Source organism: Crocodylus siamensis, chromosome 7 (genome assembly GCF_052110815.1).
Source record: "Crocodylus siamensis isolate JL-2025a chromosome 7, ASM5211081v1, whole genome shotgun sequence".
Taxonomy (NCBI): Eukaryota; Metazoa; Chordata; order Crocodylia; family Crocodylidae; genus Crocodylus; species Crocodylus siamensis.
The window spans coordinates 56,104,305-57,214,344 of record NC_143401.1 but is presented as its reverse complement, the minus strand read 5'-3'; the positions used below and the strand labels follow the sequence as shown (position 1 = coordinate 57,214,344).

General features: G+C 45.3%; 15 protein-coding genes, 3 long non-coding RNA genes and 1 pseudogene across 39 annotated transcripts; 8 read left to right on the top strand and 11 right to left on the bottom strand.

Moving 5' to 3' along the window:
• The first annotated feature begins 5,407 nt into the window (after positions 1-5,407).
• On the top strand, positions 5,408-60,199 carry SPOCK2 (SPARC (osteonectin), cwcv and kazal like domains proteoglycan 2). The gene is made up of 10 exons (XM_090058716.1): positions 5,408-5,413; positions 37,016-37,061; positions 39,759-39,873; positions 41,554-41,668; positions 42,415-42,529; positions 43,550-43,669; positions 48,445-48,663; positions 49,595-49,657; positions 50,185-50,322; positions 51,151-60,199. The coding sequence occupies exons 1-10, from the start codon at positions 5,408-5,410 to the stop codon at positions 51,294-51,296; spliced, it is 1,083 nt and encodes a 360-aa protein (XP_089914842.1). The 3' UTR covers positions 51,297-60,199.
• Positions 60,200-65,083: 4,884 nt separating this feature from the next.
• TYSND1 (trypsin like peroxisomal matrix peptidase 1) lies at positions 65,084-91,577 on the bottom strand. Of its 5 annotated transcripts, none has more exons than XM_090056797.1 (5): positions 90,475-91,577; positions 87,586-87,716; positions 85,568-85,753; positions 83,741-83,984; positions 72,236-72,371 (listed from the first exon to the last, which is right to left on the bottom strand). In XM_090056797.1, exons 1-4 carry the CDS (start codon positions 91,515-91,517, stop codon positions 83,767-83,769), a joined length of 1,578 nt encoding a protein of 525 aa, XP_089912923.1. In that variant the 5' UTR covers positions 91,518-91,577; the 3' UTR covers positions 72,236-72,371; positions 83,741-83,766. The 5 variants fall into 5 exon arrangements, with proteins under 5 accessions (XP_089912926.1, XP_089912923.1, XP_089912924.1 ...); XM_090056798.1 differs by lacking the exon at positions 72,236-72,371 and adding an exon at positions 76,610-77,713; XM_090056799.1 differs by lacking the exon at positions 72,236-72,371 and adding an exon at positions 80,058-82,377.
• A 3,775-nt stretch (positions 91,578-95,352) lies between these two features.
• Positions 95,353-105,548, bottom strand: SAR1A (secretion associated Ras related GTPase 1A). Of its 2 annotated transcripts, none has more exons than XM_090057964.1 (7): positions 105,420-105,548; positions 104,338-104,412; positions 100,108-100,227; positions 99,735-99,800; positions 98,425-98,528; positions 97,709-97,840; positions 95,353-96,524 (listed from the first exon to the last, which is right to left on the bottom strand). In XM_090057964.1, the coding sequence occupies exons 2-7, from the start codon at positions 104,393-104,395 to the stop codon at positions 96,408-96,410; spliced, it is 597 nt and encodes a 198-aa protein (XP_089914090.1). In that variant the 5' UTR covers positions 104,396-104,412; positions 105,420-105,548; the 3' UTR covers positions 95,353-96,407. The 2 variants fall into 2 exon arrangements, with proteins under 2 accessions (XP_089914090.1, XP_089914091.1); XM_090057965.1 differs by having other exon boundaries at positions 104,338-104,408; positions 105,420-105,474.
• Positions 105,549-106,616: 1,068 nt separating this feature from the next.
• PPA1 (inorganic pyrophosphatase 1) lies at positions 106,617-125,377 on the bottom strand. Its single transcript, XM_090057818.1, has 11 exons — positions 125,165-125,377; positions 122,719-122,783; positions 117,080-117,133; positions 116,040-116,159; positions 114,007-114,093; positions 113,561-113,687; positions 112,652-112,779; positions 110,906-110,991; positions 110,588-110,657; positions 108,563-108,602; positions 106,617-107,001 (listed from the first exon to the last, which is right to left on the bottom strand). The coding sequence occupies exons 1-11, from the start codon at positions 125,226-125,228 to the stop codon at positions 106,970-106,972; spliced, it is 873 nt and encodes a 290-aa protein (XP_089913944.1). The 5' UTR covers positions 125,229-125,377; the 3' UTR covers positions 106,617-106,969.
• Positions 125,378-128,260: 2,883 nt separating this feature from the next.
• NPFFR1 (neuropeptide FF receptor 1) lies at positions 128,261-160,544 on the bottom strand. The gene is made up of 4 exons (XM_090057188.1): positions 159,946-160,544; positions 151,433-151,744; positions 135,001-135,100; positions 128,261-131,738 (listed from the first exon to the last, which is right to left on the bottom strand). Exons 1-4 carry the CDS (start codon positions 159,950-159,952, stop codon positions 130,847-130,849), a joined length of 1,311 nt encoding a protein of 436 aa, XP_089913314.1. The 5' UTR covers positions 159,953-160,544; the 3' UTR covers positions 128,261-130,846.
• A 66,485-nt stretch (positions 160,545-227,029) lies between these two features.
• On the bottom strand, positions 227,030-427,833 carry LRRC20 (leucine rich repeat containing 20). Of its 2 annotated transcripts, XR_016443514.1 has the most exons (6): positions 427,544-427,833; positions 404,287-404,417; positions 391,756-391,905; positions 309,274-309,441; positions 248,943-249,135; positions 229,534-229,667 (listed from the first exon to the last, which is right to left on the bottom strand). XR_016443514.1 is itself a non-coding variant. In XM_090057598.1 (5 exons), the coding sequence occupies exons 2-5, from the start codon at positions 404,366-404,368 to the stop codon at positions 229,510-229,512; spliced, it is 558 nt and encodes a 185-aa protein (XP_089913724.1). In that variant the 5' UTR covers positions 404,369-404,417; positions 427,544-427,775; the 3' UTR covers positions 227,030-229,509. The 2 variants fall into 2 exon arrangements, 1 of the variants encoding a protein (XP_089913724.1); XM_090057598.1 differs by lacking the exon at positions 248,943-249,135 and having other exon boundaries at positions 227,030-229,667; positions 427,544-427,775.
• On the top strand, positions 247,551-309,184 carry LOC149859842 (uncharacterized). Its single transcript, XR_016443516.1, has 3 exons — positions 247,551-247,673; positions 255,558-255,623; positions 309,099-309,184. It is a non-coding gene; the product is annotated as an uncharacterized LOC149859842 (long non-coding RNA).
• LOC149859840 (uncharacterized) lies at positions 427,724-438,692 on the top strand. The gene is made up of 3 exons (XR_016443515.1): positions 427,724-427,863; positions 428,630-428,809; positions 433,521-438,692. It is a non-coding gene; the product is annotated as an uncharacterized LOC149859840 (long non-coding RNA).
• Positions 438,693-439,908: 1,216 nt separating this feature from the next.
• On the top strand, positions 439,909-463,515 carry EIF4EBP2 (eukaryotic translation initiation factor 4E binding protein 2). Its single transcript, XM_090056692.1, has 3 exons — positions 439,909-440,275; positions 453,909-454,085; positions 455,366-463,515. The coding sequence occupies exons 1-3, from the start codon at positions 440,137-440,139 to the stop codon at positions 455,395-455,397; spliced, it is 348 nt and encodes a 115-aa protein (XP_089912818.1). The 5' UTR covers positions 439,909-440,136; the 3' UTR covers positions 455,398-463,515.
• LOC149859839 (uncharacterized) lies at positions 448,104-453,356 on the bottom strand. 4 transcript variants are annotated; one of them, XR_016443434.1, is made up of 4 exons: positions 451,247-453,356; positions 451,086-451,155; positions 450,669-450,827; positions 448,104-448,741 (listed from the first exon to the last, which is right to left on the bottom strand). XR_016443434.1 is itself a non-coding variant. In XM_090056690.1 (4 exons), the coding sequence occupies exons 1-4, from the start codon at positions 451,675-451,677 to the stop codon at positions 448,674-448,676; spliced, it is 696 nt and encodes a 231-aa protein (XP_089912816.1). In that variant the 5' UTR covers positions 451,678-453,347; the 3' UTR covers positions 448,632-448,673. The 4 variants fall into 4 exon arrangements, 1 of the variants encoding a protein (XP_089912816.1); XM_090056690.1 differs by having other exon boundaries at positions 448,632-448,741; positions 451,279-453,347; XR_016443433.1 differs by having other exon boundaries at positions 448,633-448,741; positions 451,000-451,155; positions 451,279-453,326.
• A 20,130-nt stretch (positions 463,516-483,645) lies between the features above and the next one.
• On the top strand, positions 483,646-682,713 carry PALD1 (phosphatase domain containing paladin 1). Of its 3 annotated transcripts, none has more exons than XM_090057409.1 (21): positions 483,646-483,897; positions 501,040-501,086; positions 553,987-554,181; positions 554,864-554,966; positions 555,817-555,996; positions 558,668-558,832; positions 562,376-562,536; positions 563,168-563,243; positions 568,367-568,518; positions 570,476-570,572; positions 572,657-572,761; positions 580,803-580,898; positions 581,460-581,594; positions 582,072-582,188; positions 582,332-582,511; positions 584,411-584,608; positions 588,557-588,697; positions 589,967-590,038; positions 592,845-592,985; positions 642,679-642,834; positions 671,739-682,713. In XM_090057409.1, exons 3-21 carry the CDS (start codon positions 554,000-554,002, stop codon positions 671,886-671,888), a joined length of 2,607 nt encoding a protein of 868 aa, XP_089913535.1. In that variant the 5' UTR covers positions 483,646-483,897; positions 501,040-501,086; positions 553,987-553,999; the 3' UTR covers positions 671,889-682,713. The 3 variants fall into 3 exon arrangements, with proteins under 3 accessions (XP_089913535.1, XP_089913536.1, XP_089913534.1); XM_090057410.1 differs by lacking the exon at positions 483,646-483,897 and adding an exon at positions 484,024-484,395; XM_090057408.1 differs by lacking the exons at positions 483,646-483,897; positions 501,040-501,086 and adding an exon at positions 544,437-544,562.
• On the bottom strand, positions 605,252-707,491 carry LOC149859836 (uncharacterized). Its single transcript, XR_016443495.1, has 3 exons — positions 707,442-707,491; positions 682,697-682,757; positions 605,252-605,448 (listed from the first exon to the last, which is right to left on the bottom strand). It is a non-coding gene; the product is annotated as an uncharacterized LOC149859836 (long non-coding RNA).
• A 21,350-nt stretch (positions 707,492-728,841) lies between these two features.
• ADAMTS14 (ADAM metallopeptidase with thrombospondin type 1 motif 14) lies at positions 728,842-941,038 on the top strand. Of its 8 annotated transcripts, XR_016443452.1 has the most exons (25): positions 728,917-729,135; positions 730,505-730,926; positions 758,591-758,747; positions 762,844-763,040; positions 806,349-806,432; positions 810,824-810,980; positions 818,641-818,746; positions 822,732-822,875; positions 824,660-824,792; positions 825,412-825,525; positions 839,373-839,521; positions 840,768-840,943; positions 841,985-842,118; positions 842,750-842,873; positions 846,997-847,080; positions 852,947-853,110; positions 854,913-855,078; positions 857,104-857,236; positions 858,773-858,980; positions 860,402-860,531; positions 861,506-861,616; positions 918,185-918,273; positions 937,585-937,641; positions 938,384-938,478; positions 940,910-941,038. XR_016443452.1 is itself a non-coding variant. In XM_090057045.1 (22 exons), the coding sequence occupies exons 1-22, from the start codon at positions 728,894-728,896 to the stop codon at positions 865,552-865,554; spliced, it is 3,915 nt and encodes a 1,304-aa protein (XP_089913171.1). In that variant the 5' UTR covers positions 728,842-728,893; the 3' UTR covers positions 865,555-873,339. The 8 variants fall into 8 exon arrangements, 5 of the variants coding, with proteins under 5 accessions (XP_089913171.1, XP_089913169.1, XP_089913170.1 ...); XM_090057045.1 differs by lacking the exons at positions 918,185-918,273; positions 937,585-937,641; positions 938,384-938,478; positions 940,910-941,038 and adding an exon at positions 864,923-873,339 and having other exon boundaries at positions 728,842-729,135; positions 730,557-730,926; XR_016443454.1 differs by lacking the exons at positions 937,585-937,641; positions 938,384-938,478; positions 940,910-941,038 and having other exon boundaries at positions 860,402-860,521; positions 918,185-918,199.
• Positions 819,292-819,508, top strand: LOC149859835 (U2 spliceosomal RNA; annotated as a pseudogene).
• LOC149859834 (steroidogenic acute regulatory protein, mitochondrial-like) lies at positions 870,299-892,728 on the bottom strand. The gene is made up of 7 exons (XM_090057049.1): positions 885,727-892,728; positions 883,357-883,479; positions 882,003-882,148; positions 880,945-881,103; positions 877,978-878,162; positions 876,994-877,087; positions 870,299-876,299 (listed from the first exon to the last, which is right to left on the bottom strand). Exons 1-7 carry the CDS (start codon positions 885,788-885,790, stop codon positions 876,198-876,200), a joined length of 873 nt encoding a protein of 290 aa, XP_089913175.1. The 5' UTR covers positions 885,791-892,728; the 3' UTR covers positions 870,299-876,197.
• Positions 896,459-935,672, bottom strand: LOC149859833 (microsomal triglyceride transfer protein-like). Of its 2 annotated transcripts, XM_090057046.1 has the most exons (19): positions 935,150-935,672; positions 932,555-932,736; positions 931,951-932,094; positions 929,229-929,336; positions 928,594-928,710; positions 924,657-924,796; positions 924,121-924,274; positions 921,292-921,449; positions 920,159-920,327; positions 918,706-918,813; positions 918,381-918,593; positions 916,920-917,134; positions 916,655-916,723; positions 912,603-912,700; positions 910,202-910,323; positions 901,946-902,170; positions 901,111-901,235; positions 900,862-901,032; positions 896,459-898,064 (listed from the first exon to the last, which is right to left on the bottom strand). In XM_090057046.1, exons 1-19 carry the CDS (start codon positions 935,214-935,216, stop codon positions 897,914-897,916), a joined length of 2,736 nt encoding a protein of 911 aa, XP_089913172.1. In that variant the 5' UTR covers positions 935,217-935,672; the 3' UTR covers positions 896,459-897,913. The 2 variants fall into 2 exon arrangements, with proteins under 2 accessions (XP_089913172.1, XP_089913173.1); XM_090057047.1 differs by lacking the exon at positions 916,655-916,723 and having other exon boundaries at positions 935,150-935,670.
• Positions 939,529-960,430, bottom strand: TBATA (thymus, brain and testes associated). Its single transcript, XM_090057048.1, has 10 exons — positions 960,342-960,430; positions 955,654-955,710; positions 952,590-952,837; positions 951,759-951,929; positions 948,891-948,991; positions 947,419-947,583; positions 945,142-945,223; positions 943,324-943,489; positions 942,251-942,300; positions 939,529-941,010 (listed from the first exon to the last, which is right to left on the bottom strand). The coding sequence occupies exons 2-10, from the start codon at positions 955,707-955,709 to the stop codon at positions 940,931-940,933; spliced, it is 1,119 nt and encodes a 372-aa protein (XP_089913174.1). The 5' UTR covers position 955,710; positions 960,342-960,430; the 3' UTR covers positions 939,529-940,930.
• A 38,374-nt stretch (positions 960,431-998,804) lies between these two features.
• On the top strand, positions 998,805-1,043,419 carry SGPL1 (sphingosine-1-phosphate lyase 1). Its single transcript, XM_090056737.1, has 14 exons — positions 998,805-998,935; positions 1,009,848-1,010,010; positions 1,013,518-1,013,585; positions 1,016,132-1,016,279; positions 1,021,088-1,021,167; positions 1,024,143-1,024,271; positions 1,032,291-1,032,379; positions 1,034,000-1,034,105; positions 1,034,534-1,034,632; positions 1,035,823-1,035,972; positions 1,037,122-1,037,360; positions 1,038,790-1,038,936; positions 1,040,363-1,040,483; positions 1,040,607-1,043,419. The coding sequence occupies exons 1-14, from the start codon at positions 998,933-998,935 to the stop codon at positions 1,040,745-1,040,747; spliced, it is 1,683 nt and encodes a 560-aa protein (XP_089912863.1). The 5' UTR covers positions 998,805-998,932; the 3' UTR covers positions 1,040,748-1,043,419.
• Positions 1,043,420-1,043,560: 141 nt separating this feature from the next.
• PCBD1 (pterin-4 alpha-carbinolamine dehydratase 1) lies at positions 1,043,561-1,057,751 on the bottom strand. Of its 3 annotated transcripts, XM_090056740.1 has the most exons (5): positions 1,057,629-1,057,734; positions 1,053,484-1,053,535; positions 1,046,610-1,046,741; positions 1,046,109-1,046,189; positions 1,043,561-1,045,488 (listed from the first exon to the last, which is right to left on the bottom strand). In XM_090056740.1, exons 4-5 carry the CDS (start codon positions 1,046,175-1,046,177, stop codon positions 1,045,390-1,045,392), a joined length of 168 nt encoding a protein of 55 aa, XP_089912866.1. In that variant the 5' UTR covers positions 1,046,178-1,046,189; positions 1,046,610-1,046,741; positions 1,053,484-1,053,535; positions 1,057,629-1,057,734; the 3' UTR covers positions 1,043,561-1,045,389. The 3 variants fall into 3 exon arrangements, with proteins under 3 accessions (XP_089912866.1, XP_089912864.1, XP_089912865.1); XM_090056738.1 differs by lacking the exon at positions 1,053,484-1,053,535 and having other exon boundaries at positions 1,057,629-1,057,751; XM_090056739.1 differs by lacking the exons at positions 1,046,610-1,046,741; positions 1,053,484-1,053,535 and having other exon boundaries at positions 1,057,629-1,057,744.
• Between the last annotated feature and the right edge of the window lie 52,289 nt (positions 1,057,752-1,110,040).

The window sequence follows — 1,110,040 nt, the reverse complement described above, 5'->3', positions numbered from 1 at the left end:
GCCTACTTCAAAATGCAGAAATAATATCTATTGTCTCCATCTCTGACTATAGATATGCAAATGTGTTTTTAGTTCTGTTTCAGTTTGCATTCGGGGGAGTTAGGAGAATGCTAATCTGTTTTTCCTCTTCTACAGATTGGCATCAGCATTATGAATTTCTGGGACTGAAAGGCAGGCTTTTGTGTGAAAATTGAATCTCCTTCTATGTGATCAACATGTTTTGTGTCTCCAGATTTTTTTTGGCTCCTCTGCTTTCCTACTGATGTAAACATCATCTATTATTCCTCTCTCATCGAGGAAAAAATTTAAATTCCCATCAGCACTTGGGAAAGCATTAACCCTTGAGAAGGAAGATGTCTCTAAAATGACATTTGCGGAGGTGGAACCTACTGCGTTAGAAGTCACAATGTCCTGTTACTAAGGCTGGCAGAGGTTACCAAAAACAAATAGGCTATCTTTTCTGTGCTATCCCATTGGGCTTTCAGCAGCGGTTTGTATTTGCCAGCCCCAGGTAGACAAGGTGCTCTGTCTATATGGACCCCTACAAAGTTGTGCAGCCATGTGCAGGAAGGAGGTCTGCTGGGCCAGAGCTGCTGGCAGGGCCTGGCTTAGGCTCCCAATGCTGAACTCTTTAATTCCCGAAGTTGTGAGGAGGGAGGTTCTCAGAATGTAATTAAAGTTTTAAAAGAGGGGAACAGCTTTGGAAATAAGAGCAAACACCATCTCTTCCCCAGAGCTTCACCTCATGGCAAGTCAGTTGCAGCTGAAGGGAGCAGACAAAGCTTCAAGGGTTGCCTTTTCCTAGCCCTAAATACAGCACCTTACAGAGCAAGTGGCGAGTCCTGACCCTGGGCGCCCGCGGTCTGTCCTACGCAGGCCGGGGCTGGTTGGAGGCCCTGCGCTCTTCTCACGGGGGGCTGCAAACGAAGGACCCTGCCTGTGTGCGACCGGGGCTACTAGATGAGGGCGGCAGCGGCCAGGCTCGAGCTGCCTTCATCGTCCTTCCTCACCCGCGGGAGGCGTTCAGAGGCGCGGAGCTGAGCCGGGCCCCGGGCGTTTGCCAGCGCCTCAGCGCCAAGCGAGGCTGCCCGTCCCGCCGGGGGCTCGCGGAGGGGGGAGGCTCCCGCTCGCAGGTGCGATGATGTCAAGGCCGCCGCTGCCCCCGTGACGGCGCCGCCTCTCGGCGCAGGCTCGGGCAGCTGCAGCGGCGCATCTCGCAGGCGGCCACATCTCGCGGCGGAGCCCCCGGCGTCTGGTCCCCGGGCAGGAGCGGCGCGGCGCTTGGCGGGAGCGGGCCGAGGAGCGGAGCGGGCCGAGGATGCGAGCCGCGGGGCGGCCGCTGCTGGCGCTGGCGCTGGGGCTGGCGCTGGCGGCCGTGGCGCGGGCGGACGGAGACGGCAGGGCGGCCAAGGACGGCGACAGCCCGGGCAACTTCATGGAGGACGAGCAGTGGCTCTCGTCTATCTCCCAGTACAGCGGCAAGATCAAGCACTGGAACCGCTTCCGAGACGTGAGTGCGGGGTGCCCTCCCGGGGAGACGCGGGGGCCGCGGGTCTGCGCTGCGCGGCGGCGGGGCGGCAGCTTCCTCTCCCCGGGCCCGGCCTGGGCGACCTCCCCGCCCCTGCTGGCGGGCTCCCCGGGCCGGGGCCGGGGCCGGGGCCTCCAGGCTTTGCAGCCCCGCCCGAGGGCGCGCCCAGCTCCCCGCCCGCCGGCGGCTGCCACCAGCCCTCGGGCCGCTGCCGGGCCTGCGTGTGGCGGCACCCACGGGGCTGCGGCCCGGCTCTGCTCCTGCCAGGATGAAAGGGTAGCAGACCCTTGGCTACAGCTAAGGGAGACTGAGTCCCGTCTTAAGCCAGAAATGCAGCCTCAAAATACAACCCGAATTCGGGCAGATGTTTCCCTTGATGGCCATTTCATAGCTAGATGCTGCCTTGCCGGGCTAAGTGCAGTGAATTGAACGGTCTCGGGTAATCTCTGGGTGTGTTGCCAGGAGCTGATCAGTTTACCTTTGAGAGTGGTCACCCCATGCTGCCCAGCTGAGGTTTTTTTGGCAGGCATCCGTGAGGACGCTGGCATTGCAGCAAATGCACTTGAACTATGAGTCATTGGGTACCTTGAATTCAGGAGGCTGCTAATTTAGTAACTTTCACAATTACATGTAGCCCTTAATCATAAGGAGATGTACTTAGTTCCAGATCTTAATTTGATTTTGCTGCTATCCACAGCAAATTGGAATTGTTACTGTCTCTTGTTATTCTACTCATGCTGCAGTAATAGACACCGATACTGCCTGCTGAAGTCAGGTGGTAGCACTCTTGTTAGAGGCATATAAACCGGTTAGTAGTTATCGCTGCAATGAGCTTGCTGAATCTCATTCCAAACTGCAGTCATGTTTTAACACTGATGCAGAGCGTAGGATTCACAGCCATTTCTTATCTGCTGAAGAATCCTGCTCTTGATCTCTAAGTTAAGGCTATTATTGAGTTGCCCTCTCTCCTGTTTTAATGGGTTGGTATTGGCAGGTTGCTATTTAAAATTATTTAATGCTTCTGAAAAGCGAAGAACATTTCTACCAGTTGTTAGTGCTAGGCATGATGTGGGTGGGGTACAGGCAAGCTTTTCTCAATGGAACTGCCAGTATATTTCTGTTCTGATCTTCAAGGCTTGATTCTCTTCCATTCTTGAAAAAATGTCCCCTGAAGGCTAGGGTGTCACTTATGACCTGAGCTGAAACTGAACACAGTTTTTAAAATTAAGAGCTAGTGAAGGTTCTCTGATGGCTGAATCCATTGCTTCAATAACAAAGATTTAGGAAACTGCCTATTGCTCCTTGTGCTTGAGGATTAATTTATTGTAAAAGCTGGGAATTAATGGACTGACCTTTCACCTCTTGATATTTTGATTCAAATCCCCAAGAGGTTATATGTAAAAAGCAAGGTGAGGGAGGAGGATGGGTTTACCTTTGTATCCTGTGGATATTTGTCCATATCATAGAGCAGTGGTTCTCAGCTTTTTCAGATTTAAGATGCTTGGAAAATGCCAGCTCTTAGTTTTCACTTGTTTTTTTACTACAAAAAATACTAGAGCAATTCTTCTGTTGCAGAGAACTCAGAGAGCCCACAACAGGGCAGAATGTTTTTAACAATATGGATTCCTATTTGAAACCTCTGGGTTTATCTTTGTGAATCATGTTTGCACACCTAACAGTGCTAACATTGAGTGGCATCCCATGGCACACTTGAAAGCATGTCAGGGCACCCAACAATGCCCTGGTGCCCTGATTGGGAATCACTGTCACAAAGCTACGACACGGTGGGGCACAATTCAGTGAGATGGTCCATCTGTATTTAGGAGACACAGAGGACTACAATAGGTTGGATATTGCAGAGGCGCATGGGGGGGAAGCTTGCAAAGAGCCTACCTTTGCTTTCTTGGATCTTTAAGTGCGACTAGTCTTTCATCAAAACCTGAGCCCCTAAACTCATCTACCTATTTATCTTACCAAAGGGGGATTCTGCATTCATGAGAAAAGCCAGCGCCCTGCAGCTTTGAGCTAAAATGTGTGATCATGAATATGGATCAGTGCTGGGGATAGGCTCTGGCTCTCCCTGTTAAATAAACCAATTAGTTTAATAGATAAAGGGTATGGATAAAAGAAGAGGGGTGTTTCCCTCTTAAATACTTGCCAGTAGAGACCTGCTCTGAATACAGCATAGTGCAGAACTGATGAATCCCAATTGCAGTAACTTGTTAAGACTGTGTGTAAGGCTTTTAAATATTTTCAGCTTTGTTGCTGGTGGAAGTAGGATCTACCAGATATTAGCAAAGAAAGCAGCATGTGAGAACAGGCCCACTTTGGCTTGACGTATTTGGGGGTCTTCAGGGAAATCAGAAAGACAGGACGAGGAGGGGGAGTTATTACATTAGGCTTTAAATAAAGACTGAATGATTCTTCAGTTTGGGGCAATACAGGGCACTTCAGGGTTGATGAGATGGAAAACCTGTTTTTGTGGGTTGTGGTCTTTGGCAGAAGTACAGTTTATCTGTGGTTCACGTATACAAAGTAAAGAAAGCTAATTAGTAGATAAGGAATGGCATGGTATTTTTGCTGTGTGGGTAAGGGATGGGTTTTTTTGCCAGTGTGCCAGTGCCTGCAGGTCTGGGTTGCCATATACTGTACACATCTTTGCACATGCTTCTTGTACACCTGGGAGTACATACAGGTGCATGAGTATCTTTTTTGCTGCCAGACAGCTGGTTGAAATGGTATTGTGGTATGGCCAGGGCCTAAATGAAAACAGTTTCAATAATGCTGGTAGTTTGCCTAGATTAATAAGCAAATCCTTTGGAATTCATTTTTTTTGCTGAGAAATGCTCTGCCCTATGAGTTGCCAGTAACTGTGTCACAGCTCTGTTTAAATGGCAGAGAAATGGCAGGCTGGTCAGTGTGCTGTGCTCTTGTCCTCTGCAGTGTAGGATGTGAACTGAAGAGGAGAATGAGATTTGTAATGAGGACTAGCAAGTGTCTGGCAGCAGGAAAGCTTTCCTCCCTGCATCATGGTTAGAACAAACTCAATTGTTTCTGCAGTTGTTTGGGAAGTTGTTTGTGCTGTATTTGTTCTTGTGCTTCTGAGTGGCAGCCCTGCTCTAGTCTCATTCTCAGAGGCTGTGCATCATCAGAAAGCCACACCTGCATGAAGCTGCCAAACACTGCAGTATTACTAATCGACATGAAAATGAAAGCTATTGATTACAATGAAAATACCCTTTTGTCAGACCAAGATAAATTCCAGTCGGCTGCTCAAAATCAGGCTGCTCATTCCTCCACCATTGTTCCTTTCTTCTTTGGTTAGACTTAGCAACAGAAACCTCGCCATCCAACCAGGATGCATTTCTGAACAGAATGATATCTCTGGATTGTGGAGAAGTAGTATGTCTTGTCAGTGGAGACTTTCACTGCACCAAGATGCATATTTTCTGTTACTAGAAATACTGAATTGGGAAGAAAAAATATCACTGCAGTATGAGTCTCCTGGTTTAACGTGCAATTTCACAGCATTGGTTCCTAATGGAATTACAAGCCAAGTGATACCCACATCAGTGTTGAGCATAATGGAGTTTTGGAGTAATGCCAGACCTGTGTCCCTAGAGCTCCTGCAGGAGCTCCCATCCAAGTACATCTTATGGCAGGTTGTCTCCTCAGTGTAAACTCCATCGCTGTCCATGCAGACCCTCAACCATGGTAGCAAAACCTTCGTTTAATCTTATCTGAATGTCCCATAGATTAGAGTATGCCAGTCATGCTGGTACTGGCTAAGACTAGAAAGTTTCACATGTGCACAAGCATAGAAGCAGCCATAAATGTACAGTCTGATTTCTCTTCCCTTCTAAACTGGGATACGTAAGTATGCTGGTAAGTATGCTGGTCTGATGTGAGGGCATTGGAGCTATTACAGTCATCATGGGGCAAAATGACAAAGCCTGTGAAGACAGTAAGTCATGCCCAGAAGCCATCCAGTATCCATTCGGAAGTCTCTACTGATATAAGCTGTGAAGCTGTACTATGTGCAAGTTGGTTGCACAGCACTGGATTCCTCCTGCTCTCTCTCCACCAAGATACCAATAATTCCCAGTAATCTTAAGGGCAGTCACGTGTTTAAGAGCAGTTACATTCTAGAAGTCAAATTTTTCTCTAGCTACGACATCCCATCTGGCTGCTGATCTAATGTTAAGGTTTATCCTTCAACTATATTGGATTTCATAGCTTTGCAACCAACATATACTATTAATAGTAGTTATTTTGCTTTCATTGTAATTATAGTTTATGAGAGGATGACTTCCGTGCATAAAAGTTTCTGCATAGAAAACTGTCTGCTGAAGTCTTTGGGCCAGATCCTCAGCTGGTTTAAACCTGAACAGCATTATTGGACTTGATGGCGCTAGGTTGGTTTACCATAGCTTCAGAATGCACAAAAACCCAAGTGTTTAAAGGAACTCAGGTGAGAACTTGAATTTAGGTGTGGAGCCATATCTCAAAGGCAAATGAGAGGAAATACAACCAACTCTTCTTGAACATGTTGGAAAAGTCTGTGCTGTCCAACACCAAGTTTTTTTCCCCCCAGGATGATGAATATCAGTGGCAGTGTCAGACCCAGACTAATGCCCTTTCTGTTTTCACTCTTACCTGCTTAGTGCTATTTATTGGGTGAACGATTTTTAACAAGGCAAATTGTATCAGTAGATGGATAGATCAGTTTGTATAAATTTGTTACATAACTTCTTATATGATAGTCTGAATAATTTATGTGCTAAAATAACATTAATGAGAGATAGAAATTGCAGAGTTAAATATCGGAGAAAGTGAGCTGACATAAATCGAGGTGCTACAGTTTACCGTGTTTTATGGTATTAACTTAGTGATACAAAGTGTAATATACTGAAGCTACACCTCTTGCTAGAAACTAATATGAATTTTTATATACAAGTATGTGAAGTGTGGCCACTTCAGCTTTCCCCAAGGGTCATTCCCTTTTGTGTTTCTTGGCTGTTTATTTTAATGCGACCAAGCCCTAATGTAGCATTAATGCCAATGTTTCTCTTTAATAATAAATCCCATCCCTTCTCTGAGTGTGCCACTCAGGCCTCCCTGACTTCCATTTTTATGCAGGTCCTGGGCTATTACCTTGTGTATCAGTCACTTATCCCTTGCAGTGCTGACCTGATTTAGGCATGAAGAGCCTTTTCCTTCAGGAATCTGGGATCAGTGACGTATAGCATACTAAAACAACCTGCTTAAAACAAGTATGCTGTTGCCTTTCAGTAGTATGGCAAAGCATGATATAAAATAAGAGGACTTAAAAAACAACCAAGTGTCTACATGCATGTGTGTTACCTAAAGGTTTGACATTGCTTGGTAGAAACTCTAGGTAAATTTAACTTCAGGAGTTTTAACCCACCGCATCTCTCCATCTCCATTCAACGCTGTCTTTGAGGGACTCTCAGCTCTAAGCTAAGGATCTGAGTTGGAACATCTAGGAAAATGGTTCTTCTGTTGCATTTTGATGTCATGAAATAAGTATCAGGAAAGCTTTTCTTTCCTGGGTGTACTTTCTGGCAACTAAGCTAATTAATTTTCTTTGTATGCACCGAGTGAATAGCAAATAGTTTGGTCACAATAACTGCAGCATCATTAGAGGAAGCTTCCAGCATATAGCATCAATATGTTTATATAGTTTATGCATTCTGCTGTGCTTGTGCCTAGAGCACTGCTAGGCATCAAATGGACAACAAAAAGTCAGTCCCTTCCTCAGAGACAGTTGGGTCCTAAAGCCCTGATTGGGTAAAGAGTATTACCTGGGGGGTCCTTTTCAGTTCTGGTGACTTGTGCAGGCTGGTCCTCACTCTTGTGTTTGCCTCTCTAAGATCAGGCTGTATATACCGAAAGAGCCTGTCTAATTAAAGCACCGCCACATCTTGTATCAGCATCCCCACACTTAAACTAATAAGCTCATTTGATGAACTTTAGACAAAGTCGCCATTTTTAAGCATGGGGATGCTGATATATAAGATGCAGGAGGCTGCTGGAGTGTGGGAATTACCACGCACCGGCAGACTTAATTGAGTCTGCTCCGACATGCTGGAATTCCAGCCTCTGTGCTCATGTATAGGCGCCCCCTTGGTCTCATGCCAGTTCCACCATGTCATGTCTGAGGCATCGTACTAGGCACTTTCTGCCACTGCTGAATGCCTGTGCCCATTCTCTGGATAAGTCCCTCGTGTTTTCTACCTGGGCCCTTTCTTCAACACTAAATTGCCTTTGAAGAGCCTGAAATCATGGTGACTCCCTTTCAATGTGAACCATTTTAATGCCCAGATTAGTAGCAGTCAGCTGGTAGTTGGAAAGAAGGCTGTCAGCAGGGAAAAAAACGCCTCTGGTGCAGAGGAATCCAATTTTATAAAATGTTTTTACCTTATGAATGTAATTTACAAAAACAAACAAACAGCCCACTCCTGGGAGCCAGCGCCTGATCAGCACATTCATGCCTCAAGTGTGAAAGAAAAAGATTTTTTTTTTCTTCTCCCCTGCCCCTCCTCCCCACCCTGCTTTCCTTTTCCTTTTTGTGTCTGTAGAATGCTCTAGACTCTAGGGCAGCATTATATTTTCCCAGTCATTGATTTCCATCTTCTTCCACTCCCTTGCTAAGAATAAACTAAATATTTAATAGTTTGCTGGAACAAAGCCCTGTCAATCATGTGGCCTAGGAATGGGTAGTAAGAATGTGGGTGGGTCTGAGTCCTTCAGCTCAAGGCTGCAAGGAGACACTTTTCCTTTTTTTGAGTAATGCATCAGTTTGTCCTTGCTTATGAAACCTGTCCAGGAGTACTGTAGGACAGGAACTGACCCACTGTTATATAGTTAGATTCAGAGGGAGCAAAGGGAGCAATATCCAGCCATGTTCACATGTGACCTGGTCACTGCTTATGAAAGAATCAAGGTCTAAGAAAGATTTTGTCTGGTCACTACCTGGCTGGGAGGCTTTTGAAATGGACCCAGGAGCTATAGAAAGGGGTGTTTGGGATTTGCTATATGGGTCTTCCTTTTTGGTTCTTACTGAGTTACTAGCTCAGACTATTGTTGATGCCGTCGAAGTTCAGAATGGGAGTAGATAGTACCAGGCTTCTACATTTCCTTTCATTAGGATGGCACATACATCTGTGAACCTAGCCATTCCTTGGTTCTGATGTATTGGCAGCCTCTAGTGTATTATTGGCGTGGATGTTAATTCTGCCCTTCTCATAGAATCATAGAAGTAGGGTCTGAAGGGACCTTGTAATCTTCAAGTCTGACCCCCTGCCAGGGCAGGAGAAAAACTGGGCTCAAATGACTCCAGCCAGGTAGGTATCACGCCTCTTCTTAAAGACCCCCAGGGTGGGAGCCAGCACCACTTCCCTTGGAAGTTGATTCCAGAGCCTAGCTGCCCTGACTGTGAAGTAGTTCTTAGGGATGTCTAATCTAAACCTACTCTCCAACAACTTATGGCCATTATTCCTTGTTATGCCAGGGGGCGCTAGGGGAAACAAGGTTTCTCCCAAACCCTTCTGGTCCCCCCCCAGTGAGTTTATAGATGGTCACCAGGTCCCCCCTCAGCCTTCTGTTGTGAGGGCTGAACAGGTTCAGGTTCTCACCAAATTCCAGTAGGGTAATTATATTGGTTCTACCTAAATTCCCTTTGCTTCGTGTCCTAAACTAGGAGTCAGCTACTTATAACCCCTGGAGCCATTTTAACTGGCCCATGGAGCTGGGGAGGGGGCTTTGCTGGTGGGTGGGGAGAAGAGGTTTTGCCTGGGTGGCAACTGGATGTCAGAGAGAAGCAGTGGTGGCATGATGGGGTGAAGCAAGGAGAGCAGTGGTGTTAATTGAGTTGGAAGTGTCCTGTGCTTGGAGCTAAGCTCCATTAAAATGGCCTTCTTTTCCAAAACATTGCAGCCCGCTGTCCTAAACTGTTGTGTGGAATTGCTGTGAATTGCTAACCTGTGACCATATATATTCTCAGTTGCATTTCACTGGTAGCAGTTTCATCCCAAAACTGTAGGAATATATAGCCATTGCTCTCAGAGCTTGGTGAGACAGTATGATATAGATTTGCAAACTGATATTCTATCAATTCTTTCAGAAAACTGGTTGCACTCCCTGCACTACTTTGTTTGCTTTTTAGTTTTTAAAATCTGGTGACCTCTGTCTGAATCTGCCTCTGTTCCCTGGTTCTTTTTGCAAATAGAGAACCTCAGGAGCAGTACTGGAGTGAGGTCTCTTGCACTGCTCTTTGCCTTCCCCAGAGCTCAGACTAGAATGGTAGAAGAGCTCTTGGGTCCTTGCCACCCACTTACTTAATTCTGGGGTTTTTGTTCTTCCCTTCCTAGTTTCATACTGTGATGGTCCTTTTCCAGCTATAATTGAAGAACAAGACAAAACTGCCTGACATCAGAGAGACTCTGGGCCAAAGTAGATTAAGTGTGGTGGGTTAATGCAAGATGCTTGCTAATCCGGATGGGATAACATGGGAAGCAGAAGATAAAGTTGTTCCTGCCCAGTACTCAATGATGACAAAACAGACTATGTACAAACGCCCTCTAGGTTGAGGTTGCTGACAAGAATTCCCCAATCTCAGAATGTGCATAGTGGGTGCGTCTATATGTGATGCCACCACTATGTTGCTATGGTGACGAGCTCCCTCGCTATAGTGCGTCACTATGGTGATGTAGCAGCTAAAAATAACAGTGCACCTTCAGGACGGCGCAGTGATGGCTGTTACTGTGCTGTCATTTAGTACTTCCAAAAGGAAGTGTACAGGCAGTCCTTGACTTATAACGTTTGGCACTTACAACATTTATAAATTGATACCCTGCTTCAACTTTCTGACGTCAGTTTTGGCTTTGCAACACTTGATCCAATGTGACGCCACGCCAGCAAACAAGTTTGCTGTGTCACTCATCTCCCTGGAGAACATCTGTCCAAACTGCCTTGGATACTTTCTTTAAGAAAGCAGACAAGAGTCCAGAAAGACCGGCAGCCAAGACTCCTGAGAAAACTCAAGCCAAGAACCCTTCAAAAAGTCCAACCAGGAGCCTTTCAAAAACTCCAGCAGAGTCACCTCAAAGAAGTCCTTCCAAATCATTGTGATTGCTATTTACAATATAAATATATTAATGTAGCAATATTACTCATCTATAATCGATCAAGTACAAAATTCTGGGGTATTTTTGGTGTAAATAGGGTATCAGGCCTTGGTTCAGGAATCAATCCCCCATTTATTGTTTCTTACAAGAAAATTGGTTCTGAGTTTCAATTTCAACTTAAGACCCGGTGTTCAGGAACCAATTGTATCATAAATCTGAGGACTGCGTATACTAAATGACAGCGCAGTAACAACTGTGTAGGGTAGATGCATACAGTGTGGAGAATTGACTACTTATGTCTTGGGCAGCTCCCTTCCCAACTTTTATTTAAATTCATGTATTCCCCAGCATTTATATTCATTGCTGTTGGACTGTGCTGGACTTGTGCACACTGAGGTGTTTGGTTTCTATGGTGAAGTTTGAACATATGGTTTCTCTGGCCTGAGAGATTGTGTGGGAATGGGAAATTTTCTAGGGATTTCATACCTTGGGGACTGTGCTATTTAGATTCCCAGGCACTGTTGGAAAAGTATGAAATTAGCTATGCTATAGAGGCCAGGGGGCCTAGCAGAGACCCAGACATGTCTAAAACTGGGATGTGTAGTTATAGGAAAGATAGGAAGCGGGGTGAGGAGGTAGGTTCTTGATCTGATTGGGCCAGTGTTTTGGGCCTGGAGTCAGGAGAGGAGACTCATTAGGAACAGGTTACGAGGTAGTGGTTGTCCAAGAATCCAGAGACCTTTCAGTCTGAGTCCATCCTCCATCAGAAGATGTAAGTGATGCTAAATTACTTTTCATCAAAGTAGCAGCAATGGTCTTTTCTCTGTTTACAACCCCTCCCAGCTCGGTATGGCCTACAAATTTAATTAGTATGTTGTTACTCCCCACTTCCAGATCATTAGCAGTGATGATAAGAGCAGACTTAACTCTGACCCCCTTGGCATCTCTCTGTCCCTCCCCCAGCTCAACAGATTGCCATATGTCATCATCATCACTAATTCTTATTCACAGTCCTTCAGCTGCCTGCCCACACACACTTCTTTCCAAGCACACATCCCCTCAACCACCCCAGACCTTGCATGAGGCTGGAGAGAAAGAAGGGGTGAAGGAAACCTTCCTGCTTGACTAGCTGCTGGAGTAGATGGAGTGCTTGAAGCACGATGGGTTTCAGCCAAAGTTCCCTCTAAGGTGTAGTGGTCCATGAGTGCGCCGCTTCGGTCCCACCTCCCCCTTTCACTAAGCTTGGATCCAGACTATGCTAAGCGTAATAGACTAGAATCCTCATGTAATGGATCCTCATGCAGTGGATTTTACAATAATCCTCCAAGCACAAAACTGGGGGCTCAGGAGCGGAGCAGTTCCCCGGAGCCGGTAATGGGGACTCCCCGTTCATGATGCAGAAATCTTATGTCATGGTTAGACAAAGTAGTTTGGGTAAATGTGATATAACGTACCCAAAGCACCTTGTCTGTCTGTGTCCCTAGACCAACACAGCTGTAACCAGCACCCCCAAACTACATCATGGTTAGGAATGATTCCTTGTGCCTGCTTCTTTTCCTCTGATGCAGACCCAGGTTCTGCATCATCCTGCTCTGCCCCACGCACCTGAGATCTGGGAAAGCCAAGCTCCACACATGTCCCTGCTCCAGGAGTGAGGAGGCACATGGCCTCGGCCTGGGGGGTGAAGCAGTTTCCTGGCACCAGCCCCCGCCTCCAGGAGTGAGAAGAGACTGCACCAGGCCCCACCTTGCTTTGCTGTGCTGCAGCCCAGCTCCTCTCCGGGTGGGTGCACGGTGTTAATAAGTTGGTGCACGGCACTGTACTAAATTGTGCACAGCTGTGCACGCGCACACCTTGAAAGGAACTTTTGTTTCAGCTTCCCTGCTGAGGTGCCATCCCAGTTGCACTGCATCGCTTCCCCTCCATTCCCACCATGAACATTATTGTCTAGAATTCATGGAGAGGTTTTTACCATGGTTCTTTCCATTGAGTTTTACTGCTTCACAATGAACTCTCTATTCAGTGAAACAGCCTGGCTCAGAAATGCTGTTAACATGATGGGTTTTTAATGGGACCCATCCTATGCCTGTTATTTCCAACAGTGTCCAATGTGTTGCTTGCTCCCTGAAATGGCTCCTGCTTTGGCACATCCTATTTGAGGTTCCTGTTTCATGCCATTGCTCCTCACCCTGTTCCCAAGGAATATGCCTTTTGTGCCTTTCCTATTTTTTCCCTGCCCTGCATCCCACTCGCTTTTGAGGCCTTGTCACAGTTGCTGTCTTTGTCACTAGGACAGACTACCCATGACTCTCAACTGAGATTGTCTGTATCACCCTGTGACTGGTTAGGGCAAGTTACTGTTGGCCAATGTGAGGTGCTTCCTCAGTCCAGAAACTAAGGTGTCTGCCTCCATAGTGCAAACAGAACCTGGTCTCCTATTCTACAGTGGAGAAAATAGGAACAGTACACCTCTAACCTGCGCAGCGGAAGGCCCATCCAGGCACCCAGCAGTGAGCATGGTGGCTTGCAGAAAACTGAAAGTGTTTTATTTATTATTTATCGTACAGTAGTAGCAAGTAAACTAAAATCAGGGGGCCAATTTTGGTAGGCACTGTTAAGCTAGACAAACTAAGAATGGGAAGTGGAAGTCTTGTTATCCCTATTTTATAAAGACAGCTAAGGCAGAGAAAAGTGTTGTCTGCCCACAGTCAGGGGGAAAATCTCCCAGGAAATTGAAGTCAGGGTGCTCAGGTCTCAGTTCTGCATCTTGTTACAAGACCATTCTTGTTAAGTTAGAGAAGCAAAAAGCTACAAAATAAAACATTTTCTAATGCAAATCAGTGAGAGGGCAGATAAAAAAAAAAAAAAAAGTTTAAACAAACAAAACCCACATCTTACAACTGGCAATTTTTCCATTTGTTTTTTACACTTAGCTTTTCTAATTACTGTCTACTAAGGTTTGTGCACAACAGAATAATTATTTCTTCATTTTTTTTCCTTGTTACTACAGAGAAGCCGTAATTCTCTGTTTATGGTATCTTAGCTCATTTCCATAGCAACAGTTTGAAGCCACAAACACCAGATCATCAGTGAATTGTCTCAAAAACCCCTCTCAATTTTAAGGAAAAATGGAGGGATTGTTGAAAACTCATTGAGCCTAGTGATTAGTAGACCACTGAATAACTTGTTTCTGAATCTACCTTACCGACATTGTTTGTGTTGGACTTCCCATTCTTTTTTGTGCTAGTGTGGTTCATGGGCACACACAATTAACTTGCAAGACATTAATTAGGTGAATCAAACTGAGAACAGAACATGAGTCTGGGACTGGGGGAAACCTGGGTTCTATCCCTCACTTCTGGAAACAAAGTCAAAGGTTAAAAAAAAAAAAAGGTGGCAGTTTCTTAAAGGATACAATGATTAGGGCACAAGCTTGAACTATATCAATACAAAAAGAAAGATAGAAAGTGTAGCAAGAAACCAGTTTGGCTAAATCCTCAGTGCTTCAGTGACCTGAAACTCAAAAAATCTGACAAAAAATGGAAACTAGGTCAGATTACTGAAGATGACTATAAAAGAACAGCATGAGCATGTAGGGACAAAATCAGAGATCAAGGCACAAAATCAGATACCACTAGCAAGGGACACAGAATGTTTTCTTGTTATACATTAAGTACATTGGGAGTAAAAGGAAGACCAAGGAGAGAGCTGGTCTACTTCTGAGTAGGAAGGGAAACCTAACAATAGATGACACCGAAAAGTTTGGAGTGTTTAATATCTTTTTTTTTTCGCTTCTGTTATCACTAAAAGGTTAACTGTGAACAGTTGGCTAACACTATTAGCATCCTTGACAAGACCCTATGAACTCAGGCTAGAATAGTAAAGAAACAAGTTACTCTGCCTAGAGAAGTAGATATTTTCAAATGAGCTGGGCCTGATGAAATTCACCTGAGCATTGAGACTTGGCTGAGCAATCTCAGAGCTATTAACTGTTGTCTTTGAGAACTCCTAGAGGATGGGTAAGGTTCTAGAAATCTGGAAACGTGCATACATAGTACCTTACAAAAATAGAACTCTTGGTCTCAAAACTATACCTCTTATTAGACCAGCTAGGAAATCACAGGGAAGTTGTCCTTTTCTGCAAGCTTTTGGAATCGGAGTCCCTTCGTCAGGCTCTGGGAAATGTATAGACAGTACAAAATGGTAAAAAGTCCCCTTAGGTAGGAAATAAACTTCATTTTTGCACAGAGGGAGCTGAAGATGGACGGCTGTCCCTCTGTGTCCACGGCTACCAAGTACACCCCTGATACATAGTACCTTTTCTGTGTAGAGATGGAAAAGGCAGTTACAGACCAATTGGTCTAACTGGAGTCCTGGAAAGATCCTGGAATAAAGAATCTAACATCATTATGTAAGGAATTAGAAGATTACAAGGTGATGTGTTACAGCCAGCTTGTTAAGAACAAAGCTGGCATTTTTACATGTGCTTGGGGAGGGAGGGGTTTAATTAGTGAGCTGTGCTAATTAAAAGCACCTGAGTGTCACATGTATCAGCGTCCCCCACGCTGAAAAATGGCGGTGGGGCACTTTGAATTAAAGCTCATTGAACAAGCTTTATTTCAAAGTGCCCAGTTGCCATTTTTCAGCATGGGAATGCTGATACACATGACGCCAGAGTCAGCCGGAGCGCGTTTTATTTCCATGCTCCAGCAGACTTGATTATTCGAGTCTGCTCTGATGCGCTGGATTTCCAGCACACTGGAGCTGGCTCCCTGCACATCTCTAGGAGCCCAAATTGTCTAAGTCAGGGCTGTCCAAATAGCAGCAAGTGGGCGGGGGCTGCATACCCCTTGGGCCACACCAGTGGGCCGTACATGCCCCCATGCTGCCACACATCGCCATACTCCCTGCACCTTCCTGCTACACTGTGCTTCCTGCTGCACTCTGTGCTCCCCACCCCCTTGCATTCTGCACTCCCTGCTACTGCTTCCTTGCTGCACTCTGGGTCCCTCCTGTTATTGCTTGGGCACCCTGACTCACCCTTAGTTTCCAGTCACCCTGGGCTGCAGGCTCCCTTGGCACTGCTGGCAAAGCTGTAGTGAACCACCCTGTCACCTGGGGCAGGGACAGAAAAGGAAAACCAGAGCGAGGGGGAGTCTGGAGCTCCTGGCTGATGCTGAGCTGGAGCAGTTGTGGGGAGCAGCAGCCAAATGGGAGCCTGGCAGCTGCAATGTAACCCCTTCGGGGCTGCATACAGCCCACATGCTGCTATTTGGACAGCCCTCATATAAGTAACCCAATTTCCTTTTATGACAGGGCAGCAGGTCTGGTGTGTAGGGAAGGAGAACTAGAGAGATTGCACCTTAAGTAAGAATTTAGGTACTTTCACAATGCTTTCTTATAAGCAAGCTAGGGAAATATGGTTTAGATTTTGCTACTGTATGGTGTGGATACAACTGGTTGGAAGATATTCTTTGAGCATTGAACATGGTACCTTGGTGACCTAGTCTCAGACTGGAAGGATATACTCAGTGGAGTTCTGCAGGGGTCTCTCTTGGGTGCACTTCTATTCAATATTTTCATTAATGTTTTGGATGATGGAGTAGAAAATGCACTTTATTAAATTTGCAGGTGGAGGGATCAAGCATTTCAGAGAACAGGATTAGAATTCAAAATGATTTTGACAAGTTGGGGAAATGATATGAAATGAAAGGGATACAATTCAATAAGGATTAATACACAGTACTACATTTAGGCATAAGCAACTATATAAACAGAAAATGGAGAATAATTGGCTAGGCAGCAGTTCTGCAGGAAGAGGATGGGGGGTAATAGTGGTTCATAAATTGCATGAGTTCCATACTGTTGTAAGACAGCCTAACACGGTACTGGCAGGAATGCTGCATCTAAGACATGGGCAGTGATCTTTCCATGCTACTCAGCACTGGCAGGGTCTCAGCTGGAGTAGTGTCTAGCTTTGGGCACCACACTACAACTGATCAACAATTGTGGATCAATTGGAGAGAGTCGAGAGGAGAGCAACAAAATGATGAAAGGCCTAGAAAGCATGATCTCTGAGGAAAGACTGAAAGAATTTGGTATGAAGAAGACAGGGTAGACTTAACAGTGTTCAAGTATTGAATGACTTCTGTAAAGGCAGTTTATAATATGTTTCTCATGTCCTGTGGCGATAGATCAAGAAGTAACAGGCTTAAGCTGCAGCAAGGGATCTTAAGATAAGACACTGAAAAACCCTTTCTACCTGTATGGATAGTTAAACACGAGTACATTTCCTAGAGAGTTTGTGGAATCTATCATTGGTGGAATTTGAGAACAAGTTAGACAAACTTCTGTCAAGAATGGTTTAATCTGTTGATCCTGACTTAGGGCAGGGGTTTAGACTAAATGAGCTCTTGAGGTGCCTTTCAGCCCTATTTCTATCATTCTATAAGTACCGAGTTTTAGGCATCAATATCCTGTAGTGCAGAGGTGCTCAACCTATGGTCTGCACACCAAATGAGGCCCACAGAGTCATCGTATCAGGGTTCTCCACAGGTATGGAAATTTGGTAGCAGGGGAGCAGTGGCCATTAATATGGCTACCCTTCCCCATGCCATATTCCCTTTGTCAAAGCCCCGCTTACGTGGCCAGAAGCAGGCAATGCCTCCTGGCCTTGGGGCTGGGTTGGGGCTGAACTGTACCCCCTTCCCCTCCACAGAGCCAGGCTGGGGACAAGCCATGCCCCCTTCTTCCTTTGAAGACTGGGTCACATCCCTTCTCTTCTCATGCTGCCCCCCCCATGGGGCTTGATGAAGTCCCCTTTTTCCCCTGTGGGGCTGGGCTCAGGCTAGGTTGCCCTATGCCCTGCTCCACCTGGCCAGGTAGTGGCTGCTGTACCAGCCCCAGGCACTGGATCAGAACCACCATTTGGATTGTAGTCAGACCAGGCACTGCCCATCCGGCCCACCTATGAAAAAGTTTGAGCACCACTGCTGTAGTGTGAAGCTGTTAAGACAGCTGACACCTGTGGGACAACACTGGAAACATTCTGCACAGAAATAGCTTTTATTATTTGTTTAACAGTAGACCCTACAAATCCCTCCTTTCCCATGATGCCAGAGTTGTATACACACCTAAAAAGAGACAGTCCATGCTCTGAAGAGCTTGCAATCGGATGCCATCTGTTTGGAGGGAGCCTTGAGGTATGTGACTTTCCACACCCCAGCAGGGAGATGTAGCTGTGTTGCTACCAGAGAGAAGACCTCAGGCAAGGATCCCAGGCTGGTTGGATATAGCTGGTTTTCTTAGGAGAATGAGGGTTCGTGTCCACTCCTGAATTATGCCCAGCATGAATTGGCAAACAAGGTTCTTTGGGTAAATGTGATACCTTTTATTAGACCAACTAAATAGGGAGTGTCTGATGGTGTCTTGTTCTCCTGGGTAGATCCAACATGCAAAATGTAGGCCTGTGAAAATGCAGATGTGTGGCAGAGTGGATGGGAGACCTGGTAACCCCAAGTAACCTCTCTACATTTTGCTAGCTACATTCTATCACCAGGTCAACATTTCCCCCTCACCCCCCACTCCCCATCTATCTCGCACCTATTGTTTCCCTTGGCCTCTGCTCCTCACTGCCACATATTTGCATTTCATAGACCTGCATTTTGCATATTGGCTTCTGTTCCACCCAGGAAAACACAAAACACCAGCAGACCCTCTTTCTGCCTGAAGAAGGGTGTGTGCGCCCGAAAACTTGCAAAGAACAATTTTTCCAACTATTTAGTTGGTCTAATAATAGGCAGACAAAGTTCTTTGGGTATATGTGCTATCTGTCCTTGGATCAGAGGCAGGCAAAATACGGCCCATGGGTAGATTGGGCCCACCAGGCACTTTCATCTGGCCTGTGGTGCCCACCAACTAATTGTACCCCACCCAGCCCTTCTGCTCACAAGGGTGGGAATGAGGTGCCCACTATACACCCCCCTCACCATAAACGCCACGTGCCCCTGGATACTGGGGGGGGCATGGCAACTGCCCGCAGGCAGCAGTGGCAGTGGCAGTATTGGCAGCAGGGGTGTGGCGATGGTGAGCAGGGAGTTCCCACAAGCGGCCGTGGTGGGGTGGGGAGGAGGGGTGGCGAGCAGCAACCAGCCACAGATGCTGTCGGCAGTGGCCAGCAGCGATCAGGGACCACCCGCAGGCATCACTGGCAGTGCTTTTTGCAGGGGGTGCACATGCACTTGCATGCACCCCCTACTTGTTGCCAATGCCCCCCACCAACATACCCACCTCATGGGTGGAAAGGCCTGGCCCACTCCCACCTCATGGGTGGAAAGGCCTGGCCCAGCCAGCATGCAGCTTTTGTGCGGGGCTGCTGCTGTCACTGCTGCAACTGCCAGGGGACCTGCTTGGCTTATCTGGTGTCCCACTCACTCTGGGCAGCAGGTAGGGAAGGTGGGGGGGCGGAGGCAGGGGCCGCAGGGAAGCTGTAGCTTTGCAGGAGCATGGAGCATGGGGCTAGTGGTAGCGCAGGGTGTGCGCTCAGGTGGGCGATGGTAGTGCGGAGCTCAGGTAGGAAGGTGTGGGTGTGAGGGAGGGTGGGGAGAACATGGGGGCCCCCCTTCATAATCTCCCCATGGTGCGCAGCCTCCACAGGCAGCTGCAGCAGGCGGGGCACTCAGGGTGCTTGTGCCCAGTGTAGGCACTGCTTCCTGGCAGCGTGCAGCTCTAGCCAGTGCTGCGCATGGGGGTGAAGTGCGCAGCCCAGCTGGGCCACCTCTATTGCCGGGGCTCCCCGCCATGCATGTACAACTCCCACACTCATACGCCACCAGAGGGCAGCTCCATGTACTGAAGCCAGCTGCCTTCACCACTCTCTGCTGCACAGGTCCCAAGACTCCAGTGAAAGTGGAGGGGAGCCCCCGGCCCCTGGCTCCCCTCCCCACACACTCGCACCCTGCCCCCACAACCTGCCCACATATACACCTCTCCAACATAGCCTATTGCCCCCCCACACCCAACCATACATACACCCTCCACACACAATATACAGAACTAAGACTTTATTTTTTTAGTTATCGTGCAGTCAGCTCTATATACAGTATGCAAACACAAATCATCACAAAAATATTTTTTGTAATAAAATGTTATAGTAGGTGTTTGACTTCTAGTGTATGGTTTGTTTTTTTCTGGTTCTAACATGGCAATCCCCCACCCCTCTCCCAAAAGGAGTATTTCCAAGGAACAAGGGGAGGGACCTAAGGTGGCAAAGGTCAGGGTTTAGAAACAGGACTTCAGGTCCCAAGATGGTGACCATGGGGCAGCTGTCAAAGGGTGGAGCTACTGATGTGACTGTTTGAAGCTCAACTAATTTCATTAAGCGGCTCTCCAGCCACAATAATTGCCTTCTCCTGCCTTAGACCAACATAGCTACAACCAACACCCCCAACACAAATTAAGTTTCTTTAGCTCCTTCCCTTCACCAAGGCCCCGCTAAGCCTTGCACTCTAAGTGCCAGGTGCCCATGTTTTACACCTGGCAGGTCCTTGTGCTGATCCTTGAACAGCTGCTGTTAAAAGAGATATGGTTTGTGGGGAGATCATATAGAGGGACCCCAGCCAGAGAGCTGGGAGTCCATTGGGCTTGATTTCCATAGACCTGGTGGGGACCTCTCTTCCCCCCTGCCACCTCCAGTAGAAACAAATGGGAGCTGTAGCTGCTCGGGCCCTCTGCAGTTGGGCCCGTTGGCAACGCTAAATGTTTTTCGCCAGCTTGAAGATGAAGCACGTGATGTGTCAGCACAGCCCACTGCACTGCTGAGAGTCTCATTTTAAAAGATATTGCTGTCGTCTCTTCTCCATTTGGGAAGACGGGTCCTATTCTCAGGCAGCGCATGGTGACATTTACTGTATGTTAGAGCCATTAGCAAGTGCTCTGCTTGAGCTGAAATTTCTGCTTCTCTCTCCTGTTTCCATTTCTACTTGCCTCTAATGGGAAAAGAGGAGGGGGTTCGATGTGTCTGGGGATCACAGAGTAATGAGACTGCACAGGGCACCTTGCTTCTCATCAGTGTAGTCCTATTTCAGCTAATGGGCCTGAGTCCTGCTGTTATGGATATGCACAGCTGAGTGACCTCTGTCTGGCAGAGAGCACAGCTCAGGCTGCACCCCAGGGAATGGCTGTCCTCCATGAGAGGGAGTGTGGAGCTCTGGCTTCTGTGCTTGGTTTGCACTGGGTCTCCAGAAACAGGGTGGCTTGCTTTATCTGCATTTGTTTTTTACTCTGGTACCAGAGAAAGGTAGAGCAGACAAGTAGGTGTTTTCCTCATTTTCTCTTCTTCCCTTTTCCCTCCTCTCTTCATTTTCCTTACTCTCTTTTCTCCTCACCTTTCCTTTGCTCCTCTCTTTCCAAATATCCCTTTCACTGAGGCGCTCAGGTGGAATGTGCTGTTCCAGGAGCACTCTGCATGTCAGAGTTAATAAGCTGTCAGCTCTCCTCCTACACAGAGCTTGACAGAACTTCTGAAAGGTCTTTTCCTGAACATGCCAGCAGGAGTCAGCCTGAAAACAGCATCTCCTCTGGCTGCTCAGAGCCCTACCCATTCCACATTGCATGTTACTGTACCTCACTGTCCTCTCCCTTACCATTGACAAAATTTTCTCGTTCTTTTGAGGGTAAGTCATTGGTCCATCAAGGAGATTTCTGCCATAGCTCCTCCAAGAGGTCAGAATAACCGAGTGCTTTCTTAGCCACGAGCTCAGTAATGGAGAGCATGGATGACCAGATGCCACTGTACCAGCCCTGTCAGTCAAGAAAGTTGTCAGTTGTACCAGTTTAGAGAGGTATGGCACCTTAGACTGAGACTTAAGGAACCTGACCTGAAAAGAGCCCCGTGTTGACTTATGGAGTAGATTTAGGGATTTAAATCTACTCTAATTTTGACAGCCCCTGTTTTATACAAAATGAGCCCTCCCATGGAGTGACTGCAAAAGCAAACTTTATTAGAATTCTCCAATTATGAATATTGCTGGCAAGTAAAGAAGAACACAGTACCTATCTAGATATACATTTATGACCCAAGCATAAATATGCAGCCTTACATCTTAAAATCTTAAGAATTTCTAACAGGTGGTCTAGCTCTAGGGAGGTATTACCCAGTTTTGGAGAGTAAAGTTTTAAGGGGCATTGGAAACTCAGTGAAGGATGCCAAGGAAACCATAGGAACCCATCTCAGATTACTGAGCCCCTTCTTATCCCCCTCAAACAGTTTTACATCATTACTCAATAGAAGTGTCACCAAATACAATTAGAAAGGTGACTTCTTTGTGTAATGATGGTTGAGCTGGAACACAGTGACTTCAACCTTTAATCAGGATTTGATATCCTAAGACTGGCTAGTCTTTTAAAGAAATTTCTCTTGCCTGGGATTCAGTTCCTTTTACCATACTTCCCTTGGTTTCACTTAAGCTAACTTAAAGTTAACACAGTAAAAGTTATACTAAAGCTACTATAATGCAGCTAAAAGGTTTACACCAGGGTTTATCAGTGCCTTTTGGAGCCTGCACAGTATATCAGCATTGTTAGCTAATGTAGGGTGGAGCTAGGGATAGAGGTTAATGAAATAAATAGAATGTACCTATTATCGCCTTTGTCCTGCTCTCTCTTGACTTCTTTTCATAGTGCATACAAGTCACTAGGCCATCAGATGCCCTTATTCACTGAACCTGTCAATACTATCAAGCCCTGCATAATCAGTAGCTTGTTCTAATGTGTGCATGGGTTTAAAGTGAATCTTGTTTGTTTGAAGGTGCTGGATTGATAGTAGATGTGTCCTAACAGAACTGGTAACTTGAGTTTTCTGTGAATGGTGCTCCTGAGTCCCAACCTGAATGATGACCTGTGCTGGGACTTGCATTGCTACTGATTTCATCCCATCAGCCCTGTGCATTCAGATCCTTAAGGGACTGGTACAAACCTTATTTTGCCATGATGCATCTGGCTGGGAGCAGCCCAGCATCCAGTAAAGGGTGCAGTGCACATAACCAGTTGACAGGCATCGGCAGTTATTGCTGGGTATGGCAGAGGTCTGAGACTAAATCAGTTGTTGGGACCCCTGCGTTCTTTACTGATGAAGTTGGAATGCAGGTTGCAGTAGTACAGGTAGCCCTCACACATCCTCATATTCCCAGTGTGCCTCAGACCTGTGCTGGAAATGTTACCTGCAGTCCTTCTGAGTCTGAAGCATCTGTTTTGAGCCTACAGAAAAGGTACCAATTAGGGCCTGTTGTGATCTCATCTAATGAGTACACTTGTCCATCAGAAACTGGACTGAATCAACCAGCCTAGTTCCAATAGGCTACTAACAAATCTAAGTGGGTAATGACTTTCAGCCCAGACTGAACTGTCATGACTGGAAACTGGCCTGAGCCAGAAAAATGGTCCCATTGCTGACTGCACCCTTCAGTCTCCAGCTGTTCCCTTGTTACTTTTGTGACAGGGAGGGTCTGAAACTGTTTGAGTGGAGAAGCAGTAAAGCACATGCAGGAGTGGTAGTGTTCAGGACTGCTGGTATGAGATGCTGCACCCAAATTTTAAGCTCTTCTAAGAGGTCTCTGGCTAACTATCTAATAGGAACTCATTGGCTGGCAAACTCTCAGTTTTCTTGGGGTTAACTAGCTCGCGATCTGATTTCTAAGCTGACTCTTTCAGTCTGCTGCATTGAGGATTTGGTACAGTTTAGTCACTCGGTGCCTGTGCCAGCTGCCTTCATCCCACCCTTATGAACACCTGGAGAGGAGATGCATTTAGTTGGGATGCAGCCAGGTACTGTAGTCAGTCACCAGCAAAGACTTTTGGATATGCCCAGACTCCCATCCAGTCAGACCGGGTATGAACTGGTCTGAATTTCTCTCCTGTGAAAAATCTGTGTTAGTTTACTACATTTCTGAATTCCTTTGAGTCTCCAGCAATTAGCTGACACTTAAGATCAACAGCCAGGCATTTTTCTCTTGTAAAAGTAAAGGGAAGGGTGCTGAACAGACTCCACTACATTTTGCCAGCCCTCCCTTTCTCCTCTGCAGCATTTTCCTTCTGTCCGTCTCATAGGCCCCAGTGAGATGGTGACAGCAGGTTTGGTTTTAGGAATGTTTGTTTCGACTTGAGAACATGAGAAATGAGTACATCAAAGGCAGGCAGCTCCTTGTGACTGAGCAGTGGTGTGTTGATACAGAGCTGTTCTTTACTGGCACACTGCAGCAGCTGATTTCTCTGCAGTCTTAGTCAGCATCATAATAAATAAATCTTTGATTTCAACTTAAAACATAAATGTTCCACTTCAGCTCTGGACCATTTATCCTGACAGGGACTGGGGTTAGCCCCCCTGTTTCTGCAGGATCACTTTTTGCCTCCTCAGAACTGTAAATCATCAGGAATTAAAATAAAAAGCTCAACAACTTCCTTAAACAAGAATATCATGAGAACACCATGACTCCACTGCAGATTCTAGTGCCCTGGTTTCAGGTCTTACACAGGTGTTTAGACTGCACCTACTGCCATTTCTTTTCCATCCTCTCTTCCCATTTCTGATAGAGCAAGAAAAGCAGCTAAAAGTATAAATACTTGTGTGGTGCTGCTCAAGCAGTATGGCTGGCATAGATTCACAGATGTTTGGGTAGGAAGGGACCTCGGATCATCGAGTCTGATCCCCTGCCCTGGGCAGGAAAGAGCGCTGGGGTCAGACAGCCCCAGACAAGTGCATGTCTAGCCTCTTCTTCAAGACCCCTAAGGTAGGGGAGAGCATCACCACTACTCAGATGGCAAATTTCCATCTGAGTGGAGGCTGCATTTCAGTGGTGGGTGAAGACATCTCCTTGTATGTGATCTATGAAGCACTTTAAGGTCCTGTGGGATGAAAGGTGCTCTAGCAATGTCAGGTGTAGCATGAAAGGCCTTGGCATCTACAAAGAGCTGTGTTTCCATATCAGCTCCACCAGCCCATTGGCTTCCGAGCAAGGGGAAATTGCTTTGCTGCCAGGCACTTATCCATCTCGGGAATTTTGACAGCAAAAGTCCAGAGTAGCAGCTACCAAATGTGAATGCTGCTACTGCTGGGATTGTCAGCCATCCCCATCCTCTTGCGGATGTTATATAACCAGAGGCTAATAATGCCTCATGGAGGCTCGCAGTGCTGCATGATAACCTTGTCTATATTAGGCTACATCAAGGGGTTGGCATCCTCTCCAGAAAGGAGGTCTGCAATGTCAGCAAGAGCAGAAACAGAATTATAGCAGGAGACACCAAAAGGGCTGTAGGAAGAACAGTAAAAATCTGGGAAAATGAGATCCATAGTCAGAGCAAGGCCAGTGAGACTGCAGACCAGTGTCCTCTGCACCTGTAGGTATCCAAGTCATAAAACCAGTAACTGCATGAGTCGTTTTAAAGCCAAGCCTTTTGGGGTTGAAAATGAGGCAGCAAGGGGCTGTGCTTCTCTGCTTCTCTAATTGTCATTACTCATTGTTTTTGGAAATGGCAATAACTGTCTTATGAAATGCAAAGAATCCCAAGAAGTCCGGCATTTGCTTGATTTTAAAATGAGGATAATGGAAATAGTCATTTGACCTTAAGAAGTGGGAGTATGCGTGGGAGCATGAATTGTGTGTGGGTTTTCTTGTTATGTTAAATCAAGGCACAAACCAGCAGATGGGTGACTTGGAAAAAAACGGCATTGTTATCTGCAACGAGGCAAGGAAGTATTAGAAATGGACCTTTTTTGGGGTGGAGTGCAGGGGGGTTTTGGATGTTCCTGTTCACACATATCAAGCTTTATCCAAAAACTTGGTCAAATCTCCCCTTTTCTGAGCAAGTCTCAACCAGTAGCAATGGGTTGGAAGAAGAAAGGAGAGTGGTGCCTGTGTTTTTCCAGGAAAAAATGAGACCCAGGTAGAAGCAGCTGAATAGTCCTGCATGCTGCTCTCTTTCTTTATCTATTCTTGCTCCTTTAAACGTTTTGATATTGACTGATCCTTTTTTAACATTTTATTTCCATTATGAGAAGAGCATAAACTTGGAGAGTGGGCATAAAACTTGCTTCCCTGCTCCTTCTCAGTGCACTCGCCCCCAAGACTCTTTTAAACAAAATCCAAGCTGATGTAGATACAGACCTTCTGTTCCTCCACAGACTAGGCAAGGCAAGCCACCCACACTGGTCATACTGAGTCACCCACTCCTACCCCCGGCTGAGAGCCAGGGACCGCTGCTACCTGAGGTTCCATCTTGCTGCTGAGGATGCCAGCTTCAGATGTGGAGGGCTGAATCTGAAGCTTGAGTGGGGCCACAAGGTCATTTCAGTCAAGCCATTAATCATCACTGGGCAGCAGCTGCTCACCTCTGCATACTGCTGATCTGGGTTGGATTTAAAGTAGTGACTGGGAAATGACAGGGTCTGTCTTGACCCTGCTACTTGGTTTGACTGAACTTTTGTCTTAAGGACTCTGGGAATCTTAAGTGCATGTTCTGGCACCAAGTGGCCCAAATTTAAGACCACTGGAAAGGCAATACAAGGCATCTTTGGGAAGTACAATCAGGCAGTTAATTACCCATCAGGGCTCAAGACAGCTAATATACTGATAGATGCTCATGAAGTGCTGAACTAGTGAGTGTAGTCCACCCCTGTCACTGGGCAGCTGTAGAGAGAAGTAGCAGTGATGGAGAGATGGTCTTGGATCAATACTACAAAATGGAATGGATGGGAGCAAGTAGCTGCTTTCATGTGATGCTCCAGCACTGGCTCTCATCACCTGCTCTGTCTGCTGCTTGCTTCTGCTGAATAGCAAAACACAACTCATCTTGGGGGAGTAAAGAGTCTGTTGCAGTCAGCTACAGCAGTGGGCATCTGCTAGGAACCATTCCATTCCCTCTTTCTGTTGCCAGGCCTGCGCCTTTCTGACCAGAGGACAGTGTCTGCAAACTCAGCCTCCAGAAATCTCCCGTTCTGCCCTGGTGCTGCTCTTCAGCAGGTATCCAGCTGGACAGCTCCTTAGCTGTGCTGGACAGGGGAAAGCTGGTAGTCACTCTGGTTGGAAGAGATGCAGGGATCAACACAAAAGCTTACTGAGCACTTAGGGAAAGGGATGCTCCAAATAGCCAGAGCCTTTAGCTTCTGCTCTGGGGCCTTTCCCCCTATCAGCAAACTTTAAGATTGGAACTTCTGGTTTGAGCTGGCTCTGTCACATGTGCTAGTAAAGGAGATGCTTCGAGAGAGGAAGCAAAAGGCCAGTTTACCCCAGGTCCTGATAGGGCAGGAGTCACAGCAATATTTTTGGGCAGAGTGCCAAAAACTCCTACAAGCTTGACTGGTAAGAAGTTGGCATGCTGGGGCAGGTGGCAGGGGAGCCGGGAGGGGCCCGATCCTTGTTGTGGCAGTGCAGCCCTAGCCCCTTCCCTGAGGTGCAAGTGCAAAGCAAAATGCATTCACGTGCCATGCTCTAGCATGCATGCTGGGGGTTGCCTACCCCCTGTGCTAGGGGTTCTCTTTCTCAAAGGCTCTCCCATTACCCCATGAAAGCGTGGCAGCTGCTGCTATTGCTGTGTCCAAAACCACCAGGAAAATGCCTAGCAGTGCAGGTCCTGAAGAGCAGCCCCTTGTCCTGTCCATGGCAGGACAGGGGTAAGGAATGAGGGAGTGAGGGACAGCTAATGGGTGTTTACCTACCTGCATCCATATGTTAATACTGGTAGATAAATTGCATACCATAAAATCTGTCCCCACTTGGAAGCTGGTACATGGGGATAGCAACTGTTCTGTGCCAGATGTGGAGACAGGATGCCCCACCCAACTGGCTAGGAAGATGTATGCCCTGCCCTGGGCTACTGAGGAGGGACATCCACCTTTTCCCAGTGAAGAACTTGTTTATTCTCCTTCCTGCTTCTCTTTTTTGGTCTCTTCCCCTTCTCTCTCTTCACCTCTAGGTCTTAGCCTAACAGCATCCTTCTTCCCACACTGAGGGGCATCATTCTCTTGGCCCCGCTTTATTTACAGTAGAGAGAGCATGGGTAGGGTATCTTCTTGCTGTATTCAAACATGTCTAGTGGAGAAATCCAGTTTGGTTTCCCTGGAGTTGCGATAAGAGGCTTCAGCTGCAGAGCAGTCAAGGAGGTTATTTTTAAGGCCTAGACATTCACAGTGTTTCTCTAAATATCACCCTTCTGGTCTTTTCTCTGCCTGCCTCCTGGCAATATTCTGTGGCCTGAGGGGGGAAACTGGCAGACTTCAGGCTTGGAGAAATGTTGAGCACTCCCAGCATCCTTCCCCTAGCCTTTATGCTGGTGCTACACTTCCCTGTGATAATGCAAGGTCAGGCACAGTCTCCTCTCCATGCATTTTAGCTCCTGAGGGAGCTGCTGTCTCCAGTGTCCTACACTGTCAACAATCTTCTCATTTTCTCCGCTCTCTCCTCCTGTCTACAGAACGTGACACGCATAAAAGTGCTGACACATCTGTTTTGTTTAAATAAACTCAAATGGTCTGAAAATAAACCCCCACAAGCACCAGGCAGGGACTGATTAAATTCCCTGCAGCCAGGAGCTTAGTGGTGGTTTGAAAGAGACTGGGTTTGGGGACTCTCTAATGTGCATGTATAGTACATTACTGCTTTATTGTGTATTTATAGCATCTTCCATGCAAAATGCTTCTCCAAGCTGTTTGCAGAGTTAAATAGCAGACCTGCAAAGAGAAGCAATTGCTATAGCAAATGGAGAGAGTTATGTTGAAGTGGAGAGGGGGGGAAGGGATGGAGAAATGGGTGAAGATGGAGAATCAGTGACCAAGGGAAGTGCTGGAGGGCCCCTCAGCGTGTGGCAGTGTCTGGAAGAAGGCACTTGCAGCAGGGGTGCAGCAGCTTAAGTGGAGAAAGATATAAGGGGGAGGGAATCATAGAAGTAGGGTTGGAAGGGACCTTGTAGATCTTCAAGCCTGACCCCCCGCCTGGGTGGGAGAAAAAGACTGGACTCAAATGAGTCCAGCCAGGTAGGCATCAGGCCTCTTCTTAAAGACCCCCAGGGTAGAAGCCAGCACCACTTCCCTTGGAAGTTGGTTCCAGCTCCTAGCCGCCCTGACTGTGAAGTAGTTCTTGCGGATGTCTAATCTAAACCTACTCTCTAATAACTTGTGTCCATTGTTCCTTGTCATGCCAGAGGGCGCTAGGGGAACAGTGTCTCCCCTAAACCCTTCTGGTCCCCCCTAGTGAGTTTGTAGACAGTCACCAGGTCCCCCCTCAGCCTTCTCTTGTGGAGGCTGAACAGGTTTAGGTCCCGCAGTCTCTCAACGTAGGGTCTACCCTGCAGTCCCCCGATCATGTGTGTGGCCCTCCGCTGGACCCTTTCAGTGTTGTCCACATCCCTCCTGAAATGGGGTGCACAGAACTGGACACAGTACTCCAGCTGTGGCCTGATCAGTGTCGCATAGAGGGGGAGGATCACCTCCCTGGCTCTACTTGAGATGCACATGTGGATGCATGACAAGGTGTGGTTAGCCCTGCCAACCGAGACCTCGCATTGTCGGCCCATGTTCATCTTGGAGTCAATAATGACTCCAAGATCCCTTTCTGCCTCCATGCTCTCAAGAAGGGAGTTTCCCATTCTATAAGTGTGCTGCTGGTTACTACTGCCTAAGTGCAGCACCCTGTACTTGTCAGTATTGAAACGCATCCTGTTTATGTCAGCCCACTCCTGTAACCTATCCAGGTCTTGTTGCAGTCTTTCCCTCCCTACTAGCGTGCTCACCTCACCCCAAATTTTGGTATCATCAGCGAATTTAAACAGGCTGCATTTCACCCCGTCGTCCAAATTGCTGATGAAGAAATTGAACAGTGCAGGCCCCAGGACCGAGCCCTGGGGGACTCCGCTGCCCACTTCCCCCCATGTTGAATATGACCCATCCACCACCACCCTCTGAGTACGACCCTTCAGCCAATCTGCAATCCATCTGACTGTGTAGGCATCAATGCCACAGTCACCTAGTTTTGTAATGAGGATGGGGTGGGAGACGGTGTCAAAGGCCTTGCTGAAGTCTAGAAAGACTACAACCATGGCAACACCTGCATCCATTGCCTTTGTGACCTGATCATAAAAGGCTGGATCAGGTTGGTCTGACAAGACCTGCCCCTAGTGAAACCGTGCTGGTTCCCCTTGAGCATCATCTCTGAGGCCAGCCCATCACAGATGTGCTCCTTGAGGATCTTCTCAAAGAGTTTCCCAAGGATAGAGGTAAGACTGACAGGCCTATAGTTGCCCAGGTCCTCCCTCTTCCCTTTTTTGAAGATGGGGACCACATTAGCTATCTTCCAGTCATCTGGCACCTGGCCCAAGCACCACGAGCGCTCGTAAAGCCGTGCCAAGGGCCCTGCAATAACCCTAGCTAGCTCCCTTAACGCCCTGGGGTGGAGAGCATCTGGCTCCGCTGACTTGAACACGTCCAGCCCCTCCAGAAGCTCTCTAACCTGGTCCTCCCCAACCTGAGGTCTGGAGGCGCCCCCCTCGAGTCCGTCTGGCATCCCAGCAGGGAAGTCCTGGTCCCTGCACAAGAAAACGGAGGTGAAGCATTGGTTAAAGAGTTCCGCTTTCTCCTCTGGCACAATCACCAGATTGCCCAGCATACCTTGCAGGGGCCCCACGTTACCTGGTGCCTTCTTTATCCTCCCTATGTATTTGAAAAAGGACTTTTTATTATCCTTGATCTTGGATGCTAGTCCTAGCTCTATGTCTGCCTAAGCTTTCCTGACAGCCCCCCTACAGGCCTGAGCAGAGGAGGTATACTCCTCTTTGGAGATAGCACCCCCCTTCCGCTGGGTGTACGCTGCCTTTTGGTAAGCAGGCATTCCTGGACACCCTTCGTGAGCCAGGGGGGCTTCCAGGCACTCTTGCCCCCCTTGCTTCTTGTTGGGATGGACTCCCCCTGGGCCCTGAGTATCGTTTCCTTAAGGAATGACCACTCGCCCTGGACGCTGAGTTCCCCTGCCCTCAAGGACCCCAGCGCCTCCCCCACTAGTCTCCTCAACTTGTTGAAGTTGGCCCTCCTGAAGTCTAGGGCTACCGTCTTGCTGCAGGCCCTTGACACCCTGCGCTGGATGGTGAATTCCAGCAAGCGATGATCACTATCGCCCAGGTGATCAAGAACCTGGAGGCCCCTTACCAGGTCATCCATCGCCTGTGGCCAGGACCAGGTCCAACAGGGTGTTACCTCTGGTGGGACTGTGCACCTCCTGGATTAAGTGGAGGTCCTGTATCTCAGCCAGGAACCTCCTGGAACGGTCCGTCCTGGCTGACTGTTCCTCCCAGCAGATGTCTGGGTAATTAAAATCACCCATGACAACTACATCCCTTGCCCTCAGTGCCTCCGCAAGCTGGCCCGAAAATTCCCGGTCCAGCTCCTCCTCTTGGTTGGGCGGTCTGTAGTAGACCCCCACTGTCAAATCACTCTCCCCACGGTCCCCTTGAATCTTAACCCAGAGCACTTCAACCTGCCCTTCCTCTGATCCCATCCTGCTGGTAGAGGATGTGTAGTGCTCCTTGACATAGAGTGCTACACCCCCACCTTTCCTTCCTTCTATCCCGCCTATAAAGCCTATAGCCCCTAATGCTAACTGCCCAGTCATGGGACAAATCCCACCATGTTTCTATTAGCCCTATGACATCTGGGTTTGAACTAGCTATTCTGAGGGCGAGTTCCTCCTGTTTATTCCCCATACTGCGAGCATTGGTTTATAGGCATTGGGGATAACACCACTGAAATCCATAGAAGTGCCCCTGTATAACTTGTGTCCAAGCACAAGGGGTTGTGAGGTAGGTTGGACATTTGTTAATGTCCAGCCTACCTCACAGAAGAAACTTGCCACCCCACAGTGCCCATCCAGAGGGTACTTCAGCAAGTCTGGTGCAGAACAAGGTTTGACAGGCAGGGGTGTTTGTGGTTTCTTACAGAAGTCCATGCAGGGTTGGCCCTGCTGGTCCATCAGAATCCATTGAATTTCACAGGAAAGGAAAACCTCCTCCCAAGCTGTGGGCAACCCCTTGTATGAAGCTGCAGGGAGCAATGGGACCTTCTTGTCCCATGCCCTGATTGGCTTGTTTTCAGGGGAGCAAAGGTGCTTTCCTGGGTTGGGAGAGTACGTTCTTGCTAGCTTTGAATCCTCTGACTTGACGATCGAATGGCCTAAGAGAGTTTTCTGAGCATTTTCCCCATGGTAACACACTGCACTGACACCAGTCTTGAGGTCAGCTTTTGCCTTGCATCGCCCATACAGTGTGGCAGCCCATACAGTGGCACAGATAACCCCAGCTTGCCCTTTGCTGCATCTTCCTCCCTTTCTGTGTCCAGTGTAGGGGAATGCTCATCCCCAGCCTAGAGACACACTCCCTTTCCTCAATGGGAGTCTTTCCAAGAGCTGTTACACATCCCGCTTCAGCCAATAACTCTCAAGTGGCTTTTGGCTCCGTAGTGCAGCGAGCCACTGCCACTGCGGAAGCCCCCATTGGTGGGACTGGCAGAGCCGCTGCAGGGTGGCAGCGTGCCAGGTTGGACGACGTGCCGTTTCCTTCAGGGAGAGGGAGCTTGTTTGTTCTGCTTTGTGTGCTTGGCTGATTGGGGCCATTGAAAGCGATGGTGGTGGGAGTGGACAGGGCTGGAAGTCTTGAGTGGGTGTTCAATAGAAAATACATTTGTTTTGTTCTGGCCTTGCTCTGAATCGCTGTCCACACAAAGAGCACCAGTGCCAGATGGGACACACAATGCCTTTGAGCCTGGCTGGGGCATGGCAGCGTCAGCCCATTTCTCTTATTCTGAAGCTCCAGCTGTACTGAAACCTGCCAGCACCAGGAGGAAGTGGTTTGAGACTCAGCCAGGAAGGGAAAGGAACAGAATTGAGTCATCAGAGGTGCTTGCAGACTTGTGAGGGAGTCCCACAAGAAGGAACAGAGAGGTTCTGTTAGATACTGAGCAGAAAGAGCGATTGCCCTGAGAAGTGGCATTTCCCTGCTTGTGAAATTGGACAGACACTACTGTTGTTAAGACTTTCCTGATATGGGACCCCTCCACCCACTCATCCAGAAGACAGCATGCTGATGTCCTTACAGGGACACCTTCCTTGCATGGATGTCCCTGTAATCCGCTGTTTGACTCGTTCAGAAAATAAAAGTTCTGTCATCTCAGGGCTGGGGCCTAGACTGAGAAACAGTACCTGTGTCAGCAAGGCTGGCTGAACCAACAGCTCAGGTCTCATTAGAAAGATTAGGGAAGGAGCATTGTGACAGATAGCATGTGCTTCTGTGCGACTGTGCACGTTCACTCAGAACTGTGTGTGAGCTTGTGTGGGAGAGGGAGGGTTACAGGAGTAGGCCTGTGAGGCACAGGGAAGGGGGGATGTTCATGTTTGTTAGACACTGAGATGGCCTTAATTTCAGTGTATAACCTATTGAGAAATGAAAAGGGAGCCAATGTGAATATGCAGATACTCTGCTAGCAGAGTAATAGCCAGAGGGTTCAGTTAACTGAAAGGTCTCTAATACAGGCATTTAGTGCATTTGCAAAGCACAACACCTGAATTTGATGTTGGGTCCTGTCAGATCCAACCACAATGTACTGACTTTCTAAGAGCAGGAAATGCATGTGGAGAACAGGGCAGCAGCAGAACGTAGGGAAAGCAAAGCACTTGTTGGCTGCAGGCTGGCAGGGATAAAAGATGGCCTGGGGCACTCAGAGCTCTGGTGCTGGCCCCTGGAAACAGCAGTGAGAAGCCCCCATTGATACTGCAGTATTATTGTGTGGTGCTGTTGGTTCCTTCAAGATAAGGCCTATCTAGGAAGCTTTTATGTGATGTCCCTATAAAATGAGCCCAGTGTTCACTAAGAATATAGCTGTGTCAAGGTGGGTCAGACTGGCAAACCCCTGATTTCTTTTACAAACTGCATTCAGACATCTATACCTAGAGAACAAGATGGAGGTGCAGAAGGGAATTGGTGAGGCTCTTCTCACCAAGGCGTCCCTGGGGGTTACAAGAAATAACAGCCATAAGCTAGCAGAGAGCAGATTTAGACTGGACATTAGGAGGAACTTCTTCACAGTTAGAGAGGCCAAACCCTGAAATGGGCTCCCAAGGGAGGTGGTGCTCTTCCCTACTCTGGGGGTCTTCAAGAGGAGGTTAGATAGCCATCTGGCTGGGGTCATCTGAACCCAGCACTCTTTCCTGCCTATGCAGGGGATTGGACTTGATCTATTGAGGTTCCTTCCGACCCTAACATCTATGAATCTATGTTGCCAATTAGTGGCTTTCAAAGACTGCTGTCTCATCACAGCTCCCCCCCCTCCCCCTCCCCCCCCACTCAGATGCATTTGTGGAAGCTCTTCTAGCACAAGTCCCTTACCTGGATGCTATCAGAGTATGTGGTATTCCCCAAATCCATTGCGCAGAAATAAAGGCTTTGTCATGGCAAGAGTCCATTTAGTATAACTGGGAAACCTGAATAGGACACAGCTCTTCTCCTGAACTGCAGCTGCTGCTGCTGCTGCTGATACAGCATGTGGTGTGGCTGATAAACACCCACAAGGCTTTTGGATGTGTCAGACAGGAAGATTAACACTGGATGTGGACATTGAGCTGAAGAGAATAGCTGAGACCAAAGGAATGGGGACATTCATTTTACCAGGAGCCAAGTAACACTATGGTGGCAGTAGTTTGGTTTAAATCCCTGACAGAGCAACTTAGAATAGGTTACTGGTCATTCCTAAATATAATGTCCCCTTTCCTAGAGTCTAAAATATTTGCCTCTAGGGTGTGTTAGGAAGTTGGCAGAACAGGAAGGAAGTCAAGATTCTATTGTCAGCAAGGGCCTTAAATTTGGTTTGTTGAATGTTACTTATTACAGCCCAGTTGAAAGCTGTATAAGAATTACTGTGAATTCAAGTGCACCAAACATGACACAGACCTGCCAAGACACAGTTGCTTCTGCTCCCAGAGGTAACCAGCATGTCTTGGAAGAGGTGCTGCTGCTTAAATAAAGCACTGAATGATCAGCATTCATCTTGAGTTTTGTCCCCGCAATCTAATTTCATTGTTGCCATTGTGACAGTAGTATGATTTAATGAATGCAAATTGGGAAAGCAGGAAAGATGCATTGGGGGAGTCTTTATAAAAACACATCACTTAGAGGAAATTAATTCTGACATTTCAGGGAATTTAAACAAAGAAATAGTCTGTTTGATCACAAATCTGGCTCACTTCTGCAGCCAGAGCCCTAGCTGTGTCTTTATTTCATGTGTGTTCTCTTTTCTCTCTTCCCCCCCCTTTTTTTTTTTTATCTACTCTTCTGCTGTGGTCTGCATTCCCAGGAGGTGGAGGTGAGTGAATATTGATTTTTGAATCTGGTTCCATTTAATTTTTACAAGGCATCTGTGTTATCCTTTCTGTTCTTTCATCCTTGACCGCTTCCCCTGGCTTAGCAGGAGTTGACTTGAACAGTTGCATGCTGCATAAAGCATGGCCAAGAGGAGCAGGTATGTGACTGTGGTTGCTTTTGCGTATGTATCTGTGCCCATACACACATGCCTTTGTTCATGCACAAAGGGAAAATTTATCCTTATGCAAAGGACCACTGAAGTGGAATTGCAGTGCTGTATAGGCCTTGTGCTAGCCCTGCGTACAATTTCTCCCCAGGAAATTGCCTATGCAACTGTCAGCAAAAAGAAGGTACCACTGAAGGACTTAGCAAATTCCTGTCAGGGAGGTGGTTGTTATATAATGATACACATGGAGTAGTACTGGTAGTAGTATTCTGATTGATATGCACATGATACTATTATCTGTTGATGTCACTTACATATTGACACCGTGCTTGGCACTGTACAAAAAGCAAGGAAGACCCTATTCTTCTTACATCAGCACTATTCTTAATAGGCCTAAGCAGCAAGTGACAAACCATAAAGGTGCATCCCAGAGCATAGCAACAGTGTTTGTTTGCGGGTAGCACAGGTAAGAGAGCCACAAGGAGAAACCTGAACAGATCCAGCACTGGCACTGCACAGCAATGGTGGCCGCTTTCCCTATAGCATGGAACTGTTGAACCCCTCCCTCTGCTTCTGCTCTTTGTTGTTGTTTCCTGCATTTGATTCTGCCTTGAAAAACATTTTCAAGGAGAGCAGCGTCACTGATTATGCTAGTGCTGCTAACTTGGTAGCTTTCCAAATCTGGCGACTCCACAAACAAAGGAGGCTTGTGGGTTTAAGTCCTGCACAGTGTGACAGCGGAAGTGGTTGTCAGGCTGCCTGAGCAGGGGGCAGGGACTTGGACTCCCTGTTTTGACTTGGGCAAGTGAGCTCAGTTTCCCACCTGCAACATGTAAATTTTGGGCCCACCAAGAAAGTCGCAGCTCTTACACTTCCGTGTTTTTACTGCACCTGTAGTTGTATCCTTCACTCACTGCTGCTTTGCCTTTAAAAAGAGCAGCACTGGCTAGAGTAGTATCCTGCTTTAGCCTTGTTGCTTGGAGCAGGCAAAGGCGGGCATCAGGGGCTGGAGTGGCTTGAGGGACTTCAGTGCTGAGTCACCAGGAATGATCAATTGCTTTTCAAGATCAGGGAGTCGGAGACAAAAGACATGTGTTTTTCCTTTTCCAAGAAATGTAATTTGCTCAGCACCTTTAATAATGTGGGTAGGTACTGACTGAGCAGCGCACTGACATTTACGATAAATAACCAGACCCATCCCCTCTAAGCCAGGACTTATATGCACCAGAGGCCCCAGCTGGGGTATATCTACACAGCACAATGCTGTGTCATGCAGAGAGACCTAAGCTACGTCTGAATGAGCTAGCATGGGTACTGGAAGCCGATAGCATGGTGCTTCACCTAGGCAGATCTCTGTGTAACAGCTGTTTACTGCTCCTGGTGCCCAAGTTAGGTCACTGAAGACTACTGGGGGTGTATCAGTCTGGGACTACACCATGCCCTATAGACGTATCCCAAGGTGAAGGTACACTGCTACAGCTGTGCTGGGCAAAGGGAATTCCCCATAGGGCCTGCTTGAACAATGATTGGCTGTTTTTACTTTTCTAGCAATCCTGAAGGAAATAATAAATAAGTATAATAGGAACCTTTAAATTGTCTTTGCAAGTGTCAGTGTGACTGTCCTCCAAGCCCCAGTTGTCAGTGAGACATTATTGTTACCTCTTCAGGCCAGTGTTGTCTTTAATCACTGATCATCAGGCTTGTAGTTCTGAACATGGATTCTCACATTTGGTATTTCCATTGACTAAGCCGTTCTCCCTCTCTCCCCCTCTCTTTCTTGTTCCCCAGGATGACTATATCAAGAGCTGGGAGGATAATCAGCCAGTTGATGAAGGTAACTCTTGTTTCTTGCTTATGCTCATTGTTTGCAGAGTTGCTGACACTTCCAGGAATGTGTCTCTAGACAGTCCTGCTGCCATCCACTCCAGTTACCTGATACTGAACTTTAGCACTGGCGAGGAACACCAGCATCCTGCGTCAAGTGGAGCTAGGGATTAAGTGCCTCCTTTTTTTCTGAGCCAGTGCCTCACCAGCAAGTCATGTGCAATGTGCCTCTAGAGCTGCCATCCAATGGGTAGAATTTAAACAAAGATCTTGACCAGTGCTTTGGTAATTAAACTAAGGTGATTAAAGGTCTCCTCCCACAGCAGTGTGCGTGACTGTCCTAGCTAAATTCCAGCTTGAGTAGATTCCACATCATCCCAGCAAATTCACTGTTCTCCATTTCCTGTCCTGACAGGTTGGGCAAGGTCCCATGTGCTGTTAAAGAGCAGCTGTTGTTCAGCCCAGTACTGATTCTGCTTCAGTGGTGGATTAAATTGTTTTGCCCAGTAATGCTTATAGAGGTGCTGCATGAGTGTTGGGGGCTATTCTGATGTTAGCCTCTTGTGCTTATTTTCCACTTGGAAATAGTAATCCTTTTACGTTGACATCACAGTGGAATTGCTGTGGGAACAGAATGGGGCTGTGATGTCACAGGTTTCTTACTATGGGTGTTTGGAGGAGCTACAGTTTTGTTTCTACGTAGATACAGTACAAATGAAGGAAGAAAGCTACTCTGGGAATCTGACACAGGCCAGTGTGACTTCACCACATTTAGTATGAATATTGATGATCTTAAAATGCTGATTCTCCCCTGCCTCCCCCACCCTCTTCTCACTTTCCAAATTTTGCCTGCTACCCTAGCAAATAGCTGAACATCATTTCTATTTGGGCATGATCTGTGCATTAACTGTCAGAGATACTGGCCCGTCCTGCTGGAGCCAATCTGCAACAGACTCTGCCACTGCTGGCCTATTGCCATGCCTAGTGCTGGGCCCTGATTTCCTGTCAGCCAGGGTTGGGGCAGTTGCATTCTCCACTGGAACGCTGTCTACATGCAGTTGTGAAGGGCTGTGAAATACAAGGCATCTGTTGGTGTCAAGGGCAGCTTGATAGAAGTTCTGGTCGGCAGCCAGGGCTGTCTGCTGCAGCTGGTGATCTGCCCTTGAGGAGGCTCTCTGCAGGCAGGGGGAGAGCATTAGCAGAAGATTGGACAACACCTGAGACCCGGGAAGTAGTACATCAAATACATTTTTTTTGCAAGTTCCTTTACAATGTGTGAATTGGCCCCATAAGCTTAGTGCTATCAGACTGACAAGACAGAAGTATGATCAGAGCATTCTGATTCTGTGCTGCATTTGCTTTTGTTGAGTTCTTTCATCCTGGTTTGGATGGGTCAGGTCTCAACATAGTTGGTTTTCTGTCTGCGTGAGCCCCTGGCTGCAGTGACTCAAGTTGGCCTAACAGTATGCAGCATTCATGAGCTCCAGAAGATGGGCCTTGTTAGTGACCAGCATCTGTTTGTGTCAAGCTGACTTTGCCCTCCCTACAGACAGGGCCCTAGTCACTGAAGATTTTTCGCAGTTCAGGTGAGGAGGCAGTATGAGAAGTGTTGTTTAGCTGTTAACTTATAGCTATGTTGTTATTTATAATTATTACTTTACAGATAGGAACTAACCCTCTTGCAGTGCTTCTTCATGAATACTCCCACGCTATAGAGGAAGAAACTGAAGATGATGATGATGATATTTGTGTTGCAGCAGTGCCTAGGAGCTCTAGCCATGGACCATTATGTTGGGTGCTGTACAAACACAGAACATAAAAATGGTCTTTTTTCCCCCAAGGAACATGTCTGCTATGATATACTTAGATGATAACAGATGGATGCCGGCCAGCAGATGAAGGAATACAAGAAAGTAAGAAGACATTGTTGGTCTCCTAACACCTGCTGCACAACCTTTGGCAAGGTGTCTATAGGCATCACAAAAATAAGTTTTAAGGAGGACCCTGAGGCAAATTTTAAAGGGATTTACCAAAGGTCACTTGCTTAAAGGTCTTCAGGAGATCTGGGGTTACAACTGGGGAAGGAATGCTGGCTCCCAGCTTCATGCTCAGACCACTAGATCAGTCCTACCTCTAAGCTGCTGTACATGTAGTACTTTGGAGATAGGATGTGGCAGGCATCACCCTTACAGAAAAGAGTGAGAGACAGCTCTCTTATAGCAAGATGCAGTTTAGGAAAACAGGCATTTTACAGAAAGCTCACACAGCCTGTGTAGTGCACAGTCCTGGGTTTTCCAAATTTTGGTTTGTAAATAAAATCCTTTGTTGACCTTTCAGTGCAAAAAGAGCTGGACACATTTGCAGAAATGTTCTTAATACACAAGTGCTGGTTTTTGACCAGGTACTGGGCAGAAAATGAAATTTCAGTTGACAAAAAGGGAAAGTTCAAAGTTGTCCTTGGTTTTCCTATTATCACTGTGCTCTAGTCCTGGGCTATCGCCAGCAACAGAAGCTAACTACCAGAGTGCAGTTGCCTTAAAGGGACGAGTTTAGATGACATTCTTGTGCTGTGTGGCCTAGGTGACCGTTACCACACGAGGCTCTTTTTGAGACTATCATGATGAAGACCGTGTTGCCATTTGCAGGATGGGTTGCAAATGACAGAGGGGACATTTAGTTCACCAGCATTCTCTTTTTCTATCTTCAGCTTTGGACACAACCAAAGACCCCTGCCAGAAAGTGAAATGTAGCCGGCACAAGGTTTGCATTGCCCAGGGCTACCAGAGGGCCATGTGCATTAGCCGCAAAAAGCTAGAACACAGGTAAGAGGGAGCCTGGAATCTGTGCGGGGGTTTCGAATGGCATTGTTCCTGTCACAGCTTATCATGTTGAAGAGGTTGGAACTGTTCTTATCTTTCCTTGTTTGCCTCCTTTGTAATACTCCACTTGTCCATCAGGATAGATGATATGCCAACTTCCTGTGCCTATTCCTATACTCCTAAAACACAGTGATGTATGAATAATATCACTTAGCAAACAGTGCTATAGAGGGGCAAGGCCATGGCACGTCAAGCAAGGAGATGTCATCTGTTTTGACAGGAACAGACTCAGACAGATGCTGCCATGCTATTAGTCCATCAGTTTGAACTCAGTTCCTGAGCTGATTGTTCTTTGTAATAGCCTTCTTGACTTCTAAAATAGAAGAAACTTTTTAGTGGTTTCCTAATTCTTTCCTCTCTGTGTGTGCTTCTTTGCGGCACATACATGTGTTTATTATTGTAGGGTTGTCTATAAATGGGTAGTAGCTGGGAATGTTTTTGTTCTAGAAACACATGGGAACAAAGCCATATCATTGCCACAGCTGGCACTAGCTAGTTGCCCTGGACTCAGGAATCCAGGTCAGGTTCTTCTCAGCCTTACTCGTGAGACAGACAGACTGCAGAAGCCTGGCACTAGTGAAGATGTTAATTAACACAGCTGCAGCTTGGACAGGATTTATCACTTGAACTTCACCTTGTAACAGGTGGATTCTTACATGAGCCTGCAATGTCAGAGATGAAGGAAGAGCACACAAAGGGCTCCAGATTCCCTGTGGACAGGATGGGCTGATGAGCAGATGTTTCCTAACCTCCCTACACCCCATACTTTAAAGTTCCTGGTTGATTCTGTTGCAGCCAGCAGTGTGTTCTGGGTGCAGTTGTTTTAGCTGCTGCTGGGTCACAGTGATGGAGCCCTCCCTGGGATGGGAACTTGCACTAGTAGAGGCACAACAATGTGTGGGAGCTACCAACTATAATAATGTAAAATCCTCACTGCCAGCAAAGCAGTGGCACGGGACCAGCCTCTTCAGCCCACAACTAAACAGGAAAACAAAAAGTGTTGAGCCTAGGCTGGAATAATGCTTCAGGCATTCGTTGGAGCACAGAGAGCAGAAGTGTTCTGGAGTCAGGAGCTCTCAGTGGAGTAACGTCCTCTCTCTTGAACTTGCATCATGCTGTGGGCTGGTCAGTACTTTTAGCTGCACCAGCCGAGCACAGGTCAGGAGAGAGGCCCCACTGCAGACTGGCTCTTCCAGAACCCTGTGCAGCTACAGCCGCTAATATCGTGTCTTTCCCTACTTATTTTCCAATGTTCTTTAGAAATGACCCAATTCTTGTACACATTGTTCCTTTGGGGATTGCTGGGCCACCTCCCACTTGCTTCCCCTTGCACCCTGAAAACCCAGGTGTGCAAAACCAGCTCCAGGATCACTTGGGCTTTGATTATAAACCTGTTGCTTCAAAGGTCACTTCTGTTCCTCCCACACCCTGTCCCTGGTCCCAGTGTGGCAGGCAGGTGGACAGCTGCCTGCCAAATGCGGATGATTTGCCCCAGAGTGATAGGAGTGGCTGACTTCTTTAGGGAGCTGAAAAGCGGACACCTTCATCCCACCCTGTCAGGGAGTAGACAGCTTGGGTTGCCTGCCTAACACATCTCCATGTCTCTCTCTTTCCCATGTTTAGAATCAAGCAGCCTGCCCTGAAACTCCATGGAAACAAAGAGAGCTTTTGCAAGCCCTGTCACATGACCCAGCTCGCATCTGTCTGTGGCTCTGATGGACACACTTACAGCTCTGTGGTGAGAGAGGAAACAAGACTTGTGTTAAGCGGGGTGTGTAGGTGGGTGTACCAGGGTAGCCCGTGAGGAGCTGCAGCCTGGCATGGTTTCTAGTGTAGAACAAAGTCCTGCTGTGCAGCTTGGGTCTGTGCTGGCAGTTGGTTGATGGTGCTCAAGACTCTAGCTCTGACAATTCTCTAGCGGCATGGAGGCACAGGAGCAATTGATGAATTTGGCTTTGTTGTGGGAGGGGTGACATGTGCTCCTGAGAAGGCATTGGGTATCACAGGCCAGTTCCCTGCACTGTGACTGCAGTTTATTCAAAGGAATACACAAAATCATCTGTATCCTCCCCCTCAACACACCCACACCTGTGCCACACCACAGCCACAAAGCACCCTCTTGAACATAAAATCCTCACAATGTGCCACAAGGAAAGAGCAGCAGAAAAAAGGTGCCATCAATGGTTTGCTACTGCAATAGGAGGGAATTTGTTAGGTTAATGTATGTTCAGACGATCCTAGGGAGAGGACTATGCCACGTGCTACAGAGGAAGGCAGAAATCCCCAAGTCTTTGAATATAGCAATCTGATCTTTGTGTTCCTATGTAGATAGTGAGTTGCTTTCATCTGGGGTCATGCTTGCTCCCTGGTGAGTCACGGGAGCTTCTCTGTTTAGCATCATGTGTGGTTTGGGTAGCATGACCTGCCAAATGCTCAGAGCAGGATCTGGCCTCCTGCACTCACTCTTCCTTCTCTGTCTCTCAGTGCAAACTGGAACAACAAGCCTGCCTGACCAGCAAGCAGCTGACGGTGAAGTGTGAGGGCCAGTGCCCCTGCCCCACTGAGCACAGCCCCACTTCAGCCACAGATACTAAGCAAGGTAGGAGGGAGGCTTTGGGTAGTGATGGCTTTGCCTTAGCTGTGGGTACCAGAATGAACAAGAAAAGCACATGCCCCTTGGAGCAGGGAGCAATAGGAGAATGAAGGTGCCAGCACTGCTGGCCTTCAGTAAGACAGTGGGGTAGGGCAGGCTACCGCCCGCAGACAGGAGCATAGCTGGGTGTGTGTATGCAGGCACCCCCAGCCTTCTACGTCAGGGGGAGTGGAGCCCAGCTGCTGGACCTGGAGTTGGCATCAGTGGTAGCATTTGAATTTTTGTTTCCCAGGGACAAGTCTCCAAAGAAGCAGGCAGCACTAGAGCATGTAGGGCCTATCAGAGCTTGGTCTGCTGTCCTGGCCCTGCATGTTAGGTGGCTGGGCTAGTGCCTGATAAATGATCAGTAACAAGAGTCTGAGGCTGAGAAGTAGCACAAAGGAGAAATATGTGGCTGGCTGTCACTCATTGCCTTCACTGGAGCTGGACTAGGGCTGGGGACTGAGTCAGCAACGTCAGTGCAGGGTGTTAATGGAGACCGTGAAGAAAAGGAAGTGAAGGAGAGGAGAAGGGGGAGTGCAAGAGATGGGTGTGGGAGGAAAGATGAGCATAAAAAGGACTACACATGCAGGAGCCAGATGAGGTAGGAGTCACTGAGGAAAGGGACCCATTGAGAGGGAAGTTGCCGAAGAGCAGGCTGGATCTCCAGCCCGGATGCCTATGAGAAGGAGCAGGGCTTGGAAGTGGGCAAGGACACAGAGCAAAGTGCATTGTCTGCTGATAAGGTCTCCAGGAGGAGTGGGCTAGAAAGACATTTAGAGACCACTGGCAGGCTTCTGGGCCTGGCTGTTGGGCCTGCTCAAGGATAGGATGACCTGCTTCCCACTCTCCCAGTACCATGGTTTTGTCTCATCTTGCATGGGGTAAATTGGCCACTTCCCATCCAGTCTCAGCCTCCACTTCCATCCTTCCTTCCCTCACCATTGGCTTGGACACTTGCTTAATGTTTTACTTGTTAATTTTCAGATACCTGCACTGGGCAGGATTTGGCTGACCTGGGGGACCGTCTGCGGGACTGGTTCCAGCTCCTGCACGAGAACTCCAAGCAGAATGGTTCTGGAAGCCCAGGGACCAATCCAGTCAATGGTATGGAAACAGCAGACTGTCCATTCACGAGTGCACATGTGTCTAACTCCTGCTGGTTGTGTGGAGGGAGGAGCAGTGGTCTGCAGTGAATAGAGTCAGATTCTCAGCTGGTGTAAATCAGTGCAGTGGTTTGGATGTGAGCAGAGCTTGCTGACTTGCAGCAGCTGGGGAGCTGGGACTTTGGCCCCAGTTCCTCTATTCAGAGAATAATAGAAAATTAGGGTTGGAAGGGACCTCAGGAAATTATCTAGTCCAACTCCCTATCCAAAGCAGGACTGTCCCAAACTATATCATCCCAGTCAAGGCTTCCAAGGATGGAGATTTTACAACCTATCTGGGTAACCTGTTCCAGTGCTTTCCCACCCTCCTCATGAGAAAGTTCTTTCTAATATCTAACCTAAACTTCCCTTGCTTCAACTTGAGCCCATTGCTCCTTGTTCTGTCATCTGTCACCACTGAGAACAGTCAAGCTCCATCCTCTTTGGAACCCCGCTTCAGGAAGCTGAAGACGGCTATTAAATCCCCGCTCAGTTTTCTCTTCTCCAGACTAAACAAGCCCAGTTCCCTCAGCCTCTCCTCAGAGTCATGTCCCCCAGTCCCCTCACCATTTTTGTCAGCCAATGCTGGACTCTCTCCAATTTGTTCACATCCTTTCTGTAGTGGGGGGCCCACAATTGGACACAGTACTCCAGATGTGGCCGTACCAGTGTTGAATAGAGGGGAAGAATCACTTCCTTTGATCTGCTGACAACACTCCTACTAATACAGCCCAGTATGCCATTAGCCTTCTTCACAGTAAGGGCACACTGTTGGCTCATATTCAGTTTATTGTCCACTGTAACCCCCAGGTCCATTTTAGCCAATTGGTCTCCAGCCTGTACCAGTGCATGGGATTATTCCATCCTAACTACAGGACCTTGCACCACTTCTTATTGAACCTCATGAGATTTCTTTTGATCCAATCCTTCAATTTGTTGAAGTCTCTCTGAAGCCTAGCCCTACCCTCCAGCATATCCACTGCTCCCCCCAGCTTGGTGTCATTCACAAGCTTGCTGAGCGTGAACTCTATCTCCTTCTCCTTCCCTTTCTTAAAGATGGACATTATATTTGCCCTTTTCTAATTGTCCAGGACCTCTCCCAATCACCATGAGTTTTCAAAGATGATGGCCAGTGGCTCTGCAATCACATTGGCCCTCTAACACTCTTTGGGTGCATCCTGTCCATCACATGTATTTGTACATGTCCAGCTTTTCTAAATAGTTCTTAACCTGTTCTTTTGCCACTGTTGGCTGCTCCCCTCCTGCTCAAAATGAGCTGCCAGGTGCAGTAGTCTGGGAGGTGACCTTGTGAAGACTGAGGTGAAAAAGGCACTGAGTAATTCAGCCTTTTCCATCTCATTTGTCAATAGGTTGCCTCCCCCATTTAGTGAGACTTACACTTTCCCTGATCTTCCTCTTGTGCTGAAATACTTGTAGAAACCTTTCTTATTACCCTTCATGTACTTTGCTAGCTGGAACTCCAGCTATGCTTTGGCCTTCCTGATGTCATGCCTGCATGCCTGAGCAGTGCTCTTATACTCCTTCCTAGTCATTTGTCCAAGCTTCCACTTCTTGTAAAGTTCCCTGCTAAGCCAAGCTGGTCTTCTGCCATACTTGCTAGTCTTCCTGTGCATCAAGATGATTCCTACCTGCGCCCTCAGTAAGGTTTCTTTAACGTACAGGTAGCTCTCCTGGACTACTTTTCCCCCTCAGATTTGCCTCCCCAGGGATCATGCCCATCAGTTCCCTGAAGGAGTCAAAGTCTGCTTTTCTGAACTCCAGGGTCTGTACTCTGGTGCTCTCCTTTTTTCCTTTCCTCAGGATCCTGAACTCAGTCATCTCATGGTCACTGCTGCCCAAGTTGCCATCCACTACTACATTCCCCACCAATTCCTTTCTGTTTGTGAGCAGCAGGTCAAAAAGAGCATGGCTGCTAGTTGGCCTCCAACACATGTACAGGAAGTTGTCCCCAACACTCTCCAAAAACTTCCTGGATTCAAGATGCAAACTAGAAATGGATCAGTGTCTCCTCTTCAATGGTAGCTGCAAATCATTGGGCTGGACAGGAAGCATGCCAGTACCCTCCCTGAGAGAGAAACTGAGCTTTTTGTGCAGGCCTGGACAGTGTGTGCTGGCAGACATGCCTAAGAGTCTTCTCTGTGGGAGCTCTGCTGTTGGAAGACTTATTCACTAACATCAGTGGCTTGAATTTCCAGTGGACTATCCCATTCATCAGCATGAGCTGTGCTTGATTGGTTTGTTTGACATGCTTGGTACCTTGTTCAGCACCTATGCCCTTTATTTAGATAAGCCAAGTGCAAATAAGGCCTATGGATGTCACATGTGTTGTGTTAGCAACAGAAGGTAGAAGCAAGGAGGGGGCCTGTGGTGGAGATCAGTGTCCTTGGGAGAGGATGGGAAAGCAATGTACAATAGAGCACAGTCACAGTGTTGCATCTCCATGACATCAGCCTCGCAGCTGGCATCCCAGAGGTGCTGCCCAGGCCTAGCAGGAGTTCCCCCCCCTAAATCTTTAACTTATCGCATTGATTTGAAGTCCCCCAGAGACTGTGCACACTTGGAGAATCAGATATAATGTATCGTTGCTCTGCTACCCGCTTGATCCTCCGGTGCTGGAATTGGAGTTTCCAGTGCAAGAAACTCTGTGCAGGTGCTTCCACTTACTTTGCTGGATTAGAGATTCACCTAAGCAGGGGAAATTCTCCAAGCATTTTTGCTTTCCACACAGTTGATGTGAACCTGGTGGCCAAAGAAGTTGGTCCATAATCTGAGCAGGAGAGAACATTGTTCTGGGGTATAGTTTCATAGATGTCAGGGTGAATAGTACATACTTAAATGGGACTTGTTTATCCCATTGTTGGCAGAGTTTGTACTGTGGCACTGCCAGCTCTTTTGACCTAAGCAGGGTTGGATCAGGACATTATTTGGAAAGAAGACATCTGTGCATGGACTGGGGCTGGTGATTCAGGAGGTGGCCTTCTTCCATCTTGGGGTTAGTTGTTATGGGATGGCTTGAGGCATTCTTCCTATGACCTCCCACTGTGCTCCTGACTCTTGATCCCTGATGGTCCTTTTAATACAAATAGGCATGTGAACCCAGGAATCCTGGTCAATGCTATCTCAGATAATTTCTTTCTGCTTTGTAACCCCTTCCCCCTGGAGTTTCAGTTGGATGCATTGGAAGCTAACCTGCTATGTAGCAGTGCTGTATTTTGCTCATTGGGTTTTGTGTTCTACCTCATTTCACAGTGATTGAGTGATTATTTTTATATATAGATAGATAGATATAGATAGATATCTATATATATATGTGCATAATTATATATATAAATCTCTGGTGACAATGTTTGGTGGCAGTATCTTTGCTTAGACTTTTCTCAACAATTCCTGTAATTGGTGGAGCTCGAATCAGTGTATCCAGTGGAGTGTATCTTAATGCATGTGCCATTATTAACCTGCTGCCATTTGACTGGTTTGGAAAACACCCCAGGGGTATGTTATGGTCACTTAGAGAACCTTTGATATAGGGAAGGAATAGTTTTCAATGGAAGCAGGGCTTTTCTTAGTGGCTGAAGTCTCCTTTGTATAAAAGTCAATTTTTGAGAGCCCTAATCGTGTGGTTAGAGTTAGATACATTGGTGCTAGACCCACCTTGCTGGGTGGGACACACAAGAGAGGTCTCCCAGAGTGGGCATTTGTGAGTGAGCACATACAAAGGGAGGCAGACACTGCACTCTGTTTATTCAAACCAAGTCCCTTGTCTCCTGACTGGTGTCTGAAGTTGGTCCCAGAGCACATGTGGAGTGTGAAGTGAGTGTGGCTAGGAGGAATGTAGGTAGTTTAAATGTCAGCGAGCAGGGCTGTCTGAGCTGAGTGCTCCCCCAGGGCACTGCATACGATGCAGTCGACAGCTGGAGCTGAGTTTGAGGCAGACGCTCCTGCCAGCTTCCTCTATGAGCTTTCCTCCTTCAGCTTTGCTAATCGGAACAGCAGGCTGTGTTTGTTTTTTCCCTGCTGCTAGAAAGCCCATCCAGAGCCAGGCTGGCAGTTGCTTCATACCCTCTGTGACTGGGGAAAGAGAAGTAGGATTCAGAGCATGTGCTGCCTGGGGACCCAGACCTGGCTTCCTTAGAGCTCCATGGATTGGTGTGTGTCTGGCAGGGATTACAGCAAGCGCAGCAGGGTGGCACCTGCCGGAAAGTACTTGCATTTTCCACTCCTACTTTGTCCAGTTTTTGTGCTCTGCATCCCACCTCCTTGTGTTCATTTCATCAGGGTGGTATGATTCCCCAGGCCATTGTCATGTGAGGACAATGTATCAACCTGAGACCCCTTCAGCAAAGGTGTCTCAGAAATGCCAGTGACAAAATCTGGCCAGGGTACAAAAATAAAGGGTGGTTGCCGACTTGGCTCTCCCTGTGTGGTGCTTTCTGAAAGAGAGCCTGACCTGCGGATGGAAAAGCTTAGCTCGGGGAAAGCAGCTGATGGTTTTGAAAACTGCTCCTCAGAAGGCCCCGTCCTTTGTATTTTTCCCCCCCATTAATTTTTTTATCTTGAATCTACTGATTGTACGTGAAGAGCAGTATGAGTGTGAACACTGGTGACATGCCCCCTACCGGGAGGCTAGGCTGTCTAAGAGGACCTGTGCATGATGCTGAAGGCATATTTGATTTGTATCTCACCCTTCTCTCTGCCCTTCCTTGTGTGTCCTCACAGTACTGGACAAGAGCCTGGTAGCCAGCTGCAAGGATTCTATCGGCTGGATGTTTTCCAAGCTGGACACAAACAGTGACCTCTTCCTGGACCAGACAGAGCTGGCAGCTATCAACCTGGACAAGTATGAGATCTGCATCCGGCCCTTCTTCAACTCCTGCGACACTTACAAGGATGGACATGTTTCCACAGCAGAGTGGTGCTTCTGCTTCTGGAGAGAGAGTGCGTCCCCACCAGGTTTCCTTGAGAGAGAATAATGTGCTGTAATGGGCTTTCAGTCAGCTCATTCAAGTAATTGGGGACCCCACAAAATGTTGGCCCTTTTCTGTGAACCCCCAAGGGCCCACCTTGCTTAAGAAATGTACAGCAAGGACATTTCTATCTAGGACTCGTCTCTGCAGCACAGTTGTGGTTTAGAAATATCTGAGGCATTGTGAGTAAAGGCTTCTCGCCACTCCTGCTGTATTCCTCACTCCCTCTCACCTGAGCCAGGATTGGTGATCTTGAGGGTACCGTGTAAACCGCACATGTTCAGGCAGGCTGTTAATGGAGTTGTGGGATGACAGCATAGAGCAGCTACCAGGCAGCAATAGTAGCAATAGTTTCCCTAAGAACAATTGTCATTTGACTACCCTGTGTAGGTTACATTTTAAAATGTGAGGCAGCTAGATGCTGTGGCAAAGGTGTGCAGTCACATACACACTGCTATAAATAAACAGAGTGAGCAGCAGAGAGCTGAGTGTAGGCAAGAGGATACACCTAAAAGTAACACTTCTATTGAAGTCTAATGTGAGGGCAGTTGTTGTACCGTGAAGTGCGTGAGGTGGTGGGAAGGCCATGAGAGAAGAGAAGCTGTCTTTTGGACCATCCCTCCAGCAGGGGAGAAAGGCTAAGGGAAAGTTAGCAAAGAGTCTGATTGTCCAGGGCTCTAGATTTTGGGTGGGTAGGGAGCTCCACACACGCTGGCATCTAGGATGATCAGGATTGGAGGGAAAAATGGTTAGGCAGACCTTGGCCCTCTGAGTAATTTAGTGCAGTCTTCATCGCCAGTATCATTTGCTGGCAACCTCTGAAGAAGTCATCAGAAATCTGAAGTGGTCCAGGCAGCCTGAAAGGTACTCATTTCTAAGAGGGTTTGTTTTGTATATTACAGAGCCCCCCTGTCTCACTGAGCTGGAGAGGATTCAGATCCAGGAAGCAGCAAAAAAGAAACCTGGTGAGTCAAAAGCTGTGTGACAGCTGAGATGTCAGGTGCTGGTTACTCGTACAACTTGGGGTAGCAAGGCTTGGCATCACTAACAGCTTGGGGCCAATTCTGGTTGGGAAGCCCTCTCACCCTTTGCATCCCTTGTGAAGCAGAGTTGAATGTGCACATGCCCTTTTCCTTCCCTGAAGTCAAGACATGACGCACCTCATGACAGCCATGTGTGACTCTGTGATGCAGACAGGGCTATTCCTGAGTTAGTAGGAGCCTTGTCTGATGCTTTATCATCATGCATTTGAAGCTGTGATGCTCCTGCTTCATGACATCTTCCCCATATCATGACCCACCACTGTTACAGCCTCTTGAGAGGCAGGTTCAGGTGCAAGATGCTGGATTTCTGAGACGGTTGCTCAGTAACTCTTTTTGGAGTGGCCAAGTCCCACTCCCTTTGTATCAAATGAAACAGTGGCAGTTGAACTGTATGTATCCTGTCCTTGCACTGGCCCCTGAGTCCCAGGAACATATTGCTGTTTTTTTAGGTGTTTTCATCCCTAGCTGTGATGAAGATGGATACTACCGGAAAATGCAGTGTGACCAAAGCAGTGGGGAGTGCTGGTGTGTCGACCAGCTTGGCATGGAGCTAACAGGGACACGGATACATGGAAACCCAGACTGCGGTAAGGAAACTAGAGGGAAGGGAAGAAAGGATTTATGACTCTCATGGTAATGAGTAAGCCTTGCTTCACAAAGGATAAGGTTTCACTGCACCACTGCTTCAGGAAAAGGCAAGTGAATGTGACAGGAAAAACAAAGAGCAAGATGCAACAAGAGTCTGGGCCTCGGTGTTCAGCCAACTCCAGGTTTGTAGGCTCAGAATTCAGAAGACTGGGCTTCAGATTAATAGGTTTTTTTTAAGGACAGAAAGACCTTGTGATCATCTAGTCTGACATCCTGCCTAACGCTGGTCACAGCACTTCACCCAGCAGTTTGTGCATCAGACCTAGCAGATTAGAAGTTACTAAATAAACATGGACCTCCTTTTAGTCTCTCCTGGGTAGTCAATTACTGTCCTATTAGGCACTATTTGCCCCAGTTAGAGGGCTGTACTCCATCTGGGAGAGCAGGGACATTGCAGGTAAAGATGGGTCTATGTTGGCAGGACTGACAGGGCTGAGAGCTAGACGGGAAGGAAGGGAGCCTCACAGAGGAAAGTGAGGTGCATTGCTAGCATGGGGCAGGGCTGAGTTGGCCCTTACTCAGTGGTGCCATGCATGGTTCTGGTCAGTATTATGAGAGCTCTAGATAAAAGCAGGAACCAGAGGGGATGGGGAGAGAATGGATAGTGCTGTTACTGGAGGGTGAAATGTGTGCAAGAGCTGTTTAAGCGGGCCTGGTCCTGCTTCACAGTTTGCTCCACTGCTTAAGTCCTGGGCAGAATATTGGAGGGGTACACGGGCATGTTCCCAAGAGAGCCATTTCCTTAACTCGCTCCCTTCTTATTGTAGATGACATAGTCGGGTTCTCGGGGGATTTTGGGAGCGGCGTTGGATGGGAGGATGAAGAAGAGAAAGAGACTGAGGAAGCTGGAGAGGAGGCTGAAGAAGAGGAGGGAGAAGCTGGCGAGGCAGATGATGGAGGCTACATCTGGTAGAAGCAGAGAAGAGCACAGTTTGGTCAGGATGCTGGCAGCAAGGCTGGGAGGCAGCAGTCAAGTTCAAGGAGAGGAGCAGCTTAATGAGATGATCAGGAAACACAGTTGAATGTAACTTACTATGGTAGAAAAAGTGTGTGCGCATGCATGTGTGTGTGGGTGTGTGTGACAGGGAGCCTGTGTGTGTGGGTGTTGTGAATGCTGTTTTCAGTGCCACAGGGATGCCCAGTATGGCAGAACCTAGCATTGTAGCAAAGCAAAAGAATACAAGATGTCTGCAGTGCTGGCTTCGCTGGGGTTTTTGTCACGTTTTTAGGTCTGTCTTGAGTATTACAGCCCATGAACACAAAGACATGCATGCAGTAATATGCACAAGCTTACACATACCCACTTGCAGCCATGTTAATACTGAATTAATACCTTGTTAGATAAATCCAGCTGCTGAAACGTTTCCCCAGGCAGATATCTGGGCATGTCACGGGCATGTTCCCTAGTCTGCTTTACCATGGTTGGAATGACAGGCAGGAGTTAGCACAGCACGTGCTTGCCCACAGTTTAGATGGAGGGTGGCATCACCAAGGTCCAATTGCAGGACTCTACCTAGTGTGGTAGAGAGGTGAGATGAAACTGGCATTTATTTTTGTCTGAGAGTCTTGCTGCTTCTGGGTCTCAGCCTAGACAGGCTTGTATTATGCACCTTGAAAACAGTGGTCTTATAACAGGTGAAAAGCTTCTGTGGCTTGCTCAACCCCCCTTAGCATGAAAGGGAGAGTCCTTTGCTAAACAGATTGCCTATGGATTTGTCCCCTGCCTGCTGATGGCACAACTGAGAGGAACTAGGCATGCTCTCCAGTTTGTCAGGCATTTTGCTCATGGGAGACATCAAGGACTTTTTAAATAATAGTGACCTGGGGATGATTTAAAAAAAAACAAAGCATGAACAGCCTCCTAGCAAGGAGAACCCACAGAGAGCTGTTCTATCACCATGTCCTTTCTGGTGGCAGTGCAGGATTGTTCCCTGCAATCAGCTCACCAACAGCAAGATCGTGTCTCAGAATATAGTAAAAACCAGGATTTCTTCAGGTGAAATAATACTCCACACCTGTCCTGGATAGCACAAGCTTGAACCAGTGGCATCAGTGAAAAACAGCTCTGATCTCATCCTGTTCTATGAAAACTTGGCTGGAAGCTGACTCAGATTGGTAGCACTCAAAATTCATCACTATCTTAGTAATGTGCAAGTGGCTCCTGCATGTTCGTTTGATGAGGGAAGGAAGAGGAGCATTTTAGTGACAAGAACATCATGACACAGACTGTGATTTTGTCTTCGTAAAGTATTGGCTGAAGAATAGTTTCTCTGGGTGCTTTTGTGTAAGCTAAAGATATGTGGTGGGATTCAGTATATCCCTCAGCAAGCTGGAGTGATAGCCTTGATGACCTCCTAGGGCTTTTCAGACTTGAACTTCTTGTGATTTTTTGTCACTCTTTGCAAAAATTGGCAACTGCTCAGGTCAGTAGAGATGGCCATAAAGCTGCCCATTGTGTTCTGTGAATCTGGTATACAATTCCAGCCCTACCTTACCTGGAAGCTTTGTGGGATGGATAATGGAAAGGAAGAAAAGATAAGGGACTAGTGATAGACTTCAGTTTTCTACTTTCCCTTTTCCTGGGAGCATCCTTCCTCCTCTTTCCCCCTCCCCCCTTATGCAGGAGAAGGGAAAGCAAAGTCTGAAAGCTCAGGGGCTTTGTGAGATTCAAGCCATTTTCCTTTCTTCTTCAGTAGACAAGCCCACTGACTGAGTATGGGACACAGAGGTAAGCAGAGTGCTGTTTTCCCACTCTGTCTGGTCTTTTCTCCATCTGGAACACACCCAGGCTGTCTTGTTTGGTCCTTGTGCCACCTAGTCTTAGGATTGGAATATGTTTGGTCATTTCTGAATATTGGGGTGGTCACTGGAGGATTGACAAGCTTTGATGAAAAGCCAAATACTTTAGGCTTTAAGAAACCAAAACAGCCTGGTCAAAAACAGTTTAAGAAAGAAGCAGTGTGGGGTGTGGAAAGCAGTCACTAAAAGGTGTTGGGAGACACCCGAAAATGACATTTCTGCAATGAAAGAGAAGTTATCTGTGTCCTCCTTTTCCTGTCACCTGTCCTCTGTCCATCTTCATGTCAGTCCCTCTGATCCCAGACTTGAGATCTGTTATTGGCTTCAAAAGATATAATTGGTTGGTTGGTTTAGTTTTATTTTTAATGGAAAAATTGGCAATGATAAGTAGCTCAGTTTTGTTCCTGTTAATTCTGTAAGGTTCACCAGTGACTTAACTCAAGGCTGGACTGGGCCCAAAGTGTATGTACATTTCAGTTTCCTAGAATAGTCCCAGTCGTCAAATGCTAATAATATTTGTGTGTGTCCTTATGGGCATGTGGATGAATGCATTGAAAGGTGATGTATGTGTACATGTGCTGTGTAAATGGGTATATCCTAGGACAGTGTGAGTTTGTGTGTGTGTGAGTGCCACAGAAGTAGCCAGCTTGGCTTATACTGAGCATTCCAGAGCTTATGCAAAATTGAGCTTCCGGTAGAGCCTTTTAGGCTTAGTGTGCTACTGCATATTCTTAAAAAAAATTAAATAAAAAAGCTAAAGTCCCAGTAAACCTCAGTAACATGCTTGCAATGATGCCATATTAGAGAACAATATTCTGTAGCCAGATGTGATGATAAATGCGCCTTGCTGTGTTGAACCTTCTACATTCCTTTCCTTCCAGTTTCCTGCTCTTTTTTTTCTCTCTATTATATATACATGTATATTGTGTAGCCCCCTTGATTCAGCTATTTCTCCTGATCTTCTGAGGAAAGAGTACTTAGCTATGACTGAGGACACTGTACTGAAATGTGCCGCTCCCAAAGGGGCTGACCTTCTTAGTCAATGCGCTACTTGAACTGCTCTGTTTTTTCTTGGGGCTTGCTTTTGTATTGGGTTATTTCTTCCCCACCAGTCACCTCGCGCAGACCATGACGCATACTTGAACTTTCATTCCTAAAAAATCCATTGTTGTATTCCCTCCCCTGAATCCTAATTTGTCATTGCCTTTTGGGACTTTTCTCTTATTTTGTGTGCTTCATGCCTGCCTATGTCTGGTTCTGGATTTGTTTCTGGTCATGCATGTTTAATAACCTGTAAATATGTTTTTCAGTCAATCAACAAAGTGATTTTTCTAACCCTGTAGGGCTTTAGCCGTGTAGAGGCTTCCTTCTTTGGAGAGGAAAAAGACTGTCTTTTCAGTTCTGGATTAGTTACTAAGGCATAGGATTTCTTCAGTCTCGACCAGTTCCAACGTGGCAGTGGTTAGTCTAGGATTCAGTTTAGCAGTTGAATGATCCACTGGATGTGTTAGACCCTGTGAACAAGGCCCTGTGGCTTAAGAGTTCAGCTTCTTCATTATATAGAGAGAGAATCCAAAATGTAAACAGGGGAATGAACACTGGAGTCACTTGAAGTCCCTTGCTCTCCAGCTTGCCTGCCCCCCCCCAAATGCTTTTCAGTGTTAAGATATTTTACCAACAGGAACTCCTTCCTTAGCATAACTTTTCCTGTTGGCAAATGGATCAAGTTTGTGTGTTTTGAGTGTGTGTGCTGACTTGAAAACATAACAGTTCCCAGAGCAACCTCCCATGGTGTCATCTTCCTATCAAGCAGCTCTTCCATCAGTACTGCCCACATATCTTCCATCAGGTGTGACACCATGTAATGGTGTCTCTGCATCGGTAGAGAAGTGATGAAGAAGGAAAAGCAATGTCTTGACAAACAATACGGGTTTTTGTTTGGTTGGGGGTTTTTTTGGGGGGGGGGTGTTGTTCAGAGTGAACTAATTTATTGCAGTATCTGTGACTGGTCCACTGATCTTGTGCGTCATGCTCTTTACTGCAGTGTGGAAGATCTGCTTTCCATTCCCTATCCCCTTCTTACCCCCTAAAATGGCAGGACCTGGGTGGGCCATGGAGGCAATATGTGCAGACTCCAAGAAAGGAGGAAGTCTCTTGGACTGTACAGCAGGGTCCCCTCTCAAATAATGTATATGGATTTGACAGATAGTCTTGTCTTGTTCACTTTGACCATGAGGCTGAGAGATGGGATCTGGAAGGATGTAGGTAGGCAAGCAGAATCCTACAGTTCATAAAGGAAAACAGCCAGTTGGCTCAGCTGGTTGGTTGGCTTTAAGCAGTGGCTGATCGTTCTCTTTCTCCTTCTCTATTTTTGCATTCCAGCCTCATGTGGATCTTTCCCATACACTTCTCTCTCTAGTATGGACTGCCCTGTGTATACAAAATGTAGCTCCATGTATTAAACCGTTTACTAATCCCTTTCTCTCCTCCTCCAAACTGGATCTCAGCTCAGTGTTGATGGAGATGATGTGTATTAAAAACACTAATAGATAAATATTTTGAAGGTGTTGAAAAACGTTTTTGGTTTTGTTCTGTTTTTTATTTTTAAAATGATATGCTTACTGAAAGAAAACTAACAACAAGATTGAGAGGAACAAACTGCTTAGTCTGAAACATATTAAAATGTCTTATGTGCAATAACTTTGAACTTAGAGTTAAGAATCGTGTTCAAGTGCTTGGATTTCAGTTAATATATTTAAGTGCTGAAACTGTATCTCTCTCTCAGTAATTTTAGATGTTAATCAAAAACAAGTGTTAGAATGTGCGTGTGCATTTGACGGGCACTAGAGCACCGAGTGTTTCAGGCGTAGGGTCCCTTCTCCCAGTTGTTACACTCCCGTTCTGCTTCATTGAGGCCCCCTGGGAAAGCTGTTTCACATTGTCTGTCTCTGCCTAATACTTAACCTAAGGAAACAAGTACACACACACCAGGAAATTAAATACATTATTTTTAAAAAAAAGAAATAAAAATTTATAAACACTCATCTTTGCTGGGATGTTGATGTGTCTCTCTGCTTCAAGACTGGGGCTGTAGCATGGCTTCAGAGTGGTGGCAGAAGCCTTGCAGGGGAGACTTCTGCTGGAAAGGCAGCATGCTGAGCTCCTGGGGAATGGAAGGGAGGAAGTGTCTTATGTTCCCCCTGCTCCAGCCACTTGGCAGACGCCATTCTTGCTAGTGCTGCAATGGTGTTTCTCAGGGTACATCTGCACAGCAACAGAAGACTCTCTCTCTCTCTGTGTGTGTGTGTGTGTGTGTGTGTGTGTGTGTGTGTGTGTGTGTGTGTGTGTGTGTGTGTGTGTGTGCGCGCGATGCGATGCAATCACACCCTCCCTTTGCTGTGCTGACATTCCCTTGGCCAGGAAGATTTTGGCCACTTGGAAAGGGCTTGAAAGCAGAAACTACAAAGAGGAGGAAGGGGAAATCATCTTCAAGGCTGCAACAAAGTGAAGGAGGAGACTTTAAGCTAAAAAAATACTTGCAGGTGGACTGTTCCTTGTCAGCATCTGACCCTGATTACCACAGGCCCCTTTCACCAGGCCTTCCTCCTGTGAAAGACTAAAAAAGTGCCAATGAAAGCTGGGCCTACCTCTTCAAAGGTACTTAGGCTCTTAACTCAATTCCCATTGATTTAAGGCTTCTGCCCTAGCTCTCTAGTTTGACTATCTTGCTATGTGCAACAGGTAAAGGACAGGCAGAACGCAGGGCCTGGTGGCACCTTGGTGATGTACTGATTCAGAAAGGCATGAGCTTTTGTAGGTGACAAGTTTCAGAAAAAGCATAAGTCTAAACAGTAGCTATTTGACCTCATGCAGTCCCCCCAAATCCATGAATAAGAGAAACTAAAGTGTTAATGTGGAGCAATAGGCAACTTCTGTAGGCTCTTGGTCTGTCTCGCTAACTAACTAGCTACTTGTAGAAGAACATCTCCCAACTACCAGCCTCTTCAGTCTCTTTGGGGAGTATCTTTAAATTACAGCTCATAATAGCCAACAGAACTGCAAAAGATAAGGGCTGGACACAATGTGTTTACACTGGAGTAACTAGGATACTCAGGGTCCAGCCTTATAATGGTATAATTTACTGGCGCCTAGTGTGGCGTTAGCCTGGGAATACCAGGGCTAAAAACAGCATGCATCACCGTCGTGTTAACGTGCCATATGTGTCCATGTCCACAGTTAGCATTACATGCTAATGACTACTCAGAACTGGTCAGTGAAGATGCCATAAATAGCATCACTGTAAAGCACTACAGAAATCAGCTTTCATGACGCTAATGGAGCTATGCCACTATGCCAACAATAGCAGCAGCTCTGGTGCAGGAAGGCATGTTCTCATTTTCTCTGCCAGCATGAGGTGTATTCAGCTGAGTGCTGTGTCTGCCTAGCTGGGGGGTGAACGTTCCTGTTTTCCTGGCTGCAGTTTAGGAAGCAAATCCAAACCAAAGGGCAGTCTAATGCATGTCAATTGTTCCTTCACATTTTGCTAATGAGAACTCCCCTCATTTACCAACCTGTAACTCAGGTTCATGCTAAATATAGCCTCTGAACTGTAGTCTGATGTTATGCAACCTGGTTTAACTTGCAGGACATGCAGAAGAAGACAGGGAAACAAGCCAACAAAAACGCAACTAATGGCAGAATGTGCAGTAATAAAGTGTAAATTGAAGTAGCTGTATTACGTAACACACATCCTTCCTCTTCCTCCCACCTCCCACCAGGTACCCAGTGCAGCACATCTAGGGAATCTGTCTAAGGGCATTCATATACTGCTCCAGTGCTTGCTCAGTGCTGGCACAAGTGTTGCTACTCTCTGAGCACGTTTACATATGCATTAACACACTTTAGTTAATGCACATTTAAATCTAGTACTTCCGGGCATTTTTACATGTGCTCTGGGGGTGGTGGGGACACTTTAATTAGAGTGGCTCCAAGAGCCGCTCTAATTAAAATGCCTACAGCACCTCGTGTATCAGCATCCCGTGCTTCAAAATGGTGGTGGGGCACTTTAAAGCTTGTCACGTTTAGCATCTACATCAATGATGTGGACATTGGTGTCAGAAGTGGACTGGTCAAGTTTGCCGATGACACCAAACTCTGGGGTATAGCATCCACACCTGAGGAAAGGAGGGTGTGATCCAGGCAGATCTGGACAGACTCATGAAATGGGCGGATGAGAACCTGATGGTGTTCAACACTGAAAAATGCAAGGTTCCTTGGGAGGAAAAACCTGCACCGTGCTTATAGGCTTGATAGTGCTATGCTAGTTAGCACTACAGATGAAAGGGACTTGGGGGTCATGGTTGACCACAAGATGAACGTGAGCCTTCAGTGTGATGCTGCAGGTAGATGCTTCTCAAGCAGATCCCGGGACGTCATTCTCCTGCTGTACTCGGCCTTGGTGAGGCCGCAGCTGGAGTACTGCGTTCAGTTTTGGGCTCCACAATTCAAAAAGGAGGTAGAGAAGCTTGAGAGGGTGCAGAGGAGAGCCACGTGCATGATCAGAGGTCAGGAAAACAGACCTTATAAAGAGAGACTGAGAGCAATGGGGCTATTCAGCCTGGAAAAGTGCAGGCCCAGGGGTGATCTGGTGGCCACCTATAAGTTTATCAGGGGTGCTCATCAGGATCTGGGGGAACAACTGTTCACCAGAGCCCCACAAGGGATGACGAGATCGAGCAGTCACAAACTCCACTGTGATCGGTTCAGGCTGGACATAAGAAAGAGCTTCTTCACTGTCCAAGCCCCCGAGGTTTAGAACAGACTGCCATCTGAGGCGGTTCAAGTGCCCACTTTGAACTCCTTCAAGACGTATTTAAATGCCTATCTTGCTGGGATCCTATGATCCCTGCTGACTTCCTGCCCCTGGGGCAGTGGCCTGGACTCAATGATCCTCCGGGGTCCCTTCCAGCCCTAATGGCTATGAAATCTATGAAATGGACTTTAGTTAAAACGCCTTCTCCCACCCACCATTTTGAAGCATGGGGACTCTGATACATGAGATATAGAGACAGGATGGAGCAGGCTAATTAGCAGACTCAATTAATCAAGTCTGCTTCAACTCACTGCAATAACAACACATCGGAGCAGCCTCCAAGCATGTGTACAGGCATCCTCCATTGTGAGGTACTAAGAAAATAGCCTGTCCTAATGCACATTAACTAAAGAGCATTTTTAAGTGATGCGTAATGTGTATTAGCCTATTTTAATGCACATTAACTAAATAGCAGTTTTTTCATGACACTTTTATGCACATTAAAATAAGCCAATGCACATTAAAGTGCATGTGTAGACACATCCTCTGAGCTTTACTTTTAAGCTGCAGTCTCTTGTGGCTACTGGTCTAGTTGGCATGGTTTCCTTGTCCCCCAGATTACAGGTAACCCTGTAGACAGGCTACTGATAAAAGTGGCAGGTCTACAGCCCAACCTTTTATTTGCTTCCACTTTAAAACAAAAACAAACATTTATCCCAAAATCTAGCTGGCTGTCCATGACAGCACAACACAGATTATCACCTATACTGGCTGGGGAGACTCTGGAGGTAGCAGGTTGGTGCAGAGATTGGCAGTAGGTCTTCTTGAATTTGCTGAGTTTTCCAAATTTCCCTTCAGCCTATGTCCAGTATTTATAGAAGGCTGATTCTAATAGTGTAATTAAATTATCTCTGATTGGTTTTATTTAAATGTATTTGTTCCACTGAAACTTCTGGAACTAGGCCCACCCAGATGTCTTGTGAACTTAGAAGGCATCAATTAGTTGGAGCTGCTATCCTTAGGAAAGTAGAAGGGAGAGTTTCTGATTTCCTTTCCTACCCCATTGTGGAATGCTGTTCAGCACTGGCCTGTTTCTTCTTTATCTTAGTTTATGGTCTTCTTTGGCAAGTCTGTTTTGTTTTACAAAATATGTAAGCATCTTAACAAAAATATATCTATTTGTGTGAAATAAAAATATATCTATTCATGTGAAATAACATCTACACATTTGTTTACATCAATTACTATTACAAATATTTTAAGATCATTAGAATACATTAAATAATCTTAAAACACTGCATGGCCTTCCCTTGCAATACTCCTTTCAGGCCTTGTGCATTGTTTAATGGTATCTGATTACTGGTTTAGTTAGACATGTGGATGGCTTCCTTTACTTCGCTGACCAAGCTAGTTGTCACAGCTGCAGAGGTTCACACTATGGTCATACAGAAACAGGCTTTGAAGCCTTCTGCTTAACTGCTTCTGAAGCTTGGCCTAGGCCGCTTGAAAATGTCCAAGGCTGGCAGCACCCCCTGCAATCCCCAAAATACCACTCACTTGTGCAATTAATAGTTGTGGCCATTCTCTGCCCACATACTGCTGTGCGTGACCTTTAGCTGACTGCCCTGCTTAACTATAGCCGTTATCTCATTGATCAGTCCAATGCTTCAGGACACAGAGAACGGAAGAGATTCTGTAGAAAATGAATTTAGTTTCACGGTGGTATTGTGGGTGTGGGGGAAGGGGCGGTACAGCAAAGTACAGTGACTCAGTCAAGGTCACAGAAGTTTAACAGTGGTGGGGCCAGGATGTGAATCCAGATCTCTTGGCTGTTCAGCCTATTCTTTACTCACATCTGCTCTTCTACAAGCACAGGGCACTTTTACACGTGCTCTGGAGGGGGGGTGCTTTAATCAGAGTGGCTCCGAGAACTGCTTTAATTAAACCACTGCAGCGTCTTGTGTATCAGCATCCCCGTGCTTCAAAATGGAGGTTGGGGTGCTTGACCTAGAGCTTGTTCAAGTGCTCCCACCACCATTTTGAAGTGCAGGGATGCTGATACACATGACATGGGAGGCTACTGGAGCACAGTAATTTACCAACTGACTTGATTAATTGGTTACTCAATTACAGCACACTGGAGCAGGCTCTGCACTTGTGTACAGGAGCCCACAGTGCCCTCAAGCCAAGCGGAGTGGGCAGTGGACAGACCATCCTCCCATTCCTCGTGCTTTAGCCAGTTTCATGCCCTATGTTAATTATCCAATGCCCACTCCCACTCTTTGGATTCCTGTTTTTGTTGCAGTTGTATTAGTGAATCAAAAGATCTCCCCAAAGCTGCTTTCCTCTCTGTGAGCTCTGCGCTGTTGGCAGATCTGTAAGGTAGCCACAGACCCCAGATGAGTTTGTTGTCTCATGTCTCTTAACAATTCTTTCCAATGGGGCAGCACTAGACATAAAGAGCTTAACAGCAAACAAGCACAGTGGATGGGAACTGCTGACCAGGCACCTGCTTTGGCATTCTGGGGCTGCTGTCCTGTTCAGTTCATAGCTCAAAGGCTTCTGTTACAAAGCAGACCAGCTCTGATCCTCTGGAAAAGGTTCCACTAGGCTAATTTTTTTGCCTGGTCATGACATGCACCAGAGGCTCTGGGCAAGACCTAACAAAACAGAGTAAAGAGCTCAGGTATCACATGGACTCAATGGGTCAAATGCTGCACACAGGTAAACCTGTCACCCAGAACTCTTGCTCTACATGAGAGCAGAACTTAGCCCAAGACACTTAAGAGAAATGGGAGGTGGGCTTTGCTGCATGAACAGGCCCTGACAAAGAGTAAAGCAGGGACTGAGGTGGCAAGGGGCAGCCAAGGCAAACATTAGTGCACACCAGAAAGCCCAACTAGTCTGGGATATCCTGACATTGGCATCCCAAGAGCACCGATAGGTGGCTGTGGTCGACAACCCCAGGCAGAATCTCAAGCTGAGCTTTAGGGGTTGGAAATATTTTCAGATTCTGAAAACCCCAGCCCAGTGGAAGTGACTTTAGGCTTTTAACACATCTCTGCATGTCACAACAGTAAGACTGCACTGGGGTAACCTCCCACCAGATGCTGCTTTCCAAGCATGACCATCACTTGTGTCCTCAGCTTGCATCTTCCCAAGATAGATGCACTAGGTTCTATGAAGGTTGCCTTTCAGGAGGCCAGAGGGAATGAGGCCTGTGCACTATGATGCTACTGATTCATATGACATGAGCCCTCCTTTTCTGTTTTAGGAGCTCTGGGCCTACATGTCACAGGTGATGAGCAGTTCTGCTTATCCTTGCAAGACTAGCCACCGCTACCTGATGGACCAATGTTTGGCTCATAGTTGAAGAACAATTGCTTGCAGCTAATTCTGGGCCAGGAACAGGTCGTGCTGGTGGGCAGAGGAAAGCATTTTGCAGTTGCAGACCCATGGTCAGTCAATTGGATGCACAGCTCAGGAGTACTGGTGTTGAGTTCTCACACTGCAGTTTCTGCAAGTAATACCTTCCTTTGTACGGGCTGGCCACGAAACTCCATCCCATCTCAGTGGATGGTGACCTAAATAAATGTTATCCATACCTTTGTCACCTTTTCTGTGGACTACAGTTATGTAATATAGCCAGACACAAAGCGTTTGGCCCTTAAGAAACGTCAGCTAGTATACGAAGCTGCAGAACAGCTCTATAGCAACACAGGCTCCTGAAAACACATCACGCTGCTCCCTCTTTTCCAGTTGCCCTTAGAATATTGAGTCATGTTCAAGGTTTTGGTTCTTATCTTCAAAACACTCAGTAGTCATGTTGGCTACAAATGTCCAACTCAGGATTCTTAAAATTCTGGTTTATTAGGTGGATTGAAACACTGTCATGAAGTCAAATCATAAACCTTGGAGCTGATCCCCACATACACAAAAAATCAATTAAGCACACATACACTCACTAGGTACATACACCCCCTACTAGGCATACACACTCACACTACCAGCTCAGGCACATACACATCCAAACCAGCCTAGGCACATTCATACCTATTACCAATTTAAGTCCATACATGCTACATATACCAATTTGTACAGAATCAGTTACCAGTTACCAACACCTGCATATCCAATACACATACATGGATTACTTATTTATATACCCCCCCACACACAATGATATCTCTGTGTGTGTGTGTGTGTGTGTGTGTGTGTGTATTCACTAATTTACACACATACCACCCACCTACACATACACAGATGAGTTCCTAAGTTGGGTGTTATGATATGTATGCATGTATGTATGTGCTTGATGTACTTGAGATACCTGGGGAAAGGTTAAGGTAAGAAAGTAGAAGTGTAGGGAGTTAAAGGTACCAGGACCAGGATTAGAACTGGTAGACTACAGGGGCCTGGGCTGAACAACTGAGGCTTGGGGATAACTTTAGGTTAATTGATCTTAATTGATTAAAAGACAATGCCCAAAAGCCTGCAGAACAGAGAAGCATGCTGGCACAGTCTTGGACTGGAGCCAGAACTATGGGGGAGCTGAAAAGGTAGATGTGGAACTAAGGGAAAGTGTGGGTGTTAAAGAGGGGCTCTGGGTGTGGGGAGCCAGAGCAGTTGCAGAGAGCAGGAGTAGGTGCTGGAAGCTGGAGAGAACTGCAGGACAGCTAATAGGATCTGGGAAGCTGTGAGGGTGGGGGGGATTACAGAAGGGGGTGGGAGGGAGCCTGAAAACAGAGAGGGGCAGCAGAACATCACAGGAAAAGCAGCAGGGACAGCAGGAAAACAAGGAGAGGCTGAGAGGTGGCAGAAAAGGGGAGATAGAATTGGGAGGAGATCAGGAAACTAGCAGAGAGGATGGGAACTGGAGCTGAGAGAGAGAATGAGGCTGGAATTTAAGATTGGGAAGGGACTGGGATTCAGTAAAACATGACCCAACTCGGGCTTGCAAATGACAGTGGTTTTATTGAACAGGCAAGATGGTGACACAATGTCTTATTGGTTCCCTTGCACCCACACACAATGGCAGTAGGGGTTAGAGAGGCTTGGTGCAGGGGCTGAAGTCCACTGAAGTCCAGGAGGAGAAGGAGAGAGAGTCCAAATTGCAGGAGGAGGGGTGCAGGTAATATCTACCTATCCAGGCTGGAAAGGGGTTCTTGTCCAGTAGATGTTGTCCAGAGGGGGGTTGCTGGCAGGACCTCTGGGTGGATAGCTGGTATGGCATGGTGTTGGTCCAGATGGAGAGGGCGTCTTCCTGGGTCTGTCTTCACTGCCCCTTTTTATAGGGACAGACCTTGTTTCATAGTTTCTAGGGTCGGAGGGGACCTGAGCAGATCATCGAGTCTGACCCCCTGCCATGGCAGGAAAGAGTACTGGGGTCAAATGACCCCAGCAAGGTGTAGCCTTCTCTTAAAGACCCCCCAGGGTAGGAGCCAGCACCACGTCTCTTGGAAGATGGTTCCAGATCCTAGCCACCCTGACCATGAAGTAGCTCCTCCTGATCTCTAGCCTAAATCTACCCTCTGCCAGCTTGTGACCATTATTTCTAGTCACTCCTGGTAGTGCTCGGGGGAACAGAGACTCCCCCAGTGCCTGCTGGTCCCCTCTGACTAGTTTATAACAGGCCACTAAATCCCCCCTCAGCCTTCTCTTGTGGAGGCTGAACAGGTTCAGGTCCCGCAGCCTCTCCTCGTAGGACCTGTCCTGCTGCCCCGATCATGCAAGTGGCCCTCCTCGGGACCCTCTCAATGCTGTCCACATCCCTCCTGAAGCGCGGTGCCCAGAACTGGACGCAGTACTCCAGCTGTGGCCTGGCTAGTACCACACAGAGGGGGAGGATCACCTCCTTGGACCTGCTTGAGCAGCCCTGGTTCTGGAGGTGACTGTCTGCCACTCTGCAGTGGAGGGCACCTCCCAGGGTGCTTCTTCCTTGGGTGCGTAGCCCTGCAGGGAAAGACCCTAGTGACAGGAGGCATGCCCAGGCAAGGGTCAGCCCCTGGCATACTGAGCATGTGTGCTCCATGCAGGGATGTGCAGTTTCTGGTGTCTGTAATGGTGAGAGTTGCTGGTTTTCCAGGGTCTTTTGTTTTTCAAATGCTGGTCTTGTCTCTATTCCTGGTTCGGCCCAGTCATTACAGCCCATTCAGTAGAGGCCTGCTACCATTGTATTTCAATCATGCCCAATCATTCTCATTCATCGGGGAAACAGCTTACATGGGAGGGGTACAATGAATCATCATACTGTTGCAACATGGGATGCCCAGGCAGAGAACAGAAGATGGAGGCTTGACATACAAAATGGAAACTTGACATGACTTTCGTTCACTTACAAACACAGGCCTAAACTATACAATATCCATATGAAACAATAAAAAAAAAAAATCAATACAAAAATGATGATAATACATATACAATAGTAAACATCAATATAAACCTAATGATTATACAATATAAAACAGTGGATATCCAAAACCAAAAACTTGCTACCAAAATAAGAATGTTTAAAGCTTATCCTAAGTTTGAGCTCACTTATACTTATCTGTAGGGAATACAGAGGGAGAGAAAAAGTCAGAAATGGTTGGGGAAGGGGAGGGAATCGAATAAGAAAAATAAAAGAAAAGAACTGGGGGTTTTGCTACCGTCAGAGCCTAGTGTGGCTGAAAGATCATCATGAAGACCAGGGTCTGCTCCTCAATGGAGCTTTCTACAAGGATGACTCTTGTTTGTTCAAGAAACAGCTCCTTCAGGGGCTGAGCCAAGACTACAGAATGAACCTCCAAAATAAGAGCCATCACACCAAGCTTACCTGCTTCTCTTTCATAACAGACACACTTACCTGCTTATTCTAACCTAAGCACACATGTAATCAGACTCCCCCAAAATCCCATATCTAACTCAAAACCCACTATACACATTATTCCCTCTTTGGGAAAAGGGTGAGAGAACAAACCACAAGAGAGATGGCACTTAATGCATTACTGGAAGGCACTCAGATATCATAGGAATGAGCACAGCAGAACCTACTGTTCTCTACTATTGCATTATTGTTTGCTACTGCAGAACAGAACAGCCAAAACTCTTTTCCAATATGAAAAAGATTTCTAAAATGGTGGGTTCATTCTACCAAGCTCTCTGCTTTGCTGCCTATGCCTGGGCTTCCCTGTGTCTATTACAATGTTACCATCCTGATAGTCTTTGTGGAGTCTACAAATGTTACCAACCAGTGATCTTATTTTTGCATCACTACTTAAAACATTGGGTCGTACTGAGGCCAACTACACAGCCCTTTGGAATACCACTGGGAACATCCCAGTTCAGTGATAATGAGTCCCCCTTGACTGTTCCTTTCTGACACTGGGCAGCTAGCCAGCTCTTAATCCATCCACTGAAAGGGGATATTGCTGTGTTTTTTCACTCACCATGTCATGTGGTACAAATGTTTCACAAAAGTCTATGGACATTAAATTCCTTTATTAGCCAAATTTGTGCTCCCTTCAGAGAGAGAAATCAGGTTTGTTTGGCAGCCTATTTCCCATAAAAAAACAATGCTGATGAGTATTAATCTTTTTCAAGTGCTTTAATTCCTTCTTAACTAAATCCTGTCTCAGAGTTTTTATTGTTTTACCCAGGATTGATGGGCAAGTAGAATTACTCAGGCCATCACACTGCTGTTTTGAATACTGGGCAATGTTAGCACTTCAGTCTCCTGTAACTTGTCCCATATTCCAAGTTTTATTTAAAATGAGCATTAGTGAGCCAGAGGCCTCCTCAGTCAGCTTGTTTTACATTTTGGGATACAAGTTACTCAGGCTTACTGGTATAAAAATGACTACCATAACTAGATATTGTCTAACATCTACTTAGGAGCAGGAGAATCCCTGCTCACCATCTTCATGTAATTTCAACACATCATCCTACGTCTAACTATAGAAAATATTTCAAAACACTTTTGTCTTTTCTTCATCTTATTAAAAATGTTACTATCATCATTCAGAATAATATTTCTTATTGTCTTTGGCCACACCAGACAAGGATTCCCCCTCTCAATATCTTTAGCTTCCCTTATCAATGTTACACATTTCATAAACTTCTAATTTAGAGGGATTGATGTCTATTGTCCTTTTCCCATATATAGATGGGAAAAGAACAACACACACACACACACACAAAACACATTTATAGTATAATTCTCATGTATATAATTTTTATACTATATAAAAGGGCTGTGCAAAGCTTTAGGTGGTGATTCAATTTGGAGGAGATTTGGCCCGATTCAGTGCCCGAATCTCCGAATCCAAATTGAATCAGGGGATCAATTAAAAGGTCTGAATCGGGCAGTCCCCAGCCAACTCTGAGCTGGTAAGTACTAGGGGTGGGGGAGGGGAGCTGGGGGAGGGGACCATGGAGGGACCCCTGCTGGCCCCCATCCCCTGCCTGCTCAGCCAGCCCCTCTGCCCTCCCCCGCTCCCCCAGCCCCCACCCCACAGTTGCTCCGCCCACCCCAGCTCCTGGCCCTTTGAAGAAAAGCCCTGGTGCTCACTGGGTGCTGCTGGTAAGGGGGGTGATCTCTGCATGAGTCCCCCAATCCCCCAGCCCCACTATGGGTGCCCAGCCCACCATGGCTCCAGCCCTTTAAGAAAAAAAAAATGGAGAAAACCCCCAGGAGTCACCACTCCTGCAGCGGCCTTGGGGCTTTGGGGGGCTCATCCAGAGCCCCCCACATGGTGTGGGGCAGTGGAGGGCAGTGGAGATCACCCCCCATCAGCAGGGGGGTTTCATTTTTTTTTCCCAAAGGGCTGGAGCCGCAGCGGCCAAGGCAGCCCTGGAGGCAGGGCTGGGACAGTGGGGGTGGGTAGGCAGCTCATGCAGAGCCCCCCATGCAGCATGGGGCAGTGGGGATTGCCTTCCCGCCCAGCAGCACCTGCTGAGTCAGGGCTTTTTGTTTTTAACAAGTGCCGGGAGCTGGGTCTGGGCAAGGCAGCCATTGCATGGCTGGGGGGATGGGCCTGGCTGATTCAGAGATTCAGCCAAATCGATTTGGGACAGTTATTTGAATCACTGAATTGAATCACTGTCCCCTGAATCCAAAGCAAATACTAGCCACTTCGCACAGGCCTACTATATAAACTGTCATCATCAGACATTGTTACTGAAATGGTAGGTTTGTAGTCTAAATTTTAGTCTTTCATATATGCTTTTAACATTACTTTTTAGCAAACTAATAAACTCTTCTTTAAGAACTCAGAGTTTTCAAGGAGAGTTTGTTTTCATCTCAGCCTTGCTCCTGGTAAACAAGAATTGTCTGTAAACTAGTTTGGACACTGACTCACATCAAATCTTATGTGTTGAATTTTCTTTAGCGTGCATGTGAACAAATACACCTGGGTTAACAGGACAGAGAGGTGCAGCAATAAATGGAGCAGTGCCCGCCAGTCAGCATGAAACAATGACTGCAAATTATATCTCTCTCTACTTCCTTTTTTACAAAAAATCTCACGCCCCCAAAAGCATTGTTAAGTCAGGAAGGAAGAGCCTGCCCTCCCATCTTATGCCAATGCAAACACAATTTTCAGAAACAAAAATATACTGTGGTTCTGCAATGCTTGGGAGAATGTTGCTGGAAAAAAAAAATCACTGTGTAATTAGCCAAAGCAGCCTCTCCTGGTGTTGTACTGGCAGCACTATAGGAGGCCACATGAGACTAATCAGAAAAAGCTTGCGGTAATTTGTGCATTTGGTCTGTTTGTGAGCATGCAGCCATGTCCTACCAGCTTCCCACTGCATGCAGACTAGTCAATATGCTCACCAGAAAATGGAAAACCAGCAGGGAGAGAGGGAAGGCAGCTAGTAACAGCTTCTGTGTCCCTGGAGCAATGACAGGCTGTCACTGTGAGGTTTCCATCCAACTGATATGAGACCAACCCCTCCAGCACTGCAAGACAGCCTAGTACCAGACCAGCAAGGAGAAAGCCAGGGAAGCCACAAATAGCTCTTCTCAGTTACAACTGAATCTCAGGACCTGTCTCCCACTTCCCTGTTACTAGCTGGGCAGCTGTACCCTTTCCAGGTGGATTCCTTTGGATACTGAAGATACAAGAGGACATAGCTGATATCATCATCTGGACCAGACATCCCTGGCACCAAGGTTGTCAGGAGCAGATGGATGGGGATTTGGGATCAGGCTGATACATTTTCCATCACAGCTCTTGACAGTGGGCAGTAAAATGCAGTAACATAGAGCCTGAACCTGATCCCAGTTGGACCAGTGGCAAAGCTTCCATTTGGTATGATGGAGGATGAAGCACTTAGTGAATTGTCTGTTCAGCCCTGGAAATTCAGGTGATAAAAGGGGAAATTTTTAGCCTATTTATGGCCACAGGAAGTCATGGAGGCCAAGGGTTACAGTTACACAAACAAGAAAGGGAGAAAGGAGGACCCAGGTAACTATAGGTCTGTCAGTCTTACCTTGGTCCTGGGGAAGATCTTTGAGAAAATTATCAAGGAGCACATCTGCAAGGGACCAGCAGGGGAGATTATGCTCAGGGGGAACCAACATGAGTTCATTAACGGAGGATCCTGTCAGACTAACCTTATTTCCTTTTACAATCAGGTCACAAAGTCCTTGGATAAAGGCGTGGGGGTGGATATTGTCTTCCTGGACTTCAAGATTGCCTTCGACACTGTCTCTCACCCCATTCTCATTAAGAAATTAGGCAACTCTGGTGTCCATGCCTACACAGTCAGATGGGTGGCTAATTGGCTAGATGGCTGCACACAGAGAGTGGTGGTGGATGGGTCGTTTTCGACCTGGAGGGATGTGGGCAGTGGGGTTCCCCAGGGCTCAGTCTTTGGGCTTGTACGTTTCAACATCTTTATCAACAACTTGGATGAGGGTGTGGAAAGCATGTTGTCCAAGTTTGCTGATGACACCAAGATGTGGGGCGAGGCAGCACGCCAGAAGGGAGGAACAGAATCCAGCTAGATCTGGACAGGTTGCAGAGGTGTGCGGATGAGAATAGGATGGAATTCAACACAGACAAGAGCAGGGTGCTGCACTGAGGGAGAAGGAACCAGCAACACACCTATAGGTTGGGGAACAGCCTTCTTGTCAACACAGAGGCGGAAAGGGATCTTGGGAATCATTGTTGACTTCAGGTTGAACATGACCCACCAATGCGAGGAAGCTGTCGGGAAGGCCAACCACACCTTGTTGTGCATCCACAGATGTATCACAAGCAGGTCCAGGGAGGTCATACTCCCCCTCTATACAGCATTGGTCAGGCCACAGTTGAAGTACTGTGTCCAGTTTTGGGTGCCGCACTTCAAGAGAGACGTGGCTAGCATTGAGAGGGTCCAGAGGAGGGCCACTTGCATGATCAGGGGACAGCAGGGCAGGCCATATGAGAGACTAGAAGGCCTGAACCTATTCAGCCTCCACAACAGAAGGCTGAGGGGGATCTGGTGGCTGTCTACAAATTCACCAGGGGGGGATCAGCAGAGAATAGGAGATGCCCTGTTCCCCTGGGCACCACATGGGGTAACGGAATAATTGCCACAAGCTGATAGACAGCAGGTTCAGGTTAGACATCAGGAGGCATTACTTTATGGTCAGGGTGGTTAGGACCTGGAACCAACTAAAAATAATATCCACAATAATAAGCAGAGAATTCACTCAAGATTAAACAATAGCCCCAACAAGCTTAAGTGATTGACAGCCTCTCTCTACTCTGAATCTAATTCCAGCTCCTGCCTGCTGCTGTGTGAGGGGCTGACACCTGAAATATGACTTGGGAGTATGAGAAAGGCAAACACAAAGTGGAGCTGGCAGCGCAGCAAATCCCATCAACTAAATAAATCATGGGAGGTGCGAGAAGGATGGACACGGGTTTTACAGCAACAGGAGTGCAAGTCAGTGTCAGCTCCTTGGGGAGACAACGGGGAAGGAAACGGGCTTTGACAGGCTGGAATGGCAGAAGACAGCTTTGTGGAAATGCAGGGTAGGTAGAGCTGCACACAGGCCCCTGCAGCATGACAGCGGGCAGTTTGCTTAGTGGCCTGGCATGATTTCATGCACTCGCTGCAGCTAGTTCATAGCAGTAGATTTGCTACTTGTTTCCGTGGTAACTCATTCTCATTAATGAAGTGGTCAAAGACTAAACTGAGGTTTCCATTTCTGTCAGTCCCTCTGACTCTACCCCAGGGCTGTCACAGCAATAAGGGATGCTTCAAGTCCTCTCCTTATGCCTGTAGGTCTCACTCATATCCTCAGTCTGTGCTGGATTTCTGCCTTAGATATTTTTGCACTCTCAACCTCATGAAGTGGTGGCATCCTCATAACCAAGGTGGCTATGTGATCCCTGGAAAGTCATTTTACTAACCAGTGCCTTACCATTGCCTAGCTCCACAAAGGGAGATGATAACATCAAAGGTTTGTTTGTAAAGTGCTAGAAATGCAGCGGTATAAACGAGCTGAACATTATCCACTGATACCATTTAGTCTATAGAAAGGGCTGAGGGAATAGCTGAGGCTCCAATATATTTTTTCTTAAAACTTGCCTGGGGCACCTCGGAATGTCTAGATCAGTGGTTCTCAACCCATGGCCCGCAGGCTAGATGTAGCCCAACCAGCACACTGCTGTGGCCCATGTGACATCCTGTTAAAATATTTCTTAAATGCATACACAGGAAGTAAGTAATACATTGAGTTCTGCAAGTGTGGCCCACTGTGGCAAATTGATTGAGAGCCACTGGTCTAGATGCTACTCATTTCCTGCTCACTTCTCTATGTGCCTTAGAGTGCACAAGGTCTGTGAGCACCACTAAGTTGTCTTATACCTTGAAGTATCCAGAATCCTGGTGCTGTCACAAACCAGCCTGTGCTTGTGCCCACTCCCTACCCCACAGGGAAGGTCTGGCTTTGATTTTCCTACAAGACAAGTTATTGTAAAACAAAAAGCCCCTCCCATTTTAATAACATCCCATCCACACACCACAATAGGCACTGGTGGCTCCCAGCTTATTGTAAGAAGCCCTTTCGACCTGGGCCTCAAATTGCAGGTTTGAATATTACAACTTGATTCCTTTATAAATCAAAAGGAAAGATGGTAAGTGAGATGCTAGGGCACACTGTGTTGCTCTAGCAGGAGTGAAAGAATAAGCCCTCTTACTCTAGTTTTCCTGAAAGACTGAAAGGCTCCTCTTCCAGTCCTTCCTGAGAATCCAGTTCTTTGCTGTGGTCTCCCAGTGCCATCACCTCATTCCACTCTCTTGGGTCTCCCAGCATCCAATTTGGACTTGGGAGTGTCTTGGAGATGTTAGTTGCCTGTATTTCCACCTGAGGACAATGGGAGCTGCAGGTCACCAGCACCCCTGAAAGTGAAGCATATAGGACCATCTTCAAAAAGGGGCCCAGTAGTGGGACTTAGGCAGAATTTCAGTTCAAAGTTGCAAACCTGAAACTCCTTCATTCAGCTGTAGCCTGACCCTATGGGCACCTCAGCTGCCAAGGCATTGCTGTGTTTGACTTTAAATTCCTAGGGCCTTCAAGCTCTGCCTTTGCACATGGTCACCCCAGTGTTACCAGGGCTGAGCAGGTCAGTGACTACCTCCTACCCATGCATACTAAAATCAAGAACCTAAATGGTCCTTTACCCAAGCCCCCTGTGGGGATCCACCTGGTAGACTGACAGGACAGGACACTGACGAACAGGCTCCCAACAAAAGTCAATGGAGTTTGTTTTTGAGAGAGGTGATGGTGCTACTCATGTTCATATAATGCCCAATGATTTGAGTGTTCACCCAGAAAGTGGAAGCCTGGGTTCAGATCTCTCCTTCTGCATTCTGCACAACAACCCTAAGCCCCAGGACACCCTGGGATGGGTACATGCTCTCTCTCAAGCTCTACCACTATTTAAAAAAAACCAAACAGATTCTTAGCATTTGATGCCTACTTTGCACAGGTGTAAAAAGCTATAAATAATGCAAGACAATGGTGAGAGCAGGGCCTTGCATCAGCAGTTAAAGCATTACATAGCTCCCAGATGCCTACTCTCCAGCCTTTGTTCCCTGTGGCTTGCTGTTGGGCCTTTCCCTTGCCGCCTCTGCTGAATCCCTCTCTATAGCTTTGTGCTTTTTCTTTCAATCTTCTCCCCCTTTGTCTTGTCCAAGTAGCTCTCTAAAAGCTACTACCTGTGACTCCCTCTTGTGCGCTGCTTCCTTTGTTCATAGCACTAGTCCCATGAACACTGTTTTTGGATACTTTCAGGCATGAACAATGTGTGCCCCTAGCAGGTGGGGGTGAGGCACGGAAGCAGTGGGAGCGCGGCAGCAGTGGGAACATGGCAGCAGTAAACAGGCGCTCCCACAGGTGCTGCTGGCACTGCTGGCAGCGGGGGGTGGTGGTGGTGGTGAGAGCTGACTAGGGGTCAGCGACCACCCACAGACGCTGCCAGCAGTGGCAGCAGCAGCAACTAGAGACCACCCGCAGATACCACCAGGGTGGCAAGCGGTGATCGCCCACTGGCTCTGCCAACACTTTTTGTAGGGGGTGCATGTGCACCCCCCTATGCATTGCCCTTGCTTTCAGAGCAAAGACGACAGGTAACATTGCACCTGGGAGGAATCCTTCCATGCTCAACGATCTGAGAATCAAACACTGGCCTTTTGCATAGGGACCAAGGAGAATGTTATTATAGAAGGGCATATCCACTGTTCAAAGTGGCATGTGTTGGGGAACAGGAGGTACATGGGTGAACACAGGTTTGTGTGTACAAACATGTATGCTTGTGTGACATATGCTTATTAATAACGTAATTCACTCCTGCTATGCAATCTGCTTCTGAACCCTGCCCATAGCTTCGCCATTGATTGTAGAACAGTGATTCTCCTGCAGGGTGTTGCAGCATCCTGGGGTGCCATCAGATCCTTTTAAGGGTGTCATATCATAAGGTGCCACACAATGCTAGCATTGCTAGGTGTGAAAACACATGCATGATTCACATAATAAACACAGGGAACACGTCCATACATGCAGGTACATGTGCTTGCAACAGCTCAAATAGCAGTGGCACAAATTTGTGCCAGAGATTTGTGCTGCAACACGTGCCTGAACATGCACTTTGGTGTGAGGCAAATAGTGCTATTTGCAGCAAACTGACCCTGCCCAGGTCCTCCTGAATCTTCAGCCAGGTGGAAGCTAGTGGGCAACTGGTATCTGGGGACACTAGCCCCTTGTGTCAGCTGAACAGCCCTAACCTAGAGTGGCCCCTGTACCCTTTACCCACTGCAACAGTCTGGCAGTGGGGGCTGCTGCCTGGTTGTGACCTGCTGCCAACTGCGACAGCATCCAACCCCTTGGACCTGCGACCCCATGGCTGCATGCCTGCCAGACCCAGACACGGACCACCCAGTCACCTGGGTTGTGGCATGGGCACTGCAGCAGGGCCTCCTGTACCCCTGTAGCACTGCAGCAGAGCCTCCTGCACCTCTGGGCCAGCTGCCAGTGTGACCTGGCTGAACAGCTGGCCTTCATACAGCACTGCTGTTGTGTATCCTAGTGCCCCGCTCTGCCATCTGGGCAGCTATGTGCATTTTGGTGACCGGCTTTGAACTGAAGAAGCATATCCTCCTGGCCTCCAAATGGCCAGGAGGTCAGCCAACTTGTCCATCCTCCATCTGAGTCCCCAGTGCCAGCCCTGTGCAGGCTCCTCTGCCCAGGTCCCACCACTTGGCTCAGCAGCAGGGATCCTGATGTTCTCTGTTTAAAAATAGCAAATTCTCTGATAAAAACCCCCAAATTATCTGATTATAATACCAAAAATCCACATCCTTCCATGATTAGAATGAAATACCACTATGCAGAGAGAGAGATCAGTTGGGCAATGTTTTGATATATTTACAATTTTAAAGCAATTTGGAAGCCTACCAGTGCCTCTATCATCATTATAAAATAAATTTTAAATATCTATACACTTTGGCATTTGCATTTGACTAATCACAGAAAAATCAGAGCTACCCCTTCTCCCTTCATTCACCAGGATGTAGGGACAGCTGCAGCTGGATCCACAGCTACTCTGTGGTGCTTAGCAACTGATATGCCAGTGCCCTGCCCTTGCTCCTCAGTCCCAACCCACAGCACCGCCAGTCCCCCCACTCCTGACCTGCAGCCCCTGCCTGCCCCACACTAGCTTCCACTTGGCAGCAGTTCCATCCCAGCACCGGGATATGAGTCCAGCTGCAGCTTTCCCACCCGTTGCTTTGTGGCTCTGAGCAGGGCTACAGGGAGGCAATTTCCCCTGCAGCAGTGGCTCTCACCAGCTGATCTCATCCTGTCTGGCAGCTGGGCAGGCAGGGTGTGAGATTTGCTGGGGGGATGTGGGGTTTGGGTGCAGAAGAGGTGTGGGGTGGTGTATGTGGGGTTTGTGGGTGTGGGGGGTTTGGATTTTATGGGTGGATTGTGGGAGGGTTCATGGGTGTGTGGGTTGTATGTGGGTTTGCGGGGGAGGGGCTGTGAGGTGTCTGACAGTTCATGGAGGGATTGTGGAGGGCCTGCCACATGTTTGCCCACCCCCTGCCGCAGCATGCAGCAGCAGCCAGCAGCAGGCCCTCATGGCTTATTGCAGGCAGAGCCCCCAGCAGCATGAGGCACTGTTGAAGACCTGGGGGCTACACGACATACAGAGCCAGGCTGGCTCCTGCTGCCATCCATGGCTCCTGGCACTGCCATGGAGCCAACCCAGCCCAATGGTGCGTGGCTCCTGCATGCAGTACTGGGAGCCCCAGGTGGTAGCAGGAGCCAGCCTGGTCCTGCTTAAAGGCGTGCACCAGCTCTGTGCACCATGTGTAGCCCCTGGGTCTCAGGCACTGCTGTGCACTGCTGCGGGCTCTGCCTACAGTGGGCCACAAGCGCCCCGAGGGCCTCCTGCTAGTGGGGGGCGACAAAGTCCTCCCCACCCCCATGTCTTTACTTACTGGGGACAGAGCCTGGGTCTGAGCCACTGGTGCCAGCCTTGCCCTGCTTATATTACCTCCAGCATGCTGGAGCAGCAGGGACATGTGGCAGTCAGAGATGCTCTGGCCATGTGCTAGAGTATCTCTTTGGAGGATCCAGCCTTTGGTTATTTCAGGGCACACTCCAGGAGCATGCCTTGTGCTGCTTTTTTCCAGCATGTTTTTTTGATACTGGGATTTCCTGGTATCAAATGTAGAGTCTGTGGTGCAAATATGCAGCGCAGGGAACATTTTTCCATTCCTAGCGTGCCTCCTGCGATGTCTCTCACTGCTTTGAGATGCTGCAACAGGCATGTGCTCACGCATTTGGATGCGGCCAGGGATTTCAAATAGAAATCCATAGCGTCAAAAGAATTCTGTCCTACTGAGATCTGAGTTCTCTGCAACAGAAGACTTGATTATTTTTTCTGTAGTCAAAAAATGAGTAAAAGCAAAGAGCTGGCATTTTCTGAGGGGTACCTCAAGTCTAACGAGGCTGAAAACCACTGCTGTAGAGGAATACGCTGGTAATGCTACAGAGAGTGGATTCTGATTCCAGAAGCAGGAGCAGATGGATTCAGGAAACACAGAGGCTGTTTTCATGCAAATAGCCCTAGCAATTACAAAATAAGAAAAGAGATGAAAAGCAAGTGATGTCCTTGTCAGTGAACAAAGTGATCCACAAATTTTGCATGAGGCACTGTTTTTTACATAGAGAAAAGCTGCTCATTTTCTTTGAGAACAGGGACCCAGGCAACAAAAACATACAAAATAATTAATTTCTAAAGGAAATGGTACCTGACAATGAAAACAGTTCCTTCTGTAATTATGCTCTCACCAACCTGTGGTGCTTTGAAATATAAATATTTAGCTAAGAGTTTCTCCATCAGGGTGTGGAGCCATGCCTGCAAAATTACAATGCAGCTTCCTCTGGCCCTGACAGAGGCATCCACACTCAGAGGAGCTAATGAGCTGTTTGTATCTCTTTTGTTACTTATAATGTAAGGGTACATTTCCAATCCAGTTACTTGGTTCTCTTACTCAGGTTTTAGCATTTACCCCCTATCAGCCCAGAAAAGGCTCTGGCCAAGGTTTGGAAGTGTTTCAAGCCTGCGCCAGCTGACCCAAATATAGGTTAGAGCATGGACTCTACTTCAGTTGCTACTGGACATTACCTACTGTGTACTGAGGATGCAAGTGAAACAACCCTAATACTGACAGTTCTCTATTCCCCCACCCCAAAATGTATTCCTTAAGTGCAGACCGCTCTTACATATCTGATAAAAGTGACTGGGAAATCATCTTTGGAGCATTTTAGCACAAAGACTCATAGATTACAACTACAGACATGCATAGGTGAGTGGAGAAAGCGCTGCTCAGTTGTAAAGACAAGGTTTTGCTGTGGGGGTGCTCACCTTGGGACTAGGCCAAGTGCAGTACTCAAACAATCTGACAGGCTAACTGTGTATAGAAGGCAATATTTTCTGAGGGACCCTACTGATTTTTTTGTCCCCAATATTGCCTTCCATTCCAGTTCTTGTTCTGTCTCAGTATCTGTCCCTGCTCATCTGAGCCCCTTCAGACTCCCTTGGGACTCCAGCTGTGTCCTTAAGACCAACCCCATGCAGTATAGTCCAGTGGAGAGTTGGGTTCTAAGCCTGGTCTGTGATGGCTTTTCTTTCAAAGTGATCAGTCACTTAATCTCCATCCCTCAGTTTCAGCAACTGTAAAACAAAACCATGGTTGAGGGAAAACTTTGTGAAACAGTGACACTCACAAAACCTTATGCACTGGCTGACCAGTGCTGCTGAAGCAGTGGTACGTGAGGCAGGAGTCTGGCATAAGCAACGTACTTTGGGAGAGCACAGCTTTGGCTTGCTCAGCATATGCTGCTGCTTGTGTCACTTGGTTATCAGTTCGTTAGAAACAGCTTACAACAGCCATCTGGAAAGCACTGTAAACAAGAATGCCTGGTACTATCCATAAGCCTTGCTGTCAGTGCTAAAATGGCAGCACTGATGATACAGCCAGCTTCGCAAGGGCAGATCCACTGGGGCATCAGCTACCATAGTGACAAGTCAGGGTTGAAAAAGGCCAGTGGAAAATGTGGTCCTTGTTTGAATTTGAAAGCAGTCTCCAAAGAATGTTGCTTGTTTCTACTCCTACCTCTCCAAATAACAGGAGCTCAGCAGGGTAAGGCTGGCTGCAATTATCTCTTTAGGGCTAGCCCTTCAGCCTACATGAAAGTGGGGAATGAGGCTTGGGTCAAAGGAGGCAACCTATTCAAAAGAAAAGGCCAAACACTGATGTAACTTTGCTAGGAGGAGCACTTGGGAACCTATGGAACCTTGATGTTAGACATGCAGACCATGAATGATATTAGACATGCAGATATAAGCAAGGAATGTGTAGAAGAGAGCAACATATGCATCTCCGCTAGAGGATTTTCAGTCACAGTTCTCTCACGAGTGCAGAGTCCAGCTGCCAGCATGCTGGCAAAAGTCATTGCACAGCTTCTGTCATAGGTTACCATCTGCTCATCCTCTCTCATGGGCCTTGGCCTCTCTTCCGTTCTGAGGGATTCTGTGGAGATTAATTCATAAGGGAGCTGAGCTCCCTTTGAGAAAAAGTGGCTTATATCTGCACCTGCGTCTGTAACCTGCTCCCCGCCAGGACACGATGTTTCAGATGCTCACAGGCTGGCATGCCCCTTTGTTTTGGAGGGACAGGTTTAGAAGCTGCACTGCTTTGGTCACGCCATTCAAAATTATGCATAGGGCCCTGCAATGTTCTGAGCAAGTGCATTGCAGAGAGGAGGGTTAAATGCCCATTTTACTCCTTACCAACACTGAGCCCAGCACAAGGACAAGAAGTAGCAACTGTGTGTGTATGTATGTGCGCGTGTGTGTGTATGTATGAACCTGCACACAATTCAGCGCCCAGTTACAGATTAGAGGCATCCAAGGGCTAGTGTACTACAGGGGAGTAGGATATCCCTCAGCCACGCTTTACCCTGACCCAGGCACATAATCCCTGCGTCAAGACTCCTGCTGGGGAGGGCTATTACGCTGCGCTTTTCTGGGCTTCAGACAAGTCACTTGCACGTAAACTGCTACTGGATAGAAGCAACAGGCTAACTCGTACCCCCTTCACATTATGGAGAGGGAACACTGTGGAAACCAAAGAGGAGGAAACTGGAATAAGATAAGGAGCTTTCCCACCTGCACCTGCGAGGAAAAGCACAGAAGCTGGGAAGCATAGGGGTGCAGAAGCTCAACAGAAAATCGAGTCTACAGAAACAGGATAGATATTGATACTCTCTAGTCCTGTAACAGACCAAAGGCAATCTGCAAAGTAACCTGACAGCGACAGCTGAATTCATAGCTCATGGTGATAGGGATAATGCCAGATGTTAAAGCCTCCACCTCTCAAAAGAGCTCCCTCTTTAAAAAGAAAATCACTCCAGCTTGCACTTAAAAATCCCTTCTTAATTAAGAGGAGCCAAATGGCACTGTTGATTATGCACCTGTACAGATGAGCATGCAAAAGCAAATCACCCTCCTTGGGGAGGGAAGAGGGAAGGCCATGCAAGAATTCCTCTCTACAGCCAGACCTTTCTTTCAAAGAAACACAGGGAATTGGGGTAGATCTACGAGACAATGCAATGCTGTATTGTAAGCTTAGTCATGTACCTCTGCACAGCCTCTCTGTGAAGACATACTATTGATCTACAAGACATTACAGCTACGTTGCAATTAGAAACAGTTCTGTACCCAGGAAGAGCACACACCAACTGCAGATGCTTCCTCACCCTGACGAAGTGCATTTAAACCTGACCGCTTGCTAAGAATTTGTCCAACTATCTGAGTTGGTCTAATAAAAGATATCAGATTTACCCAAATAACCTTGTCTGCCTTCCATACCTAACTGCATCTTAGTCATGCAGCATTGAGGAGAAAACCCACCTAAAGCCTCTGTTGCATTTTTTAGAAACTTTGGAAAGGGAAGGAATCAAGGGCCAGAAAAAGGAGGAGGACGTTTGTTCCTGAAACAAAAGACAGATGCTGATTGACTTTAAATGGTTTTAGTTTACAGAATCAGATGGGACTACAACAGCAGTGAGGAAAAAACAGAGTTCTACTGCAGAATAGCACCAGCAGCCCAGTTCTCATTCACATGATACACTCATGCAACAGCCTGTCATACATGCCTATGTTTGCAGTGGCACAGCTGACACAAATGGCTAGATGCATTTGCTTGCACAGCCACCCAGTCTGCTCAAGAGACTGTTAGATGTGCACATCAGAGGCAGTTACATACCTACATTGCAACAATTAGGGCCCAGCTGTCCCAGCCCAGAGACCATTTTATAAACAGTATGCTGAATGGGTGAGAGTTGAGGCTTATTAAATTGAAAAGGACTCATTTTAAACACTGGGATTTCATTTTCAGGCAGGCAAAGCTCTCTGCAGCCCATTGTCTGGAGAATACCCACCTCTCCCTGCTGATGCAGGCTGTAAAGGACTGCAAAGACCATTTGTGTGGTGCAGACACTTTTCCTTTGAGGCAGAGATCTCATTCACAAACACTTGCATTAATTTAATGTGTAAAACAGTTCCGTTGAAACTGACTCTCCATTACAGAGACCGCATCTGATCAAAGGCATCTGTACCTGACTGTTCTGCTGAGACCACACCCGGGTGGGCTTTAAGGGGAGTTGTCAGATGGCAGCATGAGAGATTTCTTAGGCTGCTGCTATGAACTCAGTAGGGACATTAGCAGTTTCTTATCTCCTGCGTGCCAGTAAGGAAGAATTCATATTTCTTTCACAACCTTTGTTTAAATAAACTCATTTCTCTTTTGTATGACAGAGGAAGAATGGGCTGAAGTCACAGAGATTTTATTGTCTAAGCGATAGGAAAACCAAATAATTTATGAGCTGGCCATTCCCCCACCCTACTAAAAAAATATCTACCCTGGCAGGTCATTTCTTCTATGGCTATCAACCTCACTATAGACATGTCTCAAGGTGACTGCAAGAAGCTGGGAGATGAATGGAGAACCAAGCCATTGGACCTACCCGCATAAAACCAGCTAGGTCCCGTCACCCACAAAGTGATGAATCCCGCATTTTTCACAGGTATTTGTCAACAGCTTTACAAGCAGCCAAATCAAGAGTAAAGTGGAGCACACTGGCATGAAGAGCATGCTCTTAGGAAGTTCTGTTTCCTTCAGACAGGTGATCTATGATTCACAACCTAGATGAGCACAGGATGAATCCTACAGCAAGAAGCTGTGTATTCAGTGGTGCCTTAAGCCAAGGTCTGCTCCCTTACACCTGCACAGCCAGTTAGTAGAGCTGCACAGACATAAGGGCTGGTGGGATTCATTGTGCTCTGCACATGGCATGCAGAGTCAGCAGGAACCTGGCAGGATCTAGCTTCACATCAGCCCAAGTTGAGAAGCTATCTCCTTCCAAGCAACTTCTTGGCTGCATAACTCCCCCCCACCTGCCTAGGAGATGAGTTAAATGATTCAGATGGCAAGAGGTGCTCTCCTGTGAAAGCAGCAGGACCTTCTGACAGAGCCAGTTTTTCTGCTCTAAACTCTCAGTAATTCAAACACAGCAGATGCTAAAGTTGGTGATTCTTCAGGCAGTCACCACAGCAGGCACATTAACTCACTCTCTCACAGGTATATGCACAGTTTTAATTAAAGGCACAAATCCTGGATCTAAGAATCTCTGAACTCTATATCCAGAATCAAATTAAGCCTCCCTGACCTATCTCCAATTTCAAGGTCCATAATAGGTCCACTCCAGTGCCTCTGAATGGTATGCTTTGGTGCTTTGCCCTGCTCCTCTCTAGAGCCATTTGATGGTTAGAAGCTGCCAAATGGCTAATGGACAAGCTTAGGGTCTTTTATGTTTAAGCAAGAGACTTGCCATCAAACAGAGATCAAGCAGCTGTTTCAATCCAAGGCAGGATATTTTATGAGCACTGGGGGACCAAGAAAACCCAAACAAACAAACAAAAGATGCATGGCCAGCAACAGCAACAGGAGAAACTGCTCATAGCCATCCTGCCCAAAACACCAGAGCAAGAGCAGCACCCAGTGGTCATAAGAGGCATTTGATCCCTGGCCAAGGCCCTCTTGAACAGCAAAATGAAACTCCGAGGGTATTTTTCCTGCATTTGGAGCTGGGGCACTTATGTAAACCTTTTTTTGCATATTATACAGCACAAACTTGATGTGGATCAGGGTTTCTTTCTTCTGCATTACACAGCACAACCAGCTTGATCCGACAGCATGTTTAAAACAGTTCCTTTTGCCAGCATGCTGCGAGTCCCACCTGCTCCTTGTGAAATCTGTTCTTCTGCATTCTCCCCTAGGAAAGATCCATCTTTACTGCTACAAATACTTCCCATTGCATTCAGCTCCCCAGGTATAGGCCCAGCAGCACAAACTGTGTAGCTGTAGTTCTTCTTGAAGTGGGTATGCCGTTAAAACTTGAGAGGCAAGGATGTCTCTGAATGGTGATATCTTTTATTGGACCAACTGCATGGTTGGGAGAGATTTTAGACAAGCTATTGGCCATGAAGTGCTCTTCTACTGGGCTCAACAGCTTTTCTAAAACCTCTCCCAATCCAGTAAGACATTGCTCCTCTTCACAAAAAAGTATACTAACCTCTCACATATTTCCCAGACCATCACAGGTACATCATCACTCCAATACCACCACAATATCCAATTCTAGTATTAGGAAATCATGACAGGAACTGCAATTGAAAATTCTTGTCTGACTGTGCAAATCTTTTGCTAGAGACTAAGGAACAAGGGAGGCGAGGAAGACAGCAGTAATGTGTGTTCACGTTTACACCTTTTGTACAGGGCAATAACTCAGCTTCACAGATCTCCTCAAGCTCTCCAGTCTGCAATCAAAGCTCAAGCTGGGATACCTGGATAGACCTCTAATAACAAACTTGCAGTCCACTGAAATGATAAGTGGCACAGGCTCAGCCAAAACTTCAGACATGAGGGATCTCTTCAGTACATGCAGTCTCTCAGAGTATGTCTTGGTCACCTTTTCTGAAGGAAATGTCCCATTAGACTATCCTCCGATCTGGGTAGGGTTGTTACAATCTGTTAGGGCCAGGTGGGATTTTACTGGTCTCAGACAATTCTCTTATGGCTGTCCACCCTAGGACATTTCCCCTGAATGCCTTTTCATTGTTTTTGGCCCATTGCTTAGTTATGTTCCTTGTGCTATCAGCACCCTGAACAGTTCATCACCCTCCTCCTGCTATTCTAAGTAGGAGTACAGAGTTCTTTCAGTGATTGGCTACCTATGCATATTAGCTTATCTTGTCTCAAAAGCACTCCAGATAATGAACAGTCAGTCAGCATCTGCAAGCTGAAGGAGACTGTGCTCCTGAGGACAACATTCCCAGGAATCAAAAGCATGGTGATGTCCAGGGAAATTGCTGTTAATGCAACAGTTTGCAGCCCATGGGACTCTGTGGAATCACTCCAACAGATCTTTATGATTTCAGTGCTTCTGCTCATTGTAGCAGCTGGCAATTATCTTTTGCTTTGGTCCACATTCAATGGGTTCTCATCACTACTTTCAAGCCAGCTGGTCAGCCCCAAAGACACCATGACTTTTAGTATATTTGGGAAAATTTATGATTAATTAGAAACAAAAACATAAATTCCCATACCCTCAGCTACCCTGCTCACAGGAGCTCTACCTTTTTTCTGTCTAGGATGTCCAACCTCAGAGCTTGCTATGCAGCATGCCTGTGGGTTTCCTTTGGAGCCGCCACACTACTTTGATGCTTTCACAGGCCCTGTTTAGCTCCTGGAAGCCACTCAAGTCTCCAGTTTGGCTGTACTCAGATACCATTGGCTGCAGGATAGTGATGGGGATGCTGAAATTCAGGTGGGGATATATAGTTCCGATGCTGTTGTCCTTTGTGTTGCTGGCAACAATCCCTGCATGTGGAGGGGAGCAGCAGGAGACAAACATTGAGTTTACAAACTTGGTGGCTGTTTAAGAAATTAAGAATGAACTTCCCCCACAATCCCTCCCTCCAAAAGGGTTTTGGCTGTAGGATCTGTGTCCTCTGCAACTTCATATGAAGCACAGTAACTCTGTTTTCCAGGTCTACGAGACCAACAGAAACAAAAGGCCAAATTAAGACATCAAACTCCAGATGCACATAAAAATATAACAGTGTTGCTGCAAACTGAAATACCCAAAGAACTTTGAAAAAGGTGGAAAAGATTAAATTATTTTTTTCAGATGATGGAACCAAGACAAGAATTAAATAACTTAGTCTCAATGCAGCTGACTATGGACAGGAGCGGGCTCATAACTTCTACTGCAGCATCCCAATAAAGGAAGATTACCATGCTGAAGATGACCTAACTGATAAGGAAAGTAAAGTAGTTACATACTTTCAAGCCTCCAGAAGGAAATTGCTAACAGGGCTCTAATAGCTATACATGACAGAAATCCTGACACATGCTTTCTAGTTAGGAAACTTTCATGTTAAAAAAGAAACTAGGGACACAAAGCAGAAAAAGTCTGCTATGGAGCCTAGTGGCCATGCAAGAATATAGGGAAGAATCCCTCAGCTCTATCTCTGCTCACTGTCTGACACATGCCTGCATGTTAGTTGTCCCATTATGGGCAGAGTGCAAGCCCTTTCCTGTGGAACTCTATAAGGGTTTATGTTTGATGCATAAGAGATATCTACAAAATCAATTGATTTATTTTGGGAAAAGACAGGTCAGCAACTTAGATCCTGCTCCTACTAAGGATTTAAACACATGAACAGTCTCACTTATTTCAATGGAGAAGCTCACTTTAGTCAAGCATGTCCTTTTCTAGATTACGGCCTTTGTATCTGGATGACGATGAAAGGAGTAGACAGGATTATGAATAATGCAGTGAGGAGCCAGGTAGTTCTACATGACTCCATCAGTGCTCCACAATGGCAGCCTCCAACACCAATAGCATTCGTAAGTCCGGGACTCTTCCCCCTCCCCTCCAACCTATCCAGTGTTTTGCGTCTTTTAGCTCACACATAGGACACCAAAAATGGAACTTCCCCAGTTACCAGAGCCTCAGTAGAGTGAAAAAGAGAGGAACTAAGTTGGACCTTTGCCAAGGTTCCAGGTGGTCAAAATGAAAAGGGAATGACAAGTAACCTACTGGTCAGAGCACAGGTCTGAGAGTTAGGAGTTTTGTATTGTTCTGTATTGGATGTATGGCTGTGTATCACTTATACCATGCCTGAGTTTTTCCATCTGTAATAAGGGAATAGCCATAATCTAAACCTGAAAGGAACATCATATGGGTTGATATTCTTTAACTGGGATGGAAAACATAATAGTACTATATAGTGTTGGGCAACTGTCTTGCTTTCCACGGAATGGTGGCCATTTAACAACTTCAAGGGCATGGGCCTGTGCACTGTGTGGACATCCAGCAATGATTTAGTACATGACTGGCAACTTCCCTGAGAATGAGAAAGACAAGGAGATAAAGCAAGCAAAGTACATTTGTTTACCAAGAAGTTCTCCACTGTGGGTAGAAAAAAGGGGACCCCCACTTGAGCCACCATGAACCGCACAGGTTGTCTGAAGCATCACAGGCTTGTTAGCCACAGTGATTACAGCTGACAAGATTCCCGATGTCACTGAAGGGCCACAAGCCTGGCCAAAGACGCCAAAGCCAACAACATTTACTTCTTCTCCTGCACAAATGAGAAAACAAGTCGGGGGGAGGGAAAGTAAAGAGAATTCACACAGCAAACAAACAACAGGAGCAGATGAGCGAGTCCAGAGGCAGATGTCACCTGTAATGGAAAAGGGTAGGAAAAAAGGATGCAGAATGTGACAAAGAAGTGGAAGCAGAATGTTAGTTCTCTGATGAAATACTGGCAACACTTACGACACTGCTTAAGATTTCAAAAGCACAGGCCCTGGGCCTCTCCCAGCCTCCCCCACCAGTCACTTCAAGAAAGTCTATCAGTTGAACTCTCCCCTTCTCACTTGTTCTCCATCCACATTTAAAACATTCCTGGATCTTACTTTATTAGTGGTCTACTCATGCTTGTTTTCACAGCTCTTTCCAACTCAGCATCATCCGTGTGGGTTGCCAACTTTCTGTTCACACCCTACATTAGACTGCTTCCAGTGATGTACCATGGTTTGCTGTATTGTAGACAACACAGAGGGTGGTGTACCTGCTTGAAACCTATAACAACCTATGAAGAAATAACCTCTCTACAACTAGATACACTGCTGTTTACCACACATTGCTGTTTGCAGGCCTTCATATGAGTTTTCAGTACATAACCCAGCATATGAAAACTAAATTTGGGTTCAAACATTTGCTATAATATATTACAAGATCTTTAATAAAGATCAGCTATATTACACCTGAGGGGGTAGGGGGAGAAGAAAGCTGCAGGCAATACCCCACTTCATGCTGCACATGCGGTTCCTGGGGCTCTGCCTGGGAGCTGCAGGGAGCAGTGCACCATCAGGTCAGGCTGGCTCTGTGCCTTCACCTCTGGCTCCTGGCTAGAGAGTTGGGAGCCACAGAACCCATGTGCAATTGGGCCAGGTCAACTCTGTGCCACCACATGCAACACCCAGAGCTGAAGTTGGGAGCCACACACTGCAGGGCCAAGCCAGGCTGGCTCTGTGCCTCCATATGCAGCTCCCTGCTGGAGTTCCGGGAACCTCATATGGAGGCATGGAGCTGGCCCACCCAATAGCACACAGTTCCTGGCACTCCAGTGGGGAGTTGTGCTTGATCAGGTTGTCTCCATGCCACCAGCTAGGGCTCCTGGTACTACAGCAAGGCCTGCTGCTGCCAGCCACAGGGTCTGTCTGTCCAGGAGGGGGACCTCCCACACACACACCTCCCCATACCCACATACACCCCACAACCTCACACACATATCCACACCTCCCCATAAACCTCTTACATCCCCCACACACACTGTACAAGAGTAAGATTTTATTGTGAGCTATTCTGCAATCGCCTCTATATTCACTATGCAAACACACAAATCAGGACAAAAATATTTTCTAAACTAAAATGTTACAGATGTTTGATTTAGTATATGATTTTTTTTCTGGTTCCAAGATGGCAAAGCCCCCTGTCAAAAGGACTACTTCCAGGAACAAGGAGAGGGACTTCTGGTGGCAAAGTTCAGGGGTTTGGGGTGGGACTTCTGGTCCCAAGATGGTAACCAGGGGGCAAGGCACATATCAAGTCATGGGGATACCCTTGTGGCCCTCAACAGATGACCAAAATGCATTAAAGCAACCCTCCAGCTGAAATAATTGCCTACCCCTGCTTTAGTACCACAATCTTAGTCCCACTCTTGGAGATGCTGTTCTGCAGGGAAGCATTGCCAAACTGATATGACCAGATGACTCTGAGCTTTCATTCTGCCTTCAGTTTATAACACAGACCCAGAGAGTTCACATTAGAAGTCAAATGTCCCAGGTATAACTGGTCAGGCTGCAAGGAGACAGAGTGTGGGAGGAGAGAAAAGAAGGTACCTCTTACCTTCACAAAACTTGGAAGCTAAAACTGGCTCTGCAAAAGAGAGTAAACTTTCCTGTAGTTCCACCACTGCTATGTCAAAGGGAGAATCATCTTGTGTAGCAAACACCACTCTCCCATTAATGACAGAGCTCCTAGAAACAAACACAGACAAGTTCCCCAGCGTTAAGTCTGAAAATGCTTGTTTTAGAAAATGAAAGAAGTCGTACCAAGAGACATGCTGTACATCAGGCTCAGGGTTTAGCGCTTGCAATGGAACAGATGAAGATAGCTCAGGTTACATCCCAGGAGGCAGAACATATCTCTCCAGCACCCTGTGGCTGCACACTATTCCACATAGCTCCCATGGGTCATTATGGGGTAGGTAAAGCAAAGGTGGTGCCAAGGATGCTGCACACACTCTACATGACTTGCAACCATTCCCCTTGCTCAGCAAACCACCTGCTTCTTCAGGTGTCTCAGTTTCACAACCTGGAGGGCACTGCTGTCTCCTGCCCACTACTCTCATATCTGAGGATGACCTCCAGTGCCCTATATTTCCATAGCATGTCTGCTCCTTTGGACACACTCAGACAGGCCCCAGTACCTGTTTGATGGGGCAGAGCCTGTTTCATGGTGTCAATGAGAAGACAGCTGTCAACCTGACAGTGCTGGTGCTACCCAGAGCTAAGGCTGCATCACAGCACAGCAAGAAAATCTCAGAACTCAGGGAGAAGGGCAGCATCATTTCCTGACATCAGGCCAAACCAGTTGAAAACAGTCACACAGATAGACTGCCTTCTACAATTAACACCAGTGCCAGAAAGGGGTCAGACATGGGTATGGTCATAAGAGCAGCCTGGTTGGAGAAAGGGCACTCCTCCAGATGGGCTAGAGATCTAAACCCCTTCAAAGCTGTTAAAAATCCTAGGATTGGTCATTATTATTGACACACAATAGCAGGAGCAGCAGTTCACTATGGTGTCCTCACTAGTGGCCAATTCTTCAGTTAAGCAGAGAAGCCCCTTTTGCACAGATGCTCTAAATGAAGGATGCCATACTTAGTCTGTGGAGCCTCATGATTCAGCCCGTGGGTCTCTGACTGACCACGTATATGCAGGATACAGAGCACAGAGCTGCTCTAGTAGGGGAGCTGGACCTGGTGCTGCTGATGCAGCACAGGGAGTTGGTCTGGGGTGCACTGTGTGTTGGCTCCAGGGCCAGTCTGAACTGGGTCACAGTAGAGCCAGTGCATACCTATTTGTTCACCTTTAAAAGTATTGGCCCTGCATGCAGCTTGTGCCCTGCACCGTGTCCCACATACACTGCTGGTCCAGCCTCACATGCCTTGTGTATCATGTGTTGGCCTTGCTCCAGGCCTCACTCTGCATGTGGTGCGCAAGACCAGCAGGGGGTGCATGCTGCATGTGGTGCCCTAGCAGGCCTGCCCTGCATGCTAGCTCTGGCGCAGTTCATCCAGCCCACAGACTGGCCCATGACCGTCATCCAGCCAGTGGGGCCAGATAAGTTTGACACCTGTTCTAAATACTCCTTGTCCACCAGAGGAGTAAGACTGCAGAAGCACCTTGCAGCTTTGAAGATCTCACCCTCATTCTTCGCCATTGTTGATTCAAACTCATCTCCAAGCTTCCAGCAACACTGGAAGGTGGATCCCAAAACAGTCTTATGTTACTCCCAGTTTGGCTGCTGGGTGCCACTTGAGATGGAGAGATGTGCACTTTCTTTTGTAATACTTGGTTTGCGGCCTAGAAGCTAGTCAAACTCATCTATTTAGAACCCTTCCAAACTTACATTCTGTCAAACTTGTAAGTTTCCTTTTAATCCAAAGTGCAATGAGAGAACATCTGGGCACATGAAGTTGTTTACAGAATACTGAAATCCTTTAATTCCCAAGGCTGAAGTCTTGCTCATTTAGTAAGTCTATAGGGCTTGAAGTGCAAATGTTGCCTTGTGTGTATCTCTGCAATTTGCATAGATTAGTTAGTGTCTTTTTCAGAGGTACTTTACCTGTTTGTGACTGCTTGCTACACAGTTGAATTACCTTCATGAGCCCCAGAGTGAAAAAGTGACTAGAAATGCACAACAGTGTACTCTCACGGCCTCAAAACTAACAAAGGTTACGAACTTACTGGGAGTCAGCACTCCCTCAAACCAAAAGTAAAGTCCAGTCTGTGCTGCAATATTTGCATCCTCAAAACTCCTTATTAGAGGGTTTGAAAAGGAAGGAAGCTAGTCAACAGCAGAGCACCTCCAGCAGCATAAGCAATGTACGCAGCACTGTCAGGCCTATTTTTTTAGCAGCCCCAAGCTGACTTGTTTCTGCCAAATGGCAGTGGCTGACAGTAGCTTCCCCTCTGCACTTTGTGGTGCAGAAATATAGAGACAACAATCAGTTACAAAGTCTATGGTTACAGTTACAGATATATCACAGCTAGCCAGAGTACAAAGTAATCAGTGCTGGGCATCAGGCATTTAAGCAGTTCATGCTGCAAGCAGATAACCAGTTTGCTACAATTAATGCAACAGGGAATAGCAGCCCTGGCTGAGTTTTGCAGTTATGGAAACCAAGCTCTTCTCTGCTATGCATATACATGTAATACAGTCACTGTACCTCATTCCTTCTAATTTATTAGAATAAATACATTATTATTTATATGTGACCAGAAAAGAACCTCACTGCCAAAAACTGGCAACTGCCTGACTCCTGTCTCATATCTGACTGCAGCAAAAAAGGCACGAGAAAGATGCAAAAAACAATGGTGAGACTGTGATGTGGAGCCAACTAAAGTGCCTATATCTGCCTGGTTGTCCCCAGAGGTTTTGGTGCAGTCACTGTAAGAGGATGATGCAAGTTATACGAGAAATCTTAAAGGGACTGGTGTGGAGGCTTACATTTCCGGGCCGGGCTGAATCCTTACGCAGACGCCCGAGTCCTGGCTCACCACGTGTCGGCAGGTCAGCACCAGCCTCGGCTTCACTGCGACGCCTGAGCCCCAGACGGCGCCACACTCCACCAACACCGTGGGGGGCCGGAGCTGCCATCCCGACTCCAGCACCTCCCCCAGGGGCTCCACAACCAACTGTGGCCACCAGGCCAGCTGTGAGTCACCCAGACCCGCCAAGGCGCTCCCTAGGCTGTCCAGGATGTGGGCAAGGGAACACACCAGCGTCAGCCCCACCCACTGGCCGGCCTTGCAGCACAGAGGCGCCGCCACAACGCCCACCAGGCGCGGCCCATCGGGGCAGGCGGCGAAGATGCCCGCACCCTCAGTGCCGGGCAGGCAGCGGGCATCGGTGAGGACCAGGGCATTGCCAGGCCCAGCCAGGTTGCTCACCACACCGCGGCTCAGCGTGTTGAGGAAGATGTCGGGGCAGAGGGTGCCAAATGGGGACCCGCAGGCCCACAGCGCCTGGCCTAGCCTCAGCCCCGCAGCCGCTCCCAGTCGCGCCAGGCCCGGCCTCGGCCCCGGCCCCTCGGCCAGGCCCGGCACAGCCAGCACCGCGAACCAGGGAAGGCGGCGCAGCGCGGCCTCGCCCTCGGCCTCCGGCTCCTCCTCGTCGCCAGCCGGGAAGCGCCAGGGCTCGGCCGGACCCAGGGCTGCGGCCAGCGCGTCGCGGAAGGCGGCGCAGCACGCGAGCAGCAGCAGCCGCGCCTCCAGCGCCGGCCCCGGCCCCGGGCGCAACACGCGCAGGCGGGCGCCGGGGGGGAGGCTGCGCGGCAGCACGGCGCCGCCCCGGGGCCAGGCCCAGTTCCGCGCGCGCCGCCCCGCGCCCGCCGCCAGCAGAGGCGCGAAGACAGCGCCGTGGCACAGCACGAGGCCTGGGCAGCGGCTCAGCACGACGCCGCTGCAGCTCCGCGCGTCCCCGCCCGCCGCGTCGCTCGCGCTAACCGCGCAGCCCGGCCCCGCCGCGCCCCGCACCGCCGGCGCCCACATAGCGGCTCTCCTCCGCTCCCGCTCCGCAGCCCGCCCGCCAGGGGGAGCTCGCTTCGCGTCGCGTCGCCCCACCTCACGTCACATGGGAGGAGGAGCGTCGCTCTATTGGCCGCTCGGCTGCGCTGGCGAACGGTGATTGGCTGGAGCAGCTCAGACGGCCGTCGGCGATTGGCGGCCGCGGGGCGCTGGGCTGCAGGTGAGGGAGGACCTATGCCCGGTGCATCAGCGAGTTCCGCGCATTGGGGGCGGGGCCAGTGCAGCCACGTGGCGGGGGGTGGGAGGTGAAAGTGTCAGCGCCCTGCGGAGGGGGAGGAGTGTCCGTGTCTAGCGGCTGCGCGGGAGGAGCACTGGGAAGCCCTGCCCCCTGAGGGAGGCAGCCGACGTGGCAGGCTCGGTGGAGCTCTCGCGGACCTGCGAGCCCGGCCCCGTGGACGAGTCCCGCCCGCCGCACCCAGAGTAGGGCCCGGGCCTTCAAAAGCGCCTGAGGGCTCGGGAAGGGGCTGAGCTATGGCACCGATTTAGAAAAAAAAGCACAATACCGTTCCCGGTGGCCTGTGCCTGGCCCGTTTTCAAAACAAACCCACACGGATTTTAAGCCCAGTACATTTTTTAAAGCTTTTAGCTTCCAATTTTTCCCCGGAGAACTGGCTGGTACAGACAGTTTCGCACTACTCGCCCTCTTTTGGCTAAGTGAGGTTTGATCCTAAACACCAAACACGGCAATTCCACCCCCAACAGCAGTCAAATATGAAACCAGGTTATAATCTAGGACCAAGAGAAAAGGGACTGAGGCAACCAGCCACCTCTCTTCAATACAAGCTACTGGGTCACCTGCATTTTCTGTATGTAAAAGTACCTTGTACCAGACCAGGAGCAGAGCTGAATGCTGGTGCATGAGGGACAAAAGTCATGTATGGTGGGAAACCAGAAACCCCAGAGACTTAAGGATATTCAGTAAACTAAGCTCAAGTTTTCAACACAAGTGGAAACAGAAGGTATGAATGCTGTACTTTACCTAAAAATTTGCAAAATCAAACCAAAGGTTAACAAGACTATCAGGACTAGGACCAAGCTTTCTTCCTCTTCAGAAGGGATTTTTTCCTGCCTAAACCTCTGTTCTTGGAGGCTCATCTAGATAGGAAGAAAGTGAAATACATTAGCATGAGTCTACAAAAACAAATACTTCAAGAAAAATCCACATGCCAAGGATAGAGCTACCTGTAATTAAATAGCCTCAGAAAGAAAATAAAGTCCTACTATGTAAGTCTTAACCCCAAAACACCCAACCCCCCCAAAACACACACACACACACACACACACACACACACACACACACACGAAAACCCCAAACACAAAAACAACCTCCTCCTTACGAAGAAAAAAAAGCAACGGTATGTCACGCACAAGATGTACCATCGGAGCCCTACACTGGAAAGGAGCTACAGCAGGCATCACCTCCCACCCCCCATCCAATTTATTTCTATCACTTACACTTTTAACAGTCTTCTTCAAAAGACTTTACACTTCAGCATATTTCTGAAATTTTGTAAGTGCAGTTTGTCTGCCACAGACTCATGCGCACACAGGCTACCTGCACAGTTCTCACTCTTGCATTGTTTTTAAGGTATATTGGAGTTAGTTCAGTAGCTTCAGTTCAGATCTCCCCATCTTAGATTCAACTTCATTCTGTTTTCATTCCTCATTCTAAGCTTCATTCTTACTAGGTCCCCATGCATCTCCCACTCCCTGTACGTTTTCAAGCCACCTGAACTGGGGGAACTGTCCCTACATGGCACCCACTGTTTTACCATTTTTCTCCTGTACACATTTCAAAGCATTATTTCCAGCTGAATTTGATCTACACACAGTACCTTCTGTCCAAATTCAATTTTACACTTCAGAGGCTTTTTGCATTCTGCACAGCATTGTTTCTACCTTCATTCTAGATGCATCCTTTCTATATCCGAAACCAAGGTATTTGCATACATGATTTGCTCTACTTCTACTGATAAAAGTATAAGCTACAGAGCCACCTGTTCCCCAAGCAATTTTTGCATACACCTCATGTATTGTTTAACTTTTGAAATCACATGCTTCCATTTAAGCCTTACAGCTTGTTCCCCAGATCCAATTTTATATTATCACATCCAATCTCCTTCTGCTACTTATATACAACATACCAGAACCCATTCACCAAGTCTGGACTGATTTTTTTTTTTAAAAATTTTATTAAAATGCTTTGGATACAGATGATTTTTTGCAAAAATATGTATAGTTCTCCCATTTCTGGAAATTAAAGCAAGCACTTTTCTATGACAGACTTAAGAGTTACCTAGGTTTACTATAACTTATCTGTACCCCAGTTCCTAAAGTATATATTAAAACTTTACAGCAAAACATTTTAGCAAGTATTTGTATATAGGGAATGTACCCTATAGGTGTACAGAGTAAAAGATCAGGAGTTATTTACTACTGTCTTCTCTTTCTCCAGTGGTAGAGACACCACCTTCACAGAAGGATGTGCTATGTCAGGGCACCAGCTTTCTAGACACTACAAGTGCAGAGCCATAGTACATTTAGATAATTGGAACTACTGGGCTTTCTGTTTATTAACAGGAATTAGGAGACCTACCACCCTGATGCACTGCGAGTCACAGCAAATTGTCTAAGGAATCTAAATGTAATACTGTAGTGTTTCTGACTGAGCAAGAGATTGGCAGTCTTCTTCAGCTGGTAACTGGAACCACTATGATGAAGGTCAGGTTCACAGCAGCATCTTTGTACTAAATCCACAAACAATCTTGGCTCCACAGACGCTCTTAGAACCCTTATACACGTTTTGAAGTGACAAAAGACCCAACGGAGACCACTTCTGTGACCTTGGCTTGCATACAAACTCCAATGGGGACACATTGCAGGCGATTAGAACATAAAACGACTGAAATTCTAGAGGCAGGCAGGCTCTCTATATATCCCAGGGTGAGTCAGAGTCAGATTTCTGCTACTGAAAGGGGGCGGGTGGGAGGGGGAACAAAATCAGCCATCCATTCAAATTTTGCCCCACGGAAGGCTCAGTTCAACTTAGTGAAATGTGAAGGATAAAATATTTCTAAATAAAGTAACAGCGTTGGACTCTAGGCCAGAATAAAAAAGAGTAAACACCATTATTGCAGCACATTAACCCATTTCTGATTGCAAAAACTGACCTGTACCCAACACTACACTATAACCCGTTACTGCAGGCTGCTTTTCAGTTGTGCTTCTGTAGAGAATGGATGGCAATGCTAATCATAACAAAAAAATTCAAAATGTCACAAGCTGGGTTGAGTACACAAAACTAGTTCACTGTAAGAGTATTACTTTTTCAAGTGGATGATCTTAAACGTTTGGTAAAACCACTTGCAGAAGTGACAACTCTCAGAAAGGCTGGGAAATACATTACTGAATATATTTTTAAAAGGGTGTTTCACTTCCCCTTACTAGGAATAACAAATGTTTGTGAAGGGAATAAAGTGCTAGGTCATCTTAGAGTTGAATCTATTTCCCACGTTACAGCAGTATAATCCCCACAGTAAACAGAATGAATGAGAGCACATTTTGATAGTATAGAACACACACAGCTGGGATTATTCTTGTTTCCATTCGTAGCAGTTCATGATAGAACCAATAAGTGGGCTAGGCAAGGGCGAGGGAGACATATGGTAGACAAGTTTTTACAAGATTCTCTCAGACACCTTTCACTACAACATATCAGAGTTCAAATCCTTCCCCTAATAAAGGGTGCTTGCCAGTTACTAGAGCTTTGATCAGTTTAAACTAAGGATCACCAACCCTCGAAGAGAAAGGCATGTCTTTATTTAACTGCAAAAGAGGCGCTCTAGACAGCAACGAAACTTTAGACAAAATCTGCCAAGTATAAAATAAACTGCTTTAGTCTACATTAATAAACTTAAGATATGCAAGTGTTGAACACTTTTCATGCTACAATAACCCCACACAACCACCTCATGATTTTTACTGTTATAGCACACTGCAACATTCCACACTGTAGAGTGAGCCCAGTAAACAGAACCTGCCACAGTAGAAAGACTGCTGATGGGCCATCACTTTAAGGACCAGAGGTTGGTAATTTAATTCAAAACACCTAAACATGAGGCAGCAACAAAAACAGGTGTGCTTGTGTGCCCTTTCCCTCCCCCCACCCCCACAAATAAAATCCCTGTGAATTTAAAAAAAAAAAAAAAAGCTTGATTGCACAAGTCAGTCAACAGCACCCTCTTTACGATCAGACAATGTGACACAGCACAACCATCCTACAGATCAGTTAAGCCCAAATCTGTGTTTATTGAGGACTTCCATATCATGATACTTTGTTCAGTAATTTGGGAAATATCTAATACCATTAAATATGTTTTAAAAAACCCTAAACAGACTCTGGACCAAATACGACAAATGTTAAATTAAAAAGTTAGAAGGGACACTGCTTACATTAACACTTCCTTTAAAAAATAGAATTGCTTTCTTATTAAGTCAATTAGCCACAGTGGTGAGACGTGTTCTTTTTCAGCTGCTACAGTGCAGTGTGCTGAATTTTGCACCCCAGCCCCATTGTAACTGAAAGCCATCGTTTCCATGGGAAACAATGGCAACTAAAAGGGACAATTTGCACCTGTGTGCAGACTGTGTTCTCTCCCAGTCATGTGGGGGAAGAAAAAAGAAAAAAAGAAAAGAGTTGTGTCACCACTGTGCAATAGGATAGCTGAAAACCAGGAGTCTCTTGGTCAATGCCAGTATGTGGTTGGAAAACCTTCCATGTTCTAATAGAAAAGTCCATAGGAAGCTGTGAACAGGATCAGTCCAGAGGAGTAAGACTCTATGTCTGTCCATTTATCAGTCAATGTATTGAGATAGCCAACGAAAGCCTTCACCATAACCTTGCCTTTTCAGCACGCTGCACATGAACACTTCCATGGGACGTGTATTCAGGTCTTTCAGTGGCACATTACCCTGAAATCAAGATAAAGTAGTCAGAATTCAAGCACTAAATTCACAGGTGCCAACCTCAACCTACCATGAGGAGGTGCCAGACTGAGTAGGAGGGCAGGGTCTCCATGGGGACCTGCCTGGGACCCCTGTGGAGAGCACACTCTGCTAGGCAGACAGGATGGGGCTGTGGGTGAGCATGGAGCAGTGTCTAGGAGCAAAATGGGCAGGGCTGAGATCTTGGGGCAGGGGCAGTGACAGTACAGTCCACGGCCTAGTCATGATCCACTTCCTGCACATGGAACCACCACTCATTGCAGGGTCCAGTGGGGAGTGGACTGCAGCCCTGCCCTGCAATCCCCATCCCCACCTTGCTGCTGCCCCATCTCATCTGCCCAGCCATGTGCACCCTGCCTGTGGGGGTCCCAGAGACCCTGCCTGCATGCCTGCCCACTCCATCTGGCACCCCTAGCAGTGGGTGCAAGGCAGAAATACCCAAGGCTGGATAAAAAACAATCCTGCTTACCCCCACCTTGGCCTACAACAGCTCACTGAACCTCCTTTAATAACCCACCAGCCAAAATAAACTGCCCACCCTTTAGAAGGTCCTACAAGTCCCAATATTAATAGCAAAGATATCAACCTAGACACCTAACTGCCCAAATGCAGAGCGCTAAAACTCTGGCAGTTGAGCAACAGGACCACTTAAGCAAAAACCTTAAAGGAGATAAATCAGTGCAAGCATTTCTCTATAAAGAGAATATAAACTGGTGCTTTAAAACTGCAGTACATAGAGTATATAGGTTGTGCACATTCTACAGGAACTGGATGCAGTTTTCTGCCCTATGTGTTTAAGCATTTGTAATAAGTTACCTTTCAACACTGCTGTTCATAACTGCATAAAAGCTTTTAATTAAATACTTGTACCCTTCATTTAAGTTGGATGAATAGTTCAAAAAAAAAAAAAAAAAAAAAAGCTTCCAAGCTGAAACATTATTGTAATCTCAAATACCCACTCTCTACATTTAGCAAGTCTTAGCTCCCTAGAATTCCCACTAGCATTATTGTTTTAGAGCCTATCCTGATGTTATTTGAAGTGGTAATCTGGTCACCAATTCTTGACTTGCACTCCTGCTGAATTTTTTAAAGAAGCTTTCATTGTGTAATATAGAACCCAAGTTTTACTAACAGCTCAAGCTCTTCTTTACCTTTCCTGTGGTCTGTCCATAAAGCCCAAAGATCTCCCGCAGTCTCTCCTCACTGATGGCCTCTGGTCTGTCAATTTTATTACCCAAGATAAGGATTGGCACATTTGATATCGTTTCATCTGTCATTAGTGCCTGTAGGAAAGACAGAAGTGTTAACCTCACGGATTAAAAAAAGTCATCTATAAAAATATATTTCTCTGCTCCAATGTCAGAAGACGGTCATAAACAGTTGTCAGTTGAATTATGCTACTTTAAAGAAAACTCCTCTCATAAGAGAAATGTCACCGTAACAGCCTCTTCAAGACAGCCATCATCTAAAATGTGTGGATTATTTAAAAATCCTCAGGACATTCTAAAAATAGCTGACTAGAGCCCCTTGCAATGTATAAAGATTTAGTCATTTAAAAAATATTTATCATGCAAACATAATAAGAAATGCAACATCTTCCTGTGACCCTCCAATAGCTCATCTATCAACACCTTACTGGTTTAGTTACCTATTGCAAAAACACCTACATATTAGGAAATCAGGACGAACCTGAGAAAACGCAAGCCAAAATTTTAAGGGAGGGAAAAGAATGTAGATTTGAGGCCTAGACTTTGTTGTACACTAAGGTTCAGCCCAAAGAAGGGGAAGAGGAATTGTACCATCAACGGCTCAGACATAAGGGGGAAGGACCAAAAAAAAAAAACCAACTATGAAATGGAAGATTTACATTAAGCTCAACTTTGGACTCCATGAGACGTGAATGATCCGCACAGTCCACCAGAAAGACAATACCATTAATCGCTGGCAAGTAATTCTTCCAAACCCGACGAGCTAGAATAAAAAAGGACAAACATCCCTGTGAAAATGCTATTTTGAAGAGATTCAATACCTACACCCCGAAGAAACAGCAGGAATCATTTCCCCACAATTCAAAGAGGCAGTTTAAAAGTTTCAGATGAACAGAACAAATCAAAGCTGCAAGGCTGCATGGGAGAAGTGTCAATTCTACCTTTCCCTTTCATTTTCTAATGTAAGGAGATTTTTGCCTCATACTCACTATTCTAAGAGTGCAGAAAGCAGGACAGGGTAGCGCCCTGGAGACTAACTGGTCCAGAGAGGCAAAAGCTTTCACAGACTCAATTGTCAATGAGCCAGAGCAGCAGTTAACTATTTTATGTAAATTTATTCTATCCAGGTTCTTATACCCAGCCCCTATAATTTATGCCTCTGAATCAAGAGGCACAATACCTAGAAAGCTTCTCTAAGCATTACAGTTCAAGGCTAGTCTAATTTGGAATGTTGGCTATAATGATGTTTAAAGGATTTAGAAAAAGTGCTGAACAACTAAGAAGGAAGGGATTTTTAGTTTAAAACAAGCACTACTAAAAGCCTGTTTTATTTCAACGACTGCCATTTTCATAGATTTCATAGACATTAGGGCTGGAAGGGACCTCGGAAGATCATGGAGTCCAGCCCCCCACCTGAAGGGCAGGAAGTCAGTTGGAGAGAAATTTTAACTAAGCATCTCATTCTTTCAATTGAGACATAAGTTCCATCAACACAAAGGACCCAGAGAAGACCCTGCACAACAGCAGACAGTCCAAACCTGGCATTAAGATTAAGGAAAAAAGCAGAAAAACTTTTCAGATCATCTTTAGGCATTCTAAAGAAACAGAGTAAGGTCTATGATTAAAATCCATTGCAACCACCTTCAGATTGCAATAGTCTAGTTCCATGAACAAATATGGTAAAAGGTGAGATTTAAGACAAAAGAGAACCAACTGAAAGTGTTTTTTTCTTTTTGCAAGCTGCCAGAACTGTATACTAAGATGCACCTGATACAGTAAATGGAACTGTAGAAAAATAAAGAGTTAACTTTGCACATCAAGGACATGTACAATTCTAAATGCTGGAATTGAGATTAAAAAAAATAAATTAAAAAAATCTGATCTGTCTAGACTAAACTTTAAGTCACTCAAACAAGTCATCATGAAACACTTTTGCTTCTTTTGTAACCCATGCCAAGTACATTCTTACCTTGTTCATGCCCACCCAGATCAAAAGTCGTGAAAGTCATTCCAGCAATCGTCAGCTCTTCTGATGCTAAGAAAAAGACATCTTCATTTAGCTCAGATGCAGCTATAAGCACCCCTACCTTTTTTAATGTGCATGCAAAAGATCAGATACAGAATGTATAAGTAATCTACTACCCAAAGAATTACTGATGACCTCAGTTTCCACAGGTCAGTTTTAAAAGTCTAAGTCTTTCTACATTATAAGCACAAGACTGAGGCATCTTTCAAGTCTACAAGTCAGTATTTCCTTGTACAAAACATTTAGAAGATGAAAAAAACCCCCCAAAACCTGTTTACAATGGACCCAGTTAAACTAGATCATTAGGTAAACTCACTTGGATGTAGTGTAGGGACATGCTGACCCAATCTGTCATCCTTGAGCATGTGCAGAAGAGTGGTTTTTCCTGCATTATCCAATCCTAAAAACACTAGTTTTCCAGATTTCTTGTACAATCCTGTATGGCGAGGGAAGGAAAGGTAGAAAAATCAGATTTTTGTTTTGTTTCAGATAGAAGTGTGATCCATATGGCTGTATTATATGCCAACCAATAACAACACAATCCACCAACTCCTAAGAATAATATTGTAAAATACTGTATTCCAAAATGTTCCAAGCACAGAGCATGAGATACACAACTGATGCTATGGTTATATCAGGACTGTACAAAATAGAGCTACTACACTAGACATTTTCTATAAGCCGACTTTTCCCCCTCACCATGAACTTAAACACATTTCTATAAAGAATGTAATCTCTCAAAAAAACAACCCTCCCCCCAAAAAACCCCAACAAACCTATGAAAGAGATGGCAGCCTGAGAAGAGTGATGCTACATCACATCTACGCTTAACTAGATCCATTTTAAAATAGGTGGAAAAAAAATTCTTAAGTGTAATGGGTTAAAATTAATCTGCCATCCAAGATGGACACTTAAAAATGAAATTATGATACCATTATTTAGCAGAAGATAGCACTGTGACTTGGCTTACCTAGGGAAGAATGTGAAACAAAATGATGTGAACATAGATAGTTCCATCAGTTTCTGTAGATCCTAACCTTTCATTAAAAAAATGAAACGAACAGAAACATCCTACTTTGTGACGATAAGTCATCCAAACATGAATGGATTTAGTGGGACTTCAGATCTGCAGAGACCAATACTGCCAGCACCATTTAAGAAGAGGGCTTGATCATCAGGAAACCCTGGCTACCACGTAAGAATTAGAAAATCCCACTGTGGCTGAGTGGAACAGGTGACTTCTGAGATTTCACAGGGAAGGGACTCATCAATATTATCACGACCCCTTATGTAGGCACTCTATGCATAGCAAAACCTGGTACAGTAGTGACTAGAGCACTCCATTGGTTGGCAACACTGGCTTGCCACTCCCCAGATATCCCTGCTGGGATCTCACTACAGAATCTTTTGCTTGGTGGGATGGTGCTGGCAGGACAGTCCTAGTAAAACAGTCTATTACACAGTGCTGAAATTAGGGCCAGAAGGTGACTTAGCTTTTGACAAGTTCTTTTGCTCCATTAAAACCTACTATATTTACTCAAATATAAGACATGTCCCCCTTCCCTGATCAGAATGGGGAAAAAGCACCTTGCTTTATATTCACATACAAAGTATAGGGGGATGAGCAGGCAGCTGCTTTGGCTCCAATTCTGGCCCTGACCCCAGGTCAGGGCCAGAAGCAGACCCACAGCAGCCTACTAACCTCCCCTCTGCAGCTTCTGCTTCCCACTGCACACCCATCTCTCCCCCCCTTGCTGTCAGGGTCCTTCCCCTGCCCAGCCAATCAGCAGCACCAACACTGCCGCTAGGCCAGGCAAGGGCTGGGCTTCTGTGCTGTGCTCCAGGAAGGAGCAGGCTCCCAAGCAGTGTATGGTGGGGGGAGAGGGAGAAGGAGCAGAGGAGTGGGTGGAGCAGAAGGCAAGGGGGCCCACCTCCTCCCCTAGCTATTACTTTCCCTGCTGTAGCGAGGGCGAAGAAAGATTCAAGATGGCCTTCCAATATTTAAATTCAATACATGGACAATATTAACAAATTTATACATTTTGATATGCAAGGTGCTTTATGCAGGGGATTACCCATCATTAATACCTTGGGGAAGATGGGGAGAACATGACATCTTACTTCCACCATAGAGTATTCTGAACTTTATTAACAAAAGCTGTAAAAGCCTAGGTTTTATGGGGACTAACTCACCATTGATTTGATGCCTCTGACATGGTCTTAAGGTAACTGACAACTCTGATCAACTAGCAATCAGCTTACACCTTGGTCCCAAGGAGTTAGGCAACCCAAGCAGAATAAAAAACTGGACAGTAGAGTCTAAAACAGGGGTGGGCAAGTACTTTGGCTGGTGGGCTGCTTACTGAATTCTGGAGCTGTCAAGGGCTGCACATATTAAATTTTTTAGAAGATATAATTTTAACAAATCATATACTAAAAATCAAACATCAACTATAGCAGTTAACATTGTATTTCAAAAAATTTTTTTGAATAATGTATATAGGCAATTGCATAACCGCTCAAAATTAAATCTTATTCTCATATATTGTACATGTGCGTGTGTGCATGTGCGTCTCTGTGTGTAAGGTGCTGCCTGTGTGCCAAGTCCCAGGAGCTGGGGGGTGAGGGGCAGAGGGCCCAGGGAGCATGTGCAACACAGCTTACCCGGGTAGTATGGTGCAGGCATGGCCCACCCCGACCCCTGTCTGGCCTGTGTTTATATAACACATCTGTACCTTCATTTTTCCTAACGATAAGAATTCAGATAGCTACTCAATATGGATGTGGAAGATTAGACTCAATTTTTAGAGGTAGCGGGGAAAGACAAACTGCAGTAATTTGATACAATATGCAGTCAAATAGTACAGAATGAAGCAGTGCATGCCCAAATAAGGAAAACAAATATCATAATTTGTACACATTTTAAGCTAATTATAACCTTGCCTTCTCCTACCACAAAAAACTTTTAAATGAGAATACAAACATACCAACTGTAATACCATATTTTAGAGGTGCACTGATACATTGGTCCGATATCCAATTGGTACTGATATAAAGAAAATTATCTATATTGGATATCGGCCTTAAGAGGCTGATAATTGGGCCGATAACTGCCCGTGTTGCACACAGCCGCAGCACAGCACGTAGGCAGCAAAGAGACAGCCTGCAGCATGGAGAGCTACCTCCAGCTGGTAAGTTGGGGGGGGAGGGGGTGCATGCAAGGGCACAGATCAAGGCCTTGCCAGGAGGGAGGCAGGCAGGCAGGGGGTCGGAGCTGAGGCAGTGGAGCCTGGCTCAGCCACTGGGAATAGGCCCCAGATCTGTGCGGGGCAGACTGGAGCCAGGGCAGTTCCCAGCAAAGCCTGGGCTGGGTGGGGTGTGGTGTCACTGGGAGGGGTCTACAGAGGGGGAATGCAGCCATCCCGAAATTCACCCTAATGCCCTCATAACCCCCGCTCCTAGCAGCGCTGGCACCCACCTTGTGGCCAGGGTACATGGGAAATAGCCCTGGCCCTAGCCTGCCCTGCCTGGCGCAGATCCGGGAGTACAATTCCCCTTGCGCCCTCCCAGACAAGTGATAGCAGCAGGAGCTGATGGACCAGCCATGTGGCAGCAGCAGGAATCTCCTTCTGTCCCCAGATGAGCCCTGCTCCATCCCACACCTCCCAGATGAGCTGCTACGTCATCCCCCCCCCCCCAACACACTGAGCACTGGTGAACTGCGGGATCACTATGGCTTGAAATGCTGTCGACAGTGGTGGGGCCCAGCCCAATGAGCTACATAGTAAGCCATGAGCTTCTTGTCTTTAGATTAATGTCATACATAGCTTGTACTACATACAAGCAGGTGACAAAATGCTACTCAAGAGTGTTTCTGGAGTACCTGTGCTAAAACTTGCAGCAGTTTAGAAAATGAGATGCATCAGTTCTGACTGAACTAACTCTGTGGGTACTATATGCAAGTTCCTATACCTATGTTTAATTTCAAGGTCAGTTTTCAAAATTGCTTCTCACTTCTATGTACTCAGGGAGAACAGGATATGACAGTAAGGAATGGGGGGGTGTTTAGGACTGCAGGGAGAAGTTGGGAAGAAGGCACAGAGCAAGGGGGCTACCACCCCAGATTTATTTCTTCTACTGTAGCAGTGGGAAGGGAACAAGTTCAAGACAAACTTCTAATAATTTGGTTCTATACCTGGAAAATTTATAATTTTCTTATAATTTTTTAGGTATGATATCCAATTACTGGGAGGGTCATCTTATAATCAGGGTTGTTTTATATTCCAGTGAATACTGTAAGTTTAGTAAGCATGTCTGCAAGAGGGATTGCAAACTGACTTTCAGCGAGATTGAGTTGCTCACCTTAGAACCGATGGAATCAAGCCTGCTTAGCCCTTAAATATGTGTTCTAGTTGTATCAGTAAGTTAGTAAATTAATCTAAACTCTTGCTTAATTCAGTTTGAAAGTCTGCTTGGCATCTGCAACAGCTTAACAAGATTCAAAACTATGTAGGTAAACCCATGTAAACCAGGCTTGCAAAATTACCTAGGAATTGCAGCACACTGCTGAAGCCATTGTAGATCCATTCAAAAATGAAAGACATTGCTGAAGATTAACTGCCTGGAAGAAAACACACACAAGACATTTATGGCTAAGGTGGCCAATGACACTTATGTGGCAGCCAAACAAAGCTGGTAGAGCACTCTCCTCTGCACTGGAAAGTTATTGACTGAAAGTGGAAGCTCAGGTACTAATGAAGCAAAAACAGGCTAAGTGTTCGACCCTGGCACCCCCGGAACGGGGTGAACGTTAAGAATCTGTGGTAGCTTTCACACATGTAATGCTGAGCCAACAATCCCTTTCCACAACCAGGGCCTCAGCCTGAATGTGCTACCAACAGCCTGTACAACAACAGGGTGGTTCTGTCCCATTGGTGTATTAGCATTAGTCGCTGTTAAATGGTTGGCAGGACAATGCTCCACTGCATTTGGCATCACACTGCTGGCGCAAGCAACAGCTCTTTTCTGCTGTGCCTGCCAGCATCACACTCAACACCACGCTGCCTTTGGCAGTGTCGTCTCCTGCACCTGTTTCAATCATGTGCTGGGGGAAAGCAGGGCCCTATGATCCCATACAGCCCATGGCCCAGCTCCAGGAGATGCACCTTGGAGCCTCTTCTAGTTTCAGCATCACCAAAATAAACGAACAGCAGGGCTGCAGACAGGGGCAGCTGGTACACTCTGGGGTCGCCCGTTCTCCTTCCTCGCAAGCAGGACCCCGACAGCTTTACCCGCAAACTGCGGGGGGGAGGGGAGGGGGGAGCGACCGGGGGGACAAGCCGCTACCAGGCGGCCCCAGGGTTGAGCCGGGCAAACAAGCCCCTTCATTTGGGGAAGCAAAACCAGCCCCCTCCCCGCGGGCCGCCGCCATCGTCGCGCGGTCAGGCGTCCCCCGCTACCCCAGGGCCGCGGCCGAGCTCGGCCCCCGCGGCGGCGGCGCCAATGGGGCGCCAGGCCCAGATCCCGCCTGCGCCCGCGGTCACGGACGGACAATAGCGGCCCCTCCCCGACCACCTACGCTTTCCCCGGCCCGGCCCGGCCTGGCCCCCAGCGACCCACGGCCCTCACCGCTCCGCTCCCTGCGGCGCCCCCGGGCTGCGGCCGCGACTCGGTCGCTCACTTGCTCGACAGCCACCTACACGCCGGAAATACGTAGCATCGTCCCCCGGCCGCTTCCGGGGCGGGCCCGCCGCGCTGGCTGGGGCAGGGCGGGGCCGGACGCGCGGCCGCTGAGCGGTGACGTGTCCCGCCCGCGGGCGGGGCCCGGAGAGCGTCGCCCCTCACTCCCGCCGCGCTGCTCAGAGCCGGCGCCGGGGGAGCACAGGCTCTGCCGCACGTCCCGGGGCAGATCTGTACCGGGAGCAGCCGTAGGGACCCCCCCCGGTGGTCGCGCGGGTCGGTCCGCTGCCCCCTCCCGCCCGCGCTCGGAAGCGGGCTGCACCTGAGGCAGCGGCCAGGGAAACCTGGCGGCAAAGCAGGGTCGAGCTCCCATCCAGCGCCTCAAGCTCCGAGGGCGAACTGTTAGTATGCCCCCCTTCGCCAGAGATGATGATGATAATCAGTAAAACTACTATTTTCGAGCCCCCTTTCTGTGCAAGCCCCAGGTAGCCACCTGGCTGGCCCAGGCCTGTGTCTAGCCCTAGCCCTGCACAGAGGGCTGTCCCCTGAAATGTGCAAAACTTTCCACAGGGCCATCATCTTACACCCCAGCTAATACAAGTCAGAGCCTCTTAAGGGAGCTCTGCTTCTGAAACTCGGGCAGATTGAAGACTGTTTGCAAACTACTGGGGCAGAGCTTGCAAGTGACGCAGTGCAAAGCACCCCTGTCAAAAGCTGACCAACACCAGGCAGGCTGTGTAGTTCATGGGCAAGATTTTTGGCAATTGCTTTATTTAGAGCACTTGCAAGAAGGGTTGGTGAATTTCTGCAAGCTGCAGCATTATTCAAGCAAAACCTTTCTGCATTTTGACTCTAGTTAGTGTGCTAGAGCTTCTTAATCAACTGCCTGTCACACAAACCAGGCCTGCTGCCATCCATGCACGTTTCTCCAGGCCTAAGCACTTCTCCAAGCAGAATTACAATGACTTTTCAATCACTGACTGAAAATACCACAATCCCTCCTGTGAAAAGGTGCAGTGAATCACAAGGCAAACACAGCTTTTGGCTCCTCTTGAGAAGTTTGTTTAAGGCTTACACAATTTAGACTGGCATTGTGTATGGATGGCAGAAGAGAGGCTAAAAAAGGAGGCTGGAATCCACAGAATGTTTCTGAGCAACATTATTTTATTCTTTACTAACAGAGTAAACATACATCAAGTATTTCTACACCCATTTAGACACACCTGTGCACAGAAACAGCTACTGTTTGATGTACAAGGCTATTTTAAGACTCTGCCTAGCTAGGTTCCCCCTCCCCTCCAGACAAATAATTCCTTTCCGTCACTTTATGACCTTGGTACATCACGATCAAGCTGCATCATTGACAGATATGCAATTAGAATAAGTTACATATGTAAGACCTTCCCCCCACCATGGAACATGAAACTACTGCTCATCTATTTTTGCAGGCATGATTTCTGATGGAAGAGTGCAGTCATTTTAAGATTCATCTTTGGGTCTTAGTTTCTCTGGTAATAGAACCATTTGTCCACTATGAGAGAGAGAGAGAGAGAACACACATCATTACTACGCATTGGAGTCAAGTTGAGCTGCACACTTGCATAATACCTCAGTGTTACAGAAGCTACTACACCAAGGTGGCTACTAGGAATGAATTTCTTACAGCTGTGCTCTCTAATATCTGATTTCCATGGGGTTGCATCCCCACCAAAGTGCACACTATGTTGGCAAGAAGCTGCATGACACGACCCCCACGCAGCACTGAACAGGCCTTCCTCTTCTGGTGTGGCATGGCATAGCAGCAGCCCACAGACAGACGGGCATTAGTCCCTGAACCCATTTATAAACTAGTAACTGAATATTCTTTATGAAGATACATGTCCAAGCATGCTCAAAATTAAACAAATATTTTAAACAAACAGAGCAGGCAACAATTGGAAAAAAAAGCATTAGAAGCTCTCTAGAGAGAGGAGTAATGCTTTTCTGATTAACTGTCATATTTACTACTTCCTTCTTTCTTTCACTTCCTTGGCCTAGCTTCACTTCTTTAGCTGACTTGCATTTTACTTTGGTACTGGTATTAGGTACACTGCTACTAAAAGCCTTCCCCTACATCAGTTTTGATTAAAGGAAAGGAGTGTTCTGCTACCATCAGCTCCCTTCAGAGCTTCTCCCAAAGCTCAAGAAACCTGCTAAAGCAGACATTTCCTTTGCTTCTAAATAGAGCTGTGACATTCCATTTTTCATTTTCACAGCACCAGCGCATGTACCAATTAGGAGTTCAAGGCAGGGGGACAGCTATTCAGATGTCCAAGATCAGTAGTCCTCAATGAGGGGGGCTGTAGCTGGAACCTGCATTCTTCCTGCATCTGTTCCCAGTCCATATGCTCCTCCTAGAAACAGGCACTATGGGGAGATGGGACTATCCCACACCCCTGTTCCTGGGGGAAGCATGCAGAGTTAGACTGGGAAGGGCTATGGCAAGAGTGCTCTGGCTGCAGCCCTTTCCATTGCCCAGCCAGAAAAGTGAGGCTGTGCTGTGGAGCAGCCTTTACACCGCTCTGCTGGAGGGGGTCAGGCCAAGCTAGAGCAGCTCTTTACACAGCCCGGCAGAAGAATCTGCCTAGGGTGTCCCCACACCCAGTTAAGACCACCCCATCCTTCCCCCACCCCACCCTATCACAGGAGCAGGGTTTTTCCCCAAGGTCCAAAACTTATGTTTCTGGTTCTGTCTGCCTTATGTTTATCAGAAAACACTAACACAGGCAGGAACACCCTGGCTAAGAACCACTGAGATAAGCAGAGGCAGTACAATGGTAGTGTCTCTCAACCAGGGGTTGAGAAATTTGGTTAAATTTAAAAAAATTTGGAGGGGTGCCCTAACTGAAATATTTAAGACTCCCTGGTCCTAGACAAAGCGTAGCTATAAACAAGGCCTTGAGTTCTAATAAGCATAAACTTGCTTTGGCTTCAGTTTAGCACCATATTTAATGTTCAGCTCTGCTATCAAGTCCATATTATTTTCCTACTTACAACTGCCTAAAGGAACTGTCAAATTGGATTCAGAATGAGATGGGCATCTCAAACCTTACCTTCAGGTGGTATTGGGTTGGCAACTCCGCAAGGTGGTACCTGTAATGACAATTGTGTTCAGGGGTGTCACTTATGGAAGGTATTACGGTTCAGACTGCATTAAGATCTGAGACCAGTAGTTTAAGAACACAAAAGCAATTACTTTATGAAACAAACTTTAAAATCCAAGTTCATTAACTGTGAAGGGATCCACACCAGCCAATACTGTTCTTTTTTTCTCTTCTGTTCTTACTTTGTTAAACACTGTGAACCTTTGGTAGTCTGTACTTCAAATTCCAGTTAAAGCAATAGAACTAGCTCCATGCAAGACAAAGGCTTAGCTGTGTGAAAAAGTGATTCATTTCCCCCTATACTTTGGTTAAGTTGTGTTCTCAAGAGGCATCATTACCATGCTAGTGTGTATGCTGTTTTCTTTTTCTGTAGCTTAGGAAAAAAAACAACAACCTCTGTGTGTTGGAATAGACCCTTAAAATGAGTGTTGGGTTCAAGGCTCAATACTCATGAGAGTTTTCTACTTACTCGGTTAAAGGCAAGACAAAAAGGTATTCTAGCTGGTGACATCTCCAATTCAGATTCTAATAAAAAATGCTTCTCTCACACTATTCCAGGCAATTCACACTTGTAACAACTTCTGGTTTTTAGAAATGTTGTAAACCTTTCTTTGCATTTATAATGGCTTATGCTTCCACTCCAAACTTGTGGAAAGATTATCTCTCTTCAGATAAGGACAAAGGTACATTTGGAACCGTTTCATAATAGGAGGGGACTGCACAGCAGCTGGTACCTTGTAACAGTTACAGGTGCAGGAACAGGGTGCAATACCAATGTAGGAACACCGCTTCAACTTTAATCCTGTATGAAGCAAGGTTAAAGTTGGAACAGTTTAGTTTACATTTATATCACTCCCATTTTGTGCCACTGTAACTGTTACAGTGTAAAATCTACTGCACGCTGTACAGCACCAGCTTCTCTTCTCCTTTAAAAATCACTGTAAGTGTACATTTGCCCATGCCCTTGAGGTTGTTCCTACACACCAGGCATGTTTATGCAAGATGCTTACTGCAGAGTTGCCTAATTAGCTCCACAGTAAATGTCTCAGCATCTACACATGTGGCCCTATTAGGCCACAGGAAACTAATAAATTCCATAGCAGGTTAGTACTTGTAAATATAAGTACCACCCTGTGGCAGGGTTTTTTCCATATGCAGCAATGCACATGTAGACACTGATGGGGCTGCCTGGTGGCTAGCCCTGCAATGGAGTACCCTCATGCCCCAGCCAGCCTCTCTGCAGCACACTGAACCAGGTCAGAGCAGCCCCAGGCTGGCAGGCTAACCCACTGGTCCCCCTGCCAACCATGGCTGCTCTGATTTGGCTCAACATGCTGTGGTCCCAGGCACGTGTATAAACACAGCACCCGTGAGCAATGAACTCTGATGCAATACGCCCCAAAGTTTATTGCTGCACATTAATATGCATGTGTAGATGCACCCACCTTTAGTACCACTTTAACAGAAGTTCCTGGATAGCATGTTACTTCACAGACTTAGGATGTCTCAGTGAAACTTCAGGACTAGGATTCCTCCCTTGCTTAAAAGCTTGGATTAACAGAGCAAATTAGAAATGCCAAACAATACATTTGACATGAGGCACTTCAGGCATCAGAAGTATGCTTTTTGGCAGTGGTTCCATCTCCAATGTCTCCAAAAGTGCTTATCATGTCAATTTTAAAGAGAGATCCTTAAGAGTTTCAGTCAGCTAAGGAATGGAATCTCTTCTGAAAGATTAACAAGGCAAAAATGACTCTGAAATTAGAAGGGCAAACAGTACTTGTGTTTCTGTGTACAGATTTTTATACAGCAAGTTCGTGCTCAGATTAGTCATCCAGAATAACTTCAGGAAGTTTAATGGGCTGTTCCTAATAGCAAAACAGTTTCTTCAGCCACCACCCAACCCAAGGCATTTTCATTTTCTCTTTAATGTCACTGAAGCAGTGTTAGACATCCAGCTCAACTTGTACTCACCACTTCTACAGTAGCTTTTGCACATTCTTGGGTACAACAGAAAGGACTGTCTGACACGGTTGTATTTGTACTAGAAGAGAGGTCAGTTTCAACAATGTTAAAACACATTTTGTCCCAAATGTATTGGTCAATGGAAAAATTAAGAAACAATATAAATGTTGCTAAATTTAAAAAGAAAAACACCCCACACCCAATGCTTTCATCACAGTTTTGATTTATCTGTAAAAGAGTAATACAAAGTTCTACAGTTGTGAAGGCAAATTTTACCATCATTACCTTAAACTTAAAAAAGTCTGTAACACAGCAGTAGTAACCTACCAGTTGATTTCTCCTCCATCTGTTTTTTTAGTTACTAGAGCTTTCCAGTATTCATGAGTGCTTTGGATTACCTTAATTGCAAAATCCTAGGATTTAAAAGTAAAATTTTCACATTACACATAAAAGAAAAAAAAATTAAATCAGAGTCAGACAGATTTACAAGTAGATCTTTTTGAAGATATTTAAAAAAAAGGGGTGGGGTTCCCCTCCCCACAGTATTTTTGTCTTCTGTCAGTATTAGAGAGGCAACTAGAGTTTTTAGGAAGATTAGGGTGATACAGTGCTGGTTACTGTAAAGAAACAAACAAACCCCTAGTCATTAACTGTGCTTGCTCCAAGCAATTTATAAAACTGAAGGATTATGCAACTGTCTTGTCTATTTTAAAGATGGGGACATACCATGTAAACTTAGGTAAGTAACTTGTAATGTGGCTAAAAAACTGAATCCAGATCTTTCAAATCTCAGACTAGGACTCTTAGAACACAAATCTATCTTTCCTCTCCCCTCAGTTTCCTAGGTAGGGGGGAGGTCGAAGTTTGCCAACATGTGTTGGTCGATTCTAACTTAATCTTGATTTTTTCCCCAACAGCCATGATAAATCTTTATACAAGAGTGGTCTAAAAGCCTAAAGGGCTAGAGAACAGGATAGAAGAGCTAATCACCTGTTAAATTTTAGAGACTAATGTTAAAAAGTGTTTAAACCTAAAGCAAAGGAAATTACCAGTTAAGCCAAAGTTGCTTTAAGCACTTTTGTGTTTAAAGAAACTTGACACTCAAAATACCTGAATTCAAGGTTTTTCTTTCCTCTTTTAAGCATCAGTCTAATACACAGAAGCCCTTCAGTAACAAGAGATCCATAAAAGGAGTACTAGTAGTGTGATGAGATTACAGTCAAAGCCAGATGAAACATGGCGTGACTATGGTTAAAAAATATATATTTAACATTTTACTGATGTAGGAAATAAGTGAAAATGAAGGAATGATGCCTAGACAAAATCTTTACCTCAAGCAAGTCAACAGGCAGCTTGAGACACAGGAATAACAAAGTTCCAGTAACCAGTAAGAGCTAAGGTCAGCTGCTTGATTACTGCCAGTTAGCACAACACAAAGTCTAAAGGGAAGAAGTGCACACAAAGGTGACAAAACTTAAGTCATAATGAGTTGGCTGGGTGCAAGTCAGATTCCCAGGCATAAATTATAGTAGCCTTAAGCATTCTTTATATTACTTCCTTTTCCAACAGGCTCTACTGGCACAAGAGCATGGCACAGAAGAGGGGAAGGAAAGGGCTGGCAGGACAGAGAGAAACCAAATTATACACCCCTGTGTTCTAGTTATGGTGCAAGACAGTCACTGCTAGAAGCCTGGGATTTACTATGCTGAATCTATGCCAGAGACTCCCAATACTGAAAAGACCCATGTAGGTGGCAAAGGCAAAGTGGGGGGTGGATACACCTAATCCAGTTCCAACAGCTGTGTAACGATAAGCAATTGCACTGCCTTTGAGCTTTTGATTCCTATTTTGTCAACATACAAATTCACGCTAGGAGAAACAAGGCCTGTTGTTAGAGTAGCGGGAAAAGAATACAATGAGTAATGTCCAGCCCTGTGAATGAAAAGAAAAACCATTAACTCTCTTATCCAATTTCATTTAAGTATATAATACTTCCCGGCAACCACCTATACATCCTCATCAAGCTCCACTGTGATGAACAATCAGAATGTGCCTTACAGATGAGGCATTTACCTTGTCTTTAAATTCTTCATTGAATGCAAACTGGTTTTCTGGCTTTCCATCAGGTACCTTGTACCTTCTAAACCAGTCTATAGTAGCTTCTAGGTATCCAGGTTTCATCCTTCTGACATCATCAATATCTAACAAAATAAACACCCTCATATAAATCACATAAATAGGGACCATCTAAAAGTGCTACAGGCAATTATTTTGTCCATTTATCTAGTGGATGTGAAGATAAAATCAACTTTTCGCAGGTTTACTATAGTGCAATAAGAAAAATTTTAGGCTACCTGCAGCATTTCCTTTTTAGTGTTATGCTTAGCCATCATGAAAAGTCATCTGACTCTCCTAAATAAGCTCAGGAATACTGACAAGACTCATTATCTCTCTTTTCCAGTTGAGAGGAAAATTCAAGAGACACAAGCTTGGACTCTGAATGTCCAGCAACTGACAGAACATTCCTTAACGAGAGTGCTCAGGAAGAAAGTGAAAACTGTGCCTTGTGCCAGCAAAAGTTTATGAATTTCAGGCATGCAATTCACTAGTGGAGGAAACAGTTACCATCTTTTCCCTCCTCTCAGGTTGTGGCTGTGCAAGGACAACTATAGCACTATGCTAAAGCAAAGCAACCTCTAACTGGTCTGGTCAGCACCATCCATTTCTAGGGATATGCTGATCCTGGAGTACATGAAAAATCAAGGAAGGGATGTGCTCAACTTACTCTGCAAAGGCCACCTCGAAGTAGATTGCCACATTTTTTACCTATGGATTTTAAATGCAGATTTTTCCAGCCTAAAGGATAATGCTCTTGAAGATACTCAAGCAGAAGAAGGGGGGGGGGAGGGGGGGGGAGGTACACCCCACAATACCAAAGAAACCCCAACAAAATATGTATCTGTTCCCTCCTGTTATACTTACTATTATACTTGGCTGCTTCAGGATCTTCAACATTGATTGCGATTATTTTCCAGTCTGTCTCCCCCTCATCAATAAGCGCAAGTGTACCCAGGACTTTCACACTGATTACTTCTCCTCTTGAGCATACCTATGACATTATCAGTTATGTGCACCAAGGTGCTCAGAGATGGCCAAAAAGAACTCACAAATCAATAGTTAAACACCCTAAAATAGGGTAAGGGGATACAACACTAAAGAGATTAGTTCCATCTTATCAATGATTCAAAGCCACACTACCTGGTGACCATTAGCTTAATTCACAGATTCATACAATTCAAGTTAGTGTTTAAGATAACACATTTTGGTATCCAATCATTAACTGAAGCATTAAAGACAGAAATACAGCAGTCTTTGAGGTCAGATCGTTATGATTACAGTTCTAAAAGAGATAAATATTATGCAGTTACCTTACTTCCAATTTCACACACATCAATTGGATCATTATCTCCACAACAGCCAGTATTTTCATCTTTATGACCTGGATCCTCCCATGTCTACAAGGCAAGAGAGAGCCATAACCCCATCCCCCAAAAGAAAATTTAGTGAATGGATGGTTCAAGGTTTAATTCAGGCAAGAAGCAATAATCTTGTGAAGAGGCTTACTTAAGATGGACTGCTGCACCTATTGGACTTCAGTGAGAAGAGTCAGTTTTGGTGCTGCTGAAGTGGTAGCTACATATGCTTCCTCTTATATTTAACCAGTTTCTGTAAATTAAGGACTCTGGGTTCAGAAAACCACATTCCTACATCCACTTTCTCTCTCTGGTCCCTTTCTTCACACTCCCTCCCCCGCCCCTTTTTTGGACTCCTTTCATAATTTCCTCTTGGATAGAGAAAGGGTACAGAAAATTAGCTTTAATACAGAATGCTTATTTTTTTTGGCTGACAGCCAGCATAACCTCTGTCCTCAATCCCTCCTTCAGAGTGTAAAAGGCTTCTGAATTTACAGCAATAGCCAGACACAACTCAGAGAAACCCATGATACATAGCATACTGCTGCCTTTAAGTAGGTTACTTGGTTAGCTAGAAGGCATAGTTCCTCTTTTCATAGATTTCATAGACATTAGAGCTGGAAGGGACCTTGGAAGATCATCGAGTCCAGCCTCCCACCCAAAGGGAAGGAAGTCAGCTGGGGTCATAGGATCCCAGCAAGATAAGCATCCAATTTGCTCTTGAAGGTGTTCAATGTAGGTGCTTGAACCACTTTTAGGGTGGGGTATCCCTTCTAAACTCTAAATTCATCCTAGAGGCCAAATATCAAGTCTAGTTTCTAGATGTTTCTTTTGTTGTAGGAGTTGCATAAGCCTGTTTACACTGTAAACTGCATACCTACTTCTCTCTTGAGATTTCTATTGGTAATCATCTGTGCTGCATCTAAAAATTCCTCATTAGCTACTGCAACTACAGTCTGAATGGATCTACAGTATGGGGTTCATAGATGTAGGGTCAGTAGGGACCTATTAGATCATCAAGTCCAACTCCCTGCCCTGGGCAGGAGTAAGTGCTGGGGTCTGATGACCCGCCAGGTGTCTGTCCAATCTCCTTTTAAATACCTCCAAGGAAGGGGACAGCACCACCTCCCTTGGAAGTTTATACCATATTTTGGCAACTCTCATTGTAAATTTTTTCCTGATGTCCAATCTGAATTTGTTCTCTTCCAGTTTGTGGCCATTATTTCTAGTTACTTCAACAGGTTCCCTGGTAAACACTGCATCCCCTATTTCTTTCTGGCCTCCCTGATAAGTTTGTAGGCGGCCATAAGATCACCTTTCAGCCTCCTCTTGTGAAGGCTGAAGAGGTTCAGGTCTCCCAATCAGTCCACATAGGGTTTTCTCTGCATGCTTTTAATCAGACTAGTGACCGTCCTCTGAACTCTCTCCAGGCCATCCACATCCCTCCTGAAGTGTGGTGCCCAAAACTGGATGCAGTACTTCAGCTGCAGCCTGACCAATGCTGCATAGAGGGGAAATATCACCTCCCTAGATGTACCTACTTGGCAATGTTTTGGAGTGGAGGCCGCTTTAATGCTTCCAACCTGATCCCTGTACCACTGCAATCCCTCTCCCCTGTGCCACTACTACTCCCTACCATGCAGTTGCCATGTTGGTAAAGCCCTCTCAAAGAATCCCCCCAGCTCTGCAGGCTAAATCTGGCCCACAGGCCACAGATTGTTGACCTCTGCTTTAGAAGATCTTCATAGATGTTAGGGCTAGAAGGGACCTTGTGAGATTATCAGGTCCAGCCCCCTGCCCAAGGGGCAGAAGTCAGGTGGGGTCACATCACCCCAGTAAGATGAGCATCCATGCGTTTCTTAAAGGTATCTTATTCATTTGGTAGCATTTAGACATTACATAAATACATTCCAAATGGTGGTTGATGAATACCTAGCTCCTCCTCACCACTAAGAAAAATTCCAAACCATACATGTACATTACAATACCTGCGGGACTGCACCATAGTTCCAGATATATCCCTTGTAGGGAAATACGTTAGCAACATAACGCAGCTTCCCTTTCTTCACATCTTGTTTAATTGGGTTTAAAGGATCCTTTGTTGCAATCTAAAAAAAGAGGCAAGAGTTGCATGCAAGTATTTTTATTGAACTAGGTGAAGATTTTCAGAAGACAGCAGGACCTAAGAAACCATCTATTTATTAATGGCTGCTGAAGACGGAGCAACTCTCACTGAGGTCAGTCGGATCAACTGGGTTCTTAGTGCCCTTCCAAGTCTGGCCATAGGCAGATGCCAAAACATGGCTTAAGACTTCATTAGTGGCTTGGGTTCCCTAGTACAAGATAAGTATTTTCCACAATAGATCACTTTTGCCTCTTGAAGTTGCTTAATACAAACTGTCTTGGTACTCTATGACAAGACTTTAGTTGCAGATTCAGATGCAGTCTGTGAATTGTGGCTCTCATACTTTGTGGGAACTAGTCAGGAACCATAGGGGAGACTACTCCCCGAACACCTGCCCTTCTCACGAGGCATTACAGTACTGGTTCTTCCTTACATCTAAATGTGCCTGTAGCAATTCCAACAACCTAGCAGGTAGGTGGAAGTTAATCCCTTTCCCAGAAAATCCTCTTACAAGGGATGTCAGAGGCTGAGGCAAGGGGATCACAGCTCCATCCAAGATCTTGGTGATGGAACATAGCTGCACCCCCAGGAGTAACCTAGGCTCATTCAGCGCATCATTCCAACATTCAAAAAAATTAAGAACTGCCCACGCACTGGGATTAACTGGCAGTCTGCCACAGTTATTGGGCCAGTCCTGTCTGCTTACGGAGCTTTAATTTCCATGATATTTGCTTACTCCGTTATCAGTAAAGCTTGTGATAATTCTAGATTTATAACTTACATTTCTAGGTTTTAGAATCTAGAGTGTTTAACAACATAAATCTAAAAGATCACTGAAGCAATGAGACTTCCCAATTCTTTGCTGAATTTCACTTTAAAGGAAAAAAAAAGTAGTCTAATTACCTCCATCTTTGCATTCGTCCATCGAGGTACTTCCACAACCATGTTGAACAAATTCTGAAGGCAAAAAACAGATCAGTAAGTCCAGAATGATAAGTAAACCCTATATACTAAAAAGACTTGTAACTAGTTCACTGCAGATTGTGAGAGAGTGCTTATGCTAAGCAAGGCCTAGCATTTAAAAAAATGCACTAAAACTCCCAGAATGCTTCAAGGAGGTTGAGGAGTCAGCGACTGACATTCTGGTAATCACTTTCTGACCCTTAGATGAAAATACTGAACTTCTGACCTTTAAACAAATGATAAAAATAGCAGACATGCCGCTTACATTGTTAAGAATAGGAAACTGCATGGCTAAACTGCAGTGACGAAAAAACAACCGCATATTATGTCAGTTTTGACATTTTAACCCTGCAAAACCCAGCAAAACATATAGATGAATAATGTATTTAGGTTATAGAAAATTAGCATAAGAAATATAAAGGTCATTAAGGACTAACATAAGAAGTGTAATGATTATAATACAAAGCGTATCACCTGATATTATAATATAGATAAGTTAACTAAATAACCAATAGAAGTAAGAATTAGAAAATCCATATGTATAAGTGTTATCATATATAACTAATAGTAAAGTTATGTTAGATGCCTCACTTCCACCATGGGGACAGTTTTGTATCTTTTGCCTAAAAAAAGATAAGGGACTCCTTTTAAATGAGCTGTTGACCAGTTCTGGGACTACTGAATCAGGCAGCCGCACATAGCCTCCGGGTTAGAGAGCAAGGGCTTGATTTGGGAACCTTGTGAACCAACAGACCTCCTTTAGTTTATGACTTTGTGAAACAATAAAGTTTTAAATTGAACAGGTCTGAGCCTGTGCTTAATTCAGTCCTATATAATTCGGCATCGAGCTCCCACACAGATGAGTTTGTTTGAAAGGCTATAACTTTTTGCTATGTTCTGTAGAAGTTTGATAAAACCCCACAGCCTGGAGATTTCCAAGACAATACCTACACTAGAATAATTCCTTCATTCATAACTACTCTTTTAAGGGATTTTATAGCCTGACAATGGTTTTTACATAACTGGTGGAACAAGAATCTTTCCTTAAAAATTACCCATGCCTCTGGCAGATCCTGAAATGCTTTTTAGTTTAAAGGTTTATACATAGCAACTAGTATCTCATGATAGACATCAATTTGTTTAGCACTAACAAGAAAGAATTAGTTTAGACACCTGAAGATATCAGAATGGTTCATTTATATAATTGTCCCAATAACTATACAGATTAATTAAAACCTGAATATTTAATAAGAGCATTTAAACTTCAAAAAACTAAAATCATCCAATTAAGAGCCAGATATTTATATGGTGTTCTTGATGCACCAAAACCCCAGTACTAAGGGATCTAGTTTAAGATAGCCCAAATAGTAGAAAGATACCCTGTATTTTTGTCTGTAAGGCAGTTTCCTATATAGAAAGAACACGTTCATTAGAGCACACACAAGTAGTATGAGTGATTAACAACTGTCTCCTCAAGTACTGAAACTACAGGTGGGATCTGATGACTCCCATTGATGTAAACTGTACTGACACTGGAGTCCCTCTCCCTCTAGAGGCTCTCTCCCCTAAAAATAAGACTGACAAAAAGTTAAGTAAAAACTTGAGCACCTGGAGCTTCTGGCTGCATAGCATCCAGCAATCCTTCTAAGCCCTCAGACAAGCAGCACTAACAGTTCAGGAAAAAAATTATACAGGTGAAAGGGACTTATACTGGTATATGTCAGAGTCAGTTAACTGCGTTAACACAGCAGTTACCATACAGACTTTGTTCAAGCCCTCCAGCAGTGGGAATTTGCTACTGAGGCTCTCTGTAAGTTCCTGGTGCTTCATTAGTAGCAGAACAATACAAGAACAGGCAGAAGAGAAGGATTAGATCTGCTGATGGGGAAATTACATTAATCAGAGCAAGGCAAAAATGCAGCTGCTCAGTGTTTATGTGGACAGAATTAAAAGCTTGCTTGGTGCAAAAGGGAACTGGAGTATGCAACTGTCTTCCCTTGAAGGTAGACAGTTTCTGAAAGCTTGCTTGCTTAACAAAAACCACTGATATTTGGGAAGAAAGTGGGAAAGTTTGCTATCATGTAGGATACACAATTAATATACCAACATACTGCAAGGCCACATTAACTGCTATGAGAGCAGGAATCCTGGTCCAGACAAGGTCAGGGTCTCTCAGACCCTAGACTGAGGGACACACTATAATCCTTCCAAGATCTTAAATACCAGGATTAAAAGCACAAGACTCTTAAGTGAGTAGACGGTACTTTAACCTTTTGCCCTAAGCTGGGCTCCCTAACTGAGCTGTTACTTGACCTGCATAGTGACCAGGAAAGTTCCCTGGAGAAGTATTCCTGCAATAGAGAGAGAAAATAGTCCAATATGATCAGCACTTTACTGCATAGTTTAGACCCTACAATATGCATCACTAACAACTTCTCACCCCACAGACATGCTGGCAGTGTGCCAAGTGCTTATCCAAGCTTGACTATCATGGGAAATGTACCCAGCCCGGAAGCAGCTAGTCACCTTTCCATGAATACACTTCCCAGTTCATCTTCAACCCAATTCCATGAACACTGAGGCAGTGAAGCACTACCTTTTTGCATTTCATTACTTTCCAGATACTTGCTTTTGAAGTTAGTACAATAGGCAAAACCCTACTTTTCACCCAGTTTAGCATATACTGCTTCACAAGTGGTCTTAACTTACAAAATGCATCTTATCATTTAGTACACTAACATCCTCACATCATGCTTGTTATTTGTTCTGGGATGCATGGTGGTTACACGTAGAACATGGTTCATGTACATGAAATCTTGCTTTCTACAGATGAGAGGGCTTTTTCCCCCTGCTCATCCTCCCCTTATATGTATGACACCATCTCCAAGTATATGGAAAACTGCCATCTGCATCAGAATGATAATAGTGCAAGTAAATACTAGTCAGATATTCTGACTAAGAGTCTTTACTGTAATAAATGAAAGACAGCCAGTGAACTCTGTATCCATATCTTTCTTCTGTTTCTAGCTGTTTCCTTCTCTTATGTGCACATAAATTAATGATAGTGATATAAAATAACCCCCTGTATGTACTACCTCACCATCAAACCATATAATAGAGGAAGGAGGAAAAGTACCAACAGATATTAGGAGTTTGTTTAACACAACCAGTCCAAAGAGAGGTTGGGAGGCTTTCACTTCATATATTCAGGAAGAGTGTCTGCAAGTCCACCCAACTTGGTATCGTCTGCAAGTCTACTAAGTGTACACTCAATCCTATCATACAAATCACCACTAAATTAACAGATTCTCTCTGTAAACTTAAGCCATACAAGTTACTTTGTACAATGGGAATGAGAGTCATTTAACTCATGATGGGTGGGAAAAGTGAAAAAATGACAACAATTCTTACTTAAATCCAACATCTTCACTAATCAGTACTGGGTATGGCCATTGCCTAGTTTGACGGGATTTTATGGTTTGTTAAATCCTTACGAAATGCAGAATCAATTTTTCCTCTCGATTCTGTTATGATCCGACCTATGTGGTTCTCCCATGAGCATCAGCAAGTACTACAGCAGCAGAAGTGGTTTAAGGTCAGATTGTTTCACTTCCATCTCTACAGTAATACTAGACTTTTTTAATCCTGTCAAAATATAGTTCTATAAATCTTGGGAGCAATTCACACATGAAAGATTGTTTGGAGATGTATCATTCCTAGATTCCAAACCACCACTGAGGAATGCTCAGTGCAGGTGCAGGAAGGAGGAAAGGTGCAGCAAGACCAACTTAAAACCCCCTTGTTTTTGACCAGACCACAAACATAAATTAGAGCAGCCACATAACCAGAGCAGACTCTAACAGCCTTAAGGGCTTATTACACACTTAGCATTACAGGGCAGAAAGTCATCCTACACACCCTGAGGATCTCCAGTAGCTGGTTATACTGACATTAGAATGGATTTGTATTGGGTGACTGACACAAAGCTAACTTTACACAGCTGAAAATTTAGCCTGAACTGTTTGATCACAGTACTAAAGGACAATGCAGCAAGAATATCAAGATCCAGCAGAAAAGGACTGTATAGGACATTTACAAAACCAGTGGATTAGTATTTCCCCCCACACAGTTCTCCCCACCCCCAAGATAAAAATCCTATTCCAAGAGAACAAACTATTTAAACATTACATGGATGGAAAGGAATCCAATACAATTCCTTTTCACACAATGGTACAAGATTGGCTGTCTTAAATCTCTTCCTCCACACCCATTTAAGGGTTTTTTCACCTGTGGTTCACAGTGGCTCACTAAAAAAAGGGCCTTAGTTTTGTGTGTGGCTCACATGATGTTGGTGAAACTACAGAGGCATTCAGATCACCAGGGACAGTTTACAGGACACAGGGCTTTAACCTCACTTCTGAATCACATTTTGCATTAAACACTCAAAGACTGTGATCTTAATATACTGTGTCCATAAAGCAAAACAATTATCATAAGACTGCAATCAAAACTGGTTGCGCATTTAAGAAAAATCAGCCAATGGCTTGTTAACAGAACAGTGCCTCTTCCCCTTCTCCACACACACACCAAAACTAATGCCAAACTTGTTCTAGGGTAAACATATTATAATTCAATTTGAAGCTACATTTACACAAGTGTTTATTTGCCACTGCAGAGAATGGATAAAGTTCACTGAAGTCAGGTTGCTCAATAAACAAATGGAAACTGCACAGATTGTTAAGTGCTCAGCTATCTTCAGTTCTCTCCCCACTCCCAACCTGTCTCACTCACTGACTCTTCAATTTACATCTTCATTGACTGGCTTTCTTGCATTTATACCAGCCTCTGACTTCTTTACTATGCATTCCATCCAGGAAGAGCACACACCACCTGCAGATGCTTCCTCAGCCTTAAGAGCTTGCTAAGAAGAATTTTTCCAACTATCTGAGTTGGTCTAATAAAAAAAAAATATCAGATTTACCCAAAGAACCCGGCTACCATCAGCTTCTGTTGCGTAATCACTCAACTCAGACATCAAGACCACATGCCTTCCCCACTGAGCCCTTCCAGGAAAGAGAAACTATATGCGTCTTGCCTTAAGCAGGTCATGATTAAAGCACCCACGGCATCTTGTCAAACAAGCTTTAGTTAAAGCCACTGGCAATGTGTAAGGGGTGCACATGCACTCCCTGAGTTTGGCTAATGGTAGCACCTGTGGGCAGTCACTGCTTGCCACCCCATCACCCTGAACTGCATCTGTGGGCAGTCACCAATCACTCACCACCATCCCCCCTCGCTGCTGAGGCCACCTTCAGGGGCTCCCTGTTGCCACACCTCCTCTGGCCTTGGGAGGCACGTGATCTTTATGGTTGAAGGCCCCCACCTTCAATGGGTGGGATGCTGACACATGAGATGCAGAGACTGCTGGAGCACGCTAATTAGCATGCTCCAGTAGACTCAATTAATTGAGTCTGCTCCAACACACTGTAATTACAGTGCATCGGAGCAACCTCCTTGCATGTCTACAGGCACCCTAAATGACTAGAGTTTGCAGGTCTCAATGTAGCCATATACATTACCTTGCCAGCATCTGCATATATTGGAATGTCATGGAATGGTGAAATGTATTGTCCGTTATCATTCTCTGGGGAGGGAAAAAAAAGAAGAAATTCATTACTACTTTGGCATTAGATAGCTTACTATGGCTTTGGAGTTAGTTGAGTGCATAGCTTAGGTTCAACATTTTGACATAGTAACAGTGAAGTTAGTGTCAGATTAAAAAAAAAATATATATATCAGTCTACTGTTATAACTAGTGCTGCAACCAGGAGTCTAAAACTCTATATTGCATTCAATACAAAACAAGATGACTTCAAGATCCCAATCACTTCTTTGCAGAGGGTCTCCATAATAGCTGCACATTTTCAAATAAGTTTTGTACATGTACATAGGAAGTAAATGAATGCATCTTTTCCAAGTACTTGTTTATGCTTCTATTCCTGCCTCACTAGCTACAGTAGCGTTTAGTGATGCCGTAGCCATAACAGTGTATGGAATATACAATAGTTATTTAGATAATGGAGTTAAGCAAAAATAAATAGTTCTACCTGGTATTTATCCAAGACAGTATGTGCTTCTTTACCAGACCTATGGAAGAGCATCTTGGCTGCTTGCTTGCAGACTTTAAAAAACAAAACCAGACTAAAAAAACTGTGCTTTACTTTAAACTCAGTGCATTCTCATGCTGAGCTCTGTGCAAGCCCAGAAGAGGCAGTACCTTGAATGGACTCAGCTTGCATGACATCTGTCTAGATTAGGTGCTTTAGTAGAGCTTTTTTGGTGCTTTTATCCAACAGCTGATTGAATCAGTTTTAGCTAAACACAGCAAAAAGCCCTGCTGAAGCACCCAAACTTCAGATGCTGCAAAGCCAGGTCAAAGTAACATGCTGCTTCTTCTGATGAAGTGTGTTATTTTTTTTTTTAATCTCTGTAAGCAGCCTTTGTTCCTGAAAGCTTGTTAACTTTTCCAGCTACATAGTTAGTCCAATAAGAAACGTTATTACCAAACAACACCTGCTTCTCACCAGCTACAGTGCAGTGAAACAAAACAAAGAAACAGAATTCACATGTGTTGTTCAAACACTTAAAGAAGCTGGTAGTACAGGTGTATAACATTCTGTATAAATATGACAGTTTCCTCACTTTTTTCCCCATAAATGCTCTAGACCTCCCAGCAAGTAAATGTTTTTAAGATGTAGAAGAGTACTTTAGCTATGAAGATACCTTTCCATAGGTTTGAGCTACCTATTGAAGACTAACCACGATCACAAGCCAAGATTAATAGACCTAACTCCCTCCTACTTCCTCTCGCTCTGCAGTAGCAGTTCTCCAAAATGGCAACAACCCTCAGTTCAGGCCTGTTGTGCAGGTGAGGTTCTGAAGGCAGTTCCAGACTACTCTGCAGGTAGAATGGCAGGATCTTCTCAACACTGTGTGTTCCCCATGATTGCGTATCTTGTTTAAAGCTAAAAATACTCAGTGAAAGTGACTATTTGTCTGCTACATGATATCATATCTGGTTTTGAGGTAAGACAGGCTACTACTAAAAGCTTTGTGGCCAGAACCATCAGTAAACAGAATACTGACGAGGATTAAAATATTAGTTTACTCTGGAGTCACGTCCACTTTGTCTCATGCACTACTGCAGGTTGAGTTTGGAGTCCACAGTAGGGACTTTAAGCCGCAACAGAAAGAGCATTGCTGTTAACAGTCTATATGGAATAGACAGGGGGGAGGGGACAGGGAGGGCAGCTTTTTCCCCAGATGCCTCCTACTTGCTTCACAATACAGGAACAATGTTATTAGCTAGCCTCTAGGCAAAGGCCAACATAAAAGTCACCAGAAGTCACAAAAGTCACTTGGTAAAAGTCCAGTAAACTAACAGAACAAAGTTCAAAAGTCTCATTTTATTAATACGGTCTCTTTATTGTTACTGTTAATATCAGCACTCACTCACCATATTTACCCAAATGCAAGATTACACCGAATTTAAGATGCTCCCCCAATAATTAGATTTTATACATAAAGAATTTATAAGTTTGTTACGATCTTCCACGCACAGAACCTGATTATTGGAGGATTGTCTTAGATTTGTATGCACCCCCCATACACATTTCTACAACTGCTGCAGCAGGGCAAGAGGCCTGGGGGGCAGCTGAGGTTACAGTAGAGGGAACAAGTGGAAAAATCGAGCAGCTGGCCCATGCCCCTTGCCCCTCCACAGCTCCCCTCTACCAGTCCCACCACTTACCCCCCACCCAGCACCTGCTCCCTCCAGCCCCGCCCGGCTGCTACAGTTCCCCCATGGCAGCCGCCTGGCCGCCCCCGCCACACGCTCAAATCCAAGCCGGGGCCCCCCTCTTGTTAGATGGGGACGACACACCCTGGTCCTGGATCCGAGGCCAGGAGGCCCGGCGGGGACGCCGCTGCTGTCTCGTGCCCTGCTCTGCAGCCGGCCGCACTCACTTAAGAAGAGGCGGTAGTCGAGGCTGTTGGCGGCGCCGCGCTGCTCCACACTGTAGCCGCTCATGATGCTGCCAACCCTGCTCCTGCTCCCGCTCCGCCGCGCGCACGCCAACAACCCTCTCCCCACGCGGCGGGCACTGCGCAGGCGCCGGGCTGCCGCCCTCCAGGCCCGCCCGCAGTACAGTACCACGCAGGCTCGGAACGCGGCGAGGAAAACCTCCCTCCTGCCAGGAGTAGCGTGGCGCAGGCGCACTCCCCTTCAATGCGTCAAGGCGCCGGGCGCGCGCATGCGCACCGAATCTGGCTTTTGCCGGGCGCCCACGTGGCCCTTCCTGCCGCGCCTCCGCTGGCAGGATTTGGGGGCAAGTGCGGGCGTAAGGCGCGGAGTAGGCGCTGCGAGGCTGCTTCAAGGAATGGGCGAACCCGGGAAGGCTGCACCTCGGGCCCGGGGTGCGTCTGTCCTTCTGCTTGGAAGCAGATCTCGCAGGCCGCGCTGCCAGCGGCAGCTGCGGGACAGCTCCGACCCTGCCCGCCCGGGGGAGCCGCGCTCCCTGCCGCCCTCTGGCCGCCGCGGGGTTTGTGGGCCTGCGTGATGCGGCAGCCGCTCTAGAAAAGGACAAACCCGAGGGAGGTTAGCAGGGTGGGTGGTTTATTACTCAGTGCCAGTGATCTGTTGAAGTTAGGAAAGCGTTTGGAACAGTACTAGCAGACTCACTACACACCAAGCACATCTGGCACAGGACAGCCTTGCTCACGGTGTTACTAGAGCCAGGGAGGTGGTGAACATCATGCCATGAACGGCATTCAGGGTCCGTTTCCCTTTTTAGCCTGAGGGGGCAGAAGCTAAGGCGCTACACAATTACTCCTGCTGTCTGGTCCTGGAAGGAAGGAGCAGCTTCCGCTTCTTTCTTCCAGCTAATTTAGGAACCGCATTCCCCCATTCTGAAAGTTATCTCACTAGTTATTAAGCAAAGGGTGGACCTGTTGGCAGACTGCCTCTAGCATGAAGCAAGAACATGCTGAGATTATTCAGGGCCCTGTGAGGGACATAGCAGCTCTCCACCGTACTGGGATCAAGTCTTAGTTTGCTATCTCTGCAATATTAGACTAATAAGCTACCAAAGTTCATCCTGCTGCATGAGTCAAAATGTATCCCACCCCCACTGTGAGCCTAGGAAAGGTGAATTTATAATGGCTCATCCAGTGCTTGTGATGTTACATTGCAGTGATACAGTTAAATGATGAGTGGCTGTGCCAGGCTCAGTGTTCTGCTTGCCTCATGTAACTGCCCATTCCCAACCCAGGCTGGAATGTCATTGGCTCCAAACTCCAGTCCTGAAGTCATGTCAACTAAACCTTTATTTTTAAAGCCATGTGTGATACTTGTCCAACTGGCATTAATAAAACAGGTGCAGCTGATGTCTTAGGGCAGCAGGAGCCATCTTTTTTGGCAGAGGTGCCACAAATAAAGCACCATGCCCTTCCCAAGTGCAATCTTCTTCCCCTGTCCAATGTGCTGCTCTGCTTCCTGCTGCCTCCCCAATATGGCAGGAGCCACCCACACCCTGTGCCACTTGTGGCATACTTGCTGCAGGTTGGCTGCCTTGTTTTAGGGCGTTGGCCAAACATTACTCCCATTGAAGTGAATGGCAACATTCATTGACTTAAAAGGAAACAAGGCTAGAGTAATGCTAATACTTTTGAAAATCCCATCCTTAATCTGATAAACTTAACTTTTGTAGGTGACCAAACAGGTTAAAGAACCATTAGAAAAAGATTTTTGGGGAGGACAGTAGAAGCACTGGACTAATACTTTTAAAAATAGCCTTTAATTTTAAGTGCCTCACTTCTGGTGTGTTTAATTTGAGACCAAAGTAATTTCTCAGAAGAGTGGAGCCCCAGTGCTCTACTTGAAGTCAAAGGGAGCTATAAATTTCAGCACCCCCAGAAAATCAGGTCTAAGTGTAGGCACTCACAATTCAGTATTTTTAAAAACATGACTATCATAGGTTTATTCAGGAACAGATCCTTGTACCTTATTGTATGCACAGAAAAGGTGCATGGTTTTGACTAGTGATGTTATTTTGAAAAACCTGACAACTCTGATAGAAAAGTATGACCTGTACATGGGCTTGGACTTACTAATTTCCAATAGCAGTTTTCTGCTGACCTCCCTATGAACTTGAGCACTTGCTCCTTTGTTTTACAATCACTGAAATGGAGATTTACTTCAGTTTCACGTGTGGACTTGGGAGGATCATTTGGTGACTGTAGACCCACTTACAAATAAAAAGTGCTAAGTATTATTATGGAATTGCCTATGAGATACATATTAACAGTGTAAGGCAAGAATGCAATGAGGCTGTGGAGAGAGATAATAATAAGCCATTGTAAAAGGATGGGAAGGACTTACTACTCTGGAGCTTGTATCAGCTGAACTGATATAACTGTTTTGTCTGTCTGCTCCTGTGGAGCTAAACCTCGTACTTTTAACCTGAATGAAACAGATTTAAAGTTACAGCTTTTCAGCCTCCACTCAGAGTGGACAGAAAAAGCAGTTCCAATGTATCAGCTATAAGACACTATAGGGCACTTTTATACTTGCTCTGATTCATTCTGATTAGAACACGTTGAAGCAAACTCAGTGCTCCAGTGTGCTGCAGTGTCTCACATATTCAGTGTACCTGCATTTCAAAATAGTGGTGGGGATGCTTTAACTAAAGCTCACTGAACAAACTTTAACTAAAGTGCCCCTGCTGCCATTTTGAAATGCGGGACACTGAATACATGAGATGCTGCTGGCACTTTAATTAGAGCAGCTCTTGATTGCCACTCAAATTAAAAAGCTCACCCCCCACCCCATAGCTTGTGTATAAGTGCCCTATAATTTTACAGATTTTTACCTGTTATTCATCTCTTCACGTCCTGAGCTAGGTCATATACAATTGGATGTCACAGTTCAAGGCTCTACTCAGCAATAGTTTACGATGTTTGGTTTGGGGGGTTTTTTATGGTAAGCATGCAGTCTTGGAGTTAATATTATGCAAAAATAGGATTTTTATTAGAGAAGCAATGTGCGTAACCAAGTAAATTAACTGAACTACCCCTTCACCTTTATGGATTTAGGTTCAGATTTTAGAAGTGAAAATGAATTTGGCAGGCCTCTTAGATTTGTGTATGTACATCACAGGACCACAATATGCTCAGGTATAAATCACAGCTGGCAGTCTCTGCCAGCATCAGGACTGGAATCACAGTGTCACAGGTGAGAACATAAATGAGAACGAAGAGCAAACATACACATGCTTATACTCTGCCTGGCCCAGGCCAGTACCACAAGCCAATTGCTTTGATGAAAACTGAAGTCATTCACAACTTAAAATTAACTATAAATAACCAAGAGACTATTCTAGCTAGTTTTCACTAAACAATGAAACACATAGGACTGGCTATTGAGGGTAAGCAGGGCCTGGCTTTTCTAAAGCCATATTCCATCCCACAGACTTGTAAGTGTGGGTTACTAGTGCTTACACAGCTTCTCTTACTCTGGTAAATTCAGAGGAAAAGCTCTCCCTTTCCCCTGTACTAATGAAAGAGACATCAGATCATAATCAGCTGATGAAGTGAGGAGCAGTTTGAGAAATTTGTGTGGTGCCCTCCTGTGCTGTTTCTGAGGTGCTCAGCTTCTCTTGCTAGTGAGTAGCATAGTGGCAGCAGTTGGTAGTACTATAGGTGTCCCAGCAGCGAGTCCCAGATCCAGTTTCTTCTAGGAGGCAATATATGTCTTTGCTTCTTCCACTTACTCCTCATGGAGGGAAAGAAGTTCCCTCACTGCCACCTCTTTCTGTTTGGGAGAGGAAATACATTTCACATTTCACATGAAACCTCTTGAATTGTCTTCATCTACTGAAATGGAACAGCTTATTTCATAGGTTTGAGAGGAAGAAGGTCTGAACAGAGGCTCTGGATGTTCATTTCATTTCAACAGAGGTTCTCCATTCTACTCAAATCACAATGACAATTTATATAAAAACAGGTGTGAGAAGCACCAGGGACTGGGCCTGTGCATAGGTCACTTGGTGGGCTATGTCCTGCCGGGGACATTAATTTTCAAATACCTGTTCCTATTCCTTCCCTCTTTCTGCATTCTGTCAGTATGAGGCAGTGTAATCTCATAACATCATACAACATCATGACTTGGTTCTCCAGATTAGGCATGTGAGATAAGTCTATTAATTTTTATCTGGAATACAAAGAGAAAATAGGGTAGATTTGCACCTTATAAACTAACCAAAAGTGTGTGTGTGTGTACACGTGCAATACAAAGTCAATGCACATTGGGTGCTGTTGAGGTTTAACTCTACTGAACCTCTGTTGACTCTGTAACAGGATTTGTCTTGATGGCCGGAAAGGAGGGTAGCAGGCAAAAGTACTGATTATTACCACCAGCTGAAGAAGAGCCTTGGAGCTCAAGGGGCAAAGATCAGTTTCCTACAGCTGAAGAATTGAGGTTCTAGGAATTGGGTGGGGTATATGAGTTATTCTGCATTTATCTGTTATATATTGATTATTCTTCCCAGTCATTCCCCTGCTCCCTGGATGAATTTTTTTCTTTCTCCCACTACTGAGTCTTTGTTCTTTCTTCGAAGTGAAGTAACCCAACGAATCTGAATCCACCACATAAGGTAACATACTGGAATAATTAGTACCCTGATACTGTATTTCTACCTCCACATCTCTGTCTGTGGTATGAGCTACCACTACATGCATGTCCCTTCTGATAATGGGCCAAGATCCCAAATGCATTCTCAGGCCACTCTTAAATTCCATGAAGTTATAAGAAAGTAATACACTGGGAAATTTGAACATAAATTGCTCTGGTTTGTTTTGTAACTATAATAATGTATTACCATCAAAACCTATTGTGATCTTATCCCCCAAATGTAATATCAGCAGTCCTCGACTTGCAATGTTTCTACTTACAATGTTTTGAACTTACAACATTTATAAATTGACACCCTGCTTCAACTTTTTGACATTAGTTTTGACTTTACAGTGCTTGATCTAATCTAATTCCATGGCAGTGAACAAGTTCGCTGCATTGCTCATCTCCCTGGAGAACATCTGTCCAAACTTCCTTGGACACTTTCTTTAAAAAAAGCAGCCAAGACTCCAGAAAAACCGGCAGCCAAGACTCCTGAGAAGACTTGAGCCAAGAACCCTTCAAAATGTCCAACCAGGAGCCTTTCAAAAAATCCAGCAAAGTCACTTCAAAAAAGTCCTTCCAAATCAATATGATTGCTATTTACAATATAATTACATTAATGTAGCTATACTACTCATCTATAATTGATCGAGTACAAAATTCTGGGGTATTTTTGGTGAAAATAGGGTATCGGGCCTTGGTTCAAGAACCAATCCCTCATTTTTAACATTGTTTCTTATGAGAAAAATTGGTTCCAAGTTACAATGTTTCAACTTAAGACATGGTTTTCAGGAACCAATTGTGTCATAAGTCTGAGGACTGCCTGTAGTTTTTTGTCTAGATGCCCATCACTACAAAAACTTCCCTTGGGGGCAACATCCTCTCAAAATGAAATATTTGGTTGCAAACATCATAGTTCACAGATCTGTGTCATTACTGGGCAAGATCTATCAACCACTGGTATCCTGTATGCAGTATTAGATATCCCAAGCTGGGATGCTGACACAGTTGTGAGAAGAACCTTTACTGTCCAAATCCTCAACCAACAGCCCATGGTGAGCAACCCGCCCATTCTTCAATGGAAATAACCCAGTTTTTGGGGGGTTACTTTGTCCAGATTCAGATGGTTGCACTGAATCACTGCCTTGCACTTCAACAAAGATTCGATTGCGTATTCCAAAAAGGAACCCATTATTGTTCCTCTCAGAATAGGTGCCCTTATGTTCTCTTTCCATGGAGCAGAGTTGGACCTTGAAAGCCTCCTGGAACCCTCTTCGGAAGTTCTCGTTGAAATACCCATAGATGATGGGGTTGATGCTGCTGTTGAAGAATGCCAGCCAATGGGCAAATGGGAAAATATAAACTGTAATCAGGTTGAGTTGGTACTCTGTTAGATTTCCATAATCTGTCAGCAGCATTAAAGTCCACAGAGGCAACCAGGAGAGGGTAAAAAACAATGCCACTATGATTAACATGTTGATTACCTTGACTTTTCTCTTGGAGACTCTTCTCCCCTCATTTTCCTCTGACTGGGAGCCCCGGATGGGTGCAGAGGACTTAAAAAGTTTGAAAGCAATCCGGGCATACATGATGACAATTAAAGTGAGTGGAGCCAGGTAAATGTGAGAAAAGAGTACAGTTGTATAGATCTTTCGCATCCCCTTGTCAGGCCATGCCTCCCAGCAGGAGTAGAGTGGGTAGGAATTGTTGTAAGCATCTACCATGAAGTGATATTCCTCTCTGGTGACAGTTAAGGTGACTGCTGAGGGACACATGATTATTAAAGCCAAGACCCAAATGATTACAATGGTGATCAGGGCTTTCCTCAGGGTGAGTTTCTGTCTAAAGGGGTAAACAATACATCGGAACCTAAAAGAGGAAGAAAAAGAAACAAGCATTGTTTTCACATTCTCCTGAGGCTCTAACTACATGTTCCAAGATGCAGTGAGCTTACATTTACAAAGGCCCTTTTTTGAAAACAACTGTCATTATATGAATTATGTCATGCAGAAGATCCAGTTTTGAGTCCTACCGTCTTAACTACATGCGTATACATGTATGTGCATCAAGGCTGCTCTGATGTGTTGTAATTACAGTGCATCAGAGCAGACTCAATTAATCAACTCCAGCGTCATGTGTACCAGCATCCCCCTGCCCCTACCACCATTTTTCAGCATGGGGATGCTGATACATGTGCACATTAATTATAGCAGCTCTCAGAGCCACTCTATTTACAGCCACTTGAAGCCACCCCCATCCCATCCCCCACCTCTCAAAGCATGTGCATAAACACCCTGTGCTTTTAAACAGGGGTCCTGTAACAGGGAACCATGACCCTGTTACTGGAGAGTGGCTTGGCCCCTTTCAGAGCAGCGTCTTTATAGCACAGCCAGCCAGCAGAGCAGGGGTTAAAGGACAGCTTTGTAGTCAGGTCAGCTGTAATAAGCCCAAGCAGGGCAGAGACAGTGGCTGGGGGCCCAGAGCCTGAAAGGGGTAAGAGCAGGGCTGGGGCCCAGAGGCGAGGCCTAAAACAGTGGGCCTCGGCTGGGATGAGCCAGTGTAGAGGGGTGGAAGTGGGGAAGGCTAAAACCCCAACAAACGAAGGAAGACCTGAAGTGGCCTGGAGATGTAGGGACAAGTGTCCCACCCAGTTGGTGACTTATTACATCTGCGAGGCATGGGGTGTGGTATAGGGGAGGAATGGAGCCACACAATTAGCACTTAAGGCTTGGATCCCCAACACCTGGGGATCATTAGTGTAAGATAAGGACAGAAGGGTGGACTGCCATGGCAGAAAAAAGAACAGGGTGTAAGAAATTTGCTCAGCCTTCAGGGGCTTCATGGTCACCCCTGGTCCATTCATCCTGGAGCAAAAATTATTAAAAAAGAATAGTTATATAAAATAAAAATTATTGCAGCACTCATTCTTCTCTTCATCTGGCATTAGCCTGTATTCTGGAACTAAATCATTACATACAACATAATGATTAAAACAGAGCTACTCAACTTCTGGCCTGTAGCCAGCTCTGGCCCACGGAATCATTTAATCTAGCCTGCAAGGCTCCCCCAGGTCCAAAAACTTGACAGTGGGAGTGGTGGCAGTGTTAATTGCCACTGAGCTGTTTCCAAATTTCTGGGCCTGTAGGGAGCCCTGTAGGCTGGACAGCATTGCTCTCTATGCTATATTGGCTGCACAGGCCAACATGGGGATTGATACTGGCATGTGGGCCCCAACCCAGCCCATGGTACCAAAAGACTGAGCACCACTGGGTCAGAACTTCAGCAGAGGGATGCTGTAGTGATTGGGTCTTGTAACCAAAGCTGATTTCATACTGCATCTAAATGCACTAAACAGGAACATCAAACTCATTTAGCCCCATGGGCCAGATGGGTGGTGTGGGGTTAGTTCATGGGCTAGATTGGAACCATAGACTGGCTCCATGTTCCAGACCTGGAGTGGGCACTGCATGTGGTGCAATCCTGCTCTGGCTGCCATGGGGCTGTTCTCCTTGGTCCCAAAGCTGCTACTGTGGGGTTGTGCTCCATGACCCTAAAACCCTGAAGTGGCCACTGCATACAGCACAGTATGCAGAATGGCACATGAGCAGTCTGGGGCTGTGCTGCACCCCACCCAGTGTATCCCACATGCTGCCGACCCACAGGCAGTACCAGGGGCCAGATGAAATGACTTTGAGGGACAAATCATTGGCTCCCCTGCACTACACAGACCATATATTCAAGTGAGACTGTAAAGAAGACTACAAACTCAAGAAAAAGGTAAAGACATTGTGGCAAAATTAGTTAATACATTAATTATTCAATAAATCCCTAGGAACTCATGGTTTTATCTGTCTCTGTAACATTTACAAGTGCAAACTACTAATGGAATCTCATGACAGCAAAAATGCTGTAGGACAACTCATGTCAAACTAAAGGAAGTGATTTTTTAAAGTAAGCAACATTCACATTTCATTTCTTTCCAGGGAGAAAGCACCATACAGTGACATTTTAAATGGCCACTGCTGTGTTAGGAATCCTCGTATGGAATATTAAGTGAACTCCCAAGACCCCCTGGGCCACCACCTACACTCAGCAGTGTATTTTCCATTATATGGGTGACTTTGAAACACTAAAATCTCTTTGGGCCTGATACTCCATTGCCTTGCTTATGTCATAGTCATCCTCAGTGATAGAAAATGAGTAGCAAGCACTGATGATTCAGACTTCTTTACTCACACTGGTTTGGGCAGAAGAATGCTGCAGTTATGGGGTAATGCAAAGACATAGTCATAGCATAACTATCTCTGCTTTTTCATGCATGTGCTGACTTGGAAAGGGAGAACTGGGAAATTCTTTAACTTTTTTATTTACAAAATGTTATTAGAAAATGTGGTGACACCACAGAGGAACATCATACCAACATTACAAGTGATGTATGAGGATATCAACTTACTGAAGGCTTTAGGGGAAAAAAAATCCTGGTGATGAGCAGCTGGATTTTCTCATGTTCTTTTGAGACAAGTCTCTTCATTAGGAGGACTGATAGGATACTATTGCATATGTATGTCTAGGATTCAGAAGCCTAAATCTCTTTTCTTTTATTATCTCTGCAGTTCTCTTTCTCCATCATGCACATTTTGGATTTCATCTGTCAGACTGCATCAGGTAAGCATAGGGATTGATGGGGTACAAACAGCACTTAGCCCTTATGTTCTAGAGCAGAGGTTGGCAACCTTTGGGCTGAGGGAAGGGTTTGGCCTGCCTAGTGATTTAATCTGGTTCATGAAAGCTTCATATCTGCTGCAAATCAGAGGCAGGAGAATTCAGTGGTAATTCTGTGGCATTTGGGGGAAACTGTTGTGCACAAGTATTGGCAGTAATTTGACAGGAGAGAAGCAGCAATTGTGGTAGTCAGGTTGGAAGTGCTGGCCTGCCTCAGCCTAAGCTGTGCATTTCAGCCCACCACTCCACAAAGGTTGCTGACTCCTTTGGAATACTGAAATGAAGAGTTACTGTGTGGTTGCAGTATAAGTCCACCCAATGGGCACCACTGAGAAAATCAACTGAAATGATTTATGACCATAGTCTATTTGTTGCAGGGGCTAGAAAGAGATTACTGATGCCAACCTACCTTTCCACAGCAATAGCCACCAGTGTGAAAACTGAAGCTGAGACAGACATCCCTTGCACCAGTCCGCTCATTTTACACATGGTGTTGTTAAATGGCCAACCTAAAATGACACGAAGAACATCACAGGAATTTGCGCATACATAAACTCATATACAGAACAATTTACATTTGACTAGGGTTTATATCTGCAGAACTGGTGAAAATAAGCCTTGTGAAAAGGCTGCATGTCTTTTGAGGTTTTGTGAGTTGTCTTGTCTAAATTGCATTGAGCTGATAATTTGCAAAGAAATCATAAATCTAGTCACATATTTTTTGTTTCTTGCAAAAAAAGGAAGATACCACATGTTTGCCCAGGGAAATCGGGTGTTACCTAATCCATGTGCCTTACAGAGCCCCCTTGTTTGCCTTTTACTTTCCATACCATCCTTCTGGTTGAGGCCTAGGTAAAACTACAGAACCCACTAAACCTCTCAGGCTGCAGCCAGAGATGCAGTTTTTAAATCTATTAGAGATTTTTAGCAATCCTTTTGAGGTGTGTTATAAAGACTTAAAATACACTAGATTTAAATTTGATTTCTGCTTTCCATCAACAATTTCCTCTAGATGTCCCCATTTACCATGAATGGGCATTAGGGTGGGATCTTGTAGGCTGGCTGTGTATTTGGTTTCTTACTACGCCTAGCATGTCCTTTGGTGATGCAGTGACTTTAAAAAATGTAAGTAGATTGCAGTGCAAGTCAGTGGGAGGCAAGGATGGTCTGTACTTTAACCTGTATGATTCTGAAAAATTGCCAAAGACTGTACTTTGAAGCCATAATGGACAAGCAAACAAAATAAATACCATCCTGTTATCTTTTTTAGATTTATATTGAAGGTTTCCAATACTAATCACCAGATTTGCTTTGGGTACAAAACTGTCACCTATTCAGCTAAAAGCTCAAGTTAATATTGATTACTATGTAGTTGTGCTCTCAAACAAGGCTCTAAAAGTCTGTCTCTAGTTTTCACTTCAAATTTCCTCAATGCACAAAATATAGCTTTTTGTAACTGGCAGCCTGGCAGATTCAACATGGGAGATGTACAGTAGCGTACAGTTGAATCACTCCTGTTGGCCTCTTACCACATTATTGCCAGGGAGTTAGTTAGGGGATCCCTGGATGTTTCAGGCATCTGGAGTCTGAACAGGCATTGCCCTTCAGTCCTGGTTCCCTGGGCACACTCCTGGGATTCAGACCTGTTCAGGACCCTCCTGAACAGGTCTGGTTGGGAATATGCAACCAAATGGCACGTACCCAGGTTCCACTACTGACTCTTCTTTCTCCAGAATCTCAGCAAAGGTTCTATGTTTTAACCAATCGGAAGTCACAAGGTAAACGGCATATACAAAGAGTTTTTACACAGTTTCTAAGTAAAAGCAATGGTGTATTCAGAGGACAAAGTACAAGTGAACATTTATCATTAAAAAACAATTGCCTTTCTGAATGCACCGCCTCTCGGGTCAGCTAACCCTTCCCTCCACCTGGAGGGGCCCATCCGGTTTTAGGAAGGTAAGTTTTCTCTCCACATCTTCAGGATCCTGCAATAGCTCCATTAATCTTGAGCTAGCTAGCGCAAGATGGCTGACAAAAGTGAACAGGCTAATTTCCTGCTCTTTTATAACTTTCCAGTCCTTCAGATGTGAGCAACCTATTCAGGGAATCACTTGATGGATGTCTTAGGGGGGCAGGAAGCTTTGGCAAATGACAAAACCAGTTCTCTTAGAGCAGCAATTCTCAATTTTTTATATTAAAGGCACTTACTGGAAAATGCCAGCTCTTAGATTTTACTCTCTTTGACTATGGAAAAATAATACAGAATTTTTTCTGTTTCAAAGAATTCTGAAAGAACAGGGCAGAATATCACTATGGATCCTATTTGAAATCTCTGGGTTTATCTTGTGAATCATGTTTGCATACATAACAGTGTTAACATTGTGTGGTGCCTCACAGTACCCGTGAAAGCATCCCTGGTTGAGAATCACCATCTTAAAGAGAAGCATAATGTCTAAGATGTTTGTATTTGAACAAGAGCCCTCTACCATAAGAGTCCAGAAAGTCCTTGGATTTCAGCCCATGCTGGAGGTGAAAAGATAACAGTGTAGTTAAAATGGAGCTGGCAGCTTTCTAAAGATGTATGCAGAGTTTATCACCTTCCACAGAACTTATAAGCTGTACGAACGGATTCCTTGGACATTGTGCTGTCCAAGTCAAGTTGGGCTCTTTCTGGCCCATGCAATATAAATAATAAAGGTTCTGCAATCAGCACTTAGTTAACAGTTCCATATACTTTACACAACATTATCCAGTTTATTAAACCTTAGCTGCACTTGCTTGGAAGGCTGAGCAGGTGTAAAAAGTAGTAAGATAAAATTTTAGTCATCAAAAAGGTCAGCAGCCACAACTGAACAAACACAGGGAGTAAACTGGTTAGGAAAGATGATGTCTTTATACAGATGCTTGTCAAGGTAAAATTGTGCCTTAATACAAAGAACATCAATGCAAAGTTATAGCTGCATTTTAATACAAATGTCCAGAAGGATTTTTTTATTCTGAGATGTGGCTGTATAAAAAATGGCACTTTATGAAAGAGTTCCAATCCTTTCCACATTCAGAGTCAGATAAACTCACCTGAATGACGAACATAATTTTATTGTTTTTCTTCCTGTTGGCATTACAAAGATAAGGAACTAATGAATGCTGAGTGAGCTGGACTTTATTTCAGTGTACATGTTATAAACAAATTCGTTTGCAAGGCAACAGGGTTGTACTGGGACAAGTAGGAGTATCATTTGAGCAGAACTGTGTTGCATGAAAATGAGGGCTTAGTCTGGCCTGCAAGAATCTGTGTTACTGAGTACAGTGCTGCAAACGGAAAGAACCCAGGTTTATCGTCAAGTCCCAAACCCTATTTGCTGGAGTGGCAAATAGAAAAACATGTTTTCACTTGAGCACTTTTTGGTAATTGCTGAGAGAAATTCAAGTGCTATTTTTACAGGTTCATTTTTCAAATTAGAACACTACTTTGAGGTATTCATATTAACATTAATCGACCCACACTGAGGAACCTGACTTAATCTAATGGAGTTGTGTTTGCTCACCCCAACATTCACTTTAAATATTTATATGTATTTAACAGCCTAACTCATATTCAAAATATTGCATATGTTGAATATAAGCAAGGTAATATTCCTCTAAGAACCTCAGCTTTTCCTTTCCCTGACTTTTTAATGACATCAGCTTTATCTTGCAGTAGCATATTTTCATTTCCCATAATAGACCCAGGTGAGTTTCCAACTTCAATTTCATTTCCTGGGCAAACCAGAGCTGAGAAAGGCCTGTGGTACTAAAGCTGCTTCTTCAGGCCTAATGTAAAGATGATTTCTTGCATCTCCTTTGCAGGAACACGTCAGTGAATCTAAACAGAAGTACCAATGTAAGGCTCTGGAAGAACTCCTCTCCAGCTGTGTGAGGGATGAGGGGCCTGGACACATTACCAAGGATGAGATAGTGCAGATTGGGGAAAACAGAATTTTAGGAATAAGAAGTGGCAGATTCCAGCAGTGTGAATTCCAAAGGTTACTCCCAGTTGGCTCACTCATAAATTCGTACCTGGTTATTCAGGCTGAGGAGTTAGAGATGGCCAAATGTTATGTTAAGTGCAGCTTTCCTGACTGTGCCATCAGCAATAGAAATTGGTATGTTTTAATTATGCTCACCCAACAGGCCATGTAAGCTGAAGCAGACACTTGACCTTGACAAGGATGTTACGAATATCAAGGGTCAGCACCCAGTTCAAGTTTGCCTAATTTATGCTTTCCAAATTGCTAAGCCTTTTTGATTAGGGTCTAAACAAATATTGTTGTTCAGCACTTACAAAATTAGGAAAAAAGGTTGATTGTACCTGGTTGGAAAAAATGGAAAGGAGGAGCTCTGAGAACCCTCCAAAACAGAAGGAGGATTGGTAACATTCATTGTCATAGCACCCATCTGTACTATAATGTGGTAATGTTGCAAAGTGAGTGGGGGGAAGAACAAGGGTATATTGGTTTAAAACATACCCTTGTTTTACTGTTTGCTTTTGCAAACAGAAATAATAGTTCTTCATTCCAATTCAAATCCCAGTGGCTCCAACTGAGATCACTGCTTACCTACGGATTTCTGACATACTACCCAGCCACTTTTTGCCCTAATTACATGCTCTGTTGGGAGTGGTATTGATGGATACTTCTGACATTTGTTGGAAAACATCTAGTACATTTCCATTTACAACCCACAGCTCTTCATAAGTAGGTTTTGCATTCTAACCTTTCTACTGCACTTATCCTCTTAGTTATGGGGTTAGATGAAATAAAACAAATCATTTGTTACTCAGCTATCATCCATTTTCATTTCAAAGGGGTAGCAATGCTCATGAAGTGTGTTTAGAAACAGTGGACTGCTATTTCTAGGCTGCAGGGCACTAAAATACAGGGAATAACTGATGCAGAGAAGCAGTAGGAAGCCATGACCATGGCATTGATGTCAGGTGCCACACATGTAACAGGTCTTAACCTACACATGTAACAACAACAACACATGTAATAACACCATTAATAGGTCTTAACAAACCACACTAAATTCCAGAACTTGTGTGATTATTTCATCCCACTGATACTATGAAAAATCAGCCCTCCACTGCAACACTTTATGCTGAGAACAGGTATGAGGAAGAAGTGGTTTAGGCTATTATTTATTGTTCTAAAATGTTGCAGGCTGAAGATGTTGTCTTACAAAGATGATATCATGTTTATAATAGTATGGAAAGGGCTATGGGATCAAATTCTTGGTATAAGACCTTGAGTAAAGTTGCACCAGGAATGCATTTGGATTGTGTTCTTTATCATGCACAGTTTATGAGAAAACAAAAGACAAAGATATTCTGATCTTTAGAAAATGTCATTCTTTATCACCTACCATATGTCTCCTTTGCCTTTCATTCTCCACAGGGAGATCACTGGAATTGCTAAGCAAAATTCAGTAATCCTAAATACAACAACAGCAACCCCATCTTCCCTCTCTGATTCATCTGTCAGACTGATGACCCAACTGTCTAGGCAAATGTCTGGATTTCTTCTCTTCTCATTCCATCACAGGCCCTCTCCAGTCTGGCTTCCAGTCTGCTGAATCTGTAGTTGTCAAACTCTCTCATAACTTCTTTGCCATACCACAGTACAGAACCAGTGGTCCATCCTCATTCTCCTTGATCTATCAGCTACCTTCAGTATAATTGGTCATGTCCCTCTTAAAATATTCCCCTTCCTTGGCTTCCATGACCCTAATTAATCTCATAACCAGGAGTGAATTTTGGGGGAGAGGGTACAGTGGTATAGATGCTCCCTGCATTGGCTATGCACCGCATACCCACCAAGCTTTCTAAGCTGACCAGCTGACCAGCATGAGCTCCTGCCAAAACTACTGCTTTTGAATTGCTCTGGAGCCCAGGTGGTGAGTGCTGCTATCATTTACATCCCCTTTTTCACTTTCTCCCAAATTCAGCAGGAGGGAAGAGAGTATGGAGGTGAAGAGTGGTAGTGCTCACCTCCTGAGCTCTGGAGCTGTGGAAAAGCAGTGGCTCTAGCAAGAACCTGCATAAACCAGCTGGTGAACTTAAGAGAGCTCCAGTAGCTGCCTGCACTGACCAGTCATGAGCTCAAAGAGCTCAGCGTGAATGAACTGCACCACCATAGGGGGTCTGGCCACACACCCATCACTCCTTTCCCAGATCCGCCCATGTCCTTATCTCTCTTCCCCTCCTATTTCCTGGGGGTGGGGTTGAGGACACTTCTTTGATCCTTTTTTTTTTCCCTTTACACCTTAGATTTGTGTTATGTCACTTGCAGAACAAATTTAGGCATCGTATCTTTGTGGATGACTAACACATCTGCGTCTACTGCTGACTTGTCTCCTTGCCTCCCTTTCATAGATTTCATAGACATTTGGGCTGGAAGGGACCCCGGAGGATCATTGAGTCCAGCCCCCTACCCAAAGGCAGGAAGTCAGCAGGGATCATAGGATCCCAGCAAGATAAACCTCCAAAAGTGTCTTGAAGGCATTTAAAGTGGGTGCTTGAACCACCTCTGGCAGCAGTCTATTCCAAACCTTGGGGGCTTGGACAGTAAAGAAGTTCTTCCTTATGTCCAGCCTGAAACAGTCGCGGAAGAGTTTGTGACCATTTGATCTCGTCATCCCTTGGGGGGCTCTGGTGAACAGATGTTCTTCCAGATCCTGGTGAACACCTCTAAAAACTTATAGGTGGCCACCAGAACGCCCCTGAGCCTGCACTTTTCCAGGCTGAAGAGTCCCATGGCTCTCAGCCTCTCGTCATAACGTCTGTTATCCTGAGCTCTGATCATGCGTGTGGCTCTCCTTTGCAACCTCTCAAGCTTCTCCACATCCTTTTTGAATTGTGGAGCTCAAAACTGGATGCAGTACTCCAGCTGTGGTCTCACCAAGGCTGAGTACAAAGGGAGAATGATGTCCCAGGATTTGCTTGAGAAGCATCTATGAATGCAAGACAGCGTTTTGCTCGCCTTACTAGCTGCAGAATCACATTGAAGGCTCATGTTCATCTTGTGGTCAGTCATGACCCCCAAGTCTCTTTCTTCCATAGTGCTAGTCCCTTTCATCCGTAGGGATAACCAGCATAGCACTGCTGAGCCTATAAGCATGGTGCAGGTTTTTCCTCCCAAGGTGGAGAACCTTGCATTTTTCAGTGTTAAACACCATCAGGTTCTTGTCCACCCATTTCATGAGACTGTCAAGATCTGCCTGAATCACCCTCCTGTCCTCAGGTGTGGAAGCTTTACCTCAGAGTTTTGCCAAAAGTAGAATCTTGGCTATGCATTCTGACATCTCCTGGTGGATATTTAACTATCAATTCAGGTTTAATGCAGTTAAAAGTACTCTTCATAGTTTTCCCCTAAATTCCCCTTACCTCCTTTCTGAATCACTTGGGACAACATGGCTATTTTTGCTATCACTTAGACCTATCACCTGGGCATCATCTTTGATTTGGACCTCTCTTACATCCTCATGTCTAAGTTATCTGAATCTTGGTGATTTTTTTCTATAGATGGTAAGAATTCTATAACATTTGTATCCATCAGCACAGCTAAAACTCTCATCCAGGCTCTCACCATCTTGCATCCTTATTATTATAGAAGCATTTTCTCTGACATTGATCAACATAGCCTCTCATCTCCCATCTCATATCCATTCAGAATGCTGTTGCAAAGATCATTTTCTGAGCCCATTACTTGGATTGTACCAATCTCCCTTTGACTCCCTTCACTGTCTTCCCCTTCTCTGTTACATCCAATGAAATTTGATGTCAAGGTCTTTCCTGACTATTATTTCTCATTCACTGTTGAAACATCAACTCCTACCTCCCATAAGTCAGTGATGTCAGTCTCTATCACCTACTCATTACATTTCCAAACAAGGACTTTTGCGCTTTCTTCCATGCTGCTCCTCATGCTTGGAATGAGTTCCCTGAAAACATCTTCAAAGCTACCACATTACCTTCTTTCAAATCCCCCCTTTAAATTCACCTTGGCTGTTATGCTTACTAAAAGCGTGACAACAGGCCCCTGATGTTCTGATACTACAGCCAATCTCACTAACCAGTACTGTCTGATGGTTTCCTGGTACTTTTTCATACACTTGTCTGTATCCCTTATTTTATCTTGCCTTATGACTGGGATGTAAGATGTTTGGGCCAAGGATTTTTTTTTTTCTCTGTTCATACTACATGCAGCACTAAGGGCCTAAAAGGCCCGAACCCAATACTAGGACTTCTAGGCATTACTGTAATGGAAATGGCAAAGGAGAGGAAGGAAAAAACCTAAATACTGAAATCATAGAAATACAGAAGAGATGGAGAAAATGCTAATGTTCTCTCCTCATCTAGGCAAGGGAGCTGCTCAAAATCATTAAATGAAAGAACAGACGGCTGCAGCTTATTTTAATTCCTTGCTAGTCTCAAGCAAAAAATTGCATCTCCCATTCTTGTGCCATGACATCCTAAAATCAAGCCAGGTTTTCTTTGGAGTTTAAACTGATTAGAGACATCATAAATGTGCATACAGGGAGAGGATGGGTGTGGGGGAGGGAGAGAGAGATCATAGAAAAGTAGGGCTGGAAGGGATTTCATGAGCCTATGTATTCCAGCCCCTTGCTCAAGGCAGAATCATACCTTACTAAACCATCCTGGCCAAGTGTCTGTCCAACCTGTTCTTGAAAATTTTCAGGGATGGAGATTCCACAACTTCTCTAGGTAGCCTGTTCCAGTACTTGACCACCCTCATAAAATTCCTCCTAATCTCCAACCTAAATTTCTCCTGATGCAGTTTGAGGTCATTGCTCCTTGTGAGGAGTTGGTGTACAGCCACACAAGTATATAGACAGCCAGGCAGATATGAAACAATATATTTAGCAGTATAGAACAGTTCTGTAGTAGGCCTGTGCAAAATTTCACCAGGTTTTTTGTTTTGAAGCTGCTTCGAGCTCAAAACAGAGAAATCGAAATGAAACAAAAGGCTTCAAAACAGCTTCAAAACGAAATGAGGGCACTCAAAACATTTTGAAACTTTCTAAATGTTTTGAGTTTTGAAGCTGGGCTTACTTGGCTTCAGCACTGGTCCAAGGAGGCAGCAGCAGCTTCCTGTCATCTGTCATGCAGATCCAGGGGCTTGCACCCCCAGGAGGGCTAGAGGGCTATGCCAGACTCCTCCTAGGGGTGTGAGCCCCCGATCTGTGTGCCGGATGAGAGGAGGCTGCTGCTGCTGCTGCCTGGGACAGGCGGCAGCAGCATACCTTTCCAGTGCTGGGCATACCAGAGCCCAGCGCCGGTCCCAGGTGGCAGAGGCAGCCTTCTCTCATCCAGCGCACAGATCTGGGGGGTTTGCACCCCCAGGAGGGTTGCGCCGGACTCCTCCTGGGGGTGTGAGCCCCCTGATCTGTGCACCAGATGAGAGGAGGCTGCTGCCTGGGACAGGTGGCAGCAGCAACCTCCCCCGGTGTTGAGCACAGCCTGTGCCCAGCACTGGTCCCAGGTGGCAGAGACAACCACCTCTCATCTGGTGCACAGATCCAGGGGCTCGCACCTGTGGGAGGGCTGCTGGGCTGTGCCAGCCTCCTCATGGGGGTACAAGCCCTTGGATCTGCATGTCGAATGAGAGGAGGCTGCTGCTGCCACCTGGGACCAGTGGCAGCAGCAATCTTCCCTGGCACTGGATGCAGACTGTGCCCAGCACTGGTCCCAGGTGGCAGCAGCAGCAGCCTCCTCTCATCTGGTATGCAGATCCAGGGGCCCACACCCCTGGGAGGAGTCTGGCACAGCCCCACAACCCTCCCAGGGGTGCAGGCCCCTGGATCTGCATGCTGGATGAGAGGAGGCTGCTGCTGCCACCAGCAAGTGTCAAGAGTTGTGCTTTGAACAGTTTGAGGTGCAGTTTCCCAGAAACCTCTGCACCTATATCTTTGAAACTTGGCAGGCTTCATGCTCCCTGAAGGAGATACCATCCCGGCACTTTTCATCCAAATCAGGCAAGAAATGGTGAAGTTTTAGGCATTTTCATGATTACCCATTATAGCCTATGGGTAAAATGTCAAAACGTGGAGGGCAACAGAAATAGTTAGGGGGATGGACCACATGATGTCTGAGGAGAACCTGAGGGAACTGGGCCTCTTTAGTCTGTAGAAGAGAAGATTGAGAGGGGATGTAATAGCAGCCTTCAGCTACCTGAAGGGTGGTTCCAAAGAGGCTGGAGCTTGACTGTTTTCAGTGGTAGCAGATGACAACAAGGAGCAATGGGCTCAAGTTGTAGCAATGGAAGTTTAGGTTAGATATTAGGAAAAAAACTCTCACTAGGAGGGTGGTAAAGCACTGGAATGGGTTACCTTGGAGGTTTTTAAGGCCCAACTTGACAAAGCCCTGGCTGGGATGATCGTGTTGGGGATGGTCCTGCTTTATGTCATTGCTGCTCAGAGTACGAAACTGCCCTGCTAAGTCTCTGTTATTGGGAGATACCATCTAACATGCTTGACAAAGTTTGGCATTCCAGGTGTGGTGGTGATACCTGCATACAAGAGCTGTAACACTTCAGACAATCTCCAGTAGTTTAGGGAGATAGAAAGTAGGAACAGGATCCACATTTCCAGCTGTATATTCCAGGACACTAAATACTAGATTGTCACTAGGGATGCTGATGCTTAATATTTGGTATGAGATTTTCTATTAGAATATTCTTTGTTGTCCTTTTAAACTGGAATTGCAGCAGGCTACTGAGTGTGTTTGTTGTTCCTTCTATTAAATGAATACTAGCATACTTGGTAGTCAAACTATTTCAGTGAAAGTTTCCTATCTTAATAAGATCCAGACTTTGTGTCTGGAGATGGTGTGGATGACAGAGCGAGCAGAGATGTGCAAGATGGTATCACATGACAAAAAGGAAATTACATATTGTATGGAAGCCAAGAGAAGAAAAAATACTTGATAAAATACTTGCTATCTTTTCCTAGACATAGAGATTCCAATATTTATATTCAGGGGCACTCTGAAGAGTAGTTCTGTGAAAGTGATATGAGAATAAGATGCTTCTTTTAATTGGCAGGAGTGAAAACACCTGGTGTCTGAAAAAATCAAGCTGAGATCCTTCTGTTCTTCACATTATTAGAAATAAAGATTCCTAGACTTGACCAGCACTGCTGATGATGAGCAGAAGCATGAAAGAGTAAAGAGGCTTCTTCACCTCCTTGCCTAATTTGTATCAGGACAAAGCAGAAGAGCAGCCACTGAGCTTGGGGAATAATTCCTCTACAACAGCGGGGGCAGGCATGCCACAAATTAAGCCCCATGCCTTGTACACCTGCCATTTTGATTCCCTTCCTCTGCCTGATACACTGCTCTGCTTTCTGCTACCTGCCACACACAGGTGGCCCATGCTATTTGTGGTGTGTGCCCCACAGGTTGGCCACCCATGCTCCAGCAGCTCACAGACCAGAATAGACTAGGTGGAGCCATGACTAGCTCCAGGAGCCCCTTTGGAGTGGTGCTGTTCTGTAGTGTAACCTTCTGCAATCAGAACTGTGTATTTTGTTGATGATGCCCTGTGAGCAGCATAACAGCATACAGACCATCCTTATTTAGCTGTGCTTGCTTTGCAGTACTAGCAGGAGTAAAATGCTTGGCTTGACAGGAAGGTTGCAAGCAGATGTCACCTCTGTGCCACCATAACAGTGTTTTTACAACTTGTTTTTACAGGTACAAGTTGCGAGTGAACAGACGTCCTTGCTCCTTGTTGTGCTCCAAGTGCCCAGAAATAGTTGTATGATGATGATACCTGTTCACACTTTGTTGGTCCTTATCCCTGAGGATGTCTCTTTGCTTATGGTGTGATTCCTGCAATCTAGGGCTGCCTGCACTCTCCAGCCACCCTGGGCAGGTGACTCCCTTGGGGTCCCCTGTCCTGCAGCATGAATTTCTGGGACACACACCTGTAAGCACAGAGCAGGAAACCCTGGTCATCTCACAGGATTGGGCCCCTGAAGCCTGCATGACTGACAAGTGGAACACTGGCCCCGGGTAATGTCTGTACCTGCCAACCAACTGGATCAGCTGAGCCAAGGCACATTTTGGCACAGCTGATCCCATGACAAAAATGATGTCTGTTTGTAGATTAGGAAAGTGCATTCTGTGAGCTGGGATGATTCATGGGAAGGGGCCGAATAAAGAGGAAGTGCTGTTTCTGCATAAGCAGTCACTTTTCTAATCAAAGCAGCACTTTGAGATAAGAAAAATAAGTGGTTTACACTTTCTTCACTCCTGCATCAAACATTGCTGCATCACTGTACAGCTTGTTTTCTTTTTACCAGAGGAGCAGCCACTAGAAAGAAAAAAGGGAGTGTCAAAGGAGCATCCAAGTAACAAAAAGGGATAGGGTGGCAGTCAGGATGATCAGAAAGGAGACAGATTGCTGTTAGGAGGCTGGAGAAGACTCCAAAAGCTGGGAAGAACTGCTGAGAGGCCCTGGTTGAAGAAGAGTACAAATGAGAGGAGGATCTGAGAAGTACAGGAAATACAGGAAAGTACAGGCTGCAGTCAAAGATGTTGGACAGGGGTCAAAAGAGCAACAGCAAGAGGGATGGGAGAAGCAGAAAATATTTGGTCTGTTTTGGCCCAAGATGGTGATCTAGCCTCATGATTGGTCATCTTCCCTGTTTGCTATGATTGTTTCTATGCGTGGGGTTCCCAACATTTCTGGTAACTGTGAGATCAGTGTGACGGTACCCAGCTAGACTTGCCTCTCCTTACCCATGTTGCACAAAAGCTTCTACATCTTTAAATGAGTTAGTGTTTAAGATGCCACCTTGCCCCCTGCCTGCTTTGCATTGTTAGAAATGAGAGTTCAGTCTCCAGCCCACGGCTAGATCCAGCCTTGAAGCCATGTCATATGGCCCCTGGAGTGCCTCATGGCTCAGAAATTTAGCACAGCAACATTAATTGCTGGTGCTTTCCTGCAACTAAATTTCCCAACCCAAGGGAAGCTCTGTGGGCTGGATAATGTGGTTTTGCATGCTAGATTATACCATCACTTGGCTGTATCCAGGCTGGCATGGGGTCAGATCTAGTGTATGGGTCACGCTGGTGCAGGGTTGGCTCCAGCATGTGGGATCACATTGTTGACCAACCCACACAGATTCCAGTCCCAGGGCTGACTCCACTCTACACATCTAGCCTGTGGGGTAGACCAACTGATCTAGCCTGTCATCTCATCCAATGCCTCCAGTGCATTCAGCTTGTTACTTTGATCAGATCTCCCTGCTGCAAAAGAATGCAATTATGCAGAGCTTGCTTATATTTTGCCATAAACAGTGACTGTAGGAAAAAGAGTCTTGAATAATGTAGGATGTTAAAGGAACTGGAGAAGAAACAAACAGCTGGGTGCACTGAGAAAGAAATGAGATGAAATTAAAAGCAATAGCAATGATAAATTCACCAAATTAAAGAGCTTTTTCCCCATGTCACCATGGTACATGGGAAAGAGGGATTTTGTAACCACATAAGTTGAAAACATCTTGGCTTCTTGCTATGTTAATTTCAGACATCTCATCACATGATTTGCCCTTTAAAAATCTTGTAGTGCATAAAGGAAGAAAAGCAAATTGCTTTCTTTTTTTTTTCCCAAGCAAATTACATCAGCTTCAGACACACAGGGAGCTAACACAGCAGGCAAAGCTGAGCCCATAAAAAAGATCAAAGAGGGAGGGAGATAAATTGTACTAATAACTGCTTTCTGTCAATAGGACTGCCTGGGATTTGTGATTTAATGGCACTCATTGCTCAAGGTTGCAACCTGATGCAGGTCACTGGATGGTGTTTCCCTTCTAAATTGAATGACATTATTTTTCCCCTCGTCACAGGTAGAACCTGGACATGAGGAAATTAGGATTCTTCCTCAGGAGTACAGGCTCTACAATATGGGAAGTCCAGGAGCCAGAGGCAGGGGTCAGAGTACCGGATATCAATCTGAGTCTGAAGTATTACACTGAGGGCTCAAGATGATTCTGTGGTCAAGGCCAGGCCAGAGGTCAGGAGCCAGGCTAGGCAGGAATGAGGTACTGGGGTCTAGGGTGGAGCAAGAAAGGAACAAGGCTGGAAGGTCCCATATAACCAAGCTACCAACACTGTTACCAGGACAAGGCCCCAGGGCAAATGGTAGGGTTTTTATAGCCCTCCCGTCAAGGGCTTTTGCCTGCCATCGGCTCCCCTGGGTCCCATGGTTCTCCAGGCCAAACTGCACAGAAAGGCCAAGGTTGGGCTGAGTCCAGTGCCCAGTCTGTTATTTGGTGGCACTGTATCCTGGCCTCCACCCGTAAGCCCAGAAGAACTGGGTTCAAGCACTAGGGAACCTGATGCCCGCTGTTATTGTAAATTTGCCAGGTTGCCAAGGGAACCTTTCTAATTCTTATAGGAGTGGTGCTCAACCTTCTGGCCCCATTGGCTGGATGAGTAGTGCGGGGCTGGTCCATGTGCCAGATCCTGTGGGAAAGGTCAGTTTGCAGGCTGGACCCAACATATGATTGGTATGTGGGGTTGGTCTATGAGTGCAATGCTCTGCAAGCCAGATTGGGCTGTGGACCTACTTCATGCACTGAACTGACCCACACACCAGATCTGACCATGGCCTGATCCCATGTCAACATAATCCAGCACATGAGGCCACATCAGCCCAGGAGCTGGAGGTTGATCACCACTGTTACTGCATGAGGAAGAAAATACTGGGAAGTTGGCAAATACTAACTGCTTAAGACCAAACCCAATGGATCTGAATGACTAGTTGCCTAACCCCAAGTTTCAGGAGGAAATCACACGTGACAATTTATCAGCTGCTTAGAATAGCTCTCCCTCAGGTATCAAAACAGCACTAGCTGGTGCTGTGACTGGCAAATGAATTGAAAAGCTGCTGGAACTGGAAATAAATTGGCCCAGTCTTGATGAGGTGACTGACAGGTATGAGAGTAAGAGTGTGAGGAAGAGGAATCAAAGAGAAGATTGGAGTGCTCATCTGACCTTTGGGTCGTATAAAATCCACTGCATGATGCTACTTATGACCTTGCCAATGGTATTCCATATTCAGCAAAGCTTTACAGCAATTTTTCCAAGTATAGCTACACACTGAATTATAATAGCTTTTGGCTTATCATCTCCTGGAAGTCAGCAATATAAGCACAGTGAGGAGCGACAAGTTACAAAATAACAATAATCAAATACAACGAGAAAATACCAGCACTTCTCAAAAGAACTTCCTGTGAGAAAGAATACCCTCATTGGCAAGCAAAGTCTGCTCTTGAAGCTCCTGTTGTTGTGTCCTCTTATGAATTGATACAATTCAGCCTCTTGTGTGGAAAGTATAAATCTGCCCCGATCCTCTGCATTATTGGCATGGTTTGTTTAATGCCAGATATTAACTTCCTTTTCTTTTTGCTCTCTAGGCAGCAAAGTGTTAGATTATCTGAATGACTATTGGTTGGCTTCATGGATTTGCATTCCCTAATAAATAGATAAAATCAGAAGGGACTTTTGGCCCTTCTCTGTGATGCTCTGGGGAGGTGAAATTTCAGGAAGGCTTAAAATGTGTCTAAATCTTTCTTTCCCTATGCCTGAAAGCTTACAAAGAACAATTTTTCCAAATATTTAGTTGGTATAATAAAAGATATCACCCAAAGAACCTTGTTTGCCTATGTCCTTAGACCAACATGGCTATAACCAACAACACTAAATCTTGTTGCATTTGATGCTCTGGCTCCTCTATTTTTAAAAATTATGTAAGAATCTCACTTTTATTAAAAAAAGATAGTTCCTACTTACTTTAGCACTCATAGTTGCAGAGATAATTTTAAAAACGTGACCTGAGTATGACCTAAAAGCTCAGAAAACTAGGAGAGCAAAAAAAGAACCCCCCAGTTTAAATAAAATTTTATAATGTTTAAGCCAGTGTCATGATTTTTGGAGGTCTGACTCATGATTTTTAATTGGTCTCAGTTGGCCATACAGAATTTCATGTCCTGCCTTTCTCATTTCAACTGTAAGACTTCAGGAAAGACAACTACCATCTAATGGGTGAAATATAGCGGCAAAGCACGGGAGAAAAGCCTGGGGTTGGGAAATTTCACTGGGGTAGTAGAAGAGGAGTACATGAACTGGAGGAGGGAAGCCTTTGTGAAACAACTCTGTGGAAAGAGGCTGTAGTGCAGTGGGAGTGCTGCAACACTTGGTCTTCATGTAGTTTTTCACATGCCTCCTTTCAGTAGCCTGGAGGGCATAGCCAGCAGATCTTTACTGTACTAAAGTACAAGGGATTAGCAGGGAAAACTTCATGATTCTTATGCTGCCAACATAGACACTGTGGGTGGAATACCACCAAAGGGAGAGAAACACTGTTTTGGAGAGCTTCATCTTTAGAAACAAAATCAAGCTATAATGAGAGATGTTCCCTCCTTCCTCCACCTGCAGTTACTATGTTTCCATCAGATTTAATTCTGAAAGACTAACGTCCTCTTTGCTCTTCTGAAATGGACACTCCAGACAGGATGCAAGAAATTTACTAATCCAAGGGTGCATGAGCACAAAAGTAAAAAATTCTGCTTGAAGATTCAAGGCTTCTATTCTAGGAAGTTACTGCACAAATATTCTATATTACTTCCCCTTCCACTGACGCATTAGCTTGCAGCTCACATCTGCAAGACCCAACAATTATAAATAAATCCCTCCTTCAGTTCCCTCAGTTTCTTTTGGCTCTCCTCCTTCAGCCTTGGCTTTTGCAATCTGGGTTACCATTCATTCCCTTGCTCACCTGTGATAAGGTTGTCCACTAGGGTGGTTGGCATACAAAAGATCCCCACCAGCAGGTCACTGATGGCCAAGTTGAGGATGAACATGTTGGTGACGGTTCGCATCTGCCGATTCTTCAGCACAATGAAGCATACCAGCATGTTGCCAATCATGCACATGAGGAAAATGAAGATATAGGCTAGTATGAACATAGCAGCGATGGGGGAGGAGTGTTGGTAATAAGATGAAAAAATGTAGTTGTCCTTGAACACATGGCTGCTGCTTTCATTCTTGGAAAAGGGTAAACTGGTGTTGGAAGGAAGAAAAGTACTACCTAAAGAAAAGAAGAGAGAATAATAAACTCATGAAGGCTCAGTATGATAAAGCTATTGTTTGCTTAACTTCAACCTTTTATAAGGCTCTTGGGGGAGTTTATTTATAATATTTTTTACTCAAGTTTTTATGTTGAATAAAATTAATTAAAAATACCCCAGCAAGGGTGAAAAGAATGACAATGTAGAGTAAATATTTTTGGCAGAAAAAATGAGTTAGCAAGGTTTTTTTCCCCAAGGATCAATGTTTATGAAGCAAGTATAATGTGCTAGAGGTTCACTTGAATCTAGAAGCTCACCAAGGCAAGCTGCACGTGAAACCAAACAATGCAAAAAAAAAATCAAAGAAAGGGACAGATAGATTAGGAAATTATGAATGATAAACTGCTTTTTTTGCAGTTTGTCTCAAACTGGGAGAGACAAAAATCAAAGTAAGGTGCCTTGTATTTTTTTCAAATAGAAGTCTTGGAATACATAGTTGTAATATCCTGCAGCGAATATTAATTTCTTACTGGCTTAAGATTGGGAAGTTTAGCAAATATAGTTAAATGTCTGCTTAGCCTACTTGGCAGAAGCTGAAGGCCAGGATATCATTATAGAGAGGCTCAGAATTTCCATTTTTATATTAGCAGCTCAGGTACCAAAGAGTTGAGGAAAGAAAGGGAAGGAAGGCATCAGGATACAACTCTTTCTAAAGATCTTCCCCAGGACAGTTAGGAGCCCCATACCTATCACTCACCAGTCTCTGCAGCACCCCTCTACTCAAAAGAGCCTCTGCTACAGTTCCATTATGCATATAAGACCCCTAAGGCACACCAGAGGGGAGACCTATCATTGGTAGTTTGTGGAGAATCAGATTCAAGTGCCATCAAGCTTTTCCTTGCTAACCCCAGCTCAAAGGAACTGGTAGGTAGGAGATGGAGCTATGTCCTGGGGACCTCAAAGCCAGAACCAGGATCTGAATTCCACTACACTGTTTGACATACATTAAACACTGTGGTGTTGAGACCTCAATGGAGAACCTGTTTTGAAAGCTGTTTCTTGCTCTGCACAGCCCTTGAGGTGCCTCTGGGCTGTGAACATTCAGGAATTAGGTATTTCAAGGGGCCTTTCCTTTCCTCAGTGTCATCCCCTTCATTTTGTTTTGACCTACATTTTGGTAGTATTTTCATTTCCCAAAGAGTGGTACTGCAAGTGGTAGTGCAACCCATAGAGCTAAACCAACAATTTCTTCTAACATGCCCAATGGTGCTTCTTCCATAACAACAAAAACATTCATGTTATTTTCTTTTTGAAGCCTACAATATGCTTTTAAAGCAATTAAGCGGTAGGGGACCCTGCAAGAATTCTTTCCTTTGAGGTCAGAGAAACAGATCACCCATTTTTTGGCATCCCCTGGAGTGCACTTCTGATAATGGCCACCCAGACTCCCTACTGCCTTTATTTAATTAGGGTTGTTTGAAAAACAAGAGGGACCCTGGAGGGAAATGTAACCCCACAACAATGATGGAGAGCTCTTTTTCCCCCCAGCTAGTTTGTGTTCTCCACACTCCACAGAAGGGTCTACAGTGTAATGCAAGCTATGTCACAGGAACACTACAGCAGGCTTCAGCCACAGCCACAACATCGAACTCAATCACAGCATTCATATTTAAAAATAGAAAGTGTATTCCTCCTGAACTGTTTAATGCTCAGAGCTCCAGGTAGGGTATGTGGGGTGATAGTGTGGGCTGGCAGGCTTTGAGAAAGACATGATACTGATCCGTTCATCCCCAGCTGCATTTTGATGTTGCTCAGTTTTTTTCCCTTTCAGATGATAAACAAAGCAGCTGCATGGGCTGAGCATGGGGCCCAGTATAAGTAATGGAAGGGTGCCCACTGACCTCTCTGGACACTAGCTCAGGCCCAGCCTGTGCCTTTGTCTCTGCTTATTCCCTTCTCATGCCTCCCATCTCCTGGATGTGTTGTACTTCATTGGCACTGCTTCCAGGCCACATACTGGAAGCTGATGAGAGGTACCATGAACAAAGATATGTCCTTTGCGACTGCATGAGGTAATTCCTCATGACTAGCACTGTTTTTTTGGCAAGCCTTCAGGCTAACACAGGGGTCTGAATTGAGAACAGGTCGATTCTTATGGTCACTGCTAGAGAGAAAAGATTTCTGAACCCATAAGAAAAATAAAACTATTAAGTGTCTCTTCTAAAACAAATTTCTCACAGGGATGTTTTCAATACAGAAAGGAACACTGTCCATACAAAATGTGGAGCTCATTCTCAAGCAAATATTTGCTCAAAATCTGTTAGAACTTGACACCATCACTGATGACAGTGCACCTGTTTCAGCCACTACAAACATAACCGCTCTCAGGGATTCCTGGCAAGGATATTGGCTCTAGTGTGTCATTGGTCGCTTAACTACCTTGAGTTTATTTTAATTTTTTAGACTCCCAACTAAGCAGTCTAGGAAAGAGAAGGTGCTGTAGTACGTCTCAAGTGAGGTCATGGGCAACTGGTGCCTCCTGAATCCGGGGGGGGCACTCACAGAAGCTGCCGGCAATGGTGGCCCTGTCAGAGGGGGCACCGGCCCTGCCAACAGCATCGGTGTCAGCTGTCCGAGGGGCACCGGCCCCGTCGGGGGGCACGTGCACCTCCGTGCACCCTCTACCAGTCACCTATGGCTGAGGTGGACAAGGAAGAACTATAGGCTCCATGGACATGGTTTTGATTATCAGGTAACATTTCCCAGCAATACCACCCCACCTCCCCTTACACATTTATCAGATTTTTTCTAAAATACAGAGGGCCTGATTATGGGCTGCAAAGACCTCTACCTGAAATTCTCAACAATGCCGTCTCCTCCTTTTGTGGAAATTAGCAGGAGGTCTCTTTTTATCGATACCGTCTCATTCTGCATTGACATTCTTTGTATTTACATCCATTCTGTCCATCCCCTGATGTTCTTGTCAGCACAGGGAGTATGTCTCTGTGTCAGTGTGCTGCCTCTCTCTCCTGAGAATTGCTTTTGGTCTTGTACTGCGCTACCACTACCCCCTACCTTGCAGTTCTATATATACCTGTACAAAAATGAGAAGTGTATGAGGCCCCTGAAAGGCTTGGTCTCATCAAGGATATTCTTCAGTTTGCAAACCATGTGCCTGCAAGGTCTTCTTAAAGAACAGGCTTCCAATTAAGCAACTGCTCTACCTGTACTGGATTAATGATATCCTTTTATCCCTGGACTAGTCTATTCTTTCTGGGCTTTCTCCAGGCTCCTTCACCCACTTATAACTGTGAGCCAATTAGGCACCAAACACCTGGTTCCCTGCTGCCTCACACATTGTGTTGCCATTTACACCTGTACCAAAGGTATACAAATGGCAACACAATCTCATTTAGGAGTGTTTTACACCCACACTTTTAAATAAGAAAATCAGCTACTCAGAACATTGCCTAGAAAGAATCTTTTCTTTGTGGTGGATGGAGCAGCTGCTGCAAAACAGACAGGGAAACTAAGAACCTGAGGGCAACTCAGTAATACAATCCATTTCTAAGCCCTAGCCTAAGCTTTAACTAGAGTTGTCACAGGTAAAAATGTCTTCTAGCAAATTCTCCCCAGAAAACAGGGTGTGGACTAGAAGATTTCTCTCCCTGTCTGGCACTAGTTCACACTTCAGTAGAAGGCAGTTTTCAGCAGGAAAATCCTAGGTGAGTCCCAGATTATGGATTCTTTAGTCCAGTAGGTTGGGTGTAAGTTAGGTAGGTAGCTTGTTTTCTTTCCTTTGTTACTCTTGGGAGCTTTGGGAGTTCCAGAAGGAATAGGCTCTTGCAAGACTCAGCTAGGAGGCTGTATCTCCCATTCCTGAATCTGCACTGATGGTTCAGGTACCAGGGACTCAAGGCTGAGTGAGTGCAGAGCCTTGTCACACCCCAAAATGGCACCAGGTGCCTCCACTAAATTTTCCCCATTTGGGCTCCCTAGAGAAAAAAAATCTTGGGTTATCTTAGACTTCCTGCAAGCATGCCTGAAGGAAAAGAGCCCAAGGCCATTCCCTGTGTGCTCCAAAAGGGGGCTGTTCACCTGGCTAGAGGCCCGTGGAGCATGGAGAAGACAACAGACTATGTAAAATTAGCCCTGAACAGGCAAGGGATCTCCTGCAACACTTGTATGTTTTCAAGTCAGCTGGGCCTGATGACCTGCACCCAAGAGTCCTGAAAGAACTGACTGAGCTTATAGCAGTGCCTCTGGCCAAGCTGTTTGCAGAGTTGTGGAACTTGGGAGTGGTCCCGGATGACTGGAAGGCAGCCAATGTGGTGCCCATCTTCAAGAAAGGAAAAGGAGATGACCCTGCAAACTACAGACTAGTCAATATGACCTCAGTATAATCTCTGAAAAATTTATTAGGGAGGCCATCAATCACAAGCTGGTAACTGACAAGGTGTTAAGAAGCAACCAGCATGACTTTGTTGAGGGTAGATTATGCCTAACAAACCTTGTGCCTAACAAACCTTCTACAACCTGGTAATTAGCCATCTGGATGAAGGACATGAGACTGACGTAATGTACTAAGAGTTCAGTAAAGCTTTTGATTCTGTTCCCCACAGGATACTCTCAAGCAAACTGGAGGTTACTGGGCTAGATCAATCTACAGTGAGTTGGGTGGACCATTGGCTTAGAGGTCGCTCCCAGTGGGTTGGAAATTGATGGGATGGCCTCATCCTGTAGTGCCATCTCCAGTGGTGTCCCCCAGGGATTGGTGCTTGGACCTGTTATCTTCAATATATTCATTAATGACTTGGATGAAGGGCTGGAGAGCTCAGTGATTAAATTCATGGATGATACCAAGCAATGGGACAATGTGGACACATTGGAGAATAGGACCAGGATCCAGAACAACCTTGACAGACTGGAGTCATGCACAGAATGAAATCAGATGAAGTTTAACGGAGAAGTGCAAGGTCCTTCACCTGGGTACGAGGAACCTCACCACAACTACACAATGGGTGGAGGTCCATTGGCTTGCACAGTATCTGAATGAGACCTGAGGGGGTCACGATCAACCAGAAGATGAATATGAGCAGCACTGTGATGAGGTTGCCAGCAGGGCAAATAGAACTCTGGCGTGTATCAGCCATTGTGTGTTTGGTCGATCCAGGGGAGGTGCTCTTCTGTCTATTCGGCACTGGCAAGGCCTCAGCTGAAGTATTGTGTCCAGTTCTGGGCACCGTGCTTCAAGACGGACATGGATAAGCTTGTATGGGTACAAAGGGCCACCCGTATTTATTGTTATTTAAATCAAAATAGCACCTAAAACTCCCAGCTGTATTCAGAGCCCCATAATTCTTGCCACTTGATTTACCAATGAAAAGTAAAAAAGTCCTATATCAGCTTACAGTCTAAAGCAATAAGACATCAGATAAATGGTGAAAGGGGAAACTGAGGAACACGGAGGGGAAGTGACTTGCCCAAAATGGCCAAGACACCACTAAGAGAAATTGGTGACCTGGATCTATTCTAGAGTCCTAGCCCCATATCCTGTAAATGGCATTGTTCCTGTTCCAGTGTTTTGCTGGTCCTCAGTGTCAGATTAACTCTTTAGTGTGTCTTAGGCAAACAAACTCATGGGCCCCAAGCCAGTCAAGACCCCCCTCCCCATTCCAGTGTTGCTGCCTATGGGGAGCAGAGCTTGGAACTGCTGTGGTGATGAGGCCAGCAGAGGGGAAGGGAAGAGAAGAGAGATGGACAGGGCCATTTGTGCCACCACTGCAGGGGGAAGGACTGGGCCCCCTTCAGCTTGGGGCCCTAGGCATGTGCCTAGTTTGCCTTGCATTAATCTGGCCCTGCTGGTCCTACTGAGATATCAGGAGTGTAAACAGTTGTAATCAGCATACATAGACATGACCCAGGGCTCAGACAGATGACACATTTATATCAGAATAATTTACAGTGGTTTTGTAAATTACTCAGAGATCCAAAGCAGACAGAAGAACATATATTCCAAGATAGCTGCTCACACTGGGTGCTGTTTTAGCAGGTGACAGTCTGCATTGAGAAAATAGCTACTTTGGGATGTAAGCAGACAGATGAAATGTATGCTGGTAAAGTTCTACCCGGATTGTCTTGGACATAATTCTAGACCAGATTTGAGTAAACTACACTGATGTAGGTGAGTTTATATTGCCCATCTGTCCTTTCTTAGACCAGTGAAAAGCTGATTACATTGGTCAAAACATGTCTGTCCACCTAATCAGAATGTACTCATGAGTAATACTCCTTTTGAGTAAGAAACCATCTTTTCTATGTATTTGGTTTCCCCAGTGGACTGCAGTAGCTCTAATCTGTTTGTTTTTCGTGTGTGAATTAAGGATGTGCTCTTGGTAACAGCAGGAATTGGATACTTGCATTCCCATTGTATGAACAGTGGGCTCAGGAAGGAGTGTAAACTTTAGGACTGCATGTCCAGATATGCAGAGAATGTACAGCAGTGTTACAGAATGGAAAGCAACATCTCCAAAGCTACTTTTGGATTTGGTCCAAGTTGCCTGTAGTCAAGCAGCTCCAGTGGTACCTCAATATTTCTCACATTAATCAGCTTGGTTCTCATAGGTAGCACAGACAAAAACAACCATTGTTAGAAATGCCTGATGCCTTCCATGAAAAGCTTGGCAATACTATAAGCTTTTAATTGTTTAAGCTGAAGTGTCCCATGCTGGGGGTCTGCTTACATTTAGGAAAGTTTTAGATCAAAATGTCTAGCTGTTTGTGAGAACACGATTGCAGGAAAATACAAGCTAACATTTCCACAGTATTTTTTATTGAGCAACTCTAGGCTTTCCATGTTTTGCAACAGAGACTTGAACTGTGGTGGAGGACTCACCTAGTGACAGGGATGTCCTTTGCCATCCCTGGGAAAATGTCTCCAGATCACAAGCCTGAAACATCTTGGTTGCCATATGCCCAATAAAGATTTGTTTTAACATTTGGCAACTAAATGCCCTGAAGAGTCTGTCTTCACTAAGCATGCTCAACCCTAGAGCTGCAGGGCTTGTTTGGGACTTCCCTTGCAACTGCTCCTCATAGATGGCAGGGCCATTGTGACATTTAGCATTGGGGCTGAGAACTCTCAATAACTTTCTTGCCTCTACTGATAGCCCAGCATTGAAGGGGGAAGAACAGGGAGCTGCCTAGCACAAAATGCAGTGGAAGGCACGAGGTCAGGAACCTGGGGAAAAGTGGGGAGTGAAGAGCAGGAGCCTTGAGGAGGGAACAGGGAAGGGAGAGAGTGGAAGAAGAAACCAGGATGGTCAGAAAGACTGTGATTCTGTTCACCATGCAACTTCCATCAGAAGAAAATTATTATGAAGAAAAGGACTGCACTTTAAGAAAGCTTAGCCTAGGGTGCTTGCTGAATACATGGTGTCACAAAGGCATTACAACTTCCAGTGGCAAGGATTACTAGAGGTCTTTCATTTAATTTACTTCCTTTCTTCTAAATAACATTCTGAGTAAAAAGAAACACTCCTTGTTACATTATTGCAGGGTCAGCCCACAACTTTTTGGGACCCCTGCAAGAAATAGTTTCTGCCCTGAAGAAGCCGGCGGCAGTGGGGGGCGAAGGGAAGAGTGAGCAGCTGGATGTGAAGCCACTGGCATCAGCACAGTGCCGGTGGGGAACAGATGAATGCAGGGGGCCCCTTAGCTGTGGTGCCCCCTGCAGCTGCAGGTTTTGCAGTATAGGATGGGCCAGCCCTGCATTATTGCAAGCTATAAAATCAAATTTTAAACTCACAGTTGTCAGGAAATACAAGATTATGGCTCCCACAACCACTATAACTTGACTAAATTTAAATTACATTGCACATTAAGGCACTGAAACTAGCAAAATGTATTAATTCAAAGTGCTACATATGCATACATACACAGAAAAACAGATAAGCAGCAGTTGTTTTGGAAGCTCCAAAATTAACAGTTCTCTCTCCTCTTTCCTTTATTCTTATCTGCATGTGCAAGGTGAAATAGCTTTCCCACACTGATAACAGCAAATAAATATACTGCAGTAAAACATATGCGATATAAAAGACTAATCTAAAACCCACTCAAGTTAATGAAAAAGTTCCCACTGACCTTGGATTAGACTCTAAGGGAATGAATTAAACCCATGCAAAATGCATTTCTTAAGGACTTAAGAAATGTAGGTCCTCACCTTCCATGATACAGCTTGACCCTGGTTCTTGCTCCCCGACCAAGTTGTATCAGTTGCAAGTGGGCTGGAGACCTGAGATCAAACCTGCTTCTAAATTTTTCTTCTTCTTTGGCTGCAGCCTCTTGCTGTCAGAGAAGCAGCAGCAACTCTGCTTGTGGTGATGAATGCTATCTTGGACCACAGCTGGTTTTTCAGTCCTCCTACATTGAATTATTCATTCCTGAGATCTCAAAGCTTTGGGATGATGAAAGGTACCTGGAGAACTGGAGCTGGCTTTTTTCAAACTCCCCCAGAAAGTTCAGGTTTCTTATTCCACAGGGTCCCTGGGGCAATCCACTCCCATTCTAAGAATGAAACCGAGGGAAAGCAATATTTTTGTTCAATTCCAAGTTGAAGCTGAAGTGGTAGAATCTGATGAAATCAATTAATTAAGTGGGGAGGGGTCCAGTTTGGGGCTTCAGTCAAACAAATTCACAGGCTTTGCCTTTGTCTGAAAAAAATACTTTGCAGGAAAACACAAAACCAAAACACAAACTCCAGTCCCCAAGCTCTCTTACAGATACCTCTTGAAATGCTTGCCAGTTCCCACTCCCTTTGGTTTGGTCCTTGCGACAGGATTAAGTCCTGTAAAAATGCTCAAGCCCTTCACTCAAGCAGATCCAAAAGTGTCTTACTACAAGCAATGTTGCAAGAGGAGCACTCAGATCTGCTTGCAAGCCAACTGGAAAATAAAGCATGTACTGTTAACTCTTTCTTGTACTGTTAACTCTTTCTCTGTGCATGACTTCTGTCTCCCTTTAGCTTCTGTTCCTCTCAGTACCTACTGAGCAGAAAAAAGGCTGCTTCCATCACTCAAAAGGACAAAGTCTGGGGGGGGGGGTCACATCTGCCCATTTCCATGGTTACTGGAACACCTGTTGGATGCACAGGTGAATGGCAGGAAAAGTACTTACAGTATCTGCAGGCTCTTTCATTTATCAATAGAACAAAGTGGAAGGTTTAGTCACTACATTAAATTACAAATAAAATCAAATTAATTTTTGGCAGGTATTTCTTATTGTTGGTGCTACTTTGTTTCATCCAAGGAACATTGCTTAATGGTAGGGTACAACACAAATTGTTATCACTAGCCAGAGGGCACCAAGCAACAGTTTTTGCCTTTTTCTCTCGGATATAGTCAGACGGAGACTGGATCCTAAATGGCTCCTTCACTTTCTGCTGGTGAATGGGAGATAAAAATGCAGTCCTGAGGAAGAAATAACTGGGAAAACAGATCTATTGTGCCAAGACCACAGAGTGGTCAATGATGTGTAATGGCTTCATTTCAGGGTTTGGGGTAATCCTCAGCAGATCCAGCCCAGAGAATAGTTACCTGTAACAGAGAACTAAATTCCAGCTCTGTGTGTTACAGCTTTTTGCTGATTTAGCTGAGTTTTATGCAATGCTATGAACTATAGTTGCTACAGTGAAAGACCCAATCCAAAATCCATTAAAATCAATGGAGAGACCCCCATTGTTTTAAATGGTTTTGGATTAAGCCTTCTTTAAAATGTTCCAGCCCCCTCACTTAAATGGTTCCAGGAAAAAAAAAAATCTTCCTCCCAGGAATCTCTTTTCTATGGGTGTATCTGGAACTATTAATTAGAAATCAGTGAGCATAGCCAACTTGAACTGCCTTTCTTGCTGGAAGTAACAATTAGCAATTGAAAACTAGCTTTTTGAATGAGGGGAGATGGTGTTCTCTCAAAGCAGTGCTGTATTTCTAGTTGAATTGGCCATTCCATTCTGTGCCCTTTGGTGTGTAAACAGTAATTTGGGGGCTGAAATCCTTCATCTTTTGTCTCAGAGTAAAAGAAGCTTTCTGGAGAGAAAAAGTAGAGATAAGGAAAGATACAACAGGTATTGGCTAAATTATTCACTGTAAATGTAGCAGATTGCTTCCAAACTAGTCCTAATTTCTAGAAATGTGTCTGTTATATGCAAATATCCACCAAATGGTATGGGCAAATACATTTCAGTGATGGGCGAGTTGCAAACTGTTCCCTTTGCCTGCTCATTAGCCATGTGGTATGAGAGGAAGGCTGATCAATGGTTATAGTACTAGTCTGCAATAAAAAAAGACCCACACTGAATTCCCTGTCGTGTCCCTGGATTATCATGCACAGGTCACCTGTGCAGGGGAATTTACCAGCATAATTATATCAACATGGCTATACTAGGGTAACTCCCAGATATAGCACTACCTTTTAACAGGTTTTTTTTATATTGCTTTGGACAGAGCTGACCTGAGCAGGGTGTGGGGCTCAGGGCAAATCAGCCCATGAGGGGCCCCACCCCCAGTCCGATCCCACCGGCCCTGAACCCGAAGAAGCTGCCACAGTGGCATTAGTGGCAGGGGACACGGGGGGTGGGGGGTGGAGAAGGAAGAGGGTAGTAAGCACCTGGATGCAGAGCCACTGCTCCACCCAGCTTTGCATTGCTGCTACTCCACGGGGCCCAGGGTGGTCACCCTGATTCTCCACCCCCTGGGATGGCCCTGACTTTGGAATTAGTACAAGCTAAACTTAGAAATGCTACTCTTATCCCTAATAAGAGCCTTCACACTGGGAGTTGTACTAGTACAATTATAGCAGAATTATTATGCGGGTAAATTTCCCCATGTAGGCAAGTGCTAAATCTCCCTGTGCCTCAGATCCCCAGGGTTCCTGAAAGTTTAAAACAGGAAATTAATGAACAACAAAATAATGTCCAGGGAACATTTTAAAAAACAAAAAGTGTCAGTGTTAAAAGTTGTGAAACTTTTGGGATTCACAAACAGTGCCACCAATACAGGGCAAATATATAAGAACTGGCAAATAATTTGACCCCAGAAACCAGTGTACAGCAAACACAAGTCTCCTAATTATAAACACATTAGTGGATCTGCGTGTCTGCTGTTTGACCAACTCACATCAACATAGTAGTTGCATGTTTTTTCATAGATGCAGGAGTTTCAAGAGCAAAACAAGTAACTCTGCTGCCGTCTTTAAAGAGATTATGTAGTGATGGGAGTGCGATTTAGAATTCAAAGTGTTTTGATCCTTGAAGAAGAGCTGACACGTTTATAAATCTTTGACAATGCTGGGAACTGTCCTCTAGGAGCTGTTTGGTTTATTTATTGATTGATCGATGTGGCTTTTTACACTGAAGGAATTGGATTGAGTCACCTTTCTTTTCTCAATTGTGGCAACATTGTCTCCAAGTGAATTGCTACCACCAGATGTCTCACTTCTACAGAGCACAATGCTGCCGAAATGCTGCTGCTCTTGTATTAAGCATATGCTTACGCACAATGGCTTGCTATAGGGTTGTGGTATTGCTTCCAGAGGAGAGATGCAAGATCTTTTCTAGCTTCTGCACCTTCATGATGCTCACAGCAGACATGCTGTTTATTCCTAGTAGAACAGGAAAAAAAGTAAAAGGAAGGAGGAGAGGCAAGAATGTGTCATGTCTCTGCCAGCGCTCTCTCAGCAGAAGCTGGGTCGGGGCAAGGTTTCTGCATAAGCCTTTGACTGGGGCAATTCCCCAGGGCACATTTACACTACACACCAGATCAAGCTCAGGAGCGCTGCCATGAAAATATGCTACACCCCAGAGGTGCCAAATACGTGGGGGCCTGATAGCCCTGGCCCCCACTAAGGAAGAAGGCTGTCACCTGAAATGCATAAAACTTTCCATATGTTCATCATCTTAGCCCCCACCCCAGCAAAAATAAAAAGTCAGCACCTATACTACACCCACTTGATTTTGCTCTTTGAACACCAACAACGTACAATGCAACTGCCATTGGAGTGGCACTGTGCATGATCACTGCTTCTCATATGGCACTTATCACATGCTAACTGTTACAGTCAGAGTATTCAGGCAGTGAAGCATGTGGTTCAAAGCTCCAGTGTGGTTCAGGGGGCCAGGACTGGTTCCTATGCTGTGCCAGTGTTGCTCTCAGCCCTGAACTGGCTCCTGTGAGATGGAAGAGCTGGGTGAGTCCTAGTGTTGCTCCCAGCCTTGTACCACCCCAGACCCTTGAACCAGCTCTGATGTTATCCTAGTGGTGAGACCAAAATCTGCTGATTTTTGGTCAGAGCCTGAGATTGCCCCAGAGCTGGTGCAAGACTGCGGTGTGGTACTATGATCCATATTCAGCTCATAGTAAACATTAATGTGCAACTCAGAAAAAATTTAGTTGTATCAATATTTACTATGATCTAAATATAACATGTGCCAAGTGTAACAACCCTTTTATACAATAAGCACACCCCTGAGACTTGCTGGACTTGGGCCAAAACACAGCTACATCACAGTTTTCTGGCCCTTCGCATATGCAGGACATGAGCAGCAAGTTGTGTAGGTTTCCAGAGTTATGCTTCCCAGTGTGGTCTGACCAGGAGGTGTCTTCACAAGGCTCTCTCTCAAGTCCAGCAGGGGAGGGTTTCAAGTCTTCTGACATTATCCTGGCCTGAACCTATTGTGGAGAATATAAATGGCAAAATAAAGGACAACATGTTCCTTCACCTTGAACATACCTGGGGACTAGGACTTCAGACTACCTAAGAATGAAGTAGAAAGTTGGTCAAAAGGAAGTAGCTTTCCTGGTGCACTGACAGGGCCAGAGAAAGAAGGATTGTGGATCTGATCAAAACCAATCTGCTTTGGGACTTCTGGTGAACCAAAGAGTCCAATATTTTGTTTCAGGCCACACTAAAATGAAACACAGCTGAAGAGTTCCATTCTTAGCATTTCCAAATAATTTTTAGCTTTAAAAAAAAGAAGCTAAACTAAAAGAAACTTTGTTTTTCAAAACAACTTTTTGTTCCAATTAAACAAACATTTTGATTTCTTTCCTCAGGTTTCCTGGTTGGTTCCCAAAGTCTTAGTTTGAACAAACAAATCAGCAGGAATGTGTGAAGTGTTTTGGTGTGGTCAGATGTGCACTTTTTTGGGGAATGTGACAGTTAGAAACAGCCTCCCTGCCTAATCTGAATCCCAGCCACAGAATTAAAGTGCACCAAGTTCAGGCTCAAGTATGGAGAAGTGTGGTGGAACTCTGCTGCTCCTTTTGTTTTCCCTTCTTGCTATTTTCTGGGCTATGGCAAGCTCAGGAACTAAGGACTCCTGCCTCTTCACTGCTTACCAGGCAAGAGAATCAGAAGTGGCTCCAGCAGGACGAGCAAGTGCCTGTCTGGAGTTAACCAAAAGGAGCACAAATACCTGTGGGGAAGGAATTCTCCAAGCTGAGGGTCCTCAAGTTGCTCAGTACTTTCCGACTCCCTTAAAATACCAAATTCTTTCCATGAAGGGTGCAAGGAACAAAGATTCCACCTCTTCCAGAGAAAGAGACACTGACACCGTCTTCCCCGTAACCAGAATCCAGGAGAGCAGAAGAATTCAGTCAGTGCCCTCTTTCCTCCTGGCTCTCCACAGAGGTGGGGAGTAGGCCAGTGTGAAGTGGCTAGCATTAGCTTCAGATTCAGCCGATTCGGGGGACAGTGATTCGAATCACCGAATCAATTCAATTTGGCCAAATCTGATTCAGCTGCTGCTGAAATCACCCAGGCCCACCCCCTGCCCACTCTCAAAGCCCAGCAATGGCTGCCCTGCCCCACCCCAGCTCCCACCACTTAGAAAAAAAAGCCCCGACTCGCTGGGTGCTGCAGGGCAAGGGGTGATCCCCTCCCACACATGCTGCTCTTGTGGTCCCCCCCCCCCCCCCCCCAACCAACCCCCCCCCCTAGTACTTACCAGCTCAGAGTCCTGCTGCAGTCACCAGGGACTGCCCAAATCAAAGCTCTCAATCTTTTCCAAAGATTTGGAGAGCTTTGAATTGATTCAGAGGTTTAAGTTGGTCCCCTGATTTGATTCAGAGATTTGGCTGCTGAATCTCCTCCAAACCAAATCACCAAAGCTTCACATAGCCCTAGTGCAGAGATGTTTGAGAGCAAGACACTATCTTTCTGTAACAGGGTCCCTGCCCCATTGCTGAGAAGGGAAGAAGAGCCCAGGCCCACTGGCCAGCCCAGCCCCTGTGAACAGACTTAATGGTAAAAAGGATCTAAATAAGATGGCCATCTCCCACAGGTATAGGCAGTAATTGGCTGGGGGCAGAGTAGGGGGGGTAGCAGTAGAGGCTCAGGTGACCCAGAGAGGCTCAAAAAGCTTGGGACTTAGCCCAGAAAAAGGCAGTCTGGCTCTGGGAGCTGCTAGAGGTAGAGCTAGTTTGGATGGCCTGCAGGTAAGGACTGTGTCACAGAAGGGTGGAGAGACTCTACAGTTGCAAGAGACAAGTATTTTGCACTTTTGGCATTTATTACCCTAGGGTGAGAATTAACACCCCCCACAGAGAAGCTTGCATTTGGCAAGCTCGGTGCTTGAGAATGGATGCTCATAGACTGACTTATGTTTGAACTGGAGGACCAGGATGGCTGTAAGGGATGCATTGGAGGCAATTGGGGTGCAGCAAAGGCACCCAGGTTATAGCACTCCTAGGGTGCTGAAGCCCTAGGGTGTTGCGTGTGGGTAGCAGCCCAAATACGTTGCAACAGTAATGACTGTCCCATAGGACTCAGAGGACTGGGAATCTGGCTGCAAGACTGGGGGTGGGGAGTGTAAGCCCTATGCCTAGAAGGGGTTAGGTACAGAGTCAAAAATCCCAAGGCTAAATAGATTCAGTCTTTGCAGGTTAGTCTAAGCTGCACAGATTAAAACTGAAAACAGAACTGAACAGACATTTACCTTTGGATCAGGAAATGCAGCCACATGCTTGCAGTGGTTCAGGCCAGAAACCAGCTGGGGGGGAGGGGGGCACTACAGCATGACTCTCTGGCTGTGTGATCACTTCCTCCTCCTGCTGCCCCCAAGGTTGGATTTGCAGTCCAGAATTACAGCAGCAGGACTCTGCAGGGTTGCTTATCACTTCCTGTTCCTGCTTCCAGGTGCCTCTGAGCTTTGTAGTCTACAGTTGCAGCCAGCAGTATGGTTGAATGGGGGGGGGGGGGGGAGGGAGGGAAAGGGGTGTTTAACTCCCCTCCCTGGCCCCAGACAGGGTTGGTCTGGGGGAGGGGTTGTGCAGCATAGGACTGGGCTGCATCCCCAGCTGGGCTAGTTTCCCTGATCTCCACCCCTTGTCAGCCAGTCCTCACTGGTCCAGCTAGAACAAAGAGGGGTGGGACCAGCCCTGTTCTCTGAAGCCCAGACCAAACCAGGGCTGCAAAATGTTGGGGGACTAGGATTTAACTTGAACCAGGAAGGGGTCTGGGACAGAAGTTTCATAAACCAGTTTGACCCAAATCAGTTAAGTCTGATACTACATTTAGTCAAGTTCATCTTAAACAAGTTTCAGTCATTTTGAAACTGATTTATGTGCACTGAGCTTCTGTTCTGTTACAGGTTTAAATCAGTTTCTGATCACTTACACAAACTGGCTTAACTTCCGTCCCTAGCCAGGGACAGGGTGTACCTAGGGGCTGAGTGGCCCAGAGCCCACAGAGGGCTTAGTGGGAGCTGCAGTCTAAGAACCTAAGGTCCTTGTGTGGTGGACCCTGGGTTGCAGGACCCAGCCAAATAGAAGCAAGCCAAGGCTTGGAAGGCCTGAGTTCAGACAAGGACCCACCCCAAACACTGCATCTGCCTCCTGGTGCAGCCTCCCAACAACCACATCACATTAAGTCATAGGAGAGGAGAACTGTGAGGGGGGCAGGATCCTGGAGGCAAAAGTGAGGAAGCTAGAGCCTGGTAACAAGCTGGGTCAAAAACCTTGTGGCTTCAGCCCAGAACCATCCAAGTTACACCTTCTTGTTTCATAGACATTAGGGCTGGAAGGGACCTCGGGAGATCGAGTCCAGCCCCCTGCCCAAAGGGCAGGAAGTCAGCTGGGGTCATAGGATCCCAGCAAGATAAGCATCCAGTTTACTCTTGAAGGTGTTCAATGTAGGTGCTTGAACCACCTCCACTGGAAGACTGTTCCAGACCTTGGGGGCTCAGACAGTAAAGAAATTCTTCCTTATGTCCAGCCTGAAACAGTCTTGCAGGAGTTTGTGACCGTTCGACCTCGTCATCCCTTGGGGCGCTCTGGTGAACAAACGTTCCCCCAGATCCTGGTGGTCACCCTTGATAAACTTATAGGTGGCCATCAGATCACCCCTGAGCCTACGCTTTTCCAGGCTAAAGAGTCCCATGTCTCTCAGACTGTCATCGTAAAATCTGTTTTCCTGACCTCTGAGTTTGAGTTCTACAATGAGTAAATGCACTTACTCTTCTGTTTGGGTGATTAGGGGCCTGCTTGGGGACATGGACTCACTTCAGGTATGCTTGGTGAGTTGTCTTCATTCTCTTCAATGCACTCTATCCCATCCTGCAAGATCATGAAATGTCTTCACACCCTAGTGACCCCTCCCCCCCCCCCCAAGAGTCAAGGACAGGGGCTCTCCCTGCTGTTGAGACTACTATGAGTGGAAATGCAGCTCCTGAAAGATTTTCACTTTTAATAATTTTGCATTCAAACCTGCCAAAAGATTTACTCTGATTTTAGCCAGCATTTATTTCCTCTGCCTTAAAAATGTATGTACTCTTTCCCATATTCAGCTGTGATGCATATCTACATGAATAATACAATCAAATTGCTAGTGTGATTGTGGCATCTTCCAAATTCAATATTTATCATTAGATTCCGTTCTTCTTTTCTAGGAATAATTTTGCAGGCCCCATCCTCTCCGATTCAAAATCCCATAACTTCCATGTAACAACAGCAGAAGAGAAACACGAGGGAAGTAATTATAGTTCTGATGCCACAAGTGTACTGTTCATTGTGTAAGTAAGTCAGTCGGGCTGCCTGCTTTGCTTTGAAATTTTGTATCCTTTCTAGTTTTCCTGACTAACTCTGCATCTTCCATTCAATTTGCAAGCCACCTTATACAATGAGCAATCAGACCCCTTCATTTTAGATTAAAAGAACAAGAAAAGTAAAGTAAAATAGTATTGTGGTAATGCAGCTGTGATGGTCCAGGAAAAAAAGGAGAGGCACAATAAAGCCCTTAAAGAAAAACTGAATCACAGTACATGGGAAGAAACAGTATAGTTGCACAGATCGAGTAAATGCTGTGTTGATGACCTGTTCTCCCTACAGTGCAACAGTATACCACCTTAGAACAAGTCTTCCAAAGACATCCTTTATTATGAGGGCTAATTAGTGCAGTATTCTGGACATGCAGGTCCTATAGACTTCAGAGAGAACAGAGTACATTCAAGATGTTGCAAGAGGAACTTTAAGGACCAGCACCTAAGCCAGTTTGGCTTGTGATATCATTGTGGGTGAGCAAAAAAGGAATTCAGATTTCTTAGGTGATTAGGTTTACTTTATAATATAGTATGAATTCTATTTTTAAGACCGCTATCTACATTCTGTTTCCCTCTGAGATCTTAGAAATTAGATTAAATTTTAGCAATGGCTTTGAAATTCCAGTTTTATTAATTGTAGCATTTTCCTTAGCACCAGCTCCTGTCAATGTTACAGAGTGTTGATGACTTCAGCAATCCAACCCAAAGGTGGGAGAAAATTATACAGGACAGGGAATCCAACCTGAGCATGCTGCTTCAGGAACATGAACAACAGTTTTGAAATAATATTGTTCACACTGTACCCAGAAGTTAGTGTCTGGGAATTCAAACAAGTGACAGTTAAGTAAAATGGAAGTGTTTTGGTCAGTGAGACACCCAGTAGTAAAAGAGACATAGGGCATAGCTGTAGACAAAGCTGCTCATCTCTAAAACTGTAACTGGCCCTAGGACAGCCCCCTGTCTCAGTACTTGTCCAGGGCAGTCTGCCCTGCCTTTCCTGCCATGCCTTGATGCAACAAAACCAGATAGAAGAGTGCAGGAGGTTGCCCATTTAATGCCCTAATGCCAAGGGCATAATACACTGCTCTGACCTCCCCTTTACTATGTCCCATGCCTTATAGATGGTATCTAAATCACTCCCAGTTCCCCCAGCCCCATTACTGGGCTGCACTCAGCCTCTGGCCCAAACCTGGCTTCAGGCAACTGGAGACTTACCTTGGCCATATGCCCCTTCACTGGGGCATCTGCTCTCACACACCCTGTGGGGCCTTTGCCTCTCATTAGGCTTCTAACAGCTTTGCACTCTGCCCCCTCACTGAGACTGCAGGGCCTTATGCCCCTTAGGCCTCAGGGATCTGTTGACATAGCTGGACCTTAGTCCTTCAGGCCTCCCACTAGGCCCCATTCTCATTTAGGCCTTGGGCCTCAGGCCTTTCTGGCCCCTGCATTCTTGCCCAAGCCTCATTTCTCAGGCATTGGGCCTCAAGCCCTCCTGGCCTTTTTTGTTGTTGCCCAAGCCTCATGCTTTTCTCTCAGGGTGAGCTTCCCTAGCCTGTCTCCTCTGCAAGGTCACCCACAAGTCAGCAGGGCCCTAGGCTTTTCAGTGCCTTATACTTGCTACACCAGTGCCTCCCTAGTGAATGGCATTTCCTGAGGACTGCCCCACCACGCCATCCAACCCCAGCAGGGTGTAGTTTTCGGTCATTACCCAGGACCAATGCAGGCCCACCTGCCCTAGTCTTACTTCTTACTGAGCTGCTTGCTCCTGGGCACTCTAGTGAACCCTCCATCTCAGACTGCACTCATCCACTGGCCTCTCTCTGATCCTCTTATAGGATGCCTCCCCTTGGGAGATTGGGCCTCTGTCACTGCAGCCTGCATGCTGGCTGACCCCTACCCTGTTTTGGCTGTGATATCACCCCTCAAAAGTGGGGGCTTTCAGCCTCTTCTAGTCTCTGGCCTTGCTGTTAGAAATATTATTAAAAATGCATTATCAGTAGTGTTGTTAGAACAGCACAGCTGCCAGCTCTCGCTCTCCCTGGTGGGAGAAGGAGGGGGGGAGATTGAAGAAAAAGCTACTAAGGGCTCTTTGTATTAAGGTATCACTCTCTCTTTGTTCTGCAAATTTACTATCTCTTTGTTACACTAAAATCACACTTCCTTTCATGCCCCCTACATTTCTCAGGCTAGATAAGAGTAATTGCCATCTTGTCCTTGGGTTTGAACTTTTTGTAACCTAAAGTACTTGCTGAGCAAGCGCAATTAGCTAATACATATAAGCCTATCCGCCCCGCATACTTAAGTAGTTCATTATAATGCACATGCGATGCATGACATGACGTCATTTCATATATGTTTGTATGAACCGGAAATGAGTTGTAAGAGTTCCTGCTTCTGTACACGTGCTCAGGAGAGAGGTGATAAAAGCCTGCTGAGAAGTGTTCCCCGCGGGCAGAGAGTGTGGTCTTTTGTCTTCTCTCTCTGACCCTATTTGCAAATATATACCTTTTGTATTACCAACAATGTGTGCCTAATGATTATTATTCATGAGCCTCCAAAGAAACGAACCGTGATTTTTACATCGTCTCCAGGCTAGTTGGGGTGCTAGATAGCTCTTCTCAGCCCTGCCCTTTAGCCTTTCAGCCCTGGCCCCCTTGCATTGACCAGTTGAGGGTTTAGAGTCATTCTGGCAGCAGGTAACCACTCTATTCCACAGGGGTCCCCTCTGAGCCTGTAACAGGTCTCCCTTCCCAGCACCATCTTCCTAGTCATCCATGCCTTACATAGAGCACCCTTGGAATTCTTTTGTCCCGCCCTAATCTCTCCTGCCACATCTTGATGGAAATTTCTATGCAAGAGGGAGACTGCCTGTTCTATAGGGTATGTTGGGGTCTCTCCTAGGATGGCCTGACCCCTTTTTTCTCTAGCTAGGCCTCCGTGTCCAAACCCACCAAACAGGGTTTAACTTCAAGATTCTAGTCTCTCCTTCTAGTTCTTGGACGCTCATGGCCCCCTTCTCTGCTCTCTTCTGGAGTACAACCCTCCCTGGCTCAGCAACATAGGCATCAGCCCCACAATAAGGGGGTTGCAAGTTCAAAACCAGGGTGCGACCCCACCAGTTCAAATAAGACAACAAAATATATATATTTGTGCCTCCAGGTGCACCAGGCCTCCCTGGCTTTTTTAAGATCATTCTAAACTGCCCTCTTACTGGCACTCAGGCTCCCTGCGCCTCACTGGCACTGGGGTCTGTACCCCTAAAAGCTATACCCTCACTGGTGCCAGGGTTCCCACTCTAGAGTGGATCCCCAAAAATGAGGCCTTCTCCATCCCCTAATAGCCCCACCCAAACCTCCAGTCAAACAGCAAACAAAAAAAGCCCCTGGGCTATAACATAAATTCATGCTGCTCAGCTAAAACATCATTCAAGCCATCCCAAGGGTGCTCCATCTCTTACCAGTATCAGGAACTACTCATACAGTCAGGCCTCTCCCCTTTGCTCACACAGGCAGAGCTCCTTTCCCCTTGGCTGCCAACAGGGAACTGCCCACCTAGCTTCAGCCCTGGGGTTTAAATGCAAGCCAGGCCCTGCCCCTTCTGGTCAGCTGACCACTGGCAGGTGTGGGTCATTAGTGCCCTCTGGTTGCCTTAGCAACCTGCACCTGGGTAGCCTTAGTGCCCTACTACATACCTCCCCACTTAAGACCCAGACTCGCTATGATGGGTCACAGTTCTTGTCCACTGCACATCCTTTGACTTAGCTCTCTTAGGTTCTCATTCTTTGACAATTCAGGTATGCAGAGGCAGAAGTTTTCAGGTGCCTCCTGCTCACCTTTTCCCCAAAGCACACCATGTGGGATTTTGTGGGAGTTAACCTACCACAGGCAGTCCCCCCACACTAATCAACCTTGGTAAACCACTCTCTCCATCAGTTGAGCTCCTGGCCTACATTTTGGGGTTTTTTCATCCTTCTCACTTCTGACTCATCCATACTCATCCCCATATACCCTGGTGTCCTTCCTAGGGCCAATTGTGGAGTTTCTCACTTTGCTATGACTCTCTGGAGATCCTGAAGTGAGCCCTCCATGCCCAGAAGGTTCTGGACTTAAAGGGGCACGCCTGCTTCCTCATGACAGGGTTAGAGTTCCTGGTCACAGGGCCCCACCATAAACCCATCAGCTTTTCTAGGCCAGCCTAGAGCCCCAGAGACCTTGTATGAGGCAAGCTGGGCTCACCTGAGCCCTTGCCTCACCTCTGCCAGTTGTAATAAGGGGCTTGCTTAGCATAGGCCCACAAATCTAAGACCCTTTTGCAAAGCTAGCCTCACTCTTCCCTAGGCCCAAAAACCTTCTCCCCAGGGCTTGGCACCCCACTGGGTCCCTAGGAACCTTCTCCTTCCCCATAGCTTCTGCTCTGAATGTCCAAAACATTCCCAGGAACAGTAGTGCTGTAGCTAAGACATGTTACCCCAACAGCAACTTCTGACTCTGCTCCTCAGGGGCTGCTCTTATGGCAAGGCTGCACAGCCCTGCTCCAATCAGTCAGACTGCCGGCTGTCATGTGACCACCTGATCGGCTCTGCAGTCACCTGCAAGCTGCCTCACAGCCTGCACAGGCCCTTAAAGTGACAAGTGTCCACAGATGCACCACCACATCCTTCAAAGCATGATGAAGAGACCCAGAAGAGCCCAGCCAGACCTTTATCTATCTCATTTTCCCTAGTGATTATGTGAACTACTGAAAACATGCCTGAGCATTTTTCCTAGCTAGCTATTACTCTTAACAAGATGTCAGCTTCTAAGCTCAGAGTGTCAGCACAAAAAACATGAGGGGGACATTGCCAGGAGAGGTTATAACCTGACTTAGGAATGACAGTGCTTGTTCAGAAAAGTGAAAGGTTCCCACATTGTTATGCTACAGTTATATGTCAAAGATAAGCTTAGAGCAACATTTTACACAAATTCATGCTGAAATTAATACAACATATCCCATCAGATCCATTTTGTAATTTAATGTGAAACCCCAAAGGTCACCCTGTTGGCTTAGCCATTCCTTTTAGCAAAAAAAGAACTGAGGAATTGAAATCAATGGTGAAGCCTTCAAATAAACTCTCTCTACTGCTATGGTACTTGAGAAGAAAAGACTTTTTCCAGACAATGAGGCAATAGTGAAGGAAGACCTGTCATTCTGGCTGCATGTTGAGGCAATTAAAAGAAACTCAGTGATTGGTTGCTGGAATTATGCTTTTATGAAAGGCAGGGATGAGAAGGATGGAGGATGTGTGCGCTGACATACCATCAGATATTAAATTTTCAACTATAATTTTCATTCACTATTGGTGGAGGCTGTGATGCCTCTGACTCTCTGCACAGTACAATGTTGTAGTTTGGCATGTGAACAAAAGCATTGATATAGCTAAGGAATTGCTCTGTCTGGTCTTTTTTCCTGCCACACTAGCTCAAGCTCATTTGAAAGTGAGTGTCACAGGCACTGAAGTGCTTGCTCCTAGAGAAGGACAGGTATGGGTTGCTGGGGCAACCACTGAGGTCAGCTGACCAGGAGGGGGCAGGGCCTGGCCTATATAAACAGCCTAGGCTGAGGCAGTTCCCCTCTGGCAGTTGTGGAAGATGGAGCTCTTTGGGAGCAGGCTGAGTTGAGGAGCCTGAGGGCCTTATTGTGGGACAAGCTGGGGCTAGAACTGCTTTCACAAGAATGTACCAAAGAAGCACCTGCAACTTGATTTTCCGTTTTGTTGCGAGAGACTGCAAACCACAAGCTAACGGCTAGAAAGTCCCAAACTTTGCAACCAATTTCACAACTATGTAACCCGAAGTACGCCTGCGCTAATGGAATTTTCCAATACCTTGTAATCGAGTATACAAGCAATGGAGAATAGGCACTCGGGGTCAGCTTTGATCTGAGTCTCACGACTCCAGGCCGACCTGCTTGCAAGCAATAAAGGCTTTGTCTCTGTGGCTTGTGGTGTGACTCACTTCTGGGGACCAAATTGGAACTTAGCCTCCAGGAGCTCAAACGGCCCCTTGTGCAACATTATGAGCGAGGATACCAGGCAGAGGAGTCCTGGTAGGGATTTGGGGAAGATAAAGAGTATGACAGTTTAGGGTTTATGTTTAGCCAGGAGGCCTGAGTTTGAGTTGGGGCCAAATGGCCGATGGCTTTGTTTGTTGTTACACTGGAGGACCGGGTGAGGCTGTAGGGGTTGGAGGAGGCCTCATGGGAGCTCCCTAGTAGTGGTGGGGTTCCTGGTGCCACAGAGGGTGCCACGTTTTGTCGGTTTGTATAGATCCTGGCCCCAGTGGGGCAGTGTCGTGTGGGGTGAGGAGTCCCAGTGTGGGTGAGTGACCCAAGAAGGCGGGTCTGGGGGCTGGGTACGGCTACGGCCACCTGAGCCCCGATCATGGGAGTCGCAAGCAAGGCCCCAGTGCGGGCGTGGCTGCGAGTACAGCCCCAGGGAGGCCGATCGCATCGTGTCGGGATAAGGCCCAGGGAGGGCGAGCGTACAGGTAGAGGCCTCAGAGAGGGCCGCTAAGGAAAGACCATAGACGCAACATCCAGGACAACTGAGGCTTGGGGCGTGGTATTAGGGGTGGTAGGAGCCATGCATAGCCCTGTGGCGAGAGTGCACAGAACCAGCAGTAGGTGGGGTACCGGCAGGAGTACGCCAAAGGGTACCATGTTCAAGGGGGTAAAAGGCAGCCTCCCTTACAATACTTTCACTATCAAAGATGTGGCAGGCGAGATAACGAGGGTGCAAAAACACCCACTTGGCACGGTAGGGGGCGCCAGGAGAGATCACAGCTGCTCATGGGTCCCCGCCCCGTGACAGTGAGCAATGGAAATGTTAAGGTTGATTGGTCCAAAGCAGACTGTATTTGCATAAATGAGGCATCTACCATAACTAGCGAGAAGAATGGTTGTGTTGCTTTGCTGGGGGATGGGGTAAACTAATCAAATATTATTGAAATTGCATTGCACTTATCACTAAGAGGCTCTGTATGCCAAAGATACAGGATTCTTGCACATTCTAAATTATGTTGTCCTGCTATAGCAACAAAGTTGGTGCATGCTACAGAGTTTCATAATTAATTTTAGGCAAAAGAAAAATTGGAGAATCGGTACCCTCTTGCAATTTTGATCTCAAGACGTTTTGGAAACACTGAGAAGCAGTGTCCCAGTTCTCAGAAGAGAAAAAGAAACTCATTGAACACTGGAAGCTGCTAAAAGAGAAACAAACTGGCTCTCTTGAACATTACCATGTTTCATATCAGCAATCTCAGTACACTCCTGAAGGGAAAGGATTGTCTTGCTGGAACATTGTCTAATTCAGTTGCCTCATTCATCAAAATGCTGAATCTTTCAAAACTGTTTGTCTTTTAATACTTTGGAGCCCTCTGCAATCTCTCAATTTAGATCCAAATCATTATTGGCTTGTAGTTATTGGGAATGAACAATGTCTGCATTCTTGGACTCACTTGATTATAAAGGTATGTAAAAACACTGGATCTTTCTGCTAATCTTCTCATTTAGACACGGATGCTGAAAATTTCTAGCCGTAAATTTATCCAGGACTTAAAAAGTAAATACAAAGAACAGTGCAGACCTTCAGCAAACCAGGATTTAACACCATTCTGATAACTTACTCCTAAAAGTGACTTTCCTCGGATATACGACCTTGCCTTCTATGCACATGAAGATTTAGATTAACACATTAGTTAGCTATTACTTTTTCCTTATGAATTTGTTAAGAAATCAAGTCTTATTCCAAGGGCATTGATTCTCACTTCTTCTGTTACAGAAGACTAGTGTCTTTCTTTCAAACACCTTCCCACCCTTGTGGAGAGCCAGGAGGAGAGAGGGCATGACTGAGTTCTTCTGCTCCCCCTGGATTCTGGTTATGGGGAAGATGGTACCAGTGTTTCGTTCTCAGGAAGAGCTGGAAGCAGCAGACACTCATGTAAGGCTGAGGACTGATGGTCTAATGGACAAGGTATTGCACTGCATTCATGACACCCTGCTCAGTTGCACTTATTTTGCACTACCAGTAATTACATTACACTGAATAAATAAAATGTCATCATCTTTTTGGCCATCTTGATAATAGCCTGTGACAATCAACTGGTGCTTTCTAATGCTTTAAGTCAATATTGTCACACACATTTAAGCTAGGGACTCTGGGTGTCCTCTTCCTCATATCAGGGTCTCCCTGACAGGGGCTCTGTGTCTTTCCATTCCCTCATGATGTTCATTCCTTCCCTCTCCTTATGTATAGGGCTCCGTGTTCTACTCGTGCCTTTCATTGTTTGTCCCCCTCCCCCATGCAAGGGTACCATAATTTCTCCCTCCTCTAGTGGTCTGACGTGCCTCATAATTTCCGTTGCTGACATACCAGGTTACCTGTTTTCTCCTGCCCAGGCTAAGGCTATTTGTCTAGTCCCAGGTCTTCCCTTTCTCCTTTCTTCCCACCACCCTTGCCTACCCCAGTTATTGTTTGTCTTGGGAAGAAATCAGACAGAGTGTTCCCTAGTGGGAAGATGAGTAGAGATGATGTGGAGTGCCATGCTGGAAGGAATTAATTACTGCAATCAACAAGCAGGGCATGTTGTAGACAACTGCTCTGCTACTTGCAGATTAATTTTGGTGGTCTGATATTCCCCCCCCCCAAAACCAACTGATGCATACAACTTCCCCAGATATTTTGGAGTATGTCAGATGTAGTATTAAAAAATTATCATATTAATCATCAACAGAGAAACCATATAATTAGAGTGGCTGGCCTCACAGGCTGGGACAGCCACTAAGCAATATAGAACTAAGAATTCTGTAACGTGTTTCTGTACACATAATGGTATTACATGAATCTACATCAATATATCTTGCACGACTTTTCTAATTGATTATACGAACAGTAGATTTTTCAGGAGAAGCTTTAATACTTGGTAGATCTCCATGAGCTTTCCAGAAGAGATTAGCATCATTAATCCCATTTTAGAGACTGGAAGCTGAGGTCACTAGGCCAACTGGATCAGTGGCAGAACTTTAGTAGCCTGAGTCCCAACCCAGTGCTTTGTTCACAAGAATGCTGCCTCTGATTATTTTTAAGCTCTACCCAGATGTGTTCAGTTAAGGTAGTCCATCTATTCGGCTGCTCAGATTGTTTTGCATGTATAATTGTGTGCAAGATAAGCCTCCAATTAGGTAGCCTCTCACAGGAAGATAGAAAATAGGCTGGGACCATGACAATTTTCATTACTGACAAATAGCTCACTTATTTCCCTGGCAACTCACCCAGAAGGCTAATTGTAAAGTGCTGGCAATTCACAGATGTTTGTAGGTAGTGAGGCGGCTTTTGGAATTGATGCTGAAGTTCCAGGTGTATCCCCGGACAACTCTGGTCTTTCCATTACATTTCTTCTCTTCTCCACCACTCATTCAAAGTCATATTTCCATGAGGAGCAGAAACAGCCAACTTAACAGATTTGTTTTCCTTGTATTGCATGCCAATACGGCACCATCACTATTTTAGCTTTGTATAATATAGCAAAGCTAACTGAATACCACGAATTACATGGACAGAAGAGAAGGGGACAAAGCAAAAACATGTGAGAGAAAGAGCACAGCATTTTTCATAAAGCCATTGCTACAGGACAACACTGGTGAGTGACTCTGGGCTACAGTCTGCTGCTGGTTTGCACTCCCCCCTTCTTTACTCACCTGCCATCCCTTGTTGTTGAAATGAATCTAAGAGATTGCACCCAAGAGATTGTCATCTCACCAAAGGGGGAAAAAGCATAGGAAGGTAAGGCAAGGCATTACCATCTCTGTCAGCTGTGTTTCAGTTATAAGCTGGTTAAGTCTATTTTCCCCCCCACCGCCCAGCCTTTTCAGTGCTCTGACCTCCCTAACCCCAGGGTCTCTCTTTTTTCCCCTGGCTAACAGTCCTGTGTCAGCCCTTCTTGGGTCTTGAAGCCAGAAAGTGTGGCTCAGTTAACCAATGGATTAACCCTGCCTTCACTGTTGTGTCAGAGCCTAGGCCTTGGAGTGAGTCTACTATACTTTGATGTGGTCTCGGAGTCCTTCCAGAGTCAATCGCCACAGAGCCTAGTTCCTTCAAACGCTACCACGTGGCTTCCTCTTCTCCCCTTACAGCAGCAACTAGTTCATCAGTTATCAACAAAAGGTCAACAGCATTGCCTTTCCATTCTAGGTCATAAATAAAGCCCAGAATGCAAAGCTTCACCCACTTGAGCTCAAAAAAGAAAACATAAAAAAAATTTAAAAATCCATCTTACTGCAACAGAGATCCCTGCATCTTTGGGTCCACTCCTCATCTGTTGAGGGACCCTGCTTTCTTGCCACTGGGATGTCTCCCCATTCCCTCACAAGGATAGTTAGTCCTGGTTCCCACAGCCCAACTTCTCTTCTCTCCCTCACTTGCTGTCTGAGGCCAATCTTTATACCCACTCACCCTTCCCCTTTGTTCGTTACCTACCTTGACTGGTCAGGCTAGCACAGGAGCCTGTGGTCACAGGCTTGCAGTCTCTAAGAGTCTCTGTCTCTCAGTCTCTTCCCAGTAGCAGGTGCAACCCCCTGGTACAGGCATCTGTAAATTTTCATCACATCCAAAGATTGAGTTGCCTTCCGCTGGGTAGCTGCAAAACAAGTACTTATCTACCATGTCCAGATAATAGAAGAATTTTCTCAGGCTTGATTCCTACTCTCTTTACACTTTCTTCCACAACACTTGAAGAGTGCGTCTCTTGTAACAACAAAACTGATTAATCATGTCAGTCATGGAATAATCAGCCCACTGGGGATTTGTAGCACTGAGCTGCATCTCCTGCTTTCCAATACACCTTGAAGGGTTCATTTTCTCACAGTGACAGCTTCCTGCACCTGCTTATCTTATGGTTTGCACTGTAGAGATGTTTGACACCTGCCAGAATCCATTAAGGAATAGTTTCTTTCAAAGATATTCCAAAATCTTTTTCCATTTGGTTACCCACATGTACCTGTGTGACAGGTGACAATTCTTTAGTGCTAACCTCTGAAACTGTCCTTTTTAGACTCTGCGGCTTTCTTTGACGAAAAACACCAGCTCAGATATTACCTAAACCAGAATTTTTTTCCAGAACACAGTGATCCCTTGGACCCTCTACTGCTTGTGTTTTTTGCATGTTAACCTGGTACAATACTAGAGAGATCAGCTCTTTGAATCTCCTTCCTTGTGGTCCCTCGCTGGTCTCTCCCTGAGTCAGCTTTTATCCCCCTCCTGGTGACCCAAGGGGCCAATCAGGGGACATGGAGGGTGAGTCTCTGGGGCCTGATTGGTGAGGAAAGGGAATCCCAAGTCCTCTAGTCATCTTTTACCCCTTCAAAACCCCTGGGCTAAGGCACTGCCAGTTAGCCCATCACATGAGTATGCCCTCTTCTCCTGCCTCTCTACTTCTCCTCCACACCAAAGCAATGACCAGGCTCATAAGCCACATAGAGGTCTTCCAGGAAGGCAAGATTTGGGGCTTTAGGCTTCTGCCTTCTGAAAAAACACAGATAGGAGCAGCTGTCCTCTGAATAATCTATTAGCCCTGAGATCATCAACCACCCCTGGTAAGTGGCACTTAAAATCCAAAACACTAAGGGGACAAAACTCAGTGCCTAACCAGTATTCTCCTCTCCATCAAACAAAAGGGAAGCTGTTGACTGTTGCTGTATAAACTCACATGGTCACTGTGTCACAAGGACCAGGAATCACCATCTCAGGAAGACAACAGAATGGAACAGTGCAAAGACTTGATGGTGAAAGAAAAATGTAGACGACTGGATGCAGTAAAAAAAGGTTTTGCCAGGAAGAGGAGCAATGTCCTTAAAGAGTTAATAACATGGAGGTATCCTTGTTCATCTAGTTTACTAAATGCCCCTTTGGTATGTATGGGACCAAATGAGAAATTGTTTATCTCTCTTCTCTGCACCTTTCCATCTTCCTGTATTGGTCAGCCCTTTCTTTAGGACTTTTCCAAGTGCTGAAAAGACTTTCAGAGGTGCCTGAAGTTTTGCCTGTGCTAATAAGGTGGCAGGGGTCCCTTGTGTCAGATCCATCTCTTTGGTTTTCCACTAAATGTCACTCAGTTCAGGCCATTGTCCCAAACATCTCCTGAAATTCTGGAACTGATCAGATGTAGTATTCAAAAGTTCTCATTTCACAGATGGGTGAAGAAAGGCCAGAGAGCAGGAGTTACTAAGCCTCCTATGAGAAATGATAATGTAAGACAGGGATCTGGGGAGGGAAGGGCTTCTCCCCATCTGGATAAAATCACCAGTGTTTTGCTGGCACAGTTATTTTAAAAAAAAGAAATGGAGTCTTTGGAAGTAGAAACATTTTGGAGATGGCCTTCTAACTCCCGCTTATTTCAGGATGTGAATAATAAAGAAAGATTAATTTCCATGATACAAGCCTTGCTTTTGAATTGGAAAAAAAAAATTGGTGCCTGAAATAATGAATCAAGCAAAACCAAATTTTAGCTTCCCTCCACCCCCACCCCACCCCCGTCCTGCAATAAACGGAATTAAATAGCTTTGCTTTGCCTGAAAATCATCTAGAAGGATTGTTATGCTTTTAAGTCTTTTTAAAAGCCTTTGCTAAGCTGCAGTTAATGAAAACAATGTAGTAGCCAGGAATAAGTTATTCCACTCAAGTATGTGGCCAAGAAGTCAAAATATATAGAACATAAAGGGGAGAAAAATATGACAATGGGGAATTAATGGTAGTACTCAGTCCATAATGCTCAGCCCAGGGCACATTATTGAATAAATATTCTGCTCATTTTGTTGTTGGATATATTAAATATGTATGACGATAAAGGACTAATGGGCTGGGATATGAAAGACAGGCTGCAGGCAAGTACTGTGCAAACTGTCCCTAACCCAGTTTGCCAGTGAATCTCAGGTATTTTTGGTCTCTGCTCATCCCTACCTGGTTTCCTTGCACCTCAGCTCCTGATTGAGCAGTGCCTCCTGCTATGACAGTTCCGGGCTCTTCATTACAATGCTGCAATGGGCTCTGGCTTTGCATTACAGACGAATTACGTCCAAAGCCCTAAACTCCTTTAGATTTTAAAATAGAATCAGCTATTGTAAATGTGGTTAAGAGAGGATGGAGACAAAGGTTCGAAAGAGCCACCCAACCTTTTTTATACCATTCTGGCAATCCAAAGGAGCATTAGGGTCTTGTCGCCCATTCCACCCAGGGCATGTGGTCTCTTATGGTAAAGGGCAAAGGCAATTCCTATGGCCATGAGTAACAGAACTGATCTGGGGATTTTGTTTTTTCAGCTTGCTGTTTGACAATTCTGTTTTCATCTTCCATGCCATAGCAGTGACTAGCCCTTTGTATCAACACCACTTGGACTGACCACAAAGCTTTACCTGATGATGTTATTGCCATAGGCTTAAACTAAATCTGGGTATTTTCTGCTGGGTCTTGCTGTTTTGATATACATCTTGAAATCCTACTGCAGGCCTCATCAGTGTCCATCCCACTAGTTCCATAGGCTTCCCTTTACTGCCTGGGGAACAGTTGAAGATCAGTTGACACCTTTTTTCTGTTAGCCAGGCTTTACTGCTCAATCATTCTTGATAAGACTATCAAGGATCCCAACACCCATTCCACCCAGGGCATGTTCGGTACTGGGGTTTCTGGTCCCAAGAATGCAATATCTGTTCTAGACTAGACCAGAGGCAGTGGTATGAGAGTGGCTGTACTATTTATGAACTGTGGTTAAAAAAGAAAAAAAAAGATGCTAGGAAGGAAATTGCACTGGGATAGGTACCTGTCCATCAATTAATAGCCAGAATGGTTTAATGAAGGGCTTCATCACTTCCTTGCGCTGTGACCAAGCAGCCAATCAGAAGCAGTTGCAGTCCAGGCAGGGAAGGGAAAATGTAAGCAGAAAGGAGCTGTATGAAAACTAGTACGGGGAAAGTCCAGGGCTGGACACAGGCATGGGCAAATGGGGCAGCCACCCAGGGCCTGGACAGAAAGGAGAACTGAAAATGATATTTTTTTTATTATCATCATCATTATCTCTGGTGAAGGGGTCCCCAATACTAAAAGCTCACCCATGGCCACCAGGAGTCTAGGTATGGTGCTGGGAAAGACAAGCAACCTGGGGAAATGTTGCAGAATAGGAAGAAATAGTCCTCAGCTGCTCCATGGGCTGGAACTCAGAGGAAAAGACCCCTATGGAAAGGAAATTATGGCCCTAGTAATAAAGGGGCCAGGGACTGACTAATGAATTCCAAGTTAGAAAATGGCCCAAGTCTGGGCATACACCTCTCTGTAGTCTGAACATGAGTTTGAACTCTCTTCCTAAGAGGTGTGAAACCTGGATTTACACAGGCAGAAAAGGCTGAGGCAGTGATTCCCAACCAGCACACTGGCTTTCTAAGGCGTCTTGAGTTCTTTTCAAAGGTGTTGTGGGGCAGCATGCAATATTAGCACTACCGGGTGTGCAAACACAATTCACTTCACAAGATAAAACCAGATTGATTCTAAATAGGAATCCACGGTGTTAAAAACATTCTGATCTGTTGTGGTCTGAGTACTTTGCAACAGAAGACTTACTCCATTATTTTTCTGTAGTAAAAAGTAAGTGAAAACTAAGAGCTGGCACTTTCTAAGCAGGGCCTTGAGCCTAACAAGGTTGAGAATCACTAAGTCAGGGTGACAATACAGCTGCTAGACTTGGCTACAAGGAGAGTGCTATATTCCCTCCTAGGGCATGTCCACATATGCAAGCACGTATGCTTGCAGCAGCTCAAATAGAAGCAGTAACAATTTGAGCCAGGGCTTTTTGCTTCAGTGCACATGCCCAGACATGCACTTTGGTGTGGGGCAAACTGCACTAAGGGCAAAATAACCCTGCCTGGCTCTTCCTAGATCTGCAGCCAGGGGGGGTTAGAGCCTGGGGCCAGCACCTGTGCTGTCCCCAGCAGTATAAAAAGCTGCCCTGTCCTGGCCCATCAGTACAAAAGCTGCCCTATAAAGTAGCTCAGGGCTACCCATTCTCAGGAGCTTCTGAGGGAGGAGCCTTTAGGAGGAAGTTGACCACACCCCTACCTGTCCCAGGGTGCTGCTGCTGTGGCTGGCTACTCCAAGCTTGGTCTCAGGAGTTTCTGGAGAGAAGATGGCCAGGCCCTTTCCTGCCTCTGGCTACTATTAGCTGCTGGCTTGATCTCCGGGCTTTTGAAGTAAGTTGGCCACACCCCTTCCTGCCTTGGGCTGCTGCTGCTTTTGCTGCCCTCCCCTCTGGGGGGGGGGGGGTCCTCTGCTACACACTGCTGCCTCCCCTTGAGGGAGGGGCCCACTGTACTGCACCCCAGCTTCTGCACCCCTGTTTTGGCCTGCTGCCCAGCCCACTGCCAAGCCGCAGGTGGAGGACAGCCTGGGGAGGGAGCCTGCACTGCCTGTGGGCCCCTCTCCCCACCATCACTGCCAGAGCCCAAAGGTACCTTGCCTGCCCTAGCTCCTTGGCAGGCCAACCCTCACCTTCACCTCCACTTTCACAAGAAGCACAACCTGAGTGGCTGAACTGGATGGCTCCTACCATCACTGCTGTTGCTGCTGCTGCCCCCTCTCAGGAGAGAGGGAGATTCCCTGCTGCACCACCTGATGCCACACCTACACTGGATTACTTCCTAACTGACTGACTGCTTCTACCATCCCCCACAGTTACCTCACTGCATCTGATCATGATTTGTCTTCCTGATGACTGCTCTGCTGCTGAGGGACTGGCTGGAGGCCTGAGGGCCTTCTGGACAGATCTTCCACAAACAAAGCCTCTCCACTGCTCCAGCCATCTTTTACACCTACCTCAGCAACCTTCCCTGTTTGTTTTTTGCCCTTGTGTGGTAAGTCCTGTGGTCCACTCTCACTGACCTGGTGTTTGTTGTGTCACTCAGCAAGTCAGCTTGGGATTCCCCAGTGTGTGCATGTTTTCCCCCCTCCCCCCCATAGTCTCAAAGCATAGGCCTCCCGATTGTTGTTTGTTCCTGTGGGGCTGTAGGTCAGTGAGATTCAGCCCCCTTCTGTTCCACAATCCCAGCCTGCCCCTAGTAGATTCACCAGCCCCATAAGAATAAAGAAAAACAAAATGTCTTCCCTGCCTGTCACAGAGCGGGTCCCAGGAGTGGCCGTGATCTCTCCTAGCACCCCCTACCGTGCCAAGTTGGTATAAATGCACCCTTGTTCTCGCCTACCATGTCTTTGATGGTATTAGTGTTATGGGAGGCTGCCTTGTCAACCCCTTGGACACAGTACCCCTGATGTATCCCAGTCAGTGCCCTGTCTCAGCTGACCCCGTACACTAAAGCCTTAAGATGTACCAGCCCTTGTCTAGGCAAATCCCTTGCTGCGCCCTCACGGCAGCCCCTTGCTTGCCTCGCTATAGCCTGCGTCCTCATGGACGTCCTCTGGGCTTGTCTTAGTTGCCTGCACCCTCGTGCGTTCCCTGGCCTCTCTCACAAATGCTCCCTGGTCTCTCTCCTCTCACCGATGCCCACATTCCCCACGGATGCTCTCTGGCCTCTCCTGTGGCCGTGCCCCACCAGGGCACTCTCCCAATCCCGCCCATACTGGGGCCCTGCCTCATGAACAGGGCTCAGGTGGGCATAGCTGTGCCTGGCCCCCAAATCCCCTCCCTGGGGCTCCTATTCCCATGCACCCTCCCTGGGGCTCAGATGGCCATGGCCAGGCCTGGCCCCCAATGCACTGTGCCCCTTCTCAGGGCTGGGGTCAGTGCACCTCTAAAATGCAGTGCCCTTTCTGGCACCAGGGTCCCCACACCACTGTGGAGCCCCTATGAGGCCTCCTCCTACCCCTACAGCCTCACCCAGTCCTCCGGTGCAACAACAAAGCAAAACCATAAGTCAATCAGCTACAACTCAAAACCAAGCCTCCTGGCTAAAATGCAAACTCTAGCCCTCTGGCTAAACCTCACTCAAATCCCTAACGGAGTTTTCTCCTCCCAGTCTTCATGAACTGAAGCTGTTCAGGCCACTAGGCTGCAGAGCTCCTTCCCCTGGGATGTTAGTGGGGGAACTGCCTGCTTGGCCTCAGCCTAGGCTGTTTACATAGGCCAGACCCTACCCCCTTCTGGTCAGCTGACTGACTGTGGTTGCCCCGGCAACCGGCACCTGTACCTTTCCTTAGGCGCAGGGCACTTCAGTGCCCTGCAACACTGCCCTCATGTGAAACAATGGCAGGGCAGGAACCTTCTGGGGGGGCCAGATGCCCCCACAACTTCCTTCATCCCCCTCTATGGGAGTGGATCCCAGCCAAGCCCCCAAAGGGATGCATGCTTCTGCAGCCTCCACCCTGGAGGCAGAGTTCTTCCCCCTTGGAAGAGGTTGGTTGGAGCCTGCAACTTCCACTGCAGGGACAGGTGGGACTCCAGCAGGGAGCCAACAGGGCTGGGGGTCACCCCTCCCTAGGCCCCCCCCTGCCAGAGAAGTTTGCAAGCCCCCTCTCCCATCATTAGGGACCAAGGGCAAGGTCAGTGGGAAGGGCTCCTCTTCAGCGTCCTCCACAGCTGGGGGTGGGAAAGGCAAGGGCCCTGCCCTGAAGCCTAGACCACCAGCACCTGAGGGGAGTGGGTGCACTACACCAGCCAGCGCACCCACTTAGCCTGTCTCTGGCCCCACCAACGTGGCCCCCTGGCGGGGAAGTGCAGCTATGCACAGGCAGCTGCAGGGAGACCTGAGGCCAGAGGGCTTGGACCTTCCACCACTGGCTGTTCCAGCTCAGGCAGTGGGACCCCCTTTCTGGCACTTGCCCACAGGCATGGGGTGAAGTGCCAGCTGCCCAAGTGGGAGAACCTACACTTTGAGACCTGGCTGTAGGCTCAGGCTTGGGTAGTGGGGGCCCCCAAGATCATGGCAGCCTCCCACTTGCATGACAAGGGGGTCTTTTTCCTTGCCTTGGAGGCTGCTGTGCAAAAGGCAGTGGAGAGAGGGCTCATGGTGGAGGGTGAGTAAGTCCCCCTTCAAGCCTCTAGAAGAGCTGGGGACCAGGGTGGTCCTCAGCTTCATCCCTCCCTATATCCACAGTTGGGCCCTGCTCTCCCAGCTCCAAGCCCTGAGGAGAGTTATCTCCCTGGCGGTGGCCCTCTCGCTGGGGTGCTGAGACCCTGGCCCTCCACCACGTGTACTCTTTCCATCACCAGGTTTTCAGATGGTGCCGAAGGAGCGCTCTGATCTCCAGGACCAGAAGGAGGACATCTGAGAACCAGCAGGCCCCATGGACCCTGCAGACGTCTCGGTCCTAGCGGTCCCCAGGAATGAGCTACTTTCATTTCTTGACTGTGACTATACCTGCTGGTTCAACAGCAGGGTACAGCTAGCCTTGGACCACTGGGGAGATTTTGACAGCATCCTCACCACTGCAAGGGTGCTGGCAGGGGAAGGCAAGGGGCCCAAAAGCTGCAGTGCCCAGATCTATAGGCAGGCCTGCAGTTCTATAGATGCTCTCAATGCATATGGGAGGGTGCTACATGAACCAGCAGGCCCCACACCAGGCCTTGAGATGTGTGAGGCCCCTGCTGAACCCATCTACTCCACCTCTCCAGTTCTGAGGTCACTTAAGATTATGACCCTCAACATCCTTGGCTGCAGGAAGGGTCTCCAGAGGTGCCAGGTGCTCTCCTTCCTTCAGGAGGGAGGGTACCTCATGGTATTCTTGCAAGAGACCCTGATGACTCCAGCCAACTAACCAAATTGGCAACTGGAGTGGGGAGGCGGGGTCTTTTTTAGTCACCTCTCAGCCACCTCCATGTTGGGTGGCCACCCTGTTCTCCACAGGCCTGCAGCCGGAGGTTCTCCAGGACACTGAGGTGGTGCCAGGCTGCCAGATGCAGGGGCTGGTCCTGAACCTTCTGAACATGTACACCCCTGTGAAGGACCTGGATTTGGTGGATTTCTTCCACCAGGCAATAACATACATCAGCATGCTCAACCCTCAGGAGTGCCTGGTCCTTGGCGGGGATTTTAACATCGCCCTAGATGCAAGAGACTGGTCAGGCAAGGAGCAAACCAGGCCACCGTGGGCATCCACAGGGAGATCCTGATGGACTACTCCCTGGTGGATGTCTGGCATGCCTTTCACCCCGCTGAACCCCCTGCCTTCCCTTATGTGAGGGTGAGGGAGGAGCAGGTATACCACTCCCAGTTAGACCAGGTGTATATCTCTTGCCCAGGCCCACTCCTCTGGCATCTGGCTGACCCCTTTCAGTGATCACCACCCTGTCTGGGCCCAGGCCACGTTGGGGCCTGGACAGGCTCAGCAAATGGGCAGACAAGAACCTGATGGTGTTTAACACTGAAGAATGCAAGGTTCTCCACCTTGGGAAGAAAAACCTGCAGCATCTTTATAGGCTCAGCAGTGCTACGCTGGCTAGCACTACAGAAGAAAGAGACTCGGGGGGGGGGGGGTCATCATTGACCAAAAGATGAACGTGAGCCTGCAATGTGATGCTGTGGCTAGTAAAGCGACCAAAATGCTGGCTTGCATCCATAGATGCTTCTCAAGCAAATCCTGGGACGTCATTCTCCCCTTGTACTCAGCTGGAGTACTGCGTCCAGTTTTGGGCTCCGCAATTCAAAAAGGATGTGGAGAAGTTTGAGAGAGTTCAGAGAAGAGCCACGTGCATGATCAGAATGTTTGGCCAAGCTTAACTGGACCCTAATGGAGCCCATCCTGTTCAGGAGAGGGGTGCATCAAGGCTGCCCACTGTCAGGGCAGCTGTGCGCCTCAGCCCTGGAGCTCTTCCTTATTCTCCTGCAGAAGTGGGTGGTGGGGTTGATGCTCTGGGAGCCAGTGGTGCAGCTGGCCCTGTCAGCTTATGCTGATGACGTACTCCTCGTGTTCTAGGACTCGGGCAACCTGGCAGAGGTGGAGGCCTGCCAAGCATTGTACTTGGCGGCCTCCTCTGCCTGGGTCAACTGGATCAAGAGCTTTGGCCTGGCGGTGGGTGATTGGGGGGGCAGATGGGCTCACTCCCACCGACACTCTGTGGGATCCACTGGAGTATGGGGTCACTGCTCTACTTGGGGGAGGTCTACCTGTCCCCTACAGACCGCTCCCTGCCAGAGAACTGGTACCAGCTGGAGGCAAGGGTGGTAGAGCGATTCTGGGCATGGGCAGGGTTCCTGAGATGGCTCTCCCTGTGTGGGAGAGTGCTGCTGCTGAACCAGCTTGTCCTGTCCAGGCTGTGGTCCACTTACATGCCCTGCCTGTACCCCCTGAGGTCCTGGCAGGACTCCAGAAATGGGCGCTGGAGCTTTTCTGGCTGAGACAGCCACTGTAGAGGTCCTGAGCCTCCCCTTGTGGGAGGGCAGCCAGGGCCTGGTTTGCCTGTGCAGCCAGGTCTTGGCATTCCGCCTTCAGGCCCTGCAGTGACAGGTATACGATTTTTGCAGCCATGCAGCATGGCTGGGGCATGCTTTCCTCCACCACTTCCAGGGGCTCTGATATGACTGGCAGCTTCTCAGCCTGAAGGACCTGTGAGGGCTGCCAGATTTCTACCAAGACCACCTCCGGGCCTGGAGGCTGGTCTGCCTCCAGATCCCCCACAACAGTCGGCCAGGGTGCCAACCTGCTCATCGAGCCCCTCCTCTGGAACCCTCAGCTGGAGGTGCTGATAGCAAAGGCACCCCAGTTGCAACAGAGGTTGATCTTGGCTAGTATCACCCATATTGGAGACCTTCTGGACTATGATAGGCAGGAGTGGGTGGACCCTGCTGTGCTGGCCCGGTGCATGGGTCTACCCACAACACGTGCAACCTGCTGTCTGGTCCAGGAGGTGAAATCTGCCCTACCTTCCAATGCCCCTGCCTTCGTTGGCCAGGTCCTGTGTGGCAGCAGTCCCTGCCTCCCATGTCCTCCAGCCCACCAGAATTTGTCAAGGGGCTGGTGCCTCACCCAGTTTCGGGGTGCTCCCTGCTCCACTGCCTGAGCCAGCTGGCAGACACCAGACTGGTCCACTTTTCCAATTTCCATTGCCACTGCCTCGACATGCTCATGCACTGCACTGTCCATCATGCCACCCTTGCGTCCTGTCCAGACACCAAGTAGCAGGACCTGCTTGGTGAGGGTGTGGCTGGCACACCCCAGTGGCTGAGTGTGTACTTCATCCTCATTCCACGAGCCACTGGGGACCTCAGCTTGTGGCTCCTCCATGGAGCCATTGCTATGGGCTGCAGCCCCTCCACCTGCACCTCCAGAGATTCCTCTTGAGGTTCTGGTTGAATGTCACCCCCCACCTTTTTGTTTTTGGTCACCCCATCCATGGCCCCACCAAGTCCTGGGACCTCCTGGTCAACGTCTTCCTGGCCCTGGCCAAGTGGGCCCTGTATTTGACCAGGAAGGAGGCTCTGGCTGGGAAGGTGCCTGGAAACTGTGGGGCTGCTTTCCTCTCACTTGTTCATGCACACCTCCAGGTGGAGCACCAGTGGATGGTGTCCACCAGCTCCTTGGATGCCTTTGAGGACTGATGGGTGCAGCCCGGGGGGCTCTGTTTAGTGTCCCCATTGGGTGCACTTATTTTCATGTTTTGACCCTTTGACCCACATGACATTCCTATCCTGTTTTTTGCCTTTGTTGTCCCAAGAACTTTGTTGCATCTTTCACCCTTTGGAACCATAGAGTAGGGGCTATTAGTTAACCAGATGGGCCTTAGAGCCCACAATACCACAAACAGGGAAAAAAAGCTCAGTTAGGCTCCGGAGTGACAAGAGATGCGCGGGTGAAGCCCGCTGCGCCCCCGCTCCCCCGAAGCCCCCCAGACACCCCCTCAGCAGCCGCAGAGCCCCCTGCTGACCCCCAGCACAGCCGGAGGTAAGAGGGCTCATGGTGGGAAGGGTTTAACTCCTCGCTCCCTGGGAGGAGGCCGCTGCCTGGAGCTGGGCCGGGTCAAGCCCCTACTTGGCCCAGCCCCCCAGGGAGCCACGCAACCGGAGCCGCGCGACCAGGCTGCATAAACAGGTGCTCGAGTTAGCACGGAGTTCGCGCAGGAGAGGGCGTGGGAGGGCACGAGACCCTGCCTGCGACCCCACCAGAATAGTCAGCCCCAGCCATAGCCAGCCTACCAGAGGCATGACACAGATGGGCACGCGCTGCACCCCGAGGGTCCCCTCGGGCTCTGTGGCCCCCCCATTGGGCACCTCAGAGACGGCCACCCAGATGGAGCCCATGGTCCCGGGCTCCATGCAGACGGAGCCCCTGGATCTTGGCTGTGGGGGCTGCCTGTCCCTTTTTCAGGCTCTGGGGCCTGGGAGCATGGCCACCTCCCCTTGCGGGGTCTGCTCCCTACTGGGGTCTCTGGTGTGCCAGCTGGAGGAGCTCCAGGCCACAGTCCAGAGACTGCGTGCCATCAGGGACTGCAAGCAGGAGATAGACTCCTACTGCCAGGCCCTTCTCCCCCAGGAGCTGCAGGGTAGAGCACCGTCTCCCTCCGTGACTAAGGAGGACTCTGGGACCTCCCGCTCTGCCCAGTCAGGGGCACGGACCAAGGTGGTCAAGGGCCCGAAGGCCCACTGCACCAAGGCCCCTCCCTCGCCGGAGCTTAGCAACAGGTTCACACCTCTTGCATCCCCAGCAGAGCCTGCTCAGTTGCCAGCTCCCGCAGGCAACCCAGGCTCAACCGCAGCTACTGCCCCCACTCTCCCCAAGACAAAGCGAAAGGTGTTTGTTGCGGGAGACTCCATCCTGCGGGGGACTGAGGGGGCAATCTGCTGCCCCGACCCCTTAGCCCAGGAAGTCTGCTGCTTCCCGGGGGCCCGCATTCGAGACATTGCGGAGAGGATCGCACAGCTCCTCCGGCCCACAGACCACTACCCCATGCTCCTTATTCACGTGGGCACCAATGACACGGCTCGGAGCACCCCCAGCCAGGTCATGAGGCGCTACAGGGAGTTGGGAGCGGGGCTTAGGGGTCTGGGAGCTCAGGTGGTGTTTTCGTTGATCCTCCCAGTCTTGGGCTATGGGCTGAGGAGTGAGAGGAGGTTCCATGCAGTGAACAAAAGACTGCGGAGCTGGTGTCATCGGGAAGGCTTTAGCTTCCATGACCACAGCCCGCTCTTTGGCGAGAGAGGCAGCGAGCTGCTGGGAAGAGATGGCCTCCACCTCTCCCCCCTGGGGAGGAGGCTCTTCTCAGCCAGGCTGGCTGACCTGCTCCACCAGGCTTTAAACTAAGCCCCCTGGGGGATGGGGGGACTACTGCCACTGCTGGCCCGCTGAGCAACCCTTGCAAAGCCAGCAGACCAAGGCACTCAAGGGAGTCCACCCCTGCTCCAGCCCTGGCACAATCTGTGGGCAAGGCAAAAGCCCCCAAGGGGACACTTGCCTGCCTGTACACTAATGGCAGGAGCCTGGGCAACAAGCAGGAGGAGCTCGTCCTCCTGCTCAGTGCAAAGAATTATGACTTCACTGGGATAACGGAGACCTGGTGGGACTCCACCCATGACTGGACCACAGGTATAGAGGGCTATACCCTGTACAGGAGGGATCGTGTTGACAAAAGGGGCGGGGGTATAGCTCTCTATGTGAAGGAAAGCTACATGTCCCTGCAAGCTGATGTTGGCAACCAGCATGGACAGCTAGAGACCCTCTGGGTAAAAATTCGTGGGGAATACGGCACAGGGGACACAACGGTGGGAGTCTATTACAGACCTCCCACTCAAAGTCCTGAGCTTGACCAGGAGTTCGCCTGGGAACTGACTGAAGCCGCTTGCTCCAGGATCTTGGTTGTCATGGGTGACTTCAATTACCCAGACATCTCGTGGGAAGATCACTCAGCAAAATCCTAGCGGTCGCAAAGCTTTCTCTCGTGCATGGATGACCTCTACCTGCCTCAAGAAGTCTATGGGCCAACGAGAGGCAAAGCGCTGCTCGACCTGGTACTGGCTACGGGGGATGACCTAATCGGCGACCTAGTGATCGATGGGAAGCTGGGTGACAGTGACCACGAGCTGATCACCTTCACCATCCGCCGTAAAGCTGGCAAGTCAGTCAGCAACACAGAAGTCCTTGACTTCAGAAAAGCCAACTTTGACAAGCTCAAGAGGCTTGTCAGTCAGGCCTTTAGGGACCATGACCCCAGGGAGATGGGAGTTCAAGAAGAGTGGTTGCTTCTCAAGGAAGTGATCCTCAATGCACAAGCCAAATCTATTCCAACACGGAGGAAAGGCAGCAAGAAGGCACAGCAGCCCTCCTGGCTCTCCATGGACCTAGCGGACCTCCTGCGGCTAAAAAGGAAAGCCTACAAAGGATGGAGGATGGGATTCACCTCCAAGGAGGATTATTCTGCGCTGGTCCGGTCCTGCAGGGAGCAAACCAGGAAAGCCAAGGCTGCAACTGAACTCCAGCTAGCTTCAAGCATCAAGGACAACAAAAAGTCCTTTTTCAGATATGTGGGGAGCCGGAAGAAAAGCAAGGGCAATATTGGACCCCTGCTAAACCAGATGGGGCAACTGACAACTGACACCCAGGAAAAAGCCAACCTATTAAATAGGTACTTTGCGTCAGTCTTTCATCAGTCCTATGGGACGCCCATGCCTGCTATGGGACAGGGAGATCCGGGTGATGGGGATCCCCTAGCCTCCATAAATGATGACCTCATGAAGGAACACCTTGAGAAGCTGGATACCTTCAAGTCAGCCAGCCCTGATAATCTGCACCCCAGGGTACTCAAGGAGCTGGCAAGCGTCATAGCCCAGCCTCTGGAATGGATCTTTGAAAACTCCTGGCGCTCTGGTGTAGTGCCCGAAGACTGGAAGAAGGCCAATGTGGTGCCGATCTTCAAGAAAGGGAGGAGAGTGGATCCGGCTAACTATAGGCCCATTAGCCTGACTTCTATCCTGGGGAAGATCTTAGAAAAGTTTATGAAGGAGGCCATCCTTGATGGACTAGCCCAGGCTGACATCCTAAGGGATAGCCAGCACGGGTTTGTTGCAGGTAGGTCTTGTTTGACCAATCTCATTTCCTTCTATGACCAGGTGACCTATCACCTGGACAAGGGAGAAGAGATTGATGTCATATATCTTGACTTCAAAAAAGCTTTTGATCTGGTATCCCATGATCACCTCTTGGCCAAACTGGCCAGTTGTGGCCTTGGCTCCACCATGATCCGCTAGCTGGGAAACTGGCTCCGTGGTCAGACCCAGAGGGTTGTAATTGATGGCAGTCACTCATCATGGTGCCCTGTGACCAGTGGGGTCCTTCAAGGCTCTGTCCTTACATCTTCATTAATGATGTGGACATTGGAGTCAGAAGTGGACTGGCCAAGTTCGCCAATGACACCAAACTTTGGGGCAAAGCATCCACGCCAGAAGACAGGTGGGTGATCCAAGCTGACCTGGACAAGCTCCGCAAATGGGCAGACGAGAACCTGATGGTGTTTAACACCGAAAAATGCAAGGTTCTCCACCTTGGGAGGAAAAACCTGCAGCTTCCTTATAGGCTCGGCAGTGCTACATTGGATAGCACTACAGAAGAAAGAGACTTGGGGGTCATCATTGACCACAAGATGAACATGAGCCTGCAATGCGATGCTGCGGCTGGCAAAGCGACCAAAACGCTGGCTTGCATCCATAGATGCTTCTCGAGCAAATCCCAGGACGTCATTCTCCCCTTGTACTCGGCCTTGGTGAGGCTGCAGCTGGAGTACTGCGTCCAGTTTTGGGCTCCACAATTCAAAAAGGCTGTGGAGAAGCTTGAGAGAGTCCAGAGGAGAGCCACGCGCATGATCAGAGGTCAGGAAAACAGATCTTATGATGATAGGCTGAGAGACATGGGACTCTTTAGCCTGGAAAAGCGTAAGCTCAGGGGTGATCTGATGGCCACCTATAAGTTTATCAGGGGTGACCACCAGGATCTGGAGGAACGTCTGTTCACCAGAGCGCCCCAAGGGATGACTAGGTCAAACGGTCACAAACTCCTGCAAGACCGTTTCAGGCTGGACATAAGGAAGAATTTCTTTACTGTCTGAGCCCCCAAGGTCTGGAACAGCCTGCCATCAGAGGTGGTTCAAGCACCTACACTGAACACCTTCAAGAGTAAATTGGATGCTTATCTTGCTGGGATCCTATGACCCCAGCTGACTTCCTGCCCTTTGGGCAGGGGGCTGGACTCCCCAGTGGCTGTGCTACCCCCCCCAACCCCAGCCTCTGGCACTTAAAAAAAAGCCTCTACTCACCACAGTAGCAGGGGCTGTTGGTGTCCAGGGCCTCTTGGCAGAGCCCCCGCCCCCCCCTCAGATTGCGGGGCCTGGGCTGGGCCACTGGGGCTGTCACCGGGCCCTGCGTGGAGGAAGGTAGGCCCCAGTGACCCAATGGCACCTGCTACAGCTGGGTTTTTTTGTTTCTGTTTAAATTGACAGGATGTTGGGGTGGGCAGGGATTACAGGGCTCAGGGGGCAGGTGGGGGGTGGGACTGGGCAGGGCAGTGATCCAGAGGGCTTGGGGAGTGGGCGGGGCCAGCAGGGGTCCCCCCACCATGGTCCCCTGGTCTGCCTCCAGCCTCCCCTCCCCCTACTTACCTGCACTGGAGCCCAAGTCCGGCAGCAGGGTGAGCGCCGGTCATAGAGACACTCTGGCTGCTACCAGAGTGTCTCTGTGGAGGACCCAGCATCTGGTTGCCTCAGGGCATGGCCTAGGACTGTGCCCTGCCATGTTTTTTTCCACAGCGGTTTTTTTGACCAGGGGGTCTAATTTTGCCCAAATGTGCCTCTTGCAGCAGCTCAGAGGTCTTTGCATGATCGTGCATGATCGTGTGGATGCACCCGTAGAGCTAGATAGGGATGATCATAGGAAAATTCCCATCTTCAGCCTGTTCTCTTGCTGCTCCAAAGGATTGGTGGTTTGCTAATGTTCCAGCATTCTCAGGATAGTAGGGATGGAAAGTTCAGCTTACTGCAGACACCGCACAGATAGCTGCAAAATATACCCAAGCCCTAACTTTGTCTTGATTCCCAGTAGCTAAACGTGACAGAATTTTAAAAGAAAGATTAGAAAAGCGTGTCTCTCCTGAATCTCCCAGACAGTGGGATATTTAAATCAATAATGCTAATAGTTGCTGAAGCCTCATGAGAGGAAGAATTGCTCTGTATGCAGCCAGGTTTTGCGGGCTTGCTTTTTGATTAGTTTCTGGATGCTATTGCCATGGCAGCTATGCATACATACTAAATTAAAATGAGAAAATAAACATGTATTAACTCATTAAATCAGCTCCTCTCAATGATGGTACTCCGTCCATTAGTGCCTATTTTAATATTACAAAGCCATTCCTCTAAGCTTCTTTATGCCCTGCACCCTTAGGGACTCAACAGCTGTTAAGGATGCTCAGCAGCTGGCAATTCGGGAACTTTTTGCAGAGCTGGCTGTCACTTGCCAACAGTGTCCTGTCCAGTGATAGTTGCAACACTACATGGTATCACCTCTGCCATTTTGCACTTACAGCATTGGGTGCAATTATTCCTCACATCCTTTAGCTTGTGAGTCTGATTTCTGATTATCTGAAGAAACACCTTCCTCCCCTTTCCCTTCACTTCGGAATAAAAAGCTTGCTCTCTCTCTTTTCTTTGTAATCCGTCATGCTCTTGCTCTCATTTTCAGCTCTAATTTATGGTTGCTGATTTAGAGATTTCAGTGTTAGACTCACATTAACCATCAAAACTCAGAAAAATCTAACACAAAACAAATCCAGTGCAAACTCAAATAGCAATAGAATGTTAAATAAATGCAAACTCAAAGTGGCCAAATGCTAAAGATGAACCCCCCACTCTCATGTAAATCTTCCTTCATGTTGCAAAATGCCTTATCCTTCTGCCTGATTTCAGACTAACTTCCTTTCCCTTTAAGAATCAATTAAAAAAACTATGAATAAATAGGCTGCATTGAAACAATTCTATTGAACTGGTGTCTTAGATGAGGCGGTTACATCGAAAAGAATCATTGTCACAAATCAAGATCTTTATTTTCCCCAGAGAAATGATAATTTTTTTGTTCATTAAAAAACTGTCTTGGCCAAGACTTTAGGAGAAAAGAATAGATCCACCAAAGACTGGAGTGTCTATAAAGATTTCTTTTTGCTATAATAATAAAGTGAACATGTTAGGACAGTCCTTGGTGAATTTGAAACTCCGGTAGTCAGCTTTGAATTTAGTGCAGGCAGGACTAGATTTCTTAGACATTTTTAATAGACTTGAGAGTCTTTATCTTTTAGATTATCTGTTATAATCTGGGCAGAATGTTATTACTTGAACAATAGTTTTGTCACAACTGTTGTTTAGTTAAACCCCATGACAGTTTATGACATCAGTGGCTGGAACAAGCTGAGTGCATGTTTCCAAAAGATGCAGTTGATTGACTGCTGAGTGCATTGGCTGAGCCATTTGAAATTGGCTTGGAGGTTCTATAACTTTTAAAATATTTTTTCTGGGAAAGATTCTACTCACGGATGCCCAAAAGTTATTTGTTGCTTCCAGTGCTGAATTTCAGGATTACACCAACAACTTCCAAAAATATCAGCATCCACTGGGGTAAGGGAAAGGGCTCCCTGCAACAAGGTTAGGCTTGGGGCTTGTTGGGTTTGTCAGTGCAGCAAATCCAAAGAGCTAGAATGAAACGGCTATGTGAAGAGATTGGGAAACCATAGGGTTGTAATAGCTTTAGGTCAACTTGCCTGTACATTTCTGGCATGACAATCTTTCATACAGTTGGCTTTCTTGCTAGTATAGTATTAAAAGCAAGTGCAGATGTCCTGTAAAACTGTAGTGTTGAAGTAAAGAAGTATGTGGGGCTTCTTAATTATGGAACAATTCTCTCTGCTGGTTGGCTGGGATTCAGCCAGTTTTCTCAATATATAGCCAAGTAAGCAACACATTGTGAGTCTGTTGAAGAAGGGATGTTTGTTTCTCACAGTGAGTCTTGAGTGTGTCTTCTGACTGCTGAAGTCCTATTGGCACCAAGGCTGTGCAGCAGAGAAGTAGGAAGGGAGAGACAATGAAAGGAATTAGGAATACATCAAGAATAATGTATTTGTGAAGAGCTTGCTACTCCATTACTGCCACATAATGACTCCAAATAATTCAGCTGTGATTTTTTTTTGTACACATATAGCTTGCATAACCGCATTCAGTAGCTACTCGGAATAATTTTGCAGGGCTCATTTCACCTGCCTGATAGAAGCTGTACTTTCACTTAATGGCTTCCCACAGTTACCACAAATGAGGAATTAATAATAAATGTTTAAATAAAAGGACCAGTAAGCAAAGATAGCTAGATCCGAGAGTGCAGAACAGCAGAGCCTATTAAGAACAAACTCAGACAGGCCTGATTAGCATGGCTGGGATGGGCAGTGAGAACAGCAGAATACAAAAGTTCCAGGTCTTGGATAAATGAAGTAAATGTGGGGGGAGGAAAGGCTCAGTGTTTTCTCTGGGCCAAAAAAAAAAAAATAGCAACAATTTTCCTATCTAACCTCTTTTTCTCTCTTTCGATTCATCTCTAGTTTACCTGGACCAACCTTAACATTTGGTAAATGGAATCGATAACCCTGAGAGATTGGAACACACTTGGACTTGCTTATTTTTTTAGTGTTGAAATGAGTAATATAAATGGCATCATAGCAATTTTTGACCTATTCAGCAGGGCACAGGGAGGCGGCAGTTGAGAAGATAAATCAATGCAGCCCTGAGTTGGATTCAAGGGAAAGCTTTGGCTTCCCTAGATGTTATAAGGGGATGAAAAGCTCTGCACACTTCCTTACTCTGATCATTTGCTCCATCTTTGGCTCTTTGTCTGTTGGATTCCAATAAATGCGTAGCAGTGGATGTTTTCTGAAGATATCTTTTATGGAATGTAGCAGGGGCCCTTAATACTTGCTGCTTATTAAATAAGAAGGCAGAATCAGAAGCCTTCAATTTGAAGTAGGCATCTGAGGTATGGATAGCCACAGGAGAGTAAAGCAATCAAGGGTAGCCAGAAGATAAGGGCCATAGGGCTGCAAGCTGCCTACCTAAGACAGTAAAGTAGAGGTCCAGACAAGTAGGAAGAAAAACTGCAGAAGATGAAGGCAAGCTGCTCTTTACATTGAGGGGAAACACCTGTAGCTGGTCAGGGGATCTCCTAACCAGAAGAGGTAGAACCCAGGGAAATCTCAGCTCAGCCCTGGAACCAGAGTAGGTAGTCTCTAGTCTGGCCCTGTGTACTGTAGGGGGAAGAGCTCCTAGAGAAGATGTTTGCAGGAGACAAACCAGCAGGCAACCAAACCACTCAGTAGAGCTTGGAGGAGAAAACTAAGGCAGGGAGACTAGCTTGTGGTGTGGTAGTGACCCATGGTTGGGAGGAACTTTAATTTGGAAGAGATTTGTTTGTATGTATGTTACATTTAAGTTTGAGACTAGAGGACTGGCTTGTGGCTGTAGGGAAGGATTGGGGACCAGGATACCTGGGGACACTCGGGGTTTTATGCCCTGTGAAGGGCAAGGGAGAGCATAAGCAAGACAAGGTAGGTCAGAACCAAGAGGGCCAGAGCCTGCACCCCAAGGGGATGGGGGAGAGTTGGAGCTAAGAAGACCAGACCCCATGCCCCAAAAGCAAGAGAGGGGAAAGTCAGCCAAAAGGGCCAGAGCCAGTAGAGAGAGAGAGAGAGAGAGAGAAATGAGGGTCAAGTCAGAGTTAAGAGTGCCCGAGCCTGTACCCCAAGAGAGTGAGGCTGGGACTTAGAAGCCAGACCAGAGTAAGCGGTGTAGGCCTAGGAGTCACCTAGAGCAACCAGGGGGCCAAAGCCAAGAGGAATGAAGCTTGTACAGGCTGGTGCTTAGTTTGAGTGCATCACCTGCAAGACATAGGTGTGGCTACAGGGAAGGATTTAAACCATGAAAACAACCAATAAAGCAACTAGTGCCTTGAGGCACTGGTAGGGCAAGACAGGGACCTGGGCATGGGGAAGACCAGCTGGCTGAAGAACTGAGGCTCACTTTGGGGCCCTGGGGCAGCCTACCTATACACTATAAGTAACATCAAGGTATGGCAGGAAAGGTAAAAAGGGAGGGTACCCCAAGGAGCCAGAGTGAGCCAGGAGTTGCTTGGTCATCTGGGGATGTCATAGCTGCCCTCAGGGCCAGATGTTGCTGTTGGCTACAAAGCACCAACTCTCAGAGCTCTGGAAGTGGTTGATCAGGGGGGTATTTCAGCCCCAAGGGTCTGTTTCCAGCATTGATTAGTTCAAACGGGGGTTTCCATACCTTTAACAATGAAGTTTCCAGGAATTCCTGGCTCTTTATTGATTCTTTCTTCTCCTTGGTCTCTGATTTTGTAGGTGTTAATTGCTGCACATTAACATACTTATCCAGACTAGCTACTGTGTTTACCATGGTTAATTCAGGGACTTGCTCCATACAGAGATTTCTGCTCTTGCTAACGTTGTTACATGGTACAACTTACTTTTAAACTTAAAGTACCTTTGTAGAAGCATCTACAAGCTCTACTTTCACTACAAATACACCTTATATAAAAATAATAATGATATGATAAAAGAAAGAGAGAGAGGAAGGAAGAAAAGGTAGAAAAGAGAAAGCATCCCCAAAAGGGGGCAAATACTAAAAGAGGGAGTTTTGCCATATGGAGGAGCTTCACATTTGAAGGGAGGGGGGGCAGACAAAAGGGTTTCTTTCTACATTCCTACAGGAAGAAGACAGAGCACAGTGTGAGCTTGAAATATACCAGAAAAAGACACTGAACTCAGGCCCTGTTCACTAAGTGGCAGGGATCTGGAGACAGTTTACATTCCTCCTTTGTGAACACTTTTTTTTTTGTTTCCAAGAACAACTCTCTTTAGCTAATTTACTCGAGATGGGGTGTTTACCTCTCACAAGTCTAAACAAACTCCTTACAGGCTTTAGACCAGTGGCAGTGGGCAAAAGATCTCTTACTGTATTGGACCACTGTATCATTAACAATTTTCCACTCACAGCAGCATCTGATAAGTGGCGTTAAAGTGCCTCAGTGAGTCAAGAAACCTGAGTTACCTTAAGGAGGCCTACTAAATATTGAACACTGTGTAAGATAAATTCACCTGGGTTTGTCTCTTTCTGAAGTGCCTAAGAGCTTTCTCCTTTAAAGCCACTTGCTGCTGGCTCACTGGAAGGTTGAGACTAAAATGTACATTTGCTATTGAGATGTTTCTCAGAGGACCAGAAGGCAGCTGGTTCCAGCCTGCCCCAGTTCAGCAAGACATTTCAACAAACCAGACCCAGAATAAGGAATCCTCTTTGGGGTGATTTGCAAAGTCATTAGCAGTTACTCCAGACTGACTGAAGGTGCAGGGAAGTAACAATATACCAACTTCCTGCTGTTTCCCAAAGGTTTTTTTCTAACCTAGAGATAACCCCTGGGTTATTGAAATTATTGTTAAACTGGCTGCATTTCTGATGTCTGCCTTCTCTTCCTGCTGACTCTGTGGAGAAGGAAGGAACACTTGGAGCAGTAAAGCAGCCATGCTGTGGGATAAACTGCTTTGGGCCAGAAAACCAACTCTACAAGGGAAGGGAAAGAAAAGGCTAACAGAGGAAGTACAAAGGCATAGAAGGGAATAAACAAAAAACCACAGGAAAAAGAAAAGCAAAGAATAGATTTGGCTATGGATGGCAGGTGAGAGAGAATGGTTAAAATACAATATGACCAGGGATCTGGGTTTTCAGTTTCTCGTGCAAAAAAGGGAAAAAACCCTGCAGATTTCCACCTTTACCTGAGAAAAACACAGATTTTATATTTTAATAGAGAAACGTGGATCTTGCTGTTTTGCAAAGACCTCTCTGCAGGCTGATAGAGTTCCAGCCTGCAAGGGGCTGGGGGGAGTGGTCAGGCAGGGGGAGAGAAGCCCCCATAGGGAAGGAGGGAGGCAGTTGTGGCTGGGGCTGTTGCCCAGCCCAGGCCGTGCCTGTGGCAGGATGCATACCCACAGGGCCCCAGTGGGGAGTGGGACAGGGCCATAGGCAACTCCTCCGGGGGGGGAAGAAGGAGGGCCCAGCTCCTCACTGCTATGCGCACTCCCCCAGGGGGTGGGGGGTAGGAGGGGCAAGTTTCTCCCAGATGTGTGTGTGTGTGAGGCTGGTGTGGGCTGCCCACTGTGGCCTTGGGCTCTCTACCTTGCTGCCCTCCCTCTGGAGCTTCCACAGCCCAGCGGGAGGAACCCTGCATGGCAGTGTTGCAAAAAATTGCGGTCCGTTTCTTGGAGGCCACTAAAATCACAGACACACATACATCAGATGGCACAAAAGGTGTATTTGCAAATAGGGTCAGAGCAGAGTCAAAGACTCAGATTACTCTGAATCCACCAAGGAATTTTTGCAGGCTGTATTTATCTTTTTCCTCCTGGGCACGTGTGCAGAAACAGGAACTCTTACAGCTCATTTCCGTTTCATACAAACATATATATGGTTACATCACTACATCCATCGCATGTACATTATAATTAACTACTTAAGTATGCAGGGTGGAGAAGTAAATATGCATCAGCTAATCAAGCATGCTCAGAGAATACTATAGGTCACCAAGAGTTTAAACCCCCCCCCCCCTTTCAAGGACACAGTCAGTTGAATTCCAGCTTCTGTAATCTGCATGAGAAAGGCTAGGAGAAGCTGGGGGAGAGTCTGTGATTTAGTATAAGAAGAGCTGTGGCAAGGCTGGGCAAGGAGAAAAGTCCTTGGCAGTGATTCTTTCTTATCAGGCGCAAGATGCAAACTGCGCAAGATGCAAACTGTGCATTTCTAACAATACTCCATTTCTAACAGCAGGACAGAGTGGGGCCGTGTGGGGAAGCTCCTTGCTGCTGTGAGCCCTGTGCCATCCTGGCAAGGCACCCCCTGCCCGCCTAGGAGCAGCAGAGATGGTGGCATGGAGTTGTATCCTTCGCTGCAGCCAGGTGGACACAGGGCACCTCGCCAGGGTGGCATGGGGCTCTCAGTGGCAAAGAGCTTCCTTGCCTCACCCTGCCCTGCTGTGCCAGGCCCCATCTACTGGGCTGCTGAGGCCTTGTGGGGGGGGAGGACAGCAGGGCAGAGAGCCCAAACTTACAGCTGGCAGCCTGCACCCACCCCCACGCCGCACACAGATCTGGGGGGCACATGGAGTCTACCCCCTGGAGTCTGCACAGCTGCAGGAAGCCAGTCCCCACCTCACCTGGGCCCACAGCAGGCAGCCCCCCACCCTGGGCTCCCTTCTGGCTGTGCCACCCACAAGAGAGGGGTAGCCAGGCTCCACGCTCTTTTTTGCCACAGTAGCTGCTGCCTCCTGTGGGTGGCAGCTGGGAGTTGGGCGCTGCAGACCCTGGTCCCTAGCCCCATAGCCCTGGGAGCTGGCGGCCCCCCTTCAGCAGGGCTGGGGGGTGGGGCAAGGAGCACCAGCAGGGCTGAGGGTAGGGAGTGAGGGGCACAGGCAGGGCCCAGGGGTCCACGTGTGTGGAGTGAGGGGCCTAGACCTGCATCCTAGTGAGGTAAGAGGGCAGAGGGAGCTCTGATTTTCCATGATAAAAAACCCAAAATCAAATACCAAAATATATAGGTACTTATATATAGGTATTTAGAATTGATTTTATTATACTGATTGAGGCACTGGTCGGTTTCCAAATTGCTTTAAAATTGTAAATATATCAATAAAACATTGTGTTCAGTTGATCTCTCTCTCTGAAAATTGCAAATTCTCTGATAAAAAACACATTTGCTGATTAAACCCTCCCAAATCCACAATTAAAATGAAATGCCTCTATATTTATATCTGTGTTTTACTTTAATCATGGATTTGGATGTTCTTAATCAGAAAATGTGTTTTTACTAGAGAATTTGCATACTTTTATAAGAGAAAACCAGGATCCCTGAATATGACAAAAGAACAGGAAGAAGAGAATCAGGAATGAAGGAAGGAAAAAATAAGACCAGAAGATATTATTACATCACAGTCCCATAATGCAGGCAAACTCTCCCCTGGTCCTTACTGACATGTGGCTTTCTTTCCTGATCCTTGAATTCAGCATTTTCTTACTTTCACCCACTGCTCTCGATTCAGTGTAGAGTGCTGTTTATGCCAGAAACTCTCAGAGGCGGGGGAGGCTAGCACAGTCTTCAGCTAAAGCATGGAACAAATTGTACTCTCTTTTCAGCCAGTGCCAGTTCCCTTTGATCAATCTCTCTCTCAAGATCTATACTTACAAACCCAAAGGGATAAGTGGTAGGTTTAATTACCAACAAAAAAATGAAATACCCCACTTAATTTTTCCTCTAAAGCATAGCTATTTTATTTCACTGCTCTTTTTTTTTATTAGAATCCCAAAAAGTGAAGTGAGCACTTGACAACAGTTCAGTTTTCTTCTGCAGGCCTGACAGTTCTGGCTTCCTGTCATCACAGGACACACTGAAATGTCTCTATGCTTCTATCTGTACAATGGGATAATATTTCCTTTTTCTTGCCTATGTAAACTGATACTTTGTGTTACTGGAGCTCAGTCTTCTGCTCCGGAGACCATCTGAGAGGTGTAGGGGAGGATCTTGAGGGTGGGGTGTCAGTCAGCAGGCTGGATCCAGTGGGTGGGGTTGGTCTGTGGGAACATGCAGGGTGGATTCATTATGCAAGAGTCAGTCTATGGGTGCAGTCTGGCATGCTGGTCCAGCTCCATGCACTAGATTCAGCTACAGAGCAAGCCCAGATGCCAGCATGATCTGGTGTGCAGGGCTGTGTTATCTAGCCAGCACGACTCCCCACAGGTCTGGAAATTTGGCAGCAGGGGAGAGGTAGCAGTGGCTTCCAGAGCTGCAGCAATTAATGCTGCCACCTCTCAATTTTTTGGACTCCCCTTAATTTAGCTCATCTCTAGGTCAGATCATTTTAGTGTCATCCATTTCTGTTCCACTTCCAAGTGCTGCAGCTGCCCGCTTCTGGCATTTCACCTTTTTAAATGTCCAGATGGTCCACTCCCCTGAGCTGTTAATCTTGTTTTCATTTTGATTTTTTAAAATGACAACAGAACAGTGGATCAAATAACTCATTACTGAAAGGATGGTCCAGAACCTCCCATTTACTTCTCGTTGCTCTGATACATCAACTAAATCCTGGAGAAAGAACCCTCCAAAACACCCCTAAGCCCTAAGGAGGCATTGATTCTATGATGAAGAAGAGTTAACATCTCTTGTTTCCCTGGGGAGGAGCTCATCCATAAAATGAGCTAATGCCCAAGACCCAGCTGATCTCAAGTTGACTGGAAGAGTCTTTTTTTAAGTCATTATTTACCTCCAACAATCACCATCATCAGAGGAGAGTGCAAACTTCATTACTGCTTAATGCTTTGAAGAGCATCAGCAGGCAGGATCAGAATGGAGATTAGTCAGCACAATTTTCACAGCTAAGGGAGGTGTGAGACCTTTTATAACAAATTCTTTCAGATATACAAAGTACTATTGTAGCTTTTTGATTATATATGCAATCACTTCCACCTCAAACTTCCCCCAAATGCTTTAGAGTGCATGTGGCAGACAAGGTTCTTTGGGCAAATCTGATATTTCTTATTAGACCAGCTCAAATAGTTGGAAAAATTCTTCTTAGCAAGCTTTCAGGTTTAAATACCCCTAGTTAGGCTGAAGAAGCATCTGCAGTTGATGTGTGCTCTTCTTGGATTTAATGAATAGTAAGTAAAGAAGCCAGAGGCTGGGCTGGTATGCATGCAAGACAGGCAGTCAGTGAGGACATAAATTGAGGAGTCAGTGGGTGAGAGACAGGCTTGGGGGAGGGGAGGGGGAGTGGAATGAATGTAGCTGGTAGATAGTGGAGAGGTACCTAGGGACTCGGGTGTCAGGCAGGTTATATAATATGTCATAAATCCATTGTCTATATTTAGTCCATAATTTTTTGGATCTAGGATGTTAATGAAGTAAAGTTCATGGGCTCATTTGTGAAAAGTGTTTTGTAAATTCCCTTTGAGGATTAGAACTGAGAAATCACTATTGATGCCAAGATGAACATGGGCCAGCAGTGTGGGGATGCAGTCAGGAAAGCCATTCCTACCTTGTCAAGCATCCACAGATGCATCTCAAGCAGGTCCAAGGAGGTGATTCTCCCCCTCTACGTGACACTGGTCAGGCCGCAGCTGGAGTACTGCGTCCAGTTCTGGGCGCCACACTTCAAGAGGGATGTGGACAGCATGGAGAGGGTCCAGAGGAGGGCCACTCGCATGATCAGGGGGCAGCAGGGCAGGCCCTACAAGAAGAGGCTAAGGGACCTGATCCTGTTCAGCCTCCACAAGAGAAGGCTGAGGGGGGATCTAGTGGCCTGTTACAAACTAGTCAGAAGGGACCAGCAGGCACTGGGGGAGTCCCTGTTCCCCTGAGCACTCCCAGGAGTGATTAGAAATAACGGTCGCAAGCTGGCAGAGGGTAGATTCAGACTAGACATCAGGAGGCGCTACTTCACTGTCAGGGCAGCTAGGATCTGGAACCAACTTCCAAGAGAAGTGGTGCAGGCTCCTACCCTGGGGGTCTTTAAGAGGAGGCTAGATGAACACCTTGCTGGGGTCGTTTGATCCCTGTACTTTTTCCTGCTATGGCAGGGGGTCGGACTTGATGATCTGCTCAGGTCCCTTCTGACCCTACCAACTATGAAACTAAGATTGGAGTGAGTGGTTTTCTTGTGACAAATTTGCCCCTACAGGTAATTGGGTATTTTTGTCTTTAATAGATTGCCGGTATGTGTTCATTCTGGTGCGCAGTTGTTGTTTGGTCTCTCTCATGCATTTTCCATCAGGGCATTTGGTGCATTGGATGAGATGTATTACATTTCTGGAGATGCAGGTGTAAGATCCAGGAATGCTGATGGTTCTGTTGCACATGTAGAATCCCAACAAACCTGTGATGGGGGCATGACTGCCCCAACAATTCAGGAGAGGAAAAAAGTGCTGAGATGCCAAGTGACTTGTCCAAGCTCTCACCAGATGGATAAGCTGGAGGAGAAACAGAGTTTCTTGACTCTCAGTCCATCATGCCAGTGTCTTAAATACAAGATCCTCCCTTCTGCTTGTACTAACTCTTCTTCAGCTGTGAAACTCTTTGCCCATGCCTAGAAACTTCCCTTCAGAAAATGTTTTCCACTCATCCCAGCGTGAAGTGGTCAGACAGGCACCCAAATGCCTCTGGCAAGGGCATGATAGCCAGGGCAGAGTTGGTGCTAAGGCATCTCAGTCCCTCTTTTAACAGCCACAAATGGCCTAGACATGTCTGTTCCTTATCTTTTGCAATTTTTGAGCATCAAGATGTGCCAGCTGCCAACCAGATGGCTCTGGTTTCAGAATCTAATAAAAGGCAAAGTCTTTTAGCTGATAGTTTCCTAGGCAGGTCTCAAAGGGGGACTCAGTGCCCAAGATGAGTGGTCATTCCTTAAGAAGACGATACTCAGGGCCCAAGGGGTGACCATCCCAACAAGAAGCAAGGGGGGCAGGAGTGCCCAAAATCCCCCCTGGCTCACCAAGGGTGTCCGGGAATGCCTGATTGCCAAAAGGCAGTGTACAACCAGTAGAAGGGTGGTGCTACCTCCAAAGAGGAGTATATCTCTTCTGCTCAGGCCTGTAGGGGGGCTGTCAGGAAAGCTAAGGCAGACATAGAGCTAGGACTAGCATCCAAAATCAAAGATAATAAAAAGTCCTTTTTCAAATATATAGGGAGGATGAAGAAAGCACTAGGAAATGTGGGGCCCCTGCAAGATCTTCTGGGCAATCTGGCGGTTGCACCAGAGGAGAAAGCAGACCTCTTTAACCAATTCTTCACCTCCATTTTCTTGGGCAGGGACCGGGACTTCCCCACCATGATGCAAGACGGACTCGAGGGGAACACCTCCAGACCTCAGGTTGGGGAGGACCGGGTTAGAGAGCTTCTGGAGGCACTGGACGTGTTCAAGTCAGTGGGGCCAGATGCTCTCTACCCCAGGGTGTTGAGGGAGCTAGCAGGGGTTATTGCAGGGCCTTCGGCACAACTTTACGAGCGCGTGTGGTGCTTGGGCCAGGTGCCAGATGATTGGAAGGTAGCCAACGTGGTCCCCATCTTTAAAAAAGGGAGGAGGGAGGACCCGGGCAACTATAGGCCCATCAGTCTTACCTCAATCCTAGGGAAACTCTTTGAGAAGATCATCATGGAGAACATCTGCGATGGACTGGCCTCAGAGATGATGCTCAAGGGCAACCAGCACAGTTTCATTAGGGGCATGTCATGTCAGACCAACCTGATTGCCTTTTATGGTCAGGTCACAAAAGCATTGGATGCAGGTGTTGCCATGGATGTAGTCTTTCTGGACTTCAGCAAGGCCTTTGACACCATCTCCCACCCCATCCTCATTAAAGAACTAGGTGACTGTGGCATTGATGCCTACATACTCAGATGGATTGCAGATTGGCTGAAGGGTCGTACTCAGAGGGTGGTGGTGGATGAGTCATATTCGACCTGGGGAGAAGTGGGCAGCGGAGTCCTGCAGGGCTCGGTCCTTGGGCCTATGCTGTTCAATCTCTTTATCAGCAATTTGGACGACGGGATGAAAAGCACCCTGTTTAAATTTGCTGATGATACCAAAATTTGTGGTGAGGTGAACACGCTAGTAGGGAGGGAAAGACTGCAGCAAGACCTGGATAGGTTGCTGGGGTGGGCTAGCAAAAACAGAATGCATTTCAATACTGACAAGTACAGGGTGCTGCACTTAGGCAGTAGTAACCAGCAGCACACTTATAAGATGGGAAACTCCCTTCTTGAGAGCACAGAGGCAGAAGGGGATCTTGGAGTCATTAATGACTCCAAGATGAACATGGGCCAGCAATGTGAAGTCACGGTTGGCAGGGCTAACCGGACCTTGTCATGCATCCATAGATGCATCTCAAGTAGGGCCAAGGAGGTGATCCTCCCCCTCTGTGCAACACTGATCAGGCCACAGCTGGAGTACTGTGTCCAGTTCTGCACACCCCACTTCAGGAGGGATGGGGACAACATGGAGAGGGTTCAGGGGCCACCCGCATGATCCAGGGACAACAGGGCAGACTCTACAATGAGAGACTGCAGGACCTGAACCTGTTCAGCCTTCACAAGTGAAGGTTTATAGACCTGGAGACTGTCTATAAACTCACTAAGGGGGACCAGAAGGGTTTGGGAGAGACCTTGTTTCCCCTAGCGCCCCCTGGCATATCAAGGAATAACAGCCACAAGTTGTTGGAGAGTAGGTTTAGATTAGACATCCATAAGAACTACTTCACAGTCAGGGAGGCTAGGATCTGGAACCAACTTCCAAGGGAAGTGGTGCTGGCTCCCACCCTGGGGGTCTTTAAGAAGAGGCTTGATGCCTACCTGGCTGGAGTCATTTGAGCCCAGTCTTTCTCCTGCCCAGGCAGGGGGTCAGACTTGAAGATCTACAAGGTCCCTTCGGACCCTACTTCTATGATTCTATGAAAGCTTAAGGTCTTGATTGGAAGCAGCTGCAGAGAAGGCAGCATGATTGGCTTTTGAAATGGGACAGTCCCTTCACTTATGCAGAGCAGAAGCTCAGGTGAAAGTCTATGTAATGAATATAAGCATGTGGGAGAATGCTGTCCTGTGTCCCCTACTGCCTATTCCATCAGCACAGCGGCTTTTCTTGCTCTTCTTCCCCTGCTTTGCTGTGCCATTGTGGGCAACTGGCAGAACCACCCTTCAGTTAGCTGAAGGCTGCTATTAAATCCCCTCTCAGTCTTCTCTTCTCCAGACTAAATAAGCCCAGTTCCCTCAGCCTCTCCTCAGATGTCATGTGCCCCAACCCCTAACCATTCTCATTGCCTTCTGCTGGACTCTCTTCAACTTGTCCACATCCTTTCTGTAGTGCGGGGCCCAAAACTGGACACAGTACTCCAGATGTGGCCTCACCAGGGCTGAATAAGGGGCAATAATCACGTCCTTCAATCTTCTGGCAACACTCCTACTAATGCAGCCTTGTTTGCCATTAGCTCTTTTTGCAACAAGGGCACTGTAGTGGGTTGCCAGCTAGCCTGTCTCAAAGCAGTCCTTGAGACCTTTAATCTGGTCCCAGCAACAAACTATGATGTCCTGAGTTCTTCTGCTTTCCAGGCACAGGCAACATATGCCTCCTGAGGCTGAGGGTGGGGCACAGCAACCACCCACAGGTGGCAATGCAGGTGTTGGCAGCAAGGGCAGGCTGAGTGGGGACTGTCCAGAGGCAGCCACATACTTCTTGGGGGCCAGGCAGCAGGGAAAGGGGACACCAGCACTCTCAGGGGGTGTATGTGCACCCCCCTATGCATTGCCACTGTTCCCAAGGCTCAGGCAAAAGCAAACAATCCACATGAACACACTTGTAGCATCTGCCTAGCAACACAAGCTTCAAGACCCTGGATGAATCTACACTACAGAACCCAGTTGCTAATACAAAACAACTCCAAAATAAATACTTCCAGCCAAGCTCAAGTCTCACCCTCTGATCTTCCCTTGAGGAATGGTCCCTCTCTGTACAAACACTCCCCCCCCCCCCCCAGAAGTCATCTTCCTGCCTCCTTTTACTTCTAAGTCATTACTGATTAACTGACCCAGCTGCAGCCCCTTAGGCTGGTGGTATATTGGCTAATTGCTCTAGGCTGCCAGCCTGCAGCCTGTTAAAGGCACACTGTTGGCTGATATTCAGCTTATTGTCCACTGTAACCCCCAGGCAGGGCCATCCCTGTGGGGAGGCAAATCGGGGTGACTGCCCCAGGCCCCATGCTTTGGGAGCCCCCGTGGTCAGTGCTGTATAGGCCCCACTGTGGCTGCCATGTACTGCCGCTGCCGAGCGCTGCTGGCTCTGGCCACTCACTGCTCTCCCCCCCGGGCCCCACACAGGCTGATATGCCCTGGGCCCTGCACACCCCTAGGGATGGCTCTGCCCCCAGGTCCTTTTGTACAGAGTTGCTACTTAGCCTATCCGTCCCCAGTGCATGTGATTGTTGTGTCCTAAGTGCTGGACTTTGTACTTCTCCTTTTTAAACTTCATGAGATTTCTTTTGCTTCAATCCTCCAATTTGTCCAGACCTCTCTGAATCCTAGCCCTACCCTGCCGTGTATCCACTACTCCCAGCTTAGTGTCACCTGCAAACTTGCTGAGGGTGCACTCCATCCCATCTTTCAGATCACTGATGAAAATATTGAACAAAACTGGCTGCAGGACTGACCCCCAGGGCACTCCACTTGATACCGGCTGCCAGCTAGACATCAAGCCATTGACTACTACCCTCTGAGCTGGATGATACAGCCAGCATCCACTTTACAGTCCATTCATCCAACCTGTACTTCCTTACCTTGCTGGCAATAATGTTGTGGGAGACTATATCAAAAGCCTTACTCAAGTCAAGGTACAGCACATCCACTGGTCTCCCTGCATCCACAGAGCCAGTCAACTCCTCGTTGAAGGGAATCAGGTTGGTCAAGCATGACTTGCTCCTGGTGAATTCATGCTGACTGTTCCTAGTCACCTTCTTCTCCTCCAAGTGCTTAGAAATGGATTCCCTGAGGATCTGCTCCATGACTATTCCAGAAACTGAGATGAGGCTGACTGGTCTACAGTTCTCTGGATCCTCCTCCTCCTCTTTCTTAAAGCTTGGCACTGTATTTGCCCTTTTCCAATCATCTGGGACCTCTCCCAATTGCCACGAGTTTTCAAAGATGATGGCCAGCAGCTCTACAATCACATTCTGTCAGCACCCTTGGGTGCATCTTGTCCAGCTTTTCTAAATCATTCCTAACATGTTCTTTTGCCACTGTTGGCCGCTCACCTCCTCCCCAAACTGTGCTGCCAGGTGCAGTAGTCTGGGAGCTGACCTTGCCTGTGAAGACTGAGGTGAAAAAGGCATTGAGCACTTCAGACTTTTCTGCATCCTCTGTCATTAGGTTGCCTTCCCCATTTAGTAAAGAACCTACACTTTTCCTGATCTTCCTCTTGTTGCTAACATATTTATAGAAACCCTTCATTACTCTTCACGTCCCTTGGTAGCTGCAACTCAAATTGTGCTTTGGCCTTCCTGATTTCATCTTTGCATGCCCCAGCAATACTCTTATACTCCTCCCTAGTTGTTTGTCCAAATTTCCACTTTTTATAAGCTTCCTTCCTTTAGCTCACTGAAGAGCTCCTTACTCAGTCATGCTGGTCTTCCGCCATACGTGTTAGTCTTCCTGCACTCTCAGTAAGGTCTCTTTTAAGTACAGCCAATTCTCCCCCTCAGACTGGCTTCCCAGGGGATCCTGCCCATCAGTTCCCTGAGTGAGTCAAAGTCTGCTTTTCTGAAGTCCAGGGTCTTTACTCTGCTGCTCTCTTTCCTTTCCATCCTTAGGATCCTGAACTCAGTCATCTTGTGGTCGCTACTGCCCAAGTTTTCATTCACTTTTACATTCTCCACCAAGCCTTCCCTGTTTGTGAGCAGCAAGTCAAGAAGAGCACAGCCCCTAGCTGGCCTCTTCAGCACTTGCACTAGGAAGTTATTCCCAACACTCTCCAGAAACTTCCTGGATTGCCTGTGCACTGCTGCATTGCTCTCTCAGGAGATGTCAGGTTGACTGAAGTCCCCCTGGAGAACTGGGGCCTGTGATCAGGAAACTTCCGTTAGTTGTTTGGAGAAAGTCTCATCTAGCACTTCCTCCTGGTCTGGTGGTCTACAGCAGATACCCACCACAACTTCACCATTGTTACTCTCCCCTCTTACCCTAACCCAGAGACTTTCAACAGACCTATATCCAGTTTCACACTGGAGCTGAGCAATCATACGGCTTTTTACATGAAGCACAATCCTCCTCCTCTTCTCCCTGCCTGTCTTTCCTGAACAGTTTATTTCCATCTATCACAAGTGCTCCAGTCATCCAGTCTCAACAAGTCTCTGTTATTCCAATCACATCATAGTTTTGTGACTGTGCACCTCCAGCTTGTGCTTTCTTCAGGTCACCCACTTCCCCACGTACCTCAGGGCTTTAATCTCCATCCCCTGGTGAAATTAATTTAAAGCTCTCTTTACTAGGTTAGCAAGCCTGTCTGCAAAGATGCTCTTCCCTCTCTTTATCAGGTAGATTCTGTCTCTTCCTAGCAACCCTTTTTCTTGGAACACCCCCCCATGGTCAAAGGAGCCAAATCCCTGTGATGACACCATCTGCTCAGCCATGCATGGATCCACAGGATGTGTCTGGTCCTGCCTGAACCCTTCCCCTTGACTAGAAAGATCGAGAATACCACCTAAGCCCTTGTCCCCTTCACCTTTGCATCCAGAGACCTGTAGTTACTTTGGATCTGCTCAGGGTCTCCCCTGGCAGTATCATTGGTGCCCACATGGATGAACAGCATGGGATAGTCGGAGGGCTGGATATTTTTTGTCTTGATTTATGTTTTTTTGAGTAGTGTGTATATAGGGGCAATTGGATAATACCTCAAAATAAAGTCTTACCCCTGTATATTGGTGTCATCATTGACTCCAGGGGTCATCATTGACTCCAAGATGAACATGGGCCGGCAGTGTGGGGAGGCAGTCAGGAAGGCCAAGCGCACCTTGTCATGCATCCACAGATGCATCTCGAGCAGGTCCAAAGAGGTGATCCTCCCCCTCTATGCGGCACTGGTCAGGCCGCAGTTGGAGTACTGTGTCCAGTTCTGGGCACTGCACTTCAAGAGGGATGTGGACAGCATGGAGAGGGTCCAGAGGAGGGCCACTCATATGATCAGGGGACAACAGGGCAGGCCCTATGAGGAGAGGCTACGGGACCTGAACCTGTTCAGCCTCCAAAAGAGATGGCTGAGGGGGGATCTTGTGGCCTGTTATAAACTAGTCAGGGGGGATCAGCAGGCATTGGGGGAGTCACTGTTCCCCCGAGCACTGCCAGGAGTGACCAGGAATAACGGTCACAAGCTGGCAGAGGGTAGGTTTAGGTTAGTTATCAGGAGGCGCTACTTCACAGTCAGGGTGGCTAGGGTCTGGAACCAGCTTCCAAGAGAAGTGGTGCTGGCTCCTACCCTAGGGGTGTTTAAGAGGAGGTTAGATGAACACCTTGCTGGGGTCATTTGACCCCAGTACTTTTTCCTGCCATGGCAGGGGGTCGGACTAGATGATCTGCTCAGGTCCCTTCCGACCCTAGAAACTATGAAACTATATTGTGTGTGGGATGTATGTGTGTGTGTGGAGGTGTAGGCGTATGTGTGTGGAGGACGGGGGTGCACGTGTGGGGGGGGCTGCCTATGCGCTAGGTCCCTAGGGAAGCCAGCCAGGGGTAGGGAGAGGAGTAGGAGGGGGCATAGGCACGTGCAGCAGAGCTGCTCACCCACACGGTACAGTGTAGTGTGGTCCACCCCACCCCCCATCCAGCCTCACCCATTCCTGCCTGGGGCAGCCCGCATCATGCTCCCACCTGCACCTGCCCCGCAGCCACCAGACAAAACTGTCCCAACCCTGGCCAGCAAGCACAACTTCCTAGTGGGGCTGCTCCTGCTGTGGCTGCTGTCACCTGGGTACTGCTCATTTCCACCTCCAGCAGCTCCTCCTCCTCCTGCCCCTGCTGCACTACTCCAGGCAGCAGGTAGTGTGGCAAAGTGACAGACGCTGTGGAGATACGTGTCAGGCACCATATGCCCAGCCAGATAGGGGAGAAGCTGCAGCCAGGTGGCTTGTGCCCCAGCATGTGGGCTCCATGTCCTGTCCACCTTCCACCCACTCTGCCTGCCCAGCATGATAAGAAGCTACCTGTGGGTGGCTGCGTGGGTGGAAAGCAACTGGGAGTTGGAGCCCCACACGTTGGGGCAGGAGCTGCCTGGCTGCAGCTTCCCTCCAACCTGGCACACGTCCTCATTGCTTCCCCTTGTTACCTGCTTCCTGCAGTGGCACAGCAAGGGCAGAAGAAAGAGGAGGAGCTGCTGGAGGTGGAGGGAGCTGAGCAGTAGGGGTGTGCAAAGTGGGCTTTATTCGATTTGGATTCAGCCTGAACCAGGAACAGTGATTTGATTCGTTGATTTGCTCACTGTCCCTGATTTGATTCAGCCAGGTCTGAATCTGAAGATTCAATGCTGATTCAGAGAATCAGTGATTCTGACACAGACACAGCTTTAAAAGTTTTTTCTGCATACCTCGAGGTACCTGTGCGGCTCGTGATTGCTGCGATTCTGGGGCGGATGGAGCATCCCACAGGAGTGCGGGGGGGCCCTCCATGTGCTCAGCGGTGAACCAAAAGTAGACTTCTGATCCACTTCCAGGTCCACCGGGAAGTGCGCTGGGGGGCCCCCTCATGACTTCTGGCTCAGCAATCAGCCATGGGGGGACCCTGGGTACCTCCCCTCAGACCCAGGAGGCACCAGTTGCCATGCCGGGTGGGGGGCATGGGAAGGCCCCCCAGCGTGTTCCCCGGTGGAGCCGGAAGTGGCCTGGAAGTGCTTCTGGTTCACTTTTGGGTCTGCTGCCAAGCACGTTGGGGACCCCCCCCCCCCGTGTTTCTGTGGGACACTCCATGTGTCTGAGCATCACAGCACTCATGAGCCCCTGCTATCTAGAGTTATGTAGAAAAAACACGTAAAGCTGTGTCTATGTCTGAACCTCCAAATCTTTCCAAATCTCTCGGAATCGATTCAGAGAGATTAAAGGGTCCTCTGATTTGATTCGGATTTGGAGATTTGGCCACCAAATTGGGCCCAATCTCTGACAATTCGAATCAGGGACCAAAGCTTCACACAGCCCTACTGAGCAGTACCCTGCTGGTAGCCAGGGCCAGGACGGTGCTGTCTGGTGGGCATAGAGCGGGTGGGGGTGTCTGTGGGAGCATGGCATGGGCTGCCCTGGGTGGGATTGGGTGGGGTTTAGCCCCAGGCAGAGTGCCATGGGAGCTGCTTCAGGCTATGAATAATCAATTGGCAGGTGTCCACTCACGGGCCAGATCTAGCCCATGAGCTGTATTTTGCCCACCCTGAGCTATTACGTGCTCAGCAGGAACTCCATACAGCAGAAGCAGCTCAATCAGCTGGCCAGAGCGCCAGTCCTAACCCACTTACTCTTTTAATACATGTTTACACTGGAAACCTTTACTAGGGTAGGTAGGCTGGCAAGGCACTACCTGGGGGACCCAGGCATAGCAACAAATTATAGTTTTGCCAGTCTCCAATTCTTTTGATCAACATGCTGTTTTGCTGGCTATTGCTCCCTGCTCTGGACACTAGCCCAGCAGCTGGTTTAGACCACGCTCAGAATTTTTTGGCTTCTAAGTTCCCAAGGATCTGGGCAGACTCTTAGTACATTTTGGGCACCTATACACATGCAGTAATTACAGGGTGTCAAATAATCGAGTCTGAGGGAGAGTGGTAATTACTGTGCTCCGGCAGACTCTAGTGTCTCATGTATCAGTGTCCTCGCACTGAAAAATGGTGGCGGGTGATTTAAAGTGTCCCCACTGCCATCTATCAGCATAGATATGCTGATACATGAGGCACTTTGGTCACTTTAGAATGGCTCTCACAGCTGCCCTAAAGCACCCCTGCACTCCTGGAGCACATGTATAAACTCCTCTTGAGCTCTGGCCTCAGGCAATGTGCCTGGTCCCTTTGAAGCTGGCTGAGTCAGGGGCAACGTGTAGGGGGTGCACAGCAGCATCTGCAAGTAGTCCATGATCACCCGTGGCTGCCACTGCCGCTTCTGGCAATGCCTGTGGGTGGTCACCAACCCCTGGTCGGTGTTCTCCACCCCCCTGCCACCAACTGTGCCAGCAGCATCTGTGGGAGGTCCCCACTGCCACTATCCCACTGGTGGCGCTGTGCTCCCGTCGGCACTGGCACAGCCATGCCCCATCTAGCCACCAGGGACATGTGCCATTCATGGCCTGAGGACCCCAAAACCAGTACTGAAAACCACATCTCTCTCTCGTAGCATAAGCCAACTTATTCTCAGAGCTACACCTGAGCAGTTTTCCTAAACGGACATACCAGTAAAAACACAGGTTTGCTGGTACCACTGTATCTACACTAGGTACTTTCTGCTTGCCTGCCAGTAAAAATTATCCCCCAACATATAGAGGATAGTAACGATGGTCGCTAGCTCACATATAGGTAGCTATAGTAACAAAAGCCTTCTAGAGCTGAAAGCCTTCAAAAGATGTGAGGGACTTCTGACTTTAGCCTGAACAGCTGTCACAGAGGACAGAGAAGACTGGCACTGACTGTCTAGCCTAAAGGCAGCACCTTTGCTTACTTCTACTGCAGACATACTTAGAGGTCCATTGTGCTATACACTGTATGGACACTTCGGCCAATCCCTCCCCACCTCCTCTGTGAGTTTACACTCTAACTGCACAAGGCACTTAAAGGGAAAACTGGGACAGGAAGATGAAGTGACTTGTCTATGGTTCTAGGGCAGGATGGTGGCAGCGCTGGAACTCGAATACAAATTTGTTGATCTGTGTTTCACTGCCCTCCCCACTGGACCATGCTTGTAATTTTCTATTAGCTCAAGTCTTGTGCTCTGGTATGTCAGTACTAGATGTTAAAGCAAATATTGGAGCCTGGGACTTGAACCAAAGGACCTACTTTTTCATGGGCATTTTTTCTTACATTTTTCGTTAGATTTTTGACCGTGAAGCACTTTTTGGCCTAAAGCTTCTCTGCAGTTTATGTTATCCTACAGTGGAACTAAGCCACAGATTTTTCCCTCAGTAGAGATCTACAGCCATAAGAATGGCATAAAAGTCCTGAATTCCAAGTTTTCTGCAATCAATCCCTGTTGTATTCACAATGCACTTTGGAGCTTGGCAGCTTGCTATTAAATTAGCCAGAGAACTCACTCTAATGCAGCACACTGCTTCTTTCTGGCCTTCCAGCAACACATATTGCTTCTTTGCCCTGCCAGCCTGGGCAGCACATGACAGGAACCAACCCCACTTCCCACTTGGTAGTGCAGACTGAAGAACCTCGGCAATCCAGCTGCCCCAGAAGAGATGACATTATGACATGCTAATGCTCCTGCTGGGACTTAAACCCAGAGGTTTTTGGCTAGAAGGTCTTGCCTCTCCACTTAGGGTCAGACTAACTGCCATATTTGGGATCAGGAAGGAATTTTACCCCATGGTCAGATTGGTATGGACTGTGGGGGCTTTTCCCTTCCTCTGTAGTGGGAAGCATGGCTGTCTTTCTGGGATCTCTTGGGTATTGTAACAACTTTTGCAGCAGCAGGACATTGGCTGCCATGGTTCCCCGACTTTACTTGTGGTAGGTTAGGTTGTTATGTCTTATGTTGTGTTTGGATTGGCTGTGTAGTTTTTCTAGGAGGTTAGGCAATGCATTTCTACAGGATGGTTTGGACAGAGATGATCCTGCCTCTGCCAGGGGGTTGGATTAGATGACTCCTGGAGATCCATTCCATCCCTATATTTCTATGACTTTATGACATACAGGAGGAGCAATAAGACACAAGGCACTCAGATGAAGGGTTCTTTATCATAACTGTGCTATCTTTCCACTATGATACCAATACCAAACCCCACTGCAAAGTACAGATTAACCACTGCCTCCCGAACTGTCTGTCTTTCCAGGATCTCACAATCTCCAACTCCTCTTGCTATCATTCATGTCCTGCTCTCAGATTCTGAGAGTAAGCCTGGTGAGTGCTGTTTGCCTTCAAATCCCAGCTCCTTCACTTCGTCTTCAAATCCCAGCCCTGTCAGATTTTCAGCTGGAACATAAAAGACAGTGCTTCCTTTTGCACATCCCAAGCTTTACTGTGGTGTACCTTTCCAGAGCACATGCCCACTAACCACAGCAATGGAACCCAATCTGTTCCCTGGCTATATATCTCCTGTGATTACTGAAGCTGTCCTGTGCTAGGTGATGATCTTGTTCAGTGGTGTGTTCCCTTTCCAACTGGACTTTGGGAGGTTGTGGAGGGTGGGGTCTTTCATTTCAGGTTCATTGAAGCTCCTGGTGTTCCTGTTCTCTAGACTCCAGAAAGGCTTGGTGCTGGTCAGTGCTCAAGCTGACAACAGTCTGTGGAAGGGCAGAGCTGGGGCAATGGTTAGTTTCAAGTAACTTCAAGTAATTTCTGCTACACACAGCAGAAAGGGTCTTTCCTTATAAGTCGCATTGTAGTTTCATAGTTTCATAGTTTCTAGGGTCGGAAGGGACCTGAGCAGATCATCTAGTCCGACCCCCTGCCATGGCAGGAAAGAATACTGGGGTCATATGACCCCAGCAAGATTATAAAGGGTTGTTGTATATAAGTCTCAGGTGAGGAGCAGGTAGTGGACAGATTTAATTGAAGACCCTACAGCAGAGTGCTGTTGCCCTCTACTGCTGAGTAATATATCATGGACACTGGTGATTCAAGGTATGCTGGGAGTGATTTAGATCAGCCTAAACTTATCTGACTGTTTGAAATAAAAGCTTTGCTTCCACCAGACACATTTGTAACTTCCACTGCTGAAATGTTACTGAATGCAGATAACTGAGCAGAAATAGCTAGAAATTAGTACATTTGTTTAGTTCAATTTATATTCTCGCTTCTCTCAATAGCTTAACAAAAAGCTAACAGATTTTCCTGCCTAAGCATAGGGACTGACTGTTCTTGTTGGTTTATACCACTCCATGCTCATAGCTGCGATGCTTTGAGGCCAGAAGCAAGCCTTTCTAATGGTAGTCATAATAAGAACAATGCATTCCTGGGGTATGGTGTTGCTATAGCAGAACCGGGTGCTAGTGAGACAAAGGTAGGTGTAATGTTGAAGGCTAAGTGCTGTTGTCATAACAACAGACACAACAACAATCCATGGATTGATTTTTCACCTGAGAAACCTGGCTGGTTTTTTTTCTAATGCTAGTTATGATAGGGTATGGCACATGTTCAGTTTATGGCACCATACAAACCAGCTACAAAGATGTTATACACTTTTTGAGTAACATCTTGATGGTTGGTTGGCCCTTTTATGGCACCATAAATCAAAGGAAAGTGTGACCAGTAACTATTTATGGCAATTAACATGTTAGTTGCACCAGAAATATAATGTGTGCCGGAGCCTAAAACTCCGTGGTAGTTCCAAACTCTGCAGAGGGTATAATCCTAGCTATTCCTTCAGGTAAAATGCATGTAGGAGAGAAACAATGTTTCTAGTGTGTAGGGAGTAAAAACACTGCACAATCAGGAATGACTTACAGGGACGAAAATACAAAACAGGAAGAGAAACAACGCTGCTGTTACTTTTATTCTTCTGCCTCTGTCTTGAAGTGTTAAAAACCTACTTGAATTTCAATGGGATTTAGACTCAGCTGTATTCCGTCTGTGGTTGAAAGAAATCCTACACCAGTTGGCATTTTTTTTCTAAAATTCTGGAAGGAAATAAAATGTAAACCAAAAGGGGGAAGGTTTATAAATGAGACAGGCAAGTAGTTGAGATCCCAAAACTTCCCTCTCTCAAGATAGAAGCAGAATACAGGCAGTCCTTGGACTTACAACACAATTGGTTCCTGAAAACTGCAACTTAAGTTGAAATGTTGTAACTCAGAACCAATTTTCTCATAAGAAACAGTGTTATAAATGGGGGATTGGTTCCTGAACCAAGGCCTGATACCCTATATTCACCAAAAATATCCCAGAATTTTGTACTTGATCAATTATAGATGAGTAATATAGCTACATTAATGTGTTTATATTGTAAATAGCAATCATAATGATTTGGAAGGACTTCTTTGAGGTGACTTTGCTGGACTTTTTGAAAGGTTCTTGGCTAGAGTCTTCTCAGGAGACTTGGCTGCAGGTTTTTCTGGAGTCTTGTCTGCTTTCTTAAAGAAAGTGCCCAAGGAAGTTTGGACAAATGTTCTCCAGGGAGATGAGTGACACAGCAAACTTGTTCACTGGTGTGGTATCATGTCAGGTCAAGCGTTGTAAAGTTGAAACTGACGTCAGAAAGTTGAAACAGGGTGTCAATTTATAAATGTTGTAACTCAAAAGGTAAGTCAAGGACTGCCTGTACTCACTGCATAGAGGCTTCATTTCAAGAATAAAAAGCATAATCATTTCTTCACAAAACAAACCCCAAAATCCATTAAGCATAAAAATAAAACTCACCTCCACTACTTTTTCAGGCTTTGAAGTTTGCTGTGTCACCCCAGAGCCAGGTAGCTAAGGAAACACGCATTAATTCTTCACAGACCCGCATTATTTATATGGTTTAATAAACCATGAACCAGGATAAGTCAACTGGCTGCTACAGCATGTTTTTGATACAGTGCAAGAACCCCACAGCTCCGCTGCCTGAATGCCATGGCCCCTGCTTCTGCGGTACCAAAGATCCAGTACAGCTTCACTTCTCCTCAAACTTCTTCATGGCATAATATACATTTCTTTAATTAGACAAGGGGACAAGAAGTCAGAGGTGAAAAAAAGACCTGAACTCAAATTACATTCTTTCACTACAAGCTTTCTCTTCACCCCCACCCATTAGTACCTTTGCTTTGGAAGTCATCACTGCAGTCACATCCTTTCAGCCAAGGAACATCTAATGCCCTTTGAAGCTGATCAGTTCTGTGCAACTGTACAGGCTGAGGGAATACCAGTGAATGACAAAAGCTGCTGTCTCAGAGACTAAGGGAAAGAATATGCTGCTCATGCTCTGTTTTAGCACAGCCACCATTCACCAGGTTGTGCACAGAGAAAAAAACTGAACCCAGCCCAAAGTACTTCCACTAGGGCTCCCCAAGAGAATGGACATACAGGCAAACAGATGATAAAGAGTATGAAATATTAAGCAAAGAAGTCTGCAGTGAAAGTCTCCCTCTATATTTAAACAAAGCACCCTCTGAATTCCATTCTCATTGGGACTCCTTGGCTGGATTCAAATGTGCAGGCACGTGTGTGGTTTGTGGCTCTGCAAACCTCTTTGTGGTGCCACAAACTACACCTGCTGCACATTAAACAGTGCTCCATGCTGCTAATTTGCAGTGCTGGGGCAAAATTTGCTATCAGGATTTCCTGGTAGCAAACCTCCCCACCCCTGGAAAAAAAGCAGTGCAAAGCATGCCAAAGTGCCATGTGCTGGGAGAAACATGGAGCTCCTGTGCCTTAGCCAGCTGGAGAGTACCACATGGAGATAGGGGAGCAGGTAGCCTCCTCTCTCTATGCTGCAGAGACCCCACACTGAGGCACCCTGAGCCCAGCTAGCCCCCCCTGCAGCACATGGAGCAGCGGGACAATGTGTCCCGCTGCAAACCACATGAATGGGGTGTGCACTGCAGTACAAAGTAGTGGTGCAAATTTGTGCTGCTACTATTTGTGCTGCTGCAAATGCATGTCCCTGCTCATGTGGATGCGCCCTTCAAATGTCTTTTTTTTGCGGCAGTTGGCTGAAATATTAATGCATCTTTCATTTTTTCTACAATGGTATGGCCAAGGAATTCTTTAGCTCTGATTCCAAGAAGAGACAAGCAGTTCAGCTGCAAGAAACAATGATAAAGGGGGGATATCACTGTAAAATATCCACATACAGAAAACAAACCAACATTCCCTTATTTAAAGGGATTAAAGTTTGTGATTTCATACAAACAAGCCTCTCTCCTGGGTAATGTTGTGCCCTGTCCTTTTGTAAAGCTATGCATTGTACAGCCTCTGCACAGATCAATTTTTCATTTTCTACAGAGCAAATGCATTTTCCACCTTAGTTAAAAACTGAAAATGTTCCTTGGAAGCTGGAAATTCTTTTCTTGTTCTAGTTGCACCTGCCATCAGTCAGCAGAGGCAGCCTTAGTGGGCACGTCTACATGTGCATAGTAATGTGCAGCAATAGACTATGATGCATACTGTGCTGGAGTTTATTGCTCCTGGGTGCCACATTTACATGTGCACCTCGGACCACAGCACATTGCTCTGAGTTGGAACAGCTCCAACTGGTAGGGGGGTCAGCCTTCCAGTATGGGGCTGCTCTGACCCAGCTCAATGTGGTGTGGAAGAGCTGACTGGGCATGAGGGTGCTCCAGTGTGGGGCTAGCTAGCAGGCAGCCCTTTCACTGTACTACGTTCATGCCCCAGCCAGTCCTGTCAGCATCTACATATGCACTGCTGCGGAGTAAAAAACTCTGCCTTAGGTTAATACTTACATTTGCAATACTAACTTGCAGTGGAATGTATTATTTTACTCCAGTCTAATAGCCCTGCACATGTAGATGCTATGACATCTACTGCGGAACTTATTAAGCAACTGCAGTAAATATCTCGTGTAGATACGCCAAGTGACTGCTAAAGACACAACGACCAAAGGAAAAGGACAGGTTGCACAGATGTCTTTCATTGCCCAGATGGCCCAGCAAGTCCACAACCATCTCCTACTTTAATTCCTAGTGTCTTGCAAACATGCATCTGTTCGCAAAAAACCAGCTAAACTACTGTATTAAGCATGGAATTCCTACTTCTTAATAAGCACCTATCTCGGGTCCCCATTAGATTTGGCATCATTCAGTTCCAAGATCAACTTGCTTTCAACTGTAGAAAAAGCAAGAAAAAACCACAAAGGTTGATTTTCATATCTGATTATCCAAGGCGCTGGTAGGACAGTCATGTTGCTTTCTTAACATTAAGCAAACAGGTATATATTTTCAAAATGACAAAAGTTATCATCCCTAATGCTGGTTTGCTTCTTTCACTGTAGAACTTCTGCCTGGAAATGAGCTTCCTTCTGTATGAATTGTCATGACAGTTTTAAACAACTTCTTCACATCATTTTGAGTCCCTAGCACCACAGCTCATCTGGATCCAACTTTCTGGACTTAAAAAACATTTTTCCAGTTTAGTTACTTAGCTTATCAAATTCCAAAGGTGCAGGTCCAACAGATTTAGGACTCTTCAACAAGATCCTCTGCCTTCACTTACGTTGTGGGGCAAATGCCACTGTCACAGCAGCCAACTAATTCAGAGATCTTGAGGTCAAAATCAACTGTAATCTTCATCTACCATGACTTCTTGCAGAAAACACAGGGCATGGAATTCCACCTAGTTATTTAACCATTAACAAAACCAAACTGAATTTAAAAACTGCTAAATATTTTGCCTCAGTCTACCAGGTTGAATGCCAGAATCTGTCTTAATAACATAGACACAGTTGTTGTAGAGCAATGGTCTCCAATCTTTTTATGGTGAAGATCACTTTTTGGCACCCCAGGATCTACTGCGCACCCTGCCATGCCCCCTGGACAAGCTGCCTGGGCTCTGACCCCACTCACCCAGCCCAGTCTGGGCCGCAGGAGGCATGGCTCAGCCCAGCCGCGTACTTCCTGCTGCTCCCGATTGTGGAGCCTCTGACAGACTGAGATCGATTGTCAGGGGCCCCATGATTGACCACTGTTGTAGAGTCTTTGAGCTCAACTATACCCAATGACAATAGTTGCTCTTGTCCATTTCTCCTCATCCAGTTTCATCAGGACCAGGTGTCCTGGGTTAAATTTTGGGCTGCATTTCAGCAACCATGTTTCACAAGATAAACCCAGAGATTTCAAACAGGAATCCAAGATATAAACAACACGCTGATGTGTTGTGATTTTTCTGAGTTTTTTGCAACATAACAATTGCTTTATTATTTTCCCATAGTCAAAAGACGGCTGAAAACTAAGAGCTAGCATTTTCTGAGACGTTCTCCTCAAGTCTAACAAGATGTGCCTTGAGCCTAAAATAGTTGGGAACCCCTGTTCTAAGTTTAACGTCCTTTATGAACAACCGTGTAAGACAAGGACATACTATAGAGGCTGGCAGCATCAATCTGCTCTGTTTACCCATAAGAAGCTAAGCTGGGTTTACTCAGGTAACTCTTGTGACAATGTTGAGGGCATGGCGTCGCAGTCTAGCAGAACTAACATGGAATTCTACTGTACCACTCTGTCAGCAACCTGCACCGTTCCCTCAGCCATTGTATTCTCTTGTTGGGATGATTAATGTACTCCAAGGCATCCTGTGTCCCAACAGGTCGGGATGCAGAATCAGCAAACCAATGGCCATTGCCAGTCATCATTTCTTCTACATGTCAACACAGAAAATCCCACAAGTTCTCTCTAAACTGTTTCGCCTGTGTCTAGTTATAGATACAGTGCTACAAATTTAGAAACATAGATAATAGCTACTAGTGAGCCACTGTTTCTTTTTATCTTGGATGCAAGAGTTTCTTTTGGTGGAGTCTTTCTGGTTTGCATGGTTTCACCTTAGGTTCTAGGTGTTGCCCTACACAGGACAACTGCTCACACATTTGGATCTACTCTTGGTGCTTTCAGAGACTCAATGTCTCTCCTGTAACTTTTTCATTGTTGTCCAGCATAGATTTTGGGACTACGACACAGTCACCAAGCATCATTGCCTCTTAAGAGTTCTCAGATTACACAGATGTCAAGGGCTAGATCTAGAAATCACACAGGCATATCAGATAAACTTGGATTCAATTTGCAGTTATTATTCAACACTAGTAGCTATATTTCCCTTTATGGATGTACCAGGTCTGAGTCTGAAAGTCATCTAAAAAAACATGTTAGAGACTTACAATCAACTCTGTAATTGTAGTGATCCAGTGTTGACTTCTTTCTCACATATGCATGGTCATAAAAGGATCCTGAATTCATAGATAGTATTATGCAGGGTTTGAATTACATTTTGATTCAGAGGGGTAGGGTGGAGGGGGGGCAGTCTGCAAAAAAAAGTGGGCTGCCCATCATGATGTCTTAATAAAATCAGACCCCCCCCAGTTATGATTTTCAAATCTTACAGGGGGGTTCCCATCTCTTATGGGAGGTCAGCCCCCACAAACTCCTCCATAATTTGAACCCTGGTACAGGTTTCCTTCAATTAATGCGGGTTCTGTATATGCAAATTGCTCTTACACGATAATCCTTTTTATACCCCAAATTAATTATATGCGAGGTAAATTCACTCATATGCGGTTGGCATAGGCACCCCCCCAGCAGGTAAGTCTGTGTGGGGAGGGGAAAGGGCCATGGGGCCGGGGCCCCAATCACCCCAGCCCCTGCCGCAGCTGCTCTGGGAGTGACCGACACCAACTGCCTGCAGCCGCTGGGCTGCACCATGCCCTGAACCTCCCCACCCCCCCGGTTCTGCTTGTCCTCCCTCACCCCAGCTCTTAGAGGTGCACCATGCCATGGTGCAGGCAGGTGGTGTTGGCTTCTCCTGGGTCTGCTGAAGCAGGAGCTGGGGTGAGTGAGGACAAGCCGAGCCCTGGGGGTTCGGTGCACGGTTCAGCCCAGAGGCTGCAGGCAGCTGGCGTCCACTGCTCCTGGGGCCACTGCAGCAGGGGCCGGGGTGAGTGGGGAGAAGCAAAGCCCAGGGCTGCAGCAGGGAGCAAAGCAGAGGGAACTGTAAGTGGGTGTGGGGCACGGGACGGGGTGGGGGGGAATGCGACTCTTGCTGCTATGTGCACTCCAGGAGGCCTGCAGGCTGGGAGGCTGCGCTGGGCTCTTCCTGGGGGCACGTGCCCTTGGATCTGTGCACATGATGAGATCAGGCCGATGCTGCAGGCTGCGGCCAGTGTCAGCACTGGGCTTTTCTTGGCAGTAGCATTGGAAGGGCAGGTTGGAAGGGCTATGGCAAATTTTGGGGTGGCAGCAGCCCCCCTCCCAGTGCCACCGTCCACCCTGAGAGCCAAGAAGAGCTTGGTGCCACCACCAGCCCCAGCCTGCAGTTGCAGCCTGCTCTCGTCCTGCTCACAGATCCAGGGGCACATGCCCCCCGGGAAGAGCCCAGCACAGCCTGCAGCCCTCCTGGGGTGCGCGTAGCAGCAAGAGCCACACCCCCTCCCACCCCGCACCCACTTACAGTTCCCTCTGCTTTTCTCCCTGCTACAGCCCTGGGAGAGGCTGAAGGGCTGCGCTGCATCCCTCCCCTGCCCCTTCCCTAGTCCCAGCCTTACTCCCTCCCTCCCTCACCACCGTGGGAACATATCCCTATTTCTTACATTATAAACTGGGTTCCCTTTATGCAAATTCAATTTATGCACGGTTTTCCAGGAATGCATGTACCGCATAAATCAAGGGAAACCTGTATTATGCACATATATGCACACACACAGATGCACACCCCTCTCAAGCCAGAAAATTGAAATCAAGATTATACCTTCTAAAAAAAAAGAAAGGACAGACAGTATTAATTTCAAGGTTTAGAGCAAAAAGAATACCCAGCTCAGAATTTAATCAACTGGTTAAAAGAAACATCTTCAGAAACAAAAAGTCAGAAGAGGACAACAAAACTGCTTTCCAGGTGTACACATAGGATGAATATCACTGGGATACATTTCATTTGGCACATCATATTTCACTTGCTGATTAAATGAAGGTCACTTCCTGTCAGCACTTTCTGATTTCAGGAAACTGTTCCCCTAAATCTTTCATTGTTAGAGAAAACCACCACCAAGATTATTGTAAAGGAAAATTTCATTGTCAAAAAAAAAAAAAAAGGAAAAAAAGAGGGGCTTGAAGAAAAGAACCTTGTACCTGACTTGCTATAGATACCAAAATTTGAAAGCAGCAAACATTTTAACATTAAGGTTAGAAATAGCAAGGAGCTACAATATGCACTGAAAAATGACTGCTTCCACACTTACACATTAGGTACCTTCAGCAAATTTATATTCTGTTGGAAATAACATTATTTAAGTGCCAGATGACATATAGGTGTATTTATTTATTGCCCTTTAAAACAGAAACACAACAGCCACTTCACGGCAATTTCTCACTAGCAAGTTATAATTTCCTCTGGCCACCCAGTTCTCTTGATCCTCAATATCAGGAAACCAGATAATTCTGCTCAAACAAAATGTATCTAATGTGAAGGCTTTCTGAGATAAGCAGTGAGCAGCTTTGGACAAAACAAACTCAGAGATCACTGAAATTTGAATTAACACATAGTGGTGCAGAAACCAGCTTTTCCACATATACTCTAACATACCTTTATTCCTTCTGTTGATGATATCAGTGCATTAGCAGTCAGTAAACTTATATAGTCAACCAGTACATTAATAGTCAGCCATATGATATGTCTTCACTATCAAGTTAACTCAAGTTAGGCCTCTTAGTCTAACTCAAGAGACAGTAATCACACTGAGCCTGGTTCAGCATTCATTTGTATTTGGCACTTGGATCTCTTGGGGTAGAAGTTGTGGCTCTTACTACTACAGTAAATTGAGCCACTTTTATGACTTCTGGAGAACTTACCTGATCACATGGTAAAACATAGGAGGACTAGTAGCATTCAGAAGTCCTGAGCGCTCATGTTATAGGCTAATAATTTGTTCTTACTTGAGTTTTAGCTTACACCCCCTCTTTGGCCAGCCAAACCAAGCAGAGAGTGCTTTCACATTTAAGATAATGGATTTTTGCAGGGAGGAAGGTGAGGCTTGAATTAAGACAATGACAAGGTGGAGTTATAACACCAGTTAACTTTGCACTGAAGACAAGTCTTCCAAGGCTAACAAAGAACTAATTATCTGGAAGCAAATTAATAAAACTGTCAAAAAGGATCATTTTGCCCAGTCAATAAAATACTGAATGGAATATGGGAGAAAGGCAAAGAATTGTCTTAAGTACAGAGAATCTGTTGCAAATGAACATTTCTCTACATCAAGTGTTACCATCTTGTGTTGCCAATCAGAGGTGCCCATTCGGTATATTCTGTAGAACAGTGGTTCCCAGTGGGTTTTTTTTGTGGACCACTTGAAAATTGCTGAGGGTCTTGGCAGACCACTTAGTAAACTTTTTTTTGTTCTACAAACTGAAGCAAATAACTCATATTTTAATATCAGTAGTCTTACAAGTAGATATTCTTGATTGTTCCTGCACCTTTCTGCAGACCACCTGAATGGAGCTCGCGGACCAGTGGTGGTCTGCGGACCACAGTTTGAGAACCTCTGCTGTAGAACAAGAGCTGGATCTTATCCTACAGGAAAGCCACTAAGATCAAACTGATCAAAATTAAAAATAAATTAGCTTTGGAAGATTTCAATTTTCCTTAAAAGGATTATAAGCTTGGAGTTGCAACAGTTGTAAATGGATGCTTGGCCGTTTCCTGCAGGACTAATGTCTACTCAGTAGTCCTCCACTCTAATATTTTGCTTTGACCTGCACAATAAGACCTGCACCTGCAGGAGTGGTGCAGGTATTAAACTGATCTCTGTTGCAGTAGGTGTGATTCTTTTAGAAGGTGTCTACTTCCAGAGATTCATTGCTGTGCAAACAAATATTTATTTTGTGTAGAAAATGTATTCCGTTAAGCAAGATTCCTTATCTGGCCTATTCCTGCACTACATGTTCCTTTCTGAGCCCTGAAAGTTTGATCTTTTCACAGATTTCTTCCTTTATCATGTCATGTCAGAGGGTCTCTCTGCATTTCAGTGTGCTGTGTATTTTAGACAGTTGCAAGGAAAGAACTAACAGGAGTTCCTTTAAGCAGGATCCACTCTATCAATGAAATATCAGTTCTGAAAAACCTGATTCCTCCCACTGCCCAAACTACTCTTCGTATCTAAACACCCGCAGAAGTCATGCAGTTTGGGGAAGTCCCTCATTCCCCTTTTTAAAAAACAATTTTCAAACAAAGCCACACCAACTCCATTCATCCAAGTCAGTGCTTCAGACTTGAGGGGCAGCTTGTGCACCCTCTGGAGATACCAGGAGGTCAAATTTTATCAGTGGCCTAGCAATCGCCCGGACCTCCTCGTTCAGAGGGTTTAACTTCAGGTTCACACTCCGCAAGGACTCCATTGAGGCAAGCTTTTCAACAGGGACATCTGGAACAAGAAGAGCACATAGAACACAAACATAAGGATTAGAGGGCATTACCATACAGCAGCTAACCAGGTGCTTTGGAATTTAAACAACATTATAATTCATATTTTTTTAGGTACTTCCAGCCTGTGAGGTAAAAGATGAAGCTAATATGAGCAAACAAGAGCACTGCACAAGTCATTGAAGCTGTAGGGCTGAGTCTCGGGAAGATCTGGTAGCACTTCACTTCCCATTTCTATTGCTTGTTCATAAGAAAAGGATTTAGTTGTATCAAAAATATAAAAGACACTCATTATGGGTACAGGAAGTGGCCCAGGTTTCTGTACCTGGTGTGCAAAATGGACCGATTGTAAGGCCCTAGTCAGGCTTTCATTGTAAGCATTTGCTCTCTCACATTTGTTACATTCAGAAAAACATTTCTTCTATGCTCATTTCTTGGCACACAGGTGAATTATGTATGGAAAGTCTGAGGAAGACCATGTTAAGTTATGAGAGAAAAAACAGTTTATCAACTTCAAATGTATTGGCTGCTCATTAAACTACTCAGCAATTTCTCAGTCTGCATCAGGGGATTCTGCATGCTGCACTGGAGTACACACAGAACATATCCCTTTCTTCCCCTCCTGAAATAAAGGAAAGTTAATAGCTCAAATAGGAGAAAACTTTTCAGGATGGGAAATTATGGATCTTGCCATTCTGACATCTATTCACAGTTTGCACTTTCTAAGCTTTCATTAAAAAATAAAGAAATAATATTTCTATCTTTTCAATTACGAATAGTTCAGATTCAAGATTCAACATCAATATGTGTCAAAAGCCTGTCTGGTCATAACAGTTCAAAGCAGAACTCAAAAGAATGAAACACATTTTTTTTTCTGTTTCAAGCCTCAGATTCTTTGGATCACACTTACCAGGTGAAGCTCGGGGGAAGTGTAAACTATTGTTGTATTGCTTTTCCTTCACTTACCATATAATTCAGATACATGTTTTTATGAATTCTGTTTTTCCAAGACTTCCCAACCTTCAGTATTGTGGCACTGTAATACCTAATCTCATTTGATTCTAAGAAATCCTAAATAAGAATTGTGGCCTGAAGAGAGAGCAGAGAAGTGGCAGACACTGCTATATTCCATGTCCCCCCGTATTTACGAAAGAAGCTCTGAATTACTATTGGATATACGTTACTACCTCGGCAGTCTTTGTCCCTATGCTCACAGATTCCTTTTCTTATCTCTTTAGAGCATCAGCCTACTTAAACTGTAATTTACTGATGACAGATCACAGTCCCATGCAACATGCCAGGAGCAGCATCAATAATTCCAGCTGACTGTACTGGTTGTGAGAGAGAGTTAGCCATATTAATCTGAAGTCAAGCAGAAGGTAGGGTACATTTGCACCTTATAGACTAACTAAATTGCATCCCTGCCTTAGTATAGTTGCCCCAGTAGAAGGTAATGAACGGCAGCTCTGGGATGTGTGGTCAACATAGCTGATCTCCCAGGAGGCCAGTTAGTGAAAGTAGTTTGCTTGAGGCAGGGTCTTGAATGTGGCACCTGGTGTACTCATAGCAGGGATTTTCTACTGGGGCATGTTGGAAACACCTATTAAAATGCTGTACATTCAGCAAACAGAGGAGCCAGGAAATATAGATGTGCGTATGCACCTGTAATAGTGAAGTGGGGAAAAGGTTACACACAATCAAGTAGCTGCAGAATAAGTTTTAAGTGGCTGCCAGTGCCTGTGCTCTCATTTCAGGTTCCCAGGGCTCAAGATCCTCCTCTGAGTGCAGCCACCCACATGGAAGTTCACATGAACACTGTCATTTTCTTGGGCTGTGATGTACTGCACTATTAAGGTATTAAGAGTCCCATATTGGGTTTGTGCGTCATCCCACAATAAGGCTGTGATTTTCTCTTGTCACGAGCCATGCAAATGAGGTAGCATGTAATAAGTCATTTGTACCAAACCAAATATTACAGCTTTCACACTAGTAAACCTCTGACTTCTGAGTTCTCATAACTGTGCTGATTCTCAGGCAATTGAAAAGAAAATGAACTGCAGTGCAGACTCTAAGAAGTAAAAAATCTCACTCCCTGGAGCCAGCAGGAACTAGAAATGATGCAAAAACAAAAAAATCAGACTCATGCAAGATGGAGCATTTCATATTACTCAACAGTGGGCGCATCTACACAAGACACTTTACCGCACAGTTGACTGACTCTGCAGTAAAGCACCAAAGTCTACACGTGCAGGCACTTACTGTGCAGTCAATTAGTCTATTGCACAGTAACAAATTAACCATGCCATAGTAACTGCACAGAAGCACACATGTAGATGTTGACTAGGAGCAAATTTGCTTCTGGTAAGCCCCATCAACAAGGGGCCACCCTTAGGCTAGCCCCAGGGCCACAGGGACCAGAGATTCTTCAGCCCCTGGGCTGGGGCAGCTCATTGCCTGGCCCAGCCAGATCTTTAAAACTCTGTGGTGACCCCAAGGGCGTGTGCCACCTGCTGCCTGCCTCTGGCCACTGGGTCCTGTAGCAGTGACCCTTGGCCAGCCACAACAACCTGCCCAAACCCCAGCACTGGACCCGCTGCATTGTGCATAGCAGGCACTTGCCCAGGCCCGGATTCTCACCCACAGCCCCTAATGGCCATCAAGGAAGCCACGCTGGGGTTGTTCCCAATGCCACATGCTGCTTCTTGAGGGCCTAACTTGGTCCTAGGATGAGACTGTGGACCTCATAGTACTGTGGGGTGAGGATGAGGTCCAGAGCCAGTTCACCTGGGGCAGCCCCTCCAACACTCGTATCTGTGAGGGCCTGGAGTGTGGGCATGATCACTCAGCATGCCAGTGCCTCATAAAGGTCAAGGCCCTGCAGGTAGTCTGGGTTCACGTCACCAACGACAACTGCCAGTCAGGGGCTGCCTGCAGGACCATGCCGTTTATGTGGCAACTTGACTATACCCTTGTGCCCCAGGACCTTGGGGGGAGCTGTGCTGTGTTCTCCAGCATGGGTGGCCTGCTGGAGCCTCCACCTAGGCCTGGCAGCAGCGATGAGACATCCCACCATGGCCCCCACTCCTACTTCCCCCACCCCACATTGTCCAGCAGCTCTGGCACCCTGGCCCAGCACCTGCCCCACCAACTCCAGGTATGCAGCCCCACCCGGGAGGCCAGCCCAGGGATGGCACCACCTACCCTTGTGAGCTCCAGCTTCTCCCCAGAGGGGGCCTCTGCCTAGCCAGCCAGGCACTGCACCCCTGCACCCCAGGACACTGTCAGGAGCTACATGACATTGCCGCCAGCAGGGCAGACTTGGGCCACCAGGCATTCCTGCTACGCCTCCCCTCCCTGTCTGCCTTGGCCTAGCTTCTCCTGGTCCCTGGAGTTTCCCCCCACAGCATGCAAGAAAGTAGGAGGCAGTGCAAAACTTAACTGAGCAATCTGTGCCCCCTGAGCTAGGAGTGGCCTGCAGGGCAAAGGCAACCCTGCAGATGGAGAGAATAAAGTGCTTTCCAGAAAACTCTCCACAGTAAGCATGGTGCTGGGGGTGTGCAGTGAGGCTCAGATCCGTGGCTGGCCATTCAGGTGGCCTACAGCAGGGAGTACAGGAGCAGGTGGTCTGCCAGCACCTCTCACAGCTGTTGACCTGGTCACCACTGCTGGGTATGCCTGTGGCTCACTTGGGACCTTGGTGGTGGAGGCCTGTCACTGCCACTGGTGCTCCTGGTGCCAGGTGTCCTCTGCCCACTGTGCCTCCTCAGCCTAAGCCTTGTGAAAGAGCTCCGCCCGGGTATCACAGATGTTAAGCAGCACACAGGCTGCAAGGATGACCTGAAGGATGTTGGCTTCCAAGACCACGAGGCAGGCAGTGAGGGTGCACCAGCATCCCTTAAGGTGGCCAAAGGCACACTCCACCAGCTCATGTCTGGTCCAGGCACCTGTTGAAATGTGTCTGGAGGGGGTCCAGCTGGCTGGTGTAGCGCTACATGAGCCAGGGGAGGACTAGATAGGTGGGGTCGCCAGTGAGGACTGGCAGGACTGCCACCTTGCCCAGCTGGAGGTCCAGCACCTGTGGTATGTAGTGTCTGTTCTCCACCAAGGCTGGGAGGGTGGAGTTCTGCAAGATATGGACATTGTGGGCATTGCCAGCTGAGCCAGTGCTCACACTGGTGAAGGTGCCATGGTGGTCAACAATGGCCTGCAGCTTGACCGAATGAAAGCCCTGCCACTTGTGGTAAGGGCAGTTGGTGCAGGGCAGGCAGCTGACAGGGATATGGTTCCCACCCAGGGCCCCAGTGCACTGGGAACCCCACCACCACCTCCAGGGGGTCATGTACCCAGAGCAAGGTGTGCCCCAGCACGTCCTGGAGGGTGCCACAGACCTCCAGGGCAGCCTTCCTGGTGGCTGCCTTGCCCATTTTGAAAAAATGGCTAATGTAGCACAGGCTGGCAGGTGTGGCCAGCTTGAGCAGAGCAACAGCCAGCTGGATCTCCGCATAGAGGAGCAGCTGCATGGTGATGGCCTGCCTTTCCAGGTGTGCGTGGAGCTGATCAAGGAGCTCCTGGAAGGTGGCCCGGGTCATCTGAAAGGACTCCAGCCACTGCTCATCATTCCAGGTGTGCTGGATGACATGCAGCACCAGACTTGCCTGGCCAGGCAGGCCCACAGGCAGCGGGGCTGGAGCGCCAAGAGCTCATAGATGGCACTGGTGGCAGCGTCCACATGTGCATCATCACTGTTCCTGCTGGGGTCTGGGTAGGAGCCCAGGAGCTGGGTGGTGTCAGCATGGCAGGGGGCCTCAGACACCGCAATGAGCCTGGTCACACAACTACACACCATAGGGGGAAAGGCAGGGGGCTGAGACCAACCTGGGCCAGGCAGCAAAGCATGGCAAGCAGGGTGCCCAGGGTGTGTGCTGTTGCTCCTGGGGCCTGGGGTGGAGCAGCCATCGCACAGTGGGCCTAGGATCTGCAGACAGAGTTGGAGGGGGCTGTACCAGCATGCTGCAAACTGCTCTGGGCCAGAAACACAGGTGGCCAGGGAGCACCATACAGGGCTGGCTTTTAAAGAGGCCCCAGGCAGCTGTGGCTGGAGCCTCTGGCTCCCCTTGGCTGCTGCAGGGGAGTGGCAGGAGGCTGGGAGCAGGCTAGTGCCATGAGGAGCAGATCTGCTTCCAAACGGCCGCACATGTGGACACTTGTCCAGAGTGGGTTTACTGTACAGTAAATTACTGCACAGTAAACCCATACAGTACAAATTTCATGTATAGATACTGACAGGCTCTTGAATGAGTTGCGTTGATCATTTTTCCTTACCCAAAGCAATGGCCTGAAAAATGAGGTCACTGCAAGTGCTGGGACTAAAATCCTAAAGACCAATCCTCAATGGACATGTCTACACGTGCATTAATGTGCCTCAATTACAGTACATTAAGTTAGTACCTGTAATCAGTGCTACTGTGCAGTAAACTTTTAATAAAGTTTAGAGCATTAGTGCATTACCACGACTTTTGCCATGATGCACTAATGCGCAGTAGCATTAATTTACTGTGCTTCTAGTGTCTCATGCGGACACGCCCACTGTGATTAAAGGCCCAATGTGTGATAATTTAGTTGAGAAAAGCAGCTATACTTTTTAAATATTTCACAATAATAATAAGGCAAAGGTCACCCAAAATATTCAGACAACATTACTGTTTAATTAACAGAGATGTCAACTATGGATGTATATGCTAAATAACATATGGAAGGCGCTTGGTAAAATAAAATCACATGGTGGAACTGAATTCATTGCTCGGCATTCTATCAGGTTACAGAACACAACCAATCAGTGTACTGCATACTGTGGCAGGGCACTGGTGGTACCTTCTACTTTAAAGACTGGGCCAGGGAGGGGCAGGTGCCTGATGAGGGTGCCCATTTTAAGGCCCACCTCTCTGAGCTGAGGGTAGTTTGTGGTCAGCCTGCAGAGGAGAAACACTGCTTTGCTGACCTCTGTCAGGAACACCTTGGAGGTAAGGGTGAGACTATGGGGGTGGCTTGGAGGCCTCACTGGTCCTGGGCATGACCTAAAACTGCACCCTGCTGGGGCAGGAAGGCCTGATACGGTTGCAGGTGGTGCAGTAGTCCCCACGTAAATGCCAGGAGTACACACCTCCCTGGTATAAAGTGGGTCGGAGTGCCTTAACCTCAGCCCCCAACTTTGGGTGGGTTATATAATGCAGGGAAGGCCAGGTAAGCTTCCCGAAGTGCCTGAGCCTGCTGGGGTGAATAAGCCTGTGGGGCCAGGCATGCTTTGTGAAGCACCTGAGCCAGGAATGGGGGACCTCGATCTCTGAAAGCCAGGCAAGCAACTTAGACCTGACCCGAGGGACCCAGCTGGCCCATGCTGGGGCCAGGATACAGAGAGGGGTAAAAAAGGCTATGGGCCCACTGTGAGGGATTCCCACAGAGCAAAGAAGCTCAGGATCCCAACTGGCCTGAGATGGGGCCAAGGCCTAAGGGGGAGCCAAAGGTCCCAGAGAGGGGACCACAGCTAATGGGTGAAGGGTATGGCTGAGTTTAGCTGCCTGGGAAGCCATCTGTGAGGACTGGGTTGCAGTGTAGGGGTGGAACAGAACTGCAGATACCCCCCGCAACATAGGGGTTCAAAATGGGCAGCCTCCTGCCTAATCAGCATCTCAATACCATTATATCAAGGTATGACAGGCAAGTGAGGTGGGTGGCTGGCCCATAGACAGAAGGCAAGCTGCTGCTTGCACCAGGTGTGAAAGCTTGCCCCATCACACATACAGACCAGAAAGTCTATGACTATGTTGAGCTTTTTCTTTAAATCTCCTATTACCACTCCACTCACTGGTAACATCACCAATGGAAGCCACCCTTTGAGTGACTTTTGGTATTTTAACATCACGCAGTTTAGATTTGCTTTAACAGAACTAGATAGCAGTGTATATTTATGTTGTGTTATCATTGGTGGGTAGGCCTATGCAAAACATTGCTTTTTCAGGAGGCCTGCTGAAAGCAAAACATTTTTAAAAAATCAAATCACTTTGATTTGATTTTTAATTTTTTTTTAAATTTAACTCCCTCCTTCAGATTACTCTTTGTGTTTGAGCACTTTCAATAAAGCCAAAAAAGTGGCAAATGAAAAAAACAGGCAAATGAAATAATAAATCTGGCAGCAAGGATTGTAATGGCACTGTCAAAACAAAGGCAGTATTTTATGGCTGGAGAAGAGAAAATGAAGTGCCTATATTTAAGGAAGGGAAAAGAAAGTAATCTGATCAGTTACAAGCTCATTAATCTGATCTCAATAGCATACAGGGCCTTGGAACAAATTCTGAAAGGAAGAATGATTAGCATGATTAAGAAGATGGAGGCAAACAGAAATAAAATGAAAAATGCATTTAACAAAAATGGATTATACCAGACCAACCCAATCTCTTCGACAAGTTAACCATTTCTCTTTTAGAGAAGGGAAGTGTAACATATTGAATTAAACTTCCTATTTGGCACCATTTCAGTTGGAAAAGATCAGAATTAGTACAAGAATAGTAAGATGGGTAAGAAACTGGCTCGTATGGGTCTGAAAGCAGAACTACTGGTATAGATGGAGCTTACTGGAGGAAGCTGGTCTGGAGCAGTCTTATTCAAATTATTCATTAATAATCTGAGTACAAAATGTAGGATTATGTTTATGAAGTTTTCAAACAGCACAAAGTACGAAGCACTGCCAAATGGAGTAGGATAAAAATATTATATATGAAGAAAAGATTCATCTTGACAAATGAAATAGTAGAAAAGGTGTAAAGTTTGAAAGTCCAAAATTATGCATTTGGGACTAACAACAATAGTATTTTAAACAGCTGGGAGCTCATGAGCTGGAAGTGACTCAGAAGGAGAAAAATCAATGAACCTGGCAAGTATCATGTATCTGGAATGTAACAGGCACAGTATTTCCAGCAGAGATAGGAAGTATTAAGAGAGCATCTCTCTCTCTCTCTCTCTCTCCCCCATCCCTCATCTATTATATTCTAATTTCTTTCTCCATCTTATACTCTGCTTTCTGCATGTCCTTTCACAGCATCTGATGATGTGAACTTGGGCTTACGAAAGCCTGTGCTCTCTCTCTCTATTATTTGATTAGTTTACAAAGGGGCATATCTACCCTGCCTTCAGGAAGTATTAAGACCACTTTACAATGCACTGTTAAGACTCTGTCTGGCATATAGTGTACAACTTTAATAAATTATATCCAAGATAGGTAAATTCAAATTGGAACAGATATAGAGAAGGGTTACCAGAAAGACTGGAGGGGGATGAGAAGCTATCATGTGAAAGGAACCAGAACTTTGGTTTTTGGCCATCCAAAATGAAGGCCAAGTTCTCTATAACTGCACCATGGATTGGACACCAAGTACGGAGACAGGCTCTTAAACTTAGGGATAATACTAGCACAAGAACAAAAAGGTATAAAACTACCTAAGAATGAATTTAGGTAGGGCATTATAAGAAGACTCCTAATTGGAGTCAGTTTCTGAACAGCCATCCAGGATGAGGAGTGGAGGCAAGAAACCTAACTGGTTTCAAGATGGAGGCAAGTTTGTAAAAGATTACATGACAAGATAGCAAGCAACTGAACCTGATGACTTGGTAAGTCCCTTTCAGTCCTGTTTCCTAGATTCCCACTCAGGCCTGCATTCACATGCAGTGCTGCTACCCCTTTTGCCCAAAACCCAGGGTTTGGGCACATGCATGGATGTGGAAGATGCAATTCAATTTCTCCTCTGTCTGGGCTGACTTGAACCTGCACCACCCACAGAATCAAACAAGTTTTCTACCTCTCAAAGACAGTGACCCAATCACTAGGCTATAGAGTCACTCAGGCCTCATACAGACATTGAATTTCTCCTGGGAGAGTCAGATTTCCCAGGAAAAACCTCAAGTGTACAGATGTTCAGGTATTTTCTCCCATGGTAAACATGACCATTTGAGGATAAAAATGGGAACAACTAGGGTTAAATCACTCCCAGGAGAGTTTTTCCTGGGAAAGTGAATATCTGTACATGCAGTGGCTTGTCTAAGAGAACCTAGCCCTTCAACATTCCCCCTCACTCCCAGGAAGACAGCATGCCCCTTACTGGTTGGTCTCTGCTGCTCTAACACAGAGCAGAACATGCCCCCTTCACAATCCTTACCATGTATTGCAGGGAAACACAAGTTGACAATGGGCAGTCTGGGTCAGCCAACTGGAGCTGCCTTATGCACTACTGCCACCTGTTGCCAGGCAAACTAAGTGTGCGGCGCGCGAGCCAGGTAGCGACTGTTGCCCCGGTGGGTTCTATCCCGTTGTTAGTTTGCGAGAGGGAGAGGTGGACTCGTAACGGTTCCAGAACATTTTTATTTGCTCTTTTACTTACGCACCACTGGTGTGGATGTGGCTGCGCAGGCGGTTACACTTGGAACAGAACGATGGATCCGAGATCGAAAACGACGATGGACGAACGGATACGATCGAGTGCACAAACGATTGCCTATGGTTCCGGAGGCAGGAGAAGCCGTGGGAAGCTGGCCAGGCCTACCCACTGAGCGGTGGATGCTCTGGCTTCTCTCCGGGCGGAAACTCAACCCTAGCTTTTATAGGCCAGATGACAAGCCCAGTTTCAAGCCCTGATTGGTCACATATTCGCGCCAAAATGTTCACGCATTTTTTTCCACAGGGGACGGGGTTTCCCCAGCACATGGCCACGGCCATGCAGCAAGCCAAATAGGGGCTTTCCAAATTGTGAGGAGAGTGCTGACGGCATCTGTTGCTGGGCAAAGCTGGCAGAGTCCAGCCGGAGCGTGACACTAAGGAAGACTGCAAAGCATGATGAGATGCTCCCCATGGCTACAGTGTCAGCACTGCAAGCTCTTCACTCTTCTGAACCTCAGCAGTTGAATGTCTGTACATGCAATTCTGGGTAAGTTCCTCTGCCAGAACAAACTTTGGATAATGCTCCCAGATTACTTGACTGTGTGTATGCAGCCTCAGTCTCACCACAGCTAAATTAATGTTTAAGGAGTCTATGCAAAATGTAAGTGTTGGCAAAAGAGATTCAGAGCAACCCAACACAGGCTCCCCCATAGTCTGCTTGGTCACAGCACTGTTCTGGGGTCAGTGATGTTCTTTCTGTTCCTGTCACTGCAAGGGTTGAATGTTGGTCTTCCAAGTCAGTGCTCTAACCCACATCACTAAAGGAGGTTGTGGCTCTTCCTCCAAGGACTCTGGGACTTGTGTGAATCTGGCTGCTTGTTTCCTTGGCTTTTATTAAATGCTTAAAAAGTAAAATGTTTTGGAAATGTCAAGAAGATTTCAGTACTTCCAGAATACTGACATTTTGAAAGAAATGCTGACCTTTCCAAAATGTTTTGTAAATTTTATTGTAGCTGCAATATTTCATAAAATTCATCCTGAAACCTCATGGTTTTTAGGGGACAACTGATTTACTTGCTGGAATGAATGACTATTTTTTCTATTTAAAAGGAGAGGATAGAGGTCAAATAAATTGTTTGTTCTTTTGGTTTTGATCAACTTCTTAAAAATGCAAGGAAAAGCCCAGTAGATATTTTAAGGATATGTGCTCTGGTTCTTTAAAATGGAAGCTGGAAGCAGGCTGGTTGGGCTGAGAAGTTTCTATACCCTTCTGCCTCTTCATAGGGAAGGCTTATAAAATCTTTCACTTGGCTTTATACCCTTGATACAGCCATGCCTATTTGTACAATTCCATTTGTGATATGAATGTTTGTACCCCAAAAAGTAATACTTTTGTGTTTGTGAGGGTAGTCAGTGTTTCCAATGTCCCTTCAACAGGGAAAGATATGGTTTCAGTGTCTGATGGACAGGACCTTATGGCCTTACTGCAGATGCATCAAAATCCATAACATGATGCAGCTGGCTGGGATTCACAGCTAATTCTCTGGGTTTCAATTTCTTAGAAGAATAATAAATCTAAATCAGAAGATGGCCATCAAGGCAGAGAACCATGTAAATCATTAAGGGTCAAATACAGCTGCAAAAACAAAATAACATGGAACTTTTCTACTTTGCTTTAATCCACAGTAAAACTCCCAGTTCTGTTTGTCAAAGTGTTACAGTCTCACACAGCAAGTTTTGAAAGGTTCTGAATCTCATTTAATTGAAGTCAGCATCTCTAGCTACAGCTACCTGCTTCACCGTGATTGATTATTCTCAATGAGAGATACTCCATCCATAGACCATTCCAGTCTTTATCAAGATAATATAGAAATCTAATGCTCTTTCCAGACATCTCCACAAATGCTGACTTCCAGTCAACTCCCAAAGTCAAACTAGTGACCTTTCTCATTTATTCCACAATTCTGATGCATGTGCACTTCACTTTGGCAGAGTTCAGTTTGCCCAAGCACAAAAATTTGGTGCAAAAGAGAATTAAAAATCAAAGATAATATTATTTTGCATTTAATTTTTGTTGACAGTAAGTCTTAAAGGCTGTCAGGCTCTACAATGTTAACTTACATTGAGTTTTGATTGTGCATAACTGGTTGGTTAACTTTATTTTTCTTTTATAAAAGATCTACTATAACTACACATGAACAGGTTCAGTTTTTTGGCCTAGGACTTTAAGCTTTTAGGGATTTTTTTACATTTTAAGAACTACTCCAAAAATCTCAAGACTCTCAGCACAGCTGCAGGTGCTATGATCTCAGGCAGCCCAAACACACAATTTCCTTCCCTTTTAGCAAAATATTATTTTGGGTAACAATGTAATGGCTACAGTCTAGGAAACCTGGTTAACTTAATAAGAGCAACACTATAATGCCAGATATTTATGTTGTTTAATTTAATACAAAGCACCAAGAGACAACAAGGAACATTTTCTTGCCTCCTGCAGCAATCTAAAATGGTTTTATTGAAACTGGAGGCTGGCAACCAACTTTGTTACTATTCTGTTACAAGTTGTACAGCAGCTACCTGCTTCTAATGCAGGATGATTGGCAAAAGTGTTGTTCCCAAAACTGCTGTGGAGAGGGTTGCATCCTAAAGCTGTACAAGACAAACATGGAAGTCATTTAACTGAAAATAGAAACGTGCTAGAGAAGCAGAATGACAAAAGCAAAACTTCCTGAGCTACCATATTGCAATAAAAAAAAAAATCTGTATTCCATCCAAGACAGATAAAACTGCCAGTATTTTTAAAATGTCACCAAAAGGATCATGACACAAATCTGGGAGAACAAAGACATAAGAAGAATAGAAGATTGTTATTGAAGTCGTTACCCTCATCACCAGGGAAACCTTCCTTATATCAAATATAAGTAGAAATACTTTTCAGTAGGCGTGTCTACATGTAGTAGTAGCCTATTCTACAGCATATTAAAATGTCACATCAAAAACAGTGCTAACATGCTAATACACAATAGAATTAGTCTACTGCGCATTAAGTGTCAATAAAAAGACATTCAAGGCATTCACTTTTGCCACTGCACATTAGGGTAGCCTAATGCACCTTGATGTAGGACCTCATATTAGAGGTATGAAAATGCACAGTAGCAAAAGCACATTAGTGAACGTGTAGATGTGTTCAGCTGGACTAACTTTAATGCACTGGAAACAAATATCAAAAAGCCTACATTTGTTTTCCAATGTTGACTCATAAGACCCAAAGCACACATTTATCAAATGCAGAAAAAGGCTAATAAAGATGGACTATAACACTGCATTGTTCTCTATCCCTTTCACAACCTAGCAGGCCTGGTTATCTATTAAAATCAATGACTTCTAATGTGGATTTTTGAACCCAAACATACAGTAAGTTGCAGTTTTAAGAGCATCGCTTAAGAGTGAAAATGAAACAGAACATTTTGTTTCAGTTAAAATAAATATTTGCTTTTATAACTGACAAACTGAAGCATTTTTTTCACCTGAATAGAATTTGTCCCTCTCGATATTTTCTGTTTGGTCACCCCTCTCCTATTTGCCCAATTCCATGAATGACTCTAAAAAGAGCCCCTGTAGGTTGGGGACTCTGCACTTTTGCTTCCTTTGCTCTGGGATAAATGAGAAAGTTCTGGTTTCCAGAGCTGTTGGTTGATTACTTTTTAGCAGCACTGTAGTCACATTTAGAAAAATATTTATCCAAAACAAAAGCTTGTTTTTCTAGCAGACTGACACGCTCAAAGCTGTAATTATAATTGAAGAAATAGGTCCAAATAGCAGACTGAAGGCAGCTGGAAACCAGAGTCACCAAAATCAAAACATTATTTATTAACAAGCTGAGAGGGAAGCATGGGAGTCACAAAGAAGTTCATGGATGTGACATCTGAGTTATAAACATTTTTAATAATGGGACGCCATCCCAACTCCAGCCTGAACAACCCACTACTGAGGATTTTGGAACAGGAGATAACTAGCTCTGAGGATCTGCCCTATTGGGTCTTCTTGGGATTTAGTGGAAGCTTGCAGGCATTACAAAAACATTTTCATAGACATTAGGGCTGGAAGGGACCTCAGAAGATCATCGAATCCAGCCCCCCACCCAAAGGGCAGGAAGTCAGCTGGGGTCATAGGATCCCAGCAAGATAAGCATCCGATTTACTCTTGAAGGTGTTCGATGTAGATCAACCAAATGCTCTATCTACTCAATGTGCCCTAAAATGTTGCGTACTTGAGACTGGGTGTAAACAGCTTTCAGACTAATCCTGCAGACAAAGATGGAACCTACAGGTGCAACCACATGAGTACTCTTCCACACATGCACTCCCATGAAAAAATGTGTTTGTCTCCATATACATGGCACAGTGCCATAACCTGCACACAACAGTCCAGTTTTATAGTTACGGCTTACTCTAAAAACCTATCCAGCTGCAAGACAGAAAACATGCTCACATGATATATGCAAGCTTTCTTCCATATATCCACCCTGGCCAGTCTCCTTCCCTAGGTAGGTCAGCTGTGCTGTAGCCGTCTCCTTTTTTGTCTAGATGCAAGGGTGTTACTGTGTGCTTTTACATTGGCATACTATATGGTATATGCTCTTCCTTTAAGAGTATGTGAATGTGTGAGGGATACAGATGATGGCCCACAGTCTCCTTCTGGATCTCCCCTTAAATTTGACAGTTTTGACTTCTTAAGCAAGCAGGTGTTAGCCCAAGCAAAAAGAATGGGGTTTTTTTTAAGTGCCAAGGAATGAAAAGGGAAGTTGCATGCCCAGTACAAACTTCTGCGAAAACCCCAGAGGCTTCTCTAACTGGTGACAAGACTTGTGAGAAGAGTTATTGATGATTTAAATCCCTTTTTCAACTCCCTATGTGAAATCTCTGCATTGTAAAGGAGGTAGAATTTCATTTCTCAATCATGATAATAGTAGCAGTGAGGGAAGGAAAACAGATAAGTAAGATCCTGTGTATTCTTGATAGCAAATTGATTCCTATGGTCAGGCTGCAATTGCTTTGTCTTCAGTTAATCATCATGATCGAAAGGATATCAGTGATAGCTCATTCTTTTTCATGGCACACATCTTACTTAACTGCTCTGCAAATACTCTTTAAAAATTTGCTGTATTTACAATGGAAACATGACAAAGCTACCACCGTGAATCCCTCAGCTGTGACAGATAATGATAAATGTTAAGGTTTTCTGTTATTTAACTGCAGAAGGTTCCCAGGAGAGCACCTTAGGTCTTCAAGCCACATTTTTCTATATGCACATTTGCTATGCCCAGCATCCCTAAGACTTAGCACTACCTGACCTGGAGTGTTCAGCTGTGGTTACGCACCCCACAATGCCCTTTCTGGCACATCAGCCTGTCAAGGGGTATACCGCATAACATGCTGTAGGACCCTCTACATGAGTTAGACCAGTGGTTCTCAGTGTTTTTTAGATTCAAGAAATCTCTTGTTAGACTTGAGGCACGTCACAGGAAATGCCACCTCTTAGTTTTTACCTTTTTTGACTGCAGAAAAATACTAGAGCAAATCTTTGGTTGCTAAGAACTCAGGAAGATCACAACAGGTCAGAATATTTATAATATGTTGGATTCCTGTTTCAAATACCTGGGTTTATCTTGTAAATCATGTTTGCATACCTAACAGTGCTAACATTGGGTGGCACCTTGCAGCACCCTTGAAAGGCTCTCAAGGAATCCTGGGGTGCTGTGGCACCTTGGCTGAGAATTGCTGGATTAGACAGCAAGGGGGAGGAAGCAAAGGGGTGTTGCATTCAGAGCAGTGGACTACACAGCTAAAATGATAATACAAATCTCAGGAGGGTTTGCAAGTATCACCCAAACCATAAATCTCTTCATATTGTTCTCCTCTGCTCACAAAGACCAAACCTGCATTAAAAAGCACGACAGAATATTATGCTTTTGTAATCCTGACCCATGCCATGTGAGTGAGGCCAGGAAATCAAACTTAGTTGCTACCGGTACTTGTTACACTGGCTGTAAGCAGAGAAAGGGAGTGTATATGTTGTTGAGCAGGAGTGATGCAAAATTTGCAATGAGAATATACAACTACAAGTCTCAGTTGTATATTGTACTATGTTTGCAGTCTGCTACCTATACTCATTCAGCTGCATTTTGTCTCTGAAAGCGACTACAGAGATAAATAAAAGCTTTAACACATTATGACTCAAAAAAGTAAGCCTTCTAGTAGGCCTGTGCGAATAGGGAAGTATTTGATTTGGATTTGGCCAATTCAGAGGACAGTGATTTGATGTGGAGATTTGGATCACTGTCTCAAATCAATTCAGCCAAATCGACTTCAGAAGATTCGGGGCTAATTTGGAGGAATTCGGCGATTCAGATTGGCTGGGAAGAGGCAGTCACAGCTGGGTGGCTGCAGCATCTCTGGCTGTGTCTGCCCCTCCCTGGGTGGGGGGAGCTGTGGGAGAAGCTCCCACGGCTGCCCTGCTTGGCCCCAGCCTAGTCCTGGCACTAAAAAAAAAAAAAAAGGTCTTGTACTTACCGGCTGCAGCAGCAGCAATTGGGGCCTCAGGGCATTTGAGGCAGAACCCCCCCTGCGCAGCGTGGGGCAGCAGGGATCACTGCCTCCCCCCAGGCACCCGTGCGGCAGCTGTCACATCACGCGGGTGCAGCATGGCTCAGCAGGGCGCTGTGCACTGTCTGGGACCTGGGGCTGCTGGGGCTGAGAGCAGTACCAGGCTCCAGCTGACATGTGGAAATGTCCCAGCTCCCAGACAGCATGTGGCATCCTGCCAAGCCATGCTGCACTAACACCATGGGGCAGCTGCTGCATGGGTGCCAAGTGGGGGGGTGGTGATCCCTGCTGCTGCTCACTGTGCAGGGTACCACAAGCACCCAGAGGCCCCAATTGCTATTTTTGCAGCCTGTGAGTGTAGGGCTTTTTAAAGTCCTGGGAGGCTAGGCCCAGTTGGGGATGGGGCCAGGCAGGGCAGTCATAGTGGCTTCTCCCGTGGCTCCTCTGGCTGTGCCTGCCTCTGCCTTGGTGGGGGGGAGCCGCGGGGGCTATGCCCTGCTGCTGTTTGCCCAACTGGCATGGGGGGGGTGCGATGCAGGCACGGCTCGCCCTGGGCGGCAGCAGGGCATAGCCCCCATTCCCAGTGCTGCCACACCTGCATCAGTGGTAGGAGTGGGGACTCTGCCCTGCTGCTGCTTACCCCCTACTGCCTAGAGCAGGGGTGGGCAATTATTTTGGGCCGAGGGCCACTTACCCAGTTTTGGCAGGCTGTCAAGGGCTGCATGGGTAGCCCTGCCTCTTGACAGGTGCCCCACCCCCTGGTCACCATCTTGGGACCAATGTCCCAGGGCCAGCACTGGTGGGGCCCAGGCTGGCAGAGGTCTGTGGAGCCAGGCTGGGCTGCACCAGCAGGGAGGGGGGAGCTGGCTCAGTTCCATAGAGCCCCTGCCAGCTGGGACCCCACGCTCCTGCCCCTCTGCTCTGGGCCCACTGGCACTGGCCCCGGGACACCAGTGCAGGCCCGTGCTCCCACTGGCTCCTCGCCTGCTCACACCCAGTGCCCCCCAGCCCCACAGTACAGGCAGGGGACAGCGCACAGCCCTGATCCCCTGCTCACCAGCAGGGAAGAAGCTGCTGCTGAGCATGGGGAAAAGTGGCCCCTCACCTGCCCCATAGCCAGTGTAGCATGAATTGAACTAATATAGCTGATGTTAAAATACAGTGTAATAATAGTGAAATGTAACCATGTTAGTCTTGTCCTGTAAGCAACTTGAAAACTCCATTTTGCATCCTTCTGTTTGACGTAAGTGAATGAACTTTGCATAGCCTTTATGTATGAGTGTGTGTAAAAGGGTGAATGGTAAGAGAATGGCAGAGAGATGGAAGAAGATTCAACTGCTTATGTAAGCAACAAGGCACCAAATGTAAGTTACCAACCACTAACTAAGGTTGCTGAGTAGCTGCTTGTATTTACTAAGTCAGTGTACATCAATGCTTACGTAAGAATGGCTCATCACCCTCACAGGTACAGACTGAGAATCAAGGATATGGTCTGTGTTTTGTTCCTTCCATCCACTGCCCCTGATTAACTGATCTCTCTGGAAAAGTGGTCCCTCTCTGTTTGTACTGAGGAGCTTATATAAGGCACTGCCTGATCTTTGTTGAGACCATCTAAGTGACAGGCAGCTGCTGTCTGGAAGCTGCTGGCAGGAAATACATTTTGGCAAGTAGTTCCTAAGTCTGCTTTACCCCGATAGGAAGGTTGCCCAGGATCCTCTCAGAAGAGATTCCTGTCTGAAGAGATGGAAAGATATATTTAGAAGTTAGGGCTATGTGAAGCTTCATTAGCTGATTCAATTTGGAGGAAGTTCGGCCTGATTCAGGTACCGAATCTCCAAATCAAATCAGGAGCCCAATTAAAAGCTCTGAATCAATTCGAAGCATCCAAATTGATTCAGAAACACTTTGGAAAAGATTTGGCTGCTTCAGAGATTCAGCCACAGACTAAACAGGCAGCTGATGCAGCTGCCTCCAGCTGGTAAGTCTGTTGGGAAGTGGAGAGGGACTGGGGCTGGGACTGGGCCAAGGTGCCCAGCTGGGGTGGGGGGGCATGTTACTCAGGGAGGGGGGCAGAGAGGTGCGGGATGCGGGCGTGGCAGCGGGGACTTTGCCCTGCTGCCGCTTGCCCAGCTGGGGAGGGCTGTGGGGCAGGATGCAGACACGGCTCACTCTAGGCCAGGGGTGAGCAAAATATGGCCCGCGAGGCCATTCTATCCAACCCGCAGGGCCCCTAAAAAAATGTAGAAAATTAATATTTCTCTGCCCTTGGTTCCTGTCAAAAATGATAGGAACCAAGGGCAGTAGGACCCAGGGGAAGCCCGGCGGACTCCAACAACAGCAGGCCTGCTTGGCCCCACCCCCAGCCAGGGTTTCTGGGCTGGGAGCAGGTGGCTGCCCTGGTACAGGAAGCTCAGATAAGCGGGGGTGGGGGGACTTCAGGCAAGGAGAAGGGGAAGTGGCCCCTCTCCACCCCACACCCGGTTCCCCGCATTGCAGCTGCTTGCAGCCTGCATGGAGCTGTCTGTGCCTGCTCTGGACAGCCTCGTATGGGCTGCGAGTGCCTGCAGCATGGGGTACCAGGCGTGGGGCGGGGGAGGTGCCGCTTCCTCCCCTGCGCTCAGCTCTTCCCTGGGCTCCTTCCCTGTGCGGAGAAAAGTGGCTCCTCACCACCCCACGGCCAGCACCCAGCACTGCAGGCACTTGCAACCCACGCAGGGTTGTCCGGAGTAGACACAGGCAGCCCCACACAGGCTGTGCTGAGCATGGCGAAAAGTGGCCCCTCGCCTGCCCCATGGCGTGCTGCAGCCACTTGCAGCCTGCATGAGGCTGCCTGTGCCTACTCCAGGCAGCCGTGTGTGGGCTATGAACACCTGTAGCAGGGAACACCGGTGTTACACAAATTGCCAATTGCTCAAATCACGAGTGAGACTTTATAAAGGGGGATAAGGCAAGGTGCCGCATGAGCTAGACACAGAGGTTCAGGAACTCTGTTCATACAAACACACACAAATCATCATACACATCATTACACACAGGCATACACATACACAAAACAACCATTTCATTCACACATACACCAGATATAGTTACCAGCAATAGTTGCTCAATATCAGCCCACGGTGGCCAACCCAGGCTTATTGAATAGATGATGATGATTTGAAGATAGCAGATTTAAAGATAACAGCTGGAGTGGGGTTAACACATGCATCTGTGCTCCAATGAAACATCAGTAGAGAAACAGACTTACCCAACTTGGCATTTTCAAAGTGTTCTTTTATAGGGATTGGCATTCCTTGTTTCAGTGCTTTGGGGTTTTTCCATACCAAGCTTCTGTTTTTGTGGTTGTTCTTCTTTTGTCTTCAGCTTATCTTAGCCTTGGAGTGTTTTTGTTGCCCGTCTGGCAGAATTTCGTCTTCTGTTATCTCCTTTGTGCCTTCGAGCTTCAAAGGGATTAGTTAGTTAGTGTATCACTAACAGTTGCTGTGATACTGTCACCTCTGGTTTGTTATCTGAATAACAGCATATTGCAAATGCTACCCTAGGAGCAGACTGGGTTTCCAAGTGCAAATTTGCTGTGCTCAACATCCCCAAGACTTAGCACTACCTGACCTGGGATGATCAGGTTAGAGGCTGGGGGGTGCTAGAGCAACCCTCCCTCCCCTTTGCAGCAGCCACAAGGCCAGGCCCCAGCAGGGGTTAAGTATGATTGTGGAGGGGCTTAAACTCCCACCCTAGCCTGGAGGGACCCCAGCTGGGGTGTGCCTAAAGCGGGGGGGAAGCAGCCAGGCTTGTCCCCAAGGCCAGACATCAGCTGGGGAAGCGCCTCAGGCAAAGAGGGGCAAGGGCTGAGAATTAAACTCCTGTCTCCAGGCAGGCATGGGACCCCAGTTGGGATCTGCTCAGCTTTCCCCCCTGCTCTTGCTCAGGTGACAGGGAACCTGGGCATGGCCCTGCCATCTGCCAAGGGCTGGTGCTGTTGCTGCAGGTGGGCTGCGGGGCAGAGCTGAGTCAGCCTGTGAGAGCTACTGAGGATGAAAACAGAGAGGCCAGCCCAGGCTGAGGCCATGGGGGCTGTGGGGCCAGATTGCTCCTGGCTCCCCACACCCAAGTTGGGTGGGGTATCGTGGTGCCCCAGCCAGCTGGGAAGGGCCCCATGGGGCTGGCCCATGGGGGCAGGGTCCTTTCCAGCCTGCTGTGGCTGTGTAACAGCCTGGCTTGGCAGTATGGGCGGGGTCTGGCTGGAAAGCAGGCTTCCTGAGCCAGTTCAGAGGTGCCGATGGGCTCTGAGCCCAGCAGCCACTGCGCCCCCAGTCCTGTGAAGTACCCAGGGTTCCAGGTGCATAACCAGCTGCGGGCTGGCCAGGGTTGGGGGGGGCTCTTCTGCCCCCTCGCCTCCAGCTGCTGCTGCCACAGCCATGCTGTACCACCCTGGGTGGGGGGCAAGAACCTTCAACCCTGTGGCTTCTGCCCAGTGTGTGGAGCTCTGGCTCTAGCTCCCAAATGCCTTGGAAGGTGGAAGACATCCAGGTGGAAGGCATCTGGGAGCTGCAGAGTGATGTGGCTATGTCCGGGAGCTGCTGAGTGTGTCCAGCCCAGAGGGGTGTGACTGCAGCAGCAGCAGCTGGAGGCAAAGTGGGGCAGAACAGCCCCTCCAGCCTTGGCCACCTCACAACTGGTTGTGTGCCTGCAGCCCTGGGTGCTGCATGAGACAAGGAGTGCAACGATGGCTGCCGGGCTTGGGGCCCACCGGCACCTTCCCGGCCTGGGAAGCCCGCTCTCCAGCCAGCCCCCACTTGTGCTGCTGGGCTGGGCTGTCACACAGTTGCAGCAGGCTGGGATGGCCCTGCCCCCACAGGGCCCTTCCCGGCTGGATGGGGCTCTATGACAGCTGTACCTGGCTTGGGCGTAGGGAGCCACGCAGCCTCCTTGGCCCTAGCCTGACGTGCAGCCCACTGGGAAGGGCCCAGCCCCAGCAACCCAGCTCAGCTCAGCTGGACCCTCTGCCTGTGCCCTCAGCAGCACTTGTGGGCTGGCTTGGCTCAGCCCCTCAGCCCTAGCCACTGGCAAGGCAGGTAGATAGTGGGGCTCTGGCCATGCTCCCTCCCCTGCTGCTGAAGTGGGGAGGGGGAAGAATGGCTGACAGGGGCCACAGTCACCAGTGGGGGGGAATAAACCCCCTCCCTGCTCCCTTTGCCTTGGGGCCACCATTTGGCCAGCCCTGCTTGGGCTAGAGAACAGAGGGAAGGGGCCAGCCCAGCTCTCTGGAGCAGACAGCACATCCCAGGGCGGGGATGCTGGAGGACTCTGGTTTAACTTAAACCAGGAAGGGGTCTGGGACAGAAGTTGCATAAACCAGTTTGACCCAACTCAGTTAAGCCTGATACTACATTCTACCAGTTTTGGCCATTTTGAAACTGGTTTATGTGCACTGAACTTATGTTCTGTTACAGGTTTAAACCAGTTTCTGATCACTTAAACAGGTTTATATGTAATTTTTGTCCCTAGTCCAGGTCTCCTGCCATGCTGTCCTGCCCCAGAGACCCTGGTTGCTGCAGCAGCTGGAGGAATGGCAGACAGGTGGAAGCCCAGGGAGATATATATTAACCCAGTACAGGCTGGATGCAGCTCACAGACTGACATTTGGACAACCCTGCTCTAGGAAGAGGCACCAAATGCCTGGCAAATCACATCACACTATAAAAATCTTGGTCGTCTTTGTCTGGATGGGGCTCTATGACAGCTTTACCTGCCCATATGGGAAATGAAATCAGAATAGAAAAATTTTGTTCTAGTGGATCCAGATCCATATTAGCACAGTTATACTGCTTTAATTGATGCAGAAGAGCTAAAGTAGTACAACTCCATAGCAGAGACAAGGCAGGTCAGAGACCGATAGGAGCAATATATCTACCTGCAGCAAATCTGAAGCCCATGAAAGAGGCAGTGATAGCTGAGTAAGAAGCTACTACTCAAAAAAAAAAGCTAAGTAATAGCTAGCTGTCATCCCATTTGTTTACTGGCAAAAGTAATAACTTGTAGCTTCCAAATTGTACCCTTAGGACTCCTGACAGAAAATATTTGCATGATTTTGCTTTATGCTTGCATTTACTTTGTTCAATGAAGCATTAGTTAAATTCTCTCTGGCTCAAGGAATGATATGTATTATCGCTGATATCGATGAACTATGAAATATCAGGTCCCCAGCCTTGCATAGTTACTGTTGTTTACTAAAGAATCATTTTGTTTTTAAGACTCAAATTTGCCAGGCAAAAGTAATGCCCCTGTTAAAAGAAAATGTGATTATTTCCTTCTTCCCCAAACCCAGGATCTTTCTACATCTCCTTATGTCATGACTTGTCTGTATGGGGAAAGGGATTAGCATACCTATGGCAGAATCCCATATTTAACCTGCGAAAAAAGGCCCCTCATCATGGATTTGAAGGTGGACCTGTGGCCTCTACCCCATCTTCCTGCGCCACTGCCACCTCTCCCTCTCCCTGCTGCCTACTTTCTGTCACTGCTTCCCCCTTCTTCTGCAGCTCCACCACTGCAACCACTGCTGAGTGGCTAGGTAGGGCCAAAGCAACAATGTGCTCCCTGCCTTGGGCTAGAGTGTGTCTGGAGCTGGACTGTGTCTGGCTTAGTACACCTAACTCCCTCCCCCCCTCCATCCCCGTCCCTACTACCACTGCTTGCCCCACTGCAGCACTGGGGTGGGGGGTAAATGTAAGACAACCTCTGATAATTAGATTCCAGACATGGAAAATTATAACAAATTTATACATTTTCCAGGTATAGAATCTAGTAATTATGGGCACTGTCTTAAATTCAAAGTGTTTTTGGATTCACGTAAAGACAGTATATGTCTACTGTACCCATATGCTATTCAACTTACATGGGTAGACAAGGCCTTCAGCAGCCTGTTCAGAACCAACCTTCAGGAAAAAAAAATTTTTGTTCTCAGTTTCTTTGATTCAAATGGGGATGCTAGGAGAAGAACCTGGAGTTGCATATAGTACAGCACCTGCAAAAATACACGTTCTCAATCATTCTTATCCTACTGACTTCAGCTGGACAAACTTCTTAAGCAAACCTGGGAGGGTCTGATTCTACTTGTGCAAGCTGCATCACTGGCAATACACATGCTGTTAGAAGCTTAGTGGGATAACGGCAGCTCTATCTCCCATTGTAATCCATAGAAATATTCATGCTAACTTCCACATGCATGTGGTTTGGTTCTTGGAAGAACACTGCCCCAATTGGAAGCTGCAGGTGAGCTGAGTAAAAATGGGACTCAACACTGATACTACAAAAAAACCAACCAGTTACTTTTCCCCCAGACAAACTGGCAGGGGTCTTCAAGAACTGGATAAAGGAGAAAACCTGACAGTATTAGAACATTTCCTTTAACAAAAATGCAAAATGCATCATTTCTGTGCTGAATGTAGCTAATGTCATGTTGCACACAATATTTTACTAATTATTGTTAACTCTAGGAGAGATTTAAGGATTAACCATGACCACCTAGCTGCATGCTGTTAAATAAAGGTTCTCATCTACCCTGAGTAGCTGATATTGCGCCAGCTAACACTTATTTCAACAGGATGCATTTTCTCAGAGTATTCTGTGTTAATGGAATAACTAGCCACTAAGACTGTGCAAAGCAGCTAGTATTCGCTTCAGATTTGGATTCTGCTGATTTGGGGGGACAGTGATTCGATTCAGTGATTTGAATCACTGTCCTGAATCAACTTAGCCGAATGTCTGAATCAGTCAGGCCCATCCCCCCAGCCCAGCAATGGCTGTCCTGCCCACCCCAGCCCCCAGCACTTGGAAAAAAAGAAGCCCTGACTCAGTGGGTGCTGCCGGGCACTGGGGCAATCCCATGCACTGTCCCCTGCTGCATGAGGGGCTCTGCACAAGCCCCCCCGACCCCACACCCTGTTCCCCTAGTCCCTCCCCATGGCTGCCCTGCCAGCTGCGGCTCCGGCCCTTTAAGACAAAAATAACTGAGAAAACCCCCCGGACTCACTGCTCCTGCCAGTGGGGAGTGATGCCTGCTGCCCCCCACTGCCCCACACCACATGGTGGGCTCTGTACAAGCCCCCCAAAGCCCCAAGGCTGCTGCAAGAGTGGCGAGTCCTGGGGTTTTTCTGCATTTTTCTCCATGGCAGGCCGGGGGGTGTTGGGGGGCTTGTGATGGAGTCCCCCACACAGCACGGGGCAGTGGGGAACAGCAGAGATTTCCCCCCTGCCCAGCAGCACCCAGGGAGTGGGGATTTTTTTAAAGGGCTGGGAGCTGGGGTGGGCAGGGCAGGTATGGGGGGTCTGGGGGAGTGGGTGGATGTTGGGGGGGGCTGGGGGAGCAGGCAGGGGTTGGTGGCTAGCAGGAGTCTCCCAACGGTCCCCTCCCGCCTCCTCCAGTCCCTCCTTACTACTTATCAGCTCTGAGTCTGGCTCCAGCTCCCTGCTGCAGTCACCAAGGACTGCCTGAATCATCAAAACTCCCTGAATCAATTTGGACCTTTTAACTGATCCCCTGATTTGATTTGGATTTGGAGATTCAGCCACCGAATCGGGTCGAATCTCCTCCGAATCAAATCACCACCCAAAGCTTCCCACAGCCCTACTAACCACACCTGTTTCAGGCATGACAAATATCCTCAAACCGCAATGCTGGCTGTAAGTAAAGTGCTGAAGTACCACCCAGCTAATGGGGGGAACTGGGAAGAAAGCTTCCAGAGAAAGCAAGCAAGTGCAGAGGGAAATGAAGCAAGCAGAAAGGTGCTCTGCTGGCAGATTTGGAAAAGCCTATGTTCAATGTTCAGGACCAATCTAATATGGCATTAAAGGTGCCACACACTCCTGCCTTCTGACTAAAAGTACGTAGAGGAATCAAGGAGACAGCCAGGAGCAGCCTGACAACCTAACTTTGAGAAGTGTCATTTTTAGTGTCTGTAACAGGAGACCCTACCTCTGTTACTGGACAGAAGTAAGAAGCTGGGTAGGGAAAGCAAAGCCAATGCAGCTTGTCAAAAATATGGCTCCAAGAGGCAGCAAATATGAGTAGGCTGGTTAAACTGAGCTGCAGGCCCTAGCCTGCAGACTGTAGGCAGCATAATGCCAGACCACTGATTAAAGGGAGTCAGCAGCACCTGGGCTCTGTTGGCAAACAGCTGGATCACATGATGGGAAGGGGGCAGGACTCAGGTGCATATAAGCCTGTGGACAGGGACAGGGACAGGAGCTGTGGGAAGATTTAGGAGTTGGAGAATAAGGGTGGGATCTTGGAGGCTGGGGGAACAAGCCAGCATTAGGAAAGAAGTAAGGCAGGGTGTGGGTCTGAGCTGAAGCCAGGTTTGTGTTACAATTGTTTTGCACTTGGCGCTCAAGCTCTGATCAGGTTGTGGCTATTGGGGGATGTATGGAGGCCACACAACAGGGTGCCTAGATGTCTTTTGAGAGCTGCTCTGCGTGGGGATGCAAGGGGCTGAGACAGTAGGCCGGGGCTGAGGGCCTCAGCCAGAGGAACAAGCCAAAGCTGGGAAGGCTGAACTCTGAACAAGGATTTGAGGTCTGAAGGGCCCAGTTTGTTGGTTGAGCCATCTTGTCTCCAGTTTGAAAGAAATACACAAAACTCTAAATGGATCCCGCTTCTGAAAATAATCCTGGGCAGTCCTTGATTTAGGGCAATAGGGTCACCTTGAATTCATGATGTCAAACTACAGGGCTATCAACCAGTAACTAAAACACTGCATTACAGATGACCTATCTAAAGGCTACAAGCACTTCCTGCCCTTGTGTTTTTATATTTAGCTTCCAGCTTTAATCTGTCTCAACCAATTTATTTTTGAATTCACAGTTGAATGATTCCCGTATTTCATGTATCAAAGGATGAAATGTTAGGATACTGGCTGAAAAAAAGACCGTGAGTAGACAATATACTTCTTTTCATTTTGTATTTGGTTTGCAGAAGTGCTCCCACAGAGGAGATGAAGTGCAAAAGGAAAATAGGAGGGGTGAAAATAAAACAAAAATTCTATCTGTAAGTAGAGCTAAGATCCAGCCTTCTGTTAGTTAAGCTGTGGACAGACCTAACTATATGACTACCATTAGTCCAGTTACAAGTTACATCTATCTGATATAAATTATTTTGTTAAACTGTAGCAAAACTCCCAGTTTTTTTAATTTTTATTTTAAAAATGCATTCCTCCCCCTTCCCTAACCACCTCTGACTTTCCCTCTGCCCTCTCTATCCCCTATAAGTGATTACAAGTAGTACTAAGTAAGCTAAGTTCTTGTATACTATTATTGTAAGAAGCCCCTTTTTCATATATTGTAAATAGTGTTCTGTTATGTTTGTATTGGTTTTTACTGGTTTATATTGTATTATATTGTATTGCTATCATTTGGGCATTGATTTTTATTGTTGCATATTAATATTGTACGGTTTAGGCCTGTGTCTGTAAATTGATGTCAAATATCCATTTCCATCTTGTCCCCATGCCCTGTTGTGCAAGTATGTTGCAATTCTGTAACCTCTCCCATGTAAATTGGTTTTCCTTGAATGCCTGAAGCAAAGTAGTGAATGGATAAGCGAAACACAATGATAGCAGGACCCCTTAGTAAATCACCCCACCATCAAAACCAATACCTGGACCAATGACCCAGCCCTTGGAACCACCCTCAGGATTCAAGAAACAAAAGATGAGGCAACCCACCATTGTGCCAAGGCTGCACACGCTCAGTATGAACATCTGGAGCCCTCTGTAACAGGGCTCACATTGCCTGGACATTCCCTCCCCATAGGATAGGGGTAGGCAATGTTTTTGGCCAGAGTGCCAAAACCCCCACCATGTCTACCTTGGGAGATGCCAGAGTGCCGACATGCCGGAGCTCAGAGCAGCTGTTTGCAGCCTCCTGGCTGCAGCCAGCCTACAGACCCTGGTCTGTTTGCAGCAGGTCTTGCAGCCTCGCAGCTGCCTGCTAGGAGCAGCCTGGGCTCTGTGGCTGGCAGCAGCTGCTTAGAGCCTGGGTTGGCGGTGGTGTGCTGAGCAAAATGGCCTTGCATACCATACCTGGCATGCGTGCCAGTGGTTGCTGACCCATACCATATGAGATCATAGGTAGTCTGCCCCAAAGAAAGGGGTAGTGAAGACTGACTCCTTGGGATGCCATCTTCACCTGGACCAGATCTGCTCCATGTCACGCTGCCTATCAAACCAGAGGCCCTGCTGACAACCCCCCTCTAGACAACACCTGCTGGACAAAGACCCCGACTGGCCATCGAGGACCCCCTCCCAGCCTGGATAGGTAGCTATCACCCCCATCCTCTCTTCAACCAAGGACTTGGACTCTGTTTCTCTTCCCTACCTGGATTCCAACCCTTCCATTGAGTCTCTTTCTCCTGCTACCATTGTGAGTGCTTGTGTGTGTGGGAATGCTTGTGTGAGTGTGTGTGGGAACCAAGCTGTACAGTACAGTGTCCATTTAATAAAACTGTTATTTGGAACCCTGAGTCAGGTTTTGCTTTACTACGGTTCGGCCCTGCTCCAATCTCTGCTCCTTGCCCTTCTAACTTATGTCTCATGTCTCCCTCTCCTGCTTCTGGCTCACCACCACCTCCAACACCTGAGCTCCTCTCTGCCTGCAAACCGCTGTTTCTTTGCTATCGCCCCATTCCCACTTCTGTTCCCCCCTCTGCCACTGCTATTTAGTTACCAAGCACCCCAAGCATAGGTACCACAGGCACCAACACATACGCACACTGTCACCTGAGTCAGTGTTTAACCTGTGTGTATGTGTATGTATGTGTGTATTGTGTATAATTTCATGTCATTATCATTAGAGCGTGTATGTGCTTGAATTGGTGATAGGTATGCATGTGCGTAGGCTGGTAATTTTGGATGTGTATGTGCCTGAGTTGGTAGTGTGTGTGTGTGTGTGTGTGTGTGTGCGCGCGTGTGTGCATGTGCACATGCACGCACCTGGTGGGGGTATATACACCTAGAGTGTATGTGTGTGCACGCCTAATTGATTTGTGTGTCTGTGCAATTGTATATCACGCCCTCCTGTCTAACAGTGCAATATTAAGATCCTGAGCATTGGCCTGAACCCACAGGACAACAAAACATACTAGGTCAGAGGTGCTCAACTGTCTGGTCCCGTAGGTGGGTGAATGGTGCTGGGTCAATCCACGGGCCTGATCCAGCATGGGGTCAGTCCACAGGTGCAATCCTGCACACTGGCTCCATCCTGTGCATGCTCCAACCCTCTCTGTCATATCCAGCCATGTGCTGGCCCAACTCCATGATCCAGCATGATGTACGATGCAGGGTCACATTATCCATCTCTTGAGTCTAGAAATTTAGCAGCTGGGGAGCACTGACCCATGCTGTCACTGCTCCTTCACTGCAAAATTTCCAGACTCAGAGGGGGACCCATGGGTTGGATGACATGGTCTCACGGGCTGGGGGTTGAGCACCACTGTAATAAGTAGAGCTAAGACCAACAGGACTTAGGATAAACAGCCTGTTTCCCCCACCCCCTCTCCATACACACACACACAAGCATGCAGGGAGGTAATGGATGAGGAAAATGAAAATATTATGTTTGCCAAATGGGAAAGGACACTGTTACAGGAAAAGGAGTTGTGAATTTTCAGAGAGTCGATGCCATAGCATTACCATGTCTACCTGAGAGTGGAAGTTATTGGCAGTGTCTGTATAGCTCTTTGAACATGCAAAGCACCAATTTACACTGTATTTAAGCATCCAAAATGATTAAAAACAACTCTTGAGAAATTATATTCTCTTTAGGTGTCAGCCTAACTTTTCATAAGATAAATTATCTTCTAGACCAGGCAAATGAGATAGCTCTTACCTAGGTTTTAGTAATGCATTTGATACAGTACTAATAGGAATATCTAAAAACACTGGGGAACACGGAAATTAATACAAGTGAAGAAGGAACTGGTTAGTTGAGATTATGGCAGAGTCTGTTGACATGGCAAGTCTCAGGCTAGAAGACCTTTCAACATTTACAACAGAGCTTTGGGTATCCAGCATCTCCCAAAGCTCTATTCCAAATGTTTAGAGCATAGCACTTTACAGAAGGCATTCAGCATCTTCCTGGATTAGTCTTGAAACTCCTGGCCAGACACCGAGCCCTTATAGAGTTAAAATAAACACAGCACTGTTCTCAGGGGAGAAGGGATCTCCTGGGCCACTAAGTCAGCACCCTGCTATTGCACTTCAGATAATCCATTCATAAGCCTGCCAGACCCCATCTCAGACTCAGCTAGGTATTTTGTCCCAATATTGTTCCTCTAAGGCCAATAGTTTTTAACCTAAGCTTAGTTATAGCTAGTTCATAGCCATTTGTTGTTGTTACCTATCTGTTAGGATTGCCTCTCCATTTTCCTGATCATCATCCTAGTGGCCACTCTCTGTACTTGTTCTAGTCTGAATTCATTTCCCTTGAACGTAGGCTGACCAGAAACATACACAGTATTTTGGAGGACATTTCATGAGTCCTGTGTATAGCAGCATTGATATTTCCTAACTATTGCAACTGCTTTACATGGTACATCTTAGAATCTCATTGCCTTTTTCATGGCTACATGATACTGGTGGCCCCGTTTCAGGCAAGCATAAGGTTCAACAGCTCAGGACCACTCCAACAAGGATATCGCCATCAGCATGGCTATATTCCCTGCATCTTCAGGGCTATGAAGTTATGTTAGTTGCTTCCACCTCCACTGGCTAGCATTTTGAAATTTTCTGGGTGGAGACAGATGTAACATTTGAAGCATGTTTAAAGTGCACCTTAGAAAAGGGAGCAGAGGAGTACAGGGCCTCCAGTCTCCTGGTTCTGGGTGCTCCTGGTTTCACTAGTGGGGAGCTGCAGGAAAGCAAAGGCAGATTGGAGAAGAGGGTATTCACTGACACAGTGCCCTGACTTGTCCCCTACCCTTCCTCAGGGGAGAGAGCAGAGTACTGTGGGACGCTGAAGGACTCAGGGGTTCCCTGTTATACTGCCTTTCCATATGCTGAGCAAGCTTACCAGGCTCTGAACCACTGTGCTGGCCCGCCCCAGACACCACTGCAGCAGTAGGAGCAATCCGGGGAGTGGCAGTCAGGTGGAAACCCACGGGCTGCCAGTGAGACAGGCCTGAAATAGTGTACAACTGGAGCTCTGTCTTCCCTTTCTAGATTATAATGTCCTTTGCCAGTTCTCTGACATCAAATGTCTCATATATTATCCTCTGGCTTTTCTTATTTATTCCCCCCCATTTACTTTGGGAAATAAAACTGTTTTGAAATGCTGCCTTTCAGTTTCAAATCTATTCTCGTGAATTGACTTAACTGTAACTAGTAAATTGGGTAACTTTTACTGTCTCTAATCCCTGATTTAAGAATGACTAGTGGCTAGTGACTGAGCCATTAAATATAATGGAATTCTCATACATTTTCTATACTTCAGCTATATAGCTGCAGCACTGGGGCTAAGGAGCAAGAAGAAATAGACCGATTCTTTGAGTGACATTTGTAAAGATTTTCATTTGGACTTCAAAGAAAATCTTTATAGTAAAATATGAAAGAAGCTGCTCTCTTAGCCTCTGCTCTAAAAGGTGCTAAAAATAAATGTTTTTTTCTCCAACCCATTTTTGAATGTCAGCCTGAAAGTGGGATTAAAAAACAAATGTCCTCTTTAGTGTTGAAGGATCTTTGAAAGAAGCGTAGATATGAATAAAACCTTTTCTTCAGCTGAGAGACAGTTCTGTAATATCCACAGTTGTGCCTTTGCACCTTGTTCTGCTCTAACTCAGAGGGTGTTCCTAGATGAAGCAGACTCTCCTTCAATGTTTAGCTTTTCTGTGCAAATTAAAAATAAATAATGCACAAGCTACACAACTTCCCACTTGTGGGGTTCCCCCATGGAAATTCAGTGCATTTGTGTGCTGGACAAATCCCTTATTTAACCATAATCTGTTTTTGGCCATTAAGCCACAAAAGCTATTCCATAAGCAGGTGATGACACATATGAAGCTGCTAGAAGTGTAGGTGAATGAATCTCAGATGTTGTAATCCATGTTATTTTGCCCAAAAAAAACCTCAAACAAAGCCAACAGGAAAACAAGCTCTAACTTACTGGAACTGATGATAAATACGTTTTTATTCATGTCAATACCTGACTAACTCTGAATAGGCAATTAGCAAAAAACTGTTCTTAGACTGAATTCTTTTTTTCAGTTGAGAAGATGGATAACTAAGTCTCTGTGTCTATTTATATTTGCGTGCAGTTCGTGTGGTTGTTATGTTAAACTGAAATCTAATGAAGCCCTGGAGCAAAGCAGCACATTTTACATACAAAAGTCAAACCAGAAAATGGGAACCCCCCACAGGCAGGTCTGCTGACTGAGGTGTCCTGCAGAGAGGCGTGTCCTTCATCCTCACTGCCCAAGAATTTACTTTAAGTCCAATAAACAAATGGGTTTCTTTATTATACACAACTATATACAGAAAAGAAATGATTAATCAAAAGAAGAAATATATCTATCAACAGTTAATAGTAAAACCAACAATTTGAATAGAATTTACAAATGCAACAATAGCTGAATAATTCCGCCACAGTGGGTGGTCCCACTGCATCAAACAACCTCAATGATTACATTCACCTGGTTATAACACTTTAAGACAGTTTCACTCCAGTCACATGCCCCTTCCCATAACAAAAAAAGGCAATACAGCTGTAACTATGATCCACCACTAGGTGGCAGAGACAAGGCTTCTGCTGCTCTGGGGAAGGTGGACTCTTGCTCTTTCTTGGTAACTCAGCAAAAACAAGCCTCTGACCGGCCACTGCAGATAATAGGCTTTTCTTAGTTTCCTTCTGAAAAATACGCCTATAATGATGCTGCAGGTTTTTCCTCCCAAGGTGGAGAACCTTGCATTTTTTGGTGTTAAACACCATCAGGTTCTCATCTGCTCATTTGCTGAGCCTGTCCAGGTCAACCTGGATCACCCGCCTATCTTCTGGTGTGGATGCTTTGCCCCAAAGTTTGGTGTCATCGGCGAACTTGGCCAGTCCGCTTCTGACTCCAATGTCCATATCATTAATGAAGATGTTGAACAATATGGGTCCAAGGACAGAACCTTGGGGGACCCCACTGGTCACAGGACACCATGATGAATGACTGCCATCAATTACAACCCTCTGGGTCCGACCACGGAGCCAATTTCCCAGCCAGTGGTGGATCATGGTGGACCCAAGGCCACAACTGGCCAGTTTTGCCAAGAGGTGATCATGGGATACCAGATCAAAAGCTTTTCTGAAGTCAAGCTAAATGACATCAATCTCTTCTCCTTTGTCCAGGTGATAGGTCACCTGGTCATAGAAGGAAATGAGATTGGTCAGGCAAGACCTACCCGCAACAAACCCATGCTGGCTATCCCTCAGGATGTTGGCGTCAGCCAGTCCATTAAGGATGGCCTCTTTAATAAACTTTTCTAAGCTCTGCCCCGGGACAGAAGTCAGGCTGATGGGCCTATAGTTGGCCGGATCCACTTTCCTCCCTTTCTTGAAGATAGGCACCACATTGGCCTTCTTCCAGTCTTCGGGCACTACACCAGAGCGCCAGGAGTTTTCAAAGATCCATGCCAGAGGCTGGGCTATGATACTCGCCAGCTCCTTGAGTACCCTGGGGTATAGACAGTCAGAGCCAGCAGACTTGAAGGTATCCAGCTTCTCAAGGTGTTCCTTCACGAGGTCAGCATTAATGGAGGGCAGGGGATCTCCCTCACCTGGACCTCCCTGTCCCATAGCGGGCATGGGTGTCCCATGGGACTGATGAAAGACTGACGCAAAGTACGCATTTAATAAATTGGCTTTTTCTTGGGCGTCAGTTGCCCCATCTGGTTCAGCAGGGGTCCAATGTTGTTCTTGCTTTTCCTCCAGCTCCCCTCATATCTGAAAAAGGACTTTTTATTGTCCTTGATGCTCGAAGCTAGTTGGAGTTCAGTTGCATCCTTGGGTTTCCTGGTTTGTTCCCTGCAGGATTGGACCAGTGCAGAATAATCCTCCTTGGAGGTGAATCCCATCCTCCATCCTTTGTAGGCCTTTCTTTTTAGCCGCAGGAGGTCTGCTAGGTCCCTGGAGAGCCGGGGGGCTGCTGTGCCCTCTTGCTGCCTTTCCTCTGAGATGGAATAGGATTAGCTTGTGCACTAAGGATCAGTCCCTTAAGGAGCAACCACTCTTCTTGAACTCCCCTCTCCCTGTGGTCATGGTCCCTTAGGGCCTCACTGACAAGTCTCCTGAGCCTGTCAAAGTCGGCTTTTCTGAAGTCAAGGACTTCCATGTTGCTGACTGACTTGCCAGCTTTACGGCGGATGGTGAAGGTGATCAGCTCGTGGTCGCTGTCACCCAGCTTCCCATCGATCACTAGGTTGCCAATTAGGTCATCCCCAGCAGTCAGCACCAGGTCGAGCAGCACTTTGCCTCTTGTTGGCCCATAGACTTCTTGAGTCAGGTAGAGGTCATCCACGCACGAGAGGAAGCTTTGCAACCGCTCGGATTTTGCTGAGTGATCCTCCCATGAGATGTCCGGGTTGTCACCCATGACAACCATGGTCCTGGAGCATGTGGCCTCAGCCAGTTCCCGGGCGAACTCCTGGTCAGGCTCAGGACTCTGGGTGGGAGGTCTGTAGTAGACTCTCACCGTTGTGTCCCCTGTGCCATGTTCCCCATGGATTTTAACCCAGAGGGTCTCCAGTCATCCACCCTGGTCACCAACATCAGCTTGCAGGGACATGTAGCTTTCCTTAACATAGAGAGCTACACCCCCGCCCCTTTTATCTACACGATCCCTCCTGTACAGGGTATAGCCATCTATACCTGTGGTCCAGTCATGCGTGGAGTCCCACCAGATCTTTGTTATCCCTATGACATCATAATTATTTGCACTGAGCAGGAGGACGAGCTCCTCCTGCTTATTCCCCAAGCTCCTAGCATTTGTGTACAGGCAGGCAAGTGTCCCCTTGGGGGGCTCTTGCCTTGCCCACAGATTGTACCAGGACTGGGGCAGGGGTGGGCTCCCTTAAGTGCCTTGGCCTGCTGGTTTTGCAAGGGTTGCTCAGTGGGCCAGCAGTGGCAGTAGTCCCCCCATCTCTCAGGGGGATGACAGGCTGTCTGTCCTGAAGTCTGTTCCCTAGCAAGTCTCAGCTCCATTTCCTTTGCCTGGGGAGAAGGGGGAGTCTAGTCTCTGCCCCTCTCTCCAGGCTGGTGTTACTCTCCTCTGGCTTCTCCCCACTGCTTTTCCCTCCCTAAACTTTTTATGGCTCCACAGTAGCCAATCAGAACCCTGGGTTTGCAATCAGGGCTCTGGTCACAGTTCAAATATTCCAATAAAAAGCATACATTGTTCACAGCATACCCTCTGTTTGGAAAAGCTAGTTTACCCTCTGCAAACTTTTTGCTGCCTTCCTTGCAAAAGTTCCTAGGCACAGCTCACCCACTCAGCTTGCAGCCAAGCAAACCTTTGCAACTGTTACATATATGTGCACAACATTAATATGGTTTTCATAATTTAGATGTATTCACCATAATCTGTTAGTCAATTTTAAACACATTACCACTGCAATCTGGTGAGGAATTTCTTTTAGATTCTATTATTCCTAAAGCCTATTAATTGTTACAATATTATAGGAATCTTCTAATAATTCTTTCTGCATGAGCCTGCAAACTTCTGTGCTATTTAAAGAAAAGGAAGGTTAATTTAGCAAAACTTATTTCTATCATTTAGTGGCATCAAAACCAGATTAGCCTGTATTCTACAAACAATATGAAGAGAAGAACAAAATCCTTATGTGAGGCTAAAGCATTGCAGCATTGTTAGCTCAAAGCACCCAAGTAGTGACTCTCCCCAAAGTCATGGTCAATTATAATAATTAAATCTTAATTTAAAACATATATCATTTGAAATATTAAATTTAAATGAAACCCTAGGTTCTTCTGTTATCACAGAACTCCAGAAAATGAGGCTTAGCAAAAGACACCAAAGACACTGCATTTACTCAAATCCAAGAAGGTTTTTATCCCCATTCAACCTAGGGGGGAGGTAGCAGGAAGGAGGGTAGCCACTTATCTTGGATTTCAGTAGAAAGTGGTGGGGATGGCTGCTGTGACTCCAGCTCCAGCCCTAAGCCCAGCTCAGAGCCAGAGTTGCAACAATCACCTGCTCCCAACAGGTTCTGCTCCTCTTCCCCTCCCCTCCCACTAATTATCAGGTGCGGCTCTGACTCCATTCCCTCCCGGGCACAGAGCACGGGGAAGCTCCATCCCCTGCCCAGCCATGCAGCAGGGTCCTGGGGCTGGAGCTGCTGCCACTGCTGTTGCATGGCTAGATAGAGGCCGGAGCTTCCATGTGCTCCATGCCCAGGGAGGAATGGAGCAGGAGCTGCACCTGACAATAAGTAGCAGGGGGGAGTTGGGCACAGAATCAGGGGGATGGGCAGATGCTGCAGGGCACCCCCAGGCACCACTGGGGAAGGTAGGGGGCAAGGGGGCTGATTGCTTCCCCCCACTGTATGGCCCCCTACTGCTTCTGCTGCTTTCTCTGCTATAGCAGTGGGGACCACAATGATGACAGTGACAAATTTAAGATGGCCCTCTGACAATTAATTTTATGCATAAAAAATAATAAGTTTATAATTTTTCCTTATATAAAATCTAATTATTCGGGAGTCATCAGTTTTGTTTCACCTTACTAGAAGACCACATTTGTTACACAATGCGTTTTTATTGGTCTCGTTTGGCTTTGGAGAAGTTAGATTTAATTGTACAAGCAATCCTAAGCTTCATTTGAAGGCTTTATAATAAAAAATGCACTGAGCCTTACTAGCTTAGAAGCAGAGCAATTAACTTTTCCTAAAATTCTCCAAAGCGAATTCTCCTCTGCAGTGACCGTGGTAACCAAATTGTCAGATTGGTCATCCGCCTAATAGCAGAGTTTGGGGAGAGACAAAGATGGTGTTCTGCCACAGAGGCTGACTGTACAAAGGAAACTGGCTCTTTTGACTAAGCTTCTCTGCCTGCCTTATCTATCATGGACAAGACTAGACTGTCTTGGATGAACAACTTCTAAGATGATTATGATTGATGAGTCTATTAAAATTAGAAGGAAACATTGTATTGATTACTTTATGAATCATTATGTTAGAAACTGAGGCTCCTTTGGTGGTTATGTAGTGGCCTCAAATAAGCCACTGTCTTTTGCTCTGCTTCATCAGAGCTTTTATCATATGCTGGATCATCTTAAGTCTGATCATTTCAAACACTGAATATTCAACTAGTCAGAATCAAAGTGTGTCATTTTATCTAGTTACTGACTAATGATCATTTTTTCAAAGTTCTTAAACTCTTAAATCACTAAGGCATCTTTTAAGTTTTACTCTCAATCCCATAATAATCTGATTGTCCCTTCCTGACTCTCTCAGATGTTCCTACCATAGTATTTTGATAGAGACCCAACACCAGGCAACACCCACCTACAAGAAGTAGTAAAACCCAAGAGCTTTTGGCTTGGTGCGCGCCAGAAGCAGGGTAATACAGTATTTTGATGGGAGCCAAGAATAAAGCCACTAGACTGTGAAAGTCAAGCTAGGGTCTTTATGTTTTATGGTGTTATCAGTAATGGAGGTTTTCCTAGATAAATGCAGTCCTCAGTTATAGCTGTGTAGCTTGACCGCTCTCCATGATAACTGTAGTGGCACTCATGCCAGCCTACTGCTGTCAGTGTTTCCACAGGTGCAATCAATTACTGTTGGGCTTGGAATTTAATCGTCTGTTTTGCTTCTGATGCAACATCTGGGATAGAATTCAGTCTGATCTTTCTCAGCTGCTTCAGCTCTGGAGGATTAATGGAGTATAAAATAGTGAAAAGAAAAAATATATTTTAGTTACTAAAATCAGAAAAATTATTCCTAACACGTATAGGGAGTGAAGTCATAATGTGCCTCTTAAACTCTCAGAATAGGGTCTAAGTTGAATCAGAAGAAAAAAGAAATGGGAAAGAAAAGCTAATCATTAAACATCCATTTAATCTAAGATAGGACCATAAAAATGACTCAAATGCAATCATACAGCTATTATATTACATCTGTACAGTTACTTTAACCATGCATTTCTATCTCCCTTTTAAATTTATCTTTTGCTCTGAATACCCCAAGTTTGTAATGCCTATTTTGGAGATAACTGCCTGATTCTTGAAATGTTTATCATGTTCTCTCAACCTTAACTCTATGTTAACATAACAGCTTACAAATATATCAGGGGAGAGCAGTTAAGTGCCTGCAGTTGGTCCTGGTTGGAAGGAATAGTAAAGAATCCAGAGGTGGCCTGGCATGCAAGGCAAGTAAGAAAAGTCAGTCGGTGAAAATGGAAATGGAGGTGTCAGGAGATGAGGGACAGGCTGGGGTGTGGGGTGGGAAAGGGGGATGTAGCAGCACAGGTAAAAGTTCAGAGGTGCCTGGGGAGTCAGATGTCCAGCAGGTCTCAATGTGCCAGAATTCCACTGTCTAATCTATATTGAGTCCATGAGTTTCTGTACCTACCTAGGAGTCTGATGAAGTGCAGTTCATAGGCTCAACTCTGAAAAGCGGTTTGTACATTCAAACAAGCACCTCACCTCATCACCAGAACTGAAGCCAAATTCCTACAGCTTAAAACACAAAACCTGCCAATTATCTCCAGTACCCCCCCCAAACCGCACACCAGAATTTATCAAAGATAGCAATACCCAACTACCTGTGGGGACACATTCCTCACCAAAAAACCACTCTGCCTCCAGTCTCTCAGGCCTGATCCTGAGAGGGAACAACTTACAATGCAAACCACTTTTCAGAGCTGGGCCTATGAACTGCACTTCATCAGCCTCCTAGGTAGGTACAGAAACTCATGGACTCAATATAGATCAGGCCAGTGGTCTCCAAAGTGGGGTGCGTGCACCCCAGAGGGTGCACAAGACGACCCATTGGGGTGCGGGAAGAAAATATTAGAACTTCTATTTATATAAATATACATATATTGGGGGTGCGTGCTCAAAAATTTTTTACTGATAGGGTTGCGCAATCAGAAAAGTTTGGAGACCACTGGATTAGACAGTGGAATTCTGATACACTGCAGCCTGCTGGACATCTGACTCCCTAGGTACCTCTGCACTTTTACCTGTGCTGCTACATCCCCCCACCCCACTCAACTCCCCACCCCAGCCTGTCCCTTACCCCCTGATGCCTCCACTTCCATTTTCACTAACTGGCTTTCTTGCCTGCATTGTGGGCCAGGCCAGCCTCTGGCTTCTTTACTATTCCTTCCATTCAGGACCAATTGCAGGTACTTCCTCAGCCTGACAAAGGGTTTTTCAACCCTAAAGCTGGCATCCCAGGCAGCTAAGTTGAGCTTACTGGGAGCCACACAACTGCACTGCAACCAGCAAGCATCAGGCATGTCAAAGACATGACAGGTCTGGGCGTTCCCCAGCCAGGACTTTGTGCATGCATGTGTTAGCTGGAGATTATGGTGCCTCCTACCCGCCTTTCACCAGAGGATCGTTGGTCCTGGCATTTAAGGGGCTGCTGTGCTACCACCAGTCCCACCCTGGCAGGGTGCAGTTATAGTGGTCATGCCCAGGACTTGGGGCCTTCTCCTTCCCCAGAGCCCCAATCCTGTACCTCCAAGTTCGTCCTGGCAGGGGAATGAGCTCAGCAGGGACACGTTCTTCCCCTGCTGGCTGGTGATGCAGTTAGTGTCCCCTCCAGCTGAGAGTGGGGCATTACTTGGCTTTTAAAAAACTCAAAAAAGGAAATTGGTGCAGATGGAGTGAGGAGTGTGGCACTCAGTCCATCTGCAGGTGGAGCTCGGGGAACCCCAGCAGCAGGAGGTTCCCCTTTAGGAACACCAGCTGCTCCACCAACGTAAGATCCAAGCAGCTGCAGTGGGGTGTCACAACATCACCAGACAGCAGCACACATTTTATTACTGAATCAAACAGTCAAAGAAGACTCCAATGCATACACACAATATAGATGGAATAAAACACACAACACAAAAGGAGTGACACACACACACAACTTTTGTAGCACAGGAAAGATTAATATGAAGCGTGCTGGAAAGGCAGGTGCCAGGTCTTCTGGCAGGAGAGGGAGACAGGGTAGGGGGAGAGCTAGAGCTACAAGTCGTCGTCCCCCCCAACATAGATGCATTCTCTTCCCAAGCAGCCATGACACTTGTGCTGCCAGTAAAAGGAAGAAGGTGGGAGCAGTGTCTGCACCTGACGTCCCTGCTCCTGCACCACCTCTCTTCAGTCCAGAAATAGGCACCAGCAGCAGAATCACTGTCTCCTCCACCCCAATGTCATCTCTCAGCGTGAGCCTCCCACTGCCAGAGGAGGAGCTGGAGCTGGAACCAGGGATGCTGAGCGCGCCAGCTCAAACAGTTCTGGAGACTGAGGGGGAATCAGAGTTTGTGCTCTATACCCCTCATATTTCCCCTACACCCTGGTCTCCTCCAGAGAGCAGCACCTCGGAGGAAGTTGAGATTGCGGAGGCAAGTGGCTCAGCTGAGGCAGCTCCTCCTGCTGTTAAGCCTCAGTCTGCTGAGGAGTGGGATAAGGCAGAATCCTCACCCTCAACCCAGAAGCTGGGGAGTAGCATAGTGTAGGAGCATCTTGAGCTGGCAGATGATCCCAGGTTTGCCATCTGCCAGCACTGCCGAAGGCAAATCAGCCATGGCAAGGATATGAAACACTTTTCCACCATGGCAGTTCTGCTGCATCTGAGGAGGCAGCACCGCCTTGCCCTTCTTGCTGCTCAGCATGGCACCAATGTGAATATGCCGAAAGGGAAGTCCCCCACTCGCTCCAAAGCCCCCTTCCCCCCAAAGCAGCAGCAGGCTACCATGGACAGCGAGATCACCAAGACCACTGGGGACATGCTTGCTCTGGATAGCTAGCCCTTCTTCCTCGTAGAGCGGCCAGGGTTCAGGTGGCTCGTAGCACTTCTGACCCCATCTTACAAAGTGCCTGCACGCACCATCTTTAGCAGGACAGTGGTGCCTTCCCTGTATGAGGCATGCAGGGAGTACTTGAGGGAGGAGCTGCGCAAGGCAGGGCCGCAGGTAGCTTTGCACTTCACCTCCAACATCTGGAGCAGCCAGGGTGGTGATCACACCTACCTCTCCCTCACAGAGCATTGGTGCATTCAGTTCAGGCCACCGGTGAGCTGTACTGCAAGCCGAGGTGCTGGATGAGTCCCACACAGCAAGGGAGATCATGGGGGCCATGAACCACACGGTGCAGGGGTGGCTCACTGGGCAGGCTGAGTTCACCCGCGGGTTCATGGTCACCGACAATGGGGTCAATATAGTGAAAGCTGTCCGTGATGCCAACTTTGTTGGCATCCACTGTGTGGCACAGAGGCTGCACCTCATAGTGAGGGATGCCTTAGAAGGGGACAGGGCTGCCAGTGATGACGCTGCCACCACTACTGCTACAAGCCAAGTGATTTTGAAATGCAGGAAGGTGGCGGGCTACTTCCATCACAGCATCAAGTGGGGCAAGATGCTGCAGGACAAACAGACAGAGCTGAGCATACTGCAGCACAGAATCATGCAGAATGTTAAGACTCGGTGGAAATCCATATACCTGATGCTTGAGAGGCTGGTGGAGCAACATAAAGCCATCCATGAGATGGCCTTGCTTGGGGAGATTGGGATCAGCGGCCCCCTGAACAGAGCTGAGTGGGGTACCATCTCCCAGATCTTGGTGGTCCTCAAGCCCTTTCTCAAGGCCACCAAGACCCTTAGTGCTGGCAATGCCCTCCTCAGCCAGGTGATCCCCCTAGTGGAGAACCAAACGGAGAAGTTCCAGGGGATCAGTGTTCCTGGCTGGGGCAGGCCGCTGTCATCAGCCATGCAGGCACTGGTGAGGCGGCTGAAGGAGGGCATCAGGAAACTGCTGGATCCCTTGCGATCCATTATGGTGCACATGCTGGTGGGCATGTATGACCTGAGGGTGAAGGGGAGCATGTGCACTGGCAGCACCAAAACCCTCAATCGCTGGATGCAGGGAGGCTGAAGTGCAGAGGCGAGGGGATGTGGAAAAAGCAGATCCACTTTCCCATGCCACCACTCCCGGCACCAGCACCAGCCAGTCTCTTCCACACCAGCCACTGCCAATGTGGGCCATGGGCATGGCTTCAATGCTGGGGTCCAAACGCACCAGACCCCAGCCTCGGGCAGGTAGCACTGAGATTTCAGTGGGTACCTATCTCGCTGAGGATGTGGAGCCACTGGACTGCAACCCCTTGGCCTACTGGGCAAGCCACAGCCAGATGTGGCAGGATTTGGCCATGGTTGCCCGGCAACACCTATCCTGTCCACCGACCAGTGTTCCAAGTGAGAGGTGTTCAGCATTGCTGGGGAGGTAGTGACACCCCACCGCATCTCTTTGGATCCTGGTTTGGTGGAGCAGCTGGTGTTCCTGAAGGTGAACTTCTCGCTCCTGGGGTTCCCGAAGCTCTACGTGCAGACAGAGTGAGTGCCACCCTCCCCACTCTGTTGGCACTTCCTTCACAACCATTTAATTCCCTGCTCCTAGAGCTGGAGGGGGCACTCACTGTATCACCTGCTACATCCTGCTTAAACAGCTTGATGCCTCCATTTCCATTTCTACTGACTGGCTTTCTTGCCTGCATTGCATGCTGGCCTCTGGCTTCTTTATTAGTCCTTCCATCCAGGAACAGCACACACATGAACTGCAGGTGCTTCCTCAGCCTGACAAAGGGTTTTCAACCCAAAACCTTGCTGAGATGTATTTCTCCAATTATTCAGTTGGTCTACTAAAAGATATCAACTTGACCCAAAGAACCTTATCTGCCATGTCCTTAGACTAACACAGCTATAACTTACACCCCTAGCACCTGTCCCCAGTCAGCTCACCGGAAGGATGCAGGGCCCTGGGCATATCTAAGCCCCAGGGCTGGGGCTGGCAGGGAGAGTTCTCTAGAAGCTGCTGGAGAAGAAGCTCCTGCAGGAAAGGAAAGAAAGTGTTTGTGACAGTTTGGCTGCCTGAGATGCTAGTCTACTGTACTGCTTACCTGTTGTTATTTAAAGCGGTGGACTGCCTGAGGCTGTAGGGGAGGAGGAAACCTCATTGGGGCACGCTACCATATTGTGTAGAGGCCCCAGCACCTGTGAGAGTGCAGCGACAAAGGCATACAGAGCCCAGCGACAACAGAACGTAGAGTGAGATCAAGACCTCATTACAGGACGATATCAATATACTATCTGTGAGGCATGGGGCATGGTATAAGGCTTAGGATGTCCCCTTGAAGCACCTACTTTAAGCAGGTCCCAGCAGGGGGTCCAAGAACCTACAGGTTTTAGTGGGGTCAATTAGGGCTGTGACTGAGCTGAAGCTCAAGGGCAGCCTCTCTATTATCTTTTCCAACAAGATGTGGCAGCAGGCGAGAAGAGAAGGCGCCTGCAGGGTGGAGCTGGCATGGTCACAGGGCCCTAGGGGTATCACAACCATCTCTAGGGACCCTACTTCTTGACAAAGTGCAGTTTCCCAGAAACCCCTGCTCCTATCTCCTTGAAACCTGGCAGGGTTCATGGCCTCAGCAGGGGCTACCATGCCTGCTGTTTTAATTTGAATCAGGAAAGAAATGACAAAGTTATAGGCATTTTTGTGATTCCCCATTATAGCCTATGGCCCAGAATGAGCTTTTCATAGATTGATAGATTGTTAGGGGCTGGAAGAGACTCTGCAGATCATCGGGTCCAGCTGTTCTGCTCTAGGGAGGAAGACAACTTGGGTTAGGTGACCCCAGCATGGTGACTGTCTAGTCTCTTCTTGAAAACCTTCAGGGTAGGTGAGTTTACTCCACAGTCTGGACACTCTAACTATGAAGGAACTTTCCTTGATATTAAGCCTGAAGTGGCCTTCCAGAAATTTGTATCCATTGGTCCTGGTCTTCCCCAGGGGTGTCCTAGTGGATAGTTGTTCACCGAGCTCCTGATGCACTCCTCTGATATAGCAATAAACTGCTATCAAGAACCCTCTCAACCTTCTTTTCTTTAGGTTAACGAGGCCCAGGTTCCTCAGGCTTTCCTTGTATGGCTTCCCTTTCAAGTCCCTGATCATGCGGGTAGCTCTTTTCTGGATCCTCCCAAGGTTTTCCATGTCCTTATTGAAGTGCGGCTCCCAGAACTGAACACAGTACTCCAACTGTGGTCTGACCAGTGATGAGTACAGGGGGAATATCACTTCCTTAGTTTAACACAAGATGCATCAGTTGATGCATGCCAGAGTGTTGTTTGCCTTGCTGACCACCGCCTTGCACTGATGGCTCATATTCATGCAATGGTCGATCATTACTCCTAGGTCCCTTTCAGCCATGGTGCAAGTCTAGCTGTCACCACCAAGCCTGTATGTATGTTGAGGGTTGTTTGCTGCCAGATGGAGCACCTTACACTTGGAAGTGTTAAACTTCATCTGGCTCCGGTCTGCCCAACTCTTGAACCTGTCTAGGTCCACCTGTATCTGCAACCTATCTTCTGGCATGGCCACACTGCTCCATAACTTGGTGGCATCCATGAACTTGGCCAGCGGGCTTTTCACTCCCCCATCCTAATCATTGATAAAGATGTTGAAAAGCACTGGTCCAAGCATGGATCCCAGGGAACACCACTAGCCACTTCAGGACAACAGATCCGTTCATGAAAACTCTCTCTTTCACCAGTGACAGTTTGCTTTGGCAGACACACAGCAGCAGCATGGACTCAGTTTGCAGATACCTGATCCCAGTGCAGCTTCCCATTGGCTGGCAGCTGCATTTATGCAACAGCTAGACAGTAGGAGGAGGAGATCCAGCCCAATTCAGGGACTGAATCTCCAAATCAAATCAGGAGACCAATTAAAAGCTCTGAATCAATTCAAGGCATCCAAATCAATTCAGAAAAGCTTTGGAAAAGATTTGGCCACTTCAGAGATTTGGCCATAGACTAAACAGCAGCTGACACAGCTGCCTCCAGCTGGTAAGTCTGTTTGGGTTGGGACAGAATGGGGGCTATGCCCTGCTGCTGCTTGCCCAGTCAGCATGGAAGGGGTGTGCGATGCAGGCACGGCTCGCTCTGGGTGGCAGCCATAGCCCCCACTCCCAGCACTACTGCACCCGTGCTGCAGTCACTTGCCAGCCAGTGTGGGGGTGCACAGGAGATGGGTGCAGTAGCACTTGGAGCCGGGCCTCTCCCCTGCCATCGCTTGTCAGCCAGCACAGGGAACTGTGGGGTGTGGGTGCAGCAGTGCTGGGAGTGGGGACTATGCCCTGCTGCCCCTTGCTCCCTTCCGCATGGAGTGAGCTGCACCCACATCCCAACCCCCACCCAGCTGGGCAAGTGGCAGCAGGGCAGAGCCCCCACTCCCAGCACTGCCGCACCCGCATCCCATGTCCTCATGACCCTCTCCCTGAGTAATGTGGCCCCCCACCCTGGCTGGGGAGCTTGTCCTAGCTCCAGCCCCAATCCCCCCCTCCCTCCCTCCGCACCCCCCAACCCCAACAGACTTGTCAGCTGCCTGTTTAGTCTATGGCTGAATCTCCAAAATGGCACCAAATCTTTCAGATCTGATTCAGTTGAACCAAATTGGGATGGTACTTCAAATCTCCAAATTCAATCACTATCCTCTGAGTCAGCTGAATCCAAATCTGAAGCGAATACTTGCCTCTTTGCGCAGGCCTACTGGGGAGCACAGGGGTTGGGGAAAGCAGCAGTGGCAGTCAAGGCACAGGTCCCAGCTGCCTGGCTCCATCATGGACATAGAGAAAGCCCCCAGTCATGCATGCGCCACTTAAGACACCCACCCCACACTGAACCAGAACTTGGTTGTTCTGGTCTGTGTATTGTAAAAGGTTTCACAGTTTCATAGTTTCTAGGGTCGGAAGGGACCTGAATAGATCATCTAGTTCGACCCCCTGCCATGGCAGGAAAGAGTACTGGGGTCAAATGACCCCAGCACGGTGTTCATCTAACCTCTTCTTAAAAACCCCCAGGGTAGGAGCCTGCACCACTTCTCTTGGAAGTTGGTTCCAGATCCTAGCCGCCCTGACAGTGAAGTAGCGCCTCCTGATATCTAACTTAAACCCTCTGCCAGCTTGTGACCATTACTCCTGGTCACTCCTGGCCGTGCTCGGGGGAACAGGGACTCCCCCAGTGCCTGCTGATCCCCCCTGACTAGTTTATAACAGGCCACTAAATCCCCCCTCAGCCTTCTCTTGTGGAGGCTGAACAGGTTCAGGTCCCATAGCCTCTTCTCATAAGGCCTGCCCTGCTGTCCCCATATCATGCGAGTGGCCCTCCGCTGGACCCTCTCCATGCTGTCCACATCCCTCTTGAAGTGCGGCGCCCAGAACTGGACACAATACTCCAGCTGCGGCCTGACCAGTGCCGCATAGAGGGGGAGGATCACCTCCTTGGACCTGCTCGAGATGCATCTGTGGATGCATGCCAAGGTGCAGTTGGCCTTCCTGACTGCCTCCCCACACTGCCGGCCCATGTTCATCTTGGCATCAATGATGACTCCAAGATCCTTTTCCGCCTCTGTGCTGACAAGAGTGGAGTTCCCCAGCCTGTAGGTATGGTGCCGGTTGTTCCTCCCCAGGTGCATCACTTTGCACTTGTCTGTGTTGAATCCCATCCTATTCTCATTTGCCCACCCTTGTAACCTGTCTAGGTCTGATTGCAGCCTGTTGCTTCCTTCTATTGTGCCCACATCCCCCCACATCTTAGTGTCATCAGCAAATACGAACAGGGTGTTTTTTACCCCCTCGTCCAAGTCACTAATGAAGATGTTGAACAGTTCGGGCCCGAGGACCGAGCCCTGCGGAACCCCACTGCCCACATCCTTCCAGGTTGAGAAGGACCCATCCACTACCACCCTCTGGGTGCGGCCCTCCAGCCAGTTGGCAACCCATTTGACTGTGTGGGTGTCGACACCACAGTCCCCCAGTTTCTTAATAAGAACGGGGTGAGAGACAGTGTCGAAAGCCTTCCGGAAGTCCAGGAAGATTATGTCCACTGCTACCCCTGCATCTAATGATCAGGTTGCCAGCCGGTTCTACTGCAACAGACTGAAATATCTTAGGCTCCTACATAACCACCCAAGAAACCTTCCATCCCTAACAATCAAGAATATTCAACATAATATTGCCTCCTATGTCAACAGGCTCTTATTTGAAAAGAAAAACGGGGGGGGGGAAGGGGAGGCAAGAAAGGGAGTTTGGAGGCATGCAGGGGAAAAACTGAAGCTTTTGGACTTGAGAAATTTGGGTTTAGGGGATACACACATTAGCTTGACATTAAAATAACCATCAGGAAGAAAGTTAATATAGTGTGACATTAAAATTTGCATAATTAAATTTCAAGGTTAACACTCCATTGATATGAAAACGGCAGTTTACACTTCTGAATATGATGGTTTCAATAAGTCTGTAACATCAAGCGTGTAGCAATGGATCCACTTCGCTTCCAACTAGCAGCTTTAAGTTTCAGCATTTTGTTTTGTTTGTGTGTTTGTTTAAGTGAAAGTCACTTTCTGCAACCCTGGACAAATTTCGGCTGCAAAATCATAGAATACATGCAGCTTATTCTTGCATTAAAAGCTGCAGCACAGGTCAACTTTACTGTAGTGAAGACACGACAGCACAGCCTTTGCTAGCAAATGCCATAGCCTGTATCACCAGTTTTCCACTGCTGCAGTTAAACATGCAACAAGAGATATCTTACAATCTACTGCTCATTTCCTGCACAGAGACCATTTTTGTTTTGATGTAGTTTAACACAAATCTAAATACTTTGCTATTTGTCAAACTGGGAGAAACAAAAATGGTTTCAGTCAGCTCTGGGTCAGCCTGTGTTTGCTTGAGGTGTCATGGTGCCTCAAGGACCCTGTAGTTTGAATGTTCACCCCCCCAACCCCATTCACCTTTTAGGACAGGATGCATCAAATTCTGAAATGCACAGTAGTCTCTCCCCTAGCTGAACTGACATGGTGCATCATAAGAGTCAAGTGGCTATAGTACATAATATCCCAAGAGTCTGAAATAGGGAAGATGAAACATTGGCCAGAACAACAAGGATTCTCCTCTGCTCTCACAAATCCTTCATGAGTTTTAACAGTCACCTGGACATTGGAGACAGGCAGAAGGGACTTGGTCTAGGATCCCCTTTTAATAACAGTACTCTCTTCTTACCTCCCAGGTTGCACTGTCATGATAAAATGTAATTTACATTCCTCAGTCAGAATCAAATTGATTCTCTTGATGGCATTTTAAACCCTCCTTAGATTTGATTTCTTTCTATGTGCTGTGATGCTGGCACACAGCTGAAGTAAGCTTTCACTGAATTTCTTATGAGGTGTTCTGCTGTTCCCTAAAAGGATGCCCTTTATGCTTAGGACTGAATGGTGCAGGTGACTCAGAGAACCTTGAGAAATGGTGATTTTTTGAACTAGATAATGTTATGCATTCTATAATTTTCTTCCCTGGTTACTGAAACATTCAGTTGGAAAGGGATAATTTTTTTACTCTCATACTTCATCTGACAGCCTGTAGTTCCTCACCTCTACTTGGAGAGCAGAAGCAGCACAGTAAATAATTAAGGGTTACAGTTTCCCAGCTACCAAGAGAGGAAATTGTTTCTTAAGATTGCATCTGTCAGAGTAGTAAGCCAGGGTTAATATCCTAATATATGAGGTTCCCAAAAGGCCACATTAATCCTCAGGAAGGTCTTCAGTCTCTCTTTCAGTTCCATTGGTTTCTGTACCAAACCACATGGCCAAAACACTCCAGCCCTATCTTCTGGTATCCTGGGTACGTCTACATGAGATGCTTTACTGAACAGTAGACCAATCTGCTGTGCAGTAAAGCATCACACTCTACATGTGCATGGCAATTAGGGCACAATAAACTACACTGCTGGATAGTTCCATCAGATACAAGTGGTATCCGGCAGCTTAAACACATGTGTAGATGGTGACATCAGGATTAGTTTACTCTGGCTCAAATTGAGCTGGAGTATATTCAGACACATTAATTGTGTAGCTGTGACTCCCACACTTCAGAGATACAGGGAGAAAGGCACGAGTGCTACAGCGCAAATCCTTCCATCTATGTTTACTCCCACTATTTTTTTCTGAGGATTGGAAGAGAAAAAATCCAGAAATGCCCATCTGACTTCTGTTTCCTTTGAGCCGCTCAATGCTGTGAATTAAGCTGTAACATTGCAAGTGATGGTTGCAGGTTTGAGGTGAATGAGGAGTGTGCCACAAAGGTAACACAAGTCCTACACCTACACACACACACTAATTGCTTTCTAACTTCTCTCACATTGAACTCATGCAGAGCTTGGTTATTCAATGCCATGCTTTTCTACCTTAGTCGAGATAGGATGAGGGAAGCCAAGTCTAACACCATAGCAAGAACACCACAGTATCCATACAGTACAGCAATCACTACTAAAACCTTCACTTCTCCACACTTTTCTCGATCAGTGATGCCAAAGCAATGCCAATTGCTTGGAAACCCCTCAAGACAGTGAGAGAAAAACACTCAGAGTTGCAGTGAATGGACAGCTCTAGCTAAATCAAGAACAAAAGTTAAACATGTCTAGGCCAGACAAGACACAGTGCAACCAAACATATAGCAAAATTTCAATAGAAGTGAATGAAAAATTGGGGGGTTTTTTTGGTGTCCGTCTACCCTGATCCCTCACAGTTAGGCAAGGTACTATGCTTTTTTCCCTTTAAGTGGATTTTTTAACCAAGTCCAGTTATGCATCTATTTATTAAGGAGCCCCCCCACTTCAGACAGGGCTTAATTAATTGAAAAGTCAATGTCACAAGGACAACCTGCACTCGAGTGTCTTAGCAAGGAAGGATATGACACCTAAATATCTCAGTTTTGCCATCAGTCCTTTCAATTCTTTCCCTAACATCTGAACCTACTTGCCAATGATAACTCTTCCCCATGCAGCGCCAAGCTTCCTGCAATCATCTAGAATGTTTCTTTGAAGTTTCTCTCTCTGAGGTTCTCCTGCTTCTGCATCTGGATCACCTTTTCATCACAACCCCATCATGACTACAGTATCTTATGTTACCACCCTCTTTCCAGCACCTCCACTCTGAGATTTACAGTTCACTTGTCCAGGGACATGCAATTATAAAGCAAACAAACAAACAAATACTTTTTAAGGGTCTCTAAATACAACAGCTATGGACCCAAAACAATAAACCTACAGGTTTTTCCCTACTCCAGTCTCCTCACTGGTCTCCACTGTTGCCTGAGCTTAGGAGCCTAAGATTCTAGTCCAGCTCACAGCTTCTCTTCTGAGTCAAAAGCCACTCTTCCACTCCACCCAGGCTACTCTGACCTTGATTTCACATTAAGATGGAATAAAATGAATACATTTAAAATTCACCATCTCACTTCCTTTTAATTTCATTTCATTTTGCACAGCTCTGTGTATCACTTTATCTTACATGTATAGTTTGGGAATTTGATTCTCTGCATTAGTAGAGGATACACTGCATGGCACAATGAGTTACAAGATGAGTTTTTGTTTTTCTACTACTAAAACAGAGTTTTCAGCCATTTTTCCAAGAACACATAATTCAAGGATACTATTCTGCTGAACAAATCGTAATTTTCATGAAGATCCTACAGAATCTCCTATTGAAATAACTGTTGAGAAATTTTATTTTAACCCCTCCTGGCTCAAATCCTATTATGATTTTGTATGCGAGAAAAGAAAACTTACACTCAAAGCTGACATGCTAGGCTTATCCTTAACTCCCTGTAACAGGGAACCCTAGCCCTGTTACTAAGAGACTGGTGGTCCTTTTAAATCCAGGACCTTCCAGTCACGGCCAGCTGGTCAAGTAGGGGTTAAGGCTCAAGCTCTGCCAGCCGGTCAGGTGACAGGAAGAGGAAGGCCAGGATCTTATAAATGGCAAGTGGAGAAGGCCACAGGGGCAGCAGAGAGGGGGACTCCCAGTGACTGTGGTGCTGCAGCTGCAGTCTCTGCTGGAAGAATACGCTACTTTGTAAGCCAGATGCATGAGAAGATAAAGTAAGCAGGCATGTTGCCAATCTTATTTCTTTATTATCCCTTTTCCATTCTATGGCTATAGAAGCTTATGTTTTGCATGGGATGTTAATACCTGGAGGATTGGGCTCAGGCTATTTGGGGAGGAGGAGGCCTCATTTGGGGACCCACTTTAATGAGTGGACCCCAGTGCCAGAGGGGGCGCAGTATTTGGAGGTGATGGACCCCAGCGCCAGACGGGGCGCTGAAGCCCAAGTGAATCTTTAAGAGCTAGAGCCTTGGAGTCAAGCCCTGATTAGTTGGTTTTTGTCTGACAGGTCTAGCTAGAGAGAGAAAGGGTAAGCCCACAGCAGCCAAGACCCCAACAAAGAGAGGAATCTATAAATACCATCTGCAAGGCTTGGGCTGCAGTGTAGGGGAGGAACGGAGCCACAGATAATGCCCCCAGGCATTGGGGCAAGAAATAGGCAGCTTCATGCTTAATTAACAACTATTAATTAATTAACATCAAGGCATGGCAGACGAAGGTGGGTGGTTGACCCAGAAACAGGCGGGTGCCCTGGGAAGCCCCCCTGTTACACTCCCTTTTCCTTGTTGCACCCACCCACTGCAGGATGAGGTGTGTTTACAATATACATGTACACATGAAAATACATCTTCAGACAGTTCATTTAGTTTTTTTAATTATCTACTCAGACTACATAACTACCTTTTGCCTTGTGTTTTCATATAAGGTGATGGTGATGCAGTATCTATCATTCCTTTAAGTCAGACCACAGTTGTTGGATTTGCCCAACTGGACCAAGAAGAACTTAAGCATTAAACAGCTGTATATATTTGGTGGTAATTCAGCTTATTAAAATCTGTGATCTACAGAGGACCGGACAGCAATAATGTTATGCTTATTTTTAAAAAAGGCTTGTGGGCAAAGTTGTGAATTAGACTGGATAAAACTGAGCTTCATGTCAATACTAGAAAATTAGTTGAAATAATAATGAAAATTAGAATTTTAAGATATATGATGGGCTGGAGTTTAAAGGGGTACTAAGGAGACCTGAGAAAAAACAGTTTATGTCTTTCCCAACTATACAGTTGGTCCAATAAAAGATATCATCCAAAAACTCTTGCCTCTTGTATATTTCCTAAACCATCACAGGTACAACATGACTTTAACTCCACTGCCAGGGTACCGAGAATAGCCAGCTTCTGTTGATTTTTCTGACACTTCTGGACATTTTGTTTGATATCAAAAGACAAACCAGCACATCAGAAAAATCGTCCCTCTACAGTCCTCTGTACACTTAAAAAACATGGTGGATAAAAGAGAACTAGTTGTTGCAGTTTATTTGGTCTTAGAAAAACCTTTCACTAAGCCCCTAAATGAAAATCAGAAGGGAGTAATCATGGAGTGGGAGTGCAAGCACGCTCAGAGATTAGAAACTGGCTAATTTTGCATAATGAGATAAAAATTACTGAAATTTAAGACAAGCCCTGAATTTAAGAAGACCCCACAATAATTAGATTCTATACATGGAAAATTTATAAATTTGTTATAATTTTCCATGTATAGGTACTAATTATTGCAGGGTCATCTTTAATTCATCCCTCCCACTGCTGTAGGGGGCAGGCAGTGGGGAGGCAGATAGGTTTCTCCTGCTTGTCCCTGCCCCCTTGTCACCTCTGCCACTTGCTTGTCACCCCATGTAGCCTCAGGTCTCTGCTTCCCCCTCCACTCTGTGTCTCCCCCCAGCCTCCCACTTCTAGCCTGAAGCACTGAGCATGGCCCCAAACCAAGGCCTCGTAACAGCTGTGTGGGCTGCGTGCTGCAGCTATGGAGCCAGGATGGGGCTGTGCTCAGTGCCTGGGGTTGATAAGATGTGGCCCAATCCAGCCATCTTAGGGCATGGCCTCGCCCCAGCCCAGCCTCACAGGAGGAAGGGGGTCTAGCCTGGCCTTGACATAGCTGTGTGGGGGAGGGGGCTCTGACCCATCATATTGGGCTTAGGAATTTGCCAACGTGGGGGAGGGTGGCACTACTAATGGCCACTGCCCCCCTGCTGTCACATTTCCCAGCCTGGGACGAACCCTGCAGGCTAGATGCAATGACTTTGTATGCCTCATTTGGGCTGTGGGCCAGAGGTTGAGCACTTCTAACAGATGATAAGGAACTTCGGAAAGAAATAATAAACCCTGATGTTGCTAAATGCATGGTAAGTTACACTGTAAAGAATATACTGAAATATTTCTACATGTCCTAGACTAACTGAAACAACTCTGGAAAAAACCTGCACATAACTTGTTGAGATTTGCTTTGTTAACAAGCAAACAATATCAGAATAAAATAAAATATTATCAAAAGGCACAGCAATGCTGAAAGTGTTACAACACTGTTGTAGACAGTGACAGCATGCTCTCAACTGCTATATGGGTTTAGCCTCTAGAGAGAGAACAAAAATTAAAGGGGTACAGAGATAGGCATGGAAAGATTCTGCATAAGTAGAATTACGTAAATAGTGTAAATAGCGTAAAAGAGGCGATGAAGAAGAGGCACATACCAGAAAAATGAGTGATAAAGAGGAGTTAAGCAAGCTGGTTCATGTACTCATTCTCACAGTACATGGACAAAAGAAATTTCAGTGAAAAAGAGGGGCAAAAAAGTCTGTAATAGATTCAAGGAAAACCTGAAACTCACTGCCAACAAAACAGTGCTGAACTAAGAGTTTAAGGTTAAGAAAAGAGATAGAAATATATGTGGATAATGAAAATATCCACCGATACAGATGCAGTTCAGTAATTTCCACTGTGTGCAGATTATTTTATAAAATTGTCTCTCACTAGGTTTCTTCCATCTTTTTTCTGAAACATCTAGTACTGATTGGAACCTGGATGACAATACTGCTGTTCCTAAATTCAGTGTGAAGCCTACATCATGCTCTGCCATTAACCAGTTTCTCAACTGAGAAGTGAGCCAAGTTGTGGAAACTATGGGTGGCAGCAATGAATGTTATGGTCAGAAAAGCATGGAGATATTCAGCCTTGCATTAAACAAGCTGACTCAGATACCGGTAGCACTACAGCTGTGACAGCACTGGACTCAGGCTGAGCTAGTTTACTTTGCTTCTCCAGCTCCATGTAGCCACAGCAAGGCTGCTTATGAGTCCCAAACTCAGTTAAAGCTGGCATGGGCATCCGTACATATCTCTATCACACAGAACTACCTAGAGAGCTCATGGATCTGGGGTTGGGGGTGAGGGAGAGTGCCAGGTATGAGAGTGTGTGATAAATGATAGGGCTGTGTGAAATTTCACCACCAGTTTTGTTTAGACCTGTTTCAAGGTTGAAACAGCAAAATCAAAATGAAACAGATATGGTCGAAACAGCCTCAAAACAAAATGAGGCAAGTCAAAACGTTTTGGCATTTCAACGCTATTTCGACCTTTTGCCCATAGGCTATAATGGGGAAGGAGGAAACAGCCTATAACATTATCATTTCTGGCTAGATCTGGATAAAACTTGCAGAAATGGCAGCCCCTTCTGAGGGCATAAAGGTTCAGGGGGTTCAGAGAAACTGCACCCCAAAGTCTTAAGAGCCAAACTTGTGTCATGTGTATATGTTAAGCCACAGCAGGGTCAAAACTACAGGAATGCTAGCCCCTACTGAGGCCACAGAGCCTGCTGCGCTTCAAGGAGATAGGTGCAGGGGGTTGGAGAAACCACACCCCAAAATCCTGAAAGCAAAACTCATGTTACGTGTATGTGTTAAGCCACAGCAGGATCAAAACTGCAGGCATGCTAGTCCCTGCTGAGGCCACGAAGCCTGCCAGCTGTCGAGAAGATGGGTGCAGGAGTTCTGGGGCCCTGCACTTCTAGCTGCTGACAGACAAAACTCGTGACATGGGTGCTTGGGCAACTGTGTCTGTCTTAGTGTACAGGGGAGGGGAAACTACTGCAGGCCTGGCTGCTAGGCCCTGCTGCGGCCACAAAGCCTGCCAGCTGTCAAGGAGATCAATGCCGGAGGGCTCTGGGGCCTTGCACCCCTAGCTGCTGACAGGCAAAACTCGTGACATGGATGCTTATGCAACTGCTGCCTCTCATTAGGCAGCAGGACTGAAAATCCCCCATCACCTGCCACCACAGACCTGGGGGTAATAACTGACCACAATATGAACATGAGCTGGCAGTGCGATGCTGTACCCAGCAGGGCCAACAATACACTGGCATGCATCAATTGATGCATCTCCAACAAAACCATTGCAAAGAAGTGATTCTCCTGCTCGACTCGGCTCTTCTCAGCACTGGTGAGACCACAGCTGGAGTACTGCGTCCAGTTCTGGGCTCTGCATCTTAACAAGGACATGGTAAACTTGAGAGAGTTCAGAGAAGGACTAACCATATGATCAGAGACTTGCATGGCAAGCCATATGAGAAAAGGCTGAGGGACCTGGGACTCTTCAGCCTGAAAACGAGAAGGCTGAGAGGGGACTTGATAGCAGCTTACCACTACATCTGAGGCTCAGTGAACAGCTGTTCACCACAGCACCCTCGGGGAAAGCTAGGAGTAATGGACACCCTAGTTGTGAAGTAGTTTTTCGTAATGTTGAGCCTGAAGCTATCTTCCAGGAGTTTGTGACCATTACTCCTGGTACCCCCAAGGGTGCCCTGCTGGACGGGGCCCCCAGCTGCCAGGGCAATGAAGCCAGGGACCCAGGTCTGCAGCTCCTTGCCCCTGCAGCAGCACCTGAGCCCTGGCTGCTGCCTGCAGGAGGCAGCGGATGCTGCAGCAGTGGAGTGCAGCACCTGGCTCCCCATTCCCTGCAGACTGCACAGCTGGAGTGGAGCCTGTGGGGGGGGGGCAGGTGCAGGCTTCCTGCTGCGGCTTGGGTTGGGGAGGAGCAGCCCTCCACCACTGTATGCACTCCTGGGGCGGGGGGCAGAGGGGTCATGGGCCCCCCAGATCTGTGCATGGGGTGGGGGCAGGAATGAGCTGCCCACTGTGAGCTCAGGCTCCCTGCCCTGCTGCTGTTCCTTGGGGCCTCCACAGCCCAGCAGGCAGGACCCAGCATGGCAAGGCAGAGTGGGGCTGGGTAGGGAAGCTCCTTGCCACTGCAAGCTTCACACTGCCCTGGTGACACACCCCCTGCCCACCCCACAGCAGCAAGGGGCACAACCCATGCCACTGCCCCCACTGCTGCTGGATGAACAGGAGATGCCTCACAGAGTGACACAGGGCTTACAGTGGCAAGGAGCTTCTCTTCCTGGCCTTGCTTGCCCTGCCACACAGGGTCCCACCTGCTAAGCTGCAGAGACCCCAGGGGAGGGCAGCAGGATGAGGAGCCCAAGCCTGCAGCAGGCAGTTTGCACCAACCCCTACCCTGTGCACAGATCTGGGGAACACAGGTCCCCACTGCCCTCCTGGGAGCGCGGAGTGGCAGGAAGCCAGCCCCCTGCCCTCTGGCTGAGCTGCCCGCAGCCCTGTCCCTGTCCCGCTTCCCACCCATGCCCTGCAGCTGCACAGTCCAGCATTGGGCCCCATGCCCCACACAACGCCCAGCTGTGCAACAGCCTCAGTCCCAGCCCCAGCCCTCCCCAACTCCCTCCCTCTGGCAGCCTCCATCCCTGCTCCAACCTTCCCTGCCAGATTTACCTGCAGGGAGCTGCTCTCCAGGCTGCCTGGTGGCCATGTGCACATGTATATGCATATGCACATGGTGCCCCCTGTCTGACCGCCCTCCTCCCACTCCCCCCCAGCCCTTTGCAGAATGGAACTCTGCCAGCCTGCAGAGCTCTTTGCAAAAGTCTGCATGTTTCCCTATTAAAAAGGGAAATCCACACTTTTCTGTTTTTCTGTGGGAAACAGAAAACCCGGATCCCTGCTGATAACCATAACAAAGGCAGGAAGAGGATTCTGAAAAGTTACATCTTGATGCTGTGACTTCGGTCACTTTCAGAAATATAGTTTAAAACAAGACCTTTGTAACTGTAATCAACACTAGGGTTTCAGTACGGTACACAAACATCAGGCTGCATTCTTTCCTCTCATGATCATCATCAATAATATAGTACTAGAATAGAACTGTTAGCATTGCTGATTTGTATCTATATACAGGCTCTGTGACACAGTGGGCACATCTACACATGCCCCGCAAGGTGCAGTTATTACTCCGCCGTCATTTAACACTTGCTTTTAGTGACATGCTACAGCGACATAGCTTTGGCATCACAATTTGTGCCTGCTGACGCTATGTTGCCATAGTGACATGCTACATCATTTACATCATTGTAGCGTGTCAATATGGTGATGCAGCGTCACATGCAGATGCACCCAATGAGGTAAGAAAGCTGGCAGTAAATTAGCCAAGCAAGGTTCTTTGGGTGAATCTGATATCTTTTATTAGACCAACTTAAATAGTTGGAAAACAATCATTAAGCAAGCTTTTGGGTTCAAAAACCCTTTGTCAGGCTAAGGAAGTTTCAGCAGTTGGTGTGTGTTCTTCCTGGATGGAATGAAAAGTAAAGCAGCCAGAGGCTGGGCTGGTATGCATACAAGACAGGTAGTCAGTGAAAATGTAGACTGAGGAGTCAATGGGTGAGAAACAGGCTGGGGTGGGGGGTAGAGAGAGAGAAGGGGGATGAATAGTGAAGAGATACCTAGGGAGTCAGATGTCAGGCAGGTTATAATGTGTCATAAATCCAATGTCTATATTTAGTCCATGATTTTTAGTGTCCAGGAGGTTGATGAAGTGGAGTTCATAGGCTTGTCTCTGGGAAGTTTTTTGAAAATTCCCTTTGAGGATCAAGACTAAGAGACTGGAGAGAGAGTGGTTTTCTTGTGAGAAATGTGCCCCCACAGGTAATTGGGTATTGCTGTCTTTGATGGATTTCCGGTGTGCGTTCGTTCTGGTGCGCAGTTGTTGTTTGGTCTCCCCTACGTATTGTCCATCTGAGCATTTGGTGCATTGAATGAGATATATTACATTTCTGGAGGTGCAGTTGTAAGATCCAGGAATACTGATGGCTTTGTTGTGGGGTGTAGTAATTGTGGGGGGGTGTGGAGACGTGTTGTCAGGTTTTGCATTTCTTGTCATGGCACGGTCTGGATCCTTTTGATGTGTTCTGGGCTTGAGGAAGTTTGCTTCTGGTGATGAGGTTAGCGAGGTTCGGTGCTTGTTTGAAGGCTAGGATGGGTGGCTCTGGGAAAATCTTTTTAAGAATAGGGTCTCTTTCTAATATGGGTTGCAATTTGAGGATTTTCCGTACAGGTTCAAGGGAGGGGTGATATGTCATAACCAGCGGTGTGCAATTTGTGGGGGTTTTTGTTCTGTACTGCAGCAGTTCTTCCCGTGGTATCCAGGTGGCTCTTTCAAACATGTGATCTATCTCTCTGGAGGAGTGTCCTTGTTGGGTGAAAGCCTTTTTAAGATTGGTGAGGCGGTAATCCCAGGTGCTTTCTTCAGTGCAAATTTGGTGGTATCTGAGGGCTTGCCTGTATATCACAGCTTTCTTGGTGTGTTTAGGGTGATTGCTGGTTCTGTGCAGATATGTATGTTGGCCTGTGGGTTTCTTGTATAACGTGGTCTGTATTTTATCATTCTGAATACTGAATTTACCGGCAGTAAATTAGTACATATCTATCCTGATGTCATCAGCTTTTGGCTGATGGCAGCCAAAAGCTCCCTTCTGTAATGATCCCAACCTAATCTCCTAAAAAACCTAGGCTGACAACTGAACCTGAAATTCTCTCTTAGCATCCAGTCAACAGCTTATAACTGTTGGAGCCATCCCATTGCTGGCATACTTAAAAGCCTGCTACTTTTCCTTCTTCCCCTGAGTTTCCTATCCGGTTTTGTGCAATCATGTATTTTGTCAGTGTAATAGCCTATCATTTAAAAAGCAACACCTGACAATATGAAGCATGGGAAAAATAATTTGCCCATCACCCGGTAGTGATGTTGACAATATTGCTGCAGGAGCAGCTGCTGGTTGTCGCTGTTCTTCAAGATAGCACAAATCACACCAGTTTTGTTATCTCACAATACAAAATACGTGGCTAGGCATGCTGTGCTCACAGCTTCGTCAGGAATTCAGTGTGTCACAATTCATGCTTGATGACTGGCCTCTGGGATACCTTGCACCAAAGGAAAAAATGAAGTGTATTAAACCCTTGGGTTGAACTTAGATCAGGGCTAGGAATCTGCAGAGTGCCTATGGAGTATTTTATTAAACCAGCAGTTTCTTACTTTAGCCCATGTGCACCCAAGTCTAACAAGAAGCCTCTTATGACACTGAACTGAAGTAATGGCTTTTTAGCCAGCCTGCCTGTCTAAGACCAGTGTAGAGATGATGGCTGCTTTGCTCCTAGGCCTGGTAAATGTCTCCTAGTGACCACTGGCAACCAGTGTAACAGTTGAAGATGCAGGCACAATCTGGCTCTAAGTGTTTTAGGTATCCCACAAGCAGCTTCTTGCTTTCAAAATCCTTTTAAAGAGAAAAATCTTTGAAGTAGCATAGGACTAATTCTGAAGACCCGTTGATATTCTGGCCCAGAGAGATGAAGTACTGCCTTGCCTCGCTGATGGAGGAACACTGCAGACTGTTCCTCTTCACTTTTTTCCTCTCTGGTGAGTATGTAACACTTTCTTTTCTATGTACATCAAAGGCTGCCACCAAATGCTACAGTGGTAATCCTCTGGAATTCCACAGCAGAAACAGCCCTGGGATTTCAACCGTAAACTACCTTTCCCTCTAAGCACCTCCATGGATTAGCTGCATTAATTATGAAGATTAAGGCTCTTATAGGCTGTTCTTTCTCCACTCTACCAAAGTCCCCTTGAACTTAAGTCTATCCACTGATCAGTATTATTGAAATGTCACAGTCTGAACACTATAGTCATTAGCATTCAAAAGGAACTTACAAGAATGATATTTATCTGACCCTAACTGAATCGCACATTTTCTCCCTTTGTTAAATTTTAAGACTAGGAAATGTGATATCAAGTTGCTCTTGTCAACTACCTTCTGAACCCAATGATACAGTTAAAACTGTAATTTGGTTTCTATTCTAGCCCATGTTTTCAATTTATAGTTTAAAATCTGCCTTGTTTCAGGTTGAATTTCTCATTCTTAGCTGTAACATGTTTGTGAAAGTTCAGATAAAAAATCAAGTCCGTTGGTTGGGATACCCAAAGGATAGGAAAAAGAGTGATGTTCATACATTTTAAGAAAAATGTTCCAACACCCTTTTGTTTTCCAATAACTCAAAAATAGGTCCATTTCAAAAGTTCAAATATGGTCCACACACAGTTCCATGAGGAAACTGGGAATGTATCTGGCAAAGTTTGAAATAAAAACTGTATTTGCAGGCATTTCAGTGTGATCAATATCCTTATAAAAGGTGAAATAAGCATTTGGATAACAGTTAACCATTTGTGCCTGAAAGGTTACAATTAATTTTTTTTTTGCAAAAATCTAGTTAGTTTAATAAAAGATATCATCCCCACCACGAGTCTGGATTGCTTTTTCCTCTAGACCTGGATATCTACAACCTGGATACCTGACCTTTTGTAGTTTGACACTTCTGTACATTTTTAGTCTTCATAGAATAGGAGCTCACTGAGGCATTTTTAAATGCCTCCTTTCTAGCACATGTTGAGCCCATACCTGTAAATTTCACCTCACTTCCTGAATAGAGGGCCTGTACAGACAACTAAGGCTATAGAACAACAGCTGCTGCAGGGATCCTGCTAAAAGACCCCATTTCTCCTCTTTCCTTCCATTCTCCCTTCTGCTACAGGCATCTCTACTTATATCCACACAGTGGCATTGACCCCGAGGGTACCTACCAAATCTATGAGAGAAAAGATGGTCTGGTGGCGAAGGTACCACACAGACTTGGAGAGCAAAACTGTCTCAAAGAATCTCTCAAAGCCCAGCACAACAGTGCAACCTAGACATGGGGAGCAAAAGTAGGTTGAAACTGTTCTTTGCACCTTTTGGAAACAAGATTCCTTTGGAAGTTGGCAAGACTGTTCTAACTTAAGGAAGCCCTTGCCTTCTTGCTGCCTAAATTACAGATGTGTTGACTAGACCAGCATTCCCCCTTCTGCTTTATTCTGTCCCTACACAGGTGGCTGCTAGTAAGGGCAGCATAGGGCTTAATATTCTAGTTCTATATTAGCATTGGGAAAAGTCCCTTGGGGACCATTCAGTCCTTTTTTATGGAATTCAGGGCAGTGGAGCTATATATAGGGGTTATTAGGGAGCCAAAAGCCTAGTCTCTAGGTCTCCATTTAGCTCTGACATTTGGCTTCTGAGACCTTTAGCAGGGCAATGGATTTCCCAATGCTTTGTTTTGTCATTAATTAGAAATAGCATTTTCTTTCTTAACAGGGATGGTAGGAGGATATAATCATGAATATGGCCAAAGCACACAGAGCTAGTTAAATGGATGGTGCTGCAGAGATAGCCAGGTCAGTGTTTTGGCAGGGAGCTAAGTGAGATAGCTTTTACAGACTAGCAGACTCTGCTGTTTGTTTTTTCACAGCCTCGGGATTGGATAAATTCTTCTCCTTTTCAGGATAAGCCCAGTGCAAATTCAGTGCATCATTTCAGGTTGTTGTCAATCAGTAATGGCTCTCAGAGACAGACAGTTCTGCCTCACTAAGTCACTGAACGCGTCTCTTTGTGAATTCATTTTCTTATACTTTATTTTTCCTGGTACCTACCTGAAAACCTCCTTGTCTCCACTCCAGACAAGAAAAACCACTTACTACGTGCTCAGTAGAACATAACTGATAATTCTGAGGTTGATTACAAGTAAGAGTTTTTTTGCACAGATTGTATACTCTCTTCACTCTGTGTTCTGTAGTGTCCTCTTGAATAACACATTAGTGTAATGAGGGAAAGGGGGGGTTGACAGGAGCACCATTGTCAGACACCAATCTGAGGGAGAGATGGAGGGTGCAAAAATAGCAGCAGCTGTGCTGCTGGACCTGCCAGCACCATGGCACTAGCAGCACAGTACAGCACAGCACAGGCAAAGATGCTGCCCCTTGCACCACTGCCATTTGGTCATCCCATTATGCCTCTAGTACCGCATTTCTGTTCTACCGTGGGTCACAGTGTATCCCATGTACGATATTCATGTGAGGTATAAAAGTAACTGTGTTGGGCCACTTTAGGGAGTTCTATTTATTTTATGTATTTGTTTATTTAGCATTGGATTGCTTCATATCCATTTGTCTGAAGGCTACAAGTATGTATAAGTGACCTGATGGCAGGGAAGACAAGTAGCACAATACCCAGAGCACTTACGAGAGGTAACAAAAGCTATATAACCGTTTCAGTACATATAACATGTCAAAAGTCCATCAAGATGCAGGAAAAAAAATACTGCACTTCCCCTACCATTGACTTTTAGAAAAAATATTATAGTGAGAAATGCCTGGAGTGCCTGTGGAACACCCTTCTTACATGATCTTAGAACACACTAAGATTTGGTCTTATCAACATAGGTACTGGCTCCTTTTCCCCTCCACCCTCCCATCAATATCCCTTGCCCATATATCCTCATCACCAGAAGCCTGAGGACCCTTGAGGCACCCCTTAAGAAGGAAGCTCATTGGACCCAAATCTCTACTGCCTTGTATCCCAAGTTTTTAAACATTTGCAAAGAGTATAAAACACCACCACAAATAGAAACGCCTGACTTAGTAGAATTATATACCTTCTCTGCACAAGGTTCATGCTAGATAGAGCCAAATTCACAGTCTCTTTATTTGTTCTACACAATATACCACAGACTGACTGATCTCAGCTGTTTAGCCAGTGGTGGTCATGTATGAGTACTCTGTACACTGCTGTCCTATGTAGTACAGCACCACATTTGTGATCGCTGTGCTCTAGCTTGTGGTAAATCATTAGTAGGTGCTTATTGCTTAATGAAAGAACACTGTATAAGCCCCATGCACTATTTCACTCCATATGAATTACAGTATAATGGAATAATGACTTTTAAAAGTGGCAAAAACAATCTTTTAAAAAAGACAGTTTTTTCTTGACTGGGAAAGCAAAGAGAAGAGCAAGTAGGTCACCTCCACCTTGAATTACATGCAGCTGAGGTTAGTTGTGACCTTTAATAAGCTTTAAAAAAAAAAAAAAAAGAAGAAAGAAAAAAAGTGTACTACCCTAAGGAGCTAAAAGATCAAACCCTGTCACAGGGAAAAAGTCCCACTCAATTATTAAAGCAGAACACTGACTCACAGCTAATTAGTAAATCTTCAGGATTCCCACTATGAATTAGCTTCTCCATGTGTTAACGCCATCTTGTAAGAAGGTAATTTGTACCCTCATCAGGGCTACTCTCCTTCAGAGTGACACCAGTAGCAAAGAGTAGGCTCATTGACCGTAGAATGGCCTGGGATTTTTAGATAAACCCAGGCCCTTCGTTTGGGCTTTGGCTGCTCAATGTTTGACAACCTGCAGCAGCTGTACTTGTCTCCTCCCAGCCTGGCTCCTTATTTCTACATACCTAGTTTTGGGAAGTTTTGGATTTTTTGGCTCCTGGCATTGCTTTGACCCTTGATATAGATCCTGCTTACTTGCTAGCACTTTGATTTAAGACTCTGATTTTGATGCTCTTAAGCAGCCCAAGCTCCTGGTCTACATCAGAGGTTCCCAACCTCTCAGGCCGTGGCCCAGTACTGGGCTGCAAAGGGTTGGCTGCCAGTCTTCAGGAGGGCTGGCTGCTGGACTGGAAGTCCAGAAGTGATTGGCATAGCACGGAGAGGCAGCCAACCCTTTTTTATAGTCATGGTAGAGGTAATAACTTTTATTAGACCAACTAGATTTTTGCAAAAAAAATTATTTAATTGCAAACTTTTGGGCACAAGCACCCTTCTTCAGGCATAAGAGCAAAGACTGTAAAAGTTCTGGGTAGAAACTAAAGTTCATATTTCATAGGAGAGTTGAAGGTGTGGTAAAAATCTCCAGTTTCCAACTGTTCCAAACAGGAGTTTTTCACCACATCTCCAACTCTCCTACGAAATATGAGTTTTCATTTCTATCCAGAAGAACTTTTACAAACTTTTCTCCCATGCCTGAAAAAGGGTGCTTGTGCCCAAAAGCTTGCAATTATTTTTTTTTTTGCAAAAAATCTAGTTGGTCTAATAAAAGATATCATGTCTACCATGAGTTCTGAAAACTCTGAAGCGGCATTGCAGCACACAACATGCAGCCAGAGTTCAACCTTGGAACAGTTTTTACAACCCTTCTTGGTATAGGTTTGGCAGAATTTGATTTTTTTTTTAATATATATATATAATTTTAACGGATAATATCAATGTTTATTTTCAAGCATTTATTTTGATTGTTATTGATTTAAATTAACAACATAAAAATCTTCCACACCCATGATGGCAAAAAAATAATAAGAGGCCAAGAAAACATCAACACTTATATCCTTTCTAATTGAAGTCTCTCTCCATGTAGCAGTCTGACCAGTAGGCTGCTTCGCCACAGTCTCTTCCCAATTCTCTGCAGCTGAGATGTCCTCAGTGTGACAGGGGCAAGCTTTCACGCTCAGTGCAAGCACCAGCCTGCCTCCTGTCTATGGCCAGCTGCCCACCTCACTCACCTGCCATGCCTTGATGTAATAATATTAGGATATTAATCAGGCGAGAGGCTGCCCATTTTGAACTCCAATGTTTAGGAAGTTATCCACAGCTCCATTCCACCTCTACACTTGCCACCCAAGCCTCACAGATAGCATCCCAGGTAGCTAAACTCAGCCACATCCTTCACCCATTACCTGTGATCCCTTCTCTGAGATCTTCAGCTCCCCCTTAGGCCCTGGACCCATCTCAGGCCAGCTGGGATCCTGAGCCTCTTGCTCTCTGAGTATCCCTAATGGTGGGCCCCTGGCCCTTTTAATCCCTCCAGTCGGGTACCTCGGGTTAGGTGTAAGCTGCTTGCCTGCTCACAGGGTTCAGGGGTCCCACATTCCCAACTCAGATGCTTCGCAAAGCATGCCTGGCCCCATGGGATCCCTCACCCTAGCAGGCTCAGATTCTTCAGGAAGCTCACCTGGCCTTCCCTGCATTTTATAACCCACCCGAAGGTGGGGACTGAAGTTAAGGTGCCCCGACCCACCTTCCACCATGGTGGTGATCACTCCTGGTATTTACATGAGGACTGCCACGCCACCAGCAGCCCCACTAGACCTTCCTGCTAGGGTTGTGAGAAATTTTGGCAGCCATTTCATTTCAGAGGTGTTTCGGGCCATTTTGGTGCCCAAAACACTGAATCAGAACCAAAACGGAAGGCACAGAAACATCTCCAAAATGAAACAAGGCATCCAAAACATTTCAGAAATGTTTCATAAAATTTTAGTTTTAGAACTGGGCTTGCAGGGAAACAGCTGTAAGCTGCTGCCCTACCACGCAACCTGGCTCCACAGGGAGCAAAGATCTGCACTGGGGGTCTCCTAGCCGCCACTGCCTGCCCCATGTAGCCCTGGATCTCTGCTCCCTGTAGAGCCAGGTCGCACGGCAGGGACCAGCAGTGCCCTGCTGCGAGACCTGGCTCCACAGGGAGCAGGGATCTGGAGCACTGTAGGGCAGGCAGTGGTGGTGAGGAGATCCCCCAGTGCAGATCTCTGCCCCCTGTGGAGCCAAGTCATGCAGAAGGGACCAGCAGTCTTGCTCACCGCTCTATGCTGCTTCCCTGTCCTACAACCCAGTGTTACAGGGATCAGAGATCTGCGCACAGAGGGCAGCAGCACTCTCCTTCCCCCAGATAAACCACCCACAGCCCTGTCCTGCTCCCTGCTAGGGGCCTGCTGCTCCCAGCCTCCAGCCCTGCCCCGCTGGGCAGTGGGGTTGTGCAAAGCTTGCCTTGTAGCCCATTCAAAACAGGTTCAGAAGAGATTCAGCAGAGATGAACCTCTGAAACAGATTCAGCCAAAACGAAACAGGACAATGATCTGAAATGAATCACTGTCCTCTAAAACAGCTGAATCTGAAACCAAATCAAAACACAGCCATTTTGCACAGCCCCATGTCCTGCCTTGGCAGGCTGCAGTTTTAGGTCATGCCCAGGATCAATGAGGCCTCCAAGCCATCCCCATAGCCTCACCCTTACCTCCAAGGTATTCCTGGCAGAGCTCAGCAGAGAGGGGCTTCTCCCTTGCTAGCTGATCACAAACTACCCTCAGCTTAGGGAGGTGGGCCTTAAAATGGCCGCCCTCATCAGGCACCTGCCCCTCCCTGGCCCAGTCTTTAAAGTGGCAGCACTTCCAGCACTTCCCACCACTGTTTCACATGCCTTCCTCCAATACTGCAGGTTCCAGTCCAGTTCAAATACTCTCACCTCCCCTCTGGACTTCAGGTAGGTGTTTAAGTAGCCTGTCATCTCCCTCCCACCTGCTTCTGGGCACCTGTGAACTAGCAGCTAATTGCTTAACTGACAAATTATTAGGCCACCTGCTGTTTTCCTGTTCAGAGAGACCAACCCTCTATACTCTGTCCTGCAATTCCCTTCTGTTCTTTCCTTCTTCTCTTTTTGACTATTAATGATGGAAATATTTTTTGTTGGTCTATGAGTATGAGATGACATTGACATTTATCAATGTTTACCAATTAAACCAAATCTTGCTAAGTCTACTTACTCATCATACCCTGGAGGAATAATACAGGGGAAAGTAAGAGTACAAGAACACTTTTTCTTCTCATTACTTACTCAGTAATGTAGTCCTGTCCAATGAACAAACAGTTACTTGCCAAAGATAGGGCTATCAACAATGCAGCCAGTTCTCTCCTGTTGTTTCATCTTCAGATTCAACTATGCAAAGTCCAGTAATATTTCCTGATAACAATGAGGAAACAGGAATATTTTCTCCTAGCCTGCTGTAGATAATTGTTGTAATCTACATCTGTAGATTGAATGCCCCATCCAATTAGCCTCTTTTGGAGTTCCGATTCTATTGGCTTGTTCTAATTGGCATCCCTTGGATGATTCCTCTTTGTATTAGTTTCAACATTCAATACATTTTGTGTGGGCTGCTCACCTAGAAAGAGAATGCCAGAATAAGTCAGTCTACTTTGAAAAAGAGAGCTTTTCTTGAGAGTCAGAGGATTCAGTGAGATTGAGTCTACTACAAAGCCTAGTAAGTACCTACATAAATATTTGTAATAATGACTTCAAAATTAATGCTTAGTCAAAGGGACTGGAATGACAGCTCTTGGAATGAAGCCTCTATGAACAGGTTTATACTGCAGCAGTAACAAACTTCGGTCATGGCTACACCTTCTGCTACTTGAATGCTCCAAAACAGACATGCACGGAGGCCACTCCAAGGTCTCTCTTTGCAGCCAGTTGTGAAGTCTCAGTCTTTAGCCTACTTGAGAGCACCCACTAAGAATAGTCCTGGCACAGCCTCACATGGGCATTTTTGAGTTTGTAAAATGCAAGTGGAAACAGGTTGTTTTGGGGCTGTGCAGGCTAAATCACTCTGCTGTAGTGATGTAGACACACTCATAATGTCTGATTTAATGCTCCATCTATTCTGCTATTCAGTCTACAACAGTAGAAACTACCAAATATTTTTCAGAGGATGCTAAAATAAGCTTCCATGATGGGCAAGTATGCAACAACATGTCTATCTGAGAGAGCCTGTCCTTCCAGGAAATTTTCAAGTGGCTTATATCCAGAAGCACAAGAGTTAGATGTCATAACACTGCACCTTATTATCATTTCTCTGTTAGTTCATTCAGCTCTGACAGGCTTTACACTTTCTATTTTTCAATTAAAAAAATGTTTTTAACTCCTGTGGCAACAAAAATTATCTGAATTGATGCAGTGCTGAGTGTAAACAAACAACAGTTCTTTGTTGCTGCTATAAATGCATTCAGGGCCCAATATAAAAATTTGATCAGATCATTTTGTGTGGACCTTTGTACCACTTTAATAATAATGGGAAAATGCTGGAATGTCCTAGTTTTTTCTTTAGAAATTCATTACTGACAGTTGCAAGACAGCACTTGTTTGCTTATGACATTTTCTTCCCCCAAGAAGGTCAGACAACTCAGTTCCCTGGATAATGTGTTTGATGTTGGTGTCCTGATTAATGCACTGCTAGAAAACAAACTGTAAAAATGGAAATGCAAACCTGTTAGAAACACTTCAGAAGAGGATCAAACAAATTCTATTTACCTTCCAGAAACATAATGTTCTGAACAACACTCAAAAATAAAACTGTAAGGTCTCAGAGGTCTTCTGTGTAAGACATTATCCTGCAAATCTCACACAAGAGGTTGTGGGTCACAAATTATAATCTATGCTCTTACATTTCTATCAACCAGTTCCCCAACAAAGATACAAAACCCAAAAATGCCACTCAAAACAACTCCCCCAAGTCCTACAAGGTCACATTTCCTAGGGTACTCAAGGAACTGGCCATAGAAATTGCAAAGTCATTGGTTATTATTTCTAAGAACTCATGGAAGTTATGAGATTTCCAATAACTATACTCAGATAGTTCCCATCTTTAAAAGAGGGAACAATGATACATTAGAGAATTACAGACATGTCAGTCTAACCTTGATACCCATAGAAATACTGGAGTGTATTATGAAGGAACCTGTTAGTCTCAGGAAATTTAGAACAAGATAAGGAGTGGGCATCTTGGATTTGTCAAGACCAAGTCATGCTCAGTCAACCTGACTTCTTTCTATGACAGGGTGATGGTCCTTGTGCAATGGCGGGGAAGCAGTAGATGTTATATATCTTGACTTTAGCAAGCCTTTAGAAACTATCTCCCATGACTTTTTTTTTTTTTTTTTATAGGTAAGAAAAGGAAACTAATGTAAGGTGGTGCACAGCTGGTGGATCATTAATGCGTTTGTGTCTAACTGGGAAGAACTATCAATTGGGGCTGTCTAAGGTCTGCTAATGTTCAGTTTCTTCATCAAGGATTTGGAGAAGGGCACCAGATACACACTTTGTATATTTGTAGATGATTGTAGAAATCCCAGGTCCCAGGGATAGCTGTGGTACACCTTGGGGACCTGGCAGTTGCTGCCCCTCTGGTTCCTGCTCTCCCTGCTCACCAGCCATGCCTTTGAAGCTGTTTTAAATAAAAAGACTTGGGAGACTGCCCAAAAATTCCCAAGGAACACTGGACTAGCTCTTCTAGAAATCAGGGGCTAGGGAAAGACATTACACATAAACCGGTTTAAGTGACCAGAAACTTGTTTAAACCTGTAACAGAACAGATGTTCAGTGCACATAAACCAGTTTGAGAAACTACATTCAACCAGGTTTATTAAATTTAACTGGTTTGGCTCAAACCAGTTTATGCAATGTCTATCTCAGACCCCTTGCTGGTTTAAGATAAACCAGACACCCCCAGCATGCTCACTTGGCTGGGTGGGGCTCTATGCTCCACAGCAGGGCTAGTCCTTCCCTTCTGCTCCCTGGCTGCAGCTCCCCACCCCACACCTCCTGCTGAGCAGGAATTCCCCCCTCCCCTGTGCTTTGCTGAAGAGGTGTCTGTTTATTAGCTAGCAGACCACATGATTCTACCTGTTGATTCAGCATGGAACTGTAGTCATCAACAAGTAGCCATGTCCCTCTGTTGTTTTCTTAATTAGGTGATAAACATTGTTATCAATTCCCTACTGGGCTAATCGGGGTTCCTGCCCACACCTCCCTCAGCTCCATGCTCCAGAAGGAAGGGAGGGCTGCTCTATTGCCCCCCCCCCCAACTTCTAGCCTGAGCCACTGCAGGCATGTGCCTCCATTTCTGGGACATCTGTCTGATTACAAGACTGATTTAGCTTAGCCAGGTTAGACTAACCTGCAAAGAATGAATCAATTCAGGGTCAGGCTTTTTGATGTCTGTCCCTAGCCCTGATATCAGGCAGATCCCAGTAAGTCACTCAGCTCCAGTCCTCTTAGTGTAGATCTCCTTCTCTGGCAGCCTTCTGGGCCAGACTGCCTCCCTAGTTCTAGTCCTGGGTTTATATGCTACCCAAGCCCTGCCTCTTTTGGTCAGTACCTTCCCCACCACCCACAGGTGTTTCTACTTAGACTGACTGCCTTCCAGAACAGCTTATAGCTGCTAGGCTAGAAGCTTTTGCCATACCCCACCTATCCAAGCCTGGATGTGCCCCATGATACTATTGCATAGAAGCTAGCTCTGCAATAGATGCTCTGCAGCCCCAATCTGGCTCAGCCCTATTATACTACTGCAGAGCAGCTTACTTTGCAATAAGTGCTCACAACCTCTAAGATCCTGGCAGTCTGTCCTTCTCCTGTAACCCATAATGAGCAACCTAGGCCACCTGGGGCTCTCCCTACTGTTGATTTTCCCTTATAGTAATGAGGAGTCTCTGCCTCTCTGTTACAATGATACCAAGCTGGGTGAGGTAGTAGGCAGTTTGGAAGATAGATTAGTAATCAAAATTACTTTGAAAATCTTTTTGAATAAGAAATTCAATAACAAACTGAACAATCGAATGCAGAAATACAAATTGGGAAAATGATTAGTTCGACCACTATACTACAAAAGAGGATCACAAGCTAAATGCAAATCAGTGTACTATTTTTGCAAAAAAAAAAAAATCAATAGCATGCTAGAATGTATGAAAAGGCACGCCAAAAGTTATTAACAGTGATTCTTTCAGTCCCTCCAGCACTGGTGTAGCCTTAACAGCAGTACAGTGCCCAATTCTGGGCACCAAATTTCAAGACATGGACAAGTTGGAAAGTATCCAGACAAGAGCAACAAAAACAATTAGAGATTTAGCCAGGCACAGACCTGGCTCAATGCCCACCTCCACCCATGCACCAGGAAGAGCCAGGGAGAGGACTGGGGGGGAGGGGCAGGGTATGGTGAAATTTAGGGTGGCAGCAACGCCCCCCGTAGCCTCCTCCCAGCACCACCACCGCCTGCCCTAAGCCCAGCCCCTGCCAAGAAGAGCCTGGTGTAGCCCTGGCTCCAGCCAGCAGCTGCAGCCTGTCCTTTCCACCTTGCGCAGATCCGAGGGACGTATACCACCCCCCCATGCCCTCCCAGAGTACGCACAGCAGCAGGATCTGCCCCCTCAGTCCATGCCTCCTGGATAAGCTGCAGCTCCATGTCTACTAGCTCCACTCCCTCCTATACTGTGGGGAGTATTGATCTGCCCCCCATGCCCATTCCCGCCCACCCTCCGCCCCTTCCACCACAACAGACTTACCAGCTGGATGCAGCTGTATCACAAATCAGATTGGAATTGGCCAATATGCCTCCTTAAAAATCAGCTATCAGCATCAGCCCCAAAACTCTCTATCGGTGCACCCCTACTTGTAAAGACTTGGAACTATTTAGTCTGAAGAAGAGAAGACTTGGGGGGGAGGGATTTGGTAACAATCTTCAAATTCATGAAGGATTATGAAGAAGATGGGGACAGATTAATCTCTGTAGCTACAAAGGACAGGATGAGAAGTTATGGTCTTAAACTTCAACAAAGTTGGATTATTAGAAAATCTAGCTATAAGGATGGTTAAGCACTGGAAAAGATTGCCTTGAAAGGCAGTGGAATCACCATTACTGGAAGTACAAGTGCAGGTTAGACAAACACTTGACTAGGATGGTTTAGATAGGTATGATCCTGCTGTGAGCATGGAATTGGACTTTTGAGGCCCCTTCCAGCCTTATTTTGCTATGATTAAAAATACCATGTAACAGTGATCGTATACAGGAAGCATCTTTCTTTGTGCATCACCAGCTGAATTCCTTTCACCAAATATGTACCATTTTAACTACACAGGCTCCATGTATGCCCGTGATTCCTAGTTCTGATTTATGCAGGTGAGAACAGAATTATATCCCTTTATTTACTTTATTTGTTTAGACATATGAAAGAGCTTATTCTGCCTGCATAAACTAGTTACTCCACCCAAACTAGCTTTAGCAATCTGTTCTGATCACATTCTGTTCTGTGATCAGCTAGCAGGATACAAGGATTTATAAAAATCCTGTTTACAGTATTTCAAGGAGTAGGGGAGTAGAAGGAGATCATTAAATGTGCTCATGTGTCTGTGCCTCAAAACATAAGCAGAAAAAACAGTCACCAATAACTTGGCAGGCCAATGCCCATTTAAGAAAGGGAGAACATGTTAATTTGGCAATTTAATAATCACAATGTCCCGGGATGCACCGTAAGGACGAATACTTAACCAGCAGCTCGGAGTGCAGCACACGAGGGGCAGAAGGCAAAGCCCATGCAGCTCGTCAGCTGCCTGTTTATCCAGCTGCGGCCAGCCGGTGACATCAGCACCAAACGCTGGCCGGTGAAGATAAAAATGGTGGTGCACGCTGTGGAGCCAGCGGGGAATCAGGGAGCAGAGCTGTGGCTAACCCTGACAGCAGAGGCGTCCCAGGCTGTGGAACCTGGGGAGCAGGACCAGCTGGGACAAATGCAGGCAGGAAGAGGAGGATCACCTTGACGGCGCCTCAGATGGGACGACAAAGGGACGCCAGGAGCATCACTCGAAGGCAGTGGTGGAACAAGCCGGGGAGATGGAATGAACTGCAGGTGGAAGCACAGGGACAGTGGGACACCTGAAGAAGCCTGACCCAGGAAAGGAGGACTACGGGGAAACCCCAGAAGGATTGCTGTCAGGGTGGATATCACCGCCGGACCTGGAGGTGCCTTGGAGTAGGCAGGGAGCCAGACAATCTAAGGGATAAGGCACTCTGTGACCCTTAGACCCAGGAGGGGTAGAAGGGAAGTTAAAGGGGCAGGGAGCCCAGGGATTGTGTTGGAGCATTTTCTTTTTTTTCTTCTTTGATTTGTCTTCCCGGGCTCCAAAGATATCAGAAGGAAGCGGGTCCTTAAGTTAGGTAGACAGTACCGGAGCCCCTGGGGTGGCCCTGTCTTAAGGGGTCCCAGGAGAAAGGCGTTGGCCATTTGGACACCTCTCCACAGGAGGCATGAGGCCAGGGTGTAGGGGTGGCAGATCCCCGTGAGTAACTGCCAGGAGAACTGCGAGTCAACGAGCACGCCCGGTGAACAACCCCGGACACTGAGGTCCAACAAATCGTGGCAAGCAAGCATGGGGTTGAAGACTCAGCTGGAAAAAAACAGCTCAGGCAGAGATATGAACCCGTGAGGCGCTTAACACCAATTACTCGAGCGAGAGCTGCACAAGAGTGGCTGGTCGAGGCCCAGCGGCTACACACAATCAGTCTGAATCAGATGTATTTTTAACTTCCAAGGATGGGGGAAGAGCCAGATAAATTTTCTGCCTTAAGCAGTATTGCAGTGCACTGAAGTGCCTGCTCCTAGAGGGAAGGACAGGTGCCGGTTGCTGGGGCAATGGCAGTTGGTCAGCTGACCGGAATGGGGCAGGGCCCAGCTTATATAAACAGCCTAAGCTGAGGCCAAGCAGGCAGTTCTCCTCTGACAGTCGCGGAAGATGGAGCTCTGTGGGAGCAGGCTGAGGTGAGGAGCCTGATGGCCCAGGCAGCTTATGGGTGAGGATACCAGGCAGAGGAGCCCCTGGCAGGGATGGAAATGCTGATTAGCCAGAGGGCTTAGGGTTTACGTTTTAGCCAGGAGGCTTGAGTTTGAGTTGGGGCCAATTGGCTGATGGTTTTGTTTGTTGTTATACTGGAGGACTGGGTGAGGCTGTAGGGATTGGAGGAGGCCTCATGGGAGCTCCCCAGTAGCGTGGGGGTTCCTGGCACCGGAGAGGGTGCTGCGTTTTGGGGGTTGTATAGATCCCGGCCCCAGTGGGGCAGTGCGGGCAGCGGGATCGCGGAGACAGGCCCCAGTGTGGGCGGTGGGAACCATGGGGAAAAGGCCCAGGGCGGGCAGCAGCCGCGGGAGAAGCTAGGGAGTGCCCGTGAGGGTGCATAGGTGAATAGCCAAGGGGGCGCACAAGAATAGAAGCCCCGGAGAGGGCGTGAGCTCAGGGAGAAGCCCCGGAGAGGGCGAGCGTACAGAGGCGAGACTGGAGGACGTCTGCAAGGGCACGGGCTATAGAAACTGACTCAACAACGTCCGGTACATCTAAAAGGCTTGGGGTGTGGTATAAGGGGTGGTAGGAGCCATGCATAGCCCATAGGGCTGGGTGCACCAAATCACTCTACACAGAACAGGGACCAGGATAAATAAGAGCACCGTGTCCAAGGGGACAAGAAGGCAGCCTCCCTTAGAATACAGATACCATCTAAGACGTGGTGGGCGAGAACGAGGGTGCTTGACAGACAACTTGGCACAGTAGGGGGCGCCAGGAGAGATCACGGCCACTCCTGGGTCCCTGCCCTGTGACAAGCAAAAACACTGCTTGGATGGGAGACCTCCATATAGCTGCTGAAGGAAGAACAGGAGTTGAGTCAGTACTGATCAGTAAACATCAAAAGGGTAAATTTGCCATAGGGACTTCTTGGCCCTTGTAGAATTAACCTATGCAGATACCACTGGAAAATAAACAGTGCCATTTTTATGATAGCACTGGCAAGGCCATTTTATTTAATGCATTCAGAGGGGATGGGAAGCCCAACACTGAAAGTGAGAAAACAAAGTATTTTCTGTAAGAAACAGACCTTGTATGTTCCCAATATTTCTTTCAACTTAAAAGCATGCCAGGCCTTTGTGAAGGTGAAACCTGTCAAGCTGAGGCTTAAAATCTACAAACCTCTGCAAAGCATCATAGGGTTTAACCATGCATTATGCAGGTGCTGCTACACCTGACTGCCTAAATCAATGGCACAGCTTTAAATCTTCCTCTACTCTGCATTTTTTCTGAAACATCCACACCATGAAAGACCCTTCCAAGCATTTGAAAAGTCAAGTCAAGCCAAGCTAAGCCAAGCCAAGAGAATAAGGAAGAAAAAGCTAAGAATTCTTTTGTTTCTTTATTTATCCTTGAGGAAATTCAAGGGCTCCATGGCTTTTGGTCATAATTTTTTTTCTACCAGCAGAATAGACTCATATCCTTGATGTACAAATGAAAAACCAATTGCATTTAACTGAATTCAGAAACAGGCTCATTTTCTACACTAAGCAAAGTGGTAGAGAAGACTTGCTCTTTTGCGTAATCTTAATACCTTATTGCAAAGTATCTCATTTCCTCCAGACAGTGCAACTCCAAGTCTACACTAGAAAATTTTACTGCTAATACTGTTGGCTGAGTCATGTGGTTTTTACTGATATTCTTATATTGGCAAAAGCCGTAATATAAAAACAATATAAGTATTAGAGTCCTTTTGCCAATACATCTTATTTTACTTGGGGAATTGGTATGACTTCTGACTTCACAAACTGTACAAATTGTGGTTAATATATTGTCCCCCCAAACAGCCTCTTTTAAACTATTGCTTTATTGCAACAGCAAGAATAAAAAAAGAGAACAAGATTTTTTTAAACATAATGTTTGTTTTACTACGAATCCTAAGCAGGCCAATCCGATCCTGGAAACACAACTGGTGGAGCAGTGTTTCATTTTAAATGGAGTGGTGTTTCATCTAAGATCTAAACCATCTCTAGTCCTTTCACAGAGCCTACCTCTTACTAAATCCTGCCTAAATTCTTTCATTGTCTATGTTCTTTGAGTTTAGTTAAGCTGATTCCAATGGCTCAGAAGAGAAGAGGTGCACTTTGAAGTGGATTGTTCCTCTGCTTGTTATTGTCCTTGAAGCACATACCAGTAGATGTCACTAATGGAATCCATACTCTCCCCGACCACATCTGGGTGCATTTCCTGACAAACCCTGCTAACATATTAACTCAATTTATGCATACAATAAAGATCACTTTTGTTCAGTCAAGAAACAGTGAAGCATAACGTCCCAAGTTCTTCAAGGAGGGTAATGATAAGATCATGCCGTTGTTTCTGGACTAATTGCTTCTGGACAATTTGCAGGTTCATTGCTATGACAGAATCTGTTTCCCGATGACACTGACCTTGCAATACAGTAAAGGGTTATATCACTCATTTTACAGATGAGACAGAGCAGTGGCTGCACAGTGATTGAGTGGCAAAACAGGAGCAAAAATGCAGGGCTCCCTGACCTGTAATTAGATTTCATTCTTTTAGACTACACTACTTTCCCTATATGCAATGTTATGATTTAAGGTAATTTCTCCACTTAGAGGCCCAGTGCCAGGAAAGAAGGGGCAGCAGGAGAGCTGTATGGTAGCCCAGGAAAGGGTAGTATGTGATGTTGCAGGATGGGACAATAACTAATAGCATCACCAATGATGTAAGCTGCTTCACTTCAATCATTTTTAATGACAGCTCCTGTTGGAACTTGATTGTGCTTCCTCTGCATACCAACCCTCTGTCATACTCAACAATGAGAGACAAGGTTTAAGATCATTCCAGTTCCAGAAAAATGGTTTCTTTTATCTGATAGAATTTGAAAGGAAAACATCTAATACAATCAGGTTCAAACCTGTATCTTTGTATTTTCTTTTTGTTTGATAATTTAAAATTTTGAAGAGGTAAAATCCAAGTGTTGATATAAAAGTTAGCCTCATATTTAGTGCAGTACTTTTGTCCTTTTGATCTCTTCTTGAAAGCAGCGTAGGAAGGAAAGGAGAAAGAGCCAAAGAACTTATGAGAGCCGACTAGAGGAATTAGTGTCTGACAGTTCCTTTCACCTCAGTGACAAATTGCTGGATATAGGCCTAACATAAGAAAACAGGCATGGAAAATTAATATAACCCTTATAAATATTCTTGATCTGCATTGAACATGTAGCCCTGGAAGGATATCTGGCACATTCAGGGCTAGATTGTGAGCCCCTTACTCAACTGATGAGCAACAACTGATGTTAAAAATGGATGTCCAGAGAACTTCAATGGAACTACTCTTTCCTGTGATTAATGCTCACCAGTGGGAAAAGGTCACAATCTGACCAAGCTAGCAGAAAACTTCAGGTTTAGGAGTTAAAACATGACAATACAAAAACCAGACTAATATGCCAAAGCAGAGTTGGCATTGTATTTCAATACATCAGGTTCTCTTTTTGAAACTATATCTGATACTGCCAAATGTATTACTAAGGCCATACACAGTTTTCTTTAAAATGAGCAGTCTCTGGCTTTAGTTACTTTAGTTATTATAACAAAGCAATTGTACACATATGGAAGCTCCTGATACCAATCTGTGTTTGCAATTTCTAAGGTGAGAAATATGAGGAATAACCCTAAAGGCATTCATGACTCTGTGCACCATTATCATTTTGAATCTGGCCAAACAAACAACCAGGGAAAAATTCTGCAACTATTTTTGCCTTTGTATAATTGGGGGAAGGAGAAAAAACAGGAATATATTCCTTCTTTCTCATTAAATAAATAAAAAAAACCAGACCATCTCCAATGAACCCTTTTCAAAACATGCTTCTAACAGCTCTTTGTGTAACAGCACAAGAATCTAATTTGCCAGCTGGCCGGCAAGCAACCTTAAAAATCTAATTCACATATAAGAACTATGCAATTTAAAATTCATCTTTCCTTCCCAAAGACCTTGTTCAGAGCCAAAGAGGGAAAAGATAATATGCACTCCACACATCCCTTGTTGAGGGAAGTCTCTGTAGAACTAATATAGCCATTAGCTTCCCCATTTTACTCCTCAACTAAGTCATATAGAAGCTGTCTATCTGACAAGGGAGGGATGGAGATGGCTTATTCCAGAGGCCATTAAAACTCTTTTTTAACTAAAAGGGCGTAGGGACAGAGCAAAGCCGCAGTTTCCCCTTCTAGTACCAAAAGAAAAGTGTGAATCCTCCAAAATCCTGGTAAAGCCAAAAGTAAGGAAAAACATTAAGGCTGTATGTCATAGACCCCTTGGGAGACCTGTATGACAATGAGGGGTTGAATGTCCAGTTATCTTGGATAGCTTTGAAAAAAATCAGCCTAAAAATTTCAACAGCACAATTCTGGAAGAATGCTGGTTAGATAAAACAGGTTCTAGCAAGAAAAAAAAGGGGAAGAGGGAGTGAGTGAGTTGGTGGAAGTAAAGGGAAAAGCCACTGTGTAGAAAGGGGAAAACAGCCCGGCCAAAGAGGTAAGAGAAGTGCCAAAAAATAATACTGGCCAGCAGGAGAACCAGTCTGAAGAAAGAATTCTGCCCAGCCACTTGAAAGCACTGGAAATCAAACTCCAAAACATGTTGTACAGTATAATTCCCTAATGTTGATTTATTTTAAATGAATTTAATAGCTGGTTTAACCACTATTATAAGTAGGGATCCTGGTTTTCTCTGTTTAAATCACAAATTCTCTGATTTAAAAAAAAAAGTCACAAATCAGCATTTTTCCACGTATATGTATCAGTTGAGCACAATATTTTAGTGATGTATTTCTAATTTAAAGCAGGGGTTCCCAACCCCCAGGCCATAGCCCGGTGCCAGGCTGTGAGGGGCTGGCTGCCAAACTGGAAGTGACTGTGGACCGGCAAACAGCAGACTAGAAGTGACTGGCATACTGCGAACTCACAGCCAGCCTTTTTTTATACTAAGTATGCCAGTCACTGCTGGTCTGCAGTCTGCTGGTTCATGGTCCTCACCTAAAAAGGTGAAAGGTTGGGGTTTAAAGCAACCTGGAAACCTATCAGTGCCTCAGTCATTATAATAAAATAAATTATAAGTACCTGTAAATTCTGGCATTTGATTTGGGGTTTTTTCTAACCATGGAAAAATCAGAGCTCCCCCTACTCTCTTTGCTCACCAGAATGTGAGGTCCAGCTGCAGCTGTTGTCCCATCCCCCCCCGTTTTGTGGCACTGAGCAGCCCTGATATGCCAGTGCCCTACCCATCCACAGCACCCCCAGCCCTGCTGGTGCCCTTCACTCCAAACCCATGGCCCCCTCTGCACCCCCTGGTGAGGGAGCCCTGCCTGCCCAGCAGCAGCGAGGGGCAGAACTCTGTACTGCCAGCCTGTGTTGCTGGGTGTGAAGGGAGTAGGGCTGCATGGCAGCATGGGGCTTATGGTGGCAGTACCAAGGTTCCCCATCCCACTCTGCCCTGCCATGCTGGGTCCCGCCTGCTGGGCCACAGAGGCCCAGGGAGAGGGCAGAAGGGCAGGAGCCTAAACCCACAGCAGGCAGCCTGTCCCTGCTCTGTGCACAAATCTTGGGGCATGTGCCCCCTATATCCCCCCTAGAGCGTGCACAGCCACCCTGCTGCCCCCAGATGACCCACTTGGGCCCCCACACAACTCACCTGGGGCTCTGTCCCACTCCCCACCTGGGCCCTGTGGCCAAGCATTCTGGCCCCAGGCCCCAAGCCCCATGCACAGCACGGGCTGAGCAGCAGCCCCAGCCCCAGCCCTGTCTGACTCCCTCCCTCCTTCCCTATGGGGGCCACAATCCCCTTTCCCTGACTAACCTGTGGGAGCTGTTCTCCACACTGCCTGGCAGCCAAGTGCAGGCACATGCAAATGGCACCCCCTGCCTGACCACCCTCCTCCTGATCCCCACAGCCCCTTGCAGGATGGAATTGCCTGCAAAGCAAAACTCACTGTTTCCCACGTTTTGCTCCTTAAAGTGAGAAAATCTGGGTGTTACCACATTTTTTCATAGCAAATGGAAAACCAAGATCCCTGATTATAAGTAAGATTTACCACTATTATAAGTAAGGCTAACTTTGAAAGCTTGTCATTTCCTTTGCTTGCAAAACCTTCTTAATTTGTGGCTGTAACTTTTTTTTTGTGGCAATATAGGGGACACAGTAGGAAAAAATCTGAGAGCCAGTGCTACAAAGAATATGAAACTGGTAGATCAAATTTTCAGGTACTCTCTATTATCTGTTTAATGCTCATGGTCTTTAGTTTTCCATATTTGAAGGACTGCTGTGTACACATAACAAATGTGAAACAAAATATTATATTGATAATCCCGTTGCATTATCAGTAATATAGATTGTGATGAAAATCATGCCATTCCAGCCAGTTGAGCCATTCAGCTTTTAAAGGAGTCACATTTGAGTGGCAATGCTATGTTTGTATTTTCTTATGAGCCTCTCTTCAGGTAAACCAGATCTGTTTTAAAGCTTTCTTTTTCTTGTGCTGCTTACATCTAGAATACTTGCATTTAATTTAAACACAACGTAAGCAGGAACAGCTCTATTACTAATTTCAGTACATAGCATGCTTGTTTTGTACATGTCCCACACTCCTTAGCATGTGGTATCACAGTTAGTTGATTTGGAGAAAATTATGATGAAATAAAATGAGAATTGTGACTTTTTTTTAAAACAGAGACAAACTGCCAGAATAGATTTCAACCTCCCTTAACAGAAACCAGAATGCTGCTTTGAACCCAAGAAACAAGATTACTGGTAAAGTAAGTGCTCTCCATGACATTTGAGTGCTTCATTGTTGTTTAATGTAAAGGCATTTGATCCTTATACACTCTCCTGCTGGAATCTGTTACCTGAAATCTCATTTTCTTCAAGGTTGATGGTCTCCAGAGTTTTCAAGGCAGTAAGTTGCTCAGGGAAGTGTCGAAACTTGTTTTTAGACAAGTTGATAGCTTTGAGATGTAACAGGGTTTTGATCTCGTCTGGCAGGCGATGCAGGTAATTCCCTTCCAGGTTAAGTTCTGCAATTTTGGGGGTGGGGAGTAAGGAAAAGGCAAAGAGACATCACAAAGTTAAAAAAATAACTGCAAAAAGCCCACCAGGGAAACCACAACAGCTCTGAGGTCATGTCTCCAGGGAGACGCTCAGAAAAGTCAAGATAAGTCAACTGCAGGTGTGACACCAATATACACAAATTAAAAAATATTAAAATCCTCTCCCCTTGCAGATGTGTTCTTTAGGAATAAAGTAGCCTTAGAGCACAATAGCTTTATCCTCAAGGTGCCTAAAATTCCTATTTCACAACATGAAAATATTTTTCACCCTTATCCTTCCTGCTGCTGAGAACAGGTGAAGTGGTAAAAAAAAAAACAAACCAAACAACTTTGTAAGTTATTTAAAGTCATTTTATATTCCGGGTCATTTAAAAAGAAAAAATTACAAAAAATTCAGGCAGCAATGCTTATAGTAAAGGTTGACCAACCCTTTCCATTATAAAACCCTGTTTTTAATTGCCTATATCTTGCAGAACAATCTGTTCCATGGTTTGAATTTGTCAGAATTTTTTGAAAAATTTAAACAGAAATGAGCTACCTATTACTCAGAAGAATATTTTCTTTATCTTACTAGATACAGTCACACCTATTTTGATGAGACACTAATAGGAATGATGAAATATACTTTATGTAATAGATGACGGGATGTTTTATCACATCAGGTACCATGGGCGACTAGTGCCTCCTGAGTCTGGGGAGGCAGAGCACACTGGGGGCAGTGGGGGAGGAACTACCCCCCTGGGCTGCCCCTCCCTGTGCCAGCCTCCTCCTCCCCCCGCAAAAGCCCCATGCTTACCTTCCTCCCAGCAGCAGGAACCGCAACTCTGCTGGTGGATCGGAGCATGCTCTTTACAGGTAGGGAGGGGGACGGAGGGGCTGCATGGAGGAGGGAGGTGGGGCAATGCTTTGGTTGGCCAGAGTGCTCTCTGACACTGCGGGCTCTAGAGTGCTGGGTTGGGTACAGAAATAGAGTGCAGTCCCCAGCCATACAACCAGGCCGGTGGGAATCCACTCCATGCCTGGCTCAGTCCCGAGTGGTGCTGAATTGGGGTGTATCAGTGGACTCCCCAGCACTTTCAGGGGCCAATCTCAGGGGGGGCATGTGCCCCCCCACGCCCTCCTTACTAGTCGCCTGTGTCAGGTACAAACATGACAATCTTTCAGGAATCCATGATTTCAGAAAAAGATGGAGCGAGACAGACAAATGTACAGACAGTCAAGATACAAACGTTGTCAGGATGGAGTATGATGAACCATACATATATTAATGTAGGAGCAAAGTGGGTGAAACTCATCAAAACAGGACAGCAAAAGTAAAAAGAGGTTTCACTGTTCTGGGGCAATAAGACACTTATGTAGGGAAGTTTGGGTCTAGATGGGCACTGACAGATACGCAGATCCCTGCTGTAACTCCCCCTCCCACCCCCACCCCCAGGCCCAACAGACATTTGTTGGTTATGGAGAGGGGGGCGCAGGGGGAGAGGTTGAGCTCCATTCTGGAGCCGATCCAGGAGGAACTGTATGTCTACAGCCTCTCCCCTCTAGCCCTACCTCTCCCCTTCCCAACTCCAGTGCTCTCTGATGGGAGGGGGAGAAGCAAAGGGAGGGAGCTCTGGTCTGGGGTTTGTCTAGCCTGGGCTGAGGGTGGGGGGGATGGTGGATTGGAGCCCCCTGCCTCAGAGGGGGCTCCAATCCCCACCCCACCACCCCAGCACAGGCTGAAAAAACTCCAGCTTGGAGCTGTCTCCCCTCCAATTCTGCAGATAGCACCAGAGGCAAGCCTTGGCTACATCAGCTCAGCCCCGTTCAGACATAATTTAATGAAAATACTTGGCTTTGGAGTGCCTTCATCTGAAACCCCATTACATAAGGGTTAATCTGTTGCACTGGGACACTTTTAAAGTGCTCTGGAGCTGTGCACTTCTGCCATGAGACAGCTGTAGAGCATTTTTAAGGGGTCAATTGCATGTTAAATGTCACTTCTCTTAGTGCCCAATATGATTAGTTTCTGGAACTTAGAAGGAAATGAGATAATGGGAAATCTAGAGGGATAAAACTGGGGCAGGCAATTATTTCAGCTAGAGGGCTGCTTAGCGAGTTTTGGTGAGCTCTCAAGGGCTGCAAGAGTAGCCCTGCCCCCTGACAGGTGCCCTGCCTGCGGTTGCCATCTTGGCACTGGAAACCCCGTCCCCGAACCCCTGACCTTTGCCACTGGAAGTCCCTCCCCTTGTCCTTTTGGGAAGGGGGTTTGCTATCTTAGAACCAGAAAAAAACTAAATCATATACTAAAAATCAAACATTTACAATAACATATTTTAATTTTATTTTTAAAAGATATTTTTGTCCTGATTTATGTGTGTGTTTGCATCATGTATATAGAGGTGATTACATAATAGCTCAAAATGTATATTGTATATTAGAGAGGTGTGGAGGGCTGGGGGGGTATGGGGCTTGTGGGGGAACTGTGGGTGTGTGTGGAGGATGGCATTTTGCTACAATAACCTCATCTGCTAAAGCCAGCCAGCATGAGACAGCTATAATCTCTCTCACTTATTCTGATCAAGTGCTTGCCACTGTAATTATACAGTCATTAATAAGTATTGTAACATTGTCATCTAATATATATAGTTGGTATTTTATTACAGTACTTTAAGACATTCACTTAATATAACCATACCACTCCTATTACCCTTTGGATTCAATAAACAGATTTCAGCTAAATTAGTAACATGGGCAATCAGATTCCAACAAAGGATATGCTTTACAGAAGGAATCTGAAATCTGGAAGGGAGACCGTTCCAATGACAGGCATGTGCCTTTTACCATGAGTTAACATTCTCAGCTATCCATCTCACCCCCACAAGCTCAGTAGAGACTTTTCAGAATTTGGCAGCTGAATTTGATGAAGATACTATTTGCACTGAGTCTGCTGCATTACATAGAAGTGCCTAAGTACCACATGACTGCACACATGTCATCCCAACTGCCCAGGACTGCAGTGACTGAATGGACCTTATCTAAAATTGCTGTGTCTGTCTTTCAGGGGCTACTGCTATGCAGTTTATAAGAACTGAGAACAAAAGAGATCTCCCCTATACTGAAACAATGCAGAAGAGAAGGGTGAAATAATCTGACAAGATTACAGAAGGATGAGGAAAGAGCTGTATTCTCTGGAAATGAATTGCTTGTAATCATTTAATTAAAGAATGTGCAGACAACCTTAATTCTGGCATTTCTACCTTCAGAAGGCTTGACTGAAACCTTATCTTCTTTGAACATGCAACATCCTCTTAAATACCTATATTATGCATATAAGACATAAGTGAGACAAGAAGATCTTTAACCCAACTGAAGTTGTTTTGCACTGCAGAGCAGCTATAAGCCACCTCAAAGGATTCTTTGACCAGTCTCTGAATCTGGGGAAATCTCAGAGCAACTTTAACACCAAACTTTGCTGTGCCCTCCACCCCGCCCCCCCATGGAGGATATGACCAAAGTTAAAGAGCATGGGTAAAAGAGCCATAGATGCCAAAATGCCCCATGGGCTACAAGGTGCCCAGTAGCCCCAATCTTAGGGTCAGTAAATGTGACTTAATGTGCAACCCACTCCTGAGCTGTTCTGTGTATACAAATGCCAGATTCTAGGGTGACTCATGATATAAAGAACCTTCTCCAAACCCTCAGTGGTGTGGCAGGGTGAGGATGGTAGAAGATGGTGTGCCTACCATTGGGGTGCATCTATACAAGACACACTAATTGTGCAGTAGCCTAATAACACTGTGTAGTAGCATGCTGGGCAAAACCTGTGTAATTATGCTACTGTGCTGTAGTATTAGGCTACTCTGCAGTTAGCATCTGTAGACACTTGCGTGCCAGTGGTACTGTGCAGTGGTGCCAGTTACTGCACATTGATTTAGTACTTGGTTATCCAAATACTAAAGTGAATACACTGTAACTATGGCACATTAACAAATGTGTAGATGCACCTGCAGTTTCTCAAACCCTGGTCCCCATAAGTAGAGCTATTTTAGCTGGTGTTGCATGTCTTCTTTTTAGATAGACAAACCAACCATACTATACTGCTATAAACCATGTGCTCAAAATGTGCCACAGTTACCCAGGTGATGGCAGGAGAACTTTGTAAAAATTGGCATCTCCTACCTGGAATTAAACTCATCATTAAGCTGCTATGTTGGAGGGCATTAAAACTGTGGGTAGAAAAGAAGCAAAATTAAATGTCCGCTTTTATAGTTATCAGGATTCAGCTAGGGGACATTTCCAATAGTTTTCTAATTTTAAGAGCTTCATTCCTGCAGTGAAATCTTGGCTTTTTGACACACTACTTACAGAGGGGACTACTTTCATTTAGTATTCTTACTAATGAGAAACCCACTGAAGTCTCAGGAAGCTAATTTGATGGCAAGGACTGCTTGCTATGATGCGATGCTTCCAGCATTCATCATTAAGCAGTACTTTTAGAAATATTTAAAAGTTTAAGAAAGACATCAAGGCTTATCCTGAAGCAGATACCTGAATATTGTATTTGTATAGATAAAAACCTAAGTTTACTGAAGTCAGAGGGAGTTTTTCTGTTGACTTCAGCCCAAGATTTTATCATGCCTTAGTAAGTGCAGTATCCAATGCTAAAGAAGTGATCATAAAACAGATCAAAGACTGAAATTCAAGCAAAATGGAGTTACCATGCTGTGATCAGTGATTTTCTCCACTCCCAAAATTAGCGATTCATTCAGAAATCATGGCAATAGAGTTAAAAAACAAAACACCCTTTCTTCAGTTAGAGACTTCTGATTTTTATGGACCTGAAGAAGGGTACTTTGTACCCTTGCCTAACATCTCTTCCAACTATACAGTTGGTTCAGTAAAAGATTGCCAATAAAAGATTACCAAGACTTACAGCATGAGCCATTGCATTATTAGAATTAATTTTCTCAGTACATATGTGAGTCAGATAAACATGTTGGCTGAAAGGGACAGTTAGAGATGTCCATAAGAACATTTCTGACTGCTAATGAAATAAGCTAAAACCTTCTGCCCTTCCCCAACCCGTGCAGTTCAACGTTAAGTGTTTTATACAGACACCTATTCCTGAAGCATCCAAAGATATTCTACATAAAACAAATAGCAACAGTGACATCCTATTAAAAAAAAACCCAATGGCTTCAGGTTTTGTACAAAATGTCTGTTCATTTGTTTGCTTACACCTATCAGGTATTTTCCTGAAGAGTTAATCTGTCAAGAATAATGCACTTTCTGCAAGATTTTTGGAATGAGATTTTGGGTCTGCAATTGCTTTCATTCACAGTAGTTAATAACAAGAACAATGTTGCTTATGCTTTTGATTATGATTTTATAAAACATTCAGGCTAAAGAACCATAAGAAAGGGATCTGCTTTCCGTCACCCAGGGACAAGTCACAAAGGAAAATTTTCTCTCAGTATGAAAACCACCCCCAGCGTGTTTATATGTATTCTGAATTACAGCTTTTAGAACTCTTATTGAGCTTCACTTCATGTATACTACCTTTTTCTAGACCTTATTTTGAAACATGAACCACAGTGTTAGTTATAGTGATTTGTGTTTTGTATAGAAAGATCTGATTAGAGCTTTATCCATAAGTTGAGAACGTACTGCAAGTAGTAGATGATAGATATAAGGGCCATTTGGGTAAATACTGTCCAAGCACACACAAACTCATACTAGAATAGTTCACTCATCCATTGGGATGGATAGGACTTTACTATAAAGGACACCTGTTAACTTTGCAGAATACTTCTGTTTTGGAAGATGACTTGCATTCTTAAAAGGAAGGATGCAAAAAAGAAGCATGAAAAAGAGGTTGCCAGAACAAAGGGGACATTTGTCAATTTTATTTAAAAAACAAAACAAAAATAAAACAACCTTCTAGGTTAAAACCTTACTTTTTAATAGAAGTATTTCTTGTACAAGTCAAACTATTTCCTTCAGTCTTTACAAAAACCTTTAACAGTAAGAAAATGTTCTATAAAGCTGTTGGCTTTTCCCATTGTTATGATTCCTGAAGGTTAGTAAGTTGAAGAGAAAAGAAGAGTTCAGAGAACCGGGTCAATTTATCCTTTTGTTAGAAAAAATGTAGGTATCACATGACATCACCATAGTGGATGGTTACCTGGAACTAGTCTGCCAAGAGAGCATCTTCTAAAAACATCTCTGATCCTTGACCCTCTTAACTCCCCAGAAGGATTTTCCCCTGTGTGTAGAATGCATAACCTACTTAAGGGAACTGATCCGAGAAGCAGCTTCCTCAGAAGAAACTCGCTAAAAGATACTAACTCAGAAGGATCTGCAAAGTCAAAAATAGCTGCTGTATGGGGAAACAGAACAGGAAGAATAGAGAAGACAGACAAAACAACCCCTCTGACCTGAAAGAATTTTGGTGAGTTAATCTCAGAAATCAGAGCTTTATAATCCTATATGGAGGCATAATTTGATAATATCAAAGCAGAAATAAAAGAAATTGGGGCAGGGTCACAGACCCAGTGACAAAGGTGGAGAGAAACCTGCAATTAGAAGTAAATCTGCATAATATAATTAAGATGGTTAAAATGAAAGAAAAGGAGTTTGCAGAGAAAATTGAAGAGTTAGAGAACTGCAGCAGAAGAAATAACATAAAAATAAGAGAACTCCCAGAAGCTGTGAAAAAGAGAAAGGGTTACAAACAACAACAGTCCATAAAAGAGGACTGAAAACCCTTGTCTGTAAAGTCTGCAAAACAACAGAGCTGTCCATAAAAACTAAGAAAATGAGAGTTTGATTGAAGAAGCTGGATGTGGAAGGACAGAGAAGAACTGAGCCATCCTGGGCATGTCTATACATGCAATTAATGCACCTGAATTTTCTGCAGAGAAAATTCAGGCTCATTAAAGCACTCCCTGGTGCATGTCTACCCGTGCACCCCCACTGGCAACAAACAGTCCTACAGGAGCAGCGCAGGCCAGGGCTGTTCCTGCCTTGCTCTGCTGCCCTGCAGCACCTGGGGAAGCTCGACTCCCTTGGAGCCAGGCCTGGGCTGGCAGGGGCACAGAGGCTTAGCCCCAAGCTCTGGAGGGTGTGGGGAAGCTGTCCTGGCTTAGCAGCCAGCTCCATCCCAGCCGGGGTTGGGGTGGATCAGGCTGGCTCCCAGCATGGGGAGGAGAGGGGGGAGCTGTCCCAGCTGGGCAGGCACTTGGAGATCAGGGTCCATCCCAATCTCCACACGACTGGCAGGCAACATGCTGCTGAGCTGGGACAGGTCTCCCTGCCCCCTCCCCGTGGCCCTCTGCTGCCTAGACTGACCAGGAGCAATTTGTTCCCAGTCAGCGTCTACATGTGCAGTATGGTTCACTGTTTTTCTAGTACCTGTATTTACAGATACTAGAAAATGACTCAAACTAACATATTGTGCAGAATTGTTATAAAAGGTATGTCAGTAAAAAAGCTTGGTTGTCAGTAAAAAGTCTGCAGATTGTCAATAAAACTGGGTTGGCAACCCTGAAAAGGGAGGTCCAACAGAATACCTAAAGCAGGAATTCCTTTCTTTCCTCTAGCTAAAAACAAAAGCAACCATCCTTGTAAACAGAGCACATATTGCTTGCTACACTCTCCTAACTCAAACAAGCCAAGGGATATAGTACTACATTTGCATGGTTTTGAGAAAGAGCAGCAGATTTTGAAGGAGGCTAGAGAGAGATTTATAATCCTACTCTGGGAGGATATAAAATACAAGTGTTTCCATTTGTCCCCAGGCAAATTAAAGAAAAGGAAAGAACTGAGTGAAATTACAGCATCTCTCAGCACAAGATGCTACTGCACAGTCATTACTGCACATTTATTCAGTACTTTTATGAGCAAGTACTAAATAAATGCACAGTAACTGGAGTTACTGCGCAGTGGCATCAGCAAATGCCTTTTAAGTGAGGCAGTATCAGGCTACTGCACAGTTAGATGCACCCCCCAGAGATGTAAATATAAGATACAGATGGGATTCTCCTTTTAAACTTATATTCATGCATCAAGAATAGCAGTACATTATAAAGGAGAAAAAAGACCTTAAAATCCTTGAGAAACTAAACTTAATGGAAAGAACCCTGAAATCTCGGCCTGAGACTGACAGAGGGTGAGAAGCAACACCATAATATTGAATGGTAAACTGTTATGGGCTGTAGAAAGAAGATACCAAAGTACAAACATAAGGGAAGGAGAAGTCACAAAACTAGAAATATGCAAGTGGATTTGCGTGGGACTCAATAATATTTAGAGTGAGATAAAAAGGAAAGATGGAAGAGATAATATCATGAGGAAAGAAAAAAGGCAAAAACAGTAATGATGAGAACTGAAATATTTAGGAAAATGGAAAAGTGAAGATAAATTCAAAGGCTAAAAAGCAAAGTATAAAGTGTGGAGGAGAGGTATAAATATAGCATGACATGGGGAAAAAACTGGAAGGTGGCTTGAAATATGGTGGCACAACTTCCTCTAGAAAACAGTACCTGAACTAATACAGGGAAGCCTTGTTAATTCAAAATGCAGTTGACCAAAATATACTGACTTTGAAATAACTGATTTAAAATAAATGTACCCACAGTCATTTACATATTGACAAATTACTATGACCTACTGGATGCAGTAGCTCATGCAGATATTAAACAGGATGTTAACAGAAAAACTCAATGTTATAATTATTGCTTCAGTTAAAAAAACAAAAAAACCCATCAATCGTGGGCTGCCTAGCTTCACCTGCCAGGAGAGGGTCCTGCAGTGCCTCTGGGGTGCTTGTGGGGTAAAGAATGTCTCTGATTACCCCAGACTTCCTGGCCCCAATGAAGGCAGCTGTTTTACCCCTCTGCCACAGGGAGAGTAGCAGGTTGCTTACCTGCCGCTAGGAGGATATCCGGCACCTCTCTCTGGTCTCCTGCAGTAGGGAGAACATCCAGTTCTTCCCTGGGAACTCTGGCAGGGGTGAGAACAGCCAGGCTCACTTCCAGTGTGCCCAGCTTACATTCCCCCTGCCTCTGCTTGTGGCATGCTTATGGCCTGGTGCCCTGGGGTTCCCGGCCAATTGGTTGCACACTTCCAGTTGTTGCGAGGCAGGCCAGCTCAGGTGCAGCCTGGCCACCTGGGCCACTGTGGGCATGTGAGTTGGGTCTGAGATTTATATTGGTATAGAATTTAATTATTAAAGGTTTGCCTTTAATTTGTTCCTCTTCTACTGCTACAGCAGGGGAAACAAATTTTGGGGGTCAGGTAGCTCTTAGCTCTTTGCTTCCCCCAAACTTTTTACCGCTTTTTACCAACAGCCCTTTCTCCCTCTCCTTACTGCCAGATCCTGCTGTCCCTGAGCACATAGAAGTGAGGAGCAAATTTAAAAACAATAACCTTGAAATTAAACATGGCTACAGCAATTTGCATGTAGTACCCATGCATCCAGAACTGATGCAGCTTACCTCTTTTGAAACTTCTCCAGTTTTAGCATAGGTACTCCATAAACACACTTTTGAGGAGCACTTTGATACCAACTTATATGTAGCATGCTTGATCTGAGCCTTCAAGAGGCTTGATATTAGTCCAGTGCCAAAGGCTTGTGATTTACCACATAGTTCATTGGGCTGGAGCCCACCAGAGTCAATAGCATTTTAAGTCATGATGACCCCACAACACTCAGCACTGCTCAGTATGTGAGTGTACTCCAGATACCCCCTGCCAAAGGATCTTTGTGCTAATTACCTCCCCCCCACCCCATGTCTGGAAGCAGGTGTTCTTGTCATGAGTCCTGGGAAGCTTGACAAATTCATATGCAGATAAGGTGCAGGGCAACCTGGTCCAGCTTCACGTCATAGAGGGCAGGACCACACAAATCTTATGTGACAGGTTGAGAGGGGATAAAGAGGGATTCTGGGTGAACATGAGCTGCCAATGTGAGGACACAGTCAGTAAGGCTACCCAGACCTTGTCATGCATTCACAGATGCATCACAAGCAGGTCCAAGGAGGAGATCCTCCCCCTCTATGTGACATTGGTCAGGCCGCAGTTGGAGTACTGCATCCAGTTCTGGGCGCCGCATTTTAGGAGGGATGTGGACAGCATTGAGAGGGTCCAGAGAAGGGTCACTCACATGGTCAGGGGGCAGCAGCAGGCCCTATGAGGAAAGGCTATGGGACCTGAACTTGTTCAGCCTCCATAAGAGAAGGCTGAGAGGGGATCTGGTGGCCATCTATAAACTTACCAGGGGGGACCAATGGGAAATCGGAGAGGCCCTGTTCCCCCGAGTACTACTCGAAGTAACTAGGAATAACGGCCACAGGTTCATTGAGGGTAGGTTCAGGCTAGACATCAGGAGGCACTACTTCAACGTCAGGACAGCTAGGATCTGGAACCAGCTTCCAAGGGAAGTGGTGCTCGCTTCTACCCTGGGGTTCTTCAAAAGGAGGCTAGATAATCACCTAGCTAGAGTCATTTGATCCCAGCATTCTTTCCTGTTCATGGCAGGGGGTCAGACTCTATCTGCTCAGGTCCCTTCCAATCCTATCAACTATGAAACTGTTTGAGTCCCCGTTTGGTGATGCTTACCAGACATTTAAGGCTGGTGAAAAAACAGGAATCATTAAAAATGGAAAAGAAAGGCACAGCTCAGCTGTGGGAGTGAAGAGGAAGTAAAAATGTATGCAATGTAGTGGCTCACCATGACTTGAAAGAGCTGGCACTGAGTGGGACTGTGCTTAATGGGCACTACCATATATCTTGTTCAGATGGGTTGCACTAACCTACCATTGTGGTAGGTTCTCATCAGCAGCACTCAGCCAAGCCAAGGCAAGCCAAGTGTATTGATTGGGTAGAAGCCCAGTTTTACTGCTTTGATTGATGCCAGGAGCATGGGGGGTGCGGTGTGGGGCCAGTTACTGACAGAGCCTTGAGATGGAGAAGGAGAAGGGAGTTCTTGAAACCTAGAACAGCATCAGTGGTGGTTTAAGAGAGAAGAGTGGACATTATGGAAGACAAAATAAAACAAGAGATAAGGAGCAAATCAGGAAGCAGAAGCAAAAATCAAGAGTCGGATGAAGGATGCACAAAGGTAGTAGTAAAGAGGGGATGAAATAGAAGGGAAGGAGAGGAGGTCAGGAGAGATAAATGAGGAAGGAAGCAGTGCATCAGTCTTTCATCAGTCCCATGGGATGCCCATGCCTGCTACGGGACAGGGAGATCTGGGTGATGGGGATCCCCTACCCTCCATAAATGCTGACCTCATAAAGGAACATCTTGAGAACCTGGATACCTTCAAGTCAGCCGGCCCTGACAATCTGCACCCCAGGGTACTCAAGGAGTTGGCGAGCATCATAGCCCAGCCCCTGGCACGGATCTTTGAAAACTCCTGGCACTCTGGTGCAGTGCCCGAAGACTGGAAGAAGGCCAATGTGGTGCCGATCTTCAAGAAAGGGAGGAGAGTGGATCCGGCTAACTACAGGCCCATTAGCCTGACTTCTATCCTGGGGCAGATCTTAGAAAAGTTTATTAAGGAGGCCATCCTTGATGGACTGGCCCAGGCTAACATCCTAAAGGATAGCCAGCACAGGTTTGTTGTGGGTAGGTCTTGTTTGACCAATCTCATTTCCTTCTATGACCAGGTGACCTATCACCTGGACAAGGGAGAAGAGATTGATGTCATATATCTTGACTTCAAAAAAGCTTTTGATCTGGTATCCCATGATCACCTCTTGGCCAAACTGCCCAGTTGTGGCCTTGGCTCCACCATGATCCACTGGCTGGGAAATTGGCTCCGTGGTTGGACCCAGAGGGTTGTGATTGATGGCAGTCGCTCATCATGGTGCCCTGTGACCAGTGGGGTCCCTCAAGGCTCTGTCCTTGGACCCATCCTGTTCAACATCTTCATTAATGATGTGGACATTGGAGTCAGGAGTGGACTGGCCAAGTTCGCCGATGACACCAAACTTTGGGGCAAAACATCCACGCCAGAAGATAGGCGGGTGATCCAGGCTGACCTGGACAAGCTCTGCAAATGGGCAGACAAGAACCTGATGGTGTTTAACACCGAAAAATGCACGGTTCTCCACCTTGGGAGGAAAAACCTGCAGCATCCTTATAGGCTCGGCAGTGCCACGTTGGATAGCACTACAGAAGAAAGAGACTTGGGTGTCATCAATGACCACAAGATGAACATGAGCCTGCAATGCGATGCTGTGGCTAATAAAGCGACCAAAATGCTGGCTTGCATCCATAGATGCTTCTCGAGCAAATCCCGGGACATCGTTCTCCCCTTGTACTCGGCCTTGGTGAGGCCACAGCTGGAGTATTGCGTCCAGTTTTGGGCTCCACAATTCAAAAAGGATGTGGAGAAGCTTGAGAGAGTCCAGAGGAGAGCTACGTGCATGATCAGAAGTCAGGAAAACAGATATTACGATGATAAGCTGAGAGACATAGGACTCTTTAGCCTGGAAAAGCGTAGGCTCAGGGGTGATCTGATGGCCCCCTATAAGTTTATCGGGGTGACCACCAGGATCTGGGAGAACATTTGTTCACCAGAGCGCCCCAAGGGATGACTAGGTCGAATGGTCACAAACTCCTGCAAGACCGTTTCAGGCTGGACATAAGGAAGAATTTCTTTACTGTCCAAGCCCCCAAGGTCTGGAACAGTCTGCCAGCGGAGGTGGTTCAAGCACCTACATTGAACACCTTCAAGAGCAAATTGGATGCTTATCTTGCTGGGATCCTATGACCCCAGCTGACTTCCTGCCCTTTGGGCAGGGGGCTGGACTCGATGATCTCCTGAGGTCCCTTCCAGCCCTGATGTCTATGAAATCTATGATTGAAGGGAAGAAGATGACTAATGGGAGGAATAAACCAGACCCACAAAGAGAAAGGAGGTTGGGAGGAAGCAAGAGATGGAATGGCAGATAATCTATGCCTGACAAGAAAAGCAGTATTAGGGGAAGGAGAAAAGAGAAGTTGGACAATGAATGAGTATGAATTTATAGAAAAAATATTGTTTGAACTTTTAGATGTTAAAATAGAGCATCTCCATTTCCTAACTGGAAGCCTTGGGAATTCTTGTATTGGAGCTGAGAAGGTTATGAGGAGTTTTGGAAGATGTATGTGGCAGTAGGTGAGAGAGAAGAACCTGAGAGGATAAGACTGATTGCAAGAGAAAAGATATCAGAATGGACAATAATTATTTAAATGGATATGGATATGTTTGACATGAGGGAAATAGAAAAGTGGTTGAAGAATTATCTTAAAACAGTTATGAATGTTGAGAACAAATGTGATAAATATGGTATATGAACAGGATCATGGAGAGCTTGAGTAGTAACAAGGGTGGTTGAGAGGAGTCCTGGTAGGATAATGTACTTAGCATCAACAATCCACGTAGGGCCACACCAAGGGTTTACAGCGTATTCTGGACAGCCTAAACTCCGTAGGAAGTGTAGGTAGGAAGGACATCTGGCCGCATACTACCAGTATACAACATGTTACAAATGTAAAGAGAAAGAGCACAGGGCAGCAGAATGCCAAGTAATATGTTATTTGCAAGAAGGATGGACACTTACAGTGCTGATGTCCAAGGTTCTTCTTAAATAAAGCTAGAGCTACAGAGGAGCAGCAAAGACAGGAAAGGGAAAGTGGGCAACAAGGTAGACAATGAAAGAGAAGGAGAAGGATACAAGTTGATGAAAAATCCAGTGGAGTTAATTTGGTCTGCAACTAACAGTGAGGGGAAAGTGGGAGGAGGGGAGCGGAAAGGTTGGGGAGAAGGGAAAAAGAAACCTTTCCTGAATATCAGAGCAATAAAACAACTGGCAAAGACTATGGGGATGCAAAGAGGGGGAGGATTAGAGCCAACTGTATCAAGCTGAAGCACGGAAGACTCATAAAAGTAGTAGAGGTGTGTAATTTAAATGGACAAGCATGACTTCGTGTATTGCATAGGTAAATGTCACAAATGTTTTATAGAATAAGAGTGGGACAAGTTTATGCCAATATTGAGTGGGGTCAGGTGGACATAATATGTTTACAGGAGTGTGAAGTCCCATGGGAAAGGGATTACAAGCATTTTGTAAAGATGTGGGGATGGGGCCCATCATGGTGGGCTGGGTCAGATGTAAACAAAGCAGGTGGAGTCACAATTTTGCTCAAGAGTGAGGAAGTAGAAGTGAGGCTAGTGCAAATGATTGCAAAGGGAGACTGCAATGGATGGCGGTGGAGTTTGAAAAGAAAGTGTTAGAGACTTTTAATATATACACACCGACTGAAAGAGAAGAGTGGATCACCCTGTTTAAGAAATTAGAGGTGTATGTAGGCAGCAAATTCCAGTGGAGGATTTTAATTGCATTATTGAGGAGAGGGATAAGAGAGGGGACAGAAAGGTGGGGGGAGCTAGATAGCTCATCAAAAGTACTGATTAATATAATGATAGAAGGAGACTTAAAAGCTGTATGGACCAGCGAGGTGATTACAAGGATGGAATCGAGTGGAAGACAATAGAAGGTCACATCTACAATTAGAAATAGCTGTGCAAAAGGAGTGGATGGAAGAAAAATGAAGGTCTTCTTTGAGGGGTAAAAAAAGGAATAGAGGATGGAAAGAAACACTGGAGAAGTTACATATGAGAGAGGTAGAGGACTGCTTAAAAGCATGCAAGACAGGAAGGCATTGGGAAGAGACAAAACTCTGGTGGAATTTATGAAAAATTTCAGCAATAGCTGGGGACAGATATAATAGAGACATACAAGGAAATAATGGAGGGTGGGGAGATGAGAGGATTTTGTGGAATGTGGGGTAATTTTGATATTCAAGAAGTGAAAGTAAGATGCATTAGGCAACAGGAGGCCAATAACCCTTTTAAAGGGTTACAGATTGATTAAACTTAATCTTTTAAAGGGCAGATAACAGACTGATGGAAAAGTACTGGCCAAAAGAATGCATGACTACTTGGCAGATGTGATACAAGAAGAACAAACATGAGCCGTTCTTGAGAGAAGGATATCCCAGACCCTATAGTTAATGAGAGATGTCGTACTGGACGTGCAAGAGAGGAAAAGAAACATGGTAATAATGAATTTAGACCCAGAAAAGCTTGTGATAGGGTTGAACATGATTTCATGTTTGAAGTATTGTGGAGAATGGGGTTTCCTGCGAAAATGATCAGATGGATTAAAGTGTCTTACAGTAAGACAGGAAGCTGGGTACTGGTGAATGATTCCCCACACAAACAAGGGTAATACAGGGATGCCCGCTGTACCCCTATCTTTTTGTGTGCATGCTGGAGCCATTGGCACAGAGAATTTGGGATGATAAGCTGTTAAGTTCTGTGAAGATACCAGGAGATGTTAAATGTACATTATATACGAATGATGTGAACATAGTGAACATAGAACAATATTAGTTAGTATTGAAATACCGAGAAGTAAATTTAAAAAGGCTTCCTACATAAAATCAGGCTGTTTGAACATATTTTAAAGGAGATTTTCAACTCTAATTAAATCTTCATGAAACAAACAAACAAAAAATTCCAGAAAAGGGACTAAAGAAAAGTTAAAACAAAGGACACAAAAACAATGTACAGTAAAATCTCTGTTATCTGGTACTTCACCAAACAGAATACTCTATTAACCAGAATTTCTGGCTGGCCAGCCGTGCAGGTGGGGTGGCGAAGCTCACATGCAGCTGCCATTACCACCCCCCATGCACTGTCGCTGCTCTGTGTGAGCGTGTTGCCCTCCCCTCCCTGTCCCCCCCCTGCTGGCCAGACACGGGGAAGAAGCTCACACATGGCAGCAGCTACCGCCACCCACCACCTTCTGCTGATGCCACTCCATGTTATCTGTTAACCCTTACATAACCAGAAATCCCCTTACCCCAGGGATGCCAGATAACAGAGATTTTACTGTACATAACCTGAAAAGGGAAAACAGTTTGTCACCCTACTGCAAACATTGTAACAAATAACCTATGAATTTAAAATGTCACTACAAAGGTGAGAAGCCAGTGAAAGGATGAAAACAGTCAACTTCGAGTCCTGCCATGATGTAAAATTGTGTTTTCTTCCTTCCATGGAAGTCTAGGAAAGACAGGACCTAAGGTCTTTTCTTAGCTCAGTAAAAAGTAGCATACTCTGCTACCATTTTCAAATTGACCATATTCATCATAGTTCATCCTTAACTCCTGCACCTCTGCAAGGAAGCAGAAAGAACAAAAAGGCTAAGAGCCAAGAACAAAGAGGAACTACAACCTAAAGTACAACATAATCCATAAGAAGCAAATACTAAGAAGAGCTGAACTGGACAGCTGCTCCTGTTTCTACAAGATGGCTACATCACTATTAATGCTACATTGTGGCTGAGACAAAGCTGTGAAGCACTGCCAAGGAATTAGATTACAATTAAATTAATTTAGTTCAAATTAAATTAACTTTTCCTTGTAATGATTCTCATGGAATATTAAAATACTATTTTGCTGAATAGCTTTTCCTATCAAAGAGAAGAATACTTAGAATATATATTTCTGCAAAGGAGGCATGAGCCAATATTGGTACACAGATGTCTGTGACAAACTTACCATGCCAGGCTGCTCCATATGCACTAACTCCTGACCTGGAAGTACTACAGTTTTGCTGATTAACCCAGCCATAGCAGCATAGCATGAATGCTGCTGATCTGTTTCCAGGTCAGGATGTAGTGTGTTTGGCATGTTTGTGTGCTGTTTGGCATAATAAAACTGTGGCATATAAGTGCCCAGAGAGAGAGTGATATTTACTATGTATGTTAGCTTCTTAATATTTACTGAATAAGTAACTTGAATACTGGCACCGATGTCAGAGGACTGAAAACTATTCAGCTACTCATTTAAAAAGTGTTCATGTTATGCATGAAATAATAAATGGCAATTTGGGTCAGGGAGCGGCAAGAGATGCATGGGTATAAGCCCATCGTGCCCCTGCACCCCAAAGACCTCCAGCAGCCACAGTGGATCCCGCCTAACCCACAGCAGAGCCAGAGGTAAGCCGGGCCCATGGTGAGAGGGACTAGCCAGCTGTAGGGAGGCAGCTGAGAGGAGCCAAGGAGGGGCTTGCCTCACCCCAGGTCCTACTTGGCCGAGCCCCCCAGGGAGAGAGAGGAGGGGAGAGGGTACTCACCAGTCCCTCTCCAGTGGGGTAGGGTCCCCCCTAGCCTGGGAACACTGCAGTGCCAGTGGCGGGCCCACAGCGCATGCGTGCAGTTTGAAAGGGCCCGCCAACAAAAAAAAGCCACAGTTCAGGCCAGGGAGTGGCAGAAGATGAACAGCTGTACGCCCATCACGCCCCCACATCTCGAAGACCCCCAGCAGCTGCAGCAGACCCCACCTGACCCCCAGCAAAACTGGAGGTGAGTGGGGCCCATGGTGGGAGGCAATAGCCCGCTGCGGGGAGGCAGCTGAGAGGAGCCAAGGAGGGCCTTGCCCCACCCTGGCTCCTACTTAGCCCAGGCCCAGGGAGCTGCGTGACTGGAGCCATGCAAACAGGATGCACAAACAGGCATGCCTGTCTGCCTGGCACATGAGTTAGCACGGAAGTTTGTGCAGGAAGGTCTGAGGCTCCAGGCACTGAACCGTAGCCAGAGGGTCTGCACAGTAGTAGCCAGACTACTACAAGGACCATGGTGGGTGGGACATGTCGCACCTCAAGGTTTTCCCTGCACCTGGACTCCCCTGCTGACACCACTGAGGTCTCCACCCAAACGGAGTTCATGGTTCTGGCCTCTACCCAAACAGAGCCTGTGGTCCCTGCCCCCAGCTGGGCAGGACCCTTGGCCCCAGCCTCCACTCAGACAGAGCCCCTCGCTCTATATGAAGGCTGCCTAGCAACACTGCAGGCAGCTGGGTTTGAGGGCACTGATACCTCCCCTTGTGGGGTATGCTCGATGGTGGAGGCCTGGAGTGCCAGAGTAATGGCCCTGGAACTCCAGGCAACAGTCCAGCAGCTGCGCTCCACTACAGACATGGAGCAGGAGCTGGACTCTTACCTTCAGGTTCTCCATCTGATGGCTGATGACAGCATAGTGAAACCAAGGAACCACCATGAAGTCCAGCCTGGAGTTGCCTGAAATACGGTTGTCTCTGGCCCAAAGAGGTGCAGCACCAGGATTACCACTCCCCTGGAGCTGCACAACCATTTTGCACCCCTCACTTTAACTGAGCCAGCCATGCCACCAGCTCCAGCATGTGAGGACGGGGGGCCACCAGCACCTGCGCCCAGAAGAAGGCGCAAGCTTATCGTGGTGGGTGACTCCCTCCTTAGGGGGACAGAGGGAGCAATCTATCACCCTCACCCCTAAGCCCGTGAGGTCTGCTGCCTGCCTGGAGCTCATCTCTGTGATGTGACAGAGAGGATCCCCAGACTTGTCCGGCCCTCCAACCACCATCCCATACTACTCATTCACATGGGCACAAATGATACAGCACAGAGCAGTCTGGGCTGGGTCATGCGTGACAACAGGGCTCTGGGGGCTGGGGGCACAGATAGTTTTTTCACTGATCCTCCAAGTCACAGGACATGGGCTCCAGAGGGAAAAGTGCATTGGTGAGGTGAATAGAAGACTCCAGTGATGGTGCCATTGCGAGGGGTTTGGCTTCTTTGACCATGGCCTGCACTTAACAGTTCTAGCCCAGGTCATGTCAGCTGCATTACCAATAACTTGGGCAGTGCAAGGGAACCTGCTCTGATGACAGCCCAAGGAAAGGTCCCACCTCACCCCATAGGGAAGCATGGGGCTTCTCATGGCAAACTCAACTGCATATACACAAATGTCAGGAGCTTGAGAAACAAGCAAGAGGAACTGGCCCTTCTCTTATGTAAAAATGACTATTACCTTGTAAAGATAACAGAGACCTGGTGGGACTCTACCCATGATTGGTCTGTTGCTTTGGAGGGTTATACCTTATACAGGAGAGACTGGCTTGGGAAGAGGGGTGGGGTTGTTGCTCTCTACAACAAGGATCAGTTCACTTCCCTGCAAATTGAGTTTTCTAACCAGGAAGGGCAGCATCTTAAGACCCTCTGAGTCAAAATATGGGTAGAACATAGGGAGGGTGACATACCTGTGGGAGTCTACTATAGACCTCCCCACCAAGAATTCAATCGGGAATTCAATAGGGAACTGGTCAAGGCCATGTGCTCTCGATGTCATGGGGGACTTCAACTTCCCCGACATCTCTTGGGATGAGCACACGGCCGAATCAGACAGGTCACACAGCTGTCCTGCTTGCAATGATGACCTCAATATAGGAAATATATGGGCCAACTAGGGGAGAGGCATTGCTCAATCTGGTCCTGGCCAAAGGGGAGGACCTGGTGAGCAATCTGAGGATCAAGGGGAAGCTTCATGACAGCAACCATGATTTGGTCACCTTCACAGTTCACCAAAGAGCAGGCAAATCCTTCAGTAAAACTGAAATCCTTAACTTTGGGAAAGCTGACTTTCACAAACTCAGAGATTTGGTAAGTCAGGCAATTAGGGGCGACAGATTGCTCCCTCTGTCCCCCTAGATCAGGGAGTACATGAGGAATGGTCATCTCTCAAGAACATAACTTTTGAGGCAGAAGAGAAAGACATTTCATCTCACATGAAATGTAATCAATGGGCAAGAAAACCCCCTTGGCTGAACAAGGAACTGCTGGACCTCATTAAACTCAAAAGAGAAGCCTACTCCAGTTGGAAAATGAGAAGCATCACCAAAGAGGACTACTTAGCACTCGCCCACACCTGTAGGGAGTGGTCCAGAAACACCAAGGCACAGAACAAACTCAGGTTAGCTTCGGGGATCAAGGACAACAAAAAGTCCTTCAGATATGTGGGAAGTTGAAACAATAATAAAGATAGCATCGGGCCCCTGTGGGATCAAATGGGGCAACTGACATCCAACACCCAAGAAAAGGCCAATCTCCTAAATGGTTTTTTTGCATCAGTTTTTCACCCTCCCAAGGGTATCACACTGTTAGACAGGACACAAACCAGCCTGGGAGCAGGTGGCAGGCCCAAAATTGATGTGGATCAGGTAAAGGAACACCTTGAGAATATGAACATTCACAAGTCCGTGGGTCCTGACAGAATGCACCCGAGAGTCTTGAAGGAGCTGGCAGACATCATTGCACCCCCCTTGGCAAAGATATAGTGAAAATTCATGGTGCTCTGGTGAGGTCCCAGAAGACTGGAAAAGGTTCAACATGGTCCCTATCTTCAAGAAAGGGAGGAGGAATGACCCAGAGAATTATAGACCAATCAGTCTGACATCCATCCCTGGAAAAATCCTAAAGAAAATTATCAAGGGATCCATCAACACCAGACTAACAGAAGGCAAGCTTCTGAAGGCCAGCCAACATGGCTTTGTGGCTGGCAGGTCTTGCCTGTCCAACCTCATCTCCTTCTATGACCAGGTGACACAAGCCCTGGACCAGGGAAATGACATGGATGTCATATATCTGGATTTCAAGAAAGCCTTTGATCTACTTCCCCATGATGTCCTCATAGCTAAGCTGGGGAACTGTGGCCTCGATCATCTTATGGTCTGATGGCTAGGTAACTGGCTACAGGGTCAGACCCAAAGAGTACTAGGTGACGGGACCAAATCAGCATGGCACAGGGTGAGCAGTGAAGTCCCTCAGAGTTTGGTACTTGGGCCGGAACTCTTTAACATCTTCATTAACAATCTGGAATCAGGAGTCAGATACAAACTGGCAAAGTTTGCAGATGACACTAAATTATGGGGGAGGGCGGTCACACTGCAGGACAGGCTGGGGATACAGGCTGACTTGGACACGCTGTAAAGGTGGACTGACCAAAACCGAATGGCCTTCAATGTTGAGAAGTGTAAGGTGCTTCACTTTGGTAGGAAGAACCCTCAACACACTTAGAAGCTCAGCAGTGCTACACTTGCTAGCACCATGACTGAAAGAGACTTGGGGGTCCTCACTGACCACAAAATGAATATGAGTCACCAATGCGATGCTGAGGCTAGCAAAGCAAACAAAACTCTGGTGTGCATCTACCGATGCATCTCAAGCAAAACCATGGATGTCATCCTCCTGCTTTACTCAGCCTTGGTGAGGCTGCAGCTGGAGTACTGCACCCAGTTTTGGGCCCCCCACTTCAGGAGAGATGTGGAAAAGCTTGAAAGAGTCTAGAGGAGAGCCACTCGTATGATCCAATACCTGGATGGCAGACCATATGAGGAGAGGCTGAGGGATTTGGGACTCTTCAGTCTGGAAAAGAGAAGACTCAAAGGTGACTTGATAGCAGCCTACAAGTATATAAGAGGGATACATCAGGACCTGGGAGAACACCTGTTCACCAAAGCTCCCCAAGGGATAACAAGGTCTAATGGCCGCAAACTCCAGGAAGGCCGATTTAGACTAGACATAAGGAAAAAGTTCTTTACGGTACATGTGTCCAGGGTCTGGAACAGACTCCCCCCAGAGGTGGTGCAAGCAGCTGGACTACTCTGGACTCTTTCAGAAAACATCTGGATATTTTTCTTGCTGGGATCACCTGATCCCAGCTGACTTCCTGCCTGAGGCAGGGGGACTGGACTCGATGATCTCACGAGGACCCTTCTAGCCCCTAATGTCTATGAAATCTATGAAATGACATCCGTCAACCTTTGAACACAGTTCTACTGTTCATCTATAAAAAGGACTTTCATTATCCATGAAAAAAAGTCTCACTAACAATTGGGCTGACTAGAATGAGCTTTAGAAAATTTAATTATTAAATTCCTTTACATTGCATGAATGTTGCTTGGGAAAGGCATGGTTTTGATTTTATTTTTCTCGGAGTATTTATTATTTTAGCTGTGATAGTATTTTCAAGCTCTGCCTCCAGAAATTAAACAAGAGACCACGTGAGATTTTGGTGCAATAGTCAGGTGGTTTTTCCAGTCCCTTTTCTAACAGTCTTTGTTTCTCTGTACACTTTTCTTTTCCAGTGATGCTGGTTTAATTCTAGAGACAGTTGAAAAAGGGAGGCATCTTCATCTCCCTACATGGAAAAAGATGGATCCATTCATACCAGCCACGACTGCCATTGCTTCTGTTAAAAATCCAGCATATTTTCTTAACTGTATCAACCCACGATGCAGCATAAACTCTTGACTAATCCAATCTGTTACAATGCACTCTTAAGAGAGTTGAATTGCTGTCACTTCAAACAAAAGAAACAATGATCTAGATCACTGGCTCTCAGCCTTTTTAAATGAAATTTTCCTCTCTGAAAGTGCCAGCTGCAGGTTTTCACTATTTTTTTTACTATGAAAAAATAATAGAGCAATTCTTCTGTTGCAAAGAATTCAGAAAGATCACAACAGGTTAGAATGTTTTTGAGTCCATGGATTCCTATATTGGCACACTGGTTGAGAATCACTGCTCTAGATTAATCCAGAGACATGAATGCAGTGCCTTTATATATCAGAAATTAATTATGTATGACCCATATTCCCGCACAAGAAAAAATAGCAGAAACTCATAAGCAGGCCAATGTTATATGGAGATAGGTACAACATGCATCATTTGGTATATAAACTAATACAACTTCAGTTCATTCAATTACTGCTAAGATGATCCAGACATTTTCTTTTTAGCCTCTTCTGCCTACTTTCCAGCTGAAAGACTGTGTATAATCTGATGGGAAGGATTTATCTTAGTTTGTTGGATACTGTCCTGACACAGCAAGCTAGCCTTTAGTTCCAGGCTTATTTCTCCGAGGCAGCTTCTTGTGTTGCTATCAAGAGCTTTTGATCTGTTATGGCTTTATTGTTGCAATTGGTCATACAGATTATCCATACTCCAGAACACTATCGGCTATACTTGATAGACAATTACTGCTTGAATATAAAGGCTCAGTCTGGAACCATTTCAAAAGGGTTTTCATTCAGGTGGCCCATTTGTATGTTCATTGGAGGACTTTTTCTTTTCTACATCAAAGGGACGAACACTGGCACCAGTCTGCTTTGCCTATCAACTTTGATTTTTTTAGTTTTCTGCACTCCTTAGGCAACTGCTGGCATGTCCCTGGCAACTGATATTGTATAGGGCAAATACCTTCCCTAGCTGCGCTAGTCAAAGAAAGAGGTCTAGGTGCTGTCTCTCACAGAGAAGCAAATGTTCAGAAGACCTGAGGAAGGGTGGTGGTACAGCTCTTGCTATAGAACTCTGTCTCAGGGCCATATGGGGTTTGCTGAATATATGCCTACTGTTGCATACAGAATGCTTAAACTGGCAGTGGAAATGGCCTCTCTTCTAAGAATCAGCTGCATATTGATAGTGAAAGTGTTCAGTCAGAGCCACCCTAACCTGAAATATGGCCCCTTATCAGAACCAAACCCAGCACTAACGAGTTGTCTCCCTTTCTCTCATGCTTTTCCTAAGTACCTGCCTGCATAAACACATACCCCTTCAATAAGACTCGAATGTTCGCATTTGCATACAGTAAGAAACAAACAGTGCTTCTTTATGGTGCTGTATACATGACATACTTTGGAGTGAAAGAAAGGATGCAAACACAGTTTCATAGTTTCTAGGATCAGAAGGGACCTGAGTAGATCATCTAGTCCGACCTCCTGCCATGGCAGGAAAGAGTACTGGGATCAAACGACCCCAGCAAGGTGTTCATCTAACCTCTTCTTAAAAACCCCCATGGTAGGAGCCAGCACCACTTCTCTTGGAAGTTGGTTCCAGATCCTAGCTGCCCTGACCGTGAAGTAGCGCCTCCTGGTATCTAGCCTAAATCTACCCTCTGCCAGCCTGTGACCGTTATTCCTGGTCACTCCTGGTAGTGCTCAGGGGAACAGGGACTCCCCCAGTGCCTGCTGATCCCCCCTGACTAGTTTATAACAGGCCACAAGATCCCCCCTCAGCCTTCTCTTGTGGAGGCTGAACAGGTTCAGGTCCCTGAGACTCTCCTCATAGGGCTTGCCTTGTTGCCCCCTGATCATACGAGTGGCCCTCCTCTGGACCCTCTCCATGCTGTCCACATCCCTCTTGAAGTGCAGCGCTCAGAACTGGACGCAATACTCCAGCTGCGGCCTGACCAGTGCCGCACAGAGGGGGAGGATCACCTCTTTGGACCTGCTCGAGATGCATCTGTGGATGCATGACACGATACGGTTGGCCTTCCTGACTGCCTCCCCACACTGCTGGCCCATGTTCATCCTGGAGTCAATGATGACTCCAAGATCCTTTTCTGCCTCTGTGCTGACAAGAGGGGAGTTCCCCAGCCTGTAGGTATGGTGCCGGTTGTTCCTCCCCAGATGCATCACTTTGCACTTGTCTGTGTTGAATCCCATCCTATTCTCATCCACCCACCCCTGTAACCTGTCTAGGTCTGATTGCAGCCTATTGCTTCCTTCTAGTGTGCCCACATCCCCCACATCTTAGTGTCATCAGCAAATCTGAACAGGGTGTTTTTTACCCCCTGGTCCAGGTCACTGATGAAGATGTTGAACAGTTCGGGCCCGAGGACCAAGCCCTGCAGAAACCCACTGCCCACGTCCTTCCAGGCTGAGAAGGACCCATCCACTACCACCCTCTGGGTGCGGCCCTCCAGCCAGTTGGCGACCCATTTGTCTGTGTGGGTGTCGACACCACAGTCCCCCAGTTGCTTAATGAGAACGGGGTGAGAGACGGTGTCGAAAGCCTTCTGGAAGTCCAGGAAGACTATATCCACTGCTACCCCTGCATCTAATGATCTGGTGATCTGATCTTAAAAGGCCACCAGGTTGGTCTGACAGGACCTGCCACTGATGAACCCGTGTTGGTTGCCCCTAAGCATGCAGTCCCCTGCTGGCCCCTCCTGGATGTGTGCCAGAATAATTTTCTCAAACAGCTTGCCTAGGATTGAGGTAAGACTAACTGGCCTATAGCTTCCTGAGTCCTCCTTCTTCCCCTTTTTGAAGATGGAAATCACGTTGGCCCTCTTCCAGTCCTCCGGCACCACACCAGAGCACCACGAGTGCTTGTTAAGCTGTGCCAGGGGTCCTGCAATGACCTCAGCCAATTCCTTTAAAACTCTAGGGTGGAGATCGTCTGGACTGGCTGACTTGAAGACGTCCAGTCCCTCCAGAAGTTCCCTAACTGGTTCCTCACTAACCCTTGGCCCAGGTGTGCCTCCCCTGGAGCCCGAGGGGGGCCCAGCAGGGAGGTGACTGTTCTGGTCCCTACTTAGGAAGACAGAGGCAAAGAAATCGTTAAACATGTTAGCTTTATCGTCTGGTGTGATGATCAAATTTCCCAAAGCGCCCCGCAGGGGCCCCATATTACCCGGAACCTTCTTTTTACCCCCTATGTATTTAAAGAAGGACTTCTTATTGTCCTTAATCTGGGAAGCTAGTCCTAATTCCATCTCTGCCTTGGCCTTCCTGACTGCTCCCCTATATCCCCAAGTGACTGCAGTATAGTCATCCCTGGTGATGTCCCTTTCTTTCCATTGGGTGTACGCCTCCCTTTTAGCAAGAAGACATTCCCGGATGCTTTTGGTGAGCCATCCTTTGATCCTCGTTGGGATTACCTTCCTTTGGGCTTGGAGGATCGTCTCCTTGAGAAGCGACCACTCTCCTTGGACACCTGGCTCCCCTCCCCTCCGGGACTTCAGCGCTTCTCCAACTATCCTCCTTAGCTTGTTGAAGTCTGCCCTCCTAAAATCTAGGGCCGCTGCCTTACTGCATGCCTTTGCCACCTTGCGCTGGATGGTGAATTCCAGCAGGCGATGATCGCTGTCACCCAGGTGGTCGAGCACTCGCAGCCCCCTCACTAGGTCATCACCTGTGGCCAGCACGAGGTCCAACAAGGTGTCCCCCCTGGTGGGGCTGTGCACCTCCTGGGTTAGATGGAGGTCCTGCACTCTGTCTAAGAACCTACGTGAGTGGTCAGACCTGGCTGACTGCTTTTCCCTGGAGATGTCTGGGAAGTTCAGGTCCCCCATGACTACCACATCCTTAGACTTCACTACCTCTGTGAGCTGACCTAAGAATTCCTGGTGAAGCTCTTCCCCCTGGTTGGGAGGTCTGCAGTAGATCCCCACCGTTAAGTCTCTTTCCCCTCAGCTGCCTTGTACTCTAACCCAAAGCACTTCAGAGTGCCCTTCCTCTGACTCCTTGCTAATTGACGAGGATGTGTATTCCTCCTTAATATAGAGTGCCACGCCCCCACCTCTCCTTCACCCTTCTTGTGTTCCTCGACAGAAACTGAGAACAACTGCAGTTCTCATGTATTAAGGAGACAGGGGCTGCACACATTCTATTTGTGCCCATACAAAACTGGCTGAAAATCAAACAATCCCCCACAAACCAATGAACTCTAATGCCAAAAGCTGTATTCTCTGTCCCTTGAGGAGGTGCATTAGTAAGTGTGTTGTTCCTTCTTGTAAGATACCTTCCATGCCTCAGGGCTTTTGCTGCCTCCTGATCAACTGCGATCCACTGCCTAGGCAGGGACATGCAGGCAGCAGATTGTGGCTCTGCCCCAGCTATGGACTATGCTGTCACTGCCACAAAATCCCAAGCTCCCCACCCAACTGTATACCCTGCCAGAGTTGCTGGGGCCAGTTCTCCATGGATATCTTGACTCCATGCTGTCACAGCCCCACCACTGCTGAGGTCTCCAGCTGCAGCAACATGGGCAGGGGCTTCTGGGAAATGGAATTTGGCCATTGGCTGGATCCACCATTTTGCCCATCCTTGTTTTAGACTCATGGTACCCCTCAATAGACTTCATAGTTTCATAGTAGCTAGGGTCAGGAGGGATCCGATCAGATCATCTAGCCTGACCCTCTGCCACAGACAGGAATGAATGCTGGGTTCACAAGACCCCAGACAGGTGATCATCCAATCTCCTCTTGAATTTGCCCAAGGGAGGGGCGAAGACCACTTCCCTGGGAAGTTGGTTCCAGATTTTGGCCACCCTAACTGTAAAATATTGCCTTCTTATATCTAACCTAAACCTATTCTCCATCATCTTATTACCATTGTTTATCGTCACCCCAGGTGGTGCTGGGGAGAATGGGGCTCTTCCTATTTGCTGATGATCTCCCCCGATGAATTTGTAGGCAGCCACCAGGTCCCCCCTTGGCCTCCTCTTGCCGAGGCTGAATAGGTTCAGGTTCCTCAGTCTCTCCTCACAGGGCCTGTCCTGCTGCCCTCTCACCAAGCAGGTGGCCCTCCTCTGAACTCTCTCCAGGCTGGCCAAATCCTTTAACTCCGGCCTAACCAATGTCGCATAGAGGGGGAGTATCACCTCACTGGACCAGCTTGAGATGCATCTTTGGATGCATGACAAGGTATGGCTGGCCTTGCTGGCTGCAGTGTGGCATTGGCAGCTCATGTTCATCTTGAGTCAATGACTCCAAGATCTCTTTCCACCTCTGTACTTTCAAGAAAGGAATTCCCCAGCCTGTATGTATGCTGTGGATTCCTTCTCCCAAGGTGCAGCATCCTGCATTTGTCTCCACTGAACCCCATCCTATTCTTGTCTGCCCACTTTTGTAGTCTAAATCTAGTTGCAGCCTCTCTCTCCCTTCAAGTGTGCCCACCTCGCCCCACATCTTAGTGTCATCAGCAAACTTGGACAACGTGCTTCAACCCCCTCGTCCAAATCGCTGATGAAGATGTTAAACAGTGCAGGCCTGAGGACAGAGTCCTTGGGGACCCCACTGCTCACATCTCACCAGGTTGAGTACAACCCGTCCACTACTACTCTCTGGGTGCACCTCATCAGCCAATTTTTTACCCATCCAACTGTGTAGGCATCAATGCCACAGTCACTTAATTTATTGATGAGGATGGGGTGAGAGACAGTGTGAAAGGCCTTCTTAAAGTCCAGAAAGGCTAATCCATGGCGACACCATCATCCAAGGATTTAGTTACTTGATCATAAAAGGCAATCAGGTTGGTCAGGCAGGACCTGCCTTTAGTGACCCCATGCTGGTTGCCCCTAAGCATGATCTCCCCTGCTGGCCCCCACAGATGTGCTCCTTGATGATTCTCTCCAAGATCTTCCCGAGCACTGAGGTGAGGCTTACGGGCCTATAGTTACTTGGGTCCTCCTTCCTCCCTTTCTTAAAAATTGGGACCACATTAGCTAGTTTCCAATCCTTTGGCACCTGGCCAGATGACCACAAATCCTCATACACCCAGGCCAAGGGCTCCGCGATAACCCCTGCCAGCTACCTCAACACCCTTGGGTGGAGGGCATCTGGACCTGCAGATTTAAAAACGTCTGGCCCTTCCAGAAGATCCCTAAATAAATCTTCGCTGACCGAAGGCCTGACAGAGCTATCCCCAAGATTGTCCCTACCTCTGGTAGGAGAAAACAGAGGCAAAGAAACCATTAAAAATATCAGCTTTCTCATCTGGTGTAGCCACAGGATTACCATTTGAGTCTTGCAAGGGCCTTACATTGCCTGGTGCTCTCTTATTGTTCCCAATGTACTTGAAAAAGAACTATTTGTTGTCCTTAATCACCTCTGTTAAGGCAAACTTAAGGCATCCCTGTTAGTTTTCACTTGTTTTTTGACTACAGAAAAATATTAGAGCAATTTTTCTGTTGCAAAGGACTCAGATCACAATAGGGCAGAATGACTACTATTTGAAATCACTGGGTTTATTTTTTAATTCATGATAATCCCACTAAACAGCAGTAACATTGTGTGGTAACCCACAGCATGCTTGAAAGGATCTCAAAGCACAAGAGGGTATCATAGCATCCTGCTTGAGACTCATTGGCCTAGAGGATCTTCCTCTTCTGCTCAGGGTCACACTGATCACCAGACGAGATCAGAAAAGATCCTAGGTAAGACTGGCAGAGACTATGGAGGATTCTGCCCTCTTCTGCAGCACAGTGCATGGTTCTTGTCTCAAGATCTTCTGACCATATATCAACCAACTACCTCCCTGTCACTGCAGTGATAGGGCATTGAGAGTGCCATTGTTCCCCTTGCTTTTCTACCTGTGGCATTTCATAGAGAGTTTTGGTGTTTCATGTTTTGTTCCTTGTTGTAGCTAAGGGTTCAAAGTGGCAATTTTGGGAAGTCCTTCTGTTAACAAGTGCCTGGAAAGGCACGGGGGTTATACTTAATGGCTCAGAAAGTCCAGGAATCTTATATTCCTACAGTTCCCCTATAGGTAATCTGGGCACTATTTTGTATGCACTAAGGCATGGTAGAGACATTAATGTGTTCTGAAAAGGGCAGGCTGAAGCCTATATATTTTTCTGAATCCCAGGTTAGCAGCAGAGATGTCGGCACTGCCCACGTTCCAAGTCTGTGTCAGAAAAGAGGAAATGATACACCTGGTACACACATAAAGAATTTTTCTCCCTGTTAGGTCAGGTAGAGGTTCATTTTTAAGTTCTAACCTGCCTGAGGCCTACATGTTGCTATTTACTCCATCCATCTTGGCAAGAATGAAGAGAACCAGATTAATATCTGTACTTCTTATACGGATGTATGTTAAAAAAAAGAAGCCAACAGCTTAATAACATTTGATAAGAAACACTCTCAATAAACCCAGCCCCTGAAGCTACTGTACATGCTGTGGATGTCTATGAGCCTATGGCTGCTGTAACTGAGACATGCCAGGTCTTACTATACCATTTCTGCAATTTGGGGACAGGGACCCCTCCTGGCAATTCACAAAGAAGACTAGAGTAATAGTGGCTTAAAGCAGGAATTCTACTGGATAGGTCCTATCCTACAGCTATACTTTTTACCCACATCAGATGTACCATATTCTCTCACATACAAAACATCCTAGAATAATGCATACCTTGTTCCTGAAAGGCAGAATAATATATTTCCTTGTAGTCAGTAATCAAGTAGGCAGCTAAGAAGCAGAGCCTGCTCACTGTAAGAGTCAGGGACAGATTTTACTTTCACTTTTACCCATAACTTGCCAAGACGATTCTTACAGTATCTCTCACATATAGTGTGTGCTTCAATCTCCAGTAGCTGGTTTCTGTCTGTTTTTTGGGGTGGGGGAGGGGGGAAAGTGTGTGCTATATGAGAGAGATAATGGTACTTCATTAGCAATGAAATCCCCATATGGCCCTAGAAATTCCCTTTCTTGAGCTCTCTTGTACAATTCCACTACCACAGACCACAGTAGAAGATACACACTGCCAACCAAGAGCAAGACTACAGCCAAAGAAATATTTTGACTTATGATTTTCAACTGTGTCCAGACCGCCAATGAAAGTGGTTATTAATTGGAACAGGCTACTCAGAAGAGCTACAGAATCTCCATCCTTGGAAATTTTTAAGAGCAGGTTAAACAATTGACTAGGATGGTATAGCCACCTGGATCCTGCCTTGAGCAAAGGGCTGGATTAGATGACAGTTCCCTCCAGCCCTACTTTTTTATGATTTTAAAATCCTCTGGAATACATTTTTAAGCAAATCTTTGAAGCATGAAGAATAATTTTTACCATTGCATTATTGTAAAGTTATAGTAATTTGCAAGTTCTTTTTAAATTTGTAATCCCTGTCCACCTCCATTTAAGAACTGATGACTCATAAGAAAAAATGAGCAAATTCCATGAACAAATTCAGCCATGTATAGCTCTTGTATTTCTTTTTCCCTGTTTTTTTGATTCCTGTAAAATATAATTACTTACACAGCAGCCACTGTGACAGGAGAAAAAGTGGATTGTACTTCAAGTGTAGAAAGGCCAGTAAAAGCCAGATAACTTTATAGATAAAAATTCTGTTTCCATATGAATGTCTGAAAGTGACAAAGGAGAACTATAGACATTAGAGACAGAACCTTTCTTAACAACTTGAGTTTTCTACCTGACACTCAGCAGTTCTTTGAAAGCATTATATTAAGCCATGCCTGATGTTTCTTATATTCTCTTGTAATAAATTCCATAAATAACAGTATTTTAGGTCAACATAGGAGTGTACTAATAACAAGCTCAGCCTGGAATCTAAAAAAAACCCAAACAACTCACCAGTTTCCTTTCTGTTCTGTAGAATATCACCACATATAAAGGTCCTGAAGTATGCTTGACATTGCTCAAAGCAAAACTGAATATAGCTTGCTATTTGTAGATCAGCGGTATTAGGTATACTGGGTAGTCCTGAGAGATGTTGAGTACCTCCAATAGGAGCAGATGTTTGACACTGCTGAGAAACTGGCCTTTAACGGGAATGCATTTTCAACACAGGGGAACCAGATATATGCAGAACACCAATGTTTCCTTTTAGCAATCTCTGTACAACACCAGGTCATCTTTTGCTAAACTCTTCCTAAATTACACCTGTAACCAAGTACATGGCTTAGGGGTGGAAGCCCATCTGTGGGTGGTTAATAAGTAATAGCCTACCTGTTCAGGGGCACACGGTCAGCTGAGAGGGATGATTGCCTGGCCCCAGAGAAAGTTAAAAGCTCCCAGGGAGGTAGCTGAGGAAGAGAGGGAACTGAGGAGGCAGCAGAGAGCCGGAGTTACCCTCTCCAGATCTGAGGAAGGACCACAAATTTTGAGATAACCCTTTGTTGTTTGTATGTTTGTTTATTTTATTGATCTTGATTCCTGTGGGGCTAAGTTTGCCCTGAGAAAATAAAAGCTGAATGACAACCCACTACAGTATGTTAGTACAATTCACATAGAAAAAAAAAGATATTATGCTTCACTTATCACTCCAGTCAGCATCTATCTTTACTGTCCTGAGTGATAACAGTAAAATAATCATGTCACTTCACCCTGTTTAGAAGCTGGTGGCTAGACTGACACCTGTACCCTGGAGACCAACCATAAGCTGTGATTATACCTGGCTGACACCTCAGATTCAGCTCCAATTATGGCACTCCTACCAGACTATTTTTATTCATAGACTTTTAAGAGGACGCATCTTACAGAAAGTAAGCTAGCTTTAGGTAGATAGTTGAAGAATGCAGCACCTGGATTTGACTGCCCACACATACTGGTGACACATGACACTCGTGTGTCAATACAGTTCTGCTCTATTCTAGGAATGACAGTGTTAATTCTACGTATTATTAAGGGGACGCATTTCTATGCAGTGTGAAAGAATATGTTTCTCTATTAGACTTATAATAAATGCTGCTCAAATAGATAAGTCTTACAGTGCTTTCAGAAGATGTCCAGGCTTGTGCTTTGCAAGGCTACAAAGGGGAGGGAGTTCCAGATCTGAAAGTTGTTGGGTGCTGGTGTAGATTCTGGAGCACTGGAGTTATATGCTTTGGCAACCCACTCATATCAAAAGGCAGGTTACCACATTCTGCACCAGCTGCAACTTCCAGATGGTTTACAAGGGCAGCACTATGTAGAGCACATTACAGTAGTCTAGCCTTCAGGTTACAAAGACATGGATGATGGTGGCCAGATCAGAGCCTGAAAGAAAGGACTGCAAATGGATCTGGTAAAAGTCACTTGTAGCCACTGCTGCCACTTGGAGATTCAGGTGCAGCAGAAGATCCAGAAGCACTGCAGACGATGAACTTAAATGATAACATGGGAATTAATCCCATTAATGATAGGTAGTTACCCACCCTCCTCCAGGTCCAGTTGTCTGCCCACCACTGTCACCTCTGTCTTCTCTGGTTTCAGCTTTAGTTAATTCTCCCACATCCAGTCCCTGACTCATTGGGAAAAGACTGCCTATGTGTGGTCAGGGTCAAAAGAGAAAGAGAGGTAGAGTTGGGTGTCATCAACATACTGATGGCACCTCACTCCAAATCTCCACATGATCTCACCCAGAGGCCCTATACACATATTAAGCAGGAGGGGCAACAAAATGGAGCCCTCAAGGATCCCACAGAAAAGGTCCCAAGAGGTGACGGACAACTGCCTATTGCCACCCTCTGACACCACGCTGCTAGGAAAAAAACCCAATTACAAATGGGCCTGTGAATACATGCATCAAAAACAATTTATCAGCACTTCATGGTCTCTTGTATCACATACCACTGAAAGATCTAGTAAGTTCAGCAGGGCAGAATTTCCCCTGTTGATCTCCAAGTGAAGACTGCTGACCTAGGCCACAATTGCATTTTCTGTGCTATATCCAGGAAGAAAACTAGATTGACAAGGGTCCAGGAATATGATGGGATCCAGATGCATTAGAACTGTCTGAGGACCAACCATCAGTGTCCTTCCCTAAAAAGAGGAGGTTGAAGACAAAGTAATAACTAGCTGGGAAGTCAGCATCAAGTAATGGTTTCTTGAGCATGAGACAGACATTTGCAGACTTATGAACACCCAGCATCCTGCCACCCAAAATGAAGCATTGATACTCCTGCCAGCAGTGGTCCCACTTCCCTCCAGCAGGCTTTTATCAGCCAGGACAGGCAGGGGACCAGTTCAAAACTGCCTGCCTGCACAAACACTCTCACACAAACACACTGTTTTCATCAGTGAGCAAGTTATTTCAACAGCAGTTGAAAGCAATCCATATAAACAGGACAAGACCAAACTTCTTCAAACTCAAACTCAAACTCTGACTGCAGAAAAAGTGGCAGTCTGAAGCCATATTAAATAAAGGTCATTTTATCTGCAAAGTAGGTAGCAAACTGGTCACAGACGATGTAGAAGACACTATTTCCAGAATAAGGCAAGATAGATTAACCTGGCCACTCATCAGTCAGAACAGTTCTGCCAGGCAGCACTTTTCCAGATGCATAAGCAGTGAAGAAGAAAAGCTTCTTCAGTGCTGTAACTGACACACCACTGTCCTTTAAGAAAGATCTGTGCTGCAGTCAGTTGCCTTTAATACAGGTCAAGAGTTATCTGGATTTCCCTGCTTCAGGTGTCTCAGCTCCCTTATATACCACGAAGACCTGTGCTGCTGCCACGATGGGAGCAGGCACCTAGCTACCACCGTTTCTACAGCCAAGGTCAGTGTGCTATTTCACAAACTGACCAGGCCATCAGCAGAGTAGCTGTCCATGTCAGTACGAATATCCTCCAGAGTTTTGGAATCCCACTGGCTCCATGAGTCTATGGGGGTGGACCAGCCTAGCTGGTCTACCACCCCTATCAGGACATTGGAGGACAGGGATCTACAACTCTAGAAGGTAGTGATCCAACCGTAAGAGAATGATCCTATTTACCCTCAAGTTTGCCATATGTGGCTGCACAAATATATTTTCATGTGACATAAAATTCAGAAGATATTTTGACCTAGACCCCCGTGTAAACAAAATGTTAATGTTTTCCTCTGTCTGTGGGTAAGGTTGCATCTCAGGTCTGACAGAGTTGCATCTCTTACAAATCTGATGAAGAGTCCTAAATTCCATATCCAAGTTCAACTTCAAGGACCTGCTGATTAGGAAAATGTCTCTTCTATTTCAGTGAGATTACCTGTGGCAATGAATAATTTCTCTGGCTATTTAATATATGCAGAAATAACAAGGAAGTGTACAGCATAAGGATGGGTGGGATCTTTCATAGTAGGAGGTGTCTTTCCTTTAAATGTTTGTGCGCTTTGATGGCTCACTAATGGGTTGTATTGAATCAGAGACATACAAAAATGGAGCTGTTGCAGGAAAAGAAAAATGAGCAGGTGTATTCTTTCAGAAGGGATACACTGCAAAGCAGCTTCAACTGTCTCTTACAAAATACATTTTTGTAAGGATAAAAAACAAAGGATCAGATCCTCAGGTTGGCTGAGGTGTATCTGGGCACATCCAGAGATAGAGGACAGGTAGTTTTCTAACACCTTTTCATCCCCTTTAATCCTGGAGGAGGTCAGAACAGTTTGGTCCTGCATGTCTTCTTCTTCAGCAGTCTCTTGCAGACAAGGATGATTGTTTTGCATGACTGTCTTATGTGTACATCCAAAGATGGTTGATGACGCCTACCTGAGATTGACAGACTCCACTGCAACTTGGACATGTGTTTCCATGTGGGGTAGGTGGCGCTTGATTTGTTCTGTGACATGCTGTTTCTGCCATTTCTGCTTTTCCATCTCCTGTTGTTGTCATGAGGTTTCAAAGTACTGAGATCCCTGAAGCAGACTCTTCCTCCATTTGGAACAGTCCTGGGCACTGAAGTTGATATCAATGTTGTAATTTTTTAAAGCTGGACTTGAGGATGTCCCTGAAGCATTTTCTTTGCCCTCCTGAGTGTACCTTAGCTGAAATGGGAAAATAAAACTTGCATCAGGAAACTGGAGTTGGACATCTGGATGACACAGCCAGCCCAACAAAATTGATATTGAACGATCATCACTTCAGTACTCGTAGTGTTCACTTACAGGAGGATGCTAACTTTGGTGCACTTAAGGATCTTCTGCAGACAGTGCTGGAGGTACTTCTCCAACAGCTTTAGATGTCTCCTGTATGTTGTCTATGTCTCAGCTCCATAAAGCAAGGTGGGGATCATGATTGCTTGATAAACCATGGGCTTGGTTTCAGATCTGATGTCGTGATCTTTGAACACCCATTTCTTCAGGCATCCAAAGGCTGCACTTGCACATTTGAGGTGATGTTGGATTTCTTCGGTGTCAGCCTTCTGTGAGAGATGGTTGCCAATGCATGGAAAATATTCAACATTCTCCAGTCTCACCATGGATCTGGGTTACCACTGCTGAGGACCGTTTATTAGGAGCTTGTTGGCATAGTCTTCTGAATGTTAAGCGTCAGACCCATTTTCTCGTATGCCTTTTCTCAGTCAGCAATTGTGTGAAGGTCTGCTTCTGAGTAGGCACACACTACAGTATCATCAGCGTATTGGAGCTCACTGATTGAGATCAGAGTGGTCTTGGCTTTGACTCAGTCAGCCGAGGTTAAACAGCTTAACATTCATTCAGTAGTTTAAGCTCCACTTCAGCTGGAAGCTTGTTGGTAGTCAAATGTAGCACTGTGACAAGGAATATTGAGAACAGTGTTGGAGCCATGACACAGCCTGGCATAAGTCCTAAGTTAACCTCAAATAGATCTGTGATAGATCAATTACTGAGAAGCACCACTGGCATACCATCATAGAGCAGGCAGAGAATGGTGACAAATTTTGGTGGGCATCCATCCACAACACTTCTCAGGTGACAGAGTCTAAAGCTTTTGTAAGGTCAGAGAAGGCCATGTAGAAAGGCTTATATTATTCCTGGCATTTCTTCTGCAGCTGGTGAACTGTGAAGGACATGTCAGTTGTGCCTCTTGATGACCTAAACCAGGGGTGGGCAATTATTTCAGGTAGAGGCCTGCTTACCGAGTTTTGGCAAGCTGTCAAGGGCCTCATGGATAGCCCCACCCCTTGACAGGTACCTTTCCCTGTCACCATCTTGTGAGTGGAAGTTCTGCCCCTAACCTCTGGCCTTTGCCACCATAAGTCCCTCCTTTTGCCCCCAAAAATACTCCCTTCAGCAAGGGACTTTGCTATCTCAGAATCAGAAAAATAATAAATTATATTCTAAAAAGCAAACACTTATAACATTCATTAATTTGATTTCAAAAATATTTTTGTCCTGATTTACATGTGTTTGTATAGTATACATAGAGGTGATTGCACAATAGCTACAAATAAAGTCTTATGCTTGTATATTGTGTGGAGGTGAGGGCCATGGTGGGTGGGTATAGGTTTGTGGGGGGTTGTGGCTGAGTGGGTATGTGGGGGAGGGTGTCTGTGGGGTGGATAGGTGTGGGTATGGGGTGAGGAATCATGTGGGTGTGTGTGGTTATGTGGGGTGTGGGTGGGTATGGGGTTTGTGGAGGGCTGTGTGGGGGGAGGGTGGCTGGGGTGTGTGAGAGGGTATGGGTGCATATGTATGGTGGGGTGTGCATGTGAGACTCACCCTATAAACACATACACACACCCTTCTCTCTGTTCCTCTCATTCCTGGTCCCAGAGTACCAGCGCGCGCCCCGTGCTCCCGTGGTCTGGCAATGCAGCTGGGAGCCACATGGTGTTGGATGCAGATGGCAGCAGGCAGCAAAGCAGGGAAATGGCAGCTACAGGCGGCATTCTTATCTGAGTTTCTGTCTCAGGTGGAGGGAGGTGGGAATAGCCCCACAGACCCAGGCCAGAAGCCTCTGGTAGGCAGAGGTTTCTGGTTGGTGGCCGGGCAGGCCTTCCTACTAAGCTGCTTACTCCTGCTCCTGGCTTCCCCTGAGTCCTATGCCCCCTGGCTCCTGTCATCTTTGACAAGCAGCCAGGAGCTAACAAATATTAACTTTCTACATTTTTTAGGGGCCCTGTGGGCCGCATAGAATGGCCTTGCAGGCCGTATTTTGCCCACTCTTACCCTAAACCCACACTGAGATTCTGGGAGGAGCTCTTCAGCAAGAGGAAGGGGACAGTGCAGGAGGGTTCTTGCAATGATCTTTCCCGTGGTAAACAGCAAGGCAATCCCTCTGTAGTTTCCAGAGTCAGACTTGTCTCCTTTCTTCCTTGTCTCCTGCATGTACAGAAGTTGTCTATATTATGGGGTTGCTGCTGCCCCATCTCTGCCAGCACAAGGTTGGCTCACAGGCCCCTACTGGAGATGTTGCATATGGCAGCAGAAAGGTTTTTTCCTCATTGCTTACCTATTCCACATCCCCAAATAACAGAACCTCTCCTGACAGAACCCTCTTTGGTCAGCATAAATGCATCTGGATGAGTGTTCAGGGTTGTTGAAAGCAGAACTGTAGATAGAGTTTGCAATCTTTTCAAACATCACCTGTATCAACCTGTAATGGCTCCCAAGAGCTATTATACAGATCAAGGAGGATGGGGGATTCAAAGCAGTTTCTGAAATTTCCAAAACTGCCTCCCACACCATTCCCTCATGGGAAAATATACAACTATCTACTAAAGGCATTCTCAAGTTGTTTTTGTGCCTACAGGGTAGTATAGATTCAATGGCCAAGGTAACTAAGAAGACTGGCTCTAACTGTGACTCTGTACCTACCTGTAAGTTTCCACAGAAAATATTCCAGTGTATTTAATCTATTTTTAATGCATGTTCCTCTCCTGAAAATTACTATTGTGCCCATCTCCATGGGTTTCTTAATTCTCTGTCTGCTGTAAACAATTTCTGAGAAGGTATTTATGAGTAATGTATTCTTGGCCTTTCACACATTTTTATGACAAACAAGCTATTATTTTGCAAGCAATAACCATAATAAGCATTCTTTCTGTGGCTTCAGTCCCATAAATGTATATGTATACTATAGCTAAATGCTAGTTTTCTAATCTCACATACGCCAAACTACCCTGATGTATAAACAAGGTCACAGAACAAAAATATTATGACCTCTTTCTACTTGTGAAACGATCTTTAAATTACTTCCAAAGGTCTGGTTCTATACTCAGGCTAATTAGCCTGCATACAGCACCATACTAACAAGGCTGAACTGCTTCTGGCTCTGGAGCTAGTAAATTTTGTGCTAGTTCCAGTTACTTCTACACAACACTGCCTAATGTGACTCACTATGACCTCAGCCATTCCAAGGTCACAACAAACCAATCAGAGATGAGAGGAAAGAGTTTATCTTTGCACTGCCAATCAGGGAAGAGGAGATTAGGTTATCAGAGACTAAGCTGCTGCCTCTCCCCACCCTGATGCAGAAAAGGATAATCTTGATAGTGGCTCTAGTTTCCATCAAGGATGCAAGGACTCCAACAGGTCAATGACATCCTGCAATCCCTTTTCCTGTTAGATCCAGGTAGAATAGAGAATTAGGCGTAAGGACACCCAGGACCTCCCAATCCAGAGGCTGAACAGTGCTAAAGGGGTAGCCGCACCAGACCTAACACCTATTACCAAATGCATATCTCCTGGTTTACGTCCTACCTCATCCTGGGGTTACTTTGTTTCTGCTTAGGCTGATACCATGGCCTCTTATCTCTCAGGACCTATAAGATGGTTTCTTGTCCTTGGAAACATCCTTTCCCCCACTGGGAGTTGCCCAGTGCTACTTGAGGCCCAATTCATGAGCTTCATCTTCTTCAGCTGTCCATGCTCACCAAACCATTCTGCCCACTTCACAGCCCTTATTTCCCCATAAAGAGACACAGCCAGAAGTCTCAAAGCCAGAAGTCTTATAAAGGGCTTTACACCAGGACTACCATGGTTCTAGCCTTTGTACTTTCAATGCTTTGTGCTTCATAGCACAAGTACCTATGAATTCCTGTAAGAATGGTTAATGTTTTGTTGATGTTCATTTTTGTCATAGATGATCATTCCAATTCTAAAATATATCTGTGTACAGACTCATGAGGTTACTAGCATAACCATCAAATGTAATGTCTGGAATAACGTAAGACTGAATGGAAACGTCTTTAGGCCTAATTAAGTGCATGGCAGCACCTCTCTTTGTTGCTGCACTTAAATATTTTGACATTGTTCATAAAAATCAACTCCATCTGGTGGGTCTTAGTCATTACCGAGACCATATGCTATGAGGAACATGTAAATAAGTAGCAATTAATCTGGGGATGAACAGAAGCGGGGATCACAAGAGATTTAGAGGAGGTTACTGCTTTTGTGACCCATGGGACTCTAAGAATACACGTTTCTATTAACATTTAGAAAAATGTGCATGCAACTCTTAGACTATAGTTTAGTGTGTACTAGCCGATAGTCCAGGGACAACTGGCACATCACATAGTGCTAACTATGCTCCTTGGTCTTACTTACTAATTCATATTAAAAGAATGGTGTGCCTTTAAATAATGCTATTTTTCCTACGAGATGAGAGAGAGAGAGGATGGTCCATAAAATCATGAATAGGAGAAAGAACACCTACAAAAGAACAGTTTTTTAGGATGCAGTCCCCATCAAGAGTAAGTTCTAGGACATCTCTTCCATCCTATTTAAAATTCCAAAAAAGTCTCTTTTCAACAGGTGATGTTATCCCTCAGAGTCTACTTCAAAACCATGTCCAAATTTTGCCCATAAGAAATTCCAGGGGAAGATTTACAAGGCTTTCTTCTTAGTTAGAGGTGCAAAATTTCCAGAAATGTTGAAGTCATGGGGGAAAAATCCCCAAAAACATTTCCTCATTCCCCCCCCCCCAAAAATGGAATTTTTGGGGAAAATATATGCAATACTTATTTTCTTAGCATGCTTTGCAGATCTAAATTCCCTTTGCTACTTTAAGAACATAACATGTATTATGTAGAACTTGATTTGCTCATAAAATTATCATGTTTGGTATATTTCTTAAATTTAAAAGTACAGTTTATTCAGACAATAATTACAAATTTACTAATTGAATGCACTTTAAAATGTTTTTATTTTTTGTTACAAATGGAGCTACAAGCTGCTGACTTCTTTTAGTTTTTGCCAGTTTATGAGAAGCAGGCAAAAATTAAATTGAAAATAGAAGAAACCATCAACATTATAGTAAAACAAAGAAAGTTATTATGTATTCTGGATTTAGTCTCCTCCACCGTGCCAAGCAGATACAGAAAGCACTCATTTTTAGAAAAAAGAGCTGAGAAAAAACAAAGGGAAAAAACCCCCAAGACTCATTGAATACAAATTTTGCTACATGAAACTTGTCTAATCAGTCTCATTTTCTGAGCTACCACTATCAGCAGTTTTTGCTTCCTCTGATCCTTCATTTTTATCCTTTTCATGGACTTCTGAAAACTGAAGGTTTGCCTGGATTGAGATAAGCTTCTCTACTCTTTCATATGTTAGTTTATTTCTTGATTTGGTGTATTTCAAAATACAGACCACTTTCTCTCACATGCTGCAGAAGATGGAGGAAGCTGAAGCTGGCGAGAAGCAAGAGGAGTCAGAGGCTGTGTCATGCAAAGGCCTTGCCACCATGTTGTAGAAGGGATATTCTTGGCAGAGCCCCAGACTGCATTCCTGGACCAACTACCTGAAGATGTTCTGTATTCTGCAACATTTGAAAGCACCTTTCCAACATCAAGTCCTATGTGTGTTGCTTGCTTGTAATCCAGTCAAATATAGTAGCGCTGCTATCATCACTAACATTTCTACCTTTGAATCTTCGATCCAAGAGACTTGCAGCAGCATGAACTGATTGGCAACAAAATTCTTCCCATCTGTTAATAAAGTCTTTCACTTTTCTTTCTTCTGTACTTATAAGCAGAGATGCACTTAGATTCTCAAAAACAGTTAATTTTATCTAGGCCATTTAGTAAGGAATGTCTGACAAAAGTGCACTGTCTGATTCAGATGCAGTGATTGCTGAAGAAATTGGCTTTAGAATCTTCACAGAGTTCTGCAGCTGAACCCAGAAGACGTCCCCATCAAGTACAGTGTTCCTCACACTTCTGGATACTTTAAGATCCCCGATTATTACTGTTTCTTGAACAGCTTCCTTGTATTTTAGTAAACTTTCAAATGAGATCACCACTCCACCCCATCTAGTTTTATTATAGAGTTTGAGTGTCACTATTTTATTCTTTGCATTCTTTTCTTCCTGCTTCTTCTTAAAGATTGCTGCTATAATACAAGTAGCTTTTACATGTTTTATTTCTTGTTTTGCTCTTCTATAGATCTTATGCAGAGTATCCAACTTCATGACATCATTAAGAAGCAAGTTTAGCCCACTGGATGCACATCCTATTGCAGTAATATGTGGATATTTATCCAATATGATCTCCCATGCTGCTTTCATGTTACTTGCATTGTCAGTCAACAAAACAAATACTTTTCCAGTCCCAATCTTCTTTAGGACTTCACATATTTGACTACGGATATACTCTGCAGTATGCCTGGTCTCTCCTGTTTCAATGCTTCTGTAAAAAACTGGCTGAGTTGTTATCACAAAGTTTATGATTCCTTCTTCCCGCACATTTATCCATCCATTTGTAAGTATTGCAAGACACAGTGCTTCATTGATTTTTCCTTGCACAGATTGCATTATACGTTCATATTCTGACTCTAAAAAAGGCTTGCTCAAAGAATGTCTGCTGAGCAAACGGTATGATGGTCTTAGTCATTTAAAAGCTTCCTGCCCGTATGCGTTTTCAGTTATTGACAATGGCATCCCAAAAGAATATACTGCTCTTGCAAGAGCTTGGTCAATTTTTTCCTGATCTTCATGAGGCATCTTCTCTACAAATGAACCTATTCAGAGTCTTTTGTATACAGCTGGTTGCAATATTTGGCTACTTGAGGGTGTTGACTGGACAACCCTTTGTGATGCTGATGTTATAGAAGCAGAAGCAGCAGGAGGAGGAGGACTTCTCGATCAAGAACACTGGAAAGAGCTACTTGCACTTCCATCATCATGATCTACCTCCTCCTCACTTACACCCATGAAGGATTTTTTAAATGTCTGCAGGACACTTCTCACATACATGTTTGGTCATCCTAGTAGCATTTGGAAATGCGTATTTCATTTGCCACTATTTGCAAATCACATTTTTTCTCAGAATAACTTGCAGTGTGGAAATGCTTCCATATGATAGAAGTTGGTTGCACCATTTTGCTGAGGGAGAAAAAGTAAAAATGTAATTTAGTGGCTAGCTTGCATATATAAACACTAAGCTACAGCATGTACAAATTTAGTAATGGATGTAGGAGAGGCCTCCTCAGAGTTAACTGTGAACAATTTCCCTGCTCTGCAGGCCTTGCCTCACTGCTAAGGTTGGATAATTTGTCACAAAACTTCAGATTAGCAGGAATTCAATAATGAATTACATAGGTTATGAAAATATACTAATGCAGCTAAAATATAGTTTAATATACTGAATTCAGAGAAATTTAAACTCTTACCTTTCAGTAAAGAAGTATATGTTCTTTCAGCTCCTTTGTGCTGCTTCTGTACTTCTGCAGATCTCAAAGTTACAGGGCCAGGAGGAGGCAGGTTCCTTCCAAATCCAAAACCTTTAGACTTGCTCTGTCTCCTCTCCTAAGGCTTTTGAACAAGCAGGACAATACGCTCCTTGTTTCTAATCTCTACAGGAACGAACAGATGTTGCTACCAGCATTGACTCCCAGTCCTTTGGGGTCTAGTCAAGAGGACAGGAGCAGATCCACCAAGCTCTAGATCAAAAAGCATCAATAGAGGAAGTCCACAAGCAAAGAAGGCACTGAATCCTTCTTCCTTCTCTTGTGAAAGCGGCAGTATCCCCTGAGGGCAGAAATGCATCTTGCTCTTGCATTTGAGAGTTGCATTGTACTGCTTGTCCTTGGTGTACAGGAATTATAATGATCTGATACTGTAGATAGTCTTACATAAAAGTCTTCCTATTACATGGTTATTAGAAAACATTTTGGGGGAATAAAGGGTAGCAATATATGAACACCTTGTCTTAAACATTTTATTCATCATTCTAAAAGAAAGTATTTCATAAGATGTTTTGACAGGGACAAGCTTTCATGCCTAGCGCAAGCACCGCCCTGCCTCCTGTCTATGGGCCAGCCGCTCACGTCACTCGCCTGCTATGCCTTGATGCAATAGTATTGATGTATTAACTAGGCGAGACTGCCCATTTTGAACCCCAATGCTTAGGGGAGTATCCGCAGCTCCGTTCCACCCCTACACTGTGGCCCAAGTCTCTCAGTTGGCATCCCAGGCAGCTAACTCAGCCGTACCTGTCACCCATTAGCTATGATCCCTTCTCTGGGACCTTCAGCTCCCCCTTGGGCCCTGGCCCCATCTCAAGACCCCCAGCTTCTTTGCTATGTGGGTGTCCCTTGTGGTAGGTTCCTGGCCCTTTTGACCCCTCTCTGGGTCCTGACCCTAGCATGGGCCAGTCAGGTACCTCAGGTCAGGTCTAAGTGCATGCCGGTGTATAGGGTTCGGGGGTCTCCCATTCCCAGCTCAGGTGCTTCACAACGTTTGCCTTGCCCTGCGGGCTCAAAAAGCTTACCTGGCCTTCCCTGCATTATATAACCCACCCAAAGGTTGGGGCTGAGGTTAAGATGCCCTGACCCACCTTCTCCTGGGGAGGTGATCACTCCTGGTATTTACATGCCATGCCACCAGCAGCCCCACCAAGCCTTCCTGCCCCAGCAGGGTGCAGTTGTAGGTCATGCCCAGGACCAATGAGGCCTCCAATCCACCCCCATAGCCTCACCCTTACCTCCAAGATGTTCCTGGCAGAACTCAGCAGAAAGGTGTTTCTTTTCTGCTGGCTGATCACAAACTGCCCTTGAGCCTTAAAATGGCCACCCTCATCAGGCACCTGCCACGCCCTGGCCCAGCCCTTAAATTGGTAGGCAGTACGAGTGCCCTGCCACAAAGGTTTTTTAAATTTTTTAAGGGGAAAAAAAGCAGCCCTTGGAAAAAAACCTTCCCCCACTCCTGAAAGTTTCTGGGGGTTTTTCCCTGGGCCTTCACATCTGTACTCTTACTATATTTTTAAATTCCTATGTATTAGGAAGTGCAGCATTTTGGAGAATATGTGCCCTTCCTCCCTACCAATCCTCACTTGTAAACTCTTTTGGAGTGACTCATTTCAAGATTTACTAATTAAAAAATGTCCTCCCTCAGAAGAAAAGTCATCTCCATGCCTATTATGGGGGAAAGAATAATCTGATTCTCCCCTCACCCCAAAATCATGGTTTAGGTTTGATACCTCTGCTCACAGCCTGGACAAATGTTTATTTCAGGAATAGCCCCACTTTTCCAATGGCACCACTCCTGAAGGAGGTAACACAGGTATCAGAGCCCAGATATCTGTTAATAACTAAAAGCTCTTTCCTAGGTGGTGCTGGTAGCATTTCATTTCATATTGGAGTCTATATGAGTTAAGCACCTGAAAGGAGACACTCAGTGCCCTGCAGAACCAAGCTGTTGCTCTTTACCTGACAGCACTTTCTCAACTTGAGGACTGATCAGATGTGCAATGAGACCTGCCTGTCTTTTTTTTCCTTTCAAAAACTCAACAAAGCAAGTAAAGAAATTCTGCATTATTTGACAGAAAGAGCTTGGCTCTTCTTTCCCCACCTCCACTATTGATGCTGTTTAAGAGTTCTTCTACAGCAGGAATAAATATCTCCATTTCCTCAAAGGTGAACGAAATCATTCTTTTCACCATAGAGTCATAGATTCATAGATGCTAGGGTCGGAAGGGACCTCAATAGATCATCGAGTCCGACCCCCTGCATAAGCAGGAAAGAGTGCTGGGCCTACATTACCCCAGCTAGATACACATCTAGCCTTCGCTTGAAGACCCCCAGGCTAGGGGAGAGCACCACCTCCCTTGGGAGCCCGTTCCAGACCTTGGCCACTCGAACTGTGAAGAAGTTCCTCCTAATATCCAATCTAAATCTGCTCTCTTCTAGCTTGTGGCCATTATTTCTTGTAACCCCCGGGGGGGCCTTGGTGAATAAATACTCACCAATTCCCTTCTGTACCCCCCTGATGAACTTATAGGCAGCCACCAGGTCGCCTCTCAACCTTCTCTTGCGGAGGCTGAAAAGGTCCAGTTTCTCTAGTCTCTCCTCGTAGGGCTTGGCCTGCAGGCCCTTAACTATATGAGTGGCCCTTCTCTGGACCCTCTCCAGATTATACGCATCCTTCATGAAGTGCGGCGCCCAGAATTGCACGCAGTACTCCAGTTGCGGTCTGACCAGCGCCCGATAGAGGGGAAGTATCACCTCCTTGGACCTATTTGTCATGCATCTGCTAATGCACGATAAAGTGCCATTGGCTTTTCTGATGGTTTCGTCACACTGCTGACTCATGTTCATCTTGGAGTCCACTAGGACTCCAAGATCCCTTTCCACTTCCGTGCCACCCAGCAGGTCATTTCCTAGGCTGTAGGTGTGCTGGACATTTTTCCTCCCTAGATGCAGCACTTTGCATTTCTCCTTGTTGAACTGCATTCTGTTGTTCGTTGAGATTACCAGTTCGTTGAGATTACAGAAGTCTGCATTAGTTAGATTAATTGTTTCACGTGTTTGATGTTAAGTCAAAAGATGTGTCTGCCCTGACACAGAAGCTGGAGGGGATACAATCAAAGTATCTCGTTAATGTGCCCATAGATTTTTCACTTTGTTGCCAAACAGGCTGCTGCTGACAGAAACTGCCTGACTTCACAGGAGGTTGAATCACGAGATGATGAAAAACTGATTTCACTCCCTGCCACCTTAGAAAGTTTTTATCTGTTTTTTGCAGGCTGAGTTCCTCAGGAAGTGAGAAACTCAGGTCTCCACTGGAGATTCCTTATCACTGCTCCATATGCAATCTCTATTCCTTCTACTCTCTGCCTGCTTGAGTTGCTCTTGAGATGGAGGGTATGGATATTAACTTGCAGTGTGGGAAATTTGCAGCACCATGAAAATGTGGCAGGAAGGGGAACAGAGAGACATCCCAGCCCCCTGGCTAAAAAGCTACAAAGCTACCTCAACAGTGAGCTCTCTAGCCAGGGTGCAAAAGTAGAGTGCTTCTGGACTGCCCTTTCACCCTCAGGGAAGCCCAATCACTGACAGTCTGCCCTCTCCCCTGCCAGGGAAGGGGGCAGGCCATCAGTGATCAGTTGGCAGCTACTGAAAAGCAGCAGCCATCAAGGACAGACCCCTGCCCTGTAATGATGGCAGGGCTGAGGAGTACTGCTCTCCATCCTGCCACTCCCAGCAGTGCTGCTCCCAGAGCCCCAGCTCTTGTCAGGACTCGGCAGTGGCAGAGCGAGGTCCCAAACTCTTGCAGTGACAGAATTCCCAAAGCTGCTCCACGGCTGGTTGGCAGAGTAGCCAGGCAGCAGGAGAGGATGAGGAGGGAGTTAAAGCCCGGGTGAGTAATCTACGCTGTGCTTTGAACTGAGGCTCCCCGGTGTTGTTCAAAGTGTGGTGGGAAATGATGTCATTGTTTGAACAGTCCCAGAATGAGCCAAGACTGTTCACATGGCCGTGGCTCCCTGGCAGCTCTGGCTACTGGGTGGGCTATCAGAGAACCAGGCACTCTCCTTTCCTCCCCTGCTTGGAGGGTCTAGGGAGAGCAGAGTACAGTGGGATACCAAGGGACCTGGGACCCTCCATCTTGCTGCATGTAACTGAACAGCCATGAGAAAACAGCAAAGCTGTTGTTTCAAAAGCAAGCAGTTTGTAGCTAAATTACTAGGGTTTTTTTTCCTGTTACAAACTGCTTGAATGCCTCTCTGTTAATTTTTTATGCTAAGAAAAAGGCAGTTTTCCTGGCACAAATGTTAGGGCCTGTCCTGCAACTGTACTTCTTTTAAAGGTGAAAAGTGGTTTCTGCTCTCAAAATATGAAGATCTTTTTTGCCACCTAATTTGAAAGCAAAACACTCTGTCCACAGAGGAACACTGGCATTTCACTGTCTGTTTCAACAGGTGCTTTCATGGTGTCCCCAGCCCATGGACAAGCCATGTTTAACAAGTGCCCCCCCCCACCGCCTTTGGGCCAGAGCTTAGCAATAGCATCTGGCCACCATTCTGCACCCCTTACTGTTGGTCCACTTTCCAGGAACAACTCCAAGCTATGATGGCCACTGTTTTCTGATACCAACAATACTTTCACTGCCTGAAGTCTTTAATTTTTGATATGTTACCATCTAAAAACAACCAGGTATTATTATAAACATGGATTAAAACTTACAGCTTTATTTAGCAGGTATGATTACATTCTGTACAATTATACAAAAATAAAACACATTTTGAAATGTGGAAATTAAACCAAATCACTTTGACTTATGGCTTGAGTTAACCCATGCCCTCCTCTTGTTGCATTAGGGTGCAGTCAATGTATCGCTTACCATAATAAACAAATTTGTTTTTCCTGTCTTTGATTCGAGTTAGCCCTGCAGAGGCAACACAACTACCAATAAGAGACAGTGAGATGCACTTTGTTGCTTGTTGTGCATTGTCAACTAACCTGTTTATTGAGTTCCAATTGGCAACACTTGTGCTAACAGGGTGACAGCTACACGTGGTGCTGGTGTCACTGAGGGCAGAATTTGACCATGCGGTGCAGAACTGCTACAGTGAGTGCAATTTTTCTCAGAGCTGTTTTTGTTCGTGATGATGCATGAGAGAGAGGACCCACACTGACTCAGCACAGAAAGGTTGCAGAGTTAGCCAAGACAATACTTGTAATTGTAAAGTGCACCTATCTGATATTCCAATTATTCAGAGAAAACAGTCTCATGGAACATGAGATTTTTATATAATTTTTTTTCAGAGAAAAACTACACTTGATAGGATCATCCCTCTGCCTCCTTGCTTAAACTGCCTAATGTCTCAAAACTCAATCCTACTACATATACAGTACAACATTTAATTAATACATATACAAGGCAAATTGGAATGCACACAGGAGCTGAGACAATCACTCTTTCACTGGTGGCTTTTTTATGGGAGCCTGGTGGGCTCCTGAAAACGTCTCCCATGTTTTCTTGTAGCTCTTGTAGTTTGGTGCTAGTTCTTGACTGACCGTTCAGAATGGACGATAGCATATTTTTTGTGTCACCCCTATATGAAGAGAGGGAAGTCTCATCACTGATGCTCCACACAGACAGGACAGTCTCAGTCATTTTAATTGTCTGGGGAGTTGATAATTGCTAGATGGAAAAGGACTGAAAAAGTATTGCAATGTAAATTATGAGAAAGTAGCTGGCAGAGTTCTTTATAAAACTAATACAAGGTGGATAGATAACTGGCTCAACAGCTGCAAGTAAAGGGTAATTATTAATGAGTCCATGTCAGAATGGCAGGAGGTTTCAAGTGGAGTCCCACATGGGTCTGTCCTGGACCCAGTGCTGTTCAACATGTTTATTAACAATTTGGATGCTGGCACGGAAAACTTCTTGAGCAAATTTACAGACAACACAAAACTGGCGGTGAGGGGGCCTAAGTTTAATTGGCCACTAATATATAATTTCATAGTTTCATAGCTAGTAGGGTTGGAAAGGACCTGAGCAGATCATCAAGTCCAACCCCCTGCCATGGCAGGAAAGAGTACTGGGGTCAAATGACCCCAGCAAGGTGATTGTCAAGCCTTGTTTTAACGGCCTCCAGGGTAGGAGCCTGCACCACTTCGCTTGGAAGTTGGTTCCAGATCCTAGCCACCCTGACTGTGAAGTAGCGCCTCCTGATGTTTAATCTGAATTTACCCTCTGCTAGCTTGTGACCATTATTTCTAGTCACTCCTGGCAGTGCTTGGGGAAACAGGGACTCCCCCAATGCCTGCTGGTCCCCCCTGACTAATTTGTAACAGGCCACTAGATCCCCCCTCAGCCTTCTCTTGTGGAGGCTAAACAGGTTCAGGTCCTGTAGCCTCTCCTCGTAGGGCCTGCCCTGCTGACCTCTGACCATGCAAGTGGTCCTCCTCTGAACCCTCTCCATGTTGTCCACATCCCTCCTGAAGTGTGGACACACTTGTGTCCAGAAGTGGACACAGTACTCCAGCTGCAGCCTGACCAGTGCCGCATAGAGGGGGAGTATCACCTCCTTGGATCTGCTAGAGATGCATCTGTGGATGCATGACAAGATACGGCTGGCCTTCCTGATTGCACCCCCACACTGCCGGCCCATGTTCATCTTGGAGTCAATGATGACTCCAAGTTCCTTTTCTGCCTCTGCACTGACGAGAAGGGAGTTCCCCAGTAGGTATGCTGCTGGTTCTTCCTCCCCAGGTGCAGCACCTTGCACTTGTCAGTGTTGAATCCCATCCTATTCTTGTCCAGACACCCCTGTAACCTGTCTAGGTCTGATTGTAGCCTATTCCTCCCTTCTAGCATGCCCGCATCCCCCCCACATCTTAGTGTCATCAGCAAATTTGAACAGGGTGCTTTTTACCCCCTTGTCCAAGTCACTGATGAAAATGTTGAACAGTACGGGCCTGAGGACCAAGCCTTGCAGAACCCCACTGCCCACATCCCTCCAGGTCGAAAATGACCCATCCACCACCACTCTCTGGGTGCGGCCCTCCAGCCAGTTGGCGACCCATTTGAATGTGTGGGTGTCGACACCACAGTCCCCCAGTTCCTTAATGAGAACGGGGTGAGAGACAGTGTCCAGAAAGTCCAGAAAGACTATGTCCACTGCTACCTCTGCATCTAAGGATTTGGTGACCTGGTCGTAGAAGGCCACCAGGTTGGTTTGACAGGACCTGCCTCTAATAAACCCATGTTGGTTGCCCCTAAGCATAATCTCCCTTGCTGGCCCCTCGTGGATATGTGCCAGAATAATTCTCTCAAAAAGCTTACCCAAGATCGAGGTAAGACTAACTGATCTATAGTTCCCCAGGTCATCCTGTTTCCTTTTTTGAAGACAGGAACCACACTGGCCCTCTTCCAGTCCTCTGGCACCACACCAGAGCACCATGAGTGCTCGTAAAGCCATGCCAGGGGTCCCGCAATGACCTCAGCTAATTCCCTCAGCACTCTGGGGTGGAGATCATCTGGACCAGCTGATTTAAATACATCCAGTCCCTCCAGAAGTTTCCTGACTAGATCCTCCCTGACCCATGGCCTAGCTGTGCCTCCCCTGGGGCCTGAGGGGGGCCGATTCAGTCCCTGCTCAGGAAAATGGAGGCAAAGAAGTCATTAAATAGGTTAGCTTTGTCGTCTGGTGTGACAACCAAATTTCCTAGTGTGTTTGCAGGGGCCCCACATTACCCGATACCTCCTTTTTGCCCCCTATGTATTTAAAAAAGGACTTCTTCTTGTCCTTGATCCGGGAAGCTAGTTCTAGTTCCATCTCTGCCTTGGCCTTCCTGACTGCCCCCCCACATCGCCGAGCAACCGCAGTATAGTCCTTCCTGGTGATGGCCCCTCCCTTCCATTGGGTGTGCGCCTCCCTTTTAGCTAGAAGACATTCCCAGATGCTTTTGGTGAGCCATGGGGGCTTTTGTGCCCTCCTGCTCCCTTTGATCCGTGTTGGAATTATCTCCCTTTGGGCTTAGAGGATCATCTCCTTAAGGAGCAACCATACTTCTTGGACACCTGGCTCCCCTCCCCTCCGGGACCTCAGTGCTTCCCCGACTATTCTCCTTAGCTCATTGAAATCCACCCTCCTGAAATCTAGGGCTACTGCATTGCTGCAGGCCTTTGCCACCTTGCGCTGGATGGTGAATTCCAGCAAGCAACGATCACTGTTGCCCAGGTGGTCGAGCACCCGCAGCCCCCTCACCAGGTCAGCACTCATGGCCAGCACCAGGTCCAACAAGGCATCTCCCCTGGCGGGGCTATGCACTTCCTGGGTTAGATATATATTACTTCGCTGGGCTTCACTAATCTATACTGGAGAGGATGCGGCCAAAGCCACCTGGCATACAGACATGTGGCATTGTAGTGTGAATTTTTGCTTTATTTATTATGTTTAAATGATAATAGTATTGAATTAATAAACCTCTAGAATTGTACGAACAACTAAAACTCACATTTTGTGCTTGTTCCCTCCTTGACATGAGTAGATGAACTTTGTATGCCCTGTGTACATGTCTGTGAGAGAGGGTGAATGGTGAAAGAATGGTAATTATTTGCATGAAAACAGAAGAAGACTTAACTGATTGTATAAGCACCAATGTATAAGTTACCAGACGGTAAACTAATTAAGCTAATTAACGGATGGCTGAAGAACTCGTCTGGAATCGAGTTCTAAGAAGATAGTGAGAAGAAGGAATTCTGCATATCTTGCCTGCCATCTGAACTACACAATACTTTAAGGTCATAATGCTTCAATGCAAAAATACCAACTACACAATGACTGGAATAACCTCATCGAAGATACACTAGAATGCTCTAAAGACTGAGCATGGAAAAACCCCAATGCCGAAAAAGACTTGAAATCCCTATAAAAGTAGGTTGCAGACAAGACAAGATGAGGAATCCACTCTCTGCAACCTCATGGAGCACAGGCATGCATGTCTGTATACCCCCGCTCATATCCTCAATAAGCTTGGACCCGGCCATTCAGTGCTAATATTAAATAACATCTGCTGGTAACTATAATATCTTACTGGAGTGGTTTTGCCTGTATGTCTGTCTATGTCTGTTTGTATGTATGCTTGTGTATGTCTGTTTGTATAAGTGGTGTGTCCAAGCTTATATATCTGCGTCATATAACCAATAAACATGGCATTTTGCCGTATCCCCTTTTTAAGGTCTCACTCTTAATTTGAGCTACTGGCAATTTTAAGTAACAGCACAGAATCATCCAACTCCCCCCTGAGTGGAAAAGGGGGCAGTGACAGCGAGAAAGAGGAAGGGACAAGTGGAAGTGAAGACAGCGACAGTAGCAGCAAGTCCTTGTGAGGCCCAACCTGAAGAGGTTTTTGGGAGGAGGCCAATCTGACACCCTGAAGGGGGCGCTAGTTTCATGGAACCCGGAGATGGTGAGGTGATGACCTAATGCATCTGCTGCAGTTTGCTGATATCTTAAAAAAAAAAAAAAAAAGAGGGAGCCGCCCTAGTCTGACCAAGTTTTTGGAAAGTCCCGGGCCTAGCGAAGTGCAAAGGTAGTAATTTGAATTTAGAAAATAACAGCTTTCAAAATGAGATAACAGCTTGGCTTTAATCCCAGAAAAGGCAGTGAGGCTAAAAGTGAACCCCACTTCTGGGGGAGATAACTGATAGGAGGAAAGGTATATAGTTTCATAGTTTCTAGGGTTGGAAGGGACCTGAGCAGATCATCGAGTCCGACCCCCTGCCATGACAGGAAAGAGTACTGGGGTCAAACAACCCCAGCAAGGTGTTCCATAGAAAGTGGAAAAGGTCAGGTCCCGGGTGGAACTGCTTTGGGGAGGACAAGGCTGAGGACCCAAAAAAGGAGGTAGTCTCACCACCCTGGATGCAGGGTGGGGTTCCCAAGACTTATCAGGTAATAACTTGGGGTAGGGTGTGGAGTGCCTTTCCTCCAGCCTGATGCACTTGCAGCTCTGAAGCTTATTATAGTATTATCCATGTGTGTTGATTTTTTTCCTTTGCAATAAAAAGTGACATTTGGGTTTTACCTGGCATGTGACTTGTGGATTACTCACTTACCCCTGCTGGAAAGGGAGGGAGGCCCTACAAGTGGTGGAGAATGTAGGAGTGAGAGACCCCTCCTCAGAATGGCCTGGCCAGCTGTGTCAGAGGAGCGGTAAACATGTTCACACACCGGGGAAAAACCATGAGTCTCTCCGAACTTAGTAAGAGAGCACATCCATGGTCCCCCTCTGGAGTAAGGGACCTCAAGTCCCTTGCCGCAGTGGAGGGAATTTTCGTCCAGTGGCAGGCAGGCAGAAAACAAGGGAAGATGGCATTGCTACAAGGCGCCATCTCTTTGTTGTGGGAAATGGTGGGGATCTTGTTGCCCTTAGAGGATCCAAAGTCAGAGGAGGGTCGAGAGGTAGCAGCAACCGATCTGGTTGGGGATCAGAGCAACCAACCCACCCCCTCCTCTTTGGGAACAGAATCGCTTTGGAAAGAGAAGAAACTTGGGGAGAAGGATAAAGACTGTCGTGCAGTTGCAGCTATCCCCTCAGCTCCCCCTGCTGAAGAGCCCGATACTCCGACCGGGCTCTACCCCGATTTGAAGAACCTGCACCTAGACTAGGGGGCCCTAGGGAGGGGAGGCAAGGGACACCCCCTCCCTCACTTTTGATTAAGCGAGTCCCCGGGGATTTTAGGGGGTACCTATTTGCACAAATTACAATCCAAGGGGGGCAGGTGGCCGGGTGGTTCCTTATGGACATCGAGGCAGAGGTTATGATTTTCCAATGGGAGCATCCCCCCGGGGGGGGTGCGCCACGTGGTACTAAAAGGGGTAGTGGGTGCAATCTGGGGAAGAGAAATTGAAGCACTAGTGAGGTTAGGAAGGTGAGAGATCTCCACAGTAGTGACAGTTACTCGCCATCCGCTATGGATATTGGGAACCAATGTCCTAAGTCACTGTATTATAGATGGCCCTCATCAGAGGGTGATGGCTGTTGAAAAGGTGGACCCCATGCCCAAAACTGGGCCTTGGGTCCAATTGGAATGGGATGTGGGAAATATGAAAAAGTTGAGATGGAGAAGGAAGTAAAACCATGTTTTGTGTGCCCCTACCCCTTGATGCCTAAAGCCAAACAGGGAGCAAGTGAAATGCTTCAGGGACTTTTGCAGGCCGGGTTGGTGGAGCCCACTATCTTCCAGTGGAACACCCCCTTATGGCCCGTGCGTAAGGCTAGTGGAAAATGGAGAATGGTGATAGATTATTGAGAAGTGAATAAAGGAACAAAGGAATTAAGCCCAGTAGTTAGCACCCTGCCCGAAATGTGGGACGCGACCCAAAAAGCAAGCGCCTCCCATTTCACAGTAACTGACATTTCAAATTGTTTCTGGGTGATTCCCATATAGGAGGGTGATTGGGATATTTTTGCTTTCATGTTCATGGGAAAACAGTACCAGCCATTGCGCCTACCCCAAGGTTGGCACAGTTCGCTGATCTTAGCACATCAAAAGGTGCGAGAGGCACTTGAGTCACAGCCACAAGTTCAAAGCTATGTGGATGATATACTGATCTGGTCAAACACTCCTGAAGAGTATGCAGCTATTTCTCACAGGGTACTGCAGACTTTGGGAGCAGCTGGGTTCTGAGTGGGTCCAAAGAAGGTTCAAGGAGTACAACGCTTGGTAAGATACCTGGGGATGCAACTAGATGCCCAGGGTTTGGGAAACCTGGAGCAAACTAAGGAGGTGTTAGCTTAACTCCCCCCACCCTGCTCTCAGAAGGAGCTACAGTCCCAATTGGGATTGATGGGATGGTGCCAGGTGGTGGTCCCCAATTTCGCAGCCTTGGCTCACCCGCTGTATCAAGCACTGAAGGTCAAAGGTGAGCAGTGGGAGTGGGGGGAGGAAGAAGAGGGACTTCGTTAGGAAATGCTGCAGGCCATATTAGAGAGCCCTTCTCTGTTCCCTCCAGACCCCAGCACTCCTAAGTATTTGGAGGTGGGAGTCCGGGGGGACACCATCAGTGCGGTGCTATACCAGTGAAGCCGACAAGGATGGGAGAAGTGGGAGTTGTTGGGGGCCTGGAGTCGAGTGCTATCCAATGTAGAGACTCACTACGAACCACTGCAGAAAGAAATGTTGGCAGTGGTCTTTGGGTTAGAGACGGGAGAGAGATTGGTGGGAGATGTCCCCTTACGGATTCGAGCATGGCCTGGGATTTTAACTGCCTTAAAGAAGGGCCTACCTGTGGGATCTCCGCACCAAACACAGTGGCTGAAGTGGAGTTTGCAATTGGCAGGGTACTCACATTGGGAGGTGGGGAGCATGCTGGGGAAGCCAGTACTCCCATGATTGGAGACCCCTGCAGAGGGGAAGACTATAAGCCTCATAACACGTGCTGACAGCTTCGACCTGGCCAACCCCTATGCCCTGTTTACTGATGGGGCAGCTGATGGACCAGTAGCAACTTGGACCTGGTACCGCCCTTTCTCAGAGGAACATGGGAAAGGGGACATCAGGGGGAGCTCCCAGCTAGCTGAATTGAAAGCAGTAGAAGAAGCAATTGGCAATGGGATCAAACAGGGGCGGAAGGAAGTGAGGGTGTATTCCAATAGTTTGGCTAGTGAATGGATCCCTTATTGGGAAAAGGTCGGGTGGCATTTAAAGGGTAGGCCAGTTTGGGGAATGGAAATTTGGCAGCGTATTTGGGAAATGACAGATCAAATCAAAGTGGCCGTCCAGCATGTGGCCAGACATCAAAAGAATGATTCACCAGAGGTGTGTGCAAAAGCCTGGGTGGACTCCTTAACTCCCCCTTCCAGCATTAGCTCTCTGGAGGAGGCTCAGGCAGCACACACATTCGTCCATGAAGGGGAAAAAGGGATGCAGAGAAGGCTCTGGCAAGAGGGAAAGAGTGTTACCGAGTCAGAGGTGTGGCAGGCCACAGAGGAATGCCTGGCCTGCAGTACCCTCCGACAGTCCCCATATCCTGGGAAAGGGCAAGTGGATGTTCAGGTGTTAGAGCCAGGGGAGAAGGACTAGAGGCTGGAGGTCTAAAAGATCCTCCAGAGTTTAAAGAACAAGAAGACTCCTAGGTCGGATGGGCTCCCCAAGGAGTATTACGTGGCCTTCTGGGACCTGGTGGGTTCCAACCTGTTAGAGCTCTTTCAAGAGCAACTGCAGTAGGGTTGCCTGGGGTCAAAGATGGACTGGGGCCTCATAACCCTCTTGTACAAGAACAGTCCAAGGGAAGAGTTGAAGAACTGAAGGCCTATTACCCTCCTGAACTTTGACTATAAGCTGCTGGCCAAAGTTTTGGCCAAGCAATTTAAATCCATCCTAGGTTCCATCATCCATGAGGACCAATTGTGCGTGGTGCTAAGATGTCAGATCCACAGAGTCCTGTTGCAAATGAGGGATGTGCTCCATCTGGTACAGAAGAGAGGGCAGAAGGTCGCTGTGTTAAACCTGAACCTGGAAAGAATATCACACCAGTTTCTCTTCAAGATGCTGAGGCAAATTCATAGAGTCATAGACTCTAAGGCCAGAAGGGACCTTGGAAGATCACCAGGTCCAGCACCCTGCGCCAAGCAGCAAAGATAACTGGGGGTCATGCAACCCCAGCAAGGTGACCATCTAGTCTCCTGTTGAAGATTTCCAGGGTAGGTGATTGCACCACCTCTGGAGGTAGCTTATTCCAGACACCCTGACTGTGAAGTTTTTCCTAATGTTGAGCCCGAATTGGTCTTCCAGGAGTTTATGGCCATTACTCCTAGTTTTCCCCAGTGGTGCCCTGGTGAACAGTTGTTCACTGACCCCTTGATGTACTCCCCTAGTATAGTGGTAAGCTGCTACCAGGTCCCCTCAGCCTTTTTTTTCTTCAAGCTAAAGAGTCCCAGATTCCTCAGCTTTTCTCGTATGGCTTGCCATGTAAGACTCTGATCATATGTGTGGCTCTTCTTTGGACTCTCTCAAGCTTGTCCATGTCCTTGTTACAGTGTCGTGCCCAGAACTGGACACAGTACTCCAGCTGCAGTCTCACCAGTGCTGAGTAGAGCAGAAGAATCACGTCCTTGGTTTTGCTGGAGATTCATCCATTGATGCATACCAGTGTTAATTTGCCCTACTGGCTACAGCATTGCATTGCAGGCTCATATTCATACTGTGGTCTATTATTACCAGCAAGTCCCTTTCATCTGTGGTGCTAGTCAGTTTGGTGTCGCCAAGCCTGTAGGTGTGCTGGGGGTTGCTCATCCCAAGGTGGAGCACTTTACATTGCTCGATGTTGAACTTCATCAGATTCTGATCCACCCAACTTGCTGGCCTGTTTAGATCCGCCTGTATCTGTAGCCCATCTTTAAGCATGAGCACACTTCCCCATAGCTGGGTGTCATCTGAGAACTTGGCGAGTGAGCTCTTCACCCCCACATCCAAATCAACAATAAAGATATTGAAAAGTGCTAGACCAAGCACCAACCCCCATGGGACACTGCTGTCCTCTTCTTGCCAACATGACACAGATCCATTCACTACGACTCTCTGGGACCTATCCTGCAGCCAGTTTCTCACCCACCTGTCTTGGTGTTAAGCCCACAATCCTTCAACTTTCTCACAAGGACATTGTGGGATACTAGATCAAAAGCCTTTTGAAAGTCAAGGTATACAATGTCAACGTGCTGTCTCGTGTCCAGGTGGTGAGTTACCTGGTCATAGAAGGAGATGAGGTTGGTAAGGCAAGTCCTGCCTGTGATGAAGCCATGCTGGCTGTCATTCAGAATCTTACCTTCTGCAAGCTTATTGCAGATAGACTCCTTGATAAACTTTTCTAGGATTTTCCCTAGGATGGAAGTTAAGCTGGTTGGCCTATAGTTACCTGGGTCTTCCTTCCTGCCCTTCTTGTGGGTGGGCACAACATTGGCCCTTTTCCAGTCCTCAGGGACTTCTCCAGAGCACCACAAGTTGTGGAAAAGTTTTGCCAGGGGTTCCACAATGACTTCAGCCAGCTCCTTCAGCACTCTTGGATGAAGATCATTTGGTCCCGCTGATTTGTACATGGGCATCTTTCCAGCCTTCATCAGCTGGATAAGGAAGCTGTACATGGATGTGAGCAGTGAGGTGCTGGTCAATGGGTTCCTGAGCATGCAGATCATGATAGCATCGTTCCATCAGGGCTGCCTGCTCTCCCTGATCCGTTTCATCTGCACCACTGAACCCCTGGCCCAGTGCAGGACTCCATGATGAGCAGAGTCCAGATCTCTGGCGGAAGCAAGGAAGAGACCGGGGTCCTGGCCTATATGGTTGACCTGAAGCATGTCACCCACAGAATTCAGAGAGCCATGTGTGTCTTCTTCTGGGAATCAAGAGGAGAGAAGCTTGCAAGGGACACCCTGTACAAGAAGAAATAAACTGGGGGCAAGGGGATACCAGACTTCTTCCTGTTCCTGCGAGCAAGGTACATGAGCCAGATCTGTAAGCTGGCAACCAGTGCACAGACCAAAACATCCTGTCTCATCAGGTATTTTGCAGGTTGCCTCCTGAGACTATGGCAGGTGTATGCACCAACCAGTGGGAGACTGTGGACCCCTGGTTCTACAGCATCCTGAATGAGTTCCTGAGTGAGTACAGGCTACAGAATAAAGGCCCAGTGAATATGTCAAACCATAGGAGGATACAGAAGGCAGTCAGAGCCAAAGACACGCTATCAACAGTGGAGCTGCTCCCTGATGATGACTGCCAGGCCGTCTGGGAGTGGATCTCCCACAAGGACTTACAAAAGTAACACACAGACCTGAACTAGCTAATAGCATGCTGCACACTCCCAGCAATGGCGTGTAGACACAGAGAAGGACAAGGGTCTTGACCCAACTGCCCCAGGGAAATCTGCCAAGGCACAACAGAGACCATTGGCCACCTCCTATGGCTCTGCTCATACGCCAAGGGTGTGTGGAAAAAGGCAAACCAGCTCTGCAAAGAGGTGAGAGGGGTCAGGCTAATGACGAGGGAGGTGGTGCTGTACAGACACCTTACTAAACATCAGGGGACCCCGAAAACCTGCTTCAACCAGTTCATGTCCTGAGTCAGGAGCGCCCTATGGAAGTCCAGGAAACTCCTGATATACAGACACATGAACCTCAAGGAAACAGACTGTGTTAAAATGTTTATGACTGAACTCCAGTTCTACTACCAGAACCCAGTGGGAGAGGACAGAGAAGATGCAGCCAACTCCACCTGGAAAAGGGACACTTGGCACATGCTCTTCAAAGACCTAGACTCTAGAGGGGAAGTGGACAAGGATAGTGAAGAGGACAAGATAACCGGACCTGGAGACTGTGAAGATGACAGCAGCAGAGTCAGCAGCAATGGAAGCAACAGCAACAGTGACAGCAACAGCAATGATGACAGTGAATGAACTGAGAAAGTCCTAGCCCCAATTCTGGGGTTTACAAAGAGACAGTGTGACTGGGTTAAGGAAAGAACTATGGATGGGTACACAGGGGTGTAGGTCTGTTTATTGTAACAGGTGCACAGGCTTTAAATGTGGTCTAAGGTGTGTGAAGAAAACATTTTGCTAGATGATTTTATATATTTTCCCCCCAAAAAATGCTCGTGGTAGGTTCCCATCAGCATGTTTGCCAAATATGGGCCACATATTTTATAGTTATGCTCAGTGTTAGCTGCATTCAATCAATTTCAGAGTTGATAAGTAAGCACAAGCTGCTTTTGGAAGCAGTTTAATGATAAACAATACACTTAATGACGTTTCCTTGTATATGAATGTAAGATGAGGGATTGATAAGGGGAAAAAAAAACTAACTGATGTTGCATTTGAGCAAATATGGTATTCTACCAAACAAACAAGGGGCTGAATATGACTAATGTAGCAAATGCAATGCAAAGACCTAGAAAGGTATCAGAACATACATCAAAACTTGCCTTATAGGCCTTTACTGTTGGGAAGCAGATAGCTGAGGAATTCAGTTCTAGAAAGCAGGAAACCCCCACACCCGTATCATGGGGTGCATCTACACAAGACACTATAAGTATAGTAGACTAATTCACATTAGTGCATTGTGGCAAAAGCCATGCTAATACGTTAACACTCAGTACAATTAGTCTGCTGCATAGTAGCGCTGGTTATGTCACATTAAGTTAGCATCTGTTATTACAGATACTAAACTTAATGCACTATAATTACAACACATTAATGCACATGTAGACATGCCCAATGTGAAGCAACTACCACATTTGTTTGTCTCTTACTGTGATGTTTCTCTCAATAGGGGGGAAGGCGAATAATGAGGGAGTTTAGAGGTTGGTTTAAACCAACCCCCATTGCCAAACTTGGGAATCACCAGGAGGAAAGCTAACATCGGTGCAGTGGTCTATGCACTACTCCAATCTTATTTCTGATAACTTAAATGAGACTCAAGTGATTTATAAGACTTGTGCTAGCTCTGTGAGCAGGAATTAATTTATCCCTGTCTTCTTCAAATTTGGAACAGATACCCACCCTATGGCTGTGATTTTACTTCTTGCCCATGAGAGATTAGGCTGATATATTGTTTGGAAATGTAGATGAATATTGGAGTGGTTCTACAAGGCCTCATCTCTCAGTGAAGTCAACAGTAGTCTCTCCTTTCATTTCAGGGGCTTGAAATATTTGTTTTCTTTTGCATCCAAGATGAGGATAGCACCTGCCCTGTGCAAAAAAAAGAGTACAAAGTTCGGCTATCTTTCCCTCCCTAACATGATAATTGATGAATTAAGGCAGGGGGCTGTAATACAACAAAACAAACAGACAATTCTTCAGAATAGGGGCAGTCTTTCTTGTGTTACTGTGTACTGCGTAGCACAATGCAGCCCTAACCCAAGATCAGCTCTTATGTAAGTACTGCTACAATAAGAGAGTTTAGAATTTAAGAGAATTTAGTTTTCTGGAGGAGAAGGAAGTGGCTTCAAAAGGTAAATTAGCTGGCTTTTGGGAGAAACAAAAATAATTAAATTATAATAGAATCAATTCTATCATTTTCCTTATAGCATGGCTTTAGTTAGAAGCTATTAAAAATAAGCCAGCACCTGTTTCAGCTTTCTCCAGCTTTCCAGATGAATTGAAGCTTTTCTCTTTTAATTTGTCCTGAAGTGTGTTTATTCAGAATGGTAAAAAGGACAGAAAAGAACAAAAGAGAATCCCTTACTTGTGTAGCTTTCATACACATGCAAAAAAAAATAGCAACAATAACCAGAGGTGCCCCTGAATTTTACTCCAATTGGGAAAGAAAAACACCCCTATTTAATCAGTGCCTGTGGTTATTAGCTTCATGAATTTGGCAATTATGCCTATTTTCTTAATTGTTGTTATTTTTTTTAAGAAGGTGCTTTGTTTTTGTCTTAGCTGAATCACAGCCATTCACCACTTATGAGATACATGTTACTTTCAGGGCTGGGCACAAACATTTTGAAGCTTCTCATGTTCTCATTATTTGTAAGAGATGGAATTGTGGAAATGAGGCAGTGAGATCAGTTTAGCAAGGTAACTGCTTTTTTCTTATTGATTTTTAAAAACTGAAAAGCCCAACAGGGAGTCCTTTTCTAGAAGGGTAAGCACAACAGGAATCTGCAGCATTTACTAACAAGAAAACCGATTTGATGCAAGACTGAGAACTTCCTTGGCCTCATCCCTGGAAAGAATATAGGTGTACACAGACTGCAACATAAGGGTAAGCATAGTATGGGTTTACTGTACGTGTGCTGTAAAGATAAGTTATTTAAGCTATATCTAACAGTCCTCTCCTTATTACCTAGGTCATAACTGAATTATATAAAACAAACAAGCAAAAACACCTTTTTTCTGTAGTCTTCTCAGGCAGAATGGAAATATTATGAAAAATAATGCATGTCTTGGGCAGATTCAAGGCCACATCTGACATTAGCACAAGGCAATTGAACATAAATATACTGATATTTTACAGCAGGAATTGGCAACCTAGGACCCATAGGCCACAGTTGGCTTTCAAAGGTCTGCATTCTACTAAGGGCACACTGTACTGCAGCCATTTAAATCTCATCTAGGTTTTGCTAATAGTGCATTAATTGCCTCTAGATCAGGGGTGGGCAAAATACAGCCTGCCAGCTGGAGCTGGCCTGATAGGCCGTTCAGGCCCCTATAAAAAAATTAGAAAATTAATATTTATCTGTTCTTGGTTCTGGTCAAAGATGACAGGAACCAGGGGCAGTAGGACCCAGGCAAGTCTGGCCCCACCCCACCCCGGCTGGAAGCACCAGTACCGGCTTCTGGCTTGGGACTTCGGGCTTGGGACCGTGTGGCTCCTCAGCTGTACCAGTACGGGAAAGTCAGGTAATGGGGGCGGGGGGGGCAGGCAGCAGCAGCAAACACTGCCCAGAGTAACAAGAAGGGGGGCCACTTTCCTTCATGCCAAGCAGCTGCTGCTGCCATGGTGCAGCCCCGATGGCGAGCCCCAAGCTGGTGCAGGGCCCAGGATGGCAGTGGGGGCGGGTTACAAGCTGGTGCTAAATGTGGGGGGGCAAGAAGCGGCCCCACCCCATGGCCGACGCCCTGCACTGCAGCAGCTCACAGCTTGCACGGGGCTGCGTGTCTGCCCAGGACAGCCCTGCATGGGCTGTGAGCTGCTGCAGCACAGGGTGCCAGCCACAAGGCAGGGGAGGGGCCGCTTTTCCCGTGCACTCAGCACCAGCTTGTTCCCTGCTGGCGAGCGCAGGGTCAGGGCTGTGTGCTGCCCCCTGCCTGTACCGCGGGGCTGAGGAGGGCACTGAGAGTGAGAGTGGGCACAGGAGCCAGTGGGAGCGTGGGGCCCATACTGGTGTCCTGGGACCAGCGCCAACAGGGCCTAGAGCAGGGCAGCAGGAGTACAGCGTCGCGACTCGCAAGGGCTCTACGGAGCCTGGCCAGCTTCCCCCTCTCCCTGCTGGTGCAGCCCAGCCGGGTTCCACAGACCCCTGCCAGCCAGCCCTACTCTGGGCTCTGCCAGCACTGGCCCTGGGACATTGGTCCCAAGATGGTGAACAGGGGGCGGGGCACCTATCAAGGGGTGGGGCTACCCATGCAGCCCTCAACAGCTTGCTGAAACTGGGTAAGCAGCCTTATGCCCAAAATAATTCCCCGCCCCTGCTCTAGACCCTCCAGCCAAATGCTAAAGCCTTTGTGAAGGACTGCTCTTCCTCACTGCAACCTCTGCTCAGCAACCCTGGAATGGCTGGCAGGGAACAATGACTCACAACACCAGCTAGGTTGGAAGCTTCAGCTCACACAAGTAAAAGATTGCCATCCCCTGTCTTACAGAATGTGGCACTAATGCAGTACCTACCAATTTTAATAAAATGTGGCTAGAATCTTTTCAACAGGGCACCAAAATAATTTTGAAAGTGGATAATAATTGACATATAGCTACTTTTTCAACCCCCATCACCAGAACTTTTGAGTGCTTCCCAAAAACTAGTAGTAATCTCTCTCTTACTTCTACCTCTGTCAGTAGGAGAAATAAGTTATACGGTTTTTCTAGCTTTGTTTATACTGTCCTACTCATAGGAAGCTGGGCAGTGTTCTCAATGCCTTGCTTCAACAGGCCAGGAGGGTATTTACTGTTCAAAGAATGACAACAAGAAGAAACAGAGAGAATCCCAAGTAAGTAGTCACCCTTGGTTGAAAGGAAGAAGGAAAATTGAGAGTGGCAGGGAGAGATGTCTATAGTTTCATGGTCCAATGACAGCAAATCAGTGGTGTTCTTCTCCCTCCATCCCAAGAGCAGAAGGCTTAGATATTGTAGCCAAGATGTCCAGGAAATATATAAAAGGCAAGGTTTTTTTGACAATATCTTTTATTGGGCCATATATAGCTGGAAGAGATGTTAGATAAGCTTTCAGGCAAAGTGAGGAAGGGCACGTTGTGCCCAAAAGCTTGTCTAAAATCTCTTCTGAACTGTACAGTTGGTTCAATAAAAATGTAACTGAAAAAAGCAAACCCTTGGCAAGAGTTGATGATATTCAGCATCTTGAAGAACAGTTAGGGATTACTTAGAGAAACTAGATACTTTCCAGCAGTCAGTAGGACCAGAAAAACTGCACCCCAGGGTACTGAAGGAATTGGCTGAGGTAATTCCAGAGCCATTGGCTTATATCCCTTTGAGAACTCATGGAGGCCTGGTGATGTTCTGGATGATTGAAAAGGGCAAATGGAGTGCCCCTTTTTAAGAAAGGGAAAAACAAGGATCCAGGGAGGTCAGTCTTACCTTGATACCTGGGAAGATCATGAAGCAGGGTTCTGGATGGGGAAAAAAACTATGGATATGATATACTATGATTTTAGCATTTTTTTTACACCATCTCCCATGATATTCTCATTCACAAACTAAGGAAATACAGACTAAATGGAAGTACTGCAAGATGGACTCATAATTGGCTACATCATCATGCTCAATGAGTACTCTTATCAATGGCTCAATGTCTAGCTGGGACAAGTATCAAGAAGGGTTCGCAGGGAGTCTGTCCTGGATCTTGTATGGTTTAATTCTGCCTTGAGCAGGGGGTTGAATCCTTTGAACAGGGGGCTGGACTAGATGACCAAGTGAGGTCACTTCTAGCCCTACTTTCTATGATCCTATGAATATCTTCATTAATGATTTGGATGACTGGATTGAGTACACAATTAGAAATGTGCTGATGATGCCACGTTCAATGGAGTTGCAGACAATCTGGAAGATAGGACTAGAATCCAGAATGACAAGGATAGACTGGAGAAATGGTCTGCATTCAACCAGATGAAATTCAACAAAGACAAATGCACTTCTCCACTTAGGATGGAATAATTGCAGGCGTAAATACGGACTAAGGAATGACTGGTTAGGCCATCGTATTGCAGAGGAGGACCTGAGAGTCACAGTGGATAAGGAACTGAATATGAGTCAGCACTCTGCTCTTGTTGCAAAAAAAGCAAATAGCATCCTGGGTTGTATTAAAAAGGAGTGTCACTTGCAAGTCAAGGGAGCTGAATCTTTCTGTTCAGCACTGGTAAGGCCTTACCTAGAATACTGTGTCTAATTTGGGGCTCCACCTTCAAAAAAAGATGTGGGCAGTATGACGGGCCAGCAGGGGTTGCTCCTGCATTGAGCCACCTGCCTCACTGCATCTGACCACCTTCCAGGCTCCAAGTGCCTCCCTGGGGGTGCCTCACACCTGGCTGACCCCCTTCCTGAAGCACACCTGTAAGCCTGGGCTTAACGCCGCCATCACCCAGGATCTGGATTGAACTTGGCCCTGTGGCCCCTGGGAAACACAGGCCTAGTAGTCCTTGAGGGGTATTCGACCCACTGCAAGAACTTGGGGTGCTTCCCTCAGTCTGAAGCACAAAGAGTGGTCTCCCTTAGTCAGAACCAAGGGGACCCCAAGACATAATCTAGACCCTCTCCTAATAAGTCTCCCGTGCTAGGTACAGAGGAGAACTTTATTGGTTACAAGGGGTAGGTTTGGAATAGGGTACAAGGTAGAGCAGTATCAGAGAAATACCTTAGAGCAAACAGTGGCATGGTATCCTTTGATCACACATCTGAGTTAGTGCAAGTTATATATTTAGTGAGATCTCAAATAGTTTACTCACCAAAGTATCATCCAGAGGCAGGTGGAGATTCCCTCCGCAGGCAAGCAGTTCATTGCATATGAGTTTCAAGAGAGAGAGTGAGTTTCAGATGGTCCAGCTTCTCTGAGAGTTCTCATCATGGCTGCTGCCCCCGCCTCCTGGGCAGTCCTCAACTTATATGGCCTTTATGACCTCATTTACCTGATCCAGTGAAGGCCAGCAACTATTGGCTACCAGCCACCCAATTTGAAATGCATCATTGGCTCCCAGGTAGACTAGCAGGGTCTCTAGTCCCCTCCCAGTCATGATGACATTGCTTAGAACAATAGGGAGTTTAAGCCCCACCCACATGTGTGAGGCCAGGCATCTAGGCAGGGGGAGCAGATTTCCCCTTCCCTCTGGAATGTATCCAGCTCAGGTCACAACTCAGGTTTACCTGAAGCTGATAGGGCCAGGGTGTTTGCCCTCTGCAGTGACCACGGTAACCAAATTGTCAGATTAGGCATCCCCTTGATAGCAGAGTTTGAGGAGAGACAGGGAAGGCATTCTGCCACAGGCAGCCTAGAAAGAGATCATTAGGGAATGACAAAAATTATTAGAGGCATGACTTATGAGGAAAGGCTGAGAAAACTAGGGTTATTTAGTCTGGAGAAGAAAAGGCAGAAGGAGATTCGATAATTGTCTTCAAACACCTGAAGGGCAATTACAGAGAGAAGTGAAATAGCCTTTTTCTCTGTGGCTGTAGCGGACTGGACTAGGAACAATGGTCTCAAACTGCAGCAGAGAAAATTTAGGCTGGAGTTTAGAGAGCATTTTCTGGCTATAAGGGTAATCAAAGGTGGAACAGGTTACCTAGAGAAGATGTGGAATCTCCATCCTTGCAAATTGTTAAGATCACATTAAACACTTGAGTGTTTAATCCCTACAGTTTAGTCAGGGATGATCCTGCTTTGAGCAGTGAGCTGGACTAGATCACCATATAAGGTCTCTTTCAGCCCTATATTCCTACAATCCTATGAATACTTACCCGTATGCAAGTATTTTTCTTTCTTAACCTTAAATGTACACATTCTGTCCTACTTGGGCTGCTGCTCCAACGAAGTACCCCAAGGATTTTTTCTCCTTGATAAGTCAACGTAACACCCATTACTGCTAAATCCTTGAGGGTGAGAACTTTTCATTTCTTTGACTATTTATACCAATTTAAGGTGTCTTTGTGTTGTATGGGAGATCTTTTTAGTGAGGTAACTAAGGTGCCTGCTCCTATAAGAGCAGAAACTGCCTAGGGAGAGAGTCCTAAAAGCCAGACAGAAGCCCATAGGTGCAGTTTACTACGGCAACAGGCTAATGAGTAAATTAGCCTGCACCTGCACCCGGTCAGCTGACCAGAAGAGGCAGGGCCCTGGGCAAATATAAACCCCAGGGCTGGGAGCAGAGTTTGAGTTCTCTGTCAGCAGCCAGGGGGGAAGGAGCTCTTGGAGAAGAAGCTCACCAGAGAGGCTTGGCTGCCTGTTCTACTCTGGGTAGGATTAAGGGGTTCCAGGAACTCACCAGAGACCCTGGCTTCTAAGGCACTTGGTGCTGGGAGAAGTTTTATGTTTTAATGGGACAGAGCACACCCAGAACCGCTTATGTTATGTTATAGCCCAGGGGCTCAGATTTTAGTTGCTGTTTGACCGGTGGATTGGTTTGAGACTACTGGGGAAGGAGGAGGCCTCACTGGGGGGCTCACGGCAGTGTGGGGACCCCAGTGCTAAAGAAGGGCGCAGCAATGAGGGGGTGAGCAGACCCCAGCGCAGACAGAACTGTGGAGAGCCTGGCACCAGTGTGGGGTGCAGAGACAGGGCTACAGAGAGCCCAGTGAGGGCAAAGGGCCAAGCTATAGCAAGGCCTAGGAGAGACAACATCAATACCATCTGCAAGGCTGGGGGCATGGTAAAGGGGTGGTTTTGGAGCCATGCATCTGGCCCATAATGCTGGGGGTGTTCTGTGAGTCACCCATTTTGAACTGGGATGCCAAAAGGTGTCTAAGAACCCACAAGGTTCAGCGGGGTCCAGCAAGACTGTGTCCAGAATACAAACTCAAGGGCAGACTCCCAATTTACTAAAATAACCAGCAAGACATGGCAGGCAGGAAAGAGGGTGCCTGTTGGGCAAGATTGGTATTGTGAAGGTGCCCTAGGGGTATCATGGCCATCCCTGGGGACCCCATCCGTGACACTCATTTTTTCAGTTACTTTGAAACTGAAGCCATGAACCTGCCCGCCTTTTTCAGAGAATGACTTAAGCAACAGTAGAGGTGGTCAATAATATACAGTCTTGCATTAAAGCAGCGGCCCTGTCTATTATTATGGAGTGATAGTGGGGGGAGGTTAAGAGAGATGGACCTATCTGCTGGATAATTATTTGAAGGAATAAAATCTCTCTCTTTTTGGTGCCCTCTTTCTCCAGGGCACTGATAAAGCCAAGGCACATGCAGGAGTGTGTGGCATAAATAAAGCCTCTTTTCACTATAACTAAAGAGCAATTGTTGGCAAGGGTTTACAAGTTTCTACTGCTTTTCTTTTATAATGTTATTAGTTCCGACAAGTAAATTCATCTTTCTCGTTCAATATTAATTAAATGTTATACCTTCTCTGAAAAATGAGAACTTTAATAAGTGGATTGAAGGACTGTTTAGTTTTACTGAATCACCTCAATCCTCAGATGAAATGTTGTAATATGAGATTTTCTATAGCAAGGTAAGTCATGACAAAAAAAAAATCTATCTCCATATGTCCTATAACAACAGTATGCTGAGGGGCTTTCTTTTTCTTGTGCCACAGTCTAAAGAACATGGATTCCTCCAAAGTGCACTGAAAACAGGCAACTTCATTCTGTTTGCTAATGATCATCTTGCAGAAAAAAATACCACAATTCCTTAATTACACAGTTCAAAAATATATCAGAGTTCACCAATACATTATGAAAGAGGGAGGAAGGAAGGGAGGGAGGTTTGGGTGTGTAGACAGGAGGACATAATGTATGTTTAGGCAAATTTGAAAGTGAAATGCAGATTTAATAAAGCAGGGAGAAAAAGGAGGGCTATTCCAGATGGCAGTAGCTGCATTATCCAATTCACTGCTGATCTCCTTCCTATCCCATTGCACTGGGAAGGGAGAAGCATCACAAAGCAGGTTAGTTCATGTTCATAAAATGCAATGCAATCCAATCCCAAAATGGATTGGGGAAACAGTATGGTTGACTGAGAAATAGGGTGATGTTAGACTTTAGGATGGAATAATGCTATCAGGATGGAAACTGCAGCAACCGAGAAAAGATGAATCAGAAATGGAGAGCTGGAAGGATACTTCATGACCGTGGATGGTCATAAGACACCCAAAAGCATGAGTTAATGGAGGGCCTGTGTTGAGATTAAGGCAAAGGAAGAAGACTGTGATTAAGCATGCTTCCCTTGCTCAGAAAAGAGACACTGTCAAATAGCTACTCCCATTGGAAAGCCCATAGTGGTGAGATCCCTAAAAAGAAGTTAACACTTCTGAAATGAGTCAAACTGAACCAAATTGAAGACCACCAACTCAGACTGAGAGCTCACACAGGGATTAAATGCATGAATTGCATTACACAACTTTAGTTTATTTGGATTAATTTGTCTGAGTGCCCCACATAAACAAGCTCTTAGAATCTATTATACAAGTATGTACAACTTCACTGCCATTGAAAGAGTTAAATTAATTGAACATACTTTATGATTGTTGTATTTTTGCCTCTTTTCCTATATCTATTATTGCAATTAACATTCATTTTCACAAGAGGCAGACAATAATTCAAATAGCTCAGGATTTCACATGACCAGATCAGCAGTTGTGCAAGGGGAAGCTGGGGAAGAAAGCAAGAAAAAGCAAGCAAGATCCCAATGAAGCCTGTCAGTAATGAGGCGGCACTACACTTAAGCTTTAAATTCCATTATCTGCATTTTACTATTAAAGATGTGCAAGGTAAATTAAACAGCACTCTGAGCTGAGCACCTAGAGGTTTAGAACACCAAGTCCTTGCCACTTTTACAACTTAATGTTAAGCTGACTTATGAGCTCAAACTTCTAGTCCCACAGTTAAACTGTGTGGGGCAGTCATCAGCTGACCTGAAGCAGCACAAGCCACCATGGATGGAGCTCACTTTGTGCTTATCTCCTTGGACTGGATGGCACCTATTAAACATAACTCTGTACTACCTGTGGCAGGGTCCTGTGCAAGAGAAACCAGAAGCGGCGGTACCTAGGAACAGCCCTGGCTTCTTCACCGCTGCACACAGAGGGAAAGCACGTATATTTGTGTACTTCAGCACACAGTTAGCCTATTCATCAATGCTGAAGGCACAGGGCTATGAACTGCTGAGATTACAGGACTTCCTACATTAGTGAGCACCTCACTGAAATTCAGTGAAGCTTATCCAAGTGAGGGTGACTGGGTCATGGGTTTCAAAGTATTCCCTGATTAAATTTCATGAGGGGTCTTGCTAAACAAGTACAACATGGAGAGACAATGGAGTCTTAATAAGCAGGGAAAGGATGCTGCACAGGACAGCCTCCAGCACATAATATATTCCATCTCACCTCAGCCAGGAGGAGAAAAAGCTCAAAGCAGCAAACAACGTGAGCTAAATCAACAACACACTTTGAAAGCTTTCTTCTTGGCCTTTACGTTATGGTATCTTTAACACTACCTCAGTCCATTACATGAGTAAAATTCCCTCCTCATACACAGTTTTCCACTCAAAACCTTTTACTACACTGCAGGAAACAAAGTTCCTAAATAGAGTTTCAGAGATACCAGCTTAAAGCGGCCTCTAGAAATTTCCTCTAGCCTCAGCTGTTTACATTTAATCACAGCTGTTTACTGGCATTTCTCAGGGCTGCCGTACGAATCTCTCTCCAGTGTTCTTGTAGAAGGAAAACCTGAAGCAGAAACTAATGTCCATTAAGTCTCAAAGCGACATTAATAACAGCAGCACAGAGAAAAAGTATGATAATTGTTAAATATTTATGCAGCAGAATTTTAACAAATGGACATTTCATTGACATTTTTCAGCACTTTTGAAGTTGGGTCTTTTACCTGAATACAGTCAGTGAAATTAAAAGCCTGAGCTCCATTGGGAATACAGCAATTAAGAACACGTCTCCATTTTCCTTTCCCTTCATTGCACTTCTTGCTACTCCTTTTGTTTCCGTCTTCATACCCACTTGGTCAGTGCGAACTTCAGCATCTCTCCCTCTGAAATATGCTTACAATTGACTGGAGACTGTGCCCCATCTTCTTAATAATGATAAAAAATGCAGACACAGAATGCTGTAAACCCACAGAATTAGATGGGTGGGAAACTGGCTGCAGGGTCAGACACAGAGTACTAATAGATGGATCCGTCTCAACCTGGCAGAAGGTAGCCAGTGGGGTCCCCCAGGGTTTAGTACTTGTACTGATGCTTTCTAACATCTACATAAATGATCTGGCTGTGGGGGTGAAAAGCACACTAGAAGAGTTTGCAGATGACACTAAGCTTTGCGGAAGTGTGGACACACCTCACGGCAGGCTGAATATCCAGAAGGACCTAGGCCAATTAGTTGGATGGGCGGACCAGAACCAGATACGGTTCAACACTGAGAAGTGTAAAGTGCTCCACCTGGGGAGGAAAAATCTGTAACAAACTTACAGGGTCAGTGGTACTACGCTAGTCCGACCATAAAATGAATACCAGGCACCAGTGTGATTCTACATTTAGCAAAGCAAACAACACCCTAGCATGCATCAACCGATGCATCTCAAGCAAAACTAAGGAAGTTATTCTGCCGCTCTGCTAGATATTGGTGAGGCCACAGCTGGAGTACTGCATCCAGTTCTGGGTGCCACACTTCAAGAAAGGTGTGAAGAAGCTTGAGTGAGTCCAGAGAAGAGCCATTTATATGATTAGAGGCCTGAAAAGCAAGCCATACAAGGAAAGGTATGGGACTGTTCAGCCTAGAAAAGAGAAGACTTCGGGGGGATTTGGTGACAGCTTACAAATATATCAGGGGAGAGCATCAGGGGCTAGGCGAACAACTATTCACCAGGTGCCCCAGGGGAAAACCAGAAGCAACCCCTAGAATATTTCAGACTGATTGTAAGGAAAAATTTCTTCATGGTTTGCGTGACCAGACTCTGGAATAGATTCCCGGTGGGTGTGGTGCAGGCACCTACCCTGGACATCTTCAAAAGGAGACTAGATGCACACCTTGATGAGGTTATTTGACCCTACCAGTCTTTTCTGCCTAGAATAGGAGGGGCTGCACCTGATGCTCTCACAACGTCCCTTCCAACCCTAAACTTGTGTGAGTCTATGAATGCACATAATGGAACAGGGGAATAGATTTAACATCCCTCTGATCTAAATGTCCCAGCTGCTATGAGGCCAATTGTTTCATGCTATAAAGAAATATTTTCTTTCCATAGCATTAGTGGTTATATTCTAATGACCTGCCCAAAACATTAAGGAGCTTTAACACTTGGTATAAAGAAGCCATGTGTGAAGAACTATGTACAAGTGCTAGATGGAGGAAGCTAATTAGTAAAGAACATTTTTCAAAGGAATACTCACTCTGGATTCTGAAACATCACATCATCCTTTGCTTCTTGCTCTTCCATATTCTATATTTAATTGTATCCAGATGCCTTTCCCTTCTTTTAAACTTGTATATCAACCCTTTTTGCAAACACAGTCCTCATTAAAGAGTAGTGTGCATAATTATGTCCCTAGCACTAAGCAGACAGTTACTTAGTACAAAGGTCCCTGCCTGCCTACCATGAAACCTATGCCTGTCAAGAATCAAAGGAAACTGCCTCTTTCAGAGACAGGTGAATCTGTGGTTCACCTGTCAGAACAAAGTTACTTATAATTGAGGCAATCAACTGACAACTAAGGGCCAAAGTCAACTCTCAGCTAAACCAATAAAAACATCACTGGAGTTGCTCTGGATTTACAAAAATATAATTAGCTCTGAATTCGGAAAATAAATCCACTTGGGTCAGAACACATCCAAAGCATCCAAAACTTTTGTTTTATGTTCATTGCCCTTTGAAATTCTTCCGATTCTCTTATTGTAAGCTGCCCTGAGCCTTTGTTGGGAAGGGCAGTATATGAAATGCATAAATAAATAAATAAAATAATTATTTTATCAATATCAGTAGTACTATCCAGAGTATGCCATTACATCATACCAGCCCTCTTTGTTTGTTTGGCAAAAATCAGTCTTCAGATTCATGTCTTGCATCATATCCAGAAGTTCCATTATGGCACTGGATCAGAAATAACGGTAAACCTCTTCCTATTTTGCACCTGCTCTGTCTATCAAAAATAAAACATCTGCCAAAAAATAGAATCATACATTTGCCAATCATTAGGGAGAAGTAATTACAGGTTTCCCTCGCCAACCACGTTTTTACTAACCATGGTTTTGAGTATCCACACTTCAGAGAAGGGGGGGGGGCAAATACAGTTGGAAAATACCCCCCACAGCTCCCCTGGCCCTGCTCATGCCTCTCACTCCCCACCCACAGCCCTGCTGGTGCCCTTACCCTCCACCCACAGCCCCTGCTCCCCCCAGCCCTGCCAGTTTTGCCAACCGCGGTTTTGCCAACCACGGGAGCTTTCAGGAATCTAACCCCTGCGGTTGGAGAGGAAAAACCTTTATGGACCAGTTTGGAGGGGTGGGAAGGTTGCTTGTTTTTGGAGACCTCTTCTGGGCAACCAGCCAAATTCAGTCTCATAAAAAGGGAAAGGAACAGGGATACTTTTTTCCTAAGTTTAAATATAAAGGAAACAATTTTTTTTAAAAGATGAAAGCATAACACCCTGAAAGCTCTGTTGGATTTCTACAGCAACTCTGGGCTTGGCTGCTAGGAATACCGGCAGCAGCACAGGGGAGCAGGACTCAGTTCCTCTAACTGATGACAAAGAGATGAATTTATATTTGGAAGGGGCAAAGGGCAGGGCAAACCAACTGTGATGCCAGCACTGTCTTGTGACCAGCTTGTGTTTGGAGCATCATGGATAAAGGAGAATAGTAAGATCTATGATAGAGCATTGGGACTGGGAAGAGTTGGGGTGTGAATCTGAACACTCTCCGAGTTCAGGCATAACTGGATGTGGATAACTGGTCCAGTTTCATCTAAAGCAGAAGGCTTCAATCCATACAGCACTCCACCTGGGACCCAAGAGACAGTCTGTTGTTACTAAGGCAAGCACACAGCAAACTTCAGCCCTACCAGAAGCCTTTTCTCCTTTCAACCTTGTGCACAAGCTGGCTAGCAGGAGACACTCTCTCACTTCACTACACTCCAGCCCAAGAAAGTTTTAATTCCGTCTGACCTGGGACTTTTCATTCCACGACCTCTATATCAGACAGTTTTTCCAGTGGGTGTTACTGACAGCCGATCAGATCTTTACTCTGAGTTTGGGTCTATGACTACCTTTCAGAAAGACAGCTTCCAGATCAGACAATATAGTCTGGATCCCAACCAAAGAGTTTGACTTGGCGAGACCTAGAATGAAAATTGATAGGATGGACAGAATTTTCCTCCTCTCAGTTCTTTACTGTCAGACATTCCTTTTTAGTGGGATATGGAAAGCAGTATGTCAGACATAGGATTTCATAGACATTAAGGCTGAAAGGGACCTCGGAAGATCATCAAGTCCAGCCCCCTGCCGCAGGGGCAGGAGAGGTGGCAGAGTCAGTTTTTCTGGGAATGAAAAGGAACTTTAGGGTTATGGGGCAACCTTCTCTGTAAAATCCATCCATCAGACTCCAGAGTGTAAGAGGTCCTCTCTCCAATGTTTAAGAAAGTGTGGATAGAAGACGCCATAGTAGTCTTATGGGCCTCCTTATAAAATGTGTGAGACCCTTTCTGCCCACAGCATAGCCGTTCCTTTCATGGAGTGAATGACAATGAGAGCTGTTGTACTAGAGGCTTTGAATACTTTGGCTCTATTCACCTTCATGTCTCTATTGTTTTGCTCACAGATTCATAGATGTAGGGTCAGAGGGGACCTGAGCAGATCATCAAGTCTGACCCCCAGCACTGGACAGGAACGAATACTGGGCTCATACAACCCCCACTAAGTTAAGCTCATATGACCCTAGTCAGGTAGTTATCAAGTCTCCTTTGAAAGACCCCTAAGGTAGGAGCCAGCACCATTTCCCTTGGAAGCTGGTTCCAGATCCTGGCCAACCTGACTGTAAAGTAGTGCCTCCTGATGTCTAGCCTGAACCTACTCTCAATCAACTTGTGGCCGTTATTCCTTGTTACTCTGGGAGGTGCTTGGGGCAATAGGGTCTCACCAAATCCCCTCTGGTCCCCCCTGGTAAATTTATAGACACCCACAAGGTCCGCTCTCAGCCTTCTCTTGTGCAAGCTGAACAGGTCCACGTCCCTTAGCCTCTCCTTGTAGGGTCTGCCCTGCTGACCCCTGATTATGCGAGTGGCCCTCCTCTGGACCCTCTCCATGCTGGCCTCATCCCTCCTGAAGTGCAATGCCCAGAAGGACGCACTACTCCAACTGTGGCCCGACCAGTGTAACAGAGAGGGGGAGGATCACCTCCTTGGACCTGCTTGTGATGCATCTGTGGATACATGACAAGGTGCGGTTAGCTTTGCTTACCACATCCTCACATTGGCGGCCCATGTTCATATTGGAATCAATAATGACTCCAAGATCTCTTTCTGCCACTGTGCTTTCAAGAAGGCAGTTCCCCAGCCTATAGGTATGCTGCTGGTTCTTCCTGCCCAAGTGCAGTACCCTGCACTTGTCAGTATTGAATTGCTGGACACAGAGCTTGTCTGGACCTACATGTGAAATTTACGTAATTAAATGATAATATCTGTGCCTTTTTGCACAAGAATATAAACTCATGACTGGGACCACCTAAAGCATAACAACACAGTTAATCTCATCTCTGATTCTAGTATCAAGTACAACTCATGACCAACTACTCTAATTTGGTAATGAACAGGCTCCCTTTTCAAAGTGATTACATCTCCCTTGCTATCACATTCCTTGCCAATCTAAGTGTCTCTGCCAGTTGGAAAATGTTTGGAGTGCCGCCCTGCTATCACAATACCTTTACAATTTATAGCAATACCTTTACAATTATAAAATACCTTTAAAATTTATACCAATACCTTACAATTTAAGGTCTAAGGTGATCAATTCAGGAAACCAAGTCCTACTGAAATTAAATCAAGTAGTGTGCCTCTGGTTAGGGTGTTGGGCTAAAGCAATCAAACCATACTATAGGTATGCAAATGATAAACCTCTGGAGCAATCAAGAGTTTTATGTATGACAGTTGCACAACCAGAGATGAATCTAAAAGGCTAACATTCACATCACAACCAAAGAACAAGAACCCTCCACCCTATCAGCTTTGTCTGGACCCTGATCAACCCATTAAGAGAAATATGCTTTGAAGAAGGTGTATAAGAGAAGATGAGAGCTTGGTAGCAAGCAGCACTCAGAGAAGGGAAACAACACACTGACCCACCATAACCTGCACTCAGCTGACCACCCTCGGCAACAGATCCACGCCTGGTAAGAAGCTGCAAAGACCAGAACTGCTTTCTTGCCCATGTTGCTGAGAAAACCACTATTACAGCTAATAAGTACTGGACTTGATTATAGCTTGTTTTGTCTGTATGTTGCAATAAGCCTACCTGTCATTTTCCTGTAAGAACTTATTATTTAATTAGTAAAGCCCTTCTGTTAACTATCAATGGAATTGTCATGTCAGTCTTTCTAAGCACTAAGCATCCCATTTTCTGTGCAACAGAATTCCATCCTATTCACATTCGCCCACCCCTGTAACCTGTCCAGGTTCAGTTGTAACCCGTCCCACCCTTCTAGCATGCCCACCTCGCCCCAAATCTTGGTGTCATCAGCAAATTTGAACAGGGTGCTTTTCACCCCCTTGTCCAAGTTGCTGATAAAGAAATTTAAACCTATCAGCCCAAGGACCGAGCCCTGAGAGACTCCACTGCCCACCACCCTCTAGGTCGAATATGACCCATCCACCACTACTCTCTGGGTGTGTGGCCCCCTAGCCAATTTGTAACCTATCTGACTGTGTAGGCATCAATGCCACAGTCACCTAGCTTTTTGATGAGAATGGGGTGGGAGACAGTGTCAAAGGCCTTCCTGAAGTCCAGAAAGATTACATCCACCACAACACCTGCGTCCAATGATTTTTATGACCTGATCGTAGAAGGCAACTGGGTTGGTCTGACAGGACCTGCCCTTAGTGAACCCATGCTGGCTGCCCTTGAGCATCCTCTCCCCTGCTGGTCCCTCTCAGATGTGCTCCTGGATAATCTTCTCAAAGAGCTTCCCCAGGACCAAAGTAACACTAATGGATCTACAGTTGCCTGAGTCCTCCCTCCTCCCTCTTCTGAAAATGGGGATCACATTGGCCTTCTTCCAGTCTTCTAGCACCTGAGTAGAGCACCATGAGTGCTCGTAAAGCTGTGCTAGGGGCCCTGCAATGACCCCTGCCAATTCCCTCAGCACCCTAGGGTAAAGAGCGTCTGGACCTGAACACATCCAGCCCCTCCAGAAGTTCCCTAACTCAGTCCTCCCTTGCCCTAGGCCTGGCGCAGTCACTCTTGAGTCCGACCTGAATCTCAGTGGGGGATAAGTCATGGTCCCTGCTCAGAAAAATGTTGGCAAAGAATTTGTTAAAAAGGTCTGTTTTTTTTCATCTGATGCAACCACCAGATTGCCAAGTGTATCCTGCAGGGGCCCCATGTTGCCTGGTGCCTTCTTTTTACTCTCTATTATTTAAAAAAGGACTTTTTGTGCTAGCCCTAGTTCTGTCTCCACTTTGGCCTTCCTAACAGCCTCCCTATAGCCTCTTGCTATGGAGGTATAATCCTCTTTAGTGATAGCCCTATGCTTCCATTGGATGTATGCCTCCTTTTTGGCTTTCAGATGTTCCTGAATGCCTTTGGTCAGCCAAGGGGCCTTTGAGCACTCTTGCCCCCTTTGACTCATGTCGGGACTCTCACCCCTTGGGCTTAGAGATCGTCTCCTTAAGGAACGACCACTTGTCTTGGACACCTAGCTGTCCTGTTCTCCGGGACCTCAGTGCCTCTCCTACCAATCTCCTTAACTCATTTAAGTTGACCCTCCTAAAGTTGAGGGCTACTGCCTTGCTGCAGGACCTTGACACCTTGCGCTGGATGGTAAATTCCAGTAAGCAATAGTTGCTATCACTTCTTATTCATCTCATTCATCTTACTCTTGCATTTTTGGAGTTAACCAAAAGGACAGTATTACCCCTCCCTGCTACATGAGGACCTTGGGGAGGGAAGCTTTGTTAGTGTTCAAAACGACTCTGTTGTAGGGGAAATGGGAGAGGGGAAGAGGGAGGGAGATGTAACTGAGGTTTCAACAATAGCACACCATACTCCAAAACCCCTTGCAAAGAGTTAACGTGTAGGCAAGCCACTTTCAGATAAAAGAAGAGACCTAGTAATTAAAAAGGTGTTTTATCACGATTCACAGTCCACAGATCCAGGTCATGACAGGTATCTGTACACTGCCAGAGAACTGGGAAGAGTGGTGATCTCGAGCACTTTTAGGCAGCAGTGATGAGGGATTTTATGGCTTTCTTGCAGTGAAACCTGCCTGAATTTGATAACTGATCCATAAAAAAAGGAGTTGGCTTTGTTTCCTATTTTAAGGTCAACTCACAATTGCACTACCACCTGAATACCCTTTTGCTTCAGCTGACTTTACACTGACATGGATGCTTTGTGAAGCACTGTTACAATAACAGTGTAACACCCTTAGCTAACCCTCAAGTGAACCACGGATATTATCTGTGAACGTCCCGTGTGATAGTAGGAGGGCATCTGTCACCTTCTGAGAATACATGGCCATCATCCCGTCCTCCCAGCTTCCCAGATAATGCATCAGGCAGCACTGGCCACTGGTTCAGTACAGGTTGCTGTTGCACCATGCTACATGTGCAAGTGTCAGAGTTTGAGAGAAATTTCCAGTTACATTTAACTCGAGTCTGAGAACCAAGGCTTGAGGGATAATGTGAAGATTATAATAATCATGAGAGCACAGTCCTTCATCACAACCTTCTTTACCATCTTTATTTTCAGGGGCCGGGAAGGGGCACAAAGGAGGCCTTTTACTTGGCTTGAGATAAATGGATGACAACCCCTACTTCTGAGCATCTCTTCCTCATACAGTACCTGCTTTTGGTTTTCCAGCGAGAGGTACATGCAAAAATGATTATCAAGAAGCTTCTGTCATCTCACTGCAGAACACCAAAACATCAAAATTTGTGAACTGAATTATATGAGCCATTTTTCTGAAAGCCTCAAAATTTCTTCTCCTCCTTATGAGACATGGAAGTCAGACTCACTCATGAGAGTTTCCAACCTGGTACTATGCATTTATGAGCTTCCTACAAGCATCCTTTGCCAGTCCCCAGAAAAGACAAAAGGGCTTTTGGAGGGGAAAGAGTCCTCAACCAAGAACACTGAAAGGACTGTGTATGCCATCACATATTCTGCGTATTTCACTAAGACATGGCATGTTGTTGGGCCGCTGCAGGCTAAAGAGAAGAGGTAAATTCATTTCCAAATGAAAAGGTCTTGAATCATTTCACCCCCTGCTTCCCACTGTGACTTGCTCAGCCACCTCAGTATAGTGCTTTTCTTCTACACCAGCTCAGAGCAGAGTTCCTACCACCAGCTGCTGTCATTACTGGGGAGGGTAGGAAGAGACATGCTGTCCTTCAACCCCTCCTCAGAAAGACAATGTTTTCTGAGCTTAGCAAGGCTGAGAAAAAGATGACACAAAGAAACAGTTGTTAAAAAGAAAGACCCTTTGCTGTAAAAAACAGACATACAACTTGCCACTTGGAGGGAGAACATTTTCCAGAGTTCTTCTCTAAGGCTGCTTGCTACTAAGCCCAGGCTCAGAGCAAGGATGTGATCTACCTCTCAATACTGTGAAGCCTGGAACACTTTGCTGTAAAGACTGTCCGATATGGAGGGGACCGCAAATTAAACTGTAATATTGAGTTCCTTTAGCTTCAGATAAACAAGGGAAGTAGGTGACAGGTCAGCACTAAGTCTTTATCTGTTTTATGTAGTATGGTCCTGTGACTACAGATGAATTTTATGAACCTTCTTTGAAAATTGAGTTCCTCATACAAAATAACGTTACGCCTGTCTGATTTCCCTTTCTTCTGTACGTGCCCCTGTGTCCTCTATTGAAAAGCTGCTTTGTTATTTCCTACCTACAGCAATTTTCCTCAGCAAGTCCCAACAACTCCCACTGCCCACAACCCAGTACATTACAGAAATTAAGGGTAAAGAATATTTTCACCTTGTGTGTGGCTGGAACTCTCCAATGGCAACCACCCTGTTCCATTAAACCCCTAATTGCCTTCATTCTAAAACCAATTAGCCCCACACTTGAACTGCAAACTGAAAAAAGGGGAAAGGGTAAAACAGTGCTCTTAGACATTGAGACAGATGCCATGTGTATTTAAAGCTATCATTAGAATGAATGTCTAAGGCATGTGGTTTAGGTGAGAAAGTTGCAATGATTTATACTGCTCTTAAGATTATTAAACAGAAAGCCAAGACTGACAATTTGTGCACCACAAGACAACAGATAACTGACAAAATGGCTCAAGTTCTGGTTACTCTATTTTGTTTTTCTAGATCTTTTTATGCATGCATGTCCTGATTCAGTAAAGCAGTTGAGCGTATACTTACTTGCATTGCTGAATTGGGGCCATCTCCATCTTATGAAGTACGAGCTGTACATTGTTGGTTACTTATGTTGCATTACAGACACCCATGACTAAAAGTTTTCACGTGGATATAATTGGAAAGACTGGCTAATAGGATTTGAGAATGAAAATGCATCTTTTCAGGTAGTGTTTCCCACGTGCTTAGAGGTTACTGGACAGAGGAGATTTGAAGAGAAGTGTCTCTACTGCCATTGTGTATTTTTATATATATATTATTCACACAATATTTTTAACTGTGTGAATCTAGAAAAAAAGTCCTTTTCCAGAAATGCAAAAAAAACTTGGATTTTTTTTCTCTGACCAGTATTGGAAGATCATTTTTACATCATCCATACCTGGTGACCAGTGCTACTTTGTTTAATTTTCAGTTAGTAAAGGAAATGTAACCACACACACAATATTCAGAAGGAAGAAAGGAAAAAAGGGACAGCAGTGGGCACCCATGTAGAGTAAGAGTCCCATTATATAACTGAATCATCATCAAGGGCAAAGAGCTGTGAAATAAAACTTGAAATTGGGGCAGCTGAGATTGGGCTGGCTGAGAAAGACAGAGGCTGAGATAGAGGCATGGAATATATCTAGGTTATTGATGCTATAACCGGGGCATCTTATTCATAGTCATCTGAGCGGATAGATGATAACAAAGTCAAAACTGGCATCAGTGAAAAGGTATGCATACCCAGATTGGCACAGAACTTACTGCCAAAACATGCAAAGAATCAGCCATCTAACTGTGTCACCAAGTTAGTGTCCTCTGCTCATGACTTTGCTGTATTCGGGTACAAACCATATTTAGCATCAACCAGGGCATGAGCTGGCTACATACCACTTTAAAAGTTGTTGTGTAAATGAACAAGGGGTTGAGTTGCAAAGAGATAACTGAGCCTAACATCAAAGAGAAGAGAGACCATGGTGTGGCCTGTAGAAAGGATAGGTTAAACAGATGTCAGAGGAGCAAATGTTGACACCCCCCCCCCCAAAAAAAATATCCTGCATCAGAGACATTCAATCTGCAAAGGAAAGTCAATTTGCAGAGGAAAGACAGCTGGCAGAAAGTGGCTTTGAGACATATCGGAAGGAGAATGCAGTCTCTGCAGGTAGGAGACAACCTTCATCATGGTCTGATCCAAAGAGCGTATACCTTTGATTTCTATGGGCTTTGGATCAGGCCCCTTATCAGCACGTTGCAAGAAACTCAGATCTAGTTTTCAGGTATAAGTGGCATAGCCTCTAAAGGCAACTCTCCTTCGTTTTTCACAGCATAATGAAAAAAAGAGCGATGAAATGATCCATGCTCTCAAGAAAAGGAAAGCAAGTTTTGAATACAGAGTTTCTTGCTGCTAAAAGAAGCGTAGGTTATACGAGAATCGCATTAAGAGAAAAATATTTTTGCTACAGTTCTCCTGTGTTGTCATGGATATGTTGCCCTAAACGTTAAATATCACATCAAAAAAGGATATGAATTTAAGCAGACTAACGAAAGCTAGGCATGTTCAGGTTGCAAATTTCTGTAGCTCTGTCAGCAAACCCCATTTCTGATCTAACATACCCTACTTTCACAAGCCTGTGGCAGTGGATTGTTGCCCCAGCACTTCAGTTCTGATGTACAGTACAGTATCTATAGTATTGTATTGTGCTACAGCATCTGTGTTTAAGACTCGACTTTAATTTCACCTACACTAGTGTATATTAGGAGTCACTCCACTCAAGTCAGAGTGTAAAACGACTTTAAATGAATTGGAATTCAGCCCACAGAATTGTGTCTGATGAGGGGGACAGCTGGAGGTCAAATTCTTTTCAGAAAGAACAGTTTTCAAAACACAGCACGGAGAACAGCATGATAAGAAATACTGTGTTCTACCTCTGCCAGTTTGGAACAGTGTATCCCATTACTTAAGTGCACCAACCACAAAACCAGCTGTGGGCACCTGTGTCAAAAACAGTCACAAGATGACCCCAATCTCCCTCTTTACATGGTTACTTCAGGGACTCACTCCTACCTCGTAGCTGGTTGAAAGTGATGATAAACTTGCCAGTCAGAGACTTCAGTTCGTTATTGGCCAGAGTTATGAGATGTATCCCTTCCGTGACGTTCCTCATGACTTTGTAAATGCCAATTGGAAAGGTCATCAACTTGCAGTCAGCCAAATCTGCAGCAAAACAGCAAGTCAAAAAAGGGCATGTGAACTTTGCAGAGGAAAGTATCTATGCACAGAATGCACCCAGTTACTACCAGAATATTTACATTTTGTTCTGTCCATGGGGATTAGAGGAGAGTGAAGGAGAAAAGCAGCAACTATAACAAACCACCCAGGTTATAACTTATAATATATTTACAGAGAGACAAATATTCCTTCCAGGAACATGAGTGCAGAGAAAACTCTCTAGGGTTAGACAATAACCCGAATGGTTAACTAGAGATACAGCATATGAAAGAATCAGTTCTCACTTCGTGGATATAAGTTTTCCTTGCTTCTAATTTTTCACTACAAAAACAGCAATACATCAACCTAGGACCATTTTTTCAATCCTGCTGCAATGACTCATGCCCTTTTACAGTGGCGTAATAGCGGGGCCCTTAAGAACTCCACAGTTACTTCCCATGCTTCCCAGGAGGGTGGGCACAGAGCCAGCCTCGTAAAGTACTTTGTGGCTACTGCGCAAGGGTACAAATGGACAGCAAGGAACCAGGATTCAGGCCCAGGGTGGAGAAAGACAGTAGGTTCTTGGGAGACATAGGGAGTATACACAAGCTATGATAGAGCTGTCTGGTTTGTACAATCAAATACTAATCTTTTGCTGAAAGAGCTTGGTGGTCTACAATGAAGCATTTGCCACTTTACCTTAAGGCAGACAAAACAGAAAAGGGGCTAGTGCTGAGAGATTGTAGCCCTTAACATGACTACTATTGTAAGGGCAAGACTCACTGCCCTCAGAGGCCAGGTGGATACACTGCACCTTGTTCTATCAGAAGGATGGCTGTACCACATGGGAAAAGGGTATACTGCCCCTGAGCAGGGCACATGTTTCTGCACCTAGGTGTCTCTAGGAACCCTGGTTGTAGAGGCTGTAATGGGTATGCACCAAGTCAGAACATCCTCAGTCAGCTTGTCCACACTCCTCTTATCAAACTTTAGAGTTGCACTGACTGCCTCTACGTCCATTGGAGAAGGCAATACTGCTAACCCAGTATACAGCTGCAACCTCCCACTGGTCTATACCAGCAGAAGTCTAAAGCAGAAGCAATCATTTTAATTTCTATTGACACAGTGGTCTTTGCAGTCAGTCGGATGTCATTATTTTGGACAGATCCTCAGTGGAACTTGTTCCTCCTTTCACCCTCAAGGAAAAATTTCTTCTGAGCCTTTTATTAAAAATCAAGAATAGTGTCTCTGTGTCCTTTTCATCCTCTCATACTCTGTGGAGAGAAGGAGGAAAGAGATCAGTTTTACCTCTGTAACTGATTGTAGCGTAAACCCTAAAAGACCTTTACAATTTACAGAAGTAAAAACCTTCTCTCTAATTAAAAGCTATTAGAGACACTTAAACTGAAAAATGGAACTGAGTGGCTGCTTTCCTTTTAGGGTGCAAGGGAGAGGATTATTTTGCAGTGCCAACAAATTGACCATAACATTTTGCAAGCACATTAACATCCACCCACCAGGACTTTACTGTTCATTACACTTCTCTCAACAGCTTCTCTAGGGCCCTACACTCACCCCACTGCCAGTGTGTTAATCTGCACTGCAAAATTATACAGTAACTCTACATATAGTTTCCCAGTTGCATTCAGCTCAACAAAGCATAGCAGGAGAGAAGCAGAGCCACTTCAGAGAAACCTGAATTCTTATAAACAATTGCAAGCTAATCCCAGGCGAGGAGCAGTCTACCTCAATTTACAGCATAAGTATTGGGCAATTAATAACCTGATTAAGCTCCTATTTACTGCATACTTTGGGCTTTTAAGCATGGAGATAAACAATTACCTCAATCATTTTACCTTTTCTTTACTTCTCCTGCCCTCCCCTGTGATGTAACAGGACATTATAAATATCAGAAGACATGAACGACTGGTGCCTCCCAAGACTTGGGGGGGGCACCATTTGTAGGTGGCAGTGTCGGCAGCAAGCAGGAACACCCCACAGACACCAGTGCTGGCAGAGAGGGGGGCCAGTGGTGAGTGGCGACTGCTCACAGAAGCCAGAGGCGGCCAATCTCGGGGGGGCATGTGCCCCCCGTGCTCCTTTTACGAGTCGCCTATGTAGAAAATAAAAAGAATCTGTTTTGGATTAACAAAATTGTAACGGTGCAAAGGACCTTAAATCTGCTCTCAGCAAGCTTCATATAAACCACATTCAAAGGACAGTTCTGCTCTGAAGCAGATCTGTGTATAAGCAGTCCCTCATACAGCAAATCCATTCTCCATACATATTCAGTGACCTCTGCTGACTTTCGTAGCAAAAGTAGAATTTTGCGGATTTTCCTGCAGTCAAAACAGCTAGCAGACAGTGAGCTCACACCTCATCAACTTCATGAAGCAGAACAGTCTGTGTGACTCAGTCCTCTTCCAGCAATGCAGGCAGTTACTGGATGGAAACCAACTTGAACAGGTGCAGCTGAGCACAGAGTTTCTCTCGCTGGTAATGCAAGAGCCTGAAAGACTTTCACCTTCCAGACAGAATCAGCAGGGTAGGCAAACACAAAACAAGGACAGAGTTTTAGTTATGAATTGCACAAGCCTGATGAGACCCAACAGACCCACCTGAAACCCATCTTCATTCTTAAAAGCACTGAGGATGAAGGTATGCCAGAATAGCACCTTAAAAACTAACTGGTTCAGAGAGGAATGAGCTTCTGTAGGTGATAAGCTCTGTCAGATGCTACAAATGGACAGTCAGCCTTATCTCTAGACTGCAACCCTCCCATTTTGCTAGCAGACTGCATCATTGGACTGGCAACAAAATGCAGATCAGATCCCAGGCTATGCCTAGATCCACACTCATGGGGCATACAACAACCTGGTAGGAGCTGCGTTCTCCTCCACACTGGGTCTAATGAAACATGCAACCCAACCAAGGTGGTTCCTTATACGTCATACTACCCTGAAGGCAACAGCAGCCCATAACCAAACAATCAAAAAACACCATTATGTATTGTTGAATATTCTCTTAGAAAATTATCCCCTTCGGCTCAAAGCAGCTGTCAAACCTCTGTAAGAAGCTAGAGTTTTACAACACAATTCGCCACAGACTTACATAAAAGCCTTTTAAAAGTTTATAAAGGGTTACTACTTAGTTTCCAAGTTTAAATACTACAGTTTATAAACACAAGGAGCATCCCTCAGGGTTAAGCATCTTTAGGAAACACCTCTCCTACGGAAAATTCCAGTGCCAGCTCTCCCAGCATCTCTCAGAGAATCACTGTGGCAGTAACTCCCCCCACTGGTCAGTCTCATTCCTTCCACGTTTCTTCACTCCCTGTTCACAAAATGCAGACACTCTAATCCTATCAAAGCCATACAAGAGTTAACACAATATCAAATCTACTAAAACACATTATTATCATGCAGTTCAGACTAACTGCAACTTTAATCATTTTACACAAACTTGATCACCCACATTCATTTGCAAAATCACTGTCTCCTTGCTGTGCTGCTGCACATGCATTGTTCATGGGGCAAGTATATCATACAGTTTATTCCAATGCTCTGTTGTCATTTTACTCCTAGATGTGTCACAGAAATTAGTGAAGAAAAAAACCAAACAAACAACAAAAACAAATTACCACTAGCAGGTCATCCTCCCTACATCTCTGACCATGCTGGGCACTTCCCTATGGTATATTCTCTTTTGCTTTTTTCAAGTGATTCAGGCAGTAAGTCTGCTATCCCCTCCCTTGGGAGGTCATTCCACAGACTAATTAGCCTTGCCCTGCTTTTTTGACTTTCCACCTACATCTTCCTTGTCTTCATTTCATCCCATTACTTACCTGCCCTGGGACTGTCCAACACACAATTCCTTGCCCTCCCAAGCATTTAACCCTTCAAGTGTTGCCTCACCATCACTTTAATGACTAAACTACACACATTTAGCTCTTTAAATTTAGTCATAAAGAGTGCTTAAAGATATGCTCGGAGGTGGTGGGGGGAGCATGTTTTAATTAGAGCATTTCCTGGAGAGCTACTCTAATTAAAACGCTTCACCGTCACATGTATTAAGCACCCTGAATTTCAAAATGGCCATGGGGACACTGACTAAAGCTCATTCAACAAGTTTTAGTTGAATTAGAATGCTCCAGCAGACTCTATTAATTGCGTCAGAGCATGTCTATAGGTACCCAAACTCTCTTTAGGGTCAAATTGCTTTACTAAGAGCTAAAAATCACACTGGGGTGATGTATCAGGGGCCAAGGGTACTTCAGGGGCCAAGCCTCTTAAGCTTCCTAGTGCACAGGCTGAGTGTCCACCCTTCCTAGAGTATTCAGTAAAATTTGGGGAACCTCATTTGCTCACCAGGACAAACCTCATTTGCTCACCAGGACAAAGTCGTGGAAAGGGAGAGGCACAGCCTATACCCTTGCTTCTTTACCATCCCATCTGGTGGGTTAGGTAAACCCACCTAACCCTACACCAGACACGTAACAATCAGGAGTGATAAGGCTGCATTAGAACCCAGTCTGAGAATATCCTCATTCATTTTTCCCCCTCTATAAAAAGAGGTGGGAGGGGGGGTGACAAGTATGATGCAATCCAGAACCCTTTTGGTTTATCCATTGTTTAGTAGTAATGAAGATGTGCCACCTGCTGGACTTCTATCCAAACTGAATACAGTATATTACAGAATTGATTAACATCAACATTTCTATCTTGTCTTTTTGTTTTATTTCAGGGGTGTCAAACTCATCTGGCCCTGTAGATAAGTGATGCAAGGATGGTCCTTGAGACAGATGAATGGCATGTGGCTGGCCCCGCAGGCCAGACTGGGCCCATGAACCTGCTCCCACCCCACATATCAGAACCAGTGCACATGGTGTTTTCTCCAGCTAGCCTGGAACTGCATAGTACATGGTATCTGTGGAGGGGTGGTCCAAGTCACATGCTGCATGTGGCGCCCACTCCAACTAGTCTAGGATCCCCACTCCCTGTCCTGGAGCAGCCATGGTGTGCACCTGCTATCTGTAGTGCAGGTCCTGGAGCAGCCAGGGTGGGCACCACATATCACACACATCACAGACTGGCTGGGGTAGGTGCAGCGTGCAATGGGTTGCGCCTCAGTAACCGGCGTACCCTTGACCTGCAAGCCTGGATCGGCACGACCGGCTTGGCACGGAAGGGATGGATGACCATACAGGTGGGGACTAGCGGCGAGTAGGAGTCAGGAGGCTTGGAGCGTATTGGTTATATGAAAAGTTTATTGTATTTACGCTACCAATGGTCGCAGCGTAGGCAGGAGAGCTGACTTGTTCAGTTACAGTGCATAAAACAGAACAGTCTAAAGGAGCCTGTTGGTTCACGGGGTTCCCAAGCCGAGCCCTTGCTTTCTAACCCAAAGGCTAGGTGCGGCTGCCTGACTTGGTAGTCCAAGAACTGGTCAACAGTTCATACACAGGGAAAAATCTATAATGCACTTTCGATCAGTAAACTTCCGAGAGCTCTCTGACAAGAAGGATGAATGAACCGGTACGAATACGCCGAAATGAAGGTCGATGGTGGGGAGATGTCTGCAAGTGGCCAATCCGCTGACTGTGTCTCCTTGGTGTGCACGGAGTTCTCTGCCTTTTGGCGGGAGTCTGTTCTTAGTTATAGTCAGCAGTGACCAATCGCTACATGCCAATTGTGAATATTTACTAACCGCCAATTACGTTCCTACACTAGTGACCTAAATACATCATTCATCTGACCTAGATACATTATTCATTTGACCTACTTTACTGCCCTCAGAGGGTTCAAAAGGTTAAACATGCGATGTGCACCTGCAATCTTTATCATTACAGTCAACAAGCCTCTAAAACATGGAGAACAGAACTTTTAACAAACTCCAACTGCAATACATCTTTCTGCAAAGAAATAAAGGCCACTAGTGCTAAGGGGTTTTTATGGCCGACGTCCTTACTAAGTTATTATAGTCTTTTGCTTTGCTGGCATCGGCACTTCAACTGACAGGCTGAATTCAGACATGACACAATGTACGTTCTGGGTCCTGCATACAAGGCCAGTCCAGTGTATACCACATGTGGTGTGTGAGTCAACTCTGTACCAAATCACAGCATCAGGGTTTGGATGATGGGGCTCCATGGGCTGGTCTGTATTTTTGACACCCTGGATTTATAATATTTCAATATGTACTCAGCCCCAACAAGTAGCTTCTCATACCCGTTTTCCTCTTATGGGCCCCTGAAGGGGGATACATTACAGGACAGTATCCACTGTTGGACATCTCCTTATATTTGAATTCACCTATAATTTTTGACTTAGCAACAATCTACAAAAGAAAAATGTAGAAATCTGCTCCCTTTTTGTTTCTCTAGGATGTAAAGAGAGTGTTTTTGGTTGGCTGACTTTTTACAAGACAGAGAAGCATTTTCTTATTTATTTAAACGGTTGAAAACTGAAATTCTGTCCAGTCTAGAAGAGTTTACAATGGCTGGAGAATTAGTTAAATTATGACATCGTAAGAGGAAAGCAGCTAAGTAGCTGAGAACAGATGGAATTACATGCATTTTGTTAATACCTATTATACATCAATGACTGACTTACATTTTGGAGAAAAGGCCTCAACGGGACATGAGAAAAATAAAGTATATGCCTAAATGTTTTCAGGATAGTGTCTCAAAGTTGCTTTTGTACACACATTTATTCAAAGACTCTTAAAAATGAAAAAGTACTAGCATTTAATTCACATCATACTTCTGTATTCTTTAAAAATGTCCACAAAACCATAAATTTTAAAGCCAGGAAAGGAAGCATTATGATCATCTAGGGGTCCAACCTTTTTGGCAGGCTTCCCGCAAATTATTTCCATGCCTTTCCTAAGTGCCACACCAAGCCCCTTCCCCTGCCTGATGTGCTGCTCCCAGCCCTGTGTTCCCCATCTGATCTGCTGCTCTGCTTTTCGCCCCTTGTGGCAGGACAGGAGGGGTTGCTACTATGCTGAGCCATCCGCCTCACTGTGCCAAGCCAAAAACCACACTTTGGGTGCTTCCCCAGGGGCGCCTACTTCCTGGGGCACACTCACAAGCCTGTGGTAACGCTGCTGCCACCCAGGCCTTGGTCTCCATTAAGGCTCTGTGCCACCTGGGGTATGCAGACCCTGCTGACCTGGGGGGGGTGCTTTGCCTACAAGTAATATTTCTGGGTGCTTCTTATAGCTTGAAGCCTCCCAGGCTAATCTTAGGTGTGTCTGAGATAGTTAATAAACAGCCAAGCTCTTCTGGGAGCAAAAAAGCATCTCACACATACATCCTAATTTCTGGTTAGATTCCAAGTTTTTACTTACGTATCAGCTTAGCTACCTGAGGTACAATGCTTGTCCATGTTTCAAGATGCCTGCTTGAAGAGGGAGTACCCCCAAGACAAGGTGACCTGACCTTTAGATAACTTTTCTGAACTCATCACCTGGTTCCAATCAGAAACAAGCTTTATTTGATGCAAACCAATCCTTTTAAAAGTCATCAGCATCTCCAGGTGGAGGGCCCAGGGCCCTACAGGCATCCTGGCGGGAACCCAGGACAAAGGACCTGGACACAGGAAGGTGGGATGGGAGGAGGTCTTCTCCAGCCCAGTTGCCCAGGTGACTATAATGACCTAACAACACACAGTTAGAAAGCAGGAGGGGGTGAGCAGACTGTCCCACTGAGGGCAGGGAGAGTTACCGTCAAACCCTTACTCTGTGATCACCGCCTGATCTCTTCCTCTGCTTTCTGCCCTATTGGCTGCCATGCTGCTTTGTGTCCTCCCTGATCTGCTGCATGCCACACACAGGGGCTGTCCATGCCACTTGTGGCCATGTGATTTCTCCTCTAGAAAAAACACATTTTCACCCAACAATTCCTGAATCAGCCCTAAAACGTTTGACTGAACTACAACATATATTTAGAATAGCCAGTCTAGGCTGAAAGGGGCCATTTCCCCATCAAGTGACTGAGAATCCACCACCTCCCTAGCTAAGCCATTCCAGCACTTTGTCAAGTCATAGAAAAAAGGGCTGGAAGGGACCTCAGGAGGTCATCTAATCCAACCCTATGCTCAAACCTAAACCTGTCTAAACTCTCTCAGCCAAGCATGTCTACCATGCACTTAAAACTTCTACTGATGGATATTCCACAGCCTCTCTAGATAATCTCACTGTTAAAACTTGCTGTTTGGTTTGGGTCTGCATTTGCCAAGATACAGACATTGTGTCTTGTTATTCCTTTGTCTGCTGGACTAAAGAACAATCTGTCTGTTATCAGAAATCTTCCACTATAATAGGGACCCAACCTTTGTAACTGAGAATGGTGCCAAGCATCAGTCTGAAAGTCCAGAGCTCCAGTGGGACACAACTAGCAGCTAAACAGGTAACGACTGTAGCAGAACTGAGCACCCTACTGGTGTAGTTGTCGCAGGGGCACTCTGGTGCCCTGCTCCTGTGAAGGCATACAGGTGCCGGTTGCTGGGGCAACCGCAGTTGGTCAGCTGACCAGGAGGGGGCAGGGCCTGGAATATAAACAGCCCAGGCTGAAGCCTAGCAGGCAGTTCCCCTCTGGCAGCCTAGGCAGTAGGAGCTCTGCTGCAGAGCAGAGCAGAGCAGCCTGACCACCCGAGCATCGGTATGAGGGTATGGGGTAGAGAGAACCCTGACAGGGAGGTACTGAAAGAGGGCCAGGGTTGCGTAGAATTTATGTTATAGCCAGGAGGCTTATTTTGGGTTACAGCCGGTTGGCTCATGGCTTTGGTTTGGTTGTTTGTGTAACACCAGAGGACCGGGAGAGGCTGTAGGGGTTGGAGGAGGCCTCAGGGGAGCTCCCCAGTAGCGTGGGGGTTCCTGGTGCCCTGGGAGGGCGCAGTAATTTGGTGCCAGGAAAGGCACAGCCATTTGTGCGCTGGAGAGTAGTGCTGCGTTTTGGGGTGTCCCGACCCCAGCCCAGTGTGGGCAACGTCGGGAGGAGCTAGTGGGGTGTCCCAATCCCAGCCCAGAGGGGCAGCATCGGGAGTAAAGCCCAGTGGGCATAAGGCCCGTGAGGTGGGTCAAGGGGCCAGGTACGGCTATGGCCACCTGAGCCCCGACCGCAGGAAGCATGGGAGACGAGGCCCCAGTGCGGGCAACTGGACCGCGGGAAGCACAAGAGACGAAGCCCCAGTGCGGGCAAGAGCACGTGAGCGCGGGGAGACAGGCCCCAGTGGGGGCACTGTCTCTGCGGGAGAGGCCCCAGAAAGGGGGCAGACCTATTGAGAGGCCCCAGAAAGGGGGTGAACCTTAGCGAGAAGCCCGGAGAAGGGCAAGCGCGTGAGTAGAAGCTAGAGGCCCCGGGAGAGGGCGCATACACAGACAGGCCCCGGGAGAGGGCAAGCGTATGACTAGAGAGCCCGGTGAGGGCAAGTACCAGACTAAGGAGCCCGGTGAGGGCGAGCGTATGACTATCGCCCAGTGAGGGCAAGTATGAGAGGAAGGAGCCTGGTGAGGGCAGGCATATGGTCAGAGGCCTCAGAGAGGCCCAGCGAGGAAAGAGCATAGACGAGATAACGTCCGGAACAACTGAGAGGCTTGGGGCGTGGTATTGGGGGTGGAAGGAGCCACATGACGCCCATAGGGCTGGGGCACCAGAACCTATTTGTAGAGAGCAGGGACCTAAAGGGCAAGAGCACCGGCCCAAAGGGGCCAAGTAAAGGCAGTCTCCCATTAATATTAGAGAACCATCGAAGTCGTGGCGGGTGAGAACAAGGGTGCTAGACGGGCAACTTGGCACAGTAGGGGTGCCAGGAGAGATCACGGCCGCTCCTAGGGTCCCACGCTGTGACAGTGGTCAAAAGAAAATCCCTGCCACTGCTGAGAGAGGGGCAGGGCAGGTGACCAAAAGGGGAAGGAGTAAAGGACCACATACACCTGGCTCCTGGGATGGAACCTCAAACTGGTCCTTGTAAGCTCAGAAAAGGGACTCTGTAGATGCTGGAGAGAAGGAAGCTCTGCAGGAAATCTCACAGAAAAGCAAAGTGATTTCTATTTCATGTTTATTTAAGCTGCTGTTTAGGCCAAGAGGCATGGGAGTGGTTGAAAGGGAGCTGGGAGGCCACTGAAGATGCCCAGTGAATAGGCGTGGATTATGTTACTGACTTTGAGAGAGGGCTGCCAGGGCCCAAGACATTGACAGTGGTCCGCCACAGGCCCAGAAGCTTGGGATGCTGGGCAGAGTGAGGCACCTACACACACACTCTGTTTTTTGGAGACAGCTTTTTAAATGCATGCCAATTTACCACCAAGGTGTGGCAGGTAAGGACAGGGTAACATCCCAGAAAAGCAGAATGAGATAGGACTAGTGTGGCTACAAAAAGGGGGCAGGTCCTGTTATACCAGCCACGTAGGTACTCTGAATTGACTGATTTGCCTGTTAATTTTTTTTCCTGGAAAAACTAAATAAATAGAACTTCTTTATACATCATATACATATTCAAATAAACTAACATAAAAGTGTTGAATGGATTGCTAAGTCCATCCATTCCAAGACACCATGAATTTAGCTAATTTCCTACACAGACACTTGGCTAGGATGACGTAGTTAGGGATGAATCTGCCTAGAGCAGGTGGCTGGACTAAACCTCATGAGTTCTTTTCCAGCCCTACTTTCTTATGATCTTGTAAGAACTGATCAGCCACCATCACTTCAAACAACTTCTAATTATTGTTCAACACATACTGTTGAATCTGTTATATTTTTAAGAGATGCTACAGACGGAGTGAGCTAACATTTTTGCTGAAATGTAGTCATTTGCAGCTAAAAACATTTATTGGATGGAATTTAAACTCATCAGCTCCAAGTCCACCACCACTCATGCAAAATGGATTTTGCTTTCAGTGTACCTCATGCCCAATAGGATTGCCAGTATACAGTCCTTATCCAGGCAAGTCTATATGACTACAGTGAGCACACCTGCACAAGAGGCCTTAATGCGCAGTGGACTGTTCTATACCGCATTACTGCATCACAGCAAAAACCGTGCTAATGTGCAGTTGAAGTAGCCTAGTACGCATTAAGCATCACAAAAAAGTTCTCCTTTGTTACTGCACATTACAGCAGCTACTGTACCTTTATCTAGTACCTCATATTATATTTTATGTGCAGTAGCAAAGGTGCATTAATGAACATGCAGACGTGCCCAGTATTGCCAATGCTGCACATTCATAAATTGTGAATCAAGCCCCCAAAATCATCAGATCCTTTAAAAATATTCTTGTCATTTTAAGCCAAAATGAAGGCAACCAGAGAGGCCACTAATTTATGCTCTACTACAATTCCTTCTGAAGTCACCAATTAGAAGAGCAAGGGGACATTGTGGACTGGCCATGTTTCCCCACCCCACTAGCATACCAGGTGGCTATGGGATAGAAAGAAAGCCAGCATAAGGCCACTGGCTCTGTGCTGTGTGAACCCTCTCCTATGACAGATTCAGTCAAGGCTGTTTCTGTCCTCTTTTCTTCCTTTACATCACACCTGAGCAGTGCAGTCAGAGTCTAACTTGGTGATTACAGGAGGGTCTGGTGTTTTCGGAGAGAATACTACCCCCATCCCCTGTGAAGGAGCTCAGGGCATAGTACTGACAAGGCAACTAATTATTCCAGATATTCCAGAACAATCCTGAACTTCAAGGCTGTCTCTGAAAACTCCTGAAAATTAGACATTCCTCCCAGACTTGAAAAATTGGTCCGACTGGTGTCAGGAAGCATCCTGGTCAGTTAGTTAGCAAACTGTGAGATTGCCCCAAAATTCACTATCCTCAGTCATTTTCAAAGCTGCAATCAGCCCTCTGTGGCACTTCAAGGGCCATATCCCAGACTTTGCTTCTGAAAGTTACTCTCACTTTTAAGCAGTGAACATTTCAGAATAGGGGTAGAAAAGGCTGCAGTCTCTACTCTACTCCAAATAAGTGCCACAGAAGGACTAGTTTACCAGAGAGCTAACCAACCTAGCAACAACAAGCATACTTCAAAACAAAGTTCAAAATGCACACTAAAAGTTGAATTTTGGCATAATACAAAACTGCTCCACAGAGTTGATTAACACTATCTTTAGGACTTCTGACACAATCACCATGCTACTATGCACATGCCAATGTTAAACAAAGGCAGCCACATAGATGGGGTGGGGGGAGAAGGAAACTAACATTTTCAACAATGTAAAAGGAACAAATTGGCAACAAAACAGTCTTCATCCATCATAGGTAACATCCTACCAAGCGAACAAGTCCAAGACAACAGAAACAGTACTAGTGTTTCCTTTCAAAAGGACCCATAATAAATGACCTACTCAAATAAACGAACAAGGTCAAAGTCTTAACTTACCTAGGGAGTCTGTTTTATTTTCTACCGTTTCGTTCACCTTTCTTGCAACTCTGGCTACAGCTTCTCCCATTCTTTTCTGCATGCAGACGACTTGTCCCAAACGGGAAGCTCTTCCACAGGAGAAACTGTGACTGAAGAGATAAGAACAGTAAGGTTCCAGAATTCTAACAGTTCACAAAAAGTCAATGCCAGGACAAGTGCTCCCAAAATTTGAGAAAGTAGTAAGATACTTACTTTAAAAGAATGAGGGCTCCCAACTGATAAAGCAGAAGCTATGTTAGTAGTATATAGGCTCTCCGCCCTTCAATGCAAAATGTGACAGGTGGGCGGGACTTCCGGTCCTTGGCCACGCCCCCTTCCTCCTGTATGGTGTGAGACTTCACCAGTCCCACCCCTAGCCCCGGTCACATGATGCCAGTCACGTGGCATATGACATCAGCAACTCCGCCCCCACCTCCAGTCACGTGGTGTCTTACATCAGCAACTCTGCCCCCACCTTCAGTCACATGGTGTGGACATCAGCAACTCTGCCCTCATACCCCAATCACATGCTGTGTGACACCAGCACCACATGATCCATGACATCAGAAGGACAGCCCATGCAGACCCCCAAAGCCCAACCCCTCAGCCTACAAGAACCGCCCTAGACCATGTGGTATAGTTATGGCCTATCAGATCCCAGACTAATCTAGCCCCCCGCTGGAGCACAGGCGTGGTCTATGGGGTGGCAGGGTGGTGGTATGACCACTCTAACAACCTGCCCCACCACCCACCAGGTCTATCTGCTTTCCCAAACAACCACTCTGTTTATCTGAGACTGTGCTAAGCCAAGCGGGGCAGATATGGATTCTTTCACAACGCCTGTAGGCCCACTCACTACAACCCCAAGACGGCTTTATAGAAAGCATTACCGTAGAAATAGTTTTGAGGAGGAGACACGGCCCCTTGCCCAAAGACTCTTTGAGATGCCTGACCCTGTTCAGGAAGATCCAATGAACAGGCAAATGGAGGAGGCCCAGACCCTCGAAGCAGATGTTGAGAATTTGGAAGAGGGTATCTTTGTGCCAGAGCCTGCATGCCAAGTAGAGGTCATCGCAGAGGAGAGACCGGTAAGAGATTTGGAGCATGTTTGTGGGGGCACTTGGGTTTTCAGTGTGGGTTCACTCCATGACATGTGTGTGTTTGGAAGTACTGATTAAACAGCAGCTAACTAACCAAGTCCTTTATTTGAACTCCTCTACAGTTAGATGAAGCCTTTTTAATAACTCCAGAAAACCTACTCACCAGTACACAAGAAGGAGGTGTACGCTTTTGCAGAGAACAAAGACCAGATGAGCCTGAGGAGTTCAGAAGACATCTAGCCATTGAATCAACACAAGCTATTACATCATGCAAACCTAAAGTCTTTATGAAGTCTCTTGTTTGCGTTTTATTTTATGGCATAATTAAATACTGCTTGAGGAAGAGACTTTTTGACCTATGCTGGGGGAGCACATTTGACCTAGAGGGTCAAGAAGCCCATGAATGTCTTACTTGGTTAGATGAAGACATAAACAAAAGAATTCAGGAACTTTGCCAGGAAATATGTCTTGATAGCATTTTCAATGCTGTTATAATCATTGGATTTGCCAGGAACATTCTCAGAATTACTGTGAAACATTTAATTCAGGTTAGAGAGCTTCTAAACACTGTGTATTCTGCAGAAGATCCTAATGCTGCCCTTCATGATTTGATCACTGAGGAAGATAAAACACTCATACCCATATTGAACGTTTAATTGGTACTAGAGATTATAAAACCCTGCTTAAGAGATGGGCTTAGCAAAAACTGTTTAAAATGGGGGCTGGGGAGTTATATCTTTTGCTGATCTTGGTGGGAGGGTAAGGGATGTGAGGTTGTAAAGCACATCAACAGTTTTCTACAGCTAATGTACATTAGCATTTGCTTTAGTGTCTTGGATCTCTAATCACATACAGATAGGATTTTTTGTAAAGATAAAACCAATGAGACTTAATGACCACTAGAAATGATAAAAAAAACCTTCAGAGCTCTTCTTGTTTTAAGACTAAAGTAGTTATCTTTTACCAAAAGGCCAGCTGTAAAGATAAGGCCAACAAGGCTTAATGGTCACAGGAAATGAAAAACACTTCTTAGAAGAAGGTTTAACAAAAGAAATCACTAAATATTATACCAGTTTTTGATGGAAATAAAGACTGAATTTAAAAATATATTCTCACAGATTGTGTATGGTATGGAGTGGCAGGTGTGTATCATAAAGATAAACCAGATCAAAATAAATAAATATATAAAAGCTGATCAGATCTCCACATATTTTAAGACTAAAGGGGTGGAGTTGTTGTTTAGTGGTGACTATTTTAATACAGTTAGATTTTACATTATACATACACTATTTTCCTTAATCTGTTATTTAATTTTTTAATACAGAGGACTTACTTATTGTATCATTTCATTTATATTACAAAGAGCTTATCAGGTGGGGAAGTCCCATGCAATTTTACCACAGCAAGGTAAAAATTATTTTAAAATGGTAGGTTATTTGTGGCTGTGTTACTGTAATCATACTAAGTTGTAACAGCTGTTTATTTTCAAACAGTACCTCTTCTTCTAAAACAGAAAAGCAGAACAAGCACATACAGTTGTGTTTTTATCCAGTAGTAAAAGGTAATTTTTCTGAAATCAGCTTCTGAAACTTTGTTTCTTGTGGGAGGAGAAGCAGTGTGTGTGTGGGGGGGTGTTAAGCAAATTTTAAATTTGTAGTGTGCGAGGAAAGTGAATTCTCAATGCTGAGATGTCAATTTTATATTTCCTAATTGATCACATGCAACACTCCTGAAGAAGAGTGGGAGTCTCTAAAAGCACAAGCAAAACCCCCCAGAAATGCTCACCCTGCAGATCATAATACGCAAGGATCAGAAGACCACCAAGACAGAACAGAAGGGTATGATTCCTCAGAGGAAAACAAGCCACGTACCTCTTAGAAAACCACATGTAAAAAGACTAGGATTCATACCCCCAAAACAGGTGATCTGGACCCCTTGAATAAGAAACCGAGGACTGATTACTCACACAATTTAGAGAAAGAGGAGGTCTCTCTCCTTTTCTGAAAGATCATGATTATTGTGAAAAAAAAGGATGTATTTTCAGGGTGCGTATAACCATCTTGCCTTGAAAGATAATGATTATTGTGAAAAAAAAGAGGGTGGGTTTTCAGGGTGGGTATAAATCTTGAAAGATCATGATTATTGTGAAAAAAAGAAGGGGGTTTGGGGTGGTACTGGTAGGCGTATACATCTCAGAAAGAGTGTGCAGAGAGCCTTGAAAGATCGTGATTACTACCAGAGCAAAAGGGTAAATTTTACTCAGAGAGGAGGTAGTCTGTGCAACTCGGACAGCAGGCATGGTCTGTATCATAAGAGGGGGAGTCATGGTAAACACGGGGGTAAAAATGGGTGGCAAACCAGCAAGCGGCTCATGGGGCGAAAAGTAAGGGCCTGGTTAAAGAGGAATGTGGGGAAGGCTAAACACTTGTTGAGGAAAAAAAAAAACCAAAAAGAGATCCCCTAGGGATCCCTCAAACACTTCTCCTCCTTCCAGTCCTGACCCTTCACCAGAACCCCCGGAGCCAGAGAAAGGGGGTGGAAAATATGGTTTAGGAAGCCCATTAGAGAGTCCCTGACATGTACCCCAGCCTCCCAGACCTGACTTTTCACCAGGACCCACAGAGGGGAGATGGTGACTATGACTTAGGAAGACTGTTAGAGGGTCCCTCAAATGTTCCCAGACCACCTAGGCCTCCCCCACCACCAAGACCTGGAGGGTCAGAGGGTCGGGATAACGAATCTGGTGTAGAAGATAGTTTAGAGGATCCCTTAAGCGCCCCTGGGTCTTCTGAGTCATCAGAGGATGTTTTACTGGATGTACATATGGTGCGGGTGAGAAGGCAAGAGTGGTCTGTAGCCAGGTTTGGTGGCACGAGGTACACAGAGGAGCTCCGTTTGTGAATTTGGAGTGTGTGCCATTACAGGTGGCACACGAAGCCATAATCCGAGGGGTGGAAGAAATTGTAGCAGAACTCCGACAGAGATTCACAGGCAATGACTAAGCACAGTTACGTATTCAGGCAGATAGCATGGCAAACTGTTTATACTCACGAGCTATTAATTTAAACAATTTGACCCCAGAGCTGTTTTTAGAGTGGTTCAGTAACCTGTTAGAGAGATATATTGCTCGATTCGACATTTCAGCTGTTTGTGATTGTTGTGAAGGGCCGTGGATGTGAAAAAGGTGTCTGGCACGAGAAATTATTGCAATCTTTCTCAGACGTTGTACAGCCACAGCCACAGGTGCAGGTTCCGATGTCGTCTTTGCCTGAGCCCAAACTGCTCTGAAAACATGGGCAGGACACAGAGGTGCCCTAACTGTAACCTGTTCTGTCATTCCAAAGAGTGCTTAGAAAGGCACGTGGCCCTGGCCTCTGAAAAACAGATTGAATGTCTGACTAAAACTCTGCGCGATAAGTGTAAATCTTATGTGGACAAAAAGCACGAGTGCAAGGGGCGGCAGTGCAAACAGTGTTATGGGAAAAATCACAGATGTAAACAAACACTGGTGCTTTATGCATCAGATTAAAGAGCTTGAAGAAGGCAAGGGGTACATTTTTTATGACTTTGAATGTGTGCAGGAGACGGGGATGCATGTGCCCAACTACATTTTTCCAACAGAGCTAAAGACAGGGGAAAAAAAACCGCAGAAAGCCAAAACCCCAAAAAGGCTTGTAAAGCTAAGCCCAAAAAGACAGAAAGCACTTGGGAGTTTAAGGGCAAAGAGTGCCTATCTGATTTTATTAAGGTCTTTATGGATAAAAAGTTCAAGGACTACACCTTCATAGCTCACAACACCAAAGGCTATGATGGTTACTTCGTTGTCAGCCAGTTACTGAAGGAAAAAATGGACATGAAACTAATCACTCAGGGTGGTAAACTCATGTGTATTGAAGTGACCAGGCTAGGCATCCATTTCATAGATTCTTTAAACTTTTTGCCAATGAAACTTAGCAGGCTTCCACAGGCGATGGATGCAAAGGTTATTTCCCACATTTTTTTTAACACAGCAGAAACCAGAATTATGTGGGGCCTCTCCCAAAGATGGAGTATTACAGCAATGAAAATATGATGGCTGGTGAGAAAGGACAGTTTTTAGAATGGTATCAGAATAACCGCAATAAGACCTTTGACATGCAAAAGGGGCTGGCCTATTATTGCCAGCAGGACATAAAAATTTTGAAAGAGGCCTGCTGCCTCTAAAGGGATGAGATTATGAAAATGACACGGCAGGTAGACCAAGTGAAAGTAGATGGTGAACTCCAAAATGTAGAACGCTGCATAGATCCTTTCCGATACATCACGCTGGCCTCCATCTGCATGGCCATGTACGGGTTTATGTTTTTGGAACCGCAGACCATAGCGCTTCTCCCCCTGGACAACTATCACAGACAGAAAAAGAGATTTTCAACCCCATCTATTCAGTGGCTAATGTACACTTTGGAGAAAGAACACATTCAAATCTGACATGCTTTACAGGGTGGGGAATTTCAGGTAGGCCCCTATTTTTTAGACGACTGTGCCAACATTGATGGGGCACCTATGGCGTTTGAATTTAACGGATGCTTTTTCCACGGTTGTGTCACTTGCTACAATGAGACAGAACAGAACCCATTGATGGGGACCACCTTTGGGTTTCTGAATTATTAGGCATTGCACAAGACCAATTATCTCATGAGAGAGGGGTTTATCATTAGGACCATTTGGGAGCACGAGTGGAGGGCTCTGTTAGAAACAGATAGGGACCTGGCAGATTTTTTAAACAGAACCCCGCTGCCTTCTCCACTGGTGCCTAGGGATGCTCTTTTGGGGGGGAGAATTAATGCCATCTGTCTATATTACCAAACTAAACCTGGCGAACAAATACACTATTAGGATTTTACCAGTCTTTACCCCTTTATATACAAAACAAAGGAATACCCAGCCAGACACCCTGAAGTCATTTGTGACAATTTCCAACCCCTGTCAAGCTATTTTGGAATAGCCAGGGTGAAACAGTACCCACCACAAAACCCTTTTTTTCCTGTGCTACCCACCAGGGTGAATGGGAAACTTATGTTCACGCTGTGCCACCTCTGCGTGGAAACAAGACAGCAAAAGTGCTACCACACTGATGAAGAGAGGGCCCTCCTGGGTACGTGATGCACACCAGAATTGAATAAAGCTAATCGCCAAGGGGTACAGAATAGCTCAATTCTATTAAGTCTGGCATTTTGCCAAGAAGTCTAGCACCCTTTTTTCACAGTACATAAAAATGCACCTCCGACAGAAGCAGGAAGCCTCAGGGTACCCCGCCTGGTATACTGACCAAGAAAAACGAGAGATACATGGCCAATTTCTTGCAAAAAGAAGGCATAACGTTATGCCCAGAGCATATCAAACCCAACCCTGCAAAGCGCCAAATACCAAAATTGTTTCTAAATTCTTTGTGAGGTAAATTCGGTCAGAGAACCAACTTGCCCAACACCAGCATTGTTAGAGACCCCGAAGAACTCTTTGGCTACCTCTTTTCTCCCACTTATGAAATTTCATCTTGCGCCTTTATTGATGATGAGGCAGCTTGCATGTTTTGGAAACACGCCAAAGAGCGTTACACTGGCTCTGGTAACACAAACATCTTTATAGCCTGTTTCACCACCGCTTATGTACGCTTAAAGTTGTACTAGCCGTTACACAGCTTGCAAGACTGGTGTCTGTACCACGACACAGATTCTGTGATATTTGTGAGCCACGAGAGAGATTGGAACCCCCCGCTAGGTGATTATTTAGGCGAGCTCACCAGCGAAATCCCACCAGATGAACACATCACAGAGTTTGTGTCGGCCGGTCTGAAAACCTACGGGTACAAGTTGTCCGGGGGAAAGGTTTGCTTGAAGGTCAAAGGGATTACCCTGAATGTGGCCAACAGTGAAAAAGTCAACTTTGAAACCTTCAGAGATCTTGTTCTAGATTACGGGGCAAACCCTGCTGTGGACACCCCTAAAACAATTGTGATACAACAGCGCTCTATCGTCAAGAACAAAAGCAAGTGGACAATAGAAACCAAAACCTTGAGAAAAATGCAGAAAGTTGTTTATGACAAAAGGGCCCTCACAGAAAACTTTAACAGCCTCCCCTATGGTTTTTAAAGATGGATATGCGTTGGAAGCACCCTTTTCTGTGATTATGGCAGGCCCTAGCAACTGTGGTAAAAATTACTTTATAAAAAACCTTTTGCATCACACTGATAAAATGTTATGCCTGAGAATATTGTGTGGTGCTATAGCTGTTGGCAGCCTTTGTATAAAGAACTGCTTTGTAAATATCCTTTTATCAAGTTTGTGGAGGGTCTACCGGACAGTCTCAGTGATGACTGTTTGCTTCTTCCTAATAAAATATATCTGGTTGTAGTAGATGATTTGATGGACTCTGCCTGTCACAGCAGCAAAATCGAGAAAACTTTTACCAAGTACGTGCACCACCGGAGTCTGAGCATTATGTATATAGTTCAGAATGTTTTCTGGCAAGGGAAAAGGAACCGCACCATTGCCCATAACACAAAATACATGGTCTTGTTTAAAAACCCCAGGGATAAGCTACCAATAGTGTCCCTGGTGCGGCGGATGTACCCAGGTAAGGCCCAGTTCTTTCTAGAAGCTTTTGAGGATGCCACTAAAACACCTTACGGGTATCTGGTGGTTGATTTAACCCCGGATACTTTTAGATTAAGAACTGGGCTTTTTCCTCCCAAACAACCGGCTACTTACACTTTTAAAAAAACAGCGGGTGGGAATAAAAAGAGATGATGTAGTGGCGGCCTCTTCTTAGCTCTCGAGACGGTGGAAGGGGAACATGTCTAGCTGCGTAAAAAGAAATTTGGCTCTCTTAAAACTGCTTCTTCGATCCCCCCCACAGCAGAGAAAAGCTATACTCTGCCCGGCCTCTGATGATTTAGTAGTGGCCATTTCAGAAATTGCTCTGAACACCTTAAAAGGAAACATCCCTTTGACACCACATCAAATTCACGTGCTGAAAGAGATGCGGGATCATAAAAAACCTAAGTAACAAAAGATTGCATCTTAAAAAAAAGAAACAGCTGGTGAAACAGTCTGGGGGATTTATTGGACCTCTGCTAAGTCTTGCTCTTCCTCCGATTACGGGGCTTTTGGCTAGCCGGTGATGGAGCACGCAGAAGAAATGTACCTGGTGCCCAAACACAAGCTGGAACAATTAAGAGCTCCCCCACCACCTCAGGAAAATATCAGAACTGAGGCAACCCACTTATTGGATGTTGAAATGAGGGATATTCTCCAAAGACCGGGTTTAGCAGAATATGATAAGGCTATATTGTATGCATCCATGCTTCAGAAATACCTGACCTACATAAAGCAGGGTGATCTGGACAGAGGGAAATTAACCCTATTTCTGCTGGAACAGACCCTCCTAGAAGCTGGATACCCCCTAGAAACCCCCACAAAACCCGACACAGTTGTTCAGGAAGTATTGGATAATGTGCATGCCCAATACAGGAAACATGCTAAAGTACTGCTCACTAAGCTGAGCCAGCACAAGGATATTTCTTCTTGGGATGATCAAGGGGGTTTTGTCTACAAACGGATGCTCGTCAAGGCGTCTAACATGCTCGACTTGGTCCGGAGAACCCTTCAGACTCACGCCGGGACATCTTTATGAAAGCCATAGCCAAGCTGAACGTACCATCTTCTGTTATGGGCAACGTCATGAATCGTGATCATCTGGAACGCCTGAAAGTATCTGACTCAGACCAAGAAACACCAACAACACTGCCTAAGAAGCAAAAAACTGTCTCTAAAAGCCATTGGCATTTAGACATGTAAAGTTTTACGCTTTGAAATAAACTATTCTATACTGCTATAAAGTTTTTGTTTACAGAGGATTTTTTGAATGAAAACATGCACACACATTTAAATAACAACAGCTTTATTTACACAACATCAGCTGAGTGTTTTATTTAGACAAAGCATTCATAAAAGTCATAGCAAGAAATACATGTCTGGGCATGTTAAAACATGTTTTGAGCAGGCCTGGCCATGTGGAAATTTTTATATTTACTTCTTACAAAACGCATCACCACTCTATCATTTTGTGCTAAATCGCCAGAATAATACAAATTTAAAATCTGTTCAGATGATAGCTCCTTGCTACAGTGGTGCAGGAAAAACACACAATGGTATTCACAGGCAACAGACTGGGGGGTCTTCTAACTGTTTCGTCTGGAAAACAGTGTCGGTAGTGTTCTCATTTAAAAACAACATAATGCTTTGAGGAAAGACAGCGCTGTTTGGGGGTGACCATACGAGTCGAAAAATTCTCCACGGTTCCAATCCTCCAAGTAAACAGCCGACCACTGTTCTCCGGGTTGATTATGCAGGTGCATGTTGACCACCAAGCTCAGGGGCCTTCTGGGCAGTCGAGTCTTAGGAAGCTAGTCACAGGGGAAAACATCTAAGAAAGTTTCTTTGGCATAAGGGTCTGAGGATAAAACCCTGACGAGCTGTTCGGTGTCCATCTTCACATATAGTCAAACAGGACATTTCTCCTCTCATTTATTTCTATGACGTTGTCAAAGACCCCATACACAATCATGTTAACCGTGGTGGGCAAAGCCGCAGCAAAGCGTATTTCTGCTCTCCAGTTCCCGGTTTTAATCAGTGAATAATGATCAGCACACTCCTGGTCAGGGGACAGGTCAAAGGCAAATAAGGTCCACCCCAGAGCAAACTCCTCACGGTTGATTATCAGGGCCTGGTCTTTCGTATGTTTACCAGCTGTCTGTACCAGCTGCATGTATTCTCTCACACAGTTACCGTTCTCAAAATCTGGTTGTAGGGGCGTTGTTGGGGTTTGTTCTCCATCGATGTAGAGGGCCACAAAATTAATATTGTAAGGTTTCAAGTTAAAGGGGTTCTTAGCATAATTCTTGTTAAGGCATCATTATCCACGAATCCGATGACGATGAGTTTGGGCAGCTGCCCCAGAAACAGATTCTCCTGGTTGCTGACGTGGCTGCCAGCAGGAATGCTAAACACTTTCATACCCACGTGGTCTACAGGGTACTTAGCACTGGTCATAAGCAAGGCCTCCGCGTGGCCCAGTTGGATGCCCGGTGCTACCTTCACTTTTTTCACAAAAAGTGAGGCAGATGTGAATTTTAGTTTACAGGGGCCAGCTGCTGCAGTACCCATCAAGCAGAAGGCATCTTTGCTGTGTGTCAGCTTAATTTTCACATCCACGCCATTCAGCAAGTTTTTCTTGAAAAAATAAATTGCTATGGAGATGACTGAGCAACTCTATCTTTTTGCTCCAGTCTGTCAGGTTTGCCTGTCTCTGAAACCCCTGATTATTGCTATCCCGTGCAACCGTTTCATGATGGCCGGGGGTATTTTTGTAAAACAGGCCAGTAGAAAATTGTGTGGTGAGGGTGTCATCGCTGTAGTTGAGAACTGATTCGATGAAAGCTCAGTAGGGGTAACAGTCGTTGCTCTGACTTATCAGACGGTCTCCCAGAGTGACATCCAGCTGACTGAAGACAGAGGCTAGTGGGTAATTCGCCAAACCCACTGCTGTCCCAGCATCAAGATCAGTTCCATCGCCTTTTACAATTTTGCAGCAAAGGTACAGCAGCGTATTGTTCAAATCCATGTAATCTTCACGATTCCCAGCTATGAAAAAGTCAAAGGGCCTGGACTCGGTAATAGCTGAGTGCAGGGGGATCTCAACATACAGGCTTTTCTCAATTCAGGTCTGCGTAGAGGCTATTTGAAACACATCCAGTTCAGATTTGGTGCATTCTGCAGACCCGCAGTGAACAAAGGCCATGGCAGTTAAAATATATTTCTGTTTCCTCCAGGAGAGTGCCCCTTCTTTCTCCCAGGCTGCTGCTTGGTTTTTCGTGTCCGGCTGCCCCGTCAACTTACCCCCTTCTTTTTAAGGGGTTGAGGAGGTACTGCACATCCAGAGTCTGTTGCATCTCTCTTTCTTTTAAGGCTTTCTTTGAATATACATGAGACCAGACCCCTTCTGCTTTGCCGGCTTGACCACCTTATCTAGGGCAGCTTGGGAGATATGACCAATCACATCTTTGGCTATGTTTTGTGCTGCATTTTTAGCGTGAGGCTTAATAATCTCCAGACCCCTTCTCAAAAGCGGAACGGCTTTTCTAAAGAGGCTGTGAAATATGCCTCCCATACCTGCCCCATATATCACTGGCACCCCCCGATATCCAGGAAGACCATACCGAGCCTGGGCTTTATAATAATTTCTGTACAAATTAGGGTGCCCATAGTTTTTTACCATCGCCATTGTGCTTTTACTTATTTTAAAATCTCAAAGTCTTCCGGGGGCGTACGTGAAGCTTAACGATCACCTTGCCAAAGCGAAATGAGACGTGTTTGTTCTGATCCATCTTTATTTCAATGCTGATTGTGTCAGTGTGGTGCTGGTTGATGGGGACATAATGCGGGTTGTCGTATGTGATGGTGACAAACCCGTTGTTGCTCCCACGGACAGGGATGCAACGTAGCAAAGATACTGAAACTCCCCGACAAGCTAATGTTCCACAATGCTCATGTAGACATACAGCCAATTGAACCCACCGGTAATATCAGCAGCGAAAGGTGTTTTTTTTAGCAGAGACTCTGGGTAGCATTCCCAAAATATAGGTTAGCTCACCATGCATATAAAAACCATAAGAGTTCTCTTTGGATTTAAGTCTCACTTTCCCGAATGCTCGGTCATAGTGCATAACTAGTTTGGGCGGAGCAGGATGGGTGGTAATTGTATTGTTTATAAGATCCAGTAATTCTGTGATGGTTGTATAATACCCCCAAGGCAGGCTGTACCCCCATTTTTCAGTCCCAGAAATTATTCTGAAAGGCGTGTCTTCGTTGATGTTGTTCCAGCTGTGCAGGTATTGTATTTCTGCTAACCCTATCTCCCAATTCCCCAGCAGATCCAGAGGTTTAACCAGTTGTATGGTAAAGCTTGAGCTGGTGTTCTGCAGAAAAATGCTGGCGCATGCATTGCTGGGCAAAGTAATGTAAAAGTGTAAAAGTTGCCATCACACATCTCGGTCTTCTGTCTGAGGTACCCCTACGTGCTACAAACTTGGTTGGCTTCCACACAACTGTTAAATTTAGACGGCCACCCCAACCATTTCACCAACAACCGCTTCTTTCTTCCCTTTCCTTTCGTTGCTAGAACGTTTTCAACTCTGTAAACTCTGTCCTGTTTGGGGTTCACTTTTTGTAGTTCTTCAGGGTACAAAGAACTCTCGGTAGGTTCATCTTCATAATCTTTTAGGCAGTATACAGGAGTCTGCACGTGTCTAAGGACTTCATAGACAGATTTCATAGACATTAGGGCTGGAAGGGACCTCGCAAGATCATCGAGTCCAGCCCCCGCCCCAGGGGCAGGAAGTCAGCGGGGGTCAGATCACCCCAGCAAGATAGACGTCCAAATGTTTGTTAAAGGAGTCCAGAATAGGTGCCTACACCACGTCTGTGGGGAGTCTATTCCTGACTCTGGAGACTTGGAGCTACTCATCAAGGACTGCCCAGCTTTCACTCCATTTGTCAACAGGCCTCCCTCTTAATAAAGCCTTAAAATGTATTGAATGAAGAAAATTGAAATGTTCTACTGCACAAAATTGCTTGTTTAATTTTTCATAGCGTTTAAATACGTTATTAGCAGGGACCCGGGTTTTCCATTTGTCATGGAAAAATGTGGACATTCTCCTTTAAAGGAGAAAGGGGGCAGGGGGAGCTCTGATTTTCCATGATGAAAAAAAACAAAATCAAATGCCAAAATATATAGGTATTTAGAATTTATTTTATTATAATGATTGAGGCACTGGTAGGACTTCATCCACTATAAAATCTCATCGGTGAATGTTTGTTCATAACCTTTTTCAAACCTCCCTTTGGTCCTAGACAGTCTCACGTGGTCTCCTTTTCTAAACACAGGTGCTGCTGGTTTTATTTTGAAATAGTCCCCGTACACGGTGTTCCACACCCTTTGAGAGTTTGAGAAGTTCATCTCAACCGGCCTGGTGAACATAGTTCTGTTAAAACTGTGGTTGTAGCTCTTTATAAACTGTGGTAACACATCAATGTAGCGAAAGGTGTTGCAGGCTATAAAATACTTCCACATCTTTGATTTTAATGTTCTATTAAACCCCTCTACCACCTGCTGCTTTCACATCACTATTAGTCATGAAATGGTGAATATTATACTGTTTTAACAGCTTGCTTAAAGACTTATTTAAAAATTCTTTTCCCCGATCAGTCTGTAATTTTTGAGGTACACGGCCCTCTGTAAAAATGGTTTTAAAGGCCAGAGCTATTTCACCACCTGACTTGTCTCTTAGACCACAGCCCAGGCATACTTTGATAATATGTCTATAGCTGTTAAGATTGAACACCTTCAAGAGTAAATTGGATGCTTATCTTGCTGGGATCCTATGACCCCAGCTGACTTCCTGCCCTTTGGGCAGGGGGCTGGACTCGATGATCTCCCGAGGTCCCTTCCAGCCCTAATGTCTATGAAATAAGATGAACTTAACCCCACCACTGTGCTTGGAAAACTGCTGCATATCCACCAAATCTGCCTGCAATTGCGCATCACTATCTGAAACAACTGTCTTGTTTCTTTTAAAACGCCTTCTTGCCGGTTTGTGTAGGGTGTAAGTATGCTGATCTGAAAGCCAAGCGGCCACCCCCTTCTGTTCAGAACCTTATTCTGTCTTTTGGTGGCTTCAAAAAGTGTGTTCACCCCACCAAAACTGCCAGCTTCACCAGGAGAGTAATAAACTTCCTTTAACATAGCCTCCTGTGTAGACATGTCTGGTAACCGCTTCCCCCAACACACACCCACGCTAACACCCTTGTGGTGCATTCAAATGCTTGAGGACAAATTTAAACCATGGCACAAAGATACCCTCTTCCAAATTCTCAATGTCTGCTTTGAGGGTCTGGGCTCCTCCATTTGCCTGTTCATTGGATCTTCCTGAACAGGGTCAGGCGTCTCAAAGAGTCTTTGGGCAAGGGGCCGTGTCTCCTCCTCAAAACTATTTCTATGGTAACGCTTTCTATAAAGCCATCTCGGGGTTGTAGTGAGTGGCCCTACAGTGGTTGTGAAAGAATCCATATCCGCCCCTGCTTGCCTTAGCACAGTCTCAGACAAACAGCGTGGTCGCTTGGGAAAGCAGATCGACCTGGTGCGGTTGCCACCCAAATCCCACCCCCTCTACTCATTCCAATTGGCTCAGCATCACTCTTTGGAGGTCTGAGGCCTCTGAAACCTCTGCCAATTGGTTGGGGGTGGTGGGGCAGGTTGTTAAAGGGGTCACACCACCACCCAGCCACCCCACAGACACCTGTCTGGGACCTGATAGGCCATAACTACACCATGTGACCTAGGGAGGTTCTTGCAGCCTGAGGGGTTGGGCTTTGGGGGTCTGCATGGGCTGTTCTTCTGATGACATGGACCATGTGGTGCTGGTGTCACACACCACGTGACTGGGGTGTGAGGGTGGAGTTGCTGATGTTACACACCACATGACTGGGGGTAGGGGTGGAGTTGCTAATGTCACATACCATGTGACTGGAGGTGGGGGCGGAGTTGCTAATGTCACACACCACATGACTGGGGGCAGGGGCAGGGCTGGTGACGTCACACACCATACAAGGGGAAGGGGGCATGGCTAAGGGGGTGGGGCTTCCGGTCCCACCCACCTGTTACATTTGCATCGAAGGGCGGAGAGCCTATATACACTACTTAGGTTCATTACAGCAGCCTGCCCTCACTGGTACAAAATGTAGAAACTGCTAGGATGTGAACTGCTACAAAGGCTGACACTGCAATCAAGAGTTCATTTAAATTGCATGGGCTAGATTCATCTTGAGATACAGGCATTGGCTATGAGCAGCATCTGTGAGACCACGGTGTACAGTGATGGCTCTGGTGTTGGACCTAGCCATGGAACCTAAGATTTTAATCAAGAAATAGGTTCAGATGGAGGCTAGCCATTTCTGTCTCTCCTGGATACTTACATAGTAGCCTTTACCACCATACCCCTCTCCCCTGGTGCCTCAATCTTTAACACAGTTACTCTCACAACGTATCTGTGAGACAGAGAAGCAAAGTAACTTGTACATGGTCAGTCATTCAATTTAAGAAAGAACAGAGATGTAGAAACCAGCTCTATCACTGTAAGAAGAAATGTTCAGTGTCTGTTTTTAGATTCATAGAGTCGGAAGGGACCTCAGGGGGCCTTGGCAGTCAAGAAAAGAGTCACCAACCCTGGGGTCATGTGATCCCAGCCAGGTGTCTGTCCAGTCTCTTCTTGAAGACCCCCAAGGATGGGGCGAGCACCACCTCCCTTGGGAGCCCATTCCAGATTCTGGCAACCCTGACTGTGAAGAACTTTTTCCTAATGTCCAGCCTAAGCCTTCTCTCTAGTAGCTTATTATGGTCATTGATCCTTGTCATTCCAGGAGATGCCCCGGTGAACAGATCATTGCCTACTTCATGTTGCTCTCCCCTTATGAATCTGTCTATCACCACAAGGTCTCCTCTCAGCCTTCTCTTGGAGAGGCTGAAGAGGTTAAGGTCCCTTAGCCTTTCCTCATAGGGCCTTCCCTGAAGGCCTTTAATCAGACAAGAGTCTCTTCTTTGGACCCTCTCCATGTTGTCCGCCTCCCGCTTGCACTACAGCACCCAGAACTGAACACACTACTCCAGCTGTGGTCTGACCAGTGCCACATAGAGGGGGAGAATCATTTCCCTGGACCTGTTTGTGAAGCACCTACGGATGAAAACAAGGTGCAATTGGCTCTGCCAACTGTGTCATCACATTGGCGACTCATGTTCATCCTGGAGTCAACAGTGACTCCAAGATCTTTTTCTGCCTCAGTGGAGCTGAGAAGGTCGCCCCCTAGCCTCTAGGTATGATGGCCGTTCTTCCTCCCTAGATGCAACACCTTGCACTTGTTCTTATTGAACTGCATCCTGTTGCTCTCTGCCCACTTCCCTAACCTGTCTAGGTCAGCCTGGATCCGGTTCCTCCACTCCAGCGTGTTAGCTGCACCCCATAATTTTGTGTCATCTGCAAATTTGGACAGGATACTTCCCACCCCCTCATCCAGATCACTGATGAACATGTTGAACAGCACCAGCCCCAGAACTGAGCCCTGAGGAACTCCACTGCCCACATCTTTCCAAGTTGACATCGACCCATCCACTACCACCCTCTGAGTGCGACCCTTGAGCCAATTTGCTACCCAATCTACTATGTAATCATCCAAGGCAAATCCCCTCAGTTTATTTATAAGGATGGTACGGGATACCTTGTCAAAGGCATTCTTGAAATCCAGATAGATAACATCCACCTGGACTCCTGCATCTAAACAACTGGTGGCCTTGTCATAAAAGGAAACTAGGTTAGTCAGGCAGGACCTGCCTGCTAAAAGCCCACGTTGGTTACCCCTCTGCACATTAGCCAGCGGGCTCCCACAGATGTGCTCCTTGATCATTTTTTCTACGATTTTCCCAGGAATAGAGGTAAGGCTGAATGGTCTATAGTTCCCCGGGTTCTCCTTCCTCCCCTTCGTAAAGATTGAGATGACATTAGCCCTCTTCCAATCCTCCGGAACCTGACCCAAGCACCATGAGCGCTCATATGTCCTTGCCAGTGGATCAGCTATGACCCTTTCATTACCCATGGGGGGAGTCCCTCTGGTCCCAGTGATTTGAATACATCCAGTCCCTCCAAGTGCCTTTTTACCCTGTTGACACTGACCGTCGGTCGACTGATGTTCCCTTTGTTGGTGTCCATGATGTATGTTGAGGATTTGTCTAGATTCCCATTTAAGACAGGGACAAAAAACTCATTGAAGAGCTCTGCCTTTTCCCTGCTTTCTGTCACTAAGCCCCCCTGCCTGTCCTGTATGGGTCCTATGCTACCCTGCACCCACTTTTTGCTCCCAACATACCTAAAGAAGGGCTTTTTATTGTCCTTAATTCCTGACGCTAGCCTGAGTTCTAGAGTTGCCTTGGCCTTCCAGACTGACTCCCTCCAGGGGCAGGCCAAATAAGTATACTCTTCTTTGCTAGCTACCGCCTGCTTCCACTTCCTGTACGCCTCTTTTTTTGCCCTTAAGGTATCTTGGATGCCCCTGGTTAGCTAAACGGGCTTGCTGGCCCCCTTGTCCCCTTTCCTCAGCCATGGGATTGACTCACTCTGAGCCAAAGAATGATTTCCATGAGGAATGTCCACCCATCCTGGACCCTCAACACATCTAAGTTCTTAGCTCCTAGCACCTGCTAACCCATCCCCTGAGTCTATTAAAGTCAGCTTTTTTAAAGTTTAACACCCGTGCCACGCTGGGTATAATGCCCACCCTTCGCTGGATAGTGAATGTTATCATTTGGTGATCGCTGTTCCCTAAGTTGCCTTGAATTCACAGGTCCCCACCAGGTCATCCCCTGTGGCCAACACCAAGCTGAGCAAGGCGTTGCCCCTGGTGGGACACCTTACCTCCTATGCTAGGCAGAGGTCTGAATACAGGTTAAGAACCTGCGAGAGCAGTTAGATCTAGCAGACTTCTCCTCCCAGTATATGTCTGGGTAGTTAAGGTCCCCCATGACTACCATATCTCTAGACCTCACATGGTCTAGAGATATGGTAGTTTTGTTACAGATCAGGATACAATACACTCTCCTTCCAAAACCTGCTGCTACCTAACTAGAGACTTGAACCCTGGACCCTCAGATTAAAAGTCTGATGCTCAACTAACTGGGTAGCTACTCAGGCTCCTTCATTCTGTAACCACAATACACTGTACTCTCTTCAACAGCATAGCCTCGAGACTGAAAAAAATGTTCTTCCTTATCCAAATGTAATATAAACAATGACAGTTAAGTGCATGACACTGTCAGCACTGTGATGTTCACAACCACAAAATTGACTGGCTTCTTCATCTTACAAGGCTTCAGAAAGACCCCCTATGACAGCCGCATCCCATTCATCTTTTCTATGAAGTTAACCAGGATATTACATTTATTACTTTACAAAATACTGTGGATGAAGGTTGCTTTGCACTTAATCAACATTAAGTGACATTTGTTACAATGTAAGGTCATAAATTGGGACTAGCCTTGTTTATGCATGTCTGCAAGTACACTGGGACATCTGTAAGTACATGTACTTAAGAGTTGTAGGCTTGATGTAGAAATTCCTGGGGAGTATCTACAGCAGTGGTTCCCAACCTTTGTTACCTTGAGGCACCCCCCAGTTGCCTCAAGTCCCTCCTCAGAAAATGCCACTTCTTCATTTTCGTTTGTTTTTTGGACTACAGTAAAATACTAGAGCAATTCTTCTGTTACAAAGAACTCAGAAGGACCACAACAGGCAAGAATGTTTTTCACAGAAAAGTAGGGCTGGAAGAGACCTTCACCTAATCCAACCCCCTGCCTGAGGCAGGATCAGCCCTATCCAAACCATCCCATACAAACCATAATCTGAATTCTACATAAGACCACTCTCAATTCTGAAACAACACAGACCTTACACCTTAACCTGCCACAGGCAAAGCAGGAGACCCACAGCTGCCAATGTCCTGCTTCTATTAAATGTCCTCAATAGAGGCTCAAGAGATCCTGGGTAGAGCTCCCCGACTCCGATACAGAAGAAGGCAACCTCCCACCCACTGTCCCAACCAATCTGACCAGGGGGTAAAATTATTTCCTAACCCCAAATGTGTGATCACTTAAGTCAGACCCTGAGGGGAGTGGCAAGACTCTCTACCCAGAAGCCTCTGGCTTTTTTTCCCAGCAGGCACATCAGCACAGCCCAAACCAAGTCCCCACCCTTGGCAGTAGCCAACACCCAATGCTTCTGAGGAAGGCTTAAAATACCCTGACATATGTAGTGGAAAGGGGGGCGGAGGAGGACTACTAGCAAAGCCCAGAGCCATATGAAAAACATATAGTAGAACACAGGCATAGGTACACATACATCAGGGGTGGGCACAATACAGCTTGTAGGCCAGATCCGGCCTGCAGAGCAATTTTGGACAGCCCACAGTGGGGCCCTTGGCTCTGCCTGGCCCAGGCACGGGGGCAGGCCATGGCATGTGCCTGATATGCAGCAGGGCTGGGGTGGTACAGCTGCCAGACTCCATTTCCTGGCAGTGGCTCTATCAGTTGCCACCAGATCCAGCCCTGATGCTCAGGCACCCTAGCCATTCTTCCTGCACCCACCACCAAGGGTGGGACCCACATGGGGAGGACACTTGGGATGGGGCCATGGGCTGGGAGAAAATGGTGTTTGGGAGCAGGACACGTGAGTGGGGCCAGGGGGATCCTGGGATCTTGAGCCGGTGACAATGCGGGACTGCGATAGAGCCACAATGGACTCAGTGCATGTCCCTGCCCACAGAATGAGGGCTCTGCCCTAGCCCTGCACTGCCTCTGCCCCAAGATCCCAGGGTCTCCACAGAGACCAGCCAGGAGCTATGCAGGCAGGGTGCTTCGCTGGTTGGATGTAATTGGAGCATGCAGCTCCCAGCTGGCTTCCATGGAGACCCCAGGATCTTGGGGTGGTGACAGTGTAGGGCAGGGGCAGAGCCCTGGTTCTGCGGGCAGGATTCTCCACCAAGCGCATCACAGCACTGCCCTGGCTCTGGCCCTGACCTTGCATTGTCACCATCCCGGGGTCTCCATGGAGCCTGGCCAGGAGCCATGCAGGCAGGGTAGGCAGCTGGGTGGGCAGGGAGTCATATCCAGAGCTGGGATTTTGGCATGGTGAAAGCACAGAGCCCCAGCCAGGGCAGAACCACCATTTGTTCCCTGTACATCCGTGCCAATGGAACCCATGCCCATCACAGGGGCGTGTGAGCAGCAGATCGCAGCTGTGCCCCAAGCCCTGGCCCCACACTGTCACTGCCCCACATCCACACTCCATGATCCGGGCCTCACCTGCTCCCCCGCTCCTGAACACTGGTCCTAGTCTGCCTGCGGCCCCATCCCACATAAGGAGTTTCGGTGAGTTGTTGTGCAGGCGAGAGAGGCGGGGGTGCTGACCCAGCCTCAACAAATTCCCTGTGGCCCATGGGCCCAAATAATTGCACACCTCTGATCTACGTCATTCCCAAGCAGTGGCTATCCAACCTCTTCTTAAAAGCCTCAGTGATGGAGAGTCCACAGCTCCCCTAGGCAGTCTGCTCCCCTGCCTCGCTGTTCTAATAGGCTAGGGACAGACATTACACATAAACCAGTTTAAGTGGTCAGAAACTGGTTTAAACCTGTAACAGAACAGATGTTCAGTGCACATAAACTCGTTTGAAGATGGCTAAAACTGGCTTGAGATAAACCTGGTTGAATGTAGTACCAGACTGATCTGTCTTAAACTGGTTAATGCAACGTCTGTCCCAGACCCCTTGCTGGTTTCAGATAAACCAGAGTCCCCCAGCATGCTCTCTGGGCTGGGTGGAGCTCTCTGCTCCACAGCAGGGCTGGCCCCTCTCCTCTGCTCCCTAGCTGCAGCTCCAGCAGAGACTGCAGGCGTCTGCCTGCTCCCCCTCCCAGTCCCGTCTGCCTTTACAGACACCTCTCAGCATTAGCTAGCAGACCACATGCTGGCTACGGTCCATCTGTCCTGTAGCAGATGGGACAAAAGCAGAATCAACAGGTAGCTGATTATGTCCCTCTGTTGTTTTCTTAATGGAGTGATAAACACTGTTATAAATTCTCTGCTGCCTGTTCAGAAGGGGGAAGGGAACCCTAATCAGTGTCCTGCTGGGTCCTGGCCATGCCCCCCTCAGCTCAGCACTGAAAATGAAGGGAGGGCTGCTCTAGTGCCCCCCAGCTTCTGGCCTGAGCCACTGCAGGCATGTGCCTGCATGTCTGGGATGTCTTTGCACTTACAAACTGATTTTGCCAACCAGGTTAGACTAACCTGCAAAGATTGAATCAATTCAGACTCAGGCTTTTGTAATGTGGTCCCCATTCACAAGAAGGGGAGTTATAGGCCAGTCAGTCTTACCTTGGTCCTTGGGAAGACCCTTGAGAAAATTATCAAGGAGCATATCTCCAAGGGCCAAGCAGGGGAGGTAATGCTCAGGGGCAACCAACATGGGTTTATTGAGGGCAGGTCCAGCCTGACTAACCTGGTTTCTTTTTATGATCAGGTCACAAAGTCCCTGGACAAGGGTGCTGGGGTAGATGTCGTCCACCTGGACTTCAAGAAGTCCTTTGACAGTTTCCCACCACATTCTCTTAAAAAAAAATGTGGTGACTTGGCATTGATGCCTACAGCCAGATGGGTGGCTAATTGACTAGATGGTAGCACCCAGACACTGGTAGGGGTCATTTTCGACCTGGAGGGATGTGGGCAGTGGAGTCCCCCAGGGCTTGGTCCTGGCACCTGTACTGTTCAACATCTTCATCAGTGATCTGGATGTGGGTCTGGAAAGCACACTGTCCAAATTCACTGATAACACCAAGTTGTGGGGCAAGGTGGGCATGCTGGAGGGGAGAGACAAAATCCAACTAGATCTAGACAGGTTGCAGAGGTGGGCGAATGAGAATAGGATGGAATTCAACACACACAAGTGCAAGGTGCTGCATCTAGGGGGAAGGAACCAGCAACACACCTATAGGCTGGGGAACACCCTTGTCAACACGTGGCAGAAAGGGATCTTGGCGGCTCATGTTCATCCTGGAGCCAACAATAACTCCAATTGGAGGAAGGTGTCAGGTAGGCCCACCGCACCTTGTCATGTATCTACAGCTGCATCACAAGCAGGTCCAGGGAAGTGATCCTTCCTCTCTATGCCACATTGGTCAGGCCACAGTTGGAGTACTGCATCCACTTCTGGGCACCGCACTTCAAAAGGGATGTGGCTAGCACTGAGAGGGTCCAGAGGAGGGCCACTCGCATAATCAAGGGGCAGCAGGGCAGGCCCTACGAAGAGAGGCTAAATGGCCTGAACCTATTCAGCCTCCACAAGAGAAAGGTGAGAGGGGATCTGGTGGACTTTTACAAGCTCACCAGGGGGAGCATCAGGAATTGGGGAAGGCTCTGTTCCCCGGGGCAGCACCCAGGGTTACTAGGAATAACGGCCACAAATTGTTAGAGAGAAGGTTCAGGCTGGACATCAGGAGACTACTTTACAGTTAGGGCTGCCAGGCTCTGGAATAGGCTCCCAGGCTCTGGAATGGGCTCCCAAGCGAAGTGGTGCTCTCTCCTACCTTGGGGGTCTTCAAGAGGAGGCTGGACAGATATTTGGCTGGGGTGATATGACCCTGACACCTGTTCCTGCCCGAGGCAGGGGGTCGGACCTGATGATCTGTTTACATCTCTTCTATATACTAAGTACTATAATACTATGAATGTCTGTCCCTAGCCTTAGTGAAGAAGTTTACCAGATATCCACCCTAAACCGACTTGGCTTCAACTTCAAGCCCTTGGTCTCCCTGCAGCAAGAGAAAAGGTGCTTTCCCTCTTCTCTAGACTGCGAACATACACTCAAGAGATCCCAGCAGAGGCCCACACTCCCAGTTACAGAGAAAGACAGAACCCCACAGTCCGCATCAATCGTGCAATGGGGTAAAATCCCATCCCAACCCCAAATCCGGTGACCCGGCTGACCCCAAGCAGAGGGGCAAGACCCTTTAGGCAGGAACATCCCGCTCGGGCCCCAGCAGGGGCCCTGCTACAGCCCAGCTGCCATTTCTTATTTGAAATTTGGCTTTAACTTGTGAATGACGCTGGTCCCTTAACAGCGCGGGGCAGCCCGCAGCGCCCTTGGCGGCATCGGGAGGCACGAGGAGCTCGGCCCTCCGGCCTGACCTGGCCCGAGGCTGCCGGCTGGGCACGGCCGGGTCCGAGCGGCCGCAGGGCCGGGACACGCCGCAGAGGCCCTTTGCCCCGAAGCAGCCGCAGCGCCCGGCGGGGCGGGCTGCGGAAGCCGAGAGGCCGGGCCGGCACAGGCGCTGGCTCCGCCCGGCACAGGCGCGGCGGGAGGGAAGGCGCGCGCGGCCGGGGCTGCAACCCGACCGGGCCCGGGCCGCTCCCATCCCAGTGCGCGGCGGGGGACACGGAAGGGGCTGCTTACCCGGCGCCGGATCCGCGCTGCTGCTGCTGCTGCTGCTGCTGCCGCCACCGCCGCTCAGGCTGCGCACCCGACCCCCGCTGGCCGCCTGCCCCCGACCATGCTGAAGAGCAGCAGCAGCTGCCTCCGCGGGCGATGCAGGGAGCCGGAGCCGGAGCCGGAGCCAGGGCCCGGCCGGGAGCCAATCAGCGCGGCGCGGCGCGGCGCGGCCCGGCCCCGGGGCTCTGCGCCGGCAGGCGGCGCTCTCTCTCCCGGCCCCGGCCGGCGGCCGCTCGGAGCCCCTGGCAGGGTCAAGGAGCCGAGCGCGGAGTCGCCTCCCGCAGGTCGGTTGCTCGTTCCCGGTTCCTTTTTCAAAGCTGATCCTAACACAAATAACGCGTGGGAGTCGGGAGTTAGAAAGAGTCAGAAAGTTAGAAATGTGTATTGGTGAATAAAGAGGTAATATAACATATCACCTAGCAGGTCCATTGCCCGGAATAAGAAGCTGGTTGTTTTCTGTTCCCCAGGTGACCCTGGATGGCCCCTTCTCTGAACCGGTTCCTGAAGGCAAGAACCTCTTAGGGTGATCTCTCTTACTAGACCAACTACCTCGTTGGGATAACGTTATCCAAGCTTTCCAGTGCAAGACTTTGTCTCTCCCGTGGTGTGATCAGACCTGAGGGAAGATGTCTTGCATTGAAAAGCTTGTTTCATTTATTCCAGCTGCACAGTTGGTCCAACAAGAGATCACCCTACAAAATTTTTGCCTCTCCTGTCATTTCTGGACCATCACAGCTACATGGCTCTTACACTACCGCTTTTTAAACATTTCTCAAACATGGATGGGTAGAAGTGCAACCAGTTTTCCAGATGACAACTCACCAGTGCCTTGAACACTATTTCCTCCTTTCTGTTGGAATTATCCTGCCCAATCCATTTACCTCTCTAATAACTGCATGACACTGATTACTCATAGTTACCTTATGACCAATTAATGAACCCACATCTTTCTCCTTCTCTGTCATTTCTGCCTGGTGGGCTCCCAACTTACAGCAGAATTTTTTTGTTACTGCTTCCTAAATGCATGACTTTCCATTTCTATTATTCCAGTCACTGGGATCATTCAGTTTCTCCTGTGATGAGCAAGGTGTCAAGGATCCAGCATATCTGCGTGACCACATCCCCTAGCATAAGACTTACCATGTGTCCACGGCTGGCGAGGCTGGTGGTTCAGCATGAGGCTCCCTGTCAGCAGTGGTGTCTGGCTGTGCCTGGTGTCCATGGCCTGAGGTGAGTGGCAGGCCACTGCCTGGCCAGTGGCCCCCCCCAGGGAGGAGCTGGTGCTGCTGGCAGCCAGTGGTGGCATGGCCAGCCACTCCTCATGGTAGGGTGTGGGGCTTGGCCAAGGGCAAGGCAGCTGCTGGGCACGGCTCTCCAAGCTGCCAGTGGATACAGCAGCTGGGGAGGTGGGCGAGGTGGGGCACTGAAGGCCTGAGGTCTCCTCCTCCGGTGACATGTCACCAGAGGCGTCAGGGCAGAGTCTGAGCAAGGGCAGGCTGCCCCTTCTGGTGGCACTCGCAGGGGTGCAGCTTGTGTCCAGAGTGCCAAAAAGCAGGTCAGCTTCCTCACGAAGGGCATGGTCTTCTGGGCACAATCGGACCAATGATTGAAGTTGGTCACAGCCACCCATGGTGCCTGCAAAACCTTGGCCTTCACACAGTACTGCCGTGCTGTCTGGGAGTGGCCTTGCACATGTGTCCTAGCTGAAATGGGCTCATAAATGTGGGTATTTGAGTGCCTTCCCCAAATGAACTGCCGCTGGACATTAGCTCGATCCATAGTTTCATAGTTTCATAGTAGCTAGAGTCGGAAGGGACCTAGGTAGATCATCTAGTCCGACCCCCTGCCTTAGCAGGAAAGAGCACCGGGGTCAGATGACCCCGGCAAGGTGCTCATCTAACTTCCTTTTAAAAATCCCCAGGCTAGGAGCCTGCACCACTTCCCCTGGAAGCCGGTTCCAGGCCCTAGCCGCCCTGACTGTGAAGTAGCGCCTCCTAATATCTAATCTAAACTTACCCTCCGCCAGTTTGTGACCGTTATTCCTGGTCACTCCTGGCAGCGCACGGGGGAACAGGGACTCCCCCAATACCTGCTGATCCCCCCTGACCAGTTTGTAGCAGGCCACAAGGTCCCCCCTTAGCCTTCTCTTGTGGAGGCTAAACAGGTTCAGGTCCCGTAGCCTATCCTCATAAGGCCTGCCCTGCTGACCCCTGATCATACGAGTGGCCCTCCTCTGAACTCTTTCCATATCATCCACGTCCCTCTTGAAGTGTGGCGCCCAGAACTGGACGCAGTACTCCAGCTGTGGCCTGACCAGTGCCGCATAGAGGGGGAGGATCACCTCCTTGGACCTGCTCGAGATGCATCTGTGGATGCATGACAGGGTACGATTGGCCTTCTTGACTGCCTCCCCACACTGCCGGCCCATGTTCATCGTGGAGTCAATGACGACTCCAAGATCCTTTTCCGTCTCCGTGCTGGCAAGAGGGGAGTTCCCCAACCTGTAAGTGTGGTGCCGGTTCTTCCTCCCCATGTGCAACACCTTGCACTTATCAGTGTTAAACCCCATCCTATTCTCATCCGCCCACCGTTGCAACCTGTCAAGGTCAGCTTGTAGCCTATTGCACCCTTCTAGTGCACCCACATCCCCCCACATCTTAGTGTCATCAGCAAACTTAAACAGGGTGCTTTCTACCCCCTCATCCAAGTCACTGATGAAGATGTTGAACAGTGCAGGCCCGAGGACCGAGCCCTGCGGAACCCCACTGCCCACGTCCTTCCAGGTCGAGAAGAACCCATCCACTACCACCCTCTGGGTGCGGCCCTCCAACCAGTTGGCGACCCATTTGACCGTGTGGGCATCGACACCACAGTCTCCCAGCTTTTTGATGAGGACAGGGTGAGAGACAGTGTCGAAAGCCTTCCGGAAGTCCAAAAAGACTACATCCACAGCAACCCCTGCGTCTAATGATTTGGTGACCTGATCGTAAAAGGCCACCAGGTTGGTCTGACAAGACCTGCCACTGATAAACCCATGTTGGTTGCCCCTGAGCATGCATTCCCCCGCAAGGCCCTCCTGGATGTGTGCCAGGATAATTTTTTCAAAGAGCTTACCCGGGATTGAGGTCAGACTAACTGGCCTGTAATTTCCCGGGTCCTCTTTTTTTCCCTTTTTGAAGATAGGGACCACATTGGCCCTCTTCCAGTCCTCCGGCACCTCGCCAGAGCACCACGAGTGCTCATAGAGCCGTGCCAGGGGTCCCGCAATGACCTCAGCCAGTTCCTGTAGAACCCTAGGGTGAAGATCGTCCGGACCAGCGGACTTGAACACATCCAGCCTCTCCAGAAGTACCCTAACTAACTCCTCGCTAACCCTTGGCCCAGGCGTGTCTCTCTCGGGGCCCGAGGGGGGCCCAGCAGGGAGGTGGCTGAACTGGTCCCTACTTAGGAAGACAGAGGCAAAGAAATCGTTAAATATGTTAGCTTTGTCATCTGGCGTGATGACTAAGTTGCCCATCGTGTCCTGCAGGGGCCCCACATTACCCGGGACCCTCTTTTTACCCCCTATGTATTTGAAGAAGGACTTCTTATTGTCCTTAATCCGGGAAGCTAGTCCTATCTCCAACTCTGCCTTGGCCCTCCTGACTGCCCCCCTACATCCTCGGGCGACTATAACATAGTCCTTCTTGGCGATGACCCCATCTCTCCATTGGGTATATGCCTCCCTTTTAGCAAGGAGACATTCCCGGATGCTCTTAGTGAGCCATGGGGGTTTATGTGCCCTCCTGCTCCCTTTGACCCTTGTTGGGATTACCTCCCTTTGGGCATGGAGGATCGTCTCCTTAAGGAGCAACCACTCACCTTCGACATCTGGCTCCCTTCCCCTCTGGGTCCTCAGCGCTTCCCCAACGATCCTCCTTAGCTTGTTGAAGTCAGCCCTCCTAAAGTCTAGGGCTGTTGCCTTGCTGCAACAAGAGCACAGCAAGGTCATGCACTTCTTCACAGGTCCAATTGGGGCCCTGAGCACCTGGGGTGGGCATGGGCATGTGGGTGGGGCTCGGGCTCGACAGAGACAATGTGCTGGACATGCTCCTCACCCTGGTTCTCTGGGCCCCCACATGGCTGTCCCTGCAATGCTAGCCCTGGTTGGCTGCCAGCAGCACCCACGACAGGAGCACAGCCAAGGATGGGGAGTTGCACAGCAGAAGCGCTTCACCACAGTGCCTGCAAAGAGACAGAGCTGGGGTTGAGCAGAAGCAGGGAGCAGGTGCTGGCCCTGCTGCCATAGAGAGCAGGGCTGGCAGCCCTGGGAGGAATCTCAGGGCTGAGCAAGGGATGCAACAGATTGCAGGCCTTTGCAACATTCTCCTATGGCCAAGGAGCAGCTCCAGATAGGGGACAGGACAGGCAGAAGCTATTTGAGTCCTGTCCAGTTTGGCACAAGGGGGCCTGGTGGGCTCCTGCAGAGAGCACTGGCTCCTCTAGGTTCCCTGTGTTGTGTGTCCCAAGGCACAAAGTGGCTGGAGGCTTTTATAGTCTGCAGCGAGGGGCTGCCAGAAAGCAGTCCAGCCCTTGGGGAGGAGAGGCAGCCAGCCAGGAGCTCTGGGACTGGGCTCTGGCCGGCCCCTGAGTGGTTAGGTAGACAGAGCACTGAAGCCTCTGTGTTAATGTGTATTAATGTGTCTACACATGCGTTAATGCGCTTTAACTAATCGTGCCTATATTTGATACTTGCTTTATGCAGGTGTCAAATTTAGGCACTATTAACCTAAAATCACTATTTTTAAGGCACATTAGGGGCACACACATGTAGGTGTGCACCCTTAATGCACCTTTAATCGAGCTAATACACATTAAATGCCCATGGGTAAACATGCCCATAGACAAGCAAAACAGCTCTTCACCTTTAAAGTAGGCATAATTTTTGTGTCCCTAGCCTGAATCATGTCCTTGTTGTTTATAAGGGATATTGAACTGTTCTGAACCTGGACAAGCACAATCTCCCTCTGATTAGGGTTTGGATCTTTGCCTGCTTGTTCTCCGTGGTTTTATGCCCCTTTAGTCATGTAATCCTAATGAAAACCCTCTTCCCAAGGGCATAGGGCTGCCTGAGGCAGCCATGTACATCTAAGGGAAGTTATTTTCCCCTTCACTGGAGCATCTTCCCCTTTGGCTTTAATTAGCAGTATTTTTTTAATTAAACCAACAGTCTAGTTAAGAAAGAGCAGTTAATAGAGGGCAGTCCTTCTCAAAAGGCTCTTTCCACAGTGTCTTTTGTATTCTATTTATTTGTGTTACTGATTTTATAGTATTTTCCAGGCTGTCTCTACAGTTTGTACACATTCATATTTTTGGAAACTGAAGATATATGAAATCAACTTTGCTTTGCTTTTAAATTATTTTCTAATGTACTCTCTCAAATAAGGAATCAAGATTCTTTAGGCTTCTTATTTTAAGTGCTGTCCCTGAAAATGCTGGAAGGTTAGAAGACATTTAAATAAAGAAGTGCTTGAAAAATCCAGTTGCCATGTTAGCTCCAGTAACTAGGAAGCTTTCCCTGGCAAGATCCACAAATCTTGCCAAAACTAAACTTTTGTTCATAAAAGAAAACAAACTTCTAACTATTATGATTGTAAAGCTCATCTTTAATCCCAACCAAAAAGCAGAATATTGCAGAATTGTTTTCTTAAATCTGCAGACAGAGAGCTTCAGTGCCTCCACTGCTACTCGTTAACTTTCCCAACAACCAGACAAAATAAAATGCAACAGTCCCGCTTTCTGCCCACAATATTTTGAGCAGCACCTGTGAAAAGCAGCAGATTTAGGCATTGATACTCTTCACTGATGCTCATATAGGGGTAAGGATTAAAAAACAGAGGGTGGGTATGGAGTCTTAATGGAATGTGAATGCTCTTTTCTTTTCTTTTCTTTTCTCTTGCAGTATTTCATAGGCACCGAGGACATTGGGGCCTGAGAGCCCTGGACCCCCTCGGGAACCTGTCCCTAATTGGGTGGAACAGTCTCAAAATGGGAGCATCAAGTCCTGGTCCCAAGCTGCATGACTGAGGGACAGCATTTGTCTTGGGTTCCTAATATAGGGCACGGATGCAGCATTTCCGTTCACCGTGGAAAAAACATGGAAACAGCAGGTTTCCCTTTGCAGGCTGGCAGGGGTCCAGTCTGCAAGGGGCTGCAGGGAGCATGGTGCAGGGGGTGTCACGTGCATGTGGCCATGAATACAACCCAGACAATGGTGGAGAGCAGCCCCCCCACCCCAGCTGCCTGCAGGTAAGTGCATATAGGGGGGCAGATTGAGGCCTCCACAGTGAGGAAGGGAGCTGGGCTGGGGGTGCTGCCCAGCCAGGACAGTGCATCAGGGTCAAGGCAGGGAGTGGGACAGAGCCAAATGTGGCTCATTGTGGGGAGATGCCTCCTTGCTACTGTGCACACTCCCAGGGAGGAGGGTATGGTGGGGCATGAGCCCCACAGATTTGTGAGTAAGGTGGGCATGGATGCAGGCTGCCTGCTGCAAGTCTGGGGCTCCTTGCCCTGCTGGCCTCCCCCAGGAGCCCTGCACCACCCGTGCCACCATGGCAAGGCACCCCCCTACCTGCCTGGCAACAGTGGGGGTGGCAGTGTGGAGTTGTGCCCCTTGCTGCTGCCCGGCAAGTGGGGGCAGCTTGCCATGGTGGTGCAGGACTCCCATGGGGAGGGCAGTAGGGCAGGGAGGCCCAAGTCCGCAGCGGGCAACCCACATCTGTCTCCACCCCCCATGCGCTCTGCTCAGCTCTGCTCTGCTCTGGCTGTGTACCCCTACCCCATCCCCCCGGCAAAAATAAAAATCAGCACCTATGGATGGAATTGCTAAACAGGATTCAAAGACAGATTCCTGCTGGGAAGCTCTATATCCTTCTCCTCCTCCTCCCTCCCCCTAGATGAGACTTGGCTTCTTACCAGGACACCACTGGACAGCAAGATCCCCTACTCTTCCCTTCAGTCTTTGATTTAATTCAGTGCCTCAGGACATTCAAGGTCCTTGCATAGGATGAATGAAGAAATATATACGGTTGCATATGGCAGACAAACTTACATATGAAGCTGGAAGATCAAAATATGATGGAGGAAAATATGAAACTAAAGGAGTGAATGTAGGGAGAAAACGATACGATGAGACAGAAAGGAAATAGGGAATGGAGGATAGTTCAGAAAAAATATATATTATGATGTCTAATGCCAAAGGAATTCTTAGCCATAGGCAGGATTGTCAAACAGTTAAAACAAAAGCAAAGTGATGCAGTATGAAGTTTTTAAACATGTATTACAAAGAAAGATGATTGATGTTTTGTAATAAAACACAATACACAAACAGGAAATACTGTATTCTTCTAATTTATAAAGGTTTGGTTTATGAACAAGGAAGCAGTTATTTTCATCCCAGCTAATAAGCTTAAATATCAGGGCTTTTAGTGTATTTTTTTTGTGGAGCAAAAGTTACTGCAAGAAATTGCTGAACTGTTTAGCAAGTTATGTAGTATTTGAGCCTATCTATCTAACTGAACTTTCATACTGTCGGGGTAAAGCAGATGAATATAGGGCAAAAAAAGTAAACAAAGCACCATTGTTGAAAATAAATGTGAGGAAAAAGTAGGTAAGTAAAGGAGAGGAAAGTAGGGATGAGGAAGGTATGAGCATGAAAGACAAGGGATCCATTCTTATTGCAGTCCTAAAAAGAGATCAGCTCATGCTAAAGTAATTTTTCTGTGGGACTCTTCCTTTAATACAGACTCTATGTGCCCACAGGTTTCTAATCTAGCATCAGGAATTCAGTCCTATGTTACTTACACTTAGCATTCAGTGGAAGATTTGGTTTATGGAAATGCCAGATTGAACAACTGCTGTATAGACTTGAAGTTTAGTTACTGTTGAAACTTCCACTCATTAACTTCTCCTATATTAAAAATAAAAAATGAAATTGACTGTTATTCCATTAAAAAAATTAGGTAAACATAACATTTCACAATAGAAAGAAAGTATTATTTGGTCAGTAGGACCAATAAATAAAACCTGGGCACCCATTAACTTTTTTGCTTTGGGTACATGTTTTCAGCAGCTTCTCAAAATGTATAACTCCCATGCACCCAACAACAGCAGCTCTTGCAGCTGCCACTGTTACTTCTGCTGCTGTTCATGTGTTAGCTGCTGGTCTCCTGGGGTTAATTTGTTTTGCTCTGTCTTCAGATCTGTTGCTATTTAGCTTTGAGTTTGCCTAGGCCAAGCAGTTGCAGTTGTTATCACATTGTAGCTTTGAAGGTTGGTTTTTTTGCCCTAGAAGACTCTGAAGGCCTGTCTCATTTGTATAGGAAGACTTTAGCTGTTCTCCAATTTCTAAAGGAACATTTTAGGTTTTGGCATGTATATCAATTTGGTGTGACATGGAATAAGGCCCACATTCCTGAGGAGAAAACTTTTACTGTAGAAAATATTGTATGTGATGCCTGTAGGGGACTGATGCTTTCATGCCTGTGGTGCTTGTCCAAATCTCACCCAGGACAGCAGGAATTAAAAGATAGTAACCATCTCCTGGTTGCTCAGTGAGAAATGGGTTGCCCTCATTCCCAAGTGGATTAGTATCCACATCACAAAAAACTTCCTTACAGTTAGCTTGCAGCCTCATCAAAGCTAAAAACTAAGCGTAGAAGATGACTTTCTTATTTACTATAGACTTTGTCTGTACTCAAAGTCCCTGATCATCCTTTGTGCCAGAGTTTTAAGCTACCTTTGTGTTGCCTCAACCCAGGGCTGCCGGAAGCTGAGATGGCCTGAGCATTGTTTAAAAGCACTCTGTGACCTACTGTAAATTTCATGGGCTGCGATGGCCTTCAGGGAATCCACCCCAGCAGCTGGCACCCATTGGAGCACAGAAGCACTCTGACTGTGCTCCTTTCTCTGGCATGGCTTTTGTGGCCAGTCCTTTGCTGCTCAGGGATTCTCTTATGCTAAAGAATCTCTGAGTAGCTGAATCCTAGGCTTCCAGCTAACTTGCACTGGTGCAAGTAAAGAACATGGGGGAGTTTAAGAGGGATCCACGGCCCCTGTTAAGAGGCTTTAAGAGGAGAAGAGAGAACAGCAGGCTAGAGCTGTATTCTGGTAGGGATGGCTGAATTTAGGCCAGTTGCATTAGAGGAGGAAGCTCAGCTGTGCAAGCTGCAGCAGAGAAAATGAGGCAGCTTATTGAGCTAAAGGGAGTCACCTAGGCCAAGGGAATGGCATGTGATCAAAACTGGGTGGAGCCCAGGGAGATGCATTCTCAGCTCTGAGGTAGAGCAGGAGTTAGGTCCTGTCTTAAGGCTCTGTAGGGAACATAGAAACAGAAACATAGGGTAGAGAAGTGTTTGTAATGTGCAGAGACCTAAGGTAGAGCAGATTATGTTAGATGTTGGTGAGTTTATGGTTGTGTTTTGTGGTTCAGCTTAACCAGAGGTTTGGGTTGCACCTGAAAGGGTGGGTAGAAATTAGAGGGGTACCTGGAAGGACATGCTGTAAAAGCAGCTTGGTTTGGGGTCAGAGACCTGGAGGGCTGTTATGGAGCAATACTGGGCTGGCATGGGATCAGGGGCCTACAGAGTTGGTTAAGTTAGGCCAAGGCTATGAGGGCTAAGGCTAGGCAGTGGTGCTGAAGCCTGGTAAGAGGGGCTGAAACTGAAGCAGGGGCACAGACACAAGGTAATGGGAGAGCCTTGTTAGGTATAGGTGCCTAACAGGCTAAGTTCAGGCTAAACAAAGCTAGAGGGCACAATGAATAAACCTAGAGTAATCTATGTGAGGCAGCAGTAGGTGGCTGGAGGCCATGATTAGAGAGCTCTTAAGGTACAATTGGGCCAAGTTGAGTCATGACCAGTATCATGGAGGCACAGGTGCCAATAGCATAAGCAGTGCTTTTCAGTAAACTGTTGGCATGAGGAGGACTGGGGTGTCCTGTTAAACAGAGCTAAGATGAGAACAAAATCCCAACAGCTCACTCAACGACTCCAGGAGACAGTCTCAAAATACAAATTACCTAAAAATGTGGCAGGAATGGGGGTGGAGGGTACCCTGAGGAGCCAGGGATGGGGATAGGATTAGTTCAACCACCAGGGAGCACCACAGCTGACTCCAAGCTGTCCTGTTTCAGGGAGACCAGAATCTGGCCCAAGACGGTTAGGAAGGATTCCTAGCAGTTTGGTGCTAGGTCAGCTACAACGCTGAGTTGGACCACATTGGAGAGAGAGCAAGCCCTAACAGTTTCCAGAGTCTACTGCTGTGTCAATTAAACTGCAAAACCCAGTGGTAGGAGCCTAGAAGCCTCTGGAACTGTCTGCATTGGATCTACTAACAGCAGATGTGAATGGGTGGGAAATCACTGGTAAAATTTGCTATTGTAGACAATAGTCCCCTGAGAGAGGAAAGCCCCTGTGTCAGGGCTAAAACAGAATATCAAGGCTATATGGAAGATGACTGCTCTGCCAGTGCTTATGTTGTACCTGTGCTGTGGATGGAGAAGACCTCAACCACCACATCTGCAAACCTGCCACATCACCCCACAGTATCCTGTTATTGGCTCCCAGTCCCAACTCTGTATTTCTAAAGAGTCCATATTTAGTTGATTTCTGCTGCCCTGTGGACCCTCTGCTTTCTTGGGTGTGAAGTCACTGTTGTTCCAGGGTTGAGTTCTCCTTGGAGGTTGCATCCCTCCTGAAGTCAAAATGACTGCTACTTTTCACCAGTATTAAATTCAATGTATCTTTTAAATCAAGTATGAATTTTCTCCTATAATATGTATTTAAAGGTCAATGATGGATGTGTTGAGCTGGTAATTTGCAAGTCAAAACAATTCTTGTAATAAAGTAAAGTGTTACTGGTATTGTGCTTATAACTATAACTATAACTATAACTATAACTATATATATATATATTTTGCCACTCATTCTTTACCTATTACAATCAATTATTAGATTGGAAAAGGAACAGATGTCAGCATTCCCTTGTTGCACCTATAAGCTAATACGCGTCTATTCACGATGCCAAAATGTGGTTTAACTCAGAAGAGTCTTATCTTCTTTCCATAGCTACCCATCTCCTTTCTTGTGTGGTTTGAGCAGCGGCAAAATATTAGAAAATGGTGGTATGTGGCTGATCATTACTGACTTCAGAATAAACACAGGTTAACACAGGCAATTTGTACCACACTTAGTTGTCCCTTTTCAGGATGTCTGGACACTCAGGATCATATCGTCAAATCAACTTATGATCCGTGCATATTTTGACATTGTCTTTCCCATAGTAACAAGCTATATTTTTTTTAATGTATAGTTTTAATTGTGGAAAAGAGCAGAGTTGGTAAAAGGAAAAAAAAAGTGAACTGCATCACTGTAAACAACTACAGTAGTATTACATGGTTACTGCCGCCCTCTCTTGCCTTAAGATGTTGGATTCTGATACTGGTTAGTGGTCTAAAGCAGGGGACTCTAACTCCCAAGTGGGCAGAGACCAGGCTAGTGGGGGCTGCCCACACCACGGTCAGCCACAGCCACCTGTGCTGCTGCACCATGTGCTGGTGTGTACTGGCCTCCCACAGCTGCACTTCCGAACTTCACTGAGTGACCAGATGGGGAAAGTGTAAGAGAAAAGTTGTAGCAAAGGCCCAGAGGCAAGGATTTCTTAGGGTGATTGGTATCTTACCCCACAACTGTGTAGTAAAATTAGGCAAGCTGTTGAACGCAATATGCCTTTTGACAAATGAAGAATGTCAGAAATTCAAAAGCTTGTCTAACTATTGTGCAGTTGGCCTAATAAAAGATCCTTCTCTCTCAGGTGATGCAAGTCGTCTTTCCTGTCCCCTGCGGCAGCCTCTTCTGCCTTCTGGATGTTGCAGATTAATTCTGGGGCACAACGACCAGCCTGTGCTGCCTGTTCAGGGTTTGGGGGTTTTGCCAGTAACTTGTCCCGAGGCGCTTTACTGGCCCAACCAGCTTTTTGTGTGTGCTAGATGAACCTGGCCCCGCTACCCCCAAGCAGCGCTGCAATTACAGCCCCAGGGCAGGAATACGAGCGGCGTGTCGGGGCGTCGGGTCATGGAAGAGCCCGGGGGAGAAAGGAAAGCCCGGCCTGGCTGCAGACCCGGGAAGGCTGGCGGCCGCGCGACAGAAACCGAGCGAGCGCGACACGGCCGAGCCACGTGGCGGGCCGCCGCGCCCCTCGTTTCTCCTGTGTTTCAGTGCGGACAAGGAGGGGGCTTCCAGGAGGCGGAGGCGGAGGCAGGGCCGGGCCGGGCAGTCCCGCGGGTGCTCCTCCCCGCCCCGCCCTTCCTGCTGCTCGCCGAGACCGCGGGAGAAGGTGGCGGAGGAGGCGGGGGAGCGCGAGCCAGTGGCCCGGAGCGGAGCGGAGGCTGCTGCCACCCCCTGGTCCGCGCAGCGAAGCCGGCTCCGCCGCCCGCACCACCTCCCCCTCCTCCTGCTCCACTGCCCCGCCCCGCCCGTCGCCGCCGCCTCCCCCTGCAGCCGGGACAATAGAGCAGGGCGATGTCTTCCTCCGGCGCCCACCAGCACAGCCAGAGCCGCGCTATCCCCACGCGGACGGTGCCCATCAGCGACTCCGCGCAGCTACCTCACGACTACTGCACCACGCCCGGGGGCACCCTCTTCTCCACCACGCCCGGAGGTAACGCGTGGCCGGGCCCCTTGCGCGGGCAGGGGCGGCGGGGACGTGCCGCGGGCTCCCACGCCTTCCCCCGGAGCTGGGGAGGCCCGCCCGCCGCGGGCATGTTGGGTGTTGCCCTGTTGGAGAGGCCGGGGCCCAGCCCTCCTGCGCCGCTCTGGTGCGGGACGGGCAGGCAGATATTTGTAAACAAGGCCTCGGAGCCCGGGACGAGCCGGGACTGTTGCCCAGCAGGCCGGGGGGAGCAGGGGGAAGTCTCCCAGCAGCTGCAGCAGGGAGAGAAACGCGAACGGGGCCGGGAATGCGGGCGGCCCTGGGGCCTGCTCTGGGGTCGGGAGAAGGCTGCCCTCGGCCCTTCCCGCCTGAGACGTGCAGAGGAGCGTGGAGGGCTGCGTGCGAGGAAGTGCTAACTTTGCAGCCTAACACGGATGTAGTTGTGCAGCCCAGTTGTTTACCGTGCACAGGGCAGTGGCCTCCCCTGAGGCAGGTTCTTGGCAAACTAGGCCCCTCTAGCTTTATTGTCAGGCACAGGTTTTCTCTCTGTTTTTATTAGCAGAAGGGGTCCGTAGGAGCTAAGATGTAGGTGCACCAGAGATCACATTTGTATTTGAAAGCTTGACCAGTCCCCTCCCACCAGAGATCAGGCCAAATCACAAAATACAGTAGTTCCTTCCCCAGTAAAATCCATGCCATGTTATGTGACTTTAATAGAGGCTGACGTGTACATGGGATTCCTGAGCTAAATATTAGCTGTGTTTCTTTGGGGGTCCCCAGAAAGGCATTCGCATACATGCTTTGGGCAACAAAGACACTTTTGCTATTAAATAATTAAGTAGGAATTTTACAGTAGTTTTCAATGTCACTTTAAAAATAGCGCCCTAGTTCATGGCCTAGATCCTTGGTAAAGCTACAGGGAAAGAAAGTAGGGAAAGGTTCCTAGAAGATCTTGATCTTCTTTGAGATTAATCAGGACCAAAACAAAAATATTCGGGGTCATAAACTTACAGCTTTTGTATGTAGTTTTTCCCCAAGTCTCCTGAGACTTGTGCTTGTTTTCTATGCCACTGAAGCTGGATATTGTTCTGTTTTCAGTGTTGTCAGTGAGGTAGATCATAATTGTTGAATTACCATAGTTTGGATATGATAAATTGTAGTTGCGTTAATTACAGGCATTCCCTATCATTTTAATCTCATGCGTTGTTCCTCTTGTGCCTAACCGGGTTTTTGCTGTGGTAGGTTTTGGTAGGTATCTTTCTGTGAGTGTATAAGTTATTAACAGAACATCTTCCTGTTGCCTCTTCATTTGGTCAGCTGTGCTTGCATATTAATAGAGATCTAAAAGAAGTGCAAGTGTTCCTTCTTTGAGAATGTTATTCAGCTACAGATTGAGTGGTATGCATGAATTTTACAGGCTGTGTATAATACTGCCTGTTCTCCATCATGTCCCCTGTTTCTCATGTAGGGCACTTTTTCTGTAGTATCTATTCTTTAACTCCAGGGAATGCTATTAAGTGAGATGTTGAGTTTAAGTTTTTTGTGGTGGTTGGAGGCAGCTTATCATCAGTGGTCTGAACAGGTTGCTGTAAACTTTTAACAAAATACTGGGTAAATCCAGCCATGTTACCATAAGTAATGGCCACAAACTCCTGGAAGATCGATTCAGGCTTAACATTAAGATAAACTTCTTCACAATCAGGGTGTCCAGACTGTGGAATAAGCTCCAGAGGTGGTGCAATCACCTACCTGGGAAATCTTCAAGAGGAGACTAGACAGTGACTTGCTGGGGTCATCTGACCCCAGCTGTCTTTTCTGCTTAGTGCAGTGATCTAGTAGCCATAATATTCAGTACTTAATAAAGATCAGCTGGTAAGTGGGCCAGAGTATCCTTGTTTGCATGCAATTTAAATGCATTACTGTAAAAACTACAATGGGTTGTGAAATTCCCACTTGTTGTGACACTGCAGCATGTATTGTGATGATGATACCGCATCTTCAGAGAAACAAGAGATGGCAATAACTGTGAAAATTAAAACATGCATTTTGAGGAGACGGAGGAGGAGTGTCAGACCCAACAGGACCCCACCCCCAGTTGGTCTGCTGTGGGTTTCCCACTAAAGACAACGTAACAGGAAATTCCTATTGGTATGTGTTGTTTCATACTAAAAATTTATTTGGGAAGATAATATCCCTTGGGAATCCTTCATGTGTGCTGTGGCTGACGCAGTGAAACTGCCGTAGCTGTCAGAGTGATCATGCTGCAAAATACCTTTAATTGGAAGTAAGAGCAAAAAGTACAGGGGCTGTTTGAACCTGTGTAACTTAACATGCAGAGAGATGATGAGAGTGTTTCCCCTGCCCCCCATTGCCAATCTTTCCAGAATTGTCACTTGCAGCTTTTACCCAACAGAGTACACGAGTCTGGAGTTGTTGATTTGGCTTTTTTTTTTTTTTTTTTAGACTTGTATCTTGATGGGGTTGAAGTGGAAACAAAGTTCAGCTTGAGAAGGGCGTGCTGGAGAATTGGTAGCAGTCAATAGGTGCACTCAGATCACTGAATTCTTCAACAAGGAAAAGATGCATTAACTAAAGAAATTCAGGGGAGAGACGTGGAAATGATGGGAACAAGAATGATGAAAGTAAAGACAGGGCTGAGGAGAAATGTAGGTAGAATGAGGGAGAAATGAAGCGCTGGACCTCAGAAACAACCCTCTTCAAACCTAAAGTGTTTCAAATCTTATAACCTTACAGAATAGGAAAGTATTAAGAGTGACTCTCCCCCTCTCCCTGTTCCTCTCCAACAAACCATTTTACAGTGCCTCTGGGCTGTAGTAGCTCTAGCAGTTCAGAGAGTGGTTTAGACTGATACTACTTCTTTTACAAGTTTCCAGCTTCATATCAGTAACTCCCAGTCAGTAATAGAAATGTAAGCATTTCATTAATACTTTACAGGTTTGGATCCTAGAACATTGGACCCAAGTCTAATGTTAGGTGTATTTTTTTTTCTTTTTCTTTTTTTGCCACCTCACACTGGAAGGTTTTTTTTCCCCACCACCTCCCACCCATTCCTGATGCTTCTTATGGCCACATTTGAAAGCAGTGATTGAGTAGAAAGGTTATGAAAAGGAAGCATGTGCCCATAAAGCAGTGATAGGTACCCATTCGTGTCTTTTATTATTTTAAATTAATGGATAAATGTACCACAGAGGAAGTGAAGGACTTATGGAGCTAGCCTGAGCCAATGTACTGCATGCAGATATTCCTGCAAAGCAAGATTCTTCTTTCCAAGTGCTCAGGCCAGGACAGTCCAATCCCACCTTCAAGTACCTCTATCTGTGCTTTGTGCTATGTGGATATTCAACATGGTGGGTAGGTCTGTCAGTTAATCCAGCTCTGCATTATTAGGGGTCCCTGTGCTGGCCTTATCATTGGCCATCTCTAATCATGTTGTATACTTTGTGAAAACATGTCTGGTGTTGAGAACAATAGAGAGCCCCTCTCCTCTGCACTTTACACCCTTCATCAAAGGGTCTTGTTGTATGTTACAAAGCTGGAAGACATTTCTGTATTATTTATCCCTGTTCCACACATTGAAGCCCAGTCTTCCTTCGAGATTAACTGCTTTGCTTCAGTCTGCAGCAAGGAAGTGGCAGTGCTGAGCACAAAACGGATCAACTCTGCCTGCTACTGTAATCATCAGAATTGTTGTTTTTCAGAAATGTGCCCAGTTCAGAGGGCTGCTTCCAAATAATGTCACACTTTTGTCTGAATATTTTTCTGGTATAGTGACTGAATAGGAATTACCTAAAATAACTGAGTTTACAGACTGCAAATAATCTTTATTTTTAGTTTGTTTATTTTGCACATTATGATAGCACTCTGTATATGGTCATTTTCAGTGTTTCCTCTTTTATTCTGTACTTATTGGCATAGATTCATAAGTTGTAAGGCTGGAAGATCATCGGGTCCAGCCCCCTGCACCAAGAAGGAGAGAGAACTGGGGGTCAGGTGATCCCAACAAAGTGACTGTCCAGTCTCCTCTTGAAGATTTCCAGGGTAGGTGATTGGACCACCTCTGGAGGGAGCTTATTCCACAGTCTGGACACCCTGACTGTGAAGAAGTTTTCTTAATGTTGAGCCTGAATCGATTTTCCAGGAGTTTGTGGGCATTACTCCTGGTTTTCCCTAAGGGAGCCCTGGTGAAGAGTTGCTCACAGAGCCTTTGACTTACTCCCCTAGTGTAGCAGTAAGCTGCTTCCAGGTCCCCTCTCAGCCTTCCTTCCTCAGGCTGAAGAGTCCCAGATCCCTCAGCCTTTCCTCGTATGGCTTGCTTTTTAAGACTGATCCTACAGGTGGCTCTTCTTTGGACCCTCTCAAGCTTGTCCATGGCCTTGTACAAGACCAGCAAAGCATTTATCAAGAAAATAGAAACATAACTGTAAACACCTGCCTCTGGCATGAGGATTGTCAGCTACGTTAACTTTTTTAATTGAAAATTAGACTTCAGGCAAATAGTATCCTCTCTGTGTGTGGCACAGGCAAGATTAAACCTGGCTTTTCTGGAAAATAAGAGCTAGAACAGAGCCCTCAGGAACATAACCTTAGAATAGCAGAGACCCTGTGTAGAAGGGAGGGACTTCAGTGGGACAGAATCCTAGTTCAGAGCTTACGGGGGAACAAAAGTCCCAGAAGAGCCAGAGTATGGCCAGCGGAGAGTTCTGAATAAAGTTCAGAGACTATGGCTAGGATAGGTTGCCCCAATTTGTATAGTCTCTTTGGCCTTTGAAAAACAAATAGCACTCCTGTCCTTTTTAAGCCATGATAGTGTTTTCATTTTAATTTTAAATCACTGAATGTGATTTATCAGCTGTCAGGGTCCTTGAACATTTTTCTGGGGTAATTGAAATAGTTTTATAATATAAAAAATCCTGTCTTCAAGGACTTTTTCCTGCACAGTCGCTGGGAGTCTTTAAAAACCAGCTCAGTTCAAACTTTTCTGGCTCCAGGGCACCTTTATATATCTGAAGCTTCTGGTGGAGGATCCTTCTGAAAAGGCCAAGGTGAAAAGCAGGAGAAGAGCTTCTCAACTGCATGGCTTGTTTCTGTGAGGCTTCCTTGGAACATCTTTATCATTAGGTTAGACAATATCTATTGTTGTTATTATTACATTTCTCCCTGGCCTAGAGCCATTACTTTGGGAGGTTCATTTGCTAAACTTGTCTTCAGTTCCTGCTCCTAATTGGAGTTCTTTCTCAATGCAGTTCTCAAACAGAAGGTTAGTCTTAAGGCAGTATGTTTCTCCTATCTCTGTTCAAGGGAAACATCATGTAGATGTCTGTTGTCACCTAAAGTACACAAACATGCACAGATAGGTACCTGCTTAGATAGAAAACATTCCAAAGGAAATGGAGGGGAAAGGGAGAACTTCAGATGCCTTATTTCCTTATTGTTGATCTGAAATTGCTCTGATTTTTCCAGTCTGATATTTGCCCTGCAATTCAAATATGGAAGAGCTTTGTACAGGATACAAAGTAGCTTGTTCCTGAGCAGCTGCCTATGGGTGAGAAATATCACATGAACAAATAAAACAGGATAAAATTGCATAATGCTGGCAGGCACACCCTGTTTTTGGTGCCCAGCTGAGATGTGGCCTGTGCAAGGCCCATTGCTAAGAATAACAGTTTGGAGAGAGGCAAATATACAACTCTGTGTTAAAGTAACAAGGTGGGGGTTGTGTTTTGAGCCATTTAAACATTTATTTTTCAAGGGAACAGACCGGTGGTAAGACAAAATAATAAGCCTAACGTGAATAATAACTTTGGATTCTCCACTCCCCCCAAAATCCTATTCAGATAGCACTTAGTGATGAGTGTGTCGTCCCCTGCCCCAGGTAATGCATGTTTGTCAAGAGCATGAGGCTGGGGCACTGTCACAGAACTGTAACTTGCTGTTGTGAATCATAAATGGGTGCATGTAATTTTTAAATGTTTCTACTTAGCTTGCTTTTGACCATTAACCATACTGAAATATTGACACAGATGTGGGACTACAGAGATGTCTCAGGCTCATGTTTGTACCTATTCCCAGCGTGTCTTCTGAATTATTTGCTCAGTGTATAGTCAGCAAGCTGATTCCTGTCAGTGCTGCAGAGCTGCCTTCTGTCACCAAAATCCAATTCAGTTCTATCTCTAGGCCCTCTGTTGTGATGGATGAGGTGGGAATCTTCTCTAGTTTTTAAATACCCAGCTGATTCTGCAGCATTGACAGCTTTCAGAACAAGTTTTTTCCCCCAACTAAGCAGACCTGGTGGTAGAAGCTATCGACAGAAACTGAAAATGGGACCTGAAAATGACATTTCTCTGACCACTTAAAACTAAAAACAGCGTATGGTATTTTTTTGTACTTCTTACCTTGGAGTGCAGTCCTTGCATTTTTTTTAATTCTTGCCCTTGGCAATGCTGTTTCTGCTTTGGAATAAATTCTCCCTCCTCTAATGGACATTTGTAGGATAATTTAGCCCTGTTATTATGTCTAAAATATTCCCAGAGCTGCCTTGCCCCTTGGGTGATGGGAACTGATGTGCCCAAGTGATGATAAATGTTTTCTCCTTGAGGTAGAAGAGAGGGATTTGTTTGTGATGTCCTGGTGGAAGGTGAGTTATCTCTCTGAGCCCCAGGAAATGAATTGCTAGGTGTCTGGTATTGAATAGTTCCTCAGTGCTAACGAGTGTGTCCCTGCCACTGGAATAGGAAATCATGTCAATTCTGCCCCAACCTCTTCAGCCTAGGCAGAAAGCTCCAAGTTCACAAGATCCCAGTTAGTGACCTGCTGAACACTGCTGCAGTATTTCTTGCATTATATCAAGCTAAGTGTATTCAGAAATATGTTTCTGAACTGAATCATGTTAACTTCTCTCACCTGAATAAGAGAAGGTCATTGTCACTACTGCCAGTGACTCTCCTTTCTCTTTGCTTAACTGAACTCACCATAGTTCATCACAATTCTTCCTGTGGCCTACTGTTCTCTCCCTTCTCCTCTTGCAAAGAACAGATTTATTCTGGCTCTAGGGTTTCCATCCTCTCTCCCTTCTGTTTGTTCTTTGTTCCCTTTTCTTGCTACTCTGTCCTCCTCCCCAGTTCCCTGTGGTGGCCCTCCCCCCATTTCCTTTTCCTTTCTTCCTACCACCTTGTTGCTGAGTGCCTCTGGAAAACCCCCAAGAATCATCCTGACTTCCTCCCCTACAAATCAGTCTCTGCTGCCTTCAGATTCATAGATTCATAGATTCATAGATGCTAGGGTCGGAAGGGACCTCAATAGATCATCGAGTCCGACCCCCTGCATAAGCAGGAAAGAGTGCTGGGCCTACATTACCCCAGCTAGATACACATCCAACCTTCTCTTGAATACCCCCAGGGTAGGGGAGAGCACCACCTCCCTTGGGAGCCCGTTCCAGAGCTTGGCCACTCGAACTGTGAAGAAGTTCCTCCTAATATCTAATCTAAATCTGCTCTCCTCCAGCTTGTGGCCATTATTTCTTGTAACCCCCGGGGGCGCCTTGGTGAATAAATACTCACCAATTCCCTTCTGTGCCCCCCTGACGAACTTATAGGCAGCCACCAGGTCGCCTCTCAACCTTCTCTTGCGGAGGCTGAAAAGGTCCAGTTTCTCTAATCTCTCCTCATAGGGCTTGGCCTGCAGGCCCTTAACCATACGAGTGGCCCTTCTCTGGACCCTCTCCAGGTTATCCGCATCTTTCTTGAAGTGCGGCGCCCAGAATTGCACGCAGTACTCCAGCTGCGGTCTGACCAGCGCCCGATAGAGGGGAAGTATCACCTCCTTGGACTTATTTGTCATGCATCTGCTGATGCACGATAAAGTGCCATTGGCTTTTCTGATGGTTTCATCACACTGCCGACTCATGTTAATCTTGGAGTCTACTTGGACTCCAAGATCCCTTTCCACTTCCGTGCCACCCAGCAGGTCATTTCCTAGGCTGTAGGTGTGCTGGACATTTTTCCTCCCTAGATGCAGCACTTTGCATTTCTCCTTGTTGAACTGCATTCTGTTGTTTTCTGCCCACTTGTCTAACCTGTCCAGGTCTGCTTGCAGCTGTTCCCTGCCCTCCGGCGTGTCCACTTCGCCCCATAGCTTAGTGTCATCTGCAAACTTGGACAGAGTACATTTCACCCCCTCGTCCAAGTCGCTGATGAAGACATTAAAGAGTATCGGTCCAAGCACCGAGCCCTGCGGGACCCCACTGCCCACACTCTTCCAGGTCGAAACCGACCCATCCACCACAACTCTCTGGGTGCGACCCTCCAGCCAATTCTCCACCCACCGGACTGTGCAGTCATCCAAGTCACAGCCCCTTAACTTGTTCACCAGTATGGGGTGGGATACCGTGTCAAAGGCCTTCCTGAAGTCCAAGTATACGACATCCACCCCTCCTCCTGCGTCGAGGCGTTTTGTGACCTGGTCATAAAAAGAGACTAGATTGGTCAGGCACGATCTACCTGCCACGAACCCGTGCTGGTTTCCCCTCAGCATAATTTGTCCTGCCAGGCTCTCACAAATGTGAGCCTTGATGATTTTCTCAAAGATTTTGCCAAGGATGGAGGTGAGACTGACTGGCCTATAGTTACCCGGGTCCTCCTTCCTCCCCTTCTTGAAAATGGGAACCACATTGGCCCTTTTCCAGTCCTCCGGGACTTGACCCGTGCGCCACGAGCGTTCAAATATTCCCGCCAGTGGCTCTGCAATGATGTCGGCCAGTGCCTTCAGTACCCTCGGATGGAGCTCATCCGGGCCTGCCGACTTAAAGGCATCCAGTTCCTCCAAGTGACCCTGCACCACCTCAGGGTCCACGCATGGAAGTCTGGTGCCTTGCTGCTGCCTCCCTACACTCCCAGTGAGAGACTTGTCATGCCTCTCACTTAGGAACACTGAGGCGAAGAACTCGTTGAGTTCAGCCTTGTCCCCTCTGTCCGTCACCAATTGTTTCTGCCCATTTAGCAGGGGTCCTATTCCTCCCTGGGCCTTCCTTTTACTCCCTATATATCTAAAAAACAATTTCTTATTGTCTTTTACTTGGGTTGCCATCCTCAGCTCCATGGTAGCTTTGGCCTGTCTAACTGCCTCCCTACAAGCACGAGCAGAAGAGGTATATTCCTCTTTGGTGATCTCTCCCTGTTTCCACTTTTTATGTGCTCCCCTTTTGGCCCTTAGTCTCCCCAGGATTTCTCTGGTCAGCCAGGGAAGCCTCCTGGCCCCTTTCCCTCTTTTACCTCGCACGGGGATCGTCTCGCTTTGTGCGAGAAGGATAGCTTCCTTAAGGCACAGTCACCCTTCTTGGGCTCCCATCGTTTCAAAACTACTACTCTGCAGTGCATCCTTCACTAATCGCCTGAGTTTGCTGAAATCAGCTTTCCTAAAGTCCAGCACGTTCACCCTACTGGTTACCTTACCCACTCGACGCCTTATGTTGAATTGTACTTTTAGGTGATCACTGTCCTCCAGATGGCTACCGATCTGTAGGTCCCCTACTATGTCATCCCCCGTTGCCAATACCAGATCCAGTAAGGCATTCCCCCTAGTGGGACCATGTACCTCCTGCGTCAGGTGGAGGTCCTGTACACAGGTTAGAAACCTGCGTGAGCGGTGGGACTTTGCTGTCTGTGTCTCCCAGCAGATGTCCGGGTAGTTTAGGTCCCCCATGACCACCGCCTCTTTAGCTTTTATGGTCTCTGAGAGTTGCCTCAGGAGCCCCAAATCTATTTCTTCCCCTTGATGTGGGGGTCTGTAGCAGACCCCTACCACCAAATCCTTTTCTCCTTGACCCCCATGTAGCCTAACCCACAGTCCTTCTACTTCCTCATCCTTTGATTCTGTCTTGATGAGGGTTGATGTATATTGCTCCTTAACATAGAGCACAACCCCTCCCCCCCTTTTCCCCACTCTGTCCTTTCTGTACAATCTATAGCCCTCAATATGTACCGCCCAGTCGTGGGATGGATCCCACCAGGTTTCCGTCAGCCCCACTAAGTCGTAGTCGTTTAGTGCAACCAGGAGCGCTAGTTCATCCTGCTTGTTCCCCATGCTCCTAGCATTAGTATATAGGCACTTGAGCCCTGTGACTGGTGCTTTTGCTACCCCCTCGCTCCAAGTCCTAAAGGGCTTTTTGTCCCTAACCTTCCCGTTCCTTACCTGTGCCGTATTGCTGTCCACCCCCTGCCTTTCACGTTCCCAAAGCTCTCTTTCTTCAGGCTGGGCTGTCCTTGTGGGTGCCACCTGGTTTGGTGGTCCACAGCCTCCCCCACCCTCATCTTCCCCTCCCCCCGACGAGCCTAGTTTAAAGCCCGCCGGAGGAGATCCGCCAACCTGGAAGAAAACACACGCTTACCTTTGGGGGACAGGTGAAGCCCATCCCAGCTGAGCATGTCCCTCGTTGTAATGTGTGGGTCATTGTCCAGGAAGCCGAAGCCTGCCTCGAGACACCACTGCCGAAGCCGCCAGTTGGTCTCTCGGATGCAGTTCTCATGCCGTCTTCCACGTCCGTTCACTGGTAGGATGGAAGAGAATACCACCTGTGCACCAAATTCCCTCAGCACGCTGCCGAGAGCCTGGTAGTCCGCCATCAGGTGATCGGGGGTTCTCCTGGCCGCATCATTAGTACCCACATGGACAAGGACCATGGGGTAGTAATCGGTGGGCTTGATCCTGGCCTGGATTACCTCCGTCACATCCTGAATCTTAGCTCCAGGCAGGCAGTAGACCTCTCGTGCTGAAGGGTCCTGGCGACAAATGGGCCCTTCCATACCTCTCAGGATGGAATCGCCTATGACGAGCACGCGTCTCCTCCTCTTCTGGGTCCTCTCAGATCTCTTGATCTGTTTGGAATGTGAAGAATGTGGCATTTCTTCCTGCCCAAGGGTTTCCTCCTCCCTTTCCATCTCCTGCAGAGTCGCCAAGGCCTCGTACCTGTTCTCCAGTCGGACTGGAGAAGCTTGTACCTGCTCGCTGCGAGCCGCTCCGGTCCTGGCTGTGACCGTCTGCCACTCTGCCGTGGAGGTCCTTCCCTGGGCTGCTTCTTCCTTGGGTGCCTGGTCCTGCAGGGAAAGGAAATAACTGTCAATTTCCTCCTCCGCCTCCCTGATCCCCCTCAGCCTGCTAACCTCCTCCCGGAGCTCCCTCACCTGTGCCTCCAGAGCCCTAAGCCGGGCACCTGCCGGACAGGTGTGGGGGCTCCCAATCTCTGCCCCCCCCGGCCCTGCTGGGGATCCCCCGCAAGCCGGGAGGTAGGGGGACATCAGCTTCCCCATGGGCTCGGTCTGGGTGGAGGCCTCAGACCAGCCCCGGTTAGCCTTGTCCCCCTGGGCAGAGGCCCTAGCAGCACTCCTCGTAGACACCATTCTAAGCTGCTGTTTGTAGACCTGTGTGGTGTCTACGTCCTACCCGTACAGGAGTCCCACTCCTGGCCCTCCCAGCCCGCCCACCGGCGCGAACGCCTGCGCAAACGCAGCTCTATTACTTTTTCCTCCCTCACTTGCATGCCTATGGCCCTCACCATTTTTGGTGTCTCCTTATACCCATGCCATCACCACTTTTCAGCCCAGGATTTTACCAATTTTTTTTCCATCTGATATGAGCTCTCTGTTTATTCCCGCCCTTCATTCTTGGGACCAGCTCTGAGCTTTTTGGGGTAGAGGCCATCTTTTTGTTCTGTTATGAGCACACTTTGGCCTGGCTCTTATGACAGAAGCCCTAGATGCTACCACGTGCTATTACTACTCCTGAGTTGTCTTCATGCTGTTCATCTCTAACCTCTTGACTGTATCTTTGCAAGTATTTCTCCACTCTTGCTCCTTGGTCTTAATCAGACTCTCATTCTGCTGTTCATGTATAACTGAACATGCCACTATCTCATTTATCGTACAAAAATACTTTTTCCTCTGTGCTTCCTGCTTTTCTAGCTTTCAACCTGGCTGTCATCCCTGATCTTCCTCTCCCATTTGCAGAAGGGTGCACTGTTTCCAAAACTCATTACCTTTGTAATCTCCCATTTTAGAATTGCCAGGACTTTACCCTCCTTGCTCGCTTGCGTGACGGCCATCTTGTTCTCCTGTGTTCAAAGATGCTACAAAAGCCTATCTTCTTCATCTACTTTATCACATCCCTCTGAGTCCTTTCTTGGGCCTTGTCACACATCATTTCCTGTTCAAACTCTTCATACTTACATTAAGATATGTACAAGTGCTGACACTTTGGGAATTTTTTTATTTTCAGTTTTTTGTTTATTGGATAGTCTGTGTATTTGATTCCTTTAATTTTAAATAATACATTGTAGTACAGTGGTCTTAGTTCAGCTTGTGATCTCAGCTGGCAGGTGTCTACGTTTTAAATCATCATCCTGATTAGAACTAATGGGCACAGATGTTAACAGAGGTGATGATTAGTAGTTAACTATAATTGGATGCAACTATATATTGTCCTCACCCAGTAACAGTGGCCCCTTTAAATTTCAGTGGGGGCGCTTCCATGAAGAAGCTTGCATTATTTCTGGCTTGTTATCGTATATTACAGATAGGTGCCTGGACATTTGAAACCTTCCATTTTTCTCAGACACTGCCCTAAAAAGAAGGTATTTTAAGGGATCTGCTTCTGGATTTCCCAATGTTTTCAATGTTACATGGTAGTGAATCTGCTTGCCTTAACTGTTTGGGAAAATGGGGAGTATGTGTTTGTGGTATGTTAAAGAGAGCATTGAACAATTTGCAGTGAAGTTGTCCAGTGGTCCCTTTCTTTTATTATTTTGTTTGTTAAGAGGAAAATATTAAAATGTGGAGTGGAAGAGTGACAGTTATTGTGAAATAAGATTTATCTTTGGCATCCCAAAGCAGCTAAGCCTGTTTATTTTCCTCTATCACATTGAGATTGCAGTGAAGTGGTTCTTGGTTTTGGATTCTTCCAACATAGATTAATAGATGTTAGACTAGAAGAGACCTCTTGAGATCATCAGGTCCAGCCCCCCTGCACTTGGGCAGGAAAGAGTTTGGGGGTCATATGACCCCAGCAAGGTGAACATCCAGACTTTTTTTTTTTTTTTAAGGTATCCAGAATAGGTGATTGTACCACTTCTGGGGAATTGAGACAATCAAACAAATATTAAGATGAGATGGTTTCCAAATGCTGATATTGGCTCTCAATGTCACAAGGAGAGTCCTTTCTTATAAGGTAAGATGGATGTCAGCATGAGGCCTCCAAAAGCCCGTTTATCATTAACATTCTTCAGTTCTGAAAGCTGCCTATTGTGCCTTTCCTTCTTGTAGGGTCTGATGAAAAGCAGTGGTAGAGTAGGCCCTTCTAACCCCTCCCTATAAGAGTGGAAGGGAAAAAAAAGGCCTCTGAATTAAGAGAGAAAAAGCAGTGCTGCTCAGTAAAATATAGGGTAGCAAGGAATGCTTGGAGTCTTTATGACAGCTCTTAAGTGGAAATGCCTCTCATCACAAACAGCACCAGTCTGGGGGCGAGATTCCAAGTGCCTCTTCTCCTGAACCCTGCTAACATAGGCATAGCGTTATCAATTCCAGCCCTATGTGCATTCTTACACACTGATTTCTCTTTTTGTCTAACTGTGTTCTAGGTACCCGAATCATCTATGACCGCAAATTTCTGTTGGATCGCCGCAACTCTCCTATGGCTCAGACCCCACCGTGTCATCTCCCAAATATTCCAGGAGTCACCAGTCCTGGCACTGTGGTTGAGGATTCCAAAGTGGAAGTAAACAATCTGAACAATCATGATGGGAAACCTGCAATGGGTAAGAGTGTGGATGGTGGCAATGGTTGTTACTGCATTTAACTTCCAGTATAGCTTTACCAGATCTTAAGCTGAGAGATGATGATGATGGTGAGTTTATTGCAAATAGCTACAGCATGAAATTAACATGTTGATTTCCTTCCTCTGAGTCACCAGTGTAACCAGTATAACCACACTGCTGAACTATATTACAATGACTGTAAGTTATAGAGACTGCAAAATAAACTGGTTTAGTTTCAGTTTCAGAAATATTTAACTTGTGCATGGCTTTACTCTTCCCCTAATGAAACATTTTCGTCCTGAAGCTATGAAATTAAAGAATTATGTTTTAGATATTTGCATCCAGTCTGTTTATGTACAGCAGTCTGTCACTTGCATATTAGCAGTTTCCACACACCATCACCGGTCATCATGAAATGGATCTGACCTGTGCAGAGAGACCCTGAGCTAACTCTGTATATACTAGCCATGATAGCTGCACTTTCAGTGAAACAGCAGCACTGCTGCTGCTCGACAGTTAACATGTTCAGAGCTAGTTGATGTCTGCAGTATACATTACAAACAGGCTACAAAGAAACTAAGCTGCAGGACTGCCCGTGAGGGAAAAGGGTTGTGTAGTAGAGCTGTGGGACTGCATGTGCTGGGGGAGCCATGAAACTGCCCATGGGGGTGGGGAGATGGGAGGACTGTGGATCTGCAGTGTGTAGAGCAGAGCAGATGTAGCAGCAGCTTCAGGCAGAAGCAGGTCCCACAGCCCACCTTCCACCCTGCCGTAGACAATGGGTCACTCAAGTAATCTTTTTTTTTTTCCCCCCCTTCTTCTTTCCTCCTTAATGAGCTATGGACTAGCAAAATTAATTAGCATGCATGTTGCTGTAAACATATGTAGGGAATCATTAATCTAAGCAGTAACAAGCACTCTTGTATTAAAATTGGGGCCATTAATGACTTCTACAAATGAAAAAAATTGACCAAAAGCCATGAGTCTGGTGGTTTTATAGCTAGGAACTTAAACGAGCTGTCATTTTTAACACACTTGCACTTGCATTCAGAGTGACTGCTGCATGTCCACAGCCTGGCTTTCTACAGCAGATAATCTGTTTTTGTTCCAGCTACCATGCTGAGTTAATTACTGGGCATATCTGATGACAATATGTATGTAAAAATAAAAACAAAGTATGGTTAGGAAGTGGGTGGGGAAGTGGAGGGAGTTTCTCCTTCCTCTTGAGGACTTATAGAGATCTCTATCCAGCACTGCTCTCATTATTCTTCTTTTTCCAGGGGATGATGCTCAGTTTGAAATGGACATCTGATCACCACAGAGGGTAACCATGGAGAAGCAGCAACTCCTGATACCTGTGCATATGTGATTTTGGCTAATAGGATCAGTAATCAAAAGCTGGAAGAAGCAGCAGCAGTTTCCATTAGAATCCCCACCTCGCCTTCCAGGTGCCAAAGGATAAGACCAGGTCCCCAGTCCTGTTCCCCCTTTTTCCTCCCTCTACATTGCCTGTGACTGGATGGAAGCCCTTGTCAAATTTAACTGAGCTGAGGAACATGCCGAGTGCAACCTTGGCTTCTCGCACTTTAAAGGCAACCTGTCAAACCATGCACAAGCGAGAACATACCTCCAGCACCAATTGGATATTTATTGTAAACAACAAAGGGGCCAGGGAGCAGTAAGTTTATGCTGAGTGAATATGGCATTGTTTCTGCTCTCTTCCTTCAGCGTGATCCCAGTTCACAAATGGCTTGTGTGTGCACAGTAAGTAACTGTGTCTCAGATGCTTTCAGTCACTCAAGTTTTAGAAATCGCAAGGAGTAGTGGGAGATAGTAAAGGGTCTGCTCAGTCTGAGCTCCTTCACCTCAGTGGGCAGCACACTCATTTCACCTGCGTTCTAGCCCTTCCTCTCTCCATGACTCTGTTTGTAATGTGTCTTGCAGCGGTAACGTGCATTCTCTCTTCAGATGAGAGAGCCTTTTAATTCATTGTTTTGCACCTCCTTGGTTCCCCCTGCCCCAACTTCCTGTTGAATAATGCTTTTTAATATTAAGTGTATTTAGAGAGAGGCATCAACTTGGTATGCTGCTGCTTCTTCCTTTGCCCACCTCATCCCAAAGGAAAACCACCCACAAACTCCAGTTTGCAAAAGCTTAACTCCTCTGCCTCCTGAGTGTTTTTGATGAATAAGTCCATCGACACTAAATCAAAACAGGAGTTTTTGGAGATATAACACAGGGGAGGAGGAGAGGGGGGCAGATTATCAGATCTCCTCTATGCTGTTTATCCTCAGCACTTTTTCTCTGTTTTTTGCCCCTTGGTAGTTTATCCTGCTTTCTCTTCTAGTCCACGTTGTAGACTATTATATTAAAGGTACTTCAGCAGTTGTTTATTTTTGACACCTCCCGTCCTATGTGCATTAGGAGCAGTATTTTTTCCCAGTACTGGTTTTAATAAATATGTTTAATATTAGCCCTTTCAGAACCCCTCCCATCAAAAGGAAAAAAATGCCAAGTGGCTTCTGAGCAACAGCAGGTCTGATCCAAACTTACACCCTCCTTCTCCATTCAAAGTTCACGGTGCTGCTTTAGTTTACTAGCTCCAAGCCTCTCTTAGTTAATGTTTTTTGGGTTTGCTGCCTAAGAGTTTTACAAGTCAGCCAATATAAATGAGCTTCTGCGAATGGGCAATTTTTTTTAGTCCCATGATCTCCAGTACTTACTCCTGTCTCTGTTTTACAAAAGGGGTTGGTAGGAAACCAAACCCACAGTGATTGGCTAGTGGATTTTACCAAGAGGGTGGTACTCCAGGCCAAGTCCTCTCTGGTGAGAGCCACTTAAAGGGTCTGTTTTAGTTGCTGATGGCATCAGTTGGACCTTTGCTGAATGCGTTCCATTGACTTGCTAATTGGCAGACTTTCTAACACCTTGGTTGGAAATCTACGCAACTCCATTATAAATTGGAAAAGACCCTTCTTTTCTCTTTGGGTCTGTTAAAGGGGCACTTTACTAGTAAAATACTTCTTGGTGGGGGAGGAACATCTGAAAAGCTGTAATTTTCCCTATTCTCCTTCAAAATGTGAATAACACAGGAGCAAAAGCCCTTTGTAATGTTTGATCTCTCAGGAATAGGCTCTGTCTGTAGTGTAGCTAGGAAATGCAGGGTCTCTTAAGTTTGGTGATGGTCAGAAAAGTGACTAAAATAACATCTCTAGTCCTATGTTTATTCTGGCATGATTCACCTATGTATAGCATGAAGGACACTAGAGAAAACTGCTGTACTATATGATTCCCATGTTGAGTCTGTTCAGCTCAGTTATCTCTAAAGGGCACTGCAAGTTCAGCCTGGTGCTAGCCCATGGGTTATTTTTTCATTCTGCTTCATGCATCATCACCAGCAGTAGTCTCAAGCGTTTAGCTAGCTGTTTTAGAGATGAGGCAGAATACAGTGCAACTTGATTTTTGCAGTGCTAATAGTAATAAAAACTTGGGTTTGTCCATGTATTAAGCAGGCTTGACATGGGAAACGCAAGAAGGAAGTGTCAATGCCATGGGCATTGTTAGTCACTTTTCCCATCAGAGTGATTCTCCTTATTTTGGTGAAGGGGTAACTCTTCCAACCATTGCACAGGGTTTCAGCTGTTTTGGCTTTTATAATAACTGTTGTGCAGCTGACGCACTCACAACAAGGAAAACATTTTTCTACGAGTGCAGTACAACAAGAGCTTCCTTTCTACCACAGTCATGTTAACGTGTATTGGCAGAGGCCATTTTGACTTCTTGCTGCATTTTTTTTAAATACCTAAATAAGAAACAAATATCCAGAGGGAAGGATGATCTTGTGTGTAAAGCTGGGCTAGGAATATGGGTAATTCTGGGTGTTCCTGGCTATGACACAGATTTCCTGTTTAACTTTAGGCAAGTCACTTAATCTCTTTGTGCTTCAATTCCCTATATGTAAAATGGGGATAATAGTACTTCCCTACCTCACAGGGGTGTTGTGAGGACAAATTTAATTGATCTATGAGATGCTCAGATGAGGTTTTAGAAAAGCCTAAAAATATTTTCAAAAGTGCAGGAGGTTGGTTCAGTCTTGTCACAAATGCAGCAATGGTATTCAAACACCAGCATTTGCCATGACAAGTCTCCACTCTCTTGTGCTTTATTTCTTCCCCACAACTCCTCTGGCCATGGTGTGGTGCCAGGGAAAGTGGCAACGGAATAAAAATAGTGCACTCAACCCTTCTAGCTTTGCTGGGCGGCTTTGAAAAAGGTGTTCTTACCTGTTTTGCTCAGTTCTGTGTCTATAACCTTAATGTCCTCTAAGAAGTTATTCGTTCTGCACATAAACTTTCAATTTCATTTTTGTGCCTCCTGCTGCTGATCACAGTGATCAGTGACATGTGACACCAGCAATGTGGGGTGGATCCCAGCATTGGAGACTAAACTAGTTTCCATTCTGGTGTTGTAATGGTTGAATCAAGCAAAATCTGAACATCATTGCTTGTGGTTTAAAATGACACTGTCAGGTTAAAGATGGTATTTTTAAAACATGTTGTTTTCTGTAACTAATAAAACTGATAAAAAAACTAATCTAATCTATTTTCACCCTCTATAACACTTGTTTACTACTTTCACTATGCCTAGCTTCCACAAAGAAAACAGTGTGTTCACTTTCTCTCTGGATTTTAACCAGCATGTGCAGATACACTTAGATACAGACACAGTCCTCTGCTCATTAAAATGAAGGGAAGGTAATGGAAACATTCCCATTTGTTAATTCTGATTTTATGTAATAGCCTCAAGTGTTTGTGCCCCAGACCTTGCAGAGCAGATTCTTCCTTATTACCATTGCTTTGCACTACCCAAGCAGTGCCCTTTAAAGCTGCTTACTTTACTACTGGAGGGATCTCCTTGGGTGTTGCAGAACCACAAGAGCAGTTCCTACATCCACCCTCTCCTTGCATCCAGCAAGGCCAGGAGAGAGAGTGCCCGAGGTCAGGGAAGTCCTCAACTGCTGTATTGGCCTCTTGGCCTACTCTAACTTGCGCTTTGAGGGAGTACCTGTAAGACTGAGGAGCACAAAGGTAGCTTACAACCATCTTTCCCTTGCATCATCTCTCTCTCTCTCTCTCTAGCCCTTACTTTTAATCATTAAAACAGGTCTTGGATAACACATTGCATTAGGGAAGGATTCTGTTCACATGCAGGGACCTGGGCTCACATTATAAACCTAACCATAATGGAAAATCAGTCCAACAACCTTCTCCTAATGCCTGCTGCTGCAGTTAAATTGATCTGTTGTAGGGGATTCCACCCCATCATCTTTAGGGCCAAAGTCTTCATGTAGACCAGGATTTGGGAAACCTAAAACACTCCTACTGAACTAAGTTCAAAAGCATGTTCTGCTCCTGGTTTGGAAAAGCAGCATTTCCAACTGTCTATGGCCTCAGTGGTTTTCAAAATTGATAAGGTAAACTGGTTTTAAAACCAGTTATGTGAGTTTTAGGAAAATTTACTTGTGTACACCAGGCCAGTCTGAGAGGATTGGGCAGTTCAGGAAGACATGGGGATGAGATTACCAAGGGAGGTGAGGTGTAGGTCAGGATGGAGGTGTCTCGCTATGGCTGCTGGAAGATAAATTTGTTTAACACAGTCTCATTCTGGCTGGCTGTAGCCAAGAAGTCTTTGCCTCCATGAAACACCAAACTCTGACATATAAAAAGAAGTTTAAAATAGATCTCTTTAAACTATTGCATCCTTCTTTTCAATACTGCTGTGGGTTCCAGTGACTTGTGATAGACACTGATACAGGAAGGCATCTGTTTTGGTCTCAGCCTCTGCCATTATCCCTTTCAGCTTCTCTCCACTGCCCTATGCTCAGGGACTCTCCCTGCCTCCAACACTTGGTGGGGAGAGGGGGAAGCTTGTTTAAAAATAACTAATTTTTGTCTTTCAAATGACCTGCTTGCCTGATCCCAGTTTTCCCATACTTAGTTTGGATTTATTTTTTATTTTGTTGCCTTGAGTGGATTAAAATGTTATGGTTTTTCCTTTTTAAAAAAGAAACTAATAGAACAATAACAGAGAACTCAAAAGATGCAATATTGCTTATTCATGAGTACTTTGGGTTTAAATAAATGTTTTGCCATTCCTGCCCTTTCTGCTCCCTCATACTTGTGCTGAGGGAGGTTTGCATAGCTTTGAAAGAGCAACTAGACTAATATAAGCAAGTGACTGCATATTTATGTTGAGCAACAGTCACCTATGTTGTAGAAATAAACTTTTAAGGAGACTTCAGATCTGAGTGCCACCCATCTCCCCATCATTGTTCATCTAACCATTGTCAATTTGTTTCATTATTTTGAATGTGGTACTCTTTGATTAAAAGATGAGTCTTAGTCCTGCTATGAAGTTAGAAGAAAGGATCTCTGACAGTGAGGCTCCCTGAAAGCGAAGAGCCGTGGCACAGGTGGAGGGGTCCATGCTAGTGGAACTGATTGTAGAAGCAGTGCTGAGGGTGGAAGAAGTGAGGGACTGAGTACCTTTGGGGAAAGAGTTTCTTTAATGGGTTTTATTTCGTGGGGATATGCCAGGGAATGAGATTCCACCCAAAGCAAATCTCTTGGACTTGTAAATAGTATTGCATCAACTACTGTTAAGCTCTTTCCAGCTTCTGCTGAATTGGTTGCACTGGAAGCATTGTTTCCTTTTCTTATCTGAAAGGAAAGTATGCTTCTGGAAATACTTGTCAGCTGCTTTGTAGTGCTGAGAGAGAGTGGCAGAACAATTAGCAATAAGTCTATTTGTGACAGTCCCAAGACTCCAGAGTGTTCACAGTTCCAAAAACACGCTTGTTTTCTTTTCAAGCTTTGGTAATAGATACAACTCGGTGACAGCTCAAATGTGCATTTCCATTGTGAATTACTCTGTTCTATGATCTAGTTAAGATGCCTGTGTGCTCTGGACCTGTTACCACCTAGATCAGCTTCCAAGGGAAGGATAAAACAATTTCCATTTACACCTGCTCTGAACGGTGAGCATCCCTTTTGCAATTACCCTTTCATCTCTGGGCACTAGGAGTAAAATACCAATTACCAGTAAACAAGTTTGATCTGGCGGCTTATCTAGGCTCCTACACTTCATTGCGACTGGTAGCATGTCAGGGGAGGCCTGAGGAATGGCTAGCAGTACTGTTAGTCACTGTTGCTATAAATTAGATGTGTTTGGAATTATTTGTAAAAAATCTTCCTGACTGTTGCTTTTGTCTCTCTCACGCCTGCCTGGTGTTATCAACTCTCTGAAAGTGGCTGTCAAATTTTCCGTATCTGTGTTCTCCTTCCTACCACAAGGCAGAAAAGATGCCAGGAAGCAAGAGTGAAGCTGTCCTTTCTTCCCCAGCTGTGGCAAACTTAAAATGCCCCCCAGTTTTAGGAACCTCAGCAGTTTGCAGTCAGACTCAATAAACTGGATGCGCTAGGCTTGGTTCCATACCAGTAAACTAACGTATGTAATTAATTCTTTTTGCATGTGTATCTTCTAGTATAGTATTTTCAGTTCCCCATTTTAATCTTCAGGGGGCAGGGTGATCCAGCATGGAATTGGCTCATGCTTAAAGAAACCACACCTCATAACTGGCTTACAGGCTGGTCTGATAATTCCCTGGTTCCATAGTTTTGTAGGAAACTTATAAATGATCCTGGAAAATGTGGACCTTGTGTCCATATGCAGAATTCAGTCATCAAGAGATGAAAAAATTCAAACACTTTGGTTAAAGAAAGGACTACTACATCTTTGGGAAGAGAGCATGGTATCCAGATAACGTTCATTCAATTTCGCTTGCATCCATGACTGAATTAGCTTTATCAACTTCAACTGGTAGCTTTTCTCATTAGTCCCCAAACCTTCCCCATTCAAAGGAGGTGCTTAGGGGTTTTGTTGGTACATATCAGCATGAGGTGCCTAACTGTTCTTTTGTTCACTGTCCTGTCTTCCTGAGCCTTCCCTTTAGGATCTAGTATTTCTGTCCCAGAACCCTTAGTGCCTATTATCTGTAACAATTCTGCTCCTAACTAAATTTTTTAAAATCAGTCATTGACAAAGTGATGATTAACCTTATCTGCCTACTCTGTATTAATTTTCCATGAATCATGATCTCAACACAGTGTTAAAATACTAGATTACTTTTGTGGTGGGACTCAAATGGCATCACAGACACAGGGCTTGTGCACTTTCTTCTAGTAACCTACAAGGCCCTAGGAATATATACTGAATCCTCTAGCTGTCAGTGCCTATCTCTGCTTCCCTCTCTTTTCCATGTTATGAAAGGAGTCCCTTATGAACTGCTGGAGGTCTCCATTATGGTTTGGTAGGGGATGCTCTGATGTGGTAAAGTTGAGATTTCTTGAAGGCTTTATAGCACACCTCTCACAATGTCCTGTACTTCAGACTAATCCCTCTGCCCTGCTTCCTTTGCACATGGATTGGCATGACTTTTCATTTATGTTGTAAAATTACATATAACACTGGCAGCAGTTGAGAGGTATGCTTTCATCTTCATTAAATAAGAAATCTCTGCCTCAGATACTGAAAGCGTGTGTGAGTGAGTGCAAATATAAATATGTATATGTGTGTGGGCGGGTCGTTATAACACACACAAATAGAGAGATACAAAATAAATATATTTTACTTAATCCAAGGAAGTCTGTTAGATTCTTGGATAGAAGCACCACAGGGAAGACTTGCTTTGCTAAGCAAGAAGAGCCAGCCGCTGCTGTGCACAGCATCTGTTTTAGCGGTGACTCTTCGCAAGGCCTGCTCTAAAAGCCAAAATCCAAGGATAACTAACTTAAAACAGGAGCCATGTGGAACATGCACCAGGAATGAGCTTTAACTGTTGTTCTAATCATACAAGGAGTGAAAACTCGAGGGCAGTGAGAACCTAGGCCCAATTGCTGCTGGGGATAGCACAGGAATTCCCCACCCTTTTTCCCAGGGCAGTGCTGTGAGATGGTGATCCAGTGCCTTTCTTTACCTCAGACAGGAAGACAACTTTTGCAGCAATGTGAAACAGCTGTTTCTTGGTCTGTGAAGGTGTCTTTGGAGAGCAAGGCCAATAATATGATTTATAGGTATCCTTGATACATTTTAAAATTCAGTGATTTAAAAACAAATAACTTTTTCAAAATGCCCTGCTCCCAGCTCCTCCTCTTCACCCTTTCCTGTCCTACCCCATCAGTCCTCTTCAGGTTTTTTTTTTAAATGTGGTTCTGGGTGAAAAGCAGAAACTGCCTGAGAAGTCTTTGGGCAACCTCTGTACAATTCAGTTTTTTTAAAATGTCCTTTGAAACAGGTATTTGGAAAAAAAACCAAAAGCTCTCACCGATGGTTGCTGTTACGATGAGATCAATAAAGATCTAGATTATATTAAGCTGTATTGTTGAGTTTTCTTTTAGCTGTGGTAAGTTTCTAGTCTGTGAAAGAACAGCCTGGGTTACAGTTATATGGACGCACCACTTTAAACTGATCCTAAACTTACTTTGGTTTGAAAGTCCACATGAAAACCTTTAAGGTATTATGGGGCCAGTATTATACATTTCCCTGGCCCCATAATACCAGCAGGGAGATTCATACCTGCCCATTTTGCCCTCTTATTTCCTGGACCTTCTAGCTACCTCCTTAACACACCCACATTCATTCTAATCAGGTAGGGGAGGCTGCTCTTGGGCAGAATTTACCTTAAAAGGTTCATAACACAACAGGCTGAAATGCATCTCAGAGCTTCCCAGCCCTTTCTTCCTTAGCTTCTCTTTGTTTCCTACAAAAGAAGTTGATCAGTCAATCACCCGTGCCAGTCAGACTGCATAGCAAATGGTGCAGGGCACAGTGATTCAAAATAATTTTTGGGCTCCAAAATGTAGGTTAGGAGTATAGCACTAGAGCTTACCTTGCACTCCAATTACTTATTAGCAGCACTACATTTAAGAAACAGCTTGTTTAGTTTTGCTGTGTTCAGTGAGACTTTCATACAAGTCTGTTTCTTGATTAATGCATTCTCAGAGTTCCTTGTGGTGTTGTATGCCTCGGTTAACTTGGCATCTTCTAGTTCTCTCCACTTGGTATCACCGCAAATGTGTGATAGGGACACCAGGGATCTATTTTGTAGCATGTTGATCTGAGACTAAAAGAAATACAAAACTCTAAAACACTTGGTTCAGAGGTGATATCTTTATTAAACTAACTAAAAAATAGCAAAAAAAAAATCTGTCTTTGCAAACTTTCAGGCACATGCCCTTCTTCTGGCAGAGGAGAAATCAAAGATGTAAAAATGCTCTTAGCTAGAAAATAAACTTCATTTTGCATGGGGGAACCTGAGGCTGGATGTATGTTCCCCTGAGTCCCTGAGAGTCTCTGTGTGAATTGCTCTTTGCTATGCAGATGAGGCTGATCTTCTCTGGAGGTGTCAAATCTCAGAAGCAGGCAGGGAGGTACAGAAATCTTTCTATCTGTTTAGCAATGAAGTTGATTTTCCCTGAAGTGACTAAAATATGGTATCTTCCATGTTTTGGGGATCTATTTGGTAATCAAGTTGGTCTGAGACTAAAAGAAATACAAAACTCTTGTTTCAGAGGTGATCATGAGCTTTCTGTCGTCTCCTTAGCCTGTGTGTATATGCACACAGTTGATGATATAGCAATGATTCACACCAACTACACTATAGTAAATATAGTGATACAATGTAAGGTAATGCATTACATTTCTGAAAATTCCTCTTTATCCTCAGGCTCTTAACAGTTACATGTACACTGTCATGGATGGCTCTAGTCGAAAAGGGTATCAGTAAGTTCTCCCCATGCTGTGCATTATATCAAGGGGGGAAGAAATATTGGCCAGTGAATCAGAGCATGCTGGCAGATGAACTCTTTGAGTAGAAGTGATATCTTTTATTAGACCACTTAAATAGTTGCAAAAAAGTTGTTCATGCATGTCCTTCATCAGGCAAAAAAATTGAAAATGGTAAGAGAAATTTAATATGGACAGAAATCTCTCAGATATGAAAAAAGTCAGTCTTTGGAAAGCTGTTCCCACAAATTCAAATTTAGAGGAGTTGCAGGGAACAAAAGAGCATGCTAATAATCTTATAGAAAGTTCTTTGGGACCTTTATTATTCTTTAAGTTCAGATGACTTGGGCGTTGAGTGGCCTCAGGTGAAAAGTTGAGAATCTCATCCTGATATGGCCTGACAAGGGTCCAAAGGATTACATTACATTTTACGATGGAACTTGTTAGGTTTAGAAAGTAAGAGCAAAGGTGTTGTCTTGTCCCTTTATAACTTCCCTTGCAGATGCTGAATGATCTCCAGACCCTATCTTTGGGGGACTGATAGTCACAGAGAGCTCCAAAGTTTCCTCAGTTGGTAGCCATAGCCTCCTATAACCATGTCTTCCTCATGGTGGCCTCCTGTTGTAAAACCTGTCTTTTCTTATAATAGAGAATCTTAGTGGACTCGTTCTGACTGGACTGGAGCAGGAGGTAGGAGCTTGATTATCCTGTTGTTATTTCAGCAAACTGGAAGGGGAAAAAATTCAAATGTTGTGCAAAGGGATTTCTTCTAGTTGACTTCTGGTTGTAGTTCTCTACAGGACTTTTGTACTGTATAAGATTTTTGCTTGTTTAGGCACTGAAGGAAGAATGCTGATACATTATTTGGATGGGGGAGAAGAGGTGGGAGGGGAGGATGGGCTGCAGTGTGGTTCACCAAACTTTTGTAGGACATGAAATTTAGCCAATAGAAAATGCACTATACAGCCTTTGAAATCAATAACATTGTTCCAGTGGAATATGTGATGATAGTGTACAATGTAACATACTGCTTATTATTTTGCTAAGAAACTTTTTCCTCAGATTGGGATAACAGTATTCACAAGCTGAAGTTGTTATGCAGACTGAAAGAGCTATATGACTGCTAACCTGAGAAGTGATTGAATTTTCAGCTATAACTATTCAAGGAAGTTCATTTCTACTCAAGTCACAACTTCTTCAAGTAAGTAGCATTTAAAAATTAGTCCTTGTATTTCTACTTTTCCTTCCTTCACTATTTACCCCTGGGAGCCTGAAATACTTTTCCTCTAATCAGGTTATAGGCATGTCCATATGGTGTCAGGAATTGTTATGTGGATGCAGCAGCCAGGGAAGAATAGTCATGAATGTTTGAACAGGGCTCATAAAGTCTGCAGGTCTTCTATCTATAATGTTAACCCATGGAAAATACACGAAGCAACTTAACCTGTAATTATTTCAGAATTTTAAGAGGGATCTACAAATAAAATATGAAAATTCCATCTACTTCAGCAATAGCTGATGGTGTCCCTAAGGAGGAGCCTTGCTCATCATCATAGGTTTCATAGACGTTAGGGGCCAGAAAAGACCTCATGAGATCATCAGGTTCAGCCGCTCTGCTGTAGGCGGGAAGTGACCCCAGCAAGAAATAAATCCATCTGTTTTTTGAAGGAGTCCAGAGTAGGTGCTTGCACCACATCTTGGGGGAGTTTGTCCAGATCCTGGTTACATGGAGGGGTTAGTGCCAAGGAGGTCCTCTCCTAGTGCCAGGGATAGAGCAGAAGGGTTTGGTTGGCTTGCTTGGTACTTAAAGACTGTTTTAGTTGTGGGGACTGGCTGAGAAGGTCTCTTGGGAGCAAAACCTGCCTGAAGAAGCCAGCAGGCTAGGCAACCTGCTTGGAGCCTTGGACTCTTCCTAATTATCGGAGGTCCTCCATTAATAACTCAAAAGGAATCCATAGTCTTACTATCCAGTTAGCCAGGCAGTCAGTCTGTATTGTAGCAAACAATAAAATATGCAGCTCAGATGACCGAAGGGAAGAAGCACTGCATTATAATCATTTTTGTGTTGGTTTACTATCCTTTGAACTAACAGGAAAAACCTGTAAGGATGTAAATGTAATCTTTAATCTTCAAAAAAGTCGTGTGCTAATTGCAGAACCACTAGCACAGTAAATGCTAGGACATTACTTCACATTTAGGCTGTTGGGAGCCAACAGGCCAAGTGGAGGGGAGGCTGTAGTAGAAACTTGAAAGGAAATACAAAACAAAATATTTAGATAATGATTCACCTTTTAGCTTAACTAAAAGAGGCACTTAGCCGGTATTCGTTAAAGTAGTTGGAATGTTATATTGTATTTGCAGTCCACCTCTACTGGCAGTATGAGATTCCCCAGCATATTATTCTGGTTGAGTACCTATTAAAACCACTTACAAGACTGAGCAGTTGTAAGGAAGGAAGTGTTCTAGCTCTGCATGACTACAGTTAAGTAGTTGCTTTTTTTTTAAAAGCATTTTTCAGTGAAGGTTACATTTAGAGGGGCTATTCCAGTACTCGCTTAACACTGATGTAACTCCATTGACTGAAAAGGAATAGCAGAATCAAGCAATGAAGTTTTAACAGGCTCTTAAGTTTTATTTTGTTTTAATAAGGGAGGTTTTTTTCTAAACACGATTCTTCTCAGAAGACAAGAAAGAGGATGATAATATTATGAGCTATGCAAGATAAATTACAGGAGACTGAAAAAACTACTACTGAGACCAAGGAAGATACATTTATCTTTAAAGATAAATGTATTCTCATGTGCTGTACTATATAATGTATTATATGATCAGGTTTTTTTTTCACTTCCCTAGTTCTGTATTGAAATCATGCTCTAAAAATAGCATTTACTGCATTTTACACTGATGAACTATTTTATTCCTAGTTTCAGCAGACTGTGCAGTACAAATCTAAGATGATATAACAAGCATGATTCACATAGCTGAACTGCAGCACAGCCATTGTTCTCTGATACCTAATTTTGTCAGCTGGGAAAGGGTAACGCATGGGAATTTTCTGATTTCCCCCCCCCCCCCGCACAGCTGGTCAAAAATAGCAGGGGAAAGCACAAAACCTTTTTTCCTAAAGTTTCTATTTCCTCCACAATTTTCAGATTTCAAAATTCCAGCAACATCTGGCAAAGTCATAACCCCACTGTTCACTCCCTACTTCCAAAATGTCAACATCTTGAAATTAGCCACATTTCAAGCGCTCTGCTGTCTCTGGGAGAAACGCTGTAGGATTACACCGGAATGCACCTCTGGGCAGCTGCAGGTTGTATAGCTTGCGCTACTATTGGACAACAAAGCAGTATCAGCTAGGGAAAGGATAAAAGCCTGGGTCTACACTGGGCAATGGAGACAGAGACTAGCACAAATCTCTCTGGGATTTTCCATAGAAAATTGCTAGTAGCCACCTGAGATTTCTTGGAGGACTGTGTGAGAAAATGTACTTAAAGACCTCACCCTACCTACCCAGTCCCAACTTTAGAAAGGAAATGACAGAACCTCCTTTAAGCCATGTTTCAACAAGCTTTATATTATCTCTGTATTTCCATACACACACTATGGGAAAAACGATGAAAGACTATATATTAGCAGTGGTGGGTACAGTTCACACTACAGAAAGCTATGCAAAACAGATTAAGATTAAATCTATGGATGTATGAACAGGTTAACCCACAGAAACCCAGGCTGGCTGAGTTCAAAAAAAAATCATGACTACATGGTTTATGTCTTTAGGGTTAACAGCTGAGTTGTCAAAGCTCAGTGCTGAAGTGAGCAGCCAAGCCAGGATTCACAACAACAGGTTGCTCTTGCAAACCATGTGCCACTACAGCCCAACTCTGCAAGCAGAGCAGAGCAACGTCTTTGTTGCCCAGCTGGCCAACCACCTATTCTGGCTGCCAGGGGCTAAGCTGGAAGAAGCTTCACCATTAGTATGCATCTCCCATGAGTGGAAAGAGAAACTGGGGAGAGGTAAAGGCTTTATCTAATGACAGCCCCAGCTGCCTACAGGTCCATTCATATGCTTTTTTTCTAAGTGGTACCTAGTATCCCCTAAAAGAGATGTCTCTGTTGGTTGTCACTGCACACCAGTCAGAACTTTGGCTGCTTGAACTGGTATGCTAGTCTTTCTGGGCACATCCATACATGTAGGCACATGTGGTTACAGCAGCTCAAATAAGAGCAGCATAAATTTGAGCTGGGGATTTTTGCCTCAGCGCACATGCCCAGACATGCACTTTGATGTGGGACAAATTGTGCCACTTGGGGCAAAATAACCCTGCTCAGCTCCTCCTGGATTTGCAGTCAGGGGGAGCTAGAGCCTGGGGCCAGTATAAAACCTGCCCTGTGCTGCCCCCAGTAGTATAAAAAAAACTGGCCTGGCAAACAGCTCAGGGTTACTTGCTCTCAGGAGCTTCCGGGGCTCTTTTTTCACATTTTGACATTTAACCCTCATGTCACTCATATCCTGTTTTTTCCTTAGTTGGCCTCCCAAAAAAGTTAGTTGCATCATTCACCCTTTGGCCCCACACAGTGGGGACTATTAGTTAGATAGGTGAGCCTTAAGGCCCGTGTTAACTGGAAGATACAAATAGACAGGAGCTTCTGGGGCCCAGCCAATTGGTATCTGGGAACACTACCCCTTGTGCCAGCTGGGCTGCTGAAGCAGCCCTAGAGTCCCCTGCACCCTCTATCCACTTCAGCAGTCTGACAGTGGGGGTGCTGCCTGGCTATGACCTGCTGCCACCTGTGACAGCATGTGGCCCCAAGGCTGTGCGTCTGCCAGACCTGGACAGAGACTACATGGCTGTAGCAGAGGCATCTGCACCTCTGGGCCAACTGCCAGCGGGCTGTGGCTGCACAGTTGGCCTTTGTGTGGCACTACTGCCATATGTGCCATTGCCCTGCCATCTGGGCACACGTTCTCAGTGTGGTGGCCTGCTCTTAATGGTCAAAGTATGTACTCCTGGCCCCAAGTTGCCAGGACATCAGCCACCTCCAGCTGGGTCCTGGGTGCCAGCCCCGAGCAGGCTTCTCTGCCTGGGTCCTGCCACCCTGCCTCACTAGCAGGAATTCTGGTGTTCCCTATTTAAAAACTGCAAAACCTCTGATAAAAAAATCCAAAATGTACTCTTTAAACTACCCCAAAATCCATGTTCTTCCACAATGTGAGAGAGACAGATCAGTTGGGCAATGTTTTATTGCTATATGTACAATGTTGAAGTAGTTTGGAAGCCTACCAGTGTCTCTGTCATCATAATAAAATAAATTATAAATATCTATGTTTTGATGTTTGCCTCTGGTTTTCTTATCACACGATGGGTGCGTAAAGTGGGGATATGGGTTTGCAGGAGGGGGGTGGGAAGGGATGTGGGTAGGTGTGGGGATTGTGGGGGAACTGTGGGTGTGGGGGGGATTGTGTGACAGGCCTGCTCAGGAAGGGTGGGTCACCTGCCCCCGACAGGGTGCAGCCCCCCACAGGGTGCATGGACTGCTCCGCCCTGCCCCCCTGCAGGGCCCACATGCCCCGCTGCAGGGCCCGCATGCCTTCCTGCTGGGGCTGGAGCCCCCCATGTGGCCCACAGCTCACCACAGGGCCCACAGCAGCAGCAGCCATCAGGATGCTTGGGGCCTGGCATAGCCCGCACATGGCATGGAGCTGCGTGGCTCACTCCTGGCTGCCTGGCACCCTGCGCTGTCTGTGTCACATCATGCAGGCCCAGCACAGCTTGGCACAGCGCTGTGTGGCTTCAGGCAGCTCTGCACTGCTTAGGCTGTCACCCAGCGCCTTGTGCTGCTTGCGGGGCCTGTGTGTCATGCCGGGCTGGGTCGTGCCTGCACAGGCTCCATGTAGGCAGGACATGGTCTGGTACGACACACGGTCCCTGTGAGTGGTGTGGGGCCCCAGGTGACAGCCTGAGCAGTGCAAAATTGCCTGAAGCCGTGCAGTTCCATGCTGAGCCAGGCCCACATGATGCAGCACAGATCTGGGCCAGGCCAAGCTGCACTGCCCCACACCATGCAGGGACTGTGCCAAGAGAGCCCTAAGCGTCCCAACAGCTGCTGCTGCTGCAGGGGTGAGCTGTGGGCCCAGCAGCCAGGCTGTAGCCTCATTGGGAGGGCTGTGGGCCGTGCAGGGGGTAGCTGGGCCCCCCCCAGCAGTCCCCTGCACCCACACAGCTCCAGTCCTGCCCTGCCCCAGTTCCTGTTTACCTGGGGTTGGAGCCCGGGTCCAGGTCACTGCAGCCTGCACCATTCCTTACCCTGCAAATGCTGCAGCCTGCTGCAGTACCAGGGCAAAGGGCAGCCATAGAGATGCTCTGGCTGGCTACCAGAGCGTCTCTTTGGAAGACCCAAGCCTCCAGTTCAGTCGGGCCTTTTTTTCTGCAGAGTTTTTGTTTTGTTTTTTGTTTATATACATACCTGTATATCAATGTATCAAATTTTGGGCATGCGCTGCAAATATGCAGCTCAAGGAATGTTTTTTTTGTTCCCAGTATGCGTCTTGATCTGTCTGAAATGGCTTTGAGACGTGGCAAGAGGCATGTGTGGGCTCATCCAGACATGCCTTCTGTCTTCGTTGCCCAGCCCAAAACGGGGCCTTTCCCCTTTCCCTAGCTGATACTGCTCTGCTGTCCAATAGCAGTGAATGCCATACAGCCTGTAGCTGCTCAGAGGTGCATTCCAGCATCATCCTGCAGCAGCCCGGGTAGACAATTCCCTTCTGCAATCAAGAGGCTCGGTTTAAGTTTTCATGAGCCGTGGCAGCAACAGACAGGAAGAATGGTGGCCAAATCTCAGCAACCCTGATACTTATCCCAATGGTGTGCCTCCCTTTCTTCATAAGGGAAAACAAGTTGGAGTTTCTGGATTCTCTAGTATCATACGCTTTTTTGAACCAGCATGTATTAACATGGATACCTCTCCCATGGTGGTCAGGTAGGACCTGCAGTGCAGTAGGAGAAAAACAATCCTTTTCCTATATATGAGTTTGGCTGCCTGATGGAGGATGGGAAGAATGTGAATACTTGTTCCATTTATCACTTCCCTATAGTTGTGTGTGAATCCATCAGTGACCTCCAGAACCTTAGTAAGCCTTATGACACATGGGATATTACTTTGCACTCAGCAGCACCAGCAAGAAATTTGCCGGTGCTAAACTGATTCAAAGTAAACCAGTTGTGGTTGGAGGTTGCTAGCTTCCAGGTATATGACATATGCTGCTTCTTGAACAAGGGAAACCTGTTGCTGTTGGGCTGCCCCTGTACAAAGGTAAACTGCCTGGCTTCACAAAATTCACCAAGAAAGAAGCCTCCTTCCTCAGGTTTTTGCACCATTGGTGATCCATCCATGGTTCTCTCCACCAATCCATACTTGTTTCCTGCATGAAGAACCAGCAGTCCACGGAAAGAAGATGGTCCCAGAGCAAGTCATCATTTATCACTGAATATCCTAGCCTTGAGGTGGTTTGCAGCCATTAAGCTACAGCAGGCTGTATGGATCTCTTAAGTGTTGCATAACAGAACTGTCCATCTTGGCCCCTTTGTATTATTTCTGGCATACCATGAGATGGTTCTCATGGTCATGGCTGAAAATTTGCAGTACAGTACGTAGTTGGAGGTGGGAAGCCTGATATATAATTGTAATCTGGTGCTTGCCGAATGAGGATGGTGCATATCTATGCAACTGCCTCTATAGGCTGCAAATAGTGCTGCCATCCTGTCAGGAAAAAGTCACTACGGCTAGGGACAGACGCTCAAGAAGCTCAAACCTGAATTGATTCAATCTTTGCAGGTTAATCTAACCTGCAGAGATTGCATCAATTTGCAAGTGGATAGACATTCACATAAAATTTGGGAAATTTAGGCACAGGCTAGAAGCAGGGGGCCACTAAAGCGAACCCTCCCTTCCTGTCCCCACTGCTAAAATGGGGGGGGAATGTGGCCTGGCGCTGGCAGGACACTATGATTAGGGAGTGATTTAAACCCCCATCCTTGACTGCATAGTCCCTAGCTGGGATGTGCCTGGAGGTAGAGGGTGAAGCAGCCCTCAGCAGGCTGTATTGCCCCCCTCTTCCCGCTCACTGCTCAAAGGGCAAGGGAGTGTTGCCAGACCCCACCCCCTGACTAGTACTCCGAGGCAGAGGGAAGACTGCTTGTGTGGAGTGCATGCATCTGTTGATGATACTGAGCTTTTCAATCTCCCTTTCCATGCTTCTTCATCCTGTCTGCAGCAAAGTGATGGCTTTCACAGGTCCCATGCATTGCAAAACAGGTCACTTCTCACACCTCTTTCTGTCCCATCTTGAACTGTCAGATTGCAGCCTTTGAAGCAAGTCAGCAGGGAGCTTATCAGAACACAAAGCTAATCAGCCCATCAAGAAAACAAAAATCAGCTTTTTCCAAGGCATTTTTAAGGAAGAATGGAGGGACAGTACCATCTGGCCTGCTGATTAATTCCAAAAAGCCCTAAGCAGACACTGTTCTGTTTGCCTTTGTTCCAGTGAAATTGGAGACAGCTAGCATGGGGGTGGCATGACCATGACCAGATGCTTGCTGGGTGTGTGTGTGTGTGCGCGGGGGGTGTTCCTTGCTTGAGTGGTGAGACAGGGTGGGGCAGGGAGAAGCCAGGCAGATGCTGCTGTGCCTGCAGTCTCTACCACCTCAGCCAGTTGGAGTTCCAGGTAGGACGGGAGGGGGGGGCCAGCCATGGTCTGTGGTGCGGACAGCCCAGCCCAGGGCTGAAAAACATGCTGGAATGCTGATTTAACTTAAACCAAAAAGGAGTCTGAGACACAAATTCCATAAATTGGTTTGACCCAAATCAGTTAAGTTTGATAAATTCAACCAGCTTTATCTTAAACCAGTTTTGGCCATTTTGATACTGGTTTATGTGCACTGAACTTATGTCCTGCTACAGGTTTAAACCGTTTCTAATCACTTAAACCAGTTTATGTGTAACTTCTGTCCCTAGCCTACTTATAGGGTTACCATATTTCCAGGACCAAAAAAGAGGACACCTGTTGGGGGGGGGAGCAGGGGGAATATAATGGTTAGTGGGCCAGTGACACGCCAGTGCCCTGTCCCTGCCTATTCTGTTACCCCTCACTGACAAGCCACACCCCCAGCCTTGCTGCTGCCCCTCACTCCCAAACAAAAGTACCCTGCCCTCCACCCTTTGCTGGTGCCCCTGACTCCTGACCCACAGCTCCCTGGTGCTGCCAGTGCTCTGCAGTCACCCACATCCCCTGTGCCCCTCCTTTCCTGATCTGCAGCCCCCTGCCCCCCTCCCAGCCCTGGCACTTCCCCTCACACCCTATCCACAGCCCCTGCCCCCTGTCAGTGCCCCTCACTCCTGACCCGCAGCCCCCTGCACCCCTCCCAGCCCTGCTGGTGGCCCTCACTCCCAACCTGCAGCCCCCTGCCCTTCTCCCCAGCCTGGCTGGTGTCCCTCACACCCGCAGCCTCTGCGCCCCAGCCCTGCTGCCCAAGTAGCTCCTGCATTGTGCACACACCTGCTCACTCAAACACGCACACACACGCTCTCTCTTTTCCTCTGTAGCTGGGTTGCCAGAGCCTGCACAGGGAGCATGTGATCCCCAACAGCCAATCACCTTGCTCGCTGCTTCCAGCCTGAAACAGTCAGCCCAGGAGAGCAAAATGCCCAGACGTTTGCCCTTATTTTAAAAACCCACCAAGATGCAGCATAGGGGTCCAAAAAAAAGGACACATCTGGGGAAAACCCGGATGTATGGTAATCCTAAACCTTCATGAATTCTGGAATTTTTTTCTCAGTTGACCCATAGAATGTGAACTTGGAAACTTCCAGGTACATTTTCCCATGCAGCACATCATTCCTTGCAGCAAGTATCACACATAGCACAGGGGGAGGCATCACTGCAAAAGGACTTTGGGATACCAACCTATTCCTCTCCTCTCCCCCCTCCCCTCCACTGCTCATTTGTGGAAAAGCAGATACAATGTGGATTGCTCTGGTTTATGCGTTTAGCTTTCTCTCTCACAATTGTCTCTTCATGTGTCCACAGCCTGAGAGAGTCTCGTGGGGTATTTTGGATGGGGTTTCCCTACAGAACAACAAGGGATTAAAACAACCTTTTGTTATTTAGGGGAATTTATAAATTGTTTCTCTCAAGATTAAAAACTAAAATAGATTGAGGAAGTTGGGGCAGGGCTCTTAATTTAGATGAAGATTATTGGAGATGATTTAATCACCCCTCCCCCTTGAAAGGAGCATAGCAGGATGCGGATGGCAGATCTATTTAGATTTATGTGGTAACATGTCTGGAAGTGGCATGGATCTACATTCTTTGCTGTAGGGGAAAGCAATGAAAAAGCCAATGGAGATTAAGTGAGGCAGTCTTTAAAGCAAGGCTCTTTCGTAGGTACTTGCATTGTTTGCTCATCCAGCTGCAGGGATGTGGATTCACACAGCTGGAATTGTCTGGCAAGGAGAGAATATGCCACCTTCTCTCCCAAACACGTGAGGAAAAGTATGTGATACCTGAAAGCATGTCTAGGTCTATCTTAACCATGTAGCTGATCCAATAAAAAAATATCATTCACAAAAACCACTTGCATATTTCCAGGACCATTATGGCTACAATATCACTTCAAAACTAGGGGGCAATGGCTTTTATGGACAGATCCTAAATGCACCCCTGAGAGGGCTGTATCTGGAGAACACAGGGCTGGTTTATTTATCTACAAATCTACACTGCTAATCCCCACATAACTGGTTTGAGACAGGCAACTATCTGGAAACCAGAGATATTTAAATGGTACTTGGTAAAGAGCTTCATAGACAGTTTCTCATCAATACTAGCTGCTACAGAAAATCCTGCTGCTAACACCAGTAGTATTCACCAGCAAATGTATACTGACTCACCTGTAAGGCCCTTTAAGAGGCTTGTCTGAATATAATCATGCTGGCCGGAGAAAGGCTGTGAGTAGCTGGTTAGGAACAAGGGCTCCAAGAAGTAATGTAATACATCTGTCTCCTAATTCTGTCCCTCTCCTTTAGTTTGTTTATTAATAAAGCTAACCTGTTCCTGAAAACTGACTATGGCTCCTTTACTGAACCTACAAACAGTATCACCCAAACTCTTCCTGAATGCAGTTATATTTATGTGAGATATATAGGTATGGACAGATCATATATGTGCACATGCATACACATGACATTTTATATTAGCACAAAACTTGAACATGTTCACCTACCACCAAATGCAGATCATGGAAAAGGTGACATGAATATGATGCGATCACATGTCAAATCGGCTCCACTAACAGCTAACTGTAACAGAGCAGAACTGTGGTAAGTAGGTGAACACAATTCTGTTAGTATCTATGCCCTTAGAAATGCAAATAATAAACCCAGAAATCATGGTACTGGAATAACACAGCACAGGGCCCAATGCTGCCAGCTGGTGCACGTGGAGATAAACCTAGGCACTTTGGGTAGTGCCTATCCCACCTAAGTCAGACTGAACAGTGCCCTCACTAGGGAAGAACCAGTGCCACCTGGGCACAGCCCTCACTACCTTGGGAGGCTGGGCAATGCCCATCCCCCTGCACAGCACTCAGGGCTGAGGGCAGATTTCTGTGGAGGAAAGGATACTGACTTTTTTGTTCTGTGGCAGCTGGCCCTGATGTCTGCCCAGAGCAGGAGGGGAAGTAGTCCCAGCTGCCCAGCACAGGAGGGGAGGGATTGTGTGAGGGTGAGGAAGAGTGGAGTGGATAAAGGTGTGCAGAGTATGTTTTGGAGTGAGGGAGATGAGGATGCATGAGGAAAAGTTTTGTATGTGTGTTTTAATGGTCAAAGTGAGGGTAGTGGGGAAAAGCCCCAGGCATACAAAGAGGAAGCCAATTTTTCCTCTCCCCCTCCCAGCCCCATAGCCACAGCTGGGTATAATAGGCTCCACATTCCAAGCTGCTTGGTTGCTGCTCTAGCAGGTTTGTTGCTAGCACGTAGGCCTGTACACCTTCTTATCCTGTACAGCCATTTATCTCTTTTCTCTCACAGCCATTCATGCCTTCTCTCTACAGTTGCACACAAACCTACTCTCCACCCTTTCCTTTTACATCCTCACATGCCTTGTCTTATGCTGCCTTCTACTTGCTGGTGTCCTGAAAATTTCCTGCTTTGAGATGACTTGGCTGAGGTTGTGATATCCAAAATGTGACACATCCAAAAACAAGTGAACCTGGTTCTCTCTTGACTGACACTTATTATCCACTATGACTCTACAAAGGGAGTATAAAGGGTACCAAATGGGAACAGTGGGACTTTTCACTTCTCTTGCACTCATGTGGCACAGCTCCCCGTGGGAGTGCAAGACAGTAGAGAACCAAGATGCACATTTACAAATTATCCTGCTGACACTGTAAGACTGTGTCAGGTGTTCTAGCACAACTAAACTCCAGCTTCTTGGCCAGACAACCACCTCACAATTAATCCATAGTTCTGGATATACCATCTGAGCATACCTGTGCACGTGTTATATTTGGCAGACATACTTGCCTGGCTAGATTCTATAAAAATTTATTTTACACAGTGTCAGGGGCAAGGGCAGCAGGCAGGATAAACTGTCCCCAGCTAGGCCTGGTTATTGAATGGATCTAGCTGCCATTGGCCTAACAACCCCCAGCTGGCCCCAGTGGCTTATATGGCTGCCTGCATATAAACAGCTCTTACAGTACTCAGCAAGCTACTCATTTAGAAGGGTATTTTTCTGTCTTTTCAGAAAAGACAGGGGTTTGATACTATGTTTTTAGCTTCTTTTTCTTATCTTCTTGAGCCCTAGTTTTTCAGTTCCCAATTCGTGTCTGTTTGCTCACCGTGTTCTTTGTCCTGGTTTTTTCTTTTTCTTTGGCCTGGTTTTCTGTTTCCTGGGTTTTGCTTGTTAACTGTTATCTCCTAGTCCTAGCTCTAGCCTTGACACCTTTAGACTCCTTTGCTGGCTCTGAGCTTGTGACTTAGCTTGGTGATTGTCCATACCTTAATTCTGTATAGCCCCAGTGGGTTCTTCCAGATCCTAGTTGCTTACAGGCCTCATCTTCCATACTCACCTGCTTCTGATTTCCTAGCTGTACTTGGGATCCTTGCTTCCCTGACCCTGTCTGTTCCTAATCCCCTGTGTTGTGACCCTCTAGGCCAGTGGGTCTCAACCTTATTAGATTCAAGGCATCCCTTGGAAAATGCCAGCTCTTAGCTTTTTACTTGATGTATGGAGTACTCCTTTTTCTTTTCTTTTCTTTTTTTTTTTTGGTGCTTAAAAATGATAGAGTAATTCTTCAGTTAGACTACATTCAGAATAACTACAAGAGGTCAGTATAGTTCTGACACTGTGGTTCCTATTTGAAATATCTGGGGTAATCTTATTAATCATGTGATCTTACCAGTGCTAATAGCGTGGCACCCTGGCTGAAAATCACTGCTCTAGAGTGAAGCCCTGACTACATATATCCTGGTCATATCTCTGACATAATAGTGTATCTTACAACCACAGGATCTTGATTTTTATTCAATTAACTTTCAAAAGCTGAATACATAGGACTTAACTGCATCTATAGGCCTCCCAAGAATCCTGCATGCCACAGGATCCCATATTTGTGTTTCATAAGTTCTTTCATTCTTTCCTAGACTCAATACTGAAATGTTGCTTAATTTAATGCCAGCAGGCAGCATGTTGTTGAAGATGGCACATTGAACCTGATGCATAAAGCCGTTCGTTTCTCTGGAGGCCACAAAAATCACAGACACACACTCATTAGATGGCACAAAAGGTGTATTTGCAAATAGGGTCAGAGCAGAGTCAAGAACTCAGATTACTCCGAACCCACAAAGGAATTTTGCAGGGAATATTTATCTTCTCCCTCCTGGGCACGTGTGCAGAAACAGGAACTCTTACAGCTCACTTCCGTTTCATACAAGCATACATGTGGTTACATCACTACATACATCACATGCATAGTATAATTAATTACTTAAGTATGCAGGGCGGAGAGGTAAATATGCATCAGCTCAGGAAAATGGAGGTGAAGAAGTTGTTAAATAGGTTAGCTTTGTTGTCTGGTGTGATGACCAGATTTCCTAGCGAGTCTTGCAGAGGCCCCACATTACCCAGTACCTTCTTTTTTCCCCCTATGTATTTAAAAAAGGACTTCTTGTACTTGATCTGGGTAGCTAGTCCCAGTTCCATCTCCGCCTTGGCCTTCCTGACTGTCCCCCTGCAGCCCTAAGCAAACACTGGAGAATATTAATTTGCTGTATAATACATACAGTTCAGTAAAATAAGTAGTATAAATAATGATATAAAATATATGCTTGTTAGTAGACTTGAGGAAGGAGCAGATCCTTATCAATTCTGACCCTGTCTTGCTATCTGATACAAATGGGTGAACCCTTATGCCCATCTAGATAGAGCTCCACTGACTTCAATAGAGCTTTACATGGTCCACTTGTACAGATCTGATTGGAAGGCTGAGACCTTCATGATTGTACCAGGGAAAATGTATTAAAGGCATCTAGCCAAAGTAGGTAGATAATCAAGACTTACCATTTACATTTTATTTACCTGTTGTTATAGATAAACAAACAAACAGCCCCTAAATAGCTTGCTGCTTTGTTCCACTGCTCCGAGTAAAGGAAATAATTCTTAAAACAACTGAAAAAGAAAACCCCGTATCACTCTATATGCTGAACAGAAGGAACAGCTATTTGTAACAATTAAGCTCTGTGAATATCTAGGGAACCCTTCCCCCCCACAATTTTATTGAACATGCTCTCCAGTGTTTTAGTGCCACACTAAAGTTTACTTAGTTCTTCATTGTCTGGCTTCTTAGGCATGTTTCACATCTATGCACTTTGTGAAATGGGAACAAAAATAGTTAATAAATATAAAGTGTTTTCATTTAGGACTTTTATGTAGTGGGGACAAAATAGGCCTTTGTGTTCATGTCCAGAGACATTTGATTGATATTTTCCACATTTATTTGGAAAGAGCCACTGCGCTTAAAGGCCAGGAATCTAGACTTTGAATTGTTGGGAAGGAGAGCTGGATGAGGTTCCAGTTCCCGATCTTTGGCTTCCTGGGATCAACAGAAACAGGATATTTTGTGCAGAGAAATCCCTGAGGAAAGGAAGCAATAGCTGAATAATTGAGCTAAGCCTTTTTGTTAACATTACAAAATTATGCTAACTCAGTAATGCAAATCTGCCATAAATCCACCTTAATTGTCCAGTTAAAGAGGCTTGTGGTTGCCTTGGTCATTGGAGAAGTGTAAAGCAGCCAGCAATTATCAGGATTCTGGCCCGGGTTCTTTTTTAAAACAAATTATTTTTTTGAAAATATTTCCTGGTAACATGATTGAACATAACATGAATTGTTTTCTCCATATCCCTGTTAGCCAGAAGTGGGAGGTTCTTGCAGGACAGTGAACACACCAACAAAATGTAGAAGATCTATTTAGTGCCTAATCTCTAGTTTTGCCAAACTGCATTATTTACTTTTAGGCCTTTATGCAGTTTGGGATTAATTGCTGAGACCTTCTGAAATTTCTTTGAAGAAACCATGAAGGTCAGCAAAGATTTATTTTTGCTTAACTTCATCCTATTCCTCCTTGTCTACAGCCTTCAAAAAACAAAAATGATCTTACTTGTACATAACACCTTTCACATCCAGGCAAGAAAGATGACAGGGAAAGAAACACGCTGGGTAAGTGCCAGACATAACCATTTGTTTACTTTATTTGCATTCCTTCCCAGCACCTCTGTTATCTTATTCACATATTTTCAGGAAGCTCTTTTGTGATGTGGGATGCTTTTTTTTTTTTTTTTTGCAAAGTTCTGTAAAGCACCAAGCACACCTTTGGTATAACTGAAGTAGATAAAGAAAATAAATTAGCTGTACTTTTTAAAAGGGATTTCTCATGAAGGAAGGCTTAATGCAGTGACTTCTTTAAGCAGAGTACCACAAGATCCTTGTAAGTGTAATACAATATCAGCAGTGGTAGGTGTGCAAACACCTACATGTGATTCACAAGAGGCTTGAAACCCAGAGGTTTCACATAAAAAGCCATAGTGTCAAAACCATTCTGACCTGTTGTGGTCTTTTTGTGTTCTGTGCAATGTGGGACTTGCTCTAGTATTTTTCCATAGTTTAGAAAACAGTGAAGGCTAAGAACTGGCATTTTCTAAGGGGATACCTTGAGTCTAAGGAGGTTGAGAACCACTGGCTTAAGGACTTTTTCTCTTTTGCACTACTTGTGTAAAGAACCATACAGAGCTGTGTTCCTAGCACTCAGGGGGAAACAAAAGCTGTTCTATTTGCCATCTTCCCTGGCAGCACAGTTCACAAAGGAAGTGGGGAAAGGTAAGCTGCAGGTGGGGTCAGGCTTCCACCCTTTTTCCTTGTCTTATCTAGTAGAGCTGGTTGGCAAGTAATGGTGTAGTAGTAGGGAGCTTGGACTTCTGGTTTGATTTAAAACTAACATGATTCTACTAGTAGAGAACTTGTAAACTTAGGAGCTCTAGGACCCTACCTGAAACATAGCTAGCTCTCTTCATCATGAACACTGCATGCCCCCAGAGGCTGGGAGGGCACAGTGACTGCCCACAGGTGGTGGTGGTGGTGTCAGCAGTGGGGCATGGCGGCGGCGAGCTCCTACAGGTGGTTGCGGTGGTGTTGGGGAGGGGAAGGGGGAGGGGGGACGACTACCCGCAGATGCTGCCGGCAGCATCAGCAGCGGCGATTGAGGACTCCTCGCAGATGCCACCAGCAGTGCTGGTGGTGAGGGGACAGGACGGACAAGCAGTGAATGCCTGCAGGCACCTCTGGCAGTGTCAGTGGTGCTTTTTGCAGGGGGTTCACTGCCAAGCTCAGGGGTCTCCATCCCTGATCACATCAGATTCACAAGGCAGATGTAAAGTTTTTGGGGATGGCTAGTGATATAATTAGTCATGATTCAACTTTGATGTAGCTGACTTATTTTACATGGGGAGAGGGAGATCTCAGGTTCCCTATCACCTTCAGCTACATAAGCAGAGCTTAGCTGCTTGTTCTTTTCTAGTCCAACAATCAGTTTAATTCAGTTTTTAGTAGTTTGGTTTCAAGCTGATCCCAATATAGCAGAGCTAAAAACATACTTTAAAATTTGACTTGATCTTCTCCTTCATTAGGCCTTCACTGTTAAGGGACTGACACAAATAGGTTTCAGTTCCTTGGTGGATTTAGATACTAAACTTCAGACAGCCAAGGTTGAAAATTGGACACTGAATGCAAAATACCTTTGCTGCACTCTGGAATCTCCATATGTTGAAGTACTGGCAACAATTTTCTGCAAATGATGTTCACTTTTTTTTTTTTTCTCTTTAGGTTTTCATCAATCTATTTATGATAAGGTCATGTCTTGCATTTCCAGAACTATTTTTGTCTGAGATTCTCAAAGAGCTAATTCTTACAATAACGCTATGAGGCAGGTAATGAAAATGCAGAGAATCTCAGGGACCTCTGGAAGAGATTATCTCAACTGTTTAACAGTACATGGTAGTACTACATGGGGCGAAAATACCAGGGTGGGGAAGATGGGGGTGGTGGAATATTACATTCAATTACCTGCAGGAGAAATTTTAGAAAGGTTGAATGTATTTGTTTGCATCAGAATTTGGCCAGGACTATAGTTAATGTCCCTGCTCTCTACAGAAAAATACTGCAAGATCTTTAATTATCACTGGTAGCCAGGAGTTTGCTTTTGCATTTTATCCAGAAGACAGTGTATTGTCAGCATTCCTTTGATCTGTACATTTAACTGCAGGCAAGGCAAATAATTTTGGGAGGAAGGAGTAGATCCTGATGATGCTGGGTCACAGCTCTTTCCCTCTGTCTCTCTCATCTATCTGCCTCCACCTTGAGGGGAGTTTGTTTGAAATGACTGATGCCTTCTTGTACATCACAGTATCATTGGAGATGATTCTGTGCTTGTATGTCCCAGATACTGATGATAGCATCTAATTTCTTCAGACTGGTCTTCAGGTGTCTCTGAATCTCTTCTTTTCCCCACCTCTAGAGTGGTGACTATCAGCGAGTTGAGACTATAAAAACCTGTTTTGGGAGCCAGTTGTCAGGCATCCTTATGACCTGTTCTTTTCAATGGAACCAGTGCCGTGTAAACATGGCTTCATGTTTGATTGAGCCAGCATTCACCCGACAGGTTTTCTTCTGTCCTTCCAGTGATATGGAACATTTTCCAAAGACATTGCTGATGGTAATGTTCCAAAGCTTTCAGGTCTTTCCAATATGTTGTCCATGTTTCACACCTGTACAATAGAGTAGGGGTTAAGGTGTCGTGGAGGACAAACCAAACACTGCCAGGGTGCCATTCCTGCATTAGCACCCAGCCACTTACAGTGGTGTGGAGACATTTAACAAAGGACAGGCCCAGGCTGAACACGGCAGGTGGCAGGGATTGTTCAGTAGGGTTGTTTTGTGGGGGTTTTTCTGGTTTAAAAGACCTTTTTTCCCCCAGTTATAAGTTGCTGGGTTCACCTAGCACCAGCCGCCCTGGGCCTGTGCCGGGATGGGGCAGCTTGTAGCTCGAATAAATGCACAAACCGTGGGAAGACGAAGCCTTTGCTGGTTGGGCCCCCAGCGTTAGGTCAGAGCCCAGGAGGCGGCGGGCTGGGGCTCCGCTTGAGCGGGAAACAGCAGGCCCCCCGCGGGTGGCGGGCGCCGGCAGGAGCCGCCCCGGCCGCAGGGGGTCAGGCGCGGGGCCCCAGTGCCTCAGCCCGGGCGCGGGGCGCGGCGGGTGCGGCGCATGCTCGGGAGGCGCCGGCCCCGCGGGTCTCAGCCCGGCTCGGCGGGAACAAAGGCTGCCCCGCGCCGTCCGCGGGCGATGCTGCGGCCCCGGTGAGTCCCGGCGCTGCGCTGAGGGGAGCGGGGCTCGGCCAGGCATGGGGCTTGCGCGGCCCCACCTTGCCTCCCCTCCCGGCGGTGGGGTTTGCTGGGCGGATCCGTCCCGCGCAAAGCCTTCGGCTGTGGGGACCTGCGAGCCCGAGTGAAATCCCCCCTCGGCGGGGCTGGCTCGCGGTCGGTGCTGGGGTGTCAGTGACACGTGGAAGCCGCTGCCCCGGGGGCGGGCGACGCAGGATGGGCCGCCGGCTGGTGGAGGTGCGCGGGCTCCAGCGGCCCCTTCGCTCGCTGCAGCCCAGGAGCAGCCATCGCCCGGCACCGCTTGTCCCGCTGCTCCGCGCCCTGGGACGCGGCCGCTTCCCTAGGGTGTCCCCTCGCCGGCATCCCTGCACGCGCAGGGTCATTCCTCTTCTGCCTTCTCTGGTCGTTGGCGACTCCACTAGCCCTCCCGGGTGCTGGGTCGCCGCAGTACACTAGGACCTGGGCTGCAGTCAGGTATTTAAGACGAGGGGAGGATGGCATGGTGAGGATGGCATGGCGCAGTTCTGCTGTGTCATCTTATTCTTGGGTAAAGCAGGATGTCCTGGAACCGTAGCCTGGGGGGGAGGTGGTGTTGGGTAATGGTTACTCTGCTCCTTTCCTCCTGGTGTTTGCTTAGGTCTTGTTTCAGATTAGATAGTTCAGCTCTTTTGGGCCAGGAGCCCTGGCCTTTCTATAAGATTTAGCACAATGATACCCCAATCCTAGTTGTGGATGCTGCAACCATCCAAAGAATAAAGGAAGCTTTAGGAGGCAGTTACTATCCTTCCCCTACAGCATTTTTACTCCGTCAAGCTATTTGGCAGAGTCAAGGAAGAAAAATTGTGGGTTAATGTTAAGAGCTCTGTCATTCCAGGGATTCCGCTTTCAGTTCATGCATGTTTATAATGAAAGTAAGAGGGTTGTTGAGGGGAGATATTTGGGGGCCACACCAGTATTCAGGTGCCCACTCAAAGTGGGCCCCAGATACCCTGTTTAAACATATACAAAATAGGATTCAGTAAATAAAGGGAATCCTTGTGCTGTTTTAAAACAAATCGTAAAATACAAAGCTATTTGAGCAAAGGGAACACATTAATCTACAATACTGATTTTTTTTGTTGATGGCATGGAGTGTTTTTCTTAATGAAAACATTTTCAGCAGTTGGACTCGTAGACAAACTGGAACATGTTCCTGTTGGGCTGACAGGCCAAGGAGGGGTATTTCATATCTGATACTTAATGAGCACATTTACATGTGCTATTTATGCAGAGCAGTAAAGTCTGGTCATATTGCACAGGAGTTTATTGGTCTTGCACACCCTGTTTGAATGTGTTCCTAGGACTGCAGCACATTGAGCCAGGTTGGAGTAGCTCTGGTTGGTAGGAGGTCTGGGAGGTCAGCCTGCCAGCATGGGGCTGCTTCAACCCAGCTCAATGCCCTGCAGAGGGGCTGGCTGGGACACGAGTGTGCTTCAGTTTGGGGGCTAGCTGGTAGGCAGCCCCCGCACCCTTGTGCCCCAGCCAGTCCCATCAACATCTACATGTGTGTTGCTGCGGAGTAAAAAAAATTGTGTTTACAAGTACTATCCTGCTGTGGAGTTAATTGGTTTCCTGAGGCCTAATACCACTGCATGTATAGATGCTGAGATGTTTACTGCCCAGCTAATTAGGAAACTCCGCAGTAAAGTCTTGTGTAGACATGCCCATGTGTGCTGAAGAATCCTGCTATTAACTAATTGTTCCAGCAGAGGACACTATAGGGTAACATCATCAAGGATTGCATCTGGACATCATAAAACTACCATACCAATCATCGTAGTTCTGACAGCTGAATAGAATTGTTTTAAATCAAGATCACAAATCAAAACATCATGTGTTTCAATATCAGTAGTAGTAATTTTTGAGTTTTGTGATAGTTTTCCTTAGGCGTGCCAGATGGTATTAAGATTTACATTCAGGTTTTAAATCACATATGCAGATGAATTGGACTTAGTCTGACCTCCAGTGGTTACTTGTACACATTACAGAATTGCCTGATGATTTGCCTTGATGAATATTAGGGCATCTTCTATACACATGCTCCAGGGTGGAGGGGACCAGGGGTGCTTTAATTGGAGCGGCTCTCAGCGTCATGTGTATTCAGTGTCCTGTGTTTCAAAATGGCAGCAGGGGCACTTTTACTAAACCTCATTTGATGGGATTTAGTTAAAGCTGCTATTTTGAAACATGGGGACACCAAATACACATGATGCTGAGAGTCTCTCTAATTAAAGGACCTAGACAGGTTACAGGGGTGGATAGACAAGAATAGGATGGAATTCAACACTGACATACAAGGTGATGCACCTGGGGAGGAAGAACCAGCACCATACATACAGCCTGGGGAACTCCTTTCTCATCAGTGCAGAGGCAGAAAAGGATCTTGGAGCTATCATTGATGCCAAGATGAATATGAGCAGGCAGTGTGGGGATGCAGTCAGGAAGGCCAACTGCATCTTGTCATGCATCCACAGATGCATCTCAAGCATGGCCAGGAAGGTCATACTTCCCCTCTACACAGCACTGGTAAGGCTGCAGCTGGAGTACTGCGTCCAGTTCTGTGCACTGCACTTCAAGAGGGATGTGGACAACATGGAAAGGGTCCAGAGGAGGGCCACTTGCATGATCAGGGGGCAGCAGGGCAGGATCTATGAGGACAGGCTATGGGACCTTAACCTGTTCAGCCTCCATAAGAGAAGGCTGAGGGGGGATTTAGTGGCCTGTTATAAACTAGTCAGAGGGACCAGCAGGCATTGTTCCCCGAGCACTACCAGGAGTAACGGTAGAAATAACGGTCACAAGCTGGCAGAGAGTAGATTCAGACTAGATATTGGGAGGCATTACTTCACGGTCAGGGCGGCTGGGATCTGGAGCCAACTTCCAAGAGAAGTGGTGCTGGCTCCTACCCTGCGGGTCTTTAAGAGGAGGCTAGATGTACACCTTGCTGGGGTCGTTTGACCCCAGTACTCTTTCCTGCCATGGCAAGGGGTTGGACGTGATGATCTGCTCAGGTCCCTTCCGACCCTACTAACCATGAAACTATGAATACATATAACACTAGCACGCTCCATCAGACTTACGGCAGATTCAGTTAATCAGTTTCCAGTTAATTAGTCTCCTGTGACGTGAAGAGCTCCGTAACGTGTATAGGTGTCCTTAGCTTCTCCTGAGGGAAGATCTTGGCCCAGAATGGAAATAGCAGGAAATCTTTTAGGTCAGAACTGTTAACAGTGTTATATGGGCTCTCTGGAGTAGATTAGCACTACTGCTACACATAAGAATTATCAGTCCCTGGGTAGACTCTGGGGTGTGTACTACCCTTGGCTCTAGCTAGTTTGTTGTTGGTCCTTTATTTTTTGCAGCATTAAATTAAAAAAAGAATCTCTCTTAAAAATAAAATAAGAGAGCAATCAAGAAATTCTTACACCAGAGCTGCGCAGAAATTCCTCATAATCTCTGATCTGGAATCCTGAGATTTCTTGACATAGTTCCACATGTCACTTGTTTGCTTTCTTCATTCTGCTGATAGAAGTGATGAGATCAGTTTATGGATTTTCATACAGGGATTCCATTAGGTCTCTTGTAAATGAAGATAGTGCCAATTTCACCACTGAAAACCTGTTGCTTCCTTTATTTTCCCCCAAAGAAATTCCACCATGACTAAGTCCCCACCCCCAAATACTACAATCCTATCTTTGCTGCTTCTGATGAAAAAAATAATGTTCAAATCTCAGCTGGAGTCAGATGGATTCATGTCAATCTGGAACAGCTCATCATATAACCATTGTATTTTTTGGAAACTGAATGAATGTGATACTGACATACACTTTCACTAATGCCAAGTTGAAAGATAAAAAGGAGTATATGGAAAAAGATGTATAATGTGATGAGGAACAGAAGCCTTTTAGAATAGGAGAACGAACATGCATTCTTCTAAAAGAGAGATTTTCTGGCCATATGTGGGGGGCAAGAGAGAGACTCTCTCTACATTGGGACCCTAGTCATACACCACCACTGAGTCTTGCACTGTACAATGGTATCAGTACCTTCTGGAATGTAATTCAGTTGTTTAATCAGCCAAAGGGATGAGCTGATTTCCCTTCATCCACTGGGCGACTGGAGTGCAGATAGCTTTGTGAGTGAAGGACTGGCAACTGAACCTTTAAATTACATTTGTTGGGGGATGGGGATGCAGAGGACAAAGAACCTAGGATCAGTGAGCCAGGAGCCATGGGCTGGATCAGCCCAGATAAGTACTAAGAGGTCTGATAGGCATCTGGATATGGGAGTACCAAGGGAACGCATTGGGGTTGTTAAATATCTCTACACTAGTGCTAGGATGATGGGGATCAAGCAGGAGGAACTTGCACTCCTGTTTGCAAGCAATAACTTGAACTTTGTTGGGTTAACCTAGTCGAACCCTATTCACAATTGGGCAGTAAGCATTGAGAGCTATAGGTTATACAGATGTGATAGAGTGGGGAAAAAGGAGGGGGAGTGTTGTTCTTTGTGTTAAGGAGAAATACACATCTTCTATAATCAAGATGGGATCAGAGGAGGGGCAAACTGAGGCACTGTGGGTTAGAATACAAGGGGGTCAGGGGATAAGGGACTTGGTAGTGGGGGTCTACTACAGACTGCCACACCAGGAGGATGAACTAGACCTGGAATTCTCAAGGCAGCTCTCAGAGGCTATATGATCAAGAGACATGGTTGACCTAAACTACCCTGACATCTGCTGGGAGGAGCAGTCAGCCAGATGTAACTGCTCACATAGGTTCTTAACCTGCATACAGGACCTCTACCTAATGCAGGAGGTATACCATCCCATTAGGGGAAACGCCTTACTGAACTTGGTGCTAGCTACAGGGGATGACCTGGTAGGGGATCTGAAGGTACAAGGTAACCTGTGTAACTATCAATTGATTGAATTCACTATCTGGCATAGGGTGGGAAAAGTAACCAGCAGGCCAGAAGTTGTAGACTTCAGAAAGGCTAACTTCAGTGTGCTCAGGAGATTAGTTAGTGAGGCATTGAAGATCAAGAGCATTGATGAAATGGGAGTCCAGGAAGGGTGGTTGTTCCTCAAGGGAGGAATCCTTCAGGTGCAGAAGGAGATGATTCCATTGCGCATAAAAGGGGGCAAAGGGACCAAGAAACCCTCTTGGCTGAACAGGGAAATCCAGGAATGCCTAGGAGCAAAGAAAGAGGCATACAGGCTGTGGAAACAGGGGGCAGCTACCAAGGAGGAGTATATCTCCTTGGCTCACTTGCAGGGAGTCAATTAGGAAGGCCAAAGCAGCAATGGAGCTCAGTCTGGTGACAAAAATTAAAGACAACAAAAAGTCCTTCTGGTATATAGGGAGCAAAAAGAAGACGCAGGGTAACATAGGCCCCCTACAAGACAGGCTAGGGGAATTTGTGGCAGATAGGAGGGACAAGGCTGAACTCTTCAATGAGTTTTTTGTCTCTGTATTCTTGAACATAGATCAAGATGTATCTCTTAGTTGCATTATAGACAGGCACAGGAGGAACACCAGCCCACCAATGGTCAGCACTGACCTAGTAAAGGGACACTTGGAGGGGCTGGATGTGTTTAAGTCAGCAGGCCCGGATGATCTTCATCTGAGGCTGCTGAAGGAATTGGCCAGTGTCATAGCAGAACCACTGGCATGGCTGTTTGAGCACTCTTGGTGCTCAGGTCAGGTCCCAGAGGACTGGAAAAGGGCCAATGTGGTCCCTATTTTCAAGAAGGGAAGGAAGGAAGATCCAGGTAATTATAGGCTGGTTAGTCTCACCTCTATCCTTGGGAAAACCTTTGAAAAAATTATCAAGGATAACATTTGTGGGAGCCCAGCAGGAAAAATAATGCTGAAGGGCAACTGGCATGGGTTCATAGCAGGTAGATCATGCCTGATTAACCTTGTTTCTTTTTATGACCAGGTCACAAAATGCTTAGATACAGGAGCCGAGGTGGATGTCATATACTTGGATTTTAAGAAAGTCTTCAATACAGTATCTCATCCTATTCTCGTAAACAAACTGAGTGGCTGTGACATAGATGCTTACATGGTCAGGTGGGTGGCAAATTGGCTTAAGTGTCACCTGCAGAGAGTGGTAGTGGACAGGTTGGTATTGACCTGGAAAGATGTGGGCAGTGGGGTCCTCCAAGGCTCAGTCCTTGGACCTGTGCTATTCAGTGTCTTCATCAGCAACTTGGATGAAGGTGTGGAGAGCACTCTGTCCAAATTTGGCAGGTGACACAAAATTGCGGGGTACAGTAAACACACTAGTGGGAAGGGATGGAATCCAGCCAGACCTGGACAGGTTGGAAGAGTAGGCAGAAAACAATAGGATGCAGTTCAACGAAGACAAGTGCGAAGTGCTCCATCTAGGGAGAAGGAATCGCCAACTCACCTATAGGCTAGGGGATGACTTCAGCCGCACAGTGGCAGAAAGGGATTTTGGAGTCATAGTTTACTGACTCCAAGATGAATATGAGCCATAAATGTGACAAAGCAACCAGTATAGCTAACCACACTATCATGTATTAGCAGGTGCATCCTGAACAGGTCCAGGGAGGTGATGCTTCCCCTCCATGCGGCATTGGTTAGGCTGCAGTTGGAGTACTGAATCCAGTTCTGGGTGCCGCACTTCAAGAGGGCTGTGGATAACCTTAAGAGGGTTCAGAGGAGGGCCACTCGTATGGTTAGGGGGCTGCAGGTAAGGCCCTATGAGGAGAGACCGAGGGACCTGGATCTCTTCAGCCTCCTCAAGAGAAGGCTGAGAGGTGATCTTGTGGCCGTTTACAAATTCATTGGGGAGGGCAGCAAGAAATAGGAGATGCTCTATTTACCAGGCAGCCCTAGGAATAACAAGAAAACAATGGCCACAAACTGACAGAGATCAGATTTAGGTTGGACATCAGGAAGAACTTTATGGTAAGGGTTGCCAGAATCTGGAATGGGCTTCCAGGGGAGGTGGTGCTCTCCCCTAGCTTGGGGGGCCTTTAAGGGGAGATAGGACAAGCGTCTGGTTGGGGTCATATGACCCCAGCACTCTTTCCTGCCCAAGGCAGGGGGTCAGACTTGGTGATCTATTGAGGTCCCTTCCGACCCTAACAACTATGAAACTATGAAACCTGACACTGTTGAGTGTCATTGCTAAGCACTAGAGTTGTGTTATGTACAGGTAACTTACATTTAGCCATGCTTGCCTGAATGGAGGGCTAATAGTTAATGTTCCTTTTTCTTAACAATTGTTGATTAAATTAATCTTCTAAATTTGCAGTTTCTAGTGTTACACTTTTTTTTTTATTGGTAGAGCTCCTCCAGTTTTTCTCCATAAGGATTTTTTTATGGCTATGTTGATCCATGCCCCCCTGCCACCAAGAAAACTAAAAAAAAGGATGGAATGCAAGAGGGGAAACACCTAGTAGAGATTTGATTCTGTAGACATACTCTTTTAGTATTTTATAACTCTTTTGTCTTTTAGAGAACTTGAACTTTATAAGACCCTGATTTTCTGTTTTCAGTAGGCAGCTACACAGATTTTCTTTTGTTTAAGAACTTTATGCTAGTGGAGTGGTTCTCAGCCTTGTTAGACTCAAGGTACCCATCATAAGATGCCAACTCTTCACTTTCAGTCATTTATTGCTACAGAAAAATGACAGAGTCAAGCCTTCTGTTACAAACATCTTGGACCACAGCAGGCTAGAATAGCTTCGACACTATGGAAATCTTTTAAAAACTACTTGAAATCTTTAGGTTTATCTTGTGAATCGTATAGATGTTTATTGTTTGCACACCTAACAGTATTAATATTCATGGTATCCCATGGTACCCTTAAAAGGATTTTATGGTACCCTAGGGTGCCACAGCACCTTGGTTGAGAAACACTGCTTAATGCTAAGCTCTCTTCCTTTCTCCTCATCACTTGAGCTTTGTATATAGTGTTGTGGCTAAAAAATTTCTATAAGAAGAAAGCTCTGTTGCTTAGAAACAGCCCAGTAACGGATCCTTTTTAAAAAGCAAAAAGAGAGGTGGGGCAATAAAGGAGAACAACTGCATTCCTCCTATTGCTAAATTGAACTAAATTTGATTTTTTTGGGGGGGCAGGGGGCGTGAAACAAACAGGGAAATTTTAATGACATTTTGGTCACAACATTCCCTGCTTCCCTTCCCCCCCACCATTTATTTTTAGCCGACTATAAACTTGATCAACTTTTCTCCTAAACAAAGGAAAACAGTACATTTCCTCGATTTTATGACCATTTCAAATGCTAAAGTTTCCTCAGGGATTGATATTTTCTGTACTTCTCTAATCAAAATAGATTACTGTTTTTTGAACTGCATGTAAGTGGGGAGCAAGTGTTGTGACAACTGCATACTCTCTCAGGATTCTTGTGTTTCTGTTGTTTTAAAAGGGAAAGGTGAAAAGTGATCTTCCACCTATAGGGGTGAAACATCAAATGGTTTTGCTTGGATTTAGAAGTCTTGGGGTGGGAACTATTCATGTTCTGCATTCAAAACTTGGCACAATGAGGTTCAATCTATGTCTGACATGCCTAAGTGCTACCACAATAAAAACAAAAAAAGCTGGGGTGAAACTAGAGTGGGGAATTAATTAGGTTTGCTTGATTTTGGTCAGTTTCTGCTTTTTAATGTTTATAGTACTTTGTTTTATTTCAAAGTAACTATTTCATGACTTTTACTAAGAAAGCAGAACCATGTATGTGTGTGTGAAGACTGAGTGGGAGGGAAAGGAAGGGCAAGGAGATGTGGGAAGAAAGGGTGAAAGAAAAAAAACTTTACAAACTGTACCATATGGAATTGGATATGAATTGTTTCATATGCATCTTCTCCCCTCAACCTCCACCACTCCCAAAAAACTGCAGCTAGGCCTGGGATATGATGCAGCTACAAAAATTATATATTTTTATTTTTATACTGTAACTGAACTTTTTCATGAATCCTCTTGCATTCTTAGCATTCTGCTCATGCTGCTATGCAGCTGTAGTTACCACCAGTAGACTACAGATGCAGTTTTTTTTTACCTTTGTTAGATGCATTCTTATGTTTTCCTTTTGGTTTCATTCTATGCTGCCCTTACGGTATATATATTATTTGAAGCTTGTCACCTATGTATTGATTATTTCATGTTAAATTGTCTCATAATTTATCCTGTTTCTCCAATTCTTGTCTGTTGCTTTCTGTGCAAAGAGGGATTTTATCAGCCAGAGAGTGTTTCCTATGGAAAACTCAAGATTTTATTTTTTTGTTTTGTTCTCTTTCTGCTTTTGAATTGAGCTTTCATAAGAAATAAACAACACCCAGTGTTGTGTGTTGTCAGTTTCTTGTTTTCTAAATTGTAATGAGTTCATTAGGCACAAATAATGTAGATGACTTGACTCCAGTTAATCAGTGGGTTGGGGTGCTTGGTAGAATCCAGACTGGAACTATGAGTTCTTAGTTTTTATCTCTTTGCTTGTGAACACCCTGGACCTTCTGACCTAACTGCCTTGGCTGAAACAACTGTGATACGGAAGATGTAACAATACTCAGTGTCCTCTTATGGCCCAGCAAGGTGTTTTCAGGCCTGGCTAAAGTCAACCAACTCCTGCATCAGCCTGTAAAGTAGGGTGTCTGGCTATTATCTAGTAACCTTGGCAGCTTCATCATTAACAAATTTTCAAGTCATGTCTTCCAGCCTTACCATTTTCGGACTGCACTTGGGCTTAGTTTACATTCCTCTCCCTCACTTCCACTGACATTTAATGTGTTAATACGATTTTTCTTTTCCTTCAGGCTGTTGGTATTCTCTAAATATTTATTTGGCTTCTACTCAGCAACTGTAATGTGAGTTGATGGTGTTCTCAAAAGAAACATAATTTGGGGGCTATGAAAATACCTGTAATATTTCCTATGATGAAAAATCTCTGACAGTGCAGAAAGGAGGAAGAAAACAAAGTGTTTCCAAGTGGCATCCTATCTGCTCACAGACTGTTTTGGTAGTTCTGGGAGGTCAGCCTAGATCTAGGCTTTGCATTGGTACTCTGTGACATGGGGTGCTGAGAGTGCTTCTTGTGAAGTGTCAGTTGGCACGGTCTGCCCTGGATGTTTTAGGAACAACAGTGATTTGATTCAGAGGGAGCTGCATCTAATTCATCTCATCTTTTAAGGCAGAGGACTTAAGTGTATGGTCAAATACAGGAGTAGATGGGAATTGTTGATATTAATGAGAATTAGGTACTTGAATATCTTTCTGGAACAGTGTGCTATCATCTGAATAAAATATTGGGCATGAAATATATGTCCAGAGGAGGAGGAAAAGTGAGAAGAAAAAGGTAATTGGGATCCAATAAATTCTTAAATATTTTTTGATGGGTGAACTAACACTGGTTATGTTAGGAAACTGTTTAAGATACACGAGTGATGCCATGCCAGTACTTGTCAGGAAACAGGGAGGAAATTGGTTCCCTAGAAATGAAATTTCTCAGTACTGTTCAAGATAGATAAGTTGCAGCTATGGACCTGGAGCATCTTTACTATTTACTTTTTCTTTATATGGGAAGCAGAGAAAAAAGAAGAGAGAACTGTAATTGGCCAGGGTGGGCAGAGGGCACTTGGTTGTCCTTCTGTTTGAAAATTCCCTGTAACTGTACCATATGCTTGCAGAAGTAGTGACCACCTTTGACCTGTGAGCAAAAGTGCTAGGCATATATAAGCTGCAGGCAACATCATACTTTGTGCCCCCAGCCAAAACTGAAGAAATGTGAAATGTGGAAAGCAAAATTTGCGGTGGCTCTGAGCAGTATCGGAAAGTGTTATGGGCAGTACATTACCTGTAAACTGTGTGTTGGGATCACTCCTTTGTTGGCTCACAAACTTGAGAATGGTGTGTGTGTGTGTCGGGGGAGGGGTGGAGGGGATTATTATCTTGAGCCCTTGACTTGTTTCAGTCCAGATCGAGTCATGTGGATCTCTTGCATTTTTTTATTCTGAGAGCTATCATGCTGTTTTCCCTCTAATATTTTTCTGTTAGACCCCTGTTATGATAGCATCTTCCAGTAAGTTAGCAAAGACTGCTTGCAGAACAGCTGTCATCACTGAGTCTCTTGGAATAATGCAGTGTCCCATGTGGCAGCACACTAGGTCATCCACACCAAGATGGGGAGTGGAAAGTCCATCCCTTGGCATGGAAACTAAGTTCTTTGCTGTCACTAAGCCAATGGGGCAGCTGATCCGAGGCACTAATATTGTAACAAATATCTGGAATAGTATTCAAGGAAGCTTGGGAGGAAGCCAGGGAAAAGGTTAACGGTGAATGAACTGGTGAGAACACAGTACAGTAGTCCAATGAGCCATTATCTTTATTTGCACCCATAAATAAAGTAGACAGGATAGTTCAGCAGCTGAGTTTAATCACAGATTCTAAAGTGTTTGTCAGTGTGCATCGCCCTGCAGGGGAGCAGGAATCTCTTCAGCATGTGACTGGACTTTCTTTTTGAAGACTAGTGCCTCTCGGGCCCATGCATGTGTCACATATGCTTTTACATGGGAGCATAAGGAGGTAAGGGATGAAGTGGCTGTGACTCTGTTAGTTCCTTGTTGTCTATGGCAGTGATACAATTTGTGGTAAGTATCTAACCTGCTATTTTACAACCGAACTCAATTTCTCAACTAGATCTTGTTAAAAAAAAAAATCCATCTTGCTCTTTTTGTTGTTGGTTTTTAAATCCAAAAAAAAAAAAAAAAAAAAGGCTCTGAGGGAGTTCATCTGTACTGACTTGGCACTGGCCCTAATCCACCCATGGCCTGCCTTCCTTTGCAACGCCCTTATTGGTGCAACCTTCCTGATGAGAATCTGTCTGCAGATGCTCTCTGGGTCAAGGAATGGGAATCACAGGAAGTCACAAACAAGTTCCTTGTGACAACCCCCACTTGTCAACTTGCTGGCTTTGAACTATTATGGTGAGAGTGGTCCCTGCCAAACAGGTTCAGGACAGGCCAAGGCCCCTGCACAGCCAACCTTCATCACTAAGGTCTCAGTGCTAACCCATTGTGTGCTTGTAGAGAGATGAACAATGCTGCATATTACTGAGGAGTGTCCCCTCTGCAAACTAAGAGGTGGGTTAATAACTTTGAACTCAGCTAATGAGGAGGCCATTGCTTGGCTTCATGGATTTGCATTTGCTAAATAAATAATATTGGCCCTATCAGCAAGCTTATCATCAGAGCTGATGCCAAATCCAAGAGGAAAAGTGGAACCCAGGCATAGTTCTACAGAAAGAAGGATAGACATCCCTCCTCCTGAGCTTACCAACACTTGTGGCATTGCTACTCTTACTGAGTGTGGGTCCAAGGTATATCTACCCAGATATGTTTGGATCTCCTCGTGGACATAGTTGACACCAACACAGAATCAAGTACTAGGCTGGAGTCAAGATGTTGCCTCTGAGTGACCGCCACCCCTCATTAAACGTGGATGCTTCTTTGCTATCCCTTTGGCAAAGACTTTATAGACAGTATAAAGAGCCTGCTAACAGGGCACTCACTCACCACAAGTAGAAGTGGCATGGGCTAATGATCAGTCAAAGCCAGACCAGTATCCAGTTCACTTGCCACACTGACTATGCATGTAATTTCATGTGTCCTGTAGTGAGCCTCCTTCCTGCAGATCCAGGAGCAGGAGTAAAACAAGCTCACAGGTGTCAGTCAGAACCTAGATTGCTAGTGTTTCAGCCCAAGGCCAGGAGCTAGGGGTAGAGCTGTAAAAACCAGTCTCCAGAGAGAGAATCCTCATTGTCACCCACTAAGGCTTTCTATACAACCCTTGCTCTGGTGGTTGACCTGGCCTTTCAGGATCTTTGAATGTGGATCATGAAGATCCATGTATTATGAATATAAACAATAGTTTTATAGGAGGAATTCTATTAATTCTTTGGTGTATCGTCAGCTGTTTCCAAGGTCTGTCATCTCATCTGCAAGCCTTGGCCATCACTAGTTCCTAATTTGAGATGGGTAAAGAGAGGCCTGTCAAGTGCTCTGTAAAAACTGGGAACATTTACTTCTACCTTAACCTGCGATTATTGCAATGACACAAGAAAAATATAAGTCAACAAAAGGCATATCCTAAGAGAAGGGTCAAAGTGAACTTGTTGGACTTATTGCAACTCTGAGTGGCAAGTACTGCTTCAAAAAGTGTCAAGTTCTGTTTCCCAGCAGTGGAGGAGGTGACTCCTTTTTTTTCCAATTGCCTCAGATGTGAACTGAAGGAAACTGTTAAGGCAGGTCATAAGTTTGCCAGGGCAGCCCTACAGGCAACTATGGATTCCCATACACAATTGCAAGGTCAGTGATCACAGTCATAGCCATGAGGTATGTCTCATGGCTCTTGGGTTTTGGGATGTAGAAGAAGGTACAGGATGACAATGAAGACCTCCTGTTGGAGGGGAAGCACTTGGGGGGCACCCTGAAAGTTGTGGACATGTATTCATCAAAAATCCAAAGCCATTGTAACTGTCAGCATCACTGTGGGATGACTGAGCACCATGGACAGGGACTGTTCCTTTTTGGGTTTGGAAATCCTGATACAAAGTAAGAAAATATTACCAGGAAGAGGTATTCTTTAGAATGGAAAAGGTTCTTAGTATAGTTGTCTAAAAAGGCCTGGGCCTAGATTAGGCTTTTATACCAGTTACTTGGCTACTTACAGCTTCTCAGACAGTCAGGTCTTTCATCCAGTTCTATTAAGGTCCACCTTGCACTGCTTTCAGCTACCTGTGCAGTCATGCTTCATCTTCTCTCACACTGCAATATCAAAGTTTTTGTTACAGGGCTACAACACAATTTCCAGGAAGACCTGTTTGTACCTGAGACCTCAGTATAAGGCTCCTGAGACTTATGGGCCTTTTTTGGGTTTCTCCATGTTCCATATCTTTCTGAAGTTGATCTGCTTAATTGCTTTATTTCAGTGGGAAGAGAGAGTGAGATTCAGGTAATGGCAGCTTAAACTTACTGTATGATATTCTGTAAGGACAAGGTGGTGCTAATAGCACATCCAAAATACATCCCCCAAAGTAATATGAGGTTTTTAGCTTAACCAACCCACTAAATTGTGTCATTGTCTTGGAATTGTGTTAACACCAAAAGATAAAAAATTATACGCAATAGATGCATTCTAGTCTCGGCTTTATTACACTGGTAGAATATAATCATCCATTCAGACTAGGGGCCCCATCGATTTCTGGTTTATGACTGGGTGTTTAGGGCCAGAATGGCTTGTTGCAAATAGCATTGACATATTCCACAATTCATCTCTTGGTTACCAGTCGGTCACTGAACTTCTCCCACTGAAAATCAATGCTTGCTCTCCCAGAGTTTAAAAGACCCATCCTGATGTGCCATAGTTTCATAGTTGTTAGGGTCAGAAGGGACCTCAATAGATCATTGAGTCCGACCCCCTGCCCTGGGCAGGAAAGAGTGCTGGAGTCATATGACCCCAACCAGATGCTTGTCCTGTCTCCTCTTAAAGACCCCCAAGCTAGGGGAGAGCACCACCTCCCCTGGAAGCCCATTCCAGATTCTGGCAACCCTTACCATAAAGTTCTTCCTGATGTCCAACCTAAATCTGATCTCTGTCAGTTTGTGGCCATTGTTTTCTTGTTATTCCTAGGGCTGCCTGGTAAATAGAGCATCTCCTATTTCTTGCTGCCTTCCCCAATGAATTTGTAAATGGCCACAAGATCACCTCTCAGCCTTCTCTTGAGGAGGCTGAAGAGATCCAGGTCCCTCGGTCTCTCCTCATAGGGCCTTACCTGCAGCCCCCTAACCATACGAGTGGCCCTCCTCTGAACCCTCTTAAGGTTATCCACAGCCCTCTTGAAGTGCGGCACCCAGAACTGGATTCAGTACTCCAACTGCAGCCTAACCAATGCCGCATGGAGGGGAAGCATCACCTCCCTGGACCTGTTCAGGATGCACCTGCTAATACATGATAGTGTGGTTAGCTATACTGGTTGCTTTGTCACATTTATGGCTCATATTCATCTTGGAGTCAGTAAACTATGACTCCAAAATCCCTTTCTGCCACTGTGCGGCTGAAGTCATCCCCTAGCCTATAGGTGAGTTGGCGATTCCTTCTCCCTAGATGGAGCACTTCGCACTTGTCTTCGTTGAACTGCATCCTGTTGTTTTTCAGGATTGGATATCAGCAAAGCAACCAGTAACTTAGTCCAAGGCATTATATTGTACACAGTGGTTAGATCAAATGCCAGATTTGGGAGAAGATGCACCTATAGCTTCTCATTCCCACCATCCTGAGGAGGCATTGCTTGCCAGTCATCATCTATGGTGGGACCCACACAGACACTTTAAAGAAGAAAGGTCACACACCTGGCAGTAACTGTAGTTTCTCAAAGTGTTATCAGTGTTCATACTGCACTTTGCCCTCTTTGGTTTGTAGAAGTTCTAAGCTGTCATAGGCTTTGAATTGTGAAAAAATTGGGGGAGGTTCATACCTGCTCTGTGTCCTGTGCCTCCTTTTGCTCCTATGTGAGGGCATAAGGCATGGACCTAATCCCAGTGGATGTGGCTTTTCCAAAAAGCCAGATCACACACTCGCAGGACACATGTGGGATCCCCATTGACTAGAATGTCTCAGAACAGTCACTGTACAGAACTGTCCTTTGCCTACTGCATGCCTGTGCATTACTGCAGTGACAGTTCCGATTTGGGAATTAAAACAGGTAATTATTCAATGGGGTAACTGAACTCAATTAAACTTCCTTAATGAGAGCAGGAGAGACTCTGAAGGCAGGCTGTCTTCTAAGGGTCCTGCCCATTCTGGGCAAATCGTATCTACCTCTGAAAAACATCTTAGTACTTTATATCTCAGCCTTTGGCAGCAAATGTAGAGTCTGTAACATGTTGTATTAAAGTGAAATAACTTGAGCATAGGTGGCTGGCTGGTTGGGGACATTAAAAAGGCTTCTGAGGAGTGGTAGCAGAAAGAGGGAGGCAAGTTCTCTAGAAGAGAGGATATGACTGCAGTGATTGATGCAGAAGTAGTGGGGAAAGGGAGATGGATAGACCCTGTCTTATCTTTTACCCTTTAAAATTTCGCTGCTGCTATAGCTAGACACGTTCTGCATTGAATTCATTGTAATAAGATGTATTTCCCTCTCTTGCATGGTTTTGTAAGATTCCTTGGTATAAAAGGAAGATGTGACAGGAATAACTACTTTGTTTTATAGATAAGCAAGAATGTATAAACGTATTTATGAGCAATTTATTAGTGATTTGTGTAACAGAAATTCCTACAGATCAATTGAGATCATATTTTTAGCATGCTAGGGACTGAACAGAGGAGGAGAAGCACTCCAGGCTCTGAAGAGTTTATAAACTAAAGAAACAAGGCAGGCAAAGGGGAGGGAAAAGGGATATAACATGCATTAAAATGAACTCTGTAAGGGCCAGAGGACATCATGTTAGCTTTCTTCAAAGTCAATGAGAAGTGCCCAGAGAAAGGTGCAGTGCTGTCTTGCCCAGTAGGTGGGAGTAAGGGCAGGAAAGAAAGGGAGGTCCTTGTTTGCAAGCCTTTCGTCAGCATGGTTTATATTGAATTAGTCCTTCTGTGGCAGTCCCCACTTACTGAGCTTAGGTTGTGTGCTGCGGTTGCCAGGAGTCGCAGGCTTTTGATTGGCAGAGAGAGGCCCACAGAGTTGGCCCTCTTTAAAGTCCGCCCCCACATCCTCTGCATACAGACAGTCAAGGCTGTGCTGCTTAGAGTGGGAGAGAGTGCGTGAGCAGAGCAAACTCCTGTTGCTCCACACGGCTATTTTTGCTGGCAATGAGTAGGGCTTGATCACTGACAATAAACTTACAGATTTTGCTTCTGCTGCTGGCTCCTGAATCAGCCTCAAATAATGGGTTTAACTGCTTTGTTGCCCTAGGAGCCTTCAATGGATTGTCTGGAAAAGTTACAAGGAGAACAAGAGGAACTTCTTAAACCAGTGCTAGGAAGCTGTTGTCTGAAGTTTTGAACTTTTACAGTTTATTTTTTTTTGTGTCCCTCCAGTACAGCAGAAAGGAAACTGAATGACCTCTGGAGCTGCTGGAATTCAGGTACTGTTGTGGCTCTGTGCATGCTTTTGTTGTTTCTGTTGCATATCATTGGACCCCTGTCTCCTTGGGTTTTTGTTTCCTCCTTGTGGTTTTGTACAATGCTGCGGCTCTGTCTGCTGTTCTGCTTTCAATGGGGCTGAGGGCTTAACATCTTGCTTTGCCTGCTTTCTTACTGTGCCTTTTCTTCAAGAAAATTCCCACTCTCTCCCCTCTTGCTTCCCAGTTTATTTCTGTAGTCTGTGATGGTGGAAGGATTTCTTCCCAGCTTTGCCAACCACAGGGCTTCCACTCTTATGCCTGGGACTGAGGAATTTTCTCATTCTTCTTTTCTTAAGAACTTGTCTTAGTATTTTTGGAAATATTCAGATTCTCTTTCTTTGTGGTGGAGTAGAAAAACTTGCAATATGTAAGATTCTCTTTGAAAGAGGTGGCCTAATAAAATGCCAAGCCCTAATGTCTCTGCTAGTTATGAGGATCATTGGGCTCAATGTACTTTTTGATATGTAAACTAAAATAAAATCCTGCCATGGAGGTGAAGAGTGGGAAGAGGATATCTGGCATTGTCCAAGACTGACCTTGCTGAATGATTTAAGGACCCATTGTGACAGGCTGGGAAGAGAATTGCATCTAGTCTTTTCTAGACAAAAGGACAGTGGTTGTCAAACAAGTGCCTTGAGAGTGGCAGTAGTGATTCAGGCAGTGAATGAAAGAAAGCAGTGGTGAAGGAGAGGATCCTCTGTGCCACTGAGAACAAGACTCAAAAGTTTAGAAATCTTTGCAGAAAAGAAACGTGCATGGGTGTGTGTTATGCATGCACTTATGTAGCAAGTTGTAGAGGCTGATGAAAGGTACTGTATAAATGCAAACAGAATAATAGTTTTATACTTATTTTGACCACTTCTGTCTTAAGTAGGTGTTTGTGCAAACTTTATTTTAGCTACGAGCAGTCTAATATTGGCTTCTCTGTGGGCTGTATTTCCCTATTGGGGTGGGTGTGTAGTATCAAATAAACTACATAAAATAAAATAGCTTCTGGGGGCCCAAGACCTTTGATTTGGTCCAAGTCCTAGTTGCCTTTCTTGTTTTGCCATTCTGCTAGTGGCTGAGGGCATTTTCTATGACTCAGAAAAGCAATAGTGATGAAACAGCTGGAATTCACCTCTATGATCTGAAAGAGCTTGATCCTCTCTTCTTCTACCAGTTGCCTTCATCAGTCTTAGACATCTCTAAGAACAGGGGATGCATGTGTGTCGGGGGGGGGAGTAAGTTTTTAACCACCTGTCTAGTTTTGTCTTGCTTAGCTGTATTAAATGGAAGTGGAACTGCCCTGTTATGTGTCCTAGACCCTAATCTGGAGTAAGCATGAAGAAGTTCTAGCAAGGCTTGACACTGCTGAGCAATTAACAAAGTGTTTTTGGCCTTAGATTTGAAGAGAGTGTCCTGTTCTCTTAGCTGGAAGTAATGAACTAGCCAGCAAAAAGAGAGAGAAGCCAGAAAGGAAATTAGCAAATTGGAAGATGAAGTAAGGTATTTGTTTCTGCCCCAAAGGGAAAAATACTCCCACCTCCCTCTTCTCCCAGCTCCTTCATGATTTAAGTACCAGACAGCACAAGAATAAACTGGGTGTGGTACTGAGCAAGGAGGGATGCTACCTCAGCAGTAGGGATGGCTCAGAACAAGAATTTCATGCTAGAAATATGGATTGAATGAGTGTTGTTGTTGATCTTCTGAACCCATACTCGGGTACAGACGGAAAGTATCATGTTATGCTGCAAGCCCAATTTTTTGGCAGCCGAATCCTATACTGAGTGCTCAGTACCTAAAGTTGATGTTTGGATGTGCAGGGTTGAAAACTGGGGTGCAGTGTTTAGTCACTTGCCTGGCTTTGCCTGTAAAGATCCCTGTCAGTTAAATGTTAACTTGGATGGCTTGGAATTTTTCCATTCTTGTGGTCCCCAAAGAGCATGTTTCACTTCCATTAAACTAAACAGGGCTGACAGACATGCAAAGTGACTAGAAAACAGGCACCTTTCATTTATGTTTACAGCAGAAATTTAAGATGCCCAAATGCAAGGTTTCTCTTGGGTCTGATTTTCAGAAGTGTTAAGCACATGCAGCACCAGTTGAAAATCAGTGGGAGTTGTGATTGCCCAATGCCTTTGAAAAATGAGGCTCTGAATGGGCTACTGCATGTCGATTAAAATTGCTTTGCCAGATAGGAAGTGTGGTTTTAACCTCTGCAGTTGGCATAGACATTCACTGCCATTTGCAGACATGCAGTCTAAGGCACACCCACTCACACAAATAAGCACTGCATATCTGTATGACACCAGCATGTGTACAGTATTGCTCTGCTCTAAAAGGCACATCCTTTGTAAACTTACTTTAAGGCAAAATCAAATGCCAGCCCCATAGGAGATTTTGCTTTGCTGAGGGCAGTACATAGCCTGGCTCCTTAAATTTTAAAGGGAGTGCTACCTAGCCTGCCTGCAAGAGAGAAACTCTTCATGGAACGGCAGACACTGTTGTAAATCTGCACTGCGTTTAACAACACCATCCCTGCTCCTAAATGTGTTGGACTGAAGTTCATTGTAAACATTTCCTGCTTTAACATGCTGTTAGAAATAACATGGGCATATGTGCTGCTTTCTTGCATCCTGGATCTACCATATTTTTTTTTAGTGTTATCCAACATAGCAAGAATTGCCAGAAAATATTTTCAGCTTTCCAGGATGACTCGGCTCTGCTTGTTCTGGGATTAGTGGTCCATGGATAGGAGAGAAAAGGTGCTCTGTTTTTTGGGCTGAAGATGAGAGCTGATGTTAAAAATTTCCTACACAGGATACTTTATTAATCTGTCATTTTCTTTCTTTAGACTGACTTTGTGTCTGTTTTCAGTGAAATCAAGGTCTGATGTGCAGAAACTGCCTCGAATTTGTGCTTCTTGAGCTTTAAAATAGCACAGTGTAGCTTGTTTAAGTTTATTTGTGTTTTTTTAATAATGCATGTGATATCTAGCATGCATTTATGTCTATGACAGCAGAGTGTGGGACCCTGGCAAGGTTAATGGTTAGTGTGGGTAAAGGTTTTTGTGGTACAGACACCCAGTGCGTTAAGTGTGATCTGCTTGGGAAGTTTACAGGTGCCTTTGCCCATGACATGACAAAGCAAAGTAATCCATTGAGATGTGCTGGTCTTAGGTTTAGGTCAGCAAGGTGGCTTTGATTTTTGACAGAAGGGTTCAACTTCTGCAGCCTATGATCTTTATTTTATGGAGCCTTGCCTGTAGATCTGTATATAGGTATGATAATTATGATGGTAATATCTTGCATTGCTTAAGTGTGTCTCAAATATGGATGTTTGAGTATTTTATAAACATTAATGTGGTGTGATTATATTCCTTAGCAAGTAAGTGAGTCTCCATTTTGCCAGTAGAAAAACAGGTTGGTTTTTTTGGTGGGGGAGGGGCTGGAGGTTTGGGGTTTTTTTGTGGTTTCTTTGTTTGTTTGTTTTTAGCTGCCTTCCCTTAATGGAAGTCGGTGACCCGTTGAGATTTGGACCCTCTAAAAAATGACTTGTCCACATTTATGTGGCTGGCGTGTTACAGAGCCAGGACTGGAACCACATCTCAGAGTTCCAGTTTTGCTCCTTGAAAGGGTCAGAGTTGATCTGACTTGAAAACTAGTCTGTTTTTAACAAAGGAGCCACAGGGATATTCGGGACCTACATTTTCCTACTTCTGCGGTTTTGTTATCACATTTTCTGTTTTACATATGTTGTTCTCTCCTCTGCTGGGGACAGAGACAAAAGGGGAAATTGACCATAGAAGGGAAGAATGGAAATGACTGGCTGGAAGCAAAGCACTGTCAAATACAGGCAGTCCTCAATTTACAATATTTCAAGCTTACGTTTATAAATTGACACTCTGTTTCAACTTTATGAAGTCAGTTTCAACTTTACAACGGTTGATCCAATGCAATGCCATGCCAGCAAACCAGTTTGCTGCGTTGCTCATCTCTGTGGAGAATATCTGTTCAAACTTCCTTGGATACTTTCTTTAAGAAAGCAGACAAGACTCCAGAAAAACCTGCAGCCAAGACTCCTAAGAAGACTCCAGCCAAGAACCCTTCAAAAAGTCCAACAAAGAGCCTTTCAAAAAGTTCTGCAAAGTCACCTCAAAGAAGTCCTTCCAAATCAATATAATTGCAATTTATAATATAAATACCTTAGTGTAACTATATTACTCATCTATAATTGCTCGAGTACAAAATTCTGGGGTATTTTTGGTGAAAATAGGGTATCGGGCCTTGGTTCAGGAAACAATCCCCCATTTATAACATTGTTTCTTATGAGAAAATTGGTTCCAAGTTACCATGTTTTGACTTAAGACATGGTTTTCAGGAACCTACCGTGTCCTAAGTTTGAGGACTGCCTGTATTAGAAACAAAAAAGAAAAATAGGGAAAAAAAAAAATATCTTCAATTGTAGTTACGGTGATCTTAAGTCCCGATTGTCTTGACAGCAGCCAGGATGTTTTTAGACAGAAGCAGTATGTTTAGGTTGATGGTGTCCCTTTGGACACCATTCCTGCCACATGCTCATTAAGTAATGCCAGAAATAGTCTTGCCAGAAGTACACCTTGGGTGGAAATGGAAAGCTATTGGAATGTTTTCCTATTCAAGTAGTGAAGAAAGAGAAAGAATAAAAAGAAGAGCTTTAAGCCCAATTTCTTCCTTCTGCCCATTCCTCAAGAAGGAACTGCATCTAATGTAAAGAAAAGAAATTACCTGGTAATGGTGATTTCCAAATGGGGTGCTGTAAGTGCTTTTAAGGCTGTTGCATGGTATTAACACTGTGAGATGCGGAAACACCTAGACGTGATTCACAAGACAAACCCAGAGATTTCAAATAGGAGCCCCTTTTATAAAAGACATTCTGACTTATTGTGGTCTTTCTGAGTTTTTTGCAGCAGAAGAATTGCTTTATTATTTTTTCTGCAGCCAAAAAAGGAGTGAAATGAGTTTCTGAAGCAACCCGTTCCAAAAACATTATGGGGAAGAGAAGCAGGGCTTTGAATTGGAACAAGTTGACAACCACTGCTGTAAAGCATCTGATCTGCAGCCTCTCATGTTCAAATCGTGGAGTTACTGGGTTTTGGTTGAGCCTTGTTGGTCTAACGGCATAGGCAGGCAAGGTTTTTTGAGTAGATGTGATATCTTTTATTAGACCAACTGAGTAGTTAACTGAGTACAGCAACTGAGACATTCCCTGTGCCTGAAGAAGGGTGATTGTGCCCAAAAGCTTGCTAAGAACTTTTTTTTCCCCAACTACACAGTTGGTCTAATAAAAGATATCACATCTACTCAAAGAATCTTACCTGCCAATCGTGGAGTTAAGCACTCAAGTCAGCAAGTGGTAAAGTCAAGATTATGCATCCCCCTTTAAAGACATGCATTGACTCTTTGTATGTAATTGTATGGTCGCCTACTATTTCTAAGCAGTGCAGTAGAATACCATACCTGTTCTTCTGTGGTCCTAGGTATATACATGTAATGGCTGTGATAGATAAACAGTCCACTAAATTTGTTCTGATGTGTAAAGGACAGGGTCTCCGTTGCACAACACAGTCTAGCATAGTGGGCCATAGAGTACTTCTCTGTGGAGGGAAGGGAGAAAGGGGAGTAAACTTTAAGTAGTGCATTATTTTGTTGCCTTTTTAAAAAAAATAGAGGTTCAGAAGACTTATTCTGTAACCGAGCTATATATACAGGGGTTTTGCAGCACCCTGTTCCTTGCTGTACCTCCTGCAGTACCCTACTGGTGCCTCTTCCTTTTTTTTCTATGCAGTCACCTGCTTCTGCCACTTCAGTTTTAGTTCTAGCTCTGTTGCTGTTAATGGTGGGTAACTGGGTTTGAGACTGTGTGGAAGTGCAGTACACGAGGCAGCCATTGATAAAACAATGAACTGGACCAAATGAAAGGCACTGTATAAAGACCCTTGGCAGATGTTGCATTGTGTTGTGCCAATTGGCCATACAGTAAAATTATTGTGGGATGCTACTACCCTACAGAGAAGTTTGGTGAGCAACTTTATGGATGACCTGCCATTTTTATCCAGGGGTAAAGTGGTTTAACACCTGCCATGTTGTGATTTGTTGTGTATAACTCACGAGAGGTGTTATATGTACCATGGCTGCTAGGCACCAAGTGGAGCAAACAGAGAAAGATGCATTTTCTTAACTGTCTAGTTATAGTCCTTTCATGAGTGTCTTGTAAAGTTAAGAGTATTGGATGAAATTATTTTTTTCCCCCCTCCCCTCTCCTGGTTGATTGTGTAGCCATTAGGAGCCAGGTGGGGGTGGGCTAGCCTTCCTGGAAGCCAGGAAACTTGTCCTTGTTGTTCCTTGGTCTATTTTAGTCTGTGTCATTCATGCAAACACGGCCCTTGTTTTAATGCACTTAACAAGCTTGTTTTGAAAGTTCACAGAGACGAAGAGAGAGTCAGATTTTGTTCTCCCGTTACTGAATACAAAAACCATGAAGAGGAAGAAAGGAAGCTTATTTGCTTTGCAGAAGGTGTGGTTTTTTTAAAACCCTGTTTAAAAACAACCATCTTTTGCATGCACAGCAGTAATGTGGAAAGACCGTGCGTGGCTTGTAAATTGATCCATTGTGTTGCTTTCAGAACTTTCTAATCAGGAGAGGACGTGGTGGTTAGCTAGGAATAGAACAAAATCATAGCTTTCAGTTTCCAAAAATGCATTTTTTCATACGCTATATGCTCTCTGGGCCAAATATTATATAGACAAGCTTTTCATGTTGCTTTAACTGGCACTTAGCAGTTAGGTTTTGCTTGGGTGTTTCCTCATTTCTAGGTCAAAAAAGACCCAGTTTATTGAAGGGTTCTTTCTGGTATGTAACATTTTGTTTAGGCTTATTTTGTTGGTATTCCAGTAGAGCCAGAGCCATGATGAGGCATGGTCTTCTTTGAAAATAGTCTGCTTCATGCCCAAGAGGAAGCTGGTCTTACCCTCTTCTCTTGCCATCTAGATTAACATTGCTTTTGGATAAGTAGGGTTATCTAATGCCTTAGTGTTTTCAGTGAGAAGTTAACATTTCATTAGGAAATGTGGTCTGATTTCATTAGGAAATGTGGTCAGGTGCTGACCAGCTGGGATGAGGAGGGGCACAGGATAGAGCTGCAAATACCTCAGGCAGGCAGCGGGGGGGGGGGGTGGGGAAGGCATGTACCCTCTGGATCTGTGCGGGGTGGGCTGCAGCTGTGGGCTGGGGACAAGGCAGATATGGGACAGAGGCACAGCTTGTCAGGGGGGCATGGGAAGGTGGGGGGGTGGTTCCTGCCACTGTGTGTGGCTTGTCTGGTGCTCATCTGGCGGCTCCTGCCACTCATCGGGGAGGGCATTGGTGGTGTGGGATGGTGTGTGCCCCTGGATCTGGGCGGGGTGGGCTGAGGCGAGGCTCTTCCTGACTGGGCAAATCTGGGAGCACCCCCCCCCACTCCCGTGCCCTGCTGGACGAGCAGCAAGAGCAGTGGCAAAAGCCGCCAGATGAGCACTGGACGAGCTGTGGAGCCACCTCTCCACACTTCCTATGTTCCCCCAGCGAGTCACCTCTCTGTCCCGTGCCTGCTCTGGCCCCAGCTGGGCAGCCCCAACCCCATCCCTACACCCTTCCTCGCTGCGGGGCCTTGATCTGCCCCACCACATCTCTTCCACATGAAAAATATATCGGATTGGCACTGATATAAGGAAAATCGACAGCATTGGTAATTGGCTTCTTTTGTCTGATGTTGCCAATAAATGCCCTGTGCATGTGCACAGGGATGGGCACTCCACAGCCGGAGTGGGGTGTGGGATGGAGCCACGAGTGGCTGGTCCAGGGGACTTGAGGGGGGTGGCTCCTGCCATTGCATGCACCCTGGGAGGGCATGTGGAGCATGTGCTTTCAGATCTGCATGCAGGGCAGGGCAGGGCAGGTTGTCACTGTGGGGTGGGGCTGGGGCTGCACCAGGCTCTTCCTGTTGGGGGGGGGCTGGGTTGGGCTGGGCTGCACTTGGGATGGGCAGTGGTGGTGCTGGGAGGATAGATAGTGGGGGGGCCTGCAAGCATCCTAAAACTTGCTGTAGCCCCCCCCAACCCCTCTCCCAGCACCACTGATGCCTGCCCTGAGCACAGCCCAGGCCAGCCTCCCACTGGGAAGAGCTTGGTCCGGCCCCAGTCCACAGCGGCAGTCTGCCCTCACCCTGCATGCAGATCCGGGGGTACATACCTCTTGGGAGCTGCTTATAGCTCTGTCCTGTGCCCTGCCCTGGCTGGGCAGCCCCTGCCCCAGCCCCGGTCCCACTCTCTCCCTTACTGTGGGGGCCTCCCTCTGTCCCCCTATGTCCCTTCCCTCCCCCCACCTCTCCTACCTCAACAGACTTACCAGCCAGATGCTGCTCTTCAAGCTGCCTGGCTGCATATTGGCAATTGGAATGGTATCGGCCTATCTGGCTCATTAAAAATCAGTATCAGTATCCAAAAAATATTTATCCATGCACCGCTAATGGCTGCATTTCTGAAATCAAAAGTGAATGTCTGTTTGCTTGTTTATTGGTTCAATCTCTGCAGCTTAGACTAACCTGCGAAGATTGAATCGATTCAGCCTCAGGCTTTTTGCCTGTCTGTACTTAGCCCTGGACTACAAATTAGGCAGTTGGTCCCATAAGAGGTGTGACCCACATAAATTCTTGACTCGCATATTTCCAGGACAATCACGGCTACAACAACACCACTCCAGTGCCCGACTGTTTTAAAAGTCATTCATAAAAGACTAAAAGCTTAACTCTAAGAAGTTCTAGTATTTCAAAACTAAGGACATCACTGAGACTTTTACTAATCCACTTCAGTAACTTCAAGATTGTGATCCAAAGTGGCATATATTTCTTTACAACGCTGCCAGGGAGGTGCATATCTAACCTACTCCTTGTGGCTTCTGAAGCTCTGAAGTCATTTGCTTTGTAATCTTTTAATATTTTCATGTTTTCTTTAGACTGATAGAATTCAAGGTATTGGGCACAGGGTTTGAGGCATTTACAGCAGGCTACACATTCATACATCTTGTTTCATGGAACCATCACACATCTCAGCTGACTGAACGCAAGACATTCTATTTATCCGGATATTTACAGTGCCCTATTGAAAAGCAGATGCAACAATAAGTATATTTTAAGGTATTGCTGGTCTATAGCCAAAGGATTTTAATACATGAAAAATACAGTAAAAGGCTCCAAATAGTACAGCATAATTTGCTTTTGCCAAAGCTTTCACAGTGTAAGCGTCAGTTTGGGGACACCATGGTCCACTCTATCAGTTCTGCACCTAGTATAATGGAATCCCACTTGTGGTCAGAGCTTTCTAGACATCCATACAAATCAGCATAATCAAGAGAGGTGTTCTGAGGTTTTGAGATGGTTAGGATCCATTGTATGTTGGAACTTGAGTATCTTCCCTGGTCCTGAAGGCTGCATGGCATAATAGCAAATCAAAACATTTGATAACTATGGTGGTCTGTCTGATGGACTTTGAAACTTTTGTCATGAAGCAGTTTGGATCTTGCAGACCTAAAACATTTATTTCAACCTCTCATGATGCCTATAGGAAAAGCAGCAGGGCCAGTGCTGTTTGCTAATGCACATCTGTTTTAATTAAACACACTCTTGTTCTCTTTAAAAATGTGCTCCTAAGTTGTGCACAGGGCTTGGCATGTGATGGTCAAATCCCATCGTTGCTGTTCTTGACCCCTCTCCAAGATTTTTGTTACATCTCCTACTAGGTTGTGGTTTAATTTACACGGGCACCTCTTGGGTCTAAAGATCTTGTACCATAACAAGACCCTTCTCCTGACTAGGGTCTTCAGGTGCTTCTGCACTAACAGTTGCCGGAGGTTGGTAGCTTGAGGTGGCCAGGAGCCGTTATATGTTGGTCTCATTTGATATAAGGGGGAAATTCTAAGGTTTTACACTACTTTTTTCTGTCCAGGAAAGAAAACCCTGCAGAGGAATTTTGGAGAGCAAATCTATACAACTGGGCATCTGTCCAACACCAGATGGACTGCAGTTCATGTAACATGGTTGTTGTTGCTGCCGTGTACCAAGTGGGGAAAAGATCCACCCCACTGAGAACTGTAGTTGAGTGGAGCTAGCTTGAGAAAATGGGATCCAGAGCATATTGAGACAATAGAAACAGAAGGTCCTTGGAGATGTTGCGCTATGTAATTCTGAAATTGCTTTCAAAGAGAGTGATTTATTTCTGGCAGATGAGAACTAGATAGGCACAGATTTTCTGAGGGCTGAAACAACAGTTACAAAAAGCTGTTGCTCTGTTCTTTCACTCCCCAAAGACCAGATGGTGGTGGCAGAGGTGGGGGTGGTGTTTTTTTTTTAGTTGCCTAATGAAAACAATTTATTATATTGCATTTCCCCCCTTTAATATCTCATTGGTATAGGTTTCTGCTATTGAGAGATGAGTCAGGTCTTTGGTTAATACAAATCAGTGTAGCTCCAATTAAATGAGAGCTGAGGGCAGTGATATTTTGTACCAATATATAGTGTGTCATTCTGAAAACTGAACGGGTTTGTAAAATGTCCCTGTGACATACAGAAGTATTAATTTACAGACCAGAATGTAGCAGAAAGGAGTTACCCACAGTCACACAGAGCTGATGATGAGAAAAGAAGAGTCATGATTTATAATCTAATTACTAGACTCCCTACCATACTGGGTTTGTTAACAGCAGGTGTCTAAAACTTGAGGAAACTATGGAATAGTCATAGTCTCCCCTGGATCTGCCCTCCCACTAGTGATAGTACTTGGTACTTTTCATGTTCAAATATGAAAGTGTAGTCGCGTAACTGGGAAGACTGATGTGGTTTATAAAGTGTGCCACAGTTGTGGAATTACTGGTAGTCAGTGGAACAGATGGCAAGAGATTGGGAGTTGCTGATTCTTTCTTTCTGGACTCCAGTCACTGGCCCCTGAATTTCATTGAGTCCCTGGTGTTGTAGTTGTTACAAAATAGATTAGAGAGTTTGGTGCAACATCCCCTGGGGAATTTTTTCGTTGACAAGGGAATGGGCTAGATTAACTTCTCTGCCTTTTTATTGCTGCAAAAACAAGTGTGCATCAGTTTTCAATAAGGTTGCTGTGCATGATTGACTGAAGCTGTCTCAGACATTTGTGCAGTCTCTCATCATGTTTGTGTTGGAGGTTTGATGTGGCTGTCGCTATTGCAGATGCAGTTCCTGTTCTTGTCTCCTTTATGAAAGCTCCTGCAGTTTCTCTAAATGATGGCTTTAGTTTGGCAGATGCCTGTTCTTACACTGGTGGGGGGAGAGGGAAAGAACGAGTGGAAAATGGTTGTTCTGCGGAGTGCATTCAGGGCAAGTTTTTGGAATACCTAGTTTCAAAAATAAAAGCTAGCAATAATAGGAGCTATTTTCTAATGCATTTTTTTAATACCATAGCTGCAACTTAGAACAACCAGTGGAGAACATGAGAGGACAGGGGGATTTGCTGAGGAGATGATTTCTTTTTGTCATATTCCATGGCAGAAGCACTGTTATAGTGCTAGTGTTTTCCGTGTGATTTTGTAACTGCGGAAGAGGCCTTCTCCTTTACGTAGAGTAAATTGCCTTTTCACACCAGTGAATAGCATTGGAGGAGGAGGGAATGAGATGCTGATGTGGAGAGAAAAGCTGATATGATCCTAGAATAGTGAGCAGCATTGGGAATAGTTTTATAGATTAGTGATTTGACTATATGAACAAATTACTGCTAGGGGAGCTAGAGTGTAAACTCATGGTAAATCAGCTCCCCTGTGGTAACATCACATATGCAAAGTCTTACCCCACCAGAAATGCAAGATAGCCCCCACTTTTGTTGATGAACAAGCTACTTGCATTTATCACTGGGTAAGAAGAATGTGCACGTAAACAGTTGCTGCAGAGCAGCTGATGTGCTGTAAATTCTTACCCTGGTTTATCACGCAGCACACAGACCTAGCTTGAGTCATGAAGCTGGAGCAAATTGCCCTCTGGCAGCTATGTGCAAAAGAACAAGCAGAGCATTTGAAGGTGTGAGAAATGAGCAGACTGTGTACCGAAAGGCAGGTGCTCAAAAGAATGATAGTATTGTCCGTGATGGGCACCCAGGGCTAAATGTGCCTTTCTTGGGATGGGCCTGCATTAGGTGTTCATAGCTTTTTATTTTCTTGTTTTTTATATAATGGGCTAACTTGCCATGGGTGACTATTCATGCATCCATGACCAGTATTCTTCTAAGCCTTGTCTCCTTGAACTTTTCCTATCACATTTACTTTCTGCAGTAGCCACCACGGGAGCCCTCATGCAGGCGGATTCCCAGTGCTGGAATCGCTGCATTGGCTAGACTTGCTGTTAAGTAAGCTGTAGGTCTGTGATGGTTGTGCAACAATGGGAGTTTTGGGAGTAGAGGAAAATGCAAGTGTAGCAAGCGGCTGAGATGATATGATAAAATGGGAATTACAAAATAATTTCTACCTTTCTTGGGTAAAAATGTAGTGGGGGAATGTGGCACCAGTGGCTGCAGTATTACTCAGATAAGTGTTTTTCAATCCTTTTAGCTTTAAAACACCCCTTTTTAGCCTCAAGGCATCCCCCAGAAAATGCCAGGTCTTAGTTGGAAAATGAGTAAGACAAATAATAGAGCAGTTCTTCTTTTGTAAAGAGCTCCATTGTAGGTCAGACTGGTTTTAACACTGTTAATTCTTATTTGAAACCCCTAGGTGTTTATACACTTTCTCTTGGAGGCAGGGTGGGGCGCATTAATTACACAAGCTCAGAGAGCCAATCTAATTAAAGTGCCTGAAGCATCATGTGTATCAGGGTTCCCATGCTGAAAAAATGGTTTTGGGGGTGCTTTAAGTAAGCTCATTGAACAAGCTTTAGTTAAAGCACCCCCACCATGGGGATGCTGATCCATGTGACACTGTAGTCTGCTGAAGTGTAGTAATTGCAACACGTCAGAGCAGCCTCGATGCTCGTGTATAGGCGCCCTCTGGGTTTACCGTGTGAGTCATGTTTGCACACCTAACAGTGCATGGCACCCTGCACTACCCTTAAAAGGCTCTGAAGGCACCGCTCAATCACTGAATTGGAGGGTTCTTGCTATGCTCTGTGTAGATGTCCTAGTGGTAGAGGAAATTTATTTCTTCCCTATTTTATATTTTAGCTAGAGGCAGATGGCACAATAGTCATGACGTGCTTGCATCCTTTTGAACCTGGGGGGGGTCTGTGAAGCACAAAGCCATAACTTTCAATCTGCAACCACCTGGCTGAGTGGCGTTAATAGAAGGTACATATCTGAGCACAAAAAGAAAAGAGCGTTTAAGTTGCTGCCAAAATTAATCCTTTTTAGCAAATGCCATTTTCTTCAGTTAAATTGTGTATGATGTAACAGGCCTGATATTTGTTCCAAGATCTCCAACTCCTTCTGCTCCACAGAATCTTGCTTTTGCCTTATCCTCTTTGTAAGAAACACTGTTTACCATTTTCCCCCTCAGTCTAGTAATTCTCAACAAGGATTCCATGGCACCCTGTGGTGCCTTGAGATCCTATTATGGGTGCTGTGGGGTGGCATTCAATGTTAGCACTGTTAGGAGTGTAAACATGTCTCATAAAAAATCCAGAGATTTCAAATAGGGATTCATAGTGTTGAAAACATTTTGGCCTGTTGTGGTCTTTCTAAGAGCTTTACAACAGAAGAATTGCTTCTGTTATTTCTCTGTAGTGAAAAAACAAGTGAAAACTAAGCTAGCATTTTCCAATGCATCTCTTGAAGTTAAAAATGTTAAGAACCACAGTTATAGTCAACCACAGTAATGTCTGATCTATTTATGTAGGTGCTCATATGGTCCCTTTGTCACAGTAACTGAGTACCTCTAAAGTTTTTAACACTAGCCCTTTCTTTCTTCCTTCCATGCATGGAAAACAATATAACTTGATTAATTTAGTGGGCTTCTTTATTTGTGTGTGTTCATGCGAACCATTTACTGAGGGAGACCTACAACTCGGGGAGGAGCTTTGCCTTTAGCTTTGAAAGTAGATCATTGTTATCTCTGAATTCCACAGTCTGGGTCCAGGTCCTGTGAACACTCTCTCTTGCACTCATCATCTTTCCCTATTGACTGACTGCCCTGCTTGTTCCAGTGGAATGTAGCTGGCATGCTAGGCCATGCTCATGTGGGGATTTCTCAGGTAACACAAGTCAAATCCTGGGAGGACTCTCTGTATCAGGATAGAGAATTCAAACTGTACTCTGGATTCAGTGGAGGAACCAATGTAGAAGGTTGGAGAGGTTATTGCACTGGGTCTTGATTTACTGGTGTGGTGAGACAAAAGGAGAGGCTACCCTTGTGCAGAGAGATAGTTTAGAAAAGGATCCTAGTACTGGTTTTTAAGCATTTTTAAATGCCCTTTAAATGCTTATTCTCTTTTCCAGTTTAGAAAGTATCTGTCACCTTGGGTGAGCATTCTGGAAGCATGAAGTGCTCTCTCCTGCTAGCTCAGAGTTTGAGCAGGAAGCAATAAATTACATCCCAAAGTTGTTTTTTAACTGGTGGCTCAGAGGACAAGGAAGTAGATGTACCGTTTTTTGGGGCACAAGATATATTTTATAGCTTGAGAGACATTCAAATTTGGCATTGAAATTCCAAGGGGAAAGGTTGAAAGGGACTGTCAATTTGCTTGTAGGCTGAACTTTTACAAAGACAAAATTTAGACCTTAATTGGGCTGGAAATACTCCAAGGGGAGATATTTCTTTTAAAACCTTTCACTATCCATTGGTAATTTGTATTTCATATCTATGTATCTATATTATTAAAACAATCTAAAGCCTAACAAGGGTGTAGGTTGCAGCTGTGTTGGTTTAAGGACATAGGCAGACATTGTTCTTTGGCTAAATCTGATATCTTTTATTAGACTAACTCAAATAGTTGGAAAGATTCTGCTTAGCAAGCTTTCAGGTTTAAATACCCTTCATCAGGCTGAGGAAGCATCTGCAGTTGGTGCATGCTCTTCCTGGATGGAATGAAAGCCTAACAAAATATTTCTATATATAAACATGCGTGCGCGTACACAGACAAACGTGTGCATGCGTATGTGATATGGAAATATTTTGCTAGGCTTTAGGTTTTGTTTTAATACTGTATATTCTATGTTTGTATCCATGTGTATATTTATACATGGATAGTGCGGTTTTAAAAGAAATATATTCTCTTGTAGTATGTTCCCAGCCCACTTACTGCAATACTGTCAGCACATGGGAATACGATTCATTGGAATTTGGTGTTCTCTTTTCATTGTGCAAGTAAACAAACAGCATAAGCAGCAGAAATTTAAGGTTGTGTCCCTTCTAAGCCTCATTGTAGAAAGAGAAAGCTCTGCAGGAAACCAACAAAGAGAAATCCTCATGTAATTAGTTTTTAATAATTTTGTGTTCCTTTTCTTTTAACTAGAAAGTAGTAAAATAACATTGCGGCATGCTGGTACGGAGGGTGAGGGAGATAGTGGTTAGTGGCTGCATTTTCCCTTTCTTTTCTTTTGAGTATATGTAACAACTCAGTGAAGGAAAATAATAAAGAAAAGTTTTGATTTTTATGTTCTATTTCAAGGATATTCCAATTTTCTTTCTAGAACCTTTTTTTCCCTATCTCTGGCACATTGCTAGACCAGACCTTTGCTTAACAAGCAAAATTTGAAATGGATAAATGTCGTACTTTACAAATGCAACAGGCTTGAAAGAACAATTTAGTGACAGTAGCCTGGAACTATGTAAGTTGCCAGCAATGCAGCACATGCAGAACAGAAGATCCCAAGAATGAGATTGTTACTTGGTATGGAGAGTCAGGCTTTATGCAGGTAGTGTAGATTTTGCTGTTAGTACTAAGGTGATTTTATTGAGTGCCAAACTTGCTCCAAATTTCTAGCATTGACTCCCCATAAAATTTGGTGTTGACAATAAGGTATTTCTAAAGTAAAACACAGCATATTTGCATGTATGATAGAACATTATATTACCATTTGTCCTTGGTAGCTCCATGAGTTCTAAGTCTTAAGCCATTTTGAGTATTTGAGATGCATTTGTGGGCCTGATTCTGATCTTAGTTAAATCCATGTAATCTAAGAGCCATTTCACTGAAATCCACAGTGTATCAAACTGTCATAACAATTTTGAGAGACAGGAAGCTCAAACTCCTACCATTTTAGGGAGGAAAGCCCCGTAATATGCATTTCTGTTGGCAACTCTCTTGTTAGTTTTAATGATAATATCTAGCATGTTTCAACATGAAAGCTAAACTGTGGAAAACAATTTAGAAATATTTACAGTTAAAATTTTAGGAACGCTAGATTGTTGAGTAGGTTTTTCTTCAGTCCTTCTTGGATGAAGGAAGTTGTGCAAACACTTTCTGTAATAGCTATCACCACAACTATTAAAACTTAATTTTTAAATCATATTTGTGTGTGTGTTCAACATGAATGTACATTTGTGTTTGCAGCTGCTATGATTTAAGCTGTTTAAGTGTTTTCCTGGAGAGAGATTTTTTTCATTGCTGTTGTCAATAGAAGAATCAGCTGGCAGGTCAAGATTAGTGTATTTACAAATTATTCTATAATAATAATTGACACATTAATTGTAATCATGGTAAAACCTTTAAGAAAATCTGATGTGTGCATGTAGATTTACAATTTTAACTCTTCCTGTAATCTCATTAGATGTCTCAAGTTGTGCTTTCTCCTCTTTTTAATTGCTCTGAGGTTGCCCTCCCGTTTGCCCCTCTTCCTTTCTTTTACATGCTCAACTTCCCTGGTTAATGGTGGCAGGAGCATGAAACAAAATGTGTTCCCTTGACTTGTCTAGCTGGTTCCCTGTCTGCTATCAGCATATATGTCAAAGGGAGAAGGGCTGTTAGATATACTTCATAAGTTAGGACAAGAAAGAAGAATATCTACTAATAACGTCAGGTGCCAAGGGTAGGCAACATTTTTTGGCTGGCATGCCGAAAAACCCCACAGTGCCTACCTTGGAAGGTGCCGGAGTGCCGCCATGCTAGAAAAACAAAATGAGGGCAGGGGGTACATGGCAGGATGCCCTGCTTGTGCCCCTTTCCCCCAAGCCCTGCTGCCCTGTGCCCCGCACCCAAAGCTCCTGCCCCCCCCCCAGCCCTGCTCATGGTCCTTGACCCTCACCCAAAGCCTCTGCCCCCCAGCCTGGGCTCTGTGGCTGTCAGCAGCTACCCAGAACTTGGGCCAGCTGCAAACATCTGCTGCCTCTTTGCCCCAGCCCTACCTGCCTCCCAGACCCGGTCACAGGCACTGGGGACATGGCACATATGGGCAATGCTCCCCATTATGCTTCCCTTGTCGCTTCTGTGGAGCAGCATTGGAACCTGGCACAGTGGGGGGCCCAGCATTGGAACCTGGCACAGCTTTCTGCGCCCCCCCACTGTGCCCTGCTGCCTTGGGTTCCAACGCTGATCTGCAGAAGTGAGAGCAGCACAGGGGGGAGCATTGCTGGTATGTGCTGCCTCCCAGGGCCAGGGCTGGAGTGGAGAGGCAGCAACCTCCCGGGCCCAGGTTCTGGGTAAATGCTGATAGCCATGGAACCCAGACTGCTTGCAGCAGGGCTTCCATGGGAGCAGCCCCGGGCTCCGTGGCTACCAGCAGCTACCCAAACCAGGGGCTGGCTGCAGTTTCCCAGCTGCCTGGTGGGAGCAGCCTGGGCTCCTAGCTGGCAGCAACTACGCAGAGCTGGGGCTGGCTGCAGCCAGGAGGCTACAAACAGCTGCTGCCTCCCTGGCTTCAGTGCGTGCCAAGGAAAATGGCCTTGCATGCCATGCGCCGCACGTGTGTTGGGGGTTGCTGACCCCTTATCTACCCAAAGCATGAACAATTAAACTGGAACTAAATAGCCACATCTAGGATAAAAAGTATCTGTACTTAGACTGTAACAAATCATAGCCAGTCTCCTTCCCTGCCAAGCCACTCAACAGCAGATGCTTGAGTTAATACCATATTGTCTTGCATACACCACACACCTTATTTCCAAATACCAGCTGTTGGGGATTGTAGTGCACATTATACCTGAGAAATATGGTAAGAACAGTTTCTACTGGTTGCTGTGTGAAAGCAGAACTAACATTGGCTTCCTACCTGCTGCTACTCAATTACTTACTACAAGGAAAGATGGTTTTCCTTTGTTCTGTCTTTCAAAAATAAAGTGTGTATTTTATTCTGGGGTGTGTTGTATGAAGAAAATATGATGGATAGAGTCTATAGTGAACTCAGATGTTGTAGGAACAAGGGGAAGCAAATCCCGTTGTTAAATCCCATGTGCAGAATGTACCTTCTCCAGGCCCTCAATTTAAACTGAGTTTTACAAATCAGTACATCCCAGCTGATCTCACTTGTTAAGACACAGTACAATTTTTGAAGCAGCCAACTTAAAAATAAGCACAGCTTTCCTAATGAGAACCTACACCTTCAGTTATACCCAGGAACAATTTTTAATTGATTGCAATCTATAAAGCACTTATGTCATGTCTTGCATATGCAACACTAAACAGTCTCCATGTGCAGCATTTGCAGAAAACCCCATATAGGAAAGCAGGCAAAGATGGGAAAAAAAGTGTTCTTGGCCAGCAGTACCTCCTGGAAATTCAAGAGCAGAAATATCCAAGAATGTTTTTCATTTAGCCATCAACTGCTCCCAAACTAAACTTCAAGGACAGGTTCTCAAGTGGCTTTCAAACAAGCATGAATCTGAGCATAACCCCCAATAAAGCACACAGCTGGGTGCAATGAAAGATGTAGAGTTGAGACATTACATCAATAACAATGCAGTTAAAACTGCTTCTGTCTATAGCCTCATGGGTCAGTTAAATGGGAGATGTGACAGTATAAAGTACTGTATTGGTGGTGGTGTCAGTGGCAGCCCCTCAAAATATGGATGACAGTCTTTCAGTAAATAGGGATGTCATTGGTGAGTCCATAGATGACTAGGGAGGCTCTTCTGAGGTCTGCACATTGAACTGCAAATAATTCCAGGAGGAAGGAGTAGATACTGATGATGTCAGGTCACAGCTCTTTCCCTTTGTCTCTATCATCTATATGCTTCCATAGTGAGATGAGATTGTGCAGAATGATTGATACCTCGTTGTGCATCACTGCACCATGGGTACAATTCAGTACGTGAGTCTCCCAGGTACTGATGTCGTGCAGCCCCAATGCTGCGCTGACTCTGGGGTTGCCCATCAAGACTGAGCAGCAGCACTAGGCAGAAACTGTTGCTCAGCGCGGGGGAAAGTGGCCCCTCCTCCTTGCTGCCATCGGGCATTTTTTGGTGTTGCTGTCCAGAGCTGGTGCTATGCTGGGCTGCAGTGCAGCTCCATCACTGCTGTGTCTGGGCTACCCAGCATAGCAGTGGTGACAGTGTGAGGCAGCACAGAGGCAGTGGTGACGGAGTTGCAGGACAGCCTGGCATGGCATGGGCTTCAGGCGACCACACCAAAAACTGCCTGGGGGCAGCAAGGGGGAGGGGCTGCTTTCCCCCATGTCAAGCAACAGTTTCTGCCCAGTGCTACTGCCACTGTGGCTGCTGTTCTGCCAGGACTGGCGAGCCTGGTGCTGGGGCTTAGGCTGAGTAGTGGCAGTGCGAGAGAGAAACTGCTGCTCCGCACAGGGCAAAAGTGGCCCCTCCACCTCACCACTGTTTCCTGGTACAGCCTCCCAGAGCTCACACAGGGCTGCCTTGTGTCTGCTCTGTGTGGCCACTGCTGCCCTGTAGGGCAGCCCAGAGGCAGTGGAGATGCAGGGCAGCACTGCATGGGCTCTGGGCAGCTGCCCCAGGAAGCCATGGTGGCAGTGAGGGGCTGTTTTTGTCCTGCACTGAGCAGCAGTTTGTCCTGTGTTACTGCTGCTCAGCCCAGACAGGTGAGCTTGGAGCCGGAGCAGGGTGCACAGGGTGGGGGCTGCATACACTAGTCCACTGATACTGCAGGGCTGGGGCCAGTGGCAGTAGCAGCCTGAAGGAGCTGCCACTGCCCAGGCTGCCTAGCAAGGCAGCCCCACTGCAGAGCTTCCCCAGCCCTGCTGCATGCCCAGGGCGTGGCAGAATATGCCACGGCTGGCCGGCACCTCAGCCACGCGGGACTAAGTGACCCACCACGGGCCAGACAAATCCCCTGTATGGGCTGGATCTTGCCTCCAGGCTGTATTTTGCCCACCCCTGCTCTAGAGTGATGACCATCAGTGAGTCGAGAGTACAGGTGAGCCTTGCTATTCGCCCTCCCCCGCAAATGGTAAAATCTGTAAATAAGGCAATGCGTTCATGAACACGGTGCCCCTGGCAGCTGGGGGTGGGGCACGGCAGTGGTGAGAGTGTGGTGGCAGCAAGCATGGAGCTCCTGAGGAGCTTCTGTAAGTGCATAGAGTGTATTTAAGATGTGGGTTTGGCATTTGTGAATATTTGAAACCGTGAATGCCGAACCCACAAATAGCATGGGTTTTCTGTATAAGGCCTGTTTTGGCAACTGGCTGTTAGGCATTCTTATGACATGTCCTATTCAATGGAGCTGGTGCCATATAAACATGGTGTCAATGCTGGTGGTGTTTCCTTGAGCTAGAATGCTGGCTGGCATTCATTCTTCTGTCCTAGTTGATATAGAGGATTTTCTGAAGACATCACTTATGGTCATATTCCAAAGCTTTCAGGTGTTTCTGATGTCGTTAAGGTTTCACATCCATACAACAGGGGAGGGATAATCACAGCCAAACCAAACTTCTTTTCTGATGTAATGATCAAAACACAATTTCAGAGATGTCTAAGGGTAGCACTGGCAGATTGTATCTGGTGTTGAATTTGGTGTTACCTATCTTTACTTTTTGGGAAAAGTGCTTACCTAGGTAGGGGAAATGCTTAGCATTCTCCTAGGATTGCCATCTGATTGTTCCAGTGTGGTTTCAGACCACTCAGAGATACAATAAATATGATCTTTGTTGCTACACAGTTTCAGGAGAAGTACCATGAGGAACACCCAGATTGGTGCAGTTTTCATTGACCTAAGGCCTTTGATTCAATCCAACAGATAGGCCCTATGGCAGACCTTGATGAGATTTAGATACCCCTCAAAATCCAGCATCAGACTTCTTCACAGTAACTGTCATAAGCAATGGCTTGGAAACAGACCTCTTCACTATGAGAACTGGAGTCCAGCAAGGATGTGGAATTGCACTCTTTTGCATTTTATTTCACAGCTATTCTGGATCTTGTTGCTGATAGACTTCAACTTGGAGTCAGCATCCAGCACTGTATGGATGGGAATCTCTTTTACATCAACTGGTTACATTCCAAATCCAAGATAACTAATACCTCCATTACTGATCTTCAGTATGCTGATGATTATGCCATGTGTGCCCACTCAGTTAGAGGTCCTGGTCACTCTTGATCGCTCTTGGTTTGGTTCTGTGAAGCAGATGAAATTCTTGAACTCATGTCAGCTTCACAAAAACCAAGATCCTTTACTAAGCCTCCCCAAACCAGTTGGTTCCACTTCCACCTTGGAAAAAATACTGTAGTATTTGCTTGAGAGTGTGCAGGGGAGGTGAAGGCCAGTGCTGGTTTCTGGGACCTGTATGAAAGAAAGGAACAAAGCTGCTCAAAGAGGACAGTGCTTTCTCTCCTGTGATCTGCAGGGCATACCAGCATCTGATGGCATCGAAGGCAGCTAACTCCTTTTCGAGACTCAGTATGGAGACCTGCCTTTTGTTTATCAGGAGGAGATCTTCAGCTACTAACATTGTATTGTAGCAGAGCTAGCCTATTGCAACCTTTTCAAAACACAAAGACTAGAGAGAACCTGACATCTAGAAACCCCATAGGCATTAAGGCCTGATTTCTTGAGCATTCTTCCAGTTGCTTGCTTGTTTTAAAGGAGGCTGGCATCTTGCCCTCTTAATGGAAGACATTGTTGATGTGGTCCCATTTTCCCAGGCAAGTGTTTACCACCATGTAGGTAGGTCAACCATTGTAAATCTGTTATACATTACCTTTTAAAAGAGAGAGAAATCTGTGTAGTGTGAAAATTTGTTTTTCCGTATTTTGAATGATGGCAGCCAGGCTTTACCAGCATTTACCTGTCTGTGTCACTTTCAGAAGATTTACCTACCTTAGAAAATAATAATAAGCAGTGTTTGCTCCTGACTCCATGCAGCTTTTCTCCTTGTGACTGCTGCTGGAGGTATGCTGGGATTAGATTAGGGTAAATCTCATTTGTTTCTGAGCTGATGGATCCCAAGTTTCACTAGACCAAACTGTGGTATTGTTATTTGTATCTTGACAGCCCCTAGAAACTTTAATCAAGGATCATGACCCCACTGGGGGCACTTTGCCAGGGCAGTGCGGGGAGCAAGTAGCTTCCCTACCTGGCCCTGCTGTGCCAGGTTTCACCTGCTGGCCTGCAGAGGCCCCACGGGGGGAAGGCAGCTGGGTGGGAAGCCTGACCCTGCAGTGGGCAGTCTGCTTCTGTCCTAGCCCTGTGCACAGATCTGGAGCCAGCCCCGCCATCCACCACCTGCAGGTCTGTCCTGCTTCTCACCGGGCCCTGTCCATTCTGTCTGCAGGCCCCAAACCAAGTGCACTGCCCCAGCTGGGCAGCAGCTGCAGCCCTGCCCAATTCCCTCCCTCCCTACCTACGGGGCCTCAATACCCCCTTCCCCTCTGTCAGACTTGCCTGTGGGAGCCGCTCTCCAGGCTGCCTGGTGGCCATGTGCATGAGTGAGTGCGCACATGCACATGGCACCCCCTGCCTGACTGTTCTCCTCCCCCCAGCCACTTGCAGGCTGGAATTCTGCCAGCCTGCAGAGAGCTCTGCAAAAGTGGCAAGTCCGTGTGTTTCTCCATTAAAATGAGAAATCCGTGGTTTTCTTGGTTAAAATCCACTGTTTTTTCCATTTTTCCATGGGAAGTGAAACACTCAGATCCCTGGTTATATCTAGTTTTTCCAGTGCTGACTCCCAGGATCTGAGAGCAGGTACAATGTGGACAGTGTCCTCATTTGCAGTTCATTTGTTCTTTCATTCCTTTTGGAATAGTCAGATCTCTCAGTGGAGATGAGATAAAATGGAATTATGTAAAATATTTGAGTATTAACCTATTTCTGACTTGATAGATTAACTCTTAATAAATCCACGAAGACAGTAAGTAGATAGGAGGTCACTTAAATAGTTTAAAGTGAATGTTTACCACTGATGCTCAGTTGGCCTGAGTTTGTGTTCTGGTTTTGGGTTTCCTGGGTCCGTAGACCTTGGGAGTGTGTGTCAGAAAGTAGAAAGAAGTATTTGCACCTTATATCCTCCAATAGAATCAATTTCTTGGTCATAGAGAGAAGCTGATAGGAAGTTTTAATTTGGCTTTGTGAGAGACTTTGTGATGGTGAGGAGAGAGAAGAATTGTTAGACTCGATCAGTCATGAGGAACTGACAGCAAAATGAAGGTTTGTTTGTGTGGTTGTGCCCACAAGAGATTATCTTTCAAATTGCCATGTAAGAGTTTGGTGACTGCTACTAGGGGAATTAATTTATGTGCTGGGAGTTAAGCTGGTCACAAATATTTCAACAGGATGTTCTTTCCATTGGAGAATGCTGATTCTTTGAAATTGAAACATTCCTCAGAGACGGTTTGGTTTGCAGTGAAGGGCCCGTGGAAAGCAGGAAGGATTTTGTCAGGTCTGGTTTCTTTCCATCTTGCCTGCCTGAGGCCATGCACAGATGCACTGTTTGAAGCTCTCCATGTGCCTTCAGAGTGCTTCAAACAGTGAATGTGCAGACATTCATGGCTGAGGAAGCACTTAAAGAATGCTCCCTTGTCCCCTTCTCCCCAAAGATATCTTTGAAGTTTTTTTCAAGTGTGTCCTAGAATGTCTGCACACTGCAGTCCTCTGTCATCCCACAGTGCGGGAGGAGCAGGGTGGACAGCCAATAAGTGCTGTCCTGTATTTTGCTGTCCTTGGGAACCTCCAGAGACTGGAGGCCAAGAGGTATGCATGTAGGGATTCCTGCTGTGTGGTGCCCTGGATGGAGAGCACTGCTGCTACATGCCTTCATGAACAGTTGATCTGGGGTTGGAGGTAGGGTCATGTTTATGTGATGCTGAAGCTCACTGAATATGAAGCATTTCAGAATTTGGATACTTGAGCTGCATTTCTGTTCATGCCCAGAATGCCAACCAGATTACGTTACAAGGATCTTGGCTCTTTGGAAACTAGAAGCCTCAGAACCTCTAATTCCAGCTATAAAACTCCAACTCTCAGTCTCCCTGGCTTTTCTGCAGCTCACCTGATGGGGAAGCAGGAATGGGATGCTCCCCAATGCTTTCCTTTTCCTAGTGACTGCAAAATTTCTTTGTTTTTGTTCCAAACTGAAACAAAACCAAATTTCAAATATCAAAATCCTCTTTGGAATGGATTTAGAGTTTGACAGCAAAGCTCTAGCTAATAAAGGAAATTCCACCTGTGCACCCTGTAACCTAGGTTCTGGTTTCAGCTCTGTCCATGTTCTGTTGTGATTTGGTAAAGATCATACTTTCCCCTTTGGTTTTGCCCCAGGAGGTGGGAAACAGGGAATTTCTTTTTTTAACAGGGTCATTGTTTTGGCCATTGTAGTTGATGGCTGGCTGAGTGGCACATCCTCTGCACACTGCTGTGGTATCACTAGTTCCAGCTAATGGAGAATAGTCTTCTTGATTTATCAACCAAAGTTGACCAAAGTGAGCCAAAGTCAATCAAGTGTCTTCTGATGAGATTCAGCATTTTCTTCTGTAAATAAAATCCCTAGTCATTTTATTTATTTATTTTTATTTTAAGGTTCTACAGCTTCTTTTCTACTTTATTTCCTGGTGGTTGCATTTCTCCTACTTTCAGTATGACCTGTTAAGTGAATATTGTTATAATGCCATTTCACTGGGGAATATGCTGTGTGATGTTCCTAACAGTGGTGGTTTTCCTGCTTCGTTGTGCAGGCCACTTTAGAAAGATGGATTAAAATGGATGCCTGCAGTTTTCAGTTTCAGTCATGGTGTTTGTCAATTTTGTTGTCAAGAAGGGTAAATTGAAGCCAGCCTGAGAGCCTAAAATTGAGCCATCCAGGAAAGTTTATTTGTTTTATGCACATGCGCACGTGTGTGTATGATCTTGCTTCAGAATTGCAGGTCCCTCTTACCTTATTTCTCTGCAATTTTTAAATGTTTCCTTTCAAGATTACTTGAAATACAGGAAGTCCTGTTTTTGCACTCTGATTATGGATGTTTTCTTACATAAATGATCCTCATCACCTGGGAGAAACGTGATGCTCCATATCTCTTGGACCTTAGCCATAGACTTGGAGAATGAATTATCCAGGAGAAGATGAGGTTGTTAATGTGTCGGCATTTGTTGCTGGCAACTGATAATACAGCATATTTCTTTTCAATTTTGATTATTTATTAGCTCTGTTTTCAGACATGGAGTCAGTCATGGCCTTGTGCATAGTTAGCCAATTAGGGTCAAAATCTTTCTGTGTATGAAATGCCAGCAGTTGTGATTTATTGCAATCTGAATTGATAAGTAACAGTCCTAGCTAGTTTGGAAGACTAGCTGGAGGTATCATAGATTAACACCACTTTCTGCTGTACAGGATGTGTCTCTTGGCTCTGATCCTCCTGTGCTAAACCATCATCTAGCTTTACTGTGCTGAGTTAAGAGAAAAACAGGAAGATGAAAGGGACTAAGAGCTTTATGTGTAATGCCTCCCCCCCAGTTATCCACTTCTACAAACGTCATTGCCACTGTCTTAATTTTCTTAGAGGTTTCTGTCACAACTGAAACAGTTCTTATGGATACCTTAGTACTGGTGAAAAGAGACAGATGGATAACTCTGAAGTTTATTCACAGGACAAGTGCAGTGCCATCTTGTTTCCAATCGTCTTATTGCCATATATTGTTCCTGATGGAAATGCATCTGCAGGACAAAAGGCAAATATGCTCTGGCTTTGTTCATTTCTTGGACACTTGGTTGAGCCTGCTACCCTGAAGCATTTGTCATTCACATCACAAACATTCACCTCAATGAGGCCATTTCCTAGCAGGCCAGTGGTACTGAGACCACCAGCTTACTTGGCAGGAGAAATACCATGACCACTAAGGGAGTTTTCCTAGTCACCCCTGGGGATGGCCGCTTTCTGGCATGGGGTAGTACCCGCAGAGGTAATGGATAGTAAGCGTTCCGCTTGCTGCTCAAACAGGAAGATCTTGGCTTTATGCCCACTTTATGGAAATGGGAGATGCTTCCCAAGCTTGTCCCTGGGGCCTTATGGCTGAACTTGGGGGTATCTGAACCCCAAGCCTGTGGGCTTGGGCCTGCATGTAGGATGTCTGGCAAAGGATTTGGAAACATCTGATGCCCCAGGTGGGGTGTAGGGTGTTTGCTGGTAGTAGGGCCACCTATGGTTCTTGACTGACTCCTGGATTTGGAATTGATTTGGATTGGAACATGAAAAATTCTCTTATAAAAAAAAAAACAACAAAAAACAAAACCTCAAATCACAGAATAGCTGTCATTATTGACTCAGTGCTCTGAAGCTAAGGTGAAGAATTCACTTTTGCATCACATTACCAGTTTCCTGGGCTATTTCTCCCTTTTTATTATAACTTTGGGAAATCACTTCTCTGTCATATGTATGTGACTAATCTCATATAATTTCTTCTGCCTGACAGTATTAGTACATCACAAGCCTTTCACTAAAAAGGGTTAAATCATTTCCCAAAGGATCCTTTATTTTCTTACAGTGACATGAGGAAAATTATACCACACAAAGTAGCAGATATAGGTTATATGTGTTACAGCTTTTTATAGAAAGGTTCTGTAGTACCGTAGAATGAAAATAGCAAGGGTAGAGGTAACAGTTGGCATTTCAGAGAGAATAGGAGCCTGCTGGTATAAAACACCCCTTACTGAGCTGATCCACTCCTCTTGGCCTGCCAGCAGTTTTCTTAACCATGTTCAAAACAAGAACAGCTTGATGGCTGGAAACACAGAGATAAGGCCCCATCCAAATCCTCCCTGCTGGAGGGAGGATGTGTTGTAGATTTTAAGTGGCGGCTGCTTTGTGAGAGACTGTTAAAGAGGGCACATAAGATGCACAGGATGTTCAGTGGGAAATAGCAGAGGACAGCATGCTTGGTTAAGTCACTTCCTTCCGTGTTCAGTCCCCTGACTGCTGCAGTCTTCCACAATAACATGTTTCCGTTTTACAGCCACACATTTCCAATCCCATTTACTTCCATTGCCTAGGTCATAAGCAGCTGTGTTGCACTCCGTTAAATGCTGCCCTCTCTTAGGAAAATGTTTTTGTCCATTTGTGTGATTGCTTCCGGTCACATTTAAACCAACTTTTCCTTAGAGATTTTTTAAAGTTGTTATTGTTGCCTGCTCTGCCATACTAAGGGAACAGAATCTTTGTTTTTTACGTAAGGTGACCTCCCAATAAAGCAGAGTTTAGAAGCCCTAAAAAATGATAACCAGGGATCCTGGTTTTCTCTGTTTAAAAATTCCAAATTCTCTGATTTAACCCCCTCCCCAAATCCATGCACAAATCTGGGGGGTGGGGGGGGATCACGTGCCCTCCTAAGCCCTCTCCTTGGGAGTGTCTCCCTATGCCCTCTCCCCAGCCAGCCTCCCTGCTGTCCCCGCAGATGGGCCACCTGTGGCTCTGTCCCGCTTCCTCCTGCCGGGCTGTGCATTCCCTTCCAGGCCCTGGGCAGAACCCCCAGCTGCAGCCACCATCCTGCCTCATTCCCCACCATGGCTGCCTCAATCTGCCCCCCTACCCGCCACATCACCTATGCCATCTCCTTCCCCCCAACCTGTCACCTATGCTCCCCCTTCCTCCCAGACTTACCTGGGCAGAACTTACCTGGGGGAACTGCTCTCTACCACTGCCTGGCTGTATTACTGACCACATGCATGTGTGCATGTGCACACATGGACATGGTACCTCATATGTCTCATTCCCCTGAGCCCCAAGAAGCCCCTTGCAGGCTGGAACTCTCCCAGCCTGTCAGGAGAAACTCATGTTTTCTCATGTTTTTTCCCCGAAAGGAGAAAATCTGCATTCTTCCGTAGCAAATGGAAAGCCTGTCTCCCTGATGATAACCTACAAACTATGGGCATTTTGTTTAAAGTAACACTTGTTTATACTGCTAATTTTATTATGGATTAAAGGCATTTGTTGTGGGACAGATAGAAAATAATGAGAAAAATGCCATTTGCCAGAGCTCTGGGATATGCGTTAGTATATATGTGATTTCTATACACTTTTATGAGTGTAAATCCAAAATGTATTTATTTATTTTTTTGTTTGAGCGCCATCAAGCCTGGTATAATGGTTTTTAAAATAAAGGCAAGAAGTTAAAAGATTCTTTAAAAAATTCTATTCAGCTACTATTGTAATATTACAAATATCATTGACATTAATTCTGTGTAATAGACCTAGGATAATTTTGAGAAAACGCTCCCAATAAAATAGGAATTGATTTATGGGGAAAAACGAACACCTCAAATTATAGTTATTAGAAGTAAAAAAGTTTTGAGGGAAAATTGTGCTTAAAGCAATGAATTTTGTTTCCAAAATGTCAAAATTCTAATCCAAGTTCTGCTGTTTAATTAGAAACCAGTATTGTGATCTGATTCAGGCGGGTCTTACTGTAAAATCAGGGTCAGTTGCATAATTTTTGTCTTTTTCAGTCAGTAAAGTGGAGAGACAAATTTACCTGCCTGCCTATGTAAATCTGGTAACTCTGATTACTTGGCTAGTGTTTATCAAGCACAGTGAAGATTGCCAGTCCCATAAACTTCTACATATTTTTATTGCATCTCCCATCACTAAGATAAACGCAGTGGGTTTTTTTCTTACTATTTTTCCCTCCAAATACCCTCATACTGTTGAACTGGGTCACTACTCCTGTTAGGGTCAGGCTGATCACCTTATTTGAGGTCAGGAGGGAATTTTACCCCATCTTCTGATTGATATGGACTGTGGAGGTTTTTGTGTTCCTCTTTAGTGTGGGGGTAGGAGGTGGCCCTCTACCTGGGGTCTCTCCCATGGGTTCCCCTGCTTAATCTGTGGCAGGTTAGAGCTACGTCTTGTGTTGTCTCAGGGTTTTTTGGTAGCTTTACAAAGAGTTTAGATTACGGAGTGTTGGTTTGGATAAGAATGATCCTGCCTCAGGCGTTGGACTAGTCACTAGATGTCTTCTAGAGGTCCCTTCCAGCCCTACTTCTCTATGATTCTATGATTTAACAGACTTAAGCTTTTACCATGCTGGTTGATGACCACTCTTGCCATGATCCATCAAGTATTTCAGCACGTTAGTGGGCCTTTCAATTAAATGTGACTACTTGGGCTAAAATACTGTGTTGGATTGTAGTCAGAGTAGTCAGCACCTCGCAGGATTAAGCTCTGAGTAAGTATTTGTGCTATGAATCCAAGCAGTATTATGTTACTTTGGATTTTCTGTAGGGTTTAGGGACAGAGATGAAGCAGAGCTCTAGGTTTCAATTTGGCAATGATCATAAATGGGTGGGGGGAACACTAGTAGCAGCCTAGTTAAACATATGGCCCCATCAAAGTCCTAGCGGCAAATTAATTTGTTGCTGTTCTATGGTAAGAAGAAACTTGTGCCTAAGGTATTAATGCTGGGTACTGGAGATCAGCAGTTTCACCAGTAATACATCTATAAGCAAATTTTAAATATTTGGTCAGAAGTGCATATTAAGGATTACATTTGGTATTGTTATTTTAGAAGATATTCTGGTCAATGAAATAAGAGAACCCTTCAAAGTAAAGTCTAAGTGTTACCTACTACATGGGCACTATATGTGGTATATACTGTAAAATGCATTATTATGATATTGATAAATGTTGCATGATTATATTTGGAGTATTCAGTTATATAGAATTTGGATTTACTGTATACAATGCATGGAGACTTTCCTGAGTTGAGTTTCATCTTCAGTCGTATTATCACAACATCAGCACAACATCTTCAGTCATAGGCATTGAGTAGATAGTTGCCACACAAAGCTAGTGATTTCAGAAGTGATTGAAAGCCATGGGATTAAGAAATGAGCGTATTGTTCTAATTTGCTTTCATTGGAACAGAGATAATAGGTACTCCATTCCAATATCTGCTTTTAAAGGAGTACTGTGTGCTAGAAATGGTATCTAACTGACTAAGACAGTTTGACTGATTACCCTTTAAATAGGGTATTCACATCTAAATAGAATTCTAAATGAATTGTTATTAATGTGGTTTGTTAAGCATCCTTTATGGATGTTTACAATAGGCTTTATGCCAAAAGAGGTTGAGCAACAGAACTGTAAATGCCCACTAAACGTGAAAGGTTCACGCCTCCACTCTCCTATTGACTGTTATAGTAATTGCAGATGCAAGTTATGGTTGCAGCTAGTCCAATACTTCCAGCAGAAGTGTGACTTTTTTCCCCTTGCCCTTCTAGTTGAGGCTATCCTTTTAAACCTCTGGCTGGATCCTGATCCTTGATATGAGAAAGTTCTTAACACTGTGCAAAATCATTCTGTGGTGTGAATTTTAAGCCAGCCTGCACAAACAAACAGCATCAGGCAGAAGCATAGAGACGTGCACATCAGCCTTAGTATCTGGTTCTAACACTTTTCAACAGGGGAAATGCCGTACTTGACTCTCTCATTAATATGTGTGGATGCATTTTGTCCTGTGCAGGGTCAAGTTTTGTATTTAAACCTTGTGGAGAGTGCTTTTCTTACCCTTCTGGATCCAAGTTTGTGCTGCTGCTCATCTTCTATACCACCAAGCAATTGGCTTGGTAATGCAAGGTGCGGGCTGTTAGAGGATTGTGTTTGGTAGCTGAGAAATCAGTGAATTGGACAGAGCACTGTTATCTTAAGAGCTTCTTATATAAACTGGTTTCATAGTCAGCCTGTCAGTCATGCTTTCACAAAAGGGACCAGAGTCCTCTGCTCCCCTGTTCATCTGGATTAGAAAGGACCAAGAGCAGTGTGACTGAGCCTATCTCAAGTCATTGGTGGCGGTGTCTCTCTGCCAAGTAAAGCTTTTTACTGAGTTGTGGGTGCAGAAGATGGGGAGGTAAAATGAGAGAGGAAATGGGCTGAAGTGCTGGGGATTCATAATTCCCTCTGTGTGCCCAGAGCTCCAAAGTGTATTTCAAACTGAACATTTGATTAGGAGCTAGTCTGATTCTGAAGCTTAAAATTGCCTCACTGCCCAAGGATGGTATCAAGCTGGGCTTCTCAAGGCATCATTTTTCCTTGGGGAAGGAACTTCCCACTTCCACAGATCTTGGGGAACTGATGTGGTTCTGCCTTGGGATATACAACTTCTCAATATGCATTTTGGTGTAAAAATAAATGTTACAACTTCCTGAAGAGTATCAGATTGCAATAAGTTATAAAGGGTATTTCAGACACCTGGACACCCATAAATAGGTGCCCTTTAAATCCTCTCAATGATCATGTGGTTCCTATTGAGACAAGTAAATCTATATTAAATATGGAGCCAAGTAAATTAGTATAAATTCAGACCACTTGAATACCTGCAGACTGACAGTTTAAAAAAAAAAGGTACAGAATCGCAAATGTTCCACTGTGTTGCTCTCTGGAAGCAAGCAAGAGAAGCCGGAAGGGCCCCTGGCAAAGCTGCATGAAGGGTGCTTTCATGGTGCCTACCCACATTGCGATTAACACCAGTCAGTGCTGTTAGCCCTTCATTTCATAGCATCAGATTCACTCACATTTTTTAATATTCAGACATCTCTAAATACATTTTCCATAGCAACTTCTGTCTGCTGTAGAGTGACTGCAAAAAAAAAGAGACTAAATTGTAACAGAACCTCATTAACTGCTGCAAACATAGCAGCTTTAGTCACAAAGGCTAAGGACAGACAGTCAAAAAGCCTGAGGCTGAATTGATTTAGTCTTTGCAGGTCAGTCTAAGCTGCAGAGATTGAACTGAGATGCAAGTGATCAGATATTCACTTCTGATTTTGGAAATGCAGTCACATGCCTGCAGTGGCTCAGGCCAGAAGCTGGAGGCACTAGAGCATGTCTTGAAGCCTGCTTGCCACTGCCAAAGGGAAGGGATTTAATCTCCAACGCTTTTCCCTCTTCCCTGTTCCAGCAGAGGGGACCTGGTCAGGCCCCAACCCCCATGCTGGCATGCTGAGGCCAGGGGGAGGGGTGCTTTAAATCCCCCACCATGGCCTGCATGAGACCCCAGCCAGGCTTCTGCCGCTTTGAAAAATTCTTACACTTGGTTGAAGTGCTATGTGTGAGATGGGGAACCAAGCATAGCCTCATTACTGTCTCCTGGTGCATCTTGGGATTGGCATTGGCATTGACCTTGAATGGGCTGCTCTGGGTGTCCCTTGGGCAGAAGGAAAGGAAGAAGAGTGTAGGTGTTGGGGAGAGGGGAGGAGAGGGCTCTTGGGTGAGAGAAAGGTGGGAAGAGAACAGTTTTTACAGTGGGAGAGTCCTCAGGATACCATCTGGACTAGTCTTCACATGGGGCTGTTCGGGGGAAAGGGTTTTACTACCAAAAAAGTGCATGGTGCTGGTGGAATGAACAGACATTTATTTGTATTGATTTTTTCAGCTCACAATGAGAAAACCAGACAAGTGTATGCTTCCTTCTAATTAGTGCAGCCCTAGACAGATGCATCCTGCAGCTGTGGGGCTCTTCTTCCTCCCAGATAGACATGCTGGCTATATTTAGTCCCATTGTTAAGTCTGTCTTTGAATCCTTGCCAAGTGACTACCCTGTTGGAATGTAAATTCAAGACGTGTGAATAATTGTGGAATTGGACAGTGCCTGAAAGGAGTGAGTCTGAAGCATGTGAAGTTGGCACAAAGTTGCTGTGTCGTCCTGTTTCTGTGGAGAAAAGAGATGCTGCTTTGGGATGTTAAGGGTTTGGTGTCTTTATGTTACCCTGCTAAAGAAAATGTTGTGTTCTTTTAGATTGGGGAGCGGATTCAAGGTCACTTTTTTATGCTTAGTCATACATGAATCTTACAAGTTTTAAATTGGCTTCTCCTCACTACTAAAAACAATGGTTTATTATGCCTTTCAAACTCAGACCTTATAGGGTGAAAGTAAAATTACCCCAGAAGACTCAGTGATAAAATCAAGCGACTAGAATTGGATCTCCAGTCCAGCAGGGCGGGGGTTCCCTGAAATTTCCTCAAGGATTTAAACAGGATTTTGTCAGCTGTCTCCCCTAATCCTCAAGCATTTAACAGATGTTTATATTTTCAAATATTTATTTGTGGGTTTTTTTGTTTGTTTTATTTTTTAAGTTTTAAGGGACTTACTCTTTTTTTTTTGCCTTTTCTCTCAGGACATCTAAATGAGGAATAAAACAAGTGAAAATTCAACAGTTTGTGCTGAAGGCAGCACTGAATCTGATGGGCACTGTGTTTCAGGGGTGTTAGGAGAACTGGCTATCAAGAAGGTTCCTGAGAAGAAAAAGTCTTAGCAGCAACTTGATTGGGAAATAGGAGCAAAAGCTTCATATCATTCCTGTTCTGAGGTTTAGGTTTTGTTTTGCAGTAAAAATGGGTTATCTATTCCTTTGATGGCTTTTCTTGTTTATGATTATTCTTTTGATTTTTTCCCCCTTCCTTTTTTCCCCTCTTGCTTTCTCTCTTGCCTTTGTTTCTGCTGTTGGTGTCTTTCCTTTCTTGTTTACAGCCAGAGTGCACTGGTAGGGGAGCTGAAGGCTTGGATGTCTGCCTGCTTCTTTAGTTTGCAAGCCATTGCTTTCTATGAAAACATGACAGACCTCAATTTGTCTTTCAGGGAATTCACTGCAGCGTGCTTGAAGCAGACTGGTTCTTTCCTGAAACATCTATTGCAAAATCAAATCTGTTTTCAACTTAAACACTGCCTCCAAGTCAAGTCTGGGGGAGCCTGGTTTTCAGAGTCCCTGACCACCTACAGCTCCTATAGTCTTCATCTGGAGCTGCATATTTTTGTCCCATGTGGGAATTAGTCTTTTAGCAGTTCTGTGGAGTCTTTACAGAGGGCTGTGGCACAGATGGGTGATTCTTATAGACCTGCAGTCAGCACTGGTTTTTGGTAATGGGCCAGACAGACCCATCTCGAATTTGAGATGGGCTGGCACTAGGATCCATTTGCTGCCACTACCACTTCTCCTGGCTGCCTGGCTGAGGCATGGGCAGAGTTGATGCTACTGAATGCTGCCAGAGCCCTCTGGTTTCACTGGCCAAAGGTTGCTGACCACTGGTAAAAAAAAAAAAAGCAGAGGTAGATTCATGTGGTGGCTCAGGCTGACAGTCTGCTATTTCTAATCTTTATCTTCTAGTAAAGATAGTTACTTGTAGAAAACAGTGAAATTGTAGAAGAGAATAATAGAGAATTTCACTTGAAACAATTTAGCTCAGACCAGACCAGCGTTTTAACTTTTTAACTGGGGATAATCACTGATCCCTTGTACTCCTGGGGACAGAGATGTGCTTAATGTCAAAGGAGAATATTTCAAATCACTTGAGTAATCACAGTGGCCAGTAAATGAAAACAGCGTTAAATTACAGCACACAGCAGCAGTTAATAGGTTATAAAGGGAAGTAGGACTCTTGTGCTGGCAGCTGTAAGGGGACTTCAAGGGTGTCAGGTGGATGAGGATCCTGGGGACTGTGGAAGGGATATAGAGGAAATGAAGGCAGAAGAAAGGGTAAACCAGAGGCCGAAGTGCCTCTGTGCCATTGGCAATGCTCTTATTGGAACCTTTATCTAGAATACAGGAAAAAGCTTGTTAGTGTCCCACACACAGAAGCTTCAAGGAAGCATACACAAAGGAGTGTGCTTTTAAACATAGGATATTGGAAAAGAAAAATTACCTCTTGTCAGTCCTGTCACAGTTTTCTCATCCGTGGGGCATGAATTGTGAGAAGTGAATTTATGCTCCTAAATCCAGTATGCTCCATTCAGTTCAGTTTATTGATCAGATAAATTCATAGCCTTGCCCTCATGTTAGGCAAACCTCCGAGCAAGCTTATCTAGCTCTGGTGGTTTAGTGAGTGGACTACCTTCCTATATACTAGCTCTTTCTAATATCTGAAAATGGTATCTTCATTAAATAACAAAACAGACCGAGTGTGATATCTGGTATCCCACTCTGGATGGGTCAGAGGGAAAGTTCCTTAAAAGTAGCACATCCCAGCCCTTTGAGAGTGTTTTGAGGAGAGGGAAGAATTCTGTATCTTGCTGTGCAAAGAAATGATCCTTTTGGTTGATTGAAGGAGAAGTCAGAAGCTGTAAAAGGAATGTAGCTGCATACATTCCTTTCTCACCTGGAAGGAGAGAGTGTGTGTGTGTGTGTGTGTGTGTGTTAAATGGGGTCTCCAACTTGGGGGCTAGGAGAAAGAGAGGGGAGGCCTGTTTGAGAGAGTGGGGATCTGTGGGACCCTCTGAAGTAACCATATGTCTGACATGCTTGCAGGAACTGTTCAATGCCTTTTGTTTTTTAGGAAAGCAAGAGAATGTTATATTGAAATCTCAGCAGAGCCTTTCCATTTCTGGTTTGAAATTCATGATGCTTTTTTGCTCCTCCTTTTTTCCATCAACCACAGGAACTGTAGGCCACAGACACATTCCTGAGAATTCTGTTCCTTCCATTGCCATGACAGGAGGAGAAACCGTAATAGACACTTTTGTGTCTCGTGATACCCCTGCTATTAGAAGAATTTTTTGTAACAGTATGCATATTCAGGGAGAGAGCCCAATATGGAGAGAGGGAGCATGCTAGAATCACAGAATCAATGAGTCGGAAGGGACATAGACAGATCATCGAGTCCGACCCCCTGTCATGGGCAGGAAGGAGCACTGGAGGTGGGAGGGGTCATAAGACCCCAGTCAGGTGCCTATCCAGTCTCCTCTTGAAGATTTCCAGGGAAGGTGAGAGCACCACTTCTCTGGGAAGCCTGTTCCAGGCTCTGGCCACCCTTACAGTGAAGTAGTTCTTCCTAATATTTAACCTAAACCTATCTTCCCTCAGCTTGTGGCTATTGTTCCTAGTGACTCCAAGGGGGACCCTCATGAACAGACTTTCTCCGAGTCTCTGCTGGTGGTCCCTGATAAGGTTGTAGGCAGCCACAAGATCCGCCCTTAGTCTCCTTTTGCGGAGACTGAAGAGATTCAGGTCCCTCAGCCTCTTCTCATAGGGCTGCCCACGGAAGCCCCCAACCATACGAGTGGCCCTCCTCTGGACTCTCTCCAGGTTCTCCACGTCCTTCTTGAAGTGCAGCGCCCAGAACTGAACACAGTACTCTAGCTGCAGCCTGACCAGCGCCGCATAGAGGGGGAGCAAGACCTCTCTGGACCTGTTTGTGATGCTCCTGTTGATGCATGACAGGGTGCGGTTGGCTCTGCCTATTGCTTCGTCGCATTGGCGACTCATATTCATCCTGAAGTCAATCCTGACTCCAAGATCCCTCTCTGCCTCTGTGCTGCTGAGAGGGTCAGCCCCTAACCTATAACCATAATGCTAGTTCCCTCTGCCCAGGTGCAGCACCCTGCACTTGTCCTTGTTGAATCGCATCCTGTTCAGGTCCGCCCACTTCTCTAACCTATCCAGGTCTGCCTGGATGTGGTCCCTGCCTGCTGGTGTATTCACTTTACCCCACAGCTTGGTGTCATCAGTGAACTTGAACAGGGTGTTCTCCACACCCCCGTCCAGGTCGCTAATGAAGATGTTGAACAGGACCGGCCCAAGGACCGAGTCCTGCGGGACTCTGCTGCCCACACCCTCCCAGGTCAACATCAACCCGCCCACCACCACCCTCTGGGTGTGCCCCTAGAGCCAGTTTACCACCCATGTGACCGTGCATTTGTCAATGCAGCAGTCCCTCAGCTTGCCCACCAGAATTGGGTGGGACACTGTGTCGAAGGCCTTCTGGAAGTCCAAGAAGATGACATTGACTTCCTCCTTCACATATAAGCTTTTTGTTACCTGGTCATAGAAAGAGACCAGGTTAGTCAGGCAGGATCGGCCTGGCATGAACCCATGTTGGTCACCCCTCAACATCACTTCCCTTGCAGGGCTCTCAAATGTGGCCCTTGATTATTTTTTCAAAGACCTTCGAAGCCCAGGATATAAGTGAGGCTGACTGGCCTGTAGTTGCCAGGCTCTTCCTTCCTCCCCTTCTTGAAAATAGGGAGCACATTGGCCCTTTTCCAGCCCTCAGGGACTTGGCCCATGCACCAGGAGTACTCAAACAGCCATGCCAATGGCTCCACAATGACACCAGCCAATTCCCTCAGCACCTGTGGATGAAGGTCATCCAGGCCTGCTGAAGCTAGTGTTAGCTTTGCGAACCCTAAGGTGGTTGAATAATGTTAGTCAGATATTAAGTTTTCAGATAATTTTTTCAGGGTTGTTGGTTGTAGCTGTGTTGGTCTAAGGATGTAGGCAGACAAGGTTCTTTGGGTAAATGTGATATCTTTTATTTGACCAACTAAATAGTTGGAAAAATTGTTCTTTGCAAGCTTTTGGCCACAAACACCCTTCTTCAGGCATAGGGAGAGTCTGCTGGTGTTTTGTGTTCTCACTGTGCCTACCTCACAGAGGTCTTTGAGGCGTAGCCAGATACAGTTGGTGGAGCTCTCGCATCCTCAGGTGGGAGTTGTTACACAAGAGGTAAATGATGCTGGCCTTGCAGCTCTGGACAGCTTAGAACCTCCTTCTGGGTTCTCAAGGTTCGCAGTGGAAGGGAATCTCTCTGACCCTCGGGTCTTTCTCTACAGCTGCCTGTGTACTGTTCCAGGTTCCTGCCAGGAGTTTCTTAAGTCTGTCTCACAGGAAAAAATTTTGCTGCCTTACTTTTGTGTGGCCATTGTTAGGGAGGAGTAAGTGATGAGGAATATCTGCTTGGAGGCAGGTTTGGCACTACACAGCATTATAACAAGAGGGGATTTATCTTCTGGACTTCTAGTCACTGGAAAGAGCGGCAGACAAAGTGCTGGCAAGGCTGTTATTTTAATTGGGGCTTTTGTCTTTGTGTCATTTCTGTTCTCTAAAGAGGAACCATAAATACTGTTTTGTCCAAGGAAAGCAACGCTTGAAACCCAGTGGGACTTTCAGGCTAATGATTAACTTGTGTATTTCTTCAATTTGTCCCCTCCCCCTTGCAAAATGATCCAGCTTCCTGAATGCAAATATAGGCTTTTTGTATGTTCTCCCGACCTGACAAAATTCTCTTCTTATGCAAATGATTTTCTGTGGGTTTTTTTTTGTCTTTCTGACTTAAAGACAAATATTCTGTACTTCAATAATACATCCTTCCAATGTGGTTTGTTTTTTCAGACTTTGCCAGCTGGTGCCTGTGGCTGGAAAATCTATGTGGTGCCATGATCATATCTAATCACATTTAACTTTTCATATAATTTGAATACACTGCAGTGAGAAGCTCCTAATAGAACCCACTGTAAAGATTCAAGATTATCTAAATGGATCATTTCCATGCACCAGACTGAAAGATCAACACAAGTAAAACACGTCTCTTTTAATGAATATTTGATAACAAACTTCTTTTGAAGTAGGAACATCTACTGGTATAACACAGTGTTTAATACAGCCTGATGTCGACTCTGAGCTCTCCCCACCATTTGAAATGGTGGCTGCAGTTTTACACAGCTCTTTGGTGCTTTTCTTTCTCTCTTAAATTTTGCATTTAAGTTTTGACTGTAAGAGGATTTAGCTGAGGCATATGCAAAGCCCTTTAAATATTATTTTCTTTTTTCCGTAATAACCCTTGGGAAATTTACATCTCTTTCCTGACTAAGAGATTACCTCTGTTGTATGTGCATGCATTTGCATGCTGCTGTTAGCTGAGCAGCAGGCTGTTGACTGCTTCTCCTTCCTGAGACCTTATCTTCCTCAGTCTGCTGTTACAGTGAGGCTTGCAGAGTGCTGGGAGAGGGAGGAGAGCAAGATGCATGTACATTCTGGCACTTTAATTATGTAGGCCACAGGGCTAAAACTGGTGTAAAAAGCAGCAGACATTTGTTTTCCATCAAACATTATGTCCTCCTTGAGTTTTGAAACTTCACAATTTTGGTCAGCTCTTGTCATAAACCCGTGAATTAGGGCAACAAGCCTTGGAATGAACCTGTTATCAGAGTGTTGCTGTTGCATGTGTGTGCATGTGCATGTGTATGTGTGAGGGAGAGAGGGAGGACAGTGGGACTTCTTATGCTCTCATGTAAAAACAGAAATATAGGGCTGGAAGGGACCTCTAGAGGCCAAGTACTCCAGCCCTCTGCCCAAGAGGGAATCATTGGATAAACTATCCCAATTAAGTGTGTATCTGTCTGGCAATTAAAACCACAGATCCCAAATTAGAGGTCTGAGCACTTACAAGTGGAGTTGCAAGCTGCATGGAAATTCAATTGGAAGAGCTGGATTTGTGCGAGAACCGGTGTTGTGGACCTTGATGTGGGGGACCACTCGCTTAGACTCTGAATAGATGAGATGAATTCCAGAGTGAGAAGAGGATTGGACCTCAAAGTGGTGTAGCAACTTTCCTGGCAGGGGAGGTGGGTAGCAGGTCACTGGCAGAATCAAGGCTTGAGTTCATATCTCCTAACTTTCAATCTGAAGTCTTTTTTCTATTACGTTACCCTGTTTTTCAAAAGCGAAGTAACTCCGCTGAAGGCAGAAGGCACTCCTGGCTTAACCTTGCCATGGGATTGCAAACAGATCCATAGGTTTTAGTGTTGAAGCCATGAGTTGGGTGTGGGACCTGTAACTTTTGAGACAGTCTCATCCCATAAATTTTGGCTTGTCTTAAATTCCTTATAATCTGTTGAGGAGTGACTTACAGGCCCAAAATAAGAAAGTGGCCATTCTTGTGGGATGACTGCACAGTGCAAGACAGCATAATGCCGCTATACCCTGAGTTGGCTCTGTGCATGCTAGCTCCAGAACTGGAGTAAGAACGGGTTGCAAGCACAGGGCACTGCCTGGGCTAATCAGCTTTGCAGAGAATTAAGAAAAGACATTCGGGAATAATTCTCTGAGAACTGTATCCAAAAATATTTTATTAAAATAAACAGACTTGGAGAGAAATGTAATGCTTCTGGTTAGAACAGGTTTGTCTGTGTTGGGGAGCAAGGACACTGAGGAGGAGCTCCTGTGGGAATGTGGTGTGCCCTTGTGGGGCCTGGAAGCTCAGAGCACGTACCATCTGCACTTTCTGAAAGTGCCAAATAGAGGTTGACTGTTCATTCTGTCGTTGCAGTTAAACTTGTGTAGGTGCTGGCTCAACTGCTCCCTTTCCTTGCTGCTTGTCAGCTGGGGGATCCATGTCCTAGGGAAGACAACACATGTGGAGCAAGCAGTCTTTGTATTCCTCATGGTCTTAAATAGTGATATCTTCTCTGGTAAACTGGATGCTGGCCTGACTCATTAATAGCAATTCCTGTGTTTAAATATTTGATTATTAGAGAGCCTGCAGTTTTGTCCTTTCTACCATAAGAGGGATTTTCCACAAGCTCCAGTGGCAGTATGGATCCAGATCCAACCCCTCCCTTACTTCAAGGGTGTTTAGATCTGTGGTTTTGGTTGAACCCACTGTAGGAAAGAGCATTCGGCTATGAGTTAAGGTCTGGATGCAAACTTTTCCAGAGTTTGGGAGTATTTGGAAATATGATTTGGATTTAAACTGCAGTGTTTTATTGTTACAGAAGGAGAAGAAAGTCACTAGAAAATGTCTAGTTCTGCAGCCAAACTTGGAAGCTTTATAGGTAATAAACTGAAATAGTTGGGTATGTCTCAATTTTTAACTTTTTTGGGGGGGTGGTGGGGATGTCAGAAAATATTTGTTGAAATTGAAATATTTTTTGAAACTAAGATTTTTTTCTCACAAAAATACACCTGCTTTGACAAAGCTCTCAGCTGGGAGGTGTCTCGGTCCAGGGTGGAATTTCTGGTTAAAATGAGCAAGCAATGAATCCCTCTTCCATGGACCCCAGCTCCTAGAAAATGGCCAGTAGCTCAGTGCTTGGGGCACTTATCTGGAGAAGCTTGGTTCAGTTCCCTGAGGTAAAGCATCAGGGCCTCGAACTTGAGTGTTACTCATGCCAGGTGAGTGCCCTCATGAATCAAGGACTTCCCACGTTTCCTGCATCAGTTTCTCTATCTGCATCTTACCCCATGAAAAATTTGAAAAGTTCTTGATTTTGTTCTTTATTGCAACAGAAACAAATGTTGAACCTCTGAAATGTTTCCACATCCTAACGTTTTTTTGGCCAGCCTGAACAAAGTGGAGTGTGCAAACATGGGAAGGCAGAAGAGTCTGATGTCCTTGCTTTAAATTCTTCTTTTGTCCCCACCTGCCCTTTTCTTTTGATGACCTACGATAAAGTTTATGCCTGACTTGGAAGATGTTTTCTTGGCTATCTGCTCTCAGCACAGATAACATAAACATTTCCCTGTTATGGTGGTTTTCTCTAGAGTTGTTCCAATGGCCACACAGGATACCAGTTTGAGGCTACACAGCCTTGACAGTGACTAGGAAATACTAAATATTCCCCTTTTCCCTTTATGGATAGTTCTGTATGTCCTGGGTTATATATAATGCTTCTGTGTGGTAAGGGAGAAGGAGGCGACATTGAAATCAAATTTCTTATTTATTTCCCTCCATGGATTGATTTGAGTGGTAATAAAAACAATTTAAAGTTGTCCAATATTGTTTTTTTTCCATGGAGTTCCTTGCGATTTGCTGCTGTGGTTTGTTGCTCAAAATGATTTTTGGTGGTTTACAATGAAGGTTCAAGATTTCAAACCTCAAGCGGGAGGAATGATCCAAACTAACAGCTCTCCCCTGTACTCCAAGTACAGTTATTCACTGTGCCTCAACATGGAGGGATTGTATGGGAATCCTGTACGCAGAGCATGTTCCTCTTGCAGTGAAGATGGCAAAGTTGTTTGCAGATGCTAGATAATTATTGTCAGTCGGGTTGTGTTTGCTCTTTTGAAAAGCTCTATTGCATCTGAATGAAACAAAATTATGTAGAAAACTATGCTGGCTAAATGCCTTTCTTCTGCTTCAACTCTTTGAACTTTTAAAACCAGCTGATGGCTGGAGCAATTTTTGGAATCTTTTTAAATTTTTTTTTCCTGATGATTGAGAGAAATGTACAAGTCATGTTAATGAAGGTTAAAATGATACTTCCCTTATTACTGCTGCCTTCTTCCAGTTGCCCTTTACTTTCTCAAACAAACTTGGGATTTTGCATGTTTGGTCTGTGCCCAGGATTGAATTCTTGGGGAAAGTTTTAGTAAAATCAAAGTGTTCATAAAGTGTGCGCACACGTACATGGTTGCCTTCAGTTCTGATCAAAAGGTGTGTAAATAAAGTTCAGTGACCAGTTAAGTTTTCAGTTTGTTGCTGAACATATTTCAGATTAAAGGAACAAGCCAACTTCAAAGAAACTTGATTAAGTAGTTTTAAAGTTACAGTTGATTTTTGTGTTAGGTTTCTTAAAACTTGGGAGATTGAGGGTAAATGTACAACTTACATTTTGTCACACTTTTGCTTTGCTCTCTGTGGGGATCATGTGGTGAGGTCCCCAAAGAAACTTTGGCTTAATCTGAATGGGCAAGGATTTTAAAAGGCTAGCAAAATTTACTAAAGCATTATGAGAGTATTGAAATCTGAGGGAAAGGGGCTGGTAGAATATGCCAGGGGATCTTGACTCAGTCCATTAAAGTCAATGATAAGACTGCCATCAGTGGGCTTTGGATCAGGTCTCTTGGTGTGGGTTATTGGTGGTTTCTCTGAAAAGGCTGAAATTGCAGAGGATTTTCACTCTTTAAGCAGAGTTGAAGACCAGGAGCCAACAAGATTTTCAGAAACAAAGAATATGTGTTCATACAACTACCTCTTCATAGTAAGGAAACAAGAAAGCGGAGTACAAGAAAAATCTGCTACCGAAGCAGAACAGACTCTAAATAGAACATTTTTCAAAGTTTTGTCTGAAGTGTCAGCAGTTGTTTCAGGGCGTCATGTTTCCCTGGGGGGGGGCCTTTCTGTAAATGCTCTCAGCAACCATGTGAATGGATTTAAGATCATTTTCTTGCTATTTCAGTTCCTTCCAGTCTGGTTGATGTGTAGAAAAGGCTCACTTCAGCCAGCTGTATCCCAGAGGTTTTGTAAGTCTCACTTGAAGGCTTACAGCCAATACATTCGCTGCCAGCAGGGAAGAAAGAGTCTCCATGCATATATGCGTGAGATTATATTATTAACTTTAGTGAGGTAATCTTCTGTTTCTTGGGGGGAAAAAATTTAGTCTCCGTGCTGTCTTTATCATGCTGATTGTCTTATGAACAATGTACTTCTAAAAGTAATCTGCTGTTCCTTTCCTTGAAATCATTAATTAGATATTTGTTATGTTCAGAGAAGAAGAATAGCTGCTATTTTTGTTTAAGGGAAGGAGTGGAATATTCTTATTGACAAATAAAAATTCTTGTGATCTGGTCTCAGTAGGGGAAATGTTTCTAAGGGGATGGAACAGTGTGTCCAACTTTTGAACCAGTGGTACTGGGGTACTCCCAGTGTGTGTGCTCCGCTGCCTGGTGGAGCTCCAGTTCTGTGGTACCCGGTGATTTTGTTTTGGATCTAAGAAAAGTACCTTGGTCTAGTTCAAGCAAAAGAGCAAATTGCATCGGTGTTAAATCATAAGGGAAGAATGCAACAAAAGGCTTGCTATGAACTGTCTCTAGGTCACAACCAGTCCCCTCTTTTTATGCAACATCTGGTACTAACCTTTTCTTTGAAGAGAGAGACACTTGAGGCTTTTATAGTCCAGAATTTGTCTTGCTTTACAAAGTTATTTCTTGACCGTAAGCGTTGAAATACTGTGGAGGAATTCACTTCACTTGAGAGACTAGGGAGTAGGGGGAAAAAAAAATCTTAATATTGCTTTTACCTTCAGTTGCAACATCAGGCTGAACCCTAGGATTGTGTTCATCTAAATGGATTTGCCCTTATGTTTGTTTACCTGAGGGGAAAAAAAATCAGCTGCTTGTCATGAGGATTATTTTAAATTAGGCAGAGGCAGGTTCAATTTTGCAAGTTAGTCATCAGAGCAGGCCACCGCATGAGCAGTTCAGGGTTCTTGACTTGTCTCTGCCCTCAGTCTGCTGTGACACCTCAGGGAGGCCACTTCATCTTTCTGCTAGGGTGTGTGGGTGACTGGTGCTCCCTGTGTCAGGGGGACACATGCCCCACCAGTGGCCAGTCATTGACCAGGGGGAGGGGTCCCCCTGTGACCAATCGCACCGCCTGGGAAGCGCGAGCAGCGCTTCTCGCACCCCCACTCCCTGGCCAGTGCTCAGTGGGAGTACGATGCGCCTGCCTGCCCCCCCGCCTATCGCTTAAGCGGGGAGTGCTGACTGTGAGGGGGTGTGCCAGCACCTCCGTGCATCTCTTGCGCGTTGCCACTGCTAGGGTGTCACCAGTTTGTAATCCTATGTGGTGATTAACTCACTGAAATTAAAGAGTGCCAAGATCCTCATCTTAATGGCACTGTGTGCACTAATTGAAGATTTATGTATATGTAATTCTGGAGCTAAAATCTCAGTAAAGTTCCCTTTAAGTCTAAGATGCAGCTTTTGGAGTTTATTTTCTGGTGTGACCTCTGCAGTGCCAAGAAATTAATAATAAAAAAAAAAAAAATTTTGTTCCATCCTTGTCCTCCAAAATCCATATGGTTTATACTTGTCTTTTCTCCCATTCCTACATGTAAGCCTAACATTACACTGTCGTTTCATGTCATTTTGTGGACAAGAGCTAGATTATAGCTCCCTCCAGGTCTCACAGTTATAGTGTGTGCATTGTCCTAATGAGGTAAAGTGAAACAATTGCTTCTGCCGTTGTTTCTGCTGCTTGTCCAAATTTTGGAAGGTTGGTCCTGAGAGGTAGGACAAGAGTTGTGAACTGGATCTTATTACTATATAGCTAATTTGGAAGAGGGATCTCAGCCACCCGCGCAAAAAGGTGGAATTTGTGATCTGTGGTTGTAGCTTGGGTAAGGGGAGGAAGCATTTACTCAACATTTTTCCAGAGAAGTTCAACTGCTGATAGATGCTTTTATAGAGAAGGAGGGAAAACTGCAATGATAGTGGCTTTCTCAAAGCCAGCTGCTGGGTGTACAGCTGCAAACATTCATTTTGTCTGGGTTCTGCTGTGTGGGAGGAAGCCAGTTGTGTAGAGCAGCTGTAACCCATTACCACTTCCATGTGTTTGTAGCTGCAAGAAAATAAATAAGATCATTTATGCTTCCCCAAAACCTTCAGTTCAGGGAATAAATATTTGCTGAAAATAAAGTTCTCCAAGCCTCAGTAGTTTACAACTTAATTCCTAAGTGAACAGCATATTGCAGTTCTGCTGCACCATTCCACATGGAATGCTGTTGCGTGATAAACCCTTTCCATCAAGGCCAAACCCTGTTTCAGTGTTTCTGACCTGTGGTTGTATACCATTGCACTGTTTGGGTGCATATGCATAAAATGTTTAATTTACTTTTACTTCAGAGTAAGTTTAGAGCTCGCTCAGAATGTTCTTCCCTTTGCTAGTGTAAGTTACTCCACTCCAGGGCAAAGATACTAGATGCAAGTTATGCTGCCAGTGTGTCCAAAGTACTAGTTGGTTTCTTCTGCAGTAGTTCTTTGGCCCAGCCCAGACATGCAGGTAGAGGCGAGAGAGGATCTGATGCACAGTTCACACAATTGTGCGTCTTGCTATGCCACACATACCTGGCAGGAGGCATCATTGTAGGATCATGCATCAGATCCCATTATGCCTTGCAAGTGGCAAGCTCCCATGGCTGGGATACCCCTCAGTTGTCAGGGCTTCCAGCTGCTTTGGGCTCCCAGCCGTAGGGGTGTACCTGGCCACATGTTCAATGAATGGCATCATAGGAACTAGCCACAAAAATATTCCACCAAAGAAGTGTAACAACTTTGTGGCTTAGTCCTTGTTTTATCATGCCATTACATTTATTGAATCTGTGATGGGGTCACAAATTAAGATGGGATTAACTGGTTAATCAAGTCTGAAATGGAACATGTGGCAGGGGCCTTTGTTTAATGCAAACTGGCCATCACTTTTTGGTGAGGTGACTTTTAATTATACCTGCCATGGATGGTTACCTCCAGAAGTCGTGTTGTCTGTAAACCTTGTGTTTTCTGTGAATGCCAGTATAAATTGAATCTGGATTAAAATCCAAGGTAAAGTAACCCCAGGGAAACATACATGTTCATACCTTCAGCCTCTAATCTGAGCGTCTTTTGGTCATTGGCAAAAATCCTGTTGGTGCAGGATCAGGTCCTCTAGTGTCTCGCATAGTTTAATTTCTCACTTCATAGCTGTATTCTGTGTTCCATTGCTGTGTTGTCCTGAAGTCCTGATTTCTTTTTGAAGCTTCTGTGTAAAGGTGCCTTGCGTTCCAGCAGTGTGTATCTAGTTAAAATTCACACAAATCTCCCAGACGTTTTCACTGATGTGAAAATAAAAGGAAATACTAATATGTTATCAAACTCTCATTAAACTACCTTTTGGATTTTCTTTAATTTATAAAAAAAATATTGCCTATGGGACAAGTTCAGGGGAGGAGGAGATGTGCAGTTTTGAGAGGCTGGGTTAGGTTATTTGAGGCCTTCCTAATGGGCTTTGGCATATCAGAGAGTATGCACAGATGGCCTGAAGGCTGCCAGGTTGCCTCCTGTCTGCTTCACTGACAATGCTGTTTGTGATGAGGACAGGACTGGAGCCAGTAAAGAACTGTTGTCTGCCCAAAAGCCTTGAAAGACCAGTGCCATGAGGATGTGAACAGTTGGCTTAATGTCTTCTCCCTGTCCCCTCACCCCTACACGTGCAGCAAATACAGGTTGGAGCCATGCATGTTGGTATCCCTTGATCAGAAAAGGAATAATCTCCAAACTGGCTGACAGTTGTACACTGTTCACTCCAAGCATATGTCAAGAATGCTCAGAGTAACCAGAATTAATCATGAAATAGCTAGCAATCAATACACTGCTGTTTTTTTGAGTGCTGTATACATGTAAACAGCACTCAAGACTTCTGCAAATTAATTTTAACCACAGTTTCCAGAGTATTGATGGGCACCAGTTTGATGTTATAAAAATGCAACGAGCTGCTGACTTCTAAAATGTTACCGATGCCATGCGTAACCAGAGAGTTGGGGCTCCTGTATACCTAGTCCAGTGGTTTTCAAGTGTTTTTATGTCACCTGTCCCTTTTTTAGTTGATTGTACTGTGGTGTACCCCCACCTTTTTGTTATGGATAAAAAATAGCACTTACACACTGTTATTTCTTCAACAGCCTTAGATAGCTATTATTTTTTGCCGTTGTTCTTACTTCACTTATTTTGCTTTTCACTTCTGCTTTCCCATTTCTTCTTCTCATGTACCCTGTAGAAGCTTGCTGTGTGCCCCATTTTGAGAAAACCCTGACCTAGTCTGTAAGTAGGTATTGAAATCCTGCAGGAAAAGTTGGGTTGATGTTTGCTGAGTCCTTGTGGTATATAGAGGGGGTGCCCTGCTCACACCATCCTGGGTATAAGTGGAATGGGAGCAGCTAGTATAAGGCCCCTGCCACATGTTATACTTAAGATGTGATTGACTAGTTAATCATGCCTTGAGTTGTGGCCCCACCACATGTTCAATCAGTTAATGGTGTGATAAAACAAGGAATAAGCCACAGTTATTCCACATAAAATGTGTAAAAACTATGTGGCTGGTTCCTATGATGTCATTAATTAAAGGTGTGCCCCTGTACCTGGTAGCCCTGTTATCCGATGGATCTCTCAGCTGCAGGGGAGCACCATGTTTTCCAGTAGCTGGGTTCCCTGTGAGCTGATTGGGGCTCTCAACCATGGGGGTGTGCCATGCACTTCCAAGCCTGGGAGACCGCAGCTGAGCCAGGTTCCTGGCTGTGGGGACACAACCTGCACCCCCATGGCCAGGAGCCCAGATCAGCTGATGGTGATTCTCACCCTGGGAACTTGCTGTTTGGTAGTACAGGGGGAGATTGTGATCTTAAGGCATGGTGGGATCTGATGCATAATCCTGCAGTGATGCCTCCTGCCATGCACTTGAGGAGTGAAGTGTATGTGGCATGGCAAGAAGCACAATTGTGTGGATCATGTATCGGATCCTGTCACACCTTTACCTGCATGTCTGGCAGGGGTGGAAAAGTAAACTAAGACTAGAAAGAGAGAAACCTGTAGAAAAGCCCAAAGTTTAGGATGATGCTTATCTTTTTGTTGTTTTTTGAGTTTCCAATATAATCAGATGCCAAGCAGGGGGTAAATTTGGATGAAATAGACTTCTTCTGGAACAGTTTGGAATCTCCATCTGCTCATAGTGGGAGGAGGTGCATGGTGAGGGGGAGGAAAGGGAATAGTGCTGCTTACTTCTTTAATTTACATGATGGCCACAACCCTGGCATCCTAGTTACTGTTAGAAGCAAGAGCTGTGCTGGCTGCAGCATTAGGATAGCAAATAGCTGGTAGAATATGCCTGGGTAGGTGGAATGGAGGCTTCACTCCGGGGAACCTGAGTCAGAGACTTAGTGAGTTATTAAAAGAACAGTGTTACATAAGTACAGGTGAGGAGTGTGTATCAGTTGACATCAGCAGGAAATGCTGTTAAGTGAACTCAGTTACCTTTTGTTTGTTTATGTTCTTTTTTTTTTTTTTAAGATGCCTATTAAATTGGCATGTTAATAATCAAGGGGCAGATATTGTAATCAAACTTGGAAATGAGATGGGGGGCTTATGAAAGAATTACTTAGCTATTTAAATATTTCTTAATATTTACTCTGTAAAGCAGGCTTGTCCAACATACGGCCTGCAGGCTGCCATGGAGCCCGCCAAGCCATTTTATCTAGCTGAAGGTGCCTGCTCCACGGGGGAGGGAAGCTGCTAACTCCTGCGGGGCTGGGCTCATCAGTGAGCCAGGTCCTGCTGCCGCTGCCCCGAGGGCTGTGCGGTGTGGGGCTGCCCCAGCCATGCCTGATTAGATGAACTGGGGACAGTGTGTGCGGTTTGTTCCTTGGCTCTGCCCCTTGCCCCGGCGCATGGCCGGGGAGCTGCAGCATGGCCCATGCCCTGCCCACATGTGTGGTGGACGGAGGCACGTGGACATGTGGTGGACACAAGGTAGACAGAGGTAAGTTCCCGCATGGAGCTGGGGATGCTGGGCCGGGGCTGTGGGGCACGTGGTTGCCGGTGCCCGTGTCCTGCACTGCCAGAGCGGCCCCATATGGGAGGCCATGCAGCAGCCACTGGCACTGCCAGCCTGCACCTGCCTCGTCACCCACCTGCCCGCTTCAAGCCAGCCCCGCTGCCCTGTCCTGCCCTGCCCCGCCCCGCCCATAGCAAGATGGCGCCTGCTCCCTTGGCCAGTCTCCTCCCGGGCGGTGCGGGTCTCCGGGCCAGGCCGCCTTCATGTGAGGCCCTGAAGAAGCTGCTTCTCATGTGCTGCTGGGGACAGGAGGAGGCCGGCCAGGTCTGCATCGGCCAGCAGAAGCGGTGGCGGAGCCGTGTGCCGCTCGGGACGAGACAAGCCTGTACTGGTCAGTCCCGAGTGGCACATGGCTCCGCTGCTGCTTCTGCTGGCTCGTGCGGACCTGGCCGGCCTCCTCCTGTCCCCAGCAGCACATGGGAAGCTGGCTTCACATGCATGCTACTTTTCCTGGCTGGTGCCAACCTGGTTCTGTGCAGGCGGGTCCTGCAGTGCCAGGTAAACCCAGTTGTAGCCAGTTGGCTCCTGCAGCACCAGGGCATGCATGCCATGTCAGCCAGCACGATGTCAACCCCTACAACTTCACTGGTGTCAAAGGTCACATGACATCACTTCCTGATGCGATACCACTTCCTGTGATGTCTCTGAACATGGCTCGCCAGCCCACTGGGTGATAAAAAGTTCGTGATCCAGCCCCACATTCAAAAAAGTTGGACACTCCTGCTGTAAAGCATCTTCAGCCGGTGGCAGGAACTTTGTGTTTGAAGTAACTAACATACTGCTTAGCACCACAAAAATAAACAATAGTGCTAATCTTTGCTTTGAGCCAGCAGCAGCTTGTGCTCACAGTTGCCAGGAAAGCCTTATGCCACTCAATGGTGCCATCTGCTGACTGACTTAAATCACACTTAATGATCTATTGAATTCAAGACAATGGATCTTCTGCAGGTGGGTATTTTGGTCCCCAAATCTTAGAGAAAAATACCCATTTCTGACTCTCTTGGAAAGCTTTACTAATGGAAGGCTCTTCTCCATGAGAGTCCCTATGCTGGCAGAAGCATTAAGGTTGCTCCAGTTAGCCTTTCCCAATTGGAAGAGATTCATAATGATATGAGAGAGAAAAGGGAGTAAATCAGACTCAGGGAAGAGGGTTAGTTTGGCTAATGCCCTCCCTCCGTCACTGTGTAGACACAGTCTGGTGCTACATGAGGATATATGAGCTCTTTCTGGGCAGGGTGCAGTCCTCCCAAAAGTGGTGCTAGAGGGCAGCCCTGTGGATGATTGATAACACCTTTCTGGAAACACCAGGGAAGGAATACAAGAAAAAATGTGAACATTTAGCCTTTCCGTGAGACACCTATGCTTTAACAGAGGCTTTCTCCGCAGTCAGGATGCTGTTCCTCTATCCTGTGTATAGTGCTTATCCCTGCTCTGCCTTTTTAGCCTGGTTTCACAGCTAGACTAGAAACAGCTTTTTGCAGCACATGTTTTGGCTTCTGTACATCTCTCTGTTTCTTCTGCGTGTCCTGTGACATTGTTCCAGATGGTCTATATTTCTGTCTAAGAAAAACTGTTTCCATTTCCCTCTTGCATATTAATTTGCAGCCTCTATCACTGCTCTCTGTTTGGCTATCATTGGAAAGACGCTTAAATGCATCTTTCTGCTGCAGTACTCTGAGATGATGGCTAAGAGCAGTTAAGCACATGTGGGAGGCAGGTGGCTAGACTGTCTGCACTCTCCTACCACTTAAAAAGGCAAAAATATGTTTGTCTGCTCTTCTACAGTCTGTTCAGGATAGTGATGTGGTACTAAGGAAGTTTCAGGTTTGTTAGGTGTGGCTGCAGAGCAGACAGCACATCCCTTTCTCCCTCCTGCCACAAAGAAATACATAGGGAAGAGTTTGGAAAAGTGTGTTGTCATCTAGCAAAAATGTGGGAATAAGAGCACATTTTTCCAACCAAAGGAAAACACCAGAGTCATCCCTTGTCCTGTGATCCAAATTATTCAAATCTCTCTGACCTCCCTGTGTTCAAACTCCAGCTTCTTTGTGCCCGTTGGCTCATACTGGTATGAAGATTAGTGTTTAAGTTGAGAAGCTTTACATCATCTTGAGGTATGAGCTTAGGACATTCTATTTAAAAAAAAAAAGGGTTGGCTGGACTGTCCCCTCTCTTGGCAAACCTGGTGGTCTGATGCGTTCAATATGGCTGAAGTCCGGAGAAACGAGATTTTAATCAAGGGGGCCCATCATTTTCCTCTTGGCCTTGATACAGCCTGTACTGCCTTTTCCCAGCCCCATTCATACAGGCTGATGGTAGCCTGCAGATTAGACCTTGATTTGTACTTAAAATGGAGAGAAAGGCAAAAGGAGAATGTGACTGGTGAGATAACTGAGCTGAATAGTAAGAATAAAACAAGGCAGTACCTATTTTTTGCCTTATCCCTCACTCTGCAGTCTCCTTGGCTTTTCTGTAGAAGAGGACTCTCATTTGTTCATCAGTAGATTGCAAAGAGCGATGCAGATGGAGAGAGTATGGCCAAAACAGAGCCAGGTGCCTTGTCCAAGGCCACTCGGAGACTTATGGTAGAGCCAAGGGCAGCAGTGATGTCTGTGGGGACAGTGCAGGAATTGCAGTGGTTTGTATTTAATCCTTGATGTGGAAGGACAGAAGCCACATGTCAGGCTGTGAGAATGGAGTTTAGCCTACTCTGAAATGGCAAGAATCAGGATACACAGCCAGAGGGAACCATGAACTTCCAGCTTATTCGTGTGTTCCTTGAGGCTACTTTTGTATTGTTTTCTGTGAAAAAGTGGAAATGGATCAGAATGTGTCAGAAACCGTAAGAGTTCTCAGCTTCCCTTGGATAACTGTCAAACAAAGTGTTGGGGGTATTTCTGTTTTGTTTTGTTTGGGTTTTTTAATGTCTGAGTTAGTTCTCTGGGGTCTGACAGGCAGCCTCTGCTGGAGAGAAACCATGGGAATAGAATAGCAAGGCTGAATGGAAGAACCAATGACTTTTTTTGTGTGTGACTTGTAGTAGTGGCTGAGAGACACAAAGATAGGAACCGGAGTGCACTGGATGATGGGGTGTACAGATGGGCCCAGGTTAAAGAATATAGTGGATTTCACCAGGGAGTTGCCAATGCTCTTCCTGACTCTAGTGAGGGCCTACAATACCTTGCTTTCACAAGCATTAAAATAAATGGAAGTCTTTAAATGGGCAGATGGTGTCTTAGAATTGCCTGTGCATTGTCAAACCTGAACCTTTCTGAAGTATAATGTCTGATGACTGTTTTTTGGAGTTGGGACTTCTTTAGAGCAGCCCCCTAAAGGGTTTTTATTTTTTTCCATTCTCCTTATTTCTTCCCCTTTGCCTGCTGTCTGTCTTCCTGGTTGAATTGTGAAGTTGCCTGTGGATTATGGGTACAACTGCCAGCACAGCTCAACAGACTGTCTCAGCAGCTACATTTGAGAACATTCACGGCAACGGGACCATGGATGACCGTCACTCTCTTAGCATCCACTCCTTCCAGACAGTTGGTCTTCACAACAGCAAAGCGAAGTCCATCATCACCAACAAAGTGGCACCAGTAGTTATTACGTGAGTTGCTGAAGCCAGGAATTCTTTTGTAAATCGTGGGTCTTTTTGCCCCAGCCAGTTGGCATGCGGCATTCCCTCCCTGCCAAAGCTTCTTGGAGCACTGCCCTTGTTGCATTAAAAACTAGGAAATTTCCTTTGCTTTGCCTGACTCATGGATTTCAGGATGCATTTTGTTTTCCTAAGCAAACATTCTTCTGGGGGGAAGAGGTGAGTTGTTTCAGCCACACTGTACTGCCTCCTCCCCTAATAGGGAGGCCTGGGCACCTCTCTCCAGTTCCCTCAGGTCAGCAGACTCCTTGATGGGTACAGGATTCAGAGATTTATCTCTCCATCCTGTCCCACAATAGCAGCTCTGGCCTATTGGAGCCAGTCATCCCTGTGCTGCTAGAAAATGCCTTGTCCCACATCTTGCGTGGCACATCTGAAGTGGTTATTACCATGCACAGAATACAGTATAACTTTGGTTGCATGACAAAAAATTAACTAATGGTTTTAGTTACAGACCATATGTCACACTTGGAGTTCCCTAATTTAAAAGGATGGGAAAACTGGGTTTTCAAAACCAAATTTCTGCTTCCCTGAGCTTCAGTCACTTGACCTTTTCCAGTCAGCAGTTCCCATACTTGAGTGGAGAAAGCCCTTTTGTGTTGAATACCCTGTGACTTTTGTATGTGGCTTTCAGTTACAACTGCAAAGAAGAATTCCAGATTCATGATGACCTACTCAAGGCCAACTATGCAGTGGGGCGGATTTCGGAAACCACTCCAGAACACTACCTTGTACAGGTAAATACTGCAGACCATCCTTTGCCATTAACATGGGTTTTTTGCATGGAGCCTGGAGCAAATAGGTTAGGGTTTTTTTAGATTAAAGTAGTGCCTTTTACGAGCTAAGGGAAGGGTAGGATATCTGGGCAATTTTCTTCATGGTTAATTTCATTTCAGCTATTGGAAGTGAAGCTTTCTTCTACATATGGGATTGGCTGATTTGCATCTGGAAGAGAATGCTTTGCATAAGTAGAGTGGGTGAGATGATGGGGAAGGAACCAATGTCAGGAGCTAGTTGGTGGTGGAAGGGCAAGAGAGAGGCAGCTGAGGTTAGTTTTAACGTAGTCATGGGAATAGTCTCATTTCAGTTTTTTGAAAAGTTTTGAGCTCAGGTTCACAAACATGGAATCCTCTGTTCTCAAGCTGTGTACATGTGGGCTCTGGGGTTGGTAGCAGTGATTTGCTTAACTTTTCAAGTGGAACTAGGTTTTCTGCTTCAGAGTATACGCCCTAGACCTTCTGGAGAAAGACATGGGAAGAAATTTTTCTCTATAGCACAATGGGCTGAAGTTGTTTTCCGTTATTCAGAACAGGCAAGCTGATGCAAATGGGTAAATCACTACAGGAAAGTAGAGTACTAGTAGGCAGAAATATTCTGCTGTGCACTTGTGATCATCCATGATCAGACGGGGTGTGCGGAACAGGTGTTTGGGAAGGGTTTCTTTGAGGAAATTATCTTCTCTTGCCTCTTTCTCTTCTTGCTCTGCTACAGGTGTATGTAGATGTTTGGCTTTATGTAATATGTTGTGTGTTTCCTACTCAACACCTTTTTTTTTTTTTTTTACCCCCTCCACTACCTATTTTGCAGGGGAAATATTTTATGGTCAGAGATGTATACAGTAAGTTAGACGTATTGAACACTACTAGTAGTTGTGGAGCTCCGAATTTCCGACAGGCAAGAGGAGGGTATGCAGTGTTTGGAATGGGACAGCCCAGCCTCGATGGATTCAAGCAAGTGATGCAGAAACTCCAGAATGATGGGCACAAGGTCTGTGTATATGGTAGGGAAAGGGGACAGTCAATGGCAAAGTTATCTGTATAGTAGACATGTTATAAGGTTTATTTTTCTGTTTAATATGTGTAAGTAAACCCTGTTCATCAATGGATGCAAATGTTATAAAATAAACCCATATATACAATTGAAGTCTCATATAGTGAGGTCATTTTATATCAAAATATAATGTAGTACTGCTTAAAGCGAAATAAAGTGTCATTGTTGAGGTTTTCTCTGCTTTTGAAAGTTTGGAGTTTGTGCAGTGGAAGGGATAATCAAGCTAACTTGTTCAATGGAATCTTTCGTTAGTATGTAGGCTGGGTGAGCTGTCGCTCTGCCCTTGCCTAGGCTTTGCAGTGGACTGTGTTACATAAAGCGCTGCAACATCTATGTGCAGTGCAGCCAAATGATGCTGGACCTCCTGTTTGTGATGAGTGTAAAGTTCAGCCATCCAAGTTGTTATGACGTAGTGACTTTTTCAATTTCTGTCTGCCCTTATTATGATTGAGGCAAGGATTTCTTTGGGTGATATTTTTTATTGGACCAACTGCAGAGTCCAGTAAAAAACCCCAACTTTTGTTGGACCAATTGCAGAGTCGGGATAGAGTTAGACAAACTTTTGAATGCAAGACATTCTTCATTAGGTCAGACATCACTCCAACAGTACTTATTATCATTGACGTGTTGGGCCTGTTGACACCTATGGGCAGTACAAAGTGAAGTGTACTGTGCAGTCTCGATAGGAGTCTCTATGGTGTGTGAGAATGCAGTAGCTGTACCTGTAACTCAAAACGCAACCAAACTAATGATGGCAAATCCCAGCTTAAAGTTCAGCTGTTTAATGCTTGTCATAACTACCTCCAGAGGAATAATCCAAGAGGTGCCTTGCTCTGTGCCCTGAGGTCAAGGGAAAGATCATAGGAATAATGCCTCTGTTGAAATTTCCAGCTGTTCAGTTCCCTTGTGGAATACCAGCATTCACTTGAAAAGAGCCACTCTGCTTGGTCGGGCATGGATAGAAGTAAGATAATATTCTCGTATTGCTGCCCTCCTAATTTATTTTTAGTTCCTCTTATTCCCATTTTACTGAGAAGAACAGCTGGGAATCTCTGCCCCATGGCAGGGAGTGTGGCATGGCGGGGTGGTGGGGTTGACTCCCGCAACTCACACAAGTAACAGTGTGGCTCAGGTAGAGAGATCTAACTGAAATGGTTGTCTTTGAGAATAAGGCAGCCTTTCAGAATTTGGCATCCCCACCTTGTATCCAGGACAAGTACTTCTTGAAGATGAATAACATGTTCATCCTTATTGGCTTCTCAGCTGCTATAGGGTGAGATCTGGTACACAAGGCAGTGAATTTTATACTATTGTAAGGCTGTTCTAAGAGCCTGTGAGGGAAGGCATAAAGGCTGTTGTTTTAAGTTTCCCAGAACACAGGACAAGTAATAACCCTGTCTCCTTACTGTTTTACTTGCACAGTCGCAGTGTTGGGTAATGGAGCTCTTCATTTTCCAAGCGTTTCAGGATTACAAGTCTCTCCCAGATGTCTAGGTTCACATATTGTGCTTGTCACCATAGTAGTTCAATGTGTCACAAACATTTAAAAAATAGAATAAGTTGTCCTACCACCTGGTCAGAAGTAATTTTCTTGTGTCAAGCATAGATTCTTTCATTTGTCATTGTCTGTAAAAACAATATTGTGAAATGAGAAACTTAAGCATTTTTTTCTTTTGGTTCTGGGAGTTGGGGTGGTCTGTGGCCACTCTTTATTTCTTTGCATCAGTGAGTCCCACAGTCTTGTTCAGCTCCTGAGAAAATTCTGACTCCTGTTACTGAGGAGTCTTCTGTAGGTTAGTTTTAAGAAAATGTAGCTATGTTGGGAGATTTTGATCATGGAAAGAAGGGGAAACCTCTCAGGTAGGTAGGGTCAAAGCCCATGGAGAGACATAAAGAAGACAGAGGATTTGAGTTAGACTGTATTCAGTGGAAGCCAGTACAGAGACATGTCTGGGGTGAAATGTATTGCTGCTGCATTCTTTACTACCTGGCACACTGTCAGTTTGGGGAGCTTTACTTCTAAGTAGAATGTGATTCAGTAATAGAAGTTAAGAGTCCATGACTGTGGGGCTCAGCATAGTCAGCTCTGACTTGCAAGAACTTTCTGGACAGGTGCAATTAGAGCAAGGGTGCACAATTATTTTGGGTGGAGGGCCGCTTACTGAGTTTTGGCAAACCATCAAGGGCTGCATGACAGGCAGCCAGGGGCAGATAAATATTTTCTAAATTTTTAGAGGCCCTGCGGGCTGGATAGAATGGCCTGGTGGGCCACATCCAGCCTGTAGGCCGCATTTGGCCTACCCCTGATTTAGAGGCAGGTGTTTTCACTGTCATGCCTGCTTTGGCCTAGATATAGCCATAAGGTGTTCCAAAGGACTCTAAAGCCGGTAACTGATTTAGCAAACAGAGAGGGATCTTTTATGGCAGAATCAAGGTCTTGGAAAAGCTTTTTCCCTCTCTCCCTACCTGCATTGCCTCCTTGTAGCCTGGGTTCAATTTTAACCAGATGTTTTTCAGCTAGAAGTTGATCTCAGCTAGGCCTTCGTCTGCCTTTCACAAAGCTAGCTAGTTGGAAGGCTGTTGGCTGTACGTACTTGTGTCTTTTCAGGAGTGCATCTTCTTCTGTGTTCGTGAGGAGCCTGTGGTATTTCTACGCATGGAAAATGATTTTGTACCCTACACACCCAGAGGAAAGGAGAACTTGCATGAAAATCTGCATGGTCTGCAGAGAGGAGTCAAAGTGGAAAACTTGGAGCTTGCAATCCGGAAAGAGGTGATTGAACATCTAAGCTGGCCATTCCTTTGAGTGGGATGCTGGGAACTAGTTCTCCTCTAGTTGTTTTGAGAGCGTTGATGAACAGAGGTGATAGGAGGTGTGTTTGGCAAGAGAGGAAGGGCAGTTAGGAACTCATTGTGACTGTGTGATAATTTTAATACTATACTGTGGGATGGCTTTTCTGAAGACTTTACTGTTTCATAGTTTCTAGGGTCGGAAGGGACCTGAGCAGATCATCTAGTTCGACCCCCCTGCCATGGCAGGAGAGAATACTGGGGTCAAACGACCCCAGCAAGATGTTCATCTAACCTCCTCTTAAACACCCCCAGGGTAGGAGCCTGCACCACTTCTCTTGGAAGTTGGTTCCAGATCCTAGCCGCCCTGACTGTGAAGTAGCGCCTCCTGATAACTAACCTAAACCTACCCTCTGCCAGCTTGTGACCGTTATTCCTGGTCACTCCCGGCGGTGCTCGGGGGAACAGTGACTCCCCCAGTGCCTGCTGATCCCCCCCTGACTAGTTTATAACAGGCCACAAGATCCCCCCTCAGCCTTCTCTTTTGGAGGTTGAACAGGTTCAGGTCCCGTAGCCTGTCCTCATAGGGCCTGCCCTGTTGTCCCCTGATCATACAAGTGGCCCTCCTCTGGACCCTCTCCATGCTGTCGACATCCCTCTTGAAGTGTGGCACCCAGAACTGGACGTAGTACTCCAACTGCGGCCTGACCAGTGCCGCATAGAGCAGGAGGATCACCACTTTGGACCTGCTTGAGATGCATCTGTGGATACATGCCAAGGTGCGGTTGGCCTTCCTAACTGCCTCCCCACACTGCCGGCCCATGTTCATCTTGGAGTCAGTGATGACCCCAAGATCCTTTTCCGCCTCTGTGCTGACAAGAGGGGAGATCCCTAACCTGTAGGTATGGTGCCGGTTGTTCCTCCCGAGGTGCATCACCTTGCACTTGTCTGTGTTGAAACCCATCCTATTCTCGTCCGCCCACCCTTGTAACCTGTCTAGGTCTGATTGTAGCCTGTTGCATTCTTCCAGTGTGCCCACGTCTCACCACATCTTGGTGTCATCAGCAAATTTGAACAGGGTGCTTTTTACCCCTCGTCCAAATCACTGATGAAGATGTTGAACAGTGCGGGCCTGAGGACCGAGCCCTGCGGAACCCCACTGCCCACGTCCTTCCAGGTTGAGAGACCCATCCACTACCACCCTCTGGGTGCGGCCCTCCAGCCAGCTGGCGACCCATTTGACTGTGTGGGTGTCTACACCACAGCCCCCCAGTTTCTTAATGAGAACAGGGTGAGAGACAGTGTCAAAAGCCTTCTGGAAGTCCAGGAGGACTATATCCACTGCTACCCCTGCATCTAATGATCTGGTGATCTGATCGTAAAAGGTTACTAGGTTGGTCTGACAGGACCTGCCACTGATGAACCCGTGTTGGTTGCCCCTAAGCATGCAGTCCTTTGCTGGCCCCTCCTGGATGTGTGCCAGCATAATTTTCTCGAACAGTTTGCCTAGGATCGAGGTGAGACTAACCGGCCTATAGTTTCCTGGGTCCTCCTTCCTGCCTTTTTTGAAGATGGGGACCACACTGGCCCTCTTCCAGTCCTCCTGTACCTCACCAGAGCACCACGAGTGCTCGTAAAGCTGTACCAGGGGACTTGCAATGACCTCGGCCAGTTCCTTTAGAACTCTAGGGTGGAGATCATCCGGGCCGGCTGACTTGAATAGGTCCAACCCTTCCAGAAGCTCCCTAACTAAATCCTTGCTAACCCGTGGCCCAGGTGTGCCTCCCCCGGGGCCCGAGGGGGGCCCAACAGGGAGGTGGCTGTTCTGGTCCCTACTTAGGAAGACGGAGGCAAAGAAATCGTTAAACATGTTAGCTTTGCCGTCTGGTGTGATGACCAAGTTTCCCAACGCGTCCTGCAAGTGTCCCACATTACCCGGGACCTTCTTTTTACCCCCTATGTATTTAAAAAAGGAGTTTTTATTGTCCTTAATCTGGGAAGCTAGTCCCAGTTCCATCTCTGCCTTGGCCTTCCTAACGACCCCCCTACATCCCCGCGCAACTACAGAATAGTCCTCCCTGGTGATGACCCCTTCTTTCCATTGGGTGTAAACCTCCTTTTTAGCAAGGAGACATTCCCAGATACTTTTGGTGAGCCACGGAGACTTGTGTGCTCTCCTGTTCCCTTTGATCCTCGTTGGGATTACCTTCCTTTGGGCTTGGAGGATCGTCTCCTTAAGGAGCGACCACTCTCCTTGGACACCTGGCTCCCCTCCCCTCCGGGACTTCAGCGCTTCTCCAACTATCCTCCTTAGCTCATTGAAGTCTGCCCTCCTAAAATCTAGGGCCGCTGCCTTACTGCATGCCTTTGCCACCTTGCGCTGGATGGTGAATTCCAGCAGGTGATGATTGCTGTCGCCCAGGTGGTCGAGCACCCGCAGCCCCCTCACCACGTCGTCACCCGTGGCAAGCACTAGGTGCAACAAGGCGTCTCCCATGGTGTGGCTGTGTGCCTCCTGGGTTAGATGGAGGTCCTGCGCTCTGGCCAAGAACCTATGTGAGCGTTCAGACCTGGCTGACTGTTCTTCCCAGAAGATGTCTGGGAAGTTCAGGTCCCCCATGACTACCACATCCTTAGCCTTCACTACCTCTGTGAGCTGACCCAAGAATTCCTGGTGAAGCTCTTCTCCCTGGTTGGGAGGTCTGTAGTAGATTCCCACCGTTAAGTCCCTTTCCCCTCGACTGCCTTGTACTCTAAGCCAAAGCACTTCAGAGTGCCCCTCCCCTGACTCCTTGCTAATTAACAAGGATGTGTATTCCTCCTTAATATAGAGCGACATGCCCCCACCTCTCTTTCCTATCCTGTCCCTCCTGTACAGCCTATAGCCCTTGACACTGACCGCCCAATCATGCGTTTCGTCAAACCACGTTTCCGTAATCCCCACTATGTCTGGGCTGGTGTCCTGTCTTGGGAAGGGGCTGCTGTGAGGGGCCATGTGTGTGTAAATGTGCTTGCACAATATATATGTAGTTCTGTTTGCTCTAGTGCTTAAGAAACTGGTATGCTAAAATGGCACAGGGTCTTGTACAGACCTTTTTTTCCTTGCATGAAGGGTTCCTGTGGTTTCCATTCTGGGCCTTTGCAGTTATCCAAATTCAAACAGCTGTGCAGTTCCACTTAGGAGCATCTGTATGACTGTTCTTGTCTTTCTAGCTGCTCCTTCTGCTGTAGTGCTGAGTCTGCATGCTTTACAGTTCACCTTAGTCTCAATTTACAATACTTTCCTTCCTGTTCCAGTCTTTGGCCTCTTGTGATTTTTGTACAATGAGCCGTACCTAATGAATAAACTGCTCATGAGCTCAGCAGAGTAGCAGGTTACTTTTGCAAAATGGACCCATATGCTACTTAAAACAATTGCACCGTTTCTCTAGCATTGCCACATGCTGTTTTGATAATGTAGTTGGAAATGGAAGTTAAACAGTAAGAATGGCTTTTAAATTGTTTTTGTTTGGTTTGTCTACTGAAGATACATGACTTTGCCCAGCTGAGTGAGAACACGTACTATGTCTATAAAGATATTGAACATTTCAAAGATGAACCGCATTCTGTGAGCATCCATTGTGAAGAGGACATCCATGTGACAGAAGAAGTATACAAGAGGCCCATTTTTCTGCTGCCATCTTATAGGTAATGCTTAGACATAAATGATATTCCCATATTGCTTGGGTTCCTCTCCTCCCTCTTCTCTTCTTCTGCATGTTTATTCCATAATAATTTGGCAGGTCTGTGCATAGGAAGCCCACCACATGCTCAGCTTGGGGTTTTTTTTTTTTTTTTAAATCCAAGGTGCCAGACCTGAAACGGTGTGTTCATAATTACAGCTTGGGGTTGTACTCATCATCATCCAGTGCACATGGGCTTTATGGTTTCAACATGTGTATTCAGACTGGTGGAAGAAAGGGAAAAAGCCCTTTTTGTCTTGTTGGAGAGCAGCATTAGCTGTAGGGGGAGCTATACAACTCTCTCCTCCCAGAACAACAGGTGAAGGGTTTGAAGAAAGATTTATAGGACACCTAATATTAGACATGGATTTCTCCTATGCCCATAAAAACTTTCGGTGCTCAACCCTGAATGGCAGAGCCACTGCCCTTTATAACCATAATTGGAGTCTTTAGATGTACAAGTACACCAAGTGAATGTTACTGAATGTGTAACAATGTTTCTTGTTTATGCCTTTCTTTGTGGGACTTTCCCAGCCCTCCTCTCTCATTTTAAGTCTTTATTCTCCCAGTGAATGGCTTTTTACTGTATTTGGCAGGTACTGTCGTCTGCCTCTACCTGTGGATGGGGCGCCTCTTGAAGCACAGTTTGATGTTTTCATCAATTTCCTCAGGGTAAGAATGGCTGAATGCAGAAGTCTCATTTTAACAGCCTGGAGGTAGAGAGAGATAAAACATCAGATGGCTGCTGGTCTTTCTGCTCAGAGCAGCAGAGATTGGGTCAGTGAATTCTGCCCACAGTTGCTGCATATGTTGCAGCTTCTCCTAGGGGAAACAAGCTGAGGTCAAGTGCAGCACCTGATTTCCAGTGAGGGTTCTGTCTTTCTTACCTAGCTTCCCTGCTAACTAAGACTTGGGCAAGGCAGAGAAGAAAGGTGATGCACATGAGTTGGTCATATGATGAGTCTGATTGAGCCTAAGTTAGAGCCAAGGCTTGCCCTGGGGTTTGTAGTCCGTGGAATAACCAGACTAATGACCTTCTTACAGTACACTTACTGGGTGAATTTGATTTTGGATTTGGAGCTGGGCAGCCACTGCCTGCTGCTGTTTAAACTTGTGTTTCTGCTTCTAAACTTGTGTAGACAATCATAGTTTTGTGGTAGCTGACTAGAAATGCAATGCTGAACCCCTCTGCTTCAGGAGGTAAGGCCTGTCATCATAAGGGACACTGTTACATAGTTGCTACAAACCTGTACCACATGTGAGATGCTGAGAGCACAGACCAGAGGCCCTTCAAATATTCTGGGGGCCAGAATGACTTGGGCATCACTGGTGGCACACACATGTACCTCTTGCCTCTAGTTACTGATTCAAACTGGCTTGGATTCAGTCATCAATAGTCTGTTGCCATCATAGGGCTGTGCTCTGTGTCTTCTGTCGTGATAGCTGATGGTCTTGGTACAGTTCCGGATTAATGATGACCATCACTATAGTTGACACTGCGGTGAAGAGCACATTCCCTAGAGAGGCTCTGTCCAGATCGGTGGTTCTCAACCTCTTTAGACAGAAGGTACCCTCAGACAATGCTAGCTGTGGACTTTCATTCAGTTTTTGACTACAGAACAATATTAGAGCAATTCTTGTGTTGCAAAGAACTTAGAAGGATCACAACAGGTCAGAATGTTTTTAAAACTGTGCATTTCCTATTTGAAGCCTCCAGGTTTGTGAATCATGTTTGCACATCTAACAGTGGTAACATTATGTGGCACCCTTGAAAGGATCTCCAGGCACGCCAGGGAGCTGTGGCACCTTAGTTGAGAATCACTGCTCTAAGTTAGAGTGAACTATGTTGAGGGGAATTGTGAATAAGGCTAATAGGCTGCTGACTGCTGTAACCATTCATGCATAAACTGAGGGTTTGAGTCTCCTGGGCTATCACTTTTGCACTTTTCATCAGATAACTCACAAAGCAATAAGCTTTCTTTTCTTGTCTGTGGTTCATATTGTGTGGCTCTACAGAACAGTAGCATGTGCTTGAAATTAACAGTCTGTGTTAATTTAAAGTAAGACTTTCTTTTTCAGTTCTTTCAGAGAGAAAGAACTTGTGTGGAACAGACCTTTCTCCTAGGGAACATTTAAAAACTATGCTACTGCTTTCTTGGCACTCAAATTCTCCATTGAATGAGATGTTTGAGACTTGAGCAGAAATGACAAACAGCTGCCTTGAGTTCAGACCATTTCAGGTGTGGCTGTGTGTTACTCTGAGGCAGTGTAATAGGAAAAAATCAGTGACTTCTGTTTATCTTAGCTCCTTCCTATTTGAGTTGCATGCTGAGGGCAACTGCTCTTCTGAACCTTTTTCCCTCATGCCTTATGCTCTTTCACACATTCTCCTCCTTGCCCTGCCTTTTTGGAGCTTTTTGTTGGACATAGCAGGATGCCTGTTCGCCTGCATAGAAGCTTCATCAATTTGTACTCTTGAGTTGTGTGCACCTCTCATGCCCATTAGGGATGATTGAAATGCAGTTTTTAGTCTTTGTTTGCCTCCACCATCTTCCTTTGTGCCCCTTATTTTTCTAGGTCATTTTCCTTTAGCGATTAATTTTCCTAGGAAGCCTGCTATGTGTAATTTGGAGTGTCTCTGGTAGCCTTGACTCGGGTGTTATGATTTGTTTTGGTATAGAGTTTGCTTAAGGACTACCTGTGGCTGAGTACTTGTCAGCCCAGAAAACTCTGTGGTAATGAGCAGGATGACAGAGAGGAGGATTGAGTGTGCTCATTTTCCTTAGTTACCCCATGGAGTGACTGGAGTGTGTGTGGAGGTCACAAGATAGGAATGGGACATATAGATTTGAATACTGTTTGGGGAACTTGTGCTGTTTTTCTTTAGTGTTTTTTTTTTTGTCTTAGTCGATAGATTTCCTGCTTCAGCATAGGCAGGTTTTGCCCAAGACTTTCAGTGGAGTACCCAAGATGACTACTTTATATGCTGGAAATGCTGTCTATAGTTCCCACTCCAACTATTTTACTTAGTATGGATTTCTTTTTTGTTATTGTAACTTAATAAAGTGTATCTAAGGCCCCTGCCATACATTATGCTTAAGATGTGATTAATCACATCTTAAATTGTACCCCAGCCACATCGTTAATCCAGGAATAAGCCACAAAGTTATTCCACAGAAAATGTGTAATACTACCCACCATCTGATGGGTGTCTCAGCTGTGGGAGCTTGCAACTTGCCCGTGCAGGGGGATCCTGGGCTCCACCTGTGCTGGCAATAATGCATGATGGGATCTAATGCTTGAGACCATAATCACATGTGTTGTTTTGCATGTGTAGCACAACAGGAAGCACAATTGTGTGGTTTGTGCATTAAATCCCCTCTCACCTTTTACCTGCATGTCTGGTAGAGGCCTAATGATAACAATTCAAAGTGTAGGCAGCAGATGGAACACAGGTTGAATAACAGTTTGAAACTTCTACTTCAGAAATTTGAGTGATAGGGTGTACCTTGTTCTCTATTCTGAAATATCTGTGCTTGATGAATTCTAGAAATCAAATTTGACACTTTGCTTATTTTGCTTAGTTCCATGGTAGCCACAGAAGGCATGGGAATTCTTAGTTAATCCATGCCACAAAGGCTGCTCTTGTAGTTTAGAATGAATAATTCCAAGATAGTATGTATGTCACACTAGAACTCACCTAGAGAATTCTAAGGTTAGTGTTAAATAAAAGGCAACATTAGTCTGAAACTTTTCAAGTATCTCATCTATCCCCTTTGTTCCCCCTTTGCTCCACTGCTCCTGTCCAAGATAAACCAAATTCAACAGGGAGCTTTCCTATGGGATTCAGTGTTTAGACAACAATTTTGTTGGAAATGATGTTTCCCCAGCACTCCAGATTCTTTCGTTTAGAGCTGTTTAGAGTCTTTGCATGAAATCCTTGTCCCTTTGAGTTTATGGACATGAGTCTTGGCAAGAAAAGTGAAGTACTTGTTTGCCCAGTTGGCTGTTTTCTAAATGAGTGAACCATGTTGCTATGTGACAAAACTGCCACTGTCGTTAGCAGCAGAGGCTTTTCCACTCAAAGCTCGTGTGTGTGTGTATATATATATATATATTTTTTTTTCCCCTTCACCCTGTCAAAACCATTGATTTTCTTCTATACTTTTTTAAATTTTTAGCTATCGGGCATACTTTTGGTGAGGTTTTGCAGTCATAGATTTTAAGATCAGAACAGTGTATATTTGTGAGCAAGCCTTCATCTCCTCTGTGTTCCTCACTATCACTTTAGCTATTCACGGGAAAGGCATAAGTATTTTCAGGTGAAAAATAAGTAACAGTGGTGGCAAAATGCCTTTTGTGGCTAACCTTCATAGATTTCATAGAGATTAAGACTGGAAGGGACCTGCGAGATCACTGGGTCCAGCCCCCTTGCCCAAGGGGCAGTAAGTCAGCTGGGGTCAGATCACCCCAGCAAGATAAGCATCCAAGCATTTCTTAAACGTATCCATAGTAGGTGCTTGGACCACTTCTGGAGGGAGTCTATTCCGGACTCTGGAGAACTCGGATGGTAAAGAAGTTTTGTTTTTCCTTATCTCCAGTCTAAAATGGTCTTCCAGCAGTTTCTGGTAGTTAGTCCTAGTCTTCACCAAGTCACCCCTGAGCCTTTGCTTCTCCAGCCTGAAGAGTTCCATGCCTCTCAGCCTCTCCTCATAAGGCCTGTTCTCTTGACCTCTAACCATGCATGTGGTTCTCCTCTGGACTCTCTCAAGCTTCTCCACATCCTTTCTAAAGTACGGAGCCCAGAATTGCATGCAGTACTCCAGCTGCAGTCTCACCAAGGCTGAGTAAGGCAGGAGAATGACTTCTTGGGTCTTGCTTAAGATGTATCAGTAGATGCAAGCCAGAGTTTTAGTTACTTTGCTGGCTGCAGCATTGTATTGGTGGCTCATGTTCATCTTGTGGTGGTGGCTAAGTCTCTTTTGGTCGTAGTGCTAGTGAGTGTAGCCCTGCTGAGCCTCTAAGTATGATGTAGGTTTTTTCTCCCATGGTGGAGCACCTTGCATTTCTCTGTTGAATGTAATCAGGTTTTGATCTGCCCACCTAGCGAGCCTGTCCAGGTCGGCCTGAATTGCCAGCCTATCCTCTAGTTGGTCATAGAAGGAAATGAGGTTGGTTAGGCAAGACCTACCTGCAATGAAGCCATGTTGGCTCTCTCTCAGAATGTTGTCTTTCGTTAGCCTGTTGTTGATGCCTTCCATTTTCTAACTTTGTGCCTTTTTGAGTGTGTGCTCTGACTGCCAAAAACTACTTGAGGATTTTGTTTATGATGTCTGCTGCTAGAGATGCTCTCATCAAACAAATCTTTCCCATTTTATTTCTTTGTGTTTCTATCCTGTTGTCCTTTACAGCAGTAACCTTTGGAACCCCTCTTTCTTTTGTGTTTTGCTAGCCACAAGGCAAGCAACATCATCTAGTAGTAAGAACACCAGGCAGGGAATCGAGTCTTAGCTCTGACACTGACTCAGAACATGACCTTGAACCAAGTCATTTAGTCTCCCTAGCTTAGTTTCCATTTGTGAAAACAGCAAGACTTTTCTCCCTTTGTGATGCACTTTGAGACTTCCACATGGAAGATGGAGTTATGTAGGCACCAAGTACTAGTATGTTAACATTTTTCTTCTGTCCTGTATATTGTAGTGTCTGCTGTTTGCCTGTATTCTCTGTGAAGTGTGTTGTGTTGCACCTGTGCGTGAAAGAGGTTATAATGCAATCCATGTATATCTCACTCATAGGAGAGTCCAAACCTGCTCCTGCTTCGGGACCCTGGCAAGCCACCTCCTGCTTTACTTTTCAGCTGCCAAACTGGAGTGGGCAGGACCAATTTAGCCATGGTCTTAGGCACTCTTGTGCTTTATCACCTCAAGGGGGTACCGCAAAAGCCAGAGTAAGTATGTCTTCTGTCCCCTGCTTTGGGAGCTCATTGAATGAAATGAGGGGGAGGGAGAAGTGATGACAGGCCCTGTTTGTACCATAGCATCTTAAAAAACTGATTTTTTTTTTAAAACCTGCCCCTGAAACTCTGATGTGTATTGAGGCATGTCATTACAAGAGAGAGCAAATAACTGTAAGCGTTCCCACCAGTTCTTTCTTACGCTGTGATTGACTTTTGCAAATCTTGTGGAAGTTGATTTCTCAGGCGGGAGGCAAGCGGACTCCATCCTGAGCTCTGCCAAAGCGCCCCAGGGATTCTATTTCTGCCCTCTGTCCTCCTATGCTTGAGTGCTAAGTACTGTTCCCCCCATTCATGCTATACAGAGGTGTGCAAGGAGGGCAGCTCCAGTCTCTCTACTGGGGACCCAAATGTGAGTTAAAGGTATTGATGGTTTTGTCCACAGTTGGGCTGTGTAGGTCTTTTCAATAGCATATTTGGGAGGGTGAGAAGGCCTTGTGGCTACCAGCAGAACTTAAAAAAACCCAAAACAACCCCCCCCCAAAAACAAACAACCAAAACAAACGAACCAAACAACCCCCACTCTCCTTCAAAAGCATATGAAGCACCAATAGCACCTTCCCATCATATGCTGAGATCATATTGGGGGTTATTAAAAGCTCTTTAGGTCTAAAACCATTTATGCAATGCATTCACTCCCTTCACCATTGTAGGAGGGGCTGAACTTCTCTACCCCTTCATCCATGGCTTTCCCAAGCAGTAGCTCCTTCTGTTTTTTCTGAGAGAGGTCTGTAGGTGGCAGGAGCCTGGGCTCTGGTGATACAAATAGACTCTGACAGCTGCTTAGAGAATGGGATGTTTGCCTGCCAGGGACATATATCTAGGAGAAAAATGAAAACTGAAGCCAGGGGGTGTTCACAGGAGAGGGGTAAAATGAATGCAGTTAAATAGAGGATGGACCTTGAATGCAAAATTGATTTAATATAACATGCAGCATACTGCATGCATCTGTTTTAAGCCTGATTTGTTCAAATGTGTTGAGTACCCAGTAACATAAACACGCTAAGTAGAATCACTTACTCATACTTGTAGCCCTTACTGCTCTGGATTAAGATTATGACTGTGATCTCCTGCTTCAAGACTTCACTAGGTTGCTTGCAAGGGGCAGAAGGGTTATTTTTCCCTGATACAGCTGGCCAATTGTGCATCTTTTTTCCTTCACCTTCTGAAGGAAGGTGATTACAACTGGAAAAGGAACAGTGGACAGGAGGGGCATGATGTTTTGAGCTGGTATAGACAATTATCTTTCTCCAAATGCCTGGTTGGTGTCTTGCTTAGATGTATGGGATGTACTGATCATCAGATTTAGGATAGGATGGCAATTTTCAGTAGCTTAGATGGTCAGTCGCTAGCATGTTTTCGCTTCCTCTGTGACTTGGGGCATATTTTGCCTGCCAGAATCATTTGGGCATGACTTTGCAGAGGCCTCAGGCACTAGTGGCATTTTCTTCTGCCCACAGCTCAAAATGTTTTAGTCTAACTGAATGCTTATTTTATCTATAGTCAAATTTAAGGGCCTGTGATATACAGGAGGTCAGACCAGATTTTTTTTGGTTCCATCTGACCAAAAACTCTATGAAAATGTGTAGTACACATGAAAATGTAGTTTACTGGAATTGTTAATATCTCCTTAGTATATTCTGAATTTTAAATGTAGAAATAGCTCTTAAATGAGAATCTTTCAAAATGAAAGCAACTTGGTAAGTGTGACTATTGTATGCACAATAGAATATATCTTGCCTACTGAATACTCGGTTGATTGGACGAATTATGCAAAGTGAGACAGTTTGGTGCTGGCACAAGTATAAAAAATACAAATGGGAGGGAAGTAAAACAATGAACGGAAGTAACAGAACATTTTAATCTGCTCATTTTCTTTTTTTAATCACAGCCTTCCTCATCCTGCTAGAACTTCACCAAGGGTTCGATTTCAGGTTATTCAAAACTTTATTGACATGGTACCAAAAGGCCAACAAATAGTAGAGGAGGTAAGTGTCTGTGAGCAGGCTTAAATTTGTAGTTACAGATCACATGGGTGAACTTGTGCTCTTGGGGTAGCCTGCCCTTGTGCAGAAAGGATATCTCCTGCAGCACAAAATGTTGGATTCTCCCCAGTTGCCATTCTGTAGTTAAGTTCCATAATACGGCAGTGTCAACAACATTTGGGATTTGAGATGACTCTTATGACTTGGCAAGGAGGTTTCGGGCTGCAAAACCTTCTGAGGAGCAGGTATGGCGAAGATGGCCCTAACTGCCAATCCCAGCACAATGTAGAACTCCTGATATTTAACTAGAAAGGTGATTACCCTGAAGTCAGTCTGAAGTTAAAGTTCACACATCTCTAAACCAGTTAGTCTCTGGCCAACCTGCTTTACCTTCTTCCTGAAATTTGAGAAGTTCATGCCACTAATGCACCCCATTTTTTCTCTAGTTACATGTTAGCCACTTGTCATATATTCCAATGCTACTTCCTCGTTGCCCTCATAGGCTTTATGTCAATGAATTGGTTCCTCTATGTGAGGAGGTCTGGAGACAGTTATCTTCTAATTGTGTCCTATAAGTGCTGCTTCTTCGGGGAGGTACCTAATATTTCAGTGGACATATATATCATGTTTGGTTGGTTGTGGACCCAGAGGTGAGAGTTGTTTACACGTTTTGCCACTTTAATCATGCTAGTATGCTTACAGAGATGCATCCCTTAGCATGGGTATAGTTTTACCCATATATACTATAAACATGCTTACAGTGTTGTTACAGCTTGTTTTTTCTCAGGGAGCTAAATAAACTATGGTGGTATAAGGCACTTCTATATCAGCTTATCTTTATTTCCCCGAGGGCTCTTATGAGCAAAACTATGCTGGCAAAAAAAAGACACCCCTAGCCAACACAGTGACTCAGTAAACCTTTTAAGGTTGGACAAGGTTGTAGTTTCTCTCTCTCTCTCTCTTTTTTTTCTTTTTTTTCTTCTTATGAGATCAGAAGAGGTGATCACTGTAAAGCAAGACATTTTTGGCCTTCAGTATGATCTGTTTCCCACGATAGCTGGTCAAAAGATTCCTCTTAATCTCAGTAAGAGCAGAATGGAGTCCTTGCTATTTCAGACACAGACATGTCACTTACACAGCTCCCCTTGTCATTGTGCTCTTCTCTATGCACAGTTGTTGCTTGGAAATGAGATTTTGTTTTCTCTCCTTATTCATCCTTTTAGTGTATGCCAGGTTACTGAAGAAGGTAGTTAGCTGTGTTAGTCTAAAGTTGGGCAGAAGAAAGGGCAAAGCTGCACTTTATAGACTTTGAAATTCAGAGAAAAGTAAGCTTTTTGTAAGTCATGGAAGCTTATGTATCTCTAAATTGGTTAGCCTGTGAGGTGCAACTCTGCCCTGCCTTCTGCTTGAACCAAATGGTAACCTTGCGATAGATACCATACAACGCACAGCATAAAAATCCCTCAAATGCAGATAGAATAGCACCATGGAACGGTGATCAGAAAGCTGAGCAAGTTTTTTTTTTAAAACACAAGATTGCGATGTGGCCTTCAAGGTGTGAGGCAAAAGCAGCTTAATTGTGGGATAACACTATGGCATTTGTGACTTGTGTGCATAAAAGCTGCAGCAAGTTTCAGCTGCTCTTAAAATGCTTCCAGTTGCACTACTGAAGAGCAGCAGGGACTCTTGGGTGTACAGGATGGTTTTCAACTGATAAAACACACTTGGCTCTGCTAGTTGGGAGCAGTAACATAACTACAGGTGGGTGAGAGGGGCACCCACCCCAGGTGCCAAAATAGACCCTGGAGGCAGCAGCAGTGGTGGTGGATGCTGCTTCTGCCTTAAGAGCAACAGCTATGGCAAGAGAGAGCAGCAGCTCAGCTGGGGACTCACAGTCCCTGGCATGAGTAAGACTGCTTTGCCCACAGGGTTTGCTGAAGGCACCAACTCTACTTGTTAGGCCTCTGGTTGAGAGGGGGATGAAAGTGAGATGACAAGGGTTAAGGAAGGGAGAGCATAAACAGGACCAGCAGGAAAAGGATGCATTTTGATCCTTGAATAACTGAATTCCTTTTGATCCTTCCAAGGTGGACAGTGCCATCACCTTCTGCTCTGAAATGCATGACATGAGAGAAGCCATCTATGAATATAAGAAGAAATTGGAAGGGATTGGAGAAGATTACCAGATTCAGGTACCAGAGGAGAAGCAAGTTACCTCTTGAAGATAATAACTAGCTACCCACTGTTATATAAAAAAAATAGTACTCTGAGAATACACATTTCTTTGGCATGAATGCAAGCAATCTAAGGCAGGGGAATATGCTTGTTTTATTTGAAGTGAATGTTGTGTAGCTGAAAGTTGCTAGACTGGCAGATTTGCTTCTGTTTAATTGGGAACAAAAAGGTTCTGAATCTTCTGCTCTTTTGCTGAAGGCTGTGGGCACTTTCTTCAGATCAGAGCCCTCTCTAGGTGACACCTTTATTGCCCCTCTGTGGACGGTGACAAAAATGTGTCTATTAATAGAGTGATTCAGTTTCCAAGCCCTTTTTTGTAAGCAATTTCTCTGTGAATGATGCCAGTAAGGATGCAAAAGACAGTGTTACTTGTGACTTAACGTTGATGTTTTTTATGAGGTATGGGTCTGTCTATTAGGGACTGAATTGAGTTGACTGAACATTACATTAAATGTTATGTCTATTTTTCTTGTGACTAATTATTGCATTGCTGGCTCCTTAGCTATGTTTTCTGCAGTGGAGAGACTGTTTGTGCTTAATGAGAAAAGAGAAGAGATAATTTATAAATTATGCCATTGGAAGATCTTAAAAATGCTTTGATTATAGAAAACTAAGTCTAACTAAAGTACAGTACATCTTTAAAACAGCCTGCAAACCTCAAAGGGACTGCTTGGAGATACAAGATGCTAGCATTTACCAGTAAAATGAATAGAGTGCCAAGTATATATAAGGCCACATGGAGTGGAGTGTTATAAATTCAGTGTTATAAGTTCAGTCAGACTAGTTCAAAGTATGCTTGAGTATTTGACAATTGAAAGATCGTTGTAATTGATGCCAAAAGTCACATTTGTAATTGGATAGGAACAGAATCTCCAGAGGGATGAAGAGATGATTATTATAGCAGCTGGTTCAAGGTGAAGCTCCCTCACTGCCACTGGAAGGAAGGACAAGCTGATGTGAATTTCTACTTGGAAAAATACTTGTGTAAAATGGCGCTTTTTTTTACACAGTCCCTCTCCCCCTAGGGTGTACTCAGGCTCTATGCTGCGACCAAACTATAATTTTCCTTGTATTTTTGCTTCTTGTAGTTCTGTGCAGTCAACATGACAAAGTGATTTGGATTCTGTTCCTCTTTGTACTTCACTGTATACTAATTTACAGGTGCAAGAGCAGTCAAGTGTCACAGAAGGCCCAGTTCAGCCTGCAGGGCTTACATAGCAGGTGTCACTGAATGGAAAGGAAAGAAACCCAGGTTAGGGGAGATGGGCTGTGTAAAATCAATGCTATCTTTTAGTTTTTTTCCGAGTAGCAATTCACTTCAGCTTGTTCTTCTTTACACTGGCACTTAGGGGAAATCCTGTTTTCAGGATTTTTTAAAGTTACTGATTATAAATATGATGCTTGTAATGTCTTTCTGACTAGCCCACTATTTCAGAGGTGAGCCAGGCCTGAAACTGGAACTTGGGAGACCTAGGTTCAATTTTTGATTCTTCCACTGTTCTGCTGAGTGATCTTGGACAAGTTGCTTCCCTTCTTGTGCTTCAGTTTCCCCATCTATAAAATTGAAATGATGGTGCTAATTTATTTGCAAAGGGCTGTGTAATCTGCAAAGGATAAATGCTATATGAGAGCCAGGTATTGTTAATCTAGTAATTCAAGCAGAACATTCATAGCACTATCAGGATAAAAGCTTTGTTTTTCAGTTTGGTGATCATGAGTGCAATGGTTATGGATGATTAAAAAGCATCTCTTGCGTTGGGATTTCTAGGGTCTTTAGTATTAAGGTCTTTACTATTTTTCTTTAAGATAGAATAATATTAAATAAATTTCTGTAGAAATATGGTGAATATATAGATAGTGTTTGTGCCAACTTTTCTCACACTTGATCTGTGAGAGTTTGTAGATCATCCCTGTCTAGTACTGGACTTCTCTTGAGCACCTACACCCAATGACATGGAGCTCTTTGTGATAAGAACAGTTGCAACTACTGCATTTGTTTTTAGTTGTCTCCTCAGAGTCTTGAGCTTACACCCCCATGCTGTGAGCCTTTTAATTCCCTTGTAATAAATGACAGCACAAGTGAAGAATTGGAAGAGGAAGGATGGAAATGTTTTGATTTTCCTTTTGAAGTCCCCTGTGCTGAAGGATATAAACAGGATAGACTGTGGATTTCTTAGGTGTAAATGAGGAACTCTATAAACATGGGCATTTTGTGCTATTAGATCATGTTAAAAGCCAGAAGGCCATCAATAGGACAAGTTTGAGCCAGGTGCTTGCTCTGAAAGCAGAAGGAATGTTGTTTTCTTCCAAGAGAGCACTTTGAGAAGGAAAATTCCCTTTCTTGCTTTTGATGTGTTGATACAGCTGTCGGAGAGAGGGTGCCTTGTTACAGTGCACAGATGTGAACTTACCCCTGTCTTAATGTGGGTAGGGTCTGAGGGAAGAGGCTTTTGGTTGCAATGCAGTGGCATACTTATGGCTTCATTTTCAGATAGCACTCCTGATCTTGCTTATGCTCTCAGGAAATAATTTGAGATTTCCTTGTTGGCGCAGATGTGTGATTTCAGGAAGGCTCTTACGGGAGCATGTACCTGAAAGTTGTCAGGAGTGTGTGGAGTTCCTTTTTATTAGCTATTCCGAACAAAATGAATAAATAACATCCAGACTATTGAGCACCAAGGTGATGCTCTACCCTTCATACCAGCTGCTGAAACTGTATACCCCACAAGAGATTAGAGTTACCTTTTTCTTCTTTCCCCCTGATTCTTGAGTGATGTCAAAATGATAATAGTACTTCCTTAATTTGTTGTACAATATTTTTGGATGATTTAAATGTTTTACAAGATGAGGCATAAGCCATTCCTAACTTTCTGTGGTAGCAAATATAAAGCAAGAACATGCTGCATCTGAATGACATGAGCTTCTGGGGAAGGGGGTCTCTTTCCTGCACTGTGCTGCAACCAGGTAGCAGAGAGAAGTGGTAAAGGTGACTGGGCCTCCGTGCCTGCTCACCTCGGACCTCAGCTGAGTCATTCTGGCCCCCCTTCTGGAAAACATTGCCAACTCCTGATTTACACTACTTTCCATTCCCAGTTAACTCTACAGAGCTTACTAGCCTGGATGCAGCCCTGTATGAATACAGTTATATCACTGGTGGTTTGGAAGGCTGGGTGCTACAGGAATGTTTTGGGACCAGTTGCCTGAATTAGAAGCAAAAGTTCCACATTAGGGACTTTTTGGGGACCCTGCCTCAAAATTCAGGGCTGTCTTGGATAATACAGGGCAATTTATTATTTCAGGCTGATAATCCTATTCTTTACTCCCTGTCCAATGCAATATGAAAAGATTCAATACAAAATTAATTAAAAAAAGGCATCTTAGTCTTTCTTTTGCTGTAGCTTTCCTGGGGGAGTGACAAAAAATAGGGAATGATGTTACTTGCTGAAGGAACATGTCATGTGTCAACGGTTCTAATTCCCCTCACACTAGTGTAGAATTACTACTGCTCCATTGACTTCAGTAGATTTACTCATAAATTTCACCAGTGTTAGAGGAAAACCAGGCCCTATATAAGACACATGTCATCATTTAAGACTTCTTTATTCAGGAACCTACAGAAGATAGGGTAGATATGATGACCTATCAAAGTGCCTTCCAGTCCTATCTCCCAAAGAAGGATTAACTATATCAAAACAATTCCTGGAAAAGTTTGTCTAACCTATTCTAAAAAAAAATCTTTAATGAGAAAGATTCCATAACCCTTTTAAGGTAATCTATTCCCATGCATCACTTTTCTTACAGTAAGATGTATACACAAAAAAATCCAACTTAAATCTCCTTTATTGCAATTCAAGGCCATTTCTACTTGTCCTGTCCCCTGTGAGCACTGAGAACAAGTTATTTTCCTGAAACCTTTTACATAGTTGAAGATTATTATCAAGTTTATATAGTTGTCTTTTGTCTACACTGAACAAACCCAGCTTTTTAATCTTTCCTCATAGATCATGCTTTTTAGACCTCTAATTATTTTGTGAATCCCTCTGCATTCTTTCCTGTTGGTCCATGTCTTCATTTTGAAGTTGGTGCCCAAAACATGTCAAGGTACTTCGGCTGAGGCCTTACCAAGTGCTGAAAAGATTTATATATTGCTTCATGTCTTACATGACACTCCTGTTTATGCATCCCAGTGTGATGTTTTCTTTTTTTCACAGCAGTAGTATTGTAGTGTTGACGAGCATTCAGTTCATTGTGCACTATAACTCTCAGATCTTTTTCTAGAGAACAGCTGCCGACTGAGCCAGTTGTTCCTCATTTTGTATTTGTGTAGTTGATTATTTGTAGCTGAATGCAAAGCACTGCACTTACTGAATCATGTCCTATTTTCATGCTGTGCTCTACTGTCTCCTTTTGGGTAAAGCTTTTATATAAGGTTGTTCTTCTCTTATGAGAACGTACTTGAGTACCTTTAGCTGCTGCTGCCCCCTATTTGTGGGACTCCCACAAATAGACTGTACATTTTCACCATCCCTACCATGGAGCATATGCTAGGACCATGGGACAAGACCACGTCTTAAGTCGCCAAACCAAATGATCTTTTAAATGGAATTCTATTTTATTCAGTTGTATTTGTACTATAATTGCTCCTGCTCTCTTCCACTCATTTTACACTTGATTGAAAGGCCAGCTAAACAGTTGGTGCTGTGTAGCAGGGATGTGGTCCTTGGGATTGTTGTGATGCATGGGTGAGAGCTGATTTTCTGCAATCTGTGCATCAGGTGTGTTAATTTTTGTTTTGTGATGCCTCAATTACCACACACTATTTAATTGAGACAAAACAAGGCAATTTAGCTCCTTTGCATTGCCCACTTAAAGCAACATGTATTGGAAAAGGTCATGTATGGCCAAACACTGCAACTGTCTAGTGTATATAGGATCATTCTAGATCCTGACCTGTTGTAAATGGATATCATTCCATTGAAATCAAGAGAGCTGTGTTGGATTACAACATATAAAAATCTGTCTCATGATTTCCAACTTCTTTCACAGACCTTTCAAACCAACCTGCTTCTGCTGGCTAAGGATTTGCAAATCCTAGATTCACTTGACTCTTTTAACTTTGCTTATGGCTTTTTTCAAACTTTTTTCTATCCGTTTTAAATGATTAACGTGCAGTTAGAATGGAGTGGAAATGCCTGTGTAGTTCACCCATGGGCACTTTTAAAATGTGCGCTATCCAGCCAAAGAAAATGTATTTGCCATTTATCAAAGAGGAGAACACCATTAAAATGATTAAACAGAAAAGAATGTGTGATGGCACTTGTCTAATTCTTCTCAGGAATTCATGCAGATCCAAGATGTTTTCCCCCCACATGCACCTTTTTTGGTGGTATGAGGTGTTCCATATACCTAAATTATGTTGAGCAGCACATGAGCAATACCTTGTACCAGTTCTGGCATGTTCTGGCTATGCAAATCTTACGTTCTTGGCTCAGCAAGAGTAATGTGTCACCAAAAGTATAAGTGAAAGAGAAGCTAGAATAACTTTTCAGATTTATACTTAAAGGCAGAGGGTTCAGAATCTTCCTCTGAGGGTTGCTTGCTTTTTCATGCATTTTATATATCATTTTGTATATCATTTTTACATCAAGGCCCATATACCCTTGTAGAAGTTATACTAGGGCTGACCAGAGAGCTCCTTTGAAGCCTATCAGCATTGCTCCTTTGTGACCTAGTGGAGTGAATGTCCTGTGAGAGTAACATTACTCTCCACTCATATTGGCTGGGGACCAAAACATGGGCAATGGGAGCTGACGCCTCAGCTGAAGGTTGATTTGCTCACCCATGGCACTCCCCAAGTGACTTTTTATACTAGAGAGATGTAGTTAGCCATCTTATTCTGAAGTCAAGTAGAAGGTAGGTTAGATTTGTACCTTATAGCCCAAGCAAAGTAGAGATGTATGCATGTATGTATATATGTATATACCTCTATTTTGGTTAGTCAGTAAGGCCTGCTTTCTTTGTATACTAGACACAGGGCTTCCAGGTAGGGTGAAGTATTCAGAAATTGCCATGTAAGCTGTTTTTGTGAAATGTAGTGCATGGGCTCCACAAAGCTTGTCACTGTGGGAATGGGTATGTTTAATACATGTAAATCACAGTTACATGAACATGAATGTATGCATAAAAGCATAGCTGAGATGTCACTACATGAATCTATCAGGTGCTTTCTTTTTCCTCCTCTTTTTAAAGAGAAAGTGTGCCCTGCTAACAGATATAAAACTGGAAAACTGAACCGTGGAATCTAATGTGGCACCATTCCCTATTTCTGGGGCTGGTGTTAGCTGAAAGAGTCCTCTTCATCATTGGTTTTTTATTTGAGCAAGAGGATGGGGTCTGTGTTCCCCCCCATGAAAGGGCGCAGTTTGTATTTTATGCAAGATTTATGCTGATTTTGTATTGCAGCGATTTGCTGTGATGGGAGGTGGCTGGTGTATATCATTACTGGCACTGGAAAATAAACTTTGGGGGATTGCTGTAAATTAAACAAGAGGAGTGTTTATTTGAAGTTCAAGCAAAGCTATAGCAGTTTTAAACAATGGAGAGTTTCCAGGAAGATTTGCTTATTGGACGTGAACTGCATATGGCGGGAAGGGGAAACCAAAAAAAAATGAGAAAGCAAGGATGGAATATGTTTGGTAGATTTAGAGCCAGATCTTTAGCTAGTGAAAAACAATGTAGCTGCATTTCGAGTCAGCACATTTTTGCTATGTTCTTAAAGGCTTTACTGGATTGGGATCTTGCAGAGTGAATGTTCCTAGACCTGGTCATTTTGCTGGTGCCTTTTTGAGGTATCAGGGAATTCTCTTCTCCCTGAAGTATGTGTTCCTTCACAAAACTGAGGCAGAGCCTGAAATCATCTATGTGTGGAAAATAAATGCAGCAGAAGCAGCAGCAGATCAAGCTTTCATACCTGATCCTGCCAAGATGTTTCCACACCTGTCCTAGAGGAAATACCCTTTGGGCTCAGGGAAGGTAGCTCTTTGTCTCTGTTTGTTCACTCTGCGCTTCTTCACAGGCTGTTAGCATAGGTGTCAGCTAGTGTTAAATGGAGAGGTGGCTCTTGTATTCTGGACACCTATTAACAAAAAGAATGAACTAAAAAAGCCATAAAATAGTCATTGCTTTGTCTTCATAAGTCTTGCCTAGTTTAAACTTGCATTGACATGGGGAGAAGGACTCTCTCTGCTTTCTTACCAATATTATAAAAAATCCAGTTTCAGTCTCTTTAAATTTAGTCATCTTAGGACAGAGGTGGGTATTAAGCCTGACTTTTTTTTTTAAAGCCTCTTTTTAGAGCATGTCAGGGATTTGTCAGAGGTAAAAATAAAGGTAAAGAAAACTGGGAAAAATAAAACAAAATGCCTGGAACACCCTCCCCCCAAATCCCTGATGGTGATATTAACATCAGTAGAAACCTGGAATATTTCCACAATTACAGACTTTGTTTTGAGTTTTCAGAGTAAGCATGTTTCTTAGTCTCTTGATAAATGATAGAGGGCTGGATTTGTCTTGCAGGTAACAAGTAAATATTCATGAGTCAATTACATAATGTCAGAGGTTTCCAAGTGATCCTTGCCAAATACTCCTTTTCTCCCCCGGCATTACAGGGAAGTGTCTTAGAAATAAACAGTTACAAGTTAGAACATTTTCCATAACATCCTGAAACCGGATTTTCAGTCTAATCAATTAGGGATCAAATACTCATTGCATCTAGGTAATCTGTGGGTATTAATGGAAACAAAAATAAGCTTCTTATCCTACCCGGATGACAAATAGGTTGTAGAGGGACACTTTTTTTTTTTTATACCTGAAATCTGCATTGGCCTTAACCTTTGCTGTATATTAATAAGTCTTGCTTAGGGTGCATAGTTCTTACTGGATGGTCTAGTCATGTCACAGCTTGTCACAAGTGTCACCTGTTTTTTAATTTTATTTTAGGGGAATAGCACCAAAGAATATTTTCTTCAAAGGACTTTGCAGAGCCTTGAACGCTATTTCTACTTGATTGCCTTCAACTACTACCTTCATGAGCAGGTGAAAATCCTCCCCATCCCCCTCCAAAGCCTGTCTTATTTTTCCTCCCTTTATGGTTGGAGTTACAGTTTTAGTGAAATAGAGTAAAATCAAAGTAAAGTAGTAGTGGAGGCTCTTTCATTTCCCTAGCCATGTACTGTATATATAGTGCAGGCTCCTTCTCTCTCCCTGAGTTAGAGAGCAGGTGACTCAATGGATTACTGTATTAACCTTTCCCCTATGAAGTCTGAACTCAAACATTGGTTAACTGTTTTATGTAATTTCTTTCATTTAAAAAATGTATTCTGTTTGTTCAAATAAAAAAAACCATCCTTCAGTTTAGCAGTGCTTAGTCTGAAGTTTTGGATGAAACAGGAAGTAGTGTATCAGGTCAAGGTGTGTGTAGCTCTGTAATGGGAGCTGTAAATACTGATAAGTTTTGGCAGTGAGCTTTCAGCCCTTTTATGAATTGCTTGTAAGAACTGCTCTTTGAGGTTGCTTTCTGTGTAAGATATACATGCCATACAGGATAATGCTCACCTGTTCCTGAATCCAGCATGTCTCTTTCTCTGTGAATGGCAGTACCCCATAGCCTTCGCCCTTGACTTCAGCAGATGGATGTGTAGACACCCAGAATTGTATAGGCTGCAGGTGAACATGAACCTGTCAGAGCTCACTGTGACAGGGGAGCTGATAACAAAGGGGATGCGAGTACTGGTGAGTGACTGCTTTAAATCTTCTTCCTCATCCCACCTTGGAAGGTTAGAGGCAGCGTGTTAGACATGAGGTCTGCCTGTCATGTGCCAGGGCCACCTCAGCCAAATGCTGCTCAGAAACAAATGTGCACACTGTCTCATATGCTAAAAATCCCCTTGGGTAGGGCCTCCTGAAAGCTGTCAGCCCAACAGCCCTCAGTTTTGGAGTGTTTGGAAGAGTCCAGTTCTGTGGCTTCCAATCTCATCCCTCTCTTTGTCAGATTTCTGTATGCTGCAGTGCCAGGGGCAACATTTCAAGGAGTGGAGGGAGTGTCTGATGATGGAGGCAGTTTTACCAGTGTGTGCTCCCTGCTTTGAGGGAGTGACTAGCTGGGAGAGATTCTTTGGGAAGCCCTGCAATGGCAAAGGTGCCAGCAGAAATGAGCAGGTAGGGATGTCACTGATTGCCTCCAGTTTACGCTGGTTTGTTCTGCTGCAGGTGGTAGATGAGCGCTTTTCCCCAGATGTGCTCAGTACTGTGAAGGAGATGAACGTAGCCAACTTCCGGAGGGTTCCTAAAATGTCTGTGTATGGGACAGCACAGCCCAACTCCAAGGTAAGGAGGCCATATGTAGAGCTCTTGGCAAATGGGAAGGTGACCAGGGAACAGGACTAAAACCCTCTAGTTTTTATATTCTTTGCAGAGCTGTTTGAATCATGAATGTGCCTTGCATTTAATTTAGTTCCCATTTCCCCTAGGCCATTGGGAAAGTCCTGAGCTACTTAACTGATGCAAAGAGGAAGTACTCCCACATCTTGTGGATAAACCTCCGTGAAGAAGTAGTGCTGGAAGGGAATGAACAAACCTATACCCTCAGGGAACCTGGGAATCTTGAACAACAGATTACAGTCCCTATAAGAATGCCTGAACAACTAGAGGTGAGACCATAGCACCTTCTTATCCTCTATCTTTTCGGCTTGTGGTTGAAGTGTGGGATACATCTTGGTGTTTTTCAGATGTACTGGTATTATTCAAATGTAGAAGATAGGACAAATAGGGCACCTAAACATGTGCCAGATGTCTGCTCCAGTGCGTGCTAATTAGTATGTGTTGGAGCAGACTTGATTAATTGAGTCTGCTGGAGTGTGCTAATTAATGCATTCCAGAAGCCTCTGCATTACATCTATTCAGGATACCTGTGCTTCAAAATAGCGGTGGGGGTACTCTCCCAAGTGGTCACTCCTTCAAAATAGGGAGCACACATTGGTAAAACTGCCTTCATCCTGAGACACTCCCTCCGCTCCTTGAAATGTCTCAGAGCTGCTCTAATTAAAGCACCCCCCCAACTCCAGCCTGGAGCATTTGTATACATGCCTATAGCTCCTTAATCATGTTACTGTTCAGTATTAAAATGATAATGCTAGGTATGGTTATTTTTCCTTTTCAAAGAATCTCTGTACTTTTGTGTGGGGTACTAGCTTTTCCATTTCTAATAAAAGAGAGAAGAAACATCAACACCAAATACTTGCCTTAACATATAAAAAGCAGACAATGAAAATCTATACTCTTGGAGAATCAATTAATTTTAGTTGATGCACCCACTTAAAAAATGTCCCATTCAGATGTCCTTCAGCACATTAACCTAACCAGCTGGCCACCTGCCTGGCTGTTTGATACTACCCAGCACAGAATGGTGCATGCTTGGTAGGAAGAGACTGGATGCTGACCACTTTGGATGCTGATCAGTGATTATTTTACTTCTCTCAGTTTTACAGTTTCTTTCATTTTGGCAAACAAGAGCAAGAAAAGAATGTGATCTTGCAATGGGAACACTTTTGTTTGGCACCCTGGTCCATTACAGCTGAAACCTTGGACTGAAGTGCTGATGTGAAAAACGTCCCCCCAAAACAACCCCCCCCAATTATTATTATGCATTTATACAGCACTCTAAAATGCGTAATGCTCTACAAAATGTAGAGCAGAACACCGTTCCAGGAAGACGAATGTGGCTTGAAAAGACTGGACAATGTCCCATTAGGTGAGGGAGAACACATGTTCTTTTGAAAGAATATAGTCAGGAAGACTGAGGGGAGAAGGCTTGTTACCAACAGTGGCAAGCTTGAGTGAAGAAAGTGTAAAGAGAGTAGGTCATGTCAGACATGTGGCAAGAAGCAGGCAAGGTCCATTGTGGTTAGTTTTTAATGGGATCTTGAAATGAATGAGAAGCCAATAGAGGCATCTTGAGTATGGTGCGAAACTAGCTGTGCTTATTTGTGTAAAAGAGAAGGTGGCAATAGTATTTCAGACATGCTGGACTCTGAAGAGTTGGGATTTTGGCTGGCTATAGAGGAGAGTTGTTTTGGGCTATGATGCAGATGTGGGTCAGGATTTCAGCACAGGCTAAGCCAAGATATTCTCATGTACAGCCAACGGAGATGCGGGAGAAAAGCACTGGCCCTAAGACTTTGGGCAGTGGAGGCAAATGGGAGCTCAAAGTCAAAGTGGGTGAGAGAAACAGGGAAGTTAGTTTCATGCATCACAAAATATTGTTGGTAGGCTCTGTTGAAGGGAAGTCTGGATGTGAAATAGCAGGGATTGTTACAGATCAGGTGAATGGGCATTTGGGTGAACTATGTATGGAAAGCTTCCAAACTGGTCTTGCACTGTGCCTGACATTATCACATCTTTCTATGAGCATTACATTTATGGAATGTAAAATGTCATTAGAATGAGAAGGGGAAAAAAAATCTTATGAAATATGTGCAGTGCTCAGGTAATGAGTAAGTCCTGATTAGTATCCATTTCTTTTTCTCTCTCTTTCTCATTCTCTCCTACAGAAACTAGAGTGCACCCTGAAGAATGACATGCTGAAGTCCCAGAAGTGGTTGGAGGTATATCTGGAGCAGGAAAAACAGATGAAGATGTTTAAGACTTGCCTGACCATACAGGAGATATTTAATCAACACAGAAGCACATGCCAGGGACTGATGTACAAACGGATCCCAATCCCAGACTTCTGTGCTCCCAAGGAGCAGGTAATGGAGGAACAGGAAACTACAGCCGTTACCAGAATTTCAAAACTCTTTGAAGAGGGGCATGGTGAAAAACTCTCTAGGATGGGAACTTCATGGAGCATTTTCTTGTTTTTTCTCTAAAGAGTAGGGGATGGGACAGGTCATCCACTTGCTCCCTACAGTCCCTTGTATTCTGCCTCTTATTCCTTGTCCCCTTACTGATGCTCACCTCTTCTTCCAGTTTGATTTTCTTTTCTAGCTCTTCCCTTCAACTGATTCTCTCTCTTATTCTGTCTTCCATTTTCCTCAAATTTATCCCAACTCCCTCTTCCATTCCCTCCTCGGTTGCACTGCTGTCTTTTAGTTCCTCTGCTTTTTGGAAGGGATGGCACTCCTCCAATCTTTCCTTCACATGAAGGCACAGTGCTTCTGTACAGTGGAGCGGGAAGTTGCTATTACATTGGCTCAGAGGTTGCTGCTGCATTTGCTGCTGCTTCTCTTTTCTATCCAGGCACCAGGAGTAAGAACATGGAGGAGATAATGAAACAAGTCACCAGATGTCCTTCTACTGGGTTACCGCACTGGTGGTCTTTAGTCCTCAGAAGAGGGAAAGGGCAGCTGTAGTTTCGGTGTCTAGATTGCGGGGTACTGGTAAACCTGGGAAGATTCTGGCCAGAGTGAGAGAGACTGCAGGTCTGGATTGTGTCTTGTACTCCTGTTTCTGCACAGGTTTATGAAGAGGAAGCTTGGCTTGTGTTCCTTCCCAGGATTTATGTAGAGTCCCTGAAGAAAAGGGAAAATGAGAGAGTTACCCCTAGATTGATAGTTACTTGTCCGTCTTTGGCCCAGGCAGTGATCAGTGACACTTATCCGTGTAACTTGACTGCTGTAGCTTTCAGTTCTGGGTTTGTCACTGAATAGTAGTGGGATCAGGGCTGCTTTTCAGTCATGCTGATTTGAAATGCGTTATTGCCATCTGCTGGCTCCACTCTGCAATGATAGATTGGTACATGTAGTGTGAGTCTCTGAGGATTTCTTCTTCAGTTCATAGAATCATAGAAAATGAGGGCTGGAAGGGACCTCAGGAGGGCATCTAGTTCAATCCCCTGCTCAAAGCAGGACCATCCCCAACTAGATCATCCCAGCCAAAGCTTTGTCTAGCCAGGGCTTGAAAACCTCCAAGGATGGAGATTCTACCACCTTTCTTGGTTATTTAACCTAGCCTGTTCCAGTATTTTACTACCCTCCTAGTGAGAAAATTCTTCCTAATATCTAACCTAAACTTCCCATGCTGCAACTTGAGACCATTGCTTCCTTGTTCTGTTATCTGCCACCACTGAGAACAGTTTAGCTCCATCCTCTTTTGAACCCCCTTCAGGTAATTGAAGGCTGGTATCAAATCTCCTCTCAGTCATCTCTTATCTAGACTAAATAAGCTCAGTTCCCTCAGCGTGTCCTCCTAAGTCATGTCCCCCAGTCCCCTCACCATTTTTGTTGCTCTCCACTGGTCTCTCTCCAAGTTGTCCACATCCTTTCTGTAGTCGGTACCCAAAACTGAACACAGTACTCCAGATACAGCCTCACCAGTGCAGAATAGAGGGGAAGAATCACTTCCTTTGACCTACTGGCAACACATATAACAATGCAGCCCAGTATGCTGTTAGGTGTCTTGGCAACAAGGGCACACCGCTGACTTATATTCAGGTAATTGTTCGCTGTAATCCCCAGCTCCTTTTCTGCAGCTTGTCAGCCCCCAGTCTGTACTGGGTCATGGGATTGTTCCATCCTAAGTGCACTTTGCACTTCTCTTTAACGAACCTCGTAAGATTCCTTTTGGCTGAATCCTCCGATTTGTCTAGGTCACTCTGAATCTTAGCCCTACCCTCCAGAATATCTACTACTCCCCCCACAGTTTGGTTTCATCTGCAGACTTGCTGAGGGTGCACTCTATGCCATTTTCCAGGTTGTTGGTGAAGGCATTGAACAAAATCAGCCCCAGGACCAACCTCTGGGGCACTCCACTTGATACTGGCTGCCAACTAGATATTAAGCCATTGCTCTCTCAGCCTGATGCTCCAGCCAGTTCCACCTTACAGTCCATTCATCCAGTCCATACTTTCTTAGCTTGCCTGTGAGAATGTTGTGGGTGACCATATCAAAAACCTTGCTAAAATCAAGGTACACCACATCCACCCGTCTCCCAGCATCTGCAGAGCCAGTCACCTCATCATAGAAGACAATTAGGTTGGTCAGGCATGACTTGCTCCTGGTGAATCCATGCTGACTGTTCCTAATTACCTTTTTCTGCTCCAAGTGCTTAAAAATGGATTCCTTAAGGATCTGCTTCATGATTTTTCGAGGGACTGAAGTGAGGCTGACTAGTCTGTAGTTCCCTGGATCCTCCTTTTCCCTTTTCTTAAATATGGGCACTGTGTGCCCTTTTCCAATTGTCTGGGATCTCACCTGATCACCATGAACTTTCAAAGGTGATGGCCATGTTCTGCAGTTACATTAGCCATCTCCCTCAGCACCCTCATGGACTTGTACATGTCCAGCTTTTCTAAATAGTCCCTAACCTATTCTTTTGCCACTGTTGGCTGCTCACCTTCTCCCCAAACTGTGCTGCCCGGTGCAGTAGTCTGGGAGCTGACCTTGCCTGTGAAGACTGAGGCAAAAAAGGCATCAAGCACTTCAGTCTTTTCTGCATCCTCTGTCACTAGGTTGCCTCCCCCATTCAGTAAGGGACCCACACTTTCCCTGATCCTCCTCTTGCTACTGACATACTTGCAGAAACCCTTGTCGTTATCCTTTGCATCCCTTGCTTAGCTGCGGCTTTCTTGACTTCATCCTTGCATGCCCGAGCAATGCTCTTGTATTCTTCCCTAGTTATTTGTCCAAGTTTCCACTTCTTATAAGCTTCCTTTTTGTGACTTAGTTTACTGAAGAGTTCTCTGCTAAACAAGCTGGTCTTCTACCATACTTGCTAATCTTCCTGCGCATTGGGATGGTTTGTTCTTGTGCTCTCAGTCACGCTTCTTTAAAGTTCTGTGGCTTCTATTAGAAAACTTATATTGATGCAAAAGAAATTAAGAGAACAGTAATTAAGAAACTTTTCTAGGATAATTCTTTAGCATTTCCATTAAAGTGAAAATGTTAATGCTGCTGTAGCTACAGTTGTGTATTACCTTTTTTCAGAGTTGCAGAAACCACTTGGTCTGGGCTTGGTATAGTGGCACCCAGAATTCTGTCTGAAGGAGCAAGGCTCTGAGATCCATGCAGTAACAGTGTAACATTATCTATGTGCTATGATGTTAATCCCATTTTAAATATATTTAGGAAAGGAAGGACAGCTGTTTTCAGCACATATGGGGGGGAAGAGTTAGCCAGCCAGACTAAAATGATCACAGTTGTACAAGTTAATGCAGATGGTTTACAATATATCACAATATTGGATTAAATGGCCAAGAACTTGCAGGGAGAAGTGTTAAGTCTTCCCAGTTCAGGAGTTTGTATATATGAATTGAATGTTAAAGGGCATAATTGTCATGCAAGTTTTCTTTTTCCTGTAAGTCTCAGGAAGAATAGGTCATCATATGCTTGGCACTGGCATTCTTGTTGGCCTAAAGGGTTCATATTCTACATGAGTAGCTAAGATCTTACCTCACAGCTGACCCTGTAACGCAGCCTGGGCATGTATGCTGCCACTCTGATAGAAGTTAGAGATTTTATGGCATTTTCTGTAAGGAATAGGCATTGCCATGTTGCACTGGTCACATTCTCTCCATAGTACCTGAGGCAGATTATGAACCACTGTTGAGTGGCTCAGAGGGTGTTGTAGATGTAACTTTCAAGATGCATTTTCTTGTTTTATATTATACTTTGTGCAGAAATTGCTCTTAATTAAAACAATCTATGGTTATACCCAGTGGGAAAAGTTCATATTTAACCTTTTATGTTTTCCTTCTGCAGGATTTTGATCAGCTGCTGGATGCAATGAAGAGTGCGTTGGCTGAAGATTCCCACACGGCCTTTGTGTTCAACTGCCACAGTGGCAGAGGGAGAACCACCACAGCCATGGTTATTGCTGTCCTCACACTTTGGCACTTCAATGTAGGTACTTGTTCAGGGATGGGCCTTTCAGCGGATGGAGGGCTGGAAACAGAGGAGTGGTTTTTTAATCTTTAACTCTAAATACCAGAGCCAAGCCCTTACTCTGAGTAGTGAAAGTGGGCTGTGCTGGAGCATTCACAGCAAAACTTAAAGTAGAGTGAGGTGTCTTAATAAGACTCTATTACACTGCTCCTGAGCTGGCCAGAGAGGTGTGTCTGCTTCTCTGAGCAGGGCCATGCAGGAGAAGAAATCAGTGACTGAGCACTTCCTGCCTCATTACAACCCTAGCAGGGTGTGGGGTCCAAGGCAAATCAGCCTGTGTGAGACCCAAACACAAAGAAGCCGGCGGCAGTGGGGTGGTGGTGAGCGGCTCGATGTGAAGCTGCTGGCGGCAGTGTGGAGTCACCAGCATGATGCAGGCCCTGCAAGAAGGGCCATGGTGGCTCGGCTCGGCTCTGTGGTGCCTCCCAAAGTGCAGGACCTGGGGCAGTTGCCCTGATATGCACTGCCATGTTCCCCCCTCCTTTCCCAGGATGCCCTTATTACAGCACTTGCAGTTCTCTGAGCTCTGCTGGCCAGGTGTGGAGCATTCTCTAATCACACACATGATGAGACTGCTGAATAGCATTGTTGAAAAGCATCACAAAGCTCACAGTCGCAAGAGGGATTTTTCAATGAGGTGTGTGGATTGGTGCTTTCAGATGACTTCAGGGAATGGCTTTGGATGCTGGAGACAAAGGGACCTCCTTGTCCATAACCCTTTAGTATGGGTAGCCAGTAAATTAGCTGAAGAACATGAGTTAGTGTGACAGATTACTTTTTTTCGGTTTCTTACCACCGTCTATGCAAGGAATTGCAATTCTCATATACCGGTGAAGGAGTCTTTCTTAACAGAACAGAAAATTAAGACACAAAAGCCCAGTAACTTGTCTGACATGGCTCACCAAATCCAAGCCAAACCTGGGACAGACCACGTTTGGAAGTCTGGACAGCTTGTTGCTTATTCCTGTTTTTCCCCACTGACTCCTTGCTGGTTGTTGGAGGAGGTGGAGGGGGAACATCACTGTAAGTGCTTTGAGAGCTATTGATTGGGGGCAGGGGGCAAAGGTATATAGTAGAAACTATTATTTGAAAAGCCATTTCTCCTGACACACAGTTCAGAGCTTAGATCTGTGTCTCAGCATTATTACCTGTTACACTGTAGGTGAGAAGAGGTTCTGGCTTAGCACTTTAACAGCCCCTATCTGGTTTGGCTTCTTTTTGCTGTAGGGTATTCCTGAGGTGAGCGAGGAAGAAATTGTTAGTGTGCCTGATGCCAAGTATACCAAAGGGGAATTTGAGGTGAGTCCTTCTGCTGTTATCATCACTGCCATTATTTTGAGGTGCTTTGCTCAAATCTCCAAGGGCTGTTTGTATCCCATTCCTTTAGGCACAGCCTCATTTTTTCAGCTGTTTTGTTCAGGGATGGAGTCTGCCAGTAAGAGACAGGATCTGTGTTTAAGGCCATCAGAAACGGGCTTCCTGATACCTTTATAGCTAGTAATGACCATGTTAAAGTGTGGATTCCGGGATCTGACTATTTAGGACTTGGACATTAAGATTTGATATATTTTGTGTTTGGAAATAGCATCATATTTAAAGTAGCATAAAATGCCCAAGGAGAACCAGGAAAGCAAGAAATAACCTGTTAGTCGTAGCACTTGCTGTTAAGGTGATCTGTGGAGGTGGCAAATGTTTACTTCATTTGGAGACCAAGGATTAGCTCTTAGATGTGCAGCCTGGAAGAGACCAGTCATAAGAACCCTCCCCTGTCCAAGAACTGCAGACAGCATGTGGGTAGATGGCAGCAAGCTTACATACTCACCCCACAACCCACATCCCAACAATGTGCAGGAATTAACTGGCTGTGCATTCAGGCTTTCTAGACTTTCCTCCATCTGCCAGTGACAGTATCTGATTATGCCCTGTTTTATTAACCCCTGCCTCCACTTTGTCACTATTCAGCATTGGACTGTTTTGACCAGTTTTGTTTTCTGAAAGCCACAAGTATTATTCAGTTAAAATACCTGTGCCATTTTTATTTCCAAAGGAGGTTTCTGAACAACACAGTGTTGTGGTGGTTGTATTTGTGCATAATCCTGGCAGGTCCACATCCTACCTGGAGACCTGCAGGAGTCTGGTATGCCTCAGGGCTAGTCTACACTGCCTCTGTGACATGCCTGTGAATCCTACCATGAATGCTTCACCCCCTCATTCCCAATCTGCTTGTGCCAGATCTAGAAATGAGACACTGAAGTTGCATTTGAGCTTCCATGAGCACATGCCAGTGAGCATACATGGGACAGAGAAGCTGAAAGAAACCCTGGACACATGCTCAGAGATACTCTAAGGCAGGGGCGGGCAATTATTTTGGGTGCTTACTGAGTTTTGGCAAGCCATTGAGGGCCATATGACAGGCAGCCAGGGGCAAATAAATAGTAATTTTCTAAATTTTTGGGGGCCCTGTAGGACAGATAGAATAGCCTGGCAGGCTGCATGTGGCCTGTGGACCACATTTTGCCTACCCCTGCTCTAAAGTGGTTATGTTGCTTCATTTTTGGCAGTGGGGGCATGTACTGTAGTGGTGAGTATGCAAGGTGTGCTTCATGGTGGTGCTTCTGAGTGTTGGATACAGGCATGCAGACATGACCTTAAGTACTATGAACACAGCAAGTTCTGGAAAATAAAGCTCTCTTGATAGTGGAGCAAAACATAAATCTCTGAGGGTTTCAGAGTGATTAACAATCCTGACTGTCGTGACATCTTCCTAAGGGAAGCTATTTCTTGTAATCTGAGAGCTCCACTGTCATTCTGCATCCTGGGCTAAAAAGACTTCAAAGTAATACTGCCTTTCTGTTAAGACTGGTGAGCTGCTCCTCCTGTCTTATCAACATATAGCTGGTTTTGAGATGCAATTGAATAACAGACATTTGAGATTTTTAACTAAAAAAGAAACACAAGCAGTTTGTCTTAACTGCCTGACTGAGCCAAGAAGCCTGAGGTGACCAAATGGATTAAAGCAGAAGGGTGGTTTGGTGGCTAGTTTAATCATCTGAGTCTGAAATACCCATGTATTCTAGTCCCTGCTGTACCGCAGAAAGTCTGGCCTGTGCTCTTAGGTGTCTCAGGATTAGAGACACCATGGGTCAGAGATATTGAGCGCTTGCATTTCCACTCATTTCAGCAGTGGCTTGTGTGGGGTGTGTGTCCTCCATTTTTTCTGGGCATTGTCTTTAGTAGAGGTAAAATATTTTTTAGGAATCTTTCTCCTAAGAATAAGTGTTTTAGAATATAGCATGGCTGGGATTTTGTTGTAGCTGAGATGGTCCAGGAAATAAGTGAGAAGTAAGGAATTGTTTTAAATAGTGGTATCTTTTCTTAGACCAGCAATGTATTTAGGAAGGATGCTAGATGAGTCTTCAGGCTTTTCAAGGTCTGAGGAGGAAGCAAATGCACTTAAAACAACAGCGTGTGTTAACTCCAAAAGTAAAAAACAGGCACTTAAGGCACAGTAAATTAAGAGTAGAAGAGAAAACTGTCAGAAGTAGCTTCAAAGCAAAAAAGGTTTAGTCAAACAGATAACCTAATTATGTAAAAGAACAAGACCAGAATGGAAAAAAATACCTGTGGTATACTGAGAAGTTAGAAGAGGCACCAGCTAGATTATAACGAATCACAAAACCATCGTCTATGTTTAGTTCACTGTTTCACATCCAGTAGTCATCTTATTTCCTATCGTCTCCTGCCACCGCAGTGCTATTGCCAGCTGGCCAGTAAGCAACCCTTTTCTACATGCAAAGGAGCCTGACTGTAGATGATCTGACTTTATGGTCTTTGTGGATAGTGACTGTCCTTTTGTATTACTGTTGTGCCCACGAGCCTTTGCCACAGATAAAGTCTTCATTTTTACTGAGGTCTGAGCAAAAAACACAGGACAAAAAGACACCTGCTCACAGAGCTAATGGTACCAATATACAACAGAAGACAGCTCATGGATTTAGGTGTACAGATGGGAATGAGGGTTAAATTTGAACTAATCTCTTCTTCTGGGGGCTATGCATAATATGTAGATTTTGGAATAAAGTGACTTGCTGCTTCTGTCCCCCAGGTTGTGATGAAAGTGGTCCAGCTTTTGCCAGAGGGTCACAGAATAAAGAAGGAGGTAGATATGGCACTGGATACTGTTAGTGAGACCATGACACCTATGCATTATCACCTGAGAGAAATCATTGTGTGCACATACAGGCAGGTGAGTGTGGCTAGTGACTGCTTTTCCCAGATTAACTTTCTGTGTTACTGACTCTCCCAGAAGTAAACCATGCCAGCTCTTTAATGACCTGGATGTCTTTCTTGTTTAACTTGTTAGATACCATGTTTTGGTAGAACCCTGAAGCCATCAGCAGCAGCTGAGTACTACTCTGCTGGTGCTATAGGAACATATATGAAGGCATGGTTCCTTTGTACTCTAAAGCTCTGTTTCTTTTGCTTGTGTTGCTTCTCTTGCTGTTCTGTAATTTCTTGCAGCAAAATCTTCTTCCTGTCTCCTCCAGCAATAGCACATGGGCACTCCAGGTGTTGGTTATCTGATGGGTCATAGCAGATACCAGAGTGGGTCACAGTGTTTTTACCATTTTCATTTTTGTGGCTGCGCGATTCCAAACAGGCTAAGATGAAGCTATCATCTGAGGCCAAAACATAGAGCTAGCATCATTTTTCAAGACTCAGTATTCAGGAAGATGGTTTGGCCCTTATTTTTTAGCTAGTTTATTATTCACTTCAGTCACTTCCAGAAGTATAACCCCATAAGCTCATGCTAGGTATGACATTCCTATTACATGCTTAAATTGTATGCCCTGGGGCTGAGAACTTTTGTTATAGATGATTGGCAGGTATTTGGTCATGGAGGGGAGGTTGCGAGTGAAAGAAGTTTGGACTAAAACCCTTAAAAAAAAAAAAAAAAAAAAAAAAAGAAAGCAAGTGGATGACTTTCAGAGGTAGTTGTCAAAAGAGATGAACTGACTAATGTGCAAGTAGCTCAATGCATAATGGGACAACTGGCCTATTTTTTGGATGGGGGAAGGGAAGGGAGGGGCTTTAAATCTGTTTTAACTGGGTATTCCTTGCTTTTAAGACACAAAATATTCCATTTGCTACTTTCAGCCAGCAGGGGGCAAGGGTGCTCTGTTTGATCTGTGCTTCATCTACATGGTTATGGTTACTTACCCATGTTCTTGTATTTGTACAGCTTTTCTGTTAATTTAGGGTTTGGGGATGTGGGAAAGAAGAGGGCATATGTTTGTGAGAAGGCACCCTGGAGCCCAACAATCCCATTTGGAGACCCTGGATTATCTTTCTTTGCTTTTATATCTCCCTTACTCTTATGTAGCAATAATATCTGGAGAAGTTCTCCAGACTCCCACTGGAGCCTATTCAGTGTTCTGTAGTTGTCTTATTTCTGCCAGTGTGTTTCCATGAACAGTACTGAATGTTAACCTTGCTTATTCCTTGCCACCAGCTATAGATGTGTGTATGCACGTGGGATTGTTGATGTGAGGAGCTGAAGGCTGCTTAAGGAACCTAGTCACAGTACACTGCATATGGAGTATTACTTGTGCCATCTCTGGAAAAAGCATAAAAATGGAGTCATAAATTTATGGATAAGTTTAGAAACAAGTGCAGCAAATAGCAGTTTGTTGTGCACAGATGGGGACGCTTTTGTCAGTCTTTAAGAAATGTTGTCTGGATAGATGGGCCCAAAATTAGCCAATTGATAACTACTTTGCATTTTTCCTTTATAACCCTGTCTAAGGAAAAATGAACTCTTTCTCCCACCACCTACCAAAACTCTTGCATGATGAAAATTCAAATTACTTCATTACCAGGTAACTGAGTTACAAAAGCCCCTGAGTTTTCTTCCTACTTCCTGGCTTGTTTGACTGTTACATAGGCCTCTCCACCCATGTTCTACCCTCCTGGGCAGGAAAGAGATGGGTGAATTCCAGTGCATCTTAGAAAATAACTTCTCCAACAGAACTTTACTGCCACCGGATTTGTGCTCTTTTTTTAGTCAATAGAACAGAACCTTTTCTAATAGCTGGGTGTTACTGTTATCCAGCTGGTCAGGTGCAGTTGGAGGGGAGGGGATGCCAGTTGCTGCCATATCATCACTGGTTCCAGGTTAATGGAAGGTTTTGTGGTGGAATAATGATGGATAGTAGAACTGTAATAAAATAACTTCTTCATTAGATATTTTTACAAGCTCTGGGGGTATTTTTTTGTGCTGAAAAATATAAGCCAAAATTTGAAAGGGTTTTTGCCAAGTTGGCTATTCCCCAAATTGGACTTGTGTTAAAATATGAACTTCTAAATGTAATTTAAAAAATGAATTGCTTATTTTGAAGATATTTTTTATATGCTGTCTGTTCATAACAAGGGAAAAGCCATGTGTTTTATTCCCGCATTTGATACTACAGTAACAATTAACTATGTTCTCAGAAGTGTGCTGATGTAATCCATGTGGTGAGCACACAAGCAAGAAAGTAGACGTGAAAAGCACAGGAGATCTAAGCTCACTAAGGAACATGTTGGTGGGGAGGAGCAAGCCCAAAACAGGAGGGCTGATTCTTGCCCTGTGGGGTGGGGACAGAAATTACACACAAACTGGTATAAGTGGTTGGAAACCAGTTCAAATCTGCCACACAACAGAAGTTCAGTGGACATGAACTGCTTTCAAAATGACTGAACCTGGTTTAAGATAAACTTGGATGGATGCAGTATCAGACTTCTCTGACTTAGATTAAATCAGTTTATTGAACTTCTGTCTTGGATCCCATCCAGATTCAAGCTGTCTATTCTAACAGAGCAGGGAGGCATGCTTTAGTGCCCCCTGACTTCTGGCCTGGGACACCGCAGGCATGTGGATGCATTTTTGGAATCAAAAGTGACTGTCTGTTCACTTGCTTACTGGTTCAATCTATGCAGTTTAGACTAACCTGTGAAGACTGAACTGATTCAGTCTCAGGCTTTTTGACTATTTGTATTTAGTCATGGAGACACAAAGCTGAAAATGGTTTTTTAAAATGTTTACTAGTAGCTCTGCTTTTCAGATTTGTGCGGGCTAGATAAGTTCCTTCCCTAACTGCAGTCTGGGTGCTCAGGGCTTTGGCTTTTGAGTCTTGCAGCTTTTTCATATTAACATGAAATGTAAATACAGGAAAGGGGACATAAGCTCTGTGTTCTTGCAGGTAGTTTTGTCCCTAGCCTAGTGAAAGAGTCCTTTCCAGTGACCTCAGATTAACCCTGTTCCATGTGGTGTTTTTGAAAAGGGAAAGCAGAAACCTTCCCAAATAACAAGTCTGCCTCCAGGCATTAAAGGAAAACAGCCAGGTAGGTTAGGCTCTGAGTAGGTTCAGAGTATTACATACTCTTTGAGTTATAATTTAATATTGATTAGAAATAGTCTCATGATTCAGTGAAAAATGAAAATTAAAGAGAGGCTCTGAAAAGTGAGTTTGGGATGTCAGTGGTCCCCTGTAGCATTTGCTGTTCACACACTGCTGCAGAGCTTTTCTGCATGAAAATTAGAAACTGAAAATCTGTGGAAACAAAAATGAAATTGACTCATTTATGTTCCCTTATCCAGATGATTGAAATACTAAAAAGCAAAGAAACAGCCAAGTGACAGAAGCAAATTTATACAATTATTCCCCCCCTTTCTTCTTTTTAATTTATCAAAAATACTCTTAGAAATGCAAGTAAAGACATTTAATAAATTAGCAAGCTAGTTTCTCTTCCACAAACTTACCAGCTGTCCATAAATGTATGGACAGTCTGTAAATAATGAGGCTAAACATGCTTGTCCATAAAGTCTGTTTAAAAAAAAAAAAAAAAAAAAGAGCCATCTGTAAAGACACTAAACAATGGGAGCTGATTAAAGTTCTCTGTCAGAAATGAAGCTGGAGTTAAGTGTTGAAAGACTTAACAGAACAGAGGAGTGCCACTTGGCATGTGAGTGGGAGCACAGCACTCGGCAGTAAGCTCTTTCAAGTCCTTGTAGCTCATGACAGTTTACCGAGCCTCCTGGCCTAGTTTATGTGCTACTCCTGCTGGGTCCTGTTATTTGCCTGTAACCATGCTGGGCTGCAGGTAGGTAGACGGTCCTTCTTTAGGGGGTCCATGCCAGAACAGGGGTGGGGACAGGACTGGCAGAGGTAAGGCTGGGGGAGCATCCATTTGTGGGGATCAGTAGGGGACACAGGACAGGACAGGACAATGTTTCATAGTTTCATAGTTTGTAGGGTCGGAAGGGACCTGAGCAGATCATCTAGTCCGACCCCCTGCCATGCCAGGAAAGAATACTGGGGTCAAATGACCCCAGCAAGATGTTCATCTAACCTCCTCTTCAACACCCCCAGGGTAGGAGCCTGCACCACTTCTCTTGGAAGCTGGTTCCAGACCCTAGCTGCCCTGACTGTGAAGTAGCACCTCCTGATATCTAACCTAAATCTACCCTCTGCCAGCTTGTGACCATTATTCCTGGTCACTCCTGGCCGTGCTCAGGGAAACAGTGACTTCCCCAATGCCTGCTGATCCCCCCTGACTAGTTTATAACAGGCCACAAGATCCCCCCTCAGCCTTCTCTTTTGGAGGCTGAACAGGTTCAGGTCCCGCAGCCTGTCCTCATAGGACCTGCCCTGCTGTCCCCGATCATACGAGTGGCCCTCCTCTGGACCCTCTCCATGCTGTTGACATCCCTCTTGAAGTGCGGCGCCCAGAATTGGACGCAATACTCCAGCTGCGGCCTGACCAGTGCCACATAGAGGGGGAGGATCACCTCCTTGGACCTGCTTGAGATGCATCTGTGGATGCATGCCAAGGTGCGGTTGGCCTTCCTGACTGCGTCTCCACACTGCTGGCCCATGTTCATCTTGGAGTCAATGATGACCCCCAGATCCCTTTCCGCCTCCGTGCTGACAAGAGGGGAGTTCCCTAACCTGTAGGTATGGTGCCGGTTGTTCCTCCTGAGGTGCATCACCTTGCACTTGTCTGTGTTGAAACCCATCCTATTCTCATCCGCCCACCCTTGTAACCTGTCAAGGTCTGATTGTAGCCTGTTGCATCCTTCCAATGTACCCACGTCCCCCCACATCTTAGTGTCATCAGCAAATTTGAACAGGGTGCTTTTTACCCCCTCATCCAAATCGCTGATGAAGATGTAGAACAGTGCGGGCCCGAGGACCGAGCCCTGCGGAACCCCACTGCCCACGTCCTTCCAGGTTGAGAAGGACCCATCCACTACCACCCTCTGGGTGCGGCCCTCCAGCCAGCTGGTGACCCATTTGACTGTGTGGGTGTCTACACCACAGCCCCCCAGTTTCTTAATGAGAATGGGGTGAGAGACAGTGTCGAAAGCCTTCCGGAAGTCCAGGAAGACTATATCCACTGCAACCCCTGTGTCTAACGATCTGGTGATCTGATCGTAAAAGGCCACCAGGTTGGTCTGACAGGACCTTCCACTGATGAACTCATGTTGGTTGCCCCTAAGCATGCAGTCTCCTGCTGGCCCCTCCTGGATGTGTGCCAGCATAATTTTCTCGAACAGCTTGCCTAGGATCGAGGTGAGACTAACTGGCCTATAGTTTCCCGGGTCCTGCTTCTTGCCTTTTTTGAAGATGGGGACCACGTTGGCCCTCTTCCAGTCCTCCGGTACCTCACCAGAGCACCACGAGTGCTCATAAAGTTGTGCCAGGGGACTTGCAATGACCTCGGCCAGTTCCTTTAGAACTCTAGGGTGGAGATCATCCAGGCCGGCTGACTTGAATATGTCCAACCCCTCCAGAAGCTCCCTAACTAAATGCTCGCTAACCCGTGGCCCAGGTGTGCCTCCCCCGGGGCCCGAGGGGGGCCCAGCAGGGAGGTGGCTGTTCTGGTCCCTACTTAGGAAGACGGAGGCAAAGAAATAGTTAAACATGTTAGCTTTGCCGTCTGGTGTGACGACCAAGTTACCCATGTTGTCCTGCAAGTGTCCCACATTACCCGGGACCTTCTTTTTACCCCCTATATATTTAAAAAAAGACTTCTTATTGTCCTTAATCTGGGAAGCTAGTCCCAGTTCCATCTCTGCCTTGGCCTTCCTAACTGCCCCCCTACATCCCCGAGCAACTACAGAATAGTCCTCCCTGGTGATGACCCCTTCTTTCCACTGGGTATAAGCCTCCTTTTTAGCAAGGAGACATTCCCGGATGCTTTTGGTGAGCCACAGATGCTTGTGTGCTCTCCTGCTCCCTTTGATCCTCGTTGGGATTACCTTCCTTTGGGCTTGGAGGATCGTCTCCTTAAGGAGCGACCACTGTCCTTGGATACTTGGCTCCCCTCCCCCCCGGGACCTCAGCGCTTCTCCAACTATCCTCCTTAGCTCATTGAAGTCTGCCCTCCTAAAATCTAGGGCCGCTGCCTTACTGCATGCCTTTGCCACCTTGCGCTGGATGGTGAATTCCAGCAGGTGATGATTGCTGTTGCCCAGGTGGTCGAGCACCCGCAGCCCCCTCACTAGGTCATCACCCGTGGCCAGCACTAGGTCCAACAAGGCGTCCCCCTGGTGGGGCTGTGCACCTCCTGGGTTAGATGGAGGTCCTGCACTCTGGCCAAGAACCTGTGGGAGCGTTCAGACCTGGCTGACTGCTCTTCCCAGCAGATGTCCGGGAAATTCAGGTCCCCCATGACAACCACATCCTTAGCCTTCACTACCTCTGTGAGCTGACCCAAGAATTCCTGGTCAAGCTCTTCTCCCTGGTTGGGAGGTCTGTAGTAGACTCCCACCGTTAAGTCCCTTTCCCCTCAACTGCCTTGTACTCTAACCCAAAGCACTTCAGAGTGCCCCTCCCCTGGCTCCTTGCTAATTAACGAGGATGTGTATTCCTCCTTAATAAGGATGTGTATTCCTCCTTAATATGAATGTGAAACAGAGATTGGCAAAATATGACCTGCAGTAGGTTCCTCAGTCCCCCTGGACAGAACACTCTTGTCCTGTGCCAGCCTGCAGCTTGTCCTGGGATGCTTGCACAGTGGCAGCAGCCCCCACCCAGCCTTGCTGGCTCAGCAGGAGGCAGATCAGTGTGGGGTTAGCAGCAGCAGCGGGAGCCTCAGTGAGGGTGCTGCATTTGGGACTGGGGGCAGGACCAGGGGTGGGCCTCCATGGAGACTGCACAGCTGGACAGCGGGGTTGAGGGCTGGTCTTCATGGGAGTTTTGGTGATTGTGTGTTGATGGAGAGGAAGGTACTGACCTGGCCTGTGTCAGTTTGCCAAAACAGCCTCTGTGGCCCTCAGGCCCAAATAATTGCTCACCCCTGGTGTAAAACCATTGCTGCAGTTAAGCAGGGTTGCCAGTCCAGAAATTCTTCTCTCTCCCCCCCCCCCGGTAACTTATAAACTTTTTACTGACAGCCAAACTCTTTTACTAGGGTTGGTGTTTACCCCTAAATTTGAACATGGCCCTTGTTCAGGGTCTGGCAGAAGGATTACATTTTCATTATGTAAAACATACATCAGTAAAAAAAAAAAAACTTCGGCCATCAGTAAAAAGCTTTTTGAATTGTCAGTAATAACAAAACAAAACAAAGTCTTGCTCTGGCAACTCTGCTCTTCCAGCTCCTTCTCTTTTTGCCCAGTTCTGTTACTGCCCAGGCTCCTGTATCAGGCACTGAAGTGTATTGCATAATGATGTATTTGGACTTTGAACTGCAGTTGTCTCACACAAGGACCAGAAAGATTTGGGCTGAGGCTGGAATGCAGTTTTCAGCAGAGCAGTATGTTTTATTCACTGAAATAAATGGGTTCCAGGCTGTGGAGGAAAAGCCCCGCCCTTGCCTAATATAAAAATGTTGTAGATGTTTTGGTTTGTCTTTTACGTGAGCCCAGGTGCCCTTTAAATTACCTACCAAAACCAAGCTACAGTCTCTGAGCCTTCCCACAATATTGGCACAAAGCTCCCCTTTTCAGCTCTGCAGGTCAGGGAGAGGCTAAGGGGAAGTACAAGTCCATGCTTCAAACTTTATTTGCTTAAAAATATTCCCAAAGGGGCAGGTTGGCGCTATTGTTACCTCCATCCTTCTTTTGCTAACTCTGCCCTTACCTAAACCCTCAATCACAGGGATGTCAGGTCTCTTCCCTCCCCCTTCCCCTTGCATCCTTTTAAACTGGTATCAGTGACCTGATCATAGCCAGATGTGGCCCCTTCAACCCTGCTAAAGTGCCTGCCACAGACTCTGGATACAAAACAATGGGGCTTTATCCCTCTTCTTTCTCTTGGTCTCGTGCACACACACTCTCTTTCTGTGGCTGCCAGACTGATAGGTTTATTTAACTGGGGCCTGTGTTCTTGCAGCTGTGGAGCCTCCTTCCCCACATGCTGCTTCTCTTCAACCAAAGTCAGCCTTATACCTTTGGCAGGGAAAGGGGGCTGACAAGGAGCGATGGAAATGCTAGGCTGTAATAAGAATTTGTTCAGGGTGATATGAATGTGGGAAAGGAAATTTGTGAAACAAGGAATAAGTCAATAAAAGGATATTGTTAAGCTGTAGGTCCTATATTGTTTAAAACAAATAGTCGGGCCTTTCTGGAGCTCTGAACATGTTCACAATAATTCAGATTCCAAGGTTCACAGCAGAAAACATGACAATAGTAGTAGTAGCAGCTGGAGTAATTATCCATCCATCTGCAACCTACCAAGCAGAAATTATGCACATGCTCATTATTCAAGTCTGTTTGGTTTGAAGCATTATATGCTATTTCTCCCTAAGACATCTATGTAATGTACAGGTAGTTTTGGCATTATAGAGTGGACTGTTTACTTATTCTTTCTTATATATTACCTATATGTTCAGGAAGAAGGGAGGGGATGTCAGGAACATCCACCCACCCAGCCACGATAGCCATATCTAGCTATGACAATTTGAGAAGCTGATTTTAATACTGCTTCAACTCTTATTTCAAAGGGCCAGTCTTTTTTGAGAACACATGTATATGCTCTGAATAAAATCAGCACCAGTAACTTGGCAGTTAGGAGACAGCCTACAATAATGAGCCAAATGTCTGTATATAACAAAACATAAGCAGCTGCAAGCCTACAAACAACTTTGTGTATGGCAGATTTGGAAATGTTGTAGAGTTTTGCACCCCAATATAGAAACGCATTAGACATGATGCCATTTTTTTTTAAGTACAACATTGTTAAACTTGAAAACTTTTTTTCTTGATTACTTAACAAGAATGCTAGGAAAATGTAAGTAGCTCAACCTAAAAATCCAAACCAAACCAAACGATCTCCACCTAAAACAAAAATCCCCCACATGCTATATCTGCATATTTGTTTATTTTTGTTCTTGTATACATGCATTCATTCCTCATAGGTTATGCCCCTGTATTTGGTTCTCAAGATATGCTGTATGCATTCACAGTAATTGAAGTATCTGTTTGATGGCTAGATAGAAGTAAGAATGAACAAGTAGCAGAGATGCTGAAGTTGGAGATCAAATGCACTATTAGATTATAAATCTATGGAAAATTCGCTTCCCATCAATGTGATCTGAATTTTTCCTGACAGCTTGAGGCCTGCTCGTCTGATTTCATTCCAGATCTCCAAGTCATATGACTAGTTGTAAAGGTGTCCTTGATACAGAAAAGTCTCTGAGCTCCTTGAAGTGAGAAACAAAACAGAGTTCAATATTTGGCTCTGGGTTGTGCTGTCCACCACCCTGACCTCATCATGATTGGTGTGCACAAAATCCCTAGTTGCCCTCTGTTCTGTATGCCAACTCTGGCATGAGCTGATGTGGTGCTGAAAGTTAAATGTCTCTGAGCAGTAAGAAGCTCAAAGAGCTGAATTGAGTGACTCAGTTGAAACAAGCTACTGGAAGCACGGAAGGGTTTAGTTTTACTTCTTCTTTGCACTCTGAACAGAAGACTACTTTTCCCTGCATTTATTCAGATTTTTCATAAACAAGGTGTGAAACGATTGCTTACTCCTTCTTGGATCCAGGTTGCACAGCATTTGCCTTCTAACAATGGCCTTTGTTTACCGAGGGTATCAGGACTTCTTCCTTAAAAACAGAAGCGCCAGAAAGAATGGAATTTGAATTTGGCCCATGGAACTTCCATGCTGCTAGTTAGTCCATTGATGGAACACCTTTGTAGCACAAGACTCCTGTAGGATCTTTAGTAAAATATTAATGGCAAAAGGTATGCTTTTCTTTCTTCCATTTTGCTTTTACTTTTTCAATTCCTTCCGGTGCATGAACTTTTGCCAAGATCAATATTTTTAACTCTGAACTGCTGCAGAGACAGATCAAGAATTTATTTGGCTGGGATACCACCTGCTATTGAATAGGGCTCTCAGCAGGTGAGTGCAATTCCCAATGACATGTGAATCTGAGAGAGCTTACTTTACCCTATTTTTACTATTGCAAGGGTGGAATTACTATGTTACTTTGCATAGAAGGTTCACTTAGTTTTTAAACAGGCCTTAAAATGAAGAGTGTGGAATACCTGCTGCATTTTAATTAAAGCTTCCCTTAAATAGAAAGTTTATTTAAAATATACCCACAACTTTGAGTGTCAGGCCCTTTCTGGAATCCATTGGGGGATATCTTTGCTTATAGCAGTGTTTAAAACCACTGGCTATGTGTTGTTTGTGGTGTTTTATTTTTGTTTTTCTTTTGCTTTGTTTTTAAGTCCTCACAAGCCAGGAAGATATTTCCCAGGCAAGCTGGCCCACATTGGAACAGTTTGTTCTGTTGAGGGCCTACTCAGAAGTGTAGGACTGCATGCTTTTTCAAAGTTGCGCGCCATGAAGCTGAAGGCCTGGGATATCTCTTCCCCCCACTCCTTTACATCTAGTATTAATTGTTATTAGTAGAGTCTGTTTAAGTGATGGTACTGTTAAAATACACAACATAGACCCTATTTAATGGTGTGGAATGGGATTGTATTTATGAAAGGAAAAAGTCTTATTCAGAACCTCTTTTAATTTCTTGTTTTTCTAAACATGGATTGGGAATTTTCTGTATTTAAAAGGAAAATGATTTAGCTTGAAAATACTTTTAATGTGTTTAATATATGAATACCCAGTTTTTTACTTAAAAGCAGAGATTAATTTCCTTCCTCTTCCTCCTTGTTTTAAAGCAGAAGAATGCTCAGGTTCACAATGGTGACTGGCCTATCCCGTGGTGGCCCCAGTACTGAGATGCTCTGAAGGTGGCATAAAGCATACTTTCCTTTTTTGTGCATTGTAGTATGTGCTCCGTGACTGCAGCTTAGGATCTGAACCATAGGTTTGGCGGGCAAATTGCTGTATGGGATTCGACAACATGATAGAACCCCTACTACCTGCCAACCCTGATGCTCCCCCTGCTATATCACCACTGGAAAAACATTCCAGATTTTTAAATTTCAGAAATCTCCTGTTGTGCAGAAGGCCTTGGTGTGATACAAATCAACCCTGATGTTCAACTGTTCAACCAGTTGCTTTCTTGATTTCCCATCATGCTGTCACAGGACAGGGCAAAATCTATTAAAGGTGCTCATGGACTATACCCAGCCTACCAAATCCTTCCAGCAGGAAGAGAGGCAGCTTGTTTAGGCAGTGTTTAGGATGGGAAAGCTTCTAGTCTATGAAGAAATTTTTTGAATGTTCTCACATGGCTTCTAATGCTAGTTTCAGAACATGATAAGAAGCAGCAACACCAATAATTAAATCTGCCTATATGACTGCAGCAAGGTTTGTACAGCTGCTTTCATTAGAGAGACCTGGAGTTTCATCCAGTGCAGTATCCAAATTTTGTGGTTATTAATCAGGATTGTGGTGTTGCTCTGTATTCCTTTGTTCCTTCTTCCCACCAAGAGCACATAGTCCCCTCCTACTGTGCAGGGTGGAAGTGCCATGTGGCATCAGTCCTTTCAGCAATGAGACAATTTTCTTCTATTCCACAGCTATAGATATACTGGCTGTTGCTCTATGGGAAGACTTTAAGCTGTTTCTCTAACAGGTGTGGCAGTGTCCTTGGGATGTGAATGTGTTTGGCTGGCCATGATTTGTGCTGAATTAGCCCATCTCCTCAGTGTCTCCTGATGGGTCATGTATAGGATCTTAATCTTTATGTAAGGCTTCACCCTTTTTCCTCCTCTTGTTGCCTCTTAAGATTGTTTTGGCTGAGTGGTTCTGTTTCTTACGGTTTGTCTGGAGTTAGGTAGTCAGGACAATTGGTGCTTAAACAAGAGGTAGTGCTGTTCTATTGATATATGAGTGAGTTGCTGTTTTATATTTATTTTTTGTAGGGCCAAGATGTATTAGGCACAGGAAAGAGAGAGCGCTGACAGTTGAATTGTATGTAGGGCAATATGTGACCAAATTTTACTTGCCTCATTGCTGGAGAAAGGTCCTTGCATTCTCAAGGCAGTTCTTAGGGACAGTTTGGGTGGGGAAGGAGTGGGGAAGTAGCGTATAGTCCAGTTCTGATTCTGTTAAACTCAATGACAAATCTTCCATCGACTCTTGTGACTTACTAGATTAATACTGTTAGTAATGAGTGGGTGTGAATGACTACAGTTGAGGACGTAAGGTCATAGTAGTAACCCCTGCTGAATTGCACTTTCTTGCCAGTGGCACTTTCTGTTGGCAGTGTGTAGCTGTGGGTTGGGGGTCCCCTCCCAAGTGCAGCTGCAATGAAATAGAGTTTTCCATTAACAACAGAGAACAATTGACTGGAAGAATAAAAACAAAACGTAATCATCAATAATGTTTCAGCTTCTTGTCAGTATGACTCTTGAAGCATGTAATTCTCTGGGCTGCCAATCAAAAGCCAGCCGCAGGAGCTGGACCCAGACTGCTGAATTTCTACCTGGACTGTTTGTATGTAGCTTTTTTAAGTCAGCAGGGCCAGATTAATCCTTTAGTGGGTCCTAGGCAAGTGGGCCACTACTTAATAGCATATATATTTTTTTTCAATTAATTATAATATGTAAAAATAAGCACAACTGGGCCCCTTCCTCACTTAAGGCCCTAGGCATGTGCTTAGTTTGCTTAGTGTTAATTCGGCCCTGGAAGTCAGTTTTCTACAGTGGGGGGTGATGAGAATGGAGGATCCATGTCGCTTCTACTTGATTTTATTACACTGTACCTTGATAGATCAGTGAGTAAAAAATGCATTGCTCATTTGTCCAGAGCTTGTTTTTTTGTTTGTTTTTTTGAGCAGCTGGGTCTGACCAAGGTAAAACTACAGCTTAGGCTGGATGAATCATTTCAATGAATGAGGGGTCTCTCTCTCTCTCATGCTTTTTTGGTTTCTCTTTTCTACAGCAAGTTATTTTTTATCCCTATGCTCTCCGAATTTAGTGGATTGCAGTTTACTACCTTTGCTATATTACTATATTTAATTCTTTCCCAGCCCATGGCAAGATCCATCTCTGCAACATGAGAAACCAAGATACTCTGATTTTTCATAATTGTACATGGATAATATGCATAACATTGACTTTGGGACAAACCTGGGATAAAATAATCTATAGTTTACCAAGGAGCATCAGAAGTTTTGTCTCATTTACTGAGGAGAAAGTTTGTGTGTTGTGCTCTTATATTTGGTTGCTGACTGCCAAAAAACAGACACATCAAAGGCCCATATATTCCATTTGTATTTCTTATATTGAAATATGACAGCCAGTGTTAACCTAGAGCAGTGGTTCTCAACCTTTTTAGATTCAAGGCAAACCTCGTTAGACTTGAGGCTTCTGTCAGAAAATGTCAGCTCTTAATTTTCACTTGTTTTTTGACTTCAGAAAAGTACTAGAGCAATTTTTCTGTTGCAAAGATCTCAGAAAGACCCCCAACAAGTCAGAATGTTTTTAACAGTATGGATTCCTATTTGAAGTCTCTGGGTTTATCTTATGAATCATGTTGGCCACCTAACTGTGCCACGGCACCTCAGTTGAGAATCACTGGTCTAGAGCCTGATTTATATCCAAACATATCTAGAGTGGCATTGTGATTTGGTAAAAGCCCATCTATAATTGTAAGGTGTCTTTACTGGTATGTGAACATTTGCAGAAGTCTGCGATATATGCAACATGTATATTAATAAAGTTCATTTTCAATACTGCAGACCTATAAATGCTAGCTAGTGATGTTGGTATTTCATTCTGAAACACCAGGAACCACATGGGATGGACCCATGTGTTTGAGAGGATACTCCATTACAGCAGAACACAGATGTGGGGTATTTTGGATCAGAAGCAAAGTAACTTTTTGAGGGTTATCTTCCTTTCCTTCTCCCAAAAGGAAGTCACAGAGCCAGCTTGTCCCCCTGCTTCCGTCAAAACAGAGTCTACAGGCATTCTTTCATGGGCACATGTCCCGTTTCTGTGTGAATGGGCGCTCAGCTGCCTCCACTGCACTAAGTGCTGCTTTGCAAATGCATACAGAGATTCAGACAAGTTCCTACCTTGAGTTGCTCACATCTTCTACCCGGCTGCACCTATTAGCTGTAATCCTACAGGCCCAGTCTGGTGAAAATGGGTTTCTTGAGGAGGGTTGACTTTTGAGAACACAAAGCAGGATGTCTGGATCCTGACTAATCATCACTGGGCACTCTGTCAGTAGACCAAGAGTGAGAAGGACCCATGTGTTCCCAGTGCTGCCATCACCAGCCTTCCCACTGCTTTTATGGCTTCTTGTTAGGGCACCATTCACCTGGCAGTGGCTTTTCTTACTTGAATGTCTCAATTGATGAACTACTAAAATATTTCAAATGGAAGAATGAAGTCAAGGAAAATCCTCTGCCTTCCTCAGCTGTAAATGTTTAATCTTCTTTCAAAAATTTCAAACCTTTCTGGCTGGGATGCTTTACAACTGTTAGTCCTAATGTAAACACCATGCCTGGCTTTCTGCCAAGTCAGGAAAACCTCAGGCATAGACACCAAAAGCCTTCCTATAGGTTTAAGTGCAGCATGTACTGGCAGCCTCTTCCCTATTACTTTGTTTCTCATCGTGCCAGATACTCCCAAAAATACAGAGAAGGGTCCCCTTTCTGCCAGATTATTTTTGAGCATTTCAGTGCTCTTAAATCTCTTATTTTCTTTTCCTTTCTTTCCAGATTTAAAGATGAGTTTTAGTGTTCCTTTAACAGAGGCACTGCTAGTATGGGCTAGAGCCAGGCATAGTGCAGGCATGTGTTGTGCTGGCTTCCTGCATAGCTCTGTTGGGACACCTCTCTCCATGCCTGTGCTGTTATGTAGTTGAGCAGACTTGAGTCATGCTGAACTGGCTGTTGCTTCTGCAGTCGTGCCATAGGCTATGTGGTTAGCTAAATCTAGAATCACTTTCTTTATGATGCTGAGGAGATTTGAGCTAGTTTCTTAAATGCATAGGCCTCATACACTTGCTTTGCTGAGTTAGACCTTGATCCTGAAGTTGTATCCCAAAAGGTGAGCCTTCCTGTGGCCTGTGTGGGACACCCTTGACTTGAATGGGACTTCACTCAGGTATAAGAATCTGTCTGCTGCATGGATCTAGCTGTAGGATTGGGGTCTAAATCAGTGTAATGAGATGCTGTCTGCTTACACTCTGAGGCTCCACAGTATCAGAAGAGTTCTGAAGAAGATTCCTTTTTCAGAAGATATATTAATTTCTGCTAATGAATATCACTGGAGTCCTAAGGTTGAAAGGGTTATTGGCCTGCCCCCCTGCATGAATGTAGAATGCACTGTTCCTAAACCATCTGTGTCAAATGCTTATCTGTACCTCATCTATTCTTCCGAGTCATAAAAGTCACAAAGAGTCTTTCAGCAGAGATGGATTTTACACATACAGGTCACCTTATGGAAATTTTTGGTGGGAAATCACGTGTATTAAATGTGAGATGTACTGAACAAATCACCTTTCAGTCACTCTTGTACAAGGTTGGCGTACACCTGTATTCCATGTGACCTGCACTGCTGAAATGTTTTGATGAAATTGTAGTGTTTATGATGAATGGCTAGCCTAACTGGTAAATAAGGCTAATGAGCTTGATCAGAGAACTTTGTCTGTAATGATAACAGATTCTTAAAAACGTATTTTCTTTAAATATCCCTCCCTGACATTGTCTCTCTGTTGGTTGTAAATATTGATTATCATTGCAAACTGATGGTGGACACAGTATTTCTTGAAACTGCACAAAAGCTACAGTAATGTTGTATAATAGAGGAATACAGAAAGTCTTGGAGGAAGTGAAAAGCAATGTATTTTTCTTGTTTGCTGCATGCTATACCTGACTATTCAGGCAGGGCATACTTTGGGGAGAAGCAGAATGCTTCTTTTCCAGAGAATCCCCAATGAGGTAGAAATCATTGTCTGCGATTTTTCATGACATATTCCAGGAGGTACTGCTTAGGAGCTCTGTGCCCTTGGGTTTCTGGGCTGCTCCTAGGGCAGGTGGGGCTCACAATGGTAATTAGAACAGCAGTCAGGTGCTGCTTTTATTTATATCAGAATCATGAGGGCTGGTTCCTCCATGGCTTCTTCAGCAGCCGAGAATTGAAAATGTGAGTCTTGATGTTGTCAAGCCTGTGGCTGATCAGTTAGTGGAGCGCTTGACTGTATTCCTGCCCTAGGGACTACCCAGTTAACTATCCTCTTTGTTCATAGGTGAAGACTCCTTTTAAGCATGTTCGTTCTTAGTTAACCAGGTTTCACTACTGGGTGTTCTATTGCATGAAATCCTAAATATACAGCTTCTCCAGTTGGCTTCCATAGTCTTCTGGGAAAGTGAGGATTGACAACACTTGTATTTATTATGTAAATAAATAAGGAGGGGGAAAAGTACTACTGGTGGTGGTGCAGTGGATGTGGGAGACTCAAACCCTTTTAGCTTTCACCCCTAGCAGTGAAGCAGAAGAGGGCATATAAAAAGATTTTCTCTTCTGCTATCATGATGAAAAAAAGATGCAGTGCCAATGCAGGAACTATTAGCAGGGGGCTGGATCTTGTAGCCCCCGTTCACACATTGGCATTGTGACTGACTGGAAAGTAGGCATAGATGGAGAAGGGTGGTTATTAAAATAGCCAAATTGGAGGTGGAGAGAGAGATTTGGATTTGGTATAGACAGCTTCCTTGTATGCTTACCATTATGGGTAACAGTATGGAGGTGGGTCAGATAGGAAACTGAATTGAATGAAACGAGCTGTTGTTAACAACCTTGTTGCATACTCTTACTGCAATTCTGAGGGATGCTTGGTACATGTCTTAGCACATTTGTCAACATGGAACAATGTAATGGGAATAAGCAGGTCATACATCTAGTAGGTAGAGTCCAAAAGGTTAGCCTAATATATTATAGGTTGTACTGCTGCTGAGCAAAAGCTTCATCATGAACAAGGAACTGGATAGCTGTGGATTCAATTATGGTAATATGTGACCCAGAATGATCTTTTTGCCTCTGGTAAGGCAATAGTGCCACTGATATTCATTAGGCATATCTGCAATGCAAGAAGCTTGGATCAGATAGGCCCTTGTCTAAGTGAGAGCAGATTTGGATTTGGTAATATTTGTTTTGCTAGCATTTCAAGTGCATTACATAAAGCTTTGCTGGCTTGTTTTGCATGTTTACTCTGAAATAGTGTCATGCCAGGGCTCAAGTTGAGGGGGCTATTGTTATCTTCCTTGTTAAAACACCAGTGATTAGTTTAATAGACTCCTAGCAAAGGAAGTTCCCTTTTCTGGTATGTTAACCACTGAGGCACTCAGAAAAGCAGTTGAATAATGTCCAGATGCCAGAGTAGCTATCTAAGCAAAATGCAAAGCATACGTCCCTTATAAACATTTCTGTTCACCAGAATAGAAGTCAGTTCTGCTAATGGTAGTCCCGAGATAGTTCTGTCTTCTCCTTTAATCTCCCTCCCTGATCTTGAGGGATCACATCTCTCCCAACTATAGAATTGGTCCACTAAAGTACATCAAATACATCATTCTTCTTGCATTTTCTTTTGACCATCATGGTAACTGCAACACTACCATGACTCATTGTCATTGACACTGAGGAGAGTTGTGGGGAGCCTCCTTGAAGAGGGAGAGGGACAATTTCTTCTTTCCCAGGGCAGACCCCAGCATGGTTGTAGCAAGCCCAGTTTAAGTGACCTAAAGATCGAGGATCCTGAAGCAGAGAATCATATCTTTTATTCTTTGCCTGAAAATACATGCAACTCCAGGGGCCCAGCAGATGCCTATAGATAGACATTTTAGAAATGGGTAGATGTTTATGTCCTTGAGCTGTGACATCAGATCACTTACATTTTTAAAGCCAGGCATTGCTCTTTGAAACCTGGAGAAAGTAATGCTGAAGCCATCAGGCAAAATGAAGGAAAATATGGTCCAGTGGTGAACTCTGATCTGGCTACAAGCTCCGTCTCAAAAAAGAGTGCTAGTGGTTCTGACTGCCAGGATCAAGCTGGAGCCTACTAGAGCAGAGAGGCCTTTCTTCTCACCCAGCATCTGGATCCTGTCCTGTTCTATGGCTGTGTTTGCACGGCACATACCAGGTCTTGGCTTAAGATGTGAAATTCTAGTCTTTCTCCCTCCCCTTTTCTAATAATTCTTTGGAAAAAGCTTTTGAGAGAACAGTTTAAGTATTAAATAAACTCTAACTCATGTTGAGGTTTTCAGCAATATCGGGTGTGAAGTTTACATAGAAGATCTATTGTTCCCAGGAGAGGCCTGTACCAGCATTTTATCTTGATAGCTGGTAACAAACTTGGGCTATTCTTCACCTAAAGTAGTTCAGTGTGACAGGCTGTGGGGGCCCAATGATGGGGTAGAAGGATCTTATAGATTTTGGTTCTATACTGGCTTCCTGCTATTCAGGTTAGTGAGAAGTGTAACCCTAGTGCTTAATTCCAGAAAGAGGCAGGGCGACAGGTTGTCTGCTAGCAGAAAGAAATGTTTTTAACAGACTGAAAGAATGGCTGGACATGAGGATGTAAAATGCATGCCCTGAATTTTGTGCAGCTGGCTGGGATGCCCTGGGTTTGTTTGTTTGTTTGTTTTTTTTCATTTCCCTCAGTCTTATTAATTTTTAATAAACTGCAGGAGTTCTTTCCCTTGTGATTGTAGCTCCCTGTTCCTTTCTGCTCTTGAAAATTCATCTACTGTGCTGCTCAGTGCTGCTGATAGGAGCCTTAGGGCCAAATTCTGCTCTTGTTCTGCCTTAGGGTAAATATGGAGTAACTCCACTGACTTCAGTGGTACAAACACAGCCAAAACCAAAATGTAGTCCTCAGTGCTGTTAACAATCTGTGTTCTCCCTTGAAGAAGAGAATAATATGTAACTCGGTTAAAACGGTAAACTAAACTGTTTTTGATCCCAACTAATTTCCAGGTACTCTAAACTAAGTGGAGGAAAGTCCCAGTGGCATCCCATCTGGATGTCCTTGATAATCTTTTGCAACATCCAATCTGTTTTGAAGTAAGCAGATTCCCTATTCATATAATATTTGTTTAGCTGTAATTACAAGTATACCAAACTAAAAACAAAACCAAGACTAATCAGTGCTCTTGCTTACCTCCCAATGTTAGAACAACACATTTCTCCTACAGGAGCTGATGATGTCACTGGCTTCCTGTTCCCTGATCTGGTTTTGGTGTTAGTGATGTTAATGAGGGAAAAAAAACCCCACATCAACAGAGGAATCTCTGTTCAGGCCTTGGCCAATTAAAAAGCTTCCCCTTTCATGGGGTATTTCAGAATTTGGTGGAACTTGGAACCAAGTTTGGAATTACTCCTTTCAAAGAATAATTTTGTTAGTTTCAATATATAAAAATATTTTATTTTTGTTATGCCAAGGAAAGGATTAGGTTACCAGGGTTAGACCTAAGAATATTTCAAACATTTGCTTACTTAACTTGTATTTATGTGCTGTATTCTTCTGCTTATAAACTGGCTTCTCTTTTTCCAAAAGAACCATAAAAATGCACTTGTCTTGTATATAGGCTTGACAGTCAGCCCCTCTGCACTTTCTGTAATTTCAGTATCTTTGGCCATGCAATAAAAATACCAAGTCAGAAATATTTTCCATGTAGTTTTTTTTTGGTGTTGGTTTTTGTTAATTAAACCCTTTGGGTTCTTTCCTTGGTTGTCTGTTTCTCCTGTAGGATTTTCTAAGGACAATAACAGTTCAAGGTCTTTTACCTGTAATCATTAAACTATATTTTGGGAGGTTGGGTGAGGTGGGTGCCTAACTCCCTTAAGTGGCTTCTGGAAAACCTCAACTCCAGTTTTCACTTTCATTGCAAGTCAAGGGCAGTGAGGTGATTAAAATACTGGTCACTTATTTTCATTTTTAGATTCCCAAGTGTTGCTCCTTTAGTTGTCTCTGGAGAATGGTCTGATTAGCTGATTCTGTGCATGGATTACAGTGAATTTTATAAGTAAAATCTCTGTTGCTTCTTACAGACCACCCTCTTCGCTTAAAGCACAGGTGCCCAGAAGTTGAAGACTTTGCTTTGCCTTGGCACACTGTGGCTAGGGTTGTAGCTTTTATTTTCTTTCCCCCTCTTTCTCCTCCTCTCTTTCCCTTTGAGAGTGAGCTGAACTGCATAAATGTTCAGTGCATGGATGCAGGTAGATATATATATCACACAGCTGTTAAATGCTAGTTTCTGAACCTATTAGAGCACAAGTGTATGGTGCCATTGTTGATCCCAAATGGGAGAGTTTTCTTTCCTAGCTGAGGAGATGGGGAATTGTCTTAATTGGCTAATGAATGGAATGTTTCTAGCCCCACACCAGCCTACCTACTCCCAAGGATTTTATAATAGTCACCTTGTGACAACATGAAATAGGTCTGTGTCCATATATGTGGTACCCATGGTACCTTTGAAAATGTATGTGTATGCTCCACAGATAGTGGATACAGATACCATGTACTGTAAAACCAATGCATGCGTACCATGCGTGAAAACCAATTGAAGTAATTAAGTCATTGCATTATTCGTAGAGATTTGAACCATCTTTTGTAGGAGGACATTTGGACAAAAATTCAGGTGACCTTTTTGCACTTTTTACAGAAGTTTGACACTAATTATCAAGACAAGGGTGTTCCTGTGTGCATCCTGATTCCCATCCAGCTACATCTGGTTCTCCCTAACAACCCTGATAGAAAAAACAAGATAACCAGAGAACTCTACTCTCTGGACTTTTCAGTCTACTTTTATTAGTGTCCAATTTTTTTTCCATTGCATGTATTTTTCCCCCTATACTCTGTTGTTTGGTTAATTCTTGCCGTTTTTTTCCCTTGGTATGTGTCTTTAGGAAAGAACTCACGGTGTTTATACATGTGGTGGGGGGAGGGGCGGGCTTTAATAGAGTGGCTCTGAGAGCCACTGTAATGAAAGTGCCTGGAGCATCATGTGCATCAGCATCCCCATGCTAAAAAAATGGTGGCATGGGTGCTTTAACTAAAGCGTGTCAAACAGGCTTTATTTAAAGCATCCCTGCTGTCATTTTTCAATGGAATGATGCTGGGGTCTGCTGGAGCATGGTAATTAACATGCTCCAGCAGACTCAGTTAATGAAGTCTGCATCATAGCTGCCTTGCTGTATGTATATAGGTAACCTCAGAGTCCATCTCTCTCTGCAAAGGGGCTGGCAAATCTGGCAGCAGGCTGCAGGTGGCTGGGGGATGCATCTCATTGGTTGAGAAAGTAGGGGTCATATCTATACTCTGTTCCTGACCTTCTGAAATAGGGATGCTCTCTAGTGCACATGCCTCCTGCCCTGATTCTGGTCTCATACATCATACCTGCCAATGTTGCTGGGAAGTCACTTTAAAGGAAAGGGGAGGTATCCCCAGAGTGACTTCAGTGCTGCATTTCTAGATTTGGAATGTGCAGGTGGGAGCATCCCTGGCAGTGCTGGGGCCATGTTGTGTATGTACCCGAAAAAACAGGCTGTACCTCTTCTTCTAACTCACCTAATTTATATTAGGGAATGTGTAACTACTGGAAAGAGGTTGGGAGTCCTCACACTGTACACTAACGCTCTTGCATTAGTTCATACTTCACAGTTCCTATCATATTTCCTTAGTTTAAACCAATGTTTCCAATTCCTAGTTTTACTGTTAACAAACTTGTTCTGTGAGTTGGTGGTTCAGGCCTCTTCAGTTTTTCATTAGTTTCTTCTGCCTTCTGAGTTCTCCTAAATAACACAATAAGCTAAACCTTCTAAAAGTCCAAAGACATTTTTGAAGGGTAAGTTGTGGTCAGTAGAAGAAGAAGGATGTAGAGAACCCCAAGTCTGCAGTATCTAGAGGGATTAGCATTCATTCTTGTTTAGGGAATGCCTGTGGGTCTGTGTTGTCTAGAACAGTGGTTTCCAAAGTGGGGTGCACAAGACAATTCATTGGGGTGCGGGAAGAAAATATTAGAACTTCTATTTCTATTTATATAAATATACATATATTGGGGATGCATGCTCAAAAATTTTTTACTGATGGGGGTACGCAATCAAAAGAGTTTGGAGACCACTGGTCTAGAAGAATAAATATAGTACATATGGAAAGTGTTAAAGTGTCTGTTCTACAGATACAAATCCTCAGTTTAAATATACAGTTTAAAAAAGAAGGTATGGCTGAAATCCTGGTGACATGGAAATGTATGGCAAAACTCTTGCTGGCTCAGCAGTCAATACATCTCCAGAGGATGAGTGCCCTCATGAGAAGGGACAGTACGTGCTTCCTGACCAGGAGGGGACCATCAGTTGGACTGCAACTTCAAGCCTCCTGGCCCCTTAAATCCTTAACCTGTCTTCTGAGACTCTTAGAACTTGGATGTATTGTTTTTTGATTTGCACAGTGTATTTGAACTGGCATCACCTAGTCATATCTCTTCCTATTTATTGGTGTAGATTTAAATAGGTAACCTAGGAGTTAAATGCTTTGTGACCCCATGGATCTTGTTGCAAATCCTCTGAAGCACCCAGTCTCTTCAGTAGTCCCTGCTCAGCCCACTTTCAAGCACTCTGTAGTAGAACTGCTGAGGACAAGGCAGAAGAGAGGACATCTGCAAGCATGAAGCAGAGGAGTCAGCAGCCTAGAGAGCAGGGTGTGCAGGGCCCGAAAGACAGGAGCTCTAGGACCACTGCACCAAGAAAAAAGAGAAGAATGGTGGTGGTTAGTGACTCCCTTCGGCAGGGAGCCAAGCATTAATTTGTCATCCAGATTTGGGAGCCCAAGTGGTGTACTACCTGCCTGGATCCTGAATTCAGAATATTACAGAGAAACCGCCAAAGCTCATCCATCGTTCAGATCACTACCCTTCCTGCTTGTCCATGTAGATGTCAGCAATGCTGCAAGGAATGGCACTGAGCAGATCAGGATGACTATGTGGCTCTTGGCCAGGAGTCTTAAGCAGCTTGGAACACAAGTAGCGTTCTCATTGATTCGTCTTGTGGAAGGACAGAGTCCACAGAGAAAACATCGTATCCAGGAAGTGAACGTGTGGCTGAGATTATAGTGTTGATGTGAAAACTACAGCTTCTTCAAAAATAGGCAGATGTTCTTGGGAGGAGGACTGCTATTAAGAGATGGGATCCATCTAGTAAGAACAGACAAAAGCATCTTTGGGTGTCATCTGGCCAGCCTAGTAAGGCAGGCTTTAAGATGAGTTCCTATGGGGGTTAGTGAATAAAACCCTCCAGCAACAGAGCACACAGTCCAAAGGGGAAAAAACTCGAAGAAGCAACTTAACTCTGGGGAAGGGCCAGAAAGCTACAGGACTGCAATAAATGGCGCAAAAAACAAGCAAGTCAGTCAAAATGCAAAATTCCATGTTTACTCAAATATAAGATGACCCCCCCCCCCAATAATTAGATTCTAATTGTGGAAAATTTATAAATTTGTTATAATTTTCCAGGTATAGAATCTAATTATTGGAGGTTTGCCTTGAATGTGTTCCCTTCCCATTCCCTTACCCTCTGCCTCTCAAACTCTTCTCCCTGAAGCCCATGCCTCTATTTGACCCTGTTCTTCCTGAGCATGTGGAAGTGAGTGGCAAATTTGAAAACAATGACCTTGAAATAAATATATGGGCAAATTGCTCTGGGTACCCATAGAGTTAATCCAGAATTAATGGATTTTACCTTTTTTTGAACTGCTGCAAGTTTTAGCACAAGTAGTCCATAAACATGCTTCTAGGCAGCACTTTTTTACCTAGTAATGTAGTAAAAGCTATGCATGTTATTAGTCCAAAGCCAAAAAGTTCATGATTTACCTTACAGTTAATTGGGCTGGATCCCCCAGTAGTCAACAGCATTTCAAGCCATAGTGACTCCAAAGCTCAGCACTTCTTGTCATGAGTCTTGGGATCTGCTAAAAAATTTATGCATGGATAAGGTGCAAGACAACCTGGTCCAGCTCTGCTTCATGGAGGGTGGTATATGCACCAGGCTAAGAGATGGGGGGACATAGGGATTCTGGGTCAATTCTTTGTGGCCCTGTTTGGTGATGTTTGCTAGATATTTAAGACTGGTGATAAAACAGAAATGTGGGAGTGAAGAGGAAGTTGAAATATATGCAGTGTAGTGGCTCACCATGACTTGAAAAAGAGTTGGCACTGAAGGGGGCCGAGTGCAGTGAGCACTATCATATATCTTATTCAGATGAGCAGTACTAACTTATCCTTGTGATAGGTTCCCATCAGTATGTTAGCCCAATATGGGCCATGTGTTTTATTGTCATGCTCAGTGTTGGCTGCATTTATTCAGCTTCATGGTTGGTTTCCATTGCTGAGCATGTGCTACTTTTGGCAACAGTTTAATGATAGACAATGTATTTAGTGAGGTTTCCTTGTGTGTGAATCTAAGACAAGGAGCTTTTCCTGCCATGCTGATCGGTGGTGGGGGGAACACGCAACGACTTTGTCTTACAGTTGAGTAAATACAGTATGTCTGATGCGTGTATACAAATGTACGGGAAATAAGATGAGCTGGAAGCTGCAGTTTGTGAAAAGAACTGTGACCTGATTGGCATCACAGAGATCTGGTCGGACAGTACTTTTATGACTGTAATGTCAACATTGAGGGTTATGCTCTGTTTTGGAAGGGACGTGTTGGGAGAAAAGGTGATAGTGTAGCCTTGTATGGCAAAGATGCATACATTTGTTTCCTGGTTTAGAAGGAAGAAAACAGTAAAGCAGAAAGTGATTGGGGGAAGATAGGGGAAAGATGCAGCACCAATATAATGGTGGGGATTTATTATAAGCTACCAAATCAGGAAGAGGAGGTGGATGAGGCACTCATCAAGCAGGTGACAAATCTATCCAAAAGCTATGAAATGGCACTGATGGGACACTTCAGCGTTCCAGACATCTTCTAGAAGAACAGTGCAGCCAAACATAAAATGTCAAGCCAGTTCCTAACTTGTGTGGAGGACATTGTCCCACAAGGTGTAGGATACAACTAGGGGCCCATCTATCTTGGATCTTGTCCTGACCAACAAGGAAGAACTAGTGGAAGATGTGAAGGTGGTGGGCAACCTGGGAGGAAGTGATCATGACATGATAGAATTCCAGATCTTGTGACAGGGAAGGCATGGGGTTAGCAAAATTAGGATACTAGATTTAAAAAATGTGGATTTCATCTGACTCAAGGAGTTAATAGGCATGGTGCCTTGGGAACATAGACTGAAGGATAAAGGTGCCTAGTGGGGCTGGGAGCTTCTAAAGGGCACAGTATTGGAAGTCCAACAGGAAACTGTCCCCACATGGTGGAAGTATGGTACAAGAAGAGTGGCAAGAGACCAATGTGGCTGTACAAGGAGCTTCTAAAATGCCTCAAATGCAAAAGGAAAGCATACAGGCAATGTTAGATCACCAGGAAGTGTATCAGGAAATAGAACCTGCAGGGACAAAATCAGGAAGGCAAAGATAAAGAACATCTACACTAGGCAAGGGAGGTCAAGGACAACAAAAAGAAGTTCTATAAAGATGTTGGCCAGAAGAGGACCAAGGAAGGTGGGGGGTCCCGTTAACAAGCTAGGGGGAACTCCTAACAGAAGCTGCAAAGAAAGCAGAGTAACTCAATAGCTACTGTGTCTCAGTCCTCACAAAAACAAATAAGTTGCAGTCAAGACACCTAAGAAGAATTATCTGGATAAGGAAGGGGGCAAACTGAGGGAGGATGTCCAACAAAATAAATCGTCCAAAACCTTTTGTTGGGTCTGAATGAGTTCAAGTCAGCCAGTACGGTGGATAAAAAGGATTAAAAATTTTGATTTTAAAAATTTAAATAAGATTTTTAAAAATTTAATTGTATTTTTTAAAATTTTTTGTTAAGATGCTTTAAAAAATAAACCTATATAAAGATACTTTTAATTTAAGTTATGTTAAATCTTGGAGATATCATCATGGAATAGGGGTTATAACTTCTAATTATATACTATTTGAGACAATAAATTTATGTAACCTTTTTAGAAAAGTTTTTTAAATAGGTCACAACAGGCCATGGACAGGCTCAATATTACGGGGTCCCCAGAGGCTTCTCTACAGATTAGTAAAGATTAAAGAAAACCACTGTACCCAATGGGACTTGGTGCTCAATCTAGAAGATCCCATTAAGCATCTGTGTGATACTTAATTTCATTTCTCAGACTGTGGATTTGTGTTTCCAGAGACAACATCCCTGTTAACAGCAGTGTACTGAGATGAGAGAAAACAGACCTGATTACCCACCCATCAGGCCTGTTGTGTCTCTGCAAGTTTATGTACACAGTCAAGACCTTACCTCTGTCTAAAAGTGCAAAGTTTCAAGAAGTTAAATGAAGAGAGGATTGTTGGGGGTGAAGTATATCTGTGCAAGGAGGAGGAGTCTGGAGATAAGTGCAAGGAGGAAGGGGCAGTAGAAACGAAAAAGAAACATTTTGAGCAGAATATTTCAGAAGTCTTGATGGATAATTTTCTGAGTACAGCTTCTCCATTGAGTTGAGATCTAGTGAGGGAACGGTATCGTAGAAGGGAAAACCTACCATGGCAGCCAGCATTCCAGGCCGTAAAAGAGAGAAGAAATCAAAGATGAGAAGAAATCTAGAAGAAAGTGAAGCTAATAACATATGGCTCTAGCGCTCATTCGATGTCCTCTTAACACAGCATGGCAAAAACTTTCCCCAATATCCATGGTTAATCCAGTGAATTGGAGATGGTTCACCTCCCAATGACTTCACAAGTATCTGCTTCAGTCAGCTTCGGTAAATAAAATAACCAATTCATAATTCAGTTTTCTGATGTAGCTCCAATATTAATTTTAAAAAACATCAAAATAAACCACTGCTTTAAAATGTATAGTTTGTACCATTCAAAAAATGAAACCTTACATTTATCTCTGAGTTGTGAAAATGTGTGTTTAAAGTTGCATCAAACAACAAGAATGAACTTTTTGTAGAAAACAGTGATTAAATCATGGCTTCCTGATCAGTGATTCATATCGTGATTTAAATTGATTTAGTTTAAATCAAATCCGCCCAGGTCAGCAGGGCCAGATAAACTTCATCCTGGTGTACTGAAGGAACTGGCAGAGGAGATCTCAGTGCCCTTGACAATGATCTTTATAAAGTCATTGAAGATGGGCCAGGTACCAGAGGACTAGAAAAGGGCCAGTGTAGTGTCCCTCCTTAAAAAGGCAAGAAGGAAGGCCCCGGGGGAACTACAGGCCAGTTAGCCTCACCTTAAGACCCGGGAAGTTACTGGAACCTATCCTAAGAAAGGCCATTTGCAAGCATCTGGAGGAGGAAAGGCTGATCGCAAGCAGCCCTAATGGATTTGTGAAAAACAATTAATGTCAGACAAACTTGATCTCCTTCCTTGACAAAGTAACTAATTGGGGTGGATGAAGGGAATACTGTGGATATGGTATATCTGGTAGGGCTGTGCAAAGCTTCAGTCGCCGATTTGATTTGAAGGAGATTCAGTCCCATTCAGTGGCTGAATCTTTGAATCTGAATCAAATTGGGAGACCTGCTAAAAGGTCTGAATCTAATCCAAAGCCTCTGAGTCAATTAGGAAAAGATTTGGGGAGATTCGGATCATCCAGGGAGAGGCAGGCACAGTTGGGCAGCTGCAGGTTTTCCTGTGGCTCCTCCAGCTGTTCCTGCCTCTCCCTGGGTAGGAGGAGCTGCAGGAGAAGCCCCCATGGCTGCCTTGCCCAGACCCATCCCCTGCCTGGCACTTAAAAAAAAAAAAACAGAAAAAAAAGCCCCACACTCACTGGCTCTGGTAGTGGCAATCAGGGCTCATGGCAGAGTCCCCCCATGCAGCGCAGGGCAGCGGGGATCTTCCCTCCACCCCCCACCCCCCCGCCTGGCACCCAGGCGGCAACTGCCCATGACAGGTTCAGCATGGTTCGACAGCATGCGCTGTCTGGGAGCTGGGGCTGCTGGGGCTGAGAGCTGCTGTGCTCTAGCTGACATGTGGGGCCATCCCAACTCCCAGACAGCGCGTAGAGCCCTGCCAAGCCACGCTGCACCCGTGCCATGGGGCAGCTGCTGTGCAGGTGCCAGATGAGAGGGGTGATCCTCGCTGCCCTGTGCTGCATGAGGGTGCTCTGCCACAAGGCCTTAGAGGCCCTGATTGCCACTGCCAGAGCAGGTGAGTATAGGGCTTTTTTTTTTTTTTTTTTTTAAGTACCAGGCGGCTGGGGTTGGGTGGGAGATGGGCCTGGGCAGGACAGCCTTGGGGGTTTCTTTTGTAGCTCCCCCTGCCAAGGCAGAGGCAAGCACAACTGGAGGAGCTGCAGAAGAAGCCCTGCCCAGCCCCATTCCGCCCTGGCCCTGCCTCCTGGCCCTTTAAAAAAAAAAAAAAAAAAAAAAAGCCAAAAAAGAGCCCTGCATTCACTGGATGTAGCAGGGGCTGTGGGGCCATGTGGCAGAGCCCTCCCAGTCCCTGATCTCCCCCCTGCCCAGCCCCACCCCTGATGCCCTCCCCACCCCCTGGCCCCAGCATCCCAGCACTTTAAGAAAAAAAAAAAAGCCTTGCACTCACTGGCTCTGGTAGTGGCAATTGGGGCTTCTGAGGGCTCATGGTAGAACCACACCGTGCAGCACAGGGCAGCGGGGATCACCCCCCTCCTGCCTGGCACCTGTGTGGCACCTGCACCATAGTGCAGCTGCTGTGTAGCTTGGCAGGGTTCTGTGCACTGTCTGGGAGCTAGGGAAATGGGTGACACCTGGCTGGATGGCAGTACTATGGAAAAGGACTTGGGAATCTTGGTAGATCATGGACTCAATATGAGTCTGCAGTGGGATGCAACTATACAAAGGGCAAATGTGATTTTGGGCTGCATCAATAGAAGCATTATTTGCAAGATGTGGGAGGTGATAGTGCCTCTCTACTTGGTGCTGTTTAGGCCTCATCTAGAGTACTGTGAGCAGTTCTAGGTACCGCATTTTAAGAAGGGCATAGCGAAGTTAGAAAGGATCCAGAGGCAGGCCACAAAGATGATCGTGGTCTTGGAAAACAAGTCACATGAGGAGAGACTGAAGGAGCTAAGCATATTCAGCTTGTGGTAAAGGTTGCTTCAGAGGGAACATGACATCAATCTTCAAATACTTGAAGGGTGCCATAAAAGAGGGAAAGCACCGTCTCTCTCTTGCTGTAGAGAGGAGGACACAGACCAGTGCCTTGAAGTTGCACCAAAGTTTAGACTGGATATCTGGAAAATCTTCTTCACTCTAAGAACAGTGAGGCAGTGGAACAGACTGCCTAGGGAAATTGTGGACTCCTCATCACTGGTGGTGTTCAGGAAGAGGTTGGACAGCCACTGGTCGGGACGATCTAGGCATAGCTATGCCTGTGTTCTACTATGGGTATTTCCCATGTGTGGCAGGCCCGTGCTCGCAGTGCTGCTGCTAGCATGCCCTGCCCGCTTGGGTGTGCCACACCAGAATCAACTCACCTGCCACAACTTGATGTTACCTGAGTTTCTACTGGAAGGCGTTACCCAGTGTTTTTCTGTGCACCTGGGTGCCTCAGCTGGTGCTCCTTCTGTGAGGCTTCTCCTCTCCTACACCTCACGCCTTTCTCTTAGCCAGTTTGGCTCAGATTTGATGGTATCACAGGCATCGTCTGCTCCCACAGAAGGCCTGCCTTTTAGTTTTGGGCAGGAATGTGGTGGTGGCGTGCCTGACTGGCAAACTGATAACTTAATTAGACTCGAACTGAAATGTGTAGATGGTGCAGATGAGCAGGGCAACAAAGCTCATTGCACCAGGTGCTTTTTGTCAGCGCTCTGTAACACATGTAGCATGACTTTTTTGACCCCTGTGTGATCCTGCATTGTGGGTTAGCACCATGGGTCTGATTCTGTGGGTCAGCTAGCAACTGGCCATGTGCTACAATGTCCCATGGGCCATTTCCTTATGCCCCTGTGACCCTTGGGGTCCTGATGCTTGCCTGCTGGGGAATTTTGGGCCCACAACTATTCAAATGTGGTGGCCCAAATCAATGGGCTCTCAGGTGGGTTCTTTCCTTGGATGGGTCCCACTAATGCTTTTTGGGCTGCCAAGGTCCCATCCCGGCTGCCCTGGGTGTATCTGCTGATGAGGTTTTGCGTGGGTGGGGATGCAGTTCAATCTGTACCCCTCCAGTCCCTCTGTGGCTGTTCCCTCATAGATTCCAGGGTCCTGTCTCCCTGGTGTCCAGTCATTTGTGGTGTCCTCTGGCTCACCAGAGCTCCCTGCCCCAGGACAAGTCTTCCCAATGATGCAGGTGAGCAAGCGCTCAGGCGCCATGAGGTTTTTCCTCTGTGGTCTGAATGCCCTTGCTGCCCAGTGACTGGCACTGCTGCCATTGCACCAGGTCATTCTCCAGTGTGGGGAAGGCTTTTGGAGGTGTGCCTTCCTTTCCTCTCTTCCTGAACACCGCCAGCCAGCTGCTCTTACCACAGGAGCTTTGAGGGGCCAGGCCAATCTGCAGTCCCTTTTCTGATCATGTTAATTCAGCCCAGCTACCTGCAAACCAGCCAGCTGGATGTTGGCAGCATGGGCCTGCCACACCTTGCTTCTGGGCTTTGCTGATTGCCTCCTTCCCTCCTTTCTGCTACCTGTGTCAGGGTGTTTTTAAGCTTTCCTGAGAGGCACTGGGTGTTGGCTACTGCCAAGGCTGGGGACTTGGACTGGATGGTGCCAATTTGGCTCCTGGGGCCCTCTAGCCAGGAACTTTTGCCTTTGATCCTGCCCCTCCTCTCGGGTTCACACTATTCACTGTATTTGGGGTTAGGAAGGAATTTTTTTCTGTGGTCAGATTGGTACAGACCGGGGGGGTGGAGTTTACTTTCCTCTGTAGTGGAAGGGACAGAGGAATCTACCTGGGATTTCTTGAGCGTATGTTGACAAGTTTTTATAGAAGCAGGAGGATATTGGCTGCCTTAGTCCCCCTGCTTTATCTGTGACTTGTTAGGGTGCTAAGTCTGTGTTGTGTAAGGGTTGATGGCAGTCTTATGTAGAGTTTAGATTATGGATTTATGTGGGATGGTTTGTATTGGGATGATCCTGCCTCAGGCAGAAGGTTGGACTAGGTGACCTTTGGGGTGGTCCTTTCCTGCCTTACTTCTCTATGATTCTGTGATATAATTCCATGAAATCAGAGGACTAGGTTTTGGTGGGGGAGCGGGGTATGGATTTAAAAAAAATCTCTTTTCTGATGACTTCTGGTGGCAAAGCAGCCTACACCCAGTGCCAGGGAAGAGCCCCACGTTGGTAGTTAGATCCTCCTTCAGCAAACAAGCACAGCCCCTCAATGAAAGAGAAAGATCCCAAAGGATTTGGGAGTGAAAGACATCCCTTCATCAGCATCTTTTAGTGAAATTCTCCTGCAGCCAGTTTGCAGACCACAGCAGCCACTACCCTTTAAGCTGCCTTTCCTTCATCTATTCACTCCTCCACAGCCACATACAAATCTTTGGGCATCTTAAGTTTCCTTTTCAATGCTCTTTAAATAAATGGGTTTCTTGAATTTGCACTTTGGCCTGTGGCTGCAGTGAAGGCAGTAGAGCAGATAAGTTTTTCTTACCTCTGGAGGGTTGATTTCTTTACCAGATTGGTTTACACTTAGGTCATATAGCTAAATATCTGTCATCTCTTTGATACGAGGCAGGCTTTTTATTTAAATATGGGGGGGGGAATGAAAATATTTCCAATGTCACATGTTACTTTCAGCTTTAGCACTAAATCCTCTTCTGACTAGTGCCTCTTTTAGTTGTCTCGTTGAGCTTTATTCTTCCCCCTGGACCAATTTCTTAAACTTTGAATTATATAAATAAATCTCCTTACTGCCACACATTCTGATCTCTCAGTCCTAGACGCACAATCAAAATACTATGGTGTTTGTCTGTAACTTTGCATGGGACCTGCTCTAAGATTTGGGAATGGGGGTTGGAGAGAAGAGTGGGGAGGTGGGGTGTGGGGATTATAATTGGCTTTAGGGAGAGAAATCCAAGCAGAACACCTGGGTTAAACAAGTGGAAGAGGCATTTGCCTGTTGAATATTCAGCACCAGGATACCTGGATTGAATGGTGTTCTTTTGTGCCTGGGCAGTAGCTGGATTTAGAGGAGCTCTCCAGTTGTGCAATTCACTTCTCTGGTGATTGGGTTTCCTGCACTGGCACTGTGAGTCAGTTGAGCTTCCCATGCTGGATTGTGTCAACATTTTTGTCCAAGTTATGAAAGTTCTTGGGTTCAGCTCAAGATCTGCATACTTTCTACAATCAAGGGTAGGACATTTAACTAGAATGCTACTTTTTTGTTGTTTCTCTCCTTAATTACTATTGAGCTTGTATCTTGTCCTTTTCACCTGAGATTTTCAAAACACCTTGCAAGCATTATTTATTCACGTCGCTTATTTAGTTATTGTTATTATTGGAGGCAGAAACTGATTGTGTGACATGCCTAACTTCACACAGCAATACAAGTTGATCAGAGCTGAGATTACAATATAAGTCGTGACTCTGTCTTGTGCTGTAACTAGGAGAGAAGAATGTTTCCTCTATTATTAATGGCATTTATGCCTTGAAGAAAATGTTGCATCTTGATTAGCTCAGAGCTGAGCAGGGGGAGCTGAACTTTTAGCATTTTTTTAAACAAGCATAAGTATTTTGTTTTCCTGTGTGAAGATACTGCCAATGAAAAATCTGCCTTTGATTGGTTGTAATCAATCTTCTGTAGATGCTACCTAAACTTTGTCCATGTACCCGCTGCAGTAATTTAGTTTTTAGTTGAGCAGTGGTTCCCAACCTTTTTTTTTCGTGACCTGCTGCTGGGAGTGGAGTGCGGCGGGGGTGGGGGAGTTCCTGGAACGCAGTGTGGCTCGTCTTTTATGTGCGGTGCTGCCGGTGTTGCCTCCGTGACTCATTTGGGTCATGACCTGGGGTTGGGAGCCACTGCAATTGAGCATATTTTACGGTGCTTTTCATTCTACTGTTAAACTGCATTGGTTAAAGGCAGGTTTGTGACATTACTCTTGATGGTGGTGTAGTTTTCTCCTGGTAAATCAGATTCCTTCTCTCCCTTTTAGTGTGCGAAGGGCCTGCAGAATGGATTGTAGAATTAGCTGCATGTCATGAGTTGTCATTTAGCAAGAAGGGCCTTTGCAATATGGCAGGGCTGAAAAAGATCATAACAGCAGTGCTAGTTTTTCCATGGTAACTGAAGCAAACAGTGTATTGTAAATGTTATTCTTCCCTCCTGCCACCCACTTTGATACCACCATATGCAGGCAGTACATTTTTTAAATTGAACATTTTTTGCAGCTAAAGGCCCCTCCTCTAGTTTTCCTGCCCTTAGAGTTACCAGGGGGTTTCTAAGATGCAGTGTTTGAAGCTCTCTTGGCAATTGTTCTCAAGCAATCAAACTGTGTGTTTTTGGCATTTTTGGTGGTGGTGGAGGGTGATTTATTCTGTAAAGAAATATGTTGATTCTGCGTCAAGGATGGAAAAAGGAGAGACCAATTTGCTGGACATCCAGATGCTGTACTCATAGTTGATGGCCTCTCATTTATGGCATCAAATGGTTGCCATCACAGTCTTGAGGAAAATGAGCATGTGATGGGGGTAGGATTGAGTCCATCTAGTGCAGTTTGAGTTGATGGGATTTAAACCTCTGTTTTGGAGGAGACTGAATTCGTTTCCTTGTGGGTTTCAAAATTAAGTGCTTTTATTCTCTTGCTTATGACTTGAGAACTTTCTTGCCATTTTCATGTTTGTATGGTTTCCACTCAGCTTGGGTGGCTGTTGAAGTGAATGATATCCATTAATATTATCAACTGGTTTCTTGGTGAGGGAGTGGCCTGAAGTTTCATAGTTTCTAGGGTCGGAAGGGACCTGAGCAGATCATCTAGTCCGACCCCCTGCCATGGCAGGAAAGAATACTGGGGTCAAATGACCCCAGCAAGATGTTCATCTAACCTCCTCTTAAACACCCCCAGGGTAGGAGCCTGCACCACTTCTCTTGGAAGCTGGTTCCGGACCCTAGCCGCCCTGACCGTGAAGTAGCGCCTCCTGATATCTAACCTAAACCTACCCTCTGCCAGCTTATGACCATTATTCCTGGTCAGTCCTGGCGGTGCTCGGGGGAACAGTGACTCCCCCAGTGCCTGCTGATCCCCCCGACTAGTTTATAACAGGCCACAAGATCCCCCCTCAGCCTTCTCTTTTGGAGGCTGAACAGGTTCAGGTCCCGTAGCCTCTCCTTATAGGGCCTGCCCTGCTGTCCCCTGATCATATGAGTGGCCCTCCTCTGGACCCTCTCCATGCTGTCGACATCCCTCTTGAAGTGTGGTGCCCAGAACTGGACGCAATACTCCAGCTGTGGCCTGACCAGAGCTGCATAGAGGGGGAGGATCACCTACTTGGACCTGCTTGAGATGCATCTGTGGATGCATGCCAAGGTGCGGTTGGCCTTCCTTACTGCCTCTCTACACTGCCGGACCCATGTTCATCTTGGAGTCAGTGATGACCCCCAGATCCCTTTCTGTCTCCGTGCTGACAAGAGGGGAGTTCCCCAACCTGTAGGTATGGTGCCGGTTGTTCCTCCCGAGGTGCATCACCTTGTACTTGTCTGTGTTGAAACCCATCCTATTCTCGTCCGCGCCCACCCTTGTAACCTGTCTAGGTCTGATTGTAGCCTGTTCCATCCTTCCAATGTGCCCACGTCCCCCCACATCTTAGTGTCATCAGCAAATTTGAACAGGGTGCTTTTTACCCCCCTCATCCAAATAGCTGATGAAGATGTTGAACAGTGTGGGCCCGAGGACCGAGCCCTGCGGAACCCCACTGCCCACGTCCTTCCAGGTTGAGAGACCCATCCACTACCACCCTCTGGGTGCGGCCCTCCAGCCAGTTGGCGACCCATTTGACTGTGTGGGTGTCTACGCCACAGCCCCCCAGTTTCTTAATGAGAACAGGGTGAGAGACAGTGTCAGAAGCCTTCCGGAAGTCCAGGAAGACGATGTCCACTGCTACCCCTGCATCTAATGATCTGGTGATCTGATCGTAAAAGGCCACCAGGTTGGTCTGACAGGACCTGCCACTGATGAACCCATGTTGGTTGCCCCTAAGCATGTAGTCCCCTGCTGGCCCCTCCTGGATGTGTGCCAGCATAATTTTCTCGAACAGCTTGCCTAGGATCGAGGTGAAACTAACCGGCCTTCTTCTGAAAAGACCCCTTTGAATTCCTCAAGGAGGGCCTCCACTTCTCTTCTCTGGGGTGTGGTTAGTTTGCCACTCACTTGAACTGCCCTTAAGGGCTCCGTCTCTCCTGGGATTTGACCGATGTCCTGTGGCTCAGGGTCCTCGGCCGCTTCCTCTTTAAACGCAGCCCATCCCTCGGGTTGTCGCCATTCTCGTAACAAGTTGACATGGTAAATTTGTTTTGTCTTTAAGTGACCCGAGTGATATACCTTGTAGTCAACCGGGCTGACCTGTTGAATGATTTTGAAGGGTCCTTGCCATTGCGTTAACAGTTTACTAGACAAGGTGGGCAATAGGACCAACACCTTCTGTCCTGGCTGAAACTCCCATTCCCTTGCACGTAAGTCATACCTGAAGTGTTAGCTTTTCATGTCTGAAGCTGGTAGTAGGGGAGTTGACATGAAGCTCCAGGTCCTTTACCAATGGTCTGTTCTCTCCAAGATCCAGAAGTGGATTCTTACTTAGTAACCATGCTTACCACCTTCATAAGAGTACAAGATGTTCTCTGTTCTGAACTCCTTTTCTCCTAAGCAAGAAGCAAGTATTTGGTACCACAAAAAAGATATTTTCACCTCTTTGATTTCTCTATGCTGTGATTTTTTGTGGACTGTTGGTTCCCCCCTTTCTGCTCCCTCCTTTTTTCTCTTCCCTGCCATGTAATAAAACGTAAAACAAAAAATAATATGGTCCTGGTGCTTCTGGCAGAGTTACTGTTTTGCACTAGTCAGAGACCTGGTTTTGATGTCTATTCTCAGGCGCAGTCAAGGAGACGACACCTTAGCACTTAGCAGCAGTTTCTGTAGACCAGGATTTTTCAGACTTCCTAAGGTCATAGAATCCTTTCATATCACTTCTTCTGCCATTGAGCCCCTACCCCTATTCACAGAGCTAGGCAACTGGGCACAGCAATGGCAGCGCACTGCCTCCCAGCACATTCTGATCTTATCCCCAGTCTCTTTGTGAAACCCCTGATGACCTGTCATGGAGCCCCAGTGTTTTGTGCAACACAGTTTGAAAATCACAGCTCTGGAACTTATAGGACAGTCCTTTAGTACATTGCCGTCTGTGACTAACCTGCAATGCCAGGCCTTAAAATGAAAACACACTTTTTGGAGGTTGAAGGTGCAATTTAAAGCAAAGAAAAAATGAGGCGGTACTAAGTCTCTGTCAAACTTGGCAGTTCCTCCACTCAGAAAATATCACAGTGCGTTTTATAACGATGGGTGGTGAATGTTGGATTAAGGCAGTGGTTTTCAACCTGTGGTATGTGGATCCCTGGGGGTCTGCAGACCGTCTAAAGGGTCCGTGAAAGGTGAGTATGATCAATCAAAAGTATGTGAATACCCACACTTACAATTCAGAGGGGTCTGTACTTCCATTTGAAATTTTTTAGGAGTCTGCAAATGAAAAAAGGTTGAAAACCACTAGATTAAGGAAAAAAGGCAGTTAATTGACCAGGTGAAGGCATTTTCTGGTAAAACTCCATTTTGGAGGCAAGACCTCTTTTTTGTTTGATTTCTTTATGCTCCCATCCTTCTAGCTCAGAAACCTAAAGGATTTAAACTTTCTAAATACTCAGCTAAAAATAAAATTGCGGGTCCAGGGGAAGTTCCTGTTTGCTGTGAGCTAGGCCAGAGTCAGTGGTTGAGACCGATCCCAGCCTCTAAAAAAGAAGTTGGGAATGGACTCTTCAGCAGTCATCCTAGAAGTGGTTGTGTCACTGCCTTTCAAGGAATTAATAGTGTCTGTAAAGAATTTCGCTTTGAGATGGTGAAACTACTAATTTCCTACTTCATTGTTTTTTCAAATCTCTGCTGCCGTCATTGGATTTTCTTTAATACAACAAAGAGCCACATGAATTTTTGGGGTCCACCAAAAACAGAATAAGAGCTCTGTGTCTGGAACAGGAACAGTTTAAATTAAAATCCCTGATCCTTTGATTATGCCATTATACACACACAAGTCACTTTCCATTCTAACTCCATTAAAAACAAAGCATATGGTGGTGGTGACAGAGCAGGCGTGCAGCAGCACATGATTATGTTCTACACCAAGATGGATTTCTTAGTGGGGAGCAGCAGAATTGAATTCCACCAAGTTTCTTCCTGCAGTGCTTTCTGGTGCCCCCATTAGGTGACAAAACAGTATCTGATTAATTTTCAGTGTCAAGATGAGCAGCAAATACAGGCAGAGAAAAAAATGAGTGCTTCCCAAATTGGTGATGGGGGCGGGAGACTGGGGGACAAACTACTTCAAGGAAATTTTCTGTCTCAAAAATGGAGTTGCGTTTAGGGTTGGTTTTTGTTTTGTTTTGTTTTGTTTTTTGGAAAAACTCCTGTGGAATCCTAATAGAAAATATTTATTTTCCTACTGTTAGGTTTGAGCCATCTTGTTGAATGCAAATAAAATCTTTTGGTGAGGAATTATTTAGGAAGATGCAAAAATCTATAGAAAGGATCTCATTCGCCATTTAGTTCTATAGGTTTTTAGGGAAAATTCTCTAGAACTACATTAACATCTCTTTCTTGGAAAAAGAAAAAGATATTCTGAAAACTGAGACTCTTTTGTCTGAAAAAGCAACCTTTTACCAGCCTGTTCTGATCTGCACATTAAATGAGTGCTTACTTGTTCCAACCCCTCAGGTTCCCTGAAACTCTTTTCTGAGGATGTGAAATTACTCTTGTTGTATGTGTAACTCAGAGCCAGTGTATGGGCTACCATGGCTCTTTCACATGCGCATTATGCATGGTATTAGAGGGCTGTTTTTCAAGCCACAGGGAAGTGCTTCCTGTTCTGAAATATGATCCATTTCCATTTAAAAACCAATCTGTAAACAGCATTACTGTTTTTAGACTCTTACAGAATTGCAAAAGGTTCTCTAGGTTTGCGTGAAAATGTCAATTTTCCCAGAAGATATTTCAGGAGCTGCATTGTACAGACATTTCTGCAGCCCAATGGCTGGAGAGCTTCACAGGCAACCTTCCCACCGAGAAGGCACAACAGGCTTCCTCTTTTGGTCATCCCACTGCCTTAGGGGAGCCCAATAATTGACACCCTGTCCTCTCCGCTGGCAAGGGGGCCAGTTGTCAAGTGGGAGTTGGCAGGTGCCACTGACAGCTGAGGAAGATCCCAGCTCACGGATGCCCCCCCATTCCATCAGTCAGCTAAGGAAGGAAGGAGTATTCTTGTAGGGTGGGAATCCTCCCTGCTGATCTGAAGGGAGGTCCAAATATATTGCAACTTGCCTCATCTTGTGCTGGTCCAGGCTGCCCTGGAGGGGGAACTGGGGGGAAGGAGGAGGTGTGGTATGGGGTGAGGCCAGGGCTATTTCACTGTGGCAGCAAGGATCCCCGGTCTTACTTTTGAGGCACAGGAGATAGCCTCACAGTGCTCTGCTCTGGGTCAGCGGAGCATCAAGAGGAAGCTGGCATAGCCAAGAGCTAGGTTTGTAAGCCCAGCTTGCTGCCCTCGCAACTCAGCTGACAAGTGGGGGGAGGCAAAAACTGGGTTTGAAAGCTGCCACTGCTCCTAATACATGGGTGCCAAGCAGAAGAAGCAGCTTGGCAAAACCCCTGTCTGTTTCTCACACTGGGGAGTTCCAGTGTGAGATGGAGGTGTGGAGCAGCTCCACCCCTCTCCTTCTATCTATGGGACCAGCTGGCCCCATGCCTTCTTCAAACTGGAATGACACCAGTCTTAGAAAGGCATGAGAACATTTTCCCTTCATGCCACTCCTACAGGTCCCCAGATGTTCAGTCTCCCATGAGAAGTTCTCCCAGGAGAGGTTTAACCCTGGATTTATTTTTCTCTTGAAGCATCCATTTTTGATGTGGGAAAGAAAGCTTGAATGTCTGCACACACTGATGAATGTTTGTTGTAAGTCATGGTTGTTGGTATATCCTGGACTCTACTGCAAACTACATCTCTCTAGTGAGAGGAAACTCTGGCAGACCTGCTGTCTCATTATAGAGTCCCTTATTTGCTGATTCCACACATGATTTTGTTCCATATTTTTGGGAAGGAAAGAAAAAACATAGACCCTCCCCACTTCTTTATTTAAAAATATGGTCTTTCTTATAATTGAAAATGAAGGACTAGCAGTACTGACTACTTGGACATAGTTTGGGTATTGCACATACGTGTGTCTGTACTACAGCAGTGCTAGTGCTAATCAACTATACAAGATGTTTTTGTCCACAAAAAGATGATCTCGTTTCATTTTATACCATCTCCAAAATGGGCAAAGTAGAGTAAAACTTTAGAAGCAGAGAAAGTTTCTTCATGTGTGTTTTCATCTACGAATTCCACATACCCTTTATGTTTTGAGGCTTATCAAAAATAGGGGGCGGAATTCACTGCTGTTCTCTTTGTGTGTGTGTGTGTGTGTGTGTGTGTGTGTGTTGTGAATCTAGTTACAAAGCCTTAATTGATGTCAGTGGTGTAGCAAGCAAGCTCAGAAGAAAATCACTTGGTGATGGGCTGATGTGACAGTATCTGTGTAGGAAGGAAGGAGAGCTGATGGTGGAATTTCTTTGGCTGGCTGTGAAACCAGATTTTTACTGAATGTTTTTACTGGAAGGAATACCTTTTGTAGCTAGGCAAGTGCTGGTATCTAGGGTAGTAAGTATGTGATTAAACCAAAATGGAGAGCTTAATGTCTTGGTAGCCTAATATTTTTAAGTTTTTGCTTTGGCCAATACTTTGAAGTACAGATTATTTTTAAAACATGACAGCTACTTTGCAGTGAAATAACTTCAAGCTGAAAATGCCTTTTGAACTGGGTGATGAATATCACTTTCTGATTGATGGACTGTCGGCAAAGTCATACTTCAATTACCATTACCATTACCATTAAATGCACAGGACTAACTGTTCACACATTGTGGTATATAAACTCCACTTCATAGTAGTACCAAGGTACCGTGTGCTGGACAATATGTGATAATAAGTATTACACTCCTTGGGTGGTTAGAAATTTAGTTTCAGCCTCTTGCCTGCAGCACTTCCAGAGACATGTTACAATTACCTGGAAATACATTGCCTGTCGTGTCCTATTGCTTAAGTAGTAGAGTTACAGGCATTGGGAAAATATCTTCCCAGCATGTGTGTGTCATAAGCTCTTAGAATAATACAGCTCATAAAAGTGCTGCTCAGCGGAAAGTTCTCTCTTCCTTGGGCCAACTTTTGCTCTCTTGCAGCTCTTTCCCTCTTCCCAATCCTTATCAGGAAGAGTCATCTTTATACAGCCAGTTGAAAACCAGTGCTGCACAGATGACAGCCAACAGCAACAGGACGTACAGAAGAGTGAATGTACAATCCAGGAGCTAGCTTAAAGATGAAATGGGCTGCGCACTAAGCATATAATCCTAGTGATGGTTTGCATCCTAACTCCCCTCATTTTGCTCATTGGTGCTGCTCTGTGTGATGAATGAGATTGCTCCTACCTCAGACACCTTAATTTAATACTTTCAGTAATGTTAGACCATGGTCTTTCTTTCCTTCAAATATTATTATTTGTATTGCAACAGGATGTTAAAGGCTCCAGGTATGAAGTAGGTACTTTGTTAGGTACTGTACAAATATAGAACAAAAGCAGATATTGCACAAATACTTAATATTCCATGGGATAAAATAGAGAAGCTGTCTGAAGCCAAACCAAGCCTTTAAAATATCTAGTAGTAACCAACCGTAGATCTTTGTTTTGGGTGGGTGAGGGAAGGAACTCAAGATGGCTGACACAGGCATGAGGAGTTCTGAAGAAAACAATTTTTTTTCAGTATTTATCCTTTGTAATGTATTTTAATCAACCTCCACTTGCAAATATTTATTTCTTGGAGAAAATGTTTATTTTTGCAGTCAACTTGAAAGCTAGGTTTTTTCAGTTCTGTATTATTCCAACATGTTTACACCCTAACCAGGAGCATGGATTTAGGATTGTGGCAGAACAGGTGAAAGATGACACAGTAAATTGCAGGTCCTGAGATATTCACTTTAGTGATGCCATATTTATTTCATGAAAATAATTTAAAATGACTGCTGTGTAACAGCACCGTATGCATTTAGGATGAGAGCTGAGCAAAAAAAAAAAGAAAAAAAATGTCCAGCCAGTGATTGATTTGCTAGGGAATGTCTGTGAGTCTCAAAAGTATTTATTTTTGAAGTTGTTTGCCAGTTTGTTATTTCAATTTAACTTGCATGTATCTGTTGTTTCCAAGTGGAGGTTTGCCAAAATCATGTGTTGCACTAACAAAGGCGTTAAAATCAGATTTCTGTTAGGCTTCCAGAAAGCCAGTATAATAATTTGCATTTTGCCAAATATTTAAATGTAGCAATTTAAGAGGCTTAGGAGCAGATATGATTGCGTGGATGTATGTGGATATATAACACAAGGAGCACAACATGTGTCAAAAAAAATCCTTCCAAAGAATATTCGTGGCTATGTTTGGCCTGCATACCAAAACAATTAGCAGCATACAGATATCTGGGTAGAACAAGATATTCATTCAAGTCTGCTTCTGATAGGTGGTGCAGATTTGCACTCATACTTGAAAACCAGTGATGCTTCTGTCTCTAGGGATTGTAAAAATGAAAGGGAAATGGTACCTGTATTTGGTTACAGGATCAGGCCCAGTTTTTTCACAGGACAAAAAGGAAAGTGTATCTAAGCTGCTTTTAAATACCAGCCTAAAGTTCTTTCCTCAACTCCCTCCCCACAAAATGGCCATATTAGACCACCAGTTTGACTGACTTTCTCCCCAGAGGTATCATTCTAGCAGGTAATATGTCTTGAAGGCCAGGCTGTGTGTAATCAGAGTAGCTTTGGAATGCTGTGAACTGTCATATAAAAATGATTCAGAGAAGAATTGCTTTCCAAATCCAGTTAACGCCTGGCTTAAAATAGATCTGACGGGTCATTTTTTGGCTTCCAAAGCCAGCAGTGAAATTCTTGGCAGTTATTTCCACCACCACTGTTATCACCACCATTCTCCTCCTCACCCAAGTTCCATTTATTTTATGGCAACATCTATTATTGCATTTTTCATTGTGGTATTAACTTTTCAGTGATTATCACCTAGTTGCCCAGGCAACCAAACAGTTACACCATCAATACCAAGAGTTATAACTGCTGAGTAGGAAAGGAGGGGTGGGTGTAAACACTCTCCCTCTGGTATTAGCATAGCATTGGAAACCAAATATTCTTCTCCCCAGCGGCTGGTGGAAGATTGTTTCTCAATGTAGCATCTATCTTCAAAATCTCTGTCGCCTCAGTTGTTCCATTTGTTAGACACCCAAGGGAAATCCTTGCAATTGGTGTGCATATGACGTGATCAAGCTTCCCACTGGCCATGTGTTGGGAATCTGGGGAAAGGCATCTTTATCCCTCCCTCCTTTCCCTTCCCCCCGCTTACAAATTGTGGAATGTGAACAGAGAATCTCCTTGAACCCATTATTGTAGCCTCAGTGCAGTAGTATATGAAGCAGCTAATCTTTCTCTCTCTATGCAAGTAAAAGATCAGTGGATGCAACAGCTCCCATGTCTATTAGGGAGGCTCCCATGAAGTAGGGTTCTCAGATGCATGTGAACATGGACTTTCTGCAAGTCATGGCATACATAAATCTTGCTCCTTGTCCCAAAGGGGAGATGTGACTGGCCCTTTCAGTTGTGGACAGGAGGGAAAAGGTTTTGAATGCCTTGCACGTTCATTTTTGTGGAATAGAGAGCTACAGGGTTTTCCTTGTAATTACTTTTGCTTGGGGGAGAAAATCATTTGGTGACTGAGACCAGAGCTGAAATTGTCCAACTCTCCCAAAATAGGATTAGCTCCTTATCACTTACTGCTGGCCATTACATATCCACAGTATAGTAGAAGCTTACAGTTCAGACCAAGATAACTGGCATACCCCAGAATTCCTCAGGAAAGACAAAAATCCTTCTTAGCGTCTCAGCAAAAATTCAGTATGCTGTTTGACTTCTGTTATTCAGAAAGATCAGGGAACGGCTAAATATCCAACGTAGACTCAGCCTAAAATAACTTTAAAAAATCCTTTCATCTCTGGGTATTTTATTAGGTGAGATTTCAGCTGTGTGTTGAAGGTTTATAGAGATGTCTTGCCTACTCATTCTGATATGATTGGTGCATCTCCAGAACACCAATGCCTCATCTGAGCCAGTGTCCCAAGACTCATACAAATGGATATCTCTAGCCCAGGACCACGTGACCAAAATCTATAACCAGTGACTACTGTTATTTAAGCAGGCAGCTGAGACTGTGTGCCAGTAGATAGATGTTTCTTTGCTATTATGTTTCCCATGTGTCCTCCAAAGTGAAAATGGGGTGGAACTTACTGCAGCTGTTATTACAGAGCTGAAGAGAATGTGGAAAGAATTAGCAATGATCTATGGTAAACCTCCTCTTCCAAAAAGTCAAAGATGTAGGCAGTTTTTTTGAAAAAGGGGGTATAAAGAACAAACTTGCTGTAATGAGCAATGAAAATTATGTCAATGAATGGGATGTCTAGGATTATGCTGTTTGATAAACAACACTGGCTAAGGGACCAGTCACTTGCCAAATGCAGCTCTTTTTCAGTATAGATGTAAACATCTAATTAACATGATTGTGCTACATCCTGTGCTTCCTTGTACCCTGTAAAATACCAATACCTGCCACAAAAGTGCTAGGAAATGTGCAAGTAAATGCAGAATTTGATTCATTGTCTCCTACAACTGGACAGACCCGAATAGATGCATTCCAAAGGAGATTTTAGGATGCATCTAAACTGCAGTCATGGCAAAAACTGCAGTATATACAAACCCTTTTGTCTGTTTAGCTTCTGCATATAGTCAGAAGTATTATAAACAAGTAGCTTCTCATGGCCAATATGCATGTTCTTCATTGTCATCAGTGCCTTTCATAGCACTTTTACCATCCTCCAGCAACTGGTGGAGAGCTTGGACAGAGACTTCAAATACCTGATTCTTGGCAGTCACATGGGGAAGGTATGATGAACTAACTAGAATCAAATTTGCTTGCAAGTAAAGGAAAGGCCAGACATCCAGGAATGTTCTTGTATGTGTTAAGTGGATGCAGTATACACCATGCAGAAGAAGTAACCAAATATCAAAGAGGAAGGAAAACCGAACTGGGCTGCCACAGGATGTCTGTTCTGGGTCTTTGCCCTCAGAGATATGAAGAGGTTTTGAAGGCCCAGTTCCCACGTGGGCTCTTTGGGTCAGCATCTGTGCTGCTTACTGGAGGATGTAACATTGCTTAGATCATTTTTTTTAAATATGGAATTAAATTCCCATCTAGAACTATGAAAATAATTAAAATGAGCTGTTTCTTTCTCTTAGTGCTTTATTTGATCTTGTTTGAACCGTGTTTTCCAGAATGGTGTTGTAGTGGGACCTGCCTGTATGTCGATATCCATCATTCCACTGTCGTTTCATGGAGAACAAGATTTACTATGTGATTATTGCCACATGCACTTTTTACGATACCTTCCTGCTCATTACTGAAATGATCATAACTTTGGGCCTCCCAAGTCTGCTTCATGAGGCACGAGATGTCTATATCAGCAGCCTTTATCCTGCTGTCTACACCAGTTCTGAATAACTGCCAGATTCCAGGGGAATTTGAAGTCCTGGCTCTGTATTAGATTGAAGCTATTGTTAGATGCTTTGTTCCCTGACTTGTGTTGGGGGACAAGGTGGGGGAAGGAGTGTCTTAAGCTGTTTCAAAACAGCCTGTCCTGTTTTGGCAGTGCTGCTTATCACCAGCTTGCTCCTATTTTACAGATACCAGTGCTACTTAGCCTCTCTGAAACATGTGACTAAAGATGAGGGCCAGCCAGTTTCAAGCAGAATGGGAAGCACTGGGGGCGTATGTGATGGGAGGAGACCAGCCCAGGAAAGGGTACTGATAGGGACAAGAGGAAAGATAAAGAAGCTATTGGGGAAACCTAAGAATCGGTCAAGGAATGCTTGAGCAGAGATAGAAGTGATTTGAAGTAGCAAAGAAAGAAAAAAATGCTGCCATTGAGAGGAAATGAAGAAAAGCCTAAAGGGAGAAGAGAAATCTCTTCTCTTAGCAAAAGGGAAGAGGATCATTTTTTTTTTTTTAAAGAGCAAGAGAAAAAGGAGGACTAAGTGACAAAAAGGAAGAAACTAGGCGTTAAATAAGCTGAAGATGAGGAGGAAGGGAATAAAGACTTTTAAATAGGAAAACAGCAGAAAAAGAAGATGTATGTATAGAGATTGTAGAGCTTCCCAAGCATCCCAGAGCTCCATACATTTTTGAGGAGAGGGATTACACTATATGTTGGTCATGTGGATTTGGGACTATTGCTTTGCAATGTTACAGTTGGTCATATCTTTTTAAAGTAACATACCAGAACAGGTGTGTGCAATTAGAAACAAGTTCTTCAAATAGAGGTGACTGCTGATTTGGTTAGCAATTGGCATTAACTTCTTCAGTTTCCTCTGTTCCTATACTTCTTTGGGCTTAATTGCCCAGGTTACTCTTCACCCAATTTATCTTCTCCCTCTCTCCCACTCTCCCTCTGGTTGATGCCGTCTCTTTCTTCCTGACACTCCGAGTTTCTGTGATTATTCCTGGGTCAGTCTGCCTCACTCAGTTTGACATCTCTCAGCAATTCTTCAAGCCTTTTAAACTAGCTTGTTTAAAGAGTCCAGGTGCAAAGAACAGGATCCTGTTAACTGTAACAGAAACACCAAGGGGATACTTTCCTCCTCCTTTACCTGGGGATACTAAATCAAAGGGGAGGCAGACTCTGGTTCCCAGCTTATGGGTCCTAACTACACATTTACAAATGAAAAAAACCTGGTTTCACTGGCTGCCCCTCAGATGCATAGATGCTAGGGTTGGAGGAGACCTCAAGAGTTCATCGAGTCCGACTTCCCGTCTAGACAGGAAAGATTTGTGTGTTCAGCCAGGCTAACACCCCCTGCTTCAAACTTTGCTGGAGTTCCCTCTGCTGAGTTGGACAAATTCCTCTGTTGGCCAGGCTGCCTCCACTTTTCTTAAAACTACCCAAATCCTCAGTGGACCTGCCTTTGCCCTCTTCTTGGAGGGCTTGACCACCAGTCCTCTGAGGAATTCTCCACTTGCCCCTTATTCTCAGGCTTGTGGGGACCACCCTTCATTCCCCTCTGTCCATTACAACTTATCTGTCCAGACTTCTTGGTGGATGTCCCTTGCTTGTGAGTTTCCCACATTGGTGATCACACAAGTTCGGTGGACTGGACTTCCAGCTCTGGACATCCTCCTGGCCCAGTGGTGCAGTCTTTGTCCCCAGAGATGCTTAACACTGCGCTTCTCTTGGCATCCCTCTTTTAAACAGCCCAGGCTTTCCCCCAGACCAATCGGTGCAGGCTCCTCAGGGCATATGTACTCTGGCCCCAGGTGCCTGCTCTTGGCTCCCATTTCTTCCCCAGACTTTTCTTCCGGCACACCAGGGATGCACTACTTGCTCAGACCCAGCCAGGTAATTTTTTTCCTGGTGCTGCCAGTTCCATGGAGGTATAGCAGAGGCTGCGCCCCAACCCCTGCTACACTTTTTTCTCAGAAAATAATTGACTGTATGACCAATTGTTGCAGGAAATTGGAGACAAAAATTCACCTGGATTAAAAAAAGGGATTGGTTATTTATAAAGATAACAAGACTATCCAGATCCTCATATTTCAGGCATTAAATTAGTCTTTTACTGTGCGAGGAAGGTTATTGTGGGTTCAGCTCATTTTGCATCTGCTTCCCATGTGTCCTTCTGAAGCCAGTGGTATTAAATTCCCTCAGAGATGGCATACTGGCCTGGGCATATTCTGGATTTGTGAAAATATGGCTTTTCCCATGTTCTTAATATTGAAGTTGTTTTGGATTTTTTTTTGCAGCACACTGAAGAAATGTTCTTTGCTGACTCGTTCTGGAGTTCCTTTGAGTAATTTGTCATCTTTCAAGCATAATATTTGTTTGACTAACTGTGATGCCCCCTTCATTGTTTTCCTGTTGCTGTAGTGTTCAACGCAATGGAGAGCATGTATGGGTTTAGACCTGGAAATAATAGTAGACCTCTATTGATATAGGTGTTTGTATTGTGCACTCAACCTCTGTTCTGGAAGGAAGTATGAAAGCATCTAAGGCCTACTTACTGTTGAAAGTGAGGAATTCAAGTGAGGCATGGGTAGAGCCTTGGAGAACTCACCTGGAAATTGTGACTCAAAACCTCAGGACACCTGGAAATTGATGCTGCCCTGAAATACTTCTGTTGTGAGATTGTGCCTTGATCAAGGTCAAGTTAGGGACAGTAGTCAAAAAAGAACCAATTCCGTGGCTCAAAGCTCCTGGCCACTCAAAAATAGAACAGTCATAACAAAGACAGGGTACAGTTTATAGTCTGAAGAGGCACAGAATGCCTATTCCTGGCAGTTCCATAGTACACACACACATAGCCATACCTCTTCTATTTTTGTAGACTACATGTCAAAGAGGAAGTTTTTATACAGTTGAAACCACAAGTTAAGGAGAGCTTAAACTGCCAAGTTAATGTAAGAATGATGCTAAAGTTCATACCTATTTCTGTAACCAGCAGAAGGTGACACTTCCTTCCAAAATACTTGATTTGAGGGTGTTTTCAGGGAACTTTTAAGATCTTCTAAACATCAAGACAGACTAATATTTACAGTCATAAATGCATCATACATCAAGGTATAAAGGGCCAACTGCTTGAAAAGCAAAGGCCAGCATGCACCTGCAAAAATATTCCTTTGCCCGTGTGTTACTTGCTAATACATCGTTAGCTCAACTGGAGAAAAATTGGGTCTCTTTCACAGTGCCTGTAAGCTTTAAAAGGTGGTTGAACTATCTTGCCTCTTGTTCACAGTGGTGCTTTTGAAGAAACTAGTGATTTAGACCCAGCAAATGGAGTCCTTCCTTTTCTACAGAGAGTTAAAATAAGAGTTGTGGGTGGCCTGCTATGCATTGAGGGAAGGCTGATTGATATATGGAAAGGTCAGAGCTTTGTGTATATTGAAGCCATTAGAGACAGCTCCCTCTCATTCATTTTTAATATAAACATTGTGAAATCACTAGCTACTTCTGTAGTTGCCAAGGAGACATAGTATGATGTCACTGTAGTGAAAAAAGCAACAAAAAAATAAAATGTGTTGACTTTGTCTGAGGCAGGAAGAGTCATACTACTCGTACAGAGAAAAACTGAACACAGACCAATCCCTCAGATTTCAGTGTTTGCAGTCTTTTAACAGCATGGTAACTTTTAAAAAATGGACAGACATGGCTGACACAAGGGATTGATGGGATAATGAGGGAAGGGATTTTGCTCCATGACAAGAGAGTGTATTCCCTGATAGACAAGCTGGTGGATTTACAGAAGGGCGTCCCTGATATAATACATTCTTCATAGTGCTTCCCACTGAATTATGGGAATTTCTGCTTTGTGAAAGCCATTCAAGGTAAATTCCAGTGGGGATGTTAAATGGGAGCTCGCCAGTGACATGAAATGTCCATCTTATTTTGGTTGGGAGAACCCCTTCAATCGTACACATAATTACCGTAGCTATCTAAAAGACCACAAAAAGGATTTGCTGCCGTAAAATGGATTTTTTTGTTCCAAGGGAAAAAGCCCTAATGGTGGGAGCATCTCAACTGTACACATATCCTTAAAAGAGAAGGAGATAGACCTTTTTGCAGCAGGTCACTCACTCAAGGGGACAAACACTTCTTGAGATGAACTGTTCTTAAAATTTAGGAGGCATTCTGACCACTGTGGAATTGCTCAGCTGAGAATTCAGAAATGTCTTAGAAGAACCGTTTCATATACCAGCTAAGCTCACAGTTACTCATTTCCTACATGTCTCCCAAAATACTGAAGCTAATTGTACTCTTCCCTTTCTGCAAAATTACAAGTCAGATGTCATTTGGATGATCAGATGCCTTGCTCTTAACTGTTCTGTCCAGACAACAAGGAAATAAAATATTCTTTTAAAAGAAGTGTTCTCTCTTTGCCTTCCTGCTTTTATCAGCTCTAGATGTAGGCCCCTGGTGTATAGCTGTTTATTATTTAGTGCATACCTGTATATGCTTTTCAGGTTGATCCTAATGGGGTTCTGAGTTACCTACCTAATATCAAAAGCAAACCCAGTTACTGATTTTTCATTTCAGGGGAAAACAGCGAAGGAAGAGAAAGAAATGAGGACATTGCAGCTGAGGAGCCTACAGTACTTGGAACGCTATATCTGTCTGATCCTGTTCAATGCATACCTGCATCTGGAGAAAAAGGATTCTTGGCAGAGGCCGTTTAGTGTTTGGATGCATGAGGTAAGAGTTTTCCTGACCTCTATAGCAAGAACATGGGCAGGGAAATTAGCCCTGCTAGGTATATGCTAACAGGGCTTGCGTTCAATCCTCTATTTTAAATTGTGGTGACATGATGACTTTTTTTCTTTTTTCTGCTTATAAGCTTGATTTATTTTTTAATTCAAAGCTTTCACCAAAGCAATATTCTGCAAACCTGACCTGTTCATATTGGGGCTCTGTGATGGGAGTGCATTAATTTACCCAGCCTTTTGCCCACCTGTCTCTGTGTTCATGTGTTAACTTGGTTACAGATAGGAATATTCAGTGTTTACCATGTTTGAATGGGGAAAAAAAAGACCCAAAGCCTCCACCCTGACTCTCTCTTCCCTTTCCTTTCTCTCTTGACTCTCTCTCTCTCTCTTTTCCTAGAATAGGCTGAGGCCCATATAAGAGTTATCTCTGTGCTTTCCTCTTGGTCCACTAATGCCAAAGCACAGACAGAATCGGTATGCCAAATCAAAAGACAAGTGGTATAATATTTTTCTTATTTCAAAATTGCTTCAGGTTTATTGCCTCTAGCATAAATGTTGTATTGGATTATTGACAGTGTGCAATCCCAATATGCCGCTGAATGTGTTACTCAGTACGATGGAGATTCTTAAAGCAAGAGTGCACACGGGCACACACATGCACACACACACTCGGTAGTACAGTTCAGAAGCTTTTATATGGATATGTGCTAGACTCTTCTTGAACAGGCTTATGCCTGCCATAGCAGAAGAGGTCCTCCCGGAGAGCCAATATGGCTTCAGAGCAAACAGAGGCACAATAGATATGGTATCTGTGCTCAGGCAAATACAGGAAAAGTGCCAGGTGCCAAACGAGGAACTGTACATCACTTTCATTGACCTTATTAGGGATTTGACACCCTAAGCCAAGACACCCTAAGCCAAGAGGGCTTCTGGAAGATTCTCAAGAACCTTGGATGCCCACCTAAGTTCCTCACCATGGTCAGGCAATACCATGACAGTCAGCATGTGCAGGTCAAGTACAATAACAGCCTCTTGGGTCCTTTCCTGATCTCCAATGGCGTTAAGCAAGGCTATGTAGTTGCCCCTACCTTCTTCACCATTTTCTTCACCGTGAAGCATCAGACAATCTTGGGGAAGGTGAGGAAGACATCTACATCTGCTTCGGGACAGATGGAAACCTCTTCAACCTCAGACGGCTACAGGTCTACACAAATACCTCACAATAGCTCATCTGTGAACTTTTGTTTGCAGATAATGGTGCCCTGGTGGCCCATACCCAACATGATCCGCAGGATATGACCCCTTGCTTTACTACTGCAGCACAACTCTTTGGACTCACCATCAGGCTGTGGAAGACTGAAGCTCTTCATCAGGCAGCTCCACGCCAAGCTTACGTGCCACAGAAGATGATAATTGAAGGAACTGAGCTAAATGCTGTCAAGCAGCATACCTGCCTGGGGAGTGTCTACTCGTATGATGCCATGATAGACAAGGAGGTAGACAATAGACTCTCAAAAGCCAGCAGTGTCTTTGGCAGATTCTTCAAGCAGGTCTGGAACAGTCGCAACCTATGGGCACTAGGACTGTGTGAAGTGGAAAGTATTTGCTTTGGATTCAGCGATTTTGGAGGGACAGTGATTTAATTCAGTGATTTGAATCACTGTCCCAATTTGATTTGGCCAAATCCAAAGCTATTAAGCGCCGAATCTGATTTAGCCATAGACTATACAGGCAGGCAGTGCTGACGGGAGCAGCTGGGGGAGCACCCAGATGAGCCCTGGCTTGAGCTGGCAGCCCCGAGAGAAGCTGGGGCTCATCCAGCTGCTGTCCTAGCTGCTCCATGCGGGGGTGAGGCAGGCAATGCTGGCAGCCCCAGGAGTCATCGCAGGGCCTGGGGGTGGGGAGTGATCAGGGATCTGGGGGAATGAACAGGGGCTTCTCTCCAGCTCTTGGTTTGATTCCTCAGCTCCTGGCTTGATCCTCCAGCTCCCAATCATTTCCTCCAGCCCCGTGGCTTCTCTCAGGGCTGTTGGCTCTAGCTGCAGCTCATCCAGTTGCTCCCCTGTCTGCCCCCACCACTGGGGTGAGGCAGGCAGTGCTGGCAGCTCTGGGAGAAGCTATGGGGGCTAGGGAGAAATGATTGGGAGCCGGGGGATTGAACTGGGGAATCTAACTGGGAGCTGGGGGGAAGCTCCCAGTTAGATCATTCCCCCCAGCTCCCGGTTCAATCCTCAAGCTCCGTGATCATTCCCCACAACCCCTGTGGCTTCTCCAGGGGCTGCCAGCACTGCCTGCCTCACCCCAATGGGAGGGAACAGCTGGGGAGTCGCAGCTTCTCCCAGGGTTGCTGTCTCAAGCCGGTGCTTGTCTGGCTGCTCCCACTAGCACTGCATAGTGCCTGCCTGTACAGTCTATGGCAGAATCTCCAAATCGATTCGGAGGCTTCTGATTCAATTGAGATATTAATGGGTCACCTGATTTGATTCAGATTCAGAGATTTGGCTGCCAAATTGGGCCAAGTCTTCTCTGAATCTAATCGGCTACTGAAGCTTCGCATGGCCCTGATGGGCACAGGCCAGAGTTAAAGTGTTCAGAGCTGTTGTTATTTCCACTCTACTGCACAGTACTGAATCATGGATCATATATTGCCACCATATACACCTCCTGTAGCATTTTCATCAGCGCTGCCTCCGCACCATTCTCAAGATCTGTTGGCAGGATTACGAATGACGCGTGCTCCTGGTGGCTGAAGGGGCAGGGTGGGACCAGGACCACAGTAGTAATGGCAGGAGTGTGGTGGCGGTAAGCAGGAGAGTTCCCACAGATGCCGCCAGCACTGTCAGCGGGGGGAGGAGAGCAAAGGTCAGTGTTGGTGGGAGCCATTGGGGATCACGGACCACCCACAAATGCTGCCTTTTTGTAGGGGGTGCACCACCATGCTCAGAGGGTGCATGTGCACCCACATGCCCCCCTACATGTCGCCCCTAGACAGGATTACGTCATTAATGTGGAGGTGTTACAAAGAGCCAAAACTTCTGCAGACTCAGCTATGGTGGTCTGGCCACATAACCTGGTTGGATGACAACTGCATACTGAAGGCCATGCTATATGGGGAACTGATGACTGGGTAATGTGACAGAGGGGCCCCACGCAAGTGTTTCAAGGGCACCCTGAAGAGGTCCTTTTCTGCCTGGCGGCTCCAAATCAAAAAGGCAACAGCCCTCTTTGAATGTCAGTGCAGAGTCTGCATCAAGGAGAAGAGGAGGAGGAAGGATACAGAGATTTGTCCCTCTGCGATTGGACTGATTAGTCACCAGCGGGCCTGGAACTAGCATGGGCAGTCACCTTCCTAATATCTTCATCTGCAAAGAACCTCCAGGAATGTATGGATTTGTTCCCCAAAGTTTGATTTCTTAATTGGCTTGTCCAAGCCTCTGCTTCTGCTGGTTCTTACCCTTCCCTACTCAAAGTTACTGGTTACCTGCACACTCCACCTCAACTGCATAAGTAGTTGAAAAAGGACAAGAATGATAGTTAAGTTGAAGGGCCACCCCAAGCAAGTTTTATACAACCTCATAGGTATGCATTTTGAGTTCAGTTCAAGGGGCATGGTGAGTGTTTGAGAGCTGGTCCTTTTTCATCCGAAACCTAACTGAATGTTTGGTCCCATATACTTACACTGCAAATAATAAAGTCACTGCACTATTTTCAGTAGAAATTACCTTCAGGAACAGTTTAATTTACTTGTGTTTTTCATTAGTGTCTACCTTGTCCTTACTAAGCACTGTTCACAGTCACCATCTTGCCCCATAGAAAGAAGTGCAGACCCTTAGAAACAGTTTGCTTTCAGTTCCATGCTGCCCTAGGTTCAGAATGGGCTATTATTACTGCAGCCGTCTTGGACTTCCCTACAAAATAGTTACTTTCTTCTTCATTTGGTACATTGTTCACAGGTTAGGATCTTCCAGAACCAAGCGGTTCCAGTATGGTGTCCCTGAGCTGTGTCACACCATTTGCACTTTAATTCCTGATATGACTATATAATACAGTCTTCTCCAGATGTCCAGTATACCTTTAGGATTCTACAATAACCTTGTAGCCTCTGCACCAAGAGAATAGACTCGAACTTCACGAGAATCACATGGACACAAGAACAATGGCCAAAGAAACTCCCCAAAACCTTTCAAAAACATTTTATCCCTTTTATCTGAGCAACTGCTGTTTCTTTTATCCAGTCAAAATCCTTCAGGTCAGCATGCACGAAAGCCCAGCATCAGGGCCATGTGCCTAGCTTGGCGGGCACTGAACACATGTCCCAGTACTTTGCCAAGGGTTTGTGTTTCTGCTGTCCTTTTTGGCATGCACTCAGGACCATTCTTAGGCAACTATGTCATGTCATTCCCAGAATTTGGGGCATACTGAATGGGAGCAAGTGGGCAGGGCATGTGTTTTGGCAGGTGTCCCAGATGTGTAACAGGGCAATATAGACCAATTCTTAAAGGTTTGTTATTATGTGAGGTGCAGGGAGGATGTCCAAAAAACCTGTATGGAAACCACCAGTTAGAATGGAATCACCCAAATGTTGCCTCCTCAATTTGACTCATTTAGACAGGAGGCACAGGGGCCTTCTAACTTTATTTCCCTCTGGCCGTGTTTTAAATAGCAACATTTTGGGCTGGAAAGAAGCCACATAGCCCATCCAGCTCCCTCCACCTATCTGTCTAGCTCTGCTACCCTGTAATGTTTTTCCCTCTAAATGCCTGTCTTGCACTCCTTTTTTTTTTTAATACAGACCTAGTTACATCCTCTCTTGCTTCCTATGGTTACATCTGTCATATTTGTTAATTACTCTTGAACTTGCACTAGTACCTGCCCTTTTTTAGCTGCAGTTCATGTGCTCTTGTTGAAGTATAATACAACACAGTAAGTGTTGCACTCTAAACATTACATTAAACCTGAATTAAACCGATTGAAATTTATTTTGGGGCTCTGGACAGTTGGGAGTGTTAGCATTGTTAGAAAAACAGCAAGAAACTGGTCTGGCAGTGCCCAGATAAATTGAAATTCCCTTTGTTTATCCTGCCCACTTCTATCCTTGAGATTGGCTACAATATGGACAATCTGCCATGCTTCCAGACAACAGAGGAGAGACTAAGACTCCTGAAGTTCATTTGGCACTGGATTTATAACCCAGATACCTTGTTTCAGGTGGACCGAAACCCTTAGACTGACTTCGACTTCTCCATTTTATAATAGGCGAATGTTGATACAGTGATAGCAAATAAAAATAATGCAGGGAAGGAAAACAAAATACCTCTTCCCACCCCCCACTCCCTGATTCTACATCTACCAGTCCTAGAGCTGACACAGAGGGAGGGTACATCTGATCAGTACATGAGCTTCACCCCAAGGTTTTAATGTCAGATGTCAGGAGCCTGGAGGTTGAAAGCCATGTCCCAGTCGAGTGGGTGAGATGGGCTGGTGATGTGCCCTCTGTCCGTGGTGGCCTTGGGTTCCCCTCTTGGGAAACCTTTGGTGCTCTGAAATTGCTTCTTTTGTATTCTTTCTTCCCTCTGATGACTTTTCATTCCCAGGCATTGTTGATTAGTTTCCCTGTGGTAGTCATACTGTCCATGTTCTGTCCTCTCAGCATATTTCTTTGTTTCAACAAACCCATCACATACACACAACTTAATTTAGTTATTTACCAGGCCTCCTAATTTGGTCTGTTCACCAAAATCAGAAATCCCAAAGGCTCTGTAGTTGGGCACTGTGACCTAATGCCAATGTGGGGGAGTCCTTACCTCTGTTTCAGTACACTGTTCATGCTATGGAATAGTGTGGTACATGTCTTTGTTCTTTCAGCCTGTGTATTTGCTGGCTTCAGAGACAGTGGGCCTTGAAGGAGACTTTGTTACAAACAGGCTTTTAGAAATCAAAACCCTTGCCATTCCCTTGAAACATTGTTCTAATGCAGTATTTACTTTACCTACAAGTCTATTGCAAACCTCTAAATACCATTTTCTAGCCATCGCCCATCAGAATCACTCTTGTCTGTCCTATATCACAGCTGAGTGATGCTAGTTACTCAGCCCTCTGTCAGCAGATTAAATACACCTGAAAAATTCCCAGTGCCAAGCTTGTCAGTATACCAAAGTTGTTACATGAATGTGATTTTTAAACTGATACAGGTGAACACAAAGGGTGCCTATACACAAGCACAGAGGCTGCTCTGATGTGCTTGAATTCCAGCGTGTTGGAGCAGACTCAATTGAGTCTGCTGGAGTGTGGCAATTGCTACAATCCAGCAGCCTTCTGTGTTTCATGTATTAGTGTCCCCATGCTTAAAAATGGCGGCAGGGGCACTTGAACTAAAGCTTGTTTGATGCGCTTTAGTTGAAGAGCCCCCGCCGCCACTTTTAGGCACGGAGACACTGGTACAGGAGATGCGGGGGTGCTTTAATTAGAGTGGCTCTAAGTTGGTGCTGATTAAAGCACTGCTCCCTCTACCCCCCCTACCAAGATCATATAAAAGTGCCCAATAAGTCTTTAAAAGACTTTGGGCATGATATAACATCTGATATAGGCCAGGCCCTCTATTTTGGTTAATCTTAAATCAATTAGGAATCCAATTAAGCTAAATTTGAAGGACTGTACATGGGGGTTTGGTAGCCATTTCTACTAAACTGCTTCAGAAAGATTTCTTCTGTCATTGTCACTATTTAACGTCCTGGCACTAGTATGTCTAGATCTCTTGATGTTCATCACTAGTGAAAATTTTTGGCATTACTGGGATGATCAATGAAAATAAAGGCATGTCAAAACCAACAGAAGCAGCCTCCTAAATGGTCTGAGTGGGTGACTAGAAAATCTGATCTTTGTATGTAAAGATGCTGATGGGGTTGAGAGGCTCTGTATAAGAATTATTTAAAGTCTGGAAATATGTCTTACAGTGGGTCACTTAATCTACTTACCTCCTACTCTTCTTTGTTAAGCTATCTTGAATACCATCTGTAAGTACTGTGTGGGTGAGTAGACTTCATAGATTCATAGACTCATAGATTGTTAGGGGCTGGAAAGGACCTTGCAGATCATCGGGTCCAGCCCCTCTGCTCTAGGCAGGAAGACAACTGGGGTCAAGTGATGCCAGCGAGGTGACTGTCCAGTCTTCTCTTGAAAACCTCCAGGGTAGGTGACTGCACCACATCTGGAGCAAGTTTATTTCACAGTCTGGTCACCCTGACTATGAAGGAGTTTTTCCTGGTATTAAGCCTGAAGCAGCCTCCAGGAGTTTATATCCATTGGTCCTGGTCTTCCCCAGGGGTGCCCTAGTGAACAGTTGTTCACTGAGCTCCTGATGCACTCCTCTGATATAGTGGTAAGCCGCTATCAAGTCCCCGCTCAACCTTCTCTTTTTTTAGGCTAAAGAGGCCCAGGGTCCCTCAGCCTTTCCTCATATGGTTTGCTTTGCAAGTCCCTGATCATACGGGTGGCTCTGCTCTGGACTCTCTCAAGTTTTTCCATGTCCTTATTGAAGTGTGCCACCCAGAACTGGACACAATATTCCAACTGTGGTCTCACCAGCACTGAGTACAGCGGGCGTATCATTTCCTTAATTTTGCATGAGATGTATCAGTTGATGCATGCCAGTGTGTTGTTTGCCCTGCTGGCCCCTGCATTGCACTGACAGCTCATGTTCATGCAGTGGTCAGTCATTACCCCTAGGTCCTTTTCAGCCATAGTGCAGGTCAGGCTGTCACCTCCAAGCCCGTATGTATGTTGAGGGTTTATTTGCCCTCAGATGGAGCACCTTACCCTTGGAAGTGTTAAACTTCATCTGGTTCCACTCTGTACAACTCTCTAGCCTATCCAGGTCCTCCTGTATCAGCAACCTATCTTCTGGCATACCCACACTGCCCCATAACTTGGTGTCATCTGTGAACTTTGCCAGTCAGCTTTTTACTCTCTGATAAAAATCATTGATAAAGATGGTGAAAAGCACTGGTCCAAGCATGAACCCCTGTGGGACACCACTGGCCACTTCGCACCAAGACAACAGGCTGATTGGCCTATAGTTGCCTGGGTCCTCGCTTTTCCCGTTCTTAAAGATGGGCACAATGCTGGCCCTGTTCCAATCCTTGGGGATCTCCCCTGTGTGCCATGAATTCTGAAAGAGCTTCGCCAGGGGTTCCACGATGACCTCAGCCAGCTCCTTCAGTACTCTCAGATGAAGTCCATCTGGTCCTGCTGACTTATAAATGTCTAGCTTTTCTAGTTGGTATTGCGCCCGCTCAGCATCCACAGTGGGCAGACTGTTGGTCCTGGTGTGCCCCCCCATGAGATTTATCTTGCTTGACTTTCCCCATGGTCTGGTGAAATACTGAAGCAAAGTGGGCATTCAGGAGTTCAGTTTTTTCCTGAATGTTGCTTACCAGCTGTCCCAAGGTGTTAAGCTGGGGTCCCACACTTCTACTTGTTTTCCTTCTCAGCTCCCTCTCTCTGGCTGAGCCCCTGTTCTTCCTTCACTGGGCTCCACATCTCTGTCCCTCACAATGGGCTTCTATTGGGGTTTCTCATTGCTGCCCCCCTCAGTTCCCATGCTGCCCCTTCACAACGGGGGGCTTCCCATGCTGTCCTCCTCACAACTGGGGGCTTCCCACTGCTCACAATGCCCCCTCTACTCAGGGTCTCGGGGCTTCCCTCCTTGGGGGGGGCTCAGGTGGCTGTAGCCATGCCTGGCCCCAACTCTCCAGCTCGGGGTCTTGTACCTCCGCAGGGCTCAGGCTCGGCCCCGGCCACACTTGGCCTCCAACTCTTTACTCTCCCCCTCGGGGTTTGCACCCCCACAACTACCTCCGGTGGATCGCAACCCCCATGACGCGACCCACCTAAAGATTCTACTGCCTACATACCTAAAGAAGGACTTGTTGTCCTTGACTCCTATGGCTAACAAACTCAGTCACCGCTTTGGCTTCCCTGATCATTTCCCTGCAGGTGCTAGCCACTAAAGTATAGTCCTCCTTGAGGACTGTCCCTAGCTTCCACTGTGCATATACCTCTATTTTTTCTTTTATAAGAGTATTGCAATGTACCTAGTAAACCAGGAGGGCTTGCCAGCTCTCCTGCTACCTTCTTTACAGGAATGGTGTTCTTTTGTGTTTCAAAGATCATGTCCTTGAGCATAGCCACACTCTTGTCTGGCATAGCCACACTCTGTATCCAGGCTAGAGAGTTGCACAGGCAATAAGAAATTCATAGACTTCATAGACATTAGGGCTGGAAGGGACCTCGGGAGATCATCGAGTCCAGCCCCCTGCCCAAAGGGGGTACAAGACCCCTCACTCCACATAGTTGATTAGGCTCTCCTTCAATCTTTACATGTGGGAGGCTGTTTTCTGGTACTTCAGGATCCATGCTTGCACAGGTGACTGTTAGGGGGAACACAGGGGTGGGGAGGGGCATGTGCCCACCCTGACAGGGCCGTCCCCACTGCTGATGCCACCAGTGGCTTCTGCGGGTGCTTGCCAGCCCTGCTGCCACGAGCTTCTGCAGGTGCCACCTCAGGCTCAATAGGAACCAGTCACCCATGCATGCTTGGCATCACTTATCTTTGAGTAGAAATCACCATGACAGACAGCTGCTGTTAGGTAGGAGCAGCTGAAATGTGTGCATGTGCTGTGAGGCCTTGTAAATTCTAGACCCAGTTGGTCCTCACACTCTTGTTTCTTTTCCCCCACTTTTCACTTCCTTCTCCTGTCCCTCCACTTCTCAGCTTTTTGAGCAGGAACTTATGGTCTAGCTATTAGAGAAATATTTTGTGTAACATAGACCCTTTCTATCCCTGCCTGCTCCCTCCATGCACTGAATTTCAAAACGTCTGACTCCTGTGTTGTTATTGGGGTGTTTAATCTCAGCCTGTGGTTTGGTCAGATGGACGTGCACAGAAGAGAATGGAATTTATGTGCATTCTTGACAGATTACAGCTGATTTGTCAGCTCTTGCAGCTTTGATGCTCTGCTCGTTCTTTTTCCTGAAGTGAGCTTAGCAACAATAAGAGGAGAATTTGTTCCAGATTAATTGTGGAAAGTAGGCAGGGGGAGCCCCCTGTGGGGGTAATAACTTGGCTCCTTTTGGCATCCTGGACAATAAGAATGAAACATCTCTTAAGTAATCTTATGGTGTTGATTTACTAATAGTTTTATCACATCTGCTTGTTTTGCATCCAGAGGCCCCATGAAAGAGAGACTTTCTTTAGGGTATGTTTCTGCACTGAGGTAAAGGTGGTTTAGCATATTTCCCTAGGGAAGGAGTTGGTGAAGGAAGTTCACTAATTGGCTTCTAATTTATACCAAGAGCTGCCCTAAGAACATTTGGGTTGTAGGCAGGCAAGGAAGTATGGGTATAATTTAAATTGGAGGTTGGCAACATTTTTGGGCAGTGTCAAAAACATATTGGCATGGCAGGATTGGATGGCAGGGAAGCCACAGGGTGGATAAAAATCAACAATTAAAAAAAAGTTAACAATCGGATTTTTTTATTGCATTTTTTAATTTTTTTCTGTTAATATGGCTTTAAGAAAAATAAATCTGTATAAACAGTTTTATTTAAGGTATATTAAAGCTTAAATATATCATCATGGAATAGGGATTAAAACTTTTAATTATATACTATTTGAGATGATATATTCAGGAAACCTTTTTAGAAAAGTTTTATAAATAGATCCCAACGGACAATGGACTATATTAGAGGCCCAGTCTTATGGGGTTCCCAGAGGCTCCTCCATATAAATTAGTAAAGATTAAAGAAAACCACTCATAGAGTCATAGATATTAGGGTCAGAGGGGACCTCAGTAGATCGAGTCTGCCCCCCTGCCCTGGACAGGAAAGAGCCCTGTGGTCAGATGACCCCAGCCAGGTGCCTGTCTACCCTCATCTTAAAGACCCCCAAGCTAGGGGAGAGCACCACCGCCCTTGGAAGCCCATTCCAGATTTTGGCCACCCTTACTATAAAGAAGTTCTTTCTGATGTCTAACCTAAATCTGCTCTACATCAGTTTGTGGCCGTTGTTCTTAGTGGCTCCAAGGGGTGCCCTAATAAACAGAGCTTCCCCCATTCCTTGCTGCCCCCTCTTGATGAATTTGTAGGCAGCCACAAGATTCCCTCTCAACCTTCTCTTGTGGAGGCTGAAGAGATCCAGGGTCCTCAATCTCTCCTTGTAGGCCTTTGCTCCAACTGCAGCCTGACCAGTGCCTCATAAAGGGGAAATATCCCCTCCTTGGACCTGTTTGTCATGCCCCTGCTAATGTATGATAAAGTGTGGTTGGCTTTACTGATCACTTTATCACATTGACAACTCATGTTTGTCTTGGAGTTAAGTGACTCCAAGATCCCTTTCAGCTGCTGTACTGCTGAGAAGGTCCTCCCCCAGCCTGTAAGCGTGCTGATGATTCCTTCTCCCTAGGTGCAGCACCTTGCATTTGTCCTTATTAAATTGGATCCTATTCTGTTCCACCCATTTTCCAGCCTGTCCAGATCCACCTGGATTTGTTCCTTACCCTTTGGTGTGTTAACTTTACCCCATAATTTGGTATCATCAGCAAATTTGGACAGAATGCTTTCTACACTCTTGTCCAAGTCATTGATGAAGACATTGAACAGCACTGGTCCAAGGACTGAGCCTTGTGGGATTCCGCTACCCACATTTTTCCAGGTTAATACTGACCCATCCACCACCACTCTCAGGGTGTGACCCCTAAGCCAATTTGCCACCCACCTAACTGTGTAGTCATCTACATCACGGTCTCTCAGTTTATCTATGAGAATATAATAAAATACCATACTGAAGGCCTTCTTAAAATCCAAGTAGATGACATCCATCTCGATTCCTGCATCTAAGCATTTTGTGACTTGATCATAAAAAGAAACAAGATTAGTCAGGCACTGTCTACCTGCTATGAATCCGTGCTGGTTGCCCTTTAGCTTTGCTTTCCCCACTGGACTCTCACAAATGTGATCCTTAATGATTTTTTCAAGGATTTTCCCAAGGATAGAGGTGAGACTAACCAGTCTATAGTTACTTCCTTCCTCCCCTTCTTGAAAATAGGGACCACATTGGCCCTTTTCCAGTCCTCTGGGACCTGACCTGAGTACCAAGGGTGCTCAAACTTTGCTATGATACTGGCCAATTCTTTCAGCACCCCTGGATGAAGATCATCTGAGCCTGCTGACTTAAACACATCCAGCCTCTCCAAGTGTCTCTTCACTAAGTTGGTGCTAACAGCTGGAGGACTGGTTTCCTCTTTATGCCTGTTTGGGTGCAGTTGGGAGCTTTGTTCTGATCTGAGTTCAGGAATACATAGGCAAAAAACTCATTGAAGAGCTCTGCTTTGCTCCCCCCCCATCTGTCACTAATTGCCCTAGTTTGTCTTGTAGGGGGCCTTCTTTTTGCTTCCTATATATCTGCAGAAGGACTTTTTGTTGTTTTTAATTTTTGTTGCCAGCCTAAGTTCCATTTCAGCTTTGGCCTTTCTGGCTCTACCCAGTGGGAGGACTCTGCTCAGTCTAGTAGAGCCTATGAAATATTTCTGTGATGCTTAGTTTCAGTTTTCAAACTATGGATTTGTGTCTCCAGAGATAACATCCTTGTTAACAGCAGTATATGGCGATGAGAGATAACAGACATGATTATCTACCCATAAGCCCTCTTGTCTATCTGCAAGCTTGTGTACACAGGGTCAAACCTTTACCTCTCTCAAAAAGTGCAAAGTACCATAGCAGCTGTATAAATAAGCTGCTTGCAGGCATCCTCAACTGGTCTTTCATAGAATCATAAAAAGTTAGGGTTGGAAGGGACCTCAGCAGGTCATTTAGTCCAATCCCTTGCTTAATTTAGTCCTCCCTTGCTTAAAGCAGGATCAGCACCAACTAAATTATCCCAGCCAGGGCTTTGTCAAGCCAGGCCTTAAAAACCTCCAAGGATGGAGATTCTACCACCTCCCTAGGTAACCTGTTCCAATGCTTCACCACCTTCCTAGTGAGAAAATTTTTCCTAATATCCAACTTAAACTTCCCTTCCTGCAACTTGAGACCATTGCCCCTTGTTCTGTCATCTGCCACCACTGAGAACAGTCTAGCTCCATCCTCTTTGGAACCCCCCTTCAGGTAGTTAAAGGCTGCTATGAAATCCTCCCCCATTCTTCTCTTCTGTAGACTAAATAAGCCCAGTTGCCTCAGCCTCTCCTCATTAGCCACGTGCCCTAGTCCTCTCACCATTTTTGTTGCCCTCTGCGGGCATGTCCAAACAAGCCAGCAGGTGCCTTTTGCAGCATCTCAAATCCCTTTGAGATGCTGGAAGAGGCACGTGCAGGAATGGGAAAAGGTTCCTTCCACTGCATGTTTGCAGTGTGGGGGCAAAATTAGATCCCTAGATATCCAGGGGTCAAAAAAAAAAAAAAGGAAGTGAAAAAAAGCAGGGCAGGACATGGTCCCGGACCATGCCCTGATGCAGCCAGAGGCCGGGTACTCTACAGAAACGCCCTGGCTGCCAGAGCTGCTCTATGGTTGGCCCTCGCCCTGGTGCTGAAGCACACTGCCTGCTGTGCAGGGCAGGCAGTGTGCCAGCAGCAGGGCTCCAGTGCCAGTAAGTACAGGGTCGGGGGAGCTAGAGGGAGGGGGGAGGGGACCATGCGGGGGGACCCCCGCTGGCCCTGCCCACTCTCCCCCATTCCTTCCCTGCCCATCCCCATCCCCTGCCTGCTCCCTAAGTCCCCCCAATCCCTACCTGGCCTGAGGACCTCAATCTCTGCCCCCCCCACCCCAGCATCCTCACAATTAAAAAAAAAAAAAAAACCCAAAGCCCCCGGCACTTACCAGCAGTTCTGGCTGCCTGTCTAGGTCATTGGGGCCCTGCCTGCACAGCGGGGTGGGGTGACAGCCCCAGCAGCGTGGGCCCCGCTGCTCTGTGCTGGCCAGCGGGGCTCTGCCAGGAGGCCCCCACAGCCCCTGCTCCTAGGGTGAGTAGAGACTTTTTATTTATTTTTTAAAGTGCTGGAGCCTGGGTTTGGGCGGCGGGGCAGCCATCAGGGAGCTGGGGTTGCAAGCAGGGGATGGAGCAAGGTGGGGCTTGGGAGGGCAGCCATCAGGGGGCTGCAGGAGCCGGCGTGGGATGGGGCCAGGTGGAGCAGCAATCAGGGGGCTGGGTTGGGGCACGTGGGCACTTAGAGGGCTTAGCAGCCCTTGTGGGGGCCATATGGTCCCTGTTGGGGGGGCTGTAGCCATCCAAATTGCTTTAACACTGCTAACACTAAATTGCTAGGAGTCCAAATTGCTTTAACACTGTAGATATATCAATAAAACATGCCCAACTAATTGCTGTCTCTCGCTCTTTCTCTGTATAGTGGTCTTTTGTTTTAATTGTGGAGGAACATGGATTTCAGGGTATTTTACAGCGTGACTTTGGGATTTTTTTATCAGGGATTTTTCAGTTTTCAAATAGGGAACACCAGAATCCCCGCTGGGGAGCCCAGTAGCAGGACCCTGCCTGCTCAGAGCTGGCGTCTTGGACCCAGCTGAAGGTGGCTGACCTCCTGGCCAATTCGGACTAGTAGAACATGCTTTAACAGTTCAAAGCAGGCCACTACACTGGGAACATCTTCCATGTGTTAGCTGCCCAGATGGCTGGGCAGGGACACACATGACAGTGGTGCCACACAAAGGCCAACCCTGCAGCCACTGGCAGCTGGCTCAGAGGGGCAGAAGCCTCAACTGGCTGTGCAGTTCCTGTCTGGGTCTGGCAGTTGCGCAGCAGGTCACAGCCAGGAAGCAGCCCCCATGGCCAGACTACTGCAGTGGGTAAAGGGTGCAGGGAACTCTCAGGGCTGCTTCAGCAGTCCAGCTGGCACAAAGGGTAGTGTCCCCAGGCATCAACTTGCTGGGCCTCAGAAGCCTCTGAGAGCAAGTAGCCCTGAGCTACTTGCCAGGGCAACTTTTTGTACGTTTTGACAGCACAGGTGCTGTCCCTGGGCTCTAGCTTCCCCTGGCTGCAGATCCAGGAGGAGCCAAGTAAGGTTATTTTGCCCCAAGTGGCACAATGTGCTCCAAAACAAAGTACATACCCAAGTATGTGCACTGAGGCAAAAAGCCCCAGCTCAAATTTGCACCACTTCTATTTGAGCTGCTGCAAGCACACGTGCTTGCATGTGTGGACACGCGCTGCTGGATTCTCTCCAGCTTATCCACATCCTTTCTGTAGTAGGGGACCCAAAACCGGACACAGCACTCCAGATGTGACCTCACAAGTGCAGAATAGAGGGCAATAATTACTCCCATCAATCTGCTGGCAACACACCTACTAATGCAGCCCCTTATGCTGTTAGCCTTCTTGGCAACAAGGGCACGCTGTTGACTTGTATCTAGCTTACTGTCTACTGTAACGCGTAGTTCCTTTTCTGCAGAGCTGCTGCCTAGCAAGTCAGTCCCCAGGCTGTAGCGGTGCATGGGATTCTTCCATCCTAAGTGCTGAAAGAATTTGCACTTGGCCTTACTGAACCTCATGAGATTTCTTTTGGTCCAATCCTCCAATTTGTCTAGGTCTCTCTGAATCCTATCCCTACCCGCCAGTGTATCTACTACACCCCACCAGCTTGGTGTCATCTGCAAATTTGCTGACGATTCAGTCCATCCCATCTTCCAGATTGTTCATGAAGATATTGAACAAAACCAGCCCTAGGACTGACCTCTGGGGTACTCCACTTGATACCAGCTGCCAACTAGACCTCGAGCCATTGATCACTACCTTTTGAGTCCTATGATCTAGCCAGCTTTCTATCCACCTTACAGTTCATTCATCCAATCCATACTTCCTTAACTTGCTTACAAGAATATTGTGGGAAACTGTATTAAAAGCCTTGCTAAAGTCAAGGTATAACGTGTCCATTGCTTTCCCTGCATCCACAGAGCCAGTCATCTAGTCATAGAAGGCAGTCACGTTGGTCAGGCATGACTTGCCCTTGGTAAATCCATGCTTACTGTTCCTGATGACCTTCTTCTCCAAGTGCTTAGAAATGGATTCTTTGAGGACCTGTTCCATGATTTTTCTACAAGCTGACTAATTTGGAATTCCCTGGATCCTCCTTCTTCCCTTTCTTAAAGATGGGCAATATATTTGCCTTTAACCAATTGTCCAGACCACAAGTTTTCAAAGATAATGGCCAGCAGCTCTGCAGTCACATCAGTCAACTCCCTGAGCACCCCTGGATGCATTGCATCTGGCCCCATGGGCTTGTACATGTCCAGCTTTTCTAAATGGCCCCTAACCTGCTCTTTCACCACCAAGGGTTGTGTACCTTCTCTCCAAACTGTGCTGCCTAGTGCAGTAGTTTGAGAGCTGACCTTGCCTGTGAAGACCGAGGTAAATAAAGCATTGAGTACTTCAGCCATTTCCTCATCATCTGTCACAAAGTTGTCTCCCCCATTCAGTAAGGGACCCGCACTTTCCCTGACCTTCCTCTTATTGCTAATGTAGTTGTAGAAACGCTTCTTGTTCCCTTTCATGTCCCTTCCTAGCTGCAACTCCAATTGTGCTTTGGCCTTCCCGATTTCATCCCTGCATGCCCAAGCAATATTCCTATACAAGCAACTCACGCTTAGTGCTCTTAATTGATTCCGGAAAAACTGAGTGCTGAGCAAAACAGCGTTAAGTGAAACCCATTTTCCCATAGGGTTTAATGTAAATAAATATAATTGGTTCGGCACTACCTGTTGGCCCTGGGCTTGCACTCCTGCTGGCCTTGGCCCTGCTGCTCCCAGTAAGGCACTGTGCGGGCTCTGCCAGAGAAGGCACTGGCTCCTCCCGGCCTCATTGTTTTGCTACCGCGATGGCCCCTGCTGGCCCGCACCCTCTAGCCACCAGCACATCTGTGTGCGGCCCCAGCTGCCCTGCCTGCGGGGCCTGAGTCGGGGACTTGCCTGCCCAGGGATTAACACAGGGGCAGGCAATTATTTTGGGCGGAGGGCTGCTTACTGAGTTTTGGCAAGCCCTCAAGGGCCACATTACAGGCAGCCAGGGGCGTATGTATATTAATTTTCTAAATTTTTAAGGGCCCTGTGGGCTGGGTAGAATGGCCTAGCAGGCCACATCTGGCCCACAGGCTGCATTTTGCCCACCCCTGGATTAATGGGAAGAAGGCAGCACAGCTCCAGCCAACACAGGGGGATGCTTAGGATGGTGTCTGCATCCTGCGGGTGAATGCATACCTGGAGCAGAATGGGTCATGGGTTTCAGCCCAGGGATGGGGGGGGCTCTGTGGGCTTGCCCCTACTGTGGCCTAGGGCAGGGGACACTGTACACATGTCCTTGAGCGCTGGCTCACACCTCCCTAGGCCCCGCACTCCTTCTAGCCCTGGCCTCGGGCCCTGCGCTCCTGCCACCCTGCTGGCCCGGGCCCCAAGTGCTGGCCCAGCCCTTTGCTCATGTCTCCTGCCCACCCCTTCTCGCTGCCGCTTCTGCTCCTCCCCAGCCGCTCCAGCACCACATGCCAGAGCGGACCCCAGGCTCCTGCCACCCTGCCCTGGGCCCCGCCGACTGCCACTCACCAATTCACTTGACGACAATGCTGCTGCTGCCACTGCCTCTCCCCACCCACCACGCTGAGCATTATAATGAAATGCTCTGTGTGCTAAGTGAAACCAGGTAGGTATTTTAAATGAGCACTATAGCAAAACCGTGGTAAGTGAAACCGCATTAAGCGGGTGTTTCCTGTACTCCTTCCTAGTCATCTGTCCAAGCTTCCACTTCTTGTAAACGTCCTTTTTGTGTTTAAGCATACTGAAAAGTACTCTGCTAAGCCAAGTTCATCACCCGCCATATTTGCTCTTCTTCCTGCACATTGGGGTGGTTTGTTTCTGCACCCTCAGTAAGGTTTCTTTAAAATACAGCCAGGTCTCCTGGACTCCTTTCGCCCCTCAGACTGGCCTCCCAAGGAATCCTGCCCATCAGTTCCCTGAGGGAGTCGAAGTCTGCTTTTCTTAAGTCCAGGGTCCGTACTCTGTTGCTCTCCTTCCTTCCTTTTGTCAGGATCATGAACTCAATCATCTTTTGGTCACTGCTGCCCACATTGCCATCCACTTCTACACAGCAGCTGTTGTAGCCAGAAGAAGCCACCGCTGCCGCCTGAGCTGCTTAGAAAGGTGTGGAGCAGGCCAGGGCCTGACTGGCCCATGGTGGGGGCACGTTCTTATCTCTTATGGAGGAAGGGAGGGATGTTGTCTCTCATGGGGGTGCTCACCCCCGCCCCCGAACTCCCCCATAATTCAAACCCTGCTTCTACATCCCTCACTGATTTCTTCCATTTGTGAATAGCAGGTCAAGAAGAGCATGCCTTATAGTTGGTATCTCCGACACTTGCAGCATGAAACTGTCTCCGACTCTCTCCAGAAGCTTCCTAGATTGCCTGTGCTCTTCTGTATTGCCCTCCTAGCAGCTGTCAGGGTGATTGAAGTCCTCCATGAGAACCAGGGCCTGTGATCTGGAAACGTTTGCTAGTTTCACAAAAACTTTGTGAGAGTTAGGACGTTGCACAGCATCATGGTAATGAAATATAACTAGTTCTTCTAATCTGTAGAGCTAGATCTGGATAGCCTCAGTTTGCTACAGGTTGCAAGGAAGCTACATACGATACTGATTTAAACACAAATTTAAAAAAAACTGCACTGCAGATGGAGCTTTAATCATAACTTCGGAGTGCTGGGTTTTAGCAACATCCCTGCTTTGCTTTTTCACATCATGCTTCTGTGTGTAGTTGTTATACAAGCTTCCTTTTTTTCCACATCCTATTTTTTCTTCTTCCATCAGCTTACACATGTGGTCAATATTCCAAGAGGTTAATGGCTTTCTTACCCTAGAAGTAGATGAGTTTATCCTTTTGTCTAACAGGAGTTTAGTTAATGGGTCCTGACTTGGGTAGTTTTCTTTAATATGTACTATGCATGTGCTTTCTTCCTGTCCCTAAATGTACTAACCTGCCCTTCTCCCCAAATGCTACTGTTGAAAATGAGTTCCCTAGTTTGAAATGGCTTGGACATTTCTACCTCTGTAAACAAACAGGACATGAAACAATACCACTCTCCAAACAAGTCTGGGCTAGGTCACATCTCTAGGGGATGAGGTCATGTTGAGGAAATGAGGGAGATAGAGTGTAATCCATTTAAGTAAAAAGAGTCTTGTTGGGCAGTCAGGCAAATACAGGCTTCTCCCTCCCCTCCTCTTCCCCCCTTGGCCTTTTTCACAAGGTATCAAAGCTGTCCCTTGAAAGCACTATCTTCCTCCCCATTATTCCCAGGCACAAAAGGCTTTTTGAGGCTTCTCCTTCATCAGGACTTTGGCATCGCTCATGCTCAGGCAATCAGATTTCTATGCAACAATTCTACTCCTTTGACCCAGGGAAGGTTTGTAGATGCTTGCAAAGACTGGTTGAGGTGGTCTGTCTCTCAATACAGAGATCAAAGAAGTGTGTGTGTGGAGTTCCAAGGGGAAGGGAGTTAACAGGTTAGTTGAACCGTACTTTTGTAGTTTTGCAGATGTAGGCAGTCTGAGGCATTCCATTGCACTTAGACCAAACAAAAATGTTTCAGTTTCTCTATATTAAGATTCTTCAAGGGCAACTCCCAGCCACAATCTTTGAAAATCAAAAAACAAAACAAAAACAAAAAAACCCCCACTGGCCAAGACTACTTTCCAATCCTTCATATACATTAATGCCTCTCTAGAGTTGTATATATTTACAGTGTGAAGGACTACATTGTAGAGATGAGATTTCTGAAGTGTGCGTTTTGGATAATAAAGGTTCATAGATGTCTTCCACCATTGTAAAATTGGAGCACCTGTAAAACCAATGGGCATCTTTACATATGCTCGGGGCGGGGGTGAGAGGGAGTATAAGCTGCTATGGACAGACTCTGAGCAGATCACAGCAGGGTACAGCAAAAGCTGTGTTATACGGCATCCACGGGGAATGTGGAGTGCTGGTTAATTAAAATTGCTGGTTATCTGAGAAGTGTCTGTTTGGGCCACCACCTGTTCAGGGTGCCGCCCCACACAGTGCGCCAGTGTACCGAGGGACAGGGAGGGAGGCCATGCGCAGGCTGCTTTGCCCTGGACTGTGGGACTCAGTGAAACTGGAAGTGCCACAGTGGGACTTCCAGTTTCATTTCTGCCACATCAATTGGCATGCAGGTTAATAGAGCATGCTGGTTAGTAAAGTGCCAGATAGCACAACTTTTACTGTAGATAACACCCAGAGGCCACTCAGGGCTTGTCAGCAACGCAGAACAAACAACCTTCAGGTTGCCTCTTATCTTTCAGAGGCTTTGCAACAAACAAGCAAGCAAGCAAGCAAACAAACCAACTGATTCTCAGCCCTCCCTGGTGGCTGCTTAACCCCTGGTAGCCCCAGGCTGCAGACAGCCCGCACCAGCCAGGTGCAGCCCCTTGAGGCTGCTTTCAGCATCTTTTATCCTTCCCCCTGTGGGCCCACATGGCTAACTCTCTCTACCTTGCCACACCTGTGTCGGATCCCTTGCTGGGAGAGTCACTAAGTCCCAGGACCTGGTTCCCCAGCCTTCGATGAGTCCTTCCAGGTCTGGGATGGGTGTGCAGAAGTGCTTCTGGGGTATGGGGCTATTCAGACTCCCCTGTACCCATAGTAACAGAGCCCTGCCCTGTTATGGGGAGGAGGGGGGGTGGAGCACTTTAATTTGAGCAGCTCCGAGAGCTGCTTTAATTAAAGCACTCGCAGCATCTCATGTATTCAGTGTCCTGTGCTTCAAAATGGTGGCAGGGGCACATTACCTAAAGCTCATTCAATGAGCAGTGCCCCTGCTACCTTTTTGAAGCATGAGGACACTGAATATGTGAGACACACAGGGTCCAGCAAACTCAATTACTCCATAAGGTTTTCAAATCCTATAAATTAAACTATAGTTAGAATGTCCTTGGTTCATTTAATCTTTAGGTGTTCAAGTAGGTTGGGTTGTCCATTATGGGATGAATTCTGCTGTCAAGAGTTGAGTTGGACAAAAGGAGGGAGAAATCTGCTAAAGGTGAACCAGTGGATGTATTCATGCTTTCTCTCCCTCATTGCTGTTCTCTGGCCAACTGTTTTTTTTTCTCGCAGTTGTACCAATTGCAGAATGACACTCACCATCCCACTTCTTTTTCAGGCTTAATTTAAAGGTAAAAGAGATATTTCTCAGCAACTGTTGATCCTTTTCCTGGTTACAAGTTTTCAAGGGGTTGCTCTAAGCTACCAGAATGGGTACTGTATATGAATACAAATAAATTCTGAATGCTTCTCTGTAGCAAGGCCTAGTCTGAAACACTCTCCCCCAATACAAAGCCATATTTTTGTTTCCTGTAAATGTAGCTCTTTATAAAAGGCACTGTTTTATTTTTTTTTAAGACTTACTGGGTCCCAAAGACCCTTTTCATAAAGAAAACACATTGTATAAAGGGAAAATACGTTTGCTTTTTACCAGCCTGGGCTCTGCATCCAAAATTGCAACCACAGGTCTGATTACTCCAGGGAGAAAATACAAGCTTCATTTCTTAAATGTCATTCATACACATACATACACATATTCTGAACTGACTCTGTAATGAGCCAAACCAAAACCCTGGGTCCAGGCAGCCCAAACTGCTGATTTAAAAGTTCTGCTCTTGAAACAAATTTTATAAATGTTATTTATTAATTTATTTGGATTGATTCAAATTCCACATTAGAAAATCATTCCTAAGCTGGTCTCTTTGCTGCATATTAACAATACTATACAAACCCCAGCAAAACTAGAATTTCTCCCAAACTATGAAAAAAAGTAAAAACAAACCACCCAACTCAGTACATTTTTCTTCCCCCAAATCTGGGAAAACAGATGAGCTTGGCAAAATGCCCAGAAAGTTAACAGATCAAGCTAAATTGGAGTGGGAAGGACTGAATTCTAGATCCCACAGAGAAATCCCTGTCAGTAGCTCCCAGTTCATTAAATGAAGGCTGCTCCAGCCTGAGTAACTCTCCTGATTGTGAACTTAACGATGTCCCCCTGGGGTAAGGCTGAGTAGATTTGTACCTTATAGATAGAGGTCTTCTGAACTTGAGAGGTGGTTGATTTTGCAGACAGATTGTGCAGCTGGCTGCCATTTTCACAGTTTGAGTATGGTGGGCCTCTCTACACCTCTTGGCCGAGAGGCCCTGGAAGTCCCACCCAGCCCCACAGACTGCCAGATGGTCCAAAACTGTGGCTTAATTACCCTGATTAAGCCCAAGGAAGCCATTAATCCATATGTTAAGTGTCAATTAATGGCTTCCCCAGGTTTCATTAGGGTAATGGCAGGTAGCAAGGAGGCTACAACTGGCTTCACTAGGGTCCGTGGAGCCCTGGCCCCACTTGTTGCTGGTGGCAGGTGCACACATGCAACCAGCTGGACTGGGGCTGGGCAGCTCCTTGCGGCCTTCCCCCCTCCTGCTGTGAGCAGCTAAATTTGCACCTTGTGAGCCTTCTTGCAGTGGAAAAAGGGCTTTCAACAGTTATGTAAACAATAAGAAAACAAGAAGGGGTGTACGCGTGTGCATGCACACTGTTCGGTTATTGAGTCATTCTAAGCAATAGAAGAAGGTAAAATTGAGTGGACAAAAGGAGGAGAGGGGGATGGGGCTCTTTTTATCTGTAGATTGAAATTAGCTGTGCTTGCGCGCTCTCTCGTGTGTCCTCTCTCTCCCTCTCTCTCTCTCTTTTCCCCTTGTTTGGGTAGGCAGTAAGTGTGGAGTTGCTGGCTTGCGTGTTGTGGGAAAACCTCGTCCTCTCTCTGTCTCAATTAGCCCTGCTAATTCATATTGGCATGTTTGATCTCCTCGGTGAGAGATGAAAGGGGCATCTGCCAACTCTGGTTACGATCAGAGCCTGCCCACTCTCGATTGAAGGGACTGCACTGGAAAAGGACATTCATCATTTTGGGGGAGGGGAGGGATAGAGAGGGAAAACACCAGTAGTGCCCTGTCCAAATCAGCCGCGTAGAAGAGGAGGGAGAAAGGAATGTTATCTGTGCTGCATTACCCAGCACCTGCTTTGAAAACAAAATTGAAGCCGAACTGTGTTCCACTATGTTCAATCTGAAATAGCTGAGGGAAATGGCACCTCATTTGTTTCCCTGTTTTCATTGTCAAATAGGCTGGGAGGGGGAGGGAAGGAAAGAGGGATAGCACAAGAGCTTCTGGAGCCCTAAGCAAAATTAAATTACAGGGCATGGCTTTCCCTCCCTCTTTGTTTCCTCACTTGGATTCGACACGAGGGAGTTTGTAACAGCAGATTTCCTCGCTAACCAAACGGAGCATGGGATTCCACTCAGAAGATGTTGGTGGAAGCAACGTTGCATTCTTTGAACTTGTCTATGCACAAAAGCCGTACCCATATAATTAAAGCAGTACAACCTTCCCTCGACCTCCTCTGCCTCCGACCCTGGCTCGCACATAGGTGTGGCAGGACTACTGTAAAGCTGCTCTCATCATAGGCAGGGCAATGAACTGCACTGGTATAAGGCATTATTTTATCAATGCATCTATGTCCACATAGAGGTTGAATAAGCATGAAGTATATTGGAGGAAAAAAATCACACTCGTATCTAGAATGATGATGCTCTTGGTTCAGAAATTGTGTCAAGCCTTAGTGAGAGAGGTGATCAGTACTGCTGATGTGACTGCACAGAGACAGAGTCCAGAAATGTTATTGCTCTGCCATGGTTAAAAGCATATGGTGGGCAAACTGACATTTTAGAGGCACTCATACTTGCTGTATGTGCCCTTCCATAACGGGTACCCTGGGTGGCTGCTTGTTTTAGGGGTCTGTCAGAATGGTCTCATGCTGCCTCTTGCTGCCTCCTCTCCCCCTGTGGCCTAAGCTTTATATCACAAGCTCCTTAAGGTCAGGACAGCCTCTCTCTTAAAAGTGTATATAGTACTTAGCACAACAGGGCTGGGCCCTTGAGGACCTGCTGCAATATCAATTAGGCACTGTGGGTAGTAATGCTTCTGAAAGCCAAAGGGATAGTGTAATTAAGGAAAACGACATGATTACGGTGCCTCACCATTAGGAGTGTCAGATCACATTCTACCTTATGCATTCCTATGCAGGATCTATAACGGATCATTTAATCCACTCCTATGTGCTGCAGCAGATGATTTCGTTATCCCTAAGGGATGTGGGGGAGGGGGGATGTCTCCTCTACCTGACTGGTCACATCTATCATTTTTATACTGATATTTAAGTAAAATCCCCCTTGCATTTCTTCCTTTTTGCTTCTGATGGTCTCTAAATCAAGAGGTTCAGCCTGTTCCCTAGCGATTATTTTAGAATGTTGTTTTGTCTCCTGAGTTCATAACTGCTCTAGGTCATTTCAGGGTTCATATAACAAGATGATGCAGTACTCAAGGGCTGGAGCAAGAGCAAGGCAGGCTTGCACCTCCAACAGCCTTGTCACTTGTAGTCATTAAAAAGTCCACAGTTCTTTTTATATGTTTAGCATGCTAACTATGATGTCCTGTCCAAATTCCAGCATGTCAATTATAGTTTCTTAGGTCTGGTTTTCCTCTTTTACCAGTGAACAGAATTATGGTAGGAGAAGAGAATCAAGCCATTCTTATCTAAAATTCCTTGAGCATTTCAGTTAGATATGATCTATGTCCCCTCTTCCCTTACTTCATTCCCTTAGTATGTCCCTACAATGTGTAACAGGTGGTTGTGTTTAAATGTCAAGTGAGTGAACCCCGGATATGTCTGTAAAATACATGGGATCTTTCAGAACGAAAGGGGCAGTATAAATGGAAGCAGAGCTCTAGGTCATATACAGCAGGAAGCAGGACTGCTATCTCACATACCCTGTGTCTTGCCTCCATGTTCCCCATCCCCACACTAGAGGACTGTGTGTAGAGTACAGGTTTCCCTCGCCAACCATGGTTTTAAGTATCTGTGCTTAATGTTCTATATACCATTTTGGCCACCGTGGTATACAGCATACAGTTTTGACTACCCACGGTTTTCTGTGGCTGCACATCAACCAGCCACCTGCCATTTTTCCCATAAGCCCTTTGTCTTGCCAATCGCAAGAACTTTCGGGAACCTAACCCCCATGGTTGGCGAGGGAGACCTGTATCCCTTGTTTTTTGCATGTGATTGATTTGGTTTGTACCACTTCTGCATTTCCAATGTGCTGATGGCTTTATTTTTCTATTGATAGTGCAAGAAGGACTTGGAGGGGTAGTGGGAAGCTTTTCCCTCCCCAGTTGAGTACTAGTGGGAGTGATTTTAAACCTGGGACTGGGGAAACTGAATTCCTCGTTCCCTCATGCAACGTAGATTGCAAACAAATGGCTTCCCTATTGTATCCTATCCCAATAGCTGCCCCTGTTCCCATCAGTGAAGAAGTACAAACTAGTATCTGTGAAATAGGTATGGTCACACATAATATCTCTTAACTTGGGTCCAAAATGAGCTTCCTACTGAGATGAATAGAAGCAACTCACTCTACTCAGAGTAGTCCTTTCAGCTGGCAGGTAAGGTTTCATTGTTTATATATTCTGAGGGTTTTCTTTGCAACAGTAGCGTGCATAGACTTTTTAGGTTTTATTTTTCTTAACTGAATTAATAAAGGTGAAGTCAGTTTCTGAAACACATTATGAAGGAAATCCTACAAGGAGCCGTTAGAGAGCCAGCTGCACCTTACTTCTGGTCCATCTGAGCCCGTGTAGGGAGCAGGCCCCAATTCCTGTGTGCTCTAAGGTGGAATTTCACAGTTCTCCCACCCTTAGGCAAGGGTGTGGCTTTGTCCCATTTTGATACCAGTCGCTTACCACGGTGCAGGTGTAATTCAGTTTTTAGGCTCCTATGATTCCTTCCTGGGGAACCTCTGACTAGTGATACCAGCAACTGCTTAAATAGAGTCTATTTGTTTGCTAGTTGGAGCAAACCATTAGAGATCAAGGAAAGATTTTAAAAACAAATAATGGATGGGCACCTCCTAGCCTCTGATACAGAGGGGCACAGAACACAGATTCTCTTGAGGGCATCCTGGATTTGATCTCCCTGGCTAGTTCCCTCTGACTGACCCCACCGTTCCCATGAGGAACTTAGGCTCAGTGGCCATAATGCTCAAAAATGTTCCCTTTCGGAGCTTTGCAAATTGTATATCGAGTGATCTTTCTTTCTTTCAAACCGTTCTGACAGCTGTGACCCCTGGCAGAATAACATGCTGTAGGAGTCTTTCCTTCCACTAAAATCACAGCACTTTTCCATAGTACAGGTTTCTCAACCTGTCAATCTGTCTTCACCCTTCCAATTTTCTCTGAACAGCAGCTTACCTTCTTTTTATCTCAGTACCTTTGTTATAATGTTCCTGTTGTCTATGCTAGTGTTGACATGATTGGAGACTCTTTAAAATGAGTGCATGGGGATAAAAAATGAACAATACAGCATGTTTTAATTGAAAAGAAGACTGGATATTTATCTAGTTCTCAAACCATGGGTGATACATCAGCTACCTCCCGGCCCTGTGGATTATGTATACTTCTCCTAATGCCAAGACTGTCATGCACTATCCGTCCTCAGGAGCATTCTTTGTTCAGAGTCTTCAAATGCAGAAAATGAATTGATTGTAAGAAGGGCTGTATCCTTACCATGCTCAGAGCTAGCACAACAAATGTACTGTATTTCAATCCATCCTCTTGCCACCTTTGCTCACTTTACATATCCAGGAGAGAGGGAGGGTCAAGGAGAAGCTTGGGCTACTTCAGGGGCGATGGATGCCTAGCTTATGGATAAAAAGGAACCTTTGGCCTGAAGTGCTGTCAGTCGCACTCTGGCCTTTCATAAGCACTACATTTTTTGTAAAAACAAGGCAACGTTGTAACTTTTCCAGAACTGTGCCAAAGCTAACAAACCCTGCAAATGCTAACACAAACAGTTAAAAAGTGGCTTATAAAATGTTAAAGCACCAGATGTAGGAAAATAAGAGGGGTTGTTTTTTGTTTTTTTGGGTTTTTTTTTTTTGGGGGGGGGGTGTTGGTGTATAGCAAGCTCCAGTTCAAGCTTTTGGTAGGTTAAGTATCTTCTGAACCTTTCACAAGTCCTCTAGGCTGAAGGTTAAATTTTAATGGGGAAAGGGGAAAATGACTGATCAACCAAAATAACAAAGAAATGGGAATGGAGAGGACAGGATGCAGGGTGCAAGTCTTAAGTCTCTTAAGACTTTCCTACAAGTGTTTTAAGAAAGTGCTGGACCATCTCATGCTCCCTGTATGTAGTGTTACTTTGGTGTATAGGTGAAAGGGAAAAAATGACTTGCAGCATTCTGTCTGAAGAAGGGAAGGCACAACCCAGATGTGGTGGTATTGATCCCAGTAATGAAGAAAAATGCAGCTTTTGCATGTGCAATTTAGTGAGCACATTTCTGTGACTGACTTCAGCTCATTAAGTTGATGTAACAGTTCTGGGAGTTGTCCAGGGCTCAGGAACCTAGGGGTTTAGTTCCCTTTAGACTTTTACCTATCTGACCTTGAGGAGGGCATTTAGGATGTGCCTGTGCAGCAATGACTGCTGTTCATGTCAACACCCCCCCCCCCCCCACACACACACACTTTAACCTAGTAGCTTGGGTACTGATAGCAGTGTAGCTGCAGCAGTTTGGAGCTCAGCCCAGGCTAACCACTCAAGTATTTACCTAACTTCTTAGATGAATTCAGGTGAATTCCCTGCTTCACTGGGGTGTTGCAAGTGCATCAGAGGTGGAGAGTTGGTTTGATACTGTGAAATTGAGTGCCATGTAAACAGCGTCAGGGGCCTTGTTTACACACAGCAGATTTTACCATTATAGTTATACTGGCAAAAAACCCTTTTCTGTGAACCAAAGTCCTCTTAACAGTATACCCAGTCCTAGTTCTCCTGACTAGCACCAGCTATGTCAATAGAAGCACAGTTATGTCTGTTGAACTGAATGTACAGTAGTGTTTTTACTGGTATATCTATCTGGGGAGACATTTTCCCCCTAACTGATGTTGCTATGTCATAAAAGGCTTTTATTGGAGATTAGGCCATATGTAAATAAATGCTTCTTAAAGAGAAGAGTCCCTTGATGATTTTTGTTTGGGGGTAAAGGCAGGCCACTATAGTTAGGGGTGTGGACAGACAAAACATGTACACAGACTGAGAAAAGGAAGGACTTAAAACAGCTTAGCTGAGCCTGGTGTAGCTGGTACACCTGTCCATTCTATCCTCCAGTTAGTGGGAGCTAAAGCTCAGTATTTCACTACCTCTTTTATTCAAGGGGGTAGATCATTGTGGTTTGGCTTCACTTACTGTGGGTTAGGAGTGGACAGATGGAATAATTACTGTTTACTATGGATCAACTGATGCACACTCACAACTAGTAAGTCTTCTCCTCTGCCCCACTTTAAAGAGGTATAATTGTTTATTTGTCCATGCTTTAGGCAAGACATATATTGCCCCACATTCCTGGAGTAGACCTGTTTTGGAACCAAGTAGTTGGAAATGTTCTTTTTTTTTTCTGTTAACCCTGTTCTTTCTTATCCTAGCAATGTGAGAGCCTTCAGCAATAGACATTTGCTGCTTTCCCCTAGTAGTCTTAAAAAGGTATCCATATCTTTCTACCAGAAATGCATATGCTGCTTTCATTCTCTGTATGTATTCTTTCCAATGTTACTCGTTTACCCAGGTGCTTTTATACCAAGAGCAGTTGGAATGCTATCCTTGTAAAGTGATTTCTGCGCCTGACTTGAACTAGCTTCTATAATCAAGAAATTAAGACTTTTTTCCCCTTTCCTCTTACTGTGCTTTCAGGTGGCAGCCAGGGCTGGAGTCTACGAGATCCTCAATCAGTTGGGGTTCACTGAGTTTGAGGACCTAGAAGACATGTCTCTCTCCAAGCTCCGTTACCGTTGGCAGGAACAGACCCTTAGTCTGCTTTCATTCCGAGGAGAGTTCATTTAGGACCCAAGACTGTGACACACCTTGGGAATTTCTGTGTTTCTCCAGACTTGGCTGGTGCTTTTTATAGGTGTGGGAGAGAGAATTTGCCTTAAGGAAAGACTGTGTTTCCAGAAAGAAGGGGAGGGAGGAAGGGGAATATAAACTGCCTTTAAGAAAACAAAAATTTATAGGGTTCTTTTAGATGCAGTAAAAAATATTGTAAATTAAAAAAATAACATTAGACAGGTGTTTAATTGCAAACATTGTGTAACTGTAAAAAAATCTCTGAAATGTTTCAAACACGATCTGCTGAATTTAGTGAATGTACTAACAGCGAGTGCCAAATTCTTCAAGGCCTTCTTCACTTTCTCACTAGCCCTGTGCAGTATGCATTATATAGATAGATATATATATAGAGCCAGAGAGATGTAAATGCATTTGCATGATGATTTAGGATTCCTGAAGAGTCCTTAAGGCACTTGAGTGAGATCTGGAGTTTTCTGTTTGTGCATATTTATTACACTCTTTAAAATTTTATTTTATTTTTGGAGGTTGAGAAAAATATAAACTAATAAATTCACACAACCCTGCTACTGTGTAGACCCCTATTTCCAGTGCCAAGATGCTTCTGCTGCAATATAGTTAAATACAGCACTGATGTTTCTGTTCAGGAAAAAAGACAGGCTCCATACATTTTATATCCAGAAATAAAAGATAATGGGTGAAATTTCAGCTCTATTGAAAGCAGTGGGAGTTTTGCAATTGACTTCAGTAGGGAAATCTCAAAATACATCTAAAACCATTTAAAAATCAAGGGAAATGAAATGAGATGGAGTTGAAAAGACTGAAAAATAAAGTGAATCAAGTGTGTTCAAATGGAATAAAATCCCATTCCCACTATCTAGAGCAAAGGGAGAGGCTGGCTGCAGACGATTTGGTGGGCAGGAAGTAATGGAATAGGCAAGAGCCAGCATGAATGGGATGATAAAATAGGATATGAAGACAAAAGCATAAGTACAGTCTCTGTCTTTTTCTGACTCTGCTTTCATCTGCAGCCAGTAGTGCAGTAGGTGCAGACAACAATATTAAAAAGTGAATGTTAAAACCCCCCGTCTAAAATGGCAAGAGGTGGTTTTATTTTCCTTTGGACATGTCCCTGCTGCTGCTTCAAAATCCAAACTCCAAGATTTCCATTAACAAAACATTTTATTTGTGGCTTCTTTCTGCAGAAGCAGGTTAGTTTTATTTTCTTTTTTTGAAATGCAGAATCTCTGATCGTGTATTTTATGTCTCCAGCAGGATATTTTGGTGTTTGAATAATTTGCAGGTGATGTAACTGAATAGTTGAATTACAGTAGTAATCTCTAGGAGTCAGTTGATCTTATTTATTTATTTTTTTAAATCTATTATTCATGTAATATTAATACAGCCATCTGACAGCATAAAACATTTTCCCTTCTCCATGCCCCTATTGTGACAGAAAGGCAGCTACCCTGAAGTGACATAAAATCTATTCGAATTGCTCATTAGAGTTTTTTGCTTAGGTATTTAGAAAGCTTTGAAACAGCCTTGTTCTTTATTGATTTCTATTCACAAGCAGATGCATGTCCTTTTTTTATATTTAGTTCTTCTACTTTCTGGTTATAGAACACGTGTCTTTCTTTGCAAAACTACTGTGCATCTTTGGGGCACAATTTTGTTTGTTTATTTCTTTTTTTTTATTGTATATGACCTTTTGGTGTTCCCCCCCCCACACCCCACTCCTGTTTTTGTGTTAAGGTTATGCATGGTGGCAGTGAGCAAGTGCCTTCACAAGTCAGTCTGCAGGAAATTCTTTTGATAATCTGGTACCTTCACATTTTGTATTGTGCCACCAACAAATCCAACAGATTTACCAGATGCACCAAAAGTCATGCATTTAGCATTTCTTGGAGCTGGCCAAAGACAACCACTTTTTTCTCCTGGCTGACATCTTATTGTTTTAAAGTTCTGATATCTAGGGTGAGATCCTGACTCCCCTGAAGTCCATGGCAAAACTCCCACTGATTTCACCACTCATATCCCTACTTGCACAAACTATAAGCATTTAGGAAAAAACTCTCTTCATGATGGAAACCTCCTTACTAAGCTTCAGCATTACTTTGCCTAGGCTCTTAAAGCAGCGAGAAACAGCTAAAGGCGGCAAGCCTGGGGATTGGGTAAAGTTAATCTGGTCTTTTTCTTCTCATAACTCATACTAAGAGGGGCCACTCTCTTCCATGCAGAAAGCATAGAAGTAACGTGAGACTGTGCCTTCCCTTCCCCCAGCTGGGACTTCACATAGATCCTTCCAGGTATACAAAGCTTTGGCACTTCAGTGGTTGATGCAATTGATGTTCTTTGATATTTGGTTTTTAAAGTAAAACTACTACAAGGATGGATCTCAGTCATGGGGATCACCCAGGTTCCTTGTACATGGGACATTCCTTTTGCCTAAGGACTAGAATGCAAATATGATTGATGGGTGAAGGAAGATGGTGCATTAACAAGTCTATTGTACTTCTAAAAGCAGCATTTCTTTCCTATTCTTATTTTGAGCTTTTTTAATGTAGTTTTTAATGCAGACTTTAATAGTGCTATTGCACACATTTAAAATGTAGTATTTTGCCACAACTGTAGTTTGTCATAGCCTGTGGAGATGCCAGTGAATGTACATACATGGGATTCTGCTCCTTACTGATGGAATCCAGGTAGAGGTGGTGAGTTTAAAACAGAAGCCCGGTCCTTACATCTACATGTTATAGCTAAGTCATCAGCAAGACTGGGAGAAAAGCTATGGGGAGAAAAATATAGTCTCATTACAATGAGAATAAGCATAGATCTTAGGAAATCCAACCTGAGGCAGCCAGGGGCTCATTAATTCATCTTCCCCAGGTGACATTTAGCTCTGCAAGTGCTGCTTTATTTAACAGTAGGCCCAGTGAGTAGATAGCCAATTCTGAGTAAATTCAAACTGGGACACACGAGCTTTGAAAGCCTATGAGATTGTCACCAACTTGCCCCAAATCCCCATTTGTCAGTTACTAGAACTGGTAAACTTTGTTTTTTCAGTACCAAGTAGAATATGCTTTGCAACTGTTCTTATAAAAAAAAACCCACAAACATTTACTCGTCTGCCCATATTGACAGGATTATAGCTACTGTAAATGGTACCCTGTAGGACTGTGTGAATAGGGAAGTATTCAATTTGGATTTAGCTGATTCAGCGGACACGGATTTGATTTGGAGATTCAGATCACTGTCCTGAATTGATTCAGCCGAATTGGCTTTGGAAGATTTGGTGCTGATTCAGAGAGATTTGGTGATTCAGATCAACTGGGGAGAGGCAGGCACAGCCAAGTGGCTGCAGGTTCTCCCATGGCTCCTCTGGCTGTGTCTGCTTCTCCCCAGGCAAGGGGAGCTGCGGGAGAAGCCCTTGTGGCTACCCTTCCTGGCCCCAACCTCCCAGCACTTAAAAAAGCCCCACACTCACCAGCTGCAGCAGTGGTGATTGGGACCTCTGAGCACTCATGGCAGAGCCCTCCCCACAGTGGGAGGCAGCGGGGATCATTCCCCCCACCTGGCACCCATGTAGCAGCTGCCCCATGGTGTGGGTGCAGCATAGCTCAGCAGGGTGCCACATACTATCTGGGAGCTAGAGTGGCTCCAGCAGTCAGCTGGAGCCCAGCACCACTTAGCCTGAGTGGCCCCAGCTCCCAGACAGTGCGCGGGTCACTGGGGATGAGTGCTGCCAGGCTCTAGCTGATATGTGCCCCAGCTCCCAGACAGTGCACGGCACCCTGCCGAACCATACTTCACCTGCATGATGCAACAACTGGCATGCAGGTGCCTGGCAGGGAGGCGGTCCCTGGTGCCCCCCACTGCCCTGCACTGTGCAGTGAGGCTCTGTCATGAGCCCTCAGAGGCCCCAATCGCCGCTGCCAGAGCCAGTGAGTGTGGGGTTTGTTTTTTGGTTTTTTTAAGTGCCAGGAGGCTGGGCCGGATGGGGAATGGGTCTGTGCCTGCCTCTGCTGCAGTGGGGGAAGCCGCGGGGGTGCTGCTTGCCCAGCCTGCCATGGGGAAGGGAGCGCGTTGCAGGCGTGGGTTGCTCCAGGTGGCAGCAGGGCAGAGCCCCCACTCCCAGTTCTGCCACACCCACATCCCGTGCCACCCACCTCAAGTAGTGCACCCACCTGGCCCTACCCCGGCTGGGCAGCTTGTCCCAGCCCCAATCCCTCCCTCCCCAACACCTCTTCTCTCCCCCCTGCCCCCACCCCAGCAGACTTACCAGCTGGAGCCAGCTGTGTCAGCTGCCTGTTTAGTCTGTGACTGAATCTCCAGAGCAGCCAAATCTTTTCCAAAGTTTTTCCAAATTGATTCAGATGCTTCAAATCAATTGGGAGATTTTAATTTGTCTCCTGATTTGATTTGATTTGGATTTGGAGATTCGGTCCCTGAATTGAGTCGAATCTCCTCCGAATCAAATCGGCTACTGAAGCTTTGTATCAAGTGTTTAGTAGTGTTACTCTGAGATCTATGTTCAGCCAATAACTTAGTAAGAAAAGTACATCTCTTTAAGATTCTGTATAATGTAAAGTCCTGAAATGCTGTTTATACAGCCAGGCTGGTGTGCTGCTTGCTCCCATGGTTGTTTGATGCAACACAGACCCAGGGGGAAGACTGGTGTCTAAGGCTACTGTCCAAGACATCCTGCACCTGCCAGTCATGATGCCCTTGGAATTAAGGCATCATTTTCAGTGTCCACAACACCTTTTGGAGCGCATGTGAGCAGCAGGTGAGCAGCACTTCCGAAAGCCCAGTCCTCTGTGCCCGCATGTTGCTTGTTAATGTTTCAGGATAGTAGTTGCTTTAAGGTTGAAGGTATCTTGGAACTCGCTTGAACTGATTTTCAGTTTGTAGGAAACGTAGGGGCAGTGAGCTAAGAATAAACTATGCAGCAGTTCCTAGGTGGTTTGACCTGCTTTATTCTAGGGGATCTGATTTTTTTTCCCTACATTTGCTTGGCCTTGTCCTGCAGGGAGACCAGTTTCTCTCTGTTGGCTGCAGGTGCAGAAGTGTTACATTTAGCCTGGAGTACACCTATTAGGGACTGGAGTCTTTTTACAATTGCAAAATATTCTGATTAGCTTTTAAAATATATATTCATTTTAATACCTGTTTTGCCATTGCACCTTCACAGGGAAAAGTTTTTTCTGGTATTTCTGGCATGATGAAACTCTGGGACTCTCCTTAGGGAGAGAGAGATCCTTTTCTTTAAGATCTCCAGCCTGTTTTGTACAGCCATCAGTTAGGTGTGAAAAGTTTCTGTGCCCTTGGGTCCTCATCCAGGTCCTTACATTTTTGCTAGTGTGTGTGGGGATGAAGAGAAAAGAACTTTTCCCATTTTGTCCTTCTGTTGCTTATTTTCCTCATTGTATTTGGAGCTTCCTTGCAAAGATATAAAACACTCTATTTCCAACTGGGCACTAGAAAAACCAGCTGCCAAGCTGTGCTTCTGCTTTTTCAAGGTGGTGGGTGGGGGGAATGAGTAAAGGGGGCAGGCGATGACTCATAAAGAATAATTGGACAAAACAGTAGGCTATTAAATTCTTGTGACAACAGTGCATCTTTTGTGAAAGAATTCCCCTTCCCCTCTTTCTTTCCTTTTCTCCATCCACAGATTGCTTTGGAAGTCTTGCACAATATCCAAAAGGAAGTCTGTACAATTGCTTAATTAGATGACTGTTAATTGCTTAGGAAATCTAGCTCTTTGATCTTATCCTGTAGGATACAGACTTGAATAACATCACCTGGATTTCTACATAAAAAGTCTCTTTCCACTTTTTCATCTTGACAACAGGCAGTTTCAAGGAACAGCTCAAAATTTGGGGTGGAGCTGGGGAGGAATTAACAAAAAAAGGCTTATTTTTAAAGGAGGATTTTTTGAATGTGAAGAATTACCTTTACCTTTTTTTATTTTTTTATGAAAATTTCCTTGCCTTTTCCTAATATTTAATTTTTATTTGATATTGAAAATGTTAACATATTTGAAATACCTGTTGAAAATCTTCACACACTAAGAAGAGGTTTTAGTAAATGGAAATTTCCTGTAGCAATTTTGGTAATGCTTTTGTTAAGCATTTGCAAGACTCCAAAAAGATTATCTGAAAACATAATTTGCAAGCAGGTCTTAGAATTCTGTAATTATAAACCAACCCACACGTTTAATTATTATAATCCTTGCAAATCTTTCTCCTCATTTAATTGAAAAGCCACCTTTTGTCTAGACCAGCACGGTCAGTCCAATGAAATGTTTATATTTTGTATATTTTCATTGCTGCCGTGTTGTTTTTCTTGCACAGGCGTGTTTTTCTGTGTGGTACATCTGAGAATATTAACATGTTCTAGTGTTAAATTCAGACTAGTGGTGAAAGTGGCATACTCCCAAAATAAGCATGTGCTTCAGCTCTGCTAGTGATATTAACATGCTTTTGTATTACCCTGAGACCAACCTGTGCACCCATCCCACTTCCCCACCCATTCTAGTCCTATTGAAAGTGCAGAACTTTGTGTGGGGAGAGGTGGGTGCTTTTCCTATGGACCATTAAATAAGCAGGGCATCTGGATATGTGCAAGTACACACACAGATTATGGACCAGATCTTCAGCTGGAGTAAATTTTCATAATGCCATTGACTTTAATAGGACCATGACATTTTACAGCAGCTGAGAATCTATTGCTTCCTTTTTTATGGCCATGCTCAAATTGCACCCTTCTGTGACTCTCGGCAGGGAGGACCTACAGAGCCCACTCTCAGTGGCTACAAGCAGCTAGATTTCCACTGTGGATGCTTTGCCCTGCCAGATACATATTCTCACAAAGATGCAAGGATACTCCTCTGCTCTATTCATCGTTCTCTTTGCCCTTAGTGCATTCATTCATGGTCACATCCATAGCATATGTATGCATTTCTGTTGTCTTCTTCACAGTTCCAGCATCAGCCATTCTTCATTCCCCTTTTTTTGGTGTTTTTAGTACAGTGTACTTTTATTTTATGTTTTTCTGTTAAACAGGGTAGTATGGTTAATAAATGCCATTTTTACTACAGAATGCCTGTACTGGGGCCATCTGCTGCTACAGAGAGTGAAGAAATAGGTTAAAGCTTAAGGGTTTTGAGTTTTCTCAGACTGGGATAGCCACGTTTTCCTTGTGCATTTAATAGTATAAAGCTGAGACTGATTCTTATTATAAAATTGGCAGCGTTATGCTGCTGAGAGCAGAGTGGGCCTCACACATTCCTCCTCTTTAGAATTTACCCATCCCCATGTACTTTTATTTTTGTCTGTTAGCCAGGATGTGGTACGTGTTTCAATGTTGCAGAATCTTAGGAGGGTTTTAAGTTTAGAAACCCTAGATCTTTCATTTGCTGTAGGAAGAGTTGGCTTGCAGAAGATAAGCCTGTGAAAATCTTAGAGCATCTCAATTACTGGTAGTATGGAAAAGATGTACTTGATATCAGCAGGGGGCTCAGATCAAGAAATCAGCTATTTTCTCTGTGCAGAGAAATGCTAATCTGCCTGATAATCTGTCTTGTTCCATTTTGGTAGGTATACATCATTCACTGTACACAACATCTAATTGTATTGCATGTGTTTTGGAGCCTGCATTAATATTGATTTGCTTTTTTGCTAGTTCAGATGTTTGCTGTCTCATCTGAATATCATTTAAAGCTCCTGTCATGCAGGGGTGAGCTCTAAAGCAGCTGTGTGAGGCCAAATTATTAAAAAATGGTGCAAAAATTTGTATCGGCAAAACATCTTGCATTCAGCAATGGAAAGGATGCTCGTGTGCTGGTGATGGGCAGCTATGACCAGGACTGGCCATCACTTCAACACCTGAGAGATGAGGGGCTATAGACACCCCAGAGCTCATGCTTCAGGGTTAGCCTTTTAATGAATGTCTGTGAGGCTTGAGGATGTTCTGGTTGTTGTTGTTCTTTTCCCTTTTCCCTGGTTGGAGGTGATGTAGGCACATGTCCTAATGGCAGTGGCCCTTGGAGTTTCTATTCTAAAGCAGTTTAGGCGTTGTTGGATTTTTCTCTTACAGAGCAGAATTCAATGGGTAATTTTGCCTTAGCGATGGCACAGTTGCTTTCCAGAACCAATTGCAAGGCAACATAATAATACACATCACCGCCTGTTCAGGTACTGAGCCTAAGCTAGCTGAAAACTTGCAATGCCATATGCTTCTTTTTTTTTCTATCAGGGACTCAAGTATAACTGGGTTCATATTAGCACTGTCACGTTCTTCTGTGGTTACATTTTGTGGAGGTGGCTCAGGTGACTGAGAAAAGGTCTGGTACCCGTTGATAAATTCTCACATGCTACTTCTCCACCCATATGTAAAATGGATTTTCTGTGATTAAAAAGCACAGAAAGTGGCTCTGAGTTCTCTTGAGAATGATATTGGTAGGTAAAACCTTGGTCCTATTGAGAGAATGGACCTTTTTAAGGCTTTGCAGAAACATAAATGTCATGTACTTGTAGGATTTTGACCTCTGAGTGAACCCCTGATGGGATAGCCATAGAAGTGTGGATCCTAGGATTTCTGTGGTTGGTTTTTCTATCCTAGTTTTGAACAGAAGACAGTTTCTATGACTTTGGTGATTGCTGGATATGATTTCAAATAGCACCAGTAGTTGGAATAGGAAGCTCTTTGTTGGGGGAGTGGGGCTAGCACAGACTACCTTCTCAACAACATCGTACCAATGCAGAAGGCTAAACCAGCTGCTGGTCAGTAGATACATCTGCCAAAGCACTGCAAAACTGGCCTGGAAATCTGTGTCCACCAGTTGTGATATCTAATAGGGCATCTACCCTCAATTTGTATATAGTGCATGTGCACCCGGAAGGATGAAATAGATGTTTGTTTAAGCTGCAGTGGCTGATTTTGGATGGGATGATGGCAAATGGGAGTGTTCATCTCTGTTGCTCTAAAGAAAAGACAGTATTCCAGAAATGAATTTGGGAGTGGGGAAGCAGGAAAGACTGGGGAAAAATATCAACCTAGCCCCTTCCTTAATAAGCAGACTTGTTATCATCCTTTCCTTTCTGTGCATCAGTTTTCATTGAGCATCATTATAACTGGGAATAAAGTTTCTTTAAAAATGTAAGGCATTTAGTGGGACAGAGGAGAGAGATTTTCTGCCTTGGCAGATGAAGCATTTGGTTCAGGGGAACGATGATCTCCATCCTATAATTTATCTCTGTTTCTACAGCATTCTGAAGACCTTGCCTATGTTTGGAAAGTGTGTGATTTCCAAGGAAGGCTGCTTTCAAGTACTAAGAGTTTTACCTTGTGGCAAAGCAAAGTGCTGATATGGCAGAATGTGTGAGAAATGGTGGGAAAGGATGGCTGGGGTATGGTTACGATTCACCATTCCTTTGTTGGGGGATGGATGTTATTACAGGCAGAAGAACAAGAAAGCATAGGGGAGGATTGTGGAGAGAAGTCAATGATGGAAACAGATGAGACATTAAAGGAGGAAAGAATGCAACACTTGTTTTTCTTTCTGTTTAACATTAACATGTTTATATATAGGCACAAGCTGTCTGAAGGAAATTGTTTAAAAATAACAAAACTCCAAAGTATGGCAATGACCTCACTTAATCAGCAGTCTATCATGGGCCCACCAGCATGGGAGAGGGAGTTCTTATCGCTTAAATCACATGCATGTAACAGGAAGAAACTCCCAACACCAGGGTCAGGAAACATTTCAAGGCACAGCTTATACCAGGAGGAAGGAAGACAGACTCAAGAGTTCCTTAGTTACCTCTTTTGCTGGGAAATAAAACTAGGGTAGAGACATCCCAAGCAACAATAACATGATGAAATGTGGTGGGGGTCAGGGAGGAGAAGGCAGGCAGTTTCCCCTTCCGCTGCTTCACAAGCCCTCAGTGAATTATACTCTGCTGCTGTTTACACACAAAGTTTTCTCAAGTCAACATGAGTGGAACTTCGGGTGAAATCATAAGATGTGTGTGGAAGGTTCAGGGACACCAGAGATGGCAGAGGCTCAATAAAACATACATCACATCCTTCCCATCAGGCTCTTACTGGAGCAAGACTAGGGTACACTCCCTCCAGCTTCCCTAAGAGAACCTGTATACACAATGACATTACAGACGTACACATTATGAGACTTACTAACTTTGTTGCTTGTGTTGTCACTTTTTCTGTATTTAATACCCTTCAACCCTGGCTCAAAACAGTCCAATCTCGTTTACTCCTAGCTGTGCCAATGAGACGCATCTGTCCTGCCCTGCAGCACCCTTGCTATTTCGGTCTCAACTTTAAATTCAGCTATGCTCAACAGACTTCAATGCAGACCTGTTGCTAGGCAGGCCTTTCTCAAAAAGACCCTGAGCTGTGTATGAAACTTTTGTACTGTGTTTCATATAGAAGTGAGAAAAATCAACTACAAAGTCACCAAAATAATTTTTAGTTATGATCTTATTCATATTGGTTACCAGAGGTGAAAGGTTTTTTGCAGTAATTAGCTGTAGCAAATTCTTGCCCTTCTGCTTATTTGTTAATTGTTTGTTGAAACTGAAGCCATCATCAATGAAGAGGTGGTTTAAAAGATTTTTGTCTGAAACTGTATGCATAGCCCCCCCCCAATTTTCCTCAAGGAAACTTAGAAATTGTTATCCCAAAGAAAATAATTGGCAAATGAAAAAGACTTAAAGCAAACATGGTTGTATATTTGAAACAATTGTCATTAAAATGTGGTTAATGAAAAGAAAACTGACCTTGTTACTGTATCTTGAATTAATTCAGTTTGCTCATAGTGTGTGTTTCACTTCATCAGTCCTACAGATGCAAAAGAGATGTGAAAGAACAAAGCTGCGTCATATTCTACATCACACATCATAATTAAATTACCAGTTACTTTCTGACTCCAGAATTCTTTTATGTTAGTGATAATGTATGAAATAGGGAGGGCACAGCCTGACTTTTCCTGATGCCAGGTTGAGTTACAGATCTCTTGGTTTTGGACATTAAACCAGAGTGAGCCTTCTGGACATCAGGTCCATTTAAGATAGTCTCCTCCCAGAAATTCTTTGAAGAGAGAAACTCAAAATGGTGAATTTGAATGGAAACTATTTCCAAGCAGATGGTTTGCTAGCTGATCCTCTCATTGGTAATGATTTTTATCTAAAATTCAAGCATCATCTTTAGCCCTTATAGCCAAATATAAAACAAGCCCCTCTCTTTTTAACACAATCTGCTGGTATTGATGAGATGACACAAGTTGTTAGTTTTTATTAATTTATGCTGATTGTTCAGATATTTCTTTATTTAAAGTAGAAATCCCTGCTGTGCAAGTGGATATTGGCAGGAAGCTAGAACTTTGTAGCATGAGCAGGCACAAAAATCCTGTTCTGACTTGTGAACCAAACATGTCTGATCTTGAAGGTGAAGGAAGGAGAACAAACATTGGACGCTCAGATGTCATTTAGATGGAGTCATTTTTCTGCTCCTCCCCACCTTTTAACATAAAAGGGCTGTGCGACTCCTGACCTGAGGGGTGACCTCAAGATTTTTGAAGCTGAAATGTTTAAAATGAGACCCTTAATGATGGCTAAGGGGGGGAGGCAACAGATTTAAGAGGAGGCTTGAATTTGGAGAAAGGTAGTGGCCAGGACATGACTGGCTAATTGAGTGCAGCTGCTCGCTTTAAGCAGACGAAGCACCTCAGGGTTCAGTCAAACCCCTTCATTACCCTATCTGAGTGGTTGCATCTCCTTGCTCTTCACTAGGTCAGTCCCATCTGTCACACCCACTGAGCCATAGGCATATTTCAAGAAAAGGATAGTTGAGAGAGAGGTGTTAACTATTTAGGGGTTTTGTTGTTTTTGTACTCTACGTAGCGACAGTTCTTTCCGTGTCATAAGCCTCTGTAGCACTGGGAACACATAGGTATACATGGTGTGGAAAAAAATATATTTGTTGCACTAACAGGACATAAGGAAGAAGCAGTAACACATGCTAGCATTGGTTTCCAATGCTTTTTCTAAGAGACACTTAAAAAAATCAAAGTTTGATGACTTGTCATTAGCTTCTACTTTTTTATGAGGGCTATGATGATGTGATCATGGCATATAAGACATATAAGGGAATGCCCCGGTGTCAATATGCTTTATATCCTGTCAGGAATTTGTATCACTTTTGTGTATATATGACTCTAAAGTCAGCCTAAAATTAACCCAGCCACTGGCTCCTGCCTGTCCTCATTGACGTTCATTTCACTTTCTCATGGAAACCTTATGATTGAGCCTGTTTCATAGTTTCATAGTTTTATAGTTTCTAGGGTCGGAAGGGACCTGAGCAGATCATCAAGTCCGACCCCCTGCCATGGCAGGAAAGAGTACTAGGGTCAAACAACCCCAGCAAGGTGTTCATCTAGCCTTGTCTTAAAGACCCCCAGAGTAGGAGCCAGCATCACTTCTCTTGGAAGTTGGGTCTAGATCCTAGCCGCCCTGACCATGAAGTAGCGCTTCCTGATGTCTAGTCTGAATCTACCCTCTGCCAGCTTGTGACCGTTATTCCTGGTCACTCCTGGTACTACTCAGGGGAACAGAGACTCCCCCAGTGCCTGCTGGTCCCCTCTGACTAGTTTGTAACTGGCCACTAGATCTCCCCTCAACCTTCTCTTGTGGAGGCTGAACAGGTTCAGGTCCCGCAGCCTCTCCTCATAAGCCCTGTTGTCCCCTGATCATGCAAGTGGCCCTCCTCTGGACCCTCTCCATGTTGTCCACATCCCTCCTGAAGTGTGGTGCCCAGAACTGGATGCAGTACTACAACTGCAGTCTGACCAGTGCCGCATAGAGGGGGAGGATCACCTCCTTGGACTTGCTTCCTTCCTGACTGCATCCCCACACAGTCAGCCTACGTTCATTTTAGCATCAATAATAACTCCAAGATCCTTTTCTGCCTCTGTACTGACGAGAAGGGAGTTCCCCAGCCTGTATGTATGGTGCTGGTTGTTCCTCCCCAGGCGCAGCACCTTGCACTTGTCAGTGTTGAAACCCATCCTGTTCTCATCCGCCCACCCATGTAACCTGTCTAGGTCCGATTGAAGCCTACTCCTCCCTTCTAGCGTGCCCACCTCCCCCCACATCTTAGTGTTGTCTGTGAATTTGAACAGGGTGCTTTTTACCCCCTCGTCCAAGTCACTGATGAAGATGTTGAACAGTGCAGGCCCAAGGACCGAGCCCTGGGGGACGCCACTGCCCACATCCCTCCAGGCTGAAAATGACCCATCCACCACCACTCTCTGGGTACGGCCTTCCAGCCAGTTGGCGACCCATTGACTGTGTAGGTGTTGACACCACGGTCCCCCAGCTTTTTAATGAGAAGGGGGTAAGAGACCGTACCTAAAGGCCTTCCTAAAGTCCAGAAAGACTATGTCCACTGCTACCCCTGCATCAAGGGTTTTGTGACCTGGTCATAGAAGGCTACCAGGTTGGTCTGACAGGACCTGCCTCTAATGAACCCGTGTTGGTTGCCCCTAAGCATAAGCTCCCCCACTGGCCCCTCGTGGACATGTGCCAGAATAATTCTCTCAAAAAGCTTCCCCAGGATCAAGGTAAGACTAACTGGCCTATAGCTTCCTGGGTCCTTCCTCCCTTTTTTGAAAATGGGAACCACATTGGCCCTTTTCTAGTCCTCTGGCACCATGCCAGAGCACCATGAGTGCTCATAAAGCCGTGCCAGGGCTTTACCTCTGCTAATGACCTCAGCTAATTCCCTCAGCACTCGGATTGGAGATCGCCAGGACCAGCTGATTTAAATGCGTCCCGTCCCTCCAGAAGTTCCCTGACTAGATCCTCACTGACCCTTGGCTTGGATGCACCTCCCCTGGGGCCTACGGGGGTCCTGTGGGGGGGGGGGTGACCCAGTCCCTGCTCAGAAAAATGGAGGCAAAGAAATTGTTAAATAGGTTAGCTTTGCTGTCTGGTGCGATGACCAGATTTCCTAGCGTGTCTTGCAGGGGTCCCGCGTTACCCGGTACCTTCTTTTTCCCCCCTACATATTTAAAAAAGGACTTCTTGTTGTCCTTGATGTGGGTAGCTAGTCCTAGTTCCATCTCCACCTTGGCCTTCCTGACCGCTCCCCCTTACAGCCCCCAGCAACCGCAGTATAGTCCTCCCTGGTGATGGCCCCTCCATTCCATTGGGTGTACGCCTCCCTTTTAGCTAGGAGACATTCCCATATGCTTTTGGTGAGCCATGGGGGCTTTTGCACCCTCTTGCCCCCTTTGAGCTGTTTCTGTCCATACATTTGAATAAAAAGCCAAATATAAGGATAGCCAATTTTTGTCCAAGTTTGAAAAATGTGACTCTTGTCTCTACCCAAGGTAAGGGCTTCCTCCTGGCTATCTGATGATATTTGTATAAGTTAAACCACCAGCAGCTCTTTCATTGCATGAAATGGAGTAGACCAGCTTATCTAAACATGATATTTGCCAAACTTCACCCCAAAATGTTGATAAGAATTCCTGACTACTTATTAGATAGCTAAGGATCTGGTGATAGGATATGGAGCCTCTCATCATTCAATAATGGGACAAGAAACCAGAATACAAAGCCCATAGTTACTGTCAAAGAGTTCAGAAAGCCAGGATGAAATAAGAGTAGTAAACTTAGGTCCCTGACAGTTGTTACATTTATCATGTGATCAACATGTTAATCTCACAATAAATTGTAATATGCCACATTCAACAAATTTATTTGGCTATCAAGTAGGAAACATCACATGCTTCCTTGACCTGGTTCTTATGTTCATGTCTATACCCCAGACTAACATCTATGCCAATAGAATGTTCTTGTCATAGGGAGATGGTCCCAGGAAGCTACATCAGTTTCAAGTGGGCTACTTCTACTCTGATGCACATGTGCAAACCCACTGAATGCAGCTGACTTGTCTCAATGCATTCCTTTGCAAAGCAAAAATAGATAGGCTATCTTGGATAGCCATGCATTATCATAGCTCTATTTTTGGGACGCCTGAATCTTGTTGTCTGATGGCTTCCAAGTTATTATAAAGGGAGACTAAAAAACTCATTAGAATTGTCACTCAAGTTGGTAAATAATTGATCTGACTTCAAAATGCTATTAGGAAGGATTAATTTCATACACAAAGAAGTTGTTTTAAAAACACCTACTGACATGTAGCACAGACAGAATGAGTTCTGTTGTGGTCCAGGTCAGAGGGGTGTTTTCAGTTAAGATGGACAGAGTATAGGGGACAGTGGGCACATCTACATGTGCCCCTATGGCGCTATTGTTACTGTGCCATCATTTAGTACTTCCTTTTGGAAGTACTGTACTAGTTCAGTAACAGCCTGTACTGTGCAATGCTAGTGGCGCACAGTTATTTTTAGCTGCTGCGTTGCCATAGCAATGCGCTATACTGAGGGAGTGCGTTGCTACAGAGATGTAGTGGCAGCATCATGGTTTTTGCCTATGTAGCCGTAGCGTGTTGCTACAGTGATGTAGCGTCACATGTAGATGTGACCAGTAAGGCTGTGTGAAACAGCCCCGCTTGGTTTCAACTTCCATTTTGCCATTTCGATGGGATAGTGTTTTGTTTTAAGTTTTGTTTCATTTCAAAGCACTGCTCCATTTTCATTTCATTTCATTGAAATTGTTTTGCTGTTTCGACGTTTTGCCCATAGGCTATAATGGGGAAGCACAAAACTGCCTATAACATTGTCATTTTTTGGCAGATTTGAACAAAAACAGCAGGGATGGTAGCCCTTTCTGCAGGCATGAAGTCCTGCCAAGCTCCAAGGACATAGGTACAGGTGTTTCTGAGGAAACTGCACCTTAAATTCTTGAAAGCAAAACTCATGTCACTTGTAAGTGTGAAGGCACAGGGGGGTGAAAACTGCAGGCATGGTAACACCTGCTGAGGCCATGAGGCCTTTCAGGTTTCAAGGAGATAGGTGCAGGGATTTCTGGGAAACTGCACCTCAAGCTGCTGACAAGCAAAACTTGTGACGTGTGACTATGTGTGTCTGTTAAGGCACACCCTCACTGGAGCTGGTGCCTCTACATGACACAGTAGTGTGCTCCCTATAGCCTCAGCCTGGTCCACCACTTTAAATAACAACAAGTAATAACTTAGTGAGCAGCACAGTAGCGCCAGCAGCATCTCAGGCAGCCAAACTGTGACAGCTCTCCTGCAGGAGCTTCTTCTCCACCACATGTGTTAAGGCTCACCCTCACTCTGTCCTTCCCCCTCTTCCCCTTCCCTCGCCTTACTCTGTTTCTTTGCAGGTAAACCCAGCTTCAGTTTTGAAACTCAAAATGTTTTGACTGTTTCATTTTGAGGCTGTTTCAAAGCCCTTCGTTTCATTTCGATGTCACTGTTTTGAGCTCGAAACGAGTCGAAACAGCTTCAAAACAAAACAGCCAGTGAAATTTTGCACAGCCCTAGTGCCCAGTGTAAGGCAGAGGTTGGCAACATTTGTTGGCAATGCCAACAAACACCCGTAACCTTGACTTGTAAGATGTTGGGATGCCAGGAGCGGACAGCAGGGGAGCCATGAGGGGCCTGATCCTTGTTGTGGCAGTGCAGTGCAGCCCCCTTCCCTGGTGTGCCAAGCAAAATGCCTTCATATGCCACACTGGCACCTGTGCTAGGGGGTGCCTACCCCTGGTGTAAGGTACATGATAGTGAACATCACTGAGTGTATGTGAAAAGATCCCGAAGTGCCTTCATTCGGTTTTCTAAAATGACTTTAGCACCAACTGTTAATGAGCATCAGTAGAACGTGGAGCTATGGCTCACGTTATCTTGATTTCAGTGGGAGTTAAGTGCTTAAATTCCTTTGAGGATCTGGACTTAATTTCTCAAAAGTGACTGCCTTGGGATTGAGAATCCTGGTGTTTTAAAAAGAATAATTTTTAGAGAGGAGGGTTTTCCTCACTTCTTGAAAATAAAGATTTTTAAAGATTTTTCAAATATGGCACCTAAACTCAGTAGTTACTTTGGAAAATCTTGGTCTTAATATACACACAAATTCAGGCTCTCATCATAGAAGTGTATGAATGTATTTAGATTTTATTTTTCCTCCTTCTAGGTCTATTGAAGCCAGTTTCAGAGCTGTCAGGCCTATTTTCAAACACATATCAAAGACTATTTGTGCTCTCTCTGAAACTGTGCATCTTTTACAACTCAGTCAAGTGGTGAATGCAGAAGCCCAATCCTCAAGACTCCTGGCAGAAGAGATCAAACAGGTTTTTGAACATCTCTCAAACAAATTCCTCAAGTGCAGATTCATTTCTCTAGTACATGTTCCCAGTGAAATTCTGAGCTTCCAAGGAGATAGGGAAAAGGTCTCTTGGTTGTCATCTGACTTTTTTTTTTAGGCAGTGTTAAATAGACAAGAGTATGTGTTTCAGTCTGGAAACTAAAGATTTGTCTTCACTTTCTTGCTTGCGCTTGTTCTCAATTTTTTTATAGTACGGGCACCCCTCCATAACTTTTCTGAATTGTGTGGCACCCAATTTAAAAAACTAATTTATAGATTACTGTGTTTACCTCCTTGCAGAAGGGCCTGGCAGCGGGCATGGTGGAACAGCCAGGTGAGCCTGAGCCTGCTCTTACCTGCTTAGTTTACCTGCTGATCTCCTAACACCTCACAGCACCCTTCAAAAGATCTAGAGGCACCCCAGATTGAGAATTGCTGGCTTAGGCTAATGTAGTCTAGCTATCCCAATGCAAAAGCGCAGTGAATACAAGGCACTTCAGTTTTATCATAGAGTTAAGTTTTCCAAGGTTAACCCCAGCTGGGAGAGAAAAGCAGGTTTTGGAAAGTTTGTTTCCTGACAAAACTAACGTGCCTTGTCTTCACTGTTATTACTTTAGTGGATGAAGTAGACAAGAATTCTCTTAAGATGGAGGTGGCTTCTGAAGAGATCCTGGTCTAGTTGCAGGCTGCAGCAGGAACGAGCTCAGTACCTGCCTGTCATTCCTGCAGCACTCATTATGGTCTCTAGACCCGGTGCTCAATGCAGTCAGTTGGGTAGCAGTTCCCCAGCCCCCTGTACACCTCTCTGATGTTCGGGAGTATCCATAGCACAAACCGTCTTTCCAGAAGCCTTGGCTGTTGCCATAAACTGCTGCCTCATGGTAAATGAGTGGCATGTGCTAGGGCCAAATGTAAGTCTTTATGTCACCACCTGTGGGTACCCTCTTCTCTCTAGGTGAGAAATGACCACTGGCCACATGGTATAGTGGTGTCAGACACTAGCCAGAGTTGGGACTAGCCAGCAGGCCCAACTTGACCTGAGGTGGTGCTGGCAGGGCATTGAGAACGGATGGTCACTTGAGCTGGCAGTGTGTTGAAGCCAAGGAGCCTCCCTTAAACCAGTCGGAAGTGCTGAGCTGGGAGGTGTGCTATCCAGCTCATATGGGTGTTAAGCACTGATGGTCATTTGGAGCAGCGATGGTCAAGGCCTGTAGGTCTCTGCTGCCATCCCTTAAGGCAGGGGCGGGCAATTATTTTGGGCAGAGGGCCACTTACTGAGTTCTGGCAAGCCATCGAAGGGCTGCATAACGGGCAGCCCAGGGCAGATTAAGATTAATTTTCTAAATTGTTCAGGGGCCCCGTGGGCCAGGCAGAATGGCTCGGCAGGCCGCATTTTGTTCACCCCGCCTTAAGGCCTTCGATCTGAAATGGAACCGAGGCTGTTGCTGTCCAGCTCATCGGGGTGGCAAGCACTATAGTCATTTGAGAGCGGGTATGCTCCCCTCTTAGGGTCATCTGTGTAGGGTGTCTCTGTACCTGAGCCTCGGGGGTGCTCTTCCAGCTCATTGCACAGGACCAGTATGTTGGCCATTTGAGGAATTCATGGTCTGCATAGACCACCAGCCCCCTCTTAAGGCCCGTGGGAGGGACAGACCTGACTGAAACCGAGCTAGAAGTGGTGCTGACTAGCTCGATGGACCATAGTTCGTTAAGCACCCTGCCTGCCTGCCTTGGCATCTGGTTTTGGATTTAAGTTCAACTGTCCCCTGCTGTGCTCTCTTTTCTCTATCTTATTGTTTTATGTCCAAGTCGCCCCCTCCTGCTTCGCTGTTTTTCTCTACAGCTGGGCATTTGTGTAATGATTAAAACAACCATGCAGTTGGCAAATTGCTGAAAAGGGATTCATGGCAGTCATCATCATGGCAGCCCAAGTCACAGAGCATGGCTGCTGCTATCGGGCTGGCAGGCCGATAACAGCAGGCGCTGCTGTTCCAGTCCGGCCCCACAGCAGTAGTGGTGGGGAGCCAGCGCTGCTGCTACAGGGCTGGGCTGGAACAGCAGTGCCAGCTTCATAGCACTGCCACAGGGCTGGGCTGCGCTGGAGCCATGCTCTGTGCCCTGAGCTGCAGCAGGGTCGGAGCCTACTGGTGTGGAGCAAAGATAAGGAGGAGTGCAACAGAGTGGGGGACAGAGAGAAGCAGCGTTGCGGGGTGGGAGACTGTGGGCTACAGGGGAGGAGTGGAAGGCCATGCAGAGGTCTTTTCCTCTGCCACCCTGCAGCCTTGATTGAAAGGCAAGGGCCATTTCCCCTTGCATTAAATGGGTCAAAAACCTTGTTTTCTAATTGAGTAAATATGGTAAATTGATGTGGATGGTGCTTCTTTCCTCAGGGGGTTTTGGCATTCAGTGAAAAGGAGCCTTCTCATTTTCACGCTTGGCTTCCTGGAAGGAGGTGGCAGCGTAGGAGCCAGGGCTCTTCATTCATTGTTCTCCTGTGAGCTTAAGACATCTAAGAGGGGAGGAGAGGGAGGGCAGGGAATCTTGTCACAACACCTCTCTCTTTGTATCTGGGCAGATCTGCTCTCATCCTGCTAGAGCACAGAGAACTCTCTGTTGCCACCAATAAAAAAAAATAGAAAAAAATACAAAACTGATTTGTCCCCTGTCAAGCAATAAGAGGCCTTAACTGGCTTTGTGCTACTGCATCCCAGACAGTCACCTGGAGGACAATGGAAGGAAGATGGAGAAGAAAGGTTAGGGAATGAAACTGCAAATTTAGGATTGCCCATCTGTCCAGGTCCATACTAGCCATGACATTTCCAGGCCAGGTGCAGTCACTGAAGGCAAATGTCTCATATGATGATTAGAAATGCAAAGCTCTAGAACTTTTGGTTCAGAGATGACGCCTTTTATTAGACCAACTAAGAAATTGCAGAAAAATATCTTTTTCTGTAAGCTTTCAGGCACACATGCCCTTCCTTGGGCTCAGGGAAAATTAAAGATGGTAAAAAGTTCCCATAAGTAGAGGAAGGGCACGTGTGCCCAAAAGCTTGCAGAAAAAGATAATTTTTTTGTGATTCCTTAGTTGGTCTAGTAAAAGTTATCATCTCTGATAGAAAGGCTGCTTCTTATCACTTCTTCCACATCTTATTATTTCTGATGCATCAGTTTTCATGTCTTCTTCCAGGCAGCACAAGTGCAGCCTGCAGCAGGCAAGTCTTTGCTAAAACCTGAGAGCAGAGTGGGAAGCTTCTGGACAGACCTACCCCTTGTGTTTAGGTCAGAACTGTTTAACAAGACAGCAACATTAATTTTCTCATCATCTATTGCTTTGTAACCCAGACTGAAGTTTTCCTGAATATGCTGCATAGGCTTCTTGAAATTCTGGAAGTTGGTAGTAGAAACAATGCACAGTCTTTAAGGGAGACTGAAATATATTATATAACATATTAACCACTGACTTTATTATGATACGAGAGAAGAATAATTCGTTAAAGTCAGGATCCAAAATCCTGTGAAGTCAATGAAAAGATTTCCATTTATTTCAGTGAGTGCTGAATCAGACCCTAACTGTTTGTGAATCTGAAATATATTGAAATATAAATAACACACAGAGAACAAGCAGCAGCTGCCAACTTCACAACATCTGAGGGAATTCAGATCCCATTAAAAATCACTGAAAATCCCCAAATCCAAGGGTCCATTCTGTGACAGTTATTTGTGTATTGTAATTTAAAATGCTTTGGGAAGGCACAATACAATTTACATTGTAGACTAGTGTAGCCAAGTGATTTTTTATGTCCAAGAGCATCTTTTAGCTGCCTATCACATTAAGGCAAATTGCTGCAAATTTCCTTTGAAAAAAGTGGCTCAAATAATATTACTATGGTAAAATTTTTGCTTTAAGAAACATCCATCAGGGTATGACTGTTTACCTGAAGGGTTTTACTCAAAAGCAATGCGTGTGTGGGCGACAGTTAGGTTAGAATGACCTCCCTTAAGTACACATTTAAAAAAGTCACTAAGAGTGATACAGGCATTGACAGCTAGTGCAAATCTAGCAGCATAATTGTGGTACATGAGGCATCTATGAAAGACTGAATTGATCCTGAGAAATCTCAGGACATATCTTGCTCTCAAGATCACTGATCATCCAGTGAGAGATCTTTTGCTTGTGAGATAATACTTTCAATCTAATGTTTGCTTGGATTAGTATGGGTGTCATTTTGCAAACACTGCTCTCAATGATTCAAGTCTAACAAAGTCCATTAGCAGTCTTCTTTATGCAACTAAATTTTGCTTTCCCCTTCTCCCGGAGCCCACCTTGATCCTGTATTTGAGCACAGCTCTTCAGCTCTGAGAGTCAGTCCACTAAATTGTTTAGAAGTTTGGAGTGGACATGAAAAGACCTGAATTCTGTTTTAGTTTTGCCACTGGTGGACCAGGAGCTCAATGGATAGGGGACTTGGATAGGTAATAAAACATTGCTTGTTATAGACTTCCCAAGGGGGTGGTGGTGCAGTCCCCAACCTTGGAAGTCTTCAAGAGGAGAATGAACAGACACCTTGCTGGGATCATTAGATCAGTGGTATTCCTGCCCAGAGCAGGTGATTTGGACTCTGATCTTCCAAGGTGCTTTCCAGCTGTTCTATTACCAACTATGTTATGATTCTATACAATATACAAAGGAATCTCATGAGGTTCAAGGACAAGTGCAAAGTCCTGCCCTTAGGACCATGAACAATGTGTGCACCCGGCAGATGGGGGGCACAGCTGCGCTGGTGGTGGTGGGAGCATGGTGGCAGTAGGAGCGTGAAGGAGGTAAGTCAGAGCTCCTGCAGATGCCGGTGGCACTGTTGGCAGCAGGGGGGCAGTGGCAAGTGTCAATGAGAGGTCAGCGACCACCTGCAGGCAACATTGGTGGTGCCTTTTTGTAGGGGTGCACTGCCACGCTCAGGCAGTGCACCTCCTATGCGTCACCCCTGCTTAGAACAGAACAGTTCCATGACCCAGTACACACTGGGGGCTGACTGGCTGGGCAGCAGCTCTGCAGAAAAGGATCTGGGGGTTACAGTGGACAATAAGCTGAATATAAGCCGACAGTGTGCCCTTGTTGCCAAGAAGGCTAACAGCATACTGGGCTGCATTAGTAGGTGTGTTGCCAGCAGGTCAAGGGAAGTGATTATTCCCCTCTATTCAGCACTGGTGAGGCTGCATTTGGAGTACTGTGTTCAGTTTTGGGGCCCCCACTACAGAAAGGATGTGGACAAATTGGAGAGAATCCAGTGGAGGGCAACAAAGATGGTGATGGGGCTGGGGCACATGACTTCTGAGGAGAGGGTGAGGGAATGGGGTTTATTTAGTCTAGAGAAGAGAAAACTGAGAGGGGACTTTATAGCAGTCTTTAACTACCTGAAGGGGGATTTGAAAGAGGATGGAGCTAGATGGTTTTCAGTGGTGAGAGATGACTGAAAAAGAAGCAACAGTCTCAAGTTGCAGCAAGGGAAGTTTAGGTTAGGTATTAGGAAGAATTTTTTCATTAGAAGGGTAGTGAAATACTGGGACAGGTTACTGAGAGAGGTTGTGGATTCTTCATCCTTGGTGGTTTTTAAGACATGGCTTTACAAAGCCTTGGTTGGGATGATCTAGTTGGGGATGGTCCTGCTTTGTTTGCAAGCTACTAAATGAACTTCTTTCAGACACGGAACTAAAACCAGCAGCGTAGCAGCTGCTGCTGCAATGGGGAAGATTGACCTGAATTTCCTTCCTGTCATCTTTTAACAAATGAAAGTATTTAGTCAGAGCTAATGAGCATGTCTGAGCAGTAGGGGTCTCAGGACAATGAACTGGTTTCTCATTCAGTGACCACAAACTATTGAAGGTCCTTGTGTTACTGTCTTCAGCCAACACCACCCTCTCTGTTAACTGCAGTTTGACTATTTTTATTTTTTTGTGAGTACTGCTTTAGTGGTGCCAAAGAACACTTCCATGGATTTTTATGGTACTATCATGGGATTATGACAGACAGACATGCAGGTCCCCACCACACTCATGGTGCTTTACATAAAGTGCCATGAGTTAGAGCTGTCCACCTAACCCAAGAGGTTCTTGGGTTACTGGGGGAGGATCAAACTTCACTTTGGAGCCAGTCAACCCCGAGGAGCCTGCCTGCAGCCTCTGTCCCCTCGCTCCACCTTCCTTCCCAACTCTGGTGCTGTCTGCACGGAGGGAGAGGGGTAGTGAGCTGTAAGTTGGAGTTTGCCTGGCCTGAGTTGAGGAGGCTGGGGGGCGGGGCTTAAGGGGGCTCCAATCCACTCACTCCCCCCACCTCCCAGCTCAGGAGGAGGAAACCCCAGCCCACAGTTCACTCCCACTCCCCTCTCCCTTCCTGCAGACAGCATCAGGAGCAGGACTGGACTGATGCAGCTCAGCCCCAACCATGCAATGTATTGACCCCAGGGAACAGAAGTTCTCTAAGTCACTCCAAAGTGGAGTGCTTTCATCTGATCCTTCACTAGATAAGGGTTAATTTGTTGCACAATGGGCCACTTTTAAAGTGCTTTGAAGCTGTGAACATGTGGCACAGCATGGTTGTGGAGTGATTTCAGGGTTCTGATTGCATGACAAATGTAACTTCTGTCCATGCCCATGCATATGACTTATCCATTCAGCCACTGTCTTTATTTTATGTCACCAGCACTAACGATCAATGTGATGGTTGCATAAACAGTTCTGATGGGAAAGGTTTCCATTCCTCTCTCTTTTCTTTTTTTTGTGCTAAATTTGGAGGTCTAGAAAAATAGTTCATAATTGCTGGTTGGTGGAAAACAAAATTTATCTGATGTGCTTTCTGAGCTCTTGTTTGCATACACTTAGGCCATGGTTTGCTTAATTTTGGTCTCGCCGTTTCAAGTGTAATAGAGGCTGTTTGTCATGCTCGGTCTGCACTCCAGTAAGCTGGCTTCATGTGTGGTGTGACTGGCATGGAGATAATAAATGACCTGAGGTGGTGGGGCCGCCTGCAGCTAGGGAAGAGGAGGCGAATGTATATACAGCTAACTGACTGTTAGATATGTGGGAGGGTATAAAAGGCAACCTTGTCTTACTGAGACGCATAAAAATGATGTCAAGTATATTTAATGGAGGGCTGAAGCTTCATGTAGCATTCACATGATCTAGTTTGCTATATATTGGCTTAATTGTACTTCTTTCTTTCTTTGTCTTTCCACCACTCACTGGTTATCCTGACCATCAAATGGAAAAGTGTGGCTGCAGTTTTGTCATGTCTGGCTGTTGTAGGCTAGTGAGGATGAGACTAAAAAAAAACCCAAGTCTGTTGTCCTCTCCAGTGCTAAGAACTTCCTTCACTGTGTGTTTTTATTAGCCAGAGAATATGTCATTCTTGATGATTTGCTTTAAGGCTCTTTGTCTGTTTTCTTGCTTCTGATTCACTAGCTATGACATACTGACCTCTGTGTTGGAGGAAACAGTAGAAGAATTGTCCAGTTGCTTATAACAGCTTTTTATTGCTGGCCATAAGTTTAAATAATTTAAAGCAGTGAATAAACACGAAAACAAATCAAATAATTTTGAACTCTAGAGCTGTCTTGGTGGGATTAAGAATACCAGTGAATAAGATCTAATATGCTGGTACCTATGTCTTTCCATGTAGACAGATGGATTTTTACAACATGGAAGAGAATTACGTTGGTGAGTGTAAATAAAATACATTTTTACTTATCCTTTGGTTAAAAAAGGTAATTTGACTTTTACTTTTCAGCATTATCAGCTGTGTACAGTGCAGTAATTGCTCCAGGAGACCTGGATGATTGAGACTAAAAGTAGGCATTTGAATGATAAAGTTAAATAACATTTGAGGTATGCAGTTAAATGACAAAATGAAACAGCCCCATGGCCTGCTGACTGAAAGCATCCACCATGTGATTTGCTATCAGTATTATTATTATTTATTTATTTATAGTAGCACTTGGATGCCACAGCTGAGATCAGGGTCCCATTGAACCAGACACTACACATCTGCATAGCAAGAGACAGTGTCTGACCCAAAGAGTTTACAGTTTTACACACGAGACAGAAAAAATGCGAGAGAGAGAGAGAGGAAACAATTTGTTCAAATTTACACAGTAGATTGGTGACGGAGCTGGGAATGAAGCTGAGATCTCCTGTTTCCAGTTGATGGCTGCTCTGTTGGTGGAATGAGTCCATGCCCTACATAAAGTTTCTAGACCTAGCTGCAAAATATCCTAATCCACAAATTCAGTGACATTCTTCATCAAAATAAAGAATTTCTACAAATGTGAGACAAATTTTCTTGTCACCTTTGTGAAGCATGAATCCTGTGTTTTGACTAGCTCTGTCATTCCCTAGATATATTGGATTCTCTCTATGAAGGAATGTCAATTTGGGGACCTTAAGGGCATTTCTACACATGGTCATTTAATGAAGATTATCCCATTTCAAGCTGCCTTAGGGGTGCGGGTCCACATGTGTGCACCCTTAAGGCAGCTTAAAAATGGTGATTTTAAGTTATGTAGGCCTAAATTTGATACCAGCCCAAACCAAGTATCAAATTTTAGAGGGGCTAATTAATGTGGATTAATGCATGTGAAGATGCATTACTGCAATTAACACAAGGAATTTAGTCCTGGGTCTGCCCAGCCACCAGGGAGCTGACCGGAGCCCAGCCCCAGGCCTCCTGGCTGGCCACCTCTCTTCCCCCCTGCCTGGGCTGCTCTGTATATAGCTTGTCACTTGTAAGGGAGATTTTTATTGTGGGTGGATGGGGAGGGTGGTGGAGGGGGTACTGTTTGTTGTGGTGGGGAGGGGGAGGAATGAGGGTGGGTGTTGTGAGGGTAATAACATTTTTTTGTTTCAAGCATGTGAATGTCCTGAGAGTGGTTCTGAGGGTGGGCAGGGGTTAGGGGGTGTATGGGCAGCAGGGAAGGTGGGGTGGAGCAGGGAGTGCAGGAAGAGGAGGTCAGCCAGGGCCTCCTGCATCCAGTGCCCTGACCCCTACTAGTGGATGCGTGGTTCTCCTGGGGCCTGGGCAGGGGAGTGGGGGTGGGGGTGGGGGTGGGGGGGCTGTTGGGGCCAGCACCATGGTCAGCAGGAGCACAGGCTGCTGGCCATTGCTGGCAGGCACCAGGTTGGGGCAGCAGGGAGCTGGGCATTGCTGGCAGGGGCAGAGGCAGCCCCTTTGCCAACGAGGCAGGTGAGCAAGTAAGGAGCTGCTGTGTATTGCCCCTGTACTGGGCACACGGCTCCTGGGCAAGGAAGGGACTGGCCAGGGATCAGAGCGTGGGGGTGTATTTCCAAGATGGTTGCAAAATGCTGACACCTGGCTGTGGCTTCAGCATGGCTGTCAAGTGATGGCAGCTATGTGTCCAGAAGCTGGAGCTTCCCCTGGTGGCAATAGGGGCACATGGCAGGGCTGAAGCAACTTGGGACTAAAATTGGTCCCAAGTCCCACACCGTGTAGACACCTGCCAAAACCCACTTCATTTGCATTAGTTTAATGAACATAAAATTTAAGATGAGTTAAATTCATGCACAGATGTGCCCCTGAGTGTCTTTGCTTATAGAGGTCACCCAGATATGTAAAAAAAGAAACAGCATTGAGAATATTATTTGTGAAACTTTAAAATGAATGGGGACTAAGAAAAGTTATGGTTAATACAGAGCTGTGTCCAGTACAGTCTGGCCCATGATTTGTGTGTTGCCAGATGCAGAAAATGTGCTTTGCAGTAAACAACACTTCAGTTCCCAAAGACCAGATGTGGGTTTCTGGATCTTTATTTTTAGTAAGAAAGATACTAGGAAGATACATTTTTTTGACACCAGAATGAGATCTTGATTAACAAGAGTTTTCCAGTGTACTTTAAGGGGCTTGGGCCATGCATAAATAATAAATAAAATATGTCTCTTCTCTTGGATGGTAAAAGACTGGAGATGGGAGTCTGGCCTGGTCGTGTCAGATTGACCCATGTGATGGTGGTCCTCAAAAAGCATCCTAGAGTTTACATTATCCTGCATACTCCCCACCCTGTGTCTTTTTCTTTCTTGGAATCAGTGTATACGCATGTGGCAGGCTTGCTGGTAGCAGCTCGGCTCACCAGTTTGAGCCAGAAGGCTCAGAGTGATTGGTGAGGGCATTTCCTTTCCCCCACCAATCAGGAAAGGGAAGGAGAGAGGCTTGTGCCATCCTGACATAGAGGTGAGGTGAAGAGGAGGACCTGAGGGGAACTAACCCATCAGGCTTTCCTATTGATCTCCCTATCTGGGGACAGAGACTTCTGAAGGAATAAAAAGGCAGCATGCCCAGCACATGGGCAGCTTTTACGAGGGATGATGAAGAACGGCTGAGAACAGCTGGGTGAGCTGACCAGCGAGGCAGCGCAGTTGTCCCAGAAGCACTCTGAAGATGCCATTGCCGAATGGGGAGTGGCAGGCAGCTGCATCTCTGCCCTGTCATGGAGGTAGCCATGGCAATGGTGCATAAGTCACTCCGTGGAGGGTCCAGGAGAGGACGGGACCCCAGGAGCTGCACAAGGCAGCACAGGACTCCAAACTCTGCATGAGGTAGGAGCTGAGCCCCATTTGGTGCAGGGACTGGTGCAAGGGACTGGAGAGCCTGGTGCACGGGGTGGTGCATGGAGGGTCTGCATGAGGCAGCATGGGTCTCCAACCCTACATGAGGCAGGAGCAGGGCCATTGGTGCATAGCATGGTGCATGAGACCATAGAGCTGACGAGACTGTGGCAGTTGCACAAGGCAGCGTGGGTCTCCAACTCTGCATGGCAAAGGAACAGGGCCATTGGTGCAAGGAGCGGTGCACAAGGCCATAGAGCTGATGAGACCATGGCAGCTGCATGAGGCAGTGCATGTTTCCAACTCCGCATGAGGCAGGAGTAGGGCCATCAGTGCATGGAGTGGTGCACAGAGCTATAGAGTAGGAAAACCAGAGCAACAGTGTGAGACAGCGTGGATCTCCAACCCTGCGCGAGGCAGGAACAAGGCCATCAGTGCACAGAGCGGTGCACAAGGCCATAGAGCTGATGAGACTGCGGCAGCTGCATGAGGCAGCACAGGTTTCCAACAAGGCCATAGAGTGGAGGAACCACAGTGACTGCATGAGACAGCACGGGTCTTCAACCCTGCATGAGGCAGAAGAAGGGCCACTGGTGCACGGATCGGTGCACAGGGCCATAGAACGGATGAGACACCAAGGGCTACCCTAGGCAGTTTGAGTGCCTTTCTCCCTACCATCACGTGTATGAGACAGGTGCCTCTTTGGTGCATAGGGTGGTGCATGGGGTGGAGAGTTGCTGACAGGCTGGGGAGCCGCATGAGGTAACTCGGGCCTTCCCGCAGCAGCGGCACGGGTTGACCACCCTGGGGTGGGGGAAGCCTTGCTCCTACAATATGCTGCTGTAGACGAGGCAATCCATCAAGTGTGGGAGTTGTGAGTCACCCAGGGAAGGGGAGTCCTGCAGGGGAGGAGGGCCCCTCCACACTATGAGCAGCTGAGGGGAAACCCCTTACGGGAGGACAATTCCCCCGGGATATAGCAAGGGATTCAGGGATTTTGTTTGTTAAGGGGGTTCCCGGGTTAAGGGCCCTGCCAGATGAGTATCCCCATTGAGGGTAAGGGTGTCCTGTTTGCGGATACAGTCCCTTGTCTGGGTTGTCATTTTTTCCTTGGGCACAGCTGCTGTGCCACTGTTGGGTCCTGTTTGTTTTTAATATGTTGCTGGGATTTTTTTGTAGCCCTACATCTTTATTATTGTATTAGAAGAGGGTTTTAAGCTGTCTTGTATTAGTATTTATTGTATTGATTAACTGATCCATAGGTGTCTTATATGGTGTAACGTTATTGTGTGTGTGTGTGTGTGTGTGTGTGTGTGTATATATATATACACACACATATAGCCCTATCATTGTTAGGTATTTGTGTCACTAGTTTATATCAGTTAATATTGGGTATATATATGTTGTATTTGATGTAACCTTTTTGTGAATGTTTTATTATTGACCTATCACCGCCAGCTATTTTTGGTTTTGGTCCATCAGCAAACCTCTGTTTTATTCCTGAGTGCCCCTTCCCCCTCAGGCCTGGAGGGCTCTGAATGAGGGGTGGGGGCTACAGCCTAACCCGAAGACCACAGGGAGCTAGGGCTATGCTTGAGGTCAGGGTTAATTAGAGTTTTGTTCGGGTAAATTCGTATCTGTAAATTATATATATGTACATATATACACATGTAAGTTTGTGATTATAAGTTACATATTATTTTATAATATTAAACCTATATATAGTTAAGATTCACTGAGTGTCCTGGCTCTCTGCTCTGTAGGAAAAGGAAGTGAGCTACATACAGTTAGGCAGCCATGCTTCCCACAGCATACTTGCATCTGCTGACATCCCTTTGAGAGGGGGTACCTTTCAGCAGACCACCTGGGTAACATACAGGACTCATGCTTCTAGAAATGGTTGGTTATGAAATTTTGTTTTTCTTGACAGTTGTTTGTTCACAGAACTAAGAAAGGTAATGGAGACACTTAAACCTTGTAGGTAAACACCACTTACAAGCCTATGGATAATGTGACTTGCATCAATGAAAATATTCATTGAGTCAACAGCATGGGTGGAGACTTAGAGAGATCTGATTTGGATCTTGAGTATTTTGAAGAGGACCACCATTTTCTCAATAAATATTGGTGGCAGTGCTTCTGCTGTTCCAGAGCAAATATCAATGTAACAATGCTTTTAAAAGCAGCCACATTATTAGTGCTGTAGCCCTGTGCAGTGGGAAGGGATCTGCGCCTGCAAGCTATTCCTCCCTTCTACCTACAAAAACATTGTGTTTGAGGTTGCATGTTGTTTATACAGACTTTTGCTCATGATATGCAGGAATCTTCCACTTGTCTATCATTGTGCAGGGCCTTGCTCCAAAGCAATGATTCCTGAACTACAAGGGCTCCATCTCTTTATATGGTAAAGGGCTCATTTCTATGCTGTGTACTGAACACAATTGATATATAAGCGGCATGGAGAGAGACTAACATAAAATTTTGCTGCACTTGCCATTTATGATCCATGACAAAAACTCTGCAGTGCATTGTCACTAAAATTATTTTTAATGCAAATCAGCATAGGTGGCTGAGTTCCTGCTAGCAAAGCTAAGATTAGGAGTCAAAAGATTTATGATTAGATTTTTCTTTTCTAACTGACCAGATTCTGGGCTAGAAAAGGTTTACCTCCTACAGGGTGTGGTTGTTTTGGCTATCTGATCTAATACATGCTTTCTCAGAAGAACTGATTTTCTTTTCCACTGAAAAAGGTACTTCCTGGAGCAATATCTCTCCATCAGACCAAGTGGATAGATTGTGATGATGTTGGGAAGGTGAAGTGCAGAGAGATCTACTAAGTAATCCTTTATTTCTGAAATTCAGTCCATTAGTGGAATATACTTAAAGCATTGGCTGTACTGGTGTTAAAAAAGGAGGGCTTACTTCTCTCTTACCATGCACAGCTGCATTGCAATTTATACAGGTGCAAACAATGTCAAATGTTAATAAATCAAACTGGCTGTTTTTCATACGCTTTATACGCAATGTAGAGAAAAAGTGTGGCCTAAAACTGTTTCTAACTGTGCAAGTCTGACAATAGCCACAAAACTTCCCTTCAGAGAGTGCTATCAATTTTCTCACTTCCCTTCCTAGTTTGGAGAGAACAGCAAATTAGAGAAAGTCATTTGCTAATGCCAAAATATTCTGGATTGCCATCAAAGGGGCCTTTAGCCCCTTTGCAGAACCAGCTCTGCTGTCATAAAAGTCATGAATGATATTTTCTGTCAGTGGGTTGGGGTAATGTGGCAACTGTTATTTTTATGCTGCTGAAGACATTCTACACTTAAATATGCAGGCATGATGTTTGAAGGAATTGGCTTACTATTTTTTTACTTAAAGCCATCTGTTGAATTGCATTCATGCTTATCTTGCATTTTTGTTTTGTTCATATCTTTTAAAGTGTCATGGATGGATTTACTATCTGTGAATCAAAGGGACAGAGGCCTAAAGTCAGGCACAGTTTGTTCAGGCAATCCACCCTGCATAGTGCAACTCCTGACCTGCAGAGTCCTCTGTTTATTTTGACCTGGGCTTTACACAGCTCAGTTCTACCAATGAGCCTCAGATTGAAGGCTGGCTCTAAGCATGTGCGGTACAACCACCTGCAGAGGATCTGGCTGGAGTGAGCTGTATGTTCCTGGCCAAAATCATTGGATGATTTGGGCAGATCTACCTTGTGTCCTGCAAGCTCAGCTGGTTGGAAGGTTTAAGAGTTCCAAATATACTTGTGAACCTTCTTTCATCCAGGAGCTCACACTGTGAGCAATTCTGGGTTTTTTTCTGAAATAAGCAGTAAAAGAAAAGGGAGAAAAAGTACGAAACAAAGACCAAATCCCCAGCTTAGTACTTGGACAATGGAGTTGAGTTAGTTCAGTTCCTGGGAATGTGTGTTAGGTGTTAGAGGAAGAAATAAAGGTGTGCCATTTCCCATTCAAAGCAGTAGGTCCATTCTTCAGTGGATGAAGTCATGTTTATGGGCCCCTATTCCACTTTCTTGCAGTTGCAGATCATCATCTCCTCTGATCTCCCCACCCCATCCCATCTTCAGCTGATACTCAGCAGGGAGCATGCACCCAGCAGCAATCTGTTCTGTGCTGGGAGTGCATCTGCCTGCAAGTAGAAGCACAGATAGTTGGCAGCCATTTTTATGTCATCATTTAGATATCTCAATTTTCTAGTTTATATGTGAATAAGTGCCAAGTCAAAGCATTCAGAAACCTTGAGCCAGGTCCCCAAAATCATGAGATTGGCTTAAAACATTTTCAGATGCAAAAAAAATGGGGGTTCTGTTTATTCTTATTTTGGTTCCTTCCAGTTTCTGAGTAGTAAGTGTGCCCTTGCTACCAATTTTTATAGCTTTTCTCATGACCTGTGAAGGTCAGGAACTCCCTCTTCTTGGACACTGAGTTTCATGTTATCACAAGAACTACAAGCTGAGGCTTAAGAAAAACTCATAAAATGAGATGCATGGTAAATAGCAAGAGTTGCCAACTCTGAGTATATTATTCATTGGTCAAACAGAGATAAAGATGTATTCATTACTTGGCTTATTAGTTACAATTTATACTGTACTACACCATCCTACCTTGTGTTTCATTAAAAAAAACTGTACCCAGAGGCATAGTTGGTGGTGTTTATGCTCTGGGCAAAACCCTGCTGGGGTAGAAGGGTGGTTTGGTTCTTTGTTTTGTTTTCCTTTTAAATCTAGAAAAATGTCCTAAAATGAGAGAGGTATTTTTGAGAGAACTGCTTCCATGTTATCTCAAAATTAAATATATCCATCTGTGATTTTATTTGTGAGAAGTAGAGATCAAAAGATGACTGCATGTTTTTATGTAGAGGTGTATCGTAATTCCTAGCACATGCAACTTCACTGATTGGGTTGTGGTGGATATAGCTGTGTAACCGATGGGATTTTGTTTTCTTTATACTGAACTGTTAAATATTGGAGGAGCCTGCATGTATGTAGGAGCAATGGCCATTTTGTGAGCCATAGATGAAACAGTGTTTTACAAGATAGCCACACTGTGCTTTTCCATTTGGATGTTAGATTTGCCATTTCTCTTCGTCTGAAACAAATCATTTAGAACCGTGGTGCTCAACCTCCAGGCACCGCAGGCCAGAGTGGTGGCATGGGGCTGGTCCAGGGGCTGGATCCAGTGCAGGGCTGGTGTGCAGGGTTGGTCTGGGGGTGTGACTTGGCACATCAGCCTGGCCTGACATGCTGGATCTAAATGCAGAGCAGCTATTTGTGCCAGTGTGATCTGGTGCATGGGGCCGCATCATCTAGCCTGCAGTGCTCCTCATGGGTGCAGTTATTTGGCAGTGCGGGGGTAGTGGTAGTATTAATTGCCATGCTCTGGAAACCACAGGCTGGACGACATGACTCTGCTGGCTGGAGATAGAACACCATTGATTTAAAACTAAAATATCTGGGTGCTCTTTGTGCGTGGGAAACTCATCATTGGCCAGACTTGTCACTAGTATAACTCCATGGTAGTCAACACAAGAAAAATGAGAGAATTTGTCCTGTAAAGATTGGGCACAAAGTCATATGCCTAATTCAATTAAAATGTATTTGCAAGTTTGTTCGAGCTACGTTTCCAGTTTTACTTGCATGTTTTCACTGAGACTAACAGTAGAGTTTAGGCTCTGAATTATAGGAGTGTGTACAAATCCAGTTGTATCTTGCCAGGTCCTCAGCTTTTATTTTCAGATGTATCTATCATATGCATCTCTTTGAGAATGTGTCTTTGTCTGTCATAAGTACAAGAAGTAGAGCCCTGTTTACTCTGCCATTTCCCTTTTTCTTCTGTGGGTGAATAGAAATTCTTGAGAGATTGAGCTGATATTTCTTTATGGGTTTTTTTTTTCATAAACAGAGACAAAAAAATAGTACAGAGCCAATATTCCATTGGCATGTGGGAAACCTGGTACAATTTGAGCTAAATCATTGCAGTGAGCAGGCATTTGTCTATGTAAAATGTTAAATGACATGATAGGAGCTTATCCACTTACTTAGTTTGCCAAAATTGTTATCTTACCTTAACAGGTAACTGGACTTTTGAGTACATTCAAGTAAATGGGAGTAATGCAGCTAAAACCCCACACACATTTTGTCACATTTCCATTTCCATTTTTTATTACCAAAATTAAAACCAAATCAACTTGCCTGGCTTGACATAGATAGAATTTGCAAAAACTTTCATACAAATTGGGGGTCTCAGTCCTTCTTGGTTCTCAGCATCTACTGCAGTGAGTACCATTGCTGCACAAACTTGCAGGATCTGTCAGAGGAGAGCAGAGGCAACACACATTGCCCTTGTTTGTCATACCTGTGTCTATTTTTCTTAATCAATTCCTGGAGAACTGTATAAATAAAATGTACCAACTTCTACCCCCTTAGTCCTAGTCTCAGAAGTTGGGAAGGAATTTTACCCTGTGGCAGATTGGTAGAGACAGTGGAGGACTTTTCCTTCTTTTGTAGCATAGAGCATGGCCCTCTTCCTTGGATAGCTTAAATGTATTTTTAACAAACCCGTGTTGTTAAGCAGCAGGACATTGACTGCTGTTGTCCCCCTGCTTTACTTGTAGCAGCTTAGGGTTTTATGTTTTTTGGTTGGACAATGGATTTGTACAGGATGGTATGGATAGGGATGGTCCTGTCTCTGGTAGGGGTTTGGACTAGATGACCTCTGACCTATAATTCTGTGATTGATTCTGTGATTAAATGGGACCTCCTAGGGACACTTTCCCTCACCAACCAACCACTGAGGCTTTCCTTTTCCTCACAGTGTTGCAGAACAAACAACATTGTAGTTGAGGGGACAGCGGTGGGAGGGCTGGCATTTCCCTCACTGGAGGGCATTATAGTCTTAGACACTTTCTAATTTTATTCCATAATCCAGTGAGAGGAGCATATGTTTTGTAGATTAGAATTTACATCTTTCTTACTCACTTGAGCAATAGGTGTGTGTGTGTTGGTGGGGGGGAGGTTTGGGGCAGAGGGGGAGATGGGAGGGAGGCATAGCATGTGTTGAAACTGAAAGCACAAGGGCCACAGCTAGTTTGCTGTATAAACTGAAACCATTAAGGCGACACTGTTGGCATGGAGCTGCTGTCAATAGCTCTGACATAGCTGTTCTTCTAAAATAATAATAATTTCCATGTTTTTATTTCTATGATGTACCACTGTACATGAAACCCCATTAAACTATTGGCCCTCTGCAAAGAGAGAGCATTTGTGTTTCATTTAACAGCTGAAGAATAGTAATTAAGAAGTTTTTGTGGAGCAAGGGCTTGGAGAGCTAAAAATAAAATCCATACATGCACAACATCATACCCCTAGGCATCATTAATGCTACACCCCACCGCCATATTGCCCTTGCAGCCCTGTCAGTCTCACAGTCATTGCTGTGCTGAATCCTTGTCTTCCATTGTAGGGCACCGAGGCAGAACTCTGAGAATGCCCCGGGTCAGACACTAGGTCCATGACATATTGTATGTACAATGGGAGTGTGGAACACATGCATGTATAAAACAAAGTAAAAACATTTTATGAAAGTAATAATGTGATTGTTACATACTGAAATGCTGGATCCCTGCACTTCTCAGAGGGTTCAAGGCACTTGGACATTCAACTCCATGGTTTGCAGGCATCAGCTGTATCTGCATAGGAAAACAGAGAAAACATTAGTTGGAAAATGCGTAACATTTGAGACAGGTTTTCCACCCCATTATACCTATGTGGGCTGGGACTAGACTGTCTAAGATCTATGTGGGAAATCCCATGGATATCCAGGCATCCACACAAAACTCATATGCTCTGTGGTGCTCTCTGAGCTCTCTGACACTTTATATAACAGCTGTGGCCTCCCATCTGGTCATAGCACGCTCCTCTTACCACAAGTCTGCAATATGTTTGTGTTAAAAAAAATACAACCCCGCTCCCCTCCCCCCTGAGACAAATGCAAACAAATAATCCATTTGAGGAAATGGTGCCCTGTACCTGAATAATATGCAGACAGTCAATGAGGCAGACTTCAGAAAATAAGGTGCTATGTACAGTTTGTTGACCTCTTAGTATGACAAGCTCTTTGTTCAATCTACGAAGGAGACTTACATATACACAAAGTTCCAGAAAGCCTAAAACCAGAATGCCTGTTATTTTAGCAGAAGCTGTGGTTCATTGGACAACCTGGTAGAAGCCAGGATAAGCTTTCCTCACCTAAAAGGTGAGTCACTTTTTCATATACTGAACCTTTGTCTGATAAGGAATAATCAAGAAAAGAAAAAGAATTTGTACATGTGCAGTTAATTTGTGGGTAAAATTATATGTCTGGACTGCTCTTGCTTTTAATCAACATCTGCTCAATTTTTTTCTGGCTCCCAAAAACCTCAAACACTAGCGATTGTGCTCTTTTTCAGCCAATAGAAAGGAATTTACATGCCAATGTCTGTCTGACAGTTTTAGGCTACCAAGGATGTGAGATCTCTAGTGAGCTGACTGGTAATAAAAATATGACAATATACAATACATGTAGCTTGTGTCACCCACCACATGGAGTTGTTGGCCAGCCTTTTGTTTTCTTCCTTTCAATAGTATCAGAAGGTATGTAGAGCTTGATTTCTTTTTGATCATACTGTGCCTATACTTTTTCAGATACAAATTGACTAGCTGTAATTTTGCATTCTCAGGCAATCTCAGGTATAATTTGTTACACTGTATGTTTATCTGAGTATATCTACGTACCATTTAGTAAGATGTCTAGATATTGTCCATTACACACATTTCTTACATTCAGTGTTCAAATGATTCTTTGCGGGAGAGAAAATTTCCTGCTCCTGAAGAATTTACATAGCTTTTGGGCACAGTATTTTCTTTCTGAACGTCTCAAAGTTATTATGAATGAAAAAATAATTTACATGGTTCCCAAGTGAGACAGGAGGCACTGAGGCAAGAGACACCTTAATGAAATTCACTCTAAAGTGCTAACAGAATTGCCAGGGTCATATGGAACCATAACCATTATTTTTGAGAACTTCTAGAGAATGACGGCCCCGGAGGAGTGGAAAATGCTCAATTACTAGCTTTAGGAAGAGGTAAAGAAAAAAGATGTGGGATTTACACACTAGTAAATTTAACTTTAGCAGGAGAGTGATAAAATTAATATTTTATTCAGTATGTACAGAGAAGACAATGGGATCATAAATATAAAGCCATGTGGTCTTGCCAAACTTGTGCCAATGTAACCTAATTATTTTTTTCATGGGCGAGAGTAGTGGGGAGGGAGGGAGGGGGAAAGGCAGAAAATAAAGACAATAGCAAGGCTACATCATTACAAATTCACTTTTGGGAGGCATATGCTGTCATTCTATATGGCATCTTCCAAGGGAAACTAGAGAAACAGAGTGGGTGGAACAACTATATAATGGAAAAAAATAGTTAAAATCCCAAATTGAGCCAGATCCCACCAAATAATTTTGTGGTGAGAGTTTAAAATAAACTGTTTATTTTGTAGGATTCCACATAAAGAGACGTAAATTAGCATATAAAATCAAGCACTGCCCAGGATTGGCATAGTAATCTCTGATATTCAGTGAAGTATTTTCCTTTGGAGGCTTGAATCAAGTAACCTTAATGTTGATCTAAGAGGGCAGCAGAGGATTCCCCCCTCCCAGCACGGAAAAATCCAGCTAATCCACCTGCCTTTTCTTTTACTCCTATGTAGTAGAAGCTTTGTATTATAGTGGGAAGGAGAAACCTGTGGCCCAGAGGGATTGAATGGAGAGTGTGATGGACTCCACCCATTCCCAGTTGACAGAATGACTTGGAAACTAAAGCAGATACTTCAACTTGGGCTAGAAATTGTCTTGCTGCTTACTAACCCGAGGATCTGTGAATGTGGAGGAAGCCGTGGACATAATTTACCTTTGACTTTAGCAAGGCTTTTGATACTGTCTTCTACAACATTGTTGCAAGCAAGCTGAGCAAGTATGAGTTGGATGAATGGACAATAAAGGTGATAGAAAGCTGGCTAGATTGTCAGGCTCAATAGGTATTAATCAATGGCTCAATGTCTAGTTGGCAGCCAGTATCAGGTAGAGTGCCCCAGGGGTTGGTCCTGGGGCTGGTTTTGTTCCATATCTTCATTAATGATGTGGAAGATGGAGTGGATTACACCCTCAGCAAGTTTGCAGATGATACCTAGCTAGGGGGTGTAGTAGATGTGCTGGAGGGTAGGGCTAGGGTTCAGAGAGACCTAGACAAATTGGAGGATTGGACCAAAAGAAATTTCATGAGGTTCAATAAAGACAAGTGCAAAGTCCTGTACTTAGGATGGAAGAATCCCATGCACTGCTACAGCCTGGGGACTGACTGGCTAAGCAGCAGCTCTGCAGAAAAGGACCTGGGGGTTATAGTGGATAATAAGATGGATATGAGTCACCAGAGTGCCCTTGTTGCCAAGAAGGCCAACAGCATATTGGGCTGCATTAGTCGGAGAGTTGCCAGCAGATCAATGGATGTAATTATTCCCCTTTATTCTGCACTGGTGAGGCCACATCTGGAACACCGTGTCCAGTTTTGGGCCCCCCAGTATAGAAAGGATGTGGACAAGTTGGAGAGGGTCCAGCACAGGGCAATGAAAGTGGTCCGGGGCCTGGGGCACATGACTTATGAGGACAGGCTGAGGGGAACTGATTTTTTTTAGTCTGCAGAAGAGAAGATTGAGAGGGGATTTGATAGCAGCCTTTAACTACCTGAAGGTGGTTCCAAAGAGGATGGAGCTAGACTGTTCTCAGTGGTGGCAGATGACAAAACAAGGAGCAATGGTCTCAAGTTGCAGCAAGTGAGGTTTAGGTTGGATATTATGAAACATTTTCTCACTAGGAGGGTGGTGAAGCACTGGAACAGGTCACCTAGAGAGGTGGTGGAATCTTCATCCTTGGAAGTTTTTAAGGCCTGGCTTGACAAAGCCTTGGCTGGAATGATTTAGTTGGGGATGGTCCTGCTGTGAGCAGGGGGTTGGATTAAATGACCTCCTGAGGTCCCTTCCAACCCTAATTTTCTATGATTCTGTGATCTGGGGTAGGAGTACGATGACAAAAGTGCAGCTCCCCACTGTAACTGTGAATGTTTTGCCGAAAGTGTTTTTGAGTTGCAACGATCTTCCAGACCAAACAGAAGTTCATTGTTGGTTAAAAGGGGAAGGGGAGTCTGAAGCTGGTTTCCCTTAGCAATGTCCCCTCCTCCCTCCCAGCCTGTCACTGTTTTCAGAATGGGAGGAGGGGAAGAGAGCAGAGGGAGTTTAGTCTGGGTTTTTTTCTGTCTCTGCGGGAGGTTGGGGTGGGTGGATTGGACCCTCCTTCCATTTCCCTGCCTCCCATTCTGAAAATAACAACAGGCTGGGAGGCAGCACAGATGCAAGTTACAGAAGATGCTATGTTTTGAAACATCTTCATGTGAAACCTCATTCAATGAGGGTTCAGATTTTTGTGAGATCGGGCCCTTTTAAAGCACTTTGTAGGTGTGCACTTCTGTTTGGTCAGAGCTGTAGATTGCATTCAGGGGCTAGATCAACCAAAACTTGTCACTTCTGCCTATACCCTCAGAGGTACCCAGACCTCCATTCCCTCAGTGAGTGTTCAGGATAGCTGAGTACTACATTCCCTTTCTAAGTTTTCACAGAAGTTCTTCTTAAGTCTAATACTATTTAACATACCTATTCATTAGTGGCTTGTAAGTATATATTGGAGAGTACACTAATCAAATTTGTGGCTGATACAAACTTAGAAGTGATTGCAAATTATTTAAAAGATAGTGGGGTTAACAATTAACTGGTAATTTTAAACCAGGGAATTGGTTCAGTGTAAATAAATTGAACTTTATATAAGAGGCTGTCATGAGGGGGAATGATTGAATAAACAAATAGTGACTGGGGAATAGTTCCCACATGGAAGAGTCCTAGAAAAAGGCTGATGTCAGAATCTGTAAGATACCTGGATGTTAAGAATCAATGTGATGTAGCTGCAGAAAGTGTAAATGCAGTGGATTAAAGTAGTTTTTCAGGTAAAATGATGAATTGGTTATTCTGCTCTGTTGTTTCTGATTAGCACCACTCTGGAAAGACAGGAAAATATGGAAAGAGAGATAGATGAGAGAGAAATTCTAAAAGGCAAAGCTTATGTGGAAAGGATAAGAGAATAGAGCAAGTTCAATTTAAAGGCTAGAAGATGGAGTGGGGAACATGTTCTCACCTTACAAATAAACAAAGGGATGTTAAAAAGTGGATTAGCAATAATTTTTCTCCTTTTGTATTTAGGGACAGAACTAGAAGTGCTGAACATATGCTGTGGCAGTGAAAATGTATGTGCAATGCCAGAAAAAGCTTTATAGGTATTGTATAAAAACCGTAAGAGAACAAAAATGAATGCAAAAGGAAGTTTACAGAATATCTTGAAGACTAGACTTGATGTACACCTCAGGAATGGATAAGGGATAATGAATACTATAAAAGATTTTTTAAAGCTCTGGGGAGAGGTCTGTGGTTAGCAGCTCTGCTTCTCTGCTCCGTTGGTCCAGTGAAACCTTTTGCAGAAAGAGTGTAGCTTACCTGTGTGAGGCAAAGCTTTCTTGAGGCCTAGCAGAGCCTGCATACTACATTTCTCCCGGGAATTAAGGACCATGACAAGCCTCCTTATTTTCTGTCCCAAATGTAAGGCTCATTTCTTTGTCCTGCCTTGCCTAATGGAAATGCACAATGACACATACATTAAAATCTATCTTTCTACACAGAACATCTCCCAGCACACCCTCCTTACCCCCTCCCCCCGCAAACCCATGATAAAGGAGATATAGGAATTAATAAAGAATAGAAATAGTTCCAGCAGTTATTTAGAATAATGGACTCCATGCCTCCTCAGAGGCTGCTTCTCTCCAAATGATTCTAGGAAATAACGTACTGTCCCTGGAGCTATTTTCAGTAGATAAACATCTAATAAATGCATGTTACATTTGAAGCACCAATACAGTTTTAATCTTGCATTAATCCCACATTGTTCTTTTTCCCAATCAAAATAGAACTTCACTGACAAAGTGTCATCTACATTCCAGGGTAGAACCCAATATTTCACTGTTGTCAACCCATTGGCATTTGTGTATCTTTTACACTTCTATTTTTATTACTTGGGCATGTGTCTGTTTAATTTGGTGAGGTTGATAGCACTGTCTGGAGCTCAGTATAGTGTAGACAAGTGCCCTGCAAACTTCTTTTGAATAAGGTCCTCTAAAATATCTTGTTCCAGGTATCCTGTACCACCACCTGCTATATAAGTCTACATGTACTTTTTACCTTAACTAAGGTCTCCATTCTGATCTGTAGCAACTACTTGTGATACAGGAAATTTCTCTCATAGGCCTAGAATAGAGTGTCCATTGCCATAATATTGAAGTGCTAAGCAATCCTGCTGAGCACAGTGACAGCTGTGCAGGATGGGGTTAAGGATTTGTGAAACAGGAAAATATTTCCTGAATACTACTTGGAGATGGTCCAGCTTAACTCAGTGATCACCTGAGCCAGATTTCATGGAGCTCTTCAGAAGTAAGCTTATTGGTCTTGGCATTGTTAGTGGACCCTTCACAACAATGGAGATTAGAGTGGAAAAACTCTATTGGTGAAGAGATTAGATTGTGTTGTCACTTTTCGCTTTCAGAGTGGTTTGAAAATCTGCAGTGTGTCCCTGCCATCCAGATTATGCCCTATTTTACTGGAGGCTAGCGCATCTTAAATGATGTCATTTACATTTTTGGTTTTTGTACTTCACTGTGGAGTGAAAATTGTAATAAAACGTGTGGCTCTCTTAGTTAATTTAAGGTTATGCTGAATTGAATGCTTGAACTTCTCTGTGTTCTCTGAGGATCTGGAGTCCAAAATCAACTTCAATAATTTGTTAGGTTTGATTACAGTTATACAGAAAGGACCTTTTTGTTGTATAATTTATACATACACGTGCACATTTGCTTCTTCTCCTCCTACCCTTGTTCCTCTGTTCTTTTTTTCATTAGCAGGCAAGCTACTAGGGCTTGGTTGCTCCTAAAGCAGAGAAGAGGTTGCTGATGTTTGCCAGGGTAAATGTTTATCTGTGAAGCTTGTTTCCTTTGTTACTCCTTCTTCAGAGAAATGGTTCCTTAGAAAGGGACCAATTTTTCTTCTGTCCTTTTTCAACAGCTCCATCATTAGCCAGTTATAAGTAGAAACTGGAAAGCATCCAAACTTGTCTGTATGAATCCCAGTGACCCTGTTTCACTATTCCTTCCTTGCAGTCAAAGTTTTGAGAGTAGCTGGAGCAGCATTCGTCTCCACAGCGGGGCTTAACTCACTCGCATGTTTTACCTGTTTTTCAGGTCTGCAGTTTCATTTCCCAGGTTTCCAATTTATCACTGTTTCCCCCAGTCCTCGAAGTCATGAAAAATGACAAAGGTTGAGGATATCAAGCTAGCTGGGAATCTTGGCCTACTTCCCAACCTAAAATCTGAGTCTTGATCACATGGTATTGCCAAAGTAAACAGGCTTCAGGAATTGTGAGACACAAATGTAATAAGTCCTTTGCAAAGAAAGATTTTTTTGATTATTTCTAAACATAGCTTTAAAAAAAGGATAAGCATGTTGGTGAAAGACAGGCTGTTTGCTAAGTACCATTTTGGCCACTGCTTTCTGTTTCCTTTCGACAACACTCAGGCAAAGTCTAGTGGAATGACAATAGACAACAAAGTCTGGCACTCAAGGAGCTTAAGAACCTTCTGATGTGTTCACAAAGTTTATTTCAAATTAAAAATGAAAGCAAACGGAAGAAAACACTATCACGTAGTCAGGCTCAAGTTTTGTTTTGTTTTTTATTCAATTAGCACCTTGTTGCACAGAAATTAAAGATTAAGGAAAATAAAATGAATAGAGGTCAAGATTATCCCTTCTGTGTCAGCTGAAAGCTAGATATGGGATGTCAGATGGGGGTGTGGGGAGGGGAGGCAGTGCAGAAGAAAGGAGTACTGACTTTTATGTGGTTTCTACCAGAACACAGAACTTCCCTTGGACATAAATACTTGGGCTGAAGAGGAAACAGACCAAGGTCATTGTGGAGTGGAGATAGGTGACAATGCATTATGAAAGTATCTGCATTCTCTTCTCAATACTACAATGCCTAAGCTAACATATGAAGATAGATGGAGCAATACATAGTAATTTTTTTGCATGCATGCATGATGGTCTGAAGTGGCAATACCAGTAAGATGCATCCTGGGACCTTGGGCCAGCTGGGGAGCAGGAGTGCCACAATGAGCATTGTCAATCTATGGCATGTTCTAGACCAAACCCTACAGGAGAAAACTCACATTCTGCATGAGGATTGCCCATGCAGGATTGAGAAAAAAGGAATTTTCCCAGGACATCTCAGGAGAAAACTGAACTCCTAAAGGACTATTTTACTTTGGTATTTCACCAGATGAAGGGGCAAATCATACTAGATAAAGTTCAGAATGGGCATGGTGGGAATGACTACTTTCCTACTGTTGATGTTGAGCTGGTGCCTGATTAGTTAGAAAAGTTAGACATTTATAAGTCAGCAGGACTGGATGAACTTCATTCAAGAGTGATGAAGGAGCTGGCTGAAATCATTGTGGGACCTCTGGCGAAACTCTTCCAAAACTTGTGGTGCTTGGGGGAGGTCCCTGAAGACTGGAAGAGGGCCAATGTTGTGCCGATCTTCAAGAAGGGGAAAGGACCTGGGCAACTATAAGTCAATTAGCCTAACTTCTATCCCAGGGAAAATCCTGGAAAAAAGCATCAAGGAGTCTATGTGTGATACGTTTGCAGAACGTGGGATTCTGAACAACAGCCAGCATGGCTTTGTTGCAGGCAGGTCTTGTCTTACCAATATCAACTCCTTCTACAACCAGGTAATTCACCACCTGGATAAGAGAGAGGAGGTCGACATTGTATACCAAGGCTTCCAAAAGGCCTTTGATTAGGTATCCCATGATGTTCTCATGGGAAAATTGGAGGATTGCAGGGCTTAACTGCTCTACCATTAGGTGGATAGGAAGCTGGCTGAGGGGTAGGACCCAGAGAGTTCGAATTAACGTGTACCTGTGTTGTCCTGGTGAGAAGTGGCCAGTGGTGTCCCTCAGGGGTCCATGTTTGGTCTAGTGTTTTTCAACATCTTTATCAATAATTTGGATGTGGGGCTGAAGAGCTCCCTGGCCAAGTTCGCAGACAACACCAAGTTATGTGGGAGTGTGGTCACACTTGAAGATAGGCTGCAGATACAGATAGACCTAGATAGGCTGACAAATTGGGCATACTGGAACCAGATGAAATTCAACGTTGAGAAGTGTAAAGTGCTCCATCTGGAGATGAACAACCCCCAACATACTTACAGGCTTGGTCGTGCCAAACTGATTAGCACCACAACTGAAAAGGATCTAGGGGTAATAATACACTGTAGTATTAACACAAGTCATCAGTGCAATGCTGTATCCAGCAGGGCAGACAATACTTTGGGATGCATCAACCGATGTACCTCAGACAAAACTAGGAAAGTGATTCTTCTGCTTTACTCAGCATTGGTGAGGCCACAACTGAAGTACTGCATCCAGTTCTGAGTGCCACACTTCAACAAGGATGTGGAAAAGCTTGAGGGAGTCCAGAGAAGAGCCACCCATAAGATTAGAGACTTGCAAAGCAAGCCATTTGAGGAAAGGCTGAGGGACTCTTTAGCCTGAAAAAGAGAGGGCTGAAAGGGAACTTGGTAGCAGCTTACTGCTATATCAGGGGAATACAACAAGGGCTCGGTGAGCAAGTATTCACCAAGGCACCCTGGGGAAAACCAGGAGTAATGGCCACAAAATCTTGGAAGACCATTTCAGGCTTAACATTAGAAAAAACTTCTTCACAGTCAGGGTGTCCAGACTGTGGAATAAGTTCACTCCAGAGGTGGTGCAAACACCTACCCTGGAAATCTTCTAAGAGGAGACTGGACGGTCACCTTGCTGGGGTCATCTGACCCCTGTTGTCTTTTCTGGCTAGTGCAGGGGGGCTGGACCCAATGATCTTGTGAGGTCCCTTCCAGCCCCTTAAAATCTATGAATCTTTCGCATTTCCTCTGCAGAAGGATTCAGTTAATGCTCTCCTATCCAGAGTGGCACTGATATCACTGATAATGCTGGTGAGTGACAAAGGACTAAATCCATGCAGAAAGAGTGCATTTTTGAGCCTTGAGGTAAGTTAGTGTAAGGGAGGCAAAGGACCCATTCTACTTTGACAACTAGATGGAGCAGGAATAATATTGAATCCACCAAACCAAGCATGAGTGCCAAAACTATGGAAATATGGGTTGCGTGAAAATCAAAAACTAAAATACTGGAGAGGACAGAGGGAAGTGAAATGGAAGTGTTAGAAGAACAATCCCGTGAACAAATCTGGAGCAGATTGTAGGTCAGAATTACAAAGAAGAGGGAACTTCTCTTTGAGTGTTTGGATTGTCGTGCTCAATAAGCAGTCATCAATGGCTTAATGTCTAGCACAAAGGAGGTATTAAGTGGGGTTTCCCAGGGGTCTGTTCTGGGTCTGGAATTGTTAAACATCTTCATTAATCATTTAGGTAATGGATACTGAGTGCATACTTGAGAAATTTGCAGATGACACCAAGTTGGGTAGAGATGAAGATAACCTGGAAGGTAGGGTTAGGATCCAGAATGACCTGGATAGACGGCAGAAATGGTCTGCAATCAATCAGATACGATTCAACAAGATCAAGTGCAAAATCTTTATCTTGGGTAAAGAATAATTGCATGGACAAATACAGACCAGGGAATGATTGGCTAGGCTGCAGTACTGCAGAGAACGGGGGTTACAGTAGATCATAAGTTGAATGTGAGCCACCAGTGTGCTCTTGTTGCCAAATAGGCCAATAGTATACTGGGTTAAATTAACAGTAGTGTCACTTGCAAATCAAGGGAAGTCATTCTTCCCCTCTTTTCAGCACCAGTAAGGTTTCACTTGCAGTCCTGTGTCCAGTTGTGGATCCTGCACTTCAAGAAAGATGTGGAAACCTTTGGAAAGAGTCTGGTGGAGAGCAGTAAAAATGATTAGAGGCCTGGAAACATGACTTATGAAGATAGGCTGAAAGAACTAGGGTTATTTCGTTTGGAGAAGAGAAGACTGAGGGTGATTTTATAATAGTTTTCAAATACCTGAAGGATGATTGTAGAGAGGATAGAGATGGGCTGTTTATTTTTTGTGATGTAAGGGACAATTAGGAACAATGGGTGCAAGCTGCAGCAGAGGTTGGAGATGAGGAGGAACTTTCTGACTATGAGGGTGGTCAAGCATTAGAAAAGGCTACCTAAAGAAGTTGTAGAATCTCCATCCCTAGAAATTTCCAGGAGCAGGCTGGGCAGAAACTTAGCTGGGATGGTTTAGTCAGGGATGCTCCTGGCTTGTTTAGGGGGCTGGAGTAGATGACCTTTTGACATCCTTTCCAACCCTACTTCTTATGATCTCAAGTGAAATCTTTAAATAGTTCTGATTTCTATCCATGGCCCTAATGTATCATCCAGCATGACAAGGAAAGCTGTTTTTGTATGATGGTATGTTCCATCCATTCTATGCCACACCATTATAAGGGGCATAGAATGGATGGGCAAGTGCCATATTAGGGGCAAGTGAAGTTGGTTGGTTACTGGATTAGGGAAATACCATTCAGAAGAGACCAGGGCTTTTAGGTCATTGTTCATAGATGAGACATCTAAGAAGTCAAGACATCCCAAGTAAGGAGGAAAGAAAAACACAAAAAATATTTTCAGTGTCACTTCACAGCCCATTTGAGTTTCTGCTTAGGAGGTAGATTAGTGAGACATGGGAGCATATTTGTGTGTGGTTTAAGGTCACGAAGAGTAGGTTGCTGCTGGTAAACCAGGTGAAAAATCTGGGTAAAAGGGGTGTTGCTTCTAGCCGTGTTGGTCTAAGGACATAGGCAGGCAGGGTTCTTTGGGTAGATGTGACATCATTTATTAGACTAACTAAATTGTTGGAAAAAAGTTCTTTGCAAGCTTTCAGGCACAAACAGCCTTTTTCAGGCAAGGGTGTTTGTGCCTGAATGCTTGCAAATAACTCTTTTCCAACTTTTTAGTTAGTCTAACAAAAGATGTTACATCTACCCAAAAAGCCTTGCCTGCCTAGGTAAATGGGGGAATTCAGAACTCTTCCAAGCATTTGGTGGTCCCCCTAGGGGAGAAAGGGAAGAAAATTGTCCAGCAATTCAAGAGCAGCTGCAGTCTCCTAATGATCTATCCAGTCAGAGCAACACATGTAGTTAATAAATGATGTACATACTCACAACCCCAATTAGAGGAAGACTTACTGTCCCCAGGAGGGATTTTCCTGTCATCGGCATATATTTCCTCCAAATCTCCCAGTAATAATTTGATTTCACATTTTCTGGATTAATGTTCCTGGTAGTCTGTGCTGGCTGGTCAATGCTGTGGAACTGTTTACTAAGCAAAAGGGCGAGCAGCATGACACCTTCAGTTTACTTTAAAAATGAAGGCCATAAAGTATGTTTGTGGTCTACTGCTGTTGCTAAAATGGAAAAGGTTAAGGATTTATTCTTACATGACCTAACTGGCATTTTCATACCTGACTAGCCTTGATGGCTAACAGGAAACAGAGATTTTGCACTTAGTAACATAGGAGCCGTAGTCCTGTTGAATATCAATGGGGCATAGAAGTGGAGTTTCATACTGCTGGTTGCTGGTTCAGTGTAGGGTCATCATTAATAAGCTCACGTGTTGAGAACATACTGTATTATATTTCTATCTGCAACAGGTACAGTACCTTGCATAAATGGTAGAGCAAGACAGAGGTGTTAAGGATCTCGGAGGAAAACTGCCAGATGTCTGAGACCTTTCACTAATGTTTGCAGAGTATACAACAGACTTGAAGCCTCAAACCAGAACCTCAAGGGTCAACTTTTCAGAAGTGAGAGTACATTTTTGCAAAACTGCCAGTGTTAGCAGGCAGCTCCTGGTTTCTCAGTATGCAATGGTGTGTGCATTTACATGCTGGGGATTGTGTACATACTGGAATGTGTGAGCTGCATATCAAGTGTGCACAAAAGTGCTTATGCCCCTTTGAAGAAATGTATCTTGAAACTTTGACTCCTATTTGTGCCAGGGGTCAGGAAAACTTTTGAAATTTGCTCGTATTCTGCCTCTGAGAAGCAATTAACTTAAACACTTAAACATGCTTTTTATTTTCTTCATCTCAGTAAAATTAGCCATTTCAGAATCCAATGCCTTTCTGATTCTTTTTAAAACAGCCTTGAAAATGATTTTTAAAAATCATTCATGCTAAAACTTAAATGCTGGACATAGCAAGTATGGTGGCCATGACACCTTGGTAGGGAGCTAGGCACCCGCCCCCCAATGCCCTCCTGGGGTGCATGCAGCAGCGCCCCTCCCTGTGCCTCCCAGATGGGCTGCAGCTCCATCCCACACCCCATCCCACCCTGGCTGGGCAGCATCTGCCCCAGCCCCACTCCTTCCCTCACTGTGGGGACCTTGATCTGTCCCATCACGCCCCTTCCCTCCCCCCTCCCCTTCCACCACAAGAGATTTACCAGCTGCATGCAGCTCTCCAATCTGCTGGACTGTGCTCCTCATTGCCTACATGTTGCACTGCAGCTATGTGAATGCATGGGGCATTTATCAGCCACATTATCAGCCATATCAGGCCAAGTACTGATACAGTCAATTGCTTTATATCTGTGCCAATCTGATATCAGACTGATGAATCGGTCCACCTCTACTTTTCATCCCATTGTTGCTTGTGTCTGTTCCAAGCAGTGTAACACCACCTAGTATGACTGTACTGCAGTTTCTGAGGCCAATATGCCGTTATATTGTATACTGATGAGACAAGATAGGATGACAGAGCTCCACAATATTATAGTTATTTGACCTATAAAGAGGTCCAAAAAAGGTGGTGAGCATAGCTTCTGGATAAACTGTTCCCCAGAAAAGGTGTTTTTTCTTATCCTACCTTCTTATTTTTTAACCACTTCTTTGAAATCTCAAGACGTGGATTGGTAATTCTCCTAAAACTTCAGAGCATTTCAGACACTTTTTGTTTTTTTGGCTGCAGTGTCCAGTTCCCTATTCTGATGAACTGTAAAATATTTAAAGGGGCTTCAAGAGGATGGGTGTGGGGACAGTCAACGAGTAAAAAAAAAAGTAAACCAAAACAAATGGGCACTGGTTTCTTTCAGATTCTTAAGAAATACTTTGCAATTTTACAAGAATGCGATGTGTATTATCAAGATTAAAGTGCCCTTGCCTAGTATATCACTGGAATTTTCTGGGGAGATTTTTCTTGCTCCATCCATCCCTTTAAGGACTTTGCCATAGCACAGATGAGTTTCTCTGCTCATAGTTAGCATGCTTTGTGTACTTGCTGCATGCTGTGGTTGCTGGGTGTCTGTCTGGAGGTTATGATGCTTTTTTTGCATGTTTGCCTGTTGCATCATGGACACTCATAGTTTCATAGTTGGTAGGATCGGAAAGGACCTGAGCAGATCATCAAGTCTGACCCCCTGCCATGGCAGGAAAAAGTACTGGGGTCAAACGACCCCAGCAAGGTTTGTCTAGCCTCCTCTTAAAGATCCCCAGGGTAGGAGCCAGCACCACTTCTCTTGGAAGCTGGTTCCAGATCCTAGCCGCTCTGACCGTGAAGTAGCACCTCCTGATGTCTAGCCTGAATCCACCCTCTGTCAGCTTGTGACTGTTATTTCTAGTCACTCCTGGTAGAGCTCGGGGGAACAGGGACTCCCCCAAGGCCTGCTGGTCCCCTCTGACTAGTTTGTAACAGGCCACTAGATCCCCCCTCAGCCTTCTCTTGTGGAGGCTGAACAGGTTCAGGTCCCTTAGCCTCTCCTCATAGGGCCTGCCCTGTTGCCCCTGATCATGCAAGTGGCCCTTCTCTGGACCCTCTCCATGTTGTCCACATCCCTCCTGAAGTACGGCGCCCAGAACTGGACGCAGTACTCCAGTTGTGGCCTGACCAGTGTCATATAGAGGGGGAGAATCACCTCCTTGGACCTGCTCGAGATGCATCTGTGGATGCATGACAAGGTACGGTTGGACTTCCTGACTGCATCCCCACACTGCTGGCCCATGTTCATCTTGGCATCAGTGATGACTCCAAGATCCTTTTCTGCCTCTGCACTGACAAGAGGGGAGTTCCCCAGCCTGTAGGTCTGCTGCTGGTTCTTCCTCCCCAGGTGCAGCACCTTGCACTTGTCAGTGTTGAAACCCATCCTGTTCTCATCCGCCACCCCCTGTAACTTGTCTAGGTCTGATTGCAGCTTATTCCTCCCATCTAGCATGCCCACATCCCCCCACATCTTAGTGTCATCAGCAAATTTGAACAGGGTGCTTTTTACCTCCTCATCCAAGTTACTCCCCTCTTGCTACCGTTGATGCAGCAGTAAATATTTTCTGTTTTAATTTATTCACAGCTCTGCACGTTTGGGAGATGAGGTCATGCTCATTCATGGAGAGGCTGCTGGCAGTTTCTCTTCAGTCCCTATGGGAGAAGCTTTCACTATGGCTACAAAGGCAGTAGGACCATGGACACCCCACTAAGCGCAGTGATGAGCTTGATACGATTGTCATCCTAACCGTCTGCAATGCAGACCTTAGAGGCAAACCAGTATCATATGGATTGCTCTATAACGTGTCAAATTGTCTTTCACATATCTTCACTCTGAGTGTGTGCACGAGTGTGTGCATGTGCACATCACATGTGGCTGAAAGCCATGTGAGAAGTTGCATTGATCATGCTTCTTTGGTCATCTCATCAGCACTTTGCTTATCCATCTTCTCTGAGACTGCAAGTAATTTTCCTACCTACTGAGCAGCTTTAAACACTCATTTTTGAAAGAACACAAAGCAGAACCACCAGGCAGTGATCCTACCCTCCCAAAATTTTATATTTCCTGCCAAAATCTCCCTAATCTGCAGCATGGATAGTACTCTGCCAGGGTACAATGGACAAGTGTGAAGTCCAACATCTTGTAATGTCTTAAATATATCTGTGGGGTCTTTATGCATTGAAAATGAGAGATTTAGAGCCCCCACTGGAACACAGCCCTTGCTTCCAGCTGTGGGTGGTCTCAAGATATTGGATCTTAAAATCATAATATTCTGGATAGAAAAGCTATTTCAGAGTAATTTGTAGAGATTTCTAAACTTTTATTAGTTATAGTTTCCCCTTTCCTATGAGGTCTGCACAGTGGGACTCCACTAATTGGGGCACATGTAGACAAAAATAGCACCAATTAAAACTTTTTAGAACTCACTCCAACAGTTCTAAAATAGGTCTTCTCTAACATGTAGCACATATTACCATGTGGTATGAAGGTTTTACTGGCACTTATTTGGGATTATCTGTACTGTGCCACTTGTTAGTAATTCAGACATCCCAAGCTCAGTCCAGGTTGCACCATCAGATGAGATCATTCATGAAGTCTGCAGAGACTACTGCATATGTGTGTGTATATATGATTCTCATAGAGGCATGTTTATTAGGGGTGTGTGAAATGGGCTATATTCAATTCAGATTCGGCCCAAATCAGGGGACAGTGATTCCATTCGTTGATTTGTATCACTGTTCCTATTTGATTCAGCCAAATCCAAATCTGAAGATTTGATGCTGATTCAGAGAATCAGTGATTCAGCCACAGACACAGTTTTAAATGTTTTTTCTATATATTTCCAGGTACCAGGCATGCTTGTGAACCCTGCAATGGTGGGGAGGATGGAGCATCACACAGGAGCATGGGGGACCCCCCCCCCGTGTGCTCAATGGCAGACCTGAAAGTACTTCTGGTCCACTGCCAATCACGTGGGGGACCCCCTGTACTCCTTCAGCTTGGCAATTGGCCGTGGGGGGACTCTGGGTGCCCCCCCCAGACCCAGGATGCACCAGTTGCTGAAGTGGGGGAAGTATCCCCTGCACACTTCACGGCAGACCCAGAAGTGGACTGGAAGTGCTTCTGGTACACTTTCAGGTCTGCCACCAAGTGTGCAGGGGACCCCACTGTGCTCCTGTTGGATGCTCCATCCACCCCACCATCTCAGTATTCACGAGCTGCCTGCTACCTTGAGGTATGTAGAAAAAACATTTAAAGCTGTGTCTATGTCTGAATCATTGAATCTCTCGGAATCTCTCTAAATTGATTTGGAGGGTTCTGATTTGATTTGGAGAGACTAAAGAGTCTCCAGATTTTATTCGGATTTGGAGATTCGACCACTGAATCAGGCCAAATCTCTGACAAATTGAGTCAGCAACCCAAACTTCGCACAGCAACCCAAACTTCGCACAGCCCTAATGTTTATTCACTCATGTAACTGGCTAGATATTAATTACAAAGGACAAACATAATAATGAGAACATGAGTGGTGGACAATGAGCAGGAACTGAATGGCTGTACTGTTTTGCCAACACATAAATGAGAATGAGACAGGGAGAGAAACTGAATTTGCTCTCTAGGATTTAGGTCTGCTTTTTCTTGCATATCCATTGTGACAGAATTATGGATTTGAAATGGATATGGTCAGTTCTCCACTTTTTTCTTCCCACCTGGAACATTGAATGGATGCTGTAATGCATTTCACCATGCTATGGAGTTGAGAGATATAGGATTTTCCTGCCTGCTACAGCCCTTTTATGTTGCTGTGGCTGTTTATGATTAGCTAGCATGGGGAGAATTTTTCTCTGATGCAGCCACTGCATTGGAGGGGATCGATGAGAGCCATGTCTACGTAATGATCCCTAGTAATCTCTCTGACGGCCGAGAGCTCCCAAATCAACAAAAACGCCAAAGCACACAAAGATAAAGACACAGACCCCATTTTTGTCATACAAAAGAAGAAACTCCACTGGACAGTGATTGGCGGTTTTGCATTGGCTCCTTGCATGAGAAAGGCTATTTCAAGGATCAGAGGAGAGTCTCAATAGTTTATGCATCTGTAGGAATTCCCACTTGCCATGGCCTGCAGAGTAGCTCATAGGCACCATAGGGGTGTGTGGGTGTGTAGATATGTATGTGGTGTTTAATGTAATCAGTCACACTAGGTTGCTTCAGGTTATAGTACAGTTTTCATGGGTCTCTTCAACATCCTGAGAGGTTGCAAAGCTGTCATAAAGCCATCTTTTGCTCCTGCTACTCTTGCACATGCTTCTTTCAGGCTGAGGATAGACTTTTAGCTATGATCTTCAGCTAGGGCTCTGCTGAGGGAAACTCTTCAGACAGGTGTGAGCATGCTGAAAGAAAGACTTCATGTGCAGACTTGAAAGAAATGAGGACATGGGACCATCAAAATGTCCCTCTACCAAATGATCTCTCTCAATATTGTACCTTACGATAATCCTTGGTGAGACTATACTCTTTGGGCACAGCCTGATTCTGAAACCATGACATGGATCTCAATTTGGTGGTAAAAAGATCCTACTCAGCTGACAGCTTTCAGACTGGTGATGCTGAAGAATGAAAGAAGGAGCTGCTTCTTCATAAACCCAGAGTTTGCACAGCAAATAGAAAAGTCTGCAAGGGATGTCACTTGCCAATATGATGACACAGGTTCAATCAAGAAACTGAGAGTTGCAAACCCATCCTAGTGGCATTGGAAGTAGAAGTCAAAGAAAAAAAGAGACAAACAAAATAAAGTTCAATGGAAGGGGTGCAGGGAAAAGGGGGAAAGCATAGCCTGAAGTCAATGACAAAAATAAATAAATAAAAGATTAAGACTAGAGTTGAAGAAAAGGGTCAATGCAGACTTAAAGAAAAGGCCAAGCTTAAAGTGAAAGAGAAGAATGGACATGCCAAATGGAAGTAAAAGAGAATGCCAAGCCCTGAGTCACTACAGAGGAAAAACAGAAGCCCAACAGGGAAGAAAAAAGCACAGTAAGTGGAGAGAGAGAACAGAATGAGAGGCTAGGTGATGTTAGTAAGCCCAGACAGTCAGATGGGTTTCCCTATCCACCAGTTGGGAGTTGTTGAATTTTTGAATATATCTAAATATTTCTGAAGCTAAAAAGAGGCAATATTTTCTTTAAGGTGCCAAAAAACTACATGTAGGTGTCTCTGCACCTGGATGTATTGCAGATTCTTGGGTATTTGTATCTTTTCTGGGTTATTAGCAATGAGGCATTTATTCCTGTTGGAAGAACATGTTCTTCTTTCTGGTGCTTTCTCTTGGGCCTCCAATATAAAAGTAAATAGTCAAATGAGGTATATAAGTTTATTAGCTGGTCATACTACAAAGAAATGTATGAGAATGCTATTTACGGAAGAAAAATATTAAACTCTCAGGATTCCTACAAATTCTTTCCTTCTGGAACCAACTGCATGCTTGGGATGAGTTAGACAAGCTTTGGAATACAAGACTTTTCTTTAGGTCTGACTTTGGATGGTATTTAAATTAATTCTTGACCAGTAAAGACTTTTTATACTTTTAATTTGGGAGGAGCTATCTGTTTGGTAATGACTCCAAGTTAGGAGGACTCTTGGATGAACTCTAAGGTTACAGTACATAAAGCAGTCACTCTCAACCAGAGTGCTGGTGCTTCCAGATGGACACCCATTTGTCAGAGCTGCTGGAGTGGGCGGCTGTGACTGCACAGGGGTGAGCACTCTGTGTTGTGGCCACAGTTGAATCAGACAATGGGTGGATCAAGGATTTTGAAAAGTAGGGGGGTGGGTGTTCAGAAGATGTGGTACTGGGTCATCACATATAACACAGTACTGTATGTATTTTGCCTCCAGTTAAAGAGAAACTAGAAGGTATACTAATATGCTAGGGGGCTAGCACTATATTATTCAGTTTAAGATCAGAGCAAAATCAAATATAACTATTGGAATGTGCACTGATTTGCTAGACTTTTTTTGTTAAGCTTAGACAAAGCACAACTAACTAGGCAAAAGAAGTCAAAAGATAATATGTCATTAGTCCCATAGTTAATGTAGTTAAATGCATGTCTCTTATTTGGACTCATAAAACAAAATCTAGCCTTCCTGAGCATCTTCACAAGGCCTCCAATACTGCACTGTTAGTCATTTCTGCACGGGAGTTTAATATTACCTTTGAGTTAAAGTTTTTTAATAGTCTGCAGGGCTGTGAAATCAAAGAGGGACGTTATCAGGAAGGGCTAACTGACAGCAAAATGGCAGAAGGGATAACTTTAATTTGAATGGTGGAACATCAAGATCATTAAAAAAGGAGAGAGGGCTGGTAACACCTGTGGACTGGAGAGAGATTAACAGGAATCGGGGACAATGAGCCATGAAAGCCAATGACTCTATCAGGGCTGGCTGAACAGAAATGTCACTCCTTCTCCTAGGGAGTGGGTTTTAAAGTTTGGGTGAAGCAGGAATCAAAGAGGGGAGGGGTACCACTGTATCCCCCTAGATCTACCCTTGAATTAGAGCCATGATAATTATTATCACTTTGTGGTGGTGCCCAAGTGTGGTGGCTTTCAGAGGTCATAAACTCACACAGAAGCAGGGCTGGATGGGACCTCCAAAGGTCATTTAGTCCACCCCCAGACTCAGGCAGGATCATCCCTATCTAAACCAACCCATACAAACCTTAATTTAGATGCTACATAAGACTACCGTCAACCCTGACACAACACAGACCTAACACCCTAACTTGCCACAGGTAAAGCAGGAGAAGCATGGCAGCCAATGTCCTGCTTCTAAGAAATGCTGTCAATATACGCTCAGGAGACCCCAAGTAGAAAGCCATGTTCCCTGCTAGAGAGGAAGGCAAAACCCCCACAGCCTGTACCAGTCTGATCATGGGATAAAATTCCTTCTTGACCCCAGACATGGTGATCAATCTGACCTGGAGCGGAGGGGCAAGATCCTCTAGTCTGCAATGTCAGGCTTTCGTCCTAGCAGGGGCACTGGCATGGCCCTGTTCATGTCCCCAGCCTTGGCTGTAGCCAATACCCAGTGCCTCTGAGGAAGGCTTAAAAACACCCTGACACATACAAAAGAGAGTGGTGGCGGCATGGAGGGGGCAACCAGCAAAGCCCAGAAAAACAGGAAATACCCGTAGTAGAACATAGACATAGTTATGCCTAGATCATCCCTGACCTGTGGCTGTCCAACCTCTTCCTCAACACCTCCAGTGATGGAGGGGCCACAGTGTCCCTAGGCAGTCTCTTCCCTGCCTCGCTGTTCTAAGTGACGTTTTTCCAGATATCCAATCAAACTTACTTTTCTGCAACTTCAAGGCATTGGTCTGTGTCCTCCTCTGCAGCAAGAGAGAAAACCTGCTTTCCCTCTTCTTTATGGCAGCCCTTCAAGTATTTGCAGACTGCTGTCATGTCCCCTCTGAAGTGCCTTTTCTGCCAGCTGAACATGCTCACTTCCTTCCACCTCTCCTCACGTGACTTGCCTTCTGAGCCCCTGATCATCTTTGTGGCCTGCCCCTGGACCCTCTCGGACATCTCCATGTCCTTAAAATAAAGAGCCCAGAGGCGCTGCTCCATGTGAGGCCTAACCAATGTGTAGCAGAGGCGCCTTCACCTCCCGCTTCTAGTGATGCCCCCCCAAAGCTGCCTTCGCGCTGGGGCCCTGGAGCCTGTGCTGTCCCGGGTCCCTCCCCTCCGCGCTGCCCTCCACCCACGCCTCACCCATGCTGCCCGTTTGATGCCCCCGGGCTGCAGCACTTGCATGGGCGCCTTGAGACCCCTTCTGGGTGCGGGCCTGATGATGGAGGGGCCGGGCCGGGCCGGGGAGCGCAGGTGGGCGCTGTGTTGTGCCCAGCGCGGTGCCGCGAGCCAGGGGCAAGGCCTGTGCCCTCCCCTCCCCCCCCCCGCGCGGCACCGGCACAGCGCGGCCCCCGACGGCCCCGGCTCCCCTCCCCCGCCCGTCCGCCCGCCGGCCGCGCCTCCCGCGCCCGCCCGCCGCCTGCATGGGGCTCGCCCAGCCCGCGCCCCGGCTCTGCGGCTCACAGGCGCAGGCGGCGTTGCCCGGCCCGGCGGAGCGGCTGCACGGAGCGGCGGGGAAGGGCTCGGCCAGCTCCCCGGCGCCCGCTCTCGCACGGACCCGCCAGCCCGCGCCGCCGCCGCCAAATGGGTTCGCTCCGCGTGATGCTGTCGTGCCTCTTCCCCCTCAACTGCTGGTTCGCGGCCGTGCGGGCGGCCAGGACGGAAGGTGGGTCCGGGCTCCGGCGGCCCCGGGGCGGGCGGGCAGGCAGGGAGAGAAAGGCGCTCGCTCCGGGGAACCGGCCCGGCGGGGGGAGCTGTCCGCACTGCCTGCGCCGCCGGCCGGCTCCCGCTCCCTGCCCCTGACTGCCTGCTTTCTCTTTCTCTATTTCTCCCTCTCTCTTTCCTTCCTTCTCTCTTTCTGTTTCTTTCTTTCTCTCTCTTTCTCCATTCTTTTCTTTCTCTTTTTCTCTCTCTGTCTCTTTATCTCTCGTTCCAATTTTTAGCATTTCAGTTATTTTTCCTAGAGGGAATTCAGCATTTTGTCCATGTAACTGGTAAGGGCAGACCCCCACCCCCTCAAACAAACCCAACAACTGTTTCCCGCCCCCCAGTACACACCTAGGGCGGATGGGGGGAGGGAGTGAAAATGAACATGCCTAATCATGAGGTGAAATCGGGGCACTGGGGGTGTGGTGCTGGTGCCAGCTTTCTGTGAAGCCTGCAAAGCAGTTCCTAGAGGACATTTCAGCGTCAGTGGGGAAGAGGGTGCCGTTGCTCCAAAACGTTTGTGTGCAGAGTTTGCTTTCAGTCCCTGTGGAGAGTCCAGGTTACTTTCTGGTGACCCGTTTTATTTTTGTCACGCTATGTTTACTTGCTGTGGGTGTGTGGTGTGTAAAATCTGTACTACAAGGTGCCAATTAAAAGCTGCACTTCTATATTTGAGTCAAAAATGTTAGAATCATTGTAGGCTGGTTATTGCTATTTGTCCTTGAGTTCAGTGGGTTATTTTTTGCCTTCCCTGATTTTGGTTTGTTTTTTTAGACTGTTAGGTATGTTTGTTTTGACAGGTGTATTTTTATATAATGGGCTGGCACTGGGCTGTGTTGGTTATGATAAGAAATTGCAGAAGGAGACATCTGTCCTATGTGGGTTCTCTTGCAAACCCTTTCTGAATTTATGATGCTGCAGCCAGAGTTTTGTTTATGAGAGTTTTTACTCATGGAGGAAATGATATATGGAAGCTAAACAATAAATAGTTTGCATGCTTGATCTTAGTTGGGCATTCAGGAGGCATGTCAGTATGAATTTATTCTGCTCAGTTGGACATGCCCATTTAGAAGTACAAAGCACACACACACAAAAAACTGGAGTTGTATCGGAGTAGAATAAAGTTTATTGGCTTGAACATGTTTATCTAATTGAGCAAGGAAATCTAGCAACTTGTTTTTTGAGATGAAATAGCTACCTGAGCCCTGGAGCATACACAAATGAGCCATGCAGTACCCAAAGGAAACACTTGTCTTGACACATTTACAGAGGGTTGCTCTTTGCTTTGAATGTATTGAAGTCTTTCTATCTGTATTTATTTCCACTAGAGCTCCTCCTGTCTGGAAAGCTAAGTGAATATGGTGTGATTGTGCCCTTCAGTGCAGATTGCAAAGGACGGTTCCTCTCGCACGTGGTGTCTGGCTCAGTGGCATCAGGGAGTGGTGAAGACTGCCATCCCTCCACCCCGCACTCAGCTCGGCACAGGGTGGCCCGCAGCACCCTGGATGAGCCGCTGCACCAAGGTGGAGCTGAAAATCACTTGCTTTATTTCAACGTCACTGTTTTTGGAAAGGAACTGCATCTCCGTGTGAAGCCCAACCATCGGCTGATACCACCTGGGGCCTCAGCCGAATGGCAAGAGGATTTCCAGGTGCTGTTCCGAAAGCCCCTGCAACAGGAGTGTGTCTTTACAGGGGATATCTCAGCCATGCCTGGTGGCTTGGTGGCCATCAGCAACTGCGATGGACTGGTAAGCAACAGGCAGTTCACCCTTCTGCAGAGCAAATGCTTTTTTTTTTCAGTATTTCACTTCTGCTGTCCATTTAGGATCACTTCTGCTTTTGATTTTGGTTCTGTATGGAAGAAGTTTGCATTGGACCTTCCAGTACCTCTTCAAGCTGAGGTATAGGAAGAGAGGGATGTAGCAAGGTTGACATGTGTTTTTTGTTGCTAAACTGAAGTCTTCCATCTAAAAGTAGAACTTGAAGATACTGGCTACATATTTTATAATGCCCTTCTCCTGTTCCTCAGATCCCCTCTGCTCCCAACATGCCCTCAGAGCTGAGCTCCTTGTGTTGCCAAAGATACACAGCCAGGTTTATAGTGGGAGGTTATTTCTAGCACAGAAAGAAACGTAAAAACTGAGGAAGCAGTCTTCTGTGTGTTAACCCATGTGGCCCTTCTTGGGTTGTTTTTCTCTTGGTAGATAGCTGTGCCTGCCTTTCCTAGAAACTTGCTCTCAACCCTTGGATGCTGCAAATTGGAATTTCTTGGCCACATCTATTTGTCCCATTTCATGTTGTTGTATCCTGTGTTTGGGTGCATCTTGCAGGTAGACAACCTATTACCAATTAAATATACTACCTGGTAATAGGTTGTCTACCTGCAACATGCAGCAGGTTATCATTCCCTGGCTTCTAACCAGAGATAAGCTTTTCCACGTGTGGCCTGCTGCATAAGCCAATTATTTCTTGGGGACAGGTTTTGCCTTGTGGATTTCTGTTTACCCTATGTCTCTTGCTTCCATTTCTCCTTGTCTATCTGTTTGTCCCCTCATCTTTGCTTTCTTGCATCAAAGGCATTTGTTCTAGCTAAGAAAGAAAGAAAGGATTTTCTCTAGAACCCTGCAGTCTCATTGAATTGGCAGAGGGGTCAACACTGGTATAAAGTGCTCTCTTTTTCCATCTTAAACCCTAAGCTAAGATGATTTGACTGATAGGCTTTTGTGATCTTTGACCTAGTCAGGATAGCTGCAGGTGATTTACTTATTCATATAATTTTAAAATCTTACTAAGCCAGTATAGGAACAGCACCTTACACTGATATAATAACATTCATTCCAAAGTATTTTACAAAATATGTAATAAATATAAATGTACAGTTATGTATTTAAATTAGATAAAATCACCTCACCCACAATTAAATTGTACCCACTTCTGGACTGGGGCATGCTTGCCATCGTCAGCAGGGCGTTCCATAGTTTAGTGATGCATAGCATATGAAAATGCACTTCCTGAGCTTTTTTCTAATAGTTTTTAACATTACACATTGTGGTCTCTGGCCCTTGAATTATGTGGAAAGATGAAAATGTAGAAGGCACCCCTACTACTTATTATTTTAGATACCGTATTTTTAGATACTTTTCTTTTCCCAAGCTAAGTACTGAGACACGTTTTCACCTTTTTTTACTCTGACCCTGCCATGTTTCCTGTGCCTTCCTTTTTCCAATTAAAAACTTGATGATGAGGGTGCGGTGGCTTCCAAAAATCCTGAGGATTGATAGTTGTCCATTTGTCCAAAGAATATGGGGACCTCTAATTCCTGTAAAATCCCTGAAATGACATTTAGCACCTTTTTAAAGATAGGTGTTACCAGTTTCTTTTCCTTTGCTAAAAATGTGAGCCATTTTTGAGGGCTCTGTTAATAGTTCAGTTTCTGTAAGACTTTAACTTTCTTGGAGTGACTGAGTGAACAACATTTGGTAAAGATGATTTACTGCCAAAGAATTTAATTGCTTAAATTGTTCTAGCACTTCTTTTTGCCCTTGGTGTCTAATTGATACCCAGGCAGGTTTCATAAGTTTGATCCACTTGAAGAATTTCTCATTACTTATTACATCTTTAGATAGCTGCCCTTCAAATTTCCTCTGAAGCTATTTAATCCTTTTTCTACATGCCAATATTTGTTTTGTTTGTTTTAAGCTTACAGTTTAGTTGGAATAAATTCTAGTATTTTTTCATTCAGCTGTATTATTTCCCTGGTTTTTTGGCTCTGTTTTTGGGGGCGGTGGTGTTGTTTTTTGTCCTTGGAGATGCTTATGTTTTCTAATTCTGGAAAAGTAAAACATATTTTGCTTCAGCCTCTGATGTTGTTCCCTTTATAGGATACCTTAAACTGATTTTTTTAAAGTATTATTTTGGGTCAAATTACATCTTGGAAACTGCATTAATGCATATCAATTTACATAGATGACATGAGCGCTAATGATTTTGGCCCTGCACACTGGCTTGAAGGCTTTAGAGAGTTTTCCTATGATTGCACTGGACAATGCCATTAGAACTGCACTATATCTTGAATAGAAGTAAATTTTAAGAGTGCCTGTTTTGGTGCACCTGTAATTTCTATCTGTGCCTCAAGTAGGGGGATGCTTTCCCAGAGGCTTTTGAAATAATTGACAGCTCAGTCTGTCAGCTCTTTTCTTCTGTCCTTGCTGAGAAGACTGTCCTTGCCCTGCAAGCAGTATGTGGATTTTAGACCCAAAGAGTTTTAGGCTTGACTGTGAGATGGGGGTGAGATGTCCTTGCCAGAGGTACAGTCCCAGCTTGCCAGACAGAATTCTGCTCCAGTGTGTCCTGGAGGCTGCTCTGATGTCTGAGCATCTGTTGTCTCAACCAGAAAGTTGAGAGAAGGTGTTAAATTAGTAATTAAAATGTTTTGTTTGGGAATTTTTAATTTTTTTTCCTGAGAAATGCACCACCTGTTAGGGCTCCTATACACATGCGTGGAGCGTGCTCTGCTGTGGTGGAAATCCAGCGTGTTGGAGCAGACCCAATTAATGGAGTCTGCTGGAGCACGGAAATTGATGTGCTTCGGCAACCTTCCATGTCATGTGTATCAGCATCCTGGTGTGTCTTTGCACTGAAAAAATGGAGGTGGGGTGCTTTGAAATAAAACACATTTAGTGAGTTTTAGTTCAAAGTGCCCTGCTGCCACTTTTTCAGTGCGGGGATGCACAAGGACACTGCTACACGTGACACACGAGGACTTTTAATTAGCATGGCTTGCTAATTAAAGTGCCTGGTGCCACATCCCACAGCACATGTAAAAATGCCCTTAAGGTTCAGTCAGTTATTGTGGGAGACTTTTTATTTCACTATCACTACTCTACTCTGTAGATTACAGGATAGTACTGGCAGAATAGTCTATCCTTTTCAGCAAAGTTTTTTGTCTATCTGATTGTAGATTCCACTAGAAATAGTAAAAGTGTTTCAAAATTGTATGTTTTAAAGATTACTTTCCCTTAGGGTAGTGGGCTTTGTGTCTCTTGGCTCAGGACAGAAGTTACACATAAATTGGTATAAGCGATCAGAAATCAGTTCAAATCTGTAACACAACAGAAGTTCAGTGCACATATACCACTTTCAAAATGGTCAAGACCGGTTTAAGATAAACCTGGATGGATGTAGTATCAGACTTAACTGATTTAGGTTAAATTGCTTTATTGAACTTCTGTCCCAGATCCCCTCCAGATTTAAGTTAACTCAGTCCCTCAGCATCCCAGGATGCTTTGCACATCCCTTGCAACCCCCTCACAGGGTGGGTGGGCTAGACTTAGCCTATGTTGTCTACTCCAGCTGAGCAGGGACGTGTGCTCTAGCACCACTCCCCCTGCCCCACCCCAGCTTTTGACCTGGGCCACTGCAGGCATGTGGCTGCATTTCCTCAATCAAAAATGAATATCTGTTCATTTGCTTATCAGTTCAATCCACGCAGTTTAGATTAACCTGCGAAGATTGAATTGAGTCAGCCTCTGGCTTTTTGACTGTCTGTGCTTAGCCTTGAGTCCATATGATGCAGTTCCTCTTTTACTAAATATTTAAATAAATTTAACTGTCATGGAAGTTGTATTGTTGGCACCCCTAAAGATTGAAGTCCTCTGCTCCATAAAGAAGGTTGAGCATGGGCAGGTAGAGTCAAACCCAGTAAACTTCATCTCTGACTAGCAGGGGTTTGGTTTGAGAGTACTAGCCAGCTCTTCTGCTCCCTGCTGTGTCGAATAACAGTGGCACCAACTGTGGGGGTACCTTGCGATGTGAATAATTCTACATGATGTGGTTGTCTGTGCACACCGTTGTACACCAAAATCAGTTGTAATCAAAATATCTGCATCAGCACTAGGGATTGTATCAGTAAAGTCATAGCCCTAACTTAAATAGTTAATAGGTGCATTGACACATGTATATACTGTGGAGTAGATTTACACTAGAGTAAACCCACTCTGGGCAGATGTCTACACATGTGGGGATGCAGGAACAGATTTGCTGCTCTTGGCAGTAGTCTGCTCCCACCCCCTCTGGCCCTGCACCAGCCCACTGAAGCAGCCAGGGTGAGCGCTAGGCTCCCTCTGGTTGCTAGCCCAAAGACAGGCAGGGAGGACAGGGCAAGGAGACAGCTGTCTCCTGTCTGGAGCTGGGAGATTGCTCCCTGCCCTCAGGAACTGCTTGTTGCCAGGGCAGGCTCTGCCACTGGAGCCTGGGTGGAGACAATATCCCCCTGCCCCAGCAGCATGGAGCTCCTGGCCCTGGCTTCTTGATCAGGGGTAGGGGGCTTGGAAAGAGCTGCAGGGAAGGGGCAGGTCCCAGCCCCCTGCCCTGGTATGCCAGTGGGTGCTAGCAGCAAGCTCCTGGCTGTGTGGAGACATGCTGCTAGTTGGGAACTCGCTGCTAGCTGCCCCACCAGCAGATCAAGGCAGGGGGCTGGGACCTGCCCCTCCCCTGCAGCTCTTTCCAAGTATTGTGCCTCCATTGTCTGATTGGGGCATGGGACTGGGACCTGCCCTTGACTGGGACAGTTCCTGGCCAGCCCTGGGCTGCAGAGGGAAGTCTGCCTGAAACAGGGTAGTCCCCAGCCACTTCCAGGCTGCACATGTAGACTTCCCCATGCAACCCAGGGCTAGCTAGGAGCTGTCCTGGACAGAGGAAGGTCCCAGACAGCTCCAGGCTAGGTGGGGAACTCTCCCTGTGCAGGAAGTTCCTAGCCCCTGCTCTTCAATTGCTTGTTCCTAACCCATGCTCTGTGATTGCAGAACAGGGGCTGGGGAGCTTGTTCCCAGCCCCAGCTCTGCAGTTACAGTTGTGGGTCTGGGGCTGGGAATGGGCTGGGAACTTGTTCCCAGCTCCAGCTTATGATTGTGAAGCAGGGGCTGGGGACAATCTTCCATCCTGTTCCCAGCCTATTCCCAGTCCCAGCTCTGTGATCGTGACTGGGGGGTGGGGTCTGGGAGCTTCCTGCTGCTGGGACAGGGGAACATTGTCCCCACCTGGGTTTTGGTGGTGGAGTCCACCCCAGCAGCAAGCAGCTTCCAGGGGCAGGAAGCAATCTCCTGCTCCCTGCTGCCCAGCTGATCAGGAGCAAGTTTTCTCCCAATCAGCCATCTACATGTGCCGTACTGCACAGTAATGAATTGCAAGTAAATTTGCAACTTGTATTTATAGGTAGCAGATTTACTCATGAGTACAGCAAATTACTACACAGTAAGCATCTGCATGTGTAGACAGTGATGCTTACTGTGCAGTAATTTGCTCTAATCTTGAGTAAAGTGTCTCATGTAGACACATCCTATTTGTAGCAAATCTGCTTATATATCTGAAATGAGCTGGAATCAATAATTTATTTAATAGAATTAGGTCCTTGTATGATTGTTCTGGGTTCAATAAGAAACTCAAGAGTTTCCCAGCAATGGGAATCAAGGGAAACAGTTATTAGATGGGAGTATTTAAAGAGTTAAGTATTTCAATACATTTGTAAAACAAAAGAAGCAAGCAAACAAAACCTAATCCTTTCCTTCCCCACCCCTAATCCTGCCCCCCAGAAAACTGCCTTCTGATCTGCTATAGTGACTTCAATAAAAGGAATAATTTTCTGGTTGCTTTGCTTGTGTCAGTTTGCTGCAGAACCCAGTGGGAGTGTCTACATGAGATGCTTAATGCACAGTAGACTAATTCTACTGCACATTAGTACACCAGGAGAAAAGCTGTGCTAACATGCTAATGCACAGTAGAATTAGTCTCCTGCACATTAAACATCATGAAAAGACTGTGTGCCAGTGCTACTGCACAGTAGCATCAGTTACTGCACATTTAGTTAATACCTCATATTAGAGTTACTAAACTTAATGCACAGTAACAATGGTGCATTAATGCACAAGACATTGTACCCAGTATTCATAGATTCATAGATTAATAGATGTAGAATTGGAAGGGACCTAAGTAGATCTTCAAGTCCGACCCCCTGCCCTAGGCAGGAGAGAATACTGGGCTCATATGACCCCAGCTAGGTAGTTATCAAGTGTCCTCTTAAAGACCCACAAGGTAGCAGCCAGCACCACTTTCCTTGGAAGTTGGTTCCAGATCCTAGCCACCCTGACCTTGAAGTAGTATCTTCTAATGTCCAGCCTGAACCTACTCTCAAACAACTTATGACCATTATTCCTTGTTACTCTGGGAGGTGCTCGGGGGAACAGGGTCTCTTCCATTCCTTGCTGATCCCCCTGGTAAGTTTATAGACAGCCACCAGGTCCCCTCTCAGCCTTCTCTTGTGAAGGCTGAACAGGTTCAGGTCCTGTAGCCTCTCCTTGTAGGGTCTGCTTTGCTGTCCCCGGTTCATGCATATGGCTCTCCTCTGGACCCTCTTGATGCTGGCCACATCCCTCCTGAAGTGCGGTGCCCAGAATTGGATGCAGTACTCCAACTGTGGCCTGACCAGCATCGCATAGAGGGGGAGGATCACTTCCTTGGCCCTGCTTGTGATGCATCTGTGGATGCATGACAAGGTGCGGTTAGCCTTACTGACCGCGTCCTCACATTGGTGGTCCATGTTCATTTTGGAATCAATAATGACTCCAAGATCTCTTTCTCCCACTGTGCTTTCGAGAAGGGAGTTCCCCGCCTATAGGTATGCTGTTCGTTCTTACTGCCCAAGTGCAGTTCCCTGCACTTGTCAGTATTGAATCCTATCCTATTCTCATTTGCCCACCCCTGTAACCTGTCCAGGTCCAGCTGTATCCTGTCCCTCCCTTCTAGCAATGCCCAAGGCTCCAAGCCTTGGTGTCGTCAGTGAATTTGAACAGGGTGCTTTAGGTATGCTGTAGGTATTGGACAAGTTAGACATAACATTTGAGAAGGAGAAGAATCACTGGGGAAATGCCAAAGCTTTGGTCACCTGGATTAAGGGCAGGGTCTTTTGCTGGGTAGAGGAATAGAAGTGGCATTTTCAGTGTGCAGATAGACTTGAGGTCCCTGCTTTGTTGCTGGGCAAGTCTATAGAAAATCTCCTAAAGAAGAGGAAATTCATATGCTACTACGCATTATGGTCCACTGACACTTGTGTTTCTTCTTTGCCTTTTCTTGTGGCAACTCTGTTAAACTCTACAGCCATGGGGCTGCCAGAGTGTGATGTGCACTCTGGGAAAGCACTTGTAACTTAATGGACTGTGGTAGTTGGCTGAAGGAGTCAGAGAAGCCTTGGCAAAGGGGAGGAGGGTTCTGTCACTTTAGAGGGTCTGGGAACAAGAATTCACTGCTTTGCAGTTACAACTCGTTCTTCATCAATGACCCAGTAAGTAAAACAACCCACGGTCTGGTCAGAGGTATTACTAGTAGGGCTGTGCGAAGCTTCAGGTGCTGATTAAATTTGGAGGAGATTCGGCTTGATTCGGTGCCTGAATCTCCAAATTCAAATCAAATCAGGAGACCAGTAAAAAGGTCCGAATCACTTTGGAAAAGATTTGGCAATTTGGGCAGTTCCCCATTTGCCACCGCAGGGAGCTGGACCTGGGCTCTGTGCTGATAAGTAGGGCCTGGGGGGGAGGATGGAGGAGGGGGCCATGGGGAAACCCCTGCCAGTCCCCATCCCCTGCCTGTTCCCCCAGCCCCCCTGAGTGCCCCCTGACCCCCTCCCACTGTCACAGCTGCATCAATGGCTGCCCAACCTGGCCCCAGTGTCCTGGCACTTAAAATTCCAACAAAACAAAGCAAAACAAAAAAGTCACGCACTCACCGGCTCCTGCCAGGTGGGTGGGGGGCGATCCCTGCTGTCCCCATTGCCCCGTGCTGCGTGGGGGGCTATGCCACAAGCCCCAACCCCCACTTCTGTGGTTTTTCTTTAAGAGCTGGGACACTGGAGCTGGGCAGGGAAGCCATTGACAGGGCTGAGTGAGTGGGCAGGGGATGGAACCTGTTTGATTAGGAGATTTGGCGGATTTGGCGGCAACCGAATCGCTGAATCAGATTTGGCCGAATCAATTCAGGACAGTGATTCGAATTACCCAATTAAATCGCTGTCCCCTGAATTGGCCAAATCTGAAGCGAATACTAGCCGCTTTGCACAGGCCTAATTACTAGGAGTGCTTTCCTTTCCTGTTAAATTTTACCTCATGGCAGCTAATTCACCCTATGCTTTTGGCCATGCAAATGAATACAAGACCCTCTGGAAATATTCTTCTAGTCGGAAGAGAGGTTTTCTTGTCTTTAAACACACTGTATAGAAATAGTCAGCAGACACAGTGTTTCTATAGGACCTGCTGATTTGCAGAGCAGGACTCATTGGGTTCTGCTGATTTGCAGAACAGGATTAGTAGAATTACATTGTGCTGATTTGCAGAACTTCAGAAACCACACACACTCCAAGGGCTGCAATACACTTATTGGTTTACCCCGTCCTCCTAGTTGAAACTAAAGCAAGATGTTAGTTGTTGTTTTTTTTAAATCAGTATATTGTCCCATGTGTGTTTTGTCTCCTTATTTATAGCTTCAGTTGAATCATGGCAAAGAAAAAATATGCTCTCTTTTCTGTGTTGTATTTACTGCTCTATTTCCAAAACATAAGTGGTCTGGCTACAAGCAGCAAGTTCTCATAATCAGGCAAAGAACATGTATTGGTTATGGCATTTTTGAGTGGGAGGAGGAGGGGTCTGCAGGACACTAGATAACTGGAGACTGCTTTTCTACTATGAAATGACATTTCTGTGGATTGGCCAAAGCAGTTCATGGTTTTATTCCTTCGCAGGTGAGGACAAATCTTCAGCTGTGTAAATGATCATAGTTCAAAAAAGTGAGTAGATCTGTGGCATTACACACCAGTGTAAAGCTTAGAGGAAAGAAAAGCTTAGTTTTGTGGCTATAAATACAAAATGCAAAAACTACAAAGACATTTTGGGAATAGATACAGACAAGATCACAGGTTAGGATTTATTTCTGGTTTTTGGATTGTAACCATTTGCAAATGAGATTAAGTATAGAAAAGGTAGCTTTACATTGTAGGCAGCAAAATAATTAAACAATCTAGAATATGTTCATCATTATCAAGGAAAACAGTATAACCCTACTCTAATAGGGAAAGAATCTGACCATAGGATTGCTTGCTTCCCTTTGATTTGCACATGTCCTGTAATTGCAGTTGACCTTACAGGAAGTTGTTCACAAACTTCAAAAAGAGAAAATAGCTTTTACATTTCAGCATAATGTGTATGGGGGAGACCCCGGATCTCTTGGTCACTCATTTTTGATAAAATGAGGTGTTTTGTGTTACTTCAAATGAAAAGTGTGTACAATTAGATTATATTGTGTAAAAACTGGAAACCGGGTCCAAGTTTTAAGAAAAAGAGTACTTAAAAAAGAGTGCTTAAATAAAGGCTCCTAAATCCATATTTAGATACATAATAGGTGGCTCACTTTTTATAGAAGCTGTGCCTGCATTTGTTCCCATCTTTATAAGAATAGGCACCCATTTTTGAAAATCTTATTTTTCATAACTTGCATGCATTGTAATGGGCCATGACAATCCTGTCATCTGTGATACAGCTTCAAAGCCAGTGCAATACCCTGACTTTGGAAACCGCATGAGTGGGAGGGCTATAATCTTTAGACATGCCATCACACTGCTCCTGACCCTTTCTCCACAAGACACACATCTTTGCAGGTACCTTAGTTTCTTGTAAGTTAAAATATTCCCTCTTTTCTCTGCAGCCTTTCACAACAGGTATATGAAATCTAGCTAACATTCCCATACCTTTAATGGGAATAGTAATTAGAGGAATCAAGAGGATTACACAGAAGCAGTTCAGATGCAGTGTGTTTGTAATTTTTTCTGATTTCCTTTTGTGTATCTTGCTTTCACAGTGCTTTGTTAACTGGTGAGGTCATTTCCTGGGGAAGAGAGAGAGAACAGAAAAGATGGGAAAAGAGATCAGATCCTGTAGTTTTGCTGCACATTGGATTCAGTTGTAAGGATGGATTCTCATGCAGGGGAAAACATAGAAAAAATACACTTCCACACTAATTAGTTTCATCAGTGCCTGCACCTTTCATTATTTGCTTTATATAAAACTATACTATAAGAGATATAGGAAGAAGAACTTACCTCCTTTATGTCACTGCTTTTTCTCTACTTGACACCAATTTTATGGTATTGTGACCATTTCAAGGAGAACACCTTTGAGGAGAAGTTCTGTTCCTGCTAAAGGTAATAGAACTTGAGCCATTGTTTTCAGTTGGATTTCACTCTTGATATTTTGTACATACAATTGTATTTCCATAGCATAGTCCATTAGGAGAATTTAAGCTGTTGCCCTGCATCTTGTTCAGTTGTTTATTCAGATGCAAAATGCTACAGATCTGATTCTTAATATCTCATTATCATCTTGTACTGGTGTAAAGGTTGTGTAAGTTGTAAGGTAACTTGATCAGAACCTAATACTTGAGAAATAACAATAAAACAAGTGAAGGATTCTGCTCTTTACACCCGCCTCAGCATTGTGCTTTGCAAAGGTTACTCTTATTTCTAGTCGAAGTGATGGCAATTGTGTCTTGGATTGCAAAACAATAGGGTTAGACACTACAATATAGATGCTTTTGTCTTAGGATTCAGACTTCAATTTCTAGAGTATAGCATTAGGGTCAAGAAGGAGAAAGAGCACTTGTTAAAAAGTTCATTGCAAGGTACATCTACCTACTTTCCAAATTCTGATCCTGATTATATGTAGATTAGTTTAAGATGAGTAGAAGTGTATTACTTCCATGAAGTTAACTGTCACTTACGCTGATGTAGCAAGAATCCCAGTGTGCAAAATCAGTTCCTATTTTGAACAATTCATTAGTGCAGGAATCCTATCTCTATGACCTTCACGTCTGCAAGATCTAGATGCAAATTCCAGCTTGGGTCACAAAGAAAAATGAGTTCAGAATACTTCCCCATTTGTAGGCACACAAAACTGCTGCTCGTTTCGGCACACTTCTATGCTATTGGCAGCCTCTGCTAAGGAGAGGCCCATAACTTGAATAGCAAGGTTGTTGCAGGTCATGATTGATGTACGTAGACAGAGTTGTGTGGAAGCCCAGAACAAGACCAGTAGGGGATAGTGAAGATTGGGAATGAGGTGTATTAGCAAAGCTCTGTAGGAAAAACTTGCACAGTGCTTGCCTGCACTGTGCCAGGCTCAGACTAGTGCTATCAGTCCCTCACTTTCATGAGCATTAAATCTATTCACAAAAGGAAAAAAAGGAAGAAAAGAAAAAGCTACAAAGCTCGTATTCGATTGGTTGCAAGGTCATGGGTTTATTACACGGCCTGTTCTTTGTGGAAGATTGAGCGAATTGGGGGAGGAGGCAGGCAAATTTAGCCTGCTTGGGAATCGCATTTCTCAGACATAGCTGTGCACTAATTATGTACATATGGGTTCCATTTCAATAAGTCTGTTCTCATTTGAAGCTAATCTTTTTACTTCCTGATCATTGTGCTTCTACCCAAAGAGCTTTAGGGCTAAATTTTACCCTCAAGATATATGAGTGCCCCATTCTCATTGACTTTCGTGGGAATAAAACAAATGGATTTGATGGCAGGATTTGGCCCCTCCTTTGAAGTCTGAAAGAGGAGCATTTAAACACATCTCACAGCTCTGCTTGGCATTTGCCAGAGTTTGTGAAACAAGACCAGCAGGTTAATAAACAGAGCAGATAAAAGCTGTCAGTTCTCAGGGACTTCACTTAGCTGAACTTTCCTAGAGGAGGCCCACATTCAGGCATAATGTAGAAAACTAATGTTATCAAAGCGGCTAAAAAGCCCTCTAGTTTAATTCTATACTCTGCTCTGTTTTATGAAATATATGCCACATGTATACAAAAAAAGCATATAATACCCTTGTGAACATATTACGCTGCAGTGCAAGTAATGACAGATGAGAAATTTAAGATGCAGGATATTGTGCCACTGCATGTTTTAAAGAGTCATCTCATTTTGCAACATGTTGTCATATCTCGGACATGTCATGTGTGAAATATTGCTTATTATGGAACAGAATTTGGTTTTGAACAGTGCCTTTCCTATTCAGGGAGCTGTACAACACTGTCCAAAGCAGAGTCAGATAGGGAATGCTCAGTGTCTCTCTAGGTAAATGCATCAGCCCTTGAGCAGTAATGATTCTAACATTAAATCCTGCCTTCCTGGAAGAGGGAATGTGTGTGAGGACAAGTTTATACTTTTATCCTTTTGTAGGCCAGAATCTGAAACACAAGAGGCTAGGGACAGACATTCAAAAAGCTGAAGCCTGAATTGATTCAATCTTTGCAGGTTATTCTAACCTGCCCTTAGTGCCCGGTGTGTCCGTGAGCAGGTGGCAGGTTACAGGTGATTCACCTCGCTTGCCGTGATAGTTTGCTCCACTACTGCCGCTACCACCACCACCAGGAGATGGAGGGGGCAGGGAGCCACACTGCAGCCTGTCTGCTACTGCGGCTCCCACGTGGGGCTGGAGGTGGGAGGTGGTGGGTGCTGACCCCCGCCCCCTGGGGCCACCCCAGCCTGGGCCACACTGCTGCGGTGAGTCAGGCTGCAACTAACCCAGGCTCCCCACCTCCCTGCAGACAGCTGACCCTCAGAGAGATTCAGCCTAGGGCGCTGTATCAGTGCCCCTGCCACTGCTGCCTGCAATAGGGGGATTAACACCCCCCCCGCCCCAGACTACTTCTGTCTGGCCACTGTGGGCCCACGTGCATGGTCTCGGGTGGACAAACGTGCTGCCTCCCCTGCAACAGGGGGATTAAACCCCCAGTTCCTCACAGGCTGTTGGGGTCTGGCTCTGTCCCCTCTCCTGCTGCTGAAGCAGCGACAGGGGTGGGGGACTGGGGACACCTGGCAGAGCCGGCAGTACTCCAGAGCAGGGTTTCCCATACCCACCCTTTTCTCAGCTAGCCAGAGAAGTGATAATATCTAGTTAGGGAGGAGAGGGGTGGGGCCAACCCTGCTGCAGAGTATGCTGGGATGCTGGAAGACTCTGATTTAACTTAAACTAGGAAGGGGTCTGGGCAGTGATGATGCATAGGGGGTGCATGGGGGTGCACATGCACCCGCTGAGAACGCTGGTGCACCCCCTGACTGGCCATGCTCCCCACTTAGGCAATGGGCAGGGAGGACTGGCAGGAGTGCTAGTGCCCACCTTGTGAGTGCTGGCCAGGGAGTGGAAGCGCCAGAAACGCCATGGCTGCTTTTGAGAGCAGCGTGGCCACTAAGTTTAGCCGTTGTTGGTGAGATTGGCCATGGGGGTGACCCCCTGACTGAGGTGGCAGGCAATGCCCATGGATCTGGGACAGAACTTGCATAAACTGGTTTGGCCCAAATCATAGATTTCATAGATTTCATAGACATTAGGGCTGGAAGGGACCTCAGGAGATCATCGAGTCCAGCCCCCTGCCCAAAGGGCAGGAAGCCAGCTGGGGTCATAGGATCCCAGCAAGATAAGCATCCAATTTACTCTTGAAGGTGTTCAATGTAGGTGCTTGAACCACCTCTGCTGGCAGACTGTTCCAGACCTTGGGGGCTCGGACAGTAAAGAAATTCTTCCTTATGTCCAGCCTGAAACGGTCTTGCAGGAGTTTGTGACCGTTCGACCTTGTCATCCCTTGGGGCACTCTGGTGAACAAACGTTCCCCCAGATCCTGGTGGTCACCCTTGATAAACTTATAGGTGGCCATCAGATCACCCCTGAGCCTACGCTTTTCCAGGCTGAAGAGTCCCATGGCTCTCAGCCTGTCATCGTAAGATCTGTTTTCCTGACCTCTGATCATGCGCGTGGCTCTCCTCTGGACTCTCTCAAGCTTCTCCACAGCCTTTTTGAATTGTGGAGCCCAAAACTGGACGCAGTACTCCAGCTGCGGCCTCACCAAGGCCGAGTACAAGGGGAGAATGACGTCCCGGGATTTGCTCGAGAAGCATCTATGGATGCGCGCCAGCGTTTTGGTCGCTTTACTAGCCGCAGCATCGCATTGCAGGCTCATGTTCATCTTGTGGTCAATGATGACCCCCAAGTCTCTTTCTTCTGTAGTGCTATCCAACGTAGCACTGCTGAGCCTATAAGGATGCTGCAGGTTTCTCCTCCCAAGGTGGAGAACCTTGCATTTTTCGGTGTTAAACACCATCAGGTTCTCATCTGCCCATTTGCGGAGCTTGTCCAGGTCAGCCTGAATCACCCGCCTATCTTCTGGTGTGGATGCTTTGCCCCAAAGTTTGGTGTCATCGGCGAACTTGGCCAGTCCACTCCTGACTCCAATGTCCACATCATTAATGAAGATGTTGAACAGGATGGGTCCCAGGATAGAGCCTTGAGGGACCCCACTGGTCACAGGGCACCACGATGAGTGACTGCCATCAAGTACAACCCTCTGGGTCCGACCACGGAGCCAGTTTCCCAGCCAGCGGAATGTGGTGGAGCCAAGGCCACAACTGGGCAGTTTGACCAAGAGGTGATCATGGGATACCAGATCAAAAGCTTTTTTGAAGTCAAGATATATGACATCAATCTCTTCTCCCTTGTCCAGGTGATAGGTCACCTGGTCATAGAAGGAAATGAGATTGGTCAAACAAGACCTACCTGCAACAAACCCATGCTGGCTATCCCTTAGAATGTTAGCCTGGGCTAGTCCCTCAAGGATGGCCTCCTTAATAAACTTTTCTAAGATCTTCCCCAGGATAGAAGTCAGGCTAATGGGCCTGTAGTTAGCCGGATCCACTCTCCTCCCTTTCTTGAAGATCAGCACCACATTGGCCTTCTTCCAGTCTTCGGGCACTACACCAGAGCGCCAGGAGTTTTCAAAAATCCGTGCCAGGGGCTGGGCTATGGCGCTCGGCAGCTCTTTGAGTACCCTGGGGTGCAGATTGTCAGGGCCAGCTGACTTGAAGGTATCCAGGTTCTCAAGATGTTCCTTCACGAGGTCATCATTTATGGAGAGCAGGGGATCCCCATCACCCGGATCTCCCTGTCCCATAGCAGGCATGGGCGTCCCATGGGACTGATGAAAGACTGACGCAAAGTACCTATTTAATAGGTTGGCTTTTTCCTGGGCGTCAGTTGTCAGTTGCCCCATCTGGTTTAGCAGGGGTCCAACATTGCCCTTGCTTTTCCTCCGGCTCCCCACATATCTGAAAAAGGACTTTTTGTTGTCCTTGATGCTTGAAGCTAGTTGGAGTTCAGTTGCAGCCTTGGCTTTCCTGGTTTGCTCCCTGCAGGACCGGACCAGCGCAGAATAATCCTCCTTGGAGGTGAATCCCGTCCTCCATCCTTTGTAGGCTTTCCTTTTTAGCCACAGGAGGTCCGCTAGGTCCCTGGAGAGCCAGGAGGGCTGCTGTGCCTTCTTGCTGCCTTTCCTCCTTGTTGGAATAGATTTAGCTTGTGCATTGAGGATTGCTTCCTTGAGAAGCAACCCCTCTTCTTGAACTCCCGTCTCCCTGGGGTCATGGTCCCTAAGGACCTGACCGACAAGCCTCTTGAGCTTGTCAAAGTCGGCTTTTCTGAAGTCAAGGACTTCTGTGTTGCTGACTGACTTGCCAGCTTTACGGCGGATGGTGAAGGTGATCAGCTCGTGGTCACTGTCATCCAGCTTCCCATCGATCACTAGGTCGCCGATTAGGTCATCCCCCGTAGCCAGTACCAGGTCGAGCAGCGCTTTGCCTCTCGTTGGCCCATAGACTTCTTGAGGCAGGTAGAGGTCATCCACACATGAGAGAAAGCTTTGCGACCGCTTGGATTTTGCTGAGTGATCTTCCCACGAGATGTCCAGGTAATTGAAGTCACCCATGACAACCAAGGTCCTGGAGCAAGCAGCCTCAGTCAGTTCCCGGGCGAACTCCTGGTCAAGCTCAGGACTTTGAGTGGGAGGTCTGTAATAGACTCCCACCGTTGTATCCCCTGTGCCGTATTCCCCATGAATTTTTACCCAGAGGGTCTCTAGCTGTCCATGCTGGTCGCCAACATCAGCTTGCAGGGACATGTAGCTTTCCTTCACATAGAGAGCTACACCCCCACCCCTTTTGTCAACATGATCCCTCCTGTACAGGGTATAGCCCTCTATACCCGTGGTCCAGTCATGGGTGGAGTCCCACCAGGTCTCCGTTATCCCAGTGACGTCATAATTCTTTGCACTGAGCAGGAGGATGAGCTCGTCCTGCTTGTTGCCCAGGCTCCTGCCATTAGTGTACAGGCAGGCAAGTGTGCCCTTGGGGGCTCTTGCCTTGCCCACAGATTGTGCTAGGGCTGGGGCAGGGGTGGGCTCTCTTAAGTGCCTTGGTCCGCTGGCTTTGCAAGGGCCGCTCAGCGGGCCAGCAGTGGCAGTAGTCCCCCCATCCCCCAGCAGGCTTAGTTTAAAGCCCGGTGGAGCAGGTCAGCCAGCCCGGCTGAGAAGAGCCTCCTCCCCAGGGGAGAGAGGTGGAGGCCATCTCTTCCCAGCAGCTCGTTGCCTCTCTTGCCAAAGAGCGGGCTGTGGTCATGGAAGCCAAAGCCTTCCCGATGACACCAGCTCTGCAGTCTTTGGTTCACTGCATGGATCCTCCTCTCCCTCCTCAGCCCATAGCCCGAGACTGGGAGGATCGATGAAAAGACCACCTGAGCTCCCAGACCCCTAAGCCCCGCTCCCAAATACCTGTAGCGCCTCATGACCTGGCTGGGGGTGCTCCGAGCCGTGTCATTGGTGCCCACGTGAATAAGGAGCATGGGGTAGTGGTCTGTGGGCTGGAGGAGCTGTGGGATCCTCTCCGCAATGTCTCGAATGCGGGCCCCTGGGAAGCAGCAGACTTCCCAGGCTAAGGGGTCAGGGCGGCAGATTGCCCCCTCAGTGCCCCGCAGGATGGAGTCTCCCACAACAAACACCTTTCGCTTTGACTTGGGGAGAGCGGGGGCAGTAGCTGCAGTAGATCACTTAAGTCTGATACTACATTCAACCAGGTTTATCTGAAATCAGTTTCAGCCATTTTCAAACTGGTTGATGTGCACTGAACTCATGTTCTGTTGCACGTTTAAACTAGTTTCTCATCACTTAGACTAGTTTATGTGTAACTTCTGTCCCTAGCCAGACAGAACCACTAATTTATGGAGTATAGTGCTACCCATTATGAGTAAAAGGTCTCAGAATCTGATTCCTGGAATATCCTCAGCTGATCAGTTCTCCCTCTGCACCCTATCTTCTGAGGTAAACTCCTTCAGTGCTCCCTAATATATCAGTCATGGGACCAAGCTAATTATCAACTTAAATTGATTCTGCCTTCTACTTCAGTGGAATTCACCCTTCACTAGCAGCCCATCAGTAAAAGCAAGCTCTGTGCAGTTTGGTGTCAAAGATGGCAACTCTTCTCTGGCTGCACTGCTTCCCAGCATTTTTCAGCCAAATGAAATGATAATTATATGGAAAATCTATATTTTTCCTCTCTGAGATGTTTGCTTCTCTGGCTGAATTTAGTAGGTTCATTAATTTTTCCATATTTCAGCTGCATTTTGGTGTCAGAATTTCCTGAATTCTTGTGGGAAGTTCATGTTCTTTTACCCACTGATTACAGAGGAGTCAGTAACGTGAAGAGAGGCTTATCTGTAGCTCTGTTTGCCATCTCTGTGCCAAACCATCTGATTTCCCATTAGGAATGCTGTCATCTGTCCAGCTTGGTGAATTCCAGTGTCCCTGAATATATACACTATTGATGATCAGTGAAGAATTTAAGAAAACACTTCCCTTACTCCCATTCTCTTTCTCAAGTCTGTGATGTACATCATGAGGCCTGTAGAAATACATTTTCTGGAATATTTTTAAAGTATTGCCCATACTTAATGTGGAGAGGTATTATAAGGATTGATTAGGGCAGGCTTTGTTTTTATAATTGTCTTTGGCTGAGCTATGAGCCTCTCAATTTAGCTGTGGCATTTCCCTCTTGCCAAGACCAATTTAATGTTAATTGGTATTTAGAAGATCTACAACTCAGGTCAATCAGGTTATAATTGGCTTAAATTAGCACCCTTGCAAGTTGTGCCATTTTTACCTTCACTTAAGTAACACTCAAAACACTGTGAAATTCTTTCCTACCTTTGAAAATATCACCAAAAAAATTACAGTACTTGACATCTATTTCTTATTACCAGTTGCCCTACTAGTCAGTTTCTTGAGTATAATCTTGAGTATTCTCTTAGCTGTGAGCAGTAAGATTCCTTGTAGGGTAAGGTACTACTGAATATGAACATAGGCAGCAGACTCCACCTTCTATATGAATTGTTATTCAGTGAGCCAAATGAATACTGCAGGTAGTGCTGAGTTGAACCAAAGCCACTCTTATGGAATAGATCCTGCCTAAAAACGCCTATGAAGAACGTATTCCCAGGCACAAAAGCAACATGCATATGTGTCCGCGTGCACACACACGCCCATCCCCTGGAGAGCTTATTCCGGCAAAACTCTTACTGTGAGAGCAGGATATGCTTTCTTAATGATTGCAGGGTTGGGCAGAGATTTTTGATAAGTGGGTTTTCATGCATTTATCATGGAAACCTCAGGATGCTCTGATGTTGAGGCAGAAGAAATCTGTAGGCAGTGTGGCCATGTGGATTTCAGACTATTTTAATAATGGAGAATAATCAAGGTATGGCAGAGACACACTCAGTGCATTAGCATAAGTATGGGGCAGAGTACGCTGGCCTGTATGGTCATCCCTGGAGCTCACCTGGTAGTTTGTTGATGTGTGGGTGGGCAGATAAGGTACCTGAAATGGTTCTTCACTATTGACATCAATGGGTGGAACAGGAAGGCAGGACTGGAAATGTCAAACTCACTATATCACTGACGAGCAGATTAATCTTTTGAAAAGAATTGGGTTAATTGCTTTGTTTCAGAATTGCAGCATCTGGGAGAACTCTGCTATGTCACTTGAATTCTTCCATAGCTGAACTAGTTACTTAAAACCACTCTGTTTCACGATGGGTACATATTCTTCTTCTAGTGCCCTACCTTTGGAAGAGCCAGAAAAACTGATATGGTTTCTGTTTCAATTTTACTTATTAGAATTTCTTGATTATAGATTAAATGGATATAACACACATGAGTGTTTCATTTTTCTTGTAATGTGAACGCTCTTGTCTTTGATGAATGGATTGAAAAGTGACATTTAGCTTCCCTAGAACCTTTACAAATGTCTCCATGTCCACTTCCATGAGTGGCACTCAATGGATTGCAGTTTATAGTCCTGCTCTTTCTAAAACAACAACAGCTAGAAAGGAACTTTTTAATAGGTATGCTTCTCATCCCCATGTTAAAAGCATATGGCTGCTGTAAAGGTCTAAGGTAACTTCTGTCATTGACAGTGTTTCTGTGCTGTTATATAAAACATAGTAGTTCTTGATTTTTCAAATTGACAGTTAAGACAATTTGGGATAGTTTATGATCTAACCCTCTCCCCCTCTTCATCCAAACTGCTAAAACACTAACTTGTATCAGGCAGCTGGCAGTGGTTGCAGTCATTGGCAGTGATTGCTGAAGCATTGCCTACTGTCTTCTTGTCCTGGGACTGCCAGGATTTTGTGCCAAACAAATCTCTCCTGGCTCTATGCGTCTCAGATTCCTGAGGGAAACACATGATTTGTATCACTGAAATGACTGGTTCTGGATCTATCGGGAGAGAGAAATTTATGGGATTAGGCTCCCGTTTTGGTTCATTTGGGGGTATTTCATTATGAATATACAGCTGGTCCAAAATAAATGAAAAATCAATATCCCAAGGAATATTTAGGCAGTGAGATTGTGTTTGGCAATGTAGACCTCACTGCCTGTCCTCTGAAGGAGGGATGTTACTGTACACAATATGACTAATATGCAAGCATTGCAGTGACTGTATGAGTGTTTTTTACCTCTTTGTTATCTATTTCTGGATGCTACATAAGGTGGACTCCCCTTCACAGACTGTCCTATTAATATGTACTACTATAGTGTGTAGAAAGGGAAGCAATTTCTTATTGTCAGTTAATTCTGTTAAGCCACGGGGGCGAAAGCCATTGGAAGCTTTTATACATCTGCACTTCAGTCCAAAGGGTGACTGTAGCCCATGTAGATTGACCCAATCTTACATGCCCAGGTACTAAGAGCAGTGCAACTAAGGCAGCACAGAGTTCAGTATGGGTTAATCATCTAAACAGTTACCCAACTTCTTCAGCAAGTTTTCCATTTGCAAACTTCTTGGTGCCACAGAATGTCATGGGGATCGGGGACAGAAGTTCCATAAACTAATTTAATCTAAATCAGTCAAGTCTGCTACTACATCCAACCAAGGTTTATCTTAAACTAGTTTCAGCCATTTTGAAAGTAGTTTATGCACACTGAACTTCTGTTCTGTTACAAATTTAAACCAGTTTCAGATCACTTAAACTACAGTATATGTAACTTTTGTCCCTAGCCACAATATTAGCATTGCTAAGTGTGCAAGGATGATTCATAAGATAAAACCAGTTCACATGAAAATCCATAGTGCTACAGACATTCCGACCTGTTGTGGTCTTTCTGAATTCTTTGCAACAGAAGAATTGCTCTAGTACTTTTGTGCAGTCAAAAAAGAGTGAAAACTATGAGCTGGTATTTTCTAAGGGCTGATGTTTTCTTTGAGTCTATGAAGGGGTGTATCAAGTTCAAAAAGGTTGAGAACCTCTAATCTATGTGGACTGATGTTGCATCTCTAATTGCAATGAAGACGTATTGTGAGTGTAGCTTCATAAGTCTCTTTCATGCAGTTTTAAAAAAAAAATAGTCAAAATTATTGCACTTCGCATAACTGTTTGAGAATTGTCTGTCTTGTGCCTGGTATAATCAGCTGCTGATGCCTGGAAGGTTAAGATGATTTAGATGAATGAAAAATATGCTGTAAAAGAAATTCCACTGACATTTGCAAAAACAAAACCCATAAAGGAATTGATTCACACCCATGCATCGAAGCTTTGCATTCAGAAATTGTACAAGCTCAACGTTTGGACCTTGCAAATCTGGTTCACAATGTCTGATTCTTTTCCATTTTTTAATTTTATTTAGCTGTTTGTCTCACTAGTAGCCTAAGAATTTTTATTCCCAACCATCATTGAGCTGCTGAGTCATTGTGTGGTTTTGCTGAAGACACCAAAGACTTGAGTCAGCAAAACTCTTTAAGCAGATGCTTATTTTAATTCTTCTGTTGACTTAGTTGGAGTCTTATTGACATCTGGAACTACTCACCTGAGTAGAATTAAGCATATGTGCAAATGTTTCCAGGATCTGTGTCCAGACCTTCTTGCCTCAGTTATTCATCTTTAAACTGAAGAAAATGTTACTTACTTACTTTATTGATTTTTGTAAATATAATTGATTCAAACACACACAATTCACAGATGTTTCTGAAAATTTCTAAAGACTTTTCTGGTTTTTTTAAAATGTCAGGAAAATTTGTTATAAAGTATATTTTTATTTTTCAAATTAGTATATTTTTCAACTGAGATTCTTTTGTTTTGAAATTGAAAACTTTCAAAACTCAGAATGTTCCATTTAGAAAATTTTCCTCTTTGTGACTAAACAAAATTGCCAATGCAAGGTACATTTCTAAAAATATAAAGAAGACAAACTGAAAATGATGAACAAAACACAAAAAACTGAGTCAAAGAATGACAAACATGTTTCTTTATATAGAGTGGAAGCCAGAAGTAGATTTTCATTTAGTGCTTGGTTCTGATGAACACACCATTCAAAGAGCAAGGTTTTTTAGTATGAGTAAATAACTGTCCATATGTAGCAGGTAGCTGAATGTCATTGGTCTAGATTTTTTGTTATTTCAAGATGCTGTTCGATCGGTTATTCTTCAAGTGATGTGTTTTATAAAAAGTTTTTTGTTCATCTACTTTGCATCTGTTCCTTTTTAATTTCAGGTAATGCCTCCTTTTATACTATGGGAAAGAGCAAGGAACTTCCAGCAAACCTTCTTACAGGTTGTTCCATGCTCTAGTTTTCAAAATTGAGGGTTTTTTGTTTTTTTTTAAGGTGAATATTGCAAATACATAATAATTTTCTTCAGAATTTGAAGAATAAATGGGTATGGGTGGGACAGCCTTGCATTTTTTACTGTAAATCTAGGGATGTGGTTGTGTGAGAGATGGTTGTGTGAGAATCAGGGTATGAAGCAGAGCCTGTCTGCTTAGGAAGGACATACAAAATGAGGCTCCAGTATAGCTCTGAAATACAGCAGGGTTGAAAACATTAAAGTGACAAGATACCAGCAACTTATCTGAAGACTGCACTTAGCACATGGTTGTACAACCATGTCTGAGATATCACCAACTCATATGTGTACGAGTACGTGGCCAACCTGTAGCACAGGTAGCCTCTGTAAGTGGCACATGGTAGATTTGGAAAGGAATAAGCAGCTTAGTGGCATAAAGGGTAGGAAGCAGAAAGCAAATCAGCAAATCAGGCAGGGAGTACAGGGAAGGAAGCAGAGCTGCAGACAGGCAGGGAAGTGGAGGAGTAGATGGGGCAAGGGAAGAGAATCTGAGTGGCACTTAGGGAGGGTGCAAGGTTTATTTGTGGCAAAGCTGCCAGAAAAATTGGCCCCTACTGGCTTAGATTTTCAAGGTATTGAAACTCTAGCTAGATTTACTAGGTAATGACCAGCAGTTTTGAATGTACAAATAGATACCTTAAAGCAGGAATGTCATAAATACAGCCCATGTGATGTATCTGGCCCAGAGAGCTACTTTACCTGGCCTACCAGGCTACTGCAAGGCAACTGGAGGTTTGGGGGCTTGGCCAGAGGGGTGGCCTGCCATAGAATCTGGGGCCCCCAGGCTGTGGTGGACATGGTAATCGGCAGCCAGAGGGTGAGTGAGGGCCCCTGTGGTGGCTTAACTAGGGTGGGATGAATGGGGCAACCACCCTGGGTCCTGACTCAGATGGAGTCTTAAAAAAGGCAGATACTGCTGGCAGTCATGTGGTTGTGGCAGCAATGGGAAGTAGCCATTCACCCTGTGATTCAGGTGCCTGGCTGTGTTCCTATGCTGCTGGGCCTCTGGTCACCCTCTGCCTATTTTGTCCATCACCACCATTGGGGCCCTACTTATTTGGATGCCAGACTCAGTGCTGCCCCAATGGGGCACAAGGTTAATTTGACACCCTGGAATTAAAGTTCTGAGTATTTACCCTCTGAATATCAGTCCCCTTTCAGGTGTCTCAAGTTGGGCAGCCAAAAAACTGAGGCATTCAAAATCACAAGTGAATTTTTGAAAACTTAGGTCCAAATCTCTAAAATAATAAAATCCTCCAAGGATGTTTTATAGAATTCTTCCTTCAGAGAATGAACTATTTTCAGGCCTAAAGCAGGTTGTCTGTCTTCTTACTGAAGTGTATCCAACTCTTATTGGCCAATAGGTTGGTTATAAAATCATGAGTTTGTTTTATGGTTAAGGAGGAGCAGCTCATATTCAGGTGCAGATGTTAAAAATAGCATAAGGAACACAGGACATTATTGGCACAATTCAGAGCTGTCTGTTAAATGATCATGTTTTAAAGTAGTGAAATAAGAAAAAAATGGATCCAAGCAATGATATTGCCGTGACGGGTGAGCTTCGTGACTAAATCAGTCCTCTAATAATGTTGAGCAATCAGTCTGTCCATTAGTACCATATGGATGTTTCCATGAACAGTAAACTACTTCTGTCATCGTGCTGTACATTTGTTAAAGCCACAGGACATATTTAAAATTTAGTAATAAGGTTCAGGAATGTTAAGGTATTTTAATTAACATGATTGTAATATGCAAATTGTTATGGAGAGGTTAGGGTGGAGAATAGTGAGGCGAGGGAAGAAGGCGGCAGATTGAGCAAAGAGGGAGTAATGAGTAGCTAACAACTCTGATGCTATTGTCTAGCTTGCTGACAATGACAGTTTTAGTAGGGGAAGAAAAAGAATGGAAAACACTGAGATACTGTACTAATGGAAGCTAAAGAAAAGGCTAAGATAGGTCCTCTCACTCGTACAGTGCAATGACGAGTTTTTGTTTGGCTAATATTGGAGGAGGAGAGAAAAAGAGATGGAGGTAGAGGAAGTGTTGAAGACAGGGCAGTATTAATCTTGCTTGTTAAGCTATGTCACCAGGCAGCAACAGAGCAAACAACTGTAACCAGATTAATCAGAGGTCTGGGATGCAGCCTGAATTAAATCTTCATAAAGCTATGGTAAAACCGGAAGGAACAGAGAAATGGTCTGTGAGGCAAATCAGTCCTAGGACAACCAATTATACTTATTTCTGGGGGAAAAAAAAACTTGTTTCCAAAAGAGTTAGGCAGCTAATAAAACTGAAGTGCAGCAGGAAATTTGAGGAAATACAAGCGAGCCAGGTTGGCTAATGCCACAATGAATATAACCATACATGAATAGGAAGGGAATCAAATGACACAGCCAAGCCTGGAAGGGCCCCAGATGTGTGATTTCCCTGCTTCTTCTAAACATATTTGCTAAACCCAGTGATTCTTTGTGCTTCTTTGGAAAGCCTATGCTTCTCAAAAAACAATCAAAACACAAAACGCCTCCCCCCACCCAAAAATGGAGTAGTTTACACACATCAGTGCTAGTCTCATAGGTAGGTCCAGCTGCAGCATTCAGAAGCAAACCTGCAGGCTTGGTATAAGTGCTTACATAAATATTTAGTAAAAGTGCTTATTCAGTTATAAGCTAGTAGAGAGACCAGATTTTGTGGGCAAGTCTGTGGGGTCATTAGTAGAGGTACATGGGGGATGCCAATAACTTTGGTAACAAAAGTGTGTTAAGTTTCAAATTCCCAGCAAAGTCTATTAATTAATAGTGAGGAGAAAATCTATGAAAAGTATTAACTTCTGCTGCCAGGCTTGAAAGGGGCTTCAGGTCAGCAGATAAAGTAAAAAGCCTGTGGGATTGTGGATGTGGCAACTACTAGCCCACTGTACTTTTTTTTGATAAAAGGAATCATTCCTCATTGTATAACTTTCTTTTGATTGTTGAGTCTTAGGAAGCTGGAGTTTCAGGGCATAACTGATTGGGTCAATTTCAAGGTAGATGTTAAGTAAGAACATCTGGTAGCCAAAAAAATATCTAATAACAGTTGTTATTACATACATCTTTTCTTTGTCTGGGAGAAAAGTGATTTCAATCCTTTGATCTTAAAATACTTCATGGCCAAAGATGTTGATGTTCTTGTAACTTTAAATGGAATCAGTATATTTGGTTAAATGGCTGATTCTGCCACAAGGGCTTGGGTGGAAGACAGGGACTTTGGAGAATGGGCACCGGAGGCCTGACTGAAGTTTGAAATCAGGGCTACATGATAGGACTGTGCGACGCTTTGGTCCCTGATTTAATTCGGCCTGATTCGGTGGCCGAATCTCTGAATCTGAATCCAATCAGAAGACCCTTTAATCTCTTCCAAATTGAATCGGAACCCTCCAAATAGATTCAGAAAGATTTGGTGATTTGGACATAGAGACATTTTTAAATGTATTTTATACATACCTTGAGGTACCAGCATGGCTCATGAATGCTACAATGCTGGGGTGCATGGAGTATCCCACAGGAGCATGGGGAGGTCCCCAGTGCGCTCGGCAGCAGACTCGGAAGTGGACCAGAAGTTACCAGTTGCCAAACCAGGGGGGTGTGGGAGGCCCCCAGCATGCTCCCTGGTGGACCTGGAAGTGGACTGGAACTGCTTCTGGTCCACTTCTGCATCTGTTGCCCAGCGTGCTGGGGACCCCCCCGTGCCCCTGTGGGACATTCCATGTGCCCCAGCATTGTAGCATTTACAAGCCATGCCTGGTACCTTGAGGCATGCAGAAAATACATTTAAAACTGTGTCTATGTCCAAATCACTGAATCTTTCTGAATCAATTCAGAGGGTTCCAATTTGATTTGGAGACATTAAAGGGTCTTCTGATTCGATTCAGAGATTCAGCCACTGAATCTACGGCTGCATCATAGGGACTGTATCCACCTTTCAGGTGATTGTGTGGTTTTGGTTTCTAAGGATGTGTGTAGGGGGCCCTAAATTGAAGCAGTGGGTTTTAAAAAACACTGCTTCAGCGTAAGGCTGATTAAACTCCTGTATCATGCACATACCCCATTGACTTACCTGCCTCTCTGGTGGGGAGGGGAGGGCGAGGTGCTGGTGGGCAGACTAGTTTCTGGGCTGTGCGGTGGGGGAGGAATGCTTCCCTCTGCGGTGGCACCCTCCCGCAGGCACCCGGTTTGGGCAGTCCTGGGGGGTACCACAGCCATGGAGGGAAGCACCAGGCCCCTGTGCAGCTCAGGCAGTCAGGCAGGCTTCTGGGTGGGGGGAAAATAAAGATCAGGCTTGCCGCTTTTCTTGGGCAGATCCTGCCTTCCCAGGCTGCTGCCTGCAGGGCTTCTTACAGAGCCTCAGAGCTGCATGGAGCCTGGTGCTTTGCTTCATGGCCAACTTCTCAAAGGAGTTTTAGCTAGCTGCGCCCCAAGTCATTTAAGGTTCATTATGCCACCGAATTACCTATGGCGGCTGGAATTAATGTGTAATACACCACTAAGGTGTGCAAACACCGACACCATTAAAGCAGTGCAAAAGCATTTAGCCCACTTTAAAGTGTCATGCACACACGCCTCTCGTTTCATCTACACACAGCCTATAACTGAACAATGGACATAAAATGATGAATAGAAACTCTTATGTCACCAAGTTCTCTCCAAAACAACATTTGCAGACAAGTCCCAGCCGCAAAAAAGTTGTATTAAAAGAATTTGCTACCCTTGAACTGGACCTTGCTGCGCAACTAGTTCCAACAATTCATTTTCCTTCTTGGGGATAAGCTCTGAAAGTTTGGTTTTAAACATGATGTGTTGTAGCAGAAGGGCCGAGAGTTAATAAATAATTAATAGATAAGGGCAGCAGTTAGATGTGTTTCTTGATGTCGCATGATTCTGAATACCATCACCTGCTGTCATTTTCAAGAACTTCTTAATTAAAATGAACACTGTCAGATTCAGCTGTTGCATGGAGCCTCTGCATTTTCTCCTTCTTCTTTTGCAATGAGAAGAGTGGTTCAGATGGTGTGGTGCATCCTCATGTATAACACAATACATATTTACTGCTGTGCTGCACCATGCCATGCCAAGCCTGTGGCCAGCCTGTGCCACAGCTAAAGAGTTTAAATCATATTGCCCTTTGGACACTTTATGCTGGCCTGTGGGTTTCCTTTTTGCTTTGTGTTTGCCTCTTCCCTCTAAAGCAGTCTTTTATTAGTTATGTGTGTGTTGGTGTATCTGTGTGTATATATATCTATAAAAAATTCTTTCCTTTTTGTTCCCTTTCCCCACTTTCTTTCCCATGGATTCTAGGCTGGTCTGATTCGAACGGACAGCAATGAGTTTTTCATTGAGCCCCTGGAGAAGGGGCAGCAGGAGAAGGAAGAGAATGGGCGAGCACATGTGATCTACCGCAGATCTGCTATCAGACAAGACAGAACAGACTCACACAAGGACCTTCATACTGAAGGTAGGACACTGTGCATTTGTAAATTATTTCATCCTACATGCATGGGCTTCACAGCTGCTCTGTGAGAGCTTTGGGTAACCTCTGTGTTTCCTTGCACACTGTGCTTCATGGAGCCCAGGGACTTCTCTAAATTTGAGCCTGGTTGTCCACTGTCATGCTGTTAGTTGAGTTTTGCTCCCTGAGCCTTCCTTTCTTTTTCATGTTCTTGTGTGACAGGGTATTTATTTAGCAGAATTTGCAGATTCATTGGAATCTGACAGGGCCCGTGCCATAAGTGCGTGGTTTGGCCTTAAGCTTGCGATCTCTGGGCTGTCAGCCACGTGCCTTAGTGCCTGTGCCACTGCAGCAGCCTGCCTGCCCTCCCCCCAGCTCCCTGAACAAATGTGGTGAAAATATCTTAAGATGAATCAGATCTCACAGGGCTGTTCAGACACATGGGTATACTTTGCATTTATCAGCAGGGAAATCAAATGGCAGGTGTTCTGTTTCAGAGAAATGCCCAATTTTCTTCTCCCATGTGGGTAAATCTTTAAAATGGCAAAGTCTGCTGTTGCTGTTACATTTATTTAATGTTCTTTTTATCATGAAAAGATGTTTTTTAGTTCAAGCTGTTTTCAGTGTTATAAGTCTGTTACACAGTCTAAAATATAGAGAGGGTGGTTAGCCATGTTAGACTAGAGTTAGCCGGCATCTGACAAAGTAGGTTGTCATCTACAAAAACTCATGCTTCTCTGAACCAGTTAGTGTCTAAGGTCCCACCCTGCTTTACCTTCAGTTTAAAATGTAGTGTCTTGTTGCCTTATTGGAAGATCATTTTTTTAGAAATTAGTACAAATAATAGAAATACTTAGCCTCTGTATAACATGTTATATCTGTGGGGTTGCTTTCACAACAGGAAGGTGATACAGCAGGAGATGTATTCCAGTTCCTCAGGCAAAACCCATTGGCTGAGTTGACTTACTAGTATTTTTTTGCTCCCTGTGCAGAATGCGGCCACTCTGCCTACTTGCTCCATTCTACACTAAAACACGTGGCCAATTAAGACATCATGTAAGAGTAGATCAACACCTCTGGCATAATTGTGTGATGTGTCTGTCACAGCTTGCTCTGTGAAAAAGGAGAGGGGGTAAAAATAGAGAAGGAATTTCTTGAAACACTGAGTGTGGATATGTTATTTTAAAGATGGTAGGGTGGGAGTCAGGGGCTGAGTTGTGGTGTGCGGTTAGCTTTTAGCTTTGCTCTATTTAATGTTCATGATCAAGTTAAACACAGCCTTACAATTTGGGCCTCTCAGTCTTCATCTCATCTATCTGTCTGAAAACAAACCCCTTGTTGGCAAATACAGAAATTCCTGGTAGACATGCTGTGAGCACTTCTTCACCAGAGGAGAGAAATGTTTTATGTAACTTGTCCTTAGGCACAATGAATTTCTCTTAATGCCCGCTAGCTTCATTTATATGTTTGGGCACAGGAATCAGAGAATCATGTTGCTAATGGGAGGCCTGTTTCATAGTCTGCAGGCTTGGAAGGGACCTGAGCAGATCATCGAGTCCGACCTCCTGTGTGGGGAGATATTTCCTAATCACTCTAATAAATTATTATTCTTTTCAGAGAACTCCTAAAACTCATTTAGGGAGGAGTTCCTCTTCAGATTTTTAGCCTTTGATGAAAAATCAATTTGACAAGATCAGGGACAGGACCAATAGCATTCCTGTTTCCTTTGCTATTACTACACTGTCTAGCTTGGTACTTTTCCCACCATGACACTTGCTTTTAATAGAAAGCATACCCCGGTCCTTCATTTATCCTTTCTGATGTTGGCAGTGCCTGTTCTCAGTAACTCCCATGAGGTGGTTCTCCTAGACATGACATCTAATGGATTTAGCTGGGGTTTTTTCATCCCTTGGTTGTTCTTTTCATCCCCTCTTATTTCCTGCACTTCCATATACATCTTTTGCTTTCCTCTCTATCTCTTTTTTAATGCATCTTATGCAGCTTTTAGCACAGTGGGGCCTCACTCTTGAATGCAAACCCTATGCTTGTGAATACTTGCTGCCATTAGAGACATTTAAGCAGGACAGGTGCTTAAAAGATGTTCAAAGCACTTGGAATTGTTCTCTTCCAGCCTGAAAGGTCTTGAAATTTCACTATAGACATAAAAAGCATGGGCACATGCTGGGGGCTGGGAGTGTGCTTAGCAGTTTTGTGCATGGAAAATGACATTTGGCTGTACACCCAGGGCGGACAGTAGGCCTGTGCAAGTTGGCAGTGATCTGATCCAGGTTCGGATTCAGCCACTTCGGATGGCCGTGATCCAATCCAGAGCTTGGGACCAGGTTTCTGCCTCAATGTGGCTGAAGTGGCTCCGAAGCTTCAGAGCCGCCTCGGAGATCTGGCCATAGGGTATAATGGGGGAATCAATGAAATATCTATAACTTTGTGGTTTTTTGTCCAATTTGAATGAAACTTGCAGGAATGGTAGCTTCTGCTGAGAGCATGAAACGTGCCAAGCTTCAAGAAGATCGGTGCAGGGATTTTGGAGGAACTGTACCCCAAATTCTTGAAAGCAAAACTCCTGTCACGTCTATGTGTTACAACACAGGGAGGTCAAAGCTGCAGGGGTTTGGGGGGAACTTACCCTCAAGCCATGGACAAGCAAAACTTGTGACATGGGTGACCCTATGTGTGTTAAGGCGCAGCGGGGTGACAGCTGTGGGGGTGGTGGCCCCTGCTGCAGCCATGATGCCTGCCAGCTGTCGAGGAGATCAGTGCAGGGGCGTTCTGGGGCCCTGCACCCCTAGCTGCTGATAGACAAAACTCATGCCATGGGTGCTTGTGGGACTGTCCCTGTCTTGGGCCAGTTGATTACCTGTATTGATTCTTTGTTTCTTTAGTCTCTGCTTTTGTAGGTGCTAATTGATGGCAATTAACTGGCTACATTAGCTAGGTCCTGTGTATTGAGCTGGTCCCTGAGTGAATCATGATTGATTGGTAACTGGTAACACAGTAACTTAGCAGCCAGGCCTGCAGTAGTCTCTCCCACCCCCCAAGACAGAGAGAGTCAGTCCCAGAAGCACCCATGTCACGAGTTTTGCCTGTCAGCAGCTAGGGGTGCAGGGCCCCAGAACCCCTCTGCACTGATCTCCTCGAGAGCTGGCAGGTGTTGTGGCCGCAGCAGGGGCCACCACCCCTGCAGCTGCCACCTCGCTGCGCCCTAACACACGCAGTGTCACCCATGGCAAGAGTTTTGCTTGTCTGAAGCTTGAGGGGCAGTTTTCCCCAACCCCCTGCACTGATCTTCTTGAAACTTGGCAGGCTTCATGCTCTCTGCAGAGTCTACAACTCCTGAAAATTTAATCCAAATCAGACAAAAAACAGCAAAGTTATAGATACTTTATTGTTTCCCCACTATACCCTATGGCAGGATCTCCAAGGTGGAAGCTCCAAACTACTTCAGGGAGCTGAACAAGGCCAGCGTTTTGACCTGGACATGCTGCTTTGGACCCTGAAATGTCTGAAGCTTCTCTGGATCCAAAGCTCTGCCCAAAGCCTTGCACAGCCCTAGCGGAGAGTGTCTTGGGCGGGGGGAAGTTGTGATTGACAGAGAGAGCTGCCGGTAGAATGTCTGGTTAGGCCTGGGAGTGAAACTGCATTCCGGTTCCCTAGTGAATCAAAAATGGAACATGCCTGCACTGGCTTCTTACATGGAGTAGAAGACCAGAAGCTGAAGTTTAGTTACTAAACACCCACCAGGCACCTTGTTATTTCTTATTTTGACAAGTTTTTTCCTCTTCTTCCAGAATTTTCAGGGGGGGGAGTAAGGAATTCAGATAAACTCAGGGCATTGCCCACAGACTTCTCTCCTATAGTTTATATGCAGATTGCTTGTCCCTTACCAGCCAGTGAGGTGTGGAGAATCAATGCAGGCATCAGACAGATATTTTATGGGCATTCATACAGAGAGGCAAATGCACACACACTTAGGAAAGTAGGCAGTGGCTGCATTAGAGCTAGGAAATGCTGCAAAACCCACATTGTTTGGCATTTAGTGACCTTAATTTTTCTTTTTCTTTCCCCTTTCTTTTCACCTTTTCAGTTCCACACTTCAGTGTGGGTGAGCTCCCAAACTCACTGGACCTAATTGAAGACCGGTTGGGTGAAGTGGAGCGGAAGAGACGCCATGCCAAAAAAGATGACTACAACATTGAGGTCTTGCTGGCAGTGGATGACTCAGTCGTGCGTTTCCATGGGAAAGAACATGTCCAGAATTACGTCTTAACGCTCATGAACATAGTGAGGTTTTCTTTTGTTGTTTGTTTATAAACACTGGTCCTGAAAGAGGGCTAAGAGGTGCGGGTGTGGGGATGGAAGCAAGGGGAAATAATGAAAATGGCTCTTTTCACCATTTTCTTTTTTACATATGCAACATGTGAGTGTTCTTTAGCCAGGTTATTTACTACAGTTCATTTCCACTTGTCCTTTGAAAGATAGGTGGATTTGTCTGATGAGGGATATTACTTCTCCTTTCTGGGCTTTTTGAAGGAATTTTGGTACTGGGTTTAGACAGGAACCAGAAAGGGCCTGTGTACAAACGACAGATCCTTTTCCTTCTAAGGATCATTATTGATGGAACACTCCCTATAGTGAGGTCCTTATCTGCTGTTCTTGTTATTGCAGACTTCTGGCACAAAACTTACTGTGATGTCACTACTGCGATGACTACAAATCTGTAGTTCTGAAAAGCAAGTCTCAGGAAAAGTCCAAAAATTGGGGGAAAGAATGTTCTTTCACATAAAACGTGGTTGTCTTTGACATTTGACGATTGACAATTGTGCAGTTGAATTGATTAAGACCGGGGACATGCTAAGTGGTTTGATATTCAGCTCTGTGCCTTTTTTTAATCACTGTAGGATGGCACGCTGGGACATAGATTCCTGAATAATGAAGAGGCCAAGTTGGGGGAAGGAGGGACTAGGGGGTGGCTGCCATCTTGTCTGCTGCCCTTTGTGCCATCCTGCCACCAGCCAGCGCCTTCTTCCCCAAGCCCCCCAGGTAGGCTGTGAAGTGGGCTGCAGTGGCAAAGGACTGCTGGCTCCCATTGAGGAGCCAGCATTTGATTTTTATTAAGTTTTATTTTAGGTTGATTTTGTGGATATTCCTGGATTTTGCAGTATATGAGAAATCTGCAAAATTGCCAGTTGAGTAGACCCTTAGTGTTTACTTGTTGTGGTCAGTGGTTTGATTTAAGGCATGGATGACTTCCTAAGATCTCTTTTCTCCTTCCCCTTATTGGAAGCTAGATCTGGAATATAGTGTTGAAGCTGCTGTCTGAGAGGGTGTGAGCTAAGTGAGTAAGTTAAACACCATCAGCAACACAGGAGGAAAGTAGATGAAGGCTACATCTGGGAGGTGATTGAAGCAAGGTATCCCTGAACTGAATCAGTTCTTGTTATGGGGAAATGTTAGCAAGAATGATATTGCTTATTCTGCAGGCACACAAATGGTTAATGATCTTGCAGAACTCTGACAGACTGGGGTGGAGGTTTATGACTTTTAAATGAAAAGCTCTGTATGGAGATCCCTGCAGAGGCCTTGTGGGTTATGGCTGCTGTCCAGAACACCTGTTTGGCTGAGAAGCACTAAGGTTAGGTTGTCTGGATGGGTGAAAAGGAGGGATGGTTCCCTTTGGAAAGAAAGGACAGAAGTATAAAGTATGGGGTTCTTTCACATCATCTTCCTCAGAGTGAAGAATCTTCCACTTATTTTGGTTGTACTTAAGTGGGAGAGACAGACAGGGAAATGCTGTCTCCTCTTCTAACACAAACGGATTTTCCAAAATTCCAGGAAATTTTGTAAAATCTGTTTTTTCTCTAGTGAACAGAGAAGGGAAGCCATCTAATGGTTTTCTTGTTGTCTGTTTCTTCTGGTTGGCAAACAGTAATGTCTTCAAAATTTCCTAAGTCACTTAGGAGTGTATATTCCATTGACTGTGGTTGCCTTGTGTTTCAGGGAATTCTCCCTCCTTGTTTCCAGGCCTCTTCCTGGCAATCGTGAACTTCCCTCCATCAGTGTTGAACAGCCTCTTTTGATACCCCTGCACCCTACATCAGTGATTCTCAAACTTGCTAGACTCAAGGCACCCCTTGTTTAGACTTAAAGCACCTCTTTGAGAAGGCCAGCTCTTGTTTTTTGACTAGGGGAAAGTATTACTGTTCAGCAATTCTTCTGTTGCAAAGAACTCAGAAGATCACAACAGGTCAGAATGCATTTGCTACTGTTGATTCCAGTGTGAAATCTCTAGATGTATCTTGTGAATCTTGTTTAAGTAATTGAACATGTAAAAGTACTAATATTGCATAGACTTTGTGGCATCCTTAAAAGGCTCTAATGGCACCCCAGGGTCCTTTAGCACCCTGGTTGAGAATCATTGCCCTATTTCCTATTTCCCATCCTGCATTACTTGGAGAAGTTTTCCTTTCATTGTCTATTACCAAAAAAGGGAAAAAGGGAGTGAAATATATATATTACTAAAAAGCCAGAGGACATAGAAGATCAATATTTGTTTTACTATTAATCTTTTAGAACTTATTCTCTGCTGAGTAGTTGGCACCTAAATATCTGCTGGTTTGAACAGTATGCACAGAGGTGTTTGTCTCTTTCTCAGTCATTGCTTTTACATCAGTCTTGCTTCTCTTCCTCATTCCCTCCCTAGTTGGATGTCTGGTGCAGTATCTGTGCACCAGATGGAGTCTGAAAAGAAGTTTCTTCTAACTCTGTTGCCTTTTCTACCCTATTGCTGTCTACTTGACTATCTGGAAGTGGGAGACATGGATTCTGCTCTTGAAACCTTACTATAACTGGGTTCTAAAGTAATGTCAGGAGGATCAGATAACATATACTGTGCAGCAGCTTCTGGGACAGAACGAAGCTGGAGAATCGGAGCAACTATTCTATGTTTCGTTCATTTACTTCTGTTCTTTTTTTCAGTGTGGTTATGGAAAGTCTTATGTATGCACTAGGTGACAAATCTATGAAGACTTTTAAAAACATAGACACAAAACAGTGTTATCTTACCCATAGGTGATGAAAGGCTGGGGCTAATGGAGTTTAGCCCCCACACATGCAGGGCAGTGAGTAGGGCCACAGGGCAGCCCAGCTGTGGGCTCTGAGCTGCTGCAGCAGGAGGGGAGGAGCGTGTACTCTCAGACATGCAGCCAGGATCAGAGCCAGCCATGACTGCAGCCCCGCCATGTGGATTATTATTCAGCATAGCAGCCAGGCAAATGTCAGTGTACTTTGTGAAGGGGAAGGGGGGGCCAGATTGAGGGCCCCACAGTGTGAGAGGGAGTAGGGAAGAGTCAGGGGGAGGCAGGGGCTGGGGTGAATGGGGCCCCAGGCCAGGTTGTGGGATGATCAGAGTCTGGGTGGTGCATCCAGAGGTGCAGGGGGACTCCTGCCATGGTGTGCACACTGTCCCAGACAGTGGCAGCGGGGTGTAGAGTGCAGCCCACCTCTGCCTCACGCACAGATCCAGGGGCCGTGTGCCCCCTGGGCCTCTGCCAGGATGCACGCAGCAGCGGGAGTCTCCCTGTCCCTGGTTAAGCAGTCTGGACTCTGAGCATCCCATGGTCTGCCCTGGCCCCAGGGCCCCATTCATCCCAGCCACTGCACCTGCCTCTGCCCCATTCCCTCCCTCACTACAGGGGCCTCTATCTGTCCCCCCACACCTCTTCCCCATGACAGACTTACCTGCTGGGCCGGGGAAGTGCGCGCACACACACACACACACACACACACACACACACACACACATTCAGCCCCCGCAAATAATATTTTTTCCACCTATGACCTTCCCTTACAGTCAGTAGTAGAGCTATATTGTTGGTTAGCCTAAGGGTATATTAGCTACAACATGATATGCAGAAAATTACAATCTTGTTAGCCTCCCATTAGTATTAGTGCAGATCAATCATCTGAATTCCCAAGACATCCACGGAAGACTGACATGTTGGGGACAGCACTTAGAACTATAAAGGAAAACTGTGTGTTTAATTCACAACTATTTGTTTTCTGTCTGTTGCTGTGATCATAGTTGTGACTATGTGACTGGATTATTGCAAACCTGCTATAATACTGTGGTGTTTCTTAGGCTCTCTTAATTGGCATTAGCATCTTCTACTGTCATCTGGCATTATTATATGAAAAGATGAGCATGCCTGTGTATAGACATAGACTTAAAATGTACAAAGACATTTATATTTTTAAACAAAGTATCTGAATATTTCTATTCTGATGTATTTTCACGGTTTATTTATTAAGCTCCAAGATTTTGCTCAGTACTGCAAAAGACCTCAAGAAAGATGAAGCTTCTGCCCCAAGAACTTTACAGGCTGAATAGGTGAAGGTAAACATAAAAAAGACCCTTAGGAGCTGCCCAGCTGAGACCCAGGTCATGCAAACACTTGGGTACATTTGTGTGTTTATACATGTAAACATGGGCAGATCCAGGGACCTGGCAAGGAGGTTGTGGCCATAGTGCAAGTGGCACACAGCCAACCTGGTGTGACCACACACCCACTTTACCGTGATCTTAAATGGCAATGAGCTCTCTGAGCTTACCAGTATGTCTGTGCAGTTCCAGCTGGCATTCTGATGTGGTATGAACTCTGAGTTCATCATCTTGTTGGTGCAGGGTCTGGCCAGAGTCCCTGCTTTTGCATGGTTCCACAGCCCAGCTGGTAAGTGCTACCACCATTCTCCCACCCTCTCCCTTATTGCCCTTCAGTAGCAGGGGGAAAGAGGGGATAGACAGTAACAGTGGTCAGCTCCTGCTTTCATGCAGCTCTGGAGCCCAGCTGCTTACTCCTTCTTTTCCCCTGCTGCTGAATTAGGTGTGGTAGGGGAAGCAGGGAGGAGAGGAGAAGGGAAAACAGCAGTGGTACTCATCCTTTGGATGCCACATGAAAGCAGGGACCCTGTGCTGACTGGCTGGTGAGCTCAGAACTCACAGTACACGTGGAACTCCAGTTGGGCTGAGCTGAACTGACATGCTGCTGAGTTCAGAGAGCCTACTGTGCAGCAAGCAAGGCACAGGCAAAGGCACTTATGACCATACCACTGACCCTGGCTGGATTTGCCCCTGAAATAATGCCATTGTCTGCAATTGGACTATTCATAGGTAGACAGGATGTGCTCAGTGCCTGCAAAATCAGGACTTTGTAGTTTTCCTTGGTTATTACCATATTTACTCAATTCCAAGATGAGGTTTCTTTCTCCATTTAAGATTGGGTGTGGGAAGTTCATCTTGGAACTGAGTACAAGGCAAAAGGGAAGACAAGCAGCTGCAGCAGCTTTGGCTCCAGCTGCAGCTCCAGCCTTGACCCAGGGTCAGGGTCTAAACTGCAGCTGCTATCTGCCACCTCTGTCTCCTGTCTGCCTTCCTGCAACTGTCTTTGCCCCCCCTCTGAAGCCACCTCCTTCCTCCCCATCTCCCCCTCACCTGCCACAGCCTCTGACCGCCCTGCTCACACTCTGCTCCAGCCCCATTTGTTTCTGAGGCATGGAGTACATGCTGAGGCTGGAGCAAGCATGTGCTCCATGTGTGGGGGCTGGAGCAAGCATGTGCTCCATGCCCTGGGCTGGAGCAGGGGTGGAGTCTGCTGGAGGTGAGGGTAAGTATGGGGACAGAGATTGGGAGGGGAGGGGAATGGGGAGGAAGAGAGGTGGTGGCAGGGAGAGGGAAGGTGCAGGCATAGAGAGGTCAGTTTGGGGGAACATGTGGCTGGGGGCAGGCTGCTTGACTCCCTCATTGCCTGCCTCCCTACCTGTCCCCCATGCCACTGCTTGCTCTGCTGCAGTGGTGGTGGGGTGCTAATTTAAGACAGCCCTTCAATATTTAGCATCTATACATGGAAAATTATAACAAACGTATACATTTTCCATGTGTAGAATTATTGGGGGGGTCTTAAATTCAGAATGGTCTTGGATGCAAATAAATACCATGTATTGTTTGCTTTTTTCTAACCTTTTGGTGATAGTGTCTTACTGGAACTGTGGAGGAAATTAAGAAAGAACAGCGTAAGTATGCAGTGCGGGGAGTGCACTCCAGGCATTTGGGGCTAGGGGAGCATACTAGGGTGAAGCATGAGTATAGGACTTTTACTTGTGGGGTCCTGATCCATGCTTATAGTTTCTAGGTGCTATGCTAATGGCAATAGTAATGGAGGGTGTAGATGAGAATAAGGAAGGAACTGAAGGGAGCAGTGAGGCTGAGTGCTGAAAATCCAGTTCCTTCTTTACTTACCTGCCAGAGCCTCAGTTTAGGATTCTGTTTCTTCTCAGCCGTGATTGCTGACAGAGTGGGGAATTGCTCAAGAAGGCTGTGTTGTCTTTAGGTATTGTAAAGGAAATCCTAAATCTTGACCATAGAATCTGATAGGTTTTGCACATGTGGGAGGAACTGATTCCCAAATAATTCTTGTAAAATGCAATTGCTCATTCAAAGATCCTATTACTGATTAGGGATTTTACCCTGCTTACTGCACTGTTATAAGTGCTCTGCATTTCAGCTTTAAGTTAACTATATTGAGCTATGCCTGAAAAACCATGTGGTTCTCACCTCATATAAAATGAGGAATATATAATGGAATTTCTCTTAAATGACCATTGAAGGGACCAGCAAAAGGTATGTGTCTGTTCAGTAATGGTCAAATGAGTTTAACTACTGCAGGCACTATAGGTACTTAATATGGTAACTCAAGAGAGGTTTATATAGCAGAGGTGGAGAACTCAGACCAGCTTTTATTTCCTTTGGAAACATGTTTTCTGTTGAAACAGTCATATTTAGGTAGCTGAGTGCAAGCCTCTTGCTGAAGAGACATTAATGACTCTGAAATCCTGGATAAGACCAAAAATTGGGGTAAAATTTTAGCTACTAAAGCCAATTTACCAGAGGGTCTTTACTTTTTTTCAAAAAATATTTGCAGATGGAAATGGTCTTCAGATATGTAACCATCTATCATTTGCATATACAAGCTGTTTGCTTGTAAACTTCCTGTGTACATAGAGGCTGAGATATGAAGCTTTTAACATTTGTCTCCTGTGGACATTAGTTTATTGCAGTATGAAATCAGGAAAGGACAGAGTAACATTCTTTGACACTGGGATCTCCCCATGCTATTGCTGTCACAGATGATGTCATTTTTTAAGCTTGGGGGATGGCATGGGAGGCTCGGAATTGTCAGTTTTAATCAAAAGCTTTATTTTCAAACACATTTCATGGTTCATGCACAGCAGGGAGTGCTTTTCACTGTGTGAATGTTCAGGATGCTGTGCTGAGTGAAAGAGGGACAGCTGTCTTTTCAAATAAAGGCCCCATTTGAGAGTTTAATGTGTATAAAAGAAAAGATCAATAAAAGGGGAAAACATGACCCCTTTGGGTAATATGCAAAATGAATAGCTTATCAAAGCATTATTGCCTGTCAAGCAGGCCTTTTTCTTTCTTTTTTTGTTTTTGCCCCTGGCTCTGACACATTTTCTTTTCAGACTTGTCAAGTCTCCTGCACTCAGTGGCTGATACCCCCAGTATAATGGACTCACCTGCTAGTTATCTGTCACTGTCTGTGACCATTATAAGTCTTCTCTTCAGGGCAGATATCATGACATCATATTGGGCTACATTGCTTGGGGGGAGAGCAGAAGGAGAGGGGAGGAGGTGTTTACGGAGAGAAGAGTCTTGGCACGGTGCACAGACTTAGTCCCTCCTTCAGCTTGACAGTCTTGCTTTTTCTTACTGCAGCAGTAATTCCCTCAAGTACCAAATTCAGTAGAAGAGCTTTTAAAACACACCTGATGAGCCAAAAGGGTCTCAAATATGGTGCCAAACCACCAGCTAGCAGGATAATTACACAGTGTAGACAGAGTGAGAGGACAGGTCATGGCTCTGACAAGACTGTAATGGCACAGGGGAGGGAACCTGAGAGCATGCTGGAGGTTAGCATTACTCTCCAGCATTTAATTTTTAACTGAAAACATGTTAGTGGAACGTGCATTTCAGCCAAATGGCCTGTACTTTGTGGTCTGGAAGACATGAGGGACGAGAGGGTTTTGGGGGGTTTGTTGAGAAGGAGCGCACAGGAGAACCATACCAGCAGTTATAAATCACAACCTGACTGAGACCACACAACTGAACACTAATCCTATTAGTTCAAGGCAAAGCTAAAGAGGAGAGGCTTGGCTGGAGTGCCGTCAGGACTATAACAACGGAGGATTTAATGAGCTGGTAGCTTGGGCATGGCAAGGCTGGAGAGTGCTATGAATAACTAGATGGAGTGAGGTGAGGCTCAAACAAGGGCCAGATTTCCCTGGAAAGTCTCCTGGAGCTTTAAAGTCTAAATATATCCTAGGTCTGGGGGTTAGCTGAGTAACAGTTTCAGAAGCTCATCAAACATTTGCAAAATGTAAAGCCCTTGCAGCATTCAGGATGTCTAAACCTCAAGAATCTCTTAAGTGCTCTATGTCAGTGGGAAACGAGCCCATGTACTCAGGGTGTCTGTTAGGGCTTTTTACCCACTGATTGTTTTAAACTGAGTTGCAGGGGCTGACTTTCCACTGATATTTTGAAGAACTGCCACAGGTATTTTGAAGAACTTTTTGCCCAGCTTTGGGCTCTACTCACTCTTGTTAATGAAGATGTATTCTTTTGTTTTGCCTAAGAAATAATTGTGTTTTGCCTAATGGCTAATTCTTGCAGTATATAAACCAAAGCACCTTCCTTTACATCAGCTATCCTCAGATCGCTGTGGGGTGAGGATTCCTTCAATAATGTTTCTATTCGTGCAAGTCATTCTCAGACGCTGTATGGTGAATGTTGGCTTCACTGCTGCTTTGACTCTTCTGCATGGATTAACTGTTCACTCCATCACACACCCACCTTGAGCACTTCTGTCTGGTATGCAGACCTGTTTGGCCCACATAGTTTGACACCACTGATGTAATCACCACTGTTGGCGTTATCAGGGAACTGCTACCTCTAATGGCATCATTTACAGATTCCCAGTTTCTTCCCACAGATCCATAATTTTAAGGTATCATCTGTGATCTCTGGGTGAGCACATCTTGCATATAGCACCTCTGCAAGCTTGTCTGAGGTATTAGAGAGAAATGAGAAATGTTTCAAAGACTTTTCCCACCAAAGGTCACACATAGTTAAAAACCCTGTGCTTGTGAGATCAGTTGGTGTCTATTGCTTATAAGCACAGTGCTCTTAACTAAGTGTGACCTTTGGGTTAGGGACAGACATTCAGAAAGCCTGAGCCTGAATTGATTCAATCTTTGCTTGTTAGTCTAACCTGCAGAGTGAACTGGTTTGCAAGTGGATAGATGTTCAGCACATGCCTGCAGTGGCTCAGGCCAGAAGCCTGAGGATGCTAGAGCAGAACTTCCTTCCAATAGGGCAGCTGAGCTGAGGGGGGTCTGGCAAGGCCCTTGCAGGCCTGAGTTAGACTGAGGAGGGGTTTAAAGCCCAACCTCGGCACTGCAAGTCTACTCGGCCCTGGAGGGGGACTCTTCCCCCTGCTTCTCCCCCACCACTGAGAGGTGGAGAGGGGGCTGCTCCATGTGATGCTGCCTGGCCCCAGATGGGGTCTCTTTGCCAACCCTCTCCCCCCCCCCCACAGGGCAGGGAAGGGGGCTCTGTTCCATGCTGGGGGGGACTCTTCCCTGTCCTCCTGCCCCCACCCTCTGCTGCCACAGCGTGGGGAGGGGAGGCATTTGCGGTGCTCCCCATCCTAGCCCAGCCAGGGTCCAGCCAGCAGCTGTAACAGAGCCATGGCTGCCAGGAGTGGCAGCTGCTTGGTGGGGTTGGGCTGGGCCAGCCCACGAGGGTGGGGCCACCCCTGGCAGGTGCAGCTCAGTGACAGGGAGGTGAGCACAGCTGGGCAGCCTCTGAGCGGCCCAGGTAAGCCGCTTCCTGGCCAGCCGCCGGCTGTGCATGCTGGGCTGTGTTCGCTGACGAGGGGAAGCAGCTGCTTATCTGCACTTGCCTTCCTGTTACTGAGCTGCACCCACCAAGGGTGGCCCTGCCCCTGTGGCCTGACTCAGTCCCATCAAGTGGCTACCTTAGCCAGGGCTGAGCAAGGCCAGCCCAGGCTGCGGTTCTGGGGCCACCACGCTGGCAGCTGCAGCTCCGTTACAACTGCTCCCCACAACCTGGCTGGGCTGGGGACCACCACAAGAGCCTCCCCTCCCTGCCCTGCAGTGGTGGTGGGGGGAAGGAGGATAGGAAAGAGCTCCCTCTCCGCACTGAACAAAGACCCCCCTGCCCTGTGAGGGGAGGGGGGAAGTGTTCCTCTCCTCTGGGGCTGGGGCCAGGCTGGGAAGCCTGCACAGAGCTCCCACTCCCCACCCCTCAGTGGTGGGGGCAGAGGATGAGGAGGAGGAGGGGGAAGAGTACCCCCCAGTATGGAACAGAGCCCCCCTCCCCGACCTGCGGGGGGGGAGGGAAGATGGGAAGAGTCCCCATCTGAGGCCGCGCAGCATCACATGGAGCACCCCTCTCTCCACCCCATGGCAGTGGGAAAGGAGCAGGGGGAAGACAGAAGGGGGGCTCTAAGCAAGACTGCCTGGCCAGGCTGACAGGCAGATCCTGGCTGCAGTGGGGCAGGAGGGGAAGACGGGAAGAATTAATTCCCTCCCTGCCCACTTTGCCTTAACAGGTCCATGCTGCCCAGTGTCTCAACATGTCTTCTCCCTGCTCTGGCTGGAGAGCAGAGGGGAGAGGCCAGCCCAGCTCTGGAGCGAAGCAGAGCCCAGCCCAGAGAGCATTCCAGGATGCTGGGGGAGTCTGATTTAGCTTAAACCAGGAAGGGGTCTGGGACAGACATTGCATAAACTGGTTTGGGCCAAATCAGTTAAGTATGATACTACATTCAACTAGGTTTATCTCAAGCCAATGTCAAACTAGTTTACGTGCACTGAACATCTGTTCTGTTACAGGTTTAAACCAGTTTCTGTCACTTAAACTGGTTTATGTGTAATGTCTGTCCCTAGCCTTGGTGGGAAAGGTCTTTGGAACATTTCTCATTTCTCTCCAGTACCTCAGCGAGTCTTGCAGAGGTGGTGTATGAAAGCCGTGCTCTTTGGTGGTGTTGCAGCTAGCAAGGTGTTGGGGAAGAGTCTGAGGGAGTTTGTCAGAGGTACTGGTGTGTTCATACAGCTGATGTGCATATAAAACAGTCTTAGGCATCTGTATGGGTGCTTATCTGAGGAGCAGTACCCAGGAGCTTGTTGTGGTTTTTGTGGTGATTTGTAAGAGCTTTGTGTAGTTTTCTTTTGATGGCAGTATGTCAGAAGTATGCATGTGGTGGCAGGGAGGTTGATTTCAGGTTTACTGGCATCTGCAGTTCTGTACCGAAACAAGATAAACATTTTCTCTTTTCCAAGAACACTGTTGTGTGGTGGGTGGTTGAACTGCAGTTGAAGCTAATGAACAAAATGTTGATTGCTGCATATAAACACTGGCTTAACCTTTCCTCTTCTATGAGAAGTTTGTAGATCTTGTAAAGCTAAACAAAAACACAGTTTGGTATTCCTATGTTTACAGTTTATTTTAAATTTTGCAAGGCCAATCCACCCCTTGCCCTGATGATTTGTACTTGGGCTTTGATGATAAGACTGGTAATACTTTACTAGTGCAAAGTAGAGAGCAAATTGGGCTGCCATAACTTGTCTAATGGGAATACCCAAGGCAAAAAGAATGTGATGGAAAATACACAATGCTAGTAGTCAGACGGCACTGCAGTTTTTGCCCTCAGATGCTGAAGAAGAATGCTATTATATTTTAAGAACAGGATGGATGCAGGAAGCCCATGTTTTGTTACGGGTGTATGGTCTCTACAAGGCCATATGCAACAGTCATTTCCTTTCAGACTTAGCTTGTCAAGAAACCCTTATGGAAAGTCTTGTTTTGTTATTAATCAGTGGTCTTGGGTTTGCAATATTGAAAGGGTCTCCTGAGAAAACTTGCTTTATGTGCGCTTTGGAGAAAGCACCTTCATCTCTCCATTGGTCTTCCCTTAACTTGTGATGTGATAGAGACAAGAAGAGCCTATCTTTAGGGAGGGGTGCAGAGACACATCAGTCCTTCATTGCTAGTAAGAGCCTCTTTCTTTTTTCCCCCCAACAGCTACTAGTTCTGGAGGTTTTATTGAGGGTTAAGTGCTCCTGGTGCGGTACCCAATGAGAGCTATGGCTTGGAATTCATTGCTAAAGGGTGGAACCTGATTTTAGGGTGGAGCCTATTAGTGTCTGTCTGCAAAAGCTTGGTCTTTGATTCAATACAGAGTTTTGAGATGATGATATATTATTCCATAGTAAGAGAAAGGGGAAAATGGTGCTGCAGTGTTCTATTGCTTTAACAAGTGTCTTTCACTAAAAAGTAACTGTATATGGTGTTACAAAACTTGTTAGCAAAAGAGGACACAGAAGAAAGTGACACAAGACATGCTTCTAATCTATTTATCAAACTACAGAGTTTCTGTTTGAGGGAATGTGGACTTGTAATAAATAGGCAGCAAGGATAATTAAGATACAGACATGATCCTGTGACCCAGTGGAGGCCTCTTCAGGTTGCTTTAATTTGTACCAATAGCTCAAAAAGGGCCATTTTAGCTGCTGGGGGTTGTGGACCTACAAAAATACTCCAGCCACAGTCCTTCTTGCCTAGCTATATTTGCTATACTGAGAAGGTAGATGGGGGGGGGGGTCTTTTGTGATGGGGGTTAAGTTAGTTAATACTTGGAGGCAGCCATTCCTTCATTGCCAAGTGAGGAGACTGTAGTTGCAGGTTACTGGGATAGCACCATTTGTAGCCGTTCTTGAGTCTGGTATAATTTACTTTGATATATAAAACCTTTGTAAATCCCACTGGGGTAAGTGTATGTCACCCTATGCCCAGAGCAAGAATGAACAAGTGAGAGAGAGAGACATGTACATTGCAGGCACTCAGGACATTTACCAAATAAACTCCCCAGCACTGGGATTTCCTGTCTTTGGGAAGAGAAAAGCTCTTTTCCCACATGATCCTCCACTAAGGGACTTTAGGCTGCTCTCAGTGAGCATGTTGGCTTTTTTATTAGGAGGGCCCACTAGTTCCTGCCACCTTAATCTGATTAGAAGGAGAAAATCCTACCCTTCAGAGTCTCACACTGAGCCAGGTTCAATCTGTAACAGTTACCATTTAGCACTAATGAGGTGGCGGAATATCCACAACGTCCCAAATACTGGCTTTGAAAGGAGATAGAGCCAGAGAGGGAGGAGGCGGGAGAATTGTGTCACGTACGGTACAGAGCCGTTATTACTGGCTTGGCATTCATTGTGCTTAACACAGCATTGCTGCTGCTAAGGTTCTGGCAGTGTCTCCCCACATGTAAACCTCTTTATTATGAATTCACTCTTAGCTGAAACTTAGTGGTACCAGAGGATTTTTTTTTTAAACATATTTGGATACAAGGGATTGAAGGAAAAGGGCTTCAGAGTTATTTTTTTGACTCTAGGAATTAAATTAGCTCCCTTTTCTCCTCTGATTTGATTGCCTCAGGGTATGTCTGCATGTCTCCAGAGATTTAAAAGATGAGACATGGGAAATGTGATTTTAGGATTAAATTATAATGCAAAAGAGTTATTTCCTCCTTTACCCCAGCACTGCCATCCCAGCCACTGCCTAGTGCTCTGTGGAGCGGTGCTCTCAACCATGTTCGTTCACACTGGAAGTGAGGTGGTGAAGTTGTGCTAATGGTGCCTCACCCTTCCTCACTGCTCTTGAGATCTGTGTTTGGTACACTTGAGGGTGGTGGGAACTCCTCTTTACACTCGAGATCCCCTGCAGTAAATGCCACCTATTATCTTTCACTGTTTTTTTGAATACAGAAGAATAACATAGCAGTTTTTCTGTTGCAAAGAATGCAGAAAGACTATAGCAGGTCAGAACAGTTTTGACACTATGAATTCTTATTTGAAACCTCTGGGTTTATCTCGTGAATCATGTTTTCACACCAAACAGTGCTAACGTGGTGTGATGTCTGTCCTGTAGCACCCTTGAAAAGCTTCTGAGGTACACCAGGGTGCCATAGCACTGTGGTTGATAATCACTGCTTTAGTGTAACTTCACTGCCTCAGTTCCAGGTTTAGCACATGTTTGAATAGGAACAGGTAGGCAGGGCATGATCAAGAGCACTGGTTAGGATGTTGAGGAAACAGTGCAGAGACAGCCTCCTTGCCCTTTTCTAATGCCTTTCTCTTTGTGTGAGAGTGTTTTTATAAGGGAAGTATGACTAGTGCTTTTAAATGCAGGCACTGTTTAACATTGGAAAATCAATTGTCATGCATGGCAGAGACTTCATATAATTTTAATGGCTCAGAATATTTGTAACACTGTAGATTGGAATTCATTGGATGGGATCCTAGTCCTGTATTTCTGTAAAGCCCTGCTGCTATATAGTGTGCTCAGACTGGGGGTTGACATGATGATCACTGATTCTCTTAAGCTCTGAAAAGTTACCTACTGGGTTAGTTTTGCCCATCTAGCTCTCTGCTCCTGACTCACTGTTGTTGATTTAGCAGTGGTATTCACAGAGTTTATATTCACTTACTGGCTTTGAGGGTGGAAGTAAAGTTCTTATTTTAGGGTCATGTTGTATGTTATACTTTGCTTATATTAAATGTAGTTAACATGATAGTGTCCCCATGTTTAAGCATTAAAATGTGTATTAAGTGCACTTGTATCAGAGTTACGACTTTTTGTGCAAAGAGTATCTCTGGGCCATATTAAGTAAAACAGGTTTGGGTATCATCAAACTGCTCCACAGAGATAATGCAATCAATTTGTGTCTTCACCAAGCCGTGACTTCATCCAGGGACCTCTCACTGTGCTGAGCCTCCAGGAGGGACAAGGAAAGCCACACATGTCAGGATGAAGGATCCTGGATTTTTAATTTTTTTGGTTCCTCCAGGATCAAGTTGAAAGCCAGGTGCCTGCACCCCTGCAGGGTCCTGGGGCTGGGAATGACAGTCAATTGAACCAGAGCCAGTTCAAGAGTCCAGTGCAGTGCCAGAGCTGGGGCTGACAATGAGTGAGCTGTTCATGTTTAAGATCATAATAAACATTACTGTGAGACTGCTCGGAACATGTTCCAACTTTAATATTGCACAGATTGAAAACATATTAGGAGTCCTATGTGACAAGGCCCTTAATGAAACACTGACTTATGACATGAACTGTCAAAAGTGGTGGACATACCTTTTACATGTTCCCAGCTTCCTTTAAGCACTGTTGTCTTGCAAATTCCTTTACACTTGTCTTTCAGCATGCTTAAGAAAGTAGGTGTTATGTGAGCTTGGAAACAGTTATGTGTTTGGGAAATGCATGGGATTAGGAAGGGATAGTGATTTTGTGGACATGTTATGTCCTTTCTGGGTATGCAAACAAGCAGAGAATAATCCTAGCTTTATACTTTGAATGCTGAGTTTCTTCATTATTTGTTGTGTAAGTCACATGGTTCAGTTCCCTATGTCTAGGATTCATCTCCTCCATTCAGAGACTACCCAGTATTTGTTGTCATCATTAAAGACCTTGTTACATGTTACATTTTGAGTTGCACAAATGTTGATTGGTGCTAGTGCTAGCTCAAGTTCGGAACAGTTGCACCTTAAGGCTAAAAACCTTGTCGAACTGTCCCTCACTTGCACAGTTGTGACTTGCCAGTAGAGGACCGGTGAGCAGAGGCCTGATTAGGAGGTAATGCTGTGAGTTGCCACTATATGGGTAGTGAGCCAGGATGGGCTTCTGTCCTTCTGCGGGTTGGGGTCGGGGGAGAGATGGTGGGGTGAGAGGGAATGGGATGGACATGAAGCTGGGTGGCAGAGAGTTAATGTGATAGGGGTGGGTAATAAAACAGGAAGTGGAAAGGAAATGAGGGTGGGGCAAGGGTGGTGAAATGAAGGAAATGAGCCACTGAAGGATAAAATAAAACGAAATTAAAAAAAAATGGAATTTAAAAAGAAATAAAGAGAAAGTAAATTAAAGAAGGTCTCATGTTTTCATAAATTGGGATTTAGGATTTGGGTGTGGGGGGTGCAGGCCGTGCTTCCAAAGGTGGCTGGGGGGTGGAAGCAGTGAGGGAAAGCGCTTTTGGGAGAGCTTCTGCCCCTGTCCCAGGAAGGAAACTCTATCTCATGGGGACCAATTTGGCCCCCTACCTTGTTCTCCACTCTTCGACATGTCCATGCCCTGCAGCCTGGCTAGCTGGCATGTGCTCTGTAAGCTGTTTGCACAGGGTTGCAGCCCTGGGGGTGGGAAGGTCACATCCCCGGGGGTGGGAGGAGGAGTTGGTTTGGTGCCAGAACTGCCCCTTGGGCAGTAGAATTCAGGGGGTAGAAAGATAGTCCACACAGAACAGGAGGGTTGGGGAAGGGACACTGTATCCTGGGATCCTGGAGGACTGCAACTTGGGTGGCTTATCTGTAGGGAGTGGCCACACATTAATGGAACACAAGCTGGGTAACATGGAATCATAGATAAATCTGCCCCGGACTGGGGTAACTTTAAGTCACCTAAAGTGTGCTTAAAACTAGTTTTGGGTGTTTATGTGTGGACAATCCAGGGGTTAAGAGCTCCAGGAGCTATCTAAAATTAATGCGTAATAAAACAGTAATATATCTTCAGCCCCACACTCACCTTCCTTGCCCCAAAATTCCACTTGAATGCCACCTGTCTGTTTAATGTTTTCTCTTTTTGGAAGCTTGAGGCACCTTCACGGGTCCTGTGAAGAAGGAAAAGACGAACTCAGAAAGGCTAGGTGTATTTATTTATTTATTTATTAGATTTAATTGCTGCCCTTCCTAGCAAAGGCTCAGGGCAGCTTACAGAAGAGAGCAAAGCAAGTTATAAAATAAGCTAACAAGGGAAACAGGATAGGAGAAATAATTTATGAAAATCAATAGGGTATTTATCTAAAGTATATAGCAACTCGCTGCCCGCAACAGTATCCCAGCTTGGGTGAGATGTAATGCCAGACATGGAGCCTCTTGTCAGTTATGCTACAAAAAAAAATGGCGGGGTGGCTATAAATTGACCACTTGAACCAGCAATATCTAGGGCACACGGTCTTCAGAGCACACTTTCACTAAGTATCTCCTCTTGGCCCCATTGCCTTTTGAAAGTGGAATAAGTCTCTGCATGCTTAGTGTATGCTAAGAGTGTTATGGGTGGAGTTAATGCAGGGCAGCCAGCATACTACAAACTTTGTATTTCAGTTTACTGTGCTGTAGCTTCCCCATATAAACATGCTTTCAATGACAGGAAAGTCCTCTGAATTCCAGTTATGCTTGCTCTGTTTAACCTCAGAAATACAAGGCTTGATTACTGTAAACAGTTCTGTTTGTCCATAGAGCACTGAGTTTTCATGCATTCATCTATGCTCCCATGTTTGACAAGAAGGGCAAGATTTTCAGTTGGTCACCTAGGAGTCTATGTGCCTACACTTACAGGGGTGATAACAGTCAGCAGACAGTTAATTTATGAAGAAAATGAGCAAGATTCTGTAGGTGCTCTCTGGTCTTCTGTCCACAGATTTTGACCACAATCTTCCAAGAATGTTAGAGAATATATCAGCCTCTATCCATTGATATCTCTACTGTGTTTTCTTTTCCCAGAAACATCTGTCTTCCATCATCTTCTTCCAGAAAGTATTTTCTCTAAGAACTGAATAATATACACTTAATTATGTAATGTAGATAAGTATAAATCTCTTTGAGTATCCAGAATATTATTTTATAGCAAAAAATATTTAGATACCTTCATTGCTTTTAGACCCTTACTTTGCGAAGTGTGTTGCCTAAACCACAAATGATATTAGAATTGAACTTATTAAAATAAAATTAGCATTTTCAGTGACAATACAGCTTGTGTGAGAGAGGCACAGTCTGGGGGGTGCTTGGTTTGGGGGTGGGAATGAAGAGCGTGTCCAATGCTGTTTGAGGGACAGAGGAGAGGAAATGTTTTGTATCCAGCTTTGCTTTTCAGTCTGTTGTCATTCAGTTGAGATCATGAAGAGGGAATTACCCAATTAAGCCTGGGACTGTGTTTGAGATTTAAAAGCAGAGACATGGGAAACGTGATTTTAGGATTAAAGTATAATGCAAAGGAATTGTTTCCTCCTTTATCCCAGCACCACCAACCCATCCACTGCTTGCTGCTGCCACTGGGGCCCATATTAGAAGCAGCAGGTCTTGGCTACCCATATAAAATCTCCTTCTGAAAGGTGGTGGGATGAGAAAAAGGTTTCAGACCGTGGTGGGAGGTAAAAGGATGGGAGGTTGTCAGCTTCCTCTCTCTTCAGACCCTTCCCTCAGCGGGACAGGAGCCTCATCCTGTTCATTGTGTAACGGCTCTTTGTTATATGTGTGCGTGCATCTTTAATCCCTTTAAGGAGATTTCATGGAGAACATTTTCACATAAAGGGTGTCATTTTGCTTTTTCTTCTGGAGTTCCCACCAGTGTTTGTCTGCTCATGTTTGATATTTTTAACCATCAGGCTTGGCCCCTCCTAAGAAAAGAAGAAAGGGGATCGGTCTCCGTCACTGTCGGTCACAGCTTCATAATGGCTATTGGTATATATGGACTGGAGCATAATTGGTTAATAAGGGATTGAATAGCAGGGTTTAGGAGCTAAGGGAAGCTCCAGAGGGATTTCAAGGTTGTGTTCGGGTTCTGGTTTGGAAAGGTTCTGCTATGACAACAACCTACAGAGAAACCAAACAAATAAGATTTTATTTTAAAAACAAATCCTCTGCCCAAAGCAAGTAGCTTTGTTCAGGCAGAAGAGCCAATATATGCTGTGTGGCACAACCTTTGCTGGTAGGCATGAATATTGGCAGCTGCAGGGGGCATACAGGAAGCTGCAGCCAAGAGGGGAAAAGAAAAAAAAGAAAGAAACCAGAGTTAATTTGTAACAGAGCAAACAGGCACATGGTAAAAAGCTTGAGTCTATAATTGACATGAACAAAGGTGGATGGGTTCCCTCTGGGACTCCTAAGGGTCAATCTCTTGGTTAGTCTTTAATCAGATTTCAGACTCCCCTGGCTTTTCAGTTGGTGCAAAGAGTTGTCAGGAACACAGCTAGTGGAATGGGAATTTCCACTCCCCACTCATCGAGGAGATCAATCTTCCGACTTTTGGGCCACAAGGCTTCCCCACATCTGTGTCTACCTCACAGCTAGAATTTTGGGAATTATCAGTCAGTCTGGTTATGGTTTTGGAAGTTAAATACTTTACATTTTTTAGTGTTTGTTGAAAAAATGATTTGCCAGGTGATAGGAATCAGTTGTATTATGTTATATTACTCAGCTGAGCAGAAGGTGAATTGATGAATTTTAATGTAAAGTCAGTGGGTTGGCCTGGTTTCTCATTCTGGGTTCTGAAAACTGTATCCAGAGCCAGTTTCACTGGATGCAAAGACACATGGTGTGAATATAACAAGAATCCTGCTTCGTACAAAGGAGAAATTGCTGAGTGGCCTCTTCTATCTGTTTGTGTGCATCATGTGTACACAAAAATTTCTTTCATTGGTGTCTTCAGTGGAACTAGATTATAGCCCAGGGATTTTCCTGTTTCTATTTTCTCACTGCTGCTTTGCATCTGCTTCTTAAGTAAAATTGGGTGATAGGATATTCTCTATGAATTTGGTTAACAATACAAAGGTACTTAGTGTTTTCCTATTGCTTGGAGTTACTAAGGGAATCTTATGACTCAGAGATCACCGGGGAGTCACTTACATCCCACCGTTCTGTTGAGCATTTCATTGTTTGTCAGTTCTTAGCAAAAGAGAATTTTAGGGGACCCCATTTAGAGACCATTTGGGCATTGGAAGTGAATCAGACCTATTTCTTTATTTTTATCTGGGATTGTCTCATGATGATGCTAATTAGGTAGAGAGGAAATTCAAGAAAAGATACTTTCTTCAGGACCAGTCTAGCTGGAAGAGTAATTTCCTGGGAATTATACATATCTAACTTTAGAAAGGAGCTTGCCACATTAGGAAAAAAAACTTCCTAAGCAGCAGGGTTGCACTTTGACTTTCATCATTTACTTGCAATTTCCCTTGAAAATATCAACTAAATGTTCATCTTAATAAGGAATGTTACTTTCCACGTACACAATCAGAACAATGCAACTTCAGGTAGAAGACCCTAAGGTGCAAGCTATGATTTTATACATAACAAAACTTGTCTTTTCTGGCCAATAAAGCAACCTGCACATATCTTTTGACTCTGAGGTGAGGGTTTTTAAGTGAGGTGAAAGGATGGTAAATAAAATTTAAGATTACCAAAATTGGACCTGACTATCATTTCCACAGGAGCTTGGAGTGGGCACATCAGCAGTGCAAGTTAGCTCATAGAAGGAGGAAAAAGGGAAGAAATGAAACTTTATACCATTTTTCAGTTTTCTGATATTTGGACTAACTAGGAATTGTCAGTTCCCATTGCCGAAGCTTTTCCAACAGCCAGACTAACTGGAATGCAACAGAGTTTTTGCTATGCTATCATTCCCCGTCCCTACCATGAGAAGGGGGTGTAATATGCGACTCATTCTATCAACTCCATGCCACTTAGGGAATTCCTCCACACTTGGGGTATTTTGTGGTGGCCAAGTCCACCAGTTTATAGCCCCTTGCAGTGTAAAGGGACCATTCCCTAGCTGCCACTCAAACCTTTGTGTACATTTTAAAGGGGTTTACAGAGGGGGGTTACCTGCTTTCACGTAAGACACTTAAAACTAGAGCTACTGTAGTTTGTTGATTGGTATTTCCATGTCCCCAAATCTGCCACTAGCCATGTGTTTTCAAGCAGCTGTACAGTAAGAAAACTGTTGTATGCTCAGCTTGCTCTGTCATTCTCACTCACACAAATGCGCTCATGTATACACTCTCACACTTGGGGTTGTAGTGTTGAGAAGCATTGTTGATTGAATTTTTTTTTTCAGAATTGAGTAATCCTGATTTGTAGTGTAGAACTGAACAAAAAACTTAATTACTCTATGCCTTGCTTTTTGATCCATAGAATACTGGCCTACCTTGCAAATTTACATGGCTCCCAAAAATGTGAGGTGGCATTTACTTAAAATGTTGAGCATAATTATTAAACTAGGTAGCACTTATATTTCTATCCAGAAAACTCCAGAAAAAATCCTTCCAAACTCACTTTGACATAGAAATGAGGGATGGGGAAGGTGTATAAGAAAGCAATTTGAGATGAACTACTTTAGCTAAATCAGAGATCTGGGATTTTGAAATGTTAACTATTTTGCTCATTTGACAATTTTTTTCTCATCCTTTTTTTTACTCAAGAACAGTGAAGTCTAGCAACTTCCAGTTCGGTTCATCATGGAGGTATAGTGCCTTTTGCAGAGATCATAAATAAATGGACCTTGCTGTATTTGGGAAAATCCTTTCTGGAAATTAGGAGCTTCAGGACACTCTCATGGTATGTGGCTGACTTAATGTTCCCCTCCAGACCTAGCAAGATTCACAAAGGATCTGGTCAAGCTAGCAAGTGTATCAGGCAATTGACAGAAGAGATATGGTGCCGTATTTTAATGTTCCGTCACCTTTTTTAAAGCACAGGCATTGCAAGGCTTGGAGTGATATTGCCTATTGCTTTGCAGCCAGCCAGAGTCAAACAGTTTGATTTTTCTTGCTGTTGTATAGCTTGACTTTAGGTGTGTGTGTGTTTGTTTGTTTGTTTTAAATTTCTTGATGATACAATTGTTTATTTAAGTGAATTTTCAGAGCATTGCATCAGGTGACACATCTGTAAGGCCTGGACAATGTGACTGCCAGATTATTAGAATTTTATCCAGTTTTGTTTTCATATACAGTGGTCCCTTTAACACATCTATTTGCTAGGCAGGTATTAGCTCAAAGGGATTTCCTTTGAAGACATTGACTTGCTAATGGTATCAGCAGAGGGCATAAGGAGTTATGCCAAACACATAATTTTCCTCACATGGCAATGACAATTTTCTCTGGGGCTTATAGAAACAAGTGCACAGCAAATTTCCATCAGCAGTAGCAGCTCTGCTCTTCTACTCAGTGCAGGTTTGACTGTGTTCCAGGATAGGCTGGTGTATGTGTAACTCTATCTTTTCCATTGATTAGAAAGGAAAGCGCAACCATGTCTCCTGCAAAGGAAGCATGGCCAAGGATTCCATCCCCCCTCGCCTTTGGCTTCAGAGCAATTTAAAATCATAAGTGTGTATGGGCAGAGGATTAATCCTCTTGGAGTCATGGAGACAAGGCAGAGATATTTTGCTGGCATTCTGGAGAGAAATAAACTGCTACCAGTTGGCAGGTTGTTTTTTGTTTATTTATCCATTTCTCCCTTCCTCTTCTCAGTCTTTCTCTTAATGTCTGTCAAATCACCATCTCTTTTTCCCCTCATTCTTACCTCCTCCCCTTCTGCACTCCAGCCAAGTCCAGTCCAGTTCAGGCTAGACCACAAGCTGCCAAAATGTTTCTGAAGGCACTTCAGGTCAGAGCTGTCAGATTCAGAGAAGAGTTGGAGTTTTGTGAGCTTTTGAAGCTCTGCCAGTTTTTCTTTCACTTAACAGGCGCTGAAGCCTGAAGGCAGGAGGAGCTGACTGTGCCAGCGTTCCTGCAAGGAACTCGTATGGACTCAGGGGGTGTTTATACACGTGCTCCAAGAGGTGTGTGCAGGGGGCTTTAATTGGAGTGGGTCCAACATCTGCTCTAATTAAAGCATCTGGAGCATCTCATGTATCAACGTCCCCACGTTTAAAAATGGCAGCAGGGTTGCTTTAACTAAAGCTCGTTTGATGAGCTTTAAGTGTGGGGATGCTGATACATGAGATGCTGGAGTTTGCTGGAGTGCGGTAAATACCATGCTCCAGCAGACTCAATTAACAGAGCCTGCTTCAATGCGCTCCTGCTCTTTGCTAGGGCAGAAACCTGGGTTTTGTTTAATCAGTTATACTCATCTAGCTATAAAATATAGTGTGCAGCATGCCCCTTGACAGTCACATGTGCTTTTTGAATTAACCTGTAAAGGTCATTTTAGAGTGTCTACCTATTAGATACAGGTCCTTTAGTTTCCAATGAATGTGACATCTAGATACTACCATGATCTCTAGCAGGTGGCAAAGAATTAGATTTCTACTTTAACCCCTTTGTACATAAGAAACAGAGGAGACTTAGCAGATACTCCATCAGAGTTGCTGTCATTTGGAAGAGACTGGGAGTCAAAGGTCCCAGTAGAGAGTCAGGGGATGAAATTCCATCTCTTGGTAAAAGTTTCCTGCATTCTAGCCTCTGCACAAGTTATTTCTGAGCCCATAATGGTTATCATAACTGCCCATACTCACTGAGCTATAAAGAGCAAGATTTAATTCATTGCATTGTGAAATATGTTTAAGGTATATATGAATTCAGTATGAAATGTGTAATATTAAATCCATTTCTCTTCCCAGTGCCAAGATATTTTCCCAGCCACCTTTGGAAGCATGGCCAGCACCCCCCAAAATCCAATCCTAAATCCCAGTTTATTAAAACATGAGACCTTCTTTAATTTACTTCTCTATGGCGCATCTGCACACACAAATAATGTGGGATCAGTTCACTCATTAGTAGTTTATTAGTAAACTACTCTAGAGTAACTGTCCCAGGCATACATCTACACATGCAGGGATGAAGGAGAAGATTTGCTGCTCCTAGCAGTAGACTGCTCCTGTTCCTTGTGACCCTGCACTGGGCCCCTGCAACAGCCAGGGGAAACTCTAGGCTCCCCCTGGGTGCTAGCCCAAGGGGTGGCATGGAGCACAGGGCCAGGAGACACTTGTTTCCTGGTGGGGGCTAGGACATTGCTTCCTGCCCCTGGGAGCTGCCTGCTGCTGTGGCAGGCTCCACCACTCGAGCCTGGGTGGGGACAATGTTTCCCTTCCCCGGCAGCAGGGAGCTTCCAGGTTCCACTCCACGATTGTGGGGCCCCATCTGGGAATTGCTTATCTCCCAGTCCAAGCTCTGTGGCCATGCGGAAGAATCTCCCAGCTCTGGCGCTGCAACCATGGAGCTGGTGCTGGGATATAGGGATCTCCCAGGCTGGGCCCCGTGACTGCAGAGCTGGAAGATAAGGATCTCCCAAATCTGGCCCTGCAATCACAGAGTGGGGTCTGGGAGCTCCCTGCTGCCAGGACAGGGGGATATTGTCCCCACCTGGGCTCCAGTGGCAGAGCCTGCCTCAGCAGCAGGTAGCTCGTGGGGGCAGAAGCAATCTCCTGTCCCCTGCTGCCTGGCTGACCAGAGCAAATGTGCTCCTAGTCAGACATCTACATCTGCATTACTGCACAGTGAGTAACTGAGAGTAAATTTGCTACTTGTATTTACAGGTAGCAATTATACTCGAAATTAGAGCAAACTGCTGTGCAGTAACCATCTACATGTGTAGATGGTAATACTTACTGGACAGTTGTTAGATCTAATTTTGAGTAAAGCATCTCATGTAGATGTGCCCTGTAAGTAGCTAATGTAGTTCCGTGTAGCTCAGGGGTAGAAGCTGTTCTCATAAAGACTCCAAGGGCACGTCCAAGCATGCACTTGCAGCAGCTCAAATAGCAGTGGCACAAATGTGTGCTGGAGATTTGTGCCTCAGCACATGTGCCTGAACATGCACTTTGGTGTTGGGCAAAATGTGACACTTGGGGAAAACTGACCCTGCCCAACTCCTCTTCGATCTTCGGTATAAAAAGCTGCCCTTGTGAGCACCTGGTGAGGGCTACTTTCCCTCAGGAGCTTCTGAGGCTCAGCTAGTTGGTATCTGGGGACTCTAGCCTCTTGTGCCAACTGGACTGCCAAAGCAGCCCTAACCTAGAGTGGCCCTGCACCCTCTACCCACTGCAGCAATCTGGCAGTGGGGGCTGCTGCCTGGCTGTGACCCGCTGCCAACTGCACAGCTGCCTGGGCTATGGTATATGGGCACTGTAGCCAAACCTCCTATACCTCTGGGCCAGCTGCCAGTGGGCTGTGGCTGCACAGTTGGACTTTTGGCAGCACTGCTGTCATGTTTCCTGGTGTTGCTGCCCTGCCATCTGGGCAGCTATCACCTGGAAGATGTGCTCATTGTGGTGGCCCGCTTTGAACCACTGAAGCGTGTCCTTCTGGTCCCCAATGGCCAGGAGGTCAGCCACCTCATCTGCCCTCTATCTGGGTCCCCTGTGTCGGCCCTGAGCAGACTCCTCTGCCCAGGTCCTGCCACTTGCCTCACCAGCAGGGATCCTGGTGTTCCCTGTTTAAAAATTCTATGATACAAAACCCAAATTCTCTCATTAAAGTCCCCAAAATCCATGTTCTTCTGTGATTAAAATGAAACATCACTATATATATATAAAGAGATCAGTTGGGCAAAGTTTTATAGATATATTTTCAATTTTAAAGCAATTTGGAAGCCTACTAGTGCCTCTATCATCATAATAAAATGAATTCTATACACTTTGGTGTTTGCTTTTGGTTTTTTTATCATAGAAAAATCAGAGCTGCCCTTGTCCCCCTCACTCACCAGGATGTGGAGACAGCTGCAGCTGGACCCACAGCTGCTTTGTGGCCCTGAGCAACACTTATATGCCAGAGCCCTGCCCCTGCCTGTGCCCTTGCCCCTTACTCCTGATCTGCAGCCCCTGCCTGCCCCCCACTAGCTCTCTCCCAGCAGCAGCTCTATCCCAGCACCAGGACATGAGTCCAGCTGCAGCTGTCCCATCTGCTGCTTTGTGGTTCCAGCGATCCCCATGTCTTTCCTGGGAAACCCTCGACTGGGGCTCAAGGACTGGGCTGGACAAGTCACTTCCTTTCCAGGCTGCCCCCCCCACCCTGCACAGGCTGCTCTAGGGGGGCAGGAGGGCTCTAAGCCTGGCTCTGGTGGCCTCTCCTACCAAAGCGCTCCTCCATCCCTGACCCGCATCTCTCTCTCACACACACATGCACCCCTGCTGCCTCCTCTACCCCTCTCCACAGTCCATCACACCCCACAAGTGGTTCCTTGGACCAGGAGCCCCTCCAAGATAGGGCCGCATGTCCCAGCACTGGTGTGAGCATGGGACAGGGCTTCAGTGAAGCAGTTGCTTCTGCAGCTGTAGCTCCTGCCAGCGAGTCTTGTCCCATCTGGCAGCTGGGCATGCAGGGTGCAAAATTTGTGTGTGTGTGTGGGAGGGGGTTGTGGGGGTTTGAGCGGGGATGGGGTTTGTGGGGATAGGGCTTGTCCAGGGGTGTGGCTTGGGGTGGGAGTTTGTGGGTGGATTGTGGGGGAGTTCATGGGTGTGGGGTTTGTAAGTGGGTATCTAGGTGGACGTGGGATTTGTGGAGGGGTGTGGGGGATACATGGAGGTGCTATGAGTGGGGGCAGCAGCTCTCATGGCCTACTGCAGGCAGAACTCCAGGTGATATGTGGTGCCTCCTGAGACCCAGGGGCTACATGTGATGCACAGAGCCAGCCTGGCTCACTGGCGCACACCTTCAGGCAGGATCAGATCAGCTCTTGCTGCCACCAGGGCTCCCAGAACTGCAGGTAAGAGCTGCACACCATTGGGCCAGGCAGGCTTCTGCCTCCATGTGCCCCACACACCATTGGGCTGGGCCTGAAGGCCTGATGCTGGCTGCTTCCACTGGGGGTATGTTCCACCCCCACAGTCTACCTCCCCATCTCCACAGTCCACCCACCCCCATATCCCTGCTTACCTGGGACAGAGCCTGGGTCCCAGGCTGCTCCAAGACACTGCTGCCAACCATGTCCTGCTTTTATTTGCTCCAGCATACTGCCTCAGGGGCACGCAGCAGACATAGACACATTGAGGCTGGGTGCTAGAGTGTCTCTTTGGAGGATCCAGGCTCCGATTGTTTCGGGGCAAGCCTCAGGAGCACACCTTGTGCCACATTTTTCCAGCATGGTTTTTTTTATACTGGGATTTCCTGGTATCGACCTTAGAGTGTGCTGAAAATATGTAGCTCAGGGAACATTTTTTCATTCCTAGCATGCCTCCTGTGTCATTTCAAACTGCTCTGAGATGCTGGAACAGGCACATGCTCACTCACTCATCTGGATACAGCCCAAGACTCCAATGCTCACAAATTCAGGTGATGCAACACAGTGGAAGTTCCCAGATAGCTGGATGGATAAACACTTACATTTATCAAAGAATCATATTTGGGAAAAGGAAAGGTTAAGCAAGTATAATGAAAGTCAAAAGCAGTTGTTTACAACCTTTCCCATACTGGAGGCTCTGTTTGTGTTCTCCATCTGTCTGCCAGGAAGGGTTGATTGGTCTGTGCCTTCTCACATGTTTGTAACCCTCATAAAGAGAACCTGTGGTCTTGAGGATTACAAGAATCACCTTTGGCAATATCTACACAGTAATTTTACTATGCCCAGCAGCAGCAACCTTGAGCACATCATGCTGCTCCAGGTTAGGTTGCCTGCTAAACCAGTAGCAGTGTAGCTACATCTGCAATGTACTTGGGTAGGCTAACTGCACATGCTGCTTAGCTCACCTGAAATATTGCACAGAGGCAGTTGCATTGCTTCTAGGCAGATCCCTCCTGGAGTACACAAAACTATATAGGCATGACAATTCAGTAGTCTTTTAACTTACTTGTAACCTTTAGATTTTTCAGATAAATGAGCTTCAAGAGGAGCAACCTTTGTATAGACTTAGTGTTGCACACTATTTTCCTGCAGATTCTTGAACACAAACACTGCTATAATGAATTTGAGTACTGATTTAGTCCACGTTATCTATGCTCACGTTAACAACTCTCCAGTTACCCTAGCTTGGATGAGAGTGGCCATACTGAAATCATACCTGAGATGCACAGAGTGATTGTATTACCAGTGCAGAATGATTTTATTAGCCACTGACAACATGTTGTTACTTGAGACTTATAACCTAAGTAGGCCTGTTTACTCAAGTAAAAAGCGCCATCATACTTTTCTTAAAGCTTTTGAATATGTACCTGAGCAAACGTACCTTGGTCCAGGCTCTTGGGCATGCACACCCATGCTTACCAAGTCCAGCTTTTAGTTTCCATGCTTCAGAGGCACACAATCCATATCTGTGCAATTGTGTCCACATTAGTGTTGCAGTTAGCAGGGTTTAGGATTAAAATGCCTGGGCGTGTATTCCATGTTGTTAGCATCTCGCTAACTTTGGCTTCTGTAGGAGCTGGTTTGTGATTCATAGTTTGTAGGGTCAGAAGGGACCTGAGCAGATCATCTAGTCCGACCCCCTGCCATGGCAGGAAAGAATACTGGGGTCAAATGACCCCAGCAAGATGTTCATCTAACCTCCTCTTAAACACCCCCAGGGTACGAGCCTGCACCACTTCTCTTGGAAGCTGGTTCCAGACCCTAGCCGCCCTGACTGTGAAGTAGCGCCTCCTAATATCTAACCTAAACCTACCCTCTGCCAGCTTGTGACCATTATTCCTGGTCACTCCTGGCCGTGCTCGGGGAAACAGTGACTTCCCCAATGCCTGCTGATCCCCCCTGACTAGTTTATAACAGGCCACAAGATCCCCCCTCAGCCTTCTCTTTTGGAGGCTGAACAGGTTCAGGTCCCGCAGCCTGTCCTCATAGGACCTGCCCTGTTGTCCCCTGATCATGCGAGTGGCCCTCCTCTGGACCCTCTCCATGCTGTCGACATCCCTCTTGAAGTGTGGTGCCCAGAACTGGACGCAATACTCCAGCTGCGGCCTGACCAGTGCCGCATAGAGGGGGAGGATCACCTCCTTGGACCTGCTCGAGATGCATCTGTGGATGCATGACAAGGTGCGGTTGGCCTTCCTTACTGCCTCCCCACACTGCCGGCCCATGTTCATCTTGGAGTCAGTGATGACCCCCAGATCCCTTTCCGCCTCCGTGCTGACAAGAGGGGAGTTCCCTAACCTGTAGGTATGGTGCTGGTTGTTGCTCCCGAGGTGCATCACCTTGCACTTGTCTGTGTTGAAACCCATCCTATTCTCATCCGCCCACCCTTGTAACCTGTCTAGGTCTGATTGTAGCCTGTTGCATCCTTCCAATGTACCCACGTCCCCCCACATCTTAGCGTCATCCGCAAATTTGAACAGGGTGCTTTTTACCCCCTCATTCAAATCGCTGATGAAGATGTTGAACAGTGCGGGCCCGAGGACCGAGCCCTGTGGAACCCCACTGCCCACGTCCTTCCAGGTTGAGAAGGACCCATCCACTACCACCCTCTGGGTGCGGCCCTCCAGCCAGCTGGCGACCCATTTGACTGTGTGGGTGTCTACACCACAGCCCCCCAGTTTCTTAATGAGAACGGGGTGAGAGACAGTGTTAAAAGTCTTCCGGAAGTCCAGGAAGATTATATCCACTGCTACCCCTGCGTCTAACGATCTGGTGATCTGATCGTAAAAGGCTACCAGGTTGGTCTGACAGGACCTGCCACTGATGAACCCATGTTTGTTGCCCCTAAGTATGCAGTCCCCTGCTGGCCCCTTCTGGATGTGTGCCAGCATAATTTTCTCGAACAGCTTGCCTAGGATCGAGGTGAGACTAACCGGCCTATAGTTTCCCAGGTCTTCCTTTCTGCCTTTTTTGAAGATGGGGACCACGTTGGCCCTCTTCCAGTCCTCCGGTACCTCACCAGAGCACCACGAGTGCTCATAAAGTTGTGCCAGGGGACTTGCAATGACCTTGGCCAGTTCCTTTAGAACTCTAGGGTGGAGATCATCCGGGCCGGCTGACTTGAATACGTCCAACCCCTCCAGAAGCTCCCTAACTAAATCCTCGCTAACCCGTGGTCCAGGTGTGCCTCCCCCAGGGCCGGAGGGGGGCCCAGCAGGGAGGTGGCTGTTCTGGTCCCTATTTAGGAAGACGGAGGCAAAGAAATCATTAAACATGTTAACTTTGCCGTCTGGTGTGACGACCAAGTGATGCATTGTGGGAGAGCTGGGCTGCCCTTCCTTTGAAATGGCCTAAGGAATGGCAGTTAATGTTATTTCAAGTGCATGGAAGGAAAGAAAACAAACCTTCCCTTTTAAGTTATGTGCTATGGCAAGGCCACATTTTGTCTACTTGCCATGCCTTTATTATATCTCTTCATGTGGGTCTGTTCAGAAGCTGCAGCTAGCCACATGGCCAGAGTAAGTTTCAGATTTAATTCTTCTAATTGTAAAAGCATTTTGTGGCACTTGCGTTCCCTGTGCATGAGGGGGTGTGTTGGGCTCACGAAGGCGGTGTTGTTACCGGTGCTTCTGTACACCTCACTGGCCTTCCCCCCTTCCAAGTGTGTTGCCTGTAGGATCCAGAGGGCTGTGTGCATCTTCTTCTGGGGCTTCAGATGGGAAAAGGTTGCCCGGAAGACTGTACAAGGACAAGAGGGCCAGGGGCAGGGGCATGCCAGAGATCCTCCTGTTCCTGTGGGCAAAGTACATGAGCACGATCTGTAAGGTGGCAACAGAGGCAGGCACCAAAATGGCGTCTCATGAGGTACTTTGCAGGGCACGTTCTGAGGCACCAGGGCGTCTTCACCCTGACTAACCACAGGCCATGGATCATGGAATCGCCCTGGTTCTACGAGACCTTGAACCAATGCTGCAATGTGTACAGCCTGCAGAATGTGGGCCCAACCACCATGAAAAGCCACAGGAAGATCCAAGAGATAGTGAGATGAAGGGGTGCCATGTTACCTGTGGACCTGCTCCTGGGTGACACATGCCAAGCTGTGTGGGAGCGCAGTCACCACAAGGAACTGTGCAAAGATCACAGGGACCTAAATTGGCTGATAGCTCACCAAGCTCTCTTGGTGAGGGCCTGGAGACATAGAGAGGGGCAGTTGGGGAGACCCAGCTGCTTGTGGCCCAACTGCCCTGGGGCCACCGAAATAATAAAGCACCTCCTGTGGCTCTGCACCTGTGCCCAGGAGGTATGGAAGAGGGTACAGCAGCTCTGCGAAGTGGTGAGTGGCATCAGCTGGCTAGCCAGCAAGGCCATGCTGTATAGGCACCTCACCAAAAACCAGGGGAGTCCATCGCTATGGTTTGACCAGCTTGTATCCTGTGTCAGGAGTGTCTTGTGGAAGACCTGGAACCTGCTTCTGTACTACCAACGGACATGGAGGTAGTGGGCTGCGTGAAGATGGAGCTGAGTGAACTCCGGACCTGCTACCAGAAATCGGTAGCAGAGGATGGAGAAGATGCAGTGAACGCCACCTGGCACAGGGACACGTGGCACAGGACCATTCAACCCCCACCAAGGGAAGAAGAGAGCAACAACAGCAGAGAAGAGGAACAGATGAGTGGGACGGAGGATAGTGTCAGTGACAACAGAAGCAGCAACGGGTCCTACAGTGGAAGCTGGAGTGACAATGATGAAGAGACCCTGTGAACTGAGTACCTGACCCTGGGAGCAGGGCACAGGTGGACATGAAGGGAGGGCTGGTCAGAGAGACCAGAAAGGACTGAGTTTGTAGTTTGTGTGTGTTGCATGTGGTTGCGGACATTGTAACGGGTATGGGTGGCCAGCAGGCCTTTGTACGGGTACACGGGAGCATGGATCTGGTTTTTCTGTAACGGGATCAGTTTAGATATATATAATCATATATATAGAGAGAAATGTATTTTTACAAAATAAATAAATAAATAAATCATTTTGCATGGGAAGTGAAATGATCTTTTTTGTGGTGCCAAGACTGTTGGAACAAGGGCGTAGTCAAAGTATTGATTTTAGCATTATTCCAGGCCAGAGAAGCCTTGAGTGTTAATCTGCAGAAGAGAGTGCATCTTTTCCAAGCTAGTAATAGGATTCCAATTATCTGTTCAAAGGAGATTTTTTTCCTTGCCTGCTGACTGAACAGCCTGCTAAGGAGTACAGGGGTTATAAGCTATGGGGCAGCTGCTGGAAATTTGCCCTGCCCAGGAATTCATTGGGTGTCTTGAGTTTCTCCTGTATGTGAGTTTCTCAAGCATCACCTACCAGGACTGGAAGAAATTCAGGCAAACATCAGCAGAATGCTGAAATAGTATGCAGAGTCTTGCAAAACAGGCACTTCATTTCCCCTCACCTTTCTCTGACAGCATGCTGTGAACAAAAAGGACTGAGACAACAAGAATTGCTGTTCCAAAGGGATTTTTCCACTTAATACATTGGGATTTATAATCCAATCTTCCTGGAACAATACTTTAATACTAGTAACTATATAACTGTAACAGTCTACTGGTGTGTCAGAGTTACAAAGTTACAGTTACAAAGAGAGCATTATATGCTGAAACATGTGCTCATGTTTGCTAAGCTTGTGATCCTGATTTTGATTATTTTTTTTTCTTAACAGTCATTGTTAACTAGTAGAAATGAATCAATAGTTGTATGAATATTTTTCTCTATACTAAATCCATCTTGGATCACACGTGGGGAGAAGGCTGTAGAATGGAGGGAAAGGCAGATGCTGTGGCTACCACCCTCAGGTGAGGCAAAGACACCCCATTGTGCATAATGTCTTACCTAACAGTACTTTCATTGGAAATCCCTCCCATGTGTGTTGCCACTTCCTTTATTATAATATCAAAGATGGTGGTTGCTGCTTACTTGGCTCAACCTCTGGCTCTTGCTCTGGGATTGTTTCCTCTCCAACCTGTTTCCAGGGGTTGGCCTGAGCAGATACTCTTCTGCTGGTCTAGAATTGACTGTTTCTTTCTAAAACCCTGGTCTGTAGGACTGTGGGCTCTGTATCCAGGATTATGGGTCAGGATAGGCTAAGAGCCTCAAGTGAGCTTGCAGTGTAGACATACCTTTTGTGTATGAATAAAAAGATTGAGGGTAACAGTCAAGTTATAAACTGTTAACACAGCTGAGAAGGCAATTCCAAACTAATTCCTTTGTCTCTATTGCAGTGGTTCTCAACCTTTGGAGACTCAAGTCATTCCATACTAGATTCAAGGCACCCCTCAGAAAATGCCACCATTTAGTTTGCACTTTATTTTTCCATAGTAACGAAACGAGCAATTAGCTCCTACATAAAAGCGCCAAAAAGCCTTACTGAAGCACACAATCTATACAGACGTTGTGCAAGGTCAAACTAATGTGATGCCTCTTCTGGGCATGTGCTGGGCTTGGTGCAGAGGTACACCAAGCTTAAAGTAAAGCTCTGCGGGGGGGGTTCACATCTGTAATCAGCCTTTTCTGCATTTATCTTGTGAATCGTGTTTGCATACCTAACAGTGCTAACATTGTCACACTCTGTGACACCCATGAAAAGATCTCAAGGCATCCTGATTAAGAACTGCCGTTCTAAGCTTTCTTCTTCAACCCTCATTCAAAAAATGTAGACAATCTGTTGTCAGGACCAGCATGAGAGCTTTATAGTCGCAGCCTTTCTCCACCCCCGTTCACCAGTTGTTTAACACTGTTTTTCTTTTGGAACCTCATAGACTAGAGCCTTTCCTCTTCGGTTTAAAGCACAAAAATAGTACTTATGAAGTGCATCTTGGAGTACTGATGCCTGGTAGCACCCTGCTTTCTGTTTCTTCATGCATTCTTTACACTTTAATTCATACAGTGTAAATGAATGGCAGGTACATTGTTATAAAAGTCTGGACTCCTTCTTATGTGTAATCATCTGGGCTAGGGACAGATATTACACATAAACCAGTTTAAGTGATCAGAAACTGGTGTAAACCTGTAACAGAACAGATGTTCAATGCGCATAAACCAGTTTGAAAATGGCTGAAACCAGTTGAGATAAACCTAGTTGAATGTAGTATCAGACTTTTAACTGATTTGGGTTAAACCAGTTTATGCAATGTCTGTCCCCAGGCCCCTTGCTGGTTTAAGTTAAACTAGACTCCCCCAGCATCCCAGTATGTTCTCTGGGCTGGGTGGAGCTCCCTGCTGCACAGCAGAACTGGCCTCTCCCTTCTGTTCCTTAGCTGGAGCTTGGTAGAGACTGCAGGCATCTGTCTGGCTTCTTCCTGCTCCCTGCCTCCCCTCCCCACTCCCTGCTAAGCAGGGATTGTCCTATCCCCTCTGTCTTATACAGATACCTTTCAGCATTAGCTAGCAGACCACATGTGGACTATGAGCTGTCCTGTGGCAGATGGGACAAAGGCAGAATCAACAGGTAGCTGGTAATGTCCTTCTGTTGTTTTCTTAATGGGATGATAAACACTGAGTTAGGGATGATAAACATTGTGTTATCAATTCACTGCTGGGCTGGACAGAAGTGGGGGACCCCTCCCTAATCAGAGCATGCAGCCAGGGCCTGGCTGTACCCCTGCAGATCAGCATTGTGGCAGGGAAAGGAGGGCTGCTCTAGTGTCTCCTGGCTTTTAGCCTGAGCCACTGTAGGCTTGTGCCTGCATTTTTGGAATGTATCTTCAGTTACAAACCAATTCAGCCTAGCCAGGTTAGACTAACCTGCAAAGATTGAATCAATCCAGGCTCGGGCTTTTTGAATGTTTGTCCCTAGCCATGAGGGCTACTCCAGCCTGAATAACAAAATCCTTTTCAGCCCCAAATATGGGCCTGATTCTGAATCCTTTTTCATTTCAGTAATCCCTTACTCACATGACTTTCTCCATTGACTTGAATGAAACGATTTGCAAGACCAGTGTTTGAAGGTGTGAGCCCTACTGCAGTACAGCAGAACCTTGCTTAAACTTACTTCATTGATCTTCATATTCTGTAGCCCAGGCTCACATAAGTGGCAATTTCTCCCACTCTCAGAGCAAAGTTTTGACAGGTGAATGTGAATGGTGGAGAGTCTTTTATTAATAAAGATTCCATTATTTTTACATAATATATTATGTAACAGTTACTAGTCTGCTATGAAATATTGTTGCATTGAACCACTTGAGCTGAACTCAGGAACAAAGAACCTTTTGTGATGTATTATCTTTGCTTTTTAGTGGGCTTGCTGGCTTACCTAATGTACTTGCTGAATAAAAATCTACTTTTGTGGCCTTTTAGTAGTTCATACTACAGGAGCCTGTGGGACAACTCCTTTAGGTAATGTCTATAATGCTGCCCTGCAAAGTATTGGGCCACTGCTGAGAAACAACCCTTGTCCCCTTGCCCCTGCTTTGCATGTACTCAGACTTAGCAATTAGGCAGAGTAGATGGCTTAGAGCGTGCTGACAGATGTGCAGGCCCCTGCTATAACTCATGGCACTTTACATAAAGTGCCATAAGTTAGAGCACTCCTGCCCAACCCAACAGATGTTCACCTAAGGAGCCTGCTTGCAGCCAAGCAGCTGCCCCTTTCCCTCAGCCCTGTCCCCCCTCTCTCAGCTCTGCAGCTTTCTGCAGAAAGATAAGGAAGGATGGGGAAGAGGACGTGAGCTGCCAGCTGGAGTTTGTCCGACCTGAGCTGGAGGCAGGCGTTGGGGGTGGGGAGGGCATGCGGTGGGGGGCTCCAATCTATCTGCCCCTCCTTGCAACTCAGACTGGACAAACCCCAGCCAGCAGCTCATCCTGCCTCCCTTTTCCCCCTCCCTTCCTGCAGACAGCCCCAGTCATGCTACAGATTAACCCTAGGAAACAAAACTTCCCTAAGGCACTCCAAAGTGGAGCAACTTTATCTGATCCCTCATTTGATGAGGGTTAATTTGTCACATGATCTGCCACTTTCAAAGTGCTCTGCAGCCATGCATGTGTGTCACAACACGGCTGTAGAGCAGTTTCAGGGGGCCAATCAAATGATAAATGTAACTGCTGTCTATGCCCAGAGTGATCCTGAGCATGTGCTAATTGGTTGGCCTGGGTGTATGTGGAGAAGGAGCAAGTGAAAAAGGCTTGTTTTTTTGGTATTGCTGGGCTTGGCTTGTATACTGTGTCTGCTTGTATACAGGAAGTTGGAGGGTCAGGACATAAATTGATACTTTTGCAAATATGAGGATTTCTTGGTGGCTGTATTAAACAACAAAGAGCATGATTAATACACACTCTGTACTATTGAAAACTGACCAGCACTCCAGTTTTTTTACTGATGAACTTTCAGACATAAAACAGGTCCATAAACTATAGGCTCCATACATTAAAAAGTACTCAACTAGTCTGGAAAATTGCAATTCTGGATTCATACAACATCTGCATGAATTTTTACAGAATCTGCAATTTCAACCATAAAAAGGTCCCATAAATCTGGGTTACATATTTAAAATGTTCATACAGTCTGGAAACTTATGACAGAGGCAAAGATCTATATTTCTGTCTTGGATAAAGTAAGGAAAAGTATTTAAATTAGCTTACCATTCTTACTGATATACTGGACCTTTTTACCCTGTTTTGACAGTCAATTTCTAATGTTTCCTGACAGTCCAGTTCATAAATTCACCTTTACCTTAAATCTGATGGAGAACATGTGAGGATGTGTTGGCAGCCAGCATCAAGTGAAGTGCCCCAGGGTCAGTGTTGGGACTGGTTTTGTTCAATGTCTTCCTCAGTAACCTGGAAGATGGGATGGAGTGCACCCCCAGCAAGTTTGCAGATGACACCAAGCTAGGGGGCGTAGTAGATACATTGGAGGGTAGGGCTAGGATTCAGAGAGACCTAGAGAAATTGGAGGATTAGACCAAAAGAAATGTCATGTGGTTCAATAATGACAAGCACAAAGACCTTCACTTAAAAGGGAACAGGCTTATGCACTGGTACAAGCTGGGCATCGACTGGCTATGCAGCAGCTGTGCAGAAAAGGACCTGCAGGTTACAGTAAACAATAAGCTGAATATGAGCCAACAGTGTGCCCTTGTTTCAAAGAAGACTAATGGCATACTAGGCTGCATTATTTGGAGAGTTGCCAACAAATTGGGGGAAGTGATTCTTTCCCTCTATTCTGCACTGGTGAGGCCAAATCTGGAGTCCAGATATAGGGCCCCCACTACAGAAAGGATGTAGACAAGTTGCAGAGAGTCCAGTGGAGGGCATTGAAAATGGTTGGAGAGCTGGGGCACATGACTTCTAAGGAGAGGCTGAGGCAACTAGTCTCATTTAGTCTGGAGAAGAGAAGACTGAGAGGGGATTTAATAACAGCCTTCAACTACCTGAAGGGAGGTTCGAAAGAGGATGGAGCCAGACTGTTCTCAATGGTGACAGATGACAGAACAAAGAGCAGTGTTCTCAAGTTGCAGCAAGAGAAGTTTAGGTTAGATATTAAGAAAAAACTTTATCATGAGGAAGGTAGAAAAGCACTGGAACAGGTTACCCAGAGTGGTTGTGGAGTTTCCATCCTTGGAAGTTTTTAGGACCTGGCTAAAAGAAGCCTTGGCTAGGGTGATCTAGTCGCGGATGGTCCTGCTTTGACTAGGGGGTTGGACTAGATGATCTTCTGAGGTCCCTTCCACCCATAATTTTCTATGATTCTATGGTTCTATGTCTTCCAGATGAAATTGGTTTTTGTATTTCCAGAGGTTTAGCTGAGATAGTGGGGCCTACTAAAAAAGATAGCTGTGAATAATTCCGTATCACTCCCAGTCCCATTCTGTCTGTTCCACCATCTGTAGCAATGCTAATATGACAGGCACTTGAACAAAAGCAAGGCTGATGACATAAAAATCAAAATATTTTATAGACAAGTTTTGCTGCCAAATTCACATCTGTTTTGTGAGTGGGTGAGGGCTGCAGATGTGCTTCTTGCAGTTGTATATGTTTTGTCACTGGAGCTGTACATACAGACTTGCTTTCTTGGGATTTGTGCAGATGTTTTCCTTAGTGGCTGACTTAACAAAGCCATTTTAGAAAGCTTTCTTACTGTTTCAGGCTTGTCCACTTTTCAGACAACTTCCTTTTTGTGTGCACTGCGATAAAGTATTAGTTTTGTTAAACTACATCTCCCAGAAGCAACTAGATTTTAAAGTATTTATAGAGGGCTGCAGGTGTTGCTGTTAGACCCTGTAGTTCTTTTGTTTAAAATTTCTTTCTGGTGAAGCTGACCAGCTAGAGTAGGGGTCAGCAACCTACGGCCCATAAGCTGGGTCCAGCCTATGGATGCGGGCTTCAGTGGCATTCAGTGGTGACAGGCTTTGGTTGTGGGCACTCTGCCTGTGCCACTGTGGAGACAATCACCAGATGAGGATGGCTCCTAGCACCTGCCCACCCACCTGCCTCTGATGTGAGGTGGGTCATTCCAGCCCGCAGCTGGAAAAGGTTGCCTATTGCTGAGCTAGGGGGTTGTTACTGGCTACACCAGTAGCTTCTAAAAAGAAAGGATTAACTTATGTACTGGGGAAGTAGAAGAAGCAACATTAACAAAAAATCTTGAGACCCAGGACTGCAAATCTATCAGAATTGAGGCCCAGTATTATTTTTGCTGCATTAGGTACAGATTATTTCATGACAGAGATAATAATCCCAACAAGTACCTGCATAGGTATCAATCAGAGCCTCTTTCTACTGAAATGGCACATTTCCATAGTTCCCAGAATTGTCCTGCAGCTACTGGCTTGCTGAAATACTACAAAAAAACCCTTCCTTGAAGGATGGGGAAGGGGACGTGAGCTGCCAGCTGGAGTTTGCCTGGCCTGAGCTGGAGGCAGGGGTTGGGGCGGGGGCATGTGGCGGCGGGAGTAACGACCACTGGGAACAGCAATGAGAAAGTAGACATAGGATTTAGCTTGCTTAAAGCAAAGAAAACAATTCGAGTTTACTCATTTTTTCCCCCTTCCATTGGGTATAACAAAAGGTGGAAGGCCTCTAAACTGACAGTTGATTTTTGGGAACCTCCACTTTTTATGCTGAACTGAAGGCAGTTGATGGGGATGGTTGTCAGAGTTTATGGGATTTAATAAAATGCTTAGCACTTTCTGAATGATGGAATTCTTTGGAAGTGTCTCAGGTTGGATTCCCAGGTTCTTATTGCAGGTTTTTTGGGGGTCTTTTGGGTTTCTTTCATTTTCTGCTTGTCTTCATCTTAGATATTTAAAGAATATCTGGTTTTTCCTTTTTATCTTTGTTGGAGGTCTCCAGTGTGTTTTGAGTCCTTTCCTTAACTGTAGTGGTGTTGGGCACTGATTAATAAGACATAGACCTTTTCTCATCTTTTTATGTACACTCGAGTTGAATAGGTGTTAACAAAAACAAGTAGGCAGCTTGTAAGAAAGCAACTTTGCACTCAATTAGTCAAGTTTATGCTGCTTGGTATATAGTGCCATGGTCTTATTAGATCTCAAGCAGGCCAAAGTTCTTCCAGGAAACAACAGGGGATTCAAGACCTGAATTTCTAATTTAAAAAACCACATGGAGGAAAATCCTTTTATTTAGTGAGTTTGGAGTGGGTACATGCATCCATTCCTACCTTCTTTAGGCATCTAGAAAAGGGAAAGAAAATGTCACAAGGCTGTATTTTTTCCCTTTGTAAGATTGCCTCTAGCTACAAATGTTGATGCATATTTTATTTTATCTGTTGTTTCCTAAAAAGGCCCTGGCCCTTTAAACTATACTGTTGTTTCATTTGGATTTCTCTGTGGCTTCTGAAGTGGTAGGTCAGATTTGACTCATTGGTGTAACTAACAGATATGGACTTGCAAATGACTAATTTACTTGGTTTCATAAGATCTTTTACCTCTCCCAGAAAAGACATTTTTCTTCATAAAACATGAAGCTATTAGGACATGAAACATTTCCTTCCATTCAATTAATTCAACCTCTCCACTGGAGGCAACCACTCATTCCAGGATGCTCTATATTTGACGTAATCTCCTTTGGAAATTGGGCTATTTTGGACTCTACTGACAACAGCAGCAATGTCACCAGGCAGCAAAGAACACAACCTTTTGAAAATGTTGCCTCTTAAAATGAGATGTATTAAAAAAAAAAAAAGGGAAGAGGTTAATTCTGTATCCAGCTGTGTGTAATTTTGTGAAGCCGAATAGGAGTGAGGGAAGGAGGGGGAATGGATTTAAGATGGACTTTGGGGCAGTGTTTAAATATCACCATGGAGATTATTTAAACAGGCTGTATGTAGGGTGTGGGGGTGTGTGTGTGAGAAAATATTTATTTAGTGTTACTTCTTTTGAAGAGTTTGTGTTTTGCCATCTTTGAAGACAATCAAACCACTATGTTCCAGTTTTCATTTGGGTTATGTGATAGGTGCCCCTGAAAGAAAGGATATTTTACCCTTGTCATCTTGCTATTGGTTTTGCTTTATAATATTTTTCTTAAATAAATGGAGGGAAGGTTATCTTACCCCTTCCTGCTCCAATGGGAACTGGAATTGGAGGACTCCATAAGTTGATTGTGTAACAAGCAAGCAAAACGAAGAGAATGGCATGGAAATAAGAGGAGAGAGGGAGAAGGTGAGGTGTTCTGGAGAGACCTTATACAGTAGAATTCAAGCTGTGTTGTTCAAGGAGAGAGGGAAGAAGAGACCTGTATGCTAGAGGGAAGAGAGTGAGAGGAATTGTATCATACCCTCAGTATACCAAATTCCTCTTATCTCTGTATTATTTGCTGGTGGCCCTGACAGTACTGCTATCAACTACCACTGAGAAATAACCCCTGATAGGATCTCTTGGCAGTGGAACAAAGACAGTTCTACCAGGACCCCCCAGTATACCTTGGGATGTTATAAGGTACATTTTGAAAACTTGTATCTGAGACTCTTACAGGGGATGAGCAGGAACTGCTTTTTTGGAGGACTGAGGTTAGTGCCGGGATTTATCAAAGCATTCATGTCCATTCTAAAGCACTGAATGATGGCCCAGCTGGTTGGATTGCTGGACCCACAGAACATTCCTGACCTTAACCTGCATCCATCCCTTGCATACTATTTTTGCTGCCATCAGTTGAGAGTTATGTTGGTTGCCTGCTGTCACAAATGTACCGTGCTTGAAGGGTTCTTGGGATGTCATGCATGTCTTCTTGAGTTTGTTTTACTGATATGGCATGTGTAGTCCTTATGTATAGATAGTGCCACTGCTATATTTAGCCTAATTGTAATTATGTTTGACTGAATTGTGATATTTGGTAAGGATGTAATTTTTATATATCTTTGTGTTTCAGGCAAGAATGTGTAGTACCTTGTATTCCTCACCTATTCACAATAGAAGTAATTGCTGAGAATGAGTGTCTGACATGAGTTTGTTTAGTCATCCAACATGCCCTTCCAGACATTTCAAAGGAAAAGACTTGTAAGAATATCATTTGGGAGGATATTTCTCACAGGAGGGAAATTAAGTGTGAGAGAGTATCTTTAGGATATTGGATTAGTAATCTTTGTGGCTGAAAGGATGCATGTATTCTCTTGGTTGTAATTAAATCAGAAGAGACTTTTATTCTGGTAAACACACACCTTTGAAGGGACAGGAAGTTATATATATGGTGTGGGCTCCCCCAAGAATCCCATGGATGCTGTATGTAAATTATCAGATCAGAAACTGTACTTACATTTTGCTTTGAGAGGAATTTTTGGTCTTTTATTTTTTCCCCCCAGAATAGGGAGCAGCTTTAGGGCCTTAGTCAGGGGGCTGAGTAAAGCAGGCTAACTGGAGAACTTGCAGAAGGTCCTGGCAGAACGTTCAGGGGCATAAGGTGTTTTCTAACTTGAGCTAGGTAGGAGCTGCAGTCTTAGGTTTAAGATACAGGGTAAGGTCAGATTGTTGTTCTGATATTGTCTTTTGTTTGTGTGTTCTTATACCTCCGTCTGCATCTCAACATATTACTGATTTCTTATGTTTGCTCTTGTTTTTATAATCTTTCTGTTATCTTTTAACTTGCTTATAATCAGGATAAGTGTGATTTCAGAGTATTTGACCATACTAGCAGGCTTCTTATCCAGAAGAGTGAATCCATCTTTTCTGAGCATGTGACCGGATAAGGGTGTGATTCTGCTAGCTTGCAGCATCCCTTCTGTTGAGCTGGCAAGACCTAGGTGAGGCAGGTAAAGCTGAGGTACCAGAGGTCAGGGAGGTGAACTTTGGAGCATCTCAGTCTATTCTCAGTAGTCATGAACGACTGGTGCCTCCTGAGACTGGGGGGCATCATGGGGGTGAGTGGGGACTGCTCACAGCTGCTGCCGGTGGTATCAGCAGCGGGACAGGGTCATGGCGGGGAGGGTGGCAAGCGGTAAGTGGGAACTGCTTGCAGCCACCACCAGCTGCGTCAGCAGCGAGGGGTGTGTGCAAAAGGCGACTGTCTGCAGAAGCCAGCAGTGGCTTCGGTGGTGGACAATCTTGGGGGGGAGGGGGGATGTGCCCCCTGCCCCCCTACGCATCGCCTGTCAGTGGTGAAGCAGCAGACATCAGAGGGGGGCACCTGAAAGGTGTGAGAACACTCCAGGATCGTGTCTTAGAGGCACCCCTGGCCACCTCTGGTGTCAGGGCATGTCAGACTTGTATGGTAGAGTCTCACCACACAGCAATGGGTTGGGTCACTGGCTACACTACATGTATAACAGCTTTAGCTCTAAGTGGTTAGCAACAAAATGCTTTGGAGACACTGGCCCCATCTGCACATTTCACTTAAGGCATGATAGGTGTAACCAGTTAATTACACTTTAAGTGGTTACTTGGCCACACATTTATTTAGTTTAATGGTGTGATAAAAAGAGGAATCAGCTAAACATTTCTTCCACAGAATATTTGTAATAACTTTGTAGCTGCTTCCTATCATGCCATTAATTGAATGTGTGGCCAGGGGCCCTCGTGGCTGGGAGCCACGTCGGCTAATTAGAGCTCCCAGGTGGGGGGACCAGCATGCAATCCTGAGTGTAGGAGCTCCCAGCTGAAGCTGGCTCTCAGCTTCAGGAGCACATGCCTCTGTGGTTGGGAGCCCCATCAATTGATAGGGTTCCCACCTGGTGGGGATGCTTCAGACACCCCTATCAGTTGGTGCATGAAGTCAGTTGCAGTTTCTCAGCCATGGGAGTGAATGAAAGCACCCCTGAAGCTGGGACACCACATCAGTTGCAGCATCCCTGCCATGGGGACCCCGGAGGTGCCCCCCCCAACTGGGAGACCAGGTCAGCTGATGGGGCTCCTTGCTGTGGGACTACATGGTGAGCTAGCATGGCTGGGAGCCCCATCAGCTGAGGGGGATGTAATTCCCCTGCACTAGCAATAAGCACACACCAGCACCCACAATCATGTCTCCTGCCATATATTTGTGGCAATGCAAGAGATGCAATTGTGTGGACCATGCGTTAGATCCCATCATGCCTTTACCTGCATGTGCAGATGGACCCATCATGCACAAGGATGGTTTTTCTCCTGAAGGTTTTAAATACCCAAACATTTTTGTTACAGTAAAGGCTGTTGCATCATATCCTCTGAACCCAGATTATAGCATAAATCCTCCTGCTGTACCTCAACAACTGTGACATGGAGATCTTTGCATATAGAATATGTATGAAAGGCAAAGACTGCAGCTGATATTAGTACGTCTAGTATCTGCAAATGAAATGGGTAAATCCCTGGGGTAGCAATCTGCAGAGTATCTCTGAGATAGAAAAAGGTAATAGGATAATTGTATTCTGGATCTTCTAAATTCATTTTTCAAAGGATTTGCATTGTTTTAACTGTGTTTTTGTCTTGTTTTTCTCTATAGGTGGATGAAATATACCATGATGAGTCCCTGGGGGTTCACATTAACATTGTTCTGGTCAGAATGATTATGGTGGGATACCGACAGGTAAGGACAGGGATTGAGGGAGCAGAAGATGCCATCTGGGGCATGGGGGAGGGAGATCATAATATAAAGTGTAATCAGGCTTAAGTTTAGGGAGGCAGTGAATGTCCAGAGTGGGTTACGTCTTAAATAATGCCCCCCGCAATTTTCCCTTCTGTCTAGACTTGGTGCTTTTAGATTGGTGTGCATGTGTCTGGGAGGATGACTCAGTCTAGTTGTATATTATTGTTAGAATTAGGGATCTTCTCAGCCATGGTTCTCCTTGAACCAGTCCTCTGTGAGGATGCGTGACATCCAAATCTCTTGCGATATGGTTGTAACTGCAGAAAGTCTGCAAGAAACGGGATTTCAACACAGAACCTTGGAAGATGGAAAAAAAAGGTGGAGAAGAGTTCATTTTGAATGCAGATAAAATTATTATTAGGGCAATACCAGAGAGTAGCAGTGTAAAATTGAGTGGAATAAGGTAAATTCTTTGCTCTGAATAGCTGTTTTTGATCTTTTGCTAAAATTTAAAGGGCGATGGATTTCTGTTTAAATATGAAAAATTGCCAGTGTTCCATTTGCTTTTAGCAGCTGTAATATGCTCTTGCTTTGCAAAAGGAATGGAAACTATCTTGACTCTGTCTCTCATGTGAGGCTTGCTGAAGTTTCTAGACTCCAAAATGTTTCCTTTTACAGAAAGCAAACATGAGCATATCTGTATGGTACAGTATCCCTGTGGCTGCTGATTACAGCACTGAGCTGGGTCTGTGTGGAGTGTAGCAGAGTTAATTTCTTTGTAATTATCATCTTGTTTGGTGAATTGAAGTTAATTTTTAGTTGCAGGGATTTTCTGTCACAGTGCTGTGCAGATAGGAGAAGCACCTTTTTTTTTTTAGACCTTAAAGAATTTGGTTTATGCTTTTTTGTTTACTGTACACAGCTGCAAGGAAAGGGCTCATTTTGAGGAGAGGCACAACAGTCAGTTGTCACCATTCACCAAGGGGAATTGGTTCAAAGCAAGTCTGGCATAAAGTCTAATGACAATAATATTGAACACTTAAACCCTGATTCAGAAGACTGTTGCTATTCATAACAGCTCTCTTGCTCATGCTCCAGACACATTGCAGTCCAGCTGAGCAATTGCGTAAATGCTGTCATGGGCAGAGATGGATTTAAGCACTTAAATGCTTGTCTGAGCTGGGACCTGGTGATTCACATCCTTACAGCCTGGGATGAAGGTTAACCAATCCTTATAAAGGTCCATCAGGTAAGTTCTTCCAAATGAGGAAGCCAACTCACAGAGAGGCCACGAAAATTGTCCAGGGTCGCACACTGAATTAGCGATAAGGCCAATATTTAACAGAGGATTAGTTTTCTCGTCAACTCATGGGACAAGGTTGCCTCTGAATGAAGGGGAGTCAGGTGTTATGGGTTCAAATTCTGATTTGTCACTTATTTGCAGTGTGATCTTGGACCTCCTTGTGCTTATGCCTCCATCTGCAAAGTAGGGATAATAGTATCTGAATAACAAGGCTGATGTGAGACCGGCCAGCTGTCGTGGAGCGCTCTGAGATACTCTTATTAAAGGTCCTGCACTAGAAGGTCTACATACAAAGTTTAAGGAGCCAAACTAATGTCATGTTTACATCAGTGTAACTGGTCTGTTGGTTGCTGGCAGTGTTATATTTAAATGAATAAAAACACTCCTTTTACTAGGCAGTCATTCAGACTTACCCGAGTCACTCAGTATCAGTTCTGGAATAGGAAACAATGAAAAAGAATCTGTTGGAAGTTTCTGGCAAAACATGAATTGCCTGGTATTAAAAAAAAGGGGGGGGGATCCTTTATTCAGGCTCCTGGAAATGGAGAAGCCACAGTTTTCTCTAGCTAAGAAGCTGCTTAAGAAATGCCTGTGTCTATACAACTGGTGCTAAGCTGTTTTTTTTAGCAGTGGCTCCTGAGGAGTTAGGTGAGCAAAACAGGCAGGCCTTGGAGGTTATTTGGAGACTTAAGGCCATGGTTTCTGAAGTTCTGGCCTTGACCTAGCAGTTGTGTAAGGGGCTGCTGACTAGACTACAACACTCAAAGACTGTAGCTTTTAATAGTGGATAAATATGGTGAGAAACAGCATGGGAGAGTTTAATGTTGTTTTTTTTTTTTGACTGATTTGTCAGAAGAGACTTTATAAAGCTTGTTTGAATGTGATATTCAAAGCATTTTCCTTAGAACATAATGCAATTTGGTGCACTTTTTAAGGCAATTCATTACCCTGTTGAGAACATAGCTGGAAGATTCATGCATCTCTACACAGACCAACTCATCAGTGTAGTTTCCTATGTGTAGTACATAAATAATCCTGCCAGCTGAAGAAAAGAGACATTGTGTAAGCTGTTGTAGGTAAAAAAAACCACTAGCATTTTCCAGGAGAATACTGGTTACCACATAAATATTCTTGGTGAGCAGAAACACAGTGCACCCTAGAAATGATTCTCATTATTTCCCACGGGTATAAGGAAAAGATTGAGACAGCCTACAGTGTGGCAGGTATCAGGTTCATGGCCTGGCCTAGCTTAGTGATGATATATTGAAGGTAGACAGAATTAAATATCAAAAAGTGGCAGCTAAGAGGTTGTAAATGGAGGGGGAGGGGATGAAAATCTAAACACCTCATTTTGTATGCAGGGAGTTGGACCAGATGACCTCCTGAGGTCACTTCCAACCCTCATTTTCTATGATTCTAAGTTAAATCTCTGCCATTGGGGATCCTGTATGATGCCTAAGGCCTCATGGTTGTTTGGGTTCAGAGGAGCACAAGAAGGTAATAGGATTGCCAACTCTGACTGAAGCTATTCTGGGAGATGTTTTTTCCCTACCATGACATAATGAAATTAATTGTACTGTTCAACCTGTTCACAATATCAGTTTTCTGGATTGCTTTCACTAGTCACTGGGAGATTGGTACCAATTCCAGTAGACTCCTGGCCAATCCGGGAGGGTTGGCAACCCTAGAAGGTAATGCTCAGATGTCTGAATCCGCATTTGAGGAACAGCTCAGTCAGCTACTAGATACCTATGAGCAATTGCTGCTGGAATCCTCATATAGCCCCTGGCTGATAACCTATGATAGAGTAAACAGATTTAATGTTTCCTCTTGATTACTGATAAAGTTGCCCTGAAATCTCAAGGCAGTTTCCTAGGTTTGTTTTTTGCTTCTTGATTTGGATTTTATATTATAAAAATTTTTTAAAAAATCACAGAAGAGACAAAGTTTCTCATAGTCTTAAAGATGTGTCAGTTCAACAATTAGTTTATAACTGGTGAAGCAGATAGAAATGTCTGCAAAGCAGATGCACCATAGGAGTTGAGACCTTTGTGGTAAGTATATTTCCATAGAATTTTTAGAAAATAGTTGCTCCAATAATTGATTTAGGGGGTAAAAGAAAATAAAATTAGAATCAAGGAAGTTACCATAAATGAATCACAGAGTCTCAAATGCTGATGTTTATAAGGATCTTAGATGTATGGTTCAAGTTTTCAAAACTGGGCATTGCTACGCTCAGTTTTGCCAGGTGTAAGTGACAAGTACAATCACATTTTCAGAATGACTTGGGTGTCCAGCTCCCATTAACTTTCAGTGAAATTTAGACTCTTTTGAAAATGGGACTAAGCTATGTTACCAAGGTCCTGCAGCACTGTGCAGAAGTGCCTTAATGCCTTTAAAAATTGGAACCAGGTGCCTTTACTGGAAGTGATATGAAAAATCAGTGAACATTTACCAGTGGAAACAAAGCTCCAAGCCTCAGTGCTTTGAAGGGCTTTTAATCCGTTAGCTATAAAATCATAGAGCAATTCAGTCAAAAAACTATTGGGTACTAATCCCCTAAACTTTGCACCAACCCAAGTGCACCCTACTGCCTACACTTAGCCTCTCCTTCCTTTTGTTCTGCTACTGAGCAGCCATATAGCCAAGTGGGGAGCTGTTAAGGTTTTAGAGGTCCTGTTATCTTGTCATAGGATGGCTTAATATCTGAGTTCTGACCTTTTACTTCCTGAAACCACAGGATGCATTCTTGACAGTGATGCCTCAGCCTTTAGTCTTTCTGCAGTAGATTGAGTGGTATGTAGCTTACTAACTATGGGTCATTTTAAAAGTCAGATCCTTTGTGCTCTGTATGAAGTACTAACACAGCTTTTCAGAAGAAGTAGGTGTTTACCTTTAAGTCCTTGGTCAAATTATACCTTTCCAGTTTACTGTATTATTGTTTACTGTATATCAGCAGCCTCCATTGGTGGTGATGGTGTTGCATATCTAAAATGTCAGGGGGTTCTCCATCCTATATTTGCCTCCAAACCCTGGCTAAGGTTATTTTCCTGCTAACCTACTTGCCTTTGTTTTCTTTCCCAACTAGTCTGTCAGCCTGATTGAGCGAGGGAACCCTTCTCGGAGCCTGGAGCAGGTCTGCCGCTGGGCTCATTCCCAGCAGCGCTCGGATCCAGAGCATGCCGAATACCATGACCATGCAGTATTCCTCACCAGGCAAGATTTTGGTCCCGCAGGTATGCAAGGTACTGTATTATCTCCATCAGGTATGTGCAGTGTGCTGGGCTTGAGGGAAAGCCAGCAATTGAAAAGGATTTTCCACTGACACAGTCTTTGTTTCAGTGACCTTAGGTAATTGTCCAATAGGACTCTGGAAAAAGTTATATAAAATAGTATTTAATAGGACAAATGGAGGCAAGACAAAACTGGAGTATTAACTTGACCTGGAAAAAAAATCAAATGGAAAAATCCCTATCAATTAGATACTTACCCATGGCTGCTGTCCCAGGTAAAACTAAAAGGGCAAAGCCAGTAAGATGAAATGTAAAAAGAGGTTACTATTTTAAGACATCTCATTGTGCCCTGTTGAAAAACTGCTGCAATCCTAATATATTACAAACTGATTTTAACAGAGCCAATTTCTTGGTCACTATAGAGCTGAGAATGTTCCAAAAATTCAGGGCGAGAGGTACAGTTTTGAGTAGTATGCCAAATGCCTTTGCAATTTGCAGACTCCTGTTGACCCTTGGCCTTACAAGCAGTGATGACAGTATAAGCATTCCAAAGCTCAGATGAACAGGTACGAGTGAATTTAATGTAGAGGCTTTGATATTAATATTTATTCTGAAAAACAAATGTACATGGCAGGCCTTTTGCAGCATTATGAGGCTTCTTTTATCATAGCATGTTCCAGGATAGTTAATACCATCACCTTTAAAAGATTGATTCCAAACTCCACCCCCCACTCATTCTTTCTCTAATGGCAGGCATAGGAAAAGAAACATGAGCTAATCTTTGTTAGGTTTTCTATGAATAAGGGTCTTTAGTTGATAGAGAATTTGAGGATTAATTACAGTAGATACCCAGAGGTCATTAAGGTCTTTACATTACATTCTTGACTGAGGTATTGGGTGTCAGAACAGTCTGTATCACAAAGCAGAATGCCTGGCTTAAAATGCAAAGAATACAGCACTAAACCATTGACTTTAGAGCCCAGAACTTCTTGGGGAAGTCAAATATAACACCCTCCTTCATTTGGAAATGTGGTTTAGAATTGTATAGCTATGTTTTTGAAATACTTTTATTTCAGTTTTCCAGAATCTTCCTGGCCAAGTGACTGTGTCCAGATAAACAGATTAAAGGGTTTTTTTGGCATGTAGACAAATGAAGGAGACTTGCAAGACTCTATCTGGGTGGGAAGGAGACTTAAAAAAATCAGTGTGGGATTTACCTGTGATTTTTATCCCAGGGTGAAAAGGAAAAAGCATTGTAAGACTATATTGGCGGGGGGGGGGGGGGGCGGGATCTGGGGCTTCTGTGACAGAGGGGTTCTCTTTCCAATTGGATGAAGGCTTGAAGGTAAATCCCAGTGTGAGACTTTCCAGCCCACAGTATGGAATCAAGGTACATTCCATAGACACTCCAGTCCCTGGTCTCATCTTTATTTTTTATCCCCCTCCTTTCTATATAATTCCAAAGGGCAAATTTGCTTTCAGTTGTGTCCCATGTGTCCTTCATGATGTCACCCAGCTTTGTTGGTAAGGCATGACTTACTGTGACTCTTCATCAAAAACTGTTCTTCCTTCTCCCTTGGTAGTGGGAGGGCTAGGAAGCATGGCTGAGCAGATCTGTCCTCATATGCAGATAGACTGCGCGTAAGACCTTACAGTGCATCCAAGCAATGGACAGGGGGGATCATAACTTATCAATTTCTGACAAAAAGTGTACGAATACTATAATGGAATAATGTTTCTTTACTTCCTCTGCATCAGGTACACAGGGCACTATAGTTAATAATGACTATTTGTTAGATTAGAACTACTTTTCATATACTCATTTCTCCAAAGCATTCATCTTCTGGGCAGAAATTTTTCAGGCTTCATCTTTGCCTGAACTTATCAGATGGACCAATGATTCTTCAAAGCTGGTATGCTTTCTCTGAAAGCAGCTAATGCCAGATATATCAGAAAAATAGCTACGTTTTAATAATGGATGATAATGTGATAACATGCAATTAGAGGAAGTTTCCTCCTAAATCCAAATGTTTAATGGCTTGTATGTATCCCTAAATACCAGTTATTGTTAAGTATTATTAACCATATAAATATCTAGCAATATTTTGCATCCTACTTTGAGGCCCACAGGTTAAATATTTTCTATATAAAGTTATCCTTTTTCATTCTTTCTTATGTACATTCACTATTCCCTTTCTTTGGTTTTATGTTGTGAGAGAAGAGTGACCTCCTCTATAGCATACACTTTTACATGCACCTAAATCCCATCCCATCATTCACCCTAAATATATTGACTCAGTTTTCATACAGAAGACATTCTATAGTCTCTAATAATTTTTGTTGTCCATCTCTGGACTATTTCTATTTATTCTATATTCCTTTTGAAATTATTTGGCCTGAACTGGACATATTATTGTTAAAATATATTGTTAAAATATTTTCAGTATTATAATATCACTTTCTTAATTTAGTAATATCTTGGTTACCTTTTGGACATGCATTTTAAGTGGAAGTTTTCAGTAAGCTGTCAGCAGTTGCACACTGGTCATTTTCTGACAGTAATTTAGTTTGTTCAGTAGGAAGTTTGAGTAAACTTGCTTAGCTATTTAAGTTCAGATTGGATGAAAAATAAATGCTTTCCATTTAGAATTACCAAACTGGTTTTTTTTTAAGAAAAGGCTATATGGAAAAGAGCTTGGGAGGCAGATTTTACTTGTGGAAGGCTAGTGACTTGATTGTGTTTGAAAAACAAGAAAGCTATTACTTTAAGAAATTATACTTTGAAAATCCCAGTGGAAAGAAGCCCTATGTAAAATATAATTTCAGTGGACGAAGAGTTGCTGAACATAAGAAAAAATGTTCAAATCCATTAGACACCGAAAATGGCTGTTATTTGGCAATAATTTAATCCATGAATGGTACTTGATCAGTTATTGAGTTGAATGACTACCATTAACATTATTTGTTAAATAACTTACTGATTCAGACTGGCAAAATAGTTAACTAATGTAATGTACTGGCTGAATAATACTACCCTGTCCATTCTCTTTCAGTAGGCATACATATTTCATGCAATGAAAAATCATGGTCAGATATTCGATAAACTACTTCATGTTGAGTTCTTCTTAACAGGAGGTTAGGAAACTGCTGCTTGGGAGATGGCTGGATCTTGGCTTAGCTGTATAGCCTCAGTGTTGCCCTTCTAAAGTCTTTTGGTCGTACCAGTCAGAGGCCTGATAATTCCTGTCCTGGTCCACACTTCTTCCCACCTTATTTCTCTTTACTGGGCTGGGTTTTCAGTAATGCCAGTGTATCCAGTGATGTGGCCATAACCAGCTGTATCTGACAGCACAGCCCAGTAAGGCACAACTGTCATCTCCCCTGCTCCTAGCCACTCTTTCTTCTATTCTGGGCTCCATATAGCTCAGGCTTTGAACTACCTCTTCCAGATTGTTTCAGGGAGGTCTCTGTTTTGTTCTCTTGACTGAAATCCCTCTTAATAACCATAGCAACAAAGGACACTTTTACATATACTGTGGGATGCAGCACCAAGCGGTTTAATTAGTGACCTGTGTTAATTAAAAGTGATTGTGTGTCACATGATATGCAGCAGCATCCCTGTGCTGAAAAAATGGTGGCAGTGCACTTTGAATTAAAGTTCATTGAATGTGTTTAATTTCAAAATGCCCCACTGCCATTTTTTCAGCATGGGTGTGGCAAAGTGGGAACCCCTGACCAGCCACAGTGCTGGTCTCCTCACCTGCCTCTATCCTGGCATGCCTTGATGACACATAATTTAAGTGTTAATTATGTGGGAGGCTGCGCTTTGAATTCCCTGGTCTCCTGGGCCTATGTATGCAGCTCCAACCACCCCTGTACTGCATCCCAAGCCTCAAAGATGTTCCTAATAGCTGAGCTCTGCTCCGGCCTGAGTCTGGGCTCAACTCATCCCAGTGTTAGGCCTCTCGCTTTCTGCCCTATTACGGGCCACACTCATACCACCTCCCTCTCACTGAGGCCTCTCCTGCTCCACCTCCTCTCACACTGTCTCTCTCATACTGCACCTTTGCAAGGCCACTCTCATACCACCTCTTCTTTTTCCTGGGGCCACACTCACCCTGCCCTTGCCTGAAGGGTCCTGGGGCTCGTTTCCCTGTACTCTTCAGTCAGCAAGCGTGTGGCCTCTTGGGCCCCTCTTGCGACCCTCATCCGAGCGAGTGCTGGGCAGTTTGCAGAACGCTGGAGTGACTCTGCCTCTAGTGCCTCGCTGGGTTGCTCACCTATCTGCTGAATAAGGGGCTCATGACTCGCCCCATTGTTTACCTGCAGCATTTCCTCAGCTGCTCCAATCAGCCTCTGGCCCACCTGTGGCCTCAAGTGCCTGAAGGCTTACTTGGACCTAACCTGGTCCCCATGTTAGCAGGGTCTACCCTCAAGCCCCCTGCTCACCGGGACTCACTTTGTGCTCTTTTTTCGCAGGGTCTTATGTTAGGCCCGCCGATCATGGGGCCTCACTACACGCCCCTCTCGGCAGTTGCATGTTGCCACTATATCCTGGCCCCTAACTCCGGCCTCTCTCCTTAAGCTCCGAGCCCTTCATTCTCACTGGGCTCCTTACATACAGACACACAGACACACACACACAGTTGGGGCTCCTAGCCTCTGGGCACCTTGCCTCTTTGCTAGGCTCTATAGCCCTTGCTAGGTTCTCCAGGCCTCCCAACTGCCACTTACTTATTCCTATTTCAGACTGGCTCTTAGGGCTCTGACTTTGGCTCATGCAAGTGGGCCTCTGTAGAAGCTGAGAAGTCATGTCTCAACCATTTCCTTGTTTGCACATACAGCCTTATGTGTAACTGCTCATTGTTATGGGTAAATCTGAACATAACTCTGACTTTACACTGAGCTTGTGCCTGCAGAGTCACTGGGAAGACTTTTTGAGTGAATACTTTAATCATTAATGTTGCCACTTTTCATCAAGTGATTTGCTGGTGTTGGGAACTCCCTGAGATGAGCACACCTATGGCCAGGAAGCAAACATTTACAAAAGCATTTGATTGAAATTTGGTTTCTTAAAAATTGCCTTTACCTCAGAGTCCAGTACCATCAGAACCTCTGGTCCTTTATTTAGGAGGGGTTCTCAGGAAACCATTTATTTCTGTTTTAATTTGTCATGCTTTGCCAGCTTCACAATGTGCTGATCTACCCATTCATTCAGGTTATAAATGAGGTTCAGCAGAATTACATCCTTCCTCTCCACCCTGTTCCACAGTAATTAATATTAGTTGTTCTACTGCTGCTGGGTTTCTATGGAATGAATGGTGTAAGGAGGTTAAGGCAGTCATGCACTTCCTGGAAAAGCTGCAACCGCACACTGTCAGTGTTCAAAATAGGGATGGCAGCCTGAGGACTGTCTTAGTCAACTTGAAAGCATACTGGGAGCACATGGACAGCCATGTCGTTTTCTAACAAGGGAATTTTGATGACTTTCTCTGCTCATTTCCTGACTTCTAGTGCCATCACAGCAAGCTCAAGTTAATATGCTAGATCTCTTTCGGATTGTCTTCAGAACCATGTTTCTATCGTGTAGGAAGGAAATGACCCTCTGCAGGGAAAGCAGATGTAAGCATGGCCACTCGCTCTTCTGTAGAGCCCCATCATGTCCTCGTGCTCTGGAGTGCAGGCTTCTCTGGCTGGTGTTGTGATGACATACCTGAAACTACTGGGCAAATGTCATCATACTGTTGAGCCCAGGGGATATGTATGCCTCTCCCTGCTCTGATTTAATAGTGGAAGCACTGAGTTATTGGGGACTGTTTGGGTGAATGTGTGTATATATCTCAAAGCCTTCTTGCTGCTTGTTTTGCTTTAGATTATCTTTACATGGGGCTCTGAAGTTTGAGAGATTTCTCCCTGTCCTTTATTTTATCTCTCTCTTTCTTTTTCATCTGAACTATTAAAATTTAGAGGGCAGTCAAGTCCAGTCAGAAGTCCAGAAGACTGAAGGGAATCCAAACTCAAAGCATCCTTCTGGGCCAACATCTGGTCATGGTTTTGGAGTAAAAATTTCAGTGATATCAAGGTGTAGAAAGAATGGAAACCATGGCAAAAGCCTTATATGTAGAGTGAGGTGGGGCCAATAACTACAGGGATTAGATATTTTACCTAAACTCCATCCCTTGGTTACATGTAAAAAGATGGCCCTATTTTTGTTTCTAGTAAAGTGTTGCTCATTTTATAAAATAACCATGTACTCTGGGATCTTGGTAGCTTCCACATGGGAAAGCCCCAGGGTATGTGTAGTAGAAATCTGCAGGTGAGGTTGGGATAGCTGCATCCACACAAAGAGCTGTCAGGCTCTAAGGATGCTGAAGATTTGAGCTGAGAAGCATCAGCCATGCAAGCACATCAGTCGCTTCATTTGCCCTTTTGTGATTTTCATGAACACTAACATTCACTCTTGAAAGGAACATAGCCACACAGCTCTTGTTGGGATGCTGTTTTGTGACCTGTTTTGTACTGAATTTCTCTGGAGCAATCAAAGTGGTACTCTGCTTTGGCTGCTCTTTGCCATTGGCTCAGAGATGGTAGCTGCCATGACTGATGAAGGACCTGCAAGTTCTTTTGAAGCCTGTAGCAGGAGATGGGGTTAAATTGAATGGGAAAGTACTTGAACATGTGTAATCTGGTTGGTCAAGATGTACTGACATTAAGGCATGGAAAGTATGACAAATGTTTGGAGATGTCAGTGTAACATTAGTCTGTTCTTGGCACTAGGAGCCATGGTGACCTCACTGGAAATCAAGTGCATGGCCCCTGGCTTCTGGCCAAATGTTTTACCATTTGCAGAATTTGGTCCACTTGTGGGCTGAAGATTTGTCATTGGTAGTGTTTGTTTTCTCTTCTCATCACAGTAAAGACTTATCTGCATGCCCCTTATTCTTGACCAGGAAGGGCTGAGAAGGTAGATTGGTTTCCAGACTGATTCATTCACTTATTTTTCCCACGAGACTCAGTTGAGGTGATGTTCACCTCTCCACTGCGAACTGGGTTGAGACTGGCAGCCTATTCACACAATCAGTGTTTTCAGCAACTACTGATTGGTCCAGAGTCAAATCAACAATTGCAAGGTGAAAGGTTTGCAATCTATGACCTGTCCATTCTGCCACCTGGTCCAATATCATCCATGAAAAATTATGAAGGAAACTACAATGGGATTAGTCTGAGAAGAAACTGGCAAGTCAGACATGCAGTGGAAGATGTGAATAGGTGCAAAAGGAACAAGAAAGGCATCACATGTATTTTCAGTCCAGTTAAACAGGTGGTACATGGATTACAGCAGTTGCTGATGCACATGTCGAAGATGTAAATTATGCCCTCTCTTCTTTTAGTGTGAGAATCAGTCAGGAATGAATGTAAAAGTCACTGTGGGGGTGTGTGGTGAGATTCAAACAATATGTAATTTCAATACTTTCTGAGCCCATTTGCTTCCATGAGATATGAGCCAATGGGACATATGATAGGCTTCATTTGCATTAATTCCCAGGCAGCTGCAAGGACCATGTGTCTCAGCAGGGAGCTGAGCATGAAATATGATTGCAACAGCTCTAGTGTGTGGTTCTTCCCGTCTCATGACCACCTTCCTTTTGCTCTTTTTTGTGTCTTGCTCCAGGTTATGCTCCTGTCACAGGTATGTGCCACCCTCTACGCAGCTGTACTCTCAACCATGAGGATGGATTCTCCTCAGCATTCGTGGTTGCCCATGAGACTGGCCATGTGTGAGTCACTGGATATTTTTTCACTGCTGCCTGGTGGGTGTGTCTACACACGCACTAGATCTGGGAGCAGTTTCCCTGTGAGTAAAAGCTTCTGGGCAGGTATTCACACATTCAGGGAACTGGGAGCAGATTTGCTGCTAACGGCAGCAAACTGCACCTGATTCCTACGGTCCTGCAGTGGGTCCCTACTGCCACCAGGGGGAGCTCTATGCTCCCTGTGGATGCTAACCTGGGGGATGGCAGAGAGCACCAGGCTAGGAGGCAGCTGTCTCCTGGCCAGAGCTGGAACATTGCACCTCGCCTCTGGAGGGGGAGCGGCTGCTTGCTGCCAGGGTGGAGACAGTGTCCCCCCTTCCCTCCAGCAGCAGGGAGCTCCTGGCTCTGGCTTCTTGACTGTGGGCATGAGACTTAGAATGAGCTGCAGGGGAGGAGTAGGTCCCACCCCCCTGCCCTGATCCTCTGGTGGGGCAGCTAGCAGCCAGCTTGCTCCTAGCTGCCCTACTGGTAGATTGAGGCTGGGGGCTGGAACCAGCTCCACTCCTGCTGTTCTTTCCAAGCCCCATGCCTTGATCACCTGATCCTAGCACAGGACTGGGACCTGCATTCCGCTCATGTGGGGCTATTGGTCCTCTGATATGTCCTCCACAGGAGGTCTATATTGAGCAGATTCTTTTTGGTGTTGGGTGGTGGAACTGGAGCTTGCTCCATCCACTCCATGCATTGACCTGGTATTGCAGTGTTTCCAGGACCAGTGCAAAAAAAAAAACAAAACCAAAAAAAAACCAAAAACCTGCCCCCTGACCAGGACAGTTCCCAGCCCCCACCCCATGATTGCAGGGCAGGAGCTGGAGAGTGTTCCCTGCTCAGCTCTATGATTGCCTGTTCCCCACCCAGCATGTTCAGCTCTGTAACCTGTTCCCCAGCCAGCTCCACAATCAAGAAGCTGGGCTGGGAATGGGCTGCTCCATCCCCTCCAGCAGGGAGTCCCCAGCAACAGCTCCATAACTTCAGGGCCCATGCTGGGAGATCCTTATCTCTCAGCCCAAGTTCCACAGTTGTATGCATTTACATGTGCATATGCTCCCCATGACTTCAGAGCTTGGACTGGGAAATAAGGATCTCTCAGTGCTAGCCCCACTGTCATGGAGCTGGAAAATAAAAATTTCCCAGTCCCTGCTCCCCTGTCATGATCTCAGAGTGGGGGCTTGGAGCTCCTTGCTGCCAAGGCAGAGGGACATTGTCCCTGCCTGGGCTTTGGTGGCAGACCCCACCCCGGCAGCAGGCAGCTCCCAGGGGCAGGGATCAATCTCTTGCCCCCTGGTGGCCAGCTCACTGGGAGCAGATTTGCCCCCGGTCAGGCGTCTACCCGAGCACTACTGCTCAGTACCTAATTGCAAATAAATTTGCTACTTGCATTTGCAGGTAGCAAATTTACTCATGATTAGTGAGGTTTACTGCACAGTAAACACATGCACAAGTAAATGTACACACTTACTGAGCAATAAGTACACTACTTTTGCAGTAAAGAACCTCATGTAGATGCACCTGATGGTTCAGTAGGGTGTTGAGTGCTCCTAGCTTGCCTGTACTGACATGCATAGTAGAGTTGCCCTCTGAATGAGAAGCTGTTTTGTGCTGAAATAATGGCCTTCCAAAATAATAACGTGGCATTTGATAGTGGCAAACATAGGAAAGTAGTCATTTTGCATCATAGCTGGATTAATGAGGCACTCCAAAGTAGTTTTGCTTTGGCGTTTGCTGTTGACTCGTTTAAAGAGCTTAGAATCCGTTGCTTTGGTTTTAGCCTGTGTGGCTATCAAAAGCCTTTGAATGCTGCGTTTTACTTCTAAGCATGAATACTTGGTGAAGATGCAGAAAAGTGTCCAGAAATTCAAAAGCCATCTATTGTTCCTATATAGAAATAAAACCCCACATTCAGATGCCTTTAATTCCCACACTTAGTCTGGTGTGGTTGTTACAGGCATGCAGGCAACAGCAAGTTTTCTGCTTGCTTCTCTTTCGGGGTCAGCAGCCTCTTGGTGGGATATACAGTGTTCCCAGGTTGCTATATAGTAGAGTCCTGGGGTAGAACTGGGGGGAAAAAAGTACTTATAGTGACTAAAAGGACATAATTCCTGGTTATGGGAACCACCAAGCTGTGAACAAAGTGACAGAATCTCCATCAACTGAGTAACTTCAATTAGACTGGAAAAAAACACTCTGTCAGAGAGTGTAACAAGTAACCTTAATGAGAATAGATCTGATCCACCTTCTGTTCTTTTATTCTCACCAGCAGGGATAACGAGATTTATTTACATGTACTGTATCCAGGAGGAATCATGCACAATACTCGTTAATCTTATTACAAATACATAATTGACTATTCCTTAAAACTGTAAACCATAAAAATAGAAATTATCCTATCCTGGCAAAGGGAAAGTTGTGGACTTGTATGGAAGGGACACTTCTTGTCCATCCTAAGAGAATTTCAGAAGTTTGTGAAACTGTCCATAGAAAAATGGAGGAGATTGAGATGTCGTCAGCTGATTTTGTGACTCTGGATTGTAAGGTCTTAAAATTCAGTGGCCAGTCACACCCATGCTGGCTGGGAGGTGTCCTGCTCTGGGAGAAGACAGAATTCTCTCCTAGTGGCTGTTCTTTATCCCATGGGCTGAAAAGTTGAGTCCAGAGGAGAATGCTGGCTTTATTAAAAGGTAGAACAACTCCTCCATTGGTTTTTTCATCAACTGTAAAGCATTAAATATCCTGGACTGGATTGTTTTAGCGCATCTGGGATAGATTCTGGACACAGTACCTGGAGAGACTCTTTATTTCCTTTTATCCTTCTCAAATTATTTTTGTGTCCATTGAAACATGTGTCTACCAGAGAAACTGCAGCATAATCCGCTGGTGTAGCATGATAACTACATCAGTGGTGGGTAGTACAGATACTGAGTTAGCTTCATAATGTTAACTGTGAATAGAGTCACAAACAGGAAGCAGAATTTGGACATTTATGGCTATTAAATATAACAAACTGGTATGAAGCCAAAGGCTTTACTTAAGATCCCACAGCTGTTCCTTGAGCAGTCAAATCTGCTTTCAGTTTACAGCAAACTGCTGTCAGATGTTTAATTGGGCCAAAGCAATGGAGTCTTTAACTTAGTGTATCATCTGTGAATCAGTGGCTTTGAATCAAGCACATACATTGTATATTATGACTAAGTACAGTAAAGACATTAAACTGCTGGAAAGATAGTCTCCCAAAATCCTTATAGATCTATAAGGAAACATGGACAGGATGGGGAAAAAGACTTATCTGAGGAAAAAATGATGAGAAGGTGAAATCATGTGAAATTATTAAGACTGTTGGTTAAAGTTTCTCTAAATGAAGTTTATAAATCTGATCAGTGTTTCTGCATCATTGTTTTTGCCTGCGCTCAGCTTTACAGTGTACTTGGAGAGCACTGTTAGTTATAATGAATGCTGAGAAGTCCTCTTAGAATCAAATGGATCATTACTTGTTGGGACCTTTCTCATCTGCCCTACTTAAATTACTAGCAGATCCCTGGCCAGGGTCTCAGCTAAGAAGAGATTAGATGCTGGTGACGAAAATTTCCGCCAGGACAGAAACTTACACTGTGCCAGGGTTGAACTTACACTGTGCCCTGATCAGCCAGGGTTCTCCCAAGTAGCTACTTCCAAGTTCTAATGTCCATAGCTGGACAGTTCAGTTTTGGGCATCATATTCTTTCTGTATCTCATGCACTGTCCTGCACTGTTAGTGAGACTGGAATTGTGTGAGTGCTGGAAAAGTATTGATTGAATATTGGTCCAAACAATTTGAGATGTGCCAGGAATATGTCTTCTTCCTTGTCCAATCAAATTAAGGCTTATTTGGGAAATATCAGCATTTAAAATTCGACTGATGGCTGTTGCTTGTTGGCACACCCTAAGAAACACAACTCAAAGACTTTTTTAACAGGTTAGGTATGGAACATGATGGCCAGGGGAACCGATGCGCAGACGAGACCAGCATGGGGAGCATTATGGCACCATTAGTGCAGGCTGCGTTCCACCGCTACCACTGGTCCCGATGTAGCAAGCAGGAATTGAACCGATACATACAGTAGGTCACTTTTAATCATTGTGATTTAAAATTAGCTAGTGTATGAATTTGGTATACAAATGAATGTTACAGGCATTTATATGAATGTGTGTGTGCATGGAAAGATGAGAGTGGAAGCAAGGGTTCTGATTGCAAAGACACATAGCAAGGAAGGCAGCGACAAGAAGAAACTTGTATAGCAGGTGCCACAAGTGTTTCCATAGAGCTGTGGTGCTTGACTTTTTCCCTGGCAGGCCAAATGGGCAGTGCCCAGTCCCTCCATGGGCTGGATCCAGCCAGTAGTCCTGATCTGATGCTCAGGGTGGGTACAGCCCCATCCAGCTGCCTGAAGGGGGGCAGGTGGGCTCCAATTCAGCTGCACAGGGAGAGGGGGCTTGGTTCAGCCCTAGCCTGGCCACATGTGGGGGGGACACAGTGGAGAAGAAGGCATGGCCTGGCTCCAACCCAGACCTGCGGGAGGGAGGAGGCATGGCCCAGCTCTAACCCAGCCCTGCAGAGAGAAGGGGCCATGGCCCAGCTTCAAGTTAGGGAATGGGGAATAGCTCAGCCCCATTTGGCTGCGTGGAAGGAAGGGACATGGGAATTTAATAACAGGGGAGGGTTACTGTGTTAATGGCCACTGCTTCTGCACTGCCAAACTTTTTGACATGTGGGGAGCCCCACAGGCCAGACGCTGTGGGCCAGAGATTGAACACCCCTGCCTTAAACGCTTAGCTCTGAGCTTGGAAACATGACCTTGAAGCTAGTAATTGCTTTAGCTTCTATGTTAAAGCTCCGTTGCTACCATATATGCCTTCTGTTTGTCTGATAAGTCTGTATACATTTTACTATTTAAAAAGTAATAATGGAAGGAAATCCCCTGGGAACCTGCCCCTAAAATCTTGTCCTTAGTTGCCATTTAAAAATGTTTACTGGTGCACTTAGTCACCTTGGATAGATAGAGCTGATCAGAAAAAGATAAAGACATAAGTGGCTTCTTTCACTTGAAATCTTCTGACAAGTCAGAGGGACACCTCAGATGTTGCGGGTGTCATTGGAACAGGAGATCGCAAAAAGTCTCAGTGGATGGTTTGCCGAGAACAACTCACCCATGCAAATTCAAGTGAATTATTACTAATTCTAGGGCACAGCTTATATTAAGTTCTTGTAGTTCACAAGTTTTTTGTCTGCATTGCTTTGCCGAACCTTAAGGCTGGCTAATGTCTTGCATCATATACTGAACTGAAACACTTCAGGAAGTTTTGCACTTGTTTAAAGTAAAGTTTAAAAAGAATTACAGGGGGCATCTATGTATAACCAGCTGACCCCAGCCTGGATTTGCTTGTACATCAGCCTTTTTATCTTAGGTGAAAAAAGTATCAGTCAATTCTGGAGTGCAATCGTTTGGCACGGTTTGTAACAAATGTATTTACTAGCAATTTAGAGTTATTTGACAACAGCAAATAGGTAGCTGGTGGATAACCTGTTGTTCTTAACTCCAGGGGAGGAATAGTTAAGGGAGAATGAGGTCTGATATCAGAAGTGTTGGATCAGAGGCCCACTTGTAGCGCTCCCAGGCTCTGACATGATGTTGGTGGAAGCTAGCTGTGACCTTCTTAAAGCTGATAAACAAATGCACATGATAGTGGTGGCTAGTGTTAGAGTGAGGACCAAGGGAGTGAAGATTCTTTAGCAGGGGAGGGACAGGGACATAGAAAAATGGAAGGGACAAAGGAAGGTGCAATTAAAGCAAGGAAAATTTGTCACATTCAATCTAACTTTGTCTTTGCCTGGCATCACTGCAGTTCCTACGACTGCCTCCTAGATGATCCCTTTGAGCACCAGTGGCCCAAGCTACCAGAGCTCCCAGGAATCAATTACTCGATGGATGAACAATGCCGCTTTGACTTCGGTGTGGGTTACAAAACATGCACAGCTGTGAGTATTGCTTCTGTTAGCAGGGTATGGAAAGGAGCTCACTTTGTGGAGGAGGGTACTAAAAGAGTCAGTGGATGTCTTAGTGGTCCTCTGGAGGTTATTGAGCTATAGATATTAGAAGCTTGCCATGTGTAGGTATTCCAGGCTTTGGAAGCATCTCTGGTCTATAGTTCTGGCGTTGTTTATTAGGTCTATTTTGTTTCTAGGGAGGATGAGCATGCAGAGTGGAGACTGGCTGCAGTCTTTCCCCTTTACCACATTTGATTAGAAGTGATAGTGTCCATAAAGCAAGTAGTACCTTCTGCCTGTCCTCATGGTAGTGTTTCAACAGATTTATGTATTGAGTTTGAGAAGGGAGACTGCAGATCTGAGGGTCTAGATCTGTTTATACCCAAATCATCTGAGAGAGAGGAGAGGCTTAAGTGGGATAAAAACAGGCATTTTGCAGTGAACTTCTTGGAATTGCTCCATGTCTACCTTGTGTCTAAGTCTCTGCAGTGGGACAGGCTCAGAGTTCTCGACTTCTTTGCTTTTGGTCATAGTTTCAGGGTTGGGGGCAGTTAAGGTTGGTATATGTCTACCCATTAAAGTAACAGAAGGGCTCTTGTTTACTTCACAGTTCAGAACCTTTGACCCTTGCAAGCAGCTGTGGTGCAGCCATCCAGACAACCCTTACTTCTGCAAAACCAAGAAAGGGCCCCCCCTGGATGGGACCGAATGTTCCTCAGGCAAGGTACCTGCAGTACTGGGCATAGTAGAGGCTGGATTCACTATTACTAGGAAACAGATGTACTTCTGCTCAGCTTGGGTCAGAGATGTATATGCATACACATAATCACCTATGTAAATACACTGATCCCTGCACAGTTTCCTTGCAGAGTGGAGGCATGGGTGGACAGGGTGGGGGAGGAGGGAAGAGATATATAGGCTTTTGCATTAGTCTGCATGTTGAAAATCATGCATCTCTTCCGTTTTATTTGAAAAGGTGAGAAAGATCTGTTTTCTTAGAAACAAAAGTGAGTATTTAAGATGCATCCATGCTAGGGAATATATTGTAATAATTCATTCAGAATCTTTACCATGTATGTGGCATTTGGTCTTTTCTTCACTTAAAAAGTATTCTTATTTTTTGTTTTCCTCCCTAATAATTCAATATCCCAGTGTTCAAATAAGGGCTTTTGTTCCTCACAGACCATCTTTCTTCTTGTTTGATTTTAAAATGAAGCTGTGCAGCTGGCAAATGTTATGACATGACAGTCAGTGCCATAGCAACAGACTGTGAGGTCATCAGTCTAGGAGTATGACTTCATCACAGGATCAGACTATTTTAGGGTAGTATGCTATTACTTCCATTACCACAGCATGCAGTTGCTTATGAGTCAGAAGAGCAGCTGGATTGCCTGGGACTCTTTGCTTATCCACACATGGGCCAGGTACAGACATTACACTTTTACTGATATAAGTGATGGGAAACCAGTCTATACCCCTAACAGAACAGACGTTCAGCACACAAAACTGGTCTATACCCATAACAGAAAGGAAGCTCAGCACACACAGGCTGGTTTAAAACTAGTGGAACCCTATCTAAGATTTGCACACCCACCAAAGGGCAAATTTGTGTTCTGTTCAGTACCAATATAAACTGTGCTGCTTACAGAAAACCACACTTAGATTGATTCTGCCTCAGTCAGGCTTTTTGAAGGTCTGTACCTAGCCATGGAAGTCCCAAAGGCACTAACAACAGGAAGGTTGGCATTTTGGAGAGTCTGCTGAAAGAGTGAATCTACTGTAAGGGCAGTGAAGATCCATATGGATAGAAGACTGTTAGATGTCAGAGGGTGAAGCAATCTCTTACATCTGAGCAATGCTGAGAATGAAATCTTTTCAAGTAAACTGTTTAACATGATCAACATTTTTAATAACAGCTTCAAAATGAATCACATTGATCTCTCTGTAAATGCTGCCATATTGAATGGCTAGCACTTGAATGAACACTGCCAAGAACTTAGAACTATATTATTAATAATGTCTGTCTATGTGTTACATACAGTGCTGGTGAAAGGTGCCAGGCTGAAACATCTGAAGGCTGAAATCCTTGTTTCTACACAACATGCCTAGCACAGCAACAGCAGTAACATCATTCTACTAGAGTTTCTCAGCCTTGATCAGGTGTGATCACTTCTAACGGTCAAAGGTCGTTCAGTCTCCAGGCCCATTTAATTTTGTATCTCTCTGGGAATCCTTTTCTCCAGGGAATCTCTGGTGAGGCTACAGACTTATTTCTTAAAGGCCACTGAAAAGACAGCCTTATGTTTCTACCCCAGAATCAAGCTGAAAGGTCTCCACTATATCCATGTTTTTATTGTTATTACAGGAGTACCTACAAACCATAGTTCAGATCAAGGCTCTGTTGTGCCATGCACTGTTTAGACACCTAGGCTGTGTCTACAAGTGGTGTGGATATTTGTTTCCCTGGGGACAACGTGCGCTGCCACTAGTTGTCCCTGGGGAATGCCCATGCCACTTGCACTCTGGCACATGGCAAGTTACCCCAGGGATGGTAGGGGAGCCTGGGGCTAGCACTGGGCTGGCCCCAGCAGCCTTATCTGGGGACCTACAGGGGCTGCAGCAGTGACAATTCTGCTGTGTGGAGCCTGGCTGGCAGCTGCAGCATGGCTCCAGGTGGCCTAGCTCCGCTTTTGAGCAGCACACGGTCACTGCCTGTGCATGCACTGCTTCACCATTTTTCTCTACCATGTGCGCATCACAGAAGTGTCTGTGGTGCCACGTAACCGCATGGCTGCATTTGTCTGGACATGGCCGTAGTAAGAGCTGGTCCTTGCCCCTAGGAGTTTATAATCTACATATAACAGAAAAACAAAAGATGATAGATGAAATAGTGGTGAAGCAACTTACCCAAGAGCTTACAATGGAACCCAGGTCCCCTGGATTCTTGGCTAGTATCTCAGCCAGTGCTCCTCTTCATGCACGTAGCCAGCTAAGGTTGCTAAAGTATTTACTAATTTAATATTTTATTCAACTTTCTTTTACCCCAAAACTCCTTTCCTGGCCATTTGCACCTTGGCAGTTTTGTTTTAGAGACAGTTTTCTGTGACGTACCTGTCAATATGGCTCCTTCAGGGACAGAAACAAACCATTCATTAGAAGCTACCAAATGCTTGAAGAAAAGTAATTTCTCATTCAGAATATGGCTTTCTTCTTAAAAGGTGAAATCCTGAAATGCATGCTCCATTTTTTTGCTATAGTGAGATTTCCCTCACTGGTAATCATAGAATCAGTCAAAGAATCATAGAAAGGTACAATTGGAAGGGACTTCCAAAGATCATCTAGTCCAACCCCTTGCCTGTGGCAGCATCATCCTTCCCATCAAGCCATCCTGTACAACCCATAATGTAAACTCTACATAAAACTACCATCAACCCTGATATAACATAGCCATAACAGCCTAACTTTTCACAAATAAAGCAGGGAAACCATGGCAGCCAATGTCCTGCTTCTATAAAAGGTTGTCAGTATATGCTCAAGAGATCCCAGGTAGAGGGACATGCCCCCCACTACAGAGGAAAGCAACCCTTTTCACCCCCAAGTCCATACCAGTCTGACCATGGGATAAAATTCCTTCCTGACCCCAAATATGGTGATCAATCTGACCTTGATTAGAGGGGCAAGACCCTCTAGCAAGGAGCCTCTGGTTTTGATCCCACCAGAAGCATTGGCACTCCCCAGCCTTGGCTGTAGCCAGCACCCAATGCCTTTGGGGAAGGTTTAAAAACATCCTGACACATGTAGCAGAAAGAGGGGAAGGGAGTAACCAGCAAAGCCTAGAAACATGGGAAATACTCATAGTAGAACACAGGCATAGCTACACCTGGATCATCCCTGACTAGTGGCTGTCCAACCTCTTCTTGAACACCTCCAGTGGTGGGGAGTCCAGAACTTCCCTAGGCAGTCTGTTCCACTGCCTCACTGTTGTAACAGTGAAGAGGCTTTTTTGGATATCCATTCTAAACCCACTTTACTGCAACTTCAAGCTGTTGGTCTGTATCCTCCTCAACGCAGCAAGACACAAAAGCTGCTTTTCCTCTTTTTTATGGCAGCCCTTCAAGTATTTGAAGGCTGCTATCATGCCCCCTCTGAAGCACCTTTTCTGTAAACTGAACATGCCTAACTCCTTCAGCCTCTCCTTATATGACATGCCTTCCAAGTCCTTGATCATCTTTGTTGCCTGCCCCAACCCTCTCTAACTTCTCCAGCGCCTTTTTAAAATGTAGAGTCTATAACTGCACACAATACTCCATGAGGCCTAACTAGTGATGAGTAGAGAGGCACTATTATAGTTACATAGTTGGTAGGGTTGGAAGGGACCTGAGCAGATCAAGTCTGACCCCCTGCCATGGCGGGAAAGAGTACTAGGGTCAAACGACCCCAGCAAGGTGTTCATCTAGCCTTGTCTTAAAGACCCCCAGGGTAGGAGCCAGCACCACTTCTCTTGGAAGTTGGTTCCAGATCCTAGCTGCCCTGACAGTGAAGTAGCACCTCCTGATATCTAGCCTAAATCTACCCTCTGCCAGTTTGTGACCGTTATTTCTTGTCACTCCTGGTAGTGCTCAGGAGAGCAGGGACTTCCCCAGTGCCTGCTGGTCCCCTCTGACTAGTTTGTAACAGGCAACTAGATCCCCCCCCCTCAGCCTTCTCTTGTGGAGGCTGAACAGGTTCAGGTCCCTTAGCCTATCCTCGTAGGGCCTGCCCTGCTGCCCCCTGATCATGTGAGTGGCCTTCCTTTGGACCCCCTCCATGTTGTCCACATCCCTCCTGAAGTGCGGTGCCCAGAACTGGATGCAGTACTCCAGCTGTGGCCTGACCAGTGCCGCATAGAGGGGAAGAATCACCTCTTTGGACCTGCTCGAGATGCATCTGTGGATGCATGACAAGGTACGGTTGGCCTTCCTGACTGCATCCCCACACTGCTGGCCCATGTTCATCTTGGCATCAATGATGACTCCAAGATCCTTTTCTGTCTCTGTACCAACAAGAATGGAGTTCCCCAGCCTGTAGGTATGGTGCTGGTTGTTCCTCCCCAGGTGCATCACTTTGGACTTGTTGGTGTTGAATCCCATCCTATTCTCATCTGCCCACCCCTGTAACCTGTCTAGGTCTGATTGCAGCCTACTCCTCCCTTCTAGCGTGCCCACATCCCACACTGCCGGCCCATGTTCATCTTGGCATCAATGATGACTCCAGGATCCTTTTCTGCCTCTGCACTGATGAAAAGGGAGTTCCCCAGCCTGTAGGTATGCTGCTGGTTCTTCCTCCCCAGGTGCATTAGCTCCCATGTCTTTCGTTTAACACTTCTATTAGGTGACTGTATTGATGCATCCTAAAACTGCACTCGCTTTTTGTGTGGCTGCATCACACTGCAGGCTCATAGTGAGTCTGTTATCTACCAAAACTCCCAAGTCCTTTTCCATAGTGCTGCCATCCAGCCAGGTGTCACACGTTTTGTATTTGTGTTTTTGATTATTCTTCTTGAGATGAGCATTTTGCTTGCAGAAGGGCTGAGGAAGGTCTTTAAGTTCGTGCTTGACTATTCTTGCTTTATTACTCCATGGAACTTAAAATTGAGAATATGTAAAAAGCTGAGAAACTTGAATGAATACCAACAGATTTATCCAGTTCAGGTGCAGACTGCCTACTGCAATGCTAATAAACATTACTAATATGATTCAGGCTGGAGGGTCTGGACTGGGTGGGTTAAGAGTTGAGGGAAAGCCATTCTCTGAACCCCGAAACAGCTTCAGTAAAAGGATTTTAAAGGGCCTGTTTTCCACAAGGATGCTCTAATGCCATGTGTTCGTCAATTAGCATCTTCTAGCAAAATTGGTATATTCCTGGGTAACAATCTACACTTGCTCTTTCTGTTTCTGCAGTACTGCAGCAAAAGTATGTGAATGTATCTGAGAAACTGAAATACAGAATGGCCACTGGTCATTCATGTCCGTGAGATTTAAATGCACTCACGCACACACTGAATCAGATTTAGTCCTCAGCTGGTGTAAATTAGCATGTTAATATATGACCTCATTTGAACTATGACATATTTGCTCAGCTGAGAGCCAGCTCTGCCTGTTTAGAAACTGGAAGGTAGTTTCATCATTTTCCAACAGTTCTTGAGGACAGGCAGATTCTGAGGGTAAGCTACTTGACAGTGTTCCTTTTGAGGCATTTTTGTACTGTTAGTCCTGGCCAAAGAGCAACTCAGTCCTCTTGTTCAAGGGTTGGCAACCTATTCAGATCCAGTCCACAGAGTTGTTTTATCCAGCTTATGAAGCCACAACTTCAGCTGTATTTTGACAATTGGGAGGCTTTGATGGTGTTTCTGCAGTGGGGGCCTTTGCCTGCATGGTGGCTTGGTGGCAGAAAGAAGTGGTGGTGGCTGGGTAGTGAGGAGAAACAGCTGTGATGGTAGTGGCAGCATCAAGGAGCCAGGTCAGAAGGGCCAGCCTACCTCAGTCTGAACTGGATAATTTTGGTCTGCCACTCCTGAAGTATTTCCAACTCCTGCTTTTGTGGCAAAGTTGTAGGATTTGATCATTTTCCTGCCTGTTTAAACATGAAGCTGGGACAGTTTAAAAATATGAGACAATAGCCAGTCACATGACAGCAGAGGGGTATATCCTGCAATCATTAATAATAAGATGCAGTGAAATCAGGCCCCAAACCAGATTCAACCAAACCTGTGACTCAGGTCCTGGGAAGAGAAGATGTCTCTTTGTGCCATTGCATTGCTGGAAATTGGGTGTGGACATTGCACAACCAGTGCAAAAGGATCATCCTAGTACTGGCGCATCTTTCAATTTTCCCTACCTTGCTGCCAGCACACAGGAGATAGATGTGGGGAGGGAGGCATGGTCAGGACACCTCTATATTTATCCAGCACTGCTGTGGATCCCCTCCACTCTTGAGCAACCATTATAATGTAGGGCAGCCCCAGCACCTGCTTATGAACTTAGATGTGTACTGCTTGACTGTGGTTGAGGTCAGGACCTCAGTTAAAGTTCATGAAGATTAATCTCTTTTTTGGGAGAGATTCTGTTATGAGGTTTTCTAAGTTCTGTGTTTGTGAGAGTGAAAAGTCCATTGCATTAGTAAGGAATGAGCAGAACAGAAGCAAGAGCTGTGTGAACCCCCCACATTAAAGTTCTCCAAGTGAACCTCAATCCTGGCCTTTATAGTCCTTTCCTGTGTGACTCCTGGGACACACCCACACAGTGAATCCTGCTGTCCCATTTCCAGCTCTCTTCTGAAGAAAGGCTAGTTTTTACCTAATGGTCTATGAACAACTGGAGATGAGGAGGAAGGCAGCAGAACAACTTGCCTTTCACATGTGACCTATGTCAGGATTTGGATTTGGCTTTCTGGAACTGATGGGGCCATTATTTTATTAACTCCATGCCATCCAAATCCCTTGAGACCTTTGTTTATTACTGTGGCTGCTAGGCCTCGAATAGTCGTTCTCATGCGACCTTCGCCCTGGTGTTAGATGTAAGGCGCCTTACAGACTCATGTTGCAGACCGAGCAGATGTCTCTCCCTCGAGTCACCTCCCCCATTCTTGCATGCCACAACTTGTTGTTCCTCAGTAGGTGGGGTTGGTCATCAAGTGTACTCGTGGCCTGTGGTTTGCCCGGCGGTCATTCACAGGGCTCCACCAGCCCTACACCCCAGCCTCATGCCTCCTTCAGCACGTTGTCCTTCCGTTGGCCTCATCCTCTCTGGTAGGATAACGCCTCACGGCTTGGCGTCTAGATGCCTATGGCCAAGTTCACCCATGTGAGCCTGCCCCTCGACCCTCCTTGCCTCCACCCCTTATTTCGGGGAAACACAAAAAAAAATGTCCAAGGCTCCTCCTTGGCCCTGTTCCTTGGGGATACCCACACTTTCCACTCTTCCTCTTCGCACGGGGTAACTAAATAAAACATATTAACAAAACACAGAATAATGAGCCACTTCCTGATGTGGCTGCACCCTGCTCCCTTACTGTCCTTCCCCTGGCTCTAGTTGGGGGAGCGGCGCTTTACTTCTGGTCTGTCGCTTCTAGGATTCACTCCTATTCTCCCATTGGCCCGGCTGGGACCGGCGGCGATACCCGCCCTGATTGTAAACCCCTCGGGGCTCTCCCGGGGTCTTCTGCCTCTGGCATGTCTCCCTCCTCGCCCTGGTCATCCCAATACTCCCACCTGGGGTCTGCTTGGACTCTGGGTGCAGCTCTGGTTCCAGCCCTGTGGCTGGCATGCCTGTTGCTCCCTTGCCATCCTGTGCGTACTCCTGTCGGGGTGTTCTGCCCCACACGGCAAACGTCTGCCCCCCAGCTCATCAGGCTCCATGGGTCCCGTGGGGAGGATCCTTTCCTCTCCCTGTGGCATCTGCAGCTCCCCTCTTGTGCTGCTCTCCCTCCTTCCCTCCGCGACATCAGCCACCACTTTTATTTCTGCCAGCTGGCGTCTGAAGGTGACGTCACCGGCCAGCCTTAATTGAATGAAGAGGCGGCTGATGAGCTGCGTGGGCTCTTCCTTCCCCCCCGCTATGCTGCATCTCCTGCTGCCGGTAGGTACCCCTCATTACTTCTTTCCCTGGGACATAACCCTCCCCGCCAGCTGCTTTGTGGCGGTTCCGCGAGATGCGTGCCTTCGTTACCTGTGGTCATATGAGGGGGCCGACACCCTTGCCGATAGATGCCTCGTCTCGAGCCCTCATCACACTAGACAAGAAGTCAGCCATTATGTTGTCATTCCTGGGATGGTATATTATATGGAACTTATTCTATGGAACTAAAAAGGTTGCAATGCCAATGCCCACCTCATTCGTGCATTATCAGTTTTGGCAGAGCTGAGCCATTTAAGGGGCGCATGGTCAGTGATGAATATAAACTCCCTCCCGAGTAAGTAATAACAAAAGAGCTCCACCACCCACCGGATAGCAAGACATTCTTGTTCGATTGTCACGTACCTAGTTTTGGCTGGCAGCAATTTCTGACTTGCATAGGCCATGGGTTGTTCCATGCCCGTGTCTCGTTGGGTCAGTACTGCCCTGATAGCGATTTCAGAGGTGTCCGTCTGTAATGTACAGGGTTTATCAAAATTAGGGATGTGTATGATCACATCTTCGCGTAGGACCTTTTTTAAGGCCCGAAAACTTTGTAACATCTTCCCCTTCCATTTGACCCCCTTCCGGTTTGACCCCTTTAGGGCCTCAGATAGAGGTGATGCTATTTTTGAGAATTGTGGGACGAATCTACGATAGTAATTCACCAGGCCCAGGAAGGATCGTAACTGTTTGAGTGTTTGCGGGGCTTGAAAGGTGTGGATAGCTTTGACCTTATCCTCCAAAGTTCGGATGGTCCCTTGTCCCATGAGGAACCCTAGGTACTTTGTGTGTCTGTGAGTGATCATGCACTTGCAGGGGGTCGTGGTCAAATCTGCCCTTCTTAATTCGGTCAATACAGCTCTGAGGGCTTGTTGGTTCTGGCCCTGTGATTTCGTGAATATGACAATGTTGTCGATGTACGCCGCCGCATATTCTGTGTGTGGCACCAGAATGCACTCCATTAGCTGTTGGAAGGTGGTGGCGGCCCCGTGCAGTCCAAACGGCATCTTTACAAACTCATATAGACCCCAGGGTGTTCCAAAGGCCGTTTTGGGGCAGTCGCGCGGCCGCCTGGGGATCTGCCAATATCCCTTGGCCAGGTCTAAGATAGTTACGAACCGAGCTGTCCCAATTCATTCCACTAATTCCATTACATGAGGCATGGGGAAGGCATCAAATGTAGCTATTTTGTTTAACCTTCGGTAATCCACACAAAGCCTTAAGGTCCCATCTGGCTTCTGTACCGGTACTAGGGAACTTCGCCAAGGGCTTTGGGAGGGCTTAATGACACTAAGTGCCTGCATCTTTTCCACCTCTTTACGTACCTCTTCTGTTAGATGATGGGGTATCGGCCGCCACCAATCCCGCACAATTGCGCCTGGGGGGTGTATGGATGGAGTGGTATGTGTCTCTTATCCATCCGGGATCCTCCAAAAATACCTCCTTAAATTCCTCAAGGAGGTTCTGCATTTCAATGTTTTGTGTTGCAGTTAGCTCATCACTTATGCAGGTCCTTCAAAGGCTCTGGGACCCCTGGGCCTGTGTTGACTTCTTGAGGTCCAAGGTCATCTGCTGTCTGTTCCATGAACGCAGCCCACCCTTCAGGTTGTTGCCATTCCTGTAACAGATTAATGTGGTAAATCTGTCTGTTTCGCTGGTGACGTGGGCGGTAAACCTCGTAGTCAACCGGGCGGACTTTTAGTAGAAATTTGAATGCCCCTTGCCACTGGGTTAGCAGTTTGCTATGTGAGGTGGGTAACAGAACCAGTACCTTCTGCCCCGGTTGAAACTCCTGTTCCTTCAAGTGTGAATCATACTTTTCTTTCAGTCATTGCTGGGCCTGTCGCAAATTGTCTGAAGCCAGTTCTCTTGCGCTCTGGACATGGCGTTGGAATGCTTGTTGATATCTTGATGGGTTGGAGACAACCGTGGGGCCACATTCCCAATCTTCTCAGAGGATCTGCAACAAGCCCGTGGTTGGTGGCCTAATACAAGTTCAAAAGGAGAATACCCTAGAGACTCTGATGGGGCATCCCTGAGCAAGAACAAGGCCAGTGGGAGCATCAGATCCCAATGTCGTGGGTCACCCTGTATGCATTGTCTCAACACCTTTTTCAGGGTCCCTTTAATCACTCTACTAATCCATTGGTCTGGGGGTGATAAACAGACGTTCACAGATGTTTGATCCGCAGGGTTTGACACACCCCCTGTAGGACTTCAGACATAAAGTTCTGCCCTGGTCCATCAGAATCTCATGCAAAATCCCCATGTGAGCTATCCACTTCACCAACTCCTCCGCAGTCTGAGGAGCCATTACAGACCTTAAGGGCACCACGTCGGGGTATCTAGTTGCATAATCCACAATCTAGTTGCATATATCCAGTATATACTGGTACCCACTACTGCTGCGAGGTAGCGGCCCAACGACGTCCATGGCAATTCGTGAAAAGTGCAGGTTGATTACGGGCATTGGTCTTATTGGGGCTTGGGGTGCCCAGTCTTCCCTTGCCTTTTGGTACAGGGGGCACCCCGCGCATTGACAGGCCATGTCTTCTCTCATCCTTGGCTAGAAAAACCACCGGGATATCTTGTCCATGGTTTGATCCCTCCCCATATGACTGTGAGAAAGAGAAAGAGTCACAGGGCTTCAAAACATAAGGGCTAAACAAAGGCTCAGCAGCCCTAGGTCCACAGCCCCAAAGAGCCCAGCAGAAATCTCCTTTACCCAGGTGTTTCTGGAGAGGAGGGGCAGGGAGCTCCAATGCTGGTATAAAGAAGAGCCTGGAACAGGCAAGGAGGGAGAGCGAAGAACCAGAAGGAGGAGGAGGAATGAGCTGACACATGATGCAGGGAACTCTGAGAGTGACGTGGAGAGCCAGTAGGAGATTCTTGCAGAGAGTAAGCCTCACAGAGGGAACTCAAAGCAAGGACTGCTGACCTGGTGGGGCTTAAAACTGTTTGTTACCACACCGGGATCTGGCGGATCCAGCAGAGTTTTGTACTGTAAAGTACCTAATAGAGGGGCACTATAGAGTTGTGGTACCGTAAAGTCCCTAAAAGTGGTACAAGCCAAAATGGTGTCACTGATGGACCTAATGTGATAAGGGGAATCATGACAACCTCAACAAGAGGCTGAGAGAGAGCCACCAAAGAGAGGAAAGGGGCAGAAAAGAGGGACTGACCTCACAAAAGTCAATTTTGTTTGCTCTCGGCTAAAAGTAGCCGGAGCAATAACCCAGGCCAGGAGTGCCTGGTTTTGTTTTCTTGTTTTCCTGTTTTTGTTTGGAATGGAGGTCAAGTTGAAAGACCAACTGGCTAATCAGATCACGGTGGAATGGGCGAGGGTGTAGGGATGGTGGAGCCCTCAGGAACGTAGGACCTTCGTGGGATGACGGTGGGACGACTAATGGGACTACACAACCAGGTACTGAACCAACTCCTTTAACACCAAGTTGTGGCAGGTGAAACGTGGATGTGTAGAGCTCCAATTAGAAAACGTCTCACTTGAGTTGACTGGCAGGTGGTGTCCTACAGCTCTGCAAGTAATGGAGATACTTGACAATGACCTCTGACTGGATTGGCGTGTGCCAATTGCCACACCGCCTTCCAAAAGCAAGAGGGCACCACTAGTTGTACTCTGTCTTCCTTATCCACCCTGCCAGTTTGGACCCGATACAAGAGGTTGTGTCTCACCTCAAAATGAATCCTGGGGTTGGAGACTGATGCAGGCTGTTGAGAATCACCTCCCGCCTGTGTCCACAGTTCCTGTAGTTTGGGATTTTCTTCCTGCGCTTGCCGGAACTGTTGGGTTACTGGCAATGTCTTGGAGGTCCGCCACAGCATCACCATCTCCCTCATTGCATCCCCCTCCTTCCTCTGAGTCACCGAGCCACCCCCTCGCATCTTTAAGGCTCTGTGAACTACCTCGACATTTTGCACCCGATCCATGACATCGTATAGTGGAGCCCAGTCTCAGCCCAGGAGCATGTCGCAAGCTAGACGGGGTGCAAGGCCCACCAACAACTCCCCTTGGTATTCCATAACTCTGAGATTTGCCCACACTCAATGTATTTTCTGCTTTTCCCCATGAAGGCAAGACACCCTTACCAGCTTCACCGAGCAATTGGGGATATCTTTCAAAAGGTTGGCCTTAACAAGCAACTGAGCGCAACTGGAATCTAACACAGCCCACACCGGGTGCCCCTTGATCCAGGCCCTTACTACTGGGCATCCCCATACCGGGCTCTCATCCCCTGCTCCAAAGCTACAATCCATGGGCTCCCCCTGAATGGACTCCTTAGGGGACTTGACCACCCCTTGTGAGGGGCCATGTGATCGCCACCTCTCAGAGGCACGCCCTGGACACTCCCACACAAAGTGTCCCATCTGGCCACAGCGGTAGCATACCATATCCCCCCCAGGGGCCTATAACTGGTTTTCCGTCGCTCCGCCTCTCTTGTCACTGGCACCGGTGGCATGGTCCCATGTTTCTCTCATGGGTAGTGCAACTCCGAGGCTGTGAAGGCCTCAGCCAGCTTCAGTGCTTCATCACAGGACTCCGGGGAGTGCTGCGGACCCAGCGCTGTGTCCTCTTTTCCAAATCGTTCATGAATTGTTCCAACACGATTTTATCCACAAGGATTGCAAGCGTACCGTCACCAGATTGATCCATTTCCCAAAGAGATCACGGAGTCGTTGGAGTAACAACCACGGTCACCTCTCCTCTGCCCTCTTCTTGGACCGGAAGAGTCGCCAGTAGTGTTCTGGGCTGATCTCTAGGTGATAGAGAATAGCGGCTTTGACTGCCTCGTAGTCTTGAGCTTCCTCCTGGGTCAAGGCCCTGTGGGCTGCTTGGGCCTTACCCAACAACAAGGCCCCCAGTTGGCTGGCCCGGTATCCTTTGTCGAGGCTGATGATAACTGCGTGACACTCAAAGGCCTCGATATACGCCTCCAGGTCATCTTCAGATGTCATCTTGGACATTTTAAAGGCCGACAGGCCGTGCCGCATCCAATCTTGCTGCCGTTCCAATATTTGCTGCTGTGAACCCACAATCTGTGTCAAGGCCTGCAGGTTCTGTCCCAACAGGTCTGCTGGAGCCATCTCAGTAGGTTGCATGTCTGCTGGGTGGTTCCCACCTGCGCCCCCTGAGGCGTTCCCGGCCAATGCACCAATCTGTGGCTGCCGGGCCTCAAATAGTCGTTTTCATGCGACTTTTGCTCTGGTGTTAGACATAAGGTGCCTTACAGACTCATGTTGCAGACTGAGCAGATGTCTCCCCCTCAAGTCGCCTCCCCTGTTCTCTCCTGTTGTTCCTCAGTAGGCGGGGTTGGTCGTCGAGTGTACTCAGTGGCCCGTGGTTCACCCAGCGGTCATTCATGGGCTGTGCCTGTTGCTCCCTTGCCGTCCTGTGCGAGTTCCTGTTGGGGCGTTCTGCCCTGCATGGCCAGCATCTGCCCCCAGCTCATCAGGCTCCATGGGTCCCATGGGGAGGATCTTTTCCTCTCCCTGTGGTGGCTGCAGCTTCCCTCTCGTGCTGCTCTCCCTCCTTCCCTCCATGGCATCAGCCGCCATTTTTATTTCTGCTGGCCAGTGTCTGAAGCTGACATCACTGGCCAGCCTTAATTGAATGAAGAGGCGGCTGAAGAGCTGCGTGGGCTCTTTCTTCCACTCCTGCTGTGCTGCGTCTCCTGCTGCTGGTAGGTACCCCTTGTTACTTCTTTCCCTGGGACAATTACATTAAGGCTTTCTTACGTTACGGTTGTCAATGTCCTTCACATTCATCTCACCAGTGACAGTGGGAAAAATGATTTCCAGACCATGGTGCTCCCATGAAGTTAGAGCTGTTCTCAGATAAAGCTGGATGACTATGAAGAGGCAGGTGGTCAGGTAATGCATGTTTTTCCTTCTGTTCCAGTGGTGTTTCAAGGGTCACTGCATCTGGAAGACTTCAGAACAGCCTTACAGCCAGGATGGCAGCTGGAGTTCCTGGTCCAAGTTTGGTTCCTGCTCTAGGACATGTGGGGGTGGGGTCCGCTCCCGCAGCAGGAGCTGCAACAACCCACCGTAAGTTTGGCCTTCTGGTGATTCTTTTGGTCACTGTAAAATTGTAACTGGCAGAAAACAGGAAGCTCCTTCTCCTTCCTTCAGGAGGATAGTCACATGGAAAGAAAGAGTTCCTCTGTGAAGTTGAGGAAGCCAGAAAGAGGGAGTACCATGTGTACACAGCACAGTACATGTCACAACATTAAATGGACATTCCATTTTCCAGGGACTTGCACCTTTGAGGCACCTATACATGTGCCAGACATCTGCTCTGATGTGTGCTAATTGATTGAGTTTGATTAATTGAGCTAATTGATTAATCAAACAGACTTGATTAATCGAGTTTGTTGGAGTGTGCTAATTAGCATGCTCCGGCAGCCTCTGGTTCATGTGTATTCAGCATTCCCACACTTCAAAATGGTGGTGTCATCATTCTGAAGAGTGGGGATGCTGAATACATATGACGCTGCAGGCCCTTTATAGTGGCTCTTGAAGCCACTCTAATTAAAGCCACCCCCTCCCCCTTTCACCCCATAGCATATGTAGATGCTCTAGGCAGTCTGCTTGATTATCTTGGGTTGGCTGAGTTCAGTGGTAGATGTTAGCATGAGATTTAAAAATGAATCTAAGGGAGTTGGATTTCCAACTCCCATTGGATTAGAGCTCTGAATTTTCAGTTTTCGTTAAATAGCCCATCTGTAGTCTGTTAGTTTTAATGTAGAGCTACCTGCCCTTCTCCTGCACATGTAATCCAGCTGGGCTGGATGCCTTCCTCCTTCCAACAGAGCACTTGCTTTAAAGAAACACTGTCAAGGCATACTGGCTTCAAAGAGATTAAACACAATCTCTTGTCTTGGTGATCTGATAATAGCAGCTGGCAGTCATGGGAACACGTGCAATTTTTCCCACTTCTTTGGTCAGCAGGCAGAGGACAGGAATGTGAGATGTTCACAGAGACCCTCACACTAGCATAAAGTAGTTATTGGTCAACCACTTTCAGTGCTGATTTTATTTCTTTAAATGACTTACAAAGAATAAGCGCGTGTGCGTCTGTGTCCTTGAATGTGTTGGTAGTCTGTTTTGGATTCAGGGAGAGTCCAGATGTTAAAAGTGACTGGTGATCTATGGAGGTCTCTAGGCATTGCTGTATGAATTAATGAGTTCTTATACTGTTGTAGACCTCTGGTTCTATTGAGTTGTATCAGGCTTGAATGCCTCTTTTTCAAATACTCAAAATGATTCTTTTCCCACTGGATTTATTCTGTAGACCAGCTTATGGTGGGCGAAATTGCCCTGGATCCACTTATGAGTACCAGATCTGCAATACTGAAGAGTGCCGTGGACCATATGAGGATTTCCGTGCCCAACAGTGCTCCAAGCGCAACTCTTACTATACCCATCAGAACTCCAAGCACACCTGGCTTCCCTATGAGCATCATGATGGTGAGTGGAGATGGCCCAATTTGCCAGGCAGTGCTAATGCCAAGCAGTCAATGAACTGACTCATGTTTGTTTTGTGGGCTTTGAAGGTAGCTAAGTCCAAGCTATCTTTGGATGAGGCTGGTAGTTTGTGCCACATGTGATGGTGTTTTTGATAATATAGACTGCAGAACCTGGATACTGTCATTTGGTTTCCACTGTGAGAGCTGATCACAAGCATCTAAAGTACATCAGGAAAATGCTGTTTGCATAGGGTGTGATATATAGCAGGGAAATAAAGACCACTGAATATAGAGCCAGGGGAGTCAGTGGAAAAAGGGTTTTCAAATAGAGAGACCATATGCCATTGGCATAAGTTAGTGACCCATAAGTTACTTTGGCTTATACCAGGATTGCAACTGGCACAGACAGGCCAACAGCATAAGAAAACTATAACTAGCACTCTGACATCTCCTTCATTCTTTTCTATCAGTCAGGTCTTGAAAGAAAGAAGAGAATCTGCTTTTCTTATTAAATGTAAATATATCCACCCACACTTTTAAAAATAATGTTTATCACTCCAGCAGGCCCAACTCTCATTGAATAAAGGCAACAAGTGACCCTATAATTCCAGCTGTTTTGATGGATTTTCAGTTGTGAGAATACACAAATTGATTGGAATAAAACTGTCATCCTCATATTGAGGAATTGCTGACAGCAGAATCAAAGCGACTTTGCATGTATGTCCATGGCAGAATGTGGTCTTTCATTCACCCTCCTAATTGTTTCACATTGAAGAAAGTGTGACTTGCGCAGACACATTCTCCATGATTGTTCATTTGCTGGCACCTCCAGAGTCACACTTCCATAAGTGTGCTGCTAGAATACATAGCATTAAATAGTAAATATAGGAAGTCATTATACACAATAAAAAGACAGGCAGGTCTTGAAAACATCCCAACTGTATTCAAGATTGGAACTTCACCCACTTGAAGTAGGCTTTTATTTATTGATTCTAAAGAATTGCTACAAGCATGGGCTCCTCAATATCTTTTGTTGTTTCAGATGCTCAGAAGTGTGAGCTGATTTGTCAGTCTGAGGGAACAGGAGATGTGGTATTCATGAACCAAGTTGTTCACGATGGTACCAGATGCAGCTACAGAGACCCCTACAGTGTGTGTGTCCGGGGAGAGTGTGTGGTATGTTGCTAAATACTAAGTCTACTGATTTTCAATTTTACTTGTCTTCTTTCCAAATAAGAGTGCTTGGGCAAGGCAAAGACAAAGACAAAGAGTACGCACATTTCTTGAAGGCAGTGGAAACTTAAAAAAATTTACACTTACCATAGACTTTTCATTGGAGCTCTATAAGCTGATGCATTGTCTGAAACAAAATAAAGGAAAAGGTCAGATATGCTGTTACTTAAACAGGCTCGCTTAGCACTTAACCTGGTAGAGAAGCTGTGTGTGCATGCGTGTCTGTCTTTTATCTGGAAGAAAATGAATATGTTGGTGCATGGACTGAGGCTTCTATCTGAGGTGGGAATCAAAACTGAACAATTCATCTCTGAAGACTTCCACTGAGGGAAGAAAGGAGAAGGAGTGTCAGGTTGGGGGGTCAAATGAAGTGGAGGCCAGAGTGCAGCCTTCATGAGAATGACTCAACAGCTGGTAGAAATCTATGTGATTTCTCTCACCCTCATCTATGTTGTAGCTGTACAACATAGCTAAAGCCCCAAAATAGCTTTAAGGTGTGATGCCTGCCATGTATTCTGAATCTCTCTGTACATGTGACCCTATTTCTTTTATTTCTTTCCCTCTCTGGTGACAGCATGTCGGGTGTGACAAAGAAATTGGCTCTCTGAAGCAGGATGACAAGTGTGGTGTTTGTGGGGGTGACAATTCCCACTGTCGGACAGTGAAAGGGACTTTGATTAAAACTCCCAAGGAGCCAGGTAAGAATACATCCCCATAGTACAGGAAGTGGACTGTTTAAATATGTATTAGCTTGTAAGAAATGTAGCATGTTGGGGGGCAAGCATCTGTCCTTCGCTGGGCCTTCATAAAGCTAGCATTCCTATTTTGAAATCCAGATTTACACTGGTGTAGGTGAAAGCACAGTTTGGCCCTACACATACAAGTACAAATGGATCTTATCATTTTGCATTATTTATTTAGCATTTAGCATAATCCAGTATCCATAGTCATGGACCAGACCTGCCTGTGGTAGGCACTAGACAACCAGAGCAGACAGACAGAAAGGGGAAATGGCTGCTGAACTACAGCTTGCTACCCAGAAATGCTACTTACTGCAGTCTCAGAGTGCTGTCTAATGCTGTTCCTGTTACTTATTAGGGCATTTAATATTGGTCTCATAATTTACATTTAAAAAAGAAAGAAATCTAGCCCTTTGTTTTACTATTTGGCAAACTATTTTAAAGCCCTGCAATTTGACATCTAAGTGCTGGGCATGTATTCAAATGGTCAGTGTCCATTGGTCCCATCCTCAACTGATGTCAGTTGACATGCCTTTAATGATTTTACTGGATGCCCACCTGTTGAAGCCAGTTGGTTATGGCCCATTGCATGTGCCCCAGTGACAAGTCTCAGCAGTACCCAGTAACCATTTTGCTACTCAGTTAAAGATGCTGTTTATAATATCTGCTTCTTTCTGCCTGTCTGTTATCTGTCTGTTTATGATGATTCAAGCAGTTACCATGACCAGGCTAGACCAGTGTAGCACACCGGCTTTGGAGTTTCCTGGGGTGGCCACTTGGAAGTTGCAGCACTTACATCACACAGTAGATTACCTGCTGTACAGTACAGATGGCAAGGTGAAATGCATGCCTGTGGTGCACTGAGGAGGAGTCCTGGCAGTAGCTGCAATCTGTAGGCACATCTGAACTAGTTTTAATTTAGCCAGTGTTGATAACAGCAGCGCTGAAGCAGCAGCCTTTGCATGTCAGCCTAGACCAGCAGCCAGAATTGTCCATCCCCCAACAGAGTCTGTACCTTGGTAGGTAAGACCAGCTCCACAGCATTTTTCTTGCAGCAGCAGCTGGTGCATAGACACATCAATGCTGCTTCTCCTCTAAGAGCAAGAGCTGGGGTAGGCAGAGCATGTGGTGGCTGCAGTAACAGCAACAGCAGACACCAGGGAATGGGTAAAACTGCTGTACATGTCCCTGCCCTTGGAACGATTCCCCCTGCAAGCCCATTCTCCTGCAGGGTTTGCCCAGAGCACAAAACCTGCTTGTCTGGCCACTAGCAGCAGCTGTATTTAGCTGACAGTGAGAGACAGCTAGTTCTGAGGTTGTTTTTGTAAACCAATCTGAACCCCATACTTGCCAGTTTCAGAGGTTTAACTGACGGAGAGTGGTGGCATCTCTGTAGAGGAACTCTGACCTTTCAAATAAAACACTGTGAATGAAGTGAAAAAAAGGGTAGAGAGTTTTGCTTAGAATGCCATATATAAGAGCATTCAGAATGCTGTCTATGTGGGAATAATGTGCCTTTCTTTGTCTAATCTCTTGCAGGGTTCAGGGTTTGGAGTAAGGTGCAAAGGGAATCAGGGTTTCTAGAAGCAAACGATGCAGCCTGACACAGAGAAGTCATAGAGAGTGTTGACAGAAGTGATGTTTTGTTGCTCGATTGGTCCCCTGAAGCACTTTACAGTCATGCCCTGAAAGAAGTGCAGAGCTGCATAGTCCTTTAAAAGTGCTGGATTGTGTGACAGTCTGAATCCGCATTACATGCCGCATGATTGAGTGCTTTTAAAGCACTCTGCAGCCCTGAGCTTTTGTCAAGGCATGGCTGTAGAGTGCTTCATTACATGAGGGTTTAGATGAAGGTGCTCTAAAGGTGTGAAGCTAGGGGAGAGAGTCTGCAGACATGCAGCTGCTCCGAACTGGAGCTCAGTCCCCAAAACTTCCCAGATCCAACAGTGAATGTCACTGTAACTCATGTTGTGCCAGAGTGGTGCCATGTGGTGCCAGAGTGGAGCTGTGCATCTGTCAGCATTCAGAAAGCAGAGAACCTAACCAGGGGATGAGAAGGATCATGTAAGTGTGGCAGACTTACAGATACAGCCCTGCAGCCCGGGCTCAGAGAATCTTCATTGTGATTGGTGGAGCCCATCCACTAATCAGGTAACACTGGGAAGGGGCTTGCCCTGCCCCTGCGGGGGGAGGGTGGGGATGAGGGTGGGAGAGAGAGGAGACCCCCGGCTTGGTTGTAGCCTGCTCTTTGCAGGTCAGACAACATTTTGGGGTGGAGCCTCCGGAGTGAATAAATGAGCTCCGTGCCCAGCACATGAGAGGCAGGTCAAGGGATGGAGAAGAGGATGGGTTAAAAAGAACTGGTGTGAGCTGGCTAGTGGGCAGAACCAGTGCTCTGAAGAGCCTGAAAATGCCTCTTCATGAGTGGAAATGGCGAGCGGCTGTGTCCCCAGCTGCACTGCAGGGAACACGGTGTTCGTGCACTGCTCTGTGCCTGGAGCCCATACCCTGGGAGCTGCATGAGGCAGCTGAGGTCTGCAAAGCCCTAGTGAGTGGCCGGGACCTTGTGCACACAGCGGTGCATGAAGCTCAAGACCCTGGGAGTAGCCTGAGGTGGCTCGGGTCTGCAATCTCTGACAAGTGGCCAGGGAACTCGGTCCAGGCAACGCTGCATGGAGGGTCTGGGAGACGGATTGAGCCCTGGTGCTGTGCGAAGCGGCCTGGGCCTCCAACCCCCAGCAGAAGGTAGAGCCCTCAGTGCACAGGACGGTGCACAGGGGCACCTGTGAGCGGCAGCCCAAGGGAGCAAGGGGCCTGGGAGGCCACTCCCGTGAGGAGCAACTTGGCCAAGGGGATGAGGGCCAGCCATCCAGGCCCTGGAATCATGAGTTGTTGGGGAAGGGATTTCCACAGGGGAGGGGATCTACCCCACCTGTGGGGCAGTTTATCCCTGTGGAAGCATGATCTAATTTGTTGTTGAGGTGCCTTATATTTTGTGGGAGAGTGCCTCCTTGTCTGTGACACTGCGCCTTATATTTTGTGGACATTTTAACTTTGTATATTAGTACTTTAATAGAGTGTAAGTTTAAACTTCTTAAGTGACACTGCTGGGACCCCTTCCCTGATGGTTATACAGACTTTCCATATATATTTGTGTTATGACTGCTGTTTAATTGTAATTCTATGTGCTCACCTGTATTTACCTGTTGTTTGTCTATTCTAAATCCACTGTTCATCAACACATTGTTTGAGGCTACCTAGAGGGGTGTAATCTTTCAGCTTTTATCTGTAGGATATACTATTATATGATAATTGTATATCTGTGTGTGTGTGTCTCTCTATATATCTGTGTGTCTGTGTTTATTAATAGCAATTATCTTAATTCTTGTATATATTAATAAATCTGTATATAGTTGAATACCTCTTGTTCTGGCTTGACTTTATAGGGAGCAGAGGGATCTGGCCTCCATGTTGCAGGTCCCTCTTGCAGCACTCTTGCCTGCTGCCCATCCCTTCTATCTGAAGAGGGGAGCACAGTACTTGGGTGTACCCAGGTTCCATAATGCTGTGGGAGACTAGGATTATTGCTTAGAGAATGATAGCAAATGGTCTGTGTCATTGGAAGAGGAGTTAGGAGACTGTGGGACAAGTCTTGAAGAATGTTCAGGGGTAGAAACCAAGAGAAAAGCATAATGGGAGGACTGAAAAGCCTCATTTCCAAGTAGGCATCAGCTTAGATTCCAAATATTGGATGCTTGTCTGAATGGACTCTGAATATTTTGAATTTGACTCTTTGCTAATAAAATCACAGCTTATCTGTTATCTCTGCAAACAGTCCCTTAATGCTTCACTGTACTCATGACCTGGAGAAGCAAAGTAGGGCTGCCTTGCAAATGCAGAGTTATCTAAACTAACCTGTTATCAACCGTAAAAGCACAAGCCAGAAGTACCAACTAAAACACACTCCTCCCTATCCTTCTCTCATTGAAGTATCAAAGCATGTTGGGAGCATTCCACAGGATTCAGACCTTATTGCTGTGCTGCTGGTTTTCAGAATGCTTCTCTTTCTTTTATTTTTCAGCGGGTGTTTTGAAAATGTTTGAGATTCCAGCTGGAGCCAGGCACATTCAGATAGAAGAGATGGAGCCAGCATCCCATAACATTGGTGAGCGCTGACTGGTCACAGAATGCAAACAGGCCAAGAGGCAGGGAATGTTAGTCAGCCTTACCTCATTTTGTTTAAGTAAAGAAACTTTAAGCGTCAAATGATCTAAACTGGGTGAGTGGGTCATGCTTTCAAAGTGGGTGTGGGAGTGCTAAGAGCCAATTGTATTGTACTGTACATGCACAATATTTAGAATTATATCCAGAATGAGCTAACTGAGAGCAAAAGGCTTATTTACTGCTCAGTTCCTACTTGAGTGATAAGTAGGTCTCATTCAAGGCTTTCTTGTATGTAAGTCAGTTTTGCCAAGTGCACTATGACTGTTGATCTCTTCTAAAAAGAAGCCCAGGAATGGAGTAGTAGGGGACATTGAAGGATTAATTGTATTGGCAAAGCTTTACGGGTACCCAGGAATGGAGTGGCAGGGTGGAGTTTCAGTTAGAACTGAGGTATGTTGGCTGGGGCCAAAGGGCAAGGAATTGGCACGTAGTTTGCCATCTTGGCATTAGGTGGTGCTTCTGTTCCTGAACTTTCATGAACTCTAACAACAAAGTGAAAAATGAGAGCATAACATGAAGTCTTGGGGCCATATCTTTGGGTCTCTGGCGCGCCAGCTAGAGGAGCTCCAGGCCACAGTCCAGAGACTGCGTGCCCTCAGGGACTGTGAGCAGGAGATAGACTCCTACTGCCAGGCCCTTCTCCCCCAGGAGCCACAGGGGAGAACTCCGTCTCCCTCCGCGACTAAGGAGGACTCTGGGACCTCCCGCTCTGCCCAGTCAGGGGCACGGACCAAGGTTGTCAAGGGCCTCAAGGCCCACCGCACCAAGGCCCCTGCCCCGCCGGAGCTTAGTAACAGGTTCGCACCTCTTGCAGCCCCAGCAGAGCCCACACAGTTGCCAGCTCCCGCAGGCAACCCAGGCTCGACCGCAGCTACTGGCCCCGCTCTCCCCAAGACAAAGTGTAAGGTGTTTGTTGTGGGAGACTCCATCCTGCGGGGCACTGAGGGGGCAATCTGCCGCCCTGACCCCTTAGCCTGGGAAGTCTGCTGCTTCCCGGGGGCCCGCATCCGAGACATTGCGGAGAGGATCCCGCAGCTCCTCCGGCCCACAGACCACTACCCCATGCTCCTTATTCATGTGGGCACCAATGACACGGCTTGGAGCACCCCCAGCCAGGTCATGAGGCACTACAGGGAGTTGGGAGTGGGGCTTAGGGGTCTGGGAGCTCAGGTGGTGTTTTCGTCGATCCTCCCAGTCTCGGGCTATGGGCTGAGGAGGGAGAGGAGGATCCATGCGGTGAACCAAAGACTGCGGCGCTGGTGTTATCGGGAAGGCTTTGGCTTCCATGACCACAGCCCGCTCTTTGGAGAGAGAGGCAGCGAGCTGCTGGGAAGAGATGGCCTCCACCTCTCTCCCCTGGGGAGGAGGCTCTTCTCAGCCAGGCTGGCTGACCTGCTCCACCGGGCTTTAAACTAAGCCCGCTGGGGGATGGGGGGACGACTGCCACTGCTGGTCCGCTGAGCAACCCTTGCAAAGCCAGCAGACCAAGGCACTTAAGGGAGCCCACCCCTGCCCAAGCCCTGGCACAATCTGTGGGCAAGGCAAGAGCCCCCAAGGGGACACTCGTCTGCCTGTACACTAATGCCAGGAGCCTGGGCAACAAGCAGGACGAGCTCATCCTCCTGCTCAGTGCAAAGAAATATGATGTCATTGGGATAACGGAGACCTGGTGGGACTCCACCCATGACTGGACCACGGGTATAGAGGGCTATACCCTGTACAGGAGGGATCGCGTTGACAAAAGGGGCGGGGGTGTAGCTCTCTATGTGAAGGAAAGCTACATGTTCCTGCAAGCTGATGTTGGCGACCGGCATGGACAGCTAGAGACCCTCTTGGTAAAAATTTGTGGGGAATTTGGCACAGGGGACACAACGGTGGGAGTCTACTACAGACCTCCCACTCAAAGTCCCGAGCTTGACCAGGAGTTCGCCCGGGAACTGACTGAAGCCGCTTGCTCCAGGACCTTGGTTGTCATGGGTGACTTCAATTACCCGGACATCCCGTGGAAAGATCACTCAGCTAAATCTGAGCGGGCGCAAAGCTTTCTCTCATGAGTGGATGACCTCTACCTGACTCAAGAAGTCTATGGGCCAATGAGAGGCAAAGTGCTGCTCGACCTGGTACTGGCTACGGGGGACGACCTAATCGGCGACCTAGTAATTGATGGGAAGTTGGGTGACAGCGACCACGAGCTGATCACCTTCACCATCCACCGTAAAGCTGGCAAGTCAGTCAGCAACACAGAAGTCCTTGACTTCAGAAAAGCCGACTTTGACAAGCTCAAGAGGCTTGTCGGTCAGGCCCTCAGGGACCATGACCCCAGGGAGATGGGAGTTCAAGAAGAGTGGTTGCTTCTCGAGGAAGGGATCCTCAGTGCACAAGCTAAATCTATTCCAACACGGAGGAAAGGCAGCAAGAAGGCACAGCAGCCCCCCTGGCTCTCCAGGGACCTAGCGGACTACTGTGGCTAAAAAGGAAAGCCTACAAAGGATGGAGGACGGGATTCATCTCCAAGGAGGATTACTCCGCGCTGGTCCGGTCCTGCAGGGACCAAGCCAGGAAAGCCAAGGCTGCAACTGAACTCCAACTAGCTTCAAGCATCAAGGACAACAAAAAGTCCTTTTTCAGATATGTGGGGAGCCGGAGGAAAAGCAAGGGCAATGTCAGACCCCTGCTAAACCAGATGGGGCAACTGACAACTGACGCCCAGGAAAAAGCCAACCTATTAAATAGGTACTTTGCGTCAGTCTTTCATCAGTCACACGGGATGCCCATGCCTGCTATGGGACAGGGAGATCCAGGTGATGGGGATCCCCTACCCTCCATAAATGCTGACCTCGTGAAGGAACACCTTGAGAAGCTGGATACCTTCAAGTCAGCCGGTCCTGACAATCTGCACCCCAGGGTACTCAAGGAACTGGCGAGCGTCATAGCCCAGCCCCTGGCACGGATCTTTGAAAACTCCTGGCGCTCTGGTGTAGTGCCTGAAGACTGGAAGAAGGCCAATGTGGTGCCGATCTTCAAGAAAGGGAGGAGAGTGGATCTGGCTAACTACAGGCCCATTAGCCTGACTTCTGTCCTTGGGAAGATCTTAGAAAAGTTTATTAAGGAGGCCATCCTTGAGGGACTGGCCCAGGCTAACATTCTAAGGGACAGCCAGCACGGGTTTGTTGCGGGTAGGTCTTGTTTGACCAATCTCATTTCCTTCTATGACCAGGTGACCTATCACCTGGACAAGGGAGAAGAGATTGATGTCATATATCTTGACTTCAAAAAAGCTTTTGATCTGGTATCCCATGATCACCTCTTGGCCAAACTGCCCAGTTGTGGCCTTGGCTCCACCACGATCCGCTGGCTGGGAAACTGGCTTCGTGGTCGGACCCAGAGGGTTGTGATTGATGGCAGTCACTCATCATGGTGTCCTGTGACCAGTGGGGTCCCTCAAGGCTCTATCCTGGGACCCATCCTGTTCAACATCTTCATTAATGATGTGGACATTGGAGTCAGGAGTGGACTGGCCAAGTTCGCCGATGACACCAAACTTTGGGGCAAAGCATCCACGTGAGAAGATAGGCGGGTGATCCAGGCTGACCTGGACAAGCTCAGCAAATGGGCAGATGAGAACCTGATGGTGTTTAACACCGATAAATGCAAGGTTCTCCACCTTGGGAGGAAAAACCTGCAGCACTCGGCAGTGCTACTTTGGTTAGCACTACAGAAGAAAGAGACTTGGGGGTCATCATTGACCACAAGATGAACATGAGCCTGCAATGCGATGCTGCGGCTAGTAAAGCGACCAAAACGCTGGCTTGCATCCATAGATGCTTCTCGAGCAAATCCCGGGACGTCATTCTCCCCTTGTACTCGGCCTTGGTGAGGCCGCAGCTGGAGTACTGCGTCCAGTTTTGGGCTCCACAATACAAAAAGGCTGTGGAGAAGCTTGAGAGAGTTCAGAGGAGAGCCACGCGCATGATCAGAGGTCAGGAAAACAGATCTTACGATGACAGGCTGAGAGCCACGGGACTTTTTCGCCTGGAAAAGCGCAGGCTCAGGGGCAATCTGATGGCCACCTATAAGTTTATCAGGGGTGACCACCAGGATCTGGGGGAACGTCTGTTCACCAGAGCGCCCCAAGGGATGATGAGGTCAAACGGTCACAAACTCCTGCAAGACCGTTTCAGGCTGGACATAAGGAAGAATTTCTTTACTGTCCAAGCCCCCAAGGTCTGGAACAGTCTGCCAGCGGAGGTGGTTCAAGCACCTACATTGAACACCTTCAAGAGTAAATTGGATGCTTATCTTGCTGGGATCCTATGACCCCAGCTGACTTCCTGCCCTTTGGGCAGGGGGCTGGACTCGATGATCTCCCGAGGTCCCTTCCAGCCCTAATGTCTATGAAATCTATGACTAGACTTTCTGAGGCCTTCCTGAGCCTAGCATAGCTCAGGAATGGATGCAGTGTTATGGGGCGACTTTAACACCCAACCTATCCCAATCAATCCTACAGCTGCAGGGTACCACTAAGCCTGTTTTGAGGCCATCTAAGAACAACCTGATTGTGAGCATGGTAACCAGGAATGCCCCCTAAGGGACTATTATATCAGATGGAGACTGGCTGGACAAAGCAGCTTCTCCTATCTTAGGAGGATAGGGGAAGGCATAAGAGCTGCTGTGCTGGCCATAGTTAACTTGGGGTTAGTTGAATCAGATTTACAGATCCTTTTTAGTATCATTGTAGGGCAGCTGGCTATTTTTCTAGTTATTAGAGATACTTACAAAGGTGTGGTTGGGGGAGGAAATGTGATCACGAGAAAGAGGGCATTAAGAGGAAGTAGCTGTTCCCCTACCTCTTGATTAGCAAATCACCTTTCTTCCTACTACATCATCCTTCTTTACCAGTGAGTCTGGCAAATAGAGCTTTCCTTTTCTCTTCTGTGCCTTTATGATGATAAAGTATTTAGCAGAATTCACAGTTGCATTTGAAACGGACAGGCTGCACTATGAGTGCTTCTGCTATGGTCTCAAACTTGTCACCTCGGGAGTGTCAAGCATGTGCCTTAGTACCTATGCCACCTCAGTCCCCAACACCTAGAGTTGAGCTTGTGCAAACCCTTACCAAAAATTCATACAATGGTCCTCTATGTGAGGATATATTCCCAAAAGCCATCCTCTTCATGTGAAATCTCTTTTGGCCACAGGAAAAATGGGGTTGTGTTCTTTCTGCTTAGGAGCCCATTATTTCAAAGAATGAGGGGATTGGTATTTAAGCAAAGTAGTTAGAAAATGCGGACACCAGCCCTAGATGCATGCACTAATCCATTCAATAGGATGTACCCATGCTGTTTCATCAGTCGGTGCCCACAGTCTTATTTTCTGCACTTCAGAGACAGAGGCCCAGAGGAGGTATTTTTCTAAGGAAGCATAAGAGATCACTTCTTTTTTCTCCAAGGACTCTGTGCTGGTCATCTGCTAAGACACTTTGCTTCTTAGCAGCACAACACCCTGCTTATTCAACTTTGCACACTCCACAGCTTTGCTAGTACACATCATCCTTGACCTACCCCATGCCCCTTTTTTAAGCGTTGATGCACAGATATTGCCAAGGCTGCCAGAGTGGTTTTGTGATGGAGAGACTGCTGTTTCAGTTACCACTTAATCAAGTATTTAAATGCAGGTGATTTTCTATAAAAGACCTAACAACAGGTTAACCTGTGGCTGTTAAATTCCCCAGATTATGCTACCAATTCATTCAACTGTTCCTGAAAGACATTGGCATGATAAAATTACTTTGTGACTCTTTTTTCTAGCTGTTAAGAACCAAGCCACTGGTAACTTCATCCTAAATGTCAAGGGAAAAGAAGCCAAAAGCAAAACCTTCCTTGAGATGGGCTTGGAATGGGAATACACCATAGAGAATGGCAAAGAGACCTTGAAAAGTAGTGGGCCCCTACATGAAGCCATCAGTGTTCTGGTGAGTCCAACTGGCTTGTCTTTAGGGAAATAATGTCTGACCATCATGCAGTGTCACAGAATACACAATACTAAAATGTTAGAAAAGTCCAATATAAAAGTTAGAAAGAATAGGAACATTTTATAATGAATAGGTATATTTTTTAAAAAGTGAAATTTAAATAAGAATAATAATAGTGGACTCGTATGAAATGTGACCAAAGGTACACTCCTTAGGTACCTCAAGGTTTTTTGAGCTTGTGTCTGATAGTGTATCAAAGGACACAACCACCTCCTGGTATACACCTCATTTTGGCTTATGTAAGCCTTACAAGGAATTAAACATGTAAGTTCTCTGTGCATTCATGGATGAATGGTCCCCCCTACCCTGACAATACACGTTCACTTTTTGGTAAAGAGTTTTACAAACAACCCTTCTGTTCTAGAGTTTTAGTTAAAATTCCTATTTATGCAGATGAGGGGGAAGGTTACATGTGTGGAGTATAGCAAGTAAATAGTTTGCTGTTCTATGGGCATTTGCTTTATGCACCTGTGAAAGAACTCCCTTCCAGCCTTCTCATTTTTGGCGTTGTTTGTTCCCCTCTTCTCTCTCTCTCTGCCCTGCATCTACCAACTGGTTGCTAGGTAACCACCTGGTTGCTATGGGATCCCCTAGGGAGGGGGGATTCGCCTCTCACTGTAGCCAGTCGTATTGTAAAACTTCCCATCTTTGGCCTGGGAGGGTGGTCCTAAGGCAGTGGTCCTTCCTCAAGGTGAGAGTGGACATTACTCAAACCCACCGGTCAGCATCAGTGATGCTGAGAAGATGCCTGATGTTGGTTGGGTCCAGGTAGTGAGGTCAAGAGGGCTATTTAAGAGAGTCCCTCCAGGAAGAAGGCAGACAGACATTTTAAAGACACACACAAAGAAGCATGGACCTCCACAGCTCTCTCATACTCTGGATGTGGATGTGAGTAACTTACCAGGAGCCTAATTAGGAACTTAGTTTAATGTACTCTAGTCGCATATCAAAAGGCTATCAAGATGCTTTTGTTTGCTCAGGGTTATTCTTTTGCTACTTCTCTGACTTGTACCCCTCCCCATGCCTACCCTTTCTACCCAATAAAACTATAAAGCTGTCCCTTATAGCCAGCCTTGTTGTACATGTGGGCAGGCCTTCTTGCTCCCTTTACTCAGCTGACTAAGGGAGGCCTCAGGCTATAAGAAGCACCCAGATATATCCTGCTGGGGTTAAGCAACCCCTAAGTCTACAGGGTCTGTTTGTCCTGGGTGGTACAAGGCCCAGACAAAGACCTGAGTCTGGGTGGTGGCAGCGATACTCCAGGCTTGTGGGTGTGCTCCAGGAAGGGGGTCGGCCAGACCTAGGCACCCCAGGAGAGGCACTCGAAGGTTGGTTTTTGGTGGGGTGCAGTGAGGTGGGTGGCTCAGTGCAGGAGTGTGCCCTACTGGCCTTCCACAGTGTCAAGAGGTAGAACATAGAGTATATTGGGTATATATTGTGTATATTGTGCATTTTTTCGTCCTTCTGATCATTTTGGATGAAAGATTTCAATTGGATCAGGATTTCTTCGTATCAGCTCTTTTTTATGCTATTCTGGTTTCATTTCTTTCTCTCTCTTTCTTTTACTTTCTTTTCCATTACTTTTTTATGCTATGTATCTGTGTGCTAAATTATTATATTTCTTGTTTGTTTTCTCTTTTCTAATCCCTTTCCTCTCATCTCTTGCACTATTTCCCACTTTTTCATTTTTTCTTTCTCTCCTCCCACTGCCCCTTCCTTGTTTTTTATCCCTTTGATTGCAGGTTATACCACAGGAAGATGAATCTATGAGCAGCTTGATGTATAAATACATCATCCATGAGGACTTGCTGCCTATGATTGGAAACAATAATGTCCTTCTTGAAGAGATGGACACCTATGAGTGGGCTCTCAAGAGCTGGTCGCAGTGCTCCAAGGCTTGTGGAGGAGGTCTCTTTCTCTTTTATGTTTCTTACTACATTGAGAAATAGTTAGCCACGATAGTCTGAAGTCAGGCAGAAGGTAGGGTAGATTTATACCTTATACACTAATCAAGATGTGAATTAAGGGGAAGCTTGGGGGGTGATCCCCCCATAAGAGACAAGACCCCCCTGTAAGATTTGAAAATCATAACCAGGGTGGGGGTGAGGGGGAGAATCTCTGATTGGATAGCTCCATCACTTAGATGGACTTGTTAATCAATGAACTGGTTTAGTTTTTTTGCAGACCCCCCCAAGAGTCAAAGTGTAATTTGAACCCTGACAGTAATCACACCAGAGATGCACAACATAAACTTTTGTAAGCACAGGGCTTTGTAAGTTCTCTGCATATGAAAGCTTATGCAATACAGCTCTGATTTAGTTAGTCTATAAGATGCAAATCTACCCTGCCTTTTGTCTTACTACATAGTCACACATGTGTAGCTCTCAGATATCTTGGACATATAGGACGTTAGAAGTATCCCATCAGCCCCTGGCTTCTAAATATCCAAATATTCCTCTTCCTGAGCAATTCCAGGCCTTAAGCTTATCTCATTTGCGAAGAGAGTCAAAGTTCCTTTGCACTATTCTGATGTACTTCATGTCTAAATCTGCTTTGATGCAGTCTCTGTGCTTCCACATGCTTATGATTTCTGTGGATTCCTGGAACCTGAGATTTAATGCAGGGTAATGCAAGCAACCATTATAAAGGTATGAACAATTATTGCCAAGCCTTCTTTGAAACAGCCTTACTCTATATGCACAAGGACAAATTTTTCAGCATGCATTTTTAATTATGCATACATAATTTTGAATGAATTTTGCACACTTAAAAGAAGTAATTCTGCACATGGTACAATTTTGTATGTACAAATGTGGGATTTGCCCACATTAGAAGCACTAGCAGGTTTTGCAGGCATGGTTAAGTAGGATCCCTGAAAGGATTGCTTTTTGGCTAGAAACAGATATTGCTAAATGAAGTGGATCAGCTGTACTGTGATGTATCACAGCACCGCTGATCTGCTTTACTGGGCAAAATGCACATTGTTCCTTGTTCTGCCTTTGGTGGTGTGGAACAAGGGCTGATGTGATCTCTGGATGTGGTTTTGGGCTCAGTCAGATCCATCCCCATGATTGGCTTTCCCCACTCAGCCAGACTTGCTCCAGTGATTGCTGGGGTTGGGTCTTGGTGAGATTCCCTGGGGTGCCTCTCTGTAAGCATGCAAAGCTGGGTAGGTGTTCTGGGGGCTTGAGGGGCTCTCAGGCCCCTAGAACACCTGCCTGGGGTGGCTGGAGTGTGCAAGCAGCTCAGGCTGCTTGTGTTCTTCTGTCACAGAGTGAATAGATGTCTGCCATAATAAAGTGGCAGAGTCTATTCCCAAGCAAGTGCAGCCAGTTTGCCAAATGGTAGCAATGTTGTTTTTATGATGTGGATTTTTTTCTACTGGGGGAACTAAAGTGGGCTGGGGCCCACTCAGCTCTTTTCACTGAAAGCCATAATATGCACCGGAGCTAAGGGGGCAATCTGCTAAATGCACACCATAGTCTCCAAAGAGTTTATGCCTGTGGCTTATATTGGAATTACTCCCTGTGCTAGAACAGAACTTGGATGCAATCAAGAATCTGGGCCCAGACCTACAGGGATGAATTGATGGTATTACCTATTTGCCATAATTTCTAAGGGTAAAGCAGGAGTAGGTGTCAGAGTGTATTTCTGACTTAGTAGCAATATCTTCCCACCATCTGCTTGCTGACTAAAAATGTGTTTATGCCTTTGTGCCTTACAGCATAGAGGAATCATTGTGTGGCTGCATTAAAGCTCCTTCTATGAAATGCTGAGCTCCACAGTTAAACTGCAAATTTCATAGTGAAAAGCAAGAGGAGCTAGTTAGGGAAATCCAGCTGTTGGTTGAGAAATTGCAGTTCTAGGCCAAATCTTGATCATACCAACAGTTCCCTCACCCTTTGTGTATCTCCCTTGCTCTGGTTCCTTCAGGTATCCAGTACACCAAGTATGGCTGTCGGAGGAAAAGTGATAATCGGATGGTGCATCGGAACTTTTGTGATAATGGCAAGAAGCCCAAGCCAATCCGGAGGCGATGTAACCTGCAGGAGTGCTCCCAGCCGATGTAAGTTCTCTCCCCTACTCTCATGGCATTTCCTCCTGCTGGTTTTTTAGTGCCTGTATGAAAGTGCTAAGGGTTAAGACAGGAAGGTCTTGTCATTTTCCCATAGTAGTGCCATAGCTAGCCTTTCTCATTCCTCCTTTGCAAGACAGAGGTAGAGGCATTGCAGAATGAAGTTGTATTCCTTTAACTACTTTTCCCTCTCCTCTAAAGTGACAACATCTAGGTGACAGAGCACTGTCCAGATAATCTGGGGATGTTTGGAAGGGAATTGACTACAATGCAAGTCTTGGAAAACATAACCTAGCAGATTATGCAAGCCCTGAGAGGGACCAAGACAAACCACCCATTGTTTGGCCTACTTGAGTGAAATGTGTTAGAACAGAAAGGGTCCTAGAAGATTCTGAGAGTCCTAGATGTAGGCTGAACCTCATTTTCTGCAAATCAAGTAGTTCCATTGATTTCAGTGGTGCTGGGCTGATCACACAATCTGAAGATTGTGGAATCTAGCACACTAGTAGGGAGGGAAAGACTGCAGCAAGATCTGGATAGGTTACAGGAGTGGGCTAACATAAACAGGATGTGTTTCAATACTGACAGGTGCAGGGTGCTGCACTTAGGCAGTAGAAACCAGCAGCACGCTTATAGAATGGGAAACTCCCTCCTTGAGAGCACGGAGGCAGAAAGGGATCTTGGAGTCACTATTGACTCCAAGATGAACATGGGCCGACAATGCGAGGTCAGGTTGGCAGGGCTAACCGGACCTTGTCATGCATCCACAGGTGCATCTCAAGTAGGGCCAAGGAGGTGATCCTCCCCCTCTGTGCAACGCTGGTCAGGCCACAGCTGGAGTACTGCGTCCAGTTCTGTGCACCCCACTTCAGGAGGGATGTGGACAACATTGAAAGGGTCCAGAGGAGGGCTACCCGCATGATCCGGAGACAACAGGGCAGACCCTACAATGAAAGAGTGCGGGACCTAAACCTGTTTAGCCTTCACAAGAGAAGGCTGAGGGGGGACTTGGAGACTGTCTCTAAACTCACTAGGGGGGACCAGAAGGGTTTAGGGGAGACCTTGTTTCCCCTAGCGCCCCCTGGCATAACAAGGAATAATGGGCACAAATTATTGGAGAGTAGGTTTAGATTAGACATCCGCAAGAACTACTTCACAGTTAGGGCAGCTAGGAGCTGGAACCAACTTCCAAGGAAAGTGGTGCTGGCTCCTACCCTGGGGGTCTTTAAGAAGAGGCTTGATGCCTACCTGGCTGGACTCATTTGAGTCCAGTTTTTCTCCCGCCCAGGCAGGGGTTGGACTTGAAGATCTACGAGGTCCCTTCCGACTCTACTTCTATGATTCTATGATTCTTAGATCTAAATTTTTAGTTTGGCGACTGTGGTGCAAGTGGTAATGTCAAAGCGCAGACCTCACCTCAGTACAACTTGGATCTCAGTGTTCCAGAGAGATCTTAGTGTTCTGGTTCTGCCAACCAGAAAGTTCTCCCCTTCAACAAGCTGACAGAGTGGTATTTTCATTATTCAGCTGGTTGGCAGAAGAGTGGGGAGCCTGCAGCAAATCCTGTGGCAAGCTGGGCATTCAGATGAGGGTTGTGCAGTGTGTCCAACACCTCCAGAATGGCACGAATCGGACGGTGCACACCAAGTATTGCACAGGAGAGCGCCCTGACACACGCAGGCCTTGCAACCGCTTACCCTGTCCATCCCAATGGAGGACTGGGGCCTGGTCCCAGGTGAGTTCCCTCAGCTTCTGTGATGAGCACAGGACAAATATGTATTAACACTTTATTTCAAGGTCTGTGGACCTACGTTGTCCAAAACACTTTACAAACCTGATGTTCACTTTGAAAGCAGCTGCTCATATCTTTGCATAGTCTTCACTGCCAAACTACACCCACCAAACAGGGCTTGTTAGTGGCAGGCAGCCTGGCTGAGCAACTCCAGTTTTAACATGGTAATATCACTTGCTCTGAAGCTGCTGAGAGCCTTTTCACTATCAGGAAGGATGTTCGAACAACAGTCCCCATGTCACATTGTGAAGAGACATGTTTACTCTAAGGAAGGGGTGGTAAACACATAGCCTGAGGGTTACTGGATAAATTCCATGCTTCATCCCTGTGTGTTGCATGTGGCACATGGGCTGGACCTAGCACCACATGCCCTATACATAGCATGGGGAGTAAGCCCAAGGAAGCGGAGGGGACCTGGAGGGCAGGCTGCATGTGGCACCCTGGACCGACCCCCACCCAGGCTGCCTGCAGTGCCAAGTGCAGTCTGCACAGCATGGGCAGCACATGCCCCTTGCCACCCTGCATGCTCTATGCACACTGAGCCCAGGGCAGATGCTTGCTGCATGGCACACAGGCTGAACCTGGCACCATGGGTGCTGCATGGGGAGTTGGTCCTGGTCTGACCAACAGATCAGCTCAGTAACCTTCATCTGGCCTGCAGAGCTGGGTGAGTTTGCCACCCCTGCACTAAGGTCCTGATCCAAAGCTCAGCAAAGTCAATGGGAAGACTGCCATTGGACCAGGCTGTAAGGGCTGAGATCTGTGAGAGGAATATATTTGTTGTGTGTTGATGGAAGGAGCACATGAGTTAGTTAACTAGATAATAGCATGGACAGCTGATGGCATTTATTACTAGGATTTGTGCAAAAATAACAGTAAAGTAGCTTTCCATGTAATCTCTTTAGAGGCAGATCAGTGTGTGGAAGTGGGCAGGATAAATACCTCTGTCCCCACACTGGAGAGCTGAGAAATTTGTGGCAGAGTAGGGATGGGGGGGTGGGGAAGGAAGTCCTTTTTAAAGGCTGACCAGTGGCTACCTTAAGAGTGCATGTTTGAAAATACTTGGCATTTAGTTCACCTTAAGTGTTTGAGAAGGCAGGAATATTTCTATCATATAGGGATTAATGGCATCTTGAAAGTTTTAGCAGTGTCCAGGCCAGAGGATAAATTTCATAAGAAGCACTTTGAATGCTGATTTGTTTACATTTACATACATGACCTTAGAGAGCTGCACAGCACAGTTGCAAACAATGTTCTTTTGTGTAGCCCTTTTTCACATATGATACACTTTAATACATCCCTCCCTGTTTTTAACTTTATCACTGACTGATGTATTTCTCTCCTTCCTTGATGGTTTGGTACAGTGCTCAGTAAGCTGTGGAGAAGGTATCCAGCAGCGCCAGGTGGTATGCAAAGCCAGTGACAACAGCATTGGTCAGTGTGAGGGTGAGAAACCAGCAACCATCGAAGTCTGCAAAATGCCGGTATGCCCAGGTGAGAGGGAAGGTGAAATTTCACTGAGGCAGACTCTCCTGCAGTCAGTCAGGAGCCAAAGTCAGAAGTGAGCAGTAAGGTGGAGTAAGTTGGACCCCTTTCCATTCATTTACACCTATTTAGATCAGCTGTGCTGAGTTGTAAGGCTATAGACGTTGAAGTAATAGACTTACTGAGGCCTAAAGAGAAGCTATTACAATATATATGCTAAAGAGTCAGATCTATGTTAAAGAGTTGGAATCCATTTAATGAAATAGTGGGTATTGATTATTCCAGTTTGTCTCAATTTAAAACAGCTGCTTCCCCTGTCAATAGAGGCTATGTCTGCTGTGCTTCTGTCTGTACTATAGTCAGTGAAGCCCAGGTCTTCATGCCTTACAGCTCATATTCTGAAATGGGAGATAGGCACCTAAATACTTTTAAGTATCTGGGCTTCAGCCCTTACATTCCATCAGACTCAGAGGATTCTTGATTAAATCATGGAAGCCCAGCAAGTGACCCTGAGGACCAGCAAAGAAAAGATTAACCTATGGGATACTCACTACCTGGACTTACAGAACCTTCTTTTTTCAATCTCTGTCCTTTTTTTAAGTAGGGGCCATATAATATTTTGAGTACTTTTGTGATATGAGTATTTAGAGACTAAGGTGACACCAGCACATTTATTTTAATATAACTCCAGGGTGTTTAAAAGGCTTTTGGGTGCTTGGCCTGAAATTCCTCGTAGGGGTCTGACTGAAAGAAAGCTTAGTACCTGCTCTCTGAAAATCACTTTCCTTTTTAAGGTGTCTTCAGTTAAACACTCAAAAACTGGGGCACCCCAAAACATGAGTTACTTTTAAGTCTTGACTTCTTCCTTTGGAGGTGAAAAGTCTGTATTGCTTGGATACCTCCTCCCCCCCTTGTATTGTTTTGGAAATGCTTCTTATTAGGTAATCATGATGACAACACTTTTTACCTTGTTCCACATTCAGGAAAGCTACTAAGTATTACAGAGAATGCTGACAACAGTGATCATGTGACTCCTAAAGTACAGTGGGTGCCACAGGATGGGCCCAAAAATCCTGTTAACAAGGTATCTTCAAGTAAGTAATCCTCTTTATAAGGATCAGACATGTCTTTTTTTGCTCACTGCTTAAGTGAGGACCTGAATCACACAGGAGAAGATTCTGCTTGTAAAAAGTTTATAAACTACCAACATTCCTGTTCTCCTCTTCCAAGATCAAATGTATTTCTGGTGTGGAAATAACTAAACAGAGGAAATTAGATTACTACCACCCTTTTTGGTCCTGCAGATTACTGTTCAACACTTCCCTGAACTGAGTGTTGAGAAAACAACCCCTTGAGTAATAAGGTATAGGTTCCCTTTCTTGTTCTTTTTTTCTACCATGTTCCCCATTGTGGATGATGCTGTTTGTGGTGGGAGGTGAGGTGGCTAAATGGCAGCTGTAGCAGCAGTGATTTTTGCACCCCACTCTCCCTCTCCTGCACAAAGGCCATGCCTGGGACTACGCCCGCCACTCAGTTATGCTACTGCCCAAATTTACAGAGGTTTCCCTCTGGAAATTCAAGTCACCTTTGTGTCCTTGCTCACTTTTGTTTCCAACCTTGAAATAGGGATGCCATCTAGTGGCCTTTCAACTGCAAGGATTGACTTAATACCTAGGAGAATGAAAAAGTGCTATTGAAATGGTTTGTCACAATGGACATCAGGTCTTTAATTTAGGAAAATGTTGGTTGCTGTTATTTGTTTGTATACTTACCTCATCTCCATATTTCCCCTATTTCACATTAATTTCAGTCTTCTCTTAATCCTTCCTGCTGATCCTGGACTGTCACTGGCATATTCTACAGGGATAACACAAGTCTGATTTCTGGCTTTGACACCTGGCTTTTGGGAGGTGCAAGACAGGGAGGTGCAAGGAGACTTCAAGGAAAAAAGGAGAGTAGTTGTTTCCAAAACAGTCCCCCAATTCTGGGTCAGAAATGCAACTGCTCATTGCTGGAATACTCACTTGAGGGGATCCACCATGATACAGACTTCTCTCTCACCCAAACTCCAGTGTTTTTTGCCTAGAGTATTTTTCCTTTTTCTCCACCTCCCCCTTTTCTGCCCTTCATAAACACAGTTATGGATTTTAAAGCCTTAACATTGTTCAAAGGACAGTAGCTTGCTAGGTGAGATGGCCTTGTCCTTGCTTTCAAGTATGCTGGAGCAAGAAATGGGATGGTGTGGCAGGGCACTGTTGGTATCTGCTCCTTTAAGGACTCAGCCAAACAACCAGCAGGTGCTTGATTGCAGCAGCCATATTTTAGATCTCTGGCCGCCTATATAACCAGAACAGTTTGCCGCTGGCAGGCCAGGCAGTAACATCGCCTGGCTGCAAGGCTGCATGTAAGACTCTGGAGGTAAGGGCAGGAGCTGTAGGGGATGGTCTGGAGGCTCCTGGTCCTGGGCATGACCTAAAACTGCACCCTGCCAGGAGTAGGTGGCCTGTTGGGGCTCCCAGTGGTGCAGGAGCCCCCAGGGAATGCTAGGCCAGTTGCCACTCTGGTGAAAGGTGGGTTGGGGTGCCTTAATAAACCCAGCTCCTACAATTGGGTGGGTTACCCCATAGAAGGATCAGGAAGGCGGACCCAAGAGAGAGAGAGAGGGCTATAGGCTCAATTACCTGACTTGAAATCCCTTGACTGGTCAATGCTGTGGCCAGGACTGGAAGGGTCAAAGGGCCGGGGGCCCACCATGAGGGACACCCAGAGCTGAGGGCCTGGGGTCCCGACTGGCTTGGAGGTGGGCCAGGGCCAGTGTGGCCAAGGGTCCCAGGGGACCACACCTGTAAGGGGGAACAGCTCAGGGAGCTAGGCAGCCTCGAATGAGGGCGGAGTAGGCTGCCTGAGTGGAGGGATCCAGGTGGGGTTCAGACTGGAGGATTCTGGGCCGAGAGTGGGGCCGGTGAGATTAACAACTAGTGGATACCATCTGCGAGGCTTGGGCTGTGGTGTAGGGGAGGAATGGAGCTGCAAATAGTGCTCCCTGGCATTGGAGCAAGAAATGGGCAGCCTCCTGCCTAATTAACATCTTAATTTAATTATCATCCAGGTGTGGCGGGTGAGAAGGTGAGCAGTTGGCCCAGAAACAAGTGGGTGGGTCAAAGGCAAAAGGGCCCCCTGTTACAGATGGTTATTGTGAGAGGGAATGCATAACTTCAAATTATTTAAAATCTGACTTGGGTAGTGATAGAAGGTTGCTATTGAATGGCCATTCTCAAGTTGATAGTCTCAGTTCGTCATTGGGCAAATGTCAATAGCTGAACAGAACAAATGGTATTCTTGGTATTTTTTTGATAATACGATCCCAAAAGTAGGTTTGCTTCTTTACAGAAATGAGAAAGACAAGGAGCCTAGCCCAAATGTAAATTCAGCAACAAACTTTAGTACACGCATAACTTTAAACTGGGAGTCATTCCATTCAAATGAATAGGACTTCCTGGATATTAGAAGGGCTTTGAAATAGACCTTGAATGAATAAATTAATTTTTCATCCCTAAAAATGTTTGCCCCTTAACATTGTAGATGCCTATTGACATGGGGTTGGGGTGGTGGGGAGAGCGGGCTTCCACTAGCTTTGCTTCAGCTTTTTGAATGGATGGATGTCTCTATTAATATGAATCCAGACTAACTTCATTTGCAAAAGTAAACAGGACAGAATCATTTGCTTATATTTAGTTGCTATGTTTACAATTAATTGTTGTCCATTACACTGGACATTGTAATCACAGAAGTAAAAATGTTTAGTGGCTGCATCTGGAGTTCGTAAACTTTATCTAAATTATTTTTGCTTTTTGAGCTGATGTCCTAATGGTGAGAGGTCTTGCATCCTATTGTTAATCCCCTGGGCCAAACATTTCACCATTTTGGTTCATTTAAGAAAACTTTTGTTCATCTCTGCACTCCCTGATTTTGTTTGGAAATGAGTATAACCTAATACTGTGAAGTGACACCTTTGGGGATGGCACATTCTTTTTCTAAATGCAGTCGTATTTTTGTATCTCTCTCACACCTTCCTCTGAGCAGGCAAGTGCATCTGACATGCCCCAAACTAGAAAGTCTGTTTTAACAAGGTCTAGACATATGAGATGGTCAGATAACTATCCGGTTTGGGATACTTAAAAAAAAAACAACCCTTGAATCTTTTGATCTTTGACTGACCCTAGTCAGGGCATGATGCCAAATGTAATGAGATTTCACTCTAAAAGTAGTTTTGTGGGATAATGCAAAAACCATATATCCTGTAATTTGAGGTTGTTATTAATTTGTTTATGCATTGTGTACATCATCATTGTAGACCTGGATGATACTCACTTTCTTGTCTATAACTCTTCTTGTGTCAGAGGAGCCTTGCCTTGGAGACAAGTCCATATTCTGCCAGATGGAAGTTCTGGCTCGCTACTGCTCCATCCCTGGCTACAACAAACTCTGCTGTGAGTCTTGTGGTAAGAAGGTTTCTGCCACCAGCTTGCCGCCCAGCACAGCCCAAGGTGCTTTAGAGACTGGATTGCAGGACGACACCATCCTTCCCAGCCCCATTCCAGCATTGCCTGTTCATCCTACTGTCCAGAACCACGCACAGAGGATACAAGGCAGGGCTGCCAAAGAGACAGATAAATCCCAGGCTGCTTATGCTTTGCCTCCCAGTATGGAAGGTTCAGCTGCACATGGAGCCACTTGGGTTAATATTGCCACCCATCCTCGGGGCACTGCAGTCAGTGGTACTTCATACGTGGACACCTCAAGATTACTACCTCCTAGCCGGCAGGCTGAAGCAGGGCAGAGTTCTGTGGAGCTCTCAGGCAGCCTTGCTTTTCATTGGTTCCCTACTGCCTTGAGCAAAACTTCTGCTGTTGTGCAGAGTGAAAGTGAGTCCTCTTTTCCTTCCCAGGGTGCAGTGCAGCAGAGAAGGGACACTATAGGGTCCAAGCAGCCAAGTGGCACTCTCAGGACCTCTTCTCCTGTTGTGACATGAAATGATTTTCCCAGTGTGTCTCTCTCTGACAGTTTACAGGGGCAGAGCTGCCACGGTTCTGAGCTGCTTTCGGGAATCAGTGAGATACACATTTGAAAAACAAACAGGCAAGCAAAAAAAAAAACTAAAGGAAAAATGGCTTCATTTTATAATTTTTTTTGGCTGTGGCACTTTTTAATTCTTTATTGACAAAAAAAAAAAGAAGATCAAAGGAAGAAATGGCACCGGTTACTTTGTCAACCACAAACAATGGCTGAGCTCACACAGCTTATGTAGCCCAGGGCTGGTTACTTCCAAGTGCAGCTTGAGTTAAAGGGGGCCATTTCCTTCCAAGGTGCTACCAAGAGGCTTTTTCAAGCAATAAAACAAAACACGCCAGATAAGGATCGTTATTCCTCAGCTCAGCTCTCACTCATCGGCTGCTATTCTCCAGGCAGCAAGGGCCACAGTGGACCCCAAAATCCTTTGGGAAATGGTGCTGCAAATATATTTTTCTATTCTTAACCTCAGTGAAAAGCAGAGTGGAGGGCCATGTTGACTTGTACTCCCTACATATGAACTCGGGAGACCCCATGCAAAGAGCAGGGCAGGGGGATGGGCTATCAGCAGTCTGATCCAGCTGGGGAGAGGGGTAGGGGTGGTGCATTGTGCAAGTGGTGGTGTGTTTGCTTTCCCTGGAGCGGGGGGGAGGTGAGTGTGTGGTCCTTGGGCTACTTACATTGCACTTACAACCTCCTTTCCATCTGCATAGGGTACCTGTTGGAGGCTGGTGGCCTGCATGTGTGTCTGCAGGGCCTATTTAGTGTGGCAATGGCAAGGAAAGTCACCAGTAAGAACAGACAGAATGGGGAGAGTGTTGGGTTGGGTGGGGATGTTATTTGCAGAGCGAATCAGGGATTAACTAAATATGAGACACACATTTTATGTTTCTAAAGGAACTGTGTAGCCCATGTGTAGAACAGTTTGATTAGAGACATTTGGCTTTTCACAGCACACTTTACTCTTCATTTGAATTTTGACTGGGGGTGAGAGTTTGTCTTCTACATCTGTTTGGTAAGGTGCTGGTCCCAGTCAATTTTGGAAAAAGTGCAGTGGTGACCCAGGTGTGCACGAAACACCTAAGATTTACTTGGATAGGGAGAAGATCAGGGACTCTCCTAACAACAGGGATGGGAGCAAGAATGAGTGAATGTCTATCGTCAGGTAGTTAACACAGGTAGCATTAAAGCTGCCCAAGTACTGCCTCAGGCCCCGTCCATAGCTTTAAAAATGTATCTGAAAGGAAGCTGAAAATAGCAATTATAGGCAAGCTCCAATCGCTTTCTTGTTGGGTAGCCAGGGAAAGGTTCCACTCACTCCAAACTCTTGAAATGGTCATTCAATTATATGGCACTCAGTGTCCCATACCATAAGAGTGTCCTCAGGCAGTGGCCGTGTTCTTGGTTCTCAGAGTCTATATATGCTCTTGTTTTTCCTCTTCTCTTATGTGGGGGGTCTGAGCTACTGAAGAGGAATGGGTCTGATACCTCTGGTAGCTGCTAATTTCTTCTATTGTAGGGAGCTGTCTCTGGCACAAGAGGCCCCTGAGAATTGCTTCCTGCCGGGAAATGGAATAAATGAGGTGTCTTTCTTGCATCCTGATCAAATATTTATATTATTCCCTTTTTAATGAAAGACTGCTGGTCATGGAGAACCATGGTATTGGATGCATTAGAATAAGCCTTATGGGGCTGCTTTTCTCTGTGTCTAAACCCTTGTTTGAAAGGGACAGTGTATAACCTGGTCTCTAGACATATTCACTCCAAGGTCTCTGTATTGAGACTTCTTACATGGGAATCAGTGGTAATGTGAGCACAAATCCATTAAGAACAGGGGTAAACGCCACACATTTATTTTAAAAACACTTCTATTCAACACTGTCTTGGACTAGCTTTGAACTGGTAACCAGGTCCAGTGTTCCAGTAGTAGACTCCTGAGCTTTAGACCCTTCTCCTTTATATCTGCTCCTTGCATGTCCTCAAGGCCCATTTTCCTGGTTGTATACCAAGTATGTGCTGTGTGCCAAAATGGTGAGGTTATGTATTGGGTAGTGCACAGCACCATCACTGTGCAGGGGCCAGGACTAGCTCAGCCTTCAGAAGAATTGAGTAAGGGCAGAAGAATTTCAATCGCATTTCATTTTATGGATTCTTTCTCTCTCTCTTTAGCCTCCCACAGTCTTCCTGTTTGCCAGGTATAGGGAAAAGAAGCCTATGCCACATATCTTGTGGCTACAAATTTGGTTTTTAATTCACAAATATTTTGAATGCACAGTGAGTGCATTGGAGCCAGTAACTGGTTGTGTGGGATGGACAGAGCCTTCTGGAATATCAAAGGGTAACCCTTGTGGCTGTTTTCATTTTGCTAAAAGCCTCCCTGTCAATTGTCTCTGTACCAAAATACCTCAGTCTCCAATTGCTTATCCTCACTACCATGTCTGAGCTTATGCCAGTAGTAGCTACTGAGGAAAACAGATCACGGAGAAGGACTAAGTCATTTTGCTTTGATTAAAAAGGCAGAAAATGGCATAAATATTACAACTAGATGTAAAGGAGAAAGGAAAACAGCTAGCACCTGTAGATTTTCACTTTCATGGCATGGGAGAGTGGAGCACACTAATGTAAGGTGCAGAGCACTATACATTTACACAGCACTTTAGAAACACATGGCTGAATCCTGCTTTTTATAGCACAACTTCAGACCTTCTCCTTATCTGACATGCAGGCAGAGTTTGGCTTGCTGTACAAGATATGACATGTTCATAGTCTGCGATTCCAGTATATAGCTTTAAAAATGTGGCTGAAAGGAGGCTGAACATAGGGACTAGTAACACATTCCTGTCTCTTCATTGTGGGGTGAAGCTAGGTGCCCCAAGGTTTTTTTAAATGGTTGTTTAATTATATGGAGCCCATTATCCTTAGGCCACCAGTGCATTCTCACAATATCCCTGCTTCTGCTGCCACAGAAATCAGGCAAAACTGAGGAACAGGAAGAAGATATGCAAGGTGCTGAATATTTGGACTAGAGACAGAAGTTACACACAAACTGGTATAAGCGATCAGAAACTGGCTAAAATCTGTAACACAACAGAAGTTCAGTGCACATAAATCACTTTCAAAATGGCCCAGACTGGTTTCAGATAAACCTGGATGGACATAGTATCAGACTTATCTAATTTAGTTTAAATTAGTTTATTGAACTTCTGTCCCAGAAGTTCTAAGTCTGTACTTAGCTCTGTAGAGAAGGGAAGAATGCCTTCAAGTCTCAGTGACTTTGGGGAGAACTAGAGGCTCTCTAAAAATCCAGCCAGTTTTTGGCACTTTTTAGGGTCAGGAGCTAATTTAGATGAGAGAGAGAGAGAGAGAGAGAGAAGAAATGAGTCAAGACAGAGTCCAGATGGAGGACAGTGAGGGATTATTGCTACTGAGAATCATGTAGGAACGATTGTTGGCATACCAGGTCCTAAAGAGCATTCTGAAGAAAATGTCAGGATTTAGCAGATTTATTCTGGGATGTGAATCCAGTTCCACATTTTTCACAGAATGACATCATTTTGTCAAAGTTTGTATTCATCATGGGATTGCTTCTGCTCTCACCTAAGTCAGAAGGAGAATTCTCCATTTATCTGCAGTGGAACCAGAGCTGGGACTTGTGAGTTGTCATGGCTGTTAGTAACAGCTGATATGTAGTGTTCCTCAGACATTGGACTGCAAGCCACCTGGAGCTAAAGGTCAGTTTGAGGTTAGTAAAGATCCGATCCATCCCATGACTCTTGCAAAGTCTGAGACTCCTGATCTCTTGACTTCACTGTTGAGGACAGTGTTCTGGGGTACTTGGCATTTTCAAGTACTAGGTCCTATGTGATTGTCCTTCCATGCCTGAAACTAGAAGGGTCACTTTTCCTCAGGTTATGCTGCAAATATAAACTATAAGTTTAAATCATAGAATCATAGAAGATTAGGGCTGGAAGGGACCTCAGGAGGTCACCTAGTCCAACCCCCTGCTCAAAGCAGGACCATCCCCAACTAATTAATCCTAGCCAAAGCTTTGTCTAGCTGGGTCTTAAAAACCTCCAAGGACAGAGATTCCATCACCTCTCTGGGTAAACTGTTCCAGTATTTTACTACCCTCCTAGTGAGCAAATTTTTCCTGATATCTAACCTAAACTTCCCTTGCTGCAACTTGGCACTGTTGCTCTTTGTTCTGTCATCTGCCACTGTTGAGAACAGTCAAGCTCCATCCTCTTTTGAACCCCCCTTCAGATAGTTGAAGGCTGCTATTAAATCTCTACTCAGTCTCCTCTTCTCCAGACTAAGCCCCGTTCCAGCAGTCTTTCTTCCTAAGTCATGTCCCTCTGCCCCCTCACCATTTTTGTCACCCTCTGCTGGACTCTGTCCAATTTGTCCACATCCTTTCTGTAGTGGGGGGCTCAAAATTGGACACAGTACTCCAGATGTATCCTCACCAGTGCTGAATAGAGAGAAATAGTCACTTCCCTTGATCTGCTGGCAACACTCTTACTGATGCAGCCCAGTAGGCTGTTAACCTGCGTTGCAACAAGGGGACACTGTTAGCTCATATTCAGCTTATTGTCCACTGTTTGGCTAATGCTTTTAGAATTTTAGTTTTAAATCCATTTGCAAAAAGGTCTGCCCCTGATGTGAATGGCAAGCTTTACACACCAGGTTTTTCAGAGGAATGAATGGAGAAGAAACCTTGAAACAAACAGTAACGTGTGAAACCAGCCAAAGCAGCCCCATTGAGCCCTTTGGGAGGATTGGAGAGCAGTGAAAATGGTTCTGACTTGGCTGTCTTTTACTTTTTTGTGCCTGTTTTATATTCTAATTCAGAAGGAAAAAACCCCATCAATGTTGAGTGTTTGTGGTGGCTGTGGTTTTCTGCACTGTGACAGCTGGCTGCAGTGGTAAGGAAGGGTCTATATCAGTGGTTTTCAATTTTTTTTGAACCAGGATCCATTTGTAAACACTGATTGCCAGTCCTGACCCAGTAAATAGTTAAGTAGCAAACAGCCTCCTGGCTCTACCCATGTTTTTCTCCTTTAAAGAATCCATTTTTAAAGTTTGTTCACAACCCTTTCATATATTCCTGTGACCCACTTTTGGGTCATGACCCGTGGTTTGAGAAACACTGGTCTACATGATCCTGAGATAGGAACAGTAGGCCAACTATACGGGTCTCCGGTGCTCCTGGTGGGGACTCTCTTGAGCATGCTCTGCCCACTTGCTTCCAGCTGCACATGCAGAAGCTGGAAATGCAGCAGTGAAGCCACACCAGAGGCACATCCCTGGCTATTCTGAAGACCTGTCTCCAGTGTGCTTGAAAGCAACCGTATTGATGACGACATTTCACGGCTTCATTCCAGATTTCCTTGTGGGAGTGGGTTGGCATGGCAGAGCATGCCTGAGAGAATCCCTCAAAGAGAGCATGCGGGGTAGAGTCAGTATGAGTCCCAAAAGTCCCAGCTTTGTACTCTGGAGGATACCCTCAAGTTCCTTAAAGCCAGTATGTAAAGTAAGCCTAAGATTAGGAAGTCATAGTACAGTATGCCTGCTACTTAAATAATAATAATAATAATAATAATAATAATAATACTATTTGCCTGGCTTATTAGAGCTGGTTCACTTTTGTTGTGAGGGTTTTGAAGCTATGGAAGATCAGATTCATTAATGTAGATGTGCTTGCTTTTGATCCTGTCTGTCTTAGGGGTATTGAAAATCACACACTTTTTAATTGGAAAAAATACATACATGCACATGCACATGCCATCTTAAGAATCAGGCTGATACAACCCACTCTCTCTCTGATATACTTTCCCTAGCCCGAGGTATACCTATGCCTAAAACAGGTCTAATGAAAGTGGAAACTTGATTGGCTAGTAATGGTCCCTCTAATTCACCTACCCTCTACAACCACATGTGATGAGGACCCCTTTACAAAACATGACAAACATTTAAGACATACCAGAAAATACAATAACAGAATGATCATGTTAAAAGTATGAAGGTTTCTGATATTGTTATATGCTTTTTCATTAATTTTCTGCACACCAGTTGGTGTAAACCTAAAATAACTCCATTAAAATCGGATCTGCCTGAGTGTAACACGTTGTAATCTGGCCTAGACTTCTTCTAACTACAAATAGCACATCCTTAATCCCTCATTAATTGAAGTACATTTATTAACTCTTTAATAGTGTGCAGGGATGATAGCATGCACTTACGATGCCAAAGATAATGCTTCATTTTTTATGGTGTTTACTCCTTAAGGGCCCTCACCTAAAACCTGTCTTTCGAGGTACTTTACCTTGAAGGCAACACACTCTGGAAGGAATAGTTGGGATACACTGTGTAGTCCTCTACCTCTATTTATAGCCAGTGGTCAGCCCTGTCTATATTCTGAGCAGGTTCAATAATGCCAGAGCAAGTCCACTTTAGCCCTAGCCTCTGTTTGAACAAGGTAGGAGCAAATCTAAATATCCTCAAGAACTACACCTAGTGCATCAGCAAGGGTAAAACTTGGAAACTTGTGATCTGTAGAGTCAAACTAACATATATGACTTATTAAAACATACATGTAATTGTTCTGATTCACTACATCAGCTCCCAAGTCAGGATGTGAATCAGTAACTTGTGGGCCAAGTTTACCACTTTTGGTTTTACTTGTAGGGGAACCTGTGAGGAAAGAACTCTTCCCTGATGGAGATGGTAACATATACCTCTCCTGGTAGTTTTACAAACATATGATAACTTGCTACAATATCGGGAATCATTCTCTACAATAGGGTGGAGGTGGACATAAATTATTTAGTTTTTCCACTTGTGAAGCAAAATTTATTTAACCCATTCAACTCTTCTTTCTGCCTCACAAAGCCCTGCATGGGTCAAACAAACAAACAAAAAATCCTCATTAATCATTAGCTGCAATGGTTCCAGATTATAGCACATGTACAGTGTCTTGCATCCATGCTCAACAGTTGTTTTAGGCATAGTATGGTATTTGCAATGGTTCCTTGCAACATCTGGGAGCAATAATTCCTTTTTACAGGGCTGGCGGGATGAGTGTTGTCTACTGTAGTTGTTCCCAGTATAAGCAGGATATTAGCAGCTGCCTCAGTTCACCCATTCCTGCTATCTACATTCCATTGTTCAGTGCTTTGTGTTTGGAAATTACCCCAAGTTCTCATTCTCTACAGCATTACTGAGCACAACAGGCAGTGCTTTGGGGTCCCAGATCACACTGCAACAGTGGTTGTGAGACATTGTATGTGGATGTAATGGGACAATTCTACCAAAGTATGGACTTGCTAACACTATAAGGACAAGATGCTAAAAATTTAATGCAAAATAAAATTACTTTCCTGATTGTTCTGGACCCACCGTAGGTTGAGAACTTGCTTGATAAAGGCAAGGTCTTTGCAATCACCACCATAGCTGGGCACAACAGTGAATAAAATGTGGGTGAAAAGGCAGGGATGTGACAGCAGCTCATAATACTGTGTGTGTGTAGGACAGGCCACCTGGCCAAAACTCTGTAACCTATTGCAATCAAGCTTTGCTCTGTTCCTCCTTGGAGAAGACTGTATGTTGCAGCTGATGCTTAACAGGTTGGGTGGTGCTAAGGACTTGGGATGGTTTCCTATCTCCTCCTGGGCTGATGAACACGTCAAATCATTCCTGTGCTGTAACCTTGTCCAGTGTTATAATGTATAAAGTTTTGTACATATGAGATTCAGAGCTTTTTAATTTTTAATATTTATTAATTTGTTGGGTTCTTCTTTTTTTGAACTCTAACAATGTAAAAAATCCACACAACCCCCCTCTTTTCTGTTGGTTTATTTTTGAGGGTGGGAGGGAAATATATCATGTAAGTACCAAGATCTGTGCGTGGTTATTGTATGCTGGGTGGAGAGGTTGCAGGGGCCCTGGACAGGACCCTTACATAATTATCTTCTTGTATATTATCCAGTGGAGGATAAATGTGCAGGAAGTGGCTTTCACTCTGAGCTCCAAAAGAATGATAAGGAAAAGAGTGGGGAGGGGAGGGAAGGAATAAAGGGAGAAGTCATATTGTTAGAAGAAATAAAAGTCCAGCTATAAAGATGCATTGCACCTCTTTCTAGCATATAAGACCCTCGCATGGAAGATGCTCTGATCCTGATTCTCCACTGCCTTGTGTCTGTGTAAAGTGCATCTGATGAGTATTCTGATAGTGGTTCCTCTGCCTGCATAACATACACGTGCTATACAGGCATCTGGGACTAAAGGCCCAGGCCTTGGGGGTGAGAAGCAGCATGATTAGTACCTTTTTTCTTGTCAAAGGTTGGTTTCTACCTACATTTTTGAGATCAGTGCTTCAAAGCATGTGGAGATGTCACGGCTGCAGGGTTTCAGTGAGACATCAAACTGAGAACCAAGCCTCCGAATAAATTTGAAAACTGCAGTATAACAAGAAACAGAGCTACCAAAAAGCTGGAGCAACAGAGGGACTTAGGGTTCAGTGGAATGTATCATCTAAAGATTAAGCCTTTGCCCGTATTGGGGATTATGTTCACCAAACCTTCCTGCTCTCCCACCCCCCAAACTGGGGTATAAATGAGAGGCACATTCCATTAGTCCTGGGCATAGGGAGACCACACATTGTTTCTTTATTTTACTTCAACTAGTAATGTTTGTATGCAGCTGGCAGATTCTTACCAAGACTTATAGCCATTGTGATGGTATTCCTGCTCAAAAATAAGACATGCAAAAAAACATGCAAACTGATAAATTAGCAGTCACGCTGAAATGGCTATAATAGTGCTATTTCCCACAGCCTAGAAGGATTCAGATTTACTATTGCAATGTTTGTTTTTAACTATGCTTTGCTGTTTTGTGCAGATTCATCCTGTTAAGCAAAATATTAATTTAACTAAGCAACACTATTTCTAAAACAGGCACCCTGGTGAGAAAGCCAAGGCAATTGTTCACATTGCTTTTTAGCTACTATTTTGAAGTAGCTAGTAGGGTTTATTCTACTTGTAAAGATGTGGTCAGATAATTACCAGGAAATCCCACTACATAGGTACCTGGTGACCTGAACTCCACTCTTACACAAATTAGGTAGTCAGTGGAACACCTTGATGGAATTGAAGCATCTCTAGATTTGCGTGCACCATCCCCCCTTTTCTCTCTGCACTGTAATTCCCTGAACTCTGCTGTGGTAGACAGAAAGGGTTGTTTTTCAGCCATTCAATTGACCTAACTTCAAGAATTTAAAAGCTCTCAAAAGGGAGGATAATCCTTTTGAATAATTGTTACTTGATCATGTTTCAACTAAGGTTTGCCAACACTGAGACACTCAGGATACTTGATCTGAATGTACTAAAAATGTGGTTCTAAGGGGATTAGCTGCTCCATGGACACTTACTTGAAATGAGGAGGCCTTGCTAAGACATCATTTACTTTTAAAGAAAATGTAATGAAGTTGAATTAAGAATACTTTCAATTTGAATAAGTATGTCCACAAAGAGGTTTAATGCAGTTTAATCTATTTGAAAAGTTAATTTGGATAATTTTTCTTAAGTTCTTAAGTTTCTTACGCAAGCCACTGGACTTCATCTTGGCCAACCAACAGATTGCTAAAGTGGCTTTAGATATGTTATTCTACATCCTCCTGTGGGCTTTCCAATTGTATTAAGCCAAACTGAGAGCCAGCATAAAATGAAAATACCCCTTTCTGCCCATCAAAACAGGGCCTCAGACTGGTGAGGTAAGTGTCCTTAACTATCTGTGATTCTGTCAAAATACAGAAAAATAAAACAGTTTAGTCTTTTTAAAGAAACTGTGACTGACAAATAAATCCAGAAACAAAACCAGAGTCTGTGTTTACAAATGATGACAGTGTAAATAATGAGAACAATAACTGGAAACATTGAAACAGAGGGAAAGTATGGAATGGAAGCTTATATGAAAAAGTATTAAATGTGTTTGACGTGCTGTCCCTTCTACAATGGGTCAGTACAGCAAGAGATGATGTTTCACAAGAGGGGGCCAGACACCATCATTAATATCAGCAGTGGTGAGCTGACAGGCAGGGATATCAGTTAGGGTTCCTGAACACATCCTCTACAATTTGATTAGAACATGCCACTTCAGTACTTTAACAGCAGAAACTGCTTTGATAGCATTTCCCCGCTTCCAATCAGGACAGACCACGCTGGTAATTGAGCTCCCTTTTGCTTTCCAAATTGCCCATGTTCACTGCAGAGGCTGGGGGACTACAGAAGTTTGTTGCTGGCAGAATGGCCCGGCCAAATTCTTGCAAGAAAAGTAGTGGAGGAGACTGTTATAAGTAGAGAGGCACAAAGTAAACTGTTGGATATGAGCTGTGCTATCAGCTGAAAGCCAAACCCCAGAGATGAGTCCTTTCCAAACACTGGGATGTTTGTCACCGGGTTCAGAGTTCTGCACCTCAGCTGTCATGCCTGCATGACTGTAGCAGCAAGAGAACACCATGGATACCCTTCTCTTTCACCATGCTTTCTGATAGTTCCTTCTCCTCTTACAGCACCATAGTACCATGGTGGAGTCCATCCTCCTGGAAGCTCAGGGCCATGCTGAGATGGAGAGATGCTGGCGGAGGTGTTTGATAAAATCTGCTTGTGACTGTGGCAGGACATAATTGATAACAGACTTGGGGATCCATCCCTTTGAGAAAAAAACAAAACAATGTTACCTTTAAATAAGCAAGGCTGAAAATTTCAGTGGCAAGGGGTTGAGCCTCGCTTCATTTCAGGAATGGCTGTAGTGAATCAATTGCTATGGAAAGCGGGTGCTGGATTTTACAGCCTGATGCCCTCTTTGGACAATACACCTGGTGTAGAAGGACCCTTTTCCTAGATGCTGAACCAGCTTGGTCCCACCTTTGCAGCAGCACCCAGGGCAACCATACAAACATGGACCAGAGGAGGGAGGGAAAGGGAGCTGGGATCAGACCTCTTCTCCAAGAGCAAATCTGCAAAACAGCAAATCTGAAGAACAAAGCTGCAATCTCTCTTCCCTCATCTCCTTCTCCTGTGTCAGTCCAGAGTTGGACCTTCCACAAAGGGCAAACCTCTGGGCCAGATTATATCGGAGAAAAGTGTGCTATGCTCCTTGCTAGGCTGCCTGAGGGCATAACCAGCCTTGCTATCTACTGTTGTTAGTGGGATGCCTCACTGAGACATCTGACACCTGAGGTAACTAACTGCCTGGGCATTAGTCATGACAATCCATTCTCCAGTTCCCAGAAATCATTGCTTCAATGTCTTCCTCATCTTGCACTTCTCTCTCCCGATAAGTACCATGTAGTACCTTATATCTTATAAGCTTCATCAATCTTAGGTAAGAGACTTGAACTTACCTTAAGGTCCATGCTCAAGAGCCAGGTGAAGCGGGTCTGCATTGGGTTCTCTTCCAGTGGTTGCAGAACGATGCAGCTGAGCGTGGCCTCAGCCCTGGTGGTTGGAGGGAGACAATGGAATTTAGATAATTTCCTGTGAGAGCCTGGACCTTCTGATGGCTACAGTGAAGCACCTCTAACCAACTCCAGAGTGGCACTAGTTAAGCTGGTCACTCTGTATTACTCCCTTCCAGCCCCTATGAAACTATGAAATGACCTATGTTCTTCATGACACTCCTTCTCAATCTAGTAAGATACTTTGGGATTAATTAAGTAAAAATTGATTAAAATACATTTCTGGAAATCTAAAAACAGTTTGGCTGGCCATTGAATTGAACTAGTCACATTACCGTAATCTGCCACTGATGTCTGTGTGGACAGAACTCTGCATCTTTGCTACAAATGGGACCCTGCATGGGTTCAGGAGGATGCTTGTACAGCTATCGTAATAACTTCAGGCCCCTACTTTTATGTGAATTTCATGTTCATGACAAATGAGAGGCTGGATCAATTGTACAGGTTAGAAAACAGACTCAGCAGGATACATCTGTCCCAATCTGCACCAAATTTCTCTTCCTGTGCTGTCCTTGCCACCAAAATGCTGAATTCCTGAACTCAGTATCTTCAGGCCTATCTCAAATTTAGGCTGCTTTTGTCTTGAGGCCTGGGTCTGTTATGGGCACACATGAGAACTGGGCTTCTGATTGCCTTGGCAAAATAAGAGGAAAGGTCTGTTTTTTAACACTGAAACTACCTTGCAATGGTTGGATTTAAACTTTTTAGAAAAGTCTTTTGTCTGTGACCTTAAATGTATGTCGCATGTGCTTGCATTTTACTGACATTTCATGCCCAAAGCTCTGTAGGGAAGATGCATCTCTTGCATGCTCAGTGTTTTTACTGAATAGTGGAGGCACACATCCCTATTACCATTCATTCAGTCTTTACCTGACTCGCTCCTCTTGCAATGGGATAAGCTCCGAGTAGGCCGCAGTGCCAACCAAATACACTGCTGTCTCTTGCTTCCAGCAGCGCCGTATGTTGACAAAGTCCCTTTGGCCAACAAGGTTCCCGGGGCTCTGACTTGCAATTTCATGAGTCAACAGGGTGTCCTTCCCAATTCTTTGTAGAATCTGGAGCCAGAACAAAATACAAAGAGCTGGAGGGAAACTTGTAAATCAAAAAATGCAAACACCATGCAATCTAGGAGAAAATGGTACCCCATGAACAACAGTCTAGGAACCCATTAGTTATTTTGTTCTCTTAATGTCACTTCCTGTAGCACATTTCCTAACAGCCACCCATGTATCAGAAACAAATGCTCATTCTCTTTGACTACACCTTTCCACAGCTGCGTGATGTCACTCTTACCTCTCTGTGATGCAGATGTGGAATGTTTTAATCTTTCCTCCTATTCTTTTCTAAAGTTGCAGAAATCCAAGGCTATATATAAAATGGTGAAGGCTGGACTTTATTTCCTATTTTTTCCTTCCTCGTCTACACCAAATTGACTGTGTAACTGGGATAGTATTACCCAGTCTCAAACAAGGCAGTGTAGGGGTTAATACCATCTTCCTCAGTAAAGGAAAAAGGGCAGCTGCAAACTCCAAATGCAGGCCTGACAGGGTACTTGATTATCCAGCTGTGAATAATTAAATAATCTTCCCAGCACACTATAAAGAAGGAGGTGCTCCCAAGCATCTGGGTTTGCTGGTATTAGAGGAGTTATGTGCTCTAGAGGCTCTGAGAAGTGTTTGGTACCTCATTGATCAAGGAAGAAATGTGATTAGCTAGCACAATGTTAGGGCTTGGGCAGCCAGTTTAGATACATCTATCATGATATCATTTCATTTAAAGGAAGCAAAGGAATGTTTTTAATATCAAATAGCAGTAGATGAGTGGAAACAAGCTGAAGTGGATAGAGTGTACTGTGCAACTGCAGTGACCTGCTTGGAAGATAGCTAGGAATATGACGTGCGCTGTAAGGGGAAAGCTGTTTATAAGGATTCCTGATTAGTAACCTGATAAGCTCAGGAGATGACAAATTAGAGGGCAAATCAAAAAAATCCCAAAGGGTTCATTCTAGACTAAAATGTACTCAAACCCTAGCCCTAGTGCATGGACTTCTGTGCCTTCCACAAAATCCATTCTCAGTGCTTTGCCTCTCTCACACATTATGGCATTGCTAGTACTGTGCTCTCAAGATAACTGAACATTCATAGAAAATGTCCCAGGGTATGAATGGTAGTGCTGTGGTCTCTATTAGCCAGCTGGGACATACTGCAGCAGGTTTGACTATTCATCCTCTCTAAATGGAGATTGACCTCCCTGGTCTTTGAGGTTCATCTCAGAAGACTATTACATTTGAGGCTGCTGGAGAAAAGTGGCCAGGTTGTCTGTATTGCAAGCTGAAGACAACTTTAAAAGTCTTGGTTGTATAGTCAGAGTCATCCTCCAAGGGACTGTCAGTACTTTAAAAGTGCTTTCCCAGTATGACTGTGAACTTTGGGATTTACACAGCAGAGTCTTTGTGATGCACCTCCTTGCATACATTGGTTCCCTTAGTTAATTAGCATCCGAATTAGTTGATGGTTGGGCTACTTGATGACCATAAATAAATATTGCCATTATGCTGTCTATGTAGGCAACTGACAAGTTGCAGATCATGACAGCATCTTCCTTCCATATACAAATAATCCTGTTTTCCTTGACAGGATACAAATAAACTAACTGTTTATCACATGCAGCAGGGGGATGACCCCCCTCATTCTCTATGAAAGCCATTACTGTTCTCACAAACCCTTCATTAATTTACTTGACCATGATGAATATAGTAATATTAGTTTCCTACAGTGAGGAATTATTTAGTTATTCCAGTATCCAATATAAAAAAAGTTTTCTTAAGCTTATTCTCATGCAAACTTTCCTCTCTATCAAAATTCTATGCCTGGGTAATAGTTCAATGCCTTTTCTGAATTTATTTTCCCATCAGGGCTCTCTCAAAGGTACAGTAGGTGTATGCATCAAGCTTCACTTCACTTCAGTTTCTAAGTGGCTTGACTCCACCTTCAGAATTTCTTTAATGGCTTTTCTATCCCTGTGACATCGTCATTCTGCAGCACAGAAAAATCTTAGAAACCAAGCACCACTGAAAAAAGAACTACAGACAAGCCATATGACTGTTTAAGGAGGTGTGGTAAAATGCATCTTCTTTCTGTGAGATTATATCCTGACCAGTTGGGGGAATGATGCCTATTGTTAATACACCTGTTTTTAAATTTGTCTGCAGGATCAATTGGATCCTATCTAGTTTCATATTATCCTTGGTGTGTGGTGTATTTAACCAAAGGCAAATTCTCTTAGTACTCAACAGTCAGCATTGCCTGCCTGTGGATTGCTGAGTGAAGCTTTCAGTGGTCCTTTTGTGTCACAAGGCTCTCAGTGGCTCAGAAATAACCTACCTGAGAGACAGCTGCTTCCCTCATGACATACTGCACAGCTGAGCTGAAGCCCTGCTGACTTCTACCTCAAGGTGCTGGAGCCCACATGGTTTTAGAATACGCTGCCCAGTGCCTGGAAATAGTCCAGCCTGATGAGCTTTAGGATGTACTGCAAAGCTTATCTTTTTAATCCGGCACTGAAAGTGGATTGGAGGGGTTGGGGAGGAGGCTGCAAGGAATGGCGGAGAAGAGGAGATCTGAGCTGGTGGATGTACCTGGTTTACTGGTGGAAAGTTTTCACTTCAGTTATATTCAAGTACCAGTTTGGTTGACTTCAAATTGTAGCAAGGACTGCAAGAACATTATTATAAATATGAGTAAATACACACAGATAGAAGGTTTGGGGTTGGCTTTTTGAACCGGTGAATGAGAAGAACGAAGACTGTACAAAAGATGGATCCATCTCTCCATTTACCTTGACTTGACTGAGAGTAGGGTTCCACTCAGGCATTCGCTCCAGGCTCTCAAACAGCTCATGGTACAATTGGTCCATTGGAACAGCCAACACCCCGTCCATTCGGAAGACTTTGCCAAGCTGTGGGATGACTGTACTCAGCACTGCATCTCCATTTCCCTGGCAAGAAAGACAGCATAATGCTGTGATCCTAATAAAAAGAATGTAGGTAGAGACACTACAAGAAAATAAGAGATCTCAGGACTCAAGTATGATGTTTAACATGCTCCCCATCAGATCATTCACAGAAGAGCACCAAATTACTCACTGAGAAGCCTTTTAAATAAATGATGTGGGTCCTTTCTTTAATCACTCTTTGCTTTATAGCTGCAGATCATTACGCTTAAATCATGTCATTGGTATTTTTTTTTAATATTCACCACTAGGGATTCATTCAGTCCAGCTACCTTAAACTGTTCTATCAAAGATTTTAATAAACACACACACAAATAACAAAATCAAAACACATCAGTGCTTTAGTGTCTGTTAATTTAGTACCATCAACATTAACTTTCCTTGTACATGATTGCCTGGCCTTTCCCTTCAGAGCCTTTTCATCTTGTCTCTTTATTTAATGAATTTGTGGGCATGTGCTTAACACTGTTTCTTGGAAGATGCATCTGTTTCCTTATGTGTTCAGTGTAACATAGAACAATTTTTTTAAACACTCATTATTTACCCACACTTGAGATCCTTCACACACATCATCTACCCTGACAATTACACCCTCACTTAAGCACAGCTTTTGCCCTATCAAATGTAGATGTGATCTTTTCCATGAACATACACATGGAAATGCCACAGACATTTTGATCTCTCTTTCCAGTTGCTCTTTCAGTACTGGACCTGTGGTCTTGAAGGGCTTCTGCGGTGGAAGCATTGCTGAAGATGATCTTAAAAATAGTAATGGGAAGTGACTGAAGCTGATTCCATCTAGCCTGCCCCCTCACTCAAGGTTTTCTTAATCAGAAAAGTGTTTTGGACTACAGTAGCAAAGGTAACAAATGCTAGGACTTTACCTGCTTTGTTTCCATCTGCCAACCATTTTGCTGCTGCAATATCTCCATTGCCCTGTGCAGGGTAACTTCTCCTTGATTCACATAAGACAGCTCTGTGCTTGAAAACCAGTCAGAGCTGATGCCAGTGCCAAATTCCTGAGTCCCAGCTGCAGGATTAACAACAAAGGAATTATTCATGAATGCTGAAAATCATCCTTATTTTTGTCTATATGCCATTAGATAGTAGTTATCTGTGGTCTTCATTTGCTTACATATAGGATTACATCATGCCCTAAAGATAGAAAGGGATCAAAACTGGAATTGCTCAGCTCTAGTTCAGCTTGATAAAGTAGATCAGAATCAGATACTGTATGTGACATTTTTCACACATTGAGGAAATCTGTATCTTTGGTTGCAGCCATCTGCAGTTTAACATACTGATAATCATCCTGTTGCTAGCTTAGGTTTTTAGGTCTGTTTTGATATTATTAGAAGGCTGTAAGTCATGGTCATGACACCACAGCTGTAGAATAAGACATTTTTAAAGACTGTGAAAAAAAGTTTTTGTCACTTTTTTAGCAATAGCATTGACAATATCCAAATAAATGGACATCAACAATATGCTGAATGACTTAGTCACCTCAGCATCATCCCATCATTCCACGACAAAATTGAACTTTGTGGACATAAAATTGCTCAGTACAAAAAACAAAACAAAAACACCTTAAGTCAAAGCAAATGCTCCTTTTACAGCAGCTTTGATTGGACAAAATGTCTCAAAAGGATGTTGCATCTACATCTGTTTCCACCATGTTGAAAAATGCTTCTAAGTATGATATATAAACACAGTTTCAGTCGATACAGCTGTGTTAGGCAGTGTGGATGAGGTTACATTTGGTAAAAGTAGCTAAAAACCACCCCCAGTGCTTAGTTAGTTGTGTGAAATAACTGAAAAGTATTCTTGAAAGCAATGTTTTTAATATGGCCTCCCAACAGCAATAAGGTAGAAATGTAATGTAGTTATATAGGTGCTTTTTATCAGCTTTACGTATATACACCATATTTCACATCAAGCAAGGGCTCTAAAGAACGAGGAAAACAGAGTCCTTCTTTAAATCACTTGGTAATTTATTTATGCCAAGAGACACCATATACATAACAAAGCACTGTAAAATGGACTTTACTTAAAGGCTTTGGACTTCATTTCTGATAGGTTCATTTGGTCTGCCCTACGAAAATCTCAGGATCATGGTTACTACAAAAATTTGTGACTGATGGCCAATATTGAGACTGCTATAAATTATCAAGACTTGCAATATGGAGCAACCCCTGGGAATAGGAATGATCCCATAGAAGTGATAAACAGAACCCTTACCAGTATCTTTCCACATTAACCTCTGAACATAGCCAGGAAGTTTAGAAGGAAGACAATGAGATCCTTTTAACATAATTCCTTGCAGGTCATGCCCAATAGCTGCCATAGCTGTTTTTTTCAGGCCTACAAGAGACAAACGGCAACACACTCTGAAAGCTGTTAAATGCACCACATTCAGCAGGAAGGCACATTGGCTTGGTGACTGATGTGGAGTTCTGCAAGTGAAAACAATACTGATCAACGGCATTCGCTAACTGACTGATGGACTGATCTTGGGCAAGTCATTTGTTTGCCTTAGGCCTTAGTGCTTTGACAAAAATGAATATTGATTCATGCATGAGAAACACCATGGGTGTGATTTGTTATTTTGTTCTGGCCATGGGAGAGTAGCAGGTACTATTTTGAAAGGGGGAGAAGTTGATGAATTCCAGTTACCAAGGTGGTTGAAATGGTGTCAACGTTTCTCAGTGAAGAGAGATGTAAATCTTTGACCAAAAAATAATTTAAAAAAAAAATCTGTTTTGTGACCAGCTTTATCTATTTTGGGAAAATACTGAGTATCAGATGTTGCGACATTTTAAAATGAAAATGTCCCCACATTTGCAGTTGGCCCATGTGGTACTTCTCTGAGTAATGTGCAGTCAAATATGGGATAAAGGCTCAAAGACTACAAAACAATTATTTAGCATCTTAATACAATACTGTGGGATTTCTTCTTTGGGGTAAAAGGTTATTTCTATAATCTCAACTCTTCAGGCTACTTTATCTATGTTTACAAATAACTTTCAACAGTAAAAGTGAGGAGAACATGCAGGAATTTGAGAAGTGTCATCCTACAAAGTATGGGAATTGCTCTGACAATATTTTTAATGACAAGAAACTGCCAGTAACTTGCACATGTAGATCAGATTGATAGATTCATATGATTTAAGGCTAGAAGAGACTATTATAATGATCTACTCTGACCTCTGACATAGCAGAGAACCTCTTCTAATAATTTTTGCATCAAGCCCATAATTTCTATTTGAACTTAACACATCTTTCAGAAAGACATCCAGTCATGATTCAAAGTGATAGAGAATCCACCATAGTTTTTATCATTCCAGGTTATCTACTGATACACAGACACAGGCTTTCAGCTCTCCTCCTGATAATTGACTGGAAAGGCAATGTCTTTCTCTACATCTGAATTAAGTGCAGATGGATTCCCTAGGACTATTGCAGGCAAGTCCTAAACTGGTCTTCCTTGTCCACTGAAATCCCTTTCCACTGACCAAAAAAAAAAATCATTACATTTTTCTAAAAAAAATGCATTATTCCATAGGTGTCAAGAATATACAGAAATATATTCAGTGGGCAATGGAAAGGAGTGTGACTTTTTCAGTATATCTGAAGTTTACTTCTCTTTAATATAAAGTAATGAAAGCTGCAGTATATAATATTTAACACATTAAATAGTATCTATCTTCAGTTATTGCATCATATTTCACTGAGTTTCCTCACTTCACTACAGTACTGCCTTGTTCTTCACCTAACCTATTAATCACTGTCTATTAACCTAGTAACTTTTCCCTCAAAATACATCCTCTTCTGGTATGCTGCTGTAACATGCTGCACTTACTTCAAAGTGGAGTAGTAGCTCTGCAGAACAGTGCAACATGTTACCTTGCACTAAGGAAAATCAAAATCCTGGGCATCTTGGTGTACTGTCCCTTGCAACAATTGTTAGACTTGAAAGGATTTGTTTTCTGTTGATGAATTTCAGCAGATGCTGATATTTATTTTCCAACATTTTTAAGTTAATTTTTTGTACCAGAAGATATTTCTTGCTTCCCCAGCAAAAGACTACCTGTTGTTTATTGTACATATAATGACTGTAGAAGTCATGATTCAGAACAGATTCAGGAATGAAAGGTTCCTCAGCTGATCTAAATGGTATTGACTAGGAATTTGATTCCGTATGGTTTTCAACTTTATCTCAGTATACGTATCCATGTTTTATGATCTAATTTATATGTCAGATTTTGTGTAGAGGAAAAGATCAATTACTAACATCTGCAGATTAAAATTTAATCCTTCCTAAGTATGAAATAGCAAAAGAAGAATATACAGGCTACAGAATTGTCAGCATGTTTATAAATATACGACTCTGGCATGTATGATATATACCCACTGTCTATACAGTGATGACTGCTGCCATTTTCTACAAGGCTGAGATATTCCAGTCTGCTTGACACAAATTGCTGTGGTGGCCTTGTACAATCATTCAGAAAAGGACAATAATTATTCCCTGGTTGACACTTTAAAAGGAGGTATCTTTTACTGTATATTGTATGCTCTGTTTAATAGAAAAAGATGAGTTCTACTTACCAGTTATCCTTCGAAGGTGCTCATGTGAGATCCCACAGCACAGTTTGAATGTTGCAGGCAGCATGGTCTGGGGATGTCAGTTGCCTTCTGTGTTCAGTGCAAAAGCTGACTGTGGCACTAGTTCATGCCTTTATAGCGTTAGTGAAGGACAACACCTGATGATATGGACCATGCTTTCTGATAGCAGCTGGGAATGAAGAGTATCCAAGGACAAAGCAAACAAAGGGAGGGGAGAAGCAGAGGGAGGAACTCCTTATCCACATAAGTGAAAATTTGCTGCTTTTGCACATTTCTTTTTTGAGATTTAATAAAAATTAACCCTTGCCCATAGTTTGGATGGTTGCTGTATTCTAAGATGACATCAATCAGGTACAGATATATTTGTTTAAAACTCCTGACACTTTGTTGGTCTCTCTGAACAAACTACAACATACAGTGGAGAGAAGCCACAGCCATTCTGAAGTGAGACATTGCATTAAAGTCAGCCTGAATGATACCCATGTGCCTTGTCAGCTGCTTGTAAACATCTTATTGATTTTTACTTTGTAAGGCACTTGGCCCTTCACCCCCCTCTACCTGAAGAATCTGATGCTTCTCCTCTGCTTATTGCTGTACTGGCTAACTTCATGTAGGAATTGCAAGCCCTGTTTCACTGTGGCCATACAGGCTTTGTGAACAGAATGAAATGGTTTTGTTTTTAAAACACATATGAATTTAATCCCAGGCCTATTAACTGCTGTAGTGTAGACTGGATGCTTATTGATGCCCTATTGAAAATGGGAAATGACGCCTTCCCCGTTAGGTGTTGCTCATATACCAGTCACTAAACACTGGATTGCCTCTAAATAGTGGTTTGTCTAGGATGGTACCTGTTCTCTGACATCTGTCCATAGTAGAACTCATGATGTTGCAGATGTAACCAGTGATGTTGTCATTACTTACGTTACATCTGTAGAATACTTAAATTTGCTAAGGAATCAGCCATCTGGCATGTCTGAGTAAATGGAGGGTCATGCAGCCTTTTTGACCATGGCAAGATAACACCAGATATAATTGGATTGTTAGGAGGATTTATAATTGGCTATGTATATTTTGGCTTCTACAGGGGCCAATCAAGTGAGCAGCTTTTGTAACTCCTGGCTACAGTTTCTGTGTCTTGGTGAGTCATGGGCTGCCTCTCCCTTCTTGCTTGCTATAGTTAACAGTTTCCTGTGCCTTACCCCTTTCCTATCAGGATGTGTGGTACCATTATGATGAGGACAGTAAATGTAAGCATTTATTATATGTTTCTGGGGGCTTTCCTATCTGGGGTCTGATTCTGGTTAAAAGAGATAGTTAAGTGGGGTGGTTCTTGAGCTCCTTTGGTACCAGGAAAGTATAAAACGTTGGAGGAAATTCAGAGGCATAAATAGAAAAAATTAAGGGGCTGGAGAATTTATAAGAGAGTCACATTTTAAAGAGAGGGGTTGGATCCAATATACATGGATACAGTGCATGTATATTGAGGGCAAAATGTCTCTTTGATCTTTGTTTTCTGCCAGCACGTTTTCACTGCTCTGCTTGTATTTCTGAAAGGGGCATGTGTGTGCTGTTCAGAAATCAGTCAGCATCAAAGAAGTCTGCTCCATCATCCAGCGTCTGAGTACTAATTGCTCAGCCTTGCATTACACGATCCTCTGTACAACACAACACCATGTCAGCGTCTCTCTTGAAGGTAGCTTTCATTGGCTTTTTGACTATGGAAAAATACTAAAGCAAATTCTTCTGTTGCAAAGAACTTAGGCCACAGCAGAGAGCAGTGTTTTTCACACTATGGATTCCTATTTGAAATCTCAAGTTTATCTTGTGAATCATGTGCCCTTTCCCAGACAAACATAACAATAACATTTACAAGCCACTTGAACAAAACACAGAATTTCAAAAGCTTTAGCTGTTAACAAGGATAACTGGGAATGTTCAGTTAGTCTTGGAGGTGCCCCATTCTTTCATGTGGACCTGCAGGATTTCTTGAGACGACAGCACCAGCACCGTCAGGCTGTGGTTAATCTATGAGTTCTGGGTGGGCCACATCCAGGGACCTGGGACTCTGCCTTTCATGTGGCTGTTATATTTTTGAGATTTTCTTGGCTGACTCTGTGCTGTAGAACTTCCTTCCTTCTGAGCTTCAGAAAGGGTGTTAATACCTGTTTATCCACAGTATGCATGTCTGTGGTACAGTGGCAATGCATAGCGGGTACATGGGGGTGCATGTGCACCCCCTGAGAGCACTGGTGCATCAGCCTCTGACAGCCAGTGCTCCCCGGTTAGGCAATGGGTGTGGGGGAGGGGCCAGGAGGGTTCATGCTTCCAGAATGGCATGGTCGACCATGGGGGGGACACCCCCTTCCCCAGTTGCTGACTGGCTGCTGGGGGGGGGCACATGCCCCCCAACTCAGGAGGCACCAGTTGCTCATGCTGTGGTGACAAATTTGTATGATCACAGGCTGCTTCACCATGTATAATATTGCTTTTATGAAGTATCAGCAGCACTGAGGATCCCAATCCATAATGAGATTTTTGTTTTGCCTTAGGGTTGGAGTGTTGCTGTAGTCAGGATGGTTGAGGCAATGTACACGAGGCAAGGATTTTTGGGGGAGTTATCTTGTCTGTTTCTTTACACATCTGCAAATCCCCAGGGACACCGATATGGGTTTCAAATTGTTCTTGTTTTTCAGTCTTTTGAATAAAATGTGGGCAAGTGACAACCCAGTCTTTAGTGCTGTTCTGTAATTTAACACTGCTAAATCTGGATGAGCCTAATCCTGCAGTCTTTCTTCTTAGGGACAATTTTGACCCTGCTTTCTGTTAACCCATTGGATTGGAGGTACTGGGGCCAGCAGTTATATGTCAAAACTCATGTCACTGGAATTTGTTTAGATTTTTGCCCACTGAACTGTGAGCTATCGTTAGACATTGCTTCTGTCTGGCAAAGCCAGGTTTGATATGCCTGATAACCTGTTTAGCTGTTGTATCTTTTAGCAAGTTTGTTTCAGGGAAGACAGAATAATAGTCTAGGACAAATAAGTGAATTTTTGGTTTTTATTTAGCTTTTCCAGCCTATGTAAAGAAGTCTCTGCCTGCTGTTTTCCAGGAGGCTAATATTCCTGTTCTGCCAGTGTGAACTGTTTGACATATGCAGCATATCTCATCTGCTTCATTTTCCCCTGTAGTGCAGCACTAATTTTCTGCATCACAGTTTCATAGTTAGTCTCATTTGCCTAAGGTAAGAGGAAACTATGTTAAGTTTTGGGGTTGTGTCAGAGTTGATTAAGAGTAGGTTCAGGCTTGATATCAGGAGGCATTACCTTCTGGTTAGGGGTGCCAGGCTCTGGAATGGGCTCCCAAGGGAGGTGGTGCTCTTCCCTATCTTGTGGTTGTTCAAGAGAAGGTTGGACAGATATTTGGCTGGGGTATTGTGATCCCAGCACTCGTTCCTGCCCAGGGCAGGGGGTCAGATTTAATGATCTGTTCAGGTCCCTTTTGACCCAAGAAACTATGAAATTATAACTGTGTAGTTTTGCTAAGAGGCTAAGCAATGGATTTATATAGGATGGTTTGGGTAGGGATGATCCTGCTTCAGGCAGGGGGCTGGAGTAGATGACTTATGGAGTTCTCTTCCAGCCCTATGTCTCTATGATGCTATGAAAATGTCAAATGCTTCAGAGTGAGCTGTTTGCAGTAATAAGGCTACCTTCTAACTGGCTTCCTTCTTGCTGGCAACTGCTGCTTACAGGTACAGAGTGAAATACCATTTAAACACTTGTGCCCTCCATATTTTCGGAGTTTGCAAGTCTGTCTTGGAGTTAAATACTCCATTCTTCCATTCAGACAATTTACTGTGATCATTTTAGTCACAGTGATATGTGGTGATCAGAAATTACCAAGGGTCAAGGGGTTGGGCAAAAGTCTCTTACATTCAGTATCTGAGTTGCAACTGATCAGTGTTGCATAACATAAGCCTCTATATAATACAGCATACGTGTCTACATAATATAACAACCAGTTCCAGCTGGCTCTTGCAAGAGACTTTTAAAGTTATAGTTACCCACAGGATTTCTCTGGGGTGCCCTAAAGGATGGAAATGAGTCACATGGATGTATGCCAAGTTCAGATGCCAGGGCATTTCTAATGTAATATTGTAATGTAATAAAATGAGAGCCCCTGATATAACCCTGCTGTTGCTTCATCTGCTCTCCAAAGTACTTGAGTGCTACTTCAAAGCCAAGAATACAAAGTAATTAAAGAAAGAATGACTATATGAAATGGTTATAAGTAAAATTCATGGTTCATCCAGACAACTGAGCACTGAAGTCCCAAGAGGGCTCAAGAGGTTAAAAGGGCTCTGTGAAGAGAACTTCTGATCTTTTCAGACATCACAGTTTTCATAATTGATTTATTTTCTCCTTCAACAATATTTATAACACTTGTGGGGACCTGAAATAAGAGTGTCTTCCCTCCACTGTACCTTCCCCAGGCCTGTTTGGGGTGTAAGTGTAGTTGGTGTGGTTCAGCATGAGTTCTTGGCTCTGCAGGCTCTAGTTTGTTGCTGATGGATTGCACTGGTTTGCTTTATATAGTGTTATTAGTTGCACCAAGCTCACTGCCACCTGCCACCCCACTTAGTTCTTAGGATACTGTGTACTGAAGTCAGACTTCTGGCAGTGCTTCACAGGACTGGGGTTCTTATTTCCATACTTTTTGAACCCAGGGTCCCAGGCAGGTGCCCTTTAATCCTCAAGTTTATTTTTACCCTCTCTCCAAGAACCAGTTGTAGTCCTAGTCCCCTAATTACAGTTGATTCTGGCATAGCTTGAGTGAAACAATGGCTATGGGAACAAGGAATAGGGATAAAACCAAAGTAATCCATAAGTAAGGAAGAGATTTTCTGTTTAGTCTAAGATGTGACTAACAGTGTTTCTAGACAGGGCAAAACCTTAATTACAGTGTGTCTAGTCATAGAAGAACCTCACTGGTGTATTTGGACAGTTCATTCTGTCGGTGAAAAGTTCTTCCATTGTCCTTCCCATGTTTGTTATCCATTTACTCTGGGTTTATCTCCCTTTGAACATTAGTTGTGAAAAAGCCCCTGTTACTGTTTTCTATGTGATGGATGAAATCCAGGACCAACTGAAATCAATGGGAGTTTTGCCATTGATTTCAGCAGGACAATCCAAGGTCTTCTATTGTACTAGTACACAGCCTGGCATTTCTTGGAGTGAACTTATTGTCCTTTCTTCTTTTTTGGCTGGTGTTCCATTGTCGCAATCTTCAATGCAGCCTCTTGATAAAGCCTTGAAGTTGTTTTCCCGTTGCCTTATGTTAATTTTTTACAAATCCTTTGAACCTGAATAGATCTTTTGGCAGAGACACCTAAATGTATTGTGACAACTTTATTTAATACATATCTGAAGTTGCCCTTGTTTCAGTAATTTCTCTTTGCTGCTGATAGCTTGTATTTTTTTATTTTTTTTGTTTAAACCCCCCCCAAAGGGAAATGCTTTTCTCTACTCTCAAAACTCTCTCCCCCCACCCACCCCACCCACAGTCAAATGTATAATTCTCTAGATTCTCTCATGCCTCAGCCACCTAGAAGATAATATAATGCCAGCTTCCTCCTAGCACAAGCAATTTCCTCCATGTGACACTGCATCCCCTTATTCATGTTCTTGTCACCCTTGTGCCTGCTTTTCTGTGGTCGTATCCTACCTGCAGAAAGCAGAGACACACTCAGATAACTTTTTATCACCAGTCTTGATGGATGTTATCCATCCGTTGTTTTGAATTCTGTACAAGGTGACCCTGAAACATCATGTCTTCCTGCTGGTCCAGAAATTGTACAGCCACAAGGGGATCTGAACTGGACTTCTGAACTTTAGTCTCCTGTTTTTCTGTGCTGGAAATGGCTGGAGCTATGCACAAACCCTGCTTAGATGATGGAAAGAGATAGTGGGGAGCATTTTCAATGTACATCCAAGAAAACCCCGTCTGGGTGGTTAAGGGTTAAGCTGTAGTTTTCCACAAGCCCTGCAAAAAGGAGTTGAAGTCAGTTTGGGCCATGGCTCATCCTTTGCTCTCAGAAGAAGAGATATGAAGAAGACCTATCCCTGGCCCAAGTTATTGTCCTTTGGTACTGGGTCAGGTCCGCTGTGCTGGCTGCCACAGAAGCAGAATCATCTCTATACCTTCTTAGCCTGCTCACCCATTCTGTATGGACACATCTTGGTTCACAAATAGACACTGACAGTTGTCAGTCTTACACTGGAAGCTGCAACTCACCAGGAGAAGGCTGTAAATATGGTGCAGCCTTTGCTAAAGACAGTGGCCCAGATGTCACTGAAGCCACTGGAGATCCATTACTCCATGGAGGAATTTCAATGAGCTTTAGTTCCAAGTGCCCAGCTGCCACTCTTTCAGTTCAAGGACGCTGATACACATGATGCTCAGGCACATTTAAGTAGTGTGGTTCACTAATTAAAGTGCCGCCCTGCCTCCTGAAGCACATCTGTAAAATGCTCTGCATGGTTAAATCATTGCACATTATGTTCAAATGTCCTTTATATAAATACATTCCATCTTTCAAGGCTTTTGTTCCCATTTTCTGGGCCTGCTTCTCATTGACACCACCTGCCATTGCACCACTCTGGCAATTTCATATCCTCATAAGCAGCACAAGTTACATTTATGCTCACTCCAAACCCTTTTTCAATGCTACAGTGAGGAAGTGAAGCAATGAACTGGTAATGAAGAACAGGAAGCACTGCATCCCTTCAGCTACTTCATCATTGTGGGAAGAAATGGTGCAAGTGTTCTTGTGTGATTAGTGTTTTGTCACATCTAACTCTGTGTGTGTGTGTATGTGAAGACTGTCCTTGTTTATTATTCCTCTTTGAAATCCATGTTTCCCTGGCATACACTTACATAGCCACTGGAGGTCACTGCTGATCTACAGTTACAGCATAAGAAGTCGCTCTCAGTGATGCTTGGAAAGATCACTACCCAGTGTCTGTCTCCTTTGGAAAATGCAATGCAAGGTTTTAAACAATCCTCTGGAGGGTGTTGTTATGTGGTAGGCTTTCTTATTTAATTTGACCCCTCAAAATCCCAGTTAGATGGGTGACTGCTAGCACATTGCACCAGGTGTAGGGATGGGATTCTGCACACTTGAACCTTTCCCTAATTTTCATGTGCTAAATGTTTTTTTATGAGATGACCTTTCACTGAAAGGATGGGACCATCAGTTCTAATTGTGCAGATCAATTTAGTGCAAGTAATTTCTCAACCTGGGGAAGGAACATTTGCTCATGAAATATCTAAGGTCTCCTGAGGAAAGACAATTGCCAAATGTTAAGTGCAGAAGTGCGTGAATAGCATATCAAGATGCAAAGTTAGAATCCTTGCAGCTGACTCTCTTATTCTCAGCCTCAACAAGTTGGCAATTAAGTTGCCTATTAGAGATGGATGAATTTAATGGGAAAGTGGATGTGGATTCCTTTAAGTTTTTTCCATTTTGTGCATAACCGATGCCACCAGGTTTTAATTAAAACCTGTTTACATGCTAAAGTCATTTCAACCATTTGCACTGGAAACACAGAAGGTAGCTAGCATTTTCATGTGACAGAAGCATGCATAGCTTAACTATTTCAGATTGGAACTTCTAAGATCTTTATCATGAACTCTAGGATTTTCTTTAGGAATTTCCATATTTCTGTGGCAGGTTGGCAGTCTTGTCATTTCTCCTCTCCATGATGAAAGGTTAATGTGATGAGAAAAGTGGAGCACAGATACTTTACTGGAATGCAACCTTCCCCCAGCTAATTGTTTGCTAGTGTGTATGGAATAATTAATGGACACACCAGCATGAATTGTAGTCCTTCTTTGCAAACAAAAACCATGAGCAGACTGTACTGCATACAAGGAGATCTGTTTATGGCACTGCTTCTTGTACATTTTATTTTGCTTGCCCAGTATTCAGGCCACTTGCCGCTCTGTTTAAAAAAATAACGTAGTGTCTGAAGATGTTTCATTTGTATTCAATAAATAGATCACTGAAAAAAGTAGGACACTGAAGAGTGAGAGCTACCCTTTACATGGATTTCTCTTAGAGAAGATAAGTTACATGAATTATATGAATTGCATGAGTTTAGGACAGAAGGTCCCAGAACTATGTCCTGGATTTATATAACATATTGTCACAGGACAAACTGGCCTCTTAATGTGGTCTGAGACTAGATCTGACCTGTAATGTGTATACTGACAATTTTAGAGAAAAGGCCACCTGATCCATTAAGTCACTGCCTTTTTCTCTTTTTCTCCAACGCCCATCCAGACCTGAAAATTATGCCAGGGACCTTGACATTTTGGGTGTCTGTAGATGTGTGGGGATGCTGCTCTGACATGCTGTAATTACAGTGTGTCAGAGGAGATTTGATTAATCTGAGTCTGTTGGAGCATGGTAATTAGTGTGTTCCAGCAGCTTCTATGCCTTATGTATTCAGTGTCCTCATTCTTCAAAATGGCAGCAGAGGCACTTTTAACTAAAGCTAATGGAATGAGTTTTAGTTAAAGTGCCCACGTTGCCATTTTGAAGTGTGGGATGGTGAATATAAGAGACATGGCAGGTGATTAATTAGATTGGCTCTCAGAGCTGCTCTAATTAAAACTCCATCCCCACCCCCCTCCACCTCCAGAGCACTATTTTAGTCCCCTCAGCAGTTAGCTTAGCCATGATGTCCACTGGGAAGCCAAGGAGTGGTTAATACACCTATGGGTGCATAAACACATACTAACTTTCTGGCAGTTAAGATGACTTAACTTTTTAAAGTCAGCTTAACTATCAGAGCGTACACACCTCCGATGTGTATTATCTTAAATTGCATTAGTTAAGTTGACTTGTCTCACAAGATGGCCACCACCATATATTAAATCACCTTATTTTAAATCACCTTTAGTATATGTGTACACACTCTCTGTGACCAGAGAGAGTCATCTTGAAACTGCTACAGCTGTGTGTCTCTAGATGAGGACTTGACCTGAAGTAGTGGCTTGCTTAGTCTAGAAGCAAGAGAAAATAGCAGAGATCTTGAAATGCTGCTGAGGACAGTGGGAATAGGCAGGATCTGGATGTCCTCTATCCTGATCACTTCTGGTCTAAAAATCATCAGTAACAACATGGACACAGGGATTTTTCTTAAGGTTTCAGCTGTGTACTGTCACAGCACTGCTGGTGACAATCACTGTCTGCTATACTCCAGTGAACAGTGATTACTCTTAACTATGTGCCAGTTGACTTTGAAAGTACACACTTTGACTACAGCTTTTGCAATTTGCACGGTAGGTTCTTAAGCACGTAGTCCAGAGGATACAAAATATACTTTAAAATGGAAATTAAGCTGCAACCTTAATTATGAGAGAACCGACTGCTCTGTAATAGATAATGCTGCAGATATAGAGGAAAGTGCATGTAGTTGTATAGTCCAGAACTGGTAACCAGTGTTCAAACATTCATCTTATTCGAGCCCCTATGCATATTCCTGTGAAAACAAGAATATGGTGCTAAAGATTGGATTTCCTAGCAGGGACTAGGCAATATGGTATTCTATGTGGGTGGCAAATGTCGATGGAAATCCTGAGAGCACATGGGAAGTTAAAATTAATCCTGCAGGGGAAAAAAAAAGATGGTTGTCAACCAAGCTAAAAATTCAAGTAAGCCTCATATTATACTTGGCAACCCATTTATGGGATGAACTGCAGGCAAAGTTCAGAGCAGGACTGTGCCAGTTGCTGGAACTGAAAGCTAAACTACTAATGGGATCAACAAAATGGTACATGCTGTTGGCTACACAGTGCTTTAATAGTAACAGAGCCTCAGCCAGCCAGTACCATAAAAGCAGGATAAAGCTAACAGGAATGGGAAGTGAGATGCAGTGTGGCATGGAAGAAGTAAAAGGTTGAAGTGGTAATTGGGGAAAAGGAAATGGGACAGAAAGCTTGGAAGAGAAGAATCATGACAGAAGGCACTAAAGCAGATCATTATGAGAGCACAGGAGCGCCACAGAATATTAAAGGCTGAAAAGCAAACAAGTGAGCGATAGGTTTTATTGATGGATAGTTTTAAAACCTCCACTCCCCCATCTTGCCAGCTATCTGAAGCCCAGAATAAAGAAATATAACTAGGTCTATGTTCCTTACTTCCAGAGTCACAAGGTAGTTCTGCCATTTAAGCCAGAGATGAGGGTCTGTTGTAATGGCTGTACCTGTCCTTGGGCCTCCTCAGGGTAAAATTACGCAGTGATCTGCAGAACCTTGAACTGCTCAATAGATGCAAGGAAGTGCAAGATATTACCAACAGCTTGCCTGATATCTCAGATGTTCACAAGATTGAGATAAACCGGGGTCTTTAGGTCTGTGGCAACCCTCATCTCCCAGGGCTTAGCTCTAAAGAGGCCAAGCTAAACAGAGTGGAACCCCTCCAGAGTTTTGCAACTTTGTGGGATGTTAGCTCCAGCCCCCTGGATCTCCCTGGAGCAAAGCAAACTCCTTGTAGAACCTGAACAGTGTTGAATACAGCAGGCTTTAATTATGCTTTTCTCAGGGGGTTCTGTAGAGACTGTATTATGTAAAATATCTGCTTTCAGCCTGGGTTCCCTTCCTGCTGGCAAGTCTCGAAAAAAATTACAAAGTCAAATAGAAAAAAAAAAGTAAAAATATATTACATTTATTCAGTAAACAAACCAAATGGTGCATATGGATATAGCCAAATCTGAAAAGGCAGGAAAACAAAAAAAGGGTTTTTTTAAATAAACATTATAGCAAGAACCAAAATTCACAATTTTTACAGTGTTCTTAATTTTCACAAAGAACATTTTTTAAAAGAAAAATTAGGACAAAAATAGTGGGACAAAGAAAAGTATGTAAGCTTTGTTATATTTCTCTTAGGCAACATCTCCATTTTATTCATTCAGAATATTTAAATCCAGAAAAGGACCACTATCTTCATCAAACCTGGATGGATTTTCATTGTGTAATAACCTATATTAATCCCAATAACCTGGGCTAAATTAAAGCATTACACACACACATATGGAAAAACAAATTACCCAAATACTTTGGCAATCTTTTTGCCTATTAATAATTGCATCTTTTTTACAATTTTCACTTTGCTAACTTCAACTCAGCTGATAAATCAGAAGGTATGGGCACTTGAGCAAAATAGGTTCAGGGCTAACTACCTAGGTAACACGCTCCCTGTGGTGCTAGTCTACATGAGTTATTTTTCCCCACAGTTATTGAGGGGTAAGCTAAATCAGTTATTGAGGAGTAAGGGCAGTTGACATGAAATAGCTGACACATTGTACACTTACTTAGCTTATTTTCTAATAATTTGTTTATGTGTCTGTGCCCACAGATCTCTTACCTTTCTAATACTGTAAGTCTTCTCCCTGTGTAGGCAGTTGCAGACAATGGTCAAGTCACCTAGTTTTTCATAAAGTATACAGACTGAATGCCTTAAATTCCTCATTGTAAAGCAGGTTTTCAACATTTTTTCTGAAGTCTAGATGCGAGAATTTGGATGTTTGACCACAGTTTCATGAAATGAGAAACAATATCTTTACTGGAGATCTAGTCTCTTAAAGGGGGACTTTGCCATCATGAAAACTCTTATTTAAGACCTACTTACACACAAATGTATTTACTTTCACATTACCTTCCCAACATTTGTTCAATTAGTTTTGCTAATGTGGAAAACTGCATGGATGAAATCCTTCCATCTCCCACTGAAGTCAGCAACTGCACCAGAAATAAATTTTACCCTAATTATATAACAGATCAATTTCTTCCACCTTCCTTTTCCCCTTCTGGATTTCTGAGATATTGTGCGTTCACTTGAGGATCAGGAAGAAGACATTCAGTTGAGAGGGAATGGAGATGAACTCCTGTTCAAGTGCCCTGATTTCTGTATTCTTTTCTTGGAACAGGGACAGTTTGTTTCTTTAAAAATGTTTAAAATGTTTTGTTTTAAAAAGTGGGCACTTGTGGGAGTTACAAAAGGGTCTGGTGCACCCACTTCAGGCAAGGGTCTAGCTAATGGAATTTGGGACCAAAGAACAGAAAAAAATGCTAAATCCAGACCCAGTACACACTGATTCTTCTACTGCTTCTTTTCCTCTGCCAACAGGATCTTGCACATCTCAGAGTTGCCTGTATGCAAGGCAAAATCACGCCCAGCAAGCATGCCTCGACGCCCCTTGCGGACAGTAATGCTTTGGTTCACTGAGGTTTCAGAGATGGTAAAAATTTCTCTGTGGAAGAAAACAGCAAAAAGATAGCTAAGAGTTTAGAACGATACAAGGTTAGGCTAGCATGTCTACTCAGATCAGCATGGGTATTCCTTCCTTAAAATGTCTGATCTGTAAAAATGCTGGGGTGTCTTCTTCACCTGGACTGCCTATACACATGCTCCAATATGTTATGATTAGAACATGTTGGACCAGACTCAATTCAGTTGATTAATTGAGTCTGCTGGAGCGTTTTAATAATAACGCTCTAGCATGCTGCAGCATCTCATGTATTCAGTGTCTTGCATTTCAAAATGGTGGCAGGGACGTTTAACTAAAGCTCATTTGACCACCATATTGAACACATGAGATGCTCCAGTGTTTTAATTATAGAGGCTCCTGAGAGCCACTAATTAAAACGGCTCCCTACTCTGGAGCACTTGTATAGGCATCCATAAGTGTTTGCCTTTGAGCTGATCTAAGTGCTCGGGAAATGCACTCTTCTTTAGAGTCATGCCATTCCCAAGGGTAGGGAGAGGAGAACAGGGCTGACTAGGGCTCCAGAGCACCTGCAGTTGCTTATCGTATCCTATTTTTTTTTCCCAATGGGAAAGTGAAATTCAAATGATGTAGTTTCTATAAATAATCATACTTTCCTCTCTTTTTTCTCTCACTGTATAGTCTTATCATACATACACATAATTCCTTTGAGATGATTTGATGTTTTTGGAGAAACAATTTTGTGGGACTTTTATAATTTTTGCAATAGAGCCAATATTTTCAAGAGTGAGTGTTTTGGGATGACTCCCTTTTATATATGCCCATCCTGGGATATCTTAAAGAGCTTGATTTTTAGAGCAGCTAATGTGAGAACTAACAGTGCATTTGATATTCAGATATATCTGAGTTATCAAATGAGAGAGAAAGGCCTTCTCATAGTGACTCACACTATGGCCCTATTCTTACTACCACTGCATCAAGCAGTCTTTATAGATTTGATGCTTGTCAGTGTTCTCTAATTCTGTTGCTACTTGAAATCAGTTCAATATTCATGTTATATAAAAATGGAATAACTTACATATTTAATCTTTAACATGTATTAGCGAGGACTTTTTTTTTCCCTTTCCTCTCACAACCCTTGGAGGGTAATTTCATTGATTGTTTCAGCTATAAAGTGGCTGGTGTCTAAACACTTCCTGAGCAGGATGAGCCATAGCTGTCTACAGTTATATTCCTGCTCCCAGGAATCAATTCAAGTGAGGAGATTTCACCAGGGAAAAGTTTTGAAGAATAAGCTGATTTCTGGTACCTGTCTACACTGAATACTGGACAAGAGACTGTGGCAGACTGGACTTCTTGGCTATATAGCAAGATCTGATTGGTGGGGAAATTACTAATTTCTGAAGTGTTTCACTCTTTGAATCACAGAACTATAGAAAATTAGGGCTAGAAGAGACCTTTGGAGATCAGCTAGTCCAACCGTGACAAGGAAGCGTTCCACCCTCTCTCTGGCTTGGTTTTTGGTGCCTACTTTGTGGATGAAGTTTTCTTTCTGTCCCTGAAGTGTCTTGGGAATAGTTACAAGGCCCAAGGCTTTCCTTTGGGAGCAAGGTAATTTGCTAGATGCATGCTCTCAGATAGCCACAGTGGGTGCATCCAGACACGTGTGCATATGTGGTATACAGTGCTGCAGACAGTGTGGCATTGCAGGTATTCCCCATGCTGCTTATTTGCAGCGTGGGTTGGGTTTTTTTGTTTTGTTTTTTTTACACCAGGTGACCCGGTGTCAAAAAACCCCACACTAGAAAAAAGCAGAGTGGTTCACGTAGTTGCAGTGTGTGCTGTCCAAAAACGGAGACTAGCTGGCCACTCCAGCTGCCAACCAGGCTTCCTGCTGATGGATCACCACTGTTGGATACCTGGGAGGCCCCCAGGATCCCAGGTTAGACTGCTGGGACCAGCCCAGGGGCTGACCCCAGCCTTCCCTACCCCACCCGGGGCAACTTGCTATGCACCAGAGCACACATGCACAGGTGTTCCCAAAGAACAAGTAGCAGTGGCACAAATATGTACCAGTGCTACCTGTACCTGGTAAAATGTATGTGTGTGCTTGTCTGGACGTGCCCACTGAGTCCTTCTGAGCCAAAGTCAGTCCTAGGAACAATGCCAGGGTGCCTGCCTCTGATGTCATGCAACAGCAAAAAAAAACTGCTTGAGATTTATTTATGTCAAGAGGCATCCATGAAAGATGCCTCAGCAAGCAGATCAAAAAACAGCTGTGCTGTGTGGAAATCAATATTGGCATTAGGGCCGGCAATTATACTATAAAAGAGGTTTAGCACCACAATACTGTAACAGATAACCCAGCAACTTCTGTGCACAGGGTTTGCCTTAACACTCCTTAGTCTGGTCTTCTCTCTGGCATTCCACTAACCTTTACTGACTTCCCTGGATGGAGGGACTGAGATGAACCTTCTTGCTTTAAATCAAGTTCTGGAGATTGGATCCATTAGTAATTGTTACAAAAACCAAGGCAATAAATAATTGGCTCCTTGAGAACTGTTTTTCAGAATATCTTCCTCTCTTCTCCCTAGTTGGATTTTTGTAACCCTGGGTATCAGAGATGATGGTCAAGAATCCCTGGAAGTACTGCACTCTGCTGGACTGAGTTCTAGGATTAGGCAAATGGCAATGAATTCTGCAGAATCCCCACTCGACAAAGATTTGCACTAAACCCTGTGTTGGGTCAGCAAGTAGAAGAGGCTGCAGTGTATGGCAGTGTCCCCCCTCTGCAGTCCTGGCCTAGAAATCCACATCTTACCTGTAAGGAAGCTGTTCCTCATTGAGCTGCAGACACATGAGCATAGGACTCCCAGAAAATCTTAAAGCAGTAGCAAAATTGAGTGCAGTTTCCACCTCAGTCTGGCTTCTTAAGCTAGCTTGAAAGAATGGGCCATCTAATTCTGCTTGGAAATCAATGGCCAGTCCACCCCTGCAACAGGAGAAAGCAAAGGTCCTGCCCCTGAACAAAGCATATTCGGGGAAGGGAACTAAGTTTTCATTCACTTACCTTGTTCTGATTTCAGTTTTTGATTCCTGCTCCCATATATTCACATCAATGTTGGCTGAAATATCTATCCCAAGTCCCCCTTGAAGTTCAACTACTGCTTGCAGCCCAGACTGAAGGGGAATTGCCTGAAGAACAGAAGAAAAGAGTATTTGTTTAGAGTGTGCCTGCACTTTTCTTGACCTTAATTGTGGGTGCCTCTACATGTGTGTCCGACTGTGCAGCTGTCATATAGTACTTTAGCAAGTACTATATGACCGCGCAGTAAACCACCATTACTGCATGGTCCCATAGGCACACAGGTCATTTCTAACCCTACTGTGTAATAGAAATGAACTATTGCACAGTAGCTTGTTGCTACTGCACAGTAGCGTCGGCATCACAGTTCATGCTCGCTGATGCTATGTTGCCATAGAGATGAGCTATGTTGTTGTAGCTCATTGCTATGGCAATGCAGCATCTCGTGTAGATACACGCTGCTTTATGCAAAACAACATCAACAAAAGAAGTTAAAGAGCAATTAGCCAGAAGGGATACTAGCTGCACTGCACTGCCAAATCCTGCTGGCCAGGATACAGTGACCCTGCAGTTTCCACATGCTAATTAATAAACCAGTTTTTAAATATCTTTCATTAATACTGCCCTTAGGTTAGGTTGAGCATTGTAATGAGTACTGGGCATGAGCAAATGGGTTGCAAACAGCACCCTTCAGGAAGATTTGCTATGCTAGAGTATACCCTGTGGATTAAAAGGAGCTCTAGTGATCCCTGGGTAGCATCACCAGAGCTCTAACTGGTAGCTTGGATGAGAGAAGGTCCTTCTGTCATATAGTTGTTACCTGTTGATGATCCATTAGCAGAACATTGCCTTTGATCACATTTGTGGGCTCTCCACTGCTTAAGAGAACCTTGGCCATGAGGTCTGTATATCCTTGGAAGAAAACAACAGGCCGTAACTGAACATCAAAGACAATGGCAGACATCCCAGCCATCAGCTGCTGCTCCTCTTCTTCATTAGTGTTCTCTCCCAGCACCGAATCCAGCCCCTTCGCTTCAAAAGTGACCTTAAAATATACAGGCAGAGAAAAATCAGCTGCACAAGGCTTGGTTTCTCAAGGGTTAGCTTTAACCATTTTCCTTCTTGGGGAAGCTAGATAACAAACTTGTCTGATGTAGTGCAGTACTCCATCTTTCACAAACCAATCTCTTCTTGGAGCAGTTGCCATCTTTAAGTGGAAGTATTTTTATTTTTGTAGGCAGATATTTGCAAAGTTTTTTTTTTTTAAATAAAATCTGCCCTGAAATGTGCTTAAGAAGGGCCTGTTTTACCCAAACTAGCCAGTACAATTTTATATACAGAGCAGTCTCCTTCATATATAAGTAAGCTATTAGCATTTTATATAAGGTAGGCTTCTCTTGGGCTACGTTTTGTTTACCTGTCCTGAAAGATGGTTATAGCAGTAGGGGCAGGAGTTCATAACTAGGGCTCCCCTTTGTGACCCCAGATAAAACTAGGACTGCCCATGAAGGAGAAGCAAGAGAAGTCAGACTGAACTTGATACAAGTGGCGTGGGACCAGACTTCAAGCAGACTGAGAGAAGTCCAAGTAAACTTGGATGAGTAAACTAGAAGAGGACAGCACCAGGTGACCTTGGCCAGCTATTCTGGAGGCCTGCTCGGAGAAGCTAGATGGGAAGTAGAATTACTTAAAACAGTAGCAGACCAATGGCTCTATAGCAAATTGGGAAGTGATTATATTTAAAGCCCAGTAAAGTGATTGATGTCATATATCTTGACTTCAAAAAAGCCTTTGATCTGGTATCCCATGATCACCTCTTGTTGAAACTGGCCAATTGTGGCCTTGGGTCCACCATGATCTGCTGGCTGGGAAATTGGCTCCGTGGTCAGACCCAGATGGTGGTAATTGATGGAAGTCAATCATCATGGTGCTCTGTGACCAGTAGGGTCCCCCAAGGCTCTGTCCTTGGACCCATATTGTTCAACATCTTCATTAATGATGTGGACACTGGAGTCAGAAGCGGACTGGCCAAGTTTGCTGATGACACCAAACTTTGGGGCAAAGCATCCACACCTGAAGACAGGCGGGTGATCCAGGCTGACCTGGACAGGCTCAGCAAATGGGTGGACGAGAACCTGATGGTGTTTAACACTGAAAAATGGAAGGTTCTCCACCTTGGGAGGAAAAACCTGCAGCATCCTTATAGGCTCAGCAGTGCTGTGCTGGCTAGCACTACGGAAGAAAGAGAGTTGGGGATCATCATCGACCGCAAGATGAACATGAGCCTGCAATGCGATGCTGCCGCTAGTAAAGTGACCAAAACATTGGCTTGCATCCATAGATACTTCTCAAGCAAATCCCAGGACGTCATTCTCCCCTTGTACTCGGCCTTGGTGAGGCCACAGCTGGAGTACTGCGTCCAGTTTTGGGCTCCACAATTCAAAAAGCCTGTGGAGAAGCTTGAGAGAGTCCAGAGAAGAGCCACGTGCATGATCAGAAGTCAGGAAAACAGACCAGCTGACGACAAGCTGAGAGCCATGGGGCTCTTTAGCCTGGAAAAGCGCAGGCTCAGGGGCGATCTGATGGCCACCTATAAGTTTATCAGGGGTGACCACCAGTTTCTGGGGTAACGTTTGTTCACCAGAGCACCCCAAGGGATGACGAGGTCGAACGGTTATAAACTACTGAAAGACCGTTTCAGGCTAGAATAAGGAAGAATTTCTTTACTGTCTGAGCCCCCAGGGTCTGGAACAGTCTGCCAGCGGAGGTGGTTCAAGCACCTACATTTCATAGTTTCATAGTAGCTAGAGTCGGAAGGGACCTAGGTAGATCATCTAGTCCGACCCCCTGCCTTGGCAGGAAAGAGCACCGGGGTCAGATGACCCCGGCAAGGTGCTCATCTAACTTCCTTTTAAAAATCCCCAGGCTAGGAGCCTGCACCACTTCCTCTGGAAGCTGGTTCCAGGCCCTAGCCGCCCTGACTGTGAAGTAGCGCCTCCTAATATCTAATCTAAACTTACCCTCCGCCAGCTTGTGACCGTTATTCCTGGTCACTCCTGGCAGCACACGGGGGAACAGGGACTCCCCCAATACCTGCTGATCCCCCCTGACCAGTTTGTAGCAGGCCACAATGTCCCCCCTTAACCTTCTCTTGTGGAGGCTAAACAGGTTCAGGTCCCGTAGCCTCTCTTCATAAGGCCTGCCCTGCTGACCCTTGATCATACGAGTGGCCCTCCTCTGAACTCTTTCCATATCGTCCACGTCCCTCTTGAAGTGTGGCACCCAGAACTGGACGCAGTACTCCAGCTGCGGCCTGACCAGTGCCGCATAGAGGGGGAGGATCACCTCCCTGGACCTGCTCGAGATGCATCTGTGGATGCATGACAGGGTACGGTTGGCCTTCTTGACTGCCTCCCCACACTGCCGGCCCATGTTCATCGTGGAGTCAATGACGACTCCAAGATCCTTTTCCATCTCCGTGCTGGCAAGAGGGGAGTTCCCCAACCTGTAAGTGTGGTGCCGGTTCTTCCTCCCCATGTGCAACACCTTGCACTTATCAGTGTTAAACCCCATCCTATTCTCATCCGCCCACCGTTGCAACCTGTCAAGGTCAGCTTGTAGCCTATTGCACCCTTCTAGTGCACCCACATCCCCCCCATCTTAGTGTCATCAGCAAACTTGAACAGGGTGCTTTCTACCCCGTCAGCCAAGTCACTGATGAAGATGTTGAACAGTGCGGGCCCGAGGACCGAGCCCTGCGGAACCCCACTGCCCACGTCCTTCCAGGTCGAGAAGAACCCATCCACCACCACCCTCTGGGCGCGGCCCTCCAACCAGTTGGCGACCCATTTGACCGTGTGGGCATCAACACCACAGTCTCCCAGCTTTTTGATGAGGACAGGGTGAGAGACAGTGTCGAAAGCCTTCCGGAAGTCCAGAAAGACTACATCCACAGCAACCCCTGCGTCTAATGATTTGGTGACCTGATCGTAAAAGGCCACCAGGTTGGTCTGACAAGACCTGCCACTGATGAACCCATGTTGGTTGCCCCTGAGCATGCATTCCCCCGCAAGGCCCTCCTGGATGTGTGCCAGGATAATTTTTTCAAAGAGCTTACCCGGGATTGAGGTAAGACTAACTGGCCTGTAATTTCCCGGGTCCTCTTTTTTTCCCTTTTTGAAGATAGGGACCACATTGGCCCTCTTCCAGTCCTCCGGCACCTCACCAGAGCACCACGAGTGCTCATAGAGCCGCGCCAGGGGTCCCGCAATGACCTCGGCCAGTTCCTGTAGAACCCTAGGGTGAAGATCGTCCGGACCAGCGGACTTGAACATGTCCAGCCTCTCCAGAAGTACCCTAACTAACTCCTCGCTAACCCCTGGCCCAGGCGTGTCTCTCCCGGGGCCCGAGGGGGGCCCAGCAGGGAGGTGGCTGAACTGGTCCCTACTTAGGAAGACAGAGGCAAAGAAATCGTTAAATATGTTAGCTTTATCATCTGGCGTGATGACTAAGTTGCCCATCGTGTCCTGCAGGGGCCCCACATTACCCGGGACCCTCTTTTTACCCCCTATGTATTTGAAGAAGGACTTCTTATTGTCCTTAATCCGGGAAGCTAGTCCTATCTCCAACTCTGCCTTGGCCCTCCTGACTGCCCCCCTACATCCTCGGGCGACTGTAACATAGTCCTTCTTGGTGATGACCCCATCTCTCCATTGGGTATATGCCTCCCTTTTAGCAAGGAGACATTCCCGGATGCTCTTAGTGAGCCATGGGGGTTTATGTGCCCTCCTGCTCCCTTTGACCCTTGTTGGGATTACCTCCCTTTGGGCATGGAGGATCGTCTCCTTAAGGAGCAACCACTCACCTTCGACATCTGATTCCCTTCCCCTCTGGGTCCTCAGCGCTTCCCCAACGATCCTCCTTAGCTTGTTGAAGTCAGCCCTCCTAAAGTCTAGGGCTGTTGCCTTGCTGCAGCCCTTTGCCACCTTACGCTGGATGGTGAATTGAACATTGAACACCTTCAAGAGTAAATTGGATGTTTATCTTGCTGGGATTGTAGGACCCCAGCTGACTTCCTGCCCTTTGGGCAGGGGGTTGGACTTGATGATCTTCTGAGGTCCCTTCCAGCCCTAATGGCTATGAAATCTATGAAAACCTGATACTCAAATGCCCTGGCCTTTGTGTGGCCATTTTACATCTGTGCAGAATGACTGCAAAATCTTCTGGATGTGATTCAGCAGTACTGTATACACTCCAGACAAGTGTAGACAACAACATAAGGTGCGAGGCAGCAGAGAATCAGGTCCCACTAAGGATGTTAATTGAATAAGTGTAGTGAAAGAAAGGAGAGATTGGGTGGTTTGCGCTGTAGCAAAGAACTTGAAAAACCAGATTTAATTTCCTGTCCAGTCTTGGTGGCCTTGGGCAAACCACTCAGCTTTTCTGTACATCAGCTCCCCTCCCATAAACTGGGGATAATTCCACTCCACTACCTCACTGAGGTGTTCTAAGTTGGCAAAAAAGTTAAAGACTGTAAAGTGCTAGGGACTGAAGTGATAGGGCCTGAAGTAGTATCATAGATAAATAGTCCAATTTGTAATCAGCCTTACAGAGTTGTTGTACCATAAAGTTCTTTGAGGAGTTTCCAATCTCCTTGAGACGTGGAAAATATCCCCATTGCATCGCATTCCCATTGGATGAAGGTGTGAGGGAAGTTTCTCATTGATGCAAATTTTTCCTACAGCACCCTAAAAAGGATTTCACAGCACCTCAGGGTGCTGCAGTATGCTGGTTAAGAATCACTTTCTAAAGCATGAGACAGACTGAGGAGTATCGATTATGCTATAAGAGAAGAATGAAGACAGCGGACGGAGCAAAGTGGAGTTGTGGAATGTTACTTTCCTAGCACTGAGTTTTGCTAGAAGTAGCCTGGGTCTAGTGCTATTTCTGCCAAGTACATAGTAGGATGCACTAGAACTGGGTAACATATCCGACATGACTAATCTATTTGGTGAATTTAGCCATCTTTGATCTGTGAGTTATCTGTAAACTCTGACTGATATTTTTAAATTAGTCTGTTGTTTAAATATGGAGGCTCTCAGCAGCTCACAGCTTCCTGCTAAACTCTATTTGTACATTTAGGCCAATAAAGTTATCATCATATAATCAGTTTTAGGATGAAACTGTGGGACCAGCGAAATTAATGGCAAAACTCCATTTGACTTCGAAAGTATCAAGATTAATTAAAATGGCATCCACCCTTTTGTCCTTTTGAAAATCTCATGGACTTGATCCTCATCTGTTATAAATAGACACAACTCCATTGAAATAGGAGGTAAAGTTGATTTATAGGAGCTGGGAGGAAAGAGGGGAGAAGGGGCTACATGTTTATAGATGGAAGATGACAAAAACTCAAATGAAAACTGACAATGCTGGATATAGTGTGGGCAGTTTGGCCAAAAATAAGAAACTTTCAATACAGAGAAACTCAAAATGTCAAACAGCAGATTTGCCTTGTTTCCTCCTACATATCAGTGAATAACACAGTTAGGAATTTAAAATTTCAGGTCTTTTTGTATGTCCTTAGGTACTTCATACGTCCTCTGTTATGGAGGGGTTTCTATGGGTAATCAGCAGGGATCCTGGTTTTCTCTTTTGTTTTAAAATTGCAAATTCTCTGATAAAAATGGCAAATTCTCTGATTTAAAAACCTCCAAATAGGCATTTTTCCATGATTAAAATGATACACTGCTTTATATAGGTATCAGTTGAATATAATATTTTATTGATATTGTAACAGAGAGCCAATCCATGGCCCCTGTTACATGTGGGAATGCGGTGACAACCAGTGTCGCTGCTTTTTGGGCCAGAAACCCACGCTGCGACTCCGTTACTCCCCCACGGTGAGTCTTACCATACAGAAGTGGAGAACCAGCCCCTTTCCAGAGATAAGGGAGGGGACTAGGAAATCAGCTAAACCTGTTCCCTGGTTAGGAGGCTCCATGGCTGTGCCTGGCAGCCATATCAGAGGGCCAGGAGTAAACCCAGAAGTCCCAGAAGCTCCAGGACTGATGAATCCCTGGTGGTGGGGAGTCATTTATAGGAGGGAATTGAAGATGATTGGACTTAACAGGAGCAGGTTAGTTCAAAAGTAAGAGGGCAAAGACTCACTCTTCCCCAGAGAGGAGGCTGAGAGCACCATCTCCTAGTCAGAAGTGGTGTGTACCTGTGTGGAGACACAGAGAGAGAGCAAGAGAGACAGACAGCTGTCAGTGGAGAAATTGGGACCGCTGTGCTAATATGGAATGATGACTGGAGGCTGACGGAGAAGTATATTGGACTGAAGAAATACTGGAGTTGAGATTCTGGCTACCTGGTAGAGGACAACTGACATAAGAGACTTTTATTGTTAGAGCTGGGTTCAAGACATCTGACTCAGGGTAAGTCTGTCTGTGGGACTTAACTTGAAAATCATTATAAGGGACTTTCCTAGGGCTGACTAGAGAGATCATGCCCCAGTGGTTTATTGGGAATAGTGACAGAAGAAAATGTGAAGCCCAGGTGGAAACAAAGCCAGGAGGCTAGGACCTGCCTTGGGCTAATCACTCAGGGGAAGATCTTAGACTCGCCATATGGGGTGACGAGGACAGGGTGTAGGGGAGGTGGAGCCCTGTGAAGAGTATCTATCTGTGAGAGGAGGCTGTAGTCCTTATTATTTTAGTACCAACAATCAGCTTCCCTTTCCTTTTTCCATCACGGTGTGGTGGGCGAATATAAAGAAGTGGACTGGGAGCCTGACCCTGAGGCATGAGACAAGAGAGCTTGCTTACAGGTATATTTCTAGATGAGCTACAAATGCAATTTTAAAGCAATTTGGAAGCCTAATAGTGCCTCAATCACTTCAATAAAACAAATTATAAGTACCCATACATTTTGGCTTTTGGCACTTTAATTTTGGATTTTTATTATGGAAAATCAGAGGTCCCTAATCCTTCACTCACCAGGATGAACATACAGCTGTGGCTACCCCTCCCCACCCCACCTCACTGCTTTGTGGCTCTGAGCAGCCCTGATTTGCCATGCCCTGCCTACGCCATTACTTCTCACTCCTGACCCACAGCGCCCGCCCCCCTGCTGGTGCCCCTCACTCCCCACCCATGGCCCACCACCCCAGGACTACAGGGTCAGAGACCTGGGTCTCAGTCTCCTGTCCCCTGCACCACTGCCTGAACCCTGGCTGCCACTTGCAGGAGGGAATAACTGTTGCAGTGGTTCTCAGTGTGAAGCCCAGATCCCCCTCCCCCACAGGTGGCATGGTTGGAGCGGAGTCTGTCAGGAGGGGTTGGTGCAGGTTGGCTGCTGTGGGCTTGGGCTCTCCGCCCTCCTCTGTCGTGCTAAGTCCTGCACACTGGGCTGCAGAGACTCCAGGGAGAGGGCAGAAGGAGGGAGCCTGAGCTTTCAGTGGCCAGCCCACACCTACCCCATGCACAGATGTGTGAGGCACATGCCCCCCATATCCTCCTGGAGTGTGTGCAACATCAGGGAAACAGCTCTCTCTGCTGCCCTCTGGATGAGCTGCCTGTGGCCCCATCTTGCTGCCCACCTGGGGTCTACGGCTGTGCACTCTGGCCCTGGGCCCCAAGCCTCAAGCACCACCTGGGCTGGGCAGCAGCCCCAGCCCTGCCCAAGTTCCTCCCTCACTATGGGGACCACAATTCCTGCCCCTCCCCTCCCTCCACTTACCTGAGGGGAGCTGCTCTCCAGGCTGCCTAGCAGCCATGTACGTGTGTATTTGTGTACATGCACATGGCACCCTCTGCTGATTGCCCTTCTCCTGCTCTCCTCAGCTCCTTGCAGGCTGGAACTCTGCAAGGGGAAACCCAGTTTCCCATGTTTTTCTCCTTTAAAGGAGAAAATCCAGGTTTTACTGTGTTTTTCCATGGTGAATGGAAAACCTGGATATCTGGTAATCAGACAGAACGGGACAGATGAAAGTCATGTAGAATGTAAGCAGGCACAATATAGGAAATCCTGTAGTCCTGTTAAGTCACTCTGCGTTTCAGTCCAAGTAACTGACCTGAGCTGCTTGAAGTTGGTGACCATGGCTTAGGAGTAAGAAGTCAGAGACACTCTTCCTCAGAAGACCTACTTCAGTAAATAGCAAATCCAGAGTGAAAGGGAAAAGCACATCTTTGGTGACTGAAAGACATAAAGAGACACCAGTAAGAAGTACGGTACAAGAGTCGTAGTTTCATAGTTTCTAGGGTTGGAAGGAACCTGAGTAGATCATCTAGTCCAACCCCCTGCCATGGCAGGAAAGAGTACTGGGGTCAAACGACCCCAGCAAGGTGTTCATCTAGCCTCCTCTTAAAGACCCCCAGGGTAGAAGCCAGCACCACTTCTCTTGGAAGATGGTTCCAGATCCTAGTCACCCTGACCGTGAAGTAGCTCCTCCTGATATCTAGCCTAAATCTATCCTCTGCCAGCTTGTGACCGTTATTCCTGGTCACTCCTGGCGGTGCTCGGGGGAACAGGGACTTTTCCAGTGCTTGCTGGTCCCCTCTGACTAGTTTGTAACAGGCCACTAGATCCCCCCTCAGCCTTCTCTTCTGGAGGCTGAACAGGTTCAGGTCCCTTAGCCTGTCCTGCCCTGCTGCCCCCAATCATGCGAGTGGCCCACCTCTGGACCCTCTCCATGTTGTCCACATCCCTCTTGAAGTGCGGCGCCTAGAACTGGATGCAGTACTCCAGCTGCGGCCTGACCAGTGCCGCATAGAGGGGGAGGATCACCTCCTTGGACCTGCTTGAGATGCATCTGTGGATGTCTGACAAGGTGTGGTTGGCCTTCCTGACTGCATCCCCACACTGCCGGCCCATGTTTCTGCCTCTGTACTGACAAGAAGGGAGTTCCCCAACCTGTAGGTATGGTGCTGGTTGTTCCTCCCCAGGTGCATCACTTTGTACTTGTCGGTGTTGAATCCCATCCTATTCTCATCTGCCCACCCTTGTAACCTGTCTAGGTCCAATTGCAGCCTGTTCCTCCCTTCATCACAGAGTCATCACTGACCAAATGTTATATACCTCCTCCTTCAGTGTTCCCATTATGGCTGTAGGGGGAGGAAAACGCTGCAACCATTAAACTGAAAAATAAAGTTTAAGGCTGTCCACATAATTTAATAGGGAAGATGAGGATGTTGCCATGGGACTGCAAGCAGTTCAGTAAGGTATTCTATGCTCAGTGAGTTAATTTAGTGGAATTATGACTCAAACACTGAAAAGCACTGATGATGGTGCTCTGTAACTTGGTGGGCTGCTGGAGACAGAGAACAGGAGGCTAGAGAGACACCATTCAAGGAATCAGTTCACTAGCACTGTATACCTCTTCTGTCCAAGTCTATAGTAGCAGAATTGAATGGAGTCCATACACTAGCAATTGAAAATCTGACAAAATAACTGAAATATGAGGGATACAAAACATGCTCCTCAATGTGGCCTTGTAATAAACAAATGATTAGCCCTACAATTTTTTTTCACCCACTCTTCACTCATTTTTCCTTTGCATGCCCAAAATATCCATTAGGGATAGGAAAAGGAATATAATTGTAAAGCTAAATGAAACAATACGAATTGGGACAGAAAGAAGAGCAGGAAGGTTGAAGCAAAAGTATTTGAACAACTGTTTAGTTGGCATGAGCTGTCATAGCTCTACTGAAATCAATGACAATGGAGCTATGACAATTTACACCACTGAGGATCTGCCCCTTTGAAAAGCTTATTAAAACTTCTAATGAATTAAGAAATAATGAGAGTTTTAGCTAGTCTTTTGGTCTAGTAGTAGGAACAACGTTCTGCCCCACAAGAGATATAGCACAGGTTTGATGTCATGATTTGGCTTCTCTTTCTGGTCAGCAGGATCCAGGAAAAATGCAGTACTGGTGTGCTCAATGCTTGTGTGAAGTATGTGAGCATTAAGGTTTTATAGACAGATGTATGTGTCTGATTATGAGGGGAGGGACATTATTTTATGAAGATGGCTCTCAGGCACCTTCAGAATAGCATTGATGGTCTTTGAAGAGAAGCAAGGACAATGGCTTCACTGATGGAGTGATCATTTTTGCTACTGATTCACTCAAGGAGTCACCTTTTTCTCTAAGGGAGAGCCAGTTTTAGGATTGTGGTGGTCCCCTCCCTCAACATATATTTTTAAATCTTTTCTTTCCCTCTACTCTAGAGGTTATTCAAGTATAACTCTGCACATACACATGCATATACAGACGACCAATGTGCTCAGACATTGGAAGACCCTTACAGGAGACTCTCAAAAAATGCCTATTAAAAATAGGATAGTTCCAAAAGACAGATATCCCCTGATTTCCAGTGGCCCTTTGGCAGTTGATTTCAAAATTGGGGTTTCCCTATGGGCACCTTCATTTAATTTTTGGATATGAACTTAAACACAATTTTGTTCATGTTGTCACCTGTCAAAGGTCCTGAGAAAGAAGAGGAAATGCCAGCTTTGGAAAGATAGCTGTAATTATTTATCAATGGATCTTTCAGCAGTTCTTCCATTGCCTTCCTGGAAAGAATGAGAAAAAGGTTGGGTGTGAGGCAACCACCTCCTTTTCTCTTCCACTCAACAACACCCCCTCCCCCCACAAAAAAATCAGAATTCAAATACGAATTGAGCTTGTGACAGAAAAAATTAAGGCTGCCATTGTGGAAGGCATTTTAGAGAGGATAGGTAATATACATTTAAAAATATAAACAGATGCAAATAACACATTGATATGTAGTTAAACAAGCACCTTTTGTAATGTTTTAGTATCTCCCAAATGAGGAAGAAAATGGCATGGCAATAAATAAACAATACACATACACACACACACATTGTATATATTATAGAATATAGTTACACAGACACTATTAAATCTATTAGAATATAAAATAATACACATATATGTGGTATTGGCAACTATTAATCATTATTAATTAAATATTATACACACGCACACACATCTAAGCCTTATTGGTTGTAACTAATCTTACTTAAACAGTGGTTTTCAACTTTTTTAGACTCAAGATACTCTTGATTAGACTCAAGGCACCCCTCAAAAAATGCCAGTTCTTAGCTTTCATTTATTTTTTGACTATGGAAAAAATGGTAGAGCAATTCTTCCGTTACAAAGACCTGAAAAAGACCATGGCAGGATATTTTTGACATTATGGGTTCCTATTTGAAATCTCTGCATTAATCTTTTGAAGCATGTTAAGGTGTTTGCCCACCTAACAGTGCTAATAATATGAAGCATCCTACAGCACCCTTAAAAGGATTTCACAGCATCTCAGGGTGCTGCAGTACACTGGTTAAGAATCACTTTCTAAAGCATGAGAAAGAGACTGAGGAGTATCGATCATGCTATAAGAGAAGAATGAGGACAGCAGACGGAGCAAAGTGGAGTTGTGGAATGTTACTTTCCTAGCACTGAATTTTGCTAGGAGTAGCCTGGGTCTAGTGCTATTTCTGCCAAGTACACAGTAAGATGCACTAGAACTGGGAAACATATCCAACGTGACTAATCTGTTTGGTGAATTTAGCCATCTTTGATCTGTGAGTTATCTGCAAACTCTGACTGATATTTTTAAATTAGTCTGTTCTTTAAAATGATCCCATGACTGATTTATATAAACATATTTCAGCTGATGGCTTGCTTAAAAACCTTCTACCACAGGCAGTACTTTAATTGATGACTCCTTTTAATTTATAGTTTCATAGTTTCTAGGGTCGGAAGGGACCTGAGCAGATCATCGAGTCCGACACCCTGCCATGGCAGGAAAGAGTACTGGGGTCAAACGACCCCAGCAAGGTGTTCATCTAGCCTCCTCTTATAGACCCCCAGGGTAGAAGCCAGCACCACTTCTCTTGGAAGATGGTTCCAGACCCTAGCCGCCCTGACCGTGAAGTAGCACCTCCTGATATCTAGCCTAAATCTATCCTCTGCCAGCTTGTGACCGTTATTCCTGGTCACTCCTGGCAGTGCTCGGGGGAACAGGGACTCCCCCAATGCCTGCTGGTCCCCTCTGACTAGTTTGTAACAGGCCACTGGATCCCCCCTCAGACTTCTCTTGTGGAGGCTGAACAGGTTCAGGTCCCCTAGCCTCTCCTCGTAGGGCCTGCCCTGCTGCCCCCTGATCATGTGAGTGGCCCTCCTCTGGACCCTCTCCATGTTGTCCACATCCCTCTTGAAGTGCGGCGCCCAGAACTGGACGCAGTACTCCAGCTGTGGCCTGACCAGTGCCGCATAGAGGGCGAGGACCACCTCCTTGGACCTGCTTGAGATGCATCTGTGGATGCATGACAAGGTGCGGATGGCCTTCCTGACTGCATCCCCACACTGCCGGCCCATGTTCATCTTGGCATCAATGATGCTCCAATATCCTCTTCTGCCTCTGTGCTGACGAGAGGAGAGTTCCCCAACCTGTAGGTATGGTGCTGGTTGTTCCTCCCCAGGTGCATCACCTTGCACTTGTCAGTGTTGAATCCCATCCTATTCTCATCCACCCACCCCTATAACCTATCTAGGTCCAGTTGCAACCTATTCCTCCCTTCTAGCATGCCCGCATCCCCCCACATCTTAGTGTCATCAGCAAATTTGAACAGGGTGCTTTTTACCCCCTCTTCCAAGTCACTGATGAAGATATTGAAGAGCGTGGGCCTGAGGACCGAGCCCTGGGGGACCCCACTGCCCACATCTCTCCAGGTCGAAAATGACCCATCCACCACCACTCTCTGGGTGCAGCCCTCCAGCCAGTTGGTGACCCAACCCACCTGTGTAGGTGTTGACACCACAGTCCCCCAGTTTCTTAATGAGAACAGGGTGAGAGACACTGTCGAAGGCCTTCCGAAAGTCCAGGAAGACTATGTCCACTGCTACCTCTGCATCTAAGGATTTGGTGATCTGGTCATAGAAGGGCACCAGGTTGGTCTGACAGGACCTGCTGCTAATGAACCCGTGTTGGTTGCCCCTAAGCATAATCTCCCCTGCTGGCCCCTTGTGGACATGCGCCAGAATAATTTTCTCAAAAAGCTTGCCCAGGATTGAGGTACGACTAATTGGCCTATAGTTTTCCGGGTCCTCCTTCCTCCCCTTTTTGAAAATGGGAACCACACTGGCCCTCTTCCAGTCCTCTGGCACTACACCAGGCACCACAAGTGCTCGTAAAGCCATGCCAGGGGTTCCGCAATGACCTCAGCCAATTTCCTCAGCACTCTGGGGTGGAGATCGTCTGGACCAGCTGATTTGAATACATCCAGTCCCTCCAGATGTTTCCTAACTAGTTCCTCACTTACCCTTGGCCTAGCTGTGCCTCCCCTGGGATCTAAGGGGGACCCAGAGGGTGGGGGAGTGGCTGTTCCAGTCCCTGCTCAGGAAAATGGAGGCAAAGAAACAGTTAAATATGTTGGCTTTGTCATCTGGTGTGATGACCAAATTTCCTAGCGTTCCTTGCAGGGGCCCCACATTACCCGGAACCTTCTTTTTATCCCCTATGTATTTAAAAAAGGACTTCTTGTTGTCCTTGATCTGGGAAGCTAGTCCCAGTTCCATCTCTGTCTTGGCCTTCCTGACTGCCCCCCTACATCCCCGAGTGACTGCAGTATAATCCTCCCTGGTGATGGCCCCTCCCTTCCATTGGGTGTACGCCTCCCTTTTAGCTAAGAGACGTTCCTGGATGGTTTTGGTGAGCCATGGGGGCTTTTGTACCCTCCTGCTCCCTTTGATTTGTGTTGGGATTACCTCCCTTGGGGCTTGGAGGATCGTCTCCTTAAGGAGTGACCACCCTTCTTGGACACCTGGCTCCCCTCCAGGACCTCAGCGCTTCCCCAACTATTCTCCTTAGCTCACTGAAGTTTGCCCTCCTGAAATCTAGGGCTGCTGCCTTGCTGCAGGCCTTTGCCACCTTGCGCTGGATGGTGAATTCCACCAGGCGAATCGATCGCTGTCACCCAGGTGGTCGAGCACCCGCAGCCCCCTCACCAGGTCGTCACCCGTGGCCAGCACTAGGTCCAACAAGGCGTCTCCCCTATTCATGCTGTGCGATTGGTCATTTAAATCACAGAGTGGTGTTTCTGTTTCCTGACTGGACAACTTGCACACATCCAAAAAGTTTTGAAAATAACCAGGTAAATATAAATACTTCCAGAGTGAATGTTCCTCTGAATATCTGTTCATGGGAGTATTCATACCACTTCCCATTTCTGCATGTTTTTGTGAATAAACAGTTGTTCAGACAAATCTGTGCAGGAAGTGAATGAAAAAGACAGTGACCATCTTGGGACTGTATTCACATTTTTAACTGACCAGATAATATTCAAAGACTTTTGTAGAGGATTGTGCATAGCTCAAAAAACGCTTTTCCTTTCAGTCAACTACTTGTTTAAGAATCTTGAGAGAGTAATAAGAGAGCTATAAAATAGGCTTTATGCTGCAAATTGGATCTTTATAATAAAAACTTTTGTGGTTTTTACACTAACCATCTGGTGTTCCAATCAGTGTTGCCCACTGTCTTCAGCTGACATAATGAGACATCAAGTATCAGTGGCCTAAAGCAAGAAAACTGAGGACTTAAATCGGTTTGCAAACGAAAATGAGACAACAATGAAAGCAAAAGGAAAAAGTAGAGCATGAAGAGAAAAAGGGAAGGAGAGGAGAAAGGGAACAGAGAAAAGAATGTATTTAGAAGAAGAGGGGGAAAAGGGGTTTTGAGTCTAAAAGTAACAATTCATTTGCCACACTCACCTTGCTGGGTGATGGGGAGAATGTAAACTACTCTGGATTTTTGACAGCAGAAATGTTGCCATTTCTGTTTCCAGTTCACGGGTGGCCAGTAGGATATTGGTGATGTCCATGGGCAAAGGTTCATTGTCTAACAGGATTTCTGCAGCAGTCAGGCGACAGGTTTTTTCATACTTTCTCATTTTCTCGTGGAAAATTCTTCTCATTGCTTTTTTCACCTAATGTCAGAATCCAGTTAAAATGTTAATCCTCACCATTCTTAATGTGAAGGCCTTATTCTCTTTCACCTTTGGGCACTTCAGTGGTGTTTATGTAGCTGTGTAACTGTAGCTTTTGGCATTTGTACGCTGTCTGGGAGTCAGCATAATTACACTCACCTTACACTTCCCTACAGAAGAAGCTCAATGGGCTGCATGCTGATAGAGCAGGTGCCTGGGCATAACAGAATTGCCTTGGCGTGTGCAGAATACAGGTATCAGAGACCACCAGAAGCAGGCATTTCCAACTTTTAGTCCAATGGCTCAGTGGTAGGGCACTTGCCCGGGGAACAGAAAACCTATATCCTGAGCCTCTCTCTCAGAGGAAGTTTGAGTCTGTCTATCCTGCTTCAAGAAGCAGGTCTCAGGGTAGGAATTGCACAGAACACTCTCCACCTCCTCCTTGAAGCTGGCTCACTGTGCATTGCCAGTAGGGTTGGCATTCATGGGGTAAAATAGACAAAGAGCACTGAGACAGTTTCTGCCTCAGGCTAGAACCTGGCTCCCTCCCCTCCCAGTCCACCTCAGTGAACCACCTTCCTTCCACCTTATTATCTCCTCCTAGCCACACATATCTTCCCTTCCTAGCTCCTCAATAGGCCAGGCTCAAGATGAGGGTGGAAGTGTGCTCTGGGCAAAGCTAAGCCCTTAGCCTGCTGGCTAGAGCACATTGCTGGGAAACAGAGGAAGCAAATTCAGACACCTCCACACAAGGAGCCCTAAAATTTGGACCTCCTCCTCTGTGTGTAAGTCCCCTACCACTAGGCCATTGGGCTAGAAGGTGGAAGGGTCTTCTTCTGTCTCTTTCTCCCCTTCCTCCACTTTCCTTCTTGCAGTGATATATGTAAGTCAATCCTGTTCTGCTACAGCTGCAGACAGAATCCAGCCTATGCAAAATGGTGGAGACAGTAAATCCATTCATCGTGTGATAATTCAACTGCTTGGAGAAATTTATTCTAGCAACTAATACTTATGTAGCAAGCACACCTCTTGTTTTCTTCTTTCCCACAGGCAGGACAGAATGGCTTCTGGGAAGGGCAGCTAAAACCACTACCTTGATGCAGGACATGGAGACCTTCAGTAGTTTCAAAGATGGCTAGGTGAGAATTATATCTTCTGTCCTTCCTAACACCCCTGCAGCCACAATATTTTGTGGAAAGATCAAATGACCAAAGAAAAGCTCTGAGCTAGGTGGGTTTTTTCATACCTCACCAGTGATGTGTTGAGTGGAGAATCTTTGTAGTGCAGACACTGCTGTACCCGAGACTGCTGCAGAGCCTTCCTCTGCATAATTCAGGAGGATAGGAATGGTTTCAGGGAGCAGGGCATTCTTCAAGGACAAGAGGTAAGTGACCATCTCAGACTCCTCCTCAGTTTCACTTAACCGTCTCAGAACAGTTTCCATTCCAAGTTCTACTTCCTGTTTGTTTGGAGAAGCAGAGGAGGATGAAGAAAGAGCACATTTCAAGAAGTCATGGAAAAGAAGGGAGGGCTAAAAAGAATAACTATAGTTATTGTGTCAGGAAACCCACCTGCAATCCACACAGCTTCATCCGGCACAACTTACCAACTAGGGAGCCAGTGACAATTATCCCTGTTTCCCAGATAGCAGGGGTTAATTGCTTTCCATTCAGCTTGTCCTGGGAGACCAGAGATGAGGGGGTGTAAGAAAATGAAGGAAGAGAAAGGTGAAGATGGAGAAGCCATGTTTTAGTGATTACCCCAGAGAGTTTATTGAGAACATCTTCCTAAGTTTGCTCCCATCTGCATTGGAGGAGGCAATTCATGAGCTACTGGTAATACTGTAACATGTTGATTTCTACAGTGAGCAATTAAGCTCCCATTGTCTGTAGCATGCTGATATAGAACAAATTCTGCTGTAGGTATTTCTTCAGAGGAATGTTTATTCCCATGTCAGGTATCCACTTGAAACCATATAAAATAATAATATAAACAGAGGGATTTAGTCGCATAAAAATGTATTTTGCTTTTCCACCTTAGTCTTCTTGTAGGGGGTTTCTTTCTCTTTGAGGGACCCTAAAGACTCTGGCTTTTTCCCCCCCCGTTATAAAACTCTCCTTTTACTGTACAAAGTTTCAAAATTCTACCTGATGAGAGCTGCATGGCCCAGCTCAGTGTGGGGGGAAAGAGGAGCAGGAAGGAGAGGCAGCTGGGAGAAGTTACTGTTGAGTAAAGGACAGTGATGCAAGATCACTTTCTGAGCAAGTTATCATAGGTTCTAAGTGGGCACATCTACACGTGCAATAAACTGCTCCTAGGCAAGTATCTGAACATGAGCCCATTGGGAGCAAAGTTGCTCCCAATGGGAGCAGTTCAGTCCAGGTACTCTGGGGTACTCTACCCTACCTCCAGTAGCCAGGGGGAGCTCCAGGCTTCCCCAATGCCAGCTCTGGGCTGGCAGGGGTGACAGGGACTAGTCTCAATGTCCAAGGCAGGGATGGAGCTGTCAAGGCTCTGGGGGCAGCTGCCTCTCAGCCATGTGGAGATTGGGACCAGGTCCAATATGCATGCAGTTGGCAGGCAGCTGTCCCCAGAGTTGGGACAGCTCCCCCCGCCCTGCAGAGATTTGGGCTGACCTAGGCAGCAGTTGTGGCCCTCTGTTGCTTGGGCTGACCAGGTACACAGTTTGCTCCTGGTCAGGGTCTACATGTACCCCATAGTACATTAGTTAATGCACAGTTTTTCTAGTACCTATATGTATTGGTAATAGCAAATGGTGCATTAGACTGATTTAATATGCTGTAATTGCCGTGCATGTGTACATGGTGATGCTTTACTGCTCATTAGTTTAGTCTAATGTGCAGTAACGTGTCTCATGTAGATGCGCCCACTGTGTAGTAAGTGTGTAGCTGGCTCTGGGTCCTTCAGAAATGTAAAAAAGAAATTTTAAGTAGGATCAGAATTAAACAAGTTTCTGCTATAAGGACGGACAGGAGCACAAGAAAGGAAATGCCCCTAACTTACTAACAACAAGCGAAGAAGCTCTTTTGAGGGCCGAGGAGAGAAGGCTGCAGCATAGAGAAACTTTTCCACCAAGGGCTCCTGCTTTTTGTTGCTGAAATCCAGAAATTCAGAAAGAGCTGCCAGGGAAGCTGTTGACTGGGCAGCCACTGCAGCATCAATGAAGAAGGGACTGAAATGGGAGAAGGCACAGGATTATGTGTGCTATCTTCAGCTGGTGATGAAGAGAAGGGAAGTGCCTGGGGACAGTTGGTCCTCTATTGGTGTAAATTAGCATAGCTCCACTGAAGTTAATGAAATTACATTTCTTTATATCAGCTGAGGACATGGCCCTTGTTTCTGTTTCCCCTGAGCCTAGTTAAAAGAGCCAGTTGAGCCCTCCACTGAAGCCAAATGGAAATGCATCCTCTTAAATTGGGGATACCTTGACCCCTTGCCTTTTCAAATGTATACAAAGTAATTCCAGCATCATTTACTTTATACCTAGATTATAAACACTTCCTGAAGCTTCAGCTAATAAGTAACAGAAATAGCTCATAAGTTAGCATATCTATAGAGCCTCTCATCCAAAGATAATGTAAAAAATACAAAACTAAACAACGCCCCAATATAAAAAGTAATATGCAGCAGTCGCATATCTGGCAATATATTTCAATGTAATAAAATACGATCCGCATCACTTAGCACCTCCTCTTAGCAGCTATTTAATAGCATACAGTGATGCTAACCAATGACTGTGGTTAGGAAGGAAAGAATGACATAATCTATTGCAGTAGAAATGCATGCTGGCCCATAGAGACCAAGCATCTGCATTTCTGTAGGGTCACACACATGTCTGAAAACTTCACCAGAAGATTCAGTCTAATTTGAGCCAAATCTGCACCAAAGACATGTGGCTTGTTTGAAAAGGCAATATCCTAGCTGTAAATTTTAAGTATGTGCATTATGCTTAAAAAAAATGGGCCTTGAACTTCCCAAAAACATTATTTGAAGTGCTGGGAAGAAGCTGGGAATGTTATTGTGTCTTTGTATGTCAATTACATCTGATTATTTAATTAATAAATCCAGAAACACTAGAGTGAGAAACAAGGGCCTCTGCCTTTTAGATCAAGACAAGCATTGATGGGTTGACTTACACTGTCTTCTCTGAAGCCTTCCTCAGCAGCTGGAGCACATCCCTCTTTTTGGCACTGTGCAACATCTGAATGAGCCTGTGGAACTGCCAGGTTGTTGACACCTTTGAGATATCCATTTTGACTCTTCTATTACCAACTGTCTTCAGATAGTCTTTAAGCTGAAAAGTAACACTCACATTATTTATAGTAGCAAGGTTATATGGCTTCTTTCACTGATACAGCCCAAAGCTGGAATAACATTTGAAGAGAATAAATACAAGGGTTTCTTAAATATAACCAGCCTGGGGTGGACATAGATATCCCATCCAGCACAGCACATTATATACAAGAATGTTGTATCACTGTAGAACATTATTAGTTAACAAGAAAGTGTTCAGGGACAACATCTTTGTTCTCATAAAACTTCTACGAAGTGTGTGATGAATAAAGACAGCCAGAAGCTTGCTCACAACAATTACACTACACAAAAAGGGAGGAATACTCTCCTTAATACACAGCATTTCTTCCTCCTGCAGCATCCTTGTACTGGCTCAGGTCAGTCCCACTTACATTATGATAACTGCAAGATGGGAGCCTGACATGTTGTTCTAGGGCATTAAATTCCTTGGCTCCCCTACAGAGAACAAGATGGGTTGTAAAGGCAGAAGCTACAAAGTGAAGAACCACAATGAGAAGGAAAAGAACTGGAAGCCAAATTGCGGGCTCTCTTATTACAAGCCAAGTCCTCCTACTCAGCTCTAAGGAGGCCCATACACCAGATGTCCTCCTACTGTAGTTTTTGCATTGCCCTTAAGAAAAGACCAAATGGGGGAGTAAAACTATCAACCTTGAAAAGCTAATGAAAAATTCAATTCCTGGCCTTCAGTTTTCAAACTTCTTAAAGAAAAAAAAATACAAGCAGTCAATTGCCAGGAATACTTATTGAGGCAGGACACCAGATATGGAAATAAATAACATTTTCAATCAGTGAGGAAAGTGGGTTCATGATGGTGGAGATGGGTATGCCTTTGACATGTCACCTGACATGAGATAGGAAAGTTGATGGGCTCTAAGGACAACTGCTGCTCCCACAGAAATCACAAAACTAGTGGAAATGCATTAAATAGGTTGGTTTTGGTGGCCTGTTTCTGAAGAATGATCATGAGAGCTCTTTATGCTGCGGGTCTGACCAGACTAACAAGGCATTCTATATAAGACACAGTGGAATAAATATTCCACTAAACTAGAAGTCACAAGACATGAGGTAATCCCAATCATGCATCTAGCCTATCTGATCCTGGGAAAAGACCTTATCTCTTTGATTCCTCTAACGCTTTTATCTATTTAGTCTGTACGCATTTTGCATTAAGGACTGTCTCTAATTGCTAAGCTTTTACAGAGCTTAATATAAACAGATAGCTGATAGATCTGGGGCTTCTATACATTACTGTAAGACAAATAATATGAATAACAGTCATTATCAGAACTGCCATAAGAGGTCCTTTCAGCCTATTGCTGGCTACTCTGTCCAAGTGATATTAAAGAACCTGTAACATTTTCAAAAGCAGTGATGTAGGACCCCACAATTATTTCCTCCATCAAGAAAGCAGTTTTAATCTCCAAGGCTCTGTATGCATTATTACAGAATACATAACCCACACAGTCATTCCACCCTGGGATCATCATCATTGATTAGGGACAATGAAACAACACTACTATAAATGACCCTCAATGAAAGCAAATTCCACTCAAAGCAGAAATGTCCTTCTCCAGTATAAAGGCCGAAGACAGTGGTGGCATTTGGATCATTTTGCTGAAATTGGGGGAGTTTATGTAGTATTCAAATTAGAGGAACTATGGGAAACTATGGACTCCTATACACGTGCAGGGAGACTGTTCCAACATGCTGTAATTACAACACAGAGGAGCAGACTCAATTAATCAAGTCTGCTGGAGCATGGTAATTAGCACACTCCAGCAGACTCCAGCATCATGTGTATCAGCATCCCCATGCTGAAAAATGGCAGCAGGGTGCTTTAAACTGAAGCTCGTTTGATGCGTTTTAATTCAAAGCACCCCACGGTCATTTTTCAGCATGGGGACCCTGATACATGTGATGTTCTGGGTGCTTCAGTTAGTTTGGGTCTCAGAGCTGTGCTAATTAAAGTACCCCCCAACCTCTTGAAGCATGTCTATAAACACCCTTTATAAGAATACCTAGACATTTGGAGGTATTTGACTCCAGTTGCCTACAGGCTGCTGTTACTTCTGCCTAGAGCAGTTGCCTTTCTCACTCTGGGAACACTACAAAAGGTCTCTTTACACTTATATATCATTTTTATATGAAAAGACTTCCTACATGCTGTCTAAATCAAAGCTATTCACAGAACACTTTTGTGCTGTTCTGTTCATTTACAAAGTGACAGCTACTGACCGGGTGTGTCTACATGTTCATTAACGCAGCTTAGATACTGCGTATTTAATTTAGCACTTGTTTGCTAAAATATTAACTAAATGTGCAGTAACTAGAGTTACTGTGCAGTAGCACCAGTGCATGGTTTTTTCATGATGCTTACTGCGCATTAGCCTAATAACACTGCACAGTAGGCTATTAGGATAGTTTTTAACTGCAACACTACTGCACAGTGTTATTAGACTAATGCGCAGTAAGCATCTCCTGTAGACTATGTACCTGATATTTACACTTTATTGCTTTGTGCATTGATAGGGTTTTTTAACCTTCTCAGGCCTGCCAGCCTTCTGCGGGCAGCTCTCTGTGTATTGTGTGTTTCCACGTATCAGATTAGAATACAGAGAAAATTCTTCTGCAAGTGTTTTAAGGCTACTCACCGAGGAACACTGAGTACAGATTCTCTTGAAGGGCTGGCTAACTAAGCTTATGGGCTGGTGCTTTTCCAATAAACTATCCAGAGCTTCCTGAAGGCTCTGTCCAGAAATCTCTGCAAGGCCAGGCATTGAAGAAGACATTAGTTCAAGCTGCTGTCTGGGGAGAGAGAAGAGGCTGATGAGAGGTTTTTATTTCTTAAATCTCCCTTTTCTCTGAATTTGGTCAGGGTATATTCTGGTAATTCTGAGTCTGTTCCCTTGACCTGATCTGAGCTAATGTACGAGCCCGATGAACTGGAATCTTTCCTGTGGAAAAGAATTTAACCTCCCCCCATTCCCCTTCCAAAAGACTGATTTTTTCCACTGTGCCCAATTCTCATTACACTGGCCACCCACAGACCCAACACCAGACTGTGACAGGGAGAACAAGCCTGGATGGAGCAAGTATACATTCAAGCTGGCAAGTCCAGTAAACATACATTGGTCCCATTCTGACTCATTCTATGCACGCAGCCCCATTGAACCAGCACAGAACTAACCTTGAAGTGATCACGATGCCAGTAGAAGACCTCAGATTTAGGGAGACTACATGACTTTCCTCAGACAGCACTGACTGGATGACACTTCCCTTCATTAAGTACAGACTTCTGCTGATAGGTTGCAACTGAATGCCAAAAATCTTTAAAAGAGTTAAACAAGCATATTTTCAATTTTCTAATCTATTTTAACTCCCTATGCAGTTGATAGTGTGATCCTTAATCCTAGTAGATGACAGAACCACCTCATAATGGAAACAAAGTGCAATTTAGCAGGGTCATCAGTTGCAAATCTATAGTTAACATGCCCAGGATTGTGAACTAGTGGGGTGATACTGCCTGCAGGGCTTGATGAAGTACGTTGGTAGAACAGTATGGAATCTAAAATTGTAATAGTTGGGGTTACTGTGTGGCATATACTGCCATTGTTCTGTGGGCTCTAAAACATCAGAATGGACTTGAGATTTGGTTTGAAACACAATAGCACAACTATAGCTTGGTGGAACAATGGAATAGCAGAGGGTATAGCAAACAAAAAGTGGGATTCAGGGACAGCTAATTAGGAATTCAGGTCCTTGCAGGCATACCTTTGCTAAGTTCCATGGAGATCTAACACTAGACCAAGATGTCATAGCTGAGGTGCGCTGACTCCTGGGCGGTACCAGAAGGTTGGAAAGGCTGTAGTATTTCTGGCCACAATAAGGAACAGTGGCTGGTGGCTGTGCCGTGAGGAAGCAGGACTAAGGTAGTAGGCTGCATGTGAACATTGAGTTGCATGAGGATGGTAATATGGGGTGTGCTTTGAGAAAGGAATAGTTCAGTTAAATTGCTGTGCTTCAGGCTGGTTGGAGTGGCAAGAATTTCATGAAGTTGCAGCCAGGCTTTCATGAACACCAGCTTATTTGTAAAATGAAGAGAAGGAAAGTAGAGACATATTTAATCTATTTTCTATAGTAGCTGTAGAGGATAGAGCTGATAGTTACACATAAAGTGGAGTTGCTCCCTGGATCCAGTAAGATCTGGCAAATCCCTTTGCTGATGTCAGAATATGCCTCCTGCAAGCAGCTTTCTATAAGAAAAATATTGGGCTCTAACAAGGACATCCAATCTTGCCTGGGAGGAGTGGGTTTGCCAACATGCACCTGGTGCTTTTCTTGGCATCAGAGAGGTTGAAGAGGGAGATGTTTCCTCTTAAGTCCCAGCTCTGGCTGAGATCTGTGCAGCGGACATGAACCACACCACGGAAAGTTTGATTCATTACAAATTGTTATCACTAAAGCCTTAGCTAACGAAAAAACAGGGCAACAGTCTCAGGGTAAAAGGGACAAGGCAAGAGCAGAGAATTTGAACTAGCGGGGAGAAAGAATTCTTGTCTGGGACCAGCTGATCCCTGACCAGGCATGTACAGCTCAGACCTGCACCAGCATGCTCAGGATAAGTCAGTGGAGATGAGTTTTGACAGTGTTATGCACAACAGCTTTGTGATGGATGAATGTCCACCAGGGACTATATTGAGATCACCAAACATGTTTCATTTTTTACCTACTCCATAATTTTGTTCCAGGGATAAAAATCAAAGATATTAAACCGCTGCACTGGCTGGCTTGGCATTTCCTTTAGCTGTCAAGAGAGACACAGTACTCTCTGGGTAATCACTAATGAAACAAATCTGAAATGAATGTCCCACAAGGCAATAGCAATAGATTCTGGATGGCATCCCATTAGCCACTTTTGAGGCTAACTCACTCACTCACTACAGTCTCTCTTCAACAATCCTTCTCAGTTTCCTGAGATAACTACCTACTGCCTTTGTCTTGTATCATGCTCGTCGTCTTTTGTAATCACACATACTCAGGCAATCTTGATAGATGACCTGCACTTCCAAAGCCCTTGCCCTTAAGGGCAACATGGTTTAAGAAATTAAGGATGAGACAAGAGAGCCTTTCATCTGTAAGTGGCTGGTCTTCCTAGTTGTCCACAGTACAGTAGCTTACAGAAAATATTCTGATGTCTCAGTCCGATTTCTACAGTTGATTCAAATCACCTTCAGATACCATTACAAGTCTCATCAGAAAGGTCAAGGACAAAATTAACCTCTTTCTATTGGTATGGTCCCTTAATGAAAGGTTTTATATTAAAATTCCATTTATACAGGATTAATATATAGTTAATCAATTGTTATAGATCATTATAAAGTATAATGGGTCAATAAGATTGCTTATGGATTATTATCACCTATAATACTTCCTACTGACATACTTAAAACCATCTATGATGACTATTCTGTCTGTAAAATGATTATAGCATCAATTACCCATTTATTAATCCTTTATAAATGGAATCTTAATATGAAGTGTGACTGGTTTAGTAAGGGAGGGTCTTCTGTGAATAAAGAAAAGCCTCATTCTGTAGTAGAGTCAATCCAGCAAATACATCAGCATTTAAAACCCCAAAACTAAAAAACCCCAAAACTGTAATTGGAAAAAGCAATGAGCTGAAAGGGCAAGCCTCTTCCACTCGTGCCACAGACCCTGTTTCAAGTGAAAAAGAGAGAAGCAGAAATAATCAAAAGTGAATCCAAGCCAAACATCTTTGGCTTCCCCGCTGCATTGCAGAATGACCTTGTGAGGTTCTTTTAAAAAAAAAAGAAATGACGCAAATGCTAGACTTCACCCATCACCTCTCTTCTTCACCTCTCTCCTTCACTTGGAGACCTCTGATAAGTTCAGATGATGTTATCTGAACACCTGGGCCATGGACTCAGGGATTCATTATGAATAGGGGCCTGTGAGGAAGGCAAGAACCACAGGGAATGGTAGTACTGTGAATATTTGTACATGAGACACAGGGACAGTTTACTTAGTGAATTAAAAGAATAATACTACCCAGCCTTTACAGAGTACTTTTCAACAGTACATTCCAAGCATCCTTCACTGCATTTTACACATTTACGCTTGCCCTACAGTTAGACAGCAGGACCATGGCAGAGACAGGAATGGAATTCAGGTTTCCTGGGTCCCAGTTGGGCACCTGGTCCACTGGACCATGCTATTTCCCTTTCCACTGCAGTTGTTAGACTCTTAATCCAGTTTCAGGAAGGTCAACAGAAAGATTCTTATTAATTTAATGGTAATTAGGCTGTGCCTTTTAGTTCTACTATTGCCTCCATTCACTCTTGCATATACGAAAACCTGTTCTGGACAGACTATGTTCTCCTAGAAGAAATTCCATTACTCCTCTGGGAAAATTTGTCAATTTTTAAATTGCAGCAGTTTTTTTCTATATGAATACTGCTATTAGATCACACGTAGTCCATGCCAATGAATGTTTACTCCCTATGGTATAATTCCCAGGGTTTTGTTTGGTTTAGCAAAATATATGGATCACATTCAATTTTGGCGTAAGCAGAAGTAACTCCATTAAAATCAGTGAAGTTTTACCTGTTTACACTAGGGTGCTGAAACCAATCAATGGGCTTCTGTCACTTCCCTTGAAATGTTGCACAATTCAATAAATATAATTATTAGAAACTATTTCTGGATGTGATGTGATGTGTTTGCCTGCAATAGGGAAGGACTGGACTTCATGACTTTGGAGGTTCCTTCCAGTTTCATGTTCTTACAACCTACTTCCTCCTTTTGGGTACAGAGTACAGAATAATTTTTCATCTAATTTTGACTTAATTCTTCACCAGCTATGAAGCTCTGGCAGAAAAGAACCCAAGGAAGCTTCAGAACTGAATCTTTTTCTTATTCTTCAAAGCTTCTTCTAAATCTCAGCAGAAAATGCTTGTAATATAACTAAGACTGTGCATTCTGGGACTTTTCTAAAGCTACCAATCCTCCACTAAGATAAGGAAAGACAGTAATACATTTAAAAGGGCAAGCTGCAGGGCAAGAAGTATTTTAACCCACCATCCCCACCATATAAATAAACTTGCTTTGTTAACAGAGGTGAATCCAAATCTGGGCCTTGTGCATTCTTGTAGATCTTTTGTCTTCACAACAGAATCCTTGGAGACAGCGTATGTGACATTACAGTTCCCAGAAATGTCCTCCTAAAAGCAAACAAATATAAGAAGTTGTGCCTTGAAGTTATAAATATGTGACTAAAACCTGTTCACATATATAAGGCCATTTTGTACAAAATTCATATAGTCAATTATAAACACAATATACAGAATATCAGCATGAACCCCAAACAGGGCTATACTTTGAAAATGAGACCCAAAGTCCATAGGTAACTTTCCATTTTGTAGCTCTTAGTTATTGTAACAGAGTGCTTGAAGCTGGCATCTGCATACTCAGATAGATATTTGATAACTAAATACTCAATTGTGCTTGTGTATTGGCAATTATAGGCAAACAACTATGCCTGCATTTTTGAGCGTGGACTGTGCCAGTTCCACTATCTGCCAAAAATTCTGCCACTAGGCTGATGACATTGTTTGTAGAAAGTTAATACCAAAACGGTATTTTTCCACTCCAGAGATGGTTTTATTGATCTGCTGGAGAATGTTTGGGGTTAAATCCCTGCAGTATTTTTTCTTCAGACAAACCCAAACACTTTACCTACCTCAGTTATTCTCCCAGCATGTGGCTGGAATTGTAGGAGACTGATGAGTCCTCGTTTCAGATCCAAGATCAAGGGCTTTTCTTCTCTATCTCCATAGATGCCTTCAACCTACAAGGAGAAAACTGTGCTTTATAGACAAGAACCCTGAAGAAGCTAAAAATGGGATAATAATCCAGTTAACATGGAGATAAGCCAATACCCAGCAGTAAGAGATGCAGCCCTTCTGCTTTTGTGGGGACAGAGAGCTCCTCTGTCCCAGTGCTGCTCAGCTCCCGGGGGAGCTGGGAGCTGAGCAGTGCCAGGACTGGGGACAGAGAGTTCCCTGTCCTCTCAGCAAGCAAAGTGAGGGGAGAGCTCAGGGCCACTTGGCTATGGGGCATTGCCCCAAGCCAGCTCCGCTGACCTAGGCTATGATCCTGAGCACTGTACTGAAGCTATGGACAGCTCCCCTTGCCTCTGTGGCTCCCTGCTGCCTAGGCTGACCATGAGCAAATTGCTCTTGGTCAGCTTCTACATGTGCATTACTGTGCAGTAGCTAATGCGTGATTAATCTAGTACCTGTACTTTTCAGTACTAGCACACCACATAGTAGCCTAATTTACTGTGCTGTAAGTCCCACACATGTGTAGATAGAGATGCTTTACTGTGTATTAGATTAGTCTAATACGCAGTAAAGCATCTTGTGTAGCTGCACCCCTAAAGGATTAAAAATGTCCCTGAATAGCACTGGCTTATTTTCACAATGGACTTAGGGATTCACAAGCCTTCAGTTGCTGACAGTTTGCCCTGGGAGCACCAGGAATACTGCCTTCCTGATAGACCTAACAAAATGAAACAAAGTAACACTCTCTGGTCTTCATCCTGCTGTGTGGAAATCCTAGTTCCAGTCTCTTTCTTTCATTCCATTTTGTTCTATTTTGGTCCTTTTACCACCCTCATTATGGTAACATTCAAGCATCTTTCATTCAAGGGTTAAGGGGCATAACCATCTGTTGTCAGAGACCAGAAGGTAGGGTAGGACACTTATTCCTAGGAGGAAATGCCTTCTAGACACAGACCAAGACAAAGCTACCAATTGGATCATAGACAGATATAGGAGGGACACCAGCCCACCAACTATTAGCACAGACTTAGTGAAGGGGCAATTGGGAGGGCTGGATGTGTTCAAATCAGTGGGTCTGGATGAACTTTATCCAAGGGTGCTGAAGGAATTGGCCACTGTCATAGCAGAGCTGCTGGCACAGCTATTTGAACACTCATGGTGCTCTGGTCAAATCCCAGAGGACTGGAAAAGGGCCAATGTGGTCCCTATTTTCAAGAACGGGAGGAGGGAGGAACCTAGAAACTAGAGGCCAGTTAGTCTCCCCTCTATCCTTGGAAAAACTCTGGAAAAAATTGTTAAAGATCACAGTTGTGGGAGCCCAGCAGGAGAAATGATGCTGAAAGGAAATCAGAATGGATTCATTGCAGGTAGATCCTGCCTGACTAACCTTGTTTCTTTTTATGACCAGGTCACAAAATGCTTAGACACAGGAGTCAAGGTAGATGTCATCTACCTACACTTTAAGAAGGCCTTCGATATGGTATCACATTCTGTTCTCGTAAATAAACTGATAGGCTGTGATGTAGATGATTATACAGTCAGGTGGGTGGCAAATTGGTTTGGGGTGGATGGGTTGATATTGACCTGGAAAGATGTGGGCAGTGGAGTCCTGCAAGGCTAGGTCCTTGGACTGGTGCCATTCAATGTCTTCATCAGTGACTTGGATGAGGGTGTGGAGAGCACCCTGTCCAAGTTCTCAGATGATGTTTAATTGTGGGGCAGAGTTAACACCAGCGGGTAGGGAATGGATACAGGTGGATCTGGAAAGGTTGGAAAAATGGGCAGGATGAAATAGGATGCAGTTCAACAAAGACAAGTGCAAAGTGGTGCACCTTGCTAAAAGAACCACTGACATGCTTACAGGCTGGGGAATGACCTTCTCAGCAGCACAGCAGTGGAAAGGGATCTTAGAATCATAGCTGACTCCAAGATGAACATAAGTTGTCAACGTGATGAAGTGATCAACAAGGCTAACCGCACTTTATCATGCATTAGCAGATGCATGACAAACAGGTCCAGGGAGGTGATGCTTCCCCTCTATGCGGCACTGGTCAGGCTGCAGTTGGAGTACTGCATCCAGTTTGGGCACTGCACTTCAAAAGGGATTCGGAGAATCTTGAGAGGGTTCAGAGGAGGCCACTCATATCGTCAGAGGCCTGCAGGTAAGGCCCTACGAGGAGAGACTGAGGGACCTAGATCTTTTCAACTTTTGCAAGAGAAGGCTGAGAGGTAACATTGTGGCTGCCTATAAATTAATTAGGGGAGGGCAGCAGGGAACAGAGGATGCTTTATTTACTAGGGCACTCCCTAGAATAACTAGGAACAATGGCCACAAATTGACAGAGAGCAGATTTAGGTTGGATATTAGAAAGAACTTCTTCACAGTGAGGGTTGCCAGAATCTGGAATGGGCTTCCAAGGGAGGTGGTGCTCTCCCCCACCTTGGAGGTATTCAAGAGGAGACAGGGCAAGCACCTGGCAGGGGGTCGGACTCTATGACCTACTGAGGTCCCTTCTCACCCAAACATCTATGAATGTCTCCCTACATCTTGATCAAGGATGTGAGGGTCTTCTTGCATATAGGTTTGTAAGCATGAAACATGAGGAACCATTGACACACCTTCCCATTATTCCAGTGGAGGAAAACTGGTAGCTGTAGCTCTGCAGTATTCTCTTTGCCCAGTGTAGTTTCAGTGAATGGGTCTCCAGTTGCATTCTGACTCTTCTCACGTTCTGGTTCATGAGAGAATTTAAGGTTTTGGATCTAAAACAACAAAGGACAGAAGAAAGAAATGATTATGTGGACCACAGAGAATGTGTATACTGCAGGTCACAGCACTTTATCAGTTTGGCCTGAAGGAAGCCTCTTTCTCTCTTATGTTTTTAGAATGTCCCTTGATTTTTTACAGACCCTGCTTACTTTGGAAACAGGAAATGTTAAGATAATTAATGTCAGTCTAAGTTAGCATTGCCAAGTGCTTATTCAGTGAAAGACTAAAGCGGGCATATTGATGTTTGGGGGATGATAAGCCACGTTGGACAGTTTCCTGAGAGCTGGCATATCTGGGAAAAATGTCACAAGAAGAACTTGTTGCAGATGGAGCCCAAGATAATCCAACAGCGGTAGCTTTTCTGCTCAAATTCAAAGGAAATCCTCATTGTTCTTTGGTAGCAGAAGCATTGATTTCTGTAGTCTGTAGCCACTGCAGAACACCATCACATACCTGCACTTGGAGCAGCTGTTCTCCAGCTTGACTTCTCCATAGTAGTTGCACATGAACTAAAGCTTCTGTCCTCATCCAGCTTCCTTCCAAGGACACCCTGGGGACATAACCTAGCTGGGCATCCAATGAGTAGCGATACTGATAAAGGATTCCAGGCTGAAAAGACGGCATCTGCAAACTCCCTATAAAAAAAGAAACTAGCAGTAGTGTAACTAGGGGTGGGCAATCAGGGAACCAGTCTCAGGTCCCACCTTAGACAGGTTACAAGATTGGTGGACACTGCTGTAACTGGCCAAGTCACTGCCATCAGCCCAGCCTAGGACACAACAACTGCTTGTTACGCAGGCCAGCAATGAAGTGATTTGTACATTTCTGCAAACTTGTGATTGCCTTGGATTCAGATTTATTTCAGGATATGGAAAGTTAAATGCTGAGACACTCATTGACATTAATTGACTCCAGATCCAAAAATGTATGTGATTAAATATTTTATCACATACATCCGGCCCTGCTACCGAGTTGGTAGGAAGAGCACCAACATGTTGCAACCTGCCCTGCATGTTGAGTGTGTCCACACTCAGTCTCCTCTGTGGTGGCAGGTTATTTCTTTCTGCTGCTTGTGTCTTCCCAGAGTAGACTTCACATTTTGGTGGCTATGGCAGGGAACTGTTGGTGCCTGCCACTTCAAGGGCTAGGCCACGGAGAGGACAGGTGCCTGGTGAGGGCTGTCATTTAATGCCCAGCTTTCTGTGCTCAAGGGAAGCAGTTTGTGACCAGCCAGCAGGGAAGAAGCATCTCCCTGCTGAGCTCTGTTGCTCTAAGAATACCTAGGAGGTAAGGGCAAGAGCTTATGGGGATGGCTAGGAGTCTCTTGGTCCTGGGCATGGCCTAAAACTGCACCCTGCTGGGGATGGGTGGCCTGGTGGGGCTCCTAGTGGTGTAGGAATCCCCAGGAAATGCCAGGCCAGTTACCCCCCTGACGAAAGGCAGGTCAGGGCACCTTAATAACCCCAGCTCCCACAACCCAAGAAGATAGACCCATGTAAGAGAGTGTGAGCTAGTTGTTCAGAAGACTGACTTGAGGCACCCTCAACTGGTCAAGGTTGGGTCCAGGACCAGAAGAGTCAAAAGGGCCGGGGACCCACCACGAGGGATGTCCAGAGCCAAGGGCCTGGGGTTCCAACTAGCCTTGAAGGTGAGGTCAGGGCCAGTGTGGCCAAAGGTCTTGATAAATGAAAGGCCACACCCGAAAGGAGTGCAGGGAGCTAAGCAGCCCAGAATGAGGGAACTAGGCCACCTAATGGAATGGGAAGGGATCTAGTTGGGGTCTAAACTGGAGGGTTATGGGGCCCAGTTTGGGGCTAGAGATGTTAAGAACAGAGATGCTATCTGCAAGGCATGGGCTGTGGTGTAGGGGAGGTTTTACAGCTGCAGATAAGATCCCCTGGCATTGGGGCAGAAAATGGGTAGCCTCCCCTCTGGGTAACATCTTACTCATTTTCCACCAAGGTGTGGTAAGCGAGGGAGGTGGGCAGTTAGCCCAGAAACAGGTGGGCGTGCCAATTTCTAACTGGCCCCGGGAAGGTCCCCCGTTATAGTGCCACAGATGATAATGCAGCTGAGCAGAGCTTTTGTGCATATGCTATGGCAGCTGGGTAGTAGAGGCCACTGTCTGCTGCCAAAATTTCTTGCATTAGAGCAGGATAAGTAAAGCCAAACCTTTGGCTTGTGCTGATGGCTGCCTCCAGTCAACACAGCTGCAAATAGATAACTTCTTGTTCAAGCTAGGGTCTTCATAGCTGTCTTTTGATATGGTCAGATATGGTACTACCCATATCATGATCTTGCTTGCTGTTAAGTCATGGAAGGTGGCATGCCCTGGCATGTCTTAACCCCTCAGCCGGATGAACCTTTTAGGTTTAGACAGACCATAAGTGACATCTATATTTGCCACAAAAGATCATCAGTTCAATCCACTTTTAAAGTAAGAAAATATTCATCTGATATCCTTGGAACTTAATGGTCTCAGAAGAATTCATGGATTCCGCTGTCCAGGTCATCTGATACTTTAGTATGACCTGGCAAATAAGTTTCAAAACACTCCCCAAAAGATGTTAAGTTCTCCAGGAAAGACAGTCCACAACAGATCTGGACAGAAAAAAGTGAAAACCTAGATAACTTCATTAAATCATGCTCAGCATAAGTAGTAACTGATGTCTAGATCTTTTAATGATGTTGAATCTTGAAAGTCCAAAATTTGCTATATACATCATGGCCCCTGGAGAGAAGTTTCTGAATTAGGGAGACTGAAATTAAATTACACCAACCTGTCCCTGAACTCTGAGGACGCATAGGCTTTTGTGAGTTGTCATGCCAATAAATCTTAGCTAAAGCAGCTAGAAATCTGGGCGTTAGCAGAGTTTCCCCTCCACTTCTCTTCCTTGACAGCAAGATTGTGAGATACAGAATTACAGCAAGCAGCCAGCATTGTACAAGAGTTCTTTGTATGTTAGGACAAGTATTTTACAGCTCAGGTTAACAGGATACTTTGAAATTTCATGCCATTTCAAAAAGCTGAAATGAGAAGTTTCTTACCTTCTGCTATGCAGGCAAAGAGAAAGAAAATCAGCCAACTTTTTTCTGCAGCTGCTAGGGGATTCATGGTGGGGACTCTGTGAGCAAAACTGAGTGTTTAGGAAAGACGGGGAAGGCAGGGGGCAGGGAGGGGAAGTATATAACAAAGACTGGGCAGAATGGCTAGGATTCAGTCAGGTGACCTGGCCTGTCCTTCTCCCTATCCCTGAATTACACATTGAAAGCAAGGCAAATAATTAATCTTTGCTCCAGTCCCTAGCAGCATCAGCAAAAGAAATGAAACATTTGGAAATCGTCTGAATTTGGTAAAGCCTACAACAGTGAAGCTGACAAAACCCTGAAAGAACAGCTCCCGGGTGGAGAAAAAGCAAGTCTGGCCTGCTGAATATAGCTCTGTGTTGGTTCAGAAGAGCAATTTTCTATCTGACTTACACCCCTGCTCTGCTTCTACCCACCTCCATGCCACCAAGGGAAAGACAAGAAATCCTGACTAAAGGAAAATTGACACAAAAATGGTCAAAACAGCAAAGAATGATCCTTGCTTCCTGTTTGAGAAGCCAGCCTGCAGGATCAGATTACTTAAAGGGCCAGGCTGGGAAGAAGGAAGAAAGCAGAGCTCTGTGAATGAAGCTCATTAAGAAACATGGGTGCGGAGGCACACGTGTGCATGCGCGCACATACACACACACACACATGCACGCACACGTGCGTATGAATGAAAGCATTCACTTCATATTGTTTCTGCTGCAGCATTGCACAAACGGTCTGTGAAAGTGATCATAATATAGTTTGTTTGTGAACAAAATAATTCCAGAAAGTTGGGCATTAATGTTAAGAGGTTAGACATGTTCACATAGTAACAGGTAAAAACGTAAGCAAGCCATGGAGCCTGCCCAGGTTCCCCTTTCAAGCTGAGTACTGCTTGTATGCTTATTTGCTTCAGGAGCATGTACAATGTGCCAGGCTAGGTGTTTTCCAAAGAAAGAAGAATGACTGTTGCCAGGAAGACATTAGAATTAAGAGAAAAGTACACAACCTGAGACTGGGGGGAAAGGCTACAACATAACCAAAGTGATCCCCGTGATAACTGGCCATATTAGCTAACAGAGACTGAGTTTTAAAAGGACTCTACAATAAGTCAACGGTACTTTGGTGCCCAAATCCCTTCAGCTCCTGCAAAAATCCCATCCTGAATACTTTAATAACACAGAACTATATGATGTATAATCTCTGAGGACCCAAAAGAGAGGGTTCTTATCCATCAGCTTATTTCACTGCATCATGATTGAAGTGGGCCTTTGGAAGGGATTAGTCTGGAGGAAGAGAAATGACCTTTGGAAAGGAAAGATAAGTAAATAATTCATCTAACAGCGTGAAGTCCTTGGCTTGCAATAAAAGGAAAGTTACTTGCCAGCCCCTCCAGTCCTGTTTAACCACCTGGCTTCTCTGTCAGGTGATTATGGCTGAAGTGCTGCAGTCTGCTTTATACTTCACTGTCTTGAATTTCACAAGAATGCATTGATAGAGGAGGAAATAGGTGTTGAGCAAGGAAAGACTGGAAAAACAAGTGTTCTAAAGCATATCTTTGTGGAAAAGGTGTGATTTTAAAGATTTCTTTACTTACTCCTGATATAGCCTATGAGGCAATGAGCTGTCAGTGAACAGTCCCACACATATTGCTCGTGCACGTAACTGCAACCAAGTCTCATCAAATCCAACTTCTAGGGTTTGTTCCTAGCTGAGTCACTGAGCAAGTAGCGTAGGACTTGTCTGCCCTGAAATTTTAGCCCCTGACACAGCTACACTGGTGTAACCTAATAATGCACATCCACACCGTGTTAGATTGGTGTCAGTGGGTAAGCACTCAGTATCTTAAGCTTTCTGAGACTTTCAGTTTTCATACTGTAATTTACCATGGTGCTTGTTAGAGTGTCTAGACTTCTCAGATTGACTAGGCCTTTACCCTGTGAAGAAGACAGGACCAGGAGGGATTATCACCTTGTGAGAAGACAGCTTGCCTGATTGTGTGGGTCCCTAAGGTAACTAAGGAATCTTACCTGTCACACCTTTGTTTGTAAAACTCATTAATGGGAAGAAGTTCTTAATTCCTGTCTCCCTTGGTCTACTCTTGGCTCTCATGCGGTGTCCTCAGTTCCGGGGCTCTGCCTCCCCTACATCCCGCCTAATGGCAACCAATAAGATGTTGAGGCTTAGCACAGTCTAACTTCAGGCTCACAGTCCACAGATGGGCAATGGCCACCGCTTATCGGTATACATATTCAGAATCCACACTCTGTCTCTTGCTCGAAGTCCTTACTTAGGGCTCCACTGCTCGCTCCACTCTTTCCTTCTGAAATACTGAAGTGGGATGTGTCTTAACTGTGGCACTCTCCCCAAGTGTACTCACCACTTCTCTATTCTCTTCTTTCTTACAGGTTCACCATTGTTCCAGTCCCAGTTCCTGTTGTCTGGGATCCATGGCTGTCATAATGGTGAGTATCTTGGCTCCTCCAAGACAGCAATGGTTGGATGCCTTTTTACTCCAGGCTCCCACCAATCGCCCCTGCTGGGGTACTTCTTTCTCCTGTGCCACTCTGGGCTTCTTGGAGGCTCTGCCTCTGGTCCTCTCCAGATGTAGTTATGAAGGGTTTTTAACTCTTTACTGGGAGACTGGCCAGCGAATTGCTGCTGACACACATTTAAAAAGTGTCTCCATGCCAGCATCGGAAGTCCCTCCTGGTCTGTGGCAGCATTTTTAGGCTGCTTCCCCATTCATCAGTCCTGTGCTGCTGGTGAGTCAGCTCTTGTGGTGGTGTCCCCACCACACATACCTCTACAATGGAAATACTACTTGCTTTTTTGTGAGGTTCTTTTGATGTTTTGCAAAGCACTTTGATTTCCTCACATAATAGTTGATCTCTATGTGCAAAGCTGCCCAAGTATCTGGAAAACATCTGTTAAATAATATATGTGATCTTAAACTTCTGATCTTTCACGGTATAGGCAAGTGGGGTGTCCATTGCTCTCAAAAGCTCTCTCCATTGCTATTCTGTATTGGGATACTCCAAGAAACTCAGCAATGGTTTTTGCATCCAGGCAGACATGGGAAACCCATTAATTTAGAATCAATGTATGCAGCATTTCAGGACAGCACATCAGTTTGGGGTGTATGTCCCTTACACACCATCCCTTTCCACTTGGGTGTTGATCAGGATAGACTCTTGGCTTTTCTAGGTGCCTGTCTTCACACGATGGGAGAAAAGGTCAATGGCAGAAGAAAAAACAAGCAGCCTGGGACCGATGTGAACTGGCTGAGCCCTGTGACTCTGGTAAGGATCCACTGCTAATGATGTCTGAGCCATGTGGAAATTAATAAAACAATATAACGTAAAAAATCATGTCTGTCTCTGCTTACAGGCCTACCTTCAGCCTAGCAATGTGCATCCACCTTCTCCTCAGGCAGTTGAGGCTCCTCAGGGTTCACCCCCTAGTCATGAACCTAATCTACAGGGCAAGCCTGTGTCAGGCTAACCCCTGTGGGTAGTTTGGAACCATCAGGACTCTAAACCCCCAGGAGACCCTTGCAGGTACCTGGCATCCAACATCTGCAAGATGGTCAGCTTCATGCTGTGGAAACCAGGATCAAGCTGGTCTTTGGTGAGATGTCCTCAGCTCCAGTGGAGGGAAGCAGCGTGGGCTGGTACCTATGCCAGTGCCACCTCCTCTCTGGGACTGGCACTGCCCTATAAGGGAAGTTCTGGGTTGGTCTGGGCCAACTTGGACTCCTGCATGCCCCTTGTGCCCTCTGGCTGCTACCAGGTGTTAAGAGCCCCTGTGGGACTCATCATTGCCTGCAGCTGTGGTCTCCAGGTTCTAAGTGGTGCTGGACACACTGGCCACTTCTTTCCTTCCTGGCCAGGCTCCAGGCCCAGGTGGAGCCTGGATTCTAGCTCTTAACCTTGCGCAGAGGGCAGGCACATGGGGAGTGCATTGCCCACCATCTGCCTAGAGATCAGGCACACAGGGAGAGTGGGGGAAAAGGGGATATGCTATCTGCCCACGGGCCCACTGCCCACTGTCAGGATGGTCTGGGGTTCCACAGACTGCAGGGCACCCTAGTGGCCATCGCCCCAGTAAGTGTGGGGCCAGGCTGGGTCTCTACTACAACACTACATGGACAATATGGCAGGAGACTGGCCTCTGTTGACTTAAGGAGCTGAGGATTCCATTTTTTTTTGTCTGTGACTTTCAACCATACAGGTTTGGTATCTCATATGTGGACAATACTGAGTATGGGATTAATTTCACACTGTAGCAGCATTTCACATGCCGTGTAATTGCAGAAAAGTCAAAAGCCAACTTAGTTGATTCTGATCACTGTTTTTATTAAGAAATAGCTAAGAATTGCATTGAAAGCATATAGGCCTATGCAATGCAATTTGACTCGTTAGTGAGCAAGAATACTATTTAGTACTCTCACTACCAGTCCCAGCTTCCTGACCTGTTAGGTTCTGTGATGCACTGGTTAGACTCTGTAACAAGGACCACCATATTCCATAGAATCTAATCCAAAAGGTTTCAGCAATTTGAAATCTCTAGGACTGCATAAAATATCTCTTTCAGGGAAGTATTTCAGACCCTCTTACTTCTTCAGCTTTTGCTCTGACTGTAGTAGCCTTAGCACTGTACTGTTCTTCTCCACTCTCCGTTCTTCCAGGAAACTTAAACTTGCCATAGACTGGGAGGAATAGGGAAAATGACATGGCTAACCATGCAGAGATGCTATGCATGTTATACACCCTTATTCCTGAAGAGATACTATGGGTCTTACATTCTTTATATAAGTGCCTGGTATGTATTATATCATAACTAAAGAAATCTGCACACTGCAGTAACCTAGCTTGTAAGAGACAAAGACCTGAATGGTTATTAACAGGTTTGCATTACAGGAAAAGTTAAACATCTCTAGATAATGAAGGAATTGCAGGCTACCACTGCTACCTGAGAAGCCAAAATTAAGGATAGAGCTAAAAAGCTCAAGGAGCTGTGAGCTATTTTGTCAGCCTCGTGAAGGCATGTGCCTCATGAATGATGTATCCATCTAGTCTTTCAAATGCCTCAACAAATAAGCATCACTCCCCTCCTACCTGGATTAATGGCAACAGTTCCTTTTCATCCAAATCCCTACCTTAATAATACAGTAGGGAGGTAACAAGGCTAGGACCTGTGTTCAATAAAAAGAATACAAAGTTTTGAGAGTTCCTAGTGTATTGACAGTTTTTTGGCTGAGAAGGTCCCTGTCACTTCTGATAGTTTTACATAAGCATTGACAGGATTGAGCCTGTTGAGAGGACAGCTCAGCATTGTCTCCTGAGATAGTTGACACCCTCAGGAAACGCAGTATCAAAACTCATCTCCCATATCTCAGAAGAGATGTAAAATCCCAGCTGTTTCCTTTCTGTGATCCCTTGTCTCATGTTGGGCCAAATATCCAACTGGAGTTCAGCAGCAGCAGTATTTTAAATATATGTAGCTAAGTTTAGAATTTCACAGTTTATGGTATGAATGAATATATATGGCACAATCATTAAACTGATTAGATCTCAGTAGAAGATGTCAAAGCAAGGGGGGAGATAATGTGATATCGAATATCATATGCTTTCTTGTGCTCTGCATAACTCATTTCACTACTTGATAACTGAGAGTAAACTATTACAGCTGTAATAGGAAATGCAGTAGCACTACTTGTAGCTTTTTCAGCAGGAACAATGGAAGATCATGTTAGCTGGTTGGGTCTGGCTGATTCTGCTTTTCCTCCTGGGAAGAATGAAACTGGAGAACTTCTGCAGTCCCAATCTGCACTGAAAATGAAAAACACACACAAGATGGGTTTACTTCTACCAGGTTCAGGTATGGTCTACACTACATAGAGTTTGACTTCTGCTGATAAAACTGTGAGTGCACCAACACTCAGAGCTCCTCAGCATTTATACCATCTCTCTAGCCAGAAGAAGGTTTCTTCCCGTCTGCTAGGTGGCAGAAGGCATGTGTACACACCCATGCCTCCTGCTGGCTGCCACAGTCCATTTCACAGCTGGTGACTTGTTAAGGTGCACATTTTATGTTGCTTGCAGAGCTGCATGGAGCTTCCAGGAGATATGTATACACTTTGGTGGCTTAGTGGCTTCCAAACATTGTCTGTTGCATCAAAACTGACAAACACAGACAAGCCCTCTAAGTATCTAACTTCTCACCCTTATAAACCAGGTGCTAAGTGACTTAATTTTCTTATCACCCACATTACTTTAGAAAATAGGACTTAGGCTCTTAAGTCGCAATTTTTTTGGAATTTCTTTTTCCTGTTGTCTTTGCTGGTCGCAACTGCATGCATTGCTGTACTTAGTCAAGATAAAAATCGCTTGTGTCAAAGACCACAATGATAAAACCCCATATCTGGAACAATTAAACTTAGCAGGGAGTGCCACATTTGCTTATTTGCATTTGACCATTTGTTGCTTGAAGACCAGATCTTAGAGTGTAGCAAGTTGAACTATACTGGTATCTTACTCTTTAAAAATCTAGTTGGCTGATTGCTACCTGCGGAGAAGTCAAACCTTGGTCAAACCTTCAGGTATTTGCTTAATAGAATTTTCACAGCCAAATTTAGAATGAGCTTTTAACCTTGTCTCCACACCCAAATCCCAGTCTGATTAAAATTTTTCATAGGTCATGTGTTACTATTCACTCAGAGATACCCTTGCAAAAGGTACTGACCTCCTACTCTGCATTTCCAAAATACACACTCAAAGGAACCTTGCTGCTATTTATTTTTTAATCTATCTGGATCATATTCTTGCTTTCATCTTAAAACATAAGTGCTCATGGAATGGGTTCAAGTGGTTACATGATTTGTGACCTATAGAAAGTCATTCAGCTTCTCTAAGATACAAAATCACCATCTGAAAAATGGGTAGAATAATATCTCCAGACATAAATGACTACTGAGACTTACATGATGTGTATAAAGATGCTTCAAGAATCTTGGTTGCAAAAGGATTTTAGATCATGCATGTTTAAAGCATGCATTATTATAATGTTTACCTGGTTTCTCTTCCTCTGAAATAGGTTCTTGTTTCTTTTTCTGAGAAAATCTAAAATAAAGAAATGAAAAGAAAAAGTACTCGTTTTTGTGTTCTAAATCAGGGATGCTCAACCTCCAGCCCATGGGCCAAATGCAGCCTGCTGAGCCTTGGAATCCAGCCTGTGGGGCTCCCCAATAGTCAGGAAATTTGGTGGCAGAGAAGCCGCAGTAGTTAATACTACCACACTGCCCTGCTTCAAAATCTCAAGCCCTGAGTGATATGTTAGAGCCAGGTCACAACCTTACAGCTGCATGGTCAGACTGGGGCTAGGCCATGCCCCCTTCCCTCTGTGCACCTAGACTAGTGTTGGGACACAGCCCCTTCCTTCCTCAGGTTCAAGCCATGCCCCCTCTCCCCAAGGGGTGGGATCAGGGCTGCATCATGCCCCCTCATCCCCTGTGGGGCTGGGTTGAGTCTGGGACAAGTTCTCTTCCTCCACACAACTGGGCCAAAACCTGGCTGCCTCCTGTCTTTCTCACCATGGCTGCTTGGGCCCTCACTATGGCTGCCCCAGGTGTTGGATTGGATCCACCAGTTGGATCTGGCCCACAGAGGAACTGGACATGCCTGTCCAGTCTGCCAGGTGAAAAGGTTGAGCAACAGTGTTCTAAATGATACGTAAAGCTGGTGGCCACGAAGTGACAGAACTGGTCTGCCACTTCCCTGTTCACTTTCTGCATCCACCTGTATTTTTATTTTCTAATTACTCTCCTTTTCCTATTTTGGCTATAGTTCTATAAAAACTTTTGAAAGCTGGGTCACTGCACAGTTTTACCGAGTCTCCTTAACCTTTGTCCTGTGTGCAAGCCTGAGCTTCTATTGAGCAATGGCCATTGAGCAGTGACTGCCAACTGTGTCACTGCCAATTCAAAGAGAATGGGAAGATGACTTTTATTAAGTTTGTTTGATCTGAAATGCTCTGAAATGGCCATTGCTCTGAAATGTACTCAGCATGTCTCCAGCCACCTGTACATAAGATTTTCAGTTTCCTTCTGAATGATAAATATCCATTGGGATAAATTTTGAGAGAACCTGGTTGAAGAGCTCCTTCCTAAGTGATGCCCTCTGGAGGGCACACCTGCTGTGGTCTGGGAAATTTGTGTCTGTGGCCTCTCCTTTGTGTTTGTTGTCAGGGACTGGGGTTCAAGTTGTAGGTTGGCAGTTGCAGTCTGTAACATCCCCATAACAAGATCCTTTTCTGCAAGGAGATAAAGACCAGTGGAAAGAAGAATTGTAGTAATTCCAACAAAAAAGAGAGAAGTTTTAACCATGCCAATTACCCCCCTTCCTTGCTTGTTTTTGTTAGTTTTTTCATCTTTTATTTCCATTCATGTAGCATTAATCAACTTGACAGGTTCCCATCTTCTAACTATGTCCTGCCAAATTGAAGATGCCCCTGTAGATGATGTAGTTGTTATACCATACCTACACAATACCATGTCATCTGATTGCTATATTGCTATGTTCCATTTGCGCCGAAATCTTATTTTTACCTCCTGTGGTGTCTGATCAGTGGCTTGCATCCTCCTGCCCTTGTACTTGAAACCTCCCACACTCCTACATATCAAGCAAACCTTCTCATGATATCCTGCTCCTGGCAAGTGGTACGTGTAATGCTCACTTGCTATAGGCAGATCTGTGGAGCCATAGACTACAGTGCTTCCATGATAAGAATGCTACATCAACACCTGCTATGACTTCCAAGGGAAAATAACCTCTCTCCCACTCATTAATTACATCCATTGAAAAATGTACCATTATAATTAATACAATAAATGCAAGGTGGCTAAGAATATTCATCTTCCTACCACAGCATTTTAATATTATAATCCAGTACTGCAGTTTTCATTTAGCAACAGAAGCATCAACTGCAGTGGCAGCTGCAGCCTATAACTTAGAAACAAAAAAGGTTTAAACACAGGGCCTGAAAATTAGGTATCTGAAGCCAAATTGAAGCAGATTCATAAGGTTGTGTCTACACTGTTTCTGCAGTTATTCTGGCATAGTCACCAAATAACATTTCCTGTCCAGTTGCTCCTGCTTGGTATGTGTCAAAACATGGATATTAGGCAGTGTACCTGTCTTAGGGTGGCTCTGAGCATATGCCCCAGTGCTGCTTTTAGGCTCCCTGTCTTGAGCATGCTCTTTGGCATACACTCAGGACCACTCTAAACTGGCTATAGTGACTCATTTCCAGGTTTTGGCATGGGTTTTGTCAGACTGTGTGACAGGGTGCTTCTAGGCAGCGGCTCTGAACTCAGCTCAGTAGCATTGTAGAAAAGCTTGTAGTGACCTGACTTTCATAGATACCAAACACCAAGAGGTTAATGGGAAGCCAGCACATACAGAAATCCAGTCACCAAGGTTATTTTGAAAGTGTTAACCTATAAATTTTATATGAGAAAAAAAACTTTTGATTTAACTGTGGATACTCTTTGCTAACTGGCAGTGAAGCTCCAAAAGCAGACACTAGACAGAAGGATGGAATGAAATAAAAAACTGTTTGTGACCTGAGAGGCAAATTTTAGAAATCTATCCATCTGTCCAGTTGTCCCATCACTGGTAGTGTTCAGGCACCTGAACACCAAATAAAATTCAGATACTTAGGGCTTCATCAATTACTACAAATGAAGTTATTTAGGGTTTATAGGGTTATTAGAAAACCCTAACAAATAAAGAGATGTTTCTTCCATATTTATCCAACCCTGAACTCTGATCAACTTGCAGTCTATACAATATATAATGGGAATAAACTTATAGAAATGGTGAGGGTGTCAAGTTGTCAGGATAGAAGTAGGAGCCAATTCTTTCCATTGAAGCTTCAAGCCTCTGACTCCAGGTTCTCCACACCTCTCTGGCCAGCTGTGAGCAGCCATTGCTGAATAGCCATCAACGAGTCTGTCTGCAGGATCTGACACAGCAGCTCTAAAATCTGTTGGCAGAAGAGCAAAGTAAAAAAGTATCAGCATGCTCAGGTCAAAGTGACACAGCCTATACCTGCAACAGATGAACAGGAGGTCAGGGTGGTATGCACTGTTTGTCTTGATACTACACTAGTGTGGACTTTGTCTTGCAGTTTTATTGAGCTACATTTGCCTGCTCAGGGGCCAGTCCACATGTCTGAAGATGAAATAGAAGACCTAGAGCATACTGTATGTAAGTCTACTGCCTCCAAGTGTGGAATATGCACCAGGAAGGACTTGGAACAGGTCCTGAACAGTGAGCTAGTGTTTGAACTGGACTAGACTTGTCAAGATACAGGATCCTCTGTTGCAGACACACTCCTTCCTGACAGGTCCCTGTGTACACAAGCTCATTGCTAAACAACTTCACCATAAAAGGGTTCACCATCTGTTCAGCATAACCTCCCTTCTTCGAGTACTGTTTTGTTTTTTTAGCATTTCCTGCTGTACTTGCTAAACTGGACCCTGCTGGTGAGTCTCACTCCTCATGCATCTCTCAGTTACGAGAGGGCACCAACTTCAGTATGTTTCTCAAAGCTCTTCACACTCTCTACTTAGCACTTTTGTTAGCTCTCTTTCTGCAGTTAGCTTGGTGCTCTAACTACTGGCATTTTACCATTTAAAGAGAAAAGAAATAGCAAACCCAAGGTGAGGGAAAAATATCAACACAACTTCTAGTGTATGAGCTAATCTCCATGGGGACAGAGGAAATGAATTTCCCCAGCATACTTCCAATTTTTCATACACTGCAGTCCTCTAGTTCCTGGCCATTACAGCCTGTTACCATTCAATATTTTTAATAATGATGTAGAAGTAAATGTAAGATCCCTGCTGATAGAATTAACAGATGATTCAGAGATTTATAGAATGATATATAATAAAGGAACAGGACCAATATCATAACTAGGGGACAACAATTGGAACAGCTGCATCAGGCACCAACCTGGGAAAGAGTGTGAGGTTAAAAAAAAAAAAAATACTGCTGCAGCTGCAACCTCATGATCTCACTGGTGGCATGGCAGCAGCTGCAAATCACCACTGCCCTTGTGTGTCACAGCTGTCCTGGGTGCCCAACTGCATTGTTATGCCTCTGAGTGGAATAGGAGTACAGAGTAACATGGGTCACTTGGTAAACTGAGCCTATTCAAATGTGTGTTTAATACAGACAAAAGCAAAGTGAGGTGTGTAAGAACAAAGAATGCAATCCATGCTTGTAGAATGGGGGTCTGTATTCTAGAGAGATATTACTTAGGAAAACATGTAGAGGTTATAATGAACTAATAACTCTCAGATGATGCTGTGATGAAAAGGAACTAATGTGATTTTTGTATACATACAGTAGTGAACATAAGTAAGAACCAGGTGATTTTACCTTGATCATACAGCAGTGATGAGACTGATCAAAAGATATGAATGTTTATTTCTAGCCCACACATTTGTAAAGGAAGATGAAAAACTGGAGAGAGCACAGAGCCACAGACATTATTCAAACACTGAAGAAAATGTTTCACATTGGGAAAGTTAGAAGCTGATATATTTAGCTTATCAAAAAAGGTATTTGAGAATTCACTTAATTTGGGGGTGAAAGGACCTAAGAACTGAACAGCACTTCAATCTAATGGTGAAAAGCATAACATGGATCATTAGCCAGTGTCAAAACCAGACCAAATCAAGATAGAAACAGGACACACAGACACACACACACACACACTTATTTAAATGATGATGATTAACCATTGAAATGAACTAACATGGCAAGTGGTGGATTCTCCATTTCTTAATGGTTTTTGGTCGAGACTGGATGCCTTTCTGGGATCTATTCTATTCTATGCTATTCCATTCTGTCTAAGTTCACACTCACCACCATTGGGTCTGTCAACACTTTGGTCAGTTTTATTTGGTCAAACCCAAGTTAACCCTCAATGTAGGGGTAACTGGGTAAAATTCTGTCACCTGTGTTGCGCAGGAGATTAGACTGGACAATGTAACAATATTATCTTTATAATATATTAGTCATCATACACAGATAAAATCCTCTAGAAAGGTCTTTTTTTCTGTCTGTCAATCTGTCTTATATGTTCACTTGAATAGCAGTCCCACAGGGAAATTGAGTATCAAGAAGTAGGCAGAGGTCATCCACTCTTTCTTATTATGTTCTACTTACAACCAGTTCTTGATCCTGGAAAGATAGGACAGCCTCCTTGCCTTTATTCTTGGCATTGCTGCAGTGCATTTGGTGGAAGGAATGGTGGGTGTTTGCCCGAGAGGGAGGTGGGATGAGGCGCCCAGTTTCTGCTGAGTACTGTGTAGCTCTCCGAAGTTCCTCCGTCTGTTAAAATAGACACATATACTGTTTGATAGGAAGGTTGAGAGTGGGAGAGGGATGCTAGGGAAGAAATTAAACCGAAGATGATGGAGTGCAAAGAGGCTGTGTCTAACAGGCAAATCTTAGTCTTTACAAATGCATGAAAACAGGTGTTTGGCACTGGGTGAAAAAAACGGAAGGCTCCTTGTGCTGTCAGAGTGCAACCAGTGCAGGGTTTTGAACAATCACATGTGAGAGGTGCCTTTCTCCACTTGGGAATGGTGCCCTCAATGTGCAAATATCATTTTTATTTAAAGCTGAAACTTGTAGGCCACCTGCTGGTGGCAATTGGAAAAGACAGATAACTGGCTTTTCAAAACTCAAGCGCTTTGCATCTCAGTCCAGCAGTACCAACATGAAACTTTGATCATTTATTCATGAAAGAAACAGGTCCCAGTACAAAGAAAGAATAATTCAGGGTGCTGAATTTAGTGGTCTTGAATGTGAGTGAGAGAATGATGGTGCACACTAAAGGTGATTTAGCACAGATAGGCTTGTATAGCTTCCTATACAGGGTTTTGCACATGTGCTTCAGTCCTGAACTGCAGTGTTCTCTAGTATTCTAGCCCTGGCTCCCACACACCACTGCCAAAGTCCTTCGGTCTTTACCTGAAACTTTGTCCAGCCTTGATCTTCCATACTCCTTAATCCTGGTCTGCAGCATCTTGAAGGTCCTTTGCTTCATTGGAAATTGCACCATTGTATGATTGTTTCATAACATGCATCTATAAAGTTTTTAAATGGGACTACCTAACTTATTCAATCTGTACCTTAAGGCAGACATGAGCCTGTGTCCCAAAAGACTGATTCACTTCTTCCTTTGATTTAGTCCCTTATTTTTGTTGATAAAGACACAGATTTAATGTGTTGGATCTAGACTGTCAACACCCCAAAAATGGGCTGAGAGGTTATGATCCAGGCCAGGGGACACTTATCACCTGGACTCAAACCTTAGATTTGGAATGAAGAAGCCTGGGGCTTGGTTCTTGGCCTTCTGTGTGACTTTCATCCCATTACACATTTTTCCCATCCTAGATTACATATAAGTAGGTTAAAACTATTTTAAAATATTAAAATTATCTTCAACAACTGAGGTTTTTAAGTGTCCCTTCAAATAATGAGACTGTCATTGACAAACATAGGGCAAGATACATAAAATAGTGATAAAGTAACTAAATCACTCTGTTCAGGTTTTGCTGCTCCCTGTTTCTTGACTTCATTCCAGGTGTTGGTTTGATGATGCTCAATAGCCACAGAGTTTTAACTCTCACCTTACTTATCACTTCTTTTTTCTCTATTTCTTTGCAGGAGGCGGCACTAACTCTGGCAGCAAGTTCCTTCAGTTCTTCTCGCCATGCTTCTGACAATGAACCTGTGAAGAGTACAAAAGGTATGAGAAGACTCAGTAAAGTGGTACCATTTGGTTCCTATAGAACTTATCACCCCTATGTATCTTTTAACATGGAAGGTTCTTTTAATTTTTCCCATGGGGATCCAAAGACCTTCCATATTCATTGTGGAAGGTAATTTGAATGATCATATCCTTATGCCAATGGTTCCGGGAGAGCTTGGATGGAAGTGATAGGAGAAGCAAATACACAGTAGGTTTGACCACTGGATACATTATGAAAGGTTATCATGGGATGGATTATGCAATCTCTTTGTGCAGTGATGCTTTCTTTAAAAGAGAAAGAGGAAAGTAATGTTCGTGAAGTCCATACCAGGAGCAGCACATAGAAACGTGGGGGGGGAGAATATGTGAAAGTGACAGAAGCTCCCTAGAGAGAATGTTTCATAGGCTGAGAAGATCAGGAGGCAAAAGGGGGAAACATCTGTATGTCCTCCACTGTTTAATCCTCCTCATTTGTAGATGGATTCTGGAGGGACAGTTAGCATTGCAGCAGTTCAGGAAGCTAAAAAGAACAGCATAGAAGTAATTGTGAGCGCTTTTTTCCCCCATGGTTTGCTGCTTATCCTACAGCCTTGTTACATGTTGCACTTTGACCTGCTCAAATGTTAAAAGGTGTTAGTACTAACTTGATTTGGAGAAGTATTGGTGACACATAGGGGATGTACACCCTGAGATTGGCCATGCCCCCCTGAGATAAATGCCGGTGGCACTTTCGGGTTTGTTACTGGCACTTCTGCTGGTGGTGCCAGTCGGCTGCTGGCCCCACTCCCTTGGCTGGTGAGTGGCCACTGGGGGACCCCCCACCCATTATTAGCAGGCACCAGTCACCCATGTGGAGAAGTCACACCTCAAGGCTAAAAATCTTCTCTGACTGTCCCCTACTTGCGTAGCAATGACTTGCCACTAGAGGGCTGGTGAGCAGAGGCGTGACTGGGAGCTACAGCTGTGAGTTGCCACTACAGGGCTGGTGAGCCAGGACAGGCTTCTAGTCTTGCTTTGCAGCAGGGAGGTGGGGTAGGGATGGGGCATGCACATGAACTTGGGAGGTAGAAAGTTAATGGAATAGGGTTGGGCAATGAAATGGGAAGTGGAAAGGAAAAGGGGGTGGGGGAAGGGTGGTGAAATGAAATCAGCCAGGCACTGAAGGATAAAATAAAAAGAAGAAAAAAAAGAATTTAAAATAAAATAAAGGAGTAAATTAAAGAAGGCCTCGCGTTTTAATAAATCAGGATTTGGAATTGGGGTGTAGGGGGGTGCTGGCCATGCTTCCTGGGGTGGCTAGGAGGTGGGAGTGGTGAGGGAAGGCACTTTTGGAGAAGCTACTGCTCCTGCCCTGGGCAGGAAGCTGCAGCTCATGGAGACCCAATCTAGCCCCCTATCTTGTTCCCTCCCTGCCACCAGACCCCACTCTTGGACCTGTTTATGCCCTTCAGCTTGGCTAGCTGGCATGTGCTCTGTAGTCTGTTTGCATGGGGTTGCACCCCTCAGGGTAGAAGGGTCACACACCTGGGGGCAGGAGGGGGAGTTGGCTTGGTGCCAGAACCGGCCCCTGGACAGTAGAGTTCAGGGAATGGAAAGTTTGTCCACACAGAACAGGATGGTGTGGTGGGGGACACTGCATTTTGGGATGCTGGAGGACTGCAACTTGGGCAGCTCTCTGTGGGGAGTGGCCACATATTAATGGAACTCAAGTCAGGTAACACAGTTCAGAGATAAACCTGTCCCGGAGTGGTGTAACTTTAAGCCACTTAAAGTTTGCTTAAAACTAGTTTCAGGTGTTAATGTGTGGACAATCCAGGGGTTAAGAGCTCCAGGAGCCACCTAAAATAAATGTGTAATAAGCTCCCTACTGACAAGCTGGCAGTTCTGTCTCAGATCTTTTCTATCCCATCTTTTCTTTGTGCTATATCCAGAGGCTGGTGAAACACCAAAACACTGTACATACCTTAGTGCTCCATGGTGCTCAGCAGGTGATGGTCTCCAGGAGAAGGCAGACCCTGCAACCTCAGCTTATCAGCAAAAAAGAGTGGGTGGGAGTGGAGCCAAAACAAAGGGACTTTGTGTGAACAGGGGAAAGATGAGAAAGGACAGGCAGGAGCCTCTAATCTAACAAGCCATAGGACGAGGATATAATTAATCTTACTCTACATAACTGGGATGCTGTTAATCAGGGAATTTGCAAAGAACCAAATTAAACATCATGATGATATTTAATGGTATGGCCTGTAGCATAATTGCCATGTTAATTGCATTTGACTGGGCTACAGGGAGGTGATTAAATGGTTCTCATGTAGGGCTATCTGGCCTTTGTAGTGATCAGAAGATGATGGTGCTTTGTCTGTCATCTAAAGACCTCTTCCAGTGCTGCTTCAGCAAAGATGAGCTGCTGTATCACCCAGGCTGTGTCAGGTTCACTCTCTGCAGGCTGGAAGCACACTGCAACATCTCGGAAACCTGGCATTATTTTTCTGCGGTTCAAAACCATTTCAGCTCAAATGGGCAGGAAAAATTATCAGGTTGAGCTTTTTTATCAGTGTCAGTCCTGACCTTGCCGCAACCCATTAGTGAGCTAAAACCAGTGAAGTAAAGTCATTGGAGAACCATTTCAGGTACAGCATGATGAATTCTGTTAATCAGGAATTCCACTTAATTGGGACAAAAGGCCATCTAGCAGGGCACCCTGATTAACAGACTGTGGTGTACCAAAATATGTGAACAGAATACTAACCTATAGCTAGTCTGGGGACCAGATTACTATGTGGATCTCCAATTGGCAGCTGGATGCCAGGCACTCCCAGTATGGTGGTAGAAAGCTGGCCTTTTATCATTGGATGGGATGGCAGAGGGGTCAGTCTAGACCACCCATCATTAACCATGCAGATAGGAACACCATTCAAACCTAGATAGGAAAAGAGAGAGGGGAAAAGCAGCAAGTAATTCAATGGAAGAAGCACACCAAAAATAAGCATTAGCACCTTATATGACACATGCAACATCAAAGTTACATCCTGTCTGAATGATAAATCAGTAGCTGCATGGTTTCTTCTGTACCATGCAAATCTAAATCTTCTCTCCTCCTATAGTACAGAATGAGTCCTTGAAACCTCTATTTTTTAGATAGATTCTATATGTACAATGTGAGCACAAAGAGTTTGGATTGATTAGGATACAGCCTCTATCTTCTTTAACAGGAGGAATGACATTGGATAAATTCCCCAGGAGTTTATCTGGGAAACACAGAGCTAACAGTCTAATCAGCTGCTGCATCATCTGCATGTAGGAAATAAGTTCTGGGATTGAATGTAGACACATGGGATTAACTTTAGGAGTCCCAGATCACTACCACCATTGCTAAGAAGAATCACCAGAGTGACACTTTCAGGAAATGTTGCACAATAAGACTTGTTCTGCTTCCCCTTATCCCCCTGTGCCCTATCACCAGACCTGGGATGGAGCATTATATAAATTCCTTTGTTCCTGCACATCCCATTCAACCTTTATGCTTCACATCAATAGTACCTTCAACTCCTTTTTCTTTGTCATAGTACTAAGTTCCTACCTTGGATGTGAGTCACCCGATGAGGGTGGGGATTGTGTCGTGAAAAGAAGGAATGGTGGCTAAAGCTGCCAAAGCGAGAGGTGCTCTTTGACTGAGGTCTCAGAGCCTCCACACTAAACCTTAGTGGTGTGTTCAGAGCCATATGTTCAAGTTTCCCTGAGACTCCTGTGATATCTATTCCTCTGAATGGGGCAACGACTGGGCTCTTTGACATCTCCGTCTTCTTTGGAGCTGATGTTCTCTTGGTACTTGTAGAAAAAGAAAAGTTAATCACCCATTAGCACACGATCACATTTTATGAAAACATCTTTACCTTGGGCATCACTTGGATTCATGGAAGGTGAAATTAGAGTCCAGATAGATGCAGAAGTCCAGTTGGGGTTATTTTCTTCTTGAGGCTGTCCCTCCACAATCTATTCAGAATGAGCAGGAGATCCTGGGTCACTTATTCTTTTCCTCTGTATACCAAGGGCTTGAACCAAATGGAGGGAATCCTCTCCCTCACTGACACCAAAGTAAACTTTGTAGGTGTCTTGGGTCTGAAATTCTCACACAGCTGAAATGCATGAAATGCTCAAGGCAAGTAGACAGAGAAAATGAATTTGAACCAAATACCTAAACAAAGAAAACCCAATGGCAATGTGTGTGTGTGTATGAATGCATGTGTGCAGCACAGGTTTGTTCAGTATATATAGGAACATTTTATTTATACTTGTAAGGCAGCCAGAGTTCATGTGGGCTTGGACGCTGAGATGCAAGCCCATGCAGACTCCTATGTATTTGCTGAAATGCAGAAAAAAAGCAGCTTTCTGAGGAAATCCCCAGGAAAACAACCAGCTGACTGCTCCAGTTGACAATTCGGAGCGATGACTCAGGGTCATGGTTTCTGGTCAGACAGCTGCTGAGACAGACACAGTGCAACTTCCCTCCAATACTGAGCTCATATTCTGAAGGCTGACAAACACCTCAGAGGATTTTTAACTGGTGTTTTCTTATCAGCATAGGTGCTGAGATCAGGAGCCTTTTGAATCATCCTTATATTTAATTGGTGCCTTAGCTAGCATTTCTTTGAGATGTCTGGTTCAATGCCTTGCCAGAAACCACAGAAAAAAGTAGGATCTGATTTTTCCTCATGTTCATCTGAACTCAGCTCTGACCATTCAAAAATGCCTGCTCTCTTCAATCTCCCCTACAGCACCCCAAAACTTGGGTGACAGTGCTCTCCACTGGCAAGCACCAAGCTTTCCAGTCTTTGCTGTGGCAGGTTAGTGATATTCAGGAAAGGTTTTTTGGGGACTGACTGGTAAATCCTTCAAGTGCTGGGTAGAGCACACTGGACAGAGAATTTTCCATGAACATTTGGTCATGTTTTTGCACATTTTTTTCACTTTGAACATTCAGAGCCCTTCCACATTTGCTTTACATGAATGCAGATGTGGAGGGTCTGTAGAAGGGACGTGATTTGCAGACAGTGAATTTGAATTCATACCTATGAGCAGTACGCACCTGATTCTAAGTATCATCTTCATCCAATCAGGTAATATAAAAATACTTTGTATTCTATGTATTGGATCCAAGGTATGAGGGACAAGGTGGTTTAGAGCCACCTTTGCCTTTCTCTGATCCTAGGAATATCCAGTGAACAGGTATCACCTGTAGCAAAAGTGTCCCATTGGCAGCCTGTAGGCCTCATGAGGCCCATGAAGGGTTAAGTTGCACCCCCAGTGTCCTGCCTGGCTGATGCTCCCCCTATCATCCTGGCCACAGCAGCAGCAGGAGTCTTCAGGCTCCCCCTCCCTCTTCTAGCTTACACTTCTTGAACCCTCCCCAGGGCAGGGTGGAGTGAAATAACAGCTCAGGGAGTTGTGGCTGCTCAGGTGCATGGCACAGCAGTGAGGGAGGGAGGTTGGAAAGGGTATGCGATGGAGATGGGGGAGGGGCATGGGTGCATGGTGCAATGTGCGGGTTCCTGCATAGTGCATGGAGGGGAGGGGACACACAGTGTGCAGCCTGGGAGCCTGTGGTTCACTCTGGTGCAGCTTGCATGTGTATAGCCCCTGCTGGGGCAGCCCCTTGGGTCACTCAGCCCCCAGCTGCTTAGAAGCTGGACACAGCTCTAACCTGCTGCAAATGTAACAAGAGCTGGAGGTCTTCTATAACTTATACCATTCCCTACATAGTTATTCTGCTATTTGAGGATTAACCCACTATTTCTATGTGATGTGCTTTCTATGCTTGAAGGGATCAAGAAGGGTTTGGCCAATTTTCTTGTGACAGCTCTGGTGCTATGACAGCTAATAATTCCCCTACACAAGGAGAAACCCAAGATTTCCTGTGAGGGAAGTTTTCTGCTTCTTTTGTGCCAAGGCTATGCAGAAGGGCCAGACCAAGTATAAAGAACCTAACTCTGTGTATCCAGTCATAACAGCTCACATTCAAACTACTGAAAATGTACAAGCTGCTTCCAAACAAGCTACAGATGAAGGCTTATCATCAGAAATGATTTAGTGAATGATTTTATGTAGCAGGTATATTTGAGAAAAGTATTGTATTTTTGTGAACAAACTGGGAACCAAAAATCAGGTGAAATTCATTATGAACGGTTTGTCATGAATTATTCACCCAGCCTTCATCCTGGGAATGGCTGCCTCCTTCAGAGTTATTCATCTATAGTTTCAACATGAGAGCCCAAATCATACTTTTTAATGGCATGTCACTTGGAGCACAATGCTATTAGAACACCATGAGATTTAAGCTGTGATTATGGCACCCTACAGGAAACCTGGTGTGTGCAACTTTATTAGCTAAAAAGCTAACACTTTAAATGCCAGGCAAAGCATTTTTCTTGTTAAGCTAATGGAGATGGGCCCAGCATGGATTTTTCAGTGTCAGAAATGCGACACCCACTAACCCTCCTCCCTTTTGCTATTACTAGTCAGGAAGTCCAGCAGTTCAGCTATTCCTGTTTGCAAGAGTTCCATTATCTGCTTTCCCACTTGCTCACTCATGGCATTATTTCCCAGATGTTTCTTCTAAGGACATGGAATACAGCTTTGGTACTTACTCTAGCTGCTGAAGATTAGGTTCCAAATTTTTCAGCTCATTTACCATTTTATTCATTCTATGACAAAACAGAAAAATTGATCATTATTACAGCATTTCTAGCTGCAGAGTCCACACAGGTATGTACACATCTAGATTCACATATATCTACTGTATGCAGGTCTGGAGACACTACTGTGGAGAGAAAAGTACCTTGCTATAAAAACATTCAGCTTCTCAAGCTCTTCAGTTCACTTAGATGACTGTTTGCAGAGTTGTGGGTAAGCATTCAACTCAAACCATGCGTCTCTGTGAGCTTATTTCCTCTCTGTGAAGTGGAGACAATACTTCCCTACTTCAGGGAGCTGTTGTGAGGCTCAGTGAAGGTTTATAAAAACCTATATTACTGTGAGGTTTTACTATAACAAGATGTACTGTCAGACCCTCCCAAAATAGCTCTTATGTGCAGGAAAGCACATATGCCCTCACAGGGCTTTGGAGGGAAGGACTGGATAGCCAGTGAAAAACATGCACGTGGCAGTGGTCACCTTGGACCAGAGGTAGGCAACCTTTGTTGGCTGTGGGGCAGAGTGACCCACCCTGGGTCAGGTGCTGGGGCTGAGCACTAGGACTCCACCACTATCACCACTTGTCTCTGGACTAGCACAGGGTAAGTGCCTGCAGCCAGCACATCTCCCCATGATGGCATGTGGAAAGTGCCTGCAGAAGGTGCCTCCCAAAGCTGAATGCTGCAGAAGCCCCATGTCTATTCACATGGGAATATGTGAATAAGAACTATACTATTAACTGTATTGTGAAGCATTAGGCATAGACATAGTGTCACTGGGCATGAACTGTGATGGTGACACTACTGCACAGCAGCAGTGAGCTACTGCGTAGTAGCTTGTTGCTACTGCTCAGTAGCAGCTAAAAATAACTGTGCAGCGATGGGATTGTGCAGCAATGCCTGTTACTGCACAGTCGGCTGCTCATGTAGATGCGGCCAGTGAGTCTTTTAGGAAGTTTTACTTTCCTTCTGGACCACTGAAATATCAGAATCAGTTTCTGATCTGTTTTTAGTGGGAAACTTTTTGTTCAGGTCTTGATTCACATGAGTCCTTATACAGAGATCCAGTTGACTTGTACTTTTGGCATCTGCGCTTCTACACATAGCACAAAGATCATTATCTACAGACTGCTGAGGCTGATTTCCTATTTCTGCGCAACAGTATTTGCATTTGTGTCTGTAGGTCCAATTCTTCCCATAAGAACATGATTGCTTCTTGTGTTCTGGAACAACTGGTTTCTTCCTTTCAGCTGTGATCATCAAGAGAATCATCAAGAAGCATGAATGTTGTATCTTCTTGTATTACAAGCGCACACTTAACTAGATTCAGTTTCTTACAAGCTGCCAGACCTAAAATTGGTGTCACCTCCTAAAGTACCATAATGAACAGGAGTTTGTATGCTTTACTTTTATATTGGATGCTAGCAATGCATCTCCCCTGCACCAGTATATTTGTTCCAAAATAGACAATTGTTTTGATGTGCATTGAATTCACTTTTGTTTTCAACTTTAAATTTTCCATATTCATGCTCTGATAAGATACTAACTTGACCTCCTGTGTGACCGATTTAAATAAAACCATTGTTTCTTGCACATCCACTGGCAAAATCCAAGCCTCACAGATCTTCCGGATGTTATCTCGCCAATATACCTTCCCTAGAGGCCCTCTAAAAAGGCCTCCGCTCAACTGTTCACCCACACCGGGCCCTTTTCTTCCGTAAGTACCCTTTCCTGGGGCTTCTCTCAGCATGCGCCCTCTCCTGGGGCTTCTCTCACACAGACACACTGGGGCCAGTCTCTTTGGGCTTCTGCGCTCCTTGCCCTCACCGGGCTTCTCAATGGGCTTGCTCCCCTTTCCGGGGCTTCTCAATGGGCCTGCCCCTTTCCGGGGCTTCTCCCTTACAGGCAGTGCCCTACTGGGGCCTGCCTCCCGTACATCCCGCGGTCACCCGCACTCCGGCCTGTGCCTTGTGCTTCCCATGGTCTCACCTGCACTTGGGCCTTGTCTGCCGCGCTTCCCGCGGTCACTCGCACTCGGGCCAGTGCCTAGCACTTTCCGCGGTCTCGTGCGCACTTGGGGCTCGGCTCCTGCATTTCCTACGGTCAGAGCTCAGGTGGCCGTAGCCATGCCTGGTCCCCTGACCCTCTGTCTGGGTCTTCCGCCCTGCTTGGGCTTCTCTGGCTATCGCCCACCCAGGGCTGGGGTCAACACCCCCCCCAAACGACGCGCCACCCCGGCGCCAAACAGTTGTGCCTTCCCTGGCACCAATTGCTGTGCCCTTACAGGGCACCAGGAACCCCCACGCTGCTGGGGAGCTCCCCTGTGGCCTCCTCCTACCCCTACAGCCTCGCTCGGTCCTCCGTTGTAACAATAACAAACCAGGGAACATAAAGCCATGAGCCAACCGGCTATAACTCAAAAATAACCCCTGGCTAGAACATAAATACTGTGCCACCATGGCTCACCTTCCAAGCCTCCCTGTTCGGGTTCTCTCCACCCTGTACCATGCTGCAGCAGCTCGGGCAGTCAGGCTGCGCTGCGCTGCTGCTTAGGCTGCTGGGGGGGACTGCCCCTTAGGCTTCAGCCTGGGCTGTTTATAAAGGTCACCTGACCAGTGCGGTTGCCCCAGCTACCAGCACCTGAGCTGCCCTGAAGATTGGCAGCTGCCCTTATCTCTTCATAGGAACAGGGCACCTAAGTGCCCCTGTGACAGAGATAACCAAAACCTTAGCTCAAAATAACGTTGTTTACTTCAGACTATATAAGCTGTACATTCTTAGGTTACTATGAGTTCCTCAACTCTAGCAAGAGTCCTGACTTGCGCAGAGCCCCAGCGCAAGCTATCGTATCCCCAGGATCAGAACACTCCAGAGCCAAGAGAACCACGTGGGGTAGCAGCTGCTGCCTAAAGCCAATGTGAAGTAACTGTCCTCTCTGCTCTGCTCTATCACCTGCCCCTGTGAGTATCCTTAAATAAAGCTTTGCAAGAGTAAAAACAACTGTAAGTACGTCCTTTGTTCAAGCATAAAAATCTTCTAAACCCAGTAGTTCATTCTAAGACACCTCTGTGACCTTGGGAAAATCTGTCTGTGCCTTCATTTTCCCACTTCAAGTGAGGATAAGAATATTGCAAGAAGGAAGGATTTTTGTGGGAGATATCTTTTATTGGACCAACTGAATAGTTGGGAGGGACACAGACAAGCTTTCAGGTACCACCTTTCTTTAGGTACATTCTCCATTTTTCCACCTTTTATCTTGCATATTTGTATAGACCAGAGGTTTCCAAACTTTTTCTTATTATGTACCCTCTTCCAGATTTACCAGCTCCCCACATACCCCTACCAGTGTATGTTTTTGTATTTTAATCCCTTAAATGCCAAGTGTTATTATAATGAAAAGGAAATCTGCCACTACACAATTTCTCCCACGTACCACCCAGAGATATCTTGCATAACCTCAGGGGTACATGTACCACAGTTTAGGAATCTCTGCTATAGACTGTAGTCTATTCTGAGTGGGCACTGTTTACTCCTATGTTGATACGCAGTAGGGCTGTGCGAAATTTCACTGGCTCTTTTGTTCTGACATTATTTCAACCACTTTTGAGGTCAAAACAGCAAAATCGGAACAAAACAAAGCTGGTCAAGATAGCCTCGAAACAAAACAAGGCTGGTCAAAACGTTTCAACCATAGGGTGGGGATGGGAAATCAATCCAGCTAGTCTGACTTCCAGTCCCCAGCACAAGATCCGGCATCCCCATCTGCTTGATTGCACTGGGGGAAGAAGGCAGCCCAGCTGGGCTGCCTTCCGCTCCGGCGTGATCAAGCATGGAGCCCTGCATAAAAGCCCAGCTGGGCTGCCTTCCGCCCCAGTGCAATGTAGCACTGGGAATGGGAAGTCAGACCAGCTGGTCTGACTTCCCATCCCCAACGAAACTCAAAATGGCATCAAAACAGCCTTGCTATTTTGACTTGAAATTTGAGATGAAACACTGTTCCCTCGAACCACTGAAACTCAAGGTGAAATGCAACAGTTGCTGTTTCGCACAGCCCTAATATGCAGCACCTAGCATGGGGGTGAGGATTAAGATAATATTGCAATACAAATAAAAACAGCTCTATAGACTACTAATCAGGTACATAAATTTAGAGCCCAGAGACTATGCAGAGGTACCTTCCCCACACCACTGAGACTTTACTAAAAACTAGTCTGATCCTGCAAGGTGCTAAACACCATCAACTTCTACTCAAGGTCAGAGACTTTGAATACCATAAAAACATAGGGACTACACAATAAAAGAAAAAATAGTAATGACTGAGGGAATGAGGGGTGCAGATACTAAAAACTGTTTGACTATAAAAATGACAGCAATAAAAGACAGACATTGGGAATCAAGGAACTGCCCATCCTCCATAACATTTTATTTATGATTCACACTTGTTTTCAGAGGGGCCTAGTACAATTTTTTAATGCATATTTGTGTCAGTAAAGTCTAAGACCTAGAAATTGTTTCCCCATCTCCTACATCTTACAGGGCTGCTTCTTGAAATGGCAAATCTGGAGTGTAAATATTTGAAAAAAAGAAAGCAGTAACAACTAGAAATGTATCTGTTATTAAATATGCATAAAGGACCTACTCACCATGTGCTCTGCTAGCAGACCCTAGGCAATGAGCCCCTTTTGCCCCTGTAATCTGGAGGGAGACTTGCAAAGATACTTCACTTCTGTTATAAAACCTGTTTACTTTGTGCCTTTTTTGTGTCAAGGTTGCTAGGTTACACTTTTTGTGACAACAGTAAAACTCCCCCTCCCCTTCCTTCTTCCAGTTTTTCCATTTTCCCTCTTTGACACCTTCCCAACAGGCTGTGAAATAATCCCCTTGTTTTTTTTCCTTGCCAGTCTCCTTTTCAACTGCTCTCCATAGTTACTTCTCAAGGCTTTCAATAGAAGACATAAGTAAGATCAACCTCAAGTAAGACATAAGTAAGATCAACTGTGTCAAAGTGGCAAAAGAAAATTACAGTACTCTGTGATCAAACCTAAGGAACAATAGGCCCTAAACAGGCTACATATGCCTCCTTTAGGCCAGATAACCTTGAGAAAGATCTATACAACTTTAATTTCTACTGGGATTTGTTATTCTGTTGCTTTGTGTCTCTCTTGAGTGCAGTAGCTTACCTAGTACTTCACTTCTACAGCGACAAAATTTGCTTCTTGAGGCCAGGAACAATTTTAAACCATTCCCTTGCTAATTTAAAATACTATGGGCATGTGAGTGGGAATGTGCATTCCCCATGGACAACCAGCAGTGGTACGTATTTGTGCTGCCGCTAGTTGTTTCTGGGGAATGCTCCTGAATGCACACAGTGGAGAATGGCAAGTTGCCCCAGGTGGGGTAGGGGATACTGGTACCAGCACCTGCACTGGCCCCAGCAGCCTTAGCTGGAGCTCTGGGGACTTCCTGGGGCTCCAGTAGTGGCAATCTAGATGCATGGAGCCTGGCCAGCAACTGGAGCATGGCTGTGGCCGGCCAGGCTCCGGTTTTGGGTGATGCACGCTGTTGCCTTGTGAGCTGCCCCACTTTTTTCTGGTGTGGTTTTTTTTGACACTGGGATCTTCCAGTGTCCAAAAACCTGCTGCACTGCAAATTAGCTGTACAGCAAACACCTTCATGTGTGGTGTGGGTGGTTTATGGCTCTGCAGACAGGTCTGTGGGGCTGCAAACTGCACAGACGTGCTTGTCTGGATGTGTCCTAGGGATGCAAAGTGTGATACAATTTCTCTGTGTACTTTCTCTGGAATTATTAATCCAGACACTTGGAAAACAAACAGGGAGGCAGATATTTAAACAAATGAAAAACATGCTACACTAGACAGCTGTCACCACTGAGAAGTATATAAGCTTAACCACAGAATAGGCACATGGTATATACGCCAGGGCTGTGCAAGATTTCAGACCGTGCTTCGGATCCGGAGAAGCTTTAGATGCTTTAGCATTCAAAGTAGCATATCCAGATTGAAGTGCTGGCTTCGTTAGGCTTTCCAAAGTGGTTTGGAGCTTCTGAAGTGCTTTGGAAAAGTTTTGGAGCCGTTTTGGAGATCTGGCCATAGGGTATAATGGAGAATCAATGAAATATCTATAACTTTGTTGTTTTTTGTCTGATTTGGATTAAATTTGCACGGATGGTAGCCTCTCCTGAAATCATGAAGTCTGCCAAGTTTTAAGAAGATAGATGCAGGAGTTTGGGGGGAACTGCACCCAAAATTCTTGAAAGAAAACTCATGTCACGTCTATGTGTTAGAACACAGAGAGGTGAAAACTGCAGAGATGGTAGCCCCTGGTGAGGCCACAAAGCTGGCCAAGTTTCAAGAAGATAGGTGCAGGGGTTTGGGAGAAACCACCTAAAGCTGCTCGTGACATAGAAGACGCTAAAGGCAAAACTCGTGACATAGAAGACGCTGTGTGTGTTAAGTATTTCGTCTGTGAGATGGTGAGGTATTGGTCACCATTGATGTCACACTATGGAGCCCAGCAGTGTGTGGGCTGAATGATATGTTCCTTGTACCCATCCTGGCTCTTCCCTGATGCAGCAGGGCACTAAGGTGCCTGCTACTGACAACAGTAATATGGGCTCAGCTGCCACTCCCCAGGGCAGCACAGGTGTGGGTTGCCGAGACAACCAGTTGGGTCAGCTGACCAGAAGGGGGCAGGGCCTGGCCTATATAAACAGCCTAGGCTGAGACCAGAGCTAGTTCCACTCTGGCAGCCATGGAAGGTGGAGCTCTGCTGGAGCAAGCAGGGCAGGCATAGCAGAGAAGCTGGATGGCCTGAGCAGTTTTGCATGAGGATACTGGGTGGAGAAAACCCTAGTAGGGATATGGATGAAGGTAGCCAGTGGGCTTGGAATTTTATGTTGTAGCCCAGGAGTGGGAAGTTTGCTATTTTGTTTGTTGTTACACCGGAGGACCAGCTGAGGCTGTAGGGGTTGGAGGAGGCCTCATAGGAGCTCCCCAGTAGTGGGGGGGTTCCTGGTGCCGGAGAGAGTGCTGCGTTTTGGGGTGTCCTGACCCTGGTCCCAGTGTGGGCAGTATCGAGAGGAGCCCAGTGTGGGCACAGGTGGGAAGCCCCAGTGGGGCATAGGACCTGAAAAGGGGATCTGGGGGGCCAGGCACGGCTATGGCCACCTGAGCCTCGATTGTGGGGAATTGCGAGGCAAGGCCCTGGTGCGGGTGGGGAATTGCGAGGCAAGGCCCTGGTGCGGGCTACGGGCTGCGAGAGCCGTGGGGAGACAGGCCCCGGTGGGGGCAAGAGCCGCAGGAGAAGCCAGGAGGTGCCTGTGAGGGCACAGGCGGGCACGGAGACGAGTCCGGAGACCCGTGAGGGCACGGGTGACTGTGGGACTCACGAGCAGCCCCAGAGGTTGGAGTGCACCGGGCGACTAGACAGGGCCAAGATACATCAAGGCACTGTGCCAAGGAGGGTTAGAAAGGCAGCCTCCCTTTAACAAATTACCATCAGAGACGTGGCGGGCAAGATAGCGAGGGTGCATTAAACCTGATTTGGCACGGTAGGTAGGGGGTGCTAGGGGAGTTCACAGCCCTCCTTGGTTGCGTGCTGCCACACCTGAATATGTCCTTAAACTCCATGACGAGTGTCCATATCTCCTTCTTCTGAATGGTTGTCAAGTTCCCCCCAGTGTGAATTTGTTAGTCTGATCCCATTGGCCTAGCGCTCCACTCATTCCCTTGGGGCCCAAGGTCCTCTGACCCATCTTCCAGAAAGGCGGCCCAACCCTCAGGCTGTTGCCACTCGCATAGGAGGTTGACATGAAAAATCTGCTTCATCCGGAGGTGACCTGGCCTATATACCTCAAAATCTACCGGGCCTACCCTCTGAGTTCTCTCAAAGGGCCCCTGCCATTGTGTTAATAATTTGCTGGTAGATGTGGGTAACAGGATGAGACCTTCTGCCCGGGTTGAAACTTTCTCTCCTTGGCGTGTGCATCATAACTCACCTTTTGTTGCTCTTGGGCCTGCTGTAAATTATCTGTGGCTATGTCTCTGGCTAGCTGTACTCGGCATTGGAAGCCTTGCTGATACACCATAGGGTTCTGAGCCACTGCGGAGAGGTGCTCCCAATCTTCTCTCAATTTGCAGCAAGCCTCAGGGACAGTGCCCTAGTACCAACTCAAACAGTGAATATTTCAGGGACTCCGAGGGGGTGCCTCTAAAGACAAATAGCACCAATAGGAGGAGTAGGTCCCATCTTTGCAGATCCCCCTGTATGCACTGGTGTAAAATTTTCTTTATGGACCTGCTGAGTCTCTCCACCAGTCTGTTTGTGGATGATATACCGACGTGTAAAGTTGCTTTATTTTTAATGTTTGGCATATCACCTTTAACACCCCTGACATAAAGTTGTGGCCTTGGTCTGTCAGGATCTCCTGCGGGATTCCTACTCTGGCGATCCATTTAATGAGTTCCTCCTCAATCCAAGGCACTGTTACCATCCTCAGTGGGACAGCATCAGGATATTGCGTGGCATAATCCACGAACACTAGGATATATTGATTGCCTGCACTACTACGGGGTAATGGTCCAACAACATCCATCGCTATCCTTGCGAACGGGAGATCAATTACCAGCAGGGGTCGAAGGGAAGTCTGTGGAGGGCAGTCTTCCCTCACTTTCTGGCACTCGGGACACGCGGTGCAATGACGGGCTATGTCTCCCCCTAATCCCGGCCAAGAAAACCATTGGGCTATCCTGGCAGTTGTCTTATCCTGCCCCATGTACCCCCTGGTAGGGTTGGTGTGGGCAAGCTGCCATATGACCCTCTGGAAGCAAGAGGGTACAATGAGCGGTGTCCTCTCCCGCCCCACCTTGCTGTACCCGGTATAAGAGGTGGTGTCTTACCTCAAACTGCGGGGATGCTGTTGCAGTTGATGCTTGAAGAGGTTCCAAGGCATCCACTGCTATTGCTCATAGCTCTTGCAACTCCCCATCCTCTGCCTATGCTTCCCTGAACTGCTGGCTACATCGTGCAGGTCCAGTACCTCAATGTCATCGTCAGGTTCTTTGTCGCCTTCGGATTCCCCCAGCCATCCTTCCTGCATTCTTAAGTTTTTTTGTGTAGTCTCGATGTCTCAAATCCTTTCCAAGGTATCATATAAGGAGGCCCAGTCTCATCCCAACAACATCTCACAAGCCAAGTGAGGAGCCAGGCTGACTAACAGCTCCTCTTGGTGCTCCATAACCTGTAAGGATCTGTCATGGGGTCTGTTGAGCTTCTCCATGGAGGCAAGAGACCCTCACTGGCGCAGCCCCGTGACTCGGGCAGGCTGTAACCAGGTTGGCCCTTACCGAGGATTGGGCGCACCCGGAGTCTAGGACAGCCCATACCAGGTGGTTCCCAACCTGTGCTCGCACTATGGGTCGTTCCTATATAGTGCTTTCCTTGCCGCTCCCAAAACTACAATCCATTGGTTTGGTCAGCAGGGACTCCTTATGTCCTTCCAACATTCCTCGTGGTGAATGGTCTGGCTGCCACCTCTCGGACACATGGTTTGGGCACTCCTTGGAAAAGTGTCCAATCTTCCCACAATGAAAACAGACCATGTCACGTGTCAGACCCTTGGGGAGGAATCACCGTCTTTCTGGTTCCCTGAAAGCCATGGGTAGGGGTACGTTCTCCCTTGGATAATGGACCTCAGAGACTGCAAAAGCCTCAGCCAACTTTAAAGCTTCATCACAAGTAGAGGGCGAGTGCTAGCGTACCCACTGCTGTGTCTGTTCCTCTGGATCATTGAGGAACTGCTCCAGTATGATCTGGTCTACTACGGTGTTGCGGTCACATGTCATTAGGTTAATCCACTGACCGAACAGATCTCTTAACAACTGCAGTAGGAGCTGGGGGCGCTTTTCTTCTGCCCTCTTGGCCTGAAAAAGGGAATAATTTATAGTCTATACGGGATAGCAGCTTTAACCACCTCATAGTCCTGACCCTCATCTCTAGGGAGCGCCCTGTATGCCGCTTGGGCCTTTCCCACGACAAAGGCACCAAGCTGGCTGGCTCAGTACCCCTTGTCCAGGCCTGTCAGAATCACGTGCCGCTCAAAGGCCTCACTATATGCCTCTGGGTCGTCATCACTCATCATTTTCGGCATCTTGAAGGCCGTCAGGCTGTGTTGTAGCCAATCGTGTTGGTGCTCCAACATTTTTTGTTGTGCATCTAAGATCTGCATCAGCATCTTCAGGTTTTGGCCCAGCATGTTGGGAGGGGTCATGGCTGCTGGTTGCATCATGAGTTGTTCTGCTTGTCACCTCGTTATTTGCTGGATTGGTGCCACACCACTCGTGGCTGTGCTTTGCAGCCCCTCACGCTGCCCTTGCCTCCCATCTCCCACCTGATGTGCCTCTTTGGCTTTCCCGGTACTCTTGACGGTCCCACCTGATCTGGTGCAGGGAGTTTTATCGACCTTTCCAGCCCCTCTGTTGCAGCCACTGGCGCCGGGGTCTTTCTGTGCTTCTTTGCTCCTATGCCCGGGTTCTCAGTTGTGGGGAGCTGCCTTCAGCTCTTGGCTTCTCTCACTGCATCCAGCAGCCTCTGGCTTGCAGCTCATGCTGGAGGGTTCTTCCACACCAGGGGAAGCAGCCTCCAACTCTTCTTGCTACCATGGGAGCTTTGGAGAGCCACCTCCTGCTGGTGCTCTTGCTGGCATCAATCTGCCTCTCCCCTTGTCTTCGCCAGTGGTCCATTTTATTTCTGCCAGCCGGTGATTGCTGATGATGTCACCGGCCGGCTGCAGTTGTATAAAGGCATGGCTGATGGTCTGCATGGGTCTTTCTTCAAGTTCCAGTTTCGCCGTGGGTAAGTGTTTCCCTTTACCCTTGCTTTTCCCTTTTTTCCCCAACTGTGGGTTCCTGTCCCAGGGGTTTCCCCTTTGTATATTGGGGTCCTCCCTCCTGTTTTTCCCTGTGACAGCTACCATCCCTGCAGCTTTAACCCTGCTGCACCTTAACACACACTATGTCACCCATGTCACGAGTTTTGATTGTCCACAGCTTGAGGTGCAGTTTCCCCCAAACCCCTGCACTTATCTCCTTGAAACTTGTCAGGCTTCATGGCCTCAACATGGGCCACCACCCCTGCAGTTTTCAGTCCACTGTGCCTTAACACACACAGGGTCATCTATGTCACAAGTTTTGCCTGCCGGCAGCTTGAAGTGCAGTTCCCCTCAACCTTTTGCACCGGTCTTCTTGAAACTTGGCAGGCTTTGTGGCCTTACTAGAGGCTACCATCTCTGCAGTTTTCACCCCCCTGTGGTCTAACACATACATGTGACATGAGTTTTGCTTTCAAGAACTTGGGGTGCAGTTCCCCCCCCAAGCCCCTGCATCTATCTCCTTGAAACTTACTAGGCTTTGTGGTCTAAGCAGAGGCTACCACTCCTGGAATTTTCATCCAAATCAGACAAAAAAACAGCAAAGTTATAGATATTTCATTGATTCCCCATTATACCCTATGGCTGGATCTCCAAGGCGGCTCCAAAGGTTCAGAGCCACTTCTGCTGGATCAAAGCACCTGGGCATGGCAGTGCACCCCCAACGAAAAGGCGTTGCTGATACTGCCAGTGGTGTCTGCGGGCAGTCCATGATCGCCCTGGCCACTGCTACCAGCAGCATCTGCAGGGGATCACCAACCACTAGTTGGCGCTGGTCACCTCTTCCCCACCCCACTACTGACAGTGCTGCAGTTGCTGGCAGGAGCTCCCCAATTACTGCCGCCATGCTCCTGCAGCTGCCAGCACTGACACTGCCTGCTGGAGCTTGCGGTGTCCCTCAGCTTCTGGGGTCACGCAGGTTTCATGGTTAGAATCATAGAAAAGTAGGGTTGGAAGGAGCCTCGGGAGATCATCTAGTCCAACCTCCTGCTCAAAGAAGGACCATCCCCAACTATATCATCCCAGCCAAGGCTTTATCTATACAATCATAGCTTTGTATATGGAATCACAAGCAGGTTGCTGGATTTCTATAGCAGGAACCTGGGCTGGAATTTGTATGAAACAACCACCTTGATAGGATAGAACTTTACCTTTTCTAAGAAGATAAATTTCATTTTTCTTTCACACATTAGCCACAGTGGACTGAAGATTGCAGAGAGAAGGATGGATACACTCTGCTATTATAGTGACAGTTACACAAGCAAGGATAAGTTGTATATCAACTACCAATCTTTGTGCTTCAATGCACAAGCTGATCACCAGTTGCAGTGAGGAAACTACCTCCCCAGTGACCTGACAAACATAACCTTTCACACATATAGGTATTTTCATCTTCTCCTGCAGCATTCAGTAGAAGTTCATGTCAAGGAAAGGACACGGACTTAGCTAGAACATTGTTATTACTTGGGGTTGCAGTATGTTTCTGTGGCCAAATTATAAGCTCATAGTAAGAGTACTGTATGTACTAGCATGAATCTATTTGTATGCTGCATCAGAATTAAGGTCTACCAGTTTTAAACTTAAACTCATTAATACACCAGACATTACAGATCTTTACGTATATATTTCAGACTGGTATTTTAACAGGCATAGTTGTTGTTTTTGAATCATGTTCCCTTGCAAATGAGAGGGGTCTTTCCCATTAGCACTTCTGAATGGCATCTTCCCCTTGCCACAAATACCAGACTACAGTCATAGTACTAAGGGGGCTTTGTTTCATTCATCAGCCTGAAAAGCATTCAACATGGTTATGGTTTTTCCAGTTTTGTATACTTTTCTTATTAATGCCCTTACCGGTAACAAAATAGGCAAAATATTCTGGCACATTTTAAGTGTTCTGCTTTGATGAAGATGATAGGGAAGGATTTGGTTTTTGTTTATAAACTGCTGTGTGCATTCTTTTGAACCTCTGAAGGACTTCACCAGACAAGAAATTTGCTCCTTTTACAGGATCATTTAAAAAATTATTAGTTAAAGTAGCAGTCAAATTTTAGTAGCCTTGTGAATGTGCTGGAGTGAAGCGCCAGCCAGTGTTTCTTCTCCAGGGAAGTTCTTCAGAAAGGCTAATACCTGTAGGAGAAAATAATTAATGAGCACTTGAAGGCAGTCCAGCCTGGAAGAAGTACAAAGTTCTGTGCTCAGTGGCAGTTGTAAACTATAGAGATCACATTTGAATCCATTTGAAGTTGCCTATTGTGATAGGGGGAAGATCATGTGGCCATTTGCATTGCTGGCCCACCCTTCTGTTTAGGGCAGTCCATCCTGTCTTGCCTGCCATGACTTGCTGTTCAATAATACAAGAGGCAATAAGAGGGAGGCTGCCCATTTAATGCCCCAATGCCATGGGGTCTACACATGGCTCAACCTTCCCTTACCATGTCCCATGCCTCAAGATGGAATCCAAAATTACAGTTGCTCCAGACAGAAGCTGGGCCAAACTCTGCCCCTTTCTGGGCCTCTTGCACTCATCTCATTCATTCTGCCCTCTCTCACAGGGCATCATTCACTCTGCTTCCTCTTGCAGGGCCTCTTTCATGCCACCCTTCATTAGGGCTCTCCCAACCTGCCCTGCTCTTCTTGAGTGGCCCCTTTGGGCCATTGGGCTTGCCTACTTCCATTCTGGGTGATCTTCCCACAGCCCTTTGGGTGCCTCCTGCAGTGTATTCTGCAGCTGATGGTCCTTGTGCCTAACACTAGGCCGATTCTAGCCACTAGTTCCTCACTGGGCACTAGGCTCTTACTCCCTCTTTTCTGGGGCCACTCTTTACCCCCTCACTGGGGCTAACTCTATGTTCCCTTCCTAGGGTTTGGGGGTCTTACACCCCCAGGGACTCAGGTGCCTTTCCCTCAGCATGCCTGGCCCCACTGTCTGTTCTATCACCACTGAGTGGTGGGAGATAGGGTTATAAGGCACCCCTACCTGCCTTGCACTGGGGAGGCAACCAGCTTGGCATTTCTGGGGAACTGCCACACCACAGGGAGCCCCATCAGACCATCCATCCCCAGCAGGGTGCAGTTTCAAGTCATGCCCAGGACGAGGCTTGGCCCTGATAGCCTGAGGTAAAATGGAATTTGCTCAGCTCTGCCCTCCAATCACATGTCCCTTACCAGGTCATGTGACTGCCTCATCAGGGCTGGGCTGGCCTGAAACTGCCGGCTGCCTTGCTGTCACTCAAAGCCCTTAAAGTGACAGGCACCAAAGGTGCTCTGTCACACCCATCTATATACACATTTTAGCTTTAATTAGGGATGCAAGAATAAGTATAATGGTGGCTGGCCTGGAGTTCAGGATCAGCTTGATGTGCAATAGCAGGTTCAGCTGTTCACTCCTGTAGTCAGCAGGAACTTTGACCTGCATATGCAGAGTACTTGTCACTGCCAGGTAGCACCCTCTGTGGCTGAATGACTATCTTGGAGGGTTTAAAGTTGCTATCTTTGTTCTAGGTACAGCTACAGTGATGGGAATAAAGCAGTTCCATGTTATTTTGGTTTCTTCTCTGCTCTTTTGCTTTTGATCTCTAGTCTCCCTGCCGCCTCCTTCACAGTCTGAGGGCAGGATAGGTAACTTCCTTTTTTTCTCCTGAGCTAGTGTACTTGAAAATCCTTCTCTGTCCAAGACACCTAGTTTCTACTTAAAATTCTGCGTTAATCTCCCTTTAGCTTATCATTGATCATAGAGCATTGGGAGCATTTGGATTGTACTACAAAAATATGGTATATTCTGCAAGCAAAGCATTTCCTGAAATGAATAATTTTCAGGGGACTTTTCCACTATAAGATATTGACAATCTCTTGGACCTTGAGACGTGACCACTGATGCTAACGCTACCTGTACAAGATACTCCTGAGTGTTCCATCTTTCCTACATGGTTCATTAGTTTGTAATCTCAGCTATTGCAAGGGAAACCATTCTAATCTTGTCAATTGGAGATGCAACTGCTTTTTAATTTAGTTTTAAAATAGGTTTTTAAGTTGGTCTGTGCTCTGCTATTGATTTGACTTCTTAAATAGTCTTGTACTATATCAAGAAGATCTTTGCTACGGATCTTTAATGCCCTTCTGCAAGGGTCAAAGAATAACATTTTTAGGGATGGGAGAAGGTGTCATACAAAGAAGTCTTCTTTAAATGTAGAGTATTACACTGCATTAAATTTTAAAAGCTATACCTTGAAGCTGACTCTCAGTGATAATTAGGCTCCTGAGTCACTTTTAAAAATGGTTGCTTAAATGTTTTTGAAAATGTTGGCCATAATCGTGTTAAAATCAGAAGTTACCTTACAGCTCTGGTACTAGTTAGAAGAACATTATCTTCCTCATGCAACCGAGAGATTTTTAGCTAAAGGCAGAAGCTTTGCAGGTGCTTTTTCACAGAAATACTGTTCAGAGCAGCCAAGTATGAACAATTGCTTTGTAGAACTGGGCCTTCTTTAGACAACTACAATCCCTCCTCTTGCTAACCCCATGAATGCAACATTCTCCCTTTCTATCTTTCTGATCAGGAGAAATGTATGGTTGTATTAGGGTTTGAGTTCTTTCTAAGCCTTTGAAAGGTGCACTGTTTAAGGATGATCATCATTCTTCAGGACACAGTGGTATTGGCTGCTCCAATGGTCTAAAGATGGCTGTATGGGGGGAAAAGAACCTGACTGAAGCAGATTTTGGAAATACAAAACTTGTTTTTGATGTTTAACTGCTTCACCCATTCCTTCCTTTCTCAGTCAATCAATTTCCTCCTTCTCCAGGCAAAAAAGGTAGGGTTATTTTAAAGTATGGTATTCTGCCATTAAGCATATTCTTGTGCATATTTTCAGCTATTGTTGTGACCGTGCACTGAGCTTGGTTGTCTGACATACTTGTTTGGTTCCCTGGTACAAAATGGCTATGAGCTACAAGAGACAGGAAGATGACTGTCTGGATCCAGGAAACAGAGAATGAGAAAGCTTTACTTAATGGATCAACAAAATCCCTGTAAGGTGTCTTTAAAGTACTAAACAGATGTAAACTTAAACAGCAGTAGATACTGCACAAAACCATGTAGGTCAGAAGTACAAGTAGGACAGAGGTGATTACTTGCTGCCACTTCTCACCAGGCTTATCAAATCTACCTCTTCATATAGAATCATAGAAAGTTAAGTTTGGAAGGTACCTCAGGAAGTTATCTAGTCCAACCCCCTGCTCAAAGCAGGACCAGCCCCAACTAGATCATCCCAGCCAAAGCTTTGTCTAGCCAGGTTTTGAACCGCCCCCCCACCCCAAGGATGGAGCTTCCACCACCTCTCTGGGTAACCTGTTCCAGTATTTTACTACCCTCCTAGTGAGAAAATTCTTCCAAATATCTAACCTAAACTTTCCTTGCTGCAACCTGAGACCATTGTTCCTTGTTTGGTCATCTGCCACCCTTGAGAACAGCCTATGTCCATCCTCTTTCAACCCCACCTTCAGGTAGTTGAAGACTGCTATTAAGTCTCCTTTCAGTCTCTGCTTCTCTAAACTAAATAAGCCCAATTACCACATATGCAATAGAAAGATACAGAGATACTCTTCCAAGTTAACCACCTTATCCCAATATGCCAAATTAATCAAAGGATTTTAGAGATGACTTGATTGGAAATAATTTAATAGAACAGAAAGCATAGGCGGTGGAAGCGGGTGGCTAATGGGGCTTATCTTCCCAAACATGGGGCAGTGGTAGGGCTGAAAGGCAGCTTGGCCATGGCCTTCTGGTAGCTGCAGCAGGTGTGAGGGAAGGAGTGGGGCTAGGGCAGGGACAGGCACTGCACAGTTGGCAGGGTGCAGGATGGAGCTGCAAGCTACTCATGTGGGGGATGCAGCTCCCACTGTTACGCACGCCCCAGAAAAGCACAGGGGGTGGGGTGTGACCCCAGATCTGCATGGGGTGGGCTGAGACTGCAGACTGGGGCTGCCCGGCAGGGGATCTCCTGGCGGGCTGGGCAAGGCTGTGCTTGGGATGGGCGGCGGCGGTGCTGGGAGCAGGGCTATGGAAGGAGGGGGGCTGCAGTCACCTCAAAATTCACTGTATTACCCCTAACCCCTGCTCCCAGTGCTGCTACCTCCCACCAAGAGCACAGAGCAGCCTAAATCTGTGCCCCACCCCCGCTGGGAACAGCCTGCTGCAGTCCCGGCCCTAGCCCACAGACTCAGCCCACCTCACCCCGCCTCGCCCTGCCCCACCCTGTGCAGATCCTGGAGCACGCACCCCCCGTGCCATCCTGTGGCGCGTGCAGCAGCAGGAGCCACCACCCCCTTCCTGCGCTGGGTACCCCCTGGACAAGCTGCTTGAGGCTCCGTTCCACTCCCGCCTAGGCTGTGCAGGGCCTGTCCCTGCCCCAGCCCCACTCGCTTCCCTTTCCCCCACAGATTTACCTCCTGGGCAGGGGCGCATGAGAGTACACACTCAGCCTCCCCTCCCCCCCAAATAATTTTTTGTCCCTTCGCTATGACAGAAAGGGATTTATGAAGGCTAGACACCATAATTAACATTGTATCATTCCTCCAGATAATTTTTCTCAATATAATTATCAATCCTGTATATCACCTCAGTATTTGGAAGCTTGATGTGACTTTTTGTCATGAAAGACCTTCATTTTTTTGCCTCCCATGTGATTTTCTAATAGACAAATTTTTTATTTGTGTACCTATGCCATTAAATGTTGCTAGATTTTCATACCCAAATTAAGACTGTTTAAGGGAATCAAGCTTGCAGACAGTGCTAAGCACTCACCACTAGAAAGAAAGCAAAACTGTAAAATAACATCCAATATCAGTAATCACTTTTCAAATTCTTGGCCTACATCTCTAAGCATCTTAACAGTTTTGGAAAGTATTAGTTATTTTTTTGCCCTGAAACCAAGCAGTGAGGTGCAGGTGTGCTACAAATCAGCTCTGCATCTTCCCTTGAGTGCTTCCATTTCCCCCACCACATCTGCAGCTTTACTTTACATCTGCTCCCTGCCCTGTCTGCCCCTATGCTGCCTGTTCCCTCCCCAATTTGCTGTCTGCCACACAGAGGTTGCCTGTGCCACTTGTGGCACCTCTGCTGCAGTTTGGCCACTCCTAATCTAGGGGAGTATGTTGCTATTAGCATTCCAGGTAGGAAAAAGTACCTTTCTGAATATCAAAAAGAAAGATACTTATATTTACTTTCTAGCGTGACACATTTGCTAGTGCATGCTGGTGTTTTGGCTCTAAAAGTAATTGAATCAGTTCATTAGTAGTATAGTGGGGAAATTTAGATGCTTAGCTTGCAAACGCAAAAGAAACTGAAGAGCACATAAACTATCATGCCTATTCATTTATCTTATTTGACACTCTTAGTTTTTCAATTCACACACTGCCTCAGCAATATCTTTGTTTACAGCCTGTACTGTAATCACTAGACCACCCTTTTGTGCTTGGTGTACTGTTACTTGGTAGGGAGGACCTAACAAGCATACAAGATATTCTATCCACCGGTGTAATCTACACTTACTGTGTGCAGTGAGCATTACCTGTAATCTCTGCAATCACTGAAAGTCAGGCAAAATGCTGGTACCAACTTCCCAGGTAGTTCTTCAGACAGCTGGGGAGAGAGGCTAGGCAGCTGTGTGGTTCATATATGGCAGTAAATGTTCCAGGAAGAGATGACTACCAGCCCTTCAACTGCTTTGGACATGCCTCGCCTACCTCCTTTAAATAAGGAATCAGTTTCTAATTCAAAAGAAATTTAATGTCCAATTTATAATAAAGAGTTTTTATCAGTCTATAGTATATCAGGCTATAATATATAGCAACCATATGTGAGACTCCAATCAATGTTCTATTTCTAGAATCAGAAAAATGATGTAACTGGATTTTAAAAACTTTAGTTGAATGTAAGTCATCTGGGGATGGGAAAAAGAAATAGACCAAGTCCACAGAACATTCTTGCTTAGACAATTAACACAATCACTGTACGAGGATAGCAGATTAGGAAAGGAGTGCATTCCCAAGATATCAGGAAACCTCTCATTCCTTCTGTGGCAGGGCACTGTAGGTGCCTGCTACTTTAAGGGCTTGGAGCTGGCAGACGCCAGGTGCCTGATGAGGGCAGCCATTTTGGACCTAGGGCAGCCCATATAAACAGGGCAGTTTTGCTGCCTGGAGGCCAGGCAGTAACATTGCTTGGCTGCAGGGTTGCTGGTACTATCTGAAGGTGAGGGAGGTGCTATAGGGGATGGGCAGGAGGCTCCTGGTCCTGGGTATGGCCAAAAACTGCACCCTGCTGGGAGTGGGTGGCCTGATGGGGCTCTCAGTAGCATGGGAGCCGCCAGGAAATGCCAGGCCAGTTATCACCCTGGTGAAAGGCAGGCAGGGGCACCTTAACCCTAGCCCTCACCTTTGGGTGGATTTGCATTCTATTGGAGGTAGTTGTGGGTGTGCAAGCCCTGGGGGCCAGATATGGCTGAGGCTGCCTGAGCCCTGCGGGGGTTTGAGACCCCGAGAGGGAAGGCGGGGGCCAGGTATTGCTATAACCACCTGAGCAAACCCTATGGCTCCAAGTGAGGGAGTGGTCTGGAGCCCCAAATGAAGGGGGGCAGAGATTAGGACCCCTGTGAGGGGGTAGCCCTAGTAAAGGGGGCCAAGATCTGTAGTCCAAAGTGAAGGGCAGTGTACTAGCCCCAAGGGAGAGGCAGAATGGTGGAACCCCAGTGAGGCGGTAGCTCTAATTAAGGGGCAGAGATCTGGAGCCCCAAGTAAGGGGGGGTAATGTGGAGCCCCAAGCAAGGGTAGTAGGTCCAGGTAAGCCTCGAGACACGTGAGGCCAAGGTTTGGGCCAGAGGCTGAATGAATGGGAGCTCAGCCCCAGAGTGAAAGAGGTGAGTCCTGACCCTGGTAAGCCCTCCACTGCTGGGAGGCAGAGTGTGGGTCGAATGTAATATCCGTAGTAGCACCACAACCTGCTGCCCTGGGGTGGGGGGGGAGTGAGAGTCCCCCGTGACACCCTGGGGCACCAGTCATGGTGTGAGGTACACCAGTTTCCCACATCCAGGAACAGGGACCCGGAGAGAGAGTGGGGCTAGTGAAGCCAGAGGTAGAGTGCCCCCTCGACTGGCCTATGCTGGGGCCAGGACCAAGAAGGTCAAAAGGGCCAGGTGCCCACCGTGAGGGGCACTCAGAGTCAGGGGCCTGAGACCCTGCCTGGCCTTTGAGGTGAGGCCAGGGCCTGTGTATGGCTGAAGGTCCTGAGTGGGGACTGCACCCAAGAGGGAAGCCAGCTACGAGGAGCTTGGCAGCCCAGATGAAGGTGGTATACGCTGCCGGAGCAGAAGGATCAAAGGACGATCCTGTTGGGAGGATTCTGGAGCCTATTGTGAGGCTGGCATGACTTAACATCTGGATGCCATCTGTGAGGCTTGGACTGTGGTGTAGGGGTGGTATGGAGCTGCGGATACCCCCTACATCGGGGTGCAAAGAAAAATGGTCAGCCTCCTGCCTTATTTAACAGCTTATTAATTTTCCAGCAAGTTGTGGTGGGCGAGACAGGTGGGTGGCGTGCCTGGAGGGGGGTAGGAGGCCATCGATGGCTGGCCTGAGAGGAGCCCACTTCACCACACTTTCATGTCAGAATCTGACATGAATACTTGCATGTTCCTTAATTGCTTCTGGAAACAAATACATACAACATGCAAGAATAGCAGCATTGCCCTTTTAGCCAGGATTTTTAACTGAATGTCCTGCAGAACACTGAATCCCACGGAGTCAGAAAACTGATTGGGCACAAACTCATGAGGCCTCTTTGGATCAATGGTCAGCTCTGCAGTGACTGAAATACTCTTTAAGGTTACTTCTGAACCTCAAGCAAACCAACATACTACTTATGTTTCCCATGCAAGCATTCCTGTATGAATATAAACTGTATTTATTACAACCTCAACCCAGTCAGGAGGGATGGTTCCTCATGAGTTCTAACCAAGTCAGCAGAACAAGTAGCAGGTAAGTAAAGTATCTGTTCAAATTTATACAGCTCTTTATTGATCATGGTTTCTCCCAAGAAGAGATGCTTTTTTGTCAAGCCTTGGGAGAGCCAACCTTTTGTTCATCCATAGTAAACTAATGCTCCAAAATCCTGGGTTTGCTTGCTGTTCAATGTTAATTATACACTTAATCTCCCCTCATTTGCAACAGTCTGGCCCTGGAGCCCGTCAGCTCCAGGCAATGAGAAATACTGCACAGTGGGTATGTCTACATGTAAATTTAAGCTGGCATAAATATACTGTGCAGTAAGCGGGAATAGGCTGGCATCTACACATGCAGGTGTTAAAGCGCATTCACACTGTGTGGACTGACTTAGGACTAACTTTAATGTTACTGAGCAGTAACTAATCGTGTGTAAATTTGATACCTGCATCATGCAGGTATCAAACTTATGCTCAAGTCAGCATAAACCACCATGTTTACTGTGTAGTATGAACATGCATGTGCAGATGCGTGCCTGTACTGCACAGTAATTTTAATTACTGCTCAGTAAATGTACATGTGTAGAAGCACCCAGTGTAAAACACTATATAGGATGTTTCATTACTATATGACCAGAGCAGTTTGTGCTTATGTCATACACATTTATGTGACCTGAAATGGTGTTATACAAGTTCCACATTTTTAATTCTGTTGTTAAGCAGAAAACATTTTAATGTTTACAGTGGTGTTGGTTGTAGCCATGTTGGGCTAAGGACATGGAAAGGCCGGGTTCTTTGGGTAACTGATACCTTTTATTAGATCTATATATTTTATTACTATTCCAAATAGTTGGAAAAATTGTTCTTTGCAACACCTTTTGGGCACAAGACCTTTCTTTAGGCATAGGAAGTCTGCTGGTATCTTGTGTTCTCCTGGACGGAACAGAAGTCAATATGCAATACGCAGCTCTGTGAAAATGCTGGAAGTGAGAATCAGAGGCCATGGGAGACATGGGTGAGAGACAGGTAGGTGTGGGGGAGCAAAGGGGGGAAATGTTGACCTGGTGATACAATGCACTTTGCTCTACAAGGACACAGATGGATATCTCTGTATGTAGAAGGATTAATGCATGATTCCCCTTCTGCAGTACACTTGCATACATTATGTATTGGAACAAACCACCTTGTCCAGGGCCTACATTATTCCCCTCTCCCAAACTTTTGAAGTCATGTTGTAGCTATATTTTCCTTTCAATGGCCAAAGATAAAGTCAGGCTTTAGATGAACAGCATGTATGGGTGAATCTCAAGATTGTTTTTACAGCTCTGGGCTACTATGCCAAAAATACCATTGGTCATTGAAAGCATTTCTCCAGTTACATGTTGAACTGGATTATTAGCACAGCTCACTTGCTCAGATTTTGAAGAGAAGTTGTAAGGAAATCGGAGGTTATACAGCATAGGTTTGCCATTAGTTTTGTTTAGTGCCATTTTAACTTGGCAGATTGGCCTTCCATATTCTAGTCTTTTTGGCTAGGGACAGAAATTTTGTATAAACTGTTATAAGTGACTGGAAACTGGTTCATATCTGTAATACAACAGAAGTTCAGTGCATATAAATCATTTTCAAAATGGCCAAAACCAGTTGATATTAACCTGGATGGAGGTAGTATCAGGCTTAACTGACTTAGGTTAAATCTGTTTATTGAACTTTTCTCCCAGATCTCTACCAGATTCAAGTCGTCTGTTCTAGCAGAGCAGGGAGGTGTGCTGTAGTGTCCCCTGGCTTCTGGCCTAGGCTACTGCGGGTATGTGGATGCATTTCTGGAATCAAAAGTGAATGTCTTGTTCACTTATTTATCAGCTTAACTATGCAGCTGAAACTAACCTGTGAAGATTGAATTGATTCAGCCTCGGGCTTTTTGACTGTCCATACTTAGTCCTCAGCTTAATAACTGAACTCTTTTCTGATACCTCTGATAAATATTGCTACCTCCAGGGACTCGTTTTATGATTCCTCATTCCTTGTGTTTTTATACAAAGATTCATTAGTCTCTAAAAACAGACATTTAGGGGCTCCTATACATGTGCAGGGAGGCATTTCTGATGTGCTGTAACTACAGTGTATTGGAGCAGACTCAATTAATCGAGTCTGCTGGAGCATGGTAACTACCATGCTCTAGCAGAATTGAGCATCACGTGTATCAGCATCCCTTTGCTGAAAATGGCAGTGGGGCATTTTAAACTAAAGCTAATTTAATGAGCTTTAGGTCAAAGTGCCCCACCACCACTTTTCAGCATGGAGATGCTGATGCATGTGATGCTCCAGGCAATTTAACTTAGTGTAGCTCTTGGAGCTGCACTAATTAAAACCCCCTCCACCTCCCAGAGCATGTCTATAAATGCCCCTGGTGACCATACTTCTTACTGGCTGAAGAACAGATATAGGAAAGTAAAAAAATCTATTGCCTTGAAGTTAAAAAACCTAAAATCTTCCAACAGCAACGTGCTTCAGGCAGTGTTTGAGGTGCAGAACTGCAGAGGTTTGGATTGAGGGAGTAGTTTTCTCCATCCATAAGTTCAGAAGGTAGGTATGCTTCCGGTAGAAGCTATCTTTTTGTCTGAGGAGTAATGGATCATCTTTCCTTTATGAGTAAAAGACAAAGCTCCTGAAACCACTTTGAGAGAATGTAAATGCAAGACGTTTCAAATTCTTGCACCTCATAATTCTTTGGAATGGAGAAAAGTTTGAGTCACCAGACCAACTCCTGTTGTATTTTATTTATATTTTCATAGTTAAATAACAAGTTCATAAGATTGACAAGAAAGATTCAGCATGGAAACTTGTTAGACACAAGCCTCTAAATACTGTGGCTAATGTAAAGAACACGACAAGAAGACAGTTTCCCAGCACAAGATTAAAGTAATTGACATAAACATGCCTGTTAACATGTCTGTTCTTAAAAGTGATTTGAGCACAATCATTCACTTTAATGCAGGGGCTGCAGTGTTTGAGAAATCTTCATCTGGACGATTGAGAATATGCCTGTCAGATCTTTTTGCTTTTAGCTGTTTCAATAACAGCAATTAAGTGCATCTTAAAGTTTTCTTTCTTTGTGGTCACCTGGAATTTATCAGGAAAAGATACCCAATTGCATTATTTCTCATCTAAAAAACATTAGCTTCTTTCTCTACATGTGAATTATATATGCTGTGCTGAAAAATGGGGTTGGTATAATTTGCAGACTCTGGTGTAATTTATTTTGTGGCTCAGAATTTGTATGTGCACGTGCTTGTTTCTTTAAACAAAAACAGCAACGAACATTTGACAAATACGGACAAAGCCCTCAACTACAAGAATCGTGTATTTATTCAGGATCCCATTCCAATACATCTTTAAAACACAAATATTGCAAAACAAGACACAAATAAATAAAGAAAATAATCTTTCCTATCTTTATAAATGTTTAGAAACATTGCTTCAGTTTCAAAATACAATGGGGATGGTTGGTGAGTGCACATGAGTTTAAGGTCACTCAGAAATAGCAAAATCTTAAATATACATGTTATACTAGCGTGCCTTCAGGAAACTAGGCAAACAGTTCAGTATATAAATGCTACTTCCCTGAAAGTAAGGTATCTGGCAACAGGGTTCCACAACTGAAATAATAGAGGGGAAAAAAGAGCCCAAATCCTTGCTATTCTATCAAACTTTTGTGTAAGACTTTTATGGGTAGGGGGAGGGGGGAAGCTGAGCTTCTGACAAGGTATTTTGCAGAACTTCATAATACTGGCAATTAGCTGAATAGCAATTGCTAATTATTGCAACATGTAGGGCAGTTCTACACAAAATGCTAAGGCACTGTAGTGATACGCTATGGTACCGTAGTGTCCATTGGCAAAAACCATGGCGCTGCTACTACATTACCGTAGCAATGTATTATAACGAGGGAGCACGTTGCTATGGCAACATAATGGCCAAAAATAACTGTGCGGCCGGCATGGCATAGTATGGGCTGTTTACTATAATCAGAACTCTTAGGGAGGCGATATCTCTTATTAGACCAACTAGATAGTTACGAAAAAATGTTTTTATTTGCAAGCTTTTGGGCACACTTGTGCCCTCTCAGGCATAGGAGAGTGCAAAGATTGTAAAACTTCTCCCAAGTGGAAATGAAAATTCATATTTCACAGGAGAGCTGAAAGGTGGTATAAGATCTCCTGGCTGGAAAAGTTCATTTTATGCAAAATAGGCTCAGGTAAAAGTTGGAGCAGCCTATTTACTTCCAAGCTGCCTGATGGCAAGCAGGATGTTGAATTATGCTTCTTTCTTGTTATGAAGTTTCATATTGCACAGGAGGATGGATGATAGATGGCTCTCCTGGGCAAGGATTTTTTTCTTGTATTGTGGCTGCTCTGTGAGCATGCAAATTTGGCTCAGAACAAAAGGCTGGAGCAAGGGTGTCAGCTTTCAGGTCTTGGGGTGTTGAATTTTGCTTCCTTCTTGTCAAATTATGAACTTTTCATTCCAAAAGGAATTACTAAATGATGGCACAGTAACAAAAGCACCATATGGCCATGTTTAGAAGCACCCATACTGTAGCAAAATAAAGCAGGATCCTCTCTAGTCATGTGTTGCAGAGCACAGAGGTGCTCTGCTACTATAAAGGAGGGAGGTATCGCAGAGCATGCAGGTGCCCTGCTCCTTGGAGCAGAAACAGCTAGGGAGAGAGCCCTAGCAGTGAGTGGGGAGCCCAACTGCTAGTTACCAGGGCAGCCAGAGTAGTAATAAAGAGGCACAGGTGCTGGTTGTTAGGGCAACTGCTGTGGGTCAGCTGACTGGAAGGGGACAGGGCCTGCCCCATATATAAACCCAGGCTGAGGCAAGAGAGGTAGTTCACTGCCAGCAGTCATAGGGGTGGGAACTCTGCCCAAGTGAGAAAAGGAAGAGACTAGGATGCCTGGGCAGTTGTTATGGGTGAGAGAGGGAGAAACCCCGTGACAGGCTTGAATGTGGTTAGAGCCAGATGGCTTGAATTTATGTTGCAGCCAAGGGGCTTGAGTTTGTGTTGATGGTTTACTGTTTACAACTGGAGGTCTGGGTGAGGCTATTAGGGGTTGGAGGAGGCCTCATAGGGGCTCCACAGTAGTGTTAGAAATATTATTAAAAATGCATTATCAATAGCAGATTTAGAAAAAACACAGCTGCTAGCCCTCCTTGTCTCCTTAATGGGAGAGGGAAGGGGGGTTGGAAATTGAAGGGAAAACTACCAAAGGCTCTTTGTACTAAGGTATCACTCTCTCTTTGTTCTGCAAATTTACTATCTCTTTGTTACACTAAATCACACTTTCTTTCATGGCTCCCACATTTCTTAGGCTAAGATAAGAGTAATTGCCATTTTAGCCTTCAGGTTGAACCTTGAGTAACCTTGGGTCCCTTCTAAGCACGCGCAATAACCTAATACATATTAAGCCTATCCGCCCCGCATACTGAAGTAGTTAATTATAATGTACATGGGACGTATGAAGCGACATGTTTACATATATGTTTGTATGAACCAGAAATGAGTTGTAAGAGTTCCTGTTTCTGTACACGTGCCAGAAGAGAGGGGATAAAAGCCTGCTAATGATTGCTCCCGGGGGCAGAGGGTTTTGATCTTTTGTCTTCTTTCTCTGACCCTATTTGCAAATATATACCCTTTTGTATCACCAACAATGTGTGCCTGAAGGATCATTAATATTCATTGAGCCTCCAAAGAAACGAACCGAGAGAGAGTTTTTTTACCTCAGTAGTGTGGGGACACTGGCACCAGAGAAGGTGCAGCATTTGGGGGTGAACCAACCCCAGCCCCTAGAAGGGGAGTGGAGAACTGAAGGCCAGGTAAGGCTGAGGTTGCCTGAACCCCCTTGGAGGGCTCAAGACCCCGAGGAGGAAATTTGGGGCCAGGCATGGCTATGGCCACCTGAGCCCCAAGGCTGCAGTAACCCCAGAGCAAAGGGGGCAGCGTGAGGAGGGTGCCTGTGAGGTGCAGTTGTGAGACAGACCGAATAACGTCCGGGATATCAGTGAGGCTTGGGGCATGGTAAAGGGGTGGCTGGAGCCACACAGAGCCCATAAGGCTGGGGTGCACTGAGTCACACAGTACAGAACAGGGCCAGGATACAACAGAGTACCGTGTCCAAGGGGACGAAAGGCAGCCTCCCTTATATACATATATAAGGGAGGCTCTGTTGTGTATATAAATAAAAATAAAAGATGTGGTGGGTGAGAATGAGGGTGCTTTGAGACTAACTTGGCACGGTAGGGGGTGCTGGGGGAGATCATGGCCACCCCTAAGACCCCACTCCTTGACATGTTATCCCAATAACCTAGAAACGAATAAGGTGTTGTGTAAACTACTTATAAACAAACTTTTGATGTTGCAAATCTTTGTTATGGCTTCTTCTCGTGGGACAGTTTATCACTGGGATTAGTCTGCCATGTAAGACTTTCCTTTTTGAGTGCTTGGAGAGACTATGAGAAAATATATTTTGTGGATGAGAAGTGCTGGAGAAGTCATGGGGGTTAAAAGGAAACGCTTACAGTCACCATATGGCAGTGGCAGAAATATTCTAATGACTTTGCCGGGTCAGTCGGTGCATGTGGTATAATAGTGAATGCTGAGCTGTGGAAGTGCAATAATAGACAAGGTTTTGTGCTGAATCATGCTGTTAGAAAAATAGAGGCAATGATTTACCACATGCACCAACTGAAGAGAGAACCATTTGTCCTCAGTTACTTCCTTTAATATATTAAGGCTTGATGCAGACACTGAAAAGGTCTGAGGCAGAATGGATCTAAGTTGCATGATTTTCTGTAAACAGCATAGTTTAAATCCATAGCGAAAAGAACACACATTGCCCTTTGGCGGGGGGAAGTGGGGGTAATCTTAGACTAGGTTCTGCCATTTTTAAACAAGTCTGTGTGCTGAACTTCTGTTCTGTTATGGATATATACCACTTGTGTACCAAACTTCTGTTATATTACAGGTATAGACCAGTTAGTGGTCTTTTATACCAGTAAAAGGGTAATGTCTGTAACTGGCTTAAATGTAAGATAAACAAAGAGGATGTTCATTTAGGATATTGTCCCACTCCCCCTTTGTTCTGTCTATGGGTTCAGTGATTCTTAACCAAAGTGTTGTGGCACCTTGAGGTGCTGTGAGGTCCTCTTATGGGCGCCATGTAATGTTAGCACTGTTGGATAAACCCAGGATTTTCAAATACAAATCTATAGTATCAAAACCATTTTGACCTGTTGTGATCTGAGTTCTTTGCAACAGAGGAATTGCTTAATTCTATTTCTGTAGACAAAAAGGTGTGAAAGCTTAGCTATCATGTTCCAGTGAGTGCCCTGAGTTTAATGAAGTGTGCCTCAAGTCTAAAAAGGTCAAAAACCAGCAGGTTAGATCTTTCTTTGCACCATCCATATGCTCGAGGACCTCTCATTCCTGTGTGGTTCCTCAAAGCACTAGAACATAGGGCCATGCATGCACATAGAGTTCTCACACATTTAAACCTAGCTTTTCAGGGATTTCTCATACCGCAGGGTTTAAAAGGCATTGGAAATGCAAGTGGAACTGTGGCTGTGGAGCCCCCTGTACTGCAGAGCAGCTCTGCTCCTGTTTGGTGAGATAAAACCTTCCTACCTCACACACTTCATACTTGGGCTGGATGTTGAGAAAAAGATTTGTCTGTACCTTGGTTAGTGCTTAGAGGCTCTGGCCTTATTATTTTACATAGTTACCACCAGGATCCAGATTTTTTTTTTCATTTTTTCCATGGAAAAAACATGGATTTTCTCCTTTTTAAAGACAAACCCAGGAAATTATGGGTTTCCCCTTGCAGGCTGGCAGAGTTTCAGCCTGTAAGGGGCTGCTTGGGGCTGGAGGGAGCACAAGGAGATTGATCAGAGGCAGGGGATGCCATATGCATGCGTGCGTGTGCGTGTATACATGCACATGGCCAGCAATACAGCCAGGCAGCATGGTGGAGAGCAGCTCCAACATCTCCATAGACTTGCCTGCAGGGAGGGGTGAGGATGGAAATAGGTGACACAGTGGGGGGCACAACTTGTGGGGAGGAGGTGGCAGCAGTGGTGGCTCATGATGAGCCCTCACAGTGAGGGAGGGAGTGGAGCAGGGTTAGCAGTTGGTGGCTGGGCTCAGGGCACTGCCCAGATAGGATGGTGCACTGTGCCTGGGGCCCTGGGTTGGGACCAGGACAAGTGGGCATGCCCAGCTGCAGGGCCCAACTCAGGAGCAGGATGGAGCTATGGGCAGTTTGTCCTGGGGGGAAGGGGTGGCTCTCTGCTACTGTGTGCACTTGCAGGGAGGGGTCAGACTGATAGACAATGTGTTGAGGGAGTAAATACCCCCCGCCCCCCAGATTTCTGTGCCTAATGACCTAGTGGGTGGGACCCAGCATAGGAGGGCAGAGCAGGGTGAGAAGGCTTAGTGCTGCTGCCACTGCCAGGAGCATCACGCTTCCATGGCCATCAAGGTGAGGTGTTGTGGGGGCGGCAAGGAGTTGTGCTCCCACTCCCCACTGCAGCAGTGGGTGGTGGGTGGGTGGTAGCCATGGTGGTGCAATGCTTCTGGCAGCAGCAGTAGCACTGAACCTCCCCACCCTCCTCTACCCTTGCTCACTGAATCCCACCAGCTGTGCCACAGAGGTGCCTCCTGCCTGGTGCCAGTCTGCCTAGACTGTAACCCCATGCCCCATTGGGCACAGAAATCTGAGGAGGGATGTGCCTCCCCGTGCTGTCCTGACACGTTGCGTATGATGCTACCTATGTCCACATACCCACTGCCCCCTACCTCCCCACACATGCACTGAGGGGCTGGGGCATAGGGTCAGGAGTAAAGGGCACTGGCAGGGTTGGGCAGCTGCATGTTAGTAGTGAGAGGCATCAGCAGGACTGGAGAGGGATGGGGTAGGGGCTGTGGGCTGGGAGTGAGTGGCAGTGGTATGGACAGGGGCAGGGCACTGGCGTATCAGGGCTGCTTAGCATCACAAAGCAGCATGGGGGACAGCCACAGCTTAACCTGCTTTGTGATGAGCAAAGTGGGTAGGGAAAGGTCTTCTGTACATCCACCCTTGGGAGTGGGCAGTTTGACCCCAGATGCAAACTCTCTCTTCTTTTGCCATGCCTGTTCTGCTGTCATGTGCATCAGTAAGTCCTGAGATTGGGGTTCTCCTGATTGCCTCTGGGACACCAGCTGCTTTGGCAGCTCACATCTCGCTGCTATAACTGCAAAGCTTGAACAGATTTGGAGATGGATAGATATTCCCTTTTTGTTCCAGAAATGCAGGCACATGCCTGCAGTGGCTCATAGTGAGGTAAGAGTACTCAGTTGAGCTGTCAATTGATAAGCCCCGCTTGTCCTCATGCCTTTGTATAGTAGCTGTATCCATCTAACATAAACTGTTGATCCCCATCACATTTAGTACTGTATACAAATAAGTGTAAAAGACACTTGTATGCCTTTGAGAGCTAGGTTCACTAAAGAGACTACTAACTTTCTTTGTTGGCAGAACTCCATTGTGTCTTTCTAGTACTAGCGAAGTTGTGATTTGCTGCCCTGGCTGGTGCAAATAAAACTATTGAAGAAAATCAGACTTAACACATTAATCAGCTTGGTTGCCAACACCTTAACAACCATTTTCTAATCTGTATTAAATAATGTGATTGGTCTGCAGGTTTTCAATTTATCCCTCTCCCTCTTTTTTTTTTATATATATATAAATAAAAATCCTGTCTTTTCTTTTTGCAGATGTTCCTTAAAAACTTCGATCAGATCTGGTCTTAGCATGTCCAGAATACCTGCTAGAACTCTGCTGAAAGGCCATCCTCCCCAGGGGTTTTCCTTTTACACTTCTGGGTTTTGCCACCTTTTCTCCTTCCTCCCAGTCTACTTTCCTTTCCAATTCACCAGTGGTCTCTCTTAATCTCTTTTTCACTATAGTGATATCCAAAGAACCTCCTGGTAGCCTTGAGGGGGGAGTTGGAAGGGAGTGGGGTTGGAGAGGGTGAGTGGTAGCAGCTTTCATGCTGGTGTCCTAGAACTTTCTCCCTATTATTCAGGGCTGCAGTAAAGACAAAATATCTGAGTACAGGTTCATCATTAGCTTTTTGAAAGCTATTCAGAAATTTATGATAGCCTTCTGGGTTCGTGAAACTTGCATCCCAATCTAGTACCTTAAGCTTAGTGATTTAAGCTCTTCAGTTCTGTCAGGACAACCTTTAGTACCTTCTGGAGCACCATGCAACTTAATTCTAGATGTAATATCTCCAACAGCCTAGTACCAGAGTGAAAGTCCACTGCTGCATTAATCCTCATGAGGAAGTATCTTGATAAGTCTATCTTTCACATCCATCTTCTCTTCCACCCTTCTCCTGATGGGAATGGCAAAAAATGTCCTGGTCTTCACCACTACAGTTGCAGTCTCCTCCACCATCATCACTACAGCTGCTACCACTGGTTGAGGGTCAGCCAATACCTGTTAGATTATCAAAAGGCCTGGCAGACAGAGGCCACCACAACCCAAGGAGTCAGAGCAGAGTTGCCAATTTGTGTTTTTGTATTTACTGACTTGTTTTCTTGGTGTGTGTGTGTGTGTGTTTTTTTACTGATCATCAGTAAATGTTTTACTGATTTTTATATAATGTAAATGTATCCCTTCCTGATTGGACCCTGGATGGGTTGATATGAGGGCTTGGTTCAAATTTAGGGGTTTAACACCGACTTTCTAACTCTGGCTTGCTCTCACCCTGAATAAAGTCTTACTTGACTGCAGCAATGGATTTGCACTGTGCTGCTCTCATTCCAGGGTTCCCAAGTCATCCCCCACACCCTGATACCCCCAGTCACATCCCGCACCATGCTGCTCTGACTTCTGCCAGAGAGCTCCCTGCAGGGTGCTGAGCTGCACTGCCACACAGGCGCAAGGTGATACTGTTTTGCTCTATCAACAAATTCATTCAGCCTTAACCAAGCTTACAGTTCATTTAAGATTTTTCAGAACTGCTCACTTTTGCAGGCTTTATATAGCCCTTTTCATGGACTGTCCATAGATTTAGGCGCTTGTTCTGTGTAGTAGTTTGATGGGTATTGAAACAGCTGCTGCTTAAAAAGCAGATGGCCATCCCAACACTAGTAACTGGGGCCATCTAGAAGTAGGCTGTTGGCAGCCAGTCTCCTTGGGTAACCATGACTAGCTTTGGGCAGTTTAGCATGGATGCTGTCCAGACTCCTAATGCATTAGCTGCATTAAATGCAAATTAAATAACAGCTCTGTTGTGATTTAGGAGAGAGGGTAGTTATTAGGGCTGTGCAAAGCTTCAGGTGGTAATTCAATTTGGAGGCGATTCAGCCTGATTTGGTCACTGTATCTCTGAATCCAAATTGAATCGGGGGCCAATTTAAAGTTCAGAATCAATTCAAAGCTCTCCAAATCTTTGGAAAAGATTCAGAGAGCTTTGATTTAGGCAGCCCCTGGTGGCTGTAGCAGGAAGCTGCAGCTGACTCAAGCTGGTAAGTACTAGGGGAGGGAGGAGGGGACCATGGGGGGGGACCCCTGACACCACCCCCCACTCTCACTTCCCCAGCCCCACCCATGGCTGACCTCCTTGCCCTAGCTCAGTAGTTTAAAAAAAAAAAAAAGCCCTGGTGCTCACTGGGTGCTGCTGGGAGGGGACAATCCCTGCTGCCCCATGATGCATGGGGGGCTGTACCATGAGTCCCTTGACCCCCCCCCCCCACTCCTCCAGCCCCTCCATGGCTACCCCACCTGGCCAAGCTCCAGCCCTTTAAGAAAAAAAAAAATCAATAAAGGACTTGAACTCACTGCTCCTGCAGTGGCCTTGGGGCTTCAAGGGCTCATGGAAGAGCCCCCCCCCCCCCATGGCATGGGGCAATGGGAGGCAGCAGGGATCTCCCCTGGCCCCCCCCCCCCCCCCCCCACTGCTAGGAGTGGGAGTCTGGGGGTTTTTTAGGGTTTTTTTTCCTTGAAGTGCTGGAGCTGGCCTAGGCAGGGCACTCATAGGGGTGGGGTTGGGAGAGCTTGAGACTTGTAATGGTGTGGAAGAAAGCAAATATTTCCTGCAATCTTTTTATTAGCCCCAAATTCTCAATAAAATAAAATAAAATAAACCCATGAACACATTAGACTCTAAAGCAGCGGTTCCCAACCTCAGGTCACGACCCAAATGTGGGTTGTGGGGGCAATGCCAGCAGTGCTGCACATGAACAATGAGCTGCACTGTGTGCTGGGAGCTCCTCTGCCCCCTCCCTTGGGCTGCTGCTGCACTCTGCTCCCAGCAGCGGGTCACAGCAAAAAAAGGTTGGGAGCTACTGCTCTAGAAGCATCAAGATTATAAAATAATTGTAGTTTTTTCCTTTAAATTCAGTGAAGTTTGCAATAGCTCAGTATTATAGAAGTTTAATGATAATGTATTAATAACTGTTTTTGTATCAGTAGTGAAGTTTGGGCCCAAAATAGAAATTCAGTAAACACAGAATATAGGATGGGGATTATCTGCAAGTTTATAATTTATAGGGAGGAGGCACAGGGTGATGGGAAAACAGGCACAGAAAAGCAAAGTGACTTGTCAAAATCACAAAGTCGGCTGTAGAACTAGGAATAGAACCCAGGTCACTAGACAAGGGAGTCAAAAGATCCATCCACTACAGTGTTCCAGTTTTTTATTTTAAAAGTACTTAATTCTGGATTTAGCAGTTTAATTCCTTTGTCTCTACTTTTTTTTTCTTTTTTCCATCTTCCCAGATAGTCTATGCAGTTAGGAAAGAAATATAAATACCTCTGATATAGGATTTTTATGTCGCTTCCATTCCATTGTTCCATAAAACCAATGCTTTACATACAATCTTCCATTAGGTTTGGAATGAAAGTTGTGAACACCCTTGTAATAAGCATTTCATTAATGAAATGGTGGATGAGGTTACATACAGCCAAGCAAAGTCTATAGAAATACTGATACTGCTTTATAAAGCTGTCTATTCAGAGTGTTTCCCACAGCACAAAAGACCTTTTGGAGTGGTGCCAAGTGCTTATTTATGCTGAATAAATATAAATGTCTTTAAGAGGCTGGTTCCAAACTGTACAGTGTTACATTGTATAGGCATCTTTGCGATATAGAACATATTTGTTCCCTGTATCATACCACTGGTCCCTCTGAGCTAGAGCTTTGGGTATTTAATACTTAAAACTTAACCACTGGATTGTATTTCCCACGAAGAAGATTACTTTTGTTTATCTAAATACTAGCAATGGAAAAAAAAAGTTGTGTACATCAGTGATGGTGTACTGTATAATAAATGACTCGCTCTTTCAGAACAAGATGCTGAGTTCTAATTATCACTCATTAAACATGCCAATTTTCTAATGATTGTTTATTTCCAGACTGACATCAAATCAGGTGAGCAGTGTAGTGGCATGGGATACAAGTAAAATGTTAATCACCACATGGATGCTGGAATAATTTAAAAATACAAGCCCACTTCTTGTATTGGCAAATCTCTATTGGCTGCAGTGGGAATTCTGTTCCAGTGAGCAGGGCTAAATATTATTTTTTCATCATAGGCACAGATCCAAAGAAGTAATTAGGCACCAGAAACATGACTCTCTTTAAAATCTACTTTAGGTTTCAAAATGCCTCTCCTCTGGAGCTTCTTAACTTCAGAGGCTTCTGTAGCCAGGGTCCTGGGATACACAGACCTGTACCAGTCTGAGAAGCTAGGCATCTGTTTTCTGCCACTTACAGTTTCATCTACTTTCCAGATGCATGTAAGACTTTTTAGGGGCTTCCAGTAGGTATGTTCTGAGCACAAACCCTTGTGCTTAACACTTCCTGTTGGGCATGAATGACGTGTGCCCCCAGAGGCTGTGAGGGCACGACAACCACCCACAGGCAGTGGTGGCAGGGGCATGGCAGCTGTGAGGTGGGAAGCTCCTGCAGGCGTCTGTGGCAGTGCCAGCGGGGGGTGGCAAATGCCGACCGGTGGTCAGTGACCACCCACAGATGCCACTAGCGGTATCAGTGGCAAGGAGGGGTGGGGGTGGAGAGCGGTGACCTCCTGCAGGTACTGCTGGCAGTATCAGCAGTGACCAATCACAGGGTGGGCACTGCCAATCTCAGGGGGTGCACATACATCTGTGTGCACCCCTTTATGCATCACCAATACTGTTAGGCAGCTTCCCCTACGTAGTGGGCACATGTAGACAAGATACATTTCTGCACAGTAGACTAATCTATAGCACAGTAAAGTGACACCATCTACATGTGCATGACATTTACTGCACAGTAATTTAGTCTACTGCACAGTTAGCTAGTGCCTAAAGATACAAGTACTAGATTAACTAATCCATGTGGGTACTAATGATGCGGCCAGGAGAAGTCCTGATAACCTGATGGTGGACTACCACGCTCTGGGGTGCGTGCTAAAGGAGATAGGCACACAGGTGGCTTTCTCTTCCATCCTACCAGTGAGTGGATGTGGAAGATGGCATGCAACGTGCATTGTGGAGACCAGCTGGCAGCTTTGGGAATGGTGTCTTGAGGCGGGCTTTGGATTCTTCGACAATGACCACCACATCACGACAAGAGACATGCTCGGATGGGATGGGCTCCACCTTTCCCCTAAAGGTAAGGATGTGTTTTCTTCTAGGTTGGTGGATCTCCTCCGGTGGGCTTTAAACTAGGCTCATTGTGGGAAGGGGAAGACAAGGGTGGAGGAAACATCAGACTGCCAGACCAAGCAACACCCACAAGTACAGCCCAGCCTAGACCGACGAGTGGAACATACACAGGAAAGCAACAGGGGCCAGGGTAATGCTGAAAGTAGGGTCCAGTGCACACATCTACAGGAGGCCTCATGCCTCTACACAAACACTTGTAGTATGGGAAACAAGCAGGAGGAACTTACCCTCCTGCTAGCTGACACCAACCTGGACATAGTGGGGATCACTGAAATGTGGTGGGACCCAACGCATGACTGGGTGGTGAATGTCAAGGGCTATAGGCTGTACAGGAGGGACAGGATAGGGAGGAAAGGTGGGGGCGTGGCACTCTCTATTAAGGAGGAATACCCATCCTCATCAATTTAACAAAGAATCAGAGGAGGGGCACTCTGAAATGCTTTGGGTTAGAATACAAGGCAGTCAAGGGGGAAAGAGACTTAATGGTGGGGGTCTACTACAGACCTCCCAACCAAGGGAAGAGCTAGACCAGGAATTCTTAAGTCAGCTCACGGAGGTAGTTAGTTAGGTCAAAGGACGTGGTCGTCATGGGTGACCTGAACTTTCCAGACATCTGCTGGGAAGAGCAGTCAGCCAGGTGTGACTACTCACGTAAGTTCCTAGCCGGAATGCAGGACCTCCATCTAACCCAGGAGGTGCACAGCCCCACCAGGGGAGATGCCTTGTTGGACCTGGTGCTGGCCATGGGTGATGACCTGGTGAAGGGGCTGCGGGTGCTCGACCACCTGGGCGACAGTGATCATCACCTGCTGGGATTCACCATCCAGCGCAAGGTGGCAAAGGCCTACAGCAAGGCAGCAGCCCTAGATTTCAGGAGGGTGGACTTCAATGAACTAAGGAGAATAATCGGGGAAGCACTGAGGTCCTGGAGGGGAGGGGAGCCAGGTGTCCAAGGAGAGTGGTTGCTCCTTAAGGAGATGATTCTCCAAGCCCAAAGGGAGGTAATCCCAGCATGGATCAAAGGGAGCAGGAGGGCACATATGCTTTTGGTGAGCCATGGGGGCTTCTGGGAACGTCTCCTAGCAAAAAGGGAGGTGCACACCCAATGGAAGGGAGGGGCTATCACCAGGCAGGACTATACTGCAGTTGCTCGGCGATGCAGGGGGGGGCAGTCAGGAAGGCCAAGACGGACATTGGAACTGGGACTAGCTTCCCAGATCAAGGACAACAAGAAGTCCTTTTTTAAATACATAGGGGGTAAAAAGAAGGTTCTAGGTAATGTGGGGCCCCTGCAGGACATGTTAGGAAATGTGGTCATCACACCAGATGACAGCCAACATATTTAACAATTTCTTTGCCTCCATTTTCCTAAGCAGAGACTGGAACAGTCACCCTCCCACCCCTCTGGGCCCCTTTTAGATCCCAGGGGAGGCGCGCCTAGGCCAAGGGTTAGTGAGGAACAAGTTGGGGAACTTCTGCAAGGACTGGATGTATTCAAATCAGCTGGTCCGGACAATCTCCACCCTAGAGTACTGAGGGAATTGGCTGAGGTCACTGTGGGACTCCTGGCACGGCTGTACGAGCACTCATGGTGCCCTGGTGGGACTGCACCTCCTGGGTAAGGTGGAGGTCCTGTTACTCGGCTAGGAACCTACGTGAGCAGTCAGACCTGGTTGACTGCTCTTCCCAGCAGATGTCTGGGTAGTTTAGGTTACCCATGCTGACCACATCCTTTGACTTAACTGCCTCTGTGAACTGACATGAGAATTCCAGGTCCTGTTCTTCCCCCTGGCTGGGTGGTTTGTAGTAGACCCCTACCCTTGGGTCCCTTTCCCCCTGACCCCCTTTTATTCTGACCCAGAGCACTTCAGTCACTGATCCTCCTCTGATCCAGTGCTGTTTGTTGAGGATGTGTATTGCTCTTTGACATACAGCCCCACATCCCCACCTTTCCTCCTCATTCTATCCCTCCTGTACAGCCTATAGCCCGTGATGTTTACTGCCCCGTCATGCATTGGATCCCACCAAGTTTCAGTGAGCCCCACTATGTCTGGGTTAGTGTTAGCAAGCTCCTCCTGCTTGTTCCCCATGCTGTGAGCATTAGTGTAGAGGTGTTTAAGGCCTCCTGGAGGTGTATGCACCACCCTCCTAATCCCAGGACTATCTGATACCCAGGTAAGAGACAGGGTATTTCTTGTGCTCGTTGCCTGTCTTGGCTGGGCTGTTCTTGTGGGTGGCTCTTGGTTCGGTGTTCCATGGCTCCCTCTGGCCTCATCTTCCTCCTCCCCCGATGAGCCTAGTTTAAACCCTCGTGTGTCTGCCTTCATATATTTCTTAGTTTTTTACATTAATTGTCTCTCCCATAGTCTCTTTTCTTAAATGCCTTTTTTTTTTTTTTAACCTTGTTGAATGAGAAGTCTTTAAGTAGAAAAATAACTATTTCTCTTGTTGGATACCTGCTTCCAGATGCCTTTAAATGACTTCAAGGATTTATGACACATTACAACCTGACTGACATGATTCACCAGATACCTGCCTGACCTGACCTACATTCTTCTTTTCCACACCTTTTCTCCCCTCCCCTGTTTTCTGCCCTTTGTTCTCCTGATTTCTTTTTCCTCTTTCTTTGAGAGCTTCTTTTTACCTTGTATTATTACCGCTGTAGTGTTTCCTTTTGGCTTCCCCTCCCCCCACCGCTTTCTTCCTCCTCCCTTCCCTGTTTTACCTTTTTGTTTTTCTAATTTCTACCTATTTATATTTTCACTGACATCCTGTCACACTTTTAGCTCCTCTCATTCCTGTTTTCCTGATCTCCAACTATTTTCTTTTTTGCAGACAGCCTCGTTTCTACCTTGTATTCTATCACTGTAATGTCTCCCTTTTGGCCTTTCTTTCCCCTGCTTTCTTCCCCCTCCCTTACCTGCTTCACCTTTTTTGTCCTGCTAATTTCTACCTGTTTACAGTCTCACTGACATCCTGCCACACTTAGCTTCTCTCATTCCTTGGAGTCTCAGACTGGTAGAGACTCCCTATACCTGAAGAAGGCTGACCTGCTTTTAAAGCTTGCTAAGAACTTTTCCCCAGCTACTCAGTTGGTCTAATAAAAGATATCACATCTACTCAAAGAACCTGGACTGACTATGTGCTTAGACCAACCGGGCTACAACCAAAAACCCAGCTAAAGGACTTCAAGTTACTTGAACTCAGACAGAGGTGAAACTGGGCATTGGGCACTGGCAGTGCACAGAAAAGCAGCCACAACTGTGTTTGGTGGCAATGGTCAGACCAGCAGCACAGTAACTGCTATTTTTGATCTCCCCTCTTTTTTTCCCCCTCCCATACCAAATCAGTGCCCAGGGCTGTTGCTATGCCTCCCCCCCCCCCCCCCCGGGCCTTATTTTACTAGACCTAGAGAACACTTTTCTAACTTTGAATGCTGACTACTGAGTTTTGGCTTTATTACTCTAACCTCCTTCTTTCTGCAGCACCTTCTGTAATTTACCATGTGAAATTTCAGAGGGCATTTCATTTTTATAACGGTGAAAGGCAAAAGAGAGTATAACTTAAAGTAGGTGTTTTGTGTAAAGATGGTGATTTTTGGCAATTTCAGACAATGCAGATGAAAGGCTCTGCTAAATGTATCGATTGCCTTTACAACTTTCTCTCACACGTGATCTAGGTTTTGTTTTGTTTCTGTTAAGAGATGGCTAATGATTCTTTTGCACCAAACAGGTGTTGTCACATAATACACTTATATGGGAATGCAACTTTGACTAGAAAGTGAAACCCACGCCTAGCTGGGTGGTTTTCTTTCAACAATTCAAAAAGTAGCAACAAGAAAATCAAGTAGAGGTGGAAAGACAAGTTCAGATAACTCCGTAACTCCAACTGCTCACCCCAAATGTAACTAAGATTTTCCTTTCCGTATGCTTTTGTACTTCTCTCCTCACTCACTAGGATAATTAGTCTTTATACTGGTGTAACCAAAGAATGGGCATCTGGTGAACTACACCTGTCTAGCTTATTTGAATCTGGTGCAGATTTATTTTGGGAAAAATTAGGGGTACACCATGGTATCTGTTATATCTGCAGCTTTTCATTAATAGCCTTTGCTTAATGAACACAAACTATTACTTGCCCCCTGACATCTAGGGGTAAGGTGCCTTGATAATGTCTACTGCAAACAGCTACCCAGGGAAAGCTGATTGTTGCTGTACTAAAGTGATGGAAATGACATCTATGTAAATATGTTGTTTGTCTGGGCCTCAGCCCTGTGGGTTTAGATTTGATTTGTTTAGTACTTGCTGTAGGAGCAGGGTCCTAGTGTCTGAGCTCTTGTAACCCCCTCTGTAAGTATGAGACAGGTGAAGTGAACATGTAGTTGTGCCTGATTGAGTACAGAATCTAAGTAATAGGCATAAAAGATGGAAGCAAACAAGTAGTCTGGTAAGGTAAGGAATGAAACTAATGTAATGCAAGAAGGCTTATTTCATAGAGAAGTAAGGTTGGAAGGGACCTCCAGAGAACATCTAGTCCAACCTGGAATCAAACTTGCAACCTTTTTTAACACCATGCTCTAACCGGCCGAGCATTTGAAGAATGAGGACAACAGTTTTCCCAAAAGTTTTACTTCTGACAAAACAGCACATGAATAAACACTGAGTCTTCCAATGGAACCCTACAGCCAGGCAGATTTCAAAACCTGCCTGCCTTAGACACTTGACTGACTTCCTGCCAGCTTGCTTGTCCAGCTCCACAGCAGCCTGCCAGGGGCTACAGCCTCAGAGCAGCTCTAGTGGATGGGCTGCCTTGGCTACAGGGATTCCAAAGCTTCTACATTTGAGACAGCTGACCCCTTTGGCTTCTTGAGGAGCCAGCTGGCCTGACAAAGCTGAGGACTCTTGAGTCTCCAGTGCTGGGGATTGCTTGAGGAGCCTGACAGTGCTGGGGACTCTTGGCATAGGCTGCTGGTTTCATGGAGCTGGAAGCTGTTCTTCATTTAAGATAGTTTTAAGGAGTTCTTAGTATAAGTTTTATTACATAACCAGGTAGGTGGAACAATAGCATCCTCATCTGCATAAAAACGTCACCACCTAAAACAGGAAATGCCAAGCAGAAGTGGTTGGCTTTTTCTGCTTTATTTTTGTCCTTGAGTTTAGTTTGTGTGTTTGTAAAAGAAACAGTATCTATGAACACAGAAAGAGAAGAAAGTACCAGGGACAGAGACAGAAATACTTAGGTGTGAGAAGAAAAGCAGGAAGACTTTTTAGGTAAAAGGCTGGGTGACGAGATTGGGAACTGGAAACACAGAACCTGTTCTCAGTTTGATTCTTTCTATATTCAGAGAAATGGAATACTGTATGTTGTTTGCAAATAAAACTTGGGAAATACCGTGACCATGATGGTGGCAGGGGAAATACCCCTGACCAAGGTAATGCAATTAAAATAGCAGTGTGTGGTAGAGGGTTGCACACTTGTCTGCTTGCAGACATGACTCCGTATGATATCCTCATGGCTAGCTTCCCACTGGCCAGCTTCCAGTGGGAGGATCTTGGCTACACATGGATTTTATGGAAACGGGAGACTCCTCCCTAGCTTGCTTCTGGGGCCATATGGCCAAGGGCAAGCCAAACTTGGGGGCATCCAAACCCCAACGTTCTGGGCTTGGGTCTGTATGTAGAATGCCCACTGAAGGATTTGGAAGCATCTGAAGCCCTAGGTGGGGCTGGAGGAAGCTTGCTGGCAGTAGGGCCACATCTGGTTCTTGAATGACTCCTGGATTTGGAATTGATTTGGCTTGGAACACACCACATTTTTCTTTAAAAAATAACTTTTTGCATAAAAGATATGATGACAAGTGAAAGCACTGGAATGGGGATGGGTACTGTCAATGTGTGTTTTGGTTTGTCAAGTGAACCACATTGTTCACTTGATGGTTTGTTGTATATTTATATAGGTACGGGGTTGTTTTTTGTTTTTTTATATACCTTGATAGTTAAACTATTTCAGTCTTGTTACAAAGTATGCACTGCATGCCCAGCATGTACCCATCCCCATTCCAGTGCTTTCACTTGTCATCATATCTTTTATGCAAAAAGTTATTTTTTAAAGAAAAATGTGGTGTGTTCCAAGCCAAATCCATGAGTCATTCAAGAACCAGATGTGGCCCTACTGCCAGCAAACTTCCTCCAGCATGCCCAGCATGTACCCATCCCCATTCCAGTGCTTTCACTTGTCATCGTATTGTATTATATATACTGGCAAAAAAAGCATAAAAGATACTCACCTCTATCACCTGCTTTTTCTTCCTTACAGAAGCAACCTGCAAGGCTCGGAACTTTTTGCTAACCGCTTGAATCAAACTTTCATCTAATTCTACGCTTTGCTCATCCTCCCATAGTACACAATGTCTCCTTCCCCTGCTGCAGGAAGGCAAGGTGGTGTATACAGGTTTCCCCTGCTAGCGGCTGGGGTTAGGTTCCTGAAAGTTGCCGTGGTTGGCAAGACAAAAGGCTTATGGGGAAATGGCAGGTGTGCAGCTGTTTAAAACTGTGGTTACTCAAAACTGTATACTGTGGAAGCCAAAATGGTATATATAGTACTAAGTGTGGATACTCAAAACCATGAATAACATATGCTCCTGGTGGCTGTGGGGGCATGGTGGTGGTGGCAGTGCAGTGGCAGGAGCATGGCCGTGGTAAGTAGGAGCTCCCACACATGCCCTTCCCCCTGCCACCAACCGTGCTGGCAGCAAGTGCTGACCACCCACAGATGCTGCTGGCAGCAGTGACTAGCAGTGATCGTGGACCTCCCTGCAGACACTGTTGGTTGTGGTGGCTGCAGGGGTGGCGAATGACCTTTTTTGTACAGGGTGCACTGCTGTGCTCAGGGGCTGTGTGTGCACCCCCATGTGTTGCCCCTGCTCAAAACTCTGGTTGGCAAGGGAAACCTGTATAATCTGCTATGTTACAGAAAGGGACCCCTGCTGCTGGGGGAGGACCTGGAGGGGCCACACAGCAGGGCCCTGGCCAAGTTGCAGTGGCTGGAGCACCTGTCCCTGCCGAAGGCAGTGCATAACTCGTTGTGTTGCGGGTTAGATACGCTTTGAGTACTTCAGTACTGCAAGGATCCTCCCGCAGGGTCCTGAGCTCCTGGACCGGAGACAGCTGGGCTAGGAGCTGCGGCCGGGGGCTGTGAGGGGCCCCGGCCCGGCCCCGAGGGCGCTCCCCCGCCGGGGCTGCCCGCGCCCTGGGGGCGCCGGTGGTGAGGCCAGGCTCCCTTCGCACAGCGGAGCCAGGGCCGGGCGAACAGCGGGCTCCCCCGGGCCCGGCCGCCGCGTCCCGTGCGCTCCGGCAGGGGGCGCCGAGGCCCGGGCCGCGTCTGGAGCCATTTCCGGGCCGGGGCCGCCTCTGCCAATCTCAGCTCTGCCGGGCTGGGCCGGGGGCGGGGCCGGGCGAAGTGCCCCAGTTCCGCTCCGCTCCCGTCGGCGGGGCACGGAGCAACGCAGCGCGGCGGCGGCGGCGGCGGCGGCGGAGATGGTGAGCGCCTCCCCGCCCGGGTCCCGTCGGGCCTGGCAGGAGCCGGCCCCGCACAGCATCGCTCCTTCGCCGCCGGCCCTCGGGCCTCGGCGGGCCCCACGGTCACCTGGTGCCGGGGCGTCCCGGGGCCTTCTCGCCCCTCTCTCTCGCTGGGAGCCCCCGGGGAGCTCGGCTTGGCGAAGCCCGTGCCCTGGTGCGAGTCACCGTTGGCAGGCGGGCACTTCCCAGCTGGCCCGGGGATCCCTCACCTCGCCCGCTGTCTCCCCAGGGGCCCACCCCCCTTTCCCTGCCGAGGAACTTAATTGAAACCCAGGGGTCTTAACCAGTTCCCCTTCACTGGTTTTATCCCCTCCCCATTTGTTTCTGTGGAGCAGAACATGGTATTTGGTTCCCTCTTGTTTCTCCTCCTTAGTTCAGTTTTCAGCGCCCTGAGTTTTGGCATCCTGCTCTCTGCGTACTGCTTTTCTGTTCACCTGCCTGCCTGTGGGCAGTGGCAGCTGTGGGCTGCGCTTCATTTCCTCTCCAGGAGCAGATTTGCCACATTCCCCCTCATGGTGAACTGTCCCCAGGCTGGCTGCTGTAAATGCAGACCTCTCCAGGAGTAAAGAAAAGGCTTTTAGTTTGGTGGCTGGGGAGGGAGGGCAAGGTGATGGCCCTGCCTGTCACCTCAGTCACGTAGAGTGCCTTATGAACCTTTCTTAGATGCTTTCCTAAGCTTGACTTCCAGCGAGTGGATTCTCATACTCAAACTCCCAATTTTCCCCCTCCAAACTGACGCTACTGCCTTAATGTTTCTGTGTTTGTTAACTTACTCTGTCGAACTTAAATACCTGATGAAGTGTAGGGAGGCTGGATTCCCCACCATACCAGTTTCTCTGCAACATCCTTAAAAGAAAGCTTAAAGTATTTTAGTGGGAGTGTAAATTAGTTTTTTAGAGTCTCCAAAGCAGTTTGGTACAGTAATGCTTCTAGATAGCCTGGAGTTGGGTTGATGAGGAGGAGGTCTGTGTTTTGTTGGTTGAACTTTCTCTACAGCTAGGTGTTTGAGCTCAGGGATTGTTCTACTTCCCTTAGTGCTGATGTTTCTGTCTATTGCTGTATCCTAGGTATTTGTTAATACTAGATATGGTAATAACTTAATTTTGGATACTACCATTTTCTCTCTCTCTTTTCTTTTTCTTAAAGCTGTAGGGCCATGTTCAAATGCAAAGTTCTGCAAAAGGGTGAACAACAGCTGGTATAATAGTTGACATAAGGAAGGATGAATGGGCTTTTTTTCTTTACCCCTTTGCTCTGGTGATGAAATCTATGTAGCTGCTAAGCAAAGGTTTTTGAGTTGTGATTTCTGTCTGTACCTGTCTGTAGGAATTTAAAAAAAAATTCTGCATTGGATTGAGGAAGTTTGTAAGAGCCAGATCTTTTATGAATGTCTGGTATGTGCAAGAGGTCACTCAGCTGAAACAATTTATTTTTTCTTTTGCCAAAATGAGGAAGTGTAAGTACCTTCCCACCAGTTATGCTGCATTCATACCAGGATCTTTTGTGAGAGAGAACTAGGCAAAGCATATTTGTTGCATGTTGGCATGCATACCTGTGACTTCAGACATTGAGGATGCGAGTTTTCTTCCTTGACATGTTAAGTGTATTAAACTTCAGTGTGTATGGCAAGAATTAGCTGAGTTTAGTTGCGAAATGTTAATTTTAGAACTACACAGATTGGTGGGGAGACATTCCTAAGAGCGTGCATGCCATGAAACACTTATCTAGACTGCCTCAACACTGTGGGACTTGCACTGCATGATTGATCAGCAGGGATCCTTGTTTTCTCTGATTTAAAAAAACTGCAAATTTTCTGATTTACACCCCCCCCAAATCCATGACTAAAATGAAATGCCACTATATATTTATAGGTATCAGTTGAACACAATGTTTTATTGATATATTAACAATTTTAAAGCAATTTGAGGCAAAGGTAGGCTTCCAATCACTATAATAAAATAAATTCTAAGGCTCTATAAATTTTGACACTTAATTCTGAGTTTTTTATCATGGAAAATCAGAGTTCCACCTGCCCCATTTGCTCACCAGGATGCAGGTCCAAGCTGTCACTCTCCACCCATGCCCCCTGGCCCTCCTCGTGTCCCTTGCCCCCCAGCCCTTCTGAAGGGGGCTCCCAGCTGCCAGGGCTATGGGGCCAGAGACCTGGATCCACAGCCCCCTGCCCTCCACAGCAGTGCCTGTACCCCGGCTGCTGCCTGTGGGAGGTGGAGGCTGCTGCAGTGGACTGGAGCGCAGAGTCCAGCTCCCCCGTGTGGGCAACATGGCCGGAGGGGCACCCATCAGAGGGAGAGGAAGGGTGGGTGCAGGCTGCCTGCTGTGGGCTCAGGCTCTCTGCCCTGCTGCCCTCCCCTTGGGGCCTTCACAGCCCAGCAGGTAGGACCTGGCATGGCAGGGCAGAATGGGGCTGGGCAGGGAGGCTCGTGGCTGTTGCTGAGAGCTCTGTCCTGCCATAGCGAGGTGCCCTCTGCCCATTTGGCAGCAAGAGGCACAACTGTGCCACCATCCCCATTGCTGCAGGGTGGGCACTTTGCCAGAGCAGTGCGGGGCTTGAAGCAAGCAGCAAGGAGCTTCCCCACCTAGGCCCACTCTGCCCTGCCCTGCCAGGTCCCACCCACTGGGCCACACAGGCCTAGGAGGGAGGGCAGCAGGGCAGGGAGCCCAAGCCTGCAGTGTGCAACCTGACCCCACCCCTGCCCACACAGATCTGGGAGGCACGTGCCCCCTGTGTGTCCTGTGTCGTCCCCCCTGCCCCCACTGGATGAGCCACCTTCACCTCCATCCCGCTCCCTGCTGGAGCGCTGCAGCCATGCTTTCCAGCCCTGGGCCTCAAGCCCCACATGCTGCCCCAGCTCCCCTGCCCAACCCAACTCCCTCCCTCCATATGGATGCTTCAGTGCCCTGCAAATGCCCCCCCACCCCACCCCCACCTTACCTGCAGGCTCCCTGGTGGCCATGTTCAATTGTAGATGTGTGAGCCTGCTCGTGCACATGATGCCCCCTGCCTGACTGTCCTCCTCCCGCTTCCCCCATGGGGCTCCTTGCAGGCTGGAACTTTGCCAGCCTGCAGAGAGCTCTGCAAAAGTGGAAAATGGGCATATTTGTACATTAAAATAAGAAATCTGAGTTTTTCTTGTTTCAAAGGGAAAATCCATAGTTTTGCATTTTTCTGTGAGAGATGGAAAACCCGGATCCATGTTGATCAGTCTGTTTTCTTAGTGGTCTCTTTGCCTATGACACAGTTCAGAGTACATCATCGTAACTTCTTGAAAACTTGTGAACCTTGTTTGTCTTGGCCATTACAGAGGCAAAGCAGCAATTTGCACATGAGTATTGACTTCTGAGAAACATCTAGTAAAGAGTTAGTAAGGTAGAACCTAGGAAACCCCACTTTATAGACAAGGATCGTGAGCCAGAGAAGGCTGGCTTGGCATTTTTCAAATGTTGGGTCATCCAGGGGATACAAGGGAAATGAAATGAAGTTTTTAGTACCTCACAAGACAAAGCAAGGAAAATCTTGCTCACCCACTTGTAGCAAGTTATTATCCTTCCAGGTAAAGTATCCTTTATAGCATCTGCATGCAAATAAACTATAGTGGCTTGTCATCATTAGAATAGATTGATGCTTTACAGTAAATGTAAGGGGATTGTATTTATGGCAGATTGATATTTAGAAGAGGTTTCTGCACTATTGTGAAAGTCACAAGGCCAAAGAGCCCTGGATGTATAATGGTTTCATTCAGTTAGTGGTGATACTGATGGTTTTGTTTCAGGCTTGCATAACTATACTGGTAAAGTGTTTCTAGGCCTTGCATGTGCTTGCTTGCTTATTTATTTATTTATCTAGGTCCAATTACCATTCTATAGTCTGCTTTAAAATTGTGCCTTACCACACAGTTTTATCTCTGTGATATCTTTAACAGTCTGGTATCATTTATGTAGTTCCATGAAAGGTAAAATATATTGAATAAATAGGTTTCTGCTTCAAGGGGTTTATGTTCTCATGCCTTTAGAAGTACAGTGGTCCCAGAACAGAATGCACAAACTCTGGGTGAATGAAGAGAGAAGGCTTATTTAAAAACGAACAAATGGAACACACTCATACATGTGGGTGTTCTTAATTTTTTTTTTTTTTTTTAAATTTGGAGAGCTCTTGTGCCTTTGAAGTTGAAGAGTAAGTTCATTTTGGAACTATAAACATAACATCATTGGCTCTTAAATTAATTGTGATGTTAAGTTTATGTTGATAATGCTAGGTTTCCAAAGGGCAGAGGCCTGAGGTAAAAGTTTCCAAATTGTTGTAAAGCAGGGATGTCAAACATGGTTCACAGGCCAGGTCTGGCCCGTGGGCCTCCCAAAAGCTCCATAAATATGGGGACAGAATGAGAGGGGGTGGGAGCTGCTGTCATAATCTGGAGTATAGAACCTCACTGGAGACATTTGTTGGTAGTGATGGGGGAGGCAAGCAGTAGCTGTTTTTATCCCTTCCAGCTATCTGATGCTACTTGCCCTGCTGCTGCATTCAGGTTCAGTCTGCAAGGAGTCCTGTGGCCTGGGGGGCTGGATGAGTTTGATACCCCTAGTCTAAGGGACTTGTCTGAACTGCTTCCAAGCTGAGTTCAGGACTACTGAAGAGAAGCACATGCTACTTCTACACAATGTACAGTAAAGCCCAGACATTAGACATTATAGCCAGGGTAGAGCAGTCATGGCCATGTGCCCCAATGCTTTTCTTAGGTTGTCACTCTTAGGCCTGCTTCTTGACATACTCAGGCTCGCTCTGAGCTGACTTCACTGATTAACCTAGCATGAGGTGATCACAGTGTGTTTGTGCTCAGCACAGAGTTGATCTACCACTTTAAGGCCTTTCAACTTTCTGAAATTTTTTTGTTATCAAAATCTTACATTTTGCACATGAAAACTTGCTCCTATTTTATTTTGGGCTTCTTTGAGCATGTCATACAATTGCCTAGTCTTTCCAGTTTCCTTAAAGTTAATATCCATCTGTCTGGTTTTAATAGTTGTTTTTGTTCTCTAAAGAGCACCTTACTGTTTTCCCATTTTTATTTTTATTTCCTGTACTATTTATGTAGTTTAGGTATATTTTTTGTGCTAGAGCTAGACTTAGCTGTAACATGGGCAATCACAGGATCATAGAAAATTAAGGTTGGAAGGGACCTCAGGAGTTCATCTAGTCCAAAGCAGGACCAGCCCCAACTATATCATTGCAGCTTTGTCTAGCCAGGTCTTAAACCTCAAAGGACAGAGATTCCACTATCTCTCTGGGTGAGGTGTTCCAGTGCTTTACTACCCTCCTTGTCAGAAAGTTATTTCTAATATCTAACATAACCTAATGTCTTCCCTTGTGGCAACTAGAGACCATTGCTGCTTGTTCTGTCATCTGCCACCAGTGAGAACAGCATAGCTCAATCCTCTTGATCTGTTGAGACTCATAGCAGCATAAGTTTTCCTCAGCTTCTGTCTTGTATCCAGAAGTTACTTTTCCAAGTAGTGGGTTTTCATTTTCACTTCTGAAGAGCATTTCTGGGCATAAATATAATAAATTTAATGCGACTAAATAAGTGAAAGCAGTTATCAGTTAAATGAAGTATTAACATGAGTTGTGCATGCATTTCCTTCAGCCTTCAATTCTGATGTGTAAAAGTCTATGATGCTTCATTCCTGGGGAACCCTATACTTGCACTTAGCTCTGCCAATGCACCCTTATCCTTGTACCTGTAGCACAAATTCCAAACTTTGGGTAAGGTTTTGTAGTGGGGAGCAAATGGCTACCTATTCATATATACATGAACATTATGAAATCAAGTAAGGACTGAGGGTGGCAGGAAGGGATGTTATTTCGCCCTTTATTACAAGAGCATAATTCAAAACAAGACGACAAGTTTAATGAGTAACTCCCTTTGAAATAGCAGATAGGCTTGAGCAACGAGAATTCTAGTTTCATGTGCTAGCTATCTGAGGCTGAGTCCAGAAACCTACTAGTAGCTTAGATCTACTCCAGGAATGTTTCTCTTGTCTACTGGCAAAACAGGATTGACATGGATCTAGTTTATTCTTGCCCTGTTTGGTCCTAATGAAATAAATTGTACTAAGGCACAGTTTTACTGGCATAATTTGCCTACACCAAGGACTTTTACTGACAGGATATTAGACCAGAGATTACTCCTCTTTTGTGGCCCTGTCAGACGTAACCAAACCTAATGACATAGACATTAATTGAAGCAGACTTAATTTTAGCTATAATCAGACATGACCAGACTGTTTGGGGTCACTATCTAAACTGATATATTGTTCCTAAACACTCACAGTCATAAGTTGCTTGATAAAACTTTTTTTTCTCCGTAATATCAGGGTTTGTCAAAACACGGAAAGCAAGAAAGGAAAATTTACCATGTTTGAGTCTTAGTATTTAAGTATAGGGGTTGTCTGACCAGATACAGAGCTGAACTTTGGAAAATACATGAGTGTTATTTAGCCTCAATTTATGAAACAGTTATTTTACAGTGAGCTTTAAGCCAGCTTAATTTGCTACTGACAGACATTGGCAGCAGCAGGTAGCTTTTGATTTGTGACCATGTTGGCACAGTACTAGCTAAATGCTAGGTAATGCTTCAGGTCATTTAAGCTAGAGTTATGAAGTTCACAGTTTAGTAGCATTTTGGTGCTAGGTGCTCATGTAGGTTATATCATAGAACAGAAACGGGCTTGTTGTAAAAACAGTAGTTGTTCAGTGTAATAAAATAATTAAATCTTAAAACTTTAATAATGTAATAGTGTATAATATAATAATACTATAGTGCTATTTTAATACTTTAATCATGAGTAACTAGTGGTACTAGAAGGGAACACTGAAGAGCATATTTATGTAATTGAAATTTACACAAAGTCCTAGATATAACACATGTATAAGGTATCTTAATGCCCTTATTTGACTCGTATTTGTTTGCTCTTAGGTGCTGTACTTTGGAAATATTAAATGTACGACAGCTTTTCCATGTTTTGAAGGAATAGTGCTCAGTACCTTGAAGTGACTTTTACAGAGGGCCAAAGCTCAGACCACTTGACTGTTTTAACACGGAAAATGTGCTGGTCTGTTGCTGAAATGGTCTTTCTAACTGTATCAGTGCCCTGTAACATATTTTGACATTTGGATACCTATACATAAAGGATGGCTTTATTAGGACACATTTTTAATGACATACTGTCTATAGGGTTTCTGTTGTTTCCTAAAAATAATCTATGCCACCTTGAAAAGCTACTTTTGTGAATAATCTAGGGTATTCCAATAGGAAAACAAACTTCTCTCAGAGTCTATTTTGAGCTGTTGCTGTAACAAACATGATGCAGATGAATGCTGCCTTTCTGACAGCCACATAACTAATATTTTAGTTGGGTTCTGAGACTAGTTAGGGCATTAGCAGCAGTGTAAAGTCCTCTCGTTTTTATCTTTCTGTTTTCTTAAACCTGAGGCTTAAATTTTAAACTTTTTTGCTAGGAAAATTTCTCGCAAAACTACAACACTGAGTGTTATTAGGGTTGGCTTAAAAGGAAGTTTGATTCTGACCCACCCCCCACTCCTGCTTTTACTGTGCTGCCTAGGCTTTCTTCTTTTATAATGAAAAATTAATAGTGGCTAATATAGCTGCTTTTGAAATGGGATAGCTTCTAATGGATTTCTAAAGCAGGAACATCAGGATGTGCTCTTAATTCCAGTTGCTAAAATACTTCAATTGCACAAGCTTCTTGGCATATCTATATTAATAAAAATGAATGTTGTAAATGATAATGGTATACACGAAAATTTTGCCAAATATTTGGGTTATTCCTAACATAGGAGTTTGGAAATGAAAAATCGTCTCAGGGAGGATTTTCTTCTTTTTACTGTTAAATGGTCTTGTAAAACTTGGTGAATTTACTAGTCTGCTAAGGAGTTATTATGAGTGACTAACAGAGTTCTTAAAGTAAAAAAATGACCATAGGTCATAGGAACAGTACTACATTTCCCACATTTCCCAGCAAAAACAAGAAAACAACAACAGCAACAAAAACCCCCCTTGTGGGTCTTCTACAGCAGGACAGATTTCAGTCTTTCACAAGGTCCTAGAATTGATTGATTTTAGTGTTGATGAGACAACTGATCTCAGCTCAGCCTGTGAAATAAGTGGCAGTGGAGGAGATCTGGTGTTGCATTTTTAATCTTATAAAGCTCAAAGTATTTTCCTTCTGATCCATAGTTGCACTGGGAATGTTACTGGTGGGAGAAGCAGTAGTAACATGAAAGCTGTCTCTGTGAACGAGTTTACAAAGGCAGAACATTGTTATCTCTTGTATTCGGAGGTTTGTGGCTTACAGGATTTAACCAGTGGGTCTCTGCTAGCACACAGAGGAAAAAAAGAAGTAAATAGTTGATAAAGTTGTACAGTGAACTTTGAGTGTTAGTAAAACTAGGACTTTTTCCCTTGCATAAAAGTCAGCATGAATACTCATAAAATTAATGCCTAGGACTGTGGAAAAACCTGTCTTTTTATCTCAGATATATAGCCCTACTGAAAAGAAAATTAGAATTATGTCAGACCTTGTATTCTGTAACATTGCGGGGGAGGAAGGTCTGGGTGGATCAGATGTATGAAGACACAGCATCACTATAGATACTTAAGAACAATAGCACTGGAAAATATTTAGTAGTTCTTATTTTTTTTTATTGTTCTTGAATAATATTTTAGATGTTTTTGAACTGTATAACATTTGTGAGGCCTTTGAAGTCGCTGATGATTTATAGATAGGGAGCCCAGCTTATTGACCAGCCCTATAGACTTTTAAAATGATTAAGATTTGTACCCTACAAGATTAGAATTAATCTATAATGCTTGAAAAAATAATCTAATTCCATGTTCAACTTTTTCCACATGTGAATTTCTACCTATCTTGTTTTCTTCATGCTGTTGTTTTCTTTGCTCGTCTATCGTACCACTGTAATGTTGGTGGCATTAATATTAGAGGAATTGCAGATGGAACCTGTGGCGAACATGTTTTCTTCATGGGTCTGAGAGACTTGGTGTCACTCAGGATGCCAGTAGCAGGGCAGTATCTCCCAAGTTCAAGGCTAACAGCTTTACCACTGGGCCATCCTTCCTTCTAGCAGCATCAGAATTATGTCTGAGTAATCTAAAAGGAGTCTGTAATGGGGGTAGCATTTACAACAGCAGTCTATAAAATAGGCTGTTAAATAGTGGTCTATAAAAGTAGAATTTATTGGAAGTGTAGCTCAGGATGTTCTATGGTGGAACAAGGTACTGGAGTCTTTGCAACAGAATATCACAACTTATCCTGCAGTTTGTTAATAATGAGTTGAAGTAGTTTGGAAGTCGAAGAACAAGTCTGAACTGCACAGCAGTGAATGGATTTACACGGCTCTTGTAAAACTGAGCGAGGGCATGGTAGACTAAGATGTATATAGCATTTTTGTTCTTCCTGGTTCTTTAGCTATTTAAAATAAAGTCCTATTCCCAAATGGTTCGATGGCAGATGCATCTACACGCGCATTAATGTGCTGTGGTTACTGCACATTAAGTTTAGTCCCTGTAATAACTAAACAGGTACTGTGCAGTAGTGCCAGTGCATGCCTTTAAAGTGTCTCTAATATACAATAGACTAATTCTCCTATGCATTAGTGCAATAGCAGAGTTTTCACCGTGACACACTAATACTCAGTAGAATTAGTCTACTGCACATTTTATCCTCTCATATAGATGTGTCCAGTGTCATTCTTTTAAAACTTGCTTCTTATGAAGAGGAAAGCTGTTGATTTTTTCCAAATCTGGGGCTTGGTGTCAGCCAACCAAGCAGTGTTGGCACTCATTCTATTTAGATTTATTATCAATTCTATTTAGTTGATTACAGTAACACAGTACAAGTTATTGTACCTTCATAGCAAGGAATCTGTGTTCTAAAATATCACTTAATATTTGGTGGTACTCCAGCACTTTCCTGCCAAAGCTCTTAAATGGTCATAAAGAAACCGTACATAACATAACAGTACATTAACAAGTCATTCTCCTTCCTCCAAATGGAGTTCCTGCCATGCTGTTTTTCCTTTGCACCAGCTAATAAACTAAAAGCATCAGTGTTCATCTCTGTGATGTTAAAATCCCCAAAGGAAAGAAGTTGCTTAAATTTTCAAGAAAGCAGTAGAAGCTAAGTGAACTTTAAAGTGTATGTTGGTATTAAAGGAGACCTTCAGCTGCTGTCCAAATGAAGCGGCAATGTTATGCTAACTTGGATACCATGATGTGGAAATGCTTTCAGCTATAGTTGTAGTGATTTAAGCTGCCATCTAATTAATTAATTCTTGGTGCATCTCTGTCCTTTACTTGGCGTATCTCTGTTCTTTGTTACGACTTTTGGTAGATAAGTAAATAGATCAAACCATGCAACAAAATACCTCTTTTCCTGCATACTCGCACATGGACATTTCTTCAGCCACCAATTAACTTTTTTTCTCCTCCAGTTCTTTGTCTCTCATAGAAGCCTTGAAGTTGACAGAACCTAGCGAATGCAAGTCTGTTGACACTGCAGGCTCCTAGTCAATTATGTAGCACCTAGGTGGCTTAAGGGAGTAGTGTAAAGTAAGCACTGGGGGTGGAGTTCCTATGCAATTAAGCAGTTTATGCACTGCACTGCTACACAGTAAACATTTATTAAGTTGGTAATCCATAATTAACACTGGCACTGTGGTACATACTTGTACTTCAGTGCCTTACTACTTTATTTGAAGATGACCAGGCTTGTTCTTCTTCCTGTAATGTCTGCTCTTTGTGTTTGGTTTTTTTTCCAGGACACCTTTCCCTATAAAGATGTCATCTTGATGTACTTGGAAAAGGCTAGGAGCTTTGTGAATGGACAGTGTGAAGGAATTGAGCCCTGGAAGTTGATTGGATTAACATTTGCTTCTACTCTAATATTAGCATGGGTGCATAATTTCCTCTTCCAACCAGAGAGTAAGTACCCTGGCACATCTACCTGGTGTTGGGGATTCTTCAAACTGTTTGGGGGAGTAGGGCTATTATATGTGTAAACATATTTACATCTATACAGTATATAATCAAACCAGTATGTATTCTTTACAAAATCCTTTGCCAAGAATTAAGATCAAGACTTACTAGTATTTAGTTATTTAAGCTTCGATCTTTCTTTACTACAGCATGGTGGAAGACATTCTGGAACATGCATATTTTATGTGGAAAGGCTGCCCTGTCCATTCCCCCTTCTTCTGGACTCCAGCAAATAAATGTTTAGCCAGAGCATCACCCTTGCTTTGGGTCATAGGTCAAAAACTGCAACGTAGATTTTTGTGTTTTTTGTTCAGTTCCTGATGTGGAAACGTGGTATCATGGTGGGCAGAGGGGGAGGATCTGTCATGAACACTACTTAGACTAAATGAAAGATGCTCCCTTTGATTTTGCATTAGGTATGTCTCTTTCCTCACAAAGGTAGTTGTTTATGGTCCCCACTCTCACTTCAGTCAGTTTTCTGTGGGTTTTTTTCCCTCTAGGTTGAAGTGTTTAAATGTTAAAATTCTTGTATCTGATATTTTATTCCATTGCCACACATTCTTTACCCTGGCAAGGTGAAGTCAAAGAATACTAGATTCCTCAGAGAGGAAAGCCTAATACCTCACAGACCTCACAATAAGGATTTAATTGTAAAGTATTAAAAGTAGCCTAGTATTAAATGTGGAGAAGCACAATAAACGTCGTCTGTTGCATGTTCTGTCCACAAATGGAAATGCACATAGCTGAAACATTTTTTTTTCCTTGCTTTCTTAAAGAATAAAGTGGAAGGTAGCTTATTAGTAAGACCCAAAGGGTATGTCTGTACTGCTTCTTTGGCATTCCTGGAGGCTTGCTTATGAGCATGCACTGCCTACCGACTGCTCTACATGTGGCGCTGAAACTGTTTCAGGCACACTTACCTGCTGCCACCCTTGAGATCTGTTAACCCCTGTGCTTGCAAGTGGTGTAGTGGCTGTCCCCAGTGTGCTTCCTGACATTTGTTTCTAGAGCAGGTGTGGATATGAGCAGTATCCTAGGAGTGTCAAAGCATGGACATTCCCTTAGTTTACTTGTTTATTTTTTAAATAGTGTTATGCAATCTTGATTAAACATGCTGGCTTTATAAGCATAGGAAAAGTTTGAAGAAACCTCCATATTTAGGGAGAAAACAAAGCAGACAGTGAACAATTCATGCAGTGTATAAATTATTTCTAAAATACTAGCTCAGGGGTTGACAACTGGGGGTACTTGGGAAAGCCCTAGGGGGTGCATGCGGGCGGGCAGGGATGGAGTGCTGCCACTCGCCACCCTGTGCCACCGCCTCCCAAGAGCAGGGCTGAGGCGGGTCAAGGGCAGTGGTGCCCCTCTGTGGGCTGCACAGGTGCTGCTTGGCCAGCTGGATGCTCGGAGGGGAGCAGGTGGCTGTGGCCACTACCACCCCTGCTCTGTGTCTGGCCTAGCACCAACACCTGCCTGCACACGCCCCCCCCCCCCCGCAGCTCCATGTTCGGCCTCTGGGGGTACCTGTATTTAAAAAGGTTTAAAACCCCTGTACTAACTAGTAAGTATTTACTACAAAATGTGCTAGTGCTAAGGCTTGCAAAGATGGATGATGTGAAGAAAAGGAGTCAACTAAAAGAATCCTGAAATTAGCACTGAAGATAAGATCATGGGTTGTGTCCACACATGCAGGCATGTGTGCTCACAGCAGCTCGAATAGGAGTGGCACAGATTTGTGCTGGAGATGCAGTCTGGTGTGGGACAAGTTGTGCCACTTGAGACAAAAAACACCCCCCTGCTCAGCTCCTTGCAGATCTGCAGCCAGGGGTAGCTAGAGGCTGGGGCCAGTACCTGTGCTGGCCCCAGCAGTATAAAAACCTGCTCTGGTGAGCAGCTCAGGGCTGCTTGCCCTCAGGAGTTTCTGAGGCGTAGCCTTTGGTAGCTGGGGACTCTACCTCTTGTGCCAGCTGGACTGCTGAAGCAGCCCTAGCCTGAAGTGACCCCTGCACCCTCTACCCACTGCAGCAGTGTAGCAGTGGAGGCTGCTGCCTGGCTGTGACCTGCTGCCACCTGCAACAGCATCTGTACCCTTGGACCTGTGGCCCCATGGCTGTGCCCCTGCCGGACCTAGATGGGGTGCCTCCACTCTGCCATCTGGGCAGCTGTCACCTAGAATACATGATCCTTGTGGTGCCCGCTTTGAACTGTCAAAGCATGTCCTCCTGGCCCCAAATGGCCAAGAGGTCAGCCATCTCATCTGCCCTGCAGCTGGGTCCCCAATGCTGGCTGTGGACAGGCTCCTCTGCTCAGGTCTCGTCACTTGTCTCATCAGCAGAGATCCTGGTGTTCAGTGTTTAAAATTTGCAAATTTTATGATACAAAACCCAAATTCTCCTTTAAAATACCCAAAATAGTGTTCTTCCACTATTAAAATGAAACACCACTATATACAGAGAGATCAGTTGGGCAAGGTTTTACTGATGTATTTACAAGTATAAAGCAATTGGAGGGGGGTTGGGGGAGTTTGTGGGTGAGTAGGGTTTGTGTGGTGAGGTTTGGGGAGGTATGGGGCTTGTCTGGAGGTTTGTGGTTGGGTATGTGGGTGAGGGGTTTTTGAGGGTGGCTTGGGGATGTGGGTGTTGTAGGTGGATTGCAGGGGGACTGGGTGTGGGGGGGCTGTTCAGGAGGGGTGGGTCTGTTGCCTCCCCACAAGGTACATGTCCCCCAACACAGCACATGGACTGCTCCCTCCCCACAGCAGCAGCAGCCATTTGGGGTGCTCGGGACCCTTCTGGCACAGCCCTCCATGCCACAGGGCTGCGTGGCTCAGCCTCAACCACCTGGTACCTGGTGCCGTCTGTGCCACATTGTGTAGACCCAGCCTGGCTTGGCACAGGGCCATGCACCTTCAGGCAGCTCCGTGCTGCTCATGCTATCACTTGGGGCCCAGTGCCACTTGTAGGGACCACCAATTGAACCTGGCTGTGTGCTAATATGCATGGGCCCCAAGCGCCATCAGGCTGAGCTGGTTTTATGGAAGCAGGACCTAGCTTGGCATGACACATGGTCCTTGTGAGTGGCGTGGGACTCTAGGGATTAGCCCAAATGGCCTGAAAGTGCATGGCCTCTCACTGGAGCTGGGCTGGGCCCATGCAATGTGGCACAGGCAGTGCTGGGTACCAATTTCACACTGCTATTCTTTGCATGATTTTATTGCCCAAAATGGAATATTTGGTGATAAATGCCTACCAGTGACTCTATGAAGGTCTTTAAATTTAATACTGTTTATAATCCGAGCCGAATTTGGATTTAACACTGTTATGCTCATCCCTGCATGTCAGTCCTCTTGTCATTTCATTTAGCCAAGAGTTCCTCATGTACTTCCAAAATATTATACTCCAGTTTTCTTTAACTTCTTAACTCAAATTAGTTTAACTGTTTGTTTTCTTTCAGGTTTAACATCAAGAAGTAAAAAGCAGGTCTTTAAACTCATAAGGAACATGCCAATTGTTGGAGGCATAGTAAGTATCCCAACAACTTCTCATAATATTCAGTCAGAGTCTGTACCTCAAAAGCTTATAATCTGATCTAAACTTTCTGTAGTTGTTACTTTCAGAAAAGGGAGATGCCATTTTCCATTATTGACTCTGAGCAATTGCAGGTGGCTGAGTTTGCCCCAACTTTGTTTTAGATGTTATCTGACTTGTGCTTAGAGTTGGTTCCAGGTTATTGCTCTGAGGTGGTTAAACATTTTGGGTTTGTCATCCATACCTGATCATTGGTATGCAAAGAAAGGGTAAGTGGGCATTGGTTGTGCAGGGCAAGAAACTTATTTTTCTCATTGTTCTTCAGGTTGATTTGTTTTAGAACTTTTAAGAATGACTTGCATTCCAGTATTAAGACAGCCAAAGCTGTATAATCATTAAAACAAGAAATACAATTATATTTGTTTCTCTTAAAAGTTAAAAACTATTTTACAAGTGTTAGCTGTTCTTTTTGCACTTCTTGTAATTTCATTTGGATCAAGAAAATTATAACTTCTTTTTCGTGTCTTGGTTAATGACAGTAGTACAGTTTGATACAGCTCATGCCCTGAAGACCTAAATCTCAATAAATGAGCAACGTAAAATGTGTTGAGAATCAGAAGCCTGACTCAGCTGATGTAACAGCTGAATGAGTTAGCATGAAAGAAAACACTTTTTCTTTTTTTTATCTTGTTTGCGACGACTGGAAGCGAGATCTAAAAAAAAATCTTGATTTTAAAAAGAAAAAGAACTAGCTTTAAGGGCTGTTACCCAGCTGTTATAAACTATTAGTACCTGCCCTTTAAAGAGCTAATGTGATCCTGTTCGTCTAGGCTGGTGTCCTGACTGACAGTTTTATCAGGCTTCAGTAATTAGTGATCTGTGGGAGATGAATCGGTGACTCTCTTCATATATTCCACAATAAAAGCTTTGTTTATTCATTGGTAGAAGATGTGTAGAATAACTCTAGACTCCCTGTCACAACCTGCTAAACTTACATGACCCATATTTTCAGGGTAGGGCTATTGAGATGTTGGTCCATTACAAAAAATGGCTTAGTATCTCTTGTCTGTAGATTCTGCTGATCAGTTAATCTGTTACTTGATAAGCCTATCATGTTGATTACATGAGGCCTTGACTTTCAAGCATTTCAATGTCCAAAAGTCTCAAATAGTTTTAAGCTCCCAACAGTTGTATTAGGTAAGGTTCCTGGTGGAGAAATTTGTACTGCTGTGAGATAATGCCTTTAAGGGGAAAAATCTGGGCCTTAAAACTGTAGGTTTAGGCCAAGTACACACAAAAAAAAAAAGCCTTAAGTTTATCTGTACTGGAAATTTTCTTTTAAATAAATTGTATTGTTTTGTAACTGATATTTTCTAGTCTTCTAAGGGTGTTTATACATGTGTTCTGCGAGTGTGTGTTGGGGGGGATTAGGTGGGGGGGCACTTTAATTAGAGTGGCTTCAAGAGCCCTGATTAAAGCGCTTGGAGCGTCTCGTGTATCAGTGTCCCAATGCTGAAAAATGGTGATGGGGGGGAGGGGCACTAACTAAGCGCCCCCCACTGCCATTTTTCAGTGCGGCAATGCTGGAGTCTGCTGGAGCGCAGTAATTGCCACACTCCAATAGACTTGATTAACTGAGTCTGCTCTGATGTGCTGTAATTACAGCATGTTGGAGCAGCCTCGCTGCTCATGTATATGCGCCCTAAACATACAGGTAGTCCTCAACTTATAACATTTCGAGTTACAACGTTTTGCACTTACAGTGTTTATAAATTGACAACTTGTTTCAACTTTCTGATGTCAGTTTCACCTTTAACACCACGTCACACCAGCGAACAAGTTCACTTCATCTCCAGTCTCCCTGGAGAACATCTGTCCAAACTTGTACACTTTCTTTAAGAAAGCAGACAAGACTCCTGAGAGAACTCCAGCCAAGAACCCTTCAAAAAGTCCAGCAAAGTCACTTCAAAGAAGTCTTTCCAAATCCATTATGATTGCTGTTTACAATATAAATACATTAATGTAGCTCATCTATAATCGATTGAGTACAAAATTCTGGGTTATTTTTGGTGAAAATAGGATATGGGGCCTTGGTTCAGGAGCCAATCTCCCATTTATAACATTGTTTCCTATGGGGAAAATTGGTTCTGAGTTGCAATGTTTTGACTTGTAATTGGTTCCTGAAAACTGTGTCTTGTCATAAGTCTGAGGACTGCCTGTGTATCTAATGTCTAAAGAGACTAGTTCAAAATGTAATGTATCTTTATTTTTAACTGGCACAGATTAAAAACTGTTATATCCTCATGGACTTGATTTTAATGAAAAGGGTAGAGGGAACCTTGTTACATTTGGTAAACACAATTTTATTTTCAAATTGTTAAGTAGGTATTAAGGGAATTAAAATACCTAGTGCTTGACCATATTTGTTTAAGGAGTTAATAATGCTGTTAATAATGAACTTCTTGTGCCAGGCACTAGTAGTGAACCTTGTGCATGATATAAAAGGCATGCATCTCACTGACATTTTATTTTCCCTTTAGATACAGAAGCAGATAAACAAGGCTTTGGATGATGTAACCTCTAGTATGCCCTTCCTGAAAGATGAAAAGGGTTATATCAAAGCACTGCCAGCACAAGGCATCAGCCAAGATGAGTTGCTAGAGAAGATGAAAGACTACAGCTCAATGAGTATGTTTGTGAGCTTATAGTATTGAATACACAGGTCTGCCTCATAAGCCTAACATTGGAACTATGCTGTGTATTGATGAAGTTAAATGAACTGTGTGGCTGGTAGTTTCATCTTCAATACTTTTTTTTTCTTGTGTTAACTGAGGGATGATGTCATTCTGTAGATGACAACTGTCAAACCTCAGTAGTATTTGATAGCATGCAGGTACACTAGCCACCTGAAGGTTTTATGATGCAAAAGGTATTGGAAAAGTAAGATTGTTCTGTTGTTGTAGTCACGACATGTAATGCAGACAACATGAGTTTGGAAAACTAATTGGAGAATGAAGGACTTTAGTCTGTTTACCAATGCAAAAATCTGGTTTGTTTTATTAACTTGAAGGGGATACTTTCATAGCTGTCTGAGGTAGAGATGGACAAAACTTGACTCCTGTTCACTATCATAGATTTCATAGACATTAGGGCTGGAAGGGACCTCGGGAGATGATCGAGTCCAGCCCTCTGCCCAAAGGGCAGGAAGTCAGCTGGGGTCATAGGATCCCAGCAAGATAAGCATCCAATTTACTCTTGAAGGTGTTCAGTGTAGGTGCTTGAACCACCTCCGCTGGCAGACTGTTCCAGACCTTGGGGGCTCGGACAGTAAAGAAATTCTTCCTTATGTCCAGCCTGAAACGGTCTTGCAGGAGTTTGTGACCCATGGGGCGCTCGTCATCCCATGGGGTGCTTTGGTGAACAGATGTTCCCCCAGATCCTGGTGGTCACCCCTGATAAACTTATAGGTGGCCATCAGATCACCCCTGAGCCTGCGCTTTTCCAGGCTAAAGAATTCCTTTAATTCCTTCCCTTCTCTCCTGCACTTCCCTCTCCCCCCTCAAACAAATAAATGGTATATTGTCTTTGATCCCTACAGGAAAAAAGTGTTTGCAGCTTGCAAGCTACCCTGAGCAAACCCATGATAAAATTAGTGAAGCTACATACTTTGGTAGTGGGATATTTTAACTGCCCTTGCCAAAACAGATTCTTTTTTTTAAGTTGGTGCAGTGTGACAATACTGTCTCTAGGTTGAGTTAGCCCAGGAAAGCAAGACAGATCTCTTTTGGCTGACACTTTTTTGTTTTAATTGGGAAAAATTTATTTTAGAGGCAAGCACAAATCTGCTTCTGAGCAATTTTGCTTCATTGCTAATGTCTTGCCATAAATATGTTTTCTGTCCCCCCACCCTTACTCCTCTGTCCCTCTCCCCCCAAATCTGAGCATTACTTTCCTCTAGACAAATGATCTTGAAAATGTGCTGACACTTCCCGATCCAGTATTTCCTCACATGTTTAAAACAAGATATAAATTTAAGACTTAGAGGCTGGCATACAAATAGGTATGCAAGCAGTGAGACTTTCTCAAACTTCCTTTTTTTTAAATTTAATAAATTGTTCTTTTGGCCTAGAAACCTGTCTGAAGTATAAAACCACAACCAATGAGAGGTCATTATGCGATTCACTCAAATGAGCTCAGTTGTCATGGGAAGGTTGTATAAGATCTCGTATGTGGACAGGATATGTCTTTGCTGGAAGAATGAGATGGAGGATTTAAATCACTGTTTGTGGACTTGTTCAGCCTTTGAAGAAAGAAGGGGGAAATGGATCTCTTCATTAGTGGAAAATTTTAAGCACTGGGCTAATGGAGGAGAAACAACTTGGCTCTTCTCTATCACCTTACAACTTGTCCTGTATTCCATAGATGTTTAAATGCCACTTGTACAAGGAATAAGGGCAAAAATCAAATAGAAATCCTGGTTTTTAATCTCTTATTCTGCTGTTTTATATTGCTTCATTTGGTTTATTTTATGTATCATCATACATTATGTTTGATTTTACTTTTAAATTAGTAGAATGTGTAATTTGTTTATGTGCTTTTACCAATAACCACAAATCATGTAACTTTATTATTATATAATATACAGTTTGTGGTGGTAATTCTTCTCTCACTTTAGTGAAAGTTCTAAATAAACTACTAATATTATTTAGGTTGGTGCAATATCATGATCCTGTCTCTAGGCTGAGTTAGCCTAGGAAATCCAGATGGTTTCCTCTTAACTAACTTTTTTAGTTGGTAGAAAATATTTTAAAGGGAAGTCTGAATCTGCTTCTGAGCAGTAACCCCACTGCTAGTCTCTTGCTTAAAAGAGTGTTTGTTTCCCCCCCCCCCCAAAGAAAAATAACTTGAATAGCAAAGTGTTTTTAGGGAATCTCTTGCTCTTCTCAATTACAGTGATTCTTACCTTTGTAAAGTGTGCATGAGGGTCAAGCTACAGTGCTTGCTTGGCTTGGTTCCATCATAGACAGTGTGTAACACTTGGTTCTGTTTCACTTGTGCCAGGTTTTAAGTGGCTGGGGGCTGAATGCACCTCAAGCTATGCTAGCTGGGGCCACACCAGCAGGAGCATGGACCTCAGGTCCCTGGGGACCACATGTTTTCCCTCCCTCCTCTTCTCTGTTGCTGCTCCCTACACTCCACCTTGGCATATTTCTGAGTTGTGTGTTGAGGAGCCCCAGCTTGCACTTAGTTCTGGGGCAGGGGCAGGAAGGGGAGGCCTGAGACAGGCAGAGCTTGAATCCCCTGGCTACTACTGCAGCGGGGGGAAAAAAGGGGAGCGTGGTGGCTAGGTTGGAGCTCAGGGGTCACAATTTAACCCCTCATGGGCTGCATGCAGGCTCCAGGCAGCCAGTTGGACAGCCCTGACTTACATAAAGTACAGGGTACTACATCTAGGGAGAAGGAACCAGCAACACGCCTATAGGCTGATGGACCACCCTTCTTGTCAGCCCGGTGGCAGAAAGGGATCTTGGAGTCATTGTTGACTCCAGGATGAACATGAACCACCAATGTGAGAAAGCAGTAAGGCTAACAGCATCTTGTTGTGCATCTACAGATGCATCACAAGCAGGTCCAGGGAGGTGATCCTTCCCCTCTATGCATCATTGGTCATGCCACATTTGGAGTACTGTGTCCAGTTTTGGGTGCTGCACTTCAAGAGGGATGTGGCTAGCACTGAGAGGGTCCAGAGGAGGGCCATCCACATGGTCAGGGGGCAGTGGGGCAGGCTAAAGGGTCTGAACCTATTCAGCCTCCAGAAGAGAATGCTGAGAGGGGACCAGCGGGAATTGGTGGAGGCTCTGTTTTCCCTGAGCACCACCTGGGGTTACTAGGAATAACGGCCACAAATTGTTAGAGAGAAGGTTCAGCCTGGACTTCAGGAGACTACTTTACAGTTAGGGCTGCCAGGCTCTGGAATGGGCTCCCAAGTGAGGTGGTGCTCTCTCCTACCTTGGGGGTCTTCAAGAGAAGGCTGGACAGATATTTGGCTGGGGTGATATGACCCCGGCACCTGTTCCTGCCTGGGGCAAGGGGTCAGACTTGATGATCTGTTTAGGTCCCTTCCAACCCTAAGCACTATGATACTATGATAAAATTTGAACTCAAGTTAAAGTACCTGTTACCTTTTAATCAGAAAGTTTGAAGCAGTAAGTCTTCCTAAAATACGTTGGTTTTGTGGAGTAGATAGTATTATATCTTTTTTTCCCCCCCAAATCTGGAGTAAATTGCCTGATTATCACACAAGCAAAATCAATTCTGTATATACAAACTTGTCTAATAAATATCCTGCAGATGTTTTACTGCCACTTATTCTGTCCTATGTAATGTAATATTTTTCCCTCAAACACTTCTTGAGGTTTTCACTAGTGTGTGTTTATTGTTCACTTCCTTCCTTCCTTCCCCCTTCTTCAGAAGCTGCTTGGAATGAGGGCAAGGAAATGATGATCATACCTGCTATATATCTGAATGAAACCCTTAATAGGAACATTTTAAACACTCCCCTCTGCCAGGAGGGTAACAGAGGGTGGTGGTATGAGGATCTGGCTGATTACCAACTCTGATAGAAAATGTGCATTGATTGATATGCTTAATCTTAGAAAGTTACCCAGAAAACACTTAGGTGGTGGACACCATGTCAGGGTGTTAAAGAAGGATGTAGCTCTGGTGGCTTTCATTTGCATGTGCCTTACATGAAATCATTTGCTAAATCTGTGTTTTTAGCAGTCCAGGCTTCTTTGAATTCCTTTCTCAAATATGGTGGAATTCTGTAGTTAGAATCCAACAGTGTGGAGAAATTTGGGGAACTTAAAATGGTACTGAGTAGTAGGTTTCTTATTTGCATAAAATTTGCTCAGCTGAACGCTGTGTAGCTAAGCAAGACGGAACAACTGTATTCCATTAAAAAAAACACAAAAAACCAAAAAATGTGGAAGCCATGAGTGCTCTGTTGTTATGAAATTTTATTTGTGCTAATTGTCATGACACCAGGGAAATAAGAAAAAGGCTGGAGAAAGTATTTCATATTTATGAATGGTTTGACCCCCATGTGCAGTCTGGAAATATCACTCTATAGAGAACTTATTTTTAATAGTCTCTCAAATCAAGCAGTTATAGACAATGATCATGGTGGGGGGGGAGGCAAGATAATTTCCAAAGTCAACTTTTTGGACAAACTTTTCTTGGTTTTCCCCATTCTAAGCAACTATCCAGGCATTTAGTTTTCTCTAACATTTGCTATGTTTTAGAGAAAATTGTCTTTCCTTCTCTGATTCTGAGCTAATGCTAAGACTGCCTGAGAAGTTGGGGCTGGTCAGTAACTTGAGAGGCTAACACTTCTGGTTTGGTAAGCTACTAGGACACATACTTTCTCTTTACCCTTTTAGATATCCTAAGGTTGCTGCCAATTTGAGCTTACACTGCTTATGCTTATTTTTCAGGTGAAGTACATTGGGAGGATGGAAAAGTCTCTGGGACAGTGTACAGTGGTGAAGAGAAACTCACCAATCTGCTAGTGAAGGTAAACAAGCTTGCAGGCGATACAATATGTTGAATTTACAAATAAACTTTGGGGTGAGTAACCACAAACCCCTTCACATAAGGTCCTGAACTGAAAGGAATTATTTTGTCTTGGAAAGTGGTAGAGCCCTGAAGCCAGAAGTGAAGGTTCAAATAGAAGGTGTTATTAGCAGAACAATTGGGCAGTCAGATAAATGGCCAAAGGTTGCTGGTGGAGGGTGGGGTCAAAGCATCATCATTCTAGGTACTTAAGCACAGATTAGATAAAAAGTTTGGCATGTGAAAGCAAGTAGCTGATTGCATGTGCCTGAATAAACTGATGGTGTTCTTCTAATGTTGAGAAAGTGGGGCTCTGCAACATTTCAGGAATTCTACATGGCAACCATGGCTTAATCCTACTTGATCTGGTCTGTGTCTATTTATACCACCGTAACCCCTTTTGGGTTAAGTCTAGGCAAAAGGAAACTTAGAGATAACTGTACTGTGCAGCCCAAATTTGGAGAATAGCTTAAAAAAAAGAGAAGACAAATTGGTTTCACCTAAATCAGCAGTGTTCAGCCCATTTAAGCTCAAGGCACTTCTTAGCTTTCACATACTTTTTTTTACTACAGAAAAATAATAGAGCAATTCTTCTGTTGCAGAGAACTTGGAAGGATCACAATAGGTCAGAATGTTTTTGACATTATAGATATATGTGCAAAATCTGTGGGTTTGTCCTGCGAATTGTATATAGGTGTTTGCATACTTAACAGTGCTATTATCTGGCACCTTTAAAAGGAGCTTGCAGCGCCCTGTTTGAGAACTTCTGACCTAAATTCTTGCTAAGTCTATGTATGAGCCTGGCACTTTTCTCCTTGGTAAGGTTAAAAGGGTTCTAAACAAGTCAAGTGTCTGTCTAGCTGCTTTTTTCCCTTTCCAGGAAAAAAGTTTAGGACAGTCCTCTTGGGACCTTGTTACACATTAAATTTAGGCAGCTTCTGGAGCTCTTAACCCCCGGATTGTCCACACATTGACACCTAACACTAATTTTAAGCACATTTTAAGCATCTTAAAGTTACACCACTCTAGGGCCAGTTTATCTACGTTACCCAACTCATGTTCCATTACTGTATGGCCACTCCCTATAGATGAACTGCCCAAGTTGTAGTCCTCCAGCATCCTGGGATGTAGTGCCCCCTCACTCACCCTTATGTTCTTTGTAGACAAACTTTCTACCCTCTGAACTCTAATACCCAGGAGGTGGTTCTGGCACCAATCTGACTCCCTTCCCACCCCTGGGAGTGTGACTTTATCACCCCAAGGCTGCAACCCTTTACAAACTTCCTGCAGAGCATATGCCAGCTAGCCTGGTTGCAGGGCATGGATGACTCTAGGTGTAGGGTCTAGTGGGGGGTGGAGGAAGGTGGGAAACAAAAGTTTGGGGCCATATTGTATCCCTATGAGCTGCAGCTTCCTTCCCAGGACAGGGCCAGTAGCTCCCTCAGAAGGGCCTTCCCTCACTGCTCCCACCTCCCAACCACTCTGGGAAGCACAACCAACACCTTCCACATCCCAATCCCAATTTATTAAAACATGAGACCTTCTTTAATTTACTTTGTCATTTTCATATAAAATTTACTACTTTTTATTTTATCTTTCAGTGGCTGCCTTCCTTTATTTCACCCCCTTCCCCCACCCTAACTTCCTTTCCTTTTCCTTTCCATTTTCCATTTCATTACCCTCCCCCATCCCATTAACTCTCCACCACCCAGCCTCATGTTCTCCCTCCCCACTCACCCCAATCCATCTCATACCCCCTGCTCCACCTAGAGCAGGGATAGAAGCTTGTCCTGGCTCACCAGCCCTGCAGTGGCAGCTTACAGCTGTAGCTCCCAGTCAGGCCCCTGTTCTTCCATTCGCTAGTGTTAAGTCACAGTTGTACAGGTAGGGAACAGTCAGGTTTTTAGCCTTAACATGTGACTGCTTCAAACTCAAGCTAGTACTAACTGATCAACATTTGAACAGCTCAAAGTGCAACACGTAACAAGGGTTTTAGACTCCTTACTTTTTTGGAACATCTTTTTAGAGCAGCTACAGTGAATTGTGCGTGCATGCCTACTGCTTCCCTGCCTCATGGATGCATGAATGCATAGATCTCATCACTGTTTTCTGTAGGAAATCGTGCTTAAAACCTTTGGTTCCAAAGATTGTTTTGTTTTTTCTTTCTTGATGGTTATGTTGTCACTCCCGTTGATAGTCTTTCCTAACTTCAGTAGAATTGCTCCTTATTCTGGCCAGTGGAGATCAAAATTAGAACCACAGTCAAAATGAAAGCCACTATCTTTGTTGAGAGCCATGGTGTTAGAATGTGTGTGAAAGAAATGCTGGCTTCTGTGAATGCTTGTTTCTGAGTATTTGGGTAGTCGTACTGCTTCCAGACATAAAACTTGTGGTTACTCCAAAATCTACTTTGAAGATGAAATAATTACAGTTTGACTGATTCTGAAGTGACTTTTTCAGAATAAGCTGATGACTGCTTCTTGCACTAAGATTTAGTGGCTCATCTTTAAAAGAACAAAAGCTTCTGTCCTCAAGCAGCCATATATTTTCTTTTAAACAGGTGTACTTGGAACTCATAATTTATTTAAAAAAAAACAAACCCGTACTTAATGGATGGTGGTTGTAGCATAAACACGCCTCAGGCCATATGTACTCTAACTTGGGTGTTATTAACAGTGGTTAGATAATATGAATGTGTCATCTCATCTGTAGCTTCAGAAACTCCTGGCTACACCTACCTTCCGCAGTGTGCTGTTGACCTCCTAAACCTTGTTTCTTTTGTTACTTGCTGCTATGGCTGAACATAGTTCATTGTGCTAGCTCATTTGTAATATATGTAATGCCAGTTTTGATTGCTATTGCTGGATTTATTGAATGATAAACCTAGGTTTTGTTTTGTACAATATCAGAACATAATGAAATGCTTTTTACCTAAAGGTATATGAAAAGTTTGCATGGAGTAATCCCCTTCATCCTGACATATTCCCTGGTTTGAGGAAGATGGAAGCAGAGGTGGTGAGGATGGCATGCACGCTCTTCCATGGGGGACCCAGTTCCTGTGGTGTTGTAAGTTGTTCACTTAACACCTGACCCTTCTAACTGGATTCTGCACTCCTGCTTCCTTTCTACAAACTGTGCTAATATTATTCTTGTACAGTGTGACTGAGACCTTACAGATACTAGAAAGCTTGGTTAGTAGAGCTATACTGGCAAACCCTTCTTTGGAAACATTGAGAAAAGAGTTCCCAAAGTATGTGGGCAAAGGAATGTCTTGAGCAGTATGGCTATAGCTACCCTAGTGTCTTTGCTGATACTTTTTCTATACTTTTAACCAGTATCATTCTGCTGGTATCACTCTGCTGGTGCTAGGTGGGTAAAGGATCAAATAACAAACTTTGGTTTGGAAGCAATTTTTTGTGTAGTAGCTTATTTAAACTGCTCTGATTTACAAATTTGTCAGCTCACCAAAACTAGGGCTACTTATTGCTCTGGCTTATTGTGTGAGACCACTAACAAGCTGTTCTAGGTGCCAAATGGTTTTGTGATAAGTCAGGTGTTTTACATACTGTCTTTATCCAATTTATAGCAGTCTCAACAAGTTAGCTTACGCTGCCTTAAAGTTTACAAATGCAAAAGCCTTCTGTCATTTGGGGACTGGCTTTGCTCTGCCAGCAGAAAGATGGGGTACTACTGCCACTGGAGAGCTGGGAATGTGGATGCAAAAATTTTTGACTGGTAGAACTGAGTGGTGTAAACCAGATGTTAGTATGACAGCAGAGGGTGTGAATGTTTAGGAACAGGGTATATTGGTTAGTTGGTTTTAAAAACACAGCAAGTATTATATACATTAACAATTACAACTCTATCATCGCATTAGCAGGGATTTGGAAGTGTCCTCATCTCCATTGCTTTTACTTATGGCATGTCCTTGACAATTCTGGTTTTGTGCCTTGTAGTTTTATGCAAGGGTTTGAAGTGGTCATCTTGGTGAATTGTCACAAATGATTGTCTGCTAATGCAGGGGACTGAACTTGGTGGCGACTTCCAATTTTGTGTTTCTTGTACTGAACTATTTATTTCTAGTCTTTATGTTATCATAGAAGTAGGGACCTTATAGATCTTCAAGTCTGACTCCCTGTCAGGGCAGGAGAAAAAAGTGGGCTCAAATGATCCCAGCTAGGTAGGCATCAAGCCTCCTCTTAAAGACCCCCAGGGTAGGAGCCAGTACGACTTCCTTTGGAAGTTGGTTCCAGATCCTAGTTGCCCTAACTGTGAAGTAGTTCTTGTGGATGTCTAATCTAAACCTACTCTCCAACAACTTGTGGTCGTTATTCCTTGTTATGCCAGGGGTGCTCGGGGAAATAAGGTCTCTCCCAAACCCTTCTGGTCTCCCCTAATGAGTTTATAGACTGTCACCAGGTCCCCCCCTCAGCCTTCTCTTGTGAAGGGTGAACAGGTTCAGGTCCCGCAGTCTCTCATTGTAGGGTCTGCCCTGTAGTCCCTGGATCATGCGGGTAAGGGTGAGCTTCTTAAAGCAAGGACTTGAGTACAGTGAGGCCTTAGTCTCATACTAGTTGTAAGTGCTGCTATATTACAAGAGTCTAATAAATTGCAAATAACTAATTCTCTTGCGGGAAGGTACTGTTGGTAAATGATGAAGTGAGTTCTCAGAACCAGGAAAGAGGGGTTATGTTTATTCTCTGTAAATATATTGAGGCTAAAGCAGTGGAGAGGGAGAAGAGCCATTTGGCTAAATGGCAGTGTTTGCCCAAGAGCGGATGGGGATGAAATGACTGGATAAATCCAGTCTTGAAATTTACAGGACAGAAGAGGTGTTGCAACAGCTTTCCAATAGGAATAGTTGGGGCAAAGGACAAACATTGGTCAGTTTGTGTAGAGAGGTGTTAGCCTGAAGTCAGGCAGGAGGCAGGGTGACACCTTAGAGACTAACTGCTTATTTTGTCAGGTGCTGTGACAAAACATGATGGCATCAGCTGTTGTTTATTAAAACTTATGCCTCTTTGAACCAGTTAGTCTCTTAAGGTGCCACTTCACCCTGCCTTCTGCCTGGCCAGTTTATGAACAGGAATGTATGAAATAGTAGGGGATGTTTATAGTCCTAGTCCTATGTTTATAACCAGCTATGGAATTGGTGCTGGTGCCTTTGCAGCTCAGTTGCAGTACTTGCACTGATTGACCAGCTTAAGGTTTAAAGTGAGAAAACCAAACAAACTTGTTTGTGTTGGTAAGATGCTTGACCCCACCTGTTTATCTTGTCTGATTTTATGGGGCTGAGGACATTGACAGGATTATCAGCAGAGAGGAGGATAGTCTGGATCTACACCCTGTCACATCAGTCTTCATTATTTTTAATTTTAATTGATCTAATTTAATGACTGTCTTGAAAAACTCTAGGAGCTACAGTACTTGTCACCTGTTTTGGAGGACGTCATTCACAGAAACTTGCGACACCTGAGATGATTACAGCTTTCATTGTATAATGCGTGTGCAAACACCTACATTTAACAAAAAGTCTGCTTTGGCTCTCTCTAGGTGCTTAGTTCTTTACATTAAAAATGTAGTAGCACGCAAGGGAAGACGGATGGAAGGTAGTTTCTAGAAGTGCTACTCTGTCCTAACTGGTTCCAACAAGGATTTCTTAGGCAGATATCTTTTTTGAATTATGTAGTTGGCATAATGTTAGACAAGCTTTTGAATGCAAGACACTCTTCCTTAGGTCTCTGATTTATAGGAAGCTTGACATAGCAAGTTAAGCACAGCATAGGGGAGGGCTGAGAGAAATTCTCAGCTGTAGTAGACGGCCCTCTCCAAAACCAGAAGATTACCACAGATGACTTGAGAACCCTTTCCACTCTGTTTCCTACCCTTTTTCTTCTCCCCTCCCTAAAGTCTTTTGTAATTAAATGAGCCTTGCGCATACCATGAGGCTTCACAGCTGTAGGCAATAAGACATTAAGTCATGCTGAGATTTCAAACAGAAGTGTAAGAAAAGTGGTGACAATAGTAAATGGTTGAACAGTTCTCCTATAAACAAGGTCAGTGGAAAAGCTGAGAAATTGGATAGACAAACTAGTAGGTTAACCTGACTTCTTTAATTAACTTCCTGAAACTGATCTTTCAGGTCAGCTCCTGTCACAAAGGATACACACTTCTAAACAATGACTTTCAAGAAGCAATTTGCAGTTAAAGGAAGGCTTGGGTAATTTGGAGACACTCTTCTAAGCAAATGGTGTGACAAGTTGTCTTGGAGAGAGCCAGAATTTTAAATGAGTATCTGCTAGATAAGGTTTTATATTTAATATATCATCATGATTTCTGATGGCTGAATAGTTGTTCCAAAGAACTGTGCCTTTGGATCATCTTTCAAACTGAAGTGATTCCATCCCTCCACTCCCCAAACACACATGCATACACACTTTTTAATTTTGAAAACAACACTTTTATATTACCACTTCTTAAAGTCACTGTTGTAAATAGTCACTTGCCTTGGTACTGGCATGCCTAGCATGAGGCAGTTAATACCTATAGGGATTTTTCTTAATTCAAGGAAAGAAGATGCTTAAAAAATTGAAACTACAAAATGGGCAGACTGAAAAAGGAACATTACAAAAAATGCCATTAAGTTGTTATTGGCCCTTTTAAGGGCATATGGCTATTGGTTATTTTTATTGCACCTTGGAGAGAATCCTGTTTTTATTGGTAAATTTGGTGAGTATAATTGCTGTTTTTGAGAAATGTTAGCTGCCCATGTCTAGTGTTAGTGGTCTTCACACTCTGGTTGAGGTAACCCCACTGAATGCATGAAGTAGAGAGTTGAAACCAGACTGGCATTTCTAATGGTGCTGCAGCAGCTGTCTATTAGAACATGTGAAACATGTTAGATGCCACTGGAGAAATACCAGGACCATGATTCATGGAGAATGAAAAGAAAGTGCTTCTCTTTCTATAATAAGGAAACAGATTTGACTTGATTGTAAAGCAGTCTCAAAAATAAGAGCCCATGAGAATATTACAGGTCTTCTCCTGTATGACTGCATAAAGCACTTGTAAGGAAACTGATGCCTTGGACAGGTATTTAAATAAAATGGATCATGAGTAGTGAATGTTAAGTTAAATGTTCATTATTTATGGAAGTTATCTTCATTCTAGGAACATGTTGCTGAAGCTCTTCTTATTTTTGAATACTGCTATTTACAAATCCCTTGTGAGGTCTTCAGACTCACCCCTATGTTGTGAATTACTTTGAAATGATGCACTGCTTTCTGGAAATTTTCCAAGTTAGCTTTTTCCAACATGGAAAAGTTATTTCCAAGTTCTTCTTTCTCTTTTGTGCTTCACTTATTAGATGGAACAATAATAATGGTACAGGAACCAGTGGTTTTAGTTCCCAAGAGACTCCAATTTAAATGATTCAGAAAGACTAGTAAATTCAATCTGTGGTGTGGGGATTTTCTTCTGTGATATGTGGGTGGGATTAACAGCTGCAAGCCTCATAATTTTTAAAGTGATGATTCTGAGAATTAGCATGGGTTTCCCTTAGAATTTCTGGAAGAGTAGAAGTTTTCTATAAAAGTTTATTTGTGTCTTCTAAAAATCACAGATTATCATGATTAGACTAACAGTAGTTTTGATTATAGCATTGCAAGGAAAATCATGTATATATGATGTATCTGATATATATTTTAAATCCCTCCATCCCTCTTTTCCTTTATACTGTCCCCATTCTCAGCTAGAGGATTAAAAATTGGACAACTCTGAACTCTTCCACTGAATTCTGCACTCACATGTTAGTTGTCAGGAAGCCCTGAAGTGTTTTCTCTAAAGGTTTGCTAAGTCTTCCTTCCCCTTTTTCTAATTTCCCCCAAGAGTATAGTTGAAGTGGAAGAAGCGAAAGATTTGATACTCCTGAGCTGCCTTTAAAGCTTGGCATATTTTTTTCCTTCCCCTTGTCCTTTCAAGCTCCAAGCACTTTAGAACTTTCTTGAGTAGACAGTTGCATGTTTGCAATTAGTGTTTAAATGTGATTTGCTGAATTTTTTTGTCACCTTATCTCTAGGTATCCCATCTACAAATTTGTCAGGTTTGATGGAGAAAATCACCTTCTCTATATATATTACTGGAGACATTTATAGGTTTATATGGGTCTTACAACATGCTCCCACCATGGTATATTCTCAAAGAACATGCCACCTTAGGAAAAAAGCTGCCACTTATTTATAGGGTACTACAACCCAGATAAACCTTCGTTAGCTTGGTCACTGGCTTCTAAATTGATTTTAATATTTCCAAGCAAGAATTCAATTCAAGTGAAGATTTCTCACTTCTAGAACCTACAGCTCCAAGTTTTTGTCTCTTATTCTGATGCTGTGATAAGTGAAGCAATGTGATTGTGAGGGGTAGGGTAAAGATTTCATAATGAAATGCAGTGACAGTGAGACAAGGAAATCTTCTAAAGGTTAAAAATCAGTGTTCCTTGATTTTAGAGTCCCAAACTATTGGAGTTTGTAGGGTATGAACAATGAAACAAATGCAGCAGTTTGAGAAGGGGTGAAGGAGTGTTCTGCTGCTGCTCCTTTCTTCGTTCCTCCCCCCTCCCCCCTGAAACCTCTATTTCTATTCCTGATTTAGAAAATATAGCAGTTTCAAAAGCCAAAAGCACAGGCTTAGAAAAAAACACTTAAGCAGTGTCTGGTTTTACCACCTTCCTGCTGATCACCCTTCGTGCTGTGGCTTTTATTTGAAGGGAGCAGAGATAAGTCTGAGAGAACTGTTGTGGGTGTACTGAATCACCCTGTATTGGCCAGCTGCCTGGCATGCCACAGATGCTAGAGGAAGTTGTATCTTGTGACAGTGATTCAGGCTTTTTTCTAGACTAGAAAAGGTTTGCTATTATAGGCAGGCTGGCAATCCTTGCTAGTGGAGTTGCAGCATGTTCTGGTTAGGTTCCTTTGCTGGTATAACTTTAAACCAGTTTTTCAAATGTAGCATTGTCAGCTAAAGTTTTTAGTTGTGGCATTTTTAAGTGTATGTTCTAGTGTGTGTATGTATAGTAGACCAGCCAGTGCTCTCAGCTCAATATTGAAGCAAAGAGGTATCTGCTCAGTTTGAGAGAGATGTTTTCCCTAAGGTTAAATAGGGACAAGAGCAAGACTGGGAGCTCCACAATGGAAGGTGAGAGGGCATGTGTAGTAGGTTAGGGCAGCAAGAGTTTGAAAAGGAAAGAGATTGATTGTTCAAGTGTACAGCAGGCCTCGTGGCAAAAACTACTTAGTGTGTGATAATACAAATCAAAGATCATAGAAAAATGTAGTTCATAACATAATCATAAATTGCATCAATACAAATAACTTTTCTAATGATGATATAGGCATTTCCCTGCCTTTTCTTTGTAGGGAAGTGTTCCCAAACTGTTAGCAGCTTTCCACAGAAAATGGGTACATAGCTTAGGAGAAGCTTGTAAGGAAAATGTTGGGATAACAGACGTGGCTTATAAAGTTTGAGGTGGGTGCTGGTGGGAGAACACAGCAGACTTACTTTACAATAAACACAGCTCCCCCCTCTCCCCCCCCCCCCGTTTTGTCTCTTCTGTTTCCTGTAGCAGCTATCACTGCTTGTCCAAGATTGTGGTAGGAATGTGGTGGGATTTCTGTGCTTGTGACATTTGTTCTTAATTTCTGTACTCCTGTCTAGTCATTGTCAGTCACACTTCTGCTTTAATTTGCGGATATTGCTTTTGGGATTTTGTGGCCAGCTTATATCTTAGGCATCAAAACATTGTTCCCCACTTCCCCTCCTTTTGATCTTCTTACATGATGGTGAAGCTTGTGTTGCACCAGGGAGGGTTATCCAAAAGTAAGGACTGCCAAATAAAAGCTGAAGGTAAGCATTTTCAGTGCTGTGCAGACGCAACAAAGCTAGCTCTGGAGCTGGAACTAGTGTAGCTTGCTGGACTTGGGCTCATTAGCTCTGTTTCTAGGTATGCACAAGAGCTATCCCTGTTTTCTCATTATGATACTGCCCTAGGGCCATAGTGCTCAATCTTTTTGCCCTGTGGGGTGGATAGATGGTGCCTGATCTGTCTGTGGGATGGACCCAATCCTGTGGGTGTGATGGTGGCCCCATCCAGCCAGGTGGAAGGGTGTGGGGGAGAGGAGGGGAAGGGAGGAGATGACCGTTAGGACCTGATCTGCCATGTGGAGTAGGGTGAGGGGGCAGCCTGAGCCACCTTGATTTGGCTCTGCAGAGCTTGGGCATTGGGGCAGTAGGGGAGGGTTGGCAGTATTAATTGTTATTGTTCCCCCCTCCCTCCTGCCCCTAAATTTCCTCACCTGTGGGGAGCTCTGTGGGCTGGATGCCATGCTTCTGTGGGCCAGATGTTGAATAGCTTTGCCCTAGAGTGATTACCCTCCTTGTTTCCCCTCCCTTTACCTTCACCATGTACATCTGGTCCAGATAACAAACCTTCAAGGTACTATACTGAGATGAACATGAGCAATCAGCTGTTCTTCTGTCAAATGGCCCTGAAGCATTGTCTCCATAGCTTTGTCTAGGGTTTTTTTCTCTTTCCAACCTGTCCATCTCTATGCCAGGTTAACCAAACAACTTCTGTTGCATGCAGTTTCTTTTTATTTTCTTTGTATTTCCTTTCTAGAGTGTCTTTTATTTGTATACCTCTTACTGTGGTTTGCAGTAATAAGCTTTTTTTGTTACAACAAGCTGGCAAAAATCACGGTTCAGGTACTCTTTTTCCTTTTTTAATGTCTCAAGTCTATTGAAACCCTCCCTGCCAGCTTGTAACAAAGCAGCTTATTTTCTGTTAACTGTCTGCATACTGCAACCAACTTTTGCTTAGATAAATGTTTTTGGTTGCAATGTCCTTTTACTGCTAGAAAATTACCCTAATCTTTTTTGTAGTTTTCTTTTCAGGTTGTAGATTTTTGAGCCCTTGTATGAAGGTATAGCCTCAAATTGTATGGGGCATAGTTTGTAATGAAGTGTTAACATCTTGTCTGCCTCTTCTGAAGAAGTATTTTAATTTAAGTGCTTTGTTTCTTTTCACCATAGATGACCTCTGGCGGGACCGAGAGCATTTTGATGGCCTGTAAAGCCTACAGGGACCTGGCTTATGAGAGAGGAATCAAACACCCAGAAATGTATTCGACTCCCTCTACCAGATTTCTGCTTTCGTAGATTTATGTGTTTATTCTTTCCCAGAAAAACAATAGCAGTTGCACTGAGCTGAGCCAGTGCTGCACTGGAGTGTTTCTTCTTTGTATTCCTTTGGAGTCCCCACCCACCTGTCAAATTCTTACAGACCAAATGCAGGACACAGCCCCAAACTGATTTATAAAGAAAAATAACAAAAGAGCTTTAAGCAAAGCTTTAAGCAAAGCAAGATGACATTAGCCGAACTGTTCAGAGGTTGTCATTTCGGATTTAATTGTATGACTGTCTTATTCGTGGGATATAGGAATGTAGTTATATTTGGGCTTAAATTTAGGGATGGCTGAATTGTATTCACTTCCATCCCCCTAAAAAATTTTTGCCTAATACTTAATTCTTGGCCTATGGTAGCCAAATCTTTTCATCCTTAGGGCTATCCTTAGCAATCTGCTAGCCATTTCAAAGTGTATAGGACTGCTCTGAGTATTAGGGTAAGGGTATGCCTATGCCTCCTCCATGGTAATCCTGAGATTGACCACTCCCTGCCCAGTTGTTCTTCCTCTGCACATGCCACCTGCTGAAAATACATGTGCAGTTGCCATTAGAGTAGTGCTTGGTGTTCTCTCAGAAGCATACCTAAGACCAGATTTGAGAGCCTCTGTGGACATGCGTGAAAATTAAACTACACAATACATTTCAGTGAGTGGCTCGTGGAGCGAGAGCAGGTGGACATGGCTCATTTCTTGGAAGTGGTCTTGCAGTCACCAAGCGGGTAGTAATCATCTAAAACCACCACACTAAATTTGTCTGATTTGAAATGGAATTTGGAAAGATTCAATTACTGACTGCTATGTGATGAAACTACATTGATTTAATCTTTCTACCATGGTTGCTCTTTATAGAATCAAGTAGTCAAAACCTGCTCTTTGGATAAATTAAGGGGAAAATATTGAGCATGGGGATAAGAACACTGTTACTTCATCTTGTTCCAAATATGTCTTTCGTTCTTCCTGACTAACATTCCTGTAGATTTCAACGTTTTAGCATGTTGTTTGACAGTCTCAGAAATAAAAGTCTCTGAATTAATTTCTTTTGAAGTTCTAACCACTGCCATCTATTGGACAAAAAAATAGATTGCCAGTTACTTTTCTTTAATGTGTTTACAAAGGAGTGGGAATCTGTTTTGATGTGTTCTTTCTAAGCAAGACAGACCATTTTGATGCTGCACAATTTTCAGTTGTTAGAAGGAAGTTTTCATTTTAGGTGAAAAGCAATGTCTTTAAAGCAGTGTGGGACATAATGTGTTTTCTAATGCATTAACAGGTCTATTTAGTGGTATAAAACATTGATTATACCTTGTAAAGTTTGAAATATTTGCAATACTATATATTATTTTAGTACATCTTTTAGCATAAGATTTGTCTAGAGTCCAAGGACACACATGCCCAAAATACTTATTGTCTCTGTATTTTCCAATTGGCGAAATTTGTCAGTGGGCTGACTACCCTCTCTCTTTAAAGGGGTAAGGGATAGAAAAATCCTGCTTTGTGAATTTTGCTCAGACTAAACAGCAGTCATTCCCAAGGTTGAAGTACTGAATTTGTTTTCAGGTTGGTTCCAAAGAGTGTTCATGCTGCATTCGACAAAGCAGCCCATTATTTTGGGTTGAAGATTGTGCACATACCATTAACCAAGACCATGCAAGTGGATGTTCAGGTATTGCTCTTTGACAACACTAAACTGCCTCTGTCGACTCCTAGCAGTATTCCTGAAAGAAATCTTTTCTCTCTCAGAAGTGTTCTTTGTAGGGAATTCTGTGAACATCCATTATTGTTGTTAAGATTGCAGCAAAAAAATAACTCTTTTTCACTTTAGACCTAGGACATTCCTTTGCCCTAAACATTCATTTTAATTGAATGTATCCACATGCCTAGAAATTGCAGAAACATTCTCCACTGGTCTTTAGAATATATCGTGGGATACTTGTTTTATATCTTTGAAAGTCCTTCATGTGTGCTCTGATCCATAGATTACTTGGCCTTGTATTATTTTGGAAGCTGTGTCGTGTCGTGTCCCCCCCCCCGGCCCAATGGGCTAGAAGTTGGTGCATGAAGTGTGAGCATCTCATCTCTTTAAATCTTTAGGCAATGAGAAGAGCTATTTCAAAGAACACAGCAATGTTGGTCTGCTCAGCTCCCCAGTTCCCCCATGGAGTTATGGACCCCATTGAGGACGTGGCAAAGGTGAAGTGCTTACTAGAATAAAAGATTTGCTGTAATAATGTACTGAAAGGAAGAGGGGTAAATAAATTCATATCATTGGCAAGTTTTTTCTTTGTTGAAAGAACAACAAAAGTCTTGAACTTGTTGCTGTTGGAAAAAATCTGGTAGAGCAGCAGGTTAGCTGGAAAATTGATTACCATTTCTAACAGATCAAGGGTTAATCAACACTGCTTGGACTAAAAAGCAGGTGGGGAATAGGCACTGTCAGGTTTTCTTTTAATTTATAACATAATTACTTAAAATTTGTCCTGAAAACAAAGGGCTTTAATGGTGAAGATATGACCCCTACACATTGTTGCCAAATTGCTTATATTGTGCTCTGTTTTGGATTTGAATCTTAGCAGACAGTAATGTCATTCTGGCATGGATTTTTGTAAAATTATGAACTCCAAATGCACACTTCTGTCTTCTAAAGCTAAAGACTGTGCCAATGACTTGTGTCCTCCTTCTGCTGTTGCGGAAGATGTATACGTTATATTTACTATGCACATGAATTCAAGCTGTGCTTCTCTAGCTTGACAGTACCGTGGTGTCACTCTGAAATTAAAATGGAAGTAATTGTGAAATTACCTATCTGGTAATAGATTTCTTCGTTACAAGACCCCAGGCAATGGTGAGATAAATGAGAGGCTACACTTCAGTATTAGAGAAGAAACAGTTTTTTAGTTTAAACGTACATGTGTCTGATTTAGAATAACCGTTCAGGGGAATATATAAAAGATTTTGAAACTGGCTTTTTTAAATGGTGTTCTTCACTGGAGTCCAGAAGGAGAGAACACCTAGGTATTTAATTTTGTATTGCTTTATTTTTTGAGCGGATCTTGTTTTAATGCATTATGGATACCCCCTCTGAATCTTGTTGCATAACATCTATGCAGCAGCTACAACAGATGATTTAAAATAATAGGAAATATGTATTAGCCTGAATGCATTTTTAAAAGCTAGAAACAGGAGGATGCAGGGAGAAGGCAGCTCTTTTGGATTACCATTTGACCATAGTTTGAGGACTGTTTCAGTGATGAACCCTTTTGCAAAAGTATTTGGGATCTCCAAATACAAAAAACAAAATGCCTTCACATACAAGGTTCAACTTTCTGAAGAAGTCCATTTACCTCTGACTTAAACTAACTAAAGTTTCTTGTCTGGTATAGCTGGCATTGAAGTACAGAATCCCCTTCCATGTAGATGCCTGCCTGGGTGGCTTTCTCATTGTTTTTATGGAGAAGGCAGGGTTCCCGCTACAGCATCCATTTGACTTCTGTGTGGAAGGTGTGACTAGTATTTCTGCAGATACGCACAAGGTGAGAAGAGGGGAAAGTTGGGGTTTACATCTGATTGGATGGCTCTGCTTCCACCAAATGACACTTTTTCTATGCATAATTCTTTAGAGGTAGTTAGTGTTTACTCTGGATAGACACGTCTACAAAGAACTCCGATATCCAAGAAGAATTTCTAATACAAGCTGTATTTTCAGGCTTTCCTAATGCACTTTTTGTATTATATCCACTGGATTGTTCTGCAGTTAAGCTAAGTACAGCATAAATGCAACAGGAATAGAATTGCACATAGCTGTGGAAACTGTCCAGAAACAAGTGTGGATTAATTGAACCTTAACTGAAAATGTATCCTTAAACTATATATTCTTGCTGCTGTTAGGTGTCTGGAGACATACATTTTCTGTCCAGAAAATATTCAGTCCCTCTTTGTGGTAAATTTGAATGTGACCAGTTGCAATATAGTTAAGGAAATGAGAGAGAGACAGCCTATACGTTTTCAAGGACCCCTTCATTTGGATTCTCTGTTGTAACTCGGGAAACCTATTTTGAGCTGGGAATAGGAAGAAGTCAACTAGTTTTTGTAACCCTGTTTCTCCATACAAGGATGAAACCTTTAAATGAAAATAAAGGGCAAAACATTAGGGCAACTAAAATTGTATTCAAAATTGTCTCTATCTTCTGAAAAATATAGAACCGGTAATTGTAATTAATGTATTTTGGTATAGTTATTGTCTTGTATGCTGTAAATTCAGTGGATAGTTTTATGACGCATATAAAACTTGCAGCTGCACATACCAAGTACAGGACAGATCAAACAGTGCTTCATGGTGCAAGTTGATTCTATTCTACTACACTTGCGCAGTTTTCTCTAAAAACTGCATTGAAGAGGGCATTAGTAATTGGATCTCTACCAAGGCTTGGCATTCTTTCTTTTGTTAACTAATATAACATAATATTCAGGAGGGCAGTAGAGGAAATATTCCCACAGTTGAATACTTCCACACAGTACGTGAAGTGTGGGCATGTAGAGTGTCAGCAGTTTTTATTGTGTACAAATTTGAATTTTGCAGGGTGTTTTTTTTTTGGGGGGGGAGCACATGCATTTGTGTACATATTCAGTGGCAGAGAGTGTGTGTGTGTATATATGTGTATGTATATGTAAATCTCTTGCAGTATGGCTACGCTCCAAAAGGCTCCTCAGTACTTCTGTACAGTGATAAGAAGTACAGACACTATCAGTTTTTTGTTGCACCTGACTGGCAAGGGGGGATCTATGCATCTCCAACCATGGCTGGTTCCAGGCCTGGTGGTATCATTGCAGCTTGTTGGGCGACTATGATGCATGTGGGAGAAGACGGTTATGTTGAAGCAACAAAGAAGATTATTAACACCGCACGGTTCATTGAATCAGAGTAAGTCTTTGGCATTATTCTTATTCCCTCTTAATCCCTTTTGGAGCCCTTGGCACCTCTTTAACCTGCTAACCAAAAGTACATGCAACAGAGCAGAGTAAGGAGAGGTTGGGGCTCTAAAAGCTAAGTCACTGAGTTCAGAGACTAATGCCTCAGTTAAAAACTAAACCCTGTCATGCCACTTCAAGTTGAGCCAGAGGCGTAGATTTTTATCAAGTTAATGTTCCTGGGCCTTGCTTTGAAGTTTTATCTTTCATATAAATCATTAGCTGCAGAATGTTGGAAATATGAAATTCATCACACTGGCTGCTGGAAGGAGGAGCCATCCTTCCTTCTCTAGAACCACCCCACTGTCTCTCTTTTTTTTTTGGCTTGTTGGGCTGATGCTCTTGGCTACTCCACTCTCTCTCTCTCTTTCTCATGGTCCTCCACTCTTTCACATGGTCCTTTCCTTTTCTGAGTGTGCTCAACTGTCTATGCTATTCATAGCTTTTCATAAATAGGTAGTTGCTAGTGCTTGAGTGTGGTTAAGTATTTCTGTTCTCAAGGGGTTTGTTCCAATGATATCTGACAAACTACTAACTAACTATGAGTGGTAAGGAGACACAATAAGGCTGCCTGTAGACTTACTGTGTAGTAAGATAACATGGTACCTGTGTACTCTGTTCATTCATTCACCCACTTATTTTAAATGGAGGATTTAAATATTCTGGAATTCAGTGACTTGCAACTCTTTATCTTTTTCAGTAAGATTTCCCTTTCACGTGTAGAGTGACCAAATGTTTTTTTCAGACTTTAGCTCAAAGTTTGCCTAATAAATTGAATCCCCACTCTCCCTTTGAGTAGAAAACTTGAGGGTGAAATGTATTCCTTTTCTTCCATAAATGTTTCACATACATGGGTGAAGCTTCCTCAAAGCAAAGAAGGGAGATTATTAGGCCAGATGCCTTCCCAAACCCAGAAGGATTAGCAGGAGTTCAGTGAATTAAGACTTATCCTGTGATTTTTATTTTATTTTATTTTATTTTTTTTTCCTGTTGAACCAGGTTCTCTGGGTGCTGGGTTTTCACTCTAATTTTCCTACTGGAGAAACCTAAAGACTGGTTTTCTATCTGAAACTTGTGGGAGATGGAATAGAATCAAGACTATTCAAACAACTCTTAGATCTGTTGACTTCAGTTTGATAATGTGGGTGATTCATCTTGCCTTTGTGAGAATTGATTAAGTTTAAAGCTTCTAATACGCTGGTTCCAGATTTGAGTTCTTGGTCCCTCTGTTATAGCTGCTTGAAGGGAAACATTTTGCTGCCTTGGGTAGATCTGTACAGTGCTTTCCATTTTGGCCTGAGGAAGCCCGCAAAATAGTTATCTTCCTGGTATCCATATCAAGAGAAAATAAAAATAAATAACTTTTTTTTAACTCTTTCAAGATTGCGGAAAATTGATGGTATCTTAATCTTTGGCAATCCTGAGGTATCTGTCATCTCTGTTGGTTCAGATACTTTTGACATCTATCGGTTGTCAAATTTGTTAGCCACTAAAGGATGGAACTTAAATGTGTTGCAGTTCCCTCGAAGGTAAGTTGGCTACTGAAATGGAAGCTATGATTTTAGACAAACTGTGTAACCTGGCTGTGTAAAATTATGGGTGTGTGTTTTGTATGTGTGAGGAACTGCTGATTTGCCATTTGACAACTTATGTTTAGGCTTCCTTTCCATGGGGATAGTGCTTTGAGATTCTTTTAGGGGTGCTGTGGAGTGCCACACAATGTTGCACTGTTAAGGGTGTCAGCTTGATTCCCAAGATAAGCCCAGACATTTCAAATTGGTTTTGACACTGTGGATTCCTTTTGCCTTGCTGTGGGCTTTCTGAACTTTTTGCAACAGAATAATTGTTCTAGTATTTTTCTGTAGTCAGAGGAGTGAAAAGTAAGAGCTGGCATTTTCTCAAAGGGTGTCTCAAGCGTATCAGGGGGTGTCTTGGATTTTAGGCTGACAACTACTAGGATAGGAGGTTCATCTTTATCCCTGTGTTAACTAACATAGTAACTAATGCAAAATAAAATTTTAATGAAGATGGGGCAGTTGTAAATTTATGTAAGTTTTAGGTAGAAGTGAACCTGAAGCTTTCTCCCATACTCTTCCTTGATCTGCTAACACTTTTGAGGAGTACAAATTGCTTTGTCTTCGCTTGGATTTTCCATCCTGTTAATTGCCATGTGCTCACCAGCACAAGGTAATAGTAAAGGTTTTTTCCAGTGCAGATGCACACTACTTGGAATTTTAAAAGGGTTTGTGCTGATCACATCTAATAAAACAGCAATGTAAATGATTATTTCCCAAGGTACAAAACATGTCCCCTTTGGGTGTGTGAATGGCTGTTTAAAGAAGGCAGGAAGGAGGCAGACCTCCTTAACTGTTGTGATGAAAACCTTCAAAACATGAAGAAAGCAAGGAGTGTGTAGAGAGCCTAAAATAATAATTCAGAGGTGTGCACTGTCTCATTCATTTTAATGGATATTAACTCACATATTAATGATAGCAAAGTTGGCATTTAAATATTTCATTGAAAGTGGAGGAAATATTTTTACAAAGATCCATACAGGTATTTCCTGAGTTAGGTATGTTTCGTTTTGGGACCATGCATATAGAAGATAAATTGGATGGTTTGTGGGGGCAGGTATTAAAATTCACAAGACTTTTTTACAATACTGTGGAGGGAGGTTTGATTTTTATTTCTGTGAGGAGGAACTCAGCTTTCAAAAATCTGAAAATAGCGTGGTATATAATGTGTGTTCTATAGGAAGATTATTTGAAGGGGTAGCAGTGAGAAACTGCCTAGTGCCCTGGGCCATGTCAGCCTAGTTTTTCCCAGGCTGGGCTCCTCGTTTAAGAGGAATGACATGATTGGAAACCTCTTGGTAACTCTAAAAATGTACTGTGTAGAGATTTCCATATTTCCCATGGTTAAGTGACTAATCTTTACTTTCTGTTTCATCTGCAGCATTCACCTTTGCATTACATTATTGCACACAAAAGATGGGGTTGCAGAACTGTTTTTGGAAGATGTCAAAGAATGCATCTTTGAGATCATGAAGGACCCTGGAGCCAAGACCACTGGCATGGTAAATCACTGCTGCACAACAAGGATAAACTTGGAATGAAAGTTTTAAATCTTAAAACTGATACTTTCCTCTTAGGGTAGTGAATGCTTCTGTTTTAATCACTTTCTTTTTTTTTTAACACAGGGTGCAATCTACGGAATGGCGCAGTCCATCCCAGACAGAAGCTTGGTAGCAGAGATGTCCCATGCATACTTGGACTCCCTCTACAACACAGACATCCCTTCTAGTGAAAAACACATGAATGGTTCTCCTGGACACCATTGAATATGTAGCATTTGGTGCCTTACCAGCCAGTACTGGGGTGATAGTTTGAAGAATTTCTGGAGAAAGGGAATTGCATTAGGCTACGGTCTTTCTTTGTTCCTGCAAGTACAGGTCATGTGGCAGCTTGTTCTATACAATTTTTTTCCCTTCTCTTCTCTCTCTCTCTCTCTTCATCTATTCCCTCCACACTCAAACTTCTTTTGAGCTGCTTTCACTTTTCTATCTGTTCAGTTTTAGTTCTATTCCATCACCTTAGTTAACTGCCAAGGCTAGTCCTAAATGACTTGAATGGAATGGTAGTGTTTGTGGCAGTCAGAAGTCCATTCCGCAACCCCAAATTTCTCAGGTATGCTAAGCCTCAGTTCATTCCTTATCATTTCTTCCCCTTGGTTGGGGAGAGGGTGGAGGGACAGGGAATTCTCTAGACCTTACAGTTAGTGAACCTCCAATTAGGGTTCAGATTTTTAGTGTAAAATTAAAACTTTGGGATGCTCAAGACCGCTTCTCCCCAAGTTGGAGGTAGAAAGTGAATGGAGCATAGGTTTTCAATAATTTCTCCAACTCTGATGTAAGCTATGGTAGGAAACTGCATTTAACAAATTTTAGGGACTTACATTTAGCTAACTGCACTGTGATTCCTTTCCTTTGTTTGTTTATCCTTTCAGTCTTTTAAGTTCTCGTATGGAGATACGAGTTAGGCATATTTTCTGTTGTAATTTCTTTTAATGACTTCCTTTTATGGGGAGTGGGAGGGTGGAGCAATGGATGACAAACCCCTTCCAGAATCTTGTATCCATTGGAATTGTAATGGGAAATTCTATTTTAAACCTAATGGATGAAAGGGAAATAAGTCCCACAGTACTCTTGAAGAACCACTGTCTGCTTAACAAGCTTTTCTAGAACATCTTTGTCCATCCATAAAGCTGTTGTATTTTGCACAAGTCTAGAGGAAGAGAGCAAAATGGTTATTTTATTGTGCTTAAACAGAAGGATTTGCACTATCCTAAAATGCTGAAGTCAAGCAGTTGAGCCACACTCTGTGGAATGGTTGGGCATTGATGTGCAATCGTGACACCAAAGTTAACTTTTTTTACATCATCTTTTGGCATGAAATGGTGACTTTTGTAAAAGAAGTAGTAGTCTCTACCTGCTCTTTGCACTGACTTTTTTTTTTTTTTTTAAGGCATATTTTCAAAGGGCATTCACCAGTATGCCTTGACACTGCCCTGGGTTTTTCTGGGACTCCAGGAAGAGTGTGATGGATCAGCTACTGACTGTGATGTTTTGCCACAGTTGGCTTGTTATGGTACTATATTGAAAATAATCTCAGTGGCAAATTGGCCTCAGGTACAGTTTATCCACCTTCACTACAAGATAGTTATATTGAGCCAAGTCTTCTTAGTGTTACAAAGGTGCTGGCATAATGCTGATAGGGAACTATTATGGTAGGGTCTAATAAATACTGGATATCAAAGTCTTGCATTGCATGGATAGTCTCTTTTGAGAATTGGCCTCACCTGCACTGTGTTTTTCCATCTCAGTATGTCCTGTATAGAAACTGCATAGAATAACCTTATCAAATCACTGCTGCCCCTAAAGCATACTAGAAGAAGCACTGATGATGCTAATGAGTCATGGGGTTAGTCATACAGAGCCACATATTGAGGGATGGAGTGCATTTCCATTTTGTTGTATCACTAGACACTTCAAGAGATGGTCTTGCTGTGCTACTCATTGTGGAAAATCTGCTGCACATCTTAAAGGGGTAGCTCTCTGGGTAGTACAAGATTTACTAGCAACCAAGCTGATGCTGAGTTAAGCCTCATTGGCTTAATATGTCTGAAGTACACACTTGCCCAATAACTATCCAGCTTGTAAGAGTGAATTACCACACATTGCAAAAGCAAATTTAGTTTTGGGCCCAATGTCTGTGGGGATGGATAATCTCATTTATAAATATGTCCATTATTTTCTACTCAAAAGATGCTATGTCTTGGCCAGCTCATGGTTTTTAGGTTGTATGTGTCTGTTTTCTCTAAATTCTGTGGAAATTTTTTTTTGTCAAATTGCCTATTTACGCTTTGTCAACTTCGGTAGTCACAGTGTGGACTTCTTGATCCTGTTACTGTTGTGCCATTTGAGCATCACTGTATCACTATCAGAATTCACTGTACCTTGGATGGGGGTAGGAGGTGGTCTTCTGTATAACTGCTTGGTTACTTTAGCTCTCCTTTTAGTCCAGACCAAAAAAAAAAAAGAAAAAGGGAAATACTATTTAAAAATGGTCCCCTAATCCTCTCCCTAAAAACAAAACAAAACAAAACAAAACAAAACAAAATCAGTTGGGTCTAACAAATCAGTGTTCCAGCTCGTGTTTTAGATGTATTTCGCAACTTGCCTATCGGTCTAAGTGACTCCATTCTGAGGTTTACCTACGGTTAATGGTTGTGACTTTTAACTATGTTTTATGTGAATTTGTTCTATCCTGTAAGAATATGACACTGTATTTTATTAGTACATAGTCTTTGATTGCTTTTGTCTTTTAATATAGAAAACGTATCTCCTTTGTCATGCATATTTGCAGTTTTTTGGGAAGACCTGTGTCATTTAATACCTTTATGTACTTGGCTTTAAAAGCTAAAGAACAGACTCTAATAAAAAACTTGATGATACTTTTATAGGTGGAGGGATTTCCCAAAATATCAGATTCTGGCTTCCTGCAAGATACTACTGGATAGCTATCCCAATGTGGTATTAAACACTGGTAATGTTTGAGGTGTGAAGAACGGAGTTAATGGGTATACATGAGTATTCACAAGGAAGTTTAAGTGCTTGCACATGTTTGATCTTTACTTATCAAACTGAAGACTGTCCTATGTGACATATCAGGATACAGTCTCCCTCTAAGCCATGGAGGGGTGTGTGTGCGCGCACATGTGCAGAGTCCATACAATGTTAGGATATTTTGTACACTAAATGTACACAGGCTATTTGCAGTGGGCCTATATAACAGAAGTTGATCTAATAGTGATTCTATATTTGCTTTAGCTCACTACTACCTAAAAATGCTATAGTGCATTTGTTTTAAATACTAATATAGTGCATTTGGGTATGCTGGCATACTTTATCTGCCTTTTACTGATGTGAAGCTGGTCCTAAACAGCATAAAATCTAGATCATGGCTCCTGAAGTGTGGTTTATTGTTAAATAATGTGACTTGCAGCTATTGCAACAGCTCTTCCTTTCACTGTCCTGATAAGGGCATTATCTTTGGCATATTTTCTCTTGAACTGTTTAAAGGTGGAGAAAGCAAGTTATACTGAAGAGATGTGGATTTATTCAGGTATGTGCTGGAGCCAGTAGAATAGAAAAATTACAGTCAAGTTAGCCACTCGAAGAGCAATTCCTAGGATTTTGGTAAAGACAGTTAATGAATTTCCCCAGCCGAAGTAAAATTTGGTCTATTAAAAGTAGCAGTTTGAATACAGAATAACTTACCAAGTTATAGCAGTAAGTGATGTCCCTCCAACAGTGTCAAGATACATTTTAATAGTAATACTCTTTTCATCTCATTTTTGCCTGAAAACAGAATACCCTTGTATTCCAAAATGTGTGGGGGTTTTTTACCTTGAATACTGTCTTTTCTGCCAGTCTCTGAGCCAAGGATACCTTTCCCTGTTTACAACAAGTTGATGGCTAATCTAAGTAGCTTTATAAATTCAATTTTGTGAAAGTCCCCTCATGTGAGGAGTCCTTAATTCCTTTCTGGATCCTGTTTGGTTGCAGTGCCATTTTACTTGGAGGTGCAGATCTGTAGATGCATGTGCAGCTTCCCAGAAGCGATTTGTTATGCTTTGCCACAATGTTAAAACTTCCCTCTGCAGTGGAGGAAGAGTGGAGTAAATTAAAGCATTGTGATAGCAAGAGCAATTAAGTGAAAAGGCCAAGGAAGTTGCTTAGTAATTTGTTTGGTGAAAACCGTGTAATGAATATTCCATTCAATTGGTGAACAAGTTGGTTATAAACACTTTTATTGTAAATGCTTAGAAATGTTGTAGCATGCTTTTTTGGTTCTTACCTTTTATTGAATAGCCATTTGCAATGCAGGTGACTCCCACATGCCTTATATAATACTGCTTGAACAAGGATTACATGCAACCAAACTGTACATTGCATATACAGTACACAAGAAAGACAAGGTCACATATGTTACAATAGATAGTAAAATATAGTTATTAGGTAAGAAGCAAGAACAACTGCTTTGGAAAGAAATACTTATAACTGTTTGCAGTTGTGTGGCACTATTCCTTCTGGTAGAGGTTATACATACAGAAAATGCGAAAGATCAAGCAATTTGCATACTGGTAGACCAAACAGGAATCGAGACTGCTAATTTCTAGACAAAAGTGGATGCAAACCATTAAACAAAACTTACATCCTTGTGAGTAAGAAGTAGGCTAGGGCTGCTCAGTCCATTGGAAATCTTGAGCTGTGGTAGAGAACCTTGTTTTGTCTTTATCGGTAATTGCTTTTTTGTTGTTTTTTTTCTATCAGTAATTGCTTGGCAAATGTCTCCAACTGCTCTTGATGATTGAAAAGTGAGGCAGCAGTGGCTGTAAAATCAATTCTTACTTTGCCTTGTTTAAGACAGAGAAGCTGCAACCTGCTCTATGAAAGTGGCCAAGTTGATATCCCGCTCAGATAAACCTGCACATTCATGTGTACTCAAGGTGATGTGTACCTAAAACAAACAAAAACCCATGCTGCAATTGGTGTTGGAAACAATGGTAGTCTAAACTTATCCCAGTGTTGTAATAGTTACCTATCTGAAACAGGCTCCACTATTATTTTTCTTGTAGTGCTACAAATAAAATCTCTAATAGTTGGAAGGGAAAGCAGAAATACCAGAAAGGAATGAAAACATTATTGCACTCCAATGAAAAAAGGGATTGGACAGACTCTTAGAGGAAAAGCAGCATCAGTAGCTGTTGAGCATGGGAATTGGGGATACAGCCTCTGAATGAGAACTTCCTATACCTTAAATGCTAGAGGCTGCAAGTGAGAAAGGAACAGTGGGGTGGGGGTGGGAGCCCTGCTCATACCCAGTTCACTCTCCTTGTCAGCATCCACCCTCTGTCGCTGTGTGGCACAATATACTGGGCATGAGACCTGTACGGTCTGACCCAGTAAATGGCAATTCTTATGTTCTTACCTCTACCCAACTTCCAAGTCTCACTTCATATAAACAGCTTCTTAATCTTGATAGTAGAAATAGCTAAGTCTTATATGTTTTATCCTTTGTTTAAACTTGCAACACCCTCCATGTTTAAGATCTAATAAAACCCATTCCTTTCCTTTTACCTTGTTGTAAACGTTGAACCATTCAGGGTGGTGGTCCAGTTTTTCTGCCTGTAAGGCTACTCTGGTCATGAAGCCAAAGGCCTGCCCGGATAAAATGAAAGGGAAGTTAGTTTTGTGCTGTGTCTTTTTTTTTTTTCTTTTCTTTAAAGTTTGTTTATCCTATATAGAAATAACTTTTAAGGAAGCCATACAGGCATGAATTGCCAAAAAGCTGCTTTTGCTCTGGACTTCCATAGGATCTACCCATTTGTGAATGGGAATAATGAATGAAAAACATTGTCTGGTTCAGTGGTTTGCATCTTCCTTCCATGACCTGCTGTAAGCACTCCCTTCCTGTCCCTCACCCCCAAAAAGTGAGGTCCTATGATCTGCAGTACAGGAGACCATTCTAGCCTACATGTGTTAATTGAATAAAAAATGCTTCAGTCAATTTCTTTATTACACTTCCTGCCCTAAACCACCAGGCCACTTGATGTAGCAACCCAGGTGTTAGTTCTGTACCCGATTGAAGTCCTTGAAATGGAATTCCTTGAAGATGGCATCTCTCCCCTCCACCTCATTCCAGCCTACAGCTCTCAGGTTTGGTAGCAGCTGCTCCCTTTCCTCAGCACTCAGTCTATGGGCTTTTCCTGCCTAGGAGAGAAATGCAAAATGGAAGAATGGTTTAAGATGACAAGGGCTAACATTTGCAGAAGCAGAGGTAAGGCCTCCTTTTCAGGGGAGGTACAAAGTAGACGCTCAAATCCAGGAATGCCAAAATAAATCAAGTAATATGTGCAGTGAGGCTTTCACTGCTCTTGTCCTGACCCGCAATATTGGGTCAGTAGCCAAAGCTGGCTGGGACACTTTACAATTGCTAGAGGTTATTGCATGATTTGCAATGTTCCTGTTGTTCTGCATTGGGTCTGTCTTCACTATACTCTACAAACTGGTCTAAAATGAGTGGTAGGGGTTCCTGAAGTTTTTAGCTTATTTCTAGTTTTAGGTTTAGGCTTAATTTTGCTAGTGGAGAGATTATATGTTCCTACCAGCCTTCTATGCCCTGCCATTTTAAAGAGTCCACAGCGTGTAAAGGCACAGGGAGGGAGAGTTGTGTAACTAATTCAAAGTACTTGGACAGAAAAAGCAGCCTGAAAGAACACATCTGGATGGTAACTTCTGCATGTAATTTTCATTTCAGAGTTAATAGACTCAATCCACTAGGACTTCCCTATAATTAATCATGACTTCCTTTGAAAGCTGCCCTCCTCACCAAAATGCAACACTTTTACCGTGGTGGTGTAAGGGAAGACTTAATTAATGAGTCAGATGTTATATGACTAGAACAACTTTCATATTAGCAGATTCATTGTTTCATTAGCTTTTGATAATGGCTTCCTTCCTCAACTGTCACACAATTTCTTTGGCTGCTGAGAGGATTGTTCTCCGATTGGTCAGGTTAAAATGAGAAAAACTTGATATAATTTCCCTACATTACAATAGAACAGTGGTTGTCAACTGGGGGTATGCATACCCCTAGGGGTACTTTAAAAAGTGGGTAGGGGGTATGCAGAATGAGCTGCTTGAGGGGGAAGCACTGCTGACTGGCTGCTCTGCTGGCAGCTCCACCTGCCCCCAGCTTGCGTCTGTTCGCATGCCCTGGGCAGCATCTGCATCCTCTGTCAGGCATTTCCCCCTCACTGATGGCTAAAGGTGCCCAGCAGGGTGGGAAGGGGCCAGGGAAACCTGGGAAGCATGGGGAAGCAGTAGCCTGGGCCCCTATGAGGGTAGGGCTTGAGACTGCTGGGGGCACCTCCCCTCCCTCATGGCAGAGCACCCCCTGGGACCTCTGAGCCAGATGGGTGGGGTGGGGTGGGGTGGTGGGGGCAGGGAGAGCCTGAGAGCCTCTGTTCGCAAGGGCTCCTGGTAGTGGCTGCAGGGTGCAGTGCCCACAGGGCTCATGCCAGCCTCCAGAGCTGCTGCAGTGTTGCGGGTACAGCACTGCCATTAGCATGCAGCGCCCATCCGAGGCAGCTGCTCTGCCTTTGCCCAGTGAATACAGGTGCTGGAGAAAGGTGCCTGTGTGCAGACACAGATCGGCACAGGGTTTTGTGCAAGGTGCGTGAGCAACCCCATTGTCTGGGCTCCCTGCTTTGCACCCTGCCTGCATGGGGCTGCTTCCAGCTCGCTGCTCCTTTGGGACTGGTGTCTGGTAGGGTAGTATGGTGCTGCGAGGACCGACCCCCTCTTGCACTTTCCAGCTTACCTGGGCCTGTAGGGGTTAAGGAGGCACCACGGGGCTGGCTGCAATGTGGCTTCCTCCTGCTAAGGGCATGGTCACGGCTTGCAGGTGAGGGGCTGACTCCTGCCCCTCTCTAGCACCCAGCCCTGCACCAGCCAGTTGGTCATCCCTGTGCCTGGGGGCCCATATTTGGAGGCTGGGGGGTGCATATTTTGGAGGCTAACTTGCTTCAGGACCCAAGAAGCAGAAGACTAATCCCTTTTATTCATGCCTGTGACTGCACCACTCTGCTCTGTCCTGCTCGGGGCTTCTCCCCTCCTGGGAGGCCTGTTTGCTGTACTTGGGACGTGCAAACACACCCTGTGCAGCAGGTGCAAGTGGGGATGCAGGGTTGAGTGGGCTTCGTGCCAACATTTAAAAATATAAATAAAAATTTTTTAAAATTGAGGGAACGGATAGGGGAAAAAAAAAAAAATTCTGGTTTTTCTTCTGCCATTAAGCGCATGCCAAGAGCCGAGGCTAAGAGCAGGCTGCCTGCAGCAGTGCCCTGTTGTTGCCTGCCTGGAGGCTGCCCCCTGCTGAATGCCCCCTCATGGAGAAGCAGGTGTCTGAGCCCTGGGCCCAATCCTGACCCATCTTCCCCCACACAGGGCCACAGGCCCTTGGGCAGCGGGGACTGCAGGGCAAGGCCTGGGTTAATAAGAGGTTTACACAAGAAAGGTGAGAGAGAGGGGAGGCTGCATCTCTTGCACCACAGGATGCAGCTGTACAGGGACTCATGGATACATGGGTAATCATGTGGCTACGCCAGAGAAGAAAGGTGATATTTTTAACAGTTTCTTTGTCTCTGTTTTCTTGAACAGGGACTGGGACATCCCACCTACCAGAAGTAGGAACAATCTTGGGGATAGCTCTGTCAGGCTTTCGGTCAGCACAGATGTAGTTAGGGATCTTTTGGAAGGGCTACACATTTTTAAATCTGCAGGTCCAGATGCCCTCCACCCAAGGGTGTTGAGGGAACTGGCAGGGGTCATTGCGGAGCCCTTGGCCCGAAATTATGAGCACTGGTGGTCATCTGGCTAGGTGCTGGGGGATTGGAAACTGGCTAATGTGGTCCCAATTTTCAAGAAAGGGAGGAAGGAGGACCCAAGTAACTATAGGCCCGTAAGCCTCACCTTGGTGCTCAGGAAGATCTTGGAGAGAATCATCAAGGAGCACATCTGTGGGGGCCAGCAGGGGAGATCATGCTCAGGGGCAATCAGCATAGGTTCATCAAAGGCAGGTTCTGCCGGACCAACCTGATTGCCTTTTATGATCAAGTAACTAAATTCTTGGATGATGGTGTGGTCGTGGATGTAGTCCTTCTAGATTTTATGGCCTTTCCCACCATCTCTCACCCCATCCTTATTAATAAATTAAGCGACTGTGGCATTGATGCCTGCACAGTTGGATGGGTAAAAAAATTAGCTGATGGGGCGCACCCAGAGTGTAGTGGTGGAAGGGCTGTACTCAAACTAGTGAGATGTTAGCAGTGGGGTACCCCATGGTCCTCGGGCCTGCACTGTTTAACATATTCATCAGCGACTTGGACGAGGGCATGGAAAGCACGCTGCCCAAGTTTGCTGATGACACTTAAGATGTAGGGTGAGGTGGGCACACTTGAAGGGAGAGAGAGGCTGCAACTAGATTTAGATGGAGTATATAAGTGGGCAGATGAGAATAGGACGGGGTTCATTGTAGACAAATGCAGGGTGCTGCACCTTGGGAGAAGGAATCCACAGCATACATACAGGCTGGGGAGTTCCCCTCTTGAAAGTACAGAGGCAAAACGGATCTTGGAGTCATGGACTCCAAGATGAACGTGAGCCGCCAATGCCAGACCACAGCCAGCAAGGCCAGCCATACCTTGTCGTGCATCCAAAGATGCATCTCAAGCTGGTCCAGAGGGGTGATACTCCCCATCTATGCAACTTTGGTTAGGCCACAATTTAAGTACTGCATCCAGTACTGGGCACCGCACTTCTAAAAGGATGTGGCCAGCCTAGAGAGAGTTCAGAGGAGGGCCACCTGCTTGGTGAGAGGGCAGCAGGACAGGCCCTGTGAGGAGAGACTGAGGGACCTGAACCTGTTCAGCCTTGGCAAGAGGAGGCTGAGGGGGGCCTGGTGGCTGCCTACGAACTCATCAGGAGATCAACAGCAAATAGGTAGAGCCCTTTTCTCCCTAGCACCACGTGGGGTGATGAGGAACAATGGTAATAAGCTGATGGAGAATAGGTTTAGGTTAGCGATCAGAAGGCAACATTTTACAGTTAGGGTGGCCAAAATCTGGAACCAACTTCCCAGGGAAGTTGTCCTTGCCCCTCCCTTGGGCAAATTCAAGAGGAGGTTGGATGATCACCTGTCTGGGGTCTTGTGAACCCAGCACTCATTCCTGACTGTGGCAGGGGTCAGGCTAGATGATCTGTTCAGGTCCTTCCTGACCCTAGCTACTATGATACTATGGGTGGTGGGGGAGGGGAGGGATGTGGCCACCTGCACTTAAGGCCCTTGCGCACCTTCCTACCTTGCCCCTCTGTTAAATTTAATTTAAATGCACCATATTAATAATGCATTTAATGTTAATTAGTGTAGCTTGTCTCGTATCACATAATTGGTAATATTAAAAACAAGAGAAAAATATAAAGGGGTACACTAGCTGAAATTGAGACAGAAGGGGTACACTTGTTAAAAAGGTTGAAAACCCCTGGAATAGAAGTTTTAGAATGTCTTTCCCAATAAGAGGGTGTCTGTGGCTCATTGATTGAGAACCAGTGGCTCAGATAATTGAAAATGACAAGGGGAATGGTCCTTTTGCACTCTTGATTGCTGTCTAACTCTGCTAATACTAGTTAGTTAGAAAGAGGCTGCCATTCTTTTGGGTTTGGCTTTTACAAGACACCAACTCTGTGTGCTTTAATTCAGGAGAGATTAAACTAGGAACTTATTTCTTAGCAGTTTTTAGTTCATCATTTAGTTCTGAGCAATGATAGAATAATAGAAGAATTATTCAACATGGCATCTTTTCTGGGTTTACTTAACAGGGCAGGAGAAATTGGGTGGCTGAAGTTGGAATTCACATTTGCAAGTTGAGGTTTATGCCTATATTCCAGCACCCCAACTCCATATCAGATGATATCTACTTTACAGACTGGTCTTAATCTTTAGTTTCACAATGGCTAAGAGCAAGGGTCAGCAGCATATGGCTTGCTGAACCACTGGATCCAGTCCATGGAGCTGAAGGGTTTTGTTTCTGGTCTGGAGCCAGGCAGCAAGAAACTATGCTAGGTCCAAGCTTCTGGAAACTGTGCTTGTGCCACCAGCTCTTCCCTTGGCCTCCACCCCTCTCTCACCCTATACCCTGTGCCCTGGTTGTGACAGGCACAGTTTTCAGCTGGTAGGGAACTGTGCTGCAGGAGGGAGTAGGGAGGGGGGCTGACCCCAGAACAGGTCCCTACCAGCTGGAAGCTGGGGAGCGGAGCTGGAGGATGTGGCAGCAATGTGGATGCAGTTCCCACTTGCTTGTTTCCTGCATGGGATCAGACAAAGTCTCTCGTTACTGACATGCTAATGAAGCCTGCTGGTCAAGCTGGGTTGGTCTGGCCCATGGCTTGCTAAAGGTTGCTGGCTGCCAGGTAAGCATAATGTATTTTTGGAATTGCTTCTATCTGTGTGCAGTAGACCTGCCAAAGCAGAATCTTAAATAACGGTTGTGGAAACTAGGATGAAAGATTCTTCTTTAAAGTCCCATACATTATTTAAAAGGTTTTGTGAGATTCAAGCATGTTTGTGCAGACTGAACTCTGTTGTGGATTCTTATTCTTTGGTCAGAATGTAGTTTGAATTTTCTGACCAAAGAAATAAAACCATACTTACCTCTTATAGATTTAGTGTGAGGGTACAGTTGAAAAGAATGGCCAGGGAACAGATGTTATTTTCTAGTGTATTTTGGGTATTGTTGGAAACAAGTACAAAAGGGTAACCTGTTCAATTTAGGCACACTATTTAGGCATATTGGGCATCTATACATGTGTTCTGGGAGGCAGGGTGCTTCAAATAGAGTAGATCTGAGGGTGCCTATACACATGCAGCAAGGCTGCTCCAATGCATTTAAGCTTTAGTTAAAGGTGTCCCTGCCACAGTTTTTCAGCATGGTAATTGCTATGCTCCAGCAGACTCATTAATCAAGTCATAAGCCTGTAATTGCAGTGCGTTGGAGCAGCTCTGCTGCACGTGTATAGGTGCTCACTATCTTCAGCTGCTGATAACTGTATGTGTGAAGCTCTTATTCCTATTACTCAGATGTGATCCATGTCTGCTGTGTGCATGAACAACTGCATAACACTGTTACCTAAATTTGATGTCACTAGTCTGGTGATTCTCAACAAGGTTGCTGTGGCACCCTGGGCTGCCTTGAGAGCTTTTCAAGGGTGCCTTGGGGGGCACCACATTATGTTAGGCCTGTTAGGCGTTCAAATGCGATTCCAGGATTAACCCAGAGATTTCAAATAATCCTGTCTTCCTGAGTACTTTAAACCAGAAGAATTGTTCTGTTGTTTCTCTGTAGTTAAAACATGAATGAAAACTAAGAGCTGGAATTTCCTGAGGGGTGCCTTGAGGCTAAAAAGTTTGAGGACCACTGTCTTGGTCTATTTTTTTTCTGTAATCATAACAATGAAAATGCAGGATGAAGAACAGATCACAGGGGATGCTGACAGATTTTATGTATTTCCATAATATCAAACTTCTGCCTCTTAAATATTACTCAATGTATTTATTGATTCAATGGCTTTGCTCCTCTAGTTTTTGGGGAAAGCATCTGTAAAATGGAACCAGCTTTCTGACGGATGTAATTAGTAGCACTGTCCTCTGCCTTCCTTACAGAAGTGCTACTTTGAGAAATGCCCCTTGTTCTCGGGGTTAATTTCTATCCCATCCCTCATCTTTCGGCTGCTTTGTACGGTGCTCTCAAGCTTTTATTTTATTAAAGGGAAGGTATAGGGTAAACACTGCTTGGCACAATAAAACCTCAGCCATTGCCCTTTCAGTGTGATCACTAGATAAGCTTGTTCCAGGTATCTTAGCAACCAGGATAAAGTGGGGAGGAGACTGACTTACTGTAAGACCATCACAACTTGATGCTGTTTCTCTAGCACTGCACAGACATCAGCTAGAAGAAAAACAGCTGTTAACTTGCAGCCATGGCAGTGATGGGGACAGGGGAGGGAATCCATTTAACATTGAAGTGTCTGAACATAGCCAGTGTTGAAATAACCTTTCAGTTTCTGGTCCGGAGTTCAGTGCTCCAGGCTGCTCTGCAAGACAGCAAGTGCTAGTTCTTCAATCTGTCTTTCAACAACAGGTAGCAAAGTCAAGGCCTACTGTGGTGAGAACTATCACTTTCCCATTCCTTAATTATACAATGGCTACAGATGCCGGCAGCAGCCAGGAATAGGTTAATAGTTCAGCAAGGCTGTCATGGAACTGCATCAGGCTTCTAGGTAAGCACTTCACTGGGTAGCAACTGTGATGAAAACAAGATAAGCTAGTGATGACTAAGCAGGGAACAAGTGTACTTTCCCCTTGAAAGCTTTGTTCAACACAGCAACCATTCGAACACTCCCAACATCACCCTGAAGGCACTTGGGGTATGCTGCAATGAATGTGAGCTCCTTCAAGCAGAGCCCATCTGATTACGATGCGGCCCAGTTTGTGTTCCTAGAACCTCCCCCAAACCTCCCTGTACTCAGTTGCTGTATTTACTTGCTTGTAAGATGACCCTGAATATAAGATGACTCCCCAATGATTGGGTTCTATATATGGAAAATTTATAAATTTGCTATAATTTTCCAAGTATAGAATCTATGTGTTGGAGGGTTGTCTTGAATCCCCTCACCCGATGCTACTTCAGGGAAAGCAATGGCTGGGGGTAGGGAGGGGGCAGGTGGCATGTCCCTTGTAGTCTTCCTGCCCCCCCACCCCTGCATCCCCCACCCCCAGCTTTCTCCAGTCTCTGCTCCTTCGCCTCCCCACTCCGTCCCTAACCCTTTACTGTCAGATGCTGCTTGGACTTCTCTGTCCCAGAGCACAGCATGTGGAAGCTCAGCCTTTGCAGCAGTGTTAGCACTACCAATTTGTCCAGGCAGGCGAAAGTTTCCATGTGCTGTATGCCTGGGGGAGACCCTAGCCTAGCCTAAGCCAGAGCCAAACAGCATCTGACTGCAAGGGGCAGGCAGCGGGTGGGCAAAAGCTGCAGAAGGGAAGTGGGGTGGGGGAGGAGGAGGTGGACCTGATTCTGGCCCTGACCCAGGCTTGGGGCCAGAGCTGCAGCAGCCACCTGCTCCCTCCTCTACTTCATATGCCAATATAAGATGAGGGGTTTTTTCCTCCCATGCTGACTGGAGTAGGGGGAACTTTGTCTTGTTTTTGAGTATATATGGTACTTCACTCTAGTCTGTCCAGGCTCAAGGGCAGTGTTCCTTCTTTGCCTGCCTTTGTTGGTGTAATTGCCTCTGCATTCTTTGCTTCTCTTTTGACTTAATCTCAGGCTCCACTGCATCATTTTTTGAATTCTAGTTTTCATAGTTTGGAATACCCCAGACAGGATTGCAGGTCAGCATATTGGAGCCGTGCAGAGAAGGGTGATGAGGATGATCAATCGGAGTCTGGAGAGGTTATCTTAGGAGAATAGTCTAAAAGACTGTGATTTTATTTAGCCTAATTTTATATAATGGAAGGTGACAGAAGGCATACACACGGAAGGAAAAAATTAGATAAATAGATATTGATACAAGAACAAATGGGTATAAATTGGCTGTGAATAAAATTCGTTTGGATGTTGGGAATCTTCTTCAATAAGGTTCTGAAACCAGTTTCCCACCAGAAGTTGTGGGAGCAAGACACCCAAGTACTTTTAAAATGGGGCTTAAGTTTATGAAAGGGATTACTGTATTTACTTGAATTCAAGATGAGGTTTCCCCTTCCCCCATTCAGTATGTGGCAGTTGAAGCCCTTTGTCTTAGTTTTGAGTACAAGATGGAGTTGAGAAAGGGGCAGTTGCTCCAACTCTGAGCATGGGGTTGGAGTCCAAGCTGCAGCTGCTGCCCTTCTTGCCCTGCTGCCTGCAGCCTGTTCCCTGACCTCTGTTCCTCACTGCCATCACTTGCCTTCCTGTCCCAGCTCTGGCTGAGGCATGGAAAATGTGCCTCCAGCCCCCACCCAGCCATACAACAGTGGGGGTAGCAAGGGCAGTAGCTTTGGCCCTGGGGCCAGAACTTGAGCTGCTGTTGCTGCAACTAATGCTGCTGCTTCATTGGGCAGGGGCCAGAAGCAGCATGTGTCCTGTGCCTGGGACTAGGGCAGGGCCCCAGCTGGAGCTGCAATAGGAAGGTTAACTGGGAAAGATAAGTGGAGGCAGGCAGCAGGGGGGCCAGAAGTGGGGAGAGAGACAGGGAGGGGGCAAGTAGTTGGGGAGTGGAAGGGGGGCAGGAGCTAGGGAGGGCAGGCACTATGTGGGGGGCAGAAGCCAGGGGATGCAAGCATGGGGGGGGGGGGGGAATGACGGCCAGGACGAGGGTAGGTGGTGGGGGAAATCGGCAGCATGGGTCAGGGGTCAGTCTGCTTCACTCTCCTGCTGCTTGCCTTGCTACAGTAAGGTGGGGGAGGTATTTAAGACTGTCTTCCAGTAATTAGATTCTGTACATGAAAAATTATAACATTTAGATTTTTGGCATAGAAAATTTATAATTATTGAGAGGTCATCTTAAACTCCATGTCTTGGATTTGACTGAATATGGTCTATTATTTGACATGAGTGGTTGTGATAACAGGAGTCTAGACTGGGATGGCCATCCAGTGGTACACAAACCAGAAGATCAGGCAAGGAGCACAGGGTAGGAAGCAGAAGCCATAAGCAGATTGGGCAGAGAAAATGGATCATAACATCACCTGGGGAGGTTGTGGGGCTAATCTGTGGCACACCTGCCACAAATTTGGCCCCCACTGGTCTAGACTCTTACTTTGAATGCCCTTCCACTTCTGTTCTTATTAACAGCACAAAGCCTGGGTGTGGCAGATAGGCAAGTGTAGGGCCCTGAATCCCTCACGAAGTGTTGAGCTTGCTGTAGAATAAGGAAATCTCATAACAGACATGTCACCTGGATCTCCCAGGCACTAGCCTCTTCTGAAGCCAAATGCTCCTTTGCACTTTCCTTTCCCCAACCCATCTGACCAAACTAGAATATCTTAGCTTTCTGTCCCCAGATTTGGTTGTACTGCGTTGTTTTCTGTCAATGTTGCAATTCTTCCCACATGCTTTTTTATTTAAAACATGTGTGTTCAATTTAATAAAACTTACATCTGCAATGTGTTTTCCACAGCACTGGCATTGTTTTGTTTTTTTCCTGTCTGCAACATAATAAGTATGTCACGCAACTGATGCAAAGGAACCAACTTGTGCACTTAGGGGAGAATAATCTTTGCATGCCACTTGCAATTAAAAAAAGAAGAAAAAAAAATCAATTAATTTAACAGTTTCCTTTTAAAGTCTGCCTCATGCTTATGAAAGTGAGAAGCTAAAGGCACTGGCTAGAGGTCGATATGCAATAGCACCTCAACCTGCACCACATGTATCAAAACACCTCAGTCCTGATGAGCAGCATCTTCTGCTATTGTAGTGTTAGACTCCCATGAAAATTCCACCTATTCATCCCCCTCGTAGTCTGCATTTCCTGGGACTTCCAGTCTAGGATCCTGTACAGTGCTATTAATAAAAATTTAAGTCCAGTCTGCTGCATTCCTACTATATATAGCCATAGGAACCTCCAAGCCCTACACAGCTGAGAATGACATGCAATGGTTTCATGTGTAAGGGTCAGTGCACTTACATACAAGATAACCACCTGCTATTATTTCCTAGCTGTATATTGATATGACTGTGGCAGTGGCTACTGTATTCTTAACAGAGTGTTGATGCTAGCTAGTCCTATCTGAAATGCAGTTTTGCAATCAGGAAAGATTGCCCCCTAAAGCCCAACTCCCCCATGTAGAAAAACATTGGTAAACACCCACTTTAGTACTGTGAACTGCTTGCCCATGGATTTCCCCATGTTATTCATTAACCAAAGAATAGAGCTCTGTTTTTTTTTCTCCCCTTCTACTAACTCTTTTTCTAGGATAGAACTGCTGACTTAAATCTCTTTGACTTTCAAATATCATAGCTAGCACATGTAAAGGGAATTATGGCCTCCCAAGCAGTGACTTACCATAGCTGTAGGTTGCGTGTGGACTCAGTAACTGGGATTCAGATTCAGCAAATTCACGCATGAGAGAGACTGAATGAGCAACAGGCAAAGAAGCAGCTTGTGTCTGAGCTCTTCTTGTAGAGGGTAAAGGAGGCGTGGCAAAATGCACTAAATCCACCCACTGCAAACAGCTTCAGCAGCTGTCCAGGCCCTAATGATTTACCAATAGCAGGATCAACATACGCAGATTGCATCTCTTTTGCAGGCTGTAATGGACAAAGCAGGGCTTGCTACCTGTATTTTGAGATGCACCCTAAACCATAGGCTTTTTTTTCTTTTTAGGCAGAAAAGCCAATTGCATGTGTGTGCATACATGTCTTTCATCTCTTTTCCCTAGGAAGAATACCTTCCAGGCTCCTTGCAAAAAAACAGACTTACATATAAAACAAAGTGTTTTGCCTACAATTTGATTAGTGTGAACCCTGCTGTTTAATCACAAATTGTTTGATAAATGGCCTGTTTCTTATTCCTCAAAATTGCACAATGAATCTTTTTTTAATATCAACACAAATTAAAACTTTGTTTCAAGAAAGGTCACTGGTGTTGGTCACCCAGCCAACAAATTTGGAAATAGGGTAAGTGTTTCCACCTTCCCAGTGCCTATAACACTATTGGTTACATGTGTCTCTAAGTCATTAACTTCCATTGTCAACAGAGACAAAAACAATTTACTTTTTGTTTTGTTCAACCAAAACTTCCATACCAATCTTAAATGCAGTTGTATCAACAGCTCCACCCATAGGATCATCTCACACTCCTTTCACTTAGAAAGTTGTTTTGCCTCAATATTGTTGAAGTAGTGCCTCAATAGCTGTGCTGAAAATAACAAAAATAAAATTGTTTTATAAAATTCTATATTATATATTATAAAATTAAGTGCTTAACTTAATTGGAAATAGGGCTACTGTCATTACTCTGAATGGCATGTGAGTCTACCAATACCTTATTAATGAAAATCTCTTGGTCTGAGACATTTTAGCTAAGCAAAAGCGCTATCGGTAAATTATCCTCTCTCAGGACTTTGTTTTGTACTTGCAGTGGGTTGGGCTCAGTTTTCTAATCAATATTTCTATGTCTAATTTCACTGTACCTTAACAAAAATTACTCAAAAGAAAGTTGAATGGCTTGTCTGTGAACATTAACTGCAATGTCGGAGCACATTGGCTCTTCTTGCAGCCACATCAGAGTCAACAGTGGGTACCTATTATGTTTCCCTCCTCGTTTCAGAATAGAGCTGATGTGGACACTATGATTCCTTCCAGTGGTGATGCGTAGGGGGTGTACATGCACCCCCTGAGAGCAATGGTGCACCCCCTGACTGGCCACATAGGCGATGGGTGGGGAGGGGCAGGCAGGAGCACCAATACCCTCCTGCAAGCCCCAGCCGATTGCTGCAGCTGCTTCCAGGAGTGGCTGCAGCTGCTTCCAGGAGTGGCTGCAGCAATCCACTGGCTCATGCTTGGAAGTAGGATTCCCCGGGGGACCGCCCCCCCCCCCAGGATTGCCCATGGAGGAGTCCCCACCCTGTTGATGGGACTGGTCACGGGGGGAGGGAGGGTGACTAAGGTGGCACCAGTCTCCCATGATTCCTTCTAATCTAGGAGATCTGAATTAAGATTACAACACCTGACTAAAGATTACAGGGCCAGCAAATGAGAGAACTACCTCCCTCAAAGTCCCAGTGTGTAAGTGGATTTTGCCGTAGGAAGTGAGGGGGATGCTGTTTGATGTTCTGTCTGCATACAGATGGCTCAGGCAGCTTATCCTGAGTCTGCTTTCCCTGTGTTCTTTGCTACTGGACTTGTCACTGTCAACAGAAAATTCAGTCATGAAGACCCTCAAATAATACGAATGAAAAAAGTTGGGGTTTTTTTTTTTTAGGCTACCCCTTGGACAGTGAGTCATTTGAAGCAGGGCCTTTAATTTATCCTGTATATGTAGTGCCTCATATTTTCTTGCATACCACATACCTCTAAGTAAAACACACACTTTGTTTTTGAAACGATGAAAAAAAGATCTTTCCTTGAAGATACCAAGAAGCATGGTATTTTCACTGGGAAAACACAGACAGTCACAGTAGTGGAGGAGCAAAAACCTGTGGCTTCTCTTTTAATCCCCTAGGTGCAGGGCACAGCAGGTGGTGCTGGCTGAGCTGAACTGCATGGGTGGCCAGCAGGGTCTGCCAGGTCAGCTGAGGGTCTGATCCTAGGCATCACCTGGAACACCAGCCCCCATGGAATCAACTGAGGTCCCATCCAACTGGAGAAGAGGGGCCAGGCAATTTATCCCCTGCAGGATTAAGTTCTCAACTGACTCAGCAGGCTGCTGGCTGCCCACCCATTTCAGCTCAAGAAGAAAATAGAAGGGTCAGGCACTTCAGCTCAGCTAGTGGCACCTGCTGAGTCAGTCAGCTATGGGCCCTGATCCTGCTAGAGCTCAACTCCCTGACCCTCCCTTCTTTAGCTGTATGGGATTTCAGGAGACTGCAGGTGCCACTGGGTGCCCACCCAGCTGGATAAGGTAGGCTGGGTAGTTCAGCTCCTTCAGGAGTGGGCTCTCTGGCACCTCCATTTCTTCATTTAAAACACAGCCTAATCTCCAGCTGCTAATTTTGGCAAAAAATGTGTTTGTTACATTTAACTAAATACAGTAGGTCCAATTTGCTTGTGCCTAAGAGACACTACCTCAACATAATTGCTATTAACAGAAGTCACATCCTTCATTATTTGTTTTCACATTTCTAATTCTGCCGGTCACTGCATTGCAATAATTCTGAATCATTGATGCTCATTCATGAAGCTGGAGTACCACTGCCAGTGTGCTAGTGACAATAGCAGAAAATATTTTTATTTCAATGAGGATGTACTTGAGATAGAAAACAAAATTATTGAACATATATTTTGGAAGAGCTCCAGTTCTGTCTATACCACACACAGCTACCTGACTGGTTTAGATGTACATGTACTTGCCTTTTTTCACATGCTCATTGGGGATAGTATAGGCTTGAAATTTTAGATTAAACAGGGTTGTTAGAATTAATAATTGTGGACTGGAATTGTGTCCTGAGAATTATTTATTTATTTATTTATTTATTTTATTTATATTCTACCCTATCTAATAGGCTTAGTTTGTATATAGTTTCTCTAGATTTCCAGAGGAGTGATTAATAACACAGTTTGACTTATGTATCTGTGGGAGGGAGGGAAGGGGGGAAATCCTTGTCCACACTGCTTAAGGAAAACTGCTAGTTTCATAGTTTCTAGGGTCAGAAGGGACCTGAACAGATCATCAACTCCAACAGGACCAAGTGCTGGGATCATGATACCCTAGCCAGATATCTCTCCAACCTCCTCTTGAAGACCTCCAAGGTAGGGGAGAGCATCACCTCCCTTGGGAAAGTAATGCCTCCTGATATCAAGCCTGAACCTGCTCAATCAATTTGTGGCCATTATTCCTTGTTATCTCAGGTGGTGCCCGGAGGAACAGATCCTCCCCAAATTCCTGCTGGTCCCCCCTGGTGAGCTTGTAAATGGCCACCAGATCCCCTTTCAGCCTTCTCTTGTGGAGGCTGAATAGGTTCAGGCCATTTAGCCTCTCTTCGTAGGGCCTGCCCCTTGACCATGCAAGTAGCTCTCCTCTGGATGCTCTCAACTCTAGCCCCCTCCCTCTTGAATTGAGATGCCCAGAACTGGATGCAGTACTCCAGCTGCAGCCTGACCAGCACCACATAGAGGGAAAGGATCACCTCCCTGGACCAGCTTGTGATGCATCTGTAAGTGTACAACAAGGTGGGGTTAGCGTAATTGACAGCTTCCTTGGATTGGCAGCTCATGTCCATCCAGGAGTCAACAAAGACTCTAAGGTCCTTTTTTGCTACTGTGTTGACAAGAAGGGTGTTCCCCAGCCTATAGGTGTGTTGCCGGTTCCTTCTCCCTTGGTGCAGCACCCTGCACTTGTGTGTGTTGAATTCCATCCTATTCTCATTCGCCCACCTCTGCAATCTGTCTAGATCTAGTTGGATTCTGTCCCTCCCCTCCAGCATGCCCACCTTGCCCCACATCTTTGGGTCATCAGCAAATTTGGACAGTGTGCTTTCCGCACCCATATCCAAGTCACTGATAAAGATGTTGAATAGCATAGGCCTGAGGACTGAGCCCTGGGGAACCCCGCTGCCCACATCCCTCCAGGCTGAAAACAACCCACCCACCACCACTCTCTGGGTGCAACCATCGAGCCAATTTGCCACCCATCTGACTGTGCAGGCATCAATGCCACAGTCGCCTAGTTTTTTTTTATGAGAATAGGGTAAGAAACAGTATCAAATGCCTTCTTGAAGTCCAGGTAGATGACATCCACCTCAACCTCCACATCCAAGAACTTTGTGACCTGGTTGTAAAAGGAAACAAGGTTAGTCAGGCATGATCTGCCTGCAGTGAACCTGTGTTGGTTGCCCCTGAGCATTACCTCCCATGCTGGGACCCCACAGATGTATTCCTTGATAAGTTTCCCAAAGGTCTTCCCAAGGACCGAGGTGAGACTAACTGGCCTATAGTTACCCTGGTCTTCCTTTCTCCCCGTCTTGTAAATGGGGACACATTGGCCTTTTTCTAGTCCTCTGGGACCTGACCTGAGCACTAAGAGCGCTCAAACAGCTGTGCCAGGGGCCTTGCTATAACTTCTGCCAATTCCCTCAGTACCCTTGGATGAAGAGCATCCGGACCTGCTGATTTATACACATCCATCCCCTCCAAGAGTTCCCTAACTATTTCATAGATTTCATAGACATTAGGGCTGGAAGGGACCTCGGGAGATCATCGAGTCCAGCCCCCTCCCCAAAGGGCAGGAAGTCAGCTGGGGTCATAGGATCCCAGCAAGATAAGCATCCAATTTACTCTTGAAGGTGTTCAGTGTAGGCGCTTGAACCACCTCCGCTGGCAGACTGTTCCAGACCTTGGGGGCTCGGACAGTAAAGAAATTCTTCCTTATGTCCAGCCTGAAACGGTCTTGCAGGAGTTTGTGACCCATGGGGCGCTCGTCATCCCATGGGGCGCTCTGGTGAACAGATGTTCCCCCAGATCCTGGTGGTCACCCCTGATAAACTTGTAGGTGGCCATCAGATCACCCCTGAGCCTGCGCTTTTCCAGGCTAAAGAGTCCTATGCCTCTCAGCCTGTCATCGTAAGATCTGTTTTCCTGACCTCTGATCATGCGCGGGGCTCTCCTCTGGACTCTCTCAAGCTTCTCCACATCCTTTTTGAATTGTGGAGCCCAAAACTGGACGCAGTACTCCAGCTGCGGCCTCACTAAGGCCGAGTACAAGGGGAGAATGACGTCCCGGGATTTGCTCGAGAAGCATCTATGGATGCACGCCAGCATTTTGGTCGCTTTACTAGCCGCAGCATCGCATTGGAGGCTCACGTTCATCTTGTGGTCAATGATGACCCCCAAGTCTTTTTCTTCTGTAGTGCTAACCAACGTAGCACTGCCGAGCCTATAAGGGTGCTGCAGGTTTTTCCTCCCAAGGTGGAGAACCTTGCATTTTTTGGTGTTAAACACCATCAGGTTCTCGTCCGCCCATTTGCTGAGCTTGTCCAGGTCAGCCTGGATCACCCGCCTATCTTCTGGCGTGGATGCTTTGCCCCAAAGTTTGGTGTCATTGGCGAACTTGGCCAGTCCACTCCTGACTCCAATGTCCACATCGTTAATGAAGATGTTGAACAGTATGGGTCCCAGGATAGAGCCTTGAGGGACCCCACTGGTCACAGGGCACCACGATGAGTGACTGCCATCAATCACAACCCTCTGGGTCCGACCACGAAGCCAATTTCCCAGCCAGCAGATCGTGGTGGAGCCAAGGCCACAACTGGGCAGTTTGGCCAAGAGGTGATCATGGGATACCAGATCAAAAGCTTTTTTGAAGTCAAGATATATGACATCAATCTCTTCTCCCTTGTCCAGGTGATAGGTCAACTGGTCATAGAAGGAAATGAGATTGGTCAAACAAGACCTACCTGCAACAAACCCGCGCTGGCTATCCCTTAGAATGTTAGCCTGGGCTAGTCCCTCAAGGATGGCCTCCTTAATAAACTTTTCTAAGATCTTCCCCAGGATAGAAGTCAGGCTAATGGGCCTGTAGTTAGCCGGATCCACTCTCCTCCCTTTCTTGAAGATTGGCACCACATTGGCCTTCTTCCAGTCTTCGGGCACTACACCAGAGCGCCAGGAGTTTTCAAAGACCCGTGCCAGGGGCTGGGCTATGACGCTCGCCAGCTCCTTGAGTACCCTGGGGTGCAGGTTGTCAGGGCCAGCTGACTTGAAGGTATCCAGCTTCTCAAGGTGTTCCTTCACGAGGTCAGCATTGATGGAGGGTAGGGGATCCCCCTCACCCAGATTTCCCTGTCCCATAGCAGGCATGGGCATCCCGTGTGACTGATGAAAGACTGACGCAAAGTACCTATTTAATAGGTTGGCTTTTTCCTGGGCGTCAGTTGTCTGTTGCCCCATCTGGTTTAGCAGGGGTCCAACATTGCCCTTGCTTTTCCTCCGGCTCCCCACATATCTGAAAAAGGACTTGTTGTCCTTGATGCCTGAAGCTAGTTGGAGTTCAGTTGCAGCCTTGGCTTTCCTGGTTTGCTCCCTGCAGGACCGGACCAGCGCAGAGTAATCCTCCTTGGAGGTGAATCCCGTCCTCCATCCTTTGTAGGCTTTCCTTTTTAGCCACAGTAGGTCCGCTAGGTCTCTGGAGAGCCAGGGGGGCTGCTGTGCCTTCTTGCTGCCTTTCCTCCATGTTGGAATAGATTTAGCTTGTGCACTGAGGATCGCTTCCTTGAGAAGCAACCACTCTTCTTGAACTCCCAACTCCCTGGGGTCATGGTCCCTGAGGGCCTGACTGACTAGCCTCTTGAGCTTGTCAAAGTTGGCTTTTCTGAAGTCAAGGACTTCTGTGTTGCTGACTGACTTGCCAGCTTTACGGCAGATGGTGAAGGTGATCAGCTCGTGGTCGCTGTCACCCAACTTGCCATCAATCACTAGGTCGCCGATTAGGTCATCCCCCGTAGCCAGTACCAGGTCAAGCAGCGCTTTGCCTCTCGTTGGCCCATAGACTTCTTGAGTCAGGTAGAGGTCATCCATGCACGAGAGAAAGCTTTGCGCTCGCTCAGATTTAGCTGAGTGATCTTCCCACGAGATGTCCGGGTAATTGAAGTCACCCATGACAACCAAGGTCCTGCAGCAAGCGGCCTCAGTCAGTGCCTGGGCGAACTCCTGGTCAAGCTCGGGACTTTGAGTGGGAGGTCTGTAGTAGACTCCCACCGTTGTGTCCCCTGTGCCAAATTCCCCACAAATTTTTACCCAGAGGGTCTCTAGCTGTCCATGCCGGTCGCCAACATCAGCTTGCAGGGACATGTAGCTTTCCTTCACATAGAGAGCTACACCCCCGCCCCTTTTGTCAACACGATCCCTCCTGTACAGGGTATAGCCCTCTATCCCCGTGGTCCAGTCATGGGTGGAGTCCCACCAGGTCTCCGTTATCCCAGTGACGTCATAATTCTTTGCACCGAGCAGGAGGACGAGCTCGTCCTGCTTGTTGCCCAGGCTCCTGGCATTAGTGTACAGGCAGGCAAGTGTGCCCTTGGGGGCTCTTGCCTTGCCCACAGATTGTGCCAGGGCTGGGGCAGGGGTGGGCTCCCTTAAGTACTCCTTTAAGTGCCTTCGTCCGCTGGCTTTGCAAGGGCCATTCAGCGGGCCAGCAGGGGCAGTAGTCCCCCCATCCCCCAGCGGGCTTAGTTTAAAGCCCGGTGGAGCAGGTCAGCCATCCTGGCTGAGAAGAGCCTCCTCCCCAGGGGAGAGAGGTGGAGGCCATCTCTTCCCAGCAGCTCGCTGCCTCTCTTGCCAAAGAGCGGGCTGTGGTCATGGAAGCCAAAGCCTTCCCGATAACACCAGCGCCGCAGTCTTTGGTTCACCGCATGGATCCTCCTCTCCCTCCTCAGCCCATAGCCCGAGACTGGGAGGATCGACGAAAACACTAGATTGTCCCTGACCCTAGGCATGGTGTCGTGTCCCCTGAGCCTGTCTGTAATCCTAGTGAGGGAGTTGTCCTGGTCCCTGCTCAGAAATATGGAGGCAAAGAACTTGTTGAAGAGATCAGCTTTTTCCTTTACTTCAATCACCAGATTGCCAAGCCTGTCCTGTAGGGGCTCCACATTGCCTGGTACCTTCTTCTTACTCCTTATGTAGTTGAAAAAGGACCTTTTGTTATCCTTAATTCTGGTCGCCAGCCCTAGTTCTGTCTCTGCCTTGGCCTTCCTAACTGCCTCCCTGCAATCATGAGCAACAGAGGTGTAATCCTCCTTGGTGATAGCCCCTTGCTTCCACTGATTGTATGCCACCTTTTTTGCCTCTAAGCCCTCCTGGATGCCTTCACTGAGCCAAGAGGGCTTTTTAGCACTCTTGCTGACTTTGGTTCTCATTGGGACTGACTCCATCTGAGCTTGGAGGACCATCTCCTTAAAGAACAACCCGCTGTCCTGGACTCCCGTCTCATTGAAGCTGAGTCCCCAGTGTCTCTCTTACTAATCTCCTTAGCTCATTGAAATCGGACCTCCTGAAGTCAAGGACTTTTGCCTTACTGCTTGCTTTCACCACCCTGTGCCAGATGGTAAATTCCAGCAGACGATGGTCACTAATGCCTAGGTAGTAGAGCACCTGCAGATCCCTCACCAGGTCATCGTCTGTGGCAAGGACCAAGTCCAGCAAGACATTTCCTCTGGTGGGATTATGTACCTCCTGGGTTAGGTGGAGGTCCTGTATGCAGTCTTAAAACCTACATGAGCATTAAGACCTGGTTGACTGATCCTCCCAGCAGGTGTCTGGGTAGTTTAGGTCACCCATGACAACCACATCCCTTGTCCTTATAGCTTCTGTGAGCTGACCTGAAAATTCGAGGTCCAGCTCATCCCTCTGGTGAGGCAATCTGTAGTGGACGCCCGCTATCAAGTCCCTTTCGTCATGCCCCCTTGCATTCTAACCCAGAGCACCTGTTTTCCCCTCTTCTGAACCCATCCTGGTCATTGAGGACCTGTACTGCTCTTTAACATAGAAAATATCATTGTTGCTAAAACAACTTTAGTGTCCTCAGAATCTCTCTTGCTTGTGTCTGAAAAGCTTCTATAGATGGCTGACCAAAGTGCAGCCTTAGTTCTGGTTTTTGTCCTGTTAAGCCCCATCCACACAATAAAATGTGCTCCTATGGGAAATCTTCACTAAAAGATCTTCCCATTTCATCTATCAACAAAATGCAGAACGTTTTTTTTCTGATAAAAGCTAGGCTTCGCATGGCTCAATTAGGGATTGCACCTCTCTGTTGCACCACCTTCTGGTATCTCTTGACACCCTAAATGTAGCAGGGTAGTTATAGGGCTGTGGTTTAGCTCCCTTATTGGTTTACCTTGCCAAACGTGGCTAGGATTAAGTTGTACCATCTAGAGGGCTTGTGCCATGTGTACAGGTCCTTTTGAGTAGGGAAGCCAAAAGAGATGTTGAGGCACAAGGCCCTTGGGTGGTGGATCTGGTCTAAATCCAGCTGACCTATTATGATTATGCCTGCCTGGCATAATCTGGTCTTTAGTGCTGGTGATGATGACAATTTCTCAGCAGTAATCCTTAATTTGAGGTAGGTGTTCTAGGGAAAGAACTTGCACCCATTCTCTTTAGCACCTCTTTCTCTGATATTGTGATATGGCCCATGCTGATGCTGACCTCTGCCCAGCATGGAGAGGAGGTGTCAGAGTCACAGAGATTATTAGTACCTTTGAATGTCTTGCTGTGCAATACCAGTTCAGTCCTGAATAGGGAGCAACTCGGTTGCACTTTTATGGCTCCTCACTATACTCTGAAAACTTGGAGGTGACATACACTCTTCATTGTGGACAAACTGTAAATTGTATTTGAATCAAATACTCTTAATTAAAATTGCTATGTCTGTGCATCAACTCAGTGGAAGATGAAATTTTTCTGACCCCAATCAAGAAAGAGCTCCCAAATCCAAGATTATCAGTTATGCACTTTCTATCTGACTTTAATTTTGGTTTAAGAACCAGTGAGGGCTTGCCTGTTCATATTTTAATAAATTGTTCTCCTTGTTTGAACAGTGTCATTTCTGTTCTTGTTGATTCTACTTTTTTGAATATTGATAGAGCTCCGATTTGCACAGTAAAAAAAATTTCAGCTTTCACTCTGGTTTGAGGGGCATCAAAAGGGATGAGATATCTTTTGCTTATTAACTCAGTGGTCACCCAGGTATTTTGCCAGAACTCCTTACCAGTCCTCACCATTCTGTGAGGGGGAATAATAATTATATTAATTTCAATTACATACTGTAGTTCTTCTCTAGGCAGAGAGCCAGTGCATAAGCTTGTAGAAATGATGAGGGGCACTGGAGCTAGTACCAGTATGCAGAAGGGGAAGGGGTTTCTGGGTGGAAGGAAGGGGCTTTTTCTTAAATTCCAGTCTGTTTTTAGTTTATCTACTTGAAGGACTAAAGCTCAAATATTGAGGAGAAAAATTAGGGGAAAAGCTGGTATACACCATCAGTTTCTTAATGAAGGCAAAAGCAACTAACTTATTACAATGTCTCAAAAACTCTAAATGTACATGATTTTGAAACCGAACTCTGTCTCAGGAACTGACTTTAAGAAGGTACAGCACAGATTGCAGGGACACATTCTTCCCTCACCTCTCCCCCTGCCATTCCTTAGCGCTGAATGCAAACGGCTACCTCTTGAGAAGTGAAGGTAGTTTAGTCTGTGGGCTCATTCATCTTTGACCATTCAGCTGATATTTGAAATGCTACTACTATGATATAATAGGTTTAATTAAAGGGCTTGTTTAGCTTTTTGGGATTTATGGGAGTTGTGACAACCTTTAAATTGACAAAGGGGCCAGATAAATAGAGATGAATTGCTAATTATCCCTGTGTGAGACTCTCTCTTGTCATGTCACTTCATCAAAGTCACTGAGGACTCGGGATTCACTTTAGAGCAATGAATAAAATAGATTGGAGACTCATACAAATTGGGACTTGACTAGTCAACTCACACAATGCATTTGTTCATTTTAGATAAGGGGACCTGGTGCAGGGGGTCAATACACCAAGCTGCCTTTCTCCTTGAGAAAGCTAAGTTCAAAATACTGCATTAGAGGGGTATATGACTGAAAGTCTGTAGAGGCATAAACAGCAGGGGCAGAGAGGAATACTTTAGGGCTTTGAAAGGGGCATAATAACAAGGATTAGGGTATTTAAATGAAACCCAGAAGTGATAGACATACTGGGGCATGGAGAAATGTGTGTATGTGTGTGTGTGGTGGTGGGGGTGGTGGAAGAGAGAGGTATTACGAAAGTGGGGGAAGAATGATATCAGCACTTTTCCTGTCCTTGCAGGCCAAAGACAGTATATTCTGGTGGGTCTTTTCTAATAATGTATGTTTCCAAAACTTTGGAACATGAACCTTTTTGGTCCTTTATAGTTGCATCCACAAAATGACATTAGTGTTTAGTATCCTTCACCCTTTCCTAGAAAGGTATTTCTAAAATTAAGATGAGAGAGCTCAGTTTTTCCCCTTTCACCTTGGCATCAGTTGATCAATGTAAACTAGCATCTGATGTTGGCTATAGTCATTGGCTACATCAAGGTCTCATAGAGGTAATGTGAGTTTTGTAAGAACCCCTTTTATAGCTATTATATGGCTTGCCTTCCCCCGGCATCAGAATATACAGTATGCCACTGATCTGGATTTCTTGGACTTCTTCAAAGGACTTCAGGAAGGCCTTTGATACAGTATCCCACCCCATACTGGTGAACAAGTTAAGGGGCTGTGACTTGGATGACTGCACAGTCCGGTGGGTGGAGAATTGGCTGGAGGGTCGCACCCAGAGAGTCGTGGTGGATGGGTCGGTTTCGACCTGGAGGGGTGTGGGCAGTGGGGTCCCACAGGGCTCGGTCCTTGGACCGATACTCTTTAATGTCTTCATTGGCGACTTGGATGGGGGAGTGAAGTGTACTCTGTACAGGTTTGCGGATGACACTGGGCTGTGGGGCGAGGTGGACACGCCGGAGGGCAGGGAGCAGCTGCGGGCAGATCTGGACAGGTTGGACAAGTGGGCAGAGAACAACGGAATGCAGTTCAACAGGGAGAAGTGCAGGGTGCTGCATCTAGGGAGGAAAAATGTCCAGCACACCTACAGCTTAGGAAATGACCTGCTGGGTGGCACGGAGGTGGAAAGGGATCTTGGGGTCCTAGTGGACTCCAGGATGAACATGGGTCAGCAGTGTGACGAGGCCATCAGAAAGGCCAATGGCACTTTGTCGTGCATCGGCAGATGCATGGCGGGTAGGTCCAGGGAGGTGATACTTCCCCTCTATCGGGCGCTGGTCGGACCGCAGCTGGAGTACTGCGTGCAGTTCTGGGCGCCGCACTTCACGAAGGATGCGGATAATCTGGAGAGGGTCCAGAGAAGGGCCACTCGTATGGTTAAGGGCCTGCGGGCCAGGCCCTACGAGGAGAGACTGGGGAAACTGGACCTTTTCAGCCTCCGCAAGAGAAGGTTGCGAGGCGACCTGGTGGCTGCCTATAAGTTCATCGGGGGGCACAGAAGGGAATTGGTGAGTATTTATTCACCAAGGCCCCCCCGGGGGTTACAGGAAATGATGGCCACAAGCTGGAGGAGAGCGGATTTGGATTGGATATTGGGAGGAACTTCTTCGCAGTTCGAGTGGCCGGGGTCTGGAGCGGGCTCCCAAGGGAGGTGGTGCTCTCCCCTACCCTGGGGGTCTTCAAGCGAAGGCTGGATGTGTATCTAGCTGGGGTAATGTAGGCCCAGCACTCTTTCCTGCTTATGCAGGGGGTCGGAGTCGATGATCTATTGAGGTCCCTTCCGACCCTAGCATCTATGAATCTATGAATCTATATCTTGAGCAATTCAGTTTTAAAATCTAAGCAGTTTTATTCTGGTCTAACTCATAAGTGGAAATTGGCTGCCCCGGAAACCATTAAAACAAATCACTGGGACAGGAAATAAGGGCACCATGATTGGCAGTCAGTGTAGTAACAAGTATCACAAGTTCACTCTACTAGGTCCATGGGAGTTTGCAATGAAAAATGTTCATGAGGTGGTGTAGTCTAATTTCGATGCCAGAACAATCATGTTCCCTTGAGCAATGTACTGTTGTCCTGGGAAACTGTATTAAATTTTTTTTCTAAAAGATTTGTCTGGTCTAGATTTAAATTATTTAAGTGATAGGCCTGCTAATATCTCCCTTGAGAGATGACAACACAATTTAATAACTCCCATGATATCAGAACAGTTTTTCTAGTACGGCCTAAGGATTTCCCCCCTCTCATTCTCAGGTAAAGTCTTAAGTTCTCTGGCACAGAACCACTGTTTCCTGTGCAATTCATAGGTTACATGAAGAATACATTTTACATGATTGTTGGGATTAGGTTTGGACCCTCCATATTTGCAACATGCATCCCCCAGGAAACATTACTAGTTTAGTTATTGTAATGCCCTCTCCCTGTCACTAGAGGTCAGGGAAATGCTATGAAACTGGAGAATTCCCCCAAATGATGTTTGCTGTATACCTGCAGACTGACACACATTTTAGAAATGGAACAGGTCTAATGTTAAAAGTGACATCTAACATTATTAGCCCAACTATGAATTTAAAGATGATTTATGCTCATAAAACTGACTCTGTGGCTATAGCCCTTTACTACAGCCCAGACCTGCACCCAGTATGTTTTCTGAGTCATAGCCTCTTTGGTGGCTGACACATGAGAATGACTGTTCTTTCTTGTCAGCAGGATGGAGACAATACAGCTGTAGTAGGAGACTGCAGCTTTGCTTCCAACCTCTGCATCAACACCACTTCATGTAATTCTGCTTTTCAATTCCTCCTTGCTCAGAATGGATGTAGAACGCAGAGCGAACACAGCTTGACCTTGAAATGCTAGCAATAAAGTAACATTGATATGTTGGGATGCTGCATCTCTTTCCCCTCAACTACTACCTGATCAAAGGTCAGAGTCTCAGTTTTGCCAAGACTGCACTGCCAAGCAGGGAAATGGGTGAAGAGAAGGTAAGCAAGCAGGTTCAAACAGGTAAGAGCAGCTGAGGAGTTCTTGCTCTAATTTGGGTTGGTTGGCAGTAACCTCCAAGGGGCACTCCACCAGCTGGCTGATGAGAGCTAGTACTTTACACCCTGTTCTGACATCTGGTCCCTATTGTTGGCAGGCCCCTACATGAGGGGTTTATAGGAACAGGCTGTATTGGCTCTGTGCCTGCTGGGAACTCCAACTGCAGGGACGTCACAGAGTGCTTTCTAAATGAGGAGTGCAAAGGGGATGGGTCAGAACAGAGCTGTTGAGTTGAACCACAAATAGATTTAAGGGCATGACAGAATTGTGGGGATTTCAGTTACAATAGGGGTTTGCTAAGCATTATGCCTCGTGGACTGCTTAGTAGCGGCTGTGCCAAGGTAACTGCTTTAAAGGGCAGTTCTTGAGGGCATAAAGGGCAGACAATACCTGTCATTACATTTAACATTTTTTTTGGCTACTCTCCATTTTAGATCTCCTTCCCCATTTCTGCAGTGCCTTATGAGCTCGTACTCTTTTTGCAAACTTACTAAGTTTGGTACTTTTATTGTTGATAATATTAGGGATGTCTACTGGATCATGCTGCCATCAATTTTTGTCCAAGGCGCGATTAAAGTAAATGGGAAAAATAATATACATACTAAGTATGCAAATGACCAATGTATTTCTCTTGGTGAGGCTGCTAACTAAGCAGCTAGTGACTCACTTCAAAAGATGTGACTCTTCAATGAATATGGTAAGATAGAAGGAATCCAATTGTTGAACACCTTGCTTATCAACAACTGAGCCAGATTGTTGGATCTCAGTTTGTGTGACTGAAGAAGGAAACCATGTTAAGTCCTAGCTACTTCAGTACTGATTCAGATTTGCCTCCATGCCCAGGATGAGGAGTGCATCTTCCTCACTTTACAGACAGGGAACCGAGACATAAAAGAGAATAAATGCCTTTCTTAAGGTCATAGTGGAAGTCTGTGGCAAAGACTCGAACCCAGCTCTGAGCTTCAGCCTAGTTCCCTAATCACTAAATCATCCCTCCTCTGAAGCCTTAATACATTACACTACAATACAATACACTGTTTGCGCCTGCCACTTTAAGACTTGGGGCCAAGCAGCCAGCAGGTGCTTAATTGTGGCAGCCATTTTAGAGCTCTAGCCACCCATATAGATAGGGCCTTCCCCTTTATGGGTGTGGTCCCCCTGGGACTTTTGGCTCTACTGGCCCTGGCCCACCTCCAGGCCAGTCAGAACCCCGGGCCCTCAGCTCTGGGCATCCGTCGCGCTGGGGCCCTGGCCCTTTGACTCATCTGGTCCTGGCCCCAGCATTGAACAGTTGGGGGATGTCAAGACAGGTATTCTGGAGTCTATGGCCCCACTGTATCACTGGGGTACACCTTCTGAACCCTATAAGGGGGTAACCTACATGGTTGTGGCAGCTGGGGTTAAGGCACCCCAACCCACCTTTCACCAGTGTGGTAACTGGCCTGGCATTTCCTGGGAACCCCCGTGCCACTGTGAGCCCCACCAGGCCACCCACTCCTGGCAGGGTGCAGGAGACCAACTCCTGGCAGGTCAATCCCAGGACTGGCCTGGAGGTGGGCCATGGCTAGTAGAGCCAAAGGTCCTGGGGGGACCATACCCATAAGGAGGAAGCAGCTCAGGGAGCTATGCAGCCTAGAATGAATGTGGAATAGGCCACCTGAATGGAGGGATCCAGGTGGGGTTCAAACAGTAGGATTCTGGGGCCCAAAGTGTAAGAACAGAGGATGCCATATGTGAGGCATGGGCTGTGGTGTAGGGGAGGTACGGAGCCGCAAATAGTGCCCCCTGGCATCGGGGCAAGAAATGGGCAGCCTTCTGCTTAATTAACAACAATTAATTAATTAACAACAAGGCGTGATGGGCAAGAAGGTGGGCAGTTAGCCCAGAAAAAGGTGGGTGGGCCACAGGGAAATCTGCCCTGAGAAGGTCCCCTGTTACAGGGACCTGGGACAGAAGTTCAGTAAACCTATTTAACCTAAATCAGTTAAGTCTGGTACTACATCAATATGGGCCTATCTTTAACCAGTTTTGCCATTTCAAAAGCAGCTTATATGAATTAAACTTCTGTTATGTCACAGATTTGAACCAGCTTCTGATCACATATCACATACCAGTCTGTGTGTCATTTCTGTCCCTAGCCTAAGAATATCGGTATACACTGAAGGTTGTCAGGAGGCTGTAATGCATACAAAGCCTTTGCTTGCTCTGTGTATACTGTTATGTAGTATTAATAAGACAAACTGTTATTTTTTGATAGTTTGGACTTTTGACCTTACTAAGTCAAACTTATTTGACAGAGTTTACTGTTATTCCAGTTAAATACATGATTAAAATGGAAAAATATTTGCTGGTGAGAATTACCTTGGGAATTAGCTAGGGGGCAGTAGAGTATCCCATACAGCTCTGGGTTTTTGTTTTTTTTCAATAGTGGTTTGAAGGTCCTACCCTAAAGAAATAGTTTTAACTGTATATTGCTGCTGCTGCTGCTTTGTTTGTGCAATAAAGAGGCAAAACAATGGACCAGAAAGTAGAAGCCACAGTTCTTGGAAACAATATCACACCATGATAGGAAAAAGGAATGTATCATAATGTAAGAAGCAGGGCTGAACAACCAAGTGACCCTTTCCAAAGCACAAACTTGGTTTCAATCTGGAAAACAAGTGATCATCTCTCTAAGGAGAAGGAAGTTGTAACTTTGGGGGCAGTTCACTCAAGGCTTCATCACATAAAAGAACTTGAATAGGGAAGAGAGGACTGGGTGAATATTTTGGTGACTGATTTTCTTATGAAATAGGGTTATGCAATTTCTATTTAGGTGCTTTCATTTTGAAATTAATGTTATGTTTGTTGCCAGAATTCAAGAGCTTTTTTTCCATGGAATGTCTGGCCAAAACACTTTTGCTTGACCAGGCTGAAGAAAAGTGCCAGGGATGCCTGCAGCAATGTACATTTCAGGAATAAGCAATCTGGTTTGAATAAAATCCCTCCCACCTTGCTGTAGAACTTAAGTTTAATCTTTTCTGAGAAACAAAGATTTAGATAACTTAACAACATTTTTTTGTGGATGCTTCTGTGTTCCATCTCATGTCTGGCTTGAAGCTCCTGCAATGATGTTAGAAATGTTGTTCTGACAGGAGTCCTGTCTTAATCAAAAATAGAAATTAACTAGTGTTTTACAAGTAGGAGTCCTGTCTTAATCAAAAATAGAAATTAACTAGTGATTTACAAGTAAAGCTGACCCTGACACATATCTGTCCTGATTTTCTATACCAAGAGGTTTAACGAATTTGGATGAGCATCTGTACTCCTGAGGTTTACTTGGAAGCATAAATTATTTATAAAGCTGGTATTCTGCCATGGGGAAACAATTGCAGAACTCATAGGTTTATGGATAAATTGTGAAAAGTCAGGAGGTCGCATACTGAGTAGACTGGAAAAATGGTCTGTACCAAGCAGAAGAAATACAACAAAGACAAGAGCAGTCCTGCACTTGGGATGGAATAGTTGAATTCACAAAGATGGATTGGGGAATGACTGGCTAGGCTGCAGTACTGCAGAGGAGGACCTGGAGGTTATAGCAGACCATAAGCTGAATATAAGTCAACAGCGTGCTTTTGCTGAAAAAAGGCCAAGAGCATACCGAGTTGTATTAACAAGAGTGTCACTTGTAAATCAAGGGAAGTGATTGTTCCACTCTATTCAGCACTGGTGAGGCCTCACTTGGAGTACTGCATCCAGTTATGGGCCCCACACTTCAAGAAGAATACGAACAGTTTGGAAAGTGTCTAGCACAAACGACAACAATTATTAAAGGCCTGAGAAGTAAGACTTATGAGGAATGGCTGAAAGAGATAGGATTATTTAGTTTGGGGAAGAGACAATTGAGGGGGGAATTGAGGTCTTCAGATACCTGAAGGGCGATTACAGAGAGGATGGAGGTGATCTTTTCTCTGGGGCCTCAAGCTGCAGCAGAAGAAATTTAAATTGGAGGTTAGGGGGAACTTTCTGACTATGAGGATGGTCAAGGACTGGAACAAGCTATCTAGGGAAACTGTGGAATCTCCATTCTTGCAAGTTTTCAAGAGCAGGTTAGGTAGACACTTGGCTGGGATGGTTTAATCAGGGATGATCCTGCCCTGAGCAGGGGGCTGAACTAGATGAGCTCATGAAGTCCTTTCTGCTGGCTCTGGATTTAGGACCCAGATGCCTCGTTCCAGGGGGACCCACTCTCAGGCTGACCATGACCTTTCCATTCAATAATAGGTAAATTTATTGATACACAGTGATAACAGAAAAGAAACAAAACAAGCAAGCAAGCAATTCTATATCTCTACCAATCTGAGGGCTATCATCAGAGTCAAACACCTGGCCAGGATGCTTCACTCTGAAGGCTCTCTCTTATGTGTCAGATGTCAGCAGCCTGGAGGTGGGATGCTGAGGCCCACCCACCCTTCCCCCCAGTGGGGTGGATGAGAGAGGCTGGTGGAGTGCCCTCTGTCCATGGTGTCCTCAGGGACCCCTCCTGGGGAATTGGTATGGGGACCCCTCTCGGGGATCATCTTGGGGTGGAGGATGGGGAGGAAGGATGAGGTGGAGGACGTGGGATGGGGTGTGGACCTTTGCTGCTCCAAAGTCCTCCTTTTATATTCTCCTTCCCTCCTGATGACTTTTCATCCATGGCTATTGCTGATTGGTCACTCTCTCTGTCAGTCACACTGTCCACGTTCTATTCTATCAGCATATTCCAAGCCCATCACATTTTCACCCTTCCCAAGACAGCACTTTTAGGCCCCCCTCTTTGGCTTTGTGAGCTGGTGCCACCTTATTCCATGTTGTGGAAGAGCGTGGTACATGCCCCCAGTTTCTCAGGCTATGTCTGTGTTTGTTAGACAACCTGTCTGCTTCTGAAGGCTGAGAAAACTGTGCATGTGAGACCTAGGCTTTTAGAAATCAATTAACCCCTGCTGCCCATCCTGAACCATTCCAATATATATATACACACACACCTATAAACCAATTGCCCAAAAGCAAACCTTTAAATACCATTTTCAAGCCATCACCTTCCAGCCTTACATTCCTGTGATTCTTTACTTTTCAGTATACAGTACTGTTAAAGCATAGCCTAGTCTCCTGTACTGTCCTGCCCAGGGTATACTATGAGGTATTCACAGAATGGTCTTGCTCAGTCCTGAATGTCATCTTAAAGTGTCAGGCCCTTTTCAACAAATAGCCTTTCCCAAGTTAATTGGGGGTGGCCCAGATCCTAAGGTATGGAAAGAAACCTCCCTGCATCCCCCAGATATCTCAAAGATCCTAGAAGCCTGAAGCCTGCTTGATCCAGAAACCAGAGTTCAGGAAGATGCATTACTTTATCATTCTTTTCAAGGTGCTGAAGCCTCTTCATTTGCTCTCTGCCACTAGACCTGCTTCTTATGTATCTTGGCCAGCTTCTGCTTCCTGATCCAACATAAAGCTATTTTTTTCCTGAGCTGTGGCTACAACTTGGGTTAAGGGAGGTGGAACCTCTGTGGATAAGCCCTGCAGGGCAGCCATCTGAGCTCCATTCACATCTGCCTTAGGCACTGTTGTTGAGGTTCTACAGTTCAGTGCTTCATGTAGTCATTTTACTATAGTTTGATACTCTTTTGTATAGGTGCTGTTGCCTCCTAGGTCTAGTTTAATTGGGAGGTTCATAGTACCTGAAATGGTAACACTGAAATTTCCAAGCAAGCTGCGCATACTTCAGCAGCATTAGCAGTGACCTCTGTATTACGTCAGGGTTACAATTCAATAAACAGAAAGTAGAAACTTACGCCCTTCTTCCTACCTAAAGTATCTGTCTTCAGTAACCAGCTATTGATCAATAATCTACAATAGATTGAAAGAATATGTAAATAAAAATAAATATCAATAAAAAGTCTGCCTGGAGCCATCTGTTTCTGTCTGTGCAACCACATGCCCAACAATGATTCAACCTTTGCTTTCAACATGTGATCAAACCAGCAAGTTGATTCACTTTAGAGTGATGGCTGCAATTGATTTGCACATTTATGTAAGTAATTAGTAGCCCCCTTGGCTCATGGGCTGTACTGACTCAGGGCTGTTGGCTGAGTTTGCACTGTGTATGCCCTGAAGCTGAAACTTTGATCTATACATTCCATTGGCTGAGTTGTTTCTAAGCAAGAAGAAACTTTTTAAAAGTTTATGCTTGGCTCTTATACATGCTGTAGGGTAAAACCTATCATAGATTCTTCACAAGTACCTTAACCATGTTCATGCAAAGAGACGCTATGGAATTACAAATCTTCTTTGCTTTTGTGATACAGGTCAGTTTGGGGAAAAGATAAAAAATTTTAAAAGCAACTGTTTTACTAATGTTTTTATGGCACAGTTAATTTCTTGTTTTGCAGGATTTGTATCAATAGAAGGAAAATGGGGCTCCTTTGGGGGAACTAGGGGATCTCATCACAATGTCAAAAATGATATATAAAATCTGGAATCAAAACAGTGTTTTCTTTTTCTTTTTAACCCCTTTTTTAAACTATAGATGACACCTGTCTTAATAAAATATTGTTTAGATAGTTTAGTTATTGCATGTAAGCTTTGAAAAAACCTTCCATTCATGCTACAAAGGTTAAATATGTCAATGAACCACACATTACATGTGATTCACTGGAAAAAAGAAACTTCCAGCAGGGATGAATTTGTCATACTGTTTGTACTACCTTTGTAGTTCTCTCTCTTCCGGTGAAATTCGAGAGGCAGCTCAAGTCCTGTGCTATTACATCAGCCCAATTAAATTAAGAGGAGGAAGTATCATACTTTGTTTCTCTGATGTTTTTCTCCGTTAACTTAATTGAGGCTTTAGAGAGCTTCTGGAATGTGGAAACTCTGTTTTGTGGAACTATATAGGAATTTTACAGCATGGAAGAATTTTTAACATATCGGAGGCCACCCAGACCCTATACTATTGTCCTGTGTCTTGTGTCATTAATTACACTAATCCAGAGACAGATAAAGTGCTTGTTTGTCATTGCAAACCACCTCCACCCCCCCAGAAAGAAGTATAAACCCCACAATGTACTTATGGGATGTTGAGGACGTCAGGTTTCTGTTGGTATACGCCATCAGTTTCTGGCCTAGACAGTAGTCTGGTCCAGCTTCAAAACTGTTACTTGTCCATCAAATCAGCTGGTTGTTTTCTTAATACTTTGCTCAGATTAAGTATAGGATGTCCAGGAAGGGTGTCCAGGAAGGGTGGTCATTCCTAAAGGAAGTGATCCTTCGGGCACAGAGGGAGACTATCCCAGTATGAGGGAAAAGGGGGAAAGGAGCCAAAAAACTTCCTTGGCTAAATAGGGAAATCCAGGGGAGCCTAAGGGCAAAAAAGAAGGCATATGGCAGAAGCAGGGGAAAGCTACCAAGGAGGAGTATACCTAGTTGGCCTGCACTTGCAGGGTGGCAGTTAGAAAAGCCAAGCAACTACAGAGCTGAGGCTGGCAACACAAATTAAAGGCAACAAAAAGTATTTTTCTAGGTATGTAGGGAGTAAAAGGAAGGTGCAGGGCAGCATAGGACCCCTACTGAACAAGAAGGAGCAATTAGTGACAGGGGAGGCTGGTGGGGGGGACAAGGCTGAGCTATTCAATGACTTTTTTGCCTCTGTTCCTGAACAGGGGTTAAGATAGTCTCCTAATGGGATTGCAGATGGGCATCAGAGGGACACCAGCCCACCAACTGACGATGCTGACTTGGTGCAGAGTCATGCGGATGGACTGGATGTGTTCAAGTCAGCAGGCCCAGATGAGCTGCATCCAAGGGTACTGAATGAATTGGCCGGTGTCATAGCAGAACTACTGGTGCGGCTGTTTGAGCACTCATGGCGCTCAGGTCAGGTCAATAGAAAAGGGCCAATGTGGTCCCTGTTTTCAAGAAGGGGAGGAAGAAGGATCTGAGTAATTATAGGCCAGTCAGTCTCACCGCCATCCTTGGAAAGGTCTTTGAAAAGATGATGAAGGATCGTATTTGTGGGAGTCCAGCAGGAAAAATAATGCAGCAGGGAAACCAGCATGGATTTGTAGCAGGTAGATTTTGCCTGAGCAAACTAGTTTCATTATATGACAGGGTCACAAAATGCTTAGATGCAGGATTAGAGGTGGATGTTGTTTTCTTGGATTTTAGCAAGGATTTCAAGATGGTATCTTATCTCATTCTCCTAAATAAATTAAGAGACTGTAACATAGATGTTTACACAGTCTGGGAGGCAGCAAATTGGCTTAGCAGTTGCACCCAGAGAGTGGTAGTAGATGGGTCAGTATTGTCCTGGAAGGATGTGGGTAGTGGGGTCCTGCAGGGTTCAGTCCTTGGACCTGTGCTCTTCAATATCTTCATCAGTGACTTGGATGTGAGTATGAAGTGTACTCTGTCCAAGTCTGCAGACAGTACTAAATTGTGGGGTGAAGTGCACACTCTGGAGGGCAGGGAACAATTGCAGGCAGACCTGGACAGGTTAGAAAAGTGGGCAGTACACAATAGGATGCAGCACAACAAAGACAAATATGGAGTGCTGCACCTAGGGCACAAAAATATCCAGCACACCTACTGGCTGGGAAGTGACCCTCTCAGTAGCACAGAAGCAGAAAGGGATCTCAGAATCATAGTGGACTCCAAGATGAACATGAGTCACCAGTGTGACAAAATTATCAGCAAAGCTAACCACACTTTATCATGCATAAGCAGATGCATGACAAATAGGTCCAAGGAGATGATACTCCCCCTCTATGTGGCATTGGTTAGACTGCAGTTGGAGTACTGTGTCCAGTTTTGGGTGCCATACTTCAATAAAGATGTTAATAGACTCAAGAGGGTCCAGAGGAGGGCCATGTGTATGGTTAGGGGCTTACAGGACAAGCCCTATGAGGAGAGACTGAGGGACCTGGACCTTTTCAGCCTCCGCAAGGGAAGGCTGAGAGATGATCTTGTGGCTGCCTACAAATTCATCAGGGGCATGCAGCAAGGGATTGGAGATGCTCTGTTCACCAGGGCACCTCTTGGGGTAACAAGAAACAATGGACACAAACTGACAGAGAGCAGATTTAGGCTAGACATCAGGAAAAACTTCTTCATGGTAAGAGTGGCCAAAATTTGGAATGGGCTTCCACGGGAGGTGGTGCTCTCCCCTACCTTGGGGGTCTTTAAGAGGAGACTGGATAGGCATCTGGCTGGGGTCATCTGACCCCAGCACTCTTTCCTGCCTAGGCACAGGGTTAGACTTGATGATCTGTTGAGGTCCCTTCTGACCCTACTATCTATGAATCTATGACCTATATCTTAGATCTGTACAACTTTCAGTGCTTGCAAATAACTTGATAATATTCTTCAAAGATGAGGATGTCCCTGAGTCCCCAAATGTAAGGTCCTTGCTTTAATAAGTACAACAGCTCTTTTGTCACCATTTATAATCTATTCCTTTAGAGAACTTTATCTTGGATGCACCATTCAGTTCTCAGGAGTTCAGTTTTGTTGTTTTTATTTGCTTGACAGTATCACCCAGATGGCTCAATGGAGGTCAGATGGCTCAATGGAGGTCAGGGCTTCATTATTCTTGATTTTATGTATACACATAAGAGAGATTTCAGGCCCCACAGAGCCTACAGTTTAAACAGACAAGTTAAAGAAGGGGAGATGGGAAGTATTATTCATCTGGACTTTACAAATAGGGAATAGAGGAACAGGGAGATCAAGCAAGCTGTGCATAGGTTTTAAGGTGCTGAACTCCCATTGATTTTAATGAGAGTTAAGCGACTTATCCAATTTCATGTAGAAAGTCTGTGGAACAGCCAGAAACTGTCAGGTAACTAACCTACAGGATTCTATTCATTTCATTTTCAGTCATTTATACACTGTTTCCCAACCTAGATGCAAGGAGGCTGGATAATTTACCCAAACATCCATGAGAGTCGGCTCTCAGCTCCTTCCTTCAAGCAGTGACCATATGTCTTCCCAGATTCAAGCCTAAATTAATTTCTAGGGAGGCAGCAACCTATTTCGGGCACATCCTTTTAAGCAGGAGATCAAAGATACAAATAAACCTGCTGGAGAACCTTCTGCCTTTGTTGCATACAATGAAGGTGAACCAGGATGCCACAGCTACAACATCATCATCTTTACAGGTATGCTACCTGACTGATAGGGTCTCTATTATTAGTAGCTGGGAGGTCATTAGGGTCTCTCTCCTGCCTTCCTGTTTTAATCAATCAACTCTCTTAGTGACAGCTCTTGACCATTAAATAATTTTTATTAGTATCTAGGGCCCAAAAGCATGGATGATTCCATCTATCTTCATTAACACTAATTTCAGCATGAGGAAGAGTATACCTGAGTGACAATAGTAGGACATTTTCTCCTCTGGCTCCTTCCCCTCCTTTCTTTCCCAATGGGCAATAAGCATTCAGAATGGCTTTTTATCATCTATTGTTTTGAGGTCTTAGGTGGTACCCTCTCTTGTCTACCCTGAGGGACTTAAGAAAAAATGGACAGTATCCTTTTTAAAGTTAGATAAATAATATATAATTACCCTCATTTTGTAAGTAATCTAAGAATGTCTCCCAGGTCAAGAAGGAAGAAAGAAAGATCAATATTTATTGATGTCTGAATTACATTCCTCTACACTAAAAATTAACTTCTTCGGTTGCTTAATAGAATCCACCCAGGGCAAACTGTAGGCTGCAAATCCATTGTTCAGGATATTAATCCACGTAGAGAAAAATTGGCTTTTTGGGGGGTTATTCTTTGGCCACCTTTCCCCTGTTCTTGTTTTCTTAAGAGATCCAAAACCAGAATTTAATGTATTTTGCTCTCAGATGATACGAGAGGGCATCAATGCTCTAACACATTGACAAGGTTTGGTGGTTGAGATTTGGCATTCCAGGCCTTCCTTGGCTGTAATCCCTGTTTCACAGAACATGTGGGATTAGGAATAGGCTATGGATTCTCTTGTAACACATAAAGGAAGCAGTATATTCAGACTCTCATTTGGTACAGACTCTTGTTTTCCGAGATTTAAATCCAGGTACTTTGTATGGGGGGCCTTGAAAGAAAGTTCTTGAGAGAAATGGTATCCCAGATAAAAAACCAGATCAACAGTTTGTTGCCCTGTGCATATTTCTCCATCACAAAATGGGAGGCAAGGCATTGAAATGTAAAGGAAACAGAACTGATTTATGACTGGGATGGAAAACAATGGGCTCCTATAGACATGTAGGGAACTGGCTCCGATGCGCTGGAAATCCAGCGAGTAGGAGCAGACTCGATTGAGTCTGCTCAATTAATTGAGTTTGCTAGAGCACAGAAATAAACATGCTCCAACAGACTCTAGTATCCCATGTATCAGTGTCCCTTGCATTGAAAAATGGCAGCAGGGTGGTTTGTACTAACACTTATTTGATGAGCTTTAGTTCAAAGCACCCCTCCACCATTTTCAGTGAAGGAAATGCTGATACATGTGATGCTTGGATATTTCTAATTAGTACAGCTCACTGATTAAAATTCCCCCTCCCCCCCATGCCTCCCAGATCACATGCAAAAATGCCCAATAACCCCTTATTCATCTATTTTACATTGTGGAGTTCCTTCCTTGTGGAGGGAGAGAGAGGTTGGATGGACATTTATATGTATTCTAAGGAGAAAGATCTGCTTGCCTGAGAAAATTACATATGAAAAAATATTGCCTTAGCCATGAAAATCCAGGGAATATGTGTGAAGCAAGATTTTTGAGGTGAAGGAAAGGAATATTTTTTACTGAACCCAAATACTGTTGGGAGAGATTGTCAAACAAAATGCCTGCTTCATGTCTGGGAAAGAAGATATAGTGTAAGCTACTTAGCAGTTAGAACAATTATTTTTGTTTAACTCCATTATGTTAATGAAAATAATCATTTAAAATGGGTAGTGGGGAATAAACCTATAAAACAATGAGAAGTTATCAGAGGTAGATACAGATCAAATTAAAAACAGTTTCTAGAGTTAAAACACTGTCTGCGGTGCTGTTTTTTTCATTTTAAGAAGCTAATCCCTAGTGTGAGAGTGCTTCACCGAACTGCTCCCTTTTAAAACTGTGCAGTCCTTGTCTCCAAAAGAAAGCTACATGATATTTGTAGAAAATGGGACAGAGAACAAAAACAGTTTCTAGCTTAACTGGACACCAAAACCCATGGACTTAATGCAGACAATGTTATTATGGCTCTTTAGAACTCACCTACTTTCCCAGGTAACTTCTTTTTGCTCAACAGGTGATAATGAGCCTCTTTCCTTTTGAAAGGTCTTATTAATTTATATATTGGGGTTTAAATAGCAACTATTCCTTACTTGGTTTGTAATTACCTCTGGCAACCTTTCTTTGTGCAAAGAACAGAGTATGAGCTAATTCTTGGGTAGCAAAAAGTGGAAAGGTGTATAACAAAGCCAACCAGAAGAGAAAAATATCAAGTGTGTGAAGAAGTAAAAGTAACACCAACCTGGCACACCAGCTGAGAGTGTATATAGACTACAGAATTACATGTTTGTTGGTTTTCATTGAGAAGGAGAGAGAGGGCTGCAAGCAGCTAAGATGGAGACATGAAGTAGGAGTGTATATGTGATCCGTTAGGTCATGTGATACTTGGAATATGAATACCTGGTTTCTGAAACTCTGGTGAGACCATTTTTTTTCACTGGATGAGGCTGCAGTGGTGATAAAGTTCCATAGTTGTATCATATATTAAATGAGCTCTCTGCAAATCATGTTAACTAAATGTCATGCCATACTAGTCCTTTCCACATCTCCTCAGAGTATACCAGGTGAGATGTACTTGGTTTCCTTATTTATTTTTACATTGGGGAGTTTGCATTCATAGGAATATAAAACTGGGAGATCTCCTGGGTCAGCAAGACCACTTGCTTGCTATCAGGCAACTGGGTCATATAATCCCTTTCCTAAACTGATCAAGACCCATTTTAAAAGTAGTTAGGTTACTTGTCCTCATTTTGCATCTTCACCATGGCTTCACTATGGCTTTTATCCTTAAATGATAAAAAAGAAGCCTGAGCTTTGAAGTATTCGGTTGCTTGTACAACTCAGCCAGCTTCAGAATTCCATTAACTCTAATGGGCAATGCTGTGGTGTATACAGTACTACCTGGAGTGTAATAATCTCCACAGGGACTGGAGCTTCTTTGAGAGCTTCAAAACTAGCCAGCTACAGAAAATGGCCTTGAAGCTTCAGTTTCAAAGCCAAGTGGGGGAGAGTTGTGGTAAGTAGTCTCAGAAATGCCTCAGTGCAACAGCCTTCACCTCCAGCTTAGGCTGTCTGTAGATGAGAGGAAAGTTTATGGCAGGGTATGGAAAATGCATAAAGTCACAAAGACAATGCATGAAAAGTATGTTACAAAGGTAGTTTAATCAGTGGGGAAGGAGAAATGGTTTATTCTTAGCTGCAGAGACAATTGGCTGAGTTGCTAAAGAATGCATCCCTTCAGGTTGTTTCAGACCAACATTTTCTAAGATTGCTCTAGAGTTTCCAGGGGCTGCTTCAGGATTCTGTAGGAGCCAAATCTTGGAGGAGTGTGCATCTCAGGACCCAGGACATCTTTGTGGGCCTGGGTGAGGCTTTTCTTTGTTCTTCAGTGACACACTCCATATTCTGTTATTTTCCAAGCAGTTATATTACTTGCATCTTGCATCTTCCCCCGAACCCATTTTAGTCTGTCCCAGCATTCATTCCAACACACTGCAAAATTATGGACTATAAGTACTATCCTATTAGACTGCTCCTTTCAGTCTTGTATTTACTGATTGCCAGCCACTTGTTTTTACTGATTCTTAATAGCACTTTTGGGAGAGGCTTCTCTTCCTACATAACTCCTTCCAATTCACATTAGGTGATATACACCTGGGTTTCTTGAGGAAATCCCATGTGAACAGTTTACCCTGAAACCACCAGTTATATATACAGAGATTAGATAAAGGGCCAGTTATTTAATGCAAGTTTTAAATCATATATCCAGGAACAGCTATTGGTCACATAACCTATAAAATGTCATTGGGCAGTATACATTGCTTACTGTCTTTCTTAATGTTTGTATATCTTTATTTTTCTTCTCCTGGACTTCTTCTGCTGTTATTTCCTTCTGGCTAAGTAATAAATTTCTAGACTTTTAAAGACACTTTGCTGCACTAGAGTAAGTTAAATAATATTTTAAAAGGAATGCAGAAGGTAGAACCTCATGTATCAAAAAATCCTTATCTCTGTGACTGACACCTTAAATTATTAGAGTGGAGCAAAATCTAAAACCGATATACTTTTTGTTATCTATGAAGCTAGTGTCCAGAGTTGAATAGAAGGCAAGTGAAACTAATTTTATCAGATGGGTAAACTTAAATTAAAAATATTTTAGGATGATTTAAAACATTCAATAAAAAATTCAGAAAATTGAAATCCTGAAGAAAAATATGTAAGAGATTGCAATCTAAATTTTCATGGGAAAAAATATTTTTATTTGTCAAAATTTGTTAAAGAAACAAAAAAAAGTCCCTACATCTGTGTCTAAATTCAAGTTGACAGCATCCCTTTGGATGTATTACAATAATTTCATACAGGGTTGAACCAAATTCTGTATTCAGGTGTTCAGTTCAGTGCTGGGCACAACGATGTCCCTAAGCTGATTTGAATGCTTTTACATAGAATTTGGATGTACTACTTAGCTGCGGTATCCTAAAAGGACATGCTGGAAGGGGCATGGTTGACATAATACAAAAAATATTCTTGTTTAGTATTGCTGTGGCAGAAGTCACCAGGTGGGTGCTGGAACAGCTGGCTAGCAGTGCTACATTAACAAGGGTCAGATTTTGAGGCAGAGTCGCTCTCTGGTAATCAAGCATTGCTCTGTGGAGCTGATGATGAAAGAAAAGGACCAATCTCATTGACTAAGGCAGCAGTTCCCAAACTGTGAGCTGCAACCCCAAATGGGGTTGCAACATCAGCAGATGGGGTTGCGATAAATGTGCCCCCCGAGATTTCTGCACCCACAGTGCGGTATGGGGCTGCAGCCAGGCTGGACCAGCTCTGGGCAGGAGCTGCTTCTGTGGCCTAGTGGGTGGGACCTGCTGTGGCAGGGAGTGCTGCACCCCCCCGTGGCCACCAAGGTGAGGCACAGCAGTGGCAATAGCATGAAGTTGTGCCTCACTGCTGCCAAGTGAGCAGGGGGTGCCTTGGCTTGGCAGCCATGGTGGCATGGTGTGGCACAGTGCTTCCTCCCTCCCATGCCAGGTCCTGCCCACTGGGCCATGAACAGGGCTGGCCTATCTTATACTGCGAAACCTGCAGCTGCAAGGGGCCCCACAGCTAAGGGGCCCCCTGTGCATAGGCAGCAGAAGTGAGGGGCTAATGGGGTTCATCCCCCCCAAACGGAGAGCAGCCGCAGGCATTGCCTTAGGGCAACCTGGCTGCAGGGTCCTACAGCAGGGGCAGGCCCACTGAGCTACCCTATGCATTCACAGCCAGCCCAGCCTCAGGCAGGTAAATTTCTTTTAATTTTTTTTTTTTATTTCCATGGGCTTGGAGGGGAGGGCAGATCGAGCCCCCACAGTGCAGGAGAGAGTAGGGTAGCAGAAAGGTGTCCCTGGCCCACTGCATCCTGCACTGTGGGCATTGTCCCATGAACTGGCCTGGCCCCCATTCACTGTGGCTTGGGCCCTGGCCTGGCTGGGTCATAGGGCAATCAGAGTGCAGTGGCAGATGCTGCTGCCATGTGCCTCGCTGTCTGGCCCACCCAGCTGCAGGATGCACATGGCCATGTCCACTGCTTTCAAAGTTGCGGTGGCGAGGCACAGAGACATGGAGCAGAGGCTGAGCCCAGCTTGCAGCTGTGGCCTGCCCTCACCTGTGCAAAGACTGGGGGGCCATGTGACCTCCCCCCACCGTGGCTGCCTGGTGCCAGGTCTCTGGAGGAGCCACCAGGCTCTTCCTGGGGACAAACCAGGATGGGGCAGAGCAGGTATCCCAGGGGCTCCATCCCCTCTAGTCGGGGCAGCTGAGGCTGGCATCACTCTGGGCCCTGGCTCTGGGCCACCCCAGCCAGTGCAGGGAAGTAGCTAGTGTTAGAAATGGAATATTGTTAGAAATGGAATATTGTTAGAAATGCGCAGCTTGCATCTTGCACCTGATAAGAAAGAAATACTGCCCAAGGCTCCTTTCTCCCCCTCACCCGCCTTATCCTTTCTCATGCTGATTGCAGAAGCTGGAATTCAATTGACTGTGGCCTTGGGGTATGAACTTTTGGCGAACTGTTGTAGTTTCTGGGCATGCTTAATGAACTGATGCATATTTACCTCTCCGCCCTGCATACTTAAGTAGCTAATTATACTATACATGTGATGTATGTAATGATGTAACTACATGTATGCTTGTATGAAACGGAAGTAGCTGTAAGAGTTCCGGTGTCTGCACACGTGCTCAGGAGAGAGAAGATATATTCCACTTGCAAACACAATTAGTTGGTCAGAAGCTGATTTGGGCATCAGTGCCCCACTCTGACCTTGTTTGCAAACAAATACATCCTTTTGTACCAGCTGATGTTTGTGTGTCTGTGATTTTTGCGGGCCTCCAAAGAAACGAACTGCTTTTTGCAACACTAGGGCCAGGGTGGGGAGGCAGCCAGGGCCAGGGCTGGTGCAGCTGGCAGGCAGCCAGGTCCAGGGCTGGTGTGGCTGGAAGGCTGGCGGGTGCCAGGACTGGCGTAGCTGGAACTGAGAGGCTGGCCAGGGCTGGAGCCAGTGTGACTGGAGCCCGGTGGCAGCCAGGGCCAGGACTGGGAGGTGGCTGGAGTGGCGTGGCACCAGGCAATGTCACTCCCCCCCCTTGGCCTTTTCCCCTTCCCCCTCAGACTTTCCCATGGAGGAAGCCACTGGCTTCTTCAGGGCAGGGGGCCCCAAAACTATTTCTTGTAGGGGGCCCCCAAAACTGGTGGGCCGGTCCTGGCCATGGAGCCTGCAGGGGGAAGGCAGTAGGGTGAGGAGCCCCAAGCCTGCAGCGGGCAGCCGGCATCCTCCTTTTCCAGTGGGCTCCACTCTGGCAATGCTGCCCATGGGAGAGATGTGAGTGTGTGTGTGGGGGGGAGGAGTAGTCCAGGCTCTGCACTCTGTTCTGTCTGCAGCAGCTGCCACTTCTTGCAGGTGGCAGCCAGGGCTTAGGTACTGCTGGGAGTGGGGCAGGGGGCTGTGGGGCGGAGTGAGGGGAATCTGTGGCTGTGGGGGGCTGAGGGTTGCGAATGAGGGGCCATGCTAAGGAAATGGAGTCATAAATGGGGTCATGCTGAGGAAAAGTTTGGGAAGTACCGGACTAAGGTGAAAGCAAACCTCCTTTGGTCCTGTTAGTGTATCTCAGTTCTGACCTAACAGCTTCATCTGTCATTTTCAGGGATCCTGGTTTTCTCTGATTAAAAAAAAAAATACCCAATTTTCAGCTAAAAAAATAATATCCCCAAATCCACATTTTTCAATGATTTAAATGAAACTTCACTATAAATCTATCTATATATTAGGAGTGTTTCATTTAAATCACTGAAAAATGTGGATTTGGGGTTACTTTTTTTTAATAAAAAAATTGGGGATTTTTTAAAATTGGAGAAAACCAGGATACTTGGACTCATTTCAGAACTGATTCTCCATAGGAATGTCCATAGATTTGGAACACAACATCCCTGGCTCCTTCCCCCACCGCTTCTGATTTGGTTCTGGGGTATATAACCCAGCCTTGGAACTAAGGCTGGACTTCAGCTTCAGTATCTGCATGGGAAAGGACAGTATTTTAACTGATTGCACCGTGCAGACCCCAATGAGAGAAAGAGCTAACTGCAGAAAAAACAAGTAGGTGTTGCAGCCATTCAGAGAAGGCCTGCTTTGATTGTCAGTTTTAGACTGCACCATTTCATACTACTAAAATATTTTAGGTTATTCTGAATGACAAAGTTGCCTGATTTGGACCTATTTATTGTAAATAAGTGTACAGCAGTGGTAGGAAAGTAACTCAATGTACTAAGCTGTGGCTGAGAATAGAGGGAAGGCTCTTACCAGAAATCGCAGTCCCTCAGCTTTTCTCAAGCTAACGTGTTTTTCAGGTGCCTCTTTCCTTTAGGTACTGCGTAATGCCATCATCTCTTGAATGCCTGAAAACATCTTCTTGCTTGCATAGGGAGTATTTGGGGAGCTGGTATTGGCAGCATAAACTGCATTAGTCCTGAGGTTATAACCCTATGGAGGAGCCTAGACTTCCCATTCACTTTCCCAGCCCCTCATCACTTTGAGCCCTTCAGTCCTTTTCCTCATCTCACAGCAGCACACTGACATGGGTCAGTCTGATGCACTGTGTGAAATAACTGAGACTACAGCTGCCCTGTCACTGCTTGAGGAGCTGATAGGTTTTAAGTCTGACTGAGGTTTATGCTCTGAGGTCCTCCCTTTTTCTGGGCTCTCTCTTTGAAGGTTTACCCTCCATTATAGGATCCCACTCTCAGTGGCTGATTAATGGGGACCTACGCAAACAGAAATCTGGAAGCCCCTGTCGCAGAGCACTACAGTGCTCTGCTCCTATAAAGAGGGGAGGTGTGTAGCAGGGCATTGAGGTGCCTGCTACTTGGGGAGCAGCAAGTAAGGAGCACAGCTGCGGGTTGCCTGCGAATCAGCTGACCAGAAGGGGCAGGGCCTGGCTCCCATTTAAACCCAGGCTGAGGCCAGGCAGGCAGTTCCCTGCCAGCAGCTATAGAGGAAGGAGCTCTGCTGGACTGAACAAAGAGGAGAGGCTAGACTGCAGGTACAACTTTGAGACTGGGGGAAGGATAGAACACCCCTGATGTGGTGGGACTAATATTATAGCCAAGCGGCTTAATTTATGTTGCAGCCAAGGGGCTTGAGTTTGTGTTGACGGTTTACTGTTTACGACCGGAGGACTGGGTGAGGCTATCAGGGGTTGGAGGAGGCCTCATAGGGGCTCCACATTAGCATGGGGACCCTGGTGCCAGAGAAGGCGTAGCATTAGGGGGTGCACTGACCCTAGCCCCAAGAAGGGGAGCGGAGAATTGGAGGCCAGGTAAGGCCAAGGCCACCTGAGCCCTGCAGGGGGTTCAAGACCCCGAGGAGGAGATCTGGGGTCAGGCACAGCTACAGCCATCTGAGCCCCAAGGCTGCAGTAACCCCAGAGGAAAGGGGGCAGCGTGAAGAGTGCCCCAGAGGAAAGGGGGCAATGATTGGCGAGCGCCTGTGGGGCGCAGGGTTATGAGACCAAGGCGGTGGAAAGCCGGAGCGCCTGTGGGGCGCAGGGTTGCGAGACAGACTGAACAACGTCTGGGATATCTGCGAGGCTTGGGGCATGGTACAAAGGCGGTTGGAGCCACGCATAGCCCATGAGGCTGGGGTGCACCGAGTCACACTGTACAGAACAGGGGCCAGGATACAAGAGAACACCGTGTCCAAGGGGGCAGAAGGCAGCCTCCCTTATACATCTAAAAGATCAAGACGTGGCGGGTGAGAATGAGGGTGCTTTGAGACAAACTTGGCACAGTAGGGGCACTAGGGGAGATCACGGCCACCCCTAAAACCACGATCCGTGACAGCCCCCCACGAGGCGAGGTCTGTGCCTTTCAGGGGGCTGTGACTGGGCCCACCTGGCCTCCTTGGCAGCCCTGGCCCCTCCACCTAGTGTGTGTCATGCAGCCAGAGCTGCAGTCCCCTAGCACTGTAGGATGGGCTGAAGCCATGGCCAGCTCGGAGGGGGAGCATGAGCTCTACTACTAGCTGCTCTCCCACCCCTCTGTGAGCCCAGGCAGGGTGGGACTCAGTTGTCCCATCCTGTCTCCATGGCACTGGTGACAGTGGCTGCCCACAGATAGCAGTAAGCATGAGCAGGGCCACCCATTGGGCCTCCTGGCAGCAGATGACTTCAGGAAGCCACTGCCACCTGCAGGGAGCCCTGTGCCCACCCCTGGCCCTGGCCCTGGCCTGGATGGAGGGGAGGAGGCACATGCTGCTCCCCCCAGATGGCCACGGCCAGAATGTCTGTCTGCCTGGGCTGTGGTGTCCCTGGTGCCTCAGGGTGTCCCTGATTTGGTAGGGGCCCTTGGACCCAGGACCCGTGGGCCCAAGCATTAATCCACACCTGCCCACTCTCCTGACAAGTAGAAAAGTGAAGGGACAAGCCTACCAACACTTCAAGAAACTCCTGGAAAGACAAGGAGTTCTAACCCTGACAGAAACAAGAGGAAGAGTTATACTAGAGAACTGGTTTTCACTGGAGTGAAGGCACCACCCATAATTTTTGTGAACTTTGTAGCACCATGGGCAGATCTAGGATTTGTGAGGGGTGGTACAGTTGGTGTCACCCATCACCACATATAACACAACACACATTTTTTTCTTAGTTAAAAAGAAACTAGATGCTTTACTAATGTGCTAGAGAGCTATCATGATATTATTCAGTGTAAGATCAAATATAACTATTGCAGGGATGCCAAACTCATTTGGTCCTGTGGCCTGGATAAGTGACAAAAGGCCACATCAGTCCCAAAGACCAACCTTGCATCCCAGATTTGGAGCACCTAGAGCAGTTGTGTGTCCTGGACTGGCTGCTGTGTGACCGTGCTGCACACAGCACTTGCTCCAGCATGTGCATCTATTTTATGCCAGATCCATTGCGTTTCCCAGAACAGCCAGAGCAGTCGCAGTGTGTAGCATTGTCTGGGAGTGTGCACCATATACACCATGTTGCTTGCTTTAGCCATTCTGGGACCACGCTGCATGCAGCCTCCGCTCCAGTATGTGCCCACTCCATGTCAGATCCACCGTATGTCCTGGAACGGCTTGTCTGGGACCATGCCACATGTGGTGTCCACTTTAGTCATGACCACATTGTGCATGATGCCTTCTTTGGTTGCTCTGGGATGCTGTTGGGGGTAGGTCTATAGGCCTATAATGCCTGGGTCCTCTTCAGCCTCCTAGTAGGCAACATCAGGATAGGAGGGGTCGATGCTTTCCCCACAAACACCCTCTGATGTTATATTTTCTTTCTTTTTTTCTTTCCTGCCATGACTTTGATCTTATTCTAGTTATGGAGCTGGTCCTGCAGATAAATCTGGGCCTACTGGAGGAACCTCTTTGTCGGGTTCTGCTTCCCGTGCACCTCATGCTTACCACATCCTAGATGTCATTCAGCACTCTTCTCTTGGGTGCAGCACCCCTCCCCCCACTTTTGGGCTGCATAAGATGGTCCTGTCTGGGGCTGCCTGGCATTTATGTCAGGCCCCTTCTGCTGGGCTTCAGCTAAGCCGCTCAGCCGGGCAGTTAAATTTTTAACAGAAGTTCAATTGGATCTCCTCACTTTCATTCTTAGTAATCTCGAACACAAGCATCGTTACTTAGTGTGCATGTGTCCCTCCATCTATCAATTCATTTTAGAAGTCCCATAACAGAAATCAATTCAAAAAGCATGTATTGTCTTTGGGGTCAATTCCCCTCTTTCTGTCTATCAATTCCCTTCTTTAGCAGTTCCAAAGAGAACTGAAAAATGAAGGATCAGTTTAAGTCCCCTTATGCATCTGGTGTGGATCCCCTCCATAGATTTACTTTAACAGTTATGAGAATGAACAAAATAATTTGAAAATGGAAACAAACACTCATGGCCAGCTCGTGGCCCCGAGCTACATACTACTCATCTCCTCAGGCACCTACTACACTCTGGAGCTTCAACCTTCTTTAGGCATGCCACCCAAACACTCAGGCAACATGCATGGTCAAGTTGGTGGTCCTTCAACTAAACTTGCCAATTGCCACGCACCCCGTCACTGCAGTTGGCCACAGGTGAGTGTCAGCAGGTGAGTCCTTCAGTGTCTCCTCCACTGGGACACTACCCAGCTGCCCCTCTCTAAGGCCATAAGTATTTCTCTGGGATCTGCTGCCGCCGATCCAGAGTGAGCACTGGCTCCAGAAGTGTGGTGTATTGCTCTAGTCCCCAGCAGCATTCCTTGTTCTCCCTGGGGTAAGTTCAATAGAAGGGTCACCCTTAGGTTTCCCTCCATTCCCAGGGCCTTTCCTTCCACAGATGTGTGCTGGATCCAACAGGGAGCAGATGTGCGCTGGACTGGGCACTGCTAGGGACACCATCTGTGTGCTGCCTGTAAGATCCACAGGCTGGATGATAGGGTTCGGTGGGAAGGATCTGGCTTGTGGGATATATCTTTGACACCCCATAATGAATGGAATGTGCACTAATCTGCTAGATTATAAATAAAGTTTAAAAAAATGCAACATGCTAGGCAAAGAATAGTCAAAATAACCAAAAGACATTTTATCATTACATTTAGATGTATGTCCCATTCAGATTCATAAAACAAAATCCAGCCTTTTGGAGCATCTTGACAGTACATCTAATACTTCTATCAGTCGTTTCTGCACCTGAGTTAATATTACTACACCTAAGTTATGGTTTTTAGATAGCCCTGAAGACTGTTTTTAGCTCTGTGAATATAGGAGAGAGACATTACCAAGAATGGCTAACCAATGGCAATATTACTGAAGAAAGGATAATTTCAACAGTGGAATATTAAGACCATTAAAAAGGAGTGTGGGCCATTAATACCTGTGGATTGGAGAGAGAGCAGCAAGAAACAGGGAAATGATAATGAGCCATGAAGTCACTGGCTCCCTCACTGCTGCCTGAATAGAAATGCCACTCCCTCTCCCAGGCAGTTGACTTTAAAGTTTGGGTGAAGCAGGAATTAAAGTGGGGGTGCAACTGAACCACTGTATCCCCTTGGATCCACCCCTGAGTGGCACCCAATTTCCAAAACTAATTTACATATTAAAGTGTTTATCTCCTTGCAGAGGGGCTGAGTAGTGGGAAGCTGGGATGGGAGAGTAGAATACAATAAGCAGGGACATGTTTGAACCTGCTTGTACCAGGCACTTGTTAAGCCCTGTTTCAAGAAGGGGAGCTGACATCACCTTTTTCTAGGGAAGGGGTTAATTACCTGAAAGGAGTGAAGATATTACAGTAATGGATCTCAGATTCTGAGGTCCTTGTTTATTTCTGGAGATTGCAGTGAGAATCCACACAGGAATGAAGACGATCCTTATTAGCTCCAGTCTATGGACCGTAAGTTAAAACCGAGTGGTCCGGGATGCACAGAGTAGCTTTGGCTCATGCAGGCTGCACGGAGGTGCAGCGATTCACCTGGCTTCAGGGCAGGGAGATAGCTGAATTTCACTGGAGGAAAAGGGAAAGTGAAACTTACTTTGAATGATGATTCAGCTTGGGATCTTTGAATGTGGAGTTGAAGTAGCATCTCAGTGAGTGTGGTAGCTATTTGTATTGTTCAAGTATCATGAGCTCTAAGGCCCACCTATCTAATAGCCCCTACTGTGTGGGTCCAATGGGTGAAAGATACCACAGTCTCCAGGCACCTTCCCAGCGAGAGCCTCCTTCCTAGTCAAGTACAGGGCCCACTTGGCCAGGGCCAGGAGGAGGTTGACCAGGAGGTCCCAGGACTTGGTGGGGCCATGGATGGGGTGACCAAAAACAAAAAGGTGGGGGGTGAAATTCAACCAGAACCTCAGGAGGAGGTTCTGGAGGTGAAGGTGGAGGGGCTGCAGCCTGATGTACTCGAGGGTCATGTGCGCCAGAGTCTCCCCCTGCCCACAGAAGGGGCAGGAGACAAGGGTGGCCATGAAGCTCACCACATACATGCCCGTGGCAATGGCTCCATGGAGGAGCCACCAGCTGAGGTCCCCAGTGGCTCATGGGATGAGGGTAGACTCAGCCACTGGGGTGCCCCAGCCATGCCCTCAAGTTGGTCCTGCCACTTGGTGAGTGTGGCAGCTGATAGCTAATTTACCTAAGACAAAGGAAGAGGGTAATGTTAAGATAACAGGGATGACAGTTGAAAATAACATGTGATGATGGGGATGGATGAGAAGCGGACAAACGAGACTCTTTAGACTTGGTAAAGTGGCCCATAGTCGTGAACGTGAATGAATGTGGCATGTCAAGGCATAAAGATGCCTAACTAAGTAGTGACTACATTAGACACATTGTAAATAGATAGGGACCCTGTGTCTAGGTACCAGACAGTTTGACTTAGGAAATAAGGGCAGGCATCTTAGGCACGGTACATGAGCCTGGGAACTGGTGATACTCTACGCAAGCAATATCTGGGATTAATGTTGGCATGACCAGTTAAGAATGGCTGATTGTTCTCATGAGTGTGTATATAGACATGCTCAGTGTAAAGAGTGACCAGCATTTCCATCAATCATCATCCATGGTGTGGTATAGCCAGGGAACGGGGGATGGAGGAGCCTTGTGAAGACGTTGGAAGTTTCTACCTGGCTTGAAGTAAGGCAGAAGATCACACCTCCAAAAATTTACTCTCTGTTACATTTTTCTTACCATCAAAGGTATGGCAGGTGAATTCAGAAGGCGAACAGGTGGAGATCCAGGCAGAACAGGACCAGCCTTAAGTTATTGAAAGGTTTCTGGGAACTTCTACACTGCTGTTATCTGCTTATCTCCTCACACCTCCTTATCTCCTTAAACCTCACAAAAGTACCAAGGTATCAACCTAAGGCACTCTAGTTGAGAATCACTGTACTAGAAGCTAGTGGTAGATTTGGGGAGGAGTATTGGTGATACAGAATCACCCTGGTCTCTTCCTTCTTCTGATTCTGCACTTGGTGCAGCACTCCAAGAAATGTCCTATGTGCTTATAGTATTTACCACCCAAAGTAAGGGTTACTTATTCTTTACTGTTGTGGGCACTGTAGAGGCAATGTAACTTCAGGAAAGTGGCCTGAATTTTAGTTCACTTTCTATATAACCAGGAGGATGATTAAATAAATTCTCAGTGCAGGGCCTTTATTGCAGCGACTCATGAGAATGTGACCTTCTGCTCAAAGGCTGTGTTTACAGGACTGGCAGGTATGTGTCATGAGATATTTTCCAAATGGGTGGAGGAAGAACAGAGAAATTCATACCAAATGATGTAATGGAATTTTGGATACCCTGCATGAGTCAAAGGGCCACATGCTTGATTAATGCAACTCTGATTGGGCTTTTGGTGGAGTGTGGAGGGAGTCAGGTCAAGTAGGTAAAGACTGAGCTACCTTGAAGGAGTGACCATTTATGAAAACGTTGTCCTAAGCAATTGCCAAGTCGGGCAGTGACAAGAGTAAGGCTGAACACTGAACCCAATTTTTTCCTGATCCTCAGTTTTTACTACAGGAGCACAATCTATGCTATGCTTCTGTTCTATGTGTGATTATGGAATCTTTCTCTTGCTTCAGCAGTTATAGGAAGTAGAGTGGAGGAAAGATGATCGGAGTTGTATAGAAGGAGAAAAATCATGGGAAAAGAGATGATAAAAATAAAAAGCATAGGATGAAAGGGGCCAAGGCTTGTGGGTAGAAGAGAGAAAGGTGCAAGAGCAGGGAAGAATGTTGAGACCAAATCAGAGCGGAAAATAGTATATGTTCTTTAAGAGCCTTGCAGCTGGCTAGGTCAGTAGGTCAGTGCCCTGCCTGACCCTTCTCAAAGCTAATGATTAAGCTCTCCATTGCTCACTGCAACTTGTTAATTGATTGACAGAGCATAACAGAAAATAACAATGATTAAATGAAGTGAAACTACACTCTAAATTTTCATCCTGGCCTTTGGAAACATTCCCCTCCTTTTGTCAGTGCTTACTGCCCTCTCTTCCATGCCATCCCTCCTGTTCTCTGGTTCCCATAAATTGAAAGTTAATGGACACTGAAGTCTGTTCTTTGGCCTTCAGTGAAAAGAACTTGAAACTGGGGCTGTGTGGAGGTGGAGTCTGAGTCCTGTGGTGAATATGATCCAGGAAGACTTATTTGATGCCCTTGCTTCAGCTCTAGTGGGGGCTGCTGTCTAAATCTCTTCGGTAATTAGGCAATTAATTAAAAGTCCTCTGCATGTTGCCTCTTCCCCCTTGCTAGAGGATAATATGTTACTTTTAAGTGATGATGCCTTCTAATTTAAAAATTTACTCTTGTGCAAGTGGTGGGATTAGCACATGTCTCTGTAGTCCTAACTGAGTATGATATCATGCCACCTCGTGTGGGGGAGCTTTACATTAGCCTCCTTTCAGGCTTAAACAGTGAATGATTACTTGATTATTTTCCACAGCTGGGCACTATGACTGCTTATACCACCTTGCCCAGGGCTGTATGATATGGCACAGAAAAAGTTATAGTTAGTTCCCTTGTTTTTCTGTACAGGGCTAAGTGACCTTGGGGGATGTTTCCTGTTGTACCAGCCACAGGAATATGTGCTGTCTATAAAATTCAGAGCAAAGGGCTATCCATGAATATGTTGTATTTAATTCAGTCCAATTTCATTCTCTTGATTTAAAGTGATAAAAAAAGCCATAGTTCTTTCAGCTCTGCACCCCTAATACCAAGTAGATTCTGTGAAGGTGGTATTTGGTTGTAGTAAATCAGAGAATGGAACCCTGCATTCATAAAATGTTTTATGCATCCATACATCAATATTTCAACATGGAATACAGACATCAACACTTCATTTTAATTATACTGCAAATTTTCCTGCCAGGGAAGAAAGCTAAAATCTTCGTGTTAGACTGAGACAATCCCTACCCTTTTTGTCTGAAAGGACCATTGTACCTTTCAGGTATTCTAATGAGAGCTGAGTTACAGAATGGTTTCACGCCTGGTGTATCTCCATTGCAGGCAGAGGCAGTGAAGTTACATGATGGATAAATTTGGTCTATTTTGTGCTTTTTGAAACTTCTCTAGCCACAGGGTGAGGGGAAGTCTTGAAGTCATTCATGAAATAGCTGTAGAGTTGACATGTTCCCTGAAGGTCCCCAAAGAGAAAGCAAAAATACCTCAGGAAGATCTAGCAAAAACAGAACATTTTCTGAGATTTGCAATGACAGTGATTAGGGGCAAGGAAAAATTTCCATGGTACAGAGACTGGAAATATAAAAAAAATACAAAGAAAGGATAGGTTTAAAAGATATTAAGACGTCCTCCTCTCTAAATGAGCCAAAGAAAGGATATGACAGAGGTACAAGCTATTCAGGTCAATCAGCACCTTTCCTATCATTTATATAAAACATAACATAAAGGAACCATTGAATGATATTTGAAAGGCAACCACTCTAAAACTAATAAGTGGAAATAGGTCTTTAGATAACACAATTAACTTGGGGAACTCATTGCTACAAGATAATGTTTAGCCTGAGAATGAAGTAGAATATTAAAAAAAAACCCTATAAGAACATCTACAGTTATATTAGATAGGATAAACGTATCTTCTGTAGAGTACTTTTGGCTTGCCTTTAGGGACCACAGAGATTACTAACTGATAAGTATAAAGAAGAAATGTCCCTGGTGGTTGCATTCACCCATAATTGTCAATTACAGGGAGTCTTGCACTTTCCTTTGTCGCATCTGGTACTGGGCATTAGCATAGACAAGATACTGAATTAGATGGGCTGTCAGTATAATCCAATATGACAATTTCTGTGGTCATATCCTGAAGACAATGAAAAGGTGAGGGTAGAGAAGTGTTTGTGATGCACAGAAATGATAACTAGAAGGGTAGGATGCATACATATCTTGTTAGCTCATAAAAATGTAAATGGACTAACTTTTGAAACTCACAGAAACTTAATTGAACTAATACAGGAAAGCATCCTTAAAGCGTGTAACCAGATTAAGACAGTCCTGATCAGAACATTTTATCTTACTGTAGTTGCACTGTTTGAAAGGTCAATATTTCTCCTGAGGAGTCTTTTTAAGGACATAAGCAGAACACTTGCTAGTTGGAGGAACAAAGTACATTTTCTATTCTTTGAAGGTATCAGCAACTGTACGAGCCAGAAAGTGGTTCTAAGGCCCTGTTAGCCTGGGTAAAACTCACTCAATAATTCTTGAGATTAAGAACAGAACTCGTTCTTGGAAGGAAGTGTTGGCATCTCCATATATATTTCATTAAAAAACAGCTCAAGTCTGTTAAAACCAAGAAGGAAAAAAAGTTATTTCCCCCCCAGTGTTTAGCATCTTATTTTGATTTCCCTGAATTCTGCAATTCAGGATTCTATAATGAATGGAGGATTACACAGAATTCAAGAAGCATTAGACTTTATGTAGTATCTTAACCCAGACTCTCCTCTAAAAGGGAAGATGCTTAAACTGAGGCTGAAACACTGAACTCTGGACCCTTAAGAGTAGTATGGTTTACTCAGATCAACCATAAACTCATGTAGATGCACACTAAGTTAAAGTGATCCACAGGATAATATGTATTTTCACACTGAATTGTGTTTTTCTACCTTAACGCTAAATATACAAGACATATAATATCTGGCATCTTGCAAATGGCAGTATTATCACCATTATATCAAAGCATTACGTAAGAGCTTTCTGTGGTTTTCTTTGAAAGATTTAAAATACAAATAAAATAATACTTATCTAAGGAAGATTGTTGTCTGAGTCTGACTGTGGTCTGACTCAGTATGGCACATTTAGGAGGTGGGGTGCTCTGAGTTTTCACCTCAGCCCCTTGTCATATATCCCCAGGCTGGAGAACACAGTGTGAGCAAGAAAAAAACATTGGAGTTCACCAATCTAGATCTGGCCCTTTTGACCATTTCCTTTACCCATCAAGAAGGAACCTTATGTCAGGTAAGAGATGCTGATGGTATACAGCTGGGTATATACTCAGCTTGTATAACCCACCCAGCTGTCTCTAAATGATATAATCAAACAAACAAAAAAATCCAGTGGAAGCAGGAGGCCTTGGTCTAACACAGCCTAACTATATTTGTTCTTCCTTTACTCAGCTTTACCCTCTGTTACAGTCTGTTCTCCCTTTTGTGTCATCTGTGTAGGTGGCAGGCTGATTAGAAGAAGGCCCTCTTACTCCTACATTGTATAGTAAATATTTTGGGCATACCTACATGCGCATTTAATCCCAGATTAGTTTACTTGCAAGTAAACTACCTGCATGTAAATGCTCCTGGGCAGGTATCTACATGTACAGGGAGGTGGCAGCAGATTTGCTGCTCTTAGCAGCAAACTGGTGACACTTTCTGCAGCCCTGCAATAAGCCCCTGCTGCCCCTGAGCGGAGCTCGAGGCTCCAGCTGCAGCTGCTAGGAGCCAGCCCTGGACTTTGCTTTCTGGCGAGGAGCAGTGTGCACAGCTCAGGGGCAACATGCAGCAGCTCTTCCTCACGCTATGGCTGCTCTGGCCCCTGCCCCTGGCAGCAACGATCAGCATCCTGGGCTTCTGCTAGCAACCATGCTGTCTCTGCTGGCCCGCTGCATGAACCGTTGGCTGGCCTACAGCTGTCTGGGCCCTCCCGGTCCCCTCACATGCAGTGACCACCTGCCCAATCACAGTGCGCCATCCCAGGGCTGCTACCACTGTGCAGCTGCTGCTTGGACCCCATGTAGATGGTTGGGCCCCAGCAGGGATGCCAATGATGGGCTGCTGGATGTCAGTCGGGGCCAGCCTCACCTCCTGGGTCTCCAGCCCCGCTGCGTCTGGGCCTGTTGGGCTAGCCAGGACTGGTGGCTGCACATCATCAAGCAGACCGGGGATGATGAACAGTGCCTGGAGGCATTCTGGATGGCCTGGGCCACCTTCCAGGACCTCCTGGAGCTCCAGCTGCACCTGGAATGGGAGGACATCGTCATATGGCCACCAAACCCTGTGGACACCTGGCTGGCCCTTACCCTGCTCAAGCTGGCCCTATCCACCAGCTTCCATTATGTGAATCATCTCTTTTGGATGGGCAAAACCACTGTTGGGGAGGTTGTCCTGGAGGTATGTAGTGCCCTCCAGGATGTGCTGGGGTACATGGTGCTCTGTGTGCATGACTCCCTAGCTGTGGTGGCAGGGTTCCATTCCCTAGGCTTCCCCCAGTGTCTTGGGGCCCTGGATGGGATCTACATCCCTGTTACTTGTCCACCCCATGGTGACCACCCCTACTATGATGCCTATGTGTTGTGCAACTCTGCCCTGCCAGCCCTGATGCAGAGTGGCCACTTCATGCCATGGGTGCCAGACCTACAGCTGGGAGCTGTGGTGGTCCCACCCTTCCTCCTCGGGGACCCTGCCTACCCACATCTGTCCTGGCTCCTGCAGCTCTACACTGACCAGCTGGACCCCTGCCAGGCCCACTTCAGCTGCTGCCTAGGCTGGACCCATGCTCTGGTGGAGTTCACCTTTGGCCACTTCAAGGGATGTTGGCGCACCCTTACCACCCGCCTGGAGTTCAATGAGGATAACCTCCCCTGGGTCATCGTTGCAGCCTGCATGCTGCATAACATCTGTGAGGCCTGTGGGGAGCATTTCCATGAGGTCTGGGCAGAGGAGTTGCAGTGGGCAGAGGAATCCTGGCAGTGGGAGCAGCACCTGCGGTAACAGCAACAGTGGCAGGCCCCCCTGCCAAAGTCCTGGGTGAGCTGCACACCCACCCCTGGGGGCCAGGGCACTGAGTCCAAGAGGTACTAGCTGACCGCATCCTCCTGCACTTCCCTCTGTAGCCTGCCTGGATGGCTGCTAATGGATCCCCCCTTCCCCACCAGCACCCGCTCACTGCAGCCATGTCTCAGAAGAACAAGTTTTAATACCTTCACATCAAACAGCACCCCCTTTCTCCATCCCCAACAACAGAGCTCCTCCACCACCCACCCCATTCACCAACAATAAATCACCCTCTTCCCTGTGCAGACTATTTACAATGTGCTTTGTGGGGGTACCTAGGGAGCAAAGGCCAGGGACAGGAAGCCAGTACCCCAGGCTCTGACTGTTCTGCTACCACTGTGCACACCATGGTAACTCCAGTGGGTGGGGAACACACCTAGGGATGACAGTGGCCTGGCATGGATGGCTCCTCCTCTGGCAGCCAGTGTCCAGGGCCAGCAACACTGGCCCCATTGCAAACAGCTATGACTCTGTGCCTACATAGAGCCAGGGCAAGTGCTGGGCCTGGGCTTGAGTGGTGGGGTACCTGGGGCAGGAGCTCCTGGCTGGTAGAGGTGGTGCTTCACCTCTGTCCAGGCATGGAGTGAGGGGGGCTGTTTCTGGGCAGTGGGCAGTTGCCAGAAGGCGAGCTGGGGCAAGGGTTGAGGGCCCTCCCTGCAGTGTGGGGGTTACCAGGTGGCCAGGGTTGGCATGGCCAGTGGCTCTTCTTGGTCCTGGCTGGTGGCAATGGTGTGTGGCTCTGGGCAGTGTCCTCAGAAAGCGGGGCATGGCATGTGGGTGCCTGGGCAGGGCCCCCTTGGGGAGGACCTGGCACTGCTGGTAGCCAGCAATGACATGGCTGGCTGCACCTTGTGGCTGGGGCTGAGGCTGCAGAGCTGTCATGGCAGGTGCTGGCCTGGGCTCCCTGAGCTGCTGGTGGAGGCTGCAGGTGGGGAGCCTGGTAGGATGAGCTGCTGGTACTCCGAGGGGTCCTCCCCTGGTGACATGTTACTGGGTGCCAGGCTCAGGTGGGCGTTTGGGCAGGCCACCTGTGCTGCTGTACACAGTGTAGCTGTGGCCTGGATCGAAGCACAAGGATCTCTGTCTTTTGCCACATAAAGGGCATGAACTTGTAGGCGCTTTCTGGCCAAGGTTTGTGATTGGTGATGGTGACCTTCTGTGCCCACAAGACCTTGACCTTTATGTGGCACTGCTGTGCCAACCGGCTGTGCCTGTGCTCCTACATCCAACTTGACAGCCCCTTACACATGTGGGTGTTAGAGCACCCACCCCACATGAACTGGTGCTGCACCTCCACTTCGCCCCATAGTACCATAAGTTCTCTAGTCTCCTCCTTTGACCACATGGGGCCCCAGGCAGTAGGCACTGATGTGGGTGATGATGAGGCCTTTGAGGTTCCCATGCCAGCTTTAAGGGCCTCCACATGGCTGACTCTGTGCTGTTGGGCCTGGGCAGCTGCCTGCAGCACCCAGCACAGGGGCACAACATGGGACTGGCAGCTGTGTGGCAAGGCAATGGTCCACAACACCTGCAGGCCCCAGGAAGGCTGCTGGCAGGGAGAGGGGGGATGGAGGGAAAGTGGGGGAAGGCCACAGGCAGCTGCAGCTGCCCCTGATGGCCAGGAGTTGCTTGCAGCTGGGCCTGGGAGCTGACAGGCCTGGCAGGAGCCTGGAAAAGCCTGCAGGCCAGGACAGAGCAGGCCTTGCAGCCACATGGCACTTTGTTGCCAGGCAGCAGTGTTGGGGTACAGGCAGGCTGGTGCAGCTAACCTGTGGCCTGCCTAGTGGGACATAGGGTCCAGAAGTGGCCACAGACTCCCTGCACATGTGACCCTTCAGACTTTTAAGTGCCTGAGGCAGCAGGTATCATAGAGCCATCCCAGCCCTGGGTCAGGAGAGGCTCCCAGCCCTGGAACCCTGGGGCTAGCCTCAGGTTGGCCCCTTAGTGGCAGGGCTAGCCGGGAGCAAATCTGCTCTTGGTTGGCATCTACATGTGCATTACTGCACAGTAACTACTTGAAAGTAAATTTGTTACTTGCATTTGCATGTAGCAAATTTATTCACTAGTCGCATCACTTACTAAGCAGTAAACGTGTGCTGGTGTAGACGCATAAGCTTACTGCACAATAAACTACGCTACTGCACAGTAAAGCATCTTGTGTAGATGCACCCTGTAGGCGATAAATAGATAATAAAAGCAACACCTTGTAAGATAAAAAGAAAGGTGACCTCTGTACCTCATCTTTCAATAAATGTAGCTATGGATCTACTTTGTTCAGATCCTGTTAGAACACACTGTATTCTAGGACTGTTTCGAATTCCACTGGGGAGTTACTTTTCTTCATGGTATTGTAGCTGCAGCAAAATGGAACTTGTCCCTGCCTTTGCCATCTCCAGCAGATATCACATTTCATTACTTTGATGGGCCCAAGTGAATTTGTCCAGTTGTGTTAATTTGCCCAGGAGACAGTTTACATCACATTTGCAAGAAGCCCATGACATTTTATAGCTTTCTTTGTCCCTCCAGGTTTTGAGACCTAAACTAATAATTAGAGCATACCCATTTTCATGTAGTGGTTCTGAAGTGGAAGGAGAGTTAGTGTGTGGAGAACTAGGCCTCTGCAGTGGCACTTTATAACTTGCAGCTGTGACAGCACAGCAGGACTGTAAAGAAACTTTCCCTCTGGTCACATAGGAAGTCAAATGTGTTCACCAGTGGAATGGGTGAGCAGCACAGTAGCATAAAGTACATGACTCTTTCCTCTCCAGGCTGAGCATGGTGAGTGGCATATTTCTAATTCTTGTCATGGAGGTCACTGTGCAGAGTAGCTCTTTGGGGGATAGAAATTGGAGGAGCAAGTCTTTGAATGACTTTGATCTTCTTAGCCAGCAGCTGTTGCAGTGGAATAATAGGAAAAATGCTCTTGTCTTTGGTGGCAAACATCTTGACCGTTGATGTACTGTTCAGGATCCCTGCATGAACCGATGAGGGTGAGAAATTCCATGCAACTTTATCAGTGCTTCCTTGGCCCTGTCTATGTATGGCTTGGGACAGGGGCAGGCAATTATTTTATGCAGAGGGATGCTTACTGAGTTTCAGCAAGCCATCAAGGGTGGCATGACAGGCAGCCCAGGGCAGGTTAATATTCATTTTCTAAATATTTTAGGGACCCCGCAGGATGGATAGAATGGCCTGGTGGGCTGCATCCAGCCCCCGGGCCACATTTTGCTTACCCCTGGCTTGGGAAGTACAATGGAAGCCTTAGGAAAAGGTGCTACAAATGAAAATTGATATCTCTTTAAAATGGGACCCACCTAAATGCATCCAATTTCTGTGCATGTGTTTTATGTTGACAATACATTTCATAGCGCCCATGCGCCAAGGCTGAGTTGGTGCATGAACTGAATGTGTACATCCCTACAAGGAGGAAGAATTTAAAAATAAAAATTATGGGGGCAGGTGAGAAGTACTTATTTGTAATATGAGTCTTGTGTAATCCCTCCCCCACACCTTAAGTTTGAGTCTAAATTATTAACTACATTAATTATCATTAAGCCTTGAATCATGAAGCCAAGTTTTAGTATCATGTTGTTATGTGGGCTGTACTTATTTGCCTTTGTTCACAAAGGCCTTCATATTATTTATCTAAAGTTTTAAAGACTAGTGATGATCGTGTTTTTCATCACTTAGCATTTCTGCAAAGGAAAAAGAAAACCCAGAGTTGATCCATTGAAAAAACAGAGTTAATTTTGTCAGTCCAATCTTTACAAAATGTTTAATGAGCTGAAGAAATCAAACTCTGCATGCTGGGACAGAGAAAATTATACAGATTATTTTTTTAAAGAGAGACACAGAAATGTACATTCAAAATACTTCTCCCATGGTAGTGTCCCCCATCAAAGGGGAAAAAATAACACCCTAGAACAGAATCAGCCAGTCCTAAGGATTAGACATGCCTCATGATCTCTCTTGCAATTATGTCTTTTTTATAACTACCTTTGTGTCATAGGAGGGGGTGCCTTGAATGAAGACAGATGACTGTTACACTAGACATGGAGCAATCTTGATTGAGAGAGAATCTCAAGCTAGGCATGAAGAGGACTTAGAATGAATTTGGATATATCACGGGATTGATCATGGAGGGCTCTTAAGCAGGATACAGAAAACAGACTGAGTATGGATATGTGTGAAATCAGACAAGGAGTTCCTGATTGAACACAAATGGATCTCACAATAAGTGGATCAGAATGATCAGAATGTACTTTGGAATAGGAGAAAAGGAGAGACTGGTGTTAACTAGCACTGGCCAACATGATCCACGCCTTTAAGCATTTTAGATCAGATGAGGAAGTAACAGTTTGTGTATGTGCTTTAACTCACACATAAACTACTTTAATAGGTGGTAATGTAAAGTTGTGTCTTGTGTTACAAGAAGCTCTGTTGATAATAGGAAAGACTTTGCTTGTAGTTATATTATCTACCACTCCTATTTCTTCTTTAGTTCCTTTTCCATCATGTATAAACAAAAGTAGTGGCATCCAAGAAACATCCAAATCTCTGTGACAGAAATTATAATGACCTGGGAAATACGTGTGTGTTTTAGGGCTATGCAAAGCTTCAACTTAATATTTGATTCGACAAATATTCAACATATTCGACCCTGAAAAGTGAAAGTCGAGTTGAATAGCAGCTGGTTGAATAGCTGTTGAATCGAATACTGGAAGTCAAATATTAACAGCACAGGTAGAATATTCGACAAGGGTTGAATATTCGACTTGCCTGTAGTGGATTCCCGGGGGGGGGGGAGGGAAGGAAAGTAAGGGGGGGGGGAGAGGCAGAAGGAGTGCTTTCATGACTGACGTGTGGCTGGCCAGGGATGAGTCGGCACGCTCTGAGGTCCCTTGCAATCCCAGTGCTCTGTGGGAAGGCCAAAGAAAATGCATAAAAGGCAGCAGTTTTTCAGCTCCCCTGCTTTCTGCCTTGGGGTCAGTTTCTGAGCTGCTGGTATTCTCCAGCACCTCTGCATCAGACCACGACGGCTGGAAGCCCTGATCTCCAACAGATTCCCTGCTTGCAATGTTAGCAACAGGGATTGCTGAGAATTTGGTGCATTTATTTTATAACTACTTTTCATATTAGTTTATGTTTATATTGGATAGGGTTAGTAGTAGCCTAGGATCTATTCTATATATAGGAATTTAGTTTATATATATATTTTTTTTATACATCATTCATTCTTTCCACCACACCAATGCTTCTCAATATATTATCTACACACACAAACATATTTACATAACATCTAGAAACCTAATCCACAGCGCACGGCACACTTAGAAGTTCCAGTTTACATACGAAGGAGCACATTATGAAGCGGGGTGGAAAGACAGGTGGCCACACTGGCCAGCCTGCACGAAGGGGAGCAAGGGGGGTTGCAAGCGGGAGAGCTGCAGCTTTTCTCCCCACCAAACTCAGACGCAGCCTCTTTCCTCCCGCTACAAGTGATGAGGCTGCTACAAGCAGTAAAGAGAGGGGAGCAGGAGAGCTGCCAGAGCCACTGCCTGTGCCTGAGACTCTCTCATGTCTAGACACAGCAGCCCCAACCTCTCCCACCATAACTGCAACCAGCACAGCAGCGCACTGCACCCCTGTGTCACTGCCTATGCTGAGCCTTCCAGTGCCAGAAGAAGAGCTGGCGCTGGATCTGGACCTCAGTGCCCTGGCAAGGGAAGTTCGGGGGAAGGAGGGGAAATCAGTTGAGTTTGTGCTCGACACCCCTCAGGTTTTTTCCTTTCAAGCCACGAGGTCTTTCCCAGAAGGCACTTCAGAAGGTGCCTCTGTACAGGTGAAGGCAAGCGGCTCAGCTGAGTCCGCCCTTTCTCTTGCTGTGCCTCTGACTGCTGAAGCGGGGGAGAGTTCAGCAGCATCTGCAGATGGACCCGCACGCCAGAGGGGAAGGCTGAGTACTAGCATGGTCTGGGATCATTATAAGCTGGCAGATGATCCCGCGTTTGCTATCTGCGTGCCCTGCTGAGCCAAAATCAGCCAGGGCAAGGGAACAAAGCCCATGACCACCTCAGGGATGCTGAATCATCTCTGCAGGTACCACCCCTTTGCCACAGGAACAGCCCCACTCACTCCACAGCCCCCGCCCCCCACAGCAGGGGCAGGGCACCCTGGAACACTGTGGGCAAAAGGGACCAGTTGCAAATGCAAGCAAGGTCACCCAGACCATTGGGGAGATGCTTGCTCTGGATGGCCAGCCCTTCACCTTTGTTGAGTGGCCAGGGTTCAGGCAGCTCCTGGCACTGCTGGCTCCATTTTACCAGGTGCCCACATGCACCACCTTCAGCAGGACGGTGGTGCCCTTCCTATACAAAGCATGCAGGGAGCACTTGAGGGAGGAGCTGCACAAGGCAGGTCCGCAGGTGATCATACACTTCACTTCGAACATCTGGAGCAGCCAGGGTGGAGATCCTAAGTACCTCTCCCTCATGGCACTGGTGTGGCCAGTCAGGCCATTGGTGGGCTCTCCTTCACGCCAAGGTGATGGATGAGTCCCACACAGCAGCAGAGATAAGGGGAGCCATGAACCGCATGGTGCGGGGGTGGCTGGGTGTTGGGCAGGCTGAGCTCACCTGCGGCTTCATGGTCACCGACAATGGGGCAATATGGTCAAGGCAGTCCGTGATGCCAACTTTGCTGGTATTCGCTGTGTGGCACACAATTTACACCTGACTGTGAGGGATGCCTTGGAGGGGGACGGGGCTGCCGGTGATGGCGCCAGCAACACCATCAGGCTCATTTCCGGATGCAGGGAGGTGGCAGGCTACTTCCACCAGAGCATCAAGGGGGGCAAGATGCTGCAGGACAAACAAGCAGAGCTAAATGACCCGCAGCACAGAATCATGCAGGATGTGGAGACTCAGTGGGACTCCACATACCTAATGCTCGAGAGGCTGGTGGAGCAACAGAAGGCCATCTATGAGCTGGCCTTGCTTGGGGAGATTGGGATCAGCGGCCCCCTGACCAAAGCTGAGTGGGATGCCATCTCCCAGATCTTGCTGGTCCTCCAGCCCTTCCTCGAGGGCACTGAGACCCTCAGTGCTGCTGATGCAGTCTTCAGCCAGGTGGTCCCCATAGTAAAGGATCTCTGCAGCCAAATGGAGAGCTTCCTGGGGGCCGGTGTTCCTGGCTGGGGCAGGCCGCTTTCACCAGATGTGCAGGCACTGGTGAGGCGGCTGAAGGGCCTTAGGGAAAGGCTTGAACCCTTGGGGTCCAACACAGTGCATATGCTCGCTACCACCTGTGACCCAAGGGTGAAGGGTACCATATGTGGCAGCGAGACACTGAGTCACTGTAGGGAGGTACTTATTAAGAAAGTGCCGGAGGCTGAATGGCGGAGGCAGGGGGAAGTGGGACTGGGGGATCCACTGCCTGGAGCCAGCCCGCCATCCACGAGCCAGCCTTCCCCTCCACCACAGGCGCTGCCAATATGGGCTAATGGCAAACATTAGGGGGTCCAGACCCACCAGATCCCAGGATCAGGCAGACAGCCCTCACACTGTGGTGTCTGCCTATCTTGCCGAGCCTGTGGAGCCCCTGGACTGTGACCCCTTAGCCTACTGGG

Coding starts and splice junctions, on each gene's coding strand:
- SPOCK2 (XM_090058716.1), top strand. Junction 41,669..42,414: donor GACACACTTACAGCTCTGTG/GTGAGAGAGGAA, acceptor TCTGTCTCTCAG/TGCAAACTGGAACAACAAGC. Junction 49,658..50,184: donor AGCAGCAAAAAAGAAACCTG/GTGAGTCAAAAG, acceptor CTGTTTTTTTAG/GTGTTTTCATCCCTAGCTGT.
- TYSND1 (XM_090056797.1), bottom strand. CDS start 91,517: ATGTGGGCGCCGGCGGTGCGGGGCGCGGCGGGGCCGGGCTGCGCGGTT. Junction 85,754..87,585: donor AGCTTCCAAGTTTTGTGAAG/GTAAGAGGTACC, acceptor TCATTTGTGCAG/GAGAAGAAGTAAATGTTGTT. Junction 83,985..85,567: donor CCACAGTGGAGAACTTCTTG/GTAAACAAATGT, acceptor CTCCACATGCAG/GGATTGTTGCCAGCAACACA.
- SAR1A (XM_090057964.1), bottom strand. CDS start 104,395: ATGTCTTTCATTTTTGAATGGATCTACAATGGCTTCAGCAGTGTGCTG. Junction 100,228..104,337: donor CAGTGTGCTGCAATTCCTAG/GTAATTTTGCAA, acceptor CTCGCCATACAG/GATTGTACAAGAAATCTGGA. Junction 99,801..100,107: donor TGTCCCTACACTACATCCAA/GTGAGTTTACCT, acceptor TCTTTTTCTTAG/CATCAGAAGAGCTGACGATT.
- PPA1 (XM_090057818.1), bottom strand. CDS start 125,228: ATGAGCGGCTACAGTGTGGAGCAGCGCGGCGCCGCCAACAGCCTCGAC. Junction 122,784..125,164: donor CGACTACCGCCTCTTCTTAA/GTGAGTGCGGCC, acceptor TTCCCTCCCCAG/AGAATGATAACGGACAATAC. Junction 113,688..114,006: donor TGTGTGAAATTGGAAGTAAG/GTAACTGCATAA, acceptor ATAATGTCATAG/GTATGCTCAAGAGGAGAAGT.
- NPFFR1 (XM_090057188.1), bottom strand. Junction 135,101..151,432: donor AGTGGACAACCTTATCACAG/GTGAGCAAGGGA, acceptor GTGTCATTTTAG/GTTGGCCATTTAACAACACC. Junction 131,739..135,000: donor GTGGCTATTGCTGTGGAAAG/GTAGGTTGGCAT, acceptor TTCCTCTTTTAG/GTTCCGATGTATTGTTTACC.
- LRRC20 (XM_090057598.1), bottom strand. CDS start 404,368: ATGCAGAAAAGAATGGGAGAAGCTGTAGCCAGAGTTGCAAGAAAGGTG. Junction 391,906..404,286: donor AAATAAAACAGACTCCCTAG/GTAAGTTAAGAC, acceptor GTTTTGCTGCAG/ATTTGGCTGACTGCAAGTTG. Junction 309,442..391,755: donor CACTTTCAACCAGCTACGAG/GTAGGAGTGAGT, acceptor CCAAAATTGCAG/AACTTAACCTGGAAGGGAAT.
- EIF4EBP2 (XM_090056692.1), top strand. CDS start 440,137: ATGTCTTCCTCCGGCGCCCACCAGCACAGCCAGAGCCGCGCTATCCCC. Junction 440,276..453,908: donor CTTCTCCACCACGCCCGGAG/GTAACGCGTGGC, acceptor ACTGTGTTCTAG/GTACCCGAATCATCTATGAC. Junction 454,086..455,365: donor TGATGGGAAACCTGCAATGG/GTAAGAGTGTGG, acceptor TTCTTTTTCCAG/GGGATGATGCTCAGTTTGAA.
- LOC149859839 (XM_090056690.1), bottom strand. CDS start 451,677: ATGGTGTCTACGAGGAGTGCTGCTAGGGCCTCTGCCCAGGGGGACAAG. Junction 451,156..451,278: donor GAGCGGCTCGCAGCGAGCAG/GTACAAGCTTCT, acceptor CATTCCAAACAG/ATCAAGAGATCTGAGAGGAC. Junction 448,742..450,668: donor GCTTCACCTGTCCCCCAAAG/GTAAGCGTGTGT, acceptor TTTTATGACCAG/GTCACAAAACGCCTCGACGC.
- PALD1 (XM_090057408.1), top strand. CDS start 544,531: ATGCGTGAGATTATATTATTAACTTTAGTGAG. Junction 544,563..553,986: donor ATATTATTAACTTTAGTGAG/GTAATCTTCTGT, acceptor TGAATTGTGAAG/TTGCCTGTGGATTATGGGTA. Junction 581,595..582,071: donor CAAAGGGGATGCGAGTACTG/GTGAGTGACTGC, acceptor GTTCTGCTGCAG/GTGGTAGATGAGCGCTTTTC.
- ADAMTS14 (XM_090057045.1), top strand. CDS start 728,894: ATGGGGCTCGCCCAGCCCGCGCCCCGGCTCTGCGGCTCACAGGCGCAG. Junction 730,927..758,590: donor TCAGCAACTGCGATGGACTG/GTAAGCAACAGG, acceptor CATGGATTCTAG/GCTGGTCTGATTCGAACGGA. Junction 842,874..846,996: donor TAAAACTCCCAAGGAGCCAG/GTAAGAATACAT, acceptor TTTATTTTTCAG/CGGGTGTTTTGAAAATGTTT.
- LOC149859834 (XM_090057049.1), bottom strand. CDS start 885,790: ATGCTGCCTGCAACATTCAAACTGTGCTGTGGGATCTCACATGAGCAC. Junction 882,149..883,356: donor GTTAATGTGGAAAGATACTG/GTAAGGGTTCTG, acceptor TTAATCCTGCAG/CTGGGACTCAGGAATTTGGC. Junction 878,163..880,944: donor CTACTCTCAGTCAAGTCAAG/GTAAATGGAGAG, acceptor TTCTGGCTCCAG/ATTCTACAAAGAATTGGGAA.
- LOC149859833 (XM_090057046.1), bottom strand. CDS start 935,216: ATGAATCCCCTAGCAGCTGCAGAAAAAAGTTGGCTGATTTTCTTTCTC. Junction 924,797..928,593: donor GATTCACCTCTGTTAACAAA/GCAAGTTTATTT, acceptor ACTCTTTTAAAG/ATTTTTGGCATTCAGTTGCA. Junction 901,033..901,110: donor AAAACTGAAATCAGAACAAG/GTAAGTGAATGA, acceptor CTCCTGTTGCAG/GGGTGGACTGGCCATTGATT.
- TBATA (XM_090057048.1), bottom strand. CDS start 955,709: ATGAATAAAATGGTAAATGAGCTGAAAAATTTGGAACCTAATCTTCAG. Junction 952,838..955,653: donor CCTAATCTTCAGCAGCTAGA/GTAAGTACCAAA, acceptor TTTTTCTACAAG/TACCAAGAGAACATCAGCTC. Junction 945,224..947,418: donor TCCAGGATCAAGAACTGGTT/GTAAGTAGAACA, acceptor TTCTGCCAACAG/ATTTTAGAGCTGCTGTGTCA.
- SGPL1 (XM_090056737.1), top strand. Junction 1,016,280..1,021,087: donor GAAAGACTACAGCTCAATGA/GTATGTTTGTGA, acceptor CTTATTTTTCAG/GTGAAGTACATTGGGAGGAT. Junction 1,035,973..1,037,121: donor TTTCTGCAGATACGCACAAG/GTGAGAAGAGGG, acceptor AATCTCTTGCAG/TATGGCTACGCTCCAAAAGG.
- PCBD1 (XM_090056738.1), bottom strand. Junction 1,046,190..1,046,609: donor ATTTCAAGGACTTCAATCGG/GTACAGAACTAA, acceptor TTATCCGGGCAG/GCCTTTGGCTTCATGACCAG. Junction 1,045,489..1,046,108: donor GGTTCAACGTTTACAACAAG/GTAAAAGGAAAG, acceptor TGTTTGTTTTAG/GTACACATCACCTTGAGTAC.